This window comes from Vidua chalybeata, chromosome 3 (genome assembly GCF_026979565.1).
Source record: "Vidua chalybeata isolate OUT-0048 chromosome 3, bVidCha1 merged haplotype, whole genome shotgun sequence".
Lineage (NCBI taxonomy): Eukaryota > Metazoa > Chordata > Aves > Passeriformes > Viduidae > Vidua > Vidua chalybeata.
In genome coordinates this window covers 86,464,939-87,618,371 of record NC_071532.1, presented here as the reverse complement: position 1 = coordinate 87,618,371, position 1,153,433 = coordinate 86,464,939, and the positions used below count along the sequence as shown (strand labels likewise).

Genomic DNA, 1,153,433 nt, shown 5'->3' with positions numbered 1-1,153,433 from the left:
TTCCTGTAACTAGAATGTAAGAAAAACCTGAAGCCTCCAAATAGTAGAAATCTACTTATGGCATTTCTAGACTGATTAACATCTGTTTGTTTTTCTGCTTATTCCAGAAGATTCATAAAACATAATTTCATTACTTTTCTTAGAGTTTTCTATTTGCTTATGTGAGAACCTGGCCAAATGTTCAATTGAGCTACTTTTTTATGAGTTCTATTTCACAAGAAACTCAATATCTTCTTTCCAATAGCAAACAAAAATTGGGTTTGGTATTATATTTACCACCAAAATAGCTGCAGCTAATTTAGTTATAGTTAATGGAGCTCATTAATCCTATATAAATTCTTTAGCCTCCTAAAGCTGAAGTACTACACTAAATAGTGTGCACTTTAAAATATTTAGTTGACAAATTTCAGTAAAATTGAGCATTTAAACTTCAGCCTAGTTTATATAAACTGTAGTTTATGGTTCAAGCCTAAGTTCTGAGTATATAGAGTATATATATATCAAGAATAAATAATTTTAAAAATAGAAAACAGTGACAGTGTTTGTATGTTTCATAATATAAGCCATGCACTTATTGGTCTCTATTTCTGTTAGTCTGAAATTTTCTCTTACATCACTTTTCCCATTCTTTCATAAATTCCTCTCAAATATGGAGATACATAATATACTTTTAAATAAACCTAACCTGATAAACCATTTACTGAGAAAGAGAGGTAGATAAGGAGGGATTTAAAGATGAGGAGAGATTTAAATATTTCATGTAATGCACAAAGTTCAGCATTTAAAACCACACCCATGTAAACACCTTGCATTAATACCTCCTTGTTACAGAACTTCTCATGGAAGAAAGAGCAAAACACAGACTTTATTTTTTGGAAGGATTCATCTCACATTAAATTTGGTCTATACAATCCATATATCTTTACAGTCTATACAGCAGTGCCTTTTTACTGAAGAATTATCTGTCATACTCCATAATGAGCTGCACTTTCACAAGCATATTGTATAGATTTTTGTAACAGCACCTCATTTTTTAAGGTTTTGTAATCCTTTTTCCTTAAGAGCAGTCATCCTTTTATGAAACGTTCAATACTTTGGAAAACAGAAAGGTTATATTGCATTCAAGTTTCTTTTGTGGTCCTTCAAGCTGAACAGCCTGAAAAGTTTCTACAGCTTACAGCTTATGGTTTACTCTCTACAGATGTTTTCCTATTGTACACTGACAGGTACAATAAAAACACCTCTGCTATGGGTCTTAGACTTAAATATAAAGCAGTCATCTAATAACATTTTTATAGAATGGGTATTTGTGGGTTTTTTGCCAGATTGAATATCCTTAGTTTCATCTTCCACACTGGAAGAAGTAAGCCACTCAGATCATCTTGATCAACAGTAAAAAACACTTGGTTTAGGTTTGATGGAGTTTGGGAGAGTTCTGCTATACCAGCTCTAGAGACAGGAGAAAGGATTTTTTAATATTAAGAATAAGCCCTGATATCAGACTAACTCCTACTTTTGATGCTATGTCCACAGAATATCTTTAAAGTTATTTTTTCAGCTGCTGCTTAATTTGGCAGGTTCTTCGTCCACATAAGCACTGATGTTTTGACATTGCTGAAGATCTGCTTCCATTTACATTAGAAATTCCTTCTATTTTGATGTCTGATTTTGACATCACTTGCAGAGCTAGATATATTGCAGATTAAGCACTTTTTGTCCATGCTCATCATTGAACAATCAGGATCTTGGAACGTTATCTTGATCCTGTCCTATCCATGAATTGAGACTCCAGGGCTCACAGCTTCCTCTCAAGCTTGACCAAATTCCAGCAGTTTAAACTTCACTTCCACATAAATTTCATCTTAAATTGACTCAAATTCACATGCAAACTGACTCCTGCAGGACTTTGACAAGCTAAATATACAAATGCAATCAGGAAAGTAAATCTAGCAAGATATATTGAATACATGTTATTACAGTTATTTGTTATATGAATGAAAGTGATATGTGAATTTAAATGACTGTTTGCATGTCTAAAAATACTGTTTCCTGTTAATCTCAGCACCTCCCTCCCTTGCAGAACTGCAGTAACCCCTTAGGGATAAGCAGAAAGTCATACATTCATCATGTCATTTTGGAAGACAAGAAAAGTTATAAAAGTTAATAAAAATTATTACAATTCCACCAAACCAGAAGACAGAGTGGATATTTTCTTGGTTGTGACACTCTGGTCCTGGGCAATATAATGCCCTGAAGAGATGTCCTGCTCATTGCCTAACTCTGCTATTGCTTCCAGCTTCCCTCTATTTCCATGCTCCACAGAGAAGACACATAAGGTATTGTGAACTACCATATGTTAAAAACTTGGTGATTTCACACACACACACTTGCTTCCAGGGCCTTAATCACAAATTGAGGCAATCTTGCAGAACTCACTGAGACCAAAGCCAATTGAGAATATATGTATCTATACCATTTTCTTATTAAAATTTTGCAGAAGATATTAAGACCATGGACATGAGTAAAGCCATAACAGAAAATTAACACCATCTGAACAAAATCTGACATTTTGGATAATTTTTCTTCTTTCTAGGTTTAGATTGCTATAGTACATCCATGCAAACTCAATCTTCTTCAAAGTTGTCCTAGTTTAGCAACTGTGTAATCTGGCAAAAAAGCTGTGTAATGATGATTCTATCTTTTTAAGGTAAGATGAGGAATAGCAGCATTTTTTTTTTTTTCTCAAAAGGCTTTGAGATCCTTCAGAAATTTCTCAGGAGGAAGGTCTGGGAAGGGAATTTAACATCTTCATCTGAGATGAGAAGCTGGAATTAAAAACTTTTTATTAGCCTTGTTCTTACAGTTCCTCCTCAGGTCTAGCAATAAGTACCATCATAGGCTGGATTTTTTTTTTTTTTTTTTTAATTTAAAAGCTCATTTGTTGAGCCTTTTCTGTAATCTGTCAAATATAATTTGCATTTTGTTATACATGGTCCAAGGCTATGTGTTTTAAACTCTGGGATATTCTGTTTGTCATAAAGAAAGAATTGGAAGCTTCCTCATTCTGTTCAATGGAATAATCTTTACAAGAGAAACCAAAGCCTATGTCTCCTCCACTCTATCAAAACAGCTTAAATGTCAAATTACAGCAATAGTACACTTACTTGGTCTAGTTTTGAGACTTCTGCAAAATGTTCTAGATGTTATTTTCTTACAAAAGTGAGGTGAGTGTTCCCCAACTGAAATTTGAGTATTAATTTCTTTTGTGTGTTAAGGCATGTGTTTGTCCCACAGGAACAAATGAGCCAAGTCTGATTCATCTGGCCAGGAGAATTATTCATGCAGGTTCAAGACTGATGGGAAATAATTTACACTTCTGATCCTTATGTTGCTAAAAAAAAAAAAAAAATCATCTATAATATATAAAATAAGCATAGCATGATTCAGCTTTTTCACTACAGCCTAGCTAAAGCCTTGAAAGAAATTATTCCTTTGTTCATCTTAATGGGAAAAAAATTGAAATCATAATTAAAATGTGTGCGCCCTCATTACCAGCTATTAAAAAAATTATTAAAGAGCATAAAAATAAAAGCAGAGATCACATTATGGTAATGTGATTTTATCATGAGTGCATTTTGGGATTGTATGTAGCTGGCCTTGGGTTATGAGTGGTTTGAGAAAGCACAGTCACTTATTTTTCAAGCTTCCTAAGGCATAAATTTTACTTCCAGAACTGTCTGATTTCTACTCCTAGTTGTCTGAGTTTAAATGAAAAGGAAGAAAAAACATCATTGGAAGTAGCACTCTTATAGAGTGCTTTAATTTAGAAGCAATTTGTGTAATAATTTTCATTGTCTATAAGAACTCATGCTATATTTAGACTGAGAGCAATTTGCATTTCACATACAGCTAATGTACTCTCCTTCCAAGGTATAACTTGTTTGTTATGTTAAGTGTATAAACATTTTCATATGCAGAAAAGCTTCTGAAATATTTATCTGTCCTAGATATTTTTATAACAGTTTCATCTGTAGATAATGTATATACACATATGTTTCAACTATGTATTTTCACTATACATATTCTATTTCTGAAGCAGTAAAGTGAGTATTTTATAGAAATGTGTATTACAAGCAACAGAATGCAGTCATCTACCCATAGTCTATCTACAGTGATGGAAGATCAAATATATTTAGCATAGCCCTTACACATCTGTTCATATCTTCCTATTACCCAACAGGTTTAAGCAAATTGAAAGTGGATTCCATTTTTCAAAGACTACTAAGTAGATTTAAACACACTCATAAGAAACAGAATCAATTTTTACAATCATCTGGCATTTTATGACTATTTTTAGTTTTTATATAGATAAATTTAAAAAAAAAAAGCAAATGTTTTTACAAAATATTTACAAAATAATTTGATAATTTCCTATGAAATTGCAATGATTTTTCTAAGTGACTGTCCTGGTTTAGGGCAAATTTGGGAGGAAAAACCTCCAAAGGCGTTCCTCTAGAAAGCAGATTCAAGCAGCTCCTCCCCCCAACTGGCTTCAGAAAATATTTCCTTGGAGAAAAGTGGAAAAAACTGTTTATTTAATAGGCAAAGCATTTACTAGCACAAAAAAAAATTGAACAATATTAAGCAATAAAACCTCTTGCTGCTCTGAAGAGATGACAAACTCAAAAGTCCCCTTGGTGGGCTGCAGCTTGGTTCACCCAGTCTCTTATCAGTCCCTCCAGCTTTGGAAATGCTGCAGCCCAGGCCCAGCCCGGTGGCCACAGGTGTGAGCTGCTGGTGCTCTTCTGGGTGTTCAGTCCAGAGCAGGTTTAAACAGTTCCATAAAAAAGAAAAAAAAAAACAGTCCAGGGAACTTCTCTGGCTCTGCTAGCTAAAACTAACTAAAAGCAAAGTCCCACCATCTGTCCATCTGCAGACGGCACAGTCCAGAAGAAGGATGTGGGGCAGCAAGTGCAGTTTCTGATAACAAACTCCATGCTTCTTCTCTCCCCCTCTTCACTCTTGGAACCACTTAGAGGTGCAAAACTTATTTCTGGGCTGAACAGATGAATGGGGATACGAGCATCATAAAGTCACCCTAGGACAGTGACAAAGCATTGTAAAGCAAGTTGAATTATCACTAGTACTTCTGGCAATGTTTAATAATTTCAAATATGTTTTCATCACAAATGTTTTGAACACTCTGATGCAATGGCCTGGAAATATAAAGACCAGTTCTATGTGACAGTTTTCAGGAAATTGCCTGATGAAAAATACTACTTATATTAATCTTTAATAGCTTATAGACTGTGAACATCTAGGAAAGCTCTTTACACTCTTCAGCATAAATTGAAGCCATGCATAATGTCTGGATGGCGAGAAAACAGATGATCTGTGATAACAGTTCAATCAAAATTGCATAAAGTCTAATGGTGCTCTTAAAATACAATATGGTTCTCCTAATGGCAGTTCCACCTGTGGTGTGAATATTGGATAGATTAGCTTTCTGACTGGAAACAACTGAATTCTTGAAACTAAATCTCAGAATTTAAATTTTTCCTTAGTAAACAATCCACAGTCAGCTACAAGGCTATGGAACACTTGTGTTCACAGTCCATCAGTTAGCTATCTCTCTAGCTATCACTTACTGTGTCAGAAATGTAGGTGACAAAGTGCTTACTCTCATTTCAATTGAGACTCACAGAGACTTTGAGGTTGCTTAATCCTTAGAGAGCTCCTTCTGCCTATATGAGATAATGATCCCTCAGGACTATCAACTTTGCCTCTTTGTCCATCTCTGTAAGAAGATGGGTAGTACATTTTCCTCTTATGAAAAATTCTTGGCACTATTTCTATAAGGTCCATTTAAACTGTCTTAGCCATAGAACAAAGATTTCTGTTCAGGCAACAAATATTATTTCAGAGAATGAAATTAACAGCAAAATTAATCTTTTTTAGCTAACACATGGAACAGGAATATAAAGTTGTCCCTCCACCTTTGGTGACACGACAGTAAGGTTTGTCAGTGACAATAGGATTTTTACTTTAGGACCAGCTGATTATACAATTTAATTCTGAAGTTTAGACAATTTCATGGCAGAATAAAGTCAGGACTGGAGCAAGTTTGAATGTTTTCAATTCATTTCCCCCATTAACACAAGCTTGTGTCATCTCACCATCACTGCTTAGTATACATTTTGTCACACTGCTCTAAGTTGATTCCTACGTCCTTCAGGTGTCCAGATGAGATTCAGAGCTTCATGGAGAGCTATTAAATGCCACTGTCATGAGCAGCAAGATTGTCTGATCTGACTGCTGGTGACTGTACTCTGAGTGCTCATTCTCACAACCTGTGCAAATAACAGTGAATTGAATTTCCTCTGCATGCTTACATTTTGGAATAATTAATGATCTTAGAAACAACACTTTTCCTGGTAAGCCATCAGCCATTAGTTATGACTAAAGAAAGCACATGTTTCCAGCTGTAGAGAAATTTTGTCCCTAGAATACCTCAGTAGTGGGAACAGACAAAATTTTCAGGAATCCACAGATGCCCAGGGAAGCCTTCAGAAAATAAAAGAGATGTCTTATTGACAAAGAGAGTGGAATTTTGCAGACAAATTAAAATCTGAAAGGTGTCTGCCGGGGAGCAACAAGAGCAGAAATTATGAGTATGTAGTTCTGTTATGATCACAAGTTAATAACTCAAGCTTTTCAGTGTGTAACATTACCTAAAACATTACCTAAAATATGTGGGCAAGACCTCCACGTAAGTAAATGATAATAAGTATAGTGAGGATGACAAAGTAGTTAAGAAAACAGATAGCAGACTTAAAAATGCCAGTGTTTTAAGATGTACATCATGGCAATCACTGACCACCAAGGTTAGCAGTCCCACTCACATAGTTCAGCCATAAATGAAACAGCCATGTATTTTCCTAAGTGAAAGGTAAAGAAAAAAGCCTAAAAACACACAGGGGTGTTATTCTTATAAGACAGTAATTAAGAGGCACACAATTATGTTTCTAAAATCAATAAAATGAAATTTGTATAACAGAAATATAGGTTATGTCTTAGAAGAAAATATTTTCACTGTCAGATCTACCAGACTGTGGATCCATGTATTAACTCTGGTCCTGCTTCAAGTGAGAAGTCCCATCTCTTTGGCTGCTTCTTGTGGTTGATAAAATCAGATGGAAAAGCCTTTAGAGAAAATGCACTGGAGTTTTTCAGCTCATTGTCATTCTTATAATCTCTTTCTACACCCTTTGTCTACTGTTAAGAGTGACTGTTGAAGGAAAAAAAATAGTTTTACTGTTGCAAAAATGCTTCCTAGGAAAAAAAGGGAAAGGCAGATAAATGCAACTAGAAAGACATTTGGCAAATGCATTTCTGTTTCTAATATTAGCCTGACTTTAATAAGGATAATGGAATATGTCCAAAGTGTCTCTTCTCTCTTTTTGTTAATATAACTCTGGACAAGTTGGCAGATAATGAAGACTTAGGACCTTCCAAAGTAACTTCTTATGTGAATGCCTCTGAACACCTTTTACATATTCCTAAAAATGCAAGGGAGAACTAGCTGGTTCAAAGATAGACATCTATGCCTATCAAATCTTGCAGACATTCAGCCAGACATATTTAGGAATTAAAGTTTTCTAACTGCTAAGTAAAAAAAAAAAATAGAATAGAAAAATAATAATAAAATGTTTTATTAAAGATTATTTTGTTGCATAAAAAAAGAAAGCCTTGAAAATGGTCTTAAGGAGTCATACATTTGATTGGAAACATAAATACGAACTTTCCTTTTCTAAAATAGCCAGTAGTTGAGGATTTTGTTTATTTGATCTTTCTCTAAGACTATTTGCATTTCATTATTTCTCCCAACTGTTAGTGGCAATAGGGGTTTAATCTGATGTTAAAATTAAAATATTTCTTACTAAATGCTACATATGGTATTGTAATTAGCAGAGCTAAATGGAATATTGCATGTAAGGCAAATTAAATCCTATGCTGTGAAAATCAGTAACAATTTAACCATTATTTTCAATATTGCTAACATTTTTCCTATTAAACATACATTCATATGCAATCAGAAAGCCAAGAATTTGTAATCATGTCTAAATAAGTGCATACTAAAAGTTATGTGGAATATAATTGGGCAATAAATAGCACATTGTAAAAGGCTTTTTATATTAAGTTAAATCATTAGTATAAATGTGAAACACAACTTGGATTAATCTGCTGAGAAGAATCAATATGTATAATTTCAAAAAACATTTAATAGTATCCATTAAATAGAAGCAAAAATTGTTCTTAGTAATTTCCAATGTAGTTAATAGACATTGATAAAAATATTAATATTGTCAATAAATTTTTATGATGAAAATATAGTGTTTCTAAAATAGTTTGGCAATTCTTTGTTTTAAACAGCCCATCTCCCAGTCATTCTCATTGATACCAGTGATAATAGTTCAAAATAGTAGCCTCAAAAGTTTTAGAAGCTCACTGGAGCTTTTATACTGACTGAGTTCACAGCTCTAAAAAGTAAATGAGAAATCTCTTCAGACCATTTCTCTGTAAAGTTCTGAGAAAAGAATTTTCTGTTCCATTTTCCAGAGTGTGATGTTTTCTCTACTGATGTTCAAAGTAATCTCTGGATTAGATATAAATAAAAGGCACAAAACATTTAGCTGTGCAAAGAGATCAAAAGATTAGATCAGACAAGATGACTATGAAGAAACTGAGATGAAAAGAACTGAAAATAAGTGGTCAGTCACTGATCTCTGAGTTCTATAAAGCAATCAGTTACTATCAATAAAGTTAGACCTCTACATGGACCTGTCATCACAGTGCTCTTACCTAATGCTCCACTTTTTTGGGGGAATGTTGTGCATCATTAATGTGTGACAGAAAATAATGGGGCTGTGATTCCCTCACCTCTTTGGCCTTCAGAGTCATCGAAACTCTGTCTCCTTGCATCAAGGATATCTAAGTATCTCATTTGAAATTCAGGCTGAGAAAAATTCAGAACAGCCTAAGACAAGTCAAGTAATTTTTTCAGTGTAAGTTCAGGGTTCATTGAAGCCTTCACAGGCTGAATGCCACACTCTAGAGTTCCTCACAAAAAGACATCTCCTTTAAACCTCGACAGGCCCAGTTTACAAGAGGAGCATGCTAGCATATTTTATCTAGTCCAGGATCAAAGCACCATTGCAGACACTTTGTGGACACAGAAAAGAAACACAATTAAACCATAAATATACCCACACACCAGGGTATAACCATGTTCTAACACACAATGATAGGCCCACTGATGGCATATTACAGGTAAACCAGCAGATAGTAGTGTTTCTATCACGTCACTAGCTGAACACTCTGTTTCTCAGTGCACAACTAATCTTCTAATCTTTCCAAAATGCAGATGCAAAGAAAGAAAATGTACTTACCCATTGTCTTCTGATCTGTAGAGAAGCCAGGTTTGCCTAGATCTTCACATGCCTATGGGAATAAAAGCTGAGTACTTGATTTGCTTTGAGGACTCATACATATTCCTGTTGCATCCAGCTGTTTTCTTTTCTATCTCTTAAGACTCACTCCTATTAGTCTTATCTTGTTTTAAGTACCTCTTATGGTCTAAAGTCACCGCAGCCTTTATTTTCACAATGCCTTTTACAATAGTCTACCATCTCCACAAATGCAATTGTGTTCCACATTACCTTTACTTGGAAGATAGAGACCTGTAGAGATCTCTGCAGCTGCATCTCTTTCTTCGAATTTACAAACAAGGCACCAGAAGATACTGCCTTGTTTCTTAGGAAAGCTAGAAATGAAAGGAAGAATGCTCAAGTCTGCAAGTCACTATCCACTCACTTAACTAGAGCAAACAAGTTTAATATTCTTATGTTGTGTAACCTTGCCACCATAGGTTGATTATGTAGACAAAGCTACAAAGACTCTTAGCCTGTTCAAAACTAAACCAATGAAAATGTTTCTGTAAAATTGTCACTGAAACTCAGACTCACCATTTGATACAAAACTCTATTTATTATGGAATATCTGTGTACTATTGATATTCTTGTCTCTAAATATTATGATTACCCAATACTTAACATTTATTTGCCAGAATTGTAATGGAAAACTGGCTTTTCTCCTTCTCTTAGAAGACTCTTATGTGAGTGTGAGCTGGCACACAGAGGGTTGATATTTTGTAATTTATAGTAGATAAATTCTCTGGGATGTCATAAAGAAAATGTAATTGAAGATATCCCCTAGCTATATTGCTTTACCTTGTGTTATTGACATGCTTGCAGCCTATTCAATGTTCTTTCATCTAACAGTGTTAATTTTAAAAGTAAATTGAATCTTTTTAAAATTCCATTTCAGTAGCCAATTAGACGCAGAAATTTTGCTTACGGCTCCTGCAAGAATCTCTATAAGGTGTCCCTATGTTAATACCTTCCCACACTGATTGCATAATGCAATATGACATTTTGTGTTAATAGGCTTTTATTAAGGTGGATTCAGAAGTTGCATCTCTTGGAGATTAAAAAATTTGTATAATGAAGTTTTCCCAGTTTGTTGATGTTAGAAAGAATATGGTGATCTAGTTGTGAAAAAGGATGGCTTTTACCCATTTCTCAGCAGGCAGTTATTTTTCATCATTTTTAACTGTTGTCAGACCCAAAGCAAACAGATGTGTTTCAACAAAATCAGAAGCCTATCTTTAGTTGCCATTTTAGTAGTCAATGAAAGTTTTCATTCCACTGATGACAAATCTATGCTTTCCTCTATTCATTAAAAGCCAGCTATAAAATTAACTCACATACTAACTGCAATATTTAACATAAGATACATTTAGAAATTCATTAAACACTGTTCAAATCAACCTTATAATTCACATTTCCAATGTATAACTGTTCTAAACTATATCCAGTGGATTACTTTTGGCTTCAGCATAAGAGTCTTAGCTATGGTACACAGATAAAAAACTTCCCATGGCAGCAAGTGGAACTTTGCACTGGACATTTAAGGACAAAGTGTTCCATGCAGAGTAGAAAGAAAAGACTAAAAAAAACAGTCAGACAAGTACAACTGAAGGGCAATTCATTGGCCCAGTTCAATGCTCAGTTTATTTTTGGAGGTATCCAACTCAGGAAAGAGTTGAGTACCTCCAAAAAATAAGCTCCCTGATACTCTGAATTAACATCATATAAGAAGCTTTGCATAGCTGGCCAAGAAAGTAACAGATTCTTCAAACTTATTCTTCAAGGTTTGGAACTACACAGACATGGTTTTAGTTATAATGGATACACAGCCTACAAGCTCTTCCTGAGGAGCTGTTATTTGATGGATGTCAAACAATGATTTATCAGCTAGCACATATTAATTGGCATGCTTCACACCTCGTCAAATCACACATTCAACGACCAAGTGTATCTGACACAAAGAAATTTTACCTCCAAAATCCTAATTATAAGAAACCTTAAGAAAATGGAAGGAAATAGGAAAATATTACATGTCCCTTTCCTACTCTTCTTCTGATTTTTCTCTGGGATGATAAGATACAACTGATGATTTATTAGAAAATTTGTTTTCTTCTCTCACTAAAATTTACTTCTAAAGGAATGAATTTTTTGTACAGGATGTCGTTAGTGGAACAACCTAAAGATTTGGGTAAATGTATTCTGTTGGATACAAAGGGGGTTTTTCAAAACCAGACTACTTTAGTTTTTCGATAATCATGGGCATGTGTCAGTAGAAAAAAATTTAATTTTGAAACTTCTATTGCTAGAAGTCGGGTGCTGATCCCTCTGCCTTCCTGTCCCATCTGATATATTTAAAACTTTTTAAGCCAATGAGAATTAAAATGTCGTTTATAGCTGTGTCTGTTTTCACAACAACTAGCACCATAGAATTACGTGTTCATTTATGATTCCTGAAGAAATGTAGTAATTACAAGACAATAATGAAGTTCGTGAAATTTAACAATTCATCAAAGTTAACCATCAATATCGACCATTACTACCACTTGTGTCCACAAAAGGCACTTCTGCCATTTTCTTTGAAGTAAGGCAAGATCTATGTGGAGTAATAATACATAGTCAGGCAATAGTCAGGCAAAAACTGTCTGAATGTTGATGAGGAAAAAGCAAAAAAGTTAGCTGAAGCACAAACCCTTATTCAGGAGTGAGAAAAATGAACGTCTTTCCAAACTAAATACAGGCTGAAAATGCTGAGTCCCACACTGCCTGGAAGAAAAGTTGGCTGTTATTTGATAGAATATTAGTTGAGGGATAGTTGATAAGGTGGTCATTTGTGAGAAAGAAGACAAAAGGATGGTAACTTATTTCTTGTGGAACTAGAAGGGGCTAACCTGGAAGGCAGAGAAAATTACAGCATGTCATAAAGCCATTGTTTTTTGCATCCAGTACTGTGCAGCTAATCTTAGGTATTCAGCACAATTTTCTCTCCCTGAATCACTTTACTTCTTTGCCTAAGGAACTTCAGTCTTTCATTTCCCTAAGAAACTTATTTCCTAAGACTTGCATGTCCCCTACTGCCTCGTTTACGTAGGATGCAGTCATTTTTTATTCTGTTTTGCTAGTTAAAGCTATGCTCCTGCAAAGACAGATGTCATGGTGTGGCTGTCCTAAACTAGCAGTTTTTAAAAGTATCTTTTTTCATACTCTAGATATACTGAACGTACTACCTAATTTTATTTAATGTAAAATATAAATGCAAGTCGTATCTGTGTATCTGTGGTAGTTTACAGTGATGATTTCTGTCTTTCAAGTAGTGATTACCATGCTGTGTTCTGTATCAGCAGTGATATTGTCAGGGACTTTCCAATTTACATGTTTAGGTATTAGTCTGGGAAGGAGGAAGATATCCTTTCCTGTCAAGAACACCTCAGAAGAGCTTGGGAATGAAAATGTTATGCCCACATGCTGAGATAAGTAGGGGCAGATTTTGACTGAATAAACACAGTCACATTCATACTAAACCCAGCTACATGAATCCTCTAAGCATAGGTCCAAATTTCTCCTTCAACATATTCCTCAGCATGCTCACAACCAGGCCACAGGCCATAGCTTTTTATTTAGGCTGAGCTCAACTACATCCACACTAATACTCAATGCAGTACAGTAGAATAGGTGGTGTAAAGCAAAATGGTGTGACCACACATCCCTAATGTGTGTATTTTAGGGAGACTTTTTCTGAAAATATTTTGGCCTTATGGATTGAAGGCCTGTTGGCTGGAATTCATTAGGTGTGCTGTAGACATGGCTCAGTTTCATTTCAAAGTCAAATTTGCATGCTCTGATATTGGTATAAAGCCAAGCATGATCTATAAGAATGATTGGAGATTTATATCTGAAGTGTAATTATGACCTTATCTGGAACAGTAAGAGAGGTAAAAATGTTATGTAAATATTCCACTCTAGCTAACTGGACTTAGAACAGTAAACAGGTGATAATGAAGAGAAAATTGAATTTATGGTGATACTAAAGGTGACACTCTGCCATTTGACAGTAATTTTAGTGATTTGGGAGTCATTAATTTCCTGGCTAATGAAGAACTAGAAAAATCATTATATGCTCACCCTGTTTGCTTCCAAGAAGTGGCCTAATAATGAAATTTCATTTTTTTATATAGCAAACTTATCCTTTATTTTGAAATTAAATTAACCAATTTCATCCATTTCCAAATAATTTTGAAAGTATTGTATCTTAAACCCAGTGGAAATAAACAGTATAAAAATTAGAATTTATTTATTTTTGATAGGACTTTAAAGCTTTGATTGCTAGATCTAACAAAATTCTCTTGTGCTGCTTGTCACCCTGCCATAACTAAGGTAAGTAGAGACCCAAATGCTGGATGTCCCTAGATGAGAGAATATGCTGTGAGAAGATCCCTGTAAAGGGGGGAAGGGGTAAAAAGGGGGAAGAAGTTCCTAAAGAAAAGGGAAGTGTTTCTTAACCCACTGCAAGAGGGGGTTGACATATATGGACATTGAGGTGTGTAGAAGGAAAAGGTATGGACAATATGGAAAGCCAGGGACACTAAGGGTAGAAACAGCTGAGAGATAGCTAAGGACTGCAAGCAAATTTCTTGCTATAATCGTGGCACTGAAAGAGTAGTGGGCATTCATCTCAGCTTGTCTCTGCTAGTGGATTAAGGAATGGTTATGGTCAGGAAATACAGTTGGTCTGAACACCAGCTTTTCATACAGCTGGGATAATGTGGTTAAAGACCACTTCTGTACTTGTTTCTGCCTAGTAACCGAGTATGGATGCTTGGGCTATCTGAATTTGCTTTAATGTGTTTAGCAGCTATACCCATGATGGGTACATTAGCTCGTTCAGCCTTCAAGCAAAAACTCAGGCTCCTGTGACAACATGAAATGTCTCTGCCAAAAGGCAGTTGCCACCAGCTCACAACAATCTCTGTCCAGTGCCAACAAGTCTACCTCTTACTCCTGCTGCAACCATATATGTGACATACTGCCAAGATGTAGCCTGGATGTGTTTCTCTCTGGTGGTGCCAGACTCACCCATTTTGTATGTAATGTAAAATCTTGGAACCTGAGTTCAATACAGAAGAGGTTTCAATGTAGAGAATAAAAATTCTTTTAGATGTAGTACCCAATGTATATCCCTCAGTTTCATTAACTTAGAGGTTTTCTTATTAATACCATCACATTTTTATTAGAGAAAAAAAAAAAAGGAACAAAGAAACAAACAAAAAAAAAACCCAAAAAAAATCTCCCCAGTATGATCTCCACATATTATAATGGCTATTTTAACCTTTCATGTGCTTTTTGTGTGCATCTATTAGAAGGGAGAACAGCTAACAACAGTACATGGTGACAGAATTGGAAAAAAAAATATTCTTGTTCAGACAAATCAATACTGAATAATTATTATTATTATTAATAATATTTTGAAAGCTAAAATAACATAAAAAATATATATAAGAACTACAAACCCAAGCCAAAGCAAAACAGCTCTTCAAACATGCTTGAGAAGTTTTTACAAAAAGTACAAGTTGCTTGTTTTAATGATTCAAGGGGAAGATTTCATTAACAAAATGCACATTTAACTATCAATATTTCAAATGATATGATGCTCAAGATACAAAACTATTAAAACTCATTAGTTGGGTAAAGCTATTTTATGTACTTTTAGACTGTAGCCTAAATTGATTGTGCCTTTTTGTATATAAACCAGATGTCCATTTCTTATTAAGGCATCTGTCAGTTCTTCATAGAAAAAGATAATAAAAATGAGTATAGAAAGGCTTTTAACTCAGAACCTTGCAAAAATATTATTTTAAAGGAATATAAAAGAAGAAAAAAATGTAAATTAGATAACTATAAAAATGGGAAACACACACAATCTGCATTAAATTTAATCTAGTTTATGGCAACTAATTTTATGAGCTTTCAGATGACTCATTAATCTCAGTATATATTGTTTTATTAATAAAAATATTTTCTTCTACCTGTGTTTCATAACAATAAGGATGATACTGTGAAAATACTAACCCCTCAATCTCCCGTGGGAATTTAAAATTTAATTATAATGTGTTATTTCAATCTTGATATTAGCCCTGAAAACAAGGCCTCGAACCTCTCAACCTTCATTAAAAACTATTGGTTGTATATTATTAGAACACTGTTTTCCCCAGATTCCAAGTTAAGAACATGAATCTGGTTTTGGTTCTCCCAGTAATCAAATCTGGGATCTGCAATCAAAATTGCAGATGTGCAAGCATAGTTCAATTAATTCATGCTTCTGGTTCATGGAACTGCAAGCAGGAGACAAGACTTTAGTTTTTATGCAAGATCATAATTGCAATCTCATCAAAATCTCTCTGTTCTTCCCTTACTGACAAGGAGAAAATTATTGTGGTGTGACCCAATTTAGATTTGAAAACTAAGTGAAAGATTCCAAACATCTGTTTGCTGAACTATCATTTTGTGCTAATCCTTTTCCCTTTAAGTGATGGATACCTGCTGAATAATTTAACACTTCAATAAGAAATCTTTTTGTGAGCCTCAGGTCCATTCTGCTCTGGAACAATGCCTTGACAGGAGGCAAGGTACTATCCATGGGATCAGGGACCACACAGCCCAGTCATGCTTTGACTCTTAAAAGTTCACTGCTGCTTTCTCCAGTAACCCAAAGCCTCCTTGTCTGTTGAGGAATACCCAAGATGAAACTGGGTGAAGGAATGGCCACATGAGCAATTGCTAGAAGACTTGAGCTCCTCTGTTGTGGAAGGCACATGCTGGGGCCATGGGCCCTGTGCCAGGCCTGATCCTGACCCACATTCATGAATGTGCTGACACATCCCAGATGGGTCTTGGTGCTGCTCTGATCCAAAACTAAATGAATATACACACACCCATCCCTCCCTCTGGATTAGGGAAAATGAAGATCTCCAATGAGAATGTGGGGTTGTAGTCACAACAATTACAGTGGTACTTCAGAGACCTGATTTGCATGGAGTGCACACACCTCAGTTCCTCCTCATTTAGTCTCTTGAAAAAAAAAGGTGTAAATTCTTTTGTTCAATCCACTTCAGAACTGTGCATAAAAAGTCCAAACTAATGCATTGTACACAAGAGAATGAGCCCAATGAAAACATACTACACTTTGTGAGTAACATTGAAAGAATAAGGAGCTATAAAAAGCATAATAGGTTTTTCTCATTTATCATTTCTGCAATTATATTTACCAAAATGCCTTTAATTAAAAAAAGAATAAAAACAAGCATTCTGAAGGTGAAATGAAAAATGTTCATACTCTACTGATAATACACACTGAGAAAATTACCAGCAAAGGCTGATAACTACTGTCTGTGGAAGTTAAAGAGAAATGAATTGTTATACCCTTAAGATCTAAGAAAGAAGAAGAAAGAAAAAGACTATTTCTGTTTTGCTTATGTTGACAGTTTCATTAATTTTTTGAACTGAATGCTCACATTTTGATTTGAAGTTTGTATTGAGCAGGAATTTTAATTTGCCTATATTGGCTTTTCTGATTAATAAAAAGTCCTTAAGAAAGAACTCATTGTGTTCTTTCATTTCACATCTTTGGTTAGGTTTGCTAAGTTCTGGTATCTACATTATAAGCAAATGCATAGAAAAGTTTAAAGCAAATCAATACCACCACATTAATCTTTCCTCTTTCCATTTCCTTAGAATTGAAACTGCTATTTTTACTTGAAAACATGTTGCAATTCCATTCCCAGTTAATCCTCTGAAACAACTATACCTTAAATTAAAATCATACTCTCCCAATGAATTGAATATGTATTTTCATTGCCACTTGTTCATGTATAATTAACCAGAAAAGAATACAATTTTCATACGATGGATTTACAAAGCTGAATAAAACGGGAAGCATAAAACCACCCAGGTTCAAGTTTTATAGTCTTCACTAACTTTGGTTCATGTTTTCAGATATGCCAGATTGCAAACTTAAAGTTATATCTCTTAAGAAGAAGAGAAGCTGGGAGAAGAACAGCCATCTGAATTATTTATCTTACAGCATTATCTTGCAAGATTCATCATTGAGGGACCCCAGGGATTTCTTTAGCAGGGAGAGGGGGCTAATTTAAAATATTAATGAGTAAATGTCATTTCTTTATTTCAAGATTGAAAGAAAGCATTGAATGCTTTTAGTATCTATAGGTTTTAGGTTAAATTGGTTTTGAGGTTTTCTGAGTCTTACTGTTTTCTAATGGGACTTGAAAATTCAATGAGACTTAAATTTTGTCAGTCCTACTCTGTCTGCAGCTGGGAAACACAACTCAATATCAATGAGATGACAGCTCCACTGGGAAAGGGGTAAGAGTCTCATTTCTTGCACTAAAATACTGTTCCAGGGCCAACAATGCTTTAAAATGCATTTTAAAAATACATTTTGATTTAGTATCTAAGATTGTAATCCAACAACTTTTACTCTGTGCATAATTGATTGAATACCTGCTCAAATCAATGATTAATTTAAGCTTGAAGCAAGCCAAGCTTCTTTAAGTTTGGCTAGACCTGGCTCTTCACCATATGGATCTGATATTCCTCTTCCTTACCCTTTGGTAAATCAAGACTTATTCCTGCATATTGCTTACTCTGAGCAAGTAGTGGATCAAATGGGGCAAATAAGTAAACCAATTGTATTGTAAGATATATATACTTCAACTTGAAGCTTGAAAAAAAATTAAATCTGAATGCCAATCTATTATATACTAACAATTTAAAAGACTGTTTCCCTGTTGGGGTGGCTCAAATACATTGTCCTAATACAGTACAATGCAAAACTTTTGTAAACTTCACATTGAAAAGAAGCATGATTTTATATGCTATTCTATCAAGTGAGATTAAGAGATCCAAAGAGGTTAAAGGGCACTGAAGTTCACTTAAGATGCTCTTGGACAGTTAATGCCATCATCCCAAGAATTTTTTATTACAAGAGCTATCATATACAATGTGTGATGACCTAAGATCTGCAGATATTCTCTTTCCAAATCTAAGCCTGAATTCAAAGGCTGAACAGAATTTTTCTGTACACATCTTCCATTCTTTTTCACTGTACTGGGTCCTGACTAGAGAAAGGCTGCAGAGGTACAGTATCCCTTAAATTCATTTGTATTTATTATGTAGTGTTTGTATTATGATAGTGGCAGCTCAATATTTGGCTTTTCATTGGTGACCTCCCTCTTCTCTGAGCCATGCCATGCAGGAGTGAGGTGACTTTCCTCCCAGCAAGTGCCTTGTGCTTAGTGTGGTACAGTGCTGGGCCACTCGCTGTGTGCATGCTGTCTGCCCATGGCATGGAGCACAGGCAAGACTGAAAAAAGGTTGGAAATTTGTAAAATGCTGATGGCAACAAACCCCACTATCTGTGGTGCAGGACAGTGTCCCTGCACTGCACCAGTCCTCGCGCATGTCACACAGAGCTGTGTCCTCATTGTGCTTGGATCAATGCCAGTAAGTCTAGGGTAATTCAGGTGCAGTCTGCTCTTGGGCAAAACAAAAACAAGGCCCAGAGACTTTCAATTGTGTAACATCCCACAGAGCAGAAACTGCAACCCTACTAGTAGGATATGATGCTTTTACTACCTCCAGTCTGAGGAGAGGAAAAAAAATATTTCTACTGTGTAGCATGTCAGGAATTGAAGTAGGTGAACAGATAACTCAGGTCCCAGGTCTCTCTGTTCCTCCAATGCCTAACACAGGCCATAAAGGTTAAAAATTCTTTGGGACAAACTGCCACTAATCTCCTGAGATCCTAGGGAAAGAAGCAGAGATAAAGTCCAGTGAAGGACAGATTATCTGGAATGCCGAGGGTCAGTGTATTTTTAATATTACGACGGTACTGTCTTTTATAATAAGAATCTTGTATTTTTATGACTCCTTCTCTGGAAGGAGAAAAATAGCAAGCAAATTATCTAATTGTTTAATAACAGAAATTTGCCCTGTTTTATGGTTATATCCATCTACTAGGACTGCTTTGACTGATGAAATATATTTTAGGCTGTAACACAAAAGTATTCATTTATAGGGTGTCTTTTTTTTTGTATATCATCAGATCATCTTTCTTTACTTGCCAGAACAATGAAACTTTGCCATATTTTCTAAGTGAAATCCTTCTTAGGGAAGACAATTCAAAATTCATTTCAGTAACTTCTCTGTTGGCTGATGATGTAAGTTTTAGAACTGAACAGATAATGTACATTTTCATTGTTTTTCTTAATATCTAGTTTATTTCTTATAATTGAGGCACAATGCATTTTACCCTGAAGAAAAACCTAATGAGGAATTAGTCACCCATCCTTGTTTGGTGTTGAATACTCTGTGTCTCTTTTAACTGAATGAAACAACTCTTGTGTTTTAACACTCAAACTCACAATATTTTGTTGCTGGTATTATAAAACCATGTTTCAGTTACTTTTTTTAATCTGCTAACAAATAAATCTGGACTTTTACTGCAACAGAATCTTCCAATTTTTATTTGAAATCATACCACACTATGCATTGGTAACAAAACAATTTTAAACAATGTCAAAAGATTTAATAATTGAAAAATAATCATATGGATACCCAAGAAAGACCCAAAGCTCTAAATTCCTCATAGGAAGAAATTCAAAATGTTTCTAATTTAGCCAGATTAATTTTAATTCCATTTGACCTTGTAAGTTATTTCTCAGTTACATTCCTGTAAGTAGTTTTGCTAATGTGGGAGACCATGTCAGTTAAGTAGAGGACTGTGCAAAAAAAAAAAAAAAGGGTTAATGCCATGCAAAGGTCTGGAAACTCCACAAAATCATGCAAATCATCACTTTCTACATGGTTTAGTTATTCTAAAACATGTGGTGAATGCAAATAAGAAACAAATTATCTGTTGCCTGAAAAATATTTTCCAAGCTATTTTTAACTTGTTCCTCTCAAATGAGATATAACGGACAAGAATTTGTTTATGTAATGTCCTTTAAAATTTTTTTTTTAGTGTGTCTATTTCTTCAGTTTAAAGTGACTGAGACAATTTTTACCTGAATGTGAATTATGAAGTTAAATATTTTTCATTTACTAAATTTTAGCTACAAAGGAGTCACACAAAACAGGCAAGTGCCTTGGAAAAAAGCTCTTAAAAAGATAATGTACTCTCAATGCAAACTCATCATAATAAAATATCAGCCACAATTCTTCTGTTGTGCTCTGGGTTTTTGATACTAGAATCAACTACTGCAAACAGAGAATTAGAATGGAAATAGGACAGTGAAGTATTTGGTCGTGTGTAGATCTTGTCCCTATTAAATAGCATAATTTTTTTCTCCTTTAATAGGAGACCACCAATGTTTATAAGAATCTCCCTGCATTTCCCAGAGATCATTGTATAGGCTAATATTAGTGTGTCCCTTTTCAAATGCACAATGCACAGCTGATTATTCTAATACATGTTTTGCCTGCTTTTTTCCAGCCATTTGTTGTAGTCTTGATATTTGGGGAAAACATATTTTACTTGTTTTCTCTTATAAAGTATTCCTCTCATTAGTTTCTTTTATCTTTCCAAGTGTTTTTATGAGGAACATTGTCGATCACACCTGTTTAAAGCCATGTTTATGCCTCTCAGAATATTGACTGGGAATTTACATTGCCAGAAAATCTTCTGATATAGTGGCTTTTTCACAGAATATGTCAGTCCATCAACACCAAAGTGTTCTGTGAGAAAGAGACAGTGCCAGCAATGGTCTGAGGAGCTTTCTCCTCTGCCAGGAAGGGTTTTGGCTGGTTCACTGTCCAGCTGCTGCTTAATGTGATGCTGAGAAGCCCTGCTCTGCTGGAAATTAGTTCCTCAGTGTCCTGACTGATCTGCTTGCCAGGATCCTGGGATCCCAAGGACCTCATTGTCAGATTCTGTTTATATTTGAAAGGTGGATCTTTCTGGAGCTGGGACTTTAAAACCAGGAAATTAAAAACTTTCTTCCTTAGGTAAGAGGGACAAAAGGAACTGGGAAAGCAATTCTCTTCATTCTCAGTAATTCATTTTCAGTAATGAGAAACTTAGCAGGTACTCTGCTTTGTGATACTGTTCATGGAGAAACCTCCAGATCTCTAGGGTTTCCCATTGCAATATAATTTTGATAATATTTCCTTTTTTTTTTTCCATTTTGTAAGTGTTGGATAGTTAAAAATTTCTATAGCATATCAAATAAGTTAAAAATACAGTCGTACTATTTTTTATATTTTTGGGAAGTCTGATATTTGGATCATTTTTTCATCCTTTCAAATTACTTATTAATTTCTTCTCTTGCCTTGTTCTCAAAATATATTAAGTAGCACTGTAACATTTCCCTTCTTTCATATTCTCCTTTTTTAAAAAATTGTTATGTCTTTTGTCTATTTATATACTTATTTTACAGTCCTGAGAAGTCAATTTGTCCTTTCTGAGCTCTTTGCATGTTTCAAAACAGTCTCCAAATTCTGGGAGTGGTTGACAAATTAGCTATGCTGTTTTCATATGAGAAGAATTTCTCTTTATTGGTGACTGAAGGGTGATCTTCAGCTTGCTCATCACTTTTTTCCCTCTTGCAGAACTGTTTGCCCTTTTTTTTTTTTCCCCTGGGCAGCTCTGTGCTTGTGTTCCATAATTTTTTTATCTCAAGCATTTCACTGCTCTGTGATCAAACACAAATATCCAATTTTCAGGCTTATCAGTAATGCATTATGTAAAATGGAGATTAGACTATTGCCTCCGAGTATCTGAGCTTTGTAGTAGAAGGTGGAAGTGTAAAAGATGAAACTGACCTTAGGGATAGCTGTGTGTATATAAAACAAGTCTGACCCTCTGACTCTTTGAAGTTTGAATCTTTTGATGCCAAAAATCAGACCAGCTCCAGAAGAGAAGTTAACAAGGAATTGGAGAAAGCAAAGTTAAGATTTAGAGATGAATTAAAGACATGCCTTTGAACTGCAAACAAAGTATTTGTGTCTGTTTCATAATATTTAAAATAGATTCTGTTAGAGAATACTTACAAGATTTATAGAATTGATAGGTTGTTTTTACTGCTCTTTTATAGCCAACCCAAAAAGTACCAATGTACATGTTTACAAATACAGGAGAGCAGGGTTAGTGCAGACTTATTTTCAGTATTTTAGAAAGTGGGAAAAACTCATATAGCATGAACAAATGAAACGCTGAAAAGTCTTTTGTTCATTTTCTTTTATGAAAATATTCTTCTTTTTTACCTTTTTATAAGGAACAGGCTATAAAACATACTTTTTATAGGAACCTTCTCTCATTAAAAAAGATGTTGTCTGCTGCTGCTTCTTGTAATTTTCCAGCAAGGGAGGGAAGGTGTTAGGAGGAATGGGTTAAGAGCAGAACATTGACAATGTGGAATATAAAACACTGGAGTGAACTTGCAGCTGGGAATAATTCTTGCTAAGCCTGTGTGAGCAGTAGGCCAGTGATCTTCTAGCTTGGACTGAGTTACCTTGGTTAGAAAGCTAATGGCAACAAGTTTACTCTTTGAGTTCTAGCCATGAGTGTTTGAATGTTCCCACTGCCTCACACATTTGGAGGAGTTAACAGAATATGGGAGCAACCATGCCGTGGCTGGTGAAGAAGCTGGGGGCTGAGGAAGCTCTGTCAGAGAACACTTTTTTCTCTGGGGGTTTGCCCTCACCCACATTCTTTACCTGTGAGACAGCATAAGAATCAACAAGCAGTTGTCAGATATATAGCTTTGCTCTGGCAATGGACAAATCAGTTCCTTTGGTTTCTTCCTGCTGTTGCTGGCACTGCTTTCCTTTATAAAAAGGACAGCCACAGTAAATGAGTATTACTCTTGTAAAATTTTGAACTTATATTTACAGCAACTAAACATCTGGCCTGCATGTTCTACTCAAGTCTGAGGTAAGTACAGTCTCATGTTTTGCAAGAACATGTCCTGCCTTTAAAACTATGTCCTTTCTTCATGTCAGGACAAGAACTCTTCTCTTTCTCTTTTTCATCCTCAAGGTCTGACCACCTACAAGTCCTGGACAGCATATAAACCATCAAACGCATATCCTTACAGCATGAACTACACAGCCTCTAAGTGGTCTGTTACCTTCAGCCCATGCTGAAGTACCATGACCTTTTGGTTACCCATTTGGAATTACATATTTGCATGCATTGCAAGCTTGTCTTCTAGAAGTTATATTGTTATATATAGGAATATTCTCTCTATATATCTTTTCAGAATAATTCCTTCTGGTTTCCTTATCCCTTACCTCACTTTGTCCCTTCTATCTTGCTAGATTGTAGGGTTTTTGTCACCTTACAAATTTGCTGGCAACTGTAGTTAGTATAATAAATTAATAATTATTTTTTTAGGGTAAAAACATAAGGATGCTAACACATACATTTCCTTCCAGATTGATCCTTTCAATCACTATTACCACCAAGAATTACAAGACTTTTTTCCTATTTGAAGCAATCAAATACAGATAATGGTGTCCTCTGCTTTGTCTTTGCTCCTATATACTGGGTTCAAGAGCTGCAGGGCTAAAAAGAGCTGTATAAGCCAGGGAAGTGGCTGGGGGTAGTGTTCTGGTGTGGTGAACGAGACCCCCTACATAAGTAAATGACAGAGATGAGATAATAATACTGGATCAAGTCACACCCTTTAACACGCAGCTTCATGTAAGGTCCAAGGCATCCTAGAAGCTGCTGTAGGTTCAACAGACACTCTGGCTTTTTCACTACAGAGCATGATGAAATACACCTGGACTAAAGGGGTGCAAAGACATTTCCCAGACAGGCTCGTGTTGCGCTTCTCAAACATGTAGCAGAGAGTACCAGAACAGCAGCTAAATTCCGTGTCCGGTAATGCAATTATAACTGATTGAAGAATTTACACAGGATTTAAGACCCTTGAGACCTTACAGGGGAGTATCTATCAGCTTATAAATCTACCTGTGGCAGAAAGACTGTAAGTCCCAAATAGCATGTCTACAGTGTGCTTGTGTTGCCTCCCAAATTATTCTGCAGGGATGAGAAAGAAAAGATTCCCTGACTGCAGCTTCCCTGCAATGGCAGAGGCCTTGAATGACACAGGAGAAGCAGCGCTGCAAAAGAGGCGATTTGTATTTATTACAAGGTTTGCACAGACTCTTGTCTCCTTGGAACAAGAGAAAGACTGAGAAAGTCTTTACTTTCTTTTCTAGCTTGTCTTTAATGGAGAATATCTATCATTCTTTACTCATGCTGAAATTCAAGTCAGGTCTTTGCTGCACTGGTGGGTACTGAAGATAATGATAAGTAATGATCATCAGTGAATTCACTTTATTCTTGAAAATGGAGGGGCAACTTATATGCCTGTCATTGTCCATTGTAGCCTTTAAAGTTGCAGGAAAAACAAAATAAATATATTATCACCAATAACAATGACGCTAAATCAAACAGAAAGTTTTATAATTTTTTCAAGTTCACATTAACTAAGGGATGATTAAAATTGTACAGTATCTAGAATTTAGAACAACTAAATTACCTGTAATAACAGGTCTTTATAAGCCTTTGAATTTTAAAGGTAAGTATATAAAAATTTAATAGTTCCTGCTTTACCAAGCTAGGCAGTCCACAATAATCCTTATATGCTTTAGGAAAAAAATGTTTTTTAAAGCCACATCTTACAGGCTCCAGATCAGAGTTATATTCAGTTATTCCAGGGTTTGACCCTCAGCTGCATTTCCCTTATGCAGTGTCCCAAACAGTATCTCAGTATGAGGTGGAGAGACCATTACGAAAATCATTTGTCCATGACAAGCAGGAAGTGGAACAACCAATGTTGTAACATATATCAAGTCATTGAGTCTTGCTCCTGACACTACATCCAAGGTGATTCTACAGTGTGTCAAGTGAAAAGGAATAAAGGGAAATATTGTCTATCCCTGGGGTTCAAGAGAAATGTTAGCTTGTATTAGATTTTACGTTGTGTTTCTCTTTGTTAATTATTAGTCTTCTTTGCAAAGATTCTTGCTTTATAAAACCAAGAATTAAACTAGAGTTCTGTAAAATATTGTGCTGCAAGAAAGGTAAACAAGCAATTCTTTCAGCTACAAATCCTTTCAATAGAGGTATAAAACTAGAGCAAGAACTCAGAATGGGAAAACCAGCACTGCACAGAATTCCTCCTTGCTTACTACCAGCTAGCCTCCAGTGTTAAGAATTAAAGGGAATAACATTTAAAAGAGAGTAGTCATTCTGGTAACTATGACATCGAAGAGTAAAGCAGTATGTTGAAAAACATGCAAACACCTTCAGTGATTCTGACAGAATTGCAGACTTTTCAACAAATTTACACTTAGCACATTGATCTCAACATTTACATTACTCTGCTATGTCATTACATGGAGCTCTCCAAATGGAAATTCAGCAATAGCCTTCTGCAGAGTCTGAAGCCCCCTTGCTCTCAGACCTCCTCATTCCATTTTCTAGCTCATGCTCTGAGTGTCAGGAGGTAATATCAGCATTTACTAGCCCTATTTGATGTCTGGTTATGGTTTCCCTTTCTAAACCTAGGCATTTGCTTCTGCACTACAAAATGCCAGGAGGTGAGATTCTGCTTGGCAAAGTCCAGAACAGTGTGCTGAGACTGACAGGGTATTAAATCCAAGCCTGTATGTTTTGCTCTATCACTAGGCAGAGCTAGCAGTACCTCAACTTGAAGGAGTGTTTTGTTGTTGGATTTAATGAAGACAGGGTTTCAATCCCAACCCACTGTGTTCCCCCAGTTTATTATGATCTAAGAGAGAAAGGGCTCAAAATTATCCCTGTCCATTCAATCACTATTCAGCAGAATAATGTAGTGCCAAATGTACCACTGGATTGGGATAGTGAGGACCGACTTCCAGTTACTTGTCCTAGACCTGTCTGACCATCTATACCAAAATTTCTTCAAAATTTCTTAGGTCATTCCTAAGTAGAGATAAATGACTAAAGTCAAGAATAAACATGCATCTTAAATATGTAATTCTACTAGACACCATCTAGCTTTACCACCTTGGTATAATCAAAACTGATAGATCCTGCTCATAACTCTTCTTTCTCCCTTATAGGAAGAGTGGGAGAGATGTGATGTAAGGAGGAAAGAAGGATGAGACCTTCATCCTTCAGCAGAGCAAACAATCTGATTAGGTCAGCTGCTCAGGCAACTGCAGACCTAGAAATCATTGAAGGTCCTATTCTAGGGAAAGCTTTAAGGAAATTGTTTAAATATGTTCTTCTGTAATGCAAGCTATTTTACCCACCTCTTTATTTAAGACTATCAATATATGTATGCATACATATATGTATATATACACCTCTCAATAAGTAATTTCATTTACCTCACTGCCCAAGAAATCTTTATTGGTGTTGTCATGACCTTAGAAATACTTTATAGAAATCTTTGATATCAAAACAGCTCAGCCTCATAGATTTGGTAAATATTAAAATATGCTGACTGTCTCTGACCAACTAAGAGTTCTTCAGCTATTCTAAACACCTTCTAGTCCAGTAACTTGCTTGGACTAGAAGGCAGTAATGCCTTGGCCCATTATTGTCTTAAAAAACAAATGCATTGCTCTCTACGGAAGACAAGAGATTTCTGGGTTTATCTCTGTTAAGCCAAAGATTCAAAGACTAATGAGGGCGTGGAGTTTTGGTTTTGGTTGATTTTTTTTTTTTTTTAGAAAAGCTGAAATGCAGAAATAACATTATTAAAGGTATTGATTATTGGAAAAGTTGTGAAAAGTGGATTCTAGTTTTTGCGGTGTTCTGTAAATACTCTGCTTCATCATAGACCAATTTGTCAAATACTGCAAATTTATACAGATCCATTTAAACCATTTTATATTCCCCAATGATCTGTTCCAAAAAATGTATCTGAGAACTAGTGCAATTCTAATACATGGCCTGTCATCAGCAGAAAGATTTATGGAAAGTATTTTGTCAAGACACTTTTTAAAGTTTTCCTTTTATCACAAGACAACCTACACTTAAAATCTTCAAATTAAACAGCTGCTCTTATTTAAGTTAATCTAGCAAACAAAAATAAAGTGCTATTTGCAAGTACAAGTGAATGAATAAAATTGAAGAAATATCTGTTAATTGGTTTTGTGAATTAAAATACTGTGCTCTTTGTATTTGAAGGAGAAGTAGAAAATTGTAAACCCTGATTTCAAAATAGAAGCTATTCTCCTTATTGTCTGGAGAGTGCCCATCAGAGAACAATAAATTTCACTCACAACAATCTCTTGGTATTCATGCCAAAAGCAGCCCAACCTCCCCCTCCCCCCAAAAAACCTAATCAGAAAATAGACTTCTTTTCTGTGCCTGTATTTTCTCCAGTTTTGAGGCTTCCTGTATGTTTGCTGAATTCTGACAACAAAAATTATTATTGTTATTATCGGTAAATAAGTTCAAAACACCCACAATTAAATATATACACTGTTGAAAGTCTAGAAACTATAAAAGTTGGTCTGTAAAACTGTCAAAATATTCTGGGGAATGTAATCAATCCGGACATTGATTAATTTTCCCTTTGCAATCATTATCTTCAGGTAAAGAAATTTGAAACTTAATGAGCACTTTAAACAAGAACTTTGTACACAGTTAATTTCTGTTAATTTCAATAGTGGTGCCTGATCATGGGGATCAGGCTGTGTTCTTTGATTATCTATTTAAAGCTGCATGATGTTGGCAAAAGTCAAGATTATCTATCATAATGGAATAATCTAGAACAGAAATAGTGCTTCTGTATCTGAGTTGCTCTCATTTAGAATGGCAGTCTTCTCCATGTAGGGCTGTGACCACTCAGCAAGTTTTCCCAGACCAGAAAATATTGAAAGTGCACATTAAACACCTATTACCTCATCATTCACACCCAGAATCTCATGGAACTCTAGAATACTTTAGATTGGAAAGAGCTTCTGACACTGAACCCAGTGCTCAAAATAAACTTCAAAGGTACATCAGGTTGCCAAGGGCTCTCATTCAAATGCTAAATAAATTCCAGGGTAAAAGTTTCACAGACTCTCTGAGCAACCTCAGAGAAAAGTGTTCTTCTGAAATTAAATCAGAATTTCCCTTGCCACAGCAATATATTCTCTGCCCCTTTCCAGGAAGAGTCTGCCATCTCTAAAATTGTTATGTACTTGCAGACAGCAATTAGATTCCCCCTCAGCCTTTTGTTAAGTTGCACAAACCCAACTCTTTCAGTCTCTTCTCTCATTCTGCACACCAGTCCTATAGCCCCCGTGGTTTTCTCTCTTCAGGTTTTCTAAGCTTTTCTTGCACCAGGAAGACATGTTTGCATGCAGCAAACATTGTAAGATAAAATGCTTCACCTATAAAATTATGAGAAATGAAACATTCCACCCATCGCACTCACACAAATAATTGCCTGTGGAAGCAAGTACCCTTAAAACAGCATTCAACCAGGTCATTTCCAGAGCTCATCATAGAGTCATCATAGAGCTCAGTTTGGAAAGGACCTCAAAGATCATCTGGCCCACCATTTCATGGGAAAGGGAGTCTGGATCCAGCATCCAGCATCCTTCCCACTCACTTCTTGAGTTCAGAGTCTCACCTCTGCTAACCCTTGCAAATTAAACTAGACCAGGAGAAAACTGGCCTTTCACACTCAGGAGCAGTTGCAAGTTTTAATGAGAATTCACTAACAAGGATGAGAACTGTCACAGGCTGTGACCTGGAGTCACTGATGTATTTAGCAGCTATGCAGCACAGATGTGCTAAAACTTCTTACATTCACAGTGTTCTTACATTTCCAGTGTTGAAACTCCATGTGCAGTAAAGTAAGAGATCATAATCTTTTAAATAAATCCTTGAGGATTCACAGAAAAAAGTGGAACACTTCATCTGTCAGCTTTACCAGACAAAGGGTAATATGATTTCTTAGCAGCCTCCCAGTATTGCCTCACTTGAGCTTTCTGTTGGGGGTGTTCTGAAGTATGTGTGAAATGCAGAAAACTGAAGTGAAAATTAATTTACATACATGGTTAGCAGGTAGCTGTAAGTTATTGTAATTTTAAAGGAGCAATATTAATTGAAAAATCATCAGCTTTCTGCTTTCAGCTTCCATAAGGAGTTCCATAATCATCCCATTTCCATTCCACGTCCACAGATGATAAGTATAATGTTTTAATTTTAACCTATGAAGACAACTTGCAGAAATGTGATTTGATTGAACTCTGCTGTGACTGAAGATTTCTTTTGAAGATCCAGCACCTTACTGAGAATATTGAACTCAAGTGAATAAATAAAACACGACATCAATAAAAATGAAGAAACTCAAAGTTAAATAAGATGTTATAAAACGACCACAGGGTATTTAAATGTGTAGCACAGACTTTATAGTGAAAGAAAAAAGGGAATATAATTAATTTGTAACCACAGAAACTGTAGATTATTGCAGGAGGCAAAAGAAAAATTAGTTGCCTGTTTTAAAAAAGTTCTGTGGCCATGACAACAGATAGGATAAAATGGTGCTGTGCTACAACTGTCATCCTGATTTGCGTGACAGGAGGATCTGCTGCAATCTTTTGTAATGCTCACAATGTATATCCTAAAGAATTGCATTTGACTGTACATCAAGAGGCAAACTGAAAGGCAACATTATTTATTAGATCGCTCAATGTAGCTGGAAAAAAAATGGCCTTGCTTTCAATTCCATGAAATCATCTTCAGGCTTTTTAAGGAAGTCATGTCCCACCATGCTTGCATATGGAATTAGAAGGGATTCAGCCAATTTGACTATGCTTCTGGGTTAGAATAAGGACATATTTTGGGTAGGACTGCTGCCTCTGCCCATGTGAAGCACAGGGTTTGCTTTCCTCCTTATCTCATTTATTTTGTCATATGCAACATGAGTTTCTGTTGTTCTTTCCAGGATAAATCTGTGCAAATGACGCAAATTTTTGCAGCTGGATCTATGCTTCTGTTGCCTTACAAGCACTTCAGAAATCACATATGTTTCATTTTCCAGTGTACAAATTTTTATTTGCAGTATATTGATAACAACCATAAAATATGAACCAGAAATATTAAGATACTTCCACTCATCAATAAATTATGGCCCCAATCCCTCTGGATGAATGACATAAGCTGTTTTTTGTGCCTCACAGGGAATACATGGAGAAAGAAGTAGATTATTAACCACAGCTGACTAACATTTTTTTCTTTTGGTAATTCAATTTATTCTGAAATACGGAGCAATGACCATTACTGATATTTTGTCATTGTCATTATGTCTGAGGATTTTTTTTGTGAAAATACATCTAGTCAGTCCAATGCAAAAATATTTACAAATGCAATGCAAACGCAAAAATATTTACGGTTGTCTTCCCCATTCTTGTAATGAGCAATGTCTGATGACACTGACATTTTGAGGTAAGATTTTTGGTATCTTCCTTTGTAGTTAATTATGATGACACCTCCAGTGAAAGTCCCCAAAACAGTTGGTAGATAGAAAGGCTGCAATCAAGACAATGAAACAATGACTTCCAAAGGATACCTAACACCCTACTTACATCAAAAGCACCTTTAATAGCAGAGAGTATATTTAGGACCATAACACAGATGCTAGACAGGAGTTTTGATTCTAGAGGTTAAATGCACCTCTAATCATCCATATAAAATATTTTAACAGTTTATCATAATACAGCCACACATATAGTCTGAAATGTCAGGTTTTATCTGCCTACGAGACATACTCGTCCATGAGCTACAGAGACCTTTTGGCTGCATTTCACACAGCACTTGTTTCAATGTACATGAAGTTTCTGAAAATTGCCTTGAGATAGTTGACCTAAGTTAGGGAATTGTTTTGACACAAAAGTGTTGCTAAAACACAATGACAAGCCAGGGATATGGCAGAAACTGGAAGCATGTCTGAATTGCATAGCACAGCACTTGGCTAAGGATCAGCTTAGGGGCAAACCTGTGTAGTCTGACTGAAGTGCTGTCAATCCTCAAAGTGCTCTGAACTTAAACCAAGGACCAGGCAAGCCTGAAGTGCAAAAAGAAGATGAAGGAGGACTTTTACTGTGATAACTTTAACACCAAGGTAAATTTTTCAAGATGGGATTCTCCTCTCCTCTAATACTTAAATGTGAACAGTATTAGTCTCCAGAGGGAATTTAGAAATCCTAAGCAACATAGTCACTTGAACCTCCTCAGATTTAACAATACAGTAAGTCTAAGTATCCAAATTACATCTCAATTCAGATAGGGGGAATGCTTACGGAAGTTCCTTTTCATTTCTGCTCAGAGTAAGAAAGAACAAGTAATGCTCTAATATTACTTGTTGGAGTTGGGGAGGAGGTCTATAAAGCAAACCGAATTTCTTTCCAGCTTTCTCACCACTTATATTCCCCCTCCCCTCTCTTAATTCCCAAGATTTTTAAGCATACTCATGCTTTATGGAAAAAAAAAATTGCACTGATTCTCCTTTTTGCCTTTGTAGGTAAAATTGGGTCTGTATTTTTACACTAGGGTAAAACCCCAAGGCAAACAAAAGTGAACCCGATAAGGTTAGCCTCAGGTACTACTAATAGACAAATGTCTTTACAAAAGACATTGCAGAAGCTTTTTGCTTTCACAGTTTTTTGCAAACAAGCCCTAACAACTGTCTTGAGAGCAAAACCAGGCTAATACTGATATTTTTGTCAGTTCATCCTGTAACAACAAATGAACCTTATCTTGACATTCTGTGCATTGTTCTAGTTATTCTCTAGTTATTATAATAGTTGTTGCTATTACCACCTGTTTTACAGTATTATGCTGAACACAGATTCAATTTCTAAAGCACCTGAAGGTACTGTCAGTATTGAAGAATGCTAAACTTGTTATCAAGTAGACCACAGAAGAAGATGATACAGACATCAAATTTGCAAATCAGAAATTAAGTATCTTGAAAAATGTTTGATAGGTTGTAATGCAGCTGTAGGGTCTTACCCAGAGTAAAACCTACTGTAGAAATCACAGTGAACATAGAGGACAAGAAAGTACATTCTGATTGTGTTCAGAGACTAATTTTTTTAAACAAAAAGTTGATTCATTCCTGGAAAATATTTACTTTTTCATTTCTTGAAGACTGCCACAGGAAACAGTCAAGTGGTCAGTCTGGGGCCCACTTGAAGGATCTCTATGCCTTAAGAAGGTTAATTTAAATACATACATCCCCTACCCTGGGAATTTCAGTGTTTCCCTCCATAATGTTTGTTATTTAATGGAAAAGTGTGATGTTTAATCAAATTTGTACTGAAAATATTAAACTCTTACTAATCAAATTTTCATGAATTAACAAAATCCTAAGCAAACATCACTGAAGCATTTCAATTCAATTTAATCCTAGTGTGGATATCCAATATAACTTTAGCTTCTTGGGCTTCCATGGATTTAGTATTAAAAAAAAAATTAAGATGTATACATATGCCTTTATTATTTTGTAAAGGCTTATATGATGAGGGCTTGACAAGAAAAAATTACAGAAATTTGTTACCCTCATGTTCATCATTGTTTCTATTAAGGAATCTGAGAGGCAGCAGGCAGACAAAAGGGTCTTCATTAATATTTGAACGGTATACATATACTTGTATATTCTTTAGTTAAAAAGGTTATCTGGCATTAGAAAAGGGCTGTTTTATGGTGTTGATTGCTGAGTACATTTGTAATCTCTAGAAAAAAATTATTGTATCAGCCAAAGCCGTTGTAATTCTTTTTTCTTAATGCAACTCCAATAACCTTATAATTGCTATTTGACTCATGGGAGACTATTACCTATTAGTTAAGCTACCCAGTTTCTAATAGTAAACAATCATTAATAAAGAAAGAAAGAAAGAAAAAAAACCTACTGTATAAACAAGTAATAAAAATTGCTGCTTCATAGATAGCATTTGCAGGTTTGTCACTGTAGTCCTTTTTACAGACACCACCATTTTCAGATTAAGTTTATCTTACTCTGGGCACAGTCTTTTAAATAACTCCAAAATAAATTAACCTTTTATATTTTTTTCCTTGTTTTTTTTCTGATGTTGTTCTGAATCTGTGCTATGAAGTGAGGAAAGGAAATGTAAGGCATGCTGAAGTAAGGCAGCAGTGAGGTGGAACAATTACAACCAAGCTATGCTTGGGAATATTCTTTCCGTATGTCCAGATGAAGCACTGCTGTAGAGTGTCAACAAACAGCTCACAGGTTCAGTCTGAGCTACTGCATTAAACAGAGTTTAAAAGAAATATGAGACATTGTTTTCTGATTTAGTATCACCAATGGACTGACTTTTTCTTGTTTTGGAGTCACTCATAGTTCTCTTAGAAACAGGGGAATGTTGGTGCTGGGAATACCTGATAGACCAAAACCCAGGCTGCGTCTCAACTTGCATCTGTTTATAGCAAGCTGAAATATTCTGGAAAGTCAAAATCAGAGCAGATGGACTTGGAAATTGCCTTTTTGCAGAATAAAATTTACCTAAGCAGAAAAATAGGTCTAACTCTTGATACTCTTTATGATTTTATAGAAGCAATAATTTTTCTACTTAGTTGTTGTTTTATTTATTTAACAGACTTGTAATAGATCTTATTTCAACCAAAAAAAAAAAAAATCCATACACTGCAACATCTTGTTCAAATCTGTATACATAGAAAACACCCACATTTCTGTGGCAGATCATTGTTTCATATGTTTCATATAGATTCACTTCATGTCTGTTGGAAAATTTCCAACTTTCCATCTTTGTTCCAACTTTCTATTGCTGTTGGAAAATACATTGATTTTACAAACCATGAAAGAGTAGAAACAATAATTCAGTATTCTTTTTGGTGAGAACAGGATATCTTGACACTTCAACAAATCTATTCTGCCTTCTGCTGATCCCTGTATTTTGCTCTGACTTGCTAAATGAAAGCCTTTTCCTCAGTGACCAACATGACCACTTTGTATAGTACATGAGTGATGTTTTTTAATTTCTCTCTGTTACTTTGGACATGTATTAGAAAAAAAATGGTTATCATTTTACACTTATGGAAGCATAAGTGAGTGTGCCACTTACACCAGGAACATCCACAGTGCATAGCATTTACTAATTTCAGCAGAGGTTTCTGATCTTGGAAGCAAGTACTGCACTTTGTAAGATAACACACAGGAAACAATTTCAAAAGAAAACATATTTCCAGCTCTTCAAGAGCAAAAAGTCAATCTATTTAAAAGCCATTTTTGTTTTGTTTCACTTTGTCTTGCTCTTCTGCACAAATAAAAAACACACATATATCAAAAATATGTGTGCAATGAAGAAAGGTGTAAGACTTATAGCTTTGTTTTCCTACCTTGACTGCAACAAAGACTGACATGCTGTCTTTGTTAAAGACTATTATTAAACGTATCCAATTGCAAATATAAAACATTGTTATTATTTTTAATAAGGTTATAAAATTTTATAGGTTAAATAGAAGATAAAAGTGTCTCAGTGATCCAACACATTTTATTGGGAAGAGTACCAGTTATGCACCAGAAAGTAAGAGCCAACATACTTCTTCAGTTGTACATGCAACTCCAGAATTGAATATACTGCTTGTGCTGCTTATGTCTTTCTAACTGTCTTGGCATAAGTGGAAAGAATGTGGTATGAAAAATGAAGCTGTATTTTAATATATTTGGCTAAATTCTATGTCAAATACTATCATCAGAGAGTTATATCTCACTGTTGGGTTTGATGAAGACAGATTTTGGATCATTATACTGAAAATTGCTGCTTTTGGTATCTCACTTGCAGCCCTCACGGGTAAGTAAAAAACATTAAGGCCCAATATTTCAAATTTATTTGGGTTCTGTAGCCTACTGAAATGGGTAGAAAATTGTTAACTAAAGTCTGGAGGAATAAACAAATGAGTATGATAGGCATTACTATACTGTTCAACCACAGTATACTAAAAATGATGAGTAGATAATTCCATTTTTCTAGTATATAATTTTCAAATCACTTTTCCCCCTTTTTTTAAGAAAAAAGTATCAGTTACCACCATGTTCCAGTGCATTCAGGTACACATGTAATTAAGTGGAGTTGTCAACATGCATTACCAGGAAATTGCACCAAGTTTTTGTTCGTTTTCTAGTCATGTACCAAAGGTGGAAAGACAAATGTTGGTACATAGAAACAGAGGAAACCAGCAGAACTGTTTTATAAATTTTATCACCAGAAGGGATAGCAGCTGTTTCTACGTAATAGCTCTGCCTTTAAGTGCTTTATCACTCTTTTCTTTATGTGGTAGGATATTTACTGTACCCAGACTGGATATCACCATGAAATGAATGTTTTGAGCACATCAAATGTCACTGCAATATAAAAATGTGCAACAAAATACAAAAAAGATTTTCACAGATGCTGTAAAGATAAACACTTACATTGTAATCATTCTATTTTTTTATTTTGCAGTTTTATCTTCTGCTCTCTAATTCCATATTTCTTTGTTTCTGTAACTAATGTATAAAAGAGATCAGACTCAATGTACAAAATAATGCATAATAATCCTTTTTCCTCACACTTGTGTATTCTACTTTTTCCCTTTTGTCCTTGTATAACCTCAATACATCTTTAATACATATCCTATTCATATATCTATATATATCTAATTTGAAAGACTTCGGTGAAAATTTTGGTTTTTATGTTGGTTAACTTGGATTGAATTCTGTTTCTCTAAACCAGTTAGAGAAACAGTCTAGAGGTAGACTGTGTAAGTGTAACTGTAACACATTAAAAAAAAATCCAACTACAATTGTATAACATATTCAGTGATTTATATTGGACTTAATGTATACCTATTCATGAACTGGGAACTACAATATATGAAGTTCACCAATATCTTCAATGAAAAAGGAGATTGTCTATCAATTCCTCATTCCATTTTTGTTGTAAGCCATGCTCTGTTCCACTCCAGTTGTTAAAATTTCAAATTGTTATTGCAAACAGAAGGAAAAACTATGGAAAAGTGCCACAGAGTTAAGGATTTTGAACAGAAAATATTCAATTATTTGACATACTTTCAAGCAGTGCTATAGAAAAATGAGGAAGGTTAATTGTAAATTTTAATTGTGACAATCATTTTATGGAAATGCATCTAGTCTAATTCAATTTGATTTAATATTGTTATTCAGTGTGATTGAAGAAAAAAACCCAACAGTGCAAATGTTTACAGTCTGATTTGTGTTAAGCAATGTGACTTGCTAAGAGATCACATTTCATTTTTAAAAATGAATACTACAACATATCATTAGAGCATGGAAACCAGACTGACTAACCAGATCTCAAAAATCATTACTTCATGTAAAATTATCAAAGAATCTCCCAGAAGGAAAAAAAATAAAGTCTTCCAAAATAATCCTCCTTGCTTCAGCATTTTTCAACATTTTCTATTTGAGAGAGCAGTATCTCTTCCTCAAAGGCTGACTGCCTTTCAAATCTGATCCAGCTGACATAAGGGAGAACCTCAAGACAATTGTCTTTTTCCAGGAGCATGCAGCGCCATGGAAGAGTAGCTAGTACCAATCCTCAGCTCCTCCTGCTACTCTTTGCATCCACAGCATGAAATGAAAGTGGCATAAATGTCTCATATTTTCTTCCTCTTTTCCCTCCACCATCCCTTCTTCCTTGAATTGTGTCTGTCTTTGGATCTCCATACTAGGAAGAAGTGATATAAAGCAAAAGTAATTCCAAATTTTGGAAGAAACTGTATGAGAAGTCTCCTGTCATTATTACTTAATATTTTAAAGAATATTTCTCTGAGTTAATTCTGAAGTCTCTGATCACAGAAAGAAAGATGTTCCTCAGTCTCTCAGCCAATTTTTCTGCAAAAATAATCTTCCTCAAGAGAGATATTTTAACTTGGTAAATAGTATTATATTGTCTTAGTTTTTCTCTCTCTGGAAAATAATCTTTCCAGGAGTTCTTTGGTATATGTTAGGCTTCTGAAACTTAGGATGACACTGAGGAGAGATTTAGCTACTTAACAGTCTTCTGAGGCTCTGGGACTACAGCCTGGTAGTGCAATACAACCACTTTTCTGCATTTTAATGCATTGTACAGTGACTACTCTCTCTTTTCAGTATTGCTGCCAATAAAGTGCATCTCCCAATTTCCAAGGAAGAACAGCAAAGGTGTAAAATGGATTTCAGCACTTTTGTACCCTGTCCAGTATGCATTGCCAGTTTGTCCATAAAGTGAGGATTTATTTGACCACAATCCAGCACACATTAATATCATCTTTCTCTTAACAACTAGATGTAGAAGATTTGAAGATTTTTACTTAAGTACTTTCAAACTAAAAAGTAGGTATAATATATGCATTATTGACTGAAACACATAATATTTCCTATACAGAAAAAATGTGATGGCAAATCCACCCACCCAAATATCAAAATTTACATCAACAAAAGACAAATAATTTAAATAATGCATATGAAAAAAATTAATCAGTTTTATACTGTACCATTTATCATAGAATTCTAAAAATAGTGTCTTTATAAATATCCTGTGATTGGAAAATAAATTAATACCTTTGTGTTCAAGAATACTGATTTTTATAAGAGTATGATCCAGAATAAAGGTTAGTTTCTTACATTTACTTCCTGCATACAACACTGAAGAGACATCTACTCCTTCAAATGAACCCTTAGATATTATTTATTACTGATGAAGGAAAGCACAAAAACATACATCTAATAGCTACAATAAAGAGAAAAAAAGACAGCCACAGAAACCATAATCTGCATGCTCACACTACCGATGAGATTTTAGTTTAAACCATACATATCTGCAATTAAGGTACACAAAATGTATGTATGATCAAATATGCATAGACTGGCTCTCTGCACATAGGCACAGCTTCATTCACATCAATTAATTGCTCCATGAATACAAGTATCCAATCAAATAGAATACTGTCCTTAGTTCTTGAGTGAATTCCTACCTAGACAGAGAAGAAGGTTGAAACAGAGACTACAGTCAGAATAGCAGTGCATACCCTTCACAGCCATGTATACAGTGGGCACAACCAACGCCTCTCAATGATAAAGGAAGAGGTTCTGGAAAGCAAAATGGGGAAAACACCTAACAGCCAGAAATGTCAGTCACTCCACATGGCACAATGATGATGGTAAACCTTTCTGATGTTATTAAAGGATGTGATATTATAACATTTAAAAGATTTTTTAAAATTAATAATCTTTACTCTTACTTTCTTTGTAAAAATTTTTAAAATTATATTCATCCCTGCAGATGCCTTCTAGATCTATTTCCTCTGTTTAGCATTTTTTCTCTATATCTTCTGTAAATAACATTTATTTTCAATTCAAGCCATTCTATGATTTATGATTTTATGATTCTATACACCTTTGTAAGAGATACTTTCTGAAATACGATTAATTGTATTTTAATTCACAAAAATGATAATGACACCTGTTAAAAGCAGGTATAAAAATGCTGTGTAGCTCATGACCAACCACAACCCTGTGATTTCCTCATATAGACTAAAACTTTGCTGTGATTCTGATCTGTGCTTTTCTTACTGCTGTTATTGCTGCCAGTAAAATATTACTAACCATTCACCAATAGATTCTGTAGCAGATGGCAAGAAAAAAAATAAATGTAAAATTTACTTTTTTTCATTAGCAATACTCTTACACAATTATTTCCCACAACAGTAAGAAAAAATCAAAGAAACAGTATTTTGCTGGTTATTTGAGGAATGACTTAGCACCTTAATAGAATTTCACTGATTTTATTACTTCATCTAGTCAATGGAAAAATACACAAAATTATTGGATTCTGTTACAGGCTGTGATCATCTAGTCTTGTTCTCCAGAAAACACGGGCTAGAGAAACCCTTGAATTAACTCTTGTTTTAGTTTAAGCATATTGTTTAATAAAACATCCAGTATAGATTTATGAATATTCTTTAGAGATGGAGAATCCATTAGCTGGATGCTTAGTACAGACAATTACTTTCCCTCTTTGCTAGTTCTCTGCTAATAGATTTCTATTCACAGGAAATTATTTATCAATTATGCTTGGGTCACTCCCACAGACTTGTCTTTTGTTAGTCAAACTGTTTGAGCTATATATTTCAGTGGTAGCCATGTGTTTCCATCCCTTCATCATTCTCATGGTTCTTTCCTGAACTTGCTCCAATTTCAACATCCTTCCTGCACTGTAGATACCACAGATTATCTACATAATTACAGCAGAAATCACTCCAATTTCAATATGAAATACACTCACTTGACATTCCCTCAAAATGTTCCTTCCTTTGTATCCAAAAGGGGTTTTGACTCAAGCTTGTTAAATGTCTCAAATCCATTCTTCCAGTCCACTGACAAAAAAAAAAAAAAAAAAAGGGCAAGCTAGTCTTGAACCCATTCTTCCAAGCCCATTCTCTGTATGAAGTACATGTCAAGGTAGATATTTCTACCTGCCTTGCAGAAGAGTAAGACACATTCAGAAACCCTATTATTTGCTTTCAAACAATTTGTAAATAATTGAAGGGGTTTTTTTCAGTATAATACTTATATTTCCTTATTCTCCTGTTAAATCAGTTTAATTATCCCACTTTGAATGTTAATTAATCAAACCCCAGCTCAGCTCAGACTCAATGTCATGTCAACACAGTTTACAATTAACATGGTAATATTTTCCTTCCCTTTTGAATGCTGTGATAATTTTGCTTTTCTTTTATTCTTGTAGAACTTTCCCAAAACTTTTGGAAGTCAATTACAAAGTTCCAAGGGGTTTGTTTGGTGGTATCTTTCAAATTTTTATTTCTCCCATTAATTCAAATTTGGAGATTATTCTCCAAATCACATTTTAAGAGGCCTGAACCAACAGCACCTGCTGGGTGGATGGGTGTAGACCATTTAAACAGATGAACCAGATGTGTTAGGTTTCAGATGGAAGATATAGGAGATTTGCAATGTGGGTAGTGGCTTAAACTAGACTGAGCTCCTTCTTCAAGTTTTCCTGCTCTTACTCAGGCTGCTGAAAAATTATACAAGTGAGTAGAAAATTAGTGAGTTTACAGCCTTTTTATGCATGTTCTACGTTTTGCTGATAGCAATGGATTCCCACAATTTGAAGCATCAGTTAAAAAAGACAGTCATCTGTGGTACTGATTGCCAGTATTTCCTATGTCAGTCATTTAAAAACCCTTTTTTTTAATCGAGATACCTTACACATGCTTCATTTTAGCCATCTTAATATCCACTCTCAAGTCTTGTGAGTCCATTGCAAGAGGTCGGAATTCAACCTGGGTACAAATTCTGCTACCAGAACCTGAGAGATCTCACCTTAATTCACAGCAACCATATGTACAAACAAAGCTCTGAAACATTAAGGTTCGCATCAAAATTCCAGCCTCTGTCACTGTCATAGTGACATAGTCCATCCCATTCAGTATTTCACATCAAAGCCAGAAGAATGTTTTGGCCAGAAAGAGACCAAGAGAGGTAAATGAGGCAGTCTGTTTGCTTTCTTGAAAAGGCCAATCTTCGGTCTGTCTCAAATATCTGCCTAATAGCATTTTATCTAATCACATAGGCTATAATATTAGACAGAAATATTGACTGAGTTAGGCATGGAGCTCATCCTGTCTTCCATGTGCATTCCTTGGCCAGTGGTGAATCGCTGCATCAGGAATACGTGTGGCTCTTTTACCCCAGAGGTGTGTTTGCAACATGTGCCTCAAGTCAAGGGTCTGGTGCTTTATTTCTCTTCCTTTATCTACCAGTGACTGCTTTGTCCATTGAACTACTGTGTAGAAGAGAGGGAATGACTGCTTGACCTGCTATAAAAATGAATCGCTGGGCCTGCATTATATCACTTGCACATAACAAAACCTTACTAGATCTCTTTACAGACCACTGTAAATTTGAGACTCCCATGCCACTGTTGATTGAAGTGCCCTGCAAAATTTGATACTTGCTAAAAAGCTCCTAATTTATTTGTTAAAGTTTCTTTTGTGAAAACAGTTTTGTGACTTCCCTTGGAAGAACTTTTTTACAAAAAGGATTTCATATTAGCAGTAAAAGAGAATTTTTAATTAAACATTCTACCTGCTCAGATATCAATATAATCTTTCTGTGTTTAGACATTTCTGGACGTAGCAAAAACATAACCTTTTCTGAATCTAATTACATCTACAAAACTGGTAACTGAACCTAAGTCTTGGGTGTATTTTTCATCATTATGGATATTAAAAATCATCCTGTACTTTCAAAGTTTTTTTTTAAGACCACTACAAGCAGTCCAGACCTTTTTATATCTGCTCTTAATAATCTTAAGGATTTTTATAGCTATACTATTTCCTGTATAATTTCTCCAGACTCACTTAACTCTATTTGGCAGTTGTTGAAGATTTTTTTTTCTGCTAGGGATAATTTCTAGCTGTACCATGTATCCATCAAATTATCTTATATATATTTATATATATGTATATTGCAGGTCAAAGTTGAACTGAATAGCTGGCATGATTAACATCCACCATCTTTCTGAAGACCCAGATGCAGGATAGGTGCCAGTGCTTTTCATTAAACAGCTGAGGTTTTAAATATTTCAATTTACTTCCAAAATTAGGAGGTATAGTACTGCTGCGCGTTGCTTTTCCCGCCCCGACCAACTCCCGAGAGCGTGCCTTGGCTCCTCGTCAGGGTCGATGCCGCCGCTACTTCAGGGCGCTTCTGCGGCTGCGCCCCAGGATGGGCTGGCCGCGCTTTGTCATCGGCATGAGGGAAGGAAACGAAGAGGCAGGGAATTGTCCAAACCCGTCGGCATCGCACCTGGGCACCTTATTGGTCGCAGGAGCCGCGATGGAGGAGCCGCAGCCGCTCCCAGCCTCGCTTGGACAAATCTGGCCCCGAGGCTGGGGTGCCGCGGAGGGATATAGGGGTGGGACAGGGAAGGATGGGAGCTCTCTGCCCAATGAACACAGACGCCGTGGCTGTGATATTGCCACAACAGCCAATGGGGACACGATGGGGGCGGACACCGGGGTTCAGGGCCAGTGGGACCATGGGAATGAGGTGACGAGCACGGAACTGCCAGGGACCGAACGGGGAAGTGGTCACAGCAGTGGTAGGGGAGAAAACCCAATGGCTGGCAGCCTGGGGCTAACGTCCGTGGCAGGGGAAAACACGGGGGATGCACGAGGATACATGGAACCGGTAAGCTAACAAAGACCAGAACCCCAAATCTGAACCCAAAACCCAGGATGCAACAGTACAGGATGCATAATGAAGGAAGTGACAGACAAAACAAGCTTAGTCAGATAAGTCTCAGAAGCCTGACTCGACCTCAAAAGGTGCTGTTTACAGATGTTGCTGTTCTCTCTCTGCTACCAAGTTTTGTGAATCTAGTGGAGAAAGCACATTTCCTCACTGTCCAGTGAGATCTCCATGTAACACAGAGATCCAGCACAGTCTGCACTCACGCCATGGTCTCATCTGGCAGAAGTTCTTGCCATTGGGCCAAATCTGTAACTTGCAGTGGAAATGTGCAGAGGTTTGTATTGTTCACATGGAGATATATCCAAGCCTCTCCAATGGGCTCTGCCACAGGGCACAGCTGAGCTCCCTGGGTAAGGTAAGGCTACCTCAAACCTATAGAAAAGCATTTATAAGAGATGGCAAAACACTTCCTGGCAGAGAGGAGTGAGGTTAAAAAGTGTGAGAGTAGAGGGAAGGGAGAAGATTCTTCTGCAGCCTGTGAAGAGAACTCAGGCCACAGCATTTCATGGCCTACAGCCAGTGTGATGGACCTAGGGCAGAGCAAGGGCAAAGTGTGAGGAGGAAGGAGCAGCACAGAGGAGCTGTTGTGGTCTCTCCACAACCCCTGTTCCCCATTCCCTGTGCTGCTTGCCATGGGGACATGGAGGAGTCAGAAGTGAGGGCGTAAACTTCCTCTTGGACAAGGGGGTGGGGGGATCAGAAAGGATTTCCTTTAATTTTTGTCTTTGTTTGTCTCTGTCTATATATTTTTTACTTGCAAGTAGATTAAGCTTGTTTTCCCCAAGTCAAGCTTGTTTTGCCCATAATGCTCACTGGTAAGTGATCTCCCTGTCTTTCTCAGCCCATAAGTTTTTCCTCTTATTATCTGCCCTCGGTACATCTGAGGAGGGAATTGACCGAGTAGTGGGTAATCATCTGGCCTTATTACTAAATGAAGCTGAAGGATGTGCATCATTTGGAAAGATGAAGAAAATTATTAATTGTTACCTACTGAGTGAGCTAAGATTCAGTGGTGAGAAATTACTATGCAAACAAATAGATTAAGATTGTGATTTGGGGCAAATACAGAAAGACAGTATTAAAATTGTGAAAACAGTCATCATTCTTGCTTGTAACATTTTTAAAATAAAGGTGGTTTTAGCATACTTTTTAGGATATATTATAATCATCTTGCTCTCTTACTTTATGTATACTATGTACATATGTGTGTGTATATATATATATGTTTACTAAGATATCTGTTCATAATCCTGTCATTCTTAAATATTTATGTGCTATTCTCACCTTTAATTTACAACTATGTCTGAAAAAATGTATTAGAGGATTTCTGCAGTAAATTCTCCACTTCTGTAATGGAACAAATGCTTCTTTGACAGCATAATTATTAAAAGAGAGCTCTAACTGTTTACATTTCAGATATTTGGAATGTAAATGCATGTCCTGCAGACAGCTAATGAGACTGTCAAATGTAATTTAACATGTCTTTGATTCTCAGAGATAGCTTCACCATGTTACTGCTCTGTCTGTATATTGGAGCAGAATTTAGCTGTTTGAAAGTGATCAGCTAAGTATGACTCTGAGCCATCAAGATATCCTTGCAGTAAGAATGCTTTGGTGATTCAGGCCTAGCACTTCAGAGGTTACCCTTCTAATCTTATTCTTTGACAAAAGGAGTCTTTCTGCAGTAATTAATTTTACACTTTGACGAATCAGTTCTGAAGTGACTGTCACTCCAGGCACTTCTCCTCCCAGGTACACTGGGTACCTTGCAGCTAATCATCATTACCTCTTTTACCAGACTGTCATTTTGCTCCAAGTTCCTTTTTTCCTCACACTCTGGATCTGGGTGTTTTGTTTTTTTTTTGGTATTTTGTTTGTTTGTTTGTTTGTTTTGTTGTTGTTGTTGTTCTGGTTTTTTTTAACTAGACTAGAATAAATCTTCTTAAGAGCACAGGGGCTGATTTACCTCATTTTCATTGGTACATCTGCAGTACAACAGAATAGGCAATGCTTTTCTTTAGCTGTAAAAGACCAGAAGAATCAAAGTTGCAGTCAGTAGAAGTTACCATTTCTCAAAATCAAGATGTAATTAGCATTATATTTTTATAGCAGATTCAGAGTCAGCTTTTTGCAGCAGCATACTGTGTAGTGTCAGAGTTTAAATGAAGGCACTGCATGAGTATGCATGCAGTCACATGGTAATCAGGTGTAAAACCATTATTGAAATTACAAAAATGCCTTTTCCAGGCATGTCAAGAGAAGCCTTTAGGCAATCTTGGGGTTCACACACAAAGCTCTCAATTCTTTACTAATCTATGCAAAAGCATTCGAGTATTAATTTCAGTGATTCTATTTTAAAACCTATGTCTGTCTGATATTGCACATTTTCATTCCCTGGCTCTCAGTCTGTGAAAGGTTAGCCACCTCTGCCATAAGAAGCATTTTCTCACAAGTATGACAGAAGAAAAACAGTAGAACCAAATTAGAAAAATGGTCATTTATGAGACTTCTTTGTTTCTGCTAAATGAAAGTTTGAGAATTATAATTTAGTCTCCACTTACCTGAATAATAGTAATATCTTGAATAATTGTTTTATGGTATGTCCTAAATCTGTAGAATGGTGCAACAGATTTTTATTAGCAAATATATATATAAATTAAAGGAGTGATAAGAACTGACTACTATAATTGTGAAGTGAAAAAGCACTTGAAGCCAAAATGCAGTTCACGAACAATAACTTCTTCCAACCTATCATTCAGTATTTGTCAGATATGATTCATTCCCCTAATAGAAAGCTTAATTTTCCCAATGAGACCTGACAGTTTTCTTGAACTAGTTTCACAGATGATATATCTGCCATGAGTATAGATTGATGTGTCTCAGGTGGCATTACAATACCATTTTCTGTTGATCTGATAAGGGAAGATAGAAACAAGATCACAACTTTATGAAATGTTCATAGATTTTTCTTGGCAGAAAATGAAAGAAATTTCAAACTGACCTTTGACGTGAAAGGAGACAACAATTCAGAGCATCTAGCCCAGTAAACAAACTGACACTTTTGCAATAATACATACACTGTGTAGATTGAAAGATTGCTTGATGTTTAAATTGATCATCTGACAATAATATGTCAGGATGTTGTTCATAAGAATGAAATTCAATCTGTCCAAGAAATTTATGAAGAATATTTCAGAATTTTAAGAAAAAATTTTATTCATAAAATTCATAATATGTAGATGCCTGAATATCAATACACCATTGGGCTGTTGCACATGCAAGTAACTGATCTCCATTTAGAGGTCAGATGTGAGTTGCTAAAGTAAATAAAAATTAAAAAAAAGAAAAAGCATAATCATGTCATCATTAAAGTGAATATTAAGAAATTTTTTTTTCATTTCTCTTGTGTTTAATATGCTTGCCACATATGTTAATAGGGCTTTTTCGCCGTACGAAATATAAAGCAAGCACATATTACAAAGTAAAAAATGTCAAATATAGATGAAGGAAGAAAAAGAAAATATTGACGTGTAATCATTTAATGTTTTAACAGGTCTAGTTCTTTGCTAAGTTTTGTTTACACTCAGAATCTACCATTTGCAATGTTGGGCATCTAACTAACTAAGCCTTGTGCTAAAACACTTATCTGAAAAATTGCTTTGAATGAGAACTCTCAAAATTTATTTCTGTACAAACACGGAAAAATGTTACCAATACGTAAGATGAAAGATAATACAGATATTATGCAGACATAAATCATTGTTGCATCCCGGACTTTGGGTTTAGATCGGGGTTCTGATCTATCTTAGCAAATCCTGTGTATCCCCATGTATCCCTGGTTTTCCCCCCACCCTGCGGTGGCCGATTCCCGAGCTGCCTCACCATGTGGCCTGGCTCCCATCCCCCCTGTCTCTTCCTGTGGGTCCTTTCCTGCTGTTACCCCTCCCCCGTGGCCAGGGCTGCCCCAGACCCCCGGCGCCGCCCCTGCCGTGCCCCATTGGCTCCTGCCTTCCACACCACACCCCGCAGCCCCGGGACCACCCCGGGCCCCAGCGGCATCCCCTACTGCGTCCCTATTGGCTCCCCCAGACCACGTGACAACCCCCGCTCCACCCCCTATAAAACCCCCATGCAGCCGAGGCCAGGTGGCCATATTGTCCAACACAGGAATTGGGAGCTCACCAATAAAATGCTCTCAGCTCCTGCCGCGGGGAATTTGGTCCTTCCTTCACCCCCTTTATCGAGGTCCCTCGCTCATGGCGGAAGAAGTGGCCCACCCACCTTCCTGGAGCCACGGAGCACGGGAGCAGTGGCAGGACCGGGACCGGAGGAGCCGCGGTGCGCTGGGCACGGCGGCTGCTCCAGACCCAGGAGAGACAGCAGAACGCCACAAATCATGAGATTTTCATATGCAAAATTTAAGTTAGAAACTCCAGTTCTATCCAACTATATTCCTTCAGCTGAATAAGTTCCATTGTAATGCTGAGGTTGAAGGTATTAAAAATATTTTAATTACAGATGATTCATGGGTTACAAATATAAAAAAGTATCCTCATTCTTAAAAAAAAAAAAAAAAAAGCTTGGCTTCCCCTGTAAAGCAAGCTGTTCTGTACATTAGCACCTTTCAGAAACAGGATAAATTCACAACAACAAAATATTATATAATGATCACCTTGGCTGTGCATGGCCTGTAAGCTGAAATCGTAGCTTACCTCAATGAATATTTTAGCTGTATAGAGTCTCGTGTAAAAATGTGCTTTGGCAATCTGCCATATTTCTTTTCTGCATTGAGCATGAAAGCCACATTTAAAATTAGACATTGTCAAACAACAGAAGAGTTAGATGAGAGCAATAACAATTACTAAAACCTCACAAACTACAACCTACAGAGCAGGACTGTTTGGTCTGTTAAAAAAATTAATGAAGTGAGACAGAACTGTCTACAGTTGCATAAGGTGATATAATGAAGCGAGCTAGGATCAATTATCTCTCTAGTCAATGTGGAAAGATAAAAACAAGAATGGACTTAATTTATAGAAGGGGTAACTGGGGTAAATAAAGGGGCAACTGGGGTAAATAAAACTTTTGATCAAGTATGGCAACTGAAAATAATTTTCAGGAAAAGGTGCAGTTTCACCATTCTCACAGAATTAAGGTCTAGGTAAGTTGTTATTCTTTTCAGGTTTGTTTAACAATACCTAAATTAATCCTACCATGTTCATTCCCTACCAGGGAGTTAAAGGTGGTTCTGCAACCCAAACCAATTTGTGATAGCTGAATTGCAAACGACATTATTGCTGAAACAATTCCTGTATGCTAATATCATCTCTGTTTTATGACATCTGATAACTTTGTGACTGAATGCATGAAGGTACTCATTAATTTTACTGATATAAGTACAAATTGCAACCTTTTCTTTTCTGGAATAGATGCACCTTATTTGACTTTTATAGCTTAAAAAATACTTATATGCATCTCTAATATGCCAGGTTTTTATAGCTGCCAGCAGGACATTAAAACTTGGCTAGCTTTTCAAACAGATTTGACCTCTTTACCTTGGTATTCATGCATTTCCAAAGTGTGCTCAGGATACATTAATTATCTTATCCACCTGAGATTTATGTACTTTAGATAAAGCCTTTAATTTCCTGTGAGAAAACAGAAGCAAAATCAATAACTATTTCTAGTTCCTGCGCTTACCTGGAAAGAACCATTACTTAATAAGCAGAAAAGATAGCCTAGCATTTTGTTCTGTGATAAAATGATAAGTCTGTGTCGTATATCTTTCTGAAATTACCACATCTTTGAAGGAAACTAATGTAAATTCACTGCTAGGACAGCAAAGGTAAAGTTTGAGACCAAACAAACTGAGCATTGTGAGAGTTATACATGCATACAAGATTTTGCTATTCTCTTTTCATTTAGTTATACAACATTTTAAGCTAATTTCTATTAATTGAAGTTTGTATCCTTAAGTATGATCTCATTGTTTTCTGGATGTCATTAAGAGTATTCTGATTTTCTATGCTTTGTCTAAGCACAAGCTTAATAGCAAATGAGAATTTAAAAAATATAATAAATATTACACTGTTTTTATCTTTCTGAGTGTATTTCACAAAAACTTATAGGTCATATTTCTTTTATGTTGGATTTTTTTCTGTTTATGACTTTTCTATTAATGTCAAATTTAAGAAGATTAATTTTAAATGTGATTGTCTATAGTTATCCTTTTAAATAATTTCTAATAGACAATAAAGAGCATTAACCATTCTGAATATAGTCTCCATTTTCCTATCCAAAAAAGTTACTAGAATTTGGTGGAGACTCAAGATTACTAAAATTTTTTTTTTTTTTTTTTTTTTTTTTTTTTTTTTTTTTTTTTTTTGTTATTGCCAAATATCACAGTAGAAGCTAATGCTGGATTCTTTAAAGCTGTTGGAATCAGAGATGCACAATTTTCATGGTGCAGACAACAGAAATGTCCATTTGAACTTATGATGAATACAAACCTAAAGTTGTGAAAGGTTCAGCCACTATGTCAGGATTTCCCATGGAAACTAATTTTGATGTCTGGAATTCTCTTTAGTTTTGTGTGGAGCAATTTGAATTATAAATGTTACACCACCACTGATACTTACTGGTACTGTATATTCTGGCTTGTTCAATCCATGTTCCAGATACACGTTTGTTACATTTCTTTCTGTCCCTTTATTGTAGAGTGAACTCCAGGGCTATGGCTTAATCAGAATGAAAAAGCCATTAATGTTTTTGTGTGTCAGTGACATGTGTATTACAATTTTTGTGGCTTAGTAAAATGAGTGACAAGGGTGTGTGAGGGTACACCAGTCATAAAAGGGAAAGAAAAAATACAAACAGAGATTAAAGGAAACCCTAAGAAGCCTTTGGAAAGATTATTTGTACTAGTGACACTTGAAAGAGATGATTTAATGTATGAAACTAAAAGAATGATCAATGACTGGAACCCATTTCCTATAAGAATGCATACTACCTGACATGGCACTAGCTTGGTTTTGATTAAACAGAAATACTGTTTGAAGTCAACACCTGTCTTAATGAGAACTCCAAAAACCAAATAGTAAAATACTAAACTAATAGCTCAAAAACACTTGTGTCATAAATAAAGAAAAAATAAAAAAAAAAGACAGTAAATGAAAGCAATGTGTTAGCCTGTCTAGAATCTCTGATGTAGTAAAAACTTGACATTTTTAACTATTCTCATCAGGTACTACACATCTAAGAACTCTGTTTTGAAAAATGTATTAAAAGGGGTTTTTAATATTTATTGAATTCACTGTACACAGCTCTGTAAAGATTCAGCTAATGAAACACTAATTTGCTTAATACTTTAAGCTTCATTATAATAATGACAGTTTTTATTGGAAGGTAACAAAGTACCCCACACAGTCATTTGTACTTCCAGAGTTTGTCAAGCTTGGTTTTATGTTTTATTAATAGCACTTCTGACAGTTTCAGCTCAGAAGTGCTATTAATCCAGAATATGTTTAACTCACTGAAACCTCTAATTTTGGGTTTAATCAGACTTTGCAGCAAAAGCTGACTGGACACATGATTCTCAGTTTTCTCTTGGAAAATATTTATCTAGTATGTTACAGTAGGAAAATACAGTAGTACAGGATTGGTGAGATAAACTGTACATTAATGAAATAACAAAGATTTTTTCTATTCACTCTAAGCAGCTGTTTAGTGGAAGCTTAGAGATAAACCCATCCAGTGGCAGCCCTGTGCAAGATACAAACATAACTATGGAGACTAGTTTACTTGAGCATGCAGGTAGATGAGTGCTTGCTACTTCACCTGTGCAAGATGATGAACAAACTACAGAAGCTCAGCAAAATATGTACATGGTGTCATGGACATACCTGTATTGAATAACCAAATAAAGCATGTTCTTCATTCAAAATGAAAATTCACCAAGAAATGTAAATTCAGTCCCTTCTTAACTGGCTATTTATGTGTGAATTCACTTGATAAACTCTCCATTTAAAAGTAATCCTTTCCCATTTAATTTAGTCCCATCAACCTGTATGTTTTGTGCATTTTTTCTAATAAGATCACATATTTGTCCAGGGATGGGTATTGAAATTTTGAAAAGTATGTGAGGTCTGTGTACTATATTTGTAGAATGCTTTGTTAACGTTCATTCTGAAAGATGTGGAAAACTGACATCACAGAACATAAATTTTGGTCTAATATTAATTAGCTAATATTTTGCTAATAAAATAATATTAGCTAAAAATTATTTTGGTCTAATATTTATTTATTAGGTAAAATACCCATTGTCCCTGCAAGCAGAAAAAAAAAAAAAAAAAAAAAAAAGAGAAAGGTGATAAACTGACATGGAACTCAAATGTAATCTTTCAATCACTTAGTTTCTAAAATAGAAGGAATTACTGGACAGCTGGGTAGGAAACAAAAAGTGAATATTTTTAGTTGAAAATGTTTAACACTTTTTGTAAAAAAAAAAAAAAAAAAACAATACCCAGAAAACACCTTAGGCAAGGCTAGTGAACCATACAGACAAATATTTCCTCAGACTAGAGCTTTCACTGGTGCCTGGTGTCAATTTTAAATATGTATTTTATAAAATCCTCTACCTGTTGAACAGTGCAGTGTATTTATTTACTTTTTTGTATGTATTTACTGATACTTTTGTGTATCAGTTCTCTGAATATGAGATAATATTGCATTTTTTGTGGCACTACACAGAATTCATTAGAAGTAAAAATAGGCTCAAGCTTAATGACAATATTGTTTAATTGTTCAATAAAATAAAGGTTTTTACTGGTAGAATAGAGACATGTTTAAGTCCTCTGTGTAGAAATAAACTAACAAAGAAATAGAGCTGGGAAATTACTTTGTGTGCTTAAGCTTCTGTTAAAAACAAACATCATTTATTTTAGGAACTAGCATGGTGTTGATGTGTCCAGGCTCAGCCTCTGTATGTTGCCATTCATGACAGACACTAGTGAGGGTAACAGAACTGGGCTGGCACCACAGCTGTGTGGTGCTTGCAAAGAAATGAGCCATTCTTTTTGGCTGTCATATGAAAATTCAGCCTTCATCCTTAGGGATCTGTAGCTTGTTACCCGTGATCACTTTTCTTGCCTTTAATGAGAAATGGACTTATTCCCTTTGCTTCATGAAAGAAGCTGATTCACATTCACAGAGTGCAAACAGTTTGCATGGTATGGCACTATGTTAGATTAAGGGATAAAAATATCAAGAACTCTATGAATTTTTCTTCAAACCTGCAATTCCCACTGTGTTTCACACAACAGAAACTTTCCCTGAAAACTAAGAAGTTTTATGAGTTCCAAGGATAAAATTTTACCATTAGATTTACACTGAATCTAATTAACATCAGTTAAATCTGCTGCAGCTGTATAGAGATTGCCTCCTAATGTGCTGAGTAACTCAGAAATGTCACATAGCTTTACACATGATCTATGCCAAAGTAGTCAATATCTAGCAAGAGATACTCCTAATCTTGGGGGTGTGGGGGAAGGCAAGCACTTTTAAAAAATGCTATGGCCAAACCATGAAAAGTGCAAACTGGTAAAACTTCTCCCTTTCAGGTGCAATGCATTCCAAGCAATGTTTGCTGCTGCTGTTACAGTTCAGGAGCTTTTTGTAGGTAGAATACTGTAAATAAAAGTATATGAGTAAACAAGATGGTTATTTGAGGTGTTTACAGTTCAACAGTATGTATGCTGCCCAGAGTAACCACCTGGCAACACCTCATTTCAGAGGAAATTTGTTACTCACCTTCTTCTTCCTAATCTGTCTTGCTTGCTGTCTTGAGTATCCCACCGGTATTTATAAAAAGGGAAATAGTCACACACATCCCACTAAAATTAAAGGAACAGTGAAGGGAAATTCATGTACCTCCAAAGGCCATAGCACTGGCCTGGAGCCTGTGGTTCTGTGGTCACCTTATTCTTCAGCACAGAGCAGGAGGTTAGGGGCTGCAAGGGGGAAATAGCAATGCCTCCTTCTCCTTGGAGTCTGTGAGATCCTGTTGAGGACAGGCTACATGGTCAGGCAGGACTGTTGGTGAAAAGGGAAAGGGGGATGTTTAAAGGTTCCATTCAACCCAAAACATTCTGTGATTTTCTGTTTGTATTTGATTGTGTACGAAGGCCTATGAGGACACAGCCCTTTGCCTGATGTTGGGGAAGAATTGAGATAATTTCTCATGCTTTCTCTTCTGTAATGTTGCCCTGGAATTGCAGGACACATAAAATAACTGCCTAAAGATCCTTTCATAGCTACTTACAGATCCTTTTAAGAAACTGCTGAAAAAATTCTGTTTAATAGAACATATTAAGTTTTTGTACGCTTAGGAGAAAAGAAACAGCATGAACCTTTCACTCATAGACTTCGTAGTGGGAAGCCATCAATGTTTGAAACACAAGATCTTCTATCCTAAGTCCCCTCTGGACACTTAAGATCCATCACTGTAAAGTTTCTTGCCAGAATGACAGATTTATAATGCAGGGAGTGATAGCCTTCCCTTAAGGCAAAGGTGGCAAAACCTAACAAGACTAGATGTCAATGCACTCATTCAAGTGTACATGAATCACCCAGTTTCTGTAAAGAAAAAAATATCTGCTTGTCTACTTCTCAGTGTGAAAAAAGGAGCTCTGAATGTTTAATCCCGTTGAAAAGATTTACAGTTAAAACTTAGTTGATTTCTGTCTGGGTAACACAAATTATTGCTAGGAAATGTGTATCATGTTAATGAGTAAAATTAATATCTCACTAGGGTTATCCAACTCAAAAGGAAAATAATAATTATACCAATTTTTTGAATTTCCTTTGGTAGCTATAATAATAAATGGTAGGTAGAGGAAAAGAAAAAAAGAAAAATGCGAGACAGTACTACATGACAGACTAATATGTATAAAGGAAAAATAATATAGCTACACTGAAGTAACTAGTGTGATAGACAAGTGATCAGCCTAATTTTTGTCATTTTAAATTTTACTTTAAATAGTAATAGTTTTTACAAATGCTTAAAGACTGAAAACTTGTCAGTAGGTCATGTATAACACCATCACTGATGTCAAAGAAGTCTCTATATATGTGTCAGAGCATGCATGCTTTCCAAAAATGCAGCTTGTTAAATTTATCAAATTAGAAATCTTTAATATCAACGAGGAGAAAAGAACTCTGAGTTTAAAGGGGAGATTAAGAGAAAAAAAAAAACCACAACATCCTGTGTACTTAAAAGGAAAATGAAAGATTCTGAGAAGACTTGTCTCTTGTCTCTATGACTGCAGGATTTTCATGTTAATCAACACACAGCCTGGAGCATTTTATTTTTGAGACCAAATTTCTTGCTTTGTCAGATCACTGAAGGACCAGTGACTAAACCGAGTTGAATCTTTGCTTGCCTCATTACAGTCTAGTCTCAACAGCTCATACAAATGCAACAAAAACATCACTGCAAATTTATGTGCTAGAGCAGCACATTAAAAAAATTAAGAATATTTCTATTAAGAGAGTAAAACTGAAGAGAGGGGGCTTGTTAGTTGATCCATGCTTAGGTCTGTTAGGCCAATATCCCACCTGACTGCTACAAAAAATAAGGCACCTTCTTGCTAAACCCAGAGCCAGAGTCCAAAGAATAAATGCAGGAGTTGCAGATGCAGAGTAAGGGTAACAACAAAAACCAGAAAACTCTGTAGTCATTGTGCTACACATTTTATTTTCTGCTGTAGATTAGCATGGGTTCTTCATTTATCTGGAAAACACAATTTGGTTTATCTCGTTTTTTGGACTTCTAATTGTGAAGAGATAACTATTTTCTTCAGTCTGAATACAGCCAAAGTTATGCTCTTCTATGTATATATTAGACTCTATTTGCCTTAATATACTGGATACTCATTCTTTCTTTCTCACATGTGACAAAAAAAGCTGCAAACTTGAGTCACATCCTTGCTTTTTGTGGGTAGAATACTGTAAATAAAAGTATGTGAGAAAATAAAGATTAGAGAAATATTTTAATTATCAGGGTCATTGCGGGGGCATTGTTCCTCAGGAAAGTGGTTAAAGTACAGAGAAATCTGTTTTGATATCTTAATGGCAAAGACACTTAAATATAGTTGGTATGATGTGAATAACATTTTCCTTTAGAAACAAACAAGAAAAAAAAAAGCCCCCAAAAAGCAATGTTTAGCACAAAAAGGTTGGGGAATAAACTCTCAGGGAGTATCAATCATGTTATAAGAATCATTCCTATCTTGCAACCAGAAACTTGGTCAACAGAGCTGTGAAGAAGTTACTCATACAAAACAAATGACATTTGTATTTATTTAATAAAATGTTAAATCAAAACATTGCATGCAATTGGAATGGTCTGTGATCTCATTCTCAGTGTAACTAGTGACACTAATGTAATTGAACTAGACGTACAAACAATAAAAAGAAAGTCTTTTCCTCAAAGAAGTTAAATCTACATTTTAAAAGATAGAAAACAAGCTGATGGAGCATGAAAATACAGATTTAATGAGGCAAAGAAGAGACTGCTTCATGACCTAACATGCGAAAAATAGAACCCAGTCGCCAGGTGTGACATTCACATTCTCTGGACAGAGAGATGTAATTCTGTCTCTCAGGATTTCTTGGAGAAGCACAGAGAAAACAATCTTTATCTCTGCTCCTTTGTTTTTCCCACCTGGAATGTGGTATGGAGATTGTTCACCTGCAGTGATTGTTGGGTTGGATTCTGGTGAAGGTTATTTGGGTTCAATGATCCAATCGGATCCAGCTGTGTCTCGGACTCAGCAGAGAGTCACAAGTTTGTTAGTTAGTTGTGGATAGGTAAGCAAGAACTATGTAGAACAGGATAGTATCTCTTTAAATAGTATATTTATGTAATATAGTATAGTTTTAATAAAGCTATCCTTCAGCCTTCTGATCTGGAGCCAGACATCATAATTTCTTCCCAGATCCGGGGTTCACTGCATTTTACTGTAAGCAGGGATGAGGAGTAACTTCTCGATACTGATTGCATGTATAATTGCTGTCCATCTGCTTCCAGCACAGCAGACCACACAACAAGCTGTCCACAACTGCCCATTATTTTCCATAACTGGGCAATAAGACTCTCCACTGTCTTAGCAAAAAAGCATCTAAGCAGAACTGAGAAAGGTGAAACCAAGAGAAAGATGTTATGTGGGTTAGAGTAAAAGAAGGAATATTTCTAATGAGCAGTCTCTTTCACTGCTTGCAGTAAATGCAAATACTCTTAATGATATCATTTAGAGGTTCAGGAAGGGAAGCTAAGGGTAAGCACAAATGAGTACTGGGGTTTATATGAACTGCAGTAAACCTGAAATTTAGTGAGAGGTTTGCTGGGGCCAGGTTATTTCCCATTGTCCCACAGGGGGAGCTGCTTGCAAACATCAGTTTACTGAGCAAAAAGCTATAGGACAACCTAGTCCGTGGTGTTGCCTCTATATCTGAGATCCCAGATATTCCTTTTTAAAAGATACAGAAATTGAACTATTTCAATAGAGTGTCTCAGGATTTGCTGTTGAGGAAATGAGCTTTGAAATCATGGAAGTCATGAGAGTCCCAGTTAGAATCCAGGAAAACACTTTCTAGGCTTCTTACCACAAATGTGGCAGTCACATGGGCTACATCATACTGAGTCAGTTGATAATGCTTAGGGAAGCAAGGAAGTGACATCTTAAATCCCACTCATAAAAGCTTAAAGTCTGTTTTGAGACTATTTTTTAAGTCTTGACTTGTAGTCATTTCTTCATTACACACTTTTGTACAAGTTATTTTGCTGTGATTTAATTCACAATTACTAATACATCAAGTAAATTTTCTTTTAAAAATATTTTCTTTCAGTGAGCTGCCCTAGAAATAAGGGTCCTCTGATGTCCAATCATGTATGCACAGTGTTCATTTCTATCACAAAATACATGAGATCTCTAATTTCAGCTTTGATGCATGACTGTAAAAGTGCTAAGATTTAACAGCCTTGAGGTGATGTTGAGTTCATTATAGGAAGCTAGCAGCACTTCTTCCATCAGATAAAAGAAATTTAATTACTGTCATCTACAGGAGACAGTTGTGTTGACTTTGAATGCGCTGATTTCTTTTATAATCTAGCTATTTCTAATTTCTATGCTGAGCATTTTCCCTGAATGACTCTGGTACTTCAGACAAGGTTTTCAGCAAGAAATCCGCATAATAAGAATATCTTTCCTTTATTTTCTTATCAGAAGAACAAACATTAATCTGGTGGTTGAAAGGTTTCTGAAGCCTAATGTCAGAATTTCAAAGGTCTTATTTATTTGAGATTTTTTTGGCCAAATTCTTGATGCATGCCCTCTTTCCTAACTTTTGGCTGATGTAGAGGAAAATCACCAGCTATATAAAATGTCATTTATTCTATATATAAAACATGTAACATTTTTCATCACAGTGAGGTTGCATTATAAATGGGTTGTAAAATTTTGGGGTAACATATTCAATAAATTTTAAGCAGACTTTCCTTGGTTATGTCTAAGAAGAATACTGTGGTTTATCTACTTCTCTCAAGGAAAGAGGAAAAAATATATACAGAAGGTCTGGCTGGCCTTGCATGTTGCATATATATTTAACTACTGAGTCTCAGGAATAAACCCAGCTATTGAAAGCTCAGCTGAAGAACATCTCCAAGTGCTGGTATTGAGAAAAAATAACTGTATCATAATTTTCTCGCAAGCCAGAGGGTAGGGAAAAAGAACTTAAGCCTTCATTTGGGGATATCTATATATATATTTGCTTAATGTAGCATTTTTGGGGATCTAAAAGCAATTTTTGGCCTCAGTTCAGCACAGGCTGCACATATTTTGAAATGGATGTCAGTAGTTCCTTGGTTTTAAATATTCTGCTTTTCTGAAATGGGCCTTTCTGAACATAATGTAAATATTGATCAAACTAAAGTTATCTCTAATTCCTAGATTAAATTTCTATCTCTAACAATATAGGTGAAATTTTAACAAAATCATTGCTCTACAATGGGAATGGCATGCATACCACCATCTTCCAAGCCTATTGGTAGCTCGGTGCCTCGTCTGAGTTGAAAGTTTGAAGGAAGTGAACTTGGAGGATGGTACACAGGAATTTTTGAAAGACTGCTCTTTTGGGATATGCCTTGAAGTTTGGAAAAGTATTTGATATGATATCATTTCCTGAAATGTATTAACATTTGATCCATGCTAGAGCATTTGGAGATAGAATGAAACTACACATTAATATGAAATGGAGAAGCAGATGTTGGAAGAGTAAGATGATGGAAGAGTAAGAGCAGATATCACAAAAGAACAAATATCTTGGAATAAGTGATGAAAGAAGTGAATGCAGAATGTGAACCAAGAGAGTTGCCAGATGTAATAAACTTATGGATGGAGAAGCAAATCCACTTTATAATGAAGTCCAGTAAAAAAGTAAGAGATAGTGTAACAGCTTGGATAAGGTCAGGAAGAATAGAATAGAATAGAATAGAATAGAATAGAATAGAATAGAATAGAATAGAATAGAATAGAATAGAATAGAATAGAATATTAAAGTTGGAAGGGACCTGCAATCATCGAGTCCAACTGCCTGACCACTCCATGGATGACCAGAAGTTAAAATACATCATTACAAGCATTGTCCACATGTCTTTTAAACAGTAACAGGCTTGAGGCATTGATTACCTCTTGTAAGACAATCCTGTTGATATAGAAACAATTCCTAAGATATAGTCTAAACTCCCCCAGTGCAACTTTGAACCATTCCCATGAATCCTGACACCAGATACCAAGGAGAAGAGATGAGCACCTCCATCTCGACATCCCCTCCCTGGAAAGCCATAGAGAACAAAGAGGTCAGACCTCAGCCTACTTTTCTCCAAACAGCTACACAAAATGGTCTAGGGCCATTCAGCTTGGAAACAGACAAACAGAAGGCAATATTGTAAAGGAATATAATATCATTAAGTTCATGGATAAATTACTAGGGATAAATCACTAACCATAACTCAAGATTTAAAGGAGAGAGAGTAGATTTACAATACAAAAAAAATATTTTTTATATTGAGTGCCTTTATTATGAAATTCAATTCTACAAGATGTAACTGATGAAAGGATAAAATTAATTTGAAAATTGCTATTAAACATAAATGTGTAGATGTAACCTCTGATTCCAGAATCCCTAGACTTGGAGACCAGCAAACAGAAATCAGAGGCTGGCCCTGTGCTTTAATTTTCCCCCATCAAAATGTCAAGTGTCTGTTGTAGAAGACCAGGTATTAGGATAACTCAATTATAATCAATGCAAATCTCCAAGATCCTGAAAAAAAAAATCTTTGAATCCTGAAAAAAAAATCCCTGAGAACTGAGGAAGTATTTGATGTTAGTGTGAATTGGAAGAGTCTTGAAGTAAAACTATAATCATTATTCGGAAAGCCAGACAGGAAATACAGGTAGAGCATTCCAAACCTTATCTCAAAAAAGAAAAATTAATTATGTACACCATTCAAATGAAAGGAATACAAAGTAGAGGATTTCCATCATTCTGTATGTCCCATTACATTTCTATTCAGTTCCAAGTACATTACATTCTGTCCTTTTGTCACTTGTTACATCTTTATCTGTAATTGTTTTTCTGTTTCGGGGGATTTGTAGAGTTTTTTCTATGTCTGTAGGTTCCTTTACTTCACACTCTGTCTCTTCCCCATTGTTTTATCCTTTAGTCTCTGGTTCTTTTATCTTCTCATTTAAATAATCCATCAAACAATTATATTATATGTGACTGCATTTTTAAGTTGGATCTGAAATATTTTTATCTGATTTTAACTCATGTAAATGCAGTCACCTTTGCACTGTTATTTGACTAACTTGCTTCCTGACAAATATTATAAGAGATCTATTCTTCTTATCTTGCTGTGTTTGGGCTTTTTTCTCAAATCCACCATTTACTTTTTGAAATAATTAGGAACAAAAATGTTCTAAGTATATGGATTATTATGCATAAAAAATACTTATATTTTGACTTAGAATAGATTTTTTTTAAAACATAATTTTGTACCCACAGATTCTTATTACAGTGGATTAATTTTATTGGATAACTACCCTATAATTTTATTCAAGAGAATTAAATCTAGACTGCTATTTTTTTCTGTAGAAACGGGTTTTGAGAGTTCATTTTGGAGAGGAGTAGGAAAGAAAATGAAGTAGTGCAAGGTGTGAATAGTTTTGCTCAAACTATTCCCCAAGGTAAAATAGAAACAAGTGAGCTTGCATTAAAAAGCTCAAAGTAAGCCTCTGAAACTCAAAATGATTGATAAATTTTAGATGCATTTGTCTTAGGAAAGGAAGAAGAATACATTTGTGAATTACTGCAATGAGGTTCATTTTCTCCGTGTTTGTTCCTAAGACTCTAGAATATGCACTGTGCACTGCTGAAATCTCATACCTAGTTAATGAGTAAGATTAGACTTCTTTTATTCCTCAAGTAGATGGACACACAAGTTTCATCCATCAATTTCATCATAAATAGTAATAACAAAGAAAGAGCCTTAGGGCCTCTAAGCTGTGAGATAATAATCAAAGAGGCTGTGACTGCACAAAACTAAAAATCACAGTGTAATTCAGCATAAGGATTAGCCCCAAAATCAGTAGGGTGATTCCAGATTTTCAAAGTGTACAAACTTTCCATGGAATGAATTTAGCCTGGTCTAGTGATTGCACATTCCTTAACTGGGGAACAGAATGGTCACTGCTTGTGATTAAAACTTAGTATCTACTTTAATTCAAAATGTCTTTTGGATCTGTGTAACACAATGCTTGCATTTACAGTTGTAAAAGCTGGATGCCCTAAGGAGGTCATATTGTGCTTGAGTTTTTTATATGCTACAGCTGAAACAGAGAATTAACCATTTAAGTATTTTTTATTTGAAAGAAAATGATTGAGTAGTAAAGTGACAAATTCCTACCAAGTACTTTTTATGTGCTACCCCAATATTTAAGCGGCAAAACCCATTATCAGCCACTCACATAAAAGTGTTCCTGGGTCTTGGTATCTCAGCAGAGAGCAGAAGATGTAATGATAAAATTACAAAGGCGGGCTTAGATTATGCGAACCTTTAGAAAGAGGAATATTCAGGAAATCTGGATCTGTAACATCTGTTGAGCTACTCAGGACTGCTACAGAACTAAGAGTTCCCAAATTCAGAAGAATTCAAAGTAAATTATTTGCATATTGAGTTGTTGAGAAGCATGTGGGAAATCAAAGGCATCACTTCCAAATACTTTCCATATGTTGATTTTAAAACAATATTATCTTACCCAGTCCCATAAGGCTGTCTCAGAATACAGTAAGCAAATACTACTAGTTAACTTGAAATTGACCTACTCTCATGTTTTTGGCTTTTTTCTGTACTGAATAAGCAAACCTCAGTCCTTTGCAGACCGAAATCATTTCAGGTCTGTTTGCTTATTTTGGAAGATCTTATGACCAAAGAGTGCTATATCAGAGAAGTCAATAGGAAATGACACAAATAATAAAGAAAGAGGATTGACACTGATGTTTAAATACCTTAGTGATCGATGAGGAAGAACTCCTAACAAGGGAATACTCCAGGATACAGCTGATAAAGATTATCTCTGAGGCTCAATAGTAAAGTTGATAAGGATAGAGAGGCTGAAGGTTCATCATGAATCTTTGGAAGTCCTTGGAAAGGAGCAGCATTGTCCAAGAACTCCGTCTTTTCCAGAGACAGAATTAGATTATTTAATCTGTCAAAATTTATCAATTAAGAGAAAATATGTATATATATCTATATGTTCATATTTGTTAAATTTTGAGCTGAATAAAAATGTTTTCTTCTGAAGATGACAGTTTTTATTGCTTTAACCAGACATTGACAATACCCAGAAAAAAAAAGATGCGGGTGCAAAATTATGTTAATCATGTTAACTTGTCTGAAAGTATCATTACACTTTTGAGAAAGGAGCAACTTGGCCTTGGGCTGTTGAGTTTGAACTGAATCTGAGAGGTGCAAAAAATTCAGGAGAATATTACAGCTCATGCTTACTCCATAATTATGGTATTGCTTCCTGCTCCTTCCCAGACCAGGACAGTCCTTTTGATTTTTTTGTTACATAAATATTGGATTAATTTTGGGAGTCTTGAACTATTTGTCTTTGTTCTGCATGCAGAAGAGAGCATCTCTAGTTCTAGTCATTTTGAGGGGTTTGCAGTAGAAGCTTAGAGAGTAAATGTGGTGTGAAATAGAAATACTGGGCAAAACTCTGGAATATATGAACAAACTTTATTTGGAATGGTCAGAAAAGTTCAAAAAGTAATGCCTTAGAGTAACAACTGTGAAATCTTTTCTATCACTATAAAACTGGTCCAGCTCTCTGAAAATCCCTTGAGTTTAAAGATAATTTTTTGTACAGAATTGGTTTGCCTATTACTAGTTCTAAAACTAGAAACCATATTATCAACCGTGAAACTATATAATTAGTTTCTTTATGGACCTGCAGTTTTTGTTAGATAAAATAAAAACTGTCACCAAATGTAGATGCCATTATGAATATGACAGGTCATTTATGGAAAGAAGGTTGTGTAGAATAACATTTGATAATTTGTTGGAAACATTAGCATATAGATGGCTATGGAATGTGTGAAATATTATCAGAAGAATTCTAATCTAAATTGCTGCAATGTCCAAATAGGATTTAATGTTTTGTTACTCTAATGCCCATAGCAATTCAGAGTTAAACAATTTATAGACATAGCATTCAGCTGTGAATAGAACCATGCATTCTTTCTCTGTGTTAAAATATTGAAAGCTGTTGAGTTGAGAGCATAGATTATTGTTAGTATACAAAGATATGTGATCAAATGTTCAGAAGTGACTAATAACCCTGAGGAGAAATTATTATTTTTTGCTCCAATACGTTTGTATAGCTGAGGAAACTTTTTTTCTAATCATATTTTCTAATCATGTTTGACTAAAACTATTAGGAGAGATTTTACAGTTCCTGCATGCAGAAGATTAAGTCAGTATTTCCTGAAAAGGAAGAATTTTTCTGTAACTATGCACCATTAGGGATTATATTAGGAAAAAAACCCAAGCCCTACTTATTCACAGAGCACCTGTCTGTGAGTGGGACAGCAAAAACAACAGATGATACAATTACATGTGTAAATTGAATGGTTTTAGGCAGACTACCGTGGCCTATGGATAAAAGTGATTCATTGAAATGGAGACCAAAAATTTCCCAAGCCTGAAATCTAAGATTACTCACAACTCAATAAAGTAAAGGAATGGTAAAAAAGTTGGAATTCTCTTCCTGTCTTCTCAGGGAACACACAACTGACCATCCTTTCTGTCCTCCATTGCTTGCATGGGCTGTGCAGTTCTTCTCAACTGTGAAATGAGTGCTAGGAGTCTTTTGTCAGATCAGAGATAGCACCTAATTTTTCACAAAGACACTTGACATTCTTTCTAAGAACTTCCACAAGAGCATTTGTAACAAAATCAATTCTCTTAACAACTGTATATGAATATAGTAATTTAATATCTTTATTCGAACACACAACATGGGAATGTAAATTTCTTTCCCCAAATGCAAGTGTTTTTCACCAAATAGTAAACTTGAAAAATCCCACAGTACATGGGAGATATAAAATTTATCAATTTCACTTCTGCCAATTAAATAGGTTGCTCTATCTCCTCCAAGTTTATGATTTCTAATTGGAATTTCTCTCAATGTGTTTGTTTGGGTTCTGTATATTACTATTCAATACTAATATACTTGTATTTCTTGAGTTTTAAAGACTTTTTTAATTCTTTCCAATGTCTGCAAAGACATAGGGAGTATAATTTTCTGCAGTTAAGCACATCTTAAAAGAGCTGTAGACTACATAAGAAGATAGCATATTCCTTCCAGTTCATTTAAAAGAAACCCCTCTTTAATCATGCCTCTCGGTAATGGGAAATGAGGATTAATTCCTCAGTAAATCAAGTAATTTTACATATTTTTGTATGTAAGTGGGTCAGAAAACACATGTAACTTCTATGATGGGCAGGATGTAGTTCTGAGCTGATTTAGGGGGAAAATTAAGCTTTTAATTATGAATGTAATTTACTGTGACAAAATGTAATATCAACTTCTGATTTTTTTCTAGATAGAAAGTCAATAAAACAGTGCAAGTTTTTTTTATTACTTTCCTTATTTATGATAGGAAAATCATTTTATGGAAGAGAGAGTGATGAAGGATACACACTTGTTAGGTTTCTTTGTTTAGATTTTTGTTTCTAAGAAGGTGGCTAATTATTGAACTAAATCTTGCGAAAATACAAAACATCATAATCAAACTTTGAGGCATGCATCTCACTTGCAATTGGTATTTGTGTTCCTGGAAAAACACCTACGTAGATTACAGCTGGAAAAGTTTTCAGTTCATTAAAAATCCAAAATTATTTAAGGACATTTCTATAATTAATTAGGACCCCAAAACTGCTCATTCTGAAAATACTAGGCCAAACTTTCTGTTCTAAATGCATGGATCTATCTTTTTGTCTGCAGTTTAATATCTCAAACAGAGCAATACCATGTGGTTTTCGGAAAGCAAGAATCTACTCTAGAACTTCTGCTGTCTTTCCTGTAGCAGCTGTAATGTCTTAAACTGTGTGTCCTTCCCTCTGAGGTAACCTAAAGGAACACAAGATGATAAAGCTGCTATTAATTTGGATGGTATTGCATGCTCTCCAAATTCCAGACATCTTATGGTGAATCTGTATTATATTGGGAATAGGGAAAAAAGATAGCTAAATATAAGGAATTGTGAAGATGAATCAAGACACTCTTGCATGTTCTATCCTCAAAGCAAGCATAAAAATATAAAATGAAACTACTTCATTCCTCTCTGATTAGGTCAAATAATTGCACTAGTTAACTATTAAAATGAGTGTTAAGTGACTTCTTTTTCAAATTTTCCATTGCAAGTGTAACACAGTCATTTGATTTGATTATCTGCTGTATTAATTGATGTTTTGAGTATTTGAATGTGTTGAGTTATTGATTCAATTTAAATTGTACCTTTGAATATCACAGATACGGGCATCACCCTCTGCCACTTTTAATTAATGCATTAAAACTGGAGGGTATCAATTGAGAATGTGTTTGTTTAGTTTTAGTAGGAGGATGAACAAGCAAATATAATAACCATAAAAACCATGAGTTTGTATTTCCTCCTTCAAACTGACACATGAGTAATGTACTTAAGGGCAAAGGTAACATTAATGTACATGAAAACTGATTCATTCACTTTCTAAATTCATATTAAATCACTCATATTTTGATTTGGTTAATAGAAATGTGAGTGGAATATGTTTCTTTAAAGATTAGATTATGTATATGAAATATTAGATGTTCAGATATTTTATGATATGTTCTTTTACTATTTTAAAGGAGTCTGGTTTTGGATAAAAGTATTTTTTAAATAAAATTAGCACTTGAATAAATTTTCTTTTTTCTGACCAACAGAAGCTAAAATGACGTTATCTTTGGGTAAAAACTCTGAAATTGCTCTAAAAGTTGCAGATATATTGGCACCAGATTTGAAAATCACCATTCTGATAACTTGATTTTCTCTCAGAAAATCACTGTACTCGGTGATGCAAGGAGTCTCAGGAAACAGAAGCTGGACCTTCAGACCCGCTCAAAACATTTTAATCCATTAATATTGCTCTTCTACTTTGGGCTCATTGTTGTTAACAAGGATGTTACGTCCCTATTGCATCTTCACAGAGCATGGCTCTGATCTTCAGGGAAGGGTCTAAGTTCACTCAAATTATTGCCAGTAATAAAAGAATCTTTCTAACTAGGATATCACAACTGTGAGTTATCTCCCGGCTTTAGGTGCCAGAGGTGAGCTGGGGGGAATCTACTCTTCATCCTTCCCCTGTTGTTTTTCTTAGACATAAGAGTCGTGTGAGGATCAAGAAACCAAGACCTCAGAGTGCCTGTCAGGTTTGCATCCTGATCTCATGCAAGAGCATACTAAGCACAACTTAGCAGACTTTTTATCTTTTTCATTTACTCAAATATTCATTTAAAATTCAGCTGCAACAGATAAAATAGTACATCCTATTTTGAAATATCTCAGTGCTCTTCAACATCACCATTAATTACCTGGATGCAGGATTTGAAGAGATACTAAGTGAGGTCACAGACAATACAAAACTGGGAGAAGCTGTTGACTCCCTTAAGGACAGGGAGGCTCTGAAAAGAGATCTAGACAGGTTGGAGGACTGGGAAAACATCAACCATATGAAATTCACCAAGGCAAAATACCAGCTTCTGCATCTGTGATGGAGCAAGCCTGGATGTACTGACAGACAGGGGAATAAGATGGTGGAAAGCAATGCCCTAGAAAGGGACCTGGGGGTCCTGGTCAGTGGCAAGTTGAACATGAGTCCACAGTGCCCTGACAACCAGGGGGGCCAACCCTGTCCTAGGGGGCATCAGGCACAGCATGGCCAGAAAGGCAAGGGAGGGGATTGTCCCTCTCTGCTCTGCGCTGGGACAGACTCATCTTGAGCAGTTTTGAGTGAGCTTATCTCTGTAGTTTTGGTTGCCACAATGTAAGACAGATATTAAGCTATTAGAGAGTGTTCGAAGGAGACCACAAGGACAGTGAAGGGTCTGGAGGGGAAGCCGTATGAAGAGCAGCTGGGGTCACTCAGTCTGCTCAGCCTGGAGGAGAAGAGACAGAGGGGAACCCTCATTGCAGTTATAACTTCCTTGTGAGGGGAAGAGGAGCAGCAGATGCTGATCTCTTCTCTGTGGTGGCAAGTAACAGCACCTGAGGGAATATCCTGAAGCTGTGGAGGTTTAGGTTGGATATCAGGAAAAGGTTTTTCACCCAAAGGGCGGCTGGGCACTGGAAGAGGCTCCCCAGGGAAGTGGTCACAGCACCAAGTGTGACAGACTTCAAGAAGTGTTTGGACAATACTCCCAGCACATGGTGTGGTTCTTGAGGATGGTGCTGTGCAGAGATGAGAGTTGGACTCGCTGACTCTTGTGGATCCCTTTCAACTCAGCATATTCTGTGATTCTGTTATTCTCCTTTCTTTCTATTCATTTATATTATTGTATTATGCAGTGCTAAAGCACCAATTAACTCACAGAAAACTTCCAGGTTCTCATGATTATTAATCTCTGCTTTTCAAAGAGCTGAATTACTGTTGTGTAAACCCAGAACATTATTCATGAGGCTCTGGCTGAAATGGCATTTCTTTCACTTTTTAACAAGATCAACTATATCTTTAATGAACAGGAGCAAATGGGAAATAAATCCAGCAGAGGATTTTGATACTGAATCTGAAAATACTACAGTCTATCAGTCTTGGCAAGAAAATTGCATAAAGAGAGAGAAATAGCATTTGAATTATGCATGTTGAAAAGAAAGAAGGAAATGTGTCCTGGTTGCATGAGAACATTAGGAATATTGTAGTGCTCAACTTTGCTGTACAAACCTCACAAATATCACTAGGTACATCACTCCTACTTTATAGCATATCACATCAGATAAGTGTAACTGATTATTATGACTGCAAAAAACTTTAAATTTCCGTGAAGCCTTGCTTTGTATCCTCAAATAAAATCTCATTGATTTTTTCATTTTCCCTTGGATCCTTTATATGCAACAAATCTGAGAAAAAAATGAAAATAAAATAATTTCCTTCATTTTTAAGTGTATATTTTTCCATTACATTCTTTCTATTAAGCAAGTCTTTTCTGGGAGGTGGTGAAACTCATGATGTAGTAGGAAAATCTGCCTTTTTCTCAAATTCCTTTTCCCAGTAAAAGTGAACCTGCCTCCATGATGACCATTTTTCCAGCAGATGCACCATACCTTAACACTGAATTTATTCACTGCTGTTAGTACATACCAGTAAAAATACATCAGGTTTTTGCATCAAGTAGCAGCCAGGCTGGGAGGGTCATTGGTGTTCAGTGCTACCCTCAGAGTCAAATCCTTGCCACCGAGGTAAGATGTTCATAGGAAAGTTGGGTGCCCCTGCAGGGCTGCAGCAGGGGTTCCTGACCCCTTCACTCTGGCAGACAGGGGCTCCTTCTCTGGACACCTGAAGCTTCTGTAGTCTCTGCACTGGCTGAATTGTATTTTTCTGAGCCTCCATGAGAAATTTACCATTAAGCATCTGATCTTACTACAGAATTAGAGAAAACTTGACCTGATCCTTCAGCTCCTTGAATGCTTTATTTACCGTACTAGTAGTCAGCAGCAGCTAGCTATTCTACACTCCAAAATACATTAACACCTCAATCACTTCTTTCTGTTAATCATCTTTTCTCTGTACTACAGCAATCACAGTCCCTTTCTGTTACCCACTGTGTATTTTTTTCAAGGCCTATTTACTTGAAACATCTCACCACCCATAAAGTCAGAAATGGATACAAAAAAGATGGGAAAGTCCTGAGGAAACAATGAAATTATATGAAATTATTATAATATAAGGAAGGAAAGACACTTATGTCAAAACCAGCCATTAACCTGACCAGCTAATTTGAAGATTGCAATCATAAAATTTGCACATGAGGCAGGATTATATCTGCAAGATTCTTCATGCTGGTTTGTCTGAGAGTGTGAGATATTCCCATCCCTCTGTTGATGTACATTTATTTTAAAACTAATTAGATTTTCATAATTTTGAAGAGATGAAAGAGGCTGAATAAGCTAAAACACTTAGAAAGCACTTCAGTCAGTTGTTGCTGTTTCTGCACCTTTCATAAAAAAATAAATTCAGGGCCAAAAATTTCATTCTATTGGCTGAGTTACTCTGGCCATGGACATGACTACACAAGTCATTCTTGCATGTCACATGGATTTGTCATCTAGAGCACAATAATCACTGATATCTGATCTGCCAAACCACCAATGAAGGTTTATTCTCTGAGATGTGCAGTGAATTTATTTAAAACAAAAAATTAAATAGATGTGAACTTAAACCAGGAGACAACAAAGTTGCAGAACTGTCACCTACTAGATTCACACTGTGTTGTTCACAGCTTCCTAAGAGGTTTGTTTTTTAATGGTCTTTGTCTCTATGCTTAGGTAGAGTATGTTACTAAGACACTCTCTTAAGAAGAGAAAGAAAAAGAAAATTTCTGTGTTGGGGGATTTTAGTTCCAGCTAATTTGTGTAATATTGCTACATCATTTGTACCCAATTCAGTGACAAGCTCATAAAGGGACTTTATTACACTCTGTGCCTGCAACCAATTAAGGGGAAAAAGAGCCTTTGTTCAGCTAATCATCTGAGTGTTATCAAAATAATCCTTCTGGGCCCCATTTAAAAGTCTAAATACCTCTGGCAGTTGAAGTGTAGTGCATGCAAATAATTGAAATTATAAATATCTCTAAACAAAAGAAATCGCTAGTGATCTGGTAGCTTGCCAATAAAGTCTTGCTTGGTGAATTCACTGAGTTGAGAACAAAAGAGATGTTGTAATCAGACAGCATATGGCAAAGTTATTTTTAAAGTTTCCAAGTAGTGTTTTGTTTACTGACTTCTTTTAAAATGGTGTGCTATGGAAACAGAGGGTATATAATTCTGCTTATAGTAGAAGACAGATGTTCCAGGCAGCAAGAAAATAAAGGAATATTCTTCAGGTGTCCGACTTTATGTTTTTCTTTGCATTTTTATGTCCCAAAAATAATATCTCAGGTGTTGAATCTAAGACTTTCAGTAATTTATTGCAAGAAGTAATTTTATATTCTTTAAGAGATCACAGCTCCTCTTTAAAATAATCCAAGGAACCTAATGAATTAAACATTTTGCAGCTGTAGACTCTCAATTTTTGTTTTCTTGTACTATAAGTAGTAATAATATCTTTATATGCAGTAATATTTGGTGTACAAATATATCTGTTTATTTATTAATCAGAAATAGCCAGAGCTGAATTAAAATCAAACAGTCAAAGAAAGTACTTTGCACAATATTTATGAGATTGTGATTTGGTCTGAGTGATAGTTTACAGGTCCAAATATTTTTTTTCTGTGCACCATTTGGAAACATCTGTGGATTTTGGTATTCAGAGATGTGAAAATTCACTTCCACTTAAAATGCATTACATTTCAGGTGCTTGAGCAAGACCTTAAATAATTAATTTCTTTTAAAATTTAAATGGAATTTCTTCAAAATTTTTTTCTGTGAAATTTAAATAAGCATGCTATTAGTCTCAGAGAATAAAGAAAACCTGACCACATTCACCTATCACTTTCATTTTATGTGTCTCTGATCAGAAATAGCGCTTGCATATAAGCAGTAAGATTTACAACATTACATCAAATCCTGGACACCTACAAATGACTGTACTGGAGGAGAAAAATGACCTACCATTGTCCTATCCCCAGCTGTAGCACTGAACACGAGCCTAGGGAAAGGAGAAACAGAGCACACATTTTTGGTATCTCCCACTCAGTCTTTGCCTGTTTTATCCTGAAAGGTGTTCACTAGACTTATGTTGGATTGTCATTTAGTTCTCCTTATCTGATCTCACTTCCAAGAACTTTTAAAGTATCCTGTGAATCCACTTCCTCAAAATGCTCTGGAAAGAATTCCCATGGGAGCAATACTCTCTGCAATGCTCTGGCTCTTCTACTGACAGAGATAATGAACAGCTTCTAACCCTGCTCTCTGTGTCTCCCATAATTCTACTGATCTCTCTCATATCCCCTCTACATCAGCTCGGTGAGTGAGTCCTGCTTCACACAGAAACTGCTTCCTACTTGTGGTCTTTCCTATCAGCTTTCTCTGAATCTCTTAATGTGTCTTTTATCAGGATGAGGGGACCAAAATAGCACTCTATGGGCAGGATGGGGTGGGGGGAATAAATGAATTTATTCCCACCGTATGAATGATCTGTTTTTTTTCCAGAAACTACAGGACAGAACCTCAAATGTCCATCCAAAGTGCTAACAGCATGTTTCTACTAATGCATTATATTGTATAAAACTGATTTCCACCTCTTATTTGTCTACCTAATCTAATATTTCATAAAGTCATCTGTAATTCTTCACAATCTGCCCTGATCTCATTACCCTGAATAATTACAAATTACCAGTATACTTTCTTCCCTCACTTCACACCCTGTTTTATAGATCATTACAATGCAGCATTTCTCTAGACTTCCTCTTCCCAATGTGATATGAACAGGACAGAACAAGTTCCCAGACCAGGACTTTTCCAAATCACTTCCTAGCAATATCCTTTGCCATCACCATTTGCTTCCTGTTCTCCTAGTTATTGTTGTTTGTTTTTGGATGAAACCAGCACATGACAAGGAAATATATTTAGCAGACTGATTGAGAGAAACCTTCATCCTGGGTTATAGTGATGAATGACTTTCCAATTGTAAATTCTTGCAAATTTTGATACATAACGTATTTGATACATTATAGTGACATTTACAAATCTGAGAATCTTGAAAAAAAAATAATGAAATCAAATAAAAGTCTACCTTTAAAATTTCAGTAAGACAATTGTGATTTCTGTCATTGTGAATATGGTAATTAGTTACATTACATCTTTTAATCCTTGGACCAATTTTGGTGCCATCGGTTGAGACAAAGTGATATTTCTTGAAAACCTATAAAAGAGTATTTCTGGTGCTGGAAGAGCTGTTGTTCACCACGTCCTAAATTAATCTGGCCAACATTCATATTTATTTCTTTTCTTCACAAGATCCTTCAGATAGCTGATTAGATTATTTTTCTTGTCTCTTTTAGTGTCAGTATGACCAGATATTATTCTGTTTATTTCTTGCTACTTTTATTAAGTGAATTGTTTTCTGTCTTGTCTGTTGGTTTTGACAAACATTGCCATCAGTAAAAGGAAAAATTCATTATTTTTTTTTTAATGGAGACTATCATAATTTTTAGATCTTTGTGTATGATAGAGTTAGGTGAAAAGTTTCATCAAACTACAATTAAAACAGAAACATTGGGAAAAAAATCTGAGGTAAAGAGGTCTAAAAATGTAACCTGTCAAAGGGACTTTGCAGGGCTTCTGACTTTGGTTCTGCTGCTGTTCTTAGTGTTGTTGCAATGTTATGATACATTTTAGCTAATGACTTTTTTGAATCTGTAAATATATAATATTCAAATTATCAGGAATATGATAAGGAAACAGCCCCCTATTAAAAAAAAAATGGGGAAATAATTCCTCCTTGACATTTCAACACAGGAGGAGGACACTAGTTTTATGTGATATGGAATAATAACTCCAGAGGTCACATCAGATGTGACAGAATATAAAAGAATTCAGTGTGACTTATTCATCTCATTCCTTCAGAAGCTGAACAAATCCAGAGGTCAAGATTTTCAAAGTAGGGTTACAGAGGTCTAGTTCTGATACAAATATATATGTGTATGCTGAATAAAGGTCTTGGACCTTGTGTCCTAACTCCAAAATCCCACAAAGAGTTACTGAACTCAGGCAGAGGTTCCAAGCAGACCACACACAGAAGTGAAGTCTCACTGACCTGCTTTTCAGAAGATTATTGGTTCAGAAGTTCCCACTGAAACTAACAGGGCCTTCTGAAAGCTTGGCACTTCTGACAGTACCACTTTCTGTGAGTCCAGCAACAAGTCAGGACTTGCATGAAAGATCTGATAACACATTCCCATTCCCTGTATGCAAAGAGAGGATGTGGGAATTGCTGCTTGCATTTAAAACATCTTTACAGATGTTTCAGAATTACTCATCCATACTGCATACAATTTTCATTTAGTGTGTTAACTCTTAAAACTAGATTCCTCTCTTCATTTCTACCAAACAGTATATTTTCATTCTCCTCATCTAAATTGAACTGTGTGATGCTGCAAAGTACATCTCCTCAATGATAACTCCAGACTTACATAATTTTCCCACACCCCAAAGTCTAATGTGAAGGATACAGCATGAAGCACATAGATGGGAAAGCAAAATTAAGATTAAAACGTCATTACTTTACTTCTAGGGAAAATGTAATTGCGAGGCTTGAAGCTAAATTGAATATTATTTAAGAAACTGGATGACTGTGTGCAGAGCTCTGCAGGACATGACAAATATACTTGCAACCCTCTTCCCTTTGAAAAGGTAAAAGGAGTTGGCCTTAAAGTGAAAGGCATCTGGAGTTCATTTACATTATACTTATATGGCTCTCCACCAGACCATGTCGACAATAACTGTTTTTTTCCCTGGAAAAAATACCTACTTTAATTTAACTTTTATAGGAAAAGGAAGTTTTAAAATGATGTTCAAGTCAAAATTAACAGGAATTTAAGTAGGCAAGGGACAGAAATTGTCAAGAAACAAGGTTCTGTACCGGGTTCAGAGCCAGTACTGACCTACTTGTTTAGACAATAAATCCTTATTAAGCTGCCATAACTACAGTCTCAAAATGAATCAAAATTGATCTTGTATGTACACCTCAGTGAAAAATTGAAGTAGTTTCTCCATATTAAACAAGTAAGGAACTTACTTGTTTAAATGGCCTTCCCAAGGTCACACAGGGAAGCTGAATAAGGACTTTCTCATGGCTCTTCTTCTTTTTACTGTTTAGGCTAAAATCTATTTGGATTAGGATCTGGAGGATTTTTGTAAATCATACATGTGGCCTAACCTAATGTGACCTTAGTGTATGTCTGCACTATGTACACTTCTGTTCAGTGTGAAAAAAGTGAAATTCTAAATAATGTAATTCATCAGAAAATGAGAGCTAAAGAAGTACTGTAGAGGAAAACTAGATATCTTGATTTGATTTTAAATGTTTCTCCTTTTAATTACTCAAGACAAAAATCAATTTAGACCATTCCACACTTCATTTGCGTTGAAGTATGTAATTTTAAATGCTTGGTTTTGTACTTTGTCTCACTTTTTTTATTACTTCTAAGTAATAGAAGTATAGGACATAAATTAAAAAATATTAAAATTATCTAAACTTACTTTGCATTGTTTGAATTTTTTTCATGGAAATAAAAAGAACAAATGGGAAGTCTATTTTTCTCTTTAGTTACAGGCTTCCCAGGCTTTGTAGTAGGAAAAATGAAGAAAAGGGAAATTTGAAAATACTAGGAATAAAAGTATCCATTTATTGTTAGTAATATACATTTTCAGAATTCCTCCATCAGATATGAAATGCTTACAGCCCGTTGTAGGATCTCCACTCACAGCCTGCTGCTTCAGAGGGCAGATCAATGAACTTGTTTGAGGACATGCAACAACAACATTTTGGAGCCAAGTTAGAAAGAGTGACAACCCTCCTAGGTGTCCCCACTTCTGCTGAGTATGTTACTCACTCCTGTATCTGCTAGAACCTTCAAAGGACTCAGGCTAATCACTTTAAAGAATAATACATGTCACTGATAATAGAAAACTGACAGGGTAAGGTTCAATTGTTGCCGTTGATAGAGACTGACTGCAAAAGCAAATTTAACACAAAATACAGATAAGCACTAATCACCAATGAGTTAGCTCAGGTAATTATTTATGGTGCATAGAGTTAGGTTCTTATTCAATAGGTGTCCCTATTAGGCTGTGAGAGATGGCTGAGGCAAGGTAGAAATCAGGTTCAAGCTGTCAACTAAACCCAGAAGGTTTGATAGGGTTTCCCTTAACTTGTCCTCATTCCTAGATTACTTTTTTATTGTTTCTTTACACATAGGTGGAAGCTGAGTGACTCTGGTCTTACATACCTTTGTTACTGTTTGTTGTAAAACTCTCTCACTTCGATCATAAGATACAGTCAAGAAAATATGGAATGCATGCTCAGGGAAGGGTGGTTGTACTTTGCAAGTGGGTAACTTTGGAATGGAGCTGTGTTTTAGTATTTAAAATTAGATTAAAATGAACCAAGTTCACCTGAGAGGAGCAATTTCACCACTGTTGCTGGTTCAGCAGCAGGACATCTCCTATCTCCCTTGGCTGATGGGTACTTTGTGGTTTATTGGTTACATGGAAACACCAAGTTGTTCCCTGCAAGGATTACAAGAGAGCCCTGGCCGTGGTGTTTCCGCTCTGTTCCACCCTCTGTCCAATCCCTCTCAGCAGCTGCTTAATGTTGCAAGCTGTGTTGGGTGGGGAATCATGGAGGAATAGACTTTGTCCATGCCAACTGCATTCCATCCAGGAAGCAGCAACTGCATTTCACCATATAACATCTGTGCTGGTATAACTTCTGCTAGAAAGTGAGTATAACTGCCCAGTTTTCTATAATTTCACCCTCAGTCATCTTCCCACAACATAAGACCACCATAATATTGGTACAGATACATGGAAACAGAATTCTTCCTCTTAGAGCACAATTCTAACAGTCTCCTTCATCTTAGCCTAGCAAACATGCTGAATACTTGTTTCCCAACATATATTTGTATACAGAAAATAAAACAAATAGATTATTCTGCCAAATTGATCTATGAAAAGAAAGCCAGGGGAAAAAAAAATCAAAACAAGAAGTGGTCCCAGATTTCAAACACCTTTGAATTCCAAAATAGTCCAATGAACATAATGTAAAAGCACACGCCAAATTTCATATTTCCTATAGACTGATTTTTGTAGAGAGTGGATAGTTGGTTCCAGACCATGTGTGAATGGGTAGCAGATTTTATTCTCTACAATATATTTAACAAAACGCACACTGACATTTTATAGCATTATCATGTCAGCACATGACATTAAGAATAAAGATTAAAAAACATTTAAGGCATTTAACTGACTTAATTCCAGCAAATGACCTTTGCTGACATTACTTAAATGCTGTTTTGTGGTGAAACAAAAAATTAGGTTCAATTGTTCACAGCTTGTCAACATTTTAAATTACTTGAGGAACAAATCTGATTTTTCAGAAAACTGGCACCTTTCCAAAAGGCCTGGATAGTGAGCTCTTGAACAACCTCAGGCAGTGAAGGAGATAAAGGAGATGGTGATAATTTTTTGAGAACACCTTTACCAGAAAGGTTTTTCTCCACAGGCTGACTGATCTGCTGTGGTCTAGCTAAGCTGAAACTTCAAAATGATGCTACATTTTTTTGACAGAGACCTAACTATATCTCCAGTTTTTCTTTCAATTATTTTTGGTCTAATACCACCACTTGGCATTTCCAGATGTTTGTCTTTAACTATGTAAAAACAGCAGAGTAAAACTTCTGAGCTCCTTCTTCTGCAGTATCCTACCAGGAAAGAACAGATATTTCCATGTTCTTACATGGAATATCCCACTTAGCAAAACTACTTTTGTTTCCTTATATTTGCACGTTTTGAACAAGAAACCATCATGAATATATACTAATCCAATTTCTCCTGGCATCCTTCTGCTCCTTTCACTTCTGGCCAATCAAACTTGAAAGAACCCTTTAAACTGTTCATACATCTTCATTTTATTCTCACAAACATTTAAAATGTGTTGTTAAGCTTTAAGTCCTATATGTTTACCTTTCAGACTTACGTTAGATTTTCTGTGCCTTAAGTCTCATTGACAATATTTTTATAAACTTAAATATTTTTGTCTGCAAGAATCAACCAGCTTGACTCACACAGTATCAACTTACATTTCTAATACCTGCACAGGTCATTACACATCCTATTTAATCCCTAATGGCAACGATTTATGTGCATGGTCTTTTTTTCATTATCCTTGTCCATCTCCATAAACAGTTCTGTCTTGCTAGAGAACTACCCGCTTCAGTAAAATTTTCTCATATAAAACTAAAGAGAATTTAATTTATCATAATATTAAAAAAAAAAAAAAAAGATTTGGGCATGCAGAAAGATGTAACTTTTCCAATGAAAATTAAACACAATCAAAGGCATTATGATGTGCCATCTCCTTGTTAGTCTTTTGCTAGGTACAAAACCAGTTTTCAGCTAAAGCAACAGTAGATTGTTTTTCAGCTAAAGCAACACTAGAAGCATGGAAGGTCTAACACATCATCGTAACTTTAGAGGGGTTTATTTAGGCTTGTTACTCCACTTCCTTTAAAATTTAAGTTAGAAATTAGAGTCTGCTAATTTAAAAAAAGATAATTTCAATAAGAGCCCTCATTTTTAGTTTAAATGAGAGCCCTGCTCTATGGATGAGTATCAGCAAAACAGAAGTCCCTTTGTAGTGACAACAACTAGATGAGAATGCAGAGGACTGGTTACTGATGTTTGTATGTTTTAGGTCTGTTAAATGCTGCACAGCAGCTCAACATTAATAGCTGTGCTGCCCGGTAGCTTTTTCTTTGTTAGCTCAAGTTAATGTTAAACAGAGTGATTTTTCAACTCCCAGGCAATTTGAAGTGAGTTAGTACCAGGACATGGTTCCTCTTTTGAAATCTGTATGGGATCTACCTGCTGTGCCTAATTTCAAAGCCCAGTGCTATCAATAGGAAAAGAAAGTTATTTTTTCTTTTGTCTGTGTGCTCTACTTCACATCAATAACATCAATTTTTCACATCAAAAACCTCTCATGACTCTTGCAATAAATTGATCCTGTCTGACTGATCCCTGACTGACCTTCAGACCCCACAAAGTTGTATTTTTTCAAAGTTTAAAACCTTTCTTTGTGACAGATCAGATAGCCTGGGACACATTTGGGCCTATTATAATTCCATTGAAAATATTTCATTTCCATAGAGAATGATTTTTTAATCAAGCAGTGCACTTTTCAGCAGTTAGTACAGCCCTGCTCACTCCAGTATTGTACAGGGTGCAATCTGCTTTTATCCACTGGCTAAAAAGAAGGAAGGAAAAAGAGGAAAGTAATTCCAGGCCTCACCTGGTAGTTCCTGCATAGGCAAAAGTACTTTATTTGAGAGTTCTTCAGGTGGCTGACTTGGAAGATTGGCTGGATTTTCATGGGCATCATAGCTGTATACAGCCTGCACTAAGTTATATTCTGGAATCCATCTTGCTCTTCAGTTTATCTTCTTCTGCAATTTATACTTTCATATTTTAGTGCAAACATCTGTTTATAATACCTGCTCCTATAGGAAACATTTTTATATCCTTTTCCTAATGCATCCTTTCTTTAGACTTCTAATTGTAAAGGCTGTTACTTGGTACAGATGTTCATCAGTTTTTATTAATAGAGACAAAATTAAAGGGCTTTTTGGTCACTCTGTACCTGTGTTTGATAATCAGTATACTTAGGTACATTTCTGTATTTCAACTCAACACCAAATTGGGATATTTCCAATCCTAAAAACTGGGTTTAGGCTTTACCTGTTACTAGGAGAAAGTATTTATTTTAATAAATATTTATTTTTAAGATAAAATAAATATTATCAAGTAGTGGTTTTGCACAACATTTTTTAGAATATATTGTTATCAGATACTAAATATGCTGGTAGGCAAAAGCAGAGTAATAAAGGGTCTGAACAGAAAAGAGAGGGTTCTTGAATCCCAGCACAGGCACACTAGCTTCTGCAACTCCACTTCATGGGACACCAGCTGCTTTTGTAATGGTAGAAAGCAGTGATTTTTATCAGTGATACCTCCTGTGAGCACGGCATTCCTGGGAGAAAAGAGAAAATGCTGCCTGCAAGGCACTCTAAAAAAACCTTACCCTGTCTGCATAAAAAGGAGGAATATTTTTTGTCTGATTCCAGAATGCTTCTGAGTAGCTCTAAGTTTTTGTTATTGCTGCTTTTATGGTTATTATCAATAATTGTTTAGGATTTATTAATTGTTTATTATTTTCATCCCACACAAAAATTATGTCTGCAATGTAGGGACTGCATCTGTTATAAAGACACTGTTAAAATAAAACCCTGGAGTTTCTTCAAATGGCTATGGAGTGAATTTTAAGGGTTACAATCAGACAAATACCATTAACTTCGTTGGTCTGTTTCTTTCACCTCACTCTGCAGGTCTGATTAGACAGGATTTCAGTGGGTATTTCTCTGGAACTGGAATGCTGGAGTCATGTTGACTTTCTGTGCAAAGTCAAAATGGCACCACAGATTACTAGACACGTGCATTTGCATACCAATGGATCTGTGCCAAATTTGCTCTTCTGTTTGCTTTGAGAGTGTCACAGTAACACAGACAGTGCAGTTAGGTGCTTTGCTTTGGTAAGTTGCACCTGCTTTTATGTCCTTAGAGCATAATGGCCTTTTTATTTCTTGTAATACATTTTCAGCTGGTGGGAAAGTACTTGCTGTTTGCATTGGGGTCCTTCTATGGCAGCAGATTATGTCTCCAGAGGAATATAGGGCCACTTTTTATTTACTAGTGCTAATGGGACCATATGACTTTTACTGACAGTTGGAAAATGAGGCCACTGCCAGATGTGTGAAACAAAATTGCATTTTGTACTCAAATGCTTTTTCTCAGTGAACTCAAAGGAAGCCTGCAAAGACAAATGTTCTGGCTAGTAATGACAATCTACATTTTTAAATTAAAACAGAACATGTGTTTTATAAAGGAGTTAAGGAAAATAAATGATAAAATGTGCTAAGTGCTGCAGCTAAATTAAAGCTCTTTTTTTCCAGGTGAAGCACTTTGATTTATTTCTCTAGACTACAAGGACTTTTTCACTGCCTTCTGCTATCAGCTGAGAAAAAGGAGCTTTTTGCTTTCACAGTGGCACTCCAAGCTTTCTCAGATCTCTGGAATGAATGATCCAGATGTTAATGGACACAGCAGGACTCAATGGGGATTTGGAAAAGACTGGTAAGTAGATAAGGCTGTAGCTTAAAGAGCAAGGATGAGTCTGTCTACATTTGAGAAGACTTGCAAGTTCCTACAACTAGAAGAAACTTTTTCAGCCCCTGGTTCACTTGTGAATGAGCCCTTTATCCAGGGGAAACACTCAGATATGGTGCAACTGCTACTAAATGTCATGGAAATTCTGCTAAAATTTCTTTTCCATAAGGTAACTAATAAATAATCAGTTTTCCTTAGTGTATTTTCTTTTTCCAACTCAGACAATTTTACTGTGTCAATCAAAAGAATTTTCTAATCACATCTCAGCCCTCCACAAAATTCTGAGAAGTATTAATTATGGTCTATTAAAATGTAAAATGTAAATTAGGGTTAAAATACCAATCAGAAAGATCATATGCATGAATTTTAACACACCTTGAACAAAACACTTTTAAATTTAGCAATTTAGCAATTAGTTAAATTTAGCTGATATTTTAGACTGAATTAATAACAAAGATCCCTCCTCCAATATGATTCATCAATATATTTAAAAATGAGGAGACTCTTAATGAAATCATATAGCCTTTTGTCTATCCATTTTTTCCGTCCAATTCTTCAAATGTATATATTCTTTCAAAAGTTTTTATATTGCTTGAAAATTGTACAGGAAAAAAACATACATACTGATTTCAATTTTGCACAAGCATATGCAGCATGTGTTCCAATTTGTACACAAGTGTTTCACCTCTCCAACACATTCAAATGTGGGGGCTATAACAATGGAAAATGTAATTTAAAATGCAGAGAAAAGAAAGTGTCTCATGTCCAGCTGGTAGCAAAGTTAGACATGCAGTACATAAAAACCTCTGTTCTTCCTTTTTCTTTTATACCTGCCTCCAAAACACACAAACAGATCATCAGTTTATCTCCTTGCTGTTTCTCAGACTAGCTGAGTGTTCCTTCAAGACAACTCTATGCTTTTTGTAGTTTACCTTACATCCTAATATTTTTTCATAGGAGTATCATGTCTATTAATTGTTTCTTGGAATCAGCATTCATAAAACACACTGCACAAGGAAGTCCAAATCTACAGAAAATTAAATATACATCAAGTTACAGGTTCAAGTGTAAAGGCACAAGGGAAGAATTTCCAGGCCTCACCTCTTAAATGAAAAATTTTGTAAACCACCTATATAAAAATACATTGTGTGTGTCTGCATGATAATAATGCATGATACCTTTATACTGTGTCATATAACTTGTCAAGTGTTTATGAATGATGAGCCAATTAGCCTGCCCAGGGAAGTGAACATCAGTATTTTTCCCCACAATGTGAACTGCAGATGTATTTGTTTTTTCAAAACAGAAAAGTGTTCTTTAAAAATAGCTAAAAGCATAGAAGTTATAAATGGCCATGCATGTCATAAATAAATGCACCTAATATATCATCAGATATACATGTGAATAAAACACTCCTCCTCCTTGACAGGACAGGGTGAGAAAGTGAGCTGAAAAAGCTCCTTGGGGAGGTAAGGTCAGGGAGGCCATTAACCAGCCTCCTACTACCAACACCTTGTCAGCTGCACCAAGTACAGGCTGGGAGTGGGGAAAAGTGTGAGTGAAGGGACAGCCAAACCCCTCTGAGAGATCCTTTCCCTCAAACTGATAATGCTATGGATGAACTCCAGGACAACCACTCATCACATTGAACAGCAACTGCATAATCAGAGACAGATTATTGAAACTGTCTGATAAGCAGTGTGACAGAAATGGAAACTTCTATAAGGTGTTGGTAGAGGAAAGGTGTTGGAGCAGAAAATCCCTGATGGCGCTGCCATCCCCTCAAGACATCCCCATCCCTGGACTGGGCTCAGCAGGTCCCTGTGGGGTGCAGGAGCACTTGCACCTGGCAGTGACCCCCAGTGAGGGGGAGTAGGGACACCCCTGCTCAGCAGGCACACAAGGACATCTGGGTCACCTGTCCCTGGCACCACAGAGGGGACCTGCAGCCACCCAGAGGGGAGGGAGGCTGCCTGTGTGGCGAGAGTGCATGGATGTATGGGGGGGCATTACCTACAGAAGGAAGTTTGGGAATGCTTTTCAAGCATCTGGAACTGTGGTTTATCTGTTGTGTCACCAGTATCGATCCTGAATGTATAGTTCATTGATTGCCAGTTCACTGACTGCCAGTTAACTCTGTCATTAATAAATCAGGAAACCTTTAATCCTTATTTGATTTAAACCACATGAGGTGAGTAGTTTTTCCCCATGACACGTATGATCTATCTCTACACTGATTGAGAGGCCTGAAACCCATAGAGGAAGATACAGAAGCATGCTTGTGTCCATAAATAAACAAAAGTTCTTAGCTGAAATGGTCCAGTAGTGGCAAGGTTAAATATAGTGGAATATGGAGGATATTATGCTCTAGAAAACAGAACTTAAAACTCCAGTGCTAGGGAAAACAATTTGAGAAAATTCTACAGTATGTTTTTCAAACAGCACGACCCCATATGTTTAGTAGTTTTTATTTATTCAGTTTATTGAAATATCACAATTTCCACCTTCTATTCACTAAAAGGAGCTAAAAGTTTTGTGACTATTCTGGCTTCTGCGAGCACAGAATGAGTTTCTCCTATTAGTTTTGAATGTCAGTATTTTGTTGCTGAGTGTGATTTCACACTGGCAAGTTTGGTTATCCAATGCTACATGGAGATGCAATGATAAACCATCATGCAGAGCAGACAGGTTCAGCTGTAGAGAGGGTATCTACAGCAAAATTTTCAGCTTTCCCTAGGAAAAATAGATTCCTGCAACAGGACACAGAGTCAGCCCAACAGAGACTTTAGTGAGAAGAAAAATCTAAACCATATTTCTCACTTAGAAATCAAATGTTTATGAAGAATTCTCAGAATATTTATCAGACCGAGAATCAAAAAGCTGAGAAAGATAACTAAATTTTAGAAAAAAATTAAAAAGGATCAAAATTCATATGGAAAATTTCTGCCCTGAATAATCTCTAATGCAACAAACTTTCATGTGAACAAAGTTTCCCAGTGCTTCCAGAACACAGAAACAAAGAGATCCCTTTTGACATCCTAGATACTAAATAAAGGTTGTGGGGATATTCAATAGTTATTGAATAATTAGACCTTGTCTCTTAAAACATCTTTCATAAACTTAGAGTATTTAATAAATGCAAAATAAACATTCAAACTTGAGGGGCTTTTTAAGCAGTAACATCCAACATTTCTACTAAGTAATCAATAAGAATATTTGCTTTTATTTTGGACACAGTCTGGTTTTGACAGTTATTCATAGGGAAAAACGTATCTGTAATTATTTTTTTTTTCTTACCAGTTTAGTTCTGTGGCACTTCAGCCCTAGATAAAAGATCTATTCATTGCCTGATGTGCTGAAAAATCTCAGTTATAAATACCATCCTTCCTTACAGTTGGAAATACTATAATTAATTAGTTAATGTTAGAGCAAGATAAAAAGGTTTGGTATTCTGCTTACATTCAGATGTGGAAAGAGTTGGGTGTTTCATTATACTATGATTTGTAAAACCAAACAATTGGAAAATGCAGAACTGGACAAAATTCTCTTGTAAAGGGGCTTCTGGAAGCAATTGTACTTCTGGCTAATGGCTAAGGTAAATGATAAGTTTTATTGGATTTTGACATCTGGATTCTGCGTAGTATCTCCTACAGAGTGAGAATTGTAGAATTGCTGATGTATTCATACACATGAGAGATATTCATCATTTCACCCCTCCATCTGAGATTTGTATTCTGATTAAAATAGAAAAAAAAAAAGGCAGAAGGATAAAATTAAATTACAAGGCCAATTTTATTGTTATTCTTTATATGCATGACAACTGCTGATGAATCTGGATATAGCTGCCACTGACAGAAAGCTGGACAAAATGCCACTGGAACTATCGGCAGTATTATCTGTGGCATGTCTACAGGCTCTCTGGTAAATTCAGTACCAAAATGGTGCAAGCTAATTCAGCACCTTTGTAGCAACAAAAAGGTGAAAATAAAGTGTCAGAATAAAAATGAAGTACTATGCCTAAAAAATTGGTCCCTTTAAGATCAGTTGGCTGTTCTGCAGAAAGCTTAAACTAATTTAAGGCAAATTAATCTCACCTTACTGTTGTCCACAAGTTCCCAGTCTTTTCCTTGTGTCTGTACAAGGCTTTATACAATCAGGCATGTGGCTACATCCTACTGTCCCTACTGAAAGAACTATTTTTCTGCATTAATTTTTAGCAGAATGAACTGTCTGAGTTGGCTGACTGGAAAACCAATGTGAGTCATGTTGGCAGAAGTGCACAGCAGAAACACACCATGGAGAGCAGGCTGAGAAAAGTCCACTCTGAAATCCCAGCCAAGCAGATCAACTGGAACCAAATCTGCTTTTCAAACTGGCACTGCTCTGAACTATGCAGACTATTTTATCTTCCATGTCACGCAGCTCCTGTAATATTGTGATAAATAATATGAACAAGTAGAATAAATGTATTATCCTCTGTCATGATCTGCATAAGAACTGAATAGTATGTACAGTATAAAAATAGGTCTGGGAAGACAGAAGGGGTTATTTATGTTGTAAAAACAGTTGCCTTTGAAAAGAGTTGTTGATGAGTATGCTGAAACAGCTGAAATTAGGATAGACCTTGTTAATAAAAGAAGTTTGTAACAGGCTGAAATGTTGTATTTTTATTTTTTTTTTAGTGTCACTTACACGCGCATCTGCTTCTTAAGGAGCACGGGGTGGAAAGACCACTCCTTAACTGTCACATTCAGTTCCTTGCCATTGCAGACACCTATGTTACGTAGTTGCTTTGAGTGTTTATCAAGATCAAAGTTTTCAAGAAATTTGTTACATTTCTTATCCCCAGTACTTCAATGAGGAGAGTTTGAGCCGAGGTTTCAGTGATAACTAACAGTAGACAAAACAACTGAATATCTTCATGGAATTCTCAAGTATAATTTTTAAACACCAGAAAAAGAAACCTCATTTCCTCTTCCAAATCACAGTAAAATCTCTCATGCTGACATCTTATTCTTCCCTAAAGGTTCTGTAGTTAAAAATGTCTCTTCTATATTTCTGTTTCTTGAGCAAGCTACATTTCTTTCATTTATTCTTTTAGCTCTTCTAGAATCTCAACTTCAGTGATGCTTTTTTCAAAAATCAAACTGGAATTTATGAAATATGTATTGTTCATAACACATACTGATGGTCCCATCAAATTAGAACGTGGCATCAGGATATCGCCAGGATATTCAATAAAGGTTTTTCAAATGCGAGTTTTAGAAGCTGATTCAGAAGATTTTCAAAGAAATATTTTCTTAATTTTCTCAGATACAAATGCGTACATCAATATCATAAAAATAAAGAATTGTGCAAATGCCTTTTCTTGAAGCCAGCAGGAGGTATGGCTTAATCAAAATTCATTATCATTTTGATTAACCTTTCACTGATTGTATTTCCGTATCAACAGAAATAGTAGTATATAATACTAAATAATTGGATCTATTTTGCAATTTAATAAATCATAGAATCAATTATTTAAATCAAACATATCAATTTCTTCTCCAAAACATTTAAACTGCTTGAAAGGTCTGCAGAGAAATGGTTACAAAAAAAATTAAAAAGGAAACTAAGGAAATTAATATATGCTATATATAACCATATGCATGCAAAATGCTTCAAGTTGTTTGTATAGCTCATGTTGAGCTGCAAAAAAAGTCAACAAAATCCACTCCTCCCTAGAATTACCAATGCAGCAAATAAAAGAAAAATACATAATGAAAAAAACCCTACCAAAAATATAGCTATTAACCTGATTTTAATACAACAGAAATTATTTTAAAATCAAATTTTACTTTAATAAGTTATAAGTGGCATTAATACTGCTACCTTGTTATGCAACGCTTCTTGCTATTCAGTAAAGTGTATATCTGGAAACTGGTGTTCCAGAATTACTCAGGAATAAAAAGTATAAAATATACACATGGAAAGAGAAATAGTCTTGGTCAGAAGAAAAAGTGGAAATGAATCTTGCTGAATCCCACCTCTCTCTCTTCTATTTGCACTCCAGCCAGTCACTAAAGTGAGTTCTTTTAAGGCTTTTGGTTCATAATTTATAGCAACAGCTATTGTTGGTTCATAGGGAATGTGAAAAGAAAAAAATACTTTCATGGCATTTTAAAAGAAAAAGTTGTGTACACTTTCTTCTTATGCACAGGCCACAGGAGGATTTTCAGCAAGTTCCGCAGTCCTGAGCTACTTTGTACTCCCATTTTTGGGAGCAGAGCATTGCACCTTTGGAAGATGTCATTTCCAAAACACTTTGTCTTAATAAATATGGACAGTTAATTTACTGTCCATTTTATGGCAATGATATCCCAACACTTGAAAAACATAATTCATAGCACAGATTGCCCTCAGCCTGCCCTCTGCTTCATTTACCTTCCTCATCTTTGCTTCACTCAGGCACAACAGAATGCCAAGCTGCGAAAGTTCCCTTGTTTGAATTAAAAAATTGAAATTAATCTTGACAGAACAAATAAAACACTTTATCTCTATGATATGTACCTTTCAGCCACCTCAAAAAAAACAAGACCTTCAAAAGTTGTAATGAATATTTCATATGTGTGAGAGGAACATTGCACTCAAACCTCATGGGTGAAACACTGCATATTTATAGTGATTCCTTAAGATATACTCAGGCATTCTGGAATGACAGAGTTAACTGGGCTACTTTTTCCCCCAGGCACAAAAGAAAAAACAGAGCTGAAACACACTGAGAGCAAACTCTGATAATTTTAACTGGGAGTTCAAAACCTGTACTACAGTGGTGTTATGAGCACCATGACTTTAACTAGGGAAGTGCTAACGGTGGCTCTCATATAGAGGGGCTACTTGGATCTCTCTCCTGGGTTTTGCTTTAAATGAAAAAATGTTGAGTTCCAGATTACATTTTGTCAGTATGCTTCATGTTCTAGACATTTAAAATTAAATGTAGGTCTTTGAATTTGTGTTTATCAGTGTGTGAATTAAGAAAAATCAAAAGTAGATGTGGTGGAAGGCAAAAACTTCTTTTGCATTTTCTCTACACAATAAATTTTTCATTTCCCGAAAAAGCTGAGATATATTTATTTTTCATGAACTACCATAGAAAAGACACTCATAAGCAAACAAAGTGCATGTTAATGAAGATTAATCAGTTTTATTATGCTGAAAATTGTTATAAATATTAAGAATAAGTTTCTGGACAAAGGCTAATGAAGAAAAGTGCCCTAGAGTGCCATTTTCTAGCTGAAAATTTGAGTATTTGGAAAACAGGGTGATTTTGAGACTTATTGTCTTGTTAATGTCTTGTCTGACATTTTTCCAGCAACAGTCGGTAGAAGATAATTTAATAGGACATGTATAATCTAAAAAGAAACACACTTTTTTATTTGAATTGCCATTATTGATCCAAATATCAGCTCTCCAGTTTGAATACATTTGGCTTCATAAGGAAAGCTATGGTATCTTACATGTGTACTGGATATTTCAGTAATGAACAAGTGCTAAATAGAGTTTGCTGGAGCTGAAATAGTACTGACAGAGTTTTTATATATTAGTTTCAGCAACTGAGTGTAACAGCATTATTCTTGTCACATAGATAAGACATAAAATATACAGGTAGATTAGACTAGCAGGATTAATTTGTACAAATTTGTACAGTATGAATGTCTGAATTTGAGTTGGACCTTGTGAGATCTCTTTATTGTGAATGTAGAGAAAATAAGTACAATAGAGCACTATTGACTTAATGCTGAACCTAAAGTCAGCATGTTCAGGTCAGATGTATGAAAATCAAGAAGGACTAGGAAGCAGGACAACTATGTTAAAGGTAGACACATACTTTGTACATTTAATATAAGATGAGATTATTGATACAGGAAGGATCTTCACACCAGGAGGACCAAGACTGCCAGAGTCCAGCCACATGCCTCAATTTCAGTGAAGTTAATGTCCAGCAGAATTAGTTCAATGGGGAGAAGAAATTACGCAAAACAGTTTAGTCTGAATTCTGGGAGTTACTGATTCCCATACAGTTGGGTTTTTAAGAGAATTCAAAATTAATTTAAACTTAAAGGAAAGTAGTACCGAACAGGAGAATAAACATATAGGTGAAAAAATATTACTCAGCTTGAGAAAACACCTTGGCAAAATAAAATATATTATATGTCAAATTAACAATCTTTCCATTGCTGCTTTCTTCCACAGGTACATTATTATGTCCTCTGAGTCATACAATTTAATAAACTGTGATTATACTGATGCCCAAATCAGAAAATTGGGAAAATATGGAAAAATGTCTGAAGGCATATTGGAATGTTTATGGAAGAAAATGGAAGAAATTCAAATTTCCAGTGTGTCTATATAATAGTAAGCCTGACAGGACATAGGACCCACTTTTCTTATTTAGAACTGAGCAAACTCTTTTATGTCTGGCTAAATGTGGAGAAATTGACACCAGAAGAAAGAGTTTGTATGTCTATTAGTCTCACTGAGGATAGATAGCATCAGGTTCTGGGCTAAGCCTGTGAAAAAGATGGATGAAAATGATACAAATAAATACCAAATGCATTCACTCAAAAGAGCATTGCCATCTCAGCCACCGAGGAGGGCAATGACTGTCTTTGATCTTGGCAGTAGCAGTTCAGTGTGCAGTCAGTATGTTCATGAAATACTGAGAAGCAAAACACAGATAAGTGTTGGCTCCTAGAAGGGTTTATTATGTCAGTAAATTTACATGGGAAACGATTGCTCCTCTCACATGAGAAATGTATGTGTTAGCAGAAGATGTGATGTAAATTTTCTTAGGCAGAGCCCCAGCACCAGTGCTCTACCTGCCAACCTAAAGGTTAAGCACTTAGCCCTGTAGTGTGCTTTTTGGTTCAAACAATTTCTGTGATGTGTCAGAAGTTAATGTGTGTGTGTATGTTTGTACACATGGTTTTTTCAAGAGAAGGATTTTGCTAAAATAGCTGTAAAGGGAATTTATGCTGGCAAACCTTTAGGAGTAATAGGGGGAAAATATTTACATAATACTAACATTAGTTTCATTCCTGTGCTGGAGTTTGTGGTGAGCTTTAGTGAATAAAGACACTGATAAAGTGGTACATAAATTCCCTGTATTGAAGGCAAAATGTGATATCACGAGGAACAGAAACATGTTTGAGATTCAACTTTTCTGACATATTCATTAGTGTGATTCTTGCAAAAATTTCAGTATGAGACACACTGACCTGAGAATAAAAACTTTGGTGGCTATTTGTCATTATCTTGCTCTATTGCCAAATTAACCACATGCAAGGAGTGAGACTGTACTTGAAAACACCTGGAAAACATCTGTGTTTTTAAAGAACAACACAGCTCTCTCCTTTTATTGGCAAGAGACCACAATTCTACTGCATAGCAGTTGAATATAGTTTTTCTTTTATGATCACCAAAAATAGTGTACAATGTACAGAACCTGCCATGGGATATACGAATTGTTCATTCCTCTTTTTCACCGAAGAGATTGGAAAGAGATGGAAATCCATCCTAATTTAGAATCTGCTTTTGTCATCCTCAACATTTTGCACTCTATGTGCTGTAATTCTTGCTTTAAAGCCTGTCAAGTTTGTTTTCAGAAGCATCATCCCTGGAGCAAGCAAGATGACCAAAGTAACCCGGTCAAAAGACAAGGAAGAAAAAACTTCAAATACAGGATGATGGGATCCTGCAGAGGAAACTTGGATTCTGTAATCACTCAGTATTGTTTCTCTGGGGAAAGTTTCTCATCTATCCCTTTTCCTCTCCCTCCATTTTTTACCCACAGATAAAGGGTGTAGCTCCCTTGCCTTTGCATGCCTACTCTTTCCATCCTTCCCCACTCAGGCATTTGAATGCAGCTTTTCTGTAAAACACAAGCAATAAACTCAAAGAAGGGGGGGGGACCCCGATAAATATAGCTACACAGGAACATTCAGTTTTCCCAAACATTCTACTGATTTTTTTTCCCTCAAACATCCATTTTTTTGCTCTGTCCCTAGTTGCTCTCATGGTCTTGTTGAAAGCTTTCTAATTTGGAGTCAAAGAGGAGGCCAGCTTACTGCAGGCAGGGCCTCACCTCAATCTGCCTCCTGCAGCCTCAGCCCTCTCTGAGAGAGATGGATTGCTTAATTGCAATTTTATTGTGCCAGCGTTTGCCTTTGCAAGTATAGCAACTTTTGGGAAAGCACTTTTCGAACATAAGAGACAAGTACAATTTCAAAATAGAGCAGTTTGAACCATTCTATTTAATTCAGTTAAATGTAATGGCAAATGGTATTTTGAAAAAAAACTCCAATTTCTTAAGATGGTATAAAAAAATCAATGAAAATCTATTTCTGTAGCTCTGGTTGCATCATTAGAGAAGCTACACATTTTGGATTCCATATCTATGAGGCTTTACTCATTTGATCCCAATTCAATCTTATGCTATTCTTCCCTAAGGAAGAGAAGAAAACTGACATGGGAAAACAAAACAAAAGCAAACAAAAAACCAACAAAAAAACCCCAAACAAACCTGAAACACCAAACCCCACAAAATCTCAGAATATAATGTGTTGTTTCACATTTTTGAAAAATATTTACTTACTGACAAGGCAATAAGGTCTTAAAATGAGAGACATTAAATTTCAAAATGTGTGGTTTTCAGTGGTTAAATTACTTCTTTTTCTAGTTATTTTTTCAGGTAATGCAAAAAAAGTGTATTTGATGTAAGATTTGATGCTGTAATACCTCTATTAATATGAAGAAAGGTAACATACATAAACTGTATCCTCCAAACAAAGAAATTTAAAAGGATAAAAGAAGGAAACCACCATTTTTATTTCACTGCCCCCAACATGTCATTCAACACATGATATAAAATGAGTTTTCAAACAGAGAAACCTACCCAGGTTTGTAAATGTGTTTGTTTACTTTTTCAGAGCAGTGCAGGGGAGCACCAGGCCTCCTGGCAGAAGCCCCAGGTGTGCCATGCCAAGCCTTGCACCGACACTCAAAGTCCCCTAGCTCTATCTAGTGGATGGAAAGGAGATTCTGCTTGCCGTGCAAAAAAGCTCTTAGTGCTTTTGCTCTACATTTGAATGCGACACAAACACCTTCTCTTTTCACTTTTAGTGTAGCTGTGCTGTTTATAAATTGATTCATGCAACAGCAAAAGTGGTTGTATTATTTTATACTTCTGTTTTACTCCTCTTGCACAAAAACTTGGAGGTGGGGTTATAGAGAGAAATAATATTTTATTAGGCAACTGATATTATTGGACAAAAGCAAAAGTCACACAAGTTCTTCTCTGGAGTTAAACATGAAATTTTATGCTTTGGACCAAACTAGATCTTCACCAAAAAGTATTATTTTCCTCTTTTTTCCACTCTTTTTTCTTGCATTATGAGTTTATGGTTATGAATACTTTGTTTACAAAGATACTGCTTATCTCCTCTATACACAGTCTTGCATAAAAATCATAAAGACTGTAGCACCAATATAATAATATTTTTTTAACTTCTCTTAAGGCAATTAATTATGATTTTTTGTCTTAATTTTTATATATTATACCTATTAAGACAAAATGCAAGACAATACAAGATGACACATCTTTTAGCTAATAACAGTGCTCTCTCTTGAAACTTAGCTGTAAATCCAGCCCAGGCTTCCACCTTCTCCTTCCTGAAAATCTTTGTGCAAAGAGGAAGACCTGCATGGGGGTTGCCAAGATGGGAATACAGCCCAGCCCTTGCTGTGGACTCAGGGGATGCTCAAAGGCCTGGCATGAAATGGGGGAGAAAAACTTCTAAGTGAATCCCCTAAAGCTACCAGGTAAAATCACCTTTTTCATTAAATTTGAGGGTGGGGTTGAAACTAATTGTCAGGTCCCCTCACAAAATCAAGAGTTCAATGAGATTCCATGGGAGGTCCCCTCTATATGTCACTGAGCAAGTATGCCCACTCATTTCTTAACAAGGTACTTGCCAGACTGAAGGGTGTGAAAGCTCAATTGCATTTTTCATTATCATCACATATTGTACAAATTTATGCATATTTAGGGTTTCCCAAATGAACTGATGAGATGTCTGCCATATGAGCTGTTTTTTAAGGCATACAGGAAATTTATGATTGTGCTGAATGTAGTTGCCAACTTGCTTACTGGACTGAGAAATGCTTCTTTCTCTTCCAAGGACTCTTTAACTCTGAACAATTTTTGGCTTTTCCTTTCTATCAGTAAATCCCTCTATAGTTGAAACTTTCTTCACTGCCAGAGCATTGATCTGTTGAAACATTTTAACTAACTTCCTTTAACTTTTGCACAGAAACTCTTTCAATCTAGATATATCTTGATATGTTGCAATTTCAGCAAAGGACCAGTGTTGTACAAGTCTCATCAGCATAACTGCAATAAAAATTACACAAATCTAAATAAATCAGCACAATGTCAAGAAAGTAAAAGACAAGTGAAAGGAAATGAAAGATCATTGACTTAGCTAGATTAGGAAAATATATTTTATAAGAAGAGACAATCCTAAGTTAAACACACCTTAAGGCAATGTAACATGTATACCTTCACTCCAACCAACTAAAATGAACAGGCAAAAATCTTTCTTTCCCCAACATAATTGTGTCTACATTAAGATTTACAACAAGAAATATAGAAAACTGTACTGCTAAGTGTTGTGACTTTTTTAGTTGATGCGGTTATTTTTTTTTAGATGAACTGACACAGTTTTATAAAAATAGACAAGTTTTATTTATTGAGAATATATGTCATTATTTTTAACGCAGAAGTATTTCTAACAAAGATACTCCTTCTCCTCTCCTGACAACCTGCAGCTAGCATCATCATAACATGAAAAGATTCTATCATGGACCTGCCCATAAATCAATACTTTCTAAAATATTTTTTCCTAACATTTTTCCAAGTATAGACACTGTGAAAGGTCTTCTAGTAGAGATAATGATTCCTGTAAAGTGAATTTCACCTTAATTAGTTTTAGCAGACCTTTGTTTAGACCAAAGATCTTGAGAGTCCCATGGAAGTGCAGATTTTAATTGAGTTAATCTATTTTTAAACAGTAGATGTACATATAACAATTTTCATAACATGTAATTTTACCTGCAATCAGTCTGAATAATTGCTGAAGATCAGAGAGCAAGCAACTGGTAGAGATGAGATGAGAAGAGGCAGTTTTGTTTAGTGCTTAGCTGTAAAACACTCAAGTTTTCTCATTAATTACTGTTTTTGCCTGAAGCTGGGGAAAATGCTAAAGGAAGTCTGGTGAGAGCACAGTGCTTTCTTGGGAGGAGGGGATGCTCAGAAAAGAATGTACTACAATTAAGATATTATTATGCTGGGGCTGGGAAAATTTCTAGGGGTTTTTTTGGTGCAAGATGGTGATCCACTGAAATCATATCAATTTTAAGATAATGTGATATTTTTAATAAATACTAATATTTATTTGTCCTGTTAATATTGTACACATATTCAGATCTTGTTGATTTAGCTTGTTTCCTAAATCAAAAAGTATATACCCATTTACACAGTTGATATTACATAAGCAATTACCTAAATTAAAATCTGGAATGAAAATAGGCATATTATCATTTTGCAATTCAATGGTTTCACAGTCAAAATTCTACAACATGAGGAAGGATTGTACAACTGGACACCTTAGTGTACTTGGATGAAAATTTTCAAAATTCCTAAAACTTTTTTGTCTCTTGGTGAGGTCTTACAGAAAAACTGAAATGTCTAAATATAAGTATATAACAATAATTTATTCTACATTGACTGCCACTTAATTGAATTGTAACTACACCATGAGAACCCTTTGAAAATGAGGAATGACCCCCTCAGATTTTTTCTTCCTGATTAGGAAGAAAAAGAAGTGCAAAAGCCTCTACAAATCCTGAGTCCTTTTGTTGACACAGCATGCACAATGCATCGATACTGATGAGGCATTTATCTGCTATACTGAAACATGTATCACATATGTAACAATGTGCAATGTATCAGCCTCCCAAACAGAGGATCAAGCTACGATGTGTCCATAGAGCCTCATTTTATTTGCACATTTTGAAAATACTCGCTAGAAAGCTCCCAGGGTAAAATGCTTCTGGTCTTCGGATGAAGCATTTCAACATTTATTTCTTGGACCTTTATATGACTATTCATTATATTGCTGAAGGGTTATTATTTCACCCACACCTTTTTAAATTGTATAAATAGCTACATAGATTGTAACCCACATATTCCTGCCTCCAAGTGCTATCTCTATTGCACCTTGCCTATTAGGCTTCAGTCATTACTAGAGACCACGGGCTTCATTCCCAAATTGTTTGTTACTGCAACTTCTCTTCTTGCTTGCCTCCAGACACACAACTGCAAATACAGTAAAAAATAATTGCATTTCTTACAACACTCCCTTATATCTCTCACTATCGCTCTGCTTCCAGTTGTAATTCCTGATTTGTAGACTACTGCTGCAGGCAGTCCCACAACACAAGTAATGAGTCATGCAGAGCAGTACAAAGTGCCCAGGCAAACAGGGGAAATCACTTACACACTCAGGAGTGCTGCAGCCAGTGAGGCAATATGTAGAATTTAGACAGTGGCAATATATCTAGGGCATAGCTGAAGATATAAGCCCTTCCTCTTTCACCTAGTCAGAGCACAGCTGGGGAAGATAGAATTCATATTTGGAGCTGGGCCATCCCAAGAGGGCAGTAACAACAAATCAGCAAGACCAGTCTGCCAAAGGGAGACAAGGCAAGCGGTCCCTGTGTAAAATATGCTAAATGAAGGGGATGAGCACATGGTAGGGACTGAATCCCTTAAATTGAACAGAGAACAACTCAGCAGTGAGAAAGGGGAAAAAAGGAAAGAAACTCTATTTTTAAGGCTCAGTATACTTGTGGAAGTTGATATGTTGTATTGGCACACTTCTGAGTTGCAATATATATGGAAAAACTAGCAAACCTGATTCCACCCTCTCTCTAAGACAGATGGTTATGGTAGTGAAGGAACAGCTGTCAGTGTGCCTCAGGCACAGATGTGATCTTCAGGATATGTCTAAATTGCTAATTGCAAGGGATCTTTGGGCCACTGGGACCTAGGCCACACCCTGTGTTGTCCTTTACTGGGATGAATGCTGATCACAGACTGGTTTGGGTGGTAAAGGACCTTTAAAAGTCATCTAGTCCAATCCCCCTCAATGAACAGTGACATCTTCGACTAGATCGGCTTACTCAGAGCCCTGTCCAACATGACTGAATTTTTCTAGGGATGGGACACCTACAGTTCCTTGTGTCAACCTGTTCCAAAGTTGCACTACCCTCATTCTAAAAAAACTTCTTCCTTATGTCTAATCCAAATTGACCCATCTTCAGTTCTAAACCTATGCCATTACAATGATGCATGATTGTAATGGTAATGGTTTAGAACTGAAGATGGGTCCATTTGGATTAGATGTCATCCCGCTTCACCTCAGTTTGTGGGAAGGGGTGGAAGCCTGGGCACCCACTGCCAGTAAGGATCCAAAGCATGTTGTACTCTTTTCCCATTCTGGATGACTGGGGACCAAAGTCTCTTGTCCTGTTAATTCCTGTAAACACAAACATGAAAATGAGTCATGGCTTATATTCGTATTACCTCTTAATGGGAAAAATGTCATCTACTCTGCTTAGCAAGCACAAAAATCACACCTCTGATAACATTGCTATGTCAGTAACATTTTCTTAGACTACAGATGGTATTTGTTCAGTGCTGGTTTTGAAGACCTCGGGCTTCCCCTCAAGGGTGCAAGAGCATAAAAGATGAGTGCATATGCCAGAGTCTGTTCTTCCTGAGAGCCATCATTTGCAGTAGACTGCTCTGATTGTATATCTTCAGGTTGTTGTGGAGAAGAAAACAACTAAGTAGACCACACATGAGGATCAAATTAAGGGATGAACTGTTGAGTTAAACTGTCATCACCATGGTGTAAGTACAGAGAAGCTGTACTCATATTGGTGGATTTAAACTGATATAAAATGAGGGTAAGTAAAACAAGGGACAAGACTCCACATACTAAGGAGACTTCCCAGTCCTTGGGGTAGTATTATCCAAAATTAAGGCATTCAAGAGAGGATTTTGAAAGAAAAGGATCTGAAGAAATATTGCCCTTGCATTATCACAGTATAAGGTCTGATATGCAAAGAGCTGAGACTGTAGCCTACTATGTCAGGAATTGTTTAAAATGTCAGATGAGCTGGAATAAATCTTAAAGCTAATAATTCATTTCATTGCTATTATTTACTCATCAAAATGATGTGTTGACTTTGAAGAGGCAGAGTGAGTGGGATTTTTCCACTTCTATCTTTAAAAATGTAAAATCTTACAAGGCAACAAACAAGAGTTCAATCAGGTTAAAAGATATCAAGGACCAGAATGTTGTGATTATTTGGGGTCTTTGCATTAATATAAGCAAGGTTCCATGTATCTCACTGGAAGTGAGATTTGTTTTCTGTAAGAATATTACTTTTTTTTCTTAATCACAGTGTCAATTCAAACTGGTTTTAGAATTAAATACACATAGGTGGTGTGTGACACACTATGACAGGTTAAAGAAATGTGGTTTTCTTAAAACAAAACATTTGTGTCAGTCAGAACTGAAAGATATCTCTGTCTGCATGCTGTAAGAGGAATGGCTATGCAGTAACAGGAAAAATCCTGAACAAAGATAAAAATGTCAGTTATTAGGCACTCAGTTGGCAGAACAGCTCTTAACAGCAGAAATGACACACAAGAGTGATGAAAAGAGGATATTTAAAAACCTTTTATTTTACATAATCTGTAACAGAATAATTAGTTATAATTGTGATAATTAATAGCACTGATTTTGATTGCTATTAGAGAATATATAAATACTAAAAGGTTCTATTCTTGCATGGGAGAAAAAGGCATGTTTAAGACACAGTAGACTAAGAAAATACCTTTAATTTTTCTTCTTTTCAAGACCAGAGTCCAGCAAAACAGAAGGAAATTAATGAGAATAAAAATATTCTTGAAGTTCTTTCCTATTTTAGTAGGTGGAGATTACATTTTATTATTTTTTTAGACTTAGTACTATGCTGCTTAATCACCCATTTCTTCATGTTCCTACCTCCACTTGTAACACAGTTGTAGGAAAAATATTTTTATGATTCTGTTCCAAACAGTCTCACTTGAATTATTTGGTCTTACTAAATAAAAGGTGTCAGCAGTACTTTAAGTTTTGCACTTTTAAGGTTCAACACTGCAGAGTTAAACCTAAGCCTAATTTTTTTTTTTTGCTATTACTCAAGAATCTTTAAAATAAAAGCCTCTTCCATGTTCATGACTCTTGGAAGGATACTTGAAGCCACCAGAAAACTAAGCTGGATGCAAGTGTGAATTCCATCAAATATGTGAGTCTGCTCCCTCAGACACTGAAATCTGATCAGTAAAACCAGCAAATTACCCAACTGTATTTCCATTAGATCTCTCACCTAAGAAACAAATTTCATTGGATCTTTTGGGAAATGTTTTGTTGCTTCAGGAAGCATGTGCTATATTCTGAAATTTGCTGGATTGACATGGTGGCAGTTTGCACAGAACTGCTGGGATAGTCACCTACTGGATGAGCCAAAATTAAGGTGGTGCCAATATTTGACTGTCTACTTGGATATGTGCTGTTTGGAGTTTCCTAGTCAAATTTAAATTTGATTATCTACATATTTCTTACCCTTTAAAAAAGATGTGATGTGACAGAAACAAGCTATATGGACTTTCTTTCCATTTATTTTGCTCTTGGTTTATGGGCATTTATCCTGTCTATGGCTTTGTGGGAAAAATCTGCCTAACCCCACTTTTAAAACAAATTATGTGTATGATGTGTGGGGAAACTGTACTGTGCTGGATGCAGTGGCCCAAGAGAGGCTGAGCAGACACACCCAGTAGACACACAGACAGAGAACACACATGTACACCTCATGCAGACTCCTGGAACAGTCCTGAGACGGGCCCAGGCAGAAAGTCCCTTCCTCTGAGCCCTTCACTTGTGTTCCCACATGCCATGGGGCTCTCTGCTCCTCTGGGGTGGTGAAGATTGGCTCGTGATGAGCTGATGAATCCTGGATAGTCCTTGGAGGACCCAGAGCTAGGTATTATTTGGATTCCCCTCCATGTACCATTACTTCTCTGCGTTTCTGTGTATACAGAAGAGCTTTTGTGACATAACACACAGATGCTGGTGCTCACACAAACAAATTTTGTGTCTTTGACCAGTAGGAAGTGCCACACTGAGGATGTGTGGAAAGACAGAAAATGTTAGAAGAATTTGCCTTTGGGGTCATCTTTGGCAGAGCCAATATTTTAATACCTCTTTCGCTGTAATTTCCATAAGGTCATGATTTTATGAAGCAACAGATTTCCAGCTCACACAGTGCACCCAGAGGGGCACATCCTCTGCTATCAGAGAACAATGATTGATGCCTGTCTTTTTCCAAGACAAATAGCAGGTGAAATGCAAGGAAGACACTGTGTGATTGATCAACTGGTTTCAACAAGACAAAACAGATTTTGTTTTGAAAGCAAAAACTGCATAATGCAGTACATAAATGGAGAGTGCATCTCACACAAGCAGTATAAGCTGCATGGTTGGTTCTGACAGGATCCATGGAAATATCTGCCCTGGGCTATCAGGACAACAGGTGGCAGTAACACCCATTTCTGTTCATCAAAGCAGTAAGGTGGGTAGTGCAGACTTTTCAACCACGTCTTTTCCTCTGAGTAAGTAACCAGACCCACAAAAGTGACCCACTGATACTCTGTGGCATCTCAAGAATTAATGAAAATTATACCAGATGACATTGGCATTTCCCTTGTCATTCATTCCACACAGCTCCTTCTGAAATCAGAACTGAGCATTTGGTTTTAATGGTACAAGCAAAATGACAGCACAGAGATGTTTCTGGCATCCAAAATTCTTGCCATGACAAAGGATACCCAGGGGCTCTTAGAAATGGCCTGTACAGTTTCTAGATTTTAGAAATATATTAATCCCTTTTATTCCTTCAAAAGAAAGCAATGAACAATGTATAGATCAGTGGACACTAAAAGTGACTTTGTCTGAGCCCTGATCCAAATGATAGGTTACATTTTGATATCTGGAGTCAAGCACAGGGGCAAGGGGATGACAGCAGCACTTCAATTGTAACACTCATGGGACAGAGCAAGGATCCTCTCAGATCCAGCAGTACTCAGCTGAAGCAGCAGCTGAGCAGATGAAAAGCTGCTATCTGCTATCTGCTGAATGCTATTGTAGTACCAGTCCTTTTTGGCTCTTTGATGAGTTAGGAGAAATCACACATCAGTCCTGTAGCATGCAGTGACTGTTCCAGAGCTTAGAGTGCTTGGAACCAGATCCTCTTTAAAATGTCAGATTAACTCATCGCTTAAATGTACAGCAACTCCAGAGAAGTCAACAGCTAACTGAGTAACCACTGGTGTCTATGTGGCTTCTTTACCTAATATTTGATGTCTCAGTGCAATGACATTATTTGACACTGTTGGTCATGTGTACTTTGAGGTCGAAAACCTGCTCTGAGTGGGGAAGCTCCATCACATCAACAGACAAACCGTGATATGTTAGTAGTTTACAAAGCAGCTTTGTTAGCTATCTCCAAAATAACTTTCACTTGGGAACTGCCTCTAGAGGCATCCTTCATAACCACTTCTTTGTTGATGGGTCATGTGCCAAGTATATATTGGATGAAGGATGAAGCCTTTTGCCTGAAGCAGACATACGATCTCTGTTTTCTTTTGCTTTTCTACAATCAGCATCAGCTTTTTTTCTCATTCTTCTGGTTTTATTGATGCCTGTACATCTGCATGAATGTTTCATGTTCTGCATGAAAATGTGAATTTTCAGCACATCAAAATTAGACTGTAAACAATTCTGTATGCATATATTCTTAAAAGCACTGCCCTAAGCTTTCAGGGAAAATATTAGAAAATATTAGTCACAAAAAAGTGAATGATCTGAAGCTATTCATCAAAACAAAATGGAAGTAAGTTTTAAAGTGATGTTTTGCAGAGATTCCTGTGAATGTGGTTTTCCCAGTATCTAGTGAAGTATCCCCAAAGGAGAACTGAAAGTTACTTTCAACAATTTATTTAATAAATTCATATGCTGTTAAGGCAACCTACAGAACTCTGGTATTAGTTCATCCTCACTGTCAAGCAAGGTCAGCAGGTCAGCAGTGGTGGAGCAATGTGCAGAATAGGCCTGTGCTAAAGAGGCCACCTCACTGCCCTTTGATGTTTAAAATTCTTTTCCTAGTATGTCCCTGTGTGTTGCAAAGCTACCACATTTCTAAGCAGAATTGTGAGCATCCCAAAGGAAGCACAAATTTGATGCAATAGTAGGTGGCCACGTTCCATGTGCATCCTCAAAGTCAAACTGATTTACCATTTTCCTTAACTCAACCTGTCAATGACAGATACCCCCTTATCACTACAGCAGTAATAATAATAGCCCAAATAAAGCAAGGTGCTTGCTGGGCCTTGCTGTAACTTAGTGATTTATTGTATATTACATGGGAGCTTAAAGGTGAACTTTATAGTGAATCTCCATGATTTAGCACATATTACAGAGATGCTTAGCATGTAATTCTGTTGTAAATTTATATTGATTTGCTGTACAATATACAGAACCTTATGGTGTAGCTTCATTGGGAGGTTTTTCTTCCTCACTTCAGTATCATGCACTGTGACTGTAGCTCCAGTGTGAAATGCTCTGATTTACAGGTTGCACAGATGATTTCACTGTGCAGCTCTGCTGTGACCCTCTAATGATATCCTCACTGAGTCCTGCTGGAGATAGGCTGAACTTTAGCAACCCACAGATGCTACCATGTGGCAAAGTATCTGCAGCCAATTAAATATGCAAATATCAAAAAAAGCTTTCAGAACACAGAACCTGGATTAAAAAACATTTACTTCTAGTCCAGACACTAATAAGGCGTCGCAAAACATGACTTGTTCACCTTTTCCACAAAAGCCCTAGTGTCACTAACACTACACATCAATTACTCCTGTTTCCAAAAACTCCAAAATTTTTAGCTTATAGAGTGTTTTCACCTAGGTTTGTCTTAGGCCAAGGGCACAAATTTTCAAGCAACAGTTTGTGGCAGGTTGGCTGCAGTCAGCAACTAAGCATCCCCACAGCTGCTCACTCGCACACCCTCCCATCAGGATGGTGGAGAGAAGTGGAAGAGCAAACACAAGAACTTGTGAGTAATGACAATTTAACGTGTGAAGGCACAAGGAGAAAAAAAACCCAAGTGACATAAAGACAATCACTCACCACCTCCTACAAACAGATCAGTGTGCAGCCAGTCTCCAAGCCACAGCTGCTTTGAAAAAACTTCTCCCGGATTTATTGCTTATGCATGTTATATTCTATATGAATGATATCGCCCTTGTCAGTTTGGTTCAGCTGTTGCAGCTCTGTCCCCTCCCAATTTCTTGGCAACCCCAGCCTATTTGCTGACGATGCAGGATGAAAAACAGAGAAAACCTTGCTGCTGTGTAAACCCTGCTCAGCAGTAGCTAAAACACTGATGTGCTATCAACACTATTTTACTCACAAATCCAAACCACAGCACCTTTGTTGTGGGCTCCTTTGATGGAAATCTACCCCATCCCAACCAGACCCAGTACACTGTTGTACAATAACTAAGAAAGCAGATTTCAGTAATGTTGTCCTCAGCCCTAATTTTGAGAATTAAACAATACAGTATAGAAAATAATGTCATTGTTTTCTGCCCTGTGGCAATTTCTACCTGTTTCAATAAGCAGCCACAGGTGTATGTGAGCTAAGCTCCCAACTGAGATGTGCCAATAAAGTGCCTAAAATTGTCTGGGGTTAGTTTGAGCCCAATAGCTTTGAATTCAATTTAGTATTCTACAGAAAGTCCATATGGACTCTGTATGGAAGAGGCACAAAACAGTGTCAGTATTAGCTGCAATTCTGTAAATGGTGACAGCAAAACAAGAAACCCAAAATGAAACAACAAAAAGAGCAAAAAACCAATGACATAACATTACCAGGATGGAACATCATAGTCAGTGTGAGATGGTAGAAGGCACTATTTGTGGATGTTGTTATGATGAGAGCTTAGTGTCAGCAAAGAAATCAAAAAGCACTCTGAAATTACAGATTAAATTGAACAATTGTTATTGTATACCTTCAATAAAAAAAATTGCTCTGTATTTGCAAACTCATCCAAGTGATTTCTCATCTTCAACCAGTCATTCTTCATCCAGGAGATGGTCTTTTTTTCTGAGGTGATGAATTAGAGCTTTCACAAAGCACTCTCATCTGCTCAGTCCTCTTCACATCTTTCTCCTGTTGCTCAAGACTTACACACGTTTAGTGGAGTTGCTTGCAAATAGTTCCTCTCCTCTTTACTTCCTTTACTGCCATACCCTGGGAATGCATTGGTGTGTTTTCCACAGACGGTCTATTCAAATGTGTTAAAACAGCAGAGTTTCAGAGCAGCTAAATTAATGCTCTGCAACAACCTTGCGGGATCAATTTTATTTCGAGCATTTGAAGAATCTTGAACATAATTGTGCTCTTTAGTTAAAAGGAACTAAACACACTAAACCAAAAAATCATGAAGGTGTTATAAAGGAAGTGTTGGAGGGAAAGGATTGCTAAGACTTAAATACTGCAACTTTGTGAAGAAATTCAATATTGAAAAATGTCAGTTGTGGTAGCAGACTTGCAGAGCAAAGCCATATAGATACATGTTGTCAGAATCACTGAAAAAATGGCTATCGCACATGCTGAAAGGTATCTAGAATGTGTATCTAAATTTCAATAATTCAGATTCTGGGTAAATTTATGTCTTTGCTCAGAAATAGAAAGGTGATTGGAATAGGTATATCTAGGGTGTATTAATTCACTATGCATTTATGATTTTCTTCCAGCAGATTGGAAAAAATGCCACAACACTATATGTAAAATGGAAGTCCCTATAAGCAAGCAGACCTCTCAAAGTATTTAAGTAAGATGGAAACATGAAATAAATTCCACTAATGGCCTATATTAAATTACAGAAGTGGAATACTGCCATTAAATGATCTGTACTTTTGTTGCAATGTTATTAAAGATGATACAACTAAAGATAGCATACACACATGAATATAGATATAAGCCTTTTACTAGACTAAGATTTAAATGCTGTTATCAAGAATGAAAACAGTATTTTGGATGTATGGTCCTTTACTGAAAAGGCCATGCAAATACAACAGCTTAGCTAAACCAATGAAAAAGATATGCATTAGCTTTTAGCTGCCACACTGCCTTTTAAAAAAATATTTTAAGTATATATATAAAACACATGAGTGTATTTTAATGAGTGTTTTTCAGCACGGTGTGACAGCTTAAGATCCCAGAGGAACACTGCACAGTGCACTGCTGCCCTCTGGCTGGAGCCTGAAAGAATAAAATTTGAATATTCACTTAGGTACATGACATCATCACCTTGACATGCTGGAGACACGTTAGCTAACAAATTCAATTCTTTTTTCATATCTCATGAAACCTGAAGCCTGGTAAGAAGTGTGGCATTTCCAAATTGAAAATAAGCTACTGTATGAAGGGGTGTGTAGCTTTTGTATTATTTTTCGGATCTTACATCACAAAAGAGATCAAGTCATGATGTGTACCAGGGATATGAGGTACCTTCATTTCTCATTGCATACATTCAGGATAAAATTTACCTGAGCAATGATATTATGCTGTTTCACTACATTTTCACTGTGTCCCCAGTGTTCATTGTAAGTCTAACTGTAGCTGTACACCAGTTTTTCTGACTGCTTTGCTACTCTGTATCTTGTGGTATGCTTTCTTCTGCATAGACTCATCATGGATAGATTTCTCCCATTAAAAATAATGTGAAAAAATTAATTATAAAAAATAAAAATATTATTTAAAATATTATTAAAATATATCATTATTTAAAATAATGATTAAAAATAATTTTTTATCTCCTAAAATAGATAGTCTAGTGGTCTGTTCAATGATCACACAGCAACATGGGACTCAGCAAACAATGAAAATGAGCCATCCTCTTATACCTGCAAACATTATGAAGGTGCCATACATCAGGGTATACTAACCTTAGTGAGTCATAAATTACACCGTGGGGTCCCTTATCCAAACACTGCCACTTTCCATGGACATCTACCTGGTTCCAGTTTCATTCTCTTTAATGCTCTGATGTATTCCAGATAGTCTAATCTAAATCTCCCTTGATGAAAATCCTTATGTTTTAACTGCAACAGATAGGAAGAAAAGATAATATTCTGCTTTTAGTTACATCTTCTACATGCCTGAAAACCATTAGTAAAACCTACACTCTGTCTCCAATTTCTGAGCTACACACAACAATTCAGTTATTCCTAGTAAATAGGACCTACCTAGATGTGTTCACTTTGGTCCCTGGATTTTCTTCAATAAATCTGCATGTGTTTGAAGTTTGTCTCCTTATTATCAAATCCTGAGAAGAATTTAATTGAGGAAAATTATCAGGTTTTTGTTCTTGCAATCAGTTAATATTAACTGATCTGCCTCTTCTATGCAATTGTTGAGCTGGTGAAATGAGCAGAACCCAGACTCCTCTCTGAACAAGCACAAACTGAGGTTCTTCACATCCTTGTCTCAGTGTAGTATCCTGAATTTACTCTTATTCAAGTACATGTTTCTTCCTGGAGGCCCCACCCTGGAAGTGCTCAAGTCCAGGTTGAGTGGGGCGCTAAGAAAACCTGTTCTAGTGGAAAGTGTCCCTGTCCACAGCAAGGGGTTTGGAACTAGATGACTATTAAAATCCATTTTAACTCAAACCATTCTACAGTTCTATGATTTTATGACCTTGGAAAATCATCAAGAGCATATACAAAATTACAGATGCCTTTTTTTTATTTTATTTTATAAGCCTGCACATATTTATATTATCTAACAATGCTTTAGACATTTACCTCAGACCTGTAGAAAAGTGAAGAAGATTTTCAGGCAACACTTCAAGATGAAATGTTAATGATACAACAGTTAATAATAATTAATTTCAGCTGAGCAGAATGAAGTAATTATCTTTTTCTTGTTGTCTTTCTAAGGAATATGCATGAAAACTTAGTTGGGGATACATGCAAATTTCAAATTCATAACTGCTTATGTTGAAATAAATATTTTTATGCTTTCCCTCAGAGTTGGAGCTACTTTATTTTTATTTTATAGAATATATTTAGAAAAAAGGTGTTGAACAATATTGACCAAAATTTGAGATCCACTAGCTTCAGGCTCCATCTGTGAACTTTCTAGTTTAAAAAAAAAAAAAAACATTCATTTGCCAGAAACATGAAATGTTTCCATTTAATCATATAGTCAATGTCTTTTCAGAGTATGAGTCATTGAGGACTACTTAGAAAATACCTGTAGGTTTATTTTACTGGTTTACCTTATCTCGTTATAACTGCTTATAACTTGTAGAACACGAGTTCTAGGCACCTGAGGTTTTTTGGTTTATAAATAATGGCTTTCTGTCAATCTAGTCAGGTAGTTGGTCATACACAGCAACAGGTTTAGTTATGATGGTATTTTGTCAATGTTGTGATAAGAAAATATATGGATGATATATGTACTATATATAATAAACTTCATGTTCATTAAATTCAGTTATAGAAGTCCATTATATATATATTTTTAAGTGAATGTAGACGATGGCAGATAATTATAAATCCAAGACAAATGAAAAAATGTCTTGTAAACCCACACCAACAAATAGATATTAACCTGTGTGATTGCTAGGACTAAATATTAAGTATGGTAAGTAAGCTCTCTAACAAGGGAATAATTTTTATGTGTGTCTTTTGCCAAGAGCTTGTGAAAATGGTAAGTAACCAGAAAGAGAAGAGAGAAGACAGATTTCCTGAGCTCCTGAAGAAGAGCTTGGGCAGCAAAAGAGAAGATTTTTTTCAGAATGGGAAGTTCTGCTTAAATGCAAGGCTATGTAAATGTATGCCCAATGCAAATTAGCCTCTAGCAAAGAAAAATAGTCCCCTATATGCCCGAAAATTGGGCATTCAAATATGCATCATGAGAGTAAGAGAGAGAATCAAATCCACCCACCAATCACAGATTGAGACAGGGGAATTCATCATGTTTCTTTAGATTATTTATTTCTTCTTGCTACCTGAGTATAAAATGAGTTCTTTGGAATCACACAAAAAGCTTTAGCATACCAGGTGCTACATTTCAAGTACAATACTTTGTAGGGGAAGAATGGAAGATCCATCAGTAGGCAAGTAGCACATTCCTGTTCACACCCTCCTAATACTGCAAGTTGACAGAGGCATTGACTGAATCTTGTTTTTACTCCACTAATGACCAAACTTTCACTCACAAATTCCTACACATAGATCAAACTATTGTGACAAGATAAAGAACACCAGAAATCATTGTTAATGCAGAAGTGGTATAAGAAACAAATGTTATCTTTAATAATAAAGGATGATAGCAGCAACAAGACAAAGAGCAAATCTAAACCCCACCTTCTGCTATTCCTAAAAATTATTTTTCTTTACACCAGCTGCCATTTCTAATTTTAATATTGGGTCTTTTGTCCTTCTATTTTAACCATGAATTTTCAGTCTCTGAATTTGCATCTTAACTCTTTCTTCCTGGTTTCAGCTTACTCTTTCTGCTCCTCTCCTCAGTCATTTTCTGCACACTTGATAAAATCAAGTTTCCCAATAAAGTACAATTTAAGCTCTAAATTCTCTGGTTTTTTTACCTTTTTTTTTTTTCTTCATTTGCCATTTAAATCTGAATTAACCCATTAACTATCAAAACAGATATAAAACCAGCTAATTTTTTATTGCACAATGGCCTGACACTGCTGTTTTTCTGTGAATTATTACCTCTTCAAGTCACCATTTGATTTCTTTTAGTATCTTTATTAACTATAATTCTAGAAAACTCCATTCAGCCGCAGAATTCATGATATATAGATTATTATATAATCCATTCTGTCTTTTTTATTTATGCCTATTAAGATTCCTGCCTCTCAGGTTCTACAGCCTCAGTCTTTTGCCCCTCCCTCTACAGTGTTCATTGTTCTAGCTTATGTTTTAAATCAAAGTCATACTCTTCTGCTTTAGCAACCCATCAGTTACTGAATAGGCTGGAACAAATCCCATAACCATGCTGAACACAAAATTCCCTGCCTTCCCCAGTTCTAAACCCCACCCCTCATCACTATCCCCATCACTCATTTTCCTGCATGTTATACAGTCCTGTTACAGTTGTGCAGTTGCTCTTCTCCATTTTACCTTCTCTTTTCTTCTTTTCACCAGCAGGCCTGCCCAGAAAAACTCCACCTCTTTTTTAAGTGCTTGTTAATGTTATTTCATTAATATATCAGCTTTGTGCTGCCCTGAATATATATGGACAATTAAGTGTAATTACTATGTATTATACAAAGGAGGGGGGAAAATCCCAAAGCATTAAAATGTTTTCAAATATATTTAAAACTAATTTCAAGAATCTGAGCCATTCACTATGCATTTACACAGCATCACTACAGAAGAGTGCTCCTTCTAAATAAAATATCCCAGGCATTTATTCCTTTCACTATCCAGTTCTTCGGTTTCTAACTCATAATGTTTCATGGCAACAAAGTATCGGATAAAAGTTTCGCCTAATGCTTCCTTAATGCACGAATCCTTCTCAAGTGCAACCAGAGCATCTTCTAGTTTCAGTGGGATAGACGAATGCTTCAGATCACCAGTGTGATTTTCCTCTTCAAGCATATCATCATACCTGAGTCCTCTCTTTACTCCATCTAGACCTGCAGCTATAGTAGCAGCAAGGACCAGGTATGGGTTTGCTGCAGCAGAACTTAATTTATTCTCTATGTAAGTGCCTTTTCCACCGTGACATTTGACATTGAAGGCACAGCTGTTATCATTATATGCCCATTTTGCATTTACAGTCTCTTTTGATTCTTTACTGTATTTAGAATAACACTTGCGGCAGCTGGTGGTAGGAGCCATCAAGCAGCTGATAGCTGCCGTGTGTGCCAAGAGACCTGACAACCAGTTTTTTCCAAGCTCTGAGAGCTCCTCGACCCCATAACCAGCAGAAAACAAATTCTTCTGGCCATTCAGATCCCAGAGGCTGTGTGATAGAGCTCCTGAATTGTAGAATCCTGATTCTGAGAAAAAGCTAGCCACATAGTTATACTTCTTAGCCACCTCTTTAAGGCCCGTTCTAAATGTGAAGGCACTGTCAGCTGCATCTAGGCCAAACGCTGGATGAAAAGTGATCTCCATTTGCCCAGGCCCACTGGAAGAAGAAAAGCTTTCAATGTTGGCACCAGCATAATACATTCCTTCAATGAGCTCCTGAATGAAAGTCTGGTCATGGTTATTTAGTATCGTGGCTGCAGGAAAGGATATTGTCTTTGAATTTACAACCTCAGTAATGCCATAAATACAAAATTCATAAGTGAATGCAGAGTGCAAAGAAAAGCCATTGTCCTGAAGCTGGCTCAGCTGTTTCTTGGCAATGTGCCTTGGGGAGGTCATTAGTGGGGTGCCCAGCACGGTGAAGGAATCACATATCACTCTTGCAGTCTGCTCAGTCCAGGGTAGTATTTGAAACGTTGATAAATCAGGGTTCAGAATTATGTCACAATTGAAATTGGTTGCATTTATGTAATCTAATTCACTATCTTTAGGATTCAGCGTCAGTTCAAGGTAACTTCTGGGCATGGCAATACCATGAATTGCTTTCTCCTAAACACAGAGCAGAATGACATATTACAAAACCAGAAAATAGTTCAATGGTATTTTTATGTGTATAATGACGCAAAATTCAGATTCTCAGGTAGAGCAATGATATTTTTGTAAAAGAAAACTAAAATTCAGTGATCACTGATGTGAAAGGTAAGAGCCAGTTGCTGTGTCTTTATAAAGCAGAACAACTTTCTGCAAGATTGGTATGAAAACTGTGACATCAATGATGATTTTTTAAATTTCCATAAAGGACAAAAACTTGTTTAACTCTTTTCTTGCATGGTGTTTATATAATTATGGGTATCACCAGTTAGGTGTACACTTTGCAAGTCAGACTTTTATCTATAGTTAGTCTATTTGCTAAATACCATACCTTCTGGCCATTTTTTTATGTAGACCCAAGTGACCACATAAGACTCATATCAATTCAATTCAGGCTGTAACTTCTCTTTAAATAATGTTTTTCAGATGCAACTTTTAAAAGAAAAATCTCACTTTCTAGACTTAAAAAGTTTGGGTGCAAAATGCAGTGAACCACTTACAGGTGAGAAAAACTCATAGTTTCTTCTCCATTTGAACAGAAATTTTCAACTGATGACAATGAAATGCAGGTAAGACACCAAGGAAGGATCATCTACCTTCCATCAAGCATTTTTACAACTTCCCTTACGATCAAACATTTTTCTGATGAAAGCTGCAATTAGGCCAAGTTCTATCAAGTGAAATTTGGCTCATATTTACATCTTACCTTTATTTTTCCAAGGGAAAAAAATTGCCATTTGTGTGAGCAGAGGAGACAGAACAAATCCAGAAAGGGGCAAGCTCAGAGCTGAAAATAGCCAGTTTTGCATTTTCAGATGGAAACTGCATATGGTGGCTTCTCTTAATATGAATGAATGAATGAATGAATGAATGAATGAATGAATGAATGAATGAATGAAATAAATCTGTCTTCTTTTAAGCAGGTGGCAATCAACAGTATCAGTGTGTGACACCCATAACCAAAACTGCACACTCTGGTGAACCCTGCTCCACGATGTCTAAGCTGTCCATTTGGCACTGAAAAAGGTGTTGGGGTGGCTACCCCATAGTAGTACCTCTCCCTCCTTGAACACTGCTACCTAATTTGTCCTGCTCTCTAATTAGATTTTTATTTCCTGAACCATTACTATGGCAAATATTGCTGTTAAATCATTGTGCAACTCAGTGATATTTTCCTATCTTTTTGATAATTATGACATTTCTCATAACTAACATGATTTTATTTTCATTTTATTTCTTTCAGTGTTTACTCCTTTCTTTTTTGCAATTTAGAGATGTTCAGCAAACTAAAATTTTTATAATGTGTTGAATTGTAAAAGACATTTCTGAGGGAAAAGATTATTAGAACTTCAAAGAACTGAAATTATTAGCCTTATCTAATTAGGTCACTATTTGAAGGAAAAGAGGAATGAATGATTGCAGTGATGAAAGAAGTCTAGATCCTTTGGGAACATGAGCAAGGGGAGGGAACAGTTAATTTGTTCTTAGTTGGAGTTGCTGCTTGCTGTATGAAAAAAAATATTACTTAAGGATAGGGGCATGAAAACACATAAAAGTAAAACTAGAAACCAAAAAACTTACTTGAAAAAATCGAGATGGAACATTCTTTGATCTTGACACACCATGGAGGTCTATTGATTCAAATCTGACAAACTGCACGCTGTCCCTGGCCATCTGCTGCTTAATAAATTCAATATGAGAGAACAGGTAAAGGAGAGTTGGGTTTCCAAGGCCGTTTACATCAGGGTCTCTGTTGAATGCTAGAAGTGAAGAGGAGTGTTCATGTCAAACAAAATAATGAATGCTGGAATAAGTCTCTCCTAAATAGTGATATAGTAGGAAATTGCAGCATGGGTTATAAAAACAGAAATGACAAAAAGGTATGGATCATGAAAGAGTTTTGCAAATAAACACACGTATTTTTCCCAGACATCCTGCATAAAATTCCTTATTTTTTGGAACAGTCCGTAATTTAAACTCTTTTTCAAGTTAAGAAGAGAAAACATGGTAAAACCAGGAATTTATGAGGTTTGTTGAGGGTTTTTAGGAGCAGAAGCAGTAACTGGATACCTATTTCCCATTGAAGACTGACAGAATACAGGTGCTGTTTCTTCAATGAATTTTTAAAGTGTGTTTACACAGAAACATAATAAAAAAGGCACTTGTCTTCTACTAAACCTTTCTTGACGCCTCTTGAGGAGAATTGCTGTCTTCTCCAGCACAGGCAGTGACTTTTAAGGGAAGTTTATCTATTTATACCTTTGCTGTTATGGAGCAATCTTATCAACTGTATTGCAGAAGCTGTAAGGCTCTATAAACTTCTTGACATAAAGGCAATAACACCTGAGTGTAACTTCTATAATGGAGCAGAGAGATGGGCACAGTGACTTCCTTTCACCAACCTCAATCTCTCAGCCTGCTTTTCTTTGGAGTATGTATTGTTTTTATTCAAGTTAAACTACATACATAAGGCATTAACTTCCGCTTGGTACAATAAACTAAAACAACCAAGAGTAAAATTTTATATTAACAGGCAAAAAATTGGGAAAAAATACATTTCTTCTCACATTTCTGGGAGAAATGTCCTTCGTTCTTCCTGAGGATGTGCACAGATGAATTTTTGCAGATGTTTCAAATCCATACTCGAGGATCACCAAAAGCAACCATTCACCACCAGCCTTCAAGTGGAAGTTTAAAGCTTCATGCTGAGGCACTCTGAAGGTTGGTGGGAGCAATCCTAATCTCTCCAGTAGCAAAGTACCCAAACTAGAGCGGATCTCCTCTAGCAGTAGCCAGCAGGCACAAACACAGCTTTTTGATCTCTTCTTTGGGGCAGGTAGGACTGCCAGTAGCAAGGTTGTAAGAAAGCTCACCAGCTGGCCCAGCACAAGGCTGTCAGATTATTCCCTGAGAATGTCACAATTTCATTTGTAGTCATAGACTTCTCAGAATCTCTGAGTATTACTAGAGCATCCTCCAGCTTAGATGGCACGGAGGATACTTTAGGTCAGTGAAGTAAGAAAAAGTTAAGTAATAACAGTGCTTTGTGAAGAATGGCAGCTAAGAGCACAGAACAAAATTTAAGTAAATAGAAGAACAGAGTAAAAATTGAATAGAATGAAAATAATTTTGTCACATTCACTTCTCCTCATGACATCTTTCTCTTTGGTCTGTTTCAGCTCTAAGGTCCTTATGGAAATAGCTTTTTTTCCCCCAATATCTTCTATAAACACTGGGGCAATATGCCCTTTAAAAGATGAGTATTAAATAAGGAAGTCCTCTTTAAATGTTTTGTGTAACACTCACTTTGTTGCAGGTGCTGCCAAAACACAAGCACAAACAGGGAGGATTGGCCTTGCCTTGACTACACCACCAAGTTATTTGAATTACACTTCAGTCATCCTGTCACGTTGTTTCACAACATATGGGTTTACTGGCATTTACCAGATTTGACTTTTTTTCTGAACATGACCAATATTTAGAAGTTTATTAAGACATATAAAGTGTAGCTGTTTAATAGTTTAACAGTACTTTAAAATATTCTGAAAATCTTCCTAAAGTTTATATCAAGAGAAGTTTTTTTTAAGTCCAGGGATGGAAAATTGAGGCTTTTACCTTTAAAGCAGTGCTCAATGCCTTATTTTCTACATGTTTAATTCCTTGGCAAAGATGGTAAACATTTCCTGTCAACCACCTGTCACACTGAGATTTTTATGTCTTTGCATTGTTCAAAGTAAGGATTGGCTGACAATCCTTGACATCAGTCAACTTTTAATGTAAATTTTGCAAGTATTTCTTAAAATGTCCTGAAATGTTGTCTGTTAAATTTTCATCTACTAACCAAATACTTTTCAGGTAAAAATATAGAAATCATGAAAAAACCCAATTTTGATTCTGATCCAATTCATTCTTTAAAACAGTATTCCTGAGATATATAGATTATATAAATCAGTATCTAAGAAAACCACAAGCGTTATGTCATATTATTGATGCATAAATTCATTTTAAAAGTACAGCTACAAATATACTTAATTTAAACATCTGCCAATGGCAGATGATTTTCCAAATTTTATATATGTGTGTTGTCTTCGAGCTAAAGTTATTTGAATAAATACATAATTCCATATATGAACAAACATTTACAGAAAATTCATAAACATAGAATTTTTCTAAAGAACACTAAGAAAGAAAAAAATTAATAACTAAAGGAAAAAGAATGTCTTCTCCGGTTAGACTTTTACAATCAAATATATATTTTTTTAAATTATGAGAATAAATTGTATATATTGGTCTAGCATTAGTCTATAATTAATCTATATACCCATGTAGACACCCTGCTAGCCAAAAGACACTTATTCATCTACAAGAGCCTTTTTCCAAAATCTTTTAGAAACAACAGAAGCAATCATGCAGTCTTCACACACTTTTTAGAGTTCACCTTTTATATCATTTTCAGATTAGCTTTCTTATTGAAATAATGTTTCTGTAAATTGTAAGATAAATAAAAATGTCACCTCTGATTGATTTTGGAAATATGTGAGGGGATTTGTTTCTTAAGTAATAATTAATGAATAACTATGAGCTGCTCATTTTTCTACTGCATAGAACCCAAAATATATTTTCTTGGTAGCTATTGTAAAATGTAGGTGAACACAGTGGGAAGAAATGATGATGTTCAACACCAGCTCAGAGGCTGAATTATTTCTTTATTATAACTATGTTATAATTTATTAATATACTATATAAAGGAAAATACTAAAACTACATACCTACTTTTCTAACTACCATATCTAACTCACTCACAACTTGTGACCTTCTTGCAAGAGTCCAGACACGGGTGGATCTGATTGGCCATCAGGCTCAAACAATCCTCACCAGAATCTAATTAAGCAAATACTCTAGGTAAATAATTCTCTAAACAGATTCCACATAGGAAAAACAAGGAGCAGAAATAGAAATTGTTTTTCTTTCTCTCTGTGCACCTTTATGAAAAATCCTGAGAAAGAAAGAAAGAAAGAAATGTGCTTGCCACAGGTAGCCACTAAATAAATCACTGTCAAACTACATCCATGATGCCAACAATTATTAAAGTTTGGAAAGGTATAGTAGGAAAACGAGTACTCTGTCTTTACTCAGTTCATATAATCATTACCCAGAGCATTAGTTACTAGAGGTAAAGTTTTTTTGACAGGCCTAGCTGATTTAGGATAACAGTCTAAAAGTTTTACATTCTTCTAAGGGAGGATTATGTTCACAAGTATAACTTCTTCTCTAGGTTTCTGAGTGTCTAGAAATAAGGGCACCTTCCTTTTTGTTTCAGAAAATCTCCTTAAAGAAACATGTACGTTCAATGAGATGCTCAGATTTTTGTTCAGATTTTCATTTTAAAAATCAAATTAAAAAATCCAGACTGGTCATCTTTCTTTAAGCAAATCATTAAATATCTACATCAGCTTGGCAGGACACAGAAAAGAACCTAATATTTGTTAGTCTATGGTACTGTCTGCATTTCCCATTGAAGTTACACTGAGAAACAATTGGTAATATTCCTGTTTCTACTGTAATTAGTACAAAATATCTACAAATGTGAACTATCTTCATATATTTAAAACATATTAATTGCACAAAATTTTTAAATTTTAATAATAATATTAATATTATTAATAACAATAATAACAATAATAACAATAATAGTAGCAGAAGAGTGATGCCATTCTTAGATTATTAATAATGAAATCATCCAGATTGCTAAGAGCAGGTAGGGCAAATAGTTGACATCAGCTTTCCCTTCTCAGCAACAGAAAAGTGCCAAAACAGAAGGAAGTGCATGTCACAAATCAATCTCTCATTTTCAACTTGTTCAAGGGCACCCTTTCCCATGGTCCCTTATGAAACCACACCACAACTCAAGTAAACAGCTTCTCAGTTCTACAAGAGGCTACTATGTTTGAAGTCTAACACAGAGTGCTCTGAAGATCTATATTTGACCCCCTTTACAAAAACAGATACCTTGTGTTGATGGTACTCACTAGAAATGATAATGAGTCCTACAGGGTAATCACACAACTACACTCTTCTAAATTCTATGGAAATTACTGTCAGAACCAGTTTAAACATGTCTGTTCTTCCTTACAATACTCTGGTTCGTCGAGTTAAGAACAGCCAGTTGTTTTTCACAGCATGTTATTTACTGTTCTCACTTTTGCCGTCAAACATTATTGGCCTTCAGCTTTCTTTAAAAAGCCAAGTTAACAAAGGAACTTAATGTTTGGGGTCAGCATCTGATTCTTGAAGCATTCAGACTTTCTTGTGCACTTGAAATTTCAACAATCTCTAGGTAGCCACTGGTGCTTGCAGCCATAGCTGAAACATATTTTCTTTCTTCAGAGCTTCCTCTCAAGCAGTTCTTGGTCTCATGTTGGTCATATTTACATGGCCATATACTTGATATATACTCAAGAATATGAGTCCTGTTGAGAGGACCTGCTTCGGGAGCTGTCCTGGATGCCCAGCTGTGCAGTCTGCACTGAATAGATTTTAAAACATTTTTTATCCTGGCTACCGACCAAGACACACAAAGCAAATTTGACGCCTCAGGTGAGAGACTTATTGCAATGCTTTGCTCACCTACAGCTACCTGGCGGTGATGTAGTTTCCTAAGGTCCAGAAAAGCAATTTCTCCTCAGCCTGTGTGATGTCACCAGGTTCAGCTGGTCTTTCTGCCCACACACAGTGCATGTGGCTGCTGAGGCCACCTGCAGTCCCTGGCTCTGGGACCCCATATCCCCCTGTGTCAGAGGGGATGATACACCAAGAGTCTGGGGTATCATGATCCTTGGGTGCTTCATATTGCTTGAATAAAGTTATTTTCTCTGGTCTCCTCTCTGGCCACTATAGTATTAATATTCTAATTTAGTAGCATAGAGCAGCACGTGGTAAGATTTCAGTTCAGAGAGGTCAATACACACCTGTCTTATGTGCTATACACACTATACATATAGCATGTGCAGGAATTCATCCTGTGTGCATGTGCATACTATGAATGGCTATTTAATACTACATACATCTTTTACTGTTATTCTTATTCTTCACTGTTTGGAATCATCCCTCTTTGTCTCCCAAGAATACAGGCACTGAACAGCCTAAGAAGCACCTGGTAATTGATGACTACGTACGAACTTGCAGAAATTCACATTATCAGATATAGACACTTCAGCAAATAAAATTCCTGAATTCAGGTTAGTGCTGACAGTATTTTCACCTAATTAGCTGCATGTATTAGTTTCTATCTTTCTATGGAAAAGCACTTTAGATTGAGTTTTAGCTTTATCTTCAGCTCCAGTTTCTCTGACATGGTTCAAGTAACATTTTTCTTACTAACCCAAATATCTGACGTCTGCTTCTTTCCTATTATTTTTTCCTGTGCTCAAGTACTTCTTTTACAAAAGACCTGACAAGAAATGGACAAAATGCACATGCAGTAATATTTCCGCATTGTCCAATAAAAAATTTGGAAAAAATATATGAATTTATAATTTTAGAGAGAAGTTAGCCATGTAACTAACATGACTGTATATAAATCCTCTGATGTATTCTGAATCACTGATGCTCAGCTACATGTTTTAACCTTTCTACTGCTGATCTCTAGAGACTGTCCCTTAAATCTGTACTTTTATAACAACAAAGTATATTCTTGTTTTGACCATATCTCAACACTAAGTGGATCTGAAATATAACCTCTTGTAATTTTTCAAAACATTTGAGATTAAGTTATCTGATTTGAGCAAGTTCAAATATTTGAAAACTTGCAAATGATTGGAGATTGTATTTCAGATCTACTATGTGTCAAGGTATCTTTAGATCCTCAACTTCAGGCACTTTCGTAACTGAAATACTCAACCTAAAGTTTTAGTCCAAAAAATGAAAACATTTGGGACTTGATCTTATCAAGCAATAAATTACCACAGGCAGCAATTAAATACTGTTTATGAAAAGGCTCATTAAACAGTGCAGAAATGTATCTAAAACTTTATTTTCTTAAGTTACTGAATGTATTAAATTAAAATTAAGTTTTGAGCACATACAGTTCTTATTAAGTAGAAACTATTTCTGTGCATTCCATTTACTTGTTGAAATGCACAGTGAGGCCTACAACTTGTTTGGTCAAAGCCAAATGGAATCCAAACCTCATGAGATTCCAAAATGTTTGATATTGAATACTTTTCTGATGAGACAAAACAGTTTTTTCCCAGCTCCCCTCATAGTTAGTTCTCACCTGTAGGTCTCTTGCAGCCATCACTACCACCAGTCATACAGGGCAGAATTAATCCTGGGTAGCTTTAGGCATCTCAGAGTTAGACAAATGACCTAAACTAATCATCATGGGGCTTCCTCCCCACTGAGTGGAAATATACACCCACTTCAGAGATCAGTTTTTCATCTGCCTTTAATACCTCTCTGAAGACAAAAGGCCTCTCTTTATTGACCAGGTAATAAGCTTGGATTAGCTACTTCATGTTGAGTGGTTACAACTGGGTTGAAATCTCCCTGTGGAATCTACAATTAATCTCATAAGTTCCCTCTACCTTGTAAGTGGTGACAAAGAATAATTAGTCCTATGTTTTAAAACATACTTACTGGTTTTGCAGACAATGAGAGCACAGTAGTGTTAAAATTTTAATAATGAATTTTGCTAGCCTTTAACAGTGTGAAAAACAACTGGGAAAGGGAACAGCATCAAGCATAGGTTGAGAAATAATCCTCTAAACTTTTTATTCTAATATACATGAATGGAGGGTGGTTCAAGTGTGAAGTATTTTTCAAAGCTTTGTATTTTTCATGCAGTGCCTTTAGTAAGCACTGATACTGTTCATGGATTTCTTTTTCAGACTTGTTCAAACTGGGCAGTACAAAACATCTACCAAGAAATCCTGCTGCAGCTAATAACAATTGACATGTTCAAACTGTCTGTTTTCAGAATATCTATAGAAGAGTTTCTACCCATCTGTCAGGTGACTTGAAAAAAGCAGGATAAATTAATATTATTGTAAATATTTTTACAATATTTTATTTTTTACAATATTTTATTTTATTTTTAATTGCTATTATTATATTTTCTTACATAGTTAATGATGGATAAAGTATTTTATCAATTAAGATATTCATATTTCTTGTATCAGTAAGATAAGTCAAAAGGCAAGATATCTGTCCTGGAAAGCTGTTAATGTGATCTTGGACTGATGCTCATGGAAATATATTAATCTCATATTCTGAGATTAACAACTGACAAACTGGTGGTTTTTTGCTTCCTGGAAACAGAACAACAAACTGTTCAAGCCCATTACATTATCACAGCTAATAATAGTTTTCAGTTTGTTGATCCAGCTAGCCAAGAAGCTTTTACAAAGAAATCACATCCTATTAGTAGCAATTAATTGTCTCTACACTTCCAAACACATCCAAAATGGACTTACTGAACAGCATGAAAATAAGTGGAAGTTCTCTCTGCCTCATTTGCTTTTCTTCCCCTATAATTTATAAGAGATGTTTTTGCATTCCAGTCCTCTCACAAGACAAATAATTGAAAACACCATTCTGACATGGGAACAATTTCTACTGCTGGAAATGTTAAAAAAAAAAAAAAAAAGAAACTTTAAGAAGTGCAGGTGCCATCAGAGCTTTGCAGTGTGTAGCAGAATTTTGGGAAATGCTGCCTTCACTCAGTTTAAATGAGGAAATATTTCAGTTTTAGTGAAAAAGACATGACTACTTGTGCATGAAAGTTTTTGGCAAGCAGTTGGGCGTTATAAATGCCTTGCTTAAAAAAAAAACCAAAAAAAAAACCAGCATAGATGTAGAGCACAATATCCGATCCTGATCACACAGAAACCACAGGTGTCAGTTCTCTCATGCACTAGCTCTGACTTAAATTTGCAGCTTAGCAAAACATCACAAAACAACAGGAGTGTTTTCTTTAAGAGGAGAGCAGGTGATGTTTAAGTATCCTTACCGTCGGGGCCTGTGGAGGAGTCAAACTGCACCTCAGGAGCTGTGCTTTCTGCAGGTGTAGGAGCTGCTGGAAGTCCTAGAATAAGGTGATCCACATCACTTCCCACTGGCTGGTGCTGATCAGAGCCGGCAGAGCTGAGGACCAGGACGGTTTTGCTCTGCTGCCCCATTCCCTCCTTATGGAAGCTGAGATACTTTTGCTTTTCCTCTCCAAAATGGGGACTAAAAGTCTCAAAGGGCCAGCCTTGCTTGTCAGCTGCTTTCTCCTGAGGTTTCAGATTTTTCTGAGCAAAAGTGCTGCCTGCCTTGCCACAGAAATTGGGCCCATGAGAAGGCAGATGACCTTCACTCAGCAGGTTTTTCAACTCTTGCAGACTTCGCTTAGAAATACCAGGTGCTGCCTTGAAGGACTCGCCAGTTCGACTCCCTGGCATGGATGTGGCACTTCCCAAGGAGCCCATCTTTGTCACGTGAAACTTGACAACTTTTTCTTCCATCCCACCCCATTCTTCTGGCTTACCCCCTGCCTGCTCACTGTCCTTCTCCCTCTGCACTCCCTCCGTGCAGCCACCTTTCTCTGCACCGCTCACAGGCTGCACACTTGTGGGCAGCTTCATCTGAGCTGCTGTATCTGTTTCCTCATGCATTTTTCCTAATATTCTTTTCCCAGTATCAACATTTTCGTGTTTTTCTTGTGTTTCTCCACACCTGTCTTCTTTACCATCGCTCCCAGAATTGGAATTGTAGTGACCTCCTCTGTCCTTTTGTACTGCAGGAAGGGTAGTGGGGTTTTGGAGAGACTGCTCTGATGGCAGTTCTGAGCAACCAGTGGTTCCTTTAGGAGGACAAGGATCTGGGATTTTTGAAGTGTGAGACAGCTCCATCTTCTCATTTTCTAAAGGAGGAACATACTTTGTAGGACCTTTGATTCCCTTTTTCTTTCTGAAACCACATATATTGTTGCCATCAACTTCATCATTGTCACTTTCAGATGTGTTCTGTAACCAGCAATAAAATATACAACCAAACATGCATGAATGACACAAACATGGCAATGGAGCACTACCACCTGCTGCATTCCCCTTGTGGTACTTCCACTACTTCTTGATGATGGAAGTCTCTGTGAACACTTTTTTTGATCTTTAAAATATATCACAGAATTCTTTTTTTTTATGTTTTAGAACAAAATTGGAGAGAACACCTTCATAATAGGCAGATTTAGTAGATTATAATACAAGACATAGTACATTGTGTGACATCATTTACCAAACGTGTCCTTCAAAGTTGAAAAAATGTATTTTAGTACTTACAATTAAGTATATTCCTGGTCATATTAAAAGTATTTGTATTTATAAAGGAAATTTATTGCCCTGAAACATAGAACACTGGCAATTCTTATGAGTATGAAGATTGAAACCTGAAAATAAGCAGCTTTTAAATTGATTTCAGGACATAATTTGGACAAACAACTGAACTTTCAAAACAGTGTTCAAAAGGAAAACCTCATATTTGTATGTTTAAACAGGAAAGAACCCAATATTTACCTTTGTATATGACACTGATATAGCTTATATTGTAGTGATGGGAGCAGATTTTAAAATGGATGTAAGCCTGTGGAAAAAGGATCTACAAAAATTAATGTGCTTGTATTATCCCCAAATATATCAAGTGTCTGGACCACCATCTCTCCTAAGTATCCTGATCCTACCTCAAGTGTGATTAATTTGAAGGTGACAGGGAAAGGGACAGGAAATCAAAACCAGACATTTTCAAATTAAAAAAAAATAGCACAGATTTCAATATTGTGAATGATTAATTGTCAGGATAGTGATTGAATTCTTCATCTTACAATGTCTTAAAAAAGACTCCCTAACTTAGCTTAGCCAAAATCACTGCATAGCCAATCTCAAACTGTTATATTACTAATGAATATCTACTCAAGTATATGTTTAAGAGATATGAACACTCCTTGGCTTGCTTGGATTGGGCTGGAATTAGCACCTGTAAAAACACTGGGAAATCAAGGGATATCCTCTTAATGAGACCATTCTTTACCTTTTCCATAAAGGAATAATCTGCAATCTCTCCAATTTCTGGATTTCCAGAAGAAAGGATCTGCACAAAAGCAAAGTGAAAAGTGCAAAGGCAAAAGTGATTTCTGTTGCAGACAAAAGCATGTAGAAGGAAAGGCAGAAGCATCCAATGTGCATATGGAATGAAGCAGCTACATGGCCTACATTAAGTTCATTAACAACTTTCCTTTTTTACTATTTTCTCACTCTACTATTTTCCATAATTTTTAGTCAAAAGAGGTTCATGGCTTCTCTCCTAAAGAAAAACTCACAGGAATGTTTCCTCTCTCTCCTGTCTGCCCCAAATTTCCACAAAAGGCTGTATGTACAGCTACTTTGGAGTGTGTTGGGACACTGCTGTTGGTGTGGCAGGCAGCTGTCCAGCAGCTCTGTGGGAAGCACAAACCCCTGACTCCCACACACATATCCTGCAATCAAACACAGTCACTGGTGCACTCACAACAGAAGTCCTTTCCTACCCCAGTTTTAGCACTCTGTGTTCAATGAACCCATTTCTTCATCCAAGGGCTTTGGTTTATTCCCATAACACACCCTATAACACCCCATAAAATAATTCTGGGTGTTTGCTGATACCCCTTCACATTCACCCATGCAGAATAGACCTAATTCTTACAGGGCTGTATCACTATGGAATAGAAACGCAATAAAAAAAACCATTTTTGGAAAGCAAAGTGGTCAAAACCAGATTGTAATTCAGAATTATAATTTTAATACTTTCCTTAGTAATATAAAAAGGGAATTAAGTTGGGGGAGAAACAGTAGGGGTGGAGGAACCAGGGTCTGCCAAATGGAAAAACACAGGTCTTAAAATAAAAGATTCACCATATTAAATTTCTAAACATGTAACATTATTTTTTGAGAGAAAGTAGAGAAGAGTTCCAACTATGAAAGCTATAGTCATAAAAAAATTATATTATCATTAATTTATGACAAATATTTGCTTTAATATCTTTTGTGGCAGAGGCTGCCATCATCAAAATATTTTGATGTACAATTTATGGGGTTTTCAGAATTCTTTTGTTTCCTTTGAGTAACTCAAAACCAGTAACATAATCATAACACCATATGAATTTGTGCTTTATAATGTATGCTGATAGCTATTGAAAATTTTAAAATTAGACTAAATTTTTCCTGTTATCCATATTGTAGATCTCTGAAAAATATTCAGCAAAATGACTGAAGGAAAGTTGAGCTCATCCTTTTTTATAACACCAATACTGAAGTCAGAAGGGTTGTTCATATGTCAAAAGCAAAATGACAGAAAACTACTTATTCATATAACTAGCCATTCTAATGGATTTCACAAACACAAGATTCCCAGACTATTCCCACACTATAATCTTTACCAAAACAAATTCCTTCTGAATAGACATGAGCAGGATAAGGACTGATCACTTGCAAGTCCATAAATGGAAATATTCTTTTGCAACAGACGTCTAACAATTGATGTGTCTATAGTAGTTTGCAAAGGGTTTATTTTCCATGAAGAACTAGGACATGGTACTGCAGTTTGATTCTAAACCCAAAAGAAATACTATGCCCATTACTTTTAAACAAAAACAGTGATCATTTTTACTTTCGAATAAAAAAACCTATTATAATTATACAGAGAACAACTTAGGCATTACTTTAGGTCCTCAGAAAAAGGCACATTATGAATTTTTGCAGGGAAATGACTCTTAATTTCTAAATATACTTGGACATTAGGGACTTCCATTTAGAAAATTTTATTTTTAATTTTCATTTCATTTCATTTCATTTCATTTCATTTCATTTCATTTCATTCACAGTATTTTCAGTGAAATAAACATTTCTATATTTGTTGCAAGGTACCACTACAGCATCTCTTCATCTTAAAGACAGTCATATGCATGAGATACAACACAGACTTAGACTTATTTGTCTAGCAGTTTATGTGGTGTCTACCATCAGAAAAGGCTTAGTACATGGGTACAGAGGGGAGACCACTCAGGAATAGGACTTATGAATTATCTGTTTTGCTTTTTATTTCTTGGAAGGATTTTTTTTCTACAGAAGGCAGGGATAATTAAGTGAAATAGTGCCTTGAAAGAGATACAGTTCAAGTGAGCTAGCTACAAATCATTACTTAATTTAATTAAACCATGTGTCATGCTGTGCTGAGAGGAAAGCAAAACAGTCATGGCATTCATATAGCAAAAATTTGGACTACTTTTAATTTCCTTCCAAAGTGTACCTACATTTTTTGTTGCTCTGCATCAACAGTACTAGGAAATAAGCTACTTTAAAGTTCTTTTACCCAACATTTGTTTCAGCATGAATTAATTTTTTTTTGCTGATTTTCAAAAATTTGTTTGCACCTTAAGTCAGAGGTCTTGGCAGTTCTGAAATCTGCTTCTCTGTCTCAGCAAGTGAATGCTTGGGCAGTGATTCAAATATTTCTGCCAGAAGAATCAGCTCCAAAATACAACTAGCGTGGGCCACATTATGTGACAGATCTGAGATTTAGGTTCTTCTTTCTGAAGTTTTATCTGATGTTATTTTTCATTGATATTTATTGGTGCTTTCCCAAGCCCTGATTTCTGTTAGGTCTACTTGTGCCAGTGCTGCAATTTGTGCTGATACATTGATCCCCTCTGCACTAGAGTTTGCACCAGGTAAGGCCCTAGATAGAGGTGCAAGTCTTACAAGAGGCAGGAAGAGTAGGCTGGATCACACTTCATTTCCCTTTATGGATAATCTCAACTCATAAATAACAGCTTTACTCATCTTCACTTTGTGCCGGCTGTGTCACTCTGAGTACACAAGAGTTTGGATGTCTCTGACTATCAACAGATAAGGGCTACACTTAAGTTTACAGCAGTATGTTAAGGCATCATGCAGGTAGGAAGAGAAGACAACAGAGGACAGTAACAGCAGGCAACTATTTCAGCATTGTGCAGATGAAATTGCTTGTTCTACTTAACCAGATTAAGTGCTATTTCTGGCATGCGACCAGGATTCTACATCTGAGGGACATTTTATATCTTGTGGTAACACAGAAAATATAAATCTAAAGCAATTTTTCTTAACCAGTTTTGTGTTCATTTTTGGGCTTTGTACAGCTCTGAAGTGCAGCATTAACTATATCATGAAATACAGCACTGCCAAAAGGCAGTTCAACTGTAAACCTGCTGAGCTGAGAGCATTGGAAATGTAAAGTGTTGCCTTTGGGAGGAATAACAAATACTGAGTTTTGTGGTGCATGAAACAGGTGAAAATCCAGGGCAATTCTTGAACTTTTGCCTTAAAATGTTATTATAGGTGACTGTTCTTTGTGGCAAATTCAGATGCTGCAGAGGGAACCTTCCATTTTTTGCCTACTTTTTGTTTGTGTAGGCATCAGTGTCATGACTTCAGGCAAGACTGCAAACACTATTGTATTTTATAAACCTCTCTCAAAAACAAAAAGAGACATGGAAATGAGAAAAATAAACTCTCGGTAAAGCATTTGAAAGGGGAAAAAAAAGAGAGAAACAGAGTTAGTGTAAAAGGATCTCTGAGTAACTATGGATGAATAGCTGCAGAAGGATTTCTATCAAAGGAAAAGATGAAAGAGGCAAGATGCAACTCTAGCAGGAGCTTTAGTATACCTAATCAACAAAATAACTCAATGTTTCTGCTACTGACTACCTAAAAAAGTGATGCAAGCATTCAACAATATACAATGGGGGCTAAGTCACATTCTTATTTTTTATTTTATATCATTGACTGATTGATAAGAGATCAAATTGTGATGATCTTTTTGAGTTGGTGCTATAGGTTTTTCAAGAATGAAAGATTATTCTTGCAAAGAACATCTGAATGTCAAAATCTGGTAAACCTAAGAAGTAGAAAAACATGGGAAACTAAAACAAAAGTCAAAAATATATAGGATTTGGTTGGATGAATTTTTTATATATGAAAAGTTAATTGCTTCACTTAGGTTTGATTTTTCTTTTATCATATAATGCACTGTTGAAAAAGTGAAATTAAATGCTTCCAGTCTAAAAAAGAGTATATATTTTGTTCAGGTCATGCTGACATGGGACATTATTCACATTTTTTGAAGTTTTTTCCAGTTCTAATTCAAAAGCCAGTTTTTCAGAGTTTTCAAATACTGTCATATGCTAAATGCTGAGGAACTTTTTCTGCCCCAATCTGGCTGTTATGAGGTTACCCTTTACAGTTCTCTCAGGTTGGTACATCAAGTTTATTTAATCTTTTTGTGTAGTAATGAATTTCAAATACTTGAAGCCAAGACAGCAGGAGGTGCTGCTTAAGACTTTGCACAACAGTACCCATAAAGCAAGTAGTTCTGTGTCCAAGTGATTTCCCTGCCCCTTTCCTTGGCAGGAGGAAAGCACTGCCCTGCTGCTTCCCCAGCAACCAGGCGGTGAAGGAGCAGAGGATACAAGAACAAATTATCTACTGCTGGGAATTAATGAAGCTTCACTGGAGTTACTGGAGCTACAAAGATTTGAACCAGGACAGAATCTGGGCATGGAGTTGTACTGAGGACAACACAGATATTTCCAGGGAGTATCTCCAAGCACAGAGAGGGGTTTGGGTGCTTGGGTGCAGTGCTAAAACAAGGCGTGCGTGCAACAGTAAACAGGCACTGATTGTTTGTAAGCAAGAAACATGAGGATCACATACTTTGTCAAGATATTGCTGTGACTAATTTCTACCTCAGTGACCTTGTTTGATAAAGTGGCTCTTTGAGAGTGATTTACTGCCACAAAAACCTCGTTGTGAAGGATGTGAAGGTGGCATAAATGTTAGGTACATCTCATTATTTTTCAGTTGGAGAAGTTGAAGCACAAACTTGCCATAGGTCAAGGGAGATGTGTGGCAACGTGAGGAGCAGAAGAAATCTCCTTCCCTCTTTGAAAATTTTAAATATTCTCAAGATAATTAATATCCTTCATGTGAAAATGAATGGAGTGAGGTTAGCTCACAATACTGTGCTACTTATTTTCACATCTAACATCTGCCATTGCCTGTTACACCCATTCAAAGCCTTCATACTACATACACAATTACCAGACAAGCTTCTCAAGGTCGTTGATTATCTTGCTGCTTCAAAGCAACAGAGTTGTCCTTGTAACAAGATTATTTGCAATTACTTTCCCTTGAATGTAAGTTACCTGCACTGTGTTAAAAATAATCCCTAAATAATGTAGAGTCTCAAAATTAATAAGCTCAAAATGCATAATGATCTTTCCTTCACAGTGGTTTGGGACCACAGAAGTATGAATGTCAATGAATCAGGACCAGAATCTGTTTTAAAATACACTTATATAGAAACTAAGCATTTCCTTTTGGGTCAGTAGCCTGACTCAAGAGTGTCACTTTCTAATCCAGGTCAGATCCCAATACACAGATTGTAGTGCTTTCATTTAGGTTAATGAAGTCAAAGCCAATATGTTTCTCCAATAATATTAATCGGATCAGATTTAAGACATCTATTTCTGTTACTTTTGATAAAACTATAAATGAAATGAAAAGGAAGTCAAAATCTCTTAGACTTGCTTCCTAAAGCAAACGGAGTGTTTTCAGCTTAAACAAGAAGCCTGTTCTTGACCTCCATTTCCTTCAGAATCAGACCATGCTCAACATATATGCATGAACAGCCTTACACTCACTTGTAACCTTAAGGTAGATGCAAGAAGTATTTTATATCAGTATATCTGCTTGAAAATCATTTATGATCAATCTCTTACCTGCTGATTAAGATCTTTTTTGTTCATGTCCACTTCATTCTAGTTCAGGTCACCATTAGAAATGGCGTAGTGAAAGTCTAGTAGAAAGACATCCCACATTTATAGGCACAGACACAATGAAGGTTAGTTCAAACAGAATTGCTGTAAAGTTCTTTTCCCAGAAGGCCATGCAGATGATGAACCATGGAGAGCAACCCCAACGAGTCATGCCCAAGAGCACTGCTCTCTGGAACAGCACAGAAGTAGACTGACAAACACACATTATTAAGCTGCCTGCCTGGAAACAAAGACAACTGAGCATAAAACTGGTTTGCTCAACTTTTCTTCTCACAAAAGGCTTTTGTCCTGTAACAAGCCATTTCTGTTCTGGAATAGAAGCTATTGTTAGGCTCCTTAGAGGTAAAACCTATACTGGGCATTACAACAGCAGTATGTTTTTGAGGCACATGAACAGGGATTTGAAAGGCATAGAACACTGCAAGAAAACATGCAGCACCAGCCACTTGTTCTTGCTTGCATGTTGTAAATTAATAGTGATGTATCTGGTTGTATTAGAATTGGAGAGGGGTCTTTTTTTGCATTAGATATCTAAAAATACTTCAAAGGTTAAATAGTTACATTTGTCTTTCTTATTTTTTTATTTTTTAGGTTTAATATATATTCAAAGGACTGTTTTTAATTGACATTTCATTCATTCAGGTTCCTTTGGATGGCATAAAATTAAAGGATGTTGTTGTGCTTACAGCAACCCTACCTGACAACCCATCATTCAATAAAGTAAACTAAACATGATGTTCATATTGGCATTTAATTATGTGAAAACTCAGGTTTGCAATTCTTTTAATATTTAAAACAACAACAACAACAACACTTTGTTATAACTACCCCAAAAAACAATTCTTCTGGCTTCCCATTTTTACCATTTTGAATGCAAGCAGGAACAACCTCAGTTCTTAATTTTAAAAAGACACACTTCAGGTTAAAAATCTCATTTTTCAGAGCAAGAAAAATATTCTTCACAACAACAGTCATCAAACCCTGGCACAGGTTGCCCAGACAGGCTGTGGGATATCCATCCTTGGAGGTATTCAGAATTTGAGTGTAAAATGCCCTGAGTAAACTGAGACAAGCTCAGAATTGGCTCTGATTTAAGTGGTAGATCAAGCCTGATAACTACCACAGATGCCATCAAGAATAAATTATTATATGATTGCACATCTGATTAATTTATACATTTTTTAAATTAACTTCATTACATTCTTGCAAGTACAAAACATCTCTGGCACACTTCAATTCTGTTCTACTCTGTTCTGCTAAACAGATCATAAAGACAAGAAAAAGAAACCTCCTGTGGCATCACCGGAAAGGGAGTCTGAGAGAAACAGATAAAAAAAAAATGTTTTCTGGAGGAGAAACAAAGATTTACACAAAATAATCCCTTTATTTTAGAATTTAGAACTGATACAATGAGCTTGCATAACTTTAATTTAAATGTACAGGGCTTTAACCATAGTTTATCGAATACCTATATAAAAATCCAGACACTTCAGAAATATAATACAGAACAAACGTCACAAAAATGGTTACTTAATACTTTAACTACAGATACTTTGTATGCACTGTCTATGATGAATAAGTGCTAATGAGAAAGTGCAAACTGCTCATTATCCCATTAGTAGCTCTTCAGCTAAAAAAAGAGAACCAGCTTCTCTGGTGAGAGCTACTGTGGCAAACAAGTGCCAACTCAGGGGAAGGATCTGCTGGTGAGTTGATGGGAACCTTCAGACAGATTTCACTGTCATGGTGGCTTCAAACTACTTCTGATTATAGCTACTTACAAGAGGGTGGTTTTTTTTTCATGTATTTTCAAAAAAAAATAGTTAAAATTATCACTGATTGTACTTTCCTCCCATTTAATTTGGTTCTCCAAGAGGGAAAATTTCTATATATGACTTAACATAATTTTAAACAGCAAAGAATCAGGCTTTGGAGCATCCACCAGGAAAATATTTTTTCTCCTAACTAGTGCAGGTTACATTCAGTTGCTAAAAATGTTTTCTCATGTTTCAGAAACCTTTGGAATAAAAAGCCTTTTAAAGCTGTTTAGCATTCTTATAGTGTGGAGATTTCCAGACTGGTGCCAACTACCATCCACGCTACACAGTATTGGATGGATATACAGGTTGCAATATGTTTTGGCAGACCTATTGCAGGAGTTTTTTATAAAAAAGACTCTTGAACTTCCCAGTTCCAAGGCTGGCAAAAGGAGGTGTTCACTAAGTCTCTCCCACATCATCATAAACTTATAAAATTCTGTACTAATACCTATAGTCTAGTATTACAAAGCCAAATGTAGAATTCAAACACTGAAATCCCTTCAAGTAAATCTAACCTAATGTGTTGCTTCACCAACAGGATACATTTCTTCTTTAACATCTAACGCTGTGTCTTGCCATCATTACTAAACAACACTGTAGCTTCTATGCACAGTGCCTTCTTCTTTGCATTTTTTTACAGCTGATACATTATTCAGCTTCATTATTTACAAAATATTTCAGTTAATTAAATTCTATATTGCCATCTAGTAAAACAGATTATTTAGGGCTTAGATTTGCATTGATCCATCTCAATTACTGTAGCTTTGTTTCTCCTAGGCCCTCTTCTAAATTTTCCTCATGGTTTTCTCTTCCATTCTCAAAAGGTAGGCACAAATGGTGCTCGCATTGAATTGGAACCAAAACAAGACCATGACTAGAAGAACAATTTCTGTGCCCTGACTTCCACCTCTACACCTTCCTTCTCCTCCCACACCTCTCTGGTGGCAGTATACACTCACTTCCCTGGCAGTCATGCTTTGCCACAGCGCAGCTGCTGGACTGGGTAAGCAGCCATAGAGCCATGCAGCAGTTAGAGAATTGTGTCCTATTTCCTCTGTATCCCTCTTCCAGCACAGTACCACATGGGAAGGCTGCCTTCAGAGCTCATCACCCCACGGAGAAGCATGACCTGTGACAAGGTCTGGAGAGGTACTCCAGCAAGCAGGGCACAAGACACTCCTTCCAGTGAGCCTCGTGGCTGCACCTGGCCCTGCAGACTGTACTTAGCAATTAATATGGATTACAGTAAATCCAGGTAGTGCTTGACATTCTAATCCTGCAAAACACATCATGTGAGCATTAGTACCAATATTGTAGCTTTACAGCTACCCCTGTAATTCTGTCTCACTATGACATGCTCCCTGAGATGAACAGCAAGAAGCTGCACAGCAGAAACTGCATAACAGAAGCCCTGACACCATCTGTGGCAGCTGGGATTTTCCACCTTAATATGCCATGCAAATTCCTGGCAGATGTAACAGACCTTACTTGACACAGCAACACAGCAGTGTCACTGGCTGAGGTTCTGTAACTACAGATCTTTGCACTCTGTGTAAAGTCTTAACCATTTAACCTGGAACCACACTAGGGAAGCCATGGGCCCATGCTGGAAGAAAGTGAGATGGTTACTGTTAATTGTCAGCATGGACTGTGACCAGTGCATCATCATTTGATTCTTGTTGTCTCTTGTTACTTGCCACCATCCTCCACAGATTTTTTTTTTTTTCTATATGCAGTCAGTCTTCAAGAGCCTTTTAACATTTTGCCTACCAATCCCATTTTAGCAGAAGGTTGGAGAAAATTCATGGCATCTTACGGCCTTTGTTCACGTCTTGCATGCCCTCCAGGTAAACACAGCACAATCACGCCTCAATCACTTCAATTTTTCCAGGATTACCCGTACTTGCTGGAAAAAGAGGAAAAAATTGTCACTTAATAGACTTGGTCTTTTACTTTGATTTAAGGTGAGAGTTCAGATGTGCCTCTACACAGCCTCCAAATTGTCCCACTTTAAAGCAGATGGCCAGCTGCCATTAAAGTGCATTAACACTACAGTGAGAGGTGTTCCATGGCAAGGCATGGACTTAGGCATGGATATCCAGTGTCTTTAGGTGGTATCCCAAAACAAATGGAAATAAGTAAGAATGTTTTCTGTCTCTTAAGGGAAATAAAAATGAAAACCAAACCCTTCATGTATTCTTAAACAGATTTCTGGTAAATGTTTTCTCTTTGATGTATTTCAACCCTTTGCAACAGTGGTCCAGCTGGCTGTAAGTCCTATTTCCATGCTGTTAACTTGCCATCACAGTTGAGAATCTCATTAGAGAGAAAAAGTAAAGGGAGAAACATCCCTCAAGTACAACAGGATCTGACCCAATCTCTCTGCAGTGTGCAAACACAGCCTGCATGGTAGATGATTTGTCAAGTATTTTTTCTGAGGAACAATCAGTGGTTTCTTAGTACACAATTAGGCAAATAACTGAAAGTACTATGGGAAAATGATAATATTTAGCATGTACTCTGAGTATACTAACAATATTCAATGCCATTCATTCTACAATTCCAGATCTTCTAATTATACATCCAAAAAGTACATATTTATATGCATGAGATAAATAATGATAAATTAATAGCGTCTGCTACTTTAATTTGCAAAATTGGCAAAATCAAAGAAATCAAACAAAAAAAAGCATATTTGCCCATATAATATACCTGCTTGTAAAAAACTCTTTATATCCAGTAACTTTAGGGTCTTTCTCAGGTAACATCTGGAACTTTAAGTCTAGAGGAAATTGTCTTTAAGGTTTTCTTTGCAATAATTTTTAGCATTGTATAGCTGAAGAGATTGAGCATTATGTTTACTTTAAACTTTAGCACTTCTGATTATTAAAACTTGACACAAGATTTGTTAGCCTAATTACCTAGACATTTTAATGTATTTGTGCTATGCCACTGTAGTTCCAGTATTTTTTATTTTGATTTCCTCAGTAAATCTGTCCACTCTGAAAGTAAATTCTCCTTATTATGCCATCTGCATCCACAGAACATTCTGGCTTACTTGTATTCATTTTCCTTAGTAGATTATTTGTGTGCACACATAGAGCATATACTCTTTTTTCCTTCAATAAAGTGGAGTTATCTAGGGTACAATAGATATGGTTTGAAATCAACTTTTAGATTTAGGTATGTAATTCTGCCCCCTTTGCTGACATCATTAATAACCATGTTCAAATGCTTAGTTATTAAAATCTGTATTTGATCTATATTTAAATATGCGAGGTTCAAGCTCAAAAGTAGGAAGCATTTCTTTGCCAAGATGCAATCAAGCACTGAACAGGCTTCCTAGAGAGGTAGCCCATGTCCCTAGACTGTCAATGTTTAAGGGGCATTTGGGCAATGGCCTTGATAATATGCTGCAACTTTTGGTCAGTCCTGAAGTAGTCAGACAGTTGGACTAGTTGGATTGTACATCACTTCCAGCTAGAACCATTCTATTCTATTCTATTCTATTCTATTCTATTCTATTCTATTCTATTCTATTCTATTCTATTCTATTCTATTCCTAAATGCTGTTGCTAGACAAATAGATGACAAAGGTGCTTAGTCCTCCTTGTTAAAATTGTTTTGCTTGATGTAAGCTGATTAAAAAATCATTGAGTCAGATAAAGAGAAGAAGTATAAGCTTAAATCTCTATAACTAGTGAAAGATTGTTCTGGACAGAGGGAGAAACAGCTTTAATCTCTGTCCTAGTAAAAAGCATATACTTTACCTTGAGGCTGTTTTCTATCCACCTTTTCTGTCAGTCAGGTTTAAAATTCTGTTAGCATACAATAGATGCAGTGGGGTAAAATTAAGAATCTCTGCTTTCATTTAAAATATACATTTCTATCATGTTTTCAAGGAAGCCTTGAAAGCAAGTTAGTGTGAGAGGAAACGGAAAGGAAAAGGAATACTAAATTCCTAATCTTTCAATCCCAGCTGGTAATATAACACCATCGAACAAAAAGTAGCTGCTGTGTTCTCTACTTACATTAGGTGGCACCATCCTCACAGACTTATTGTTTATGTAAAAAAGCTAAAAAACATTAATTCTGAAATTATGTTAATTCGAGTATGAAATACCTTGATAAAGTTGATGTTTGAATTGCAACTGATAGGAACATCTGACATTATTTAGACAAGAAAGAATACCCAGTTTTTGTGTAAAAGAAATCTCTTTTGCTGAAGAAAAGGTGCAAGGAATAGCTAGCAGGAAAGCAGGAATGCTGTTGGATTTACCCATAAACCTTGCTCTGTAATAGGCTTACTAAGAAGCCCACAATTCACTCTTCATCTCTAAACAGGTTTTTTCCCCAGAAAAATAATAGTGAAAACCTCTTTATGATTCAAATTATTTAGCTGGGTTATGAGAGTTTGCCAGGACCTTTTCATTCTTCACTTACCAACTGAGGAACTTCTAAAAAAAGTTGAGAATTGCCAATTCCACTTTGCAACATTCATCACTATTTCATAGTGTGGTTCTCCTTGCATTAAAATGAAGTTAGAACTTTTAGAATCTGAATGAAGGACAGGGTAAGTGGTGAGTGCAACCAAGATCAAATTCGATTAAGATCAGCCTTGACTCAAATCATCACTATGTCAGGCAAGGCATGGACTTAGGCATGGATATCCAGTGTCTTTAGGTGGTGTCCCAAAACAAATGGAAACAAGTAAGAATATTTATTGTCTCTTAAGGGAAATAGGTAAAAAACAAACACTTTATATATTCTTAAACAGATTTCTGCTAAATGTTTTCTCTTTGATGTATTTCAACCCTTTGTATCAGTGGACCAGCTGGCTTAGTCCTATTTCCATGCTGTTAACTTGCCATCACAGTTGAAAATCTCATTAGAAAGAAATTCTTACAAGACTCATGACACTAGGGCTCCTGGTCTTGAGGAGAATTATTTTAAGAGCTTAACTTTAAAACTCAATGTTTAGTTTTACCAAATTTGGAAAATTACATACAGTTCATCAGATAGAAACAGGTGAGTGTGAACTGCCTAAATATTTTAGGATCTCAAAAGAGAAGTGATTTTCTCTTTCCTTGTTCCATCTCTAGGTTAACATACTAAGAACTCATTGAATCAGTTTAAGTAACTTTGTCATGGCCTGAGTACCTAGAATCAAATTTATAAAGGCAAATAGATTCTATCTGAAATTTTCATCCACATACCTCACTGCTCGTATTGCTGATGATCCTCTGATACCAAATTTCACCCCAGTGTGAACTCATGCCATTCACTGAGGTTCACAGAGACAGGTGACCCAAACAGCCTGTGATGAATATCCCTCCACTTTGTTTATGTCAACTGCAAAAAGCAATGACAATTCAAAGTTATGACTTTGGGTAGATGATTTAGGTAAAAAGAATGCTAAAGTATGGAAGGCTCTAGATACCTAGCCATGAAATTATTATTAAATCTATCACATATATTACCGTATACGTATAATTACCGTATTTAGTTATTATTAAATCTATGTATAGTACAGTATGTATGTAAGACTGGACTGATTAGAGGATGCATGCACTCTGTTTTATTGCACATATTGCTGCTTCAGAGCTGAATTAAGGATGACTGATCTATTTATTTAAAACAAAACCAAGAACTTGTCTCAAATGACAGTGATAAAAGTTAGAAAATATTGCAAAGTAATTGAGTATGCATTTTCTATTGCTCTAAAAAATACATTGGTGTCGCTGTTAAAAGTGTTTTCAAAGATGTGCAGCAAAATCTTGCTGAAAACTACTTTTAGACAGCAAGGGTTACCAGGTCACTCTAAAGTGACTTGGTAAAGTTCCTGTCTAAAAGTTCCTTTCTAAGTTCCTACTGTTCCTTTCTAAGTTCCTACTGTTTGTTCCTAAGATTGTTTACAGAGCAGATATAATGGGTCAGTTGGAGAACGGTAATGCATAGATGACTAATGCACTGCATTTGTACAAGTTATAAGTAATCTGTATATGTTTTCAATAGAGCATGGTAGTCCTAGAAAATAGATTTGCTCCCACAAACTAGTGTATTTTTACGCACTTATTGGGGTAATAATATAGCCCATACCTAGAAGGCAGAGGAAGGAATCAGAGGCATGTTCCATAGGTTATGTTACTGGGACTATATTATTACCCTAATAAGCATAAAAACCAATCATGTCAGTTAAAAGCAGTCAATACATTCAGTAGCACATACTGCAGTACGGAATATTGTGAGTGTTCCTTCTTGCTGCAATTTTGCACATTTACTTGAGCCAGGTAATAGAAGTGGATTTCACAAATGTAATATATCATTTGTCCTAGTGCTTCAAGCAAACATCCTTAGGGCTGAGCCACTGAATGAAATACTCATTACCTACTGGAGGTAGGAATTGGACAAAGTAAAGCTGAGTGTGCTGCCTCTGACACCTTCTAATACACACATTTAGTGGTTTTACCCTAACCACTGAAAGACCACTAGGTCAAGGCTATACAAATAGATTTATATATTGTCATTACTGTTCTTTTAATCTTTTAAATAAGGATGATTTAAACTGTAACAGGTGTTCCAACAATGGTATGGAAACTTCCATGTGCACAACAGATTAATGGATTGAAGGCACACCCAAATCAGTTTGGGAGGCCCTGTGGTAGTGCACTAATGGCCCATCATCCTTCCTTGCCCATAATGGACTGTGTTTTGTACATGCTCATGTGCCAGGTGGCACTCAGGGCTCAGAACAGGCCAGGGTTCATTTCTAATAAGTGGTCTAAATATGTCAAACCCATTTTGGAAGCAGAAGCTATTAGACATAAGAGCATGAGTGAAGCAGTTCCAATCAGCCTGAGGATTCAAAAGCTGTTCTTGGTCATATTTATGTACTGATTTACAATTAGTTCAACAGTCCAGTGTGGGTGGAGGAGGAGATGTTGTAGCATATAGGAGGCTATCAAATGTGTGGCTCCTATGAGCTCTGCCATGGCCCTTTGACACAATTTGGTTGCCAGATCATTTCCTGATACTCTGATAAGAGCACTGAAGGACTTGTCCCTCTGTGTCATAGTCCAGAGGTCATCACTTAGCACACTTTGAATCTCAGTAAGTTTTTTGTAATAAGCTAAACAAAATTGGTATAGATTTTTAAATAAGACATAGTGTAGATGTAATTTCTGACTGATTTTCCTCGCTGCCTTATCAGGCCACACCTAACATGTCTTCTCCAAGCAGATTACTTGCAGTACCATAGGCAAGTTTTCTTTCCTATATCCAGTCCAACAGTTCAAATTTTTACTCATAAATAACTCCCTTTACCCTGTAGATATTTCTAATGATGAATGAAAACTTTTCATAGATACTTTAATCTTCAACAAGTTCCTGACTTTACAAATATAATCCAGGGAAATAATGAGGAAAGACTCCCTATCTGCTTAGGTGAGGAGGTGCCAAATCCCCACTTCTTTGCTACTGATTCAGTGTAATTTAGAAGACAATTTTTTTTCTAGTGATCCATATAGCAGGTTGAGCATAAGAACTCTAGGTGTAGGAGCCTGAGGCAAAAGTCATTACATAAACAAAGAGGAGCCTGACCTGCATTGCAGTGAAGATTCCAAGGCAAAATGCATGGACAGAAGTGCTCTGCAATTCTTTCTTTTTTAGATAAGCACCACTCTATGTTGGTTCCCCTTCTAGGCACAGAAAGCCAGGATAGGGTTAAAAGTGTTCCAAGACATGGAAAGATTTTCTGAGTTCCCTCAAAGTCAGTGATAGAAGCATATTTATTCTGTGAGAAAAGTACATGTGATACACCTGATCAGCCAAGGTTAAAGTAACGGCTTAAAGTAACAATGAAGTTTGCAAAGTTTTTGCAGAAGATATCTAAAAAGCTTAAAGCTACAGCTTGCTCACAACTTTCCTGAACCTGTATGAATTGCAACTGACATAATCATTACAACTTAAAAAAAATTGGGAGTATTTTCACAGGCAGGAAAGAAGGAAGGAAGGTGTTGCAGTAATGAGCGACGTAGAGACCCCACGCAGGTACAAAGGAGTGCTCTTTACTGCCAAAAAACTGGCCTTTTTAAGCAGCTAGCTGGTTGTCAGTTTGCATAGTTTTAAATCACAACAAGCCCAAGTCAACCAACTGTCATACATCATGGTGTAGACATGTGGCAGTCACACAGCACATCTCTCATGTCTGTCTACCCCTATTCCAGCTTAATCACTTCCACTCTTCCATAGTTCCCTTCTACTTAGCTTTACTAACAGGCCAGAGTCATGTTAGAAGTCATGTTCCTTTTATAAAGCCTTACCTATTGGTAACAATTCCCCCTTTGTTTTTGTGTTGCCCAGCTAAAACTGCCTGTGCCGGTAAAGCCATTATCTTATTAAGGCTACTATTGATCATTCATAGCACGCGAGATATAATACATGGGATACATATCACAGTCATTAAGAACATACCAAAGATAACTATGCAATACATTACTAAGTGTTTAAGCCATGCGTCCAAGCTGAGATTGTTGAGACAACCTCACTGTGTTGTGAAGACACCCCCCACCAATCATCTTCATTGTGTTGCAGTAGCAGTTTAGTGACCTGCTTAAGATTACTGATACTCTTGTGAATGGACTTTGAATGGTCACTTAAGTTCATGCAGCACATGCCATCAAAATCTTTGTGCCCGCAGCCTTGAGCCAGCAGTAAGAAATCAATGGCTGCCTTGTTTTGCAGAGTTGCATGTTGCACCGATTTAACGCCAATTAGCATTGCTGAAAGAGCGGCACTAGTGGCGTTAGCTTCCTTTGCAAGCCAGCAGCCGAGCTTGTTTAAAGAAGACAAAGCATGAGCAGTACGAGTTGCTGGTAGCAAGCTGCCAGAGATGTACTCTGTAGTGTTGCAGAAAGTTACCGTCGGATTGCACCTCTCTCTGAGAACCCATGTGTGCTGTGCCTGGCCTGATGCTGTGCTGCAACTGTTAGAGCTGTCCGATTTGGATGAAACAAGGTTAGTTGGCCAATAGTGCAACAGCTTTACCTGGTATACCTTTCCAGGCGCGCTCCCTACATAGTAAGAACAAGTCTGAAGGGAGAGCAATCGCATTGATGCTGGATGTCAGTTGACTTTCTGAGGTTTGATTACACCACAAGGAAGTATTGCTGAAAATACCTTTAGGAGACACATCAGAGTTAACACTGTTCATATGAATGTCAAATATATCATCAATGTAAAAGCACAGCAAGGCCTGCGAAGTCCCTAGCGTATCTAGTTCTTGTGGCTGTGAGAGCAAACCTGCAAAGTCATGCATTCTTCTCAGATCATTGTACTATGTCTCATCCCATCCTGTGGTCTTTCGCCAAGTATCCTGGCACCACCACCTGGGCTGCAATATACTTGGGGCCATGCAGTTTTGCTGCACACTTTCATTGTACGGCTTACCAAAACGCTTCTTGCCAATGGGTACCCCTGCCAAGCTCGTGCGAAAGGGATTCCCAGGGGTTGCCGTAGAGATGCACATAGTATCAGTGTGCGCAGCATTTGCAAGGGTGATCCATACATTTGTGATGTCCAGCGTAGGGGGTAAGACACTCACAGTGCCTTCCCCACTCAGGATGATGCAAGAAATGGTCGCACTGCAAAGGAACCCATTTCAAGTGGTGACCTGTGGAGACACAAGCATAACCTCTTCCCCATATTATCAAGTCTAAAGGTCCTGCCCACTGCCCTGTTACTAGGTCCTTTACCATCACCGGAGGCCTGGGACAAGCCTTTGTATCAAAAGAATATTACATTTCGCATGCTGTTTAACCAGCTTGATCCTGATTCAGAAAATTGAGAACATACAGGGCTTTTGCTAACCTGTCATGTAGGCACTCCATGAAAGCTTATTTTTGACATGAGAGCTATCTCTCTGCCAAACTTAAAATACCTGCAGTGTGGTGCTGGAGAATTTTACAGAACAGACCTCAAAGTATTAACATGAGCAAAGTGGCACTTTTTTCCTAGGCTCATTTATTGAAGGAGCTGAATTATTTGAATGATATATTCTGGAATTCAGCCAGAGGCACAGGAAAGATATGAAACATTTTGGCTTAAACTTGGTGCTTCAGAAAGGTATAAACAATTTAAATCGGTATTATATAATGGGAATGGAGGCTGTTTTCAGTGGTGTCTTCAGCGGTGCATAGTGAGTGGTGCTGCTCACACCATATGCAACAGACAGACAGAGCTCTCACCCTGCTGCATCTCTTTCTGCTATTGCAGCAGGGAAAATGATCTTTCAGTAGAAATACCAGACTAGTGTAAAAGGTCATTAATGACCCATTCTATATAATATTCATTTATGCTCCACTTAGCATTCCATTTTAATTAGTAGCTCAAGCAGCATCCAGGAAATAAGCATCATCTGATGGGCATTCCTAACATTATTCTCTAGGACATGTCCTAAGTAGACCACAATCCTCCCAACAGCCTGAGAGACAAGAAAAGATTTGAGAAGTAAGTGGTGTATATCAGTCTTTCCTGTATGCCAGCTGAAGCTAGCAAGATGTACATGCCACTATGACTCAGCAGCAACAAACCTGTGATTTCCTCAGGCTTCGGGCATTTGATATTAGAATGACTCACTGTCCATATGGAGAGTTGAGGAGTCATTTGTATGACTGCACCAGAGCATCTTTAAAAGAACTTAGGGAAATAACTGTAGTTCCAAGGTGTTCTTTTTCTGATAAATTTTATTAGTTATTTCAGTTATGTCTCTATGATTGTTTCAACACTGAGATACGGCTGTTGGTTGTGGCTCCACAACTTTTACAAAACAGTATTACGCCTCTTCTTAGAAGTTCATATGGCAGCATCTTTCCACCAAATCTTTGATATTTGGCAATACTAAAACAACTAGCACACAAATATGTTAATGTAGGTCATCACTGAATTGTGGAGAAAGGGAGCTGAGCCATAAACTACAGGCCTGGGCATTTTACATGCCTAGGAATGAGAAGCAGATCCCACTGCACCCAAAGAACAGCCTGCTTTCAGCACCAGAGCAGTGCCACGCTTCCTGGCACAACCACACAACAGGCTCGAGGACCTCCCAGATCCAGTGAGGAGTTGAAATTAAAAACATGTGCTTAAGTCAGCAAATCTCTCCTCCCATGCTTTGAAAAGCAGCCACAGCTATCCATCCTCAATCAAGAAGTGCCATACAGAGCAAAAATTTATTCCATAGAGGAACCACTCTTTGTTACTCTTTCTCCTTAATCAGAGCATTTAAGCATTAGCACCTGGACTAATATTCCCACAAAAAATAACAGACCCTTATTGTCCAAAGGTCACCTACATCAGGCTTCGATATCAGTGATCTGATAAACAAGAGGGTTCTAATCTGACCGAGGTTCTTAAACTGTCACGTAACAAAAGATTTCAGTCACATTTTCAAATCAATACAGTAACTAACTACAAAACTAAAATGTGAATATAATATCACTTAGGTTGGAAGCTCTTTTGCTGTCATTTACTATTTCAGCCATACAACTATGGCACTGCAGCTGGTACATGACCAGCCATTTGGGTATGCAGACTGAAGAACTGATGTCTGACGCTTGAAGATAGGAAACATCAGATAAATTATTTCCTGGCAAGCTTTATTCTGTTCCTTGTGCAATTGTATTTCAATACAGTCTTTAATTAAGTAATCATATCCTATTCTTCCCCTTTTTTTTGCCTCTAAGACTTAATGCAAAAAATTAATTCCCAAGGTAGTTAGATGAAGCTTTCAGGGGAAACTCTTGGTTGTGGTGATCCCTAGCTTCTGTGCAGCTCGATCTTTCATCCTCAACTATATTTTTCGCAGATTTGGTTTTTACTACATGTGAGTTTTTATGAACAGGTAACATCAAAATTAGGTGAATTTTGAGTGCCTTTTACCATAGCTTTGCAGGTGGCTAGCAGAGGCACTTTTTGCTTTTTGTGCATCCCAGACTTGAATAACAATACACAATGACATGAGAAAAGTTTCAATATGTTGGTTGGTCTGTTTCCAGACAAAGCTGTTTCTACTAAACAAGTAAATATGATAATTTTTCATGTGGGATGTTGCATTTGCACTGAAAATTGCAAAAAAAAAAAAAAAAAGTGATATTAACAGCTGAGCTGCAGTTCTCACAAGGCATAATAGTAACATTCAAAATAAAATCCCCACAGTTTTAAACATAAAAGTTTAGGGTTGAAAATTGATGAGGTTGATCTCATACCTGAAGCATTCAGTATTTCACTGTAAAGCAAATATATTCTTCAAGGGAGAAAAATCAATCCTCCTACTAATTCTGCTTCCAAGTGTCAGCCTGCATTATGTGAAAATGTTACCAGGCAATGGCAAGACAGCAGAGAACAAATGAAACAAAATTCTCTTCTCAGTGTACTTTAACTTCCATATGAATTTTAAGATAAGAAAATGTAGTTTTGCTTACTTAGCCTGTTTTAGCTCTTTTCTTTACAGCTAAAATGAAAATTTAGAGGTGGGATGACCTCCCTGAAGAATACTATATTTCTGTCCCTGCCAGTCCATGTCTCCAAGTATTGGAAATACAACCTTTTTTCTTTTTTTTTCTTGGCAAAGTAAGAAAATCTGATATTTGCTGTTTATATTTAATGCCTGCTTAAAAGCATCTTTTCCAACACATCACTGATCAAAAAAACTGTAATCTTTTTTGCATTGTCCTGAGGAAGTGAATTCATTCTGCTCTAGTCTAAGGATAATACAATCCAGACTCCAGGTTTGCACTTCATAGAACTGTGTGATTCAGCTGTCATGGCTGCTTCTATTTTTGTGTGTCCATACCTTCAGCCTTCTGGGTTTGCTGCAGTATGTGTTTGGTTGCATTCAGAGAGACCTTCTTCATTTTAGCCTCTCTTTTCAGTCTCATGACTAAGTCTAAAGTGAGAACATAAAAGAAACCAAATACTCCAGGACTGTGATGAAAAACAAAGCCTTCTTAGATGTCATTAACCTGTGAAGCTATTTAATCAATCAAGGAGATTCAATGCTACCATACGGAACATGGGAAATATTTGAGACTTACAAATATTTATTATGATACAAACTTTTGGCTGATGGGTTTTTGTATGAAATTCTTTTACAAATATTTAGGAAATCCGATTTTTCAATGTACAGCCCTGAGACTTTGTTATGGCTCGCACCAGATATCCTGTGCCTGAAGCTAATAAATAGCTGCAATAGCAAAATCTGAAAGGCAATACTGTAGATTCTTATGGCAGTCTTCCTTTCCAAAAGCTACTGAAATACCTTTTTCTCCACTAAAATCAAACATTTTATCTTAAGTGGCTTGATATAGATAATATTTCATTGCTGTATTAGTTTATGGGACAGGGAACCTACTGCACACAAGAGGCACTTTTAACTAATCTGTTCAAGAAATGGCAATTAATAATTGCTTTTGCTCATCTTTATCAAATCCACTACTATGCACTGACTATGACTCTTTCAGACAATCTTTGTTGCTTCATGGAAACATTTCTTGAGAAAAACATTCTCTCTTTATGGTGTAGTTACAGAGCTATTTTGTTTTTATTATGGCTCTCATTTTTATTATTATGAAAATAAACATATGCATGAAAGCAGGTTTTTTATTATTTGAGAATTAATCAAAATGCCACCAGTTTTTTTGCATTAATGTAATTATTTTTATGTTTGAAGAGCAATAAAACATCTGTTAACTATTTATCACAATACTATCCCACAAATTAATTATTTTTCCATGAACATCATAAAGGTATATGTGATATTGCAGTACACTGTCATGAAAAATACTGTTGTAACACACATGCTTATGGTAATTTTATATGAGAAATAACTGTGTGCCAGGAGGTGAACTTCAACTCTTTCTAATAAACTAAGGAAAAACCAGCAGAGTACAAAAACTTACTGATCTTTACTGCTTTCAGAAAATTGCTGTTTCCTGCAGTCCTGCTTTGGACTTTTAATGTCATGTGTAAGTGAGTCTAGGGTTCAGGAATGGGATCCTGTTTGCAGAAGATACCAAAGGACAAAAAAAAATTAATAACATACTTGTCCTCATTTTGTTGCACAAGTTGTTGCAGCCATTGCAAAATTGCCATAAAGAAAGAAGGTTTTTTTGAGATTAATTATCTATCAGAAGAAATCATATTGTTGTGAACAAAACAACTAAACAAAAATGCTTCCATCATTTTTGTGCCTAATGAAGTTTCAGACAGTTATTAATTTACAGAGGCCTAGCACTATGATCAAAGCTCCTATCCCTTTAATCTTAATTTTCTCATAATCAAGTTTTTTAATTTTCTAGTACAGTCTAGAATTTTTAATTTTCTAGTACAGTCTACTTTTTATAAATACAGACCAACTGCTGTCAATGATGTAAGGGAAAGTACAGACCACATCATGTATCCTCATTATGATGTTTCCTATTCCTCAGTATGGGCATAACTTAATCACCTCAAAAAAGCCCCAATTATTTCTGCTTGAAATCTCCATGAAAAATGGACCATACGCCACAAAATAATGTTTTCTTTACCTTGATCAGTACATCCTCTTACCTATAAAGCAAACATTTCATCATTCATGCTCTTTCCCTTTTCTGTACTAAAGCAGGATTTCCATGTAAAGAAATTCCATTTGATTTAAAGTATATTTTAGAGTTTTCAAACAATTCCTCAAAACCTTGCCTAACTCCATGCCCCTAAGCCAAGTTTCATGGGTATCAAAGAGGATTTTCTAGTTAGTTCTTTCTTCCCCACAGGAGTTCAAACTGAAATAACTAAAATAATTTTTGAAAAAAATCTACAACTTCTTCTTATTTGGCCCTCTGAAATTCACCTGCCTAACAATTTTGCCTGTCAATTTTGAAGATAGAAGATAAAATTAGTGCAGGAAAATAGTTCCTATTTATGGAAACACCCCTCCCCTCCCCCACTCCCAACTATATTTAATTCTATGAGAAGGTAAAAATTTTGGAGCACTGAAATGTCTGTTTTTATTGTCATGTAAATTAGTCTTCTTGGCCTATTTCTGGTCAATGTATCTTCTTTAGAAAATTTGCTGCTGCTGGTGGTTTGCAAAGGTAATTTGGCTACCAAGTTTGCAGGTCATGGCCAAGTCACCAAGTGGTGCTTTCCAGCTGATTAAGCTGTGGACATGTTCCAGTGAGCAGATCTGAAAGCACATGCTGACCCTATCTAAATCTTTAGCCAGATGAAACCTGGGAACACCTCAGCTCCCCCCCACCTGAAGGCAACCTGGGTACCTGGTCCAGAAATTGGTCCCTCTCCACAATAGCAGCACCCCAGCCTGTGCTGTGGGTCCCCACAGGAAATGCTTCTTCCCTCTTAATCAGACATAGTTGAAGCCTACACACATAGATGAAGGAAGAATTTTGTTTAAACAGCTTTTCATTACAAATACAAGTTCTGCGAAATCTGGAAGGTCAATTGAAAAATTATTTTTGATGAAAAACATTGAAACATGACAATTCCCTTTATCATGAACATAAAGGTTTGCTACATAATGAATTCTAACTATATCTTCAGGAGCCTTGTGATCTAGAAGCTGTTATTCTTCTTTGTCTCCTAGGAAGCTTCCTGGACAAATAATATTTTCCATTACTTACTGGAAACATCCTTTCCTATAGTGAAGAATGGCGTTTTTTTATAAGAACACAGATTTCATCTGATGAGGTTTTAATTCTATTCCTCTCTTCCCCCTTATTAGACCGTATTTCTGAGGTGGAGGACTGGGACATTCAGGTCTGAAATTCATTCACACTTCACAAAGTCTTTAGGCACAGCTGGGACTTTAAGAGACATGAGTTGCAAATCAATGTACCTTACCTATGGTAAATTCACAGCATCAGTTGATGCACTCTGTCATCTTTAGAGCATCCAAAGTTGTGCCTTACCCTAAAGACTGGCTATAAAGTAGAAAGCATACAACACATTTTCTATGACTTTGGATTTCAGCACACCACCCATCGGAAAGTCCCGGATCCATCAGCCCAGGCACCCACTAGGAAGTCCTGGATTACTTACAGATAATGACCACACAATTCCTGCTCCCCACCTTCAAAGAATCCAGGAGCCAAAGAAAGCCAGCAGAATATTTTGATGTGAAGTTGAGGTCCAGAGATTAAGAACAGTGATGATGGGCACAGACCAGCAAGTTAAAACTTGCTGGTTTTACTGCTTTGGAGGATTAACACAGAGAACATTAAAATCTAAGATGTATTAAAATCTGGGCAAGCTGGATAGATGAGTTGAGGCCAATGGTATGAGGTTCAATAAGACCAAGTGCCAGGTCCTACACTTTGGCTAGAACCCCAGGCAGCACTACAGACTGGGGTCAGAGTGGCTGGATTGATGTCCAGTGGGAAAGGACCTGGTGGTGCTGGTCAACAGCAGCTGAACGTGAGCCAGTGTGTGCCCAGGTGGCCAAGAAGGCCAATGACACCCTGGCCTGTACCAGCAAGAGTATGGCCAGCAGGACAAGGGCAGTTTGTCCCTCTGAACTCAGCACTGGTGAGGCCACACCTCAAAATCCTGTGTGCAGTTCTGGGCTACTCACTGTAAGAAAGAAATTGAGGGGCTGGAACAAGTCCAGAGGAGGGCAACAGGACTGGTGAAGCATCTAAAGAGTGAGTCCCATGAGGGGCAGCTGAAGGAGCTGGGACTGTTTAACCTGGAGAAGAGGAGGCTCAGGGGTGACCATATAGCTCTCTACCACTCCCTGAAAGGAGGTTGTAGCCAGGTGGGGGGTTGGCCTCTTCTCTCAGGCAGCAACTAACAGGATAAAAGGAAATGGCTTCAAGTTCCACCAGGGGAGATTCAGACTGGACATCAGAAGGAATTGTTTCACAGAAGGGGTTGTTAAACAATGGAATGGGCTGCCCAGGGAGGTGGCAGAGTCACGATCCCTGGAGTTGTTCACAAAATGACTGGACGTGGTACTTAGTGCCACAGCCTAGCTGACAACGTGGTGTTCGGTCAAAGATTGGACACCATGATCTTGGAGGTCTTTTCCAGCTTAATTCTGTGAAATCATAGAATCACAGAATCACTAGGTTGGAAGAGACCTTCAAGATCCTTGAGTCCAATCCATGCCCTAACACCTCAACTAAACCATGGCACGAATCTTTTTTTAAACACATACAGGGATGGTGGCTCCACCACCTCCCTGGACAGACAATTCCAGCACTTTGTCTCTCTTTTGGTAAAAAACTTTTTCCTAATATCCAGCCTATATTTCCCTTGGCACAGGTTAAGACTGTGTCCTCTCATTCTGTCAGTTGCTGCCTGGAGAAAGAGACCCACTCTCACCTGACTACGGCCATCTTTCTGGAGGTTGTAGAGAGCTCCTGTCTCTCTTTAGTCAAACTACTGTTAGTGCAGTAATATCCACTAATCTTCTTAATGAATGACTTGCATCCACGCCTGAATTTCCACATATTTCAGTCTGACTCATCACTGTTTAAGTTGGAATTGTTCTGTCTCACAGTTTTTGCAAATACACTGTCAGTCTTTGCTTACTCATATTAATAGCTTTGCCATGGCCTCATGTCTCCCCCCTCAGTACCTTTCCAGCATCTGTGGGCAAAACCCAATGTTTTCTGTCTCAGACAGACTGGAAGACTTATTGCCTCCTCCATGAAAGAGGAATTTTTTCTCCTCAGAAAAGCCAGTCACAGCTTTATCACTACTTGCTGCTGAGTGTACACTATAGCTGATCTAAAAAAGCCTTGGAAGTTACTTGAGAATTAGAGCTGCTGGCAAGGCAAAGAAGTGGCAGTCACTCCCTGCCACCTCCAAGAATTCACATTCTGCAAAGGGGATTTTCCTCTCATTTAAGCCTGAAAACATTCCTGAGAGGAACAGTTTGTCCTCAAGTTGGCATAATGTTGCATTAAACATTTGCCACTTACTGTTCTGCAAGCTGTTAAGCTTCCTGTGAAAGCAGTAAGATACCACAGAAGCAGTCTTTTGTAAACAGAGTCCTACCTAATTTTATTAAAGAATTGTGGCAATACTTATCTGGGAACAAAACAAGGGGAAGTTTCATCACTATGTGGGCTGCAAATGAGGCAAGGGGAGTTATTAGCCTAAATTAACACAGAAGAACAAATTATATTCCAGCTGGGAAGTGTTTTACAAGGAAGAAGATGTAGTAAGGAAAGATACAACTTTAATGATAAGCATAAGAGATAGGATATACAGATAAAAAGGAAGGAAGGGTGTAATTTGAGCTTAGTCCTGAGTTGTAATTACAATGGGAAATAAAAAGAATACCAATGAAAATTTCAATGCACTCTAAAAAAGGCATAGAAATAAAGGAGAAATGCACTTATTGCAAAGATTCTGGAGAGCATTCCAAGTGAGCAAAAAGTCCCTTCTTTTCTAACTGTACAAGGACACCAGCATCATACTTGGCAACATCAGTCCCTTGCTTTGCTAAGGCCATTGTTATCCTTACTCAATAAACCATAGATTTTATTAGGAGTCTTGAATTATAACCCTAATTGCTCTGTGCTTCACAAGCCCCCTACTGCTAACAATCCAATTACAACACAATTATTGACAGATAAACATAGATGAACATCATTCCATGTGGTACTTTCTAGCCTAGCATCTCCATAAAAATGGGAAAACATGCTGAAACTTTCTTATTCCCCATGACAGACACTGGTTAAGAAACACCCCTATCCTAACCACTACCATCTGCATTCTAAATGCATTTCTTGCAGGTTTCTGTTTTTATGAGTGGATCTTAGTAGATGCAGCACAATGAGAATCCTGTACTTGTCTGTATCTCTGCAAATGTGATCAGGCTGAATCTGCTATGGAGGTAGCAAGTAACCAGTGTAATAAACCAGTTAAAGCACTGTGCTACTTTACAGAAGATTAAACATGCCCAGAACATTTTTATACTGAAACTGGCTAGACCAAAATAGCCAGAATATCAGCACTAGTGACCACTCTTAGTCTCCAAAGCACCCTAGATTGTTTTCAAACTGCCTGGAGGGAATAGTGTCTGTTCTGTACTAACTCTCAAGTAGTGCCCAAGAACTGCTGGGAGGAGTCTGAGCTGATCCAGACCAAACCAGGGACAAGGTTAATGATCTAGCACTACAGATGACTGAGTTTATTACTCTGGAAGATTTAGAATAAGAGACACCTCCCATGGCACTAACCTCAAGGAAGTAATGAGCAAGAATTAATCAGAAAACAATGGTGCTTTCAAGGATTTAGTGCAAAAGCACATTCATTAGACTGTACTCCTGAATGTACCAGAAGCAAAAACAGATCAATAGTCCAGAAAGCAACCTCCTAAAGGAGCTCTTGTTCAGCAGAACACTGCTTGGAAGGGCAAACTCAGGACTGTAAGCTCAGAAAAGATCTCCTTTTGTCAGTTTCTACAGCAAGGCAGTTGAGTGCTGCAGCAGGGGAGGCTGAGGAGGAAGACAAGGACATCCCTATTTACAGACAAGACTGCACCAGAAGTGCCTGACTTACATAAGCAATTTGTTCTCTTGTTTGTGTAAGCAATCCAGCTAGACCACAAATACCATCCGGAGTGCTCAGGTGAAAAGTACTTGCAAGTCATTGTTCTGAGAAAATGTTCTGAAAAGCAGAGTCCAAGGCTGTGACATCTACTGCAGACCTCTTATACCATGACTGGATGCTGGTGAGTCATGGCATACATAAACCAGCAGCATTTGAGAAGACCTTCATAACCAGGTCCAGTAAAATTTATTATTCTAAATTTACAATTAACTCAATTTAAATTGACATAATTGGGAGAATCTGACTCATAGACTTTTTATAAGTGTATTTTAAAATCTCATTTATAAGATGAATGCATCTTCTGTTTCTAAAATTACATAAATATTACTCTTTTTTAAAATGAAGCTAGGCTTCATTTCACCCAGTAAAGGAGCCAAACCCTAGTTTATTAGTCCTTGGTCTATGTCTGGCTGAGACATGAATCAATACCCTTAAATCCTGCCCTAAATGAACCTTTGTGCAAAGTTGTGTCTTACAGCACAACTGAGGATTTACATCAACACACTGACTCAGATCCTGCCTGGAGCCACAACTGGATTTTTATTGCTGTTAGAGAGACCAGAGTCTTTTTTTGGTCCCCTCCTTCTTTCTTTTTTTCATATAAAACCACCAAGTCTAATTCTAACCTGGACTGCAGAGCAACTTCTCCTATGTCAAGGGAGCTGGCCTGGGGTGGCAGCTGGATGGGGCTGCACGGAGCAGTAGCGCAAGAGCAGGCGCTCGCTCAGCAGCGTAAGGAGGTGTCGCTAGGCAACGAAGGTAACCATGGATACCTGCATCCCCAGCGGCCCATGGGCTTCTGAGATTAGTCATTCATCTGGAAAAACACTTTAAAAAATAAATAATAATTAATGTGTTACAATGCAACACTGTCTCTGCATAAATGTTGTTGTAATGACGAGGTTCAATTTAATAGAACTTTACTGGGACCTGGTATTTGCTCCACCTGAAGACTCTGAGAACTCTAGGTCATAGAATCATGGAATCACAGAATAGTTTGGGTAAGAAGAGACCCTAAGGGTCATGTAGTTCCATGTCCCCTGCCATGGGCCTGAACAAATTCCACTGGACCAGGTTACTCAAAGCTCCATCCACCCTGGCTCTGAACACTTCCAGTGATGGGGCATGGTCACTCACTTTTGTGAGCTGCAGCATTAGTGATGGAACCAGATCTCTGCCCAAGGGTTACATGCTTTAAAATCCTTCATTAGAGAAATACCCTGAAGCTTAAAATGCTACAAGAAAAGTAACAGAGTTCCTTTACATAGAAATTGCCCAATGAGATTGACCCTTCCCCAGCAGTCTGGCATTGGTGTTTGGTTGGAAGGTATGATTGCTGGCTGATTAATATCAAAGTTGCCAGTAATCTTGTGCCCACAACTAATGCTCTCCCACCTTTCACATGTTGGAGGTTTCCAATTAGCAAAGGCAGCTCAGAAAGACCAGCATCCTGGAGGCCACAGCAGCAGGACAAAGAGCAGCCAAGGTCACCAAGCACCTTCCTTTCAGCTCTTGCAGGAATGTGATTGTGTAAATACATGCGCACGATTTTAGTAAAGCCAGAAAACCTCCCAAATCCTTTGCAGTCTGTGGCCACTGCACCCTGAGCAAAATTCCCTCCCAGCTCCGAGCCTGGGAACCCATTCAACTCTGTGCTTATGTGCCTCATTGCACACATCACCTGCGATACTGGTATTACCAGTCTCTTTCCTACCACTTCTTTTCCCTAATAATGAATACTTGAGTCAGTAAAATCCATCTGTAGTTAGCATAGGCATTTACAGGAGCATGGATTTATCCTTGCAAAAGTGGTGTACTTAAAGTGAGCAGCTCAGTCATTCCTGATAGGGTCTTGTAAATAAATTATTGATTCCTGGGTGTTTAGGGGATGTTGATTAGAATTAGAGTTTACAGCAACAGCTCATCTTACTTCATCAGAAGAAATTGTAAAAAAAAATATCAAGGAAATCAGCTGCTTAATAAAAAGTAATCTTTCTTATCTGTGATATGCTGGCTATTTTTAATATGGATGTAAAGGAATAAGCAAACCAAACAAGGTTAACACACATGCTATATATATTACCTATCTTGCCTTATTAAAGTAGTTTACTTTGTTTACTATTGGAATGAGACAGGCCCTGTGACTTACTTTAATCTGCTTATTCAACTTCTTTATTAAAATCATGCTTTTCAGCTGTGATCATTAAGCCAAATAATACACACTGTGAGCAAAAAGCTTATGAAAATCTGTATAAACTATTTTGATCAGTCTTAACCAAAAGTTGAATTTGGCTTTAAACAATGAATCTTTTTTTCTATGAAGCCTTTTAGGAAATCCCACTGCAAAAATTCTCAGGCTTAAATGGTAGCTACTGAAGATACCATTTGCCTGCTGGAAACATTTAGAAAATTTGATTTACTGTGCATCGTAGAAAAACAGAGAAAGGAGAATTTTTTTTTATTCAGTTGTACACTTGCAATACTGACACAGTCATAAACTACACTTTGATCAATCTTGTGGTTCAGCTTCAGTGACGTTGATGACCTTGGACAAAAGCATTTGTAAGTAGCTCCATAGTTTAATAGATTTTGCTTCATGAAGCCTAATTTTATATACACATCTATGCAGTGTCCTTGCACTCTCACACATACTTGCACAGTTAGCAGAGATTCTGATTTAGCAATCAGGAAAAGGCTTTTCCTCAATCAGAGTTGTTAAGAGGTTGAAGCCTGAGCAATGGGGCCTTTCATTGTAAATTATGCATCACGAAGTGCTAAAAGTTTTAGACTATAGACAATTAGGACTAATATATTTTATATTAAGGTAACAGCCATCTAAAAAAACCCAAAGAAAAACTGGAACAAGACACATTATAACAGATGTATATTATCAAAACCTATTTGATATAGTTGCTGGACTACAAATCGCATCACAAATTTATTTTCACATGACTGCCCAGACTTTCTGCTTTAGACTGGCTCAGAAATGCCTCAGCCTTTCTCATAGTGTTATGGAATTTCTTCTCCCCAACCCAGTCAAAAGCAGAGTCACATCAGGAATAAATTATTTACTAAGTAAAAAAAATTATATTCCTGAACATTGAAGCTGATAAAGCCTGTTTTCCTTATAGATCTGCGCCTTGAACTTGTTTGACTTTGGCCAGAGAAGGCACAGGAAACACTGCTTTTCACAAATTGTGCTGCCCAAATGAAGTTTTTCATTCCAGGCTTCAGGCTCCCTTTTAATGCACATTCTAATAGAGTATACATTCCTATTGCAGACTTTAATTAACAGACTTCCTCTTCTCTAACTGTTAATTTATTTGCATAATTCTTAGGGCTTAATTATTTTTGAAATGTTTACCACTTTGTCAGAGTAGTAGAAATCAGGCAGAACTTTCCGGTTATTAGGGAGGATTAAAAAAATCACCATATATGCAGAATTACCTCAGCACATGCAGTTGTACAAAGTTCATTTATTTTTGACAAACAAAAAACCCAAACCTAAAAAAAAAAATATATATATAATTCTGGATTCCAAGATTGTTTTATTTTTGTTATAATCTGGCTTTGACTTCTTTGTGCTATTATCACCTGGGAAGGTTTTGAAGACTGATTCTTGGTTCACATTCCCCAGTGACAGCTATTAATCTCTTTATATCTAAACTACCTCTTAAAGGATGGAAAGCTTCTTCCTCACATCTTCTCTTCATTATTACCTATTCACAGAAGAGTTGGAGTTGGTTCTGAATGCTAAGGAGGTTCATCTCTCAACTTGCTAATGAGGACAAACACAACATCAGTACAATTGTGACTAAATTTAGAAGAGTTTTCTGAGGTGATAGAACTGGTTTTTTTATACAAAAAGGTGCTGAATATTCCCACAAGGGAAAAGCTTGTTTGTGTGTTTCTTCTACATCTCTGCAATATATATTTTTGAACACAGTGTTGGAACATACAGTTCATACAATGTGATTGAGTGCTTTTACATTTTAAACTGTGTTAAATGGATCCTATTTCACCCCTACTGAGTTTGTGGCTGAGAACAAATTAGACTTCTCCGCAAGAAAATGCCTGGAATAGGCTGCTTTTCTTATCAATTTATTTCACTACTTAATGTCCTTCAATGTAGTAGGCCAGTATCTGCAATAAAGTGCATTATTAACATCTGTTTTCATAACATTTTCCCTATGGGGTTCAGTGAAGCCCAGCACTATGGGACATTGTTTGTGAAATACAACAGTTCATGGACAAATTCAAGCACACTAGGGTCAGGGTGGCCAAAATCGATCCCACCCACCTATAATCTGGATTTTGGGGCTGAATATGCCTGGACCAGAAATGACTTCTCATGCTACTTAAACTCCCACACCTGCAAGCAATATTACAGCTGCTGGACAGAAACAGGACCCTCAGGCCTTGTGTATATCATGTTTGTCCACATTTGGTGCCTTACAGTGTGCAGTAGCCTGGGAGGGCAAACACAACGGCCCACATGTCTGCAGCAGTGCTTTCCCCATTCCTGATCTGAGTTCTGCAATACCCATTTAAGGGACATGGGGTAAAAGCACAAACAGTTTTGGGAAAACACATTTCCTCATTTTACATGAGGTTTTGTCTTCCTGGGTCCATTATTTTTTTGCAGTCTTTTTGGCATAGTGATCCAACTTTATCTGCACTGTTGATTATCTGCCAGCCTGGTGCTTCCCCAAACTCTGAGACAAGGAAGATGTGGGTTCACCATCGCCCAGAAAAAAGGTGATGGCCAAGGTCTTGAATTTCTTGGGCAAGTGCTCTAATTCCCTAGCTGCTGAACAACAGCAAGTATTTCCTCAAATGCAGCTCAGGGCTGGGAAACGCCAAGGCGATGTAACCGCCTGCAATGAGTCCCTCCATGGCAAAGTTTCAGCCTCTAAACAAATGTAGTGTAAATGACCAAGCTGTGCCTAGTGTCCAACCTGCTGAAAATAGTTTTTAGATCTTAGGAAAAACTCTAACTTTTCTTCAGAGGTAAAAAGCAACTCTGGCTCACATAACAAGCATAATGTAAAATTGCCAGATCTTGACCCCTCAGTGATGGATCCACTGTAGTGGTGATGTAACAACCTCCCGTGCAAGAGATTTAGCAAAAGTACGATATGGCAAAAAAATCAAAAGTGGTCTTTTCTGTCCACTGTAAAATAGTCTAAAACATCAGTTAATTCTCAATTAGACTACAAGGAAAAAAACCTAGAAAAAAATTAGTCTCCTCTGTTGATTGATTAGAATTTTGTAGCTTGTTTTTTGAGGCTTTATTTGTGTAGGTTGCTGACCTTGGCAGGAAAGTGACTTGTATCTTGTAGGAGCATCTTGTAGGAGTTCCATCTGACTTAAAGGAAGAATTTTTAAGAAATCATAGAATCTTAAACTATAGAACCATTAAAGTTGGAAGAGACCACCAAGATTATCAAGTCCAACCTCTGAGCAAACACCACCTTTTCAACTCAACCACAGCACTAAGTGCCTTGCCCAGGTATTTCTTGAACACCCCATGGGATGGTGTCCACCTCCCTGGGCAGCCTGTTCCAACATTTGTGGTCACCCTTGTACTAATTTGAAAGCAAACGAGTGGGAGATCCCAAGTCAGAAATACAATTTAATAGGAAAATTAAAATAAATGCAATAATACAGAAACACTGACAGAGTCAGAATACGACCTGACACCCTGTTGGTCAGAGTGTTAGTAGCAGTCTGATTAAATGGTGGCTGCAGTATTCCTAGAGTGACAGATGTGGTTCTGTTGAAGCAGTGATCCTGTAGAAGGGTTTGATATTCCTCTAAAGGTCCAGTGGTGGTTATGAAGCTCTTGTACTCTGGGAATTCAGTGGATAAGGCTGCTGTGGTGTTCTAAATCTCTGATCATATCCAGGTAGGAATGTTTGGCTCCTCCCCCTGGGCAGAACATTTCACGATGGGATGATGTAATTTTATCAGAAATTCAGTGAGACTCAATGGCCCATTAACAGATTTTCCCACTGGGGGGAGAATGGGACATGGAAGAGTCACCTGGTTTTAGCTGGCCCATTAATCCCATTAATAGAAGATATCCCCCAGAGTTATAAGGGATGAGTCAAGAAGGAGATAAGGAACAATGCCCCACCTAGTTTTAACAGTTTACGAAGATGGTGATAGAATACTTACCTTTGGGTACATCTTACATTGTAACCTAAGATAACTCTCAATGAAGAAATTCTTCCGGATGGCCAAGCTGAATTTCCCTGGCAGAGCTTGGGTTCATTTTCTCTTGTCCTATTGCTGGCTGCCTGGGAGAAGAGGCTGACCCCTACCTGGCTACAACCTCCTTTCAGGCAGTTGTAGAGAAAGGTCTCCCCTGAGCCTCCTCTCCTCCAGGCTAAACAACCCCAGCTGCCTCGGCTACTTCTCACAGGACTTGTGCTCCTTTGCTTTTCTCTGGACTCGCTCCAATCCCTCAATGTCTTTCTTCCAGGGACAGGCCCAAAACTGGACACAGCACTTGATGTATGACCTCATCAGTGCTGGTGCCAAGAACAGAGGGACAGTCCTGCTGGCCACTCTATTACTGATACAGGCCAAGATGCCATCGGCCTTTTTGGACACCTGGGCACACACTGGATCATGTTCAGCTGCTGTTGACCAGCACTCCAGGGCTTTTCTGCTGCACAGCTTTCCAGCCGCTTTGTCCCCAGCCTATAGTGATGCCTGGGGTTGTTTTGACACAACTGCAGGACCCAGTACTTGGTCTTATTGTACCTCATACTGTTCATCTTGGTACATTGACCCAGTCTAACCAAATCCTTCTGCAGATTAAATTTTCATTGGTGTAACGTATGGAAGATTTTATATCTGTCCTGATGTTTTATTCTTTATAAATACAAATGGAACACAATAAAGACAAGCAAATATTCTAATTTTGTATGTAAAAGCATCTGATATGTGTTTATACATATCAAGTATTTATATACACCTAAGGAAAAAGGAGGTAAAAATAATTGTTCCCCATCTAGCCATCTTAAATTAGGAGTCAGGTTCATACATTTCACCAGAAATGTGATACTGAGAAATCTGGAGGATGAGCAATTGGCAGTTAAAATATACTTAAATCAAATTGCAAGATAACTGTTGTTTAATATTCTACTTTGATGTAACTTATTTTCTGCTTGACACATCTGTTAAGCTGCAAATTCAGAACTGCTCTTTGTTGAGACTCTGAATACTCATCGCCACCTAATTTGCTAGGGATCACAGGAAAGTACATTTGTATTCCACTATATTACACCACATCTCAAAAGTACATATTGTAGTTTAGGTCACAAAGTACATGACAGTGAAAAGGTTGCATTACAAATTTAGTAGTGATCTTTTGTTTGATGGTTGAAAACATTGTCAGTCCCAGGCTGGTCATCTGTCTGTCTGTCAGTCAGTCTGTAGGAGGCTGTTGGTGAAACCTGTGAGCAATCCCTATCTGACTTCAGGCAAAGGTGTTTGGGCTGGTATTACCTCTCTCATGGACTGGATTGTCTCAAAGTAGATTAGAAATTGAATGCACAAGTGTTTTGGCAGCCAAATCATAGAGAACTAAATAGCACCTTTGGGGGCATTAATGGCTTCAACTGAGACAGGTTCAGAAGAGACATTTTCCCACAGCCTGATTTATGCTTTTCATGTAATTTAAGTTGCTCATCCAAAGAGTCTGAGCTTTCAGACTCTTTTTTTTTTTTTTTTTTTTTGCTAAACAATCATCTCCCATACCTGAAAGTTTTCTAAATTTTTTTCTTGGTTTATTAAAGTGAATTGGACCACCTGTGGTCATATTCATAGGCTGTGACAGTATATGGTACAAGGAACTTTCCTTCCAGGAATCAAATGGTGATGCAAAGTTGGGGTATCACTTTCTAAATCACCTGCACACATGACCCCACTAGGCACAGTGCACTCCAGGGTTTATGGCAGAACAAAGCAGCCAGTTACTGACACAGATTAGAGAAAAGCAAAACAGTGCTGAAGAAACACCACTGTTTCTGGTGGTCAAAGAAATTACTTTAGAGCAGCTTTCCTCATCATCCAGACCTGACTACTGAACTGCTTATAAATGCTTCTGTCATACCCACATGCCTGGACAGCATACACTGAGCTCTGCAGAACACTGCTTGACTCATTTTCTCATTTTATTACACTTTTTTATTACTTTTTTTCCTTTCAGGTGGAAATATCTTTTTTTTTTTAATCTAATGTTTCAACATGACAGTATTAGATTATGCAAAGCAAAGAATTAGTCTATAAAAAGTGGCATTTAAGCATTCTGTGAATAAAACATGCCCACTCTTGTTTTTTTTCTTTTTAACTATGAAAAGACTATAATCTCTGGGGTTTTTTTTTGTTTGTTTGGTTGGTTTTTTTTTCCAAAATTCTGGCAAAAATTTTCCCTTGAAATTAACAATTCCAGCTACAAACAGACCTGAAACTTGTGGTCAGATGCATTGAGACACAGTCAACACAGTAGGGCACAGCCCCTTGGGAGCAGGGACCCTCAACAGCCACAGCCACAGCATGAGATGTACCAGGCCCAGGGGCCACCCAGGGTGCTCAGCCAGGAGCATCAGGGTCCATCCAGGACACCAGCCACCTACAGCAGAGGTCTAAGGTCTAAGGTCCATCCAGGAGACAGGAACACCTGCTCCACAGCTCAGGCTCAGGAGAAATAAAGGGCAGGTATCCCTGGGGGAAAGGGTGAGGGTCGCAGAGAAAGCTCATCAGAGCTATTACAGTCAATTCGTGCTCTCAGGACCCTGACATGTCTCACCATGAAGCAGCAGCAACACTTATTACAAGTCTTTTTCATTGCAGTTTTCCTACAAGTAAAAAAAAAAAAAATCAGTCCCAGGGCTATACCAGTACCAGTGTTATCAAAAACATCTTACAAGTTTGACAGTAGAAAGTTTTATCTGATATTACATTTGATCTACCTTGAAAACCTTCTAAATGACTATTCTATATCTTAGTACTAGATATATCAACACTGGACATAATTTCTTATCTTGCCATATCCCTTATAGATATTTCAGTTAAGGTCTATGCTGCTGGTGCAGTGCAAGTATAAAATAGAAAGCCATTTTTAACCTCAACAGAAGTTCTTTAAACATAGCACAAGGCACTGTAATAAATACAGTATATTAAATACAGTAAGTTGTGGGGAAAAATGGAAAAGAAAAGACAAAGGAAGTCAAATTGTATGTTAACAAAAGGCAGCAAAATGAACTTGCATCATTTTGGTTTAATTCTTCAGTTGAGAATCATACCTAGTTGTCAGAAACCTCCTTTGGATGTTTATTTTCAGTGATATTTCTGGAACACTGTTTCAGCCCAGCATAAAATTCAACTCACACAATTATTGTTTTATTTCTTTTCCATCAAAATTTTTCTAGTAATAAGAATTCCTGGCATTGCATTTAAAATAAAAATATTTTCTTGATTGCCCTAGGATCTGACCTGGCATGACTCAATGTCCCCACTGCTGACTGGCTAAGGTAGTGCCTTGCAATAATGGAAAATGTATACAGGTCTGCTCCTTCTGAAGAGAAGCAGCTGAGGAATGTGTTTTACAGGAGATACTCTGCTCTTCTGAGATGAACTGGGAACACAGATATCTCTGAGAGACTCTCAAATTCTACAGATCTGCAAATTTGGGGGAGGAAATATATTAGCCACAAACCTTTAACATTTACAGAAGATAAACATAAGTGTCCTGCTTAAGTATCTGATCACCACAGGAAATATCTGGCCTGCTAGATGCTTTATTTGTAAATAGCCTATAGAAAAAGGTAGAAGTAGAGAAAATGTAATCACCCCCAAACCCAATGTATGCTAAAAGGAAGTTTTCTAAAGTCAGCCAAAAGGGACTTTTTTTTTTTTTTTTTTAAGGCAGTCTGGTCTCTTTTTTGGAGATTTGATTCATTTCTTAAACCAGTAGTTAAGTTCATCTATCCCCAGAGATCAAAAGCTAAGATTTACCCATGGATGGCTTGTTTTTTAAGCCACATTTTTAAAAACTAGGTAGTGAGGCTTATATTCAAAACAAATGAAAACTGAGGACACAAATCTATCCTTTACATTTTATGCATGAACATCAATTTGATGCCATATTTCTTTTAGCAAGGTGGAGGTGCAACTTTAGCACCCTCCACTCCTTGAAGAAATTTAAGCCCAAGTAATTTTGGATTGTACCTTGAGCACCAAACAACAGGCCAACTGGATAAAAAGGGTACTTGCCATCATTCTTGCTCTAGTTGTCATTGTACACAGAAGAACATAGTGATTTGGCCACAAAACACAAATGCATAAGGGAATATGACAAAGTAGGCATAAACACTCTTTTGGGCAAACAAGAGAGCAACCAGAGTTCTAAGCACTGATACTTTTCCAGAGGTGTTTTACATATATTATCTATGATGCTCTAATACCAACATTCATCACAGAAGCACTTCAAAATTCAGGTCACTCTTCTCCCAGTGCACAACCTAGTTTTTACTCTATGGGGTCAAGATGTCTATTGTCTTCAGTCTTCACAGCTCAGTGAAATGGTCTGCATTCATTCTCCAAATGCTTTATTTCCAGAAAAGGAATGCGCAGAATAATTTGTTGCTCATACCACTGTCCACAGTGGGCTGAAAGCAGACTGCAGCAGAGCAGATAGAAATTATCTTTTCCTGGGATTTGCACATATTTTAGACATAGTGTAGCATCAGCCCTACAATAACTGCAAAGATAAAAATTATTATAAAGAAATAATTAATAATGATAATTCCCTGAAATCTGAAATGGAAAAATTATTACTATTTTTGTTGGGACCTTTACTTACTTTCTGCTCTTGTGCTCCTATATGTGTTGGCCCTACAAGTCATCCACAGGCTACGTGGGTCTATCCATAGCATCTGTACCTGACTGAAGGGCAGGGAGCTTACAGCACTGCTTCTCACAGAAAGAGGAAAATTCCAGGCAAATTAGGGCTTTTGCATTCTTTAATACCGTAGGCTCCATTATAGTTACTTTTGGCAGGAGGAGGATAAAGTGTAGTTTAAATCTTGGGATTTACTGGTCCCAGAAATAAATATAAGGAAGTTAAATGCATAGCTCTACAGAGTCCAGGCCAGCACAGACATGGATGTCAGATGATATTTAAGAAACCAGGTATCCTTACAGTCAGCTTGTATACTCCAAAAATATCAGTAACAAGTACAAGGGCAAAAGTTACTCAGTTTTAGATTCAAACTATTGCAGACTGACTGCTGAGATGCTTGTGCATGTAATTGGGTTAGAAAATATTCCACTGTAAAAACTTCTGGAATTCTGGATGCTTTTCTGAGAGAACAATATATGTGAATACTTACAGGTCTTCAAAATTTTTTCCTGGTGTGAATCAAGCATGCTGTTTTTGCACAGTGAAGCCAAGACACACTTGGTACCTATTTCCTGCAGTTAATGTGCAGGAAATATACATTCACATTTTGTGTCATCCCTGCTTGTCTGTTATCCCATGATCCCAGATGGACTACTTTTCTCAATGTGCACTGGTATGTCTACCCCAGAAGGTAAAGAGCAATAAAAGAGATCAAGAGAGGCCTACAGGAGAAAAAAGTCTCTGTCTTGGGTAAACACAGTATCTTGTGCAGCCAAGACTATAAAATACAGACACTAGTTCTGGTGCCCAAGAAAATGGGAAGAGATTAATCAGAATATCAATTAATCAGAATATCAATCAGCCTAGCTTTCCACAAGTTTGAAGAGCCCTTTTTTATGGGTAGCTTTCTATGAAGCTGATCAATCCTGGGAACGTTCTGTTAATAATCAAGACATATTAGTTGCAGTGATGCACATACTGACATTTATCTCTGATTACAGTGGTATCCAAGTCCTCTAAATTGGTAGTTAGTGTAAATCTCTAGACACTTCCTATCTAAATCATGATTTTAAAAAATACATTTCCCATCTTTCATTCTCCCACCTACAAGGTTGCTTAGCCTACTGAACCACATACAGGCAATCAGCAGAATACATTGCTCAGAGATACTCAAAGCCACCTTTCTGTTACTTCCTTGACCTTTTCTCCATGATAGATTAAAGTCTGGCTGGTGTCAAGTAAGGACTTTTCAGAAGTGTAAGCATAGCTGAATTCTACCCCCAATCTAGAACTGTACATTATTTCTACCATCATGAACAATAATTGTCTCAACAAATCAGTATTTAATCTCCTCAATGAATTTAGATTTTTCAAGAAGCTTTTCAAAAGATTCTGTCACAAAGGCTCTTTTAAAAAAGTTCAGTGTCAAGAGAGGAAGAAGGAAATTCTTCTCATGGTAACTGGTCAAAAAACAATCAACTAATACTACAAAGAAATGGCAGATTTTTCATAGAGAAGGAAGGTGCCAGAAGAGTCCCTCAGGTACCTGTGTTTAGACCTATGATATTAAACGTATTTTAAATGATCTGGTTAAGAAATAAAAAGTGAGGGAAAAAATCTCCAAATGGAACAAAATTAATTACAAGAATCAGCACTGGAAAAGACTAGGACAAGGTTCAGAGTGGTTTTATATGCTCCTGTATATGCATGATAGAGGGCCAAGTAAAATTCATCATTCATGAAAGCAAATCCATACCTATCATTGTGAAGGGGAACAAACCATAAGGTTACAAACTTAAACTTATAAATACTAGACTTCAAATGACCATGAGGAAGGTGATCCTGGAAGTAGATCTTATGTAAAGTTCTCTGAAAACATATTTTCAGTGTTAAGAAATGATCAAAGCTGAAAAGAGAATATCCAGAACTGATATGAAACCTGTAAAGAATCAAATAGAAACAAGGTTCTGTGATCATATCCCAAAGAGACACAGTAAAATCAGAAAATAAGTATAATTGAAGATTTGTAATTAAATAAACTAAGATTTATGGTAAAAAATTGAGAAATTGGAGATAATTATGAAAGAAAAAAATTATGAAATTAGAGAGAAGCATACCCAAACTGTTAAAGGCATAGAGAGGATGAATAATGAACAACTATTTATTGTTTCCCATAATATAAAGACAAGGTGGAACACAATGAAGTTACCAGGCAACTGGTTCAGAACAAAAGAAAGTATCTTTCCATGTGACACATAATAAAACTGCAATATTCATTGCTACAGGATATTGTGGATGCCAGAAATACATAGGCTTAAAAAGAAATTAAACAAAATTAATGGATGAATTAATGCAAGATCTCCATTCTGAAAGTCCCAAAGCTTCAGACAAGTGAAACTTATAGCCATGTGAAAAATTAATTATGCCCTTGTCTTTCTCAAAATATCTACTAGTAGCCTCTGTCAGAGACAGATCAGTAAACTAGATAGATCTAACAAAGTTGTTCTTATACTTCAACACAAGAATTCAACTCTTTTTTTGTTGGAAGTATGAACTTCATTCATGTTCTAAAATGAGAATAATTTTTTTGAAGTCATGGTTAATCTTTCTATTCATGGCTAGATAGAGATTAGATAGTGGTTACAAGCTAGTGGTGAAATTACTCAGTTTGATGTTGTCTCAGCTCTGGAACTGAGTAGAAGCTTTTGTCATTTGATGGCTGATTTGTATGATAGGGTCAGCCTGATTCCCAGAAATGAGATGATTCCATCCAAAACCCATACTCATAAATAAAAATCTGAGTGAAAAGCCCATAAGTTTTGTATACTTCAGCCTTCTTCATTAGCAGGAGACATGGATTGGGGTACATCACAAGGCCTGCACTGTCAACCTTGTGCATAAGGTTGGCAATCTTGTATGCAAGATCTTAGGATGAGCTTATGTAAACCCTCAGTAATGTAACAGAAGAGTAATTTTCCAAAAAATATTGATTCTATTCAGGATTATTCCCTGGACCTAAGCAGTTTTCAGGACTGTGGCCCTTGTCTAATTTTAAGAAGTGTAGGGAATGAAAATTTCAGACCATTTCTCCTTTCCATGGAAGAGCTCCAATCTAGAGCATAGCAAGTGACATGATAGGAAATGGGAGGGAGTATGAACATAGCCCATGTTAGTAGATTTCATTACTTTCAGTGATGAAGATGACTGGAGTTTTGCCTATTCTTTTAGTATGCGTTTTCCTAACAGATAAGAAGGCAATGTGCTGTTGAATAGCCAAGGGAAGGTGATAGGGTAGGCAGGAAAAGGAAAAAGCAGAGATTCTTTCACATCTTTATTACTAATGCTTAGTTTATAGGATGCCTCCTAAACATAGTGAAGGATTTAGAAACTATTGAAAACCAATCATAGAACCACAGAATCACAGAATATAAGATAGAAGAGACCCACAAGGACCATTGAGTCCAACTCCTGGCCCTGCAGAACACCATCCCCAAGACTCACACCATGTGCCCAAGAGCATGGTCCAAATATTTTTCAAACTCTATAAGGCTGGTGCTCCCTGGGGAGCCTGTTCCAGTGTCCAACCACCTTCTGGGTGAAAAACCTTTTTCTAGTATCTGACTTAAATCTTTCCTGACACAACTTCAGGCCATTCCCTTCGGTCCTGTCAGTGCTCACCACCTTTGGCTGCTCTCTAATAGTTTAACTTTCTTATATTGCAGCAACCAAAACTGCACACAGTACTCAAGGTGAGGCCACATAACTAGTTCAGAAAAGACAGTACTACTGAGACTTCTTGCTAATAATAAACAATTTGTTTTTTCCAAGCTGTGTAACTCATTTTTATTTTTCTGCATTGTTTTCATTTGAGTGTGCTTCCTCCATGACTATTGTGAGAAATTTAAGAATGGTAATAATTATTTTGTGGAATATAATTGTTTTTCATCAATGTTGTTAAATACTCTTGTTTGGAAGACAAGCAGATTGCAGGACATGTGGATTCTGAAGTATATTTTGGTCTGCAAAAACCATCACTAGCTGTTCAGATATCACAGATGATAAACTAGGTACAGAGACAGAAGATAGAACAAGTTCAGATGGTTTCAACACTGACAAATCCATACCTAAAAAGTTCCATGAGAATAGAACAAACAAGCCTATTTAATAATAATTTAGCAAGTTTTTGTTACTAAATATATTGGGAAGAGACAATCCCTTGATACCTGTTAAATTCCAGATAGTCTGAGATGTGACTGAGATTTTTTCTGCCAGTTTGTGCTTACTGCAGAGCATCGTTGTCATTCAGGCACCAGATCACTGTATGTTTGGCATCAATGTCAAATTTTTACTTACTGCTAAAATGGGGCTATGAAATCTGAGGTCTAGAAGGATAGGCAGCAGTGGGAGGATGGCAGGAACTGCTTGCACAGACATGGCATGGGGGTTAGATTTCATGATGATCAGCATTTGAAAGACAGCAGCGAGCAGCTAATTGTCTATAAATGACTATTCACCAGTTCAGCAGGGCAAATTCTAATGGTACTTAAATTCAATAGCCTGCTATACAATCAGACAGATTACAAATTAAATCTTTTGAAATTACAGCTTTCTTACAAAAAAAGCAAACAAATAAATGAGAGAAAAGAATGTTTTCATTTGTAGTGTTTGCACATTGATAGATTTTTGAGGTTTAGATTGACTTAAATGCCACTTAACCCTTCTGCACTCAAAGAAATGGATTGATTTAGCTGAAATATTGCAAGAGGTTTTCACTCCAGCTATCCATTTCTGTCCTCTCAGGAGATAACTGCTTACTTTGCACAAAGTTGCAAGACCACCATACCACTAAATGTTTTAAACATATTTTCTTAATTAATTTGTGTTTCTGGTTTTGCTTTTACTTGTTACTTAAAACTGAAGTGCATCTGCAAAAGAAGCTAATTTTGTTATGCAAATTTTTGGTAGGCTGATGCATCTATAAAATAGGAAATAACATATTTCAATCCTATTTCTTATTCTCTCTAGGTATATGAACACATCACTCTCCATGATACTTCTGTCTTGAACCTTCTTAATTGGTCTGAAATAAGCTTGTTCATCAGTTTTGTATTTCTATCCCACTGTGTCTTCTATGCCTTGAGAGGCGCACAAATAAACCATTTAATCTTGGAAGTACCATGAAGATGTTTCTGCTTGTACTTTGTCTACACTTTATTGTTTTTGCCATGTAATAATTGCTTATTCAAAGTCTTTGAAACCATTTTTCCCAGTCCCTAAGCAAAGGAATAAAGCAACCATCCTGCCTCCCATTTTTTTCCTGTTAGGTTTTTAACACTGAGTTTTTTGCAATCACAACCTGTTGGAAATGTTATTAGACATTAAACACTTCACTGGCAAAAGTGTATGCAAGATCTTAGGATGAGTGTCTGTAAGCCCTCAGTAATGTAATAGAAGAGTAATTTTCCAAAAATTATTGATACTATTTAGGATTATTCCCTGGATCTAACCAATTTTCAGGTTAGATGTAGGAGTTTTAAACACCAAACATTTTGATAAACTGCTAATAAATACATTCTGATAAATGTAACCTTACACCCCGAGTAGATAGTAAATATAGCAAGATACAACTGCACATTGGTGTCTTTCAGATGCTGATACCACTTCATCTAAACAAGCTCTTTGCCTAGGGACTCCTGGATCAGGCAAACCACAACAGTTGCCTGAGAGCTGAACAGCATAAGCTCTGAGATACAGGGCCAGTCTAATAGAATTACACACTTCTTCTGATGCCTTTTATCTGCATCCCCTGTGAGATATTAAAGCTGTATTCAGGCCAGTAACTCAGTGCTCTTAAGTCTGACGCCCTGAGTGCAGAGGAAGATTAAATGAATGTTCGAAGCTGTTACTGAATTTAGCTGTTTGCCTCACACTTTCTTTGAAGGACCACCATGGACACCTCATGAAGTCAGGAAAGAAAGGGCATTTTAAAGCTTTGCAGCAAATCCAATCAAATCTTCCAGATTATGTGAAAATGCCTTCATCCTTTCTGTGGATGGTGATCTTGTTTCTGGATTTTTAATGGCTTTTCTAAAGAGAACACAACCATCCTCTTATGTGTAAGGGTATTTGCTACAGCTGAAACCAAGGAAAATTAACTTCAGTGTCCATAAGGAGTTCTACAGCTAGCCCAGGTTGGCAGTAGTTTGTTGTAGTTGTTTCTCCTCCGTGAGTATGCAAGGGTATCAGAGTGTATCTGCTTTAGCTTCTAACTTTTTTCCATTTTATGGGCACACAACTGGGCTTTGGGTATTCTGCAAACCAGGATATCTTATGTGTTGGATTTAAAATCCATTCTGCCTCAAGAGATATAATTATGAAGTTATCACTATGAAGTCCTGCCCAGAATCCTACCCCAAGTCCCATTTTGTCTCTGGAACTGTGGCCTGTCTGTACAAAGACCACATATATTGCATATATCCATGTCCCTGTCACATTACAGACACTCAATTACACATTACAGACTGATGTCACAGATTGAACACAGTCTTTCCTTCATGTGCAGGCACCAAGCTTGTTCAAACAAATCAACACTCTCTTCCACTTGACCTATCCTATCATCTCTGCAAATTTTTCTCCCCAAGAAGAATCAGTTACTCTCCAGGGAATAATAACCCTCTCCTTGCAGAAGGACATCTAGCTGAAACAAACCTATTACCAATCATTGTAATACACTTTGCAAAACTTTGCTTTTCCAGTGACATCATATTCCAGATGATACTATTTCTTGCCTGGGTGCTTGCCTGTCCTTGCAGTATCATGTTTTGAAACACTATTAGACAAATGAATCTAGTCTTCTCTTGGATTAAGCAAATGGGTGTTTTCATATTCTTACCAGGCCACTTGCCTCCCTTGCTGGGCTAGGGTTCACCATGGCCTTAGGTACTCCAGGATACCAAGGAGAAAGACACTCTTGAGCTCACAGAACAGCATGGCAAGAAATTAAACTAATTTTCCAATACCTAACAGAGACTCAGTTAAAAAATTTCTACCAGTCAGTCTTTCTTCCTTAGCATGTGATACATGGGAATGTCCCTGTCCTCATTTAAAACTTCTGCATCAACTCACAGTCATTACAGCATAACTAATACCCATTTTTCTCTTTAAAAACTCAGAAATCAAGTGGAATGAGGATGGGATCAACACAGGTGGTGATGAAGTTAGCATGCCCCAGCCAGCCAGTAGGTCTGGACTGCAAAATTTCTGTGCTCTAAGTGTCCCACTGAGCTCAGAAGTGATTCAGAGGCTGGGCACACATCAGTACTTACTTGCAAAAGTCCTTCCAGTGCAGTGTTTATGCTCTCACTCCAGCCCAGGTGGGAAGTCAGACAGAAGCAGTCACTACATCTGGCAGACTCAGCTTCCAGGGCAGCTGCCTCTTGGGGCAGCAGCTGAGCTCTGAAGAAAAAAGCTTATAAGAGAAGTGCTGGGTATCACAGATCTGTGGAAAGTGAATAGAAGATTAGTGTGTTGGTTTTGACTGGGACAGAGTTAGACACAAGACAAGAATGATCACATGAAATACACAAGATAAACTAGCACAAAATCATAATACATGTTTTTTCCAATGCAAGCAGTGAGCATTCATGACCTGACCTTGCAAGCACATATTGAATGGGTCCTAATCTGCTCTACCAGATAATCTCGCACTGCACAATAAAGTATAACTGCTCCTATCATTAAACTTCATATCTATGTCTAAAAACAAGTAAACCCTATGTTCTCAAACCTGTTTTATAAATTCATATTCAAACTCCACTTGATAGAGAACACAGATTGCCTTGTGTTAATAGAACACAAGATTAATTTTTATTACCACTTCCTGAAAAGTATAATCTGAGAAGGTGCTTTTGCTTTTATATCTATTTTAATACACCAACTTGAGAGTTTTTCCCTGACTAACAAACTGTGTTGACTAACAACTGTGCTGCCCAGAGAGGTGGGAAAGAGTGTTCAGAGCCCCATCCAGTCTGCTCTTGAATACTTCCCCATCCCTGGGAGTGTTCAAGGGCAGATTGGACAAGGCTCTGAGCAACCTGACCTAGTTGAAAATGTCTCTTCAGGGGGGGTTGGACTAGATGGCCTTGAAAGACCCCTTCAAACTCAAACTATTCTATGGTTCCATAAGAAACAATAAAGAAGAGCTAAAAGAATGTCTTGTGTTGATGGCAAAGGACAAAACTGACAGCAACCAACTGAGAACAACTGAGGAATGTGATTTTGCCAAGATCAGAAGGTCTGTGGTCTGATAACAAAAGAATGGCAATAAAGATAACATCTTGTTGTGTATATATCATTCCTGTTATTCTAAAAGCAAGGCAAACTGTAAGCCTAAAGATACCTCAAAGGAGGAAACATAACAACGAGTAACCCATTGTCTAAGAATTATGAAAAGAGAAATGAAATTCTGAAACAGAAATATCACCCTGAAATAATGTTTGATTTCGAAATGGTATTGAGCAGCAGTCCAAAAATCCATTTGATATCACCAGTAAGAAAGCCAGAGAGGTAGTGAGGCATCAACAACCATAGCCTTTCCCATTGCTGTAAAACACAGATGATCCTTGCCAGACCGCTTAGAAAAACATATTTGTGCTTTTATGTGGGTATGAGTGAGTGAAAATCTAAGGTTGACTGAAATTGGGGGGGGGGGGGGGGGTTAAATAATTTTCTCTAAGTTCTCACAAGTAGTTTTCTCCATAAATTTCCCACATAGCTGAGGAGAAAAAGGATGTAACCACACCATGACATCAAACACCTGAATTTAACTATTACAAGTATCTAAGCTGTGGAACTGTTTTATTTGCTAGTAAGGTCATAGCCTTAATGTCTGCTCTGAGGTGAACTAAATTGCTCTTTTGACTTCAACTGTGTTGATTAGATTTCCATTTATGATAATGGGACCATGGGCATGTCTATATGCATCTAAATATGAAAAAATTAAGTTGAAGAATCTTAATATCTAGCCCAATATCACTGTCTTGCATATGTCATATTCTTGATGTCATCTTTCTTTGCATATGTCTCTAAATCACAATTTAGCAATGTTTTTTTAATTAATGTCCCTCTATTTTACAGTGTAGACAACATTTTTAATGTGACCAATTGGTATTTTTTATTACTTTGTTCAAGTAACAGCATTAAACATTCTTAATTTATGCTTAAATTATGTATTTCTTGAATTCATGTTTTATTTTGTGCAGTAGAATTTTTTCACACATTTAAAAATGGACATATTCATAACTGCTCTAGTTCTTTGGTGTTATTTATGCTTAGCTCAAGAGGGTTAATGTAGCCTGGGTTAATACTTCCTGAAAGATTAACAATGTACAGATTATGTAAGGTGAAATTCAGTATATCTGGAGCAATTATTTGCTGTTTAGCTTACATAAATTTTCCATTTTTCAGAGAGAACATACCATGGAAAAAAGTTCCGGTATTTCCATTGAAATAGATCAGTTGCATTTTACTTTTTATAGTGAGAGTAAACTTCTGTTCTTGAAAGTCCTGACAACAATGATATCTGAAGTCTTTTGTTTAGTCACATAGCAACATTCATATTTAATGACAGAGTAAATTCATCTGCATTTGGCTGGCGACAGTTTCAGTGCTGAATGAAATACTCCCATTTTCAAAAGAATGTGATTAAACCTTTTTCTTTCATGCTATTCTTGCTTGTAAGCTCACTGTGACTATACAGTTGTGAGAGTACACATAGAAATCAACTGGAGTTTTATTAGCCAGTTTTTGCTGTACCTGTGCTGTACCTTAACTTACATTCCTATGTTTCTTTGTGCATGGTGTTTATTATACAGTCCCAAATCTCATATAATTCAGTATGTAGACAAATTTTAATAAGTCTTGTAGTTTGCAAAATGTTGCTTTTTAAATCTTGTTTACCCATCTTAAACAACAGTTGATTTTAGAATGATGCCAAAATCACAGAATGGGTCAGGTCAGAAGGGACCACATCTGGTCCAGCCTCCCTGCTCTAGAAGGGTCGTCCTAGAGCACATGGCACAGAATTGCATCCAACTAGACCCTGTGCCACAGATTACAACCCTCAGTGACCTGCCATTCAGCCAGTTCTCAAGTTCTGATTATTCTTCTTGCTGTTACACACAAGGACCCATCAAAACTTCAGTTTGATTGTATTTATGTTTGCCTTGATCTGGGTCACTGCAGAGTTTCAGGAAGAACTATCTGCTTTGCTCCCTCACAGTGGCTGTGGAAAGCCAAGGAAAGAATGCTGCACTGGCAGTGCAGGAGGAATGGGAGTGCTTCCTCCTGAAGAGGCACCCCCTTTCATCCCTTTAACTGGAGCTGGAACCTGTGGGGTTTTCCAAAAAGCTTGGTATCCTTCCATCCACACATCTTTGACAAAGCTGAACATGGATACAGCTCTGAGCAACCTAATCTGGTTAAAGATGTCCCTGCTCACTGAAGAAGGGTTGGAACTAGATGACTTTTCAAGGTCCCCTCTAACCCCAACCATTCTATGATTCTATACCTTCTTTGCTGATTATAGTGCTATAGTACTGAGTGTTTCTGCAAAATTTTAGTGAAGATTTATTTCTTTTCATTTACAGACATGAAGCAGATGTCTAAGTACAAGGGAAATGTGCTCTAGAGGTGATATAGAAAGAGTTCCCCTAGTCCATATATATCCTGACCATGGTGTAATGCACACACAAATTTTGATAATAGTTTTTTCATGTTTGTCAGGAGATGTATGATGTAAAATACATCTATGGAAAATGAAATATGAGTGGCAGAACATGAAACTCTTTTCTTTCTTGATTGCAGTAACAGATTTGGCTTACTCCGTTGCCATTTAATTTTGCCAAAAATGCCAAAAGTCACTGTAAATTATGTAAATTATGTAAATTATCCTCAAGAAGAATTGTCCTAAGCCTAAAGTTTGAAGTGGTTCTTTCTCTGTTTTGATACATCAGTTATCTGTTTATGTTTAGTATCTGCCTACTGTGGTTTTTGAAATAGATGATTTTTTAATTGTAGCTTTTATCCTCCATAAACTGGTTTTATTGGTTTCTTCCATTTTGTCAAGCTCAAAGTCTTACTTTTCAAATTGAAAACTATAAAATATACTAAAACTGAAATCTAAGCCTAACTCCCTTATAACCCAGTTTAAAACTGCTCTATCTTTTCTTTTTCAACAAATAAATAATTATTTGATAACCTGAAACTGTTCCAATGTGTCTTTTTCTCTCCTAACCCTAACCCATATTCTGTTGATTAAGGTGGTCTTACAGAAAAGGGGAAAACTGATCCAGATCCTGATGTATTAGAATGAATTTTTTTTTGCCTCCCACATAAGTGGGAAAAATCCCCAACATTGATTTTGTGAGGGAATTAAAATATCCACTATCACATACTGTAAAAGTCTTTGTATCATTCATTGGAAATGGTATAAAAGCATCCTCTACATTGGTCCCCTAAGAAAAGATAGCTGAAAAGATGCCTGGCTTGGCAGTCCTGCAGGAGATAGTTTTCAGTGTAGGTGAAAGCCATGCAGTGTTACCCAGTTATACAGTCCCTGCAAGGTGGCAGAAGCAGGTCAGTAGCAGAAGTTCATGAACTGCAGGATTATGTCTCTGCAAAGTTGAAGAAGTTGATTCTACCTGAGTGAAAGATTTTGGTATTAGATGTTACTGCCTCAGATGATGGAGAGAACCATTATCTGCCCACCTTGCAGGGACTGTGGGGAAAATCCATGCCTTAAAAATTGCGAGGCTCTGAGTCCAACACATAAATAGTTGTTTGCCTCAGTTTCTAGGATAACACACTGTGTTCAGGATCTATGAGAAGATGTTTAGTCTAAACAGATGGACAATGCAAAATAAGGGGTGGAAAATTTACAGATGGCACAGAAATATTCTGAGGAATGAAGCCAACATTTTCAAGTGTAAATTCTCAGAAACCATGAACGCAGTAAAAGAAGCACCTTCTTTGAAAGAAGCTGCTCAGAAGTGTTAACTCCACCAATGCAGACTGCCCCTGGTTATTTATTTCATATTTAATTTTAGTTTTAGGACTTAAGTGAGCATTCAAGCTTGAAAATGTTTGTCTGTTGCTCACTTCAATGCTCCCAACTCGGAGTAAGGTAGGTCAAGCAAGTCATGCCATGACTATGAGTCAGTCAACCTGACTCCCAGGTATTAAGATCCTTTTCATTATCTAAAGAAGAATTAGAGCATCCAGCACTTGTTACTCATGGGCATCAACTCATCATTTTGGACAAAAATTTGTTCCAGGAAAACAGCAACCATGACAGTCTGTATTGATATAGAAAACTCTTTACTGCAAGATTCTCTTTCCCTTCTTTTAGTTCTCTTATTTTACTCTATGTAGTTTATCTTTTCCATTTTTCTCATTCTATTTTTTATCTCATTTAACCTCCTCCTGAAATGGTATTCCCAAATAAGTCTCCTATTTCTCTAATCTTCACTCAGTAACTCCTACAATGGTGTAAATAAAGCTTTGGAATCAGTGTACTGAAATTCTTCTGTGATTGACAAGTGAATGGATAAAGTGCATTCAGATTTCTGAAGGTGGTATTTCCTACCTCTGACTGACAGAATGAGTTCAGGACAGATGATTTTAACTTCCTCTCATTTTTTTTTCTTCTTTTAACATAGCCTAGATCTTTATTTTTACTCAATGTCTTACAGGACTAAAATTTCTTATTTCTCTTCTTTTCCTCCTCATGTTCTCTTTCCCAGTGATGTCTTCACAACATTATCTTTTAGCTTTCCTTTTTTTTCCTCTTTAAGAAAATTATCAATTTAACCTAAACCATTTCTTTATGGTTTTTATTAATATTTAAGAAACAAAGTACTCCAATGGTGCAAGGAAGGACTTTTGAAAGTTGAATACAGTCATACAATTTTAAAAATTTATGACAAAGTCTTATACAGTATAAATACAGTATTCCACTTAGTTTATGTAGTTCACAAAACAATGTTACGCATTTCAGAATATGTATCAAAACATCTGCATATATGTACACAATGAATCAACATATACCTACCCATATGGAAGGATGGGCAGGTATGCATATCTGTGGATATATATTATAATTTCAAAAACAAGACTATGAATATAAAATGGAAATCTGTCAGAAAAACACATAAAGGCCACAAATGACTGAACTTTTACTTTCCAAAAAGCAGCTGGTTTATGATTAATTTTTGCATTTATTCCAATAAAATAGAGTGGTTATTAATTTCTACCTCTAAATTAATGCCTTTGAGTCTTCTTTTTCTGCAGAGGTCATATGGCAGTGCATTATTTTTTTTGAAAAGACGATAAAGGTATGAATATCAAGAAGGTGTCAATATTTCACCAAATTTGGAACAGTTTTGCTATTGCTGAGAGTAAATTCCATGTACTTTCAGCAGAACTTGTCCTGCAGAGTTATGTATTCAGTCCCAGTATTTCTAGTGTCTCACCATGACAGACAGAGGATAGTGCAGTTGTAAATAAGGCCATCTAATTACCCCAAGACATTTCTTAAATCATAGCATATTTGAAGGGCACTTAATTTTCTATGCCAAAGCATTATGAACATATGATCCTTGAAGTGAATTCCAAAAGTAAATTTGGAGACAGACAATCGTCTTTTTGTGGAAAGAACAATTTTTTTCTAAATGCTGTATCTTCTATTTTAACACCTTTAACAGCACCTTTAGAATAACTACATGTCAGACAGTTATTTAAAGGAGAAAGAGAAATCAGCAGTGTGTAATTCAGAAAGGAACCAGAATACCACTGAGTTTGGAAATCCAGAGAAGAAAGCCCCTCTTCCCAACCAAGCTTTGCCTCATTCATGATTGGTACACAGCAGCAGTGCTCCTTCTCCTGGGCAGTAAAACAGATTCTTATGGAACAGTTGGTTGAACTGGCACTTTCACCTTACCCTAACTTGTGATGGAGAAAGAACAGTTTATTTGGAACTACTCGTGTCTTTCTCAATCCTCCATGGGTCTTGGGCAAGCAAATTGGAGGATGGCTTTAGAAAATGCCAGTATAGCACAGACAGAATATGCATTCTCTTGATGGAAGAATCCCAAGAGGAACAGCAGAGCTGACATTTGAAACACATTGGTTATTAAACAACACTTCAGGGAGTGTAACAGAAGTGGATTTGCCAGCTGTGCCTCAGTTAATAAAGATGAACTGCAGCAGCTACTGTACTGAGTAACTCTCCTGGAAAGTTAATTATTGAGATGATATGGAAAACAAGCCCATTCGCTGATAGCTTTTGAGATCACTTTCATTTTCATGCAGAGTGTAAAGGAAAAAAAAGTAGATTTTTTTCTGTATGAAATTCTGTTGAAATAACCCTTGTGTGATCACTAGTAATAATTAGAGAGCTCTGCCAGAGATTCATCATGCTATTAAATTCTGCTGAAGATTTCTGAAAATCTACACATCTGAGAAGTATTTCAGCCATAGTAAACTGGATATTTCAACATCTTTCCATTTTTTGAAAGCAGTTCTTGTTATAATGTCAAAAATAGTGTGAATGCTACCGCTCCTCTCTTGCAACAGTACAACCACTTATGAATCCTATTTTGCAACTTCTCTAAGAAATAATTTAAAAGGAATAGGAAACAAATGCAATGGAGAACAGAGATATTTTGTGATCCTCATTCTTCATGGGTTAATTCAGATCTCTTATTTTCAGAATTTATAAAAAAATTTTTATTTGACATTTTTATTATTTGCTATCATTTTTGCACTGATTTTCTTTTGCAGAAATGAAAATATTTTTGACTTGTACTGATGTAATTTGAGGCAGAATGAAGCCCTAGAATTACAGGTAGGGCAGGTGGCTAAGATATCCATAGCCAATACTTTTCAGTAGAAGTTGGATCAGATAATTTTAACTTGCCAGTTAAAATGGGTTTAAACAACACCAGTTGTTTAGGATGAGATTTTCCATACTAAAAATCTGGCTGAGTCTCAAAGCTTTTAGAAAAAATTAGCAATAATACTTTCGTTATTTGCAAGAAGGAAATAAAGAAATCCAGATTGTTTCCTACAAAATAAAAAAAAAAAATAATCTGAGGTCTTTTCTTGCCAATATTTTAGCCCCATCTCACTCTTCCTGTCTTCCTTTCTTCCTTACTTTATGACACAGTTTTGAACTTGATCAAGATACGGACATTTAAAGGTTGAACCTGTCACTGTCCCTGTGAAATACCATCTTAAATGGCCCCATTACAAACTTTAAAGTACCACTGACACATACCCAGAAAGACCTGCAAAAGAGAAGTCAAAATCCTTAGAAATTCCGTACTCACAGAACACATTTAAGCTATACAAGACTTGTAGTGATGAGTAACATGTTCCTATATCATATTCACAAAGTGAATGATTTAACACACACACATTTAGGGTTTTTTTTCATTTTACTGGCTGTTTCAGCTGTTCTGCCTGGGACAAGAAGTGAAAACTGCAACCATATAACCTGTTTTTTTAAGTATTAAGCACTCACACTGTAACAGTTGTTAGAGGAACCTCTCCTCTAGACATATGGCTTACTAAAAATACTACCTTATTTGAAAAATGAGGCCTCAGTCTTCTTGGTTAGATACATGAAATTAATGGATCCCTTTGACCTTAACATCTCCATACTTCAGCTTCCTTCAAATCAGATAAGGATGAAATATTCCATCGTTTCACAAGGCATAAAGTAATAAATCAATGCATTTTGTGGTGCTTTCAGATGCACGTGATACATCTCATAGAAAAATCTGTGAGAAAGGCAATGATTCAGAGAAGAATTTCAATAGTATGCACTATCAGCTGCAATGAATTAGGTAATATTTTAAATATGTGCTTCTGTGTCATAATACATAAGCATTGGGATGCCAAATAAAGACTGTAGATACATTTTTCATTTTGGCACTTACAAAATTTTAGTGCTTGGTTTCTCAACCTTACTCACATTTTTATGTTTGTGCATATGCCTGTAGTCTTTAAAACAGTGGATTTTGCTTCTCCAGCACTATAAGTCTGTATTTAGCATCAAGTTCTACAGACTCGGGAGAGAAAAGGACTTATTTCTGAGTGCCAAAATTGTTTTTCCTTGCAATTGTTATTAATCACTACCGAGAGTATTTTTCATTTACAGTTTTTCTCACTGTATGACCTGCCTTGCATGTTTGCAACTCCTGTGTGAGCTAAAGAGACACTGAAGAGATAATGTCCCTTACTGTTCTGCAACCTAATCTTTCAGTTGCTGACCATCAGGAAAAATAAATTATCAATACACTAATGGAGAAAGGATTCACTCTCACTACAGGCTATGAAATCACATAAATGAACAGCAGAACACCTAACCATTTATCATTTCTTGCCATTTCACCTCTAAAGGACATTTTTACTGCCCAATTTGTTTTAGCACCTTGAAGGTTAGAAATTTTTGTCTGTGCTACATGGCCTCAGACTTCATAGCATTTTTAACTGTTGCCAGCTAAAATCAGCCATATAAGTATGTCCTTGATGTTAAATCCAGAGATATGAATGGAGTCAGCAGGAATGTGAATGGAAGTAGCAGGAATGTATTTTCAACTTTGTTTTGTCAATGGCTTACTTGTACAAGGGCTCTCAATTAATAAAGGAATAGATTAACCTCATAAGAAGGTGCCACATTTACGAAAACAGTGCCCAAGGAAAGTCACAGCTTGATGCTTCAACTAGAATTGGAACACACTAGAAACTGCAATATTCAATATCTTAGAGTTGATAGAAAACTTTATATTCACTTCAATACCAGAGCTAAAGCCAACACAGAAAAACACCAAAAGTAACAGATGCTCTGGCACATTTTGCACATTATCAGAAGAAGAACTGCTGTTTTATTTGTATGCTGTTCAAGCAGGCAGATTTCTAGAAACAGCCTTTTAAAAAGTGCATAGCCAAAAAGACTGAGTCTCAACATAATGACAGCAAGTAGGTCACCAAGAAAACAGCAACACAACAAAATAAAACAGAAATAATCCTGAAGAGGAAACCTACACACAAAAAAAAAAACCTAACAAACAAGCAAACAAAATAAAAAAACCCACTCACAGATCTAGCTGAAACAATAATTTAAATCCGAATGAAAAAGAAAAAAACAGGTTAGACAAAATAATTTCTCTAAGAGAGGTCAGTATAAATCCAGATCAACAAAGATTAAAATAGAAACAGGAGAAGTTCACCATAGCAAATAACTTTTACAAAGCAAAAGTCCTTTATCTCAGTGTTAAATTAGAGACAAACTAAAAGCATGCAGAGAAAATCATATAAATGAATAACTGCAACCTTTGGTGTAATATATGAAAATTAAGCCTGGAATATTATCCTTATTTTAGCAAATATAAAGATCAAAAACATGAAGAGAACATAAAAATTTTGATGGATTCTGTATGATAGAAATATCCCAAAATCACAGACAGAAACAGAATCCTGTGTACAAAGAAACTATTCTAAGCAATGCAGTGTAAGCAAGATACAGACCGAACTTGTTTTATTCACTGAAACTTTTCCACAACAAAAATGACGGGGTTTTTCAATAGATTTACTTTCCTGCTACAAATTTATCCATAATGAAGGTCACACAAATTATGGGTGTTATGATAGCATACAAATACATGTGTTGTAGGCATTAATTAGACACAGTAAGCTTCTAGGGAACAAATAAAACACCACAACAAAAGAACAGCTTTTAATCATTACATCCTAAACTTGCAAGAAGTTAAAATTCATTCGACTGTGAATTGCATTGTGGTTCCCATGTTATATCAATAATGGCAATGTTTTAAACTTTCCTACAAAATACATACAGTTAGAATGGAGTTTGCATCACACATTCCAATATGAAAACAAAAATGTTCTATTTTGTCTCCTTCTACATGATTCATCAGAATTCCCAAAAGACAAAAGGAGCTTTTAAAAATACATTGAAAGATAACAGGACCATGCCATCAGCATCGTTCTCCATAAATTCCCTGTAAATACCAACCAGCCAAATGTGCTGCTGCAGACCTGACTTGATCACATTTCTAATCTGCCTGTATTTTTGCCAAACCTTCCTCCAGAAATACAAACGGTTTCATTTTGTCAGAATATTATCCAAAAACTGTTCCTCCTTTAAATTTTTTCTATTTGATATCTAAATAAGATAATGATCATGATTCCATCAATTAAGCATAAATATTTTTGCAGCAAATAGCTGCCATCTTATGACTTCAGTTAATGAGAAGGTCCCTTAATATGTTACAAAATTAACAGAAGGCATGTAAGTGATAAGAAATGTAAACAGCTCTGACCAACTCAGTTCATGGCGTAACAAATACTTGTAGCATGTACCTCTAACATAAACTTCAGAAACAGACTCCCTAAGAGGTTTCTGCCTCATTCTTCTCTTTTTTTTAAATAATAATTTTCTATTTACATCCTACTGACTGAAATTCCAAAGCCCTGTCTCGGTAAGCTCGGACCTCAGGAGAAAACCTTCACTGCACAAAGTTTCCCTTCAGTCTTCAAAATTAACTCAGGGATATAGCATGGATAGTCTACTCTTTCAGTTACTCAATGATTTATTAAAATTATGCTGGTCTTAAAATATGTCAGTATTTTCTTCTCCCTTAGCATACAAATGATTCAGCCTTATCTAGGGCCATGGAGACCTTTCTTAGGAGTAAGGAAGAGGAGTACAACACATATACAAGCACCGGTGTGTGAAAGATAATTTTAAGCGAACTTGGGCAAGTTCACAAGCTGTCAGTACTTCAGTGTCCCAAAGACCAGTACTAAGGCTTTCATTTGATTATGGCATTGGGTTGAAAGAGCAGATATAGTTGGATTCAAGGCTTTTCCAGCCACTAACAAAGTCTTTGCTGCAGATTGCTCACCTACATTAGCATTTAAGCAGGTAAAGGATATAAATACATGCAAAAAATTGCTGAGCTTTTAGAATACTGTCTACATTTGTATCTTTAGAATGTTAAATAAGTGACTTGATTTCCTTTTACCAAAGAAGAAAGGTTAGCTTCAGCATGGCCTTTTTACACACATAAACAGTTTCTTCTCATAAAATCTCATGGATTAAAAAAATTATCAATAAGAAAGTTTGTTAACTTTCTAATTAATTTAGCCTATTCCTCAATTAATGAAATGTTAGCAATATTAAAAAATATAATATTTCTTTAAATATGTATTGGAACAAAACCAGCTCTCTGTGAATATCAGTATTTGTTAATTTGTATAATTTACTTGCAATTAGCAGATAGCAAAATCATTGGGTTGTTTTGTAATTATATGAGAGTACAAGTTTACTTAACCCTCATGGATATCAAAAAGGACGTTTACCCACTTTTTTTTAACTTCATGTTTTTATGCTACTTTTCCACTATTTCTCTTGTCAATCTGCACAACTGAATTGAGTATCTCTCTTTGCCTTTTTCCTCTCAGATCTCCAAATCACTAGACAGTGACAAAAGGTGATTGTCAATTATTAACAGTCTGTACATGTTTTACATTTTACAAGTGCTGCATAAGTTGCATTAATCTTAAGTGGCATTTTGCAGAAATTGATAAGCTGTAATTTTCTTAACTACATTTTCCTAGTCATAATCATGGAAGAGTTAAAAACAGTAATTAGTCTGGTGCTGACTCGCTCCTCATTGCCTCTGAAGACACTTGTATTAAATCATCAACATAGGTTTAAAAGGTATTTTAATAATGAACTAAGCAGTAATGCATTTCTTTTAATTCCAGTTCAAAAAGTTTGCAAATCAAAACTGCAAACACCTTTTTCCATAATTTTAAGAAGGGAATAAAACACGTTGTAATATTATTTTGTTGCTATATTCAAATGAGAGAAAGTATCTTGCCAAATGTGAAGAGTTTTCACTGAATCAAAAAGCTTTTTCTGTGGAAAACATAAAATGATATCCTTTAAATACTGTACTGCAACATCTCTTTAGCAAAAGTGGATTGCAGTGGTCTGTTCTAGTAATACAATCTAATAGTTTGGTAGGAGCTCAAACTGGTGCTAAGTCAATCTGCTTCAACTTCAATCTGTCAACTATTTCTATAGCATTTTATCCCAGTTCATCCAAAATACATGAAAAAAGCTTTTTTTTTTTTCTTCTTCCTCTTCTTTCAAGTCAGTATTTGCCAGGAAATAATTGCAGGCCAAATTGCTCTAAGCCAAATACCATAGCTCTTAGTGGCAAATGGGCTAGAGAAGATTTTTCTAAGAATTTTCTTCTATTAAGTTTTGGAATGGTATCTCCCTTGGCAAAGAGCAAATAAGACTGGAAAATTTAGGTTCTCCTCTCCTTTGTGTAGTGTCTTTTTTAACCTACAACAGAAAGGAGAAACAGAAAGATAATATCTGAGATGGTCATTTGCAAGCACATGCAGACCTGCTAGAGCTACACTGAATTTTCTACCAGTGCAAGTTTTTGGAAGACCTGTTTTTTTCCCTTAATAAATCTAACCATCTCACCCATGTTTCTACCCTCTTCCTAAAATAATTCAGTATTCTAACAACTACCTTCTGGCTCTCTCTGGTAAATGGCCTATCAACTAATTTCACAGACTTAAAATTAGAGGCCAAAAAGCTTTACTCATCTTGGCCAAAAAAAAAAAACAAAAAAAACCAAAAAAAAACCAAACCACCAAAAAAAAAAAAACCAAACCAACCACGACTTCACAGCTCACAGCTTTTCAACATAACTTTGTTTATTTTTATATACAAGAAGACATAAATTACATGAAGCCGAGCCTGTGTCTGTGAGGTTTCAGTCCCCAAAATACCAGTAGCATTACAATCATAGAAACAGGAGTCTGTAGAGGCCATCCCAATTTAGCTGAAGTATTGCTCTCCTGACACTGTCATCCCATAAACACAAAGCTCTTCCTATTCTCAGCTCCCACTTGCAGTTTATAAATAGCTGTGGTGCATTGTGCAAAAACAGGTTGCAAACAACATGAAAGGAGCCAGCAGTTGGAAACAACCTACTTTTTTCCTGGGGTCTAATTGCTGTTTGTACTGCTGCAATGACCAGAGTCAAAGCACTTCAGTGTCCTGTGTGCTTTATGAATGAATTATGTCCTTTTCCTCTTCTTCAGGATTTTGCGTCATTAAATTGGTGGCCATTAATATAAGTTGACCATAGAGCAGTTGAAATTAAAAATAATTTTCCTTATTTTTTCTCCATACTACCACTCCTTCATGATTCTTCAGGCAACATTTCTGACTGGCACAGAGACAGGAAGTGAATGTTTGGTGGGATGAAGGCAAAGGAGCACATATTGTCACTACAGCAATTAGGAGGTACCCAATGACCCCAGAGGCAGCAGGAGCACAAAGAGGACCTACCAGTCACAGGCACTGGCACACAGCCCATGTCGTCTGGGCTGCCTGAGAAGGGTGTTATCAAACTGGACTTTGTCTGGCCAAGACTTGTGGGACAAAGAGCAATTTGTATAGGAAGCAATGATGTTAAAAATCCCAATAGAGAAATGCTGGACTTCTGCCAGTCAGTGTATTGGGAACATTTAAAGAAAAAATTAAAAACATTCAGAGCATTGGGAACTTTTAAAGTGGTAAGTTTCCCCTTGCAAGGGAACTGCCCTACACATGTACTCCTTTGCTTTTATTTTTCCACAGGATGCTATTAACCTTGCAAAAATCCAGTAAGCCTCTAGTCAGACAGTTCTTCCCCCAGAAGTTCAACCAGGTCTGCTCTTAAGACTGAACTGCACCTGTTTTTCCAATAGTTTGCTCCAGTGCCCTCCCTGTCCCTGGTATTTTCAAGTGGACACCCTTAGCCTAAAACCTCATTGCATCCTCTATTTAAAGAAGATCTGAAAAGAGACCAAATAAAAATATTCAAACAGCTGGTCCCAGAAGCATCTTTCAAAACTGAGGGTTTGGCAACCACATGACATATATAGCACATAGCAGTATGTAAGCGACTAAGAATGACAACACAATGTGATACTCTGCTGCCCAGACCATAAAAAATCCTAGGATAATGACATGTCTGAAATCCATCCTATCCAGAAATGCTGTGTGTCATGCCAGACAACATGCCAGACAGGCACTCCTGCCCCTTCACGATCCACAGCCATCAATCCTTGCTTGAGAGTAGGCTGGAGCTGTATTTATTCCTTTCCTTCTACACTGCAGTGACATGGCTCCTGCATAACTGCTTTAATGTTAACATTCTGCTAAAGGAGGGAATGTCTTAGGTTTAATATCTGCCTTCAGACTCATATATATATTTCCTATTTTCTAGATAATTCCCTAATTGACGTGCTAACTATAGGTGGTAAAAAAGGTTCCAGAAAGAATTCTAAGAATTCTAAAAAGGTTCCAGAAATAATATCTAAATATCAAAAAGAAGGAATAGAGGTAATTAGGAATTTACAAACCAGTCAGCCAACTGCAATTCTCAGAAAAATATTGCAATAAACTAGCAAACAATATGAATGCATTTAAGAGACAGCCTAAAAGTTTTTTTAGAGAGTCTCTGACTTTAATCCTCCTTCTAAACCAGGCAAAGGTCATATATATTAACTTACAAAAAGTTTTTTGATAATTCCATATGACTTTATTAAAAGCAATCACATAAAAATATCTTGATGAAACTAAAGGAAAATGGGCACAAAAACATTTGGGAAACCATTTTAACTCTTTCTTTTTTAATTAAAATTAATAGTTCATTGTCCAAAGGGAGAGATGATTGAGTAAAGAATCACAGAAATTTTCTTTATACCAGATTCTACTCAGTAATGTGAATAAGTAAATTATCAAATAAAAGAGTAATTTATTAAAGTTATACTTTATATTAGGCTTTGGAGAGTATACAAGCAGATTGAAAGGCAGAATCAGAATTTGGATGCTTGAATAAATTGGTCAAGAGAAAAAAAAAAAAAGAAGCAGACAAGTGCAAAGTATTATTCTGTTTAGAGTTTAATAAAAGTGCAACTGCCAGATGACTTGGCAAAATTTCCTCAAAAAAAGAACCTGCAATTCACTGTGGTTCATCAACCAAAGTGAATCAACACTGTCTTACCATTGTGAAAAAATAAGGCATACTGACATGCATAAACAACAGTACTGCAGATACTATATTAGTAATATTTAACTAAATTAGTAAATACATATTAAAAGATCCGCTTTAGCCTTTATAAGTTAGGGAAGTATTTATGAAAACCAAGGCATTTATGCTGCATGCCTCTATTTTTTAACCAGGTGACTAACTGCTACCAACAGGAAGCTGGACATTAGCAAAGTCTTCCTTTACACTCTTTAGTTCAGAAGGAAAACTTTGACAAAAAGTAAATAAAAACAATTATTTAACTATTAATAGTCAATTTACACTTTTAAAAAATTATACTTCTAATTTACAAAGGCCTTAATACAAAGATCCGAAATTATCACATACTTTGTCCAGTGAGCAGAAAAACTGTTTACTTACATAAAGTAAATTTAATTTTGGATTATAGGACTTCCCTCCCAAATTACAGGGAAATGTCAGACTTTGATAATCAACAAACATAGTTTATTACAGGCATCAAAATGTGTGGAAAATAGTGCTTCCTAAGATCTGTATTTCACATTAAAAGGCCTGACAAACATAAACTCTTTGTCCAAAATCATACCTGAATTCTTTCATTTCAACACTGTGTATGGTTGAAATCATATTTTTAAGAGCATGTTTAAGGACTGAGTTATTGAACCTTTTAGATAAGCAGAGGAAAAGAAAAGATTCAATCTGGCTGAACGCCCCCAACAGAAGGCAGAAAACAGAATCCAAATTCCTTTTTATTTCACACTAACCAACATTTTGTCTATAGTTCAAGTCAAGTAAATTCACAGCACAGAACTTCATTAACCCTATAGCTGAGGGTTTTGTCCCTTCTAAATTGATATTCATTTGATTGTTAGCCTTTTAGTGTTCAGTCTTATATTATGCCAGATTGTTTAAAATATGTTTGAAACATATTAGATCTCCTTGCCTTCTTAAATCTGGATATTAGAAATAAATTACTAGTTAATAATGCACTTTTCCTGGAATGTTTGAGACTTCTGTTTAAATCATTATCCATAAACAAACTGATGTAACTTCCTACTCAGGATAAGATTGGCTACTAGAATTCAGAACAGAATTTGTGATGGGGCAGTTGGTGTACTGGACCACTGATGATACTGCTCCATTACGATTATAAAACACAAATAATCAGTGAGCCAAAGACCAAAAGCGTAGAAAGGTAGACAATTCACTAACAGGGTGGCATCTGTATTTCAGCAAAGGTTTTTACATCTTGTTGGAAAAGCTCTAGTCACTCATTATGTACTGAAGACATGGTACAGTCTGAGAATTAAGGGAGCCTTCTGAGAGATGCAGACTCAAACCCCAGAAGAAGAATGAGAGGATTAAATTTAAGGTCTTGCACTCCTGACCCTGTAGTTTTAGGCCAATACAGGGACATAGTTGTATTTGGAAACCATGTGAGGCCCTCTGTTTTGTTTTGTTTTGTTTTTCTTTCCTTAGAAGTGCATAAATAATTTTAGGTCAAAAAAACCTTTTAATGATGCAAAAAAATGAAATGAACTTATGGTGGATTCTGTTCTTTGTGGTTTCTAAACCTTCTCAAGGAAAGGATAACAAAAAAATTAACCTATTACATAGGGCAACTGAAAACATCTATCAGAGTGTGGGAACACTGGTTTTAGACACTGATGGGGTACTTTCTCTTGTTAGATGATATATTAGAGCCATTGGTAAGGAGAATTCATGCCACTTTAGACTGGTAAGATTCAGGTTACCTCATGTGACCAGTTTGAAATATAGACGCTTACTCTAATTGCTCATTCTTTTTCTACAGTCATGATAAATACTGCTGAAAAGCAATTTAACCCATCTTTAAGACTTATGCCAGAATAGGATTCATCAGCCTCTAGAAAGACTTATCTTGCTCTCTGAATTACAGAAAAAGCCTAGACCACTCTCTCACATTTGACACCTAAGTCAGGGTAGCAAAAGGAAGCTGGATGTCTCCTACTATGGTAGGTTTCTAAATGAGGTGCAGCCCAACATTAGTTAGTCTGTTTTTCCACTTGAAGGGAAATTATTTTTATGTAGTTAATGTCTGAATCTGTGTAAATACCAATTAATAAATTTACTTCTGATTAGGATATTTCATCATTTGGTTTCCTGTTTTGCGTTGTAACTTATATTATGGAGATTAATGAGTTTCCCTGTAAGTCAGTCTCTTAAGGCAATGACAGTTACTTTGAAGACAACACTTTATATCATTTTTTCCTAATAATAATATGACAGAAAAGAGACCATAAGGATACAAATACCTAAACTGGAAAGACAGGTCAGGTTAGGGGAATTCTGTAAAAACAGTACAGGAGAAATATAGAGCATAAGGGAGAAGATCAACTGATCTCTAAGACTAAATGTAAAGCTGTAGTCCTGATAATTCAGCAGGGGGAAATAGAGTAATACATTTTCTGAGGCTGAAGTCTGTAATCCTTGAAGAATGTTCCAAAAAAGACTGAGGTATCTGGGTGCACAAGACACAGGCTTGAGATGACAGGAATAAATATAAAATAAATATGCAGTCTTGGGGCAAAGAAGATAAATAATATTGCTGGTACCTATAATGCCAGTAGACAAAAAGCAGAAGGAAGGGTTACCAAACACAAAGAAAGTGAAAATCCTTAAAAATACAGAATTTGTACTGCAAGTAGAGAAAGCAGTACACAAAAGAAGATAATTCATAATTGTATCAGTGAAGAATGCATGCTGCCTTAGTTTCTAGAGAATGAATGGATTTGAGTGAAGCAGCATGTGAACAAGAAAATTGCAAACAGGAACCTTTAGGACCCTTTTTTCCATGACTATGATGGATAAGTAGATAATTTTTAAAATTAATTTTGTTAAAGCACTCTTATCCTCATAATGTTAGGCTGAAAAGTGTTTATGAACTGACAGGAGCAGTCATTTACTTTGCTGATAATTTTTTTTACCTGCAGGCTGTATTGATACCTCTTCCCTTTTTGTGTAATTATTCAGTATTTTAAAAAATATTTTTGTAGAAATCATAGTAGCTTTTAAAAATGTCCTTTTCTTTAAAAAATATTAATTTTGTGATTATATTCAAGAATTTGATCCCCATGTTTGCCATTTATTTCCCTTCTTTTGACTGGAGCCTGGCTAAAGAAAGTCAGCTTCAACCTCTAAGAGTTGGCCAAGCTAATTCAAGTTTTATTTCTCTCCACTATGGCTTTTGTCTGCTGTATTTTTCAGTGAGCCATGCTGACTCCTACTGATTCCACTTTTAGTCTCCTAGTCCTTCTCATGTTTTGAAAAGGAATCTGTAACATGTAATTAAGGGTGTGAATTCCCTTATGTTAGAGCTGCCTAAAGTTGAGCATCCCCGAGCAACTATTCCCTCAGAAAACGTGACTTATGCTCTAAAATAATATAGATAATTTTGAAAAGTAATCTTTTTAAATGGGCAACTTCCAAAGGCAAAATATACTTTTTGTTTGATTAGAGATGAAGTCAGTTATTTATTTCCAAAATTAGTATCATATGTTAGGTTGTGCCTGAATAAAGCAGAGTAAAATCTGACTAAATACTTCAGGCTATTTACTGAAAGAAGACTAAAAAGGATATTGTTCTTTCTTAAATAAGGATAGTGAAATTACATAGAAATTGGGAAATAGTATAGCAAAAAAGCCCCAAAATATGAGCAGTGGAAAAGTATGATTAGTTTTATTCATAATGGTACCTTAAGAAAAAAAAAAAGTCAAGGTTCCTGCATTACTGTGCAATGTATTTTATTCAATTTGGAGAGAAATTAGTAGCTCTTATCTTGTACAAGCAGTGCTTGGTTCTGAAAGCTTCTGTTCAAGTCAAGGCTTACTGGATCCCTAACAGGATGAGAGGCTTCAGAGAACATATGAATGAGAGCTGCCTTCTGAGCCTTACAACAAAGGCAGCAGAGCATCCACAGAGCAGCATAATGAGCTTCTTTCCAGAGGTTGTCTCCAAAGTTTGTAGTGTTAATCCTTAGGAATAGTGTCTGTAAAGCTCATTGCTTAGACATTTGAAAATGTCTCCAGACTGCTTTTTGCTTGCTTGAAAATGATTAAGTACAATTAGATCTTGAATTGTACATTGAAATTTTACTATGTTTTCAGCAATGGAGTTTATTTAAATACTGGCAATTCTAATAAAATTACAAGCTACAATAAAGATGTCAGTAAATATTGGGATCTTTTAAAATATATTTTATATAATGAAAATGTGAGAGTTTGCTTCCAAGCATCCTTAGTTATCCTAAAGTACTGCAGAAAAAATTATCAGTTTTACATTAATATTGTTTGCATCCTAAGAATTTTCTTCTAATAACTAGGAGGCCTCTGCATCAAGTTTCTTTTGATATTTGAAATGGCTCCATATGTGACAAAGAATGTGCAGAAAATAGCTGTTCTACTGGCAGCTTGAAGCTTCTTCTCTTTTTTCTATCATTGCAAATACTGTTAATCTGAAATACTTGTTAAGGCCTGTCTAGTGAGACTAAGCACTTAGCTCCATATCTGTCTACTCCTTTTTCCTCCCTTCCAAAGGCCAGCTTCAAGGACACAAGTTTCACTACTTACAATTATCCACAGTGGGGTGTGTCACACAACACAGTATTTTCACATCAACTCAGGCAACCCTAAACCAAACTATCACCGATTATCTACACTTCCAGAAACCAAGAATATCCTGAATACACAAAGGTACACTTGCTTACTCCAATGGTTACCATGATATTTTTCCAGTTTACACAGCGCCCTCCTGAGTGGTGTGTCTCTAGGAACAAAGCAATCAGATTATTTTTCCTTTATGGCTCTAAGGACAGTGATTTTAGCTTGCCACCACATACACCTGAGGTACTTCTGGCCCCTATAGCTCTCACTATTCCCTACTTGCATCACAGACACATTAAACATGCTGCCCCAATTCTAACTGTTTATGTTATGAAGCAGATGTTGTTTGGATGATGTCCATGTTTTTTAGACAGAACTGAAATGTGAAATTACCACCACAATATTTTCATGACAAAACGGGCAGTCATGGAAACTGCTGGAATTGTTACTCTATCCCCAAGTATACACTGGTGTTTCAAGCAGGAATTGTGCAATTCTACAATGGGAACATTTAAACACAGATAGGGAATAGTTGCAGAGGCTCCAGAATTTTGTATCTAAGCAGATGTAGAAACAAATGTGATCCACTTTTCTTGGTGTGGAGATGCTAACTCTCATTATTAAAAAAAAAAATTATCCATGTGGCATCAGAAACATGTTGAAGTAATAGCTTCAGAGAACAGGATTACTGCTGAAATGCAGATGCCTACAGCTGGTAGTTCTGAGAGCACATATGAGTATGTGAACTGCAGGAATATTAGACAGGAATGTACAGTTTTGGGCTTGATGGCAGGTTCAAGAATACTAGTTTGAAAAAATTAAAAAGGTGAGTGGCACTAGGGGTACAAAAGAGGCAGTTATGCATAAAACACATAGCAAAGGCTGGTGCAGAGGTCATCTGGCAGATTGGAAGCAAAATAGCCTAAGACCAGGAGTACCATTGGAATGTCATCTATGTCACAAAAAGTACATGTTTACTGATAGCCTGACACAGTGTACCTGCTCTAAGACAAAATAAAAGTCTTTTTTATGACAAAAACTTAGCATATTTTTGATCTGCTGAACCAGTTTACTCAAGCAAATGGCAAAAGGAATTAGGGATCCAAAAGAAATTCCAACACTAGATCATGGAGGCTGACAGTTCTCAGATGCTTTCTTGTTTAAATCCAAATACAAAAGCCACTATATTTTTAGGACATTTGGAGAATTATTTATCTTTTCCTTACAGATTACAGCTTCCATCTTGATTTTTAAACACATGTAATTTTCTTCTTTTAGATTAATACTAGTTAATCTCCCTTGTTTGTGATCTTTAGATTGTAAGATTACTCATATTTTGGTTTCCAAGTGATTTGCTTTTCCTGTTAAATTGAACACAGGTATATCTCTCTTCTAATACACTGACAATTATAATACTGCACAAAAGAGAAATGTTCATTAATCAAAGAAACAACAAAACCACATGTATAGATACCAAGAAAACATAATTTACATATTCCTATTATATGTTCTAAATTTCCTTCTTGTATAATAATGTTGTCATTTAACGGTATAAGGTCATATTTGAGCATGGAATAGAATTGCAATAGGGCTTCCATTACCAACTTTAGCTCCTATTTTTCAATTTTTAATTCAATTCTCATAAATAAAATTAAACGCAATGATTTTTAACCATAATGGGACTCCAACAATAAATGATAAGATAAATTTTAGTCTAGTGACAGTACAGCATATCAGCAGACAAAAGAATATTGTGAGTTATACAAGTGGATCTGCAAAATTTTCCTGTCTCAATAAATTGTTATTTTGCTGCACAAAACAACAACAACAAAACCCACAGGAAAATCAATGAGCATTCCTCCCTAGCAACAGAGGGGAAAAAATCAGGAGCAGTGTGAAGAGGATGCTGAACAGGCAGTAAGTGACTGATAGCTGTAGTAATCTGAACAGACTGAGCAAAAAGATTGCAGTTTATTTCTAGTTGCAGCACTAATAATGCAAGGCAATAAAATATGTGGCTTACATTTTAGAAACAAAAACATAAATGAATTTTCACACTTATCCAAAGAAACTTTTCAAAAAGGAAAAATTACCAGTCCTTATAATTGCTGTATGCTCTTGTAATTGCTATTAACATATTTGATATTTCTATTAAGAGTACCAGTTTAACAGTTTTTATGGGTAGCACTGTTGAAAAACTGTAACACAAAAAAATGAAGTATTTTAACAGCAGCTGTATAGGATCCTTACACCAAAATCTCCTAAAAATTAATAGTAAACATGGAAAGCACTATTAGCACCAAAGGCTCTGTTTGTCATCCCTGTGGCAGGGCTACGATTTGCCACTATGATACTTGAGAAAATATTCCCAGGCTGTCAGCTCAAACAGCTTCCTGAGATAAATGCTGTGTTATATCCAGAATGTCAAACCATTGGACTCTTCCGAAAAGAAGAAAACCTAATTAAACCAAAATGCCCAGTTTTCCTAGTGTAGAGGCTTTTACTTCAATAGGAATAAAGTAGCAGATATGTTGTAAAAGAGCCTAACAACAGAAAACTTACCTGTAAGCAATATTGTGCAAATATTTTCTGAAATTATTCATCTTTATAATTACTCCTGTAATACTTAAGTGCCATCTACTCAGATTACATGTTGCCTAAGGCCAATAATGAATGTTAAACTTGCCAATTGACTATTACAACACATGACTATAAAAGATCATAATTTCTTCAGTCATGAAGAATCCTTTTTTACCACATCTTCACTGTTTTAATACAAACTGGGTATTATGAAGACAATTCTTTTATTGAACAGACAGAAGCAATATGAGAAATTCAACAAATATTTCCAAAAAACAACTGAAAAAGGGCTTCACATTGGTTGCATTTGTGAAGTCTCAGTAGTAGTGCTCTAATCCCTCTGACCACTCCAGGGCCAATGCATATAACCAGGGTTCCAGAAAGAAACTAAAATGACCTTCTCTTCAAAATACAGAAACTGTATTTCCAGAAACCAGAAACTGGTTTTGGACCTGAAAATGGAAAATAATTGTCATTATCACAAAAGCATATAGACAAGATCTAGCCCAAGATCACGAAACTAGAAACCTTTAGCATACCCCACTTTGTATATGAAGTGCTCATTTCCATGACTGGTGAAAAGGTCTGTGTTAAATCCTCATAATGAATTCAGAGTATTTTTATAAAGATAAAAAGCCAAGGATGCTGAACAAATATGAAGAATCCACTGCAAAGTCTTTCAGTTTTGACAGTGTGCTAGCGTCACAAATAGATTTCCTAGTAAAAATCCTGTAACCCTCTTTTAGCACTTCAGCACAGAAATGTCCACAGCAGAAAGGTTCCCCCAGCACAGGTCAGTGCCCGCAGTCTCGCAGCAGAACAGAACAGAAGAGTTCCTCAGGTGCTATTTGCCAGCAGCAGAGGGCTCCATGTGTGCTGAGACCATGGAAACAGAACCGCGTCCTGACGGTGCTATTGACTGAAACTTGGGACACAGGAGAGAAATTAACTAATGTTTAACAGTCATGAGACTTTTTAAAGAACTGAAGAAAAGAAAGAAGCTTGAAAAAAGATTTTGACTGAAGATATCCATCAAAAAATAAAGAGGAAAACATGCTAGAGGGGACAATAAATAAGACCAAGCTGCAGAAATGAAGCTGACATAGTAAGAACTGACAATAGCAAGAAACTCAGTATTTTAGGGGGTTTTTATACACACAACAAAATTATAATCAGTGGAAAATTAAAAAGAAGCACTGAGTTAAATTATTAATGTTATTAAACTTTACAAATACTAAAAGCAGGATTTCCAGTTAAAACACAATATAAGAAATTCTAAAGCTCCACTAAGATAAAAATACCATAAAGAGTTTGAACTTACTAAAAAAACCTGAAGTAAAGCATTTTTACTAAAAGTCTTCTTTTCCGGCTAAATTCACACTTCAAGATGTAAAAACCTGTATTTTACAGTTTATGATCTCCTGTACATCACAGCACATGAAATTTCACCCAGTAATTCCTGTACTGAAGCCAATAACTTGCATCTTCAGTAACTTCAGACCAAGTGAATTTGTCATATATTTACAAACCAATCTACCTTACTCTTCAATTTAAGAAACCTTTAGAGGCCTATATTTTCACCTCGTGAGACATCACTGCATCTACTTTTTGAGTTAAACAGGAAGAGTCCTCTATATGCCTCACTGTTTCCAGCCTTTGAACATTTTCTGCAGAATTTCATTCTCAAAAACATATCACTTTTAGTTCCATGAACCTACCACTCAAACACACATCGACACTGCCGCAGTCCCTTACACTCCATTATCCTGTTCACCAGAAGATCACAGAATGCAAGAGACCCCACAGCACTGAACCTAATCAGAAGAGGGAGGCAAAAAAGGGCTAAGAGGTGGAGCAGTAAGTATAAACAAAGGAGTAGGTAACAGGGCACATGAAAAATGCCACACACAGGCTCCAGATGAATTGGTTGGGATTTTATGCATATCAGAAAATCAAATAAGGTCTGTGGTCAACAGATTTGCACATGGTAATTCATTAGTATTGATGCTATTAAAAAAAAAAATCCCTCTGTTCCTCACTATTTCACATTAGATATCTAAGGATCACAGAATGATCATTCTTATTGTTACCAAAGCACTGTCCTGGGAGTTCATATTGACTTGTCCATTATAATCCCTATACTCCTTTAAGAGTAACAAAAGTATTCTTGAAAACTTATAAATCTTGCTTGTGTTCCTTGTTCTAGGTGTATGACTTTGCAAATGTCAGTACTAAATTACATTTTTGAGTGAATAAAAGTTACTAAACAGCCTAGATTACTCTGAAGAACTATGCTGGCATCATTGCTACTTGCTATTCATCAGTCTTTGCATCAGTCACACTTGTTTTTTAGACTGATCTTTTGATTACACTCCTTTGATAAAACTGTTTGAAAACATGAACATTTAGTGTTACAGCCATGAAGTTACTTTTATGCCAATCTTGTCATCTTATCAAAGCATTAAGTCAGCTTTCTTGGCACTAGCTGTTTTCCCTAGAACTACATTGATTTGCATTACTTATGTTCTTTTCCTTTAATCATTTTTTGTTTAAATCTGCTTAGTCATGTATGAGTTTTCTATTAGATGACAGTCTAACCCAGTGACAGTCAACCCACTTCACATTTTTACACATTGGCATTAGCACAGCCTTCAGAAACCTCTACACAAAAGGCTTCAGTAAATATCAGCAGATCAAAGATCTAACCAGTAGAACCTTAAGTGTATACATTAATTCTATACATATTGACAAGTAATAGACATGACATCAAGACCTATATAAAATCCCCAATTCCACTAAAATTTAGAATAGGATTAGTCCATATAGGCACAACGAAACTACATCCAACTGAACAAATTCAGATTCTCACATTTCTTTACAGTATAAAATTGTTTGTGGGTTTTTGCCTTAATGTTATGTTACAGAAGACCCAGACAAACATTAGGAACAACTGACTGATTTTTAAAGGGACTAAAGAAGCTAAGAGTCTGCAAAAGACAAGTATATTAACAACCAGTACTTTTATTTAGTCTTTGAGTAATATTTTTATGAGTTGTTATATAAAGATATATATTCAAAATATAAGAGTAACATTTTAAAGTTTAACTTCCATGAATCCCATAGAAGTAGCATTCTCAAAAAAGAACATCTATAGTAGCAATTAATTAAAACCACTTCAAAGTGATACATTGTCTTGGTGTGACTGTATGTTGAAAACTACTTCCTGTTCTGGTCCCTCTGACTAAAAAATAATATAATAGGACTTTTATAAGTACAGAAAGGTTGACAAAGATGACCAGAAGTAAAAAAACTATTCCCTAATTATATTAAGATTCCCCTTCTTTACAAAAATGGCTAGCAAAGCATATAAAATATTTTACATAGAGTGTGAATAAAGATTTTTTTTACTATTTATTTTCACTATTCTTATGAGAAAATAAAGCAATCATAAGGTATATTTGGATTTCTGAAACTTTGATATTCTTTAAATTGACTGTTTTACTGCACAACTGCCTATTAAAACTTTTAAAAACTCTCGAGAATAGCCAACTAGGTAAGGACATTCAGTCCATACCCACATTTTGTTTTTCATTCCCACTGCTTCAAAATTGTATTCAAGCTTTTTCCTATTATAGCCTCTTATTATAAAACTTGTATTAATCTTCCTAATACCACAAGACGGTCATGATCACATCTTTGCTTCTCTTACTGGTAGTATCAGTCTCTTCTGATTATACCCCATAGATTTCTCTTTTCAAGGATTTAGTTCTTTCTTATATTTAAAGTCTTTCTTATATTTCCTTAGGAGTGTCATCTCTGTTTCCTCAACCTGCTTTGCTTCATCAGTTCATTAACTGGCACCTTGTGACTATCCACTCGTCTCTCTCTCTCCTACACACACCTCTGATTGTGCCCTATATTATATGAAATAGGAGACTATTGCAGTCTCCAAGTATCTCTTGCCATTCCAGATCACAAAATACAGGAACTGCATAGTAAGTGACAATTAGTATGACATAATTAATCACAACCAGGGGGACTAGATAGGGTCAACCTAAGAAAAATTATTAATATAGCGTTAAAATGATGCAGGCATTTTTTACTCAAGAAGAAAAAAATCCTTTTAGACCAGAAGTTTTCAGAGCTAAATCCTTTCTTCTTTGGGTATATAATTTCAGAGAAACTGCCAGACTTATTTTCAGTGTAAACTACTGTGCTAGAACACTCAAAAGATGCTGCAGCAGAAAATAATTTGATTTTAAAATCCTGATCAGTTTATTGTGCAATGAAGCAGTAAACAAAACTTTACATTGTTGGAGGAAAAAATCCCAAATACAAAAACCAAACAGCATGGATTAAAGCAGGTAAAGAGCTGTTTAATCACATTGCTCTATGATTCAGAGCAAATTTCCTGAAACTTTAGTAAAGGTAGAAGTCATGTTGACTTTATTTCTTTATTCCCAAAACCTTCCTATCATTGCAATCACCAAAAAGAAAACAATATTCCAGGCACCCATAAACTTGGGGACCTTATTTTATAGCATTATGAGCACGTTTTCAAGAAGTTTTATATGGAGAAGTGGAAACAGCTGCGAGTTCACCAGACACGTGCTCTAAGTCAGTAAATACTAACACAATGTAAATAAATGCAGCCCAGATCTATTTATAGCCCAGAGAAGCTAAGTACATTATCCTAGCAGAGACATGGATCCTGGTTAGAAATTAGCTTATGGCCTCCTGAAGGCAGGTGGAGTGAAAGATAGTAGAGACATGTTCTGAATAGCACATCTCAGCAGATACCATGAAAACCTTCTCTGGATAAGCCACGGCTTATGCAGGTTCTACCAGCCCAGGACATTTGGGCAGAATCACAAACCAGCCGTGCCTCTGTACAGGGCAATAGTAATTTGAGGAAACTCAGATTGAGGCTGTTTATTTTTAATATAAAATCCAACTTCTGCAAGCTCTTGTAATCTGTAAAGCAGCAATAAAATATCATGCAGAAGAAATGCTTAACTAGTTAAATACAACTAGAACAGTTTCAGAAGAACACCAGCTAAAAATAGGCTGTTATTTCACCAAGCTGGCAGTGACCCACATTGAGGTGTTTCCCCGGTTGCCGGTGTCCAGCCAGGGAGCGCCGGCCATGCCGCTATCCCTGAGGCGCGGCAGCGATACCAGCGGCGCTTCCCACCGCCGGCCGCACCCCCTGATGCCGGCCTTTCGGGACCCCGTGTCCCGGGAGACGCCTTCCCAGGAGCGAGAGGGAGCGGCTGAGCGAGCCCTGTTGTTTCTCACACCGCTTCTGGCCTACTGGGCTGAGCTCCCATCTGCAACACCAGAATCACCGTTTTCATCTCGACTTAAAAGACACGGGGTAATCCGCGAGCAGAACGCTCTAAGAGCTTCCTGTCGGTATTAAACTCGCCAGAGCGGTTTTGCAGCCCGCGGGCGAAGGGGCCGACGGATTAACTCCACGCGGGGCCGGCGCTGCGCCACCCCGCGTCCTACGACCCGCGCGGGAGCGGCTCTCCCGCCTCACCCCGCCACGGCGAGCACAGGACTGCGGAGCGCCAGGCGGCCGCCCCGCACCGGCGGCGCGGAGAAGAGTCTGGAACTGTCCCGTCCCGGGGGAGCCGGGCTCGCGCCGTGCGCTCCCCGGCGACGCCACCGGCGCGAGCGGGCGGGGCGCGCGCGGGGTGTCCCGGCGCGGCCCCGAGGAGCGCTCCCCGCGCCGGCCCCATTCACCAACCGGTTCCCGCCGGCCGCCTCCGCCTCTCGCGCCCGCCCGCCCCGCCTCCGCCCCGCCCCCCGCGGCCTCGCGCCCGCCCCAGACGCGCCGATGGCGCCGTTGATTGGGTGGGCGCGACGCTCGTCAGTGACGCGCCGAGGGGCGGGGCCCGGGGCGCTCGTGCGGGAGGCGGCGCCGAGTGTCGCTCCTGGTGCAGCCGCGTCCGCCCGGCGCCGCCCGCAGAGCCGCCCGCCCGCCGCAGCCGCTGTATGGTCCTTCCCCGCGCCGCCGCCGAACCCCCGCCGGCAGCTCCGCGGCCTCCAGCGCCTCCTCCTCTTCCTCCTCCTGGTTCTGCTCCTCCTGCCCCCGGCGGTGGCGCCCGCACCCCGGCTGTATGATCAGGCTACAGTCTTCAATGAGTAACCATATTCCTGTGAGTGCCGCTCGCCCGCGCCCCCCGCCCTGGCCCCTCGCCCCGCTGGCCTCTCGGCTACCGCTCCTTTCCCCCGTCTCCTCCATGTTGCTTCTTTGTTCTGTCGCCCGGGCCGCGCCGGCTGCGGGCGGCTTCTCGAAGCGCCGGGCTGCGGCTCCCGTCGGGCGGGCCGCTGGGGAGCCGAGCCCGCCCGGCTGCGGCACGGCTCGGCCTCCCTCCCCGCCGGCGCCTGTCTCCTGCTCCCCGCCTGCTGGCGCCCCTCTTCCCTCCTCCACCGAGATATGAGGAGGTGGCGACCTCTCCGCGGCTCCTGGGCGGCCCGGCCCGGGCACAAAGCCGCTTTGTGAGCTCGGCTGCCGCTTGCCCCGCCCGCCAGCCCGGCCTTCTCCCCGCCGGGCTCTGTGCGGCGGAGTCCGCCGGGCCAGGCCGGGCCGCGCGCCGGGAAGGGCAGCGCCTCCGCGCCCTGGGCCGCGCCGGGAGCCCCCTGCCGGGGGGAAGCCGAGCCGGGCGGCGGCTCCGGGGGACAAGATGGCTCCGCGTCGGGAGCCTGATCGAGGCGTGATGCGAACCCGTGACCGCCGCAGTCGGGGCGACGGCCCGGCCTGGCCCGTGGGGCGCTGTCACGGCCGGGACAGTGTCTCCGCACCGAGGACAGATTGGGACAGACAGGCCGGGAGCCCGGCACCCCGCGGCTGCGGGGCGGCCGTAGCCCGGAGCTGTCCGGGCAAGCCGGGGCTTGCCCGAGGACGGCTGGCTGCCAGGCTGGTTGCCAGGCTTGGCTGCCGCGGCTGGCGCTCATCCCCTGCCGCGGCCCCACGTGCGCGGCTGCGGCCGGGGCGAAGGTGGCTGGGCGGCTGCTTTGTCTCAGCCGTGCTCGGGCGGGGAGTCGGTGCCGGCTGCGAGCGAGGACGTGAGTCCTTTCCAAAATGAGCTCTATGCAGTAGAGGTGGGGTATGCCCGAACTCGGGTGTGCTGCCGGCATTATTCGGCAGGAAAGGTCCGCAGACGAGTCGTTAAGTACACGTTGAAGCGGATGTTTCTGTAACAATCTGCCTGAAGCCTCAAAAGCTCGCGAATGTGGTCAAATACCTTAATTTCGACCGAAACGTTTTTCAAGACTTTGCCATCTATCTGTCCAAGGAAGGCATTTCCTTCTGGAGGTGGATCACAGTTCAGCTTTGGAAGATTTCGCTTCCCGCTTTTTGGTTTGTTTTCCTTTTTTTAACTCACCTAGTAGTCTCGATACCTGTGCTGTGTAACATCTGTGACTACAGGGTAGAAAAAAATCAAACAAGGCACGGCTTGCTGGTGGTAGTATGCCCTCCAAAGGCAGGGAAGCAAGAAAGACAAAGAATTAACAAAATCAAGTTGTCTATGACAATAGAAGCAGGATTGTTTGCTCACTGTTAGCCAGCTAAGCACATTGCAAGTATTATGAGCTGGCAGTTGTACAGTTTGGGTGGCATGAAGGTACTGTAATCTGGTGTTTCTTATTTTTGCTGGAGACAACTTTCCAATATGTCTACCTGCATCTGCTGAGTCTTTCGAAAGCAGTGACTCAGAAGTATGAACCCTGTCTCTTTGTAATCTCATAAAACTGCCAAATCAGGAAACCTGAAGATTACACCTAAATGTCAGCTCATATTATTCCATTGATGGAATAGCAAATGGTTTTGAAATTGTCTTAACAGAACAGAGTTGTTTCGGGTGGAAAATGTGGAGGAGGTAATACAGAAATTGCACAGCTGTGAGAGGAAATATGAGAATGAGAAATAAAAATGTGTGATAGATATAACAAGAGCCAAGGCAACAGGATGTCATTGGACATGTCTTACTGGAACTAAATGTGTCAGTAAGACAGTAAATAAATAGAAGTTAGTCTTATCTAATAACTTCTATTAAGTGAAACTTTCCTGTTCTGACAAAATACATGCCACATAAGAATGCCGGGTCTGTCCCAGCGTGTCGGCTGACTGTAAGCAATCACTTGTTTTAAACATTAACCAGAAGACCCAGATAAGAGTATTACTGAACCGAAAACAACAGATTGTCACCTTCTTCAAAAAATTAAAACTCACTATATTGGGTCAATACAAGAAATAATTCTGTGTTAAATGGAAGTCCTTACTACTTTCTTCTCAGTTGCAACTTTTTGCTAGGCATTCATTACTTAATTAACCTTGATGAAATACATGCAGACATTTATTGCTGGATGTGCTATATTTCTCATGTTATTGCTTAAAACATAATGGAATCGTTTTTTGACAGGATTTATGTAGTTTGCTGTTGAAGTGACAGTGTTAAGTCATTTGGAGAGTCCTTGTTTTTAGAGACTCAGGAGGAAGTGCTAGACAAGGGGATGGATTAGTTTCTGTGATGTCTAATTTTTTCCAATATCTGTTAAGGCTTCTTTGCATATTGTTTTTCTGGTCCAAGCAGAAGAACTTTGAACCAGATCACATGGCCTTGGTTTCATCACCTCTAAAAGTTGCATTGACTTGTTATACAGGAAGTTTTGAGATAATTTTTTCTTCCCCCTTCTTGAACCACAAGAATATCCTTCTGGCATAGAGCATGTCACAACAAATTTATGATAAACCTTTGGATTCTCTCTTCCCATTGGTGATATATGAATGTATTTCTATAGGCATTGGGTTACTTTCCATGGTCTAAAATGGACAGGCATTTATGTGCCCAGTAGATAGGAGGTGCATCTTGTCAAGAGTGCCTTATGAAGGTGTGCTTCTACCTTGTGTTATGGCTTTGCAGTTTGTACCCCTTACCCTCTCACTCTTCCTTGTATGCTTTGGCAGTTGCTACTGAGGCTGTGAATAGTAAGAAGTTGGAGGTATTTGTCATTCAGTATCTTTTTGTTGGGTAGTAAGTTAGAACAATGAACTTCCTTGCAGGTGTTCTCAAACTGTTGTGAAACTTAGTTTATTTTAGTTTTCTAGTGTTAGTCCTGTGGTTTCAGTAGGTGAGTGTGTGTAAGGTCTTGACTTAAGAGATTATGAGACCACATAGTTGGTTCTGGGTATAAATGTTTTCAGTCTGTGAGCAGGTGGATTGAGCAACCATGAAAAATCTTGCATATCTTCTGAAGGTAAAGTGTCATATAACTGTGTTAAGAAGTGCTTTTGTTTGCATGCTTTTCAAGATGCTACTGAGTTGTGAACCAGAGTGTCAACAGCGCGGGATAACCTTGTATCTCTCTGCTTTCCCCATAGCAATAATGAACTAATAGATTACTTTTATAAACCATTTTTGTCCGATATGAGTGATTGTTTCAAACTCCAAATAAACAGCCATGTGAATCTGCTTGTCAGTGATGACAGATCTGTCCCAGAGGATGGCATGAATTAAAGCCTTCCTTTTCAAGATACCTTCCTCCTGCTTGAACAGACTTTTCTCTAACTTCTGTCTTGAGTTGTAATGGATCATACAATCATAATGCAGCTATAATGGACAGGTTACCTTCTCTCAACAGGGTGTCCTGGCATATTAACCCTAGTTTTGTTTTCCAAGTTTATTTTGGTGGGTCTAAGTGTCTAAATGTTGGGCTTTCTGTTGGGATGGAAACTGCTACTTTTTCCAAAATCCTTCAGTGTTAAATTTATATGTAAAATGAGGAAAATTTATATGTAAATTGAAAAGAATATGCTGGTTCAACATACCCAACTTGATGGTACAAACTATGAGTTGGTGTTACTCTGTTAAAGAGCCTTCTGCCTTCAACACTACATGTTTGAATTTCACTTACACAATTTTTTGCTTTCATGCATTGTCTTGACTGTTTTGATAGGTTACTACCAAAACTGTATGAGACAATATAATAATTTTAAAGCTGTATTTCCAGGCCTTTTGAAAGCACATGACATCATTTGAGTTCCCTCAAAGCCCGAGATCATCATAATTACTGCAACACTATTTTCGTACCTGATTTCTCATCTTCCAGGTCTTTTTGCTGAAGTTGGGTGAAACCTTGTACTCTGGCTTAACTGCATAACAGATTCAGCATGCCCATGTACTACTCATCTTTAATTTTCATTTGACTCCCAGAACAGAATGAAACTAGGTTGGCAGAGCTGTCTTGGGATAGTACAATGTGTTTCTGCCTAAAGGTTGGTCTGCCTGTGAAACTTTCCTGCTAGTATTGGTGAGAAGTGATGGCATTCACATCAAAGGAAACTCTGAGCTTTGGTCCTCTGTAGTGTGGCAGCAGTAGTTGCCAAGGCAAACAGTGAGGCTTAAGTACATGCTTGATTAGGTCCTTAGATGTGTGATTTACTAAGGTTCTGATGTGTCTAATACTGACTGTTAAGTCAGTAATTAACAGTATGAATTCCTTTGTAAGGGTTAATAACACATGAAACTCAAATGTAACATTGCATAATCTACTTGCTTCTGCTTTGTATAAGAATTTGAACTGTGCACCTAGTTTCTAAAATGTCATTAGCAATCTGCATTAAAAAGAAGGATTTTTTACTTAACTAATTGTTTACTGCTTGTCCTTTTCTGTGTTTACTGGTTTGTCTGGTATCTTGAGTACTCCTAGTTGCAGACTAAGGGCAGCCTGCCTAGAAGACTGGATGAAACCTGATTACTTCTTTCTTCCTACCTACCCTGGTATGGCAACATGTGAAATGTTCTTTTCTCTCCAAAAGCTCCATTTTGCCAATTGAATGGTTTTCACCCTAATGACTCCATTCTTTGTCCTCAAGCTCACTTGCATGCATCTGTGTTTTTGACAGCCTTCACTCCCTCATCCTTTAGCAGAGCAAGGGTCTGTCTATGCTTCTTCTTAGCAGTCTTATGAAGAGATCTACAGGAGATCTGCCAGTGCAGTGCAAAAAGCAGCACAAGACCTTGTGCAGCTATATCTGCTTAAAGCTGTCCTGTCCCTTTCTGCTCTTCTGCTTCTTAAACTAATTGAAAATGACTTTAAATAAGTTACCTTCAGTTCTTTTTTTCAGTTGCTATTTTAGCTGTTCCCTAGATCTGGTCCTAGGAGGCTTTTAAATGCACTCCTGCCACCTTGATAGGGCATGGCTGGTGAGTCAGATGATGATTCTTGGAGTCCTTCAGAGTCTGAATTCTTCTGGTTCCTGTTACTCTGTTGACCTTTGACTCAAGAGGATCCTTCTTACTCCTTTTCCAGGCCTATTATATTTAGAGTTATTGCTCTCTCTTAAGTCGTTAAAGGTAAATACTGAAGTACAAGTAAATACTGAAATACAAGTAGCTGGCAAACTTAATCCTGGAGTCTGCATCACTACCAGGTGATGGTAGTATCTCTGGAGTGACAGCAAAGTGGATGTGAAATTGTCATCTTAGATTCTTTCTGTTAACGTCATTCTTGTGTTTGTTAGCGGGTTGGAGTTTTATTGTGCGTTTCTTTGTTTTGTTTGTTTGTTTTTTACAAGTCCCACCTGTGACTTAACACACACATTAAAACTTACCAGGAAGCTGTCTGAAAACATGAAAATAGGTTGACTGATCAATGTAAATAACTTTTTCTGCTCAATATTTGTCGGATTGATTGTGTTTCTCTCAAATACCTAAGTGTATTTAGTGGACATGTGGTTCAACTTGTACCTCTCTTTTGGAAAACAGAAGTCCCCTCTTCTTCCCTCCTGTGCCCTAGACAGGTATAAGCAGTAATACCGGTAGAGTAGCTGGGCACAAAACTTAATGCATCTATCTGCTGTAAGGTTTTACAGGTGTAAAAAAGCACCTATGGGTGGTTCATTTGCAACATCTGCAAATAAATACACAACTTGGAGCAGTTCATTGGCTATTTTAATTCCTGGTTGCTTCTTCCAGTAATTATATATATAAATTCAACCATAGCTAAGCAGCATACCAGTGGACAGGAATGACCTGTTCAAGAAACTTGCCTATGTTTTTAGCTAGAGCATTACTGCTTTCTCTGTATATTAATGAAGTCATGGTGTAAAAAGACTGTTAAAGCATATGAAGGTTGCCAGTGGTCTTCAGTCCTTAGTATGTGAAATGTTTCTTAGTAATGTGTATGCCTCAAAAGCTTCTGTTCAAAAGCCCACATTATAGTGTTAGGCCACAAAGACTGCATTTGCTTTCAAGGCCTACTGTTTGTATCAGGTGTATTTATATGCATTTTTTTCTGTAACTTTAGTAGATGTTGTGATGTCTCTCAATTCAAAGTGGGGAAGGCAGTTGTATGGGTATCCTGGAAGAACTATTCTTTTTATAAATACTGGGTTTCTTAAAACTTGTTGCTGTGTTTTGCACATCTGAAATTGGTATTTTAATACATTACAGGATTTGGTGTTGCAAAAACCCTACGTGGAAACTTTGTAATAAGTAAATGTATTTATTTTCTAGTAATCCGTGCTAAAAAAAAGTAATAGGATTCTTGCACAAACCTAATTCTTGGAATAAAAACTAAACCTTGTGAAACTGCTTAGTTGCTGTGTTTTTATTTTTTCATTTTATAAAGCTTGATGTCTTAAAACCTTGTTTCACCTGTACTCATTATGCTTCTCCCCCTGCCCCCCTCTCTTTACAGCAGTTCTGTGGTGTTCTTGGTCACACATTTATGGAGTTTCTGAAGGGCAGTGGAGACTACTGCCAGGCACAGCACGACCTCTATGCAGACAAGTGAACTGTAGAAATCCATTACTACTCCACCAAGAAGCCCCCCTAAGAGTGGTTGACCAGGATAAGAAGTGTTGAATTGAAATCGGCAGAGCATTTACCAACGGAATTCAGACCTGGATGGGGTAAACCTCAGTGCACTGCCTTTCTTTTGCCTCAGTATTACTGGATTGAAGAATTGCTGCTTCTTGTTAGGAGGTTCATTTCATTTCCCATTGCTCCCAACGTCATACTTCCAAGCACTGAGAATTTCACGTGGAGTACAGTGAAGTAGACTTCAGTTTCTCTACATCAGTTCTGTATTAGAATTTTTTTTTAATCCTTTCATAATCTTGTTGCATGTTTAACTAAATCAATATGGCCCGAATGAACCGCCCAGCTCCTGTGGAAATCACCTACAAGAACATGAGATTTCTGATCACACATAATCCAACCAATGCAACCTTAAACAAATTTATAGAGGTAAGGCTGGTACAGAATTCCTACTGATGTATTTTTTTAATCCCTGAACAGCATGTTATATTTATGTATAAATAAATATAGATTTACTAGCTGATAACTGCTCTAAAAGCCATATGAGGAGATACTGAGACTGTATATTGATTTTTATTTTCAAATACTGGTACTGTGTTTTGAAGATCTGTAGACAAATCTGCAGATATCTGCAAATCTGTAGACAAATCATACATACTTTGGCCATCACAAATGTCATTCTGAGAGTGAAGTAATAATTATACTGTCTGGTACATGGTAGATTAAGTACATTGTTTAGGTCTGAAAACAGGAATTATCTACCAGTGTTGCGTGTAGAGCAATACAAACATCTCTTAGTGGTAGATTCAGATTGGGCTGAAGTGGTGTAACATTTCACTGCACTACCTGCATAGTGATACATAGCGTGGGTTAGAACCTTAGGAGCTAGTAACAGGACTGCAATGTGCTTTCACTACCTAGCTTCCTTCACTATTGGCAGATCGTGGCTTTAGTGTAGCTTAAGAGGATCCTCTGTGTCATAGCATCTATGTGAGTGAAATTTGTGGCACTCAGAGCTACTGAAGCTACTTCAAGTGATTTGGTAAATGCTACTGACTAAAGCCAGTGGCTTGCAATATATTGCTAGTACTGAATTTATCATCTAAACCATGTATTTAGCATGTTGGAACTGTAAAGTCCATGGTTGTATGAAGTGTGTGTGTATGCTAATAAGTTCCTTGCAGAGCTACTTCATGGGAAGGTCCAAGTTTGCTAATTCCCTCCTTAGCAAGATTTTAGGTATACTACACCTCATTTCTGTATTTAGTGCAGGATTATTTACAGGAAACAGAGTGAGAGAACATTTGCTTGCCTTTATATTCTCACAAGTAGATCAGGTCTGCTTAGGCTATGCTTCAGTCATTACCCTGACCATTGCAGTGTGAATAATATCTATATTTGTTGCAGGGAGAATGAAGAGGGATTGGTGTTTTTTTTTTTTTTTTAATGTAGGGTAATAGCAAAATGGAAAGCTAAATTTTGTCTTGACAGCTCAGGAACTGGAATAATTTATTGTCCTGTGCTTATAACTCTTAGGAGTAAGTGGTCTAACAAACCTGTTGTTTTAAGCAGAGAGAGATAGGGGAAAGATTTTGCTCAGAATGCTTTTAGTGAAGTATGTAGCTTTGCAAAGCTTCATATTCCTTTAAGATAAATGATCATTTAGAGATGGACTACTTGATTAATCAATATTTATCAGGATCTGATTTTAAAAGAAAAAAGTCTGATCCAACATAACAAAACTTAGTCTGCATGTAAGACTGTGTTTGCAGAAAAGCCTAAAGTATCTGCATTAGCACCCAAGTTTTTAGTCATTTCAGCTTTCTGTGTCTTTGCAGGATGGCAAGCATTGGCATGAGTTTTGCTACTGAGAATTTTGGAATGAGTTCCTAAGTTAACTTAGCAAGAAAATTAAATGGTTAAGTTAAGCTAGTTTACTCTTACAGCATTTTTTTTCCACTCCTTAGGAACTTAAGAAATACGGTGTTACCACAGTGGTGAGAGTGTGTGAAGCTACTTATGACACTGCTCCGGTGGAAAAAGAAGGCATTCAGGTTTTGGTAAGTAGTGTAGAAGCAGACTTTGAAACCAATGCATTTTGCTGTTCACTCTACCCCTTTCCCCCAAAAAAAGATTATTTGACACCACTTTATTAACCTTATGAGTGTATTCCAGCAACTGATGGAGAAGAAAGATGTGAAGACATCTTTTCTTGTCAGGAAAAAAAAATCAGTTTTGAGCTAAATCATGTGATCAATGAAAACTGATTGAGAGAAATCTATTTGTAATATTGCTATAGTTAGACTATTAGAAAATGGTAGGTTTGAGTGGTTTTCTTAGCTGTCAGCTCTTTGTCCATTGTGTCCCCTCCTTTGTTTTGCCTGTGCATACAACTTACAAGAATTTTGTCTTTATGTGTTTGTCACCCTGTGTTCTAGGACTGGCCCTTTGATGACGGTGCTCCACCATCCAACCAGATTGTTGATGATTGGCTAAACCTCCTTAAAGTTAAATTTCGTGAAGAACCTGGTTGTTGTATTGCTGTACACTGTGTTGCTGGTCTTGGAAGGTGGGTGAAGGTTTAAAGATTTGTTGAATTGTCATCCCTGGCCAGACTTGTTAAGATCTAGTGCAAAAGTTTACTTGAAGCAAATGTAAAATAGTCACGTATCCAGTGTTGGAATGACCTCACACTTAAAAGTAGTTAAGATGGCAGGAAACTGTTGTATGTATTTATTAAAGATCTTTAGGTCAAGAGATGATGCTTCAGTCAAAGCTCTCACAAGTCTACAGAACTAAGTTAACAAGTATATTCTTGTACTGAGTATATTGATGAGTGCCCCATCAAGATTTTTTGTCTGGTTTTTCCTAATGCATTTGGGTTTTTGTGGCTTGTCTGCTTTCTCTCCATCTCCATTTCAGCACTACTGCCAGTCTCCTTGAACCAAGGGCATTGTAACCGTTAACCACAAACAAGTGGGTGGTTCTGGCACATCAAGACTAGCTTTCATCCACAACCTATCTGGGGGATGAAAAGTGTTCTCTAAAGTCCCAAAGCTGTTTGTCTCATTTCTAAGGGACATAAAATTTTTTAGGGATATTGCTAAATAGTCTCCTCTTAGTCCTGTTCCTTCTGTCTGCTGCCATTATCTTGAATAGAGTTCCAACAATTGTGAGAAAATAATGGTTTTTCTGCTGTTCTAAACTACTTGGGAGCTAGATCTGTTCAAAAAGGAGTTGCTTTATTCTAGCCATGGATTTCAGCATGTCCAGTATAAAATGGAGGTTTCTGGTCTTGTTATCCATAAGCCTGGCTTATCCACTGCATTATGGCTTCACAAATAACAAAGTTCACTACAGTGAATGTTGATGAATGTTAGTAGTAGATGAATGTTGCCAAAACAAGTCCTCTTCTGCTGCTTAGAATGATGCCGATTGGTTTTCCCTCAAAACGAGGCAGTTAATCAGTTGAAGACAGTCCTAGCTTTCTATCATGTAAGTTTCCTTTTAAATCCCTGAACATATGAAACCACTTAAAGTTACTACTATGTGCACAAGTCTGTTGCTAGTGTGTGGTGTGAGGTTTGTCTTGTGGTTTTTTGTTTTTTTTTTTTTTTTTTTTTGAGTCATAAATTTCTAATGTATTTGAGTTTGATTTAAGTCAAGCTTTTGTAACTGAAAATAGATTCTGTCAGAGGAGGAACACCATTGGCAAACAAGGAAATCCTCAGGGGAGTGTAGCAGCCTGTGGATTGCATCTGTTCCCAAAACTTGTGACACTAGCTGTAGGATTTGTCAGTTCTTATTGAACTCTGCCTCTCTTCTGACACTTGTTTTGGCATCCTGACTGCTTCTAATGATGATTAATTTTGGAGAATAAAAACCCATATGCAACTCTTTCTCAGAATCAATTGATTTGAAACAAATGATTAAAGATTACTTGCATTTTTTGTGTTGTTCTCTTGTGTACCTAAAGTCAGATGAATGAAGCTAAGGTTGACTAGACTTAATTTAAACCCCTTTTTAATGAGAATGGCTAATTCAGAATGAGGCGATATTATGTCTCGGTGAATGTAGGAATGCCTTCTGCCTTTCTGCTTTCCCAGTGAACAAACATCATATATGCAAAAAACAAAGTAAATTGTTTTTCTGAGTATGCTTTGACAAAAACTAAACTGAATTTTTTTTTTAACCAGAGCTCCAGTCTTAGTTGCTCTTGCACTGATAGAATGTGGAATGAAGTATGAAGATGCAGTGCAGTTCATAAGACAGTAAGTGTGATGCTAGCATGTAGCTGTTCCCAAGATTCAGTGTGTTGATACATCCTTGGACACTGAAGGAAATTCTAAATTGTCTTTGATGCCTTTTTTTTTTTTTTTTTTTTTTTTGGTAAGGTATTTAATTTAGTACATCTGAAATTGTAGTGCATACAGTCAGTGTTGTAGGATTTGGATCTGTGGAACGGGTATTTTTTTGTTGAAACCAGAATCCATACATAATTACTTGAGAAGGTTTAAAAAAACCCAGAACAACCATTAACAAACCCCTTGACTTTCAGTTAGATTTGCAGAGTTATTTTTATTTATTTTACATATGGAAGGCAGAATACCTTTGCTTTTCTGGTGGTCTACTGAAGGCAAATATTTCCTTGGATTTTTAAATGTATGTAAGTTGGAGGAGAGCAGTTTTAGTCTCAGTGTTTTAATTTGTCAGGTTTCAGCTATATTTAAAAGAAGCTGCATCCATAATAAACAATAACAAAACACTTCTTGCATAATTGCCAGGCCTTTGAAGAATTAAATTCAGCTTGTACTGGCTGTATATGAAATGAGGAATAGGTAGCCAGGTACATACCCCAGTCAGCCAATATGCACCTTTTTTTTCACATACATACAGTTTGAGAAAACAAAGGAAGCTCAGTTTCTGCTCAGCACCTTTATTATGGGGACTTCAAATGTTTATGTACTTTCTTACTATTGTCATATTCTTCATAATTGTTTTAAGAGAATGAATAACTTCAGCTCTCAAGAAGACCATCTTGCATCTGCTCTATAGTTTTCTTTTGAAGTTTCTTCTAAATTAAAAATGCTTTCCTCTTCTTGATGTAAAATCTCTGGCTTTTGCTTTTCATAGGCTAGAACACAGTCTAAAATGCTATGTATTCCTTTGAGCATGTGGTCCAGTGAGGTATTTGTGAAAGGAAACTACCACCCTCTTTCCTGGCACTTAACTTCCAATTATCCCTACTTTGGTTACAGCCTTGACTTGAAGGTGGCTTTTTTAAGTGACCTAAAAATATTTTTCTCTGGTTGGTGATATTATTTCACTGGGCAGTAGATTAATGTTCCGTTTCAAATCTGTTTTTTTCCATCTAGGAAGCGGCGTGGAGCTTTCAACAGCAAGCAACTTCTGTACTTGGAGAAATACCGCCCCAAGATGCGTCTGCGCTTTAAAGACTCCAATGGTCACCGAAATAATTGTTGTATTCAGTAAAGCTCAACAGCCTATAGTACTTCTTTGGAAATAAAGGATGGAAGCTAGAATTAAGCAGACTGCATGCCAAAGACATCAGTCTGGTATTTTTTAGTAGTAAAGGAAGCTTCCTACTACTACTACTCCTACTTCCTTAGGAGTATTTATTAGGCTAAAGGCTGAGTAGAAATGCAACTTCTATGTTTAGATAAATATCTGTCTATTTGGAGACCCAGTAAATGTTTTTGCTGTACCCTGTTTCTGAGCTGTCTCCTTGTTCATTAATTATTAGATCAAATATCCTTTAATCATGCCATTGAGTCTTACTGACCTAGTTTCAACTACTAAAAATTGGGGTACTAAAATAAATGAATCTGTAGAGAGATTAGGTGCCAAAATACCCAGCATATCAGCTACATGTTTTTCCTTAAAATGGGCATAGTTCTGATGATGTGAGAACTACCAGCTTATCTGGACCTTACTATCTTTTTTCTACAGTCATTTCAATATTGAACAATATGGCCTCTAAAGTAGTCTTGCCTGCTCACGGTATGTTTTGTCTCCCACAATCGCACTAGAATTATCAAGATTTGCACAGTCTGTCTTTTTAATACTATGAATTACAGCAACTTTTTACCCCTGCATCTGTACTTTCTGTTACCTGAACCTCTCCATATTACAAGTCATTACTCTGGTTATTCATGTAGAAGATCTTTTAAATTGTACAGAAGCACACAAGTCTTTAATGTCTCCAGACAAAAAGCCTTACAGTAAAATTAATGTTGGCACTTCATGTGCAACTTAACAGAGGGCCTGAAAAGGTTGGGAGGGGCTATTTAATATTTCTAGTAAAATGTTGCCTTTGTCTTGTGCAGGAAGTATAGAATATGCCCTTTACTTTAGTAAATATTTTTTTAAAATGTAGAAATGCTTTGTTATTGTAGCTAAAAATTCTTAATCAGAAAATTTCAGAAAAATCTTGTAGTTTTCTTTTACTGTACCTATTGAGAGTTGTTTACCAACTATTGCTTTGTTGAAAGTGTGATCTTTTATTTTCATTTTTCCTCCTTGAGTTTCTGCTATGACTTGGGCAGACCTCTGTAATATTTTGTATGCCTTTCAAGCTGCGTAACTTAATATTTGGATACTTGATAATTTGTTTTATTATGTAATTGATAAAATGGTGATGTGTATTAATGTTAGTTCAACCATATATTTATACTGTCTTGGGAATGTGTGGTTATAGTTCTGTGGGAGAAATACTTTTGCCAGTGTTCACCAGCTTGTAAAATCTAGTGCGAGAGCTTAAAACATCTAAATAAAGACTGAAATGCACTTAGAAGTTTGCTGAAATGCTCATCACTTTCACTTACTTTTGTGTACTATGTCAGCAATCTTGAGGTGCCTAAATTCAGAATCTAGTCAGGCATTTGTTTTCTTTTTTTTTTAAAAATCTGGGCCTGAATGTCCCCTTTGCTGTAATGTTTGCTGTTTGCTTTACTCATAAATAAATGTGGACAAAAATCAATGGTAGAAAGTATTTTTTCATGTAGCTTACTTGTGACTTGCTACTTGGGGACTTAGTACTTGTCCCCAGTACTAAAACAGCTTACTTATTTAGTAAGTAAGCTGTTTTTGCAGTAAAACAAGAGGATATGCATCACTAAAGTTTAGGGAACACTTGAATCAGTACCATTAGAATTCAGGTAAAAATAGTGTGATAGAGTGCTTCATTGTCAAGACTGAAGCTATGTACAAACAAGATGTTCCAAAAAATGCATGAGCAAAGACCTGTTACGTGAGTTTCCATAGCGGTGACTAAACTTCCTGACGAGAACTAGAAGGTGTTCTTAGTAGCCAGCTGAGGTGATCGATGCTCACATCTGCTTAGAGTTAAACTTTGGTTAATACATTTCTTCCTTTGTAAACAGTGAGGTGAGATCATAGTCAATGAGATTTCTGAAGGATTGCTTTTGGAGAAGTTACAGCCTCATTATAAAGAGCACTGTATGATTTAAAAATGCCTAAAATAATATATTATAGCACAATCTTTAAAGCAGTAAAATAAACTTTGGATCATCTTTCCTGTGGAAGCTGAACGTGGTTTAAAAGGTACTTTGTTTAATGGAATAGATCTTCATTCATGTTATGGAATGACATCCAAAGTCATCAATGTTTCTGTTGTCAAGATGGACTAGATTATAGGAACAATGGCAAAGACAAAATTTTCATATATTCTGTAACTCATTATTACACTGGGCTGATTGATGTAAATACTGGTTTAACACTGATTAGTATCCAAGTTAGGAATTCTGATTTGGTTTGCCCATGAAAATAGGAGAAGTCTGTAAAACAACTACAAGTAAAATGCCTGGAATTTTTTTACTTAAAATTATTAATGCAATTTCTGTACATAGATCAGATTTTGCTCTGTCTTTATGGAATTCATCATGGGTAAGCAGGGTTTCAGTTATGAGCTCTAACATGTTAGTGATGGAAGCTTGGTTCTCTAAATCTGAGACTGGGCTTGACTTCAGTTGATTTCAGTAAACAAGAGGAAAAATTTGCATGAGCACATGTCTGTTGAAAGTCAACTTCTGAACTCTTTCCCTGACTCTAAGGAATAGAAAATCTTTTCCTCTTTCATAACAATTCTGGTAGTTTTCCACATTGCTTATGTTGTGGAGATAGGATAGCAGATGGAACTGCATAAAACAAGTTGAATGAAATTCCATCTAAAGGGTGTATGTATATATATATATATATATATATATATATATATTTACAAATTCAAGTGAAGAAATGCTTAAGCAGAATTACTGTATCTTAAGGCTAAAGCCTGGCATGGAAAACAGGCTTTAATGTAACATTTAATTTTGGATGCTTTGAATGTGTAACTGCTTTGCCCCCTCAAGAGGTATGTTGTAGTACATTCCTGTCATCTGCTAGACTGGTTTGTGCTGTGGACTTAATGACTTATGTAATGTGGCATGTAAATGGTGGTAGTATTTACAGCATTCCTTAGCATGTAGCAGAAATGTTCATGGGAAATGGGGTGAGAGTTTGCAATTAGTGCAGCAGAAAATGGATGAATTCCCTATATTGTTCTGTCATACGGTCCCTTAACAATTCGCAGGAAAGGTAGTCAAAAAGGTACTTTGTTACTGATTATCCAAAGTTAGGTATAAAACTGAGTGTGATTTTCTTGAATCTGATTCTTAAAAGCGCTGAGCAGTCAGTTTCAACTTAAGTCTGTAAGTAATGTACTTAAATATATATGAAATTATGTAGAACTCTGTTTCTGAACAGTCGTGAGCCACTTCAGACTGTACTCAAAACTAATTAATACTTCTAATCTCCTTGTCTTCAGTTCTTGGTGTATAAAAATCCATTCCAGTCCTTAAATTAGTGGAGCAGTTCTGGAGATAAGCAGTAATTTCTGAAGTAATCAGACCCATCTGCTTTATTGCAGGAGAAACAATGAGAAAATGTGTAGTTTGGTATTGAGACTGAATCCAAGGTTAGACTTAAAGTCTTTGGCAGTAAGAAAAGTAGTAAAGCTCTGCTCTTTTATGTGAGCATTGTTTATCCTTACAAACGAGATGGGGGAAGAAATCTTCTGTAATTAAATAAATGTGTTGAGAGGGCCAGACTAAGGGTTCATAGATGACCTTACCTTAAATGTTTTTAAGCTTCTGAGTGCTTGACTGCAGCATTGATAAATACTATTTTTCCTTTTTTTTTTTTAAATATGTGCAACATGATTTAAATAATTACTGAGAGATAGTACTCAAAACAGTATCTTAGATTTGCTGGGATTTTCCTGTGTATAATAAGCAAGTATTTTCTGTCAGTACTGGGGAAGTTATCAAACCAGAGACAGTGTTCCAAGAAGATTACTATTATATTTTTGTATGTATTTGTGTAATCCCACTGTAAAAAAATAATCAGTTCTATTTCACAACTTGAATTCAGCTCTTAAAATCAGGCTGAAATTTGGTGGGGTTTATTAAATAGCTGGGAGGAACTTAACTGAAGAAATAGAGATTTCTTAGTGAAAGGAATTTTGCGCTTTAGCCATATGTCTCAGATCTCCTGTGCTAAGAGATACCTAAAATACGTTAGATGAAGAGCTCTCTAAAGATAAGAGCATAGTCTGTAAAGGGAACATTGGATGGCAAATTCAATTTGCAGTATTGGTATCTAGAGGTAGATAAAATAAATTTCACCTAACTTCTTTAAGTGCAATAGTTCAAAGTGTCAGGTAAAGTATTTCTCTCCACATATTCTGCTCTTAGTGTGTAATAACCATTGACAATTATAACCCGACTTTTTATTATTGATATGGGTTTATGCTACGTGTAACCACAGCAAGTGGCATTATTTTTGTCTTGATGGTCACCTGCATGACTGCTGTTAATTTTGATACATACTCCTAATGCATAGTCCTAATGCATTGATAATTATCTCAATAACAACACAAGTTCCCTATCAGTTGAAAGTCTCTTTGTGAGGTAATAGTGTTTAAATAGTGATCTGACAAGAAACGATAGGGACAGTGCCAGAAGATCAAGTTGCCTGCTTCAGTTTCTGGTTCAAATGAGAACTCTTAGAAGTGTAGCTGAAGAAAATCAGATACCAGTGTATAGATACATAGGAATGCTCAAGACAGAAATACTCACATAGTAGAAGACATTCAGTCTCAATACTACCTGTAACCTGTGTCTGTAAAAAAACCTAGATGTATAGAATGGGTATTTTCTAGTGGGCTGGAGTCTTAATCTCACTTTATTGGTGGAGTAACAGCAGTAGCTGATTCTTCTCCTTTTTATAAATTTGCACATGCTTTATCATCAAGTTCCACTGATGCTTGTTCTGAAGAAGACAGAACTTGAATTACATTTGGACTTCAGAGAAGCGAGAGTTGCAGGTGATGAACTCTTCTTCCCCATTCACAGGAGCATAGTTACGATCTGAACAGGACAGTGCTGCTCAGCATTGTTATGCACGTCCACAGTGCTAGTAGGAAGCTACACACATCTTAGTTTGCCTTGTTCAATTCCCCAGTAAATCTGTGTGTCTTTAGGTAGTGCATGCAAACCCTGAACTTGCCTTTAAAATTTCAATTCAATTCTATGACAACTTTCAGTTCATCACAGTGAAAGCACATACAAACAAGAGGGCCGTAGCAGATGTGTGAGACCATGGAGTTCCCTCATACTGCAAGTATACTCATCCCTTTATGCTTGATATACAAGGCTTCCCACAGTATCACATCCCCTGTCTGTCCCAGGGGTGGGCTACTCTACTCTGTCCTTGGTTTTGTACAGCAGGATTCTTAATTCTCCCTGCCTTCTAACTGGGAGTTCCTTGTAGGATACTATGGAGGATGGGTACCTGGCAGGAGCTATATACCCTGATGCTGAGATGCTCCTCAGGCCACCCTACATGGAGTGCTTCTGTCTTTATTCAGACAGAATTTTGCTAATGGGCAGACTTTTTTCTAGGCAGACGCTGGCTGTTTCCCATATTAATCTAATCAGTGAGACAATTTTATAATATCCAATCACTTTGTGTTGTTAAGGTTATCCTTCTGATGGAGAGCATGCAAACTTTCCCATATTTGTGTTAAATCACAACCATTTTTACTTCTCCTATTCTCATACTTCATTCAGTTGCCTCATCTTGAGTAAGCCCTTTGCTTCATAAGGTTTATTTCATACATTGAGAGACTTTACCTCCCAAGTTCTTGACCTTATTTTGTTCCTGTTTTCCCTGTATAGAAATTCTTGGGCATTTCTATTTCACTTGTCTACTTATCGAAACTCCCTTCTGGACTTTCTTAGTTGCTACCTGGTTTTCTTCACTGGAAAAAAATTCAGTACTGTTCAAGCACTTGATGTTTACATCCATGTCTCAATTGTCTTTCAGCACTACCAGAGTATTTATGCTATTTTGAAGTTGGGTCTCAGTAAGTTCTATTCCAAGCCCTTTGCCTTGGAAGAGGTTCTGAGCTAAGTCCAGGAAGGGAATTTGAGAGAATTATCATATATTATTGGGTTGAAGCATTAGGATATTTTTGAAGGAAACCTTCTAATTGTGCCATTAAGAATGTAGAGTAATTTAGATTGGACAAAACATTAGAAGGTGATCTAGTCCAACCCCATGCTCAAAGCAGGGATAACTTCACAATTAAATCAGGTTATTTAGGAGCCTATCAAATCAAGTTTTTAATATGTTCAAGGATAGAGATAACCGCTCCTTCCCAATATCTGTCCCCCAGCTGAAAACTCTTCCTTTGGGAACTATTTGGAATCTTCCCAGATGCAATTTCCCTGTTTCTCACATTTTTTAACTGTGACCTCCAAGACACTCTGTCTCTTCCTCTCTACATTCATCTGCCAGGTAACTGAGACAGAGGAAATTTGCTTCCTCAGTCTCATCATGAGGGTGAAGAAGCACAATACACTCCTCTCATAATCTCAGTGACCCTCTACCAGGGTTCCTTCCAGTTTGTCAATATTTTCACATACTGGGGAACTGGACACAGGCTACCATATGACTACCTTCATAGAAGATAAAAATTAAGGTAAATAGTACTGGAGTGAAATCTCAGGCATTCAGAGAATTCATAACCAGCAGCAGTTCCATAGACAATCGCCCAAATTACTTCGGGACGTAAGTCTCAAAGGCATATTTTGTGCTGGCTATCAAAGTTTGTTTTCCTCTGGCATTAAAAAACTGCATTCAAACAATTTTTTCCTGGTTTACACCAATCTCTGCATATAACTGCAATTCTGTCTGATTTTCTGAGATAAAATGTCTTTTTTTCAGTCTTGAATCTGTGTATTGCATTAGGTAATTCTTAATAGCTTGCAGCTTCTACACCTTTTACCTCTCCAAAAAAAAAATCTACCCTTAGTCCTAAAAAAAAAAATGGCTAAACATCCTTTGTCTTCAGAACCTTGCCTTTGTCCACCCAGGTGTATGGGTACTTTTAAAAGCCTCCATCCTTTTCACCTGTGGAACTGAATGTTTTTCTGCTGCTTTCTAGAACAGGACACGTAACTTCTGTTTGACCCAACAACTGGCAGCCGCTAATGAGTCTTTTTGTGGGGAAAGAGAATGATCATATCATAAATTTGGTGAAAAGTGGGTAAGGGGGCACATGTTACTGTTCCTATACTAACTAAAGCAAGGAGGGGGTAGGAAATTAAAGGGAAAATAGTGTTAAATCAGATAGTCTTTACCAAAATATGTGGGTTTCCATTATGGGATTAGAAAATTTTAGATTATTGGTTGTTATTTGTTCTGCATTAGATAAAGTCAATTCTTATTACACAAGAAATGGAAAAGATCTGAGGAATTAACAGTTTTAAATTTTGCTAAAGATATAATTCACAATAACTTAAAATTGACTTCAAACGAGCTAACTGTGTAGCCTCCTGAACTAGTGATATTGGCAAATCCTAGGTATTGTGAGCAGAGTGTCCGCTGTTCATCCTGGGAAAAATCATGGCAGTGTGCTATGAAAAGCAGTTATTTAATTATTAAGGGGTGCCAATGTAGTATTTCTGACTCTTTCAGAAAACGGTAATCAGAAAAAAAAATTAGTTTGTTCAATATTGTAAACTCAGCAGATAAATGTAATTGGTACTGTAGTACATATAAATTTATTTCAGAAGTCTAACTCTGCTCTGTATAACATTTTAAGTTATGCAATTTACAAAATAAATGTAGCACTTGGGTTTTAAAATCACTTAAATCAAATATCTTGCAGACAAAAGAAAGGTCCTCCTCTGAGACATTGTTTGAATAGTTAATGGCCTACTGCTGTAACATATCTCAGCTTTTTGACAGTAGCAAATACTGCCCAAAGCAGGGCACCACCATATCCAACATATTCTTTATCCAGATAAGCATATGAAGCAATCTAACTCCTTTCCACATTTTGACAACCAAAGCATAATTAATAGTCAAAAGCAAGCCATGTTTAAGACCAGTGTGATGATCTGACTGCATAGAGCATATTTTCAAAAATTCCATTTAGACCAAAAAACATGGGAAGACTATAAGGAACATAATTCACAAACCTCTTGGGAAGAGTTGTGGCTAAATAGAGACTTAGAACTATAAACAAATAAACTGCTTTCTGCTGCTTTTTCTTGTGTTCAGGGCACCAGGAGACTTAAATAGGTTGCTTTTCAATGGAAACAACTTGCAAGATCTGGACTACTACCAAGTAGCTCATGTATAAAGGGATTACATGATAAAAATATTGCTGGGAAGATAGCAGATGGGCAGTTGTAATTGTGTACACCTGGGTGTGCCACTGTATACAAAGACCTACGAAATTTGCTATTGGGGTGCCCTTTTTTCTTGTGCTGAAGTGCAATACAGGTGCTTCAGATGGTCAAGTTGATTACATAAATGGAGTGGCACAGTATGGCCATGGCAAAAGTAAAGTGCACACGCTCTTTTAAACTGAGATGGGTCACTGGAGTTATGTGACTTTTGACAGTGTAAAGAAAAAACTGAATAGAGCAATGAACAATAATCAGATTACCAGCAATGCTTTGCCTGCTGCTTGTGTCAAAAGAAATGAAATCAAAAGGGCTGAATGCTGGAAAATTTGTGCAATGCAAATTCTGTTTAACTGAATTTTGCTTCAGAAAGTAATTTCATTTCTTTGTATAATATCAACAATATTTCAGAGTGGGTTAGCACCTTGTTGAAAGTTCTGTGCCTAAAAAGCCTTTGAAGAAATTAGAGCAGCCAGCCCAGTAGCTCAATTCTGCACCATCATAAGAATTCAGGGTTTTTTTTAAACACGCTTGCTTTGGAAAGAAGAGAGACCTTCTGAAAGTTAGAAAGTACAGGAAGAAAACTGGAGAAAACCAACTTGTGGTAATGTACAAAACTACCTTTGGAAGGGCAGGAGAAAAAAAATGTTGCATAGGTTAAAAACTGCTCCACTTCAAAACTGTTCTGTTGCAAATACCTTGTGTATTGCCTGCAAATATTACTGTGTTACCGGTTTAATGCTTCCTTTCTTAGTGTGATGGCAGCAAGAGAAGCATTGAATGTATTTCAGCCTTCATGACACCACAGAAAGCCCTAGAGAATACAATCTCAAAGACTCAAAACAGAACTGAAAAAAAGGAAACTAAAAGAAACACAATGATTTTTTTTTTTGTCCTTACGTCTCGTTTGTATTTCATTACAAAATACTAGGAATATGTCAAGGCAGCGTTAATATAGTAATACATAAGGTAATTCCAAATTCGATTCTTAGAAATATTAAAAATCAGTTTCTCTTTTGGAGGTGTTGAAACTTGGTATATGCTAGAACCAGCCTGCACTGCACTTTATGCCAGCCATCACAACTCAAAGCAATGTAACGAATGCTGTATTCAGCTAATGCTGTAACACAAATTAGGAAAGACAGTCCTGCTCTTTGGTAACATTATGTGGAGACCAAATTACTCCAGGTTCTCATGTCCCGACAAACGCACACCGCGACAGCCCCCTTAGGTGACGATTCGCGCGAATGTGCGCCACAGGCCCTGCAGTGCACACACAGAAACTGTTACCAGGAAAAGAGAAGGCGAAAACGCGCCTGCACCAACAGGCAGCATGAGACATGTCTGCCCAGGACCGACCGACTGCGGAGACTTTTCTGTCCAACATGTAGGAACCGCAGAGCCTTGGCTCATCGGGAGCTGCAGGAATCTGCCCGGGGCCGACGGCGCACAGGACAGATTAACGAGCAGGTTGTGTAATGCGGGCTGCACCGAGGAGGGGGGGGGCAGCTGCTCTCCGAAGACAAAAGGCCACATCATTACGCACGCACCAGTCACAACATGTGTGTCCTCGGCCAGGGTCTTACGGGAAAACCCCCGGCGCCTGCCGGCCGCCCTCCATCCGCCCCGCCGTGGGCCCAGGGAGGCCCGCCAGGCGCACGGCCGGGCCCGCGGCTACCACCGGGCGCCTCTGGGTACTGCGGCCCCCGACTCCAGCGAGGGTACCCAGGACACCCCCGGCTCAGCCACGAGGGCTGGTTCCGCTGAGGGGACCTCTCCGGAGCCTGTCCGGGCCGGGGTCACGGGCGCAGCTCAGCCTCAGCCCGCCCCGCTGTCCCGCGGCTCCGCCCCGCCCCCGACCCCTCCCGCCCGGCGCCTGCGCAGCGCGCGCGCCGCCGCCCGCCCCCATCCCTTCCCTCCAACAGCGACGTCACGTGAGCGGCCGGGCCCGGCGCGCCGGACGCCGCGGGGGCGCGCACCGGCGGGGCAGCGGGCACGCGGCCACCACCGGGCCGGGCCGGGCCGAGCCGGGCGCGACCACCTGGGCGGGGGCGGCCCGCGCGCGCGCGCCCCCGCGGAGCTGCGCGCGCCGCCCTCCCTCCCTTTGGCGCGGCCGCCGCGTCCCTTCCCCTGCGGCCGCGGGGCAGCGCTGGGCGGCGGAGCGGGTGAGTTATTGCGGGCTGCGGCAGCGACCGGGGCAGGCAGGGAGGGCGGGAGCGGGGGTGGAGGACCTCGCTGCGCTGCGCGGCCTCCCCCAGCCTTCTCCGGGCCGGGCAGGGCCGGGCCGGGCCTGCGGCGGCAGAGCCGCGGCCTGTGCTGGCCGGGCCCGGCCGGGTGGCGAGGGACGGCCCGGCGGGACGCGGCTGCTTCCACCGCGGGGCCGCGGCACGGGCTGTGCGCGGAGGCGGCGCCGCCGCTGGCTCTTGTGCTCAGGCGACCTGCGGTCCGGCCGCGGGCCCCGGGGTGCTCCCCGGCCGCCTCGCTCTGCCCGGGTGCGGCCCCGCGGCCCCGGTGCGGTTGTTGCGGACGCTGCCGCCCGCGGGCCCTAGGCCGGCCGGGCCCGGCCACTTGACATGGCGCTCTGGCCCCGGCCTCGCTGCCTGCGCCGGCCGCTCCCGGCCCGTGTCCGTGCGGGACCCTGCCGCAGGCTCCTTGCCCGGAGTCGCGTTGCTGCTGAGAGCTCTCCCACATCGCCTTCCCTGCCCTGCAGTTGCTACGTTTCGATCCTTCTATGTTTGTCTCTTCTCACCCTTTGAGCCGCCGATGCCTTGTTGTCCCATACCGACGAGAGAAACAATTACCAATTTAGACCCTGCTGTTCTTGCTCTTGGTCTGACCTGTTCCGGGCGCCTCCTCCCGTCTTTTAAACTTATCATCACCAACAATTTCTGTGTTCAACTCCTGTGTATAGTACCCACTGTAGGAAGTGCGGGAGAAAATGTGGTCATCAGCAGTGCTGTGGTGGGCTGGTGGTATTTCTAGATCCTAATCTGGGATGAGGTGCTCATTCTGAGACAGTGCGTTTATTGCTTGCTGCTGGGATGCACGTAATAACTCTCAGGCTTTAGAAGAGGCATCGTTCATGTGACTGCGAGTGTTTATTCTGTATGGTGTGCACAAGGGAGACCTGTTAGAGTCGTGTGGGGAGTGTTTGGATGAAGAGAGCTCTGTGGCATAGTTTAAATTAGTAAAAATAGTCTATGGAGTGAACCATAGTAAGGAAAGACAGGAATGGGGGGGTGACAGGAGCTATACCATGCAAATTGTAGTTGTGGTGTCTTTTATGTAGTTGTTAATTCATTATGTAATTTTTATAAATTTGCTTTTATCAAAATGAATGTTAGCGTTGCTAAATAGTGGAAATACTTTAGGATTAAATGTAAGAATGCTAAACATATGGCATCTCTTTAGCACCACTAATTCATGGTTTGTTTTTCTTAATAAATGAATCTGTTATGGTTTGGGACACAATGTAAGGGAGCCTTGAAAACATGTTTTTTTTTATTTCTTGGAGTAATTCCACTGGTGTTTACACTTAGTACATGGCCTGCAATAAAACTCTTCTTTTTTCTGTAACAAGCAGCTTCTGCTTTTAATTTCTATAGTTGGCTTTAAAGATTATGCATATAAATATGGAGTTTTGAACATCTATATTTTTTTTCAGCTGTTGTTGCCTGTTAATCATTCAATTTTTATGTGCCTTTTACATTTGCAAACTGAAAGGGCACTTAACTGCAAACCATGCTGGCTAGGTTTAATTCAACACAGCTAGCTGAGGTAATTAAACACAGTGGTAAGGAAAGCTTTAAGGAAAACAGAAACTCTAAAAATTCTAACTGACTGTATTTCTGCAATCTCTCTCTTAAAAAGAGGCTTACCTCTACCACTTGTGTTGTGCTATGAGTTGAGCTGATTAATTTCTTTAGGTTTTTTTTTTAATTTTTTTCCATTAATTTTTCGTAGTCATCCTAAATATTGTCAAATCTAAGCTTTAAGGGGAGAGAAATATTATATTAGAAGCTTTTTCTTATGGTAAGGGCATATTTTTGAAAGGTAATACTATGAAGTAGCAATGATAAAGTTCACTGAATTGGGGCATGAGAGTTCATTTTATAGATGCAGAAAGTGAAAAATACAGACAGCTTGTCACATTCTCCTGAGTGGTGTCAGTATAGCTATGTGAGGGATGGTATATTTCTATGAAAAACTTCACAAGGCTTAGCCATTAAGCTTTTAACTATTGCTAATAAAAATCCCAACAAGCAAACCCTAATTCTAATATGTGTTGCCAAATGAATCTGTATGAGAAAGACACTGACAAATTCAAAAGGTATTAGAAATGAAAATATTCTCTCTGGTGACTGACAAATAATCAGTGTAACCTGTTACACAGTTCAGCATTTTTTACTGTGTTCCTGCTGAAAATGCTTGAAACTAGTGTTGAGAAACCTGAGGGTGAAAGAGTAAAGAGAATAGCAGTAGTGGTGGAAATACAATATCTCCTCATCTTTTTCTTTTCAATGACATGTCTCCTCGTAGTGAGTTTACAGATTCCCAAGGTATATACAGCAATGGAGAGACTCATAAAATTATGTAGCGTCTTTGGTTATGCCTAATTTTTGCGGTATTCAGGAGTATTCATTGGTGGCACAGTCTAGGAAAGGAAAACAAAGTACTTAATATTTCACATTGTAAAAACTTTGCATTTTAGATTTACATACTCCACATTTCACACTGTGAAGGTGTTGTTTGATATAACACAAGTTTTAGTGCAACACTGTGTGCCTCTTTGAGCTATAAAGTGAGTGGGAGAGAGTTTTTTTTTTCCTGAGGAGAGGTTATACTGTTCAGAACATAACTGTTAAGATGATTTTCAATTATGCAGTTTGATTTTTTATGATTAAGAGAAGGTTTCTCTATTCTTTCTGCATTTCTTTGGCTTCTAATTAAATCCTTCTTTGGAAATTCACTTTCTATTCACTTTCTATTCACTGAGGTACACACTGATATAGAGTTATGGCTGGTGAATGAGTTTTGAATAGGGAAGGTTTAACAAAGCAAGTATCTTGAGCTGTCTGCTCTCTTAAATACCATGATAGCAAGTAGTAAGATATCTGCTCTGTCATTGAGGGGAGCAGCACATAACTTTAGATTCTAGATGGGTTTTGGGAGGTGATTATTATTTATGTCTGTTGAGATTTTAGTAGCAGGGGGGTTGTGTCAGTTGGTGTCTGAAGACTTCAGGCTGAGGTAAACACAAAGAAGAGTATAGAAGAGCTTCTTAACAATTAACAAAACGCTCAGATTTACATTTCTTGCTGTTTAGTCTTTAGCAGGACTTTGTTTTGATGCCACTAAAAGCTAGATCTTAAATTTTAAATGAGGGATTTACAGAATGATAAATAAAATGATAGATAGAATGATAAAGAAGTAGGGGATTTACATAAGAACAGGTGGCATATGGATACCTAATGGGTTTATGTTTTAGTGTATAAGTTTGTCAGCCAAGGGTACCTGGCCCTCCTTTACAACAATATTGATGATTCAAATAAGCCTGTTTGCATACATGTTCCTGTTAGGCAGGTTTTTGCCAGCGTCCTGGTTTTTGGGAGATAAGTGAATGAGGAGGGTCAAATTTGATGATGCTTAAAGATTAAAGCTCAGTAAACCATATTCTATACAAGTATTGTATCTGCCTTTTTTTTTTTTTTTTTGACAAAGGATGCTGAAGTCTTCTTCTAACAGTTCCAAACATGTTTTTGTGGCTAGATGGTCATTCATATGCTCATAGATCACGTTGCTTGTGTCAAAAATATTTTGTGAGTTAATTTAATTCTTGAAGACTGCTCCAGATGATGGGATTTGAGCAGAAAGCACATTGGTGTGAGAGTTGTAAACTCACCAAAAAGTTGTCAAGTTGATAATCTTTTTACTGACACTGCCTCTGATGCACTGTCTGATATTGATTTTCTCTTTAATCCCATGATGTGTTTGGCCTGTGAACGCTATTGGGTAAAATCTCTTGCTACAGAAGATGTGGGTGTCTGTTTTGGCTTTTGATGCTGTAATATCCATGACCATAATACATGCAGCTTCTAGTGCTTAAAGCATGGCAACATGGATACACGGCAACTTAGCATTGATTTTCAATTAGGTACTTGTGAGCTTAAACTTTAAAGTTTGTGTAGGAGGAAGGAGGAGGATGGTAGTAAAACGTACATCAGGGCTTTGAAGTAACATTGTTTGGTAGGTGGGTTTTAAGTGTCAAGGTATCAGTGAGCTCATGGGGTGGTCTGACAGCACAGCTCCAGTGAACAAAGCTAGACATTTCATACCTTGAGTGTTCCTTTTGGGTACAGTAGTTGCCACACAGTGTGAACAAGGGTTTTTTACTTTAAGCTGCTTGTGTTATTACCTAATTGTATGCTAATTAAGAGGCAGTTTCCCTCTTTTGATGAAAAGTTTTTGTCAGTTATTGTTACTTACTGATTCTTCTGTAACAATGCTGAGTCAACTTTTCCCATTTATCTTGACATCTAAAGTGATAATCGTCCAAGTAACTTGTTCCTTTTGTTTACTCTCCTACCAGAGTTTACTACTTGAAGAAATAAATTTAATGTGAATATTTTTAATGGAATCTGTTAGAGTTGTTGTGACTAGTGTTTGCTGTTGGTCATTTGGTGTGCATAAGCACAAGGTCCAGAGACCAAGTCTTGTGTTTTGAACGTTGCAATGTCTCCCACATAGTCCGGTCAACAACTAGATGTACAAAAGCTTTTAAAAGCACTAGACAGATTCAGCGAATTGGAAGTGACAGACGCTATTCAGAAAAGTACTTCGGTGAAATGGAAGGAATTGTAGTATTGCTATGCTATCTTCAGCAGTTTCAGACTCACTTATTCAGGCAGGTCAATAAAGTAGATAGGCTATTCAACATCTAGGATTTTGAATATCCTAAATAAGGAGTGTGAGATTTTTTTTTTTCCCTTTATTAGGTTCCCTCAGGCTTTTGCCTCTCCTTGTTTCCAACTCAGGCAATTATTTTTTTGGTAAAATTTCTTTGTAGAAATATTTAATTTTTTTGAATTTCAACTGCTGAGGACTTTCATAAACCAGATTTATTTTTAAATTGACAATTATTAAACATACAGAAGCTTCTATTTTATATTACTAACTTTAAAGTATAAGCTATATAGCTATAAGCTATATAAAAGTCAAGTCTAAAAGGTAAACTGATATATTAAATTCATCCCCTGGCCAGAGAGGGAAGGAAAGAGAGTAATTGCAGTCAAACCTAACATTTGCTTAGTAAAATAAGTGATGTGGGAGTACTGTAAAAAATGAACAAAATGGATGTAAAGGAAAATAAAGAAAAAAATAAAATATCAAGTGTATCTAACATATATCTAAATATGTAATTGAAAAATTAAACACTTTCACATGCTCATGTTTAAGGGAGACTTTGTTTAAAATGCAATCAAGAATATGTTTGGCCTGTCCATCAGCTGAAAAACACAAGGAATGCTTAGTGGTAAATACAAATTGTGATTGCCCCTGCCTGAGGTGGATTTTAGATAAGATTGTTAAAAAACTGCGGATGCAGTTGGAGATCTCCACTAAATTATTCTTCTCTGTTGTGATTAAGAAAATAATATAACTGAACTGAAGTAATTCTTTACCTCTTTCATAGACAAACTAAGCAGTGAAAAAGCTTAAAGATTTACAACATCTCTTATCTAGTTTCTAGTCTTCCTTCCCTTCTGAGATTAGTTTGGGAGGATATGCTTGTTTGAGATCTCAATTTCTCTTCTTAGCAAGTGATCGTTCTAGCTATTTACCTTATAATTTTAAAAGTCATGTGGAATTGTTAAAGATGTAATGAAAATATGATAAATGGGGAGAAGATAAAAATCTGCTGTGGCAGATCCTACTGCATGTTTATTTCATACCAGATTTGTTGGGATTTGAGGCAATATTATGGCATACTTGGCTTAATAAACTAATTCAACAGTGGAAGAAATTATTTCTTTTAAACTGAAAGACTCAGACTGTAAAAGGAAACTATATTGAGAGCATGAAGAAATTTTATGGTAAACATAATATGGGGCAAATCCTTGAAGTCGTATTTGACCGTAATGCTTTCTAACAGGGTTGTTTATAGTGTTGGATCACATAATGACAGATTTTGGTTGGTGGGTTACTTTGTAATCGTTGCAGTGTTACTTCTGTAATTGTTGCTTCTGTTTTTACAGTGGAGAGGCTGATAGAAAAAAATTTTTTTTGAAGGTCTAAAAGAAATGTATTTAGTGAACTGAGGAGAATGCTCTCTATACTTCAAGCTTTTCTTGATGGTGAACTCCTCTTTTACCCAGACTCCTCCTGTATGTTACTGTGCTATAACAGTCTCAGTACATGCTCTGATGCTCCAGGAGCCAGTGGGTGGGAGAAGTTCAACTGAACCTGGCTGGGACTTGCTCCTTTTCCTCATTTATGACTGCTCCTCACTGGTTCTGTGTGCATAATACTTTTTGGATTATGTGTGCATCTGCTGGGAGCCTGGCTGAGGCGCTGGCCACTAGGGTTCAAGTGGAGGACACAGCTGTGTTCCAGTGGAGTAATGCATTCTTCCTGTGAGGGGTTAGGATTATCTTTGGAAATAAGTGAGCAGGAAAATTTTGACTGTGATTTTACCTGTACCTCTGGCTATTTTTCCTGTGTTCAAAGTGTTTCAAATGCAAAACAAACCATTCAAAATTCATACACTGAAGGCATTGTGCAGGGGAAGATTTTTTTTTTCTTGCAGCAGTTGTTTTTAACAGCTGTCTAGCTAAAGAAGTTTTTCTTCCATCCTCAGTCTCACAGATTCTACACTTCTTATGATAGTTAATTTAGTAATGTTAGAAATATTTTTTTTAAATAGCTTGGTAGTGTACAAATTATGAAAATAATCACAGTGTTTTTTTGAACTAGGTAAAACAAAAGTGTTATATGTTTTGCTGGCATAAACTTTGTATTTTAAAAATGGTAGAACAAATTCTTTAAGATTACATTTTGTGGTAGTAGTACTTTTATGCAAGCCCCCTGATTTTTTGATGCAAAATTTGGGTAGAACTTATACTTGATCATAGGCTCATGCTCCAGGAATAAAGCTTTCAGTAAAATTCCTATTGAATTTTCTCTGCTAGCTACTTGGGTCTCATTGAAGGTGTCTGTGACCACTGCATGTATAGTTGTTTTGACAGTTATTTCTGTCAAAAGTGCTTTTAGTGTTCTGAATGGCTGCATGGTAGTCTTACAAAACTGTAGGTAATCTTTCTCTTCATCGCATTACTGAAGACAGAGGTTAATTTCTGTCAGGAGGGATTTTTGTAGCAAGAGCTAATATTCTTCTCAAGCTTTGCTTCTTAACATCGCTTTTTATGAAATGGTCGTAACTACTTTGGGAGCAACAATATTGGAGTAACAAATACATAAATGTTCTCCTATCCAGAAAAAAAGATCTTAGTATATGTTAAGTGTGTTCAAAACTTCTGCCACTTTTTAATGTTGGATGCAAAAGGTTTCTTGCATTCTCACAATATGTAGGTGTTCTATTGCAGTGTCATTGGCACTTGTTAATGTCAGGGTTCACTATAATTTTGTCCTGTGGCTGTTACTCTTGTGCTCATGTAATGCTAATATGAAAAAACCTGTCATTACAGGTGCTTTAAAGTACTGTATTTGGGCATTTGTAAACATTTTCTTAACTTTGAGCTAGTGCATCTCTTGTAGTTTATCGTGTGTAGTATCAGATTGTTGTAACTACTCGGTATAATAATAAAAACAGATTATACAATGAAGCATAGTACTTTGTTAGTTTGCTTCTTCATTTGTTGCCAGATTTGGAACTTCAGAAACCATGTTGGCTGTTATAGGTGCTAGTTGGTGTGGTGCATATGTAGATGCACTGCATTGCTTGATAAAAGTAGTCAGTTTTTTTGGTGAGGGTGCTTTCAAATTATGACTTGTTGCTGAAGTCTATTATCTCTTTATTAAATGCATGTGATTTGGCCAAACTTTCCTTCTTTCTGGCTGCTTGGTCAGTAGGACCTTGTGCATTAGACAGCTTTGTTGTGGTTAGTGTGTAGAAATCAGAAAGATATCATGCTCTGCAGAGACACAGTTGTATACGACCATTGCTTTCTTCTGAGCTGACCTATGGGAGAAGGAAGAAAGTCTGTTATGTTTGAAAATAAAACTCCAACAGCCCCACAAAACCCCACAATAAAAAACCAACAACAACAAAAAAAAAAAATCCCAAAAAAACAACAACAACAACAAAAAAACCTAAGAAACACCACCCAAACAAAATAAAACACCGTTCGGGTTAAAACCTGTAGTTTTCTGTAAATTTCTGAAATAAAATGCACCAATAAGATTGAAATTGTAGCAGAACCCTTACATGTATCTGGCTAGGATATTCCCAGTTGATTGCCAAAACAGAAATGCCCCATTCATGTGTCTGAGGAAGCATACTTAATATTCTATTAAGCATGAGTAAGTACTGAATTTATTTGGTGGCAGGTTGCTGGAATAACTGTTTAAAAAGTAATTCAAGCACTGCAAACTCCAATTCTCACTTGTCATTTTCCTTTAATTAGTGTGTTCATTCTAAAAAAAATAATTGTCTCATATGGGAGGAGGATGATGAAAGAAGGAGCAGGAAAGTATTTGTGTCCTTTTGCTGTTTCCAAAAGCTTTAACAGCCTTGTGTCCCAAAAACTGGCCTTTCAGACTAACCTGTATGCCAAATTAAGCCAGGCAGTACTGCACTGCTCCATTTCTCTTACCTGTCCTATCATATTTATTATAATTACCTTTCTCCACTTTGACTATATGCAAAAGCAAAACTTTCGAAGAAGTGTTTTGCTGACTTTTTTTCCATTCTGTTGTTTAGTTATACATACTTACTAGATAAGTCTTTGCTTCAGTATTTGCACTTTTGCAGCATTGCCAAGATCTAGAAAATAAAGAATTCTTTGTAAAATGCAGTTGCCATCTTTGTATACAATTCCTTAGGTAGACTTCTAGAAGTTCACCTAACCTTCTTCAAAACTGAAGTTTCAAAAGGCTCCTCCTTTTGATGCCAACTCAGAATTCTCATGTACTTGATTAAGATTTTTGTATAAAATTTATGTAATTTTATTGACTGTATTGATTGATGAAAAATAATAGCAATAAAACCTTGCTGTTTAAAAATACTAACTTGCTATGAAGTACATGGTAGTTGCTCTTTGAACAGAAATACAGTTCTTCTCAGTAGTATGCCATATTAGTAGTATGGCAGGCTCTGGAACCTTCTGAGCTCCACTGATGTTAGTGGAAGCTGACCTCACATTTTTACATTTAAAAAAAGGACAGTCATGCTCACAGTGCTGCTATCTCCAGGTTCACTTGTTCTTGATACTCTCCTCCTCTGGTGTCCTACCCGCTTGGGCTGGTTAAGATTTAAACAAATTTTAGAAAGGAGTTGTTTAGTTACCTTTTAAACAAATTTTAGAAAGGAGTTGTTTAGTTACCTTTTAAACAAATTTTAGAAAGGAGTTATTTAGTTACCTTTGTTATTCACACTCCATAAAAGCATCAGCACTTGGATGCTGATAGAGAAGATTAGCATGGAATTTCTTTTAAAAATAATTAGGGAATTGATTTTTAGTTATGCAGTGAGCCATACTAAGCCATAAGCAGTTTTTCATTTGTTTTTATAATTCTGAAATACCTTAAGCATTCTTTATAAAACACAAGAGCCAAAAAAATTGCTGGTGTTTTACAATTTGTAGCTTATTTTCTTATGGTATTTTTCTTGTCTTTCTATAGGGCTGAAAGACACACAGGAGTCTTCATGGATATAGTTGATACATTTAACCATTTAATTCCTACTGAACAATTAGATGATGCCCTATTTCTAGAATCCCACCTGGAGAATGAAGTCTGTGAGGATTTTAGTACAAGTCAAAATGTCTTAGAGGATTCGCTGAAGAACATGCTCAGCGATAAGGATCCTATGCTAGGATCTGCAAGTGCCCAGTTCTGTTTGCCTGTTTTGGATAGCAATGATCCCAATTTCCAGATGCCTTGTTCTACAGGTAAATCTTACAATTTTTTAAGATTACAATTTAAAATACAGTTTCACTCTAGTACCAACCCTTTTTCATAATGTAGAAATAATAAGTTGGGATTTCTGTCGCCTTGCTGCCCTTTTTCGATGCACTTCATACATACCTGGCATGTAAACTATGTGCAGGTCTTGTTAATTTTGTAGTGTGACAATAGAGGAAAGCTCCTTATGTGGATTGGAAATATCTGAGGCTTTGTCTGTCAGTTACTCCCAATGAAAGTCAAGATTTGTTTAGTGTAGGTACTGTGCCTGATCACTGAAGTCACTGGTTGGTTTAAAAAATACCGTATTTCTGGATTAGCAGTAGGAGCAGGAGAGTTGTACAAATTACTGCTCTGACCTCAAGGTTACTCTGTTAGTGCTAGGCCTTCTGGTATTGAGCTGTTTCTGGATTTCTGGGTGTTTTGCTTTGGTTGGCTTCAAGACTCTGGAATGATAATAAAAGTCTTCTTTTACTGTTTGGAATACCTACCTGATTTGGAACAATTTAGAACAAAGTTTTAATTAAAAAAAAAAGTCTTAGAATTTATTGAGTAATTTTAGAAGATTTAAAAAAAAAGGGTGCCCCAATCCCTAAAATTATTAATATTTATGAAGAGTTGAAATAATTACATTGAATTTGATGCTAGAGACAAAAATATACTCTATTCTTAGTAGTGTTCTTTATTTGATTGGAAGTTTAAAAAGCATAATTTTTTAGCTTCATTACTAGAAGTGTAGAAGATTAATGCAGTTACATGATTATATCAATATTTAATTTTTTGAGTAAGTTTTATGGACTGTTTCTGAAAATCTTTATAATTTCTGTATATAATATATATTTTACTGTTACTAACAGACTAAATTTTCACCTTCACTAAATTAGGTGGTATTACATAATGGAAAACTGTAAATCAAAGATTGTTTTGATTGAAGCCAAAATCAGTGGTTTTTGCCAAACAAGTGGTTTGGCATTTTTTTCCTACTTCAGAAGAACATTTTTGAGGCCATCCTTAATGCTTTTGTGTACTCTTGCAACAGTCTGTATTCCTACGCATTTTTGTCTGTAACCTGCCAAACAAAAATCATATCCCTCTTAATATGCATAAGACTATATAATGTACACAGCTAAACCAAATTCCACCTCACTTGCAAATTCTTTTGTTATATTGCATCCTGTGCATCCTCCGGTAAACCTGTACTGCATTTAAAATTCTTGAATTAACTCATAGGGGACATCTGGATACTTTGGAAGGTATGGAGAAACTTTCAGATGCTTCCTGGTGTGTATTTCTCCTGAAAGTGATCAGCAGTGCAATAATTAATACTATTAATACTTAAATAATCACAATTAATTTTAAAGTCCTTAAAAATAATTGAGCTAATGCATTTACTTAGGCGCTACTATTTCAGGCTGTCAGAAGACTAAGGGATTCAAAGCTGATTTTATTTATGCAGAGTTTATTAATTTAATGTTTTGTTTTTAAATCTGAAAGCACAAGAAAGCCACATTTCAGTAAAGAAATTAAAGTGTGTAATTTGGAATTAATGTAGGTATCTGATTGTTCTATTGTTGTTACTTGTTCTTTGTAGGTCTTGATAAGAACTGTCCTTTTTCTGATAGGACTGGTAGGACTACAGTATGTGCTTAAATTTTTTTAGTTAAAAATAATGAGTATCAGTTTGAAATATGGTTTCTTTGCTTGTCTTTTTTTCCTTGAAAGTTCTTATAGTTGTGATTTACTTGATTTGTCTGACATTGTTGGTGGTCTAACACTGCTGATGTAGTCTGCTGGTAAGAGTATGATTATTCAAGATGGTAGTACCCTTCATATGAATTAAGCCTTGCAAAAGCTATTTTTCCCAGTTTAGGTGGAAGCTCATCTGCACACCAACTTGAGTTTGTCTAAAAAGTAAAAAAGCATAACTCTCCTGACAAAACTTGTTTAATATATTCTATATTTTGCATAACCCATGCCTAGGCTATTAAACAGTTTAAGAAAAGGAGCCAAAGTGCTCATGGAAATCAATTCACAGGACCAGCAAAGGACAGATTTATCATATTTGATGCTTCTTGAATAACTGGAATGTATTCGGTTTTGTAGAACTTTTAAAGTGGTGATTTCATGCTACAGCTTATTTGATTGCTGTGAGCAAGCTGAAGAGATAAAGGTAGTAATAGCTAAACTGAGGACAGGTGTTGTAGCTAAAATGATAATCAGGTCTTCTAGATAAAATGGAGGAGCAGAAGGCATGGCTTGCTAATACTTGTTTGAAAGCAGATTTGAGCTGAGTTCAGGAGTAGAAAACCTATGCACAAACAAAATACTGTTTTATATGCCTTTAACCCGACTGTGTAAGTGTGAAATTTCTTATGTAGTGTATGAGAAGGACTTGACTCAGGCTTACTTCTTACCCACATGCCTAGTTTCTCAAGATTGTGACATTTTCTCTGCTTTATTTTGGAGATCATGTATTTTTGTTTTCAAAAGCTTGCTCTTAAGTTGGTTTTGAGTGTGGGTTTGCTTCCTGCTCTTTTTCTTACTGCTACATGGACATCAGTTTTTGTTGTGAGTTTTAACTTGCCTGATCCAAAGTTGTTACTCATCAATATGTTTTGCTCAGTTTTAGGGTTTATATTGCACATCATTCATCAAGAACTAAGCTTTTTGTTAATACTAAGCTCTTTTTATGGTGAGTTACCTCTTACCTGACTGTATGTGATGGATACTGGTAGCAACTGATGCTATGTCCTTTAGACAGTTCAAGTACATGCCTATAAGAAATACAATATAAGAGACATCTATGAAGAAAACACAGGTTTTGTAAGTTGAATTATAACTGCATCTCTTGGGGAGAATAGTAGCATAGAATCATAGAATGATGTGGTTTGCAGGGGACCTCTAAAGGTCATCTAGTCCAGCCCCTCTACAATAGACATGTTCAACTAGATCAGGTTGCTCAGAGCCCTGTTCAACCTGACCTTGAAAGTTCCCAGGCATGGGGCATCTATCACCTCTCCGGGCAACCACTTCCAGTGTTTCACCACCCTCATAATAAAAACGTTCTTCCTTACATCTAATCTGAAGCTACCCTCTTGTAGTTTAAAACCATTACCCTTGTCCTGTCACTACAGGCCATACTAAAAAGTCTGTTCACATTTTTCTTATAAGCCACTTTTAAGTATTAAAAGGCTGCAATGAGGTGTCCACCTATTCTTCAGGCCTAACAACCCCAACTCTCCCAGCCTTTCTTCAAAGGACAGGTGCTCCAGCCCTCCAGTCATTTCTGTGGCCTCCTCTGGACTCACTTTACCAGGTCCATGCCTTTTTTGTATTAAACGTCTCAATCAGCAGTACTGGTATATGACAAATAGAAGGACTATGAGAACCGATGTTTGTTGCCTATCTATTGATAGGCAGAACTGTATCAGTACCAATAAAGCAGTCTCATGTTTATCTCTTGGCCTGAATCCAGATTGTGCTGGATTAAGATAGTTTCTGTAGTTAGATGACACTGTTGGTCAGACAAAGACCAGCAGAAACCAAAGACAGAACAGACTAAACTTGCTGAGCTTGCTCTATAATTGCCACTGAGTAACAGAACAGGGTTAGAGTAATAGAATGAGTTTATCTTTTTAGCTTTGATTGAATAATTACATATTTAGAGAAGGGAACAAGATTCTTTGTGGGTGACCCTGGTTATGGCTTTGAGCAGAGGTAGACATAACTCTTTATGACTCACAACTCTCACAAGCTGAATAGAGGCCAAATTATGCTAAAATCCTTTTAGAATGTGTTTGTGAAGGGTGACTGCTAAACTATAAAGATGTAGTTAAGTTGCTGGTTTATGGAGTTAGACTAAGGAGAATGCTGGTCTTACAGCACAGTTAAGAAGTTCTGTTATCTCTGTGAATCAAGGTTCAAACTATCTTATCTTATTCACTGCAACTCAAAGGAGCTTAGCAGTTATGGAGGGCTCTTCGTGTCCTGAAGTAGGTATCAGCAGAAAGACATTGTGTCGATAGTAGAAATTGATATAACTGCTGTCCTTGCCAGTTAAAGGACAGAATTGGACAAAATGAAACTTCCGAGAAACAAATGAAATCCAAATTCTTGAAGCAATCAGAAGTGTCCCAAATCATATTTTAGGTGCCTCTCTGCTTCTTTTTGTTGGTTTGATTGGGTGGTTGTTCTTACAAGTTGTGCATGACCAATGTAGAAAATTATGTTTTGTAGAACAGCTCTTGGCCATCTTAAATGTTTGATTGGTGTGAGTGGGTGTGGAAGCATGCTTTTGGGGTTGTGTTGATTTTTTTACCTTATTGAGCAATTGATTGATAAGAAGTGGAACTCTGAAGTTTAGAATATGACAGAACTCTTAAGAGCAACACACTTATTTCAGCTTTGAATGGTACCCTAGTGATAGGTTTTCTGTTTTGTTCTGTTCTTGCTGGAAGACATGCTGGAAGCTTATCTACCTGTGAGCATAGCAGGTCATACTGGTTGCATGCCAGTGAGCTAAATAACTTAGCATTCATACCAAATTGGTAATTCTTGGTAAATTAAATTGGTAATCATGAACTGTATAGCTTTTCAGAATGTCATTTAGTGGGGTAGTTTGATTTGTTATCATACAGGAAATGGAATTTTAATTGCATATCATCTGGAGACATTTCTAGATTTCATATTAAAATCAGGCTTTTAACTAATTTAGTTTCTGGGTATGTTTATCAAATCAGGTACTTACCATAAATGATAAGGGAGTCTGATGCTGTAAGAATCACAAAATGTACAGAATGTGTCAGGACATCTTTTTAATTGCCCTTTTTTTCCTGTCCCTCTGAATAGCTGCTGAGAAAGTGTTTCCCTAAAGTGCAGTCTGCTTTTTCTCATTTTAGCCTGTGTTTTCATGACTATTGTTAAAAGCAGCATTACCTCTGCTAAAATCGTGATTACCTACTGAATCTTTGAAGCCAAACCAATTTTTCTGATTACAAATATTCTTTTCTTTAACTGGCGTGATGTCTGGCTGTGTCAGGCAGTTCAGCCTTTTTTCACTAAAGCCAAATGTACATGTATTTTTCCTCCTTCATTTGAAGTAATTTTGAACGTAACTTTGATATTCCAAAATTTGGTCTACAGTTTTCTCTCAGTTTTCTTACCTCTTTATGCCTTCCTTCTTCCAACCTGTCCATATGAACAGGTACACAGTGTTTTATGACCCAGGTAGTAACTTTCCTGGATAAAATTTAAATTTACTGAGAACCTGGAGAATATTTCTTTTGTGCCGTTTTCTGTTTGTGGGTGGCAAACTACCTATGTTCCCCAGCTTAGGTCCTTCTGAAGTATTTAGTTATGCCTTTGGATCAGTTTCATGGGTGGAGAGAGGTTGGATCTGCACTAAGATTTGCAAAGCAATTTAGATTAGCTCTCTGATTTGTAAAGACTCCCTTTACATTACATGAAGACTCCCTTCTTAATAAAATTAATTAATTTACATTAAAGTGCTTGGTTTGATGTGGGTTTTTTTTCTTTGTTGTTGAAATTTGTGTTTTTCTGCTCCTTATTTCCAATGTAACAGACTTGTCACTAAAGAACCACTATTCAGTAGGGTTGTGGTGTAGCTCCATCTTTTTAATAAAATGGCCATGCAGTCCTCTGACAAGATACATGCTGTATTAAGTTTATTTATCCTAGTTGATTTTCATATATCTTTATTCTAAAGACTGTAAAATTACCTCTTTACAACACAGGCATTAATGGAGAATGGGAGCAAGTGTTTAGTTAATATTTCATGTTACTTACTGTGATTCTTTTCTTGCACTGGACAGTCAGCTCAAGGTACTTGCAGGCAAATTCTCAGTTCAATGGGTTACAGGCAAACTTTTGTAAAACTGTTGGAGTGGAATTTGAGGTTTTCTCATATAAGTTATGTCATCAGTCACATAATTTCTCTTGAAAATATATCTTCTTTTAACAGAAAGTATTTTTAATCTTGTTTCTTGGACATATGCATCACAAATGTCAATAGGAAAAAGGTTTCTCAGAGAAAGCAGACCATCCTCATTTGCGATCTTGAGATTTACTGACAAAATATCACTATCTTTATATGTTTTATTGTTTCACTGGAGTTTATTAGCTCTTCTGAAGGCTTACCTAGATGTGTTAGTTACTGCTTTAGACTGTAACTGTTCTTGTCATTGAAGCATTATGTTACATCTCTGTGTTGTTATTCCCATGCTACGCAGAAATTTTAAAATGTTCAACCATTTCCATATAATCTGTGATGCTTATATGGAATCTACTGTGGATTTGCATATTCCTGCCATTAGTGTGATTCAGCCTGACATAGCGTTTTACAGCAGTGCAAAGCAGGAGCAACAGTGATGTTCTGTTTGGTGTGGTTACCTTACCAAAAGAAATCCAGGGCTAACATCTACAGAGAAGAAATTTATTTCTACACTTGATATTTACCTTGGTCAGTATGTCAAAAAACTGAGTATTTCTGTCTTGGTTGTGGCTGAAGATAATCGAGGAAAGTCTTACGTTAATAAAACTAAAACTTCATAAACATCATAGTTTTTGATGATGTATTTAGGGGTGTTTTCTTCTCCTTATCTCCTCTTTCACCAAAAAGTAAGACTTGTTTTCTTAGGTTTTACATTGCTAAAGAATTAAAAGATGGTCATGCTTTTGTTTTAGCATAGGAAAAACTTTGCTTTAAATTTGTGAGTAGATTGTTTTTACTGTATGTTGTTCTATTATGGTATAACATATATAAAAGTGAGTCAGTAGTACAGCCCAGCAGTTTGGAAGTTTAGATACTTTGTGAGTAATGGAGAAACTCAAAATGGAGAAACTCAGTGGTGCCTTTTCCAGTATAAAAATGTTGAATGTGACTCGTACTTTTCTTTTTTCCAATCTGTTCAGTTGTACGCTGGTGTGCAGTACTTCCTATTCAGATAAGTTTTTTCTTCATTCCTTTTTTATTTTTCCTATTTTATTTTTTAATTTTTATCCTTATTGCTGAGATAATCTTTAGATATTTGTTACTAAGATCATCTCTGATTTTTTTGTTCTTTCTGATTTTGCTTTTGGTGGTTTACCTTTCCTAGGGTTGCTTCTTTACCTCCACTTCTCCTTCATAATTTACTTTCCTAGTCTTCTTTGTATCTGTTGCTGTTCTCTGTCATTTTTCTCTTCCCAGCAGGGTCTGTGTGGAATGCTCCTCATCAGGGGCCTCATGACTGTCTTTATTAGCTGAGTTGTAGCTCAGGTGGTTTGAAATTAGCAAGATTCTGTGCTTCAATTCCTCTGTAAAATTAAAGCTACAGCACAGAGTCTTGTAAGTATGAAAATACTTTAATTCTAATATTTCACACTGTGTTTAATATTTCACACTGTGTCTGTCAGTAATGGACTGAATGTGTCTCTTGTTGTTAATAAAAGAGGGTGTAGAAATTCCGTAACTTGAGCAAGAACGTTGTAAAGCCCAAGCTCTAATGTCACCCCTTTAATATGCTCCAGAGTTGTTTCAGAAGCTATCCTAGTAGCTTTTATTTTTCATGATGTCTTCAATAGTTTAGTAGTTTAGTTCTACACAAAAAGAACAGAAGTGGATGTGAAAGGAGTCTCTTTTGTCACAGTCTGTTCCCAAAAGCCAGTTTCATGTTTTGCAGGAACACTATGAAAACACAAATACCAAAGTGCAGAGCTGCTGGGAGGATACAATCTTTGAGAACACGAGAATGGGTAGCTGGAGTTAGAGTGAGGATCCTTCTTATTCAGGTTTCCATCTTAGACAATGGCCAGTATTAGGTATTTACTGGGCAAAAAATGTCTCATAGGGCAGTTAGAATGTAATTTTTTTGCCAGTGTGTCCAGTAAGTAGCTTATAGCAAATAAGAGATTAAGGAACACTCTTGAGTGGAGTAAGACCAAATTTATCAGTCTCATGCACCTTGCATGTGATATCTGTATGTTTGTAAACACATACAGATATAAAGGTGGCTCTGTGGATTGGAGAGTGGAAGTGGACAATAATTTCCACAAACACTTTTCCTTGTAGCTGATGTGTACAATGCAGTAACTAAAAATAATGGTTAAAATAAAATAAATGACCATAAATTGTTAGCTTAAGAAACTCCTAGCTTTCAGCTCCTGGCACCCATCTGATTACAGAGGTTCAGAATGCTGATTGCCTGGTGCCATGATCAGCCTTCCTTAAGAGGCCAATAAAAAACTTTCTAATATTTGAAATTCTAATATATTGCTTGGTTACTTTATTTTTTCATTGATTTTTTTTAAATTGCAGTTATATCAGACTTGAGAAGATTTTCTGAGCTGGTCTAAACATTGTAACAATTTTTAATTTAGCTTCTTGCCTTTTTACTTTTCTGATCTATGTGTTCATTTATTTAATTTTTAAGTAAGCAATTTTTAGAAATTTTTAGATATCTTATATGTGTCATGTGAGTTTATCTTAAAAATCCTTCTAGGTTTGTGTCTTAGTAGTGAAAAGCAGGCATACTTGATTGTTTGGAATCTCTGTTATATTTGTTAGACCTTCCTACATGTTTCATAAAGTCACTTGGGTGTTTGGCTTGATCTCACAAATTTTGCATCTTATGGGGACCAGGATTCATTAATCACACATAGGATCTTTAAATAGGAGAGGCTACCATTGCAAGAACCAAATTTAGAGCAAGTGAGGGGATAATGGCTGGTTGTGTGACCTGACTGCCTCTTAGGAAACCTGTTTTCAGGAGCAACCTCTGGGACCTTTCTCAAGTTAGTGGAGGATAGGAGTTCACCAATGACAATGTTCCCCGTCTCTCCTGGGAGGTTAAGTGCTTGCTGCACTGTTCTTCCAAAAAGACATTACAGGCACATATATGTGATATGGGTGGGGCTGAGAGTTTTAAAATGGTATCCTGTCAGAAGACTGTGATTTTTACACTCTGTACTTCTGGAGCAGCTCTTTCTGCTGTTTACCTTTCTTCACTTTTTCTTAGGTAGGAAGGGACAGTGAGGGGCAGCTGATCCTCTAAGACTGGGGACCTTCCTGTGGCAAAAAACCCCAATAAAAATGTGAGTCCACAAAAAGGCTATGAGGACTATCTACAGAAGTTTTAAGCTGTGGGTGATAGCTTCTTCTACACTGAAACTGCCTTACATGGGAATTTTCTGTCCTTTATTTCTTCTTTTTTTTCCTCTTTTGTTTGATTTTAGATGGCAAATTTATGTGTTTTTTAAATGTCTTTTCCCCTGTCTTGCTCAGCATTACAGCTGCAACACTTTTTGACCATTTTAAGTTTTAGGCTCTTTCTTGTTTGTTTATTTTTTCCAGTTATTGGTCTTGATGATACTATGGATGAAGAAGGAGTTAAAGAGAGTGGTAATGACACCATTGATGACGATGAGCTTGCTTTACCTAATAGGACTTTGAGAAGCCGTGCTGAAGAAGCATCAGTCACATCACCAAGGAAATCACCACGTTTAATGGCACAAGGTGATTGTAGATTGTGTTTGCATACTTGAAGTAAATAAAATCTTTAAACTCCCACCCCCAACATTTATAAATTTAACTTGGTTGTTTGAATTCCAATATAGAAACTTCCTTTTTCATACACTGCAGCTAGAAGCTAGCATCTACAGGGTATGAGTCAATTAGAATTCCTCTTTAATAAATATTTAGTGTCTTGCTTATGGTCATTAAAGTAATTTTTGAGATTTTGATCCTTTTACCTACATAAGATTAATAATGCGGTTCTTCACCAACAAAAGCACGATGGAGTTGCAAAACAGCATTGGAATATTAGGTTAGCATGTCTCTATTTCCAGTTAAAGTTTTGATTCTATTTTTATTTGCATACTCTCTTTTTACTTTAAATTAGGTTGTAGTAATTGCAGTCAGAAAGTCTTTAATCAAAATATCTCAAGATACTTAATATTTTAATAAAATATTTTAATTCTTCATGTTAGCTAATTTTTATAGTTATGGGTTTTCTAACTTGTTGAACTGGAGTTATTTACTACTCTGCTTTTTCCCCTAATAGAGCAGGTGGAGTTAAAAAGATAAAATTATTTAATATGGCAATCAGAATTTAAATAAGAGCCTGTGGTACAAAGCTGGTGATTATGCTGTTTAGAAAGGCACTGGAATGGTTACTTGTTTATAAAATATAAAAGTTGTCATCAGGTGAGAATGTGACTGGATCTCAAATTTGCAGACTGTTCTGTCAAAGATTTTTAAACTTCAGTTATATTTTTAATCACAATCTAGCTTGTGCAATTTTTGTTTGAGGTAGAAAAGGCTGAGAGGTAGAAAAGTAGAGTTAGTTTTGATTGTCTTTCTATCGTCACTTGTATTTTGTATGTACTACTTAGAAATTCCATAGCTTTTAGAATAATGGGATTTTACATCCAAACTATGTCAGTGTAAAATTTAAATGCAAGTAATTTAGTTTTGGGGAGGTTTTTAAGTTTAGTAAATAACTTAAGTTTTAAGTCCTCTTTGTATCCAGTAAGCTAAATTGGGGTAAGTCACTTTTGTTCTAGGCAAATCTTGTATTTGCAAAAAGAAGGAAGCAGAATAGCTGAGATTTTCTTTTTCCCTTCCTAGAACCAGTACGGAGTCTGCGGCAGAGCACGCTAGCCAAGCGTTCAAATGTTGCTCCTCCTCCTAATACCAAGAAATCATCTGTAAAAAGTGGGTCTGCTCCAAAAAATGGACAGAAACAAGAGAGAAGTCCAGTTCAAGAGACAGATGTTGCTGCACGCTTGAAAACTGAGCAGCCTAGGGAGGTTAGGCGGAGTACAAGACGATCAGGACAGGTGGAAGGAGCAGCAGCAGCAGTAACAGCATCCCAAAGTAATACAAAATGTCTGCCTGGTCCTGAAGATGTGAAAGAAATAAAGTCTGAAACCCCTGAGCAGGCAAAAGTTGAAGAAACATCCCAAGAGTTAAGTTGTGCTAATTTAACAGAACCCTGTTCTCCTTCTCCTGGAGAAACAAAGGAAATAGTAGAGGTTGCAATGAACACTGACTCTGGGAGTGCTGAGTCAGTTTGTTCAGTATCTGCAGATACTGAAATGATTCCAGTTAAAAATGAAACAAGTGATGTGATAGATTCAATGGACTTGGAAAATTCTTCAGAAGAAAAGACTGATAATAAAGCAGAGGAATCAGAGAAGAAAGCAGAGGAACATAATCAAATTGAAGTAACTGGAAAAGATAATGATTCATCTAGTGCTTGCATGAATGCAGATGGAATTTGTGAGACCTTTTCAAATTTGTCCAGCTCTGTGAAAGAGGAGGGTGATTGCAGTTCAGGTTCCCACAGTGTGGAAGTTCTTGATGAAAATACATTGTCAGTAAAGGAATGTGTAACAGAAGCTGGAGGTGATGACAAGGGAATGGAGAAAACTGAATCTCCATCTGAGAAACTATTGGACAATACAGACTGTGATAATAAAGACTTGAAAAGCAAAGAGTTTACTTCTGCTGACCCAGGAAACAGCATTTTAGAAAGCACTGTTGTTGACCAGTCAAGCCAAAATGTACAGCAGCAGATTGGCAGTACTAAAGTAGAAGGCCCTGAGGCATCAAAATTTCAGGATGATGAGAAACAAATTGGTATTTCAACAAAATGTGAAAAGAACATTAGACCCCGGCCTAGTAAATCTGTAGTACAGAATAAACAAAATCTGACTGCAGGTACTCGGCAGAAATCAGGTTCGGTGCAACAAGAAGTGACACGGTCACGAACGAGAGCTGGTGTTGCTGTTTCGGGCCTTCACAGTCCTTCTTCAGCAAGTCTGAAGCGAAATGCGGATGAGCAAGAGAGTCATCAGCATCCAAATAACCCCGTTAAAATTAGAAAGAAACAATCTGATCTGGGTTTGAAATCAAAGAGCAGCGTTTCAGGGGTGACTGTAAAAAAACAGACCAACACAAAGCTAAAGAAAATACCCCGAGTCCAGGCTTCTGGGCAAGCCCAGAAATTATCAGTTCAAAAAGCAAGTGAGAAATCTCCTACTCATCAAAGCTGTTCTAAAGATAACCACCACTCTGTGCATTCATTGTCAGGTCACGTTTCACATCCTGGCCAGAAGCAAGCCAGCAAACACCAACTTGCAACTGGGCTAAAAGCAAATAACTCTACAAAGGAAGAGGCAGAGACTAAAGATCCCTCTGTTGTAGAACATCTGAAGGAGGATGATAAGGAAAAAAACAAGTCAAAAAGAAATGATAGGAATCTCCAACCTCGCCAGAGAAGAAGTAGCAAAAGTCTTTCACTTGATGAACCGCCCTTGTTCATTCCAGATAACATTTCAACTGTTAAGAGGGAAGGCTTGGAACATACCTCTGCTAGTGAAAGCAAACATATTTGGGTGCCCAGCAAGCAGTGTGGCTTTTGCAAAAAGCCACATGGCAACAGGTGTGTGTGGCAGTGTGTTTGAGGAATTTCTTGCTGTTCTTGGAAGGTCATTTTTTTTCCTTCCACCAAACGTTTGACGCTGCTCATGCCAAAACAAGGTTCTAGTCTTGCAATACAAATCTGTATGTCATACAGTCAGTTAATTTCCTTTGCACTCATACACTTTTTTTTTTTGATCATTTAAACAGAGCATTAGAAACTAGTTTGGCCCAAAAGTTTGAATACAAATGTTTTATGAGTACCTATTTTGATGACTGTATAATTCTTCTATGCTGTTTAATTATGCACTTTAAACTTGGCTTTTTTTCATAGAAAAGAAATTAGATGTCTGTGTTCCAGGTTGTCATTTCCTTCTTTCCAGAAACTTCTTAAGTGGAAGGATCACCATCAACCAAAAAAATCAAATAGTTGTTTGCATGTGACTTTTATCTGGTACAGGTCCAATTCTAACAGTAGAGATACAGAGATTTTTTTCACTTTGTATAATCAGTGCCCTGAGGTTTCATGTAACTGTAATTAAGTAATTGCCAGGGAGGGGAGAAAGAAGAACATGAAAAAACCCCACAAAACTTCCATGTGGGCATATCTGAAATTGCCTTTAAGCTTAGTAGTGAGGTTTTATCTGAAGTTGATAATATCCCTCTGTGGCAAAACTTGTTCTACACAGTAATTGAGCTGAAAAAGGCCATTGCGTTACACTAGTGATCTTTCAGTCCAAGAGTAAGAATTCCTTTATTACACTTACTGTGTTTTAATATGGAAGTGTTTTTTGTTGCTGTTCTACCTGCTAGCCTACTTTTTGGTTTTTTAATGTCAAATTGAAGATATTTGTGATTAGCCTATGTGAGAGAAAGTTCTAATAATAATTTTTAGTGACTGTGCTTTAGAACTCCATATATCAGAGTGAAATATGGAACAATTACTTTTGGCATATGAGGGTTTTTTTTTGCCATTTGTTTGTTTCTAAGAAGCCCTTCTGAGCTTTATTGACTCATTGTATCATATTTGAAAAACAAATACATGAAAATTTATTTACTGTACAGCTATAGTAACTGCATCATTGTGGCCTCCTGAAAGAATTAATAAGAAATTTGCTCTGCCTGGTTGATGAGGATTACCTGATTGAAGGGGTGCTCAAATTCAGTTCCATGTGGTTTAATTTTTAAAAAAAGTTACTTTTATTTTTAAGACCTATATCATTTGTGTCTTTGTAAGAGTGTTTAATTTTAAGCAGGTTGCTTTTCCTTAGTTTTTGTCATCTTAGGCATTACCATGGCAGTGAAACTGTGAGTAGCCTGTATTTCAATGAATTATTTACATCCCAAGAGGCTGCTTTCTGGATTAAAAAAATGTTTCTGTAGATATTTTTAAAGCAAAATATGATATTTGGAATTTAAACTATTTGATAGCTGTTAAAAATGCAGCTTTGATTTGAACTTGTGCTATATTCTTTCTACTTTTGCTAAAATATTAAGCATTCTATGGTTTGGTTTTTTTTCACTGTCTTGTTAGAGTTCAGAAAGTCTTGATTTTTATTACTAAATGGATCTAATCAGTATGGGAAGATGTGGAAGTGACTCAGTTAAATCTACTTATTTTAGTTTATAAAGTCAAAGTAACTTTACAGAAGATACAGGGATACACAGCAATATAGGATTTAAGTTCAACAAACCCAATTTTGCTTTGCCAGTTCTTAATGCTGCCAAAAGAATAATATAGTGTATGAATCACCAGCTGAGGTTGGATTGAGACAGCCCATGAGTTGCCACAGATGGTAATTACAAGTATCATCAGTTTTGTAATGACAGTCTTCAGTGTTTTAGGGTTTTTGTGTTGGAATTGTGTTATTTTTTATGTCTGTGTTGCAGAACTGTTGATACAACCAGCACTTTCAACAGACGATAATCAGATTTGCTAAACGTAGAAAGATTTTTAGCACATAAATGCAGATTTTTTGTATATAAAATGTGACTGAGACACAGTAGTGCAATAAGGAAACTTGCACTATTGAGCTTCATGCCTAATAACAGAAGATTTAAGATTGTCAGTGCATGACTTTTTATCATTACTAGACTAAGTAATAAAGTTTTAATTTTTTCAGATTACTTAGTAGTTTTGTGCTACAAGTAACTGAAATTTTGCAGATTCACTTGCTGTCATTAAGATACAAGAGGAAGCAAAACTTGTATCTCCCGTGCCTTGGCATTTTGTCTTAATTTAATTATTAGTACAAGAAAAAGAAAATACTTCTAGTACAGTGCAAGAGAGAAGTGTAAGATGAAAAATTTGAATTCTGTCTCTTGGAAACCCATCAAAACTGTCAAAATTTACTGTAATAAAATGGGGATTTTAATTCAGTGTTTGGACTGCTTTTCAAGGAATTTTTGTTTCCCTTTTGAAACAGCCTAGCCGGTCACTCTTACCCTTTTTTCTCTGTTCGTTGTATGAGAGAAAATGAGAAAGTGTAAGACACAAATGCTGTCAAAAGGCTCTATGTTCAGGAAATGTCAAAGGCAGAGCTAAGATCTGAAATAACATTTGTGTTTATAGCTCTATGTTATTTCAATTTTGGAAATTTTATTCAATGCTCTGGTACAAATTGCTTATAGGAAAAGAAGTTAAACTGAATTTACAGCCCCAAACTAGGAAATAATTTGCCAAGAGCTTTGCAGGATGTCATGTTAAAGTAACATATTTAAAATCCAGGATGCAGAGTAGTAGTCACTTGAACCTTTGTGTATTCCCTCTAATAAATGTAAAGCCACTAACTTGTTCTTATTGTAATACCAAGCTTGGAGAATCGATTCAGGTTTAAGGTAATGTGTGGAACTTGTGGCATCAGCTTTCTTTGTGTACAGAATTCCCAAAGGGCAATGCTTTCATCGGCCTTACACATACCCAGAGTAATTTTACTCTGCCTGTTAGAACAAGATAGAAGGATGGTACTTCAATGTTGTTTTATTTCAGATCAGCACATGGCAAATGGAGTAAATTTATATCTTTAGGAATACGTGTTGTAATTTGCCAGCCACATGCAAAGTCAAAGTATGCTTCCCTTGTACTGCAGATACAATGGGTTTGGGAAAGGAGGAATTCTGTTTTATGAATATGAGATTTGCATCATCAAAAAAGTTTACAAGTTATCTTGCTTTGTAAGAAGCAGGGTTTGCTTACTTTCTGTTAATAGATCATCATTGTTTGGCACCTGAGCTTTGAACAATGACTTCATGCTCTCTTTTCCATTTGTCTTGAAGTTTATAAGCTGTAAGCATCATAGCTGCTTTATATATGTACTTTCATTCTCAGAGAATGTGTTGTCAGTGTTTGGCTTTAGGACTCTCTCAGCCTATTTTCTTGATGTATTGTGGTGTATCTTTGCTACATAACTAAAAAGAATTTCCCTTTCATATGAAGACTAAACCTTGTGTTTCTGCACAAGTCATTCGAGTTTTTGTAATTTTCAGCACATCTGAAAGGGTATTTTTTCAGTGCAAGGTTTGAGTTGTTGTTACTCATAATAGTATTTTCAACATGTTTGACGTTGCCAGCGTGTTCCCGTATTGCTGTCAGATGTTTTCTAATCAGCCAAGAACATAAATCATATGCAATTTTTTTCCATTTATCCATCTATAGATGAAAATTGTGTATGGATATGCATATCACATTGAAAAATTTTAGATTGAAGTTACTACTCAAATTTCTAATGAATCCAAGTGATGCTGAAAATACTAAGCTTTGTCATAAACAATAGTTACATTTCCAGAAGACAGATTAAAGGTTGTTAAAGATAGTTGAATTTTAAAAATAATATGTAATTTCTTGGCATAGTGCAAAATGAAGGTGGTAGCTCTGCAGATATTGAGAAATCTGCTAATGTAAGATTTCTCTGGTTTTCACTATAGATGTTCAAATTCTCTGCAGCTGGAGGGCTGAACTGGTGCCTTGCTTGTACAAATAGACAAAATCTAACAGACAGTTTTCAGATTGTCTCCCTGGTCTGTGGTCTGTCTTCTTTAACAAGAAGTTTGATCAATTTTGGATGAATAATTCATAGTATACAACTTGAGATACTCTGATTCTAAGCAAATCTTCTAGAAAACATTACTACAGAGCAAGTTTGTAACTTTAATTTGGAGACTTTCTCTTAATTTCAACAGTTCCAAGTAAGATTTTTTTTTAATAGCCTGTGGAAGTTTGAGGATGCTCTTCGGGTGTTGTTTTGTGGTTTTTTTTTTTGGTTTTTTTTTTTCTGGTTTTGTTTTGTTGTTGCTTGGGCTTTGATAATCCAGTTTGAGTGGTCAGACACAAACTGACCTCAGACCTCACAGAAAAATTAAGTGATACAGGAATATATTTTACTTCGGGAATTTCTTCCCCCCACATTTCAACTATGCTTTAATAAAGAGGAAGCATTAGTATGTTGTAAAAGGTAATTAATTGGAAAGTGCTAAAGTTGATTTAGCAAAGGTGCAGTATTCCTGATTTCTTGCTTACACATAATTCCTAAAAAGTTCCTTTGGAACTGTAGTACAGAAAAGTACTTTGGCTGATGGATGCAAACTGCAAACCATTTTCACCCATACTAAGGATTATTAGGAGATTTGTATTTTTAAAATAGTGCTAAATGTGAATAAATTATAGTGGATCCAGGTTATCATACAATTGGCACAGGCAATGCAAAAGAGAGTGGTTGGGAAAGGAGCTTCAGGCTCTAAATTTACAGCCATTCTTAAATTGCATAGGCATATTTTTTTTAAGATGGTGATGCCTGGCATCAGTGGATAGTATACAACAAACAATTTGTTGTGAGAACATTCTTCACGAGAAACAGTAATTAGAATAATAATGGTGCCTGAGTTCTAGTAAATGTCCATTAGATAGTATGAGAGTGTTAAGCAGCAGATTATGGAAGATGCCATCAGTTTACAGTAATGGATGATGCTTTTAAATTTTCTGCCTCTGCTACTGCTTTCTTCCTCTGTGAAAAGCTTTGCAACATTAAAAGCTATCATGTTTTTCCACTCACAGCTGTAGAAAAACTGAATGACAGTATAAACAAAACACCATTGTAATGTATAATTAACAAAGGGAAGGACTCCACTGTGATTTTTATTTACGGTTACATAATTGTATTTACAGAATTTATATGGATTATATTACTATGCTGCAGTATTGGCAGGATTATTATTAATACCAGTGGCATTAAGGAAGTAAGCAAATGTATATCATAAATTGTCTTAAAATAGTTTTATAAAAGATGGGCATAAATACAAAGTGCTTATAAATTCAGTTTATAGAGCATATGATGCTTATCCTGCAACATACAGCATGTGTAGAATCCACTGGTAATAGAGCTTCCCTTAATGATTATATATGATATGTATATATGTGTGTGTGTATATATATATACACACACAGACATAATTTTTAGTGCAGATTTGTAATTAATATTAGAAAACGTACTCCTTTTTTTCAGGGTTTTGGGGAACTTTAGTGGTTTTGGCTTTGCTGTCTGACATGTTTCATGAATTCATCTTTAATTCAAAAAGCATAGTGTTTGTCTTCTTGTCACTTTCTTCTTGGAGGGGGTTCCTGTAATATAAATAGCAAAGAAAATTATGCCTTTAAGAAAGAGAAGAAACATCTGTCATAAAATATGGGTTATTGAAATTTAGTACTTAGGTAGTAAGTTTGCAGTATCTTTTTCGTATGCTGCAAATTCCATGTAAAGACCTCTGCTGCTAGTGATTGAGATAGGTTTGTGGGTTTTTTCTAGAAGATCAGAACTTGAAAAATCATGTCACTTGTCTTAGACTTTGTCAAAAAGGAAACAAGTGGAACTGCACATGTCTCTGTGCACTTACAAGGTAGTAAAGGTTTTTTTTTGACAGACCATATTTCATTTGAGCTTTATATCAAGCCATGCTACTTCACTGATGTGGGACGTACGCTCTGCTAAAGCTGCCATGCCATGAATATCTTGTCCCTGCTTTAACAGTTGGCTGGACATCAGTGCAGCAGAGAAACAGTTGAAATGTTAATGCAAGTTTACCACATATCTGTAGAAGATTGCTGAACAGTGTCATTAAGGGACAAAGTGCAGATGAGGGACTTGCTTTAAATACTGAAGTCTTTAAAAAGTGAACAGTGGGTTTGCTCCTCTTAGGTGAGTTTGGGGCTAGAGTGTTATTTTGAATAGTTTGGTTTGGGTTTTTTGGATTTTTTGAGTTTTTTTTGGTTAAGATTTGAGTCCTATTATGGTATTTTTCCCAATTGCTATGTACCACAAACATGAAGGATTAAAGAGAAGTAGTTGTTTTGAAACGAAATGATTTTCTGTGGCAATGCATTATTAATTAATCTTAAAATGCTGATTACTGTCCCACACTGATTAATTACTCTTGACAGCTCCTGATGTTTACTTTGCTTTAATCAAGTATAGCTTTACAATGAAAAGCTGTTTTATGAGTAAGGTGGTTTCTGTCCATTTTACAATAATGATTTTCTCTGGAAACTTGCTGCTGTTACATAACTTGAATATGTGAAGGTAATTTTAAAACATGGTCCATATATGTAGAAAATAAATTTTCCAAGCCTGAATTTTTCATCTAACAAATGAATTTAATTTTTTACAAATAACACACCAAAGGAAGTATTCCAATCATAAGAGAGATTGTGGCAGGTTTGCATTAATTATTCTGTATATTTTTATGTTTCATCTATTACTTTCTGATTTTAAGCTGTCTCTTTTCATGCTGATATGTGGGCTACCAAGGGGATTCTTTAAAGTAATGAAACTGTAGCAAACTCTATGCAAAACTCCCAGTGAGCTATAGTACTGTCTGCTGTCACCTGTCAGTTTTTTAAAATTTTTTTCTTCCAAAAAAAGATTTTTATATTAAAGTCCAATGAAAGCAAGTCTTTCATTGAATGTGGCATGATTTAGTGTTCTAAAGTATACTTTTCTTTCTCTTTCAGCTTTACATCTTCCAGTCCAGCCTTACAACATGGGTAAAAGTCCTGCACTTCAGATTTGAAGCAATCTGCAGTGAGAAACTTTGATGTTTTACTAGTCCAAGATACCAGAACCGCTTCAGTCAAAAATAACAACTGTGCAAAAGGACATCCTTGAGCCTTCAAACCAGGCTTCAGTTTTTCTTGACTCCCCTATTTAATTTGAACATTGCCCATTATCTAATTATAATTGCTACAAATCAGTTGTTTTGTGTGCAGATGAGAGAAACAGGCAGAGATGTAAAAGTGGCCTTGTGGTAAAAAGGATTATCTACATTACTGGTATCAAAATCAGTATGTATGTCCCAGCCTCAAAAGTTGTAGTCTTGCATTTGAGTAGTGTGGGAAAAAAGCCCCAGTTAGTAGAAATAGTGAATTTTTTTTTAGGCAGGCAGCATCAGTATTTTTATTACCGTTTTGTATAAATAGGTTTAAACAAAACAATTGTAAACAATACATTGTGTTGTATAGAACAGGCATCACGGACATTTCCTGATTCTTTTTGTAGTCTTGGTTTCTTAATCCTGAATTTTGAAGTTTTGTTGTGTGTGTTAAAATAACAGTGTAACTGAAACCTTGTTGTGAAGACTGGAATGAAGGCAAATGAATCTTCCATCTTCAGTAGTTTGCTTGTATGACCTTCCTCTCGGTGTGTAGTCTTAGTGAAGAATGATTTTTCCTGAGCTGAATTCATTGTAGGGTTTTTTGACTTCTAAAATTTTTATTATTTATTTGATAGAGGTGAAAATAAAGATTTAAGACTGGATACCTATCCTGGTGCCTTACTTACACACCATCTCTATTACCCCCCTTAATATGTGTGAGCTAAGCTGAAAAATTCCATGTGCTGTCCATTTAAAGTTGAAGGTGTGCAGCATCTTGTGTATTTTAGTTTAATCTCTTCAGCAAATATCCATTTTCTAAATATGAATCAAAAGTTTGTTTTGGTTACTAAATGCTGCAATCCATCTTCCTCATATAACAAATTAGTCTCTGATGCATGAATTTATAAACTGAGGAAAAAAATACATACTTTTTAATAAAAATTCAATTAATAGCAGTTGTGGCTTCATGATGGTGTATTTTTGGTTTCCTTTTGTTTTTGAACCACAGGTATTAATTCCATAGAACACTAAAACACCCCTTAAGCATGATGCTTTGGCTGTGTGGTTTGACTTTATTTCAGCTTTTGCAGATAATCTTACATGGGGAATTTTTGTAACCAGTTTCATTGTTCCCAGAGCTTTACTAGTATTTTATTGCAGTGGTACAAGATGTGTTCTGTGTAAAGCACCCACTGTGGACCCTTGCAGTTATGAAATAGGCACTCACCTTATATTTCCTGCCTGTGCGTGTTTGGCTCCAGGCTCTCAGAAAGGAGCAGTGAGTTTGTGTAGCAGTCCTGTCATTTCTTTCTTGTTTTACTGTTGTGTTTGTAAATGCTGTGGTATTACTCTGCTGAGACCATCAGAAGTAATTGTGCCCTAACATTACCTTTCTTGTTTTTGCAATTTGCTGGAACATGAATCTGAAAAGATTGAGATACTGACAGAAAATGAACCTCTGCCTTTCTAATTAAAATTATGAAGTAGATGGGCAGATACTGTTTGCTAGTGACAAGTAATACTTTTAATGTACTTGCAGCTCAGAAGAAGAAAATTCAAAATGAGAAAATATTTTTTCCCAAACTAGTTTAAAAACCAGTTTCTTCAAATCTAGCAAACATCATCATCATCATAGGCTTTTTCTCAATCTGATGGACCTCTAAAACTTCTCGGACTCATTTTGCATCAAAATAATATTTTCTTCAGCTGAATATAATCCTGACATAGTTTGAGTAGGGAGGGACAGAACATAGAGACACATTTTTTCTTCTTTTGTTTCAAATGTCTGCTGTTAATAAGAGCTTTCATCTCTGAGGTAACAGTAGTTTTTTTAATACAATACCTGCATCAAGCTGACTGGAACATTAATTTACAGTTCTGGAGAATGAGAGTTGCTCTAAGCACATTCTGTAATGTTTATATGGTTCTGCCAAGTAGGTAAGTCAGCAGATTGCAGATCCTAGCCTGAGTGGGGATATACCAAAGTTAGGTATTTTTTTGCTTAGAATCATCTCATGGAAGAGATCTATAAGGTATTAGGTTAAAGAAATAGGGTTTCCAGGTCAGTGTATTTAGTTCTTAAATATATTGCTGAAACAACCAGGTTTTCATGAATTACTTTTTAAGTCAGGTCTGTCTTCTATGAAATTCAAAACCTAGGAATTCAGTAAACAATTTTTTAGTGTTACCAAAGAACTTCTACTTTCTTTAATACACTTGCAGTCGTTCTGGATTTTCTTCATTGGGACTATATCTTAAAGTACATATCTTGAATATAGTTCATGTAAGTATAAAACAAAATGAAAAGAAATAAAAATTGAACAAAAAAACTCCAACAAACAAAAACACACACAGAAAACTAAACAATCCTTCCCCTGCCCTGTCAAACATATGAAAGGGGAAAGAGAATGTACGTGGATATTTTAAGCGATCTTCCTATATAATTTGAAAGCTGTTCCTTGGTGCTAGGTTCATTATTTGTAAAAAATAATTCCTACCACGTAAGTCTCCTGAAGTAGTTGGTTTTTAGCCTGTGAAACTTTGAAATTCCACATAATTCCCAAATACTTGAACTGGAAATTGTACTGTCAGTACAATTAGGTGTTCATGATACCTGATGAAGTTTTCAAAATGCTTCCACAAAATAGTCAGAAATTATGCTTTTATTTTAGACTACGTGATCCTTACCATGCTTTGAAAGTACTAACTGTATCAAAAGTTAAGTCTGCTTTTAAAATAATGCAGTTAAGTGAGTTGAAGGGTGTCCTTTAAAATATAGTAATTTTGGTGTTTGCAGCATTCTTTAACTTTGTTCTGAATAAAATGGTTGAGTAGTGCAAAAGTGTGTACTGTGTTTAAAAGAAAACAGTCACTGCAAGCTGGACAGGTGGTTTTGGAAGCCAAACTCCTAGCCCCATATTCACCAGTAAAGAGAATGAAAAGCAACTTTCTAGGAATAATTCAATAGTAATGGTGTAAGGAATGAGATGTAAAATACCAACTAATTTAGAATAGGTTGATATGCCCATTGTGTTTGTCAAAACATTTAAAGACTTCATACTGCTGCAGAAGATTGCAGCTGCTGATGTGTTTATGATGAATGACGGCCATCATATTTATAGGAAAGCAAGGATCATATCTTGCAAGAAAATTTTCAAGTCTTTTCAAACATATTTACTGTTCCTGAGAATTGCTGTTTTTTTGGTTTTGTTTTTTAACATTCATAAGAACATTGATAGTAGTCTGAAAAGAAACTTGGTAGGATTTGGGAGCAAGTTACACAAACACAATGAGGTTTTGATAGTCTCTTGGACTACTCTAAAAAGCAAAAAGGCAAAAAAAACCCCAAAACCGTCTTGGGAACATCATACCATGTTGTAAGGCTGGAGATGGATGTAAAGCACCAAAGAAAATCACTAGGTAAGAACAAATAATTGAGATACACAAATCAAAACAATTATATGTCCTGCTGAAGGTGCTGTATCTTCTTTCATAGTCTTCTTTCACAGTTTTCACTGACTTATATCTTACTTTGTTTTCAGGTTTATGGTAGGTTGTGGTAGATGTGATGATTGGTTTCATGGTGATTGTGTTGGACTGAGCCTTTCTCAAGCACAGCAGATGGGTGAAGAAGATAAAGAGTATGTGTGTGTGAAATGCTGTGCTGAAGAAGACAAAAAAATGGAGTGTTTTGATCAAAATGTACCAGATACTCAAGTGAAACTTGAGCATAAAGAAGAAAAAGCAAGTGAGTGTGAAAAACTGGGGGTGTCAAAGCAAACACCTACTTGTAATCTAAATACAACAACTGAGAAAACAAAGCAAATGGAGGACACTGGGAAGCACAAAGTCAAAATCTTCAGACGGGTAAGTCTTATTTAATGTTTTAAGTTCTCTTAATTACTGAGGGTAGAAGGTTTCTGCCTGTGCCATTGCCAGTTAATAGACCATGTTTCAGACATCTTTGTGAATCTAATTTGCAAAGTTGCTTCATTTTCTAAGTGGCTTGACTCTTTCAAGAGGTTATTGCTAAACTCTTATATTGAGCAGGGATATGTTCATGTCGTATGCATATAGAACATCCCAAGTTGGAAGGGACACATAAAGATCAGTGAAGTCCTACTCCTGTATGTGTATATAAACCTATACATGCAGGTGTACAAAGAAATGATGAAGAACCTTGTGCATTTTTCTTTCAGATTTCTAAACATATTATAGGACATCTGTCAGTTTACTATGTGTTATAAGCTGCAGATAAACAATAGGAAACAATACAGTAACAGTATTTTAGTTTTGATTGTTATTATTTCAGATTGTATGTAGAAAGAAATGCCTAGTGCTTTGATTGGGGTTTTTCTACATTTCATGTCCAATTTTACTAACCAAAAGATAATTTACAAAGATTATTGAGACAATTCTTCAATTTGTTAGTATATAATGTCATATTCATGATAATGAATAATGATAATCATCAGTAAGCCTGTCTTATTTCAGGGTAGTAGTATTGAAATTCTGGAATATAAACTATTCTTTTTAATTTTAATTTACATATGCTCTCTAAACGTCAGTGACCTTTGTGGCTAAAACTGGTTAAGGGATGTTCATCAGTATCCCTGACTTTTTAAAATAACTGCAAACTTAGTGGTTGTCAACACAGAACTTAAATGTAAACTGTCTGTGCTGTATCTTGAGCCAATATTTTAAAGAGATTTTTAAGCAATGCTTGTCAGTAATTTGGGATATTGTTCAGTAATTCTTTAGAAAATTATATGGTGACACATACATCCAGAGGATACACTATACAGTGTAAAGAGGAAAAAAATGGGGAAAATATGTGGTAATTACATAGAAGTTGATTGTAGCATTCAGTAGCATGCTAACATGTGTAAATGTTTCTTTCAGGAATCTGGGGATGGGAAGAATTTACCAGAATCCAGAGACTCAGATACTAAAAAAGGGCAGCATGTTCCTGCTCGGAAGGGATCACAAACTGCTGCAATTTCTCGGCGGTCTCCTGAAGATAAAAATGAAAAAATAAGTAAAGAATCTCTTAGTACAGTGGAAAGGTCCACAAAATCAGGTACCAAGGTTTGGGGTTGTCCTCCATGCTGCAGTTCACATCTGTGTATAGAGGAGGATTATACCTTTATTTATAGCATCTGTTTTTCAAATCATGTTCCATATTGGATATGATGATGATCTGAAGAGCTGTGTGTTTCATAACATTTATGATTTTTATTTCTCATTTCGTTTTCAGTTTTATTTAGTTGGTAAATGTGTCCTAGGCAGATTATGTTTCCTGTTTCAATAGTAGAGGATGCTCACGTAATCAAAAGTGGGAGAAAAAGTACACAGACATCACTGTTAAACTTTATTTTACATTGCATGAGACTTTGAAATATTCTTTCATAAAATACTATGAAATGCTTTGTATACATAAAACTGGTTTAATTGCTGTATGAATTATATTTTGACTTACTGTTGTCTTTTGATAATAATTAACAAATTGACAATTTTGTCAACTCATTTCAGAGGGGAACATTATATTACTTGGTGAGTCATCAGATTTTCATCTAAACTTCATTTGAAAGGTTGAAGGGACATATTTACCCTTCCAGCAACCTTTCCTCTCCCCAGCTCCCTTCCAGGAAGCATTTTTCTTCTAAGGTCATTACAATGTGAAGTTATTGTTATTCAGGACTGAAATCTCAGCAGCAAAGCTAGTGAGATTTTGTGTGAGAACTGTGTCTTTTACTCTGAAACTCAAGCTTTGAATTTTTGTCTAAAAATACATAACTTAGCTCTTTTGGTCTTTTGCCAGTGCTGATGCATTCTAGAAATCTTTATCAGTCTTCAATTTGTTCTTTTTTTCTGACTATAAAATGAAAAAAATTATATTACTTACTTCCCATTTCTTCCCTAAATTGAAGGGTGCTGCTTAAAATTAGTGACATGTTCACATGCTGACACAAATGAGCTTTCTGTTGACTCTCTGAAAATTAGTAATTTTTCTTTAATGATTTTAGTTTGATTAGGCTTATCCATTATTTGAATTATTTATGACACAAACCTTATAATGACCTTGAGTGTTACTTGAATCAGAAGATGAGATTATTATAGTTGAAATAATTTTGATGGCTAACAGATGCAGAAATGCTAAGTTTAATGTAAAATGGTATTTTAAAGTAAAGCTTATGCTTATATGTGCTTCATAATATATTATTTCTCAGTTTATTCATTGAAAAATGAATCTATGCTGTTATAAAAATTTAGAGTCAAAAATCATACTTAAGATCAAGCTAATGAGCACTGGTCATCTTAATTTGGTGTAGAAGAAAATACTGCAAATCAAAGGGCAAGCCCACTGTTTCTGCTAAGGAAGTTTTTGTTCTGAATTAATATAAATAACATAAAATCCAAACCAAAGTAAAAAAAAAACCCAACCAAACACAAACCATCCATCCTAGGGGTCCAGTCTTTCTTCTTGAGGATCAATTCTTAGCAGTTTAAAAATAAAATTTCATTAAAATAATTCCATCGGCAGCAAAAGTTTATTAATAAACCTACTTGAGTATTTTACAGTTTTTAACTGTGTTTTGATAGGTATGCATGAGAAACAAGAAATTAAGAAAAAGAAAAATGAGAAAGGATCCATTAGTGCAACACACCTGCCAACTGTGCCAGCTTCCAAGCCTTCTGCTGATCAGATAAGACAAAGCGTTAAGCAATCTCTTAAGGAAATTCTTATGAAAAGGTAAAGATACATTAAGAAATGAAATTATTCATTTGTATTTATAAATATTTTCCTTTGGAAGGCAGAGGAAAAACTGTTCATTATTTGGATGCATTTTGTAATTTTTGCCACTGTGTTCTCTTATAGATTGACAGACTCCAGTTTAAAGATTCCTGAGGAGAGAGCAGCAAAAGTTGCCACGAGGATTGAAAGAGAGCTATTTTCTTTTTTTCGAGACACTGATGCGAAGTATAAGAACAAATACAGAAGTTTAATGTTCAATCTCAAAGATCCTAAAAATAATGTATGTGTGATTTGTCTGTTGTTCTTTGCAGAAATCCTTGATTTGCTGTAGATTAAAGGAACAGTCTTCAATCTTGGAACATTATCAATTCTCCTGCAGTTTAACCAGTTTGGGTTTTTTTTTTTAGGTTTCCTTGTTTTTTTGATGTTGGTTGTTCTTTGGGCACTGAGTATCCTGTGTGTTCTTCCCCATCATTAATTCTCCAGTGACTTGCTCCCAGTGTACAGTTTTTTTGTTTGGTTTCAAACTGTAGTAGATATAGCCTGCCTAGTTTGTGTTTCCCTTTACCATTATTTAGATATTCCTGTCCCCGCCATCATTCTTTGCTGTTTACTACACCTACTGTTTTTCTGTCCAGGATCTCCTCACTGTGCTTTTTAACACCCAGATTTCTCAAGCTTGGTCTTCACTCTCTATTCTGCTTTCTATGAGCCCATTATTTAACATCATACCTCCTCAGTTTTTGTCTTTGGTCCTTTATCAGTTATTCTGATCAAGTCACTTTGTTTATAGATTTTGCCATTACAGTTAGCCAATTATAAGAACTTCTATCTGAATTTTTATCTTAAAGTTAACTTCTGTTTGCTCTGCTCATACTGCTAAAGTAGTTGGTGGTCTTTTTTTTACCCTAGGACTTCATTTAGTCAAGAAGCATAGATACACTCTTTGATAGCTTCTTCTCTTTGTTGTGTAATGCAGAGGATTTGCACCTTTAAAAACAAAAACAGTGAATTTTCCAAGTTACTGCTGCAGTGGGCATAAACTCTTTCTTCTTTGAAACAGCAGTTAATTATATCTTTAGTCATTAAGGGTATGTGTAGATACATTGTTACGTAGAATAAATGGAGCTCTGGAATTAAGCTTTTTATGTTACAAAATCTAGTACTGCTTCCTGGAGTGGAAATAATTACAAACCTGCACACTCCATTTAGCTGTACAGAGGGTGTTGTATGTTACTTCTCTGATTTATTTCCTGCTGTGAGCTATTTTTGTCTTGATAGCAACAGTTACTTTTCTTCTTTCTTCTAGATACTATTTAAGAAAGTACTGAAAGGAGAGGTTACTCCAGATCATCTAATAAAAATGAGCCCAGAAGAACTGGCTTCCAAAGAACTGGCTGCTTGGAGACAGAGAGAAAACAGACATGTGAGATTTGTCAACTTACATTGTTTATTTGACAGCCTGAGCATGTATAACTTCTGTTTGCAGATTATGTATATGCAGAAAGAGCAGAATGGGTGTTGCAACTAAGAAGGAGGAACTCTGTAATTAATTTAGTACTCAAAACCCAAAGATGTTAGGACAGAAGTGAAAGGAGTGTTGTCATTTTCTGAGGAGAGGCAACCATGCACTTTCCTTTGCCTTGAAACTGGCTCTTTCTTCTTTCTGTCTCAAGGAAGGCTTCTTTGTCCTTATTTTCCACAAGATTTTAAAGCTGTTACTGGAGCTTTATAAACACCAGTTTCTTAAAGAGGGAGAAAGAGATATTGAACAAACCAAACCAGAACAAACTGGTGGTGTTTCTAATTTACTGCTGAAGCATTACAAATCAGTCCCCAAGAAGTAAATTCAGAGCTGAAAACCTGATTTACCAGTTGGAAAAGCAGCCTAAAGGGACAATGAACAAAAAAAAAACAGGCAGCAAAAGAAACCCAAGAAAGCGTAGGAAGTTTACTAGGTTAGCTTAAGCATGACTTCTTGAAACAGAAAGTCACTCTATGTACTGTGCTGAGAATTTAGAAGGAGAAACAGGAATAAGAGGATCTGTATTTTTATAGAAAATTCCTTTTTGTTAGACATTGCTCCATTTGTTGGGCATTTAGTATGACGATAACTGCAGCTGCTTAGAAATGGCCATTAAAAAATTTCTAGTTTACAAAATCTGGATTTATGTTGAGAGGATCTTTGGGATTTATATTCCACATTATAAAACTTAAAAGCACAATGTTTGGGTAGTGTAAATTCATCTGTGTACTCAGAATGAATGTTTGATAATAACTAATTTAGTAGAGTGGGATGCTGTTTTAGAGACTGCAGTGTGCTTTGCAATAGTCGTTATTCCTGTGTTTTTTCCTTGTCATTGCTTATTGTGGCTAGACCTGTTTATGAATCATGATAACTTTTTGCTACTTTCTGTGGAAAAACACTTTTTGATTATCTTGTTTCAAGGGCCTAGAAAGAATGAAAAGTTTGTTTCTTCTGTATCTATCCAAAGCCTGTATTTTGTAGTGGAACTTTTTTGCATTTATTTTTATAAACATCAGTGAAATTCTGAAAACAGACCATGCAAAATAAAATTCCACTGCTACAAGAAATATCTTTCCAAAAAAGTGTATGCTGCTCAAAAAATTGCTGAAGGGTCCCAATTATTTCAGAGAAATGCTACAAAATTTCTAGAAACATGTAAAATAAATAGTGATGTATCACTTGACTGGATTTTTCATGTTACTATTTAAGCAAGGCATCAAGACTGTTACTTAATAATTTTTTTTTTTATTTTATTTCCCCAGGATGTTTGTAAGTATGTTGGTATTTTTCAGACAGATAAAGCAATCATAGAATTCTTGTTTCCTTAGTAAGTTAGGCTTGAGATATTTGGCATAGCAAACACAACCCTTCCTAGTGTAAGAAATGGAAATGTGCTTTAAGAGGCAATATTAGAAATAATGGTTTATATTTTATTTTATTGCAAGACAGCAATAAAATGCAAGCAAGACAGCAATATAATGGTTTATATTTTATTTTAAGCAAAGCAGCAGTGCTATTGGAATTAGCATCTCCATTACTTTTAAAAATATCAAGTTTTTTCTTGAGGTGAAGCATTAGTTTTATGTACTAAAAAACAAAATGTTGAAAAATGATAACAAATTTGCATATATTTATATCCTTCATGGTTCCTATTATTATGGGAAAATAATGGATGTATTTTTTTCTTTAGTTCTCAGGAAATCAGAATTACCGGTATTTTAATTCAGTGTTGAAGGTTTGCTTTATAGTTTATTTAAATGCATGCCTGGTAAGTACTTGCTGCTATGCTGTAGGAGAAGTTAGGCTACTTCCATGTTTGCTTTATGAAACTACTTGACACTTGCAAAATAAGAATGTATTAGTTTTCTTCCTAGAGGGTTTCCTAATTGCAATACTGTTACCTCTTATATTTCTAGATTTCCAAGTTTTACTGTATGGGAATAATTACACATAACTACTTGTTTTCACAGACAATTGAAATGATTGAGAAAGAGCAGAGAGAGGTTGAAAGAAGACCTATCACAAAAATTACTCACAAAGGAGAAATAGAAATTGAAAGTGAGACACCAATGAAAGAACAAGAGGAAGTAATGGAAATTCAGGTAGAAAAGAAAGCATGGCACTACAGTGTGTTTAGTTCATAAGCAATATGGTTGTGAAGTGTTTTGTTTATGATTCTGTTGTTCAAGTCTATAAGTCTATAATTCTATGTTAGTTTTTCTTTGATCTTTTCTGACTTCTTGGCCTGGTGATTTTGTTGGTTTCTTTCCTTCTATGTTGTGTCTGTGACTGTTTGATGAATTCTGGCAGTAGTAGAAATTAGAAAATATTCTTAATGGTACCTGAATATATTTGAGTATACCAATTAGTTATTGTAATGAATTTGAAGATTTTTTGATAGAATTTTAGGCTATTCAGCTGAAGGAAGAACTTTATGTCTGAAGGGAGGAAAATGCCATAAAACTTTTAAACAATATTAGGAATATTAACAGAGGGATTAAAAAAGCCTAACTGAAATGTGTTTGACTTTTCTTAGGAGCCTAATATGAAGTTGTTTGAGAAGTCAGAAGAAGCTGAAAAGGATAAAGAGATAAATGAATCTGCATCTCCAGATACTACAAGTCAACACAAAAATCATCTATTTGATCTAAACTGCAAAATCTGCATAGGTAATTTGGGAAAGCACATGAAAATAAATAGATTGCACTTCTTTAATTTTCAGTCATAAATCTCAATATACCTCAAGAATTAAAATAAATGTGGGTTTTTACGTAGTTTGCTGATGAAGTTGCGGACGGAATGTTTTACTTCATAATTTTCAAAAGAGACTATTAAAAGCATAGTCTATTGGCACAAACTTAACTTCTTTTAAAAAAACAGTTTCAGAAAGTGCAATCCCTATGGTGGATGTACATACTACTGTTGATTGCTCATTTATTTATCCTTTGCCATTGCAGTGGCAAAATAATGTTTAGTGTGGAATAAACATATACAATATATTAATTTATACAGCGTATAAATATATGTAAAATATGTATCCTATCCCACTTTAGTGACAATATATAGTACTTTTGGTGTGTCTCCCTTGTGTTCAGAGGAAGTCCTCTTTTTGTTTCTTTAATAAAAAATGAAACCCCTTGCACTTCCTTTTCTGCAGGCCGAATGGCACCACCTACTGATGATCTGTCAGGGAAGAAGGTGAAGGTATCTGTTGGGGTTGCACGGAAGCAGTCCGACAATGAAGCAGAGAGCATTGCAGACGCACTCTCCTCCACATCAAGTATTTTAGCTTCAGAATTGCTAGAAGATGATAAGCAAGACTCATCAAAATCATTCACACCTCTCCCAAAGTAATATAAGCTGTAGAAATAGTATTTTTAAATGAAAGACATTATTAATCTTGTTAAGCTATTATGTCTAAAGCTACTTTTTTAATGGCATTTCATTTGTCCATTTGAGTACTTGAAGCCATACACATTTTTAGTGTGGAGTTCTCTGCTGGAGTAAATGCTGTTCATTTATATACATAATACTACATATATTGTTGTGATTGCAAACTTCTAATTACCATATAGTTTACTTTTCCTGAAAAGCCAATGTTTTCTGGTGCAGCAAGGTTTGAAAAGAGTTCATATTACAAAAAATCAGTATATAAATTTCATATTGTCTTTTGCTGTTAAGGCATGTAGTGTAAATATAGTGCTGCATTTAAATAAGTGTGTCTTTGTATATGTGTGTATATAAATTCAGAGAACTTGATACTGCTCTAAAAGGAGCATTTACACTGATAAATCAGGCTAGTTTCAAATTCCAAAGTAGTACTTTTCTAGAAATGGCAGGTAACAGCAGCTTGTTTGATGTTTTGCTGTATTTGCTGTCAGCTCTCTCTTTGTTTTCTTCCACACTCTGCTACTCACTAAAAAGAAAATTGCAGTTTATGAGGCTATTTCTTTCTGGTATGAGGGAGGCCTTTCAAGAAAAACATCAACTCCCAATTATTTAGAATTGACCAGAGTTCATGCTCAAATTTTGCCTTTATCAGGACAGTGTGATCTTTTACCAAGAATAGTGAACTTTGGTTTTTGAATAGCTTACAGCAAGTTCAAGGTAATTTCCAGTGCAGACAGAAATAAACATAGGTTACAGTGTTAGTGTAACAGCACAACATCTGGTATTACTGGGCAGCTTAAAACTGCTAATAGCATGCTTAGAATATTTTGATAGCAACACGTTGGGAAATGTTGAAATGTGTAATCTTTTTCATAAGGAAACTCTCGGGATGAGAAACACTCTCCTGTGAAATTAAGTCATCCCATTAATTTTTTCAGCTGCTTTGTTGACAAAACTGATGCTTTTTTTCAAAGGCAAGAAAAGCAGTTTTTTACAGGCAGAATTAGGAGGAGACACAGAAGGTGTGGAAGTGATGCATAGCTGAGAAGGCACGAGGAGCCAGCTTGTGGTACAAGGAGAGAGTAGGGTGACACACGCATTCAGGTGGTGGACAGACAGTGGTGGCACAAAAGTATAGGCCAGCAGGTAGTGTGTTGTCATGTTTTACCTGTGGCAGGGGAACATCTTTCTAGCTCTGCAGCACCTGTATGCATTTGTGTCCTCTTCACTATAGCATCTGATAATTCTCAGACTAAACAACTTCTCTGTTTTGAAAAAATATTGAGTAGTGAACTAATGTGCTGCTCATCTCACTATTCCTGTACGATGGAGCTACACTACTGGAAGATAAGAAACATGGTTGTCTGCCATAGACATATTTTTGTTGACTCTTCAGTATATTTAACTGGAAAAGAAAATTCTTAATAATACTACGTTTCTGTGATAAAGAAAAATTAGGATTTACACTGTCTTGCATGATATATCATGTTGTAAACTGAGTGAGTTTTTTGTTTGTCCTTTTTTTAGGTCAGAAACGCCTGGTACTGTGGAATGTGAAAGTCTGTTTCTGGCACGCCTGAATTTCATCTGGAAGGGCTTTATCAATATGCCTTCAGTAGCAAAATTTGTTATTAAGGCTTATCCAGTTTCTGGCTCCTTTGAGTATTTAACAGAGGTATTTATATTTATTGAAAAGAATGAACAATTTATTTATTAATTTTACCAACTTATTTACCTTGTAGGCTAATATTAGTATAATGATGGAAGACAGTGAGGCATGATCATTGTACTGAGTGACGTATTTGTGGGAGGACATAGGTTAAGGTCTGTATTTGTAAGTCAAGCATTCTTCATTACATGAACCTCTGGTTCATCTTCCCATCTATAACAGAAACCCGCATAACAGAGTTTTTTGGGATTTTTTGCCCATCTGGTGGCAATTCTGGTTCTAACCTTGCATTGTGCCTCAATTGTCCCTGAAAAAAAAGTTGATGTAACATTCTCTTCTGTGTCTGAGAGACTCGAAAAGCATGTAGCTGCTTGTAATAGTTGTCTTCATGTCACAAAATAAAGATCAGAGAGCTTATAAGGCACAGTTTTCCTTCTTGATAGCTACATAGGATGCATCAGCTTTCTAATTAAAAGAACTTAGGTCTTCTGTTAATAAGATTGTCTTCACTTTGCTGTAGATCTTCAGGGAAGTGCAGGCCATGCAGTAATCCTTAATACTAAAGGATTGTTATATGAGTATGATAACACTTTTCAAAACTCTTCTACTTTATTTTTAAAAAAATATTTTTCTGAAAGTCTGTTTATTTTGCTTGGGAACAGTGAACTCAGTAGTATCCAAGAATTTACATCTTTATATACATGCACATGTAGGTTATGTTTTCCCCTCATGATGAAGATTTTGAAAATTCATAGGTGAAGATTTTGAAATTTCATAGGTAAACATAGGTGTGGAACTCTAATTGTGGTGTGATGTGATGGATTGCTTGAGTGTTCCCAGAGCACAGTACCGTTATGTTTGCAGTTAATGTTAGCAGAAAGGATAGTTTTGGCAAGGTATAGATGAACAATATTGAATGATAACTAATTTATTACGTATCATTAACTTTGCACTGAAATGCCCAAAATGCCTAAAATGTCCAAAATTTAATTTTTTTCCTCTGTTGTAGCTTCTACTGATATTTTTAAATTACAGTTTAAGAAATAAAATAACTAAGTATGTTTTGAATTTTATGAAACAGATACTGGATGAAGGACATACCACAAGATGTATTTGAATTCACATTTCTGTTGTCCTTTCTCATAGGATTTACCTGATAGTATTCAAGTAGGTGGCAGGATATCTCCCCACACTGTCTGGGATTATGTAGAAAAAATCAAAGCTTCAGGGACCAAGGTAAGAATTTTACCTAATAAAGACTTGCTGTTTAATATGCATCTTAGTTATTTTAAAGATACTTGTTTTTTTTTCTCTCTGAAACATTTGCAAAATATGTGTACTTTAGGAATATCTCATGGTTATGTTGAATGGGATGGGTGGCACCTGCTGGCATTTATTTTTTCTTCCTACCTAACCTTAAACTGTCACCTGCTGTTTGAGAATACCTGTCTTCATTTGACACAGTAACTCATCAGGAATGTTTGGATACCACTTCACCTCTCAAATGTTACTCTTTCATTTTCAGTAGTGTTACATTGTGCAAAACCATCTCGGTGTCTCTTTGCCAGACTTGTCTCACTGTGTGCCAGTTGTCCTTGTGCTGGGGAGCCCAAAACTTTAAAGTCCTTTGCAGGTGGTGTCTCACAAGTGCTGGATAGAAAGAAATGCCATTTCCCTTGGTGTGCTGACTGTTTTGATTCTGACACCCAGATAGCAGTAGGGCTTTTTGGCAGGGATGCATCACCAGTTCATACTGGGCTTGTCCGCCAGGATCCCCACATCATTTTATGCCGAGCTGTTTTCCAGCCAGTCAGTCCTCCATCCAGTCCTGGTGCATAGGGTTACTCCAGCTCAAAGTGCAACATTTTGCATTTTGACTTTGCTGACATTGACAAAGTTCAGCCTGTTATTTCAGCCTGCTTAGGTGCCATCTCAGTTTTGCAGGGGCTCTTCTGTTCAATCTTCCAGGCTGTTCAAACAGCATCAGTTCCTGAGCTGGGCTTTGGGCATAATTCTGGGATATGAATACTGGTCTTCCACTATTGTTAATGGATGTATTGGACACTACAAAACACAGCTTTCTAGGAATGTTAAGGGTGGAGAGTGGAATAATTCATTGGAAGCTGGCAAGCTTCCCTAAAACTTGTTATTTAGCTGGCTGTTAAAATATTGTCTCTTTTGTCATGTACTTCAATTAATTTTTTCACATTGAATGCTTTCTACTTGTTTTATCTAGTTCCGAATTATTTTTGGCCATGTTTCTGCTCCTTCTTTCTCTTCTGTTCTCTGCCATTTTGGCATAGCTTTTTCTCCTCAGCACCGTTCTTTATTTAAAGAGCAGTCAGTAAAAAAAAAAAAACAACATTTCACAGAAAAATATTCCATTTTTTCCCCTCTCATTCTGTAAATAGGAGATCTGTGTGGTTCGCTTTACCCCAGTAACTGAAGAAGATCAGATCTCCTATGCATTGTTGTTCGCCTATTTCAGCAGCAGAAAACGTTATGGTGTAGCGGCCAATAATATGAAGCAAGTGAAAGATTTGTACCTCATCCCTTTAGGTTCCTCAGATAAAGTCCCTCATCACCTTGTGCCTTTTGATGGGCCTGGTAAGTACAGCTTGGAATTTGGAATTTTATTATCATAATGCTAGTTAAAGAAGTCAGCAACAGAAATATAAGAGGAAATAAAATTTTAAAATGCTATTTTATTCAAATATGTAATTAGTTTTCCATAGTATTATTATATTAGTTTCTGTGAAAAGAGGAAACTTAATTAATTTCAAGGAAAATTCATTTCAAGGAAATTAATTTCCCCTTGCTAGATTATTGTGATACTTCAAAGATTAAAAGGTTAGTGTTTACCACCATGTTTTATGTCTACTACCTTCTTTCTCTAACAGAGGAGGCTTTGTAGGTTTCAGTGTCAGTAAACTGAGTCACACAAGTGGACTATGGTAGAAGGCATAGGTTCCAAATTTATACTATCAATTTAAAATAGTATTTTTCATAATTTGGAACGTACTAATCTTTTTTCTCAAGTATTCCAAAGTTTCTTACATAAAATACATTCAAAGTTTAAAACATAGATTGACAAGGAAGAAAAGGTCCTGAAATGGCTCTCAGTTGTTCTGTGTTACATCTGAGTTACTTTGCATCAATATATCTTGGTTATAAAATTTGTAGATAATCTTTCTTTTTGAGATAGTCAGGGCCAAAATTAAGAGAGAATGAGCTACAAGTCATTTTTTTTTTTTTCATTATAGGGAATAAAATAGATAGTGAAGAGATGGGTAATAGTATGCCTTGAAACACAGTGCCTTTCCTGGAATGAGGGAAACATTTTTGAAATTTGCTCCTGGTAAATCTTTGAAGAAGAATGTCTAATACAAAATGATGAAGAGACTTTAAAAAAAAGTTTAAAGTAAACAGGGTTCTGTTTACTTTTTTTTTTCCTATCATACTTTGCTACCACTGTTACCATGTTGTAGCTGGGTTAGACTAACTTGATGTTTAACTTTGTGCTGTTTTTGATGAGATTAGATGTCCTATCTGTCTCATATTCTCTATTTGGAAGTTACAGTGCACTTGAACCAATTTTAAATTGCAGTGCTTGAAGTCATACTTTTAATACTGGAAATACATATTTTTATTATTTTAAGTGTTGTTAATGTTTAACATGACAAGCAGAACAATTTCAAATACCATAAGATTAATACTTCTGATAGTACATTGTAAGTATATGGGGGTTATTTTTGTTAAAATTATTACCTTAACCAAAATATAAAGAGATGACAAATTGCTATTGCAATTTTGTACAGGGATTGAAATACATCGACCAAATTTATTACTGGGATTGATAATTCGCCAGAAAATGAAGAGGCAGATTACTGCTGTTTCAAGTGTTACCAGTAGTTTTGCAGATGAAGCTGCTGAAAGTACCTTGAGTAGCTTGCCACCAGAGAAGAAAAGCAAGCCAAGCAAACCTGAAGTCTCACATCATGATTTGGCACTAGAAGAAGAAGAGGAAAATAATTTTTTTAATTCCTTCACAACTGTCCTACACAAGCAGAGAAATAAGCCACAGCAGTCTAATGCAGATGATGCTCCAGCAGTTATTGAACCGTTGGTGGAAAGTACCAAACATGAACCACCAAAGCCTCTCCGGTTTCTTCCTGGAGTCCTGGTTGGATGGGAAAATCAGCCTTCTACGCTGGAGCTAGCGAATAAACCATTGCCAGTGGATGATATTCTTCAAAGCCTTTTGGGTACGACAGGGCAGGTGTATGAGCACAGCAAGTCAGAAGCAGGTCCTAGTGAAGACATACCATTATTAAATGAACAGGCAACCTTGAAAGAAGAAAGCATGGATGTTGCTGATGTAACTGCTGAAGTTGGTGAAGCAAAGACTGGTTTGGATGATCCTCAAGAATCCACTAATGCTGCTGTAGCTGTGGATGCAGCAGCTGTAGGGACCTCAAGCTCTGCAAGAAGTGCTGGTTCTTTGATAGGGCTGAGTCTTAAGGGAAAACCTCCAGATGTCTCCACAGAAGCATTTTTAGCAAATTTGTCTGCTCAGGCACAGAATAAGGAAACTGAAGAAAGTAAAGAAAATGACTCAAAGCGACAGTTACCGGACAAGGATAGTGTTGCACAGGAAGTTAGAAGGAGCACAAATTCCAGCTTTTCTTCCTCATCAAATTCAGGAAAAAAACCCAGTGAGAACAATGTTAATGTAGGCTCTGCTGAAGGTACTACTGCTAATACCTCTAAATCACCACCATTTATAAATCTTAAAAGAGACCCACGACAGGCAGCTGGACGAAGCCAGCAGACTAATATTTCAGAAAACAAGGATGGAGATGTTAGCAGAAATGAAGACCGACAAAATGCTTCAGGAAATGATCAAGGAGAACCAGAGAATAAACAACTTTGTGGAGAAGGGGGCTTAAACCCGTATCAAAGTGAGGCACAAACCAATGAGACACAGTTCAGTTCAGCTGCAGCTAAGGCAGATAACACAGTTGCATCACAAGCAGAAGATACCAAACAGTCACAGGAAGATGGATTGATGCAAAATATTGAAACAGTGAACTCATTTAGAAGAGGGCCAGCCGCAACTTCATCTCATTTTGAAACTGAGAACTCTTCTCGTTCTGAATTTATTTCCAAAGTCCCAAGCCCTGTTGCAAGTGGCAGCTTCTCATCCGTTGGACCTCCACAGCAGAATTTTCAGCATTCTAAATCTAATCCACCTGGATTTCAGTTCCAGGCTCCTGCACCTCATAACTTTCCTCCACAAAACAACCCTATGTTTGGATTTCCCCCTCATTTACCACCTCCTCTTCTTCCTCCTCCTGGCTTTGGTTTTCCTCAAAATCCAATGATGCCATGGCCACCAGTAGCTCATTTATCAGGTCAGCCACCACAGTATGCCGGACCCATTGCACAAGGGCTACCAGTGGCTCACAAACAATCAAGATTTATGGGACCAGAAAATTTTTTTCAGAGTAAAGACAGTAGGAGACCAGAAAGACGCCACAGCGATCCTTGGGGCAGAGAAGAACAGCATTTGGAGAGAGGATTCAGTAGAGGAAAAAATGATCGACAAAGACTTTACAGTGAAACCCATCACCAAAAAAAAGACAGACATGAAAAAGAGTGGAGCAATGAAAAATACTGGGAGCAGGATTCTGAAAGAAATAGGCGCAGAGACAGAAACCAGGAAAAAGAGAGAGAGCGGAAGAGTAGAGAGGAAGGACAGAGAGACAAAGAACGAGTGCGATCCCCACACAGTGATAGAGCTGCTGATGGAAAAAGCCCCAAAGAGACTAGATATCCAGAAAAAAAGACAGAGAAGCCCAAAAGTGATGAACAGGCTCATGAAAAAGATAAGGAGAGGGAGAAAAGCAAAGACAAGCATAGAGAACGAGAAAGTGAAAAGAACAGAGAGAGACATAGGGACCACAGTGACAGAACTAAAAGCAAAAGGTAAAAAGATGCAGGCAGTCTTTTAAAATCCTATTTAAATAAACTGTTAGAGTAATGTCGTAAAACTTTGTATGACAAAAAAAAAAAAAAAAAGAGAGCCTGCTAGGATTGTGCCATCGTTTTTTATTCTGTGTTGGTGTTTTGCAGAAACAAGTCTGTGTTTTGGTACCACTCAGTGTACCAATACTCATCCTTCTTTTCATTATACCAACTATCACTAGAAGTAGGAGTTTAATATTTTAAAAATTTTACATTGCTGTATATTCAAAATTTTAAAGATTTCTTTTTATTAATATGCAATAAAGGCTTAGGAATTTTCTTAGCTGAGGAAGTTGGCTTTAGTCAAGTCTGCAATATAGTTGCTGCCTTTGGTAATTTGTGCTCTCTTCTGTTTTAAGATGCCCTGATAATTTTAAAGGTCGTTTTCATACAATAACCTTGTTTTTAAATTGCACTGTTTTTAAAGACTGCAGCAAAGCCTCAGAATCCACATGTTACAACAAAATGTAATATGCTTGGTGGTGTGAAAAGTTTGGGTTTTTTTTTAATTATTCAGTAGTACAATAAAACCTCAACTATATTTCGTTTTATTATATTTCAAGTTTTTCCTAAGCATCTGAAGCAGTTTGTGACCAGAAATTGGAAGGCTGAGCTGCTCGAATGTTACTGCTTTAAACTGCACTTGTTTTAATAAGAAAGCATTTCTAACCTAAATTCTTGAAAATTATTTGTAGTAGTAAATTCATTTCTCCCACCATTTTCCATGCTTCAAAAACTTGAATACCTAAGCTTGTACATTACTTTGTGTTTTGCTATCCTTTTTACTGTAAAATGTAAATATTTTAAGGGATATTTTGATTCTAAAATGATAAAACTTTCTCACATACTGTGTGTGTTTGATTTCATAGCTGTGAAACTGTAGGCTGAATGAATATAGAAGGCTGAGTCACAGAATGCCACATTTGTTGTACACTTCATAGCTCAGTTTGTTTTGAGTTTTGGAGAACAAAGAGGGGGCAGAAAGGCAGAAGTGTTTGTACCCTTGGGACTTGTGGTAACTTGGTATTTTGTGGACTACCATCCACCAATGGCAAAGAACATGCAAATGTGAAAACAAAATCACCTACTCTAATACTTTTTAAAATTACACTGGGCATCTTATTGAGTCTGTCAGAAACAACAAAAATATTCCACCATATAAAGAAAAACTGAGGTTTATTGTTCTGGTTTTCAGTGTTTTGTTTTTCCACTTTGAGTACACAACCTTACTATGCTGCTTGACAGTATTTTGCACTTTGCTGTTGAAAAGCCTCTTCTTTCCAGAAAAGTCTTCCCAGTTTAACAATATTCTAATTGTTAGTTTTATTATTAATATATTTTAAGGTAAATTTTTACTTGGATACCTTGCAAGTAACTTCATGGTCAAATTGGCTAAAATTAAAAATCTTGCACTGAATAAAGGAGGTGGTAGGCTTATTAAGTGATGTTTCTTCAGCTCATCATTGAGAAGACTAATTAAAATCCTCAGTAGCTAAAAGAGATAGTCAAACATCTTTAAAATAAAATTAGTCCTTTCCAAATTAATTCCATGGTCTGTAAAGCAGTAGTGCTATTGAATATATCTGGTAGTAATATACATGTGTTTTGGTGTTTAAATATCTGCACCAAGTTCTGTAGGCACAGAAATGCACCAAAGCATTGTTCTCATTTTTGGAGTAAGTTTTAAATGGACAGCTCTGCATATGAAGATTTTCTTTTGATCCATTCAAAAGTAGTCTACTCCAAGGTCACTGATGATCTGCCTCTCACATGTGCATCCATCTCTGCTTTGAAAATAAACTGGAAGCAGTGGAAATTGCAACTGCCTGTATGGAAGGGATGGGAATGCTTTCTGCCAGAATTACCAGAAATAATTTGTTTAAAAGAATATGTAAACATTTTTCAAGTTTGCTGAGTGCTTTGCCACCTGCCTTGTGTATTGTAAAACCTGAAGAGAGCCACAGTAAAACAGCTCTTGAGGGAGAGTTTTGTTAAGTGTTTAAATTAAAAAACAGCGAAAGTCTCCAAGATTTTTTGCTAGGATGTGAGTTAGTGTAATGGGAATAAATCCTGCTATTACAGGAATAAAGGATTTTACTTCTCCATTGCCTTCAGTCACTCTCCTTCCAACATTTGTGTTAGCTGAAAGTGCTCCGATTATTTGTTCCTTGTTTTACACTGAATCACTGCTCAGATCACAAAAGGCAGTGTGGACTGCTGAGGAACTGGCAGTACACCAGAAGCCTGAGAGAGAACAGGATAAACTTTAATATGCTCCCTTCTCCAGCATCATGTGGCCATAAAAGACCTGACTTAGAGAAGCTGGAAGAGAAGATCTGGGGCAGCTCGAATACCAGGTGGGCTTCATGAGCTGCCTTTTGGGAAGAGTTGCAGAAGCTCTCTTGCATCGGGCTGATCACTTGGGGACTCAGAGCAGCTGAAGAAGATAGAATGAACCTCACAAAGATGTTTGCAGATGCTTAATAAAACACCTTGGGGTAGCTCCTGTGTACTTTACTTATCTTTAAGTGACCTGTAACTGACTTGACAGTGCTTTCATTGTTACACGTTAAGTATGGTGATGTGGAAGCAAGTGTGTGTCACCTAGTTTTAGGTGCTTGTGGCCTTTGCTCTATAACACACACCCCATCCTCACTTCCCTCTCCACCCCAAAATAGTTACTTGTTTCTGACAGGTATATGCTGAAGACCTGCATTCAGGGAATATCCATGCAAGGAGGTTATGGTTTGTTATTACTGTGCTTTTGAGCAGTAGTAAAGTGAAAAAGGAAAAGATACTAATCAATCACTATTATTTTTATTTAATAATTTTACTTATTTAGTAAGCCAGCCATCAAATGAGAAATGTAGATGCCATCATACATTATTGGTGTAAGCACATTAAAATAGAATTATAATTTTTTTATTGCTTTCTAAAGCAGAATATAATACAGCTTTATGAGAAGGAATTGATTTTTTGTATTTATGAATGAACAGCTCTACTTACTTTTGAGATTATCAATTAATGAAAAATATATTTGCAGAAATTTGGTTTACTATGACCAAAACCTCTGTACAAAAATTTGAAATATCATTTAGGGGCATATAAGCCAGAAAGATATAGGTAAAGTAGAACAATTCTTGGACTTTTTAAGGTCTTAAGAATAAATGTTACTTGTAGGCAGATGCCACATTCCAGTTATAAATCATTAAAGCCAAAAGTTTTCATGTAGTCAAATAGGGGGGACCTCTGCTGGAGAAGACCAGGAGGCCTGTTTTCTTTCTCTAAAATTATATATGTTTTTTGCTCTTAAAAGCATTCTTTAAGTGTAATATTTTAGCAGACTTAAGAGAGACTGGAATTCTACCCTCTTACATTATACATACAGGATGGACACACTCAGAAGAGAGGGAGAACAACTTCATTACCTAATTAGAGTTTGTGGACTTCACAAGTAATTATAGCTGTTGCATTTTTTAAAATTCTCATTACAATAATCATGCTTTTTGCCTCAAGCACACCTTTTCTTCCCCACCAATTTCAGTTTTTAAACTGGATCATAATATTATTAAAGAAACAGTCTAATAATATTCAGCAGTTGGAGAAACAGGTAACAGTTGTCTTTTCTCGTAAAGCAACAAACAACACTTGAATGATGGTTGGCTTTATAAGCTAATCACTACCTCTTTGTTTACAAAACTATTTCCAGCACAATAAAGAAAAAAACTCCAAACCTTCAGACTTTCCCATTATTTTAAAATAAATGCTAAAGAGTATATATAAATAATTCTATGAAGAAAACAATTGATCATATTTTATATGTATATGCTACTAATGCTCCACATAGATTTGTCTCTTACTACTTTTTAAGTGCTTTCCTATGTTTGTTGCTCAATCATACACTGCCAGCTAACACAATAAACAGGAGGAGAAGGAATTTTATCCTTTTTAAAAGTGTCTTGGACAGTTTTTTCAATTAATTTTCAGAATTTCCATCATGAATGTTGTATCCTTCTGCTTTCATTAGCTGAATCTTTTTAGAATCTTGGAAGAGCACAACATCTTTAATTTTACCAATTAATTCCTTCTGAAAAAGCCCTATCGTGACTATATTGACTTTCCTGCCAATTTCAAACCCACCAAAGTAACAAATGCCACCATAGTTTAAAGCAGTGTATTTCCTTTGTGGGTCAATATCTTCAAAAAAGATTAGTTCCTCATCAAGATAAACCTTAATACAAGTTTGGTTTTGAACTACAGTAGTGAAATGCCATCTTCCATCAGAACAGGTGAAATACTTGCTATGCATTAGAGGAACAGAGATTCTTTCTCCAAGGTTAATCACAACTTTTAAAGTTCCATTGGCAAGACCAATGGCAAGGAAGTCATTATCTTCATCTTCACTTTTTCCCATCCATGCTATTAAGCCTTCAGTTTGATTGGTAGTAAAATTTAAGGAAAGGCGGCTGTACTGGAGGTCTCTTTTTCCATAAAAAGGATCTGTGTATTTAATGTAGGAGTTACCAACAAACTTTGCTATATAAAATTTGATTTTGGTATCACAGTACTTACCTGTCCAGCCTAGTGCACAGGCACAGGTATATGAAAATGAAGAAGGTTGAGGAATACAAAGCGCGTGAGACCCACACATGTTTTGTGAACAGTGAATAGATTGTTCACACGTGGTCCCTGTCCACTCTCTCGGACAAGAACAAGAAAAGCCTGAGTTTTCGACTTGACATGTTCCATTATTTTTGCACACAGTGTAACCACAAGCTGTTCCATCACAGTCACCAATGTTGGCTCCACCTTTGGGGTCAGTCACGGTAAGATTCAGTTCCCTATTGTTTATAACAATTTCTCGAATGCAACCAGTGAAACCTGTGGGCTCATTTTCTATTGCCATTGGATTAACAAGGTTTAAGGAGGATACCCCTCCAACAAAAAAATCTGAGTGTGTGTCTAGTGCATTCATTCCAGGACTAGCTTTTTGAGTAATGTTGATACCATCCAGGTCCAGGTAGCCTTCATTACCAACTCTTCCTGCATTGAGTAAGTGCCATGTATTCCCATTTGTGTGGACCTTCTGAAGGGTCTGTAGGATGACTGTTCTGTCTCCAAGGTTGTAGCGTAACTGTGTAAATCCATTTACTAATGATATACATAGAAAGTCACCTGTAAAAAAACAGTATAAAATATTTTTAATTTTTAGAGGGGGTGCACTGAAAAGCAACATATTAATGATTCTGATGCTTTCATGCCTGCGTTTCCTTGTACCATCATTATATTTAAGTCACACAAAGGGAAATGTTCCCTGATGAGCTGCTCTCAGCCTTTTTTTTTTTTTTTTTCATTATTGAAAACTGAGCTTATGTTTGCCTCAAAGTAAAAATCCCAAGGTTCTGAAATGCTCTGCTTTTGTGCAGAGACTAGATAACTGAGGTAGGAGAAAACAGGATCACTTTGGCATCCAGGAAGTGTGTGAATCAGTGTTCCCATGGAAAAGAAAGAAGTTTTGGCCAAGTTACAAAGGCAGAAATACTCTCAACTTCAGTACGTTGAATAAAGGCTTGATGGATTTGTCAGTTTAATGAACAGTTTTGTCTGTACCAGATATAGTCTGGTTTCCCTGAAGGCTCCTTTTCACAACAGGGATGTTTTGGGTTTAATAATCTGACAGCTGTAGGAACAGATGCTTTCTATTGCATTGTTTTTCTAGAGGCCTTCATGACAGGAAGTATTAGAAGGGAGTTCTCTCTTCTTGTGCTATCAGTGTTTCTGGCCTTATGAGCAGTGTAAAAGGAGAGTGAGTACCACTTCAAACTGTACTTTCAAGCATGAAGGAAAACTGGGAAAGGTTAGGAAATGGGAACTAGAGCAGTTTGTAAGCACAGCACTAGAGCCTAATAGTGGGAGTTGACAGGGAAGCAGAAGAGGACAGCAGAAAAGTCTGCAAATTAAAGATATGTTCTCAAATTTTTTGAGGTTTGCCTGTGCAATTTAACTTCTATATCTTACTTTTGGAAATAACAGGCATCAGGTTGTTATCAATTAAACTGGTAAATATGTTTGCTAAATTTGAATGCAAGCTTTCCTAATAGTTAGCAGTCCAGTTTCCTTAAAGATTCAACATTCCTAAGGGTGGACCTATCAGTAGAATGATGAAGTTTGCTTTCACGTGTGTTTAATTTTTGAGTATTTCTAATCCTTGGATTACATTGCCTGTAATGAAATAGAATGGCTTAATTTAGTAGAGACTTGTGAAAGTTGCCAAAATTATACCTCCCTATCCAAGAGATGTTCAGGTTGCCATTTAGGCAGGCTGGAGATGTTTCAGTTGTATTAGTGGCTGTAGAGCACATCATGCCTCACCTTCTCTGCTCCAGATACCCATGGGAAGAACAAGAAAAAAGCTCTTCGTCTTTCAACTCTGATGATACCAGAGCACTACCTTTTAGCTTGCTAGTTCCAGTTGTGGTGATCTGGTTTACTTCCCTGTATTTAGTGTTCTTTTTGAGGACCTTCCTTGTTCCTTTTTTTTCCCAGAAAATTAATATAATTTCCTTCACTTGTGATTTCTCCTACTTAGTGATGTGGCTTTAAGTGTGCTTGATTTTTCAGCACATAGTTTCAATGCACTGATCTTGCTTTATTTCAGCAGTGTACATAACCTGCTTGTCTATGACTTTATCAGGCCTTCAATCCTAGGATAAGAAAGGAGCATGAGGAAAAGTGTCTGAACTACCTCTTTGGCAGCCGTCGATCCCCTCTCCTACCTGGACATGCAGACTTGAGTAAGGACACAAGTACTCATATTTTGTTCTCTCAGAAGGAGGAAAACATCTGACCAGGGTTGCTGTTGCATCTGTCCTGTAATCAAGACTCTGAGAAACTGGCAGTTCTCCAAGACTTCCTGGCCTGCAGGGGAGGATTTTGGTGGCTTTGAACATTTGACAATGATCTGTTTTGGAATCTTACTTAGTTTTATTGCAAGAACAAATCTGTGTTACTGAATCTGCTGTCTACAGTGTAAAGAGTTTATCACTGAATACTCTGTTCTGGCACAAATTTGAAGCCTCACTTCAAACTGGAGTAACTTCTTCTACTATTTTTGAACAAAAAAATTACACTTCCAATTTCACCTCTCCCTGAAGCCTTTCTTACTCCTCTGGTTAGACCCTCTCTTTTCACAGATGACTTGCCATTTTAGTAGTTGACAAGAACAACAGAGTGTTAAGATAAATTTTAGGACCTGAAAGTTGATCCTAGGGTGCAGAAAGTATTTCTCCATGAAGTTTATCATATCATAGTTACTACTAGGGACAACTAGCTGAAAACATCTTTGGACTGTCATGTAAAGTGCTGTGTGTTCACTATCCAAGAAACTTCCTCTTAAAGTGAAGGGAAACTAAGGACTTGTCTTTGATGCTTTTCGAATTTAGCAACCGGTAATATTTTCAACAAGGGATCTCCATCTGCCCTGTCTCTGAGGGCCAGATTGCACAGCTGGAGCCTGTGCAGGCCAATGTCATCATAGGAATTGTATCACCAGTTTAAACAAATGGCATTCTTGCCACTGATTTTCTCTTCTCAGCAGTCTGTATAGAAGACCATGAAGCAGGGTGGTTTTTACTATTTCAATTTGATTGTTGCTCAGACCTGTCTCATTTAACCTGTGGCCAGAGACCTTTCTGAGGGAAGTTACTTTTGTTAAGCATGAAGGAGATGGCAGCCTTATTTTTTCCAGCACTAGACTGTATAGCTGGTCCCTACTTTCTTGAAAAGACGACACACAACTTCTGTTTTTTTTAGATTAGCATCTCATTTAATATGGGCTATTCATCTCCATCAGTGGTGTCATAAAAAAAGCAGAGAGACTCCTGAGAGAGGCACTCACAGTTGTTCTTTTGTTCTGCACACAAGTCTTTGCCCAACCTGTTGGATGCAAGGAACTGTAAGGCAACCTGTGGCAGTAAGGTTGAATCTTCTTTTGAAGTAGGCTAGTGTAGCTTAGCTGGGCCTTTAAAATGCAACATGTCAGGACCCTGGGCATTGAACAAGATTATTAACAACATTCAGTTCTGTTCTGATGCACCTTCCTGCCCCTGTAATATTCCCTGTTTAAGTAAAACAGTGATTTTTTTTATAGCCCAAATGGTAGAAGATTGTTTTCTTCTTAAGGGAACGGAATTTTGTAGCAGGCATTCCTTAAGGAAGAACCTGTTCTGGAGATAAAACAGCATTTCTACCTGCAAGTCCTAGTTGGGGGTTTTCACCAAGTGACTGAAGGTCAAAGTTGCTCTGGCCTCAGAGTGGATTGTCTCTATTTTATATTAGAAGCCAGAAGTCCAAAGCGGGGGTGAATTTTTCTTTGTAATTTTATTTTCACATTTTTTTTATGTGTACAAGTCTTACCTGCTCCCATACTGGATCTCAGAATTCCCAGAAGGCTAGTCAGCCCTGTGTCTTGAGCAGTCAGTTCCTAAAACTGGGAGATAATGAAAAGTCTCCTAAAAGTACATCCAACTGCTACTGTGAGATCTGGATTATTTGTTATAGTATCTTCTTATATGACTTCTTATGATGAATTCTGATTGCATCACAAAATTTTTCAGCTTGTTACTACTATGAATATGTATGCAGATGTGTCTGTAAACCCCCATTCTAAGAGGGGATCATGCTCAAGCAGTGAGCATGTTACCATAGGAAACTTTTGTACATCATAATTTATCAAAACTTGATACAGTTGGAAATGCATTCTAGGAAAATTACACTCTCTTTGCAGATGTCCTGTTCAGGCCAGAAGCATCACCAGAGTAAAAAATGTGATAATATTCAATTTACACAACTGTGTAGGGCAAAGATCTCAGCATTTACTGCCTACACTACCAAATATGCCTAATACAAATGTATTTCCTAGGAGGACTGGACGCAGTGTGAGAGTGTCTCAGGCTGACACACTATGAGCTGGGACAGCATCCTGGATGGTATTTTAACATTTCTGTTTCAAGGTCTCTTCCCCACAGTGACTTAAGTCTATCCTTGTGCTCTGGTGTGTGTGTGTAAGGCAAGGCCTTTTTTAACCTGTTAAAAGAGTACCTGAGGTTTTTCCTACTCTCCACTGAAAATTAAGAAGGATTTCCCACTACTTTGCATGGCCAAAGGAACTTCCAGAACATATTTTTAAGTGACTTTTGTAGTAGTGGATGGAATCTTGTAGTCTGTGATGTTCACTTTTTTGCTGCTGTTACCATAGTCTCAGTGATACACAGATGCAAGTGTCTCTGAAGGCTCCCCGTGTGCTCAAAACTCACTGATTAGTCCTGGAACTACTGAAGATCTAGATTCCTTTAAGCCATGTGTTGCTTGTCTTTTGTCTCATCCTGTGTTACTGAGCAGAAGCCTCTAAGCTAAGCTGATGACAGAGGCTTTGATGAGCTCAGTGCTTCAGCAGCTTCTTGCAGCTTTAAGTGTCCCAGGAGCCCTACACTGCTTTCCTGGTTACTGAACATCTACAGCCTTGGTTCCTTTAGTTGTTTTGGAGCCCTGAGACAGTGCCTCTGGATATATACTCTGGATATATATTTGCAGTCTGTGCCTTCTGTTGGTTTTACCTCACCCTTCTGTCCTCTAACTCAAGCCCAGAGTGCCAGTTTCTATCACTGTAGTATTGAGTAGCATTTCCTCCACTCTCTTTCCACCATTTTTTTTCAAAGTTGTTACTGATCATCTTGGTGGCAGAGTGAACATTTGAACCTTTTGTCCTCATAAACAGTAACATTCATGGGAATCACTCCCAGTTAATGAAACCTTTTACTCTAGGTTCTGCTATGTGCTCATCTTCATTCCAAACTGACCTTGTTAAGCCACCATAATGAAGTGCCTGTGTCTCAAGCAGTATTCCTGCCTCGTATTGGCATGATGCATCCTGTAACCATCACAGCTCCAAGAGGTATCTGCTCACTGCTCCTTCCTGCCTTGCTGAGCTGAGTTCACATTGCTTTCATTCTATTTTTTTTTTTTTTTTTCATCATTCTGTTCTTTGCAGTTTTCCTCTCATCCTGTTCTCCTGTATGATTTTCCATGGACCTAAACCACAATCTCTTACACTGTCATCCTTTACATATTCTTCCAGGAGCAGAACTTTTCTTGTCTAGAAGGGGTTGAAACAGCCCTATCAGCCTCCAGCTGAATGGTTACAATCTGTGGCCAAGGAAAGTGATGCACTCTGGTGTCCACCTGAGAGGAAACCTAACTGACCAGCAATTGTCCTTCACATGTCTCCTGAGCATTTCCAGTAGCCAGAGTAAGGCCCAAGGCCAAGGAGAGAAAACAGGGAAGAAAAGAAAGGGCTATAATGGGGTAAAATTAGGGAACGAGGAGCAGAGAAGACATGAGCCTTTTTCCCACCCTCTGCAGCTTCTGCTGTTAATTGCTAGCTGGCAATATGTCAACATGGTTTGTTTATGTTTATGTTTGTTAACTTTGTCTTTGCCCTTGTCTGAGTGTGTGCATGCAGTTAGGTACCAGCTGGCTGGCAAGGCAAAGGAGCTTGTTGCAGCTGTTGTAAATTGATCTTTTACCTAGGGGTGACCATAGCCAGTGCCCCTAACGTGCACTTAAAGGAGCTACCCATGGATATGCTTCCATGGATTATTACAATTTATTCTGCTCCATGTGTGGAGTTCCATGTCACAGCTCATGCAAGACTGAAAACTGATGTCAAATCAAGCCTGTATATTTCTGAAACTGTGTAAAGAATCAGTGTGTCAATAGGTGGAGTCCAGCTTCAGTTTGGAGCACCATCCCATAGAAGGAAGGGCATGGCTGGGATTCAGAGCAACCTTGCAGACAGTGATGCCCATGCATCTACAAGGGATGGGCACTTATCTATTTGTAAATTAGACTATTCAGCTACACCTTTCCAAAATGCCTTTCTTTGTGAAGAAATTTACTGTGCTTCCTTTAGTCATCACTGTCACTCTGCCACATTTTGGCAGCTGGAAGGAGCTGCCTCAATTTGCTAAACGTTTTTGGTTTGCTTGCCAGTGTCAAATGGGTAACTATAACAAACACTTCATACGCAACAGATTTCAAACAGTGGGGAGGTCTGTTCTGTCACACAGCTGACTGCCAGTTCTGCTTCCTACACTGCTGATTTAGTCCAAAACTAGTAACAAAGCAAAAATTATGTGCCTGTCAGCTAAGGAAATATGGCTGCAAAGAGAAAAATACTTAATCACTCAAATTCTTGTTTTAAAAGTGAGTGGATGATCAGTTTCTTTCTGATTAGGAAAATAATACTCCTGCCTTTTAGGTATTTAAAAGTTCTGAGTATTTCCAAAAATTTTTAGTTCCATCGTTCAGTTTTCATCATAAGCAATGTTTTAGAAAATCAAACAGACATCACACACTTGTAATGGCATTTTCTTATTTTCATGTTATAGATTTATAAATTGAAATGCTTTAAATACCAGGAGTTAAAGTGTTTTGGTTTTTCAGACTGGGTAGGTGACATAATCTGGCTAAAGAGAGACAGAGAACTGCTGTTGCAAATGTTGAGTGTTAAATTTAGCATGAGTCATCCCATTCTGTTTATTGACCTGACTTCATTCTTAGTCATGTAGCATGACTGTTCGTTCTCATCTCTTTGGGGAGCAAACCTTTCCATCACCCTGGCCTGAACTCTGGAATAATGCAGGCAGTCTACAGCATATTCCACTTTTGCTAACAAAGGTAAAGCTTCAGTAATGCTGTGACTCAACAAAAAGCAAGGCTCCTTTTAAACTGCCTTTTACCCAAGAGCCAAGGCCTCCAGGTATATAGAGTGGTTGCTCTGTAAACAGACTGTCCTACATAGCTTGTTCAAGCACTTGGTGGGCATCCAGCAAGTCCTGTCTGAATTAAAGGCTGTTTAATCATTAGGAGTCTCCTGCTTTCATTGGTAAAAATAGAATACACTGCCCTTAAGAAAATGTGAAGTGAGCTGGCCTTCTACAAACATGTGCTGGACTCCACATGAGTTCTGTGTGCTCCACATGCAGAGACCTTGCCCAGATGCAGTGCATAGAGCAAGTAGTCAAAGAGGGGAAGAAAGTTCCCTTGTCATTCTATCTTCAAGTTTCTGAAGTCAACTCATTTGTTGGGTTGGGTTTTACCCCCAACTTATTATTAATATTGCCAGCCACATAAATTTTGTCAGACATTGGAAATTATTTTCTTAGGGCCTGCAGAAATCTGTAGTACCATACTTAGAGTCATGATGCACATTCAAAAATAGTTGACAAAGCAACAAAATGGATGACTGGCAATTATAGGAAATTAGGCTAACAGATTCACAGGATGTTTTCCATTTTATGCCAGTTTTTGAGGTGTTTAATGTGTGTACTGGAGTAGTGATATTTTTAGAGGAATAGAAGCTCAAACCAGCAGATCAACTTCAAAGTAAGGAGACTTGCACTTTCTATAAAGTTCTTCCATGTTCTTTGGGAAGAACAAAGCTGGAAGAAAATGTTTCAACAGAGGTATCATGTTTTTTTCTTCACCGACTAAAGATGTGATTTTATTTTAATGATGGAAGGATTATTTAGTGGTATATGTCCCTGAAGGAAAAGTCACAGTGTAGTGTTTATGTGGGTGACAAACCAAGCTGATGCATAACTGTGCTACTCAGTATCATTGCTAAATTAGCTGCATAGTCAGCTCATTTATTTAAAAAAAAAAACAGCATTGCCTAGTGAGGGAAAAAAATTCTAATTATTTCCTATTAAAAAGGAATTTTAGAAATAAAATCCTGTGATTTCAGCAATTAATTTATTACCTCTTACATAACTGTCTAGAAGACAAAGCTTTATTTTAACTGCTTTCTAAACTAATCTTCAACAGAAATCTCTATCTCATCTGCTGGCAGCTAAGAATACTTCTAGGTCTTTCATCATTCTAATTCTGGCCTGGATTTGACAGGATTATATGAAGGCAAAAATAAAAAGCCAAGTGATTAGCTTTTCCTTTTTGAATCTTTCAAAACTTGAGTGAAAGTAGAAATAAGAAATTTGTAAATAAATCCCTCTGTATGAGAATAATTTTAGGAATTTTATTTTGAAATTGAATTGCTATGATTCTAGAAAGTGATTGAAAGAAAATATTCTTTCCTGTGCAAACTAAGCACTCAGAAATGGCAAGAGAATGAGGGCATGCTTGGACTACCCACTCCTGGCCCAAGTTAATCATACTTAATACACTCTCTTTGATGCTTCCAAAGAGGTATTTAATTTCATTATATGCTAGCTGCTTCCATGACCTCTGACTATTCTTTTTGAGAGAGATCCTTTTTTTCTCCTATTTTTCATGGCCCATGTAATGCTTTAGTTTATACAGGAGAGAACAATTCATGAAGAATCTCAGAATTTGGCCTATAAGTGATAGAACTATAAAAGATTCATTGTAGAAGACAGAGCTCTTTGTTAATACATGTTTTTTTTTTTTATTATAGGTGCTCCATATATTTTTCTTTGAAGCCTCTTCTCTGTATGTGTTTGCAATTAGAATGAGGCAAACAGGAGGTGTCAGCAGTGTATGATGCATTATCAACCTGTTGAAACATCTGTATACACAGTAAGGTGCTGGTACATTGGGCATATATGTGTTTATATGAATTTGTGGCCGAGTAGGTTTATTGAAATATCTTAGAGCTTTAGACTTTGAACAAAGGAATGTAAAAACACATGATCAATAATTAACTTGTTTTGTCATATAAAGCATAATTTTTGCATAACCTACTGCTCAATACAAGAGAAAAATTTGCTCTAAGATGATGTTATGGATGGCACATAATGCTTCTGTTTAAAAACCTGCAATCGACATTTAAATGCAATTGAGTAGGTTAATAAAGTAATTACAAAAATGTACACTTTAAAGACTAAATTTTAGAATGTACTTACACTATCAAAGTATGTTTTCTTGACATGAAGTTTTAGGAATGTTAACTTAGTAAAATTTAGAATACTTCTATAAATATTTTATTTAGATTTATTTGTCAATCTGCATATCTGGGAAATGCAGAACTTGCATGTTTTACATGCTGCACCAGCACACTTTTCAACATTATATAATAAAAAGCTACACTTCTGAGAAGCCTCATTAATTTCACTCTGTTCACTTTCACTTGTATGATCAGTTTTTATATGGCTTTGGTTTTTGTCATTTAAAACACTGGGCCAGCTCCCCAAAGTGAGAATCTTAGTGCAGCTTCTAAAAAGCTGGCTGTGGTCACTTTGAAGGGGAAGTGTTTTTCTGAACCATTAAATAAGTTAATTAAGTACCTGCAGGCTTTTTCACTATCTAAAACTTTGTTTTTGCAGGTTATTTTTCTTTTGAACTTGATTATTCACAGTTCAAATCAACTGTACAATACAGTTCTGGTGTTCCCAGCGTAAGAAGAGCTAGTCCAGAGGAAGTCCATAATATTGATAAGAGGACTGGAGAAACTCCCCTATAAAGACAGGCTGAGAAAGTTGGGACTGTTCAGCCTGGAGAAGAGAAGGCTTTGTGGGGACCTCACAGCAACATTCCCATATCTGGAGGGAATCAAGGAAGCCAGAGAGGGACTTAGTCAGGAACTACAGCACAATGAGTAATGAAAAATTGAAAGAGAGGAAATTTTGGTTATTGGTATTAGGAAGGCATATTTTACTGTGAGGGTGGTTAGACACTGGAACAGTTGCCCAGGGGACTTGTGAATGCCCCATGCCTGGCAGGGTTCAAGGCCAGGTTGGACAAGGCCTTGAGCAACCTGGTCTAGTGGAAAGTGTCCTTGCCCATGGCAGGGGACTTGGGACTAGACGATGTTTAGGGTCCCTTCCAATCCCCTAACATTCTTTGATTCTGTTACAAAATCCAGCCACCATGGGCAAGGAGTTGCAGAGACTGAGTGCCTCAATCACCCCAATGTAGTCCCTTTCTTTTTCACAAAAGTAGCTGGCTGTATGATAGCAGCAAGCTGGAATTCCCTTACCTGACTGAGAACCCAAATGCTGTGCAGTGTAGAACAGGATACCATCTGGAGAGAGAGGCTGGAACTGCAGTTTAATATGGGTCTTATGCCGGATATAAAAGGGTGCAAATGACATCCATGATGATTCATTATTTCTGAAGGATGCATCACTAATGGAAATATCTGAAAAATACAAGAGGAAATGTCATCTGAAAGGTATTTTGAAAGATATTTTAATACTGCATTATTATGGAACCAGTTATTTTGTATAGTACTTAAATGCTGTACATAATACTTCCCATTCTTCCCTTTTCACAGAATAAAAATAACCTAGATAAAAAATACAACTTAGATAATAGCAAATCAATGCCATTGTCTTCTGGGTGCCTTATTTTCCTCAACAATCAAGGCTGCAGTTCTAATGCAAAATAAATGTGATCCTGTTAGCATTCATTTTCAAATAAGTATAAGTGTAAATTTAACATTATTTAAAAATTGAAATGCAAAATACTGTTGCAGGAGTCAAAATAAACATTTATTTTCTCACCCTACTGATTAAAATCCTAGTGGAGGATTTGTAATGAGCTGCTTTGTGTGTCATAAGAATGTACCTTTTAAGTGGGAAGTGTTCGTTAATTGTTGCTGAAATTTGTTTTTAGGATAATTATACTGAGATGTTTGATAATTCAAATCATCCTATCTTATAGTAAAAGAGAACACTCACACAATTACAGTTAGGATGCATGTACACTTTTGAGCTATACACAACTTACTCATTCTGTCTTACCTCTTCCCTCAATGCTGATTGTTCATACAGCACTACAAAATCAGGCTGGTTCAACTGCCTTCAGCCAACTGATAAATTATTATACTTTTCTGTAATGTTTACGTGACTTGAAACAATGTCAAGTTTTTCCCACTGTAACAACATTACATATTTGAGATATAATTATCATAGAATCAAAGAATCACAGAATGGGTTGGCTTGGAAGGGACCTTAAAGATCTTCTAGGTCCAACTCCCCTGCTATGGCCAGGGACATCTTCTACTAGCTCAGCTTGCTCAGGGCTCCATCCAACTTGGTCTTGGGCACTTTCAGGGATGGGGCATCCACAACTTCTCAGGGCAGCCTGTTCCAGTGCCTCACCAGTCTCAAAAGATTTTTTTTTCCTGATATCTAATTTCAACCTGCTCTCTTTCAGCTTGAAGCCATTCCCCCTTGTCCTGTAACTACATGCTCTTGCAAATAATATCTGTAATCATGTTAGTTATTAGCTAATTCATGATCATGTAGTTGTTAGTTTACTGTATTTGTGGATTTGCTGGAATAAATCAAGCTACATAGATGTGCAGGATGTATTTAGACCTGTGTGTGATAAACTGTTTTTACTATTTAGTTAAACACCAGTATTAAATGCCTGAGTTGTAAGTGTTCCCTTCTCACTTCTGCATTTCCCAGCTGAAGCTCTGCTGTTTCCCTTCTAAGAGACTAACATCTTTCCTCATTTTGGTGCTCCCAATTTCATTGCTTTATATTAACTTGCTCTCAGTCAAATATACCTTCAGGATGTCCTTGAAGTGCATTCTGAGATACCTTTTGCTACCTTTCCACACTCAAGTTTTCTGTAGAGCATCTGCTGGTGAACCCACTCACCACCCAGCTGCACCTTGTACTGCCTTATCACAGATGGGCCTCAGATATCAGACTGGAATACAGCCAGCATGCTGCAAGCTCGTGTGATTTGTCTATTTGTCACATCACCTCCCTCAGAATAGGGTTCAAGGTGTCCCTGCTGGACAGTGTCCAGCAGGCAGATGCATGACTAGACAGGATCCAGATCTCTCACTTGTTACCAGCATAACCTGACCTGAGGATGCCTCTTGAATGGGCAGTAACTGCACAGCTGACCTTTTTATTAATTCTTCCTGATAGATTATAGATGATATTTCTGAGGAAGGTACAACGATTTGATGGCACAAAATCTCAGTAAGTCTAAAAGTAAATTTTAATCACTGGAATATCAATTATAACAGATTTATTAAATGCTTGAATGATCAGAATCAGGCTTTTGATGGGCTGTTGTTCAATCTATGTATATATTATCAAATCATTCCCATCCTAGGTATCACAATAGTTGTTATGCCAGCTATCAAGGCTAGGCAGTGTCTGTAGTAATATATTATATAATGTCTAAAGCATGAAGTTCCTGGCATCTATACTTAAGAGTTCACAGAAACAGAAGTATTTAGCATAACAACTACCCTGGATGATAAATAGTAATAAAGCTTGCTAAACAGATTTGGTGCTGTACTATACATCACTAAAACTTATAAACACTGTCAGGTACAAAAGACAGAGTAATACTTAGTATTCCATATGGATTTTTTTTTTCAGTAGTTAAGACAAGGCTCTCCATTAGTAGTTAAAATCTCTATATTGATGTCTTCATATTTAAAAACAATCAGTAATAGTAATTCATTTTGTACATGGACATTTTTTCTTCATGCATCATTTGTTAAGTCAGTCTCCTCTTAGGAGATTTTTGTACAGTGAGACTTACATGTGCAGGACCTGTGCCACAGTGGTCAATCTTACGTGAAAATGTGCTGCTGCTTAAAAGGTCACTTTAGGCAAAGTGTGTAATGAGGTATCTGAAAGTCTCTATGGCAGACTCAGTTTCACTTTATCAATGTAGTTAATTCTTTGCTGCTTATGGAGGAAGCATGGACAATGAGTAGTGTGAGAGCAAAATCAGCAGGATTGAAAATCAGCAGCTTGTCATTGGGAGGGATATGAAAGGAAGATTGCTATGATAAAAAGCCTTGAAGCAGAGAAAGAGAACAAGAATAAAAGGTGATTTTATAGTATCACTCAGAGAAAGAATTAAGTTTATAGTTTCATATTTCAGATAGAGTATTAAAAAATAAGACCCACAGCTTCAGCAGCAGATGTCAGAATTCTTTAATAAGAAGGCATTATCCTGATTTATAGATATCAAATACAATACTTTATTTAATATACTTCATTCCGGAACTTCTAAGATGTAAATATTTTATTTTCATTATCTTTAAAAAGTATGCTTATTCACAATAAATATATTTTACAAGTGTCAGAAAGTAACATATTTTGTCACAATGCAGCAGGAGCAACTATAGGAAGTACTAGAATGACTTATAATTTTCTTGTGAATGGCCTGTAGATCCTGCAAGTACTGATTATATGCATGGAAAAAATCTGGTTTGACAGGTGCGTGGAACCCATACGTGCACCCTTATCCCAAAACAGAATGAATTCACTCTGCCACAGTGCACAGAGGTGAGCAGTATGAAATTTCATTTTTGTAAAATTACTTCTATAGACAGACAAACATTTAAGGTGAAAAATATGACAATTTAAGCTTTTCAATTTTCTTTTATGGCAGGCATATACAAAACTAACACATTAGAGGCTGAGGTATTCTAATGCTGTTTTCTTGGCTGCAAACTTTGTTTTTCACCTAAGATAAGAAAATAAGAAATTCAGCTAAACTTGCACAAGACAACATCTGTGTTACATATGCTTACTCCTGAGAAACTCTTTGCTAAAACAAATAAGGTAAATGGGTGTCTTTGTTGATCCTATAAACTAAATTGGTAGGAACTTTGCTGTGTAACTACTGCATTACTCACTAGAACCCTTAGCACTGTGGGATGCATTGTAACTACCACAGGCATTTACACAAATACTTCTGTATCTGATTAATGGCTCTGTTTTCTAAGCTGAATACAAGTATCTGATGATACAGCATGGCTGGAAGGGACCACAGTGGATCACCTGGTCCAACCTCCCTGCTCAAGCAGGGTCATCCCAGAGCCCATGGCCCAGGATTGTGTCCAGACAGTTCTTGAATATCTCCAGTGACAGAGACCCTGCAGCCCCTCTGGGCAATCTGTTCCAGCTTTCAACAAGAAGGGGAAAGGAAATGTGAGTCACTGCTCAAAGGAGTGAGGGCCTAATAACAAAAGACATAAAAAAAGCCATGTCTGACTTAATTTTTTCACTTGGTAAAGCCTGATCAAGCCTCCCCACGCCTGATAGCTGAGCTAGGGCAAATGAAACATCAGTTCCATAGTGATGAGGCAGGTGTAAAGGTCCAGCCTTCAAATCAGTCTGTGAGTCAGGGTCCAGATGAAGTGGATCTTGTTGCTGCTACAGTGTAATTCAGCACAGGATCATGGGCTATTTAAAGCTGCTCCTGAAGCAATGCAGGAGGAAACTCCTGCTGGGGCTCCTCAGCAAAGCTGTCTTTGAGACCCGACACCAGTCCTATCCCTATGGGATGAGAAACACTCTCAAAGCTTTAAACTCATAATAGGAACTTATATATTGAACTCACATTTAGGCACTTAAATCTAGAAGCTTTGCTTTAAAACCAGTTCCCACCATTAACTACTTACCTACCTACCTACCTCTGAACACCTTCACAAAGTAAGGCGGCAAGCACATTTCCTGCATATTATTCATGCTCATAGAGGAAGTCTAAATAATTTCAGAGTCATCCTGCTAAGTGCTAGTTAGCTGGCTGGGTCTTGTTCTTACTCCTTTGGGTGACTGGAGGGAATGGTAAGTAGATGATTGAATTTTTATTGGGACATCACATCCCATGATGACATGGCTGATTTGGTGTGGAGGGTATTATCATCTCCTTCATTTTATCATACATGACTTCCACTTGGGTTTATATATGATGTATTTGAGTAGGTAACTCATTTTAAATTATTCAGATAAATATTACAAATGCATGTTCCCTTGTACCTGCCATGAATATTAGGTTTACTGGACTGTTAATGATAAACCTGAAAGCTTAGATTGCTTTTCAGGTAAAATTTAGACAACACATTTTATCCTTATGTGACATAAATGCTGTGGCTACTACTTAAACATTTTCTCATGTTGACACAAGTTTTCAAAAAATGTCTCTGGAAACAAAGCTGGATGGGATTGGTATTGCTTAAATGACTAAAAGACAATAGTGACAATAGTCACTGTGACTCAATAACAAATTGTCCTTGTGGTTAAACATAGAAATAAAAGTGTCCAAATGGTAACTATGAAACAGACTGTGCCAGTCCAACTGCATTGTCAGGTAAACCCAACATGACTTATATACATGACTGTGTATATAAGGTGTCTTGTCATGTACAAGTTGAGCTAAATCTTACTGTGAATTAATTTCTCTTACAATAGTAGTCAAAATATGTCAAGTAACATTCTATACTGTGTAGAAAGTAAAAAATACTTATAGTAAAAGTTATTTCAAAAGTGAAGGGTTTTTTTCTGTCAGTTTGTCAGGTATTTCAAAAATGTGCTGTACTTTTATATCAGAATAATGGAATTTGACATCAAAATAATAGGTAGGAAATTGATTTGAGCTGAATAAACATGGCCCAAGGAAGTTGCTTGCCCTTTGTTCATCAAGGAAATGGCTTTATTGCTTGACAAGTATCTCATTAAACCAAGGATGGAACAATGAAAACTCTACATTTTCTTTCAATTCTTCAACAATTGTACATTGACAGGCAATATTAGTAGCTACGGAATTCAGAGACTAATATACAGTTGAAGAAGTCTATTTATTAACTTGTTTCTTTGTGAAAAAGGCAGTAGCATTCTGTTATCATGCCTTGAAGTCAAGAAAAATTATCATAATAGATTTTATGAACGTATGTGGCACAAACTATTCCTGCTAAAGAAAACTGCTGAATAATTTAAAATTCATAGAAATATTGTGATGAAAACCTTGCTTATTTTCACCACTGGCAAGTGTTCTCCAATAGTGCCATCTATAGAATCTTTCAAATATTACATTGCTGTCCCCTTAAATATGAACATTATCAGTCTCTGCTATCTCACAATTAACTAATCTGAAACTGTAGGTCTTCTTCACTCCTCTACAAAATTATCTGGGAAATAAATATACTCAGTACCTATAGAAACTCTATCTTATGTGTAAATATACCTCAATGTGTAATGGAATGTCAGGGGAACTTTATTGACTTAAAATTTATTTTTGCTCAAGTTTTTCTTAGCCTTTGGCGATGGTGCTTATGACAAGATTAAAGACTTGATGTAATCCATTAAGATAAATGGCAAGAAAAGAAAAAAAAGGTGAGCACTAAATGTTTAGATGCTAAAAGAGTGCTTCAGGGAGATAATTTATATAGTTGCTGTGTCAATTTTTTCTCTAAATCTCCATTGTTGGCCACTGCTGGAGACAGGATTACCGGCCTCCCACAGGCACACAGTTCTTATAAGAGGAATAAGCTGCTAAAATAGAATTTAGTAGAGATTAGAATATAAATGCAGACTGTAATTATGGATAATGTCTGTAATTTTAATGTTCACATATCTTAATAATTACTATTTGTGAAAAAAGATATTGTGTTCACATATGTAACAATGTGCTGTATAATCAAACTGCCTGCTGTAAAAGGGTTTTACACTGTTTCTTCTTTCTCAGGAATAATCATCCTTGACATTTGATCTTGGTCACTGTTTTTCACAGTAATCATCACAATGAAACCAACAGGTCTGCTATATACTTGCAGGGAAATTGAAAAAACCGGTCCGTAGAGACTTTTCCCTCTTCAGAAGCCCTTTGAGAGATCTAATTACAAAGGTATTCATTGGCACAAATGAAATAAGCCGGAATTTGGCATGCAAAGCCATGCAGGAGTCTCCCCAGACAAATTACTGGAAACTCATGTTACTTTTGAATATTGTGTGTTCTTGAAATAACTAAATTATTACGCTGCTGTGGGCTGAATCTTCCCTTCTTAATCAGAAGAAAATTTAGAATTGTCTGGTGCTTCAGTTGCAAACTTTAAGTCAAATGACCCAAAGATTTTATTAACATCATGTTTTGGTGTCATGGAAAATATAACTACTTTTAAAAACCCCTAGATAAACTACTTCCCCATATTCCCAATCCTTGTGGTTATGGGAGTGCTAACTAAGAATTAATGCTGGGCCAGATCATGGCAATGTTTGGTTGCCATTTATGCACCTCAGGAGCTGGTCTGGCTTTGCTGTGTTGCTCTTATATCTGTGACCTTTCCAAACCAGTGGAACAACATGATTTGCTGCTTCATGTGTCACAAACAGTCTTGGAAGTGGTTTGAGGTCCAAATGGCAATGTTAACCAAGTAAAATAGACTCCTCCATAAATCTTCCATTTCCTTCCCATTTCATTACAATCACTTAGTTTCTGGAAGTATGAATTAATAACATTTTTGTTTGTTTACATCAGTGTTACCTTTCTAAACCTAACACTCTTGTTTTATGAGTGTTAACGGGTTTGGACAACACAGTGCACCCAAGAAGTGGAGTTTTAAGTCCTTGAACAAATGTATTACTCTGCCTTGCGTGACAAGGCTTTATTTCTTGGGCCCATTCTGGTCTAATTTACAACCCTGTCCTTCTTTCCTAGTGCTCATTATGGACACTTGCCTTCCCAAAACTGGTCTTAAATTTCACAGGCATCTTCCTATTTGTCAGTCACCAGGGTGCTGTCTACCTGCTGAACCTCTCGATCTTTCTCTGAGAAAAGCAAGTCCTACTTGCTTTGTCAGGTTGAAATATACAGTCAAATATTTGCTCTCTGCATTTCAGACTACAAAATATCACTGCACTACTTCCTGAATATTATGGTTGTGCACAGCCAATAGGAAATGCAGAGTAATTGAAACTGCTACCCTCTCTTTGTCAAGTGGGTTCATTTCTTCTATTTCCTCTAAAACACATTAAATAACACACATCTTTCTGCAACCTCCTGAGAGTATTGCTCAATTTACATATTGTCAATGGTCACTGTGAGATATTCAAGTAAGTCCTGTGAATCTTGAGCCATAAGTGCCATGAAAACTGTGTTCTTTAACTGATCTTGCTCTCCCTGTGCTTAGTCTTGTTCTAACTTAGTTTTCCAACCACTGAACACTTGCTAGTGGAGCTCTGACATCTAAAGCTTAACAATAATATACCCTATCCCTGTGCTGACAGTCATTGCATCCTTGGTGGCTTGAGTTGAGGCTCTAAGCAGGACCATCACAGTGAAGAACAGCATCATCCTCATCTGCTCATATTCTTTCATCTCTCCTCTCTCATGTACATAGTTAATACAGAACCTCAAATATTTTTAGTGTTTGCCAAACAAGTTAATGCTTGTTTATTGATGATTTATGCCTGAGTACCCTTAATAGTTGTGTTCAGAGTGCTCTTGTTTATTATTGTGGTTCTACCCCTATTGCCCCATTTTCTTGCTTCACCTTGCCTGTTCCTGTGCAATCCATACTGTTGTACTGTCTTTACCAGTTGCTGGTAAACCCCTGTTTGTTCTTAGCCTTTGTTATTCTACTCTACACTTTTTTTTTTGCCTCATAAATCTCTTCTGTCTTCTCACACTTTTTTCCTTCCTTCTGGTACATTCATTAGTCTTCATCCTTTAATTACCCTTTGTTTCTCCCAGTTCCTTGGGCTGTTCATTGCTCTCTGTCTCTTTTTCTTTTGGCTCCAATAACCACCATTAATCCAGAGATGAGATATTCAATCTTGATAAGCAGCTGTTTTTTAGCAATTTGCCATCCACTAAAAGTGCAAATTGCTCTTTGAAAAATCGCATGGTAATTCATTATTCTGCCACAGAGTAAGGTGAAATACAGGGCACAGAGTTTGGTCAGGATCCACAGTACCTATTCATAAAAGGAAAGCTTTTAAATAAAACAGAGAGGAACCCTCTAATGTGTTTATCAGGTGAAGAATTACTACAAGAAAGACAATCTGTAAGAAATACAATTTTCTCTTGCTCCACTATAAGTTTTGTACTGATAATGTGGCCATTCATAAGGAGACTCAAATGTATTCTGGAACCAGAACACAGGAGTGTTTACCTGATTAATTACCTGCTTTGTGCATAGCACATATCTTGATGATCAGTGTCCTGAATCCAGATGGCATAACTTTTGAAAACCTCACTTGCAATGAGAATTCAAAATTGAAAAGTTCATGTAAAGAGCCTTGAACAGCTGTTGCAACAGAGGCAATAAAGCAAGCACATTCTTATACAGAATAAGGAATTCAACAGTAACTTTCCAGAAGCTGTATTCTTTTTCATTTGAGCCTACCAAATCCATGTGTAATGGGATTTAAGAGCTATCCATCTATAGGGTGAGGAGGACTGCAAATCAGGTCAAATGCAGTTCAGCTTCTCAGTTTTGTGCTTCAAACTCACACAACAAGAGAGCTGGACCTTGGGAGGCAACTTCAATATAGCAAAAGTTGTCAATCACATGCTGTTTCCCTCCCCAGTTGAGGCTGTCTGTCAAAGCTTAACACACTCCCCAGTTCTAGAAAGTTCTTCTCTTCTGTTAATCCCATTGGACCCTGTTAGAATGCCACTCCTCTCCTGTATCCCGATTGGTTCATTACATGTCACCCCATCCCGTCTCCTCCCCTCTACCCTTTACCCATTGGTTGGTTTGTGCCCTAGCCACTCCTATCCCTCTGCCCTTATATTCTCGGTCCCGCCCGAGTGCTGTGCTCCCGAAGTCAGCTCTTCCTTCGGGAGGTTGCTGCTCCTGGCAATAAACTTCTCGGATCCTGCTGCTCGGGAGACGTCTCGTCTTTATTTGGTGGAGCTTTCCGGGTTACATCTACCCCTCCCTTCGGTCCGGTCAGCCGAGGATCACTCCCCGGACTGGCTGGGAACCCAGGGAACCCCCGGAGGACCTAATTCTATACAATTGGCGCCGCGAACACGGTGATCGCTGCCCCGGTTTCCGACGAGCGTCTCCTGCCGCGTGAGGATCTGTGACCCTGCGCTGCGGGACTACAAGCGCCGTTCGCCGCCAATCCCAGGAGTAGCTGTTCTTCTGTTTTAAGAAGACTCCTATCTCCTGGATCTGCTGACAAGTCGTGGACATCCGATCCTGCAGCTTCAAGGGAAGCCCCGGATTCCACGACACCAGCAGAGCTCCACTACCCCGCCTCAGCCTTTTCTTTTCGCCGCGTCGTAGTTGGGTGAGTGCAGCTGCTCGAGGAGAGCAGCCGACGCAGGCTCTTATCTTTTCCTTTCCTTTTCCTTTGCTCGGGTGGGGATTCTCTTCTGCAGTGAGGAGATGGGTAACCGCCTCTCCCCTGCAAGACGAGACTTTTATTGCCAAGTTAAAGCTACCCTTCAGTTGGGGAATGTTTCTTTTAATAAGCGGGTCCTTAAATCTTTTGTTATTTTCATTTTTGATCATTTTCCAGATGCCTCTACTGAGGATGTTCTTTCTATTTCATTCTGGGGAAAAATTGGGCGTTATATTTATGATTTACAAGTTTCTGGGAATTTTAGGGTCGGGAGATTTTTTCCTATTTATGATATTATTTTTAATTTAGTTAAACTAAAAGGGGAAAGTTCGGGTCCCAGTTTTCCTACCCCTTATTCCGCCCCCCTCGCTCCTAGCCCCAATTCCCCTAAGGGTGGATCGGGAGATAGATCCTGCCAAAATAAGGCACAGGGCTGCTACCGTCTCCCTGCTGCCTCCCGTTCCACTCTGTCCTTCTCTTGTGCTGGGACTGGCCACCCCAACACGAGCCCTATCCATTCCCTCGATCCTCATGCCCCCAACCCCAGTTTTACTCCCAGTTCCAGTTCTGTTTTAATAATACCTCAAAATGGCGGCGGCCTCGTGGCCGATTGCCCTGAGACACAAAATGGCGCCTCCTCCTCCTCAACCCCTCTGGTTCCCGCCACTTTACCATCTCCGCCCCCTTCGTCGGTTGCCGCCCCCGCGTCGGGTCCCGCCCCCCATCATGCGTCGATCTCGGTGACGTCGGGACCCTCCCACTCTGCTTCCCTAGCCACACCCCTGGGCGGGCCCCTGGTGGGTGGGACAGGCCTACCAGAAGGCCACGCCCCAGTGGGTGGGTCAGGCCATGCCCCAGTGGGTGGGTCAGGCCACGCCCCCTCTCCTGCCACTTCCGGTTCCCACGCTACCGGAACCGGAAGTAGGCCTTGCCGGAAGCAGGCCATCTTGGCCTGCAGGGTCTCTCATAACCAGGACCCACCGGCAAGGGAGAGGCTTCGAGCCCTAGCCTGTCCTGCCTCATCTTCAGAAGAGGATGAGGACAGTGACGACCCCCGGCCAACAACCAAGCCAGGGGAGGGCTGGGCCCGGATAAGGGCCAAGGCAATTAGGGATGGGGACCTAGATCTCGCCAGGGATCTAGGCCCAATCGTGGCACCGGTTAGGCTCAAGAGGGGGAAGGAACCGCGGTGGGAACAGCTGCCATATACGGAGGTGAAGGAATTGAGGAAGGCAGCCAAGGACTATGGGAGAAATTCCCCGTTTTTTAAAAACATATTGGAGCTTACTTTTACTGGACATACTTTGGTGCAGCATGACATTCGATATATAGCAAAGGCTCTGCTGTCCCCCACAGAATTTCTTCTGTGGGAAATACATTGGAAAAAGCTATTAAAACCTATTCTAACCAAATACAACCTTAAGGAGGTGCTGGGAGATGGCGCCGAGGGCCTGGAGGCGCTGGCAGGGGAAGGGGAATTTAGTAAACCAGAAGATCAGATCCTCCTTCCCGACAACCTGCTAAATGACATCCGAGAAGCTGGGAAGGAGGCCCTACTAAAAATGCCTGATGGAACCACCCCTCTCCAGAACTTCACATCCATCCTCCAGGGCCCTGATGAGACTTTTATTAAGTATATTGACAGGTTAAAGGAGGCTATAGACCGGCAGATTGAGAACGTCGAGGCTCGAGAAGAACTGCTGCGTAAGATGGCCTTGACCAACGCTAACCCGGAGACAAAGAAGATCCTGCGAGCTCTCCCCCAGGATCCGGAGCCGACCATCGCCAAGATGGTCGAGGCGTGCACAAAAGCGGCATCGATGGAGCAGACTGTGGCGTTTGCGGTGAGCAGGGGTGTGGGGGAGGCAATGGTGGACCTCATGAACACGCGCTGCTTCGGCTGCGGCCAGCTGGGCCATATACAAGCCAATTGCCCACACTGGCCACCAGAGAGGTCCTACCCTCAGTATAACCCCTCCCCGAGACCACCTTACAGGAATCCTCGTTATCATCGGCCGGGAAACGGGAGGCGGAGCGCGCTGAGGGGCCGCGCTACGACAACAAATGGCCCGTCCCAATGCCCTGTGCTGCCATCACTCCCGGAAAACCACTGCCCCAACGGCACGTTTCTCCGGACATCCGCAGCCAGGAGGACGGGCTCCGACTCCTCAGACGGACTCAACAACTGAACAGTGCCCGCCGCCAAGTCCTCCGGAGTTCCATCCACATTATGTTTCCGGATGAGGACTTGGTCCGTGTCCCGGTAGGATTCCTGCCGCCACCATACTGTGACCACCCCGTCACAGTGCTGTTCATCGGGGACTCCATCAGCACGCCGGACGACCTCACCATCATCCCGGAGGTCGTCTACTTCGAGCCAGGGGCAGAGCTCAACGTCTCCGTGGTGTGCCATCATCCTCCGTTCTCTCTGCCGAGAGGGTCTCCTTTAGCTCTGTGCTACATCTTACATATGCACTACAAGGACACTGGCTACATCTCACATATGCACTTCAATGACAGCGGCTGCAACATTATATCAGACTTTCCTACAGATCAAGACCCTTCTGCTTTCTTCATTCAGAACGTTAGCAGACAAAGACCAATTATTAAAACTACTTTTATCTTTCAGGGGAAAAACATTTCGTTGGACCTGATGGCAGACACCGGTGCGGACGTTACCATCGTCCCTCAGGCAGAGTGGCCGCGCGACTGGGAGTTAGTGTCCCCTTGTGGCACAATCTCCGGCGTGGGAGGAGCCGTCAATTCCCGACGCAGTAAGCACCTCGTGTGTGTAGAGGGGCCGGAGGGCCAGATTGCCACAATTCGGCCTTTTGTAGTTGCAGCCAATATCAAATTATTAGGCAGGGACGTGTTGTCCCAATGGGGTGCCCGTCTCGACATCCCTAGCCCTGCGTGGGATTTTTAGTCTGGGCCACTGCGGAGCGCACCTCCCCACCGCTTAATTGGAAAACTGATACACCGGTGTGGGTGGACCAGTGGCCCTTGCCAATCGAAAAACTTAATGCGCTCAACGAACTAGTAGAGGAGCAGGTGCGCCTAGGGCATTTAATACCCTCCACCAGCCCTTGGAACACACCTGTCTTTGTTATTAAAAAACCCGGCAAAGACAGGTGGCGCCTGCTCCAAGACCTACGCAGGGTTAATGATGTTATTGAAGATATGGGACCTTTGCAACCGGGCCTTCCCTCTCCCTCTATGCTGCCCCGGGATTGGCAGCTCGCAATCCTTGATATCAAGGATTGTTTCTTCAACATCCCGTTATACCCCGGAGATGCTCCCAGGTTCGCGTTTTCGGTTCCGTCTATCAACCGAGGTGAGCCGTACAAACGGTATCAATGGACCACTCTGCCCCAGGGAATGAAGAATTCTCCGGTGCTCTGCCAAACCTTTGTGGCACAGGTCCTTTCCCCAGTTCGTCGCCTTTTCCAGAGGCCATCATCCTTCACTATATGGATGATATTTTGATTTGTGCTGCTAACTCAACATATCTACAAGCAGCCTTAGACAGGACAGTTAAAGCCATCAAAGCTGCGGGCTTTCAAATTGCGGAAGACAAGATCCAGCTGTCGTCCCCCTGGAAATACCTGGGCTTCCTGATTACGGGAAGGACCGTCGCGCCCCAGTCTCTTGTCATCAAGGACGACCCACGGACCCTGCGGGATTTGCAGCAGCTTTGCGGTACCATCACCTGGATCCGACCTCTCCTGGGACTCACCACAGAGGAGCTGTCGCCACTTTTCCACCTGCTGAAAGGCGACGGTGACTTGGCATCCCCACGACATCTCACACCGGATGCCCGTGAGGCCTTGGAGAGAGTCGCAGCTGCTATCAAGTCCCGCCAGGCGCATCGGGTCGCGCGGTCCCTCCCAATCCAGTGTGCCATCCTGGGTAAGTCTCCCAACTTACATGCCCTGCTATTCCAGTGGGACGACAGCCAGAGAGACCCACTCCTTATCATTGAGTGGCTGTTCCTCCCCCACCAACCTGCCAAAACAGTAACCACATATCCTGAAATCATGGCTAAACTAATCATTAAGGCCCGCCAGCGCCTCCGGACCCTCGCAGGGTGTGACCCAGCATGCATCTATTTACCATTAAATTTGGACCAATTGGATTTCCTCTTACAAACAAATGAAAATTTGCAGATTTCAGTAGACAGCTATCCTGGTCAAATTCGGATACACTATCCCAAGCACAAATTATTTAAAGACACTTTATATCTGGCCCCAAAAATTTTTAAAAGCAAAATACCATTAAAAAATGCTCTCACAGTGTTCACTGATGGGTCAGGAAGATCCCACAAATCAGTGATCACTTGGAAGGACCCGGACAGTCAGAAGTGGGAATCTGACGTCCAAATAGTTCAGGGATCCCCCAAATCGCTGAACTTGCAGCGGTTGTGAGAGCCTTCAGAAAATTCCAACAACCTTTCAATTTGGTCACTGATTCGGCATATGTAGCCGGGATAGCAGAGCGGGCCGAACATGCCCTGCTCAAAGAAATTCAAAACAAAACGCTCTATAGCTTGCTCTCAGAACTAATTTGGCTGATCTCCCACAGAGAGCAACCTTATCATATTTTGCATGTTAGGTCACACACAGACCTGCCAGGAGACATCACCGAGGGCAACCGGAGAGCGGATACTCTGGCTATGTTAGTGAACACTGCAAACTCAGCAGCTTTGGCACCCACCCTGCCAGATGTTCATATGCAGGCTAAGATGAGCCACGCCTTTTACCATCAGAATGCTCCAGCTCTATGCCGCCAATTTAAGATCTCTAAGGAGCAGGCGCGAGCCATCTTAGCCACCTGCCCCAACTGCCAGTCCCACGCATTACCATCAGTAGCGACGGGGGTTAACCCCCGGGGACTGGGAGCATTGGACATCTGGCAGACAGACATTACTCATTTTCCTTCCTTTGGGCGGCTCAAATATCTCCACGTGTCGGTGGACACATTCTCGGGGGCAGTGTTCGCCTCCACACATACGGGGGAAAAAACCAAAGACATTATAAAACATCTATATATGGCTTTCTCCACTCTGGGTGTCCCAAAAACTATAAAGACTGATAACGGACCAGGGTTTGTGTCCAAACAGTTCATGGAATTTGTGCAACTATGGGGCATTGACCATGTTACTGGAATTCCACACAACCCTACAGGGCAGTCAATCGTGGAACGGAAACACCAGGAAATTAAAAAATTATTAGAACAACAAAACGATTCGGCCATCACCACGAGCCCTGTAGAGAGGTTGTGCAAGGCCCTGTACGTTCTCAATTTCATGAACTGTTCAGACCGTGAGCCAAATCCCCCGATCCTGCGCCATTTCCATAATAACACCAGGGCGCAGTTGAAGGAGAGGCCTCCTGTGCTCATAAAAGACCCTGAGTCTAAAGTTATCAAAGGTCCATACCCTCTAATAACGTGGGGGAGAGGGTATGGATGTGTTTCAACAGAACAGGGCCCCAGGTGGATCCCCGGAAAATTCATCAAACCATACCGGGAAGACATCTCTACAGAAAGCCAACCCCCGGAACACTCCCCCGAGACGCCAGCTCCATCAGAAACCGCTGTCGCGTGGAGTCGAAGGAAAAGGAAGACGACTAGACCAGCCAATACCGCCGTCAGGACCTTAATAACGAACCTGCATTTCCCGCCCGCTTGGACTGTTTATCCTCTGACCCCATCCCCTACCATCCCTCACCCTTTTCCGTCCTACCACTTTCCTCACCGCTTCTTCCCTCATACCTGACCTGATTTTGTTTTCCTGTTTTGTTACTATTTCGATTTACACGGGGGAGGATGGGGATTCAAAGGGGTCACTATTCTTATTTCCATTATGTGTCTATTTATTAGACTTTGGTCCACCCAGAATGGCAGTTGCAGCAGCCAGAACACCCTGCAGTGACCAGCTTCCTGCAGCAGCACTTTTCATCATCGTGTGGTTTCACCTGGCAGGAAGCTGGATCGTACCACAGCCCAAAGAGAACGTCTGGGTCACGCTGGCAAAGTCCATCGGGCAGGAACAACTCTGCATGGCCATGGGAGGTGTAGGCAACCCGTTGTCTACATGCCTGGTGGGAGTCCCCCTGTCGGAAAATGATTTTCCATTCACAGTGATGAAACCCAACCCGGCGGACTCCTTGGGGAGTTGGATAAGGACACTACTGCAGGCACCACAGGAACCCCAGGAATTGGACCTACTGGGGTCCACGAGGGCTCATTTATGCATTAGATTCTACACTAAGGCCCCTCAAGGAAAAATAGAGTATAACATCAAAGAGGTTACACCAACTGATAAAAGATATATTAATGAGTGGTGCAACTATACTAGCCTGATTCTGATCAAGTCCTACCCATACCCTAAGGAGCTCCCTCGGGGTGTGTTTTTGATCTGTGGGGACAGGGTGTGGGCTGGGATCCCCTCTAAGATCAAAGGGGGTCCCTGTAGCCTTGGCAGGCTTACTACCCTAACCCCCAACAAAACACAAATTATGGATTGGAAAAGGGGAAGTCAATCGGCACGCCAAAAAAGATCTTATGGAGAATTCGGCCCAAATTGCGACTCGGAAATTTATGATTGGGGCAAAGGAAAGAGGGTCGCTGCATCCATCTTTTTACTGTGGTATGCGGCAGCAAAGGCCCTCGGTGAGATTTCTCACCTGGGGTGTTGGATGAGTAAGCAGGCCAACGCTACTTCTGCCGCCTTATCAGATCTCTTGGCGGAAGAAGAGACCACCAGGCATGCCACCTTACAAAATAGAGCGGCCATCGACTTTCTGCTGCTCGCCCATGGCCACAGTTGCGAGGACTTTGAGGGGATGTGCTGCTTCAATTTGTCATCGAAGAGCACATCCATCCAAGCCAGCATCCAGCGGATCCAGGCGTTAGTGAAGGACTTAAAGACTGAAACTGGGGCTGTGGACGCTGTGAACAAGATCTTTTCTCAATGGGGTGTTCCTGGGTGGGCCATTCCAATTGTTAAAGGTTTAGTTTGGGTTTTAATCATAATTTTCTTAATTTCTGTTGCGTTAACCATCTTTAAGAAATTGTTAACTAGGACAATGGGAAATGTTTTTTTAATAAACCAAAAAGGGGGAGTTGTGGGAGGGGTCCCCGCCCTCCCTTGGGAGGCAACTTCAATATAGCAAAAGTTGTCAATCACATGCTGTTTCCCTCCCCAGTTGAGGCTGTCTGTCAAAGCTTAACACACTCCCCAGTTCTAGAAAGTTCTTCTCTTCTGTTAATCCCATTGGACCCTGTTAGAATGCCACTCCTCTCCTGTATCCCGATTGGTTCATTACATGTCACCCCATCCCGTCTCCTCCCCTCTACCCTTTACCCATTGGTTGGTTTGTGCCCTAGCCACTCCTATCCCTCTGCCCTTATATTCTCGGTCCCGCCCGAGTGCTGTGCTCCCGAAGTCAGCTCTTCCTTCGGGAGGTTGCTGCTCCTGGCAATAAACTTCTCGGATCCTGCTGCTCGGGAGACGTCTCGTCTTTATTTGGTGGAGCTTTCCGGGTTACATCTACCCCTCCCTGCGGACCGGTCAGCCGAGGATCACTCCCCGGACTGGCTGGGAACCCAGGGAACCCCCGGAGGACCTAATTCTATACAAGTGTCCTGAATCCAGATGGCATAACTTTTGAAAACCTCACTTGCAATGAGAATTCAAAATTGAAAAGTTCATGTAAAGAGCCTTGAACAGCTGTTGCAACAGAGGCAATAAAGCAAGCACATTCTTATACAGAATAAGGAATTCAACAGTAACTTTCCAGAAGCTGTATTCTTTTTCATTTGAGCCTACCAAATCCATGTGTAATGGGATTTAAGAGCTATCCATCTATAGGGTGAGGAGGACTGCAAATCAGGTCAAATGCAGTTCAGCTTCTCAGTTTTGTGCTTCAAACTCACACAACAAGAGAGCTGGACCTTGACAGGCAGTTTGGAAAGGCAGCTATTTAGCAGTAACTGGAGTTCTCCAAAAGTTTTACAAAAAGCTTCTCAACAGGAAAACATAAGCTGTACCAAATGAACATTAATCTAAAGGCTATAGAATAGAGAGTGTGAACTGTACCTCCTTATACACAGAGGCACTTTGGGTACTTTCGGGAAAAGTTCCTGAGCTTGTAGCACCTGTGTATCTGCACTGTTGAATATTCATTTGCACAATCTCTCAGAGAAGAAAACAGATAAAGGATTCCTTTACATGAGGGTAAGAAATGCAAAATCTGCAAACTGAGGACATATTTTGAGGGTGACCTGTTGAAAGAAAGCCAGGGAGAATAATCACTTCTGGATTTTTGCAGTGATGTTTGCATCTCTTGTCATCGTTATCAGTGCATCCCTACCCAACAGGCTGTGAAGTCAACAGGAACCTCTCCATTAGGATCAGTAGAAATTGGATAAAGCCCCAGGTGCTTCCCTCTTTTGTACCACTACTGTGATCTCAAGTGTATTTCCAATCATACTTCATTACAATGAGCTTGGGAATTGAACTAAGCAGTATAACATTGCTCTGTAATGCTTCCTGTTTGGTGTCTGACAAATCATGCTTGTGAATTTGGTTGATTGATTTGAAAAAATTGAAGGAAAAAAATGGCATTAAAAATAAGCAAAGTAAGGAAACAATATCTAATAATTCATTGCTTTAAATTACTTTTTCCAACAGAAAGGAGCATCACTTTCTTAAATCTATTTTGTCCTTTGTGTCTCTATGTCACATTTAATTGATATATTGCAAAGTGCTGTGGTTTTACATCATATAACTGTGTGTAAAATGTACTGTGCATTTGACATACCTTGTTCACAGTAGGTACCAGTTGTTCCAAGAGGACAGTGACACATGTAGCCACTAGGCAGTGGCACACAGGTACTGCCTTGCTGACATAGATGTGGAGGATCATGCTCAGGTTCACATACTGACACAGTTTCTGTGCAAAATGCGCCTTTCCATCCAGTGAGGCAGTCACAGCTATGGAGGGTAAGTGAAGGGAAAGAATGCAACAGTATTATCAAAAGAAATCAACATGTCAGTAGCAATCTAATAAAGAGATTTTCAAGTTTGGATTCCTAAATTCAATAACCTGATCTAAAATGGTTAACAAGAAAAGGATTGTAACCAAGTTCCTCATTTAACTATTTGGCATGTTAATTTTATTATAAAAGAAAAATGTTAATAATAAGAAATATTGTATTTTGAATATTAACATTACAATATTAGCATCTGTTAAAAAAAAAAAGGCTTGTAGAGTTCGTATGTTTGTTTTGCTCTACAAATAATTACAAAAAGCCCTGGCTTCATAAACTAGGAGGAGTTAAAGCGGGCATTAAAAGGGAAGGGTAAGCAGCAAAAAACAGTCATAAAAATAAAACCAGCATAAGAGAATTGCTAACTATTACAAATTTTAGCTACTAAAATTTGAGTCTGTCAGCAACTTCCTTTCACTTAGTCATTGGTAATTTTCAAATTCTAAAAACTGGCATGTCAAGTGTTGAAGCACTTGACAGAAAAGAGGATAGTGGATATGGCCATGAAAGAGGTGCCAACGTGGGTGTCATATATCTATGATGGTAAATCTATACCAAAAGTAAATATTCTAAAGTGACTGAATCATTGAACTTGTTACTGTCTCCTACACTTTATGCCTTTCTTTCATCCAGGCTAGGGAACAAACCCAAAAAAATCACACTAACCTATACATTTAAAATTAGTATGAATTCTGTGGAAATTGTTAAATACAGAATACACTTGGCATTGAAGTTTAAAATTCCCTCCTTACTAAAGAGTTAAAATTACATGTATTATAGCTATTTTTATTCTAGCATTTTGTATCGTTTTATGATTAAGAAATTATTCCCCTGAATAAAAACACTTACGTATTTTTTCACTGGAAGTTTTCTCTCTCAAGGCTAAGAATGAAAACTCATATTTTGATTGGGTTTTGATTGGTCCATGTTTGTTTGGTTTTTTGTTTAGTGCACCTCTTGAATTTTTCTTTGCACTGACTGAGTTGCACATCCTCCATTAATCAGCCCATTGTTTACACATAAAACATAATGAGGAGCTTGTGAAACTGCTGTTTCACCAAACCTTCAGATCAGACAACATGTAAACAAAGCACAGCCAACAAACACTCCAGAGTGATAAACAGACATTTGGCATGAAGGGGAAAAGAGGACAGGACCTTGCAAAAGCAAAAGCACCTCAATTCATCAAAGTCAGCATCAGAATGCTTTCTGTCTCAGCTATAAATGTTATGCTTTGATGCATGAAAGCTACTGAGAAGGGGAAATGATTTAATTCCCTGAGTGCAAACAGCAGTGCCCCTTCCTTGTGCTGTGAGGGAGGCTGCTGGAGCTGATGTTGCTGCTCTTGGGCATTGTATATGAGGCTTCTTCCCCTTTCCCTGGCTTGTGTCTGCATATGTCTGTTTAAATTTCTTTTAATTCTTATCTCTTATGACCTAATAGAAGTCAGGCTTTTAAATTAATTTAAAATTATTTGCACAGAGCTGAACCTGTTTGCTGGCCTACAGTAGCAATAATCTATCAACAAATGAAGCCTATTTAACACACCTAAGCAAGTTGGACTGCTGTTGAGAAGTTAGATCCAAAATTTCCTAATCTTTACAGAGATGAAGGAAGAGGAAGTGTTTTTAATATTTTCCATCATGTGGCCTGCCATGCTGATCTAGTTTTCTCTATGTATTCCTGATTTTGGTTGCTTTTTTTTCCAGACCAGGAGAGCTCAATAGCTTGCACTAGTGACTTGACTCTCAGGGATTTAAAGACCCATTTAGAATCACAAAATAACTCAAGTTGGAAGGGACTTATTGGGATCTTTGAGTCCAACTCCCTGCTCCTTGCAGAACTACCTAAAAGCAAATTGTATGACTAAGAGCATCATCTAGATACTTCTTGTATTTCTTTAGGTATAAGAGGTGAGATTCATTCTGAGATCAAGACAGTTAATTTTATGCTGCATCAGGTGCCCAGCTGGCTTCCAGTTGCCCTAGAAGTATATGAGAGAGGCAGATGTTGGCCAGGGAGACAGGTTTCTGACATAGATCTGACAGAATGTTCAAGTTTAGGCAATGGGATCCTCGAGTAACTGTCTGAGCTCATCTACTAATCAATCAGTGGTGATTGAGCAGAAACTAAACCCAAAAATTTTTTATCAAAATTCTGGCAACGATAAAAAAAGTAATGAAAAGTAATCTTACACATAAAATATGTAAGAAGTGTGTCTGTGTACACAAAATCCTGATCAAACTTTCTTGAAGTTTATAGTGAAATAACTAAAGATCCTAAAGGATTTGTGAAGAATTGGAAAGGTTACTTAGATCCAAAATTAAGCAAAAAACATTCTTCAATTAAATATAGAAAATATGTAATTCGAAATGTCATTCTCAATGCTAACACAAATATGGAATTTCCCATAGCTATGCAAATGTGGTGTCAAATCAAACAAGTAATCTTATAGCAGAAAAGGAGCTGTTCAGATCTGCACATTCTGACACCTGAATTTAGGATTCTATATCAACGATGGACATATACTTAATGGAGATCAGAAGCTTAATTAATTTATCAAATTAGTTAGACCAACTGAGATTAGGCAGATGTTTAGTGACATCTGAAACTCCCTAGGGTATCTTGTCTGACCTCCAAACACTTCTCCAGGAGGAACTGAAACGTTTCTCAACATCATATAAGTATCTCAGATAGTGCAGGACATCTCCAATCCATATTGGCATGTATTAGCCCCATCAGCCTGCCCAATCCACTGGAGATTTCTGGATACAGTTCTTGGATTTGTTTTGTAGTGGAAAGATGCTGAGCAAGGAAGGAAATTTGTGAATAAGAGTGGTTTCAAATTCACACAGTGGGAAACCAGAGCATTAACAAAAAACAATCTCTCTTCAGGCTAGAAGCTAAGGATGGAGCCTGAAGAAAACAAGATAGGAAGAGAATCAGCTGTATTTAAACAAGGAGACTAATAGAATGTTGCAAAAGTGTCCTATTAAATAAGGCAAATTGGATGAAAAAATTTAGATAGCAAATTCACCCTCCAAAACAGAAACTTGTATTGTTTTAAACCAAGATGATTAACAGTCTTTTCCCTTACAGAGTATGAAGGTTATGTCCTTGTGTTCCATATTGATTCTGTCCTTGCACTGCAAATTTATTTTAATTGAATCTGGCCTAATAATGAGGCTACAGAAGCTCCTTTTATGGGCCACCCCACACATGTGGGGTATGATTTAATTTCTGAACCCTGAGTGGCTGTTTCTCTTTGAAAGCTATAGAGTACAGAGAAATCCACATGAGGCTTGGAGATATGACAGAAAACTTATTCAAGTCCCAAACTCTTCTGAAGCAGCAGCTGATGGCCAAAAGTCTACCCAGGGGTGTCTAAAGTGACATTACATGCTCACATTTAGCAGACTGAATCCTCTCCATTTTGTTTGATGTTCTGTTCAAACAGTATACAAGATCCACTTTTTTCTTACTTCACCAACAAGAAGTAGCCATAATACCTAGCAGATAATCTTGTTATATGTAATTTTCTATTTTCTATGATTTTGCATCATAAATAAAATAACAGGGGATATTACTGTCCCTTGAAAATTATTATTCTGCACTTTATTATTCAAGTACTTCCCCTTTGTTTTGTTTAAACACAGCAGCTGTGCTCTGTTGCTGGCCAGAATGTAAAGATTAATGCTGCATATTTCTTTTTCTATTTAAATCAAAGCGTTATCCCTATAGCAACTGAATCTACAGCTTAACAGCACTGCACACTTTCTGGCAGGGTGGTGAAAGCAAGACATAAAAATAGCTCAAAACAGCAACCAAAACCTCTGGAGAGATCTTGTTTCAGCAGAGAAAATATTTGAACACAAATCCAGTTCCCTCAAGGACTCTGCTCTTCAAAGGAACACAGATGATTTGAAAATAGAAAGACGTTCCCTCTGAGAAAATATATTGAGACAATATTGACAGCTACTGCACTTTGACAGAAATTATATGTAAGCTACATCCATGCCTCTTTGGCAATGCTTCACTTTTTCTGTGAGAGGAAAAGGTAACCATTACTGGTACAAGCATGCACATATACCTGGTGTGTGAAGACCTAGCTGTCCTGTAATATGGGGACAGGAATAGAATTCAGTAGTAGGTCACTATAAATTAAATGCAAACAGACAAATAAACAAACTGCAGAAAAAACAAATTACGCCCTCCTTCCCCCTCCACACCTTCCCCGCTTTGCCCCCACCCCCTTCCCCCAGTGCCCCAGAAATTTTAGAATAATCCCTAAACTAATCTGAAATATAAACTGTAATGAAGAAAAAGGACTTTGCCTATAATACCAAGCTTGCTATGTTTTCTTGTTACCAGCTGCCATTCTAGCCTGCCACCTGCTTTCCAAATGTGCTCTGTATGCTGCTGGTGGTAGTTCACCTTATAGACATGAAGGTGACTTAGCGCAGCTGAGTAAATTGCTGAAGCAAGGCTTTAGGTGGGTGGATGGGAGTGGAACATTTCAGCCCACATTTATGCCCTTTTTGTCTTGCAATTTTGGTTTTGTATTGCCTCTAATATGCTCATAATCCTTTCATGTTCCTCAGAAAGATCAAATGTCAAGGGTTTAACAGCTTTGGGAGGATCCTGCAAAGTGCAACAGTTGTGACATGCAGCAGTACAACAATCAGAAAGCAATTCCAAATTATGCTTTTTTAAAGTGTTTCCTTCATTACTGTATTTAGGAGAATATAAATACACTCATAAAGTGAATAGGGAGCAATCTGTGCTAATATTTGGGTCAATTTTCCAAATATCAGTACAGTTTACTAGCTTTAGAAGCAGGTTTTTTGTACCAGTTTTCTTGTAGGTGAAGATTTGTGTCACAGGCAGCAAAACCAATTACCATATAATTCTCTCTCCAATACAGACTTAGTAAATTGTTTTTAGTTTGACAGACATGCAAATGTTTTTCTTCATAGCACACAGAAGGGCAAGTTTTTGTTGTTTTAAGAGGCTCCAAAGTGCAAAGCCTTTTTTCTCATTCAATTCTGTCTTGCTGTCTGCAATGTTTTCAGTCAAGTAACAAGTTTTAAATCAGCACTTTTCTCTTTTTAAAAAGATTATGCAAATATGTGGAAATAAATGAACACGTGAAGGTACATAAGGGAAAGCAAGCATAATTAATCTTGGCAGATACTTTTAAAATAAAAAATGCTCATCAGCAAAGGTTTTACAGCTGCATTACAAAGTGAAAACAAAATTTATTACAATGGAAGTGTTGACACTCAACAGCAATTTAGAACTGCAAATGTGTATCCTCCTTCTGTACGTACAGCCTGGGCACTCAGCTCCATCTACTCTGAGAGACAAGGCATGAAAGACCAGAGACTCATCTTTTGGGCAATCTCTCATGGCTACCCCCTCTTATCCCATAGATCAGCCAGATGAGCAGCTTAGAGATGAACTGACATGTTTGGAATATTTGGAGTTCAGATAAACTGACATGTTCAAACAATATTTGGAGCTCCTACAGATTTAAACTGGCTCAGAACTTTCTAATGTTGGACAGTCAGTGGTTTATTCCACAAGGGTTTTTTAAATGGAAAATAAGAATTCCCAGGAAACCAAAATCACCTATTTTTGCCCTATTAGTCACATCTGGACATTAACACAGTCAAGCTCTCCTCTGTATTACTTTTTCTCTGCTATCCCAGCTGCTCACTTAGTTTTAAAAAATGGTCACACATCTATTTCTTCCCATGCATTTCCAGGAAATGCCAGGAAATGTCTGGATGCCAGTGACTTTAGGGGAACAGAACCAACCCATGGAATTTCTTAAAAATATTCTCCAGAAATAGTCCCAATGTTATTTTAATATTAATGTGTTTGTCTAACTGAATGAATTTTCATTTCCTTCCTTCCTTCCTTCCTTCCTTCTTCCTTCCTTCCTTCCTTCCTTCCTTCCTTCCCTTCCTTCCTTCCTTCCTTCCTTCCTTCCTTCTTCCTTCCTTCCTTCCTTCCTTCCTTCCTTCCTTCCTTCTTCCTTCCTTCCTTCCTTCCTTCCTTCCTTCCCTTCCTTCCTTCCTTCCTTCCTTCCTTCCTTCCTTCCTTCCTTCCTTCCTTCCTTCCTTCCTTCCTTCCTTCCTTCCTTCCTTCCTCCTTCCTTCCTTCCTTCCTTCCTTCCTTCCTTCCTTCCTTCCTTCCTTCCTTCCTTCCTTCCTTCCTTCCTTCCTTCCTTCCTTCCTTCCTTCCTTCCTTCCTTCCTTCCTTCCTTCCTTCCTTCCTTCCTTCCTTCCTTCCTTCCTTCCTTCCTTCCTTCCTTCCTTCCTTCCTTCCTTCCTTCCTTCCTTCCTTCCTTCCTTCCTTCCTTCCTTCCTTCCTTCCTTCCTTCCTTCCTTCCTTCCTTCCTTCCTTCCTTCCTTCCTTCCTTCCTTCCTTCCTTCCTTCCTTCCTTCCTTCCCTTCCTTCCTTCCTTCCTTCCTTCCTTCCTTCCTTCCTTCCTTCCCTTCCTTCCTTCCTTCCTTCCTTCCTTCCTTCCTTCCTTCCTCCCTCCCTCCCTCCCTCCCTCCCTCCCTCCCTTCCTCCCTCCCTTCCTTCCTCCCTCCCTCCCTCCCTTCCTCCCTTCCTTCCTCCCTCCCTCCCTCCCTTCCTTCCTTCCTCCTTCCTTCCTTCCTTCCTTCCTTCCTTCCTTCCTTCCTTCCTTCCTACACAATAAATTGCCATAGTTATTAGTCTAAGGACAATCTCTGCTGTGTCTAAACTCATATATATAAAAAAATATATATATATTTATATATACTTACTAAACAGTAGAGCCACTTTCTATGCACTTGCCTCCATTTCTGCATTTTATTAAACTGCATGGTGAATCTTTACATTGTCCAACACTGCGACCAGAATTGGGGTGTCCTTCTGGAGTTCCTGGTGATTTAAACCCTTGATCAAGGCTGGTGCGAACTTGAACATCAAAAATGCATCCTCAAAAGTAGAAAGAAAGAAAGAAAAGAAAGAAAGAAAGAAATTAAGTTTAAAAGAGATAGGAAAAGGCAAAACAAACCGAACAACACGACAGTGTCAACCCTCAGTGAATTGGTTCCTCTAGAATATCTTCAGTGAATGGGCAACCATACCATCTACAGGAGATAAAGGTAGGCCAGATACTTTCTGTTCAGACAAATGAGTGGATAATCAGAAGTCCTTCATTTAATGATGGGTAAAACAAAAGAAATAATTTCTGAAGGAATAGACAGAATATAAAGTCAGTGACAAGGTGCAATTTTGGGTTTACACACTCATGCTCTTACAGGAATGTGTCTATATCAGATAAAAACAGTCACAAATCCCAAAAAAGTATAAAACACTAAAAAAACAACCCACCAACCAACCAAAGCCCCAAAACCCAAGAAAAAAGAGAAGAATAGACAACAAGAAATCTGCTTAATATGAAATATAATAGAATCCAGATGGCATCAAATAATATAATGCAAGCAAGGAATATGGACTTGAATTTCCATAGGCTGAAAAGGACCCCTTCAGGTAATGACTCAAATTCTTTCCTTCTCAAGTGAATGCTTCAGTCCTTGGTACATGCAGGTCATGTCACACGTGACATTTTAAGGTCAATGTAGACTGCTTCTTCAGGCCCTTAATCTCAGAAAATAATTTTAAAAATTAACATATACTAGTAAGGTAAACATTTCCGGGCCTGTTACTTGGTCCTCTGGCCAAGTGACCTGGCATGGTCAGAATTTTATTTTCAAATTTTATTACTTTCAAGAGCAGTACATCTACATGCAGACTACCACTGGGAAATAATCCAAGGATTATTCTAAGTCCCTGAACACATTAAGAAATTGTTTAGGAAAACAATAATTGTCACAGACCAAATATTTGTCAGAGAATATTTTAATAATTTATTTGTAAAGATGATTGGGTGTCAGTGCCTGGATCTATGCTCTGATCTTTTTAATTTCATAATCCATTGGTATCCCAAGTGAAAGGAGGAGCTAAAGCTTCAGAGTGAAGCAGAGGTGTCCCCTACTTGCTACTTCCCAGCAGCTCCTGCTTAGTCTGTGAGCCTTCCAGGGACTGCCCCTTTGGAGAGTCTTTGCTCTTCCTGATGGTGTCACGGGATAGTCAGCCTTATGGGCCAGGCTGAAGTCACCAGTACTTCTGGATCATGTTTATGGCTCCATGTGCTTATGTCTGTACTGCAAAACTGAAAATGATGCCATATAATATATTTTTTGGATCAAATCCTAAGTGACCTTTCAAATTATACCTCAGTATCCAAGTGATGTATAGTCACATTTAAAGGTAGCCTTAAACATTTTTGAAATGCCATCCAGATCTACACATTAATATATATACAATTTCAAACTAAAAATCAGGTTTTAAACCACATTAGTTAAACCAGTACATAAATGTATCTGAAAATGCTCAGACCTTTCTAAACCTGATTTATAAAATTTAGCTGAGACACAGTGAATTCCTACAGTGCCTGAAATCACAAGAAGAGTTGGTATTCAGGAGTGCATACCAGAGGGTCTCTGCTTAATATTAGAAGCAGGGAAAGGATATGATATGGAGATTGCATGTAATCATTACACTGATTTTAAAAGCATCACTTAACATGAGTTTTTGCATGATTCACTGAAGTCACAAAAGAAGCAGACTTACATCTGAAAGACCCAATGAATGTACAATGTGATTTTTTTATAGTTACATAATTTTTTGAACAAAATATAAGTAAATCTTCAAGCAAGATAACTATTTTAACCAGTTTCATGATGTTATTGAAAGTAACTTTCATAGGCTATTTCCATATTTCATACATTCTGTAGCTCTGTCTATATTGAAAAACTGTTAATTCAGAAACTCTTAATAAATAATTTAAAAATAACCTAGTTTGATGATTATTTGCAATCTTTGTAATATTGCTTCTTTGCTTTTTACCAGGTTGTTTTTTTAGGTCGCCTTATGCTCGGTAAATCCTAACTAATGTTTCATCTCTTTATCAGTAGCAGATAAAGCATGTTCTGTTCTCCTGGGTCTTGCTGGAGTGCTAAGAAAAAGCAGCCCAGAGCTCTGTGTAAACAATGGAAAGCACAGTGAGTCCCCAAGGACTTGAAGGTCATCATGGAAAATAAACTGGCTTTTGTGTTGATGACTAGTTTGAGTGTACCAACCACAATTTAACTGTGCCATCTAGGTTAGGAACAGTTCTTAAGCACTAGAAAACAAAGCATGTAAAAGGTACAGGAGTGTTTTGGCCCGGCTAAGTTCAACTGAATCTTTTATTTAATGAGTCAGAGCAGCAATTTGAGCCTGTTGTTGCAAGCGCTATACAACCTTCTGCAGAGGGATCAGCTGATGAATGTGCCTTGTTTCTGACCTGAATTTCCTAGCTTTAACAGTTCTGGGCCCCTTTTAATGAGAGACTGCCAACTATTCTGAATAATGGAGAGGTTTCCTGACAAAGCCAAGTTTGCAAGAGGAACTCGAAGTTCCTGACTTTGTGAGTTAAACTTGGCATGATTCTGAACATCAGAGTTTCATGCACATAAACAGAAATCAGACACCAAGACTGTACACTCACAGATGGTATACTACATTTTTGTCTGCACTCTTCTGAATTGTGACTTCTTATAACACACCTAGACCTTTCTATTATTGACCTTTTCTACATCAATTTATTTTATTGCTTTCACCCCAGTCAAGCAGAGCTCATAAACCACTAAAGAGCCACTAACAATGGATTAAGTAAACTTGAGGGATTATCATAAAATATATTACTTCACTGCTCAGCTTCACTTTTTATTTATTTTTTCTGATATATCCTTATCACACAAAGAATTTTTCCTATAATTTCTTGCTAGGATCCCTTGCCCACTTGTAAGCACCTGGTGCTAATTTGAATAAAAAGTAGACAAAACAGGCATTTTCAAGATGTACTGAAAGTGCAGCAAGAGAACTGATAGAAATAAGAGAACTGATAAATATTTTGTATCTGAATGCAGTACTGAATTTACTGATTTCTTAAATCCTACCTATCCTTAAATGCTTTGCTCTTCCCCTGTCTTTCTTTGCTGTTTGTGAGTAATGGGGTGTTGGTCTAAGAGATGGCCCTGACAGTGACTACTCAAGTCTTCTCAGAGCTGTGACCCAAACACCTAGAGGTGCCTGTATGAATCATACAGCACTGACTAAAAGTCAGTTCAGAACTCACTTTCCTTCTGTGATATCGGTGGTGCAGGAACATAAAGATAAGTAGTCTTAACCCTGGCAGTAATGTAATGTATTCTAGCTTATTATGAGCTTAAACTTTGACTGAAAGGCTATATTTGTATCTATTTGAAACTCAACTGTGTTCTGGGTTTACTCTATTTTTAAAAAGTGACTGCAGTACCTGCAATTTTATTTACTTTGCAAAATCATTTATGTGAAGAGGTGGCTCTTTCAGCATGAAAGAGATTCTTCAACAGTTCAGCTTTGTGGTAAGAGTTTCTTTAACCTATTTACTCCTCCTTTTAATAGTATTTGCTGTCAAACAACAGATTACTTCTATAGCCACGCTTCATCCTGCTTAGGAACAGGACCACAGGAACAATCAGTTGCTCCTCTTTCTCTGCTCCTCACTTATTTCTAGATTCAAGCCCTGGCTCTCCATCAATTGGATCAATGGCTAGAGGCTGCATCCTGCAGTCATGGTAGCACAGAGCATGACACATCAGAACTCTTCTTCTTTTGTCGCCGACACCAGATTTCTCTCTGCCTCTTTCAGAGATGGAAGGGCTGGAAATTCAGCTGTAACTTCCGGCTTTTCCCAAATAATTCTCTGTCTCATTCTGTGTAGATGAGCCATAGTGCTAAGTTGTGCAGACCTTTGAACATGAGTCAGTTGGTTTTATGCTCCCTTTTCAGATTGTCCATTAATGACCAGGCTGAGTCTCTTTGGCCACAAGACTTTCAGCTGCCTAAACCTCACATTTGACTTTTTAGAGCATCAGCACTGTGCTCAGAAAACTCTCAAGGTCCCTTAATTACACTGTTATAGGAAATGAAAAGAAGATGAACACTTAAGTAAGCTATCCCATTTACAAAAAGCTCCTGTAAGACTCCAAGGAACCTCAAAGTCATATAAAGTGCAAAGAGCCTCAAAGTCCACAAGAACTTGGCTGCTTCATCTGAGCTCCACCTTTACCAGTTTCTTCAGCTTCTCATGGGGACTGAATGAAACTTTGCAAATTGCTTACAGTACCATCAAACATCCTTCAGCCTTTCAACAGAATCTCTAGGTGCTGATTTCCTAAATGAAAAATTCCACAACTTTTGATTATTAAATGACAATTTATTAAAAACATTTGTGTTCAGTTTCTTCCTCCTCTGTGGAAATTACTTGAACAAGTGCTAAAGGCATGCAGGTCAGGGAGGAAATGGTCTGAAACTGTAATTGTACAGAGTAAAAATCCTAAATTATTGCACACTGACACTGGGGACATTTAGTCTGCAGCAGTAAGGCTGGTCTCAATGTTTCTTCATCCAATAGTGATTTCTTACAAAAGGAGAGATACACTCTGGTATTAGAAGCAAAATGGTATTAATAAATCATGTCTTTAAAAGGAGCCAAGAGCAGGGTTCCAAAAGTCTCAGTGATTTAATCAACTATGTCCTAGATAAATTTATCTTGGCTGTCACTTCCAGAGTTTCTGTGAGATCCCTACAGCTGCAGTTTGGCTGAAGTAAAATAGTTCAAAATTTTGTTCTCTGTTAGTGGTATTGCAGTTCTCACTCTGGAAAAAAAAAATCTATGGAGATTTATTTCTTATCTTGAGAACTGGAACTGGGGAGATTTCTGAGCTAGAAGAAGAAATGAGATGCTGACTACGTAAGAAAACATTGGAAGAAATTGATCATAGGAAAGTGCAGATTCCTTGAAAGTCTATGCTCTGGAGAACAGAGACAAGCTGCTACTGGGAACAGGAGCATGGAATGAATTAGCAAATATAATAGTCTTAATACTGTAAATGCCAGGGACAAAACTGTTTATGGTACATGTTTCCCAAAATTTTGCAGTAATGCTTCTTTGTAATGAGCATGAAAAAATCAATAAATAGCATGGTAACTAATAGTACATGAACTTCATGGTTTTAAAAAATTATTCATACTGAATTTGTAGAAATTTGATCATTACAATACATTTGGAACATGAGGAACCTGGAAAACTCAAAATATTTGTGGTTAAAGTAAAGCACTAGAGATTCCTGTTAGTCACCTCTAACATTAGCATGTCTACAGAAATGCCAAAAGTACTTCAGAGATATTGACCCTATTAAAATAGTTGCACAGACATTATGTTTTATGATATGCCAATTTGCAAGGTGCTAAGAGGCTATGAAAGGTGTAACTATACAATCCATGCTTCCTGAAAAGACAGAGACAGATGAGATGTTCATTCATATGGCATTCTGAGTGAGAAGTTGACCATATGATATGAAATTGAATTTGAGGAAATCTCAGTGTAAGAACTAAAAGTGAAGTAATGGCTGGAAATAAAGCAGTTACATGCTTTTAATGGAAATGCAGTGTTTTAGTGTATGAAAGTGAGAATTGCTATGCTTGCATTTCATAACATACCCTCAGTTTCATAATTGAGACCTCAAACTCTGTTTTACTATTGCAAAATGTTTTCTTTTTATTTGAAAGGTTTTCCAGTGCTTAAAATGAATTGAAATTTTACCTTGCAAATATCAAGAACATTGTTTCTTTGGAAGTAAAGAACAAAAATAAAATGTTATGAACAAGTCCTTTGCTTCATTGCTGATCTGGTAGGAGTTGAAAACAGATTAATAAAGCTTCAAAATAATTTTTGAGGTAAAAATTATTATCTGCTTGATAAATACTTGCAAAAGGATTTAGCCAAGTCCTGTCTTGAGACCTAGATCATAATGCCAGGAAAAAAAAAAAGTCAGATTTCTTTCAGAAAGAAGTTTTCAGCATGAAAGCTATCACCCAAACTAGCACTGCCAGTCACAGTGGGAGAAGAACCTAAGGTACTTCAGAGAAAGGAATTCTTTCAAAGTGATACTGTAGAACAGGGATATATACAAAGAGATTACATGGCAAACATTACAGTGGAAAACTTCCATTTTAGCAGAAACAGAAAATATTAAAATTATTTAGCAAAGCCTCTTTTTTGCATTGTCTCAGTTATCTTAGCTTCTTAGTTATCATAGTGAAATAATGAAAAAGCCACAGGAATTCAGCCAAATTGATTCTAGTTTGTTTCCTGATGAGACAGAGATTGTTTCAGTTGCCTATGAAAGAAAGATATACAATCTGATGCATATATTAAAAGGAATTGAAAATGGTGCAATCTTTACCTTGAAAGCCATTCTTAAATCTGTGTCCCTTTGGTAGGAGTTCTGGAATATATTCACGATAGCCTCCTAAATAAAACTGACTGAAGACATTGAGTCCAACCAGCCTCCCAGGAGAAGTGACAGTTTTATTCTTCTGATCATCCACCTTTCAATGAAACATTAATACTTGTTAAAACAAAGGGATTTGCCTTTATTTAGGAATTCCTAGTGAAAAAAATCCTCCCAGCTTTATAGGGAAGCACAAAAAAATAAATTAAATTTTCCATGTAAAACGTGAAAAAGCACAGAGAACACTTTTATCTACGAGCTATCCTTTTTAAGGATGTCCTTCTTTTTTACCTTCAGCCAGCCTTTCTGGAGATTTCTGCCAAGATGGATGACATGAACATTGAGTGTCAGATCAAGTGGTTTGCTAATGATTGTTGCTGTGCCAGAACCTAGGTTGTAGCTATATACCACTCTCCCATTTCGGAGGCCTAACTCCAAGAAATCATCTCCATTCAGACCTGAAAAAACAAAAAAAAGATTAACTACTTGTTCCAGGATTTAGTGAACACCAGTGTGTAAAATGTACTCCAAATCCACAGAGAAATTAGCAGATTAGCAAAACTTTAGCCAGGAAGTTTATGAGTTTACTATATATTTCTAATAGTCTCTGTTTAACTTGTAATACTATTTTCAGTATTCTTGTGTATTTAAAATAGAAACTGTAGAGATTTTAAACATTTATAGGATTTTTGAGGGAAGATTTTTTCATACTACAGTTAAGTGAGTGATATCTACAAAACCTGTCAACAGTTCAACCCTGGGGGATTTAGCAGTAATTGCTGTTCCTTCCCCTCTGGAATATAAATAATTTTTCAAGTTCCTCCAAATTTAAAAAAACAAAAAAAAAAAAAAAAAAGAAAAAGTAGAAATTTCAAGTTGCCGATGAGAATAGGCCCTGCCTTAATCCTATTCCAGGATGCTTTCAGCTTTTCAGCTTTCATTATAGGTACTTCAAGAGCCTCAAAACCAGAGGACACCTGCTGCTCTGAGGCAAGGGGAGTAACAGGGACATGAATAGCTCTGAAGAAGCTCTAGCAGCTTCTATCAAGCTCCTTCAGCTGCCCTTGACTCAAGAGCACCTGGAGACTTTGATGCGCCTGCCCCTGATTAAGGCAGCTCTAGGATGTTCATTGATGGAATTTCCTTGGTCTGCCAAGTGCTTTAATTCTTTAAGCCTTCTTAACTTTCAGGTTAGAACTGACTGATTTTCCAGTTTACAGTAAATAATTTAATTTCTTTACATTTAGGCCTGCATACTATAAGTGTTGTGTGATTTTAGTAACTACAGTATGAAATCTCATTTGAAGGATTTTAAGTCTGCCACAAAGCCTGTGAGTAAGAGTTCAATTCCTGGAGCTATTGCTGGTCATTCAAATAAACACATTTTTACACTCTCATCTTTAAAGAGCATTCAGTCTCTCTTCTCATGCAAGCAAGGGAGGAACCACCATTGTTTAGAGAAAACCTGATCAACTTGTTTCTTTTTATCAAACCTAACCTTTCTTTGTTTATGGTAAAAGAACTAGGATACAAACAATGGTGAAAGTGAAGAATGTTCTCACTTGTGCCTTAGGATGTCCTGAACTGAAATTCAAAGTCATCCATTTCTTTTTACAACTCTCCTGTGAATTCAAGCAATTCAGTGCTCAATCTCATGCCTGTGCACTGTATCTTTTTTGATATTTTCTTCTGGTTTCATAAGGCTGTCTTGTTTTGTATATGTTTCAGGGAAGGTCTCTTCCTATTTGTTCCTTCAGAGTCACACAGTGGCCCTCATTTCAAATGTGTGTTTTGATGCCCCTGTTTCAAATGCATGTGAAATTTTCTTCATTTGCAAAAGATGAAGTAGGCTTTTCCCCAGGAAAAAATATGCTACTTATATTGTCCTCCCATTGAATCTCTGCACACAGCTGCTTCACGGCCAAAACTGACATATTCCCCTTATCTCCTATTCTGGAAATGAATCTGGGGTATACTGTGCTTTTTCTATACAGAAGTTTGTTTTTTTTTTCTATAGAGCTACTATTCTGATGAAATAGGAATCTATAGAAAAAGAAAAGTAAATTCTTATTCCAAAGAATATAAATCCACTGCCTCTGTAGAAAGTGTGCAGCTACATTCAGTTGTATAGAACACAAACACTATTCATTTTTTATTACAATGATTTGTTCATGATTTATCCATTACTGCATCAAATCCCATTGCTTTCAGTTACAATGGCATATTACAGTGAAGGACTTCCAAACTGAAAATAACAATTCTTTTCTAAAAACCTTTACTAAAGTTTCTATTTTCAGCTGTATCTACAATATACTTATGTCATTTGACTTGCAAAACTAGGGGAAGCACATTAAAGGCAAACTGTTATTTAAAAGGTTTTTTGATTTTTTAAAAATGCTCTTTCAGAATTAAAGTGTATTAAAGACATGCAACAGTGTCAGCACTCTACAAAATTGACTTGATAGTGAAGATAATCATAGACTCATAGACAGTTAAGAGGTTGTAGGGGCCCTAAAGATTATCCACTCCCAACACCCACTGCCATGGGCAGGGATACCATCAACTAGATTGAGTTGCTCAAGGTCTTAACCCTGGCCTTGAACTCTGTCAGGGTTGGGGCAGAATAAAATAATGTTAATAGTCTGCATAAATGAGACAGCTTTTAACTTTAGCTATGTATTGGGACAGAATTTTATAGTAACTCACAAGAGGTTAGCTATGAAATTGATGCCTGTGGTTTGGGCAGAGACAACAATAGAGGGGAATCAGGTAGGGTGCAGCAAGAGAATGTTAACTACAAGGAATGGGATGAAATAGAGAAAGGGGAAAATGCAAATTCAGTATTAGAAAGTACTTCCTTATTGGAAGATCACTGGCTGTGAAAACCCTCATGCTTCTCCTGTTGAGAGTGCTATTGTTCAATGCTCAGTAAATTGTTAAAACAAAAGCATCATCTTTGTGAAATAAGCAATATTCACTTCGTAAGAAACTGCTTTTTTTTGTTAAAATGTGGGGTGCTCAGTCTTCCCAACCATTTAAACTAAGGAGAAAAATCACAAATTATCAACAGCATTTTACCATTACCTCATTGTTCTGTGTTTGTTGAGTCTTGCCCTTGGCAGGTGCCCACCCATTGTTCGACATGGGGATGCAGAAACACCTGACTGCTGTACCACAGTGTTCACACACACACACAAATGATATGCAAAGTAATAACAAGCCAGGTTTCTGCCTGGCAACTGCATAATAAGCCCAGAATGCTAGTATTCTCATTAATAAAAATGACACCAGTAAGACTTTTTTAAAAACTCAGATCAGCCAAATATGACTCCAAGACCTACATACAGTGTACACCCTGCAGGCAGGCCTTTTTGAGACAAATTTTAGTGCAATTTATCTTTTATATTTGAGCAAATTTTTTTGGCGTGCTCCTTTGATTATTGTAACTGAAAAAGAATCAGATTATTTCATACCATTGGTGTTCTACTTTTCATATTTGTATTTTCTCCATCCTGAATAAAGACAGTTAATTAATTGGTATAATTTTTGTTTGGTTACATTTCCTACAATTGGAAATGTTTCAAACAGGTGTTTGAAATTCAGTTCCCAAGGCTGCAGAAACATGTCTGAATGTGGTGGTTCATTCTTGTCATTGAAAAGAACGTTCTAATGATTTCTTTGTGTTCATATTACAACAGAATTTCTTATAAAAATTTAATGATGCAGACATTTTCTTTTGAATGTTGCTTTCTGAATGATTAGATGGATAGGTTTTAGGTAATTTAAATTCCGTGCACCATTTCTGCTCAGCTACCCAAAAAAGAAAGACAATATTTCATCCATCCACAAAAATTAATAATAACAAGTGAAAGGAAAAGCTGCCTGAAAGTGAATGGTGACTGTCACAGGAATAAAATGTGGTATGATGAGAGTTCTACCTGGATGTAATTAAAATAATATGAATAGAGATCAGTTAGCAGGATCAACCAGGTTTGACCATGTCTTTTGCTGAAGTCTGGGAAAAAAAATAGCAATTTCTGATTTCCACACAGATAGAAGCAGAGCTAAGTTTTGGGTTTAAATCCATTCAGAGTGGTTAATACCAATTTGTGTTGGGCTAATTTGGGTAATCAACCTGATAAACTGAGTACCAGGGTCTTATGGCACACTAAAGTGGAGTTGATCAGCTGAGCTGCACTGGCTAAATTTGACAGGATGTTTGCAAATGAAAAGTAGCAGACTTAATTATATCATAGATAAACTGCAGAGCTGTTCTTCACTAACAAGTTTTAGTTGCCATTGCAATACATTAACAGTCTGACTCCTGCAAGTCTGACACAGGGAGAAAGGGGAAGAAGCCTCAGAGGGTATAGGAATTTAAGTAAAGAAATTTAATAGAAAGGAAGACCTAAGAAAATATCCAATGTATTAATATAGCAAATGAGGTATCCCCTGTATCCTACTGATGTGATATACTGCAATTGTTTTGTTAGATATATATGTAACTTCATAATGCCTCCCCAAAATTGATTTTTAATAATGCATTTTGGGAGCTCAGTATCTTAAACCAGCAAATAATAATTTCTTCCCTCCTGCATTCTTCTGAAGCATTAATTTTCCAATACTGTTCAGCATAAGTGTAGGGTAACTGTAGGTCAAGGGCCATATCTACAAAACTTATGTGATGTTCCAGATATGGTAAAAGATCTACTAAAGTAGTAGAGACTTCTACTATCACACCTAAATCACTTTCCTACTGTGATGGCTTTAGACCTAAGACACATCATCCAACCTCCCTCCTAGGCTTCAACAATCCCATAGGACAGCTCCAAACCCAAAAGTTAGGTCATGCTCCAATTGCAGAAATGATTAAAATAAAAATACGTTACTTATGAAGTATCTATGACCTATGACTGCTTTAAGTCTGCATCAAATTGCATAAAATTTTCTCAACTTTCATTAGTATTATGCTTAGAGTAATGCTGAGATGGACAGAACACAAGTAGTGTTACCTGTGCCATGCTGATGCCATGCAGCCTGCCACAGAGGGGTGCTGTGGAGAGATACCTTAAGTATTGTTAAAATCTTAGTACAAATATTCTAAGTAGATCTACATAACCTGCTTCTCAGCTGTGTTAATCAGACCAAGTTGAATGCCTTGCTACACAGACTTTAGCTCAATTTACTCATAATTAGCTTGGGCTAATTTGTATTGCGATATCTCAGGGTTGAGGGTCTCCTATTTTGTGCAAATAATACAGTGTTCAGTGATCAATAATGAAATTTATGTTAACAATTAAAAAAAGGGAACCTTGACCTTCTGGTTTCCATTTATTTTGTTCAGAAATACACTACCTCAGATTAACTGTTGACTTCACTTTCTGGAAGTAATTATATTCTTCCTTAATAAAAAGAAACATTTCTATAACCTGATAGATTACTCTGTCTTTACAAAACAATACAATTTTGAAGACACTCTTTTTCCCACTAATGACATTATATCTTAAATAGAATCAAGAAAAACTTGTGCATATTTATATCTTACTTGTTCAATAAGAATTTGAAAGCTTGTAAAAATAAGTGATACAAATGAAGCCTACCTTGGCCCTTCTGTCCAGTGAAAAAAATCAGATTATCTTGTAAAGCTGAATGGTGGTTTGCCAACCAAAATTTCAAGCGAAATTCATAGTAGAAGGTGATATTTGGGATTGTAGAATAAGCTAGGAATGAAGTATAGCCAAAGATATCTGTGCCACTGAAGCTTGGTTGAGTAATATTAATAGCTGGATTAAAAAAGAATAAATTCAGTGTTAGGGCAAAATGGTCAACACAGGCTTATTTTAAAAAATGAATTATTGGCAACTACTGCCATCTCCTGGACTCTAGGTAACATTGCTACAAGTAACAGTACACTAGTATTTAATCAAGACTCAGACAGACATAAGAAAATGCAAAACAAAATTTTCCTGTTAAAAGAAATGCCATCTCTGACAGGCATTTGAGTGAAAGTCAGTACAAGAATGTGCTGATGAGGTTATGGAATGATGATTCTTCAGAGGTAGAAGAAGTAAGAAAAAGAAGCATCATAAAAGTATGAATTTGCAGCACAGTGAATAGTACCTACATGAATTACAAATAAAATCAAATATATACATGTCTGTACAGAAAACAGAGTGCTGGTGCTGAGTACCCACATGGCTCCTAGGGGCTGGCACCCAGTAGCCAGACTGCTGTAGTCATTTCCTGGAGCTGATACTCAGAGATCACATAATGCTTGTAGTGGTTCACTAAAAACAGGAGAAAGAGGAATGACAGCTTAATCCTGAAAGACTGGGTCTGGGAGTAGATTTAAAAGATTCAAGCAGTTACCTCCAACCAATCTGCACACCAAACATGACTGGACACAGCTTTATTAATGAAGGTAGTGTGAGGGACTGGGGGAGGAAGGAATACAAATCTGCACCATGCACAAATGGGAAACTCTACTAAAGGATTATAATACTCTCCAAGTAAATCTATATTAGCCTAAGTACATCCAGGCGCCTAAATGCTTACAGCATGGGAGAAACAATAGCATGTAATTGTGAAAATGTCATCATCACCTCTAGAGTGTGGAATCTGTTTCTAAATTTGCAGCCTGAGAAAGCTGCCATATTGGCACTGACGTGGCAGGCATTGCCTTGGTACCTGCATCTGAGAAAAGGTACAGACACAGGCATGGCAAACTTTTTCTATCACAGACTTGGAATTTGCAGCAGTACAGAGTGTACTGTCCCATTAATTGAGCACTACTCCACCCATGTGGCACATTAGACCTTGCTCTTGATCTTAGATGGGAGCCAGGAAATTTCCATATGAAACAGTGGTTTCATCCTAATTAGGAAGACACCAGAAATTAGTCTGACTGAGCACAACCTGAAGCCTCAGACCTCTGTGAGTCATGGACTGAATTGGAGGCACAACACAACTTCCCCATATTTAAATCTGATGTTAGTTTCAATCAACCCATATTTCCTTAGATTACTTGAACATGACTGAAGAACTCTCAAATTCTGTATTTTTGCTACTTCAGGAAAATATGACACACAGACATCCCCATTGATGCAAAGTATTCTTCCTTTTTTTTTTTTTTCTTTTCTCCTCCTTCTTGTTTGTGTCTTTATGTTTATTTAATTAACCATAAAATATTTAAGAGATGAGAAGATTTTAAAATAAAGGAGTCATTTTTGTTTATTGTTTTCCTGCTTCAGTTTATAATGGGAAAAGCAAATTCTCTTATGTACCTTCACAGAGTCAGATAATTTGGTTTGCTGGCAAGAGTCTCTTCCTGACAAGTTATTCCCAACAGAGGATAACTCTTTATCCCCAGGATGAGATATGCCATTGTCTCAGCTGTTTCCTTGGAGCATTCTAAGTGGGGAGTTATTTTCTTGTCTTTGTACTTGCTCCTTCCAGTATTCCATATAAAGCTGGATTAAAGATTGACAAAAAGCCTCCAAAGCAAGAAAGCCACAGACCTGTTGGAACAAGTCCAGAGGAGGCCACTAAGTCCATCACAGGGCTGAGACACCTTTCCTATGAAGACATGGGAGTGTGAGAGAGCTGGGGTTGTTCAGCCTGGAGAAGAGATGGCTCTCCAGAGAAGAGATGGCTGCCTTGTAGCAGCCTTCCAGTACCCAAAGAGGACTTCCAAGAAAGTTGGAGAAGGACTGCATGAGCACCATATGGAGCTATACCTCCATCAGGCATGTAGTCCTGAAGGGGAATAATACTTTTTAAGGCAATAGGAGTCCCATGGGCACTTTTAATGGAAACCATGACACACTATTTTGGTTTCTTCACTGTACTGAAGAAGTTTCTCACACCTATTAGATTTCAGATGCAGTATCTAATTGACCACCCTATCCTTAGCAGGTCGGCACATGCAGGTAGGCACATGTTTGCAAATAGTCCTCCCTGTGCTGGTCTCTGGAGAGTAAAATGTATTTAGAAATATTAATTAGTAATGAGTCAAAAGCTTATATTTCTGGTTAACTCAATCTGTCTAGCTTGACAGCTATTCCTTATTTTATCTGAACAGCCACTTATAGATTTTATACCACGTTTTTAATCATGTTTCTTCTCTACACCAAATATTGTTTGTCAAGAGATCTTTATCCAATCACATAAAAAAGTGAAAGGTCATCAGTAAATGTGCATCAGTGTTTGAGATTTGTTTCATGCAATGACCTTCATTAATTTGATTTTAATGCAGATTAGTTTACCATACTCGTACATATTTGAAACTTAAAAATTGAAAGAAAAAGTAATAACCCTGTATGAAAAATACAGTGATTGGCAAAATCATGTGAAACAAAACAGCTCCACCTTTCTTTTTATTCTCTACCTTTTCATTATATAGCTATGGAGCCAAGACTGCAGAAAATTGCATAATCTTTTCCTTGGAACACAGTCCTTCTAAACAGTATTTGTAAAATGTTTGAGGCTGGCTGAATTAGTAGAGAGCACAGCTATCTTCATTGAGTTAGTTTTCTTTTCCAGTCTGGACATCATCCACACTGATTTCTACTCTTGCTCTTGCAGTACACAGTCTGAAGTGGTAAAGAACAGAGATGTGTCCCAACGACTTTGATTATGAGCCTTGCTTGAACACTCCAAATTAACACTGACTAAAATACACATTGCTCTGACATAGTACTGAAGTCTTTTATCAACTTTTTGTCCTTGATCTTGTCCTGTGTCTCTCTGTCAGTTCTATGTCATTTATCATTCTGCTTTTCTGCATTCCCGTTATTGAACAAGTAATAATGCATGATATGTCCCATTGACTCACAAACAAATGACAAATTATCCCATTATATAAATGTACCAATATGGTTGACTACTTACTTCCCTAATATTGTATATCTCATCAGAACTAAGCACAAAAAATGGGAGTTAGAAAAAAATCAACTATACTTTGAAAAAAAATCTTAACAAAGTGAAGAAATAGTGACAAAGAAAAAAGAAAATAAAGGTTTGGTTATCTTTGAATTTTCTGTTACAAGTTAAAATTAATGTTCCTTCAGCATTGACTAGCAATACATCTCAGACCACAGCTTTAGAGTACATTGCAAAAACCAAGACACATTAAAGGGGTAGAAAGAGATAAAGACTTCAGGCTACAGAACTGCCATCAGATTATACACTTTTTTTTATATTACCACTGACTAACTGAGAACAGTTACCAGCTTGGTATCTGGCTCCAAGATCAGCAGCCATATACAGTGTGGGATGAATAGTATAGAGTTCTCCTAAAGGTCTGTTCATATTTCATTGATTCACAGAATTGCAGAATCATCAAGGTTTGAAGAGGCCTTCACAATCATCCAGTCGAGCCAAAAACCTGGCACCACAATAATCACCATATCCCCAAGTATCACATCCAGATGCCTCTGAAATGCTCCCAGAGATGGTGACTCCACCACCTTCCTGGACAGCATATTTCAATGCCTAACCGCTCTTTCAATGATATTGTTTTGGTAATACCTAATCTGAATCTCCCAGAGTGCAATTTTTGGCCATTTCCTCTTGTCCTGCTGTTGAGGTGCGTCTTTAGGTTCATAAAAGTTAGATTTAGGTAGCTAATTTATGTTAGTTTAGAATGGTTTGTTCCTTGTAACCCCCCATTTCTTTCCCTCACAATTGGTTCAGTCCAAGTTGTTTACCCCAAAAGTTCCCGCCACTTGGCTCCCCGGTTAACTGTCAATCTCCTCACTCCTCCCTGCTCTTTCCTTGTTTGGTTCTGTCACTCAAAGTTGTCACCACCCTTCTAGTTGTCAATCCTGTAACCACTCCCAGTTTCTTCCAGAGGTTTCTGGGTCAGTCACCCCAGTTTTGCTCGTCCATTTGTTCTCTGGTTTTGTACCAACCCCTGTCACACTGTCATTGGTTATTATGATTTATGTAATCCCCTTGTACTTTACCCCTATAGGTTGAGACAGGTTTACACCCCTGTCTGCCCACCCCCTATTTAAGTTGCTGCAACATTGATTTTATTGTTATTCGTCCTTGCTCCCACCCCAAGAGAACCTTTGTTTCTGCCCCATCCAGGGAAATAAAGACTCTTTGGGCACGCAAACGATTGTCCATTCCTTCATCTCTTCTTTTCCTCCCAGCGTGTTTCAATTACCAAAGCTGTGTCACCCACATGGCAGCACTCAGCACTACCAGGGTGGCCGGAGCCATTCCCCTGGAGTGCCCACTCTTGTGGTGGCCCCTGGCCTTATACAAGCGGTGCAAGCTGGTGCACTTCATCCGCTCATGGCCGTGGCAGGTAGCTGCTGCATCCTGCCCCTTGAGACACGGCAGAAGAGACTGACCCCCACCTCACTACAGACTCCTTTCAGGTAGCTACAGAGCAATGAGGTTACCCCTGAGTCTTCTCCAGACTAAACATACACAGTTCCCTCAGCTGCCCCTCATAGGAACCGTTTTACAGAGCCTTCAGTAGCTTCACTGTTCTTTGGACATGCCCCTGACTCTCAGTGTCTTCTTTGGTGAGAGGCCCAGAACTGAATACAGCATTTGAGGTCTCACCAGTGCCAAATACAGGAGAGGAATCACAGCCCTGGGCCTGCTGGCCACATTACTGCTGATACAGGCCAGGATGGCATTGGCCTTCTTGGCCACCGGGGTGCATGCTGGCACATGTTCAGCTGCAACCTCAAATTCCTTTCATTTGAGCAGCTCTCAAGGCAGTCTTTCCTAAGTGATACACAGGGCTGTTGCAAAGACGAATTATTTGCAAAGACAATATTGAAAAAAGAGTTGAAATTACTACTAAGTGTTATATTAACAGTGTTCAAGCTGTAGTGGATTTACCCTGGCTGGACACCATATGCCCACCAAAGCAGCTAAGTCACTCCCCTCCTCAGATGGATGGAGAAAATAGAATGAGATTACCTGGCTTGCAATAAGGACAGGGAAAGATCACTCACCAGTGTAGCAGGGCGTCCTGCCCCTCGCCCCCAGCCCCCTCCAAACTTATCTGTTGTTACTTAACCCGCCAGGTAACTCAAGCAGGACAAGCTGTCTTGCAGTGAGTTATTTTGGCACCATGGAGTTAAGGCTAGTCTGGCATCTCCCAGCTGCCAATAAACATCTTACTGTTGAAGTGAGATTTGGGAAGAGAAGCCAGGTTTCTGACTGACAGACATCTCAATTTACAGCTATATAAGTCACATCAAGCTTTCATAAAGCAGAAACCTGTACGTTTTCTTGGAACTGTGTGGAGTTTCTCCCATGAGTAGGGATGCTTCATCGTTACTCCTCAGGAATTAAGGGAAGGAATCTGTGCACATTAATGTCATTTCAGTGGTAAATTACATTCGACTCCTAATTAATACTATGTATTTTGCTAGCTTTTATATAGTTATATCCCTTGATATAGTGCTCTGTTTTATGTTATGCTGCAATCCACTAGTAGTTCTTTAGGTTTATACTGTGTAGTAAGTAATTCTGATTAAGATCTTTCATCTCTTATCTCCTGTGTATTTAATAAACAATTCATTTTTATAAATAGATCTGTTTTGCCATCATTAGAACTTGTGGGCCAGAATAATTCCTTAAATTTAAGCTTCTGCTGAATTCTGAGGCTAAGGTAGGGCTTGTCTGTTCTCATCCCATGACAACCAGTTACTGTCATGTCATGGACAAAACAAGCTTGACTTGAGGAAAAAAATGTCAATTAAATGAGAGTAGGGTAATGAGAAATAAAACCAGTTCTTAAAAGATTTGCCCCCTCCCTCCCTTTCTTCTTGAGCTCAACTTCACTTCTGAATTCTCTACCTCCTCCTCCACAACTGACACAGGGTGATGGGGCATGGCAGTTGTGGATGAAGCCTCTGCCACTCCCTCCTCCTCAGTGAAAGAACTATTCATACTCTTCCCCTATTCCAGTATGGGGTTCCTCCCATGGGACACAGTCCTCCATGGACTTTTCCAGGATGAGTCCTTTCCATGGACTGCAGTTCTTCATAGCATGGGTTTCCCACAGGGTCACAAGTCGTACCATCAAACTGCTCCAGTGTGGGCTCTTCTCTTCATGGGTCCACAGGTCTTGCCAGACCCTGCTACAGCGCAGGCTTCCCATGGGGTCACAGCCTGGGATCCTCCATGGCCTGCAGGTGGATATCTTCTCCACTGTGAGCCTACACGGGCTGGACGGGGACAGCTGCCTCCACCACGGTCTTAACCATGGGCTGCAGGGTAACCTTGGCACGCAAACCCACTTTGTTCACTGGAAACTTGGGGAAGTCCAAGGAGGAAAAGATATGGGGTGCTAGAGCTGCAGGGTGGTGCAGTGCCAGCTGAGGGTTCAAGGTGGTAGTAAAATACTCCTGATGTGTGGAAGACTGTTGTATCACGAGTTAGTGATCTGCTTCATGGGTCATTCTGGTGTATGACTTTCCCTCCCACCTCCAGGACTTACGGATTCCTTTTATCTGTCTTGTGACATCAGTAACCATGGAGTCATCAGTTTTACTTTGGGAACTGAAATTTGAAATAATAAAAGTGACTTCACTGCTCAGAGATGAAACTATGATTCTGAAAAACTGCTAGTAGAGCAGGGACATTAATAGTGTATGAGTGTGCCTATATGTGTTTTTTACAACTTTTATGACATTCGTCATATTGGAGGCATGGGGGAAATTAAGGCCCAGTGAAAATAAAATAACCCAGAAAATAAATTCTCTTAAACAGTAAGAAGAGCAACCCTGCATATTTTTTAGCTCAGGAAATTCCCTTTGGGCATCTGCTGCCACCGAACTGCACAACTCAGTCTTCAGACCCAAACAACTCTGAAGGTGACATTGAGTGCCAAATATAGCTGCACAGACACAATTCGTTTTCAGGCTGATTTTCACTCTACAGAACTTGAAGCGAGTGACTATTCCCACTTTAACACTTTGAAATTAATTTTATACATGGGGGAATACATCCCACAAAAAACCTGCTGGAATTCTTGGGGCTGTGAAACATTACCATAAGTGTTGCTCAGAAATGTTTCAAAGAAGAACCTTACAGATTGCTGTGAATGACCCTTTCCCAGGGTATGTTTGCTAAATACAGTGTCACAGTTAGGACTCTGCTTCATGTTGTCTCATATGTGAACATATGTGAGACTAAACCACTGAAGTTTGGTCTAAAACACTGCAAATGACACAATTACTCATTTTAGCAATGCACAAGCCTTTGAAATCCTTCTCCCTTTAAATCTGCATTTGTATTTACAAAGTGCTTGCTCTTGATTCTTGGCTCAACAAAAGGCCTCATTTATGACCAAAATCTTCCCAGAAGAGCCCAATTTATTACCAACACCAGGTGTACATTTCTAGTCCTGGTGAGTGAACCATTCCTACTTCACTTGCATTTAGGAGGCCATTACCATCCTGCAGTACAATGATAGACTGATATTTACTATTTAAGAATTCTGCATCTTATATATCAAAATTTCTTGTACTCAGATATTTCAAGCATACTGGTCTTATATTTTACAGTCTGTATCAGTCTCCTGTACAAACCAGGAAATGCCTCCATTCTGTGCTTAGATAGAAGTGTAAACAAAAATAGGAAAAAAGAAAAATAAAGGCTGATTACAGGGATGGTAGCAATTTAACAACTCTACTCAACTCTGTGATAATAAACACTGGAGGAGGTTTATAGTCTGCAAAAAAAAAAAAAAAATGCAAGCAATATTTTGCTAATTTAAATGTGAAAGGAAATTTATCAGACTAAGGGTTTAAATGCTGGCTGCTTTCACACAAGCCTACTGAAAAGCCAGAGCTCAATAACTGCACTCAACTTAAATGATATAGATCCCTTTATCTGCAGCTTAAAGAAGCAAAGTCACTTGGGGGAATTAGTCAATCTGCCCATGTAGACATAGGCTCTATAGTCTCATAGTCTCTTTTCCAAAGTGTTGGGTATCGATGGTGTTCTCCTCTCCTTCCCGCCACCCTAACCCCCCAGCCCAGTTGGAAGTCACAGAAGCATTTAACTCTGCAAATCAGCAGTCAAGTCCCACCCCATCCCAGGGGCTACCAGCCCATCACAGCTCCATCTCCATAATCCCAGAGAAGCACAGAGCACAACAGCAGACAGGACCCAAAATAAGGATTCAGAGGAAGGAACACCTTGTCCAGATCCCTCCCAGGGCTGTCAGGATACCTTCAGCCCTAGTGTCAAGGTGTGACACACCCCATGATGAGTCAACAGTGGATCACCTTTTGGACAGAGGGGTGTAACTATCATGGGGTATGGGACGCATTTTGAGATGTAGGTGAAGAGCATAGCACAGGATTTACCGGGGTCTAAAAGAGAAAATTAGGTGATTTGGGGAGAAACAAGAGTACAGAGATAAAAAGGGCCAGGCACATGTAAATAGCTCAGAATGCTTGTTTGGCCATGTCCTCCACCTGATCAACGTGGCCTGTACTCTCTTCTGTTTTCTATTATCGTCCCCCCTCCCCTTGGCCCATTATGCCATAGCTGTGTAGGTTCTTGAGAGACATTTCAATGTATAATGGTCAACTTGCAGTCAAAATAACATAGTCATCTAATGATAAAAGCAAGAAAAATGTGTACTGAAAGATAATGCATCTAGTTATATATATTTGGAAAAATGGGCATGCTTTTGGAAGCTTTTATGGATGTCTGAAACAAGCATAGCATAACAAATAAACTCAGAACCACTGTTACCAGCCTGCTTAGACTGCAGTATGCTCCATCTGATTCAGAAATGTAGGAAAAGCTCTTGTTAGTCCTAGACCTTGTCTATTTTTCTATATTTATATAGGTTTGTCTAATGGAAGTTACAAGCTATCCTTACATTTTTGCCTCATTTGTCATCTTTACAATAGTCCAATGATTTTCTTCACTTTTTGAACATTATGCATTTCACATTAAATGATACATTTTTAACTTGTCACATCAAGCAATTTGGTTTTTCTTAATTTTTTTTTCTATTTCTTTTTTTTTTTTCATTTAATATTGACAATAGTTTTATAATAACTTTTCCTTACATATACTGCTGTTGCTCTTAGCATGACTTCCAACCGTTAACAGATGGCAATTGGAGCTCTGTATCTGTGGGCTCATTTATGGCTCTGCCCACATGTTTATTTATCCTTACTTTGTCTTTTGAAAATAATCTCTATTGGTAGGAGCAGCCAAGCTGGCATGAAATTGCAATTCTATTTGGTACATTAGTTATATTCATTTTATCAAATAATCACTGTGACATCTCACTTGTTCTGTGTTGATGAAGACCAACTATTATTTGATAAACATTTTGATAAACAGCTTTTCTTCAATGTTTCAGACACAAAGTAGCAAGAATTAGGTTGTTAATCTGAATAGTAGAGACAATATTATTGTGTATCTTAAACAAAAGATGATTCAATTAAAATCTGTGCTTCTTGCCTTTATTTTTTATGGACCATTTCTTTCTATTAAATTTATTATCTGGGACACACATTTTGTCAGAGTAAACAATTAAGCTTTCCTTCTGCTTCTAAAGTAATTTAAATTGTTCTATCATTTTAATTAGACAATCTATCATTATCTTCAAATATCTCCCAAAAGTATGGCTTTGATGCTGCTGGGGCTATCCATAATGATATATCCAGCCTCCACTGCATTGTGACTCTCTTTCTCCCTTCTTAGTTTCAGAAAAAGTGATAAAGGGGCCTCTTGCAACTCATTTTAAGACTTCTGTCTGTGCTCAGTTTATTTCTATTCCTTCTAAATTGTTAAAATACAGTTCAATAAAATATTTTTTCATATTTCAATAATAGTTTCTTATGTTGTCAGCTGATTATCTTAGATTTATGTCCTGCAAAGCTGAATGTTCTTTCTTGTCTTGCTTGATTATAGTGATGATCCAGTCAGTTTTCCCTTTCCACTCATTAAAATTAATTTTTTCTGTGCTTCCAAAGACTCCAGTTTTTTAGCCCAATCAAACGAATTAATTTCTGTACTTTCTCTCAATTTAGACTCTCAATTTTATGTAGTCTCTCAATTTAGAGACAATTAAATACAAAGATTTGCAGAAAAGCCTCATTGAACAGCTACAGGTAAAAAACATTAGATGATACTCAGTGTTGACAGATGTAAATTGGGGTGGATTACAGAAACAGTCCTAGCCTTAAATACAGGACAGTGGGCTGTGACCTCACCATCAGCTTTCAAAGGAAGAGGTGTTGGAAATTTTAATAAGCACTTTCATGAATATGCAGTGTACTCATAAAAAAAAAAACAGAATGGGAAACAGAAAGAAAACAGAAATAGATTAAGTAAGGGCAGAGAGTAAGACAGAAAAATGTCAGACACCACTGTATAAAGCAGAGGCACTATCACACCTTGAATATAGCACCTTGAATCAGCTCTGGAGCCTCCTTTTAAAGAGGATGCAGTGGAATTGAGAAGGAAAAAAGAAATGCAGCTTGGATGACTAGAGATGCAGCAAATGAAGTCCCAGTGTATTGCTAGTGTAAATTAGGAAAGGTTACCAAAAAATTATCATACATGTTTCATATACTCACTTCTATTTGCTATCAAGTATCATGGTTAGGTGAAAACAGATAAAACATAAGTGTTAATCTACTGAAATTTTTTGAAATAAAAATTTTAAATAAGACTGAAATATGTATATGATATGACAAAACTCAACCTGATCATTGTTTAATATTTATTTGAAAAAGCACTTCATGTGCACCACTAAATGAGCTTGGAACCAGTGATTATTTTCTATATGTAGGTTTTTCAATCATTACTTCTTGCTGCATTCACTGTTAGGGGAAAGAATACCTTGGATATTCACACACAGGAATTCCTGACCTAGAACAATCATTATAATCAATGCTCAAGGAATAAAAGTCTTCCTTTGACAAGGTTAGTCAAAGTGACCTATTTCTTCTGCTTTATTATTTTCCCTTCATCCTGTCTCCTGTTTCACAGAAAAGCACTTAGTAAATTTTAAATTATCCTTCTTTTTGACCTGAAAAATTAATCAAATTATGGTATATGGTGGTATTTTTACAATCCAGAAAGTATTTTTACACTGCTTTAAATATGCAAAATGTACAAAGTAATGTTCTGTAAGCAGACAAAATATCAAACTACAGGAGAAATCAATTTCTCCAAAGGAGCTCTCATTTGAATCTCTCAGTTTTTCTCCAGGTGATTTACTACAACATCAAGTGCTACCTGGTATTTCCCAGCTTCTCTGAGTAAACTCTCAGCTTCTTTGATCCCTCTGTCTACCTTTCTCTGGCTGAAACTTTAATGAAACAACACATGGGAAGGGTGATCAGCTTAGCCATTCTTTGTGTGTGATTGGATTCTGGGCTGTGTTTTTAGGTGGGGAGGTGGTGACTTTCAGTGTTTTACCTTCAAAACCTTTGACATGTTTCTTACCACAGCTTCTATGACCAATGCATGAAGAAAATGTTTCTTACCATCACTGCAAAGGATGCCAGCCCTTCCATATGGACACAAGCAAACAGCATCTCTCCTGGACTTTGGAAAACATGTAGCACCGTTTCCACACGGATTTTCATCACAAGTTGCAAACTGGCAGAGTTTTCCAGTGTAGAGTTTAGGGCATTCACAATACCAATTTTCTTCATCACTGACAAATTTAAAATAAAACAAACAAACAAACAAGTGTAAGTACCAAAATGCATTTAAAACAAGCAGAATAGGATTTACACCTAGAGAAAATCTGTGACATCTGACTTATGGTTGTCACAGATCTCTTCTTTTACTAGTGTTCCTGGCATTAGACATGACATAATGCCTTATTAAAACTTGAGATGACAGTTTATTTTGGGTTTAATTTTAAATTGTAACTTTTCTTTCTTTTGCTGATGAGATATGTGACTTTTCTAATGTCTCACAAGTTGTTTTGTGCTGCTTCTTTCATAGCATAGTCAAAATAACTGCTACAGAACAACCGGTTTTCTATTATGTCTAAAAAATTGAAAGTATGTGAGAACAAAAAATGAAAGTTACTAGTTTATTTTGTAAATGGAAACATCATTTGTATATTCAAGTACTACATACAGTTTGTATGTATACAGTAGGATGCAGAAAATCCTGAAATATGAACACTTTCATATTTCATATTAACACTAGTGTTCATATTTCATGTGAACATATGAACACTAGTGATTATGCTGAACTTGAAACAGAAGAAACAGGTATATCTCTGCTATCATATGACTTATGTTCTCAGTAATAGAAAGAATATTAGAATAGGCAAGGATAAAAATAAGTTGTAACCAATCTTGAGGGTTGACAAAACTGACGTTTAGAAATGTACATATTCTGGTTGTACCAATTTTTTTTTATAGTACTCAAAAATAGCACAATGACAGATATGGTAGGAAAACCAAAGTAGATAGGAAAACAAAAGAGTGCAAGACATTCCCATCTATGACTTATTATAAATATAGTTTCACAAAAGGTCTTATTTGATTTTTCCCTTATATTATGGCTAAAAATAGATGACAGCTAAATAGGTCAATTCATGTGGTTGCTCAGTATCCATGTACATCCTCAGTATTGAACAGAAACATATCTGCCTTTTACTTGAAAAGGTCACATGTACCTGTGGGTATAAATGCAGAAGATGTGGTGCATGTTGTATCAAATCACACTCATTGTGGTTTTCCAATAATAGCATAATCATTAGGATGAGTATTGATAAAATTTCAAATACATGTGATTTCTAAAAATTCATTATCTGCTTATAATATCCATGAAATCAGGTTAAAGAAGATAATCCAGAGCTGAAAGACCTCCTGTATTTTTTAAAAGAGGGAAATAAGTAAGTCTTGTGACAGTCCTTGCTCATAGCAGTTGATTAGTGTGTTCCTAAACTGCCCACCTGCAGAGCTGGGGAGTGAGGATCTCAGCTTGAGAGTCTACCAGAATGAATCTCATGAATAATGCCTCCAGACACCTTTACAAAAGAAAATTGCTATCGGCTGCAATAATAAATTTCTGTGTGTAGCCTATTCTATTTATAGATCTGCTGCAGACAGCATGAGAGGAATCTAAATGAGCTACTGGATTGCTTTCTTTTGTGCAGTATTGAGAATCCTGCTTTCAGAGGTTTTAATATCAACATTACACAGTTCAGCTAATTAAAAAAGCATTGATAAACGGAATTATTCCTTGAAATCTACAATTGTGAGTGATGATTTTTAGTTATCAAGTGCATTCAGTTTTTTCATAGAAGAAAAGGTGGATCATCGCTGCTGACTGCCATACGACACAGACTTCAGTCTTCACCTTTCAAGAAAAAAATTTCATACATTCTTTTAATGACCGTATATGCGAACATTAGCTATTACTTTTTATAGTCTTACTTTTGCTATTGTGGAGAAGATTAAAAATAGCAGGTTTCATAGCAAATTATGAGTAGTTTATGGTTTACAAAATGAGCAATGTTATTTCATTATTGGTGCTGTAAGATTTTAATAACAAAGAAGAATGATTCCTGATAAGGCAAAGAAAACAGTTTTTGAAAAGTTCTACAAAATAATATAAAACTTGAAAGTATAGCAGCTAACCACAGAGAAAGAAAATTATCACATCCTTTTCACAAGAATTAGTATACATGAGCTGAAAAAAGTGAAAAACAAGGAAAATACTAGAATTTTGAAGCTTCAGAACAAAATACAAATTTGGAGTGTTTTGTGGAAATGTGTTATATGACCATATTAGTGTTTGAGTTCAGATCCAGAGCATGGTTTTGCAGAAAATCTCCTGGCTGTCCCCTGTTGAAATGCTTTTTTCCACATTGTGTCTCTAGAGTACATGAACTGAATTTCTTTCTGATGAATGTGCATCAGAAGATTGTCTCACACCTCAGGTTGTATGGACTCAGGATTCAGAACCAGACCAGGTCTAATATGAGTCAAAGCTTCTTGAAACATGAATAATGGGAATGTTGGGTCCTCACCACTAATTGATTTGACCTGAAAATCTATGCCTATTGAAATACATTACCTACTAATGTGGATGCAGATTTTTATAAGCCATTAAAAGAAAATCATGCAGCCATAGTATATGTTACACACAAAAAACCCCTCAGATTTTACACTAGAGAACTAACAAACTTCAGGAGTAAATAGAGGGAAAAAACCCCAAACAACCCCTAACTATTCAGAATCATATAAAGGAAGAAAGACACAAACAGTGACAGCAAAAGGGAGAAAAGACAGAAATAGTGTAGAAAAGGAGTGAAAGAGACGAGTATTTCTAGAGCACCATCACATAATATCTCCAGGATTATGATACAGGGGAAAAAAAGTATAGGGGGGAAAAAATGTAGGGAAAATGAACTATTCCCTGACATTCTTATAATCCTCTGAAATGCTAAGGGACATACTTTGTATTACCATTGCCCATGTTAAAATATTCCTTTGGTCTTTGGTTTAGATATTAGATTGGAAAGAAAGTCACCAAGAAATATTTGCATGATATGACATGGTATTGGTAATTCAGTAATACAATTTCTCTCCTTGAATCAATGTTACATCAGTGACCTGATTTAATGAAATCGAAGTTTTCTATAAGACTGACAGCTTTGGGATGCCAACCCAGATTATGGTAACTTATTTATTTTAAATATTGCACAATACAGAGGAGACTGTATTGTAATGCATTAGTGATTCAGTCACAGCTATATTTAACCAGCTGTTAAAACTCTGCTTTTGACTTAAAGAAATTCTGTTTTTGAAAGAAAAGATTATAATCTCTCTTCACAATGTGTCACAGACATCATCTGTACTCTGTTGACAGTGGTTTTTTTGCCCAAAGCAGAGTATAATTTTCTATATTCCTGTCCCTTTTCCATCTCTAAAGTGGGAGTACAATGAAAGCACATGCCTTTTGTGTAGTTTTATGGAAGAGGGCTTCCCTGAAAGGAAGCACACTCAACACCCAATTAATCATGATTTTAAGGAACCTTCCAACACAAAGCATTCTATGATTCTATAATTCCCTGGTTGTACTACATGTCACAATGGATTCAATATTTAATGACATAGGTTCTTTTAGTGTCCTCATTATATTATCTGTAAAGAAGCTCTGGAAGTTGGAGGGAACAGTTTCTTCAGTCAATAAGTAGTAGATGTACTTCAGTTTATTTTCAAGTTGTTGCTACTATGTTTTCCTTGCACTCTTTTGTTTTAAATTACTGGAAAATGAAAGGACCATCATACATTTTCAGTTTAAGCTTTAAGTTGAATTGTGTTTCATGCAAAGATTCATTAAATTGCTTTCCAGAAATCACCAGCATAATGTAAAGCAATTGCAATCTCCCTTTGAAAGCTTTGTGTGATAGACAAATCCACAAAAACTCACTGCAGCCAGAAGGATAACCTTATGTCATCAATAATCTTAAAAATATCAAAGGACAATATATAAAGGAGGTGTTTCTTCCTTGTGCACAGCAGGTGTTTTTTAGTATATAATATATCTGCCAATCTTTCCTTCTATTATACAGCTCCCAAAATCAATTCAGCTTTCATGCTGCTTTAGTACTTTTCACTGAGGTTTCCTCAATTACAGTATCTTGTCTAGCTCTGAATGCTTTTGTTATCTTTACTGTTTTGAATTATTTTTTCCTCTGTCTGGAAGCATTATTCTGCAAGTTCTGTCAGTTCACTTTAATTTGCTTTGCCTTTCACCAAAAGAATTTTTGTATTGGGTTTTTGTGATCAGGTTTTGGTAGTGGCAGGGACTTACAGGGGTGGCTTCTGTGGGAAGCTGCCAGAAGCTTCCCCCATGTCCAATAGAGCCAATGCCAGGTGGCTGTGAGATGGACCTGCCACTGGCCAAGGCCAAGTCCATCAGCAACAATTGCAATGCTTCTGGGATAATGTTGTTAAGAAGTAGAAAAAAAAGCCCTGGCAGCAGATCATGCTAGAGCAGGATCTTGGCATGGCCATGGCCCCGTGGAGAGAGGAGCCATGCTGAAACACGTTTGTTGGCAGGACTTGTGTCCCTGTGCCTTGGGACACACTCTGGAGCAGTTCTGAAGTACTGCAGCCACAGGCCTTCTCACACTGAAGAAGTTCATGAAGGACTGTTTCCTGTAGGAGAAATCCAACACTGGAGCAGGAGAAGAGTGAGGAGCCCTCCCATTGAGGAGGGAGGAGCAGCAGAGGCTTGTGTTGAAGTGACTGCAACCCACAATCCCTACACCCCTGTGTGACTGTGGGGGTGGAGGTAGAGAATTTGGGAATGAAATTGAGGCCAGAAAGAAGGAAGGGGTAAAGGGAAGGTGATTTAAGATTTGGTTTTATTTCTCTTTGCCCTACTCTGATTAGATGGGTAATAAATTATTTTTTTCTCCACGTTAAGCCTGTTTTGCCCATGGCAGCCTGACCCATGAGCCTTTCATTATATCTTCTCTCCCTTGCTCAGCTAACGAGGAAGAGCAGCTTGGGTAGGTACCTGATGCCCAGCCAGGCTCAACCCACCAAAATTTTTTAAACTGCTTTTCTTTTTATGAAGGCTCTCTTTGGTCCCAAGACCAAATCACTTGTGAATTAAGTAGGTTTATAAAATTCATAGGGAAAATTTTTTGAGATTGGTTGGGTGCACTCATGGAGGAACTATTTAGCTTAAAATTTTCTTTGGGGCAGACTAAATAGGCCCTCACTTTTAAATGATGCTTCTGAATTATTTGATTTAGATTAAAATATTGGAGTGGAAAGGTTATAATCCCACTCCAAAAGGAGAGCATGAGGGACAAAAAGGTTCAAACACCTCGCTTGCCTCATGTCAACATAGGAGAAAAAGATCATTGTGTACAAACTGATTTAACTCTAGCAGAAAATTAATTAATAGGACCCAAATAAAGCTTTATCCATCCCAGTCAGACAGCAATGAGCATCTGCTCTATCTTATCATTAAGCATATGAGTTTCCTTGAGCAAGAACACACTCTTTAAACAATACTTAAATTAGAAAATTTCCTGCAGTTTGATTTAGCTGTGATTTAGGAAGGACAGAATTTGATTTATGGAAATAATGAAGAAAGAGAAACTCTTGCTTATTGACAGATTATCTATTTCAGACTTTCAAAAATGCCATTATTTTCAGGAGTTTAGGATGGTTTTAATTTATTTTGCAATGTACTAATTGAACTTACTAACACAGTACTAACTTTTCAGGACCATGAAGCTTATTCTGGGGTCTTTTATAAGCACACTTTAGACTCAATTTCCCACTCACTTGGTCAATATGCAGGATTCCATAACCATCCCATGAAGGATACATACCCATTAAAATGTATGATGCATAAAAAGTTCTGCCTGGTAACATGTCAGTTATGACCATTCCTGACACAAGAAGATGCACAATTGTGGTATCAAACACTTTTAGAGGCACAACACCTAATGACAGATGGCTAAGGATCCCTCAGAAAAAGTACAGCAAGTAATGGCTGGTAAAAACAATCTATCTGGGCAGAAATCCATTCCCTAACCACATCTAGGAAGAGAAATAATGATCTGTCAGGCTGGATCCAGTGAATGGGCTATAATTAGCTATGATATTACTCCTTTCTTCAGTTAAATCTACATTGTGTCCTTCCTTGTGTTTATACGAGAAATAGCCAATAGATTTTGACATATGCTAAATGTATTTATAAAAATGATTTTTTTTAAAGTTGAACAGCTATGATTTTGATAATAAAAAACTTCAGACTATGTGAAACACATCAAGGGAAGCATATAAATATTTTCAGCAGCATAAGGTTGAAGGCAGATCTCCACATCTTATTGAAATCATATGCAGCCTAAATTCTGTTTGTCCTTCAAAAATCTGTCATAATTCCATATGACAGAAGATTTCCAATTGCCCTTAGCAGTCCTTAGGGCTCTAAACAGCCTTTGCTTCAATATCTCTACTATTTGCTGTAGGACTTGGGAATACCATACCCAAAGCAGTGATATTGAACATTAACTTGCACCATACTGCTTGTTGCACTGCTTTCATTAAACTTGCATTGTATACTATTACTAATTTCTATTAGAAATTTAAAACAATCTTTAAGCACAAAACCATTAATTACTTCAATTTTAGATGAATTTATAGGTTGCAGAACTACATGACAGTATTTTCCAAGATTTCAGCCTCATTGCAGAGCAGCTGCAGTTTGCTAGAGTAATTATGAGGAGACAGATAACAAAATTGCAGGGAAAAATCTTTAATAGCTTGTAAAATAGCAGCATTTACTCTAAATACACAACATAATAACTTTGAACTATAACGGCTATATTCTAAATCCAGAACTGTCTACCTTGGACAGAGGAAAAAATATAGTGCAAATCTAGGTGGTCATTATACTTTTCTCTCTTTATCAGTTTCTTACTAATTTATTTTCCTGTTTCTAAAAGAGGTTTTTTATTTATGTATTTATTATTTGGAACTTCAATAGATGCAAATTATTGTAGCAGTCTGTGGCTACAGTGACGATTGTGATCCAGGGAGGCCACCACCAGCAGCAGGGAAAACAGATGGGACAAGTCTCTGTTGTTTAGCAGGGGAGTTCATTTTATTCCCCCCCATCCTGCCCCGTGCCAGGGGGAGCAGGGGGCAGAAGCCTGGGAGCCTGAGCAAAGCTCAGAGAGCCCAGAGCCGAGATCCAAGAGAGAGCAGACCCAGGGCTGTGGGGTTTTACCAGGTGTCCCATGGGAGGAGTCTCAAAATCAGATTACAGCCTCTTCAGAATGGGAAGGCTCCACAAACTATTCCATTCTGAATTCAACTTACAGAAAGAAGCGTCCATAACCAATTCTTGATGATGTTGTCACTAGTTCAACCAATTTCTCTAATAATCAGTGACTCAGCACCTCTTTCATGTCTGTTTAGCACCTGTTACCATTTCTGTTTTAAAAACATTCTGAATCACAAGGGCTAGATCATCAGTTCTTTTAAGCCTGGTCTATGTACAAAGCTGGAAGACACAAATCTCTTAAGAGCTCACATAAAAGGGTAAGTTAAGCTTTGAATTTGCAGGGCATCATCAACCTTCCTATGGTGATTTTCCCTGTTCAACTAATTTCTTATACCTCCTGGCAATTCAAATGTAGAGCCTTCTTTTCAATCCTAGGTACCTAGATTTCTGTTTCTAGCTCAGCAAAATGGAAATAAATTTTCCATATGCACATAACATAGTGTATTATTTTCAGATAAGAATTTATGTTTATAAATATATAAAATGTATTCTAAGCTATGAATGAAAATAGCAATTACTATATGCTCTATGAAAAGTTGACAACATTGCAAGTGACCAGGTAAACCACAGCTGCTTTGAACTGACAAAACCCTTACCATTCACTTTGGATATTCCTTTTTCTAGCTCTCCTAAAAACATCGTAAATGAGAAATTCTGAAGGAATGAACGTCATGGAGGAAAACCTGAATAGAATTGTTCTTTGATGGTTCATCTTTCCACATTAAATCTTCAACTTTCTTTTTCTCAGTGGTTGCCAAAAGAACATTTGTATGTGGCTTGTTCATTTCTTATTGAAAACACAAAACTGAGTGCACAGGCATGTGCTCTGCTTTTTCTCTGAACAGCTGACAGAGCCACGAGGTGGATCAAGAGCCACAACTTAGAAAGAGCAAGTCCCCATGGATAGTGCTTTTCCATGGAAGGGAATGACTATGAGTCATACTCTTACAACAATATTTTAGCCTTAATGAGAAAGTTGCATCACTCCACTTTGCCTGTAAATCTTGTACATGGTTTCTAATATTTAAATTCTATCAGTTGTCTATTCATAAGCTTTGGGAGCTTTTTTTTCTGTCCTGATTCTTTAAGTTAAGGAAGAAGATAATATTCCTTCACAAAAATCATGCTTCAAACCAGTAGGCATTTGCAGACTAGCATCTGTGTTTGCCCAGTGGCCAGTGAAATGTAAACCCTTGTTTCTTCTGACTATGCATCACCGAACATTTGATTCTATAATGACGTATACTAACGTATATTAAAAATTGTGCTTGTACCATGTCATGGTAGTTAACATATTAGAAATGCATCACTGATCTAATTAGTAAAAACAGAACTGCAGAACCCTGCCTGGACTTTTACACATTTTTTAAAAGAGTATTTGAGCTATAACTAAAAATCGTTTGTCAACAGAAAATATTTTTTCAACCTTCAATGAAATTGATTACTATCTATAGAGCATACCATACCACAGCCTCTAAGACATGAAATCCTAGGAATGCTGTAGGCTGAGTTAATTAATTTCTATTTCTATTATCTAGACCATATTATATTATATTATATTATATTATATTATATTAATTATATTAATTATATTATATTATATTATATTATATTATATTATATTAATTATAATATAATGAAGCTTGAGGTGATATATGAATGACACAAGCAATTGCATTTGCTATATATTCTACAGATTTATTGCTTACAAAAGGTGGTAGATTAGCCAAAATTCCTTGGATGGTGCAAACTAGATAATGTAAACTTCCTTACCAATGACCAAGGTGATTTTTTTCCCTCAGAAGGTAATTCACATCTCTGTGCCTTTTCAATCTGTAGTTTCTTTGGCTGTCCAGGGCTTTAACTCTAACACAGATAAGTCCTAGAGTTTTAAATTAGACTCTGGAAATTTCCAAAATAGCTTTTTACAGCCTTCAGACTAGCACATCATGAGTCACATGATGTGGCTGAAATTGGTAGGTCATATTTGAAGAACACTGGTTTTCAGGATTCACCTCACATATACTGGTACATAAAGTCTAAAGGTAAATCTTATCTCAGCCCAATAGTGGTGTTTCATCACTGCAGATGTATCTAATTACATGGAATGTGTGATGATGAAATCCAGAGAAGAAAAAAAAAAAAATCTAAGCACCCTAGACCTTTGTTTCTTAGAACAAGACTAGTAAAAATTGGCCTGCAACCAGTGCATCGGGCACTGCAACCTGTGCTGAAGGCAGTATAAAGACTTCCCACAAAAACAAAATAGCATTTTTCTTTAGTTCCAAAAAAAACCCATCTCTTAAAGCTTCTGAGTGTCTATACCCTGTCTGTCTCGCTTATCTCATTGAGATTCACTTTCTTCCCTGTATAGTTCAGATATTTTCTTCTGCTGTCAGGAATAAAAGAGGAAAAGAAAACCTCAACACTGTTTTCTTGTTCATGCTTTCTCTGGAGTACCACCAGCTCTCAAAAGGAGCAAGAATTTCCTGCACCGTAGGATTTTTGTTTATACTTTAACTGAAGCAAGTATAAGAGGTTAAGGACAACTTCATAAATTCCATTTGTCCATGGCTCTAACCAGATTTCTACAATTAATTCAATCTAAGCTATTTCTTAAAATAACACCAAAGGTAGGTCACAAAATCTGAAAATAAAAAGCAACTAGCAAAGTAAGTGTTTAGGAAGGACCAAACCTTGACCCCTCTGTCACAGTTTTCTCCTACTAAAATGAAAGGTAATGTACAGGAGAGTGCACAAAGCTTTTACAAATAGTAATTGCTGAAGCTTACACAACTAATTGAAGATGAGAAGCACAAAAGAAGTACTAGAACTACAAAATATTGTCTGAAGTGAAAAGTTATCAATTACCATCTGCTTTCAATTTTGTTACAATATGCTCTTTATCAATAGCTTGGGTTGTTCCATCTTGTAGGTTGACCTTTTACTTTGATTGCTGCCTCAGCTCTGAATTTCACACATTCCTGGATGATGGCTATGACTTATGAAGGATATAAAATGCCCTAAAAACTGTAAAATCAAATACTATTAAGCTGAGTGTTGGCATTTTTCAAATGTGCAAGAACTGTAACTGTTATAGTTGTCCCATTGCTGAGAATTAGCACAGTTGGTGACACACCCAAAGAAACTGATCCAAAGTGCAACAAAAAAGGTCTGATTTGCAGCTGATCTTTATAAATGGTACAAAAGGTCATTTGTGTACCATTTTCTGAAACAGACCTATCTTTAAGTGCTATGAGACTAGTCTCTCTCTAGCTTGTACTCAAGAGGTCAGATGAGTCAGGTCATCTGACTTATTTGCAGAAAAAGATTTTATGATAATTTTCAAGATAATGATAAAAATCATTATCTTGAAAAAGTAAATTACAGGAGAATATACAATAGAGGGAAACAGTTGCATCATGACATCATTAGCAGTACTGTTATTCACTTCCAGATTCCCTTCAGAGAAACAATTCAATTTCTCTTGATATCATGATACTGACCCATTTCTTTACATGTATGTAGAAGAATAACAGAAAGTTCTGTCAGTCTGAATCTATTGCCTATCTAACCTTGCAAATTTTTGGGGAATGGAAATAAGCAGTTCTTTTAAATAATACACTTGAACTTGTGAAATGAATAACTAAAATAACCTAAATTAAGATTAGAAAAGCATATGTAATGATCTGCATTTAATAATAGAGAATTTTAGAGTACTTTTGTCAATAAAGCAGACAAAACATTTCATGTTATTTCCTGGATATAGAGTGTCAATAACTAAGATTTAGCAAGGCAGTGCCTGTGACAATATTAACTTTTAAAGGTAAATGAGTTTCTGTTACACCTTCTGAACACTTCTTATTTTCCAGTGTGCATCAGTATGATGTCTGTCCATGTAAAATGAAAGTACTGGAGCAATTGCTAGTAACAATATGATATTACACTGTCTCATTCTAATGTGTGTATATTTTACGGATACTGCTCTCCACTGCTGGGTGGAGTGAGTGGTGCTTCAGCTTCTAATATATGCTGTACTCTTCTGACAAAAACACTTCTGATTCAGTAGCAAGGATGGTGATTTGAAAAGTGTATCCATAGCCATAAAATTTCAATGTGTCTGTGTGTACATGGCGAAATGAAGAGGTCATAGAAGTGGAATTAAGCATATTTGACTATTCTCATTAGCACTGCTATCACCTGCAATGAACACATGATGGGATGTTTCATTCTGGCTGCTAAGTCTTCACAGAAAATAGTGCTTTTTTCAGTTTATTAGCATGTATAGTTATTACTACTCATTCTATCTTCATGAAAACGACCATAGCTGTGCCTTTTCTGCAACCATTATCTCTTTATTTTGCTTTATAGGGATGTCCTCTATGTATCCATAGAAACAAGTGCAGAATGAACTGTGATGTCTTGTGGTCACGCTTGTTTTGAAGTTACCACATAAAGGAAGTAAGAATGCCCTATTAAAAAAAAAAATAAAAGAAAAGAAAGGATAAAAAAAAAGAAGACAGAGCTCTAATGCAGCAAGAGGAAAGAATACATTTTAACCCTTCCTGCTTACTTCCTTTAGTCAATTTCTAAAAAAATATGTTACAAAGCCATATTGGCTGCAATATTAATGAAGGAATTTCTTCCTTCCATTCCTTCCTATTCATTGATATCAATGCTCCTATAAGTGAAATGCACATTAGAGCTAGTAAAGACAACTAACACCTCAGTTAGGCTGTGAAAGAAACAATCTGCTTGTGGTTGCAGAATGATTTAGTAATTAGAGTAGGTGCTTAGAGTTTTCCCAGGCTTTCAGGTTCACTTGACCAAATTATGAGAGTACTACTGAAAACAGGTGATCTTGAAAATCACAGCTTTTCACACACTGTAACACAAGTAAACCTAATTAAAATCAGAAATTTAATTTAAATTCTCAGTTGAGAGAATGTGAACTGGAATTCCATTCTCTACTTCTGGACTGCTTTACTTTAGTATTAAGGATTTATTGGCAAAAAGTAAACCTGGAGTACCAGCTAAACCTCAGATCTCCCAGTTTCTACTATATGCCTCTTCAAAGGTAGGGGCAGATTATACCAATTATTCTGGTTATACTGATTATTCCTGGTTCAGAACAACAGACTCTTTCATGCTTCCACTGCTGGCTTCAACATACTTAATTTCTAAAGACAAGGTGAAAAATGCTCCCAGAAAGCTTCCAAGACATTTGGGTACTTAAAGGCTAACCTAAACCAGGGTCTGGAGTCCAAAAGTTAATTCAGACTTGTACCATAAATTTCCCTAGAATCCTGAAAACTTGATAGAATTTCAGGTTATGTAGCATTCTTATTTTACAAGTGTAAAATTTAAAAATACAAGTGTCATCTGTGCTATCCAAATGAATTACACAACTCAAAAATGAAAATATTTTCTTTGTTAACTGATTCCATTTTCTGATGTGCAGGGGTTTTCTACAGCCTTTTTAAGACATTCAGAACTGGAAGGTAGTTCCCTGGAGTCAAGGTCCTACCACATCTGAATAACTTTCACATCAAAGAATGTTTGTCTTGAAACTCCCACATGTAACTGAGCTTCCAACATAACATTGCTTAACGTTGAAGGGTCAGACCATGGTGTGAATGCTCAGCTTGTCTGAACCAGTTGACTGGTTTAATGAAGATCATTATCTTAGCACATGCTTTAATGCAGACAATGATATGATCTCTATGAAACCACTTAGGAACTACAGAAGCTGGTAAAAGAGCTGAATTTTTTGATGCATGTGCTTCTTCTCTTTGCAAAAAAAAAAAAAAAAGTTCTTGCTTTACTCAAGGTCATCTAATGCTGAAAAGTTAATATTAAAAAATATATTGTTGAGTGATGAATCAGGATGTGATATAAATCAAATTACTCCAAAATCAAAATAAGAAATATTAGATTTGTCTACAGAGTTGATAATTACATTTTTTTTGTGTATTGGATATTGAAGAAAAGGGTGCTAGAAGATGGGAAATTCTACTGATGCACAGCTACCATTGAACTGTATACTGTGACATATATAGCTTCTGTACTAAACTGATGGGCATTCAGTGGTAGAAAAACAGTAAATGAAATAATGTCATCAAAACCAAATATAGTTTTTAATTTGCTTTCTTTTAAAATGTTTAAAATTAAATGTGTAAAATCCTAACTTTGTTAACATTCACTTAGAACATTTTATATGTGATCAATGTAGTAGTGGAATATCATAACCACTGATATAAATAGGCCAATTTGACATTGTATCATCTGTGAGATAAGGTCTTTAAGAGATCTTTGACTAGAACTGACATAAACCATAGTTGATTATAAACATTAAAAAGTGTTTATTATTTTCTGCTGAACTATTTCAAACATAAGATCAACACTGGAGTTAACTAGTATTTTCTATGATATGATGAGCAAATTCCTTTAAAATCTCTCTTTCCTATTGTACCTTCACTATGATTCCTTTTTAAAGGTGTTAAAGAGATGAGTAACTGAACCATTTTAAATATGTTAATATTCATCACATTTTCATTTTTTAAGCTGAAGTAAAAATTATCTCACTGTGATGTTTTTGGGATGGGGATCTCTAGCAGAGGTTTCTGCTAATGCAGCTGAACAGAGAATATTTCCACTGGGATTGAATCTAAATGATAATTGTGGAGAAAGCAGAGTAAGAACAGTTTGTGTTGCAGTTGTTGGCTTGAGTCCTCCAAGATTTTACAGTGCACAAAATAATTTCTGGCAGAAATTCCTGTAACTCATATGGCTACCCTTAAGAAGTGTATTTGCTGTGGTAATATAATTCTATGTCTTCTAGTATTATCTAAAGCAGTGTTTGTGCCAAGGTATCATTTGTGTGCCTCCTGTGTTCCAGCACTTTCTGTTAGACTGGAAATTGCAATACTGGAGGAATGGAGTGATTCATTGCTGTGTGTTTCTATGGTAAGATTTTCTGCTGCTGTAATTGTTCAGCTCCACAGGTGGTAGCTATGGCAGCATCACTTGTGCAGAGAGAAAACCATGCAGCTTCAGATGTTTTAAGGAAGGTTAAGGTTTTAATTTTTAAAAGCAGTACTATATTAGCAGTACCATAGGTAGCACACTACCTATATATGGCATTAATTACACTGTTATTGTTAAAGACTAGCTCATGCATAGTGGAATTACCTGTAATAAATGCTAAAACCAGAAAAAATAGATATGGAGTGATTTTAGTAAACAAAGAATACTTGAAGCTGTACAAATAGAAGTTATAAGTGAAAAATACATAAAAATGGTTGACATGGATTTAAAAAGTATATAATGCATGCAACAGCAAAAAAGATATTGGTATATTTGTCCACTTTATCTAAGGGTCATCTTTATCTCCAAAGTAGTGCAGTTATGCCCCAAACAGACAAGCTAATCCATTTAACACAGGACTCCATAAATCTCAAATTTTAGGGAAGACAAGATAACCAGATTTTTTGAAGCTCTTTTAGCACTCTATTTGTTATTTATCAAATATTTTTTTGTATACATAGCTATGCCAGTGTGGTTCAGTAAGATGCAAAGAGCACTAGAACCATGAATTCATCTATGAATCATGAGCATAAGTCACACAGGATCATGGCAGGTACATTAATCACTCCTTCCTCCTACGTCACCACCCGCCAGGTGATGGCCACTAATGTGCACTCTCATTCTTAAGCAGTTGCAGGCAGTGCCTGAAATAGTATTATGTCCTATTTTATGAAGGTTAAGTATCCTGGAGGAAAGGCATCATCCTCTTACTACCCAAGCTATTAACAACCTTCATCCCTCATTCATCATAATTTCAACGAAAACTTTGCTCTGCAGTCACCGTGCACTCCTGCCTGCCAGGAAATGCAGCCTTGTCTGAAGACAAGAGTGTAACCTCAGCACATTCCTACCACCTGTCATAGTGCAACAGCAGAGCTTTGTGAATGCATGCCAGAGACCCTGTGAGAAATCCCCTAAACACAATTTATTGCAGCCAATCTGACGACAAGAAAAAAAATTCCCTTCCCATTGTCCCAGAAGAAATTAACTCAATGTTCACAAAGGCTCTCAGGATGCACAGCTGTGCTCTGACCTGTCAATGAAAACCAGAGATCTCCCAGCATGAGTTGTGGCTGATGAGACAGTACCACACATGCTTTGCTTTATGAGATATGAAAAAGAACTGGTGATCTATCTGAGTCATTTTTGACATGTCTTACCAGAGAAACTCACCAGAGAAACTCAGAACCCTTCCTTCAGGCAGGCAAAGCTATATTCCCTTTTAGCTTACATGACATGAATTCCTGAAATGGAATATTTTTGCTTCAAAGAAACTGACCTGTGGCCAAGCGCAGTGACACCAGGCTATGTCTTCTCCCCTGAAACAGTACAGGGTAACAGAAGTGCATACCATTTTTCTCTTTTACTACACTGGTAATGTTTCTGATTTTGCACTATTATGAGCAGCTAAGATAAAAGAGGTGGAAAGAGGTGTAACAGATCAGAGCATCAAGCTCTCAACATTTATTCCAGCAAGCTGTATTGGAAAGAGTTGATTTTCTGCAAAGCAGAAGGTGTGGTGCTGTATTGTGGACTTGAAACTAAAACACTGTTAAGGTGTCAATGTTCATCTACTGCAAGCAGTGCTTGCACAGCATAAGGTTTTATGTTTTCTCCCTCTGAGCAGGCTGGGAGTGGGCAAGAAGTTGGGAAGGGACTCAGTCAGGACAACTAACCTGAACTGGTTCCATAGTCTAAGGGACTGTGCTCATCATGAAACCTGGGAGCTCATCTTTCCAAAGTAGCTGATGGTTGGAGACTGGCTGGGCATTGGTCTACTGGGGGTAAATGATTGCTTCTGCATAATTTGTTTTTTTCCTTTGTTTCTCTTCATTTATCAAACTGTCTCTATTTCAACACTCCAGTTTTTTTGATTTTTTCTTTCTTTGATTTTGTCTTTCCATTTACCTCCCATCCTTCCGGAGGTGAATAATTCAGCTGGGGGTTACCTGCTGGCCAGGGTGGACCCACCCCACTGAGTAAGTGACAAATTCCAAATGTGTCTGTGAGCTGCTGTGTCAGGAACTGCAATACAGGCACTCTACAGAAGTTTGCATTTGGCTAGCTACTCAAGGACAAATGATCTGGTCCAAAGACTGGAAAATCTGGACTTTGCAAGGGACATTAAGTTCTGGCAATTTTTTGTGTTTTGATAACAAAAGACATTTGTCAGAGTGAGTTCACTAGCAGGTCAAGATTTGTGTGACAACCAGGATGCAACACATTTAATCAAGAAATAGAGGGTAGAAATTCTACATATCTCTAAAGGCTTTCATACTCTGAATGTGTTCCTGCTGATCCACGCAGACTCCTTGCCCAGGTTCTGTGATGGCCAATGCAGAAAACACACTTCCCTGGAATCTGTACAAATCCCTGCAGCATTCCCACAGAGCTGTGTATATGTCTTGTGAATAAGGGAGTGCAACTGAGGGGGTCTGAGCAGTCCCCCTGAGCTGGAAATCTGTTTTTCCTGGTGTAGTCTTGAAATTGAGGAACAAAAAGGACCACAAAGGAGGCAGGCTGCATGCTATCAAGGGATACCATCCTGTCTCTGACATCTCATAAGAAAGGATAGTTTTAATGCAGCATTAAGTGACATTCATCATGCCATGACCTGCAGCAAACGACATCTTGAGACAGATGTGTTTCACAGTCCTTAACAGATACTTTTTCCTATGTAAACATGTCTGATCACTTTATAAACCTATGTCAACATCTACATTGTGCTGCATTATTCCACTACCTGTGTATGAAATATTTTTTATCATCTACCTCTGGTCTCTTAGAATTTTTATCTCCTTTTTTTTACATGATGTACGCAAGTCTTTCCATTAGAAGGCAAATAATTAATGTCTGTTTGTTTTCTTATGGCTCTCCTAGATATGTCACTCTTCAAACATCCCTTTTCCACACCAGGAAACTTCAAAGTAATCTGGAAAAATTCCATTTCTTCCATCATCCTTTTCTCTTCCTTCAACCTCATCACTAGTCTTTTTGAGAATAAAATGAAAAAATTAATGAGAAGTAATGGAGCCTTATCAATTAATATTTATGCATCATGACATTTTCCCCCTTATCTTCTAAGGATTTACCCTTTACTTTCATAATTGTCACTGAGCACAGAGCTGGTGCATTTCTTTGATTACTCAGAAATTATTTCAGAGAATATTAGAACCTATAAAGTTTCAGAACCTTTCCTGAAGGGTAGCTGGTGGTTGAAAGCCCACCCTTCCATCTGGAGAATTAAGATCTTCCCCTCTTTTAATGTGTTTTACTTCTCAGTATGATTTACTTTTTAATAATTTTCAATGTGCATTTATTTATCATATTTATTATCCCCAACCTGGAACCTAGACTAGATCAACCTCTTGGTGCTGCGGGATTCTGCAAGAATCTTTGAATTGGTGAAACTTTTTGGCAATGGTACCTACAGGCAGCAGTTTTTATTCCAGTCAGAGAAGAGGAGGAAATGAGGACATGTGAGGGAAAACAACATGGCGGCACCAAGGTCAGTGGAAAAAGAAGAGAAGGAGATGCTCCAAGAGTGAGCTGAGATTCCTCTGCGAGCCATGGTGAGGACCATGGTGAAACAAACTGTCGCCCTGTAATCCACAAATTCCATGGGGCATGCAGAGATCCACTCACAGTCTATGGGAAAAGTGCTCATGCCAAAGTGGGTGGATGCCAAGGAAAGCTGTGATCCAGTGAGAAACCAGAACAGACAGAGAAGGCCCCTACTTCCAAAGACAGAGAAAAGGAGCCCTTACTTCCAAACTAGAGCAGCCTGTCCTTAAAACACTGGACCCTTTGGAAAAGTGACCCACACCACAGCAATTTTGAGAAGATTCTTTGACCATGGGAGGGACCCCATAGCACAGCAGAGGAAAACTTCTGTCCCTGAGGGAAGAGACGAAGATCTCGAGTAACAGACTGACTAAAAACCCCACACCCTGTCTCCCTGTGCTGTTGGTGGGAAGGAGGGAGGGGCTAGGGGGAAAAAAAGTGTTTTACAGGCTTATTTTACTTCTCATTATTTTTCTCAGACTATGTTAATAATAAATTTAATTTATACCTGTACATTTGAACCTATTTTGGCCTTAGAATGTTTTTCTCCCTATTTTTATCTCAACTCATGAGCCCTTCATTAATTTTTCCCCTCTTCTCTGTCCAACTATAGCAGAAGAGGTTGAGCAAACAACTTTCACGAGTGACTGGCGTTTGGCCAGTGTCAAACTACAGCCATGGGTCAGCCTTTAGAGGCAAAGGATTGGATAATATCAGAAAAATGTTACAGTGGACCTTGAGCAGGGCCAAGAACCAATGTGCAGCAGAAAATATTGTATGGATGGCCTACTTACCATGAACTTAAAGAAAGATAGCAAACCTCTGTATCTAGTGAACCATTTCCTAATTCTTTGGCATAAGTGGAATAAGGGTGGGTTTGTTTTTTTTTTTAATACTTCAAATTCTCGAATGTGAAGGAGAACAAGTAAGCAATATTAATGCACCAGACACATGATTATGCTGGGTTAAATGATGTCTCTGTTATAGTGTAGTTGCAATGTTGTAAAGTCTTAAGGAGTACAGTTGCCTGTCTCAAACACTGTTAAGACCCCAGAAGTACTTTGCCATGAGATAAATGCAGAATGGAGCAACAGCATAGTGCTAACTTCAGGTGTGGCAGAAGCAAGGTCTGGTTAGCACATCCAGACAAAAAATCCCACTATGGCCAACTGTGCAACTTCTTGTAGGCCTATCACCAGTCAAAGAAAGATGACCCCAAGATGACAGATGGCACCTGTGACCATCAGTGACCACCAAACCCCCCTTGAATAGGCCTCTCTGGATACCTGGAACTTGAACTGTAAGTTAAAACACCACAATGGGATCTTGAGATAAGATAACGGTACTATTGTCTGGGTACTATATCAGACCTATGGAGACGTTAACAAGGTTGGGGGAGAAGAATTTATCACTGATAATGGACACAAAGAATGCAGACTATAGAGGGTACAAGGAAAGTCAGCTCAGGAACTGTGCTGAATCATCTCTGATTGGTTACAAGGTAATTCCAGGGAGGGGAGATCATGACCACCAACTCATGGGCCAGTGATCCAGTAATGAATTAAGTTAAGGAAAGGCCACTTTCTGTATAGTAAAAGCAGTGAAAATTAAGTCTTGCTTATTATGTCATACCCTTCCTGTTTTACAAAGCTGCAAAGTATAATGTAAGATGCTTTGAAGTAAATAGCGAATAAAATAATATTAGGTCTGTTTCTGATTGTGTTATCATTCTAGGCAGATTAAAGCAATTTATCTCTAAGAGCTGTTGTGCAGAGATGATGAAGTTACAAACATAGTCTAATTGTAAAGGGCCATTGGCCATTTCTGGAATATTAAGGAAGACATTATTATCAGTTAATCTTGAAAATCATGATAAGAAAACATGACATTCACCTGGAATTTTGTATATGTACATTTCCATCTATCATGCCATTTTTTTTCTAGAAATCAGCTAATAGAGCTGCCAAGGCAGACAAAATTGCTAACATCTTACACAGAATTTTTGCTGTCTACTCTCAACGTGTCAGTAGCAATACATTCAGTGTTAAAAATTTTCTACAGGCAGAAGAGTCTCTTTTTCTGATGACTGTGATATGTGTCATTTCTTATGGTGGGAAGTTGCCAATGAAAATTGCTTTTTAAAACCGGTAAGAAAGCAAAGAATGAAGCTATCAAAAACTGGATGACTGCTGGTCATCTGCCTTTTGAATAAATGCTTCTGAGGCTCATTAATGTTCACTTTCTGATAAGTCCTGCTGTATTGATGCTGAAGATGAAATAGGATTAGAATGTGCTACAAGCTGTATGGAAAAAAATACTTGCTCTTGCCCAGATTTTCAGACCTTGGGCAAATCTCTTAGATGTTTTCACAAAAGAGAATACTTAAGACAGCAATAGCTTCACTACAACATGCCACCTGCAGAGCAACCTGATGAGATCCCTCTGCTATCGCTGCCAACTTGAGTTAAGAAAACACCATATGATTTTTTTTTGTAGTAAAGGAATTCAAGTTAAAGGCTAAAGACAACTTTGAATCTGAATAAACTTTCACCTAAGGGAAGACAGGGTTTTTCTCAATGTTAAGGCTCTTAAGCTGTGAAAACAGTATAATTTTGTTTTTCTGGGTGCATTAAGAAGATCAGCATGAAGCACTGTGGAACTATGATCCAGATAAGTCTTTACTGAATATTTAAAACAAATTCTATTTTAACAACTTTTGTTGTTTGCTCACAGACCACCCAACACTAGTGATTCAGTGGAATGAACAAATATTTCTTCTTTAATTTAGCAACATTTACTTCTTAGCCTTAGTTTCAGAATCTTAGTGCAGTGGCTGGAGAGAAACACTATTTTATTGTCTTTCAACAGGGAAAGATTTCTGTTTGAGATGAAAAGCTGAAAATTGCTGAATGAAAAATTACCCTTTTTATTCTGAATTAAGAAAATTACTATGATTACTTTTGCATTATGTTTGAAGCCGGGCTCATAAATGCAACCTTGCAGAAGCAAAACCAGTAATATTGTAGTACGCCTAAAGTTTTGTAAAGGAAACTTATTAAAAGTATTTTCATGCAAATAGATGTGTGACTTCCTTTCATTAGCTTGCTGAAAATCACCTTAATGCCAGCCAAACTAGCCAGTGGTGTGATAATGGCTTCAGAATATTCTCTACAAGGTTGTCTGAGTTCTAAGTATGTTCCCACATTTCCACAAAACTTTTCCTTAAAAAAGAATTCCTATATTTGAAGTTCATGTACAAGCTTTTCTAGCTTTGATGTGTCTACTTGTTTTGCCACATTAAACTATTGTTTCAGAAGAAACATATTTTTTTCCCTAAAGGAATAGGAACTAGAGTTATTATGAGAAATCTTTTCTAAAATTTGTCTTACATAGAAAAAGATAGTCCTCCTTACAAAAAATCAAATGCAACTCCCCAATACTCTGAGACTTTTAACTTCAAGCCACTGCTGATATCTAGGTCAGATCAGAAAGGACAAAAAGGACAATAAGTATTCGACAGGTATCACTATTACAATCAGACATGCAAGCTTATTAAAAACCCAAGCAGATGAACATAAGGCTATACATGATGATATACTGGAAGTAACATCTTAGGAAAAAATTCTCATCCACTGCTTTTTGAATAGCTGTCAGTCATTAAAAAAAAAAAAAAAAAAAAGGGTAGTTGTTTGAAAAATGCCATAAATCCTGAATGCAGATGATAGCAAAACCTCTATAAAAATAACTTGCAAATAAAGATTGACACCCAGCCAGTGGAATAAAAATGGCCACCCCCTGAAAGGATACCAGAGTTCATCTTTCAAAAGTCTTAGTTGGGGAAATTCAAAGTAAAAATGCTGCTGTAATGAAACTAGTTTCACAAATCTATTTTCAGATGAAACTGGCAAAAAAATTAGATGTGGAAGACTGTAAACCCAACTAAAATCATTGCAGTTTTTATGGAAAAGTCAAAATTCTATCTACTTCACTCCAGGTTTTCTGTTGAGTTCGCATGAAGACTATTGGTACCATACCCATTTAATTCCTTCAGAGAAAACTGTGAGATAGTATGTGACATAATAGCAAATCTGCTTTGTAAGAGCCTCTTACAATTGTTAAATGTTATCTTTATGCCTTCATTTTCTTTCTCCTTTTCCAGATTAAAAAAAAAAAAAAAAACACACCATGGCCTTTTCCCACTGAATCTGAAGTGATGTGTCCATGAAAGTGGATTAACATTACAGGTTAATAATCACTCAGGCAGTGCTTTGTGAAACCACTGAGGATTGGATCCTGTTATAGCAGGTATTTAACACACAGAAATATTCATATTGGGCAATATAATGTCTGAACACCACAGTAATGTCTCTTTTTGAGCAGTTGCTGAATTATGTGGATCTCGGTGACGTAAACAGGAAGCCTGAATACGTCAATAGCTTGTTAGCTTTTACAATTCATGTGATTCTTTCTCTGTAGTCTGGAAAGATGCAGGGATTCATATCTCACTGCTGGCCCACTCCTCAAATCTGTGTGTAAGCAGGAGTGACATACCTCACTCACAGATTCCTTAATAGCGTTCATACTGCTGAGCATTTTTTTTTGCATCTCTTCCACATCCCAAAAGGATTTGTACCTCTAGACCATGACCTGCAACATTACTTCCTGATGCTCAAGTGCTTGAAAAGTTAAACAAGTCTGGTAATTTCATTGTAGATCAAATGCAGAATGAACAAATTTAGCAACGGAAAGTCTGCCCAGCATGTTACAAATGCTTTGTGCTTTTGCAATTTGTTATTAGAGTGTAACTGACTGCTTCTGACTTTGGTATTCACAGCAGTAGGCCAAAGTACAAGGCAGCACAATTGAGGGCCTTCATCAGTCAGGTTTCAGGATTGTGTTATGACAATTTACAACGTTTATGATTCTGGCAACTGTCTGTAATGTAAACTCTGTGGTCATCTAAATAAAATAATGCTCTTATGCTAATATGGTAAGGCAAAACTACTATATAGAATTTATTACATATATTATGATGCCCTTGGTTTGGCATTATCTTAATGTACTTCACTCCAATAAGGCTCTGTACATTTGCAGTAATATACTGCAATTTTATACAGTTACATAAAAGCTTTATTGAAATAATACTGCACAGCTTCTTATGCAATTCCTAAAATAGCAGAGGCATAATGTTACACCAAAATCATAGGCTGTTTAATAATGCATGAGATGTTAAAATTATACCACTTTTGTATTTTAAACTGTCCATTTTTTCTTCATCTTAGTGTCTCAGATGTTCTCTTCTACACTGTGCTACTTCACCCTTCTTCTCCGATCTTAATGCAAAGAAGTATAATTTTGCAGCATACTAGTGTTATATTTTTCCTACCAATCTGTAACACATTATAAGAAGCTGCTAAAGAATAAAGGACTTCCTGTTGCCCCACTTTTCAAATTTCTTTGCTTCATTTGCAAACATCCAGAAAAAGCTGCAGTAACCACCATATATACCTTACAGAATGCTATTTCAGACCTTGTAAAATCAAGGGAAATATTTAGGGATGGTGCTAATCTCATACATAGTTTTATTGTCCTTTGGACACCCTTAGATGTCAAAAGCTGTGTTGGTAGAAATTAGAGACTCTTTGCAAGTCTAGGAGTCTGTTTTTCAGTCAGCATAAAGATATTGCTGACATCAATGTTCACACAGTTTACCAGGAAGGAATATCCTTTCCTCTTTCACACAGTTTACCAGGAAGGATACACTTTCCTCTTAACTGCTGGAGTAGTCAGGCATTGTCTTAATGGTAAAACGCAGTTCTGTCACAAGGGGACGCTAAAGCAGTGCAATCCTTTTGCTTAGCAATATCAAGCAAACAAATTAAAATCAATTCTCTTCATCCTATTTTCCTTTGCCCCACACTTGTTACTTTTTTGAAATATCCACAGACACAGCCTGTGACCAAGCCATACTAAGCTTATCTCCATATTTTTTTTCTAAGTATGAAAAAGTCACCTTTATGAAATCCTTTAATAGAAGTACCAGCCATTATCAAATGTTTAACATTATTAGACTGCTACTAAAACAGAATAATACACTCACTTAACAAAAGCAGCTTTCAGATTCCTTAAAAAGTAGAGGAACAAATGTTGTACCAGAAGCAGATTTTGTTGTTCAAAGATGAGAGAATCTGAGAATGGTTGAGGTTGGAAGGAACCTCCAGAGGTCAGCCAGTCCAACCCCTCTGCTCAGGGTCGCCTACAGCCATTTCCCCAGGACTGTGTCCAGAAGGCTTTTGTGTAATCTCCAGGGATGGAGACTCTAAACCTCCCTGAGCAATGTGTACCAGAAGTATCTTAGCTAATAATAAGATACAAAGCAAATTATTATTTCAGGATATATTTTATTGCTCATTTCTCTCCTTATTAAGATAGCTATAAGGAAAAATCAAGAACGCTGGCAACCTGACAGACAATCACTTTAATTTCAAGAGAGATTTTAGCTATTAATAATTACAGCAGTCAGTCAAGTGGAAGTTGCTTACACAGGTGAAATAACATTAGATCAGGCCAAATGGACAGTGAAGGATATTCGCTGCATTTTGAGCATTTTCAGTGCTGAAAATGCTTACTTGTCAGTTGGCTAACTGGCATTCATAATCAAATTTTCAGACTTGCTTTGCCTTGCAAACAAATGCCAAGCAAGATATGTTTTTCAGAATCTCAAACATTCAGCTATTGAAGTGAATGCTTGTAATGTCAGAATGTTCCATTTCCCCAGCATTTTATGTTTACCAAATAGTTCAAGTTATATTATTTTATATTCTACAGGAAGATTAAAAGAATATTCATAAATGTATACCTAACACCTGAAAGATTGAATAGACTAATCTAAGCTGCAAAGTATTGAAAGAGATTCTTTAGATGAGGCAAATGATGCAGGGTCAAAAGAACTGAAAAATGCCCAGGAGATTATTCAGCACATAGAAAGAGCTATGTTAAGCAGGGAAAAAGTCTTTACAGTAAGAAAAAAATATACGATATATTTTCACCATTTTTAATGATAAATCTCTACACTTTGAATGGTGTGTCCCCTTTTACAAGCTTTTCCAGTTTAGCTCAGCTATAGGCTATAAAATGCACTAGATGGCAGCAAAAAGTAAGAGAACAAATCCATAGTGTAAAGATACACAGAGATGTGGTACAGACAGCCTGAATGATTCCAATGCGGAATGAAGGTGAAAGAAATTCCTTCATTCTTCACAAGCTTGTGCTTTCCATAAAGCAGTGCAATGCCTAAGCCAGCTGTCCATTGCGCTATTTATTAATCCATGTCAAAACTGAGATGTTCACAATTGCCTTTCAAAGGGGATGCAATGCAGAGTCAATACATGGCTCAGTGCAAAGAAGGTGGGTAACAAGCTCAGTGGTGTTCATAGGTGCACAAATGACTGTGTCATCTCAGCACTTCACATCGAATATTTCAGTTAAAATGATACTCCATATTTAGATATAAGAAAATGGCGAGTACATGTTCCAGTATAAGATTGTTCTTTTTCAAATTGTACTGTTGCCTCCTCCTCAATGTATTTGAGTTTCTATAATTAGGATTTCAAAGTGCAGTCATGCACAAGGTTCTCAGAAGACTTATGGGTTGAACAGTACAATCTGATTAAAAGTGAATCTCTTCCCTAAAAAATCCCAAACAACAAAAGCCTACATAAAGCTGTACCACCTAAACCTTGTCTAAAACGGTTGCCAGCATATTGGGTACAGTTCAGAGGACATTAAAGAGTGTAATGACATTACACTCTGAAAAACACTTTGAAACTGTCATATTGTACTTGCCATGGTTCCCTTTAAGGCTAATTGCATACACTACACTGCACTGCTTGCATCTCCTATACAAGAGATGCAAAAAGTTACAAGTATTTTAAAAAAGAATAATATAATTCTTGCTTTTTCACAAGAGAGAATCCCTTAAAAGTCCTTCTCTACTAAAGGAAGCAGGAAACCTGCAAACAGAATAAAGGTTAAGAAGGAAGCAACACTAATGCAAATGTGTAAAGCAGATAACTTGCTATTTATACAGATTTTTATATTTTTATCTTTTCGTATCTTCCCTTCTATCGTGGTACTACAGACAATGAACCATTTTCAGTAGCTCACAGTTTACATCCCAGCTTGTTCTCCTGAATACTCTTCTCCCACAGGGATTGCTTTGTTTAGGAGTGGAGGAATAAGGAAAAGGAGAACAGAACAGAAGGCTCTGTTTAAAGATCATACAGTGACTTACTGAATTTCATTTTCTTCAGTATACACTGTAACAGGCATTAAATAATCTATTGAATAATTCAGGATCAGAGATGATAAATCTTTTTTGCAAATTTATATTATTTAGCAAATTCATCATGTGGAAAAAACACAACAACTATGTTGAAATGTTCTCTTTTGGTCACCACATAAAATCTGAATTAACCCGTAGACTGTGAATTTAAACTACAGAGCCTGATGATCATTCAGTCAAAAAGAAACAAGACTATAAGAAAATATTTCCGTCCAAGTGTGTGTATAAATTAATAACTGATCTTACACATAATCTTAAATGCTAAAGAACATAAGTTTGAAACTCCCATCAGGCTAATGAAGATAGATTTTCATATCCAAAGAGGAATTTATATAATTCATATCCAAGAGGAAATCTGTATTTATTTATTGTAGCATTTTTCATCAACATATTCCGACACTTAATACTGTGATTATCCATTTTTGTTTTCAGAAAGGTTGATAAAACTTTCCTACAATATAGACAAAACTGTTCTAATTTTAACAGAATCAGATGGCTTCTGCAATCTCTGTTTCCATGCATGGGGATATAGACCTATGTTCTCTGTCCTTTCTGTGAAGGTTCTATAACTTGTGCCCCGAACAGAGCTTGCTCTTCTCTATTTCCGCTTTCCTCTATTTTCTCAGAAGGAGTTTCTTGTTAATGCAATTTTTACTGAATTCAACAAGTTGAAAGGATATTTCTGTTGAAATAAGTACACACACAAACCCACATCCATGTTTTTTCTAAATGGCTTCTAATTAAGATTAATTTTCATTAATTTTGTACAGTGCAAACTGGAATTATTTAATTCTTCTTTCTGAAAATCTAGTTTTTCAGTGAGGGCTGAAATCTATAAGTTTTTACAGAGAATTCCATGTGAAAGTTTCCTCTTTTGAAATGGTTGCTATATCTATCTGGATGAAGTTACACTCTCCTCTGGAGAGATGAAAATTACCTTTTCTGCAAAAGGCTGCCAGGAATTCAGAATCACTAAACACAGCTGATGATGGTAAATAAATTATTTGTGGATTTTGAAAAAAAAAAAAAAAAAGCTTTTACTACTACCTCTAAAGAGAAGTAACACTTCAAACATGGCCAAGAGGGAAGATTTCAGCAACTTTTTTCTATCTAAGAGGTTTTGCTGTATTTGGAAAAAATGTTCCAATAGAACAAATGGCACTTCTCAAAAGTTCCATTTTAACTCCTTTATTTAATATGTTTAACTTAGAAAAAAAAAACAAAAACAAAAAAACAACAAAAACCCCAACTGAATAAACAAACAAAAAATTCACTTTTAAGAACTTGAGATGGGGATACAAATTTGGTCATAAATTGTATTCTAACTGTATTCAGTATAATAAAATGATTGAGTGCCTTACTAATGTGTGAAGCTCATCATGACTTAAGTTATTGAACACTAAAGCAGAATTCCTGAAGATAATAAATCAGATTGAAAAATATCCTTAAAGGATCCATTTCTGTACCACTGAAGGGTGGATTTTTTTAGGAAGGAAAACAATAGTGGCTGAATGAGTACTGAACATTTGGACAGGAAATGATAATTTATTTGGATATGCAAGCAGAACTGCAACAATCTTTCTTGGTTTTCAGACAGTAGATTACTCGTGTAAATCTGCCATATGTATTTTTGAATCTAGCAAATTTCTAAAAGTTTAGCAACTAAGGCAACTAAGACTCATACCCAAGGTCTCATTTGAAAGAAAATTGCCATGTCCCTTAGCATCAGACAAAGATATTTAACCAGAAGTGATTTAAGGAGATGAGTGTTCCTTGCTGGAGCAACAATGATGATTCTTTGCCACTTGGGTCTTCTGAAGAGGTTTCATATTTGAGCACTAAGCCAGCATCACATAGCTTAAGAGTTTTGACAGTTTCCCTGCAAAACACAATATGCCCACAGAATACCTGCACCTCTCATACTATCCTACAACCTTTAATTCTAAAAGAAAATTGTTTTTCTGTTCTGCTTCTCCTTTTTAGGTAATTTGGAACTTGTTAAGGTCCTTTACTGGTTTAGTATTGCAAGCCACAATGTCTGTTTAGGTAAACACATTTATAAAAGCAGCTTTAAAAATGCAGTGTAAATTTTTTCCACATATTTCAGAAGCTTCCTTGGAAATAAAGTATATTGACCTGAATTGAAGAAAATTTATTTTTCTAATATAAAAAATAAATTGTAAGGAAGCTGTTAGGAATGATTTTATAATCTTCCTTGAGGCAGAAACCATTTAGAGCAAAACTGGTAGAATGCAGGCTACATAAAAACTGAAGAAGGCATTAAGAACATTTATGATTGTTGCAGCAGAAGTCCAATTTACATTGAGTTAAAGCATGATGGAATTACCAAGTGTGCACATAAGTTGAGCAGGTCAGAACAGGATCAGTGTCACACCTTCAGATATGCCAGATGTAATGTGCACTAATGAATTATTTAAAGTATTTTAATGAAAATTTAATCAGATTAAGTGAACTGTTTCTAATCTGATTTTCACTGTATCAGACTCAGCCCTATTCTGAGATAATAAAGCAAATGAAAAATAAAGAAAAATAAATAAGCAATGATCAGCAGACTGTAAAAAACTTCAATCTGCATGACTGAGAGTCAAACAATAACTTTCTGCTATTAGTTGATTCCCAGCTTGCCAAAACACTTACACTTTCAAGACAAATTAGCAATTGATAAAAAACAGCCCCTTTTCTCTACCAAGAACTGTCAAGAATTACAACACCTAGTTATGATTTCTCAAGTGGAATACACATTATTACTTTCTTCTCACCATCAAATACTCCCTCAAAACTGGCACTTCTCATCTGTAATTAACAAGCAGAACACAAGGTAAAATGCTACAACTATCAGTGGTGCAAGTAATGATGTGAAATTGTTTCCACAGGCTCCAGATCCTTTGAGAGGAATAAAAAGGCTCTACTATATAACCCTCTCCAGACCATTTCAGACTCTAATCCTGCTTCTCTCCTACAACACAATCGTCTGGGGCACTGGGAGATTGTGAATTAATAACATTGATTCCTTTTTGCAGTAGCCAGTTGATTCAGAAAACTGCATCAATCAAAATTCGTTTTTTTCCATAGTCAGTAGTTCCACAGACATTTCAAGCAAGTTGCTGTGAAGAAAAAATAGCCTCAAGAATGCAACTACATTATGCAGGGACTAATAAACTGTTATCTGCAAAATAAAAATGTGTTTGCAACCTGGGGTTAACATTTGGCTACTTTCAGCTGAGATAAAGGAATATTTTGACTTTACTTGGCCTAGTGACTTCACAGACTGAACAGTCTAGAAAGATTTTGCTAGAAATGATCACTGACCTTGGCTGGTGAAAAACATATATTGATGGCATCATTCCTTGCAACATTTCATTTACCAGCTCTAAATTTTGAAACCTTCTTTGCTGTAGTTGGAAAAGTCAAGGTAAGAATGAATAGTATAGGTACCTCCAACTCTTAATGTCTTGTCTAGTCTTAGGAAGTATATTCAGAATGTTTCTAAATTATGAAGGAAACAAAATATCTCCTTTTCCCAAGGGCTTCAGTTTATATTTTACACTAATTAATCATAATTTGTCTTAGACCATTCCTTCTTATCTGTCATGCTGGTTTGTCATATTTCAGCATCTTCTCCCATCAGCCCCAGAGAAGCTGATCCAACATTCAAGTTTTAGCACTACATTCTTTTAAATGTTGCAGCTGGTAACATGACTTCCAATTATTTTTATGCAAATGCACATGACAACAACCCACATCTATCTTACCTCTCACTAATTAGATTCTAAGTTTTTAAAAACATTTTCAGCTTTTAAAATTTTGCAATATGCTTGAAAAAGTATCATTTCTGTAATATTGCTCTTCTTCAAACACTGCAGCTTGGTCTTTTTAATAGTTTCCAGATAATTCCTCCTTGACATATTTCTGCTATATGATATGTCTTTCCCTCTGGGCTTTTATAGGAAAAATATTCTCCACAAGAAGCTCAGGAAGACATTTACTGCATAGCTGCAACTGCCAAAAAATTGCTATTCTTATCATATTGCTGCTTCTACAGAAGGGTATGGCACTTCTTTCTATAAACTCAGACAAGCCAGTTAAAACTTGAATGTCCAACTTCATTTTTACTTTAATATTTATTTTCTGGTTTATTGTCCTTGGGTCCGAAGCTAAAGTTTGACCTTGTTCTACATATTTATAGATGTATACTATATGCAGTGCCATGAATCCTTGATGACTATGGAAAACAAAAATCTCATTAATGTTTCAAAACAATGGCGGAAATTATTTAGCATTATATCTGTCTTAATCATAGTTTCCAAGAATATTTAGAATATTCTTGGCACAGAAAAGACAAGGATGTGACCCAAGGCAGCCAGGATGTCTTTAAGGGCAAATAGTGCCTGAACAATTGGGTGTCCTTCCATGGCAGAGTGAGAGCAATAGTTGACAAGGGAAAACTGACAGATGACATCTGTTTAGAGTTCTGTAAGGTCTTGGAGATCATCCTTACCTCCAAATTAGAGAGAAATAGATTTGATGTGTGATCTGTTTAGTAGGGAGGGACTAGCTGGATAGACGCAACCAGAGTCTACAGATGATGTGTATAACCACACTGGAGTTGTGGTCAATGGCTCTGTGTCAAGGTGGAGGCTGGTGAGGAGCGATGTCCCTCAGGGCTCTGTCTTGGGACTGGTGCTCTTCAGTGTTGTTATCAGTGACACAGTGAGACCTGGGAACCTCATGAAGTTCAACAAGGCCAAGTGCAAGGTGCTGCACCTGGGTGGGGATAATTCCAGACATGAGTACAGCCTGGGAGAAGAGCTGCATGTGAACAGACCAGTGGAGAAAGACTTGGGAGTTCTCATGGATGAAAAGCTGGACATGAGCCAACAGTGTGCAGGCCAATGACATCCTGGGCTGCATCAAAAGAGGAGTGGCCAGCAGGTCATGGGAGGGGATTCTGCCCCTCTCCTCTGCCCTCAGGATTGCTGTGTTCAGTTCTGGGGTCCTCAACAAAAGAAAGACAAGACCTGCTAGAGTGGATCCAGAGGAGACCACAAAGATGACCAGAGGAGAATACTTCCCCTACAAAGACAGGTTGAGACAGTTGATGTTGTTCAGCCTGGAGAAGAAAAGGCTTTGGGGAGACCTCACTGTGGCCTTCCTGTACATTAAGGAGACCTATGAAAAGGAGAGAAAGGGTCTTTTCACATGGGCAAATAGTGACAAGGACAAGGGGCAGTGGCTCAAAACTGAAAGAGGGCAGGTTTAGATTAGATGTTAGAAAGAAATTCCTCACTCAGAGGATGGTGAAGCACTAAAATAGGTTGTCCAGTGAGGCTGTGGATATCCCATCCCCAGAAATGTTTAAGGCCAGGTTGGATGGGGCTCTGAGCAACCTGGTCTAGTGAATAACATTCCTGGTAGGTGTAGAAGAATGTGCATGATAACTCAGTTGCACGGAATGTGAGAACTGTAGCCTCAGAGTAGGGAAAACTTATCTATAAAAAGCCCTGGTGGCACCCCCTGGACTGTAGACACCTTGTTGGCCAGATTGATGCTGGACCCAGGACCAGTGATATCCTTTACTCTGCCTCTGTCTTTCCCCTTTAAAAAAAATTTCTTTTATTTCTATTACTACTAGAAGATAAGGGACAAACTTATTCCAATTTCCATGATATGTATAATTTACTAATAAAACTTAGTAAGGTTTTTTTGTTTTTGACCCTCTGGCATTTGTTCCTTTTCAATCACAGGCATTCATAAATCTTGAGTGCTCCCTTCTTCTCAGACACGTAGATTAGAACAGTATTTAATTTCGTATCTGCTACCCTCCATTTTTCACATTATATGAAAGAATACCAGTCATATGCATATGACACCCTTCTTCACATTTTACATGAAAATAATTAAAAGTTATTGTCAGAAAGGAGGAAAACCAGGAAGGCAGATGCAATATTTCATAGCAGACACAAAATCTCATCTTTTAAATGTGATGCTGAATTGTAGTAACTTGAGAAGAATGAAAAGTGATGCATCATCAGAAGGTTAAACGCTTGGCTATACCAACTGCCTCGAGAGAAGAGGGACACTGCTCCATCTCAGGAAAGACAGAGGTACTTTACTGAGTTTCACTGACTGCAAATATTACCAGTAAATACTTCTTGCTGCAAATGTGTCAGAAAGCACAAATTATGTTGGAACAGTTAAAAGGACTGAAGTAATTTTATGGATATGCTATAGCTCAAACAAAAATAATAATTAAAAAAAGCCTTAACAAAAATCTCCACTAAATCTAGCAAAAACCCCAAAAACTACAAGGGAAGGTAAATTACTCTTCTGCTTTGATCTCTGGCTTTCATGTACTTCATTATCAGTCAAATTGGCCAGTCTCAACCTCTCGGTGTCAGTACCATCCCCTATTGGAGGCAACACCACCTAAGGACAATCTGTAGGACAGAATGGGTAACCATGGTTCGATTGCTTCTCTTCACAGCTCAGTACCTTAATACAAATCCACCTGGCTTGCACTAAAATGCCAAACTGGGTGATGAGATGCAGGCATATAGTCCTTCATCCAATACAGAAGTGGAACAGACAGATTGAACAGGCACTGCCAACATTATTTGTCAGAGCTTTGAATGAGTTCATCTAGAACTGGAAATTTATACTACACAAGGGCAAGTTTATGGGATGCCTTTCTTTTTGAACTCTATGTGTGTATCTAATTGAGAAAACAAATATGACAGATACCTTAAATAATAATGCTTATGCAAGTGTATTTGGCTACAGTTTGTCTTAGAAACTTAAATTATCATTTTCTGCATGCTTTCTGAAGCTATATATACATAATTTGATATGTCAGACTACATTTCTCTGGTCCTTCTTGTGGTAGTTTATTGCACCGTTACACTGTATGCGATGCTACAGAATTACTTTTAAAAATCTCCTTCAAAATTATTTTTAAACAATGTGCTCTAATGATCAGATTTCTTTATAAAATTTGATCCTATACATACTCATTTTAATGTCCATAAGCAATTTTTGCAGCTCCTCTATTGATTGTTAAGTGCAATTCTTTTTGTGTTGGGTTTTCTTTTTTTTTTAATAGTTGTCCAATCAGCAAGACAGTACTTTAAAACTGATAGTACTTCAAATATTACCAAGATGTCTTGCTTCTGATGTTTTGTATGATGCAAATGACCTGCTAAAACATTGATTCCCTCACTACACCATCAAAACGGCTGGGAATTCCCTTTTTTTACTTGAGTGGTCTGAAAATTACAGAGCTAGACAAAGCAAATAATTCATCTATGTTCAGCAGTCAAATTGGCAGAAAAGTACTACCAGAAAAAGATTTAGAATCATAGAATGACCTGGGTTGGACCTTAAAGCAACCTTTCGCTAGCCCAGGTTGCTCAGAGCTCCATCCAGCCTAGCCTTGAAGACTTACAGGGGTGGGACATCCACAGCTTTTCTGTTTCAGGACCTCACCACTCTAACAGTAACGAATTTTTTCTTAATTTGTAATCCAAACATACTCTACTGAAGATTAAGGCCATTTTTTTTATTCCCACTTGTCCGGACATGCTCAGTATCCACATTTTCACAGGAGGGTCTGCATGTGGAAGACCCACCCTTCTTAGCGTTTGCAAAATCCACACTGCCTCTGAGGGACTGGGTGTGCGCACCCTGTGTGTGGGTGTCTATAAATAACTATAGAAAGTTTCATGGAAATTTTTAGGTGTTTATTAACATTCTGCAGTGTCTGATATTGTGGTTTATCAGTGGCATTGCTGATATTGAATTCCTGAATTCTTAGTTCATTTATTGTCACTCTTCATTAATAAATCAATAATTATACACCATTAATAAATCAATAAATACTTTTATTCCATTTTAAACTACATCAATTAAGGAGCTTTCCTCTGTGAAGAATACCTGTGAAAATTTGAAGATAGAAAAAGAACTGCCAGTATAGCCTGCATCTAGCTTCTTATACTACATAATTCTGAACATGCATAGATTGTTGTGCTTATGCATTTAGGAAAATCCATAAGTCAAAATAAAAGTACCAGCTAATATTACACACCACTTGGAGCTAGGAAATTGTTGAAAGCAAGCAATCTGAATTACTGTCTGAGACAACTTAAAGTTTGTCTAAATTGAGAAAATAGATGGAGACAGAAAAAATTGCAAATGTTGACATCCAAATAATTATTAATATTGTATTGTGGCAAATTTGTTTCCAGCTGAGTCAAACATAGATGAAAGCACTTAATGGGAGAAAATCTTTGAAGCATTCAGGTGTCTAAAACCAGATGTAAATGCTCACAGTGATATTCTCTGTAGAATAAAGGAGAGCCCTCCCTTCTTCAGAGACTATGACTTTTCAGACAGAACTAATTGGTTATTACGTAAGATTTCTGTTCTCTGAAAACAAGCAAGCCACATTATTTTTTTTCCTTGAAAAAAGAACTGTAGTCAAACCAGGGAGAATCAGGCAAACATAATGCTCTTTGCCAGTAGCTATGGTGACTGCTAGTAGGAAAAGGTAAAATGTTCACAGATGAAAGAAAAAAACCCTCACTGTCGCTTCTGTAGCTTAGATTGAGCCAAACAAAACTATTTAATTTGTTAATATATATTTCTTTACACAAGTAAGCAGAGTGGGAAGGAAATTATCTTCCTATATTTAAATGCTTTAATTGGAAAATTGCTCTAGGAAGAGTGTTGTAACACTTCAGGAATGCTATCATTGTATCAACTCTCTGTGCTAAAGATCACTGTAATAGCTGCAAGCTTTGTAATAATTAACTTATTCCAGAAAGCAGGAAGATAGTGAGGAAGGAAAATGTTAATAATTCATGAAAAAATCAGGATTATCGACACACTATCATTATAAATAATTAAGTCAAGTAAGTCTTCTCTCAGTAACATATCCTTGAGGTGCTGGATTCTTGTACATATTGATGTGGCTTTGGGACTTAATATTGATTAAATTATCATTATTAAATTATTAAGTCAGATTGGAAAAACAGGACAATTTTATACTCCTCTATGTGTTCATTCCTAACGAGGGAGAGCTGAGAATGTTTATTTGCAATTGCCCTCTTTGCACTGCACTTATTCAGAAGCCATTTCAAGCTGGAGCACAAAAATGCTGGATTTCTTAATCACGAGCTAGAATGTATTCAGCTAACAGTGGGCTCTAAGGAGCACATCAAAGCATTGTACTTCAGCTACGTTAAATACATGTTAATGACTAAAATATTGAAAGACAAATGTGACAGAAGTGGCTTGATATTAGTTTACAGCTTACAGCCTATACCTGCTGTTATCCCTCAGGCCTGCATAGATCCCTTAGCCACTCTACAGTAAGGGTGTCATCTCATGGTGAAAAGATTTTTTTTTCCAAAGGATGAACTCTCAGACTTCTCAGCAGCACATACATTTAACTATGACTGCCATCGCTAGAGGTAGAACAGGTTTTACCCTTTTCTTTGTTCCAGAAGTGGGAGGCAAGTTGATTTCTCTTTTTCCTGGTTTCACTATGTTGACATCCACTGGTATCACACACATACCTGTAGCAGCAAGCTAGTGAAACCACAGCAATTTCTGTCCTATAGAGAATTAATATAGCAGTCAAATTGTACTTTATTGCTCTGTTTTCTTTCTTTTGTTGTACCACCCTGTCTCTCATCTTCTAGCTGGCTATACTTCTCTGAAAGGAATAATTAAAGTTGAACACATTTTCAATCAACAGGACTGCAGTGGTTTTGGTGGTATCCCCCTCTACCCCACTCTTTACCTTCAATCCACAGAAACCACTTTAAAAGTTCAAGACATTTTTGTGCATGATTCTGATTGCAGGTTCGTCATTGATTTCTGAGGATGATCAAGCCGAGTGTGGCAATGCAAAAAACACCTTAAGAACTTTTACTAGGTTCTAATTGAGACACTGTTTTTCAGATCTCCCTCCTGTTGTTTTCTGTTCAGTTCTATAATGCAGTTCAATACAATTCAAAGTTATTCTGGGTGAACAAAAATTGTTGAATGTATTCAGGTGTGGGGCTTGATTAGATTTTAATTTCAGTAGTATAAATCAGAGTAACTCCACATAAGGCAAAGAAATCTCAGTACCTTGAAATGGTGTAATCTGAGATGTAAAACCAGAATAAAATTTCATTTTTCTACTTTTTCCGCTAGCAGTGTTACATCCCAATTCTGCATCAGAAGATTAAACTGCTTTATATGTAAACACAGAATTGTACAATTACTAATTATTAACTAATAGAATATTTAGATGGAGAGGAATATGCTTTTAACATCCATGTCAAGAAAGATAATTGGAGATGCTGCCTGGAAGAATATCAACCTTTGTGACTCAGATATCAATGCATAATTCCTGTTAAAAGAAAGGTAAGCTTTCTCAAGAAATGCTGATTGCAGGCATAAATTAGCTCAAACAAAAAGCAGGCTGGAGGATGAAGCATGGCTGGACTATGTTGATTTTATTTTTTTAATAACATAATGTGTTCCTGCAGTTTATTAGTATGCCCATTCTGCTTTCAGAAATGAAAACCAGGTCTCAAGCCTAATTCCAATATTATAAACGCAAGATTAAAAAGTCTATTTTCTGCACTGCAAATGAAAATAAAGTAGCAGTGCAGTGCAGGCTCTTGCCTATGTGCTTACACACCTCACTATGAAAGAATACTGCCATGAACACAGCATTTCTCCTAAAGTACATAATTTGCTGCATCTCACTGGGACTATCTGCATAAGAAATCCTTTATGGGAGTGAAATAGCCTGATCAGTCCACATAGAGCACTCTTCTTCATTGTTGTATAAAAAGTGAAATGAAATCAGGAGAGCACAGGGAAAAACCCTCAGATACCACAGAAGCAGTAAAAAAAGTGGATATACTTGAATGGAAACAAGCAACAATTTCCCATCCTTCCCATGCACACAGAGTTTGTCTTGCCAATATTTACTAGGTTAAGCAGGACAGAATAATGTTGAGATGGAAGAAACCCTATATTTTCCTTATTTAAAAAAAGACTGCAATAAAACTCAGAACAATAAGTGCCGGAGCAGTCACAGAAAATGGCACACCACTGGGCAATATTGAATAATTCTCTCCTGAGGTCTTAATCTAGAGTGTGATTTTTTTTTTTTGTTAGTTTTGTCTTTTTTTTTTTTTTTTTTTTTTTGTTTGTTTGTTTGTTTGTTTTTTTTTGTTTTAACAGCTGGAGATATATAGATGCAAGGGGAGGAGGGACTGAAGTTATAGGGGACAACATTCTAAGACTAAATAGACCTCAAGAGAGTATAATCTTTCTTTCTTTTTTTTTTTTTTTTTTTTTTTTCTTTCTGATAAATCTCAGAGCATTTCAAATGTTAACTGACACAAGGTTTGTCAGAAGCTGAGTTTTTTTCTCTTCTCTATGAAATTTATTTCTGCAAGATACTGCCAGTAGGAAGATGCTTTTATGAGAAGCAAATTGCTTGAATACGCTACTGGGGGATTTACTTTCTCTGTACCCCTAGTTTTATTTAAAGTCATAAAGAGCTGGCAAAACCGAATTACTACCAGCTCTGCAGAGTCTTCCTTCAGCTCACGTCTGTGATCTACTGCTTTTTGTCCAGAGGGGCTGGGTCCATTTCCCCGGCAGGGAGCCAGTGGCGCTCCAGCTGTAGGTGGCAGCAGCCCACAGCTCTTCTCTCTCACAGCCTGGTGAAAGCCTAAACCAGCCCAGAGCCACGGAGCAGTGTTTCACTCAAGAGGCGGCAGAACAAAATATGGTAATAAGGATTTTTCACAGCAAAGGATTGCAGGATTTTCCTGGCAAGAAAAGCAGTTTATGAAGCACCCGTTTACTTAAGATTTTGTTTGTTGGTTTGTTTTTTGGGTTTTGTTCAGTTTTGCTTTGCTTTTATTTTTTTTTCTGGAGAAAAGTGTAATTTTGCATACACAGGCCCTTGGACATAATTTTGTGCATAATTGTATAATCAAATATCTCCCGAGCATAAAGATGATATTTGACACAAAAAAAATGTTTCTCACTTTGTATTAAATGTTATTTTTGTAAGTTGGAACATTCTGTGTTGAGTGGCCTTGTGATGCTCTGTTTTTTTGGGTTTGTTGCTCAGGTTGCAATGTTCTGGTCTAAGTAAAGCTAATTGCACATGCACCTGGCTTTACAGTGTAACTTGATAGAAATAAATATGCAATCAGCACCAAGGATATGAGAAATACATGTATGTTGCTCAAGTTACTAAAAACACATATCATCAAGTCTAGCTTACTGAAAATACTTGTCAATTTAAATATCTAGGAATTAGGAACTGCCCAATTCATACTAAGAAAAGCCCACCCAAAAATATGGGCAAAAACATACTGATATGCATGTATACCAATTTGCCCATGAATACACCTTACAAACATATTTTCTTCTATATACATATTATAAAGATATAATAATACCCTACTGGTTTTGCTACTACTCAAATATTTACCCATAAAAAATTGATGGTTTAGCTATATTAGTAGGCAGATGAAAAAAAAAGTATGTCCATTTCAATTACCATTTTTTACATATTCTGCACCTAGCAAGATTAGTTCCTAACCACAAATACTATCTTGCTCATATTAAATCACATCATTTTACTATCAAAGTACAAAACAAACATCCTCTCATTCTAAAACTGAGTGTTATAACTCTACATCTGCTCTTAAATCACCACCCTAGCTTTAAAAATTTGATTGAACACAAACAAGCAACTGTACATAAATAAAAAGTGTCCAGATATTGAATCCTGCTCCATCTCAGTATTGACTGTTGCCTTGAAGTAGCTTCTATGCAAAACATGCTCTCCTACGGATGGAATTAACTTGTCCTTGCTATTAAGTGAAACATAGCAGGACCCAGACAGCATTTGCTGAAGCTGAAAACCGACGTTAGAATTCAGCCTTGAATTTTGAGCTGGCATAACTACCACCTTATAAATCTGGATGCTGAGTCTCAACACTTGTAAAGCTAATAAAATAAACTCCTGATTGCTTTGTCTTTTTCATTGCAGTTTAGGCATACATACTAAAGTTACATTTCAATGTTGAAAATGTTTGTCCACTCAAAGACTTTTAATGCCTAACAATTAAATAGGTATCTGTGAAACAGTTTGTCTACCTCATTGCCCTTTAAAGCAGGGAAATAATAATGATACTTAAAGACTGCAGTAGGATTTTAAATATGAGTGGCTACTTTAACTTACTGCATATTTATATATTGCATTCTTGCTCTATCATCCCTGAAACAGTGACAAAGCAACGAGCTGTTTACTGTGTCCTGTGTCCCACTTCAACTGTGCTTCACGGTTTAAGTGAATTTTAAGTAGGCAAATTTCACCCCAGGGAAGATGAGAGTATAAGAATTATACTGACTGAGTCAGAAACCTAGAGAAAGCATCAGGAAAAGAAAATGGTTTGTAACTCTTTTTCTGTGTATTTTCCAAGCTGGGGAGTGGGAGCATTTAGACCTTCTGCCTAATTTACAGGTTTGGTATTAATCACCAGGGAGGATTTGTTGTTGTTGTTGGTTTTTTTAAATACCATTTTTTGGATAATAGGAGAATACGTTTCTATCAGGCATAACCTGAGAAGAAAGAAGAATTGATTAAATTAACAGCTCTAAATGTATCATAAAATTTGGAGTAAAACCACCTTATGGACTGTGTGCCTGAAGGAGATTCCAACCATTTGGCAAATTTTCCCTTTAATTTCTCCATGAAATCTACTTGAGGAAAAGCTAAAAAGAGTTTAAAAAAAGTAATCCCCTTTACAATACACAATTTATTTGTTAATGGTTCTTAACTGCAAATTATTTTCAGTTCAATTTACCCTAGGTTTTTCTAAACAGTTTGTTCTCTTCACTACATTAGTATTTTTTTCCAGGTAGTGATGCTGATCCATGTAACAATATCCTGAATACTAATGAATGCAAAGAAGAAAAAATATGGCTTGCACAAGAGGATAACATGATGAAAATGAGTTTAGTGTGAATTTTGGGATTTAAATCAATTCTGAGTATTTTGGTAAGATGTGATGTCCATAATTAATCCCTGAAGGTATCCAGAAAAGTGCTTAAGTCTGGGTTAATGAACTACCATGCTTAGGTTCCAACCTAGAAATATAATGCACTATTTCTGGAAATGGTTTACAGAATGGAAAAATGGATGAATTATTGGGCAAATCTGACAACTGAAATACAATCATGCTATACTAACACATTATGTTCTACTGCAAAAAAGAATAACTAATGGATATTATCCAGGCTACAGATAGTAGTCTTCATGTTTTATTTTAAGACTTGTGCTCAAAATGCTAACCATTTGTAACTCAAACCCCCTTGCTGTGAAGGATTTGTTTAGATTGAACACCTCTGTTATTGATGATATACCATTCTCTAGCTTATTTCTGTGTATTTTCCTTTGTCTTTTCCAGACCTCAAGATATGAATAATCCAGAAGGAAAAAAAATTAAATTAAAGCTGTGAATAGGAGCCAGCAGTGTGCCCAGGCGGCCAAAAAGGCCAATAGCATCCTGATCTGGATCAGCAACAATGTGGCCAGCAGGACCAGGACAGTGATTTTTCCCCCTGTACTTGGCACTGGTGAGGCTGCACCTTGAGTGCTCTGCTCAGTTCTGGGACCCTCCCTCTATACAACAAGGACATTGAGGTGCTGGAGTGTGTCCAGAGAAGGACAACCAAGCTGGTGAAGAATTGGTCTAGAGAGTAAATCACAGGAAGAGCAGCTGTGGTAGCTGGGGTTGCTGATCCTGGAGAAATGGAGGCTCAGGGAAACCTTATTCCTCCTTACAACTCCCTAAAGGAGGTTGTGGTCAGGTCGGGGTCAGGCTCTTCTTACAGGTAGCAAGTGACAAGACAAGAGGAGATGGCCTTAAGCTATGTCAGAAGAGTTTCAAGTTGGACATCAGGAAGAATTTCTTCACTGAATAAAAAGGTGGTTAAGCACTGGAATAGACAGCCGAGGGAAGTGGTAGAGTCACCACCTCTATCAGTGTTCAGGAAACAATCAGATGGCACTTAGTTCTATGATCTAGTTGGCAAGGTGGATGTTGGTCAAAGGTTGGATGAGATGATATTGGAGGTATTTTCCAACCTTAATTATTCTATGATTCTAATTGCTAAGATTGTCACTGAGAAATATAGGAAAAAATATTTTATTACAGGACATCACTCATGCATCTTGAACAAATGCTGTTAATTTATATTTAATTGATAGCATTCACTCCCAATGTACTCCAGTTCATGTGTATTTTTGGGATTTTACCTATTTTTTCAGTGTCCTTGTCTTTGCAATTGGGGTGAGATACGAAATTTTAAAAAATCACCCTTAGCACCCTCATCAAAAATATATTGTAAAACCCAAAAGTATAATGAAGACAGGATGATTTTGGAGAATGGAACAATACATACAGCACAGCTATAGTCAGCATATAATTTGTTTGCGTGCATGCATATCCACATGTGTTTGTATCTGTGTTTTCATACAGATATATATCATACACTTCACAAATTCCTCATGATTACATCAAGCTCATGACATGGTGACTCAATAATAAAACTTCACATTCTATTAGTAGCTTCAAAGGCTGTTTGGAAACAGAAAAGTGATGTCATGACCAGCGCTTCTGAAACTGAAAGCTTATACATCCCTCTGCAATCCTGAGAAAATTTGCTGGGGAATGTAGAAAGAGAAGTCAAATGTAAATAGCCATCATTGAAGTGATGAGTGGTAATTGTGGTCTAAGTCGATGATGAGTGCTGAACCAGAACAGAGGTGACTCATCTGCACTTAGTGCACATGAGGGTTCCTGAATGTTCCTGCCAGCAAAGCGAGCCTTGCTGCTGAACTCCTCCTCAGTTCCCAGCAGCTGGTTGTACTTGGCCAGATGCTCGGAAGGTCATGGGGCACCAGTTTTGATCTGACCAGTGCAGAGACCCACAACTAGATCAGTAAAGAAGGTGTCTGCTGTCTCTCCAGAGCGATGATTCACCATCACACCCCAGCCTGCCAGTGGAGACCTTATGACTGGCAGTTTCAATAACTATTTAAAACAAAACTTCTGCCTTTGAGTAACTGGCTTCCATCTGGGATTTTCGCCTTGCGGGATTCCTGAGGTGCTTACTCCTACTGGAATTTTTTAGAACCTGATTTCATGTCTATTACAACGTATTCATGAATGTGAAAACCTGCTAGCACATACATGTCGTTTTCAGTACACAGCAAAGCAAAGTATCCGTTAAAGTACTCTACGTGTTAACATATACTGAAGTGTTCTAGGTACAGACATGAGTAGGATGTCCAAAAACTCATTTGACAATCACATCATATATATGAAATATATATCCCATATTATCATAATGGTAATGAAATCAGCTTTCAAGGTGCAGTGGTGTAGTGATTTTTATTTTCCACAACTACTCCAAAACAATGTAATATGTCTCCACTAATTATGGAGGAAACTAATGACCCAGGCCTTGTTCTGACCTCTTCTACTGTGAAGTAACCTGAGAGAGGTCCTGGTAAAGGACAAAAGGATTTTTGTGATTCTAGGGTCCTTTTACCTTCATATTTCCAAAGATACAAATTTCAGAAAACGAGTCTTCAAAAACGGTTGTTTCATACATATTTTTTATCAAGACAGTCTTTCCTGAAGAGGGATGTACTAATTTTCTAGCACGACACCTGGTAGTTCTTAAATCTCTGGATGTTTTGATGTTTTGAGAATAAAATAACATATTGATCTTCTATGTTCCCCTTCACTTCAGAGTAATACAAAACTTCAATAAGTCTTCCCCCCCCCCGCAAAAAAAAAAAGTCCCTTCTTCACAACATGCAAGAAAACTAATATATAACCTGATATAACTGGAGCCCATTGTGAGGAAGGAGGAAGACAGGATATCCACCTCGGGTTTTGGCCCATTCCAATGGGCTCTGAGAGAAAAGTGATTTACAAGTGGGGTTACCTTTGCCTTTGAATAGTCAGCTGGACACTTATGGATCTTTTGGCAGAATATCTCCTCTAATTCTGTCTTTCTGCTTCCCAAAAGCTGTCCTTTGCCTAGGTTTGGCTACTTAAAACACACCTAATCTAAATTCGTTAGATGTATGGGGCATGAAATTCTCGTGACTATCATGGTACCAATATTTATATTTGTCTTTTCAGATGATCACAAAGTTGGTTTGTTTTATTAAATAAAAAACCCCATGATTTCCCATTAAAAAAACCCCAAACAAACAATTTTTTATATTTCTAAAAGGCAAACTTAAATAAGTGCTTCCTGAGAAAGAAATAAAGTACGAAACCAAATCTGGTATCATGATAACCTTCTATATCAAGATGATCCTTCATATCCAGACTTCTCAAATTCTGTTTGAATACTAAGCATATTCCTCGAAGCTTACAAGATACCAAAGGCAAAGAAAGCTTCTCTAAAGCATTATCAAAACCTGTTCTGTTATGTGACCTCTGATAAGCCTCATTGTTTTCTTTCAATGATAAGCTCCCAAACAAGGTTTAGAACAATGAAGTTCTAACCCATTCAACCTCCATCAACTACACTAGTGATTCCCTGTCTGTAATTTTCAGTACTTGAAGTGTAGAAACCTATAACTAGTAAGTAGGTGTGCATGGTAGGTCAGCAGCAAAGGAAGAAATGTTCTGACATATATTACAGATTATCTGGTGGTTTGAGCACTTTCCTGGACAGTGTGTTTCAATATATAAACTTTTTGCTTAATTTTTTCCCCTTAATATCCAACCTAAATCTCCCCTGCTGCAACCTGAGGCCATTTCCTCTAGTTCTGTCACTTATTAATTGGGAGAAGAGGGAAACACTCACCTTGTTGCAACCTACTTTCTGGTTGCTGTACACAGCAATAAGGTCCCCACTGAGACTAATTTTCTCCAGGCTGGACAACTCCACCTCCACTGCCCTTCTCTGGACACACTCCAGCACCTCAGAGACTTTCTTATAAGGAGGGCTCAAAAATGCACACAGGATTCGAGATGTGGCTTCACCAATACTGAGTACAGGGGGACAATCCCTGCCCTGGTCCTGCTGGCCACACTATTGCTGATACAGGCCAGGATGCCATTGGTCTTCTTGGCCAACTGGGCACACACTGGTCATGTTCAGCTGCTGTCAACCAGCATTCCTAGGCATCCCTCTTCTAGGCAGCTTTCCATGCATTCTGCTCCAAGCCTGGAGCTCTGCATGGGGTTGTTGTGACCCAGGTGTTGGACCTGACTTTTGGTCTTACGAAATTTGCCTTGGCCCATGGATCCAGCCTGTCCAGGTGCCTTCGCACAGCCTTCCTGACTTCAGCAGATCAACACTCCCACCCAGCTTGAAGCTGACTGTGAATTTACTGAGGATGCACACCATCACCTCATCCAGATCATCCATACAGATATTAAACAGGACTGGGCCCAACACTGAGTCTTGGGGAACCTCACTAGTGACTGGCTGACAACTGGGTGTAACTCAGTCTCTCACCACCACTCTCTGAGATTGGGTTCTCAGAAAAACTTATACTGAAAGGATTATCTATGTGGAATTTTGGAAAACCATTAGTACAGTGAATATGATACTCTAGCTAGTTTTCATACATATACTACATGATACACCTTATAGCCAGCAGTCTGAGCTCTACTATTTGTCAGGATTCATAGTGAAATGAAATTCTTCCTAAGAATCTGCGCACTAGTTCTCCAATTGGAGAAATTTGTATGAATAGTGTTTTGAATATTTCTACTTATGCTTAAACATCTCACTTACCTTGGAAAAGTATTCCATCAATTTTGCTTCTATGTTTTATTTTAAAGCTTCAAACTAGACATCCCTTTTGGAATTAAAGCTATCAGAAATGCTGATTTGGTTGTGCTGCAATTCACAGAAATATTGCTACATAGAATTTCTAGGCATTCATCCAAAACATTCCAAGATGACTGGTATAATAATGGCATTTACTGGTATTTCAATATCCCCACTAAAATTTTAGCAATGGTAGCTTCTCTGATTTAAGTAAAATTCAATAGAGATGATATATAACATGATGTGTAAAATTTTTTGTGCACAGCCTGCACATTATCTAAAGAGTCAGGAATTTGAAGCCCTATATATTTTTGATTCTTGATTTTCTTATGTGCACTATTTTCAGTGTGCCACTTTTCACACTAATCGGATACTAAATCTGTGGATCTGAGAACATAAAAAATTTATTTTCCCATAAACATTTTTAACAAAATCACTAAAATACCACTTAAATTAGAAGCAGAATGCTTTATGGTTTGAATATCACTTTTTCTAACTTGCTTGTTTTTATTATTTTTCAATTGCCAGAATTTGTTATTACAACAATATTTCTAAGATAAAATTATATTCTGAAACAAACAAATTCTGAAGAGAGTACCTCATTTTAATAACTAGTAAAGAAGTTCCATATTTTAAAAATGCTTATTTGAAAAGAATAACAGTTCAATACTAGTATATCCAGCAAAATTTATGATTTTATATTTTGCTATGTTCCTATAAATTATCATCATAAAATTCCCTGAGGTCTTACAGATGTTTAATTCAAAATCTAAAACATCACTTAATGTGGTCAGCTTAATGGAACATGGATTTGATTTCTTTGTCAAATCTTTCCTCCATACTACTATAATCTGAGGAATACAATGCCCAAGAAATTAAATATGATAAAATGGGACTCTATTTCTGATGCCAAGAGTGAGACACATCTTGTTAAATTAATTCAGTCTTGAAACAGATATCCTAACAAAATTGTAGATTAGAACAATTTACTGTCTAATCTTCAAGGGCTGGAAGGCATTACATTTTAGTTTTCTGTTCTTATTTAAGAAAAACTAATGTAGGAGAAATGCATATTTTATCCAGAAAAAATTTATGCAGAGTTTTTATATGGGACTTAAGCCAAATTAATTCCTTCTACCAGAAAGATCAGCCAAGGTAAATGAATTTTCTACCTGTTAACACTTAGTGTTAGGAAAATTAGAAATGATTTTTTTTTTTTTTTTTTGCTTATTTGACTTTCTTGTGAGACTATGATGCAACAAACACACATCCAACAGGATTTTTGGTCATTATGGAATTATCTTTCAGCCTTCTCAAAATTATTTTTTTTCTTAATAAGAATGGCATTAATTTTTCCAAAGATTATGAGAAATCTAAAAGGATGAACAATTTTTCTTCCAGAAAAAGGAAACAGCTTGGAAATAAATTTAAATTAATTATTTTCTTCTCCAAAATCAAATTTGAAGTAATAGAAAAAGGCAATAGATTACCAAATGTGAATCTCTTTCATAAGTACCAAACTCCCCCTATAATATCTAATCTCATAAAAAGAGCAGGACCCCAAAAAAATCAAGTCTCCCAGCTAGTCTTCCTAAATAATGGTATGTGCAAGTATGAATTATCATCATCACCATCATCATCATCACAACATCCATTTCTGGAGTTGTAAAATGTGAGCATCTTTGGTATTGAGAGATCTGCCTAAAAAGCACCCCTTTAAAAGGAAGTAGGTTATCTTCTTCATACAAATCAACATGCATAAGTGCATTTGTTGCAATTGCTGAAAAGTTGTGAGGATAAACAACCCCCATCTGGAAATTTACCTCATTTGAAGACCAACTAAGACAAATTTTAATCCCTTTGGTTTCTCTTTTTGCAAAACCTGAATACAGTGGAACTTAAAATATTAATTCTGAACTTAATATGGATGTTAACTAGGACTTAGATTGGTAAAAACCCCAAAAAACTGATGTTCTAGATAATATGTTGGCCTGAGTCTCTTAGTCTACAAAATACATCTATAAAATGTTTCTTGATATATGATAAATTTTGTTATTTATGACTAGCTGGTACCTTTCTTACCCCAAATCACCTGTATCTAAAGCAGTGAGAGAAAATCCATGAGCAATTCTAAAAATTTGACCTGCCATACTCTTGCTAGTTTTGGAGAAATGCTTCAGTGTTTCTTAGTTTGCAGGAACCTGCGTATTCTAGGGTAACAATTCTATCTTTAGGTCAAAAAAATACAAAAAACAGATTTTGCAAGCTGGAAGCAGACTGCAGCTCTGTGATAAAAATATGAGAAAATAATTAATAAAGACACACAAACTTATCTTTAGATTAATACTTTCAGCTGAAACCTACCATAACATATAATTTTGGCTTATGGACACAAGGAAGCATAATGCATTTTTGGCACATGGCTGGGAAAGGATCACCAAGACTAGCTTTTGAAATGAAAAAGGAGATTTAAAAATTTTTGAAAATAACATTTTAGTGTCTCCAAGGTCTACAGCTAAAGGTCTTTCTTTTTTTCTCCTAAAAATTCATATTCATCATTACTCTTTCTACTGTTTAATTAATATTCAGGATATATACTAAAAGGACATCACAAAATTTGTTAATATACTTCATCTGGTCTCCTCAGCATCTACATCATAAAATAATCTGTCACTTAACCAAGTTCAGCCATAAAAGTATCTTGTACTTGCCTAAGCTTGAGCTCATTCTAACCTAACCTTGAACTCATTCTCTATTTTTTTCCTAAAAGATATTCAAAATGTTATCAGATGAACTTTAGAAGAGAGTTTGGATGAACATTTTCATTTAGTGATCTGTTTTTAAAGGCTAAAGAGGAATTGCATGATTTCCCAGAATGCAGAAAACAGACAATATCTGAAGTATGTTTTAATATATGTATTTTTCTATTTAAAGCTAAAAAGGTACTATTCAAATGAGACCTATATGTCTAGGAAGGTATCTCTTGTATTGTCAGGAGATGAAAATTTAAAATTTAAATTCCTTGTATATTTTTGCTGATTACAGCATACATGGCAGTCAAAATCTGAAGATAAGTGTCTCTCTGTTGAAATTTATTGCTAATTGAGTTTGATTTTTCAGTCTTGGTTAATTGATTAACATTAATGGACCCATCTGCTGCATCAATACATGGGGAATAACAACAGTATGAATAATCACTGTGAGCATAGTTTGAGACATTGCAAACATGATTGTGGGAGCAATTAACTTTGAAATTGTATTCTACACTATAAAGCTAAGTTTGTGTATGTTCACAATTTTTGAGTCTTTATAAAATTTAAAACAAATGCATTAATCAACTGCTACTAGTGTAGTGGCTGACATAATTGTCAAATCATTGGTGAGGTAATTTTGTGAGTCTATTTCCCACACACAGATGTGTCTTCTTAATTAACACTAAGCTTGGTTTGCAACATCTGGCTCATATGATCGGGGGCCACACAGAATATTAAGAGCTTCCTAGGTTAATCTTTCCATGCCCATTTCAAACACATCCAAATCCAATGAGCTTTGAATTCCATGGAACTATGTGGCATCAAACCCTTAAATTTACGGAATAGTTGCGATTTTTCCTCCTCTGAAATTAATCTGGAATTCTACCTTAGCATAAAGTTAAAGTGCTGCAGAAGAGCTAGGGAACTTGAAAAACTGTTTTTTAAAGGAGTAGAGCATTTGCACAGTTAGACTATTTTGGTTTTTAATCTCATACATAATGATTATGTAAAGAATTAAAAATTTAGATTTCTACTGAAATATTAATCTGATGCACCATATGTTTAAATACTTTTGAAACCAATGGTTTTTGTTCTATTGTGCAGGCTTTGGCTGGGATAGAGTTAATAATCTACACATTAGCTGGCTGGTGTGCGGCTATATTTTACATTTGTGCTGAACATTGTGTTGATAACAGTCAATGCCTTTCTGCTCCTCACCCCACCACACCAGTGCAGAGGCTGGGGCAGCACAAGGAGTTGGAAGGAGACACAGCCAGGACAGCTGACCTTAAGTGACCCAGGTGATATCCCAGACCAAATGGCATCATGCTCAGGGTATCAAACAGGGGGTAAGAAAGAGGAAGTGGGGCACATTTGGAGTTACATCATCTGCCTTCCCAAGTCACCATTACACACGCTGAAGTTCTGTTTTTCTGTCACCATTGCCCTGCCTAGACAAGTTAGAGCTGTGTCTGGGCCTTGTTCCCCTTTCTGAGCTTGATCCTGATCCCCTACCAGTGGAGTGATGTCCCAGTCCTGCCTCGGCATGTCACTATACCCAGGGATATCCCCAGTGCCCAAAGGCTGGGTCTGTCCTGATGCCCCACCTGATGTGAAGTCCTGTCCTGACAAACATCAGGGAAGGACCTGACATAACCAATGAGCAGAACAGAGAGTCAGCTGCACCCTGAAATTTTGCGTCTGAAAACTAGGTAAATTCGAATCCCTGTCCTCTTCTACTAAAATTACAAAGAATTTTTTTCCTTTCAAATAAATTTCTTTTGCATAATCATTGTAATTAATAGGCTGAACACTACAGTAGTATTTTTTTACTCTCATGATGAGAAAAGGCAAGTAAATTTCTTTTAAGAACAATTGCAAAAAATGTTTCTTAAAAAACACATCTGTCTCTACGAAGCAATATGAGTTGATAAACTCCAGTCTTCCTTAAAAAACATGGCAGAGATATTTGCTATGTAATACTTCATGGCTTTTCATGAGCAAACCCGCTAACGAGTTGCCAAGCACCTGAAGAATTAAATGCAATGAAAAATATACTTTTTTCTTATTATTCTTGCCATTAAGCAGTATAATTGAAACACCTGGAAAAAATCTTGCTATGACATCAGATAGTTCCCTCATCACTCATGTGTGAATCCCATCAGGTCCCACGGATATATGTCCAGTTGATTTAAAAACTCTAATCTGATTCTTGTCCACCAAGTGTAAATCTTCCTTTCTTCTGACTTTCTCCTACAGGAGAGGAATAGGATTCCTGGACCCCAGTTATCCATAAAGACTGAGGCAAAGAAGGTATTTCAGTCTTTCCTGAATCCTTTGTCACCAGAATTTTTCCCCATTCGGCAGCAACCTTACATTTTCCTAGGTCTTCATTTTGCTGCTGAAAGCCTTGTAGAAGCTTTTGGTTTTGCCCTGCATGTCCCTGCCAGATTAATCTCCAGATGGACTTTGGCTTGTTCCATATCTCTGGAGCTGGATTTTTTCCTCTGTACTCTGCTCAGATCACCTGGCCATGCTTCTATCTGTTTTATATTTCCTTTTAATGTTTGAGTTTTGTCAGAAGCATCTTATTAATCTATTCAGGCTTGCTGAATGTTGATTTCCTGCTTGTTAGAATTAATCATTCTTGGGTTTGGAGCCCTGAAAATCAGTTGGCTGTTGTAGAAAATCATGAAAACCGTGCTACTGCACAGCCACTTATCCCTGGTTTGCACATGCCCAGTCTTCCATGACACCTCTGGGCAGAAGAGAAGTGACCTATTTCAAAACAAAAGCATTTCTGAAAAGGGCCCAGGCCAGCAGCTGGAAAGCAGAAAGTCAGGAAACAAATCCAATCCTCATGAATTATTCAGGACACAAATTCAAATGAAACAGTATTCCATAATGGCAGCTGAACAGGCCAAGCAGTAGAATGGCAGAGATACAGTAAAGACCAACAGAGAAAAAACAAATTCATTACTCCAAAGTACACACTCAGTTTCAGCAGACTGGTAGGCAAATTGTGTTTTCATAAAACTGCCTTGCTTTCATTTGTGCTCTAGTCAAACAAGACTTAGAGATCAAAGACCTGTTTCATGTTCTTCGTGTGCTCATATCAATCAAGAGAGGCAGAGAAGTGCCTCAAAAATTTATTCAAGATCTCCTCAATCTAAGAAACACACAGTGGCCCAGAACATCAAAAGAACTTTAAACTGTTCTGTTCAGCATTTGCCTTGAAGTATATATTTTTTTAAATTTGGCAGCTAGTTTACAAATTCTATAATTTCTAAACAGAAAGGTGTTTCTAAATGCTGAGTTCCTTAGATAATGATCAAATTGCTGTGGCTTGTTACTGTGCTCCTATTGAACCATCATTCAACTGAACCAACATCCTCTGTTCTTTTATCTCATGTCTCTTTCAGACTCCATTTCCTCTTTCAGCAAGATGCACCTTAGCTTTCAAAGGTTCTTTGACAATATCTTTTCACATATGCTGAAGGTGAACAAGAAAGTCACTTGTTAGTGTTTCCATAGCATGACGATGAACATTTGGAGCCAGGAGCACACTATGAAGATGTGTGAGGGTACATGACTAAGATACTGAGTTGTTAGGAAAAAGAGGCACACCTCTTATGTGCCTTCTGTCCAAACTGTCTGTAGAAAGGTTCAGATTTAGTCTTGTAGCAGTACTGAGCTGGTTGGTTGTTTGCAATAGAATTCTGGCTTCAACAAAATACATATCCCGTGTGGACAATGTCATTATATTTTTATCATTTTTCATGCAAGCAAATAAAGTGTAACATCTCTCTGGCTGGCATGAAGATGTCACATTTTCTATTTGAAATTATCAGGACAAAAGATTGGTGATTATTTCATTACAGAGAAAATTATAGTAATTTTTCCTCAAGAATTAATGATAAAATGGGTAAAGAAATACCTCTTACCTAGTGCAGGTCCCACCATTGTGACATGGATGATAATCACATATAGGAACATTGCAGTTCTCAACATTCCTTCCTTCAAGAGCCTCATCTATGATGAACAACTCTTTGTGGTTAACTTGAAAATCCCTAATGCATCCTTTATAGCCATATATCTGCCCAGCACATCGATGAACCTCCTCATGAACAGGAACCTTTCCAAGGAAGATTGATCCAAAGTTGATCTGCAGAAACAAAGAGAGACTCATCAGAAAAAAAGTGATTTGTGATGTTATTGTTAACAATGACAGAATAATAGATACTGATAAAGGAAATAATCATTACTTGAAGATGGCCAAAAACTTTGATACTTTCTGAAGCAATTCTTTTAAAAAATGTTATCTTTTTTTTTTTTTTTAATAATCCTTACAAAGAGGGTGGTTTAATGTGTTTTCATATTTTCAAATAAATAAGACAACATCCATCCCTTGAAATACAAATTGGAACTCCCAGCCCTAACCACAGTGAACATGGTAAATTTTTTACATAGATTCCCTCATCCTATATGATGAGTTGGACATTCACAGCTGAAGTTTGGTGCAGGAACACAGCAGAAGCTGTAGACTTGAAGACATTTCCTTTAGGACCTGGGACCTATGGGATCCCACGATAAGGGGAATACAGAAAAAATATTTTAGTTTTTTTAATGAGTGACAGAAAACAGCCTGCTATACTGAAGCCCACGGGAGAAAAAGAAAAAGAAATTTTCAAATTTCCAAAAGCCTAGAACATCCTTATAAAGGTGCAAAGAAACAATCACAACTTTTTCACACAGGGTTTGACCAAATCATATTAGTGTTTGCTATGGTAATTCCTCTGTTGCCTGACCTAGGATTCAAGCCCTTAATCATCACATATGAATGATCTGTGACTCATTTAACACTCTGAATTCCACTCCTCAAGCTAATTCCTGAGTTTCTGGAATTCTGACATGGGACTTCATAATTCCTAAGTTCATTTGCTAAATGCCTGCCAATTCTTAGGAATTGAAAAAAAATTATACTTGTATCACACAGTGATGCATTTATTTGTACAATACCATTAGTCCAGAAAGAGGGTGACACCTAGCCCATCCAAGTCAAGAAGGAATAAACCAGTGTAAATTATCACAGCATATGTAAAATATGTGAGGTGGTAACTTATAATGAAGAGGCCCTTCACTATCATATTCAGACACCTGTAAAGAAGTAGAAACAGGAGGAAAACATCCCATTGATTTATCTGGAATTCACACATCCATATGATTTTTGCTTTGCTGTTTCCAGTATTACTTTTGTCAGTCCTGAAGCTAAGTTGCTGACAATTTCAAGTGAAATTTTGTGATACAATGAATGTGAATACTGCCAGATATTCTTCTCTTTAGCCTTTCATTCTGAAAGGAAAAAGGAAAACACCTACTTCTTTTAGAGCACGGATAAAATTAAATCAGATTTTTTCATACCAAAGGAATTCAAAGACATTGGCTCTGCACTTGTTGAATTCATTTCAGATACTTGACTTTATCCCCTTTCAAACAAAGCTATGAAACACCGCAGTGATACAAAAGATTTCTAAGTAGTGTTTGCAAACATCTTCTCTCTGCTTGTGAATCTCTTTCAAGAATTAAGCAAAGCATTGGACTGCATTATAAAGTATCTGTGATTAATAACGGTGTGTTTAACACTCTGCTGGCAGCACAATCTCCTTTATTATTTGGCTTATTTTACAAAAGCACTAACCTTGGGGGCAGATCCAGTGTATCGCAGAACAACTTCAGTAGGCTTTGCTCAGTTTGCATCACTGGATTTTATCATAATGTATTTGATGTTCAAGCTCATGTTACTACACCATAATGCACATTCTTTCTATAAAGGTCCTGTTCTGAATTTAACTGACTTAACCAGAATATATTTTAAGGAGGCACAAAGAAAGATTTCCTGTAAATCTTGTTAATAACATAAAAGGCTTAATATAGCGTTACATCAATAACTTATGTAATACTCATGTTTAACTTTTCAAATACTAATTTGAAAATATCCTTCTTCACTTTGAGCCTGAGTGGTAAAAGGAATTATCTTGGGCAATAACGGGAAGATATTCATTAGTCCTCTTAGAGGTAAGAAATGTCTTTTTTTTCTTTCTTTGACTGTGTACTTTGTAAATAGAGGTTCTGGGAGACCTGTAAAGTGTAATAGTTATGAGGATTTGACATTCATACTACATACCACACAAGGGAAGAAATTCTGTCACAAACCAGCAGTGCCTACTGTGAGATGCACATCAAGATTAGCATCTCTACAGATAACTGGCCTGTCTTCTAGTGAACACACTTATAAAGCAAGCTGTCAATCACAGTTCAAATTCTTGTCTAAAAACATTTAAAAATGTTTCATGCAGAAATAATCTTGCAATGAGAGAATGCATAGCAAAGACAATAAAATGAAGACAAAGAATAACTGAAAAATTCAAGATTTGGGAAAGCTGGCCTCTTGTCCATTCAGAATGAGTCTTCTGATACCAGTTTCAAAATGGAGACAGATATTTTTACAATACTATTCAGAAGCCAAGTCCTAGCAAAAATACTGACACCAAATTAAATCACTGGTGATTCATAACTGTCCTCCACTAGACAGTGTGGCTTGCAACTAAAAAGTAACTAGAATTACTGCTTAATAATATCTGAATTGTTTCTAATAACCCCTTGGACTTAGGTAAATGACATGGCTAATATATGTTTTTTTTAACTCTCATAGCATCCATGTCATTTATATGTGCAGCAGGAATAGAGGCTTCAGAGTCAAGTAAACTAAGAAATTTATGGATATGTTGTGCTTGCTGGATGCAAAAAGAACTGTTAGAAATAAAGGAAGTACATATAATGGTATCTGAAGGGGAATTATATTTCCTCCTTTAGAAGAACTTAGAATGTACCTATTCTCCTTTGAAAATAACTGTAGTGCATATGTTGATGAAATGTTCAAAGCAAATAGCTGCTTTTTGATGATTTGCAGGCTCACCTGAGATGCTCGATGTGAGAAGGAAAGTCTGTGCTGTACAGGAGGGTTTCCGTCTGCAGCCACTTCAATCATGCAGTGACCTTCAGGAGTGCCCACAGGCAACATGTAGCTGTAAGGAAACAGAAGATCCCATTGCTGCTTATACTGTTGGCCACGGAGTATTCAAACCTCACATGGCAAAGGTAAGGTGAAAGAGATGTTCATACTTCCATTAAGTATTAAAATCTTTGGACACTACTAATTCCAGTTTCATGGCTCTACCCAAGAGGCAAAAGATGTTTCATCTACTAATGTCCCTCTTCTGTTTGCTTTCTTGCTATTCGTGACTAGTGTTTGAAATATATACAGAGAAAAGAAGAAAAAATCTTTAAATATTTAAGTGGGTATTGATAAATTTTAAGTGCTAACTGTGGTTGACATACAGTCTCCCTAGTACAGAGGATTGTCGGACAAGTGACATCAACGTTGAATGATGCTGAACAGCCTGGCTTGAAATTTCTTTTCCCTGACCTACAGAGGGAACAGAAATGGAATAAGAAATGAAAGGCTCAGAGGCATACCTCTGAGCAGAAAAATTACACTGCGATGTAACTTTTCGCAGTAGTAGTTATCACTACTTGGAAAGTGTGTTAGTGCAAACTCTGGTATTGAGCCTCAGAGATAAAGAAGCATGTAAAGTTAAGGGAATTTATGAAGTAAATACTAGTGAACATTCAATAAAAGACTGAGAATTTCAGCCAAGTCACCATAATTAGGTTTCTGGGATATGGTTTCTAACAACAACATTACATTTTTATGTAATATTTCACAAATACTACACAACCAACTTTTAAAAAGCTTCTGAAAAAAAAATTAATATATTTATATGGAATACCAAATTTTCCATTTATTTTAGCTGAATAAATGGTAAAGGACAATAATAGGAATCTCATAAATTGTTTTTTTGTTGGGATAGATGAATTTTTATGTTATGCCATACACATATGAAAGAGTTAAAATATTTTAAAGCCCATTATGATCTGTACATTAGAAGCATTACTAATCATCGAAATTACTTCAGCATTGATAAGGACAAATTTACTCCTGGAGAAAACACATCAAGATGTACCATAGTCTCAAATGGTACCTTTTTATATATCACCACCTGGTTGGTTGTATGCAGCTGCCATGGCATGATTTATTCCAGGTTATGCCTTGAGTTTTGTGTCTCTGCTTCTGTTTCTAAAGTCTTAATATTTCATCCTTCTCTCTGTAGATACATTATGAAATTTAGAGTCTCAGTTTTCACCTCTGAAGTTGCTGGGAACATTGCATTGACATAAATGGATATAGTATTGTATAGTATAGGCCCCTAATGAATATTTAGAAATTCACTGCAGTGATTTCTGAGTGAGTAGCACAAAACCAGTGTGTTTACTAACTCACCTTATTGCCAGAACACGCACATCAGCAGCTGATGCTCGCATATTAATAAATCCCACCTTTCCAATGGTTATATCACTGCTGGTTCACAGCTAAATCAGTCAATACTAATTCATTGACTTTTCACTGTACTCCAATGCATAGATTTGAAATGTGCTAAATTATTTCTACCTTGTAAGTATGCAACACTTTTCTTATTTTGAATCTTTCTTTGAAAGTCTGAGATATTTGAATGGCATTTTCTATTATCACCTTCTGAAATGTGATCTAGACCCCTGGACTACTCAAATGAGTCTGAAAAATATTCATTTTTATTACTAATTTTAGGTTAAAAAGAGTCATGTTGTTAAATGTATTTTGGATTGCATTCCTTCTTGAAAAGTCTAAAGTTAGCATCATATTTTGATTTTAAATATAGGGAGCCAGAAACAGTGCCTGCTGTTTTGAAGACCATCTGATTTGCACAATTTCATTATAAATAATTAATTCAGTAAACAGAAGTTTCTCCTTAATAAACAATGGATATATTGACAGATAGTTGGTAATTTCCTTTTTAGGTACTTGAAATAAGGACAATTTTGGAGAAAATGCTTCCACTCTTGTATTTTCCAACCAATTCCTGAAATATAAAATATTCTTTGAATTTGATTTATTATTTCTCCTCATATTTCAGTTGCTGGGAATTATCTCAGTAAGTCAGAGTGTATAAAGATAACTTTCTCAGATAAGAGAAAATCAGGTCATTTAAGATTCTCTCTTGGGGGAAACAAACTCATAGCCTTTCCTTGATGCTTTCTACTCTGAGTGGATACTATAGTAGAGACCTAACATACTCATAACAAAGCCTACTCTCTGCACCTGCCTTATTCCTGCTTTTCAGAAAGACTTCTGAAGTTTGCATGGTTTTTTTCTAAATAACCTCTTATACCATATGTTACAATGGTCCAGCCCACAAAGATCGAAAGTTTAATTGAAGTGGCAAAATTAATTTAAGAGGTCTGTGTCAGTGTGACTATCTTCAAACAATTAGCCACCCATTCAGCATTGCAAACCTCCATTGCAAATACCTGGTGTACACACATTCTCACTGTTTTGTACACATAATTTATATTGTTTTGGTCCTTTACTAAAGGAAAAAAAGTGGAAGATTAAACATAGGTGCAATTAAAATAAGCCTTAAAGACTGCTTGGTACTGACAAGTTCTTTACTTTAGGAATCTTTATTTAGACAAGCCCAAATATCATCAATTCATTTAGATAATGACACAGTCATTCCTACTCAGGCATACCTGGTAATCCATTCTATCTTTAAATAAATATGTGAGAATAAAAGAAAATCCAAATAAAACCCCTCAGTATCCAGAAACAGAAGCTTATTATATAGCGATTTTGATCATTAGATCTTAACTTCACAAAGGACATAGAGGTGTTGTGCTTTTTTTCTAACATGCAGCAATGAAATCTCAAAGAGCAGAACAGATTTGTTTGATGTCAGCCAATAGATTTGTGACTGAGTTGCGAGAATAAAACCACAGGCTACAAGCAGAAACCTACTGCCCTGTATTCTGGAGTGCATACTAGGAATGCACTTCATGCCACCACTGTTTTCTTCAGCATTTGCTTCTTTCTCTGTAAAGATTTACAATTAATTAATTCTTGAAATTTCTATCTGTCTTGTCATTGGATGGAAAACCTGTCATTTGAAATGTGAACAAAATGGATATTTTTCAAGCTTATGTTACCACAAAATTAGGACTGTCTGAATTTGCTAGATTACTTAAATATGCCTAAAATGGCTTTTAGAAAGAGACAGACCATGGAAAATCATAGTCCAAAAGACAGATTTCTTAGAATATTATAAACATTTGAAAAAAAATGGCAATTAAACCATAAATGCTGTCTCAGGCTTTATTATAGCATTTAAACCTAGAAAGTGCTACAACATGGACACATGCAGAATATAACCATATTAGTTTTTTAAAACAATGATGGAAAAAAGAAGGGACTTGAAATATTCTGTCACAGAAATTACTTGAACTAAAATACCATTAGTGTTGCTCTATAACCTGGTTATAGTTTTCTTATAATCTATGTTTAAAGCTGTCTTAATCTTGCAATTGAATAAATGCAGTTGTGTTATTTCATACACCTCACAGAAAATTGAAATTCATTAGAAAAGAGAAAATGAAACTGATGATTTATTCTCTTGACATTTTTTCTTTATTTTTCTAATTAACCTCATATTATGAGATACTGACCTCACATTAAGAACACCTGAAATGAAAGTGGCTAATCACTGACATCTTTAAATTTTGAAGTATTTTTAGTTTAGTGGTGCTTTTTCACTCGTTTAGATGCTGAAGGCATTTCAGTCCATCTGCCTTGCATCTCAGTGGCATATTCTGGCTGCATTTAAAGCCAGTATATTTTTCCCTCCAGAGAGTGACAGGAGAGAATGCAATATGATTCCTGTTGCAGGATAATTTTGTCAGGCAGCAGAATTGTGATTCATTCACATCACACTCATAATGATATAAAAAGGATGTACAAGGAAGTAAAGAATTGGGTGTGTGAGAAGTAGTTATAGGAAATGTGTATATGTGGAGGACATATGGGCAAGGTTATGCACAGTAATCTTAACAGGTCTGGAGCCATGTGAAGCCCATCCTGTTCCTAAGATATAGGCCTGATGAATTTAAATATTTATTTCCACAAATTTGAAATGAGATGTTCAGCCTTCTTATTTGCTCTAGGCTTAGAAAATATTGATTATTTTTCATAGTTGCTGTGGATTTTATACAAAGTTAAGAACAAGAATTACAAAGGATTTACTGTTTTTTTACAAAAGACTCATGAACCTCAACAGGTGCAAAACAATAGTTTTAGACTGTGTCATTAATACCTGCATGTTGACTAATTATGTGCATGAGCACTGGATTTCTAACAAAGTGCAATATGTACCTCACACACTCATGACACAAATGTGGATATTAGGTATTGGATTACTTTAGGTCTGGAACTGGTAGTCAAAGAAATCCTCTTAAGCTACCTAAGGTTGGGGTACCTCTAAATCAAATGTTATCTGGTATGATCTTGCTCAAGTAAATGTTTTGCCTTAAATTATCATGGACTACTTTTCCAGCTGGAAATAAAATCATACTTTTTTTCCTTTCTAGCTAGTCACCAGGTGGCACTAAAGGAGCACAGGAGAAAGCATGAATGCAAAATCCCTACTAATGTCTCTTCTAATAATGGGAAAGACTGACTTAAGCTCTAATTGATAGCATGATTGCTTCAGCTTCCACTTATATCAAGGGAAACATAGTAAAATATCTTAAACTGATTATATATTTGACAATATGGATGAGAATAGGTCCAGAGACTGGAACTTCTGGAGGACTTTTAACTGCTTTCATGCATTATAACTACACAATGTAATCATGTAAAAATGGTGCATTCATGGCTATGTAAACATACTTAAGAAAGTTTAGTTTATAGCAATTATATTTTCTATATAATGCTCAAGGTGCAGCCATATTTCTAACAGATTAAGGAGAAGCATAGCAAAATTAAAGTGCCATATCAGCAGGTATAAATAACCCCAGGCATTACAAAGAGAACCTTTGTTTTTATCCAAGCTAAATAATCATGCTAAGATTGTTTCTGAACAAAGACCTCACATTGCTAGCAGAGCAGGGTTTCTGTTCTTCTGAAACATTATTAGAAACTAGCTACACCACTGTCCATTTTATAATGCCACGATTGGAGGACTACATTTAGAACTACTTGCTATTTTTCTCCCTACAATCTGAAAAATGCTAGTCCAGCTTAACAGTTCAACAAAACCACAAAAATCCCTTTACTAAAAATGTATTGCTATTAAAGACATAAAATAAAAGGGTCCTGCAAAACACTGAAATAGTGGCTTCATTTACACCCTTGATTTACCAGAGCAGTTGTCAAGGGAACACCTAACCAACTGTCAAGTATTACAGGTGATTTTTCAAGAATTGTAATTTTACTTTTGACTGAGCATATTCAATTCACAAGCATGAAAATATGTATTGTGCCTTGCAGTTTTAATAATCTCTTCGTACTTTTCCAAAATTCTTTCACTTACTACATTTTTTCCTCTTTTAAATATATTTCTAAAAATTCCATTGCTTTAAAAGGCATACCATCACTTCCCAAAAATTAACCTCAGCATACTTCTTCCATGGAAATGTTGTCATATTTCTTTATCATCTTCTATTTGAGTAAGGTCAAATTTTGGTATTTCTTACCAACTTCAATTGCAACCCTCAGAACTGACAATTATAAAAATGAATGCTGCATTTTATGTCTGACATTTTATTTGAAATCAATGAAACATATTTCATAACCTCCAGCAATTCAACATCAATTCTCAGGTTTTCTAGTTGCTGCAAACTGACCAAATAGTAAAAGTGTACAGAGAGGGAAAGAGAAAAGGAGACGAAGGAGAAGAGGAGATGAAAACAAGGAAGATGGAAAACCCCAAATTACTTTGACTCCTGAAGTGTCTTGCAGGAGTCCCTTGATGGCCCTTTCTTTAGGAAAAATAAAACAAACCACACACAAAAAGAGGTGTGTGAACTTTGGGAATGCATTAGGGAATGATAAACACCCAGCTGACCCTGGACTTGTTTGAAATTTGCTGCACCAGCTGTATGTACATAAATCTCTGGGCCCTGATGGGACTCGTCCCAGAGTATTGAAAGATGTGGCCAGTGTCATGACAGGACCTCTCTTCATTATTTGCCAATGATCTTGGGAGTCTGGAGAAGCCCCAGTTGTCTGGAAGCTGGCAAATATTGCTCCAGTTTTCAAGGGCAAGAAAGAAGACCCTGTAAATTATAGGCCTGTCAGTCTCACTTTAGTGCCTGATAGAATTATTCTGGGAATTGTAAAACGTCTGAAAGACAACACCCTCACTGGCCACAGATAGCATGGGCTCATGAGGAGAAAGTTTTGCTTAACCAGCTTGATCTCCTCTTTTAGCACTACGTCAGCCATCTAGTTCACCAAGAAAAGAGAGCAGATGTGGTGCATTTGGATTATAGCAAGGTTTTCAGTACTATTTCCCAGAGTATCCTTCTGGATAAAATGTACAGAGCACAGAGAAATCCATAACACATTGGCTGAGCAGTTGGCTCAGAGAGGTTGCATCAGGCTGGCAGCCAGTTGCCAGTGGGCTCCTTAGGGCTCAGTTTTAGGGCCAGTGCTCTTCAATGTTTTTATAAAAGATCTGGACACAGAAATTAAACACACATTAAAGTGAATTTGCTGACGACACTAAACTAGGAAGGGCTGTGGACTCCTTCAGGAGCAGAGAGGCTTTACAGAGAGATCTGGATAGACCAGAGAGCTGTGCAAGCACCAACCAAATGAAATTTAACAAGAGCAAGTGCCAGTGTCTTCACCTGGAATTGTGGTTATATATGCAAACTGGGGGATGAGAGGCTGGAGAACCACTCTGTACAAGAGAAATCAGGGTTTGGGTTCATGGCAAGTCGAATACGAGCCACCAGTGTACTCTGGCAGCCAAAGGGGACAACGTGGGGTGCCTTAGGCACAGCGTCATGAGCCAGCTGAGGGAAGTGATTGTCTCACTCTACACTGTAGTGGAGCAGACGCATCTCAAGTACTGCATGCAGTTTTGAGGGGTCTCGGTAAAAGAAGGATGTAAAGTTATTACAGTGTGCCCAAAGGAGACTAAGATGGTGAAAGGCCTTGATGGCAAGACTTAAAAGGAGTACCTGAGGTCACTTGGTTTGTTCATCTCGGAGAAAAGAAAGCTGAGGAGTGACCTCATTCTCAAGGGGAGTGGTATAAGAGGAGATCCTGCTCTCTCTCTGGTGACCAGCAAAAGGACACGAGAAAATGGAACAAGCTGAGCTGCATCAAGGGAAGTTCCGATTGAACATTAGGAAAAGTTACTTCACTGAGAGGGTGGTCAGTCAGTGGAATAGGTTCCCCAGGAAAGTGGTCATGGCATCAAAGTGTCAGAGTTCAAGGAACATCTGGATGTTGCTCTTAAGTGTGTAGTTTAATTTTAAGTAGTTTTGTAAGGAGCAGGGATCTGGAATCAATAATCCTTAGGGGGCCCTTCAAATTTGAGAAAGTGAAACAATATATTTTTATCATAGAGTCATAGATTCATAGATTGAATTGGGTTGGAAATGACCTTAAAGATCATCTAAGTCCAACCTCACTGCCAGGCCCTTCCAGTAGACCAGGTTTCTCAAAACCCCATTCAACATGGCCTTGAACACTTCTACAGAGGGGACTTCCATTAATTGTCTGGGCATCCTCTTCCAGTGCACCACTACTGTCATAGTGAAGAATTTTTACCTTGTATCTAATTTACACCTGCCCTCTTTCAGTTTGAAGCCATTCCCCCTTGTCCTGTCATTCACTACATGTGCTTATAAAAAAGAACTTCTTCTATTTCTGCTATGGGGGTACCAGAAGAACTGAAGAAAATAAGGAAAACAAATACACTTTACCTTCCCAAATATTACCTACTTTGCACAGAAAATGGAATTTCTTTGCTTAATGTTGTTATACAGTTTTTTCATACATTATACAGAATCTAAAAAAAAAACCCAAACCCAATGTTTTTGCAAAAGCATATTAGTAGCTGAAAATGGTAATACCTACATTAGGTGAAACAGATACTGTTTATGTTACGTTCTACTTAGCTTGGTTTATGCTTCATTTACTCCAGCTCTGCTAGTCCAAAAGTCAAGTTTATGATCCTTTAGGAGACTGGCTAATGGCACTCTTTCTAATGCATATATTGCCAAGCATACTACAGGCAGCATACACCCAAGGATCATTTATTTCAATGGAATGCTTTTCTTCAATATATATATTTTATGAATCATGACTTTAAAGACATGTGTTCCCAGAAAGGATCTTTAAAGGAAAGTATAAATTCTGCTTTTAATAATATCTTTGAAATTCTATTGACTTCATGGGGACTTCACTGGTGTAAACACAATACATCACTGTGCTGTGACAACCAACGATAGACTGCGACACCTCCATTTCACACATGCAAGAATGGGAATAAGATAAAGATACTGGAATAATTAGTGCTAACATTTAGGCAGAGTTTTGAAGTTACAACAAAATTGAACTTTTATTATAATCATTACCATAATCATTATTGCGGTTCATGATCATGACAGTATTGGAAGAACAGATTGTTACAAAATTGTTCCTGGCAGAACACACCAAGTCCTACAAAACCCTTGTGTTCTAATCTGAGTTTCAGGACAACAAGTTTGTACATAGAAGAATACAGAATATATATTGTACATGTATTTATATCTGTTGGATCGTAAGGCTTCCTAGTGCCTTATATGGGCTTTTTTGTCTGTTAGATTAATTCGTTGAGATTTCACTGCTGATAAATACCCTGTGTTTCTAAACCCAGTAATCCACCTTCAAGACTGAATACAGTTGCTTTCTCCTGCTTCTGACTGCATTGCCTCGGGTTCATGTACCAACTGGGTATTTGCTGCACCTGAACAAGGCTGTTTAATTTTCATTGTGGCTACCTTTACCTTCTCTTTGAGCCTACATTATATCAAAGAGAAAGACTTCTACTCTTCTATTCTTTGGCGCTACAGAGATGAACACTCCTTAGGAAAGGTGCTTGTGGTCTTTTGCACAGCTCATTCTTACCCTGTAATCTGGCTTCTCTAATTCACTGATTTTTAATATAGATGTAATTGCATTCAAGCAATTTTATTAAAAATTATGTAGTGTCAGAAAAGAAGGTTTGCCTTCCTCTTTCCAAAAAAAGCCTCCAGCTAGAGCTTATGCAACAACTAGTACAAAATATGTAAGACATGAAAATTCAACTGTAATATTCACTGAAAGAATATGCTGGTGTGAAAATAGTAAAACTCTTTTTTATGAAGAGTCACTAGATAATAAGTTTTGGACAGCTCTTCCCTTAAATGGAGATGAAATAATTTCAGCAAACAAAATGCCAATGTGGGCCTATTATCTCAAAAGTCATATGCCTTTCTCTCTAAGAAATGAGAAAAATAGGTGATACTAGGGAATTAATTTAGAAAAAAACAAAATAGTCATCAAGTGCAATGATGCAATATGACACTGATGAAGACTGGAAGAAGTTGGAAGACTTCTGCTAAAAAATAAATAAAATTTCATTGCATGGGACATATGAACGCTAACTTTAAAAGAGTACCCTAAAAAAGTACCAACTCAGAGGTCTTTTAGTCTCAAGCAAAATGTGACCACTATCAAACCACTCTGACCACTATCAAGCATTTCCTTCTCTTTAAGTACAAGATCACTTGTAGGTAGAGTGATTTTGAACACACTGAAAAAGATCATGTGCTTGGATCGTATTTCTGTTTAAGAAAACATTAATATCAGTAGGAGCAGAGTAAAACTTAACATAAGAAATATTCAGTATTGCATCCTGGTGAGCAAATTAACTCTGTTGTAAGCCTGGCAAAATGTGAAAAGAGCTCTTGATAAAACTTTAAATTTCAAAGCCTGTCTGCATTGTTGCTTTGGTATCCCATCATAAAACTATTTTTATGCCATTTATCTACCTACCAGGTAACTGAATCTCATTGATATGAATAGATTGTGAAAATAAAGAGAAACAAGAGAACAGCTTATGTACATTTAGAACATAAATGTACATTTATGTACATTTAGGTCTCATGTGAAGTGGCTATGAGATACACAGTTTGAAGAAAGTATACATATACACATATTTCTGACAACAAGCAATGTTTAAAATTTTTTCTTATGTGTATACAACTTATGTATGCTTAATTTGTGCTTTTTAGAATGGTTAAACCAGAACAAAGAGAAGAATAAAGGAAAATAACATATCCAAACAACCATATTTTGGGGGGGGGGGGGGGGAGGGGAAAGTTCCTCTGAAGACATTAAGAAAAAAAGGTAAAATCATACAAATCCTGAGGGTTCAATTATCCTAACACATCACCAAGAAAATGCCACAAAAAAACATTGAAAAAGTGCTCGAAGAGGGACATAGTAGGCAATCTTCAAGTTATGTCTCCCCTTCCTGAAGGACTGCTATCACTCCCAGCAGCAGAGAGACTCTTCTGGAGCTAGCAACAGCTTGGTATTGCACTGGAGCATAGGAATTAATTATTATGTTTAACCATCTTCAGATACAGTCTTCCATCTATTGTCTTACATAAGTCTGATCCTATGAATGAAAATTAGGGAGCCACTTGACATGTGAATAAAGCTCTATCAATGCAGTGCTGTACACATAATTGCAATACCACAATGATCTCCTGTTGAAGATCTTTTCTTGCCTATTACAGACAGAAGAAATACAATGATCAGTAATATATGTTACTTCTACCAGGCAGCATTAATTAATTTTCTTTTGCATACTCTGATGGTCTAAAATGAACTGTTACCTCCCTTCTACATGGGAAAACTAAGAGAAAAATAGGTTAAGCAATGTGGTTAATGAGAAAGTGACTCTTCAATTTGAACACCAGGAAAAGGAACAATTTATATACTAGTACAGGAAATCCTGGGTAGACTGGAGAATAAAGTTGCCAACTAGTGCAACTCCTGAGGTAGTGGCTGGCATATTTATTAATACTCAGGACCAAGAGACTTCCTGCTGTATTTCAGTTTTACACATATAAGTATCAACTGAAAAAAAAAAAGTATTTTGCTTTCAGACTCTTTAAGGCTCATGTTTTTTAATCCTTTGTACCCTTAAGCCTTTGGAGCTACCGTCATATTTCTCTAATTATGACATAGGCAACTTTATGTGCTAGCTTCTCATAGTGACATTCAAACAGCCTGTTCTTGTCACCTTCTGGTGACATTCTCAGAAGCACCCCAGTAGGAAAAAAGAAATAGGCAGACACTTAATCTCTCTTATAATTCAGCAACAACTGCTGAAACAACTATATCCACTGCTCAACTCATCTATAATTGTCTATGAATGCCTAATTCAACTGAACTACATTAAGACCAACTGTAAATATGGCAAGAGAATGTGAGTCAGGGCATACATAGCTAAAGGTAGCATCTTAAAACATATTTAAGAATATCTAAGAATATTTAGTTCTCCTACTGTATTGCTTAAGAATTGAAGGTACAAGCATAATCTTGCCAAATAAAAGTTTTCTATTTATGACAAAAAATATCACTAACATATTATTTATGGTAAGCATTACTTATGCTGTCACAAGCAAAGGGCCATGGAGAACTACAGAGAAGGGTAATGCCCCATTTGAAACCCAGATAAAACTGGAAATTAATAACTGATATTTCTTATTAAGTTGTTACACCAGTTAAGAGTTATCCCTGCACCTCCTCACCAACCTTGTGTCTCTCCTTTTGACACCATCAGTAGGAAAGAAGGTAAGGCCTTGTCATCATAATCCCTTCAGGCCCTCTTCAGTACACGTAAGAATAACTGATTTTTGGCGAAATGAGAAACATCATCGCCAAAACTGCTGGTCATGTTACAAATCTACTTTCTCAAAGAATGAACAACTCACCTGAAGTCAATAATACAAGGCGGAAATATCCCACTTACCAGACTTAAGATTTATTGATTTGTGAAGCCTAATGGCCACAATGTAACAAGTTCATTGCATTAAAAAAAAAAAAATTGGATTTGGACAGATACTTATTGCTTTGAACGCACAAAGGAACAGAACAGGGCAGACTTCTTATTTCAGAATACATTCATAAATAGAGAATTGCACAGAACTTGAAGCTTACTGTTGTCATCTAAACTGATTAAATTTCTGTACTCATCTTTATCTGGACCAAACTCATTTGTTGCAGTCTGCTTTTGATAACACATGTGCTGTGTTTTCCCCCATCAGGACCAAAGTATGAGCTTTAGAACTGCTCTGTCAAAGAAATTAAGATTCTCATCATAATTTCATGTGTATTTTGTACTTGAACCTGTCTAAATCAAAGCATCCAACATGAACAGCTAAGAACATTTTGCTGAGCTATAACCAGCTATTTTTAATGAAAAAAGAGACTGCTTTATGGTGGTATGTTTATACACATTTTAACTGCAACCTTAAACATACATGAATGCACAGGATGCTTATTGCCTATTTGAATATCAAAAGGCATAATATAGGTTATAATGTCATTTGGATGTGCTTCAGCAGAACCTACCTAAATAGCCAATGTATATTTCCTAGTGTATTAGAAATGTCTCTCCTACTTTCTTTGTTCAGTGATATATTTGAACTGAAATGTATTATTTAAAAAAGAAATACTGCACAAGATTTGTGAATATAAACTGCAAAAAAGAAAAGCAAGGTAAACATAATACATGGAGTTTGTAGATGTAAATGCGTATTCACAGACCATCCTTTAGGAACTTTTTTGGTTTTTTTTAAACAAGATAGATTACTTTCATCAGATTGTAGAAACAAAAAGTATGAGGTGTTCATGGAAAAAAAAGCAATCTTCTATGATGTGAAATGGGCCACATTTCTTCATGGATAGTCAAAATCTTACATAGGTCTTTCAACAAGATTAAATTTAATGAATGCAAGTGATTAAGGAAATTGTGGAAGTGTAAACAAGCACCACAATGCCTGTTGCTGTGCATGTAAAATCTGGTTTTGCTTATAGATGAGGTTCTTTATTTCTTGATTTTGACATCCAATTTTCCACTTATCTATTATAAATGCAACTACACACATATTGAATTTGGAAATATTAGAAATTATTTCACTAAAAAATTACCCTGTAATTAATATTTCATTTCACAGAGATGCCTGGTTGTACTAACCATGTAGATACTTTAGGTCAAGATTCAAGCACTGAAAAATGTATCAATTTATCAGAATTAACATTTGTTACTGACAAAAGTTAACTTTAGATTAAGCTGCCGCTAATTAGCAACAAATTAAATCATGCACAACAGGGGTTTACTAGTTACCAGTTATATTCTCTTTATAGTGTTAGCCCTAATGAAAAGCATTTAAAATCAGTATTTGCAGAGTGGGAATCCCTGCAGACTGAGAGAGTTAGTGTTCATTATCCTGAAAGGCAGGGAACTCCATAGTGTGTGATCCAGGTCTCTCTCATACAATGTCCTGCTCCTTACCAGCTTATACTTAATGTTGCACTCACCACCTGAGTGTTTGGCAGCCTCTGCAGTCAACAGCAAAAATAAACAAATTGCTGAAGTATCCTGAATAAGCCTGGACAGACAATTTTTAGGTACTCTAACACCTAAGTGTCCTAATAGGGTGTTAAAAGCAGACATTCTTCTATTATGCGCCGCTATAAAGCCGAAGTTATTCACTGATTTTTACACTTCACACGGAATTACTGAATGGGCCGGGTTAGAAGGGGCCACTGGAGGTCATCTGTTCCAGCCTCCCTGCTGGAGCACGGTCCCCTTGAGCACGTTTCTTGTGTTTGCATCTGGATAGCTTTTGAGTAGCTCCATAGAAAGAGACAATGCCCACAGTCTCCCTGGGCACTCTGTTCCAATGCTCAGCAATCCAATCCTCGCAGCAATGAAGCTCTTCCCCATGTCAGGTGGAACTTCCCATGTTCCAGGTTCTGGCCTCTTGGCTGTCTTCTGCATGTTTGTATTTATGATTACAGCTGGTCCCTTTGCAGCATTCCCTTACCAAAGGTTATTTTATGGGGTTTGTTTGTTTTTTATTGCAATCGGTAAAAGAGTATTGGACTCTAGAAAAATGGATGGCAACAGCATCATATCATAGATGTCTTTTGGTTCAGAGCATTCAATACTGACCAGTAGTTGAGATCCATCAAATAAGTTGTAAAACAAGAAGTCTTGCATTAGAATGAAATGAAAAGTTGTCTTTCATTTCAAACCACTCTTTAAAGCTTCAAATACCAAAATACCAAGAACAAGCCAAGCTTTTTAAAAAAAGATCAGACTAAATATATCAACATATCTCAGCCTATATACCAGATACTTGCAAGGTTTGGAGAAGAAAGTTGTCAAATTTAAATAGAAATGGAAAAATGGAAAAAATTAAGATAATTGTGCATAGCAAAAACATTTCTAATGTGGTCAGAAGAGCATTCATGGGTGTATACTTCAGACATGCCACTGAGGCAAACCCTAGGAGGATGTGCTGGAAGATCCTTTTCCTCTGAAGGACCCAGTGAAAAATTTCATTATTTCCCTGGCTCACACTGAGCACTAAGGGATGCCAGGGGTAACTGATTGCCAGATAGACAATGCAATGCTCACCAAAAAATTTTCTACCCACTTAGCTGATCTTGATATGAGGGTGTTAGGAGAGCCTTGAAAGGAATGTTCTATCTCAGTGGCAGTGCATTTTAGGAAACAGCTTTACCTATCCAACATAAGTTATTTTTAGAAATTATTTTAGTCTTCATCTATGTGCCTCAGAACCCTGTGATCAATAATGAATTTTATAATAAAAAGATCCCTGTAAATTTTGTATCACAGGGAAAGAGCTGAAGGAGATGAACAGACTTGCCCAAGATGTTGTCTGAAGAATGCCAAATATGTAAGATAATGAGTGCAAGTTCTGTGATTGTCATGCTTTTATTGATCTTATGTGGAATTGCTAGAAATTAGGATGAATTAAGCTAAACAGAAATTGATTTTAAAGAACATACCCATTGCACTTATTAAATTGCAACAGTCGAATATTTGCCTGTTTTCAGTCAATATTAAGTGCTTTGCTTAATGATGAACCTGGAAAACTTCGCCTGCTATGCATCTGCCTCTCATTTGTGTGCCAGAGGAAGACAGCTGGCAGGAAGATAGGGTGAGCAGGATTAGGTCAGCTAATTCTACCACTGTTTTCATTAAACAACTATTGCACTGTTTTTTTTCAAATTAGAAACCAAAACCAAAACCAAAACCAAAAACCAAAACCAAGCAAAAGCAAACAAACAAAAACCCCAACCAAAATAGGCTATTGTTTGGTCAGGAAGAAAAATAAAACCCATAAGCCTGTGCCTAACATATAAAAGGCAGGATACTTGATGATGATTCAACTATAATATGTGCTGCACATAATCACACAAACAGAATAAATTGTGTGGGGAATCAGTTATAGAGAATCTACTTCACAAGTACTTATTTTTTTTTATTTTTCCTGTCTTCCTTTTATCATCCTTTCTTATTCAAGAAGGGTTGAAGGAGCAAAAGAAGTTCTGTGTTTCTCCTCTATTGTCACTGCTAAATATTGATGCAACAGTTGGGGAGATAGGGAAGAAACAGACCTTATGGCTTGGATCAGATACAAACTCTACACTAATATAAAAAGAGAGCATTATTATTTCTAGAAGGAAAACTGAAAGGAAAGAGGAAAAATCTTATTAAGCAAAGTTTAATAAGGCAATATAATTTATTTCATCATCTGAAGATACAGCAGTACTATACTGTGAAAGTTGCAGATCACAAAATGTTAGTTCATGTTTAGTTCAAGAACTTGTGTAAGGTGAGGTGAGAGATATACTAGGTTCTTGAATTTAAACTGAACAATTCAGTGCTGCTTCATTTCTCACTCAATGTAGCTTTAAATGTTTTGGCCCTTTGGTTGTCTGTACTCAGTACTCAACCATTGGTGTACTTAACTGTCTTCCTGCTTGTAACTGAGAAAAATGGCTGCAGATTTTGGGTAGTTTAAAAAGAAAATGTACAAAAGGAAAAAACACAAAATATCATAGCAAGATTTCTAAGTGAGAGCAAAAATACATGTTCAGCTTTCACTATGATAATACTACATGACCCAGGAGATAAAAGCTACCAAAAAATCCCACAACCTTGCTGCCAACCTATCAGAAAACATGATCAGCTATAATAAAAATAGTATGGACAAATTGCTTAATTACTTTAAATCACAAAGCAATGATATGAACTAATTCTGACAGTGTTGGATACATTTAATAATGTTTCTCTTCTATGCATTAACTCCTCAGAGTAAGAATGAAAGGAATTTCCAAGACCTAGGCCTCTTTTTGGATCCAACTGCCTTAGTTGCTTGAGTGGTAAAATATTTCATATTTAATCTACTGTTAATAAGGGGCACTTTTAATCAATATGAAACTGTGCTGCTACCAAAGAAGATGGTGCCCAATTGAAGAAACTGTTCAGGAAGTGAATTAGTGATGTGACCTGACTAAAAAAAAATTACCAAATCCCTCAAGAGATATTTTTTTTTCATCAGATAAGCAGAATTTCTATGGCAGTTCACAACTAATCAAACCAAGTTAATCAGTCTTCTGTTTAATTGCCTGCTTAGTAAGAATGACGTTATCTTCCTGAGCAAAGAGGGCTTTAATAAGAGATATTAATTCCAAAAGCTGTAAGATGCTGACCAGCATAAAACTCACAAGAAAATAAAACATCACAGATGTATATTGTCTGAAAACACCTTATGTGAAATGTAATATATGCAATAATAGAGGGCCATTTACTATTCAATATTAATGAATGTTCTTGTATTGGAAGGTGTGAATACCTTAGTACTATAGGATTACTTTTTAACATTCTGAGACTCTTTGCAATTTTTATTTGAGACAAAGGAAATGGCCATACTGACAGTGTTTCTTTATTATAATATAGAGAATTTCACAATTATTAAAAATGAGGTTTTTGTTCTGGAAAAACAGAAGAGAAAGAACGGAACAAAACCCTAAAAAATAAACCCGAAAACTTTCTGGCTCAAATTTGAAGGTTAAAGTGTTTAAAAGGAAACAGTTATAATTATATGGGCTTTAGAAAGCATTCATAGCCCCTGCAGTGGAGACTGAGTGCTTAGCAAGACCAACAATACCACATCAACATCAGTGCATCACCACACTGAGTTCTAAAATTGAAAAACACGGATATACATTTGGCATAGGTTGCTGCTGAGATTATTGTCTGCATCAAGCAATCAGCAAACTCCACTCACATGGTAACTTGAGCCTTTTTTTCCTCACATATCCCCCCCTTAAAATTACAGTAAAACTGCTTGTGTGCCTGCTTCTCCACATAAGAATTGAAGAAATGTCATTTAAAAAGTAATAAGATAAAAGTGCCAGATTCACTACCTCCATGAAATACATTAAGAAAACTTTAAAGATTACAGGTTTAAGTATTTGATTGAAATAAATCCACTAAAACAAAGCAATGTGTTCTTCTCTTCTGTTAAAAGTGATGGAAAAACTCAGTCTTAATAATCAATTCCTTCCTCTTTGGCTGGTTGAGGACGAGTACTCTTCAGCCAAGGAAAAAATTGGTCAGAATATACCTTGGCTTTTGTCAGGCACAGACTGGTGTTTAGTTTTGTGCTTTTCACAACATTTGCTGTTGAGCAAAACTTATACCTGCCCCAGAAGGCAGGCAAGCATAATCCTGTTATTTTCCAGATGGATGAACAAAAGAGGTTGTACAAGATTGTTTCTGACAGTGTTGGGAACAAAACCCAGGGGCCAAACCACATGTCAGATTTACATAAAATGTATTCAAATCAAGAGAAAATGTATTTTCTGAAGGTGTTTTGAACTGCTGCTGAGTAATTTGGTAGCAACACAGCATGCTACACTGTAGCTCTCACATTCACATCTTTCATCACTATTGGTCTGCTAGGTGCTGGCACCTCTGACAAGACAATATGAACCGTAGGGGGGATAAAACAATTTCTGTGACAATGTATAGATCCCTAGCTCCTGGTGTTCTCACTAAAACCCCTCAGTGCAGTAGGAAGTCATAGCCACCGTTGCTACAAACAGCGGAGCAGAACTGCAAATTGCATGAAGCTGCAGAAGAAAAACCACAGAGACATGTATCCCAAGGCAGAGATGTGACTTGGTGCCATATAAACATCATTTCCCCAAACAGGGAAATGTACAGCAAACATGTGATACTGCACTTGAGCAAAGCCTCCAGAAAAGGCAAAATAATAATTTTTTATTCACAAAAAAGAATAAAAATTATCCACAATCAGAATAATATTTTTTTTAATGTACTCCAAACCTCCAACAGTTACATATCTGTTTAATACCATTAATTTCAAGTGTGAGCTCAAAAGCAGGTTTGGCATTACATAATGTTTTACTATTTTATATCAAAGCACAGAAAACTTGTTTACAAACTGTTAATACAGTTACTTTATCTGGAAATACTCTCTAATGCAGCAGATATTTTTCACACCTCTGGAAAGGCCATAGCACCAGGAGTGTGAGACAATAGTTACTTTTCTATGTTCACTATATGCTAACACTTACCATGTAACTACAAGAATTCTCCAATATACTCATATTTATGTTGTGTTGAACAACAGAATACAGCCTTATCTAACACAAGACAGCACTACTTATAATTCAAATAAACAGAAGAGGTCACATATCTGTTACAAAATTTTGCCTGAACAACTACCCATGGAAGGAATGCAGGAAAATTATGCTCAGTATCACTTCCCTGTTCCTTCTGTGGTGAGTTGACCTCAATCAGCTGCCAGCTGCTCACACAGCTGCTCTGCCTCCCCTCCCTCTCAACATGACAGTGAGTGTGGGGAAGCACAATGACGAAACTCCTGGGCCAAGATAAAGACAGGGAGATCACTTACCAATTATCATCACAGGATTCACATGGGGAAAAAATATTTAATTTATTGGCAATTAAATAGATTTGGATGGTAAGAAACAAAGAGAAAAATTAACTGCCTGCTCCACAACCCCCTTTTTTCCAGCCTCAACTTTGCTCCATTCCCAACTTCTGTATCTCCCCTACACAAACAGTGCAGAAGGAGGATCAGGAATATGGCTCAGTCTATAAGAGCTCCTCTCTGCTGCTCCTTGCCTGTCACACCTTCCCCCTCGTCCAGCGTGGGATCTCTGTGGGTGCCAGCTCTTTCAGGAAATACCCACCTGCTGCAGCCCCCACGGCCAGTGCCTGGGCACCTACACTCTGTACATCTCCTTTCTATAACCTTTGTAGCACTTTGCTAAAATATTAAGTAATCAAGTAATGGTCACAAAATGACAAAGCATCTTTGGATGAAGCTGATCACAGATGTAATAGCAGCATCAGTAACTCCATAGAAAAGATCAACAAAGCTAAAGAGCATGGGACAGAGGGTAAGTGGTACACAATGGTGAGTAAGCAGAGAAAAAGTTTCCCAGGCATTTTACAGTCTAAGAAAAACCTGGTTAATGTGTACTTCAAAGAACAAGCTAATGATAGTGACAATCAAAGTGGTAGAGAGATAAATAAAACAACTGCTCCCACCTGAATTAATAATACCAAAATATAAATTCTTCACAGAATCCATGTACTTCAGTTAAGGAAGAGAAATACCTTCCTATGATGGGTTCCACAAATGAGTTCCTTGCAGATCTTCAGAAAGATGTGGTGGATGTTTCTCTCTCTCTCTCAGGAAGATGAGTTGACATATCTCTCTTTTTTCCTCTCTCTCTTTCACTACTATCAAGGAGGACTATTTAATAAATGTATGTATGAATTTTACTGAATATTCTCTTTAATGAAGTGACTCAATTTGCAGCACCAAATTTTCTTACTACTGGTATGCAGAACTAGACCTAAACTGGCTAGTCTTTAAACAGCTGTCTGATGTCCTGTTTTGTTCTTTCTTCTCTGCATATGTGAAAACTATGTATTAAACATCTACCTGAAATTTATTTAGAAAGCAAGAATTTAGAAAAAAATAAGATTATAGCTATTAAATAATAACCATCTCTCTTTCTCTCAGCCCCCATGAAAAAGGTTATCCAATGAACTATATGAAACAAAGACCTCCAGTACACCTGAGGTCCTGTGAAAATTTCTGGTCACAGAGATGGACTCAGTATAGCACAAAATACAGATCATGCACCAGAGGCTCAATGTCACATTTTTAAAATTCTTTGCCTCAGAAAAATTAGTCTTTTGAATATGTTTTGGAGATAGGTAAATAGTTCTCCCACTTTAGAGTTGTGTGAACTAAGCAACAAGCTAAGATTAACCAAACTTTTTGAAAGCACATTGAAAAATTGCTGCTAAGCTAGGAGCTGGTCACCTAGACCAAGAAGAACTGCTCTACTCTCAGCAAACAGGAGAAAATTCAGTGTAATCCCACAGCAGTCTGGACTGCAGGACTTTGCTGCCTGTTTTGTTGTTTGTGGAGCTCTGCCTTCTGACTCCTCTATGGTTATTGATGCTCATGAGATGAATCAAAGAGAGCCAAACTGGCTTGCTGAGGGATAGATACATTTTCTTGCCCTTCCCTTCCCTCTACCACTGTGTTTTTGGACATTTGTACAAAGACTGGCTGACTACTGGTTTTTATTTTCTACTGATATTCAATACCTACAGAGCAAATAGCACTTCCTGTTGCTCTCAGCTAAGGCAAACCTGAAGAGAATTGCCAATTGTTACAAGCACATGGAAGCAATTTTATTTCTGTATTGATCTTCCACATACAGAACAACAGGTTTGAGGAAGAGAATTAAAAAACTGCTTGCTCTTCACAGTTTTCTTTTGTTGTTTAGGTCTTCAGAACTCTCAAATACAACAGTGTAAACTACCATCTCACAGGAAGAAGGCAACACAGCACCTTCATAAGATATTTGGCTCTATAGTCTAATGCTATAATTCCATGTACTGTGCCGAACCAACAGAAAGTAAACTGCTGTCTGAAAAGTCCTCTGTGTAAATTACTGGGTGACCAGATACAGATGATGAATTTTAGAGAATTTATATACATTAGAAATAAAAAAAATATTTAAATTATAAAAATATTTAATAATATATAATATTATTTTTAATTTTATTATTTTATTATCCCTTCTGTAATCCAGTGTCTCTTTTTTTTCCTTCATGTCAATGATATCTGCACGGTTTCATGTATATTGCTCAGTGTCCCTTCAGCAGTACTGAAATCCCTTTGTACTGGCAATCTATGTGAAATTACTGTTATTCCTCCCAAGCAGATCAGAAGGGCCACACATCCCACTTCCTCCCTGGAACAGTGGGAGTAGCCAAATATTTTGAAACCTTTGCTTTTTCACCCAGCCTGACTCAGACACAAGAAGATGGAAAAGTGAATCATATGAGTTCACTGTCTATGTAGAGAAACCACAGTGAGTGAGCAATCACATCAGCAGTACCTGGAATACAGTGCTTATTCAGCACACAGAAAAAACAAGACTGTGTACAAGTCTGCACCATTAAAGCAGTATCTCCTTTAATACAGAAAGTGAGAATTCTGAAGAACTTAGCAAATTTTGGAAATTTAGGTTTAGAATTTCCATGATATAATAAAAACATCTCTTACAAATGCTTTATCTTGAACACTGCTGAAAGGCAAATAACATAATTTTCAAAGCAGATGTATCCAGAAAATGGAAATTGGGTTATACAGACTATTAGAATTTTATTCTTCCTATTTTTCTCGCAGAAACCCAGAGATTCTTTGAATACTGGAATTTTAAAATTATAACACATAGCCAAATCTAAAAGTAGAAGATAAAGAAATGTATTTTCATTATGTTTTATAATGTATACTTTAATTCTGGTGAATTCACAGCTCACTGTCTTTAGAAGAACTGATAAATTATGGCATAGAGATTCAGTAAAATCTCATTGAGAAATAACTTCTGTTAACAGCATCACTCACTAAGAAAGTAATAAATAATTACTGCAGTTGTCAACAGCACATTGAAACTGTTTCCTTAATGTGATTATTAATCTTACAACTTCATTTGGAAAATGAAATTTTCTGGTTATTCTGAAAATTACACTAGCTATTATTTTGTCATGTTTGATAAGAGCGTCTGATAAACAGGAAGGTTTTAGAATTTTCTGAATTATACAACACTTTAGTCATGCTTTTCAAGGTTATAGCATGAAAACCTAACAATCTATTCACATATCTAATTTCCAACATATCTGTAATATGCTTAACAATGAAATACTAAACATACACTGGAGATTACCATGGTCATTAAATATCTGCTTCTGTTTAAAAATGTTAAAATTGATACGACAAAGTTTTCATTCCTCATTAGTCCTTTTCATTTTACCACTTCTGTAGGAAAAAATACAAAGTAAATATACTGTCTTGAACCACTTGGTTCAAGTGGACTTTTTTAAAATCAATAACTGGAATCAATGAAATTCAGAGTATGAGTATGAAGGGTATTACTGAAGTGTTTGACTTATCCCAGGAAAAAATGGACATAATAAAAGCATTGCTCCAACACGATAATATCAACTTTCATTATTATTTTCAAGTCTGGTCCTCTACATTAGAAAGGGAGAATGGTGGGAGAACAACATAATAGTTGGGCAGGAATGCACTTAAACATGGAAAGATTGAAAACTCTCCATTCTACCACTAGGCTATACAGGTACTCTCACTGGGACAATCAGTATATAAAATATAAAGTTGGACTCATGTTAAAATAACCACTGACAAGACAGAATTTTCTTCAGAACTATTAATTTTTTTTTGCTCTCCATCATAAAACGTTTTTTGTATTTCTTGTAAATTAATGGAAAGTTAAATATTCAAGTCTTTGTGGTGAATGATTGATATTCTGCATAGCTGTGAGCCAGTTATGCCTATCAGCATCTTTTAGGATGAGTTAATTCATCCTACAATGGTAAACACAATCCAAATTACTGTGAAGGTTAGTACATTTTTTCTGTGTTGCTTGATTTTGCTTTATTATGCTAAGTTGAACTCACTAATAAATACAAATACCCTTCAGCAACATTGGTAATTCAAATGGAATATGTTACATTCTTAAAACATACTATGGCTAAAAATAACAGCTATCCTTTTTCCTATAGGAAATGCAGTCATTTGTAGCATCTCTTTTTCTATCAATTAAAAAGTGGTGGATACCTTCAGGAATAGAGATTAAATGATGCTCTCTTATTTTTTTCAGGACATGGAAGTGTAAACAGGAATTTACTGAGTAAATTTCAAATTCATGATTGGAGCATCTTTTTGAGTCACCAGTTCCCCCCAGACAGAATTTGATTTAACAGAATGCCTGATTTGGCCTAAAAATTAAATACATAAGATTACCAAAATAATTTAATTTTTCAAATTTCGTGTTTGACAGTAGATTGGAAGGTGTGCCCTGCTAACAAGACTTTCCAAATAATACTTTCCTGTATTATTTTCTGTGATACCAGAGACATTTACAAAATATATTTCTTTTATCATTACAACTTACAACAATAAAACCTTGAATTTTAAGTAGGTTTGAAGCTGAAATAATTGCAACAGAAAAAAGGGGCTATCAGTGGGATAAAAGATTGTGAGAAACAAATAAAGAGTATTTTGCAAACAATTTTTCTACTTTTTCAGCATATTTACCATTTAACACTGACCACTCAGGGAGGTAAGCTAAAGACAAACTGTCAGTTTTCAGCTGAGTGTCAAAAATTGCTAGTGAGCAAAAAATATCTGAGTACTACATTAATTTTTAAACTTTGCCATAAATCCATGTACTTATACAGACAAACTCCTTTAGACTAATACCTTATTTGAAAGTAGGTGAGGTTAGATGGAGCAAATATGACGCATCAGAGTTTTTCTTAAATAATGTAAGTAATCAACGGACTCAAATTTTTTCAAAGCTTTATCTTTGAAATATGGTAAACATACATTGCTTTTCCTTGTTTCTTCTATGGTTCCAGGTAGGCCATAGCACTCCAGCTGTGATTCAGAACCCAGTTCAATATGGAGCTCTGGATGCCGGATGCTACTCTGTATTACTGAACTGCTAATAAAGTTCACACTCTAACATTTATATAGATATGAACAGCTTTGAAAAAGACTGAAAAAAACCCACACCTAGCAAGAGAACCTCAAACCTTCTTTAAAGCATTGATTTTGGTTAGTAGTTTTAGGTTTTGGAATATACATCCTTCTAGGAACTCAAATGACATTTAATGCAACTCTGTAATTTGTCTATAAGAAAACACAGCAGATATCACTTATTTTGTGACATAGCCTTTTCATCTGAGATAAATGTATAATGACACACATTGGAAGATGAAAATATTATGACATCATATACCGAGAACTGGTCTGTGGTGAACCACTTTGCAATAAAACATCCAAAACCAGTTAATGATTTTTTTGTGTACCTCCTTACAGACAGCGTATGAGACACAAAAACAAGCCCTCGACTAATTATAAACATGATTTAACAACAACCATAGCATTAATGTGTTATCAACCTAACTGAATACAAAGCACTATACCAGGTACTGAGAAGAAAACTCTACCCCTGCTGAAATCAGGACAGCCAGCTTGAGTAGGAATGTTGGAAGGACCTCCAGAGGTCCTTTCCAGCCTAAAGAATCACTTGACTCTGTCCTTCTGCTTTCTTGGGTCATTTCTGTAAGGTCAGTTAATGTAAGAAAATCAGGGTAAACTAGGAGCATGAAGGGTACAGGAATTCAAACATCTGTTCTTCAAGTCAGTAGCTAATGAGCTTGAACAGCCATAGCAGTTGGTTTGTTGGCTTTGACAGATCACTGATGAAATATTGCATACTGCTGATGAATGAAGGGAAAAAAAAAGTTCCAGAAAATGGCTTATGTTTCTAAACACACTGAATGTTCTGATCATACATAAAAGCTGAAATTGAAACAAACACAAAAGGTAACCATTTCTATATACTTTATGAGAATCCACTTTCTTATTTGAGTTATTCCAGATAACATGTCACATGGATTGATTTAACCAGCTCATTCCAATGTTCCAAATTTTTATTCTAAATTTTAATTCCATATACAAGAATTTGTATTCATTAGCTTGATTTAATGCATCTCTTATGGGACTATTTTTAAGACTGAATAGATGTAGTGATTACTTGTGTAAAACTGTAACAGCTTGATTAATGGGCTTAAGGCTTTCAGAGAACAAACAATACATAGGTGTACAGAGCAAAAGCATTCCTACCTTATAGTAGCAAATATGATGATTTTATGAAATTTTCAATTCCTATAGAAAATGCAGTAAACATAAGTTCATGTAGTTGTATATATGTCCTTCTAGAAGTAATCACAAATTTTCTTCAAAATTGATGAAGTACAATTAATATCCTACAACATTTCCAGTTCTATGCAACACAACATGGGTACAATTCATCTACATGCTGACTTAAAATTTGAAATTATATCAAAGAGTATGTAAAATATTCCTTTTTAAAACCACATCTAAATGTTTTTTCCTTAACAATTTAATAAATTCATATAATAAAATATAAATTCTTAAATCTATCCCAGACTGCTTTCAGTGTTTATCTTCAAACAATTTTGAAAATATGAGGTGTGGTAAGATGACAGTGATATTGCATGTAGTTGTCATTTACCGAATCACCTTTCCATTTCTCATTCATCACATAATTGATTATGTTGGAAATCAGTATGGCACATATGAAACCTAGGCTACACCATGTACTTGCTGAGATACAAAAACCTTTACTGATTTAATGTAATTTTAATTACATTAATTACATTTAATTACATAATTTCACACTATGCAGGATACCAAACACCTGTAAATAATAATAAAAAATATGCACTAATATGAAAACCTATATATCTCTGAAATAATGAAATGAAATAGGTAAACACCATGACTGAAAATGAGACAACATATTGTATGGATTGTGATTTACATATTTTTTTAGAAACACATTTTCTGAATGCACATGCATGAAAAAGCTTTGTAGAATAGTTCATGCAACGATTTTCTTCTTCTGTGTAAGGAGAGGATGTAGAAGTGTAGGTAAAATCATGGACACTGACAATATAAGCATTTAACTAGTACTTAGTACATTACACCTTGCCAAAGTTTCCATGTGGAGGTACAAAAACATGCTGAGGACTTTCACAGTTCAGAATGTGCCATCTGCTTTTGAAGCTGGAAGACCAAATAATAAACTTCAGCAGCTTCTGTACCACTGCATGGTCTAGGTGAGAGTTGGCCAAATTAACTGGATAATGTATTTAACAAATAAACTCTTTTAAGGACAGCTAAAGGTGCCTTTCTCAGCCATGAGTAAATGCTCACATCCATACTACTGATTAAAGTGTGACAGAAAACTGGAAACAACTGCTTTCAATCTGTTCACTTGGAAGATACATGAAACGTAAATGTACATAATACCATGATATAGCTTTGTGGTGATGGGCACTATGTTCATTAAATTCCAGAGAAAAATTCTGAAAGTTCTGCAGGTAAATAAGATTGAAGAATGATGTCACATACAGGGAAGCTTTTAATTAATACTGGCTTGGAATCTCCTAAACGGAAAAGGACCTGCTGTATCACATCACTGTGCAGAATAGAACAAAATATCATCTAGAGACAAAAATCTAAGATGTCTAAAAAATATCAGTACTCATATTCTAAATGCGAAAATCCACTTTACTATCTAGATGAATCAAAATCCTGATAACCTGAGTATTTCAATCTTTTTGTTAAATTTACCTTCCTTCAACCACTGAAGAAACATCATTTGCTCCCATGACAGTAATACCACTTTAACCACAAAGTAGAGCAAATTTTACATCAGGCAAATGCATTTCAGAACCTACTCATGGAATGAAATGTGTTTGGATTAATGTTCTTTGAATAACTTTAAAGAACAAATCCATAAAACCAATCCAAACTACATTTCAAGTATGTGCTCAAAGCTTTAACTGAAAAAACCAATACATCCTCAATTATGAAATCACAAAAAATTACACACAAATGAATGCACATTTTCAAACCAGTAATCAAATCATCCTAAAATAAACAGAAATAGAAACACAAATAAAACTGCATTGAAGCAGGTTTCTATTTTCTCTAGGCAAGGCAAAAAAAGTAAGCAATCAGAGCTTTATTGACTTTCTTCTATAAAGCTGCTATTTCACAAGCATCATAAAGACAACGACTGAACATTTAAAAGTCATTTAATCTTCATCAGGTTTGAGAAAATGGCCATATCTAAGGAAACTAATCATACAGTTAAAAGAAAGCAATAGCTCTAAACTATGGGAATGTATTCATTTCTTGCACATGTGGATTAAAAAGATTAAGTTCAAAAAGGAGAAAGTCTGTTTGTTTCCATAGATATTATTGGATGTGTTAATTGTGGTGTTTAACCACTGCAGTCGTAGTTGCATCCAAAACCGGAATAACTGTCAAATATGATCTTCCAAACTAATTCAAAGTCAAATGTAGCAAATGTATTGTTCCCCTGTTGGAGAGCTTTGGAACAGTAATAAAAAATGGTCATTTATTCTACTCTTTGACACTTTTCCTGCATTATAGGGAAAAAAAAATCCCACAGTTTTGCAGGTAAAGCATCCAGATAGAATATCTATCTCCAACAACCTCTGAGAACACAAATCAACAGTTTGTCATGGATTCATATTTTATATCTTATGATACAAGAGCTTGGGAGGCTACAACTGCCTTGTCAAGTTTGCTTTTTCCTTTGACAGAGGTTAAGGATGACTGCTGAAGGATTACAATTTTATTGCTGCTTGGTGAAGGATATACTGCTCTCTCTACATTTTAGAAGGACTTACAAGAATAATCACAAGTCATTTTGAAGGCCAATCCCATAAACTCAAATTCATGTAAATCCCTGCTAGTCACAGTCTACAATCACACCTTGCAAGTTATTTAGTATGACACTGTTTCAAAGATAGCAGTATAAAATTCTAGGAAACAAAAGAAATGTGTAAATTGAACTAACAGTATTTTTTAGTGTAATAACAAGAAGAGGAATGAGGCCATAAATACAAAGGTGTTAATATTAAGGTAGGAAAAGAAGGAAATAATTTTTTTGGTGTAAACTTGAACTCTATACCTAGAATCAATTTTTTAATTGCCATTTAGCTGCATTTGTTGCTAAGATATTATTAGGCTTTGAAATCTGTACAGTATTTTAATGACTTAAATGTATGAAGCAAAGAAAATGCTATCACAACTGATATAGTGCAGTCAATTATCTGACCAATGTCTCACACAAGAGAAGTCTCTGGGATTAAAAAACAAACATAGAATATTTTATTAGTATTGAGCTGTATAACTCTATCAAGTATTTTCTGAGAGAAAAAAAACCCTTCATCTGCTAGATCAAAAAGAAGGGGAAGTGATATAATTTTCTTTGTAAGTTTTATATGCTTTTACAATCTGTACAAAAATCCAAAAATAAATACACTGCCAGCTAATAAGATTTGAATGTATGCTATGTGACTTTGCTCCATTAATACTAGATGTTAATACTAAGCATAAAAGGAAAAAAAAGTCCCTGTTTTAAATGTAGAAAAAAGTAATGTAGAGACCTGTAGCTGAAAAGAAATAGAAGATAGAAACAAAACAGTTTCTTAAATGGCAGCTCCTATTAGCTTCCTGTATATTGAAAAGAGATTTATATTCTAACAAGTTTGTTTCTAAAAGAAGTGGTAAAGCTTGTGGGTTAAGCCTACAATCTAACAAAATACATTGAACATTCTCTTCTCCTCATATAAATCTATTCTATATAATGAGATCAACAAACCTCTCTCATTTCAGAATTTATCAACATTCACATCACAGAGAAACAGCTCAGAAGAAAAACACAAAAATATTCAGATTTTGCTTTGATTTTCCTCTTTTGATAGTAAAAGGCAATTTTGAGAAGTCTAACATGCATGTTTCATGGTAACTTTTGCAGCAGTCTCTATCACATACCATCCTCTAATACCAAAAACAGTTCTAGCTAAGGCTTCCTTTAATTTAATAATTTGTGCATTACATTGCCTCACATCACAAATGTTTACAGTTCAGATGCAGCAATTAATACTTAATAATACTTAAATTATGTAAAAAAATACAATATATTAATAACATTAATTTGATATTTTATATGGGTCAGAATTATTTCTAAACATTTCAGAAATAAAGATTGAATACTTTACCATTATTTAACCTTTTGTTCTGAAATAAAGATTGAATAAATACTTTACCATTATTTAACCTTTTGTTATAAATATAACAAAAACCCCTATATTATTTCTGTTTTACTTCTTACCTAGCTTGCACATATGAAATTCCATGACTGGAAAAAAGTTAATTCATTACCAAAGCATGATACCAATACCCATCTCAAAATGATAAATGAGCCATTTTGAGAACTATCATTTGTACAAGATACAGTGGTAAATGTAGATGTGGCAAATGTAGATATGACAACTTTTAGAGTCATAGTTGTTTGGATAAAGCTTTTAAAATCACTAAGTCCACCCTGTAATGCAAGATGTTAGCATGCCCATTTTTAATTTACCTTAAACAATAGATTAGTCTTTAGCACTAAAATGTAATGAAAAATCTAATTTATTCTGAGTGTTAATTAATAAGCATAAAATATGAGACCCCCATTTTTAACTTCAAAAATTATGCTTAAACTGTTTCAGTTCTCAAACTGACTTAATCTGTATCTGTAAATGTATCTGGACTTTGAAGACTTTGAATGATTCATAAGTTCTCCAAAGGACTGAACTAATCTGTGTGAACTAAAATGTATTTTCAATCAAGGAGACTACCTCACGAAAAAGGTTTTCAAATTTGCTTGCCTTTTAATTGTCAAAAAAAAAAAAAAAAAAAAAAAAAAGTGAAATCACATTTTATTGCTCAATATAGATGACTAAAACTCTTTTAGTGTAACCCGGTGGTAAGTTCTTACCTTATTGTGATAGGGACGAGCATACCCTTGCTGATAGATTGGTTCAGGGATACAGTCAGAATGTTCTGAGAGTTTCCACAGCCCAGTCGAACTGTTGGTCTTCCCTCCACAAGATACAAGTGAAGAAACTGCTCTCCAAAATTTCTTTCACCAGCTTTGAAAACAAAAATGGAGATAGTCACACTTTTGAAAGTGTAGGACCTCACAGAACTATATCACACTACTGGAACACCATCATCAGACACAAGGCTTATGTGACCTTGGGGACTCATCTGTCTGTATACAGGACTCTTGAGTGACTGTGAGAAAAAAAAAACAGACTGTAAATCTCTGTATTTAGCTGATAACAGTTAAAAGTAAAAGAAAATAACTAAAAGACAAAATTTACTTAATACCACTGCAACGGCATCAATCTTACAGAGATCTTACATTAATTGAACTTCTCTCTATATCAGTATCATCAAGACAACAAAGGTGACAATAAAAAAAACAAAATACCAGTAATTTAGCTTTTCAAAGAAGTTATAGAAAACAAAAATTATACAAGTACAGCTGTTATAATAGATTTAAAGATTAAGAAAAATTCACTTTTCCCAATTAATGATGTATTTCATACTTGAAGAGAAGAAAAATTATTTATAAAACGTCAAACATACTGTTACTTGCACTCTTAAAAATATGAATAAAAATATGTTTAAGTTCACTTCCATTAAATAGTATATTATACATTGCAAAAATGACAGCAAAATATTTACATTTAAGTGATGGATGATACATAGCTCTTCTACAAAAAAGGACTGACACCTACAGTTTCAAATGCCATTGGGTGAATTTGCTCTTTGGATTTGACTGTATTTACTTTTCATAAAAGGTAAGACAGTTCCTGTTTGTAATTTTTATTCACCTTTAAGGCAAACAGTTAAAATGTTAATCTGTTTTTTCACTGTATTTTCCTATGTTTAACTGAAGTAAAAAAGACTCACTAACTGGGTCACGAAACTGAAAATACTGCATGTATTGTTTGATGTACTACTGCCTCTGGAGGCCCTGCTGGCATGGGTATTAGACAGGTAGAAATCTCATGCTAGCGTTTGGGGGACCCTCAGTTGTGGAGTGTCTGGGTTTGGGTGTGTGAGTCTTGAGTGAGTCTGCCCATGCACCATGAGCAGGAGTGGGTCCGAAGGGCTGGGATCTGGGCTGGGTTTCATCTGCTGGGTAGGAGCTCCCAGGCCTGGAGCTGCTGCAGGGGGCCACAGGTCAGAACATCCTTTATTATTTTTATTCAGAAAAGTAAAAAGAATGAAGGCATTCTTGAGACTTAGAAAACATACTAATTTTTAAAAACAAAATAATCAACTTTATTTTGGAGGACAAAACAAAAACCAAAAAATGATCTTTTAGATTAGAGAGAGACAACAGTGCTTGCAACTGCCTGATCATTTCCTTTTGTACACTTCCTAGCAGAAACAGTTTACAATGTAAACTCCCTCCTTGAGAGCAGCTTTCTAGTCCACAATGCATTTCTTCAGTCTGTTACAAATCCTGATGACCTACTGAAGTCTTTTATGCTTAGACATATTTTGTATTCTGAATACCTAATTAACTCCAAAGCTATTTTAATTTGACTGGATTTCATGCCTTTGGCTTTTACAATTTCCTTCTACAATAGCCTCATAATTCTGTTTCAAAATATATTGCACTATTGCACTGCTTTTTAACCATCATATAACTGATATATGCATATATTGTATTATTTGCTTCCTAGTCTTCTCCCCTCCCTGAACATGCCATTCCTGGCATTTCCAGTTTCTACCAGTAAGTAGATCTGTAAGTCACATTGATTCAGAAAGAATGAAATGGATGTATATGTGCATGTATATAAGATGTCTTGAAAAAGTGAAGAAGAACAGCTTGTTTCCCTTCTCTCAGTCACTCTGTCTGTCTATTCACATTGCCCACTAGTAAAAACTTGGAAGAAGGTCCTCATTATTACCAGTAACGTAAAAAATCTGGGACAGCTCTCTCAAAGGCAGCATTACTTCTTGAAACTTCAGTGAGTGTTGCTGCTTGAACTTCAGTCTAGGGAGCACTTTTAAGTCACACTTACAGGTGACTAACAGCATTCTTCACATTATTTGTTAGGTGGTATGAAATCCTTTGAAAGGACAGCCCTTTAAATCTTTCTACAGTGAACATGAGGAGTTGGAGAATTTTGTTCTGGCAATGTGAAACAGCATATACTACCTAGTGCATACGATGGAAGTTACCTTCATAGGAAAAGCTCAAGTCATAAGCAAAACAGACAGGTTCTGGGAAGAGATAGAGATCAGGAAATATCTGAGTTAAAAACCTTGTTGGATACTGGGGGTAAATCATCTTGACCTTACTAGAGATTTTGCGAGGGGTTCCGGCTAAAGAATCTCAGCAATCATCCTTTCACAGAAAACTGTTAGCTGGAAGGTTATTTTTGTACATCAGTATGACAACAAGCAAATGGCCATTGAGCTCAAGTGATTACCTATCTAAAATTTGAAGTCCCATTAAAATATGGGATAAGCTTCATTAAGAAAGAAAATATATTTTGACACAGAGGAAGGATACTGTGCAATGCTCTACTTGAAAATGCCAGCTGAAATAAGAGACAAGGAGACTACAACTGAAATATCTGAATGGCCTTTATTTAGTTTCAGAAGGGTAAGGGGAAAATGGGGAACAGAGCTTCTGAGAGCAAAAGAAATAATTTATGAGCCCAACTTATGAAGAGAGCTGTTGTCCTTAAGGAGTGCTATAAACATGGGCTGTGATATCTGAAAGCCAATTGTCAGAAGTTACAGGCTACCATATATAGCAGAAGCTAAACAATCTACCCTTGAAGGGATTGTGAGCAGCATTATGCTGACTCTCTTAAAAGTGAAAATGATGAAGTAAAACTTTACAACTGTATCAGGTTTTTATGATCACTAGCAATTTGTTTTGCTTTGTGGATAAATATCACAATTTGCTTTGACATGTTGATAAAATTTAATCATGCAAACAAATAAAATAATTAAGGAATAGAATAGAAATTTTATGAATGCATTCTGTAGTCAACAAATAAATCTTCTTAAATGATGGCTAATCTTTATTGGCACGAATGTAATTGTCACATTCTATAAACAATTTAAACATAAGGGAAGTGCAAAAAATCCAGACAGTTTTAGTCTATTTACTGTTAGCATTCAGACTTTTCTTTAATACATACTGAAATAATTATGGAAAATGTCATTATTAAGAATGGAAATACATTTTTTCTTTGTATTAAGACAGATGTATGTACAGTAATTTTCTATAAATCACACATAGACTTCTATGTCATCCTATCTCTTTCCCCATTTTTTTTAACATAAAACCTATTTTTGGAAGCCTGTACAAGTCCTTAGTACTTGTTAGTTTCAAGCAACCATTGATAAAATTCTTGCTGATAAAGGCATAAAATAGGAATTGTTTTTTAACAACGGTATGGTATGATTTACTAAAGTGATATGTCTAGCACATGTAATGATTCCCATATTCTGTTTATTGGTTAGACTATAAGCAAGCTTATTTGCTGTATTCTCTATATTTATTTTATTTATCTTATATATATTTGCATATATATAATTGCACTAACTGCTAAAAGGTATTAAAATAATGCATTGACATTTTCAGTGTTCTGTTCCCATTATTTTAAGGCACGTTGACACGAAAAGGTGAAGAAGGCACAGATCTTTTTTGTTCTTCACTGACTAATGTACTAAGTAAAGACATGCAAGTTTCAATCCTTTTATATTATCCTTATGATTTTGACTTAAATAATCTTCTTATGCATACTTTCTGATTCAAATTCATTTGTGTATCAGTAGTATCTTGTCTGAGATTTCTCCCTGTAATTAAATGTTTCCTAATTATCTGCCAGAAAAACAGATGTACCCTCACCACCACCTGGTAAAAACAGGTGTTTTTGTAAAATGTGTAATCTGAAGGTGGATTAATTAAAAAAAAAAATTAAAAATATGTAACAATTTTCGAGTAAAGTACATCTGAAAGAAGCAGATCACTGTAATAATCTTTCTATTTTAAAAAAGTTATTTTGACAAATAGAAAGGTTTTTGCTTTATGAGTGTGTGGAATTATGTAAAATGGTTTCTAATTATGAAACCATTGCTACTATGCATAAATTAACAGACTCTGAAAATGATGGGAACATCAGCCCTTAGAAGTGTGTGGTTCTCGTACTTAGTGAGTGCAACAGCCTCAAGTTGGCTTTCTGCTGGTGGTTTGTTCCTCAGATGTTTGATGGTAAGACAGCTTCGAAAAAGCAGCAGTAAAGGCAGGACTTGTATTACTATTAAAAACAGAAAAGCTGACAGCAGCAGCTTCTCTTTTGTAGTAGTTAGAAGTGAAAATGAAAGAGCAGGGAGAAAAAAATGGGGATGAAGGAAATACAGAGAAAGCATATGAGGGAACTCACAAAGGATATTTATCTGACAGAAAAGCTTTGTATCTGTGTACAGAAATAATTTAAAATTTCTCAATTAGCTGCACAGGCACATGGAGTTCATTCATAAAACACTGGAGAGATTTTTATTTACAAATTTTTATAATATTTTATTTCACATTCATGTAAAACTAAATAAGAATATTGATCTGAACCATCATAACAAACATTTGTAATATTTGGAAAGGAATCTAATTACCAGGGAGACAGAATAAAAAAAAGAAAGACTAAAAACAAGGAAAAGGAATTGGTGCTATAGAAAGAGGGACAGAGATAGCTAAAGTGGAAATGTAAAGCAAAGATCTAGCTAATGTTAAACACAGTATCAAAGTTCTATAAGAATTTTGATTATAAGATACAGAAAGTAATGGATGACTTATCAAAATTCTTGTAGAATTTTGAGAAGACTTCCATTACTTTCTGTGTCTGTGTTCCACAGCCAGGCAGAGATCCAAGTTTTACTTATTTACTTATTCATTTATTTAGCTTAACAGAAATCTCACCTTAATAGAAACCCTACTGGTCACTAAAAGAGAGGAATATTGCAAATCAGTTAAAATTCCATTTTAAGAGTAACAAGGGAATGAGAATGCAAGTATGACATGCTACTGAGAACCTGTGAAGACAAGGTGAGTTTTTCACTGTGTGAAAATATACAAAAATTAAGTTCCTGGAGCTACCCCAGCTCAATTTTAGGGTGAGAACTGAACTTGTACCACTAATCCTGACCCACACTGCCTTCTTTTTGGAGGAACAAGAAGTAAGCTGTGACACAGTCCATGGAAGTTTCAGATATGGGTAGCTGGAAAGCAAAAAACTTCATTGTTCTCCACTAATGCCATTCTCTCTTTCCAGAAATCAGAAATACATATTCTAAAGAATGTAAAGTCCTCGAATACTGCTAAAACAAAATCTCTGCAAACACCTGAAAAATACCATATTAACAGTTTTTAATAGACAGTATGAACTAATAGCTGAACAGGTTATATTAGGTTTTAATATCTAATTAGGTTAGATGCAGAATGAGTACATTATCTAGAAAAGAAAATGCATAGAATCATATGAATTGGTCATCTAGTTCACCCGTTGCAATGAGCAGGAACATCTTTGACCCAATCAGGCTGCTCAGAGTCTTCTCAAACCTGACTTGGATGATTCCAGGGATGAGGAATCTGCCACCTCTCGGGCCATCTATTCCAGTACCTTGCTCCCCTCACTGTAAAATAATCTTTATATCTAGATTTCAACAGGCCCTGCTAAGAAATTTAGCTCCATATTCCTTATAAGAACCCATTTAATACTTAAAGGCTGGAATGTGGTGTCTCCAGAGACTTCTCTTCTCCAGGCTGAACAAACTCAACTCCTTTAGCTTCAAAAAACACCACTTCCTCCTGAGTAGGGCAGAGAATTTTCCTTTTTTTTTTTTTGGTTTAGAGTTCTCTGAGATTTTTGGTTCACAGAGATGCTTACTCAGGGCTTATATGTAGATAGCAAAATTAACTTTGGCTGGAGCCAAATTACTTTGCAGTGATGAAGCAAACAAAATCACTAAATGCCAAATATATTCAAAGTACTTCCAGTAACCTTCCTTGAATTCTTCTTCAAGGGCAAATAACTCCTCTTGAAATTGAAATAACTAACAAGTATAAAACATTTTGATGTAAAGAACTGTCACATCACCACTTATCCATGATTCTTAGCAAATTTTGCAGTACTGTAGCTTAGGCAGCTGCAGCAACAGCCCAGATATAACATACAAGGATTTAAAATACTATTTTGAAAAGAAGCAAACATTAATTTTCAATTTGGGACTAGAGTGTTTCACATCTAAAAAAAAATCTAGCACAGATAATAATAAAAGGCATAATTAAATAATGCCACAAAGCTTATATTACTTTTAACCCTGGCTTATAAATATATACATAGTTAGGTGAATTCACATATACTACTACCAGATTAATATAAATGCAACAAAATTTAACCAGAATTATTTATGCTATATCAACAAGATTTCTTGTGTAGAGAAACCCTAGGAAGCTAAAAATTCTCCTAATGATTTTGTCTTTGTGAAGTAAATCTATCAAATAACCATATTTTTCTATCTCCTCTTGGGAAGAAATCACCTCACTTTCCATGTTTTCCATTTGCAAGAAATTGCAAGATAAAATATATAATGAAATACTCAACTGGCAGAGAAGTCTATTTTTTCTTGCTGACTAGTGAAAAGTGTACTTCTGTCTCAGAAGTTTATGCCATATATTGAGGAATGAAATATGCAGGCAAGAAGCAACTTTTTTATGTAGTATTAACAGGCATACATCCAAGTCTGCAAGTATACTCTTTGGGGATCACAAAAGAATTCTCTGAAGTGTGAAATCACAGTAAGTACTTCAAAATATGGCAAAACTGCAGAACTTAAGATAGTTCTATAAATCAAGAATTTGGAACCAAGATCACAATTATAAAAAGCGAGACTCATTCCAACTATGAAGTTGTTTCTCTGTAAGTTGTTCAAAACTTCTTCAACATTTGTATTTTAGGGCTGTAAAACTTACAACTAAAGTCATATGCTTACTATGTTCTTTCTTGTCAGGAAGCAGCATTTTCTCTTGTAACTTATGTTTTGCTCAATGAGTCATAAATTAAAGAACTTTCCAGAGGAACACAAGGAACAATGGTTCAAATTTTATAATGCAGCATGCATTAGAATACCAAAAGGCTGCTACTGCATTTTAATGACTCATTTTGCTGTTGAAGAGGAAATGCCAGCTGATGTACACTGAAGTTAATAAGGACCTGAAGGAGCTAAAACTGATACTTAACTTCAAGTATCTTTGGTACTCACTGTAAAGAATTGTGCCATTCAGAGCAGTTGTTTTCACTGTCAAGTACAGAGTCGTCAGATTGCTTGTTTCCTGCTCAGATGCAGTCCTGGTATCAGATACAGATGTCAGAGAAGGTAGCTCCAAATAAGAATTTCCAGTGAAGGATGGAAAAAACAGTGCTATGTCTGAAATGAACAACAAAAATCTAATTTTATTAATTTATTACAAAACAAAGTAATAAAATGCAAGCACTTAAAAAAGATGCATTTTTATTACATGTGAATAGCATCATCAACTATATTATTTGCTGAGCATGCATATAAATTAATTTCAAACATTCAAATACACAGAAAATTAAAAAGTTCTAGCATCTGCCTATTACCAGAAGTGAAAAGACCATTATAGGAGGAACTACTGCTAGAAGATGCAAGTTAAAAAGGCTCTCTTAAATTTTCTTCTTTGTAGATGTGTCAGTACAGAACTTTTCTCCTATGACATCTCTGTGAAGTAGTTTTCATTTTTATTTCTAGACTGGGAAAACCCAGTTTTTCTTCATTTTCAGGATCCTCAAATTTGTGGGGTTTGAAATTACAAAGAGAATGCCATTGGGCAGAATATGCATTTTTCCACTACATTAGTCTGGAAATGAATAATTGTTAAGAGAAAATTTTTAAGTGTGAAGGCTTAACATTTTCAATGTTTATTGCATTCATTACTTTAGTCATTACGGTTTTCCTTTTTTTACCCTTTAGACATAATAATAGTATCATGAATGCAAGAAAAAATAAACTAAAACTAATTGAGGTTAGGCAGAATGTCTTCCCAATGCCTTAAGAAACCTATATATGCAAAATACCTTAAAGATTTCCCAGACTGATCATCAGGGATATGAATAAGCATCAAGAAAAATATTTGAGTTTGGGTAATATTTTTGCAAAGAAATTTTTAGTTTAATGAACTAAAATTATACAATGGATCTGTGAGTGATGATTACACACAGGCATGACTATTACTTTTTTAAAAATTTGTATTCACTTTATTAATTTTTGTTTGTTTAAGACTCTGACCACTGTTTGTCCTCTTGTTTTTACTGTACTTAAGAAAAAAGGACAAAAGAAAAGGCCTAGCTAAACAAGAACATGTGGAAGGATAGTCATTAAAAAACCTCATACCCTGATAGCAAGAGAAAAGCAGGATGGAAAGCAATGACTAGTTATGTTTCTAAATTATAGGTCTGGAAAAGTCAGGATTGTTGGAGAAAGTGGAAAAAGATATGGGATGAAAAAAAGGTCAGTGGCATTGCAAATCAGAAGCAGACCTACATGATTATGAGATTTTTTTGCCTAATTAAATTCAGACTTTCAAGAGAAACAGTACTAGAAGATCTAGCAGTGTAGTGCAGAGCCACAAACAGGATTAAGGGCTGGATTCTCTTTCACATGAGGAAAGGCTGAGAGAGCCAGGATTCCTAAGGCTGCAGAAGAAAAAGCTCAGGTGGATCTTAACACCTGTGTGTAAATACATGGGGATGGAGAAGAGGGAGACAAACTTCTCTCAGCAGTGCACTTGATAGCAATGGGTACAAATCAAAACCCAAGAAATTACACCTGAACACATGGAAACTCTGTTTCACTGTGAGGATGGTCAAACATTGCCATAGGTTACCCAGAGAGGTTTGTCAGGTCTCAGTTCTTGGAGATTTTCTAAACCAGACTGGGCATGGCTGTAAGAAACATGTTCTAGGTGATCCCGCTCTGTTTGAGCAGGGGGTTGGACTTAATGGTCTCAAGATGATGGTCCCTTCCAACCTCAACAAATTGGTGATTCTGTTATCCTTCACAGGGAGGTTCTGTGCACTCAACCTTAATTATTATTCATGAAGTGCACTTGAAGAGTACAAAGGTACTTCTGAGTACCTTTAGAAATCTCAGTGTAGCTCAGTACTCACAATATAGTGGTACACTGAGCAAAAAAGCTATTAAAATGTCTTTTATTAGGTAGTTAAAGAAAAAACCTAGTCAACTTGGAGAGTAACTGTCTGCAATTTATATTCTAAGTTAAAATTAATCTGTGAAATTTCTTTCAGCTAGGTGAAGGGAGAGAAGAATGAGGAGGGGAAGGGATCATGGTATATCTGGGCAATCTTGAAAGGAAGAACAATCTCATTAGTCTTTTAGGAAAGATAGCTCCCTTCGAAGGAGGGATCTCCCCTAAAGATTTAAAACTTTCCAGGGTGTCCAGCACCTTGCATCCAAAGAAGTCATTGCATTGATGTATAGCAAAAGTACTGAGAAAAGATGCTATTACAACACTCCTGTCTACATGTGCAGTGTTGTGCCCAAAGCAGCCTAGACTTCCATCACCAGTGCTGTGAAGTTCTCTCTGAAATCAGTACAAGAGACACAGCAAATACAGCAACTGCATCAGAAACAAATACATACCTGGCAAAAAAAGCCATCCAGAAATGCCAAGATGCAGAGCACATCCTCTTCCCTATGGTGTGCAGGCTATTAGCCTGCTGATCCTTAACAGTAATTTTCTGCCCTAAAGCTGTACAACAGCTGCAATCTGTTGCCAGTCTATAGCATCAGTAAAGAGGTCACTGAGAGCACAGGGATTAGTCTTCTGCTTAGATGAAGGGTCTAAGTGGGAGAAAACAGATTGAATCTGTGTGGTAAGAATCTAAAATCTATGTCTGTGATAAAGCACACAGATAGAACACTATGGGCAAAGCTGCCAGTCTGGACAAATTTTTTCCACCTCCCTCATTCTAGTAAACTCTTAATTAGCAGAAATTAAAGTCCCATGAAGCACTGACCACTCTGGTAGGATCCATGAATCCGATCCAAAGAAGGGCATCTGCTGAACTACAATGAGCTAATTCTCTACCACATTATGAGAGTATTTTAGTACTGCTTCCTAGCAATATTTACAGATCTTCATATTTTAAGACGGTTGCTGGCAATAAATAATTTAGTATTTAATATTTTTCACAGGACAGTCTAACAAGAAGAAGAAGTAGTTACTTATCCCACCCTGGGTCCACTATCTGACACTTTCACCTCTGTCCATGATCACAAGGGACTCTTTTCCACTGGGACGATGGTCTCCAAGTGAGTACATGCAACCTAAGGGGTACTCAAAACAATTAACTAGGACACAGGAAGAAATAGAAACTTTCTCACATTTTAAGGGTAAAAAAGATTACAAATAATTCAAGAGAAAAAATTTGTAAGAGAGACCACAGAGTTGGGTCTGAATTACCTGACAAACACATATTGCTAAGAATTATACTTTAACAATTTAACTGAAGACTCAAATTTTACTGAAATAAATAGATTAGCTGGAATATTATTTATTACAATTTTTACAGTAACACAGTACAACAAGAAAAAGTTGAGAAACAGCAACAAGTTTCTATTATGTCTCTACCTGATTTTGTCTTAGTCAGAAAATAGAGAGGATATGGGAAAGAATATAGTTTTCTACTGCTACTAAAATGGAATCAATCTGTTTCCAATCCTACCTCTAATTTTCCCTTTGCATTCTTTCCTTTTTTATGCCAAGTCTGGCTTAGCACTGAATTTGATTAAATTCTGTTGAATTCTTTTTAAAATATATTTTTCAGTCCTGAAGATGTTAAGAGTCATATACTGCACCAGCAATCACTAAATAATTCAAGTGAGAACCAAGAAAGACTTTTAACATTACAAAATCCTAGAAAGAGAAGAAATGCATTCATCTTCTGGTAGGAAAATCAGACCAAACATCTGACTAAGCTTGTCCACAATCCACAGGGCAGATAACTTCATTAAATGTCCCTGGTCCTCTTTAATAAGGAAAGTAAATAGGTAATCCTAGGATGTGATTATCCTCACCCAATCGTGACTTAAATCTGCCTATTTCTCTCTATTTGCTATAAAAGGACTTGAGTAGTTTAGGTGTAAACATGTATGCCAGCCAAATCTGAAGGCAGATGAACAATTCTCGTTCTTGTTGCATATGCATCAGAGATAGGTGACCTGCAGAAGGATTTTCTTTAGGCAAAACCAAATTAGTACAGTAGTTCTGAGTTGAAATGTTAAAGATGTCAACTGAACAGGATATCAGAATATTTAGTCAGGGGATCAAACTCTGAATTTGCTGTTTGTATCTCTCAATTACAATGGTAAACATCCTCTGAAACCTATGGACAGATTCTGTGCTTGTTCTTCTTTTCCATCACTCAGAGAATGTCATAGAAGCACAGGTGATAAAAACTTTTATGAGCAATGCAGCAAACCTTTTCCATATTATCAAGAATGGAGGTGTTCCCAGCAGGCAGAAAGTCAGTTAAGAAGCAATATCAAGGGCCTGATGAATACACGATCTGTTCTATCCATGTCATGCTCACAGAATATCCCAGGCAACCAAATTTAACCGCCTTAGAGTAATGCATTCTTTTATCTTATGTTCAAGGTGTGAAGAAAATCAAAGTGAAATAAATATGATTCAGAAAATTCCTAGGGATTATGTCTGGTACATATGAAATCGGACTTGGGTGTTTCATAAAGCATCACACGCACCTACAACAGTACAGAAATACAGTAACCATTTCCTATGAAATAATTGATTAGCTGAGTTCAGCTGTTTCAAGACAATAAAATATGAAACAAAATAAATCTTACTCTTGCTGCTTTCATTCATTTGTCTCAATGCACAAAAGCCTCCTGCCTGCTGTAACTGAACTCCAACATAACAAAGAACAAAATCCTTACAAAATAAAATCCACAAGTCTTCCTCTATCAGGCCAGACATGGTGCCTTTTTGATAATGCTCTCTGCTGCCAACTGGGAGGTCTGAAATCAGATCACTGACTTAATCTCTTACTTTGCAGACTGCTAGGGCCTTTGAATGGCAGAAAGACAGTACGTTTAATTGTGAAGACTCAAGAGAAAAGCACTAGGGGCAATGTGTCACATAAGCAATCCTTAGAGCAGGACCTCAATTCATTTTCATTGAAGGAAACTGCCATACAATGGAACAGTAATAGAAGAAAAGACATTAAAAAAAATTAGGAAAATAAAGCAGAAGATATTTAGCAGGCATGCATCAGCAAAGGTACAATGAAACACAGAACAGAAATAGGGATGATCAAAGGGATGGCATTGCTTCCAGATGGAGAAACAGAACAGGCCTATTCAACATGCAGAGGAAAATGTGAGTAAGAAATGGCAGCTCCATGTCTTGGAACACAGCAGGTAAGGGCATTCAATTACTCAATTACTGTTACTATCAGGTCACAGGCTTGCAGAACAAAAAGAAATTCTTAGTAACTTTTTGCAGAATGTTTGGGGTAATTTATTGCCAAGAGATATTATGTAGGTCAAAAATATATAAAAAATAATGAAAAATTAAGAACAATACTAGAACAAGGGAAACTAATCCACCAGACTAGGAAATATAATGGAACCACAGGTCAAGAAATCTTAGTCTCATTGATTGGTGGAAGGTGAAGTAATGCACTTGGGGAAAATTCTCTGTTGTCCTGTTTTGTATATTCTTTTTAAAGAGTGACTGTTTTTTCTCTGAAACAGGATATTGAGTTAGATGCCCTCCTGGCTTGATCTGATTTGTGATTTTTGTGTGACTTGTTCTGCTCTGTGTATCACTACTAAGATTGCATGACAGAAACAAAGAGAGATGCAGACCATTTAACATAAAGGATATTAATGATTCCATAGATATCTGAAGCATATAGCAATTGTCATTACCTAGTGCCTAGAGTTACTCATATCTTTTGACAGCTGTATTTCAATAAGTGGATCAACCCAATGTAAATATATTATTAGATTTATTACAAGAAAAAAAATTGTTGATAGTTTTAGCATTCCTTAAGTACAAAGAATTTGAAGAGTTAGCTGCATGTCTGAAAAAACAAGATCTTAGTAAATCAGTTTGATGTGAACATGCTTTGTGAAAAAGAGAGACGCAAAACAAAGAAATAAATATTTTCATATTCCTATTTTGTAGATCACAATATTCCACTTCCAATCTCACATTTTAAGAAGGAGGAATAATTTTAAAATTTTTTTACCTGTACCCTCAGTTGTTTTACATCAGCAAAGTTATAACTGCATTCACTTATAGAAGGTGAGTATTTAGTCAACTACTGTGTCTGTGTGAAAGGATGAAAATTACCTGTCTCAGAATAAGAAGAATTTTATTCAGTTAATGGGCAAGAAACATTATAAAAATGAAATGTCCAGGTGAGATGTGTGGTGTAATTATTAAATTCTGTAAATTTTTCTGGATGTTGCATAGACATGTAAAGTCCAGATGTGTCAGCAAGTACAACAGACTGATATGAAAAAGAAAAAATTATTAATTCATATTCACCTCAAGATTTTGTGAAAATAGAAATGACACCTCCACAGAAAGATAAAAAGCAGTGACAATGTTTAGTGCTGAAAAAATCCAAAACAATCTAGTTATTGTTAGACGAAATCCACAAACAGAATTAGCCTCTTACTGCCTGTTTTTTCATAGTTTTGAAAACAACACAGTGATTTGTCTTTTTCTGTTTGATTACTTTCATCTCCAAAATGTATTACTTTTCTCCTAAGTGCATTGGATTTTGAAGCGGAAAGAATGTTCTTAATTGATACTTGTACCTAATCAGATGTATTTTACCACCTGCATTCAAAATGATGCATAAGTGCTTCTCTTTTCCTGAATTTGACATGGAGGAAATTGGGAAGCTATTATCTAATATTTTTTCAAGCTGAATATATTTGACAGGAAATATGATCTTCCTGCAAAAAAACACCAGAGTTTTATCTATTTTTAAAAAGCACCCCATCTAGGAGGGAAAAAAATCTCCTTTATATCTTAATTTATATATTTCTATCTTTCCCAATTATGGGAAAAAAATCTAAAACAGACTCTTAATATGAAACCGTAATTTAAACTGGAGCTGTCATATTGCACTGCTATATTTGGTGCTGAAATGCTGGTTGCTTTGAAGGTCACTGTGACATATATTATGGCAAAATTTAATGAAGCAAGACTTGTAAAAATCTTTTGAAGCTCCCTCAATAATATATTTGTTCTGTAAAATATCACAGAGGATCTACTTGAACATGAGCTTTCACAGTTTTGATTCACATCTAATGAACTGGTAAAAGAAGAAAATGAAAATAAAGTATTGGTTTTCAGTGGGAAAAGAGGCAGCTGTCATAATATTTTTGAAAACTCACAGTTTTCATGACAAGCTGATGTACTAGAGATCATCACTGTAATGAGCACTTTTTGGTTCCACAAATGAATGGGTCAAATAGCTTAATTTTCTATTGGTTTGCAGCGAGTCTCAGCTAAATGTGTACATATTTTATTTGTATGTTATAATTCTTATGGTTACCAAAATTCCAAGGCCTTTTTTGTTTTGCTTTATGGGGTATCAATGTGTTTTCAGCCACTTTAATTTTATCTCTGCCATCTAAGTTTAATTTTATTTTCTGCAATGGTGCTTGAACACATAAACAAACATTCCTATCCCAAAGGATCTTAGAAATACTTGAAGAGTAATTGGCTATAAAGGTTTAATTTGGAAAAATATTCAGATTTTTTTCAGTGTGTGTCATATTTAGTCAGTTGAAGAGGAATCTTCCATCTGGATAACATTGCAGACTAATTTGTCATATGGTTGGCACCAGATATTAAATGATTAATATTAAAAGTGAAATGCAAGCTGTAGTTTCAAGAACACTAAATTTAATGTGCTCATGTAAATAGCACAGTTTATGTATTGCTACATTGCGTATGCAACAGGTTTTTACTACTTTCCTGCGGGATTTTGGTGAGATTTTGACTAGACTTTCCTATTATTATTTTGCTATATAGGTACATAATTTACAGAATTGTGTAAATCTAATCTGAGTTCTCATCTGAGCAGGTTTTCACAGGTTCAGTGTGCAAAAAAAAAAAAAAAAAAAGGAATGTGAAAGCAATTTCTTCTCCATCTCTTAATTATATTAACATCTTGCTATGTCTTCCTTTGGGAATCATGTAGCTAACTCAAGGGCTTGGTGGAAAAAAATCAACAAATAACAGGCAAAGAAGGATATTTAAGGGTTAAAGTCATTAACAAATTAAGTTAGTATCAGAGCATGGATTAGAAAACCAGATATTTCACTCTGTTTGCCCTTTCCTTTGAGGATTCAAAAACCAGTAGTTTTCTGCCCCCAGTTTTGCTAATGCAATTTATTTATTTTTAGCCTAAAATACAAAAAATATAAAATGGAGATCTATATAGACAACTTACCTATTCTTTTCCTTTATTTCCTAACATTTATCACTGTTACATTAGTTAGGAATTACAAAACTAGAAGTATTTCTTACATATAACTTTGATTGTTTTCTTGGCAATTACAAAACAGCAGTATTTGGGGGAAGCATGCTCATTTACAAATATTTATGTTTGCTTATTCCCAACGGCATTAATTTCAAAGTATTTTAGTTGGGCTCAGCATTGTGGGCACACAAACCAGTTCAGTCTCATGAAATTGCTAAAGAATATTACAATCATGTAAGCAAACTCATCTGGATTAAAATAATGAGGTTTGAAAAGGAATTAACTTGCATAATTCCCAATTTTTTAGCAGCCTTATTCAGCCAAATTGTTATACTCTGACATCTCAGGTTTTATCTTGGCTATAGTCTTTAACTGTAGAATCCTCATTCTCCCACTCCCAAAACACAACTGGTAGAAGTTCCAGATGAGATGGATGTTCAGTATTAAAGCTTTCAGTCATCTGCTTGCTTTTCTTCCATTGATTTGATGTGACAGTGTTAGCAAACCTTTACTGTGGGTGTAGGTGAAACAAAGAGAGCACCTCTTCAATATATCTGTACATTGCTTTGTTTGTGCCAACTCTGGCATGGATTTTTAGACAGGACTTTGAGCAACCTGTTCTACTTAAAAATATTCCTGCTTTTTTAGGGAGAGTTCAACCAGGTGGCTTATAAAGGACTCTTCAACCCAAATACTTGCTGATTCTATGATTTTATTAAAGCAGAAGTGACTGAGCAGTAGACAAGACACTAACTGCCTTCCCATGGCTGCTGGTCAGTGTAATCCTTCCTGAGGAGGAAGGCAGAAGGAAGGGGCAGACTGCTTTCCTGAGGAACAGAGCAAGCTCCATTTGGAGACAACAGAAGCCTACAGCATGTCTGTAAACACAGCATTCCCAACCCCATTTATTTTCCCCTTTCCATTCTTCTTGACCAAAAATGCCTGTCTAAATTGATTCCCAATAGTAATAAAAGGCCTGTGAAGGAAGCCACCAGTTTTGAACTGATCTTTTTTGCAGATTTTTTTTTTTTCCTTAGGAGAGCAGATCTGACTTTTGTCTATACAGGGAGTTACTTAGTGTTTTATGTTCCATGAAGGATAATTTTAGACAAAGATTTCTTTCATATTTTGGGGATCTGTCTTAAAGAGAAGCAAAACAGCCCTTCAACCCTAGCTTTCCTTGGCAATCTGAAAAGTGGTTGCTGCAGACCAAAACATCTTGTTTCAAAATCACTTCTGGTACCTTTTCCCACTTAGTGCAGAATATCACACGCCTATTGATTTCACCACATGCCAAAATCTTCCTTTTGTTTAACTGTACAGAATTAGATTTTAGCACTACTATTACCCTCTTTTCATTGGTATAAGTAGATCTACTCCAGCAGGTTGATGAAATTAAATTAATAGCAAGGTGGTCATTGAAAGGACAGAGATAATTTTATCCTACAGAAAAGTATGTGCACACAAAATATTTCCTTTTCTCCGTGGCTTACTGAAGATTTTAAATACATAAGTTTCAAGATAAGCAAAACTTCTGCTTGATAGCAATTCAAGTCCAGGTGTCTAAGCTACAACACCTGATTATAGTTTGGAAAATGCACTAATTGAAATGACACAAATGATGGAAAGCAAATGACAAGTTATTTCCCAGCATTTGCCAATAGTTAAGAAACAATTTCTTGTGTACATGGATATTCCAACAAAGGATTCCAGGAGGTGAATAATCATCTCTTACAGGCAACATTACAAATACAGAAACATTTTTCATGGACTAAAGTAATCCTTGTTCCTCAACACCATATAAAAGAGAACTTCTTAAGCAAGGTATGAAGCAGCAGTAGATCAAAAGCATATCTAGCTTCATTATCATAAACACACAGGTCCTATTAAAAAATTGCTTGATTTTTTTTCTGTTATTTTAGTAATTGTTGAGCTCAGGAACTCCTCTTGTGGTATCTTGTTTTCAATTAAATATTTTTAAATAGTGTGTCGTCTTCTCTCATAGGTCTTCAAATTGTCTATTTCTTTCAATGATGTCAATGATTTTCTTATGTAGTGGGATAACTTTCACTTCATATTTAGGGAGGAAACGTGATAATTCTAGCAGTTTTCCATTATGAGACCTGTTTAACGATTGAGTAGCAATTACAAAAAAAACCTCAGCACTCCAAAGCTGATACTGAACTCTTTGTGGAACAGACAGTGAACTTAAAATTTAAGATTTTAATGTAATATAAAATCAGGACAGTCTTCCCTGCAACTTGATAATTAAAAGGATGGGAGATTAGTAATCATTCTTTTATAAAATTTAGGAAATTCTACATATTTTGGAAGTGAGGCCAAATTAAACTAAGTATACACTTGAAAAATGGATGACCCTTTCTGTTGCTTTGCCAAAATACTCTTCCTCACATTAGTACAAATTTCTGTAGATGGTCTGAGAAAAAAGTCTATCATAATGTGCACACTCTGCTGCTGGTAAATATAACAGCTAAACTCACAGGACAGAAGCAGGTTTTAGATAAGAGATGCTCAAGTACTGATTTACACCATGTGAAGTAATCATGCTCCCAGCTAGAAGGACACTGACTACCAAAAGAAAAGGAGAAATGACAAATACATTTAAAACATGATTTTTTTAAAGTCCTCAGATAGGTTTTCATCCCTCACACCTGTCCTAAAAAGTGACCTACGCTGGGCTGTCCACCTGTTTCCCCAATAACCCAACACAGAACAGGAAGAATTTGGAGTCTGTGCTGTCCACTAGGTCAAACTCCTTACTTAGGATCCAGAAATCTGTACATGCCCTGGTCTCCAGGTCTGAGGAAACCCTACACTTCTGGACACCCATCAGATCATCCAGGAGTTTACAGATTATGGTCTACTTGTTTAAGAGACTAAAAAATTTCTGCAAGACTGAAGAACCACCTGTCTCAAGTTTGGAAAAGCCTTAGTGAGTTTTTGATAGTGAGTACTCAAAGTACTAGGTATTGGCAACCATCTAATTTTGGTGTTATTGTTCCAAATTGAAATTAGAAGAAAAAAACAAACTCCTCATTTTTTTCCTCACAATTGAAGAATGTGTTTCTCCAGCAAAGCTTGAAAACTGTCTATGGAACACATTATGAAAGTAATTTTTTTACTTTTAAATTTTTTTTTTTAATTCTGCTTTATTTATTACTTTGTCACACTGGACATTTTTATATATGCTGCTTCCAACAACCAGGAGCAGATAAAATAGTCTACATTTTTTTTCATTCTTGTCCTAAAAATGGAAATTTTCAGGCCAAAAGTCTAGATAGGAAATACAGACATAAATGCATCCAGTATATTCCAGAATCAATGAGAGAATGGAATCAACCACAAGAATTTATATGAAATATATTAGTTTACTTTCCATATATAGACAGAAATGCTTAAGAAGCTCATAGTTATAAGTTATTTCATTAATATATCTTTCCACATAGCAGCTTCTCAAGGATATCCTTGATGTATTAGAAGAAGGAAACAAATGAAAGGAATGCCTTCCTTTTCAAAGTAAACACTTCTGATTGTCTTCTCCTCCTTCCATCCATGATGATTCTAGAACATATATTCTCACCCATTCAAAGACTGAGAGATTAATACTTCACCTCAGGTTTGATATCCATTTTAGATTTAGCTCTAACAGTCTTTCTGTCAGCTGCCTACTAAGGCAGACAGAAATACATGAGGCAGGATGTTCGTCAGGATTATGTGATACCAGAAATCCCAGAGTACTGGAGCTAGAAAGTCTTCTGCCCTCAGTAATGGAAAGCTAAAACCCCTTCCAGGTTCTCAGCTGGTATATTTCTGTTTCTGACCTTAAAGCTGCTGACAAAGGACATTATATGCGAGAAGGCTGGTCAGCATTTTTTTTTTACTCGAAAGCACTGATGTCTACACTGCAGCAGGAGTTTATTAGTAGTAAAGGTTTGAAACTCAAATACTTCTACTATGTAATATAGTATAGCTGGCATCTAGCAAAATAAACCTACAGTCTGATGTACTGATAGCAAAATAACCAGTCTTTTATAGATAGCTATTTTCTACTTTGTTCCCTTCATCACTGGCCTATGGCTGATACCTATTAAATAGCAGTTTATCTACCATTTTACACTAACTTATTTCCATTACCTAAGATATTGGAGCATACTATCAAAATATAAAAAGAGTAAATTTGCTTTGATATAGCTAAAATTAACTGATAATCTAGAATAGAATTAATTGCTCAATGGACCAACCTTTTGCCACTTTAACTAGAATGTCAAGAGCTATTTCATGAAGTTCAGTACTTTTCTTGTTGTTGCTACTTATTATTTTTTCAGTTTTGAATCTCAGAGGTTCCACAGTAAATTTCAATAGCATGACTGCACTGGTTTTAGCTGTGATAGAAGCATAGCTGTGTGGTGCTATATTTTGGGTTTGTGATGAAAACAGTGCTCCTCACTTCTGCCTTCCGTTTCTCTTCCCCATCCTGCTTGGAGGGAGGGAGGGAACAGTTGTGCTGGATTGAGCTGCCGCCTGGGCTCCTTAAAGCACAACAGTGTTCTAGGAAAAATACTTTCAGGCTCTCTAGAAAGCATTGCAATGCAGGTTGTTGTCACTTTATAGAAACCAGTTATCAATAATTCTGAAAAGGAGGTAAAGATCCTTGCTTAGCCTTGGATACTGAAAATAATAGATGGGAAGTATACATCTGCCTAGAGTAATAAGGCTGAACAGCAAACTCTCAAAATCTTCATTGACTGGTAAACTCAAGAATTTCTAAAAATGTCTGAAATATCTGAGGTAACAGAAATCAAACCAAGAATTTCTAGATTAGAATTAGTTGAGGTATCACTCCCTTGACAGTCCTCTTTGTACACCAACTGTTTTTTTTTTCCTCCAGCAAAACCTAAAAAGTCATTGAGAATGACAGGCCTGTCAAAATGCAATGTGAGGTATTGAAAAGGAGAAATAAAGGAGGCAGATAATATTTCTGAGAGCCATTATTAAAAAAAAAAATAAACCACACCATTTTAACTGCATCACTGGTGCTACTAAGGAATAGCTAGATGTTGCACCAAGAATTTACTATAGTCTGTTTTTGGTTCACAAGCATAGTTCAAATAACACTTTTAATTCTTTACCTCCAAAAACTATGGACCTGAACTGTGCAGAGAGGAGTCTCTCCCAGGCTCTGCTCTTATAAAACAAAGCACAATTACTAAGAATTCCTTTCTGATAGGACATAGTACCTTAGGATGGGAAATCTTATTTAAAGTCCTTGGCAGGACTAGAATTAAGTTTCATTTTGTGAACTACCTGCACTACTGTAATATAAAATTTCTATAATTTTTTCCCCAATCTAATAAGCAATTATAACATAACCTTACAATGTCACAGCTCTGTCACTAATGTCACACAATATCATGGTTCTCTGGTACCAACATGAAAAAATCAACATGAAAGCAGAGAATAAAACAATACTGCAATCATATTTACTGCTATTTTAAATACATATTCCCCATCTGCCTTACTAATATCTGCTAGGCTATAAATAGTAATGTAGGAAATGACTTCTTTTTCTAATCATAGATGAAAAATTGGTATGAGAGGAAGAAACAAGGTTTAAATGAACCATCATTCAGCATAGCTCAGATGCACCTTAGAACAGTAGTAGTGCTGACTATTCTTTTGAAATAAATACAATCCCAAGACATACTGAAAGGGTGATAAAACCAAAATATGCTCAGAAGAACATGTCCCAGCATAAGGAACACCTGCCCTTTTAACTTGTGGTATCTAATTCTTTTAAAAAGTACATTCTGCATTTTAGCTGTTTGAGTTTTCATCTTCAAACTATATCTTACATGTAGTCACACCTCAGATATTTTCTCCCTAACAGTCTCAGTGCTGATGGATTTCACATTGTAAAATGTAATTGCTTTTCTGGATTTTACATTCATTTGGTAACAAACCTACTAAAAAGTACCACAATGGGTGAACTGCAGGTAAATGATCCAACACAGCTTTAATCTAATTTATCTGCTAAATCACTTTAATTAGTTTTGGACTGTCAGCTATTGCTTCCAGCTTTTTAAAACAGAAAGATGAATGAAAACACTTATTTGAAAAAAAAAAAAATATTCCTACACACTTTTCTCAAGCCAAATAGGCTCCCACAAAGTAAAAAAACAAGTGGGGAAAAAACCTCATGTCATTAGTATAGCACTTCCATTTTATAACTTGGATGTAAGGCACAAAATAACTAACATCTGTCATTTTGCAAAATGCTCTTCACCTTTATTATCTAATGTCTAGTAGACTCAGACTGTGAGCAGTCTTGTTTAGACTGATTTAAATTCACATTTATTTTAATACATGTATATAAAATTTGAAATTTGCTATTTGGCTTGTTTTTCTACTGTGCTTACTTATGTCAGACACAGTAGTATAAATCCAAAATAAAGAGTCTGTAAACCAATGTATGATAGTGACTACTACCACTAAATGTGGGCAACCATTTTAACAATATAAAATTTGACATGAAAACTCGTTGTTTTTTTTTTTTTCTTTTATGCACAGCATGTAAACAAACAATAAATATTTAAAACCTCATTTCATAGTGCATGTTGCTTTATTTCTGAGCAGCAAATGTTTTGAAAGTAGTTTCATGATGATTATAAAGAACAAATTGTGTGAAATAAGTAGAGCACTTTCAAAATTATATCCAAAGAGAAAATCAATTTTAAAATCATGCTGGCATTGCTAAGAGCACATAGTAGTGGTCTTGATTAGAGACCATGTTGGCTTTATTACACTTTAAAACTGTAGAAGAGGAACAAGAGAGAAAATAATATGAACATAGACTAGTACCTTACCCAACCATCTAAGTCCTACAAGCTGACATAATTGCTTTTTAATCTATGGGAAGTTTCCATATGTATTAAGAACTGTGTGGCCCCCTTTGGCAATACATGAATTTATCTGCTACTATAACATACAACTCTGCCATGAAACAGAAAGTGTGGTGATTAAACTGAAACTACTGCTGTAAAAGTGTACTGCCTGGTCTTCAATTAAATTCTCATATTTACGTAACGAGTTATCTGGACGAAAACCTGTTGATCCTTCTTTGCTTATGCTTATGTACCAAGGAGACAAAACCTCAAAGTCCTGATCAACAAACTAAGTTAATAATTTTTACTCTTCAGTTAGAGAAGAAATCCTTCTGTTTTCCTAGGAGGCGTGGGTACCAGCCAGCCACTGCAGATCACAGATTAAAGCTCTGCTAAGAGAAACATCAGAAATGCAATTTCCAAAAGGAAAATTATGAAGTAGGGATCTGAATTTTTGTGGCTAGAAATACCCAAGGTGCAACACAGGTGAAGCCTGCATACAAACTGAGCAGAAATCTTGGTGTCAAAAGATGTTGTGCAGCCACAGCCTAACTCATGATTCTTTTTATGACAGAGTCTGAGTGAATGTCACAGAGGAAGACAGAAACATGGCAAAGTACACAGTGATCACTCTGAAAAGTATTCTGCCAGCCTTCAATGATTTGCAACTCGTGGACTTTATGAGACAAAGGTTTTGTCTTTGCATTTAATGTCTTCTTAGAAACCTTTATCTCATGAATTTATACATGTTGCTCTTTGAAGCCATGGGTAAGGAGTCGACCCTGACTGGATGCCAGGCACCCACCAAAGCCTCTGTAACACTCCCCTCTGCAGCTGGACATGGGAGAGAAAATGTAACAGAGGGTTCGTGAGTGACATAATGACAGAGAGAGATCACTCACCAAATACTGGCATGGGCAAAACAGGCTCTAATTTGAGATACTAATAGAATATTAAAACAAACAAACAAACAAACAAACAAACAAAAAAAACCCCACCAAAACAAAACAGACCAGGATAATGAGAAGTAAAATAAGACCTTAAAAATAACTTCCCAGCTCTAACTCCTCCTCCCACAGTGGCACAGAGAGACAGGGAATGGGGATTATGGTCCGTTCATCACAAGGTGCTCCTGCCACTGCTCAGGGAGAGGAATCCTTCCGCTGCTCCAATATAGGGTCCCTCCCACAGGCCACAGTCTTCTACAGATTTTTGCCCCATGGATTGCTCTTCCATGAGGTGTAGTCCTTCAAGGACAGGCTGCTCCAGTCTGGGTACCCCATGGGGTCACAAGTCCCACAAGGAAACCATGAGTCCACAGGTCCCTGCCAGGAGCCTGCTCCAGCACAGGCCTCCCATGGAGCCACAGCCTCCTCTCAGGCATTCACCTGCTCCAGTGTGGGGCTCCTCCATGGGCTGCAGGTGTGTCTCTGCATCCCTGAGGCCCTCCATGGCTGCAGGGGCACAGCTGCCTCACCATGGGCTGCACCAGGGGCTGCAGGGGAATCTCAGCTCTGGCACCTGGAACACCTCCTGCCCCACCTGTGCTGACCTTGCAGTCTGCAGAGCTGTTCCTCTCACATGTTCTCACCACACTGTCCTCTGGCCACACTTACATCTGAGCAATAACCCTTCTTTTTCTTCTTAAATATGTTATGACAAAGGCACTACCATAATTTCTAATTGGCCATGCCTTTGCATGTCTGTCTTGGCTAGCTGTCATTGGCTCTGCTGGACATGGAGGAAGCTTCTGGCAGCTTCTCACAGAAGACTCCCCTGTAGCCCCACTTCTGGCCATGCAAACCAAATACATTCCACCCATCACCTCTGTGATGGCCACATATATAAGAATTATTAGCAAAAAGCCACAGAACCTACACTCGCATCAAAAAAACTAATCAAACAAAGCAAGACAAAAATTCCACGTACAAAAGCAAAATAACATAATCACAGCTCTTAATGAAAATTGACAATTTACACAAAATCCACCCCTTGTCCCTTTGGTGCTGTTACTTGGATGTCATGTCACCCACACCATGATATAACTTCTAGTATTTACTATTTCCTACAAATAAAAAGTACCACTGCTTAATTGCACTACATGAAGAATCAAGCAGAAGGATCTCAAACGGTTTCAGTTAGGCTGAGGGTTTCTTTCCTCTCTGAACACAGTGTCTTTGAAACAGCAAAACAACTCAAACCTGTGGGAAAATATGAATTTCATGTAAAAGTTCTTTGGACACTCTTCTAGCAGACAAGACATTAGTTCCAAAACTGATTATTTTTTTTTCCTGAAAACTTCATATTTATCTTCAGAATCTGAAAACTCAAAAAACCTATTATAACTTCCAGCAAATTTGCGGAGGATAATGAGAGAAAGCAACAAATTCTACTGTTGCCAATTGCAAATTAAAAAAAGTCTTGATGACTAAAAAGTATATAGGCATAGCAAAAGTTAACAAACTACCATTTCTAATGTCAAAAGAAATAAAAGACAATATAATCTGCTATGAAACTGGTTTCTACCAGCATAATTTACAGTCAGAGCTCAAGAAGCCCTGAAGCCTCAATTATTTCTTCACAGAGTATGCATTCTGGTGTCATGGGAGAAATTCCCGGTCAAAACCCTCATGTTCATCCAGACACGTCTAGTCTTCATCTCTCTATCTGTAAATGAAATTTAATTCATGCCCCAATTCATTGCATTCTTTTTCTTCTCAATAATATTACCATCTAATGAAAGAATTGAAGTTTAACTAACTCGTCTGAAAAAGAATGTCAGAGGACATACAGAGAGAGAATAAGAACTTGTTAATTTTAAAATGACAGAAGGAAATTTTTTTCTAAATGAGCTACAATTTTAGAAGTAGTGGAAATGCTGATACTGTATTCATGTTCATTTATGAATTAGATGTAGTAGCTTAAAATGTTACTGTTCTTCAACTCCTCATTACTGTGCCCTCAAATAAGATCTAATCATATGAATGGTGATTCCTTTTAGTACATTTCAGTGCACAGTAAAACACGTTAATTTAAATCATACAAATGAGAGCATTGCAGAATCAACTTTTATCACCATGGATTACAATAATATCCTAAATTAGGATAAATCAGTAGAAAAAATAGACAGTAGACTTACGGTTTATCAAGTCTTTGAAAAATATCTAAAAATATATTGTTTGCTTCATACATTCAATTTCGTGCTTCCAAAAGCTAAATAAGCATTCAGGCTTTTAGAAAACAGAAAATTTTGGAGATTTAAATTTTTATACAAACCATTAAATAACTATTGCCTTGGGCAGGCATGTGGAAACCATGGACTTCTAAAGAACCAGAACACCCTTGTTAGCTGCATTAGCCCCAAGTAAGAATAATGATAATAACCCCTAACACACACTCAGCAGAAGCTTCTATGGTCTTTGTGTCCTGTTCTCACTTAATGAATGCTTTCTGCATTAGATTATATTTTATATTATTATAATCCAATGGCTATCATTGTTAAACTCAGGTTTTTAAGAGTTCTTAGTTTCTCATGCATAAGGTATTTTGGAATGATCCTGATCAGAATTTTTCATCCAAAAAAACCCCACCAAATTCTCAAATATGATGAGGTTTGCACTGGTCATATTTCAGATAATGAAAATGATATTATATTTATGTGAGTGTACTGTCACATAAAGTAACAGGAATAAATTGCAACACTTTTTTTCCAGGATTCTGTGTTTTAGAAAGAAATTTTAGTAGCATCACTTTGTGTGAGAAAGTTTCTGTCCTCGTTATGGGACAGATGATGTTGCAGTTCAACCTCTACAGGTATGACATTGAATATTGATGCAAATTGACCACTAACATTTGGTCTAATAAATTTTGTACCAGTCTGATTCTATTTTCTTACTTCTACCTTACACATAAAGTGCAATAGATATTGTATCATTATATCAGTGGGGCACAATTTCACATTTACTAAAAATACAGTTTCAGTTGTTCAGCACTTTGTTAAATGAAAAAAACATGAAAATTTTGACCATGGAAAATCTGACTCATGTCCAAAAGATGTTTCTAGAATGCTAGCATTTAACTAGAGATTTATAAGAAAACAAGAAAATTAACATTCACAGATTAAGTCTGGCTAGACTCAATTGGCTTTTATTCCTCAGAAGTAATAACCATCATCCCCACTTAGAATCATAAAATGGCTGGGGTTGGAAGGGATGTTTAAGGATCCATCTAGTTCAACATTTATCACTTGTGTGAGAATTGTTGAGGAATGCCCAGACGACTGACATTTCCATGTTGTACATGAGGCAGCTGGGAAGTAGATTGGGTGACACCATACATTCATGCTTCAGGGAGGTAGGGCTCTGGTTGCCACACACCACAGCACCAGGAGCTGCCCAATCTCAAGCTACTTATGCCCACCAACTAACCATGTAAAACATGGCACTGGGGACATTACTGAGCTTTCAATGGTCTACATAAAAATAAAAAAAAAATGGTGGTGCTATCTAATTTATGATTCAGTGTCAGTATCACACCATAACAAGTTGTACTATTAATAATTTTAAATCCATCAGTTAGCTTGGAGGCAGATTTGCCATGTGCTAGAGAGAAATGCTTTAAATGTTACTGTCAGTAATTGACTAGTATGCTAGTATTGATGGTGCACTTTTTAAAAGTGTTCTGCTCATTCACAGAGAAGAAGCAGGGAACTTATAGTTTTGCTATATGAAACTTCAATCCTGAAAAACAGCCTGCCATTGCAAAGGATAAATAAATTTTAAGAATTATCCGTTTCTTAAATATCATTACAATTTCTTTTCTCTCCATTTTTTAAAGAAATCCACTAAGTACACCAATTTTACTATTAACAGTTAAGCCCAGATTTCTGTCATGTAAGTATATGGCTGTGCCAGAGAAGTGGTAGCTAGGACTGGAATTAGCTGTTTGGCTTGCAGACAGACACTGCCAAAAGCTAGTGAAGTTACACTTAAAACTCCTAATAGATTTTATTTTTAATTTTTCATCTTTTTTTGATCTAGATGTTTGGTCAACGTGTGTGACAGTTATATTAGGTTGCATTGTGTCAGCAAAATTAACTGGTTAGAAATAATACATTCCCACGAACAGAACAAAACCTGCATTTGTTCCTGAAGAAGAGTATATATTTTTGCATCAGTGCTCTCTTAAAATTATTGACAGATCCCCTGAAATTGAACCTAACACCTAAGTACACAAGCAGTTGGTAAATTCAAAGCGTTCATCACTGTAATAAATAAAATACACTTTACCCCACCAAATGAATAAAAATTGCATTATAAGGCAGAACTGATGGTATAGAAGACTGAAAATGAGCAGAAATAGAATAGAACTGTATGGAAAAGCAAAAGACAGCAACTGGTACTGTTTTGTCATTCTTTTTAAAGGACCTATTTAATGGATATTTCAAACATATCACTTTATCACTTTGTAAGAGTTAATGGGTAAATCACAGGCCAGATACATAAATAATGAAAATAACATGGCAATTTATATATGAAATATATGCAAGTGATGACAAACACTGAGGTGCCTTATAACAGCCAGTAGCTTTTGAGATGTACTCTGCATGGTGGTATTTTTCTCTTGTTCAAGTGAGAGACTTTTCTACATATTAACAGCAGTTGAGGAAGTTTATTTTCTGCAAAGTTTTTATGATTAAGTAATGGTAACAGAAGGCATATCACAAAATCAGTTACAGCATATTTCATGGTATATCATTTACTGGGAGATAAGAGCCAGTTTCCTCCTTGAGTGGAAATCTTCTATGGCTAGTGTTCTACTGCAATAAGTTCTTTTAATAGAAACTCTGTCAAAAACATTTTCCACAAAGTCACCAAAGCAAAAGTGCACCAAATTTTGCATCATAAAAATGAGGCATTTAGTGAGAAAAAATTTAATAATATTACTGTATCATATTCCCCAAAGAGTTCAAGTGAAAAAATTGGTTGCCAAGGTTCATTTGATAGCCCTGAGTCCTAAGAGTCAGCTACAATTTTGTCAGAATCAGCAAATCTTTCATCTGCATGATGGTAAAACCTGATATATCCACATCTTACACTAGAGATCCCATCATTAGTGATGGACCTGTATTTTATCCTTTAACTATCTATTTCCAACTGTTCAGAACATACTCTAAAATGTACCTGTCTAGACAGAGTGAAAATTTTCTTCAAACATTCAATATTATAGTCTGTGCTCTTCTTACCTGAAAGCAATTTGGAAATGCTGGTGAGACGATGGATTCCTTTATGAAATCATGCACAGCTAGATAACTTTGGTATATTTGTAAGGTGAGAGGTCACAGAAACGTTATGAAAAATGACCTATGCCCATGAGTGAAAAATGGCACAACCACTGGAAAGAAACAGTGATTCAAAGTGGTTAAAAGACTTCAGCTTTGCTTGGGCTTCACTATTAAGTGAAGATTGGCACTAAGTCAAAATTTCCCAGCAGCAGCTGTATCACCATGGGACAATCTATGCCTGCTGTATTTGGCAGCCTGGGCTACAGTGACAAAAAAAAGCAAAGGGCAGTGCAATTGGGGAAAGTGATTTTAAAAGTAAGGTAACACTTATGAATCTTGTTATATAAAGTGGTGATAAAGCAGTTGTAGATTTTCCCTTTTTGCTTTCTGATGTAAATTAAAAACTTCAGTTTTTATCAGAAATGTAAGAGTTGTCCCTTGCATGACCCTCAAGTATGTTCACAACTTTCATTATCTTTTAATCCTTCTGTACATCTCAAGTCTTCAAAGTGTATCTGATGACAAAAAATTCTTATTTTTCTGCATCTTTGCTTCTATTGAGTGTTACATTGAAGTAATAATGAAAAAATTCTGTTATTTTGCCTTAGGCTGATGTTGCAGCCTCAATGAAATGAGGGCTCATTATAAAATTTCCTGGTTTATTATTTTTAGTGTTAAAGGAATCCAAATAATGGTAATGTGAAATATATGCAGACCTGGGCTAAACAAAATCCAGTGAAAATAACAATTAAGATTCACATGTGAGTTTACCATTTCAGCATCATGAAGCGATAGACAATTTCCAAATAATCCTCCTAAATAAGGATAACCTTCCTTATATAGTGGAAAAGCAGTGTTCCTGCTCAAGTGTTTACACTCATGAAGAGCAGTCAGTCCTGCACATCAGGACAGTCAGGAATCCTACGCCTTCAGCAATGGCCCAACAGGCTCAAACATAACACACTACTATCTGGATAACAATTACAACTCTCTTCTTGTTTTTAGCTTTGAGTTTAACCCTCCATAGGACAGGTTAAACCCTGTTGACTCTCAAAAAACCCATCCTGTACCTCAGTCTAAAGGTAGCTTCATTCTTGTGGAGAATCTTCCAGAGTGAGAGGTGGAGAGCAGCTGCCTGCCACCATCTGCCTCGGGCAGAGCCAGGTATTCCTTCTCTGTTTCTGTGACTGAGAGGAGCTCTGATCACTGAGGGACAAAGAGCTTTGGGACTGTCTGACTGGGAATGCTGCCCTAACCTCTCCCACCTCCTTTCCAAACTTTATTGCCCGCACACCAGCACTACTACCACTAGTGCTACCAAGGGGCCAGGGATTTCTGTGAGGAGCATTTATCCTGATCTGCCTGGCTCCTCTTTCAGGCTGTCCCATCTTCCCCACCATGGGCAGGGAGGCTGATCCCCCATTAGTGGTAAGGAGAGATCTACACTTGCAGTGCCCCTGTGTCTGCATCCATTTGGTCTCCACATGTCAGTTCAGTCTCAGACACTTTTATATCCCAATTTACTGGTTGTTTATAGTGCTCCCAAGGAAAGGCTCCTAGAAAAGAACTTACTGACAATTATAAAGTAATTGCTTATACTGCACTGATTGTATCAAATTCTAACATAATTAAGTTCCTTGCAAAGTATGCTTTCAGCAAAGTCCATGATGAGTGTGGCATCACTACAGATGCTCTGCTTTGATGCAAAACCAGATTCACACTCAGCTGTCTCCATGGTATAAGCTTGACTGTAGCTTTAATGGACTGCATAGACAAATGCTGTTTGTAATATTGTCAAGTGAATTATTTTTACTTAAGGAATAATAATTTAGAATCATATCAATATTTTCAGTGTTTGAGCCTGGTTTTTAAGTCTTGATTTGAACCTGTCTCCCATTCTGTTTCTATAGTTTTCTGTGCAGTTGTCTCACAACTGCCTTCCCTCAGGCTATTCAGCAGAAGAGTGGTTTCAATCACTGAAGACGCTGGTCTAAATCTTAACAATCAAAGTCTAACATCTTCCAGAGAAGTGTTCAGTGTCCTGCACTGTTACAGCTAAAGTACATGTACAGTTTCTGTGTTTTCAGATTTGAAAAGAGTATGTATAGACAGACGGGTAAATAAATAACTTTACTCACACTTTTTTGATTTGCAATGTCCCTGTGGTGATTTAAAAAATAACCCTGTGGCGATTTAAGACTAAGCACCTTCATATTTCCTAAATTCCTTTAGCATCTTAATAGTCTTATAAAAAATACTTCCATTTCTTTTGTACACCTCTAGGGTACAAACACAGCTGGTGAATCCTTTCTGCCAATGGCAAGCAAGGACAAAGGTATCCCAGCAGGCAGGCAAGCAAACATGCAAGAGGATATTAGGACAGTTACTTCAGAAAACTCTTCAGTTTTAAGAATTTTTAAATTGTATTACTTCTCAGATTTGCAATGCTTGCACAACAAAGAGCGAGGAAGAGAAGGAAAGAACTGTACTGTCTGCTGTCTCTTTTGGATGGGCACTGATCCATTCAGAAAAGTGGCTTTGCACAGTGCTGTGTGAAGTCAGAACCACTAAGTTTACAGAGGCTCCAGAACAACTGAGACTGCAGTTTTGGTGATGCAGTGAAATAGGAAGGGCATAATCCAGGAGATCAATTACTGGATATTTCTACTAGCAGGTAGGACAGTGGCCTGATAGGCATATAACTGACTACAGCTGGCTCGGAGTGCAGTATGGTGAATAAAGTACCTATGTAGATATGCAGAGGTATGATAGATAAACAAGAACACAATGTACATTCTTAATTAATTGAAACCTGTCTTTTGGCACTGCATGAGCAGTAGGAGTAAAATATATGCAAGCTATCACTCAGTAAGGAGCATATTTTTCATACATAGGAGGAGCAGAAAACTCATGCCATTGTTATAAAAATACAAGCCACTGAATTTTTAATGGTTCAAGCCATTTGAATTTTTAATAAAACTCAAGCCATTTTCTTGAAATCTGGTAAAAATAGCTAACATAAAATACATCACTAATTCTAATTATCATGAGACTATAAGAAAAAATAATGCAGCTGCAACCCCTGCCCTAAACTATCAAAATGAAGCTATTTAATAATGAATCAAATTGAAGGCCCCTCCAGTTTCGGTTAATTTTTTTTTTTAATTAAGGTAGCAGGCTTACAGGTTTCTGTTTGCATTAGTGAAGACTTAGCTTAATATCACAAATACAGTCCTAAATATCAGAAAAGCAGAAGATATTCAAGCCTGAGAAACTAAATCTGTGGGACTTCACTGCTTCTTTGAAACTACACTGAGAAATTTGACAACACTAGTTAAAGCTGCTGGTAGGTTTGAGCTAAGAAAAGAAAATCACCCAGCCTCTAGAGCTCACTTTCCCAATTACACCTTTGCATAGAGGGGCTAGATCAAGTAACTGCATATAGTCAATATTTATTTATATATTTATATATAGTCATTCCTAAAAGTGAGTTACCATGGCTTGTATTGTGTGGTATTGTGCTACCACAGGTTTCTACCTATCATAAGGAAGCACAGGTATTATAGATGAACTAATTAGAACTGAAGTGTTTTAAAATATTATTGTTGTTATTTTCTAGACTCCTCTGTTGAGAAAGCTCAGTACAACATTTTACAAGAGCCTACTTCAAATGCAGATGTTTCTGAGGAAAACAAAAGAACATCCTTAAGAGTGATGCAATTATTTTAAGGTACTTTTTGTCGTATTGGAAAGTCCATGGATCTAAGCAAAGTAAGAAAATATTGTCTGCATCTTTACACTAGTGTTTGACTAAATATTATCCATCCAGCAGTTCAGGCTAAGTACTTTTATGACAAATTACATGTTCGATCCAAAAGAAGGAAGCACTACATTTTTGCACTGTTTGAACTAAGAAGTATGTAAAGCTGTCAGTGATTTGAGGACAGGATGTTCATGGGGAGACTGTATAGGAATGCATGCCTAAAGGTTCACCAATAATTTGTCACATACTTAAAAATTTCATCACATGGTTTCTGTAACTGTTTGCTACATCAGTACAGATATTGACATCTTGTGTCAAAGAAAGATGCAAGTAAAATAATTGTTATGTTAAAAAGATGAAAGTTCATGCATACTGGGGAAAATTATCCAATATTTTTTTAAATATGCTTTTTTAACCCTCGTTAATTATTAATTTCCTGAATCCTTCACGCCTTGAAATACAAAGACTTGAAATATTCTTCTTGCTAAATGAATCTTATTAGGAAAATTATTAATGTAGGAACGAAGTTGCAGTACATTGCAAGGTTAGTTTGATCAATTGGTAGAGCAAGCACAGTCTTCTAGCCAATTTTATAGGCTGAAGATAAAGAGAGAGACATTTTTCTTTTAAACTTACAGACTATAGTCTCACTGGATATCAACCACAAGAGATAAGTCATGTGGGTTCTCACAAAACACCTAATCTTAATTAGTAGAAGAGACACCAACACACATCACATGTCTTCACTCTATTTCCCCTTGGCTCTAACTTTAAAGCTGTGCAACTCCAAAGCCTGTAAAGATCTCTTCTTTCATATGTAAACAATCTGAAAGACAAATACTTACTTCTAAAAACCTAGGAAAATGTGCTGTCTGGTTAAAAGCTAGTCTTCTCCAACTTTCCTTTTTTTGTTAGAAGATAAAGTTTCCTTCCTGTCAGGCTACATAGCGGTGCACATCAAATAAAAGTATAATTAAAAGGACAGTGGCAGTAGTGAAAACTTAGCTACTTACCCTGCTGTCAAGTTTTACTTTATCTTCAAACTGCTGTACTTACAAAAGTGCTGGAAAAACTGCATTACTTTACCTGCTAGTGAGTAATGTTTGCAGTGTTTTAGTTATCCCATCCTCATGCATCTTTTTTTGCCTGGCACTCTGGTTAAAATAAAGCTCTCCTATATGGTTTTCCAATGCAACTTTCCATTTTTACTAGTCTTTCTAAAGGGCATACTCTCTGAGGTAATGGATTTAAGTGATTTACTTAGTGTTAGACCAGGGGGAAGAAATCCCTGTGTCCCCTAGAACAGCCACACTTTTAATCAAATGTAACTCATAAATCACATTTACAACTTTCAGAACTCAATCAATAAGATACTTTATAGTCTGTAAAAAAATTATCTGGAAAGTAGTAGAAGTACAAGAGGGATGTTACTGAGGGACCACACACATCTAGGCTCTGCACACTGTCTGTCTTTAGGGACTAAACTGCCAATTTTAACAGTGACTGATTTGTCCCAAAACTCTAATGCATTTATAAGCAATGCATAGTTGGCTGATAATGAAGCATTCCAGGAGGCCATAATCAATATTTCCAAAGCAGAGTAAGTTTACTGTTCCACTTTACCCTAGTTTGGGGACTATTGTTAATACTTTTCTCATCAAACTTTAGCTAAGGACTTTTGTTCTCTCGGGCAGAAGTTTTCATGGCTTTTCTCTGAAGCAATCTCCAAGTAAGTTACAGAATACCAAGGACTTCTCAGTGCTAATTCAGTTACATGTCTTCCTGAAGTTTAATTTGCATATTTAATATAGCAAATTCTTCATCAAGTGTTTAATTTGTATACATAATACTGAACAGTCTCCTGTAGCAAAAATTACCCTATTACACAGTACTTCATCTAGGACTGATACATAAGTCAAATGCAAGTTCTGTAAATTACTGCTTAAGTATCTGCATAACTTCAATTACATAGTAGATAACTTTCTCATAATTTCTGGACCACACATTAGAAAAAAAGAAATTAATCACCTCATATTAGATACTTCAAAATGTGTTGCCTGTTTGTATATTCGCCTAATGCCTCAAACATAGTGCATATATTTTGTATGAAAATTTATTTGAACTTTTTTTCATGCAAGAGGCACCACAAAATTGTTGTACTCTATGCTAAGAGAAAAAAAAAAACCCAGAGAAATATTATCTCAACCTTTTGAAGATCTAATGACAGCAGCTTTCATGAAATATAAACAGATGCCTGCAGCTGTTGTATCAATATTCAAATTGAACACACACTCCAGTGATACCAGGGAGTGCTGGCTAAGAGGCTTCAAAGTGACAGACTACTCAATAGCAAGTTTTTATTCAGATGGAAATGATCTTATCAGACTGAGTTCAGACAGCTTTGCCTTTCATTCTTTTTTGAGACATCTGCAGAAAGTACTGGCAAATATCTGGATGATTTCAGTTTTTGAAGCCAGAAGACTAGAACAAAACAGAATATGTGAGAGCTGTTACTAGCTCTTACAAAACAGAAAGAAAAAAATCAGGAAATAGTACTGATTTATTAAGACTTTGCATTAGAATTTCCATTATTACTTTCAACAACTTAGATGGCAATTTTGTGTAAAGATAAATGACAAGAAAAATGAAATCACAGCTCAGAAATCTATTTTCTAGCCAAACTACAAGTGATTTTTAGTGTTAGGTCTATGAGGAATCATATTGTGACTCATTTAAGACAGTTCCATAGGCTGAAAATGTTAAATTAAGTTCCTAGTAGTGACTGGGTCTTTAATAGGTTAAATACTTAGCCTTTTATGTCAAAACTACCAATAATTTTACTTTAAGAGAGGATGGGAGTAATTTGTTTGACAAAAACAAATTCACAAATAGTGAAGTTTGTAACAGCCAAACAATCTTCAATCAAATTTAATGCCTAATTGCTCTATTTCAGTTTTAACAAGCTCTCTAGAATGGAAGGTACTAAAATCTCACTGGAATAAGAGACCTACTCAGACATCTCTGTAAATAACAAGAGAAGTATCCCTCACATTACACGTCCTATGGCTTTCTGATGGACACAAGTGAACCTGTTTGTGATGTTTGTAACAGATTGTCTATAGAGCTGCTTTGTTTTGTGATCAGAGATTCAAGTGGAATAGCAGAATGCTGAGGAGGGGAGCTGAATTGATTTGAACTCTAGAAAACACCTATTTGAGTCCTGCATGGAATCCATGTTTTAAGAACTAATCAGAGCCTAAATATACACACACTTAAAGATATGTCCAAGTCTTTAAAAGGTATGTTGTCATACGGAGCCTTTGATTTCCCACTTATGGCATGAGGAGAGTATGTCTGCTAAAGTTTTCTACATGGTTTTCTGTAGACCTGATGCATGAATCAAAGGAAACATGATCTATTTTGGGGTGGTCAACTTCCAGGCAAACCCTCTCCTCATCCACATGGAGAATATGGCATATAATAAAATTACTGTATTTATTTTTATACGATCATAAGCAGAGTCTTCTGGCATGTAGTCATATATGGAAATGTTCACAATAACATATTTCTGGTATCCAGCAATTGGTACCAGCAATTGGATGGACATACAGAGGCCTGTCTGCATGATCTTATGCAGAAAAATACTGAGTAATTCAATTTCTATTCAAACTTGGCAGGGCATGAATCAGGTGTGATCTACAAGGCATGATGCTGCACTAATGCACACAGATGGCAGTAATTCTCCCAAATGTGTAAATTCCTATGCTAATAAAATCACATTATTTATGATTTCTTCACACACTGTTTCAAGACAAGTGATTTTTCAGATAAACTCAGAGCATGACCATCTGTCACTGATCATAAGGACATGCATAGAATGGAGCAATCATGCAGCATCTGGTCAAAGTATGATTCGAAAGGCTTATAAGGAAACATAATCTGGAATATGCTATGAAAAAGTTATCATATAATAAACAAGACATATATTATAGCAAGTTAAATAGCATTTATAGTATGAGACCTGGATTTTCTTTCATTGTAAGAGTCTGAAATCTGTACCAAACCAGATAAACTCTGAATTTAGATTTCTTTCCAGAGAAATTACATATCAAAGCTTTGATAGGTTTCTTATTTGTGCAACCAATTCCATTGAAATTGGAAGACAGTGCATTTATGTAATTACTAGACAGGCATATTTTCTATTAATAACAAAAAGGATTTGTTGCCAAGATTGAATTGTGGATAATTAATATATATGGAGAGTGCTAATGTAGGAAAATTTATATTTAAAGACTGTTCAGTACAAATGAATCCTAAAGTTACTTTTTCCCATTAATGTATTAAATTTTAAAATCCTTGAGGAAAGAAATTTTCTTCTGGGAAAATAAAGAAGGGGAAAAAAGTCACTGATGATATACATGTGACTGTTCCAGAGAAAAAAGCTAAAAGCTTGTGTTCTGTGAAAATCCATAATGAATCAGATCATCTGTGGCTGGTCTTAGATACTGGGCAGTGGATTTAAAACTGTTGATCAGAAGTATCTGTATCCACAATCTAATGTTTCTCTTGACAAGCACTGTCAGAATGAGTGTGTCAGTTAAGCACAGTTGGTTAGGACTACAAGAACACTGACTCCCTCTGGGTGATCTGCTAATCCTTTGCAGAAAAAATGGATTTAGAATTAACTTTTGTGGAATATGATTGGCTAGGAGAGGCTGTAAATAAGGACCTCCTTGAGAAAAACCTAGAAATTTGAAAAGCCATCTAGATAAAGAATGGACAAGTGAATTATTAATTAACAAGCAGAATCACATCATCATGATCCCACAAAAACAAAACAAAACAAAACAAAAAAAAAAAAAACCCCAAAAAAACCCAAACAAAAACCCAAACAAACAAAATTATAGAAGAAAACGCAGGAAGAATTGCAGTGAGGGAACAGAATTCCAAAGTCATAGAATGAGTCTGAGGCTAATTCAGGAATACAGGTGAACCTGACTTTTAGTCTCCTGTGCTATTTAAAAGTACAGTTTCTGTATCATGCACTGTATTTTTCACACTACAATAGAAAATAAAATACATCCATAACTGGAAAATGAGTTATTAGAGAGCATGCATTAAGCTGCTTCTAATGTCGTGACATAGTCTGCCTAAACTGCGCCTATGGATAGGTTTTTGACCTATGAAATGACTTTAGGTTTACTTGGAGATAGAGGCAAGGATGCTCTTTTCACTTCTTTATCTGGTTTTTCTTTCTTTCCTCAAATGCACTGTGTTGACTGAGAAACAGTTGCATTCTTTGATTTGTGACAGTTCATTTTACCTTTCTTACAGAATATTTGGCTTTGTTATTTCTTCTCTTACACTGAACATTGTCAGAGCAAGTACCCCTTCTACTGTTAATATCAAACAATTGAACAGTTTGCTTCAGGAAGCTAATTCTGCAATGCTACAGAACATCATCTATCTCCAAAATGTATCTCTTTCAAGTCAAACTCTTTCTCGTATAATCCAATTTCGTGAGGGTATTTTTGTTTGCCACCTTTGATTCAGCTTTATAATCCACTATGTATAGCCAAAGAAAACTATTTTTGTGGTCTCTGAGCGATTCAGTTCATCTCAGAATATATGTACTTTTCCTCCTTAAATCCTTTCTCCCTTTCCTTTGTCCTTATTGTAGCTCCAATATGACATGTGCAGAGCATCAAGTTAAGTTGGGTGGTGGATTCTATTCTCTGCTGTATCAGGTGTGTGATGGTTGAGTGGTCACAAAACTAAGGAAAACAACAAGCCCCTGCAGATTTCCAGAGAATGGCTTATGGAACCATCAGAACAACAAAAAGTACAGGCCATAGGTTTTATGGTCAAAGAGAGAATGAATAAAGCACAGTGATTGCTAGTGTCAAATGGTAACACAGGTATTTGGATATACCTTCTGAAATAATCTGTCTGATAGCAGTGACCGTATTCAGCTTTTTACTCAAATTCTCCAGTTATTTCCTAGCATTGGCCCTTTAGGTGGTGTATATGTTAACAAAATTTCAACCTCAAATTTTCATGGAATTTTCTGCTTCCCCTCCACCGTTTTTCCATTAAAAAAATAATTTTGAAGATCACAATGGCTGCTAATTAAATTGAGCCCCTTGCTTGCTATGATAGCATATTGGCTTTTATAAACCAATGCTTTGCATGGTTAGAAAAGGAAGTAAATAGGACCTCACAATACTACATAGTGAAGTGTTAACCAGAAAATTCACTTTTTCAAAAAAAAAAACAAAACCAAAAAACTGTTTTATTTCTACACATGTTGAACAAACCCATTCATTATTTCCACAAATAAAGAAAGAAACTCCATAGTTCAGTCTTCATTCAGTGATGATGTTAGGGTGTTAGGGAAACATTCAAGGACTTTTAAGAAAAACAGTCCAAGTAGGACTTGGAATAATATTACTAGTTCTGAAATTGCACTCAGATTTCTACCAAGAAATACTACCAAGGGATAACTGAATTGAGATTTTGTTTACTAAGTATTATCTCATTTTCAAAGGTACTTTCATTATCAATTGTAGATAACCACAGAAAAAACAAATTATGTGTCAATAGCACACAAAACCAAGAAGAATATTGAAGGAGTATTTAAAGTAAAAGCATTTTATCCTCTAAGCATTCAGTAACACATCAGTAGCAAAGAATCTCACTTTCACTTCTAGTCTCACCTACATTCCCTATTAAATGGGATACACAACAATTCTACTGAGCTGCTCTCCCCACCACAGGGACCACTACAAACACCTGTAGCCACAAACACAGTGAACACCTTTATCACAGAATGCATCTCCTGCTGACTCATGCAAAATGAGCAGGTTAGTTCAGAGAAATGCTAATCTAGGTGGGTGCTGCATGGCCCAGACTGCTTATGAAAGCAGTGTGGCAGATGGTACATGACATGCTCACATATGCTTTGCTGCATCTGTGAAATTAACTTCACTTTTAACTAGTTAATTAAACTGGTCTGGACTGGAAATCAGAAATGTTTTCCATGTAGTTGGATCAGAAAAAGGGTGACACAAGTTTGTAACAGTGGCCACACACCAGGAAGGAGACTTCCACCTGAGCGGAAGAATGTACAAAAGAAAGAGTGACTCAGCCCTGGTACCTGGACTACCGTGTACCTGGACTTCTGGGCATCTCAGTACAAGAAAGACCAGGAGCTACTGGAAAGGGTCCAGCTGATGTCACAGAGATGATTTGGGCTTTGAAGCATCTCTCTTATGAAGAGAGACTTCAAGAGCTGAAGAGGAGAAAAGACTGAGGGGGGAATCCCATAAATGCATATAAATATCTCAAATGCAGGTGTCAGGAGGATGGTGCCAGGCTCTTTATGGTGGTGCCCAGTGACGGGATGAGAAGCAATGACCATAAACTAGAACACAGGAAGTTTCATCTCAACATGAGGAAGAACTTCACACTGAGTGCCAGAGCATTGGAACAGGCTGCCAAGGGAGATCATGTAATCTCCCTCTCTGGGGACATTCAAAACCCATCTGAGTATGTTCCTGGGTCACCTGCTCTAGGTGACCCTGCTTTGGCAGGGAGGTGGGACTGGATGATTTCCAGAGGTTCCTTCAAACCCTAAAGATTCTGTAATTCTGTGAAAAAGAAATTGTCAAATAGAAGAGAAGAAAAATGTCCTTTTCTTTATACTGGGGCTCAAAAAAAAGGAGATGCTGAGTCAGCTTCTTTTATTTCTGCTCACACTGCCCTGGGAGGGTTGGCAAGCCAAAAAGGACAGTAAAAGCTACAATAAAAATGAGAGAGAATAAACAAACAACAAATGGTGGCAGGAAAAGACACAAAACAATTATTGAAATATAGAGATTCTTGTGTTTTCTAAAAATATATGCAATAGCATATAAATAGTTTATTGCTATTTGGGAGAACAAAGAGAGAAAATAAAATATAGTATTATGTGGTCTGTAACATAACAGTAAGGAAGCAAAGAAGAAACAGCATTGATCAGGGTCACTAAGAAACATTTCTGATTTCAACATTGAAACATTTCTGGTTTCAAAAAAGAATCTACTTTTAATGACATTTCCCGGTATTGTCATAGATGCTTTCGGCATTTTTCTCCTTCACTTTTTGTTTTTTAGTAGACAGATATTGATTGTAACTTTCTAAAAGACTCATGAATCAAATATTTAGGGGAAAGACACTTTTTTGTTAGCGGAGCACCTTTTAGAGCACAAAATGAAAATAACCATGCTATGAGCAAAAAATTGTGGCATAGATAAATGAAGATATTGCCAGAACTTGTAAAAACCTTAATGTCATGAAGAATGACTAAGCCTTATTGATTATTACAAGTAAGGTTCATCACTACTCACAGAGTCCTGTATGTTTCAGCAAGTTGTTAATGTAAAAAATAAGCTTCAGCAATATAATAGCGAAGTATTAACCTACTGCTCTGAAAGCATAACAATGCAGCAGGATTTCAAAGTTCTGTTACTGGAGCCAGAAGAAAGAATAAAGAATGTTGTGGTTCTGGAAATGCAGCAAAACTGTGATGTATTTTTCACAGGTAACAGAAAATGCAAACAGGTGTAGGGGTTGGTAAAGCTCCATTTGAAATCTCCTTTTAGCAACTACAAAGTGGCAGGCATTCCCTGCTCTGAGATAGGATGATTAACACTGCAAGCTGAAAGAGTTTGTGCAAATGGTAAATATAAAACAGTAATTTCCTTCCTCAGAGAGTTCTGAGTTTTTACTAGCATTCTTGCGACAAAGAAATTTTTCTTTATCCTTTTAAGAGAGCTTCAGCTAGATTAAGTACAATGCCAAAGACTATTTTTCTTTATAACTGCTCATTTTATTTTCCTTTTCTACATTTGTATTTTAAAAATATTTTCATTGTTCAGCTGCCCTATCAAACAACCTCACAAATCTGTCCTGCCTGCTGTTAAGTGCACAGAAGTAATTCCTTTATCCTATTCCCCCTTCTTTTCTTAAATGTTATCAACATTTTAGCATATCTAACTGGGACCAAAGGCTTAATAACCTTTTTAATGGACCTAAAATCCTAAACAAAGCAAAACAAACAAACAAAACCCCAGGATGACCCTTGAAACAGACACACTTTGAGCCAATATTTTGGATCAAAATGTTCTGTTCTGACAAAATGTATTGTTACTGTTCCTTTTAAATCTTTTGCCTCCCCAGCATCCCTGGATAAATTTTAGACCCAAAAGCATCAGTGGCTGGATTATTCATGGGAATAATCAGGCTTTAAATCTGGACTGACATTCTTTCTCTTATTCTCAATTGCACTCACATTGGTCTCCAGCAATGTTGAAAAATGGGAGACTGGTTGTGATCATCCAGAAATGAATTCCATATTCTCAAGTCCTCTCTTGAGTCTCTCTGAATTCAACTTTAAAGGAAGAAAATTATGTAGTCTGCTGGATCTCAAAGAACAAAGAATGAAAGGTCCCTCCATACCCAATTTTGTAATGCATGGAAATTCTTGGTTTTCTGCACCTTTTCTCTACATTAATATTTTTTATGAGTGGTTTAAAATGCTTTTATATCAAGGGAATAATTAATTTAAAAGGAGTTTCTGTAAAACACCTGTATACCAATCTCTAAACAGAGAAGGCTCTGTAGTGATTCTACAATGCTTTTAGCTAGACATTTGATTAAGTACATATGTATTTAGTAAGAACATTCCCACCTTATGTGTTTTTTTTCCTATTATAACAATAACTCCATAATTTATACCTCAGACAAACCTACAGCGACTTTAAAATTTTGCAACTGTGCTGCATAAAACCCAAAACTCAGTCGCATACTCCCTTTAATACAAGAAAATGCATGTGAAGACACAGGTGTACAACAGGGTCTGGGCTTCTGCTGTCAAACTTTAAAAGGAACTTAAAAAGCTTGTGGCTGTACACATTGTACTCATATAAATCTTTGATTGATTTTTGCTCTTTATTTTGCTGACATTCACCAGTTGCTGAAGCCAACTGTACATATGAATGAAAAGAAACAGCCATTAATTTACAATTTCCAAAAGATAATATTAAGAATAATGCCACATGTTGGAAAACAGTTTTGGCAGTCAGATGAATCTATAGTTTTCCATTTTAGTTGGTAGAAGTTAATAGGGCCCTTGTCTTTTTTTTCCCCCGAGTTTATTTTTTCATATTTGCATATTTTCTACAGTATTCGATATAGAAGTGTTTTTTACTATTTACTTATAATACAGTAATACTTATAATACAGTAGTTTTATTTTTGTCTTGTATAGGGCTAAAAAATCCATTAAAGAAAATTCTTGATACAGGGTCACATAGGAAATTCTTTTCATTTAAGGAAGTCATTGTTTGAAGTACGAATAGAACAGAATATGTGTTTGGGCAATGTCTCAATCCTTTGCTCCGATGATGTATTCAGTATTTTCAGTAATTCCACTAAAACACAGGGAGACTCTACATGCTGACAAGTTTTGAAACTCTCCATGTTCTGCACAGAACTGATTTACATCCATGTAGAATTTAAGTATATAAGTGTATCATGCTACTAGGAAATTCACCTTCTGAATCCTAGATTTCCTGAGTAACTGAAATGTTTTTGCTGTATAATTACTTGCCTATTTTATCACCACAAACTGTTATTACAAAAATATAAATAAAGTACAATGGTGGAAAGAAAACCAAGATTTTATTTTACATAAAAGAAGTGGCTTCCTCAGAAGGAGGTTGGAAGCTTGAGGAGCCTCACAATGGTAACTTCCTAACACCTATATTATAAATTTTCCTCCTCTTTAAACACCAGCAGCTTAAGATTTTATGTAAATGCAGGCACCAGTGTTCCATGAAGATGCATGAAAAAGAACAGGCACACTTTAAGAATGTCAGGCACTCTTAATTAGAAATAATGTAGGGTTTCATGCTTGAGTCAGAAATTTATGCTTAGGTCAGGAAACAGCAAAGCCATTTCTCTTTAGCCACATTATGTAAGTAGCCAGCATCCTTCCAAACTGGCCACTGGCCTTGGGAGGTGATATGAAAGGATTGGCCAGGTGACATAGTCCTGAGCAGAACACTTTACTGAGGTCCCTAGAAAATCCTGATGTTCACTCCACTCAGCTAACTGAAAGTTCCTGAGAGTGCTCTGGGAGCAGACCCACAGCTTCACACCCCGTGTGAAGGAATGAAAAACTTTCTGTTTGCAATCACAGCATTCTTAAAATCAAAATGTCAAGGTAGTAAAGCATACTATTATCCCAACTCAATACCACAGATAATTTCTAACTATTAAATTAACTGTGCTGTAAAAGCACACACAGTCTTCCATATCTCTTTCTTACATGTTACATAATACAGCACAAAACCATTTTTTAATACCTCATTTGCTTTATTACACAGTATCTCCTGGGGAAGAAATCAAATGAGTCAAGCTCAGAAAATAAGCATTGCCATACTGCCAGGGGAGACACAGCATTTTTGCAGATGACTTGAATATCAGCAAGTTAGTGCAACAGAACAAATGGCTGCAATTCAGGAGTTACTGAAAGAAGGTTTTCCCAGAAAATGCCATAAATGGAGAAGTAAAGCAAGAAAAAAGCAAGTATTTGTCACTTATAGAACAATGATTACCTTCAAATGAAAAACTACTCAAAGGACTGGGACATTGCAGCCTAATATGTTACAAGAGTTAGAAAGAATCAACTTTATATCGACATTTTCAAGTGGAAAATGAAGGGGAGAAAGTTTGTTCCCTGCAAATTGTAAACTCACCACTATTTCATTTTCTGCTATCTTCTCTTGCCCAGAAAAGAGTTTGTTATCAAATTGTTAAAATTCTTATAAAAATTATTATGACAAGAAAACATTCATCCATGTGAAAGAAATAGTGATTCAAAAGCCAAATGCTAGAAATGGCAAAATTTCACGGGTCTGGTCCATGTGATGAGGAGACATAGATTTTTCCACTGCTTTTATCAATTGTTTTTTCCAGAAATGCTCATTCATGCAAATCCTTATAGCAAAATGCTACAGCTAGCTAATTTTTAATAAAATCAAAATAAAAATAAGCAACTATAAACAACACTTAAAACCATCACTTCTTATTTTAAATGGCTCATGACTGGATGTGAATGGATATTAATAAAAACCAGAAGATGTACTAGCAAAATGACAACTCTTTTAAAATTTTCTATAATTATTAACTTTTTTCACCATAATTTCTCAAAGCAACTTAGGCTCAAGAGGCTCCATAATCTATTTCACAGAACAGACTAGTGAAACATATATTACATTTCTCTTAAATAAGAGAACCCTATAGTTCTACAGTATAGTATACAGTCCTATATTATATGCTACAGCTGAAGACTTCACAGCTGTTCTGGAGCTCATTGGTTGTGGGTAGATGGCGGCTGCAATCATAAATAACTTTACAGACACTGGGACACCAGTTTTTAAGAGTTTGTTGGTGCTTTGAAGAGATCTTTTCACATCTCAACAAACTCTCTCATTATCCTTCCCCTAGGTATAATTAAAGTGTATCTTAAACTTTCATTTAATCTCATATTTAGTCTTAACAATCATAGAAAACTGTCACATCCCTTTACAATTTAATTAAGTCTTCTGGAGGGATTTGAGATATAGGTTGATTTTAAGTAATAAGCTTATATGAATGACCAAACAAGTAACAGAATGGAGGGATCCTAAATCAGAGTCTGATTAGTAGAATACCTGCATCCTGAACATAAATCCCTTGAATCACAGAGGTTCCTTGCACTCTTAAAATTAAACACATGTAAAGCTTACATGCTTTACTGAATCTGGGACACAACATCTAAATTAAATGAAAATGAAATATTATGTTGCATGAAAACTCATACTGACGCTTGTTTCTGAAGTGGCAAAATTCCACAAAAATGTTCAGGAGAGCATAAGAAGGATTAATCTAAAATTGCTTCACCTCTTCCTTGTGAACTCAGTTTCTTTTCCCTCAAAATACTGTTTTCTTTGATTTCAAAAACACTTCAGCAAATTAACCCACATTAAAATAAAACGGATAGAGCAAGATGCATTGGATTGGAAATATTTCAGACATCTTGAAAAAGTCTCCATAATTTTGTGAACTAGGAAGGAAAAAAGCAAGGACTAAGTCCAGGTGACTGTGAAGATACTATGATTTCTCACAGACACAGGGTATTACAAAGTGTTAAAAAGTTACATTTCACAAGGTTTGCATTGTCTGATATCAAAGTGCAAAATTATACCCTCAAGTGAAAGTCCAGAGAAGAAAATTAATTTATACAATTCCATTTTGCATTGCTCACACAAATAATATTTCTGTTGAATTATATTGAATGGAATAAACTGTGGGAATGGATAGCTATTTCCTATGAAAATTGATATAATCTCAACTAGTGTATCAAATCCAGCATACAAAGTTAACTACTGGCTAAATCGTTAGTTGTTCTTAACTAGCCTACTGTGTTCTTAATTTTCAACCCTACTTCCTAAAAAATAAAAAGAATGAAGAAAAAACTTCATTTTTTTCAAATCTAGGCCAAAAACTAGAGAGTTCATGTGAGAGTTTTACATACACAAATACAAATTGTGGGACATCAATAGGTATCTCACGACTCTAGACATAAGCTGAGGTTAATGACATCAAATTAATGACTCTGGGAATTTATAGATACCTCTAAACACATTATTTTTTTCCTGCTCACAGAGTCTTACAAGGTATGAATCATTTTGAAGGAGGACAAAATGAGTGAAAGAACCCTTGAACCCTGGAAAAACAGATGTTTTGGGGTAACCCTATTCCATTTTTTCTTTCTGGGTATCTCAAACTGAAACCTATATGTGGAGATGAAAGTGCAATTGTCTTTCCTCAACCTCTTTATATAATTTTCACTGGATCACTTTTCTTTTTGATAGAAAATGTCAGAGACTTGTTTTAAATCATAAATAGAGAGTATAAAGGTTATTAAGGAGATAAATAGTTCTACTGGAGACATGAGATTGTTCTAAATATGGCTGAAATAAAAGAAATTGGACCAACAACATTTCTTTTTGAAGACAAAGACATAAAGACAAAACTCTCCATACTTACCTGAGATGAATTATGGTAGTCAATGACACAAGCTAGAAATGTTAAATTAGGAACGACATCTAGAAAACCATCTGTAAAAGAAACTTCTAATGTTCAGGGTGATATTATCAAGTATTTCTCAACAAATCAGGAATTCAACAAGTGTATCCTGGGAAACAAATGTAGCAAAGTCTTCAGTGTGACTGTTCCAACCTAAGTGCCTGCAACAGCCTTCCATTTTACTGTTATTTTTGCAGCTCTGTCAGAGGAGTTGACCTTTAAGTAATGTACAGACTATACACAGGCAACATATCAAATTCAACAGATTTCCTGGTTTTAACACATGACATTTAAATACTCTTTTTATTGAACAATTTATAAAACTTTTACGGAATACTTAAAATTTAGGAGACTTAAAAAATGTTAATCGTATAATTAACAGTCAAGGATATACTATCTTCACACATGCAAGACACTGATATTCCAAAATATTGCTATGAACTTTCCAGTAATACACCACCATCTGCTTTCATGATAAAGAAGAACCATAGCAGTTTTTTTCCACTCGTGAGGGAATTTCACAATGAAGCAGATAACACAGCTTAGCTGATAAAGAAAGAATGATACATTTATTGTTAAAGTAAAAAAGGTTATTTATAATGAAAGAAAAAAGAAAAATGGGTAGTGCAGAATGCACTATTTACCCTTCATACCCTATCTATAAAATCCTCCCTTTCTATTGGATGAAAGCAGTCATGTAGCACTTACCACTGAATAATGAAGATTAATTATACGTGACAAACATATTTTTATGCTGCATTTTAATACAGGCTTATTGTAAAATGCAGGCGAACCCGGTGGGAAGAAATTATGTCCAACTTCAGTTCAGAAGTCTGAATGATTTCTTTATTATAACTATGCTATGATACATTAATATACTATATAAAGGAAGATACTAAAATTACATACCTACTTTTCTAACGACCATATCTAACTCACTCACAACTTGTGACCCTCGCGAGAGTCCAGCCACAGGTGGATCTGATTGGCCATCAGGCTCAAACAATCCTCACCAGAATGCAGTCAAGCAATCACCCCAGGTAAACAATTCTCGAAACACATTCCACATGAGAAAAACAAGGAGCAGAAATAGAAATTGTTTTCTCTTTCTTTCTCTCTGTGCACCTCTATGAAAAATCCTGAGAGAAAGAGAAATGTGCTTGCCACACAGGTTTAAAATACATCTTGTACTAAATTCTAATTTCCTATTAACTTTGGTAATTTGTAGTTAAGAAAAAATAGAAAAATGGAAATACTGAAAGCAGAATTAAAGGGAGCAGAGGTCTCAAATGGTTGCCCTTCCATGCTTTATACTAAATCCTCACTTTGGCCTTTGGTATATAACCAGTGTTGATAACTTGAGTTTGAATTTGGCAAATACACTGATTTGTATTTTCTATTTCCTTAGAAAAATGGAGATAGACTTCCATTTTCCAAAATTGTCATTTAGAGATATTTCAGAAGTGTCTGTTTGGAGTAAGTACACAGTGTATTTAGGTAAACTGCTTTGGTCTAATATATCCATAAGGACAATTATCACTTGAATGTATTTCTTGTAAGAGCAGAGCAATCTGCTAGAGCTTACTAGTTGAAGAACAAATGAATAAAAACAAGAAATTGCATTTAATAACACTCATTAAGTTAAAACAGATAATTGCTAATGGCATTCACTTGCTCTCACTCTAGAAGGTGTTCTTATGCACTGTAATAAAAATAGTTAGTAACAAAATGTATTTTACCATAGCTATTAAATCAACAAATTCACCCATTCTAGTGAAGCCAAGATATCCACAGAGGGTTTGTATCTAAAACCCTGTGCACTGTTGATATGTCAGGTAAGTACGATGAGTTTCTTGCTGAAATTTAGTTAATCGTAGGTAAAAGGCAGATGACAAAGATGATTAATGAAAATATATTACTGAAATGTATGGGTAGACATAATAGCATGTTTAAAAGAGATCACAGGTATCTTTAAGGAGTCAAGAGAAAATTTCCTTGACTGTCATAAAGTTTCTGTATTGCATACATGACAATTTACTTTCTCCATTGGGAGGTCCATGGTAAATAATTATAAAATTATTGCAGATGCTCTTATCTCCTGTAATTATGAACTCTCTCTAGATTTCTTGAAGAATTGGTCTCTGAATATTAAAGGTTTATAATCGTAGTTCAGTTGGGCAAATTCTGGTTTCATTAGACTATATTATAAGTCTCACTGAAAATTTAGGATTAAATAAGATTACTCTATGCCGTAGTTACTTTTCAGCTACTAAATACAGGATCCATCAAGTCGTATTCTGGTCTATATAAAGATGCAATGTGACAGCATGAGCTCTGGGATGCAGCTGCCCCACTGAGCTCCCAGCCAATGAACATGTCAGATACAGCAGCCCTGGCTCACCCAGGAGCACTAGCAAAAAGGAGGAAGCTGTTCCCTGTATTGAACAGGGGGTTTTAGAGGGCAAAAGCAGAGCTCCGTGAAAAGAGAACTTAATTAATCTTCTCAACACAAAAAAAAGAAAAAGAAAATAAATGTTATTCTTCCAGTGCTAGAACTATTAGACAACCTATGTGGAAATATTAATCTCTGTTAATATCTCAACATTATGTAAGCTGCAGGAAAGCAAAAGGCATCTCTTCCACTTTTAGGAAAACATAATAGATATATCATGGAAACTGGGTGTTTGAGCATTAAAAGGATGATATGGTTGTTCAGCTGAGGTTATGCTCTCCAAAGAAGCTACATGTTTCAGGGTTTCTTTAAAGCTTCTATTCTGTTTCATTGAACAGGATGGTTACTGGTGTACCTTATGTAGAGTCAGTCCTAACCATCAGAAAATTGGTTACAACCGCAACTTAGTGCAAGAGTCCCCTGCATTTAATTTGCTATTGGGGTAGTTATAATTCAGTCATATTTTCACACACGATTTTTGAAACAAAATCACATAAAGAAAGAGATACGAAGTCCCCTTCATTTACACAACTAAGATAAACTTCCTTGGAAGACAAATTTCCTTGGAAGTGTAGTTGGCAGTGAACTCTTTCTAATGTATGAACTCTCTGGCCTGCACTGGCTAAGCTTCAAAGGAGAAAATGGCTTAGAACGTTGTATTTTTGACTGAGCAACCAAAAAAATACCTTTTTCAATCAATGAAGAAGAAGGTACTTTCCCTAAAGTCGGTGGCACATGGAAGTACTCAGCCCAGATAATATCATTCAAACACAGATCATCTCAGTTATCATTAAAACCACCAAACCATAGTGATGCCTTAAGTTTTAGCTTTCATATTTTTCCGATTCTGTGCTGCCTTGGTGTGTAACTCTGAACTTCATATAAAGTGTTTGCAAGTTCTCTTCACAGGGTAGTTAGATAAAACAATCCTTTTCCAGCTTGAGAAGCAAGGACAGCTGTTACAACCTCAGGCCCAAAAAGCATTAACAATGGCAAATTGAAGAGAGCAAACTCAGAGGATGGGACTTCATAACCTGAGGCTGTAATTGGACAATTAACCCCAATATGTAAATGGACTGAAACTTACAAAAGTGTGAAACCTCGTGACCGGTTGTCTATTTTGTCACCGTTTTGGCTCCATCTTGAGTGGAGCCCTGGCCAGGCGCTTGTGCTGCCAAAGGTGTATCCTTTAAGGGCTTTTAATAAATACATACTTTATTCTTTAACTCTGTCTAGTCTCTGTTCTAGGTCACTTTATTCTTTAACTCTGTCTAGTCTCTGTTCTAGGTCAGCTTCTCTAGGCATCAATAGAAGACCCTTGGGTACCGACAGATCAGTTGGAAGGTCAGAAGAAAGCAGCAATCAGACACTGGTGGAAGGAACCAGTGGAGTCCCACAGAGTGGTTATGCACACATACTGATATGGCCTATTATCACAGGATGTCTGTCAAACTCCTGCTTAAATTGAACATTGCTTATTCCTGGCATAATCCTTGCAAAAAGCCAGAACCTGCCCTCATCCAAAATATCACAGATGATGCTGATAAAAAGGATGACAACTGCATTCTTTGGAATGCAGAAGGAAATTCTGGCACATGAAATGTATGTAAATAAATAAAAAACTTTATTGAAATGTTGAAAATACTTCATTGAAGCACTAACTAAATATTTCATGTTTTATGGAAACACACTGTTTTAGTTTTGTTATTTCATGTTGCAGTTTCCACAGCTGCAGTGTATTGTAAGCAAGTGCAAAGAGTATGCCCAGAGACTGAAGATGTAGAAAATACTCATGGGATTCAATTTTAACACTGAAAATTTGCAAATATATGATTTATTATAAACTTGAAAAGGCTACATGGTAAAATAGTCTCTGATATCTAAGCAACGTGACAATTTTTTTATTTTTGAGCTGACAGTCAGTGACTGCTTTCACATATAGGAAGTGCAATGACCTATTTTTAGACAGTAATACAATGTGATGCTAACTCACATACACTAGCAGTCTGGCAAGGGCATTCTTAATTCTAGTTGCTTTTACTTCATACTGTGGGAAGTTCATTAGGAGGATGATACAGTTATATAACCATATTCTAGACATTTTATTGGTTCTTTTCCTGTACACCAGTAATGCCCTTTAGCGCTATGAGAATTATCTACTGCAATTCATAAACCACAGTACCTTAAAAGCTAAAACAGTTTTTGAAGCCAGCTATGAAATTTACTCTAAAAAAGAACCTTCTGAAAAGCAATAATGAAAAGCAATTACAATTACAAAACAGAAATATTGATCAGTTTGCCTTATAGCCTTGATTCATTTTACAAAGAAATCAAAATTAGCAAAAGAATTATTTTTTATTCAGACTCCAATTATGTTCATTTGATTGATCTGTGCTTTATGAGCAACATTAGTAGAAGTATAAATGAGTTACAGAGAAAAAGAAAAGCCTTTTTCAACATAGGATGTGATACAGTGATGGAAAAAACCCAGTCTGTAGAAATGGAAAACATTATCTTTTGAGGAAGTCAGCTTACTTTTGTCACAGAAATAATACACTGAAAAACATACATTAAAACTGTGCACTACAGTTTTGCACAAAAAATGCAATGTTTTTTTCATTAACTCAAATTGCAATCCTTAGGAGTGCGCCTGACTGATATCATCTAATTTACTACAAATAAGTATTATTCAGATTACCTCAATGAATTTGCTCCTCAGTTAACTAAAAGTAATTGGGATGAAAAGAAGAGAAATATGACAATCAATACTTCTCCCTTTTCATCTACAAAGCAGTATAAGACTTTTATTTCATAACTAATAGAGAAAAATTAATCACAATTACCTTTTTCACAGAATCGACCAGTGAAGTGTAGTGGGCAGTCACACCGGAACGAGGGGGTCCCAGTAGGCAGAGAGAGAGGGTGACAAGTCCCTCCATTATGGCACAGCCCTTCCTGGCACACAGATGGAAATGCAGGGGAAATCTGAGAGGGCACACCAGGGTCAGGCAAGTGAGGCACATCAGAAGAAACCACAGGGAATGCTGTTGATAGACGCGTGGGTACAGAGATTCTGAAAGGAGAAAGACAACATATCAAAACAAAATAATCCTGTGAGAGCTAATTTTTCTTACTGCACTTAAGCTTCAATTGATATTATTTTGTTGTTTTTAAATAGAAATTCAGACTATATTTAAGAAAATATGAAGACATAAGGAATTCCCAAATCTAGTCCCCATCCAGAAAACTAGCTAAAACACAGTGAAGGTATTTTTTTCTCTGAGGGAGCAAGGAATAGCCTTCATGCAAGAAGCACAGTTTTTATGTGCTCTCAAAAATCATTTTTGGTGGATGTCAACAACAGTTAAAAAATAAACACAGGCTTCACTTACTGAATAACTCATTTCTTGAAGTTACCAAAACTTGTAAGGCAGTTCTATAAGAGACTTCCATACATGTAGGTCAAGCATGCATAGCAGAAGGGAAAAAGCTGTAGTACAAAAATACAGTACCTTCTAATTCACAGAAATATTGGGGAGAAAGGGGAAAGGTGACAAAAAAGAGAGACTTTTTGGTTTAAATCACCTGTTTTTCAACTGTGTTTATTACAGTTTTTTGTTTCTACCAGAGAGCCAAACTTGTGACTCACTAAAACTGTGCAAATGTAAGGCTTCCAATTTACCAAGCACAACTTACACGCATCACACAAGTTTACTATGGTGAGGAAAAAGCAAAAAGAATCAAGAGTCCCAAGAAGAGCTTTATGAATTAAAAAATAAGTTCTAACTGAATTTTATGTAGGAGACAGACATTCTTCTTTTATTTTCTGAAGTTCAAGAGATACAATTTTTTTCTCAGAAAGAAATTTCTGATTCTGAATTCTAATTTGGAAACTACAATCTAATTAAATATCTTACTGTTTATACCTCTGTGGTAATTTAAAACTTTGTGAGTATTTCTGTTATGTTTTAATGTTGTGCCAAAAAAACCCAAATAATCAGAGGTCTAGAGCACCTCTCCTACAAATACAAGTTGAGAAGGTTGGGACTGTTTGACCTGGAGAAGAAAAGGCTTTGGGGAGACCAAATTACAGCTTTCCAGTACCTGAAGGGACCTGCAGATAAGCTGGAGACGGATTTTCCGTGGGAGCATGTAGTGACAGAACAAGGAGGATTTGCTTTAAGCTGAAGGAGGGTAGGTTTACATTAGATATTAGGGAAAAATTCCTTACTGTGAGGGTCGTGAGGCATTGAATTAGGTTGCCTAGAGACGTTGTGTGTGCTCCAACCCTGGAAATGTTCAAGGTCAGGCTGGCTGGGGCTCTGAGCAACCTTGTCAGGTGAATGGCATCCCAACCCATGGCAGTGGGGTTGGAATTAGAGAATCTTTAAGATCCCTTCCAACCCAAACCCATGATTTTATAAAAGGGAGATGTGGTTGAACTATCACTAAAATTTTAGGCAAAACAGAGCACAGAAATTAAGTCCTTATTGCAATGGTTTATAGGCACCGCAGTTAGCAAAAGACAGTATTTTTTATCAATGTGTTAAACATCAACAGATTAACATAAAAATTCATATTTATTTTGGTGAAAATGATGGCAAAAAAAAAGAAAAAGAAAAAGAAAAAGAAAAAGAAAAAGAAAAAGAAAAAGAAAAAGAAAAAGAAAAAGAAAAAAGCTCATATATTGGGTCCTGCTGTGCCCTTTCCTTTCTCTCTGGCACCTGCTCTTGTATCAGCTAAAACTTCTGCTTCACCATGTTTTAGAGTTGTGAGTATATGTCTTAAAAAGAAGCATTGGAAAGTGATGATGCACCAGTAGATAGCAACTGCAGAAACAACATAGGTGGGGACGCATTCAATGTGACATTGCATCATTGCATTCACCACTCCATGCATCTGTCTAGCTTCTTCTTAAGTCTAGCTTCCAAATTTTTTACATATTCCATTTACATGAAAACTGATTTTAATAATTTACTTTTTTTTAAATCCATATTTTAGAAAGTACCAACAAACTTCATAAAATTCTGAAAAAAATTCCACCCAACATAACCCATCCCAGGTAAGTAAGTTGTCTGTTAATGTCACTATTAAAAATCTGCTTCTCTAAATTAACAATACAGCAAAAAAACAGATACATGCCCAGAGGCAGTTAGGAAAGAAAAGGAGGTGGACAGAGGAAGGAGATAAATAATTTAGGGCAAAGTAAATATCTAAGGGGACAGTAATTGAGAAAGGCACAGTAACTGAGAAAGGACTGGAGCCTGGGAAAGAACAAAAAGGACACAGGGCTTATGTGACAGTAAAGAGAAGATGTGCAGAGCCATAATAGTAAGGAAAACATTAGAATGGGATACTTAAGCAGGGATGCAGTGTGCATCCAAAACACAAAATAGCCAAGACACACACACTGTGGTGCTTAGCAATGAGGATTTCAAGACAACTATCTACTTTATATGAGAGAAAAGCATCCAAAAAAATCACAGTCATCAAGGTAGCTGAATATAAATCCTTAAAATATGTTTGAGGCAGAGGACTTGCTAATAAAAGGCTTGAAGCTTTAAGGAAATAAGTGACTGTTTATTTCCATTTAGATGAATTGAACAACATTTCCATTTATATAAATACAATAAAAACAATGTAATTGCTGGATTTATAACAATACTTTTCTCCTAAGGGAAATAGCTCTGTTGAACTTCATGTAGGCTATTCCATTCAGAGCAGTATTAAGGATGCATTAACATGTGTTATCTTCTACCAGCAAGCACAGCATATCTTCTATCTGCTAGCACAGCAAATTAAAAATGCTTAGTCACCTGCTGGGATTACAAACTCTGATTAAAAGTAAATAAACCACAAATCTTGATTTTGTCCCCAAGCATAACCTAAATGTTGTAGAAACTCTGAACTAATAGCAGGTTCACATAAAGATTTAGACATATGCAGGAGAAATTTATTGGGAGCAATTACTGGTATTTTTTGATTTCTCTGTTATTCCTGGAAAAAAAAAGAGTCAACAAAAACTACATAAAACCTGGGGAATTAACACAGTATAAACTAAGCTCTTACTACTAGCTATTAGAGAGACCATTTTTCTAATGACAGATAATCCTATCTGACCACTGCAAAATTTACTCCTCTGAACCTGGTTACAGCTACTGTCAGGGGTAAAATGCTGAACAAGAGGGAGAGCTGTCTGACTGGCAGGTGCATTCTTGTCTCTGCTGAAAGCACTGATTTCCAGCTGTGGAAGTTTCACATCCCCTTTCTGATGGGAAGCTACTGTTTTTCTCTAAAATAGAATCACAGCAGTGTGCTTTAAATGAAATTTTATGAGCGCAAGTAATACAGCCTTGCTTCATTTTTTGGTTGACATTCTAATCTGCAGAGAAGAAAGAAAGGAAAGCAACTTGGTAGGCTGATTTCTCCCCGGCTCATTTGCTAATTTTTCACAGGATGTCAGCCTTTGCAGTGTTGCTCTGGATGTTTTGCTTCTAGATGGTGCCTGACTATGTTTGTGCCAGCACTGCTTCCAGGCACCCCGCAGCTCCCTGCCTTACCACAAAAGCAGGGAAGGGTTTGCTGGGGCTGGTTAGTGGGGCAAACATCTGCAGCTGCGCTCACAAGCCGTTCAGGCTGCTGTTGTGAATAAGCAATGACCTCGGCACAATGAATTTTAACTAAAGCATTATTTGAATAAAGAGCTGGGAAGCATTTAAAGCAAAATAGTAATTGAGGTGTTGAAAGTTTTGACAAAGTGTAACAAAAATATATCAAGCAAAACTTGATTCACTCTGCAACAAGTCCACAATTTTATATTTGTTTTTATTCTTTTCATTTTCCCAGCCTGTCACTGCCTCTCAGGTCAATAATGCGCACAAAGATCTTCAAACTTGCTGCAAGCATCAACACATTGTTTTTAATCTTAAAATGAGCCCCAAAAGCTGAGTTTTAAAGGCCTGCAAGATTGTGCTTCATAGCTGAGTGCATGTAAACTTGAAATGCTTGTCTAAACATAGACATTAGTGCAATTTGAAGTCTTGTTTATTTTATATTACATTGTTTGCCACTCATGGAGATGTATGATGAACTGAATGGCAGAAATATAGTACTTAGAGCTCATGTTTGATGCTATGTTATTAAACCAAAAGCACACATACCCAGAGCAGTGTGTTTCCCTCTCCCATATACTCTCCTCTATCCAGTAAGAGCCTGAAACTATGGGTGTGTGAAGTTAGAGGCACTGCAGCTTAAAAAGTTAACAAAACCTCTGGGATGCCCTGCTCTGCACTGACCTGGTAGGGAGGGGCTCAGCCTCGACAGGGGCTTACCTGTGTGCTGCCAGTATGGCCCATGCACCAGGGCAAGCGGAGTTGCTCAGCCTGAAGAAAGGAAGGATCTGGAAATTATGGTCAATTTGTATAAATACCTGAGGAAGAAGGGAAGGGGAAAGGATGGAAGCAGATGCTTCTTGCTGGTGGCCAGGATATGCAGCAATGGACACAAACTGAAATGCAAGAAATTCCACCTAAATTTAAGAGAGCCTTTTTTTTTTTTTTTTTTTTTTTTTCAGGGTCATCTATCTATATAATGGACTTCAAACTGAGACCTGCAAAGAGAGCAGACTTTTCCCCCAAGCAATTCATTATCAGGCTGATGGCAGATGTGTCTACAGAAGCACTCTGACATTTCCCATGAAGCAGGTTGATGAGACAAGCAATGGCACGGGAGTCCCCGTGATATGATAACATCTCCACTGCCTATATCTTCTGGTACTTATGCACTTAAGATTTTATTACTGGAGTAATGGATTTAGCCTTATCTGATATGAGTGGGATAAGGCAGTTTGTATTTTTATCTTGTCAATAAAGTAGTTTGTGCTGGGAAGCAACTGCTTTTATTTGCAGTTTTCTTCAGTGGAAAACTGTGCATCTGCCATTTTTCTTATGTTGTGACAGAATATTATTTTAAGTGGATGTTTTAGAATTTGGATCCAAAAGAAAGATTTTTCAAGAGCATTAGCATGCATAGTATAATATAATTTCAAAGTTTATGAAACTGGAAACAACGGCACTTCGTGGAAATGTTGGTTTAAACAGGAATAAATACCTAGTACCTTGAATGTAATTTGGCAGGAATGAATAAAGCCTTTTACAGGCTGTTTATTTCACTGTTCACAACCATGTCAAGCAGAGTACTTTAAATGGCATCTCACTGATTTCAATGAATCCACAGAGTAGTGTATCTGTGCACTTACCCTCCTGGAGACACCATTTACATCACTCAACACAGTAATTGGGAAAACAATTCAAGAGCTTACCAGATATAGATGGTTTATATTCTGCAGTTTATATGTGAACCTGATTTCCTCACTCATGACAATTTTTCTTTTAGTTGGAAGGGCCAGGGGTCAGTTTTCTGAATAGCGATGATATATGGTCAGGCATATCTCTTAAAAAATTAAATTTTCAGTGTAAATGTTCCAGACTGTGAGTCCGGCTTCCCCCTCCTACAAGCTACAACGTTTGGTAGCAGAGCTCAGTGATACTGTAGTTGCAGCTTTCCATTAAAAAAATCACAACTGGAATAACATCATTATTTGCAACTGCTTTTGCACACACGGAATCTCATTTAATGGTGCAAACTCTTAGCAATGCAAATAATATATTCAATATACAATGCAATCAAGGATGTGACAATGAAATTAACAGATATAATCAAATTGATGAAAGCCCTATTTACAAATATGAAGGAAAAATTTAAACTCCAGGATGCATGCTGGGGCTAGATATGGGAAGAAATGTCAGTTACAGACAGATGAAAGTGGAAAGAGGAAAAGGAAACACACGTACTGAGACATATTCCTGTTGTTTCTTCTAAGGTATATAGATTCCATTAACTTTGCAATGGATAAATAAGTTATTGCAGCAACAATAGTTGAAAGTTTAATAGAAAAGACATTTCTAAACTAGATATTGAAGTAAGTGGTCCTTAGATGATACTTGAAAAATACCCTTAGTCCCTAAGTTTAGGACAATTGTTAAAACCAAGGTTTTGCTAAAACTGAAGAACTGAATTTTTGTACCAAATCCAGTCATGTTTTTACTTGGCTTGCTTGAAGAAATAAGGGAGCATTAAATCTTTCAGTTGTTCACACTGATCTTCACTTAAGTATAAAAGATTACATATGCCAATGATCCAAACATTAATTAAAAAAAAAAAGGAAAGAAGTCAAACTACTAAGCACGGAGTGGACCAGTGTGCAAATCTTACACTTTCTGAAGTTTAAACAAATCTCAAATCTATGTGAACTTCAGCTTTCTCTTTTACATTTAGTCAATAATCACAGTTGGAAAACCTCTTACCACTTTCATCTTAGCTGCTATTTAGAAAAAGAGCACTTGAAAGGCCTAAGCACTGCATCTTTTTGTTGATTTCTGCAACCCTTTTGTTTCTTGGAACTGGTGGTTTTGAAAGGAAATAAATACTTTCATTCTCTCTTTGAAGATTCTTTCAGCAGATGAAAAATGTTATTTTGTTTTTTTAATATGACACTGTACTTCTCCTTCTGAAAAGGCTCTGCAAAATTAGAATATAAGCATTCTGTTCCAGTCCTAAATGGCTGAGTAAATTCTACTGTTTAAATTGGGTTCCTGTAACAGAGATGCTATGACAACTATCTCAAAAATCACAATTCCAGAATGCAGTCACTACTGTTTGCCAAAGATTCTATCTAAGTTCAAGCAGTTCATTACCTCATTGATGCCATCTATAATTTAGGCTCCAAAATGCATGATCTACCTATGCAATATTATTGCACAATGTGTCCGTGAGGGAGAAAGGAGGAGTACTTCTAGATCCTGAATATGTAATTGATTTCCTAAGCAATAATTCATTCAGGCAAGACTTCTGCATTTTAATTTTTGGGGCTATAGTAGCCATACTTTGGTCTTTGCCCACAGTGAATATTCTCCAGATAGGTAGTACCCTGCATTGACAAGAAAAAAACCCTGAAATGCTTCAAAAGATATACTTAAAAACAATTAACAGAGTGGAAAAATACAAATCTGTACTCAGGTAAATATTCTAGCCCAAGGGATGGGGAACCATATGTGAACACTTTTCCTTTATGCATTCAACCCAGTCAATGCTTATTCCATGCAGGACGGAAAAGACAAACAGATTGCTTTGGGGAGTTCTTACAGCACTTCTGGAAGGTGTTTATAATTTCACCAAGCTAAGAGCTGAACTAAAGTCAAGAATCTGATAAACCAGTAGAGTGCTCTTATCACTGATCTGAGGAATAAAAACAGAAAGAAGGGATGTACCAATACTGGACCTGTCTTTTACAGTCTCATCTCAACTTCTTCTGGGAATATTTAGGAGATATTGTTCTCTCTGAGACACACCCGTAAAATAGAGGCATTCTCAGATCCTAACAAGTGTGAGGAGGACTCTTAAGACAATCAAGATGCTTTCAGAAATGAATGGTAGGCTAGAAATTCAATGTGCCCTGATTACATTAGAGATAAAGTGCAGTTTTAAGAGTACATACTTTGCTTTTAGATGTCTCACATAAGAATAGTTCAGGCCTTTAAATGATTTTTACAGATGAACTGCCTTATTTCTTTTAGGATTAGTTTCCCCATGTGCTAAAAATAGGTCTTACCCGCGTAATAAAAGTAGGGAAGACCTACATTTGTGGTTTTCACTGGGATAGAGATGCAGTAGCAACTGCGGGTCTGTGTTTTGGATTCCTACTGAGAACAGTCTTAGTAATATAGAGATGTGTTAGTTGCTGCCACAGTGTTTGCACACAGTCAAGGCCTTTTCTGCTCCTCACCCCACTGCACCAGTGAGCAGGCTGGGAGTGTACAAGGAGTTGAAAGGGCACACAGCCTGATCCCAACTGCCCAAAGGGACACCCCATCACAATTAGCTGATTGTGCTGTGTCAGAGTCAGCATATAAAGCTGGGTGAAGAAGAAGGAACATTTGGAGTGATGGCATTTGTCTTCCCAAGTCAATGTTGCAAGTGATGGGGCAGTGCTTTCTTGGAGATAGCTGAACCTCCACCTGCCTGTGGGAAGTGGTGATTGAATTCCTGGTTTTGCTTTGCTTGTCCATGGCTTTAGCTTTACCTATTGAACTGTCTTTATGTCCACTCACAAGTTTTCTTACTTATACCTTTTGATTCTCTCCCGCAGCCCACCAGGGAAGACTGAGCAAGTGGCTGAGTGGGGGTTAGTTGCTGGCTGGGGGTTAAACCATGACATTTTATAAATATTAATTAAGATTCCTGGATAGAAAGCATTTTTCTATTCAGGGACTCTGTTACTGGAGAGAAATAGGAATTAAAAAAAGCATTCTGTATCACACACTCTGGAAATTAACATAAAAGCTGTCCTGAAAGCAAGATGAGAATGATATGTAGAAATTATTGGTACAGAAAGAGTTAAAAATGCAGATAACTGTTATGTATCATCTAGTCTTTCTTCCAGACTTAATTTCTAATTATATCTTAATGCTGGAGAATGGCTGACATGCATAAACACAAACATCATTTATTCATAAGTAATTTAGCATTTAATTAAAATATGACTGCATTCTCATTGAGTGCATAAGAAAGAGTGTTGTAAATATGACAGGTCAAAAATCTCTGTAATATTAAATAAGAGATTGAAAAAATACAATACTTGAAACACCCTAAATAGAATTTTACAAGGTATTTTACAAAATAAGGAACTAAAATAATAGACTTCATGTAATTTTTTTCTGGGAGGAACAAATTATTTTATAATCAATAAAGTGGATGACAGATGAGAGAGTAAACAACAGCCTACAGTTAAACTGGGTATAGGGGTTTACCTAAGAACTGATGAGAATAGTTCTGTTACCCTAGTTGTTTATCTCATGCTCAGTTCCCCCAGTGCCCTGCTATGTTCACTGTGTTTCCACTTCTAGCAGGGACGTTGCTGGTGGTCTGGGAAGCTTGAGTGGAAAGTTATGTTGATTCACACTGAGCTGCTGTCGGTAGTAATTGGTCTTGACTGTTGCCAGCCACGGTCCCGATGCCTGGTATTCATCTCCAGGCACCTTTCTTATCTTCAGTACTCTCCCCCACTTCCAGGATCTTTCTTCCAGCCAGGAGATTTACCTTCTTTCCTGACCAACCTTCAGTCATCTGGGACCTCAACTTTTAGCCAAAACTGATGATAAATGATGGAGAGTGGCTGGTGAGCTCTTCTGTCACCTGTCTCAGTGCCCTCCAGTGACTTCACTTTGGTCCATCAGACTTCAGAGTGTCTAAGTGGCTCAGCAGGTCACTAATTACTGTCTCCTGGATTACAGGGGGTCTATTCTGCTCCTACAAGCTCAGGCAGCTGGTTGCCCTGAGGATAACTGGTCTTTCTGTTAAAGGCTGAGGTAAAGAAGGAGTTAAGTACCTCAGCCTTTTCCTCTTTCTCAGTGACAATGCTCCCCTCCAAGGAAATGGAGATTTTCCTTGGACCTCCTTTTGCTGCTAATGTATTTATGAAAACCCTTTTTTATTACCTTTCACAGCAGTGGCCAGATTGAATTCTAGCAGAGCTTTTGCCTCTCTAATTTTCTCTCTACACGACCTAATGATATCCTTGTACTCTTTGTGAGTTGCCTGCCCCTTCTTCCAAAGGTCTTAAACTGCCTTTTTGTCCTGAGGTCCTGTGGAAGCTCGCTGTTCAGCCAGGCCACCCTTCTTCCCCACTGGCTCACCTCTTAGCACATAAGGTTAACCTACTCTTTGTTATTAAGGAGGACCACTTTGTTGTTGGAATCCTGGATGCTGAGAACTTTAAACTTTCTGTGCTGAAAGGCACAGACTCACAAGAGAGCACTGTATTTGACTTGAGGCTGTGGAGAAGACTTCCAAAACTGATTAATAGCACTGGGATTATGGGTATGTAGTTGGTTAGAAGTGTGTAATATCACAGGGTGGAAAACTTAAAGTTTGGAGTTTTAGAATATAGAAATAAATATGAAGCAAGATGGTGGTTTTAGGGTGGAGGCAGGTTGTTCTTCTTCACCTTCTTCACCTTCTTCGTTCTTCTTCATGGGTTTGGGTGATGTTTTGTGATTGGACAGAAAGGTCCACACTGTGGGTTTCAGGGGATCAGTTATTGGGTTAAAAGGGAAAATAATCTAGGTCATTTCTTAACTGGATATTTTAGTTTTAAGAGGCCTTGTAACAAGCGATATTTGGCCATTTTATGCCTTGCTAATGAAAGACTGCAGAACTCACAGCTGTGAGGCTGTCTCACTGATAAGCAATAATAAGCACCTGAGTCTGAACATGAAACACCATCTCAAAGTGCCTTCAATCCCGACCTCAACAGAGGTAGAAGAAACAAGCAGAGAACCCACACTTTGTTATTAAAGACAGTTTTCTAAGGGAGTTTCTGAAATAGAGCACTGAAGAGGTACCCGAAGTCCACCTTCTGTAACTTCAAGGTAGAGGTTTAGTTGATCTTCTCCCTTACTTCACTGGAAATTCAAAACTCTAAAATTTCATGATTGCTGTACCCTAGATGGCCTCTGACCATCAATAGGCTCTCTGTGCAGAAATACAGTGTGAGATCAATCTCCCAAATGATGCTTTAATTTCATGTCACTTTATTAACTGCAGGCTTCAGGGTCTGCTGCTATTGTTTGGTCCAGATATTGTCAAAGTACACAACCATTCATATTGATTGAAGTAGGAGTTTTCTGTTTAAGAATTAAAAAGTTTGATTTTGGATATTCATATGTATGTCCTTTTATCTGCTGGCTGCTATTGTTTACAATTTTATATTTTTTTTCCCCTACAGCAATATCATAATTTAGCATATCCCAATGTAAGATGCAATGCTGGTAGATGACTTTCCCTTCTTGGAATGAGTGTAAGGGTGCATTAAACAATGTTATGCTCTTACTAGTGGGATCTTTCTAAAGGAAGACTGTTAAATGCTGGTATAAGTAATATTTATCTTTCATGAAATTGGAAAACTATTTGAATTTTGCCCCAAATGTGTTTTTGTAACACTCTGACTTTACCTGAGAGCGAACAAACACTGTAAATTCCATACTGAGAGCACCAAGGAGAACCATCAATAACAAAGTAATTAAGTTTGACACTTATGACCTCATGTTCAATCTCTTTTTGATTCCTAATTCTCCAAGGTATCAAAATGCCACCCAATATAGTCTTTTTCCTCCTAAATATTTGAAAAAAAATTCATCTACAAATAAAATTCTAGGACAGAATTCACTTTGTGAAACATTATCTGCCTAAGAGCTTTGAAACTTGCTTGAGATGACCACCATGGTTCTCCCCGTAGACAATCTATATGCAGAGAGGCAGCTCATCACATTCTAAGAAAAGTAACCAACTTTCTCTATCAACTAGAGATAGTACTAAATAAAACAACTGTGATGAGTGAGGAAAAAAATCCTACTTCTGCTCACTATGTCACACTTAAAATCATCTGTGTTTTGATTATCTAGCTGAAAAATATTCCAAACCACTTTTATGTATTGAAAACACTTCCTAAAAGCATTTACCATAAATCATATAACTTTACAGCAGAGAATGCAGCTTAGCTTATCTTTTTACAACCTAAAGTAATATTTCTAACACTTCAAGCATTTTAAGTTTGCAACAAAGGGACTGCTGTTACCTTACATGTGTAACAGAATGTGACTCTAACTTAGGAAAATCTTAAAACATGGAGAGATAGGAACAGGCAACATTATCAAGACTGAGAAGTTTTATTTTTAGTGTAAAGAACTGGAAGAAAAAAATAACAGTCCACAAACAAAATATAAGGAAACTCCAGATGCCTTGTCAGCAGATTTCTGTCTTTCCAACATGTGAGCAATATTCAAGATTGCACAGGAAATAAGATCAAGTGCAGCAAAAGAACATGCCACCGCTCTGCATTAAACTATTCACTTTTGATTAAGATTATGAATAATTAAGGAATAGTTAAGGAGTTGACTTGCACTGATATGGATTATTTGACAGAAAAATGTTATAAATAGATTGTTCATACCCTCCCATCTTCTTATCAACCCAAAGGTTGTGAGAGGGCAAGATCATAGAGAGGTAGAAAACACAATAAGCTAAAACTATGTTTTAGTGAAATTATCAGGTGGTCATACTTTTCCAGAGTAACATTGGAAGTTTTAGATATTTTGCATCCATTGAGCCTAACAGCTTTTGTTTATCTTAAACACTACCTGAACACAAATACTATGTCATTGATGGGTACCCAGCTATGACTTGGCAATAGGCAACACCACTTGCAATACTAATTGCTCTTTCCAGCTACAAAACAAGTCTCAAAACAAGAGTAAAAAAGACACCGGCAAATCTGGGAAATTATTTTCAATGGCAGAGAATACTTCTCATTTTTACCTTCAAACTGAGCTATATTTTTCAGTCATTCTTTCTTGAGTAACTTTCAATCATTCAGTTATATTTAAACTATTGATTTTAGTAATTTAAGAGGGTCATTGAATCAAAGCAGGTCAGATTTAATAATATCAGCCAAATGCTCATCAACCAAACAATCTTATGAATGCAGTCAGGCAATTAAAAGATGTATGATGTATGTGTAAGATATAGGTATGTTTTGCTTACTTTATTATTTAAAAAAAAACTTTTTCTGTGTGAAAAATTTTGACAACTCATTTAGTAATCAAGACTTAAAATATCTAAGCTATAGATTTAATTTATGAAACTAAAACCTACCAAGGCAAGTAGATTTGCCATTTGCAAAGTGCTTAGGAGGGCTTAGGAGGTATAAATATACCTTTTAATGTAAAAAAATAGTAATTTGATTCAATTAATCCAAGTTGATAAAAATCTGTTAAAGGTTGCAGGGCCATATTCCCAAATTAGAGAATTTACCTTACTCTGTTTATATTAGAAAGTTATTCTGAGAGGAAAAAGTTATTTATTGTAAATAAAATTAACCTCACTTTCAACCAGAACTATCTCACCGCTTAAGAGTTCCGAATGCTGCCAAATTTCTTTAATATTCTTTAATTCAGTCAAGAATACTTTATATCTTCTGGTTTATGAAATGGATTTTATAATTGATAAATGCTGGAAGCAAGTTACTGATGTCACACTTGTGTTTATAGTGCTCAGAAGAGATTTAATAATTTCCTATCATTTCCACACCATACTTACTCAATTTTGTAACATCAGTGAACCATGATAGACAGTTAGTTCTAGGAAATTAATGCATTTTCAATTGACTAATGTAATTTGGCCTCCAGTCTTCATCCTTACAAATGTAAAAATTTCACATTATATCTTGTTATTTAAATACAGAAATTTTTGGCAGTTAAAGAATGCCAAGTCACTTCTATTGTCAAGTAGGACCTTGTATGAGTTTTAGCAGTGCAGCATCATCTCTTATCTAGCTCTTAATTTTAGCATAGGTATAGAGGGAAAAAAGGGGAATGTGGCTTCAGAAAACTGGTCAGAAGTACATATATCTCAAAAAACTAATGCACTGTATAGAGACAAGGTGTTTTCTTAAAATTAATTTTATTTATGTTCATGTTTTCTTTTTGGCACTGTTGGCAATTTTAACAGCTCATGATTTTATGAGCTGAAAACCTTCCTTCTCCCCATACATAGATAAATTACCCTAAATTTCTGCTATTGCCAACCATTGCTCCATTGAAACTTCAGAGTTTCAAAAGAAATCTGTATAAGCATCACTAATACCGTGTCTACAAATTTACCAATGTCTTTGGAAGTATTTGTGTAGGAGCTGAATGAGAGGGAAAAATCCCAAACTTATCTTTATATTATATATGTAATTTTGAGCAAATTTTCAAAAATATACATGAAAACACACAAATGCCTACAGTTTAGCAGAGATGAAGCAGCATTTCTCTATTCTCTGAACATTCTACACATTACAGAAATTGGTCTTTGAGAGTCAGAATTTCTGTCTTTTTTATAACTATCCTTTTTGAAGTTTACATATATATTCTGAATTTTCTATGCTTCTGATTTCTGCTTTTCATATGCCAGTGTATTTGAATGTAAAAAAAAAGGGACTTTTTATTCTCACAAATATATTAAGGTCTGTCCTGAGTTTTAGACTACATTTCTTAACAGTTTTTTCTTTACCCAAGAGCTGCCATTTCACTTTTAAAGAAGGAAGGAGAAAAAAGGAAAGGATACAACAGGATTTAAAGCTGTTCTTTTTCTGAATAGTTATTTCAACAACAATCAATAACATTGGAGGTTTTTTACTATTATACTAGTGTTTTAGGGCTGCAGGGGGCACTGATGCACTGTTTAATCTACAGTACTGCAGAGCAAGAGTCAGACAGGATATGATTAAATGGTCCTGCAGGTTACAGATTCAGAAAAAACATATAAACTATATATAATCAATTTAGATATTGAGAAATTAGGCAAGTGTAAAATATTTATATGAATTTTGGAGGGAAATTCATGTTTCTTTTACTGCTAATATATTTGTTTTTCTGCTGCAATCCAGTGGTTGTGGAGATAAGATGCTTTTCTTAACTTTACAACAAAGGTCCTTTGAAGGATGATATATCTTTCTAGTCTTGCATTACTTAATATTACAACCTTAAACAAACAATCCCTGTTCTGCACAGAAAATAAAATTTTGCTTAGCAGCTCCCCAGAGAAGCCCATTTATTCACTGTAGATAATAACTTCCTCATACATTAATCAGCTAACATATATACTACCTGATTCACCAAGTCATTTAAGTAAGAATTTATTGCAATAAGAAATAATTATATTTTTAAGAAATAATTACATATTACTTCAGTTTATTTAATATTTTATGTTATAAAACCTAGGAGTGAGGGCATCTAAGATACAGAGATTTCTTGATAATAAGAATGTAAGACAATTTATGACTCAGCAACACACATCAGATATGCAGCCATGTCTCATCATGTGTTTTGCATTTATTCTTTACTGCTTATTTATTCTTTAATTCCTTTCTGCACATAATCACTCTTTTTTTTTTAATGCAGGTTACATTAGAATTCAATCTCTTCTGTTCATCTCAGGTCTTAGACTGTATTAAGGTATGGCTGCTTAGAGAACTCTTTCTAGAAAGACATGAAGTATAATCTTAACAAAGCAACAGGAAGAAGCCACCTCTTCCATTGCTAGTTAGTACTGATTATCATCATTTGTACTACAGCTGTTTTGGGGGGTTATTACCAATTCACACCTTCAGTTACAAATTTCAGCCATTGGTTCTAACATGCTGGTCTCTACAGAGCTAAAGAAACCTCCTCTGCATCCTGTGCTTCTCTTCATTAAAGAAGGGTGCTACCTTTGTATACACCATAATCCCCACAGTAATACTTCAGAAAAAAAACCTGAGACAATGAATTACTAAAGTATCTTTCTGTATCCCTTTTTATAAAAAATATCACCAATTTCTTTGAGGATTTTTGAATTATATCTTTCATATTTTATGGTTTCTAGGTTCTGCTGCATTGCACATCAGGACACAATGAAATACAGTACAACCAATATCACAATCAATAGTGTACACAGAAAGGAAATTATTTTCCTCCTTTCTTGCTCATACACACAGAAATCACATTTATCATTTTGGTCCAGAAGCATACATTGAATTGCTTGTCTAATTAACTAAAAGTAACTCTTTGGGAGATCACTCTCCCTTTGCTGTTAGGCCTGTTTAAAATAATTCAGATATGAAGCTTCGTACAAAATAAATTTTTAAAAAAGTTATTAATATTGCTTTTTTCAGGCTTTTCAACTAAATCTGAAATGTTTGAGCAATTTTAGATGAGCTTTATTTTAAATACCTTTTATTAGGTTAATTGCATATTAATATATCAAATTTTGATTTACAGATTCACAATACATAATATTGTAAAGAATATATTTTTGATTTCAAGATATCTTTTAAAAAAAACTGTTTTTAAAATTTTGATTCCTGATGATTTTTAGGTTTGAAACAAATCATTGTTATAAAGAGTGCTCTGCCAAAGAGAAGTTCAAACAGTCTTTTTAATTATGTAAAATATACAAAATAGAAAAATATTATTTGTGATGGATTTTATTTTCTATGAAATCACACAAGGTTTTATGATGATGATTGTTTCACTTTTAACTTTTTTAAATGAGATTTTTCCAAACCCATAAATATTTTATAAGTCATAGAGTTCATGGTCTATTCACCAACACAGTGAAGGACATAGAATGGATACCACCAGAAGGCTGCCAGATATAATAAAACTGACATTCCAAACTTTTCTCTTGTCATTCTGGCTGTTAACAGTTGAAGTCAACTCTGAAGATTTCTTATTATTTCTGTATAAAAGTCAAAGAGAAAGTATTATCCCAATTCAAGTTTGCAGTAGGCAAATTATTTCTTTCAGTGTGACTTTCATTCTCACTGATTCTCTCTAATATGCCTCTCTTCACAATGCAGCCTGGTATAATACCAGGAGCAACTGCAGTTCCATTATGAGGCACTTTCTGCACATAACTCAGAAGTCATGGAAACCTGTTCCAAAAGTTTAATTATTTCTGAATATATAACAAAACACTTCTCCATTTCCAGGTTTCTGTAATTGGAATGACAGCAAATGCTAGCACTAAAGTTGACTGTAATTCAATAGAGAAACATGCAAGATAGTTTCTTTTTCCATTTGATTGTTTTTAGACAATTCATCACCTTATATACTTAACCTTTCTTAGGCACTGCTTATAATAGATGCAAGACTAGATATATAGGGAAATATTCTTAAAGCAAAATTTTGTCAAACTATACATGCACCCATCTTTAAAACCAAGTTTTAAATGGACAGAACAAAACTGAGATAATTTTTTCTATTCTAAGAAAATAGAAGAAAAGGATTTTATTATCACATAACTAACTAATAGTTACCCAAGTAACTATTTCAGGAAGCTCCTGAACCCTACCACCTGATGTCTTGTGTCACTAAAATATCTCTTCTTAAGAATTAGGTAAAGTTTTCAAAGAGTATTTAAATGGCTATATTGCATGATATTATTAATACTGCGAAAAACATGAAGTAAAATTTTAAGAACTTTGAAAAATGGCTTTATATTTAGCTTCTGTGAATCTGTGCAAGTTTTACAGGAAAGCTGGTATGTTCTCAACTTTTTTGTTTTAATTCTTGGAAATACCTTCTATTTTCACATTCATGATATTATTTTGTTTTAGGGGGAAGCTGTGCTGAAATCTAAAATGAAAACGTTTCATAAATTAATGAAAAACATATAAAAGTATATTTAAAGATCATAAATCTTTAAAATATATATTTTTTGTGCTTTTCTATGCTTTTATATTTCAAAAGCTAATAATGGTTCAAGATCAGTGCTTTTTTGGATGATAGAATTTCCAGGGAAGTATAGATATTCAAAGCAGTTTGGCAAAAGAAAATGATCACTGTTGGTAATCTAGAACAACCCAAATGTTTTAGCAACTTTAGTGTTTCTGGAACTATGATCCTTGATGTAAAAACATTCTCCTTTTCTGCAGCCAAAAATATACAGCTGAAATCCTACACCTTTCCAACCACTAAACACATAATCCACAGGTAAGAAAGGCTGAAAGATTGCCATAAGGCTTTTAAACTATGTCAGCAGCCTTTTAATTCTGATCAGTCTTGACAGTGAGGAAGCTCCAGGTATGGAGGATTCATTCATTGTGCTGTCCTTTGGACTGTAATGCCTCCCAGAATTTCCCCATGCTGGTCCACTGAGCTCTGTCACATCCTTAACTCTCTTACCTCCTACATAAGAACTTGTGATGACCCAGTGAATAGGCATCTGACAGGCAATCTTTCTCACTCCCATGATTTGTGAATGTGCTTTGGCTTGATACAGCAACTTTATACCCCAGCACAGTTTGTGGGGCTTTGAATCTACCACTTAATGTAAAGAGGCCATAGCAGACAGATTCTTGCTGCAACAGAAGTCTTTAACACATATTTTTCCTTCCTAAAATTGTTAGAATCTGAGTCATAGAAGGATTTCAGTTGGAGGGGATCTTAAAAACCAGTTAGTTCCACCTTTCCACTGTCATTGGCCAGGCCCTCTCACTAGACCAGGCAGCAAAAGTCAGATTAAACCTAGCCTTGAAAAGTTCTGGGGCTGAGACATCCACAGCTTCTCTGGGCAACCTATTCTAGTGCCTCACCACCCTCACAGACAAGAATTTTTTCGTAATCTAAATTTTTAGAAGTCAGATAGCTTAGAAGATCTCCAGTCCCTCTTATCAATACATGCCCTAAAAAAAGTCCCTCCCTAGCCTTCTTATAAGCACCCTTCATGTACTGGAGGGTCCAATAAGGTCTTCCCAGACCCCTCCCTTCTCCAGGCTGAACAGTCTCAACTCTCTCAACCTGTCCTCCCAGGAGAGATGCTCCAGCCCTCTGATCAACTTAGTGGCTTCCTCTGGATTTGTTCAAGTGGGTCCATGTCATTCTTGTACTGAGCACCCCAGAGCTGGATGTAGTACTGTGACCAAGTTTGGTTCTATAGTATGAGTGTACATCTAAAAGTGACCCACTGTGGTCACCCCCAGCCTCACTCATCCTGTGTTTCTGTCAATGTGTGACTCTGTGACGCATGAAAAAAATAGTTTATATGCAATGGTTTAGCATTTGAGGTGAAAGAGGCTTTATAAATTTCATTAATAAATTTAGTAGTCTAGAGTGAGAATCGCCAGTAACTGGAGACATTAAATATTATATAAATGAACAAAAATAGATCCAAAGGTGTGACTGGAGTGCAAAAGCACTCCATCAATGGAGCCTTTTTTCTGGTACATTAAATCAATACCTTATAAAATAATGAAGTACACATGATAAGCAGTAGTAGAAAGACAATTTCATTAAAAAAAACAACTGTGAGTTGTATTAAAAAAAAATTTCCTTTTTCACAGCTGTGTCAGAGTGTTTTCCAAAATATTTAACTGAGATATTATTTATTTTCAGTAACACGCTCTCTTAGGCATTGTATGCATACATTGGCATATATACTTGCAAATGCCTCCTTTATAAAAGTGAAAGGAAAAAATGCATGGTATCCTTTAATACTTGTCTTATTAGTTTCCATGCAAGTACCTGGCAATTTCAGCAGAAATCACAATCTCATTACAATTGTTCATTACAGACACACACAGTGTGTTACTGTTCACAGTGTGGACAGTAACGGCCACTGAATTCTGTTGACAGAATTAAGAAACAATTTTCTCTTGGTATAATGCATATGCATAAAGTTACAGAGGGACAATTAAGGTCAAGATGAACATCACCAAGTACTATTATTAATCTAGAAATAGCAAGTTTTCCTAAAGAAGATTAAGAGTAGTTTTGTGGTATGCTGATGACAATCTTTTGCAGAAACAAGCAGAGAAATGCAATGTTTACAAACACACATTATCTCACCTGCATATATTTGACACATGGATTTATCTAATATCCATCAGAAACAATTTTCGCAGAATTCTTCAAAAGATTGAGATGAGGGCTTGTATAGCCCTATTTTACAGTGATTTTGAGCATTTATAACAGTAGGAAAGATTACATATTCTTTTTTATTTTCTTTCTTCTTTATTTTCTTTCTTTTTTTTTTAAACACGGAAGTCTATCACTGAAAAGTCATTATCTAAACAGGAATGCCAGAAGAAGAAGAAAAGAAAACAGAAGAATAGAATTAATGTATGCACAGAGAGCAGAAAGGAAATTTTACAGGACAGTGAAAATCACAAAGGAAAAGCAAATATTGCAAACAAATGAAAAAGATTAGGAAAATCAAGAAGGGTAAATCAAGCAAAGGGATGAAAGCATATGGAAGCAACCCAGGCCCTGGAAAAAGAGTAAGAGGCAAACACACAGAAAAGTTATCAGTCAGCAGAAGCAATAGATGAGAGAGGGGAAAAGTAACAAAATAAATGCATAATGAAGACAATTTCTTGTTATCATTCTCTATGTTAGAATTGTACAGAAATGTTATTAACATGTCAAGCATCATGCATGTGGTGAATACAAATGAATGATATTTTTGAAGCTTTATCTTCAGTTCTGTATTTCAGAAACATTTAATCCAATCTCCATTTTAACCAGAGAAAACTCATAAAACCTGTTGAATAAATAAAACTAAGTAGTGTCAATATTCTTCATTTAATAATTTTCTTCTATAATGTTGATGGGCCCTGCATATTCTTCTTTGTCTTTTTTTTTTTTTTTGTGTTTCAGAATTAAGCACATGGCTTTAAACTGTTGAGGAGAAGATACAAATGTAGGTAATGTAAGATTCGAGATGTTGGGCTGTAAGAATTTAACTAGTAGTCTCTCACATATAACAGAAGCTCAATGCTTTTTATAGGATCTTGCATTTATTAATAATCTGAGATGTAAGTGGACAGAAAAGCTTAAGCTTGAAACTCTATGATTTCTCTTTTGATTTTGAACCAGCTTGTATGTTTGATTGATGTTAAATTTTTCAGTTCAGGTGGATTAATATGAAGAAACTCTACAAGCTGACCTGAGTCTTCTCCGGACTCCTAGGATGAGCTCTAACATACCGCATGCACCAGCATAACCACTTTCCTTGGAAAGTGGAATGGTACCAGCATGACTTTCACAACTGACTGAAAAATAACTTTCAGCAGATGAAGTTTCCCCTTTTTAAAGTATGCAGTTCATTCCAAAGACAGAAGTCAAATACCTTCAGATGCCTGGTGTCAGATGCTCTGAGTTGTGATGTTTTATGATCTACTGGAAAACAGGAAGTTCCACAGTGGAAAAAATGCTGAGAAATTGCACAGGAGACTGACTTCACAAAGGTGTTGTGGTCTGTGGAGATTTCTGTAAAAATATCACAGAAAACTACAGAATGGAAAAGGGAGTATTCACACATGAGGAAGAGATTTGGAGCTTGCTGCAAAGTGCCTGAGTGCATGAGTGAGGGGAAAGTGGAACTGAGGGCTTACTGAAAACCTGTAGAGCTCTTCAAACTGTATTGCATAGCTCCTGAGAAAATTGTGATATATTAGGAAACCCATCAGTCCTCTTGATGGAATGGACCTTGGGTAATGCACTTTCAAGAGCCTCTTTCCAAAATGCAAATAGCAATCAGAGTTTTTGCTGAAATAAAGCTCAGCTTCAGCCTGGAAACACATATTAAGTTAAATTAAAAAGAAATAAGAATATTTTTTAAAAATCTACCACAATTCTGTCCAATGGGCAATAATGAAGAACTTAGCTTATTAGCACCTCTCTGAGAGTCCAATTCACTACTGTACATTTGCATCCATCAGTAAGACTTCTCTTAGGAAAACAGTAAGCAGTATTTTTCTGTTTCATAGGTAAGATTATTTTTTTTTAATGAAAAAACAGGGCTTGGATAGGTACAGGCATATATGCATATGTATAGGTGTATATTTTCTGTGTGTGCGTGTGTGTTTGGAACCTTTGAATTTAGTACATGCAGTAAACTGTTACAGTAAACACTTACAGCAATATATAGCAGTCATAGCTCCCAGACACTAAAACAGAAATGAACTGCAGTAAACACCAGCTTTTAATACTAGGAATCAAAGCTTCATTTATATCTGTCATCTGAACTCTGTCTGGAAGTGATAGTCATTTATCCTGCAAATCTATTCCAGTAAAATTTTCTGAAACACTTGAAAAAGCTTTATATTGCAATAACACATCACAAGTATCTTCCTTCCTTCAGAAGAAAAAAAGTAGAGATTTGATTTCTTAAAAATTGTTATCAGAGATCCATTATTTTCAGTTGTCTTACGATTACTACAATTGGTCATTATATAATCTCTTTCAAAATTGCCTATATATTCATAACTCTGACACAGGTATAATTTAAAGAGAATAATAACATAAACTTTGACAAGATTTACATAACTGTATAGTCTAGCATAATTCTAGAAAACTACCTGTTGGAGGATTACCTTTACTAATTGATCAATTCCAATATAGCCTCTCTTGAAAACCAAAGCTGCATAGCTCAGAGTACTTTATGGCTGCCCGTCTGCTCTCAAGAGTCAAACTCCTCCAGCCTATACCATTATTTTGCCATTTCCTATTTCACCTTGGTTACATGGAATGGCAGGAAGTTCTGATGAGCCCTCAGTGCAGTACATCCCTCCTACCTGCTCTCTGTCCTTGTGGTATCATGTAATAGTGTACTCATAAACACAATGCTTAAACAATGATGCATGTGAATAGCAGAAGGATCTGGGTCAGATTAACCGAGTTAAAGACACATATCTGAAATCTCAGTGCTTCTGAGCATGCACAGAAATCTTGCATTTTTCAGAATGACAAGGATTATTGCAAGTATTTGGCCTTTAATCATATCCAATTGCCTGTATCAATAATCTTCTTGAATTTAAGCAAAAATCAACAACTGTTTCCAAAATGACATGAAAGGTAATTTCCATGATGCCCCCATTTCCAATTTAATTCTACCAAGTTAAAATAATTTTCTCTCCCTTGTGGTGTATGACATTCGCATTAAAAGATATTAATTTTAAAAGAACAAATAACATTCTTGCCAGAAATACAGCATTTTAGACTGTAGATAGTCAGATATGTATGCCAATAAAACTAATGTTATGGTGCAATTTTTTGCATTTCTTAATTCGGAACTTTTTTTAAACAGCAATGTAAATCTCTGAGATAAGGAACATGCAGTATATAATATCCTATGAAAGGTACTGTCTTGTCCTGATGTGGTGATTTCAATAGTTTTGAGAAGGTAAATGAACTATCTCTAAAATATGTTTTTGAAAGCTCTCTATATTCCTTGCACATATAAGATCATCCTTTTGATATTTTAAAATACAAATAGATCTAGTTAGAAAGATGGCAGAACACATTTGAGTAAATTTCAATCCTATGAAAAAATCATAAGCTCAAAATTTACTCACAAACCCATACATTTTAAGAAGTGTCAGCATGTCCACAATAATCAAGTAATGCATGCATCTGGGGGACCAACAAGGACAAAACCCAGCAGGATAATTGAATGCCACTAGAGCAGGCTAAATATGTAAAAGCAGGGCATTCAAAAGTATTATAAATCGACAAATAGGTGATGATAAATAGAAGGTCAATTAAAGAAAAACTACCACAGAAAGAACAGAAACAGTGCCACTGAGCGACAAGTACAGAGGTGTTCTTGCTGAAGAAATTGGATAGCTTTGTCTGCCACACTGTAGAGTTCTCTGCTACTATTAGGCAGCTCTAACTGCAGCAATGCTGCATCTGCAGAACCATGCAAATTCTGAAAATAAAATACAAATTACACCATACTTTGTAGTAGTCAATTGCTGCTTGAATTTGCAAAGTATAAAATCCATGTTTGCCCTATTTAAATAACTTTCTTCAATTACTTTCTCCTTCCTTCTCAACACAAATCCATCTTCCCCAGAAGCCTGTTTTGCAAACGGGGAAAGACAGCGGAGCTTCGTAGGTGCTTTTAGGGAAGCAGACTACATTTAAGGGCTGATGTCAAGATGAATGTGGGTTATACCTAAAGTGGAAAGCAAACGATGATGTTAGCTGCCAGGTGTGAGCAGCTATGAAACTTGTGTGTCACAGGGTAAAAATGAGTAAGGAGAATGTCTGCCTAGCTTCCAAACAGTCAATTTCTATGGATTTCCCTCCTCACCAAGGAAAATTCAGAATAATTTCAATTATCTTTTGAAATTATTCTGAATTTCAACAGACTAAGTACAACAATTTCAATTGTTGAAATTCAGCTTTTCCCAGACAGGAATAACTGTGATTTGGACTAGGATGGGGCCAGGTCTGTGTGGACTGCATGGAGCTGAACACAGTTAGGTTCATCTGCAGCATTCTGAAGAAACTGGGAGGTTGCTTAGCATAGAGAATTGAGAAGGCCCAGCATTCTTTCAACATCCTTTTATGTACAAGATTATATCCACAGTTCATCTCTACAAAGAGTCATGTCATTTTACTCACCTAACCAGTAACATATGCACAATAAGTATTTACAAGAAACAGTCCTAGACTGTAATCACTGAGTTCTGATTCAAATAAAGCAATCTTTAACGTCTGTAATATACAATATAAGCCATATTTGTATGCTAATTAACTATGAAGGAGAGTATCAGAATCAATACAAAATTCAATAAATCTTGGTACACAGTTCTATAGATTATAATATAACAGATAACACAGCATTCTATAATAATAAAAATTTAAAAGGAACAAGGCTATTTTTTTACAAGCCACCTCTTTCAGGTCTATATCCCTCTCTATGTTATATACACAGACTGGACAAAGATGTTCTCATTGCTTTTTTTTGCTTGAAGGCTATTGGTACTTAATGGAATGGTTATATAAAATGTTCAATAGGCAAAACTGTAAAAAACAATAGTGTCAAAAAGCTCAAGGATGTAAGCACTTGTATCAATGGAAGTATTATTAAGGAGAATGAAAGAAAGTAGAAAAGATGGTAATCACATAAAGTCCTGATTTTTAAATTATCCTGTTTTTACCTAGTAGTTTAAAAACCAGAACTGCCTCTTGCCTATGATTTAGGACATCAAAGCTCTAATGCATATGCAAAATAGGGAAAAATTTCCTAATCTAGTAACCAGAGGAGACAGCAGAGATTGTTTATGTTTTTTTCACCATGATTCTTCAAAGTTAATATCTGAATGAAAGACATGAAATAGCTTCCTCACTTGTTTTGAACCTTATGAATTTCTCTTTTGCACAGAGGCATAGTTTCATACACGAAAGTACATGCTCTCATTTGGAGGACACCATAGTTCTTACTAGGAAAATTTCTGATGAAACACTGTACAGAAAGACAAGAGAGGAGACATTGTTTCTTTGTTATTTGGGGTTTATCACAATAGATGCCAGGATTTTCTTTTTTTGTGCAGGATTTAGACCCACAACCATTTGTTAAATGCACTTAGAGAACATATTCCAAACAAAATGCTTTGGGGAACTTGAAGGGTGCAAAGATTTATTTCTTCATCAAGCTTGGACAAGGAGATGACACTGAGCTGCTGTGCTGAAGAAAAATGGTGGCAGGTTTCTGCAGGGATAACAAATTGAATTTTGTGTTCAGAGTAAGTTTTACTGGCAAAAGCTTAGAGACAGTAGATTTACACTCCTTTTGTAACTTTGAGTGGTATGTGTGCTCATTAAGGGGTTAGTGGTGGAGGTAAGTGCAGAGTTCAGATCTCACAGATCTTTAACTAAGGATCTAGGGGGTTACCATCAGCTTTTGAGGATAGTGTTTAAGCAAGCACATGAACATTAATGGACCTATTCTATACATTCTAGGGAAAAAAGTCATATGCTAAAAGCCATACATAATGTCCTCCAGGAATCCAGGACATGTACCTCCTATGACTGAAATGATATTCTCTCCCAAAAGACTTCATTATCTACAAATGCAGTTCACCTCTGTTTTCCTTTGCTTTCCACTTTTCCATGTTCAAACCTATCATATTCTAGAATAGAATCCTAATGTACCACTGCCCCTGTATGGCTTTTATTTCAATCAATGAATGACCAACAGCAATGTAAACATGTAAAACTGAAATCAGTTGGAATTTTTAAATGTATTCAGGAACAATACTTTCCAGCATTTTTCACAATCTCTTGTAGAGTAAATGTGGCACCAGCTCATCCATATTTGTAACAAGATTAATGGAAGTCCCAAAGTCAAGAGTAAAACACAACCAGCACGTCTCCCCACTTCCCAGTCCTGTATTTTCCTGTAGATCATCTTTATTAGTACACTGTTTCAGCATCCAGGGTGTGAAAATTCTCTCCAAATAAGCTATCAAGCTTAATTGAACTACTCTGAAAAAAATAAGATCTTCTATTAAGAAAATTCTTTAAAGGCATAAAAGAAAGAAAGATATCTGTCTGTCTTTCTAAAGATTTTTGTCTTTTTTTTTTTTTTTCTGTCACCATTATTGAAATTATCTAAAACGGTCACCCTGTGTAAGGAAAAAGGGAAAATCAGCACAAACAATTCCTTAGGATTTGGAATGGTGTAGAGGGCAGTTTACCTGCAATTGTCAACATTACTTCTTCCCACAGCATTAGAGAAGCTGAAAGGTCCGACGTTATTGATTTCTACGACTTTTATACAGCCAGTGAAATTGTAGACAGGTCCAGAAACCTACAAAGGAAAAAATTCACACAGTTCTTTTGCTTGTTGAGATTGTGATCAAGGTATTTATTTTTCTATGAATACAGGTCATGGGGAATGGTAAACAGGGAAGATTTGAATTTTGTAAGTGTATTACTTCCCTGCTTAAAAGATTTCTAGTACTCTTAATCATGTTTCAAAGATGCCTAAGGACCTACTAAAAATGGGAATCACTGCAGGGGCACTGAAAACACAGAGAACAGTAAGTTGTTATGCACTGCCAAGGACCCATTTTTAACAATGAAGTCAGGTTTAGATAGCTGCAGAAAGAAAAATAAAAATATCTTGAGGAACAATTTGCTGAAAGCATAATGGAAAGCATTAAATGCTTTTTAAAGCCCAACAGGAGCATTAAGCCTGCCAGAAAGGCTTTAGGGCTAATAGACCAGCTAAGTGTAAAGAGAATGTTCAAAGAGACAAGGCTCTAGGAGGAAATGTAAATGACTCACCAAATCAAAATTTAATGAAGAGTAGATCTGGAAGGTTCCTGTGATGGAACACCTTTTTAGTTGCAGTACATCAGAGATCTGTCTCAAACTGAATTATTACTAGAAAATGTTTTCTTAAAAACCCAAAAAGTTAACTGTAGCAAAAAAGAAAAAAGATCAAGCAGTGTTTGCCTTGGATTCTTATGGGAAATTACTGTGGTCGTCACTTAAAAAGGCATCCAAACCATGGGAATGGTAGACATGGGTTTTTGGGGGCAGGGGAGGGGGGCTTGAGTTTTTGCTTTTATGATTTTGAAAATGGGGACATGACTAAGGCATGCAAGGACATACCTCAAACTAGAGATCAGTAAGTCCCAATTCCATTCAAGACAGTGATTATGAATTACACTGAAGAACAGTATTAACATATATGTAAATGAATGTAATGTACGGGGGAATAGTTGAGAGGGTTTCCGAAAAGAGAAATTGTAACTCACAGGAGGAACACCGACTATGTGAAAAAGGATGCCTTGGCACATAGTCTTTGATTTCCAAAGGATTTTAACAAGTTTCTGTGTTAAAAGACTCTGAAGTAACTCAGTCCCCCTGGGATAACAAGGAAGGCCTTCAATAAATTAGAAGAATGGTTAAAACAGAAGCAGAAAAATTGTAAATGGTGAGGTTTGTTGCTATGGAGTCCCTAGAAATTCTCTCTGCAAGTCTGTATTAGGGTCTGTGGTCTTCAGTGTATTTGAGTGGCTCAATGTTTTCTGTACCAGTCAGGATAGCAAAACCAAAATCCTGAGAACAAGATTTCACTGTGCAAAAGTGTCAAAATATGCAAAATTATAAGGTATGTAAGGATGATTATACATATAAGAGTTTCTGAACAGAGTAACTGTATAGACCAGGAATCTTCAGGCAGGAAAACTCACTGTCAATGAGAGACAGAACAAAGCAGTGTGCACATGAATAAAGAGTTTTCAATTTCTTAAAATGCAGAATCAAAAGGACATGAAACGACATAAATTAGTGTGAAGATGAAAGCAAGGTAATGAGTTTGCTTTTCATACAACTCAAAATGAAATTGTGGAACTGTGGCATAGCATATTTTGGATGGCACAAGTGTAAATGGGGTTAAAAATCAATCATATTAAAGGGAAAGAAGAGCTATCTCCTTCCCTGCAGACAGATAGGCTGCACAAGTACAATACAGTTCAAGCAAGGAGAATTGTTTTTCTCTGCTCAACCACTCTGGAACATAACACAGCATGCCATGCCATACATTATAAACAGAATGAACTGGCCTTCCAACCCATGGGAGAGCTCAAAGAGTTCACTAATAATTTATTTCCTTAGCAGCAAAGGCTTACAGGAAGTTAAGACGTTAAAAAAGATATATTATTACACTGCAAAAAGGTGGAAAGTTATGTAACCATCTATAAGGTGGAATTTAAAGTCAATACAGTTCAAATGTGGCAAAGGGAAGATGGTTTCTCTGTGGAATAAACACAGATGATTACAATGAAGCCTCCTGGAACTTAAAAAGAAACAAAAACCTCATTCAAGAACTGGATGTGAACACTCTCCTCCAAGTTAACTTTATGCATTAAGAAAACAATACTATTTGATATTCCACAAGGACTGGCAGAGGTTATTAATATGGATTACAGACAATGGAAAACTCTTTCTCTTCCTCCTTTGCCAGACACTCTGGCATGGAAATAAGAGTGATGGACTGCCAAGATGGACATACACTCAGCAGCCTCTTTTGCTGCCATCATTATAATAAAATATACCAGGTAATCTTCGAAGATGCCTTGCCCTACTAAGCTTCACATTTTAATTTTTATAACAGATGCTTGTTATTTTTTCCCCAGCCTTTTATAAATAGTAAATAAAATAATTTTCAATTTAAGAGGATGAAGGATCTGTTATAAATTCAATATGAACACAGACAGAAATGGTTACAGGATTCTGAGCTGGAAACTACATGGGACCTGTAACATTTCCCCCCAAAATGAACAGTGTTTTAATATTGGCTGCATAAATCAACTTGTTAAAACTGTGCTCCTTTTTTTCTCCCTGAGCCTCATATGATTGTCTCAGTCATACCATGCATGTGTTTCAACAAAAGTCCTCTTTCTTGGGATCGTAAAAATGGACAAACATAAAAGAAAACAAAAGAAATCAATAAATGCAAAGGGCAGATACAGTACAATTTTATGATAGCTATTGCGCCAAGTTAAGTTCATCCAAGACTCTGGTATAGGGAAAATTCACTATGTCAACCATTTTGCTCATTGTAGAGCAAATTAGTTTAGAAATTAACATTTAGCTGCATATTTCCCCAAACTCTCTATTCTGTGAATATTTTAACAACCTGGTTTCCTTCCCCTCACTACTGGCTGGCCACCTAATAATTTCTCTTACATTGATATAGGTGCATATTTTGAAGGTAATGCATTCCTGTAAATCAACCTTAAAATTATTACTTCTTTGTTTTTTAACTATAACTACATTATAAACATTTTGGTCAAACAATTACTTGCATTTGTTCTGCTATGCTCTCTCTACAAAAAAATCAACATCTTACAGATATATAGGAATAAGAACTCTTGATATATATAATCAAAAATTAGTGGCTTTTATTCTTCTACTTTTGAGAAGAGATACCTTTTGTGTTTAGCACAATATTAAAATGTAGACTTCACATGTAGTTGAGTTCCCTTCCATTCACAAAAATACATTAATATGCTGACAAACTGTAACACTTAAATTGCCTGAAAATGTCAGGGCCAGAGCAACACCAGAAATTTAGTTTAATAAAATTCGCTATTCAAAATCTATTCAGATATGTTTGACATATAGTAACCATGCTCTTTAAATGCCCTTTATACTTGACAAAAATGAGTACTGATACTTACCTTGTAGGAAAAGTTCACACATATATGCCACATGATTTATTAACATCCCTTACTGACTAGCCCAAATTAAGCTGCTGCTAGATAGAATTAACCTAGAATGAGTTCCTAATGAAATGAACCTACATGCTGTCAATTCACTACAGATTCATAAATAATATAATGATTTTTTGGCTTATGATCTGAGCATTTATTTGAAAAGTATGATTAACTGGAAAGAAAACAAAGCATAGCACAATTTTTCCTCATTTGTCTCTAGTCAAGATAAATGTTATGTATCTTAAATATTCTCACTATAGACATTACAGTGTACCAGAATACACTATTTAGTAGTCTTTCACATCTTTGTGATTCCTGAAATATGTCTGATTTTGGAGTCTGATTAGTAGAACTTTCTTCAATAGACTACAAAACTTTTTAAATGCAATATTTCAAACTTAAATAAAATACCTCAGGTGCACAGTTTGGAATACTCAAATAAAATTTTAACTTGTATTTAGTAAAATCACGGTGAACCTTTTGGAAATTAATAACACAAAAAGCACCTCAACTTAGATAACAGCTTCTTTACTCCAGTTTTGTTTTCTGCTAGTGATTGGAATCATATGAAACAGTCATAATGAACTCTGAAATTAAGCAAGCCATAATCTCACCTTTGTATTCTCTTTAAATTGGCCATAAAAATTTGGCTAACCATCTCAGTTGTAACTTGCTTGGAGCCTACTGCAACTGAACTTCAATATCAAGCCCACTAAAGCAAAATATGAAAATTAAAAAAAAAATTAAAAAACCAAACCAAACTAAACCAAACAAAAAACCCCATGTCTAAGTTCCATGGGTTGTGGTGGTAATGTTTCTCTCTAAAGAAGAATTTGGAATTTGTTCTTTAAAGATGTCATTTAAAAACATATTTTCCTCTCTTAGATACTGAATTACATACAGCACAAAATAGAAATATACAGACTATCAAATTAGCAGTAAGACAATCAGAATGGGCTTAATCCAATAGGACATTATTCTGCTTTTATATTTCACTTACTGAACACTGAAACTTGCCTGCATTCAAGGCAGCATGCTTGTACATGGGATGTGTATTTTCTTCCAGCCTAAAAGTATTCAAGACTTTGTTAAAAATCAACACCACTGACTCAGACATCACCTTGCCGAAATACGTTTCTTGCTGATTTAAATTTCTGAAAAATCTATTAATAAAATTTAAATCTTATTCATTTTTACTCTGGTAGTTCAAGAAAAATGGACAAGGCTTGTCTGGTTAATTTGCATAGCTCCTAATGAGAGAAAAATCTACCTCCCTTTGAGAAGTCCTGTTGAAGTAGACAATGGCAGGAGAGCGTGTGTCTTTGATGTATCTATACTGTTCATTACTTCACTTCCTAATATTTACTTTTAATAACACTTTCCATACTCAGTTCAAATTTTAAACCACAAGCATTTTTATTGTTAGATAACGGAGTATAAGCCAAAGAGTTTAATGACATTTCAAAATGTGTAGGAAAATTAAAAGTAGTATTAGCTCTCAAACAAAAGTAATAAAACACTTAAAATATGGGGAAGGAATATTGCTTCAGCTTCTGTCCTCGTGCTAGTGTAGAAATGGGAAAACAAAATGGAAATATCTACTGGTAAAATTGCCTACATGCTATTGTATCAATAAATTGGGTGAAACATAAAGGAATTGAAATCTTCTCCATCCTGACTCTTGCTGACTATGCAATTAAATACTATATAAACCTATACATAACACTGAAGTTTCATTCAATTCATATTTCAATATAATAGATGATTTTACACTAATTTTTGATTCTGAGCCAAACATCCCAAAATAATGTTAATTAAGTTATACTAAAAAGTACAATTAAAAAGGAGTTCAAGTGGTAAGTGAAATCCAGAATTTTTTTTCATCCAACTACCTCTACTAAATTTTTAAAAGAATTTACTGTTATTACCCTGAATCTGCTATTATTGTATCTGCCATGGATACTGAATCCTATCACTAGAATTCCATAAAACAAGAAAGGAAAAATACAGAAGAATATAGGCAGAAGAAGGGGAGAAAATAAATCCCCAAACTGCTTAGTATGGTAGAGGTTTACATTTCTGCTCTTCATGTCTCATTTGTTCTAGCCACTAAAATCAGGGGTCACAAAAGTAGCAACCCTGACAGTTCTGCTATGGGAAACCAGCAAGTCAATAGTTCTTCCAGTCTCCTGTGCTGTAGAGCAGGCAACTGAGGCGATCCTCCCTCATTGGGTCTGAATTGGCAAACCATCTCCTGTGCTGCTGTTCTTCACAGTGGAAACCAGACTGGTCATCTGCTGGTCCCTGACTCAGGGGCAACCAGCTCACTATACAACTGACATTCACATTCCTCTTGCATCATTTCTTCATCTAAATTGACTGGCAGTCTAAATCTTGAGCATAAGCGCTTCACTGTCAATTTTCCATGATCCTGACAGTTCTAGTTCAGAATGGTTCATTAAACCACAAAGGATTAATTAAAATCAGTAAGTCTGAAAGATTCAAAAGTACTGAGAAATACCCTTACAATTTTTATGAAAGTTCATCCTTGGCCAGGATCCTTATCTTTTAAACTTGGTCTTGACTTGCACTGTAACAAGTGCAATGTTGCGTTTCAGAAGGGATATGAAAATTCTGATATGAGGAAAGATATTCCTAAGCTTCGTGGCTAATAATGTCTGCCTCTTTTGTAAATAATTTCAGTGTTTATGCTTAAAACCATAACGCATGATTCACTTACTGCATTTGTTATTGCAATTCTTAATAAGTTCAACTACTGTAATTTATCTTTTTTCAATTATCTCTGTTGAATCTGGTAAAATACCTTGTCCCTGAGAAAGATGGAAAATACATTGGCCTGTGAGGACTAGAAAATGTAGAGTGAAATTTGGAAAACAGACTTACCTTTCTTGAATAGTGCAGACTATCAAACTGTGGAAATCAGTTAATCTCCCCGCACATCACCTTTGCAGAGTGACACTGAAGTCACACATATTGAACACCATGCTAACACATTACAGTGTTACAGCACTTAGGGAAAGGTGTTCTGAGTCCATCACCATGGACTAGTTTACAGTCCAAGTCAGTCAGCTTCTCTGGTTCTGGTTCTTGTCCAATCAATAGCCAATCACTCAAATCTACTAACATTTAACCCAATAGATGTTTATATCAAGCATATGTGTTTATATGCTGATGGATTTAGTGATTCTCATGGGTCATTTTCAAGTCAGGATATTCTATTTCTAAAGTAAGATTCAATGTGAAACACTTCTTAGTGAATTATGGATGTTGAGTTACGAAAAAGGGAAGAGTTCTAACAAGAAGTTGTACATCTGTCTGACTACAAGAGGTAACACCTTGTCTGACTAGACAAAGGTTGTCTTCAAAATGAAAATATGCCCATAAAAATGAAAATGTTCTCATAAAATAGGCTTTTCTTTAATGAATAAATATGGTATATGATATTCAGCAGAGCCTAATTCTGTCAGACTCCTAAGAAAACTGAAGATTCTCTGTTGAAGGAGGGAGAGTGGAGAAAAATTTCTTCATAGATTTTCATCATTTGTGCTTTTCTTATATCATGCCAGTACACCTAGAAACATATGCAGCTGGTTTGCCTGGTTTTGTACACCTTAAATACATTTCTTTTTCTAGCACAATTTCTTAAGACAAGAGGTGTTCAAGGTAACACAGTATTCCTCACACACCTAGGTAAGGAATATATCAGCTGGCACACTGTACCTTTCAATAAATGCCTTCACTTCCCCAAAATACTCCAGAGACTCCAATGAGGCATATATCAGGACCAGGTGAGAAGTAATGGTTTACAGCGTTAGGAACATGGTAACAAGGAGAGCTGCCTGACACGTAACAAAGATTTTAGGAGCATGTGGGCATTCCAAGGTTACCAAGGTGTTAGACACATGTATTTATGTGATCAGAGGTGTATCTGCAGTAGACAGATCACATAAAAATGTTAACCACGATGTGCCAAGAAGGTGATGAATCCACAGACTTCCAAAACGCATTTAATTATCTTACTATAGTAAACCAATATGAATTGTTGTGTTCTAAACCAAATAAACTCTACCAATAACATAAAATTTAAAATTTTGTTAATTTTTAATGAAACAACTGGCAGGTGACGACTCTTTTTTGTCTGCTCTGTTGTTCAGTTAGCTGTTACTGCCCTTGTGACAAATGTAGTAGAACATGAAAGTGTATCTATAATTCATAATATTAACATAGATTTAGATTAATGGCAGTTTAACTTGGCACAGTTGAGAAGCGAACATATAATCTGGTATTTTATATCTTCTGAGGAAGCAAAAACTTTCAGCAAGCAGTTGGATTTGGTTACTTAATTCTTTGGTTTAGCTTCAATTTCCATTTTGAGAGATGCAGTCCTGAGAGACCCATGACAATATGTGTTTACCTGGAGCTTTGAACTGTACTACCTATTCACTGCCAAAGGCTGGTGTTGATTTTTGTGGAGCATTTCCTTTTGATTTAGCTCTGAATTTTATTTTTCCCCACCTTGACTTTTATACTATTCATATACTTGGCAAAAGATACACCTAATTCTAAAATTCTCATACTTGCCCTGAGTTTCATGCTCTTAGACTCCTCGCCTAAAGCATTTACAAATTTTATTTGGAATTGATAGTCCCCAGGAAAACCATAGTAAACAAAAAGATCAGGTTCACATGAAATTGGTTGAAAAACATCAGGTTCACATATATTATGCACTATATGATCTAGAGGAGAAATCAAACTATGTTCTAAAACATAGTTTAAACTAACTGGAAGTTTAAACTAACTTCTTCACTTATAAAAAAGAAGACACATATTAAAATAATTAAAACATGCATGGCCCATTCTAAACTGCTCCTTTACTTGCTTCCATCACTCAGATTCTGGAAGTGACTTCTCTCCCTCCCTAACATTGCTCTAAGCCTCAGTGCTCACCTTTTCTATTCTTCTCAAGATGAAATCTTACCTCTTTCATTTTTACTATCAACATACCTCAGGCTGTTATGCAGGACAAACACCACAAGGTCAGCTGCTTTCCCTTTCCAGAAATTCAGTGCATTTGCATTCCTTTTCAAGTATATTCTTATTGAAAAAAAAAAAAAACAACCAAACCTTTCCAAAAGTCAAAAAAAGTCAATGCTGAGCCCTTTGAATGAGGTTAAAAAATGCCCATGTTCATGCAATATACATCCAACTAAGATAAAATAATTTAATTTTCTATTCAGTCTTCAGAGAGATTACAAGTGTCATTAATAACAGTATGAAGATCTGTTACTCAGAGTACTCAGAGCCCTCCCTTCCACTATTCTGCAGCCAATGAGGCTTCTACTGCCACATCGAAGTGCATCTGACCATGTGAAATAATTCATGTTTCTTCTCCTATCATTCCCTTAGATAAATATTAGGTGAGGGTAAAGAACCATCTTCAGCAGACACTGAACCTGTATTCTATATCTCCACAGTAGCAACCAACACAGGATGCTAGGAAAAAGAACAGTAACAGATAACACCATGGCTGTGGTTTGGAGGGATCTCTGGAGGTCACCTTATCCCTACTTTATCCCCACTTTATCCCCAACCTCCCTACTGAAGTAGTGTCACCTACAGCCAATTGCTCGGGATCAAGTCCAGACAGGTTTTAAATATCTCCATGAATGGAAACTCCTATACCAATCAGAGAAACTTGTGCCAGTGCTCAGACACCCTCACAGTGGAAAAGTTCTGATATTCAAATGACACCTCCTGTCTTTCATCTTGTGCCCATTGCCTCTGGTTCTGTCACTTGGCACTGCAGAAAAGAACATGGCTTTGCTCTTTTTGCAGCCTTTCTTCAGATGTTTGTAGAGCATTTGTGAGTTTTCCTCCAGAGCTTTCTCCAGGCTGAACAGTCCTGAGGTTTTCCTAACAGGAGAGATGTTCCAGCTCCCTAACCAACTTTGTGGCCATGTGCTGGTGTCTCTCCATGTCTCTCTTGTATTGAGGAGCCCAGAACTGGACACAGCACTCCAGATGTGGTCTCACCAGGGTGGAGAAGAGGATAGAGATCCCCTCCCTCAACATGCCAGCAGTGCTTCTCCTAATGCAGCTCAGGATGCCATTAGCCTCCTTTGCTGCAAGGGCACACTGTTGGCTCATGGCCATTTTGCTGTCCACCAGGACCTCCCAGTTCTTTACGGTAAGAAATCTACAAACTCTTTCCTGTAAAACTGTACGAATCCAAGGATGCCTGATGAGCTCAGATATTTCATCATTCATGTTCGTAGAAGGCTTTCCACGTGATGATTTGGTTATTAGAATTTCAGTGGCCATAAGGAATAAACTTTCATATACGAATACACGCACACATGCGCATGTGCATGCTCACACACACAGTGACACAGAGGCTTGCCTTCATGCACTCATTTATGCTGTAAACCAGGAATCTCTTTTAGCTAAACATCTGGCTAATCAAAATCCATCTCCTCCAACCCCACTGAAGGATTCAAAAGTGTGAATACTCAGAGTATGTCCATACTCTGCTGTATGGAAATACAAGATGGACAGTAGGATTGTAGAATGGACAAACAATTTTCATTTTCACAAACTGATTGTAAGAAAAAATCAGTAGCATTATTTGCCAGATCTTGCTTACCTTTGAGCTCACAAATGCCAAACATTATTAGCCTATGTGAATAGTCAGGATATTCCTATTATTTCAGGTTTACATTGGCATTTCATCTTATAATTAACTTGCGTTAACTTTTTAAATACCTTTTATATATGTACTTTGTTTTAATTTGTCCTCTCTTATTTTCTTCTCATACTAGTCAGCCCATGCTGTAAACAATTGTCTCTAAAGCAGAATTCTGTAACCTGGTATAAGAATCTGTATAATGAGACATGACAAAATCACATATTGCTTTTTTCATTTACTATTATACACAGAGAAAACAGCTTGCTGTATTTCTCTATATGGTTCTCAGAAATTTGCAAACACAAACAGTAAAGTAAGTAAAATCCAGGTAAACAGAGATTTTTAAACCACAGAAGAGAGGGATGGGCACCAATAGAGTGACTTACCCTTACTCATTTTTGCTTTCAAAAATACCATTAATACTAATAAAATTGGAAATTAAAGATTTTTTGCTAATGTTCCCCACAATTCCATTTCATTAAAATGATTCTTCCTCCTAGTCTGTTCTTTCATTTCTGAATCTCATTTCATTTAGGTGAAAAAGCACAAAATAATAGTTGCATTTCCAATGTAGAACAGCTGCCAGTTCCTTTGTTCTGCTCTTTTTTTTTTATGTTGCATGCCAAATAGCACAAATTTACAAACAATGTGATCACCATGTTCTTCTCTTAATAATGACTCTATATTACAGCAGCTTAGTCAGCTTCTACCTTCAGAGCAGAGCACATTTCCTGCTGGCTTGGCAAATGTGTTGTTTGTCCACTGTTCAGGCTGAGATGTTCCCTGCATGCCCAATAGGTACATTCACATACTTAGTTTAGAGTGAAGCCATTAAGCAAACAGCACTGAAGGGCTTATTTGCCAGGGATCAGGAATGGTCCCCATTTACTGCAGTTTTCTATAAAATCTGCCTCTGCTACACTGTGTGCTATGGGGAAAAGAAATGAAACAACACAGCAAAATGTCAAAGCTGTCAAGAAACACAAAGTCAATTTATTGTTACTGAAATAATGGAAACTTCTACATAGAAGATCAATGACAATGGGAGATCCTGTACTGAGAATGAATGCAGAGAGAGATTGCTGATATTATTAGAGTAGATTCTGAGCAAAATCACAGAACTGTGAGACTAACTTAGCATGCATAAGAGGAAACCAAATGCTTTTGAATTTGGTAGTCTCTATTCCTCAACAAAAAAAATTTATGTCTTTTTATTCATCAACTACACACTCAATCTAAAAAAAAAAAAAACAAACCCACAAACCTTACACTGTAGATTGATAAATGTCAAGGACTCTACAGAAACACTAATCACCCACATTAACTCTGGAAGGAGTAAACAGGAATCAGTATAATTTAAACAGAGTCTAGACAAACAAAACTACATCTTCAGTGATGGTTTTCTTTTTTGGAAGGAAAGTCCACAAAATTAAAGAGATCAGTAAAGAACTGAAAACATCAAAGATGGAAGGTGTGAAATTTCCTTAATTAAAATTGCATGAGTGTCTGGCAATCACCTGCTGGAAGAGAGTACTGGGAATAATGAATACACAGAAACCAACACACAAGGAAACAGTAGAGAATATAATAAATGTTGGAAGTAGAAAATGTAAAGATTAAATAAAACTTGTAAAAAACCCTAGCTGAGCTGGACCTTACACAAGTTTCAAACACATGGAGAAAAGAAGAGTGACAGACTACAAAGGAGAAACAGTACCAAGTTACAAATACTGCAGCTGTCACCAAAACCCTTTGGAAAAACAGTGCTAAAACTTCTAGGGTCAGGGTTTTCCTAGACAGTTGTGTATCAGTGTGATTTTGTAATAGGCTGCATATTTCATTTGCTGCTATTTAAAATTATCATTATTGTCCCTTAAGCATAAAATTTACACTGTTAGAAAGATAAAATACGATCCATTTCCATAATGAGCCAAAGAGTGGGTTTTGATTAAAAACAATAAAAAGTTTCTAGGTCACAACCCAGATGGAAGACAATAGGCATCACAGGAAACTAGCAGACTGCAGCTTCGCAGAGAAACTGAAACTACTCTTAGGAGAAAAAAGCACAGAATCTGGTCTCAGAGATAATGAAGAAGAAAATAGGATCAAAGACGATACAAATTCACTGAATTTCACAAAGGAAGTGAGACACTAAACCCACCTGCAAGATCATGGTGGGTGGGTGACGATTGTCTAGCCATTTTTCTTCTACTTTATCTGACTTAATACTAAGCTTTTATTATGAAGAGGTTAAATGTTCTAGTTTCTAGATTATTCTCCCAAAACTTGGGATATTACTTACTTTGGAGACTTTTGTCTTTGGTTAAAGAAAACCATGCGGAATATCATACCCACATAACTTCCTGCAGTTTAGGTCAGATCAAGAGGCTACCAACTGTGATGGTATTTATGCATCCTTGTGTTAAGGATACCACAAGAAAACCCCATATTTCAACATTCATTTCAGTCAAAGATTAGGAAAGTTATATAACTTCATATGAGTATTTTCATACAAAATATGTAAAGAGGACTTTCTGCTGGCTGTCCTAGTATTTCTTTATAAAGAGGTTGTTAGCTCCTTACAGAAGGAATGGTTCTTACCTGCTAGTCAGGCAGGGCTCTCACTTCTGGAAATACCTTTAGCACACTGAAAAGTCAGACCTACAAATTATCAATGACACCTAACAGAAGTATAAGAGAAAACATTGTGTGTGATTCTTAGTAAGCATGACACAAATTAGCCACAGATGTCCTTCTGAGGTGACAGTGCACTTGAGGGAATATAGTGGGTAGAGCCCAGCTGGAAGATGAGATCCCTCCACTCTGTTGCTCCCACCCCCCATCAGGATGGTAGAGAGAAGGGAAAAAGTGAGCAAACTCATGGGTTGCCATTAAGGCAATATAGCAAAGGAAGAAAAATGATGCAAAAGCAATCACCACCAGCAGGCAGGTGCCCAGCCAGTTCTTGAGCAACAGCTACTTTGGAAAAATTTCTTCCCATTCTATCACTGAGCATGATGTTATGTGGTACGGGATATCCATTTGGTTACCCAGGATCAGCTGTCTCAGCTGTCTCCTCCCAGGCTCTTGAGCACACCCTGTCTATTCACTGAAGGGTAAGAGCAAGGAACAGAAGGAATTGATGCTGTGTAAACAGTGTTCAGCAATAGCCAAATCATCCATATGTTAGCAACACTGCTTGGGTCACCAGTCTAAAACACAGCACCATACAAGCTACTGTGAAGAAAATTAGCTGCATCTCAGCCAGATCCAGTAGGGAGAATTAGTACATATTGACACATTGCATTTATCATACAAAATTTCACAGATACATTATAATGTAGTTGATGCAATGCTTACTGTGAGTCATTGCATGAAAATACAATTGCCACTAAAGAGGCAAGAGAGATGCAAAGTCATACAAACAGTAGTAAGAGGTAAGAAATAAAAATTCAAGATACTGTACCAGAATACTGTAAAAAAACTGCTGTGAGAGCAAATTTTTTTTTTTTTTTAGTGTTAACAATTCAGGAGGCACTACATGGTTATGGAAAATTCAATAAACTACCTTAGTGTACCTCATAGCAACATGGATGTTTTTGGTTACTGAGTTTGTATTTATCAGAAATGGCAACAATTTGCTTCACTTCCCATCCAAAGCACAGAAATTTAATTGGTAAAAGTAATTTTCAATGGGATTTAGCAGCAAGTTGTCTTATTTTTTCTGAAGAGAAACTCATGGATTTGCATTTTAATAGGATGAAGTTATAGACCCAAACCTTCATGTTTGTGGCATAAACCTCTATGCTGCTGAAAAAAGTTTGAGAAAAATCACACATACATAAAATAGGAACCAATGAATATTCAGATCAGTTTTTATCTATTAAAATGTGATAAGAATTTTGCATAACATGCTTTTTTTCTCATGTAGTTTGAATTTTGTGGTTAGATTGCTCCAATTGATGCCTCAAAATTTACCTTTATCAAAAAAACCTTTTGAGTAAATTGAGAGTTAAGGAAGATCAGCTCTTGATTTTAGCTGTCTATTGTGGAGAATGTATAAAGAAACTCAGGCAATATTTGTGCAGTCTCATTAATTGCATAAAGAACCAGTCTGCAAGAAATGAACCTGCAGTTACCAAATACAGAACGAAAGAATGGGTGACAAATCTAGGGAACTGTTGGTTCAAAGTGTTATTTGGGTAATCACTGCATTAGTTGCCTGACTAGTACATACATGCTGTCAAATATATCTCTGCCTTGTCAAATATCTGGTTTCTCCTGAATCTGAAGGAGTCCAGCCTAAATTTCATGAAAGTAATTGCTCTTGCATAATCTCCTTTAGGTTTATACCAGCAGGTTGTATCACCTCAAGAGCTACAAAAGAAGATTAGAGGCCTTGACCTGGTATCTGCTGGTACACGGTCAACACAATTACCTTTTCCAAGGGGTAAATCCCAGCTCTTCTTTGTTCTTCTTCATTGCCTATAAGCAGTGTAGCGGCCACTATTAATGACTCTTACATATAATTCTACCTTGAAAAAGAGACTAAAAGGAAGGGGTAAACAAGACCGATAAGCCACAGAAAACTTATGTGTGAAACTATTTTTAGGAAGAAAGTGTGCCTGTATACATTTTCAGTACCAGCAGATAGTCTGCCATCAAGCTTGTTACAGAAGATCCCAGAGTACACTTATTCAATGGATGATTACAGCCTTCTGCCCAGGTGCTGGGACTCTGCTTGGAAACAGTGCAATGCTGAAGTCAGTGTCTGGAAGGAGCTCAAAGTATTCAGATGACAGATGTCTGGGATGCAAGCACTGAAGAGCATTGCTGCATTAAGTCACTTCACCGTAGTTTAAGCTTTAAGCTTTTCTGGAATGGACTGATACCAAAAACATCCTCTAAGGGCTCATGAAAGTTGTCTGCTACCTGCTCAAGCCTTACTTCTTACTTATCATCAACCAGACCTGCTGAAACTTTCAAAAAGACTCTCAAAGAGTCACACAGGGAAATTAATGAAATGCCAACCTCACAGAGGATGCCACCTGTTGAGATCTGTTTCTTCCAAAAAAACAGCAATTATTTATTTTTGTTGTTTACGTAACATGAGGTCATAAACCTATACCTACAACTCTCAAAGGTGTACTCATTTTGAATTGCAACTGTTAAGATATCAATGTGAAGGCATAGCTCCATCAAACACTACAGAGCCTGTGTAGCAGCCTGCTTGAATGTGCTGTCCACCCCATACTACAGCCTGCTGCCAATTTCAAGGTAATAATCATTTTTTAAAAAGAACTTCCAGACTGGATATTAATAATAGGCAAGCAAAGGTAAAGTACCTGACATACTACCTGAGAAGGTCTTATACACATGCACACTACCACATTACCAGGAAAATCAGGATATTTGGGAGCATGAGAAGCTATTGGATAAAAAAGGCTGAACATGCTCAGCAGAAGGAGTCATCCCAAATGTCTATAACTGCCCTGGATTTTGCACACTGAATAGGAAGAAGAGACAAATGGTTAATGTAACTAAGGGAACCACAGCTGTCAAAGAGTGAAAGCATCAAAAAGACACTGAGAGTTTTATCCCATGACAACTTCCATATCAACACACACATCAAGATAAGGCATCAAAGAAATGTCTTGCCAACAAAAGTGGGTTGTAGTTATTGCCAGGATCCTGTGGTAATGTGCAGGAACTGTGGAATTAAGTGGCAAAATCAACCAAAACCTGAAGATCTTAACATCTGATCAACCTGGCAGCTATGGGAAAATAAAAGTCCTCACAGATGAAAGACAAAAACTGATCTTGCAGGCCTGCCAATATCATTCAAAGACAAATGATCACATGGACTTGAACATTCAAATTCACAAAAGCAACTTGCATGCAAGTTCAAAACAATGTTATCCCTTTTGAAAATGTTCTTCAAAACAAGGAAATAATCTCCACAGAAACAGAATCATATCTTTGTATATCATCAAATCAAATCTTTGCATATCACTGAAACAGCATCTTTTTTCTGATAAAATTAGGGTACTTTTGCATAGGATCTCTGTGAGAATTGATGAGCAAAAGACCTGAGGTGATATGTCAGGAAGACATCAAAAACCCAAAAGAATTGTCACAGTTATTTCATTCTTTTCTTATACGAGAGATGTTCCAACCCCTTGATAATTGTGGCCCTCTACTGGAGATGCTGCAGTAAGTCCAGAAGTTTCTTTTAGTGGACAGGTACAGAACTGGTCCCATTAATTCAGATATAAACTCACCAGTATGGAATAGAGAGGATGAATCCCCACCCATGCATTGTGAGGATGCCTAACTGGATCACAGACAGCTTGCTGCCCACCAGAAATCCGAGGTTCTCCTTTGCCAAGCTGTGCTCCAGTCAGCTGACACCACAATGTGCCTACACATGGGATTATCATTCCTCAGTTGCCGGACTTTGCAATACCCCCTTTTGAAGTTCATGAGATTTGTCAGCCCATTTCTCCAGTCTGTTGAGGTGCCTCTGGATGGTAGCACAGCTCTCTGGAGAATTAACCACTTTCCAATTTTGAACCAATCTTAGATCTTGTTAGGGGTGCATTCTGTTCCATCATCCAGATCACTAATGAAGAAGCTGAACAGTACTGGACCCACCAGTAAATTCAGGGGCACCTCACTAGTTACTGACCTCCACCCAGATTTTGCATCACTGCAGGCCTGGTCATTCAGACTTTTTTTAATCCACCTCACTGTGAACTTCTATATATACCCGTATTTTGTCCGTTTTTACTACGATGATGTCATAGGAGACAGTGTAAAAAAATTTACTGAAGCTGTAGACAGCATCTACTGCTCTCCCTTGTCCACCGAGCTAGTTACCTAACTGCAGATACTGTGGGGCTGGTCAAGTATGATTTCCTCTTTTAAATCCACGTTGATGACTTCTAGTTACTTTCTTGACATCCATGTGTTTGGAAATTGTTCCCAGGAGGATTTGCTCCATCACCTTCCCCGTGACTGAAGTGAGTTGTCTAACCTATAGTTTTGCAGATCTTCCTTCTTGCCCTTCTGAAAGATGATATTTGTTCTCTTCCAGTCTTTAATTGCCATGACCATTCAAAGATAATTAGCAGTGACCTCACAATGGCACCAGACAGTTTTCTCAGCACTCCAGGGTGCAACCCATTAAACCTCAGAGACTTACATATGACCAGTGTGTTTAAAGGATCCTTAACCAATCCTTCTCACAGCTAGGTGGGAAAAGACTTTTTAGATCAAGTCCAACCTATGACCTAATGCCACCTTTTGAATTAAACCATGGCATTAAGTGCCACATTCAGTCTTTTTTTAAAACACCTCCAGGGATGATGACTCCAGCAGTGTTAAGTATTCCTTGCTCCAGAGTTTCCCTCTGGTCTTAGGGACTTAGGGACCTTCCATTCCTGAAGGCTGGTTTTATGGTGTTCTGGTTTCGGCCAGGAGAGGGCTGATTTTTGCAATAGCTGGGGCCGGGGCATGGCCAGAACTCTAATGTTGTTCCATACCCACTCACATCATTACCAGGGGAGAGGGAAAGGAGAAGGGTGTTCCTTCAAGCTGAAAAAGCTTGTGGGGCAGAATGCTCCGGTATTTGTTTATTGTCAAGCATTTCATCTCAGTGCAGTACAAAGTGGTTGCAGACATTCCTGTCTTTTGCATGTTGACTGATAGAAAGAGCTTGAACAGATTCCCTAAAGGTACTGGAATAGAAAAAAACTTCTGGTATCGCACAGGAATATATGATATGCACTTTTTATCAAACAGATTTTTTTACAGTGTATTTATTCATCTGGAAATGGCCAGCAGTTGCCTTTAGAAATGGAATTATATCATACTATTTTCCTTTAATTTACCTTTTGTTTCATAAACTTTTATTTCCCTCTGTAGGAAATACTAGTCAAAAAGAAAAGGAAATGTTTCTTCCATACTAAACAGAAATCTGAATTCCAATCTCTTATTGAATTCTCCAAATACAGAGTTTGTTTACATCCCTCTACCCCATATGTTTTCTAGAAATGATCTCAAGAGAACAAGGCAGAAATTTTCAGTGATGCCTTGGTATCAGTCTTTTAATTTGCTGAGGCTGCTACGTAGTTAGGTTCAAGCATTTAGTACACACAAGTCTTGAGTTCAGGCACTGAAATTATGAAATAATTAAAATGCTTTTGAGAAAAATACTTCCATAAAGCCAAATCTTGAGGGGATTTCAGTGAGAAAGTGGCACAACCATCATAATTTAAGATCAGCAAAAGATTTACAATGTTTTTTTCCCTTTCTTTCAGATTCAGAATCTTAAGGAGTTTGATTTTCCCATGCACACAGAGCTCTGGTTATTTCTAGCTGCATAAAAGAGCTTCTAGAAGACACAGTTAAAGCCATGCATATCAAAATCTGATATAAACAAGAAACAGAAATCATCTATTTGGCTCAGCATAGTGATTCTGCTGAGAGTTTTGGAGCACAAACTCATTGCTCTTAATGTTCTGATTCAGTGTGGCTGCTCTTAGCCAAGGCCTGTTGCACAGATGGCCTTGGGCCATGAACTTCTTAAAGTTCACTGGCTTCTTTTCTGCAAGAATAGTGTAGCTATAATATCATCAGTTCGAGTGATTTGTAGCTTTGTAATAAGTATAATGATCTTGGCATTTTAGCATTATCTAATGAGAGTGAATTACATTTTTAATCTTGGTTATAGTAGTCAATTTATATTGTGGACTGCTGATATATTATACATGTGGAATGCAAATGCTTTTTTTTAATGTAGAGATGTTGATATTAATAAAATTTTTGCACTTTTTTTTAAGCACACTCTTGTTAAAGTGATTCAATATTTATAAGTGTCCCCTTTAATTTGATGCAGAAAATAATCAGTGAGAAAAAACCCTTGATTTCTCACCAGCAATACTTTCTGGTCTGTGGACTTAACACAGCGAAGGATATTTCTTACTTGCTTATTTGAATTTATTTTGTTATGGTGTTAGGAGACTTTATTGAAAAGTTTAAAACACATTTTATTAATATAATATCAGTATTTGCATTATATAAGATAGTATTAAATACATGCATATGTACATACATGCATATTGCATAAGTGAAATTCTAACTTTGCTAAACCAATTCTGGTGAAATTTAAAATAGAAGCAGTAATAATATCACAGAATACAGCTGGAGAAATATATATTTTCACAATCAATTAGTCTGATATTATAAACTTCAAAAATACTTCTCTTAATAGCTTCCTAATAAAATACAAAGTGCAACTTATAACTAATAAAATCACCTAAATTAATATAAATTTTCAAAATAGACTTATCAAGAAGCATTCAGGAAATGATACTGAAAATCTTTACACTTACTTTTATGTCTCCCATTCTATATTTTTAATATTATAAATTTGGAATTAATTAGACATACTAGAAACATTTATTGTACATTTTGATTAATAGTCTAGGTTTAGATTTTACAGTAACTAGAAAATTGAAGATTTCTGTGATCTGTATAAGCTGTTCTTGTTTAAGAATTACACAGATCACACAGTACTAATAATGATCTTCAGCAAGAATTCAAACGTGTTTCAAGTTGATAAATCAGTACTGAATTATCCAAAACACTTACATGAACATACTCAGATATAAGAAAAAGAATTAACAAATCCATAAAATGACTATAAGCATGCTGAACAACCTAATTAGAAAAAAACAAATAAAAGGTGTCACTCTTCACTACAATGCTCCCTGTGCATACCTCTTTCCTATAAGTCAATATCTGAAATACTGCAGTGGCCAAGATCATCATCTGCAGCCTTTTCAACAAAGATTGACTTGAAAAGAATAACACAAGCCAGCAATACACTATTACAGGAATGTTTTAGCTTTTTCTTGATGGTATCACTTCTCTATATTGTTTAGCCTTGAAGACATAACAAGAACACATTCCTAGATGGTAAAGGCTACTGGCACACTAGTAACAAGGAATCCTGCAGGGCAGCACTGGATACTTTCAGCAAAGTATCTAACGTCTCCTACCTATTTATTTTTTGATCAATGCATTAGGCAAGACTGTCTATTACCATTATATTGAAATTAGAATAAAATTGATTTACTGATGCAATTCCATGACATTTTGCTCTTTACCTGCAAAAACCCTTTAAAAAAAAAAATTCACCTTCAAAATATGCATGACAGAACAAAATATGTTACAAAAATTGTAATATAAATATTTGTGTAAAAACATCTCTCTCTGCCAAACCACTAAACCATTATTCATTTTCAAAAGAAAAGTAACTGCCCATGGAAAAATACCTGAGTTCTAAAAAAGGAAAAATAGCAGTAAAACCGTAGGAATATGATAAAAATCTTGATGGTAGAAATATAAACACTGGGATGTTGTGATGCAAGAGTAAATATCAAGAAAGGTGTAGGCTGCACCAGAAAAAGGCAATATAATAAAAGTAGTCAAACAAATATATACAAACTGGCACAAATCATTTTGCACTAAAATTTCATGCAAAATGAAAAAAAATATATTAGAGCTATATTATGTATCACCAAGATGATGATAGTATTTGTTAAATAGTATAGCAGGATAGAAGGGGTAAGGCAGAAGAGACAGTAATAACAGAGTTTAATTACTCCAAGCAGTCTGGTAAGAAATTATGACAAAATATGCTGATGGGACTACATTTTTAGATGCTGTAAACAGTGGTTTCTTGGAGCCATTAGAGAAACTATGAGAGATATAACTCTAGGCAAATAATATATTTCAATATTTCAAAATATAATAACTGAACACCGCCCCCCCCAAAACATTAAAAAAACCCTGACTATAATATACTCAACCTCTGTGTTCTCCTGGGAGGAAATCACACTAAAAAAGCCATCAGAAGTTTTAACTGCATCAAGACAAGGTTATTAAGGATTAAAAAAATTAGAAAACTCAATGCTTGGTAAAATGTTTGCAGGTTACAGAAGAACACTTCTATAGAGTTCAGTAACTGCATATGATCAAATTTTAAAAAATCAAGCATGACTTAAAAAAAAAAATAAAGCAAAAAAGAGAGATTGATTATCAAAGTAGCAGAATAAAGAAGACTATTAGTCAACACTTTTCCAGCCAAAATAGGGGTGAAGGTTTAAAAAGGTAATATCTGGTAAATTAAATCTACTATAATGCATACTTTAAAACGTTCTGGGATATATTTTAATTTTGGCTGAAAAAAGTACTTAAGCCATAAAATCATAAAAAATCTCAGGCTGGAAGGAATCTCACAAGATCATCTGGTCCATCCTTTCATGTAAAAGGGAGTTTAGATGAGATTATCTAGCACCCTGTCCAATCACATAATGAAAACCTCCAGTAGTAGGGACTCTACTATCTTCCTGGGGAGGTTGTTCTATGTTCATCAAAACTTTCTAATATGTGAAAGCTAGGAAGCCTGGAATTGTGCAAAAATATTATATAACTTTTTAATTAAATATGTTTGGTAACAATGTAGAGAAGAGTGGCAAATGAAAGGCCAAAATGATTGAAGCAAACTAAAACCCAGCAAATATATATTCAGGAGAAAATTCCTGAATGTTCTATTGAAAAATGTAAGTAGCAGAAACATGGGACAATATCACATAAAGAATCTAAAATTTTGTTTAAGGAAGTTATGCTTCCTTATTAATGTCCCTTGAACACGTCAATGGTCCTGTATAAGAGGGTTGTGGATACTCTCAGCTCAGTCAGAGAGAAAGAGAAAGGTTTTCTAACCAGGCGAGAGCCTGGGAAGCAGTTGGGAAAGAATGCAAATAATTCTCTATCTTGTTGTTCACATTGTTTATAGATATGTTCTGCTACCGTGCGTCATTCACTGCACACCAACGGTGTGGGATGTTTTTACTCTAAGACCAATGAAATTAATCCGCACGATGTTCTCTATGTATAGAGCGGTGCATTTGAAATAAATCGGAGTTCATTCTCTTTGCCTTCTAACTTGAAGTCTTTTGTTCCCGTCCTGCTCAACAGTGACAAGGGTGACCCAAAAACTGAGCCAACCTAATTTCCAAAGATGTTTTGATATTGTTCCTAAGCAAAAGTTCTTCAAGAAAATTAGTAATTGTGGGAAATACAGGAAGGTGGTTTTTTAGGTGAGTGGTGAACAAACCAAATAAAAGACAAAAATTAACAATACCAATTGAGTTTTCACACTGGTTAGATGCAAAAATATTGCCCACTGAGTCTTATGCTGTTAAAAACATTCACAAATTATCTGACAATGTAAGAAGTACTGATGAAAAAAAAAAAAACAAAACACGCAGATCAAAACAATCTACTCAAAATAGGCAAAACATCTCTCCAGTCAAGAGAGAGCACCTCTGACTTCAGAGTAATACTTAATTATATAAGAACAGAGCATTACCATGACTTACCAATCTAAAGAAGACCAAATAACAGAATATGTGATAGTAGCCAATGAAATATTGATATATAGAAGTATTTTTGATGATGTGACAAATATTTATTTAGTATATAAAAATGCATAAATATTTAAAATATCTTGAGTAACAGTAAGTGGTGCTCTTAATTAAAATAGGTGATGCAAAGACAGAGTCAAAGCATATCCTAAGTAGGACATTAGAAAGTAAATACATGTCAGGATCTAAGGCTGTCATGCCAAGATTCAAAAAGAAGTCAGATTCTCCTCAGGATGCAAAATGCATTTTAAATCAACAAACACCCTGAAAAAGCCTTTCTGAATGTTGTAAATCACAAACCTGACAACAGAGCAGACTTAGAAGATGTATAATGTGTGTAGGCAAAGTCAAATTAAAAGGGAGCAGCATAAGTATAAGGACAAAAAATCTCATCCCATTTTTTGAAAAATACAGACTGGAATTGATGCAAACAGGAACAACTCAGCTTCAGAAATGTAGCACTAAAACCACAATGAGATTTTGGATGTGAGTCAACACTGTTCATTTTCATTTTCTGTACCACAGCAGAACCTTAAATTCTACTGCATAGCTACTACAAACTAAACAGCTGTATTTCACTATATCTAGAGGGAAGACTAACGCTTGGCAACTAACTTTCACTTAGTCTATCATGAACTAGATTTTAAACTGATGGAGCAGATAATTCTTTAAATTATATAAAATATGAAATATTCTTCATATAATTCCTAGGCAGATTTATGATCTAATAAAAAAAAAACCCAAAAAAACCAAAAAAAAAACAAACAAACAAACAAAAAAAACCCAGAAACCTATAACCACTCTGCCTAAAAATTATTTTAAAAAAACATATGATTTTTAATAGTTAAATATGGACATTTCAGATATGCTGTGGAACAACAGAAAATGTATGGACATTCAAGAACTGCCCCTCTAATGTTTCAAACTACCCATTCTTGCTTATACCACTATAGCTAACAGTTGCAGCCATGTAATAGTCTAGTATGCCTTGCAATCCTGTGACAGATTGAATGTTCTTTCCTTTGTTGGCTTCCCCAGAATACTCTCAGGCTGAACACTGCAGCCCAGGGAGCATTAATTGGGTCAGGACCACTGTAATTTGCCCACATCCAACGATTTCTGTAGCAGAATGCTAAAGAAACATGTACATATTATATTATTATAAATTATAGTGTGAAGGCTGCTGTCAGAGCCTAAGATTAATCAGATAAGGTGAATGCCAGATAATCAAATCTAAAGCACTGTGCACAGATTGTACTAAATTCTCCCACTGCTTTGCAATGCTCTGGCAAGGGAAATGGATCATAAACTGTTTCTAACTAGACAGTTACAGAGGGGTTACTGTTGTGTTAGTCTATAGAAGCACAGCAGCTGTAACATAGAGCAAATTGCTTTTGGATCATTCTAAACTAAGGATCTGATTCTGTATTTTGTAGCACCTGTTTCACATTGTCCATTTCTTCACTCAATGCCACTGAATTCTGTGGATGAGTTATTAAAAGAGAAAGAACATAATTTAGAATGTTTTAGCAGTTGGTTATTAAAATGTTTAAAACATTTTTATCTACAAATGTATATACCTGAGAATAACTTAAAACTAGTCAGTACCTATGATTGTGATATCACATTGTCTCTTTTTCATAGAAAACCTGTATGTATTGTTACATATGCATAGTGTATTTTACACATTTGTATTTGAAGTACAAGCCTGATAGACTACTGTGTCTGAGTCTTTAGATATATGATCTCATACAGATATATGATTTCATATAGATATATATATCCACCTCACCTTCAATGTTAACAAACTATGATCCTGAGCATATCACTCAATTATCTGTTGCCATTTCCCCACTGATAACATATTGATGCCCACATATGTATTTGTACACCTTCCCCTTAATCTTTAATCTTTATTTAGAAGATTGCTCTCCTGGTACAGAAGAGAGAAATCTCTCCTTTCCTTCTGAAACTTCCCTGTTTTAAAACTTGCAAGGTTTAATTATAGAAAAAGGCTTGAGTTGAAAAGGAATATGAAGATATAATGACATTTCACATTCTCAATAGTAAAATACTATTAAGTCTAGAAATATAAATTACTGGAACAGTTATAGCAGCAGAAATAACAGTAACTGCAATCAACTGCTCCTGCTATAGATATTTGAAAACAATATTTAATTTCCCTTTGAATGTATCAATCTTCTCTGCAGAGAAAAAGCTTTTGTAAACAATTAACAATACTAAAACTAGCATGAAATTAGTTATTCTGAAACATGTCTTGAGATTTCAGAAACAATAATTTTTTCTCTATTTCTGATCAGAAAGAGGTTTTTTCTGTATAATTTGGTTTCTCTTCCTTTTCTGTTGATTTTTATGTCTTAAAAAACAGTGATCATAAACAACTTTAAACCCCCAATGTTTTAAAAAGATGATGTTATTTAACTGTTCAAATTATTTTCCCATTTACCTGCGGCAAGTCTGAACTATTTCCATCATATTCTTTATCAAAGAAATATCAAAAATAATTAATAAACTAAGCTGGCACAGAACCAAAGAGGATTTTATTCACTGTGGCAAGACAGCAGGACAAGATGTCTGCCAGCCAGCTACTTAGAGTTTAGCTTTCATACTTACTTTCAGCAATGACTTCCTAGACTGTCAGATGACTCCACTAAACTTTGCCAAGGATAGCTTACAGAGTCATAAAAACAATTTCTTGCTGTGCATGAAACAGATTGCAGTACTTGAACTTAGATGAATTCATTTGTGTTTCAGTGCACGTATCTGCTGATACGAAATCTGTTGCACCGAAATCTGTTGATTTCAACCTACATGTTCAGATCCTCCAGATTTCATACCAAGCCAAATACTTTTTCCATCTTTGGCCTGTGGATTGCTAAGGGAACTGCAGATGTGTAGGAGGAAGAAGTGGGAGAGACAAACTGTTATGGTCTGAGCATAACCCCCATTTCCCATCCTCCTGTGCCACTCAGAGGTAGGAGACAGAGTTGGGAGTGAAGCTGTCTGGGACATGAAGTAAGGATTATCCACTGCCCTTCCCTTGCCCACAGAGCCAGTCTTCTCAACAGAGAATGTAAGCATACTGGTCAGGCAGAGTTTCCCTTCTGTAAATCCATGCTGGTTGTTCCTAAGGATGTGCTTGTCCTTCATTTGTTTCTATATTAGTATCAGTGCCATTGACCTGACTGCCTCATGGTTACCCATCTTCCTTTTTTAAGATGAACATAACATCACATTTGTCTTTTTCCACTGTCATCAGGGGCTTCCTCTGATTGCTCTAGGATTTCAGAGGTAATGGAGAGTGGCCTAGTGATAACATCAGCCACACAGGTGCATGCTTATAAATGTCTCTCTGAATCCATGGTACATTATATGTCTGGTTTACTTAAGCAGTCCATAACTATATCTTGTCTAGTGTTTGTCGCCACCAATCACAGGCACTAGGACTGAGATCTGGGAGGTCTGAGATCTTCTGAATAGTGAAAATATCTATTGGGTATTATGGCATTGCTTCCCCAGATGTCACAGATATTCTTTTAAATGCATCACTGCTTGAGGGTAAGGCTCCGATCTCCTGAAGAGACTGTGGCAGAAATGAAAGAAATCAGTAGAATTGTTGCACCTTGCTTTACATACTAAGTGCACTCTGACTCTAAGGAATTCCAAATAATAAGCATACAGAAAACAAGAAGAAATATGTCGAAAGAATGCATGGACATTTCAGAGCTGATTAGGAAAATGCATAGGAAATCATCAGAGGAGACAATATTTTACCCTGAGGGCTTTGTAGGTCATCTCAAATGTCAATAAAAATGAAAGGTAGAGGAATCTATCCTAGAAATGAATCATTTAACATGAGCCAATTCCAGTAATACACGACTTCCATGTCAACAGTTTCTGATACTGACAGTTAGAAGTTCCTGTTAGTCAGAAACTGAAGGAGTCTAGGGCCTGAAGTCACTGCTCTCTGCAACTTCCACAATATTGGAAGGTAGGAGAGCCAGAGTGAACAGCAGAGTGAACTAGTCCTATGAGAGAAGGAGCTAAAACAAGACAACGTATTATTAGGTGAATACTGCAGATATCACAAGGGTCATTATCAAACTTGACTCCAAGAGTGATCAGAGCACTTGTCAGAAAAAGCTGAGTCTCAGCTGGAGCAGAAATCTCCCTTGAAGCAAACTGCAGGATGAAGGTCAGAAACAGACCTGTTCTGTTTCAGGGATGAGGAAGCTTTTACAATAGAAGCCTGACTGCCTGGGTCTAAACTGATGGAAAAGAAACTTTCTGGAGTGGTTTCCTACTGCTGGGGTTGAAAAGCCCACATAAAGAGTACTTGGACAGGCAGCTCTCCACTCCCTGACAAAAGGGAAAAAACCCAGCCTTTATAGACTATATTTGTCTTGGACCCTACAGATTTTGACAGGGAAGCCAAAGAAAATTGAACTTCCCTGAAGCTAGAAAAGCATAAAAATAAGAAAAATGAGATACTAAGATCAAACTGAATACAAAAATCACAAATAAGCAAAGAAAATTAAGTGAAATAAAGGCTGAGGTGATCTCAAACAGAAAGAAAGCTGCAAGAAAGCTCAGTGGAAAACTAGAGAGGCAACTGAGAGTTGAGGATATATTTTTGCCTTTTTGGGGAAGCTATAGGAACATATGCTTTCCAAGTACTAATAGAAGTTAAGTAACACCAGCTTGAGCACTTGTACATGCCCCACATCTATTACCTAAATAGATAACAATCATGAACCACAACATCTCACCTATTAATCCTGCATTAAGAATAGAATTGAACTGCAACATTGTCAAAGAAGGAAAGCCCATGTTGATATGACAATCCAACACATACAGGCAAAATTTTTAGCAATACATTACCTTTAAACCATTGTGTTTAATTTCTATTTGAACTTCCCTAATGTAAATTTATTTTTATAGATTTATTTGGCCTTTAGCTAGTAAAGAGCTATTTTTCATCTCAAAATTCATTCTCATATATACATTATTACTATATCCCTCAAGCAAATTGCTTGTTTACCTGCTCCAAAATACACTATGTGAATTGAGCTTCTCTAAGCCTTCATTATAAATTCTTTGGGGTATCCTCCAAAAATATTTCTTAGTTTCTAGAAGAAAGGTCATTTAAACATTGAAAATAAATTTTTTCTATATCTCAATGGTATGGATACATTTTTGTAACAAATAAAATTCTATATACAATTGAGAAGAAAATATTCTAGACAAAGATATAGTTTGTGTATGAACATTTGAATTAAGGGAGAAGTTGTATAAATATGAATACTATTTGATGTGTTCTTTTAATGTAAGTATGAGCTACTTAGAACACTTTTTGTGAAATACTTTACAACCTAAAAAGCACTTACTCACAAGAACTTTTAAGTTGGATTTCCACACTCTTGTCACATCATTGATTACTGTGCAATTTATTATAAGGTGAAAGCAATCTAGAAATGCTACATTACAGTAGCAGTATCAAAACATGCTGGTGCTTGAAATGACTCTATTTGCCTCATGATAAGATGACCTTTGCTTACTGAAGAATGGAACAGAAATAATAACATTAAATCAATTGCACATGGTGATGCCTACCCTAAAGTATGGCTTAAAAAATGAAAACTGGACTACATATGCCCAGTTTTTACAGTGTACTGGAGAAACAAAACCCCTGCAGTCTAACTTGCTCCAGTTGTGGGGTGACACCAATCCAAAGATTCCTGTTCGGATAAATGAGACTCACACTACAATATCTCAGTGTTAGCAGTTTAATTTATTTCACAACATGGAAAGCACAAACACTCAAAGATACTCTTTATTATGTAAAGGTGAACAGTTTTACATTTTGGAAGCACATTTGAGAATGAGACAAGAGAATTAAATAGTCCAGGTAACAGCACAGGTTGGCTTTGGATAAGTGAAGTCAGATATCAACTTGGAGCTATGTAACTAGCAAGGTCACTGGCACTAATGTCAAAAATATAATTAAAAAAATTTGTACATAGCTCTAACAATAGCCCCTGAGACGCTGAGGTCCATACTTAGACACCTGACAAGATGTAAAAGGCTGAACCAGCTGCCCTGGGAGCCATGTTGCACAGGGGCCATGCTGCTGGAAGCTGGCCTAAGTGTGCCCTGGGTGTATGGTGTCAGTCTCAAATGAATTATGGGGCCTGGGGCTTTGATCTGTGTTAGCATTAAGAGTTTGAGTGTCATAAACTGGAATAGAAATTGCTAACTATACTCATCCTGCTTTGGAAAAAAAAAAATTGGAAATCACTTAAGTGATGTATATCTGTTATTGTGACTACGCTACCCCAAAATCCTCCATAAGATAATGAGTAATGATCTGCTTGTCTCCAACTCTCTGCATGACCCTGTGGATATTCTTCTTCCCTAACTCTGTACAAGGTCCACTGCATATAGTAATATCCCTGCATACGTGGTCGCCCGAGCTGCATACAGACCCCCACAAATTCAAGCTCCTGTGCTGTCTCTCATTCATTAATGCAGTTCCACAGGTTAGCTTCCTCTTGCCTCGTCTGTTTTTACATACATCTGTCTGAGACAGCACAGGATGCAAACAGAGCCTCCTTTCTTTTGGAAACCATTGCAGTTACACTTTTCATAGAACTAGCACCTGATGTACAGGTACCTCCTCTAAATTTGATCATATTTGCTCCTTCACTCTGCCTACTCAAGACAAACAGGATTTCAGATAATAACTTTAGACCATAATGCCCTTTTTGTTCACTTACCAAAGTCCCACACATGAGAAATACTCTGCAAGGGACCATATTCATCCCTTAGATGCAACTCTCAAAAAGCTGTAATTTTTACTTTTTTTGCATGATTTAAATCTCTTCAGTTATATCATATTCAACATGCCATTCCTAAAATAATACAAATATTTAATAGTAATAATAATAATAATGATAATAATAATAATAACCAATACCTCTTTTGCTGCATGAGGATGAGGCAAACCTCCAACAAATATGGATCCTGTTTCAAGCCAATAAGAAGTGGACCAGAAATTTCTAGTTATACTTGTATTTGAAGATAACTTCAGGATTGACATTTCTGCTTCACATGGTACCATGCTTTGCCTGCACAAATTCAGAAAGAGACACATTTTATCACCATATATTGTTTACATTCCTGTCTATCTGACAAATTAATTAGGCTGTTACTAAAACAACAAGGAAAGAAAATCAAGTAAATAGCTGTTTTGTATTATAAAATTATAAATGTAAAAGAAGCTGTTTAAAAAGCTGTAAGTTGACTTGTCTTTGGGGTTAGAAATTCTATTGAAATGAAGCCATATTGTAAATCTGGGCAGTTTAATTGCTAAAAAAAGCCAAAGGACATAAATGACTGAATAAAAAGAGTTAGAAAATTTTTAATAATAAGAAGACTTCTTAATTTGCAAAAAATGCATCAATTGAACTGAAATATTTTAAATACCCTTCTTTCTCATCTCGCAAATTCTCATCACACACACAAATCACAAAAGCAATTTAAAACAAGCTGCATTTTAGAAAGTGCAGAGTTACTATAATAATCTGTATTAGTTATTTTTGAAAGCATCATTCCTAAAGCTGAAGCCAGTAATATATATTAATATATACATTCCCATTTCCCTCCCCCACTTACATACCCTCTTAAAAATGTTGCCATTAACAACATGCATAAATTGGCAAAAACAAACAGAAGGTACCAAGCAAACATTTTGGTTTCTTTCAAATTTTTTAAATGATGTAAAGGTCATTTGCATTCCATTAATCAGCTGGCAGCAATAATTTTATCTTCATATAAGAAAGCACAATAAGGAAATATCAGACCTAAACCAGTTTCTTATGGGGGAATTTCTTTCAGCCTATCCTTCTGTCTGTACATGAAACAAATCAGAATTCTATCAGCTGTATATTTAAAGATATCCAAGTGTCTTTGTAATATGGGTGTCACCAAAAATCTATGTGAAAATAGCACATACAAAAACCCCCTAAAGAACCCCCCCCAAAAAAAACCAAAAACCAACAAGAAAAAAAAAATACAAAAAACCCAAAAAAACCCCCAAAAAAACCCCCAAACCCCCCCCCCAAAAAAACAAAACAAACAAAACAAAAACAAACCAAAAAACCAAACCAAACCAAACCAAACAAAAACACCAAAAAAATCCCACACCAAAATCACAAACCAACAACCCACAGCTCTGTAAAAGCAGTTTGGGTAGGATGCAGTAGGTATTCTATGAATTCAGTTTATTTCTGACAATGCGAAACAAGCTTCTGAAAATTCTTACAAAAAAGAGCATTAAAAGCTTTCTTAACTATATTCTGTCATATGGTAATATATGGATTCTCACATATTATTTCATAAAGTCCTTTATGTGTTTTTAACAGACATAGTGGAGAGCTAACATTAGTAACATTTGCAAACAGTTCTCTATGTTTTCCATGCAATTCTGTTCTGAGATACTTTCAGAATATGCAAACATGGTGATATGTATTTACAGAAAGGCCTATAAATATTTGTGTATGTAAAATGGCCTGTTCATCCTATGGCAAATAACTTCAGGTGAAGAATAAAAATTTTTTGTTTGTTGCTAAAAGCAAGAATGAAGAAGAGAAATAAATTGGGGTTTTGATTCTGTGGACTGAAAACTAGTGTCTTAATGGATTGATTCAGGGGATTTTTTTGTTCTGTCTTCAATTTTTTTGAACTTGATAATAGCTAACATGAATGTGAAAAAGGAGCTAAATGTATCTAGAATCAAGGAAAGAAATGTTTTTCATACCATGTTTCTTGGCTATTATACTATGACTGTATGTCTAAGAACACACACAAGGTTCTGTAACACACCATTTTCGTTAATGACTTACAAAGGAAGCTTGCTGATAATGTGTGTAACTGGCACAATCATTCTCTGTAGCTCTATTTTCAATGGTCAAGAAATTTTTACTACTGTTTGAACCCAGTATGACATCTTGGATATATCATGCTACAGAAAAGAGCGTCAGTGAGACTTCAAATGAAAAAAAATTATGATTTTGTAAATATCTAAAGTTACTTCTCTTCCTGATAAAATGATATTGTAATCATTAATAAAAACACAATAATAAGATAGCAATATTTCAGAAATATTTTAAATCAGACTTGTTATAATGCAGTGTAATTCTTAAGATGGAGTGGAAGAGGGTCAGGGTGGAACTGCCATGCTTTTCTTTTAATTATTTGACAGATGTGCTAAGTGAAGTACAGCTGCTCAAACAACTTCTCTTCTGTTTTTCTCTTACTTACTATCTCTCCTACATGTTTTGAGATGTTAACACTGTAACTAGTTACATGACCATGTATGTACTTCTATCACACAAACACCATATTAATGGTCTTTCCACATTAGCTTTAGACATATTTTTTAGTTTGTCCTTAGTAGCTTATATGATTGATATGTAAAAGTATTTTTGTGTGCATATATTAAAATAATATTTTGAAAATAATTCCCAGTAGTTGGTTTCAGAAAACAAGTTAATGCAATTCAAAGCATGAGCGGCCTTTGCCCTAAGCTTGTTAGAATGTCAGCCATGCACCTCTGATTGTGTTTGATTGAATCTAGCAGGGTCTTGCCAAATTAGAATAATGACTTTAAACCATTGTTTAGCATTTGCTGATGATACAATCACTGGGTCATATATACACTCTATGAAATTTCCATCAGGCTTTTAAAATACTTTTTCTACAATCAGCACATTGGGTGCTTTAAAGGTCAAGTAAGACGACAGGGCTTTTTGCATAATTATAAATGTGGAAATGCATACAGCAACTCTCAAGCACTTTTGCTGGGTAAGCTACCAGTAATTGTGCCTCAGTCCAAGCCAGCAGTAATAGTTCACACTTTCCTCATTTGTAATTACACAAATGCAGTGATTAAATAATGGCCTATTAATTATAACCCGAAGATGAATTCTGTCTAAACACTACTAAATCCATTGCTCAATGCCTCGCAGGTTAGAACAATGGAAAGGTCAGACAATAATTTGATAACTATTGATATAACAGTCCCTAAACATGGCAATGTCTGTATGAAATCCAAGTCCTTTTACATAATATCTTTACCTTCTGACATTTTTCAGTGATGTTTAAATGACATTTTTAGAATTATCATAAAATGGTAAAAAAACTAACAAAATAAATGATAGAAGAGGAGGAGGGAAAGGTATTGTGTCAGTCATGCTGTGCAGCCTTGCTGGGAATAAAAATTATTTTACCTGTTTTTTTCTCATAGAAAAGGGAACTTTTTTGTTCTAGAAACAAGATTGAAAGATTCACCTGTCACTAGAAATTTCATTTGAATGTGGCTATGCTAAACAACAATAAATAATTCACTAATACCACTGAACTGTTTAGGTTGTAATATTAGCATTCAGTCTATTATACAAAAGCAACAAGATATTTAAAACATCTATACGAAATATGAGTTGTGAACCATCAAAAGTAAAAAAGTTTTATCATATATCATAAAACAAAAAAATCACTAAATTCCCCAATTGCATTGAAGACAATTGTTTAATTAAAGCTGAGAACATATTTCACTTTAATTATATTTAGTTATTATTTATAGATTTATTAGATTAAAAAAAGACAACTTATTTTTCACTCAGTAGCTGGAGGTTTACATTTTCTGGTTTCATACTCAAACTGTTTCTTGCAGTAGAATGTTTATTTTTGTAAAATTAAGACAAAATAATAAACCTACTGTACTACAATCAAGAGAAACTTTTTCTTAACACACATTTAAAAGGTTGGATCAATTTTTACCTAGCATTGGTTTGGAAATCTTGATGGCTTTTCAAGGGTGTTTGAGGCAACTTTAGGAATTGATCATCTGGACCTCTCTACTCAGAAAGTTTTCAGTGGTTTCAGCACGTTTCAGTGTTGGAGGTTTACAAAATCTGACTGAATAAAGCACTGAGCAACCTGTTCTGACCTTGGCTGGCCCTGCTTTTGAGCAGGAGGTGGGCTAAAGACCTCCTGAAGCCCCTTTTAGCCCAATTCTACAATCCTAGACAGAAGGTAAAGACACCTTCCTTCAGCAAAGAAAATCCCAGGAATTCCATACTAAGTTACAGAATAGGGCAGAATCTCTTATTACCTGCAGTAGATTTATCTAGATAGAATATATACCAGTTCACTCATGGTCATTACATTTTCACTCTGCAGTAAAATGCATAATTTTAGACTCTCATCTGCTGACTTTTCCCTACTGAGACATCAGGTAACACACATTTTCTTGTTGTAGTCAACAAACTTATTAGTCAAAAACATATTTATTCTCATTTCTCTGATAGCATATTTCCTGGGCCTGAAGCTGATTTCTTTGTCTGGTCTTACATTTAACTGTGATTTACCTAAACAAATAAGAACATTGAAGCTAATGATACAAGAAAGGGAAGAAATGAACTTTGTTTCATATTCTAATAAATAAATAAATAAATATAGTACCCCCTTTTCTTTTCACAGAAATTACACTTACACTACTACACTAAAGTCCACAATTTGAGTTCAAATCCTAACCTGGAATCATTCATATTTTTACAAAGTCATCACTATTTCTGTTACACTTACTATGGAAATTTACATATTATCTTCAATTCTGAACTTACAAAATTCACTGGTTAGTACAATTCAGGAATCATTTCAAACTCATCTTACTAAACTATTCCACCATAAACGTTTTTATAGACATGACCTCAGACTTGCCAGTTGGCCTCAGTCCAGGGACTAGCCTTCACATTTTAGTTTAATTTACTATTATAGCAACAGCTAAAGAAAAAACAATTACCTATGCCTCTGGCCCTTTTGGTCTTTGCAGTTTCCTGCTTCTAGTTTCTTCCTGCTTCTAGTATGATGCTCACATCATAACAACCATAGATACTACTTTACAGAAATTAAAGTTAGAAAACTATATGCACTTATTTAAAGTTCATGTAAATATGTGTCACTTAGGGAAAAGTTTGGTTCAAATGAGAATACTGTATTCAAGTATTCAAACAGCAGGAAGCTTAGCGTTGGATTTTGACTTGAAACACTGTAATTTTAAGGGAATCTTAAAGACTGCTTTTAATAAAAAAATAGTTACATAGTGGGAATTCATATTTACATCAACTCTGCTGGCCAATGTTATTTCTGATCTCTATATCCTATCTGTGTTCTCCTTAATGTAAGTTCTATGCTTATGACATGTGGCCAAAGCAGCCATAGAATGCTGAACCCACTTTTAGTATCCATAACTACCCTTTGATGTCCCATAGAAAATAATACAGAACAAAGCCTGATGTATTGTTATTGGCCTGTTATTAGTGTTCTATTTTACTGTTTTTATGTTTCTGTCCCTGCAGTAAGCTGAAGATAGAAGATAAAGTAGAAAATTTTAATTCTTATAAGTGACACTAATGATCTCTTTTGAGATCCAAAGCAAAATAAAGTAGCTATGACAGAACCATTTTTAGAATTTTTTTTTAGTTAAACAGTCTGAGGAAGAAAACTTCACAACACACCAAGATTTGTCACTTGCATGATTCTAAATTTTAATGAGTGTCTGCTTTAAGGTAGAGTTCTGAGAATGTGTAGAATGTGATTTGTACCCAAGATGTAGCATAAGATAAGCTTTTATCTTAAAGAGGCTGTAAAACAACAGTTTGTATCAAACTAATTGGTGGTATTAAATCACTATTAACTGTTATTAGGGTCAATTTAGTATAATTAAATCCATTGTGCTCAAAGATATTACAAGGAAGTCTGTTGCTTATTCTCTGTTGATTCATAAGAAGTTTGAGAAAAATAGCCGGTTTGGAAAATTAAAGAATATGTGCAACATCTTAAGCTTCGATTTCATAATGGGTTTTGATTTCAATTAGGATTTTTTTAAACTTTGCCTTGATGCAAAATAAAATAACATTACTTAGCTGAAAAAAGTGCCATAAGTTTTAAACACTCGTTTTAGTAGAAGACTTAATCAGTGCAAGGTAGGGTTTTTTCCTGTACTCAGACAGCTATGTAAGCAGAAAGTCTACTTTGATTATTCTCAGTTTTTGGAATCTAAATGCAAGATACAAAAAATATTAACATAAAGTTTCTCTGACATAATTTCTAGGTTTTATCCATTTCCATTATTCCTTTCTCTGTGGAATCTTAATTCTTGCTGAATGAATAAAGTAATTGCTGTAGTAATTTGAGAACAGCAAAAGGTATCCTGCCATGTATGGCAATGCAGGACCAAGATCTTTCCTACACGGTTCAAAAGGACTATTATCCTGTAGCATCAACAGTATTACCCCATGATTGTTTACTGACAGAAATTTTGTTTCTGAAAGAAAGTTAAATTGATAATTTTAAGAAGGCAAACTTTAAGCTAATGTTTTAAAGAAATTCTGAAGTTAGTGGAGGGTTGTGAATATATATAGTAGATATCATGGAGCCTGGATAATCTCTCTGGCATATTATATAGTTACAGGTGTGGTTTGAATGGCAGCTTAAGCAAAAAGCCCTACATGAGCCCCGGCAACATGTGTCAGTAGACAAAGAAAGAAAGAAGAAGAATAAAGCAGTGTAAACATGGAAAAAACAACCAAGACTTTTGAGGTAAAAAGTACATCTTTGATGGCATTCTGAATAGTCTCCCTTTTGTTACAGTAACTTATCCAAAAAGTCATGAGCCCCCTCTTTAAGGATAGACTTTATTTAGCACAGAAGATAACTAGATTCTTAAAAGATTATTTTTTTAATAATGAAAATGCAGCAATAAGCGTGATTAAACAAAAGCCTTGAAAGCAAATTTATTCTCCATCTTGAAATAAATTTTCTACTAGATACAGTTGGTCCTAAACAAAATTGCCTTCTTTTGTCTCTCCTCCGTCTTCTTTTTTGCAGGATTTTTTGTCTGCACTATTGCTGCAGACTCTCTGCAAGCTCCATCCTGCCCTTCAGGGAAAAAAAAGCTTATTTGCTTTCAGAAGAGGTGCAGTCTCCCTGCCTCCAGATAACTCTGACTGAAAGGGATTCATGTGGGATAAAGCAAAAAGCCAGCTTCCTTCTTGCTAAGTAGGAGTTGCAGTGTACAGAATTCACACAGCACTGTCTGAGTAAACAAGCCTGCTATACTGCCTGTCTTGTTCTTTGCATATTCCGCTTTATTCAGAGGAGAAAACGACTGCTTGCATCATCATTCAAATACTCATGCTGCCTCATATCTGCTGCAGTACAATGACTTAAAAAAAAAAAAATATGTCTTCAGGTTTCTGGATGCAATGTGCAGTGCCTATCAGCATTTTTTTCCCACTACAGAACTGTCTATTTTAATTTTTCTATTTTCTGGACATGTCTCAAATAATAGAGTGGTGAAAGGGTATCTAGCAGACAAAAAGATCTTTGAGGTGAGAATGAATTACACCTCTTATATGTCTGCACTACTGGCTCACCCTTCAGCATTACCTCAATACCTGAGACATAGGGTTAGCAGGGTCAGAAGGGAATCTTTACCCACTTTTTATTTTCAGCTTTTTCCTGAAGCACTGGCTGGGGTTTGTCAGACAGAATGATCAGTATACATAAACTGCCCACCAATGCTGTGGGTTTAGGAAGCGGTGACCACAGTAAAGTGTATTGTAGGAAAATATTTAATAGAAGGGCTTGATTTAAATGAAGTCTATGTTTTTCCTAGACTTCAAACAAAATATTTATCATTTAAGATATAGAAGAGGTCAAACTAATGGTCCCTTGGTGGTCAAATAATGTAACCTTCTGGCCTGAAATCTGAAACCCAAGAAATTTTAGAAATTTTAACTTAGATAAAAATGGTAGCTTATGTTACCATATGCTGATGTGTTCAAATCATGTCAAATGTTTATCCACAGAGAGAAAAAGAAGTTCTATAAAACATTTTTAAAACCTATACTGTTTTTTTCTCCACTTAGCTTCCTTTATGATAGCTTGTATATTTACTCCTTATTAATATGCATATATGGTATAAAATACATTGATATCATATGTGAAAACCTGATTTCGATTACAATCAATTGTAATAATTTTGATTACAAAATAATTTTGAATACAAAATCAAAGACCTCAGTGCATTTAAGTGTATAAAAGGAAATACTAGATTGTGTGTGTTATATATGTTATGTCTGCTTTCCTAAAATTAAAATTAATTCAGAAAGAGGATACTGTTACATTCTGTTACTTTTTATAAGGAAAAAATATTTAAAATGCATTAAAAACATCAGCTGATAATGTTACTACTTTATTTTTAAAAATAACAATTTGAGTTATTCTGGTAAGAAAATTTTGAATATTCTGTGAAATTACTAATGTGAACAATAGAGTTATGAACTATTTTATAGATTACATGGGATAGAACAGGATTTAAATATTTTTAAACAGAGAACCAGCTAAAGACATGTCCTCCCATGCTGGAGGAAAAGCCTCCAGCAAATACATTAATTGTTTAGAAAATATCTCTAACAGATGTGGTATTTGGTGATATGCAGCAGTCAGTAAGAGAGGCAAGTTGTTTCTTTGCTTTTTGTAATAAAGACAGACAAAGAAATGCAATTTCTAGTAGGAGAAAAAAAGAAATAATTTCTGAATCTAGAATTAAAATATACTTTTGTTTTTCACAATAAAGACACTTCAAAGAACAGTAGAACCATTAGTTGTGGTTCTCCTAAAAAATAATTCAGTCTAACTGGTATTTTAAAAATATCTAGGATTAATAGAATATGACTGCAGTGATACACTGTACTTGAAACTTATTTCTGGTATTTGTGCACAAAAATGATCTTCAGCTGTAGAAATCTATGCTTATTCACAAAGGAAATTGGGTAAATACAAATTCATGGATGACTTATCTCTTTCCTTAATAATTGTTCAGCAGCAGATATAGTAAATGCGTTCTCCTATTCAACCTATGTACGGATCAACCTATGTATGGATCAATTTTCTTATCTGTGTTTTTTAGTGAGATGCTCTTATTGCTCTCTAGCATCTACAGAGTCATTATTTCCACAATGCTTTAAGTCATTAAAAAGGGAGAACTATCACAGAATAACACAATAATTAAGGTTGGAAAAGACCTCTAAGATCACCCAGTCAAACCATTAACGTAATATTGCAAAGTTCATCACAAAACTATGTCCCTAAGTGCAACCACTAAATTTTTAAAAAATACTTCCAATGATGGTGACACAACCACTGATTTGGGCAGCCTTATCCAATGCTTAACAACCAATACTGTGAAGAATTTTTTCCTAATATCCAACCTAAACTTACCCTGGTGCAACTTGAAGCCATTTACTGTCGTCTTGTTACTTGGGAGAAGGTGCTGACCTCCGCCTGGCTACAACCTCTTTTCGGGTACTTATAGAGAGCAACATGGTCTCTCCTGAATCTCCTTTACTGCCAGCTAAACAACTACAGCTCCCAAACAGAAAAACACATTAAAGTATATTTAAATCATAAAGTATTTATGAGATAAAGTGAAAAATAAAATTAGTCACAGGAGGGAATATTATTGGCTTGATTCCTCCTCTACTGATCTGTGAAAGGATTAAAATCAAAGTAACTCTCTCAAAATGTGCTGTGCACATTAGCAGAATGAACTGGAAAACACATATGTTCTGAGTAGAAAGATTTCAAAACTTTTCCTCTATTTAGTGTTTTTTTATTCCTATTTAGTGTTTTTTGATTCTTATTTGGCTTCAGTTTCACAGTTCATAAATCAGAATGTCTTTTGATTATGTCGTTTCAATCCAGCATTACCATTTCTGTGGTACTGTTATGCTCTGCTAGTGGGCAGTAAGAGTGTCACTTCACCGTGACAGAAAGCTTCAGCCCCCAGAAATTAGTTGTCCACCTTTTTAGCTACTTGTGCCAATACTCAACCTATGCTGTTACAAAGTTAGTATCTTTTTCCTTTCACAAGTATTTCATAATACCCTTTTTGGGGATATAGTTCATTTTTCCTGCTCATCTGTGTGATAGTTACCGTATGTATTTCTTTATCTTTGTCCAAAATCCCCAAACCAAAATGAAAAAAAAATCCTTCCAATTTTCTTCATAATTCATGACCAGCTCATTCCTATTTTCCACTTTACAAATCCAGGTCTTGACATCAGTATCAATATTTCCAATGTTTTAATTATTTTCATTCCATATTAAATGAAATTGCCTGTATTTCTAAACCATAGTCTCAAACCAGTTTGTTTTCAGTGACTTAGCATCTCTGAAATGTATATTGGACATTAAGTTGCAGATATAACCTACTTAAGACTTAACATACAGTGAATTTAAGAAAGTGCAAATGTAATATTATTACCAGTGTTAATACATCATAAATAAATTGAACTAAGTATTAAAAACATGTACTTTTCCCAAGTAAGCTCCACTGATCTGAGAAAAGTTTCAGACCATATAAAAATTAGAAATTATTAGATAAGTCAGCACATGTATTTCATTCACTCTTAGTTTTACACTAGGCACTTCAGGAGGGACTGAAAAAAGACCAACAGAGCAACAAAACTGTGGCTAAGAAGTATGTTTGTGAGGACCCTGTCAATGGACAGTTTAGAGGTCCAGCAACTTCCTAAATCTTTTGTATTGGTAACAAATACAAAACAGGCTAAACCCTGCTGAATCCAAGTAATTAAACTTCTTGTAGCTGATGCAAGTCTATTGACAGCTTTCTTGAGAGACATGAAGAAAATTAAAAGACCTTGAAGCTATTTTATATCAAGAATATATTTCTCATTGCATTTTCTAAATATTGAATACAATTCTCTAACTAAACATCAGCAATTGCTAATAATATCTTTTGACTTACACTGGGTTTTGAGGATATGGACCATTAAGCACGTTTGCATTAAGTAGTGTATATGACATTTACATGGTACATGAAACAACAGATGAGTGACTTTTTCACACATATGCTGTCATGTTAAAAATGAAGGTCAAAGTTCTGCACCTTTGTGATAAAATAAATATAGGAATTTACAATAAAAGTGAAATAAGAAGAACCAAAGAAAAACAAAACAGAGAAGCATTTGCAGGATTTGCTACCCACTTTATCTATCATATACTTATCTTACCTGCCTAAAAGCCCTAGGGAAAATACGAAGTTTGCAGCATGTTGTGAAGGATAATAAATAGAGGATACTTTGCACCATATGGATTATCTCAGACCCTCATAAAAAACTGTCAAAACCAAGTAATATATAAGCTCCTCAATGAGCATATGTTGCATTTTGGCATGGTTACAAAGATCTTTTTCTGACTAGAGGAATTAGAAAACTTTTACATTTCAAAAGCAAGACAATCAATCATCAAAAGTCCTATAGGTAACTAGTGCAAAGCTCAAATTAAAAACAATAGGAGTTAAAGGAGAGGAATAAAACACTCTTTGAAAAGCAATTGCTAGATTTTGCAGTCAGTTTCTGATGGAGCAGCAACACCAGATTTTAATCCTAATGATCTCAGACAATTAAAAAATTTTCAAAAAGGATAGAATCATATTAAAGAATGAAGTTGTATTCATGACCTCTACTGAATAATCAATTTATAAGTGGACAAATTTGCTAAAGCAATTGACAATTATGATCTGAGACCTCAATTATATCAAAAGTATTTTTATATACTATTTTTATCTGTACTGAAATGGAGAATATTGGGCCAAGAAAAGGCAAATTTCTAATATCGCTGCTGCTGTTTGGTTTGTTTCTGCAATATATATTATTTTATCATCTTGCTTTGACGACAAAGATTGAAGAAGTAAAATCTTAAAGCAGGGAACGAAGGCAGTTTTATAAAGGCTGGAATGAGAAGATCGTGGTCGAACGTCCCCTGCATTACCAGTAAGAAATCTTCACTACAAAACCAAACATGTAAACCTTCCAGTGCTTGAGTCTAACATTTCATTCCCTTCATAATATCCTGCAGTAATCCAATCCCTGTGGGATATTGCCCATATCCATTTTTCACTGTAGCTCACTCACTTCCCTGGTAACATTCATAAGAAAACCAAAACAATAGTCAGAAATGTGAGTGAAACAGCTGCAATGAAGTTTCATTAACAGGCTTACTACACAACCACAGTAGTTTACACATTAAATGGATCTCTCAGGCACTGCTCTGAGGCAAACTTTGGCAACGTGTTGGTTTTAGCAGCCAATGCCACAAATTAGACTAATCAGATGTAAAAAGTTATATCCTAACCCAAATTATCCAAAATATCCCAGATTTTGAACCAAATACAGTCCTTATATTGTACCAAAATTTATTAAATAATTACAGTTTTTGTAGTCACAATATTCCATCATCTGGAAAAATGTACTTCAGAAAGGCTGCTACTTTTTCTTTAGCATGAATATCATGGTGAACCATGAGAACTGGAAAAGGACATTGTTTGACAGCAATATGCACATTTATTTGCAAACATTAGATGGTGTGTCATTTATTTTATTCACGTGAGGAATTATTTCTGTGGGATAAAGGAAGCAGTAAATTGTTCTCCTGTAAGGAGAAAAGAAAGATACTATTACTATCTAATTTTCACTGTACTTAAACTTGTATTAAACAGCACTCACTACTTCTAAGTCTACTTTCATTTAATATGATATTGTAGAGGCAGCATGCTCTTTGATGATGGCTTATCTTCAGTAGTTGAAATGCATTGCTCCTCCTCAATTGAAAAGACAAAATCCTTTCCATCATAGGACTACACCAAAAGAGCTCCAAACAATTAATATAACATTAAAAAAATAAAATTAGCATTTTCTTTCAAAAAATATTATTTTTTATTGTTATTATCCACAATTTCTGTTCATAATGCTTAAGATATGCACAACAAAGAAAATCCTCTGTGCATAGCCACAATATGCAGTATCTCCTACATTCGCATTTAACTTCACTGGTTTCTCAGATACCTTTGTTCAAAACTTAACTTATTTATCTCACTGAAAATCAGTTGTGAGAAGATTAAACATTTGCAAGCTTCTAGAAAGCTGCTGAATAAATTACAGCAATTTTTCACCAAAGTTATTTTAAGCTTTATTATGCTGTATTACACTGCAGTTGATTAAATGAAATGGTAACTTTATAAAACAATTAACTCAAATTTCAAGACTGATTCTATCCAACTTAACTGTCAACAATATATATTTAATTGTCAATAAAGGAAAAAAATGTAAAGCATATATATACAGGGTATATACTTTATAATTAATTCAAGTACATGTGAAATGCATTAGATGACAGTGAGAGACAACTCCAAATCTTTCTGACATCTGCATCACTATGATTTTGAATCTTAGAATCATTGAATCACAAAATTGTTTAGGTTGGAAAAGATCTTTAAAGCCATCAAGTTCAACTGTTAAACCAGCACTTCCAAGTCCATCCAACACTAAATCATAGTTCTAACTGCCATGTCTACACAATTTTTAAATATCTCCAGCAATGGTGACTCAGCCACTTCACTGTACATCCTCTTTCAGTGTTTTACAACCCTTTCTGTGAAGACTTTTTTCCCAAATATCCAACCTAAACCTCCCCTCATGCAACTTGAGGCCATTTCCTCTTGTCTGATTTCTTGTTAGTTGTAGGAAGAGACTGACCCCCACCTCACTATAGCCTCCTTTCAGGGAGTTGTAGGGGGCTATAAGGTCTCCTTTCAGCCTCTTTTTCTTGAATCCAAATGAACCCCAGCTCCCTCAGCCACTTCTCATAAGACTCAAACAATTGGCCTTGACCCATTGATTCAGTCTGCCCAGATCCTTCTGCAGAGCTTTCTTACCCTCCAGTGAACCAACCCTCCCACACCACCTTGGTGTCATCTGCAGCATGTCATCTTAAACAATGTCCAGAACTATTTCCACTCTTCTCAAGTGAGTAGAATGGTTAATTATTAATTGCTCTGTAACTGAATCTCATAAATGGTATGCATGCATTCTTTTTCAGCAGAAAAATAAGTATGGTCCATTTCCTGAGCTGTCCTGAAATAATTTCCTGCAAATGAAAGAAAGTTCCTTTCTTTTTTATGCGTAAAAGGAAAAGCAAAATATAGAGATTAGGTTGGTTTTCTTTTGTCATGGGCTATTGTTATGGGTTGATTTAGAGACTCAAGCTATTTTCTGCTTGATGGAGTAGGAGGAAAATGCATAGAATAAGTGTATTCCCATCATGGTAATTAGTGGATCTCTGAGGGATGACAGTGACATCGCAGTTTGAATGCTTCAGTGCCAGGGGAAAGGCTGTTTTTGTAGAGACTTCCACATTACTGAAGGTTCATACTTTTGCTATTTTCAGGATCTTAAATCTTTCTTAAAATCCACAACAAAGGAATAACAATTGAATTCTAATGGATTTCAACTATCTAAGTAACTAGAAATTTTATGTCTCCACTTAGCCCCTTTTCTGTGTCACTTGGGATTTGTCTTCTTTGGGATCCTCTCTTACTTGTCTATTTTTCGAACACATATATAGAATATATGTCCCTTTTCTGGGTTAAGTAAAGGTGGCCCGTCCACCTTGGACAAGTCCGGTTAAGTGGTCCAATTTGGTTGTAAATTGACGCGTTATGATATAATAAGTTCTGTCCCTACTCACTATCAGCTACCTAACTGGCTTGTGGCTGCCCTACGCCCCTAGCTGTTGTCTGATTTATTAAAATACCTATAAGACATCACAAAATAATAGAAAAACCAAACCCCACTATATAATCATACAAAATAAACCTAAATAAAATAATAAAAAATCTACAACATCCAGCAAAAAGGGAAGCAACACTGCATCTATCCTGATTTGTGTAGTTTCCTGGCCCTACTGGTGAACATATGTACAATGTCCACAGATGACAGGAGTGCTCTTGTGGAAAGAGTCTCTGCAAGAGTCACTTGCCTCAATTTAGAGAGGCCAAGAGTGTTCAAAAGTTCAAAGTTCCCTTGGTGCCATTTCCCCCGCGCTCCTAGGGGAAAGCCTATAAAGATAACGTCCTTTGCATTGGTGAGGTTTCTCACCTCAGTTTCTAGATGTTTGTACTTGTTCACTTTCTCTGCAGCGGCTTCTTCCAGCGATGATTTGGCTGCTTCATACCACACTGTTACATCCACAACAAGTGCCCGGGCGTCCTTCACAAATATCAGATCTGGTTTGTACAGTTCCTTGTTGGAGTCCCTTATGTGCGGCTCTTTAAACACTACCCAGTCCTTCTTCTTCACCTCCTCGAGAAGCAGTTCGCAGATGTTATTGTGCCTCTTGATTCGAGCGTCTTGCGTCACTGGGCAGCTGGGCAATGGGCTTTCAGAGAACTTGAGTATTTAGTCTCTAATCATATAGAAGCTGCTTAATGATTTTATCATCTATATATCTCTTCTCTAAAAACTATTTTCCAATTTAATTTCTCTATTTTGATATGGAAAGGGAGTCATAACCAGGAAATAAACAGAACTCTGTATGTTATTAGATTTTAGAGAATCTCACTTTTATCAGTGTCATCGAGCTACTGTGTTCTATTTCTTCCTGGTCACAGAGGAGCTTACATTTGCTTTAGCTTCCATTAGCATGGCTTGGTTTATGGTGCTCCTTTTTGGGTGATAAGCACAACCACAGTGGATTACTGGCTTATGCTCCTTGCATTAATTTGTGTATGTTACTGAGCAGTCCTAGCCATGAGTGTGGTTTAATATGCTGGAAAAAAATGATGATAGTGATGGTAACTGAAATGCAGAAACAAACTTTGATTCTTCTCACTGAGTACTCACTGCCACATCTGAGGCAGAAAGGCACAGTATAATGGATAAACACTCCACTATATTTGCCATGGAAGGAAGAGGGGACAGTGTTGCCCTGCAAAAGTTCTTCATTTAACAATGTTTGGATAGATAGAGCTATAAAAGGCCTATTCCAGTAAAAGGTTTTTTGTTCCTTCCGCACTCCTCCACAAACTTTTTAAGGACTAACTTACTCCTGAGAGACAAGCAGACAGCTAGCTTGCTTTCTTGCTGGACAAGATGACTGGACCTATTTTAAGCTACCTAATAGGAACCAGGCATGCACCTAATAGGAACCAGAGAGTACACTAGGTGCCTAACTTTCCTATAAAGTGAACCCAAAACTTCCAAGGCTGTGGATTCCATGAGCATGGATATTTTGTCATTAGATATATTTATGTACAAAAACCATGGAAACCTACTACCCACCTCATTTTCCTACCTAATTTTCTTTTCATTTTATTCTCCTTCAGTTTCACATTTTGTTACTTTTACAGGAATAATATATCCTATTACAAGTTGCAAGTCAGTGACAGCAATGAAAGTCATGGTGCTGCTTCTGCCTATCTATTTATTTTCCAAGATTTTTCTATAAGTCACACTCTCATTGTTGGAAATTCAACTATTTCCTGAACTGAGTAGCTTGGAGTTACTGTGCATCATCTTCCCAGACTGAATGCTTATGTTTGCTACAGTAAATTATTTCAATAAGAATAAATTTATTTCCACTAAGCACATCAGGGATGTGATGAGCACTGTCCAACTATAGTTTTAAACATTCTTTCCAAGGATGTTGTGGCCCAGACTACCATGACATGATTTTACAGTACATGTTCAGGTATCATAGTTAATCAGATATAATATCTGTGGGATTTACTAATGGTCTAATCTATGTGATCTTTGAAACAATGATAAAAACAGAAAACAGTAAACTTACCTTATTTGCACATTATACCAGTGTCCATTGTCCACTCTAGCAGTGGTAGAGATGTTTTTGACTTCTGCTGCGTCATCACATAAATACTGGTACTACAGAGTGGGAAAAAGTTTTAATTACATTATTTCTAATAATTAACAGTTTCAGGTATTGAAACCTGAATTTTAAAATGTTAAATGGCTTCAAAAAAACCTGAAGGGTGTCATGTGTATTGAGGAAAATTAATGTTTCATTAAAAGTTCTGGATAAGGAAGCCTATTGTACTAGAAATATGCAAGTACACATATATGCTTCCTAACCTGCATGAAAATGCTTTAATCTTTGTGTATTGTACAATCACATATTATGGGTCTGATTTCCAAAGAAGTCAACCATCTGCAACCCATCTGAAATTAACACTGGACATGGGTGAATTTTACTTAACATTTTATAGCTTCCTTACACTTCCAAACACGTAATGTAGCGTGCAGGCTTGAGCATTTTGGAGCACCATTTAATTTCCTATACTAATGTGAACAAGCACTTGATTTCATGGTTTGTCTACTTGTAATTGTAGCTTGATTGTGAGCTTAGAACCATTTGTTCATTGGGCTTTAAATCCACATTTAATTGACCAGCTTTGTGAATGATTAAGTGAATTCAATTAGTTTTAGCATGGCACACTGGGATCTCTGAATAGATTTGTGTCAATTAAAGTACTTTCATATTTTATGGTGCTTATGATATGTTAGAAAAATATTTTTCTGCATCATTACTTTACCATGAATACAAGTAAGATTAACTTAAAGCCATCACCATTTTCTAAACATTGGATAATTTTCTGCCCGTGACTAATCTCATCTTTTTTTTCTGGACAAAGATAGTCACAATATAATAAAAGACAAATAATCACAATATAACAAAATAAACTAAAAGGTAATTTTCTTCTTTTCTATTTATCTTCAGTTTATATATCTGTTTCGTATGGTCATGGTCTTTAAGCATAAAGGCAAATATAATACAAAAATGCTGTCTCCAACAGACATTTCACAGGTCTTACAAAAGAATATAATTACAGGTACTTTGGGAAACTTTTAGCAGGAAAATGAGAAATAAGTTATAAGAAAAGTAACTTTTATTTAATATCTTTTTACAGCCTCTTTAACATCTGCCTATCTCTTCATAAAGCTCTAGCTTTACCTCTTCCTCAGAAAAGATGGAATAATTTGTGGAAGGTAAAGATATACCATGATAAACACTTTACTCTTTAAAGTTTATAAATAAATATATTCCTAGTTCATCTGTCCACAAAAGCCAAAAAAATAGGGTTTTTTTCCTGATCCTGTGGAACTGATTTAAGTAATAGATGACATGAAAGATTTCTAGTTAGAGATACGTGGTAAAAAAGATACACTCTATTCCTTAATGTGGTAATTTTTCCTATGACAATTCACTCAATTTCTATGCCTATACCTATGTCATAAGCCTTTTCTATGACAATTTTAATGAAATTCCACATGAGGAAATTCAGTTAGTTTAGGTATAAAATACAGTAAGTTAATTTGTACCACATGTAAAGACAAAACATATATTTTTTGGTTTTGTGTTTTAATGTGTACTCTTGTGAATCATATTGATCATATTAGCCAAGAACTGGACATAACAGACAGCAAGTTTGACAACTATTTTCCTTAAAATACTGAAGATATCAAGAAACTTTGTAGTTTTATTTACTATCTTCTACAGTAAGAAAATGAAAAAAGATTAAAATTTTTACAGATTAAACTTTTATTTACACTTCCTTCAGTGGGGGATTTTGATGCCTTACCTGCAAAGTACCATTATGGATGACAAGTCGAATTAAAAAATGTCGTATTGTTTCTGGGCTCTGTTCAATATTTAGGAGAAGTCCATGAGGATCATTGGTCTTAAATTCTATGTGGATGAAATTTTGCATGTTCAAATGTAAGCCTTGAAATTCCAGGTAAGAATCACCATAGTAGTGTGCATAACTAAAATCTGTGAATAGAATTTTGATACATGTAAGGATATAAAGACATTTTTCTTCTTCACACACTGCTTTCTTATTCTGGTAGTGGTAGCAAAGATATACGATAATTTTTTACATCTTTCAAGGATTTATATATGAATCTGAAAAATGATATTAGTTTTCTTCTGTCAAAGGTTAACACTGAGAGGTTATATAACTAGACATAAAGGTTTTTGTCAAATTATACTAAGCAAGCATATAGATCAATCCCTGAAAGACTAGGCTGCAAAGATGAAACACTTGGTACCTATCTAGCAGCTTTGGCTCAACATTTTCTCCAAAGTTAGTTGTTTTCATCAAACCTAGATGCAAGAATGAATGGGTTTGAAGCATTTACAGAAACTACACAGTATGGAAAGGAAGGAAGACATTCTACAACCTAATTATGAAGTTGGCATCTTAATAATATATCAACTATTTTGTGGTGCTAGAGTGAAAGCTGAAAATTTCCCATGGGTCTACATCAAGCTTGTCTGATTTATCTATAAACCTCATAGCATTCAGCACCCTGTGCAATACCTGGTAAGGGCAGATGCAACTCTTATTTAAATAGAAAAGGTATGTGAATACATGGTTTCAAGCCTACCAGATGACATATGACTACACTTAAAAGGGGCTTCTTTGTATTTTTTATTTCTTCCTGTCCCTTCTTCCTTCTTATCTTCCCTTCCCTTCCCTTCCCTTCCCTTCCCTTCCCTTCCCTTCCCTTCCCTTCCCTTCCCTTCCCTTCCCTTCCCTTCCTTCCCTTCCCTTCCCTTCCCTTCCCTTCCCTTCCCTTCCCTTCCCTTCCCTTCCCTTCCCCCTTCCCTTCCCTTCCCTTCCCTTCCCTTCCCTTCCCTTCCCTTCCCTTCCCTTCCTTCCCTTCCCTTCCCTTCCCTTCCCTTCCCTTCCCTTCCCTTCCCTTCCCTTCCCTTTCTTTGTTTCTTGTTCCCTCCCTTTTCTCTCCTCTCCATTTATTGCTCACTTTCCCTCATTTTTTCCCCTTCTTTTTCTTTCCCTTATGGTGTGTTTACAAGAGAAGAGACATGCACATAGGTGCTTATTCATACACAGCTGCAGTCTTGCACTTTGGATTTTTCACTTGCCAGTATTTAAACTGAGATCATTACATTTGTCTTCTTGTAAAGACTTAAAAATATAGGTCCTCTTCCATACTTGTAATGTGAGCAATTAAGTATTTTGATTTTTGTAAAAACAGGACTACGCTTTAGTCTCACAGCATACATCTGTTTGTTTGATCAGCTTCATGAGACTGATAAAAATGTAAAGAAATATTAACAATTCAGCCATCTTGTGAAAAATGTTGGTACAACATTATCAGCCTATATACAATACACAACACATAAGTGAATTATTCCATTTCACTTTGATCAAATTTCACTCAATCATTTCTAGAGGGGTTTAGAGTATCTTTGAAGGTCACAGATCTCTTTTTATTTTTCAAAACAGGTAAAGTTTTAATCTGTTGTGACAACAACTCCAATAGCAAATACCTCACTATATATAATTAAATTCTGAACAAAAATGATACTGCGACAAAACAAAAACTGTTGATGATGAACTTTTGTGTATCACTGTAAGGGTATGCCAAATTTTATCCTTTCACGACTTTGTATAAACTTATTTACAAAGTTAGAGTTAATGTGGTCAAACCTCAAACAAAGCTCTTAAGAAATTCTCAGTACTATATAAGAATTATTAACATATGCATACATTCAACATGCAGTAAAATAGACCAAAAATTTCAAGCAATACCAATCAATAACCAGTGCTGCAATAAAAGAGATTTTACAATTTTAAGTGTATTTAATCCTTAAAAATGCTTTTTTGAACTATAAGCCTGTAGGTGTAAATTTCAGAAAATTAAATTAAAAAGAAATGCACAGAAAGCTTTTTACACTTTATAGACAGGACAATTTCTCAAATAAAAGGCTTTTGAGAATTATTGCCAATCCGTAACCCTTGTTTGTTTTCCTTCCTGAGCAAGTCACTGAGCTCTAAATCTTTCTCTCATTCTGCTTGCCCTGAATTGCCCCTGAATAGATTTTGCTTATCCCAAGGAACCACTCAGTTATCCCCACACTCCTGGAAGTCTGATATCTAACCGTCTCTTTTTCTTGATCCATTTAGGAAATCAGCTTGGCTAAAAGACAGCAAAGTTGCACACAACATCGCCTTCCTGAAGCCCTAAATCCTTCTGCTACCTTCCCAATATTTTGGAGGTGGGTTGTTTTCATTGTTGGGTTGTTTTTCTCTCCCATATTGTTCAGTGTATAATAAAGTTGACATGTGAGAACAGGTCAAAACTATGTCAGCTCTTCAGAGATTTGCTAACACAAGGCATTTGAGACCCTAGATCTCACAGAAGAGTAAAATCTGTAATCATAAGTAGAGGAAAAAAAAGGTGATTGCTGGAACAGTTTATTCACGATTCCTGAAGCTAATTTAACTCTGATAACTGAGGTCAAACTGAATTATCTACTAAATCAAGGAAGATCAAACAAGCACAAGCTAGTTGCATCTACCTTTAACTTTCTATATGTAATTGTAGCAAGAGCATAGAGCAGATAAAATTTGCTGCTTTATTCTGACCAACATCCATTTATTTTATAGTCATATGGGAACAAGTGATGATGGCAAGACAATACACTCCACAAGTCCATGGATTTGAGGCCAATTTGGCTTCTGGGAAATACATTCATACTGCTAAACAGAAAATTTCTTAAGCAGATCATCTGCAGTAAAATTGCTGCAATTACTCTTGTCCACAAATATGGAAAGAGTTAATGAGAGAAAGCACTGAAGAATATTTAGCAGGCTCGAGGTTTCTGTAAAATCCATAAAAATACTACTTCAATAACAAACAGGCTACATACCTTCCCACAACAGCTATTAACATAAATCACTGGTGTAGTTTTGTAGTTTTACTTATTAAGATTCTCACATTGTTTTTAACAGTACACAATTTCTTTTTATAGAACATAAGCTTTGCTTATAATCCTTCTACTGTATTTAGATGCAGTTTTTTCATCTGACCTCTGGAATTGGCATCCTAGATTGCTTTTTGTCCTAATGGAGAGGACTCATCCCCCAAGCCTTTAGAACAAAAAAAAAAAAAAAAAAAAAAAAAAAAAAAAAGAAAAATTGAAACCATATCTTATCTTTCCCAAAGAATGCCTAACACTTGCTTTCTTAAGAAACAGACAAGCCCCTTGGTCTATAAAATCCTCTCAGCTTAAGCTTTCTCCCCTGCGCACCTCCAGCTCTCTATTTACTAGATTCATATTAATGTCTGAATGTTAAAAAATTTGAGATTCAGCTGTAATAGTAAGCAGATACACAGGCAGGTCTGAAACCCAGCTGACAGGCAAGCTTCATTAGCTCTTGCCACTCCCTACTGGTTTTCGATATTCCAATGGGTACCAGCTGCATCAGCTTCAGAATAGAGGCCTGCAAATGTAAAAATTTTTGAGAGCTACCCAATTGTATGTCTTGGTTTTTAAAGGCAGATAGGGAGAAATAATAAAAACTTTTAATATGTTCACAAGCATGCGCTCCTGGTGACTGAGCTTTTGTCTCCAGGTATTTCTATGTATAATGTACCCCCTGCAGTTTGCATGGACTCAGGCACAAAGAGGATTATAATAATGCTCTTCTTCTTTCTTCTGCTATTCTTTTTGTTATGTTACACCTGGGAACAAAATCCTCCTGTTCAAGCTATTGGTCTTCTATTTTTCACGGACAAATATTTCACATCTTTTGTTATTCTTTTAATTAGAACTATCTTACAACATTCAAATAGAGGACATTATTGCCTATGGAAAGGACCTATCATGAAAAATCAGAACAATTAATTTTCTATTTGGAATTTTATTTATTTTTATTTAGAAGGAACACATTTCTAACTAGCATAAAACTGTGGTCATAAAAACCACTTATGTTTGTTTAAAACTGGATAATGCCAAAAGAAAAAAAAATTAGAAAAGCAAAACAAGAAAGTCAGAGCAAGGACTGTTTCACAGGGCTGTTTGCAGACCCCTTGAGCCTAACAGATGACTTCCAATGGATGTCCATATCCCAGGTTTACACAAACAGCACACAAGGAGCAGTGCCTTCCCTGGGACAGCTTGTCAGCTTCCTCCATACAAGCTGCCATGGCTTCCTCAGCCAGGGTGTGCTCCTGGCCCATCACACTGGGCACCCAGCCCTGCCAGCACCTCCTGTGAGCCTGGCTGGCAGGATCCAGTGCCCTGCATGTCCAACGGCCACACTGATGGCCGTGCCATTGACTGGAGAGAAGAAGCAGAGAAAAGCACAGAAGAAGTGCAGAGAAGAAGCTGAGCCAGACATAGAAAGGGTGTAGGCATGGCCAGAGGCCACGACCCTGCAGGTAGGGATGGGTGGGCTGTTGAGACAGGAGAGGCTGGAAACTTGTGATGGACCAGCAGACATGAAGCTGCTCAGGACATTGCTGAGGGCAAACAAGGTTCTTCAGGATACCCTCAGAGCCAGCTCAGCCCCGAGCTGCTATCTGCAGAAGGGGGCAAAGACAAGGGAGACCATTACTGAGGACTCCCTTCGGCAAGGTATGGAGGCACCAATACATTAGTTGTGTGAGACTGGAGGAGATTGCTGGCTTGAAACATTTCAGGAACATGTGTGGGGAAAGGGCAGGCCAGGTCTTGCCCTGGCAAGGCGATGCCCTGCTCCACACACCCTGCATCACCAGAGGCTGTACTCCAGCAGTGGGGCCAAACCCTGGCATGTGAGATGCCATGCTCCACACTCCAATGCTCACCTGCTAACCCAGCTCCTAAGTGGCAAAGTGACCTGAAGTCCCACCTAGAGGGAAGGGTCCAGGAAAGCTAATGGGTATGTAAGCCAGAGCAAAAAGCACACACAGGTCTTGACCCTACATCCTCTTGGAATTTCTCTAGCTATATTTGTTCTTTTCTATATCTCTATTCTAATTCGTTCTTCTCAAAATTTGAGTAACTTAATGTCAGATGGGTTGGAGTTTGCCAAATGGAATGGGTTTGGAGTTTACTAAATTAATGCTTTGTGAAATGTTTTACGTTGAGTTAATGTTCCTCTAACATTAAAATTTTCCCAGATTTTCTGAAGTTTGACAGTAAAGTTTTTATTTGTTTGCCCTCTTGAGAATAACTTGTCAATGTTTCTCCCTTGCATCTAACTCAAGCTGCAAAAAATAATGTTAAATCCTTTTAAAATACTCATTGAGTGAGCTCTGGGGCCTTACACCAATCCAACCTGATGTCCTCAGAGGCTTGTCTGTCAGCTTGACTGTCTGTCAGAGCAAGGATTTGGGATTCTACACAGGGACCAGCAGGCTTGCCCAGCTCACAGATGTTTAACCCTTGTTACTCTTCCCTATGGGCCCCAATAACACTGCAAGGGTAGCCCAATGCACCAAGAGTGACTGCAGAGCTCTCGGTGTGGGAGGAAGGCATGGGGGGCCTTCAGTACTGCTGTTGAGCAGGAGTCTTACTGAGCCTTCAGTCAGGCTCTTTGTAGACATTAATGACAGAAGGATAAGAGAAAATATTCTTAAATTGAAACAGGTATCTTACCACAGTAGAAACATACTTGCTGTCCTAACTACAAAGAATGCATCTCCCTATTATTTTTTTTTAATTTCACAGAACATAAAAGCAGGGCTAATATTAGTCATATGATGCTTTTTTTTTTTTTTTGTTACCACTTTTAGAAATTTCTGTTTCAGGTAGCCTATGCATGTAGGAGTGGGGTTTGGTTTTTTTCACTCTCAATGTGCTGAAAGTACCTCAGCTTTCATTTTCTTTACATTTGTTTTCTCTCAAAAAGTCTAAGTTCTTTGAAGTTTCATGTTTAATGAGTCACTTTAATAACTTTCTTTTGCATCTAAAATAAGGTCAGTCTTTCCAGGAAGTCCTGAAAAACAGCCACAGAAAAATAATCCATGAGTTTTACTCTTTTCTCCTTTAAATACAATAATCTACTTCATATTTGTAACCACCATTTAAAAGGCTTTTGTTTATTTTCAAATGAGTCTCATTTACTTCCATACATTTAATTTAGTCTTTTTAGCTGAAACGCCTTAAAGGCAGAGGAGAACAATGTTCTCCAACCATTATTTCTATTTACAGTTGCAAAGCTATTTCACTGCAATGTGCTTCACCTTTGGTTCCACATAACAAACCCACAATTACAGTGAATCCATGTTTTATGCTGTCACAGAAGTCTGTGCTGCATGACTAGCAGGGAATTATAGTTATGTTTTTCTCTCAAAGTTGAAATGTTCTCTAATGTGGCGTGTTAGACAACAATAAAATGTGGTTAACATCCAGAACGGTTGCCAGTGCAGCCCACAAGTAGCTTTCAAGCAAAGAAAAACAAGTTATGAATAAATGCCCTTTACTGTTGCTTTTTCATGCTTACACAGAGCCAGGGATTTGAGTAGCCTTTGAAATTCTTCTGAAAGAAAAACATGACTGTTTTAGAGCTCCTATTACTTCACAAGATCTTCACTACTAGCCTAAATATACACATAAACACATATATGGAATTCAGGTGCCTTAAAGGTTTGGAACATCAGACCCTACATCCCAGGAAGCTCCTTCTATTTTCATGAAGTTATTACACATCTCTCCTTTCCTCACACATATGTCAGTTATGTCTGTTCCAAGTTTTGATTCTTAACTCCTACATGTCCAACGGCCAGTCTGTAATGCTTTTGAGTGAAAGTGTCCTCACTTTCACTACTCACTCCATGTAGGGGACAGTAGGCTGCATTTTCTATTAATTTTCAGTTTTTCCCTCATTCTGTTCAAGAGGTACAAGAAAACTATACATATAATATTTTCTTACACAATGAATTTTTCAGATTTTTTTTAAATAAAAATGCTGACTGCAAAGAACTGAAAATATTTTCTCTGAACTCAGGGAAAAGGGGGGCAGAGTCTTCTAGCAGTAATCCATTTGAATTATAGTAGGCATCTGGAATGCAATTAGTACAGGAAATTGTTTTATTATGGTCAGAAAATTATTAATAGTTTCTAAAGCAGGATTCTGTTTCCTGATGAAGGGTAGATTTTAAATTCAAATCTACTGCCTATATCTATTAATTGCAGTAGTAGCTTAGTGAGATTAACTGATACTTGCTTGACTGCTGCAGGGATTTTTTGCCATGTGGGCTAGCTCATCAACATACAGATAATTGGAAAGAGGTGTTATGTTCATGGCAGTCAGAAGTGAATAGAAGAGATTCTCTCACTGAAGGCATAAAACATACATACATACATACATACATATATATATATATATATGTAAAAATCAGGAAAAATATCAGCAGTGTGTGGTTCTGCTTCAGCTACAGACTGTGATATATTTTTTCTTTTTTTAAATGTACTAGAAGAGACACAGAGAAGATCAAGTAATATTACAGCAGAAATCAGGAGCAGCTCTTACCTTGGGGATAATTTGGCTAGCTCTCAGTAGAACTTCACAAGCCTTGCTAAAATCTTGCCCCCTTGCTGCTCTTTCTTACAAAGCGCTGGCAGCTGGCATGCAGCCAGCACCAAGCCCAGTGCTGTTGCCTATATGTTGATAACCTCCATGGCTAGAAAGCATTAGAGCCACCACTGGAAGAAAAGCAGTTCTATCCAAAGGAAACCAAGTTTTTTGCCCTTTACTCATAAACCAACATGCTGTTTTTCAGTTTCTTACAACTGGACTTTGAACAAAGAGAACTGAACTATTTTTAGTATATAATAACTCTTTTAAAGATTACAACAATATTAATGGTCAAAGCAAGAGGAGTTCATAATGTGAATTTAAGATATCCTTTATAGTACTATAAGCGATTCCAAAGGGAGTTATCTTCCCATTAATCAGAACAAAAACAATTTATGTCAATAGCAAGAGAATCAAGATCCTGCAATGTATTGTGAGAGCTGCACACTTAAAGCAGAACTTTTTAAGCCTAAAATAAATAAATGTCAGTAATCATCCCTTACCCCCAGTACCAAGTCTATAATATAAGCAAGATTACTTTCTGACTGGAAAATAAAGAAAAATCCCATTGTGAAATCCAGAAAAAGACAATATTTTTATCTGGCCAAATCCACTGGTAGAAGAAATGTATTTAAAAAAAATTCTTTCATGGTATTGTGTTTTTCTATTGCAGTCAAAAAATCACCATTGGGAAGGTGCACGGACTCTGCAACCATGGGTATTGCTTTAAAGTGACACACACAATAATATTGTCTATTCTGTGCATTTAGTTGAGGATGAATGCATGGTATCTAGCAGGAGTATAATGGAACTCTCTGTGAATAATTTGCTCTTTTTCCAGATCTAAATATTCAGATATCAAACATTTTGATTTAGCAATTCAGATTGAATTTTCTTAAGATTATGCCGCTTTGGGAGAAGTGAAATTCAGGTGATTTGCTGACAAGTATTTTCAGGAGTGTTCTTCTTCCTATTTGTTGTATTGTGTTTTATTATGTTCATTTGTATTATTGTGGCTACCCAAGTTTTGAAAATGGTTTACCCCTGTTGCTCCCCCATGTCCCTTTGGTTCCTCCCTTGTCACTCTTCCCTTAGACTGCCCCTTGACTCAGCAGAACTGCTGAGTGATTCCCGTGTCCCCTCCCTGGTGCCCTGTCCATCACTCGGCAGCCCATTACCACCACCTGGAAACTTCCATCAGGGGCGTCGAGTGATTGGATCAGGACCAGGGACCCCTCCCCTACCTTCCCCTAATAGGGAAGTTTCCTATCTGTTTCCCTGAAAGTCACTCCCCAATTTGACCCTACTGGCTGTTCTCCCCTTCCACTCCCCCCTTTATAAGTCACTGCAGAGGCCCTCTCGGGGCTCTCGTCGGTCGGCTTGTGTTAGGTGCTGTTGGAGCTCTCGGAGTTATCAATAAAACCTGACTTTTGCCCCCGAGGAGAGTCAGCCTCATTCCTCAGTGGTCTCGCCGTCCCGTCGCTCCTCTGGAGGCACTCCTTGCAAGCCCTTCGGGGAACCCAAAGGGAGTGCCTTCTGCCGTCGTCATGTCGCCCGGCCGGGCCACTCAGGCGGTATACGAGTGGACACAACGGCACCTACTGAAGGTTATTATATAAATTCTTGTGAAGGCATTAGATTCAAGTCATGTTTATCATGAAAGCCACCTCTGTCAGTCACTGATGAAATACTGCAGCAAGATGGCAATCTAAGGCTTGTGAACTAGCTGTGCTTGCTCCTTGTAATTTATAGTAATTACTTTTACCTATTAATTGTGCACATGCCCCACTAAATTGACAACTAAGTTTTATCTGTTCTGCATTTGTAAGTAAGTATTGTATTTACCACAGTTGTGATTTTGCATTAGCTCCTAACTGCCTAGTGAGTTGCAGTTAAATTGGTCAAGTGTGTATTTCTGTCCTCAGAAAGCATTGTTTTGGTCACATGTATGTATGACATCTCTCAGGCTGGTGACAAATGGGAAGGCTAATATCAGCTGCACAATCTGTCTTCATCTTGGACACATGAAGCCTGAAAACATTCCCAACCGAAGTTGTACTTTCAGATATGAACAGTGTTCACAGTATTGCCATATCAAGCTGTCGTTTACAAATTGGGATGACACTTACGACCCCGACAGCAAAGCTATGGTGCTCTGAAGCAATACTTCATTCACTCCTTCTGGTGAAGCTGCGACTAATATCTTACATATAGTACTGTATTCAGTATTTCTGTATCCCCCTGCTTTCCTTTCCCCCAGTTAGACAGTGCAAATATGCAGCTATTCTATGAAAGAAATACTAAAGCCTCAGTTAAGAGTCTGGTGAGCATTATTTCTGCTTCCTTCATCTTAAATAATGTATTAGGAGCCTGCAGGTTTCTAATGCATTCTTTTCTTAAGTATTTTCTAATACATTCTAATTCTAATGCACTGTTTTCTTATTTAACTTGTTCTAATGAAGACCTGCATGCACATAAAGCATCAACAATAAAACACTCAGTGAATGTTAAAAACGTGACTCATTCATGGTATTAACTTCTTCATTTCTGTCCAATAGAGAAGTCAAAAGATAGATGCATACAAGTCACTTTCTATTTCACTTTTTGAATCCCAGTGGTCTAGGATCTGCTAACATGTATGACAACTATAGAAGCATATGTTGCCATGAACATTAAAGACTACAAGTAAGAAGTGAATCATTAATAACACACCACACCAACATTCCAACACATAAAAATCAGTGAATGTTTTGAAGATCATACAAAAAAACTTTGATTAAAAACAGGATCAAAAATTTAGTAGATATAATTTATGACACATAACCTTGGTTTATAAATTATATATATACATAACATACAATACTGGCTGATCCCCATTTCTGATTTTTATGTGATTTAGTTCCTTGCAACATACACATGCAAAATTCTTTTTTGGTATCCTTTTAATATGGGAACTGACAGGTCAAAAGGTGGGAAAGGTTTAGAATAATAGTGCTGCTGAGGTAATTTATTTCAAGATATGCATTTGAAGTAATTTATATGCTGAAAAATTCAATCTTACATTTGGTGTCCTAATGTAAGCACTGTAGAATAATATCCCTTGTGTAGAAGAACATACTGTGTAAAAGAAGGCCTTCACACAAATTTTCCATAGCACAGGTTCTGTATGAATCATGACGACAAAATTAAGTGTGCAGACACTGGACATCTTCCAAAATAACTGTATGTATGGAATTTGTTAGTGATAATGAAAAATTAGTAGCTTCTTGCTGCTTCAGAGCAAATATATGGATTTGTATAGTCCTTGACTAGTATCTGGTTAAATGCAGATTGGACTCTGAAGTAACTGCACCAGGCTTGAGATAGAGGCTTTCTAAATGAGAATTTGTGGAAAGATCCCCATTTTTTATCATATGATCAAGTTAAACACAAAACTGACTGCAAACCTAAATGAGGGGACATGGCTGAAAGATAGACAACTTAAAAATGCTGCCTAGATAACATTCAGGGCTGCAAAACAAGTAAGTTACCCATACACCTTTATCGGTGATGCAAAAAAAAGGAAATAGGTAAAAACGTCTATTATCACGATGACAGAGACAATTAAGGTGGCAAAACCAAGACTTTTGCTTCTGAAGAAGCCATGCAAAATACATAATATTCAACTGTGTTAAGAAGGCATATACTATACATGAAGTTTTCCTGTGTGCTCACAAATTAGGATGACAATATCAAAAGCTGGAAACACTGATCAAATTTAGAATACATTCGAAGGCACATATGGATCAAAGAAAATGGTGGTAGAAGATAAAAGGCTCCCCTCCCTCTGGGGTGTACACTAGTTGGCACACTAGGAATATATTGTGTAGCAAAATTTTGGTTAAACTTTGCAGAAAGACAATTAAGTGTAGTAGTTTTGGTTCACCAATCTGTGTTTCCCAGCCAACGCACCAATTAATGTAGTGGGTCCACTGTTGGCCAAATGCCAGTGCACCCACTAAAATTATTTACTCATTTTCTGCTGTGAGATAAGGATTAGGGGGAGAGCAAAGCAGGCTCAAACCTTTAAAGGGTAAAAGAAAACTTTATTACCAGAACTAAAAGAAAATTAATAAGAAATCAGAATAAACCTTCAGAAGACTTCTCCTCCCCCAGACTTTTCTTTCTTTTTCCCACTGACAAAGTAAAGAGACAAATTTGATGTTTTCAGTCAGTTTACCACTTTTAAAATAATCTCTCTTCAGTCCACTTAGGGAGAGGAGTCTCTCCCGCCATGTCATGGAGACTTTTACACAAGAAACAGTTCTCTTGTGGTTTTAATTTTCATGAATAGCAGCCACCCAGAAATCTGCAATTGTGAAGTCCCTCCCATGATTTTGTAGTTTTCCTATAACTAACACAATGGGTCATTTCAGCTTATTGGGGTACAATTTTAAGGATGAGCTGTTCTATTATAGAAACAAAAGCTTCTTTTATCTCTGGGAACAGAGGTTTTCTTCTTCTATCCCTGGGGAAAGGTTTCTCATTTCTCATATCTCTCTGTTCTAGCTTCTCATTGGATCACAGCAACTTCAACATCTGCTTGCTTCAACACAGGTGCCTCTGCTCATTGCTGTGGTTAGATTGCTACGACTTCCCAATGCATTCCATGACTTACAGGGAAAAAAAAAAAACAAAGTCTGATGTATCAACTATATCTTCACCATAGCCTTACAAGAGAATTTCAGCCCGAGACTAAGATATCTCCTCATTCTTCTCCCATCTGGGATTTGACCCCTTCTGCACTGACCTTGGTGTCTCTGTTTTTTTCTTTATGTGTCTTCATTCTTTCCTTTTTCTCTCACTTGACAGAGTATTGATGTCTGCAAGTTTCATCCGTGGACAGAAAGAGTTAATATCTTGCTTGGGCCTGCAGATGGCTATGAGATCTCTGCTGGGCAATGGCAGTGGCCACTCTGGCTGCATGGCTGTTTTCCAGTGCCTGCCATGTGCATTTCCAGCTGTGGGGCTGCAGGGCTGCCTCTGTTCTTTGCCACATGATTTTTCCATGGCAACAGCAGGATGGTTTGGCAGCTCATGGCTGGAGTGGAGCCTGACTCAGCTCCACTCGAAGCCAAATGGGGCTGGCCTGGCCTGCTGGCCGTGGTTGGAACCCAGCGGTGGCAGAATCTCAGCGGAGCCGCGCTGCGGGCTGAGCCGAGCTGGCTGTGCAGAGCAGCGAGCCTGGCCCGGCCAGCGCTGCAGCAGAGCAGGGCCCAGCCCTGCCAGACCGCCCAGCGGAGTGGGGCCTGGCCCGGCTGGCATCCAGTTATCTGTTCAAAGGCTGGAAGCAAGAGAGTTTTTCCCGGGGTTTGTTCCTTTTTAAATGTGATTTCACAGAGGCCTGTTCAGCTTTCTTAAGTGGTTTAACAGGGTGTTAATATTCAAAACTAGCCAGCTGATTGGCTCTGCCAAGCCTGAAGGAAGCTGCCAAGGTCCCACAGGAAACCACATCCGCAGCTCGTGGACTCCCTCCCCAACTAAAAACCAAACTACATTAAACCACGACACATTGTGATTCAGAAAAGCAAGTAACAGTGAAGAAAACACAGCAGAGGATCCTAGATAGTAAGTGAAAGAGAGCAGAGATGAGAAATCAGGAATGAATAGTAATGGAATCAGTCACTAAGGTGAGTGAAATGTAAGTGTTAAGAGCTTCAGAATAAAGAGGAATATGGATGGCATTTCTGAAACTAGTGAAAACAAAAAGTCAGGATTGTGTGTGATCAGAACTCAGGTGGAAGCTCATTCAAAGTGTTTGTACTGTCTATCTGCAACAACAGAAGAACTAATTCAGTATGCAGAAGTCCTTGTCAGCTTTGTGCTTATGTTTGCACTGAAGTAAGATGAGGCAAGTAGGGGCAGATTTAAATTTCACGTCACACATACAAAACAGCTGTAGCTTTTCTTTTACTGATGGTGTGATGTTGGCTCTTCCACAATGAAGAGGAAACCAAAGGGATCTCTAGAAATTCTAAGAGATAAATGAGAGGCCAAGTATTTAAAGAGATCTTTGTCTGCAAAGGAACCTAAAGTAAAGTTTTCCAAATAATCTGCCTAGTACTATTGTTCAGATGGATGTATTCAGATTTCTTATTCAGATTTAATTCAGAAAGGTCATAAAGTAATAGCCGGAGTAGGAATTGTCATACTAAAATTTATAGTTAATTCTGCTTGGTCTGGAATTACTTTAAGTGCAACTGGTGCATCTTAGAATTAAGATGGAATTAAGAAGCTGATTAAAGACAGTATCTACACTTGATACTGTTTATCTCTAAGGTAAAAACTAAAATAAATCTCAATTCCTATTTTGCAGTGAATATGATTAGTTTTAGGTCCATAATAGAAAAAACCCAAAACTTTCACAGAATCATATGATGGGCTGGGTTGGAAGACACCACAGTGTCCAACCTCCTTGCCCAAGCAGTATTATCCTAGAGCACATAGCATCAGGTGGTGTCTAGATGGTTCTTGAATATCTCCAGTGATGGAGAAAGAAGTTATTCCTCATATTCAGGTGGAACTTCCTGTACATACAGTTTCTGCCCATTGCCTCTTCTTCTATTGCTTGGCACCACTGAGAAGAGCCTGGAAACATCCTCTTGACATCCTCCATTCAATTCTCTTATACTCCAATGAAGTCCACTCTCAGTTGTCTCTCCTCTAGGTGGAACAGGCCCAATTTCCTCAGCGTTTACTCATAAGAGATATGCCCCAGCCCCCTAATCATCCTCGTAGCCTCTGCTTTGTTTCATATTTCAGCTCTTACCATAAGCAAAATGCCTTCTTTATATAAACAGTCTATCTTAACATATTAGAAGTCTACAGACATAGATACTGCTGTGATATCCATCATTCATTTCTGCTGAGTATTCTACCCAGGAGGTGCAATTTCAACTTCTCCACTAAGTTTCCCCAAACATATTTCATTATATATATTGTATTATATATTATTATTATAATTATATTATAATAATTATAATAATATATATTGTATATATATTGCATTATATTTCATAAAACACAAATCAATTTAAAATATGAAAAAGCACCTGTTTCTCTGCTTAGATTTAGCCCTGACTTTTACCAGAGGTATGGCAGAATTCTGCTGATGTCCTTATCAGCATCAGTGTCATTCTCTCCCTCTGTTCTAGTATGTGAATTTAGACCACATTGTCATCCTGGTCAGTCAATGGAGAGGAATTCCCATTTCACTCAAACCCAAGAAAACTTTCTGAAAGAACAGAAAGAAAACTGCAAAGCTGCCACTACTAAAATAGATCACCATCTTATCTTGGTCACTTGGGAAATGACTTATATATGTATCGAAAGTGTCTTGCCCTAGCAGAAAGCAGGAATTTTTGTTTAGTTCCATAAATCTCTGTGCCTGCAATAGCAACACCATCAAAACTGTGGTCTGCTTTAGGAAGGTCCCTTTACTGTTGTGAGTTTGAAAGGACCAGATCTCTATAACTTTGGGTCATGTATTTCCTAATATGCCTTCATCCTTTAAAGATAAAAATTAGATAACAAGAAGCTGGATACAGAAGAACTGCTGTTTAAAATTTATGTTTTATAACTTCTATATAATTTTCTGATGATGACTATTTATATTGTTGAAATTATATAAAGTAGGAGTAAATCTAGTATATTTTTGCATCTTGTGCATAGCACTAAAGCCAATGTGCATATTTATATTCTAAAAGATAAAAAACTTTGTAAACAAGATGAATGTAAAACACCAACTAGTTTACTTTAGACATCTCCAATATGCATGGAATGTAAACAATCAAGATAGAAATATTTGAGGAAGGACTGAGGTACAAAATTACAATTTGTATAGGAGCTGGAAATAATCTAATTTCACAGTCAAGCCTTTGCAAAATTCTTAGCTGTTGTTTTTATGCTATTTGGTCTTCTGCATAATCTGGCAATATGCCAAGTACTTCCATCTAAATGTATTTGTTAACTTTCTCAGAAATTTAAAATTCACCTCTGGTAAGCCCATGGTTTACAGGGTCTATATAAAAATACAATTTAAGAAAAACAATGTTGTCCCCCATGCCTCCAAGTAAAGATTACTCAGGAAAATCAAACTACAAATACTGACTTAAATACCACATAGCAACAATCACTGAGAATTTCTTGGCAAACACTGAATTCTGTTTTGATAAAAAAGCCAAAGACCTTCAAAAATAGATTACTTGGGAGCTAGAGCTCCCAAATTTAATTTCTTTTGAAAGTTAGACGGGAATTGACAGCAGATATTGATAACAATAGAAAACCGCCTTATTTACACCAAATAAAATTTGGAAAAAAATATTTATTGTAATTTTGGATATAATGACATTTCATTCATCCAGTTGCATTTAAAATTTTCTTCCAAATCTTAGGGAGATTAATTAGGAGCATTAGGCACATTAAATGCAGACAACTGAAACAAGTAATTTCAGACACAGAAAATGTAAAAACTAAGAATAGGTGCATCTGATAGCTATTTGTATGATAGATATGATTTTTACCAAAAATATTCATGCAAAAATCACTGGATTAAAGAGAAGCACTGTAGTGTTTAAGATTCATTTTCAATTTCTAATATGCCAAAAGTAACAAAATAGTTCCAATACATTTTATAATAACAGGAGCAGGTGCTGTGCACAGTTTGGAGAGGAACAGATATTAATGAAAACCAGACAGACCCTGGAATACAAAAACTTTGTCCTGAAAATTTATATTAGCTCAGCACAAAGAAATTTTGAGTGTAATCTATTGTTTGGTGGTATACAATGTGTGTATTACTTAGGATGGTCTTTACAGCGTTAGAGAAATATTGATTCTGACTGGTGATGCCATTCATTCTATCTTCATTAACTAATTTGTAAAGGTCCTTTGTTTCTTTCTCTTTATAGGATGGGAAATTTATAGTCAATTTGGTTACCTTGAAATTTCAAGCTAGCTAATAATGACTATGAATATGACTATTTCTTTATATCTAATACTATAAATAAATATTGGAGAAATATTAAAAAAAGATCTGGAAAACATATCAAAATACTGTCTCACAGTTATAAACAAAAATTAAACATCTAGCTTGTGTTTTTTATAGCCCATTCCTAAATTATTAGTTTTCAATTTAACACTTTTAAATTTTTTGATGCTTTGTGAACCAAAACATCAAAAATTCATCCCAATTGCTAGTATTAAAATCTTCATTCTTGTGAAGAAAACTCCATAGCTTAAGTTTCCATGAGGTTCATAATGAAATTTTTCCTTCAGCATAGTTTCAAATTTTATCAACTTTCTAAGGACAGTACCAAAAATGACCTGATATTTATAACTTGAGTGTTTTCAGTTAAGTCTAATGAAGATCAGCTTCTCACTGTACTGTAAATGTTTTAACAGAGCTCTAAAACAGCACACTGAGCTTTGTCTGAGGAGTTAGAATTGTCTCCTTTATTTAAAGTACAAAGCAGGCTTCTTATCCCTTAGGAGCACAGTGCTAAGCCCTCTGAAGGAATTAAAAGCATTTCTCTTATATGTAGCAGGCATATTGAATACATGACAATTCACAAACATTTATAAGCAAGGTAGACACATACATATTACAAAACCCCACTGCCTGGAGAAGTTTAACCTGCAGCTCCCATCTTCCTTAGGCATGTCACGGATCATATACATGTCTCAATAATGCCATTCAGCAGAAGTGAATGTAAAATCCGCTGGGACAGAGAAAAGGAGGGAGATGTGCAAGACATCTCACTATGGCCTAGTGAATAAGGCTGTTGCCTGGCTAGAAACCGCAGAATTGTACCAGGATATTGACTACAACCGTACCATCTATAGAGAGAAGAATGGAATTTAGGTCATCTTTAACACTAAGAAAATCTATGTTATAAAAAGAATGCATCAGTTTTGGATGTGGGCTAAGAAAACATTTGTAAGAATCAAGAAGAGGAAATATATTTGCAAATGAAATGTGTGAAAGGCAATGGTCATTTATATCATTTGCATTATGCCTAGGAAAGCAAAAAGAAAAAAATAACATGGCTTTAGTGGCATAGACCTCTTATTTAGTCTGACAAAAAGAGTAAAATCAGAAATACAATGCTTCAAATAATCAAAACTACTGTAAAAATATCTATCTAAAAATTCAGTTTGCTAAATAAAGAATATCCTTTTGTTTCCTTATATAATTCAGGGAATTACTGATTAAACAGCATGTCCTCTAGAGTGATCATGACCAAATCCCTACACTGTGTCTTTCTGCCCCTCAAAAAGGGATCAAGAAATATGCAGTAATTGTGAAATTAAGCATTTTCAAGCAATAAACCAAAACAAAAAGCTCTTTCTGAAAATGAAGCAGAAACGTATCCAACACTAGATAATAGTAACCAGGGAAGGCCATAGCTGGGATGCTAAGCCCTCCTCAGCTGCCAGGTATCGGATTAAGGATTGCATGCAGATCTGTCCACCTGGATGCTGAAGGCCAGAATTTTATGCTGTGTGTTGACATGCACAATTGCACTTTCAAAGAACTAAACAGGGATCATTATTCTCTTTTACAGCACTTCCACAAAGGTGGTGGTAGTGGCACTGTTCATCTTTTATGATACAAAGCAATTATTATACTTCAGCCAGCGGGAGACCCAGGTTAATTCTTTTTCTAGGTCTGGGACTCAATATCTCTGTCCTCTATGTATTAACAGATGTCCCAGCTACTAGATAGAAAGCTAGCCCAGAGGGTATTTTGTCCCTCAGAGTTGCAAAATTCATGAAAAACTTAAGTAAGGAGGAAAGTATAGATTTTGTAGCCTTAGATGAGGGCACTTATCCAAGAGAAGGGAGAGACAGGATGGCTCAGTTTGCTTTATGGTGGATGAGGAGAGAGGTACTTCCTAACATGATTTACCTGAATAATTTTAGATGCATTTCTTGAGATGAATCACATCCTAAAAACATAAATTTCTCTGCATAGAGAAAGTCTAGTGTCAAACTCTATATCCTGCCATAGGCAAAAGAGAAAATAGCACTTATATGGGGTCTAGGCATCAGTGCTTAAAAACATCATAGCATATGCTGTGTAATTAATATGGAAATGCTGTATTAACATTGAAATTTTTACGTAATAAACTTAGCTGTTATGCTCATCCTTCCTGTGTCCTGCTGGGTCCTATGGATGACACTTTAGTCTTGCTCAGGAGTGACGGGGGTGAGAGGTTGCAGGGGGTCACAGTCAGCTGTCAACATCCTCAGATCTTCACCAGAAAAACTGTCACATTTCTTTGTCCTCAAGCTTGGTTACTGCTTTGGGTTCTTTTTAAATGTTTCCCTGTGACAGCCCTTTTCCTTCTCCCAGACTGCCAGCTCCAGCTTACAGTGGCCTCCAGCTCCACACCAACCCCATGCACACAGAGGGATGTGCATTGTCAGGCAGCGATGAAGGTGGGGGGTCACCCCTTCCCCAGTGGGGCCACCACAGGGCTGGAGCTGGAGCAGGGGAGGCAGCAGCCACTGGCCCCAGCACAGGGGTTAAACCAGCCACATCCAGATCAGGCCAAAGTAAATCTAAGCCCCTGAATTGCCAGGTCAGGGCAGACAGCGTATTTATTGGGCTGCACTGATTACCTAGATCCCATATGGATAACATCATTAATCTCCAAGGCAAATCATGATATGTCTAAAGTCTTGCTAAGGACTATGGGCTCTTAATGATCTCTTAAATGATTGAGCGTAAAATGAACAGTATCTCTTCCAAATTTAGTCAGAAAAGCTGACTTGTCTGATTTGATTAATACTTACCTTAAATGTCCTTGAAAACCAGGGAGAGTAAGAAAAGGAGCTGCCTGGGGCAATGTTGGCCCTAAAACTGGTAAAAAACATATAACTGCAAGGTTCTGAAAAGTATCTATTCACTCATGCAGAACAAGAGAAGCTCAATTGAATGAATTATTGACCATTTTCCCTCACAGTTCCTCCAAATCACCTAATGTCTCAGAGAAGGAAGCTTCAAATTCAAGAAATGTGAGATGACCTCAAATGCAAGGAACTTAAGAATCAAGTACTACAGTTTTCTAGATAAATAAAGTAAGTTGTACTACTGCTTTTCTGGACACTGAAATACGAATGCAATACTCAGTTTGTCTAATATATTCATTCAGTACATTCCTCCAGATTTTGTATCACTGATTCACTTTGCTGTTTATTTAAAACTCACTTGAAGCACTAAATGTGTAGTTGAATTTTGATTAGAGAAAATTCTATTTTTTCTGCTCAGCTGAAGGACAGAAGGGATACCACATCAGGATTTTACTCATCACTGAATTGTTTCTAGTCTTAGTTTCCATGTTAACCTAGAAAGTAATAATATATGGTAAAATTTTATCCACTGGTGATTCCAAACAGAACTCTCTGACATTACTGAACCAGTAATATTCTAATTTCATATTCTATGAAAAATAATCCTTTACAACCAAGTTCCTTGCACCCTTTCTTCTGCTGAACAAGTCCTTAAAATTTTAGGAAATTAAGTGAACCATTTTTTCAAAACCTTAAGAGACTTTTTACTTTTCAGTCATCAGAATCAAATGGAGTGTGTCAAGAAATTTCACTCTAATAAATATATACATTTTAAAATTGCTAGTAATGCCAAGGTAACAAAAAAGCTCACTTCACTCATGGAAAATATTTTAGTACATGTTCAGTTTCATCTACAGATTATTAAGGAAAAAAGGCTATTTTAAGGTTGATTCAAAGCTAGCAGAAAACTCAAGAAACCACATATTTCATATTTTGACCTAACTGGGTTCAGGGTTGCAAACTGTCTTTCAGATTTGTCTTTCAGATTTATCAAATTTGTCACAAGAACTGCTCAGAAGTTTGAGTATGACAAGTCCCAAACCTTAGATTTGTTTTGATCTCAGATATTTCTAGCAGAAACCTAATGTAAATAAAAACTGTCTGATTTACCAGTGTCTCATTAGTTTGTGTGAGTTAACGTATCTACTTTTCTACTATCAAAATAGCAGCCTTCAATAACTGTTTAGTGCTGACTTTATGTATTTTACATCCTGTAAAGGGGAAGGATACATACCAAACTAACTTTATTGAATTTTTCTCTATCCTTGTCTATTGCTTAGTTCCTGAAAGATAGTGTCTCAAAAATTTCATACACATAATACTTTAACAACACTAAATTTTGTCATAGAAGCCTTTCATTTATGCCTTCTGTTGCTCTTAGGACTTCTTTCACACTAATTGTTCAATATGGTTTACCTGTAACACTGAGGAGAACCATAATAAAGAACTATATTGAAGCTGATGAATTTTCTCACAATTAATTTTAAGACAAGAAAAAAAAATGCAGTAGAAGTTCATATTGAATACATGTAACAAAATGGTTGTGGTTGCTTGGCAACCAAGATCAGACTTATGGGAGAACAATAAATACCTACAGCAAGCTGTAGAGACTTTCCTGTAACACAAAGATGTAGTTGATATTTCTTGACAGGTTCATTTACACACTATGCAATTTTTGTCTGTGTGTCATTTAGTGATGAAAAGTCTGAATTTATCTGTTTAGATTACTGATAGTGTTATATTCACTTTATTTCTTCTTCTCAATCTCTATTGGCAAACAAGCAACCTTCAGGTGATTTTATGTCCAGCTTCCTATATGACTTTGAATGCTCTTTGGAGCACTTTCATTTGCTCATTCAAGAAGTAACTAACTTTGGGCCATGGCTGGTGGGGAGAATTTTTCAGAATTGTGTCTCTTAACCATGGTAAATGCTTCTGTTCGCTTTTGCAGCACATTTCAGACATTGGTGTGTAAAATATACCCAAGACCAAAACTCTGTTTTCTGCACTGTGAGGACCAAAGGCCATTGCAAGATCCAGACTTGGAGAGCTGCAGGGAACTATAGCCAAGAATACCTGCATCATTATTAAACTTAAACCAAGATGTGAACTCACCTTCAGTATGAACGGCTGGGGTACTTTGTACCTGGCCTATGTGGCACACCTTTTGTAGCTTCTGCTCTCCTCAGTATGAAAGAGTCCTGAGCTTGTCTGCTGCAAGATTTAATGGGAGTGGTAGACAGTACTTAAGCACTATCTATAGCTGTTCTCCCAGAAGTGCAGCATGCCCTTAAAGAGTTGAATCAAGAAGACTGTGAACTAAAACTTTTTCCTGACCTAGCACTTCATCATTAGCATAGATACAACTTTTCTTGTAAAGTGAACTACTTCAGAATTTTGGAAAAAGAAAACTAAAAACTTGTTCTCAGCAAAAAATACAATAAATTCACTTGGAATAGCTTCTTTTCACTTTGAATAACTGCAAGGATGCTCCACTGCCTCCTGTGTTCCAGATGATGCAGTTAATGTGCTGGTAAAGTATGCTCTTGTCTGAAGTAGCAGTAGATCATTTCGTGACAGATTAACCTTGTAGCTGCTGTTGGCTTTGTCAGGTGTGATGCAATTGTGCTTACATTTAGAGGTATGAACTTCACTGAACATGTGGAGGGATTTTCTTTAAAGAAAGCTAAACTTCCTCTAGACCAAGTTCTCATCATCAGTGCAATGGAAGCTCAACATATAAAGGTTAAAATAAAACCAATCACAGTGCAAAATTAACTTTTTTTTTTTGAGGTTCATTTCTGTAATAAGTGTAGCCAACTCAGAGCCAGTATCTATCATAAAGTCTTCTGCGGCATCGCACTCTTTCTCCCAGGTCCAGGGCAGCTCTGGACCCGGACTCCCAGGTCCGCTGCTTCTCTCCCACATGCCGCTGCTGCTGACACGCTGGTCGGGTCTGCCGGGTTCTTTCACCCATGCGAGGGTCCGAGGTAAAGAGGGAAGGAATGTCCAAATCACCCACAAGGAAGGCAGGAAGGCTTTATTGTCACTGAGAGCTGTGGTGGGGGGTAGCGACCCGCGCCTCCCACTCCACCTGGGGGAAATTGTGGCGGGACCCAGGAGGGAGCGGGATGATATAGGGGATGTGATAGGGAGGGCAGACGCCGCCCCCCAATGATGACAGAGGACAGCAACCAACCAGAGAGCCCCGCAGGGGTGGGCACTGAGCCTCGGGCTGAGTGGGATCGTGGGGATGGGGCGGCAGACATGGGGGTTCCCGGGGCCAGACGGGGGAGTGGCCACAGGAGCAGCAGTGGGGGGAAAGCCCAACGGCAGGCAGCCCGGGGCTAGACACCGCGGGGGAGAGGTGGGGGGGAATGACACGGGGGAAGCACGGGGGTACACAGGACTCAGCTAGCTAACACAAATAAGAGCACCTAAAACCCAATCCCAGGATACAACAGTCTTCCATCTGTTTTATCATTGAAAAGAGCTAGTTATTCAGAGCCATCAAGGATGATAAACCTACCATGGTACTCTGGTACCTGTAAGTAAATCCTAACTTTGTTTTCCTTTGTTTACAGAAGACTGCTGTTTCTAGAAATGCATTGTTCTCTCACAATTTTCAATGTTCCCTTTCAACTTTTACCTTTAAGCTATTGTCTAAGGTTCAGATTGCAGTGTTTTCAAGAAAGATCTTTAAAAAGGAATGAGAATATGGCACCACAATCATGAGAAGAGGAGAATTAATTTAAAACCTACAACTATAACTTCCTTTAAGAGAATTTCCTCAGCAAGTTAATGCTCCCATCCTGTAGACAGGTTATCTAATGATAAAGGACAAGAGTTTAAATAACACACTTCTTTCTCTTAGACACTTAGGCAAAACTCAGTAACTTACAAGACTAAAGATTCTTCAAAGGGATTAAAACCAGACACAAAAGTGTAATAAACTGCAGAATAAGCAAGAGAGTGTTTTATTATCTTTTTCTTCCACCTGACTACAGTGGATGAGTAAATCTAAGGTAATGTCATTTGACTTAACTGTCTGTGGAGAACAGTATGAAAGTAAAGGAAGCCATAAAAGAGTAAGCAAAAGTTTAAGTTTTCTAGTTATTCTGACACATACCCATATACCCCACATTTCATTACTGCATGAATAAGATTCTGGTAGATATGCTGCAGCATAGACCTTTCTTTTCTGTTTAATACTCTTACAGCAAAACTGTTTTCCATTAATGGGCACATACAGACTGTGAGAAATTCCTTATAGCTGTTTACAAGAATAGAAATATTGATGGGACTGCAAAGGGAAATTCAGAATTAGTTTCTATGTGCTAATTCCAAATAATGCACTTAGTTTTTATTATCTCCCTGGAGTTCAGTCTACCTTTGGTTCCTCATTTAACACAATATCACTGAGCTGTAATATTGTTCCACATATGAGAGGTTCAGCAGTTTAACTGTTTTAGTGGTCTTAAAGTGATTATACCTATAATGCAGAACTAGAAAAAGCCTTTTGATGCTTAACACCTATAAACCTGTCGTTGTAGATCACAGAAAATCTCTTATAGCAGTGAATACTTTCTGCTTCAAATTGAGATGAGCAGGCAAGCCTTTTATGGCAATTTGAGAGGCATTTAATGGTGTGAATCGCTATTCAGAAGCTTTTTATGCATGTATTAAGTCCAATATAATACCTGAGCTTAAGAAGGTGACAAACATTAGCTAATAATTCTGTCACTTCTTAGGTTGTACCAAGTGTTAAGGAAAATTGCATTGGAAGACTTAGAAGAAAATAGAACAAAATGTACAATAGCTACCATATGTCATTTTAAAACATCCCACTTAAATGACATATTAGAACATTACAGACCATGTCAAAAAATGCTGTCAAAACTGTTATAAAGGACACTGGTTAACTTTGGATTCATGGAGGTGGCACCACCTGCCCAGCACAGCAAGAACAGATTGACTGTATCTGCTAGATCAGCTGGAGAAGGAAGGCTTACAAGGCCATGATGCCTTTTTACTCATTGCCAGTAGTCTAAGGGGTGCAAGTTCTATTTCACGGAATAAATGAGATTGATCCATAGCAAGATCTAATACAATTATACATGTAAATTGCATGTCAGTAACTAAAAGTACACCTGTCAGTTTATCTCTACCCACTACCTTCAAAATTCACTCCAAAATACACCAAATGTATTTTTTTTTAAAAGGTGATAGTTCCCTGCATAGTTTTTAAATGAGTAGCTAGCATAAAACTAACAGTTCTTAGTTAACAGGTCAGCATATCAGGTATCTATTAATAGTTCTGAAAGAGCTGTTAGTTGTCCTGTAAGTTTTTTCAATGTCCTGCCATGTTTTTTCAAGACATTGCACTTGGTGGAGGTTCCACTTTTGGGTATTACATTTTTTGGAAATGTGGTGAAAAACTCTTTAAAATGGCAGTATGCGCTGAGTCTCGAGGTCACCTCACTTGACAGATTTGACAAGCTCTGAGAGCATGTTCAAAAGATAAGTAATATATTAGGGATAGGCTCCAGTTCAAGATGTAAATGCCTAAATGAAAATACAGACATTCTAAATTCTCGCTATAATCAGTATCATTGTTGCTGCTAATAATGAAGGGATGGGACTATGGCTGGGCTAAGAACGATTTATTGCTCAGATAAACATCAGTCTCAGAGGCTGTGAAATTTTAGAAGAGCCACCATAGCTCAAGAGTAGTCACAAATTTCTTTGTTACAAGGCAATATATAACTTTCAAACTCAATAGACAGTTGCTACAAGGTTTATTTTGCTTTTTTGACCTATCACCTTTACTTAATTTTGCTGTACTACTGAGGATACTTTCATCTAATGGGCTTCTGTCTCAGGTCTACACATATGCTTCTATTATAACTTCTAAACTCCTAACTTACTTTATACAACCACACCCTTACATTATAAACCCTTCACCATCTTATCAATACAATTTCCCACTTACTTAAGGCATATTTTTACTTACAACTATAGAAACATATGATTTTTCTATTTAATGCATGTGTATTGTATTTTTACATCAATCTAAGCTTCTTCCAAAGCTACAAATCAAACTCTTCAGTGTCTGTCAAAGTTTCTATTTTTCTAATTCCCACAAATCAGTACTAACCACATTTCAGTCACCTGAAACTGTTAGCAATACCTTAATTTACTTTTCAAAATTGAACTGAATCTCAGTCCATGAATGCCTACGAATTCTTTCCTTTTATTCCTAGACATCCTATGAAAAAATAGCAGAGGGCACTTAGTTTAGACCTTAAGTATAATTAAATACAAAACTGAAAAATCCTTTAAGCAGAATCCTATTTTCTATTTGGAATGTCTTGATTAAATGTTGATCGTGCAATATGTGATTTCTGTTGATATACACAAGGCTACCCTATAAATAGATTTTTAGAATAGAGAAATGAAAACCACAAGCATCTCAGTGAAGAGATAACTATGGGAATTGAGAGCTGTCAACTTTTCTACATATTCTCTAGTAATTCTCAGAGTTGAAATGGAAAACAGATTAAATCTCAGTATAGGAGGTCTACAACTTTCATGCAAATGGATTGGCTCTGCAGTGCATCATGACTATAGTATCAAATATGTCACTGATGTTTCAGAGCTACACAGGGCACTGAATCATTGTCTCTGCTTATGACTTTCAGCTAAAATTGCAAATCATACCAGGGTCTTATAAGAATACTTAGGTCTGAGAAACAGAAAATGAAGAGAAGATATTTAATTTCTGGGACATTCAAATCTGACCTGATATTTATGGTAGAAATGTTTCCAGTTTCCATTTTCAACCCCCTATTTCTGAACCTTTCTAATCAGAAATGTTCTTGAGATAGACACAAAAGACAGAAAGGCTGAATTCTACTTGGGAGTCTTTTGTTTCTATACTTAGTTCATCTCAGTGATGATGTACCATTAAAATTCAGCATTTGTAATAATTGACATCAGTGTTCCCCCCCGGGTGTTTTCCTCAGTAACACACTCAAGCCAGGTCTATCATATTGTCATACAATCTAACTCAGAATGTGTTCAGAATTTTCCATTTACATTGAAGAATGTCAGCAGTGTTCTATGATATCATAGGATTATTATCTTGTCTTACTAGATCTCTGACATTCAGGAATAAATTCAGGAATAAATCTGTTCAATCAATCTACTTTAGTTGTTAGACTACTGTAGTAGTTAAGTATTAGTTGACTACTATTTCTATAAATACATAGAACTAAATCAAACATATAGAACAAAAACACTAGGCACCATTAAATCTAAAAAAATTCTTCAGCTAAAAGAAAAGCTTAATGAACCTGAGCTACTCACAACTAGACAGAAATGGTATACAGAACTAGTATTCAGTCAACTGTCCTAGTTTCTGCATGGGTCATGTGGATCAGCAATTTCATTTCATTCAGACACAAACTTGTTCTGTCTTGGTGAACAACTATCAGCCTTAGTAAATAAGTGATCCATATTCAGGGGTAAATAAATGTAACTTCATGGAAGACTGTGTGCAAAACAGCATCAGAGAGATGAAACTACAACCCAAGATGAACATAGCCAGAGAAAAAAAATTAAACTCGTAAAGGTGGCATTAGTTGAGGAATTTTCTGTTCTCAGTGTTAAGTAAGCTGAAGCAGGACTCTGCTATAGAGACAGACACGACAATTTGTCCATGTGTAAAAAGGGATGCTCAAAGAATGCATGGCAGGAAAAACCCCACAACTGATAATTACAATGCAATCCACATCCCATAGGCTTGCACTCCCCTTCTCACTTTGGCTAACACTATATTCTGGGCCTTTTTTTTTTTTTTTTTTTTTCAGTTTTATAAGGCAAATTGTCCTTTACAACATTGAATGAGTTTGTAGAAAGCATGCAGGGACAAGACCCCTGATATAACTAATTAATGTCAGTGTTATAGAATATATAGCTTCAGGAGGTGAACTGGAAGGTTGATTGAAAAAGTGTAACAGATGGAGCTCTTAGAACTCCATCAGGATACAGTGTTGAAAACAACAATAAAGCACTGCTACCAGTAGGCTGTTTACACACCTCAGGTGCCATAAGAAACATGTAAGTGGAGAGGTCTCATAGTTGCAAACTGTAATATTTCCCTATCCAAGCCCTACTGGTGGGGATAAAATTAAATCTAAATTCTCCTTGATTGCTTAAACCATGATGTCTCAATAATCATATTAGTCAGTAAATGGAAATACTTAGAAGCAACAGGTTGAATTGATTATAGCTGTAATAGCAGCAGCTTTCCTTTATTCATCACAGTTTGCATTTTGAATACCAATCTTTTGATAGACACTCGTCTACATGTATCAGAAAAACTAGAAAAATAAATCATAATTTTGCAGTTGAGCAAAGGAATAAAAAATCAGCTGGGCTATCTCCCACAATATTAATGACCTGATAAGAGAAAGTGTTGCAAAACTATGCTCACACATACACAACCTTTATTTGTATTAGAAAAGATGATTTTCTTGTGGAAATTAAGTAAAGCTTTAAACATGGTCATTATGATCACCATAAGCTGTGAGGAAAAGCATAGTTTTTGCAGTGAAGAGGAGGAAATCAAATTCTGTCATTGATATGCCCATCATTTTTTCATTGAACCTGAAGGATTTTTGCAAAGAATGATGTGCACATCCACAGGAGTGAAAAAAACCAAAAATTTACTTTAGTGTGATTGTCCAGCTGAGTAATACCTTTTTCCTGATAACAGCATGCTTTAAAGCCATGTTTCCAAATGTCAGGTTATTTTCATGACCAAGATACAGAGTGAGGAACTGAAAAACCATACTGTTCTGTGAGAGACTGAAATGCTGATGCTTAATGACTTCAAACTCCATTTGTGGAGGCAGCAGGGTGCTTTTGTGAGGCCAGGTTTGCACTCCCCAAGATGAAGAGGTGAGTTTTTGGGTATGTACCAGCAAGCCTATGACAGAGGGGTGAGCACCCACCACCACAGGCAACAAGCCAGGCTTTGAGGCAGATAAGGAGCAGATCCTGTGAGGTGGGTGGGTTTTTATCATGCCACCTGTTCTCCCTCCCACCCCATTCCTCTCCTTGGGGAAGGTCACATTCACACAACATTCACATTTGCATGTAGGCCTGACATTGCTCATCCCTTCTAATGGGACATAACTGGCTCACCTGAGCTGACCTGAGAGGCTTTTATGGGTTATGACACCTTCTAAGCTGTCATGTCTTAAAAGGTGTCATAACCCATAAAACACCCCTAAAGCACCCCCAGACTAATTTCTGAAGCCTCCCACCAGAGGACTTGAAGCTCCTTCCCTCAAGGGTGCTACCTGGGTGTTCCCACCAAGCCTGAATGTATATTAACCCATTGAATTCTATGTTTCATAGGATTCCCTACCCTCCACAGATGAAGACGACAACCTTCACATCAATAAAACTGTTACCATCACTTTTCAACAATCAAGTCTTATCACAGATCCATGGGTGGTGCTAATTTTCTACTCTTATCCTTTCTTTTTTCCCTCATACATTTTCTTAAATGATATTTTTATGACTTTATGTTGCTATCTTACTACAGATAATAACCAAAATGGCTACATACCTGGTTTCTATTGCAACCAAATTGTTCTAAAATAAACTCTTCAAACATACACATATATATATATATAGTTACAAACACAGTCATTCAGTGTCCTTTCACCCTAATTTGTCCCAAGGGATCTATTAAAAACAGCCTGCATTACCCTCACCTTCTAGGGTTGGTCATAACACCATTCTTCTTGGAAATCTCACTTTCCCTTTCTTGTCATAAGTTTGCTGATCTCTTGTATGTGCTGACATATTTTTGCCAGCTCTATGGGGAAATGGACCATGTTTCCACGTGTCTGCAAAACGCCAATCTGACTTTCTAAGTTTCTCACTTAAGAAACTGCACAGATTACAGGGGAAAAAAAAAAAAGTAACTGTGTCATGTCAGTTAATTGAGTTGTATCCTTGAAGTTTCACTTTTGATACTGTAAGACAGTTGCAGCTGGAACTTAAGCAAGCCGCTAAAGAAGCCAAAATATATAGGAGAGGGATTTACTAAAAGGAGAAAATGTGTCCTCTCCTACAATGTATCCTGTTTCAAATTTTTTTGAGGTTGTTTTCACTTTTTATATAAACATCCCTATAACCAATCAAACAAACCCCAAATATCTACACAAACAACAAAACAAATTTCTATGGAGATCGGAGTCATAATTTATCTTTTATTAAACACTTCATTATGGTATCTCTACTTCTAGTCTGACTCTTTTCTCTTAGCAATTTTTGTCTTTTATTTAAACATTCAACTCCTCAAAATATAGAAATCCATTCCCTCAGCTAAATGCTGGCATTATTACCCATCTTTCCATGGTTTACAGAAGCTCAAAAATCATGGCTTTGTTTAGTGTAGCGCTACTCCCCTCCACCCCAAAATTATGCAACTGTGTCATGGTTACAACATAGATGTAAAAATCCCAAAGACCTGCTTAGGAGTCCACAATGAGTCTTTTATCCAGCCCCTGTACTCACCTAGCTTATAGATTTACCCACCATCTGTAAGTCTTGCAAAATGACTGCTTTTTCCAAATTTTCCCACAGAAATTTCTATTCCTGTTTTTCCCTGCTAAATGGTTTCTCTCTTTCCTAAGCTTGACCAGTTCAGGAATTTTTTGCTTGACTGTAGCTGTATCACAGTCACAGGAGACAATAAGGCAGGAGATATTACAAACACTCATAAATCCTATGATTGTATCCTTGAAGGAAGAAATGATAGCAATCACATGAAAGGCACTACATTTTACATCTTTCTTAAATTCAGCAAACCCTGAGGAGGAATTAAACACAGGTAGTTTCAGCATTCTTCATCTAACTTTCAACTGGAATAACTCTGAAAAGAGTGTGTCATACAGAGGGAATGCTGTATGCTTACAGAAACCCCTGCAATCACTGTAACATCAACAAAGGTTTGTATCCCCACAAGCATACCCTTTACACACCCACACTGAGTTAGGCATGCCTACCTTGGAAAACTCAGGCCATTCTTAACAACAAAGATGAACTGAACTGATGTTAACCTCAGCATCACACTTTTTACATTTTATTTATGGCACAAGGTCAGACCACTTGCTTCCCTTCCTTTTGCAAGGTGACAAAAGCTGACTGCTGGGAGAATCTATTCTGCCTGACCAGTCACTGTAACTCACTAATGGATAATAGAAAGCACTGCAAAAAACTAAGAGTATATCAGAGAAATCTGAGTAGGGTATGAAAATCTGAAATAAGAACACCATTTCCTTTTTAATTGTGGTGGGAAAACTTAACAAATCACCATAGGTGATGCTTTTTTCTAAACAAATACAGAAATAATTTGTAAGAGTTCTTGGGAAAAGTTCTGGATTTTTTTGGGGTTTTGTTTTTATTCTCTAGTTTTAAAAGGAAGATCTTATGGGCAAGGTAAGACATAGCTAAATGCATCTTAAAGTCTATTTACATTTAAAATCTATCTACATTTTTAAAAGTTGAGTTTCTGTGAATAAATAAATAAGATCAAATCCTTTGTAATGCAAAATGATCGTTTAACAGCTAACTTAATCTGGAGATGAAATAAGCATCAGCAGAGAAACAAATCATGGCATAAAGGTTCAGAATTCATATAGTAATCAGGTTATGAAAGACAACTGATGCAATCAAATGTAATCAATGGACATAAATAAAAAGAGTGAAGAATGAAGAGTAAGCATGGTTTAGCATTAAGAAAATAGTAAAATACAACACAATAATATAAAGCTATTGGAACTCAGACTATAAGCAAAACATGCTATTCTGGTATCAATTTTTCTGATACTAAGAGGACACCTGAAGAGGACATGGAGGTACATTTACTTGTTAATTGCATATAAAAAGAGTGTACTGTCTAATATATTTTTAAGTGTCTAACCTAAAAGCTTAAGAATTTAATATAAATTAGGTTTAAACGTTTGCTATTTTATCTAGACTAAAATAAAGTAATAGAATTGTGAATGCAAAATATGCAAATGCATGCTACACATATACTTTCAGATTACTGAAACAATATACATGTTAAATTTCATTAATCTGAAAAAAGATTTATTAATTGTACAGTCATTTGTAAGCGTCTTTGCAATAGTGCCGTGTTTTTTAATTCTGTCCATACTAATTCTTTCTAAAGAATATATATATACACACACACACACATATATCTACACTATTTCATATCACAGGGTTTATCCAGAGCTGACACATGCATGTAAATTCCTCTAGTATAAAAACAAGCTGATTTAACCTAAAAAGTCAGAATTTTGGAATATGTTTTATTGGTTGTTTTGAATACAAAGGCATGAGTCTTCATTTTGCTATTATAAAACCTATTGGATACATAACGAATACTCTCTTTACAGCAGTACAGCTCTGAATGTTTTGGGATTAACATGCCAAATACGTATTATTCCCAAAGAACACCTGACTGGGAGAATCACAATGTAAACCACCCTGATACACATTACTTCTCTTGTAGCCTGAAAATCTTCTAATGCTTTTATAACAGACCAGGAATAATTTCATTCAGAATGAATTTCATTAATTGTGAAAGTTTATTAAATGCTCTGAATAGTTACTAATTTGCCATCTGAAAAATAATAACAAAAAAGTGGATATAACATTATCAGCCTTATTTCCAAGCAAAAGGCTTGGGTTTCTTTAAGATATTATGTGCAGTATTATCAGGTTTGGAATGCACGTGTTGCTCAATTTAGTACTTATATGCATAGAAATCTTAATTTCTTTTTCTCTTAATGCATATTACTTTGTTTCAAATTTGGCTCAAATATACTCATTATAAAATACTTAATTCAATTCTCCTCACAGATGTACAGAAGGCAACAAAGCATACTCATAGCCTTGCCCTGACCAGGAGTACAATGCAAACAGAGGTCAAATTTTGGAACCCTTTTCAAAAGAACACTAGGAAAATGATCAGAGTACAATGAGCCTCAACATGTGCCATGGACAACTGTCAGGAAAACAGTAGCAGAAACTGCTGGAAAGATGCATCACAACAGTATTCTACAGTGATTTCATTGATGGGCTGTACTAAAATATGTCTATGAAAACACCACATACACCCCTTGCCATGATTAGAGAGGTAAGCTACAATAAATTCAAAGATGAGAGGGAAACATTTTTACGTGGATGCAGAGGACCTGAGGTGCAACAGTTTTGTGTTTGTTCCAAGCTACTGGCTAGAGCCCAGTGCTGACAGTGGCCAGAACCGTGGACTCCTGACCTCAGTAATGCTTGCTCATCACAGCAGGAGGGATATGTCTCAGTTAATAGTGCATCTGTGTATGAGCACAATGTTTTCTTTTTTCTGTCTCCTTACTAAATCCAACATCTAAGTGGCATGCTGTGGTGTTCCCTTATTCTCTCCTTGTGGCAAAGGGGTTCCATGTTTTCTGTCTCTCAAAGGTGGGAGAAAATAACTATTTACCTATGAAAACCCAAAGGAATTAAAAACAGGAACTGATTTTCTTCAGTCCTCTTGTGCTGTATCCGATATAAGATCCCACAAAGCAAGAATCATTAAGAATATGGTGTTCTGACAACTTCTGGACATCCTGAAAGTTAGAGACAAAAAATTGTCTCTGTTCTTTGTCTGGAGAAAACAAAGCTCTGGGGAGATTTTGTTGAGGCTTTTCAATGCTTAAAGGGGGCTTCTAAGAAAAACAGAGACAAGCTTTTTGTAGCAATTGGTCAAGGGATAATTGTTTAAAACTAAAAGAGGGCAGACTCAGGCTAGATACAATGAAGAAATTCTTTTACAACTGTGATGAAACACTGTACCATGTTTCCCGGAGAAGTAGTAGATGCCCCATCACTGGAAACACTCAAATTCAGGTTGAATGGAGCTCTAATTATCCTATTCTAGTGGAAGATGTCCCTGCTCATTGCAAGGAGGTTGGACCTTTAAAGAATCCTTCCAAACCAGACTGATTCTATGACTCTATTCTGTTCTGAACCCAGCACTGTGATTTCAATAATGGAAACAGGTATCACATGTATCACAGCCATTAGTACAAGAAATACTTATTTCCTCTATATCTCCTTTGGAACAGTATTTACAAGAATATCAGAAGAAGATATAAAAGATATAAAAGAAGATCAGAAAGGTTTTTATAGGTAGTGCTTGCCTTCCAAGCACTTTCCTTTGATAAAGAGATATGCAATAACAAGTTACTGCATTGTATGTTTCTATAACCAGACCTCAAAGCCCTTTGCTGGCAAGATCTAATATATTAGGCACACATTCCACAGATGGAGAAATGCATGTTTTACATGCTAAAATTACTTTTATGAAGTCAACACTTCAGAAGCAGGGACTGAAAACAGAAACAAGACAAAAACTATTGATGTTTTCACTGAAAAATGATTGATATTGTCTTTTCTGAGAACCTTAGTAAGGCAGCTGAATTATTGGCTTGTACACTGTAGGATTTCACTTGACAGTCCTCAGATATCATCATTAGTATGAGGATCCATTCATCTACTCCTCTTTTCCCTATGAAGCATGACACATCTAAGTGTATTCAATCACACCCCTACCCCAGCCACCAATACAACCCATGAGACCAAGACCAGAATTTTTTTAAATGAATCAAATAAAAAAAAAGTCTGCACTGCCAGACATCATGAATTTATACTTATTACCTGCACAATTCTTGTGGAATTGCATAGAGCCTGTACTGCATAGTTTTTGTCTTTTTCTAATACATCTTTATGTAAATCTAATTTCCCCATGGGTTGTTAAAAATGTCTAGGGAAAAAATTATCAATAATTGAAGCATGCAATTATATTTTTTATTAAAAAACAAACAAAAAAAAACCTCCAAACTTTTTTTTTTTTTTGTAAATGATATAAAAATATTATGAGTGTAATTTTCTCAATTTAGATATTGAATATGAATAAAAATATAGGAAAAGTAGGACTATTAATGTTTGTTAGTAGGAAGGGGTTTCTGGATAAAATAAATTAATGCAAACATGAAAAATATGCAGTTAATCCATAAACAGTGCTTAAAGACAAGCCTAGCAGTAAAATAATGCACATTAATCAGGGGTTAGTGAAAAGAATTAGGAATTGAGTGAATCCTACATGGTCTTATTAATGAATCTGTTGATTACCATTCAGGATCATGAGAGATCTTCTGAATTAGTAATGATTTAAAATGTTTACCCATAATAAATAGCTAAAATACAGAACTGACCATCAAATGAACTTTAATGTCTGTCTTTTAAGTTTCTTCTCCATATAAACTGCAGCTGAAGAGAGAGTGAAGTTATAACACTGAACTATAAAATAATCAAGAACTAATTAACAATCCTCTGGTACGTCTGCTGTGCTACAGGTATCACAAAATTAAAAATAAAGAAAATGTGTTCACAGGTAGGATTTTCCCCTGGCAAATATAATGTGTAATTTATATTCTTGTGGGAAAGGTAAATTTGTAAATCTTTGAAGGAAAGAAATAATATTAAATGATATTAAATTATTTAACACAGCAACAAATCAGCTTTCTATAGCTTATAATCAAATATTAATATCTAAAATGAAAGAGAATTGGGGAGAATGGAAGCAGCTAAAACAACAAACACTTTTCTCAAATTACTCAAGTATCTGCCACATTAATTTTTGCATTACTTTAATTCTCAGCTGCTCGATCCCGCAGTTGAGGTGGACTCTACGGCTGTATTTGCACTCCCCAGGTGGCATATCATGTCCAGTAAACAAAATATAGGAAGATTCTGTGGTTGTCCAATAATGTCAGGCTCAGAAACAGTTATTTTGAAATGGAGATTCTGTCATTATAAGGAAAAGCTCCTGTGCATTTCATATTCTCCTTATCAGTTATTTCTACCCATACCTTTTAATATTATGTTCTTTGAATTGTAAATGTCATGAAAATCAGAGGCATTTATAGTCTCAAGAAGAAAAAAGTAAAAGAATGAGAACATAGACAAAGCTTTTTAATATCAAATGTCTTAACTGCCTGGCCCCCTTTTTCCTGAAGGCAAGAAGGAGGGAGAAATGTTAGCATGGACTAACATCTATATATAGCTTTGGAGTTTATTGATGGTTAACAGCAAGCATGAGAAAGGAAGCTTTAAATAGGTTGCCAGGAGTCCACAGGCATCGTAATGTACCAGAAATTTGTCATCTGTCATCAAATTGATCAGCTGGCTACTGTAACATCTTTAGACAAGCTATAAAGGGTGCCATTAGCCCCTACTGCTGACATTATTCTCATGGATCCTGGTGTATCATGGAAGAAAGGTTTGTAGTAACTCTTCATATGTATGAAAACATGCTCAGCATTATTAATTGGTCTGACACAAGGAGTATTTTTGCTGTATACAATTGAGCAAAAAGCCTTACTCAGTGCAAAACTTTCATCAAATTATCTACCAGTAAAAGTTGACAAGCTGATTGAAAGGGGGAGGTGATATATAACAACACAATTTTCATTGCACAAAGCGATATTTTTAGCTTTTGTAATTTGTACTGAAACTCATTATTCTTCTCCATTATGGGTGAAGGGGAAGCTCTGTAAGTGCCCAAGTCTGTGACTTCTCTAATTTTAAATCTAGCTCAAATGACTGTTTTCCACAGGGACATGACTAAATGATATACAGCCACTCACCAGGCATTTGTCTCTTGTTCGCATTTAGGGAAAGCTATCAAGAATTAAACTCTGTGCAGCCATTACACTGGTAGGGATATTAAAGCGAGGACTGTGCTACATTAGATGCAACATAATGAAGGATGTTGCATTGCAGTCAGTCTAGAATTGATGTCACAGGACAAATGTCTGTGTCTCAAACACAGAGAGTTACAGACCATAATTAGGTACCTGCTCTCCTTTGAATATTTCTTGGCACAACATAATCACTTGCCATTCCTTTCGCCTCCTTTTGGGAATCCAAACATGATCTAACAGTACTCATAATATGCACACAGATGAGAAAACTATACTAGCAGCTGCTGGGAACATGTGAAACCATTTAAAAAGCATAAGAATTTTTTTTTTTTTTTAAAGTTAAATTAAAGTAATCAAGTGGAAAATTCAAACCAGTAAAATCAAATCATTCACAGAATCACAGAACATCCTGAGCTGAAAGGAACCCAGAAGGATAATTGATGTCCAAATCCTGTCCCTGCACAGGACAGCTCCAAGAGTCCCACCATGTACCTGAGTGTGTTGTTCAAATACTTCTTGAACTCTGTCAGGCTTGGTGCTGTGACCAGTTCCCTGAGGAGCCTGTTCCATTGCCCAACCACCCTCTTTTTCTAATATCCAACCCAAACCTCTCCTGACATGACTTCAGGCCACTCCCTTGGATCCTGTCACTGGTCACCAGAGAAAAGATATTAGTGCCTGCCTCATACGGCTTCCCGTCTAGGCCCTTCCCTATTTTCATATCCCTCATTTGGACATTGACCATTCACTGACCTTTGGCTAGTTTAAGAGTTGTTTTTACTGATTATTATTGTTATTATTATTATTGTATTGTATTATTGTTATTATATTGCTATTATTATTATTTTATATCTGTGTGCTAGAAATAAATTCAAATCAAGGAACTTCAGACAAGTGTTTTCTTGAAAATGTATTTCCCATTGTAGAGGTAATGAAGCACATCTCTGAATTCTCTATTTAAAAAGAAACATCTAGGTATAACAGATGCCTTCAATGTAAAATAAAAAACAATTAAAATTAAAAAATTATTTCAAAGTAATTTTAATTAATTCCTTCTTTATTTCAGAGTCAGTTATTTGAAGTATTTACATTAAAGCTACATGTAAGACCGTAGTGAAACAAAGAAAGTAACAGTTTTGACTCTGGAGCGCTTTTCAGGGAATAATCCCCTGAAGCCACGTGGCCACAGAGGATAAAGAAATATCTAATCCAAGTTTACACAGAAACAAAGCCCTGTACCTGATTTTTAGTTCAGTGAACTCTTTGCTACACTGTGCATGAAAAAAAATTGCAGGCCTCACTTAGAAACAAGAAATATTAGAGGTCTTCCCCCATGTATACATGTTCCTTCAGCAGAGCCTGTATTTCTGTCTCAAGTTTCTCATTCCAATGTAAAATGAACTGAGATATATCTGTTATTCAACTGCAAAAGCAAAAATGTTTTTGTGTGGGGTAAGGAAAAAAATAAGCTTGGTACTTTTTCTCCTCTAGCTTTTTCTGTATTTCAGGGTTGAGACAATTCAGAACAAGCATATACAGACCAAGATTAGTAGCACACACAAAACACATTCAGTAATTATCAGAAAGAAAATAAATCAACAAAGGCATAAGTCACACTAGAAGAAAACTGCAGCAAATTCTTTAGAAACCAATAAATTCCCATTAGAAACTAGAAATTGTTTTAGGAAGGAACAGAACCACCTGTCTTCTTTCTCCAGGGTAAGAGCATTAAGATCCAAAATTGTCATTGAAAACTTGCACTTGGTGTGGTAGATAGGGACAGGCGAACGGAAGATCTCGGGATGTGACGGAAAGCTAGACCCTTCCCCCCTTCTTCCTGCTATAGTTAATCAATTACCCCTAAAGCATGCAGCCCCTCCTAAACTCAGTAGTTTTCCACTCCTTACTAACCCTAGCCAGACCCACCATCCCCTTCTGACGTAGTGAAGCCCCCTTGACTATTTAACCCCATGAGATAAGATAATAAACGCCATTTGACCATCCACCACATTGGTGTCTGTGCATGTCTGTGGCCCGAGTGACCCGGGCGAGGCCGGGTTGCCGTGCTGTGTCTTGAAACCAGGTCGCCCGCCTTCTCATCAGAAGGCGACAACTTGGGATGCTTGGTTTGTAAGTGTGAATTTAAAACGTGTTTTCCACTGATGATCACAAAGTCTAGATGAGGTCTTTACAGACCCTTTTTGTGACATATGTTCAATGCTAAAAGCATTATTTGATAGGAATATTGGAACTCAAATATTTGTCTCCTGGTTCTATACATAAGTAGACCATATATACATAAAAACCTCCCCAAAACACTGAATAGCAGGACAAAATCTAAGACTGTGTAACTTATCTTGCAGAGATAGAACTGAAATTCCCTGCATAGGTAGACAGTGGTCACCGAGTGACTGAAGTCCACATGACGGAGACCAACAGCTCTATCTCTGGAATTGCAAGACATAGTTTATAGTTTTGCAAGCCAGATATTCACCATGCTTTACTTCTATTAAAAAAAAAAAAATCCAAAACACTGAGTCATGAAATGGAAATTTTTGTTAGGTTATTGTACAGTTCCACGAAGCAGTTAGTGGGAAAACCCAAATCCCTTTTGGCTTTCTCCTCCTTTTCTCAGTCCATTGGCAACGTTAAACTCAAAAAGAGCTTTGCAACACCTGTCACCCCAGCAGGCACTTGTGGCCCTTAGAACAGCTCTGGCCTCAGTCACACTGAGGGGAGTGACTGGAGTAATGGCTTATTGGTTGCTTCTATCCCACTTCTGTGCTCATCCTCAAAACACAGTCAGCTAAATGCAGATATGAAATATTTAAAGCTTTTTAGAACTTCATGGAAATTTTATACCACATATGCAAGTTCTCTAGCAGTAGTTTGTGGTCATCTGAAAACTGTAAGTGGACTTGAATACTATGGCATTACATTAAATATTTGGTTACAGATCATCTTAAGCTATTATAACAGAGTGACTTAAATGTAATAGAAGAAATAAAGACTCCAGAACAGTATAAGTTCAAGATTTTAACAAAATCTACAATATATTACTATTATTATTATTATTATTATTATCATTATTATTATTTAGATAAATCATATGCTCAAAGCATTGCCATTTAGAAGAATGTATTATTTTATGATGCATTTACAAAATTGTGGCTTAAAAATTCTGAGTTGAGCAAGTATGCTTGATAAGATACTAGTATGAGGAGATGGAGAAGCAGCACACCAGATCCACCCATATCAACTTCATTTAGTATTTCCAAGTGTTTTTATCACCAAAAAGAAAAAAGCCTTTGCGGAATGCTGAAAAACAGTGGTAGTACTTAGGTTTTTTCTTATTTCATAGTGTATATTATTATTCTAGTCCTGCCTAAAGCATCATACAAGTTTTTGCCATTTTATTAAGGTTGATTAAAAAAGAAAAAAAAAAACCAAACTGAGACAAAGTAGGTGTATTTCAAAAACAGATGGCTAAATTATCTTGTAAATTCTGTGCCTGGTGGTACATGATTGTTCAAAAGTCCATAAGAAAATTATTTCCTTGGTGGAAAAAGGTCAGGATCTGAAAGTCAACTTGATACCTAGTCCAGAAAAAGAGTAAAATCACCAGTAGAAAAGTTTTTGCAGGTCATGCATTTCCTTGGGCAACTTCTATGGAAGCTGACTATTCCCAAAATAGACTTTAAATTATATATTTACAATTCTATTATCTTTAGTATTGTAGAATTTGAGGATGCAATTTGATGAGAAATCTGTTTGATAAAAGACCTTACAAATAAAACGGAGTTCTGATGACGATAAACAAAATGTTGATTATAAAACATCAGAGAGACTAATTCATTAGAAGTGTCCCAGTAATGTATGTGGGAGCATATAAACAAGTTCAATGACTTTTTTAAATTACAGTCATTTCAGTACTGAACTATGTATTCAAGGAAAAGAAGGGCTTTGTATTTTCTTTCTCTTGTTTGTCCTTTGCCCCAAGTACTGAACATAGATTGCTCAAAAATATTGCTACTTATCAGTGGTAGACAGTCTTCTGATTGAGAGCTATAAGGTACAGACACAGAGGGTTACATGTGATGTTTTTTAGCCATTAGCATGTTTTAATGATAACAGAAGGATCCTAGTCTCAAAAAAGAGGATTGAACAAACAAAAGCAGGGAATTCTTAGTATCATTTTCTGATTTCATGTACCTGTAGATATAGGTGAACATGAAGGAAGACAACCAAAAAAACTAAGCCACAGCTAATTAAGATAAAAGAATGAGGTGTGCAAAAATGAAAGACTGCTGCCATAGAACTGTAGATAAAATGTTTCCCCATTAATATAAAAAGAAAATTAGACCAGCAACAGGGAAAAAAAAAGTAAGAAGATAAGAAAACAAGTAAGAAAACTAATGGATGTCTGGAACAAGAAGGAAGTCGGCTGAAAAGATTAATAACACAATGGTAAGAGAGTGTCAAAGACAAACTTTCTAGGGCAAGTGACAGTTCAGAAGCATTTATTTTTTACCTTGGAATCCTCTGGCAGAAATTGCTATGCATCCTTAAAGAGATCTTCCTTCTATCACTGGGTTCATTGAAAAAGCAGTCAGTATATTGGTTTTGCTATCTCTGTCTCAGGACAGCTTTCTGTTAAGGCATTCTCAGCGAACTCTCAATGAAAATGAAAACTTTAAAAATTGGAAAAGATTAATTAATGTTAACTTGTGAATTATCTTTTCCAATTTTTATTTACCATGGATGCTTTTAGGGACTTGATAGACAGTACTATTCTAAAATTCAGACATTGCATATTAACTCCTAATACTATTTTGATCATCTTAGTAATTTATTGTTTTGCTTATAGAATTAAAACTACACAATCAAGTGTATTTCTCAGTACAAATTTGCTTATTCTGTCCAAAACTAAGAAACTGTTTATATATCTATATCTATCTATCTGTCTATCTCAAATCAAACTAACACATGGATAAAGTTAATGGATACATTCAAATTTCTAGGTTGAACAAAATAACCACAAAACAGATCTTCAGCATACAAGATGAAGGTACAAGAGTATAAGTATTGCCAAAAGACACTTCTTACAGAGAAAACTATTTACCTACTCCCTACTTAATTTTTTTTTTTTTAATTTTAGAATTAAATATTAGAGAAGTGTAAGTCCCTGTGAGAGCACAGAAGCACCTAGCTGTATATGGCTGTACTGATGGGGCTTTTACTAGGACTACTTCTTTGAAGAAATCCCAGTTTCCAGCCATCTCCCTTAAAATGAGCACTCTCTTGTTCCAAACTATATTTATAACTTTTTTATTCATAGCATCAGAGCATGCTTTCTTTGCTCTTCCTGCAAATTCAAATTGCAAACACCAGTTTCTGTGGCAATTTTACATCTCTCTTGTGTAGATGCAGTTTTGTTCCATACCTATCCCCCACCCCAAGAATATGACTGATAAACAATTTAACAGGAATTGTTCTTGAAAAGTCTGATACAGCTTTTAGGTTGCTGATTGCAGTTGCCTGAAAAGGTTTTGCAGCTGTGGTAGAACGGAGAAGCTACTGACATTCAGAGACCAGGAAACTGCAGGAACCAGCAATGACAGATTGTGAGCATGGTGCCATTTCTCTTGTAACCAGCTATTGGGATCATATAATTTAAAAAGAAACCCTTCAGTTGATAGGTCACTGTATTTGTAGAATTTCCAAATAACAAAAGCCATTACAGAGATCTTAAGAATGGTGTATGTGTTGGTTTTTTGTTTTTTTTTTTACTACAGTGTGCATTAGGAAGACTAAAAAGTAATGGCCAACACATTTATTAATCACCACCACATTCTGAGAGTGCTTTCCTCTCCTAAAACAAAGAGGGAAACACATTTTATTGTCACAGGAGGGTATAAAGCTGTCTATAAGCCACACATCACCAAAACTATAATTTATGTACATTGCTTATAGCTCTATCTTTACCTTTTACCGTGATTGACTGCTCCTCTCTTTTACCAACACATCTTTTAAAAACATTTCTAGTGATGAAACTTTTCCTTCCCTTTCCCTCTTCTAATGAAATATCAGACTTCTTTTCTTTCAGTTTCTCTCTGATCACCATTGCCTCCTGCTATATCACACTTATGAAAATTTCCCCCATGTGCTTCTTGCCTATTAAATAAATTGATATTCTATTTGTGATAGCACCATCTATTACAGTGATGGTGCTGTTTTACTGATATTAAATACTTTACTGGATCTAGTCCTTGAACAAAGGTCCACATTTGCACTAAAGTTCTTTCCACAAAGTCCATGAGGTGTCAGGCATCAAAAAACATTCTGAAAATTGATGAACTGTAATGGGTAGGATAACCAGAATGCACAGGTACTTTTGATTTACTGCTGCTGAAGGTCAACTCTATCTGTCAGATCCCCTCCTGAAGAAAGGGGTCAGTGTCTTCCTCAATGTACTTGGTAGTTATTTTGTTCTTTTTAAGAAGAGCAGTGCTAGAGGTACTGTAGCTGCTACCCACTTTTCATATATTGCTCAGAGTTTATGAAAGCAGATTTCAATCTTTGTGAACTGAGAATAACTTCAGAAGCTTGAAGTTATCACCCAGAGCTAGAAAGAGAGTAGCCAACTTTGGTGAAGACTCAAATCTTACTGATGTGTGCTAAGCTGTGAATGCAAAAGTGACTGTACCCAAGAGAGTAGATGAAGAGGAATCTGGAATCATTACTTTTCTGCAGTGAGATGAGGACTAGCCACACACTGTAAAAGTGTGCAGTGCCAGCTCTCTGGTACAAAAAGAAACCTAATATAAGTTTCTCATCAATTTGAAGAAGAGCAGTACTGAAAAGTGGACCATTTTGAAAGAGACAACACTGAAACACTTCTAGGGATGATCCAACATTTGATTCATGACTGGAGGAGATACTTATATAAAACACAACAGGGCTGTGATTTAGTATGTTCCTAATTTAGTATCTCCCAGTGGCTAGACCTTATTCAACACTAGCTGTATTTCTCTCTTTTTCAAAGAAGCAAGAAATGCTATCACTGCTTTGCACAGCTTCACCTGTGTTCTGGTTTGAACCTTTTCTCTTGCAATTTTGATCTGTGTGGATGTGGAAGAGGGGAAGGAGGCACAAACATTCTCTCTAGTTTTGTTTTTCAGAGCAAGAAGTCAGTTGCCCTAATTGAAACCTCTCATCCCATTTAAAGGCTGCTTTTAATAAAACAGTATGTGCAAATACCTGCATCAATACTGATTATGAGTATTTGTACTCTTTGTATTCTGAGAGCTTAGATTTAAATCTCACTCTTCCTAGGACATTGTTTTGCTCAAAATAAAGAATCTCATGTCTCTCCTGCCTCTCATGAAGACCTGGAAATGGTGAAGAGAGACTGAAAATAATGGTCTGATAAAGAGAGCAAATGATCAGGAATCTTGACTGAGAAGAACCTGATCCGGACAAAGAGAGGTTGACAAATTGCATAATGCCTACCTCTGTATCCTTCTGGAGGCAAGAAAAAAAAAAAATCATTTGCTACACATATGCACACATACAATGTACCTAGATTTATAATAGGAACTATGATTAAGGAGAAATTTGATCATAAACAATGAGATACCTGGCATAAAACAGTTACTAAACATATTCCTAGAGTGAATTGTAATTTATAAAGTGCAGTAAAAGTAAAAACCATGGAAATTCACTTTATTCTATTTTTAAGATCAGATGCCCACTATGACTCTTCAGCCTTCATGGTAAAAGCTAAAATAATTCCCTCAAACCACAGAGTGATCCTTACCCCTTCAGTTTTAGCAATGGCTTAAGTTTCTGAGCTGATGCCTATTACATCAAATGAACTGAAAATAATGTAGAAGGCTTTTGCAATATTGACTTACAGAACAACAAGACAAGGAAACAGAAAGGTCTCATTAGGCTCATGTACTGGTGATGTCCCACTACTATGAATACTCAGTGGTCTGGTCTAGCATCTCATAGATTGTCAGTATAGAACTGGGAAAACAACATAGAAGGATGAATACCTTCTTACTAAATAGAGTAGGAAGAATGGAAGAATAGTAGGAGAATGGTATAGAAAGCTATCGGTAACATGAAAAATGTTAATAAGGCCTTGACCATTTTCCAACAGAAAAAACAGGGGCATTATTTTAAGTCTATATTTGCTAATCAAGAAAAACTAGAATGAAATGCACTGGTTTGTTTTAATTTCTACATTTTAAAATTTTTCCAGTCCATATCTACTGTTCTACTCTCCCAGGACAGGACTTGCTATGGTAGAAATTAAAAATTGTCTTTGGGAAGATGAGAAGCAAACTTTAGGTTCAGTGCTGAATGTTAAGTGATTGAGCAGTGTTTATTAATTGTCCTGAGCCCATAAAGAAGTATACTAATTTTCTCATTTTCTTTTTTTTTTTTAAATGCACTTGAAAGGTAAAGATTATAAAGTGCATTGAAAAGTGGTCCAGAGAAAAAATTAACAAATAAATCAGCTTTTCTCATTTGTGCAATTGAGAATCTGCAGCTACTTTCTTTGAAACAATATTGCACTTTTATTCCAGCAATTTTCTTGAAATGGAACCTTTGCACTCTTTTAAGATGAAGAAATGCTGTCATATAACCACCACTGCACAGAAAAGCCACAATTCCAAAGGATGAGAGGAAAAAATAAACACTGAAGCAATACTTAGAATCTGCACAGTGATGGACAAAGACCAGTATATTAGGTACATATCTGAAAATTTTACCTCCAAGTGTGTAGACTTAGCACATGGTCAGATGAGCATCACTCCTTGGGCATCCTTTCTGGTGCATAAGCTTTACCACAATAGCCATGCATGTTTCATTAGGAACTGCACACACTCCTTACTGATTGTTCATGCTGATGATGCTGTTAGCATTGACTGGAACATGCTTTTGTCATGAACAAGTGCTGCCCACTAACTGTGGGCACTAGCTGTGTATGCACATATTATTGTGGTCTCTAATGCAAAACAAAAGTACAACTGATGGGTTGAAGAAGGTGGGGGGTGGGGGGGGAAGACAGGAAATGAGGTGATAAGAATGTAATTGGAATTTTCTCCCCAAGAAAACCCACCATAATGACACCATGAAAATTTGCAGGAAGATGGACATGAGAATGACAGCACAAGAACATGGGAAACATACCACCACCACCAGCACACTGCTGGCTCACAGTCAGCTTGCAGACATCCAGGTTCTTCTCAGCAGAGGTGGAGCCCAGTCTGCCAGCCTGCTTGCCTGTTACAAGCTCTAACAATAATTTAATTTCACTGTTTCTACTTTACATACACCAGCTAAGTGGATTGGCAGCACTACTTCTTCCCAAGTTTGTGCTTCTTTTGACTTCTGCACAATCTTGTATTCTAACTCCCTCCTGACTAGCTACCTCTGTGTGAAACACAGCCAGCTTAATTTCCATAGCCCTGCCTTTCTCTGTAATTTCAGTGTTTATTAAAAAAAAACCTCCTCAAGTTTAAGTCTTAGCATTATTCATATGGTTATGAGTTTGCTTTTCACAATTGTATCCCTTTTTCAAAGAGGAAGGTCACTTGGTTTGTTCAGCCTAGAGAAGAGACTGAGCGGAAACCTCATTGTGGTCTTCAACATCTTCATGAACAGAAGCAGAGGGGCAGGTACCATCTCTTTACTCTTGTGACCAGTGACAAGACTCAAGGAAACAGCATGACACTGAGTCAGGGGAGGTTTGGGTTGGATATGAGGAAAAATTTTTTCCCCTTTGGTGAAAAAAAGTGGTTGGGCACTGGAACAGGCTCCCCACAGAAGTGGTCACAGTACCAAGCCTGACAGAGTTAAAGTATTTGGACAGCACTCTCAAACACATGATGTGATTCTTGGGGTGTCCTGCACAGGGTCAGGAGCTGGACTTGATGAACTTGATGGGTTCCTTCCATCTCAGCATATTCTCTGATACCATAATTTCTGTAATTCTCACTTCTGAAACCTTCCTGGACATGTAAAACCACCCAGAACTCAAATATTAAGCAGACTGACCACACTATTTACAACACAAAAATATTCTTTTAAGCTGTAAGAACAGTTGTTAAAACCATGTTTTTCACTCTGACTACATGTAATACTATCATCTCACAAAATCAGCAGAGTTTAGCAAGCTCTTTTAATATAGCTTTTGACAGTCTTCTGCATAATATCCCACAGATGCTTAGAGAGCTTATCCTCTGAGAAGGGCACCTCTTTAGTTAACTAGTCAAATCCTGAATAAATATTCTCTGCTTGCAGTCAGAGTAATGATCTCCTCTGCCACAGGAAAGGGGCATAAGAAATTTTAACAATTTGTGTACATTGATTCCATTTGTACTGTGTATATTTGCAACCAGAAAATTGTTGATTGGGCCACTGCAATTGTAGTTTTTCAGATGTTGTTCAGTATCACTGTGACACACCTTTCTGTAAGAATGTTCTTTGTTGTAGAAAATAGAAGGTAGCTGATTGCTACAAAACATTCAAGACAGTATGTAACATTATGTCCTCTGCCTGCATGGAACCATATCTAACTTTCCAGAGGTAATCAAAGCCACAGATTCCTCAAACTTCCTTCACCTCTTCCAGGGTCTAAGCAGTAGCATGGCTATTCTCCATAATGTTAAGCTTTAAAAAAATATTTTTAAAAATATGGTAGCATGTACTCTGAGAAAAATAATCATGAACTGCAATCTATCACTCAGATTTACAGAGTTGTTACATGCATTATATGAAGATGATTTTAAGAAGTTTGAAAAGTTCTCCTAAATACATTTCGACTTGTATTCCTTTGCTAATACTGTTGGAAATAAACATCTCCCCAAAGCCCTCCTTTTTTAAAGGCAATAACTAAAGTAAAGAACAGATTAAGTTTCAGAATTTGGGATCTATAGAGCATTCTTACATAGGCATACTAGCAAATTTATGTAGGTTTGAAAATCCTTTTCATATCAGATGTCATAAATTATGACATATTAGTTGAGGCCTGTTTAGATTGTAAAGATACTGAGATGTACTAGGGTGATGAATATCATCTCATATAGATTGAAAGAATAGTGAGAACTAGAGTTTCTTGAATATTCCTTTTCTAATTCATTCTTCTATTGTGAAATTGGAAAAAAGAATGGCATTGCTTGCAATCACAATTTCTGTTTTAAGCAACAAAAAATGACAGCATTCACAGAATGTGATATTTGAGCTATTGGAAGGGACGTTTGTTTCCCTCTACCCTCATGAAAAAATAAGCAAAAAATGAAACCGGTATCTATTAAAGGGTTTTCTGTGTTTTTTTGTTTTCTATTAAAAGGTAGATGCTACCTGGAAATTAGGTCAAGGTAAAAAATCACAAATAATAAAATGCCCCTGCAACTTCATGTTCTTTTTATAGAATTTTAATGTGTTTGCCAAAAAATATAATTTACTGTCACTGACATCCTAATTCTTTCTCATTTCAGTGAGTGAGTCTGATATATGAATAACTAAACCTCTCTAGAAATATGTAAGCAATTGAAATGTAAAAAAAACCCTAAACCTAAAGTCACTGGGCCATGTAAAGTAGGTATTGGCAACCGACTGGCTGAACATTTTCATGCAATCCTGTTTTTTCTGTTAAATTGAAAATTACACAAGTAGCACTCTCAAAATATTATTTAAACATTAACTGAATTGTTAATGGCCCTATTCAAGTGCAATTACTGTGTTTTTTTTCAAACACTACGCATATGAGTGGATTTTTTTAATTGTTTAGATATTTGGACAAATGGCAGTTTATCCTTTATATACAAATATAAGAACAGAATCTGAATATTTATACAAATATTCTTTGGCCATATAATATCTACTGAATTTCCCTAAAGCCAATGGATAATGAAGAATAAAATATGAAGGTGCTTTCTGCTTGATCTCAAGGTTGCAGGATAGATATCAATGTTTCATAGCTCTGAAATTAACTGCTGTGTAGGGTTTTCAGGGTTTTGTTGACTTTTTTTAAAGTTGTTGACAATAAAATTTCAATCTCAGTTTTATATGGCACTTTACAAAGAGTTATACTTTGAAGCATTATTGCACAAAGAAAAGAATGACATTCACATCCTGATGCTAAAATGTACTTCAAAATAAAAGCCAATTCAGCTGACTCTTGAAGGAGGACCACTTGTTTATTTGCAACAGGGGTATAGGTTCATCAGTATCAGAAATTACATTATTTTAAGATACGCTATACTGTGAATAAATTGATTAACTTTTGATCAGAAAATTGTAGCAGAAGACAGATTCAGAGAGAGAGACAGAGACAAGAGACAGAAACACTGAATAAATAAGTCTAAAAAAGCCCAGAGTACCTTTCCTTTCGCTGCCATTTTACCTCCACCATATCTGCCTCCAAAATCCACTCATTCATTCAATCTAATTAATAAGTCTGTGAGCAGATAAAGCACTCAATATTTCTCCTTGAGTTCAAAAATACTGAGAACATCCACTTGAGAAAAATTTATTGGCTCAACTCATAGCTTGTTATAAGTCAAAACACTATCTAATTTCTCATATTTTTCACTCTGCAAGATCCCAAGAGTACTTACATTTCTAGATTTTGGAATATTTTCCCCAGTGATTGCTTACATGAATAGCTTTTTTCATTTAAGTAGGTGAACATTTATCCTATTTCCCTGACATTAACTTTGTCTCCTTTCCCTCTCCACCTTCAAAACAGTTTAACCAAAGTTTACTGTGCTCAAAGACAGGTTCTTTAATGTAGAGATGAACTTAGTGATGACAGAGGCTTTATCTTCTTTGTTCATAGTTTATCCTTAGAGCGATGACTCCCAGCAGCAAAGAGGAAATACCCATAAGCTTTTGCCCTTCTACTGCACTACTAGTGAGCAGAAACTCTGCAAGGAAGGAAGAGAATGGTCCTTCCTTCAAAGGAAACCTGCCCCATTGGGCTAAACATACCAAGATTTACTACCAGAAAAGAGTTTGTGACAACAGCAAGGAGTGAGAAATATCTGAGAAGATACCTGTTTTATGTTAAGACACTGTGAGTTTTCCCACATGGTTCTAGTTTATCCATGAATATTATTTTTCACAAATAAAGACAAACAAAAGTCAACCCTGTGAAAAAAATTACTAAAAATTTGGGCATTCATGAAATATTAAAAATATGACAAATACAGAGTAAAGCAGTATTGCAAGCACAGAGCTTCATAAGAAACTTTCAACAACTCCCAGCAAAAAAATAATTTCTTCTTAAAATGTAGGTTTATACAGAGGGTATTCACTGCCATATAAAGGTGCTGTATTTTCAAAGCCTAAACCAGTATTTCTATCTTAAGCAAAATGACCCATGATCTTAGAGGTCTTTTACAAACAATATGATTCTACATTTCTGTGATTTCACTTAAATTATAATTCCAATGTAGCATTATATTTGAGACAAATTCAGATTATGTTTTACCTTTCTGGTAAGCAACAAACTTTATTGGAACGTCAAGAAATATAGCATAGTGATGATTAGGGTTTACTACACTTTTCCCCAGCATACACGAAACCAATATCATGAACTACTATCTTCTCCCTATGAGAGATTTAGTAATCATTCTCTGTTACTGTGTGGACCTAGAACTTTTACATTCTGTGCATTTTCACATTCACACTTATTTAAGGGGTGAAATTAATAATTTTTAAGATGTCTCAGTTTCAATTGCTCACACACACAGCTAATTAGCCCAATTATAACCTTAAATTTTCAAAATCTACTTCTGCTGCCTGTTGATGATTAGATTATAAGGATACTTCCCACCTATCCTATGAAAGTTGTGAAACTCGTAACACAAAATACACAGTCGACTCCCTTGTCAAGTTAGACGACACTAAATATTTCAAAGAGTAATGCTCTTTAGAAATTTACAAAGAAAGATTAGAGTTGGGACTATAGTCTGGTGACTAAGTCTACGGAAGAGAAGACTGACAGAGGATCTCACTAAAGCATATAAATATGTCAGAGGTATGTGCGAAGAGGATGGTGCCAGACTCTTTTTGTGGTGCCCGTTGACAGAATGAGGAGCAACAGCCATAAATTAAAACACAAGGAGTTCCATCTCAACATGAGTAGGGACTTCTTCACATTGAGTGTGTCACAGCATTGGAACAGGCTTGCCTACAGAGGTAATGGAATTTTCCTATGTGGAGACACTCAAAATTCACCTGGATGTGTTCCTTTGTCACCTGCTCCAGGTGACCCTGCCTTGGCAGTGGGATTGGAATATATGATCTCCAGAGATCCCTCCCAATCCTAATGATTCTGTGAATCTATGATTCTGTGACAAGCAGAGACACGTTATGAAATAAACATAAAAGACAAACAGGAAATCAGTAACTTTTCAAATACAAAATAGACCAAAAAATCCTGGAAGAGTGGGAACACTAGAGTCTTTTTTGTTAGGTGTGGATAGTTTATTGGTTGTTCTTAAGAACTACATTTGCTTTTCATTTTCCAAAGTGATTTTTGTAGAAATCTTCAAACTTTGAAGAACAGGTTTGTGTTTGACTGAATAAGCCCTTTTCATCTACAGTTCTGTAACCACCCTGAGGGAGTTCAAAATGCTCATAATGATTTATATAACAAGGTTTACTCACCTCAGCTGTCAAGGACAATTTCAGAACAAATACTGAAACCAGCATAGCTACTGTAACTTTCAAACCTGACAGTGATGATTTTATCTTGTTGCTTATTTTATTAAAAAAAGCCTAATTGGCATATTAAATTTGTGACTTTAACTGACCAAATATATTAAAAATTTCCATGTGGTGCAATTGTTTCATTAGCCCTGCCTTAGTTAACTCTCTGTATTCCCTTTACACTAGACAAACCTACTCTGCAGGATTTTCTTCAGAGAAAGAGAATATAAGCTTTCTTTGACATTAACTGTATCTCAACAGCTGTCAAGACTTGGGACAAGTACTACATTCTTGCTGTCACAAGCTCTGTTTCTCTAACAAGATCAAATTTTTAGAAAAGGAAGATAAAATAAGTCCCAGGTTTCATGACACACTTTTCAGTTTCTTAATGATTGTGTTGGTTAAGAGCAAGACTCCTGGAACACTTGTTCCATGTTCTTGCAAAAAAATACCTCTTGCCTGGAAACTTCTGCTCTAGGGGCTGTGAGAGGGAAGAAATCAACTTGTGAAACAATGAGGCCATATGGCCTGCCATGTGAAAGTTTTCCCATTTCAGAAGTTTTATCTCTAGGAATAGACTTCAACTGATTTTATACCTTCTTTGAACTACTCATGGAAAAAAATAAAGGTAGGGGAGAGGATAATATCATCAGTTGTTCACAGCAATGTTGCAATGATCTTAAAGGAAGTAACAGGCTTTCAAAGAAGTCTTCTTTAAAGTAGAAGCAAAACTATTAAACTATTAATGTTACTGTAAAAGAGACAGACTATGTTGGCATATCAAGGTAAAATACATCAACTATTGAATTGCACTTGGATAAGCCTGAAATGGTTTGTTCTTATTTTTTTGTTTAACACTGATTTATTACAACCAACCAAGATTTTGTGTCCTAATGAGGATGAAACTCCAAATTTTATCACAAGAAGTGTGACAACTGATTTCAGGAGTTTTCATTCTCCAGAAGTCCTTTAAATGAATGTTTATAGAAAGGCAAGAACAGACCAAACACAAATCTCTCTGCTAGTCTCCTACTATTCTTCAGCTCTGACACAGCTTTGATGCCTTTCACACTAATAAATTTGATCTTCTCTGATCAGTCAGTATTCTATTACATCTCTTTAAACAGAGATGAGAAGACAGAAACTTCAAGCATTCAAGATACAAACATCTACACTGTATCTTTGATGCAATAGAATATTCAATTTATTTTCTTAATAGTTTCTAAAATGTGATTTGTGATTTTTTTAATGATTACTCTGTGCTGAATTGACACTTTATGCAAATATCAGGCATGAAGCACAAAAACATCTCCTTAGTCTGTCACTGTAAAACGAGTCAGGAGTTTTTAATCCTCCTTCTGTGCCTCTGCACCATTTCAAACATATGTTCAACCTCATTATGTCATTTCATAGTACAATCCCACAGTATTGTAAGACTCTTTCTACCAATCTAGTTAATCAGTTCTTCAACTGATCAATTTGATTTTCTCAGTGAACTGTTTTTCAGTCTACTGGTTATTCCATTTTCAAGGCATTAAAGAACTTACTGGCTTATAGAGTTTCACTACTGAACTTCAGCTACGATAAACATTTACTGTTTTACTGTTTCCTACCCTCTAGCTTTTCCCTTTCCTTAAAAATCTGTTTTATGGGACTCAGCAGCAGACTTCTGAAAATGTAGAAAGCTTCCATCAATCCATTATTCACACAACAGCTAACTCTTCCAAATCTGCCACGAAGTTTTAGGGTAGAATTTCTCTTAAAATAAAAAACTCCAAACCAGACATTTTGATTGTTCCTAACTAGGTAATATTTAGCTGTGCGTTCACTATTCTTAAGTATTATTTCTATTACCTTACTTGATACAGCAGGACATCAGTCTTATGCCTTGTAGCTTCCTGGAGGTATCCTAAAACCTTTTCTGTCATCACAGTTAATGTCTTGCCTGAAACTGACTTGTCATTGAAGACATCAAAAAATTTCTAATGCTCATTTTCTCTGTTTATTCAACTATTATTCATGTAGTTTATTTTCCAAAAAAGGATTTTTTGAACATTCACATGCAAAGAAGGAACCCAACCTAAATGTTTCCTCAGAGTCTTGCAAGTGAAGACAGAATAAAATGCAAAAATATGTAAAGTTTTTTGTGTAATGTCCCTGGCTTCTATATTTTTTTAATCTTCATTCATCAACCTTGCTCACTGATACCCTTCTCTTGAAATACAGCAGAAAAATGTGTTCATAGATAAGACACATTGTGCTAGTTGTTCTTCGAAGCCTTTTTGATCTGCCTTATATTTTTGTTTAGACTAACAGTTTCAGAATTTATCATCTTTAATTTTCTTCATTTAGGTAATACTAGTTTCCCATAGAAATGGACTCCAAAAAGTGCTAAGTACTCCACAATAACAGATATCTCTATCATGGCTGCTTTAGATCTGTAAAAAAGAGCACTAAATATTCAGAGAGGGGGGCACCCAATTTTCTAGTTCTGTGAATAGAACAGCCAGAACAGACAACTGGTTTGCATTTCTGCTTCCAGAGCTGTTTCCACAAATCATAAACACATTTTAAATGCAAATGTGAATGAGATAAAAAGCATGGCCAGAAAAGTCTTAGCTGATGAGGCTCTATTCTCCTTCCTTCCCTGGCATATTCAAGCATGTTGCACTGCATGGGAGTTCCTAAATCCTTGTTTTCTTTTTAAGTGCAAATTTAGACCTTGACTGTCTGTGATACTTGATATCTGCTAAGTAAAGTGACAGGAGATTAAATCAACACCATGAGGCATCACAGTCAGTGTGCCTTATAAACAATAAAACATCAAGCAGACTTTAGCTAATTTGGAGACTGCACTTTGATCATACTGAGCAGAAGAAAGTTATAAGGAATGCAACAAATAAGTTATGAATCCTGGCATAAAAAACCCTCTCTCATTAAATCCCTTGCTTTTCAAATACTTGAAAGTTGTGTGTGTTTTACTTTAATTTCATAGTTAAGTGCCTTTCTTATATTATTCAATAAATATGCCTTATATTACATTTAAGGCTTCTTAAACCATATTTTTTTTTTCTGCATTAGAAAACAGAAATTATACAAAATAGGAAGTTATCTTGATGACAACTTTGACTCTCAACAAATGCATACCACCACTGCAGAACCCCTGGCTAACTTTGCACTTTTCAGCTCAGATACTATACACACTTGTTTGCAAACATTTTCAGACTCAGTAAGAATTCAGGAAAAAAGGCAAGGTTTTGTTAATTGGAACTCTCTAATAAAATTCTGAAATAGTATTTTTAAACTATGCATTTGTCAGCAATTAAGAAAATTATGCATTGCTACTATTTGATCTTTTATTTTCTGTTAAATTTAAGTGTTGAAGCATGAAGGATTAGAAATAAATTCAGTAATGAGGGCTGGTATCCTGCCTAGGAAAACCAAAAGTTACTGATGCTTCTTGTTAAGGAAACTGCCCGTCTCTCCAGGAGCCACTCTGTCAGTCACACTCACACACCTGAGCGGGGACCGAGGCCCCTTCACAGCTACACCCCCACACTCGCACAGTCACACCAGGCTTCAGCTGGCTCAAACCCAGGTTTCCCACAGCAGTCTCAGATGAAACAATCCTTAAAATAATTTGATCTTGGTGCAATAACTAAATAACAGAAAACCAGCTTGACCTGGTGCCTCTGAGGAGGAACCCTGACTAAAGGACCCCCTGGGCTTTTATCCTCCCACAGTCTAAGCACAGGAAAGCCTGGAGCCCTCGCCTCCTGCTGTGTCTCTGTGTCTCTGGTCCCCTGGCCAGGCCACAGGTCCCCAAGGCCTTTGCTGGGCAAAGGGTCAGCAACTCCTGTCCTCTCACCTTGGGCTTGTGGTCCCAGAGCTCAACCTGTGGCTCCTGCTGCAGCTGCTCACTGAGATACTGGCACTTAATGGATTCCTCAGCATTTCTCATCAGGACATTCTTCCTTTTCTTAAACAAACTCAAAAGTGAAAACAGTTCAGAATGAACTATAGTTTAGCTATGTAGTGTTTTTATAATTAGCTTCATAAACTACAATCATATTTTCAGGGGCAATTTGTCTTCTTCTGCTTCATACATTGTAAGAAAAGAGTAACTTTTTAGCATTGCAGTTGGTGTACTCAGAGAGTCAATATAAAGTCAGGGACATGAAAGGCAAAAGGACCAAATGAAAAAACTAAGAACTCACAGAAGAACTAGAACATTCTAATACAAGAAGTAAGGACCTAAAAAAACCAATCACCAATATGTGCAATTATCTTGTATAGATTTAAGTGGAAAAAGCAGAACTTCTAGTTTGATACCACGACATAATGACATTGTCAATAGGTTTTGCTAACTGACACATACATTCTTATTCAGCAAAAAGCAAAGAAAACTCTAGGACCATCCAGGCAAGAGATGTATATGTGTTTGATAACAGTTAATCTAGAGAATTTTTTTTTCAAAGAATAATGCTAAAATCTCATCCAAATTTCACAAAGAACTCCAGGTCTACAATATTATTTTTTAACTACTGTAACATATGAAATCTATTGTCTAGCCAAAAACAGAGTTTAAGATTCTAATAAGTATTTTCTTGATGGGCCCATAATTTTTTTTTTTTTGGTCTTTATAATGCAAATATTAGGAGACTAAATGTTAACATGCAAGAAAAGTAATTACTGATCAGTCCTGTCTCTAGACACAGCAATTTTAGAATATGTGGTAGGTGTCACATGCAGTGATCTGTAAGATCAGATATTTCATTCAATTGTAGACTCAGGTTGTATATTTGGAGTTTAATTGAATGGAGTTTAATATTCTAATTAAAAATAATTTTGCTCATGAATAAAATAAAAGCCAATGTGATTCATTAATTTAAATACTACTGTAACGTTCTGAGAAAGGGCAGGGAAGTTTCTATTTGATTACTACATTGTGGGAGGTTTGTTCACTTGATTTTAATTTTCCATTTAGAAGCATGCAGTATCTGCCTAAGTAAAGCCTGTTAATCTAATATCAAGTAAAATGTCAAGACACTAAAAGCAAAATGAATAGGGAAAGTCCCACAGTATTCAAAGTCAGTTTATTCTGAAATGACATTCAATATAACTCCTTGTTTTTCTCTAATTTCAAATGTTTTATTTCACAGTCTCCAAAATTCTGACTAGGATCTGAAGATGGAAAAAAAAGTTGAGTTCTGATGAAGCATTTAAGAATCCGCTAGTTTTAAGACCGTTAAAGGCACTACTGCAACCTAAGGCAGTGGGAATGGCTGTACTCACACAGCAACTTTCTGTGTTGATGAATAGAACTTTACGTTCTATTTCTGCTACACCAGCAGAAATCAATGTCCTTTACAGATAGAACAGAAGCATAATTTCTTGCAAAATCTGACTTTAAAAATAACATTTATGAAACACACATATTGTTGCATCCTGGGTTTGGGTTCAGATTAGGGGTTCTGATCTATATTAGCTAGCCGAATCCTGTGAACCCCTGTGCATCCCCTGTGTTTCCCACTCCCTGCGCTAGTTAGCTCCAGGCTGCCTGCCATTGGAGCTTCCCCCCGTCACTCCTGTAACCACTCCCCATCCCGTCCGGAGAATTCAGTGTCTGTCACCCCAGTCCCGCGACCCTGTTCGCCCTGGAGTGCCGTGTCCGCCCCTGCCGCGCCCCCGTTGGGCGCCGTGGTCCACGTCATTGCCACAGTGCCTGTCCCCATGGGGTGGGGGAGAGCTCCTGCTCCCCTTGCCCTACCCTCGATAAAACCCCGCGCCTTCCCGGTCCAGCAGCCATTTCCCGCACGCGGGCGTTGGAAGAGGGGGTCATGGCTTCTCTGCCGCAGCTCTCTGCAGCCATTAAAGCCTTTCAGATTCCCTCGTGGGTGATTTGGACAATTCCTTCCCTCTTTGCCTCATACCCTCATGTGGGTGACAGAACCCAGCAAGCCCTGACCGGCACGCTGCGGAAGCGGTGCCTGGGAGCAAGAGGCAAACCCGAGCTCCGGAGGGAGGCGGTGCTGCTCCAGGTGCCGGAGCTGCCCAGAGCCGGGAGAAACAACGGAGAGCCACCTGTTCCCAAATGGAAAATGCTATTTAAAATTTAGTTAGTATTTATTTATTTTTAAGTTTGAACCTTACGGTTATGCATCTAAATTTAAATGAATCAAAAACTGACAAATATTAAAGTACATTAGAATATTTTTTCCCTTGAAACGCAGTGCTGTTTTTCTTTTGAGCCTGCTGGGACTTTCAATTATGAAATCAAATCTCACCTCATCATCTGTCATCTCCTGGGAAACAAAAACATGTTGACCTTACCTCCCACTGCTTAGAAGGATGAGTAATTTCTTTGCTTCATTTCCACAGATGAAATGCACCTGCATAAGCAGTTGATTACATTTTATGGGCCAATGCTGTATTATGCCCCACAAATTACATTCCCAGGGATTACCCTACGCATTAGGCAAACACTTCAGTACTTGATGAATTGCTATTGCTTTTCTTGTCACTCTTACTGTGTTTTTTCCGAACAAAAATCTGAATGAAACAGTTACCAGTAATAGCCAAATCAAGCTTGTATCACACTTGCATCATAAAGGCATTTTAACTGATTGATAAGTGAAAGCTGCATGGAATAGCAGCCTGTAGTACTACAAAACCAAAGTAGTTTTTAGCGTAAAGCATTATCTAAAAGCAAAGGTTTAGAAAAAAAGTGTTCAGAAGTTTTATAATGAACTTGTTGATTGTGAGTGGATACTTTGCAATCTCATCAAGGTAATGCTTTATTAGTACAACTACAGTTATTTTACTGCAGTAAATGTTGGTATTGAAATGTTTTAATTTGAAATTAGTAAAGAGCACTGATTAACCATTCATTACAAATGTAGTGGATTAAGCTTTAATAGCTCTAAAACATACAGAGCAATGTTTATAGTGCTGGAGTAAAGTGAAGTGGCTATTTAAACAGCTTTTACAAATTAAATCTGAGAACATCTGTTTCATTTGTATGACCCACACTTGCTTACCCTGCAAAGGGGCATGATACTTTCACCAGTTGCTATAGCAATAACAGGAATGATTTTTAAGTAGCAAAGAAGGTGCTTCAGTAAAAATCACTTGAAATAACCTTATCTAATGATAACTCACTGAAACTTTATTTGCTCCTTTTTCCTAACTAAAAAAAATACATTTTATAAAGGCAATATTTAGTTAACCATACTAAGGTCCGGAAAAAAATGTATATAAGAGTGATATATAATAGACATAAAGAAAATATCTATATTTTTTAGAAAGAGAAACTCACAGAGCATACAAATATTTTAAAATTGGTGTAACAAAACATACAGCTAGCTGAGGCTTAGTTTCTGCAAATTGCACACAGTAAAATCAAGTTAATGATAGGAGGCGTTACACCCATTAGCAAATGCTTGTAGGACTGTACACAGAACTTGCTGTCCTATGAAATGTATACCTACATAAACATGAATATTTATTTATATGTAGTCTTATCATAACACCGAGGAGTAAAAAAAAAAAATGCCCTGCCTTTCTGATGAGAATTCTGCTAATGGCATTGAAGCAGTATCTTATTGTTATCACTGGTGCTCAAGTGAACCTTGCTTTTATCTGGTGTTATGGATATGTTCCAGAACAAAACAGACACAGACAACCAAAACAAAAAACCTAAATATAAAATTAAAAATACCCCAAATTAATGAGTGCAACATCAACCTTAGGTGGATACACCAATAAACTTTTTATGCTTACTATGCGGGAGACTCCCAGGAAAAAAAATGTCACTCTTGGAATATTATTTATTCCCATCTAGTAGATGGGAATTGGCAAGTTTAAAAGTATATTGTAAATAATCAGAACAATTAAAATAAATACTCTTTACTTGTATCTTTGATAAATGTTTTATTCATCTATTGAATGGAAGTCTCACTTATGCACACAGTTGTACCACTTATGTTCAAATCCAAGTAAATATTTTAGTGAAGTCAACTGTTTACAAAGAATAGAATAATTAGAATAATTCTAAAATGTATGAGACTTAACTACAACATTATTTACAGTTGAAAAAGAGCAGATTATAATATGTACATATTTTTCTCATTTCTGAGCTTCTACTGACTCTCGTATTAGTAATGATGAAATAGGTTCAAGCTAGCAGTTACTGACACAAGTTTAGAAATGTATATTGTAACCATTACTTTTTAGATGTCTGAAATATTTCATAATATGATAAAGAAAGGAGGTTCTAGCTATCTTAAGAAAACATACAAAGAACCAGAGCTGTTACTGCACTAAAGGCATGGCCCTCTTTATGTTTATTTGCTGTATGTTTCCAACATTCATTTTACACACTTACACAGCACAAATTAGTGACGTGATGATTTGAGAACCAAAAAAAGAAAGATCTCCAAAATACAGAAGAAATATAGATGATACTGTAACTATAATAATAAAAACTGAAAAGATAAAAAGAACTCTTTTCAGAAGTTGGGATGCTGGCATTTGTAATGTTTTCAAATACTTCAAACTTCATAAATGCGTTAAGATGCCCCAAAGCACAAATTCCATCTCAAAAGATGGAAAGCAACAGCATTTCATTTTATGAAAACTCAGGAATTCTATGAGTCCCAAGATGTCCAAACAATGTGCTTATTCAAGTGCTTCACTGTGCTGCTGTGTCAGACATGTTAGTATGCTTTCAAAGAGAATAGAAACAGAAAGGGCATGACTTTAAACTAGGAAGGTGTCTACAGCCATTTCTTTCCCATGGTCTCAAAAACCTCTCCTGTGAGGTTTGTGCTGTGACAAACCTCACTTTCCTGTGCTGTGACCCCAGCAGTAATTTGGGGTTGTAGGCTGGAGTAGGCAGACAAACATAAACCCAAAGGTGACAAAGCAGACATAAAGGATATTGTGTTTTATTCTAAACCAAAATTCAATGCACAGTTTCTACACCAGTAGTACCAATTCCTGATCAGGCCATACTAGCTCATGGAAGAATAACTGAAACAGATTAGCTAACTGATTATCTAATATACACTTTGCCTGTAGAAGCAGCTCAAGTAAAATACAGTGAATTAATACTGAAGTGCTCCATACTCAATGTAGGTATATCTTCCACTGCATACTGTGGTTGGAGGATTGAGGTGGTTTTATTCCTTAACCAGGAGTTGGCAATTCTTATACTTATAATGCTGTTAATATGAACAATCTAAATCTTAAACAAAAGTTTGAAGGCTGAATTTCTAACCAAGCAATTATTCTATTTTTATTTATGTGAGCTCCTGAGGTTTATCGCTTGGAGTATTGACCATATAGGAATGTAAATTCTGAAATTTTGCCAAGTCCTTGTCCTCACATACTGTTTTATATGATTCCTGAAGCTACTATCTTTAAGTGAATGGAAGATAAATAACAGAGTTTAACAGTTATTTACTTGATCTTGAGAAAGTCTCTTCAATGTGGAAAAAAAAATCCAGTGAGGTTACAGTGAAACCAATCTCCCATAACTAGGGAATTTTGGTTGAGTCAGTATTATAGAACTTGGCTCTATTTTTCAGTCTTGAGCAGGAACCTATCTTTCAACATGATGGCTGTCCAGTAGTCTTAAATAAAAGCTGTAAGATTTAATGGTTCACAATTTTAGAAGTAGTCAGGATTATAACTTAGCACCAGAGCATCACTGATAGATACTCTATCTCCTTTTTACATTTGAGGTTAAAGAAAAAGGCAGAATATAAAAGGCAAACAATTACTAGAAGAAAATTAAGTAGAAGAATTAACTTAATTAAGTAGAAGAATTAACTTAAGAAATAAGTAGAATAATAGACCTATCTGCTTCAATGCACGATATGGAAAAAAATTAAATCCCTTCACTTCTTTCCCCCTACTGCCTTTTGATACAGACCAATGAAAAAATAAGTATAGTAAATGAAGTCCATTTCTAATCCTGATAATGAAATTCTTGTTTATATTTTAATTTTGAAATTCAAGATTTTGAATTTCAAAGTACTTAAATAAATTCAATACAAAATAAAAGGCCTAAAATGACCTGAGTTGTAACCAAATTCACATAAATCTAGTCAGCATGTGAAGCTTGTTTACCAGATGTCATACAGTCACAGCTAAAAGCTGTAGTTGAGTGTCTAAACAGTTACTGATTCTCCCTCTTCCAATTATTATGAGGACTCATAATAATGAGAGAGGATGTGGGCTAATCAGATGCAATGCATCTTGGAAAAGTTCTATATTTTTGGAGGCTGATGGTTTTTCAGATTTGGAAGTTATGATATTTCTAAAGGCCTGAAACATACTCTACTTATATGAAAAGGGTTTGCAGAAGCCACAGAAGCCACAAACACCTGGTGCCAAGATTAAATTTCAGGGGAAATACTAGAACATTACATAATATAAAGTTTGAAACCTGCCCTTCAAAATAAGAAACGTGTAGCAGATTGTCCAGTATCAGACACTTTTCATCTCTCTTCAACAGAGAAAAAAATGTATACTGGACAGGTCTTACCCCTCAAATCAAACACAGATACTAACAGTCATGATGAGGTTACTTCTAAAAAGAATGTTTAAGATATCTTATTTTTTTTCAAAATAATCCATTAAAATGGATGATTTTCAAGTGGTCTTTGGAATCCAGAGTGGTCCCAGTTAATTGGAAGCTAGAAAATATTGTCCTGGTTTTTAAAGAGGACCCTGGAAACTAGAGGTTTGTCATTCTCACTTCAATCCCCCAAAAATAATGGAAAATACAATTCTGGGGAGTATTGAGAAACACATGGAGGACAACACAGTCATTAGTCACAGCCAGCAGGGCCTCATGAACAGGGAGTCCTGCTTATCAAACCTGATTTCCTTCTACGACAGGGTAACTCACCTAATTATCTAGGGAAGCCATTAGGTGCAATCTTTTTGGACTTTTCATAATGTCCCTCACTGTATCCTTCTGGACGCAATGCCCAGCATTCAGCTGGATAGCCGTGTTGTACGATGGGTGAGAAATTGGCTCCAGGATTTAAAGACACAGTGTTACCTATGATAGAAACACAACACTAGAACGGAATTGCTGCTCTGTGTAAGGAAAAATATTCTTTCAGTCCTACTTATATCCTGAAAGACTGGATAGGAACTCATATTTCTAAAGTGACTACCTTCAGTATATTCTATCCCCTCCAAATTTTCCTGACTTACTTATTGTGATACTAAATAAATTCTGAACAGCGAATAATTCTAAAAGGTCATTCTCAAATTATTCTTTTAGAATTAATAGTGTAAAACCTGCTTGTGGTACACAAAATGACTGAACTGCCATATGATTTAGTGTTTGTGACACTTTAAACTGCAGCATTTCTTTGGTATTTGAATATATGACAGTTTGCTAAAAGGCAAATCATGATTTAAGTAAGGATTAACAATCTTGCACCTGCCCATCTTGCAAGAAAAAAAATATTTACAATAAATCATACCAAGATAGGCTAAATATTTTTTTTCTTTAGCCCACAGAACAGAAAATAGGGACTGAAAAGCTGTAAGATACAAACTTTAGATGCAGAGCAGTCTTTTCGAGACAATAAGAACAATGAAACATTTTTCATTTGGTATATTCTTGATCTATTTAGATATGCAGAATAGTCGTAGTCTTTCTCTTCTGCAAACAAACACCTAGCAACTGCTTAGTTATATAAATGGACAGTAATTTAAAGCTATTTAAGGCATTTCTAATTTCTGAAGCAGAGCTAAGACAAAAAAGACTTGAGAGAAATTGCTCCTGCTCCACATTGTGTACTTACTAATAGTGAAAAATGTGTTGTGCCTTTCTTTTCAAGAAGAAGAAAAAAAGAAAAGCTATATATGAAAAATTGCTGGGAGGCCAAGCCAAGTCACAGGGCAGCTTACTGTTAATCAGGCACAATTATCTCAAGAGTATTGAGTAATCAGTTTAATCTTTGTGACATGTTGACCCATGTGACATCAAAAGAAAAAGTAGGATTGGCTTATGAAGTCATTTTATGTTTTCCATAACTGCACATAAAGATTTACTGGCTACCTGAAATATCACAAACCCTCTGGTCAAAGGTTTGAGGTGCAGAAGCCACTGTTGCTCACAACTCTACAAGGCTGTTAAAATTTGAGATAATAAGAGGGTAAAATGGTGAGGCAACATGACAAACTGTAGTAGGGATACTGCTTTACTCGTGAGAAGGTATTACCTCTTGCTTCCACCAACATAAATATGGAAATTTTTAAAACTGATACATTGACAGAAGCTGAGGGGTACCCAGTACCAGGAAGAGTACAGGCACTTTACTTTTCTTCAGGCCAATAATATGTACTATTTCAAGTCTTGTTCCTAAACATGTCACTCTGAATATCCTATCCCGTGTTACCTAACTGTGTATATGTTTGTTTTGTCTTGTTTTGCCCCTACAATGTTCCCCATCCATCTATGTCATATCATTTTTCCTTTTTACCCTCCCCATCCTACAACTCGCTTCATTGCAAACACATATCACAGCATTTTGGAAGATTTGTTTCTTTCCTTCTTTTATTTTCCAAAGCACACTAACCTCTCTACATCTGTACACATACGACTGATCTGAGAACAAAACCAAGACTTATAGATAACGGTTAGCCAACAATTCCTCTATTTTACTGTAATATCCATGTAAGCAGAGATCCCAACCAAAGGTAAAGAATTATTTTCCTTTTTTTTTCCTGAGAAGGAATTCACATTATTTAAACTTCACTACAGGTCAAGTTTCCTAAGATTTTGAACAATGCTTTTCAATTACAGGACTAGAGACCTTGCACTAGAATCCAATAGTGCAACCCTCCTGTCGTACTCCTCTCTTTGCTTCAGATCCCAGATACTATCAGAAATTACCACTGCTGGTGAGTAGTTACTTGCTCAAGGGAGTCATACAGGAATCTCTCTACTTCCTCAACTAAGATAAAGAAAAAGCTGAACTGATAGTCTTTACACTTCCTGAATGCTGCTAAATCATCCCTAAGGATTACTTAACTCCAGGGAATGTAACAGTGCCTCTGAGGAGCAATCTGTGCATTTGGGATACTTTCCATATTATACCAGATAACTGGTTTGTTGAAGAAATAACAAGAGAAAGACTTACTCAGAGGTTCTCATGACTCTAAAATCCCTTCTTATTTTAAACTGTAGAAGTTGATAATTATGATTTATTTTCAATATAATCAAAATAAGGTATAAGAGCAAAGCACAATTAATTCAATAACTGCTCTGAAATGTAAATGCAAAGTGTTAGCTACATGGAACACCTCATATCTTTTATTTGCTATTCTTCAAAGAAAAAGTAATCCTAATTGTTTTAGGCTCCTCAGAACCCACTACACAAATGACATTTTAAGATTTTCAAAACAGTACACTTGCTATGCTGATGAATGTTAGCCTACATTATAGAGTTTGCTTGGTTCAAAAATCTACAAAATAAATTAATCTTAACATAGAATGCTGATAGTATTTAAAAAAATCAAGGAAAATCTTTTGAGCTACAGGAAAAAAAATAACTTCCCCAACCCAGAATTACTTGTACTAGTCAATGTATTTTTGTTGTTTTGTATTTGCTTTTGTTTTTTGTTTGTTTGTTTTTTTTCCCAATCATATGGAAGTTAACATATGTCTGTAGGAAGTTTCTTAGAGTAATATTTTTCAAACACAGAAGATGCTATTGAATATTTCCCTGTTCCAGGAGTAGATGATGCTCTTAGATTTCACTGGCTTTGAAACTCTAAATGACAGGAGATACTGAGTGGCATAAATACCGTTCTCAAATTATCTCATTCCTGAAACTCAACATCTTTCATTGGCAGGTATGCCAAGAGTTTTATTCCCAATATCATTATTCTTTCTGCTTTAATGTAGCTGGGAATATTGAGTACAATGAACCTCTGAGTAGATGGACAATGTATAGCCTAGAAGACATTTAGATATTGCTAGAACACACTTTTGATGATTAGAAAACAGAAGATATTTTTCAGCTCAAAAGGGAATTTAAATTAACTTTGATACAGAAACCTAGAAAATATCAAATTATTTATAGTTTTTAAATGAAAGTTTAATTTCTTAAATTTTTTTTCTTGTTGTGACAGCCATTTACATAGAATTCCCACAGATTTTCCTATACACCTGGCTTGCTTAGAAGTCTGAGCACAAAGCAATCAGAGTAAAAAATACACTTAAAAGTTGAAGACTATCAAAATGCTTTTGCCTGCAGGGCAGCAGGTTGCACTTAAGTAAAACCAGAAGTAGGCCAGGCTTGTGATTACTCTTCCATGTCTTTATCAGAATTCTAGGGAAAATAACTGCTTGTGAAAGAGGTCTGGAAAGTTACCAAGTTCAACTTTCTATCAATTAGAAATAAAGTGCAAATAATGGATCAGTGTTCAAAGCACTCATTTTGCATGAAATTCCATGCCAACCTACATAGCTAGTAACTTCACTATGTCAAAAGTAATTATGTGGCAGATATAATAACAAGTGATGAGGCAGATATAATAAAAATTGTTTAAAAACAGCATATGATTACAGATACTGAGAACAGGGAAATTACAACAGAATGAATAGTAATATGTCTGGCTGAACTGATAAAAGATAAAGCTTAAAGGAATAATGACAGTGATGACATATCCAGTGAATACTACATAAACAATTCAATATGATAAAGACAGATTAGGTGGTAAATGCATCATGTAGTTTCAACATTTTTCAGAAACCAAGTGTACCCTGCTGTAATTGAATAGAACTTGATGAAGGAGAATGCTGAAAAAGCATTACATTAAAAAGAAAAGTAGTGTGTAAAATCCAAAACTCTGAAATTTGCTTTATGCTAGGGGTGTTTAACCAAAATGTAATCAAAATCGTAATTTTTGCAGAGCAAGATTTTAAACAAAATAATACTGAACAGGAAGACCTTTGTAGTAATGTACCAATTTGACTATTAGTGATACATTCAGAACATATTTCATACTTTAGGCAGTCTTAAAGAAAATAATAAAATATTGAACACAGGCAGTGAAAGTAGGTGACTCAATAGAGGGATGAAAATCCACTTCATGCGGCGTGGGTTTTTGCTCTCCCCGGCTGCACGCGGCTCTTGGGAGCCTGGCTGTGGCGTATCTTCCACGTGCTGCCGGGGTTTGCTGCCGCGGGTTCCCGGACACGGCTCCGTGTCTCGGGCGCGTGGGCTGACCAGTCTCTGTTGCCGTGCGCTAGGGACCCGGCAAAGAGGAAGGAATTTGTCCATTTACTCCGTGCTTGGCAGGAACGGTTTATTGGTCACGTGGCGCGGATCGATGGAAAGACGCGACCGCTCCCAACACTCGCATGGGAGAAAATGGCGTCTGGGTGCTGGCGGGATAGGGCTTTATAGAGGGGCGGGGCAAGAGGATCCACGGCCTGCCGGCCAATAGGGGCGGCTGCCGTGGCGGTGACGTCAGCAACAGCGACCAACCAGAGAACCCCGCAGGGGCGGGCACTGAGCCTTGGGCTGAGCGGGACCGTGTGGCTCGGGGCGGCCAGCACGGGGTTTCCCGGGGCCGGACGGCAGGGTGGTTACAGGAGCGGCACAGGGGTAAGGATCCGGCAGCGGGCAACATGGAGGCAGAAACTGCGGGGGGGGAACAACACGGGGGAAACGCGGGATTACAGAACTTGGCTTATTTTAACATAAATTAAAAACCCTAATCTAAACCCAAACTCCGGGATGCAACAACTTCAGGAAAGTATTTGTTTAATGTATGTTTTTTCTCCATAATTAATGGAAGTCAATCCAGTTAGCTGCTGTGTAGTAGCAGATGTGTTGTTAGCATTCATATCTGGTTCTGCCGGGTTTTGTCTTTCATATGTCTTTGTGAGGCTACAATCCACATACATTACAAAAGCAGAACATACAAAGCAATATTCAATTCCTTTGCTAAAACCAAGACTAAAAAGAAGCAGGATAGCTTCTAAATAGCAGGATATTAAGGAAAGGAGAAAAGTTTGCATCCTATCCCAGAACAGGCATCTAAAGCAGATGGTGTGATTTTTCTTCATTTATTACAGTGATATAGTTTACACAGATTAATGAATGGATAGCTACAGGTAAGATGAATCCCACTTTTGGTGACTAGATGCTTGCATAGAAGTAAATTCGAAGAGTCTTTATAAACAATGTCTAAAAGGCAATTCTGTCCTAACCATTACAGCGTACGACAGAATCCCAAAATAACAGGTTTGAAGGGACCTCTGAAGTTTATCTAACTTAACCTCACAGTAGGGTCAGCTACAACAGGTTTGTCAGGACATTGTCCAGTTTGATTCTAAATATCTCCAAGGATGGAAACTGCAATCTCTCTGGACAACTTGCTTCAATGCTTGGCTACCCAACAGGAAGGAAAGAATGAAAGGAAGTTGCGGAAGAAAGGGAAGGGAAGGGAAGGAAGAAAGGAAGTTCCCTGCATTCAATTGTGTCAATTGTTGCTTATTGGGCAATTACTTGCTGGCAGAGCATGGGAAACTGAAAAAGTCATACAGAACTTCAGAGTGCTAACAGACATATGATTAAGAATTTAGGTCATCCCCTCTGGTCACATGAAGGAATTTCTATAACAATAAATACTTTTTTTCTAAAACTAAATGTATTTACAAAACATTATTTGCCACAAGCAATGTTATGGCAGTGGAAAAGCACACCTGGAGATCAGATTAAAAAAAAAAATTCTGACAGATATATCTCATCTCTCACAGCCCTTTTCTAGAGATCCTTGCTACTCTAAGGTATCTTAGAACTTGCTGTAATATATCTACTGATTGTCAGATGAGAATAGCTATTTAAAAATATATGAAAAGTACATAGTACCCATTTTTTTTTTCAGAGACTGCGAGTTATCTGGGTGGGTCATCAGTATTTTTTCTCAAGTTTTAATAATAAAGGTTATTAACAAACACACTAAATTTGTAAGTCTAGGAGAGTACATCAACTTTAAAAGCTTGACATGTTTCTTCTACTATGCACTGTGTATTAAAGATCTTACTCATCCAAGAACTTTTCTCACTTAGCTTTTTAATAGTCTTATTTCTTCCAATAAAAAAGACATAGATTTGGTTATGCATCAGATAAGGGCAGCTATTACTATTGGGGATGCATTGTTGTTACTTATCTATTTTTTACATTATAAAACCCAATCAAACTAACAAAACTCCCCAAAAACACAACAACAACAAATGCAAATGCAAATAAAATTCCTTTTAGGTCATATCTTGATCAGCTGGAAATCCATAGTGGCATGCTCAGACAACTTGACCTCTTTAGTATAGGCACAGTATCAGGAGGCAGTTCTGGCAGTACGAATTTGATCTGTCTATTTATGGATGCATACTGAGAATGAAATCCATGTAGACAAGCATTAACAGGAAAACAATTGTATTCTATACCCCACAAAAATGGTTTACTTGTCTTTTGGCACCTTTATACATATCTTTCCTGGTCTAGATTACTTTCTTGTAGTGCTTTAAATCAATGCTATAAAATCATTCTTTCCAACACAAGCCCTCAAACAAAGAGTGAAAAACAAAAAAAAAAAAAAAAAAAAAAAAAAAAACAAAAAAACACCTCTCCTTGGCTTTATGGGTATTCCTTCTGCTTTATCAAACTATAGTACAAAATTGTAGACCAAACCAATAAATATTCCCTAATACTTAATTCCAGAATTCGTAGGTTTTCCTGTGTCCTTTTAATCTCCTGAATTTATTTCTGAAATGTTGCAATTTTCTAAAAGTAGTACTGCTTTTAAAAAATGCAGCCATCATTTGTCTCATTGTGAAACAAGAAGCAGCAAGTTAATTGTACTACATACAAAAAAAATTTACCTCAAGAGATATACACTTTTCTCTGTACCTGTTTTGCATTAAAAATGTTGATTATACTTATATACTATAACTGTAGAAATACCTCCTGAGTTTATATGTAAGAATGATGAAAGGAACACCTGAAATCCTGAAAAGATTATTGTAGTGAGGTGAAACTTCAGTTGCTGATCTTCTGTCAGCATTGTAGCAGCCTCCAGCCTGCTTCTATACTGACCAAGTAGCCTGTGTGGCAGAAGGTGAAGAATAGCCCTCTGTGCCAGGTATGGCAGCAGGTGCCATATCAGCTGCTGCTGGGTGACAATGAATCTTTTCCAAGCACCTGGAAACTTTGACAGAGGCTTTTATCTTTGTATGAAAACACCCCACCACCTCAAAAAGTTCTTTGAACAGAAATGAGGAACTCAACAGAGCACCAGCTGATAAAGGCCAGAACCTACTCCACTGCAGATGTACTGTGCAGTCTAGGTAACAGACTAATACTCATGAGTTCTTTATCAGACACAGCAGTCAGTACAGTATAGCTGTGTATATATATATATATATATATTTGTTTCAGTAGAGTATAGCTAATACATTTGTATAAGGCAGAACTTGAAGCAGGATAACAGGTATGTAAAAATAAATGGTTTGTCATTAAAATTTTACAAATTTCTGTTTGCACAGATGTGACTTGTGCCAATAAAACCAAGTAGGAAATTTCATCATTAGGGGATTCAAACAATGACAACTTTTCAGTAACCATCAGTAACTTTATACCTGAAGGTTTTGTATGAAGAAGATATACATAAGAGCACTTGATCAGATTGTTTTAAAAATATTTTAAGAGTCTCACTTACTTTTACAAATAGATGTGTTTTGAACTCAGAACTACTGTTAACTATGTCAGTGAAAAGTAGTTCTTGAAATACACTACTCAGCTCAAAGTTTCAGAAAGTACTCTGATTTCATGAATGACAGATCTCCATGTCTGGATCATGCAGTTTTGTCTCCAGTATTAGTTGGATTTCCTCTGTTATCATCTGTTTAACATTAGCTAATCATTTTGTCAAGTTTATATTTGTCTCTTTAAAGAACATAAGTGATGAAAATGATGATTATTAACAGAGAGTCTTTGAAGGAAAATAGTCAGACAATATCAATCAAAAAATGGAAGATGAGTATATGATTCTTGTGAAGAAAAAGGCAGAACAAGCAGTTCAGTCAATCAATCACTCAATCAGTCAATGTCAAGAGAATTCTGTATACCAAAACCCAACATTCTCTAAAACTCATTTACCCTAATAAAAAAACCAAACAAATAAAAAAAATCAAAAACCCAAATAAAAACAAAATTAAAAAAAGAACAAAACCAAACCAAAACAAACAAACAAACAAAAAAACAACCAAAAAACCCCACTAAAACAACAAAACAGGACTCAGCTTATTTTTTATACAAGTAATCCCTTTGAAGAGGTATAGAAGCAAAAAATTCTGAAACTATCTGTAAAGAGAATGCCTCATACATGCTACCTGTGTAATACTATTTTTAGTAAAATGAAGAGTCCACAATGAAGGTACAATCTTCATAATGAAATGTTGCACTTGTGTTACTTTTGACTTTTTTGCAAAAATTTTTTAAATAGGATAGGCTAATTTTGGCTTCTCAAAAACATCACTACAAACAACTAGAATGGCAGAGACTTTGAGAGGTTTGTCCAATATATTTTTAGTCTAAAAACATCTAGATGCACAGAAAAAGAAGCACTCAGAAAACATGTGAACTAGGAAAAAATTATCAAAGTCCCCATGGAGTAAGGCAAATCATCTTTCTCTCCTGCTGAGTAGCCAAGGAAGAAGGGAAGATTGGCATTAGAATAAGAGATTACTGAACACAATATGAGGCATATGAAATTGTACACTCTGGAAAACTGAAAACCCAGCTAAAAGAAAGTGGTGTTTTCCTTACTGGACATGAAAGAAGATACTGGGAAAAATTATTTTGAGAGAAAAGAGTAATTTTGCAGTTACATATAAATGCAATTAAGAAAGGATGTTGGTGTAAATACAAAAAAAAAGTTAGAAGGGAATACATGAAATAAAAAGTCTTAATGATTCAAATTAATATATTTCCAATATTCTTACCATTTTAGAAGCATTAACAAGCAAAAAGTTTGATATATGCATTGTTCAGAATCTCTTTCCACTCACCTTTGGACACTTCTCCTGTATGTAAATCAGGAGAAACATGTTTAGACAAAAGTTCCATAGATACAGCCTGCACTGATGGAAGGTCATTGTCTAAAATTTTAGCAGGAAACACTTCAGCCACTTCAGTGAGAGTTTTCTTGCTTTGGGGCATAGTAGGTAAACAGGTGATATTGTTTATCCCATCAACACAAAGAAACCCAGTGGAGCAGGAGTGTATAAGACAATCATTGTAATTAAGCTCACAGCTTCGTCCCTGAAAGAGAGTTTTCATAAAAAAGGACACTTTTTGAAGGCAATTTACATTTCATAGTGATGTTAGTTACAATTATTGCTTTCTTTTGATTCTAAAATATTGTTTGCTTATATTAAGCTGTTTACACTTTCAAAAGGAAATATCATGTAGAAAATATTCCTTAACTAATTTAATAATATAGTTGGTATTTTAAATTTTAACTGAGTGACATTTTGACTCTGATAATCAAGAAAAATAATTTCCCTACAGACTTGTAATTGCAAAGTATCAAAGATAATACTGTTACCAGTAATAAAAACTGGTTAAAATAATAATCTTCAGTTAGAATGTAGGTTTAAAAGAGACTTTTTACAGAGGACTTAGCTGCCTAAAAATCTATGGCTTGCTCTCACTTGCAAGCTACTGTTCTTTCCTTTTGTACACTGCAGCCCATTGTTTATTGTCTGTTGTTACCAAATCTGCACAAATCAGCTCCCTGTTAATACCTTTTATTCACAGATAATGCTTAGAAAAGAAAAAATATAGTGGCAGTCTCCAATTGGACCAGGCATTCATTTCCTATTTTTTTATCAAGAGTAACAATTCATGGGAAGTCTGAAATGTCCTCCCTAGTAATAAAGTAAAAATGTTCATATTCAGTGGTCTGTAAAAAAGGCAAGGAATAATTATGTGAATTAAAGGCATTTTTGAAGTGTGAAATAAATATATGCTGAAGTCAGGCCTGAGTTCATTTTATTTTCACTTCTGTTGCAATGGACTAATAGGCTACATGAAGAAAGACAGCTTACAGCTATCCTAGAAGGATACTGCATAGTTGGATAATTATTTAAAATACACGCACTGTCATCCCTGAAGACATCATGTCTCACAACATATCATCATTATATAATTTCTGACTGAATCTTCTCCTGCAACTGGAACACATGTAAAAAAATCCAAGCCTTCTCTAGAGCTCAAGAAGCATGTGTTCATTACACACTTTCCTTCAGACAAATGCTTAAATAGTCTTTCATGTCTACCTGGCTAACTATTCACACAGAACTTGGGACAGCTTATATTTTATGAGATCTCTGTCACCTCTATTATATTAATTTATGATATTAAGAAACAATATAAAGGACAAGAGAGAGAGAGAGAAATGTAGACATGAAAACTGAAATGACTTTTTTTACAAGTAGTTTAAATTATTTGAGGTTTAAAACAGAAATTGATGGGTTTTGAGTAATTTTGATACATTCATGTTTGTTTCAATCAACTTCCTAATTTGTTTTGGCAAGCAGACAAGATATCTGGTAAATTCATGGCATCTTATAAAATCACTCACTGTATTAGTATTCCAAAGCAGAAAGGAAAAACGGGCCAATTAATGTGTCAGTTTCCATGCATTTCCTTCTTGCTTTTTTCTAATTCCACATATAGAACAAATGATCAGTTTGAGCAAGCTCATAATCGTTCTTAATCCTATAAAACTTATGTTTCATTCTGACTTTCCTGTGACAGATTAGTACATTTTTATGACTACTACATTTAATGGCAAAGAGCATTTGATTACGATTTTATGACTCATAGAAACAAAGCAGATGTGGATAACCTCCAGTGTGCATGAAGGGTACATTAAGTAGACATGGATAAATTTGATAGCACTGAAAGTGCCTATAAATGCCTTAACAGTTTCCATGCAGGGGGATGAAATCTTTCAGCTTGTGCAGATTTGTATTTAAAAGTAGGTATACGTCTATCGATGGTTCCACTTAAAAAGTAAACACTTATTTCATATACCACTGACTGTGCTTTTCTTCTGAAAATTTATGAGAGATTTCACAATCCATGCTTTATGATCCATACTTTGGGTAGCAGTACAGACATAGAGTACAGAAGATTTACATACACACTGTAGCTGGAGTTCTTTGAATACTTATTTCTCTGTGAGTTTCACTATTTCCACTCCACATCTACTCATGGTTAGGAACCAGAACCCATTGAGACCTAACAAATATGCCTCTTGAGGTGTTTAGATCATAATTTCTTATCCTTGACCCTGAAGATAGGTATGTTAAAAATGTTTCTATGATGGTTCCCCCATGGTGCTTCTTTACTTTTATATTCCTTCCCAAAGCATAGTGGAATTGGAGGGACTAAAGATGGAAAAATGAATAATGGAATAAAAAGCAAAGATGATACATCTTAAATTTCAGCTGCTTCAAAGGTTTGCTACTTTTCCTTTTGCAAGGGCTTGCTTGTTCTGCAACATACTGTACAATTAATACTCAAGCTATGTACTAATAGAAAAACTGCCCCCATGGGCCAAATATCTATCTAGCTCCATCATCAGTGAGCTATTAATGAATACTTTGGGAAGAAAACAGGAAGAAAACAAGCAGAGCTAGCATCTGGTAACTCACCAAATATACCATTCCAACTTTTGGCAATAAGTAAATCAAAGACTCTCTGGGCCAGGGTAACATTCAGGAGAGTAATTTGAATAACAATGAATCTATCCTCCTTCTAACCCATTTTTTGGTTTATTTGTACTTCTAGTCTCTATAGTGTCACACAACACTGACTTGTACCAATAAATTTTGCACTACTTGAAAAAATAATTTCTCTAAACAGATTTTAATCTTTCTCTCTGGTGGTCTTATTTGGTATTCAGAAGTTTTTTGGGGTTTTTTTGGTCATAAATGGTAAAAAATTTGTGAACCTGATCATCTCCATTACAATTGTTCATGTAAGATAAGCATGATTATTTAAGGAAAAAATGAGATTATTGTAACATAAGGATCTGACTGTTTTCCATATAAAAAGACCTTCAAGTGATGTACCCTTCATGACTACTTGACATTGTTTTGAAAACCAATCTGCTTTAGAAGACAAAAAGGCAGCAGTTACCGTGGTCTGTGGAAAGTATCAATGTTACCCATTCTATTCTGTAAAATCCACCTTTGAAAAATTATACTAATTTTTATGAGATAGTTTTTTTTTTTTCCTTCTCAGGATAGTTTGTCAGTAAATTTAGTCAGATTATTTGCATTGTTAAGATCCATTTTTACCTACCAAGCTCTTATGGTACAATACAGACTTTTATAAAATTGTAGACAAAGAGTCACTGGAACAGGGAGAAATTCCTGGTGAATTCCTTGAACAAAGCATATGTCACTTCTGTGATTCCATTTCATTCAAGAAGTATATCAACAATTCTGAGCAAGCTTAAAAATAACTTTTTCTTATTTTCTGTGCAATGTTGAACAGCCAGGTAAAAGGAAAGATAAGAAAGAATTTCAGCATCTCACCACAAATCCTGGCTTGCAAAAACAGGAGTAACCAAAGCTGGGCTCCTTCTGAACACAGATACCATGTATGCAGGGGTTGGATATGCACTCATCAACATCCAACTCACAATGGAGGCCTTCCCATCCTGTCAGAAGAAAAAAGCAAAGTAAACCCCAAAGCAAGACTCATTAAAATCTACGTCCATTTACTGAGTGTCAATGGAACAAAGGTATGGGTAACTATCATCCATTCTCACATATATAGAGATATATACTATAGCATGAATATGAACTTTTTTGGGCTGTGGTTTCTCAGAGTAGAAAAAAATAAAGGAAAGAAGCTAAAAAGAGAAACTCTGAGATTACTGTCCCAGATCAATGAGGAGGACATTTTCTGAGTAAATACTTTGTGTTTAAATGCTATAAGATTCCGTCTTCTTACAGTTCATTAGTCAGATTACTGGAAATTTTATTGATAAGCATTTCTTACTAAAACCTCCTTTACAAGTATGTACACCATAAATTAGAGGCTAAATTCTCATCTTGAAGCTGTGTTTTAGATCATGTAATTTAAGCCTGTCTCGAACTTGCTCTTTGTAGGCTAAGCTGAAATGGAATCAGTCCATTTGCTTGATAAATACAAACCCAGAACTCTGTAAAATATGGCTAATTAATGAAGAGCACCAGACTTTCTGCCATGATATTCTCACCACCCATTACAGATTTGTTTTTTCTCCATTTTACTATTTCTAAACAAACTAACAAAACCCCAACAGCCTCACAAGCCCCCTAGCAGCCCTTGGCTTCTACAAATCTAGTTGTCACTGTTCAGACTTTGCCTCAGAGTGTGCATCAAATGGATTCACCTGTTACATTCCAGTCTTGCTTTAGCTGCCCTGGTGAAGACCAGCCTGCCCAGTTAAAGACTTAATCCATGAGCCTGCTATTAATTCCAAAAGCTGCTGTTGTTGCTTTTGAGCTGCCTGAGGTGCTGTTAGAACACAGTTTACATCTCTCCACATTGCTTCTGCACCTGAACAGCCTGAAGCAGCAGCCACAGAACCTGAACGTGCATCTATTATTCTAAAGGTATGGGGCCTGCTACTGGGACAATAGCTGACAAAATTCATGATCCATTACAAAATGCATTTGTCAGAGCTAAATCCATTCCCTTTCCTGGTATCACATGCTGTCACCACATGCTTCACTTTGTTCTCTGGAGTTTTTTGGAAAGCTGCAATCATCTGCCTTGTTCCTATTTCAGTCTTGGTACTATCCCTTTCCCATTTCATTAAATTGCAACAGGGAATCTGTTAAGGGGTATATCAGACTATCTGCCCAGTTGTTTCCCATTGTTGCCTTTATAGACCAAAGAACCCCAATCCCAGCTCCATATTTCTATAGGTGAAGCTAAGAAGAGAAATATAACATCTATTATATGTGAACAGTCAAAGCCTGCAAAAATGCCAGTTTTTTTCCTAGGTTTTCTACTTTCTCTCTCTGGATGATATTTTTTTCCTCTCGACATCCTCTAATGCCTTTCTTCAGATACGCAACTTTGAAAAAGTTACTTCTTTCAAAGGTTCCCTTGCCTCACCAAATTCACCCCTTTTCAGGGCTGTAACCTTATCATCTCTTCAGACATTTTAAATACTCCAATAACATCAGAAAATACCATATTAATTAAGAAAACCCCTCAAGATATGTGAAAATTATGCATATACTTAATGCATGTGGTTTTTATTCTGTGTTTTTACCTAATGTAAAAGTGATTTATAGATCTTTCACCCCTACTAACACATGGTATTATTAAAAGGAATATAAAAGAAAGTCAGCCATGCTTATGTTGGGACATATTTAAAACATGTTAGCTGTAGGAGTGAGTTCCAAAGCCCCAGAGAACTTTCTCCTACTTATACCAAGAGTTTCCATGTTGCACAGAGACAGCAATCACAGTTCTTGGCTAGTGAGGAATTTTTAAATGCCTATATTAAAATATCTTTGATGTATTATTTTAATGAGCTTTTAAAATAAGGAAAAAATAAAAATGGATTTGGCAATGTGTTCTGGGTGAAGCTCTTTAATGACTACAAAATACATTTTTAAGCTTTTAAGTCATTAATATTGGTGGAGGGGGATATGGCCATATGCAGTAGCAGGTGGATATGTAGTACTGAAGATAGGTCATGACTCAGAATTTTTAGGATTAGAAAGATCTTTATTATCATGAATTCTGCATGAAAAAGTCCAAAAAATTTTCACTCATTGGTTCATACATCAGAACTATGACGTTTTTCTGAATTATCAAGTATCTCTTTGACATTAAGAAAAGTTGCTAAAAAATATTAAGCTGTAATCAACATAGTCCTACACATAATTAGACATTAGTAAGCCAAACATACTTAGATTTAAGTCTTACATGTTAGAAAATCATTCCTTATTATCAATTAAACAAATTAATAAACTGCCAAATAGACTCTCATTATACACATGCATGTATTTGCTTCAGTATCTTCCATACTTTTTTGAATAAGATCTCTTAACATATAATTTTGTAAGCTGCATTAAGACTAATTCAGAATGAAAAAAATGCAAAATATATTAATATTCAATTTGCTGTGTTCTTTCTTTTAAATGTAGAACGAGTAGAAAGACTCTAGAGAAGTGTAATGTATATATGGTCACTTAACTTCAGGAGAGTTTGCTAACATGTTTTTGCTTGTAAATTGAAACCAGCAATATGAACATATTTTTGCACAAAGTAACTAGATTAGATATATGGACATAGCATGGGTTAACAGAATATTTATCATCTAGAATATATCTAAATTATCTCTAAAATAACCAGTAAGAAACCTTGTATCAGTACTATCACAGAAATCATTCAGTAGCAGAAGTGAGTAAAATAGTAAATAGATTTAAACTGAAAAAATAAAGTTTCAGGAGGCAGGTACTCATATATTTCTTATTTTAAGACTGACCTATGGACCAGAATTCTACTTATGTATATGGATTAGAAATCCTAATTATGTTGAGAAAAGGCTTTTTATTAGTAGACATGACAGAAGATTGTAAGTAGTCCTGAACAGATTAAATTTGTGATTGCATGACAGTGCAGGCTGATTGTGACCTTTGCTTTTGTATAAATACTAAATCTATTATATTTTCATAAGCCACTAGACTTATTTTAGTTGATATCTGTCAGAAAACAGTTCCCACTTTTTAAGCAAGTGCTTCATTCGATTGATAATTTTTTTAAAAAAATATTTTAATCCCAGGCCGCAGAATAAGCATAGGTATGCCTTATGACACCAACACTAAGGACAATAATAAAAATGTTAGTTAAAGTCTTCAGAATTTCTTCTCAGTCAATCTCATTCTATAGGTAGTGAAATTATTTTGCTGTTAAACAGTGACTATTTGATGGCTTGGTCAGTAAGTTACATTAGTAAAGATCATAAACAATAAACCTGGTTCTAGATAATACTTCAGACTCCCTCAGTGAGCTGGCTTTACTTTGAAGCCTTTCTCTTAAGCTTACTGGAGTAGCTAATTCTCTTTAGATTTCATTCAAAAAGCTTGCCAAAGAAATAGCATTTTTGTACCTTATACCTCATATATAACAAAAGAGCTTGATATGTTTACCAATTTTCTCACTAGTAACAGTGATAATTCAAAATGATCATTGTTTAAGATTGCTCTGTCATATAGCAGTTACCTTGTTGACATTTACAAGTGTATCCATTGATATGATCAGCACAGGTTGAGCCATGTAGACAGGGTGATGAATTACACTCATTAACTTCTATCTCACAAAATTGTCCAGAAAATCCAGCAAGACACCTGAAGAAAACAACATTTCAAAGTGTTATACTATGCAGAAACATCATATAAAATAGACCTTGTATGGAAACAATGGGTCTAAAATGTGTGCATTAACAAGACATCAAATATTACTTTCTGTTTCAAAGTATTTTACTGGAACACTTCCAAGCTTCATGTTGTGATACATGCTGATCTTTTAAGGGATTTATGATGGCAAAACCCATCCAAAAATTTCACATCTGGACCACAATCAAGCATAACAGTCTCAATTAGAGTGTACTGGTTCTATCAAGGTGAATACAAACCTTTCTTTATGCACTCTTGGGAGATTGTCTACTAAAATAATTTAGCTAAGTAACTGCAGCCTATGTTTGAAAAACTGCTTGCTGACAAATGTGTACTATCAAATATAAATTACAGCATAAAAGCTAATCTTCAGGGCCCAAGCTTTAATCATTATTGTAGGTATAAAATATTAGTTTTCTTAAAAAAACTCTTCTGTATTTTTGTGGTTGTAAATTCTATATGATAATTGATATCAAAGTAGTTCCATATGATTTCAACACATAGCTTACAAGATTTACAAGACCTTTAATGAAGTTCAAAAATCCTACTAATCTCATTATTGAAACATGTGTTTGTGTATATACACACAACTTTATGGATATATGCAAATATGTTCTAAAAAGCAGGGTCCCAAAATGGTATTAATAAAATTTACGCTTTTGAGATGTGTTGTACATGGATATATTTTACAAGAGATAATGTTTTCAAAAACTCCTTTTACTAGCTGGGTGGTGCACACCTTTTATGTTGTTTTGGGTCTAGTGAAAAGCATAAAGGTTTCTGCCTCACTTAAGAGGGAGATGAGTACATTACCAAAGTATCTTTGAGTAAATCCAAGTACTCCCCAAGGTGCTACAGTGAGTGAATTCAACATACATAATTAGAATGAGGCATCTGCAGTGCCTACCTTAACTTTCCACATTGTGAAGAGAGGATGGACCATGAAACATGTGTGTGACACCTCCTTAGGGATTATTACACTATGTATCAGGAATTATACTTTGGTTTATTTTTGGTGTGACTATTAGATTATGTTTGTTTCATTTCGTATGGAATACACTCTGAGTAATGGCAATTTGGAATCTACCAAGAAAATAATAACAGAACAGATTTGTCGAAGTCTACATCAACTACAGATGACAGCTACGGCACACTGCTTAGAAAATAAACAGACTGAAGCACACACTACTGTTTTTCAAATATCGAGTCACAATACATGAGAGAAAAACCATGGAAAATACACCTTAATGAGGACACCAGAAGCCCACCTGTTTTTTGGCTGAAAAACATTAAAAAGAATTCACTGAGAAGATACAATTTGGTCCTTTGATCCTATTTGTAAATGTCAAAATCCAGTAGTTAGAACACAACTTCATATACCCAGCATTAATCACCCTAACAATTCTCCTATGCTCAGTGGAATAAGGAATGCAGAGGATGATTCTGCTTGCTGAAATCTTAAATAGTTTTCTTCATATACCTTTGTCTTCACACTGTCTACAGAGCATATTAAGAAAAAAAAATTAAAAGACCAGAAAAAAACAAATTGAAGGGAGCAAATTTTCCCAGATACGAAAAGGATGCAAAGAATATTCTACTAGGAGAAAAAGGCAACTAGACACAGGGAATACTATGCCAATTTAAATTCAATTTAACTTTATGCTTTGGTGCAATTATACGTATTTTATCTTAACAATAAAAAAGCATTTATAGAATAAACTGGAAAAAATATACAATTATGTAAAATATCTGGACAGCACAACTACACCTATGTGTATCTAACATGTGTGAGCTTGATATTTTTATTCTGTAAAAGTCAAATACTGAAAAAATGTCTTTTTAAGAACTCTCCTGTTGGTTGCTTCAATTGGTCACATTTTGATATGTGGTGTGCATACTTGCTGAGGAGAAGACACCAGTAAAGACTAGAACAGTTTACTGAGCTCCTGTGGTCATAACTATTTGGAGAAAGAATGATTAGTGGAGCAGGTTGTTATAACTCCCATGGAGAATCAATAGTATGGAATCTGCTAGATATTGCAGGCTACAACCTGGATGAACTCTGTGTAATTTCCTACTCAGAAAAGCTTGAGACTTCAGAGACTCAAGGCTCTACAAAGACTTGAGACTTCAGAGATATAAACTATATAATCATAGGCCTAACTCTATAGACACTGAGGTAGAAAAATATATGTATTTACATATGTGTATGTGCACATATAAATGTTTGGCAAAATAACCTATTTTGTACTGCAAGCTTACCAAATATTTATTAAATTTATAATATCATATAAAGTGATTGTGGCACCACCAGAAATAGAAAAGTTTTAGAAATAGGACTGTCCTTTCAAATTGAAATTTAGATGGAAGACTTAAACCCATGAAAGCACCTAGATATCCAGTATATCAAGTCTTACATATATCAACATGTACAAGGTGCCCTTTTGCCCATGTCAGACAATCATTCAACTTATAGAATACTTTAGAATATTGGAAGCATTTAACATACTGATGTGTTATATTTTTTTTGGTAAAAACTGGAATACCACAGTATTCAGTTTACTTCTATCTAAAAAGCATGATGCAATATAAAAAATGTTTAATCACTGCAAAGACAGCCATGCTGTTGACTAAATTCTTCTGAGCAAGTATGAAGCAACTAGAAGTAAGCTAAAACAACAGCTTAATATCAGCAGCTTTCACAAATTTCCCAAAACTGCAATCAGCTTTATGCTTTATTAAGAGTTTTAATGAAATTAACACCTAGGATGTAACAAACACTTCAATAATTTCTTAATATTTTGTTCACTCCCACCTTCCTTCATACATACTCCTTTAAAAAAAATGCATTTTTGTTCTGCCTCACCACATTCTTACTTCCCTTCTGTCATTTCTTCTAGAACATTAGGAAGGACAGAAACAGTAGAATTTAAATACAACTGATATTAGAAAGTTAAGTAGGCATGGAATACAGTTCTTGTTGCTATAAATAGAAGTAAACATAACTGAAACACTCTGGAACATGTTTCTAGGTGCTGTTTCAGAGATGAACATTCTGCAAACAAAAAACAGAGGCTTTTAGATAGCTTTCGTATGAAGGTCTGATCACTGCAAATCTTGTATGTTGATTACCATCTAACAGAAAACAATGTATGTCTTTATAAGTAAATGCACATCTAGGTTTATCAGCAAATAACTCTTACAGCTTATCTAACAAAGTAAGCTAGTGCACTGTGGAGTGTGAGCTTTTAAACTTACAGAAGGATCAACATAAGATCAATAGTTTTGTACTGAAAGGCAGCAAAAAATAGTACTCATTTGCTGTAAGAAAAATGCATTCACAATTTATTTATGACTGGTTTTAAGGATGTTGACAAAGATCTTTCTCTTTTCTGTCATTCCCTGCAGATTTTTTTATCTCATATAAGATGCTGACATACTGTGGTGCAAATATAATCCTTTTTGTCCTGTGCCTTTATATCAATCATTATCAGGAGTAATTATCTTAATTGGAGCATATGCCAAAGCAATAGCTGAACAAAAGACTGACAAGAGAGAATTAAATGAAGGATTTTGATCTATGACAATTCTTGGTACAGTCACGGTATTTTTTTTTCTTTGTTAGTAAACATTCAGCCTCAGAGAAAATCTACAAGAATCCAAACATCAGCCACATTTTTCTCTGAAACACTGATTTATATCTTGCAATTCACTCTCTTTGTAACTCACTACTCTTTGAGTCTGTTTTGTATTTCACCATTTGAGTCCATTTATTTACCTGTACCCTTTTCCTTCTCTCTCCCTCTCTTTCTTCATCTGCCTTGTGACCTTTTGCAGCTTATGAATAATTTATATATCAGTGAGATATGAGGTTCAGAAAAAACATGGTTTCTACAACACAGAAGTTTATTAGGCTTATCTGGAGCAACAGTTAACAGCAATTGTACTTAGAAGAGAATGTTTATGCTGTAACCTTTACCTGTATATGTGACTCAGTCAACGTGGTAAAATCAATGAATTTTGTGGACCAGTCCACACTATCAATTTTTTTGGGACATCAGTTTTTCTTTGTGAATGTTAACCTTGATGACTTTGTTAATGTTTTGCTAATACCTCTAGGTTAGATAATTAGGATGTTGGGCAGAATAATAGATGAATGTGAAAAGAACATCTCCTGAGTAAATGCCTTAGCTAAAATTGTCTTGTAAATGTGCAATCTCTTTCGACATTAGTCATGATTTTTTTTTTCCAAAGCTGAATTTTCTGTCCAAAATAAATCTAGTTAACTGCTCTACTGTAACAGGCCAGATCTGTCACTGCAAATTTACACTGGGATTGCTATACATTATTAACAAGCTATGAAAAGTCACTGGCTAAATGTCATGGATGCTGAGATATAGCAGCACCTTGGGATTCATATAGCAAACAGTTTAGTTTTAATCATCTTGGATCACAAGGTGCCTTGACATTTGCAAGGCAACTTTTTCTTTTTTAACTTCCAGTGGAATCACACCTCTATTATCTCAATCATAATTCTTAACTTCAAATGTGATAGAAAGTTTTACTGTCTAAATTAAAGAAGTGAAAAATTGATCAAACATGGACCTTATAATTAATTTAATCGATGCTCATATGCCAGCTTGAAAAGGAAAAAAGGAAGAGCAAGGAAAACCAGATAATTTAACCATCTTCAGAATTATTAGAGACATTTCCGGTGAAATACATGACCCTTAGTACTAATGAGGCATGACCTTCATGAGAAGTATTAGCACTACAAACTTCTGCAGAACCTTTTTAAAGAAAAAATGAGTAACAGCACTGATTGATTTTAAATAAATCTAACATTATAACATGATTTCTTAAAGCTTTAAATTTTTGGCAGGGGGGAATTTTTCTAGAGTGATAAATAAAAAAATTCAGTCTTTATCATACTTTACTCTCTAACAGCTAACCTTTTGGATAGTAAATTTCAATTTACTGGAATCCAATGCATCATTTTTGCCCTTTTAAGGAGGGTTATTCACAGACAAAATATAAAAAACCAAACATCATTGTATTTAACTGATGTATTTTTTCTCTCAAGATATACAAGAACAAACCAAAATCCTTGCCCTATGAACATTAGTTTGAAAAATGAAATGTCTCATTTGAAATTTACAATGTTCATAAAGTTTTGAATGTTCAGATCTTTTTATTTCTTTCAAATTTAGCTACTCTAATTTATGTGTGTTATTTTTTCTTATCTTACACAATTGCCTGTCTATATTAGCTCAATACACACATATAAAAATGTTGTCTCATAAATGAATATATATTCATATATATGTGAAGTACTGTCATCAGGTTACACAATGAATGACCACAACAACCCATCCTTAAACCATCTGGGGAAAGGAGAAAGTGGTACAGGAGTTGGGGAAAAGGAGTGAACTTAAGCCTGTGAAAAAGAGATTGATGGAATTGTGGAGCAGAGATGTTTTTTTTTTTTTTTTTTTTTTTTTTTTTTTTTTTTTTTTTTTCTCCTGACCATCCTATTCTATTTGAAATTGGCAATAAATTAAATTTTCCCCAAGTTAAGACTTTTAGCCAGTAATTCCCTGTGTTTATTTAGACCTCTGAGTTTCTCCATCTTATTTTCTCTCCCCATCCTACTGAGAAGATGGAGTGAAAGGGCAGCTGGGTGGCATCTGGTAACTAGCCAAGGTTAAGCCACTACAAGGTTCTGTGCTTTTCCAATGATTTCTACATAAGTAGTGAAATTCTCAATTTATTTTTCTACCTCAAGAATTAATTCTGTTTATGGCAATTAAGACAAGGCCTCTTCAGGGCTTGCCAGAACCTTGGTAAGGAACACTCAGAAAACACTAATATAACATGAATTTCCTCATAAACTGATCTGTATTTAAGGCATATTCTGTAAAAACTGAAAAACCAAACAAAAATCTTAAGGCAGAATTATAAAATATAATTCTCAGGAATTGTTTTGGTTTGTTTTTTTCCTTCTATTTCTCACAATACTACAGTTGATTACTATAACATTGAACTTGTTAATATAAAAATCTATTGGCAGTAGAATCTGTTATAACAGTCTTGCTTCATCTGTCAGGTTACTGAAACTTTTGCTGTATTTGTTTCATTAAATGTGAGATTAACAGCTATGGGCATGTTACTGTGAAGCTGATAGAATAATCAGAGGAGTTTTTATAATTATCTAATAATGGCCAAGCTTTAGAATTAACTTTTTTAGGCAAATCACTTCAACTGAGAAATCTTTTTTTTCAAATATTCCACTATTCCAAGCTTTGCATGATGCATTTTAAACAACTTTCATAGTGAGCTTTACCATGGCCTTCAATGAACATAAAAAATGTGGGCGCTGGACAGATCACATAATGAGCATAGGTTGGTAATCAATGCCCTGTGCTGGTTTTACTGGCTACAGATTTTGGGCTTTTATCATATTATGTTCAGATGCAGGAATGTCCTAAGGAACACTGAAAAAAGGAAGGTATCACATGAAAGTAGATTATTTGCTGTGTGGTCATCTATCTAGTCTGAAGATTGTGGATGCATCAGACAACCTAACCAACGTGTATGTTAAATAAATACATAAATAAATAAATATGTGTTCTACTGCTCTTGGAGTGTGAAAAACTGAGAGGAGAAAAAAAGAACATTGACTTCTGTGTGCACATGCACTTCTTATCACTAATACTACTGAAAATTTCTTCTCCTGATGTACTTTGAAGCATGTTTCTTTGGAGAGAACTTGAGAAAGCAGCCACTAAGGAATTTACACAAATCTCCTGAGAGCTTTTCTCAGATTATTATCTCTAAAACCCTTCCCAAAGGTGATGCTGTGATTGTTAATTTTAGAACACTGACAATGCAGCTTTCCCCAAGCTACAAGTATAGCATATCATGTTGCTTTTTTTTATTTCCTTTTCCTCCTCTGTATTCTCCTTGGATGTACTGTCTAGAATGAAGTAAATTTATTTACTCTGAAGAAAAATTTCCCATAGAATGAAGTAAAAATACGTTACAGCTTTCCATGGTGGTCAGGAAATGTTAGTTCTATTTTAAAGAATATTCAATATTAATTAAAAAGAAAATAATAGTATATATATTTAGTATATATATATATAATTGAGTATATATTTTGTTTTAAAGGGTATTCCATTTATTCATCTAAAGTTCTGTTCTTATCATATCAGAATCAGAGTCCCTATTACAGATCTATAATCTGAAATAACAAGTGATATCTTTTTTCTTTCTGCTGTCTTTCTTAGATTATGGGAGAAATCATTCAATTATTAAGGTAATATTAATTCTATAATAAATTGTTAATTTATTATAGAAAAATTAATTTGAAAAGAGCAGTACATTATATAGTCCAAGAGTCCCAAGTTCAGATCTTGTAAATTTTCTGGTTCTGATAGTCAGTACCTTCTCCATACTCATCATTAGTTTATATTGAATATCTTTGCAAAGGTAAAATTAATTTTAAAAGTGTAATTAATAGTGCCATTCTTTTGGAGAACTACTTTTAGAACAGGAGCTACAAACCACAAAGTTGGAACCATATCCATATGTTAACTTTTAACAGCCCCATATTTTCACTAACAATGAGAACTTATCATAGGCTTACAAGAGTGTCTGACTGGTTTAAAGATATCAGGCATTTGATATATAATTATAAATGTATAATTACCTATTATTTATACTCACAGGGGTAAATGTAAGGAAGAATGAACTGATATATCAACACTTTGTAAAGAATGAAGGAAATAGAAGAAGTTTATTCCTTATCCCCTTGGAAAGGTGATCCTATCAGCATATTGAACTGGATATACCCTAGTGCAAGGCATCCTTCTTCACAAAGGAGGAATGTTGCCTGTAAAACCCCAAAACAGATTCAGATTGTTTAGACAGGATTGGAGTTGGAAGCTTTGCAATTTTTCAGCTTTCTTTTTTTCAACTTTCTTCATCTTTCTTCATCTTTCTTCTTAACTTGTAAAAGAGTTAATATAACAGAGAACTAATTATGTCTATAGAAAAAAAAAAAAGGAGAAATATCATGGAATGATAAGACAGTAAGGACTTTATTAAAAGCTTTATTCCTGACTATAATAATATAAGTGCAATGTGGACTATATAAAAGTACTTTTTAACTACTCCAGACACACAGTGTTACCCTGGAAATTGTTGACACTTTAATTAATGTATGTAAAGTTAGTGTTTTCATTCTCAAAGAATGTTTTGGGACAATCACAACACATACTAAACATTTGCTAATAAAAAGTTCCCTTCTTTCTAAGGTCATTCTCATTACAAGAGACATTAAACTTTCTCAGTCCACTTGTATTCAGTCTTTATTTTCCATATGAGAAAAGCAGCTTTTACTGCCAGTAAAAGCTCCCACTGTGCTTAACATGGACGTTCTTATTAAGTAATAAATTATGTACTTGCTAAATCACAGTTGGTGGGGTGTGACAGCATTAAAGGAAAGGTTAGTCTGTGGAATATCAGGCTACAATGAATACAGTAAAATAACCAGAATGGCTAAGCCCTGATGAAAATATATTAGAGCTAAGACACTCCTTTCTTTATTTTATTAACCTATCCAGTTGGAAACTGTATTCATTTCTTCACACACCAGTAGCGTGGGCAGAATTAAAGGAGGAGCAGGAATGTGTGTGGGTGTGTGCTCGTGTCCTTGTAGAACTGATGAAAAGCCACCATTCAGCTGTTTGCTAAAATAATCCATATTTGCAGTGAGATTTCATATAGAGGAAAGCTAATATCTGGTTAATCCTTTCCCAAACAGAATCTCTCTAAGCTTTTTACTAATAGTTCTTATGCATAAAGGAATAAGTTAAGACAGGTCCTTAGCTGATGTAAACTCCTGTAATATCAGTCTTGACATACCTTTCTGCTATCCAGGCACTCATTCAAAATCCAGGATACAAAAATCCAGATTAATATCAGACACTATTTTCCTATTCTTCATTTACTTGTCCAATGTTCTTGGTTTAAATTACCTCCTGTGTGTGTGACTGTGTGTACATGACTGTACTGAGAACCATGCACATGAAAATGAAAGATTTTAGTTAATAGAGTTTACAAAATAAGAGCTCACAAAATGCCACAGGAGAACAGGAGAAGAGAGCTGTTAAACACAGTTAACCCTTCTGTTATAAAATGTTCTGTACTACTTTAGTTTAATTTTTTAAGTACCATTTAAGACCTCTGCACTTCCCAATTCTGATAATACAGATAAAACACTCATAGTGCAGAAATGTGAGGACATCATTAGGAGCCTGCTATTTCTTGTGAAGACCAACCTCCCTACTCCCCATAGTTTATTGCTAGAATCCCCAGGGATCATTTCACAGGGGCTGTCTCAGCTGATTCTTTGTGTTAATCATTTTGGCTATGAATTGTTAAAAAACAAGTGAGGTGTAACAAATTCCATTTCAGCATATATTCTCAGTTTTTACAAATAATATCAACACAGTTTGTCCTGTATCTCACTTTTATAGTCCTTTAGTTCAGTAAATATGGTATTGCTGAACAAGAAACCACAAGGTTTGTTGTAACACTGCAAGGCCGTAGATTGGGACTTATCAAGCCTGATTTGTCTGGACTTGTCTTAGGCTTGCCTGGAGCTTTGTTTTAGCTTTTTTAGGTCTAGTAGACTTATAATTAATTTGTTTGAGTTTTGATTTTCGTTGTACAATGGTATGCTGATATGTCTCTTTTTATAATAATTCCAATATAGCTCAGATAGTGATAACAAGTACTATTCAAGTGACACTTTTTTTTGTGCATAGAATAAATTATGTGGTATTGTGGAACACAATACTGGATAACAGTTGATGCCTTGAAAAATATAAACACAGAATGAGAGATCAAGGCTATCAGGAAATGATCACTGAATAACTACTGGTCATTGAAGAGATGATACATTTGAAGCTGGGTGAAAATGTCTTTAGGAGTAACAAAAGACAAGTTTCCAACATAAATAAAACACCACTTACATAAAAAAAAATACAGATGCAACACAGAAAAGCAAAAGAAGCAAGGTATAGGACATGTTAGAAAATGTTTAAAAGTGTCCCCTAGCATAAGCCCCTCAAGTACAAGAAAGAAGAAGCCCCCACTGCATTCCCTTGGCAAAGGATTCAGGATGACAATGCGCCATAACCCTTTCTCCCTGAATGAAACAAATGGAAGTATAAAGTTTGTCTGTAAGTTTCAAGCATTAAACTATTATTACCATGATTGAAGTTCAGTATTTGGATAACTTGCATGGTAAGTTTTAGTACTTCTGTAACTGGACTAATAATACATTTTTGGCAAGATTTATGATTCCATAAATCTTGACTTTACATACAAAGCATGTAAAGTCTTGACTTTACATACAAAGCATGTCTCTTGTCCAGTAGAGACACTGGAGTTTTAATGTGACATACTAGTAGAGGCAAAAGGACTTAAAATTTAATTGAACTTTTTTTCCTCAGCTTTTTCTCATATCTGTAGTACATTCTACACCTACAGGCTCTGCTGGGTGCTTCTAGTATTAAGCATTATGAAATTTGGAAACACTGACAAAAACTAATCCTTCCAAACACAGACTGACTTACAAAAGTGAAGCAATAGTGTCACCTGGAAAAAATGCTACTTCACAGAATACTGGTTTGGAAGCAACCTCAAGGATCATCTGGTCGAACATTTCTTGGCAAAACACTGTTTAGACAAGATGCCTCAGCACCCTATCCAGTTGAATCTTAAAAGTATCCAGTGTTGTCCAATCCATCACTTCCCTGTCAAGACTATTTTGATGGCTGATTGTTTTCATTGCAAAAAATTTTCCTCGTGTGTCCAACCAGAATCTCCTCAGGAGCATGACCTGTCATCTTTTCCACATGATTCCTTGAAAAAAGAGTCTCCACGTTCTTTGTAGCCACCCTTTGGATACTGGAACACAGTAATAAGGCCCTGTAAGACTCTACCCTAAGCCTTCTTTTCTCAAAACTGACCATACTCAGTTCTCTTAGCCTTTCTTCATAAGGCAGGCTTACCAGTCCATGATCACGACTAATAAATAACTGCTACTGTTTCTTTGGCTGATGTGAGAAATACTAAACTAAAAGTTTTCCCACAGTGGTGGTCAGGGGAGAAGGCTGGGGAGCTACCACAGCAAGAACAAACTGTATATATATAAAAAAAAGCCTTTAATCACTAGGAAAAACTCATTTAAAATCAACCTGTTCCTTTAGATTTCCCAAAAGCATGATGAGACAACATTGCAATCTGTCTGGATTACTAGCATCCACAGCGATTTCTGTGGTGCAGACATTTTAGGAGAGCATATAGCTTCATTTAATAGTAGTAGAGAACACTGTCAAGTCAGTTTATTTATCAGGGGACACATTTTACTGCCTTCAATGTAGTTAAAACACTTAAAAACAACATTTCCACAGAAAAAGTCAGAGCATCCTGGTGAAAGAATGGTCAAAGCTATAATAGTTATTGGAGAGCTAAAAACACAATAGAAGAAATTAGTGGGAAAAGAAGAGCCATCTTAGTGGGAAAAAACATCTTAGTGCAAGCATTCTACTGACTGTGTTATTTGTAAAGTCTTATTCTTTATTCCAGATGACTGTTGAAGAATCATGTGGAACAATACTACATGTTGCTTCTTGGAAAGATTGTATAGGTGTCAATGGGGATGAAGTAAGAGTTGATTTTTAACTAAGAGCTCCATACAATAACTAGAATCTTAGTTGATTTTCGTTTTATACTGTATAATTTCAAGATCCTGCATAGAAACAAAAAAATCTCTAGACTTTGTTACTAGTACATATCTTCCATAACACATGCACAGCCAGTAAAGCTCTTAAAAGCAGATAGCTAAATAGATCTTAAGGATAAGCAAGAACATGTGTTGAAACATACTCACAATTTCTAGTGTAGATTAAACAAAAAATGTTACTTTTCCCCCCATATTTTCACATCTTTCTTTTTTCTTAGGACAGAATATTCCCCTTCAGGGCAAGCATACCTATTACATATAAGAAGGGAAAATTTACATCTTATATTGTCTAGTATCTTACAAATATTAATGACTATCTGTGGTAAGTTACCATTGCTGCTGAAAACAGATCATACCTAGCTCCTGATTAAAGCTAAGAATTAGATTCTTCCCATTCCTACTCCTATACCTTGAAATGGATAGAATGAGCATAACCATAAAGATGGTTGTTACGTATTGTTCAGTTATAAACTGTATTTGTAAAGTTTTTTGTGAAAATAATGTGATATCTATTTTAATCCATCTCTTTTCACTACCATTGACATTTATATTCTCCTATCTACTTGAAACACTTCTATTACAATGCAACTATTTTCCTATCTTCTTGGACTAAGTTGGAGATTCTTTTCAAATCCTTATCTGCCTAAAAATCTCCAACCTTGAATATCTGCCTTATCTACTCAACTTTGTGTTTTCTACTTGTTAAACTCTGTTTAGAACATTTATACTCACTAAAGGTTTAATTCTTGCCATCTGCAGTGTGTACTGCCTTGTGGGTTATTTTTGTTTTCTAGTGTTTGGTTGCTAGCTATAGTGTTATGGGTGGGATCGAGTCACCTGCATAGATACCAAGGAGCCATTTCAGCAGTGTAATGTATTCCATCAGGCTTCCTGCTATATTTCCAGAAGTGCTTAGCTTCCCCAGAGGTGCCATACCATAGTTACTGTCCTTTGTGTGTCTCAGATTCAGAAGGAAATCTACTGTCCTCCGATGAATGTGGTTTGTGCCTTCAACAGTTGAATATAGGCCCTATATCTGGCACTGCAACGTCTCAAGATTTGTCTCAGCTTGCTCGGGTCTGAACTGGATTTGCTTTGTTGGACCACCTATGCTGTTCTCAGTGACTGCTGCTTTCCCCATTCCAGCTCCAGCTCTGGGGATGCCTCTCTGGGGACAGTGTCATAGTCACCCCTCAAGTGACTGCCAGACAAATCACAGACTTTTATGTGTGAGTGGCTGCATTAAAGAAACCCAAGTGGACCCAAACAACAAGAAGAAAGAAGCCCCTGACAGCAGCATCATGCTCTTCCTCACAGAGAAGTCATCAGCATCCTTCTGGCTTGTCACAGCCTACACCACATTTTGCATAAGAAAGACTTTAAATGCCAGCCTTTATTGTATGGAGAAACATCGGAAGTGTGAGTATAACACCAAGTAAAAGGCCAGCTATTAAAAAAAAAAAAAAAAAAAAAAAAAAAGTTATATAACAACTCTAATTGCATTTGCTAATGTGTTTTTTAACAAGTCAATTCAGAGCACCAGAATGATAAAGCTAGTTCATGGCTCCACTATATATTTTGTGTTCTTTTTCTAACCCAACACTGATTGCAAACCTTTCTAGACAATGAAATGCCACGCACAGGACAGTTCCCATGCCTTCAGTCACTTCTATTGCACTTCACAGCTCAACCCACAGTCCGAAATGCAGTGCTGTGCCTTTTTCTGATGAGGTAAAAAGCTTGAAGCTACTGTAACACCTTCTCTGCAGAAAGTGATATTGGAAGTTAAGATCTCATAATGAAGGACTCAGGAACAACAATCAGTGTTTGCATCCAAATATTTGATTTCACTGATTTCCTGTACTTTTATTCATTCTTTCCTGGCACTAACAGAGCTATCATAAATATCTGTTAAGAAAGTTACCCAATACTGATTTTATTTATTCTATAACTTCTTCAGGCCTTAGTCTCTTGAGTCAGCCATGTCCTTGGTCTGCAGTGCTTCATGAAGTTGAGCCACTTCCCAGGTGCACTGTGAGTTCATAGAAGGGAGAAAAACATAGGGGTGTCTTAGAATTCCCCGATAACATTCAGGAAAATGCTCTTTAAACAGATCATGGCATTGTAATAAAATTTATTTTATGAGTAGCTAGTTTGATGTGTGTCTGTGCACTATAAAAATTGGCTGACAGGGAGTGAGTGGGGAAAGTGGAGACTTGGAAAAGAGGAGAACCTTCCCCTTCCCCACCAGCTGACCTACCAGGGAAGAGCTAACAAGCACGATCCCACCTATCAGGTAGAGGTTTGGAGAAGCCATTAGCCATGGAAGGCCCTGGAAGCTGCCAGAAGGGATGGATGGCCACAGCTTGGATCCATTACATGGCTAACCCAGAGCAAGGGATAACCTGCCTCAGCAGCTACAGGGGTCAAGAAAGGCTGCTGGATGAAACAGAAAAAAAACCAAACGAGTCAACCTGGCTGCCAGCCTCAGCTCTGTAAAGAAAAGCACAAAAAGAAAACAAAAATATAATAAGTATAAATAACTCCCACAAACAATCTGGGAGGAACACAAGAAAAAAAAATAAAAAGAGAAAAGTTAGGCAAAATGTTCTCTCGGATAAATGCTATCTAAATAAAAAAAATATCCACAAACTGCCTGTCCACCCTAAAAGTTGTTCTTGTAAAAGAGGAAAATCCCTACACAAACCTTCCAAAAAATTCCCTCTCTGCCCTTTTCCTGCACCTGGAAACACTTCCTGGGTTTACCACCTGGAGAGTTAATGCCATGTGCTTGCACAAGTAGGGGTTGATGAAGGAGAAAACACCTTCCCAAAGCAGCACTGGAGATGGAGCACAAATGTGTTGAGTCCATGCTCTGGTGCATCCCCAGAGGAGTTTTCAGACCAGATGGCAAACAGAAATGTCCTGCTTTTTCCTCACTCTGTACTGAGGCTGAGCTAGGTCAGTAGAGACTGAGAAAAGTTCAGATTCTGTAAAGTTTCCTCTGAGATTACCATAAACATAACCATTTTGGGGAGATGTTTTACTAGAAGAGAACATTAATCTGCTTCTTCCTCCTCATGTCAGTGAATCAAATTACTGATAAGCATATGTCCAGCTCTGAACTCAAACCCTTTTTCACCATATAAACTTCACACCAAACTTCAGTCTCCCCAAACCTTCTACAATACATTTTTCAGTTGTGTAAAAGAGGCCACAGACATGTATTTTATTGTTTTCACTGACTCTGACACTATGCTGAGACATAGAGAAAGGCCCAAATAACTCCAACCTTTACAATATTTATGCCAGCCTTACACTACTGTTCTCTTACTCCAGACAATTAGGAATGCTGGGACCTTGCACAACTAAACTGATCTTTTGAAGTCAGTAACTGCTCACTAGATAGAAGCCATAAGTAATATGTTTCTCTTTGTGCCTCTTGCTGACAACAAGAAAAACATTAACTTAACTTCTTTGGCTGAATGTGAGCTAAAGCCTTAAAAAGAAAATGACTTTGCTGCTGTTACCCTACAACTCTCAAAGAGAAATGAAATACCGCAGGGATTCTAGAAGAGTGACTTTCATAGAAGAGAATCATTTCAGATACAATGTGCCAAGCCATAAAAAAATACTAGTTCAGCTTTTATGCATATTATGTCTCCTTGACCCTGTTCAATTCTTAAAAGGATACATATATTTACAGGACTTAACAAACACTTTGCTTCCAGCTGATTTCTCTCTGGCAAAGAAACCAGTATTGAAGTGTTACCTTTTTTCCTTTAGACTCAGAATCACACTCCTGGTACATTTGTTGCTGTCACTGTTATTACCATTTGTATGAATGTAACATCAAAATAGCCAGTTCACAATTTGTGAGTCTGTATACATGATAAGAGAAAATGCTAGCAATATAAATAGATGAAGACAGAGGAATGGGAGCACCGTCAACGAGAAGTGAGATACTCAAGGTCATGCAAAGTACAAGTGGGAAATAACTGAGGTTTTATCCCCATAAAAATTTCTGAAGCATTCCATATGGTAGCCTTTTTGAAAGTAACATAAACAAGTTGCCAAATTAGAACAATCTAAATTTAGGATGTTATTCTACATAATGTAATGTAGCTCTAGCTTAATTTTTTCAGTGAATCTGTAGTGACTTGCTAATCTGATCTGACATAAACACAGAACAATCAGAAGTAATAATCAGTAATTGATTACTTCTGATGTTGGTGTACGATGAGTTATACTATATTTCATAACAGTGCTTTATAGAACATTCAGCAGCAATGCAAATGATTAAGCAACATTAGAAGAGGGGACATTGTTTTATAAATGAACTCCTGCCTTTTTTTCAATTTTTTTTTACATATGTATATAATAGCGCAATAAACACTGAACTAATTCATAACTGAGTATATTTATTAAGATATGTAATCATTTCAGATTTTTACAACTGCTTTTCTCATACTAATTATCAGGAAAAAATTAAGCCATTCCTTGTGTTTTCAGGCTGCCTTTCTTAAAAACAGATGGCCTTTTTGACTAGTGCTCTGCAGTAATGATTTATAAAAGTTGCATAGAGGCTTATGAACCCCTGTTAATATTTGAAGAATGCTTTCAGTGGCAGCAGGAAATGATCCATCTATATCAATAGTAGAAAATAGCAGCAACAAAAGTTTGCTTGGGAGGTCTGCCCTTTTGAACACAGGGCAGTTCATATGTCTTGTAGAGAACTGTTCAATGGGTACCCTGGGTGCACACAGTGCCTCGTCTTTTGTTTTGGCTCTACCCATCACACCTCAAATTTTCCATATATCTTCATTAAATCTGTATGATAGTTTGCACTCTCCTAACCTAAAGAAGAAATATCTCTAACTGCCCTAAGTCCTGATTGTTTTTGTGCACCTGTTAATCAAGAATAGTTTTGATAATAGCTTAGGTCTTTTACAAGTCTAGACAGAGAGTACACATACACATTAAGATTTTTTGATTGAGGAAAAAATAGAAACAGGGAGTTTGGCTTGACAAATGTCTCTGCAATCACTGTATTACATTTTTGGCTCTTCTAAGTCCAATATATCTGTTGAAAAAGACTCAACATTCATTTTTATAAATACAGGTGTCATTCTATATTGCTATATCTAAAAAACAATCAACAAAAATTAAAGTATATCTAATATGGGATAAAATAAATTTCTTGCTACAGTAGAATTCTACTGTCATTAATAAATGTTGATCTGTTAAAGACAGAAACTGAAAATAAATTTTAAAAAGTGGAAGTTTCATATTTTTCAGTGTTCCTTCTCTCTTTGAGGAAATAAAGTCTTATTCTTAAGTGTGCACACACATAGATTTTTAAGGTAGAATAAGTCCCTGCAGGTACATAGGCTTTTTCAGGTAAACATTATAAAACAGGAAAGTGATGAAATCTTTCAAGAGCAATCACTTTCTTTTTTTTTTTAAAACATAAGCAGAAACTATATCTCTTTGTATACATTATTAATTCTCTTTCATTTTTAAATACATATGTGCACTTACATCCATATAAACACCTGTGTGCATATTTAAACTGACTCTATACAAGAAAACTGATTTGCCATTACAAATGCTAACGTTTGCAGATGTCTGTTACAATTTTAGCACTATGTGTCAGAAGAAGTGCATTTGAAAGAGTTTATTTTCTGTTCTGAGTGCTGACTCCTGAATGAATTACAAGTTATCATTCTATGCAGATTCTCCAGAAATTATTAAGAAAGCACCTGAAAAATTTTAATACTTGGACATATCCAGGCATTAAATCTTCTAAATGCATGAATCCTCTTTCTAGGGCAGGCACTTGATTTATGTATGCAAATGTCTGCAACTTGAAAAGTGCATGTGCATGTTTAAGCACATGTATTATTGCTGTGACCAGATGCTTTGATTTAAATTGAATGCTGGATTTCCATTTGCTTTTGAATGAAGAAGTTGCAGAAAACCAAGCAGCAGTTGTCTAAAAAGGCCATGTAAAATGCAGCTGAGATGTGAATCAGCAGAGATATCAGTCTCAAGCACCTTTGCATACACAAAGAGGAGACATTGCTGTGGTTTTATGAAAAAAAAAAAAATCCATAGACAGTTGTGTTAAATCTAGCACTCATCAATTATAAAGTTGCACATGTTTCAAAATCTGGCTAGGACTGACAGTCCTTTTGGTTTTAGACCATTTATTTCAAGTGTTTTTAGAAATTTGTTAGAAAGCACAGTGTGCAAATCTATATAAATAAAAGTGCTGGGAAATTGCTCCAGGTATTAACTATAATCTCATAATTCAACAATTTTTTTCTGGGAAAACAAAATACTTGATGTGGCACTCAAGTTTTCTACAAAAAGCACTTTTTTGCAGGGCTTAGCAAAAAATAAATATTCTGTAGTCTTCTGTTTTAGATGAAAGATTGAAACAGTGTATTTTGCATTTATCAGAAATTATTATTTCAGGGTCATAATATGCAAAAGTCTTGATTTAATAGCCACAGAGAAAATAGTAATGTGACTGGTATTCTAATGTAAATAGATTTATAAGAGTTCAAAAAAGAAAAAGAAGGTATGGAAAAAGAAGGAATTTAGTAATTCACCAACACTTTTGTATTTTTACAAACTTAGTATTACATTAAATCTTGGTCATAGATAACATTTGCAAAATAGTAAGTGATACAAGCAGTTCTTTGTCAGGGAAGCTCTTTTCAGGTTTCTTTTCTTAAAAAGAAAAAATGAGTGAGGAAACAAAGTATTATTTGGACCCAAAGAAATAGTGAACATTTTTATAAGGAAAGACAAAAAGCCAGAATGGTAATCCAAGTATGAGATATGGATGACCAAGGAAAAAATAATTTCAGCACTCCTTATTAATATTTTGACCTATTAAAGATATTAAATAAATTATTGACATACAAGGAATTGAGTATATCTACTTCTATGTTGCAATAGATTGAAAAAATAATTTCAACATGATTCATAATCCCTAATTGCATTAACATTGAACTGTTGTCCTTTCTATGCAGCCTTCGCTGTAAGCCCTGCAGACTAATATATTCTAAACTTAGAGGGATTGAATCCATTAGTTGTTTAGATTTGTGGAAAAAAAACCAAACCCAAAGCAGATCACAAAACTGCCTCCAACAATTTATATATTAAACCTATCAATTTCTGCTTAAACCAGTTGTGTACATAAAGCCTCATTTTTTTAAAACATCCTGTGTTGAGTCCACTATTCTGCATTCAGCAGCCAGAAGGATCACTACTTCCAAGAACCTCTTCAAGCTCTGCATTTATAGACAGCTACATCTCTTAGAAATTTCCTTTTTCTTTCAGCTGGTTTTCTTTATCACTTGTAGAATAATGTATACTTAAACATTTTTCTTCCATCTCAAAGAAGAAAAATATACTATACATTATATTTTAGAAATTATATAAATCATTATGCATTTTGTTTTAACTTGGGTACTCATAGACTCTGTTAGAATCAGCTAATAATGTATTTTCATCTGCTCAGGTTTTATTCTGCTAGTAATGAAGAATCCCAAAGGAAGACAATCATCATTCAAGACTATATCCTCTCCTGAGCAAGGGTTAAGCCTAATTTACTTATATTGCAGTGCTAATAGAAGTAACAGGTAAATAGATTAGTGTTTAAGCATTCAAAGAGGCCATATAGTGTTATTTTCAATATTAAACTGTTTGCCGCCTAACCTGGGTATAGAAAATACTTCCATTTATTTCCTCTAACCTCGTGGATACTTTTGTGGGTGTTCAGCGAAGGTGCATTTAGATCACTTGTGACTGTGACTAGCAATAGAGGTGGTGATGATGATAAACTACTGAGGGGCTATTGAAATATGCTAAAACCTAGTTTTGCTTCTATTTTCATTGGATGTTCAATTCTGCTATACAGCAAGTACTTCACATCAATATTCAGAGGGAATGAATGACTAGAAAATGTTACTACAAAATTCATATGTGGCTATACATGTAAACATAGGGGTATAATCCTCTCTATACACACACACACACACACATATATATATATATACATGCATGCATATACTCTGTATATATTTACACACAGAAACTGGGAAAGGTTCGCATAACAAATATTCCACATATAATTAACTTGGAAGAAATATATAAAAATTTAAGAATTATATATTAATAGATAAAATCTATTTCACAATTTGAAAAAAGTTTGGTAAGTATTATTTTCCAAGCATTTTATTTTAGTTTTGCATTTAAAATACAGATATGAAATAATTGCATTCATTATATGAAATAATGAATCACTCTTCACAACTGCTTGTGGGTGTTAGTTTCTTCTCCAGGAAGAATCAGTGAGACAAGAAGAAAAGGCATCAAGTTGTATAGGGGAGGTTTAAATTGAGTATTAGGGAAAATTTCCCCACTGAAAGGGTACTCAAGCATTACAACAAGCTGCCCAGGGAAGTGGTTGAGTCTCTGTCCCTGGACATATTTAATGACAAGTAGATATGGTACTTAGGGAGGTGGTTTAATGGGGGACTGGGTTTGTGGCTGGACTCAATGACTAGGAAATGATGGCTTATTGGCTTAGGAGGGGAGAAACTTGTGAAGATTTATCCAGGATGACTTGGCCAGCAAGGCCATTGTCATAACCATTGAAATTAAAAAGCAATGAGTAGTGAAAACAGTGGTCCCTTGGGGAAACATGTTTGCAAGCACACAATGCTGCAGTGATGGTTGAGCCTGAAATAGAGAGCTGCAGGTAAAGGCCAGACTGCCAGCCAGGACTGGGACCAGCCAGGAGTGACTGTCCTACAACTCCAGGTCCATGGTGCTGGACACAGCCACATCAGAGGATCTGGGACCTTGGTGAGTATGAATCTGTGTGTGTGTTCTGTAGAATAGGAACTGCTCTACAGTTGCTATACTCATCCCACAAAGTAAATTAATCTTATATCTTGTGTCACTGAGGAGTGTGGTTCTGTTCTTGCAGCCACACTAGCCTTAATTCCCCTGTTGCAATCTGTTTGGGTCAACACTACACCAACAATCAATACTAATCAAGAATGCAGTTTGCCTCTCTGATACAGCTTTAAATCAGTGTTAAACAAGGGTGCCTAGGAACAGAAGGTATATAGATACCGGTAATTAACATTTTCTTAAAAGCACAGCCTTATTACTAAACTGAGGAAGAAGCAACAAGTTTTTATAAGATTCAGAATAGGTCAGAGTATCAATTATAGCATACAGAGTCTATAGCTCTTAAAGCTGTTAACTTTTTTTCACAAAATAGATCCTATAAAATTGTTGTCTCTAATATGTCTTCACTGCCTTCACAAATTGAGGTATGCTTAAACCAGTAGGTAGTGTATACTTGGTATTAATATATAAAGGTAGGATCTAAATTTAGCAAACAAACAAATATGCTTGGCTACCTAGGGCTCAAACTGTCAGCAAGACATGTGATTTGATAGAAGAATTAAAGATCAAATCATTTGATTCTGAAGATTTCACATTCTGACTGTATATATTTCATTATTTTCTTCATTTTTTTAAACTTTAAATTAGTCATGATCTAGTCCTGTGGTTTTGCAACACATCTTCTTGTTTAGTTTCATCAAAATTAATCTCATTTGTGTACTTTGAGGCAGCTTAACTTTATGAATCCAAGCATAGTAAATCAGTCAATGAAAAGATGTTTCAAAAGTACAATCTACCTAAAGCAAAAGATAATGAATGCCCTTTCTTATATCCCATAATATCTGATAAACATCTAACCAGTACAATTAGTGAAACAGCTCAGAGAGACATACAGTTGACATAAATAAGGACTTATGTCCTTAGGGATTTGAGTCAATGCTTTAGAGGCTGAAGACCCAGACTGCTACCAGATCTGCCAGAGATCTGTTAGGATGTTGTGAAAGTTTTGGGTACTCCAGGGCATTTGCAATGGCATTTCTATGAATGCTGAGGCAACAGAGCCTGAAACAGACACTTGAGCTCCAGGTCTCCAGGGAGGGTTGATTTGCTTTTCTGGCTGCAGTGACTGCACTGTATTTCAGCATGGACAGCTGGTTGGCTGTATGTTGTTTACACCTAAACACAGGGCATGGAAATTTAAATGTATATGTTTTATTTTGGATATAATCACAACAATTGTCTCCATTGCACACAAAAAGACGCATCATCTGTAAGAGTGTCTTGCCACTTTCAGTACCACACCCAACATCATTAATACAGCAAGCTAATTTGTTTGGTACTCAAATGGTTGGTCTTTGCCAAGAGGTAGAATGTTATTGCTAGGGTGCTATGCCAGATTTCACAGACTGGTTTGGAATGAAAGGGACCCTCAAGATCATCTTGTCCCAGCACCTCCACTGTGTTACCCACTAGACTGAGTAACTCAGGGCACCATCCAATCTGGCCTTGAACTCTTCCAGAGATGAGACATCCACACATGTACAACTTCTCTTGGAAATCCTTTTCCAGTGTCTCATTGTCCTCACAGTGAATAATTTTTTTCTAATATCTAATCTAAACCTACACTCTTTCAGTTTAGAAAGAGTCACTACATGTCTGTCCTGTCACTACATGCCCTTGTAAAAAGACCCTTTCCAGCTTTCTTGTAGGTTCTGGAAGAGTTTCTGTTTCTACTGCATAGTCTATCAAAGCACAAAAAGGCTTGTTCTCCAGAGAAATCTGCCTGACTAGGAAACACCAAATGAATGACAATAGGTTTTACAAAGTGAAGTTTGTGGCAGCCTCACTCTTAAGTTAATGCAGGAGTCTTACCAAAGCACAGGGCTTCAGATCAGTTGTGTGTGGGGGGGAGGGGGTTGTTGAAAGGCTGTGCTCAGCACCTTATGAGAAACACTTCAGATGGAAAGATGACATAATCGGTTCATAGCACCCGTGTTTAATCTCTAGGGGTCTGGGTTCAAACATAGAACATTAGTAATGGAATGAGATGTGATTCTGAACTAATTTGTAATTGAAATTCACTCACATTTGAAGCACTCACATTATAGAAGCACTTATTATACCTCGGTAGAAGTAGGACTTTACTTAAAAGCACTGCGCCCATTAAATAAGTTGGAAATAGAAAGTTATGGAATACTACTAAGCATCACAAGAAGTCACATAATATTAATCACTGGGAATATTGATGTAGACCAGGTGTGGAAAATGTGTATATGATATAAAAAAACTTTTCTTCTGGATGCTTATTTCTAATGGTGCTATATAAGATCATATGGCAAGAATAGTAAAAACAACACAATTTAAACAGAAGTAGAAAATGTCTTGCATTGGGAGAGCATAGATAAACTGCCCCTCTTATCTCAGTATTGAGTCTTTTATGAGGTTCTGTTAAAAAAGTAACAGAGATGGAAGTAGATTGAAATACATGTCAGTGATTGAAATAGATTTCAATAAGCATTAAGTAGTTTTCCAACATCCTTATTTTTATAGTGAATATTAATATTTCCCATGTTCAGAAACTTTTATATGTCTGTGATCTTAATTCTTGTGGTTTAATAAAACCAAGGAGTGATCTGTTATTGTCTTCAGGGAGAAGAATTTTTTTCATTTTTCAGTTAATTCACAAAACAAAAGTGACATCTTTTATAAAGCACTGTTATATACCTAAGTTATTCTGAAGTATTGTTCTCCTGTCACTTGTTGATCCACTCTTTGTAACAAAGCTCACAGTGTTTAGCTCTTGTCCACCTTCCCCATCACTCATTGTAGTCAATCACCCAGCTCCTAATCAAGGCAAGGTCCTAATGTCCCCTGACAGTTATTTTGTTTTGCTTAAATTCTTACTACCTCAATAAGTTCTAAATTATTTGTTTCTCTGATAACACTTTCTGCCTAATTTTACATTAAACTGTAATTATTTCTTTCATTAAACTGTATTCTTTCTGTGAATTATGCTTCTTTTATTCATTATGCTTTTTTTTCTTGTTCCCAACAGGAAGATAACTCTTCCATGGAAGAACGAATAGTGTCCCAGACAAACAGGAAACTTCTACTGTCTGATTTTTAATTATTCATTCTGCTATAACTGTGTTTCAGTGTGCAGATGTTTTAATTAATGCTGTAATCCTCTTTCTTAATGTCCTTTGCAATTTAAGGACCGAAATGTGAGGAAGGAACTGGGTTTGGAATTGACTGAATAAAACATTGAAGAATGTTTAATTTCTGAGTAGAAAGTAGAATAGATGAATTTCATCCTAGACTCATACCTTGAGTCTAGGATTTGGCAACCGCCTTGTTATTTCATTGTCAGGATTGTCATGCCATATGCTTAGCAAAAGACAATAGGATATTCCATTTAGTTGTCTTGCATCTTCAACCAGGCATTATTTTCCTGAAACTGAATGGGCTATTGAAGAAATGTGCCTAAATATTTAAATAATTTCCCAGAAGACTCACTCTTAAGTATAGATGTGTGTTGTCCAAGGAAAATCAATATGGATTTTATGTTCTTAAATTAAAAAAAAAAAAAACAACCAACCAACCAATCTCTGGAAAAAAAAAATAATACACATTTTTTCTGTCATAATCAAGGAACAGTTCTCTGAGTGCATGTAAGCGAACAAGATTGTGATAACAGCAGTGACCTAAAACTGCTGAATCATAACTTTCATTTAATGTCTGGGTAAAATAATGGAAGCCTTAGTTTCTGTTCCGGTGTGACAGGGATGTCAAGGGAGAACAAGTAGGAAAAGAAAACCTGTCAATGTGGCCCTTATGCTTAACTGCTTTCCAGATATCATGTTACACTGTATTATTGTTTGTCTTTCAGTGTGTGATCTGAGAAACTGTCTGACTGCAAAATGACGTGTACATCTTCATAGATTAACTTGCTTTTGAACCACCAAGTAATGCTCTAAAGACTCTTCTAAGGCTGCCCAGATCTATTTTGTGATGCTCTACTTTTGCAAAGCAGGTCTATACTCAAAGAATCATTGCTGGAGTTTTCCTCAAACAAGTAGGTCACTGACTAGAGTAACAGGAGCTCTAATGTGCCACCTCTCTGATTTTGACAAAAAGTATACTTTTAATCCAGTAAATCCCAGTTTTAAGTCTGTACTGATGACTAACCTACTCTCACAGAATTAACATCAAAATCTTGGAAGCCCCAAAATATCCATTAGAGGCCAATATAGATTTTTTTTCATATCCTTAAAGTGGAATTTTCTCAATTTTCCCTTTTAAGTCACAATCATTATGTTTTTGTATACTTTTAAGCCACACTTTTGGTTAGTGTATTTTTGTCCACAGCCTCTGTATTTTTTTTATTTTCCTTTCTTCTTCTTTTTTTTTTTTTTGTTTAAGATTTAATCCTCTAGACCTTTTTCTTGAAAGAACATGTGCCAAATAGGGGGGTTACATTCCCTTTTTAGTAAGTATCAAGGGGGCAATGCAGTGTTACCAAATCAGCTGGTCTGAACCACCTCCAGGAAGCACATACTTCACGTTGTTATCAACAGTACTGTGTAGTGTGAACAGCTCACCATCTCACTCTCCTTAAACAGACATCACTTTTATATGCCTGAAAACTTCTACATGGTAACCACATTTAGTTTTGTTGCGTCATCATCAAAAAAGCCTTCGTAGATAAGATACAACAGATTGTTTCGTCTTTGTAAGTCCCATAACAAAGTATATTAAAAATCAGTGGCAATATTTAAAAACTTTTCACATAACAGTTTGACTTGACCAAAAACAATATTTTAAAATTAAATCTATTGATTTTTCTCTATTTGGCTGTGCAATGTAAATATCATTCTTTGTACCTCACTCGACCAGTTCAGAAGGATACATGAAATACAGCTAGGATGGACCAAATTAGAACTACTATTACTCATCAACTCTAATATTATACATCCTTTATCCATTAGTTTCAATTATATTGGCCTTAAATAGAGTTTAAAAAACAGGTTTGGTTTTCTTCCTTGGCAGCCTATATGAGTAATAGAATATAGCAGTAATAAAACACTGTAGAAAATTCTGATAGGAAGAGACAGATAGCAGACCTCATTTGCCAGGTAGCCCATAATCCATGACTGAGCCTTTTTCATGGAAAGACAAATAAAAGTAAAACAATAAATGAGTTAATATAATGGGAAAATAAATCTGTGTTGCTCTACAAAATATATTTTCTAACACAATATATTGTGTCCTGTCAGACAGACTTTTATCAGCCCCTGACTCACCAAACACTAAGAAGTAAGTGTTTTTACATTTATTCACTGGTTTTAAATGACGTGGCTTTTCTTTCGTAGAAAAATAATAGGAAAACAGGAAAATAATAAAATGTAAATATATAATCTGTCATTCCCTTCATACAGTTACATTTTTTTTTACATATAACACAAAATAAGTTACTTTGTCTTTTCTGAAGTATTTCAAGTTAGCAGCTAAATAATTCATAGATTTGTGATAACTAGTTTCCTTTTTTTTTTCTTTTTAAAACTTCATCCTATCTCAAAATTCATCTATTGTCCAATTTTTTTCTTCCCTTCTAAATTCCAACAGGTTTCAACTACTAGGAATGATGAATCACAGACCTGCAAAAAAACTTCATGACGGGCGAGAAGAACACAAAGACAACTCTCAGCTATCTCAGGATTTTAGAGTATGAGTAGAAACTGAGCTTTCTCTATGCATTTTTGTAAAATGCTAGCCAGAGCTTAGACTTTAGTAACATGAGATTAGTCAGATGTAAACTAAATTTTGCAGAAACATGTGCAGGTATTGGAAATGCAGTTGAGGCTATATGTATCATTCTATATGTTCTTGGTGTTTGACCAGGTAGACGCCTCAATATGGGCTTTGTGAAAGGTCACTCTCTTGGATGTTCTCCAGGATACACTGGCATCCATTGTCAGCTGGCTGAGAAGCTAAATTTCACAGTCCATTAGTATGCTACATCTACATGGTCTTTATGTACATTCTACATAGTTGTATTCTTTGCAGTCTACAGATGGGGCTAGAATAAAATAAAAGAGGGAAGATCCTTGTTTTTCAGAATGAAAAAATAAAGACTAACAACTCACAGCCATGTTTATTTGGGACATAGGTACTGGTAAATATTTTAACATCATAGAGACAAGGAAGAAATAGTGATTTTTAATTTAAAAATCCCCAAACACACAAAAAGGTTTAAACCCCCTTAATATAGTCAGCAACTTAAAATGGTATCAAGAACTTGAATAATATAGAAAATTGAAAGAACTCTGCTTTTGATTCACTGCTCTGCAGTGAGGTCATTATGTACGTGCATAGTCTATTTGAATTCCCATGGAAAACATAAAGCTACCTCCATGTCAGTGCTCAAGTATATTGTTCCCACTGCCTTGAGTGTGTATACTAACTATTTGAGACTAGTATTTTCCATCCACTAGTGGCAAGTGCCACTGAGCCCAAAGATTGAAAAACAACTCCAGTGTAGAGAACCAAATCCTTTTGAACTTATAGAATACATAGATGACAAATCTAGCTCACTTTCGAAAGACACAGTTATTTACCTAAACCTTTTAATAAAAAAGTCTTGTTTGAGAAAAAAAAAACCCTCCTACTTTTATTCATACATGGAAAATTTTCTAAAATCTACCTGTGGGAAATGGATTTGTAGAGAATTTTTAGGGTTTGATAGAAGGTTTATATAGTATGCATTTGTATGTAAACTTTGAGATAAGAAATATTGATTTAGAAATGTTATGGAATAGGATGGATATTGTTGAGAGAGAAATTGAGCTGGAAAAAAGTTTCAAAAGGTGGCCTTGGAAGTAAGACTAGATACTTTGGAGAAAAAGAACTATGAAAGATGCATTGCAGTGGGACCCACGAAGGGTAGTTTTAGATTATTGGCTTTACACATACACCATCTACAGCATGGCGTGGTAAAAAGCTGATAGGCCAAGAAACGCTTATAGTGTATTGTAATTAAGAAATAGCCAGCTTCTGATTATGATGGTGTGAATTATAACATCTGTATTGTCTCCCCCTTCTCATGAGACTGAAGATAGAATAAAAGTTTTTAAAACGCCTCTTAGTTGCCTCATCTCAGGCAAAGGGTATTGTATGACAAATACCCTAATTTTGTTTTTAAAAACATAATTGTGAAAACATAAGCCAGAGAATGGTGCCCTTTTGGATATATTTTTTTTTAAATATTAATATTAATGATATCCCGGGCTGCATTAAGAGAAGCTTTGCCAGCAGATCCAGGGAGATGATCCTTACCCTCTGCTCAGCACTGGTGAGGCCCCATTCTGAGTGCTGTTCTGGGCTCCCCAGTATAAGAGAGAAATGGACCTACTGGAGAGAATGCAGTAAAGGATCACGAAGATAGAGGGACCAGAGCATCTCTCCTATGAGAAAAATCTAAGAGACCTGTACAGCCAGGAGAAGAGAAGACTCAGAAGGGGATCTCACCAATGTCTACAAATACCTTTATGGAGGGCATGTCGAGGACAGACCCAGTCTCTTTTCACCACTGCCCAGTGACAGTACCAGACGCAATGGGCACAAGCTGTACACAGGTGGTTCTGCTTGAACATTGGAAAACACTTTTTCACTGTGAGAGTGACTGAACACTGGCACAGTTTACTCAGAGAAGTTATGGAGTTTCCATCCATGGAGATATTCCAAACACATGGTTGTTCTGGTTCTGGCAATCATTTCTATGTGACACTGCTTGGAAAAGGGCCATTGGACAAGATAACCTCCAGAAGTCCCTTTCACACTAAGCCATCCTGTGATTCTGTGAAACCACTATAAAGAAAAAGCTGTGTTCTGTATAGTAAAAATTACAACCCCAGTCTACAAGAAATAATACAACTATTTTAGCTATTATAATAATAATTTAAAAAATCCCAAAAAGTCTCACAAACAAACTCAAACAAAAAACCCCAACAAACCCAATAATTCAGTGCCACTATGTCAATCAAGTTATGTTAACAAGTGTTAACATTTCAAATTTAACCCAGGGAAGTAAATGTACGGTATGAAGATGAATTTTATTCTTTGAAAGCTCTGTGTTTGGAAAGGCTATCATTCAGAGTCTTAATTAGCGTGAATCCATGCAATCCCCATTTTAAGGCATTTTTTCTTAGATAATATACAAGAAAAAGATATTCAAACCAATACAGCACTGATGTCGTTCATGTTTGTTATGCAGATATGATAGGCTGAATACCAGCTTAAAGTCTGAAACTGAAACTGACTCAACCAGGATTAACACTGAGTACACAGCTTCACGTTGTGGTTTGGTTTTATTTAGTCAGTTGTTTTATTAATGTTAGTTAGGTTTGTTCCTTGTACTCCCCATTTTTCCCCTCACAGTGGTTTGTTCCAAGTTGTTTACCCCGAGAGTTCCCACCACTTGGATCACCAGTTACCTGTCAATCTTCTTACCTCTCCCTGTTTTCTCCTTGTTTGGTTCCATCAGTCAGGGTTTGTTCACTCCCTGTCGGTTGTCAATCCTGTAACCACCCCCAGCTTCTTCATGAAAGTTCTGTATCAATCACCCCACCTTTGCCTTTCTATTTGTCCCTGGACTCTGTACCCACCTCTGTTATGTTACCATTGGTTGTTATAATCAATGTCATCTCTCTCTCATTTGTCCCCATTGGGCGAAGCAGGTTTCCACCCCTGTCCGCCCACTCCCTATTTAATCTGCTGCCATCTTTTTTTCTTCAGCATTTGTCACTGCACCCACCCCAAGAGCACTTTGTTCTGGCCACACCTGGGGGAATAAAGACTCTTTGGGCTCGCAAACAAAGTGTCCTTCTCTTGTCTCTTAGTCTCCTTTCAGCGTGTGAAGCCACCAAAGCTGCGTTACCCACGCTGCAGCGCTCAGCACTACCAGGGTGGCAGACGGTGTTTCCCTGGAGTGCCCGCACACGTGGCGGCCACCCGGCTTCACATGGGCAGTGCCAGCCGGCGCTTCTCGACTGCTTGAGGTCGTGGCAGGCAGCCGCCGCAGCTTCACTTGAAACTTGTGCCAAACCAAAAAGTTGTTGAAATTGGTTTTCTTAATGAAAATAGATACATTCAATAGTAGATTAGAAGCAGACAAATAAAGACTAAAAACCAGAAGGTATTTCAGTTGGTTCAGTGAGCTTTTCTATAAACTAATCATAAAAAGAACAAAAACTACAGGAATATCATTTGAATGCTTCGCTTTACCAAGGAACACACTACTGAGGGCAATAACCAAATGATCATGGGAATTTTTCAGTAATTTAATGCATGAAAAATAATGCACACAATACTTACTTTATATGCACACTAGAAATTCTTGAAAAAAATATTGTAAAGCTTGTTTAAAGCAAAAAACTCAAAAAGCCCAGGATTTTGTAAAAGACAGCATGTACTCAAAGTACCTTACAGGTACAGCACTGAAAGCATATTACAAACATGATCAGGAATAAAAAATGTTAATGGAATAGACTATCAGAAATCTCATTCTTATACTGTCTTTTATGAAGCTGAAAGATTTATAGCAAAAACTGTCTATCTCTTTGTAGGTATTATGGCCTCAGTGCCTTGCATAATATTTTCTTTCTTTTCTTTTGTCTTCTCATTTGTTTCCTTGTGTTTCAGTTGCAGTAAGAAGGAAAATAGAGACTGTCTGTAGTAACATTATTGGTGTTAAATAGCTTTGAATTGATATCCATATTGACTGGTAGCTGTCTGATTATTTTATGGAAAATAAAAACAGACAAAATTAATACAATTATCATGAGGTTTAATGCAAGATCTGCTCCCCAAGTAGTAATCTGAGAGAATGATTTTTACATCTGCTGCTAGATTTAAGTCTGGTCTTAATCTCATCAGAGAATAATTTAAGACACTATCTGAACAAATAAAGAGTTGAAAATAGCTATTACATACCTAGGGAGAGACTCAACCACTGAGACACTATGAAGAGAATGAAAAACATTTTAAAATAATTAAGCTTCAAAAATGCAGCCTGTTCAAAATATGTAGCGGTTATTAGCTGTCCGGTTCATACAAGTAAAATATTAACCTTAAAAATATAATAAATCCGAGTTCTGTTGTTTGGAAAGGAAAAGAAAAACCAGGCAAGAACCATAGCAACCAAAAGGGCAGGGTAGCAGTAAACCATTGATTTATTTCTGTATGTAAAATAATCCTGATAGAAAATATTATCTTACTATAAAGGTCTTATACGTAAGTAAATTTATCTCTGAAGATAAGAGCATCAAATAGGAAACTTTTTATAGTTACATTTACAATGTAAGGCTTGTTGACTATGCCCTGCTAAGTGAATGGAAAAGTAAGCACTGACTTGTACAGAAGCAGGATTAAGCTGTAGTACTTGAGGCAATATGTACCATTTCTGTGGGGATAATTCAAGTGGCACATTATTATAGCAGGGGGAAAACAAATTCTTCACTGAGCTTTGCTGTAGGCCTGTGTGGTTCATTTAAATGTAGCTCAACTCCAGCTTTTATAATATATGTTCCAAAAGTAAAGTAGGGCATCAGTTCAGAGTGAAGCTAAAATGTTTGTCATGTGAATTGTAAACAACAAGCAACAAGAAGAAAAATATAATGGAAGCAAAATCACACATCTCCACACTCCAGTCTTGCTACAAAAATTTAGTTTAAGCAGAAAAATCACTCACTTTAAACAACAGAGACTATCTAATAGAAACAGCACTTATTAATACTGTCACTGTGACAGATGGTTCTGCAGTATATAATAAAGTAAAAGACATTCTGATGAGAAAGAAGATGTATCTGATAATTTGCAAATCAGAATCCTGGCAGCACAGCAAGGGGAAGACAACTGAGTGCACTTTATGTTGGTGCATCTTTAATGCTTCACATTTCAAGACAATAAAGGAATGGAGGTGAATACAAGTACTCGTAGAACTGAATGGGGAAACAAAAAATATGTTTATCTGCTGCTAACAATATACACTGTAGCAGATTTTGGCTTGAAAAAATAATTCTACATTTCTAAATAGCTCCATATTATCTGTATGTGGGTATAGGTACACACTGAAAATATTCTAATGGGTAACTTTATTTAAAAAAAAAAAATCTTTAAAGTTGATCCATTTAAAACGTCAAAGGTTCCAAGTTAGGAAAAAGTTAATTTAAAACATGCTTAATTACAAGAGTGTCTGTGTCTAACACTGTTGTTTTAACTTACAATGTATACAGAGATGCTCAAGATTTTTAATCCGTGTTTTCACCAAAGGAAATCTCTTCTCCTAAAATACCAGATAGACTTGAATTATATTTTCAGATATCTAGAAAGGGTTACAGTTAGTATATATTTTTACTGCATAGTATATATCCAGTATATATCTTCCTTCTCCAATGACAATTTTCAGGGTTTATTTTTTCAAAATATACATTAGCCAGTGAGCTTTTTAAAGAAAAAAAATGCTTGTACAAAAAAATTTGTCTGTGACATATTTCCTGAAGTTATCAATTTGTACTAATGTTTAGTAAATTTAATGGAGCTGTATTTAACACAGTTCTTTACAGACTAATCACTGAGACTCAAGAGAAACAGACAATAATGACTAATATTTTCTTATCATTTCTGATAATTTCTATATTGTTTTGTCTGTAGACCTATACAGGAATTTTGTTATGAACATCTGCTATGGACATGGATGATGAAAAATGGTCAGATCAATGAATTTGGCTTTTATCCTGAAAAAAAGAGGACAAAAAGGATCAGAGAAGTTCAGTGAAGTTTCTAAAATTTCTTTTTTAAATTGTGTGTGCATATACATGTATTAAAAATAATAAATCACTGCTGGCAGTTGTACAACAATACAGAGGTAAAAAATGCATAACCTCAGAAGAAGACAGAAACAGCTGCTACTGAGTTTCTGAATGGTGTGTACAGCTCTCAGAAAGATTTATGTTGATGTCTGAGACTGCGAATTTCCATTAAAGTCAGACATAGGGACACAACTCTCATTTACTCTCCATAAAAATGTATGAGTCCTGCTAAAGGCATTTCATGTATCATAAGGATATGGGATAAAGGTGCTCTGAGAATTACTGCTCACTTGACCATTTTATGATTACAAACTAATGGCAATTGTTAGGCTGTAAACTTGTAGTTATATTAAGTAATTTATAAGCTGAACATTATGAAGTGCTGCTCTATCAAGCCTGACAAAAAGGTAGAGATGGTGTATCTCTACCCTTTGCAAAATATTCAAGTGCAGATTTCAAAGAACCTGCACATGACGTTATTAATTTAAGCCTCTAGGATCCAGGTCTCTGTGCACATATAGACACCAGAGGTGGCCCATGGATCTTTTGCGAAGAAAAATACTTTTGTTGCAAGTACCTTCAGAAACACAGAGAAAAATGGATGGCGCTACAGTGTGTAATGTAATATTATATAGAAATGTATTGGGTTTGTATGGGCAGCTTTTGCTAACCATGGAGCAAACCAACTCAGGGTTGGCTTCTGGGATTAGCTGCCAGAATCTTCCTCCATGACTAGAAGAGCCAATCCCAGGCAGCTCCAAGACTGCTGTTGGTCAAGGCTGGCCAATTAGAAATTAGAGTAATCCCTCTGTGAGAACATATTTAATAAGGAAAAAAGTTATTGCTCAGATGTAATTGTGGCCAGAGAAGAGTGGGATGACAACATATGAGGAACAGCTCTGCAGACACCAAGATCAGTGCCACCAAGGAGCCGAAGGAGATGCTCCAGACATTCAGAACTGAGATTCCCCTGCAGCCCATGGTGCAGCCCATGGTGAGGCAGCTGTGCCCCTGCAGCCCATGGAAGAACCCCGTGCCAGTGCAAGTGGATGCCTGAGAGGAGGCTGTAACACTGTGAGAAGCCCATGCTGGAACAGGGTCTTGGAAGGGACCTGCAGACCTGTGAAGAGAGGAGCCCACGTTGGAGTTGCCTGTCCCTGAAGAACTGCACCCCATAGAAGAGGGACCCACATTGCATCAGTTTGTGGAGAACTGTTGCCCATGAGATTTACTCATATTGGAGAAGTTCACGGAGAGCTATGTCCCATGGGAAGGACCCAGTACTGGAGCAGGGGAAAAACTCCTCTCCTTGATCAGCAGCAGAAACAACTTGTGATGAACTGACCATAACCCCCATTCCCTGTCTCCTGGCACCACCAAGGAAGGTGTTGGAGCTGAGAAGGAGGAAGAGGTGAAGGGAAAGTGTTTTAAGGTTTTATTTTACTTCTCATTATCCTGCTCTGATTTTGTTGGCAATAAATTCAATTAATATCTCTAATTTGAGGCTGGTTTGCTCATGACGGTATTTGGTGAGTGATCTCTCCTGGTCCTTGTCTCAACCTGTGAACCCTTGGTTATGTTTTCTCTCCCCTGTCCATTTTTGGAGGGGAGTGATAAAGAGGCATTGGTGGATATCTGGCATCCTGCCAGAGTCAACCTACTACAAGAAAGTACACACTAACTAGATTTAAGTGACTACGCTTTGAAGATAGTCTAGTGAGACAAGAGACATAAAGATACAATGAAAAGACAATTTAAAGCAAGAGCCTGCCAATTCCATTTGACAGTATGTAGAAGCTTGGTGGAACTATCTAAAATTAATTAATTTCTTCAAGTAATCTATTTTCAGACATGAAACTTTTCAGAGCTAGGAATTAATACTCTAGGAAGTAAAAAATGCAGTAAAAATGGCTATATACAGTCAGATTTAAAACTTTGCTGGAGTTTGTATAGACAGCTGCTGGTTTGCCTTTGTTAATTTACTTCCTAGTAGGTGTTATAGTGCTACATTTTGGATTATTGCTGAGCAGCTTGCACAGCCTCAGGGCCTTTTCTGTTCCTCCAACCACCCTGCCAGGGCACAGGCTGAGGATGCACAAGCAGTGGGGACAGGACACAGATGGGACTGCTACCCCAAACTGACCAAAGGGACATCCCATAACATATGGTGTCATGCTTAGCAATTACAGCTATGGGAAGAAGAGAAGGATATTTGGAGTGATGGTGTTTGTCTTTCCATGTCATTGTTATATGTCACTGATTCCTGCTTTCCTGGATATGGCTGAATACATGCCTGCCCATGGGAAGTGGAGAATTAATTTCTTGGTATGCTTTGTTTGTGTGTGCAGCTTTGTTTTCCCCATTAAACAGTCTTTGTCTCAACCCACAAGTTTTCACAATTCTACCTTTCTGTTTCTCTCACCATCCCAACCCAGGGTAGTGAGAGCCACTGCATGAGGCTCAGTTGCCTGCTGGAACTAGCACGCAGAAGTTACAACAAAGTATTCTTCTCCAGAAAGCATTAATTAATTTTCAATGGACTGCTTTTTCATTTAAATTTACTATGATGCATAGAGACATTTAAGATATACAGCAGAAAAGCTATCCTAGAAAGTGTCCACCAGGCTTAAGTAATTTGCACCCAGTACATGATACTATTTTTTTTTTTTTTTTTTGCTAATGAGGGAGATAAAGCCAGTCAGAATCAGTCAGAGATAAATCTAACTGGTCAGCTCACTGATTTTTTCAGTCCTCAGATTTTACACTGTACAGTACTAGCTAGTTCCATGACTAAATGTCTGCCTATTGCTGATTACTATTTATAAAGAAACAGTCTTTATCATTATTTCTTCCCATCTGTGGAATAGAACTGTCACTTGATTATCTGTTTTTATGGTATCTCAAATATAAAATTATCTGAATACATTGGGTTTTTTTCAGGATTTATTAAAGCTGATGCTGGCATTCTGTACTAAGAATACAAAGATCCAGTAATAATCTTGCAATATATGAAATAATCTTTCAAGACACTGAGGCACATCAGTCAGTGGGTAGCACACCAAAACTCACACAAAGGGGTGAACATTTTTGCCAGAAAAACCAAACATGAAAAATAGGATTTAAGCTGAGAAAAGGTAACATTAGAACCATTAAAATGACACATTTCTAAAGAACCGGTTGGTCTGTGTAGCAAAGTATTTTCTCTCCTAGTTGGAAATGTTAGTTTTGCAGTCCTGTGTGACAAGTTTTAAGCTTAAACAGCAAACATTAATGTATGTATTTTAACTCTTTGCATCCCGTACTTCAATAAAGAAACCAAATTAGAGTCTGTTAGAGTCTAGAGTGCTAATATATGTACTTGACATCTTGATCAACTATACCATATTTGTGCTAAAGAAAAACTTTTAAGAATCTAGCTACATGAAGAAAGCATGAGTAAGTAATATCCAGAACTGCAATTCATAAGATTTAAACTCCAAATTGTGTAGGGAAGGTGTTCCAAATATTAAACATAGATTTTTATACTTCTAGATAATTTAATCTCTACAGAAACAGATATGAAATTTTGATTGTAGTTCTAAATATACTTTTAAGCTTTCTGTTGTCATCAATCAAACATCACAAGTAAGCACTTGCAAGTCAGTCCCCACTTTCTACCAGAAACACACACATGATTCTGAGGTAGATTTAATGATGATAGTTCAAACATACTTCAACTAAGGGTCAGGAAAGGTATTTAAATGGGAAGTTAGGAGTTAATGAACTGAAAAATCCCACAGATAATGAGCAATTCTGAGAGAAAGATACTCCAAAGTTATCTAATGAGATGACTTTAATAATGAAAATAATGGTCTACATATGTGAGACTAAAAAAGATTTCAACTTAGAAATTGTGGAGAGAAAATAGAGAAAATATAAAGAAAAATATAAAGAAATCAGATTAAACTACTATGGTGGTACTTCCAAGGTATCCTTACATACAGGAAATAAAGAAAGCTTTTAACATTGGAGATGTTTGTATCATTTATATTGTTTGTGACAAAGCTTGAGCTTAGGATACACAGCTGTGCTGAAAATCTAGAGCAAAGACTATGGAATAATTATTCACTTGATCTGCATTAGAGGAGAAAAGACTGGTAATATATATACAAATTTGTGGAAGACCAAACAAATATAAGTTCTACAGTAATGCAGGAGAAAAACTATAAGGAGATATCTCTCCAATATTTCCCCAGTATTCACATGCTCAAGTTAACTGAAAAGATGGGTTGTCACTCTGTTCTAGGCCATGACATGCATGTGTGTTTTGACCTAGAAATATGGTTTGAATGCAGGCATATCACCCTACATTAACAATAAGTGGATAGTCAACATTAATTTCAAACAAGGTATTATGCTATTTCAAAGATTTATGAATGAAAATATTATTTATTCTGTAATTAATAAAACGTGAATTTGGAAGAAGTACAACTGTAACCCAGATACAGATTAAACAGAGTTATTTTGTCTTCAAATATGTGAAGATAGTAAAAGCAATCACTAGATTTGTGAAACAAATGAAATAAATATGAAATATAAAGTAAAATTAAAATATATTGATTTTGTGCTTTATTTAGCTTTGAATATGAATTTAACATTTTAAACTTAAATTTAACATTTTAATCTCAGTCTTCAAAGGAATATCTGCTTTTAATATATTAGGGCCAGCATTTCTGCACTTTTAATATTAGACATTAAACTATTCTTTCAAAAACTTTTACCTGACACAGGAAGGTAGTCAGCAAGGAAATGCAAAAGGACAAACTGAATCATTTAGTCAATGAGAAAGAAAGAATTATTCAAAGACAAAACCTGAAATTAAATACATCTGTCCCCTTCCCCATGATGCCTGTTTTTCAGAAATGGAAACTAAAAGAATGAAAGTAAGCTGTAGTTTTCCTCATTGCTGCTTGTACAATTTGTTCAGTGGTGCCCTGTAGTATCACATGTGCCTCAACACAATATTTGTAAATATAAAAACACTGGAAAAATACTCAAGTACTTCAGCAGCTTTGCTGGCCTTACACCTTAATCCAGTGCTTCAAAGGTTTCTTTGTACCCATAAATGTTATCCTCAATAAAAAATGGCTTCTTTGGCTTTTATATTCCTGCATAGGCCAATGATTTTTATAAGAGCTTAAGTTGGAGAGGAACTGGGGCTGACCTAGCTGATCTTTTTTAGTCAGCAAAACATAAGAACAAGAGTTCTCTTAGTTGACACTAAAAAATCTGTCACTTTTGGTTTAGGGCAATGCTGTATCTTAGGGAAATTTATAATGAAAGGAAATTTTTAAAATTTAATTTTAAAGAGATATTAACACATAAAAATATGTCTTTAGAAATGGAAAACATTTTTTTTCTGTTTCTCTCTCCTACAAATATATTGTGTTTTCTAGTGTTTGTCTAATACTCCATGGAGTTGGGAAGAAACTAGAATACAAACGTATTCATTGGAGAGGCCATGAATAGAACAGCTGACACCAAGTCCTTCTGTTGAAAACCACTCTGTGTTACTATGAAATTAATTACCAGAAGACAAAGAAGAAAAATCTCCTTCAGCAACCAGTTAAAGGTAAGTAATGATAATGTACCTACTTATTGCACCATTTTCAAACTGATCAAGAACATGCACAGTTAATGACACCGTGATTCATTTTCTGCTCCCAACAAAAATGCTCCCAATAACAATAAGCATATTGTTATTTATGAATAAAGTTTCTGGAAATGCAGTGATCTTAATTCCACAAATATATATCAAATGTATATTTTTCTCTTATTTTTTGAAATATGTCACATATCTACTAATTTGCAGATAAAATGAATGTTTTTATCAATCAAAGGTAAATCTTCGGTCAAGTGCAGATCCATTTAAATGATTCACAAACAACCTTAGTTCAGGATATGGGTTAACATCAACACAGGATATAAGAACAAATATATTTACTGTGACAGATCTATGCTTAAAACCTATGTGGTTCACTTCTAAGAGATTTATTAAATATTTGAACAAAGAACTGTGATGATTATTTGACCTGAGAAATTCATAATTGAATGATCCTCCAAAGCGTTCTTAATTAATAGATTACCTTTTTAAAAATGAAACAGCAAAAATATTTTCTTGAGCATTTGGTACTGCTATTCTGTCTACTACTGTGACTGCTGGGTACTGAAGCAGTACTTGGTTTTGTGGTTGCAGGTTTACCTGATCACTATGTAAATTAAAAAGGAGAACAGCTAAAGTGTTACTGTGAGTCCTGAAAGCAATGCTGCACAGTGGTGTCAAAAAGATGGGGATAACAATGAACATAATTTGAATTGCACAATCTTTAAAAGTGGAAATAACTTGTGACAAGATAAAATGCAGCTGGGCAAAACTCCATATGAACCCACATAGTACAAATGATTGCACATGAATTTTTAATAAAATTGACTGTACACTTTGGAGAAAACGTGAAAATCAGCAGTGTTAAAAGATCAGAAATACTTCCATATTTGTATGTTTCTTTTGCTGCTTCCATTTTCTTGAAAAATCGTTTCATAGCTTTGCCAGTGATGATCCATGTCACAGAAAATGCCATAGTGGCAATAATGAGGCATATTCTAGCAGGAACATTCTTACTGTACTGATGGCTACTTTGCACAGAAGGGAACTACTTAAATGTGAATGAATAAACATCAAAGACTAATAACACAGCAGGACTTGTTCTTTACACCACCTTGTGTAGTTAAAAACCGCTATTTCATTATGCTAATCATTTAATTCCATCTGTTGAAATCCTGCCAGCCACATGTCTAACATAATGACAGAATTTGTACTTCAGAGTGTCATTCACATGTCTACCATGCCTTTGAATTTCTTCCCATGGATAACACTATAATTGTATAAAATAAACTGTAATACATTTCAAAATGGTAGGTGAAACATATCAATGGAGCAGCTATATCTTTTTTTAGGAGAAGTGACACAATATCTTAAAAAATAAATAAAATAGGCCTGTGCCAGCTCTGCAGACTGCAGACAGTTAGAGCCAGGTGTCTCCTCCCCTCAGCAAGTAAAACTGCTTAGGCAACTCCCAAGTACTCCCAGTGTAACATATGCTGCTGCTGCAGGTGTTGCTTTGGCAGCACTGTGAGCTTAGCTCTTATAAATGTTCTTGCTCAGTTATCATTTTGTCAGATGGCCAACTTTCTTCCTGAGGAGAAAGACAAAATGGTTGAGGCTGAACTCCAAATGTTTTGCTAGCATAGGTTGAATGAAAGTGGGGGAAATAATCACATTTCCAATCAACAAAACTAGGGGGACAAAGAAATCTGTGTCATTCAAGAAGGCACGAAGTCTGGTGAAGAAAAAGTTTATTTTGCAAGCACGTATCTCTCCAGCAGAGAGATTTATTGGTATGATTATCCTAAAACTTCTCTCAGTCTCTTCAGCCATAATACATAGGGATTTTGTAAGACAAGAAAAGGCAACAGTTTTGTTCTTGCTTAACACTGAATGCTACTTCAGATAAATGTTATTAAAGTCAGAATAACTTCTAATAACAAAATTGGTCAGTTTAAATGAAGATGTTGCTTTCCCTGATAATATTATCATGTATGTATTTGACCATGTTTACAGAGTACACTCTTCCAGATTATCTGTACAGAATGGTACAGATAGCTGATGGTTGCATCCTGGGTTGGTTCAGTTAGGGGTTTTAATAATGTTAGTTGGCCGGTTCTATGTACCCCCATTTTCCACTCACAATGGTCTGCTCCAGGTTGTCTACCATTGGAGCATTCCCATGTCAGTCTTGTGGCGACCCCCCTGTTCATTCCTGAAATTTCCATGTCAGTTACCCCATCCCGCTATTCCTATTCATCCCAGAACCCTGTACACACCCCTGTTGTTCCCGTTGGCTGCTGTGGACCATGTCACCCCCCGTTGCCTGTCCCCATTTGGGCGAGGGGGGCTTTTGCCCCTGTCTGCCCACCCCCTATAAAACCCCATGGTTCCTTTGTCTCATCGCCATCTTGACCATGTGCGTCCTAGGAGCGGACGCCGCCCTCCACCGTGGCGGCCACACGGGAATAAAAGTTCTCCAGCCACGCAGGACAGGGTGTGCCTTCCTTCACCCCTTCATCTCCTCTCAGCATTGGCTACAGAACGCGGCCGGCCAACGCGGAGGCTCAACCCCAGAGCTCCGCATACACACGGCAGCCCCGGTATCCCAGACAAAACGCAGAGCTGGGCCGGGCTCCCGAGCCATCCGGACCGGGGCGAGAAGAACGCAATGCCGCAGCTGATATTCTAAAGAGCAAAATGCCAGCTGCTCTGTATCCAAACCAAAGATTTAAGGAGGTGATTTAAACATCAGTAAACTTTTTAACATTTTCTTTCTTTATAAAAAAAAGTGACAGGGATTTTTTTGCCTGGGTAGATAGTGATAAGGCAGAGGTTTAGTTTATGTGCTAGGAAGAAATGCTTTACTCAGAGGATAGTGAGATCTGGAACAGGTTACCTAGAAGAATTGTGGGTGCCTCATTCCTGGGGGAGTTCAAGGCTAGATTAGCTAGTGCCCTGAGAAATCTGGTCTTGTGGGAGACATTACTGCCCATGGTGGAGTTAGGGGAGTTGGAATAAGATGATCTTTAAGATTTCTTTCAACACTTTTTTTTTTTTTTATGATTTTATGTTGTATTGCAAAGGGAGCTAAACTGAGAAAATTTCTTTATGAAGCTTATGTTTGCTTCTTGTAAACTTTGCTTAAAATTTTAAAATGAAAGTATGTTTTCTTGCAGATGTGTATGAGGTTGGATGGAACTCTCTTCCTCTCCGCCCTAAATACCCATATACTCAGGCTCTATTAGAAGGAACAATTTGTCCCCCAAAGTTCAATTCTGGGTCCAGTATTGTTTAGTTTATTTGTCAATGACTTGATGAATGAGCAGAGGCCTCCTCAGCAAGTTCACTAATAACACAAAGCTGGGGGGAGTGGTTGACATCCCAGAGGGTTGTGCAGAGCCCTTCCTTCAGAAGGACCTTGACAAGCTGGAGACATGGGCAAAGAACTGTCCGAAATTCAACAGAGGCAAATGCAGGGTCCTGCACCTGGGCAGCTCCACAGGAAAATTAAGATGAACTCTTTTATTGTGTGGTGACTGCACACTGGAATAAATTGCCCAGAGAAGTTATGAAGTCTCTCTCACTGGAGATAGTCAAGAAGCATCTGGGCACAATGCTGTGCCATGTGCTCTAGGATGACACTGCTTGAGCAGTAAGTTTGGACCAGATGGTCCTGTGTGACCCCTTCCAACCTGATCCATTCTGTGATTCACACCCTGACTTCCATTCTAACCCCCATGATAATAAGCAAGGAGGAGATAGGCAGGAAGGGATGGAAGCTTTGACAATATATCAACTACTATTCCTGTGTCAGGGAGGTGAAAGGATGCAGGCCACACCTAAAAAAGGATTTGCTCACTACAGGACTCAGGATGCTTCCCTGTATGAGCAGAAAAAAAAATGGATCTGAATGGTAATGATTTATGTGGGCATACTAGCATGATCCCAATATATTTTTACTCATTTGTGCTAGCTTCCAAACTCAGAGCATGGCTGTGAGATGTATTTCCTGTAGCATTTTCTTACTATTTTTACAAGTTTGGATTAAGTGTAAGCTTTTGTTTTGCAAGTCTGTGTGTATCACCTAAATCTCAATAGACTGATTCTGCTACATTTTAAACTGAGTGCTATATTGTACTTCTCATAGTTTTATTAATTGTTATGCTTTCACTTTCAGTTCATGTTGTTTCTGAACAAGTGCAAGGTTCAGAGTGTGGTCTATGCTTAATAACTTCAAAGATCTGCCTCTAGAAAATTCAGTGTGTAAAGAATCTACGTTAACAACATGTATAAATAGTAAATGATAACCCTATGCATGAGAAAACTGTTGAGTGCAGAATAGATCTAATCATGGAGATACTAAATGCTTTCAGAGAAGTACCCAATATTCAATAATGCTTATCTTGGCTGAAATTCAGTCTTTGATACCTTTTACAATAATATGATCGATCAATGCTTGTAAGCCCTCAAGAAGTCTATTGAAGAGGCTTTGTCCTCTTGATTGGTGCTTTCTTTCTTTGACTATTCAGTATATTGTGTGAAGGATACAAAGTCAAACTAACAGGAACTTCTGAAAGAAACAGAAGGATCTACTTTGCTTGGGGGAAAACATCAATTCAAACCAGAAAAAAAAGATGAATGAAAATTATAACAGAAATTTACAAACTTTAATATTATTTTAAAAATGAAATATTGAATGTCTGTCATGTACATTGTGGTAATGTTAAATGCTAATGGTAATGGTGTCAAATACTTAACATTTAACATCCTCTTTCATGCCGCATATATCATAGAATCATAGAATCAGAGAATGGCCTGGGTTGGAAGGGACCTCAAAGATTTGCAATCCCCTGCCAGGGACAGGGGCACCTTTCATTAGACCAGATTGCTGAGAGCTCCATCCAACCTGGCCTTAAACATTTCTGAGGATGAGGCATCCACAATGTTTCCAGGCAACCTGTTTCAGTGTCTCATGACTCACAGTAAAGATTTTTTCCCTAATATCTAATTTAAATCTACCCTCTTTTCAGTTTAAATCCATTTCCCCTTGCTCTGTCACTACACGTTCTCATAAAAAGTCCCTCTCCAGCTTTCTTGTAGGCTCCCTTCAGGTACTGGAAGGCCACAATTAGGTCACCCCAAAGCCTTCTCTTTTCCAGGATGAACAATCCCAGCTCTCTAAGCCCTTCCTGATAGGAGGGGTTCTTCATCCCTCTGATCTAATTGGTGGGCTCCTCTGGACTCAGTCCAACAGGTTGATGTCCCTCCTGTCCTGGGGACCCCAGAGCTGGATGCAGCACTCCATCTGGAGTCTCACAAGAGTGGAATAGAGGGGAAGAATCACCATGTCACACTATTTCAAAGTTATTATACATAAAATAAATAGTGACAGTAAATAGTGTCATTGAAGAACCATTAACATCTGCACTACCTTCAGTTTATGCTGTTATATTTTAATGCAACATTTTCAATGCCTACATTTTCAAAAATAAAATTTAGTAGCTCTGAATTGAAGACCATATATATTTTCTGAACAGCATGAAGATTCCTTGTGTATCAACTCTTCTGCCCACACATTTATAGCAACGTACAGAAGTCATTACTCATCATTTGCTTCAGAAACAAAATTTACTTTTTCCATGCAAAGGCACATTATTTTTTTACTTCCAGTGATAAGGTTTAATATAATAATTTAAACATATATCTTAAACTCTGCTTATACAGTATTTAGTCCTGGAAATGTGGACTATTCATTTATTTCTCCAGATAAACACTATTTTTGTAACAAAGTAGTGTATATAAATATGCATGTATGTGTGTATAAATATATATGTAGTCTTGCTGATGTCAGTTTTCATAATGGGATTTTACTGTAGGAATCATGAGAAAAGGAGATGCCTGAAATAATATAGCAAAAGCCAATGCAGAATTCCTCCACTCCCTGCCAGCTATTGTTGGTCTCCTATTTGAAGGTTGGATATAGCTTAGAGAGGATTTTCTTTATTGTTTTGAAGCAGCTGGTTCTGAATCTAAAGAAAACATCATGCTGAGCTACCAGGAGCTGCATTCATTCTGATTTGAAAGCAGGTCATGCATTCATCTTTGCTCTCAATTTCTGAATAATCTCAGCAATATGTGCCACACATGATGCTTCAGCTCTCTGAAAAGACTCATACTGAAAAGACTCATCCATCGCACACTTATTAGTGGTCTGGGCTTGTCTTCCTTTTACTTCAGATTCTAAGTTTGCACACTTGCCACAATGAAGCAATTGCAGTCTGCCTATGTCATTAACTGATTTTTTTTTTTTTTTTCAGGTAGAAATGTTCAGCATTTCCCTCAAAACAAAGGGAAAAATTGTATAATTAGTGCAAATTCTGTTATTGTTTTTCAAGAGGTATCCACAGATTTGAAACAAAACCAAATGAACTGTCAGCATAATACTCAACAACAGATTTAACAGTGCATTTTCATCTTCAACAGGAGCTTCATCACTGAGAACTCAGTCTGGGAAGCTATTTAGATCCTATCCCCAAAGGTGTCGATTGTTCTGTATCAGTCAGTGACATACTCAAATTAGTACACAAGAAGCTCTCAAAATTAGGAAGCATTGATTTTTACTTTTAGGTCTTTTGTTTCTGTACTGTACATCGACCAAAGAGGAAAAAGAGAGTTAGCAGCAGCAAATGGTAATTTAGCTACATATGTTTGGTAAATTCTACTCTATTCACACAGCTCTACAGCTCTAAAGAATAAAGTCAGGGAAGACAATGCAAATTAGAGGCCGCTAAAATGTTACACAGACTACTCCATTTGTCCCAGTTTGATTGTATAACAATTACAACAGTAATAATCAACTAAGGTGGTATGATGCTATTATTTGATCTCTTCTGCTGATAGCAGTTCACTGTAGGTATATCTATGCTTGTGACTGAACTATAAGACAAAGCTCATGTTACTGATTTTACCACTCTATCCAAGTAAAGCATCTATTCTAATATTTAGAGATGTTCCAGCTGGGTTTATAGTGTGGAAAATTAACCATTTCTAGGTTCTACAACCTCTGCAATGTTAAGCATACTAGCTGTTGGAGGCAACCTAGAGAAAACTGAGAAGATGGAAAAGAAGGAGACAGTAAGACTAAACAAATGCTTGTGGAAGACAGACCTTGGAACAGTTTCTTCCAGACACATCTATTTAATATTTCATGAAATAAGTGTCAGAGAAAAATCAAACAAACAAGCAAACACAATCAACAAAAACAAACAGCAAAAACAAAATCACAAACAAAAACAAAACCACTCAAAAACAAGCAAAATAAGCAGTGGCTGCCAGACTTCAGAATAACACAATGGATTCTTTTATGGGATCTTATAGGCAGTATTATCCATGAATCCAAAGAAAATAGTAACTGATGAAATACACTTTTCCATTAAGAGGCATGCTATCATGATCATCTGGATTGCCGTCATTTGCTGTTCACTAACCAATAGGACAAAGGTTAATGAATTTTGCAGCTATTATAAGAGAACAATTTATATGCTAGTGTGTAAGGGTTATTGTTATCATGTTTTATAAAGAGTGTCAATTTTTAAAAAGTGTGTACCTGAAGTTTCCTAAATGCTTCAGTGTACATGAAGGAATCAGCAATGAAAATAGGTACGTCTCTATTTTGCTTATATCAGTGGTCAGCCACCCACAGTAAGTTAAGAAAAACAAAGATAATTTGTGAGGAAAATATAATGGCTGTTTTAGTACTTACAACAACATAGAAATTAAAGGTGTCAGTGGCCTTGGGTGATTTATTAGCTGGAAGAAGATTAATACTATGTTTACCTTCAAGAAGAAAAAGTGGAATGGGAGACTGCACACTATAGGCCAATTATCTTTATCTCTGTCCCCGGAAAGGTCATGGGCAAGACTTCTTGGAACCCATTTCCAAACATTTAAAGGACAGAAAGTTAATCAGGGGCATTTAACAATTATGAACTCCTCAGCTGCTCCTCATTGGACTTGCTGTCTAGACCCTTTTTCAGCTTCTTTGGATATGCTCCAGCACTTCACTGTCTTTTTTTATCATCAGAGGTCTAAAACTGAACACAGAATTCAAGGTGCAACCTCACCAGAGGCAATGGCCCCTTCCCTAATCCTGCTGGCCATGCTGCTTCTGATACAAGTCAGGATGCCATTGGCCTTCTGAGCCACTCGGGCACACTGCTGGCTCATGTTCAGCCGGCCATCAACCAGCACCTCCAGGTCCTTTTTCTCCAGGCAATTGATTCTCGTAACAACTGCAGGTACTGTTAAAGACTGAGGCAAAGAAGGCATCAAGTACCTCAGCTTTGCATGCCTCGGTTTCCACTGTTTCCCCCCTTGCATCCAATAATGTACAAAGATTCTCCTTATCCCTCCTTTTGTTGCTAATGCAACAAAATAATATATAAATGCTATTTATAGAAATATTTTTTATGCCACTAGTAAGATTAAGTTTTACTTGAGCTTTGGTGCTTCCAGTTTTCTACCTGCATAACTTCATGGCATAGAAAATCATGGAATGGTTTGGGTTGGAAGGGGACCTTGAAGATCATTTAGTTCCAACCGCTCTGCTATGGACAGGGACACTTTCAACTAGACCAAGTCCTTGTAAGTCTTCCTGAGTTGCCTGCCCCTACTTCTAAAGGTCACAGAAGGTCACAAATTCTCCTTTTTCTGAGTTCCAACCACAGGTCTCTGTTGATCCAATGTGGTCTTTATCCCTGGCACGTCTTTCAGCACATGCACAGTATGAGATGGTTTATCCATTTAATTAAGATTTTAAATAAAAAAGGAAAGTTTGCATTTCTTCAAAACAAGTGAAAACAATATTAGTTACCAATATTGGCATTCATAGAATTTCTTCCACTGTCTGATTTTCCCCACTATCTATTTTGTCATTCAACCATATTGTACCAGAAAAATTCTCAACAGTGCCTAATGTACCATGTCTGGTAGCCTTCCCATTGAGGAGAATTTCAGGAAACAAGCCTATAGATTGTTGGGATTATTCACCATTAAGCTATAAATTTAATTTCTCAGTTCAAACTGTTTTTGTTTGCCAAACATGTCAAGACTTAGAGTGAAAAACAGATACTTCTCATTTTTCCCCAGTGCCTGCAACCTCTCTAGAGAATGTATTACAATGATACAACTAAGATATTGCACAAGGTTTATAGCATACAGGTTTTTTAAAAGTTTACCATTCTAAGCTAACCTCACTGCTCGCATTGCCAATGTAGTGCCTAGAGTGCCATCTTAATTTCTTAATCTAACTAGCTGGAGATATTTAAAACTGTTAAGATATTTACAAAACATAATACAGAACAAATGTTTTTACCAACATGCAAGTAAGAGTGGGATAGAAAATTGGCTTGCACCTTTCAATTGCACCTTTAACCTTTTCTAAAACTTGGATCAAACATTACTAAATAGATGGAAGAAATGAAAATAGGAGACAACTGTTTTCTGATGAAGAAAATAATCAAACATAGTCAAAGAATTGCTGATGACTGTAGTCTCTTCACTCTTTTTTGGCCCTCTGTACATGTTATTATTTTTAGTTTTTATTACCCTTTACAAATCAGTTTAATATTTAGAATAAAAAATAAATATTTTCATTCCAACAGACCACTGGCAGTAAAGAATTATGTTTTATGCTCCTTATTTTATAGCTTTGCAATTACTTACTGTTGGTCCTCTATATTTACTTGGAAAGCAAAGATGGCTGAGTTTGTTTCCTGAAGTCTTTCTGTTCTCTTTATTTATTATTTGAGAGAAAACAGCAAATACATTTCTTACTGTGAGGCCATCACAAGTAGATTGTTGATGAGAAAATGAGAAAAATAATAGGAATACTTAGTAGGAACCAAAGTACCTAGTATCTGAAGAACATATTCAGCAACACTCACAGAGAAAAAGAGCACCTGCAATCATGCAGTAGTGTTTCAGGGACACCTATCCAGAATGACTTATACTCACTTTGTAAAACTGAGTTCTGGAAGAAATCAAAACAAGGAGACATATAAAGCAATATTCATGACCTACACAACACTGTTAGAGATGAACAGATGAACAATTTTTAATGGTAGACTTGTGAGGGAAATCTTAGAAAGGATTTGAAATTTAGTGGATACAGAAATGTTCATATTTAATGCAAAAATGTTTTGAAATAACCTTTATGAAGGATTTTGAACTTATGCTTCAGGGAAATCACTGCTTCCAACCAGTTAAAGTGAGATTTATCTGTGGTGGTAGATGAAGAGTTGTGGAGAAAAATATTTTTCTACTGAATTCCTCAGGCATTCCTCTGAAATCAGTATAAGATCAGATAGAGAACAAAATGAGGCTGAGGTGTGACACTAAATGGCAGTTCCTATGTTCCATTTTCTCTCCCGTAATTCTCTAACACATTAATGAGTACAGAGAACTTCAATAGTAGACAGAAAGTTATTGTAAATTATATCAACAATGAAAATAAACTTTTACTTCAATATTCAAACCGTGAGGATGATTATTTTACAATAGTTATTAATCTTGTTGCTATCATTAGTGCTTCCTAAGTTATGGTTACTTCAGCATGAAGTAATTCAGGTGTACACAGTTGGAGAATAAAAAAAATCTGTAGCTGGTATTACCTAGTACTATGTACTACATTATCTTCTGAAGGGAAATGATTATTCCCCTGGGTTGAGCTCCCTGGAAAAGCACTGAATTCACCAGGGCAGATTAATAGAAACTGGGTGAACACTGATCTTTAGCTGTGTCCTACAGAACTGAAATTGAGATTTTCCAGCATGAAATCTTCAGGATATAGCAAAGCATTTCAGGTAAACCCATGAAAAGAAAGAATATTTAATTCCAGTTACATTAATATACATAGTTTATGACACTTAAAAGAATTTATAATAGAATTACATTGTGTGTCGCATTCAGGCATAGAACACAATGCCTATATATTTAAATTTGAGTAAATATAAATAGTATTTGTAATTACTAAAGGGTTTTATGGTAAAAAGTATCCTTCCAGTATTGCTACTCAGTCAGATGGACTTATTTATAGAGTAAAATTCTAAGGTAGTAACTAATCATATGCATGCATACTGGCATATACATGTGCTTATAAAATGTTGTATGGCTCCCCTGGAGACTAATTCTGAAATTTCCATTTTAAATGCTGAACTTAGATAGAAAAAAACATTTTTATTATTATTATGGGCTTTAAAATTAACGATTTACCTTGATAATTCCCTCTTTTTTTCCTTTCTTTTTCCCTTGTCTATGTCCTTCCCCATCTCTACAAAGCATCAGTCTATACATCTGAAAGACAATGGGAGCCTGCTCTTTAAAAAAAAAATAATACATGCTCTAATTTTTTTTCAAACCTACTTCATTTTCCTACCTTTTTAAATGCAGGCTACAGTAAAATTAAATAGGCATAAGCTACCCTTCAACTTTTTCAATAAATGTACTTTAAAAAGCAAAATCAATCAATCAATCAGTCATTCAATCCATCAAATAAAACCTGCAGAAATTATATTGTTTTAAGCAATGACCAGAAATAGACAGGCTTTAATTTTTTTTTTGTGCTACCAAGGTCAATGGACAAGTTTAGAAGAAGCCTTTTTTATACAGACAAGTTGGAATGGTAATACTTCTATCTTGGCCTTAAAATAAGGAGTAATATTTTTCATTGCTTTTTGATAGTTCTTGTAACAATTTTTATTGTAAAAAGTGAGCATATCCATCTACTAATTAAAAAATACCCTCAAGGATTCTACAGTAAACTGTTGTCTTGTAGTCTGAGTTAGCAGACCTCATATGAAGTACAGTCTTCATTATTTTTCAAATTGAGGGCTGTCACTCAAGATACAAGGTAGTAAATTTCTTATGTTTGCAAAATGCCAGTAGGTTTGAACTCTGCAAAACAGTAAATAAGGGATTTTAAACAATAACATATTAAACATTGTCAACTGTCACATTATATGACTTGTTAATATAATGTAACTAAGTACAGTAATCTTATTTTTAAGTGATGTAAATTAAGTGATAGGTTTGTTGCTGCTTTTGTAAACAGTCACTATAAAATACTCTTAGCAGTATATTTGTCATTTTTGTATATGTGCTTAGAATATATATTTTAGAAAGAAAAAAAAGAATGCCACAAATATCACAAACATTTGAAGATTAACAGCAAAAATATCAATAGTGACATGTCTTTGAACCACTTGTAACATGCCTTAGTATTTCATATGGTATGCTGAATAAATAAGCAGCATATTATATCGTAAAGCACTGTGAAATATTAAGTATTTTTCTAGGTCTTGGATTTTACTTAGGCATTCATGTTTTGGGTAAGTTTGAATTAAATATTCTCTGTGTTTAACTAGAAAAAAATGTTCTGTAACAGGTACATTCCCACCTGCTCAGTCCCTTGTATAATGAGGATGTGAATGTGATTCCCACTAGCTATTTTTATTTGATTTCTGTATCATAAAATCACAAAACAACTTAGCTATAAAAACAAAGCCAAAACGCTAAACCAATACATACATAGGGCAGAGGCATCCTGTGTCTTTTAGGGCAATGAATTTTTTAAAGGTTTGCTTAAAAAATAGAATATAACAATTGGCAATAGCTATTCAGATGTAAGATTTAAAATGGTTTTTTTCTGGGACTGGGCAGATGGGTGATTTGTATTAGATTTGTGTTTTGCTTTTGGGTCTGTTTTTATTCCTACTAGATTTTAGTGCCTCATTTCCAGACACTGCTGTCTGCATTTTTGTAGACAATGCTAATTCTCTAGCAGACTGCATTTTACTGTTGAATTTTAGAACAATAAAATGATAAGGAGAGTGAGTAATTTTAACTAGATGAAGTGCTGCCATTGTAAATATCACTAGTAAAGGCTGAAAAATGATAGAGCATGCATTTATTTAAAAAAAATATATATAGTCATGTTTGGGATATGTGTCTTAATGCTTTGCTTTTCTTCATGCTCCACTTTTACAGCTTCTAGTAATTTTCAATTTTCTATATTTCCCTTTTCTTATTTAATTAGCTAAATATCACAGTGGGTAATGAAAATTGTTTGATATGTTTGAATATCAAAACATATAATCCACTTGAGTGACAGAATGATAATTTTCCCCTACCTTTGCCCAGAAGCTCTAGGAGACAGGTATTCTGTCAGGCATATTGTACACATTAAACACCTTCAGATACATTATTTGTTAGGTTTACATACTTATTCCAAATCCAGTGATCTTGACCTTCTGGTTAATTTGCTAATACAGGCACAACCCCTCTAAAACAGATCTGTTGCCTCATTGTGACTATGGAAGATTCCTTTACCCTTCATTCAACAGCATACAAAAAGAGCAACATATAAATTAAATATTCTTCTCAAAAATATTTCTAAAATAATTCTGAAAAATAATTCACTTAGAGAACTACTTTTTTTTTTAACTACATGCTAAGCTTCTTTTGATTACAGTTACAGAACTATAATCAAAGTTTATAGTTCAAAGTGTAGAGGCATGTTAATAGTTATTAAATGCAGTTTACTAAAGTAATTTTTTATATTAGCAGGTATAAAATAAGGACTATGATGGATTTGGTTTTTTTCCCTTATATTCTTGTCATGTAAGTAAGAAAAATACAGGACATGATGTGCATTTTTATTATACTATTTCATTTGATAGTGTTACAGTTAGTATTTTTCACATGAAGACACCAGCATTTGTCATTATAAAATGGATAAATAACTAGAAATTATGATTAACATAATTTCCTATTCTTATTTATCTGATGGTAAGAATGAGATTTTGATTAAATAAAAAAATGTGATGTAATGAAAAATCATGTAGACACATATTTATATTCATTTTATATTTATATACATAGATATAAAATAATGATACATACAGTAGTATAGACACGCGTAGCATGCTAACTTTTTCTAACTATTCTCCATGGAAACAACATCTTAGTGATCAGCCAGCTAATAATACTGAAACACCTGTGCTCCCTTTTCTCACAGCATTAGTGAAAAGTTAGTTGCTTTTGTTATGGGAGGAATAGAGAAGTGGAAAAAAACAGATGCCATTGTATAAATCACAGAGTGGCCCACAGCCTGGATACTGTTTGTACTTCCTGTCCTGTTGTGTTAGTAAAGGAAAAATAGTAATTAAAAAGTCTTGGAAAAGGGCAACAAGGATGACTAAAAGTTTGTGATGGCTTCTGAAGGGGGAAGGACTGGGAAAACAAGAAACCTTTACCCTAGAAAGGAAGAGGTATAAAGCAATGTGGCAGTGGCCCACAAAAGCAAGGAAAGCTTGGCTTGGAATCTTCTTTTCATTTTCCTTTTCCACACTAGATATGGGATAAAGCTGGCAGCAGCAGTAGTTAAAATTTTTTAAAAGGGAGATATTTTTCCATGCAACAGATGAGACCTGTGGGTCAGTTTGCTGTACCATATTGGCACAGAACAGCTGATATGGGCAGGGATCTGTGGAGATTGCCTAGTCAAAGCCCCCTCCTCAGAGGAAAAGTTTATATATGTTCAAGGGAAGATGGTGCAAGTAGACACTCACTGACTTTCACTGAACAAATAAAAACAGGCTCAGGAAAACTCCCATTTGAGAGAACATAAGAAAGTACTGGAGGACAAATAATGTGCACATTTCATTTTTTTTTCCTGGCAATCCCCTTACGGCCACTGCTGGAAATAGCATACAGGGTTATATGGCTCTTAGATTGAATCCATACACACTTCCTTTTGTTTTCATGTAACCTAATATACATACACACAATGCAAACACTAAACATTCATGCTTCACTAAGTGTAAAAAACTAGGCAGTCAATTATGAAATCAGCTAAATCCATCTTGTTATCTACATATAAATGGAGTGGCATCCGTTCTCATAGACAAAACAGAGTGTATGGCATATATATTCATAGCTCATATAAATGTGAGAACCTATTGTTTTATTACTTGCCAGTTTTAAGAGATTCTAATGGTCTAGTGAAGTTGCTTCTTCCATATTAAAAATTTACTTGCTTCTTACATTTATTTCAGTGTGCTGAGGAACTTAGATGCATAGCTCTATGTAATGTGCATTCTGCAACTTTGGTCAGACCTTGAAAGCTGTCTTTCTCTTTTTAAATAAAATGAAGCTTTTCAATTAGCAATCTTCCAGCAGAAGCATGCTTTTTCTGGTACCCAGCATACAGGACCTGAGTAAGCCTCAAAACAAATACTTTACTATTAAATAACTTTTTGAGTTGATGGGGGCACACAGCTCTGTAAATGTTCCCCATGTAAAGTCTTTTGAAATACAGGAGAACTTTTTGTATATTGCCTGGAGGTAGAGAAGACATGAACAACTCCAAAGAATAGCTCTATTTCCTTTGGGGTAAAAGACTGACTGTGCAGTACTGATAAATCACATTTCTGCTAAAAGATACTTAAGAAATCCTAAACAAGTTTGATTCTGAAAAATAATTTTTTTGATACAGTTGCCTAGGTTGCCTTACAAGACTGCACTTCTAAGGTGTGAGAGGATGGATTTTGATAGAATAGAGATAGTGCTGAAGGCAATCTCACCCCTGAGGAGGTGCAGCTGTACTAATTACCAAAGAATAGGAACAGCCTTGCCTTTAATAGGTCACAGCTGTGTCCAAAAAGGATGGGTGTTATAAAAGAGTGGGTTAAGTTGTTGAGAGGAGAGTTGGTGTCAGTTGGCTGTGCTGCTGTGAGGAGTAAGGGTGAGGTGGTTGTGCAAGGGACAGTAAGGGTTAGGCAGTAGTGTGGAAGGAAGAGAAAAAGAGTCAGTGTTGTGAGGAGCTGCCCATGGGCACTCACAGAGAGAAGGTATGAAAGTTTTACAGTAGGATGATAAACTAACGGTGACAGTCAGTTCCCATCCACCGTTGACTGCTGCCAAGCACCTGACACTAAGGTCCCCCCCACAACTGTTCATACTAGTAGTATATTGTTTATCTTACACAAACTCTATGACAGTTCTACATTACCATTTCTTATCTTACATGCTGTCTGCGTACCACAGACACAGAGTAATACATCTTCCAGACTCCATTTTTTTGCTCATAGAGCCTCTCCATGTTTGAATTGTTTTAATCCCTTTCCTAGATCCCTGTAGAGGTCCTAGCTAATTATGAGGACTGCTGCTTTCTCAAACAGATCAAGAAAATAAGAGCACATAGGTACTAGAAACAAGATGCTCTAAAATCTAAACTCAGCTTCATTATCAGTAGAATAAAAGAATAGATAGGTAGATATAATAATGAATGTTTAAAAATAATTACATTTTAGTTGGAGGAAATGTAGAATAACATATTCCCATTTTAGATTTTTTTTCTAAGATCTCATGAACTGAAGGAAGAAAAAAATTGGCATTTTTTTGATCAGTAATTCTGTTGATCAAATATTCACACTTACCTCTCTTGTGTATAAAATAATCTTGTAAAGATACTGCCAAAAAAGCTTCAGTTCTGAAAAAAATTATGTAGTTAAATATAATCCAAAAAATGGATTTAAAAAGCACCAGTCCTCCTTTGTGAATCAAAAGATAGAGTCAAACTTACTTGTGGCACTACACATCTCTCAGACCCACAAACAATAAGTACATTAAATTTATATTCAAGAATATAATCTAAGGCAAGACCTGTCATAGGACTGTTGATATTATTTTCACCTGATCAGGCTGAAAGCACTACACAGTTAATCCTTCCAAGCCACTATGACTTCTGAACCTAATCAACAGGGAGTACTTGAAATGAACACTTGAAAAAGGCCAATGCAAGAATTAGAGGGGAAGGAAGAATTTTTTTTCTCATTATTATGACTACATTTTGAAATACCAAGCTAAACAAACTGAATGGTCTGGGACTAAAAGATGCAAAAGTGGAGATGAGCCAACTGTGGATTAAATAAAATGAGAAATTTCAGAATATTTTATGTAAACAGTTTCTCTTCCCCAGAATACTTGGAACATTCCATGAAAAGGCTTTGGAATTCCTATTACATATTCATTATATCAATCATATGATTGTTGGATTGAATTGTCTTCTGAAAGGCCCCCTGGGCCCAATGTTATCTTTATTATTAATTTGCTGATTCATGTAGTGTTTACTGTTGTGGCAGCCAGCACCTTTAATTGAGAAGACTGAAATACAAAGGAAGGTAGGTGGGCATCTTTTCAGATGGTAATCTGTTTCCTGAAGCACTGATTCAGTGGCAATCTGCCCAGGATAGAACTGAATTACAACTCCCAGCATCCCTCTCATTTCCAATGAGTTGTTTTATTTTTAAACCAAGGTTTGAAGACAGAAAGATATTTCAGATAACACACAATTCAAGGACTATCTCAAAGGGTATTTTTTATATTCATTTCACAAGAAGCCTGTAGGGCTGTTCATGTAATTGATTCACGCATAATTCAAGGAAAGTTGAAGTGTTCATTGTACCACTGAGTAAAATATCACATACATCATAGATGAAGCTGGCAGTGTTGCTCACAGTTAAGGTAGCATGGCACTTGCCCATTACTGGACCATTTTCATTGCTTCCTATTTTTTGATCTACCAGCCACAAAATCAAAACATTCGAAGACATATCCCCAAAACAAGAAGACTCTAAGCAATACTGGATTAAAGAAGTCCTTTTGCTGCCCATTCCATAGTGTAACAGGCATTAAGACTCATTATTTATTTGAATGTTTGTGTTGTTTTGCTAGAGTAGGAGATATTTCTCCCTTCCTTTTTTTTTTTTTTTTTCTCAATTCTATTTTCCTGTCCTCTATATAACTCCTATCAACCAGTTTGTACATGACCAATGTTCAGACTGCTTAAAACACATGAATGGAAGGGTACAAAAGGAGTAAGGGTTCACATTGTAACATTCACAGCACAGTAGCAAACCTGACTTTATGATCTTTTTATGTTTCTTACTTCTATTTGTAGACATTACTTGGAATTGTAGCACCTGATGAATGATAAGAAAGGAAATTATATCCGTTTTCTAAAGCATATCAATATAGGAGAAGAAATCAGCTGAAAAAAAGTCCTTTCCCTGGACCCCATCAGAAGAGACTTGTATCAAATATGTCACTTCTTTTTGCAGGATCACAACTGTATCTTACATCGATCTACCTTACTGTAGTATTAGAACACTCATGAAAACCTTTGTAATCTTGGCAACACTAAAAATTCAGATCATAATTCCTTTCAAGTTCCCTGAATCTGGTTTCATGAAGTCTTCATGATGGACAATGCTGGGCTCAGAAGCAAGTGCAAGGTAAATATCCTTACAATGTTTGGTGTAAAATTTCAAGCAGAAGAGGGAAAAAATATAGGCAATTTAATTTAATTCAGAAGATTCATCTGTGAAAGGTGAAAGGGTGGTGCAGTGCTTAAGTTTGAAAAAGGAGTCTAGAGTGAACATGAGCTGGGAAAGAAGAAACAGAAGAATGCACAGGATTGAATTTTCAAACTGGCCATCAAACAATGAGCAAAACAGGTTATGAGACATCTGAGTCACAACAGAAGTCTTTGTGCAGGTAGTAGCCCTCTGCAGAATCAAGAGAGGGTGAATTACTTAAGCATATATTGAAAGGTCTAAGCTAAACCATAATATTTTTTGAGTTGTCATGAGATAAACACTATTTAATATTTTCATCAATGATATAGATAGTGGGATTAAGGGCATGTTCAGCCAGTTTGCATATGACACTGAGCTGCAGTTGATTCACAGGAGTAAGGTACCCAGAGGAACCTTGAACATATGATTTTATAGGAGAAGATATTTATATTTCTCTCTTAAGAATGTTTATGAAATAAGTTCTTAGTATTTAATATTTCTACAAATGTAGCAATTGAAAAGGGACTTAAATATTAAGATTTGACATAATAATGTAAACAGTCTATAAAGTAGCCTGATTTTAAACCCATATTACAAGTATATAAGATATAAAATTACATGCATTTAGGCAGAAGTCTAACAGCTGGAGAATGATGATGATGGATCTTAGAACGTTGTTTTGGATATGTGTCTGTGCACAGATAGCATGTAAATTACCTGTCATCTAAATCTGATTGCAAGGTCATTTTCCCTTTGAGTATGAAGCACATGAGTACATACATAACAGTAACAAAATAATTTTAAATATTTTAGGGTCACTTTATGTTAGACATTTCCACATATGATTCTGAAAACCACTAGAAAATAATTTTTCAAATAGAAGGGTCTGATGTTAAGCAATGAATGGCTTAAGATAACAATATTTTTGACCACGAGATTGAGCACAAATCCATTTGATTTCATATAGTGCACATGGTATCAGTACTGTCCTGAAATATTAGCAAATCAATGTGTATATGACAGTGTTCATACTAACCTGCAATGAAACGTTCTTCCAGGTCCATCAACACATACACCTTCGTTGTAACAAAGCACTGAGTTCAGTGTGGACTCACTGCAAACATCAACATCAACTTCACAAAACCTGCCAGTGTAGCCACTCATGCAAACACAAACAAATGCATTGATGGCATCTTGACAAGAACCTCCATTAATGCAGGGAGCAGATTCACATTCCTGAGAAGAGAAAAAATAATACATTGATTACACATTTTAAAACATCTTTAAAACACATTAATTACTCATTCAGCTCAACAACAAGTGCAAAAGACTGAATCTGGAGATTTGAAAGAGTATTGGACTTTTTTATTGTCTGATAAAGAGAAATCTCCACTTTGACACATTTTTTTTTTTTATATAGGGATCTTTTAATTACAACTCACACTCACTATACTTGTTGCAACTTATTAATCTTGCAGATATGCAAATATAGCTTTATATAGGCAGTCTTACAATCAAAAATATGCAATCCCAATTATGAATAAATTTTTAAAGCATGTTTGAGCCAGTCTTACAATTACTTCTTCTAATTTTTTACATTAGGGCCTACTGCTGTAAAAGAAACGCAGTAGTAAGGTAATTATGGACAAAATAAAGAATTACTTATGTAAATGAACACAAGCCTTTATCAGTATTTCCTGATAAATGTTTTCTCATTATCAATTAATGCCTAATATTGCAAATAGAAACATGTTTATGTGTTCACATAATAACAATTTCCTCTGATAAGGCTAATGTAAAAATCATCAAATTCAAACCACACAAACTAAGAGCAAGTTAATATTTCTCCAGAATTACAGGAGAGTTTAGTTACTGCAATAGACAGTGCAAGAAATGTGTGCTTGTCCTTGATCACAGAAACCTAGTTTTTACCTGTATCCCAAAGGAGTGGTATTTTGCAGCTGCAACCCAAATAGTCTAGCTAAATCCAGTATTTTAAATTTATTTTCACACTCCTATAACTTTAGAAGGTTTAATTCTTTAAGGATATCCAAGGGCACTCACATTTCCTGCAGGTACTACAGTAGCTTTGACAGAATGTAAATGCAGATATCCATGGGGAATTGTGAGAAAACAACTTATTTTCCTATAAGCTCTCCAGCTGGGTTTATATAGGATGATTTATTAGTGAGCATTACATAAGCTAATTGAATTATATATCCCACAGGAAGATGGAGACAGCCCTACAGACTGCCAAAATTTCTGTGTCTAGGTTTTAGAAGTAGTCTTTTGCTATATTAATTACTTTTTTTTTTTTTTTTTTTGGAAGACAGTAGTGTTCTTTTTTTGTTAAAAAAATCTCAATTCTCAGTTCCAACTCTCTGATTTTTTTCTATTCCATTAATTTGTCCCCTTTTCTTAATTTTGTATTCACTTCTACTCCACACTACAAACTGAAAACGTATTTATTCTCATTAGCAGAATAAATTAAATCTACATTAATTAATGGATCAAATTTTTACTTAATTATGATTCAAAAGTTAAATTCCAAAAAATACTGAAATCATCAAAGTAACTAAGGATAAATTCAAAGCTCAGTCTAAAGTTCATAGTTCACTGTCACAGTTGTACCAAGTTTTGAACAACACAAAACCTTTTTATTTTCTTTTGTGAAATGTATTATTTTAAGAATTTACAGTAAGATAAATGTCAGACATTTTGTAGGAAAGAAATCACACCTATCACTTACATTCACATCAGTACCTCCCGATGTACTGCAGTTAAAAGTTTGTCATTAGACTTGCAAAAAACCAGAGTACACTATTACCAGACATGTTAGTCTACACTGCTCTTAAGTCATGCAAGAAAATTTTGTCAGCATAAAGAGAGAACTATGTCAAAAATGCCACAAATAACTTTATCCCAAAGTTTATGAGCTACCACACTACCACCAAATGCTGTAGTTGGTAGTCTAAAGAACAAGAACATGAGATGACAAACTGAAGTTGCAAGACAACTGTTACCAAGTTTTACCTATCTTAGATCCCACCAGAGACTGATTTTACAGCATGACGTTAGGAAATAGCTGGCTCTGCAGAAAAGTCCCAGCTACCCTGATTATCTGAAGACAAGTTCATTGAAACATCAATGCTATTTTCATTTTGTCTTCCTTTATATACTAGGCGATTGAATCTTAACTATGACCCCTAATCAGACAGCTGCCAAATTGGAGCAACAATAGGGACTCACAGTCCTAGAAATGTTGCCTCTCTTCTTCAGTACAGTAGGAGAAAAATGCTTTCTTGGTAACTTCAGTTGCCCAATTTCCCAACCAAATATTATATAATTCTAACCTTTTCTTGCTTAGAAGTAATTAGATAAGGAAAATTGCCTTTGAATAACTAAGAAAAATGAAAACTACAAGAATAATATTCACAAAGATGAGTCATTTTAGCTTTTCCAAAATGCAATTTTGTTGATATATAGAAGTGTCACAATAACCAACTTATTTATATTTAAATTTGTAGTTTCTTATTTTCATGGGATCTTTTCAATCTTTACTAAATCTGGAACTTTAACAGGAATTTAAAAATACATAATTTTTAAGCTTCAGAGACAAAATCTTAATCTGACAGCAAACCTCTTAAGAATTTGTGCAACTTCTACCAATAATTTACTAGAAATAAATGTTTAGAAACAATCAAACAAAAAAGAGAACCAAAACCACACACACACAAAAACCACCCAAAAACAAACAAAAAAAAAAACCCAACCAACCAAAAATAAACCACAACAAAGAAAATAATACCAAAATGAAACTCCTCCCAAAAGGCACAATATTACTTTCAGCTCTGAGTTGAACTTTTCAGCAGAATTATTCCATTTAGAAAGCAGAGAACATGCTGAGAGCTGCAGGGTCCACTGAGCAGTCATAACAATGAGAGGTCACGAAGTGACAGCTTTGGCTCCCAACTTGTTTTCTTCTTCAGGATGTTCTACAAACGACCAGTACTCCTTTTAATTACTATTCTCTAAGATTTCTTCATTTTTTTTCAAGCCCTACTTTCATTTTTAGTTTCCTCTGAGAACACTGAAAGTCTCTTCGGCTAGCCCAGCTGGGAGCAGAGGGCCCAAGGCAGTGGCAGTGTTGGGTCTAGCTAAGCCCACAGCTGGGGCAGCAGCAACGTGTTTAGGAAGTGTATAAAAATGTGCAGAAAAGCATCGGAGACAGGAGTGAGGAAAAAGCATGAAAAAAACCTTGCAGGTTGAAAAGATCAGAGAGATTAGAAAGATCCTCAAGAAGACCATTGTGAAGCAGGTTGGCTCCTTCTAGCCCACAAAGGACCACACAGGAGCATGTGTCCACACTGCCACATGTCTGACCATCACACACACACAGCAGGTAGATGTGCCCTGAAGGAGGTTGCAGCCCGTGGGAGAGCCCATACTTGACCATGCTCCTTGCAGGAGCTGCAGCCCCTTGAGAGGAGACTCTGCATAAACATGTTTTCTGGCAGGTTGGAAGGAAAGTCTTTTAGTTTTTCACTAACAGTAGTTTAAATTATTATTTCCTGGGCTGAATCTATTTTTCTTGTGACAATAATCAGTGATCATGACCAATCTTCCTGGCCTTATCTTGACCCACAAGCTTCTCTTCATATTTCCTCACTCTTTCCTGATAAGGAGGGGGAGTGCAGGAGTGGCTGTGTGGATGTGTGGCAGCCAGACAAAGGGAACTCACTACATTTGGGTGTTCGTAGGCTGTAGAACTTTCTTTTCTGTCCAATTAGAGCAGGTAACCTGTCCAAATGCCTAGCTTTCCTGTGCCCATCATTGCCCTTTTTCTTTTTCCCTTTCTGTTTTGTTTGTTCCATTCAAGGGCAGCTTCAGTCAAATCAGGGCTACAGCCATACACAGACAAGGAAACCAGGACAGAAAAGCTGTTCCTATGGCCTTATCTTCTCATCTCCTTGTTCTGAAGGGGTTTGTTGCTTGCGCTGTCACCAAAATACCCCAAAATGCCCCACCCTTATTGACTTTAGCTGAGGTGCTCTGCTGATTCCCAAAACTTATTCACATGTGTAAGGGATGCCCAGCACTCACACTTTACAGCATACCAGTGCTCCCCTTCCCAGCTTGTCTTTCAAAACATGGATGGCTTTCATAAGCTCCAATGCAAAGAAATTATTTAATAAAAATTATGGAATTGTAATAATTTGTATAGAGTTTTTATCAACTCTTCACTGGTCTGACACACTTTATTCTCATCCAAATATCTTTTGAATTTTCTCACATGTGACCTCCTAGGAGGTCAGAGGGCTTCCTTTCAGTAGGCATTTCTTATTCTGAGTTTGTTGGTTTTTTTCTGTGAAACATAGACTTTCTACATTTTGACCTAACATGGAATCCTTTGAGTTTATATGTTGTTAACAGGCAATGAACTTGAAAAATATTTTAAAATTATAATGGGCAAGCTATCAACATGAACTCCCATTGGAATGCTATGGAAAAAATGGCTAATTCTATCCTTAAGTCTTCAGAGAGGGGAACTATGACTTGGTTTGACTTACCAAGACAGGTGATTATTTCTCTTTTTATGGTTAGTGGCAACTGAGACATTGTGCCAAGTTCTAGAATCTGTTTACTACAAAGCATGTCAAAAAATGTAAACTATAACACAATTTAAGTACTAGAAAAAATACTTCACAATAAGTTAAATCTAAGAAAAATAACAACAGACTTTTTAGGATAGAATGTTTTTTTCAAAACCATTATTTCATCATATATATAATTTTCACATGATACTGATGATAATATTGTAGATAAGGGTTAAAAATTATTAGACAAATTTATGGAGTATAGATCTGTTTCTAGCTATTTAAAGTAATAATCCATGTGAGTTCTTTGCTATAAGAAGTACCAGAATTCTTGATGGCTCTATGAGTGTTCTCAGGTTTACATAATCAACAAAAAAATTGAGAGAGAGAGAGATAATGGCAGTGTACAGTAATTTTCACAAGAACTATTATAAATTAAGTATTTAACTCCCAGAGAAAGTCAGTATAAAAATAACCACCGAGATTCCTCAAATCCAGATATATCCAGCAAGAGATAAGGTTCAACTTGACTACTGAGGATCAGTCACTGTAAAACTGCTAAATGTTGATCTTCCACCTCATTATGTTTTAAAAGAAAGGCTTGAGGCATCTCTAAAACACATGCTGCAGGCAAATAAAAGTTAAATACAAGTCTTAATTTCCATAGAGATGTAAGTGAATGGAAAATACATACTTCTAACAGGAGAACAGAATGGAGATTTTCTGGATTTATTTTTACTAAACTGTGTTTACAGTAAATATAAGTCCTTATTGATTTTTCTAGCATAGCAAGGCAATTTAAAAATCAAGGCAAAAAAGTGAAAGAATACGGAGATTTCTAGTTATGCAGCTCTTTTAAGGGTAGATATTATTAAGAATTCTTAGTTCAAACAATGTCATACAAGATCTACTACATTTATTAGAGTACAATAATTTATTATTTCTTCTCTCTATTTCCTCTTCTCTGAATGTCATGGTGTAGCAAATCTTGTTTGTACTAGGAAGAAAATTACTGTCCCCTAAGAGAGTCCACCTTAGCATGGCACAGTTCACTGGTTCTTCTGGCAGGGAATTGTTCTGAAACCAGGACTCTTAACAAGTGACCTAGAAAGGCACTTTGCTCAAGGCATACTACTTCCATATCCAAATCTGTGGGTCTATACTGACATCTGTCTTTGGAAGTGAAGTTCTTCTGTCTAAGAAACCCCAACTTTCCACATATTTCATTATATTATCTCCAGATTCACAATCCATAGCTTGAAACAGTTCTAAGGGAACACATTTTGGCAAAGTAATAAAAATAGTGAAAATCCACTATTTTTCAAAATAATGTGCCTGCTAAACACTGCTTAAAAAAAAAAAAAAAAAAAAAAAAGAGGTGCATTTTGGAAGTTACGATTTTTTTTTTATTATTTTCCAGCAGAAAGGACTATTTTCCATCATTAGTCTGCCTTGGAAATACTGATTAGAAACACAAAATTATTTCTAACTAATCTTTAAAATATATTTCTATAAAAGAGATTCAATGCAAAAAAATGTAAATATAGACTCATTTTTATTTAAGGGAAATTTTGCTTTGTATCAAAAAGGTAATTATAAAGTGGAATAATTCTTAAGAGAGCTCATTCAAATCCACTATGGTGATTTCAGGGGGAGGTAAGCGGAGAAAAGAAAGGGATAAGAAAGGAATTTAAATATACATATTACACCACAAAAGAAAGATGCTTTCAAGAGGCATGCTTCCATTCACTTAATGATAGGACAACACTATTCTCAGGTCAAAATTGAAAGTTTTTTTAATAAGCAAGAGCCATGTAGCTAAGGGTTTGGAATGAAATAAAAAAATAAAGCATGCAGAAAGTAAAAGAAGACTGTAAATAAATGCTTTAGAAGCCAATTCATGTTTTCAAACAAGGTTTTTTACATACAGAATATAATATGCATATGGTTTTAATGCATGCTGAATCTAGATTTTAAAAAAATCATCTAATTTTACAGTGTATATACTTTGGGTTAAATCTAAATAGTATTGATGCCATATAAAAGTATGAGATTTATATTGAGACCTTTAGATGACGAGTCCAGATATATTTCTATTTGATGTTTAACAAAACTATAAATAAAGTGTATTTTTCTAATGAGTAAAAAATTACACTTTTTTTTGCAGTTAATATAATCATGTATCCATTTTCTTTAATTATTTACTTCCAAAAACTTTTCTTTTGGTAGATTGAATATATATACAACATCTTGAGGACTGATCAGGGAAAACCTGGGTTCATCTTTCAGAATGTTGGTTTTATCCTAAATAATTCAAAAGGAGTTCAAAATGATAAGAACATTTTGCCTTGAAATTTTGTGTTATGAGCACAAGGAGAAGAGAAAAAATAATGAAAATAAATCTAATTTTGAGACAATAATACAAAGCAGGGTCATACTGGGTCAGGCCAGTGCTCCATCTGGCCCAGTGTTCTGTCTATAGTAGTAATGGAGGGAAAGCCACTTTAGCAAAATTTATGTCCCATGCATCCTCCCTTCAGCAAGGAGAACCATCTAATCAGACAGGATAAACTGTATTTCCCTGACTGATTCATTTATCATCACTTATGAACCTGGTATCTGTGACATGCCTAATTTTTCTTAACCTACTAAGAGATGACCTGACTCCCCAGCCTTTGGGGCAGCAAGTTCTAGGTGTTCTCTGCTTCCTCTGAAAGAAAGTAGTTTGGTTTGTTCCAGATATTTCTTTGTTTATTTTCATCATGTTCCCCAAGTGTCTGTTCCTCATTACAGAATTTGGAGCAGTGATTTTCCATTTATCTTCCTCTGCAGTAGTTTTCTAAATCTTAATTACATTTCTTTCTGCTTTCCCCTCTTTAAAGGGAACAATTTCAAGCCTTTAAATAACTCCTTATATGTTAGCTAGGTAGTTCACATAATATTTGTTACTCTCTGTAGCTTCTTCTTGTGCTTCTTAAGGTGCAAGTTCCAAAACTGCACAATCTATGAGCCCACCTCCGTTTTATGCAGCAAGGAAATTATGTCCTCTGTCTTGTTCCTCATACTTTTCCTGATCATGCCCAGCAAGTTTTTGTGCTATGCTTTGCTGTGACTGTAGACTGAGACAATGACTTCACTGTCAATGATTGTTCCAAATCTTCTTTTCTGAATTGTAACTGACAGCTGAATTCAGTTGAGGCTGAATTCAATGAGGATATTTCTCCCTAGAATATTACTTTACACTGAAGATAATCTGCCACCTTTTCCTTCTTTCCATTCTGTGAGGTCCTTCTGGCATTTGTCAAATGCAAAGAATTCACTAAGCTTCTCTCAAACCCTGTTTGAGTGTACATTTTGCAATTTCACTATCAAGCAATCCCACCTATTCCCTGCTTCTGGACTTTGATAGATGTGAATAAATTTTTATAAGTTAGAGTGCTCTTTAAAAGACACTTTCAAAATTTTGGTTTAGGTTTTTGAAATTCCCACCAACATTTGAATTAATATGTTTTGAAAACTTTTCTATTCTTTCCATATAGGCAAGCACTCAATTTTTTAAAATGTCATTTTTTTCCTTGTGACAGTCTTAAGTTTCCTTCTTAAGCCAGGCAGGGGCTTTGAACCACTTTGCTTTCTTCAGCTATAGCACACATTTTACCTGGGCTTTTAATATTATTTGTTTAATAGATGTTAATATGCTTGTGGGCCTCACTTTTACAAAGTTTATTTTCCTGAAACTGAATATAATAATTTAATATTCCTGGGTTTTAGGATATGCTCTCTTGCTAGAGTATCTGTGATGCAAGATCATACTATGATATCAGTTGATAGGATTTTCTCATGTCATGTCATAGATTATAAATATGCCTGCCAGTTGAATGTCCTCAGAGGGCTTAGCACTTTGGGGGTTAAACTCCTCTACAACATTCTTATAAGTCTCACCCATTTATTTTCTTCACCAGTCTATATTATCTATTTTTACTATTACTTTCTATTTAAAAGACTCTCTAATTCAGTCACTCTGACTTAAAATAAACTTCCTATGTCATGCCAGATGTCTCTGAAGTATTACACACACTGAAATTGTCCCGTGGGTCTGTAATTACAGATATTGTGTTTTGCAGAATAAAGTGTGTATCTCCCTTTCTTCCTACTCTTAGATTTATCTATCTGCATCTTATGCATAAACCACTTTTTTTTTTTTTTGTGAAGTTAATCTTACTTTAGCTTCTTTCAAGAAATTATTTACTTTACCAAATGCTTTTTAAACTAGTAAGCAACAGGTAAAAATACTCAGGAGTGTGAAAAAGTCTCAGAGAGACATGAAAAGCATCCTCCTTATCTGAGGGTCTTTGTACACCTATCAATGTTGGCAATACCCCTGTCTTTTGTCCAATCTGGCTGGTCCTGATGAATAAATATTTATTCGCTTGAAGTAGCCTCCACATGTGCATAAGCTGTGGTGCCTTTGCTTAGAAAATCAGCTGATTTTCCTGATTTACCACTTGTTTCTATCTTTTATGAAAATAGAGAGGAAAGATCGGTAAAACCAGATAAAATAAAACAAATCTAGGATGCAGTCTGATCACAGCTTTCTATCAGATACAAGCCAAAACAAGAACAAGATGAATATTCTCCTGTGAAAAGACTCAGAATGCTTTTTGCTTCGTTTTTGACAGGATGAGCCATCTTAACTGAGCATGGAAGAAGCTCATTTGTCAATCATGTCTCATCCATCATAGCAAAGAAACAAAAAGCCAAAAAAAGTAAGAAGCAATGTCTAACCGTAATTGCTATTACTGCATATATTATTATTCTATGTTTATCAGAGAGGAAATAGCATTTTTCCATTATGTACATTAATTTTATCATTTTAAAAATGTTGTATTGTGTTTTTGTATCTCTGTGGCAGTTCTGTGGTGGTTTGCCCCTTCACACACCATTTTCTCCCAGTGGTTCCACCCCGAGCTTTGCCGCCTTTCCCTCAATGCCAATCTCCCTGAAAATGCTCAGTCATTCCCTTGTCCCCTCCCTGGTACCCTGTCCATCACTTGGCTCCCCATTCCACTCTCCCAGAATCTTCCACCTTGGGTGTCAAGTGAGTGGACGAGGGCCAGGGGTCCCTCCCTTGAACTTCCCCCATTGGTTTGTGTGTCTGTCTGTCCTTCTGCCTTCCACTCCCCCGAATCCCCCCACTGGTTAATGGGCGTCCCTTCCCCCTTGTCACCGCCACGGTATTTGAGCTGTTACAAAAGCCTCAAAGCCACTTTTGGCTGTCAGATACTCTGGCCTTCAGAGCTCCTCAGTGCACGGATTAAACCTGAGACTGTTTCCCCAGCCTTGAGTCGGCTCCCTTATTGCCTCCTTGGACGCTGCCTCTCCTCCATACCAGGCAGACAGCGCAGCGCTCTGTCTTAGCCGCTCCTGAATCTTCTCGAGACACAGGGGAGTGTCCCCCGCTGCTGACCATGGCTCTACCGAGCAGGTGAAACCAGGGGGCTTCAGGGTGGGCACGGCGACACAAAAATATGCAAATGTCAAAGGGAATCGTGTATATTCATATAATGCATATATTGTTATTGTTACTTGGTTTTGGGTGAATTACATAAATGAAAAAGCAATGAAAACTGTAGTAGATAAGAAAGTTCCAATATACACATTCCATAACTGATATGCAAAAGTTATAGGCTATAACTACTAAGATATATAGTGCTTATTTTGTACCTAAAAATATTAGACTACTAGATAAAGTTTTGAAGTGTATTTTCTTGAAAACTCTAGGAAAACCCACATAGGTGAGGATGAAAAAATCCAGGGTAAAAACCAAAAAATTCAGAGTAAAAAAGTAAATAAAAAAGATCCAAGTATGCCTAGGGAAATACATATACACACATAAATATCATTTTTAAACTGATTATTTGAATCATCTTAGTTGCTGACCTTGTAATGACCACACAGCCATTCTCTCACTCTCCCTCCTCCTACATGACAAGGAAAGAAAAGAAGATGACAAAGCTTCTAGACTGATAAGGACAGAGAGATGACTTACCATTTACTGTAACAGGCAAATCAGACTTGACATAGGTAAAATAATAATTTACATTCAACTAGAAATAGACCAGTGAGAAAACATAAATCCACACTCCACTTCTTCCCAGGCTCATCTTCACTCTATTTTAAAATGTTCTACTTCCTCTTTTCACCCTGAAAAGTTTAGATGGGGTAGGAGAGAGGGATCTTAGTTCACACCAGCTCCTCTCTGCTGCTCCTTCTTTCTCCCTGCTTCAGTGTGGGTCCTCTTTATATGCTGCAGGATGAAACTGCTCCTGCATGGGCTTCTCTCCATGCATCACAGTTCTTGCCTACAACCTGCTCCTCTTGGGGCAGGGGCTGCAGGGACTCCACGGGCTGCAACACTCAGGCCATATTCACATGTCGCAGCATGGGGTCTTGTGTGGGCTGCAGTGCAGTCTGCTCTGGTATGGCTCTCTCCATGAACTACTATCAAGTACCTGCTCCAACATGATTCTCTTCAGCAGCTACAGCTACAACTATCTCTGCTGCAGCATGTCAAGCTTCTCTTCCCTCTCCTTCTTCAATGACGTTGGATACTGCCTGGTTGTTTCTCGCAATTCTTTCCCCCCTCACTCCTTTCTCTGCTGAACAGTGATTTCTGCTTTTTCCTAAATATGTTTCTACAAAGGTGCCATCATCTTAAGTGAGAAGCTCAACTCTTCCCTGCAGTTGGGAGAAGCTGACTCAAATGGGTTGTTTCCACCATGGAGCAGCCCCTGGCCTTTTGTCACAAAAGCCACTCCTGCAGACCCCCTTCTAAAGAGAATCTTGGCTCCTTCACCAAATGAAATTGCATAGCCCTTAATGCAAAGAAATGTACTTTCAAGAAAGAAAGAAAGAAAGAAAGATCAGATTAAATCATGATTATTTTTTAAAATTAAAGAAGTGGATGAAGATACTCTAGAAAAAAAAACAATTACATAGTATAAGCAACTACGATTATTTTGATATGCATACCCCTACATAGTCAGAAAGCCTAGCTGATCACTGTAAGCTGCATAGGTCTGTCAGTGCCCACAGCCTCACTGGCACTTGAAAAAGTATATTTTATGTGTATCTTCTATGCTGATTATAGATTCCCATAGATATGATATATGTCTGAGCAGGATGAATGCAATGATAGAACCTTTAAAATATGACATTTGCAGCATAGTGTAATCTGGGAATCATACTGCATGCAAATTGAAAGACTATAAAAAAATGAAGTTGTTACTCTGACAGACTTATCTGTCAAAGGTATATGTATATTGTTTCTTCCTATGAGTTTCTAATCTATGCATTTTCAAACATCTCACTATGAAATATGATTATGTTTTGAATATAATTTTATGATGTTGTCTACAGGTCATTTAATCTCTTGTTCTCTTCAAATGGAAAAAGTGTAAATCATGGATGCTTCAGGAGAAAATATTACCCAAGGGTATTCTATATTAGCATTTGCAACAGCTGATAAACATACAGATTTGCAACATCATATCTTATCATATCATGATGGGCATTCTGTAGAGCTGGATTACTTATTTTCTAGCTTTTTCTTTCTGTAAAATAGTTTGGAAGCTAATATACCAGCTAGAATTACACCTTATGTGAGACTTCCATGGATTTTCAACAGAAGAATTATGGACCATACTTCCTTTATGTAATAGGACACATTTTTAGTTATACAGTACTTTAAGCTGTAAATAAAAATTATGAAAAGTCCCTGCATTCATACATAAGTTAAAAGGAAGTTCCTGTAACATTTTGGAATGTTTTTTGACAATTCAGTAGCACAATATTAGAAGCCAGATAGCCTGAAGGAAGGTTCATGCCAAAATTTCTCATGCCAGTTTTTCTCACGAGACCAAATACATTTGAAAGGATCATATCCCAAGATCATATTAAACTCCATTTGGAAGAAAACCTAAATCAATTCAATACTTTCTGCAAAGTGTAGTCAATATTGTACATTCTGTTCATTGTTCTGCCAGATGCAGTCACCTTCTACAAATTGGTTTGCTGACCCTGGGAATCTACACAGCACAGACTTATATATATGGATCTGTTCTTGACTACAACCATTCCCCATGAGAACATAAAACTATTAATGAACTTCAGAGGACTAAGTGGGCAGTGTATTTAGTACCCCATGGTTTTATACCATAGAATTCTATTATTGCATGTTTTTTGAAATTTAAAGACAAATCATGACAACTTTCAGTGTAGAACATTGTACCTTGAGGTTTACTATTCAAATATGCAGCTAAACTACAGCAAATGAAACTCAAACAAACAAATTAGGTAATTATACTATTCATCCCAAACTGAAGGACAAATGATATTCAGGTAATGTCAGCTTAGCTTGCTGTAGCTTTCTAGATTTATCATTCACACTTCACCTTTAAACTTCTTTTGACATTTTGTTAATGGTCTTTTCTAAAGCACTGTCATGTAAGCAAAAAGTAATGCACTTTTCACAATGGATTTTAAACAACTGAATTTCTGTCATACATTTTCGATATACTGAGTTCAGAGGTTAACTAAATAAAGATGAGTTTCAATGACATATTACCCTTTGCTCTATAATTAAAAAAAAAATTGAAAACATACATTAATATTTATCTCACATCTTGAGCTGGTCCATCCAGGTTCACAAGAGCATTGATACCCATCAATGAGATCTATGCATCTGAAATACAAAAGAGTGCTATTTAGCTCTTTATATATTTAGTTCCAGATTCAGCACTAGTAGTAACATTCCATACATTTCAAAATAGTGGTCTAATGTAACCTACTGTAATCCATGGTACTTTTCAATAGTTTTATAATGGATTTCAAATGTGCATACTGTGGGTGTTGAGGCATTTTGTAAGGATTTTGATTGTCACATTAGAAGAAATCTCATTTCAACTGTTGGCATGTAACAGCTAAAGATTTTCTCTTAAGTATATTAAACACTAATTAATCCCCACTTACTGAATACTAGTTATGGTAATGAACAAAAATGCAGGAGAAATTGAGATAATGTCACTATATTACATTAGATTAAGCAGGCAACATCTGTCATCTTTAAGTGCGCTTGTACTCTTATTTTATGGAAGAACATAATTAAAAGTATATTTATCAAACTTCTGATATCATTAAGTCTTGAATATTGTTAGTTAGGTACATTATCATGGAGATAATAATAGTTAAATAAAAATAGGCACCTTCCATGAAGACAAGGATTTGGCAAGCATTCATTAACATTTATCTCGCAGTTTGTTCCGATGAAACCTTGCTTGCAGTGACACTTGTAGGAACTGATGCCATCAATGCAACTTCCATTGTTGAGGCAAGGAGAAGACATACATTCATCTATATTTACTTCACACCTATCACCTGTTTAAAAATCCAGAAAATGCAACTAAGTATTAAATTCTAAACTCAAACTAGCATGATATTTATTAATATCAATATTTCTACATAATTTATTTTAGTTACATAGATTGTTCATATTCATCAATAAAAATATCCATCTGGAATTACCTATAGCATAAATACCAAAAAAATGGTTATATTGACATACGTAATGAAAAATGACAAATATAAAGTGATGACATCTGTTTGATATTTGATATTTGAGTTCTGCTTGAGAAGATTAAAAATTCAAGATACCAATTTACGAGAATTGAATAGTTTGAAAAACAAAGGGGAAGAACACAGAATTTTGTGGAGCAATAAAGTTAATTATTTTCTACCTGGAAAATAAAAACAAATGCATGATAAACAAGCAATTGATTGCTGAGAACTTACTCAAAAATGGAAAATAATAATAAATTAGCATGCTATACTAATTTACACATGATATAGAAAAAAAGAAAAAGAAAGTTGGTCTTTCTCCAGTAACTGAAAATTTTGTATCCTTTTGAAAATAGAAAGAACTGAGAGAAAAGGAGATATTTCCTTTCAGTATTGCTCAGCAGCACCTAGTTCCCATGTTCAAGTCAATTTTGATATTGAATATTAGAAGACTACTGACAACTACTTGTGACCATTCCATGATATTCATAATAGACAGATGTGAATTAAAATATCAATTAATAGGTTTATCATATGAATAACCAATAATTAAGCCAATTATGTATATTAACAAAAAATCTATAGCATAAATATAAGGAATGAAAATTAACAAGTTAAACATGAACAGAAATACTAAAAACTACATTGCAGAGCATATTCCAGTTACAGAAAGAAAATAAATTATTTATTAAATAATTTCATACAAATCTAAAAACATACTTAGAAATAGTAACTGACTGCAAAGAACAAGTACTCATTTTGTCACATTGACATTAATCTTGTGAAAGGCATAACGTTCTTTCAACATAATTTTAGCATTGTCTCATTCAGTCTGCTATTAGTAAATAATATGTTAAGAAAAGTTGTCTATGAGTTGTGCATGGAAAACAGGCTGAAAAGGTCACTGACCTTGTTTTTGTTGATTTCATCTTAAGTAAGATTTATTATAACTTAGTGACTAATACCAGAGATTTAGATTTTCTATTTCTATTGTACTTTGTGTCAGTAATAGACTTATTTCAGGCAATTATTTCACCTATATCAAGTAAAATTCAATTGGTGCTGATTGGACTGCAGTACATTTGAAAGGTTGCCACCTATTTTGAAGTATCTTTTTCTTGGTTTAGACAAGGTTTGATTTCCACTACAGAGAACTTTACAAGATAAGATTAGACCACAGGAAACAAAGTAATTAAAACAATTAAAAATTTAATTTCCTCGGTTTGAAACTTTGACAACCTTTATTTTCATTAAATATCAATTAGGGACCTTGGATACGTATGCATGGCTCTTGAGAACTATATTTTCCCATTTAATTTAAAAGTGAATACAAGAACCAGAGGGATAAAATATAAAAACATCACCTGTAGCTTGTACTGTTATTTAGATATTTGAACTTTAGACTCGAGCACGATTTCTTTCTTCTCTTTGTTTGAAGGAACATGATACTGATACTTTCTTATTCCCCTAGTCTTAGGCTCTGCTTGGGTTTCCCTTTATACCTTTCCTGCTCCTAGGCTGCCAGCAGTAGCCTGAGAGTGGTGCCCAAACACCCCAGACTCTCAAAATCCCCCATGCACACAGAGGGTCATGGTTTGTCAGGCAGTGACAGGTGGGGAGTGTCACCTCCTCTCCAGTGGTCCCACCCCAGAGCTGAAGCTGGAACAGAATGGGCAGCAGCCACTGGCCCCAGCACAGGGGTTAAACCAGTGACTAGATCAGGCTACGGCAAGGCTGAGCCTTTGCACTGCTGGATCAGTGCACAGCTGGGGCATTCCCCTGCTGAAGGCAGAAATATTTACTGAAATACAAAATGAAGAAATCAAGCCACACCTAAAGATATAGCAGTTAAGAATTAAGATTTAGTTGACAGTTGAATGAAGTTACAAAAAGGGATATAGAACAAGATAAACCTGAAACCGTGCAAGTAAGTCTATTAATTCATGTCTGAATATAGGAATCATAAGAAAATTAACATAGTTGTCAATATTTCCAAAGGAGGCAACGTCACATTGTCACACTATAGCCAGGCAAGCTGCAAATATCAATTCAATAATTTAATATGAAAGAGATAAAGTACACTTACAACTTATGCAAAGCTCAAAGAAATATCGTGGAGTCACAGAAGAATAGATTGGCATTATATGTAATGTTCCTTTGTGGTGTTCTCACATTAGAGCTGCTTAAATGTTCCTTTGTCTCAGTATTTCTAGCAGAGCAATTTCTTTGGAAATTGAGATTTCAATCCCCTGGGCCCTGGTAACTCTTACAAAATAGAGACTCCTTTAAAGCATGCACAATGACATACTGAAATATATTCAAAAATCCCTCCAAAGTTACACTGGATGAAAAGTACAAAGACTCTCCTAGTTAGCAGTAATAGTTAGGGAACAACTCTAACAGCTCTGGAGCTCTTAGGAGTGTATGTCACTTATCATTATTTTAGCATGGCTTTGACACTGTCTCCTGTATTCCTGTACACAAGTTAGGACCTTATAGTCTGGAAAGGTGGACAAGTAGATTAGTAAAAGATTGGTTGTGGTGAATTTATCATATTCTATCAGAAGACCTGTTAAAAAAGGAGTATCCTCAACTCTGCCACAATACTTAGAACACTGGAAGGCTTAAGTTTGATCTTTAGTCATAAAACCTGAAGAAAACTTTGCATGCTGCAGATTCTTCCATGTCTTTTGTCACAAGATCCCCACACCCCACTAAGAAATATGTCCACTTTTTTATTTGCCTTCATTTTGCTCCCAATATATATATAAAAGGCTTCCTTATGGCTTTGCACATTTTCTCTATTCTCAACTCTAGCTTTTCCTTTCCTAATTTCAATTCTACACACTTGGGCAATGACTTAATATTTCTCCTAAGTAGCCCATCCCTGCTCCTTTCTCTGAATGTGTGCTTCCTCTCTGCATCTGAGCTCAGTCAGGTGTTTCCTATTCATCCTGTTGGCCATACCTTCTTGAACACTCTCTTCCATGAACAAGGAGAACGAATGAAGCAAACCTGCCACCAGACAAAGACTTAACTGTTTAAATTATGTCTTAAGACTCTACTTAGTAGGCCATAAGTCACTTTGAGAGGAAAAAGAATGTTTGTGTCCTGACCTTGGCTACCAGGAAAGACAGCTAGCAGTCCTGACTTGTCACTTCAGGCCAAATACTCAATGAGGTTACACCTTACTGTTCTAGGTTCTTTCTGGCCTAGGAGATCTTTGCTGAATAGTGTTCAAGCTCAACAAGTCCAGTAAAAGTGCCCCCTCCTTTCCTCACAATTCAAATACAGCACAGACAAATATAGCACTTCTCAGGAAAATGCATAAAGCAAATTTGTGCCATTCTTATGGTGTGTTCACCAAAACTAAAGTTTCTACAGTTCCCCAAACTTATGTAAATATTCTAATAGTAAAACTAAAAGACAGACATCATAAACTCTACATTTAGTACAGAAATGCAGATCTGTCAGTCTGCATGTTGAATTTGTTCTCAGTGTGCCAGTCAGTTTTGACCTCTTTATATGTAAGATGCCTCTTGCTTTAATATCTCAAGGAGCATGCCATTAGATTCCTCCTGTCTGACTAAATAAGTGGTCACTTCAGTTAGTAGTGTAGTTATTCTTCTTCCACTGGATATCGATAGCAAGAAATGCAATGAGGCTTGAGGAGTGCAGATGCAATCACTGCCAGAGCTGACTGGCAGTACAAAGCTGTAAAAGCAGCTGGGAAGGTCAAAAAGATGAAGTAAACTTCTCTCCCTTTTAACTGATTAGATTTTGTGGGACTTTTTGTTAGGTGAACCTATTGTATGAAAAGTGGAGCAGTCACATAGATAAGATGAACAGCAGGGCCTGAGGCTGATGATAAGGAAGAAGACCTCAAAACTGACGTAAACGATAAATACAAGCTGAGTTATTTAAGCCAAGATTTTGACTTCATTTAACTTAAGTACACACTTAGTCACTTCCAAATGTCAGTTTGTACTCATAGGGAAGATAAGAAATAGAGATCTTTGCTTAACAGAATAACTATTTAAAGCTAAGGAATAATTACTGCTCTGCAGAAATGACTGAATTCAGTGACTGCATGGTACTTAGTGATTTTTTGGCATCTTTTGGATGATAGCCAGTAATTGGCCATTTGAATGAGAATTTTGAATTTGTATAGCTCACTTTAACACACATTCTATTTTAACCTCTGAAATCTTATTTTTGATATTGACTGGAGGTGAGAAAGTGTTGATGGAGGAGCTGCAAGGCACCTTCTGTGAGAAGAGACCAGGAATTGCCTCATAACAGACACAGTTCCCTCCTTTAGTTTATAAACATTTCCCCTTGTTCTATCATTATGTGACATTTAAAAAGTCCTCTGTAGCTTTCTCGCAGCCACCCTGTACACACTTCAAGACTGCCATAAGGTCTCTCTGGTGCCCTCTCTTCTCCAGGCTTAACAGCCCCAATCTTTTTGGCCTGTCTCCATGGGAGAGGTGTTCCAATCGTCTCACCATTTTTTGTGACCCTCCCCTGGACTTATTCCAAAGGGTCTGTTTTGTTCTTGTGCTGAGACACCTGAGCTAGACACAGGAGCAGGAGCAAAGAAGAGAGGGAAAATCACCTCCCTCAACCTGCTGGCCAGATTGCTTTTGCTGTGATCCACAATATGGGTGGCTTTCTGGGCTGCAAGTGCACACTGCCATGCCATGCCTGACTCCTTGTCAAACAATAGTTCCAGTTTAGGATTGTCCAGACCCACATGCAAGACCTTGCACTTAGCCTTGTTGAGCTTCATGAGGTTCCCACAGGTCCATCTCTCCAGTGTGGCAAGGGCCCTCTGGGTGGCATCCCTTCCCTCCAGTAAATCAGCTGAACCACACAGTTTGGTGTCATGGGCAAACTTACTGAGGGTGCACTCAATGTTACTTTCTATGTCGCTGACCCATGAGTTTTTTCATCGTTACTTTTTTTTCTTATTCTGTTGATGAAAGGGACTGAAAGAACAGCTGGGTGATCAGCTAGCAGCAGGACAAGGTTAACCCAACGCATTTAAAAAAAACCCAAACACTTTAGTGTCTCAAAGAGATCTTAAAATTGTTTTCTTAACCTCAAATAAAGAAAACCAGAAAGTAAAGTCCAAGGAATGATCAAGTCTTTCAATGAAGACAGTCACAATTTGGTAATCCTAGAATCCTTTCAAAGTAAACAATTAAAAGTTAACAAAGGTCTAGAGTCAAAAAACTTGTATTCTTATTAAATCCATTTTACAGCTGAGTTGATGACCCAGACGCTTATTGTTGTAGGTTGGGTTGATTTAGTCAGGGATTTTATTAATGTTAGTTTGGATTGTTCCTTGTATTGCCCTATTTTCCCCTCGCAGTGGTTTGCTCCAGGTTGTTTACCTGGGAATGCTCCAGCCACTCAGACCTGTCAATCTTCTCACCTCTCCCAGTTTTCTCCTTACATGGTACTGTCAGTCAGGGGTTGTCACTTCTTGTCAGGGTGTCAATCTTGTAACCACTCCCTGCTTCTTCATGAAAGTTCTGCATCAATCACCACACCTTAGCACTTCTATTCGTCCCAGAATGCTGTATCCACCTCTGTTATGTTACCATTGGTTGTTATAATCCATGTCACTCCCCTATCGTTTGTCTCCATTGGGCAAGCCAGGTTTCCACCCCTGTCCGCCCACCCCCTACTTAATCTGCTGCAACCCTTTGTCTGGTGGCATTTGCTTTGCATTGCACTGAGAGCATTTTGCTCTGACCACACATGGGGGAATAAAAGTTCTTAGGGCTTGCAAGTGTCCTTCTCTTGTCTCTTTGCCTCCTCTCAGTGTGTGAAGCCACCAAAGCTGCGTTACCCACACTGCAGCTCTCAGCATTACCAGGCAGGCAGACAACATAACCCTGGAGTGCCCTCTCACGTGGAGGCCACTCGGCCTCTCATAGGCAGTGCTAGCTGGCGCTTCTCGACTGCTTGGGATCATAGCAGGCAGCCGCCGCAGCTTATGGTTTATACTTGAATATAAAATAAATTTTTCATTACCATGAAAATTATTTCACTTGAAGCATGTCTGAATCATCCGGGTTATATTTTGACATCAGATTATTTAGATGGCAAGATTTAGAAAAAGTGATTAACGCCTCAGCCATGAAAGTGACCTTCAGGGCAAGATATCGCAACACATTGTGTTTAAAAAGACATGCCTTTTAAAATGTTATATTGAGCATTTGAAGTGAAACTAATATCAGTGTTTTTGTTATTTTTTTAATATCAAACTCAGTGAAATATTGAGATATATATTTTTTTCTAATTTTATTCTTTACATAATTTTATAGGAGTGCAGATTCAGAATACGTCAGACAGCTTTGCATCAATGAAGATATATCTGTACACCTAGAATATATTTTGCTTCTAGTTTTAATCTGCTGGTTAAATTCCATTAAATTCCACATACAATCATGAAAGTTCTACTTGTTTACAGTGTATATTCAGATTCCCTCACAAAGAACCTTGGTAACTTATCAAGCCAAAATAATTTTTACATACCCTTTGATGTCTTTAGATTATCAACAAATTTCCTGTATTTATAGTAACATTTACAAAATCAAAGGATTCTGGAATCTTGTAGAGAAAAGCAGTCCCTGAGTAAGACATATTTCAAAGACTATCTTAGTGTAAAGAAGACTATGGAAGCACAGTGTTTTCTTATTCAAAATATCTATCCTCTATGCACATCAAATCTCATTGTTGGTACATTACAAAGCAAAAAGTTTAGTTGCTAGTTTCTTTAGATTTGAAGCAATAGTTATTGTTATAAGCAATAATATTCATTACTCCAGCCAATAAATGGCTGTTTAGACAAAACAGGTTTTAGATTCAGTGTCTTACAAGGCATCTTCCATTTTATGCTTTTATATCTAACACTGGTACCACCAACGTACAAGCAACAAGCAGTAACAGCTATGATCTTGAGTAAAGAGCTGTTTTACTTAGGATTTTCAGAACTGCTTTATGACATCACTTTACTTCTTATTTTGCTCTAGGAAAAGAACAGTTTCTTACATTCCCAGATCACCAAAGTTTTATTCTCCAAAGTATCTGGTGTAAGGATTTTAACCAGGATGCATTAGTGATATTTAGAGCTTAGAAAAATCATTTCTACTGCCAGTGGAATCATAATAGAATACACCTGTGTGTTTTTACTCTGAATGTTGATCATCTTTTTTAAGAGTCTATGTGATGTGTAAAGCATTAGCTTTTATATTAGCAGTGTGGATGACATATAATATTTTAATAGTTAACAAATTCTTTCTAAAGTATTTTTGTTAAAAAGTTATTGAAAATGAAATAAAATTATAAACAATGTAAAATAAATACAAAATAACATAAATTCATGGAGAAATTAAAATTCTATTTTAAACTTAAATAACTTAGGAATTTAAAATAAGAGATACGTTATATGCCAAAATTTTAGCAGCAACAGAGCAGAGATCAGTGTCTAAAGGCTGCCTTCTCTAAGACAGTAAATTACATGATGACCAGAAAAAACATTCAGAATATCTAATAAAAGTTAGTAATTTTAAAATAAGATTTAATAAACCAAATGAAATATATTAACATAATTTGGCCTAAGCAATTCAATGTATTTTAAGTTGTTTCCAGTTTTCATTAATTTATAAGTGTATAATATTTTAATAGCTGATGATTAAAGTTCTCAGTATATTAAAACTTTTTTTTTTTAATTCAACTGATCATTGGGAACAATTCATGCTGTTATCTGTCTTTAAAGGGGCCTGATCTTTGAAAGAAATGTTCTTCCTAAATTGCAGTTAATTGGAAAAAAAGAATCACAACAAAACCCAGAACAAAACCCAACATCTTATCCTTGTTGGTTAAATATGTTAGCTAAAAGCACTAAAGTCAAATTGCTTTGTCAATAATGAAAAATCAAGACAAAAGCACACATGCAGATTGCTTGTTCCTTTTCAAATTAGAATCTACTAAGTGCTCATGTGCAGTTGTCTTGTCTTTTATAAATATAACGGAATTCTTACAGAAACATGTACATAACGTTTAATACAACTGTTTTAACATTTACTAGTTAGAAATTGCAGCACCACTGTCTAATGAAGAGAAGTTTCTGTGACATTCAAAAAGTACTACTTAGAACACAGGTCATCTGAAGAAAACATTGCATGGGGCGGCTTTAAAAGATTTAGACAGGAAAATTACATTGATTTTTTCATTTTTGCTGAAATATCTAGGATAATTTTGAAGAACAGTGCACAAGTGATATGTGGACTAAGATTTGTCATGAATGGAAGAAGGATATACAGCTACATAGAAATTTCCAAAACTGTACATGTTTTTTGTTCTGTGGAGAATTACATTCCTCTCAGTTCAGTGGATGCAAATTGCATCCTTTTTAATCTTGTACTTTATGTGGTGTTCATCACAGGCTGGAATAGATAGGAAAAAACATTTTATACAGAAAAAATTCAGAAATGATTCAACTTGAGGAAACAACTGTAAATATTTCTGCAGTCATATGATCCCGTGTGTTTCTGCAGTTGTATGATCCCATGTTGATTAAGATGGATCTATCAAAACATTGCGTATGAACTAGCTTAGCAGCACATTGAGCATTTAAATAAAAGTCAACATCATTTTAGGGAAATTTTACTGCATACACCCACTGAATATTTTGTCATGACTCTGTAAAAATGTAAAGATTAGCACTAAAGGGAATGGTGTAGATCAAAAGGGTCAAAAAGTCAAGGTATTTCTGTGGTTCGGTGCAAATTCAAATGACAAGGTAGCATTTTATTGTTTGCAAAATTTACTCTATATCTATGGTAATCGTTTTTATCCTGGCTGAATTAAAAAGAATACACATTAATTTTCTTTGTACTATACGATAACTCATTTCAACTGAATGTATGGGTGATTAAAGAAATTATAATTCAAGTCTTAATATAAATAATCTTGAGCTACTTCAAAAGAATTAGATAAAATTATTTTTAAGTTAGTACTTATTTATCCTCCAATAAGGAGATTAATTTGTGTTCTTTCTATAATATTAAAACCATGTAAAACCAGTGAAATAAGCTTATTGGCTGTAGTAAAGTGTAGATCATACCTGTGAATCCAGGTAGACAGAGACACCGATAGCCTCCAAGCCTGTTGATGCAGCTTCCTCCATGTAAACAAGGCAAAGTTTCGCACTCATTTACATCCATCTCACACAGAGACCCATAGTATCCAGGTGCACAGTTACAAATGAATCTTTCGAAAAGGAAAAATCAGGTATGTCAATGAAAGTAACAATGGGATCTCTTGCAATAATTTAAAGCCATATGAATCTCCTGATGCCAAGCTGGTGTACCTAATCCTCATCCATATTAAAATAATGACCAGAGTTTTCTCATTTCCATATTTCTGAAGCAAAGAGGGTGATAATACTTTTTGTTAAATTAATAGAACAATTTGGCACAGTAATTTTAACTGAAGATATAAGAAATGACTTAAGGGCTAATGATCTTCTGGCACAAGTCTCTGAATAACTTGTGAAGTGATGTTGAACAAACACAGGGTTTGTAGCAATCTAACAAGATCAATTCTCTTCTATTTCAGTCTTTTTCCAAATTAAAAAAAATAAAAAAGTGAGGAAAAGAACAAGTTGTGCAGAAGACATTTTCCCTTCTTTCTTTAAGGTCACATAAGAAACAAAAAACTGAGTCAGTAGCATTTGCTTACTCCATTTTAACTTGTATGGTGAAGGTCCCATCCAAACCCAGAATTAACATAAGGAAATCAGGGAAACTTGTCATTTAGTAGTAATGACCTGTTTACGAGATCCAGGCAAGTTCCATTGTTCTTGCAGGGTCTTGATAAGCATTCATTAATCTCCACTTCACATAGTGTCCCAGTAAAGCCATGTTGGCAGGAACACCTAGCAAAAAGAATGTCACTACATTATTTTTAGATCATTACAAAGATTCTGGAAAAATATGGCAGCTGTTAAGAGGTATTAATTAAATAGTACCAAAATCATGTTTGCTTTTTACTGGTAATTGCAAAGGGCAGTACTTTAACAAGCACCAATAAGTAGAGTGTCTGAAGCCCAGCCTTTTGTTATCATTAGCTGAAGGCCACGGGCTTTGTGCTGACCCCACTGTGCAAGGGCTTACTTAGAACTTGCCTTGGCCTGAGCTGCTTTTCACTTGTTTTGACACGTGCCCTGCAGCCAACTGACTGATGCCTCTCATGCTATAGCTTCAGCTCTGGAATAGCATCTTTGGTGAGGGTGTGAGACACCCAGATGACCATGGTGTTACAAATAACAGCCTTTTGTGTTCCACTCCTGAAGGATGGGATGACATCCAGAGGGACCTAGACAACCTTGAGAAGTGAGCCCTTGGGAATTACATGAGATTTAACAAGACCAAGTGCGAGGTGCTGCACCTGGGTCAAAACAGCGCTGATATCAACACAGGCTAGGGGATGAACAGATTGAGAGTAGCCAGGCTGAGAAGGACTTGGGGGTGCTGGTGAGTGACAGGCTCCAAGAAGGCCTGAGACTGAAGATGAGAAAAACCCACTGTGAATATCATAGTTCTCCTGATGATGCATCTCCAGATGCCAGTGACCTGCAGTAAGACTGCCAGTTAGTTCTTGAAGAAGAACAAAATCACAGGATGAACACAAACATTGTGAGGGTAATCATAATCAAAGAGACATAATTGCAAGATTTCTTATTATATAGCTATAACTATATTATTCCTAAAGTATTTCTATTGTTTTCAACTCAGATTGTTTGTACTATTGTAACTGGACTGACAACAACTCTGCTTTTTTAAATTAGATCCTTATGATTTTAATTAGCCCTACAATAAATTTTCGGGGTCATACTTATGGTGTATATGTATTAATTTTTGCACATAAGAAGATTTAGACTATAATGCAACTTTCCTACACATTACAACACACCCCCCCCCTTCCCCTCCGCAAAGGTCAGCAAACATTAGACAGTCAAAGTACAAAAGGAAAAGCTAGATGATAAAAAACAATGTATCATATCTGTCATTCAAGTAATTTTCCTGACCTGTAGTGGTTGACTCCATCCACACAGAGACCTCCATTCTGGCATGGCTGGGAGATGCAGTCATCACTGTTAACTTCGCAGTAAGTACCCTCAAATCCTGAAACACAGATTTCATTAACGGCGAATGAATGAACTCTAGTACTTCATATGAATAAAGGGGTCACAGATTCTCATGGATGTTTGGTATCTGAGCCCAAGACTAACTCAGACAATGAAAGTGGCTGGCCTGGGAAACGTCAGCTGCACTCAAAGCTGTTTAAGAAAAGCCTGAGAGAAGCAGAAGCCATTCCCCATCAGCAATGGCTACCTCTTCTCTTTGGAGCATTTAAGCTTCAGCTCTTTGTCCTTGGAATCTGACTGAGCTGTGTTGCAGCCATGGCCAATGCCTAGCTGTGTAGTATGCTGACTTTGGCCTACAGACAGTCTCCCTGACTTGACTTTGTATCTGCCCCATTCTCTGTAGCCTTGACTGGCCCCCTCTGCTGTTCCTGGACACAGCCACCAGTGCTGCCCTGCCTGCCTCATTCACATACTGTCAGACTTGTGGCTGACTTTTCCTTCTGAAGGAGCCAGCTCACTGCTCACTGACCCTAAGATCAGGACTAAAAGTAGAAGCAACTCTGAAAGAATTGTCTCCAACTATTTTTGTTCCTTAGCTTCAGCAAGTTAATTTCCAGACAGTATATGAAGTCTCAACATGCTTTAATGAACCAGAGAGAACAGATTTGGATAGAGCATCTAGATAAATATACTGAGGAAATGCAATCCATTTTAAAGGACTGAAAAGCTTTCTTGGAGAGTGTGGGACAAAATCAGAAACTAAAAGCTAATTCATTAATTAATGTATTAGAGAGTAGTGGAAGTTAGAAGACCACATTTATTCAAAGCAGTCAGTAGCTGAGGAAAAAAAAAACAACTGGTTTTATATTTAAATGAAGAAAAAATGTAAAATGTGATTAAGGTCTTATCTGCACAGCACATCACTTGCATAATACATTACATTTGCCTGTATAAGTCTTCCAGAATATGTACTAAAATGAAACAAGACACTTTTCACTGATACATGAACCCTATTTTTGCTCTTAGACAGCATACTACATCTTATAACATTTGCATAAACAGGCGTTCTCCTAAATGCATACTTGTAGTGAAATTCTGTACATACCATGGAGAAACTATAGCTACTCCATTGAATTTTGCACAAATTCAATATATTTGTTTTCAATTGATGGAGAAATTAAACCACTGCAATGAGCAAACTATTTGCATTGTATGACTAATATGCAAGTGCCGACTGCAGGTTACCTAAAGACCATTAATAGAGTTCACAAAAGTGATTTTGAACATCACTGAGATAAAAAAATTAAATTGAAACAACTTTAAATTTAGCTTTTGAAATTCAGTATATATTGCTATAAATATAGCAAAGGTTCTACTGGATTCTTTATTAAAACAATAAGCAAAAATTGTTAACTTCACTTTTTTAGATACCCGAATAAGAATAATTTTTTTTGTTATGTTTTGTATTTGTGGTTTTCAAAGTACTTAATGAAGGTGAGGAAATCATTAAAGATCACTGCTAGAATAGTATGGCTTATTTTTATCTAGAGAAAATCTTGACTGGAAGAAATAAGTGTCTTGGTCAGAGCTGCAGAGAAAGCTGTAGAAAGAAATCTCTGCTGTATCTCTGCTCTCCAATATATGATCTAAACATGAGTCCACATCAAAGCAGTTGGTATTTTCTTCTTATCAGGATTATTTCTGTAAATTAACTTTTGTGCCTGACTGAAATGAGCTCTTAATATTTGCTGAAGGTTTCACAGCAATGTTACTATAAAGCTGGGAAAATAAAGCTTGGAACATTTCTCAAACTAGCCTTTCAATTATAGTCATATATGCTGTTATGATGTTATTTTTTTTCAGAAATTTATTGAGCAGGAAAGGATACCCTCATTTATTTTCTATTTGTATGTTCCACAAAATTAAAACCCAACAACAAAACCAAAACCAAATCAAAGCAAAAAAGTCCAAAACAAACCAGCAAAAAAAAAAAAAACCCACGAATCCTCCTAAAGAACTGTAAAAGAATTGTCATAATAGCAAGAAAAATTCTATCTCAGTGTATTGTTTTGAAATATATCCCTCAGCACAGAAAAAAATGTATTCTGAATGGTTTAGCTTATTATGTGCAAATGAGCCTGAACCAGAGTGAACCATTCAAATACTTTTCTTATCTGTGGCATGTGTAATCTGCATCTTAATGCTGCTGAACCTTCATCTATTACTGCCTGTACTTTGATTAAGGGAAAAAGAATGATAAAAGAGCTGTAAAGTAGTACACCACAGACCAAGTTAAGTACAAGGCCTGGTTGTATGAGTAGGCAGAAGTCACTGACACAAAATATTCAGTTTGATACATGCCATTCAGTACCACTCAGTAAAAGCAGAAAAGATGACAGACAACACGTTTCTCTAACTCTGGTTTAATTAGGAATGGAGGGCATACTGGATGTAAGACACTAGGACTCACAGGACTATTTGTAGTCAACTTCCTTATCTGTAATTTCCCTTTTATTTGTAATGTTTGAAATTTCTAAAACTAAAATTGGTTACTGAGTGGAAGGCTGTCAATGGGCAGGGAAAATGGAACTTTACTGAAAAAGACACACTGAAGGTAAACAAATGTAACATTATAAATAACTCACAAATATATATATTTTAGCTTTATAATGCTATCGCAATTAGTTTAAAACATTTATTTGTGAATGTATTGCATATGTATAGATATATTTGAGGGAGAATCTCAGTTAATTTTTGTAGTAACATAACATATTCGAGGCTTTCAGAAATTAACAGATGAAAAACAATTGAAAGTTATTACAGTTCTTTGTGTTAGAAAATAGTCTTATTTTTCTCTATTTTTAATTGTTCAGGTGGCATGAAAGTAACTTTAATGATATGAAGTCTAGAAACATCTGAAAAGCTGTTACTTAAGATGAGACAGATGCTGTTTTTACTTCTGTTTCTCTGAAACATAGGAAATCCTGCATTTCTCAACTCTGTCTATGGGCCTTCTGGGAGCTTCAAAGTGATGGAATATGCAGAATATAGAAGCTAAATATCTGCTGTCACAATTATGGTCATTTTCATCTCCTTATTCCATTGCAGAGAAATATTATGGAATTGACCTCTGCAGGTAACAGGATTCTAACGGGATTCTTTTGCCATAAGCTAATCACATTAGTATCATATATGTTTGTCTCCTTACCATGAACTATTTATGAACCAATGTTTGCAAACAGCAGAGTTATCATAGCAGTCCCATACTTAATTAGGTTGTTCAGCATAACATAAGTAGGTACATGAATCAAAATCAAAGGTGTGTAAAATATTAGGCACTGTAAAAAGGTTATTTCCCTCTGTAAATTATGTATGTGTGTATCTGAAAAAGAAACTGGCACTGAAGGGCTCAGAAATCTGACAGTGGCAAACTCCAACTTAAACAATTTGTTTTTCACCATCCGTTTATTATTTCTGCTTGGTATTATAAATTTTGTACATTATGATAATTGTCACTTAGCCTTGTTTCAGGCATCAGCTGAAAAATATTTTGCCTCGGTTCAAATTTCTAGCTATAAGATGCTATAGACCAAATAAAAATGATCACTAGTATTGTAGGTTGGGTTGATTTAGTCAGGTGTTTTATTAATGTTAGTTAGGTTTGTTCCTTGTATTTCCCTATTTTTCCCTCGCAGTGGTTTGCTCCAAGTTGTTTACCTGAGAGTTCCCGCCACTTGGATCCCCAGTTACCTGTCAATCTTCTCACCTCTCCCTGTTTTCTCTTTGTTTGGTTCTGTCAGTCAGGGGTTGTCACTCCCTGTTGAGTGTCAATCCTGTAACCACTCCCTGCTTCTTCATGAAAGTTCTGCATCAATCACCCCACCTTAGCCTTTCTATTCGTCCCAGGACTCTGTACCCACCTCTGTTATGTTACCATTGGTTGTTATAATCAATGTCCTCTCTCTATTGTTTCTCCCCATTGGGTGAAGCAGGTTTCCACCCCTGTCCGCCCACCCCCTACTTAATCTGCTGCCATCCTTTGTTCTCCGGCATTTTGCATTGCGTCGCTCTGAGAGCATTTTGTTCTGACCACGCATGGGGGAATAAAAGTTCTTAGAGCTCGCAAACAAAGTGTCCTTCTCTTGTCTCTTAGTCTCCTCTCAGTGTGTGAAGCCACCAAAGCTGCGTTATCCACGCCACAGCGCTCAGCACTACCAGGGTGGCAGACACTATTACCCCTGGAGTGCCCGCACACGTGGCGGCCACCCGGCCTCACACAGGCAGTGCTAGCCGGCACTTCTCGACTGCTTGAGGTCGTGGCAGGTAGCCACCGCACACTAGCATCTAGAACAAAGAGTAGGCGTCATATTGAGAGGAGACTGATAAAAGAGGTGAAAAAGTCCAGGGAAAATCTGTTTAAAACAAGAACTTGAGAAATTACCTTGAAGCATCAAGAATGTATTGATTTTAGAAAGGACAAAGTAAAAACAGAATGCTTAATTCCAGTAAAAACTGTTGCTATTGTTATTCTTTAGAGATGAGTAATTTTTATAGATTTCCATGGAACAATAGACATAATTTCACTACACCCTAAAACTGATGGCTTTAACCTTAAGCCCCATGCATAAACCAGTTTTTCAACTTTCTCAGTTTCTAGCTTTGTATCTTTCAAGCTGCAATGAGGACAAATAAGATGACAAAGTTTTTGTGTACTTGTGTGCCATAATGACATATGTTGCTGCTCCTTCTTCTTTTTACTCCTCTCTAAAACTGTGTGCTTCCCAAAGCAATAAAATAATAATAATAAAAAAATTTAAAAATCTTTAAAGCAATAATGAAGCCTCAAGAGGCAACTGGTCAAGAATTCAGCCTACCTACCACCTGAAAGATTTTTCCTAAGCTGCTTAAATTGTCAGACGCAGAGTGACATAAATATTTCTATAACATTAGCCATTTGACCTTGTGTGTCTGCTTTTGCATGAAATGAAGTACATCAGAAAATAATACCTCCTTAATGTAATACTGTGGACATCCACATCCACAATCCAGACATTTCCAGTTTATTTCTTTCAACAATATATACATTATTATTTTGATCAAATTTCCTTTCTACCATAACTTATTAAGATGTTACTGAGTTAACACAAATGCTGGCCAAATTATCCATATTTCTGAAAAGAGTAGTAAAGCTTTGATATGAACTATCTATATGTATGCAATACTTAATGTATAATATGTAGCATTTCCTAATAATTCTTCCATCAAAACCTAACATGTATATGGAAAATTGTTTTCATGGTAATAAGGAGGCTGCATGAACAGGTTATCTCATGTGTATTACTTGGACTAATGAAGGAAGTTCTACATCTAATTTTAAAGAGAGATTAATTTCTACCTTCTATGAAGCAGGAGTTCTAGGAACCATTTTAATTCAGCATTCTTGCCCTTTCCTTTCCTCTCTTTATGTCAGCAACAACTCTATCTGCCTTTCCTACTAGCTTGCCTTGCTACTATACCAATATCTACTAACAGTTCTAATAAAAGAATAAATCACAGTTAAAAAAGATCTAATTAGAAAACACTAGATACTTTCTGGCCCGTAGTTTATGGTTGAAAATTATTTTTTATCTTGTTATTTTCTGCAATACTTATGCACTTATAATTATGCAGGTTTCACATCTTTTGAAAATTGTTACATATTATCTCCCTTTTCATCATTAATTAAACTTGTTGTTCATCAGTCCCAGCCAGACAGCTGATCTTGCACTTAGTAGTTGTATGTCCTCTCATAGTTTTCCTTGATTTTGAATGCATTTTTTCTGCCATTTTTTTTGTCTTGGAACACAATCGTTCTCAGGAAGTGTCACTATTTTTACCAAACTGTCCTATCTTTCTTTCAGGTTGCCTCTAAAAAACTAAGTTTTGTGCTTGCCATTATGTAGAAGAGCATGGTCTAATGCCTATACTGTTGTATATTTATCCTCTATTTTACTTATATATGCAGTTGAATTGCTTTTTGGATCTTTCTCATGTAGACCTTTGGGGAATTTACAAATAGTAGCCAAGGCTCAGCTACGAATATTTCAACATTATTTAAATTCTGTAGTTTTGCTTACATGTCCTGCCTTGTTTTTCTGTTATACTAAATTTTCAGATCTATTATTAAGATTAATTCTAAGAATGGAATTCTCTAATGCTGGAAAGGCATACTGATAAATTAGGCAATAAAAATTCTGCTATTTGCCCTACGTTTTCCATTCCTCCTGTTTTCTTTGCATTTAGTATGTATTATTTAAGGAGATTCATTGCTGGCTATATGATTAACAGCTTAAACCCGTATGTCCTCCCAACTGTCTTGATCAAACCCTTGCTTACCAATTACTGGCAAAGTATTTGAGAGGGTTTTTCTGCACATCTCTAGGGAAACTTGTTCTACAACAGTGATTCCTAAGCTTTGCAATAATGGCCGTCCTTACAACATTTTTGCAGCCTTGAATATACCATTGTGCAATTGTGGAGATCATAATTTTTTAAACTGCTTAACCTGCTTGTGTGGACAATTTAACTTCAAGTCATGGTCTAACACTGTTCCATGATCTATGATATGAGCTGAATTTTGTTACACAAATACTATAATCTATCTCCTTGAAGGAAGAGAACCTCTGTATCTAGGGAAAACAACTCAAGAGGAAGTTTTACATTAACTGTATTTATAGGAATTTTAGAACTCCTTACAGCAAAATCAGACAACTACAGTTCCCCAATGTACATATGGGAACAAAGATGCAGCTTTGTTTTATACTAAAGCTAATCATGACTTCATCACCTTCCTACCAATTTGCTGTGGTAATTCTGTCCTAAACTAACATCTTAAATCAACTTTGATTCTGTCCAATTAATATTCTATCAGCTTTTATCTTCTCTGACCTAGCCAATGTCTATTCTGTTTTTCTTCTAAATATGTATCACTGATAGTGGTATAATTTATGATGCTGTTGTTCCCATCTCAGATATGGTGTTCTACTGATAGTTGTTAAAATTTGGTAAGCACTGCCACATTTTGTGATTCCTGTTATACCAGACTCAAACTTTTTAATGACCGGACTGTTAGCTACTGGCAAATTTAATCCACATGCCATTTACTACTAAGTCAGTGTCTTGGAGTAATCTACCTATGTTTTTGAAAAACAGGTTTCCTTAAAGATGCTTCACTAAGCAACTTGCATACCTCCCCAGTGACATTTAGGGATTTTATCTCAGCAGCTTGTGGTAACCTTTACCTTAATAGTAAAAAACCCAAGATACTATATGCTCCTTATTCCCAGATATTATATCCATATTTTTGCAGCTTAGTAAATGACAAATAATAGTATTGCCACGTAACACTGCAGTTATCTGCTATCCTTTGTCCCTAAGACGCCCCTACCTTTATAGGCATAGCAGTGAAGATTTCAAAATCCTGCTCCAATTCCAGTTTCAGTAATTGTACTACCCCACTACTTAAATTTTCTAACTTTTCAGTACAGTTGTTAATTAGTTAATGTATTCTTCAATTCCTACATAGAAGTGTATAGCAATTTTCTGCACAGTTATACTGTTGCTCCGTTCCACCTTAGCAGTTCTTGTACATTGAGGGTGAGATTGTGTCTTTTAAGCCATGGCCCAGGGAAGCTGTCAGCACCTGCTGTGATTTGGTTTGTTGTGCATACAGGGAGAAACCCACTATATCCATTAAGCAAGGAAAGATTACTTCCCTGGTGTGCCAGGCCTTCCTGACAGCTCAGCAGGAAAAGAAACCATTTCCAACTTACTCCAATTTTTCTACTTTCACCAATTTGCTTACATTTTTTCTAAATCTTCCTGTCTGTTTTGTCAATTTAGTTTGTCTTTGCTGGCCAGATGCATGTCTGTCTCTATGTCATTATAACAATTGACTGAGAAATACTGATTCAGAGTGCTGAATCTAAGCCACCATAGATTTAATAAGTTTTGTAAAATAAGAAATTTGTAATAAGTAAACTGACAGTTATCTTTCCAGTCTTTTAACACAACTGATAGACCTGCTGCAATTCATTATGGTTTTATGTTCTTTGAAACGTATTCTTTTCTACTTACATTAAAGATAGCAACAAATATAACATATATTTGCAATTTTCCGGAGCACTACAGAAAATTGAAGAAATTAAGTATTTCAGTTCTCACCTGTTTTGCAAATGCACATTGGATTTCCATCTACTTGTGCCAAGCAGGTTGAATTGTTTATACATGGATTGTAAGGCAGCTCACAGGGACTGAAGCGCTGGTGGCAGAAGTCACCAGTATAAAATGGAGGACAAATGCATACAAACTGCCCTGGCTTCACAGATTCAAAACAGGTGGCTCCATTCAAGCATGGTTCAGATTCACATTCATTTATATCTTCACTGCAGTCTGGACCTCTCCACCCTGCTGTACAGGTGCATCTGCAGGGATGAAAAAAAAAAGAAAAAGAGCACTGATTTGGCAGAATAAAAATTAACAGCTTGGCCCAATTACTTCCAACCCTTTATATTATAAAAGCAACAAAAAAGCAAAATTAAAAGCAAAATCAATAATACATTTCTGTGTCTAGCTTTTCTTTTCCTGACAATTGTATCAGAATGTGTCATGAATAAAAGTTATATTCAGGTTATTGTCCCAGAATTTATCTGAGCAAAAGCAAAAGGACTTAGAACTTCTAAGTCACAGCATCACTTGGAGAACCATCTGGTTTAGGAAATGCAGACAAAATCATGTTTAGACGATTTTTAAGATGAAACAAGAACACAAATTATCAAACATGAAAAGTACATTATTTAAGTGTTAAGGATTAGAAGGACTTCTTTTCATATGTGTGAAACTAGTAAGTACACCAATGTTTGGGGTGAAATGTATCAGGTAGCATACCCAGTACGTTTAAGAAAGTAGGAATCATGAAGGATCCTAATTTCATTGTGTTCTTTCTCTTTTTTGAATGCTTTTGTGAAGATCTGTTAGTGATAACACAGAAGAGAAAACTTTGACTAAAATCTAAATTACATCTGATTGTAAGGAACCTTTCTTCATGAACTAGATAAATATCTTTTTTTATTCACAATATAGATATGATATGGTTCTGTAAATTCAAAGGAAACAATTTTCTAATGTTTTCAAAGCTTGCAGAGCCAAATTTCTTCACTAGCTGCAATAAAAGAGGCCTCTATGTACTTTAAAAGTCATACATTCCTGTTACTTTCACTGTAAATAAAATTGAATTTAATTTTATTTTTGCAGCTATTTGGCAGGACAAGAGACAATATGAAAGATGAACTATTCCATCCAGTTCTTGTCTACTTTGATCAATATTGATTTCAGGTATTAAACCATTCAAATATATCTTTATAGTTATAATTTGATAAAAGAAATTGTTCTTAAATAACAAACATTTAATGGAGAATCTATTATGTAGTTCTGTTCTGTAAGACGCAGGTATTGCTTGCCACATGAAAGGCAAATTTGCCCCCTTAAAAAAACCCAGTCTTTTCTTTCAGATTTTTTGTGTTCTATGTTATTTAGTTGTTGGATACAATTACCATGTCACATGAAATTAAATGGATATTACAAAGTATTTTTATTTATAATTTTAAAAGCTTGAGTATTTTAGCATTAAGGATTCAAAAATTAGGTATTTGTCTCATGTTAAAAACTGATAGTCATTACTATCAAAAAGCATTCAGACATTCTTAAAATAACTGACAAAATCACATTTCAGGACTCACCATTTATGATACTTAAAACATACTTTTGGAAATATGGTTAAAAATAAATATTTTTGTTATTCTCTGCTTATGCACAACAAACATACCTGCTTTTGCTATACATGGGAGAATGCATTTATTATCTAGAAGCAACATCCACTGAATAACACTGCATGCCCAATCAGTGCTTTACTGACTTTTCTCTTAAGTAGTCAATATATAAAAGCATCAGACTCTTACAAATTAACCATCTCAAATGTCTCATACTGAACAGAGAACACTCTGACCCAACAGATGTTAATTGTTTTACAGCTGCTCTTTTTTCTTGACTTCTTTTATGAAGTTGTGAATAAATTACTACTGATGCACTACTACAAATTGGTGTGTAGCACTTGGCTATGCTCCATTTTTAGCTTAAAAAGCTCATTAAGTGGAGAGCCTTTCACTTTGTATTAGGAGAACATGGTTCAGTTCTGACCTGGTGCGACTTAATGGACATAACTGAGGTGCAGTGGAGCAAATATTAAACACGTTTCATTCCCCTTTTTTTTTCCCTAATGAGTTTCATAACTGCCTTTGAGTTATCAAAACTATTCTGTATGACTACAGGGAACACCAGGTCACTGAAACACAGCAGTTATCTACACTGCACAACTAGCCAGTCCTACCCAGGCTTCATGCCAGCTATCAGCTGAGATGCAACAGTCAATATTAATGCAAAGGAGACAATTAATAACAGAGCTTTTTGCACTCCTTTCTGTGTAGTGACTTATTAAAAAAAGTCACTAGAATCCTCATTAAATGTGAAAAAAAAAAATTACATCGAAGCATCTGAGGCATCCTGAGGCCCAGTTTTAAGAATCAAGACAAAATTTTGTGTTAATGAGAACTGTTATTTAAAAAAAGGTAAGGAGGTGTTAGGACTATTAAAAGCAAATTATAGATTAAGCTATTATAGCTGTTATTCTTGGAAATTAACTGATCAAAAGGCAAAAATCCAAACACTTTTTCAAAATGACTAATTTTTTTCACTTAATTAGAAAAATCAAGGTAATTTCTGGAATTCTCGGTGGGGGGGGGAAAGGCTGATATATGCTTTTAAGAGTCCATATAAAGATAGTCAAAGCTGAATTTCTTTCTATTGTTTTACCATCTTGCCAACATCAATATTTTTCTTTCCAATAACCAAATCCAAACACACCCATTGATATTAGAAAACCAAATCATGACTCTTTTATGTAAACTATTCATTTTAATAATATAAGCCCCATTAACTGCTTAGATTGTGACATGTGTAGAATTCCTCCAACACATATAAACCAGCTTTCATAAGTATTATCTCTTTACTTTCCATACATCTCTCCATAAATTGAAAAGCTTTCCATAGAAAAACAACCAAAAGGAGATGGCAATGAAAAAACAGATTGTATTAATGGTTTTATATTTTGCCACCTGTATTAACATTAAAGTCAGAATTAAAAATTGCAAGCTATAGTCATGAATTGTATCCAGAGAAGTAGTGTTAATGTAATAAGTTCCTCTGTCTCCATATGATGAATTAAGTATTAAATTTGGTTCTTACTTTCTTAAAGACTCCCTTTCTACTTCTCACATTCCAGTGGAATATATAGGTGTCACCTGCCTTATATCCTACATTAAAGGTTTTAAGGAATTAAACAACAAGGGAAGAGTCTTAAGAATACCTGAATTGTTGACTTTGGAAAAAAGTTTCCGAGGTTCATCTAGACTCCCCTGCTCAAAATAGGTACAGGTAGAGTTTTCTCAGGTCTGTGTCCTGCCTGGTTTTGAGTATCTCAAAGATGGAGACCTCTCTGGGAAATCTATTCCAGCACCTGACCACCCTCACATTAAAAAAAAAGGACTATTTTTTTTATCTTCATGTGGAATTTCATGTAGTTTATATTCTGCCCACTACATATTTTCCTGTCACTGGATACCCCTGAGAAGAGTCTGCCTCCTTTTTTCTTGCTCTCTTTTATCAATTATTTGTACATTTGGCAGGAGCTTCTCTGGGCCAAAACCATTTTTTTCAGCATGCCAGCTGCAGAGGCAGTCTCTCCTGAATCTTAAGAGTTCTAAAGTGGCTGTATATCAATTAGAAAATCATATTGGTGGGTTTATTCCAACCTAGCTCAGCTAGAAGCTCTGGAAAAATGCCAAAGCTTAACAACAGGACATGGTGTGACTCTTGGAGATGGTCCTGTGCAGGGGCAGGAGTTGGACATGATGATCCTCGTTGGTCCCTTCCAACTCAGCATATTCTGTGATAAGCAGTAATGTAGATTAATATTCCAGAGTAGAACAAATTTCAGAAGAAGCCATTTTTTTTTCTTTTAGACCTCTTTATTTACACCAGAAAAATACAAGAAACTGGTCTTTTTAGTCCTCTGTATACAAAAACATTTCAGAAAATATCAATCAGAGCACTTACCTTTGCCACAGATAAAGGTGGTTTTGCAGAAAAGATTGCAATATTTAAGAAGCACCAGAACTGCTTTTTCCTCAGTGGTACAGTCAAAGCAACAGGAATCCTAAACTGAACCCTCAGCTACAGTGTGCCCATCATTCAACTGCCTCTTTGACAGAGTCTTGATGAGAAATGGCAAGACATTCAGTGAAGTTTAGGTCAGCATGTTAGCCATACAGTACATGCAACAATGGGCAATTCTACAGTAAGGATTTATGTTGTTTAGTGCATTCAATCAAATCAACTAACAGCCTGAGAAACCACAGTGCTCAGTGACAAATTTATTCCTTGTAAGCTAGAGGCTGTTGGATCATCTGAAGAAGTGAAATAAGAGCTTACTTTCAATACATGCACAGCTTGAAATTTAGGGCACCATCACACACCACAAAGCTCCAAGGACATCCACTTCCAGTCACTACAAAGGCTTCAAACACTCATGTTTCTGTCTCTTCTTTCTTCTACAAACATGTTTTTTTCTTTCATACTCTGAAAGTTTAATATGTTCTTTGTTCCATAGACAGCTACCAGACCTCTTTCACCAGCTTCAACCTGAAAAAGCTGTCACAAGTTTATCTCTGAAGTTCTTCTTGTGCTCCTAGTTCTCGACTCTCATATGCCATCCCGAGATGATCTCCTCAATTTTTACCTATGTCTCTCCTCCTCTCCCCTAAATTCATTTGAGCCTGCCTTTAAAATCATCACCATAATTAATTCCCTACTGTATTCCTAGAGCTCTCCATTTGTAGCCAATCAAATGTGACACCAATTTACTAATTAGAGAAGGCGTTAACCTGGGCTGTAGTGCTTATGCTCTGACGGAATTAACAATCTTGAGGGGTATAGGACAAAAATGGACTAGGCAGGACCCTGAATTTTAGGAGAGGAAACTTTCAGTTGATTAGAAGTTTAGATTAGATTTCAGTATTTGGGTCCATGGGATCCCCTAGGAAACTGCCATCAGGGAAAGGCGATCTGAACAGAGTTCTTTAAGGACTTTTTTTTTTTTTAGAGCACAGTTCTTGATTTCCCCAGGTAAGAAATCAGGTAAAGAAGGCAGAAGACCAGCATGCCCTTGATAAGAATCTCCTGGGTAAACTGAAGTGTTAGAAGGAAATGCACAGGCAAGGAATAAGGGACATATCTCCTGGGGAGAATATGGGATGTCATCTGGGTATGTAGTAGTGACATTAGGAAAACTAAAGCCCATTTGGAGCTTAATTTGGCAAGAGCTGCAAAGAATAAAAAGGGATTTACAGGTATGTTTGCCACAAAAGTAAGGTTAAAGAAAACATACTGCTGCAATAAATAAGACAGGAGAACTGGCAACAATCAACAGAGAGAAGATACTCAACATTTTTATTTGCCTCAGTTTTTATTGTTAATCTCACTTCACACCTCTCTGAAGCTCATGCCAGGTACTGGGGGACTGAAGTCCTTCCCATTTTAGAAGGTCAGGTTTGAGGAACCTGAATATACCTAAGTGCATGGAATTCCATGAGATGCACCCCAGGGTCCTGAGGGAATTGATTGATGTAGCTCTCTCCAAAGGATTAATCAGTAATTAACCAAAGACCAGTTTTTCCATTACAGGTTGATAGGTAAACATAAATTGCAAAAATTATACTTCAAAGAAAGTCCACCTGCCTTTATCCACTGTTAGAATAATGAAGCTAAAATTAGGGAAAAAACATTGTTATCTTTGTCATACACACACATGCCATTTTTTAATTTAACTGAGATGTAGATATTGGCTTATAGGAAGTATATACACTACCTACACAAGTTGAATTTGAAGTGGTGGCTAAGAAAACATAGACTAAGTACTTGGGGAATGGTACCAGGTAATAACAGACACGCATGGATATTGGCTCCAAACTGGAGAAAAATTATTTGGGAGGTATATTGTTGGGAAGAGAGATAAAAAGATTAAGTTTCTGCTACTCTATTAATATTGTCTAAGTGTGTCTTTTGCATGTTTGATGCATACAGAAAGCCTTCAAAGGGCTTATGTAGTTTTCATTCCCTTCCAGTTCAATTGCTTCAGACTTTTAATCATTGTTCTTTTTTTTTTTATTTTAAAGATATACCTTCTTTGTTCTGTATACTTTCCTCCCATAATTCTCTGCTCATATTCTTCCCTTTTTTAACAGTAACTAAAATTTATTCCTGATATTCTGTGTATTCAGGAACATTACACTACAAAAAAACCCCAAACAAACATATTTTAGAGGAACAGATAGAGAAAGTTGTATTTGTTTGTTTTCCATATATTTCTTCCTTAATTCTCCATTTGAAGCTATGAGTTCACACAATCACAAGGCAACATTCAGCTCAATGAGACAGCAAACTATATTTCAGCTTCTGCTTTAAGCTCTATTTCAGCTGAAATGCACACATTTCTGTTTCAGGAAACAGAATTTTACATGCTACACAGGATATTTATACTTTCAGCTCCCTTTTTTTCCTTCATGCTGCTGTTTTCTTTTTTCTGTTTTCCTGAACCAGAATATAAGATACATCTTATATCAGGCTGGATGCAACTTTCAGGCTACTGGACCCCAGAGATGAGGTACACATTCATTTTCTTTTTGGATCAAACTCTTTCCTTATTTATCTCAATAACAGCAATTCGTCCTATCTACAAGGCCAGATGAATTTACATTGTTATCTGTTTCAGCTGGTAAACATTAAAATAATTAAAAAATCACTAGTTCAGCTGTCTCATTTGAATGAGTGTTTGTGCTTTAAAAGCACAAGTGCTGAATACTTTGAATACTTTTAATTAAGAAAGACAACAAAACAAGTAAAAACATTAATAAGCAAAACTGAAGATTATTGCTGTCATATGGGAGGATCACTTGAGTCATATGGCCCTGAACCAGAAAATAAAACATGGTGTGGTATCAACAGTCTAGTTCATAGACCATTATGGGGAAAAACATTGTTGTGGTTCCTTCCCATTAGTCTTGCCTACTTAAATTCCTATTTTACAAGCAGTAGAAATTAATTTAAAAATACAAAAAAATTACTCCAATGTTTGGGTGCATTTTTTACTCTTGCTTTACAGTTTTGGTTATTATCTAAGGTGTTAGAAAAACTGTTTATCATGTACAACTTTTTTAAAATAAATTAAAATAGTATTTAAGAATACTGAATCATCCCTTAAAATTTAGGAATTTCCATCTCCGAAACTTACCATGATGTACAAAAAGGATGTCATAGTAATATGAAAATTTTGGAATGCAGTTTAGTAAGTTATCACACAGCACAGGGTGAAGAGAAAGAAAAGACTGTTTAAATTTGTGTTGTGTGTCAAACAATTTTCTGAGTAGCAGCATTAATTTCTTGAATTACGGCAGACCCCCACAGAGAATGTTTATGCATTTTGGCATGTGAAGCTGCTCTTTGAGTAACATCCTCTGTTAACTTAATCCACAATAGACTTCCTTCTGCTCCTGATGAAATGCAAAGGGAAAAGGACGTAAATGCCTTTTTATCTTACCATCTCTGGTCACTAACATCAAGAGTTGCATTCTTTGCCTGTGTACCTTTCATTCCTCACTGGAACAACAACCAGTACAGCAGCAACAAGGTAATTCAAGATTTCACCATACAATCTGAGAGAAAATATGTAATTTGCAGACTTTTTTACAGGCAGCACCTCTCCAAAGATGTGTCAAGGAGAAAACCCTTCATTTGAAAAACCGAGAATCAATAAATCAATGCTGCCATGAAAAGTAAGTAGTAAATGATATGCCTCCAATATCTTGGGTGCTACTGATTCACTTTGGTAGAATAAAAAAGAGAAGTATTATTTCATTCTTTCAAGAATCGGAGGGAATCAGTTGTAATGTGGCTTCCAAGAGTTACAGCAAATTAATGTGTTAGACTCAGATGTTGAATAAATCAGCTATCAGGATGACTCTACATCTTTCAAGGATTTTGAATAAAAGGTTTCCATCTCCCCAGTTGCCTGTTTGCTTGTGCTCTGCTCTCTTAATTTAATGCCGGTCTTTGATGGCAACTGGGTTTATTGCTGCACCTGTGGAAACTGGTATCTTCAGCACTATTTCCCCTTAGAAATCTCTTCCTCTACTCAAGATTGCTGTGTAAAGAGCCTAGTTGTTATGGAAAGCAGCTCAATGCCTTTCCTCGGTTTTTATTGCTCTGATATTTTCTGAGAGTTACAGGTAACTCTTACAGCATTTTAGTATTGATTTTGAGACAAGTCCTTTTTGACCTGAGAAATCTGAAAGGAAGAAAAATGCTGCACTGAAAAAGTAGAAGCTATCACCTGAATGCAGGTAACAGACCCTCCAGGAGAAACATTTGTTAAATTTGGGAAGTTAAGCAATACAGCTGTAGTTCTGTCAATTGACCTCAAAGCTCTTCACCCTATATACAGTGATTACACTGATTACAGAAAGAAAAAAATGAACTTTTTGGGTAGAGTGGTCACAGCAGAAAGGACTTTTGCTCAGGGGAGTAAAGGAGATATTTTCTGGTCTGTCCTTCCACCACAGGCAATCAGAAAAGGCCAAACAAAGGTGATTACAGTTGCAATCTTTATTAGCAATAATTAGCATGGCAACATGAAGGGCTAGATATCATGCTCCAACTCTGAACTTTTATGAAGCATGAACAACACAAATCTAACTGTGAAGATAGATTACCTTGACATTTGGAGAATTTGACATGAGAAAAAATTGAACAAAATGCACACCAATTCAGAAGTCTGTGCAAATGACCTCTGCATAATGATTTGAGTGGATGAGCAAAGAAATGTTTGTCTCCTTCATATTGCAGTTTTTGACCTCTGCAAGTCATTTAAGCAAGATGTCTCTATCAGTTTTACAGGACTGTTTCCAATAGACTATGGAAAATATTTCAGAATTGTTGATTGATGTTTACCTGGGGCCTACTCAATTCCAAGGAAGAAGATCATAGAAGAAACAATATTTCTATGGCTCAGTCTGTCATCAAAGCACTATCTGATCCAAGGAAGAAAATGTTTATTTGAACAATTGATTCATGTATTCTTTCTCTTTTTTTTTTTCCATTTTTCTTTTTATTTATTCAAAACATAGAAGACATGGAATACTTTATGCCTAGAACCAATTAGATGCCTATAAAAAACTGATAACCAAGGATAGATATAGTATTTATTATGGCAGAATATATTAGATCATCATGACATCACTTAACCATATAGTATCTATATTTATATATTTCAAGAGAGCTATTGAAACATTTTCAAAACTCAGCAGCAGTCATGCTAACTTCAACATTATAACTCAGATTTTCAAAAGAGCCTATAGAAAATAAAACTTTTGGAAAGGCTAGAGAGTGTCATAATTAATACTGGCAGTCTAGAAAATACTTTGTAAATAGATTAAGAAGCAGAGATGTCTCTGTTTTCACATTTGTTATTAGAGAAAGAAAAGAAAAAAGGATTTGCACAAACTGACCTTCATTAATATGCCAAATTATAAGATTTTACCATTTACCTAATAGTGCAAGAGAATTGTAACCTCAAAAAAATAACAGAGGCAATAACAATTCACCTTTCAAGACTAAATTGACCAAAAATCACCTAACATAGATGTTGATTAGTTTAGCCAAAGAATATTTATATGAGTAAACCCTTGAAAAAATTCTTCAAGGAGTGTTACCATTTCCAAGCATATAAAGAGTTAAAAAAAAAAAAACCAGCTTCAAGCAAGATAGTACTTCTCAAAGTTATAAAAAAATAGACAAGCAAAACAAATATGCACTGCACTGCTCGAATACTGCAGACACACATGACGTAGCTATTTTTCTACTGCAAATCCTGTTAAAAAAACAAATTTGACTTGTCATATCCTGGCAAACAACATTTTAAAAAATACCTTTGTCCTTATAAAGATTATTGTTCTGATATAAGCTATAAAAGCAAACAACAAAAATTATTTTCAGTTCATCTCCAAGAGTCAGTTATGTCTTTACCTTTGATATCTACTGCAATATAAACAACCCAACTTTCTTCTATGGGTGTCTCACTGAGTTATTTCAATAGGGCAAACCTATGAAAATTTTATGACTGTCCCTTCCAGACAGGGAATGAACAAGTCCAAGAGACCTACATGTAACAATGCTTATGGATGCTCACAGAGAGCTGTGATTTTTTGTATTTGTAGTCCCTTTTCTCCACCTGTGACCTTCAAAGATAAAGGCTCACTTCTATAACTGATAGATTTTTTTCCTATATTTTTTCCTACAAACTGGCATTTAGTAGAAGAAAATATGACAGTTACTGTTCCTGAATTAGTCTGCTTGCTATTGCTGAAGAGTGAGCACTGGTTTATAGAGGACCTCTAACAGTGTACAATCTGTAATTGCAGTCTAAATAAACTCCTATAATGCTTCTATTGATCTAGCAGAGCGCACACAGTGTAAGTCCCAGACAAATCCAAAAAGATAATTAACTAAAATTTTATTACCTATAGAAACTAGTGGTGGGGAAACCAATGTTGATTTTCTAATTGCATTGTGTATAGTTTAGAACCATTTAATGTATCATTTTTACATGTGTACATATGTTTCATATTATACTGTCATATATAACCAGTTATTTCTAAGATGCAAGTGTTTTATCTGAGTAACTAATACATTTTAAAAATTGTTTTTTCTAAATAAACAATAATGCTCTTCTCCAAACCCAGTTTTTTAGTTCCCATCCCATTCTAACTTTTTTTAAGATACTGTGACTTTTATGCTCTGAAAAGAATTCTCTACTTCAAAAGAAAATGCCTCATAATTGAAGATGAAACCTTGGTATTCTTTTGGCTGTGAAGTAATTTCAAGACAAAATAAACACATGTAACATTTGACAATAAAACTGACACATTTAATTTACAAAAATGTTGACCTTTGACCAATTTAGAAGTGCTTTAAGAACATAGGAAAAAGGATTAATGCCTATGAAACCAACGAAATCTCTTCCAAGAAGTGAAGCGTAGATTTTACTAATGACCTCTCAAGTCAAAGGAAAAAGTACAGTTTTTATAGTAATGAGAATGGGATTTACACCCTGTCTTTTTATGTGGAACTGTTTATTACTGATTCTCCATGGCTCTAAAGGATATAATGTCAGCAGCAATGCCCATAATCCTTGAAAATTTTGTTCCTTTGTGCATGTATTAGACATTGCTGATGCATGAAATATCTAATCTGTAGCTAACAAAGACAGATGGTTTTCACATTCATTTCTAATGAGCCATTTTTAAAGTGTCAGCAGCATTTTTTGTTTATTTGCTTGTTTAAACTTCCTATTTTATTAAGATTTTCCAAATTAAAAATGTGCATGTTCTTTAACGGAGCAGTTAAATGAAGGGCAAAAGAACACGCAGGCATGAGTCTATTATGAATCATGTGCAACAGAAGCATTATAATATTAGGATTAGAAATAATGAGGTAGTGAAATCTGTCTTGAAAATGTTTTTCAGACATTCTTTTTGTGCATTCTATTTATTCTATTTTTAATTCTCACCATCTCACACATCATCACATCCTACGACATCTCACCCAAGATTACTATGTAGTGGCAGCATTTTTGTTATTGACCAGAACTGTAGCTACAAAAGACAAGCCATTGAATTTCTGTTTTAGTGTCATTGCTACATAATGTGATGAGAGGATGAATTATATTGAATATGGTCTTTGTGTCCAGCAATTTAGCATGTTTTGTCTATGAGGATGTTATGGTAGCGTGTGAAGTCTTGCTAAGGTCAAGAGAAACAGCATCCGCAGTCCTCTCATTATCTGTCAAGCCAGTCATCTCATTGAATGCTATCATCAGGAATACTTTCCCCTTTGTGAAAACATTCACCTGAGCACCTTATTTTCCATCATGTGTGTGGAAACAGTTTCAAGAGTTATTTGCTCCATCATCTTTCCAGGGACCAGAGTAAGGCTAAGTTATCCACAGTTGCCCAGATCCTCCTTCTTGCCTTTCTTGAAAGTAGCAGTCACATTCTCCATTCCTAGCCTTCTTTTTTTCTTCCTTTGTCCATCCATTCTCTGACACATTTCCATAACCTTTCTTCCGCTTCTTAGGAACCTCTCCTTGTCACCAAGATTTTTTAGAGATAATCAAGACTGGCCTCACAAGGACTTGAGCCATTTCCCTCAGGACTCAGGCTATCTCCTATCAGGAGCCTGCAGCAGAGATTGTCCCAGTGTTTGCCATCACTCATCCTTCCTTCTCGTGCTGCCTCATGACTCAGGTTTAGCTGATTTTGATGCTTCACTGGACAGAGCTTCTAGTTCGTGCTCTGGTACCGGGTCACTGAGCCTACTCTGTAGTGGCAGAGCTCAGTTAGGACAGGAACCCTCATCCTGTTGTCAAGCTTACAGGCTTCTAGCCTTCATTGCAACTGGAGTCTCCATTTCCAAAATCTTATGCAAAGGCTCTTCCTGGTTCTCCTTCACTGTGTCTGGGAGTTCAGGTTCTTGTATTTGTAGGGTCTTGGAGAGTATGATATTGTCCCCATCTCAGCTTCACAGACTGCTGACTGCCTCCTGAAGCTCCTTTATTTGGCAACACAGATCCTCTTCCAGCATACAAGTGCTTCTTCCAGGCAAGGACATCATCTGATCCCAGCCTCAACAAGTGGTTCCAGACATTTCTGCAGCTCCAGGCCTACAGAACTGCATCCTCCCTGAGGAGCTCAGTCTGGTTTGAAGTCGCTAATGGGCTGATCTAGTTACTCCTGTGGATGGTTGTATGCCGGGTTGGTTCAGTTAGGGATTTTAACAAATGTTAGTTAGTCGGTTCTATGTACCCCCATTTTCCCTCACAATGGTTCGCTCCAAGTTGTCTACCATAGGAGCTCTTACATGTCCGTCTTGTAGCCACCCGCTGTTTATTCCTGAAAGTTCTGTGTCAGTCACCCCATCCTTGCAATCCCATTTGTCCCAGAACACTGTACCCACCTTTGTTATGTTCCCGTTGGCTGCCATGATCCATGTCACTCCCCTGTTGCCTGTCCCCATTGGGCGAGGGGGGCTTCCGCCCCTGTCTGCCCGCCCCTTATTTAACCCCATGCTTTCTTTGTCCCAGTGCCATTTTATCCGCGCGTGCGCCTAGGGACAGCCGCTCCAGCCATCGCAACAGCCACAAGGGAAATAAAAGTTCTTCAGCCACACAGTCAAAGTGTGCTTTTTCTCGTCCCTTTGCTTTGTCTCAGCGTACGGCTACGAAAGCGGTTAACCCATGCCTAGGGTTCATCATAACCCATCTAGGGCTCATCCCTAGAGCCTCCGCACACGCGGCAGCCCCGGTCTCACAAAAAGGAAGAGCCTAGCAGGGCACCCCAGCTGCCCGAGGCCGGGGTGGAGAACAAAAGCTGCAGATGGTCAGTGACAGTGCCCTGCAGCACCTCACTACCTAAGTACACAGTGTCCTCAGTGGAATTTCTGGCCCCTTCTACTCTGTTGGCTGTGCTCTGGGCTTGGCAGTTATATACACTCTGTCTAGCATTTGCTGAAAGCATGCTTGGCTGTCCTTAATGTGGAGTCAGCTGGAAACAAAAAGCTTCAAGTCCCCATAAATCAAGGAAAGTTGGCAACAAAGCTTGTGGGACACTGCTACAGCTTGTTAGCAGTCACAGCCTTCTGTAGCTATCCCTTCTGGGGAGCACCAGGCACCCTGAAGCTCTTCAAAGTTTCACAGTAGTCCTCTGTTGACCCCAGGAGTTCCCAGGAAGCTTAGCATATCATAAGCCAGAGCCCATAAACTGCTGTGAAAATGGCTTTGTTTGTTAGCTCTGCTCATGTATTAGTACATTATTTGCAATGAAAGTGTTTAATTGCCCTACAGCAATGATAAATTTGGGTAACTTATATTACATTTCATACATTCTCAAAGCTATGCTTGAGGTACTTTATTTTTTAGAAACTGGTTTAAACTCCCTCCATTTAACCTGTGAGTTCATTGAATTATAATTTTGTGTTTCTTTGGGTGTTTGTAAACAAAATGCATTATAAACATTTATTTAAATATATCACCTAATGATTAAATATACCAGCTGGAACAATGCTACTGTTCAGGAAGAAAAAGTTGATGAGCTAATTTTGGAGGAGGGGAGGTATTTTCCAGGCACTTATTGTGGTTTTTTTAAATTGTAATGTTTTATTGGGATTTTGAACAAAAATGTTCTTGTTCTTTGAGAAGATTGTTGAATTATGACTAAAATATGCCCTAAGGAGTGCAGAATATCAGTGACTGTTAGATGCTGCTGAGGTAGCACAGCAATATTTTCTTCTTTGCTAAAGGCAATAGAACCCCTAAAGCTCATTGCACTGCAGTATAACAACAAGCCCACTACACATTTCGAGTTGTTAGCAGTATTACCAGAGAAGAACTATAAAACACTATCTGCGGAGGAAACACTTGTTTGTGCTTTCATGCATTTCATTAGCTAACTCATTAGTAAACTCCTGATTGCCCATATGAATCTTTTAAAGGTGGTTTTGAGTAAGAAACAGGTACATAGCTTGGTACTAAGATGAAGAAAAACTCTACAATTCTGAGTGAAAGATAAGTCAGAAATGCAACAGACAAATGTTTTGGGAAATGTCTCTATAGCAAGAGAGGAAGAATTGGCCAAAGAGCCCTGAAGAAATGACACATAAGAGTTGCTGCTTGCAATAAAAATACTTAAACATTTGGCATCTGGGATCATTGAATACCAAGGTGATACTCATCTATGGGAAAAGATGCTTCTTGCTTTTGGGGGAAAACAATTAAGGAAGAGTATAGCAGTAGTTAAAAGGAATGTGACTAAAAACAGAAGGCACACTGAAAAGAACATTAAAATTATAATCATATCACGACTTCCTTTAGAATTCCATTATAGTTTAAAACTCATTCATTTAGAAATGAACATATCTTTAAAATACACTGTGTAAATAGGCATGCTTTTACTTATAGATCTTTCAGATATTTACACATCCCAAACTTAGGAATCACCTGCTTCTACAACTCTCCACGGAGCAATTCTTGCATATTTCTGAGAAAATGCAGCGGCTGATTTTGACTTTGTTTTTCCAAATAAATCCTTTCCAGAAGGGGAAAAAAGAAGCAAAACAGTATGCTGATTTTCTCTAACAGTACTGCAATTTAAGTATGCATGACACTGAATATATCCTAATGACTTAAGACTGGTCTTTTTTTTAAGAGCTTAGCACAAGTTACACTAATGAAAAGCTATTTTATTATTCTGAAAAGATGTGGCTTCAAACGTTAAGAAGCAAAGAGGGAAGCAACAGGGCAAGGTGTTGTACTTGGAAATGTACTAGGAAGTAACAACAAGGAGGCAGGACAAGCTGACTCTGATTGACAGTATGTTTATCCAAATTGTCAGCTGGCATAAATCATTACCAAAGTAAAGACAAAGAAAGATGATCATGGCATGGTTCCTAATTGAAGAAGCATTGCTAAAGAAGACTAGCACAGTTTGACATGAGTTCTGAAATCAGGCAAAATACCCTCTTCTATGAGCATAAAGTATTCTTTCAGCTGGAATCTAAAGGGAGCTAAGAAAACCATGGCCTCCTACAGGACAAGATAAAGTACAGAAGAGTTTAAATGGAGATAATTTAAATACAGACAACTTTTTTGTACACATTAGCAGTAATTTCTCAGAAATGCTTAAGGAACTTGAGCCTCAAATTTTAAGGTGATGTTGGCAGTTACCAACTTTTGTCCTTGCAAAACTTAGTGGGAAGGAGAGCTTTCAGCATTTTATAACACAGCCAGGTTTATGACGTCCATAACTGTGAAGGGATAAATAGAGGCCTGTGATATAGTTGCACAAACAGGATGTAAGAAAACATGCAATAAGGAAAATATCAAGGCTAAGAATGAGAAGACAGGAAAAATGTCTGTATCCAAATCAAAACAAACAAAAAACGCAAACAAATTAGCAAGAGGCCTTGATTACAAAAATAAAATATCAAGAGTGGATAAGATAGCATTAAGAATTGGACTTTAGTTTACCCTGAGATAATAAAAAGGTGTCTTAGTAGGTGGATTCAAGTTCTGACAAAGGATAACATTTCTGTACTCAACTGAAGCAAACACTGAACCTGTCATAAAACATAAAAGATAGATAAATGACATAAGAAAATATACTTAGGTAGGTCTAAATTCCTGTTTAGTATGGAGAAGTCTATTTGTATGTCATAAACAGAAAAGCAGCAGCAAGGCACCATTTTTATTCTTTATAAAAAACTTAACAACAAGAATTGACAAAATGAATCTGTGGATTCCAATGTGAATATACAGAAAGAACTGAGTTCTTTGGAAAGACACTTGATTAATTCTCCAAGTTCTAATATCATAATGATTATAGACAAGTTCCAAACTATTCTACATCATTAGAAACTCCAGTTCATCCATAGAATTATGTTGCCTGTTATTTGGCAAGAAGAGTTGTATAGATTTCCACTCAAAAGTTGGTAACCACAAAGGAGACACAGGGGGTTTAATTAGAGTTTGATGTTACTGAGGCTAAACCTCAGAATTATCAATACAATAGAGAAGAAATAAGGAATTCAGCTGATACTAGATTAATCTGTCCATACATGTTCAGAGCCATAGTTTGAGATTTCATGTTATCATGAGAATTAAAATCACATGGCACTGGAAATAGATGTATGAAATATATGCATGAAATTTTTCTAAATTAATATATTTACCACATGCCATGAGACAAACTGAAAACTCAGAAGGAAGAAAAATATATTTCTCATTTTATCACCTGAACATAAATCAAGTCAAATGAAAGGGGACATATTAAAAACTATTCACATCCAACAATTCAAGCTTGACTATTGGTTCAGAATCTTTCTTACCTGATTTTTTAAAATAAAAATATGCATCTGAGAAGGCTTTATTTTTCTTTATTTCCTCTTGGGATGTGATTTACTTTTCTATGATGGAATCCATAAAGAAAGATACTCAGTGTGACAGATTTGTTGATACTTCAGTTTTGCCAGATAGTTTTCATTTCAAGATTCAACAATGAATAGCCTCAGATAAAGAAAATTAACTCAAAAGTGAAGTTTTAAAATAGTAATTATGTTTTGCATAATTATTGTTTTATCACAGATTTGATTTTGGTAAGAAAATGTTTGTTTTTGCATTATATTCACTTTCTTTCTATACAAAAATATATTTTTTAAGCTGTTGCACAATAAATTACTTAGTTTTTAAGTAACTGATGTTCTCAGTTGGACTTGAAAATATTTACGAGAAAGTAAACTAATGAAGATTATCAAAGCATAAAAGAAAGCTAAATTTATCTATCCCTTACATTAATTTAAGTTGTAAGCGGTATCAAGTACCAGTTGTGGTGGGGAAAATTTCAAAGAAATTCAGAATATTCTGAGTATTGCTTCCAGCAGCTCAACTTCCAGCAGGAAAATAAACAGCACCAAAACATGGCCACAGGCAAGAAAACTTTATTCCTATCACTGATGATTTCTCAGATCACTTCCTGGCCTGACTTTGGTCCAGACTAATGCCTGTCCAAAACAATGCCTGGGCACAACCCAAGAACTGCAATGATCTTTTCTGTTAGGCAACTATAATCCAGTTATCCTGTTTTAAAAACTACATTTAAGTTTAAAGACATGGCTGGATTTCCTCAGGTTCAGGTACCAGTTGCTGCCACTGCTTAGCTACCATAACACAAACACTTTGTTTTGTTGTCTTAGAGCTTTTAAGAGAAAAGTATTAGCAAAGGTAATAAAAAACCCACATTTTTTAAATTAAGTGTAATTATGGTCTTTTAGCATTCTGAGTACAAAGAAGGACAGCTCTAATGATTGAAATGAAATTGCTTTATAATATAAAAATAGAACATTTAGCTATACTAATTTTCCTTGGTATTGCCAAGTCTCAGAGTCACTTTCAACTCCAGGTGTCTTTGAAAATGTTGTTTTGTTTGGTGTAACCTGCCCCTTGTATATGATGATTCAATGGTATATCTAATTTTCCTGTTCCATTATGTCAACTAGGACAAATAGCTCTGAGAAAAAATATGCCTGATGCATACACTTCCAATCAATTTCCTGTAACAGTTCTAAACATTTTCTGTAACAGTTCAGTATTTGAAAAATCCCAAAAAAGTACTTCTTGAGCATTTTTATTCTCAATAAAAAAAGGAAGTCCTTGGATTTGTGCATAAGTAGTTGAACCAGCTATGAGTAAAATCAGAAGAAGTGCTGTTACCTTCTGCAATACATATAATACTTCTAGAGGCTGGAAAAATTGAGAAAATGTAAGGATAGGTAAAGATTCATGGCTGCAAAAGATCCATTAACCTAGAACTGTCCTTGAGGGTGGTAGACTACAAAGAACTACAAGCATCAGAAAAAATAAGAACCACAAAAACTAAATTATTTAACAAATTTTTTTTACATTCCAACAGGCTTTAAAAAGTGGGAAAAAAGCAATTAAAAAAATTTTAAGGTTTTCTCAACATTGCTATAATTTTTGTAATTAGAATAAAAAAATTTACCAAACTAAGACATTTAATACCACATAAAAATACAGCTCTAGGACATCACAAATAATTTTGGTTAAGTTCTGAATATAATTTTTTTTTTTAATGTTATATATATTATGTTATTTAACTTACTTATGTTTAGTTATTTGGGAATAATTTCTCCATTGTCAGCTGTGGTTAGTTTCCTTTCTGATTATTGTCTGTAGCACCAGGAATATGATCACTGTACAACAACTAGCAATGTACCATGTACAGTTATTACACTGAGCTGTATATGCAGCCTCATCAGTGTGTATTAAGAATTTACAAGACTTTTCAAGTATTGACGTCATAATATAGACAAACCCTGGCTTCATGGAGGAGAAACTGATTCCCAGATTGTTTATGGAATCTTAATCCTCATACTACTGAAATAAAATAATTTTTAAACTATAAATGCATGTGTGCATGAAATAAAGATTGGGGTTTAAGTTAAAAAAATATGATTAGTGTCAAATCCTCTTGCTTTGTCTGAGGGGATATAAATTTTAGTTAAATTACTCTTTTGTTGGTATTTTAAGCCACAAGGTGGCAGCAATGATATAATCTCCTCATCCAAATGCCCACTACCACTACTTTTACTCTTTAAATCTCTTGTGCTTATAGAGCAAATATGACAGAAAGAGAAACTAGATTTTCTCTGACAAAGTACTGTTCCAAACTAGGTTACTTGCTAAATGTTTTTTAAATCATACTTTTTTCTTTTCCTTTCTTTTATTTTTAATTTTACATATACCAGTTATTGTATCTGCTGGCTTCACATGAAAGTACAGGGAAGCACTGTGTCCATGACACAAGTCCTTTGCCCATTTGTGTAATAGCGTTTACTTCCCAAGCTGGGAAACAAAATAATGGCTGGATGGCCATTAATTCATGTTCCAGGAAGCCTGGCCTTCCTGGAACATGATCATATAGTGAAAAGGTGCAACTCTTACCGATAACTGTTGAAAAGGTCCATGCAGGTGCCATTGTTTCTACAAGGCTCTGAATTACATTCATTTGATTCCTTTTCACAAAATTTTCCTTCCCATCCAGGCAAGCAATCACACTGGTATCTCTGTAATACATTAAGTAAAATAAACAGTCTGTTACTCTTTGTATTTTAATGCAATTACAGAAGTATTATTACTAATTGTTGGAAGACATTAACAGACAGCAAAACAACATTAGGAATGTTTTAAAACCTGAGTGCATAAATAAATTGCCACAGCATGATGGTGAAATGTGTAATGTACCAGCATTGTGGCATCTACATGTGTTTAGAGACTGCAAATAACTGTTGCATTTTAGGATTTTTGTTATTGAAATTTGGAAACAGGCAGAGACAATTAAGTTTCAAAGATATATGGGCTATGATCTATATAAAAAGCAAAGGGAAATTATTTAATTTCCTAATACACTTTAGAAATATAATAAATTAAGAGTCAGAACTCTGAAGTGAGTCCAGATTGAGCAGTTGACCCCGACCTTTCTGTAATGATAGTCTTACACTCTTCTGACAAATTAAAAGCTTGAAATATTTTATTGGAGCAAAAATAACAAAAAAAGTTAACAACTTAAAGTCACACTTAGTATGATTGCCCTGGAGTGTGGAACAGCTCCACTGATACCAGTACTTCAAATGAAATTATTTATGTGTATATTCTACCATATCTGGTCAAATCAACTTTTGCACAAACCGACTTGTACATAGTATATTTGTGATTTATATTTTCCCAACTGCATTCTGCTTGTTTTGTGCTCACATTGATGAACATCGTTGCTATGCTTGCTTGGAACACACCCATGATTTCTGTGACATGGATGTTCTAAATCCACTGATATAAACTTTAAAAGTCAAGAAATAAAACTGAAGGGTATCTTTCTGAGTTAAAATAGGGCATGGGCCATGGGCAGATGAAACCAAGTTTTGTGGGAATGTTGGTCTGCTGAAGGGTAGGAAGGCTTTTCAGAGGGATCTGGACAGGTTGGATCAGTGGGCCAAGACCAGTTGTGTGAGGTTCAACAAGGCCAAGTGTTGGTTCCTGCCCTTGGGCCCAACACCCCCAGGCAGTGCCACAGGCTGGGGTAAGAGTGGCTGGAAACCTGCCCTGTGGAAAAGGACTTGGAGGGGTTGGTTGACAGCAGCTGAACATGACCAGTGTGTGCCCAGGTGGCCAAGAAGGCCAGTGGCATCCTGGCCTGTATCAGCAATAGTGTGGCCAGCAGGCCCAGGGCAGGCATTGTCCTCCTGTATTCAGCACTGGTGAGGCCACACCTGGAATGCTGTGTCCAGTTCTGGGCCTCTGACTACATGAAAGTTATTGAAGTGCTAGATGAATCCAGAGAGGGGCAATAAAGCTGGTGAAGGGTCTGGAAAACAAGTCCTAGAGGTAGTGGATGAAGGAGCAGGGGTTGTTTGGTCTGCAGGAAAGGAGCCTCCGCGGAGACTTTATGCATCTCTACTAGTACCGGAAAGGAGGTTGTACAAAGATGGGGGTCAGTCTCTTCTCCCAGGTAAGAAGTGACAAAACAAGAAGAAATGGCCTGAAGTTGCACTAGGGGAGGTTTAGTTTGGATACAAAAAAAATTTATTCACTGAAAGAATAGTCGAGCTTTGGAACAGGGTGCTTTGGGAAGTGGTTGAGTTACCATCTTGTAATTGTTCAAAAAACATGTGGATGTGGCACTTTGGGACATGGTTTGGAGGTGAACATGGCGGTGCTACATTGACAGTTGGACTTGATGATCTTAGAGTTTTTTCCAATGTTAATAACTTTATGGTAGGAGACAGATTTTGTTAAAATATTTTGTTCTTTTAAAACGTAATACAAAGAGATGAACTTGGAAAGAAAATAAAATCATCACTTTGATGTGCCAAAGATTTCAGAATTGTGCCAAAGAAAGAAAGAATCATCATTTTGCTGTGCCAAAGATTTCAGAATTGTGCCAAAGAAAGAAAGAAAAAAATATTTGAGACAAATTACATTACTAGACCACATGTTGGTGTTTCCTATTATATTTTGACCCTGTGATTAGCTCAGTTGTTTACAGCATGGTGCTAATAACACCGAAGTTCTATTCCCATATGGGCTATCCGCTTTGGAGTTGGATTTGATGATCCTTTTATGCCCCTTTCAACTCCGAATATTCTGTGATCTGTGATAATAGGCACACCGAAATATCTCAGTTCTCTGCACCTTTATCTGTGTCAAATGGGAAAAAATGGGCACTACTAAACCATACCCACAAGTAACAATCAGACACCTCTTAAAAACTGTTCTATTGTCAGGTTAGATTTTCATATATACTAGGAATGTGAGACAACAACTTGTTTCCAAAAAACTCTTCATGAAATGGATTACAAAATGAGAAGTGAAAGGAGGCTTGCTGTTGCATCCCGGGTTGCGTTCAGATTAGAGTTTTATGATGTTAGTCAGCCAGTTCTGTGTACACCCCTGTTCCCCCCGCAATGGTTTGCTCCAGGCTGCCTGCCATTGGAGCTTCCCCACGTCACTCCTGTGACCACCCCCTGTTCATTCCTGAAACTTCCCTGTCAGTTACCCCATCCCCACGTCCCCGTTCGTCCCAGAGCCCTGTATCCACCCCTGTCGTGTTCCCGTTGGTCGCTGTGGTCCACGCCACTGCCACAGTGCCTGTCCCCATTGGGCAGGAGGGCTTCTGCCCTCGTCTGCCCGCCCCCTATAAATCCCATGTGCCCCCAGTCCCAGCGCCATTTGGTCCACGCGGCACTAGGAGCGGCTGCAGTTCTCCATCGCAGTTCCCCTTCAAATAAAAGGACAATAAAAGCCCTTCAGCCAACTGCGCGGACAGACTGGACATTCCTTCGCCTCTTTGTCTCACCCCAGTTCTGGCCACAGAGCACAGCCAGCCCTACCCCGGTGCACTGAACGCGACAGCACCCGGGACACGCATCAGCCCCTAGCTGGGCTTTCCAGAGCTGCCTGGGATGGGGGAAAACAAAGCAACACCACAGCTTGCCAATAGTTTTGTTTAGAAAGCATCAGTATTTTTCTAGTCCCACTAAAATTATCTGTCAATCAAATGTTGAAATTCTCTTCTTTGCAGATTTTTCATTACATGAGGATTGTCACATCAAGCACAAAATCTCACTCACGTTTATGTATATCATGCATATGTGCAGAAAAAAACTAAAAATTCTTACACATTATTTCATCTCTGTGTAGTTTTACAGTAGTTGAAAGTGCAATGCTGCAATAAACAATATGTAAGCAGATAAAAAGAGTTTTTATCGATACAAATCTTTACAGAGAATGACCTGGGAGGCTTGGTGGACACCAAGTTGGACAAGAGTCAGCAATATGCCCTTCTTGTCAAGAAGAACAAGAGCATTCTGGGCTGCATTAGGAGGAATGCTGTCAGCAGGTTGAGGGACGTGATCCTTCCTTCTACTCAGCCCTGGAGAGGCCACACCTTAAGTGCTGTGTCAGTTGTGGGCTGCCAGGAGAGATATGGAGCTATTGGAAAGAGTCCAGCCAGTAACATTAGTAAGAGATTGACACATCCAGATGAGAAAAAGCTGAGAGAGCTGGGATTGTCAGTCAGGGCATAGCATACAGCAACAACATAAAATGACAAGAAGCTGCACAGTAGAAAGCATGTGGTGGATCAAGCAAGAGACTGAAGGAATAGAATTTGATACCTATTTATATGTTGGTCCCCTTTATTTACTGTTACTATGTATTACTATCCATTGGAGACAAGTTAAAATAAATGGTACCTTTAAGTTCCTGCAAATTGTCTTTTGTTTGTCTTTTAAGAACACAATAAATGCATTAATAACACTATAGTTTTCCCTTGTACGTAGCTCTCCCTTGTACAATATGTAGCACAGTATGCTTAAGAAGAGTGGATTTTACCAGCTAGGGTAAAAAGTTTCTGATCCCTTGCACACACACCCAGAACCACGTGAGCATGTCTTTATCTAAATAACTTTGCGTGTTGTAAGAAACTGTCATTTAAGAGCAATTGCATATTTCCCTTCTTCAAAATTGTAAATAAGAATTAATAATTTCCTTAAGCCTTAGTCATTGTTACTTCACTAGGAAATGACAGCTGAACATCTGGTAAACAGAAACTGCATGTTCATCACACACAACAAAGATCTGAATTATGAACAAGGCAAATCTTCAAGCCTGTTCTGTGTATATCTAGGTTGGTAGATGTTTTTATCATACAGATATGTACTTCAGATATGTTTTCCATGTCTAGAGAAAAAAAACTGAATCAATTTAATTTTTAAAGATACCAATAGAGTTGGAGAATTTTGGGGGGGATTTTAAAGTTTTTAATTCACAGAAAGAACAGAAAATACCTCACCTGGAAACAGAAACCCACAAAAGGAAACATAGAAACATCCCTTTATTCAGTGTGTTCCAAGTTGTTCTGCCAGACCATTTCTTGGGGTGCAACCCTTTATCCATTAAGGCCAAACAAGATGAACCTATTATAAGACTACTTATCATTGGCACATAATAGGAGATGTACTCCAGCCTCTATAGAAAACTTATCACAAAACCCTTGTCTGTAGGAGTCAGGGCTTTTTTTCCTACAGAAAATCTTTATGCAACTTCATTTTGTTAGTGCTAACAGCAGTTCATTTAACCTTGTGAAATAAATGTGAACATAAAAATGTAAGCATCTGTGAAATCATATTTGCAGTTGCTCTAAACCATATTGAGATCCTAACATTATTTATGCAGCCTTTTTTAATTTAAGGGTCTTTTCTCAGTTGTTACTTTACGGCTTTACTTTTAAGTTATTATTGATTTAACCATTTGCATAATCATACATATTAACTGACAAAATTAGATTGCCATTTGTCATTATGTCATTGTTTTCATTGTGCAAGTCTGTTTGCATTTATATCCTAAATAAGCAAGCTTGTTTAAAAACAAAATAGAACAAAACGAAACCAGGATATCTGTTCATCTTCATTTGGTGTAACACTTACTTTCGTTTTTACTATAGAAGTCTGAGCTAAAACAAGACCTATGCTAAGTGAAGTCCCAGCAAATACACTACTTTTCTGTCTTCTGATAATGAATTATTTACCTTTTCTTCACAGGTTGTAGGAAGAGTGAATGTATTAATCGTGCTGCATCACAAATTAAGGAAATTTGACTTCTGACACAAAGAAAATCTGCAATTAGCTCAGTTGTTGCTACTCTAGAAGACATACATGGCTTGCTCTAATATTAGTTAATAACTCTGTAGTAATCAGATTGCTTAACTCACAGCAAAGAAACACCTCTGGGGGTGAGTGTCATGAGGTTTGCTATATGGTTACTAATACTGATATTAATAGGAAGAATGATTATAATAAGTGACATAAAAGAATAAGGTGAAAAAAAGTGTGAAACAGATTCAGAAGTGATAAAAAATTACAATTAAGAATCTAATTTCTAAACAGTACTACAAGTGATTGGTTCTGATAAGACTACTATTTAAAAATCACCAAAATTTGTTACTGAATCTTATTATTAGAATCACTAACTGTTGTATTTTAATGTATTACTTTATTAAAAAATAAGACTTTATATTACTCTAGCTACTTAAGTTACAAAGATTAGTGGTGTTTTGTATTAAGCACTTAAAATTGTGAAATAGTAGGGTAAATAATATTAAGTCTAGCTATCTACAGAAGTTGAGGTAGCATTAGGTAATTATTATTAATGTATTATTATTTATTTATATTATATATAATATATATTATTATAATTTAAGTAAAAAATTAGACTACTAAATTCTCTATTTTTATTTATATATCTTTTCCTATACAATTATATCTTAAAGATGCTGACCAATATATTTATTTGTTCTTCCAAGCCACTCATATCTTTTGTACCCTAAGTTATTGTAAATTATATATCATCTGATATAAAGGATAAACCATATTTTCTTTAATTGAAATTTTAAACAAGGCTTACAGGAGAAACAAAGAACATTTTTAATTTGCTTATCTCTCTAAGACTTTAAATAATGAATAAGTTAAATTAACAAGAAAGCATATTTAAAACAGCTGGTACAAGTAAAATTAGGTAAATTGCAATGAGTTTTTGCTTCACATTATAACAATTCTTTTTATATTAAAACATTTAATAAGTATATGCAAAAAAGTAAGATTTTCATCATATTTGAGTAGCACACCATTAGTAAAGAAAAACTGGCATTTTCATTCAGTGCAAATTCCAGCTTAAAATATGGCTGGTGTCTAGACATGCTGCATATTTATGACTCTAAATGGACTCTACTGTAATTTGTAACTACAAAGAAAGTTATCTTAAATGGGAACACTTGTTATTTGCACTGCAGGTCTCTATACACAACCATTGTATAGAATGATGCTTTGTTAAAAAATCATAATTATTGCTGCATGTGATATTGATAATTTTAAAGTTACACTTTTTGTAAATGTGTATTTTGGTGAAAGTTTCATTCTCTCATAATTGAATACAGCTAATGCTACTAACAGGCTTCTCTTAAAATTATTTTAGATTTCATATTACATTTAACATGGAAATAAATTCTAGCCTATGCCTTCACAATTTAATCAATTATTTCCATTACTGCTCAGACATGATGGCTCTCACAGTCCAATGTAAATCTTGTTGGGGTTAGTTTTCTGTGTGGAGATTCATCCATAACATGCTGAGACATGCAAACATGCAACATGATTTTTACTAGTATTGATACAGAGATTCCATTTGAGTATGGGCAATGTTAAATATTATGTATGTGTTATGTTTGCAAAAAAAAAATAAAAGGAAAAATACTCAATAACAAATCCAAATCTCTGTGAATTTATGCTTTTTGGTAAATTCAAAATGTTATTTTATGAGATGCAACAATAAATATGGACATTAGAAGACCGTAAGAGGTATTTAAGAGCAATGATTAATATAAACAAATGTTAGAGTCAAAGTGTTTTAAAAGTTGTTGATATGAATGAGGAAAGATTTTTCCAAGGAAAGATGAAAGATTTAAGGGAAAAAATAAGATTTGATACTGGTCCAATCCAGAAATAATTTTATCACAACAAACCAAAGTCAGTTGGCAACCTAATTAATAATAGGTGATAAGTCTTTTTTTGTCTCTACTTCCTGACCTCTGCCATTTATTCTGTTTATACCTTTCTTTTGTTCCTCTCATAGAGAGCTTACTAGGAAATGTGCCAATCAAATCATCTTCAACATGACAGGTGCTGAACAGTACAGGAAAACTAATGGAAAACAACGGCCTTAGGTTGTTTGTGCAAAATAAACAAAATAACTAATCCAGCTAGTGACAGACATTTGAGTATCAGCCTTTGGTACGTGTATCTGGCTTGACGTTTAGCTCAGGTGTTCAATGACTAGTGAAAGGTCATGAACACATTCCTGTTAAACCAAAGTACTGACAGGAACTTGACCCCCCTGAAAGCTTGTCCAAAGCTTTCAGTTTGCTATTAGATCTCAGGTAACAGGCGAGCTGTGAGAATTAACTGTGACATTCCAGAGTAGTCTAGGTACTGACAAACAAAAATAACATCTTGCTTTTGAATTACAAACCTGGTGTTGCAGCTGGTAACTTTTAAAATAAAGTAAAAAAATGCAGAAGATCAACTACTGGTTTCCATAAAACAAAGCTATCTCCTCCCTTAACATAACAGCTCATTCAAATTCAGATCTTAAGCATGCAACCATTTATCAATCACATCAGTACACTTCTATCACCACAAAGTGCCATTTTTGCCAACCTCTGGTTCAAAAGTAGGGGAAAGTTGAAGAAACAGAAACAGAAATACTTCAAACTAAATATCCTTAGAAGCACCCAGAGATTCAAAATATTACTTGATGTCAAGTCTCCTCTTTTGAACTTTCACTCATTCCTACTTTAAATTTATAGAACATTTCATTACAATAAAGCACATTACAGGAAAGTAATTTGGAAGAATGAAAACATGTATCCCCACTCACCTGAATTTGCAACTCGTGTGGCTTGGCTGCGCTTGTTTTCAGAGATATGCCATCATTCTTTACTTTTTAAATTAGACCAATATTCACAGAAGTTTAAAATATAATGAAAACTTTCCAAAGTATTTACCTCATACATCAAAGCAGTTGCTAATGCCCAGGTAATGTGCATGTTTTTGTGAGAAAGTTCAGCATCTTTTCTATCAAAAGTTTTGTCATTCTGACCCATTGCCACAGATCCTGGAAGGACATTTGGTGCCTGGAACCAGACAGGTTGGGGTTCCCAAAACAGAAATTCCAGTGTCCCCAGATCCTGAGGCACTAGACGCAGCCCAAAATTTTCTAGAATTTACTCCAAGACCAATGGAAAAAATGCAGTGTTTCAGATGTTTGATACATGTTCTCTGTATTGGAAACTAAATCTCAGCACTCTTTTCACCTTTTCCTCACTCACAGCTTTCCGTTACCAAAAGTAAGACTATGCAACTGCTTAATAACACACAACTGAAATTGGTTCATACACTAAAACTTGTTTATCAGGGTCACCTAGTGATAGCTGCATCCACAAATGAAAATTCATAGCAGCTTCTGATTGCAAGAGAATTTCTGTAATACTTATGGTCTCAGAATGGCTTGTTATAAGAATCAATACTTTCTGGGAAAAGCACAAATTGTGTCCAACAGTCTAATTTAGTTGTTGCATAACACAATTTAGAAACAAGTCACCAAAAGTCAAGTAGAAGCACTCTTTTGAAATCTAAATTATTTAACTGGAAAATCAATGAGAGTTTACTTTTGAAGTTTTTTCTTAAAACTCTATGTTACTTAAAAAATAAATAAAGAGGTTGTCAGACAAGAACTAAAAGAGATGCATTGTATTTTGTCAAGGGTTGCCATAATTTTAAAGATGCAGTTTCCTAGAAGGAAGAGACAGAGAGAGAGAAAAGGAAACTGTAAAAATAGAGACAAACTAGATAAACTGAGGGATAAGAGCATTCCCAGCCCTCCCCATTTTTATAAAATTATACCAGCCTCAGGTTTTCTCTCTCTGCTTTAGAATGTCTTTTTCATACTTTGTCTTGAGAATCAGAACATGATGTTAAGAGCACCAGCTCAAGATTTTAGTAATGTGTTTCTCCTTTTCCTGAAAAATACAGGTTAATTATAGATTTTTCAGCATACTAAAACACTGTTAACAAGAGATTTCCATTATGAAACATTTGTACAGATAAGAGAAAAGGGAATAGTATTCTTACAATAAAATCCTAACTTAATACTTCATATTCAAATGTTAAGAGCTGTTTCCCCCTCTTTCTCTATCTTCTTAATACATAGTTAAAAATAATTTTAGTATTATTTAGGATGAAGCAATAAAATATCAATAATTTGTGCTGTAAGTTGACTATACCGTGAGCTTAGGGAAGTAATACTTTAAGAAATTACGATTTTGGATTTTATGGTTCAATCTGTATTTGGTATGGTAGAGGTTAACCACTCTTTAATTGTTAGCTCATATTTCATATGAGAGAAAAAAAGGCTTTTCTCTCTGATAGCAGGAAATTTAAAGACTTTCATTCTAATCTTGTGAGGCTGTAAAAATGTTTAATCTTAGCTATAACTTTTTCTGTCTCATTTCCACTCCCTGGGAGAGCTTGATCTTATTAAGGGCAATCTTTTGCAATTTGCATTTTTCTGGCCTTCCTGGAGTTTTCCTTTTATTACTTTAATGAAGTTCTATTTCTGGATATTAAAGGTGCTTGCCTACAAGACTTCAGGAGGCTCACACCTTTTAATGGTGTTGCAAACACTGTACCCACTAGCCCTATTTATTAAATCTATTACAATTTATGATGCTGGTGCAAAGTTAGAGCTTTTCTTCACGCTTTGGATTTCATCAGCATATTGATGGGATCAGCAACTCATCAATAAGCCACACAAAAAGATCATTTGTGACTGAAATTTTTATACAAATTTGATATATTATTTTTCTTTTCCTATTGGTGTGATTGCAATTGTGTCATTATTAGACCACCGACCCTCTCTTTCTTTTTCTCTCCTCTCTGTCTTCTCCCCTCTCCCCTCTCCCCTCTCCCCTCTCTCTTCTCTCTTCTCTCTTCTCTCTTCTCTCTTCTCTCTTCTCTCTTCTCTCTTCTCTCTCCTCTTCTCCCTCCTTCTCTGCACCACTAAAGATGTAGCCTGTTCTTCTACTCATGGAATTCTACCCAGGTCCTGGCAGGAGTTGGATGAAGGGTAGGATTTGTGCAGCCATTGCAGCTAAGGGGATGATTCTGAAGGATATTATAAGCCAACAGGATAAAAAAAATAAACAAAACAAAAAACAAACCCCAGATCTGAAGTGCAAACCTAATAGAAATGTGAGGAGACAGTGGTGGATCCTGGAGGGATAAACTGAATCAGAGAGATTTAAATAGGGGAAAGCATTAGAAAAACAGGATAGGCAAGACAGATAGGAAATTGAAGATTCAGAGCAACAAGAGCACGAAGAGACATAAACTCTGACTAAACAATCTTTATTAGCATTTTTAGATCTTCATCAAATCTGATTTTGATAATCTTTTCTTAATGAGTTAAATTAAGAATTCAGGAATGCTGTGGAGAAATGTGTTTCTTGCAGGCTGAAAGAAAAAGACAGCAAGAGCACTGTGAGAACTGGATGTAGATCACCACAGGGTATTTTCTTCTGGCCATCTCAGGCAGATAAATATATGACCATGGTTTGTCAAGACTTATATGCAAGATCCCTACTCTTCTTTTTTCACCTAGAGTGTCATCTCTTTTATTTTGTCCTGGGGTACAAAAAATTCTATGTGAAATAATTTTAAAATGATAATATCTGGAAAATCAAAATACATACACATATTAAACTATTAGAGAGCATCCAAAGGAGGGCAAGGAAGGTGGTGAAGGACCTTGAGGGGAAGCCTCATGAGATGTGTCTGAGGTCACTTGATCTGTTCAGCCTGGAGGAGTCTGAAGGGAGACCTCAATACAGTTACAACTTCCTCATGAGTGGAAGAGGAGGGGCAGGCACTGATCTCTTCTCTGTGGTGACCAGTGACAGGACCTGAGGGAATGGCCTGAAGTTGTGTCAGGGAAGGTTTGGGATGCACATTAGAAAAAGATTCTTCTCCCAGACAGTGGAGAGGCTGGAACTGGCTCCCCAGGGAAGTAGAGACAGCACTAAGTCTGACAGAGTTCAAGAAGTGTTTGGACAATGCTCTTGAGCACAGGGTGTGACTCTTTGGGATGCTGTTCTGCAATGCCAAGAGTTGGATGTGGTGTTGCATTGTTTTCTCCAGCCTGGCTAAGGTGCTGCTTCTTGGCTGGACCAGGGTGCCGCACGGCCCGGGCACTGTGGCATTCAGTGCAGCGGGGTGGGGCTGGTCGCGCTCTGTAACCAGTGCTGGGATGAAGCAAAGAGGCGAAGGAGGCACACCTTGTCCTTGTGGTTGGCTGGAGAGGGTTTATTGTCGCATGGACAAAATGGCTATGGGACTGAGGGCACATGGGATTTTATAGGGGGCGGGCAGACGAAGGCGGAAGCCCCCCTCGCCCAATGGGGACAGGCACTGTGGCGGTGACGTGGACCACAGTGACCAATGGGAACATGACAGGGGTGTGTACAGGGTTCCGGAACTAACAGGGACGCAGGGATGGTGTAACTGACAAGGAAGTTTCAGGAATGAACAGGGGTGGTTACAGGAGTGACATGCGGAAACTCCAATGGCAGGCAGCCTGGAGCAAACCATCGCGGGGGGAACAGGGGTGTACACAGAACCGGCTGGCTAACATTATAAAGCCCCTAATCTGAATGCAACCCAGGATGCAACAGTTGGACTCAATGGTCCTTGTGAATCCCTTTCAACTCAGCATATTCTGTGATTCTGTGATTTACAGCTCCATGTGGTTTAATAAACAAGGAAAATATTCTCTCAGTGCAGTCTCAAATAAAAGTTATCCAATGAATACATGGCCATTAAATGTTATTCTAACAAATAACTTATTTTTCAGGAATTCCCCAACATTTTTCACCATTTGCAAGCATAATAACCAATGCCAGGGTCCTCTTTTTACAAAACTTTGGTATAAAGTGCTTGCTCAAACTCATTCCACTTGTTTGTAACTATATGGTTTCAAAATAATGTTTTGAAATGATGCCTTACATTTTAGCTTCTATATTTTTCAGATTCTGTGCTGCTTTAGTGTGTAGTTCCTTATTAAGGGATGATAAGCTCTCTTCACAGAGAGACAATTCCTTCTCTAGCTGGAGACCAAGGACAATCAATCCAAATTTCAGGCCCAAGAGCGTAAACAATGGTGGACTGAAGAGAGGAAAACAAAAAGGATGGGACTTCATGACCTAAAGCTATAATTGGCCAAGTAACTCCAGTATGCTAATAGACCAAAACTTATAAAAAGTGAGAGACCTTCTGACTGGTTGTCCAGTTTGTGACCATTTTGGGTTCATCTTGGGTATAGCCCTGGCTGGGCTCTTGTGCTGCCTATGGTGTAACCTTTTAATAAACACCTACTTTATTCTTTAACTCTCTCTAGCCTCTAGGTTCTAGGTAAGCCTTCATAAGGCATCAGTTTCTGGTGGGAAATCAGGCATCAGAACCAGAGAAAGAATGAGACAGAGGGGACCTTTTTGCATATACAGCATAACTTCTCCTAAAATATTTTATTCAAGATATTGAGATACAAAAAAGCAAAGATTTACCTGTCTTCTAAATAAACAACATTTAAAATTCCTTTTACTTTTTATATATCCCATTAAATTACAGGTTCAACTTTCTCAATTTGACCATATGCCCAGAAGAATGTAAAACTCTAAGCTGATGCAACAGCAAAAAATTTAATTTTTGATATTAAATCAATACTATTCTGAGTGTAGTTTTTTTTTCTTGTTCTTAACTTTAACCGAAAACTTTAATATATATATATTTTTAAAGTGTAATATCAAGGTTAACTTAGTGGGAAAAAATTGGAGCAGTTTCTTAGAACCAGTTGATTTAAAAAGGAAGTGTACAGTAATATAATCATTAAAATACAAATGTAAATAAGTTATTTATCTCTGATTAAATGGTTGTTTCTGAAAAGTGTATGAAAATGTAGAAAATATCACTGCTTTAAAACACTGAATATTAGAAGTTACTTTAAAAATAAAAATTATTTCAAGGATTGTTCCTGTTCTTTTTTCATTCACATAATATGTGCATGTTGGAAGAAAACACAGCAGAGCTCTGTAAAATTCTGTACATCTAGAAATCATGAGGTAATTGATAAGAAGTGCACCAGAACATATTGCTATTTTGGTATTTCATTAAGCATGCATACTCTGAACAAGAATAAAGAATATTTGTTTACTGATATATATGGAAAAATCCAGTATAAGCACTCTTCTGGATTAGCTGCCATAATTTTACTCAATAATAGATGAAGAAGGAGGTTTCAATTTTCTAAGACAAACAGGATGGTGCTTATTTAGAATACAAACCCTTAATTCATAATGAATAGTCCATCTAAAACATGAAGATGAGAAGCCAACTGGGATTTTTATGGAAAAAGAAAAAGGTAAGAAAATGTTTGGAATGACCTTTCCATTAGAATGAAATTGCAGCATAATAAAAAGTTACTTAATTACTTAAGTAATGAAACCGGTGAAGGATCTGGAGCACAATTCTCATGAGTATTGGTTGTTTATCTTGGAGACATAAAGGCTCAGGGGGACCATATCACCCCCTGGAACTACCTGAAAGCATAGTTAACAATGTGGGAATGGGTGTCTTCTCCTAGGTTACCTGTGACAGGAAATGAGGAAATGGCCTCAAGTTGCACTAGGGAAGCTTTTGATGAGATTTCAGGGGAAAAAATCATGGAAAGGTTATCAAGCACTGGAACAGGTTGTCCAGGGAAGTAGCCGAGTCACCATCCCTGAAGGAACTTAAAAGTTGTGTAGATGTGGCACTGAGGGACATGGTTTAGTAGAGGACTTGGCATTGCTGGATAAACAGTTGGACTTGAACTTGGAGGTGTTTTGTATCATAGCTGATTCTATGACTCTAAGCATGGCCGGGAGACATTCCCAATATACAGTTTCTCAGCTATAAACATGTAAGCATTGCTGTGACTTTTACATTTCTGGAGAATGATGTTTCCTAAGTGTCGTAGTTTGGATGGGATAGAGTTAATTTTCTTCTAGTAATGGTACAGTGCTGTGTTTTGCATTTAGGATGAGAATAATGTGGATGACAGTTGTTGCTGAGCAGGGCTGACATTAAGTCAAGAACTTTTCAACTTCTCATGCTTTGCTGCTACTAAGTAGGCTGGGGGGCACAAGGCTGTAAGAGGACACAGCTGACCCTGATTGACCAAAGGGCAGTTGTGATGCCATGCACAACATATAAAATTGGTGAAAAACTGGCCAAGGGTCTACTGCTTGGGTAGTAGTGCAGGCCACTGGGCATTGGTTGGTTGGTGCTGAGCAATTGGTTTCATTTGCATCACTTCTCTTCCTTGGATTTAATCTCTCTCTCTAATGATTTAATTTCAATAATTAAACTTTTCTCAGCCCCCAAGTTTTCTTTCTTTTAGCCCTCCAATTCTCTCCCCCTCCCCACCAGGATGTGGAGTGAGCAAGCAGCTCTCTGCTACTTAATTGATGTCTGGGGTTAAACCTTGACATAGAAATTAAATCTGCAGTGCATTTTTCTCTCAGGTACAGGTTAGAGACAAAAAGAAATAATAATGATATTCTGATATACCTTTACTAAATAAAGGCTGTGTTTGATGTGTGTTCTGCTTATCTGACAGTTTAGAAACTGAAGGAAATTTTGGAGTTGAGAATCAACAGCATCATAAGAAAAAAAAATATACATCTGACAGTAGCAGTGAAATAACTGGGGCAATTAAAAAAAATAAAATATTAAGGCAACTATTGTAAGGAGGAGACATATTCAGTAAAGACAGGGAACAAAAGCCCAAGACTGTAAAATTCTCCGTTTCCTTGGCATTCATGACATTTAATACACTTCAACTGGGTCAAAACTGGTATTATATCAAACAACTATTGTGTATTAATTACTCAGTTTTAAAATAAATTTCTGAATATTTTTTTCTGATATGCATTCATTTGAGCTTTCTTTGTCTAAACCAAATTTAGTCAAAATTTCCATCATGCAAAGCAGTTGAGAATGGAAACTCCAGAAACTCTGCCTAAACTGGTGGGGTTTTGGTGCACTTCTTGATTCATTGTTCATAAAGACGAAAGCCATGATTAGTATTAAAATTGCTCCCTGGTCTTTTTTTTTTTATTATTATTATTATTTTTTTATTTTTTTATTTTTATTTCCTTTTTCTTTCTTTTTTTAGCAAAGGAATGTTTTTATTGCTAAAAAATCACACTAAAAACTTGTTTCTTTTCCACAGGTCCTTTTTTTCCTTTGGTCAGTTACAATTCAGCAGTACATAGAACAAACCTAAGATTTATTTCATTTCTCTTACTGAAAGACACTCAGGTACTGATAGAAATAGTACAGATTTTTTAATTGGCAAAGGTTTAGTGGAGAAAAACTGAGAGCCTGGAAGGTAGGAAAACAAACTGGGAATACAGCCAAAACCAACAGAAGTAATATAAAGCTGGGAGATGTACATAACGAAGGCTGAGGAGAAAGATCTGAGTTTCTACATGGTAGCAGGTACTGTGAGAAGGTGTACTTGGCCTAATGTTCATAACTACAGTTATTAATAAAAAGTTGACATATTTAAAGCATGTAAAAAACCCTGTCTCAATTATTGTTCATTCCTCAAGCATGAAACAAGTATCATAAACTGACTAAAAAGCATATGTCCACAGCCAGAGGAGACTGGGAATGCTGCCTAGGTAATAAAATGAAATGCCAGACTCTTTGATATGCCTTTTGTGTCTTTCCCCTGTGGATACACATGCAGAATGTGCATTTTTGTTCTCTATAGCACTGGGATTTTGCTTGCAGATGCTTTTCAGTTTTGGACTTATTCAGAAATCATTTAGTGACAGTCATCCCAGATGTATAACTAACCAGCAAGTGGCAACAGAGTAAATCAAAAAGTGTATTGTGTTTTTCTCTGCTGTACAAAACAATACATTGTTTTTCCTAAAAAAAGACAACTTCCCCCAAAATAAAACAAAATGAAAACTAAACTAAAAAAACAAACAAACAAAAACCCAAACACCTTCCCCCTCTCCCCCACCCGCAAATCAGCTCAATATATGAAACTCAGTCTCTTACACTATATTTGTATTTTACGACTAAGGTAATTTTAAGAGGAAGTTTGATATTTCTGAGCTTATTTTTAAAAATACTGCATATATTTTATTAGAGTTTGCAAACATTAAAATCAAAAATCATAATATTAATCTTACATGAGAAATTGCTAACAGTTTTGCAGATGCAAAAATTCTTCTACAAAATCTCTGAAGTGCCGATACTTGTTTCAAAGGATATTTCAGATATAGCCTATGCACTCATAAACTGAAAGAAGCCAGACCAGTTGAAAACGTTTGCAATCCTCCACCAGAGGTCTTTTTCTTTCTTTCTTTTTTCTTCATTGTTTCTATATCTCTGATAGCTTTTGAGCAAGGTTATTGAACACTACTTAGGACCTCAAGGAACATGTATCAAGAAACAAAATATCTTTGTAGTACTCAGAATTAAGGAACTGAAAATAACTCCTTTCTAGGCTTGTATTTTCTATCACTAACTAAACTACATCAAGACAGATGTTACACTGAGATATAAGTCAAGCTTGTCATGTAGTGAAGCTACCTAGAGCATCTTGGCACTCACCTCTCAAAGAAAATGGTATGGTACTTTCTGTGGTATCTGTCAGGACAGTGCTAACAACTAGCTGGTTCCTTCATGGCTCAGTTCAGTTCAATAGTATACCCCTGCCAACAGGCAGATTGTCAGTAAGAACAGTCTAAATTTAGTTTCTGACATCTTTTAGGGCTTGGGACAACATACAGAGTTTTTTCAAAGCACAAATACTAGGTTTCATTGAAGTGGTATGACATGCACTGTTATGCACCAGTAAGGGTTAACTTTCAATCACTTGGCATATTTTGTTTGGCTATGTTAAATGGATCACTGATTTTCCAGTGGGCACAAAACCAGACAAACATATGGACAACATTTATAGGCAATCAGTACATTTACACTTAATTTGAGTATCTCAGCTGACTAATGAGGGAGAGACTTAAAGCCAGAGATTTCCAAGCTGTTGTCCATACTGAGATCACAAACTGCTGTTTCAGAAGACTTGTCCTTTATGAATATATTGGCCAATGAAATTTAAAACCAACCACGTGTTTATATGCTTCTTGTTGTCACGGTCTTATGGTTGCGACTCATTAGTGTTTTAGTTTACCCAAGGACTAGGCTTTGGACATGAATTTCTCATTCGTCCTCAATTAAATGTGCTTTGTCATACACTGGTCTCAGTGCACACAAATCCAATTGCTTTTGAAAGAAACTGAAACAGAAAATGTGCCCACCTAATGCTCTCCATAAGTCCAGAAAATAGCAAGATTCTCCCTCCAAATGAGTATATTGTTTGCAGCCAGGTCTCAATACCCATTTTTTCACTCTGGGGTTATCTGTGTTGTTTACTAACATAGTATTACCCTTAATTCAGGTATACTATAAATATGAGTGAAAAAGACAGATTTTTTTCCTTTTTAAATTTTGGAATCTGAAATGGGTTTAGATTTCTGATGCCTTGTGCTCTGATTAACACATATTATGTTTACACAGAATGTCCCCACTGTGACTACTTCACGCTTTCAGTGAAGTACCTACATAACTAAATTTACAGATCCATTTACAGAACATTTTTTGTTTAAATAAGAAACGCATAGAAATGTGACCTTAAGTCACATATAATCTGGTAACCAGTAACTAAAAGTCTGATTCTATCCTCACACAAGTCAATCTTAAATGTTTTTATTCTAAGATTGTATCAAAAGCATATCCTTGTATACTCATTTGCACTCAAGTCAATCAGTTGTTAAATAAACTGCTGTTGCATTTTCTAATGGAGATATTTTGGTGCCACTTTCTGCTGACATAATTTTCTCCACCTAGGTGATTTCAACAAGTGTGAACCATCTTTTTATCAATTCTCAATAATTTATAGCTGTATAATATTTCTGCAATGCAATTCTAGGACTATTTTTTTCTTTATATCTGTAAACCATTCCCATAAAGATTTATATCACTGTTTTGAAAGGTATACATTAAACTGTAGGTGTTTTGATGAGATACAGGTATCAAGTTTTTGTATTGGAAAATCATACATAGGTAGACACTGGAAGGGACCTCTGGAGATTGTCCAGTTCACCTGTTCCTTTGCCCTGTTTACAGCAGGGTCAACTATAACAGCTTGCTCAGAACCTCATCCAGTTGAGTTTTGATAAATCCAAGGATGGATACCTCACTTCCAGGCAACCTATTTCAGAGTTACATTTATTGTAAAAAATACTTTCTTTACATTTAAATGTAAAGAATTATTTCAGTTTGTGGCCTTTGTCTCTTTTTTTGGGGACCACTGTGGACTGAGAAGTCTGGCTCTGTCTTTTTTACTTGCTGGGGTGCTGCAGGGGTTAATGCACTGGCACCTCAGATGGGCACACAGTCGGACTAAATTCTCAGAAAAAGTGTGATAGTTTTCTTTATGACTCTGTCCTCTTGGTACCTCCTTATTTTTGTGTATAGAGAGAAGTGGGCCCTCTGCAGTCCTAATGTGTTTATCAGCAGGTCTCTCTAAATCACTTGCACCTTTTGCTTGACAACTGAGTCTATCGCTTCTTCACTTGATTTTGGTTGGCCAATCTGTTATCAAAGATACTTCTGCCCCTTTTGACCAACTCTATCCCACGTCTTCCTAGCCTCAATCCTGTGGGAAGGTCCCATGGTCCTCAAAGATGAAACTGTTATCAATACCAGTTATGTAAGCAGTTGTTAAATTGGATAAAAGCAGTTGATAAACACTCTCTCAAGCACTTCGTCTCATTGTCAGGATTGTAGAGAAAAATATTGGAGCACCCATGTCCTTCATCATGCTTCTGGAGACATGGAGTCACCTGTGGTGTGTTCCAGGTCTGCTCTGGCCATATCATTAGTACGTATATGGAAGAGCAGCAAGAGATGATAGTCCCAGGGCTGGACAAGTCTTGTTAGTCTCACCATGGCATCCCAAATCCAAGCCCTTGGAAAGCAGCAATCCTATTTAAAAGACAGGTAGTATTGGCAGATGGGGGCCTTCATCCCCAGCATGGAGTGCCCCTGTACTGCTACTTGTTGTTCTTTGTTGTGCTGCTGAGTGCTTCAGGCTCAGCTGGTTTGGACACTTTTTTGGCATAACTCCCAGTCCTTCATCTGCTAACAAGGACAGCGAACCTGTTCTGCATATTCATTAAATAAAAATATATAATGATATTCATAAATTCTTTTTATGTTTTGTTGCTTCTTGGTTTCACCTCAGGGGGAGTTCTGATGAAATTCTCTTATACTTTTTTCTTGGTTTGTTTTTGGGTTTGGTTGTTTGTTTGCATTTTTATTATTCCCACCAGAGAAGGTCTAGCAATTCCTGAATAAAAATTGTGGCATTAATTGGCATTTCCTCAGTTAGAAAAAAAATAAGGAAAAAAAAAGGAGACAAAACATAGGTGGAATGCAAAGAATTACTTCATGTCACCTCTGTATCTCAGTCATTGCTGTTCTCCAGACACTCAATGATTCCACTGAGCATGTGTGAATGAACGAAAACCAAATATGAAATTCAGAATTTTTCTCAGGGAAATTGCAGTGGTATTTATACTTCAGACTCTATTATAGATATTTATTAAGAAAGTGAGCCTACATTAATGTTGTGCAGCTTTTGCTTCAAATAATCAGCTTTGTCTACAAACAGAAACATATTTCTGTACAAATTAAGCTCAAAAAAAGAACTAGATTGAAATATGAGAGATACAGTATCTGACTAGAACAGAATTAATCTGGATGGAAATACATTTTATTGAGACATTCAGGGGGTGCTGGCTAGTGTTAAAGCTGTACTGAAACAAACATAGTAAAGCATTTATGCAATATATCAAGTCTTTGCCTTAGCATAAAAAATTCATGAATTATTAAAAATGTTAGTAGAGAACTCTAAATAAGCTTTCTTTTTTTATAACAGATCTTAAAGGTGATGAAGATGCCTAACTATTTTAAAATCTTGGCATCATGTCTCAAGGAAGAAAATGCATATGTAATTACTATTTCAGAAAGCTTCTAGTTTAACCACTATTTCTGACAGGTGTATGTACAGGTGTGTCCCTGCTTAGGGCTTCAATAGCCCTTACAAAACGTGTTTCAAGGCAGGACTTGAAGTAATGTAGGAGAGTAATGAGGAAATATTCAAAGTCTATCATGATTATTTCTAAAGGAAACTTTGGTCAAGGGTTTTGATTTCAGTCCAACCACATCTGGCATAATCTTGCGTTTTCACAATTCCATAATAGACCTGCAGAAATCAATTAATATGATTACTCACTAAATGAATGAAATGTTTTCCCAGTGTTTTCAGAGTCAATTCTCCTGTAAAAGGATAAACTATTAGAATAATCTTGGAAATTACTTTTTCTGGGAAATATCTCAACATATTTCAGAATTTTATGTTATGCAAATAAAACAGATTCTATACAAATACAATATATCTTTAATATAATTTGGCTTTTTTTTTTTTTTTTCACTGAAAGAGGATAGCTAAGCAAGAGAAACAAGAACAACTGACTCTTACAGCAAGTAACTCAGTGCCTAGTAGTACAAGACCTGGTAATTGTCAGGTGTTCTTCATCTCTCTCTTTTCCATTGTTATAAGCGAAAAAGAATAGGGGTCAAATGATAACAAACAAATAAATAATACTGCAAGATATGGACCCTGGGCAGGGTCACGTTCCATTAGATCAGATTGTTTCCAGGGATGGGGCATCCATAGCTTCTCTGAGCAAGCTGTTCCTGTGATTCATCATACTCACAGTAAAAAAATTTTAGTCAGAATCCTTGGAACAGAATATTAAAATCTAAAGGAGGACAGATTGGAGAACTCTAAAATAACTAAAAGAAATGGGATAACAAGTCTTTCTCTGGGCTATTTTCCTTTCCAAGTGCTACATAATTTTCCCAAGCCTGAAGAGGTTAGCAGCTAAAGAGACCTAATGAAACCAGAAAATGACCTCCTAGTCTTTGGATGACAAATGTTAGTACATAACCTGTCAATTGTATATGTTTTATGTGAATTGTTTAACTTTTTTTTTTTTTTTTATACAGACAGAAATAAGAGACTGTTCTTTATTCCTGCACAACTTATTTTGCTGTTAGACACACCATACTGTAATTCATAATTGATGGAGTGGGAGTAACATTCACATTTTCTCTAGAAAAGCAAACAGGTGCAAAACTATTTAATATACTTTAAGCAAAAGAAAACAACCTTCCTGCTATATGGAGAATTTATTTCATATTTATTAATTCTTCCAGTTAATTATTGTGTGTTGTGTAGCAAGGACATATATGTGGGAAGCTTTCAGACAGTGACTGAGCACCTGTGGATTTCACTATTTAACTTGTTTCAGAATAATTTTCTTGTGGACCCATACCTTTCCATGACCTTCTTCTCTTTTAGTCTGCTAAGTACATGCCATTACATAATTCTCTGCAGCTAAATGTCCTTTTTTAGAATTTCCTTCCTTATGAATCAATAACATTTTTGTAGTTCCAAGTCTCTGTAATACCACTGCCAGTCTTTTAATGCCTTCAAAGGTAAAAACTCTTCATTTCCCACCTCAAGCATAATGTTAGTCTCTATAGAGTGCACAAATCAAATTTAGGGTTATGCTTTCCACAAGTAGGCCACAATTCTCCAGCTTCTTCCTTATGTTATGAAGTTCTTCACTTCTTTCCCTGCTGTCACTGATTTTGTCTGTCTAGCCTCTTCACTGTGGGCAAAACTTAAGCGCGCCATCTGGGACTACCTTCCCATATCTTTACCACATTCATTTGCCTTCTGTTCACAAGTCTCATTGGAAAGCCAATCTTTAGCTTCCTCTTAATCTCCATTTCCTCCACTCTGTGACAGTTTTATTCATTCTGTAGAGTATTTAAAATTCAGTTTATGAAAAAGATAATAGAAGGCTTTCCCTCCTATGGTATTTAGTGGTATCGTTGGTTGAAGTTACAAATGTTTATGTATATCTGCATCTTTCAAAAAGAAGATCAAATTAAAACATGTTAAAATAATGTGATAAATAAAACAAATAAATGGAAATATGATACTTGTTTGCCAAAATCATCTTTCAATTAATGAGTAAAGCAGAAATATCATTGTCATTCTATCCAAGTAATGTATAATACCACAGATTAATACCAAGGACATTATCCTAAGTCAGTAAATCAATAGTTAATTTTGTGTATTCCAATGTCTCTGACTCAACTGCACTTATTAGAGCATAAAGGAGTACACCCAATAATGACTACATTTTCAGTCTTTTTACTGTTATATTCACTACAGTACAAGGCAGAGGAGGGAGGCATTTCAATAGATCTTGAAAAAAACCTTTTATAGAAGGACTATGAAGACACTGTTCCTTTTTTTTTTTTTTTTAAGCTAAATATAAATGGAAGATGAAATATTTCAGGGATGGTAAGTCAAATCTTCAGGGCAGCACAATGAGTTGTATCAGCAGCAAAACTTTGCAGAAGTACTGCTGCAGTTGCTAGTTTTTTGGGTGAACTACAGGTGCCATATAGCTCTTCTCTAGGATGTGTAATTGGCAATTTGAAACTTATTTGTCCCGTATTCACAGTTTCACCACATGGGTACTCTCAATGAGGTCAATGCATAAGTTTAAGTCACATAGAAGTCAACTTGAATTTATTTGACCTGGGAACCATTAAGAGCTTGTCATTTGTTATGTACACTGGGCACCGTTCATTGTATGTAGTCTGAATTTTAGTTAAGTTGAGGTTTCAGACTAACCTCATTGACAGTGCTTGTTTGCTTAATTTAAAGCTTGGAGAATTTCTGCTCCTGCAGAAGTCTAGAAACTTCATTGATGCAGACCTATCTAGCCGTTTATTTTGTTTCAAATGTCAGATCACCTGCTCTCATCACCTAGGAAGATGATCCTTCTGAAGCACTTCTCAATGTTTCAAAACAAGTTATAGGTTTTAGAGAGAATTCTTATTTTTTTTCTCTATTTAGCATAAAATACAAAAAATTCTGTTTTACAAGGAACTTAAGTTCAGTATACCAATTTAGGAAATTGTTTTAGGTTAGTCCAAAGACCTGACTAATTTCTTTTCGGGTAACTTAAGCTGTTAACAGTTAGCTACTGTGTACTTTAGTCCTCAGTGCCAGAGTTCTTTTCAAACCTTTTTCAAAATTTATGCAATGAGCTAACCTACTTGTTCTTGAAATTTAAACTATCTGTCAAATCTATTTTTTTTTGTTCTAAAAAAAAATTAGTAACAATCTCTCTCCATTCTTGACATAAGCCTTCCATACAACCTAGATTATAAATTCCTGAAAGACCTGAATTACATGTCAGTTTGTAATATGTACTTTTTTTTCCCTCTTACCAATTTAAAAACAGAAATCAAACAAGAAAATATTTCTTCTAGTTTGAATTAGCTTTCTTGTCCATTGTTTTATTGGAAATCTCATTTCCATCACATTAAATGTTATTGAAAGAGAAATAATTGCCTTTAAAATCAAAAGGATAGAGAGTTAACCACAAGAAGGACATGGGACTACAATACAAGCATTATCACATAACTATAACTTTACCTACAGTTTATTTTTTTTACTTTACTATGTGGTAAGTACAGAAAAATAATAGCTTCCAGAAATAAAGCTCTGAAAGAAACATCGATTATAATTTTCTGCATGGATCTCCACATACACTAAAGTGACAGGATTTGCATTATAATTTGACATACAGAACAACACAAGCAAAATCTGAATTCAGAGTGATTGTGAAGATACTATTTTCTTTTCTTTTTTTTAAATGCAAATACTCCAAAATAATGTTTTATGTTATATAGAGTATATACATGATCTGATCTTATATAAATCATTAGGGACAACATATTTTTGTGTATTGTCCCCCAACAATAATTTGAATTTAATATTTTAACTTTTTAAAGAAGAATTTGCAAGTTACTCTGGTGAAACTCTACCATAAGGTAGCCATCATTCAAATGCTGGCTGGGCATCAGTGTTCACGTGGAAGGTGTGAGCGTTTGCCTTTGAATCATGTGATTTGTTTTATTCTTTCTTCCTCCCCATTCCTTTGCTTTTTAAACTATCTCAACCTACTAGTTTTCTTCTGTTTGCTCTTTTTCTATTGTCTTCACCATCCCATAGAAGGGACAGAGAGAGTAAGTGTCTGTGTGGTCCTTTGCTGACAGCTGGATCAACGCCTCATGAGTCTTATTTCTTGTGCCTGTTCTTTCTGATGCATTGCTAAGATAACATTGTTATCTAATTTCAAGGCTTTATGTTATATCACATTACCAACACCAAAAATGAAGGATACATATTGCAAGTGTCATTCTGACAATGGTAATTCATCCTTACCCTGAAAAAATGCATCAAAGGTATTTGAGCTGCTGGACTGCAGAATGAAGCTTTTGTGGGCATAAAGGTAGCTGATTAATTATTCCTAAGCCACCAGAGGGTCTAATATGACTGACAGTGGCTTGTGCTGTCATATAATGTCTTGCTGGTATATAACTCCTGGAGAACAGGAATTTACAGATGCAGTAGAAAATCAGAATCTCTGCTGATGTAGTTGTGTGATTAAACTTTGTATTTCACTTAGCCTGATCTCCCACCAGAGAAAGTTTAGACTGGATATTAGGAAAAATGTCTTCATTAAAATGGTGTCGTGTCAAGCATTAGAGCAGGCTGTCTAGGGAAGAGATTTAGTCACCATGCCTCAAGGTATTTACTAGGTGTGTACGCGTGGCATTCAGGGACATGGCTGAGTGATGAACTTGGCAGGGTTAGGCTTGCAGTTAGAGTCCATGATCTTGAAGATCTTTTTCAAAGTAAATTATTCTGTGACTCATCCCAAAGTTGTTTAATTCCACCCCCCACCAGGAAAGCCGAGGTAAAGTCTGTGAAATATATGTTGCAATTAAAGCATATATTGGAATTCTTTCTCACATTCAGATCTTTGGTCTTTGACTTGTATAATAAGGCTGCTGTAGTATAACTTTGAAAGAAAATGGTATTTGATGCAGAAATTATGAAACTCCCGAGATCGCCGTCTGTTTTTAAATCTTCCTTTATTATGCTTCACTTACTTCCTATCCTCCAGTTTTTTACCTTTTAGAGGAGGATGAAGAGAGCCTGTTTTGTTAAAATTAATTTTCTAGGGGATTGTTAATTCACTATCTGCTCTTTTACAGTTGCTGAAGAAGAAGGGATGAGACTTCTTCCATTTTTATGAATATATATTAATTCATTAATCTTCTTTGTGTTGATCACTGAGGAATCTTGATGTATAAACAGATAATGTGATTTGGAAAAATTTTGGTACACTTTGATAATGAATACAATAAGAAGGACATAGTATGTGAAATAATATAGTCACATATAAACTGAATAATGCAATCACTTAGTGAACAAGTCTTTTAGGTCCCTTTTTAGATTTGACTTAAAAGATGATCCACATGAAAGTTATTTCAGAAATGTATATAATAAATGTTAGTTTAAGTAAACATACTCTGGAGAAGAGTAGAGAAGGAGAATTGAATAGAAATGAATTATTAGTACTATAGCAAAATAATACCAGAAATTCCCAATTTCTTTTCAAAATAACCTTTCTACTTAGCAAAACACATTCTGGTTGGGGAGTGGGGGGGGGTGGGGGAGGGTTGAGAGTGAAATTTTGTTGCTCTTAAAAATACCAAAGAACAATCCTATAATGAAAAAAGAAATTTTGAATGTGTATTAGCCAACATCAAAATGAATCCTTTCACATAAATGATTGCTGTAATATTGACAATATAAGTGAAAACTTTTGAAAAAGCCTGAAAAGGATCGAACACAGAGTTTAATATGACACTTTGCCATTAAGTTTCTACAGCATTTTCTGTAGATACTAACTGTATCCACATTGGTGTTTTGAATGTCACGCTTTCTCAGAAACAGTAGTTTGAATAGATCTCACTAGTTTGCTGTGCTGTGCTCTGTTTGAAACAAAATTGTATAGGTCTGAGACAAACAAGGTGAGAAATATATAGGAACTACAGAACAAAAATAAATGCAAATAAATCAAGGAAAAAAATGGATGAAAGACATGTGAAGAAAAAATTAAAACAGCGTTTGAAATTACTATTCTTTGTCATGCTAAAATTTTGCCCAAATTATTAAATTTCCCTGGATCAATATTTCAACTCATTTGGTGAAGCATAGCCAAAATTCTCAAGGGGTAAAATAGATTAATTTTATTAAAAATCTGTATTTTTCTCCATTTCTGGCACCTTGTTTTTTTTGAAGAATGTTGTTTAAACTGCATATAAAACTCCATTTTGTCAGTCTCAATTAAAGGATCAGCTGCAGATAGGAATAGTACCTGTAATGTCAACATATGCAACACACTGTCCTAGAGAATAAGACAGCACGTGAACTAGAGGCATAAAATTTATTTTGTAGAATGCTCTCTAGCATGACTTTAATATGTGTTCAGTATGAGATCTTGAAATATTAATTGCAGTCTAGTGATAGAAAAATATGCATTTACAATAGCATCCAAAGACAATAACAAAAGTGTCACAAACTGTGGTCTCCATATCAAGCACTTGATTTTGTCCAAGGTGTTGACTAGTTCTGGAAACATGTTAAAAAACCCTCCAAAATACTGTATGATACATAAAGTGTTTTAACTGTGAAAAGAAGAAACAGCTATGGAAATTACAGAATTTGAGAAAATTCTTTTGAAGCAGAGCTAAGTTTGGTTTAAGTTTAGGAAATAGTGACAATTGCAGGTTACCCTCAGGATTTGTCAGAAAAAAAATGCAGTTTATTTATGCATGTACTAAGAAAAGCAAGCAAGCAAAAAGAAACAACCAGCCACAAAAAAAGCAAATCAGCCAAAGAAACCAAGCAAGGAAAAACCCCAAAACCCACACCTCTCATACGCTTCAGGGTTCCTGAAATTGCAAACACTTTCAGCTATAATGCAGCAGTCAGTAGTACCTACAGGGTTTTTCAGTTCTCCCAAAGTGAAGATTCAAATGGTGGGCAGCTGAACTGTGGATTGTGCTGCCTACATTTTCAGTGATCTTTGGTTGGTGCTTAGATGTTTAGTTCATTCCATATAGAGTCACCTAATATAATATAATTTGAATTCTACATTTATCAGTTTAGTATTCTCACAAATGTGCCGGTAGAAGCTAGAATAAGAAAGAAAAAGCTGTCCTTTCTTCCATTTTTTTTTTTTAACTGGTAATTTCTCTGACAGCCTGAATGTTTCTTAAAGAAAATATTCTTACTGCATGATCTTAGTGTCTCTATTGAGTACAATGAAAACAAATTACTTCTTGACAGATTCCTGGAAGGAGTGACAGAGAATATGGGCCACCTCTGGTGTTGAAGTTTACACCATGTGAATCTCTGCCTTCTTTCCTCTCATGGAGGAATCAGGTGATAGAATGATTTTATTTCTAAGACATGTTATTTTTAACACACTTTATATCTCTGAAACTAATATATCTGAGGAATTTTGAAAATAAATGCTGAAGTACTTGAAGTAAATCAATTTTCTTGCGTAAGATATTTTTTAAGTCCCTTTGAAACCACTGCAATTGGTGTAAATGAGTATTCCTGTCACTTATAATGAAGTCATAAACACAGCTAGTAGAAAATTTTCTGCACCTTTTGCATTCCCTGTATGACCACACTGACCTAGTAACTGCTTTTAAATGATAAAAACATTCCTATTTCCCACTGCCTATAAAATTACAAATAAACAAAAATACCAGTGTCTGGAAAGTATGATTATAAAGCCCTTGATATGTGGATGTATTGATCAAGAGGAGGTTTAGAACTCAGAAAAATATTGCTTTAGATTTTAGAATGATAACAACAATCATTTTAATTAAGAAAAAAATGCTACTAACCAGATGTAGATCAACACATGTAGAATTGTGTTCACAAGCGTTGACTATGCAGTCATCAATGTCTTGGTCACATTTCAGTCCTGCATATCCTGGGTTGCACAAACAATAGAAGCCATCGACAACTGCAACAGAGATCGTACTTTAGTACTAAGAGTCATAACAACTGAATGTAATAAATTTACTAATTCCAGGTGTGAATACTAACTGGAAAAGATTAAGACCAGCTTTACTTAAATGGTGTGGACATGTTAAAAAAATTAGAATAAATTAAATACGGTCTCAAAACACCTTTTAAATATGAAAGCAGATTCATGTACTGAAATATTTAGACTCAAGAGTTATAAATCAATGAGTTAAAAAGTGATGTTATAAGTAATGAGTAATTTTCTATCACAAAATAATCACAAAATACATAAGATTTTGCCTTTAAAATGATATCAAAATAAGATATGGCAGTTAAACAATGTTTGGTTTATTGGTTGCTTTTAATATTGTTATTTCTGTTGTAAGGAATGCCTCATATTATACCATTATATTAAGAGAAAACATACTTGAGTTGAATTTTTCTATTATGTATTTCTTAACAAGATAAGGACAGCTAATCATAAGAATCTTGTCTCTTTTTCATAATTAGTAATCCAAATGGCAAGGAATCTTTAGAGTGCTCCATCCATATATGGAGTACATGACAGAAGGAATCACACCTCTTGCAGGTCTGAATTTATTTTAACCTCAAAGGAGTCCCTGGGTTCTTCATTATCCCTGAGATTTACTATAGAATCTATTCTACCATCATGTCTGTACACACAGCTGCTACTGTATTCATTAAATGCTTTAAGTCCTTCAGCACAGGAGCATTATTCATATGCTAAAAGCTTCCCAGCTTCCTTAGGATTCCAGCTTTCTGCAGCCAGTGCACGTAGGGTAGAGGAGCTCAAGTGTCCGCATGATAAAACTCAAGCCAGAGGCACCACAAGGACAAGCTGTTCCCCCAAAAATCAGCACTTTGTCAGCAGGAAGAGCTTTAATACAGCTCATCTGAATTTCAGTTCAAAAATATTTGTAAACCAATGTAGACCACATATAAAACATCTGTAAATGTAATAGGAAATAGTCTTTGCTAGATAGAAGATGAAGTCACTCACCTTATTCCCAGATAAGGAAAGACAGACTTTTTAAGATATTTTATTGAAACCGATTTTTATTTTAACCAGGATAGTTTTAGACAATGCTGTATTTGGAAATTTGGGCTCAGTTCTTTAAGATCTCATCTGAAACCAGTAGGTTGATTAGGTCTTCTGCAAATTTTTCTAAAAAAAATTAATTTTATGGAAGTTCTTAAATCATCATTCTTTTTTTTGAAAAAGGATGTGAAGAAACCAGAGAGAGATGTAGAAGAAGAAAAACACAGGTTACTCAGTGCTTAAAGTGTGGACCCTATGAGAAGAAGTTTAGCAGGCTTTCTTTGTATTAGACCTTTAGGGAAGTGTTCATAGTGAGAGGGCTATTTAACAATAACTTCAAGGATACTTGCACAAATGACAGAACCCTTAGTAGTCCTAGGAGGTACTATGAGGCAATGGCCAAAAGTTACAGCTCACGAAATTCGGATGGGACTGGAAGAGTGTGAGAATTGCCAGAGTAGTTAATTGGTGGAATACACTGTCCCAAAGAGTTTGTGAAATTTCTGTCCCTCTTTGAAGGCTTTCAAAACTCAGCTAGAAAAATCCCTGACTGACCTGTTCTAGCACTGTTAGTAGTCTAGCTTCGTGCAGGGTTGACTACATGACCTTCAGATGTTTTTCAGCTTTCCAGTCAGCATTTTAAGATCCTCTGAAAATTACTACTGCTACTGCTACTTTTTTTTTTTTTTTTTTTTTTTTTTAACAAGTATAGAAAGTCTCAGATGGATGGTAAGAGCCCTATAAAACTTTCAAATAAGTACTCCATAACTTGGCCTGCCAATCCAGACAGAATATAGTAGGGTAATCAAGTTGCTTCTAAAACCTTTCAGTAAATCTTGCAATGAAAGAGTAAGTTACACAGTTACACGTAGAAGGTAAACAGGCACACCCTTTTACATTAGTTTGAAATTAAACAGAACTTTTTGACTTATTAGAATTATGACATATAATGCCTAAGTGCTCCATGAGCTCTTTTTCAGCACCTGAATATTCTCTCATGAAATGCACAATATAAGGTGTTTTTGGTTAATTTAGGTATCAAAGGAGACAGCACAAATCTCATTAAAAATTCTCATTAGCTACAATTCTGACCCCCTGAACACAAAAACCTCAGTGCCAGGAGCTGAGGCATTTTGGCAAAAATAATCCTTCTGGTACAGGCTGTGAAGCTTCAGACAAGCTAAATTTCAGTAAATTATCCACTGTTCTCCCCAGAGCAGCTCAGCAGCTACAGACACTTCAAGAGAAAGACTACCCTACATTAAAGGGAGTAACCAGACTGAACTCACTGTCATAGCAGTATCCATGGAGGCAAGGGTTAGAGCTGCACTCATTGACATTGATCTCACAGCGTGGACCTGCAAAGCCCTTCACACACTGGCAGTGGAATCCAAGGGGAAAAACGTCCAAATTCATTTCTTCTATGCACACAGCTCCATTCTCACAGGGAGTACTGGCCTCACAAGGCCTAAACTCACAGTTCAAACCTGAAAAAGAAAACAGCAAAGCTGTCAGTGTTAAACTAATGAATATATCCCTGCAGCTGCTGTCTATTATGAGCTTTATTTTCTTTATAACCCTGGTTAAAATCGAGTAGGAGGGTCTCAGAGGTACATATATGTATATTACCATGCAGAAACATCTATTTGCTTAATATCATTAAAAAAAAAAAAGACAATTTATATTTTGTTTATATTACTTTATATGATACAATACATTTTAAAATCTAATAGCTATCTCACAGGTTTCGATAGATAGGTATATATCTTCCATCTTTTCTCTTAACCCTTGTGCTTTGTGAACAGCTCAAAAATGAAATTTTTTAGAATGTATTTTAAAACAAAAAATTAATTTTGATTGAACCTTCCTGCTATTTTGTCTTGATAAGCTGTTGTCACAACTACTACATGAATTGTTCACACATTAACCTATAATAGTGAACATGAATTAGATATATGTAACATTGTATAATTGTTGCGCTTACCATCCATGACTGAATACAAATTACTTTATTGAAAATATGTATTTATTTAATGATGAGTGAATGCCTCCATTATTTATAAAAATTCCATACAATAGAAAATCTTGCACAGTCCCATTGTACTTTTTCCTTACTAACACTCTTGTATAGCAGATTATGTACATTTATCTGAACTACCCAAGGAACTTTGTGATTGTGGATCTTGGGTCACAGATGCCCTCATCTAAATCTTTAATTTACAATAATTAGATAAAAAGAGATTTAAATGGCCTATAAATTGAGCCTTAATTTGTTAGAACATAAGAAAACTGTTTCATGTTTTCCAGTACTGATAATGGAAATGAGGGTGGCAGAGACAACTGAGATCAAATGGGTTTAGGTCTGTATATCTGCCTGCATTTTCAGTCAGTGCTGCTGGAGGTAAGTCTGCTCTTTCAGGCTTACTTTCAGACAGTGCTTAGTGACTGTCAGGCTGTAACAAACTGTACACAAGCACCTCCTAATCCCTTTGAAGCCTTTCCATAACTACTGAAGCTGTGTCTATGCCACGCGTTCTGGTGGAGTTTCCCAGCGTTTGCTGTGCTCTGAGCCTTCTGCAGACTTCACCAGTGTCCTTGCCTCCACTATGATTGTCCAGTCATTCCTTTCTGCAGCAGTTTCTCCCTGTCCCAGAAAGCTCTCTGTTCCTCAGGCAGGCTGTAACCTTAATCCAGTGTTGGGCAGTGTGACACTACAAGACAAAAAGCCTGGGTGGTTGTGTGGAAGATATAATCCACACAGTGGATTACACTAGACTGGGTTGATAGCTGACAGATGCCCATCCAGCCACTCTGTCACTCCCCCTCAACAGGCAGGAGAAAATAATAAGAGAGAAAACCTTGAGGACCATGATAAAAATAGGGGCATCATTTACAAATTACTGTCATTGACAAAATAGAAACAACTTGAGGAAAACTGATTGAATTAACTGCCAATTAAAAATAGCACAGGATTGTAAAAAAAAAAACAAACACAAAGATAAAACCACCTTTCTCCACGCGTCTTTTCTTCCCAGACTCAACCTCACTCCTTCAATTCAGACTCTGCTACCTCCTCCTTACCCATGAATAGCACAGGGGGATGGGGAATTGGAGCTGTGGTTAGTCCATGACAGCTCTTTGACCCTGACACTTCTGCCCTATGTCAATGCAGACCTCCCACAGGCCACAGCTCCTGCCAGGAGCCTTCATAATAATGAAACAAACACTGTCCAAAATGTTAGCAGGATTGTAGGTGAGCTGACTGCTTACTGTAAGATGGTCATTTCAGGGCTGAATTCTAAATGCTTTTAGTAACAACTACAACAGGTAGGAACAGAACTGAGGCTAAAAAATCCAACAACCCTTTGACTCCAGTAATGATGCTGACAAAAGAGGAAAAAACAATACAAGTTGTTCCCTGTCTTTATGCTTATGATGTCTCTGATGCAGGATGATCCTGCTAAAGACAGCCATCATTTTCAGATCTAGAATTCATGAAATTGCACAGCAAAAGAAGCCATATGGCTCATTGAGATTTTGCCCTGAAGTTTCCATATTTATATTACAACAGCTTGACATGAGTGAAAACCCTGCTGATTCCTAAAGTGGTATAACACAAATAAGCTTAACACATGGCTCACAATTCTAAATGGAACTATCAGATGATCTAGTAATGCAATACTTAATTTTCTTTACCTGGAGAGGCAGCTTTACCTTTGCATCTACCTTCTGTGCACTTCCTTTTCTCTTTATGCTCATTCAAAAGCCCATTTATCTGTTTTTGAGCCACACCTGCTTGCGTTCCTGCACATTGGAAAGAACTGTGCTTTGAGGAAATGGTCTTTTAAGATAAATCAGTGGGCTCAAGACAAATCCTTTTTCCCTTCAGTGCAATCAGTGCAATCTCTAACGGGAACTTGCCAAACAGATTTCTGAGCTAATGAAAGCCAGCGCACTGGAGTTTGGAATCATTACTGTGCTACTTGATTTTGTGTTTCTCTTAAGATCATGAACTCTATCATCTCCCTGACATTATTGCCAGAGTTGTTTCCTACCTCTATATCCCAAACTTCCTCTTGCTTATTCACAAATCTAGAATACAGATAAATATCTTCCCCAGTTTTCTCACCCTGCAATTGCTTTAAAAAAATTGTCAATATGATCAATTATTTGTGTCTTTCCATATTGTCTTTTCAGGAGAAGTCAGTGTCATAATATCCCAAGGAGAACTAATATTCCAAAGTATTTTTTCTAATTTCCTAAAGATTACTTCATAAACTTTTCTTGATCAAGCTATCTGTAGAAGACATCCACCACAATATTTATTTAAATGGTTGCCATTCAACTCTACCTGATCTACTTGAGTGATGTATCAATGAAGTTCTGCCTGTGGCATTAATCAGATGTTAACCCCCAGGATGCTTATCTTCTTATCAGCAGTGATGGGAAAACTCTATCTGGGCCCCCACAGTTTTTACCCCTGCTGCTGGAGTCCCCTAGTCACTTTTGATATGCTCTGGGTATCTGCTGGCATTGTTATTGATCCTGTCATGGACAAGCAGTAAAAGCAAGCAAGCTCTGGTAATCAGCCAGACTCTGGTAATCTCTTCCCTACTCTGAGATCTCTGACATGCAAATAAACCTCCTCAGAGATGAGGTCTGGTCACCTGGTACCACTCTCCCTCAGAGAAGTGTCTTATCTGTCAGCCTTTGCTTTGTTTTAGTGGTAGTGATGAGGATGCACATGTCAGACTTAGAGAGCTTACTTGGTTTTCCAGATAAAACTTCTCATCCAAGTAATCAGAAGGAATATTCCTTCCTTCCTACAGCCTTCACAGCTGCAGAGTCTCTTTCTCTCCATGCCTGACTGTATCCTCTACCTACCCTGATCTTCTCCTCCTATCCTCCTGCTGTGGATATCAGGCTTTCTCCCTTCAGGGAGCCTAAGAAAAACTTATTCACCTTTCATTTTGTAATCACTGCTCCTGTGAAGCTTATTCTTATTCACCAGATCCTTCCCCTGGCAGCATGGAAATTAAACCAGGATGCATGGAGAGGAGCTCACGCTCCTCCTTCTCCCCATGGTGTTCTGCAAATAGGAGCATGAATCGAGGTAGCTCCCCAGAAGGGTACGAACTACAGTGAAGTTTGTGTAGATTTGAAATTACACCAAAACTATTTCCTTACAAAAAATAGATGTTTCCCCTTTTAAGGATTAGGGAAAACAAATTGCTTCTTAATTCTAACTATAGTAAAGTGAAAAAAATTAAATTGATCTGACATTTATAAAGAATGGTAAATGAAAATATGGCCATAAAGAAGTTTATCAAATGAGGCTAAGCCACATAGAATGATATCAGTTGCTATTATTATAATCTTTTTAGTGCCTTGTTTCAAAAAATGCTCACTACTCTTTAATTAGATAGTCAATATCCTTTTTCTCCCACCCAGCTTTCATGCATATCATTTAATGAAAAAACTTTTTGTCTGCTACTGTCAGAAATGGCAAAGGTTTTATTCCTATTCTAACTGGAAGATTGGTAAAACAAAAAGATAATAAAATAATAAGACTGCCAATCTCACTCAGTTCTTTCCCCTGAATCAATTAATTTTTAACTATCAGTGTTGAGAGTAATAAGTAAAAAGACTATTCCCTTACTCAGAGAATCACAACTGTTGGTATTATCTTAATACATTTTTGTTAAGTAATTAATTATTAATGCTAATCAATACAAGAAATAAGAAAACAAGAAAATAAAATTGGATGAGTTAATGTAGAATTTTTTTTTTAAAATGCATATTTATACAAAAATTAAGAGTGAATAGGAGTAGGTTGGATAGGAGTAGACAGTGGTGATTGCATACTTGTAAAACAAGTTCACTTGCTGCTGCTGCTCTCATACCAGCATTTTTTTACAAAGCTGCAAAAGTATGATTAAGGATAAATCAAACAGCAAGCAGGTTAAAAGGTAATTTCTTTTAATAAAAATAGCTTGATCATAAAGTAGTTTTTATGTTTTCAGCATTTCCTCTCTCTTCTAAATATGTGTTAAAGAATTTCTGTACAAATATTTTTGTACTAATGTGTTACTGTAGCTGATTGATTTCAATACATCTATTTTGTGCTAAACATGAAACTTCTCACTTGAACTGAAAAGTTTCTGTAACAGCAGGTCTGTGATTGTTGACAGAAAGGAATGCTGTGCCAGGAAGACTGTTTAAAACTGTTTTCTCTCCCTCACATATCATAATTTTTAAATTCAGAGTGAAGAGGTAATGTTCACGAAACAGTTAAATGACAAAAAAGAAAATGTGAAAATGAAATGTGAAAGAATCCATCACAGGAGTTAATTAATTAATTAATAAGTTCAGGTCATCTTCAGAACTATGCTTATTTCCTTTAGACAGATTTAACCTTTTTGCTTGTTTAATTCTTGGCTTCATTTTATTGATTGCAATAATAAATTGTCTTTAATGGGCAACTAAAGGCCTCTCTATTAGAATAAACCTGAACAAACCTCAAAAGTATATGCACCAATAATTAAATTAAACAGTCACCTGAAGGATAATTTCCTTTACAATTGTACAATATATTGCAGTAAGTATTATACATCTTTATCTACAGTTAAGCATATACTAATAGTATATAGTATGCTTCTCTATTAGCATACTATATATCAAACAATGAATAGTTTCTTTGGAAAATATTCTCTTTTTTTTTTTTTTTTTTGGTTTAGGAATGAGAAGTATATTGCATATTTAGAAATTTCATCCTGCCAATATTAATGAGTTTCCTTTTCTACTGTATTTGCTTATAATACTTCTAGGGTAGAATTTCTAAATACCATAAATGAAAATAGATTTTATTTTGCTGAAATAGGCAGCCCTTTTTAAGGCTATTACTAAAAGTCAAAAGCCTAATTTATAAAAATGACATAGAAAATAAATTGCCTGATATAAATTTCTATTTCTTTATGTGAAACTATTGATATATTTGTTTGTTTTATTTGCTCAGCATAAATGTGTACATGAAATGTTTTGATGTGTAGTACTGAAGTCTCCTATAATCAGAAGTGACATGTCTTCAGTGTTGTTATTCTTTAGGAAAATAATCTAATAAATAAAACATTTGCTACTAACATTTTTTGGAATGAAATCTGACAACAGTTTTCAAATTCAGCATTTTGCTGTAAAAGTATGGCCTGCAAAATGCATCTCATTTCAGACTGATGGTACAATTGTGACAATATAGTGAAAATAAAATATCTACCAGAAAAACTAGTGTGTCATTTGGATGGCAATTTCCTAAATTATAACAAAAAATCTGGTAATGGTGTTAAATACACCTTCATGAGGACAAAAAAATTTCAAGAACTAGCAAACAGGTACCAGCACCAGCACTGTGATTTTGTGATCATAACATCACTGCACTGGCATTGTTTCAGTCTTTTTTAACTCACCTATTAACAACAGAGTTGAAAGACACTTCTAACATTGAAATGAATAACTATTTTTTTTCCAAGATAAATTAGACAAACTGAATTCTTTACAATAAAAATAAAAATATACTTAGTTATGGGAGATAACCTAGTGTTCAAAGGCACTATAAAGTTATAAAAAGACATGCCTGCCCCAACCCCCAAACCCTGCTCCCAGTCTACATGAAACTTACTGGTTTTCCCAAGATTATCCTTTTGAAATGAGTGGTTACAATTTTAATTCAAAAGCTATATGATCACTTCAGAGAAATATGTGGTTTTGTTTTCATCACCTTTACACAGCTCAGTAGGTCTTGCTCCCAAAGGCTTTCATAGACTTACCATAAAATCCCAGGAACACTCATGAGCAAGAAGTTAGATACCTAAAATCTGAGTTCTTTTCAACTCTAAATATGAAATACTTTAAGGCTAAAGATAAAATTGTCTCTATTAATAGTTCAAAACTTTGAGAAGCTTAGATGTACCTCTAAGCTTGCCATTATTTTAAAAACTGACTGCTTATCTTGATCTGCTATGAGACATAAGAAAATATTTCCACAACTGAGATGATTAAAGACTAGTAAAAGTAAATAAAAAACCAGAAATACCCTGGAAAAGGGAAGGAAATAGAAAAAATAAGTGAAACATGCATATTTTTATATTACTTGAAATTAAGCTGAGTATTATAATATTTTAAAAACTTAACATGCATTTTCTTATACTTCAAGTTTATAGCAAATCCAATCCTTTCTCTGGAATCCAAATACTACTTTCCATTAAAGGAATTGCTTTGACATTCTGTGTATAAACAGTGGAAAGACATTTTCTCTGAAATCCAGACTAATTGAAAACCATATACTTTTTTTTTTAATGGAAGAATATTTGAAAAAAGAATACATAGCACTTTTCAAGTAAAAATACATTTCCTTAATTATATATGATAATGCAGAGCATGCAACAGTGCTAAAATAGAGTATGAGAAAGACCCATATCACAAATTTTAGAATGAAGATCACACAGAGATGTATATATTGTTGCTCCATACCTGTATACATTTCTGTAAAAATAGAACAAATCAGAAGTTGAATATATTATTTAAGTGCAGGGGTTTTTTTCAAAATATACAAGTTTATAATGAATAAACAATGAAGATATATCTGTATCCACATTTGTGAATTTCCCATTTCACATAAAACATGCTTCACTCTTTCTCAGAAACCAGAAGAAGAATTCCACTATGGAAAACAATTAATAAAAATTTATTTCAGACTGAGATATATGGGAATGCTTTTCTTTTCATTCTTTATTTTATCTGCAACAGCATTCAACTGAAATTAATATTAGGTGTGGAAAACGTACAGAAAACTTGTATCAAACTTATGTTTTTGTTATGGCTTAGGACTTGTAGATGTCAATAACGAATTGCAATAATGGCTGCCTTTAGTTGTCGTGGTCAAACTCTTCTTTGTTCCAAGATCACACTTTCATTTTCTTAATATTTGAGTCATTAGACAGATATTATTTATAGCATTTGATACCAAGATTATAATTTTATTACTTTTAGTTTATATATTGGCAGATGACCCTCTGCCATAAATAGGCCCACTATGTAGAAAAATAAAGCTAAAAACATTTGATCAGTAGTCAAAAAAACCCTTCTGAAATTCGGTAAACGTTTCTTTGAGCAGCAGCAATGCCTTCACAATTTGCAGGGCAGCCCTAGAAAAGGTAATCATGTTTTAAGTCTTTAAAAATGGTGGTTTGCACCTACTTTCTGGAAAAATAAGGGCCAGATTTCCATTTGCAATGAATAGAACTTGTATCATCTCCATAACTTAAATCTGTTTCCTGAATAGAGGATCTTGAACACCATTCTCACAGAATGACTGATGAAATTCAAACCCTTATCAGCTGTAGGTGACTGGATTTACACATGAAGTATTCCCAGATTACTCATGGCTGTAAAGGCTTAGAGAATTTTACTTGTGGATCAAGATGTCAAGATGTGTCTCAAGGTGCAAACTAAAAGCAGAGTTGAAACTGCAGCACTTACCTCACTGAATCTGTATGCACTAAGTTAAGCAAACACGGTTTTTCGAGATGCCTTTGTGTTCTCAGCGCTGTTCTGAAAGGCCACAGCTCTCCTACAGAACTTGGCATATCTACCAGACCTTTGTGGCTATCTAACATACCCAAAAGCAGCTAAACAGATACTAGACATGGCTAGGAAAAAGATCTTATCTCTGAATTGTTTCATTTTGGAGACAGCAGAAGAAGATGAGAGTATTCATTTAGATGGCAGCTTTTAGGAACAATACAAAACTGAATAGAAATATCAGAAAAAAATTCCAAAATCCTGCATGTTGGCTTCATAAATGAGCCAACAGCAAGTCCCAGCTCATACTGATTTCCATTTAGGCATTACATATCCTTTATTGTTCAAAGGCAGTTTTCTTGGTAATATAACCCATATATGGCCACTCTGCTTCTCTTCCCTCAAAAAGCTCCTATGTGATGCAGACTGCCCTTCATATATCTATGCATCAGTTTCATTTTTTCCCCTTAATAAAATTTTATTTGGCTGTTCAGTGTCAAGAGAGTGGCAAAACAAGATAAAACCTGATGTTGAACAGAGTATAGTGGTTTATGGTCTAACACACAGTTATGCTAGAAAGAGCCAGAGGTCTTGCAAACCTGCCTGTTTGCATGGGGCTTGGCACAGGAAAGACTGAGGTTTGGCCTATGAGCACTAGAAAAGTAATTGCTCCATTATCCCTGCTCCAGCTTTTTGCCTTCATGAGCACTTACATTTCTTACTTATTATCTGTTTTGTAATTAGCTGTTCCCATAATAGAGTGTCTTGTGATGAAATCTCCATTATTACTTTTGTTTTTTGATAGACTCAAGCTTTTTTTTTTCTGCTGACTTGCCTTTCTTACAAGTTTACTTTCTTTTGCAACATGTTTGATGGTCAATTACCATTTTTGCTTTGATCTTAATTGGAACACATTTGGAGACGTGTCATTAAGGCTGCAAGAAATAAGTAGACATTTCCTCAGAACTGAATTTCAATTTTCCTCTACAATTGCATATATTTGATTTAAAAGGTCATACCTATTAGCAACATCTAGACAAAATACATACAGTGCATTTTTTGAAATGAGTCATGTAAATAATTTGGATCGAACTATAAAAATCTTTGTTCCATTTATTAAAAACAAGTTACTAAACAACTGGTGATTATTCTCCTTTTTTTTCCAAGGAAAAAAGTCATGCCAACTCTTATAGGACTATCACATATCCAATATACAGTTTCTAATTGAAACTAGAATTTTAATGCTTTCTTCCTTCCTGAGCTTTCTTTGGGAAGAGCAGATTACTGGCTCAGTCCATGTGTCAGAGAAATGTTATTAGTTAGTTTCACCTTTGCCTTAAATACAAGTGTAGAAAATGGGGAACATTTGCAATTCTGGTGTGGGACTGCAAGATCTGTTCTTAGTTATCAATAGCAGCCTTTTAAGCCTTACTTTATCTTCTGTAAAAATGAGCTGGTCTAGAAACTGTAGTGAGATCATTCACCTTTTACATGATAAGAATGCTGAAAAGCAGCTTGCCTGATACAGGGACAAACTTGCTCTGCTACATTCTCAGCAAGGACTCCTGCCTAATAATTGTGAGTAACTTGATTGATATGGCTTAAAAAATGTTGGCATTTCAAAGCTCTGAACAGTAAAGTTCCATAAATTACTAGGAACTTGACAGTTAAAAGAATATTTGAATTACCTCTGCATTCTTACAAAACACTAAAACCACCAATAAAAACAGCATGGATATAAATATAGATAAAGCTATAACCTTTACTAATTGCAGTGGTTTTGAACATGTTTGAATTTTTAATGGGACAACTCAGTATTTTCTGATAGAGCCATGGGAGCTTTCATTCTACCTTCCGTGAAGTTGTCGGACCGCTAAATGAGATACAGCCTCATCATGTTTCTCACTCCTTCTGTTCTCTGCCCAAGGAGTTAACATCAATTCTGTAATAACTTCAATTTTAGAATCAATATAATAATAGAAAAGTTAGTATAATAACTTCCCAGCTAGGACATTCTAATGGAATAAAACTTTTAATAATATTAAGAATATTAAAATATTTTATTTGTCTAGCATCCAAATCAAGTTGATCTTCCTTCCTTCTCCCAATTATTCCAATTGCTTGTCAGCAGAGAATTCAAGAGCTTCTCTCTCCTCTATTTCTGAAGAACTTCAGAATGTCCACTGATACGAAATGTCCGATATACACGACTATCACTGTTGTACCTCAGTTATGATACAAAACAGGTGGAAGTGGAGACATTTCTAAAATGAATATTTTCAGGTACTGATATATTAAAACCAAGCAGAAGCAACTGTACCAGACAAATTAAGGTTAAGTCCTATATGTAAAGAACATCACACTGCAGAATATGTAAGTGGCAGCATGGCCACTTTTAAGCCTTTCAGCTTTAAAGCATGAGGTGTGATAATGACTTGTACTATACAGGTCAGTGCCAGAACTACTGAAAGCCAACAGAAACAGAGAACTGGACTTTTATAAGTGGATTGTTATGTTTGATTAATTAGAACATGTTCACAAACACATACAGTACTTTTGGCATAAATAACTATTATAAATGGCAAAAGCATATTATACATACCTAGATGCTATATTTTTTTCTCTGTTTAACCTTAGTCACAGCACAGGCTCAGAGGGGCTCAGTAACTTCTAGGATTTCTGTGGGTTTACACAGAAATCTCTTCCTCTAACCAGATTAATAACATAATATGGTATAGATTTTCTTCTGTTAATGAAATCTTGAGCTTCTCCAAATCAAGGTCAAAATAATTATGATATAAAAGTACAGGGAATTTGAAGTTCATTATTTTCTACCATATCGGTACTACAGGTAAAACTCAATAATTTTGGAAAACAGAAAATAAATTTTCAACTTCATAAGGACGAGGAACTTTGCTGAAATAGGATGAAAATACTTCAGCTGTCATTTTCAGTAATTAGAACCTTATTAGATGTTGACAAGGATGTTATTACATATCTGAAAGTCTTACAGATTCATTCAGTTTTCTCTTGGATTACCAACAGGTGGACTGCTAACTCTCAAGCTGTTAGTCTGAACATTTGGGAAGTCAAAGGTTTGACTTCAGTGGCAAAAATTACAATGAAATGCCAGAATTTATAAAAAGACCATGATCTATACTACATGGGAGGAAATCTACTCTCAGGGGAATTTTACCTCTTACTGGTGGAGAGGAATGCATTAGTTTTGTTAGGGTTAGACCAGCAGCATCAGAAGATATAATTCTCCAGTGCTCTCTATCCACATTATGAAAATTGGATTTTTTAAGAAAGAGTTGGTGCCCAGAGGAGAAGTAAGTTTTCATTCACATATCAGACTTGTAGAGTTAAGTTTCAAAACTTGGACTAGAGACATTTGAAGGAAAATCTAGATATATATCACTGCCCAAGCATCATTTTTCTTAAAAGCCTTTGATGTCTTCCATTATTCTATGCAAGCCAATGGAATGAGTTTAAACATATTTTCTAAGTAGATAAATATGTGCTTTAAAAAATCCAAAGAAACCCACTGCTCTTCCAAAGAAAAATACAAGAAACTATGAGTACACAGTAATACCTTAATTAAATTTCTGATGACTTTTCATATATTATAAAAGTTTTTAAAATATTAAACTACCCATTCAGGATATTTTAAAGTTTGGCACACATAAAAATAAATAACAGCTATCCTGCTCTCAGAAGACTTGAAATGTGAAGAAAGCAAAAACTTGCTTCTCCTTTTTAAAAATCATGAGGAAATTAAGGGGAAGAAAAAAGAAAAAATCAATACTTTCTGGTCATAATCTTCCTTAGTCTCCCTGTCAAAATAAACAAATTAAAATAGTCAAGGAAATAAAACCAAAAGCAAGATAGATGTATGCAAGCCAGTTTCTATATATAGAATCAATTTCTAGCTTAATCTGACAGGCTATCTTTTGTATGAATGCACCTGAATGCCCAAATCATGCTCTGAATTCCTTATTTCCACATTCTATATAGTAGAGGTCTGCTGTACATCTCCTGATCAACTGGTACATGTTCTTGATATATGTTCCTAATAATAGTGCATGCCCTTCAAGTCAGATTTTGTGATGGAACAATCAAATCATTGCAATATACTATGGAAATACTTCTTCAGATTGCTTTCCAGGTAAATGACAGCATTCATAATACAGCATTTATTGTTTGCCACTGAGAATATCAGAAGCAAGAAAATCTGTGGAAATACTCAAAAACAAAACAGGTGTTGCTATATAATTTTTGCCATTAACTTTGTGCATGTACTTTCTTAACTAAGTAATTCTGTAATCTGTAATTAGTGCACACAAAGCTGTTCATTAAAATGCCCTGAATGTATCCACACAATTAGAAAACATAGTTTAGCTAACCATTATGTTGGCTTACTGTGAATCTGTTGAAGGCTACATTTACAGCAGTTTAGCACTAAATAAACAGATGGTGTGAGACAGAGGTAGTGTTTTCATATAAAACTAAATCTACTTTTATTTATACCCATATAAATCTAGACAAAATCAGTATAAGAATTTGATATTGGATGGTGTTGAACAAAGCCTTAAAGAAGTAAACAGCCTCAGAGCTCCTGTACCAAAAATATTATCATAGAATGGAATCATAGAATCCATTTAGGTTGAACCTAAATGACCTCCATGGTCATTGAGTCCAACCTCTGATCAATCACCACCTTGTCAATTAGACCACAGCACCAAGTGCCATGTCCAGTCTTTTCCTCAACACCTCCTGGGATGGCAATGCTGGTACTTCCCTGAACAGTCCGTCCAATGCTTAATCACCCTTTCAGTGAAGAAATTCTTCTGGTATTAAACCTGAACCTTCCCTGGTTCACCTTGAGGCCACACCCTCTTGTCCTGTTGCTGCCTGCTTGGGAGAAGAGGCCAACCCCACCTTGGTACAATCTCCTTTCAGAAAGTTGTAGAGAGCGATAAGGTCACGCCTGAGCCTCCTCCTCTACAAGCTAAGCAACTCCAGCTCCTTTAGCCACTCCTAGTATGACTTACACTCCAGAAACTTCACCTGCTCTGTTGCCCTCATCTGCACATGCTCCAGCCCCTCAATGTATTTCTTGCAGTGAGGGTCACAGAACTGGACACAGGATTTGAAGTGTGGCCTCACCACTGCCAGTGACAGTCCCTGTCCTGGTCCTGCTGGCCACATCATTGCTGATACAAGCCAGGATGTCATTGCCACCTGGGCACACACTGGGTCATGTACAAACTCTGTCAGCTCCAGGTTCTTTTCTGCTGGGCAGCTTTCCAGCCACTCTGCCCACAGACTGTAGGGATGCATAGGGTTTTTGTGACCGAAGTGTAGGACCCTTCACTTTGTCTTATTGAACCTCATACCACCGACCTTGGCCCACTGAACTAGCCGGTCCTCATCCCTCTGCAGAGCCTTCCTAACTTCCAACAGATCAACAATTCCACCCAATTTTGTGTCATCTGCAAACTGATTGAGGGTGCCCTTTGGGCCTTCACGCAGATCATTGACAATAATATCAAACAGGACTGGGCTCAATATTGAGTCCCAGGGAACCCCTCTAGTGACTGACCATCACATGGATGTGACTCCATATACCACCCCTCTCTGAGCCTGGCCATCCAGCTAGTTCTTAACCCAGTGAAGAGTGAACCTGTCTTAGCCATGGATTACCAGCTTCTCCAGGAGTATGCTCTTGGAGACAGTATCAAAGGCTTTGATGAAGTACAGGTAGACAGCATCCATAGCCCTCCCATCACCTGCCCACCAGGTGGGTGAGCTGGTTATAAAAGAAGATCCGGAGCTGTCAAGCAGGACCTGTCTATCCTAAACCCACATGTCTGGGCCCAATCCCCTCGTTGTCCTGTATGTGTCATGTGATCACATTAATCTGTTCCATAACCTTGCCAGGTATCGAGGCCAGGCTGACAAGCCTGTAGCTCCCTGAGCCTTCCTTCCAACCTATCCTGAGAATGGGCATCACACTGGTCAACCTGCAATCATCTGAGACCTTCCTAGTTAGCCAGAACTGATGACAAATGATGATGAGTGTCTTGGTGAGCTTTTCTGGCAGTTCCTCAGTACCCTCAGGTGGATCTCATCTCGCCTCATAGACTTGTGAGTGTCTCAGTGGCACAGCAGGTCATTAACTACTTCCTCCTATAATGTTCTCAGAGGATCTCAGTTACATTTTATGAGTCTTGCCAGCAGGGCTTACCTTTTCCATTGAGTATATGAGACACTGCTAGTCTCTTGAAGGATGACTACAGAAAGGTTGACTTTCTGAATTTTTAATTACTTACTTAAATATCTAAATGAATACCAAAATCTACTGGAAATCTGGTTCCTTTTGTGAGACATACTCAAAAGACTAGTATTTCTAACCATGTACTGAAAATTATTTTACATCTTCCTGCACAGAGGCAATTCTGATACTGCAGTAGTAATTTACTTGTTATTCTACTGGATTTTATTCAGTAGAACATAAATTAAAACTAACAAAAATTACGAACTAAATTTTGACCATTAATTAAAATAATAGGAACAAACATGAGTGTTTGTTCATGAGTTCATGAATAATGAATTTTATACAACCATCTTCCCTAAAGGGGAAAAGTCCTGCTGTCTCAACATACCAGGAAAATTGCCTTTTAATGATTGTTCTGGAATCCTAAGTAAGTGTCATTATATTGAACTGTTGGAGGAAAAATGTGTTTATATTTAATTTACAAATCAATAGGTGCTTTTAATTGAGACTATCACTTGAACTATATTTGCTCAAGATAATCACACAATTTGTTTCTTTAAATTATTTTAGCAGTAAGTGTTTAAAATTTAACCCCAAAATTTATATGAAAAATGTCACAATAGCCTTTGCAATTTAAGTGTATTTATTTTAAAAGCATCAAGAGAAATAATCACACAGTTTCTGGGTTCTAAGATAGCTATAAATTGTTTTCTAAAAATGACAAAATAATGTAGAGAATGCTAATAGAATTAGAGAGAAAACTGTGTAGAAAATCAATCAATCAATCTTTCTGATGGCAGCTTAATGGGTATATACCTCCTATTACCTATGTAAGCAATTTTATTCTGTTAACAAACTGATTTTAAAGTATCAATTTTGTTTAATAAAGAAACACACCTAGTAGATGTACAAACAATGTTCCCTTCACCTTAGTTGCAGCTGAAGGCATATATATGGCTGGTTAGTTTGAAAGCTTTGTTTGGGGAAGCGAAGGACTATTGATGCTGTAGGAAGACTGAAATGCATTTAGACAAGTGATAGAAATGCCTTCTAAAGTTAATTATGTTTGCTTTCCCCTCTCCCTTGGTGTTCATTACCTTTAAACGGAGCCACACATTGGCAGAAATAATTACCAGGTCGGTCAATGCAGGTGGCTCCATTCTTGCAGGGAAATGAAGCACACTCATCTATATCTGTTTCACATCTTGCACCTTGGAAAAAATGAAAGTTTTGAACACTTACTAAAAAATCAAGTGCCAATTTCTAATTAATTTGCACCACAAAAATCTCAAGCAACTTGTGAAGATAAGCTAACATACATCAGCCAAACAGCCACACTACTAATCTCAGCATATTTTGTTCTTATAACCACACATAATACCAACTCATTTCTCAGTTGCTAAATGATAACTAAGTCTTCCTTATGTGTGCAAGTTTTGAAGGCCTTTTTAAATGCAGACTAATCTATCTTGTGCTATGTAGTTTACAGATGCAGTCAGTGTTTCAGTTTGTTGGAATGCAAATTAAACATTAGACCAGGGCAGGTAAAGAGAAGTGACAATAAAACACAAGCAAATTAGTCAGTAATGTAGTAATGGATGCTTTGTGGACTACCAGGCTGTGAAAAACAAGGTTTGCTACAAAAACAACTCACCAGTAAAACCAGGCAGACAGACACATTTATAGCCACCAATAAGGTCTGCACAGGATGCATTTTGAAGACATGGAGAAGACTGACATTCATTTATATTTGCTTCACAAGTTGTACCTATGAATATAGAGTCAAGGAAAGGGGAAAGAAGTTATTCCATGGCACCTTTAGGTAAAGACTGGCATTTATTTTAAGTGAATACAACTCACATATCAGGATCTATTGGACACCCTTTTTATATTCAAAGCAGGGTGTTTATGACAGATGTTCACCTTCTGAATGTTTAAGCAGTTAACTAATTTTTCAAAAATATTAAAAGTACAGTCATCAAATAGTTTACTAAGGCTTAAAACAGACAATTTTATTATTATATAAATAAAGAACAGCAACTAAATTACATTAAGTATAATAGACTGCATTGCAATGGTGTGAGAGGAAATACTTCTTATGGTCATGATAAGGTAAAAGATGTACTCCCAAAAACCTAGGAAAAAAAATCTGTTATGGACAAGAAGCAAATTTATTCCAATCTAGACTACAAAAACCCCATATAAGTACTCCAAGTATAAAAATACTTCATTGCTAATATTTTTCAGTGAACCAAATTCTTTATAATTTGAAGAATAATTGAAAAATTGCATCAATTGCATGATTTGGGAAGTTAAAAGCATTTAAAGAAATAAAAATGCAAGAGACAATTTTTCTGAATAGATGAGTGGTAGAAATGTACTATTTTGTACTGGAACATTTGAATTATGGATTGATTTGTATTTTAATGATTAAATATCCATGATGTTTTAAAAATGGTGCTTTAAAAAGAAAATGAATATACTTTAAATTCCTAATCTAAGCTGAAAGCATAGCTTCAGCTATTAATGCATCCATTTATCAAAGCAATTAAATTTTTCATAGAAATTGTTCAAATATGACAAAACCAGTGAGTTTACCACACAGTTGGATTTTTTTCTCAATTTGAGGATATTAAAGCTTCTAAATATTTTAGAAGATTGCAGAAAAAGTATCGCCTATTTGCAGAATTCACTGAACCCCACAGATCAATTTTCAACGGCCAAGACACCAGTTAGCAAAAAACAGCTAGTTTCCTGCTATCATGAAAATAAAATGGGCAATTTAGTCAAGACTTACTTCTTCTAACTTACATGTTTATTACTTCAGATGACACCAATATATTAATACATGCATCTCATCTGATATATTTAAAAAAATGGTGTAAATCTCTGAGTAGATTTATAACGTTATTGTTCTGTGGATTTTTTTATACCTTCAAATCCATCCTGACAGATGCAACTGAAGGCATTCAGGTGATCAACACAAGTAGCTCCATTGTGACAAGGATCACTAAGACACTCATCCACTTCAATATCACAGTTATGACCTGGAAACAAGTGGAGGATTCATTTCATTAGGAACACACCACTGGTGAATCATCAGTGCAGGCAGCAACAACAAAATGAAATAACTGAGCTTAGGTACAGGGAGTTTTTACCAATGAGCCATAAATTGTCTTTGGGAAATTCATTTCTAGTTGATGAAAGGAAAAAAGAAGAATAAAAAGAAGAATGAAAGAAGAAGAAAAAATAATATAATGTTCAATGAAGATTTATACAGCCCTTTACTGATGTACTCAAAAACTTGCATATTTTCATATATTGATGGCCTTGAGTTCAGCCTTGAGTTTTCCTAAAGCATCAAAAGTGTTAATATGGTTTCCAAGAAAAAAAAAATTAAAATAATAAAATCTTTCTCTATTACATTATTTTTTCCATCAATTTATTAATTTATGGGTTTGTTTCAAAGATCAGAACAGCAAGTTAAGCAGTATGCAGTCTTCTCAAGATCTCAATTCCTCTGGTTGTCTATGTTCTCCTTGACTATTGAGGGAGATTTTAGTGTCATCTTATTCCTGCTTTTGGAGCCCTCTCAACGTCCCTGGAGTTAGACAGGATGGATCTGGGTAGCACAGCTGATCTACCACTCAGGGAATTCCTACTGCCCTTGATTATTTCACCATATACTTGAGCAAAATGACCTGTATATGTACCTAGAAAGATTTTTTTGTCTTTTACACTGTCATCTTAAAATACCATGTCAGTATGCTGACACAGCCAAACTAATTTTAATCTAATCTAGTCAGTGTAATGACAATGGCCTGCAGGGTAGATGCAAACATGAGTAATTAAACCTGCTCAGGATCTTGGATGTATATTTGGCAGTTGAGACCCTTGTTACTGCAGCCTTATTATTACAGAGAGCACAAAGGAGATAAATTAAGGCCAAGTTGCATATGGCTGGGAGCTCAAATCACACCAGTGTAAGACAGACACCATGTCTAAAATAGTATAAAGAATAATTGGAGTGGAAATAGTCCCTTGTAGTCAGTATCTTTTACAGCTGAATACTTTTACTCAGCCAAGTACTTCTGTGTGCCAGGAAGCAGAAGTTGTTTCTGCCTGAATCAGAGGCACACTGCTAAATTATCTATTGCTGCTTTTGAACAAATTTCTATTCTCTGATTTAGGACTGATGGAAACATGTTAAACAGCACTTCTATGAACTTACCTATAAAGCCAGGTGCACAGAAACAGAGATAGCCACCCACAGTGTCTTTACAGATGCTGGAGGCCCCACATGGTTGTGATAGGCAGGCAGCAACATTTGCTTCACATAACTCACCAGTAAAACCTGTCAAAAATAGAGTAATAGAAGATTTAGGAAAGTTATTACATTTAGTCTGAGAAAACAGACAAGTGATAGGCCAATTAAATGTGTACTTTCCTTATGTTTTAAAATCTTATTTAGGAAAGGGAAAATATTCCAATTTCCTTGAAAGTTTCAGTTTCATATACAAAACAACTTTAAATAGAACTAAGTCATAATGATAAAGTCAATGATAAAGCTATGCTTCAAATTATAATAAAAACCCTTCAAAATACAATGGGCATCAATGAAATAAAAATTTTCATTGATGACCGAACTTTTTTTTTTGAACATATACAATAAATAGTTGCAAGGAAATATTCTTTGACTGATTTTTTTTCAAACCACATAAATATATTTAACTAAGTGATGTAAAGCAGTTGAAAAATCAATTCATGTGTGTGGACCTAGTATCCAAATGCTGAATATAAATGCAAAGTTTCAAACTTCAGACACTTTCGTTTGGTCATAAAAACTTAGTGAGCTAAAGCATAAGAAGTACAGTTTTCTGGTCTCCTATTAGCTGAGCACTTAAAATTTTCTAAGTATTTCTAGTGCAACAAAGATCAAAATAGACTGGACCAATTTATTATAATTTAACAAGTGCAGCATGAAAAGCCACTAATGACTTAAACTAGATATTTGGTTCAGTGAGTTAAATATAATGAATTCCAGTGTCTTACAAACTTAGATACCAAGTCTGGCTGAAGACCTGAATTTCGCATTTAATTTAAAAATATATTTGTAAAGCAATGCCATGCTTCAGTAGCATAGGTATTGCCACAACACATTCCAGTGTGCCATTGAGATTCCTCATATCTGACATTGAGTTAGTCAAAGTTTTAGACAAAGAGGAAGACTCTTTGGTCAAAGATGTTCAAATAAGTCTGTATTCCTTTAGTACGCCATGATAGCTTTCAAAACTAAACATAACCTAGTTTTAATAGTGTTTATTAAGTGCAGTTGACTATAATAAATAATTACAAAATTTCAAAAGTTCAGTACTGCTTGGACATAGTCTATAAACTAGAGGAAATGGAAACCATGTTCTTAAGGCATGAGTAAAGACCTCCTGATCTGGAAGATTTTTTAACTTTTGAACATCTTGTTACAAGAGGGAAGACAGCAGCTTCTGACCATCAGGGTAAATTGCTGGAACATGCTGCACTTTACAAATTCTGGCTTGTTGAACAACCCTTTGAGGCATAAATACAAGGCAATGCATATTAAAACTGCTCTACAGATACAGTCGTTTTCATTTCTGAAACAGTAGATGCAGAAAGGTGACTTTAAGCTATGTTTCAATTCCATCCTAAACACCAGCTGTGCAATGTTCTTGCACAGCTGAAGTTTTCCTCCTTGTTGATTGCCATTAAAAATTTAAGTCTCTCATTTTTGCCTTTGTAAATAGCTCTTAACATCTGCATAATGAAGTACTACAAAAACCTAATGTAAAAAATTATGATAAAGAAATAAAATGGAAATGTTGATCAATTATGGTAACAGCTATGCACAGATATATCTATAGCTGTTGCATGTGTGTCTTTCATCAAAGTAGAGATAATGAATATAGAAAAGCCAACAGTTTTTTTCCTTGATGAAATAAAAATTATTATTCATAATAACCTTATAGATTTGAAATAAAGCTCTTAACCTATGTATCCTTTTATTTCTGTGTTTTGAATTAATTATTGAAGTATTACAGCATGGATTATTGGGCTTTGAACAATCTGATCTAATTAAAGAAGTCACTATACTAAGTTGAAGAACAAAGGGTAATATTCAGGGCTCAATTTTAATATTAAACATCTGGTTATCTATAAGGTTTCTCATAAAAACAGATTCAGTTGCAGTACTTAACTGTATAATACTATTTCCTACAAAAAGAAATGAACACATTTATTTTTCTGTTACAGATATCCAAAAGATACTTCTTAGTTTAGATAAAGAAAATTTAGCAGCAAAATATTTAATTTTTTTAAAAAATGCCACATTTACATTCTTGAGACATTTCTTTTGGTTAAACTCAAATGCATCATGACAAAAGTGATTTTTACTAGTCAGGCTGTGACACTTAAATTCTCCAGGGAGATCACTGAATTGTGATCCGTTCTGACATAGTCCAGCCACACAGTGATTTATGGCAATTTCACTACATGGCTCCTTATTTTCTGGATGCCAGGGACATCTGAAACTATTAACTGAAACCTCACATTAAGGGTTATTGTCAGAGCCAGCAGGATTTGATGTGCATTCATTCACTCTTATTGAACAAATACTACTTCTGGGCGGAAAAGTCTTATGGTTCCTGTTAAAATTACATCTGAGAAAAGCTTAAACAAAAAGAATAAAAAAAAAAGAAAGGAAAAGAAAGATAGAAAGAGAGAAAGAAAGGGAGAGAAAGAAGAGAGAAAGAGACAAAAAGAAAGAAAAAAAAGGGAAGGGAAGGGAAGGGAAGGGAAGGGAAGGGAAGGGAAGGGAAGGGAAGGGAAGGGAAGGGAAGGGAAGGGAAGGGAAGGGAAGGGAAGGGAAGGGAAGGGAAGGGAAGGGAAGGGAAGGGAAGGGAAGGGAAGGGAAGGGAAGGGAAGGGAAGGGAAGGAAAGGGAAGGGAAGGGAAGGGAAGGGAAGGGAAGGGAAGGGAAGGGAAGGGAAGGGAAGGGAAGGGAAGGGAAGGGAAGGGAAGGGAAGGGAAGGGAAGGGAAGGGAAGGAAGGGAAGGGAAGGGAGGGAAGGGAAGGGAAGGGAAGGGAAGGGAAGGGAAGGGAAGGGAAGGGAAGGAAGGGAAGGGAAGGGAAGGGAAGGGAAGGGAAGGAAAGGAAAGGAAAGGAAAGGAAGGAAAGGAAAGGAAAGGAAAGGAAAGGAAAGGAAAGGAAAGGAAAGGAAAGGAAAGGAAAGGAAAGGAAAGGAAAGGAAAGGAAAGGAAAGGAAAGGAAAGGAAAGGAAAGGAAAGGAAAGGAAAGGAAAGGAAAGGAAAGGAAAGGAAAGGAAAGGAAAGGAAAGGAAAGGAAAGGAAAGGAAAGGAAAGGAAAGGAAAGGAAAGGAAAGGAAAGGAAAGGAAAGGAAAGGAAAGGAAAGGAAAGGAAAGGAAAGGAAAGGAAAGGAAAGGAAAGGAAAGGAAAGGAAAGGAAAGGAAAGGAAAGGAAAGGAAAGGAAAGGAAAGGAAAGGAAAGGAAAGGAATAAATTCATGTAAAACCTGCAACAGACAATATTTTCATTATCATTAGGATTCTTACATAATGGGTTGCCAATTTCTCCTTATTTGTACTGAATGCAATAATAATTATATAAAAAACATTTCATTCATTTGATTTTTGGGATAGAGTGGTTGCAATTGTTTTTGTCATTCAACACCTATCATAGTAAAATTCTGCTTGTGCTTGGGTCCTCTGGGATTTCAAATATAAAAATTGTACTTATTGAAAAAAATATACAAAATGTAAAAATTGTAAGAAATATGCAATTAATAACAGCAGTGTTGAGCAAAATAAAGGGTAATAAAGAGGAAAAATCATGACTTTGGCACGTGTATTGGGTTTGCTTGGCCAGGTTTTGGTAGCAGCGTGGAGGCTTACAGAGTTGGCTTCTCTGAGAAGTTGCCAGAAGCTTCCCCCATTGGCTCTGACAAAGCCAGTGCCAGCTGCCTCCATGACAGACCCCCTGCTGGCCAAGGCCAAGGCCATCAGCAAATGGCAGTAATCCTGTGATAATATTTAAGGAGTAAGAAAGTGATTTCACAGAGGTAACTGTGGCCAAGGAAAAACAGGGTAAGAACAAGAGGAACAGCTCTGCAGACTCCAAGGTCAGTGCAGAGGGAGGGGCAGGAGATGCTCCAGGTGCCAGAGCTGAGATTCCCCTGCAGCCCCTGGTGCAGCCCATGGTGAGGAGCTGTGCCCCTGCAGCCCATGGAGGGCCATAGAGGATCATGTTACCTAGGGACTGTCATATTTTTATTGGCTTTGGATGCTTATAAATAGTTCAACTTCACATGTTCTCCACTCTTTTTTCAAGAATTCAAGTTAGACTTGACAGTTCTATACTTTGCTTCTGCTTTTTTCTACCTTTCTGTAACTTGGCCTAACTACAAGCCTACAGCTCTGAAATCGCTCTGAATCCTTTCCAATACCACCATTGAAACTGTAGCTGAACAAACAGATTTTACAGTATGCATTTTCATTTGAGCACTCTAGGTTGTTCTGTGACTGAAAAAATCATGAAGATTATTCCAGGAGTTATAGAAAAACACCTGAAAAACAACACAGTATTGGTCATGGTTTCATGAGGGGAAAGTCCTGCTTATCAAACACAATTTTCTTTTAGGACAAGGTAACCCCTTGTTGATCAAGGGAAGCCAAATGTAATATTTCTGGATTTCTGCAAAGCTTTTGATACTGTTTATCACAGAATCCTTCTGGACAAAATGCTCAGCACACAGCTGGATAAACATATCATGTGGTGAGTGAGCAACTGGTGCAGGGGTTGGCTGCAAAAGTGAATGGTGAATGGGAGGACACCAGACTGGTGACCTGTCACTGGTGGGGTCTCACAGGGCTCCATCCTCGGCCCTGTGCTCTTCAACATCTTCATAAATTACTTAGACATAGGACTTAAAGGAATACTAAGTAAGTTTGCCAATAATACTAAACTGGGAGGAGCTGTTGACTCCCTCAAAGGCAGAGAGTCCCTGCAGAGAGACAGACAAATTAAGAGTACTGGGCAATCACCGACCACATGAAGTTAAACCAGGGAAAGTGGTGGATTCTGCACCTGGGTCAGAGCAACCCTGGATGAATGTACAGACTGGGGAATGAGATACTGGAAAGCAGCAATATGGAAAGGGTCTTGGCTTACAGAAAGTTGAACATGAGCCAGCAGTGCCCTGGCAGTCAGGAGGGTCAAGCCTGTCCTGGGGGACATCAGGCACAGCATGGCCAGCCAGGCAAGGGAGGGGATTGTCCCACTTTGCTCTGCACTGGAGCGGCTTCACCTCATGTTCCATGTGCAGTTTTGGGTGACACAATATAAGATAGATATTAAAGAGTGTCCAAAGGACAGCAACAAATATGGTGAAGGGTCTTGAAGGGAAGCTGTATGAGGAGTGGCTGAGGTCACATGGTCTGTTCAGACTATTGCTTTTTAAAGGTTCTTCGTCTATTCTTGAATATAGTGCAAGAGAGCAGAACAGTTCTGATCAAAGTTCTTTCAAAAAGAGTAAATCTGACTTTCTGTAACTTTTTTTCTGTTCATTCTCCCCATCTACAGTTTCTTTCTTCCAGTGAGGGCTAGTGAGTGCACCACGTTTCTTAGCTACTTCAATGACCATTGCTACTGCTTTTGGACAAGCTGGACCTTAAGCCGTACAATTTAATGAGAAGATGTAGAAGAGCTATTGCTCTACAGTGTTCTTTTTAAAAAAAGCCCTTTAGCCTATGCAAAGGGCCAAAATGGCTAGATACATCTTCCAATACTGTAAGAATTTTATTGTCAGTTACACTAAAAGATGGATTAGAACTAGAGAAAAAGGATTAAGGAAAAACAGAAAGCAGAGATGTTCTCTATACATCTTACAGTAATACACCAGAAGAGTTACAGCTATTACAACAGAAGTTTGATAACTGTACCACAGAAGACAGCTTCAGAATCTCTCTTATTTACACTAAAAAAACACAGAATAAGTTTTTATTCTGACTCTGCTTTCTGGCATGAAATGTGTCAGGCTATCTTATAATTTTGTGCTATGATACATCAAAACAGAACCTAATATGTTTTACAACTGCAGAATAAAACAAGTGCAATAGTAGAAAAAATAATTAAAACTTTATGAAATAATGTCTATTATCAATTTCAATTTTCCCATGAGGACTGTGAAGATGTCAGTGTTTGCTGCTTCTTGCGTGGTGATGTCAAGATCTGCTGAGAAGGTGATATGTATTGTATAGCATAATTTGATTGCTATTAGGAATAGGTAATTTATTACCCTTTCCTATATAACATCTTCCTGTAATTGATATGCAAATCCTGTGGCATTTACAATTCCCATATGAATAATGAAAAATGAGAGTAAGAAATTCTTAATTGAAATAGTTTACGCCAGTTAGAATTGGGGTAAAAGCATTGCTGCTAGCAGATCAAAAGAAAAAAAAAACAAAAGCAATGACAAAAATATAAACAACAATATAAATCATTAATATAAATTACCTAACTTCTGAATTACACAGGTTCTCAGCTTAACATCTCTGAAAAAAAGATCAGTGAAATACAAAGCTCCCAGTAAAATCAGCACAAGCAGTGGGCAATGTTGCTATTCTTCCTCAGTTGCATCTCAGAGGTATTGCGTGCTTTCAGATTTCATGTGTCGAGTGTAAGGAGATAAAAGGATCAGCTGCCCCCCATTGTGTAATACCATAGTGGATTAAATAAAGAGCTCTTCAGTTCAATATTCTTGTTTTAGAGATGAATTAATTTGTTACAGAAAATAAGCTTAATGACTTTATTAAAAAAAGAATGGTTTCAAGTGCCATATAAAGACAGGTATGCATTTCCTCGGGACTGTAAAAGACTTTTAAGTAGAATTCAGGAAGACAAATTTGAAAATAAAAACAAACAGACATTGGCTTGCTGTTCATGCCATTCATAGAATTAAGATTGGCAGGCAGTAGCAAGCAAAATTTTGGGGTTGAACTACTTAGAATTTGCTGATAAGCAATCTGTTGGACAGAGACAAAGCACATAGATGTTCCCTGTCATCTATCATATATTTTCTAGTCTGTTTTTTGTAAATTTTAAAGAAACTATGAAATCCAAATATGATCATTCATTTCTCATCTGATTAGAACACCATATGGTACTAGAAAACTGGGGGAAAAAAGGGATTGATTTCAGTAATAGGTAAGTAAAGGGAAAAAATGGTGATTAAACCACATAAAGCAACAGCAGCAAACTTTGCTGAAGGTCTGGTAAGGCAATTCTCTTACTTGTTGAGAATTTTATACAATATTTTTACTCCTTATTAATGCAAGTAGAGACATAGATTAAGAAAACTGAACAAATACTAATTATTTTTCAGTACATTGTAGGACCAGAAGATTACTTGGAAAATGGGTTGTCAAATAAGGAAGTTATTTTAGAGAAGGGTAGAAAAGCATAAAGACAGACCAAAAACATAGATGAAGAATTAAATGAGTGGAAAGTTCAAAGAAAAATAATAAATCATTTCCAAAATAGACTGTTAATATTTCTTTAGAAATGGCAGTAGAATAAAGAGTGTTTCAGTTTTGGCTATAAAAATGCACTTCTGAATTATTACTTTCTTTTAAAATCAGAGATGGCCAAACAACATAGCAGATCATAATTTGAAAGCCTTTAGATCCTGTATTAGAAATTTGAATGCATTTAGATATGTGTGGACAAGTAACCTATTAATTATCTACTTTTCAGAATTAGAAGTTTTGGAATAAACAATTTTTAAACATATAAATCAAACATAGAAAAATTATGTTTAGTAGGCATAGCATACTAATATAAAGACAATAATTTGATTATCACTTTAAATTCTCCACAAAATGTATGATTTTAAGCCTATTGATCAAACTTTTAGCAGTTTTCCAGAATATGATGTCTGAAAACAAATATTATTTACATTTCTAATGTCAGAAATGTAAAAAGATAGAGAGGAGCCAGAGATTACATCATTGTAAATCTTATTAATTTCTTATTAAATGTGAAGTGAATGGGCTCATTCTATAACCAGGAACACTTAACCATGGGAGCATATTCCAATAATGTATCAGGAAAAAATAAAAATATAGAGATACCAAACATAAGGGGTAGCACATTAAAAATTAGTCACAATTGGCAAATTAAATCCTTTATAAAAGAATATAACTTTGGTGAATTGTGAAATACAGCTATGATGGTTTTAACAGGTCTTTAAAATAGCTGGTTAGTATCATAATCATTCCTTTCCATCCTGTTACTGCCATTACAGTACTTTTAGAAATGAACAGACTCAAGCTAAAGGCTGTCATAGAGATATTTCCTTACCTGGGGGATTTGTAATGGGTTATTACAGTGTTCCTCAAGACATCACTCTTTTGTGTCTGCTTTTGGTAGCAGTAACTCAATGTCTTATTAGACACTTTGAAATAAATAGTGTTGTTTTTATTAGAAAAATGTCAAATTTTTAAGTCACCTGCTAAGGTTGGTGGATTGAATTGACATTACAAATGAGCTATAAATCAATTTTCATCCCTGTATTTTTAGCCTCATAAATGACAGCACATTAAAAAAAAAAATGAGAGAAAGTTGACAATTTTTTCTTGTTCTATTGCAGGAAAATTTATTTTACCACTGTCATGAAGCACTATACTGAAAAATAGGAAAACAGGTAGAAAATTTGAATTATAAAAAAAAAGAAACTTTCTTTATGAAGCTGTTACACCTAATAAGGTATCTTTTTACAATATCAAGAAATTTTCCATGTGGTCCCTTCAACATATTTGCTTTCTCTTTCTTCATCACAGGCTGCCTTAAAAGGAAAGTCTTAAAAGAGACTTTAATGAGCTTTTCAAAGTATGTTGCTCTTCTAATTTTTCCTTTCCTCCTTCCTATTTTCATATGATACTTTTGGATTCCACCTTTTCCTTCTCCTACACTTGGGTGCAAGTATATATACATAGTATGTGTTGATGTATAATGAATGGTTTTCAGTGTCATTGTGTAAATTTTCTTCTTCATTCTTCATTTAATTATTTTCATTTTAAAACTGTAATTAAAGGTATATCTATTTCAAGATTTTTTTTTAAATAATTGTATCTTGTTTTACATCTTCTTAAGTTACCAGACTTTTATATATTTTGGTCTTTCAGTGTAAAAACTCACTAAATGCTTATTTCTATTAGAACAATATAATGAAATCTCACTGAAGTAGAAATTGCAGAGCTTTATTTTCTCTTAATACCTTTACATCCCATTTCTAACAGATAATAAAGATTAGGTTTAAAATTTTAAATCTTACTGTGCTTCTGGGAACATTTTGAACAGATAGAAGGTACAGATGCCAGTGTATTACAGAATGCACAGTTCAGTATTACATCATAGTGCATACTTTGAATGCACAATGTCTGAGCAATTACACATTCACTAGAGGAATGAGCTATTGTGCACTTCTCCAGCAGCATTTTTGTTTACACAAACCTCAATGACTTTTGTCTGCATGAAACATGTATATTAAGGTTAGCATTACAACTTCAAACATGCATGGCAACTTAATCCAAAAGTATGATAATTTCAAGTGAGGAAACTTAAGACTTCTCTGCAATGTTCTCTTGCTTTTCTAGTGAAAATCATGGAAGTAGAAACAAGTATGTATATCTCAAAATTTGATTTACATAGAGAGCTGGAAAGGAAAAGTGAGAAAAATGGTGAGTCATGATAAGGACCAATTAGTGGGTTACAAAAAAAATAAACAAAAAACCCCCAAAAAAACCCAAACAAACAAACAAACAAAAAACCACCACCAAGTAATGCAAAGGCACTCTTCACCTCCCCCCAATGGCCATATGGTCTCTAGCAACAGCTACTTTAGATTTTACTCTGGGATACTGTGGCTGATTATATCATTGCATATGGAATAGAATATCTCTTGGGTCATCCAGCCTACTCACTGTCAGGGCAAAATGAGAAACAGAGATGGTATGATGCTGGGTAAGTACTGCTCAGCAACAGCCAAAACATTCTCGAGTTAGCAACACTGCTTTAGTCACAAATCTAAAACACAATGTAACAACTTCTATGAAGTGGTTTACCTCTATCTCAACCAGACCTTGTACATAGATCCAATCCATTCTTAGTTTGGGGGGAATACCCATTAAATATTCATCTTCTTGTGTATTATCCAGTCTTCTGATAATGAGATCAGGGGCTTTTTTTTTCCAGAGTGGAAAAATAAAGAATGGCCTTCAATGATTATTTTTTCTGCTTCCTAATGTTGAAAATACTGTAGAACACTTCTGAATTCTTTTTCTTTATAAAAGGGAACTCCCAACTTGTGCCAATTTTAGAATTGCTGCTTTTTTCAGCTAGGTAATTTATTAATAAATTGTTACACATAATGTAAAAAACAGTTGAAGTTTATCTAATATTGTAATTGAAAATTTGTATTGAAAAAATGAAGTAAACAATCAGACCTTTAGTGGTAACAAATGACTGGACATGCTCAGGAATATCTCTATTAGAAAAAGTATCTTAATACACTAAGATTCTCAAAGCCATAGAAGAATTACTGGAGTGACTAAAAATATATTTAACATTTCACAGCTATCAGAGAAAAAAATACTAGTGTATGGATGAGCTATAAATGTAAGGAAAATCTCTTGGGAAGGACCCCTAATAATGTTCCCTGTGACACACTGTTTCCAGGTACTGCTTTTGCAAGGTCCTGGAGACCCATTCACATAACCTCTGCTCATCCAACATCTCTTTATCTCTCATCAACTTTAGGTGGCCTCAGCCTTCATCCTGGATTAAGAGCCAACACAAATGTCATGGATGTGACTGCCTACAGAAGTCTAAGTATTAGGACTTTGAAAAAGAGATATCATGCAAATGTATTGGCCTCTGTTTTCCTACAATATTGAGTCCACTAACTACTTCTACAAGCAATTCTGTACTATTTGCTATATGAATGCTCAAAGTATCTTCTGTGTCAGTCTGCTGAACAACCTTTCTACAGCTGATTAAATGGACTTGTTCAGAAAGAATTTTATCCCAGTACAAGTTAGGACGTTAGGTAGAAGAAAAACATTATTTACAAATTGCATAAGTGAATTGTGACTTGGAGCAAGAAATAGAGAATTGGAATTTTAAGCTACGCATCAGGTAGTCTTTTGGCAAGCAGAGCGATAGCTTCATGTGAAAAAATGCTGCACTTTCTGATCAAGCAACTTTGAAATCAAAGCAAAAAACATCATTACAAATTCTATGTTAGGGATCATTTTGCAGCAGCAGTGTGAAGAATTGAATGATTTTTTAAACTTTTTTCATCTGTAATCTTGATGATTCACTTTATTTTTTGAGTCACAGCATGCAACGGTTTTTCTAAGGTCTCTTCCTGGAGTAAAAACTTTAATGTATAAGCATCTACTTCATAACAAGGGTTGCCAGAAAGGTTTGAAAGAAAGTACAGTCTTATTTCATGGTACACTGAACTTTAATAACAGCAACACCTTCCAAAAAGGAAGAATTTGATTTACAATTTCTCTGTGTGCATGTTTACTCTTAATCAGAAGTACTGCTCCTTTGATTCAGTGTATTAAGTTGAAGAAAAATTGATTTTAGGTTGAATCCATCAGCTGATGGGATTTTCTGCTTCAAAATCAGTCTCCTTTAGCAATCATGCTAATCATCCAGTAATCCCATTGAAAAAAAAAAATGTATTCAGTTAAGTATAGCAGGGATAATACATCACTGAGGCACAAACAGGGATGGGAACGAAATTGTGTACTAGATGTAATGTTTTCTAAAAGAGAAAAATTGTGCATCCAGCCTAAAACTGTCTGAGAGCAGGAAAAGAGAGACTGTTCAGGGAGAAATTATTAGTTTAGCAACTTCTAGCTGTCTGTTCCCTTTGAAACCTCCAAACATGCTGGTGTTTTAAAAGTCAAAGGATTCTTTAGTATTGACTTACAGATACTTTGGTTGTGAGCTTGTCTAATCCTTTACCAAAATTTCCAAATAAATTCTCTAGTTATATCCCATTCTGTGGTAACAAATAGAGAAATGCAATGTCAACTGTTAAAAGTTTTATGTTCCTAGGATTCCCTCATGCTTGTCTTCTACAAACTTAAAAGGTCTTCATTTTTCCGTAAGGAACTTGCTATAATCCATTGAGAAAATTTGATACCTTTCTGAATATATTGTAAAAGTCCAGCATCTTGTAAATTAAAATTTCCTTAAATATCATATAAATATTGCCCATAGACACATTATAAATTTTAGAAAGAGGTTCCTCACTTCTTTCTCAAACTGTGCTTCTCTATTTGACCATTTCAAGGCATGGTTTCCAGATGACAGACTACTGTTGCCATAAAATATAGCCCTTGTTTTTAACTTTGTTTCCCCCCTTTTTTAAATTCAATATACATAGGATTTTCTAGTGGAATAAAAAATTAATATTCATGAAAAAAGTGATAGTTGATAAATTCTTGAATACTCATAAAAAATCCAGGTTTGGAAAAACATTGCATGTAAACAAATACTTATATTCTTTTCAGCCACAAACTTGATAAAATGTAACACTATAATTAAGAATATGCAGAATTTTTTTAGATCTGGTCAAAATGTTTACAGCCTTAAAGACTTTGTGCAGGTACAGTTAGTTAAATTCAAAGTCACTTTAAAGTATTACATTTATAAAGTAAAACTGGGCAAGGATTCCTTATTTAGTAATAAAATCACAGGAAAACTCGAGTTGGAAATGATGTCTTGAGGCCAGTTAGTCTAATGCCCACTCATAGAAATCCCAGCTAGACCAGGTAGCTAAGGGAACTGTCCTGTCAGTAAGCAACTGTGATTCCACAAGTTTTTGAGAAAATATGTTCCAGTAGTTAACCACTTTCATAGTGCTGTTGGTTTTGGGGTTTTTTTTTTTTTTTTCACCTTAATGTTGAATTTTCCTACATCCTGACTCGTGTCCATTACCTCTTGCCCTGAGAGAATTTTGACCTGAAAGAAAAACCTTGTTCTGTCTTCTCTGTATCCTTCCAGGAGGTAGCAGTAAACTCCAATAAATTCTCTCAGCTTTTTCTTCAGGGTGAACAGGGTGAACATTACTTCAGTGTCTCTTTGTATATCATGTTCCCGATTTTCATGGCCCTTTGCTAGGCTTACCTCTGCAAGGCAATGTCCTTCTTTTAGCAGGGAATGCAAAACTTAAGATACTGTAATTCAGATGTGTATTAAAATACAAGTCCTCCGGGCTTCACCCGGGTGCCCAGCCTGTCCGGGGGAAAACCCTCAGAGGACTGGTCCGCGGGGAGGATGTGGCAGGACCCGGATAGCTCCACCGTAAGGACGAGAGGGTTCCGAAGTGGTTTTATTCCTAGAGGCTTTATTTCAGGAGCATCGCAGGAACAGGAGGGTGAAACGAGGGACACGAACTCTCCAGAAGGGAGCGAACTCCAGAAGCCCCGAGGAAAGGCGGGTCTGGGTATTAAGGGCAAAGAAGTGGGTGTGGTTAGGGTACAAAACAGCCAATAGGCAACGGGTAAAAGGGGGGAGACAGAGTGGGGTGACATACAGAGAACTAATCAGGGTACAGAGGAGGAGTGGCATTCCAACAGGAGCCAATGGGAACAACAGAATAACTGAACTTTCTGGAACTGGGGAGTATGCTAAACATTGATGGACAGCTCTTCTGGGGTGGAGAGCAGCAGTTGATTTCTAAACTGTTGCTGCCTCCCAAGGGAGAGCAGGAACCCCTCTCACACAGATGCAGTTCCACAAGTTTGTAGCAAGGCATCTCACCCCCTACAAGGATTTATCTGTTATTTGTTAACCAGTCAGGTAACTCAAGTAGGACAAACTGTCTTGTAGTGAGTTATTTTGGTGCCATAGGCTTAACACTGGTCTAGCATCTCCTAGCTGCCAATGAATACCTTCATGTTTAAGTGAAGAGCTGGGATAATAAGTCAGATTTTTGACTGACCTTTTGATACCTCCTTTTATGACTATAAAAGCAACACCAAACTTTCACAAAGCAGAAACCTGTACATTTTCCTGGAACTGTGTGGAGTTTCTCCCATGAGTAGGGATGCTTCATCATTACTCCCCAGGGATTAAGTGAAGGAATCCGTGCACATTATTTTCATTTCAGTGGTAAGTTACATTCGACTCCTAATCGATACTTTCTCTAGCTTTATTGTGGGTCCCTTGATATAGTGCACTGTTTTATGTTATTCTGTAATCTACTAGTAGTTCTTTAGTTTTATACTGAGTAGTAAGTAATCCTGATTAAGGTCTTTCATCTGATGTCTCTGTAGCCCCTCAGATCCTAAAATCTGGCTACACAAACCCAGAATGGTTGAAGTCCTCTATGAGGACTAGGGTTTGTGAATGTGAGGCTCCTCCCTTCTCTCTACAGAGGGCCTCAACCACTTGGACTCCCTGGTGGAAGAACTCTCACTGAAGCGTCACCTGTCCCTGCCCTTTCTTTAATCCTGACTCATAAGCTCTTAGTTGACTCCTCATCCATCACCAGGTAAAGCTCTATGCGTTCCAGCTGGACATTGACATAGAGTGCAAACACTGCCTCCTCATCTGCCTTGTCTGCCCTTCCTAAAAAGCATTTATCCTTCCATTACAACACTTCAATAATAGGAGTCATTCTGCTGTGTCCCTGTGGTGCCAATAATATCATAGCCATGCAGGCATGCACCTGTCTCCCAACTCCTCCTGTAAATTCCCCATACTGCATGCATTTGCAGAGAGCCATTTAAATTGAGTTCCCAATAAAGCACATTTATTAGCTGAAATTCATTTGTGCTGTCCTTCAGGTGCTATATTGCCTTTCTGCAGTCTTAAATACTGTCTAAACCATTGCTTTTCATCCTGCATTTTGCAGATGGGTAAATTCTTCACAAAGACTGTAGCTAACAAGTGTTCAAAATGGTAAGAGAAAATGTTTATAGTCTGAGATTTCATATGTGTATTCTTACAGCAGTTCAGTATTCATTTAATGCATATGATCTCACTTTTTAAGTATAACAGGAAGATGTTTTCATACTTATTGTTGTGTTTGTGATTTCACAAAGCAAACTACACTGACAAAATGAGATGTGACATTTGGTTTATCCACAATGGAAGGAATGATGAAATATAGTCACAGTCTTTGCAACTGAAAAAGTAAAACTAACTTATTACAGCACCATATAAGAATTCAGCCTTAAAAAATAAGCCAAAATAAATAATAATAATAATAATAGCAGTAATAATAAACCTTCAATTTTCTGCATCTTGAAAGTCTATTGTAAGAGTCATGTCTTAAAAGATAGTATGGGTATGTATATGTATGCACATGTATTATACACATATACACATACTTGTATATATAGTAATGTACACAAATATTTACGCATATATTCAAATTATATTCATGCCCTTGTACTATTACTTAGTGGCACTGCTGGCTGTGAGTTCCTGTATTCCACACATCAATAACTTTCAAAGTATTTGCACATTAGGCTTGAAATAGCTTGCATACATTTAAAAAACCCATATAGCTCTTATAGGGACATAAGAATTTTAAACCACTTATTTTGCCTATCCACTTTAAGTAAATATTTCGGTGTAAATACAAGCTTGATCATTTTATCCTTACATTATTACCTTGACATTGCAGAGCGAGGTTTAATGCAATGTAACTGACTTAAGAATATTAAAAAACTGCAAGTGAAAGAGTACTATTGCTTCATGTTTTGCTCACTACTTTCCAATTGGCTGAAAACCAGTCAGCCCACAAAAAAGAAAGCAGGGGATAAAAAAAATCAGTTATGTTATGCAAGTGTCACATATTAAATTAGCTGGTTACATTAAAAGAGACTACAGTTCAATATGTAAATTCTTGCCTGTTGCACCAATCCACACTGAAAAGCCACACTGAAGCATATAGGCTCATATCTCAGTAAGATACTGTTTATTTGTTGGACTCAACAAATAAGAGGGGTTTTCCAATCTAACTGATTCTGTGATTCTGTGAGCAAAATTACGTATTTAACATAAAGATAGAAAAATTGATCTACTCCTTTTGACAAATTCAGATATTGCTGGCATCTCTCATCACTGTAAGCAACTGAACTGGGTTTGCATGGCAATGTTTCAGTGGGGGGCAGGTACAGGGGTGGCTTCTCTGAGGAGCTGCAAGAAACTTCCCCCTGGTCTGATGGAGTCAATGCCAGCCAGCTCCAGGATGATCCACTGCTGGCCAAGGCTGAGCCCATCAGTGACAGTGTTAGCACATCTGAGATAACAGTTAAGATGAGGGGAAAAAAAACAAACTGGGCAACTCCAGCCAGAAAAAAGTGTGAGGATAGCAAGAGAAACAGCTCTGTAGACACCAAAATCAGTACAGAAGGAGAGGGTGGAGGTGCTGCAGGCACCAGAGCAAGATTCCCCTGCAGCCTGTGGTGAGGCATCTGTGCCCCTGCAGCTCAAGGAGGTCAATGGTGGATCAGAGATCCGCCTGCAGCCCACGGATGACCTTGTGACAAAACAGGATATCCAAAGGAAGCTGTGACCTTTCCTGTGGGAAGCCTGAACTCGAACAAGCTTCTGGCAGCACCTGTGGCCCCATGGAGAGAGAAGCCCATATTGGAGCAGGTTTCCTGGCAGGAGCTGTGACCCTGTGGGGGATCCACACTGGAGCAGGCAGTTCCTGAAGGACTGCACTCAGTGGAAGGGAACCATGCTGGAGCAGTTTGTAAAGAACTGCAGGCCATGGAAAGGAACTCATATTAGAGAAATTCTTGGAGGACTCTCTCCCTTGGGAGGCAGCCACACTGGAGCAAGGGAAGAGCATGAGGAGTCCTCCCCCTGAAGAAGAAGCAACAGAAATGATGTGTGATTAACTGACTGCACCCAGCTCCCAGCCAGGGTCAACCCATCGCAGCAACCCTTATGACAACTACTGTATAGCTCGTCCACATTTTCTTTCAGAAATTTTAAAAAAAACTTTTGCTAGTAGAAAAGATGGAAACAAAATCATGCGACTGGCAGAGTTGGTTGATTGTTAAGGCTCTCTATTCATAAGTTTGGAAGGCAGGACTTCCAGAATACAAGTTATATTCTGTAAACAAATTCTGCTGACACCACCTGCATAATAATTGCATAACAATTGCATAACCATATACTTAAGGAATACCCATTCATCCTTCTCTCTTTTCAAGCAAAATAAATTACTACTTAGATGTGTGCTTATTAAAAAACTGTTTCTTTTTTGAATACCACAGACCATTTCTCAACTAAATAACATGTGACTTCTTACCTGGCAAACAGCTACAGTAAAATTCACCAATCAAATCATGGCAATGGCCTCCATTTTTACAGGGCTTGGAGGAACATTCATCAATATCCGTGGAACAGTTTTTGTCTGACAGAAAAGAAATTAAACATTAAAACTATAAATCATGCTGGGAAAGTAGAAAAGCTGCTTCACAGTGCAAGTGACAACTGCATAGTTTAACTTTTCCAGGTTGGAAACACTATTTTATTTCTGCTTGAAGTTTTAAAACTAGAGATATTCATAGTTACAGCTGAATGTCAAGAAATTAAATATTTTAAAGGAATAAATATGAAAAGCATTTGCAAAAATGTCCTTTGTATATTCTAGCATCACAACTCGATACCATAATTCCTAAAGCTATATGCTACTTTGAAAAAAACTGTTTTAGAGATTTAATAACGTTAGTAACAATAGCAAGAAAAAATATTTCTCAAGGTTGCATTCATATTTCCAGATGAATGAAGCCATTTCTGAGATCCAAACAGAAACTCACAAGTTCACTCAGCTCTTTCCTCATTTTTCTGCTTTTAAAAAGATTTAATTGAGCTGTAATTCAAATTTATTCAAATCTGTAACAATAAAAATATAGGCTAATATACAGAAGATACATAGAGGGGAAAATTTAGAAGACGATAGAATAGGTGACTCATGAAAACAGTTAACTCATTGGATATACAAAATAAAATCCAGTCTCCTGTTTCTCTGTTGTGCACTACATTAATTTAGGGCAATCTCTACCTAGGTTGTTACAAATAATACTGGGGGTCTTTTTGAACAAAAATTGATCAAAAATAGATGGGACAAATGTTTGCACCAGGAGCTCACATGACTACCAGAAGTTAAGCCAATGATAGAGAAGGAAAGCTGTAATTATCCCTGATGTGAACAAGCAGAACTTTTGTTGGTGTTCTGTGTAGAAATTATGGAAGGTTCCTTGTATCACTCAAATCAGATATACCAGATAGGTAAGGAATCCCAGAAACCTCAGTCAAAGGAGCTGAATTAAAGGATCATGTGAGGTTTCTGGGGTTCCTCTTGGACAAACAAAGCTTGGACAATTATAGATTCATTACAACAATAAATGCATGGATGGCAGAAGGTGTCACCTTGCAGTTTTGTCTTCCTTAACCGTATGATATAATTTCAGCTGACATGTAAAAATAGAATGTATGCAAAAATCAAATTGAGTGGGAAGGAGAGAAAGTGAGGAGAAGACAGAGGAAGGGAAAAAAAAAACATTAAGTAAAAAGTTTAAGGGGATGTGGTAGGCACATTTTTTTCTCTCAGGATTTTTTCATAGAGGAGCACAGGGAAAAGAAAGAGAAAACAATTTCTATTTCTGTTCTTGTTTTCCTATTTGGAATGTGTTTGGAGAATTGTTTACTTAGGGTGATTGATTAGATTCTAGTGAAAATTGTTTGAGCTTGATAGCTAATCAGATAGCTAATCTACTTGTGTCTGAACTCTCGGGTGAGGGTCACGAGTTGTAAGGGTTAGATATGGTAGTTAGAAAGTAGGTATGTAGTTTTAGTATTTCTTTTAAATAGTATATTAATGTATTATAGTATAATTATATTAAAAAAATCATTCAGCCTTCTGAACTGGAGTCAGACATCATCATTTTTTCCCACCGGGTTCACTGCATTTGCAATAAGGGGATGATAACAGAAGCTCATAGACAAGGATAATTACAGAAACCAGGTAAGACTTTGACATTTTGTGGAAAATACTGCACAGTCACATATGATATGCTGTACTTAATGATTAAATACAGATCACAAATCCAGTAGAAACTGCTTAAAGGAACCTTAAATTTTTTATAGCTTGTGGATTTTTCTGTTGCTGTTTTGTTTTGTTGTTGCTTTTAAATAGCTAAAAGAACTAGCAGAGTTCTTAACAACACAGGACTTGGACCCATAGGGTATTTAATTACAAACCCATAATTTTTGAAAGGAATAATCATTCAAAAATTCGAAGATATTTGGATGTACTATTGGTAATTTTTCATGCCATAGTAGAAAAGGAAACTGCAAGTCACTTGATTCAAAGTTAAAGGGAAAAGTACTCTCTGACCATAAAGAAAGAAATGTGAAAAACTTGGCTGAGACCAGTTAAAATCCATGGAAAGGCAGAGAAAGGTGAATAACATAGTAGCAAAGGAATTCAGAAGAACTGCAAAGAATGTAGAGATGTTCTAATTTGAAACCTGATAAAGAGTGAACATTTTACCTTAAAAAGGTAATTAAGAAAGCTGCTGCTTGCTATAAGTACCCAAGGACAAACTTTCTTTTTGTGGGAGAGACACTGGATATTAGGAGACCAACATGGCACTGCCTGGTTTTCAAAGCATGAAAAAAGCCCGACTTATAAAAAGCAGGTCAAGTTGCTATGGATAAACTAAAAAGTACAACATAAATATGCAGGCATGAAATGGGACCAGAAAAAGCATGCACCTATTACAGGATGGTCAGGGTAACAAGAAATTTTTTAGTATGTACTTCATATCGAAGAAAGAGAGATGCAGTTTGCCATCCAGTGAAGAAGGATGGCTACTGATAATGGTAATCATACAAAATTGTTCAATGCTTCTTCTGCCTCAATCATCAGTAAAAAGACCATCTGTAAAGCAGGTCATTATCATAATTAGTACTTATGACTAAAGGGCAAAACTTCAGTGTTGAATACAGAAGAAAAGCTGTAGAATTGTCAGATGAGTTAGTCAGATATGCTGTTCTGATGAACTATTCCCTTGGATACTAGTGGACAAAAACTCAATAGTTTTCTCTGTGAACATGTGAAAAATAGGAGCAAATTATCAAATGAGTAAAATGTTATGGAAAGCCATATTCATGCATTAGTTATCAGTGGTTTTGCTACCAGACTGGATGAATGAATTGCACATGTTTTGAAAGAAATCTACTGCCCATTCAATTCCATTAAATTTTTTTTAACAACCTAGATGGTTGGCAGCAAAGTAAGCTTAATGATGTCAACATAAAAAGGTACATTGAAGAACAGGATTAGAAGTCTTCATGTATTTCAACCAATTGAAGATAGAGTTTGATATAAAAAATGTAATCCGATCAGAAGAGAAGATACGATACGGGAAATCACAAGTAGGAACAAATGCCAGAATTTTGTTTTAAAACAAATAATTTGCTGAGATATATCAAAACCAAAAAATCCAGTTAGAAGCTTTACTGGAGTAATGCTGCTTTTGGAGTAGTTTGCATCATGCAGTGACGTGCATTCAAGAAAATTTTGGGCAAAATGAGAGTCCATATGAGCATGTTACGAATGACAAACAGCTCAAAAGCTTGACCTTTTAGGATGAACAAAATGAAACAGCCTGTAAAGCCTAAATAAGTAAAATTTGAATAGAAATGTGATGGCAATCATAAAATAAGAAAAAAAAAATATTCTCACAAAATTCATCAGTTTGCTGTGTTCATAGTATTCAGGGTGAGAAGTAATACATTTAAACTGCAGTGAAATATTAGACAATAAGGAAATCCTTACAATGGTTAGTATAGCATCACACTGGGAAGATTTCCCCCAAGAAAATAAGGAATTGTTGGATTTCTTTAAGAAGATGAAGATACGTAAGTGAGAAAGCAACATAGTATATTCTGCTTGGATAAGAATGAAACAGATTATAGCTAGTATTGTGTTCTAGTGTTGTGGTTATATAATTTGCAGGGTATCAATTCTGTTTATTACACTGAAGGAGGTCCAAAGACTTATGTTTGTGTAATGAGTTTGATTGTCTGGTAACTTGCTTTGCCTTATGGTAAAGGTCTTAAGTTACTTGGTGTGTGATACCTGCGCTATGATTTTGGAACCTAGTGCTTCTATCCAAATCTATGGCTCTATTTCTCCATCAAAACATGTTTCAACATTAGTGGTATAAAAGAGAGGTGAGACTAGGCTTGCAGCAGACAAGAGAAGCAGGGTAAAAGTGTTAACACTAGCAGGAAGAGACAAACACATTCTTCCTGCTCACCATAAATGCCCGTGGTTGAAATTACAGAGGGACAGGCACTAAGGCCTACCTGTCCAAAGAAAGCAATACAGCTTTTGGCACATTCAATCTGAGTTCACCTGTCAAATCTTTCTCATGAGAAAACAGATACCTCATTTCCACTCTCACTTCCTTTCCTACATCTCCTTTCCACAGGGGACCAAGCCTATGCACCAAGTGAAATCTTGTGATAACTTTTGTTTAGCTAAACAGTACATATTTCAATGTACTCCAGGTCAGTTTTTGTCACTTGTAGTTTTCAGATACAAGCACAGAAAAACCATGCAGATTATAGCTACTGAACTGTAGCTGAGCTATATGTGGGGAAACAACAAAAACAATTTGAAAAGGACTGCATATGAGCACTAGTGCAATGCTGTGAGAAAAAAAATCTCAGACGTATTTAAATAAAACAAAAAGCCAACATTGATGTGTAAAATACCTCAGCATAAAACATTGATTAGAATGTTCCATATTTAAAAATAAGTAGGAAGGATGCAAGAAAAGCTACACAATTTATTCAACAACTGAAGAAAGCATGCTGTTGGCAAAGGCTTAAAGAGCTCCATCTGTTTCATTTAGAAGAAACAAAACCAAAAAGTGACTTGATTACAGTGTGAAAGTATCTTTACAAAGAGAAAATACTTGAGTAGCAAGAGCTTTTTCATTTTGTGTAGAAAAGGTAATAAGATGCAATAGATCAAAGTTGAAGACAAAAATTTAAACAAAATATTTAATATAAACTTCTAAACCTGATGGTGATTACTTGTAGGAAAAAATGCCAGTGAAATTCTGTCTTCTTTTCATGCATTCAAATCAGGATTGAATGGTTTTGGATTCATTGTGTGTTTTAATCAAAACTAGAGTAATTAGGTTCAGTACAAGGTGGTTAATGGCCTACATTTACTTCCTTCTGGTACACAGACCTAATATAGAGCATACAACCAGCAATCTATGGATTGTTAGAAAACTTGTAGAATAAATACACTCATCCTCTATCCCTCTCTTTGTCTTTCCTGGGAAAACATCACAACAATTTAGTGAGACAGGTATATTTCTGTGATAGTAATAGCCCACCCTGAGGCACCCAGGCTCTGTAACATCACTGTCATCATGTGAAATGTGTATGTCCTGTAATTGGAGGTTTTGGAGGTTACTAGGATACCTAGGTGCAAGGTGTTTCTTTCTTGTTACTAGAGCAAATAGCCAATACTATTAAATTTCTTGCCTGGCTACCAATGTGCCAAGGGAAAAAAAAATCTTTTTATGAAAGTTGTGTAAACAGCTTTAAAAAACATCTTTCTTCATTTAACACATTTCCTTTCCTGCCTCAAGGCTCCTCAGTAGTTTGTGGTCAACTCACTAGCTAAGTGAAGAGAGTCAAGCTGTGGTGTAATCTTCCCACTATCACCACTGCAGCCCTGAGGCCCAGTACACATGGCACTGCCATTTCTAGCCACTGGTCAGGTATCAAGATAAGAGCAAGGGTCTCAGGACTTGCCTAGTGACCAGGCTGATGTTAGATCCATTGAATCATGGGATGTTTTGGTTTGGATATGACCTTACAGATTATCTAGTGCCAACCCTCTGTCATGGGCAGGGATACTTTCCATGAGACCAAGTGGCATAATGCCCCATCCAAACTGATACTGAACACTGCTAAGGATGGGGCATCCACAGGAAAAAAAGAAAAAAAAAATCATGACAAAGAAGAAAGCCAAAGAGTAAAGAACAAAAAGAAGTCGTCAAATTACTAAAGATGGCACCAAATAAGACTCCTATTTAGTGTGGTGATATTAAAACTGATAGCGTCATACCTTTTTATAGTATGGCTCTATTAAAGCAAAGGATGTCAAAAAACAATTGTTTCATTGTCTAAAACGACAACACAGTATATACTGGTAAACAGAATTTAGTATCAAAACCTCCAGTATTAGGCTAGTCAGTAATGCAGAGGCAGTGTTGGACAACAGACTTTTTCCAACACCAAACATCAGTGGATTTTGTTCAGAAGACAAACCATATACTAAAAAAAAAACTAAGCACATTCTAAATATAATCATTCTTATCTAGGATGCCACTTCGGTTTCTCAAATTCATTAACGAAATATCTGTAAGGGATGAAAAATGTGCACTAGGGAGGTTGTTTGGAGGTTGATTTTTTTTAATTTCAGGGTTTATTCACTGATTGCTCAGGTCACTACAGAAAATTAAGTCCTAATAGGATTCTTGAGGCAGTTATAACAAAAATTTTGATTGTAATTTTATCTTGATATCCATATGTTATTTTTCAGGTGCACTCAGATGTAAAAAGTAAAAGCAGTCCTCACTCTGCTGGCATATTGTATGGTGTCCTCAATGGCATTAACATAGAAAAAATATGGAGTTAAGGAAAAATTAGGTTGATTTTCCACAGTAACTCAGGAAGACTAAAAATTTCAGCCACATGTTCCAGTGTCTTCTCTATGTGTTTTAATCACTGTATGAGCTTTTCTAGACATGATTGTTTTTCCTTTTTTTATTTGATAAGAGACTCCTAGCAACTGACAACGTTTTTAAAATTGAAAATCAAGCCTATTCATATAAAATTATTATTTTCCAATTTATCTAAAAGTACTTAAGTACATAGTAATGCCCAGAAAGATATTAATAGGTGTTCTACATACATTATGCTATGCATAACAGCTGGAATCACTACTAAAAAACATACCACTGTACCTGAAATAATAGGGATAAACTGGAATACAAAAATAATCTCATAACTACTTCAGAAGAGCAAAGATAAATTCCATACAAGCTAATTAAAGTTTTGATTGAAGAATTAACTTATCTTTTGTCAGGTGGTTCCAACTATTATTATTCACCCTCTAATTTAAACCAGTCGTGCTTAGTATTTGCAGATGGAATACTATTGGAGAAATATGCCATTTGATTTCTCACATAGAAAATTGAGCCACATTGCTTATATTTTAAATTACTGGGAAAAACCAATTGATTTGCTTTTCTTTCATGCAATTCATTAACTTTTATGTATTATTTTATCAACATTTTTATGTAATGGAATTTGCAGCATGATGAAACTTAAACAGATTTTTCTGCACTCTACTGAGTGCATTTTTCCCAAATGTTCTAACCTGAATGCCCTCCAAGGAAGGCAGGTACACTTTCACATGACATGACGATAAATATTCTCTAATAACTCAGAAGTACATAGTGAATACATTTCCATGTATACATAAATGCTGTTTATTTTCCAGCATGTTAAATTTGCACACCCCACTGTGGGAAGCCTGCCCTAGCAGCCTGCCATTTACAGTGCTTGTGGCAACCAGCAGCCCACCTGCGTTGCTGAGCAGGGGAAAGGAAGTCAGCTCTTCACTCCTCCATGGCCTGCTATGAATCAGACCTCTGCTGGCCAGGAGCTTGGGGAACCCTCTCTCTAGCTGTCTGCTTCCAGGTTTTGTTTTGGTTTGAAAAACCTTAGTGCTTTGACTAGAGCTCAGACAGAGGCATATTGTTTAAATGAACTCAGTCATTAGGGGACAACACAGAAAAGACCTGGCTTTTGAGCTGCTTCCGTAGTGGCCAAAAGGGCTGATTGATGTGGAACAATTGTCTGATGCATGAGATGCAAGCAAAACTGAGTTTCTGTGGCTGACTCTAAGGATGGGTGAGCATCCATAGGTCACAGAATCAATTAGGTTGGAATAGACCTCCAAGATCATAAATTCCAGGCTTCGACCAATCACCATCATGTCAACTTAAACCATAGCACCTAAGAGCCATGCCCAGTCATTTCTTGGACAACTCCATTGTTCTTGACTCCACCACTTCCTTGTCAGCCCATTCCAATGCTTGACAACCCTTTCCATTAAGAAATTCTTCCAAGATCCAACCTGAACCTCTCCTGGTACAGCTGTGTCCTCTTCTCTGTCCTCACCAGCTGTCTGGGAGAACAGGCCAACCCTCACCCTGCTAGAACCTCCTTTTGGGTAGAGGTAGATCTCTCAGGCCAGTTTTTTCCTTTGAATTGTTTGGGAAAGTACTTTTCGTGATTAACAAGAAAAAGAGGACATAGTGGCAATAATTTTGTACTGTGCAGGTGTCCTGATAGTAACTACAAGCATCTATGTCAAGCAAAATATGTCAAAAATAGACCAGCTTTTCAAAATTTAGAATAACACAGGAAAAGAATACACAGGAAAGATTTTTGAAAGCCCAGAGAAAGATATTATCTTATGTCGTGTGATAGCTTGAGCTGAGCTGCAAGACCTTGCTCATCTTGGTATAATTTTGGTTTTTAAATGTTCAGTGTTGCAATGCCCACTTGCTTAGCCACAATATCTACTACAGGATTCCTAAAGCCCAATAGTATGAGACATGACAGAGGAAACTATGTAGACTTAATCTTCAGAAAGTATATTAAAAGGTTTGCATATTTATTTAGTCACTTGTGTAAATTTAAGTCAATATGTGACTGATGGTAGATTCTGACTGTTGATTCATACTGTCTCGTTATAATGGTAAATATTAATGGGACATGGCCAAAACATAGAGGAAGGATCATTTTACACATAGAGGATTCATATGGACCTTGATATGAGTGAGGAAGTCAGATTAAGAATCTCATGCATATAAACTACAACTACAAAATTCAGTGCTATGTGATGAAGTAAAAATCACTTTAAAATCCATTTTTTTTTTCTACCCAGTATTCACTGGAGTCACTTACTAGCATAGGGCTCATTCATATACATGAATAGTTTTGAAATCCTTTCAATAAGTAAATAAATAAATAATTAGATTAATCTATTCCAACACTTAAAAAGCAAAAAGGTTTACTATGGAACAATATAATCCCATCATTTATTAAGATTAAAACCCCATGCTTTTTTATCCAAAACCACTGAATTACAGAGTTCTTTAGTTCAAATTACTTATATTACCAGAGAAAATCCACTCAAATAATTAAAATGGTCAGTAATCGCACCTCATAGAACTGCCTCCTCCTTCTCTATCATTGATGAATTCAACACCCTCCTATTGATGTTTTAATTTGAGGTGTCTTACTGCCTAATGGACTAAAGGTGTCCCACTGTTCAATAATAAAATTCCCTACTTCACCTATCTTCAGGTTTGGATGTGTTGAGCAAGATGTTTTCTAATTTTTGAGGCTGGCCAGTTTAACAGACTTGGACTGCCTTTACCTATCTCAACTTCCAGATGTTCTCAAAACCCCTCTAACTAGCAAAACCAAATAAAATACTGTGAAGGAAGAAGGTAGCAGTTTTGCTAGGTAGCAGACCTAATGAGATCCACAATGACTGTGAATTAATTGTACAAAAAGCATGAGCACAGATGAAAATACTCAGCGTAATCAGGAGGATCCTCGTCCCTACTCCTAATACCATTCAGTAGGCTGGCTTACTTTTTTTCTTGTGGGAGATGTCCTGTCTCACAAAAAAAGCCAATAGGACGTGAGATCAATAGCACATTCTTGATGGAAAGTATCTCACACAGGAAATGCAGGAGAAAATTGAGCTTTTTTCATATTAGTCTATTATGCAGTCATGTGAACTTCTATGACTTCAATACAGGCCTCAAGGTATCCATTAAAATCTACTTATAACTCACTTGTAACTTTTTTATTGCTGACAGATCGTGAATCCTTCTTGTCTTGGAATGTACAAGGATGTTACTGGCAAACTCTTTGCATCAGTATGACGCACATATATATCCAGAATATAGGACAAAGAGTTCCTCCTAAGGAGCACATACTCTGTCCCAGGCTTCCTTAGTGACACACACATGTTAATTTGTAGTTCTGGTTCTATAATGTGGACTCCATCACATCTTAAAATAGTGTTGCTGTATTTTACCCAGTTCAAACTGACTGTTATTGACCTACTGGATAAAAGTTAGACATTTTCCATTTTGATTCTAGCAGAACAAGAGAAAGTTTTAAATCTTCTTATTTTAAAATTTTTGAATTAAACGTCTTCTATCTATAGTAACAAATACTTTGTAATCACCTCTGCTATTTTCAAAATCGATGCAAAATAGACAATGTCCTGTCTTCCTACTTTTAACCATTGACAAAATATGAATGAAGAATTTCTAAAGTGAACGTCACTGGTGTTACTACCAACCTGATATGCTCTATTTACAACTAACTTAATTTTGCCTCCTCATCCTTCACTATTCTACTTGCTTCTTTAACTTTTAATTTCCCGTAATAGATCTCTTCCATTTTTTTATTCCTTTCTTCTCCACTGGTCCCCACACATTTTGAGCTCTCTGGATAAACCTGTTTGACTTTTTATTACAAGGTCCACTAATTGTGTATGATTTCTTAGACTGCCACTGCTTGTTTTCCCATTACTGCTTATGACTAATGCTGCTCCATTTGCATCTCTGAAATCATCAGCTGAAAGTCAGTGTTCAGTGCCTGACATAGTTATTTAGATGGCATATTTTTGGAGGCAGTTTTATTGATCTTCCCATGATCCTGTTAGCTGCTTCTGGCAGAAAATAGAGCCTTGAAGAATCTCCACGATGCAAGAGCTATTTTCTTAAACCTGTTAGACATGCAAATAATTGTGCAACTTACAAGAATTTATCATAAGGATCTGATGGCACCTTTGTGAAAGAGAACAAAGCGTAATCTTTCTAAAATTGTGTTGTTACCATCTCAATCAAGTATGGCTGTGATAAAATCTGAGAAAAATAGCACCAGCTACCTGCTCCCCTATGTTTCATAGACTAGGTGTTTTTGAACAATTTTTTTCTTCTATGCAAAATAGTTTTGCTTTCCATACACACACTGCTTTCATTTTTATCGTATTAGGAGGGAAATTAAAACAGATTATCAATAGCATAGAACCCTGAGTTGATTTTGTTTTTATTAATGCTAAAACACTGAACAAAGTGCAATTAATTTCAGAAAATAAAATTAATAGTTTAGCTATTTAACTTCTTTTCCAAGTTAAATGAAATCTTACCAGTGAATCCAGGAGGACAAGCACAGCTGTAGTCTGCCACCAGGTCTAAACAAGTTGAATTGCTTTTACAGAAGCCATAAGTGCACTCATCAAAGTTAATTTCACAGTTCAGGCCTTCAAATCCTTCAAAAAAAAACCAAAGAGCAATGCATTATTCAGCTATATCTGTGCTTTATTTTTCTAAAGCAATGTCTTTAGGTCCCTTGTTTTCAATTTACTCTTGTAAAAAATGATCTTGAATCCTTATGGAAAGATCATTCCAAATTTTTTTCTCCTTTATAATTATAGGAAAATTAATTTTTTTGGTCAAATATACTTTTAAAGGAGTCAATAAATGAAAGCACAAATTTAGTATTCAGTACATTCATTAAGACTTAAGAACCTATGAATTGTGTATCTGCTGCCATTTTGACAACATTACAGATAAAGTGAAGCTGGGTTCTGGACATCTGCTGTCAAAATAAAAATCAACTATTAAAATCTCACTTAAAATCAGTTCTCAAATTGTTGCTTTACTACTTTTTTCTTGATTTGTTTTACAGAACCCCAAAATCATCAAGGGTGCAAGAGGCTTTCCAGATCATCTGGAAAGTCCAACTGATAAGCCAGCATCACCACAACCACCCCTGAACCATCTCCCCAAGTGACCCATCCAGACACCTCTCTAACTCTTCCAGAGATGGTGAGTTACCTCCCTGGGAAATTATTCCAGTGTCTAACCACTCTTTCAGTGATTTTTTCTTAGCTATTAATATCTATTCTGAACCTCCCCTGACACAATTTAGGGCCATTGTCTCTCATCCTTTCACTAGAGACATGGTAGGTGACAGAGGCCCCCACCTAATAAAACCTTTCAGGCAGTTGCAGAGAGCAGTGAGGTTCCCCCGAGCCTCCTCTTCTCCAGACTAAACAGCCCCAGTTTCTTGTGTTGTAATGACTTTTAGCAAGCTCAGAGGTCCAGCAATGTTTTTTTGTAGTTTAAATTGCTAGAAAATCTCCTCTCCAATATCTGATATTTCATGCTCTTGTAAAGGTATTCTAATTCATGGTCATGCTACAAAATGAGTGTCATTAGTGCTGTCACAGGCCATGGCTGCAGGAAGACCATGACTAATAGTAAGCTATCGGTACCCTCAGTGCAAGCTATATTCCTATAATTTCTCAAACTGACCATGGAACCAATTTCCACTGATCCTTAAGTCATAAAACTTGAGAATTACACTTAATTCATTAATAATGTATTAAATAACAATTCTTATTTGCATTTAAAGTTTAATCAGACCTATGTCTCACAGGTAACATGTAAGCCACAAAATTAGCAATGTGGATGCCAAGATTTATTTTTGTATAAGCTGGTCAGGCAGGCTTAAGCAGCAAAATGATCTTTTCCAAGGTTAATTTCCCGCTACCTTCCAATATCTGTTTTGACTTCTAATTTAAGCTAACTAATGACAGAGACTGTACTTATGAGAATTATTTGTGACAATTTCATCTCTTGTGATGAGTTTCTGAAGTTATCACCACTGGAATGCCTGCATTAATACATACACATCTGAAATATTGTCAGCTATGAAATCAGCTAACATGAGTCCATGTTTAGATAATAGTAGAATTTGAAGATTAAAATTAAAAAAATTAAAACATAGAACACACCAGGTTATAAATGACAACCTTTGCTTTATTTTTAACTAAAATCCATTTAAAAATACTCATAAGGAACACATTTGTGACAGCATTTCAGGAAAAAAAACTGTAATTTTAAGTGCTTTAAAACATTTCAGCTTTTCTTTGACTAATTTTTTACTGAAATCGCTATTTTTTTCATACAGTACTGATAACAAAAGCAGTGTGCATTTTTAAATTAATAGACCACAGATGCTGAAAATCATATTATTTTTGGCTGTGAAAGTTCTAATAGATTTTTTTTAGTGATTGCTTATTAAAGTCATTATGACCATTGTAGCTTGCCATGATCAGTGAGAAATATGCATATTATTAATGAAGATAAAAATAATTTTTGTAAGCTTATTGATAATGTTTTCCATGGAATTCATGTATTGCTCATTTGTGTTTTCTCCACTGCTTCAGACTTTGCTAAAATCATTATGTTCTGTCTGAAAAAAAGTATCATTTAGGAGTATATCTGTCTCCATTCTTAATTTGTCTCCAATCTTAATGATCATGGGTGTTTTGGTAGACACGTTGACTTGATGGACAAAGATGCCAACAAGACTTTGGAAAGGAATGAATGACTTTGATAGAAAGGAAGTTTTAATGACAACTTGAAGCCTGTCAAGAAGGTGTTTTGCAAACTGCAAACAGTTCTGAAAATTGTCAAAGATAATAAAAATAAATTATTTTGAACAACTTACCTTCAGGGCAAAAGCAATCATAGCTGTTGACATCATTCTGACAAACAGCACCATTCAAGCAGGGAGCTGAATCACACTCATTCATTTCTGTTTCACAGTACTGGCCTGAAAAACCTGCAAATGAAGTAAGATAAGATTTGATTTTCTTTGTCATTATGTATACTATTAGCATTAAACATGTATTTCAAATGGTGTTCTTTAACTAAAACCCAGAGATCTTATGATCCATAATCCCCTGGAAAAGGAAACTTTAAGTCAGAGTTTCTGTATTTTATTTACAAAGAGTTAAATTTTATTAATTTCTTATTCAATATTACAAATACATCTTTATTGGTGGAATAAAACAATAAAAAATTGCTTCCAGAATGCAAGAAGACATTCATAGCTGTAAGAAAACAAGGTTGAGATTTTCAAGTGTTTTTCTTGCACTAGAGTAATTTTAGTATTTTTATGATAGAATCCCAGAATGCTTTGGGTTGGACTGACCTTAAAGATAAACTAGTCCCAAGCCCTCTGCCAGGGGCACTTTCCACTAAACCACGTTGCTCAATACCTTTTTTTAAATTTTGCCACATCAATATGAGAAATAGTGCATCAATTATATTCTATCCACTGTGTTGTCCTTATTGCTGTGGAGAGTAACAAAATACAGAGTACCAATATACTGAGGCATAGCAAACATGTGCTGTGCAAGTCAGGCCTCAGGATGTGCAAAATGCACAGCTCAGTTATGGTACATAAGGCTGTTGGGTTTGTTTGTAAAAGACAGAAGGTGTATATCATTAAAACAAAAATCTGAAGACTGATTAAACTTGCATAAGGAAAGAGTAGCTCAGCTTTTTCATTTCTTACAGGTACTTTGAGACACTGTACAGGGCACAAGTGCTGCAGCACCAGCAGTGGGGGTTGCAAGGGGGCCCTGTCAGGAGAGGAACACAGGGATAGAAATTGTTTAGTTGATCTACAAAGCAAAAAAATATTAAATTAGCTTTCATTGTAGGGAAGCAGGGCAGAGTTACCCACTTGCCCTTAAGTTATATGTGCTAGATGAAGACAAGATGAATTGGTATTTTCATAAATAGCAACTAAAAGTGCAAGATTTAATCTGAAGCATAATGAAGAATTATTCTAAGGGACATATAATGTGAATCAAGACCTATATATTTTAATTTGTTTTGATGATACTTAATGTCAAAGAAGCTTTGTGGGGACAGGGGGAGTTAGAAAATTACTGACATCAATGAAATGACCTCATATTTTATATGCTTAAAATGTAAAATTCAGATAAGAAGAAAATAAGTATAAAAAGCTGTTTTGCATGTGAGTGTATTAAAAAAAATGCAGGAAACATTCCTTTTGCGAGTGGTTCAGAGCATTATGACCTATATAAAAACAAATTGGTTAGGCATAGTTTACAACCTACTTTAATTTAGCTGTTACAGATTATTTTTTTTAAGTTGTAACAAGTTAGAATTGTTTTCTAGAAGTTACACTCTTTTGAAAATGTTAGCTTCTAACACCTATAAATGAGAACTAGCTACCTAGCTGGAAATTAATTGAGATTGGAAACTAAACTATCTGAAATCTGGCCTAAATAAAGTTTGTTGGGGTTTTGTTTTTTTTTTTTTTTTTTCATTATAAGGACAGAAAATTAACAAGTACAGAAAGACAGAGAACAGCACCTCATTCTTAAAAATGGGAAGAAAAAAAAAAACAAAACTTTTTTAAGCTGTTTTTTTTTTTAATCTTCATGCCTATTCATAAATTATTTTTTGAAAATAATACCTTGTAGAGAGCTTCTTAAAGGAGCTACTGGGAAGCATATTAGGTCATTTTTTAAATAAATACTTAGCATTTTTACAGGTCTTGCTGATAGTGTTAAAATGTTTTAGGAGCTACTGCTGCCACTTCAGGATCAGAAAAATGCCCACATTTTGATCCTACCATGTGAAACAGTATGAAATCTGAGCAGTGACTCAAGAGCTCCCAGCTCTCAGCATGTCTGGCAGTGATGCTGCAACAACTCCCTGTGACGAGTTGTGACCAGGTCACCCTTTCTCAGGAGCAATGGAAATATCCAGCAGTTGCACCTGACATTCTGAGGATTTGTGTTACAGCAGGACTAGCAGTCAAGGGGAAATATCATAGGGACAAATACAGAGCTGCAGGTATCAGAAGCTGATTTATAAAGCTTTTCATTACATAGTTTACTTCATTGATGTTTTATAAATTTATGGATTGGATGGGAAGAAATTAAAGGCATAAATAGAATCTGCTTTTAATAAAATTTGGTGCATACAGTGTGAATTATCCACTCTGAAAGAGCTGAAAGGAAAATATATTGATAGAATTTTATTCCTTCTTGTCACATTTTTAGCAGAAAATGTCCTGCAGACAGAAAATAATTTAAATGTAGTTTATATTTTTCTTAAATTGTTTTGCTGAGGTAGAATTATTCATATATCAATCATATCATATATTATATTATATTATATTATATTATATATATATTATATTATATTATATTATAATATTATAATATTATAATATTATAATATTATTATATTATATTATATTATATTATATTATATTATATTATATTATATACTTTGATTATGTTTATTTCTTGCTGATCAATTTACCAACAAATGTCACTTTTTTCACAAACAATAACTCACTTGATAGGCTGAAAGAACATGAGGAAAAAAAGCTTCATTTGTATTATTTTAAAAACAAGAATGAGTTGAGGAATGCTTTTAGCTACATTGTAATCCAAGTATTCATACTTAATTACTTGTGATATAATAATATTAAGTTAGACAATAAAATAGAAAAAATTAGTCAATGAAAATATAAATATTTCTGCATTTTTAATATGATACAAGTTAATCAGTTTCATACATTTGAAAATATGAAAATAAATTTCTCTGTATGAGTACTCCAAACTTTTGTGCTCTACCCTCTTATCTTATCAGATGACTTTGGCAGAGCCAACACAGTACTCTATGAACCAGGAAAAAATCCCATTCCTTCATCCATCCAGCTCCTCTCTCCATTAGCCAATGATAAATATATAAGAGAGTTGCCAACTCCTGAATAAATATTTCCATACAGTCAAATGAAAAGGCGTGTGTCCCATATATAAATCCTTTCAAACAGTTGAGAAAACATTTATGGGAATATTTTATGTAAAAATTTATTGATATTATTTGTGGTTTAATCTTAAAAATAATATAAAATTCTATTATATACAAATAATATACATGTATAGAACAGTACTATACTATTCTATAGATTACTCTACTTTATCATGTCATATCACATCATAAGTAATTTGAAGTTTATCATAAGTAATAGTGGGTTTATATTCATATAAAAAGTAGGTAAACAAATTATGATCTCCAAAAATATTTTGTTATTGCCTGCACTGAGTGGCAAATAGTTATCATCGGAGCATATAATAGATGATGCAGCTGTTACACCACTTTCCCTACACTGAAAATGACAGGGTAAAATACATCTGAAAGATGAATTAGAAGTGTTAAATTATCTTGCTTCAATTATTGCAAGGAAGGCATTCATAACTCAGAGTTTCTGGGGTCAGAACTGGAAAAACATATAATTATTTACTAAGGATATAATTTCATTATTTTTTGTCAAAACTCACACTGCAGCAAATATTTTCAGCTCTCAAGCTTTATAGCTCTTTATTTGGACTTCCTCCTCAGATGAGGATGAGATCTATATTTCCACTGGCACTAGTCATAGTTTCCCTATCTAATATAAATGTGAGATAAAACATAAACACTCAAGAAAAGTAATAAGATTTACTGTGAAGTTGCTTTTGTGAAAGCAACATTGTTTGAAAGACTCTTTTACATATATGAAGTTGCTTCAAAAATAGAGAATTTTCATAGTGTTTTAGGTATTCTCTTAAAATAGATATGCAGTTATCTGACTCATAAACATATTTCATATGTAAAAGCCTCAATGTTATTTTCTTTCCTGTAGCCTAATATTAAGGAATAAATCACATACAAAGAAAAATATTTTTTGTGTGTCATAAATAATTCTAGAATCTCTAGGTCAAATATAAAAAAATAATTTGTTTCAATAGAAATCTGAAATAAATTTAAGTTTCTAATATTTGATACCTGAGAATGATTCCACATTCTCATTCTTAGCAGAAAGTCCTCAGTGAAAGAAAAGGGAATCTGCATTATGAATATGTCAGAAAAGAGGGACACATCCTCCCTGGATGCCTAAATCTACTAGATCTAATCCATATTCATTAATGGCAAGAAATCTTTGCAATTAAATTTTATTTTTAATAATACATGTGTTTGTAAAACTGAAATAACATATGTCTAGCTTTTGTATGGATCTATTCGCTTCTGCTAAATTTTACCAATACAAATGTGGCCTAGGATCATCTAGGGGTTTGAATGCAGACACTCTACCTCAAAGTAATAATTTTACATAGCAGTAAGACTCCTAGACATTTTTCAAGGATGAAAGCATAAAACTGAAAAATATTTTATGTTGCAATCTTTAAAGTCTCAACTCTTAAAAAGTCAAGTTAAGCCAGTTACTAAAGTAGATTATATGTGAAACCCTTGCATACAGGTTATGCATTGAAAAATAAGGCACGTTGGGAAACTGAACTGTCTACACCTCAAGTAATGATGTGTGAACTCTGCTTGTTGAGATCACATTTTTTTTATGTCTTTGTTCCAAAGGAAGATCATTACTTTATTAAAAACCTTTGCAGAGGTTAACCAGCAGCTCAGTCCCTAGAGATGGCTGGATTTTAGGCAGACAAATGCCACAGAATTTTCTATTTCAAATGCATATTGGGAAAAAAATAGGAAGGGTCTCATTAGAGAAAAGCACTGATTTTTCAAAAAGATGTAAGGAATATGTGTCTTACAGTGAGAACCTTTTGGACCAGCTTCTCAAGGGACATGGTAGGTTCACCATCACTGGAGGTTTCCAATAGGCAATTGGATGGGGTGCTAGATACTCTCACCTAGGCTCCCTTTCTAATCAAAGGTTGGACAAAGTGATCTTCTGAGGTCCCTTTCCAACTGGGTTGTTCTATGGTTCTATAACAAAATCCAAAGCCTGTAAAACAGACTGGTAGAACGACCAGGGAAATAGAAAGCCTGTCACAGAACAGAGGACACAGAAATTCTAGTTTGTCTGGTGTAGCAAAATGTAGGCTGAAAGGCGATACAAGGGTTTCTGTTAACTTTGTCAATGAGAAAAATCGCCAAAAAATGTGACCAGCTATTTAAGTTAAAGAGTAAGTATCATAGGTAAAAAGTGACATTATCACAAATAAATTTAAATTACAGAGTAGAAAACCTTATCAACAGAGATTCTACCAGTACACACATTCATTAGAGGTTATTCTAGAAGTACTCATCATTCTTATGAGCTTCTTAAATTTGCATATATGAATTGTGATAGCATTTAAAATTAAAAAGAGGATAAAAAATTCCTTGCACAACAATTTTCATAAGACAACATGCTAGCTTTATATTAAGAACACATATTAGTAGCCTGAATGTGATTTTAAAAAATTCTCAAAAAAATAAGATTACATTTACAATTGAACTATCACTGCACCCAATATTATTATTAATAAAGAAGTCTCCTCAATTGCTATAATCCAGCAAAAAAACAGAGAAAGGAGTCATTACCACTCAATCTAAAATCTTAAATAATCCTCTAAACAGAAGACACACCCAGTGTTCTGGAATTTAACTGACGTATAGGAGTATTGGAGTACATATCTAAAAACAACATAATGTAAGCAAAAAGAAATTGTTCAACTTCAGATTATAATGCATTTACACAAAGAGGAACAGAGATGATACAGAAAATCACACTGGCAACATTAATTCTGGCCTTTTCACATATTGAAATCTTAATCACTCTTTTAATATGGTTTGTGGGTATATGCATAATAGGTGCATTCAAGTATTAAGAAGGAAAAAATAAAGTCATGCAAGAGATAAAATATAGCAAACTGTTATGCTTTTATGAAATTCCACTGACCTAGATTAATCTAGAAAAGTTAAAGAACAAATCTCATCTACCAGATGGTTCAGTGTTCTAAATCTGCATATAGATGATTTGTTTTACATCTGGCCATTCAAGGTTAAGCCATTACTATCTCCATGGGGTGAAGCAGAGAAGGGGGATATCCACAATTTAGTTACCTTGTCTTCTGTAAACCACCCTGCATCTATAATAGGATTTAATATAATATTTTATTTTTTGAGCCTTCAGTTGTCTGAACCTAATATTAAAAAAAAAAAGCAGAAAATTTCAGAACAAAGAGAGTACAGCCACATTAAAATTATCTTGTACAAGTGTCAGAATTATTTGTACAGGAAATAAAACTTTGTTGATAGCCAGTTGAAGACTGCTGAACAAATTTCAATAGGAATTAAGAACAAACATATAGCAGAGAGTACAGGTATTCCATTATTTAAAAACAAAACAAAACAAAACAAAACAACACCTGTATGATTTGTCCTTGCAGAGAAAAATTAAGACAGACTTTCAGGTGGGAGATGCTGGTCACACAAAACATACAGTGGGCCTGAATAGAAAACCTCTGTCCTTTGACAGGATGATTATATAAAAAACTGTACAAGCTGAGGCTTGCTGATTTTACTTACACTACAGCAGGAGATCTCCCAAGCTTTTCTTTCAACCTAATTTTCCAATGCCCCATGAAATTTTTTGTTTAAAGATGAAAAGCATCAGAGTGGTTTCTTCCATTCCTATAAAAAAAAAAACTTTCCTAATTTTGCCCCCCCCTTTTTTTTTTTCTCTTTTACCATTAGTATCTGTCTTTGTGAGACGATGTCATTACAGCAGACAAATTTGTAAAGCCACATCAAAACCAAAGGCAAAGGAACAGCATCTGGATACCTCCCACAGATAAAAAGCTGCCATGACAGGACAAAGATCTCTATTCCAAGAAAGATGCTAAACATACCTGTTACCACAGGTAGCACAGGGACAGCTATTGTTTCATTTATATCTCTAGGCCTGAGGAATCTGCTTACATTTGTGATTTTCAGGACTAACAGCTCGAGTGAAAAGAATATCAAGATTTATAGCTTAAATATAAGGAAAAAGTTCTGAATTTGTGGAAGCAGTTGTAAGAAAGTGCAACACGTTTTTATATAGTAAAAATTTGCCTTGGTGAAAATGCATTAGAGGCAATATAAAAGGATTTAAGATGTTTTTACTTGTCATTCTTTCATTTGGGTTTCTGCTTTTCCTTCTTGTAGGGGTTGTTCTTGTGGTTTTTGTGTAGACATGTCTTACTCTATTTTTCTAACAGATTTTAAACTGACATCAATGCAAAATATTCTTGATCAATTCACTGTAAAAGAAATAGAATGGACAAATGGTATTAGAAATAATAATAGTACATCTTGACTCTAATAACCAGATAGGCATTTTTCTATCAAAGAGACTAAAATTCTCATGCAAGAAACTGTGACATTCTCATTGCCCAGCAGATGCACAACATGGATGTCATTTTTTCCCAGATAAGTATCTCAGGGGACATGGAGCATTGTTAATTTCTTTTAAATAATTCAACAGTCCATGAACGAATTCACATACCCTTAGATTCTTAAGTCTATTTAAATTTGCTGTCCTTATAAGCAAACTATCCAGGTCAAAATTTTACACTAGTAAAAACCCAAACAGAAGTTTAGAAATAATCTGAAGATTAACCTTAAATCTAAATGACAAATAGATCATAGCATTTAGGATTGACCTAAGTTGAATGTTAATTTTTGCTTCTTGCTGGCAAATTCTCCATGAATTCTACCATGTAAAGAAATAATGGAATCTTCCTAATTTTTCATAATTTATAGAGGCAAAGTTGCTGAATATGAATCCCAGTGAAACTGGTTGGGTTGACACCCCTGAAATTTAATAACTATTCATCAAAATAGAAATCCTTAGTGTGACTATCAGAGAGGAAAAAGAAAGCTTAAATCATAAATGCTATCAGACAGCAGATAATTGGGGATTTGGGCGTGGGTAAACATCTCAAGCAGATGTCTGCAAATTTTATCTTCACTCATTGTGTGGCCTTATTGTAAACTTTGATAATACCATGACCAAATAAAGGTTGCATGTGTTGAATCCAGTTAAAATGCCATGAGAGCATCATCCATTTAATCATATGTTGAGACTGAGAGAACTGGGGAGGGGCGGGCAGTCCAAGCTTTCAGAGGGAGTTGGTGCTGAGCAACAGCAGCTTCTGCAAACATGAAGTGGTGTTGAAGAGAAGAAGGATGGTGAGAAGGAAGTTGAATATCTTGACTGGAAGAAAGATGCTGGAAATGTGGCAGGAGCCTGGAGATCAGAGAAGTGTGTGTGGGAAAAAAAAAATCCAGGGTATTCAGAGGGACTGTGGTTGGTAATGCTCAAGACTGATAGCTTTGAGCAACAGCTCAGCATGAAGCAGCATGTCTTTCTGCCTGAGCTTCCAACAAAATCAAACCAATGCAGATGTAGTACTGAAAGGGCAGGTATTAAGTGGGATAACCAACTACAGTAAGAGCTCTTATCTGGATTGTTCTTAAATAAACCCCATTATCCAGATTGATTGTGGACAGTCATTTGCATTGTTTCCCATGACCATGACAGGATTGGCACCAAATATGTAATTTTGAATAGGTTCAAAATTTGGCTTTCTTTGACAGAGAATGTTGCTTTACTTACAATGGAAAAGGAGCATACTAGATAATACACTTATCTTTAGCACTCTTAGATGTGTCATTAATATACCAAATATATTTAGTTTGCTAAGTGCTCAAGGATAATCCAGCTTATTATCATACGTTTCTGGTACAGAAAGATGCTGCTTTCTAGTTGCATGAATAAAATGGGAGCTTTATTAAATAAAAATAGATTTGACCTTAGAGCCAAATAATTTGAGTCAGTGTGATTTTTTTCTCTTAGAGAAGCAGGATAATAAATTTCTCTTCCATCTAGGATTTCAGTGAACTGGTCTGCAACTATGGTCAGGATAAAAAGAAAAAAAAAATTGAAAATATCCAAAAATTTTAAAAAATTAAGTACGTGTCCTCTGAGGGGAGTAGCAGAGCTATATTTAATATGAGAAATTAAATAATCATAAGTAAAAAATTCCTGTTTAGAGTATATTTAAAATGGCTTGAAAATCAGGGCAAGCTAAAGTAAAATAAAAAAACCATATTGTTTCAGAATTCACTACTGGGGTTGTAAAATATTGGTATGATCAATTTGAGACTGCTAAACAAGCAAATAAAATGGTTAATTGCTATGATCACTTACTATTGAAAAATGTTTTCCCCTCCCATATAAATAAATGAGTAATCTGGTTTTACAGAGCCACTGAGTATGGGCAATGAAGTCGTTATTTTTCACAGCACTCAAGACGTACTGTCACCATTTCCTGAAACAGAGGATTTTAACAGTGATGTGACAGTTTAATGCAAGACCATGGAGACCAACTGCTTTCGATGCTGTTACAAGGTGAGATAACCATGACAAAATGATTTCTGTATGTGTCTATAGGGAGCCCATTATGAGTCTATCATTCTGGCACTACAGTGTGAAATTATGATGAGGAAAAAAAGAAGCCATTCAAATTTGTACTGCATGACAATGATGCTCCAGCATGAGTTAATGATATATAGCAACTGAATTTCAAGCCTTTTTCTTCACTGTAGACAGAATGAAACTACTTAACCCCAAAGTTTTTATTTACATGTAGTGCAAGAGAACTGGTTATAAAATAAATTATTATAATTACTTTCAGTTAATCTCTACTAAGTGTAAAAGTTCTGGTTTTAGGCTGAACCTAGATGTTTCTTTGCAAATTTATTCACAACTGAAATTCACCTTGTACAGATAAAATACACAAACAGACCCACATAACAAGAAATCAATTATTTCTGTCCCCCAATCAAAAAAAAAATAGAGTACATTTTCCTCATTTACTCAAATTTCCATTTGCTTTCTCCAATCCAATTATTCTTACATATCTCCAACTTGGAGTTCTTTAAATAAAATAATTTTAAGCTTGCTCTTTCAGGTATACTAATATATCTATTTATTACATATTTTCTAATATATCATTATGTGCCCTTTGTCATCAGTGATTTTCTTTAAGAAATTATTAATTCCTTACTCAAAGACTATTTTCTTTTTTTTTCATAAATGCATGAATTAGTCTAAGTATGCTTAGTTAACATTATAGGTAGTTAATTTATTAATAGACATATTTTTCTAGGACTTTTAATTAAGAAATGTGCTTCATGCTACTTCTAAATTGTGAATTTTCTTTATCACTTCTCTGTCCTTTTCCATTTTTCTAGAGTTCATTCTAAATTTCACCTCTTTGCATAATTCATATTTGGTCAATTTTTTTTTTTTTTTTCTGCTGTCTTCTCTTTAGTGAAATACTAGCCTGAATGTCCTTATTTACTGAACAAAATGAAGAAAATGGTGAGAAGTCTGTCTGTTCAAGATCAATTTACACAGCATGAAAACCTCATTTACCTTTGTTTCATATCTCTTATGCCAGGTAACAAAGTAACTTTCTGATATTGTCCTCAAGGATTCTTGTTTCTGCAATAAGTATGGGAATATGGCAGAAAGCAATAGAGTTTGAAAAGCCAATACTTCTGAGTTTTCTTAGCTATGTGGTTAGAAATTTTTCGTTTAAAAAATGAGCCTAATGCTGGTAAAACCATCAACCAAATGTTGTCTAAAATACAAGCACTTAAGTACAATGATATCCTGCAGGTATCCTAAACAATATGACTCATTCAGCCTTTGGAGGGACCTGCTTTGAAAGTTAAATTTAATTTCATTTTCCAATATATGTTATATTTTATTACTGAAACTACCTAGTTGGAAAGCATGACATAGTAAATTCAGAAGGAAAGCAAAATAAATAGCTCTCTGGTAGAGTACCAGGAGAAAAAGCTTGGCTTGAATGTTAATGTAGATTTGAGATGTGATGGATGAAACTTAGCATATTGTTGTCCACACACATCCTACAACTAACTTTAAGTTTAGCATTCTAAGTGAATTTGTAAAAAAATCACATAGAGTCCATAATGCAAACAAAAACATCTTCGAATTGTAACCGGTTTTGGCCTATCCAAACTGAACATGGATTTCTATAAGTTGCTTAAAGATTTCTGAACATATCCTATACAAGTTTTGAATATGACCTCACTAATAATATGCTTCAATTTAAAAATGAAAAGTAGGTTGAAGCTCATAATAGATCTTAGAAAGACAGTATGTATTTCTTCTCAGAAACGTTGTGGGAATCACCTAATTTCAGAAGCACCATAAGTCACCGAAACACATAGCTGTCAGGAACTGCTGAAGTCATTGAATCCGTCATCACCTCTTTTCTCACTCCTGAAAGCTTCTGACTGTGAAAGAAATGCTTCCTTTGAAAGAGTTAACATTTTCATCATATTTCCTTCAGAAATATTTTCAATACACTGTCATGAAATTAGCACTTGTAACAAAATAATCAGTTGCAGGGAGAAGGGAGGACAGCAGAATTTAAAGGTCAATAGGCTGGCTAAAATCTTAGATATAGCAACAGCAGAGAATTTATTTGATAAAATGGTCTCTGTTACAGATAACAACTAGAAGCATTTAATGTTTATAAAAGAACCTGGCACAGAAGAAATCTTAAATGCAATTAAGAAATCAAAGTACTTTAATATGTGATCTCTGGTGTTACTTTCAGTAAAATCTGGTGATTCTCCCCAGCCTACTTTGTGAGGGGGAAATCAGCTGTTTAACTGCAATTAGTAGTCAGTGGAAATCAGGCACTTATGACCTTAAGGTGGTTTGGGAACTATCACCTTGAAGACTGAAAAATGAGAAGAGAAGGTTTAATTGAAGTATTTTTGATAAAGTAAATTCACGTGGTTAGATGCAGCATTAAGACCATCAAAAAAAAAAGCAAGGATTAGCTACTAAGGAGCTAGTGTCTATTATCCACATGCTTTTAAAAAATTATTTTGAGAATTATCACTATGGTGTATTTTAAAGACAAATGAAACATTCATAAAGCAAATAAAATCTGAGGTCATGTCAGATCTCAACTAATCCCATCCAAAAGGAAGCACAAGAGATCTGCCAGCAGATGATTTATTTATTGAATCTTTTCCACAGGGTTTGTTCCGTATTCAAGTTCACTTCCTATCACTGATCTTCTTACCACCTATGTGAGAAGAGTCAGTGTGTTATACAAATAAAGTAGAAAAGCACTGTATGAGATCCTGAGATCTGCTTCAGTTCCTTTGTACTTCCATAGTCTAACATGATGTAAGAATTTATCTTTTTTTAACAAGGACTTAAACCAAATCCCTTACATCCCTTTTGCTGAATTCCATGAGCACTGGTTTAGGCATAAAGTTTATATTTCTGATTCCTATTTTTTTATTCAAAGAGGGTGTACTTCAACCTACTTTTCAGGTATACATTTCAATAACTGTTGCATGCTGGGCTGGTTCAGTTAGGGGTTTTAACAAATGTTAGTTAGTCGGTTCTATGTACCCCCCATTTTCCCCTCACAATGGTCTGCTCCAGGTTGTCTGCCATTGGAGCATTCCCATGTCAGTCTTGTAGCCACCCCCTGTTCATTCCTGAAGGTTCTGTGTCAGTCACCCCATCCCTGTATTTCTATTTGTCCCGGAACCCCATACCCACCCCTGTTGTGTTCCCGTTGGCTGCCATGGTCCACATCACTCCCCTGTTGCCTGTCCCCATTGGGTGAGGGGGCTTCCACCCCTACCTGCCCACCCCCTATATAACCCCATGCCTCTTTTGTCCCGGTGCCATCTTGACCACGCACGCACTAGGGGATGCTGCTCCAGCCACCGCAGCAGCCACACAGGAATAAACATTCTCCAGCCACGCAGGACAAGGTGTGCCTCCCTCGTCCCTTTGTCTCTTCTCAGCACTCTGCTACTAAACCGGCAAACCTGCATGGAGGCTCAGCCTTAGAGCTCCGCACACGCAGCAGCCCTGGTCTCACCCAAAGGGCAGCGCTAGCCGGGCTTCCGAGCCTCCTGAGACCGGGGCGAGAAAAACCAAAGCCGCAAATAACCTTTTCTTGTGGGTGACAAAGTGCTGCTCCTCTACCTGACCTTTTTTTCCCATAACTCTGCTCAAGTGAGAACCACCAGTAGCAGTTGTGATGGGTGCACCACACGCACAGTGTATGTGAGGGAGACGGATAACAGCACAACAGCCAAGAGCCAATCTGAGGCCCCTCTTGTTACCCAAAAATAACACTGGTCAAGATCTGGTTCAAGCCAAGTGTGACAGAAATTAACTTCTGTGGGTAGCATGAAGGTATGGCTATAATTCAATTATCTTCCTCTATAAACATTTGACCTCTCTTGCATGACAGACAACTGCACAGCAGGATGTTCCCCTTAATAGGGGCACCTCTCAAGGTTACTTCACAAGTTTGAGACACTCCTTGCTGCAACAGACCCTTGGTAAGTAGTTTATTGAATACTAAAATTTGAAATTTTAACTGATATAATTGATTGATTGTGCACCTATAAACCTTTAGACACAAACATTGAAAAGTTTCAGACTAGCAGAGGATCAGTTGCACCCAAACTCCTCTTTGAGAAGAATCGTAGAATTAAAGGGTGTCGTTCCAGAATCAAAGGGTATATTTCCCTGATAATTTTGTCTGACTTTATTGTCTATATAATAAATAATCCAGCATACCTTTGCCATTGAATCTTGTTAAACCACTGTCATTTTTACTATCAAATTTTGTTAAATTGCTGGTTTGCATCAATAAACATATTTTTACTTCTCTCTTATGAGTGAAGCCACTCCATCTGTGACACTGTCATCTCAGTTTTTTATAAAGGGATTTTTGTGCCTACTGAAACAAAACAGGAGACCCTACTATTTTTAGTGAACTTTTTTTTTTTTTTTCAAAAGCTGTATTTTTTTATTCAAAGACAAAATTTATTTCTAGGGAATCCAATCTAGATGCCCATTTCTAAGTATTCCTACCACAAACTTGAGAGAAGTTGTGACTAGGAATTGCTGCTTTGTCCTTCTCAGTAATCCATTCCATCAACAAGTACTTACACAGTAACTGACGAAGAATATACTATTAGCTTAAATTGCTCTTGAACAGGTGTTCAAAATCGTGTTTGAATAGGTGATATTAATTTACGTAGAAATCATCAACACAGATGCGCTCACCCACCATGCACATTCTTTGTTTTCTGCAATGATTTAATGGTTTCTTGTACAGAAGTAGTCCAAGACAATTAAAAAGCTAATAAATAGTCACAGTGGAGGGTAAATTGGCTTTCCTGCTCTCAAGAAGCATGTGTGCAGCTATAAGATAAGAAGTTGTCAGTCTGTTAAAATCTCAGCATAATCTTTCCTCATCATATGTTTATAGCAGAGCACACCTCAACTTACTAGAAGTATTGAAGGTCATTCTTCCACATAGTGTCATGTCTTGAGAGCATAAGCAAAACGGTATTACTTGTGACACTACCAATACAAGTAATAACCTTAAAAATTTATTACTTTAGAATTGACTAACAGATCACTTTTAATTCATCTAAGTTAAATTACAAAGACCTACAACTAAGATTAATATTAAATTAGTAATAAGATAATAACTTAGTGAAAATAATAAAATATTGAAAAGGAAAATATTTTAGATATTGAGATGCTCCAAAATGATCTTAAATGCATGCAAACTTATTTTTCCCTATAATTTTTAAAACATTTGTTAAAAATAATATGAAAATCAAGAGGAAAGACAAATTTTTACTTTTACCTTAGGAATTAATCCTGTCTATACATTAATCATGAAATATTGACTATTTCCTTAGCGTTACAGATAACATTAAATGACAAGTATTCAATTTACTGGTTTTTATAGTCCAGGAAGACATGGAATCCTCATTAAAGGTTATGAAAATAATTACCTGAGTCATTCCTGATAATTAATACTAGAATAACACAAAATCTTTAGAAGTTTGAAGGAAAGAAATATACATTTTACTGCTTCATTGAAAGTCCCAATAAGAGGGCTCTAGAGAAATTGATATTTGTTACCTTGGCAGTATTTCCAGAAAACAATTAGAGCAAGATTTGGAGAGAACTTAGAGACAAATTGAAGGACAACAATATAATTGAAAGAAATTATCATTATATTAAGGAAAATAAGCAATATCAAATAAAATTGGCATTTATGGCATCATCACAAATACAGTTAAGAGAAAGCATGGTGACACAAAACCATCTCAGAATTATAAATGATCAGTATTGCAAGGGACCTTAGTTCCAACACCCCTGTAATGGACATTTTCCAGCAGAAATATGTTTGGATTTTTTGGTTGGTTTTTTTTTTTTAACCTTGGGATCATAAAATATTCTGGAAAACACTTCAATGCTATCCAGAGTAGAGGGTCCCAAGATTTACTGAAATTAAAATTAGCTTACTGAGACACAAGTGATTTTGACTGCAGAACTTCTGCACAGCAGAAATTTTTTAGTCAGATATAGAAGAAGTTTTTTCGTGGTCTGAAGATATTATGTATTTTAATAATAATAAAAAAAATAATTATTAGCTAAATTTGCACTTGGAAGTAGGCTGGAAGAGAATAGTCATTGATGAAGACGTAGACGTACAGGTCATAAAATTCCATGGATTTGTAAGATGAGTGTCTGAACAAACAGTTCCAAAATCAAATGCTTAAACTAAGAAAGTAGGCCACTTTCAGGTAAGGTTTAAAGCATAGTTCAGAGATAGCTAAAAAGAGCTTATGTATAAAAAAATGCCATGTTATATGTAGGATGTCAATGTATGAAGAGAGAGGTTAAATGTGAAAAGGAAGGTACTAGTGAGACAATTATAGCAATCCTCTAACTCAGTGCTCCAGTTGATATTTTTAAAATTATTTGGGAAGGTTTTGAGTCTTCTGAATTTTTTCCTGCAAAGACAATCTTAAGATCCACAGCCAGTCTAATCGGAACAATTTAAAATATTTAATTCAAAGCAAAGATGAAAAAGACAGCCTCAAGCAGCAAACCTCTTATCATGTATACTTTTTGCCCATTCCAGTAGTTGGAATAGCTTTTGATTGTTACTGATTCTGTTTACTTTTAGCTGTTTATTTCTAAAAGATGTAAATTTGTAGTTCTGCCTTCCAGCCAAGCAGCAGTTCTTGCTAGGACTCACAAAAGAGGCAGTAACAGTAAGCTGTATAATTTTCTTCAAGTTTAAATGAAATCTGCATAAAATTCCATTATAATTAATTTTAATTCATGGGAGTATGGAGGACAAAAATATTAATTAAATATGTCCACATTTGTAATGAAAACAGGCTTCTCAAATTATTTAAAGGGAATCAATAGACATATTGAATTATATTTTGTTTGTTTATAATTTTTATTAATGTGGTCCATTGATTCAACCTGACCTTATAAAATGAGCATGCATCTGAGATGTGAATGTTTTACAGAAATACACCTTTATTGTTACATTTCTTTGAAATAGAAAGAGACACATTTTCTAATGACAGTATTTTGGGCCTGTATCCAAGAAAGCACTTAAGTTGGGGTACAATTTAGGAGTGTGAGGAATGGTATTGATTTTAAAGAAGGCACTTATATAATTAGAGTTACTTGGATGATTAAAAATTCTACTGGACTTGAAGCCAAATAACATGGCATAAAATTCACCTTTATGCAGAAATTCATAGTCAACACAACAGGAATACAAGTCATGGTGCAAAACTGAAAAATAAAAGAAGAACAAAGGAAGAGTAAATGGATTGTTTTTAGCATACACTATTAATGGCGTTAATTTAGAATACTATAGCATTTTAGCATATGCCTTCTTATAGTACTTCAGTATACACCTGTAGAATTTACTCAACAAGCTTCTCTATGAGATCACCAGAAAACCTAGATTATTGGGTTTTTACCCAATCTGATTCAACCTCAAATGCCTCCAGATTTTTTTTTCTGTTTATATAAATACTTGAAGAATGCTTTATGAAGTCAAGCAATTGCTGAAGCAGTTTGCTATAGCAGACTCATTTAAAGCTAAAGCATGTTTTGCAATTCAGTAATTAAATTGTTCTGATATTTTTTATTATTGTCATTATAACTAATTACATAATTGCATAATTCATTATATGAGAAAATTGATCAGCATTACATCTTTGAACTATTATTTAACACATCTATAGCTCTAGATTGCCGAAATAACTACACTGGCACTAGACTGTATTTACTCTCATCTAGTCTATATGCATTTTTCTTATGAGTCTAGAACTGGTCTAGAGCTGAACATAAATATCTATACTTACTTTTGGAATTTAGCCATTTCATGCCTTAATTTTTGGAGCTTTTTGTTTAATATTTTGGTGTTAGAAGAATTATTTGAAATACTTTTCATGAAGTTCTACTCGAAACACATTATCACTCAAGGATTGACTACAATCCATTCACTCTTCCTTTATTCTTCTTTTATTTTTCAGTTTTGCACCATGACTTTTATTTCCGTTGTTTGTTTTTTTTTTTTTTTTAATAACTGCCAAAACTGAGGAAGTATTTGGAAAATTCTTCCAGGCAGTTTTCATAACCAAAGCAACAATCTTGTTCATGAGAGATTTTTAGGTTTTGTGCATATTTAACCTTTCTTTCTCTTACAATATTGTTTTTATATTATGCCAATTCCAGTTTGTTCAGATGTTTAAATTAATTTTCCAAAGTGAAAGTGATATATTAGGAAGAAATTCTTTACTGCGAGGGTGGTGGGGTACTGGAAGAGGTTGCCCAGAGAAGTTGTATATGCCCCATACCTGGCAGTGTTCAAGGCCAGGTTGGATGGGGCATTGAGCAACCTGATCTAGTGGAAGGTGTCCGTGCCCATGGCAGGTGGTTGGAATTAAATGGTCTTTAAGATTCCTTCTAACCCAAGCCATTCTCTGATTCTATGGTTCTGTATGTACAGGTGGCCTCCACAAATATGGCAGTACTAGTATCTTAGAACTCACACAAACAAGACAGACAAAGGACAGAAATGGAAACAGGTACACAAAGAAACAAACCTAATTTCTCATATCTTGAGAAGATTTGAAAAGTCAATCCAAGCTTCACCTACATTATTCATAGCTTTGACAGTGTTAGTTCTTGTTTTTAGAAATGAGAAAAGAAATGAGAAATGCAGTACAATGGCTACAGAGAGAAAAGAGGAATCTGAAAGCCAGTAGGTTGCCCTGCAGCTCATTAACCACTGATGAAAATGTTGCAGCTGAATGTCTCTGTAAGATGCATAAACATAAGAGAGGAAGAAAAAACAGTTTGCAATTTCTGTAACCTGAAAATGAATGAGAAATAGTTCAAATATTGTTCTCCATGTCAGAGTCTTCAGAAAGGCAGTATTTAATACCTAGCCATTTGCAGCTAGACTCTGGACTAGAGGTCTCTCATAGCTTTATGCAAGTGCCAATATAAACAGTGCCCAGCAAAAATCAGTATTTATCAATAGTGTATATATCATAATATATATGTATACATCATATATATATGTATATATATATATGTATATATATATATATCATAATGTTTAACAACTGGGTTTTATTTGAAGAAAAAAAGAAGTGTAGGACATATGTTGCTGTGGCTATATGCTATTAAACAAGGAACTAATTCTCTACAGGGTCAGATTTTTAAAAGATTTTACAGCAGGTAAGCATTACAGAGTCTGTAGCATAGTTGAACCATGTGATGGATTGTAATGTTTGATTTAGGGAACAGAGTCCTCAGTTGTATCAGAACAGCTATAAAATTAGGATTGTTGCTATTTGGTAACTGCTGCCAGCTCGGTAACATGTCTTATAAAGACAGATATATTAATCTTGGTGAATATCCACAAATAAACAGTCTCTTACCACATGTGACTAGCATACATCTTTCCAGTTATGCTGATAAGTCATTTTAGTCTATTATTATGTGTAAGCAATAAGCAGTTTGAGATGACCAGAACAAGTCTATCAAACAAAGGCAAAAAGGAGTAAGGTCCAACCACCTCAAGAGTTTAGGTAACTGAAAAGAGTTTCTCTTGGAGTCCAGGATATCCCTTTGGCTGCCCTGGCTGTCTCAAGATCCTGGCAGGGGTCTTGGACACCCTGGCATGAAGTCAGAAACATCTGTGGCTTCTATTTTAGCCTGTGGAAAAAGCTGTCAATTTTGTATGAGGAATTACAAGTCACAGGGTTTTAGTAGTGTGATATTTGAACTAACACAGGGTGGAAAAGTAGAATTCCAGGGGGTTCAAGGAGGTACAAGATGGAGGAATTTGAGCGTGTCCTAGCCTTCTTTTCCTTCTTCTTGTCCTCCATGTCTTGCTGATGGTGACACTTTTCTATTGGTTTAAGGTAGAGATTCACAGTCTAACATAGATGATGGGAATTGGTAATAAATTGCAAACATAGTATAGGTAACTTTAGATATAAAAGGTAAACACCACCCAACAGGGCAGAGCAGAGTGCCATGGCCTCCTTGCTAACCAGAGCTCAGCGGGTCAGAGAAAGAATGTTTATAGATAAGAATAAATGAACAACCTTGAAAACGCAATCAGACGCGTTCCAGGCTCCTTCTTTGGCTGCTTCAGGATAGGGAGAGAAGACTCTTTACAATTTCGGGGTCACCCTGACCTTCTGAGCCCTGAGAAATCGACAAGTTTCTAACCTGAAGCATATAAAACAAGGAAGCAATTAATCAGGTTTTTGACATATTTGTTTTTATTGTCTGTGCAAGAAAACTGACAAAATTACCCTGTCTGACAATTCCAGTGCCAACTGGCTTATGAGTGCCAGCTAGATGGTTCTCCAGGAAAACAACAGCTCCAGCCTGGACAGAAGTGGATGCTGTGGGTAAGCTGGCTGGCATTGGGGTCCTTTAGGCTGCTCTCCAAGGACTTGAGCCCACTGAAGTCAATAGGATTTTCTCTTTTGTTTTAAATTTGGCTCACATCTTAACTTCCCCAAGCCAGGGTCTCCATAGAGAAGACTTGCTAGTGTAACAGATAGCCAAAGCTCAGCATGATGACACAGTATTTCATTGGGAGGTATTTGTTAAACTTTGCATAATAAGGACAGTTTTCAACTCAAATTTCTCCACATTATAATTAAAATAGCTATAACCGTGCATAAAATCATCTGTCACATTATCAGATATTTCCATAATTAAATGTTAGAAGATGACTTGTCCAACCACAACTGCTAGGCTTTTAACATTTTCCACACATTTTCATATTCATGACACTTTCTGTGATAACTTGTCCTAAGTCATTAGGCAGAATCTAGTGAAAACCAAATAAGATACAGGGAAATTAGCAATTAAATTAATAATGACATCAGAATAAAAGGATTATAGAAATAACTGGTCTATTCTTTATTCATAAAACTTGCTGGAAGGAGCATTATTTGTGGTTGCATGTAAATGCTCAAGAATACTTACAGATTTTAATTTGCTAGTGTTTGCTAGAATATTAATTATGTGGAGAAAATGACACTTTGACACCCTTTTAATGACTATTTTTGCAAGATACATGCCTTAAAAAATCAAAATCGAAACAACATAAGGTTTTGTACAATGACATCTCTTATCTGATATACCTTATAGATTTTTATGTTTAAGCAAATACTTTCTTCAGTTTTAGTAGTTAAAGTATTTTAGCGTCTTCTCTATGAGTGTCAACAGAAATTCATCTTAATTCTTCCTGACAGCTCAGTAGCAGATAAGTATCTAGAATAATCACAGCTTTTGTGTTTTAAGGTATTGTTCTGTATCCCCTGTTCACATTCCAGGCTATTTAGGTCCCCATTGTGTGATGACAGTAAAAACAGTTAATTAAATACTTTGTCAGGAATTCTTTTTTCCTCATTTAATTTTATTTCTATACTGAATGTGCTTAATCAAGAGTGAAAAGCATTTTGTGAAGAGTTTTGTATTAGAAAATCAAAAATATCCAGCAAATTAACTGCAAAGCGGGCTGTTCCAGTTGCATGTAGGAGTAAAAGTATGCACATTTAAAGTTAAAACGGAAAGAAAACAATGAAAAGAAAAATCTATGACTATTTACCCTCAATGGGTACTAGGAGGATCTGTCTTTATTTAATTGTTTGTATGAGGAAAGATAATAGACGATTGCAGTATGGATATGCAGGCTGTCAGATTTGCTTCAAGCCAAATACATATAATAAATGCACTGAAACTTTTTTTATGAATTTCATTGATCTGACAGTAAATCAGGTGTTATAATGCACTAAAAGTTTCTAGTATGCTGCATTTAAAAATTCGTGTGACTAATTATGTAAACCATATGACTAGTGACTTCTCTACTGTAATTATTTGGCACAAAAGATACAAGGCTTTCAAACTTTTAATGTTTAGGACTAGTAATATTTATTTAATAGGAAATAGAACCAAACATTATTATCAATTAATAAAAGATAAGTATTCTAGAAAACCCTTCACTGCTAAAGTCAATGGATCTCCTTTTTTCATAATGTTCTTCTGCCTATTTCAAACAGATGTCTTTCAATTTGTTTTACTTCTAATTGCATTTAAGTTCTTACATTGTATTAATCAAATTCTTAGCATTGTGCTAATTATCAACATGTATTTTATCTTGATGCTGTTATTATAACTACAAACTGTAAAATCAGTGTATATGTCTTTCACCAACGCAAATGGGAAAATCTACACTTGAGTAACAGACCTGATCTGAATTTAAAGTCAACTGGGGGCTCTTGTATAATGCCACATGTCTTTGTACATCTGAGTAGGCTGTGCAACAGAACAGAATTTAACAACAGAGATCAGCTATGAACAAATCCCAAGAGCATGTGTGAGAAGCATCACTAATTTAGAAGGGCTCTTCTGGGGCAAAGGGCTGTCAAAGGTCATCATGGTGTAAACAGGAACTAATCTGCTGCTATCAGGAGGCAATAAAATTGCACCTTTGTCAAAATTATGACAGGTATTTTGCTGTGGCATAAATTATTTGACAAATTACAAACTATACAAGTTAGATTTATTAGCCATGCTCAGCAATTTAGAGTAGTGTGGTGACCCTTTATCCCTGCCCTGCTGACATCAATTTGTGCCTAGGTCTCAGGATGGGAACCTGTCTTTGCTCCTGATGGGTACACTTTCCCACACAGTGCATCTAGATGAGTTACAATGGCCATTAACTTGTCAGCATCTAACTGGAAGAGATGGCTTCAAACATGATGGGCTGAAAAAACCTGTCCGTGCTCACTTATGCTGGGATAAATTATCTGGAATTTCACTAATGTAAACTTGCAATTCTGAATGAGAAATATAAGTCTCACTCTTTACAGGTTATGTCTCTACAGATTGTCCAGATCTGTTTGTTGCTACATAGAGAAAATATGCATAAGGTAGAAATCAGTTCTACCTCATTGATCATAACAAAGGGCTAGTAGAAAACATACTGCATTGTCACCAACACCTGTTAAGTTATGGGAAGAAAAAACAGGACTCCTATATTCCTTGCCCATCCTTTTGCTCTAATACAGGAAAAAAATAATGAAAATAAAAGAGGAACTATGCAAAAATGCCACTCAGCCCTCCTCTCAACTCTTCTGTTTTGCTTAGTTCCATTCCAGCCTTTGGGGTCAGATCATACCAAAAATGATGGCTTGCGCTTTCCATCTCTGTGTTCAGCAGCCCAAGCTGACTAAACAAGGCTATCTGAACTTTCTCCCTTTCTGCTTTCCTACTTCATACTATGTAGCAGCATGTGAGAAGGTAGACTGAACAGAGTGAGGAAAAACTTCCACAAAGACAATATAATGGGCAGTCTCTGGACCACCTTAATGCAATACTGATTGAGACAGCAAGGATCCTTCCTCATGGATATAGAAAATGTTTTTTTTTTTTAAGGATTGTTGGTATAATGGGCAAGGTTTTATATTGGGAAGGATGATACTAAGAAAACTCTGAAAAGGTTCAAATGAGTCACACAAGATACTTCATAGGCACTGAGGATTGTAGAGAATCTGTGCTGGAAGTATGGGAGGAAGAAGGGAGGTTTGGGCTGGACGCCAATAATGTCAGACCCAAAACAGTTGTGGAATTGGAATATAAAAAGGAAAGTAAAATGGATTGTTTGCATGCGTTTTGTTTGACCTTGCCCAAATTATTTTAAGAAGTAAGGAAATCTAAAAACCTTTATGATACTATTACATGCAGTAGGAGATGTACCGAATCTCTAATGTATATTTATTCAATTAAGACTGAATTTTCATTTTTAACTGAATTGAAAACTGAACTCTGTTTACTATGAAACTAATAGAGCACATTTCTATAATTTCTAAATTAAACCCTTTTTCACAGGAGTTGTTCATGCTTCAGCACTGCACAAACTGATATTGTCTACAGAACTGAGCAGAAAGTCCTCCATGTCATCACAAAGAGACCCACAACACTATTGGACACAGTTGGTGTCAGGAGTCTTGAATATAAACCCAAGGGAGAGCAGCTGGTGCCTTGAAGCCAGCATCTGGTTGGTTTTTTTTTGAAGGCTTCAAAGCAGGGGCATACTGAACATAATATACCTTCTGTTTTATACCTTCTGGCATAAAATTCTGTATAACATTTCTTCTTCATCACTTTCTCATGCAATTAAAATAAAATAAAATATCAGGAATATTTGACAGAAACAAATCCTTATATCATCACTCCCACTTGACTTATGTTTATCATCTGTTCTGATATGCTTATTCTAATTTAAATAGCTCTCATGTAAGTGGTTTTGTGCACAACTTGAAGTTACTCCTACTTGAAGCTAAAGTTAACCTTTTGAGTTGCTCTGGACATATCTTTGACTATTCCTGTAACATTTGTTTTCTTTTTCTTCTTCTTTTCTTGGTGTTTTGTTTTTGGGTTTTGTTTTGTTTTGGTCTGTTTTGGTCTGTTTCTTTTTAAATGTATCTGATACACATATTTTGTGCCTCGACTGTCTGCTGCCAATGATTTGGAGAAGAAAATAATTTTTGTTTTACAACGGTAAAGGTCATCTAAAGTAGAGATGCCAAAATTTAAGATTGATAATCTGCCTATAGAATCATAGGATTGGTAAGGCTGGAAAGGACCTCAAAGATCAAGTCCAACCATTAACCTGACACTTCCCTCTTCACCATTAAAACATGTCCCCAACATGTCCCACATCTAGACATTGCTTGAACATTTCTAGAGATGGTTATTCTACCACTTCGCTGGGCAGCCTGTCTCCATGCTTGACCACCCTTTCAGTTAAGAAATTTTTCCCAATATCCAGTCTATCCAAGACTGATACCCTTCATGAGCCATTTGATGTCACAATCTGCTTCGTAACCTTTCCCAGCAGCAAGATCAGACTGACAGGCCTGTAATTGCCTCCTCCTGGTCATTCTTGTAGATTGGCCTCACATTTTCTCATCTCCAGTCACCTGGGGTCTTCCTGGTTAGCCAGGACTGCTAGTAAATGATTGAAAGGGGCTTGGTGAGCTCTCCCAGCGGCTCTGTCAGTACCCTTGGACGGATGCAATCCAGATCCATGGAATTTTGTGTATCTAAGCAGTGTAGCAGGTCACTGACTGTTTCCACTTGGATTATGGGGTCTGTATTCTGCTCCCTGTCCCTGTGATAATTTATCTTGAAAAGACAAATAGAGTTACCTTCATTCATATTCTGCTATTTTTGCAGATATGTTATTTACATAAATACTTTTTAGAAACACTTAAATTTGTCTTCATCAGATTTTTTTTCATTTCAATAAGGGTTAATCTTTATTTCTCACTTCTTTGTCCTGAATTCAGAGTCTTGCAAACATGTTTGCTGCCAAAGATACCAGGATATGTAGCAATTACTGTTATGAACAACCTTGCTTTTTCCTCTAACAAAGCTTGAGTGCCCCTTGGCAAGGTCTCTGCATTCAAAATGTTATTCAACACAAAGTGAACTTGATTATCTATTACTTAAAAGCTTGTAGAGTCATTTCTACTTCTGCATAGTGTGTATTGATGTCCTGAATTATTTTACATAGTTTTACAGGGAATATATACACACAGGGAAGAGATTTTACCACAGATAAAATATGTTTAGTACAGACAGTAGAAAATTTGTGTTTAAACTCTAAACATTAAAAGCTGAAATGTAATCAGAATAAGAAAAAAAAAAAGGTTGAATGGAAGAAAAAATCTAATAATTGATAGCAATAAATTATTAACACACTACTTAGGTACTGCTAGTATCATAGAATCATACAATTATTTGGCTTGAAAGGGACCGTAAAAGATCATCTAGTCCAAGCTCTCTGCTGTGAACAGTGTTACCTTTCACTAGACTGAGTTGCTCAAAGCCCCATCCAACTTGGTCTTGAGCACTTCCAGGGATGGGGCATCCTCAGTTTCTCTGGACAGTCTTTTCTAGTGTCTTACCACCTTTGTAATAAAAGATTTCTTCCTTTTATCTCATCTAAATTAACAGTTTTCAGTTTAAAATTATCACTTGTCATATTGCTGCAAGCCCATGACAAAAGTATCTCTGTACTTTTTTTATAAACCCTTTTTAAGTTGAAGGGTCCTAGTAAGGTTTCCCTGGAGTCGTTTTTCCCCCAGTCTCAATAATGCTATCTTTCTCGGCCTGTCTTCACAGGAGAGGTATTTCAGCCCTCCCTGATGATGCTTCTGGCCAGCTCCCAACCTGTTTTACCAGGTCCATGTCTGCCTTGTGCTGGGGTTCCCAGAACTGGGAGTACTCCTTATGGGTCCTTTCCAACCTGGCTTGTTCTATGATGCTGATTCTATGATTCTATGATGTTCCAGGAGAGTACTCCAGGTGGGGCCTCACAAGAGCAGAGTAGAGTGACAGAATGACCGGTCACTCTTTGGCCTGGGGACCACTCTTGTTATGCAGTCTAGGATCATAGAATTATAGAATAGTTTCAGTTGTAAAAGACCTTTAAAGTCCAACATCACTGCAATGAACAGGGCTATCTTCAACTAGGTCAGATTGCTCAGAGCTCTGTCCAACCCAACCTTGAATGCCTTCAGGGATGGGGCATCTACCAGCTCTCTGGACAACCTTTTCCAATGTTTCATTACCAAAAAGCATACAGTTTTCTTTCTGAGATGCAAGTTTCTACAATATTCCCATTTATTCATCTGTGATTAACCTCAATTCCTTCTCTGCAAGGCTACTCTCAATCTATTTGTCATCCACACTATACTGATACAGATTGAAGACAGTAAATTTTATCTCTAAGGAAATCAACATATTTGAAAAATATTTTTACTGGTAGATACTTGACCTTGAACAAGCTATATTTTGGTGTTCACTAGTTTGTTTTAAATTTAAGTTAGAACTAATTAATTCATGCAAAATAATTTTGAATTTCAACACAGTTTAAGCACTAGCACATTTGAAAACTCATTCACATGCTCACAGCATGAACAAGTCATGATAAGGAAGGCAGTTAATGATCGTTTCCTTTTTCTCAGAATTTATAGCTTAAATACATTTTTAAAACAAACTTTTGAGCTGTTCTCTTGAATTGTCTGTCATGATTTTATCTAGTCTAATGATTTTACTAAAATTATTTGGTCTAGCTAAAAAAAGAATATAGGGCAAAACATCCATAGGGAAGTATTTTTCTATCAGGCAGGAAGATGAAAGAGAAAGCAAGAAAGGAAATCAGAATGGATAAAAATACTGATATTCCTTAACATCATCTTATAATGTAGCTTTATTGAAAATTATATCTAAGGTAATTGTAAATTTTAATGGTATTGATACTTTTACAACTGTTTTCACAATGAAAATTTTGTGTTCTTTAAAAGTAAACACAATACCCTTATTACATTTTGATATATATGAAACTATTTATGCTTGGCGTTATTTATATCAGTAAAAGAACCTGAAGAATTTTAAACAAAATAAAACACAGAACAAATGCTATGAGGAGATAACATACTTTTTGCTTTAAAATTAATCCATCTCATTAAACTAGAATATTAACTGTATCACTGCTGTTGCAAGTTTGACGGTTTTTGTTTTTTTTTTTTTTAATCAATATGCATTAACTCGTTTTGATTTTTCTAGTGACAACTGAGTAATCTCAATTTGCTTGAGGCATCCAAAAGGACAAAAAGATCAAGAGAACAACTTGCCAACAACATACAAGAAGAAGGCTGTTTCTCATTCATGCTGAGAACAAATGTCAGCTGTCAACTTCAATAGTTAAAGCCACAGGGCTTGTCAAGTTAGGGTTAGCTGTGAAAATCAGGAAGCATTGAAAAGTCCAATATGGATTCAATATTCTGGTGCATTCCCTGACATATGTATATTAGCTAATTTTGCCTCAAATTTCTGGTTCAGAATTACAAATTCTGAGTTGCAAATCTGGAGTTTCACATGAGAAGGTCAAATACTGAAAGCATAGTCACACGAGCCTAGGATGGGCCATAGAGCAAGGCTAATTCCTTGACAGGTGCTGTTTCTGAGTTGTTGTGTGACTTTGAAAAACCCTTGTCAATCTTTTTCTCTGTCCCTTTTTATTTGTTTTCCTTCACATGTAAATCAGTGGGTTCCCAAATACACTTGAGACTTCTAGCCAGAAGGAAAACCTGTTTAAGGGCATAACAAAAGGCACAGATATTATTTATATGCTAAAAAGAAAAAAAAAAAATAGGAGCAATTTGCCTGTGCAAAACTTCTGTGCTCTGGAAAAGAAGCTCAAATTTCAGGCAACATCTGGTAGGCCAGGACAGGAGGCTTAAGCAGGGAGCAGGTTGACAGCTGTTGAGTCAGGTCACAGTAGATCATAGATGGTCTTGGAAGATAAATTGATTTTAGAACCTATGGAATAGAAACCTGAAAAATAATAATTTGGGGAAAAACTGCTCATGATGTTGACAGGATAATATACACTTCTCTTCTGTGAATGTTTTCAAATGAAATTTATAATTTTTTTAATGGCAAACTGTTACAATTATTAGATGATATAGCTTTCCACTCAACTGCAAGGGCAAAGGAACCTCTGTGAAATGGGTTGAGAGGTGGGATTTTCCCTGGTCATTGGGCCTTTCTGACTTTGGGATCTTTTTGAGGGTTTCTGGAACCCCTGCACATTCAATTCAAGCCACAGACATTGAAAGATTCCTATTCCAGACAAGTAGAACTCAAAAAAAAAAAAAATTTCACAATTAGACAGAAGTTTTTTTTAATTCAAGGTATTTCTATGAAATGTTTGTCTTCTACAAGCCATATTAGAATACATAAACAGACCTTTGCCAGGTAATTTCCAGCTAATTCTTATGGTGATTAGACTCATAAGTTGAGAGCACTTCAGTATCTAATTCCAATGTCTTTCACTTAAATTGAAAGAAATTATAAAAGTTCATCATTCCTTAGATATGGTTCAATATAAAGTCTATCTAGTAGAAATAAACATTAATTCTTATAATCACAATTCCATGTTTTTGTGTTAAATGCTTTTATCTTTCAAATTACCCTTGGGTTTGCTGTAGAAGTGTTGTAAAATAAAATTGATCAGCTTTTCAAGATGCATCATTCTGAACACTCACACAGTGAGAAGTACTCCTTGTCATCATATGCTGCAAATTTCCCTTGCAATTAGCCTTTTTGTTTTAATGCTTTAATAAACTTCATGGAGAAGACCCAACTGCCAGTATTTTTCACCTCAAAATTCAGATAAAGATTCTAGAAAAATAAAATTAACTCTCATTTTGACCATTTGCCAACTGAGGTGTAAAAAACATGTAAGTCTCTGAAATTTATTATAATGCCTTCATCAGATTATTAGTTACATTTTCTTCACTGGAATCTGTTTTAAGTCAGAATTTATCTCCAAGTTTATTCTGTGGGAGACAGCGCAGACTAAAAAGATCTGATTTGGTAAGACTGTCTTCAAACATTAAAACTACAGCAAAGTAGAAATTGAATTACAAGCAGAAAAATATTCTAAGTCAATACGAAAATTTTAGAATATGTATCACTGACATGAAGAGTCATTTAAATACCTCCTGCCCAAACAAACAAAAAAATAAAATCAAAACCAAATTATTTTCTCTTGTACAATGGCACAAGCACATAAATATACACCAGCTTAACTCAGAATGATACTAAATCACTCAAGACAGCGTTCTTCTAATAAGGTTTCATTTTTTTGCCAAAGACCAATGTGAAAGTCATTCCTTCATAAGAGAAAAACAGGTACATTTTCAAAGCTCTCACTGCTTACCAAAGATTGTTGAATCACAGCCACTTTTCAGAATCAGAGGACAGTAGTTATTTACCACAGAAAATTAAGTATCAGATAATACCTTTACGAATCTATGGCTTTACTTTGAAAGGCATTGGTGTTTGTTCATCCAGTGAAATATTTGAAACATTAGCATGTGAGATGTGTAGTCTGGAAAAGAGTTCACAAAGTAGCCTTACAAGCTTTTGAAAACATTTATTTAAGAAAAGAGAAATAGTGATTACATTTTTACTCACATCTTATGAGCTTCATTATGCATAAAATAAATATTTCAAATGTCACACGAAACTCAAGGGGTGCTGCAGAAAATAAGAGTCAAGAGCAGCAGAATCTAGCTCACTATGTCTGCAATTTCAGGCAAAATAGAAGTTGCCTCTGATTCTTATCAGGCCAGTTAGTTCTATATTTCTGTGCAATGCATTACACTGAAATGCCTTTCATTACATGCTTCTGCAGTAGCTTAGAGTAGGTAATTCGATAGATATGGAAAGCCAAGAGAGCTGCAAACACTCCAGAAAGTCCAGAGATCATCTTAACAGAGTTTCATCTCTGCAGAAAAGGATGAAGCTCCGATAACTGAGACATGATTTACTAATATATACCAAAGAAAATAAGAGAAAGGCTACTTGGAAACTATGAACAATTTCATCATATTCTTAGCTCTACCAATCACACTCTACTGTAAATATGACCAGAAACTTCGAGAAGCAGCAGCTATCTTTTTTTTTTTTTTTTTTTTTCAAAGTAAGTTTCACTGTGTGTCTTCCAGCTGCTATTTGGACTTTATATCCACTTCTGGAAAGCTCCAGGGCAACAGGCACTTTAATAGCCCAAAGAACACTTAGTCTACCTGTGGGGTGCAGTTACAAAGTCAATTCAGTTGAGATTCATTGAATCTGAATGTAAAAATCACAATAGGAAACATTATTGGTAACTAAAAGCAGCTGCACAAGATTTAAGTGTAAAGCCAAGAAGTCCATTTGCTCATACTGACTTACAGTTGTTTTTGTCATAAAAATAAAGGAAAATAACTCCCCTAGTTTTCTATGTGATTAGGATATGACAAAGATAGAGAACAGTCCTCTCTCTTCTCATGCAAAATCCATTTATTTCTTACAGTGCTAATTTGTCAGCCTTTTAGTTTAGCTGTAGGTAGGACCAAGGTATAAATTAAAGACCTTCATCTATGAGAGTGATGTTTATTTCTCATCATGAGAGTCCAGTTTGACTGGCTCAGTTGGCTACAAAAAGTACTGGTAAAATGCTCATCCATCCCTGTCATCCCTGTACCTAAAAATAAAGGCAGCATCTCACTGAAAGAGTGCATAATTCTGGGTTGCGTGGCAAATGGGAAATTATTCAGCCTGTTCTGAAGTGCTTGGAGGGACAAACAGGACAAGGTTGAGAGCTCTGACTTTTTGTTTTGTTGTTTGTTTGGGGTTTTGGGTTTCTTTTTGCTTTGTGGATTTTTGGGGTTTTGTTTTGTTTTGGGGTGGGTTTTTTTTTTTTGTTTTTGTTTTTGTTTTTGTTTTTGTTTTTGTTTTTGTTTGTTTGTTTGTTTGTCTATTTGGTTTGGTTTGTTTGGGTTTTTTTTGGTGGTGGGCAGGTTGTGGTGTTTTCATTGGTTTTGGTGGGGCTTTTTGGATATACAAAGACTTAGGAAACCCAGATAGAGAGAAAACAAAAATTCTTGTGTAGAGTTTGACAAAAACAGACCTCCAAGGGCTCAGAAATTCAGCATTTTAGTACAAAATATATGCAACAATATGTGTAAAAATATATTTGTTTTTGTGACACATATACTTGATAATAGTTGGTGAGGTTTTTTATTTTAATTGTAATGTCGACAGGCAAGTCAGAAGAACAGCTCAAAAGTTTGTTTTAAAAATGTATTTAAGCTATAAATTCTGAGAAAAAGGAAAGGATCATTAACTGCCTTCCTTATCATGACTTGTTCATGCTGTGAACATGTGAATGAGTCTTCAAATGTGCTAGTGCTTAAACTGTGTAATTTCCTTTTTGGTCTGTATAATATTCTGTAATTTTCTTTGCTTCAGAAGGTCCATTTTCCAAATGTCTCTTGTTTTGCTTTGACGATATGAAAGATAATGAAAATGATGGAAATACTTTTCACTGTTTAATTACAAAAAAAAAATCCTTTAAACAACTCCAAGGAAAAAAAAAAGAAGCATGAACATAAATCCCATGACAATAGTGCTGTCTTCTACAAGATCTGATCATAAATATTATGCATTGCTGCACACTGGTATGTATTTCTTAACAGTCAGAATTAGTTTGCATATATTAAATGCATTGAGTATGATTGAATTTAAAAATATTTTGTAAGTAACTTTTCCAGAAATGTAATACTGGGGCTTGATAATAGGGAAATTTCTTAATGGAACAAATAGTATTTTTAAAAGATGGAATTGCTTTAAGTACCAATTCTTCAGTTCTATTTGACAACAGCACCCTGTATGTCATACAGGATAATTAACAAATTGTTTGACAAAGGCTGGAGAGACAAGGGTTGGAGACACAGCGAAAGCAATCTACACAAGAGCTGTGTTCTTAATAGCTATAATGTGTAACAATTATAAGGACATTTTGACAGCAAAATGTTTCTTTTTAATGGCTTTATATTTAGTTCCAGGTACTTAATTCATTCAGTAATAGATAGTAGACCATTTAGTACTGTTTTCAAAATAAAATTCAAGACAAATTTCAAAAACAACACAATGAGGAGAAGAGATAAAGACAAGATAAAAAGAAATTTAGGGGAAAAAATCCCCAAATCAAACCAATATCATTTACTGTTCCCATTTTTACAATTGATGTCCTACAAGCTGAGTCTCAACAAGGTGAATAAAAATGCCTTTCCTGCTGTCCTGACTGTGGCATGCCTTGGGATGCGGATCTGACTCTGAACACTTTAACATAAAACCACTGCTATTTTCTGCACTCCTTGCCCTCCAGAATATTCCTGAATCCCTTCTGTCTTCTTCCAGCAGTAAATTGCATGAAGCTTTTGGCAGAATAGAAACTAAAAAGCCACAGACACAACAGCTTTTAGCAGCTTTCAAAGTCAACACACCTTTGAATGTTATTCTGATGAACTTCATTATTTTTACTGATATGGTTTTTTAATTACTATGCTTTTTGCTTCTTTTCTTTTCACCTAATAACCATTTAAAGAGAAACAGTGACACAAGACCCAAAGTATCTAATAAATGTTCTAATCTTCATGATAACAGTCATGTGCTTATCTACCTCATTTTACTCTCTTTATATAAATCTTTTTTTTTCAGTGTCAGCTGAGGCAGTCAATGTTCCCATTGCAGTTCCTCCAGAGCCTAGGACATGCCCTTGGGAAAACAGGAGAAGGTTACAGGATGTCTAGAATTCAGTACCTGCAGGTTTTTGGTTTGTTGCCTGGCTGTCTCCAGCAGGGTCTCTCTAATCAAGACTCAGGTTTAATTGTTGGAGCAATTTATTCCAGGAACTGCTCCCAAAAAGCAAAACTAATAGAACTAAACCTGTTTGAGCTCTTTCAGCACTGTAGTCCTCTGTAAAAACACCAGAATACTCTGCTCTCAAATGTGGCTTCATGCATTCATATTGTATTCTAAGTCAGGTAATACGTATTTCCAGTTTGAAGTGATTGTGCTGTATTTAGGCCACAACATTCTGTCCAGTTAAAATGCAGCTTTTAGACACTTTGAACAGAAAAATATGTCCTGTACATGTAGCTTGAGAAAATATGATCAAGTTCTGTGGAAGAAGCCTGTCTATTTTTACATGGATCTAGCCCCACCTAGGGTGGATACAAGTCCATCCATGGTGTGCACAACAGCCCCAAGGCTGAAGCTGGATCAGGTGAGGCAGCAGTCGCTGCTTGGGGTTAAATCAAAGACATTCAGCTCAGACCATGGCAAGGCTGAGCCTCTGCACTGCATCACCCTGATGGGGGCAATAATCCTATTGGCAGGGCTACAACCTCTTTTGTTATGGTAGCAAAACATCAAATTAATAAAGACACATTTGTTGTCATAGACCCTTTCTTTGAATAAATCCCTATGCACTTAATGATTTTTAAAATTTTATTGAATGGAAACAATCCTACCTCCTAAACAAGTTATTCTGCTTACATGTGCTAAATTTATAATGAGAATTTTTGCCTTTTATTTTTTCTGACTTATTTTAAGTCATGGATTTGGGAAGTATGAACTCTAGAAAACTAGATAAATCTCGGTGAGATACGTGAGGCCCATAGTACACTACTAGGTAAAATTAATAGAAAACCAGTATTGGTAAAAAAAGAATCTAAACATCCTCATGTGGATGGTTTTTGCATTTAAAATATGCTCTCAGGGACAGAAATAATAATAATTAATGTTTTTCACCTACACATAACCTGTCATCTGAAGATTTTGAGTTCTGCACATTATTAGCTCATTAAACCTTACAACACCCTTGTGAAGGAAGAAAAAGTGCTTTTTTATAGATACTTTACAGAGGTATTAATTTAGGGAAAAACATGGAACTACTGTAGCAATATTAACCCATATTGCCACATGAGTTAGAAAGAAAATGCTACAATTTTGCCCCTTAGGAAAGAACAGAAGCAAATAAAGAAATTATTAAAACTATTCTCCTAAAAAGTAGACAGGCCTTCATTTAAATTGGTATAACGGCTTAAAAAGTACTTCGGAAGGACTGTTTAAGAAGGCAAAGACAGAGAAAAGGCTGCCCAGAGAAGTTTGAGATGTTTTATTCTTAGAGATTTTCAGAAATTTACTGCACAAGATTCTGAACAACTTGTATGTAGCTCTCTTTCAATCAGAAATTGGAAAAATTATCTCCTAAAGGTTTCTTCAAACGAAATTGTTTCGTGATTTGTTTATAATCAAAAGTACCCTTCAGATATTGAGCGCTCAACTACATAAAATGTTTTGATAAAAATTCATCTATGCTAGCCATTTACTAACTACACGAGAGTAAAGAAATATCCTATCACAATTTTCACTCCAAGGAGAGAATAAATCATAGATTTCCAACGGGGGTTTCAGCCTCCTTGGGGCACATCCACCTGCTCCAACATGGGCTCTGCTCTCCTTCCACAGGCTGCAGTGGATGTCTGCTCCCTTGGGCTCCAGGGGCACAGCTGTCTCACCATGGTCTGCACCACGGGCTGCAGGGGTTTCTCTGATCCAGCACCTGGAGCACCTCCTGCCCTTCCCTCTGCAGTGATCTTGGAGTCTGCAGAGCTCTTCCTCTCACTTATTCTCACTCCTCTCTTTTGCTGCAATTGGTCCTGCACAATAACTTTTTCCTCTTGTTAAATCTGTTCTCCCGGAGGCACTACCACTCTCACTGATGGATTCAGCCTTGGCCAGTGGCAGATCTGACTTGGAGCCAGCTGGTTTTGGCTCTGATGGACAGAGAGGAAGCTTCTGCAGCTTCTCAGAGATGCCACCCTTGTAGCTTCCCCTGCTACAAAAACCTTGCCACACAAATCCCAGGCAATTCTTACAATTTAAATTATTTTATTTAGGCTTAGAATTTTTTTTCTTATCTTTTTAATTTTTTTAGTGTTATAACAGACAAACTTTCATTACACCTTCCATTCACCCACTTACTACCTATATAAAACTACATATATGCACTGAACAGTTTGATTATTGTTTTTTTTTTTTTAGTGAATTTATAAGGATAATGATAAATAAATATATCATATATAGAGTTTATTGACAGAAGGGACTTCAACCTATCTGTCTCTTTGTAGACAAGAGCACTAAAGTTCACTTGGTCCTTCTAGAAAGACATATAGCCCTATTTACAGATACAAAGATAGAGAATACAGAGGACTTTCTTGTATCCTCATCACTAAAGAAACCACTGCTGCTTGTTTTCTACACCATAGAAATTTACTTACAAGCTAAGACACAAGGCTCCATTATTTCTTCTTGATAAACTGAACCCTTACATCTTTCTCTATAAACTGTTTAATCAATTTTAGACATTCAGCACTGTGCAGTCCAATTTTTCATCAGACTTTTGAAAATGAGCAGACAGTGTGCTGTCCTGACAATGTCTCAAGTGTAGGGGAAACTGAATGTCCATACTAACAGGGTTTAGTTTGTCCATCTTGTCTAGACTAATAATCATACTTCTAGTAGGCTGGAGAACTTCATTACCACATGGCTATGAATTGGAGGCACAATGCAAATAACTTTCTTTAGCCAGGCTTACTCCATCTTCAGCATTGGCTACTGGCATTATTTAAGTTTTGATATGATGCATATTTTAGCCTGTCCTCTTTCATTGTAGAGAATAAGGGAAAAGAAGTTGCCACTGCTTTAAACTTCATTTTGAAGCCGATGAACTAAAACTTTTAACAATAGAGTTATTGCTTCTTTTAAAAAATGGTACAAAATAGAGCATTAGATCACACATTTAAAAATTCTATCCTAAAGTTAGATTTCTAAAATATATTTTCCTGGTTAAAACTCGAGCTTCCAAATTACATAAGTGCTTTTGACAATTGCCTTTTTAAACACCTTGAGATTAATCTGCTTATGAATTATTCATGGTGAAAGAGAAGTTTGCCTGTGATAGACTGCTCTCTTAAAACTGCTGTTTGCCCAAGTGTTTAGGCCATAACTACACAAATATTAGTCTCCCCACCCTAGAAAAGAATTCATATAGGAATATAGGAAATGAGAAATATCATTAGTTTTGAAGAACTTTGAAGCACCTAAAAAAGCAAATGGATATACCAGGTTTATATTGTGAGGCTTTTTTTCCAGTATTTCTTTTAACAGTGTCAAAGTTTAATGCTAATGTTTCTCCCAAAGTACTAAGAATAAGTGAAAATAGGTAACAAAGGGAAATACAGAGTAGTGAAATGAATCCAAAATTAAAATTCAGAGACTTCATGAATAAGCCAAAAGCTCTCCTAAAAGTATAAAAAAAATATTTTCAGGCACAAAATTTTAAAATGGCCAGTCAATTGAAATTATTTTCTTCTCTTTTCTTTCTTTGATGTGGGTTTATTTTTTCAAATTTCCTCAGGGATAGGTCAAAATTGGTTGTGCAGGTAAGGAGTAGGAACATTTAGCAGATGGAAAACCTTTTATTTCAGTCATTTAATATATAAAGTTTTTTATCTATTAAAAATTATTTTTTAAAGTGTCACTGATAGGGAATCATACTCAAAGGACTAAATTATTGTGTAGTCCCATATGAAATTCTAGACACCCTTTGCTGACTCAAACTAGACTATACATATTTTTAATATGATGAAGTGATTTTTTTTTTACATCTTTTCCATTAAGCTCAGTCTTGAAGCCTTTAAAACAGAGGAACTTACTAAAAATTCATGTAACAAGAAACACAAACAGAACAAAAAATGTCCTTCATGAGGCCCCAAAATTTTCAGTAAAAAAGACATTTTACATCTCTACTACTTAGTATCTGACAGAATAAGTGAATGATATATCTTAAGAAAACTAAAATTCTTAAAATAAAACTAGATTAATTAAGCTGTAAAGGTACAGCTTTCTATACTTAAGATTTTCTTGCTTACTAATTATCATAAATACTTTAAATTGTATATAAATTTTTTTTTGCTGATTATGTGTTCTTACAGATAAGCCCAGACTTCCAACTCTAACCACCACCTATACAAGTTCTGAGATCACCAGTGGATGAGATCAAGATTTCTTAATAATTCTCTTTGTTTCCCATGCTTCATATTTTTCTTTCCATGACAACATTGTTAAACTGCATAAGAAGGAAGCTACATTGCTTCTACAATAAAACAAACAAACAAACAACAAACCGTATCCAGTCAACTTTCTTTTAAATGAGTTTTGACACTGTAGGAAAGAATAGAAGAAAAGGCTGCTGTGACAGGAAGGTCAGCCTCATATGTCAGTACATATAACTTTATTCTCTGTTTAAAATTACAAATTTTTTATATTGAAACTATTGAATATTTGCATTACTTTTAAAATAGAATGTTATTGAGATCTAGGGGTTCAACCTAGCTTGCTGCTGACCTTGAACTATCTGTTTTTTTGGCTAATGGTCCTATGAATAGAATAAGAAGTAAAAGGTAATATAATTTACCATTTTTCTTTTTCATTGTTTTCTATACAGTGGAACATTCTTTTCTTCTTATTTTATAATGAGTTATGGCTTGATCTAAACCCTTCTGAAAACAGCCCTTGCTTTAGAACAAAAAGAAGGCAAGCTAAATTCCATTTCATTTAGTAACAATCAAAATAATAGAGGTCATTGTACTCAATTTCAGCTCCCTGTCATGATTGAACAGCGGCTTAGAGGCTTAAGGTACTTTCCAGGAAATTATATAGCAAGATGAAATCTAGTATATAGATTTGGCACTACAGGAGATGAAAAAGTTTAGAGATAGATAATGCAGTCAGTTATAAATCTTGGAAGAATCCCCCTCATTTCTATATAAGGTTGATATAGCCCCTTGGGTATTAACTGATATTTGGCATAACTGCAGTAATTTTATCACTTTTAGTATGAGACATTTGCCCCTGTTCTAAACATCCATATCTTAATATATAACAAAGCAGTAAGATAATGTGAGCAAACAAAATGAAAGTTATTAAAAATTACTGAAAATTACGTTTATAGGCAAAAATCTCAAGGGGTGTTATTAACGACTCTTTACTCACACTCAAAAATTCTTGACTATATAAAATATTCTGCTAAAACTGAAAAAGCTAATTATAGAGGAAGCTCATAACCAAGATTAATAATGACAACCAGATAATGGCTTTGTATTAAAAAGAGAAAAAAGTCTACTGATCAGCGAGAGCAAAAGGGACAAAGCAGTACTGCAAACAGAGATTACGCTGAAAAGAGCATTTGACATTTATAAAAACTTCATAGGTTTTAATCCCAAGCAGACTTTGTCCTTTTTCACATAGCACTATGACATTTTGTCTGACCACAGCCTTCTCTTGCCAGGCATCTTTTCTTGATTGCATAGGCATGAAACAGAACTAAATCCAAAATGTATTTAATAAATTTGTGTTGGTATAGCATTTGAAAAAAAAATCTAAATTTCAAAGTCTGAGGCAATAGCAATTAAAAAACTTTTTATGATCTATCGTTTTAGCTCATGACTCAATTCCTCCACAATCTATATGCAGTCAGATGAGCTTACTAATTAAAAAGAAAATAAGTCTGAATTCTGGCACAAAGACAGCTTCTTAACTCTTGTAAGTTAATGCATGTAAAATATAAGTTATGCATTTAAAAATATGTTTTATATGCTTAACTTTACAAAAAATGTCCAGTATTTACAATTCAAAGTAATTGCAAAGTACACAGAATTAAGTGAGAAGTTTGTTATTGCCAATAGTATTTCATGCTAAGTCAATTAAAGTGACACTGTATTGTTTAAGTGAATGGAAACCTTAGTCTTACTTCTTTTTTTTTTTTTTTTCTTTTTACCATTTAAAACTAGAAAAACGCCTTACAATTATTTTAGAATGGAGTAAATGTTTGGGGACGACAATGGTCACAATTCTAAATTTTGCAAGACATCATATTCCTCTTGAACTGATAAGTACTCAATGTAAAAAGGCTCTATTAATATATAGAGCATGGCTTACTAGAAGTTAAAAAGTCAAACCAAATCAAAAGACTGATATTTTTCACCTCAATTTAAATTAAAATATTTAATTATTGAGTTCATAGCTTTTAAAAGTCATGTTCTCTACTGTAATGAAAGATAACTGAAAAATAGGTACTTCAACTGCCTTTATTCTGTTCTTGATGAAGTGTGACAATTTGTGTGTATCTTCAAAATGCTCATGCTTTCCTCCTTAAACTGTCTTCAGAAAGTCATCTGTTACACAGTCTAATACATGACCTCAATGTTAAACTCCCAGAGTGAAACATGAGAGTTCTCGTACCAGGATTTGGGGTGACACTAATACTGTGAATAGGCAGTAATCGTATGCCAAATGGGAAACCACCTGGAACTAGATGATAGGAAGTATCTTCAGAAGGCCATGCCCTGAACCCCTTTCATCCCTAATATCTGCCTCTGCCCTCTCCAAAAGTAAAGCCTCTAAAGAATCAATACCTCTACTCATCTTTCACTATTTAAGTGGTAAGACACAAGAGATTCACTGTCAGAGCATTGTGGGCACTAAAATATTTTTGTGACCTTTATCAGCCTCTTTGCTGCTTCTTGTGGTGCTTTGACATGGCTCCATGAACCCCATTTAATCCCAATAGCTTGTTGTGGTCATGCCATAGGAGACACCATGCCAGTGGTGTCTCTGGGCTGTCTCCTGGATGGACTTCAGCCCTACAGTGTAGGTAGGTTCACTCTTCAGCCCTATTCTGCGGTCTTGTCTGCAGTCTTTCCACTGGCCCTGTTTGCTCCTGGCTGAACCTTGTCAATGATTTCCAGACCTGGTTCATTGCTCACTCTGGATTGCCCTCTGCTACCAATCCCTTGCACTGACCACAGTTTTCAGCACCTAATTGTGTAGCACTGTCTGTGCTGCTCTCTGACAGTGTTCTGCTTTCTTTATAGCTTTATAATTTGAATGACCACCAATTACATGAAAGAACTTGATTTACAGAGTTTCAGATGCTGAAGTTATTTGCACTGACATAATCTATTACCAGGAGAGTGTCCTAGTCTCAAGGTCATCAGGTATCTTGTGAAAGATGCAACCTTCACTTTTTTTCTTCCTCAGTAAAGAAAAAGTACACAAAATAAGGTAAGGAAATGTGGAGATAGAGACAAAAAGGAATGGATTTTTATCCTAATGATTAAAAAACTGTTAAGAGAGAGAGCTGAAATGGTTTTGACAAAACTCATGTCTTTTCAGGAAATCTATGAAAACCACCTTGCTGGTGTGAGTCATCCAACCAAAAGGCTAAAAAAGCAGTCCATTTTGGTTCTCAGGTTATACAATCTTTGAAATTCCATGCTGTGGCTGATGTGCCCCTATTTTGTTTGAGTCTTGCTTTAAGTTTGGTGCAGAATTTAAACTTAGAACCAGTTCCTTGTATCACAGAATCACAGAAAGGTTTGGGTTGGAAGGGTCATCAAATCTCATCCAGTTCCAATTCCCCTGCCATAATTGGCATCTATATCCCAGTGATACCATGAAATTTAAGCAATCTAAGAATGGAATTGTAATAAAAGAAGAAGTTGTTTTACACAGTTACTGAATACTCAAGGTGGAGTAATTTGAAGACCAAGCCTAAAGGTTCTCACTTCCCTAAAGGCATCTGAAGTCTTCCAGGTTAGCCTCTTACTAGTTTGTATTTACAATGAGCATCCCAGATACTACATATCATAGCATACTTCAGTGTAAGAGGTTAATAAAAACTTATTAACATGCAGTGTAAATTACCACCTCTTCTATCAGGTCAGCCATTATATATGATATAACAAGTTCAAAACAGCTTAGAGTATCAAGTAATTTTTATATCAAAAATTGAAGTTCTTAATACTGTATAAAATTGTTTTCTGTGCACTTATATGAGAACTATAGTGGTCTGAAAACTCCATGTAAATAAACTCGTAGAAAGTTGAAGAGATATACATTACAGACAGAAAGAATGAAAGGGAGAAAGAGAGCATCAATTTTATAATGCATTTGCTTCAGAGTAGCAAATGTGTTGGTGTTTACTGATGTGCTGATAAGCATGAGGTACTCTGGTTTAGGAACAGAGCAAAACACATCTGTATCTGTTATTCATGCATATACATCCCTATAGGTGCAATCTTTTTCTAATGCATGGGAAATGTTAAAGGCTTATGGAGAAAATGCTCCTTTTATCAAAAAAATCCCTGTGAAATTATAAATCATGCAATATTAATATCTGCAGATAGAGAAGTGTGGAATAAAAATTACCTAACACAGACACTAGCTCTAAGCAACATCAGCTAGCAAATCATCCACCTAAGATGCAGTGGTAAGGACATAATTTCAAGCTACATTGAATATTGCATGGTATAATACAAGCCATTTTGAAAAGAAATTAGATGCATAATTTTCTATACAGACTGCATGAGAAGTCCAATCAAACTAAATTTGTTGTTCTACTGACACATTTTTGCTATCTGTACTGTCAGTTTCCTGCAATTTTTTCCTTCCACTGTGTTATTATTTTTGGTGAGGAAGAGTGCCACAGAGTCATGAGGTACATCTTGCAAAAATCAATATATCAGAACAGCTATGAAACTCATTTACAAAACAGACTACATAAAGTTTGAAGAAGAAACAGTAGTGGGCAGACCCATAAATTCAAATTTGTAGGACTGGCTCTCACTTTTCTCATTTGCCTCACATATATTTTAATTTATAGCAAAGGCAGAAATTTTATGAGATACAGATGATTGAGACATTTATAATCCCATATTAGTGATGCCAGAACTGAAAAGGTCATATAAACTCTACAATCCTTATGAAATATAACAACAAAAAGATATTTCCATCAGGCTTTCAATTCCTATGTCTTAAATATTTTTTTTCTGATAAATTTTATTATAAATTCTGGGATCAAACTGTAAAAATTATGCCATTCCAATAAACAACATTATTTTAAACCCAATCAGTAGGTCTTCTCTCTCTCTCACATGTGCACATGCACTTACATAATTTGAGAAGACATCATTGAAGGTTACTCAAATTATGTTCTTATTTTTTGTGGTGACAAATATGTGTACTTTATACTAAGCATACTTAATTAATTTCAGTATTCATTATCTTCCTAGCTTTCAATAACCACAGTTATAAATTTCATGTAAGTAAGCCTGCACATGTGGACTGAATGCCATTTATCTCTAGCTCTGTTTTCTTCAAATGATGTTCATTCATTATATTCTCAAAGTGGTTCTTTTTTTTGGTTGTGGCTTGTTTGTTTGTTTGCTTTTGTTTTGAGTTGAGTTTTTGTTTGCTTTTGTTTTGCTTGAGTTTTTCTAGTTTGGGTCTTTGGATATCTGAACTTCCTCAGTCACAAAATGGAACCCACTACTCAAAGCTGTTTGTTACCCTGTAAGCAGGAATCAGACAATCTGTAGCTCTAAGAGTTCCAGGCAGCAAGGAACAACGTATGACAATGTGCCAATAGGAAATAGGAAAGTGTTTCACTTCAGATATGAAAGTTCCTGTGTTGAACTGAGATATGGGTACCAGAATGAGCACAACAAGGGCTGAAGTTAAAGGAACAAGGACTCTTTTGTCCCAAAGGACAAGGGCTTTTTTAAAAGGAAGCATATACTATGTATATGCATTATACAGTTTTGTAAGAGAGCACTCATGGGGAGAAAGCATCATGTCTCTTGTCAATTAAACATGTTTAAGCTTGACTATTGTAGTAGCAAGCCCTGTACAGCAGGGTTACTCCAAGATTCCTCTGCTCAGCTTCATTCTGGAATGAGCAGCAACAAATGTAATATTTGGGAAATTAAAACTGAAAATATAAGCTTGTGTCTGGTGGTTCACACAGGGTTTTTACTATACCTACTCTAGGTCAGACCTGTTTGAATTGGAGTACAGAAATATTCTTCTGAACAAGAGCTGAAAACAGCTGAACACATAGTCTCAGTGGGAACATATCAGCACTAGGCTGCTGAGAATTAGCACAAACTCTCTTGCATGTTTTTCTCACACCTTTGAACCCTGAATCCCTCACTGTGCAGTGGTATGGTTGATACAGAAGGGGTTTATACATCTTGCCCAACTCATACGCTAGTCCAATAAGTAAGGCTTAGTATTGTTCTCAGTAGTGGGAGATGTAGCCTGAGAAGGGAACCAAAATCTTGCATCCTTTTTTTCTGGATGAATGGAAGATTGTTTTAGTAAGTAGTGCTGTTACAGAAAAACAAAAACGAAACCACCAAACCAAAAAAAAAAACAACAAAAAAAAAAAACAACAACAACAACAACAACAACAAAAAAAAACAACAACCAACCCCCCCCCAAAAAAACCAAACAAAAAAAACCACATAGTTTTTGCTCTATTTATTATTAAAGAACAATGAAAGAGATGTCATTTTTCTTTGATTGATGAATGTTTTCAGTCCTCATCCATCAAACCTATGTCCTATCTGTGCACTTTCCCAGTGTTACTGTCCAATTAATAAATGGACATTAAAGCAGCTGAAATGTTAAGCAGGGACTTGGCTTTGAAATCTTGCTTAGTCTTTCTGATAGGAACAAGAGTATTTGTTGGTACATATATCTGTGCAATATGACAAAAATTGTATAAGAATATTTTTGTCAATATGTTTTTTTTATTAATTTATTTCTTGCCATTAATTTCTGCATCAACTGGCAACCAATATCAAATACACCAAATACACACATAAAAATCATGAAGGGAATGAATTTACACCAAAAACAGCTTTGGTTTTATGCAGTAAATACTGAGAAATACAGTGCAGTGATTCACTCAACTAATCACTAGATGTACCGTATTCCAAATTTGGCAGCAGTTGAAGTTTCTTCATTCTTTTTGCCTTTGTTTATAGACTTTGAGTCTATGTGTCACATTCCTTTCAGAGATGCTTTGAAGCAGAGGGAAACTACTTCTACTTCATTTGAGGTACTATATGTTAGTTTTCTACTACAGAATGTGTTAAATTGCAATAATTCATCCAGTAGTGCATTTTCAGTTTGTTTCCTAACTATGTCTTAATTATATCCAGCAAATGATGAGCTATACAGTTTGGTTCCTTATCACCAGACACACAGAAGCAAAATATCTTTATATGTACATTGTTCTCTTCTGACACCCCTCACAAATCTGATTTGAAACAGTTCTCTACAGGGAGCCTAGAGAGATGATAATATAATTGTTTGCAATTGGAATGTAAAGAAAATTACTGATAGGTTCATGGATGCTGCTCATAAAATTACTGCACTTCTCATTACAGGATTCAGCATTTATGAATGTGTTCTGACCTAGTTTGATATACTGAATTTTCAAAGCAAGGACTGTTACATAATGGCACCTTCATTTAGGACCTACGGGTAGAGATACTTGAGACTGTATAAAACAATGTATAGAACTCACTACTAGGAAAAAGCCTGGAATACTATGGTTACCTTTATGTGAGTTTTAAGATATCAGCTGGGTATCATATGGCTGAACCAAGCATCAACTGGAGAGACTATGCGATGGCAGAGCCACTTGCCCCATTCTGTGCCTGGGAATTAATCCCTTTTGAAGAGGCAAGACAGGGGAGATACATTCCCCAAATATCCACCCTAAGAAATAATCTGTATGCAGAATAGAAACTATGAGAATGAACATTCCTTGATCTTACTGCTCTTCTGCTGAATGGCAATTGAAATAAGGGTTCTATTAACTATTTTCTACTGGAAGGGGCATTCTGTGAGGTAGCATCTGCATATGGCCTTAATATATTTATCTTGTATAAATTTACATGGGTACATAAGTGGATTCATAGGTCTGCTATAGCATAGACAAGCCCCTCCTGCTGAAATCTAAAGCCCAACACCAATATCCAGTCTTGTATGCATCAAGACTAAAGCATAGACAATGTTTGCTTTCTTCAGCACATCCAAATAAAAATCAAAACAATTCTGAATAAAGAATGTAGGAACATGTTAAAAATGCAATAACATATCTGCAATTTATGTTGCAGCACAGTGAAGCATTTGAACAGGAGTACTACTACATTTCATTCTAGCACTCCAGGGAGCAGGCAGGCTGTGCCTAGCTCAAGCCAGCCCCACACAGTCACATTCATTAGCTGAATCAGCCATCTCTGATCTGGGTCTAGGGAGAGTATCCATGAGATGAATCCAAGCCTACCTGGCTCTGTGTGTCTGTGAAACAGTACTGTGCTACTGTGCCAAATGAAGAAAAAGTGGTAGATCACCACACAGCACTTCTTTCTTTTACCTAATTTCATACATATCCCTATTTCATTTTCTATTTCCCCCTTCTGAGTTTATTTTTTACAGACATGCTTTCTGGGTTCAGTCATGCATGGACAAAATGAAAATGTATTAAGACCACTGGGAGTTCTATACTGATTGAAACAACAGCCATGTAGAACTCTGGCTGCTACTAAAAAAGCTGTTGATTTGATTGCCTAATGCTGGCTGAGCAACTCATTATCTTGTAATGACAAGTCCGTGCACCCCCTTCACCAGACTTTTGGATTTCTAATATTAAAAAAATGTGTAAATGACAATGGAGAGATATTTCTTCAGTGCTTGGATGCCAATAAAGGAAAAGTGGCACCTATTGTGTCTACACTTTTAATAAAAATTATGCTGATAATATTACAACACCTGCAAAGGAAAGAAGAGCCTACCATTTTATTTTGTGTACATGTGATAGGCACCTTGTAAGAATAAATAAAAGCCACTTTCTTCTTGAGAAACAAAATGAGAACTCTGTGAGTCCATACCAGGCTTTGTTCAAATGTTTATTTCACAAGCCTGATATTCCTGTGGCTTTGGTAAGAAACAAGGTTTGGGAAATTTTTAAGTGGGATATCCATTTGCTTCAGAGCATAGATATTAGAGTTTTATGCCTATTTTACTAAGCCTTCTAGCTGCATATTTATTAGAATAACTTTAGTGAAATAAAATAGAATTCTAGCAAACTAATCCATCTCTATATTATAATAGCAATCTCCCATGGACAGGCATTACAGACATGCACAGCATTCCCTAAGGAACATTTTCCACCAAGCCTTGTTCCTCTGTATAGAATTTTTTTTAGCATGCACAATCTTTTCTACCCTTGCCCTCCTTTCCCCTTCCTCTCCCTTCTTCCTTTTCCCTCCCCTTTCCTTCCCCAGCTGTTTCTCCCACTCAGTTACTCTTCTTAAATTTCTAACCTCAAGCTTTATTATAAATGAGCATATACACCATGTTGAAAATTAAGCAAGTAATACTAACACTATCAGAATTCTTAACCATGCAGAACTGAACACATGGATCCTTTAATGCACTTATTCTGAACACACTAAAAAGATTAATCAAAGAGGGATATATTTGTGACTCCCTCCTGTGTGGATTCTTTTCTCCTATATAGTTCTACACTTATTATGACTGATGGCAATAGTTTATTATCACTCTCTAAATTCTGTGAATGGAAAAAGCATGTGTTTCCTGGATTTAATTTACCACTGTCAGATTGAAAAGGTATGTGAGATTATAATAGATGCATCAGAGAGTCCCTATTATGTGAATAAAATCCCAGTAAATTAATATTGGTATGATGAATTCATGAATATTTACATTGTCCTTTAAACTGATTACAAGAATAAATAATCATTTGTGCAAAATTTATCAAAGCAGACAGGTGCAGAAAGATGATAAAATGCATTTTCATAAATATAGGAATATATTTCAACGCAACATATATTACAAGATACCACTTTCTTCTTTTGACTAGAAAGTGAAATTTTCATTTCAGAATATGTTGATAAACCTGGCAACAGTAAATGCCATACCAAAATGCAAAGCCAATGGAAACTGTAGAAGAGATGTTGAAGCATCCAATATGCAGTTATTCTAACATATAGCAAAATAAATGTGTGCTGAGTGTTTTAAAGTACAACTCAGTGATGTTTATCAGATACAAAATAAAATATTTATAAAGCATATAAATGGCAGCACTCTATGTAAAATACGGCTGTAAAGTGCATTTCAGAAATTTTTCTAAAAGTCTATTTTTCTTGGAATAGCCAGAAGTTGAGTATTTAGTGACAAATAAAAAGGGAGCTTTATGAATTAAAACACTTATTTACATCTAAGAATTTGGTAAGGTATTGAATTATACAATGCATAAGCAGGTAATTAACATATTAACATCTGAAAAACATGTCTAGTTGGTGCTTAGACAAGAATTCAGAGGAACTCCAATTACAGTGGTTAGATTTTAGAATAAATGAAAGTTGCCTAGTGAAATCAGGAATTTATTAATCTGGTACTGGCAGGTGCAACTGATCATCTACAGACGGGGTTTTCTCAAGAAGCCCAAAACACTTCTTATCACTTTATCGTCTATGAATTATTATATCTCCAGTCACATTCATTTCACAAACATTTCTCCTCTTCATATGATGCCTTGTGAGTCACACAAATTACATATATATGTACTTCTTTTTGTACTGAAAGGCATAATTTTTTCATATACATGAATCACATATATTACTCTTTTCATATATATATTAAAAGTTATGTTGCTTACTAAAACAGGACATATATGGTTTTGAATTTTTTTAAACAAGAGGTAGAAACATTTAATTATGCATTTGCATCACAAAACATATTTTCATTAAAAGAATAGTATTGGTAGACAAAGTGGTACAAACTAGTTGTGATTGAAAAGAAATAAGGTTGCAAGCCATAAAAGTGATTGAATTTTCATACTTTTAAATGTAATTTCATTGATGTATTGGGGTATGGCCAGGTTTTGGTAGCAAGGGGGCTACAGGGGTGGCTTCTATGAGAAGCTGCCAGAAACTTCCCCTATGTCCAACAGAGCCAATGACATTTAGCTCCAAGAAAGATCAGCCACTGGCCAAGGCTGAGCCCATCATTAGCAGTAGTAGTGCCTCTGGGATAAGGCAGTTAAGAAGGGTGGACAAAACCTGCTTCACAATGGCAACAGAAGAGAGGAGTGAGAGTATGTGAGAGCGACGATTCTGTTGGGTTGATACCAGGGTCAGTGAAGGGAAGAAGATGCTCCAGGTGTTGGTCTGCACCACCAGCCTGTGGTGCAGACCATGGTGCAGCAGCTGTGCCCCTGCAGCCCATGGAGGGTCCCACATCAGAGTTGCTGAATGCTCAAAATAGTCTGGGAACCCCTGCTGGAGCAAGTTTGCTGGCAGGAGTTGTGTGACCCCCTGTCCTCCTGTGGAGGATCTACACTGGAGCAGCCTGTTCCTGACAAACTATATCCCCTGAAATGGACATATGCTGGAGCAGCTCACGAAGAACTGTAGCCCATGGAGAGGACTCACACTGGAGAAGTCATAAGAGAGACCCCATGCTGGAAAAATTAACTCATGTTAACTCAAATTTGTTCAAATTTGACCTTAACATCATCATTTCAGCACATGATCTTTCAAAAACAGTATCTTTTCAGGTTTCTAGTACTGTCTGACTCTAAGCCAATAATGCCAATATATTTCAACTAAGTATATTCAAATTTTTTAACCAAAATTCGCATGCGTGCTTTTTGACACATAAGGTGCATTTGTAATATAAAATGGCTGAGTTATAAAGTTCTTGGAAATTAAGGTAAATAATTAAATCATGGAAAGACACGAGCATAGCAATAGTAGATAATGACTTCTTGATATATAAAAGAAAATACATATTCTCTTTTAAAATTCCTAATAATTTTTCATTACACTTTCTCAGTATCCGTGAAGTACAGCTTCATACCCTATGAAGTACCATCTAATAGAGGCTTCATCCTATCACTATTTGTCATCATTTAGAAGGTGTCTCAGGAAAGAACATATTAAAACATCTTCACTTCCTCTCACTAGTTCAAACCTTTACAGAAACTCAATTTTACAGAAATTGTATTTCAAAAAAATTGTATCTGCAGTGTTACAGCAAACAAGTTCTTTACCTCAGCAGGTAGCAAATCCGAATGACTCATATTTACTTACACAAAGGTTTCATTTCAAAGATAAAAGGACAAGGAGTGTTCTTTTATTCTCTTAGCTCCCTTTCAGGGACCTTAAAAAAAACTTTCTTTTTTCCCATTTTAAAAAACAGTATCTTTAAATACTGTGACAGAAAAGTATTAACATAAACATGTTCTCTGAAGAGATATCAGGTAAATTAATTGTATATTAAATACATACAAAGGAACTGCTTGTTAACTCTACCTAGGAAACTGCAAGAAACTGCTGGGTTTTGTGCTAATTGTAAGAACCAGATCTATTATGGAAATAGCATCAGAAACAGTTCAGAAAGCTTCACAAGAGACTCTGAGCTCACATGTTTACATTCATATTCTGAATAATCCAGGTAAGAAGCTCTTTAAGAAGACAAAAGGATTGCAGACAGAAATAAATAATGTATTTTCTTCCAAATTGGTTTAGTGGGTAATAGGGAGAAGAAATAGCCATTCAGTTGAATTGTGAATTAATTTAGGTTAGGAGGAGAGGGGTCATCTAATTTAAGCCTTCTGCTTAAAGCAGGTTTACCTTCAAAGGCACTTAAAGGTGCTTAAGACTGTGTCAAGTTGTATTTGAGAAACTCAAAGGATGTCAATTCTGCAGTCTCTCAGGAGCTTTGCTACAATTTTGGTTAACAGCCCCTGCCCTTCTGTTGTACATGTCAGTGAAAAGTCTGCTCCACCTTCTCCATTGGACTGGAATTAAATCCTCGCCTGCTTGACTTCTCTTCCCTGAGCTAAACAAACAAAGCCTCTTCTTGTCTTCTCTCAGGTTATGTATTTAATCTAACTGCCTTACTGATCTTCAGATGAATTTGCTTTCCTTTATGAACATGTTTCTTTCCCTGGGACCCAGAAGGTGACATATTACTTCAGCTGTGACCCCCTCTGTGCAGTAACAGCTCCCCTCAGCCAGCTGGCAATGATCTCACTAATACAGCTGTGCTGGCTCTGCCTGCCATGGATGTGATTCCATTCATAACATCTCCTATGGTGCTGTTTTGATTTTCTCCCCAAGACAGTGTTAACACACTGGCATTGCTCAGCAGTGCTTTCAGTGTCAAGACCTTTTCTTCTTCCCAGTCTGCCTCCTCAGAGAGGAGGCTGGAGGTACACAAAAAGCTGGGAGAGGACACAGCCAGCACAGCTGACCCTAGTAGAGCAAAGAGATATTTCATGCCACATGATATTGTGCTCAGAAGTAAAAAAACAGAAAAAGAAGGTAGAAGTGGGTCCAGGTCATTTGTGGTGTTTTTCATGGTGTTTGTTTTCCTGACTTATGAGTGCTGAGGCCCTGCTTTCCTGGAAGTGGATAAACATCTGCCTGTGATGGGATGTGGTGAACTCATTTCTTGTTTTGCCTTGCTTGCACAAAGCAAGCGTTTCTCACTTTTCCCTTCTGATTCTCTCCCCCATCCCCTTGCACAGCAGCCAATGTGCACATGTTGAGGAACTTACCAGCTGAGGTCAAACTACCACAGCAGCCTTGTGTGCGTTTAGCTTTTATCACCACAAGAGTGCAGTCCTGGCTCATGCTAATTGGTTCAAGACACACACTGAGGACCTTTTCTGCAGCCCTCTTCCCAGCACATCAGCCTCAGCACTGATGTAAGAGGTGCCTTCTCAGTGGCTGAACTTCCCATTTGTCTTTGCTGAACTTCCAGAGGCTCTATTGGCTCATTTGTACATCTTTATTAGGCACCCTGAATGGCAACACCTCCTTTCAAAATACCAGCTCTTTACCCCAATTTGTGGTCATCCATGAACCTGCTGAGGAGGTCAGACGTGGGTCCCTGAATGACTGGAACTGGTCTCTCAGAGAGGCTGTGACATCTCTACCAAAACTGGAGGTTTTCAGTTCTTTACTGGACAAACCCCTCAGCAAATTCATTTAACTTTCACCTTAAATGTTATTCTGACATAGATTATCTCTTGAGGGCCTCCCACAACCTTAATTGTTGGTACAAACAGAAAATAGAGGATAAAGCCTACTTTTTCTCAATTTTATAAAGTTGTATCAGATCTCTATTTACAGTATGAATAATTAACTATTTCCAAAAAGAATAATCCTATTTTGACAATGTTTTTATTATATCTCTGGTAACTTTTGTTCACATAAAATTGATTTCAAAGAGATAAAACTTGGCAAATCCCTGTTAGCTGAGAGGAAAAAGTGTGTTTTCTAGCAGGAAGATAGAAGAAGTAAGACTCCATAATCATTTGAGAAAGGTCAGATATTTCAAATGTTACATGAACTCCATCATATGGCAGTGATGAACACCACACTGTAAAACAAATTATGTTATTTATATGATGCTTCATTCTTCAATTTCTTCTTAAGATGATCCTAAAGATTAAAATGTACTGGGAATAACTGCCACTGGCATATCAGAAGGTTTTAAGTCTCTCTGTGTGTTCTCATAATGAAAAAACATTTTCAATTCCAAATTTCCTTTACTGTTAAAAAATCATACCCGAAGGCATGTGTATAACTTCTTGTTCCTCTTTCACAATTCAGAGATGTTAGAGTTATGGTTTTATTCATGAAGGAAGGGTCCTTATAGCTCAAAGGATAGTCTTTGAAATTCTTTGAGCGGCTCAGAGATTGAGCCATTCTTGATATCTGAATTAATTGGCTAAATTGCACACTCTCTTATCTTTGCAGTCCTGTTCCAGCGCAATGGAAACCCAGGGCAGTGCAAGTTGAATTATAATTTCATATCTAGCACACCCACACAAACACACAGGAAGCCTTAGGAGAAAGTTCAGATAGATAGAAGCAGATAAAATTATTTGCTTCTGGACATCTATATTTTCTGAGAAGAAGCTGTTCATGAAGTTTTCAAGTAGGATTGATTAATACAAAATAGGCGTAAAAATTATTAAATGAATAATTCTCTAAAAATATTTCTTTTCCCCTGCCTACTATGCAGCTATGTAATTTATCCATGACTATTTCAGAGGAAGGTAGCTCAAGATTAATTAAATAATGCCATTTCTAGCTAAGGAACTCATATTGTATGGACAAGATTGTTATTAGAGACTCTCCACATGCTCCTGATGCTATCTATAAGGTCTGATGTTCTTTGGGATATTCCACCAGGGTGAAAGCCTTATCTTACTGAAGACGTCTGTACTATTATCATTTCCATTTCAAGGAATGTCAGCAGCAGCTAAAACACCTGTTTCTTCTTTAGAGAATCTGGAACACAAACATTTTTGTTTCTAGTACACTGTAAGATAAAAAGGATGCCATGGAGCTTGATACTTGCAGTTTTCACTCTGGTTTAAACACATGCTTGCACAGAATCGGATTAATGAAAACTGAAAACTTTTAACTCCTAATGTTACAAAATCCTGCCCTATTTTATATAATGTAAAAAGACTGAAGTTCTTCATAGCTCACACCTTTACTAGACTCATGTTAACATGACACAGTCAAGTACTTGATAACCTCTTTTTTTCACCATAGTACTTGAAAGATCAAAGTATTTTATTCCAGCCCAAAACAAAAATTATTTTACAGTCATGTTGCCTGAGAATGAAATTTTCAGGAAGGAGTTCACGTATTGTGATTTACCTCTGAATAGCCTTGACATAGTTACCAGTGAAATTAGGAGCAAGAGCTCAATCATTCAAGATTAAAAACAAGAAAATGTGCAATTCAGGCATTTCTTTCCATATAGGATTTATTTCCCAGCCAATGTAATGGAAAATATTGTTACTATAGTAGCCTATTTATTGGATATATTTCTTCATTCCTATTTCCATGAAATTTGTGTACTTATGTGCATTATCTATAATGAACTAACTGCCAGATTATCGGATCCTCTCCAGGAAATGCTTGATGTAGAATGCACCAAATGTTTAATTCACATTGATGATCCTTTATGCCCAGTACTCCTCCTCCATCTTTTATCTGTATTATTGAATTATTGTATAACATTTGTACAGTCTTTAACATGCTCACTTATTAAAAAATCAATGAACTTTAATAAAATTGATTTTTTAAATACAGCCTACAGGGTATTCTGTAAGAAATTATACCTTGTCTTCAGATTTTTTTTTTCCACACTGCTTGGCTAGGTATAATATTTGGACTTTTGTTTTAAATAAATAAATAAATGTTTTAGTTAATAAGGAGAGCTGAGAAATCACCTCCCTAGATCTGCTCACCATCTGGTAGATGTTGCAGTCCAGGACATGGTTTCTGGCTCAGGATGTCCATTTCTGAAGTATGAAAGCAAATGAAGCATATGCTGAAGTATGTCCCACAGGTTCAAGTTCAGCTTGTGACACACTCCGGTCCCAGAGCCTTCCCAGCAGAGAAAAATTCCCACTTGCTCATAGGGGTAAAGACCCCCGCTCATGTTGCTCTTTGGCATTATTCCAGTTACTGGACTTTGTATTCAACCGTGCTGAACTTTTGTGATTCTTGCTGACCCAGCTTTTCACGCCTGTCAAAATCTCTCTGTGTGGGTGCTCTTCCTTCTGACTAAATCACTTCACCCAGTTTAATGTCATGCACAAACTTGGTGATGATGCATTCAGTCCTGTCATCCATATAGTCTAGAAAGATATTGAAAAAATATTGAACCCTGAACACAGTCATGAGTGGGTGCCAGTTCAACTTTATCCACCCTTTCTGTGGATAAAGAAATGTGATGCAAAAAGAGATGTGAACAGTATAGGCATTTTTGCTCCAACACTGGTCTATCTCTACAGTCCATTTCTTCACCAAATTGTCAGAAAGGATATTGTGGGAGGCTGTGCCAAAGTGATTTACTAAAATCAAAGAAGTAAACTCACAACTCCTTTATAATCCAGTGAACAAACTGTTTCATCATTGAAAGCAATCAGGTTGGTTAAACCAAATTTAGCTTTGTTAAATCTGTGTTGGCTTTTGCCAACAAATCTGCCACATAAGAATGTAAGCCCACACCACTCAGTAGTCAGCCTGTCTACAAACAGCAGTGATGCTTCCAGCAGGGTGAAAGGCTGTGGTTCTCAGTCTGTGTGGACAACAAATTATAATTAAAGTGCTGGTGGTGGTCTCAAGGATTCTTTCAAAACACCATATAATCATATATATCATATGACTTTTTTTAAAATCTAAATTACAATTCTTCACTTTCACTGAAGTAGGTGGGGAAATAATTTAGCTTTATTCTGTACCTCAATTTCTTTCATACTTCTGAGAATTTTATTTGGGTTCTTGAAAAGTTTCTTGTCTTGTAATATTAACCCTCAATTTTGAGGCAGAAATTAATGCTTTAGCATTACTTTCCAAATATTGCTATTGAACACTATGATCACAATTTGGTATTAATTAAGTGGTAAAAGTTACTATAAACTTAAAAACACCCCAAACAAAAACAGTAAAGAGGATTCATTTAGTTAAAAAGTAGTTAATAAAGCAACATCATGACATGTTTTGCAGAGCACTTTAGGACATAACTATATTTTAGACCATTGCTATATCACTCCATATCCAGGCCAGCATGTTCTTTGGGAATTAATCTCTTTGTTCTGATGCATATGTCCTTAGATCTTTAATTGTGTTCTGATATAATTCATTATGTTCAAATAGATGTAACTTAATATATAAGGGTCAGACCCTTGATCCTACAGTCCCCGTGTGCCAGGCAACCAACTCTAAGTTACAGTCCATATTTTCAAATAGCAGTTGAATTCTGTGAATATTAATATAATTCATGAGTGATGGACTACTAAACATGGTGGCAATTATACACTGTGATTAAGTAATCATTGCAATTCAGCTAAAAGAACAAAATTCCCTAATAGCATCAAAAATAATTTTGATTAATATCCTCAGCATCATGAATACATAAACTGTCCTTTCAAAAATGTGTGTACCACGCACAAGTATGTTATTTTAGCTTTTTCATCATGGCTAGTTAACAGCTTGATCCACCTGTTAACGTGCAGGACACCATAAAGCAGATGCAAAATAAACTGATTTTCAAGTCATCTTAATAAGAATAGGTACCAAAATATACAACTAAAACCAGAAATATTTGGAGGAATTTAATGGTTTTCTTCATTGCATTTATATTTATTTCTACTTTGCACAGAGCATGCACCTCTATTATAATTTATTGTAATATGTTTGTTTAGTTTATCAGCTATATTTATTAAAAACATTATGTGCAATTGATATATATTTAGATATATATATGAGGAACAATCACTTGAATGACAATAAAGCTTTTTTTTTTGTCAGATTCTTCTGTCTGCCATTTAGACAAAAAGAACACCTATCAGTAAAACTGAGTGAAGAGAAAGATCATTTAGAGGGAATCAGAACAGGTATTCTGAGGCAACAAGACTACAGAAATAGAAACAGTTCTATCTGCAAGATGCAAACTATGTAAGATTTAACTGATTTCAGCTGATAAGGTCAGTTATCTTTCCTGTTACTACATAGAAATTTTGACCTGCATCTAGTCCGTGTAGTCACCCACCAAGCATGCTGCCTTTCCCTTACTGCAGAGAAATCCTAACACAACATGGTCTGGCTCATAGTCTTACATTTTTAATAAAAATATTTTGCAGTTTATTTTTACTATTACTTTCCTCTTATGTTCTTTTCTCCTCTTGAGGAAAGTTATTGTTTTGGCTGCCTAGTCTAGTACCTTTCCCAGCTGAATGTGTTTTCAGTGTTAGCATGCTTTATCCGCATCACCTCTATCCGCTGATGGCTGTACAGTTCTATTGATTCTCCAACCCAGCTCTCTGAGGTTTCTTGAGGCAACACCACTTCAGTCAGATCCATACCCCAGGCTTTAAATGTATTATTCACATTCTTGTTGCTTTCCTCAGACCTCTCCCTGGTTCTGCACTGTTTGTCCAGCCGATTGCTCACTCGCATTTTGACAATACACAGTTGCCATTTGCTTCTGTCATTTTGTTGAGGCTAGCATTTGAATTTTAACACTCAATCGTTTCAGCAAAACAGCCTAACTTGTCGAGAAAGTTTGACTTCAGATGACTTTTAGATGTAGCTGTGAGACTCAGAAGATGCAACACCTATCTCACAAAACACAAAGATTATAATTTAGCATTGAAATACAATCAGAGATAGTAAGTTATGAAATAAATAAAATGAAGCACCATGGCAACACCACTTTTTTGTTGTTGTTTTTTGTTTGTTTGTTTTAGTTTTGGTTATAAGACATTTTTCTTCCAAAATATTTTTTTCTATTAGAACATTATTCTTCTTTTACTTCTCAGAAAAATACAGATGAACTGAACCCAGTTTGACAGCCAAGACAACATTTAAACACTGATATTTTTCCAGTGATTCTAAAGCTAGCACTTCATAAAGTATTCTCTTTTTCAAAGCTACATTCATCTTGGAAAATGCATGGCTCACTGTAAATAACCAGTAAAATCCATAATGTTTCACCAGAGTCAAGATTTCAACTTGTCTCTCTGAGGCCTTTCTAGTAAAATGCCACTTGGTGGCTACACCTAATTGTTGAACAGTTGCTGTATTTTTCCAGAATAAATATTTCAATAAAAGCAGTTAGCTACAATACAAAAAAATCCCAGGACTTGGGAGCATGACTGTGTTACTTGGTCTTCTGTCAGAAATTCCCTTCTAATATTACTAGGGATTGTTGAGGGGTTTTTTGGTGGGGGGAGTGGGACAGGAAGTAGGAAGCAAGCACATTTTGCAGAGTAGTTATAATCTGCGTTACTTCCTATGGACTATTCTTTTTGTTTAGAAAAGCAGACTTTTAAATAGGTTTTGAGTGTCTTAGAGTATAGAAGTGAAAAGCTGGTAGGACCTTTCTGACATTTGTAATACTAATTTGAAAATCTCCTAAACCTCATAGTATTGTACATATAAAGAATAAAGACTCTAAACATCAGTTTCAACTTGATGGTTGAAATCTAATTAGATCACTGATATTCTTTCCACTACTTTTATTTGATTCCTACCTTAAAAGTAGGAATCTCATGTGCATTTCACTGAGTAATCAAGTTTTGTTGCCAATGACTGTTCTATTGGTGACCTGAAATACATTAATTTTTTTGTAGAAAATGAATAATTAGAAGACATTTAGTGTCATTATTTCTCAGGATTTCATTAAGTAGAATAAATAATTATTTAATTCATCATATGCACAGCTAGCAAGTGCAATTATCTGATCAATACACTTTCATAAATGATAGTGACATTGTAGACATTGGCACTTTTTGCTGATATTCCTTGAGATGTTCTCAAAACCATCTGCCTTTATAAAAGGCAACAAGATAACTCGTGTATTCAACTTAATACAAGTAATGATAGACTATTTTTTATAACAGGTATAAATCTTCCTGAAATGTATGATTTTTCTATTTTTTTCTCTAAATTATAATAAAACTTTTAATAAAATATTGCCTCATTATTTCTTGAAAGTCTTGACTATTAATTTCTCATTCTAAAGCCAGATAATATTTCATATGCTAGAATATATGCAAAAATCTATTCTTTTTAACTTGTTAAAAAGTTCTGTCCTTGTTATAAATTTGTCATAGAATTAAAATTAGAAAATGGAGACTAAGAAATTATATTTTAAGCATTTAAACAGTTTATTATATTAAAATAAACTTTGTGAGTTTAAGTTTATGTAATAAAGCTTTTTGCATGCAACCTCTCATTAAATTCAGTGAATAATTTCAAATTCAAAAAAGTCACAGGTCTAAAAGTTCTATTTCTATCTACTCCACAGATGTTAAAGTTGTGTTCTGATGCTTCTAATGACTGAAAAGCTCTGTCATTAGCTCTCCTTTTGTATCACAGTGGAGAATTCACAATAGATTTTTGTCTTATGGTGGCTAAAAATGAACAAGTTACTTTAAATGTAGAAAAATTGATTCTATGGTAAGGAAATCACAATACCTAAATATGCAATTACCACTGTCAGTCTTTCAGCTCTCAGTGATAACTTATGTTATCTGTCCCAAGCAAAAAAGGGGAAAGAGAAGACTATTCCTAAAATACACCTTTTCAACATATGTTCTTAAAAAAAACCCCAAAAACCCAAAAACTACTAACTCAGAGATAAGAGGGAGAAATAGAAAATTTGCATTAAAAACAGCTAAGAATGTGATTTGTGTTACCAACCATTACTATTTACAGCACACATGTACATCATATAGTTCATCTAGTCCTCCTTTGGATCCTTGTGGATGAAAATCTGTACAAAAGCCACAGTGTGCATTCACAGCCAGAAGGCCAACCATAAAAAAGCCCGAAAGACCTGTAACAAACCCCAAAAGCTGATTCAAAATAGGAATGGACAGTAGGCCAAGGAAGGGTATTCTCCCCCTCTACTCTTTCCTCTTGAGGCTCCCACCCAAGCCTGGGCTGCTCAAGACAAGAAAAACTTTTTAGAATGGGTCCAGAGAAGAGCCACGAAAATGACCAGAGCACCTCTCCTATGAAGCCAGGCTGAAACCGTCAGGGCTGTTCAGATTGGAGAAGAGAAGGCTCTGGGGACACATCATTGTGACCTTCCAGTACCTTAAAGGGGCTTATTAAAAGGAGGGAGAGGGATTTTTTATACAGAGATAGTGACACAACAAGGGGCAATGGTTCTAAACTGAAAGGGGCAGGTTTAGATTAGATGTTGGGAAGAAATTCTCCACTGCAAGAGTGCTGAAGAACTGGAACAGTGTATTCAGAGAGACTGAGGTATGTCCCATCCCTGGGAGTTGATCCCAGTTGATCAAGTCCCTATCCAGACTTGATAGGGAGTTGAGCAAGTTGGTCTAATGAGAGGTGTCCCTGCCTGTGACAGTGGGGTTTTGAACTAGATGATCTTTAAGATCCCTTCCAACGCAAACCGTGCTGCATTAAAACAGTGTTAAAACCATAAGTTTATGATGCTGTGTTCAGTTTACTCAGTTACATTAGAATAAGTGGAGAAAAAAGGTTCAAGAAAAAGCTAAGTGTAACTAGTGATGCTAAACTCTGAGTGTTCAGTTATATAGCTATGGCTATATACATTTACCACAGCAGTGGATAAAGGTAATCTTCTTTGCACTTTAAAGAATACTTAGAATTCTTTTATTACAGCAAAAGTCCACAGGAATGAAATGAGTATACAATCTCATAACATGAAGAAACTTTAAAAGAGAGATGCACTCTCTCTTGTGGTGGAGTATGTGGGTGGCCATGGGTGGCAAATTAGGTATGAGTTTGCAGTGTAATACGCCAGAAAAGTCCAGTTCAACGAAGGTAACAAGTCGTGGAGGATGAAGGCAGTTGTCATTCTATACAGCTCATGTGGTATAGAATCACCCAAACATGCCATTCTACTGCATGTACCTTGACATCAGAGAAGTTGTTGATATACAGCTTGAGAAGATAATTTGTGTTGAAGGACTGTATATTTGAAGTAAAAAAAAAAAAAAGATTATTAGAAAGATGTAGGTGGGTAGTCAAGAGGATTACTCACTGATAATTTCCTATATATACCTGAAGAAAGAAAATGACTGGTGGGATTAAGTATTTCTTGTGCTACTGGAATGCTACAGCAGCTCTACAACAGCAGAGCTGAATTTATCTCAAAGCATACCAGAATATGCAACAAATCTGTTTCACAAAAATGTTGATCTAATAATGCCTTTATTAATCTTTAGAATATAATTGCATCTTATTATATGGAATGAAAACAAGGAGGAAAAAATATGGTAATGTGATTAGTTAATGCCGGTGGGCATCTGAATCCAACACAGCTGCTCACTCAGTACCCCACAGTGGGATGAGAGAGAGAATTGGAAAAACAAAAGTAAGAAAAACTCAAGGGTTTGGAAAAAGACAGTTTAATGGGGAAAGAAAAGCTGTGCATGCAAGCAAAGAAAAACAAGGAATTTATCCACTGCTTCACATTAGCAGTCACTTGCTCAGTCATCTCTAGGAAAACAAAGCTCCATCATGCCCAGTGACTTGGGAAGACAAATGTCCCTCATATCCTTCTTCCCTCATTTTTATATGCTGAGAATGATGTCATATGGTATGGGATATCCCTGTGGTTAGTTGGGCTTAGCAGTCCAGCTATGGCCTCTCCCAACTCCTTGTGCATCCCCAGCCTACTTGCCAGCAGGGCAGTGTGAGAAACAGAAAAGTCCTTGCTGTGCAAACATTGCTTAGCAAGAAACATTGGTATAATATCAACATTTATTTTGTCACAAATCCAAAACACTGCATTATATGAGCTGCTATGAGGAACATTGTCTCCATATCAGACAAAACCAATAAAAATTTCAAGAAGAGTAAAGGTTTGTTTTGGATGACAAGGAAGTTAATTTAATGAAGAGGAAGCTAAATGAACTTGCTTGAAAAAAATAAACTTGAATTTGACCAAGAGGTTCAACTAAAGTTTAGCTAAATCCCAGTTAGCAAAGCTGAATAATTCTCTTGGAATTATGTGCAATCTGTACTATGCTCTATTTCTCTCTTGGTTGATGTACAGACTCCCCATCCAGCTGTCAAAGCATGCTTTTTATTCTCTGAAAGTCCAGCTGACACAGTTGGCACAGTCTGAGTTACAAGCTTAAGGAAGAAAGCTGCTGAATCCTCTCAGGGAGGACTTGCAGATTGGTTTTGGGCTGGATTCCTGCCTAGTAAGTAGAAAGAGTAACCAGATATTCAGTTTCCTGTCTAACCAGAGTTTATGCAAAATAGACTGGAGAGAATAACCATGCCTAATTATGAAGGCAGACTAGAACTTCATACAGGTCTTCTGCACTGCTTACCACAATGGATTATTATTTCATTGTGTGATAGTGCTCATCCGTGATAAATTTGTCATTCAAAGCTGGTCTGCAAGGGTATCTCTTTTCCATAAGGATAAGTGTCTTTTCCCAGCCCTTTTATCAATATCAATTTATAAACAGTAAAGAAGTAATACACATCTGGCAAAGCTGCACTAACATATAGGAGTATAATAAATGGTACTAAAAAAAGGCATAGAAATAATACAGAGTGATGATGTATTCCCATGAAGTACAGCATGGTTTAACAACCACATTCAGGTAAATAAGAATATATTTCTCATTCAATTAAAAAAATAAGGAAGACAAAAGAAAATTATGCATAGGTTAAATACGTAAATCTGCATGGAATTTAGTTAAAGAAACATTTCATAAAGTTTCTGGATGAGAAAAATTCATCACATATAGAAAGGATAAAAGTCAGTGAACTTTCTATTGAAATATTTCCCTGAGAAAGTACATACAGATCTTTTCCATCAATCTATAATTTTGTTTTTTAAATCAAATAAATTTCCATAAGCAATTTTGATTACTTACATGAACAGTCATAAATATATATTAATAATAGGCATCTAGAGAGATATTATATGTATATTTTAAGTGGTATCATTATGAGTTTTTGTTTATCCTAATGTGGTTTTATCATTGATATGTAAATTTAATTTCTAGGTATCATAAGAAATCTGCAAAGATGAAACTGAAACTACACATGCAACCAAGAAACTTTATATTGAACTTATTTAATAAAAATATCAGTAAGATGCAGTCAATGGCTCAATGTCCAAGTTGAGATCAATGACAAATGGCATTTCTCAGGGGACACTATTTGAACCAGCATTGTTTAACATCTTTGTTGGCACTAGGACAATGGAATTTAGTGCACCCTCGGGCAACTTTGCTGACTACAGCAGTCTGTGTAGTGCAGTTGAGATGCTGCAGGGTAGGGATGACATCCAGGGGGACCTTGGCAGGTTTGAAAAATAGTAGTTGAAAAATATAAAATGCAAGATTCCATACCTGGGACAGGGCAATCCCAAACACAAATACAAGCTGGGCAGAGGTTTGGCAGAGGTTTGGCAAGGCTTGCAAGAACAGGACAGAAAGGACAGAAAAGGACTTTGGGGTATGAGGGTATGCAGTGAGAGGACAAGATGGGGATGGATTCTAGTACCTAAAGGGGGGGGTTTATGAAAGCAAGGGAGGTGGACTTTTTCTATGGGTAGATAGTGACAAAGACAAGGGTCAACGGTTTCAAACTGAAAGAGGGCAGATTTAGTTTAAATATTACAGAGAAAGTCTTTATTGTAAGGGTGGTGAGGCAGTGGAGGAGGTTTTCTGGAGAAGTTGTGAATACCTCATCCCTGGAAGTGTTCAAGGCCAGGTTGGGTTAAAAATTTTAGTCCAGTGGAAGGTGTGCTGGAATTAGAGGATGTTTAAAGTCTCTTCCAATATAAACCATTCTGTGATTCTGTGCAGATACTAGGTTTATAAAAATATCTGCACCAAAGAGAAAACATACCCAGTCACAGGGTGCATGGATGAACAGGTTGTCTCAAGTGTAAGAAAAGACATACAGAAGAGTAATTGACATAATATTCTAGAATTATAGAAAATGAAAATATATTGTTGAAGAATCAGTTAACCTTGGAAAGGGATTCCAACTGATCCTGACTTAACCACGTAGATCACCATTAAATTTTATCATAACTAGGATCATGGGTAAAGCTACATTTGATACATAATGCTGTAGTAAGCTCCACTGAGTTGTGCAGGTGATCCTTTCTTAAGAAAGAGTTATGCAAAATTGATCACTGGTGACCTTTATGTTATTGATAATTGCATCAGCATAGCTTTGTTTCCAAAGTGAACTGTGAATCTGGTCTCAGAACTTTCTGGTTCTGTTTGGACTGAGTACTTGATTTGAGGACTGCCTATGGAGGTTGGATGTAATAACAGATTAATAGTGTGGACAGCCTAGACTACAAGTGTCTGGAGTATTACTGCCATTAATTAATTTATTTTTTAATTTTTAATTGCTAAAGTCATATCATATGCAGATAGGGCACCATTTGTCTCAATCAGTGTGCTTCAATTTGGTCAGCAGCTTCACTATTTCAGTCCTGAGTTATCCTCTAAAAAGGATGCCAATTATGTTGAACATAGTAAAATTGTATGGTAGGTTTTGTGAGGTTTCATTTTATTGAACTTTTTAATTGTGCCTTATTACAGCTAGTTTTCACTGTTTGTACAGACTGCAATTCTGCCCTTATCATCCTGCTACACATATCATCCTTTGTGTTATTTTCTTGATGATTCACATTTAGTTATAATACATATTCATTTTCCACTTGTTAGTTTTAGGTCCAGACAGTGAATTAAAGCATAACATTGCATTTTATTAAAATAGAGGAACTGTTTTAAGAATCTTAAAGGTATAATGAGAAGAATATGGAAGAAAATTATGCCAATTAAAAAAAAAAAACCCTTCAAAATTAATTTGTAAAGATGAAAAAATGACATCAGGATAATGCTAAGGAGATCTCTGTCCACTTTTACTGCAGTGTCTTTAGTCCCAGAGTAAATCAGATCAGCTGGTATTCATCTCATCATCTCATCTCATCTCATCTCATCTCATCTCATCTCATCTCATCTCATCTCATATCTTCTGCTGGCTAAAACTTTGTTTTCTGAATGCAAGGTCTCCCAGTTTAAACTCTGATACAAAAGACTGGTACCTCTAGCAAAATGTTAATCTCATCTGTCTTAATGTTTTCTATACAACCACAAAATAGGAAAATTAAACAGTCATATATCCAACTATTTCCTATTTTGTTTGCAACAACAAGGATTGCCCTTCAAACAAACAAACAAAACAAAACCCACTGAACTCCCTGGATCATATTAACACTGAAAATGAAAACAACATGAAGAAAGCATGTTATATAAGTGCTTCTAATATAAATCAGGCATCATGACACTATTGTAATACAAATAGAACAATACTTTCTGTCACGTGTTTCATCCAATATTCTATATGAATAAAATGCAAACATTTATCAATCTAAATAACATACAACAGAAATGATGAGTAGCACAGGAGTAATGCAGAAATATTTTTTGAAACCTAAGAAGGGAGGTTGTCATGGAAACAGCTGGGTTAGAAATCTTTTTGTTGCTACAATTTTATTCAGCTGCTGATACTTATTCTTTATGTTATTTTAATAAATTAATCTTCCTGAAGTCATCAATGATTTTACTTTTTCAGAATAAGGTATTAGGTTAAGAACTTTTCAGATGTAAAGAAAAGACTAATGGCATATTCATGTACACTGAAACACACAAAAATGAAAATTTTCAGTTTACTCCTACTCTCATCTAGCTGAAAGACTAAATGGAAAGGCGAGTAAAAGAGTGAGTCATTCCCTCCATAAAAGGCTATCATGACTCTACACAGTATTTTGCTTCAAGTGAACTAAAGGAAGAAGTAAACCTGTAAAAACAGTCTCACCAATTTTGAAACACTTAAAATATTTATCCTACATGAATAAAACAGATGAACTGAAAATTTCAACTAACAAAACCCATCTGTAAAAGTAATTTAAAAATGAAAGAAGTTTAAAATTAAATAAGTAAAATAAACAAGTAGCAGGTAAATCAGAAAAGGAATATAAGTACTTAGTGACAAAAAACAAAAATTCTTGCTAACTATCCTGTCTGCAAGAAACAGAAATTTAATTAATCTTTAAACATACCTGCAACAAATACAAGTATTTGTTTTCATAGAGAAAAAAAGGTGAAATACCAAAGGAAGCAGAATAGAAAGGGTAACAAGTCGTAAAACCACCTGAAGGAAGCAATATAAAACAAATTTGAAAGCAAACCCAAAGAATTAATAGTGTTTCAATGAGCAATAAAATAGCCAAAATGAAAAAAAAAAAAAAAAAACATCAGGGACTAATAAAAACAATCTGAAGACTGAGCAGCAAAGAAGCAGAACGTACAAAGAAACTTCAAGGCAATAAAACATACAGGGAATGAATCCATGGGTTTGAAATTGTACATTATTTCTTGGAACAGGATCTGATCTAAGAGTCTCTATGGATACTTTTTTTCCCTGCTAAACATGCTGGTTCACTGATAGGTAAAACATTTTCTGGAGACATAAATCTTAACAAAGGTTGGAGCACAACACAGGTCCTTTAGGACTTTCTCATCAGTTATCTGCCAACACCATATCTATCAATTTTTCGATAGATTTTGTGGAGAATTACATTCACTCTATATTGAGCCAACACCATATTAGTTCCAACATCACATATTAAATCAAGTATCAAATAGTAGCGGCATATATATCATCACTTAAATTTCCTTGGCCATTGCCTCCATCACTGAAGATGGTATTAAGTTGCACTTTTATTACACTGAATTCAGAATACATATTAATCAATACTGATCAGTCCTTATGTTTCTAATGATAAAGATCACCTGGGGACAGCAAGTAATGGCAAGAGACAGTGCCTACCATTTTCCTCAGTATTTTTGGTACTGACTGGAGGTTTACTCTACTCCAAGGAAAAAGGCTGGAGTTTCTTCCAGTAAAATTGATGAAAAAAACAGATAATATTATTTAACAACACAAGATGCCTTGCTGTGTTAGAGCACAGGTTTCAGACTCCTTGGAATACCTTGCTTTTCCAGTGTCATCTTCCAGACAAAGCTGCTATAGGTGCAGCACTTGGCTCTACCACAGTACTGAGCAGAAGGTTTATTTAGGGCCCTTCCATCCTGCTTATAGGACTTATTGTCACAGTGCTTTCCCCATATTGTAAGAATTTTATAAAAATTGTCTTATGTTACTTGTATCAATGAATAACCTGAATTTAAATATTTTAGAACTTTCTTCCTACAAACTTCATCCTTTGTTGCAAGAGAGACTAGAGGATGCTAAAATAATGAAGGTTCCTATTTTTACTTTTCTTTTTCTTAAATCTGCTGATTCACAGCATTGGTGCTTGCGTGTCTGTGGTGGATTCACCCTGGATGGCTTCCAGACCTCTACCCAGCTAGATGCTTTCTTACTCCCTCTTGTTAGCAGGATGGGGAGAGAAAATTAGATTAAATATCTCATTGGTTGAGATAAAGACAGTGATATCACTTACTAGAGAGAATTATGGGAAAAATAAACTCAACTTGGAGAAAATGCATCTAATTTATTGCCAATTAAACCTAGAGTGGGATAGTGAGGAATAAAGTAAAGGATAAAATATATTACACTTGACCTGACCTGCCTAAAGTTCAGAAATAATGCTTGTAAAATCTTCTGTACAAGGTCATCAGTATATAGCAGTAACAGGTCACCCAAGCTATATTATTATACAATTACTTTCCTGAAAAATAGTTTCAGAAGATGTTCACCTGAAAGCCGTGCATGTCTTTTACTAAGAGAGAAAAGGACTTAGGTAATAATTTCATGTAATATCTAAAGATATTGCCTGATTCTATTTGATCTATCTGTATATTACTCCCTCTTATCTTGAGGTGCAAAAATAAAGATCATGCTCTGTCACAAAAATCCACAAAAGTACAGCCTGAAGAGTCTATTACTGAAAGTAACCCATAACTTTTGATGCACGGGCTTCCTATGTTGTTTTAATAAAATTAGAATATAGTACGGGGAAATGAGAAAAACAAAACCAAAAGGAAAAAAAAATAGCAAACCAACCAACCAACCAACAAGAACAACAAAAAACCCTCCCCCCAAAAACAACTCCAAAAATCAAAAATTAAAAACCACAACATCAACACAAATTGTTTAAAAGGAAATTATTTTGTCTAGTTACCTACTTTTAAAATTTGACTCTAGTTATTTCAGGTTTCCAGCAAAGCTGAGATACATTTATGTGAATTAATGATCTGTATGATTAAATGACCTCATTTCATCCTATTTAGTGACAATATCTTATCAACAGCAGGATGGACTACTGGAATAATTTCTAAGAAATGTCTCAGCTGTATTACAGAGATTTTTAATGGATTATTTTTAAAGCTGCTGAAAGGGGATTTGTTATATAAAAATAACAGTTTTAGAATTCAAATTGTCCACATATTAAGAAATTGAACTACTTGAAAGTAAGTAATAAAGCATAAGATATATTTTCATAAAATGAGCTCATACAATTAAATGTATATATTTTAGATTTGTTAAATATATGAAGTTCTGATTTATGGACAAGGAAAAACATTTAGATTAAAATTCTCCTCTTTTTAGCTCATTGTTAGGTATTCATATCAGTATACAATTTTCTCTTCTCTAATTCAGTTTGTTATCATATTAATAATGTAGCTGCAAACGACAGCAAGTCTTAACTCTTTTCAGAAACAACTGATCATTTCTACAGATGACCCCTAGTTCACTACGAGATTTTTGAACATTTGACTGATGATGATGAAGAACCACTGCTATATACAGCATTTTTTTAGAGTCACTAGAATGAAACTCATAGTTTTAGTGCATATGTCCATTACATAAACTTCATTGTTCCACATGACACACACACACTGGGAATTATTACAAAAATTAATTGGGTAAGGAAACCTTTATGAAGTTTTTCCTTAAAGAAAGAGGCACAGATGATTACTAATACAATGCCACAACAATTTTGTTTTCCTATCACTGACATGCATTCTGCTGTATGAAAGAGATCTCCTTTTAGATCTGTGGAAAGAAAGAGGTGCACATGCTTCTGTGTAAAACCCACTGTAGATAAAAGTTTTGGTGAACACCAACAAGAGTCAAACACATGATAGCAAAGTGGTGCATTGAATGTGATAATCCCCATCTCAGAAGAACAAAGGAAATAATGTTTGTGTTAATGTTTTGCTGTGGCCTTTATTCAGTGAAACACTTGTCAGGCTTACATTTGTCTCAGTGAAGCAATAGACTTCATCAAGCATCACCTTATCTTTGAAGATACAACTCAGTAATGTCTTCAGTTCCCAACTCAGCAGATACCAACCATAAGGCATTTAAGGACCTTATGTTTTTAAATACATTAAAATTCCCTTAAAATAAGTTCAGTTTGAGAGGGTTCATTGGAGGCCTGTGTTTCAGTACTCTGACGTTTCCAGGCTGTACTGATCACCATCAGTTTATCTTAAAAACACCACAGTACTATACATACTTTTTAGTCCATAACATTATAAAATTTGTTTTCTTGACCTTATTTTCCGTAGTAACAATGACCTTATAAATGCACACATAAAAACAAAAACCATTTTAGAATTTATCAGTAATTTATCATCCATATTTATGAATGAATTTACAAGTGGCAAAATCAGTACTCCAGGCTCCTTTGGTTAAAGCAATTTCTAAGGTTAGGAATTTCTAACCCACCCTTTTCTATGTTATCTTAGTAAACACAACATAACATGTTAAATCTCAAATTAAACAATATATATATATATAATTAGCAAAGCAAAAGCTTCAGTTTCATATATCTTTCTCCCTAATTTTGATTGGTCTTTTTGTGTTATTCTTAGTTCTTTTGCCACCTGGCCTGATGCATCTTGGATGTCCCTTGTATCCTCTAGCATATTTTCTTGCCTTACACAATACCTTGGATAATTCAGGATATTTCAGATACGACAGAGATCAGGCAACCAGACTGAGGTCAAACAAACTTTAGAGCAATGTTCAGTTTCTTTGGGAATTAGTAATTTGGCCAGTGGAATAGGATTTGAAAGATTGGGGTTTTTATGTTTGCTAAATTTCAACATTTTGCTGCCTAAACCCTATATTGTTTGAAAGAATGTGTTGCTGTAAGGTGTCTAGACATATATACACTAAATCATTTAAAATAATTTAAAAGTTCTGTCATATTTCTTTCCCAATATGTTCCAGTACTGTGAGTATTTTTAACTAAGTAATCTATAATTTATAAGATATTCTTACAACAAATTAGAGAAAAAACATTATTTTTATTAGTCTAAATAACTAGCTCTGTACATTTCAAAATACAAGCAGAATGCTTGCATTATACAAGACTTTATAGCACTTGAGTAGCAAGTACTGTGTCATATTGTGCCAATGTAAGAATTATATAAAAAGTATAAATGCTTACCAAAGGGGCAATTGCATTTGAAGCCACTTATGTCCTTTTCACAGGTTCCTCCATTCCAACAGGGTCTGTCTTGACACTCATTGATGTGAACAGAACATGTTTCTCCTGAAAATTTGAATTAAAAATAAAAAAGGACAAATATGCTGACATGTTCAAATCATAGAGATACATTTGCAATGAAAAAAGTCTATGGGATTGTCACAGTCTATGTGGTGACCCCACTGGCCATGGTACACCACGTGCACAGGACTGCTGATAGACTCCCTGTATGTCATGACTTTTTCTGCTCCTTGGTTACAGGGCAGTCCATTTTGACAGACGAAGTTGGAAGCGTTAAAATCAGGAAAATAGAAAGCTTTCCTACTGAGGTTATACATGATCCTGACGCTCCCCCCCCCAACCCAGTATACAAATCTACAGCATTCAAGCAATTTTTGTCCTGTTTTGTCAATAATTTTCTTTCATTTTGCTTTCTGACACCTTTGAAACAGAATTGTGAAGTATCATTGACTATGCAAATCAGGCCAACACTAATTTACAGACATTTATGTGCAATAGAACAGTTCAGCCTATGTTCTACAGCAAGTTGTCAGTTCTGTAATATTGGACAAAGGAGGATTAAAATCAGATCACTAAAGAACATTTGATGAGGCAAAATTCAGATAAAAGGGGATGAAATAATTAAGAGCAAATCTAGAAAGTATAGTGAAATGTAGATTTGTCATCTACAAAATCTACAAAAGCAATTGGTTTGATATGTAACAGGAAAAGCTATTTCCAGTGTATTGGGTTTATGTGGCCAGATTTTGGTAGAAGGAGGAGCACAGGAGTGGCTTCTGTGGGAAAGTGCCAGAATCTTACTCCATGTCCAAGAAAGCCAGTATCAGCCAAGTCCAAAATGGACATGCTGCTGGCTAAGGCTGGCTGAACCAATCAGAGATGGTGGTAACACCTCTATGATAAGACATTTAAGAAGGAAAAAAAGTTCATTTGTAGGTGAAACTGCAGCCAGAGAACAGCTGAGTGAGAATATGTGAATGGAACAGCTCTGCAGACACCAAGGTCAGCACAGGAGGGGCAGGAGGTGCTCTGGGCACCAGAGCTGAGATTCCCCTGAAGCCTGTGATGCAGCCCATGGTGAGGCAGCTGTGCCCCTGCAGCCCTTGGAAGAGATCCATGCCAGAGCAGTTAGTGCCTGAAAGGAAGCTATGAACCTGTGGGAGGTCCATGCTGGAACAGGCTCCTGGCAGGGACCTGCAGACCCAGAGACAGAGGAGGAGCAGGGTTCCTGGTATGACTTGTCATCATGTGCTGTACAACGCTGGAGCAACCTGTCCTTCAAGGACTGCATGCCATGGAAGAATGACCCATGCTGAAAGTAGTTTGCAAAAAACTATTTCCCGTGCGATGGACTCATGTTGGAAAAATTTTTCATGGAGAACTATTTCCTCTTGGAAGGATCCCATGATGGAGCATGGAAAAGACTCCTCTTCCTGAGCAGTGAGAGAAGCCACAGATGATGAACTGACCATAACCCCCACTCCCTGTCTCCCTCTGCTGTTGGCAGGGAGCAGGTAGAGCTGGGAAGGAGGGATGGGTGGGGGAAGGTGTTTTTAAGGGTCTTATTTTACTTCTCATTATCCTGCTCTGATTTTATTAGCAATAAATTCAATTAATATCTCTAATTCTAGTCTGTTTTGTCTGTAATGGTATTTAGTGAAAGATCTTTCCTTGTCTCAACTCATGAACTCTTTGTTATATCCTCCTTCCCCTGTCCAGTTGTAGAGAGGAGTGACAGAGAGGATTTGGTGAGTGCCTGGTGTCCAGCCAGGGTCAACCCACTATGTCCAGCCATAGGAGTATGGACGTAAATCTCATTCAGCAGTATGGAAAGCATGCTGGGCTTTCTGTGTATCTTACAGCAGAAGATAAAAAGAAACCAAATGCCGATATTCCTCTGAATTCTTTCCATGGTGAAAACAATTTGGTCTCTTCTCTGCAGCACACCTACGGGCCCTCTCATAGAATCATATGAACCAGGACTCTTGGCTCTCAAAACCTGTATCTACTAGATACAAAAGGTCTTCTTTGGAAAAATGAAGCACCAAGATTCTCTTCCACACATAAACTTGTGATAGAAGGGCTCCTATTGTGTTTTTTTTTTTTCTGCCTCTAAACATGCCCTTCATCTTCCATAAGATTTGAAGATATATGGATGAAAAGGGGGAGAAAAAGCATAGTCCAGGGAGAGTTCATGTAACTCAGTAAACTAAAAAGCTTTCTGCTAAGAGCAGCTGCTGAGTGCTGTCTAACATATGCCATGGCACCAGTGAGCATTACAGCAAGGGCTGGCCAACATATAAATTAATTTTTAAGTTAATTTTTTAAAGAATTTTCTTTGAGGTACTGATAAGGTAATGGCACTATAGGCAACCTTGCTGATCTACTTCTGGTATTTTCCATTCCTTTTTCTTTCCAGTTCAGATCCCTGATTGTGGTGGGATTATTATTTATCTCTTTTGAGGGAGATAAATAAAAATGCATTGGCATCTGTTCTCTTTCTCTGAATAGGCAGGTGGAGAGTAGTGCAAATAACACAGAGTTTCCTGCAGAAGTAAATTACCTGGCCACAAGCCATGGGCAAGCTGAAGCATGAACTAGAAAAAACTCCTTGAAACAGATTCTTCCACCTCCCTCAAACTGTTACAGGTTAAAGCAAATGCAGTTTCAAGGGAAATAATAGAATGAGATCATCGTCATATACTGATGATATCTAAGATAACATGCAAGGGGGAATTTAGGAATTCATGTTCTCAGAGCACAAAGGTAATATGTGGGCAGTATTTAAAAATATTTCAGAGAGAATCAAAGAATCTATGAAACTACTGTGAGACTGTATTTTCTGAGCATTTGAGACATGAAAAAACTGGACAGATACAGAGAAGCCTTTTTTGTTTTCAGTATGCAGCTCCTCTCAACGACATATTTGAAATGTATGATGAGAACCTTCTTTGAAAGTCAGATAAAAATTGCTAATTGGCTACAAATTACTTCCAGCATCAAAGTATGTTAATATAATTTTTTTTTTGTTTATGCTTTTAAGTTTAAAATTAATACAACACATTCCAAACATAATTACTAGTAAAACATAATATTTAATTAGCTATTTAATAAATCATAGCTTTAGGTCTGAGTTCCTATACATTTGAAAGGCATCATATCACTGATTCTGAAGTACAAAGAGAATGTTAAAAATTACCCTGAGCCAACTATACTTCTATTACCTCTGTAGAATATTTTATGCTGTATAAAATTGCAGTGTTCTCAAATATATAACAGATAATTACAGGAAAGTCTGTCACTTGCAAATTGTATTACCTGATCTTTAACAGCAACATTTTTTACTGGCACATTGATGATACACAAGACATTATTCTGCAGGAGCACAAAGGTGTTGATAAGAACATAAGGACCTGAGAAGGTGAATACTAAAAAAATTAGCAAAGATATTTCATCACCCTCCAGTGTTACTTACTCTCTTTAAAATAGACATGCTATTTTAGCAAATGGAGGAACTCTGAACTTCTCAGGTAAATATAACTGCAGATGAAAGACGACAAAAACAATTAAGTTTCATTAGTCTAATGGATGAAGTCTCATTGAATAGTCTGTACCTTCAGAAGTGCAACTCTGTAAGATTACTAGATTGAAAGTTTGAACCTTTCAAAATTTGGATGTCTTTTTTTCTGCTTAACCTAAAGACATTTACTTTGCACTTTATCTGAACTTATCAAACTATTGTTAGATTTGTAAAATATCCACAAAATTGAGTTTTTTTTTGATCTTGAAATAATTTCAAATTGTTCTCAAATGTGGAGCCTCACTGTTCCGAGGAGGCTGTATTCTGATCTTAAAACTCCTCCCATGGGACACCTGATAAAACCCCACAGCCCTGGGTCTGCTCCCTCTCTCTCTGCTCTTGGCTCTGGGCTCTCTGGGTTTTGCTCAGGCTCCCGGGCCTCTGCCCCTGCTGCTCCCCCCAGCACGGGGCGGGGAAACGACAGCGGGGAATAAAATAGACTCCCCTGCTAAACAACAGAGACTTGTCTTGTCTGTTTTCCCTGTCACTGTTGTGGCCTCCCTGGATCACGATCAGCACTGCTGCCACACGCTGCTGCACTCAAAATATAACATTCAGAGTTTAGAATAAATATCTGAAATTCATTCAGAAATTAGAATAAAACTGAAATAATTTGAGAGGTTATTTTCTTAAGGTAATACACATTATATTTAAAGTATTTCTTACTGAGTGCCACCACCACTATAACATTTCTGTCTGAATCACAAAACACATGCAAAAAGATCAAAATACAAACTTTCTTTAAAATACTGTTTATAGCAACTTTTGTTTTATAGGCAAAATGAAACATCAAGTTTGACAATGTAAAGGTACACAAATAACCACAATGAAGAAAAGGATGTGTAAGAATATTTTTTGAAGTAAAACTCCTTACTTGAGGTATTCAATTAATCTTTCTATTCCGAGATCAGATGAAAAGCAAATGATTTAAAATTCTCCTTAATGTAATCTTAATGAAGTACTATTAAAAAAAAAAAAAAAAAAAAGAAAAAGCAAACCACAAGGGTTTTATAAAGTCTAAGATGTAGCCAAAATATTAAGAGTGTATTTGAGGGTTGTCTTGACAACATCTGTCTTACTGTCCACCATTTTATAAAATGTGTATAATTGCAAAGCATTCCAGTCATGTACCTGGTAATGAATTGTGAAATTTTGTTGCTTGCTAAGCAACATAAGCTATTCTGTTAGATAAGAGATGCATTAAGCTGAGTAATGCTTCTGCTGACTTTGCAGAAAATGCAGTTATGAAAGACAGACGGTCCAGGTGAGGCTTTAGTGAACTTGACAGACATTTCTTTTTCTCAACTTTGTTGCTCTACACACTTGCTCATTTTTAAATTTACTTTGAGGTCTTTTCTGTGTAAGATATTGTAGTAGTTAAAAATCCAAAACAAATGTAATTTTTATTTACCTCATACAGAGTAATCTTTTCTGTGAACGCCTATTACAGATTGAAAATTTATATGATGTGTCCAACCACTCCATCCTTTTAGCTTCCATGAAAGAGTTTTAACTCAGAGAAAGTCTGTGACTCTTCAAATGTAAACTACCCTGAGCCCAGCTCATCTATGTCCATGGGATTACATTGTACATTTGACAGTCCACACCTATTACAGAATGGGGAAACTATTTAAAAACATCCAGTGAAGGTAAAACAAATTAATAATGTACTAAAAATACAAACAATAAATATTTCCTCAGACTGCAGATATCAATGGACTTCTCAAGTGTATTTGTGGAATAAAAAAGTAAAAACAAAGCCCAGAATTTTAAAGTAATGGAATAATTTCAAAAAGCCCATGTGCCATTTTTCTCTTCTTGGGCAAAAAGAAAAATGATGAAAAGCATGACATGTAGAATATATGAATGTCAAACTCAAAAAGACACTGTGAGGCCTACAATAGTGATGAGCTTTAATACTGTTATTTATTAATTACAACAGGTGAAGCAATGACAGACAGTGTTTTGCTGTGTGGTGTACAGTATATATTCATAATGAAGAGATTTCCCAAATCTTAACTCTACAATCAATATTATATAGATACCAGCCCTCAAGAGAAACCAATGAGGCAACATTGCCTATGTGCTTAGAGTTCTCAGTAACTGCCTTCACATTTTTTTGTGGGCATCTAAACAGAAAAGAGTATTAATGAAGGACATGTTTAGATAAATATAGGATCTTTTCCAAATAATTCCAAGAAAGCCTTTCTTTAAACCAGAAGTAAATAGAGTGCAATTTATTTAGACATACCAGTCATCATGAAAGCTGGAGTTATTTGATGCTGAATATTGATATATTGGGATATAATTAATAAAAATATATGGGAGAAAGGACAGACTAGGAATTAATCTGAATGTGAACTGGGAATTACTCTGAAGTATTATGCTACATTAGAAGGACTGAACCAGAAGATGGCAATATAGAGGGTCACCACATGACCAAAAGTTAGAAAATATTGAAAAGTTATTTATTTATTTTTTAAAATCATACTGCAAACTTCCAAGTTTGACATATGTGAAGTTCTCTTATAGGCAGTGGAGGGTACTTTGATATTTCATCTGAAAGTGAATTTACTATTTATGAAGAAAAACAGAGTACATCTGGAATTGTTAAAAAGCTAAATTACAGAGAAACAACATAGCAAACACACAAAAATGAGATAAGAATAAATGTGGGGTTTTTAGTTGTACACAGAGATACAAATCACTGATTCATAACATGCAGTTATGACTGAACTTAAAATCTGTTTTGTACAGTAAAATATCCCAGGATCATAAACCCTCAGAGATTATGAAAATGTAATTGCCAGGGTAGTGATAACATTTTTATAAGTTTAAACAGCCTTTTATTAATTGTTTGTGGTTTATACTCTGAAAAATCAGAAAATATATTCAGTACATGTGGTAATGAGTTACACCTAATGGGTAATATTATGACATTTCTTTTTTCTTTAAATTTGCTTCTATGGAAATGCCATTATATAATATCTCATTGTATAAGAAAAGATTATTTTAAAGTGTTTTTCAGCAATATATTATATCATTTATATAAGCAAGTCCTCACAGTAACAGTCACAGAATGGTTGAGATTGGAAGTGACCTCTGAAGGTCATTTTGTCCAATCCCCCTGTTCAAGCCAGAACATCCTGAGCTAGTTTCATGGAAACATGTACAAATGGCTTTTGAATATCTCCAAGGATGGAGACTCCATAGCCCCTCTGTTCAATCTGTGGCAGTGCTCAGTTACCCTCACAGTAACAAAGTTTTTCCTGATGCTCAGATAGCAGCATCTGTGTTTCCCTTTGTGCCCGTTGCCTCTGGATCTGTCAGTGAGCACTACTGAAGAGCCTGGCTCCATCTTCTGTACACATTCCCTTCAGGTATTTATATACATTGATAAGATCCCTCTCTAAGCCTTTCTTCATGGTGAAGAGTTTCAGCTTCCTCAGCCTTTCCTTGTAGAAGTTAAAAAGGACTGGATTCTCTATTGACTTCTGGAATACACCCCTGGTTACTCCTGGTTACTTCATGACAAATGTCTTCCTCCAGGCTTGGCCATTCCTCCAGTTTTCAGTTCACCTCACTCTCTACTCATCCAGCCTATTTTTCATCAGCTTTTTCATGAGGATCTTGTGGAAGATCACACAGAAGGCTTGGTTAATGTCAAGGCAGACAATACACACTGCTCACCCCTCATATACAAGCCAGTCATTTAATTTTGGAAGTTTATCAGGTTGATCAAGTATGATTAACCCTTGCTGAAACCATGCTGGTTACTTCAGATAATTTTCTTGTTATTCATGATTTCCAGGATTAACCACTCCATTACCTTAATAAGGATCAAGGCAACAGTGAGCTGCTTCAAGTTTTCCAAAACTTCATTTTTGCCCTTCTTGAAAAATGACAATTGTTTTCCTCCATTCTTTGGGTGCTTCTACTAATCAATATGATCTACTAATGTTAAATGACAGTGATGTTGTAATGACATCTGCCAGCTCTCACAGAATTACATACCCAAAGAAAGGCAACAAAATTGGTGAGGGATCCGGAGCACAAGTCCTGTGAGGGGCAGCTGAGGGAGCTGGGGTTGTTGAGCTGGAGAAAAGAAGAACGAGAGTGAACCGTATTACCCTCTCCAGTTACTTGAAAGGAGGTTGTAGCAAGGTGGGCATCAGTCTCTTTTACCAAATTACAAGTGACAGGATGAGAGGAAATTACTTCAAGTTGTGCCAGGGGAGGTTTAGAAGAGATATTAGGAAAAAAGTCTTCACTAAAAGGGTAGTCATGCATTGGAAGAAGTTGCCCAAGGAAGTGGTGAAATTGCCACCCCTGGAACTGTTCATAAGGTATGTGAATAGGGCACATGGGGATATGGTTGAGCAGTGAACATGGTGGTGCTATCTTAACATTTGGACAGAGTGATCTTAGAGGGTTTTTTCAGCTTTAATGACTATAAAATTCTATTATGCTATGATTTGTGGGTGCATCCCAACAGGGCCAATGGGCATACATATATCCAGCTGATTTCCTGACATGTGGCATGTATTTCCTGACATGTGTTTCATCCATCAATGCTGTGTCTTACTTGCTTCAGACTCTTTCTCTGGTTTCCAGGATGGTGGGTTTTTGAAGGACAATCTTTCCAGTACAGACTGGGATAAAGGCAGTATTTATGACCTCAATCTTTTCCATGTCCAGTCTCATTAAGAATGGGATTACTTTTTCCTTTCTCTTCTCTTTGTCACCTACATACTCATAGAAACCCTTTTTCATGTCTTTCACATTTCTTGTCATCTTCAACTTGACCTTTGACTTTCTAAACTTATTGCTGCATGCTCAGATAGTGTCTCTCTATTTCCTGCCAGGTTACCTGTCCTTGTTTCCACTCTCTGTCACTAAACTTTTTTTTTTGGTTGAATTTGGCCAGGAGTTCCTTGATCATCCATACAGGCCTCCTGGTATTTTTTGTCCACTCTTTGAGACAAATAGCTCTTGAGCTTAGAAGCTGTGATAGATTTTCTCAGGCCCGTCCCTCGAGGGTTTTATCTTCCAAGTAGATCTTATTGTAGTATTGTCCATGTAGAAGATATTTGAGTGGTTGAAGTTCCCCATGAAGTCCAGCAAAGTACAAAATAAGGCTTGAAGTTTAAGCAGCAAGATGGAAATACATTGTGTTAGATTTTGCACAGGTAAGCCAAGTACTGTCTTCTTCACTTCTATTCAGACATACAGTTCCGCTATCATAATGGACTTAAAGCCACTTCAAGGACAATTCTCTGGTTTATTACACATTTATTATAAATAAGCATGAACAGGAAGTAATATATTTTATTAAATGTGCAAGCAAATGATCAAGGGATTATATAATCAACTAAAATTGAGGACAACAAATCTGCAAGTGTCTATCACATACATAAATGTGTAAATGAATATATGTCAATGAAATATGTAAATTAATATAAACATATTTGAAATTAAAAATGTTATTGCTTAAAAGTTAAAAGTATATGTAGCTAGCCAGAAAATAATACAATGAAAATATAATGAATATTATGAATATAATTAATTTTTCATATAATGAAAAAATAGTATTTAAATTATTATTACTTAATATTTCAGTGGTTTAACTGGGACTTAAAAATCTAGTACTACACACACTTTCTGGTCTGGAGCAAAAACCCTCAGCAGCTTGGAAGAAGAAGCTGTAAGTTAATGGCTAGTTAGTCCAAATGGCACCATGCATACTATGCTATTTATTTTTGCCTTTGTTAGTGATACCACAGATTGTCAATAGAGAAGTATTTGGAGCATTAATTGCCTGTTCTTGATGATATAGACTAAAGGCTGGAAATGCAACACTTTGGTGTTCAAAATTTTTTTCTGTCTCCCACATGTATTCTGAATATTACTATTATTCATGCAAAATGGAAATTAATACAAAAAGAAATAATAGCATCAGGTTGTGTAGGATTTATCTAATGAAATGCAGAAATCTACAGCCCATCTCTTTCTAGAAGAGATGTCTAAGACAGACAGATGCCCTATCTCCCTCCAGTGTATAGAACGGGAGTCTGAACAATTCACTCAAACACAGCTGATTATATTCTATACATGCAAAGAGATCTCATTCCTCCTCAAGCTTACATTTTCCTGTTCTGTACCAAAACATTTGTTCTTATCAGCCTGTGTATGACTGAAGCCATAACATGTAAGACTGCATAACTGTGAAATTAAAATAATGCAATTAAAATTGTATTTTGGAACTTCATTGATTTTTTTCCCAACAGAATCAAAGCTAATACTCCGAATTGTGCATTTAGTGGAGGGAAGGTCAGCTGGGGAACTGTTAGGAGGGACACCATAAGAATTTCAATGCTAATTAAGTTAAAATACCAGTGAAACATACAAATGAATGCATATTTATATATAATTGTAATTAAACGGTCACATATACATTGCTTACATAGAGTGGGACAAACACATCTATAATACAAGACATTTCAAAAGAATAAAACTTACCCGTGAACCCAGCAGTACAATGACAAGAAAAGTGGCCACTTAAATCCATACAAGTAGCTCCATTCTTGCAAGGTGAACTTGAGCATTCATTAACTTCAACTTCACAGAAGGGTCCTTCATATCCAGGCACACAGTAACAGCTGTAATTATGCAAGTGGTCCTGGCAGAATCCATATTGAGAGCACTGGTTTCCAATGCAGTTGTCTATATCAAGTTCACAAAATGTGCCAGTGTAACCGAGGGGACATATGCACCTGGTATTGAAATGAGAGGAGAGGAGGTGGGAAAGAATCCAATTAAATCACTAGCCTGGAATATATAGGTCAATTATCACTAATAATGTTAACAATACTCTGCCTTTAAATTACCCACAAATGAATCACAATTTTTTTTAATCTTCTTTCTTTACATTTAATTAGTCTCTAAGTAACTTCATTTCACATGCACTGGTAGCAATAATTAAATTAAAATCTTAGCTATTTACATAGGCCAAACTAGGAGCTATATTAATATTAAGCTTCAAATGAAAACATTGAAAGAGAAAACACTTATAAATATGAGTATTATGCATTTTAATTTTTTTTCTGAAAAAATGGTTAGCTGCTACAGTATCTCTAGGAGGAAACAATATTACAACCTGTTGGTATATAAAATCAGTATAAAAGTGCTTTATCATTAGCCACAAAAGTTACAATTTCTGTCTAACCAAATAAAAAGTATCTACAGTATACTTACTATAGATGTTGTTCAGTATATTTTATAGAAATTGTTCAGAGTATTTTTTTCCAAAATTCAGACAGACATCTAAATCATGTAAGGCTGGAGATGACTTTTACATGGTTACCCTTTCTACCTGTTTGTTTTCTTTTGCTGTGTGAATGAAAACAAATCTGGATTATCTCATAGCTGACCCACGTCTCATAAAGTTAGAAAATCCCTGGTACTTGGCAATATATTCTTATCATGTCCAGAGGTCTCCTCACACATGAGGTAATTTTACAATAATACATATTCTTGACCCACAGACATGCTATCCAGAAGATGGAAAGAGCTAACAAGTTAAAGAAGCCTTGATTATAGTAATTTTCTCTACTGTTCCATTTGGCAGAAAGAGTATTTTCCCCTTTATTTTTAACACGAGTGAATGCTCATGTGGCTCTTTGCTTCTGTCCTTGTTTACAGTGCCTGCATTTTTTATGGTAGACATATGGAAACTAAATTGGGAGCTGTGTGCCTTGGAGTACAGCTATTGGACACCAACTGCTAATGGGCTTTTAGTCCATGGACCAAAATAGAGCTTGCTTGAAGTAAGCCCTCCATATCTCATCTAGTGTGGTTGTGAGACCTTCATTGCTACCATTTTTGCTCTACAGATCCATTGCTACTGCAGTAATGACTCAAGTATATATAGCTGTTGTACTCTCTCTTCCAGCCTCAGTCACTTCATAAATGAGAAATCTCTACCTTCTCTTGACAGCTTCAACTGATTCTGTTTCTCATTTTAAAGGGAATAGAGTACACAAAAATATCATACATACTTTACTGTGCTGGTTTTGAATGGAGTAGAGTGAATCTTCACAGTGGCTAGTACTCACATCCTCTTGGTTTTAATACACTGTTTTGGACTTATGCTGGAAATGGAGTTGCTAACATAGAGATGTTTTTGTTATTGCTGAGCAGGGCTTACACAGAGCCAAGGCCTTTTCTGCTTTTCACACTGCCACACTGATGAGGAAGTTGGGGTTGTGTGGGAGTCTGGAAGGAGACACATCCTGGACAGGTGACCCAAACTGACCTAAGGGATATTCCATATCACATGACATCACGCTCAGTATATCAAGTGCGGGGAAGGAGGAAAAAGCGAGGGATATTTTGACTCATGGCATTTGTCTTCTGAAGTAGCTGTTACTTGTAATGGGGCCCTGCTCTCCTGGAGATGGCTGAACACCTGCCTGCCCATGGGAAGCAGTGAATTCATTCCTTGTTTTGCTTTGCTTGTGTGCAAGGCTTTTGCATTTCCAATTAAACAGTTTTTATCTCAACCCATGAGTTTTCTAACTTTTACCCTTCCAATTCTCTTCTCCATCCTGCTGGTGCAGGAGTGAGTGAGTGACTGCATTGGGCTTGGCTGCAGGTGGTGTTAGACAATTACATTTATAGCTAAATATAAATTTTGACTTGCATAAAATTTCATTATTCATAAACATTAAAAGCAGGTGTGCTTTTAGTTACCTTTAGTTGCATATTTTCTGAATCTTACCATATTACCTACAATAATATGGTAAACAACCGGTCATATTAATCTTTCTGGTACAGTTAATAATTTTATTTCCTTTTTTTTTTTTACAGTAACAATTAGTGTGTGCACTGTAAAAATGTAACTATTAAATCATTCTTTGAAAATGTGGCTATTATCATTAGCATTGAATGGAAAATTTAACTTAGAGCTCTCCTTAACAAAAATATGAGGATGAAGAATTTTCTGTTCTTCCCTGACTATTACTAGTTGTGTAGCTTATTTTCAGAGACTACAGAAGAGCTACACAGAAACAGACATGATGTAGAATCTTCTAGTTTAGGTTTCATACTTTTGATTCCATACTACAAGCAATTATGTAATATGTATGTTATTTTTCAGTGCTTTGGTGTCTGAAGAAATCGAAAACAGATAATAATGAAATGCATTTTGTTTTTCCTAGTGAAATTATACCTGGATGTCTTTTAATTTAGTATAGGTCATCTCCTACAACAGTGTACTTAAGTGCTGTACTATTATTATTATTATTAACATTATTATTATTATTACTATATTTTTCTTTCTTAAGGAGGACTAAAATGTCAGCCTTACAAAACGGGGGAACAGTGAAAGCAGAAACATGGCACCAGAGACCAGCATATGAAAAGGTTTTATGTTAGCATTAATGGGAATAATAATACTTTCTTAGCTTCACGTATGTCCTCTTTCGCCCACAACAAGATTTTGAGGGTAAGAGATACTAAGAGAAAAAGCAAGTACCTCAATGCTTTTGCTACAAACATGGATTTTAGAAATAAGTAGCAAACACAAGTCGTTTGAGGATCACTGTGCTCCCACATGTATCATGCAGATGATTGTATGTTACTACTCCAGAGCCTAAACATAGTTAATGTCACACGATAATTGTTAAGTAGAGATGCAAAGACAGGCATGGAATTTAGTCTAAGAAGGAATGTGTTGCTAAAATGAGAATGGTTATGGCGGAGATGCAATGTCATTCTACCAACTTTTTATCACTAAAGATCTCAAACAGCAGATGTGTGGTTGGTGCTGGTTTGTCCAGGCAGTGTAGTTGTCAAGCTGTCACCACAGGCTGCCTGCACTGAAGATGTAGTGTGACTTGTGTTATTGAGTAAATAATCGTGTACATCAAATGAATCTTTAAAATGACTGCAAAAAGCCAAAGACAAGACTGAAGATGTGTCTATGCTAACCTGTGCTAGGAGATGACCTTGCTATTTTCTATATTGATACAAGAGGCATATAAGAACACTGAAGCCTGGAATTAGCAAAGATTTCCCAGAATCCCTCTTTTCCCTCTTTTTTTTTTTCTTAATATTTGTCATACTTTTATATATATATATTAGTATTTGTCCAAGCATATTAGCTACAATTATTCAGTATTAATTATCCCTTTTTGCCATTGAAATGTGACCTGTACACAGGTTACAGGTTATTTAGTTTTACTTTGACTATTTAAATGCATATCTATTCTCTGCAGAAAAGCTGTTGTATAACTTATTGCAGAGGTAGTCTGTGGCAAGCACATTCTTCTCTCTCTCAGGACTTTTCATAAAGGTGCACAGAGAGAAGAAAGAGAAAACAATTTGTATTTCTGCTCCTTGTTTTTCACATGTGGAATGTGCTTGGAGAATTGTTTACCTGGGGTGATTGCTTGACTGGATTCTGGTGAGGATTGTTTGAGCCTGATGGCCAATCAGATCCACTTGTGTCTGGACTCTCGCGAGAGGGTCACAAGTTGTGAGTGAGTTAGATATGGTAGTTAGAACAAGTAGGTATGTAGTTTTAGTATCTTCCTTTATATAGTATGTTAATGTATTATAGCATAGTTATAATAAAGAAATCATTCAGCCTTCTGAATGGGAGTTGGACATCATCATTTCTTCCCACTGGGTTCGCCTGCATTTTACAATAGTATTCCATAAGAAATTGTGGCATATATTCACCAATCTTCTGGAGTTGTAGAAGTGAGGAAAAGTATTTCTCCTCTTTCTCTAGTGGAAGTTTTCTATTGCTGCAGAAAACTGTGTAATCACAGTATTAACTTTATATGGTACTGTCAACTAGGTCCTGCAGTCAAATTGCATATATAGTATAGGATGAATAAACTTGAAAAAAGAAAATAAGATACAAAAAAAATATTCTAATCCAACAGCTCAATTTACCCAGCTGGAAGAAAATGGAAAAAGTCAAGGATGAATAAAATAATAGAAGCTTTAAATTTTGTGATACCCATAAATTATCTAAATTATGTTTACTTTTCACAATCTTGCTGGCATCAAGGAAAGAAGTGTTTCATATTCTAAAGCATTTTACTCTACAATGTGTCACTTCACTCTTTTGTACTGAGATTAATTAATTATTTAATTATGTGCACTGAAATTTGTATACTGAATACTGAAGAATGTGTTGGCAATTCAAGTTTTATTATAAACCAAACTTAACTTCTTAATGAGACATTTTTCTGCATAAGCATTAATGAAATGCTGACATCAGAGCTATAGCTATTGACTAAAATACATTTTTAAAACATACTAGTTCATCATGACCATTTAAACAGTGGTAAATCCTTCCTTTCCACTGAATAGACAATAGTAAAGTATCTACTGTTATTGTCTTATTTCAGTTATGATCTTTGTTGTCCAAAATGTGATATTGACGAGAAAAAAAAAAATTACAAGGGTGAAGAAATCAGAGTAATAAATTTCCCCTTGGATTTTAAAACAGGAGGTTATAGTCCTCAAAGATCTCTTTCACTTTAATTATTCATTAAATGCTTCTCATTGAGGCATTCTCTCTCTTCTCCTACACAGAACATAATCAAACAATATAGGTTCTTTAGAAGGGAAAAAATATTGTTGTTTTCTTTTTAATGTAGAAACATTTTCTATTTACTGAGGTAATGAATCTTATCTGTTGTTTATTCTCTCAAGTATATATAACCAAAGGTCAAGAGATTCTTTCGGCATGTGGATGCAATTACTCTGTTGCATGGTATCTGCCAGATTCATATTGACAGCTACACCATCAACCCAGTGGCAAGAGCAGCAATTCTATGAAGTTATCATTTTAAATACATGCTGATTGACTTACTTCATGACATCACAACAGCACAGACTCAGCTGGCAGTGCAACAATTAATTTGAATTAATTACAGGTTTTGTGTCACTGTGATTGGGGCCACTTTAGTTGTAAGAGGAGGCTCACTAAACCAAAGGAATAAAACTCTTAAGACTTCTTACTGTAATTATGAGGATCTTAGCATGCAGCCTTGCTGAGAATTACACTGTATAAAAGTTTAAAACTCCTCCTCCTTCACTGAGAGCAATTCCCCAGTCTGAACTCAAAGGAAATTCTTTGCATATATATAAATATACCTCTAGGTGACACTACAGTCTGGAACAGTATTTTCAAAATGGGAGGAGAAAAAGAACATGCCATGGTAAAGAGACAAAAAGTTAGAAACATTTCATTCAGTTGACAGCTTATTTCCCATCTGGAAAAAAAAAAATGATGGCTTGAAAAATAAGATCTTACAAAAGGGGGATGTTCTTGAATCAAAGTTGGATATTTTCTATTATTTCCTTGTGTTAGCATTACTATATCAAGCTACCACAAGAAAAATACATTATGACCTAAATTTAATAATTTAAAATGCAAGATTTCTTAACTAGGAGAAAGGTCTAGAGTTTTACAGTAATTTTATGTAAAACAAAATCTAATACATATAAAATTTTGGCATATCTTTATCTTCTGCACTCATTAAGAGAGATTTTGAATGGCTGTAATAGTTTAAAAAATGGATCTCTGTAAGGTTCTTAATGGCACTTATACATTTGGTTCTCCATATATTCTGCTGACAGTTCTCTTAGGTATTCCTGAAACTACTTTGCATCAAATACAGCTGTTGATAAATATGTTAATAAAAATTATACCCATTTTAGGGCAGAAATGCAGTTACAAGTATTTGAAAAAGGTGGATGCACTTACATTCAGCATTTCCTCTTGTACTCTTTTGTTTTTTATCATATATTGGCAAAGGGAAATTATTTTTGTTTCACTTGCTAACAATAACTTGGAAAATATCATTATTTTTAAGGCAGGCATAGTTTAGGCATTTTAAAAAATGCTTTACTGCCATTGAGAAACAACCACTGTCTCTCAACAGAGCAGATATTATACAGTAAACATGATAAACCTTGTCTTGACAAAACCAGTTTTGTTATTTTGGGGTCAAGTTCTCTGCTAACAAAACTGACCATCTGAGATTCAGATCTTAACGGTGTGTTTTCCTGTTCCTTAGAGAAACAGACTGATATGTCAATATAATTTGTCTTTCAATGACTGAAAAAGTAAGAATTAAGTGTTTTCTGTCAGTAAACTGAGTCTGGATTAGCAAGTTAGAATCAAAAGTTCTTTATTACCAGATATCTTCAGAACTACTAATTTCTCAGTAAATGCTAGTGGATTTTGTAATGTAAAAATAGCTTTGTACTTCTGTCAGACTTATTTTCCTGATAAAGAAAGGAAAGCCACAGATTTAACAGTTAAATAAAGTGCCAAAATATGGTCCAGTAATTTGATACAAGAGTTTCTGCAAAGTGGAAAAAAGGAAGGATGTTTACTTTGTAAGGATTCTTTGAAAAAAACTCCTTTAACTCTGATATACTGAGAATCAATCACTTTTCTCCATTTGTGTGCCTATTTGGTGATTTCAGTTATTTTTACAGAAGATACTTTAAAAACAGAAGTGAAATTGAAGACATCTTTAATTGCTTCTATTTTTATTTTGTGCACAATTGCAATCTTTTCTAAGTAGAAACATTAAAGCATACTAATTACAGTGCTTCTAAGTAGGGCATAGCACAGCATAGAATAATGTCTTTCAAAATACATTTACAGATATTATGGAGAAGTTTTATTTATTCTGGATTTTATAGAGGAAAAATAAATAATTCAAGTCTGATAAGAACAGCTGAATTCTGGTTATTGAAGAAAACTTTTCCCATTTATTTTTTCACCATATGTTATAAAATCTCATTTTTAAATATCTACAGCATATTACAGCTTACTAAGGAGAACACATAGTTTTATGTTTCTTTCAATAACTGAAATTATAATAAATTATCATTCAAATTTTTATAAGACACTCTATGACAGAGTCCAGGCTCAAAAATGTTTGCCATTTAATAAAATAGATTGTTTATGTGAGATTCGGCATAGTTGGTTTAACTTCTGTGACCAGCAAAGAGGAATATTTGTTCCTGCAATACTTCAGACTATACAGTTTTACTGAATCCGCATCCTTACTGAAAATTAGTATTCCGTGGCATTTTTGACATGCAAATTATATTACTAGACTAACAACACCCTTTGTAATTCTTTCTGAAAGTCAAAATATCTTCATATGGCATAAAACACTTTATGAAGACTTGCATAAATAGCAATATGTTAGTACCTGTATTTATTAATTCCATCTTCACATGTGGCTCCATGTTGGCACTGGTTTATCTCACAGTCATTAATATTCTCAAGGCATGTGTTTCCAGTCCATCCAAGAGCACAGACACAGTGAGATCTCTGATTTTCTTCATCATAGAAGCAGCTACCTCCATTTGCACATACCTGAAGATGAGAATTACAAATACACTGTGTTGGATTTGCATGGTCAGGTTCTGGTAGTGGAGGGAATGCTATAGGGCTTGTTTCTCTGAGAAGCTGCCATAAGCTGCTCCCATACCTGAGAGATTCCACCCAGCTCCAGGATGGACACACTGCTGGCCAAAGTCAAGCCCATCCGTGCTGGTGGTAGAGCCTTGGGGTAACAGAGTTAAGAAGAAGGAAAACACATATTTCACAGAAGTAAGCACAGCCAGAAAAGAGCAGAGAGAGAACATGTGAGAGGAACAGTTCTGCAGACACCAAGGTCAGCACAGGTGGGGCAGGAGGTGCTCCAGGTGCCAGAGCTGAGATTCCCCTGCAGTCCCTGGTGCAGCCCATGGTGAGGAGCTGTGCCCCTGCAGCCCATGGAGGGCCATGGGGGATGCAGAGACACACCTGCAACCCTTGCAGGAGATCCACACCAGAGCAGGTGGATGCCCAAAGGAAGGTTTTGATCCTATGGCAGACCCATGATGGAGCAGCCTGCTCTTAAAGGACTGCATCCTGTGGAAGAGACCCACACTGTCACAGATCAGAAAGAACTGTAGCCCTTGTGAAGGGTTCACACTGGAAAAGTTTGTAGAGTACTGTCTCCCATGGGAAGGAATCTACTATGGAAGGGGAAGGGCTCCTCTCCCTGAGGAGGAAGCAGTGGCAAAACCAACATGTGATGAACTGGCCATAACTCCCATTCCTCATACCCCTGCACTGCTGTAGGGAAGAGGAGGTAGAAAATTGGGAATAAATTTAAACCATGGAAAGAGAATGGAAGGGGGAAAGGTGCTTTTAAGATTTGTTTTACTTCTAATTATCCTGCTCTGATTTTGTTAGTAATGAATCTAACTAATTTCCGTAAGTGAAATCTCTTTGAGTATGATAGTAATCATTAAGTGATCTCTGCCTGCCCTTATCTCAACTTATAATCAATTTTCTCTCCCCTGTCCAGTTGCAGAGGGCACTGATGGAGTGGCTTCAATGGGGACCTGGCGTCTAGCCTGGGTCAACCCACCACATACATAAAGAGCTTTTTCTTTACATACTGGATTTTTTCCCAAAGAGTTTAATGGAATAAGCCATTGGTAATAAATATGGTTATTTAATCTTTTTATGTTGTAATATTAAAAAGATACATCTCCAAGAACCTAAAATACTGAAGGCTATTAAATCAATATATCAATTTCTTGTTTTGTTGGTAAAATTCATTTATGTTTTAATTTAACACTACAATTTTTACAACTGCCCTTAAAATGTGCTTGTTTTAGGAGGGACAGTAGTGAACTAGACTGTTATTTTTCCATTGAAAGAGTAGAGCAATTGTTCCTATGTTGTATAATTTAGCTTAATATGTATCTATCAGGAAAAGACTGATTTTTTTCTTTAATTTTAATTATAATGTGGATTCAATCTATCCTTGAATCTTTATATGTTTATAAATTACATCTATGCTGTGGTAAAATCAGAAGCTGCTTTATTTTCTATTTTCAGATACTGAAAGATTGATAAATTTAGACCAGAACAGCTTTTTTCCTTTTTGTTTTTAATTGCTAATATTACTTACTAAACCAGTAATTCCTGTATTCTTTAAAATTATAAGTCTGAATTAATGCTCCTTTTCTCATTTTACTTTTTAGGTTCCATTTTCATTTCCGTGAAAATTTTGCCAGTGTGAAGACGGATAACTACATATTCATTTCAAAGCAATTAAGACCCCTCCTTCTAATCAATTGGTTTTTAAAGAAAATGGTGTCTAGAAGATGACTTAATGCACTAGTACGTCAGTTTGATTGAGTCTGAATCTCTTTATAATGTCATTAAGATTTGTAATAATAACAGTCCTTGGCAGAAATATTTTAATATTAATTTGTCTTTGATTAAGTTTTAAATTGCCCTTAAAATGATGAGATTTTTGTTATGCTCCCTGTACTAAATTTTAGACTTACCTTGGGATACTTATTCATTATAACAACATATTGAAGGAAAATGCAGTTCAACATAAATGCAAAAAAAAACCCCTTCTATATGTATGGTATGGGAATTGTTATTTTTTTATTATTTTTATGTGTTTTCTTACTTTTGTATTTATATGTTTTTGCTGGATTTTATCCTGATGTTTACTATTTTCTCAAAGCTCAAATAGGTCAAATAAGCTCATACTCAAGAAAACCATCCATAAAACCTTAGGCAATTAAGGCAAATATTTCAATATTGCCACATTACGTTTAATTTATTCTTATGTCATTTTGATACTTTACACTGTGAAGAAATGGGCTACCCTTTAAGGTGCTAGTGTAATCTAAAGATTTAAATTGAAATGAAAGCTATGGAATGTATTTAAATACAAATCCTATGTTTCGACAGACCATAAACAGGTCTATTCTTGTCAGCCTGACCACCATACTTCTGTCTACAGCAAGTACTTTAACACAAATCTGCCTTTTTATGTAGTCGTGATAAAATGTAAGAATCACTTTCTTCCAAAATCAACCAGTAGACTTTATATCAGCTAGGAATTAGTCCTTAGAGGATTTTATTCTTCTCCTGTCTTTCCTTTGCAGGAATTGAGGGATATAAGTATACGTCTGTCTCTTTAGGTATCACGTGCTGTCAAATGCTCGGGATAAGACGGCAGTCATTATTTCTAACTCCTCTTTCATCTTACATTTCATGGAATTCTCTTCAGTTTGAATGAAACTTCATTCTACATATATAAAAAAACCCACACACATATATGTATTTTCCCCCAAGCATACAATTTTACTATAGTCTTCAGGTTTTATTACTGCAAAGTCAATTGTACCTGAGTATTCCAATTTTTCCAGATGTGCAATTTTATTTAATCTGACCTATATTGTTTCCTAGACTGGTGGTACACTAAGCAAGTAGAAAAAATGTTTGTCTTAAAAATATTGAAAACAGAAACTGCCTTACTTTTACAGATAAGGAAATTTGCATATACAGACTAGGACAAACACCGTAGTGGCAGCTCCTCTAAACACTAAATATATAGTGAGCATATAGATATTTCCATTGAAAAAGTTGGAACTATGGTCTTAACTGCAAGTGCAATATGGGATCATGGCTCATAAAAAGAGAAAATTTTCAAGTAAAATATGCAAGTGGATTTCAATAAATTTCAATATTATAAAGCTGTAGATAAACATTGAGAGGAACTTTCAGATGTGGTTTAGTTCCTAACTCATATGGGAGTTATTTTTGACAAACCAAGTTGATGTCTGCTAAGCAAGTCTGTTTACATCTTAAAACTGAAAAGAGAATGAAAAATAATTGTAACATACTTTTTAATTCCTATTCCTAATTTCCTTTTAAAAAACAATAACCATTGGTCAATATCTTGCAGTTCCCATAGTTTATGGTTACACTTTAGAATTTTTCATAGTAAGGGCTAAAAAAAACAATGGTTTTTTTAAGACTGCAGACAGAATTTTGAAAAATAAGTGTTTTAAGGGAAACAATAAAATTCTTAAGATGTAGCTGTAGCCACTAAAAATAATCACACATAAAATCATAGAATTAAAGCTGAAAAAGACATTCAAGATCACTGAATCCAACCCTTGATCAAACACCACCATGTCAGCTAAACTGTAACATTAAGTCTCACATCCAGTTGTTTCTTGAGCATCTATAGCCCTTTCTGTGGAGAAATTTTTCCTGATATCAAACCTTAACCTCCCTTGCACAGCTTGAGGCTATGTCCTCTTGTCCTGTCACTGGTTGCCTGGGAGAAGAGGCTGACCCCCACCTGGCTAAAACCTCCTTTCATTTAGTTGTAGAGAGTGAGAAGGTCTCCCCTGAGACTCTTTTTCTCCAACCTAAATAACCCCATCTCCCTCAGCTGCCCCTCATAAGACTTACTTTACAGACCCTTCAACATCTCCGTTGCCTTTTTCTGGACACACTCTGGCACCTCAATATCTTTCTTGAAGTGAGGGGCCCAGAATGTCTTAGAACACCTCTTAATTTGTGATTGTTTGGGTCACAGGTGGACTTTCAAGGTATGTAAACTACTCAGGGATGCAGTACCTCCATCACTGGAGGTTTTCAAAATGTGCTTTATTATCTAACCAAGGCTTTCTTTTCCATGAAAAGTTGGACTAAATGGTCTTACGAGACCTCTTCCAACCTGGGCTGTTTTATGGTTCTGTGATTCTGTTACTTAGGCCTATCATGTTGCACTACAATTATTTGTTATTATAAGTGATCTTATAAATTCTCTATGAGCTCCTGTTAATAAAAATATTAAAATTGTGGCATACATTGAATATTCAAATAAAAATATTCTTTATTCCTTTTCATGTCTATCTGACTGCAATATAGGAGGAAAAGCATTATAACACAAAGTGGCTAAATTTGGAAGTCACTAATTTAAAGATGACAAAATTTTGATTTATTTAGAGTTCTGTCATAATTCTTGGTCCAGAGCAAGCAGGCGTTATCCTAATTACAAAGTTAAGATAAGATTTTGAACTTTAAAGGAAGATATCCTCTGTCTTAATCTGTTCACCTCAATTTTTTAAAATATTTTTTTGGAAAAAAAGAAATTAAACACAGCTGTCATGTATTAATTGTTGGGCTGTGGGCTGGAAAAGAAAGAAACAAACCCTAATGCATTAATATCATTATATATTTATACAGAGATAGAAGAACCCCAATTAATTACACCTATTTTTTTGTTCATTAAGAAAATATTACAAATAGTAGCAATCTTTTCAATCTCTTTTGCTGAATACACAGAGGTAAAGCAGTTCAGTATAATAGAGATACCATTGGAAATGTAAATAAATGAAAGGATGTAAAAATGTATACTTATTTTCTATCCACAACAAATAAATTGAGAATTAAATGCTGAATAATTAAATTTATTGATTAATACTAATCTCTAATTTCAAATTATTGCTTGCATTATTTCAGAAATGTACTAAAGTATTTGATTGAATACAGCCTTTTGTTTTTTTCCAAAAAGGAAATTATATAATTTTAATGATCTGTAAGCTAAGAAAACAAGTAAAACTTAACTATATAGATACATAATTTTATTTTCTATTCTTTTTCCCATTAAAAAATCTACTAATTGTTCACATTACGCCCAATTCAAGCATCTCATACAATGAGTGTTTATTGATATATGTGTATATATATGAAATAACTTGTTTTCCCATAAGACATTTATTATAGTCTTTGAAATGTTTGTATAAGTGAATTAAATATGTCTGAGGGATTCTAAGTGAATATTACAGTAAAATGTTTTGCTAGCTCCCATCAGCATGCTTGGCACACCATCACTTCCCATACTAACTAGCCATAATGATAATGGCACCATTATGATGCTATGCCATGTACTTACCAATATATTTGCACTCAGTATGACACTTTAAATCATAAAAATGTTAAAATTTACCAGATGCTGAACAATTTAAGTATAAACCTTTGAGCCAGTGAGTTTTTCAGTGCTATATTTCATATTCACTTACAAGTGTCTATTCATGGACTTCAAGGTGACATAAATATTGATTGCTCTTTGTAAATATGTTGCCTGCTATGCATAGTATATTTTTATGGTGAATATATTTCAATAAAAGAATTGATAAAGCCTGTAAAACACTCATTAACATGTTTGTGTACTTGTTTGGAAGGCTATATAGCATTATGTACAGAGCTTATAAAATAACTATAATAAAAAAGTGCAACAGTATTTTGGTTTAACCCATACCAAAATCTCAAAGTCCACCTCAATATGAATGAATCCTGCCCAAATGTAATTTAAAAGGTCATAAAGGATTGTGAGAAGGATACAACAAATACATTTCTTCTATAAAACTTTGAAAGTGCAAAAGTAGTATTCATTTCCATATGCTGTGAGCATTGAAGAGTAACTTGCAAGGCAAATCTAGATTTCTTTCTAACTGCATTTTCATCTCCCATTGAAGTGTAATTAGTCTTGCCTTTTTGTTGTTGAATACAGTTTGTTATTTTTCTTTGTAATGGAAATGAAATTTCTTATCATTTTTTCTGTGCATTGCTGTACTATCAGCCTTCTATCTGGTATCTTTTAAACATATCAAAGATTGCAAAGAGATTTTGCCTAAAGTTCTTCAAGTTTCAGAATACAGCAGCAGCAAGTAGGGGACAGAAGGAGACATCAGTGACAAAAACTATAAAGAACAAGAAAGGCAGAGCTCAGACATTACATGGTTTATTGGATAGTAACCAGACCAGTCAGATCATGCACTTTTATATGCATATGTTACACAGGAAAAAGGAAATTAGCATGAGAATATATCAAGAATGAGTACTACGTTTAGGAAACCTGTGCAAAATGAGGCTTCATCAGCTCACTGCTATTAGAATAAGTTTGATTTCCCAAAAAAACACTGGGGAGAATATATCGCTTTATCCTACCTCTGTGTTTCCAATACATGGTGATAAACATGTGTAATTAAATCCATGAGATTTATCCATACACAGTGCTCCTGGGGCACAGCTTATATTGTTGAATAAGCAGGCATCAATATCGAGTTCACATCTTTCACCTTCAAAACCTGCACCACAAAGAGAATGTTTAATCACAGTTCATTCAGAATATTGACATTATGTCTGTTCAGGGTGTTAGCAGTTAACACCACTCTAGTAGAGTTATTTGGCAGTTTTATTTTGTGAACAAAGAGAAAAAGTGCTTTTTTCATAAAAATGTTCACTACATTTGTTGACATACATTTCTATTTTTATGTTGCTATTTCTTAACATAAATATTTGGATAATATTTTATTTATTTTGTTAGAAAAAAATTACCAATGGCTCACCTGTAGGGCAAGTGCACTTAAAATGATCTTCATAGCCAATACATGTTCCTCCGTTTTCACATGAATTGGAACCACAGTTGTCAATTTGCACCTCGCAGAATTCTCCTGAAATAGGGAAAAAAAAGTCCTAAAATGATTAGGAATTAATATCATGTTCTTAAGGAAACACCATAAGTCATATTAGTACTATTGATCTTTAAATAAGATCTTTGGAATATTGGTTAAAGATCTTGTGTATGTTTTCAGACTCTTCCACTCCACTTACACATATAAAAATAGATTTCAGTGTTTTAAAAAAAAGGTCAAACCAAAAATACTTTTTCAGCATTTGAAACAATTTAGGATGTATCCAGAAGGGGATACAGAGCTGAAGGGGGTGGATTTTCTCTGGAAAAAAATACCTGAAAATTGAGGTAATGCCCTATTATATATGTATTTCATTATGTATTTTCTGAGCTCTATTTTGCTAGGAAATGCTAGTCCACATTTATCTGAGGTAACCTTTAGTGTGATTCACTGAACAACTTGCTCATTTAGCTGAAAACTGCTTTTAGCCCACCAGGAACAAATAATTAAACTTGTAACCGGACAGTTCTAAAAAAATGTACTGAAGAGAAATAGATCTCATGCAATGTGATATGAATCAATAAGGAAGATCATCCATTAGTCTTGGAAAAGCATTAGTCTTGGAAAACAACTAGCACTTTCACTTTTAATTTTTATTCTTTTTTAAAAAAGAATAAGATTTAAGAAATCTTTCTTTAAAAAATATAGTGAATCTGTGTATGCATTCTTGATTTTTTTTCTCTTGTTATTGATGTGCTTTGTTTTGTTTTCCTTGATTTTTTTTTTCAGATATACTATTTTTACAGCAGGAATTTGGAGCGGGGCGGGGGGGGCTGGTGGGCAGACAAGGATGGGGGGCATTTTCCACATTTAGAAAAGATAAAGAATAGAGAAAAGATAAAAAATCTTTACTGCTGAGAAAAGTAGAAGAAGGTTCAGGAGTTCTGAGATATTTTGACAAGAATACAGAAAATACAGTAAATGTAAATTACTGATGCTTTTACCACCAACTTGTTTGTAATCAGTTTTACTTTATGGCTTAAGCAGAAAACATAGAAGAGCTGTACAGGAGAAAAATGTTTGGAAGGAATATACAAGAAATGCAGATAATTTCTTAAATCAGATAATATGTCCTGTAAAATTTTGAGTCAGAAGTTAATATTTTATTTGAAAATCTTCATATGTCAAAAAAAAGGGAAATAAAGTTACTTCAAATAACAAAATTGTTTTAAAATTTTTGATCATCTATCCTTTTTATCTAAAGCTAGAGACATCAGGAAAACACAAATTAATAGGATAAAATTTGGTCAGAAATGACTATGTCTCTCCTTCAGTATTTTCTGCCAATTTCATTCACTTTTAATATGCTGGAATGGAGTCCCAAATTAAGACCTAAAGACTGCTTCTCATGGACTTCTGTAAATTCAAACAGGAATATGTTGTGATTTGTTGGCCAAAAATCTCTATTTTGGACCAAGAGGTGCTAAACCACAAGTGCCGTCTCATGTTTTTACAGAGAGGTTGACCAGCATGCTTTTAAGGACATTTACTCTATCCTTTCAGTTCTCAGTTAAAAATCATCCAGTGATAACATCAATCAAATTTTTAACAGCCAAGATTATATTTTATTATAATTTATAAAATTTACTGTGTTAAAAATGTTTTTAATATTATGTAATAATAGAGAACATAGGAAAATAGGTAATTGGATACTTCTTACTATTTGTTATTATTATATATGTAACATTATATAGGAAACTATGGGCAACCTGAGCTTCCATTTGCAAGACTCTCATTTGCTCTGTTCATATTGACTCTAATGGTAACCCAAAGTATCTGCATTTCTGGGGAGATTTCATCATGATGAATACTTTTAGAAAGCCGCTTTTCCTGTAATGGTGGCCAGCAAAAAGGCATGCTAATACATAAATAAATATTTTCATTCCAAAAGCAACTGAATGTGCTAAGGAAGTTACAATCTCCTAGGATTTGTGGGGTTTGGTTTGTTTTCCTTAATGACGTTTGGAAGGCAAAATCAGGAGCAAAATACAGAAGCTGGGAAAAAAACTTCAACTCAATATGTATTTTGGATCAACTTTTTCATGTTTATTCATGAAGATAGAATTGTCTTGTCCAAGAAACCCTTATGAATAAATATTAGTGCAACCCAACAGCTTCAAGAATTATTTTGCTATAAATCTGAAATTCTTACAGTGGCTGTATCCTTTAAGCAAACTTTATGACTTTTCTCTGCCACAATGAGGTCAAGAAAACCTAGTAACTCCAAATTGTTATAGAATTTATTGGAGTCTGAATACTGCTGAGAAATGCATAATTTATGGTATTAAAGTCTGATTAAGTGATAAATGGATATCAGGAGAGATCTCCACAGTAATCCACTTAGCTTTTAATGCCTAATTATCACTTCATAGTGAGTAAGGGCTGAGTAATTGAGAAATGCAGTACTTAGAGAACTCAAACAAGATTTTTGTGCACAATTAAGCATGTTATTCTTCTATCAGGAATAAGTTCAGCAGGCCCAAGGAACAAAAGGGAAAATAAAGAGATTTTACAACATTAGAAGGAGGGAAAAATTTTGATTAAAGACTACTTATTAACTACTGTTGCACTGTTTATTTTTGTAAATGACCTTATACATTATTTACCTAAAGATATGTTCTTAAAAGTGAAATGGTTTAATTATTTTCCTTAATTTTCTTTTACTTCCAATATATTTAGAGGAAACTTTCTTTTCCTCCTTGATTCTTGCTCTTTTAATTTCCAGCTTATCTTTAGCTTTTCTAACTCCATATGCACACATGTAATCTCTCTATGTTCCTTTTATGCAGCTTCCAACTTCCATTGTCTGTGTACCATGGGATGGGACATTTAATTGCATTAACACACTAAACCTGAAAGAATATACCTTGCTTGTCATTCGTGTATTTGTTACCTTAGAATCCATGATTAGCTAAAACAACTACATAGCTCTGTGGTTCATACCAGCCAGCTAAGAAACAGATGAATTAATGTACTTATGTCTATACCTGATAATAAGCTTATTAGTATATTTAAATACATTACCACAAATAACCTAATTCTGGTAAAATTCACCAAAGAATTCTAAAAAGACTAAAATGTAACATTGTTGAAAAAACATCAGTAGAGTGAGGAATCCTTTAAATGGACTTTGGGACCAGAAGAAAGAAAAGTGTCAAATTCAATATAAATTCTAAAAGTAAGCTGAGGGCTTTTTTCCCCATAGCCGTTCAGAGCAACACTGCCTTTTCTAGCAATAGAACATAACCTTTGCACTGAATTTGCAAGAACTGAGGGTCATCAGACCTTCCTGCAGTGATGTTTTACTTGGTCTAATTGTGACAATAGCTTTTTCTTCTGATTTGCTTTAGTTTTTTTATCTTTACATGGAATAACTATAAGTTTAAATAAATAAGAACAAGTAGATGCTATAAGTACGATTGCATTTACTAGCTTACTGCAGTGCTGTATACAAATAGAAGGCTAGTACCATAATAAGAGACCTTGACAAGTAGGGACAGAGGATGTGATGTGAGGAGCACTGCAGTGATCAGAGATGGGAGACCCCATAATAATAGGCAAGTCACCAGTGCCCAGTTAAAGAATGAAGACCTCTAGCTGGACAAAACTGATCTGAATGATAATAAAAACCACAAATTTTATTTAATATACGTTAGACCTACCATAAAATGTAAATTAAGATCTAAGATAGAACTACAGTCCAATGGAAAAAATGTGCAAGTGGACAAATAGAAATGACCCCAAGATCCTGAAATGGATCCTGGAGATGAAGAAGAAACCACCAGTATGAATATCACATTCCTTCCAGTGAAAGACTATACACTCTGCCACATTGCTTCCAATAGCAGCACTATGAAACCATTGACCTTACGATCTGGAGGAGGAGGGTAAAGGGTGAGAATAATATCATAAAAAGGGACAGAAAATAAAAATTGTGTTGAAACTGCATTTCCACTCATTTTCTGCAGCAGTTAATTTTGCCCTGATAATGATTTTAATTTTAATATTTCAGTTATGTCATCAATACATTTTTGGCTTTAGGTGCATATATGATGTGCCTCTACCCTGCACATAACAAAGATTTTCAACATAACAGAATCATTGAAAGCCTTACGTACCATTAAGTCTGACTTTATCACATATGTCCCTGAGGGTTCTTAAAAAGACTATAACTCACAGTTGCATTCTATTTTGCACAGTGTAGTAAAGCCAGCATTTCTAGTGTGTTTCATTTTTAATTGACCCAAAAATTTTAACCTATGAAACAGAATCTGCATTCCCTCAGACTTTGGCTGCACTTACAGCTGCTAGAGATATTTTTAGTTTTATGTGATCTTCTATTTTTGTAGTCTGCTCTAGTGTATTTTTGTACTTCCACTCTCAATTTAATATTCTTCTCTTTTATTTCAGAAATTGTGTAACAACCAATGTGCTAATATAGAGTGTATAAAGATGATCTGCCATAAAAATGTAAACTTTTTAAATTTGCTATGTCGTGTGGTAACAAGTTTATCAAAGAAAAAGAATACATGACCTAACACTTCTCTTCAGTGCACAAGTACTGGATTGTATCATAATTATTTTTAAATGTTTATTTTCCAAAGTAATTTAATGAAGCTACAACTCAAGACTTTTTTTTTGTATGTTTTTTTGTTCCCTGACTTTGAAGGCAGCTGTAACACCCAATTAGATTTATTGCATATGTACACACATGTGCACATGCTGAAATAATCACTGAACCATTACTTTTAAACCATTCAAACAAAGAAGCTAGTAGGAAGTGAAAAAATTTTGCTCATGGGCAGTTACGGTTCACTCTCTGACATGTTGGCTTTTACATCCATGCCATTGCATTACAGGTCATGAAAAATTCCACTTTTATTGTATGATTTGTCTCATCCTGAACTCAATCCAAAAAGGGTCATATGAGTGGAGCCCTCTCAAATTCTCAGCTCTTTCCATGTAACCTAAAGAGATCAAAGAGTGACAAGCCTGGTACAGACATTATAAGCACTTAAAAATTACACGTTTTACTCCATTTCCTGGAACTTTACATTTATTTATTTATTTCCAAATACACTAAATCCATTTACAGTAATATTTATTGGAACCACTAGATAGATTTCCATGGATTCTGAATATTTCCTTATTTTCCCTTGGAACTGTGTAGAACTGTGCAGTAAATCTATTCCTAGATAAAACCAGGTATAGGGATAAATCTTTGTGGTTTTCTAAGTAAAGTAATTTCAGTGAATGAGAAAATAATTTAAAAATAGCAGAAATAAAAAACTGATCTGGCATTCACACATGTAGGCTTTCAAAGTTCTGCCTGACAGTTGAACAATCAAGCTTAAATGACTTGGTTTTGACATTAGCAAGAACTCTTTTATAAACTAGTAAGCATAAATATTCAAATGAAGATTTATTTAAGATTAATATATGTGGTTTTTCAGTCTTCTTAGAACAGAATATAATTGTATATTGATAAAAAAAATATTTTATCTACAGCTAAACATTGAAGAAAGGATCATGTTATTGCTCTCATTGGTGGAAGCATTTTTGCTATAGGTGGATTGAGGAAACTTGAAACTGGAAAATCTTCCCCAGCTGTAGATGAAATCTAGACAACTAAATTATAGTTGTCTAGACTAAATTATTAAATTTTAGATTTCTAAAGTACATCATACTGAAATTTCTCATTCATTGATTATCACTACCATATTCCTGTATTTAATGAAAAAAAAATTAAAAATGATACAGCCATCTGAAATGGCAGCTGGCATCAGAAGGAACATATTTATCTACAATGGCATTTGAAAAATAATCTAAAAATATTTATTTTGTTGAAATTCGCAGGCTTAATTCTATTTTTTCTGTTATTTTACTTCCAAAATTCCTTTGTATCTCCATTTTAGGATGGTGTTTCACAAATCCCTGTGAAGAAGAGTTATTCTTCTGAGAGAAAGAAATTAAATAAAGTAAACCCAAGAACAATGCAGTCATAATTTTATAATGACACAAATTTTCTAATTAACATATAAAGGGGATAGTTTCCATTAGCTCATGAAAAACAAGAATTTACTAGGATTGGAGATAGCAATTCCAAGAGTAGAACTTATCATGCACTAAGTCTGATTAGATTTTGATTAGGTGTAAATGATTAGGCATATTTATACCATATCATGGGCCAATGTTCTAGAAAACTATTTCCTTTTTTGGTAAAGCAACATAACCTTTTCAACATAAAGACATACATGACATACATATGGTAAAGCAGCCAAAGTAAAACACCTAGGTTCATTAGGTACTGTCCCAGCTTCAGAGACTAAGGGGATACAAAGTATAATAGGAACATTTTCCAGTTCAAGTAAACATTATTATGCTTATTCTCAAAATTTACCAGCTGTCATAATTTATTTATATGGACCTGAATTTAAAGCTTTTTGAAAAGATCAAAAAGACTTCCACTGACCACAGTCAGCTTATGACTTAGTGCATTTGTCAACTACTGCATGAATTATACATGGTCAAATGTTAAATATGCATTTAAAATTTTACCTTCTCCTGGTTTAGAATGCATTTAAGGACACTTAGGAATATATATATATATGTATATATATGTATGTGTAAAATCATTTAAGGGCACTTAGGAATAGTCCTTTCTGAAAGTTCTTCTGCAACTGTTGGTTAAGCACAGTCTTTAGCTGAGTTACTTTTTACAGAATGTCTTTAAATATGTTTGAGAGGTATTTTAATAACCTTGGCTCTTAAATGAATTAATTATTCTGGAACATGCAATTAGACTTTTGACCACTTAATAGATTATCTGTCCTTTCTGCATTCAGGATTTAGCTGAAAATCTGGTCATAAAGATTCATCTCGTGGCAAAGTCTTTTGCAGACCTCTCCTTCAAAGAATCTCTTGTGAAGGTTTTGTTTGTTTATTTGTTTTGTTGTTGGTCAAAGTGCCCTTTATATGTTTCATTTAAAAATCTGGTTCATATAAAAATCCACAACAGGTTATTAGGAGAATATGCAAAGCAATTTTCATGCCTGGAACACAGCAATTTCATCTAGCTTGATCCTTTTTCACTCATCCTAAGTGAAATGTAAAATAATACAGAACAGTCATTCACAGAGACACCCACTGAGAGAGGGCAGATTACAGAAAGAGCATCCTACCTAGCCTGGATAAAAAAGCACCATATTTGCAGGTCCCGCTGCTCTCTGGAAGATGTTTGAACATCACTTTTGGGTTCCAGAGAGGAGGTGGAGCTTTTTTAAGTTTTAGAAAATATTCCTTGGCAAATTGAGTCTAATTATTTAGATACAAGGATTCTGGATTGAGAATAAGATAATAGTTTATGGGCCTGGAGTAAAGATAAATGTCAGTGCACCGAGGCAACAGTCCAAATTTGGGTGGGTGACATAAAGATTGATCGTGGGATAATAGAATAGATTGGGTTGCAAGAGACCTTTAAAGATCATTTAGTCAAAACCTCCTGCAATGAGCAGGGACATCTTTAACTCAGGTTGCTCCAACTTGTCCTTGAATGCTTCCAGAGACGGGACATCTATCATATCTCTGGGTAACCTGGACCAGTGCTACACAACTCTCATTCTGACAAATTCCTTCCTTATGTGTAGTGTAAATTTATTAAATTGAAATTTTCTTTCAATTTAAAGCCATTACCCCTTCTCATTGCTACAGACCCTTGTTAAAAGCTCCTCCTCAGTTAATTTTTTTGTAAGCTGGAGTATTGAAATGCCTCAATAAGGTGTTTGGAGGTTCTTTTCTCCAAGCTGAATAACCCTAACCCTCTTAGCCTGTCCTCATAGCAGAATTGTTCCAGTCCTCTGTACTGGCTCTGTGTCCTTCCTGTGCTGAGGGCTATAGGATTGCATACAGCACTCTGATGGAAATTCAATATTATTTAATGTTCTTACCTTAAATTTTCTGATCTAAAATATAAATTAAATCTCCTATACAGAGTTTATACTAAATTGGTGGCAAATGCTGAGGAGAAAGGTGTCATAAAAAAAAATCTAAAGTCAAATATTTTGAAGGAATACATTTCTAAAGTGAGACATACATAGAAATAGAAGCAAATATATTGCCTCTATTCAGTAAATAGAAATGGAGGCAAATATATTGCAGAAAAAGTAAACCTCAGCAATTCAGAGAGTCCCAGAGTGAGGACCAAAGTATAGAAGTTGTTGCTGAATGTAAGTTTCTGATGTGATTCGGGTTAAAAAACTCAAATAAACAAAACCAAAAAAAAGATAGTTCTTGAAGTGCCTAAGAAGTCTGCTCATTTGATAAGAAAAATATACAATATAAGAGACATCATTAACAAAGCTGAAGTCATGCTTTAAGTCTTTAACAAAATGGTATTGTATATCATATTTCAACAGAACGCGTTTGGGTTTTTTTTTCTTTTTTTTTAATAGAAGGAACAACTACTGAGCACAAAGGTAGAAATACAGCATAAGAAAGTCTAGATTATTTAGTTCATAGATTAACATCATTCCAGCTTCAGTGGAGACACAGTAGGCTATGCCAGCTAATGATGTTGTACATTGTATCTGAGAAAAAGGAAGCAATATAGGTTTTGCCTGGATAGCCATACTTTAAAGAGGAAATTTGATATTCAAAGCTAAAAGATGTAAGTCTGAGGTCTTTTAAAGAACTAAAACAGAGCTACAGAGATGAGCTTTGTAATGAAAACAGTCACAAGATCAACACTATAGCATTATTCATCTTTCCAATGCATTATATACGTTTAAACATGCTATAATTTTATCTACACTGCCCACCTTATCATGTTTTAAACCCATTAGTGTGATAGGTGATTTATAATGCTGTTGACAGTTTTTGTACCTTGGCAAGGTCTGAAACTGTGTACTTGGCCGAGTAAGCACAGGTTCAGCTGAGAAGGCAGAAAATAATGTCTCCATGGTTATTATAGTAAATCTTAATTTAAGCACTTCAGGTTCAGAAGACTTTTTGACTGATTTTGCATAAAAGACCTACAATCCTCATGTTTTCTGTTGATGATGTGATGCTTTTTTCAGGGTGATATATAGCTATTTGAATGCTCACTATCTATCCAGCTACTTCTCAGAATGTTTAGAGAAAGCTACAGTTTCCCTTGTCACTAACAGCAGATTTATATATTTGGGAATAAGAATGAATAATACAGTGATGTTCTCAATAAGAGACTTACAAACTATTCACAGAGGAAAAGAAAAAAACCTTTTAATTTTTACTATGAATGAGTAAAAAAGGAAAAGATGAGTTAAAAAGGAAAAGATAGACATCAATAGCTGTAAACCCAGAAGAGCCAGACAAACTAAAGCAAATCAGCACAGTTCTAACTCCTTGACAGGTAAATCTTTGAGTTATATGCCTTAAGAAAATGAGGCATGGTAGGTTGGTAGGAAGTGGGAAGCAGGAGAATAAAATGGTAAACTATGTAACATGCACCTGGACTTGAGGTCAGACTTTCACAGGAATACATTGTGAATAGGAAACACTCCTGCTATGTCCCTGAAACTTTTCTACATTTAAAATATTCAGTCAATTATGTAAAATTCCTCTTTAGTTTGAGTTCTGGATTAATAGTCCAAGAAAGTCAAGTATCATGTACTTCTCTTAAAAAATACAAGCTTGATAGAGGTGAGTGAAAGACATTTTTGGAGTTCATGAGCAGATGTAGCTCTCTGAAGGATTCCATATGCCAAGTTTAAGGGCGTATTTTAAAGCATGTCTTCTAGTTGAGAACTTTACTAATTATATGCTTAGAAATCCAGACCTTGATACAGTCATGATTCTTAGAAAAACAACAGCATCTTTAAGGTAAACATAACTATTCTTAATGAACAAAAATTCCATCAAAATTCCTACTTACCCAAATGGGCAAAATACACTGTGCACAGCAAATTAAACCAGAAACTGAACTGTTAGGAAACATGAACACACTATAAATATCTGCCTGCACTGGGAGGATTTTGTTCCATTTTAAAAGCAGGCAGAACTTAAATACTGATATTACATTTCTCCTTGAATTTTCACGTAGAATGTGTTTTATAGTCTTTTGGCTTTTCATGCGATTGCTGCATACCAAAATAATAGAAGTATTTCCAGCACAAAATTTCAATAGCTTTAGTATTTTGTGTGGAAATCAAGACCTGAGAAAAAATTCTTGACTTGAACTACTGTAGATCATAGTTGGCTTGGAGTAACTGCAAGTATGCTACAACATCAGACATTAGCCCTAGCTCTCACTTATTGTCCGGGAGTTTATCTGCTTCGAATTAAATATTATGCCAGTTTGGGTAATGTGTCCTTTTTATTTTTACATTGTTTATTTTTCTATCCTTTCATGACAATTAGTACTGTTGAATGCCCTAGATGGACTGAAACTGTTGTGTTTTCATGTTAATTAATCATGCTATCATCTTAAATGAGGGGTCTTAGTAAGGATCAGTGTCCTTGCAACACACTTTCTGGTGAGGCATCACCTTCAGTCCTGGGTGCAGTTTTGGGCACCACAATATGAGATGGATATAAAGCTGTTGGAGAGCATCCAAAGACGGGCCATAAGATGAAAGGGCCTAGAAGGAAAACTATATGAAGAGCAGCTGAGATCACTTTGTCTGTTCAGAAGAGACTGAGGGGAGACCTAAATGTGATTTTCAACATCCTCAGGAGGGGAAGAGAAGGGGCAGGTACCAATTTCTTCTCTGTGGTGACCAGTGACAGAATTCAAGTAAAAGACATGAAGCTGAGTAGAAGAAGGTTTAGGTTGAATATCAGGAGAAGGTTCTTCCACCAAAGGGTGGCTGGGCACTTCAACAGGCTCCCCAGGGAAGTGGTCACAGCACCAAGCCTGACAGCACTCAAGAAGTATTTGTAAAATGTTCTCAGGCAGGTGGTGTGATTTTTTGTGTGGTCCTGTGCAGAGCCAGGACTTGAGCATGGTGATCTTTGTGGGGCCCTTCCAATTTAGTACATGCTATCCTTCTGACTTATAGAGTCAGTGTAACTCATATTTTTTCTTAGATTTTTACTGGCATTGGGAGAGAGCTGCATTGCGAGAAAAGTTAAAGGAACAGACTATCTAAAACCATTTTCCTTTCACCCGAACTAATGCTATATGGACACACCTCCTAAAAGGCATTTTAAAAAGCAGGTAAGGTTTCTGGGTGTCTGCTGAAGAGGATTAGAATGAGAAGTGCTTTGGTTGTTATTATTGCTTTCTGTCAGTTATCTCTGAAAGTTCTTCTTTAATAAAAAACTGAGTCTTCTGAAAAGTAACAGGCTGTTCCCTTTTTATTCACCTATGAATGTAAGTATTCTGAGTGAATTCCTGTAGCACTACTTAACAAGTGACTTCTTTTATTCCATTATTTCACTTCATGGTCATTGACATTTGGGATCTATGTGCCCTAACCATTTCTCTTTCAGAGGTGACAATCACAATAACATATAGAGTGCAATGAACAAAGCTTAAAATGGCAGCATCTGTTGCTGAGACAGATACTGATGTGTAATTCCAGTATGCTCCTGTAATATAGGGACCTCCCATGATGCTTCAAAAATTCCTTTACTTGCTCACCTTTACGATAGGGATTAGAGCTGTGGGGAAAAAAGTACTATTCTTTTTATCTGTTTGAGTTTTGAGACTTAGGAGATTATCACTCATGTCTATTTCTTTGACATGAAATAGAGACCTTCCCCAAATATTCTAGAAATGGCTGAACTCTTGCCTGCTAACAGCAAGTATTGAATTAATTCCTTATTTTGCTTCACCTATGTGAATAGCTTTTGCTTGACCTAATGATTTATCTTTATCTCAACTTTTCTTACTTTTGTGCTTCTGATTCTTTCCAACACCTCACTGGGGAAGAGTGAACAACCAGATGTTCGATACTTAACTGCCCACCAAGGTTAAAATATGTCGCCACTGTATCCTTGAGAACAAAAGAATCAAAAAATGTGCATTTGACCAGAGAGAAGGATTAAAATTAGGCCATGTGATTTTTTTGTTCACTAGTATAAGCATTGCCTTAACTAGACTTTGAAAGATACAGGAACTTTTATATCCCATATCTTGTTCTCTAGGACATTAGTTATTCTGGCACCAGAGATACCTTCTACAGAATACTGTTTCAAGTGTCCTGCACAGTTCAATAGGGCAATCTCCATCAAAGCATGTTTATATAAATTTCCCATATACCTGTAGAAATTAGAAGATCTGTCTCAATAAAACAATGAAAGAGAAAAAATAAATTGTGGATAAATCTATGAACAATCTTAATGAGTGTTATAAAAAGTTTTAAGATAAGGAAAAAATATGCAATTGAAGTAGTACTTTAAACTCCAGTTAGTGAGTTTTCTTGGGATTCAGTTTATTTTAGCAGTAGTAAGATTATTTTAATTAAAGGACTTTTCTGTGAAATAAGAATGAAGTGTCTATCATGCCAAATCAATTCTTGCCAATATAATTGCTCTACACACAAGGAAAGATAGCAATAAATTAGAGAAAGTTTATTCAAGGACAATTGGTCTACTGTGCAGGACCTGAGAAATTGCCGATATGGATGGTTTCAATGTTTTCAAGATACTACTTACAAGCACTGTTGTAGATTTGAAGGTTTTTATCAACTTTCAGAGAAGAGAAAAATTAAAATGAAAATAAGAAACTAACAGTAGAAAGAAATTGAAAGCACAAAAATAATGACACCTATTAAACAAAAATAACTATATATTATAACCCTTTATTCTATGACCATTTAAACTTAACATTTACTTTCTGAGTAAATGACTCAATTTTTTTTTACATATAAACAGAAATAAAAACTATAGTTTAAAATTTCATGTGTATATATTAAATTTCTACAAGGTTTTATTAAAGAGTATGGAACCAAATTGAAGTGGGTTTATTAGTTTTTTAAATCAAAGTTCTGTTTTTCACAGCTGAGAATGTTACCTCATGTCATATTTTGTGTTCCCTAAGATGTTCCAAACATGATTTGAACATTAATGCAAAAGCTTCAGCTGTAGTGATTATAATTTAAAAACACAATTAAGAACCAGTAGATGTGAAACTAAATAGCCTTTCTGGTTGCAGAAACTATTTAATTCAGAGTCACGTAGATGTACCAAAACTGCTACTACATTTTCCTTCAGTCTTACCCTTTCCAAATACATAAATTAAACAGTAAACAGGTATAAACATTTTTTTTTTTTAATGGATAAAGACTGAAGAAGTAACTGGTTATTACAAAGCAGAAAAATTTAAAAAATAAAAATTCTATTGCAATATGTAGAACCCCTCACAACAAGAATTCGCAAAAAAAGAATCTTGGCCTCATAGCAAGATGTCCCTGAACAACAAAGTTGTTTCCACTTGAATTCAGTCATGACTCAGTATTTGGCAATGTTTAATTCTATTAATTGCATATATTTATTGCCATTTATTGTAACCTGTTAAACTTGTTTCATGGTAATATTGTACACTAGAAACCTTAAATTATCTCAAAAGCTTTGAAGTATTATACTGAAACATTACTGTTATTCACAAATACATAATTATAGGTGTTGCACCAATTTTTAAAAACTGAAAAAATAGACTGAAAAAATAAAATCCTAAAGGGAATAATGGAGAAGTGAAAAAAAAAGGTTGATAGATAAACTCTGGGTTATTAAACTATTATTTCTTTTTCAATGGTAGTAGATTTAAAGTCTGTTTTCTCTGTGTATTGCCATCAGTTCTTTAGATTAAATTAATTTTCATTCTTTGGGTAAAAAATATTGTTCCTATATTTCAAATTATTTTTAAATTTCTCTTAATATTTCTGGCACTTATCTTTAAATCAATGTACATATGGTTAATATCTCTTTCCATAATATTACCTAAACCTGCAGTGAATCACATTTGTATCTTCTCTTTCAGTTCCCTCTGTAGACAAAGATTAGTGAAGGATTTTAGAATCCAGCTTCAATGAGCTTCTATTTAAAGGATAAGGCTGAAGGAAAAATCAGAAATTATTTTCTTTGCCACTTAAAAAACATGTGTGTTTAATATAAGCTACTTTCTTAGGCTTCTTTTGTATCTAATTAAAAGAGAAATATTGCTGAAGAAATTGTGTCAATCACTAACAAATATCTGACACAGTGGTTATAATCCCTCTTTAAAAAACTGACTTACTGATAATACAGAGAACCTCAAAGACTAGGCTTCAGTTATGTAAAATGAATCAGTTAATCCCACACCAAATTAAATTTTAGAAATCACTGGTGGTCCACTAAGGTATTTAAATAGAAGGTGGAATTCCGCTCTCAAAAGCTAAGTAAAGTTACCTGAGTAAATACAGGCTGATAAAAACTAACAAATTTCCTGAACCCCATTTCTCTCATTAATTAGATATCCCGGAACTATAATTAGATGTCAGACATATAGCTCACATGCAAAACTTTTATATGTAGACATACACTTAGTCTCTTAAACTGAAGCTAAAGCTAATTCTAGAACTATTCTTACTGTAACCTTTATTGGAAGATTCAAAAGTAATCTGTTAATTCCATTCAGATTTTATAGGCATCACAGCAGAGAAATGCAGAAAATGCAGAGAGGTGTGATTACTCTCCAAATACTTTTTCATCCCTTTTTTTTTAATACAGCATACTTATATTTGTATATTTAAAAGGAAATTAAACTAGATGATTTGCATCTACATGATTTCTATATGTCTTACCTGTAAAATCACGAGGACACAAACACTGAAACAAAGGTTGTTCTCTCAGTTGACTCATATCAATGCAAGTTGCTCCATCAGAACAATTATTTCGGTAAATTAAACATGCATTTTCAGCAAATTGGCAAAATTCTCCTGTCCATCCAGGTGCACAGAGGCACTAGATATAACAAACACACAAACAAACAAACACAGAAAACTCAAAATAAAAATGCAATGTGAAAGTTTGTAGAATTTTCTTTGGGTTTTGTATTTTACTACTGAGTAAAGGTGTGGTAGAATGCAGAGTGTTGCACTCAGTTGAGACTATTCCTCATGCCTATATTTGCAGACGATAAAACAGTTGAGAGGCAAAACTCATCTACCATGTCTGTTGAAAAATTGTGGGGAAAAAAGGATATGAGTTGGGGGAAATGGTGAGATAATTACTGAATTACTGGCTGTAAGGGATAAAAATGCGAACAGGAGAACTGAGTGTGCAAAAAGATTTTAAAGGGGTAGACATGAGGGAGAAATTGGGCAGTGATGATAACAAAGCCTGAAAGACAAACACTGTCACCAACTAGTAATCACAAAACAGTTCAGGGTTTCTGTTACACATGCAGACTCTGTCAAATAAAATAAATCAAAATTATTTGTTCAGAGGAAATGGGAAGATCTGAAGCTTATATTAGCTTCTCAAAAGAGTCCTGTGAAACTCATACAAGTGCTCTGATTAAATATAATTAATAGAAACTTGCCTTGGATCCCATTAGAAGGGCAATAAAACAGTATAGCCAACAGTAGCATGCAAGTATTTCAGAACACTGGAATGGTATACCAGATTCACAATGCACAAACATTTTACGTGAGTATGTGTGCACATGACCACCAAAGACAGAAAGATGCATTGTAGTGACTCATACAAGTAAAAAGATAGTAGCCAAAGAACAAGATTAGCATAAAGCACAGAAAATAGGCAGAATATATTGCTGACTACAAAAAAAAAAAAAATACTGTAAAAGCCCCAAGGCAAGTAGTACCAGGAGGAGACCATCATTTTTGAAGGGCGGGGGAGTGCTTGGGGGGAGATAAAATATTGCAAACCATCAAATCTACAGAGGAAGGATGGAGACAGAAGACAAGCTCAATTCAGTAATGACTTCTCTCATCAAAGAGCTCATGAGACAGATTACCTTGACCTTTGTTGTTAAGTACACCAGGGACCACAGCCGTCAGCACTAACCCTTCGGTACCAGCTCCACAGCATTGAGTGATCACAGAGAATTTAGAATGCAAATGTTACAGAGTAACAGTAGGTAGGTGTACTGACAATGCCTAACAATCTTCAAAACTAGTAGCATTAAGTATGCTGTTTGTGAATTAATTCATTCAGGTTTGTTTTAAAGTTTAAAGCTGGCCCTACCTCTCAGTCTTTTAAGCATTCCCTTTACAGCAATCTCTGATTCCCTATCTGACATATATATTTTGTAAAAATGAACAGTACTTAGGTGGTCAAGTGAAAGCTTCAAGGGAACTGCACTGATGCAAATCCCTTACTGTGAGTCTCTGCATTCAATGATTGAAACAGCAGATAACTAAAGCAGATTGCCATCTCCAAAGTGACCTAGCTGTAAAAGGAGCATGATAGCCTATGGAATAAGTGTGACTTATCTTCCAAGGCCTGGAAGAACACAATGTTCTCCAGTAGCTGTATATTCCTTTTTATTTTCTGCATTTTTATTCCTGCATCACTCTGTTGTGACAATGCCCACACACATCCCTGACATTTCCTGATTTCCTTCCCCTCGATCTCCAGAACACCTTTCACTGCTATGTACTGTCCTTGTCCTTGATGTTATGTTTGGTTAAATATGACACTACTAAGTGAAAGGTAATAAGAGGTAAAAACAAGAGGGCATGTTTTAGGTAACTGTATATATGGATTTGTCTATCTTAGTCAGTTCACAAAGCTTATCTCAGGCAAACCTATAGAAACATGATTTATCCTATATGCCAATATATTTTACATTCATAGGACTCCAGAATTATTTAGGTTGAGAGAGGACTTTGAAGGTCATAGAGTCCCACTCCTTGCTCAGAGAAGGTCAAATTTTCAATGCAAGCTGGTTGCCCAGGATCTTGTCTACTTGAGGTCTGAACATCTCCAAGGATGACAATTCCACAGTCTTTATGGGCAACTTGTTGCAGCACTTAAGTACACTCACACTATATTATGAACAATTTCTTCTTACTACCTAGCCCAAAATTTCCTTTGTTGCAACTTCTGCCAGTTGCCTCTCACTCCAGTGTCATGCACTTCTGAGAAAAATGTGGCTCAAGCCTGATTGTGATCACCCAGTGAGAAGATGAAGAAAATAATTATGTCCCCATTCAGCTCTCTGTTTTCAATGCTTAACAAAGACAGATCCTTCACCCTTTCCTCATATGCTGCAAAGTTTTCACAATGTTGATAGCTCTCTGCTAGACTTGTTACAATTTTGTCAGTCTTATTTTTTGTACATTGAAGTTCAACACAGGAAGCTTATCAAGTGCTGAGCAGAAGGGACTGATGACTTAACTTGACCTGATCTCTGTGCTTTTACTAATGCAAGCCAGTATTAGATGAAGCTACCTACACTTTATCATGATTTGGTTACATTGGCCCACTCTCTCATCTTCTATGGATGTATCCTGTCAAGCCCTTTGAACATTTATAAATACCTTCATTGCCTAATGGTCCTGGTTGGCATTTCTCTTTAACTAATAGTATTTCATTCCTCTAAATTTTTCCACCTGGCACAGGACTTGGGAAATTTAAAAGCACATAATATAAGTGAAAACCAGAGCACAGACACTGGATGTCATCCACCTCATTCAGCAGTGGGCATACATTTTCCTCGATCTCATGTTTTCTGCCACTGTACCTATACAAATTTATAAGAGTTTCTCCTTTATGAGTATTTTTCATGAAGACCCATTTGGAAATTCTCCCTGACTAGACTCAACCTTTTACCTACCCAGTCACTAAACATTACTATTTATTGGTAAAAACTGTTTAGCCAGTATCTTATTTCTTTCCATGTCTTAAGTCGATTCTGAAAGAAAGAACTTCAAATAAGTTCACTGAAGTCTAGTCCCTATTTCTAGTGGATACATGTTAACTTAAAAAAATTTGTTCTCAGAGATGGAATTATGACTGTAGTTGTGAAAACTACATTTTCCTTTTCCTCTAGGAAAGTGACTTTTCTGCACCTGCAGTGAAAGGTATTGCTGTCAAGACAGCATTCAGGACCTGAATGACTATTTCCAGACTATGCCTGAATCATTTTGAGGATAATTGAAGAACAAGTCTTAGGGATGTTTAAGCCAGCACTTTCCACAAACAAGCTTAATTGTAATCACCTCCATGGCATACTGGTATGATAACCTTTCTTTTTTTCCTCCACAGTTTTCACTTGCCTGGTAAGATGGTTTGCAAAATGAAGATGTTCATGTGTAGATTTCTTTACCCCTTTTAAAGTACATGGAGAAAATTCCAACTCAACCCAAAATTCAGGCATTAAACTGGGTATGAGTGCTTTCAATTTTTGATTTAACTTACATTATTCTGTTATGCTGTTAATTCCTATGCTCATATTTCCTTCTTTGCCCACTTCTCCCTGCTACCCCCCATTCCACAAATATAATCTGAGTTATGTGTACCTCCTTAGAAATGTTTCTATTTTCAAATTTTTCTATAGGTATTTTTAACATTAGGAACTAGAGTGACTGGTTTGTGACAAAAAGGCTTCAAGAACTCTGAACATGCTGCTAGGCTAAATGCTTAAAAATAAAGAGTATTTTTATTTTTCTGCACTGATGGAGCTCTGAAAATTATTTAAATAAAGAAAATAAAATCCTTAACTTAATTTAAAAAAAAATTCTGCTTACATATTTTTGTATATAAAGTTCATTCCTAACTGAATTTCTAGAAGTCACTCACAATGAGAAAAATAACTGCAAGAAATATATAAAAATTTAGCTCGTAACCAACAAGTGTAGCTTCTTAGTGGATTGAGGGATTTATTTGGGGAGAATGTTTCACTCACTTTCTTATTTGAACTGATAGCTCTTAAAACTTTATAATATTGATAATTAACCTACAATACACCAGGGCACATAAGTGACTTTAAACCTTAAAAGAGAAAATTAATTGGTCCTAACTTATTATATTTGTCAAATTTGCAGACAACACCAAGCTGAGCAGTGCAGGTGACACACCTGAAGTACGGGACATCATACAGGGTGCTGAACAAGCTTGAGATGTGGGTCCATGAGAACTCACAACAAGGTTCAACAAGGCCAAATGTAAGGTCCTGCACATTGGTTGGGGACACCCCTGGTACTAACATGGGCTAAGGGGAAAGGGATTGACAACAGCTTGGTAGAGAGGGTTGGAGGTTAGACGAAAAGCCACACATGAGCTAGCAATGTGTGCTTGCAGCCCAGAAAGCCAAATGTACCCTGGGCTGCATAAAAAGCAGAGTGACTAGCATGTCAAGGGAGGTAATTCTGTTCTTCTACTATGCTCTGGTGAGATCCCGCCTAGAGTGCTGCATCCAACTCTGGGATCCTCATTACAAGAAAGCCATTGAAGTTACAGGAGTGGGTCACCATGGGGGGCTACAGAGGGCTGGAGCAGCTTTCCTAAGAAGACTGGGTGAGAGAGTTTGGGTTGTTCAGTTTGGAGCAAAAAAGGTTCTGGGAAGATCTTCCTGTGACCTTTCATTAAAAAGGACTGTGGAAAGATGACTGGCTGTAAAATTAGAGGAAGCTGAGAAGTTATACCCACATCCTGAAAGAAGTTAGGTATGGCAATTATAGGGTAAATTACAATCATTTCTCCCTGGGTGGAATGCAGTTGGCATGCTCAAAACCTATTCCATGATAATTCCCGATACACATGAACTGGAACTATAGGCACCTGCTAAGGGGGGTGGAATGGAGGGTGGAGCAGAGTGGAGACACTGCAGCCAGGCGCTGTTGAAATCCTTGCAGGGAGGGGAACTTGGTGGTGCTTTGCAGCTGAGAAACTGTACAGTACCTGTCAGCCAGGGGAGATAGGGAAAGATATCCTGCTGCTGAGCTAGCAACTCTGGAAAAATCTCATTCCTCTGATGAACTTGGTTTATTATAGCCTGATTGTAAGATCATTGTGCACCTTCACAACAAAGTTATCCCCCTCCAGCATATGACCCCGCCCCACCAAGGTGTGTGCTATTTTTTTTACTGTATCTTTAAAAGTGAAGTGACAGAATTTTACACAAATCAGTAACAAAGGTATGTATGACTAGAGTTACTCAAGCTCCACCTAAACATAGAGAGATAGTATAAAAACAAGTAGACAATGGAGGAAAAGTTAGGTAAGACTCTATCATAACTCCTAGGATCAGTCAATAGGTTGAACCTGTCTTCTCCCCCATAGGGACACCTATTGGATAAGAATTGTACTCTGTCCTTGTTGAATGTTTTTATTGCAGATCTTACCTTTTCTGTGTATTGCTTTGAAGATGTTTTTGCAGTCAGATACTATCATTGAAAATCCTTGAAACTTAACCTTTCACAATTTTATATTAATAAGGAATGTTGGTCTGTGAGCTGTTGGTGTGAGTCCTTCACAGGCACTGGCAGTCACTGGCAAAAGGCAACATACTCAATGCAGTGGAAGACCCAGTGAGGGATCACAAGGTGGGAAGGCCTGCTGAAGGGCCTCCCTCATGCTGTTGGTGTGTGCCCCTGAATGAGTGTCCAAGACTGAGCACCAAGATGTTTCCTATTACCATCCGAGTAGCAGTTGCATCTGGACAGTTTTCCTTATCTCCTGTTAAAGGGCCCATCAATGTCTTGCCACATGACTCAGAGATAGCACTCTCCAGGAGCCAGTTCTGTTTAACAGGTGATTAAGAACACACCTTGTGACTCAAAATAACATCAGCCCATTGTGAGATGCTCCACCCAGGGAGAGAAGCTAGGCATTCCCACCTGGATAAATCCAGGGATTTCTAGACAGAAAAGCAGCCTTTCCATAGGTTTCCGAGAAGACACAGCAACCACATCTGCCACTCCAATTTGGACTGCTACCAGCACGCTGGCCAGGTTGTATTCTGACTTTGTCAGTGGTCTTCCTTTTGTATCATTGCATGTATTTTTGTCGGTTTTTTTTTCTTTTCCCAATAAATTGTATTTCTGACTTAGAGTCTCTCACTGGTTTTGCTTTCAAACCAGAACAATGAGTCAATCAAGCCATTTTCCAATCTAGCTGGACTGCTCAGTGAAGGGTCCCCATAATGGGATGCTGATGGACAGGATGGACACAAGGGTCTTGGCTTTTCCGGGGTGCTAACAGACAAATTAAATACTGAGGGCTGAGTAAACTCCCCACACCAAGGGTCGAGAAAATCTCCCCTTTCAACATGACAAAGGCTTATAAGAAGGATGGGGACAAACTTTTTAGCAGGTTATATAGCAATAGAAGGGATAATGTTTGTAAAGTAAAAGAGGGTAGATTCAGTTTAGATAAGAGGAAGAAATTTTTCACAATGAGAATTGTGAAATGCTGGAATAAGTTGGCCCGAGATGTGGTAGATGCCTCGTCTCTGGAAACATTGAAGGTCAGGTTGAATGGGACTCTGAATAATCTGACATAGTAGAAGATGTCCCTGCTCATTGATAGGGATTTGTACTAAATGACCTTTGAAGGTCACTTCAAACCCAAACCATTCTGTGATACTATGATCTTTGATATGATGTGCTCCTTCATATGAAACCCTGATTTTAGGTAAAAACAATTAGGGGTCTCAGCAGAAATATGTCACAACTTGAATTAATTAATTATTTAAATAAAAATTATATGCTTTCATTTCTCAAATATGGGTAAAACAAAATTATGGGTAAACCAAAGTAGAATTCTATCCATGTACATCTCATATAAAAGGTAGGAAGATGAAGTTATCTTTTGTGTCGTTTGAGCAGGTGCCATCTCTCTTTACATATAACTTCATAAAATAATGAAATTTTATTAATATGTAATTATAACATAAAAAGACAAGAATGTGCATTTTTTGAGTTTTTGGTAGCAGATGACAAAAGGGCAAATATTGAACAGTGAAAAATAATCATCAAGAAGCTCAAGCTAGAAACTTACTGTACAGTGTTGGAAACAGCTCCCAAAGACACCACAAATTTATACAGCACATGGATAATGTGTGTCTGATCTTATTGGTATTACTAAAGAGGTAAAAAATTATTATAAGTTATGTGCTTCAGAAATACCTACTGCTGAATTGGCTGAGTGAAATTTTATGGACTCTTTCTACAGACATTTTCCTTATCTCAAGGGGCCAGCTCCTTATTAGATAGGGAAGTCAGTGAAGAAGAAATTTGGCGAATTTCCGTGTCTTTGAAAAGTGGTTTAAACTTGAGCACAGGCTTGATTCTAACTTCACAGAGGTTGCATTTAAAAATAAACCAGAATATTTCTGTTGGTTACATCTGGTGTGCTTCGATGTCCATTTATATTTAATTATATGCTCTTTTACCATATAAACTCAGATCCATTGTACAAAGATATCTGAAATGATAAGATGATAACAGTTTTAACTAAATATTTTTCATTTAAATTTTCTCTTCAAAAGAAGGGCATTTAGTTTATTACATGAAGATTTCTACTGTTTATTAACTTCTGTACAGCTCAGAGATAATTAGCAGCACATATGAAATGTACCTGGGGTGCTTTGATGGTGTTTATTTCAATAGAATAAAAAAAGTAGGAAAATTAATTTTGATAAAGTCCAAATTAAACACTGAAGAAGGAAAAAACTGTTTAGGATATTTTAAAATTTATGTGAACTCTTCTGTAGAATTACTGCTACTGTGTGAAAGAAAATTGACTAATTAACTTTTGTAAAACTAGCCCCTAATGGAAGTATCTGACTTTGAACTACTGCTGTTTTGAACACTCAGCTGGAAGGACAAACACAGGAGAGACATCAATAGAATTAATGATAGTGGCAAAGTGGCTTCACAAAGATGAAACTATAATGTTCTCATATGGTCCATGGGGAGAAACAGTAGGAGAGACTGTAGATTTTTTTTTTTAAACAGGAAAATGACAATAATCTATTTGATATGTTGTACATAAGTATAAAAATCCCATCTGAGAGCAGTAGACTTCACAGTGCCAATGTTCATTGGTTCTAGCACTGGTTGTAGAGCTCTTATAAATATTCATAATAATTTTATCACTCTAACTGCTTTAATATATAATATACCAATTATATTAAATATTTGTTTCTTTATGGCTTTTTATACTCAGAAAACAAACAGTGAGAGATGCAGTGCAGAGGACTTTAAAAAAACCCCAGTGCATTTTTCTTAAAGAACTGAATTTGTTAAAAAAGGTAACATTTCCTCTCAGCTATATTGCCTTTTAGTGCTGGATATGTGATCTAGAAGTTATTTCTCCTCTCATGCAATAAACAGAAATGGCTTCTCTAAGAATAAGTTGGAGGCCTGTTGCCACATATGCCCCAGCACATGCCGCAGTTGAGATGGCCATGGTACACAGAATATCGCCACGCAACTTCAGGAGGTTTTAAGCATTTGCCCATACAGAGCAACACCATACCACATCAGAAGACCTCAGGCACCCACCCATACAGAGTAGCACCATATCATATCAGAAGGCTGCGAGCATTTGCTCCTTTTGTTCTTTAGCCCAACCTTTTATATCCCTCATGTTCATGCATTGCATCTGTGCGCACTCTGTTCCCTTTGGTGATTGTCTCATTGCTTTCAATGCTGCTCACCTGCTGTTCACAGCTTGGGGTGAGGCTCGGCCACAGCCCCACTCCCAGTTACCACAAACTGTATCTACAGAGGCCTTCTTAGGGCTGTGAGATCTAAGCAGTATGACATAGCTCCATTTTGGAGATTATTGCCAATTCTGCATAGAGGTGCTTTGCTTCTCGGTTGTAAGTTCCGCCAGACTTCTGGGATAAAGCATTATCAAAAAGCATTAGGACTGAGAGTGGCCTCTCAGGGAAAAGTTTACTAAGAGGACCAGAGCAGTGGACTTTCCACAAAGGTTTTCCAGGCAAGTCTGTGGAGTTTGGCACTGCTCACTGCTCTTTTACAAAGAAGCAATTTGATTCCCAGCCTGACAGCTGGCTGATGGGCCTGGTTCTGCACCCACAAAGGCAAACTTCATCTGGAAGGGGTCAAGCCTGGACCTCTGTCTGCCTGATTGCAATTTCTGTACATGTTCTGCTGAATGAAGGCCACAAATCAGCTTGACATGGGGAAAAATCACAGGAGAAAGAGATGTTCCCTCCTCTATCCTCCTTCCCACATTGCCTCAGAAGGAACATATTATCTTTGGTGAAGACTGTTTTCTTCACCAAAGAAACTGTTTTCTGTTAGTATACAGTCTCCTGCTTTGCTAGAGAGCACAGTAGTCTTTGGGTAGAACATATTTGCTGGGGTTTTTATCTTCAACCACAACAGTGTGGCCCATGGCGTTACTGATTATTAATGTATATTTATAATTTTACTTTCTCAACCATATATCCTCTTGGTGCACAGTTTATTGTTGAAATAGCTCAGATGCACCATGAAGCTCCAAATATAAAATCTATGGCTCCATTATATGGATGTGAGATCAAAAGAGTAGAACATGAATAACCACAGAGCCATCTGCAGGGTAAGTTTTTAGATACCACTCTTTTCTATTATATTAATTTTTGTATCTTCTTACAGTGAATCATACTATTAGATAAACATTATTAAATGTATGTCCATATAAGAAAGCAAAAATTCTGGTGACTGGAGAACAATTTTCTGAAGGGAATTGATAGGAATGGATCTGTTATCATTAATCAGCGTTCTCCAGGCAAATTACTTGTAGAAGTTAAAACCATTACTTCTTTTTCCTTAGCTTCACTCTCCCTTAAAAGCAGGATCTACTTCCACTGCACTGTAGGAACATTAGTTAGAAATCAGCAGCATTTGCTGTTGTTCTTTCTGAGGGTACCAGGCAATTTTTCCAACACAAAATTCCACATGCAAGTGTCAGTACAGCTTCTCAGAGATATTTCAAACATTTTCTTTGAATAGCCAACAGTAGGTGTAGTGGTAAAACCCAGAATGATAACAGAGATTGTTTTCTCTTTCTTTAATGCTGCCCTAGTGTGCATTTGCTTGCCAACACAGTTCTGCTGTTCATGCAATATGTATAATTTGTTTAGACCTTGTCTCAAGTGTAGTGCTGGCAAATGGAAATAGACCTTACAATGACATTGCTTCCTCTTCATCTTTCAGCTTCAGTTTTTGTGTCTACATAACTCAATTTCTTTGCTAGCTGTAAGCACACAGCCTTACACGAATCAGTGGTCTGTCAGGATGATGGGAGAAAGGCATATTGACAAAATAGACTTGGATATACTATGCAGACCATATAAGTTGAAAGATAGTTGCTTGTAGCATAGTTAGGCAAAAAAAAAAAAAAAAAAAAAAAAAAAAAAAAAAAGTATTTTTGCACCCTACCAGAAGTGGAAAGCATTTTTAATTTCCATGCCCTTCCTATAGGAAGTGTGTGGCAGATCACAAATGGGAGAGTGCATAGCAACCACTTTAGACCTGAACTTTCTTGTCCCTCAAATGTACTTCTGTAGGTAATCATAAGTGACCTGTAAATTCTGTCATTTTTATGCAATTCAGTGGTTTCTCCCTAGAAAGTAAAGACAGCTAGTATGCCAAAGACTTGACAATTTTCATACCTCAACTTTCCCATTATCATGTTTTCAAAACTGTGCTCCTTTCTAGGCTTGTAAACTCCAGTAAACTAGAGATAAATAGATAGTAAGGTACCTGATCCACCCTTGGGACCTAGAAGAAAGCTTTACATCCACAAGTGATTTCTTGTTTGTGTACTCTCTTTATCGGCTTTCACAGCCCAGTCTGTGCCAGAGGCTTTACTGGAGCCATTCTAAATCACTGGGTGAACCCTACTCAAGCCACTCCATACCCTGAGGTGGTTAGCATCTGGCAGCAGTATGATTAGCATGAAAAAAACAACAGCTCTTTTTTCTCTATCACTTGCCTTTTGGGCATTGCTCATATTTTCCCTGTCTTCAGGTAAAGATAAGGAAAGCAGTTATCTACAGCCATAAATTGTTTAAGACAATCAGATTAAAAGCAATGAGAAAATACTATCAGCTGCAAAACAAGAACACGACTTTTCACTTATAAAATCCATTTAAGAAAAAGAAAAGTTGCCAGGAGAACAAAAAAATCTATAGAAAGTGTATCTGTGGGCAGATGTTTAAAAATATTTTTAAGAAGCAGGTTATTGTATTGTCAAAATAATGTAGTTAAATAGTTTTATTGAATAAAAATCTGCTGTAATCTGCAATTGGTTCACACATCAGTAATTGTATAAGTATGATTTCTGCTCAAACTGTTTTGATTTATTTCTTTTCTTAAAACAGTGCCCCCTGTCTTCTCAGTAGGTGGAGTTATTTATAATAAAATATGACAAACCAGTGCATTAGTTAAAAACTTTTCTATGGTATGGTTATAAAAAAAAAGAAAGTGCTATGTTATATTTTCTTTAGAACTTTTATAATTTCTATATTCATTCTTAGAAGTAGTTCCAACATTGCAGCTGCAAATCAGGAGGAATTCAATAGCAGACTTCTTGCAATAATCGATAAATTAATGGTAAGTAATAGCATTTTTAATATCAGTACTTTTTGAGAGAGGGAGATCTGCTCATGTTCAAGAATTGTGTTTTTCACCTGTTAAAATTATATGTCCAAATGATAACCATATTTCTGTAACTGAGTCAAAGCTGCAGTGTTGTCTTTTTGTGCTTTAGAAACCAACAAGGTGAACATCATATCTTATCTTCTTCAGAGCCCAAATAAAATGAAGGGATTTATGTTTTCACTATTCATGACAACTTTGGAAAATTTAATCCTTTTCCTAACCTTTTAATACCAGTGAAATGTGTGTGCTGCATTGACTACTAGAAGCAATCCACAGTAAGGCCTTCAGCCTTCTGTGGGAGTTATGGGGTTTGGATCCCACAGCAGTAGATCTTCATGAAATTTAATGTCTGGTGAAGTTATTCACAAGGACAGGACAGATGTGACCTGGCACTGATCTGATGGGAAACTGCTGAAACACAGCATTAGACCATATTACCTAAAAAGCTTTTGAAAATGCTCCTGCTGTAATCAATAGTACATAGAAGGAGCAGCTGCTCAGAACCATGCATAATACTTTTATCACTTTGTTGCTAATGTAGCTTCAAAATTTTTGGTACCAACAGTTGAATATTTTAAATACAATTGTTCCTTTTCTTTTTCTTCTGAGAAAAACTGGAAGACCACAGACTGTTTTAAGATTGCAAATCTATATGTACTTTTGAGAATATTATTTTAAATTATTTATTTATTTTATTTCATAAACCTATTTTTAATAGAGTTTTCCTCATTTGCAAACTTTTTTAAAAACAGTTTAGGTGATATAGCTGTCTATGATGAGCCTTCATGGACAGTCAAAGAAGTATGACTACTGAAAAATGCTTCTATATATACAAGTGCTTGTTTTTGACTGTAGGGATTGTCTTTCTGTCTTCATCAATGGTGCAGTGTCACATTTTAACATTCACTTTGAGCTAAAAGTTGATTTCTTTGTCACTGACTATCAGGAACACTCATTACTGTACAATTCATATTTTTTTTTCTATGCATACAGCGTTGAATTTGCCTCTCATAGAATGCATGTTTTTCTAAAGTAGTGCAGTCCACCTGGAAATACTTATCATATTTGTGTATTATTAACTGCTCTACCATTTTCTGTGGCATCTGCATACAGAGGAGAAGGAGACCCCAGAAACTACAGGCCTTCAGTTTATAAGGGAACTATTGCTCAGGATTACAGGAAGAGATTATTTTTCCTCAATTTGGAGTGAATTAGGTTTGGGAGCTGATCAGCCTGTGTACAATGACCATAAAAAAATCAGAGGGACAGGCAATCATCAACCATATGAAGTTTAACAAGGACAAGAGCCAAATTCTGCACCTTGCTTAACATTTTCAGAAGCAATTTAGAGAGTTAAAGCAAGCAGGTCTAATATTTTTTTTCCCAAACTGTCTGTTGGAATGAATGTCACTACACTACAGTTTCATCATCAAAGTTTTAAATTTGTATTAATTTTAAACATGTTTATGTGTAGATAAGTCATTTGATTCTGGTTAAAATAATGGCAACAGATGATCTTAATTCAAGCAAAGTATTTTTAAAGGCTGCAACACAGCTGTGATTATCATCTTTGTGGGAAATGACACTGGACCACAATTAGTTATATATTCTTTTTACTATAAAAGTACCCTTCAGTTATCTAATTTGATATAGTACTAAACATGATCTCAGTAGAAAAGTAATAAAAAAATCCATACTACCCAAGTGAACTGCCCTTGTGGTATCGATTAAAGTAAATAAAACCTGTAATATTGTGCCCCTCTTGTCTCTTAGATTAATGAACGCATTTCAAGTTTGCTTGTCTGAAGCTTTTATACTTTGGAACACTGAATTAGTTTAACATGTATTAAATTACTTACAGTGAATCCTCCAATTATATTAAGACACAATCCTTCATTCAGACAGTTGATGCTGAGCAGCCTGCAGTAGTCAATTATTTCCTCACAGTTCTTTCCAGTGAATCCTGGCATGCAGCTGCAAATACACCAGTGTATTTTAAAGAACTTGCATTTTAAAAGTTAATTGTATTTAATTATGTTCCATAATTCTATTAAATTATGTTCTTGCAGTAACAAAACAAGTCTCTTATGTTATTTAAAATAAACAGAATATGCTTTCAAGAAATTAAAAATCCCTTGCATGATTCTGAATAATTTTGCTTTTTCATAAATAATTTCCTTCATTGATTAAAGTATTTTCACACCAATATTTCATATAATCTTCCAGGAAAAAAAATCTAGAATGAGGTAATATTTAATAAACAGTTATAGACAAGGTAACAAGATTTTGGAAAACTATTAGAAAGGATAGGTAAATTGAAGCCTCAGAGAGTTGTTTTAATATAAAAATAAAAATGTGATAAGTGAGGCATAAACATCAATCATTGCTAATGAATAAAGAGTAGTATAAATAGTAAATAATGACATGCTTAATTATGTAAGTAACAATCTAGAGACAACAATGCATAGTTGTTTACGTGCTTGCTTAATTGTAGTCCAGTATTTTCTTTAAAGAAAAAAACTAGCATTCAATTTTTGTGACTGTTTGTTAGTTCCATGTGATGCCAATGGAGTGATGGATAACTCATTTCTGTAAAAGGAACTGTACAAATTTCTTCTGCTTCCTGTCAGCACTTACTATTAGTAGGAGAAAATCCTTTCCTAATGTAGCCTCCCATGTTAAAAAAAATTCTCATACACAAATAAAAGATATGCGATTCAAATGGATAGTAAAGAAGTCTTATTTAAAATCAATAATGGAACAATGTAGAAAAATATTCGAATACTTATGTCTTTATAGATAGATAATCCTTGAAAAACACTCTCACTATGTTCTTACAGACACAGTGTCTAAAGGCCATTTCTGGTATCATGGAAAGAAAAGATTTAAGAAGAGAAAGAAAATGGCCAGTTAGCTGAAAATTTGTGTCTGTAAAAGAATCCAAAAGTAACAGATGGGAATTTCTTTAGCTGTTTCTAAGAGGTAGTTTTTTTCAAATTATTCAGTCCAGAAGCTGGAAATTATTAAGATTATACAGAATTGTTTCTGGTTTTCCTATGTTCTTGCTCCTAATAGATATGAGATCCAGATGTATTGCTTATGTTTTCTCATTTAGTAAAAAACAATCCAATTCCTGGTTTCAAAATTCATGAACTCAGTTACGCAGCATACTAGAGTAAGGGGTATATTAACCACAGCAACTTCTTGGGCAACAACATTCCATAGAAAGCAACTGAGTTAACTATGCTTTTTAAATCAGTTAAAGATGTTTGTCTGTGGGTATGGCTCTGAGTCCAAGGAATGCACAGACACATTTAGCATGTCCAGAAGCTTAAGACATTTATTGGTCTTAGTTAAGTGTTAAACTGGATGGATAATCAGAAATCCCTGGAAACCAACCACAATTCATGCATAGGACCATTTGGGCAGAGGTAAATGGATATAGAAAAACCTTCTGTAAATGGTTATATGCTTTGAGGCTGGTATAGACACAACCATATAAGAACACTTTAAGCAAGTTGCAATGCACCACATAATCCTCACCTTCCTCTTGAAAAAGATGCTACATGCATTCATATTTCTGCCATTTCAAGTACTTCACTTCAAAATTCTCGTGAAGTCTATTCTTAACAAAGTTCTAGTTCATGTATTGTAGTTAAAAGGAGCTTTTCATAATAAAATCTACATATGACAGGAACGTAAAGTAATAATAAAAAAGGTTTTGTATATTTTCTTATAATTTATAAATAACATCTAAAACCAAGTTCAGAGCAACTCAATTACAATATTTGTTTTTACTGATGATTTGACGTGAAAGAGTTCCTAGATTTTTTGCTTCAATCTATGATTATTTCATTAAATAGATAATTTAGAAAGACAATTTTAGAAGTGGCTTCTTCTAATTTTTATATTTGCTAATTTTATGGGGGTTTTTTTTGTTTGTTTGTTTGTTTGTTTTTATTCCTGTTTTGCAATAAACATACTAATGTCAGGAAAGGGAAATGAAGTTAACAGGAAAAAAGAGTTGACAGTAAAGTTCCAAAGATGGCACCAACAGAATGTATTTTCTCAGAACAACCTTTCACATTTTTTGTGACCTTTTATTATCATAAAGTACATGGATAATAGAAGAAGATAGAAAGCAAACAATCATAGTTTATTTTGATGGATATGCTTGTTCAGTGCCTATTTGAATTCACTTTAAATTTTGACATTTAAGAAAAAATGCAACTATTAGATTCTTAGCACAAAGTTGTGTGTGATATCAAGACTGAAAGGATGGAATTAGAATAGAACATAGTCATATATCATAATTGAAGTGGGGAAAATTAAATTGGTTCTATTTTGTTATATGTTTAGAATGGAAAACAACTGCTTTTCCAAAGAAGGAAGGATATGTTGAGAAGAAGCTGGGATTGTGTAGGATATAAGAATGTAGTTTGGGCATAAGGAGAACAACATAACATAGGGGAAGCAAAATAGAAAGTAATGAACAAAACAGTTCAATTCAGCTATTATTTTAACTTGTACATGCATCTGACCTAAACACCATTACATTTATTTATGATGTTAAAATGCTATAGAAGTGAATCATGTTGCAGTATGACATGTAGTATTACACCAAATGTAGTATGAAACACATGCAGTTTATTGTGGAGTGACTAGACAGAGATATAACATACAGTATTTGACAATGATTACCAAAAATTAATGAAATATTCACTTAAAATGTTGATGAGCAGCTACAAATCTCCCAAATTAAAGCAACATAATTAATGGTAGATTTCCTTTGGGTAAAGTGAATTAAAACATGAATCACAAGCAGAAAGTGTCCAAGCCTGTGATTTTAGAAAACTGAAACTGTCTAACCACTGTTCCTATATGTCTTCTGAAATCCTCTGTTATTCAAGTAGTTAATGCAGAATATGAATTCAAAAAGAAAATTTTGAATTCTTAAAACAGTGAAGACTGCTGACTGTTGAACTTCTCTATCTGTCAACACCTCCTTTGCATTTCAGTACTCTGGCAAGATTGCAGCTCTCACAAACAAAACTACTGAATGTGATCTCCTTGTGAAAAATATGTAATTCATACTACTTCAAAATGCTTTCTCTCACCTAAGTGCCTTCTTTCAAGTAGAGAGGCATAAATACTTATATTAACTATTTCAGGTTAAGTGGTGGAAAACTAATTTTAATTTCACAAAAAAATGAGAAGAATATTTTTTATTTATTAAAAAAAATCAAAATTATTGCAATCAATAATTGAAGCCTTTGAGGACTGAATGGCATAACTAAGGCAGAACACTGGAGATTTTCAACAAGCAATTGGACAGGGTACTCAATAATTTCATCTAAAGTCCCTTTCCCATGAAAGGTTGGACCAGAAGACACTTCAAGGTCTCTTTCAACTTGGGCTGCTCTATGAGTCTCTGATAGTATTGTATATTTATTGTGTTCTAATATTCTGTGATTGTATTGTAACCCTCTGCCTTTGGACAAAGAAAACTGTGAACTTGTGTAGGATGTGTCAAGTCACCTGTTCTGGATATTTCTCTGTGGAAGATATGAGCCACTTTCTGGAATTTTCCTCCTTCATCAAGAATGTCTGGTGGACAAATTGGTTGCCAGGGTTGACTGTGTGGATTGAACACTATTCACAGCATTCTTTCTAGGTTGTCAGTTCCCTTTTAGAGTATTCTTAATGTTAATGAGCTTATAACCCACCCCAATGTAAAATGGTTTCTTAATTGGCCATTTTTATGTTCTGTTATACTGATCTAAATGATGATTTCCATGCTTATTCTTCCATGATATTTTCAAAGGAAAGATAGCTTAGCCACAATGTTTTCCCATAGACATTTTTATTAAACAATTCCTATGGTACAATGAGGTTCCTCGTACAGACCATTTCTACAAATACTTTGTGGAATTATAAATTATTCAATATGTATAACAGGGCCAGGATAATTTTTATGACTTCTTTTTTGGTTTGGTTTCTGTTAATAAAGGCAATATACATCTGGATATTAATTGTTCATATTATGCATATTTTTAAATGCAAACTTCAACACATTTCATACTAATATACACATATTGTGGGAAAGACTAGCTATATAATAATAAATAATTAGCTTATATTTCGGTTTAAAGAATTGGAAAATGAATGATCACTGATGTTCTGTGCTTTACATATCTGTATGTGAAGATCTAACTGTATATGAGCTTGCATATGTCTGTTTGTATGTACATCTGTATTTAGGAGTGAATAAGAATGAAATTGTTAGGATTTTTTTCTTTGGGAAAGTGTAAACATTTCTACTTATATTCTTATTCAAGTCTTCTCAATTGAATCTCTGCTGATGCACTGTAACTCTATGTTCTATACTTTTATATTTTTTTAACTTTCTAAGTTCATTAATAATATGTTGTCAGGCTTTTTTTGTATCACAGCTTTCAATTTTCTGCTTTTATGAATATCCTAAAATTTAAAAAATGTTTACTTCAGTAATGCTTATCTGAATTTACTCAGGCAGCAAGATAAAAGCCAAACAAAGGGGAACAGAATAAATTGTATTCCTTACTGACATAGAAAAAAAAAATCTAAAAATCTATTTAAACATGAAATTAAATTATACATTGGGTCACTTCTGGTATTTCCCAATGGATAATTTTTAGTGTGATCTTTCTGAATTAAACAGTTTTCATATGCTGCTTGACGGATCAATTTAAAGTCTACTAATGCATGTCTGTGAACTATAAATTAAATAAGTTCCCTTATCTTTTCAGTAACAACAAAAATTTCATGCACCCTGAAAGGGAGTGGCACATTTAATATAACTGTCTCAATTGTCATCAGTGTTTTAAAATTTATATATATTTTTAATAGTATTAATAATGAAAACATTTATAGCCCTTAAATGCTTTAAATCCCTTTGTATCGCTCCCGGAGTTTACAAGAAGCCTAACAGAATAAAGTACAAAAGATAAATATGTATTTTTAAAATCAGAAGTTTATAGTTTTCTGTGTTCTCTGTGAATGATGATGTCTTTTCTTTCTGTAGACTGTGTGATATCATCAAGTGAACCAACAAAGTACTGAAATAAACTAATTTCCAATCTTACCGGCAGTGATAGTTTTGCTGGTGAGCTACACAAGTTGCATTATTTAGGCAAGGCAATAATTCACATGGATTCAGTATTCTCTCACAGAACTTGCCAGTAAATATTGGCATACAGATACATGCCACATCCTATAGAAGAGAGGGAAATTAGAAATAATTATTTGTTGTACCCAAAGCAGTACAAAATTTCATGCTTATGATGTTTACATCCATTACTAGAGAGATCCTAACTAGGACAACTTTTCATTATACAAAGCAGTCTAGTCTCAGATAGGTTGCAAACTTAATTTAGGACAAGTAGAACAGGCCTTGCAGCAGAGATTATGCCATACTTGAGTTTGCTAGATGGAAATATACCAGCTTTAAAATTGCTGTTTCTCATAACTGAATCAAGAAGGAGTTTTATAATTAATTTGGGGTTTTTTTTCTCATTTCTGATTTTGTTTCAATGTAATGTTTGCATCTTTTAAACACTAACAGTACAAAAGGTACATCAATAACCAAACTGTCGCTAACTAGAGGAGGAAAGAAAATTATGGATAACTATTTTATCCTTTAAGATAAAGCACAGAGTCTATGCTTCACTTTAAGAGTGAAAGACATCTGTCAGTTACTGCAATCTCTAATTTGAACAGTAAGAAAAGTAAGTTATTGTACAAAACAAAATGTTTCTGAGGGCTGACAGTCCCACCCATATTTTTCTATACTTTTCATAGGCCTTTTGAAGTCAGAAAGTAAAGGAAAAAGTAAAGGGATTTGTTCCTCTAATGAAATTGGAAGTGGTTAGGTGTTTCTTTAGAACTGGTCTTAAAGGTATAATCAGGAAACTTCAGCTCCCACTGAGACATTTCTATACATGTGAAACAAACTACTACAACTGTTTGTTTACTGCATAAAATAGTTTGTGCTAGTATATCTAGTAGACCAAATATTTAGATAGGTTGCATAGCTTAGAAATCTATCAATTTATTCAGCAATTTAGATGTCTCTTTTTCTCTCTGTGTATGAATATGTATCACTGCTATATGATACATAAGTGCTAAGCTTTTGAACTAAGCTTTTGAACTCTTTCACTGTTTTGATTCTGTACAATCACTGCTATTTGCAATAAACATGCTAATGAAAGGACATCAACAATTTATTTTGACATACTACCAGGTATGACTTTATTCTTAAAACTTCATGACTTCTGCATGAATTTATTCTATTTTACAAAAATAAAAAAGAAAGAAAAAAAAAGGAATTAAAATTTCATGCCACATGAAAAGCAAGAACAAGACAATAACTAGTTAATAAAGATTACATGGTGCCTCATGTTTGTGTCAGATTATTTTATTAGGGAGAGGAAAAAAGAAATAAAATAACATGGGTAGTTTCTTAAGTGATCATCATGCAATTGACTTGAAATGGGGAGTTTGGGGGTTTTTATCATAAAAACATTATAAACAGAACACATTGAGAAAATGCTGTTTTTTCATGAAGCATGCAAAACTAGTTAAAAATTTACATTGGAATTAAATGTTTTGACACTTTCATGGAATAGATCCTCCTGTAAGGTATGTCAAAGCATATGGATGACAGGAAGGTGATTAGAAACAGACAATATGTCTCCACAAAGGGTAAATTATGTCTGACTAATGGTGTCTTTCAATGATCTAGTAACTCCATTGATGGGTAAGGGAAGAGTAAGTGATAACATTTGCCTTGACTTCTGTGAGACCTCTGACATCACCCCACACATTATCATTTTTGCTAAATTAGTGAGATAGGAGGAAAGTTGTAAATGCTTCATCCCTTGAAGTGTTCAAGGTCAGGTTGGATGCAACTTCCGGCAACCTGATCTAGAGTAAGAGGTCTCTGCCCACTGCAGAGATGTTGGAAATAGATAATATTTAAATGTTCCTTCCAGCCCAAATCATTCTATGATGCAATGCTGTAATTCTATGATTCTGTTCAAATAGGGATCTCTAACATTTATACTTACATTTGGCAAATCGATACATGTACCTCTGTTCTGACATGGCCTTGAAGAACATTCATTGATGTCAATTTCACAGTTGTGACCAAGAAAACCAGAAGGGCAATTACAAACATATCCAGACTGGTTATAATGGCATATACCTCCATTCAGGCATGGCTGAGAGGCACAAGGATGACCAGGTTCCTCACAAAATGGACCTAAAATAAATAAACATAAAAAAAATACAGTGTTGGAGTGATGCTTGGCATGCTCTTTGACATTACTTTTTTACTATGTCATGTTTCCGTATTATTTCTCGTTGTTGTTGTTGTTGTTGTTGAGGGATTGAGAGTCTTTTATTAATTGTGTGTCTCTAATTTTTTTTACACTGTGAAGCTCCAATTACAGCCTGGGACATCTGTAAACTATCACCATCTAAAAGCAAAGAATTTTACATATTCCCAAATGCTTTATTTGTTTTGGTCAATTAACATAGTAGGAATCTCTGGGAGCGAGTAATCCCATCTGTAGCAAAGGAAGGATGTGATTGAAGCCATGGTCCTGTAAGATGCTGAACAGTCACTGAACATTTCACTGCAGTTATTATTAATGGAAGCTGAATCCAGTGGATTCCCAGACCAGGAGGGTTCTTCTCATTCCTGTTTACAGATCCAGCCAGTACTGAACTTGAATGTGCTTTCAGTGAGCAAACACACAATCACATACATAAACACACTACAAATCTGCTGGCCATGTGAATCACCATGAAGAACACCAGTCACCATCAAGAACAGAGTCTTTTCCCTTAGATAAACACAAACAGCAGTCAAATGAACATAAGCAGCAATGATGGCTCAGACTTTTTCCTTATCTCTGGCTAGTTAGTATTGAAGGTCAACAATGACCTTCAACACACTCCTTCATTTTGTAAATATAAAGATAAAACCTCATTAGTGGATGCCTCAAGAACCAGCATAGATTATAAGTCTGTCTGATTTCCATATCCAGATCCTGAATCTCTTGCTGACTTGCTGGCTCAGAGCTTGAGTCATTCTAGATCTGGATGTCATTCTAGTTTCTGGCTGGCCTAGTTCAAATATCTATCACTCCCCACTATGAGAGATGTTAACACAGAAGTAGTAAAGAGACTGTTACTAAGTCTCTGTTGGCCTTGCAAGAAAACAATCTGCAAAATTTCCCCAAGTTACCCTCTTTAATTATTTGAAACTTCCATGTCTCTTACAAAATTCTCCCTTCACTGTGAAATTCAGTCCTTGCTCATGATGGTCTGTGTAACATTTGTCAGCCACTTATCCTCTTACTTGTTGAACTCAGCAGTTTATCATGTTATGTCCAGTAGCTTCTCATGTTCTCCTAAATTCTTGTAACCCTAGGAAGGATTTACCTGATCTGTCTTCATACCTTAACACTTATGAACTGCCTAAGTATTTTTGACAATTAACTCTTTTTAATCCTGTGACATCAAAGATGAAGCAGAATTATACCATCTAAGAATTTATTTCCATTTACTTCTGGAAAATTATGTATCAAATATGCTTTTCACAAACATTTTACTTTGGTGCACTGATTCAAACCACCTCCCTAATACATACTAACAAATTATATCAGAAGATTTTTTTAGCAATTTGCTGTAGCAATAATACAGCTTTGTAATAAATTCCTTCTGAAGTAGTAATATATATTGATTCAACATTTTCTTAGTAATTTGAACCCACTGACTTAAAAATAGATATTCATAAAAGAATAAATTATACTTTGCAAAGAGATGTATAATTTCAAAATGGTAAACAAAATATTTTTACTCAAATAGTAAACTGCAGGATAAACATAAATAATTAATTTAAAACCACTTAATAAATAAATATGTGAACCTCCAATAATTTAATTATGAATAGAATAGCTATCTAAAACAACTGAAAGTATGTGGAGCAACATTTACCAGAAGATTGAAATATCACACTCTGTCTCCATTATATACCAGAACAGCTGATGTGACAGGGTCAAAACATTTTCCTTTTTTTTCATTCAGTTCATTAGAAATAGTTATTCCAATAAGGCAAAATGAATTGGATCTATCTTTTATGACAGATTATTCACTTGCCTTTAGCATCAGAGGGCACTCAAAGAATCTTTCAAAATTTTTTTGCTATCCCTCATCACCATAGTAACCAAATTACAGTACATTGCAAATTCCAGAAGTTAGGGCTTGCTAATAGGGATAGCTAAGGAGGCTATTCCTCGGAAAAAGGCTATTAATCGGCATTAGTGCATATGTAAGAGAACATTTGCAACATGAAGTGAAGGAGATTGGTCAATTCTCTCTTATTACCCAATTTACTATCTAGCTGTCCTGTCCTACTTCAGTACAACATTGTGCCCCAGTAGTACTCATAGAAGGGGTTATTAATCAAGGCTCACCCAATTTTTTCTCCATTATTCGTCACATTTGACGTTAATGGGTGCTCCTGTCCCATCCACAATAATAATCAGAAATAGGAAAATGAGCAAAACAGTGACCCCATTTGCTCTACCCAAAGGAAAGCCAGAAAGTGAAGTCTCACTAGGTGACTGGAATAATGAGTTTTTCCTGCCATTGTTTCTACTCCTGAATCCATTCACTCCTCCATGCTTTTTTTGTGCTGCCATTAGTAAGCATTTCTTAGCCTCTTCTTAAAAAATGGCTCTCAATGGGATTATTAGAACAAGGGAGGACTAAATGAACAAAATAGGACAGAACAATGAAGACCAGTGGGGGAAACCAGATGAAAGAGATGCCTTTGGTAATGTGATGCTCATTTCTAGCAAAACTAGGAGAATGGTATTGTTCTGCCAAAAAAAAAAAAAAAAAAGTGATAGTGCAACATTCTTTTAAGAGAAGACTAAAGTAGCTACAAAACGATTAAAGAAAAGCATGAGAGTGGATAGGGAAACACTGTCAATCACACCATGAAAAATACATAAAGGAAAACTGCAGGTTTCAAGGATGGCAAAAAAAGGAAAAGATATTTAGCTTATTGCTCTTTTCTCCTTGGCATTTCCTTGCAAAGGGAGCATTTTTTTTCTTTTTTTTTTTTTTAATTTGGGCAAGAACAGTGCATTCTGTATAAATTGATAGCCAATTATCTAACTAGGTGACGGGGTATTAATTTAAATGAAGATATTGACTCATGGTCTAAAACACAAGTCACATCTACCAATGTCTTTTATGAAGAATTCAGTCTTGAGCTGGATTTTTTCCTTACTCATTGACAATAATTATGTCTTTGATATTCTTCTACTTTATAATTCCCTGTATTCAGCATCTTATGTGAAAAGCAAGAGCAACATTCTTTCACCTTAACATCCATGCCTGATGAGTTTGACAAATCAACTCAATAAATGGAATTCTGGAGAATTAGTGGTTTGAGGTTTTTATTCTATCATTCCCAAACCCGCTGTCACACTCAATCTATTTGCTAAATAAGATTCAAAGGTGACTTGATTACAGTTCTTGGATGGGGAAAATATTAAGCAGTAAAGGGATCATTAATTCAGAGAGGAGAGTGTAAGAAAAGCAAATGACTGAAGAGAGAAGCAGAATGATATAACGTAAGAAAAACCTCACATATTTTTACCAGAGATCTCTTTATCTGACTACCATGAAAGAATTGAATTCTCGATTTGCTGTTTTCACATCAATGCATTTCAAAAAATACTTCTTTAACTGCTTACAGGAAGACAACTATATAAAAGAGGACATATGTAATATAACAAGCTTTAGTCAGAAGAGATGAATGACTGATCCTCTAAACTTTCAAATCTATTTATCTACTTTGACTCAAGATGTATACAAAACCTTCAAAAAGTTGTGCAAATCAGAAATTATTTCTCAATTCTTTTACTAAAATGCATACGTTTGGTCATTATAAGTGGCTCTTGTTGCAATATGTTTAAATAAATACTTAAATTCATATCCATGTTAGCACTTACTGATCTCTTGAATGTTGTGGTTAGAAGCAAGGTAAAGAAGGAATAGGATAAAAGTAGATCTTTATAATCTGATGTCAAATGCAAGCCCCAGAAAAAGGACAATATTTAAACAATGAACTGCGTAGCTAGGATCAGCACATCAGTACAACTAGTACACGCATATTTGAAATGTTTTATGTCTTCTGCAGACTTGAGACTAAAATTGAAAAAAAAAAAAGGCAAGGCAAATTTTCTTAACTACCAGATTTGATACATAACCTTCAATTTTACTTTGATATCAATAAAAACATAGTATAGGAATAGTATGTGCCCTAGATGCTGTGCATTTCTGTTACCAACAATTTCAACAGAAGTAATTTTTTCCTCAGTGAGACCCAAAAAGAGACATTTGCTGAAAATACCGAAGTTCCATTAGTACTCACTGATGAATGATCAGCTACTCAAAGATTATTCAAACTCTCAGGAAGATAAATGCAGAAAGCATGTTCTAATGGGAGATCATGGAATCACAGAATAATGAGGTTGGAAGAGACCACTTAGATCATCAAGTCCAACCTATGCCCTAACACCTCAACTAGACTATAGCACCAAGTGCCATGTCCAGTCTTTTTTTAAACACATCCAGAGATGGTGATTCTACCACCTCCCTGAGAAGACAATTCCAGTACTTTAGTATTCTTTCGGTAATTTTTTTTTCCTAATATCCAACCTATACCTTCCCTGACGTAGCTTGAGACTGTGTCCCCTTGTTCTGTCAGTTGCTGACCGGTGGAAGAGACTGACCCCCACCTGTCTACACCTCCCTTCAGGAAGTTGTAGAGAGCAATAAGGTCACCTCTAAGTCTCCTCTTCTCCAGGCTAAACAACTCCAGCTCCTTCAAACATTGCTCATAGGGCTTGTGTTCCAAGCCCTCACCAGCCTTGTTGCCCTCCTCTGGACACGCTCAAGCATCTCAACCTCCTTCCTAAACTGAGGGGCCCAGAACTGGACACAGCACTCAAGATGTGGTCTCACCAGCACCGAGTACAGGGGAAGAATGACCTCCCTGCTCCTGCTGGTCACACCATTCCTAATGCAGGCCAGGATGCCATTGGCCTTCTTAGCCACCAAGGCACACTGCTGGCTCATATCCAACCGGCTGTCGACCAGCACCCCCAGGTCCCTTTCCGCCTGAACACTGTCCAGCCACACTGTCCCCAGCCTGTAACGCTGTAGGGGATTTTTGTGGCCAAAACGTAGAACTCGGCACTTAGACTTATTTAACTTCATGCTGTTGGACTCTGCCCATCCACCCAACCAAATAAGTCTCTCTGCTGAGCCCTCCTTCCTTCCAACAGATCAACATAAGCTCCCAGCTTAGTGTTGTCTGCAAATTTACTAATGAAGGACTCGATGCCCTCATCCATGTCATCTATAAAAATATTAAATAGAACTGGTCCCAGTACAGACCCCTGAGGGACACCACTTGGTGACTGGCTGCCAGCTGGATGCAGCACCATTCACCATCACTCTCTGGGCCCGGCCATCTAGCCAGTTCCTAACCCAAGAAGAGTGCTCCTGTCCAAGCCGTGGGCTGCCAGTTTCTCCAGGAGTATGCTGTGGGAGACAGTGTCAAAGGCCTTGCTGAAGTCTAAATAGACAACATCCACAGCCTTTCCTGCATCTACCAGATGAGTTACCTGGTCACAGAAGGAGACCAGGTTAGTCAGACATGACCTACCCTTCGTAAACCCATGTTGACTGGGTCTGATACCCTGGCCATCTTGTAAGTGCTGTGTGATAGCACTCAGTATGAACTGCTCCATTATCTTACCTGGTACTGAGGTCAGGCTAACTGGCCTGTAATTACCAGGATCCCCCTTACTAGCTTTTTTGTAAACAGGTGTCACATTGGCCAGCTTCCAATCATCTGGAACCTCGCCAGTGAGCCACGACTCTTGATAAATGATGGAGAGCGGCTTTGCAAGCTCATCTACCAGCTCCCTCATCACCCTAGGGTGGATCCCATCTGGTCCCATTGATTTATAAATATCCAAGTGTCCCAGCAGTTCTCTGACTGCCTCTTCTTGGATAACAAGAGGACCATTCTGCTCCCTGGCACCACCTACCAACCCCTGAGGACAGTTGTCTTGAGGACAACCTGTCTTACCACTAAAGATTGATTGATTCCAGAAACTTTAGTGTGGAAAAAAAATAGTTATCAGCCTGATTGAATACCCTGATTAAAGAGGAATTTCCAAAATATTAAAACTATCATGAGTAAGACCAGTTCACCTTTGTCTTTCAATATAATGAATTCTTGTTTGCTTTACTTCAATAAAATAAAAATTGTGGAAGATTAAAAAGCAGGAACAAATGAGTAAAGATTATCTGATAGACCAAAATGAAAGGTAATGAATTTTATTTTAAGGAACTGAACCTTATTTCCAGCATCCTCTGTTGTTTTTACACATGAAAAGAATAAAATCTTTCACAAAACCAAAACTAATGGCAGAAGAGCCCCAGCTTGTCCTTGTTCAATTTGACTGTATCCCACCTAGTCTTCCTTTCTATGGTTTCATTGCCATGTTATAGTGATAACCCATTTAAAGATAAAGGACATTCCTGATGCCATTGATAAATGTCACTCAATTTGTTAACATATAACATAGTGACACTTACACAAATATCTGAGTTTACTGATTAAAATAATAGTTTCTATTTCAATTGCAGTGTTTCTGGACTTCACATTTATGGAAACATTTCTCTTCCCAAGCAGCAAAATATGTTAAGAATCGTATTAGCATACTACACTTTAATATGATATAAGTATTCTCAATTTGTTGTTCCCCTAATGAAAAGTCAGTATTTTCTAGGGCAGTTATGCATAAGGCAGAGTAGACTGGTTCAGGAAACAGCATATGTTATTGTCAATTATTTGTACTTGTTCAGAATAGAGCAATAATATTTCAGGGTAAGGATAAAAAATTAAGTTACGTAGTGGGAGAGAGATTTATTTGGAAGAGAGATTTATTTTCAGCAAAATTGAAGCAAGTGACTGCCACTTGATGCAATCAATGACCAAGATATACAATAGGCAGTAGACTGAATATAGGCTGAGTATGAAGACAAGTATGAAAATTTCATTGTTTAAACTACTGTTAATATTTTAATATGTTCAGCTTCTATCTAGAATTATAGAAACCTGCACAATGTCCTTACACATGTCATTAATATGTATTATGCAAACGAACAACTAATTAGTAAAACAATTCTTTTAATCTGATGGTCATCAGATTTCAGTTTATTCAGTTGTGAAAAATTTTCTATGATTAAATAATTCCTATCTATTTAGTTCCTATAAAAATTTATTAAAATTAGTTTAGTCCAGTCCACTTCTTGTTTCCACCTTCATGAGCTTTGTCAGATGTCCTTCCATTTAAATGTAAAACTGAAAAGTATTTTTAAAATTTTTCTCTGTAGAATGATCTTATTTTTTTCTGTTTAAAAAGATCACTGAATCACAAGTTCTTGTCTTACATAACTGGACCCTGAAATATATCAATATATCTATTACTGTACTAAAAACATTAAACTTTTAAATTCTTTTAAATACAGTATTTGCATCTTCATATGCATTTCTAGTCAAAACTGATGAATGATACCTTGTTTTTCATGTAGATGAAGTTTCGGTAAAGTATGAATCAAAATGAAATCTACTTTAGGCACTGTAAATCTAGGTCTTTCATGGAGTAAAAATCTCTGAAAGATTATAAGGGCTATAATCCTAATTTTATATCAAAAAGGAAGCATCAAAGTTCACTGATGTGCTTTATAGAAAAGCTCCAATCAGCATTCTTGAAAATGGAAATTTTAGAAGTAAATGAATGAGAACAACATTAGCTTCCATTAGAGGGAAGCCTATTAGAGAAAAAATTACCGTAGTGCTGGAAAAAACTCATCAAGAGTCCTTATAAACTTTTAGTTTTACCTCTTATCTTGGCTAACCATAGTGTTCAAAAAATAGTGTAAGCTAACAGAACTGGTTTGATCCTGAGCAGATGCCACACTGGCTGCTGCTAAGGCAGTGTGCATAGGCTGTTCTTGCTTCTGGAGGACTGTTATTCCCTGGGCAAGAGCAGGGCATCACTCTAGGTGTAAGAGATCATATAGCATTCCTCACCTAAAATCACTTCCTAGTGCCTCAGTCTGTTGCAGAAAGGGTTGTTCAAAATGCTGCTAGGGGCATAAGGATAAGAGCTATAATGTTCAGATTGACAGGTATGACTTTTGTCAAGAACACCAATGCTACATCACTAAATGCCCAGATTTAAAATGATCTTTCTCTTTAGAATCAGCTGAGGGTGTTCATCTCTTAGAGATGAGATCTCACCTGGGATTCATGGATTTGTGCATGAGGTTTCTCAACATGGTTTTTAAAGGTATGAATGGGAAACACACTTCTGATTAAAATCCTAAATGAAAACAGACCAAGCAAATATGCTAAGCAGGACAGACATTTTCTTCATTAAAATGAAAAAGTATATGTGATTCCAAACTAAAATAGGTTGATAAATAAAAAATTTAGAAAGTAGGATACATATGTATACATTTGCAAAAAAAAAAGTGGTAAATACATATATATTTTTTAAAAAAAATATTGGTAAATCTGTGCTAACAGGTTTACTTTGCATAGTAATTTATTCTGAGGGCCTTCTTAACACACTTTTCTTCGGCAAAGTGATATAGGTTATATTTGTTGCATTATTCTTAATTCAATTATGCAAGATGACACACCTTTTTTGGGGGCAGTCATAATTGTGTTTATTTATGATTTATCTCAATGGAACCTCACATAATCTAGTGTAAATCAGAAAAATCCTATAAAACACATTGGGTGGAACTAGACATAAGGCATCAATATATACACTAGGTAGATTTACCAAATTCCTTGTCTTTCTTTCTTTAGGAATGGAAGTCAGCAGATGAAGAGTAAAATTTAGATATTTGGACACCAAAAGATTAAGGCTAATACCTGTTGAGAGACAAATAAAGAAACTGACCTGCAATTGAAAGTTCCATAAAAAGCTTTTAATAATTGGCTGTAACATGCCTGTGCTATACACCTCAGTATTCTGCAATCATGACAATGTCATAATAAATGTAAACCTTTAAGAATTCTAAAACTATTCAGAGGCTTTTTGCTGTTGATGATGATAATTGCTATTATCCATCTTATTGGCAGTAATATTTTCAAGAATTCTTCTGACACTAGGATAAATTAAATGCAATAACTTATATATTGACAGTGGGCAGTTCAGTTAGTTATGTGAATCCAGAAAGAAGAGTCTTAAATAAATTAGCCACCAGAAAGTTGGTATTCTTTTATTTCTCTGCTAATATACTTTTTAGAACAGATGACAGGTGATTAACTTTCTCCTCTCTCCTCAGTGTTACCACACTGAGTGATGGCAAAAGATGTATGGGCTGAAAAATCATGTCACTTCATGAGAACACCTAAACACGTTCCTCCATAACAAATTACATGATGTGTGGCTTGGTCTCTTCTCTTGTTTACAGCCAAAACTGTTTGAGAAGACAAAAAAAAAAGCTTGTATAAACATGTGCCAAGCCACTTACAGCTCTGTACATCACTTCTAAGTAAACAATATACAGCTATGGGCAAATGCAGCTCACAGCAATAGCATATTATACACAGCTGCAAATACTGGATTTAAAAATATTGAAAAACTTTCACTACTTTGAAATTTTCAGATGGGAATACATGGTTGTTTAAACCCTTTAATTTCCTCAAACAGCTACAACCTTTGGAATTCACTAATTTGTATTAATTCTTATTCCTTTAACAAATTATTTTCAAAATCAGTTTGATGGATGTGAATAACTGAAGCCTGTGATTCATTTGTCTCCATAGTTTCACAGCTAATTATTGTTAAAGATTATATATCTTCTTTTTCTAATCTTTAGTAGTGTGGAAGCAGGTATACAATTACTCAAGAAGAAAGAAATTGACATAGGGAATAGTCTTATCAAAAGATAATTGATTTGTCAAATCTTTGACAAAGGAGTCTATTCAAGATATATATATTTACTTTTGTTTCATCCTCAAAAATCACAAGTCTAAATGACAAGATACTTCTTTTACAGTGAAAGAGGATTTTGGCTGAGATGAATTCCTACTAAATTGCTTAACAATATTCAGAAACATGACTGTAGGCTTGAGACAGCTACTAAAGACCTGGGAAATGGATCTTCAGGAGATATAGCCACTTGAAATTCTATAACTGAGGTAAGGGTTGAAAAGAAATGCAAATTATAGGAATATATTCTGGGAAGGTGTGCCCTTGGGCAACTGCAGAGTCCAGGGACGTGTGCTAAATAAGGGGAAGTCTGAGACAGCACACAGAGTCTGAGACAGGGACAATATTTTGAAGAGAAGCAGGACACACCATGTGATATTGAAAGTGAGAGTAAAAGAAAGCATGAATTTTAGGATTAGAGAAGCACATCACAGTAACACAGAACCAGTAGGATAGGCTGAGTAGTTACCAATAGACCTGTTTTACACCTTCTGTGTGGTAGGAGAGAGAGAAAAAAATGTCAAAGATAGATATTTAAATAAAAATAGTTTGTAATCTGAATGTTGTTGGTGAGGAAAATAGGCTGTTGGTGTTTTATCTTGAATATTTTGATACTACTGATTTTTTTATCCTAGCTACAAAATTTTAAGCAAATTGATTGTAAAAAGGTCTCAAGAGGATTCAGTTGGGTTAATGTCTAAAATGCAGGTTGGTTAAACGGATAAAATGTGGGGTATGTTGTCAAGTGACCACATCACATCATCTCATAATCCAGATGTATATTCTATAGTATGCATTAATTTATTGTAAATCATTATTCCTGAGAAGAAAAAAAAATCTCTACAAGTACATATGGAAGAAAATCAGAAAAAACAAGATAAGTATTATTGAGATTTAACTAAGTTTGTACATCTGTACATTATATTAGAATTGTGATGAAAAGTAAAAGATCTACTTACTGTTCAGCTTGTAACATTATTAGATACTGAGAAGCATCACAGTATTATACTGTTTGCAAGTAAACCAACCTTCGAACATTCAAAATTTCTCAGAACTGTAACTTTTAGTCTCCAGTAACCTTGGGTATATTTCCATTTGGGTATATTTCCATTTCTTGACATCCATCAGCATTATTTAATGGGACAAATGGGTGTGTTCAAATCCCAGCATATTGGGCTGAGTAGTGCAAGCACCTGCCAGTTCTGGAAGCACTGTAGAGGTACAATGTGCTCAGAGCAGGAATAAATGCCAAGGCACTAATGTTGAAAGAATAATAGAGTCTGAGAGTCTCTCATAAAAAGATTAGTCATTTTCAAAAGCTGGTAATATCAACATGGCTCAAACATTGTGATGTAATTTAAAGGAATGGAGGCCTGGTATTGTAAAAGAGGCCTTGAAAATTGCAGACACAGCATGCAGTATATGGTAGTACAGGTATGGAATATTTGGAGGCAAGGCACACTCTAGGCCCTGGAGACCCCACAGTTGTAAACAACTCACCAGTCAACAGTCAAAGAAATGCAGAGCTGGAGATGGACAAAACTGGTCTTAGAAGCAACAAAAAGAACAGTATCTAACATCCATAAACCCCACCACAGATTGTAAATACAGATGTAATTTGGAACTACAGCCCAATGAAGAAAAAGAAAGGTACATAAGGATGTTAGCAACATATGCACATTATCCTGAGTGGATCCTAGAGCAAAGGTAAAACCATCAGCACAAATGTCATATTCCTCCTGGTGAAGTACTACAGATGTTCACAGAAACGCCCATCGTAAAACATCCCTGGTGCCAATGACAGTAAAAGGAGCAAGGTAAGGGAGAGCATCTAGAATAGGGTTGGAAATTAAGAAGCGTGTATATATAAGAAGTTTACAAGTACTATTATTGAAATATTTTCTTCACAGATGAATCTTAAGATTTCAATTATACCGTAATTGTTTGGCTTTATATTTACAGCATTTTCTCCAGAATCTTGCCTTTATATGTCAGTACATAATGACACATAATGATGTGCAGCAAGGTAATGGCAGCAATATAACAAACCCAAATCTGATGAAATACATGGAAAGTGAAAAAAAAATTAATTTAATAGAGATGACACTTTCTGGGTCAATGAGAAGACCCCTTCAGTGTTAAGTGAAAATTCTACAGAAGACTGTGTTTTCTCTCCCCATTTTGGAGATTTGTGCTCAGTAATGTATATAAAGCAAATATGACCTAATTCAGCAATTTTAAAAATAGATATTCACTCTAACCCCTGTTAGAACCAACAGTTTAAACTGGACACCTTTAGAAGATGGTTCATTCAATCCAAAAAACATATCTAGGACTCTTTGTTCATGGGATGTTTGCTTTTCTTCTAACTAAAAATGGCAAACTAAGCAAGTATTTCATGTTAGATACCGAACTCTAGACATCTTATGTTTCATAACATGCAGTCAGTCAATGAAGGATACCTCAAAGTTTGCTAAACAAATTGATTCAAGCTAATCAGATAATAGACTTTTACAACAGATTCATCTTCAAAAGCATTACCATTCTAGCAATCTCCAAAGGCTAATTGGTAAAAATGGGGTTTTTAAGTCTGTTGCTTTTACTGCCAAAGGGGTAAAACATATTTTGAAGTGGTTGACTACTGTTTGGAAAAAAGTCCCGTATCTTGCAAGAAAACCAGCTTCAAATATGAGGTATTCCTACCTATCTATTTAGAGATTTCATTCACACATATACTAATACATTAAAATGGGCAATGATTATGCAACCTTCCATTTTCATATATGGTGTTTTTATCTGTGTGTGCAATTTTGATTCATTTTGAAGAATGCCCTAGATTTAAATTATCTTAGTTTGCTTTTATTGATATTTGAACAGTGTAGCAAATAAGTTCTATTTTTATTTATAATAAAGGGTTTTAAATCTATCAGCAAGAAAAATCAAAGGAAATCGTTGGTTTGAAAACCTTTTGAAATAGTGACTGTCGTTCACTTATCAAGGTCATTATCTCCTTGCAAGATAAATTTGGCTTTTGTCTATTTAGTAGTCTATAAGTCATGGATACACAGTATGGAATTCCCTTTAAATGAAGACAGATGTTATTTTACTTTCATGTTTGGAGCAATATTGATTCTATACACTGGGCTTTATCCCTCCTGGAGATAGTGATATCGTTTGTAAAACTGTTTTTTTGCTAATTCCATAAAATAAGTAAATGAGTCTTACTAAATTTGAAAGGTATACAGCCATCAGCTTTTCAAAGTGAAAAAATGAACTGCATGCAATTTTTGATGTTTTCTAGTGTTTGAATTTCATTCATTAATTAAGTAGATTAGGTATTGTGTTCTGTTGATACATGGTAGGATGTCAATAAACATTCAGCTACTTTGAAGACACATTGTGTCAAACCATCAATTTACAGACCTTGAAATAAATCATATGATGCTATTACAGACTGTAAGTCCTATGGTCCTTTGTATTTTAATTAATTATGAAAAATATTATAATGACCACTGTACCCACACAATTTTGAATTGATTGCCTGCCATGGAGATTTTCTTACTTCAAAAATTTTTATGAAATATTTTTAGAAAGCTCTTTGCTTACCTTCTTGCATGTGGATGTTAGAGCTACTTGCTTTTTTTTGTGCTCAGAACAGAAGACTGGAACTACAATAACAGTCAGGAAAGGGTACATTGTTACTGGAGTACAGCCTTGTACCTCAACTCAAACATTAGTCATGCAAGTCAGCAACTTCCTTGGATGTTGACTCTGGGTCGTTATGGATCTGAGGGCATTCTGAAGTATGGAAGAGGAATTTGAAGAAGAGATACTATTTAGAGTGGCAAGACAAGCCAAGTGAGGTCTGGTCTTGGGAAAGTGATCTTTGATATGATGACTTGCTTTGAGTACACTGTGGTGGCATCACAGATCCTGCAGCACAGCAGCCCCAAGGTTTCAGGACCACTGCTCACTTTGTTAAACAGGCTGTATTTTCTCAATAAAGCCCTCACTGTGAAAGGCCATCATTCATAAATGTAAAAGGCACACTATGTATTCAGCATCTCTTATTATTAACTAAGGCTGCAAGTGTTTGCTGTGCTTGCTTTTACAAATGTATTCCAAAAAGTGTAAGTTAATTATTTACATATTTACTGAGCAAGAGAGTGGATAAGACATGAGTGAATACGACTTAGTTGTGTAGTGTTTAGAGAACTTATATTGCAGCTCTGAAATGCATAATGTTAAGATTCTTGTTCCTTTCACAGAATCATAAAAATGAGGATCTTGTGCTTTTGTCCAGAATCAAACATATCTCTTTTCCTCTGTACTAATAGTTTCCATGGAAGATGGAGACATTGCAAAGCATCATTGTACAAATCTCACATTATGTAACTGTAGATTGCTCTTAATGACACAGATTTGCCATGTGTCTTACTTTTGGGTTAATTTCTATCTAGAAACTAAAAGTGGTTTATAATATTGTTATTCACACTTAGTTTAAGATAATTTCACCACAGACATCATAGAGTGTAATGACAGGGGCACTAGGAAGTCTTTAGTCCAACCTCCTGCTTGAAGCAAAATGAACTATGAAGTCAGGCCAGGTTAGTCAGGGCTTTATCTGTCCTAGTCTTCTAAACCACGTAAGATGAAGAATGTAATCTCCCTGGGAAACCTGTTCTACTACTGGATATCCCATTGTTTCCTTCCCAACTCCCTTGGGCACTTCCAGCCTCCTTGCTGGTAGGGTGATATAAAAAGTAGAAAAGACCTTGATGCTGTGCAAGCCCTGCTCAGCAGAAACAAAAACCTTCTGTGTTATCAGCACTGTTTCCAGCACAAATCCAAAACAAATCCACATGCCAGCTACTATGAAGAAAATGAACTCCACCCCAGCCAAAATTAGTATGTCTACCTTTTGTGCACAGATAGGTGCTAATGGGCCGTGCCATAGGATAAGATTTTGAGCCAGGACTCTAAAGTGTTACATTTCAAATATAAAACTGTAAGAAATACTGAAGGCTTGAAAGGAGTCATTTGTAAATGGTAATGTAATGTGGTAATGGATGTGATGTGGAACTGCAAGCATAACATTAAATAAGTTAATTTGGGTTTTATTTATATTACTTAATATCTTTTACTAAACCCTTTATTTTGAGATTTTAAACATGTTCATGTTTCTATGCCAATCCTGAAGAGTAAAGAAATCTGTGCAATGAATTCTAATTTGTGTCTGGAAATATTTCCCAAAGCACAAACTTCTAGTGACATGTCATTATGCAAGGAACTTCACTTTAATTCTTAAAGGAAGCATCTATGACAGGTGAAGAGAGTTCCACGTAAAAAGGTTAAGTACCTTTTAGATCATTTTGTTGCTAGATATAAAATGTCAATACAAGTTAGTATATGTTAAATTATTTTTGAAAGTATATGAGTGAGCAGCATAAAAGAATGCCAACTGTCTTAATTTTTTTTTTTTTTTTTTTTTTTTTGGTCACAAAAGCCTTTAAAAAACAGCAGAATTACATATTTGACAATATAGAAAACAAAACCAAAATTCTGGTAGCACTAGGGAATGGACATTTTTTTCTGAATAATTTTGCTTATAGCTGCCTATCTGAGTTTAAAACTACTCATATTTCGGAGAAGTGGTTGAGATTAGATATTAGGATGAAATTCCTTACTGTAAGGATGGTGAGGTACTGGTATGGGTTGCCCAGAGTAGTCATGATGCTCTGTCCCTGGAATTTTCTTAAGCCAGGTTGGATGGGGCTTTGAACAACCTGATCTATGGACTGTGTCCCTGCCCATGGCAGGGGGCTTGGAAATAGATGATCTTTAAAGTCCCCTCCAACACAAGCCATTCTATGATTCAGACTGAAAAAAAACCCAAATGCACTCTGAATTAGTGAATTCAGCCTTACTCAACATGCAGTATTATCAGTCAGGCCAGCTCTGTCGAAACTGCTATGTTATTTTTCATTGCATGAATTTTTAGAAATTAACTCAAAACTATAAAAATTAGCTAAATGGATGATACATGATAGTATCACTGTATCTCATGCCACACAACTAGAGCTACATCTCCAAAGACACTGCTCCTGAAAATGTAACAAAAAAAGCAAGAAAGTTTCTAAATGCTGCTTATTGTCTCACTTGTTTAACAACTAATGTTATCTTTTTGCTGGTGTTTAGGCTGAGGATGAACTGAGATATCAAATGATAAAAGTAGTATGGATATAAAACCAAGAACTAAAGAAAGCAACAAAATGGCATAGGGAACTCAAAGATCCATATGGTGGAGACTTCTGGATTACAACTGTGATGTTTATAGAAGGTATTTCTTCCTCCTGTGTCTCAAGTCTAGAGTTTATTTGTGTGTGTGTTTTGTTGCTGTTGTTGCTGGGTTTTAGGTTTGGTTTATTTTTATTTTCCATTATTATTTATTATTTTTATTTTAAATATATTTTTCTAATCACAGACAGTTCCATTACCCAGACTGCTAGCTGAAACCTTATCCCTCAGGCATGAAGAGCTATTGTTTGCCTGGCAAAGACTGAAGGATGGAAGTGTGCCCTCCTCCTCAGGGGCCAGAGATGAAGCTGGAGCAGGGGAGGCAGCAGTCATGAAACCCAGCTCAGACCAAGGTGACTCGGCACTGCTGGGTCAGTGCATAGCCTGAAGCCTTCTACAGTTAATGGCAAAAATCACATATTGACTGCAGTACATAAGATTTACAGTCTCTCAGGTGGAAGAAACTGTCAGCCAGCTAATCAGTAGTGTATTTACCCTCTTAACTAGAAAGACAAAAAAGCAATCTGGTGTACATACATTGAAGAATTTATGGTATCCTCTTTAGAAAGCACTTCAGATTATCCATCAACCTATTGTCTTTGCTATCCAAAACTGTATCTTCTTGATTTTATTCATTCTGCTATGGAAAAATGTTCAGTTGTCATTTTATGCAGAACACTGATTTACAAGATAAAGACTCTTGTAAAGTTTCATCCATCCTCAAAGCCCACATCATCAAATAAGCCAAAAAGCTGGGGGGTTTAATCCTTTTCCTTTATCCTGACATATTTTCAAATTTTGTCTTCTGTCTTCATGTCCTTGCTTTTTACTTGATTATAAATATATTCTGTTTACTTTTTATTCTTATTTTTTCTGGGATAGAGTTCTTTTTCTTCATAATTGCATGTATGAGGCTGTTTTAAGGACTTGTGCTGAAAAAAAGGTTGATAACACACGAGGGTGATAGTTATTGCTAAGCAGTGCTCACAGTGTCAATGACTTTTCAGGCTGTGCAGAGAAATTGTGGCTACCCCATTCCTGAAAGTGTTCAAGGCCAGGTTGGATGGGGCTCTGAGTAACCTGGTCTAGTGGGAATTGTCCCTGCCCATAACAGGAGGATTGGAACTAGATTATATTTAAAGTCTCTTCCAACCCAAACCATTCTATAATTCTATGATTCTGTAATTTACACAGTGCTCCACCAGTGGAGAGGCTGGATGTGCATGAGAAGTTGGGAGGGGACACAGAGGGGACAGCTGACCCCAACTCACCCAAGGGGTATCCCAGACCATATGACACTGTACTCAGCAAGAAGAGCTATGGGGAAGAAGTTACAAGTGGAGGGACATTTTGAGTTACTTCATTTGTTGTCCCAAGTAACTGTAACATATGATGGAGCCCTACTTTCCTCAAAACAGCAGAACATCTGTCCCTTAATGGCCACTAGGAATGAATTACTTGTTTTGCTTTTCCTGCAAAGGGAAAAGCATGGAGGGGTTTTTTCTTTTCCTACTGAACTGTCTTTATCTTATTCCATGAGATTTTTCACTTTTACCCTTCCAATTCTTTCCTTCCTTTCCACTTGGATGCCCTGTTTCTGGGCTTGTTTTCTTGGCTAACTGTTCAGTCATCCTAGTTCCTAGAAAGTTCTTTCCAACACCACTGACTCATGTCTATATGATGCTTACTTCTCTCCAGTAGTCTTTTTCATAAGCTGTCGTACACTGCCTTTTTCTCCTCTTTGCTACACTGCCATGTTAAGGCTTCTATGCAATGTCTGCTCAGGTTTTGACTCTGGAATAAACAGTCTTTTGATGTCTTTTTTAAAAAAAAAAGGGGATGTTAATTGAGATTGAAAACCAAGAGTAGTTATTTCAGTTGCTCATATTTTTTAAGTGCCCTAGTGGATGGGTGCCACTATTACATAGTACTCATTTTGTTATTTTAAAATGATGCTGCTGGTGTCAATAACTCTTACTCATTTATAGTCCACTCTCTCTTCAGCCTGGCCTGTGACTGCCCTGTTGCATAGTATCATTAAAAAATCTGAATATTTGAATACTTTGAGTGCTACAAAAATTAAGAAGCCACTGCTGATCAAACACATGGAAGATGTTTTTAAAAGAATATTCTCTTTATCTCTATAAATCTCTTATTCCCAGAAGAGAAGTGTGTGTGCATTTGTGTAGAAAGGCTGATTTTAGGAGATTGTCTTAAGCAAAGATATAAAAGTGCTGTAGTTATTGATGCAGTGCCACAATCAAATATATAAATACTGAAATTTATTTATGTGTTTACATATATATAATTGTGATTATGGGCTTATACTTATGAACATTGAATAAATTGTGGTTTTTTGACTGGTAGATAACATACAGAAACATTTTGAATGTTAATACACGTGGCAGGTTTTGGGTTTTGGGCTCTAGGTTCAAAGTTACAGTTGCTTTTTTGTGATCGTGATCAGTGTGCTGGAAGGCTTTCAAGGGATTTACATGCTCAGAACACTGTCCTATTATGTTTATAAATCATTGTGAAGCAAAATTAAAACAAGAACTGAACTCTTGGAAATGTATCAAAATTGCCAGGGTCTTTTTCTTCCTGAAGAGTGATAAAAGATCTGTATTAATGGCTTGTTCAGAACTAGTGGAATTATTTTGAAACATAAACTAAATAATCAATCAATAATCATCATCTGCCCTGCATTGAACTTTGTCTGTTTTGCAGGCAAGACCATCCGTGTCCAGGATGGATTCCAGATGAACCATGGGTTAAAAGCCATTTGCAAACTATTTAAAATTCTTTATTTGGAGCTCCTGACGTAAACTACTGTACAGAAATAAAATGTATAATCATGAATATATAGACCAATAATTTGTCTGCATATTAATGGACAAAGCATTAAATTCTAAATTGAAATGACATGGTAAAACACCCAAATGTATTACAGTCTTTAATTACATAATGCTTCTTAACACCATGTATTTTAGAAAAAATAAATGTAGTTCCTTTCATTTGCAGGAATGCTGGTCTTTCTAGTTGTATATGCAATTAGCTTTTTGAACACATAAATTTCAACCAGTCTCCTGTTCTTTTGAAAGGATGTAAAAAGATATTTTTTTAATGACAGATTGCCTGATATAAAAAGATAAGTGACTTTACTTTAAAAAGGCACAATTGTATATTTTCATGACCTTGATTCATTATGATATGGACAAAGTTAAAGAAAATATAGTGCTGAAAGGTGCACTCCCTGTTAACTTCAGAGTGATTAATGACAAGACAAGTTATCAGGTATCTCAGAGTTGAGAACCCATTAGCTTTGGAGAAAGCTGAAAAGCCAGGGGGAAGAAATAAGTCATAGTAATAAAATGGCATGAAGAAGAAATGCAGTTCTCTTGACTATAGATTGATATGCTCTTGTAGCCATACTTAGTGCCAAAAGGAAATTCAAATTACTGCTCATGTTCACTCTGGCTTTATATTCAAACAACCACAAGTTGATCAGTAAGCACAAAGTGCTTAAGTAATAGAAAAATAACAGATGCCAGCAGCAAACCAAAGAAATTATTCTCTAGAGTAAGTTCATAAAACTAACAAGAACTGTTCAAATATAGGAAAAATTTTCATTTAGTAATTTTTCCCCACTAACATAATTACAAAAAGAAACCTTGACTTTATCAAGTAGAATTGCAAGTGTAAATTATAATTTAAATCAATAAACAATGTACATAATTTCTTTCTGAAGAACTCTAGAGTTCCTCAGTCTACTCAATGTACTGTCTTACAGCTATTACAAATTTGCCTTTTGCAAGGATATCCATTAAAGAAAAGGAAAACATTACAAATGAATCAATCTCAAGAGGAATTGTATGACATTTGCTTTACATTTCTAACTTCTCTGTGTTTGAAATGATCTCCAAAATTAAAAGAAAAAAATATTCTTCATACAGCACATAATTTCTCTACAGGAATGAACTGTAGTGTGAACTCCATGTATGATTTCTTGTGCTAATAGGCACCCTCTGAAATACAGCACATAATTTCTCTACAGGAATGAACTGTAGTGTGAACTCCATGTATGATTTCTTGTGCTAATAGGCACCCTCTGAAGGTTCTGTATTGTTTAATACAGTGTATAAAGGCTTTCTGTGTTTTGAATAAAAATGGTTTTAGGAGCAGTTCTGGTTATGTTTTCTTTTTATAAAACTATAGCAACAAAAAACCCACTGATATAAGCAAAATATGCTTTAATTGTCAAGTGTTGATAAAATGGTGCCTACTATGTGATATTCTACAAAATTAATTGAGTAAAGACTACCTGCTAGCTTTAAAGGGTAATAATAACAGTAAGAAACTGTGAAACTCCAGCTTTTTTTACTGAACACTTATTAAGCTCTTTATTCCTACAGTGAAATAGATTTCTTTTGGACAAATCAAGTGAAGAGTGCATGCCTGTGTTCTACATCAACATACAGTCATGGAACACCTAAGGGTGCAGTGATCAGGTCTTTCACATGCAGGTCACAAATCTATGACACATGCAGTGACAAATCTCAGCAGGGAAGACTGTGAGTATGAAGAGGAAGCAGGCACTGCACCCCAGAGCTCATGAAAGCCTCTAGATTGGTGGCAGGACTTTGGAAAATAAGTGATCTCTATCAAAACTGTGATAAAATACCCTCTGAACAAATACCACCTAATCATCAAGACACCAACACTCTATAATAATTTTGATATTCTATAATTGTCTGACATACAAGTGACATATTAAGCTCAAGCCTACACAGTTTGATGTGTTTGCTGCCCATCTCCAGTGATGTAACTGAGATAATGGAATTAAATTATATTTATTCACTTCTAATTAAAATAACATACTCCAAGGACATCAGCTTATTTATTTTTTGACACGCTACATACACACATGCTACATACCCAAGTTCAGTGAAGATACGAGAAATAGGAGCCTCTCTAAACTACCCCAAAATTTGACAGGCTATAAATAATGAGGGAAAGTCATGCATATCATCATCCAGAAAGAATTCACTCCATGAAAAGCAACAGTTTTGGGAAATCACAATTAATCTTATCAAATCAGAGCTATGCCCACTTATTGTGGAGAAGATCATATTAATTTCACAAAAACTTACTGCACAATGCAAGTATCTCAGGTCATGACATTTTGCCTTGTTGTTAAAACGTATATATTCAGACAACACAATTGTTTTAAAAGAACAATGATTAATAAATGTGTATAATTATATCCAAATAATGAATCACAAAGAAATAAAAACTACATTGAAAACATGAGTACACAGTGAGTAGAAGTGGTTTGACTATTTTTGTTTTTATTCATAAAACTACATAAATACATAAGCCTTTTGTTCCTCTTGTTCAATAAATCCATGGTTATCTTGGAGGTGCAATTCAGTGCATTAAAACATATTTCTTGCATTTCAAAATGTGTATTCATTTACAGAATGCAGTTTGACTTGAGTTTTTCAATTTTTTGTAAATGATCACTGAATTAAATCCATAAAATTATGTTGGTCACACTGGAAAATGAGTCTGACACAAATGAGAATCTGTAATTAAAATTACTGAAATTTGTTGGGGACAGCTTTTGTTGTGGATAGGTTTCAAAATACTACAGAAAAATAGGATGCAATCCAGTGAAATGTGCAGAGTCTACAATTAGATAAGAATACTCACCTGTGCAATAACTGATTAAACAGTATTTAGAAATTATTTCCATATATTTAGAGCTTAACAATAAAAAATGTGAATCAGCAATCTTTTGTCATTCAAAAAAAAATATTTGTTTAAATGGAAATACTTTCCTTATAAATAAAAAATACATATTTTCTGTAACTCGTGAAATGCATTCTCCTCTACTTTTTCTCCTTTAGGCATATATACTAATCTGAGGCCATCGAATTTAAGCTCAAGACTTGTTTGGGTTGGAAGGGACTTTTAAAGGTCCTCTTGTCAAATCACCCCTGCAAAGAGCTGGGACACTTTCAACAAGATCAGGTTGTTCAGAGCCCTGTCCAACCTGGCCTTGTATGTTTGTCCCATCTAGCATCTATCACCTGAATAGATAAGCAGAAGCCACAGATAGGAAAACTGAAATGGGAATATGCAAAATGTTCTTACTATGATCACATAATTTCCATGTGTTTTCTACACTCTTCCTTTTATTCTTGACTATATTAAGTTAAACAGTGCAGAAAAGTAGAAAAAGTGTCATACCAATGCTATAGGTAGAGTTTAGAAGTGCTTTGGGTTGTCAAATTGGAGGAAGAAAACAAACAGCATGTGATTACTGCCAAATAATCAAATAATCCATTTTGTACCGAAGGAACTGGTAGGGCAGCTACTGGTTACAGAGAGGCAGCTGGTTATTTTACTGCTATTAAAGGTAATACACTCACTATGAGGAAAGAACAAAGGAGGTCAGAAAACCGTATCTTCATAGTGTCACAAGGTCAGTGGCATGAAATGGCAAACCTTGAGTTCTTATTTAAAGAAAGGACCTAGATAACCATAGCTCTAGAACTGAAAATAAAAATAGTATACTACTGAGTTTCAGAACACTTATCATGATTACTGTAGTACCATAATCAGCTGAGAAAGAAAAAAAATATCTTCTTACATAGTCTAGGTAGAGCAGTTTTCTAGTTAGATCATTGAGAGGTAGTTTAGAAGTTGCAGATGTCAGAATTACCTACATAACACGAAGTTTGAGGTATCAACCTATGGGTTGCTACATGTCACAGGATGCCTGACAATTATGATTTACATACCAATCATAACACATTAAAGGGTTCAGATTCAGTTAATCAGAAGAGCAAAGAAGAAGAAATTAATGGAAGTCATTGCTAATGCTTAGCTTTTTAAAAGATCAAATTGAAAATGTCAAGTAATCAAGCTATTTGCAAATACCTGGAAGACAATAAAGATACCATAAAATAGCAAAAATAGACAACAAAAGTTATAAACTACAATCTTGTCAAACCAGTCCATGTTTATGGAAAACAACAAGTATGTTAATGACATTTTTATCACATTTATTGTAATATAGCATTTGACATTGCTTTTCATAAATAGTTGAAAAACACATATTCTAGTTCTAGCTCAGATTACTTGTTCAGTTGAAAAAACAATGTAAAATAGAAAGGGAATCATTATAGAAACTCCTGCTTAAAAGAAGAAGAAGCATCAAAATTTAAATGAACAGGTTTCACAAAGACAATTTGAATTCAATTTAATGAAAAAAAATAGTCTTGGAATAATGTGATGGCAGCTTCCAAATACGAGAAAGATTTCAAGATTTTCCCTCCAAGAAAATCCTGTTATAGTGTAGCATGAATGACCAAAATAGAGTAACCCAATCCATAGACTGAGTTAGCATGGAGTTCTGCAGGGTGTGTTGAGGACTGTTCAATCCTACACACTTTGGGGTTACCAGAATCTATACAGATAAGATTATGTATATTATTTTATTTTTTTACTATTATTATTATTTTGCTAGTCATTATAGATATAATTTTAAATTATCATTTAGCATAAGGCTTTACAGAGCCAGAGTGCCTCTCTTCTTGGGGTCCTAACAGATTAGCACCTACTAGTAAATACTAGTAAATACTTTCATGCTAGGAAGTGCTACAAAAAAAAAAAGTGAGGAACAATGACTAGAAATCATGTACTGGTTATCTTGTTGCAGCCTAATAAAAGAAAATATTTTTTTCTTATAGGGATTGTTATAGGTATCCAGCAGTGGAGAAGAGGGATGAAGTAGATAATACTGGTATTAATTTAATATTACATTTCCTTATTTTTTTTTCAGTCAGCATGGAAGTCAGGAAGCATACACTACCTCAGAGGATATTCTTTGCTTTGTCAAAGGCAAATGTGAGGTATGTTTAGGTTCTTTAAAAAATAATTTCATTTGAACACTCTTTAAGTATAAATGTAAAACAGAGCTAGAGTAAAATGTAAAAACTGACAAATAAACAAGCTGCTTACCATAAAAGCTAAAATGTTTTAAAATGCTAATGAAGGAAAGCATACATGTCAACAAAATGCAAAATGGCATCACATCAAACATCTTTGCAGTGGCTTCAAATTTTATAAATCCCTGTGATGGTGCTATTGCACAACAATTCAATGGAGATGATCAAATTCTGTCAACTGATGGAAAAGAAATCCTAAATCCTGCTGCAAGGCGAACAATTCAGTACCGTTAAATCATTCATCTATCATTTCTGACAAAACGCTAAATGAAACTTAAGCTACCCATCAAGAAGCAGATAGCAGCAGTACCACCTTTGTGATACACTTAAAACTACTTAACAGCTGCAATAGAGTCATTCAACAGAAATTTGCAGCATTCCCACCAAAATACAGAAATATAGGAGACATTACTAACTCAGAAAGACTGTGCTTTTGACAAAGTTCATATAAGGATCATTTTTTCACTTGAAAGATAATGTTCATCTCTTCAAATAGAAAAATGACTCCTCAGGCATGATAATGACCATACTAATTCTCCCAGTGATAAAAATATTATTATGAGAATTATGCTTGACAGTGCTGATCCTAATAAATTTCTAGCTACTCTGTTCAGTTTCTGATTTTACTAGTTTTGCCTGGGATCAAGTAAATTTTAGTCATAGTAGTTAGTTGTTGCATCCTGGGTTTGGGTTCAGATCAGGTGTTCTGATAAATGTTAGTTAGCCCCCATGTTCCCCACACGGTGGTTTGCTCCGGGTCACTCACCACTGGAGCATCACCATGCCAGTCTCGTGGTCACCCCCCTGTTCACTCCTGAGACTTCTGTGTCAGTTACCCCGTCCCTGCATTCCCGTTCGTCCTGGAACCCTGTACACATGCCTGTCGTGTCCCCATTGGTTGCCGCAGTCTATGTCACTGCCTGCCCCCTATAAAACCCCACGCGCCCCTTTGTTCGTTGCCATTTCTGTCACGCGGATGCTGGGGGCAGACGCTGTTCTCCATCGCAGCACCACACAACAATAAACCTCCAGCCAACCCACAGGACAGAGTGGACATTCCTTCGCCCCTTTGCCTCATCCCAGCGCTGGTTACAGAGCGCGGCCAGTCCTACTCCAGTGCGCCGAATGCCACAGTGCCCGGGCCACGTGGCAGCCCCGGTCCTGCCGAGAAACAGCGCCCTAGCTGGGCTCTCCAGAAGTGCCCAGGACTGGGGAAAGGAACACCAAAGCCGCAGTTAGTATGGTACTGTGTTTTAGATTTGTGATGAAAACTGTTCTGAAAAATCAGGCATGTTTTAGTTATTTCTGACCAGTGCTTACATGCAGCATCAGGGGCCTTTTCTGTTCCTTGACCCACTCTAACAATGTGCAAGCTGGGGGTGCAAAAGGAGATGGGAAGGAATGTGGCCAGGATAGCTGGCCACAACAGACCAAAGTGATATTCCACACCATATGGTGCCATGCTCAGCAACAAAAAGCTGGGAAAAGAAGGATATATAGACTGATGGTGTTTGCCTCCCCAAGTAATAATTACATGAGATGGAGCCCTGCTTTTCTGGTGATGGCTGAACAGCTACCTGCCCACAGGAAGTGGTGAATGAATTTCTTAACTTGCTGTTCATGTGTGGACAGGTTTATCTTTACCTATTAAACTGTTTTTTATGTCAACCCATGAGTTTTCTCACCTTTACCCTTTTGATACTCTTCCCCCTTCTCACCGTTGAGGAGTGAGCGAGGCTGGGTAGGGCTTTCCTGCCTACTGGTGTTAAACCATAACCCTGATCAAAGCTGTTATGGTTTTTACAACAAAGGACATTTTAAAATAATATGCATCACTACAAACCACTCAGTACTATCAGCTATCAGATTCCCTGGAGGCTTCAGGAAAATCCCATTACACAGGCAAGTTTAAGAATATATTTTTTAAATTCATAGTGGCTGAGACACATCCTTGTTTAACATAGATTTTAGGTCTTTCAGGGATAAAAAGTTACAATTAAATAACTTGTTTGATAGTAAAACCTGTACATTGTACTCAGGAATCTGTATGTGTCAACAGAAAGGAATCTGTATTTGTCAGCATATGTAAGAGAGAGACTTTGTGCTAAATCAAAATTTATATAATTGCTGGGCTAGAGACCATTCTTTGCCAATCATTATGTACATATTAGGATATATGCCATATATCATCAACTCTTTTGATCAACAAGTGATTAAGCCTTCACATCAACACCTAGGAAATTAAGGTCCTCATCCATCTTCACAATACTGAAGAGCTAGAAGATGCTGAAAAGTCACTTAGATCTGTGCATTGCTACTGAATAACTTAGAAATCTGTGTGAGAATTCAGTGAGGCTGACAATATTACTGATAAAATATACATGGATAACAAAGACATGAATGTGAGCTCTTTTTCAGGACATTAAAAACTCATCATTCATTTTTTTGAATTCAAGTATGTTCTACTCATTTTTTCAAAAACGGTTTTATGTAATGTGCAGAAGTTAAGAAACTTGCAGTCATCAGAATAAGCATCTCAGTGTTTTCCGTATGAGTCTGTATGAATTATTTTGCTGATATAAAGTGACAGAATAGAATTTTGACTACTGAGAAAAATAATATAGATGGATGCTTTTTTAAGAACAAATACTTATCCAGGTGTCTCTGTGTCAGGTAATAGACTGCTGCAACCTATTTTCACTGATCAGATAATATATAAATACATGGCTGAAAAGAAGGCTGATGAAGCATTGCATGGACATGCTGAAGATGAATCTGAAGTGGAATGGCAACTGCACCACCACAATGTATAAACCTAAAGGCTAAGAGTAATATGCTGTGTCAGAGAACCTATGTTGATATTTCTAAGGCCTTCAAGCAAAAATTGATTGAGAAAAAACACTGCAGTGAAAAGTTCAAAATATTTTTATGGCATTTCTTTTACTAATTGGCTACAAAATAGCATGATAATTTACAGTGGCTACAAATTATGATGCCTTCAAAAATGAGATTAATTTTTTATAAAGAAGCCATAAAACTGAATTTTTCCATATTGAATTAGTAATGGCTCTTTAAAAACATGTCTGGAAACACAGGAAACAGTTTGAGATTTAGACTGTTTTGAAGGAAATCTGGCATTACAGAGCTTTGGAGTGCAAGGGAGCTAAGAAAGAATGAGTAAGACTTACAGATTTATAGGAGTTGTGATGGTTGTGATGTGTAGACAAAACTGTCCAATTTTTGTGGAACAAAGTATTTGTGGACCTATTTTTATTTTAGAGATATAGTTTTTAAAATATTCTTCTGGAAAAGCCCAGTAACATATAGGCTACAATTAATTTAGCTAAGCAAATATAACTACTACCATTTCCACCTGAATATTGATGATGTGATTTAAAGTTGTTTTTTTTTTTTAAGTCTGACCTATTATGTGAAGACAGCCAGCACAATATTAATTTGTGGGGATGAAGCCAAGTGAAATAACATATGTTTACATTAAGAAAATATTTACCTTGTCATCATCTGCTACTCAGCTGTTTTATCTCACATAGATGATAGGTAATTTGGTGTAAAGGCCTTTAACAGTATAACTTACTTCATCGCAACTTATGAATATGATACAGAGTCTCTCCTGCCAGGAAATACTAATTTATTGATTTTACTGCTGTGGAAAAGTCAGCAGTGACACCATTGTCTTTTACTTCTTATGGTTACCTTAGCAAGTATATTACCATGTTAATCTTCTGTTATTATTAATTTCTTTATTTTATATTTTATCTAGGGATATTAATTCATTTTGTGCTTCTTTAATAAAGATTATTAACTTCTTAAATAATGCTTAATTTATTCTAAAGCATCAACAAGTTCTTAGAAAATTCTTGTTTTCCTCTACAGTACATTACAGTATTCTTTAGTTGTAATTTAGTCTTCTTTTTCAGTATTTCTTTCTCTCCAATCATTTTAGCTGCCATTAAAACTGCTGCTTCATATCTCCTTTTTCCAATTAATCTACCTTGAGCCTGCTATTGAGTGAGCTGAATTACAAATATTATATGGTATTAGCAGGAGCACATTATACTATATGAAGTATATAGTTCAACCTGGAGAAGAGGAGACTGAGGGTAGACCTCATTGCGATCTTCACCATCCTCATGTGGGGAAGTGGAGGGGCAGGCACTGATCTCTTCATTTTTGTGACCAGTGATAGGACTTGAGGGAATGACATGAAGTTGTGTCAGGGGAGGTGTAGTTTGAACATCAAGAAAAGGTTTTTCACCCAGAGGGTGGTTGGGCACTGGAACAGGTTCCCCAGGACAGTGGTCACAGCACCCACCTGACAGAGTTCAAGCAGCGTTTGGACAATGCTCTCAGACACATGGTGTGATTCTTGGGGTGTCCTCTGCACGGTCAAGAGTTGGACCTGATGATCCTGATGGGTAACTTTCAACTCAGAATATTCTATGATTCTATGATCCTGAAAATATAATGCTGCTTGGTGGAAAAAATTTGCATTGGCAATTCTAAAATAAATAAATCAAGCCAGAATGAGTAGTTCTCTTCTGGCTGTTTAGTTGCTATTTATGCAGGAATGTAACAGCCTTCTATTGATACAAACAGATTAAATTTACTTCACGGCAATACATGAACTAAAAAGCAATACATGAACTAAAAGACTTCTTGGACTGCAGAGTCCCATAACCTCTTGAAAATACTATCTTGTATATTCACTTTTATAACAATAAACAAGCTGCATTTTGGAAGACATGGGTTCCTTTTGAACAGGAAGGGCAAAGGTATCATTTCCAGAATGATGATTGACTTGGACTTTAAACTAGAAACCAACAGAGGAGAGAGAGTTAGCAGCAGCCTGTAAGGGAGTGACAGACAGGGTTGACTAGAGTCTGAAGTGATGTGAAAAAAAAGGAAAAAACCAATAAATATAGCTTAAGCAAAACCTCCTCCAGCATTTGCAGGAAAGCAAGGAAGTGCTTATAAAACACTCTTATGGAAAAAAAGACTGGTTTTGGAAATCAGCACACTGAAGTGTTTTATTTCAGGTACCTCTGCACATGAAGAATAACATGAGAAACTGGAGGTCTTTGTGCTGTTGCAGGACTATAATCTTGTTGGTATCACAGAGACTTTGTTAGATGGCTTGTTTCATGAATGCTTCAATGGAGGAATACAGGCTCTTCGTGATCGGCACGGCAGACAAGGATGAGAAATTGCTCTCTATGTGAGTAAAAGGCAGAAATGTGGAGCTCCACCTGGATATCGATGATAAGGTGACTGAGAGCTTATGTGTGAGGATGAAAAAGCAGAGTGGTAGAGGTGACAAGCGTGTGGCTGCTATAGACTGGCAGACCAGGAAGAACAAGTGGGTGGTGCCTTCTCAGGATGGATAGAAGCAGTTTTATGTTCACAGGACTTTGACCTCATAAGGAACTTCAACTACACTGATATCTGCTCAAGAGACAGCATAGCAGGGCATAAGCAATCCAAGAGGTCCTTAAGGAGCATTAATGACCCAAATCGTAAATGGGCAATGAGATGTTCTGGTTTACTTCATATTCACAAACAAGGATTGGCTAACTGGGGATTTGAAGGCTGAAGGCAGGCAGTCCTCCAAACAGTTTATGGTTTTAAGATATTATCTTTTTTTTAACTCATTACAAGTATAACATTTAACACATTTATTTCTTTAGTCTTCCAGGTCACCCAAGTCTTCCTGTAAAATTTATCTAATTCTCCTTTTTCTTGAAGGAACCTTCTAACTGGTATATTTAGAAAATTTCATTACTACAGCTTTAACTTCTTTATTCAAGTTGTAACCATTGTTGTTGGCAATGTAATCACCTTTCTATGTGGGTGTCTAACAGATCTATAAATCACAATATTTTGAACATTTATAGATGAATATGTCATTTGATTGCTACAGGGTTTTTGCTGCCGTTCCTACTCTGAAGCTCCCTGGCTTTGCCTGCCCAGCAGAGGCACGGTCAGATGCAGGGGACACTCTTGTTTCTCAAGAAGATTCGGGGAGTGGCTAAGACAGAGCACTTCGCTGTCTGCCTGGTATGGAGGAGAGGCAGCGTCCAAGGAGGTAATGAGGGAGTCGACTCAAGGACGGGGAAAAAGTCTCAGGTTTAATGCAAGCTCCGAGGAGCTCTGAATGCCATTGTCCCGGCGGCCAAAAGTGCCTTCGAGGCTTTCGCAATCATCTTAAGTACCGGGGCGGTAACAAGGGGGAAGGGACCATCCAATGGGAGGATTCGGGGGAGTGGAAGGCAGAGGGACAGACAGACACACAAAACAATGGGGGAAGTTCAAGGGAGGGACCCCTGGCCCTCGTCCACTCACTCAATGTCCAAGGTGGAAGATTCTGGGAGAGTGGGATGAGGAGCCGAGTGATGGACAGGGTACCAGGGAGGGGACAGGGGAATAACTGAGCATTTTTCAGGGAGATTGGCATTGAGGGAAAGGCAGGAAAGCTCGGGGTGAAACCATTGGGAGAAAATGGGGGGTGAAGGGGCAAACCATTACAGAACTGTTACAGAGATATAAAAACACAATACAACAGGTTTTCACTGGAAGATTTTAATATTATGTGAGGTGAAGCTTATACATTTTCCTGTGAAAAGATGCAGTAAAATCTGTGGATATATGTTGCATCCTGGGTTTGGGTTCAGATTAGGGGTTCTGATCTTTGTTACTTTGCCGATTCTGTGTACCCTCATGCATCCTCTGTGTTTCCCCCCCGACACCATGGCTAGCTCCAGGCTGCCTGCCATTGGAGTTTCCCCCTGTCACTCTTGTAACCACTCCCTGCCAACTCCTGAGGCTTCCGTGTCTGTCACCCCATTCCCGTGGTCCCATTGGCCCCGAAGTGCCGTGTCCACCCCTGCCATGTTCCCATTGGTTGCTGTGACCATGTCATCACTGCGGCACCGCGGCCTCCCCTATCCCTCCCCCTATATCCTTCCGCACCTTCCCAGCCTTGCTGCCAGATTCATCCACACGAGGTTGGGAGCGGGCTGCAGCTTCTCCATCTCAGCTCTCACGGCCAATAAAGCATCCAGCCACCACACGGACAGATTTGGATGAATTCCTGCCTCTTCGTTTCTTCCCTTGCGCTGATGGCAACGTGCAGCCAGCCCACCCCGGAGTGCAGCAGCAGAAGTGCCCGGAAGTAGCGGCAAGCGCCAACCCCGATGAGAAGCCGATGCGACCAAGCCAGGCGCTCGGGAGCCGACCAGGGCCAGGAAAAGTAACGCATTGCCACTGATATAGAATAGTTTAACATTGTAAAATGCATTTTTATAAAAACATAAGCAGTCAGGTACTATGATTTCTATTGTTGTGCATAACTTTTTTACTCTTGTAGGTCCAATCAATAAACTTTCCTTTTCATGAAATCTGAGTTTGATTATTTTCTGTTGCTATGTCCTACATATTATAATATGATATATCAATTTGATGTCTATCACACAACTCATTATGCACACAAAATTCCAGTGAGGCTACAGTTTTCCAGTGAATAAGCAGGAATTTGTGTCAAAATACCTGAGCTGTATTCTTGTCTCCTATGATGTCCTGATGAGTGACTGAGGAGGTTCAGATATGGTTTCCTGGAATTCAACTGACATTATTTCAGTCATAAAATCTTTGAAGAATATATATTTTTGCTTGTACAGTGCTTAGTACAACAATGACTGAAGTTGCAGCTAGAATTAATATAAGGGTGATATCTTCTATTTTTTCAATTTCACTGTATTCTATCTTATTCTGTTTTTTCCCTTCTCTGTATGAATTTCATAAGCTATTACTGTCAACCCACTGTGAAATAGTAACAGTAAACTTTTATTTTTACTCATAAACTAGGGATTTGATTTCAAACTTTTTTCTTTTAGAAATTTGTCACTTGCTTAATGCTGAGAATTTTAAACAGTCTTCTGTTCAAAGTGGCAGTAACTTTATTGCCTATGTCAATTTCATTATTTCCTGCAGAATTTGTCTTCTTTCTAGAATGACTATTATTTTTAATATTTGTTTTGTCAGAGTTTGTGAGATTTCAATATGCTCTCTAAGCTTTCATATCACCTTGTGGGTTTTATTTTTTTCCTCTTAGCAAGTGTAATTTATAACTCTGTAAGTGAAATGGCAGCACAGGAGAACCAAAAAGAAATATTACATCTCTATTTTTTCATCAGTATTAACCCAATATATTGCAATGTATGCTTTGTCTTCACCAATACAATTGTGATTGCTAAATATGAATAATGACCGTTAAACCATGAGCAATCTCTGTTGTATTATCTACCTACCTGTCTATTCATCCATCACCCCACTATCCAATCACTTCCATAAAAATGAATAGTGATATATTTTATGGACTTAATGGAGCCTTTGGCATGTCTTCCATTTCAGGCCGAGCATTGTGCTGAGGTAGAACTCTTTTGTGCTTGGTATTTGCTGTGGTTTATGGTCAACAAAGAATGCCATATTTCAGAAGCTTTTATTCATCAGCCTTATTGACTACCCTAGAATCCCAACCATAAGCAGTATTAAAAACACTCACTTTTGCCTGTTTGCAAATAGTGTTTCTGGCTTTTTATAACCACTTAAATTCTTATTTTTCATTATTTCATCTCTTCTTTTATTTTCAGTTTTTTTTTTTTTTATCTTTGAATAGTAATCATGAAACTTAAAAAGCCTTTCTCTAAATCCTAATTTCTATTCAGTTTATTAGCTGATACCACCTTCTGAGCCTATCTTCTGTGAAGTATCACAAACACTCAACTCAGTTTTATAGAAACAAATCCCTTTTTTCTCTTTTTTCTTTTTTTGCCACTCCTCCACTATGTCATCTCTTGTGGTCTCATCCTGTCTTCTTAAATTACACAAAAAAAGTTATTATTACATCTTGACTTTAAATGCTTTGAGTTCTACACTGATTAGAGTTACATGAAAGTCCAGATAATGTATCTGTAAAGGTCTATTAAGAAAAAAAAAAACCACATGTGCGCTTCTGGCCATATGGAAATGCTCTAGCTGCTTCCTACTGCTTGTCATATTTCATATATATATAATTAAATAAAGATTTTTACACTGGTGTGTTTTAAAGTTTTAAGAGAAGCAGCATTCTTTCCCAAAAGAATCTTTTACAGAACTGTCTACTTCATTAATAAATACTATTGGTGATATTCCCTTTCATGAAGCACCTAGCAGATGTTGAAACAATAAACTAAAATTAACAATTAGCTATACTCTATGTCTTAACCTTTTCTCATTCCCTATTTCCCCATTTATTTACACCATTTGATTAATTCCCTTTTATATGGTAATGAAATGAAACTCGCAGAATTTCTCCATCATATTTTAGGCATTTAGCTGAAACATGCAAATTGCTGTCTTGCTTACTGTGATATCTTTGTTGTCAGTGGAGAGACACATAATTGTAGAGCAGACCAAGCAAGATCAAAATTAATGTCTCCACTGACTTCATATTATGATTTTGCTAAAATCTGAAAAAATACTACTGTTGAAAACATACAAAAATTTCAGTTGTGACTCAGATACTAATTATAATCAGTTGAGAAAGTGATACATATGCAGTGATAAGCTTTTCAACATCAGTGCTTTGCATTGTAAGCTATTTGCAGACTATTGCAGTTATGCAAAAGTGAATAAGCAGAAGACTTTAGGAGGGGCTCTGGACAGCTCAAAGCAGAGCCTTTGAAAATAAAGAAACATATCTGACTGCAGTGTGATGCTCACATTTGGCCAATTAATGATATAAAATTGTGTAACATGAAGCTGTCCATAAGTTACAGCATGTCTGGAAGTGTCTTTACAGTCTGCATGAAAAAGAATTGATTCATGCTTCAGAACTGCATATGCAGGCTGGTCACTCTGGTACCAACTACTATATACCTAAGTATTGTTCTATTGTCCTTCAGGAAAATTTCATTTAGTATTTGGTCTGAAGCTTTTTTGACTCATTGGTCTCATTACCCATTTTTGGGTAATGCCTGTTTAAATCTTATATGATATTTTATATAAGTAGACTCAAAATCATATAGCTAATTTTACTTCAAAAAAAAATATAAGCATCTAGGGGGTTTTTCATCTGTCATTGTCTTTTCTTGGTATACCAAAAATATTAATACACCTGTACTCAGTGCCATTCTGAGTACACCTTTCCTCCTCCCTGTCTTAGGCCTCACTTCACTCCGTTCCAGACTGCTACATACCCTGCAGGGAAATACCCGCTCCACGACAGCTTTCACTATCAGCTGCAAGGGAATATCTGCTCTGGTGCCTGCAGCATCTCCTCTCCCTTCCTTTCCTGGTCTTGGCATTCACTGAGCTGTTTCTCACACTTTTTTACTTTATTCCTCTATATGTGTGCAGCATTTTGCCCTTTCTCAAGTGCATTTCACCCAAGGTGGCCCTACTTCTGCTGTGGGCTTAGCCATGACCTGTAGTGGTGGGTTGGAGCTGGCTGGAACTGCAGCTTGAACTAGGCACTCTATATGATGATAAATATGGCTAAGCCTCCTGAAAAAAAGGGGATGGATTACTTTTGGATATCCTATCCTCTTCTCTTTTTTTTTTTTTTTTTTTTTTTTTTCGTAATTTTGCATGCTCTTAAATAATAATAGCATCAAGTACCAGCCCCTTATTTTGCACACATGACAACTCTTTGTAAAGATGGTGTTTCCTTTTCTTCTAGTTAAATGAGATTCTTAAAATCATATAATCATAGAATATGCTGAGTTGGACCCATCTGAATCACTGAGTTCAATTCCTGGCCCTGCAAAGGATAGCCCATGAATCACACCATGTACCTGAGAGCAAGGTACAAACATTTCTTGAGCTCTGTCAGGCTTGGTGCTGTGCCCATACCTCTAGGAAGCCTGTTCCAGTTTCCAGCCTCTGAGTGAAGGACCTTTTCCTGATATCCAGCCTAAACCTCCCTTGACTCAGGTTCAGGCCACTTCCTCAAGACCTGTCACTGGGCACGAAAGAGAAGAGATACCTCCCCCTCCTCTTCTACTCATGAGGAAATTGCAGACTGCAATGAGGTCTCCCCTCAGTCTCCTCCAGGCTGAACAGACTAAGTGACCTCAACCCCTCCTCATATGGCTTCCCCTCAAGGCTCTTTACCATCCTCATGGCCCTCCTTTGGACAGATTTTTGTATTCATCTCTATTAAAAGCTGTAGTTGTATCACCTGCAGCACTGTTATTCCTACTCTTCTTGCTTTAAAAGGTTTAATAATGTTGATTTCCTATTTTCTATCATACATGGAATCTGATTCTAATCAGATTAAGAACAATAATAAAAAAACTAATTAATTATGCCTACATCTGAAATATCCATCAGTTTTGTGCTCTTTTTACATATTGCTATGTATTTTAGCACTTCACACATCCTGCTATTTTCCAAAGTCTAAATTTAGTATAAACATAATGTAAGGTTTTTTCAGGAAGGTCTGTTTTCCAGAAGACTATTTGTAAAACTGCTCATTGTATAGTCATAAAGAGTATTAAGATATTAACCATGTTCTTCCATTTCATGCTTTTGAGGACTCACAGTAATATTTTATATGGAAAGGCCTTTATCAACAAGCATGTCTTTTAATTCATATGAATAAAACTATTTAAAATCATTTATGCAAAAATATAATTTAAATATGTACTTTAGTCCAAAGCAAATCATCAATGTCAAGTGAAATAATTCATTCAGTATAGCTGAATTATTTTCTAAGTTGGAAAAGAAAAAGATGCCTGAATTATCAGAATGTAAAAGAAGACACAAGAAAAACAACATGAGATTTTTAGAGTATTTAAAGCACAAAAAAGTAAATGGGTCTGACATTATTAGTTTTACTCAATCTATTTTATTTCTTTCATAAAGAAATAGACCTTTTGCATACTTTCTATGGAGCAATTTGCAAATTAAATATAAAGATGGGATATTTACTAATCAGATGTATAAGTCTGCAAAGTCATAATTAATGAAACTATGATACTGAAGTCATCACCAGTTGATATTTGTGCTGAGATTCTTCAGCCACTTGTCTGTCTGGAACTATGGGTTTTTTAGGAAAAGAACTTGTTCCAGCAATATCAAGAATTGCAAAAGGTACCTCTTTTTACAAATTTTGTATACAAGTCTTGTTACAGGATGACAAAATCAACAATGTAATGATCGGATGAACAGATGGGTACCATTAGCTTTCAATCAGCTTTGACGCCATAGTGAGACCTCTGAGACAGAGCCTAATCTTCCCAACCTTTCTCTCTTTCCCCCTCCCTACACATCTTCCTTTCTACCCCCTCTCTTCCTTCCTTCCTTCCTTCCTTCCTTCCTTCCTTCCTTCCTTCCTTCCTTCCTTCCTTCCTTCCTTCCTTCCTTCCTTCCTTCCTTCCTTCCTTCCTTCCTTCCTTCCTTCCTTCCTTCCTTCCTTCCTTCCTTCCTTCCTTCCTTCCTTCCTTCCTTCCTTCCTTCCTTCCTTCCTTCCTTCCTTCCTTCCTTCCTTCCTTCCTTCCTTCCTTCCTTCCTTCCTTCCTTCCTTCCTTCCTCCCTTCCTCCTTCCTCCCTTCCTCCCTTCCTCCCTTCCTCCCTTCCTCCCTTCCTCCCTTCCTCCCTTCCTCCCTTCCTCCCTTCCTCCCTTCCTCCCTTCCTCCCTTCTTCCTTGTCTTTACTTCAGAGCCTGGAGTGGTTCAGTATCATGTCCCAAGTGTCTTCTCACAAATGTCATTAGATGTCATTATTTCATAAGAGGATGAATGCCTCTTTCAATCATAAACCATTGGAAATGTGAAAGAAGAACTACAACTCCAGCAACAAGGAGTTGTTTTTTTCTTTCTTACAACTAGTTACACTTACTGTGTTCTGTGTTTCAAATAAGCATAATACTAGCATATAACTAATCAAGAGAAAAAAATATTTGTGTTTTTTAAGAAAGCAGAAGGAGTTTGGAGAAAAACAGGAAGCTCGGGTGATAGAATTATTTGGGTATTTCACTACCATAGACATTAATACCTCAAAGTTTCAGTCACTTTAATATCTTCTACAGATTATTTCTAATTCTGTGTTTAGTGTTATCAGTATTTATTAGCTGATAGTGTCTGTAAATATAATGCAGCTTTTCTCACTGCAAGATCATGTGTAGGCATTACTTTGTTTTTCTTTAAAAAACATAAAAAATAAAATTAATGCAATAGAAATTTAAGAATAACTAGTGAATATCTCTATGGAATATCCAAAACATGAAGAGACTTTCTATCTGTAAGGAGATACGAAAGATTATCAGTCTGATTTGCTGCGGCGTTCTGGTGTCTCTCCTAGGTCTGGACCAGCCACCATGCCCAGCGGGGCACTGCGGCTCCTCCGGTCCCGGTCCTGCCACTGCTTCCAGGCTCCGCGGCTCCAGGAAGGTGGGTCGGCCACTTCTACCGCCACGCGCGAGGGACCTTGATAAAGGGGGTGAAGGAAGGACCAAATTCCCTGTGGCAGGAGCTGAGAGCATTTTATTGATGCGCACTCAATCCCTGTGTTGAGAAATATGGCCCCCAGCCTCAGCTGCATGGGGGTTTTATAGGGGGTGGAGTGGGGGGGGCGGGGGGTGTCACGTGGTCTGGGGAAGCCAATAGGGACACAGTAGGGGACGGCACCAGGACCCAGGGCGGTCCTGGGGCGTGGCCCAGGGGAGCCAATAGGGGCACGGCAGGGGCAGCGCCAGGGCCCGGGGTGGTCCCGGGGCTGTGGGGTGTGGTGTGGAAGGCAGGAGCCAATGGGGCACGGCAGGGGCAGTGCCAGGGCCCGGGGTGGTCCCAGGGCTGCGGGGTGTGGTGTGGAAGGCAGGAGCCAATGGGGCACGGCAGGGGCGGCGCCAGGGGTCTGGGGCAGCCATGGCCACGGGGGAGGGGTAACAGCAGGAAAGGACCCACAGGAAGAGACAGGGGGGATGGGAGCCAGGCCACATGGTCAGGCAGCTCAGGAACTGGGTGCTGCAGTGGGGGGAAAACCGGGGGATACATGGGGGTACACAGGACTTGCTAAGATACATCAGAACCCCGATCTAAACTTAAAGTCCGGGATGCAACAATTTGCAGCCTGATAATACAATGCTATATCCTTATATCTATCATGGTTTAGAGTATAAGAACTGTATACTTAATATAGTGGAGGTGCTGTAACTTCACAAATTAAATCATTTAATGTATATAGTGTGATTACTCTAATGATTTAATGTAGTTAAGATTTGGCAAGAATTACATTGCTTCACCATACTAAAATAGCACAATAACTTATTTTAAAAAATAGGCTTAATTTAATAGAAATAATCCCAAAAAATGTATTCAGTTATAATTTCATTGCAAAGTATGATACTAATAACCTTGCAGTGAAAAAATTCCTTCCCTGAAAAAGAATATTTCAGAAACTTAATCATATGCAGAAAAGTAAACTACAAGAATCATACATACCTGGTGTTTTTCCCAGAGTAATTATACTCATCAGTTTTAAAGTGCTATGAGATATTCACTCATTACACTGTTGAGTTGATATACTCAATAAATATGACAATTACTTATAATTCAATGTAAATCTATTAATAAAGGGGGGAAATAAAATATACTATATCCCCATTCTCACATCCTTGCAGCTATCTTCCCTGTCACTTAGAGCAACACTAAAACCAGAATGTGTAGCAGGTACATCTCTTCAGCCTGATTTTTGTACTGATCTGACAGTGCAAGACCTCACAACATTTCTAGTTTGTATTAAACCCTTTGCTTGGCCCAGAGATGGCTGTCTCCCCTGATTCAGCTTCAGCTTTATGGATGGCCCATCTTGGGAGGGGATCAGCCCATCCCCACCTCAGGTACCATCTGACAAATCACAGCCCTTTGTGGCAGTGACTGGAGACCACTGCCAGGCTCCCACTAGTAGCTGGGTAAAAGAAGTAGACAGTGATATGAAAACATGTACAATTAGACTAAAAGAATCCCCTGACTGATAGGTGAGAAACTTCCAGTGTGAATGAAGCACTCCTTTCCATGAATACTACAAAATGCTGATGACTTGGTGCAATTGTTGTGCCCTCTTATTGAGGGAGATGGATGGATTTGACCAAGAGGTGCACTAGAAAGCTGAGCATAATACCAAAATAAAACATAGATAGTAGAAAAGAGTTTTACATAATGTTTTTAGGGGTACTATTAAGAACCCTTTGGTTATTAATTTGGGCAACGAGTGCTAGTACGAGACAAATTTAAAACAGTAATTGTGCAAACAATAAATTCTTTTGTTTTCTTTTATATATGTGTAAAAGTATCTTTACACTTATGACCTGTTTCAAAAAAGTCTGTGTGTAATTCACCAATTAAGCAAACAGACTATTTTAAACTAAAGCACCTGGATGATGGAAGCTCTAGCATAGTGGCTCCAAGCAAAACCACTTCAGTCTCATAGTATCTATTGTCCCTAAAGTGAGGAGGAAACTCATTATAGTCTGCAAAGAAGTCAACTGGACCACTGAGGAAGGCAGGAAATTCAAGTCTCCCTTACAGGACTGTGTGAAAAAAACTCAAATAATCTCAAGAGCTCTACAAAGGGTTGTTTTTTAATCAATCCCATCTTCCCATCTAAGGAGCAAAACGCCACACAGATTCAACAAAACATATTCAAATGGAAAACAACTTCTCTTAACTAAATGTTATCTAGAGCAAGCATACTGAGCAGTACCATTACAGAGGTAGCTAAGATATTGTTATTTCCTCTAGGAAATAGTTATGAATGAGTCACATTAATTTTCTATACATCTTCAGGACAGAACAATAACATCCATCAAAATTGTTGAGACATCCTCTTTGTATAAAAGACACTTGCTCTGGTGGACTGTGGAGCCTGGAGAACCTCCTTCCCAGCTGCTAAATCCCAGCCCAGTGAACCCAAAGACCTGGGAGTCCCATCCATTCAATTATTGCAGCTGCTGCTTTCCTGTTTGCAGGCTCAGCCAGCAGCCAAGATGAACATGTATGCCAGAGATGCACACATGCAGAGGACACTAATGAAGCCAGCTACATAGACTATCCACAGGTAAAGCATTGCCTTTACCAGCACTCACCCAGAACTCACATAAATCATATGTACAATCAGCCAAATTTTAGTCCTCTTCTCTGACTAATAAGGATGGAAGCTTGCAAGTAAAGACACACAGCTCCTCACCCTTTATTTCAAAAGGAGCGACATATTTGTGAACTCCTTCAATACACAGCCCCTTATCCTCTGTTTCACAAAGACCAACACTTCTGTGAACCCTTTCAGTAGCAGTGGGGGACCTCAGCTCATCTCATATTGATGCCCAGATCCTGTGCCTCCTACTCGACAGACAGTCCTGCTTGAAGGGTGCTAATGAGCTGCACATGCACATACACACGTGCACATGCACACCTGCACACACACTCAGAGACCAGCTTAGAGGAAAATATAAACCTTTTATCTTCCAAGTGGCTCCTGCCAGTGCACACAGGCCCTGGCACCCTTGCTCCTCTCTTCATTTGCTGATGCTGGGACTCTCACCTGCTCCAACTGACACTAGCCATGTGAGCCATCATCATTCAGAGTCTGATGCCCTTTGCTGGCACAAAATTGACTCTCTTCAGACACACACTCCTACAAAATCTGTGGACTCTCTTCAGCTTTCTGATGCTTAAACCCTCATTTACTCCAAATGCTGGCACAAAAATTATTAGGACCACTATCACCAGTGGTGTAACTCAAATTGCAGACACCAAATTCAGGCAGTTTTTTCTCTCTAGTCCTGTCACTGGAACCTAAGAACACAGAGATGGGGAGAGGGTAAGATTGCACAGAAAGAGAGTAAAGAAAAGATTTAATGAAAAGAATAGATAGACTACAGTGATTCAGTGCAGGTCTTAGTCAGACAAGGGTACTGAGCAACAACTGCTTAAACACTACCAGCCTATTTTTCCCTCCTTCCTCTTTGCACCCACCCCATCTTTGTTTTACTCATATTCCCTTCCTCTAAATGCTTCTTCGTAAGTCTAAAGGTGAAAATTCTGATATGAATCAGAGTATTCAATCATAAGAATACTGACAAACCTAATGCTACCTGTTTCCTGTTATGTTAAAAATCTACCTTCAGTAAAGAGTAAAGAGAGTTTTGAGAGCTCAGTCAATGAATGAAACAATTAATATAAAAGAAAAATACATAATTGAAATGAGAATTTGCATTGTTTGTCTAATAGACCCATTCTATCCTTGTGAACATAACAACTTGGACCCAGCAACCTTTACTTATTATGAATAAATACTTTCAGATAATTTTTATTTTATTATAAATTTATTTATATCCCATCAATATAGAGTAACATGTATATTTAATATTATCACTCAGATCATGTGAACTAGTTACTGTCAGTGTCTTGACTCATTTTAGAAAAAAGGTAGGACAAAGTTAACAAAGTCTTAAACATAACGTGCACAATCTTGTTTTTAACATGTTTTGTTTTCTGTGGGCAAATTCAATATCAAGACAGAAGAATGTTTTGAATTTTCTGCCAATTTCACACAATTAAAATAGCATTCAATTTACAAGATTCATAATTACACAACTCACCTTGGCTGAGACTACAATACAGCTGCAATGCAACAGCAATAGAAAAATGTCTGTTTTCTTAGAAAAATGTCTGTTTTCACACAGTAATATTCTTTTAGGTAGCTATTCTTCAAATTGCCTTTGTGTTTGCAACCACCTTTACGTAGGACCATAGGAAGACATGCAGACTTAAACTACCACATTTGGTTAGTAAATAATTGTAAAATTATACTGTATGTTAGTCAATCAGTCCTGTTATACTACAGAACCAGAAAAAAATTGTTAAATTCCTTCTCCTCCTAAGATACTTATTCTTAGAAACAAGAAAGTATTCCCCATTTTCTTTTGGCTAAGTGGAGAATAAAAAGGCAGCTAGTTACACTCATGGTCTCCTTTTTTTCCTTCTCAAATCTTACCAGGTAATGGAGAGTAGATTGCAGTGTATCTTGCCCTCCAGTAGTTCAGAGTATTAAACTATTTTCATGTCATTATGGATATGGATTTACTGCATCTTGGAAGAGTGTTCCTCCTTTCTCATTTCTCCCATCCCTCACTATGTCAAAATTGCAAGGATAAAAAAGATTTTTGTAGGGAAAATTTCAAAAGTAATATGCCTCCACAATTTGTGTGAAAAGACAAAGGTAAGTGTTCTAAAAAGACATGGACCATGAGGGGGTGGAAAACCAGTTCTAGAAAACTTTACTAATATATTTTTTTTGTTTGAAAAAAGAGTGAGGGTTTTTTTTTTTTTTTTTTTTTGTTTCTCAGAATTATGCTGACCATGATGCTTCTATAGTGAAAAAAAGGGAAGAAAGGGAGAATAGCAAACAGATTTACTAGGAATTTAGAATTCGGCAGGTCTATCCCATTTTTAAAAAATATGTTTATATACAGACTTAATTAAAATATCAACAAGGATCTTCAGTCTTTCACTATGAAAATAAAGATTGGCTTTTTGATCCCTCTAACTCCATTATGTTTGCTTTTTTTTCTTTTAACTCTTCATTTCAATGTAATAATTTCTTTATATTCTATAATTGGCAAGATAAGTGATGCTTCTGAGAAAGAGACATTTTGAAATTTTACTGTCTTTGGATATTCAAGAGTTACCTTTATAGTTAATTCCTTCTTAAAGAATGTTCTTCTGAGTGTTACTACTTTTCTCACATCCATACAGTGAACTTCAGTTGGGAAGCACAAAAATAAATAGTTTTTCACTGCTATCCTAATCCCCCAAAAAAGTGTTTACAAGAGGATAGTTTTAGATACATTTTATTATTCTGGCTTTTCTTATGAAAACATCTTGTTTGTCCCATATATAATTAATAAACCAATTATCTTCTTTCTTTTTAATCAAGTTGCACCCATAAATCATGGAAATTATGAATACAAATGTATTCAAAATCATCCATCCAAGAAGAGTTCTGATTCTTGATAACTGTATTTGAGAACCAGTGAGTCAGTGATTAAGAGTCTTCCTCTGATATACTGCCAATAGAAGAAAGGTACTAGTGGATGGCATCTGATTATGAAACGCTTCTATAATTTATATGTTTTCACTTCAGTACATGAGTAATTTGGAAGTCTGATTTCTATATTTTACAAAACCTATTTTTACGAAATCTGTGCAATACTCATCAAAAATAACTGTTTTAATAAAGCAAAAGTTCATACCATTACTATAACAGATAAAATTATTATTGTAAGACAGGAGAAAAAGGTGTTTCCTACCTGTAAAACCCATGTCACACTCACAAAGAAAAGTGTTTGGAGTAACATTAATGCAGTTACCATTGAAACATGTAGATGGCTGGCACTGTCCAACTATTTCTGTGCAATTTTTACCTGTGTCAAAGGAATAATAGGAACATTGGACTTTAGTAAATATTTAGGGAGTTTGGTGAACGTTTTATAAATGTCAAGTTAGAAAGACATTAATCTACTTTTGTGCTCACAATACTGTGCTTAACCTCATCTGACATATAGTTACAAATTCTCATATACCTTAAAATGCAGAAGTGCCACTAGAACTGAAGTATTTATTTCCTTTTAACATTAATCTAGCTTACAGTTTCTTTCATCATTGAGAACAAAAGATGTACTTATGTGGAGTGGAAATGTGAGAACTTTTTTTTAATAAGCAGCTTTCTGGAAATTACAATTCCAGTTATAAGTTGTTTATGCTATTATAGCATACAGGTCTAAATACCATTTAATTATGCTTGCCTCTTGAATTATTACCATGACATTATTCACACTTCAAAAAGTGTTCAAATTTCTAATAGACTTTATGTTATGGGAGGCAGTTTTTCCTCCCTTACTCTTGTGTAGCCATGTCTAGAATATATGGTCCTTTAGTCTCCTAATTCTTCTTGTTTGCATCCATCTTATTTATGAGACCAGTATTGTCAGTTGATGGCATCTTTCTTATACAGGCTAAAAACTTTCCTATATAGGCTAAAACTTTCCTATATAGGCTAAAAAATTGTTTTAAGCATTGCTTGTTGATAGCATTAAGTATGATGATTGCTTTTAACAGAATTGCTCGCAAATTTTTTCATTAATTTGAGCTCAATTAGTACCAGACGCTTTTAGTACTGTTATTTTCAAAGCATTTTACACAGACTCCAGTACTGATAAAGGAAATATAAAACATACTGCATGGCATCAATGTTTTCCACTATCTTATTACACTGTTCATAATTATAAAAAAATCTTCTCACAACATTGACTTATTCATACCTGCATAATCTTCCACTGGCAAATGCATTAGTAACCAAATTATTATGCACGTTAAAAAGCAATTAAAAATAAATTACAGCAATCTTTATGCAACATAAGCTTCATTTCTATGAAGGGTATTCTATGAACCTCACTCATTCCTAAGCCATCAGCTGTGCTTCATAGTATAGCATCACTATTGTGAGAACATAGAAATTCAGTCCAACAGAGGAACATTTCAAGAATTCTGCTCCACAAGAACAAAAAGAACTACAATGATTCTTTTTTGATGAGAATGAATATTTCTGGTACTTTCTAAAATGTACCCAAACGCTATTGGTCTGAATGCAGGAACAACATCCCCATAATTTCCTTAATCCATTTTTTTTCCTCCACGAAATAAAGGTAATCGTTAGATAAGAGTTTACCCAGTTATGTTGTATTCTCTGGTATGGTAATCCAAACCCAAATTCAGTTTCTCCAATGAGTTTTGGGTAAGTGCTGCAATATTTCCTAGGAGGAGTACTTGATTTTTCTTTTTTCATTTGTGACATATTTAATTTGATAATAACAGTATGTTTAACAAATTGCCTTTGAAAACAACTTTAGGGGACAGAACAATCTGTAAGAAAGTATTAAGTATTTTATTTTGCTTGTTCTTCTAAGTTAAGGTTTGACTATTCAGTTAAACTAAATTTTGATTTAAAAAAAATCACTAATGTAATCTGAAAGTTCTTTAAATGAAAATGGAGGGGAGTTCTGGCAGATTGAATCAAATGCTCATTTCAACAAAATCACTCTTTTCCACCAGTTTGGTTAACCAGCTATTTTTGAGGAACCTTACTCCAAATGATTTATGCTATTTGATCTTAGAATCTGAACTGCAGAACAAAAAAAAAGTAAAACAGTTACTTCTGTAAGTCAGGAAGTATTTATTTATGTCTCATGCTTAAGTAGGAAAGAAGCATGATAAGAACTTATTCTGTTTTTCTCTACAATGTATTTATGAATATCCACAAATACAAACTATCTTCAAATGCCTGCAGAGTCTCCCACAAGTGACATCATGTAAAAGAGACTATGCAGGTATGGTAGCAGCCATGGGCAATCAAATTATACAAAATCCTTGCTAGTGTTGTTCTTATTGCTTTATCATCTGTTAAGGAAAGTGTATGATCTATATAATATTTACCCCTAGAGGAGAAAAAAAAATACCTGAAAATTTTGGAGGACATGTGCATTTGTAAGAATCTCCAGAAAGCTCTGATTTCTCAGTGCAGGAGGCATTGTTGTGGCAAGGTTTAGTGGAGCATATATCAAACTTCTGACAGAATGTTCCCGAATACTGTGAGAAACAATGGCAATTATATGTTTTCTCCCAAATGTGGCTTTGACATTTTCCATGCCCAGAGCATAGTGGTGCACCCAGAGACTGTTGGCAAAACTGCTGCTTCACGGTAACATTCAGACGGAGGCCCATGTTGCACAACAGCGGACCTCTCTTGTGAAGTTCTGCAAAGTAGTGAGTTCCAACACCAAGCCAGTTAGGGTTCACTTGGTGTAGTCCTTTTATCTGGCAAACAAAAATCAACTGCTCTTGAAGAAAACCAGCCTTAGGGCAGTTAATAAATTCTTCCTTGGAGACATTTACCAAATTCATTCCATAAGACTGAAAGGATGGCTCGGAGGAAATGAAGAGACTATCACCTAATTGAAGCTGTAAAGGGCATATCTGAGGCATACTGAGGTTACGTTCTTCCGAGATTTCACCAACAATACTTTTATTCATATTCCAGCATTCAGTGTAAAAGTCTGAACAGACATTTTCTCTTGGTGTCCATTTTATTATGGTAGGTTTTGGTTCTGTTCTCCACTCAGTAATCATTTGCCTCTCACATATTATCTGCCCACTGACAATGCAAAGTTGAAGAAAGCAAACTACCATGCAAAATGCTGATTTCGTAGTCATCGTTTCACCTAACCAATGGAAGTTTCCTTTCACATATGCTTCGTTACTGAGGGTAACTTCAGAACATTTGTTCCTTAAGGTTCACATGTATTTTCCACAGCAGCCTAGGAATTCAAACAGAGGAAAATATTTCTGTTTTCACACCAAATACAGTTGAATATTAAAACCACATTACAAAATAGAAAATGTACAACAAATCAAGGGTAACATCTAATTAGTAATGAGAAATTGGAATAAGTAAAATGAACTGATCAGAACTCCAACTGTAAAAAATGTCAGTGTTTTCCTATTTTTATTCCTGCTAAAAATTTGATATCTTTTTAGTGCATTTCATTGTACTTATGTGCACAGGAGAAAGAGATTGAAGGTGTACTTTTCATGTTTCCACCCTCTGATGACAAAATTAATGGTAATAAAGTTAAGATAGGGCATCTGAGGCAAAACGAGGAACTAAACAAGAACATCTAATTCTAGTCATAAGCTTTAACCATAAATATTTTTCTGATAATCATTTAACAGTTTATTATAAAAGTAGATATTCCAAAGATGTAGGCCTGAGAATTTTTGCTTTTTAAAGAAAACATGCAATCACTTCTCAACTCTTTTCTGTTCTTATACATTTAACAAAACCCTTCATTAAATCCTTACTTTTCAAAGAATATATTTGAAAAGCAAATGTCCTTAATCATATGCTTGAGACTTTTATGTATTACAGTCAAAGATGACAGATTACAGAGTCCTCTGGGACTATTTAATTTATAGACTAGCCTTTTCTGTCCCTTGAATATATCTAGCAATTTTTATTGCATTGAGATGAGTGATTACAGAAAGAAAACCAAAATAAGATTATGAAATTTTTGCTTGGAGTCATAATGAAATGATGAAAACCCAGTATTATGCTAAATACCTTAGAAATTTTCAATAGCTTTGCATTAGTAATAGCTTAATTTGTCTTAAATACAAAGCTTTTTCTCTCTTTTAGTCTTTTTCCCTTCAGTATCTTTATCTGGCACTCTCATATATTTATATTTCCCTTTAAGATAGCGGCCACTAAACTGATATTTACAATGAGAAAGTTATTCTAAAGAAAATTTATCTTACAAGGGAAGCCATTCAATGTAAATAAACAATAGCATTTGTAGTTTGAAATTTGTTCACATTGCTTTCATTTTTGCACAGCACATGTAAAACTAATGTGGATGCATATTTTTCTACACCTACACACATGTAGTTTTATTGGGTTTGCATGGCCTGGTTTTGGTACGGGTTAGAGGAGTGGCTTTCTCAATGTCCAGCAGGGCCAATGCTAGCCAGCTCCAAGATGGATGTGATGCTGGCCAATGCTAGGCCAATCAGAAATGGTGGTAAGAGCTACAAGAAAAAAATTTAAGAAGAAGAAATTATTGCACTGCTGCAACTGCAGCCAGAGAAGAGCAGAGTGTGAATATGTGAGAGGAACAGCTTTGCAGAGACCAAGGGCAGTGCAGAAGAAGGGGTAGGAGGTGCTCCAGGTGCCAGAACTGAAATTCCCCTGCAGCCCCTGGTGCAGCCCATGGTGAGACAGCTGTGCCCCTGCAGCCATGGAGGGCCGTGGGGATGCAGAAATCCACCTGGAGCCCTTGGAGGAGATTCACACCAGAGCAGGTGGATGCCTGAGAGGAGGCTGTGAGCTTTTAGGACATCCAGGACATCCATGTTGGAGCAGGATCCTGGCAGCAATCTGCAGACCAGTGGAGGGAGGAGCCCATGCTGGAGCAGGTTTCCTGGTAGAACTTGAGACCCTGTGAGGAACTCATGCTGCAGCAGCCTATTCCTGAAGGACTGTACCCCATGGAAAAGTATCCCTCACTGCAGCAGTTTGTAGAGAACTGTTGCCTGTTGGATGGACTCACATTAGAGAAGTTTGTGGGGAACTGGCTTCCTTGGGAAGCTCCCCATGCTGGAGCAGGGGAAGGACTCCATTTCCGGAGCAGCGGCAGAATCAACATGTGGTGAACTGACCATAATCCTCATTCCCTGTCCCCCTGTGCCACTGGGGTAGGAGGTAGCACTGGGGAAGATGGAGGGGTGGGGGGAAGGTGTTTTTAAGGTCTTATTTTACTTCTAATTATTCTGCTCTGATTTTTTTAGTAATAAATTCAATTTATATCTCTAATTCAAATCTGTTTTGCCTATGACTGTATCTGGTAAGTGATCACTCTCTGTTCTTATTTCAAGTCCTGAACCCCTCATTATATTTGCTCTCCTCTGTCCACTGTGGAAGGAAGTGATGGAACAGTTTTGGTGGGCGCCTAGCATCTACCCAGGGTCAACACACTACACTGGTTTATCACAAAAGTGCATGTGGATTATGATGCAACAGTACATGATTTCCTTAAATGTCCTCATTTTCCCCAAAGTTCTTCAAGTATATTTTAGTCCATACTCTGGATTGGCTGAAAGATCAAAGGACTTTCAAAGGACAAAGAAAAGATATTGTTTGCGGAAACATTTAGTTGAAGAATTTTTAAAAACTTAATGATCTGACGGCAATTATAGGATAATATTAAAGGGTCATATTCAGTCTCTCCCATTTCTATCTAAATTGGGATGAAAACATCTAAAATGTAGCTATGTCCTATTAGTAATACGCTGAACATGTGAACCTGTCCAATGACCTTTGTGCAGCAGAGTGGCCAGCACTGTATAAGGTGCCAGAAAAGCATGAACTATGACTAACTAATAGTAAGAACAGGAGACTTTGAATTAAGAATATTAAACTCAGAAGGGGTACAAACTATATTTTAACCCTTCTCCCAGAATAGTTTCCTGGGAGAAGTTTTCATTTTAATTTAATTAGTAGTTTAATTTAATTAATTAATTAAATTTAATTAATTTAATTAATAATTTTCATTTAAATTTAATTACTGGATCCAAATTTTGCCTTCAAAGCATTTCAGTACTCTAGCCACATAGCTCCAAAGCTAGGCAAGTATGTTAATACTAATTTCCCCTCTCTGCCTTTGTATTTTCACCCCTGGGAATTACCTCCCCATAGAAAGAAAGAAAGGACATGGATTTGTGAGAAAACTACTGCTCTTGCTGCTAAATACTCATAGTCTTTCTATTTTGAGACCATTGCATTATCATCATAATCTCATGATGTTCAAAGACACCATTAGATGATGGGGTATCAAATGTGTAGTTTGGGTCATTTAGCATTTTTTTCTTTTAAGGTAGCAGTCTTGAACTATTATGTTCATTATAACTGCTATTACATCTGTCACTGTTATCAGGTATAGAAGTCTGTGGCCTATATTACCGCATAGATTTAGAAATCCTACATTCAGCAGCCCATCTTTTCATACCTATATCATAATGAGATTTTCTCAGGTCATTTTTTCCTTTTAGACACTTCAAAAAGAAAGCTATTGCATGTCTAAGGCAGAAGAGTTCTTGCCCACTTACATTTTGGCCTTCATTCATGTAATTATGCGTCATTCTGGTGTCAAATACAAATTTAATTTTTACTGGTAATGAAAATGTGCTTCATTACAATATTTATATGGGATAAATCTAAACAATTTGAAAGTAAGTAGTTGGTAGCATTTTAACAGTTTTTATTCTTCACAAAATCATGATTAGTCTTCATGCAGCTAAAAAGTTATTATGGGAGCTCTATAACTAATAAACAAAATTAAATAAACAAAAACATCCTCTAAAAGCAATTAAAAAAAAAAAAAACCTGAGGGAAAGTATAAAAGAAATACCAGGAGCTTGTTTATTTAGTAAGAAAATCATAAAGGGAAAATAATATAGAGTGAAGAGTATAAAAAGTAAAAAGCTCTATATGAAATACAGTCATAATATTAACATATGTTACTTAGAAAATCAGCAAAGAAATAACTGCAAAATGCTGATGCCGTCTCATGAGATAAAATGATGTCATGAGATGAAATTTGAAAGGGATTATGACAACTGTTATACCTTACATCTGCTTTAGGCAAGGATGAAATCTTCCTATTTATAAGCCCAGCTGGCTCCATGTAATTGATGAAGACTAAGAAAATTTCAAGACTGGGATTTGTATGGACACAGAGAAACTTGAAGAAAATCTAACTCTTAAAGTTACATAAGGCTGGGTGAAAAGCAGCACAATGCTCTATTTTGCACTAGAGGAGAATAAAGCAGGTAGATTTATGCAAAACTTCAACAAAAATTAATCCCAAATGATCTGCATTCCTGTCCAGCATTTTAAGGATTATGTGTTCTTTCTGTTAATAACTGGTATTAAATACTAATAACAAAAAATACAATGCATTATAAGTGAGATTGGAGAAACGTCCACAGATGATATTTGACTTTAACAACTTCTCAGGAAAAGAAAATCTGTCAAAGAAGAGAATAAACCAGGAAGCATTTGGTAACATCATGCAACCATGTTTTGGCTAGGAATGAACCTCCTCTTTCCACCTTCTCACATGTCACATGACCCCTTTATTAAATTCCTTCCTGTGCTCAAGGAGCTTTGGTAGGATGGACTGCAACCTTGAATCAAGGTGATGTGAAATAACTGAGAGGGTGCTCTTGGGGGGATGGGGGGTGCTTTGCGGGTGCTCCCTACCTTCTTCAGGAGCTGCATTTAAGCTCAAGTTCTGATCCTTGATACTCATCTGTGCTATGCTGCAAGTGAGTAGGTACTTGCCCTTATACCTTGATTACTTGGGCTTTGACCCTGTCCTAAATATTTGACTTACTCTCTTGAGCACCTGTCTCCTTGCTGTTTATGTGTCTGGGTACCAGTGTACTGTTGGCTGCCTCTGAGCACCAGCCCCAGACACTCTCTTTCCCATATGGGTGCTATGGGATGGTGCCTCTTTTCACTGATGTCACAGTCACTCTCCCCTTACAGCACTCCACTCTTGCATGGCAGCTCATGTTTGCTGCTCCCCGGGACTGTGATATTATGTTCTCTTTATTTCTGAATTCTGTGTATTTAAAAACATCAACTTTAAGCATGATATAATAGGTGTAAATAATAAAGGAAAATAATTATTGAAATTAATATTGTTATTGAAATAAATTGCAGTGCCTGCAAAATTTTACTTCCACTCTCTGTGTTTGCAATATGCACTAATATTCTCAATGACATACCAAGGGGTCCTTTGTACCTTTTTATTTTTCATCACAAAATGAATAACTCTTAGGAAATTCTGCATTATTTATACCAATCCTAATTATTTGCAAATGATTCCTAGTTTACTAGACACCATTTAAAACATATAGCATTTGCTGAAGCAATATTGAACATGCTAGACAGTGAATTTACCTACACCTCAGAAATACACAACCCTTATTTCTACCTTATTGTTGTACTGCGAATATAGACAGAGTGGTGATGCAGACAGTGTCAAACTTGCATACCAAGGTTTCTGGTGGCTAGTCTTTTACTCAGCAATCCCTATAAAATGATGGTGGGCATAAAATATTAAGCCAGGGAATTTTACTTTACTTTAGTTTACTGTTAGCTGCCATGGTTTAACCCTGTTTGACAACTGAGCCCATCACAGCAGCTTGCTTATTTCCCCCTGTTGTGATGGGGGAGAGTGTTGGAAGGGTAAAAATGAGAAAACTCATGAGTTGCAATAAAGACAGTGTAGTAGGTAAAGCAAAAACTGTGCATACAAGCAAAGTAAAACAAGAGATTCGCACCTTCTCATGGGCAAGCAAGTGTCCAGCCATTCCCAGGAGAGCAGAGCTCCATCACATATAGTGGTGACTTAGGAAGACTAGCACTATAACACTAAAAATGCCCCCTGTCGTCTTTCTTCCCCCAGCTTTATCTGCTGAGCACAACACCCTACATTGTGTATGGAATGGTATGGAATGGGTCATATTGGGGGTGAGCTGGTCACTTGGGGTCAACTGGTCACTTGGTCACTTGGGGTCAGTTGTCCTAGCTAAGATCCCTCCCAACTCCTTGTGTACACTCAGACTCTTCATTGTGGGGTGAGGAGCAGAAAAGACCTTGGCTCTGTATAGGCACTGTTTGGCAATATCTAAAACATCACTGTGTTATCAACACTGTTTTCATCACAAATCAAAAGCACAGCCCCATACTGACTCCTATGAAGAAAATAAACTCCAATCCAGTCAAAACCAGCTGGTCAAAACCAGCTCGCCAGCCAGCCTAAAATTCTGTTTAGCAGTTCTGATAATGAGAAAAACAATCAGGGAAACAACACATACATAAGCAATCTTTGTGCCCACACTCAAGTGTCTGAAATCTGTCCCAGTTCCTCCAGGATATATGGAGGAGGTTTTGGTGTCGGATGTAACATAACTTTTTCTGCTGCCCTGTGCTTACTATTTGTGATGCTTGTTTCTACAGTCCTAGGACATTAAGTTGACCTTGGCTAAAGTCTCTGAGGATGTCTGTACCCCTATGTCATCATGTCTCTGCTCCAACCTGTCTCCAGCCCCTATCAGCTACCAGTGCCTTCCATAAGTATGCCTGAAAAGGTCCAGGAGTTCCTCCAGTTTGATGACAGCTTTGCACAGATGGGTTTCCCCACCTAGAAACATCAAGAAACATCTATGAGGAGCAGAAGGTAGTTGGTGGCCTGATTCCACAAGAACCCTACCACGCAAACCTAGTCCTCTATGCCTGTTATATTACACACAGCTCTCCTTTACGTGAGTCACAGTTGCAGGCTCAACAAAACAGTATAAGGACTAAAAATCTGCCAAAAAAGCAGCTGAAGAAGTTATAGAAAAAAACAGATCCTAGAAAAAGTGTTTCAAGTGGCATGCCTTCCCCTAAAAAATCCATAAATACACACTCTTTTAACCTGTTTTCTTTATTACAGTTTTCTTTCTAAGACCGTGATGAAGTCCTTATGTGACCATGACTGTGACCTGCAGAGGTCAAAGAGTGAGTAAAGAAATTTATCTGTAATGGGAGATTGCAGCTATGATGTACATTAGACAAATCGCACAACACAGTTTAAATAAGGATTAAATTTCTATGTAGAAACTATTACTATTTCATGGAGCAGTAGGTTGAAAAACACAAAAGGCAAAGCAACTTTTGATGTGATTCTAGTTAAGCGTGTCTCTTTAGCAGTGGTCATCATGTACTTCAATTCAAAATGCCTGCAGAAAGAATTAAAGTGAAAAAAGGTCAACAGTTGTTCTCATTTTCTAAAAGAGAAATTAATGAGTTAATTTGTTAAAAGAATGCTTAAAACTAGGCAATGCTGTTAAGTGCTCATGGGAAAAACAGAAATTATATAAGGATACTGTATTAAAAATAAATTTAATATTGTGTACCATTGGTCAGGGCTTGAAAATAGATAAAGAGGAGCTGGTACATCTAAATTTAAGAGCGTGGGAAGGAAAGCAAGAAGCAGACCTTACAATCTGAAATTTCCTGTAAATAAATTAAATAAAAGCATCAAGGAACCTTACCAGTTGAATGTGAAAAGAGATTCATATGCAAACACTAGAGGGGAAAAATATTCAAAGAGCAAGTAATAGCATCAAAATCAACAACAAATCTCTAAAAAGACAGCAGTAATAGAAATTCCAATAGAGACCCTCCATAACCAACAGACATTCTAATGATGAACTTATTGTTCAGTTATGATACAGTGTCATACTGGGTCATATTCACACTCAGAAAAAACTGTGGTTGCAATACAAACGAGAGAAGAAAAAACAATATCCCATGCTACTGAAAATTACATTTTCTCTAGTCCCACTGATCACTCTGCTGAATTTCACAGCTTTGTTGTATTTACTCGTGATACTTATGGTATCTGGGGATAAAAAAACAAAGCTAGAAATGTTAACAATGGAAATTGTTAAGGAAAATACTGTGTTTTGTGGTGAAATTCCTTTCTAATGTTTCTTAATCTACATACTAATTTATATAGGTCATATTTAGTTTATTGCACTACAGCTGAATTAAAAGAGAGAAGGTAGAAGTGGTTTTAAATGTGCTTTGTCCTTTAACACTGCTGTACTTGACAACACAAGGTCCACAACCATGGACAAGAAACCTTGAGCCTTTATTAGTTATAGCCCAATCACAGAACAAGGTCTTGGAAGTGACCATGATGATAAAGAGCATTGACATTCATTGAAACATGTATGGGATGTTTATTTCAGTTAAATTCCTTCAGTTTGTCTGACTAGTTGTATAAAGAATGAAATGAAGACAGATAGACTTAGAACAGGATACACATTTCTCATGTCCATCATCACTCTACTTTTCATTTGGTTTTTGAAAGTATTTAGTCATGCCAATAAAGCATGTACAGACTTTTTTAAAGTAAAAAAATTATGTTCAAGGAGAATGAATGAAAACTATGGTAGGCAAAGTAAAACTGCAAAAGGATTCTAAATGCAATAGAACAGTTTACTCTATTTTCTTGTTGTCTATAAAAGCAATATGTATATTTAAACTGGATTATCACTTTGTTTCCATTTCTTTGAGGTTTTTGAGTTCCTGCAGCAGGTATTTCAGAGGTGCATTAACAGTAGACTTTTTGTTACAATCAAAAATATGCTTCTGAAGCTAACTTAAAATTAGACCACATAGCATGCTTTGGTTCACTTAAGGCAGCAATCTCAAAACAAGTGAATCTTCAAATGGAAGAAACCTGAAAGAAAGATTTGAAGAATGTACCTGGTACATTCCCAGTGAGTATGGATGGTTGGTCCATATGTGTAAGTCTAGTCAGCAGGAAAACCCCTAAATTAAAAATAGTATGAATATAATTTAGAGGTATCAGGTAGCTTCACAGCTTCACTGCTTCACTTTTAAAGTTCACTCTTATCTCTCCGTACTGCTTGAAAACATAGGCAAATTTGCGAGCTGTATGTGAACTAAAATAGAACTAGTTTCCTAGAATATTCAAGGAGTTAAATTCTATTGTATTCAAAAAAATTGATCCTTAATTAGAGCAAAGGAATTAAGACCAATATCCCTGAAAAATAGCAGAAATCTTGAAAGGAAAATTAATTTTCATCAACTCTAGATAATATAGGTTAAGTGAATTCCATTCAATACTCTATTAAAGAAAATATTCACATGACTTTTTCATGCTTAAGGAGCCATATTATTCAAGGATGTCTTGACTATTACAGTCCATTGTGTCCAACTTTAGTTGAGTCTAGATAGAAAGGAAGAATAAGATAACTGGGGACTCCTAGATGGCATAGAATCAAAGAATGCTTTTGATTGGAAGGCATCTTAAGGATCATCTAGTTCCAACCTCCCTGCCATGGGCAGAGACACCTTGTACTTGACCAGGTTGCTCAAAGCCCCATCCAGCTTGGCCTTGAACCCTGCCAGGGCTGGGGCACCCACAATTATTGACAATCTGTTCCAGTACCTCATCACCCTCAAAGTACAGACTTTCTTTCTAACATCTAATCTAAACCTTCATCTCTTTAAACCCATTACTCTTTGTCATGTCACTACAGTTCCTGATGAAGACCCCCTCTCCATCTTCCTTATAGTCTCCCTTCAGATACTGGAAGGATATTATGAGGTCTCCATGCAACCGTCTCTTCTTCAGGCTGAACAGCCCCAACCTTATCAGCCTACCATCACAGGAGAGCTACTCTAGGAGCTCTCATGGTAAGGAGCTACTCCTTACCATATCCTGAAGAAGGATGTAGAAGCTCTGAAGACAAGGGGCTAACATGCATGTCTTGAAACCAACAGCAAAATAACTATGGAAGCAAATAGGGATTGATGGCAAGAACATGCTGTGAGAAAGGACCGGATGTGCCTGGAGAAGGAGGAAGGAGCCCATACAGAGGCAGGCCAGCACTTTTCTGCAACAAACTCCTTGTATTGGCTCCTGGAGAAGAGCACAGCACAAGCTGTGGGTTGAGAAGCAGGCATGGAGGGTTGACCAAAGAAAGACCCAGTAGGGGTCTCAAGACCACTAAAAACCCTCCAAACCCATCATGATAATGAATTTGAGTAGAAAGAGAGAAACTTGGCCCCAGGGCAGGGAAGACTTAGGTGTAAAAAGGCATCCCTATGAAGCCCAGGAGATGTATCTACATATGGCCTTGTCTGATACAATGGCCATGTCTATAGTAATAATTAAGCATCAATTTATTTTATCAGTTCTGGAAGTGGGAAAAAAAAAACATCTTCTATACTATTAAACTGTTAGATTGATGCTTGGAACAGTTGTGACCATTACCAAGCTGTAATTTAAAGTCAGTTCTCTAGGAAAATTTTTCAGGTCAAGAATCATTCCCAATAGGCAGTCAGAGTGCAAACACATTTCCTGGAGGCAAAGAAAAAGCCATACATTGGATAGGTCAGCCAATCCCATTAAGTCTCAAGATTAGACAACAGCCTCTGGAAATACTCAGTTTTTAGAAAAATGTCTTCAGTCTTTAATGCAGAATATGATTATACTGGAGAATATGCTTATACTGTTTCAGGGAGTTTGGAAGCACGAGACAAGAAACAATATCTATGTCTATCTGAAAAACTAATTGCCCAGAATATGGAACCCAGAATACATGTTTGGAATATATGAGTGCTATTTTACTAGTGTTTTGAGATCTATGTAATAGCAAAATAATTAGACCTGTGAATAATAACAATAAATTAATTTGTATGACTCAAATATTAAAGGGTTTGAATGATAATTGTCAATTCAGTAGCCATGCATTTTACTTAATCCTAGGCATTATTAATTCAAATTCAATAAAAATATTTTTCTAAATATTCTATAGCTGCCAAACATGCACTATCAGCAAATGAAATATGTTATCACAGAAAGCTATTTAGTGATGAAATCTCATTCTTAACGACATGTGTAAACATAATTGTAGAATCATAGAATCATTTAGGATTGAAAAGATCTTTAAGATCATCAAATCCAGCCATAAACCTAACAGTGTAAAGTCCAACACTAAGTAAGTGCACAAACATACATACACACTATAAATAATACTCACTATAAATACATACTCACTATAAATAATGATGGTTAAAGTCTATGTTCCTAATACGCCTCTTGAAATATACTAATATATTTGACAGAAGCTTCTCTTTAATGATAGAATTAATAAAGCCATTCCATAATTTAATATATTTTAAATTAAATATACAGCAGTATATCTAGGCAACAAGAGAAATTGCATAACTGCTTTATTGTTGCTAGTATTTTTCAAGTTAATACTTTGCAATAATTAAATCATCACTGCTCCTTCAACTACTTTCTCACTTGTACTGACTTGGAGGACTTGTTACTACTCATAGAGAATTTAGTTAAGGCTTTTTATTGAAATTCTTAGCTGTATTCTTTAAAAAATTGCAAAAAAAAAAAAAAAAAAGAAAGAAAAAAGTGGTAATGAATGCTGCTTATTATAGTTATATATAATTTTCTGTGGTTTTAGTTACCTCCACCATAATTTTTGTAGGAATTCACAAAATAAAGAATATGGGACAACTATATTTCAGGGACAGACAATGAAAAATCAGAAAGCTCACAATTTTCACCAATTTTATTTTGAAAAACCTAAGTAAATAGGCAGATGAGTCAATACTTCTAGGTCTTTGGAAATCACTATTAACAATGAATATCAGGCAAGCCCTGAGTTCTAGGCATCTGAGTTAAGCTGCAGCTTAACTTTAAAAAAAAAATATTGAAAATCTTTTTCATATGAGACAGAAAAACAAACTAAAACCTAAAGCCAGGCCTTCCACTAGTCAAGATGAGATGAATAGAATTTTAATCTAAATTCTGAAGAAGGTGTCATGTGGCTTGTATAAGAGAATTTCAGTCTTGATGTCAAAATGAAAAAGGTAACAAGTATAATACAGAAATGAACTTGGGGAGTAACCAAGACTGTACAATAATCCTCAAATGAGGATTTTAGCTGATGGTAGAAAAAAAGCAAACTGCGTATAGGAAAAAAAAGTATCAACATTATTCTCCAGATTCTCATCACAAATAATGAACACAATGTGATATATTTTGCTGCCATAAATGTCTTAGTGTTCCTGAAAGAGTATTCAAACTCACTGCTTGGGAGGAAGCAGGTATCGTCACCGGTTTCAGTTGCAGAAAAACAGAGCACAGAGAGTTTTATAAAACTTATGAGGTTATGCTTGTATTTAATTGCCTGGAAAGATCTGGTTTGGACCTCATGCTGCTTTCATTTGAGTGATGATTTTATTCAACTGCACTTGCATTAGTAGTCAAAGCTGAAATTCTTCTTGGCTCAGAGGTAATAGGATACTGATGCATCAAAATTAATTTTCATTGGTATCTGAAATATGAGGGAAGTTCTCTTAAAGCAACACTGCTCCAACAGTAGATTTTGGATCAGTAAAATGCATTAATTTTACTCAGAATCTCACAATAACCTCATAAAATTAATTTCTCACACAACTGTGAGAGATTCCTTGCTGCTGTCCTGATTATTCATGAAAAAGGTGGAGAGCTTTTAACTCTGAGGGAAGCATGCAGACTGCGATTTTCAGAGCAAAGCAGAAAGTGGTTCAATGCTTCCTGCTGGAAGAACTTAATTTTCCCAGCAGGCTTTGGCAAAACTCAATAGAGCTCAGGGATAAAAATCAAACCAAACCAAACCAAACCAAACCAAAATACAAAACGAAAAAACAACAAAACAAAGACCCCAAGCAAACAAACAAAAAACCACCAAAACACTTAGAACACCTGACAAAGATGGAAAAATCTTTCCATAAATTGTGAAACTAAATGCTGATAGATGGCTGCTGACCCTGGTGCACTTGCAGCTTTGAAATAGGTACGCTGCCTTTTCAGGTTTTGGTTGTTTTTTTTTTTTTTTTTTTTTTCAGGAGTGAAATTGTTTTGAATTTCTAAGATTGCTAGAATAGGATTCTTAGAAGTTTAGAGTTGACCAGACAAGAAGAAAAGTATTTTTAAGCAGCATCACTAGTACCCATGTGTAACTGGGTAACATTCTTTTCTGTGGTCCAGCAATTTTCAGAGGTCTTTTGGATTGAAAAACTACACTATTGTCTCTAGAGAAGTTAAAAAATCAGTCTGTATTTCCTGTAGTCACTGAAACCTCCACTCTTTTCTTTCCAAGACCTTCCTGGCTCTGTTCATGCTTGACAGTCGTTGCTACTGAGTTTCTTGTTTACCACCTGCATTGTAAGAGCATCTTCAAAGCTCAGAAATGCAATTTCTGAGCAGCAAAGCAGAAAAAAAAAAAGTAGCATATTTTCCTCTTTCCATAAAGATATCTGTATACATCCATTGAAGCAGGAAATGCATATAACTCTATTCTCTGCTGCCCAGACACACTTAATTTTACATATTTTGAAAAGAAAAACATAAACACCAAAACACAGGGAAAAAACTAAAATTTGCATCATCTTTCAGAAGCTGAGGGAGACAGAAGTAGAAACTTATAGAATCAATTGGTCAAGCTGAGAACTTCATAAGTCTGAAAAGCAAACCAGATGATATATTGTCCACCTCTTGATAAGAGTGATTAAAAGAAAATATTTAATCTAAACTGTATAATTTAAGTACTAGGAGAAAGGCTTCTGGGTTTTCAACTTTTATTATACTTATTTTGGCATTAAAAATGCTATATAACATTTGTAATGAAAACACTGGAATATTTTTTCCTAAAATGTAGGTTTTTTAGCCTGAGTTAGTAAATAAATTCTAAAATGAATTCAATTTACAGTAAGTAAAATGTTATCCAAAGTTTTTCAGAATATTTCATCAACATTCTAGAAACTATGACATATATGTAATTCACATTAATTGGTTTTCCACAACTATGAAATGAAATAGGTATATTGTGTATTGACTAATTCATCAGGGAATTCACATCACATAATTGGCATTTACAATCTAATTATGTTTTATTCTCACTTCTGTGTCTTGTAAGTTTTCTGGTATTTTGTCAGCTTGTTTTGTGCATAAGTATTCTTATTCAAAAGGCAGGATCTGTTTAAAACATTTTGTCAGTTGAATTCCATAACACATTGCAATTCATGAGCTATACTGGGAGATTTGAATAGCCGTTTGAGGCATTTGCAATTACTTTTAGTTTATGTATGATTTAATTCATGATCTTGCATTTTTCAATAGCATTACTCTACTTTTCCATCTGTGAAATTCAATTGTCCCAAATTGTTTTGGGACAATAGTCTTTTATCAGAATTAAGCATAACTGTCTCTTAAAAACCGCATATCTGAACAATATTTCTTATTTGGTCTCTCAAAAAAGTACTGAGTTTGCAAGTTATTTTATATAAAATAAAGCCAAACTTCTGCATTTTACAAATAATGCCAGCATATATATTCTCAAATCTAGAAAATGTGACATTTCAGTATACCTAGTCTAGGAGTTGCTTATTATTTTATTAATCCTTCTTTGCATAGTCTACTCTCATGTGTAAGTGCAGACAGAAAAATTCTGAAGTAAACTTGGATTTTTAATTAATACATAATTCCTGAGAATATTTAGGCAATTTTATTTTGTGTAATGATAGCTGAATTTTTATTGGCTCTTAGGTAATCTGGAAGACTGATGTGTTAGCATAGATAAGTAATTTAATTGCAAATTAAGATGTTTAGCACCTGGGCTTGGCTCCTATGGAAAAGACCAGCTATAAAAATGACGCCTAAGATAGGGAATCAAAAATCAAAGTTGAAGTGTTACAGTCAAGGAGGTGATACTTATGTCAACCTACAGCTGTAAGTTGTTGTTAATAGAATATCTAGTTTTAATGATAAAACTGTCATTTGAATTTAGAGTTCTATATTTGACTTTCACAGAATCTCAGAATGGTTTAGAGGAGCCTCTGGAGATCATCCTGTCCAAAACTCCTGCTCAATCAGGACAGTCAGGTTTTGAATATGTACACACATGGGAGACTTTCACAGCCTCCCTGGGCAAGTCTCCCAAGTATTTGACCAAACTCACAGTAAGAAAAGCATTTTCTTTTGTTTTTCTAACTTAGTATGTGTCTTCTCTGTGTCATTACATCTATTAATCTCTACTCATTAGTTATGAGGCATATTATTGCTATAGGTGACAACAAGATTCTCGCCCACTGACTTGCACAAAGGTAGAAAAATATCTGTTGCCATGTATCTTAAACTCAGCCTGTAAATTAAAAAGTGTTACAGAAAATATTTATAGCTGAGTCAGAAAATTACTGACTTTCCTAGAAAGTAATTAAAAACGTATCTACCTGCAGACCTTCAGTGTCATCCCCCTTCACTCTCTCTCAACATTACTTCATATTTTTTCATGTGGCACATTTATTCTTGAAAGATTTTTGTATTCTTACCATATAGTGGTTGAAAGACTCCTAATTTATTTACTATGTCTTACTAATTTCCCCCATTTACAACTGTTTTTTGAGTTATTCATTTGCTATTACTGTCTTCTTAGGCCTTGCTTTGGTGATGCACCTTTCAACTTCCTTTGTGGAAACACTTTGCGATTACAAAGGGACACACTTAAAACTCTTGACGGTTTGACTCCTAAAGCCATGAAACCAAGACCTGACAGAATTAAGGCTGAAACTCTGGCCTGACGCTGGCCTCTTAGTATAAATCCCATCAAACAAGTAATCCTCTTAAATAGTTCCTTTTTCCATGATCATACTTATAGTTGAAATAGAAAATAATTTTAACCCTTTAAGCAGTAGAAGTACATTAAATTAAATTCTTTCAAATTTGTAGTGAAATTATGTAGATATAATAAGAGATAAGAGAAGCAAGAGAAATTACCTGATCATTTATTACAGAGCCACTTAATTTTTTTTTTCATAGGTTGACTGCATTATAGAATATTTAGAGCAGTACTGATACTCTCTAGAAAGAAATGGAAATAAGTCGACTTAGGAAAAAAATGTCCAAAAATTTTGGTAAGTCCTGGTTGGCAACATACATTCACCTGATTTATTAGCATGATTGATCCAAAAATATTTAATTTTTTTTTTTGAAATTTGGAGGAGAACTTTCTCCAATAAATTTTGTTAACTTGTTAGGTTTCTTTGCATAAAAAATGAAAATATTTGAAAAAAATGGAAAAAAAAAGATATTAAAATATACCTTTCCATAGTATTTTCCTTTTTCAAACAGTTGTTTCATTTTTGGTTTTTTTTGTATTTCTTTGCTCCTTTGTCTTCTTGTTGGTTTAAAAAAGGAGAAAACAAAAAAGTATATGAAAAAAATAAAATCTTTTTGGTTTTTTATATATTTTATTTTCATCTGTTAATGAAATGACAATAACATCCCAAAATTTATATTTTTTATTAATTACAAATCATTACATGGATTGCATGGATTTGTTTTCTACTAGCTCATTCCCAAAATTACCTTTGGGTTCTTACCATCATCTCACCACCACACAATCAGTTGAAGTTGATTTAATTGAGAAGTGATGTATTTCTACATTTTTCTTTGCAACACTTAATTCATTTATCATTTTTTTTGTATTAGATGTTTAACTATTTTTTTCATTGTATGACAAAATTTCCCATTAGATTTTTGTTTTTTGAATATTTGAGTAGAGAAACAATTCACATGGCTTCTCATTTCATTTTTGCCAGAGCTTACTGTACTTTGCCTTGGCACACTGCACTATCTCTGCACACTAGAAAACAGGTAACTGTTTCAGAAGTAAATGAGCTATCCTTACTTTGAAAGGCACGTAAGGTTATTTAATATTCAAATGACAAGCAAACCAAATCAGCCAACCAAACAGAAGAAAACACAACAAAAGCCCCCAAACTAAAAAAAAAAAAAAAAAAAAAAAACCAGCCAAACAAAAAAAAAAAAAAAAAACAAACAAACCCAAACCAACAAACCAGTCCCCTGTAATCATTCAATTTAGTAACATAATAAACAAATTAATCTTCTAAATATCCTAAAACACAACATCTTGCTGACTTCTGTATTAATTATTACATATTCCCTTGTCTTCTTGTCTTTTTTATCCTTCCTCCATGTCAAAAACCAACAGACTTGTGAGAAGTCTTTTGTGGTTCTATTACAAATTTTTGAAATAGTTATTTTTTACAAGTCATACTATTCTTATATTCAGTTTTATGTTATTTTCTATTTATAGTATCATTCCAATATGAGACATAGAGGCTTGGTATCTATGAAGCACATTAACTAAGCAGGCAGCTTCCCTAAAATACAGCTTTGTAGTACAACTATATGTAGGCATATATTACATTTGGAAATACTCTTAAACTGATGCTCATTATCTTAGACTGAACATTTAATGCACTCAAGTAACCTTGTAACCTTTTAATTTGGGCTTACTGAACAGATGTAATACTGCATTGTCATGCCAGAAAGAAGTTTTAACTTGATTAATAACAGTAATAGCAGTGTAGAAATATTTGTGGCAGTTCATATTTTGATGACACCAACATATACAATATTAATTTTTCCTAGTATTGAAATTCCATGGATTTTTTTACTATTAAGTTTCTAAAGTAATGTAGATAGCATATTCTTCAGTGGTAGTAGGGGGATAAAACCCAGAAATTTCTATTTTTCTGCATAAATAATTTTAGAATCATAGTTGGCAATCAACGGACCATTAAAAATGTCATAGGAAAAAACAAAAGAACATTACACAAAAGTGTGCTACTAGCTAACTGTCAGGATAAAATACTTCAAAATAGTCATATTTCTTCATAAGGTAGTTCAATTAAACACCTAATTATTTAGACTTATCTGTTTGACAATAATTGTTGTTACAGGACAGGCCAGTATATTATATTCTATCTCACCATACATCTTTCTTGAGTGAAATAGTCAAACATAAAGTTACCACCTATTTTAAAATTGTGATTAATTTATTTTTGGCATGGAGCAGACATTGCATAAGAGCAATCACAACAGCTACTTAGAGACATTTGCTATCATATAGAATCCCTATCCTTCCTGCACTAAAGTGAAATTCCAAGAATTAGGATCTTGGTGTAGGGCTAGTAAATTTCTTCAGGAGTATATCAGTGTTAGTTTTTCCTCCATTTGCTATAGAGGGCAGCAAACAAAGCCTATGTGAATAAAACTCTCTCAAAGTAAACATGGAGATCTGCAACATAGGAGATTTTTGTCTGGAGAGGAAAAAGGTGTAAACTTAGATGTAAAATACATATAAAATTAATAGGAAGAAGAAAATGTCCTTTAAGAAAAATCTTGTTCAGGTAAATGCATTTTGTAGTGTGCAGTATTTAGGACTTTGTGTTTACTGGTCAGATCTTCCCATTTACAAATCTAGTAACACTAGTGTCGGTCTGTTATCAGCTCAGCATTTAACTGGAAAAAGAGAGATACAAAGAGAGAAAGATTTATGCTCTGTTTCAAAACTGTCTATTCCAGCCTTTAACTGAGTAAACTTCAGGTGTAGCAGGCATAATCTTTACAGAACTCACTTTCTCATGAATGTCTGAAGGAGTGCTAATGATGCCTCACACATACAGGAGATCACTGTAAAAGATGAGTTTACAGAGGTAAGTTATAGGCTTTGGGAAAATGAGATTTGATCATTCAGGCACTTCAGGTGATGATCATGAGAGTAGTTAATGAACTTGAAAAAAGGTGTTAACTCTCCTGAGACAAGCTCCTAGTGGCTGGGAGGTAATGATACTTATTTGCAGAAGCAATTGTGATAAGGTATAGCAAAAGGAGATTCAATTATACTAATTATCAGAAGGGTTCATATATGTTGCTGTATGACAAATACAAAAATATATTCCAAAATTTTAAAAAGAAAAAAAAGAGGTTTTATAATTTCTTGTACTAAAAATATATGTCTACTTATAATGTCAAGGTCATGTGTTCAATCCCCAGGAGCCATTCATTTAAATATTGGACTCATTGATCCTTATGGGTCCTTTCAAGTCAGATGATTCATGTTACTCTGTAATCTTTTCCCATCCAAGCAAAAAATCATTGCAGGAGTTTAATTATTTCTGGTAATGGAATGCAGGTTTCAATGCACCATGATTTCAGTATAATTCGGAATTCTTGAGTAATCCAGACTCAATGATAAGACTCTTGTGGCTTCAAAAATTTCACAGATTTTAATAACTGTTAAATTATAGTTGTGTTTATGGACATAAACTGAATAAAGAGGATTTTAAACAAACATTTTATTATCTTTCAGTCACAAGGTTTCTGATTCCTATAACCGTGGAACTCATGAAAGTCCAGTGTTAAAAAGAGGGTGTGCTTGAAAGTTTACTTAATGAAGTAACCAGAAGATAAGGATTTTTGGCACACAAAAGAGATTGTCTGCCAAAAGAGAGCTCTTTAAATCCATATGTGGAAAGGAAAATGGCCTGATTAGTCAAAGCAGGATGGCAACTAACAGTTGTATCCCAGGTTTGATTATGTACAAAGAAGCTCAAACTTGAGAGACACAGCACCTTTGTTTGTTTTTTAATTGATTTCCTGTGTTTCTGGACAAATCCACCTTTCTTTTTCCTACTATGTTAAGCTGGAGTGCCTGGCTATCAATGAATGTCATTCAGTTAAGTTATATCTTGTCCGGAGACTACTTCTAAATTTCTCATATTTACAGGGTAAGTGGTCACCTAATATAATCATAGGTTGCTCCAAAATGAAAAGATGCAGCATTCCCCAAATGTTGCATATTGTGTTCATATCCATACTCTATAGCAAAAACATTGCTTATAGTTGTGCTCTCAGTATACAAGACATTTTTGCACTTGTAAGATGGTCCCTACCATGAAGGAATTTACATTCTAATGACACAGATGGAGAAATAATGGGGGAAATTACAGGCTAAAATTCTCAAACAGAATCAAAAAGAAACATAAGTTTACTAGACTGCATGCCTTCAAGCTTACAGAATAAAAGAAATGTCTCCTTAGAAGGCCTGAAACATGATCAGACTAGGAGCCTTGCACAACAAGCCACAGGATCAGATGCAATGCATAAGGAACTGAGCAAGTGAAAGCATGAGAAGATTCTGTGAGGAGCTGACAAACAGGCAGCCAAGGGTGACAATCAAGAAAGGAGCTCTTTACACACGGCTGAGCAAGAATAAACTTTACAATGAAACAAACATAAATAAGCTGACAGCATCTAGAAGTTTTTATACATGTTTTTCATAAATAACATTGTCATGAAAAGTTATCTAATTAAATAAATATTGGGGAAAACTGTGAGTAACATACTTTTTTTTTTTTTTTTTCATTTGAACTACTTGAAGCAGAGTGGAATAGGAATTAGTGTTAATTTATTAGTAGTGATATTATTTGTCTGATTTGCTAATACTTGGCTATGCTAATTTTATTTTTTTTTATTAGCGTCTTCAGAAAAAAACCCACAATTTTAAAGAATGCATGCCAGTGGATAATAATTTGAAGCAATCTAAACACATATTACACATGTGAGAATAAACTTGCAGTCCTTGATTCTGCTTTGAATAATGAGAAGAAAATTTTAGTTATTTGCTTTTGCAAGCTTGTAACAGATTTGGTTTAGTGTTTGGATCTAAGAACCAAGGCTTGAAAATAATTTTTTCATCTTCCTATTATCTTATAATTATCTTATCTTATCTTATCTTATCTGACCGCTAAGCCTCATACATACAGGCCTGGAACTCACTGTCACTTTGGAATTATCTTTTTTTTAATACAAGTAAAAAGGCATTATCTCATAAAAGTATTTGACAGGAATTCCTGTCTGGGTCATTTAGGCTGGGGTAGAATAAATCATCTTCACAGTGGCTGGCATGGGTCTCTGTTTTGGAACTGTGCAGAACACAAGGTTGATAATAGAGAGATATTTTTGTTACTCTTGAGCAGAGCTCACACAGTGGCAAAGCCTTTTTTGCTTTTCATACAGCCATGCCGATGAGGAAGTTGTGGCTGCATGGGACTCTGGGAGGAAACACAGCCCCGACAGGTGACCCAAATGGACCTAAGAGATAGTCCATAACACATGACATCAAACTCAGTATGTAAAGTGGGGGTAGAAGGAAGAAGGGAGTCATTTTGGGTGATGGTGTTTGTCTTCCTGTGTAACTGTTACCTGTGATGGGGCCCTGATCTCCTGGAGATGGCTGAACACCTGCCTGTCCATGGGCAGCACTGAATTAATTCTCTGTTTTGCTCTGCTTGTGTGCAAGGCTTTTGCTTTCCCTATTAAACTGACTTTATCTCAACCCACCAGTTTTCTAGTTTTTACTCTTCTGATTCACCTTCTGATCCCATTGTCTGGGGAGAGTGACTGCATGTGGCTTGGTTGCTGGCTGGGGTGAAACCACAACAAAACCAGAAATCTATATAGAACATTCCCTAAAGCCAGCAGTGAAAATTAAAACTTTTCCACATAAATTATTAAAACAGATGAAATAATTGAAATTTAGATTTTAATAATGCTCACTTTGAAAAAGACTGTAACTGAAAAATGAATTGTTCAAATAGGAATGACACTAGGGACCAGAACTTAGTGTAAACTCGTTAGACACTGACTTTCACTTTAGCACCTACTAAGGAAAACCAGCTGCTTCTGCACCTCAGAATAGATATTTTCTCTGCTCAGTGTGACAGGTAGAGCAGCTGTTCAAGGACAGTAGTTTCCCTAGGAGAAATTTGATTACAGAAAAACATATGATCCTAAACAGTCCATGACATATAACCAAAACTGTCACTGAAGTGTGATCAACAAAGCCTGCAAAAATGAACATGAAATTATGAGCATCTTTATGTAATTTTATAGTGTACCTTAGTCAATTATAACATTTAAAGCAAATTATATCATTTTCACTTGTCCTGATCCAGCTTTTCACTGTCAAAAAAATATATGTCCGTTTACTCTAAGGACTCATTTATGTTCACTGAAGTATTAGGAGAAAAAAAAAATCAAACTTACTATTATCTGTATTTCTGTGAAACTATGTTTGATCAGCAGTCTTGAAATGACAATGTCATCCTGTGGTACCTGTTGAGATTCATCTGAGGGTACTGAGGGAGCTGGCAGATGAAGTTGCTAAGCCATTTTCATAATTTTTGAAAAATCATGATGGTCAGGCTAAGTTTCCAATGATTCAAAAAGGGAAACATGACCTCCATTTTAAAAAGGAAAAAGTGTAAGACACAAGGAATAAAAGACCAGTCAATTTCACCTCTGTGCCAGGCAAGATCATGGAGTAGATTTTTTTTTGAATTTGGTGCACTTCTGTGAAGGGGCTACAGCATTGGTGAATAAGGGCAGAGAAACAGACATTGTCTACCTTGATTTATGCAAAGCATTTGACACTGTCCGGCACAACATCCTTGTTGCTGAATTGGAGAGACATGAAGAGACGGACCACTTTGTCCATAAAGACAAAGAATAAAGAACTCACTGGATGGCTGCATGCAAAGAGTTGTCAACAGCTCATTTTCTGCACGGAGACCAGTGAAGAGTGGTGTCCCGGGGGGTCAGTACTGGGGCTGATACTCTTCAACATCTTTGTTGGCAACACGGACTGTGTGATCAAGGGCACCCTCAATAAGTTCACTGACAACACCAGGCTGTGTGGTGCAGTTGACAAGGTGAAGGGAAGGGATGCCATCCAGAGGGACCTTGACAGGTTTGAGACATGGACTGATGCAAACTTCATGAAGTTCAACAAAATGAAGTGCAAGGTCCTGAACCTGGGTTATGGTAATCCCAGACACACCCACTGGTTGGTGATTGAAAGCAGAGAAAGACTTGGATGTGATGGTTGATGAAAAACTCAACATAAGCCAGCAGTGAGTACCTAGAAAACCAAACATATCCTGGGCTGTGTCAAAAGGAGCATGGCCAGCAGGTCAAAGGAGGTGATTCTGCCCCTCTTCTCTTCCAGGTGAGACCCCACCTGGAATACAGTGTACAGTTCTGGTGTCCCCAACAAAAGAAGGACATGGAATTGTTGGAACAAGTCGAGAGGAGGGCCAAGAAGTTGAGAGGACTACAGCACATTCCCTATGAAGACAGGATGAAAAAATGTGGGCTGTTAAGTCTGGAGAAGAGAAGGTTGTATGAAGACTTCATAGTAACCTTCCCAGAGGGGGATACAGGGAAGATTGAGAGGGACTCTTTGGCAGGAACTGCAGTGATAGGACAATGAATAATGGGCACAAATTGAAAGAGGGGAAATTTCTGCTAGATTTTAGGGAAAAATTCTTTACTGTAAGGCTGGTAAGATATTGGAACAGGTTGCCCAGGGAGGTTATGGATGCCCCAGCTCTGGCAGTGTTTTAGGCTGGGTTGGATAAGGCCTTGAGCAACCTGATCCAGTAGGACACGTCCCTTGCCCATGGCAAGGGCTCCTGGGACAAGGTGATCTTTAAGGACCCTTCCAACCCTTAGCATGCTATGACTCCACAATTCAGTGTGCTTTTGTTAAGACTAATAATCTCTTTACAACTCTGCAAAGTAAAGCTGCACTAGTAAGAGTTTAAATATCCATGTTTTTAATCAGAAAAACAAATCAAATATATTCCATGGCCTGAATATCACAGTTACATGATAGAAGTGAAATGGATTTAACTAGCTCTGCTTAAAGGCATATATTTGAAGTCAAGTTTTATTTGCTTGCCTTCATGAAACACGTCTGTTGATTTGAACTTTTTCCTTGAAAACATTCCAGCTGTTTTCCTATTCTATGCTAATTCATAAAAGTGATCCAGGAAGCAGGTGCCAGGAAATAATCCAGCTCCAGTGTTTGTTGACCATGATCCTTCTGCATTGGATTTCATGGGATTTAGAAGATAATGCCATAGTAATCAGATGTGTTTACTCCATTTTACTGGAGGTGGTGTGTTGTAGTTTGGGTTGATTTAGTCAGGGGTTTTATTAATGTTAGTTAGGTTTGTTCCTTGTACTTCCCTATTTTTCCCCTCACAGTTTTGCTGTGAGGTTTGCTCCAAGTTGTTTACCTCGAAAGTTCCTGCCACTCAGATCCACAGTTACCTGTCAATCTCCTCACCTCTCCCTGTTTTCTCCTTATTTGGTTCTGTCAGTCAGGGGTTGTCACTCCCTGTTGAGTGTCAATCCTGTAACCACCCCCAGCTTCTTCGAGAAAGCTCTGTATCAATCACCCCACCTTAGCCTTTCTATTCGTCCCAGAATGCTGTACCCACCTCTGTTATGTTACCATTGGTTGTTATAATCGATGTCATCTCTCTCTCATTTGTCCCCATTGGGTGAGCCAGGTTTCTACCCCTGTCCGCCCACCCCCTACGTAATCTGTTGTTGTTTTTTGTCTCCAGCATTTTGCATTGCATTGCTCTGAGAGCATTTTGTTCCGACCATGCATGGGGGAATAAAAGTTCTTAGGGCTTGCAAACAAAGTGTCCTTCTCTCGTCCCTTCGCCTCCTCTCAGCGTGTGAAGCCACCAAAGCTGTGTTACCCACGCTGCAGCGCTCAGCACTACCAGGGTGGCAGACGCCGTTTCCCTGGAGTGCCCGCACACGTGGCGGCCACCCGGCCTCACACAGGCAGTGCCAGCCGGCGCTTCTCGACTGCTTGAGGTCATGGCAGGTAGCCGCCATAGTGGTGGATAGGTAGGCCCACTAAATTTGTAAGTTGTTCTCTTTTCCACAGTGTACACAAAGAAATTGATGAACTGGAATATGATCATTATTCTCTGGCATCTGCTATTAGTCTCTGTATTGACAAAATAAAATTTACTCAGTTGATAATTAGGCCAAGATTATAATATTTGTCACATTAACTATAAACACACTCTTGATAAAGATATCATAGACATCAGATATTTGGTTTATATGATTTTAATTATTTGTTATCATCTTGTCAGCAAGGTATTCTGCCTTTTATGTGGGAAGTGGACTTAATATGATAATGAATACTTGTGTGTTCTTAACAAAGAATGTCAACTTGATTTAAATCTTGGGATAAGCAAAGGTGAACAAAGGTGATACCAATCATAAGCCATTTGTGATAATCAAATAAAAACACTGGTGGATTATGAATGATAACTTCATTTTTACCACACCTCATTGGATATATGGTTATTTTATTTAGAGCAGAGCAATACCAACTAGATCTTGGGTAGATCTGTGTAAATTGTTCCTTGACTTTTGTAGAAGCCAATAGTAAATACCTAGGAAATTGCCCATAAACAGGGCTCTTTTTGTTATCCCAAATTTCAGAGACATGCAGCCAAGGACCAGCCTGACACAATAGTGATAAGCTTTGTATCTCACAGCTTTCAAGGAATTTCTTGATTTATGAAAGTAATTGTTTAGCTCTTCAAAGTCTTCCTAAAAAATAGTAACATTTAGATATACATATGAAGCTATAATTTTCCTCCGTGTTTTCTTTACAGTTTCAAATGGAGCTATTTATCCATTAAACCTCTCAGGAAAACATCAGAGAAAAGAATATCAATGTGTCAATCAACTAGTGTTTTTTGGAGATCAGAATATTTGCATCCCAATATAAAGAGCTTTGAAAATAAAGCTCTTTATTTACCAAAGAACAACAACAATCAGGAACTCCACACCTTTTAGATGCCTAGTTACAGTTATGGAATTCATATGCCTGAAATAAAGATAGATCATCTCCTGAAGAAATAACAAGACATAAATATTTCATTTTCTTCTATAAGTTCTACAGGCTTATACACTGCATTTTAAACACCTTTCTAAATAGTAAGCATGCAAGTTTCTGTACTGCATAAGAAATCAATTCTGAATTTAAATCTGAAAATGGGATGCATAACAGATAGATAGTCTTCAGTTAAAGAAAGTGTGACTGCAGACAGGAAAGTAGACTGTCCACTTGTCTGGCCCAGACCTTCACATCCTGCATTAAAACCTTCCAGGTAGTAGATTCGATTGAGATCATTGGAGAGTGCTTAGTTTTGGAAAAGCTTCTATAAATGGGACAATGTGTTCAAGAGGAGAGCCTGCAATAGAAAGGACAAGGATATACAGCTGGTAAGAAATTCAAAGCTAAGTCTCAGAAATGATGAAAAGAAAGAAGCTTTCATGGGGGTAAATAACCACACATTTTAGCATATAGAGCCTCTAAATCTCTAAAAGCTTTTTTGGAGAGCAAGAAGTTCAGATTCCATAAGAGGAAAAATATTTTCAGATTTAAAGTTAGTCCATTTCACCCAAAGAGATGAGTATTTCACTATTTAAAGTGTCACGTTTTCCTCATGTATTGATCTCAGAAATGAGAAGGTTATTGCTATATGGTTAAAGGTTGTAAGAGACATGACACCCAGAACTCGGAGCCACCTGTTAACTTCTCTGATGATCTTACTTAGGTTGTAGGCATGTGTGAACCTGTTGAGGTTGGTCCTATTACAGAATGAGGATTTTGGAGCAGATTTATTTAGGATAACATAGTATTGATGACACAGGATTAATTAAATAGTGTAATCCCCTTTAAAAATCTCACATTTACTCAGGGCGTGCTTGAGGGACAGGTCCCATCCATGACTTGATTTGACTCCATATGATCCTTGAAGAGATTGAAACGGAATGTTTTCAATTTCCACTAAAAAAAAAAAGAAAAAGTCCCTGTGCTGCCACTGCTAAAACATCTCTAAAGGGGATTAGTTATGCTTCTATACTACAGTTCTATATGATAAAAATGTAGTACTTTTAACCTTGAAAGTGAGATCTGTGGTCTGTTCAGGATTGCAAAGGTACAACTAAACAATATTAAAATGTTTACAGAAATATTTTGCCAATTATTGTCCAGGTTATTCTGAAAAAGGATGTTAGGAACTTCGAAAGTTATATCTGAGATTTACTATTAGCAAGAGTAGAACAAACATTTTCTCAAATCTTCAGAAGTCTGATCTTCAAATCTTTAAAACACTTTTTTTCTTAGAACACTTTTCTTTTTTTCTTTAAAACATTTTTCTCCCTTCTTGCTTTGGAGTTGGAATTCATATCATATACTTAATCTTTGCATGGGAGCAACATTCTAGCTAGTGGTTACATATTCTGTTGTCTCCCTTCAAAAAAAAAAAAAATCTGCATCTACTGGGAAAAAAAAAGAAAAAGGATCTCTATGGAATAGAGCATGTAAAAGCTGCTCTCTAAGCTAGTTATGCTACCCCTGCTAAATTATATCACATTGTTAGAAGTCCTACCAAAAGGATACTGGCTGTACATTTATGAATAAACCAGCCTAGATTTCCCTGATAATAGGATTTTGGGGGTTAAAAATGCTTATAATTCTTCAGATTTTCAATATAACTTTAAAAATTTTCCTATTATAAGAGATATAGATAAAATACTATGAGAAAAACAAATTCAAACTAAAAATATAAAATTAAGACAATATAGAACAATTAAATCAGAAACAGCAGAAAAGCACAGAATTTTCTTTTCTTTTTCTTTTTGAAAATTAATTTAACCTACACTTACTGAAGAACTGTCACTCACAGATTGTTCCAGTTAACAGACTGTCACACAGAACACTATATGCAGCTCAGCAAAACTGGCACTGCTCCATAATTGAGACCCTGGTTTTTAAACCTCTTTCAATTATATAATATTCTCAGAGTCAATAATATAAAAGCAGCAGCTTTTCTCATATGGGTGAGAACTTCTAACATGTCCTAAATTAAGTAATACGTAACAAGATCTTGCATTTTAAAATCCTCAATAGACAAGTAACTGGATTAACTGTTCTTATGGTGAGATTAGTGTGGGTCAGGTCATAAAAGTAACAAATGGGTTATAGTGTATTCTTTGTATGAACAATTTCATGAATTATATATCTCAGATGCAAAAAGTGTACCTAGCATAATTCAGTTACTGTGTCTTTGGGAGATAGTCTGTATTGAAGCCTTAAAGATTCTTTGTCTGCACTGATTTCTCAAAAAATCACTTCTAATCAAGAACTACATTTAGCTAATCCTATTTATATGAAATTGAGATTAAGAAATAAAGTACTATATGGAACATGGCAATACATGCTCACAAAAAAAAGTGCCCAGTTCAAGAAATAAACTTGCATATACATATCAGATGGCACTTTTGAAGCTATTTCACATAAATGACTTACCCTATTGTCAAAAATTAAGTGCTCACCCTACTTCTAAATGTAGTGCTTATTTTTCTAATGTTGCTTTTCCCAGAAAAGTTGTAATGCACTGGTTATTTTTTCTTAAACTCTAGAGATATGATGCAAAGCATTTAACACAGAGCCACACAGCTAATTAGTCTGAAGTTGGAGAATGAGGGTTGCAGTTGTAAGGAGATTTGCTTCAGACTGAGAATAATAGTATTCAGAGGGAAGCCACCAGGATGAAAAGTAAATTCTTGTCCCAGGGATCTCACTAATAAGAACAAGAAGGTAGCAAAGTGTTAATAACATTTCCCTAACTCAAAATATGGAAAGCATCATTCATAGAAAGAATCAGAACCGGAAGAACTAACTCTGAGGAAGCAGAAATGGAAATGGAAAATGAACTATCTTAGTATAAAGTGCATGATTGCTCATAATGGAAGTTTTTATGAATGGAGATTCTGAGTTGGAAGGGGCAAAGAAGGACAAAATCCTGTCTGTATTAATTCAGCAGCTAGCAGTATAATGGAGACATGAAAAAGTCATTGAGTTTTGTAGGGTTGATCAGGCCATGTACTTGTAATAGGTAAGGAGTTGGGCCAAAACACAAGGGAAATTTCATCTGAGAAACATTGGGAAGAATTGCTTTAACCTGATATTAGGTTTTCAGTTGGAATATCATTATTATAAGAAAAGTCTGCCCATGCAATTAATAGAAAAAAATAACCTCCAGACTATGTCAACAGCACTCTGAATTCTCATTCTAAATGGCCTGTTTTACAGTTTTATCACATGAGAAAACTATCTTAGATTCCTTAAACAAATAATATGGGCAATATTTGCTGTATACTGTATGGATCATTGTTTTAAACAGATTTAATCGGATGTAAAAAAGGAAATATCATAGAAATAGCTTAACTTAATCAAATACGAAACCAGATTGACTTACTTATCCTACTGAAATGAAGGCTATTCAGGTTTATAATTTCTCATAAATACATTACAGAGCTAAAGTGCAAAGCTGGCACAAGAACAAATTGATATAAATACAGCAGAAATAAATTTAGGAGGAAAAAACTAGATATTTTTAACATTCAATCTGCCAAAGGCTGTGAGTAGTAAGTCAGTAGAGTAAGTGGGACAAAAATATATTGCTAATTTTATTAGAAAGGTGAATCAATTTACAATATGGTTGCTTACATTATCAGGGGACTGGGTTCAGTGACATGGAGAAATGTACAACTCCTTCCAGAATAAGAGAGACTTAACCTAAAAGACGCTGAAGAATTTTCACTTTTATTTTGTTAAGAGTAGTGAAGAATTGTCTTTTTTAAATTCATGACATAGTTTTAGCTAATATGATTCTTATCATTTCCCATTTCTAATATTTTGAGATAGAAGAGTTTGCCAAAGGCTGATTTTTCTTTCCTAGTCATATATAAATTTCCATAATGCCCTTTGTCATTCCAAGGAGGTAAAATTTAAAAAAATCTTTTCAGCTAATAAAGGGTTGACATATGTAAGAGTAGTGTTAGATTATTTTTATTGTTATTTTTAGTTATTACTATTACTTAATTGTCTTATTAAAACAATAATCAGGAAAATCTTCATGAAAAATCATAGTTTTAATTTACCTTTACAGATACTGGGAGTTAATCACTACTACCTTTTGACATAAATAGCCCCATTCTTTCAGTCAAAACACAGATCTATATGAAAAAAAAAAAAAAAAAAAAAAAGGTCCAGCTTAGCATGACATCTCAATGTTCTTACTACATCATAAATAATTTATTTTCTCATTCTGAGATTGCTTTCTTCTATTCTTTCAAGGTCTTATGAGAAATACAGTTTGTACCTGATGATCATGATGCTGCTTGATAGTTTGAACTGCCAGAAAGGCTGCAAACCTCAGCTATACAGAAAAAAAGCACTGAAGGTGCTTTTAAAGAAAATAGATTTCTTTTACATACCCTACTCTAGGAAATGTGTGCTTAGTACAGTCTAGAAGAAATCAAAGTGAAATTAAGGATTGTCAGGTTACAGATCTTATATTATAATGATGCAATTATGCATAATTTTAAAACTGTAAAGTATATAAAATAAACATATGAAATAGCATTATGACTGTGTTTCCCCGTATTAGCAACATTCATCAAAGTCATGTGCTACTATTAAGTAGGCATTAGTTCTATCAGTATTAATATTATTTCAGTCATGAAAGTTAAGGGATGCAACATAAAAAAAATTCTAGAAAAGTAGAACATAGTTTTTGATCCTATTTTACATGTTTAAGCTTTCTCTGTAACCAGGTATAAATCTTTGTATAGCTGGAAAGAATGCATCTTGGACAATTATGAAAAAAGGAGAAGCAAGAATAGTTTTCAGACACCAAATAATCAGCCAGAGTGCATATACTGCTCAGTCCTGCTGCAGCAAAGCTGTATCAGTCTCAGCAGTCCCTGTTAATTTGCTCTTTTCCGTGACTAAGTACTCAGACAGTCTAACAATCCCCTGCCAAAGCAAGCTTCACTTCTGCTTACACATTGCTCCAGCACAGGAGTGTGCTTGAACTGCTTGACAACGTTGTGAAGCTCAGTAGTTCAATATTATTTCACTATTTTACTATTATATGTAGTTTATCAACTATTAAACTTGCTCTGTGTGTGTTCATATGTTTACTGGAGGTGATGACCTTGAGCAGCTGATCTCCTATACAGATAATTCTCAGATAACTGCCGAACTAGAAAATAAAGTAGGAGTTTGATTGAATCTCTATTTCAAGGAGTTCAGTAAATGTTTATATGTTTATATGCAATTATACCCACCAAGCTTTGTTCTCTCATGTAATCCAAAATGGGTGTACAAAGTAGTCTTGGAAAGGAAGGTGATTTAAAATAAAAGTTCTACTTTCTTAGTGAGTACTTAGACATATATAATTCAATGGCAGAGCAACCACTAACAGATTTTCAAATCTAGTCTCAATTTGCCTTTGTTTTTTTTGGGCAAGATAACATTTCTTACCCAATTGAGTCCTCTAAAACAAAACAAAAAATATATATTTTCATTTCTATTAAAAACCAAAAACCAAATGTTGTTTCTGCCTCATCTGTTTTAATCAGAAAGGATCAATTACATGTGCAGCTTTGAACTTTACTCCTTTATTTGTAGCTCTTTCAGGTGAGTAATAGATAGGTCATGTCTAGGACTGTATATGTAAGAAGCACATAAGTCAATATTTTGTAGTTGTTGTTGGGAGCCTTCTGTGTACCCTAGAAGAAGCAGGAGTCATAGATTTATGACTAAATGTACTGTTTTACCCATCATGATTTCTTAAAAGTCATTAATTTAAATTCTGTATTCTGCATTTGTAATAACATTTGGGCCTGTCCCACTACCATTTGTCAAAGTGTTGACTATCAAATTGTATGTACAATTTTTTATGCTAAAAGATTAAGTTAAGAAGAATGAGTACTATTCATTGAATTTATGATACTGTTACTGGTTATATTAATTCATCAGTAACATGCTGTAAATTATCCTATAACAAAGGTTACTAATCTGTATATAAACTGCAGACTGTTGTAACCTACTTTTCTAATGTCTATATTGGACAAAATTTTGTATTTAACACTATTTTAGACTTAATATCTCATGAGTGAATTCAACTGGCCTTTAATTGACTAACGTTTCTTTCCCGAGCTCCAGTTTAACATGTATCTGCATCTATCTTATGGACTGAGATTGTGTTAATTTGTGTCCTCTTCAATCACCTTGGTTTCAATTGAATACAGCTTGTCGACTTCAGTAAAAAGGAATTTAGAAAAACACATGTGGACAGGGAGAGTTCTCTTTAGTCTCCTGCTCTTTTGTAAGTGATGAGAGTGTAAATTTTCTCATCTTCTGCGAAATAACCTCAGGCTTTTAATGGTACCCGTGTGAACAAATCCATTACAGATGGTAAATACCTGCACATTATGATAAGGCACAGGTTAGTTAAAGAACAACAGAGGAACCCACTATTTTATAAATATACTAAATAACCGTAGGTTACTCTTCCTTATTAAATGGTTTCAATTGAAATGTTCTTTTACCTGACAGTTTAGTTTCCCATTTCCTTACATGCTCTCTGTCAGTTGTCTTCTTTTTAACAAATATTTGAATTTTTTTTAATATTTTGTTTTGCTATAATCAAATTTTTACATTAATTGCCTCCATTGCAACTTCATAAACTTCCTATTTTCCTCCACAGTTCATAGAGATATTATTTAATGCCATTTCCTCATTTCTGATATACTTTGTTTTGTTTTGTTTTGAAGATCACAGAATCACAGAATCACAGAATCACAGAATAATGAGGTTGGAAGAGACCTCTAAGATCATCAAGTCCAACCTATGCCCTAACACCTCAACTAGACTATAGCACCAAGTGCCATGTCCAGTCTTTTTTTAAACACATCCAGAGATGGTGACTCCACCACCTCCCTGGGAAGACTATTCCAGTGCTTTATTATTCTTTCAGTGAAAAGTGTTGTCTGCAAATTTACTAATGAAGGACTCGATGCCCTCATCCATGTCATCTATAAAAATATTAAATAGAACTGGTCCCAGTACAGACCCCTGAGGGACACCACTGGTGACTGGCTGCCAGCTGGATGCTGCACCATTCACCATCACTCTCTGGGCCCGGCCATCCAGCCAGTTCCTAACCCAAGAAGAGTGCTCCTGTCCAAGCCGTGGGCTGCCAGCTTATCTAGGAGTGTGCTATGTGAGACAGTGTCAAAGGCCTTGCTGAAGTCTAAATAGACAACATCCACAGCCTTTCCTGCATCCACCAGATGAGTTACTTTTGATCATAGAAGGAGACCAGGTTGGTCAGACATGACCTACCCTTTGTAAACCCATGTTGACTGGGTCTGATACCCTGGCCATCTTGTAAGTGCTGTGTGATAGCACTCAGTATGAACTGCTCCATTATCTTACCTGGTACTGAGGTCAGGCTAACTGGCCTGTAATTACCAGGATCCTCCTTCCTAGCTTTTTTTGTAAACAGGTGTCACATTGGCCAGTTTCCAATCGCCTGGTACCTCACCAGTGAGCCACGACTCCTGATAAATGATGAAGAGCGGCTTCGCAAACTCATCTGCCAGCTCCCTCATCACCCTAGGGTGGATCCCATCTGGTCCCATTGATTTATAAATATCTAAGTGTCCCAGTAGTTCTCTGACTGTCTCTTCTTGGATAACAAGAGGACCATTCTGCTCCCTGGCACCACCTACCAACCCCTGAGGACAGTTGTCTTGAGGATAAGCTGTCCTACCAATAAAGACTGAGGCAAAGAAGGCATTAAGCATTTCCGCTTTTTCCTCATCTTTAGTTACTAAGTTGCCTGCCTCCTCCAATAAAGAACCGAGGTTGGTTATACCCTTCCTTTTATCATTGATATATTTGTAAAAACTTTTTTTATTGTTTTTAACAGAAGTTGCCAAGTTAAGTTCAAATTGAGCTTTGGCCTCCCTGATTTTTTTTCTACATGCCCTAGCAGCTCCCTTAATTTCTTCCTGAGAAACCCGTCCCTCCTTAAAAAGATGATACATCTTTTTTTTATTCCTAAGTTCCTTCAAAACCTCATTGCTTATCCAGACTGGATGTTTGCCTCGTTGACTCATCTTTCGGCACACAGGGACAGTCTGTTCTTGTGCCCTCAAGATCTCTGCTTTAAAGCACACCCATCTCTCCTGGACTCCTTTGTTTTCAAGGACGGTTTCCCAAGGAACTCTCTGAATAAGTCTCTTAAATAGGCCAAAGTCTGCCCTCCGGAAGTCCAGTGTAGAGATCTTATTGATATTTCTCCTTATTTCACCAATTATCGAGAATTCTATAATTTCATGATCACTGTGCCCCAAGCGGCCTCCAACCTCCACATCACCCACCAGTCCATCTCTATTTGTGAACAACAGGTCTAACATAGTCCCTCCCCTGGCTTGCCCACCAGTTGTGACAAAAAGTGATCCTCCACACACTCTAAAAACTTTCTAGATTGCTGTTTTTCTGCTGTATTAAGTTGTTCCTAGCAGATGTCTGGTAGGTTGAAGTCACCTACAAGAACAAGGGCTGATGATCCTGAAACATTGTTCAGTTGCTTATAGAATAAGTTGTCCACCTCTTCATCCTGGTTGGGTGGACGATAGAAGACTCCCAGGAGGATGTCGGCCTTGGTGGCCTTCCCCTTAATTTTTACCCATAAGGACTCTACTTCATCATCATTAGTTTCAATACCTATGACATCCAAAACTCCCCTAATATAAAGGGCCACCCCTCCGCCTCTTCTCCCTTTTCTGTCTCTTCTGAAGAGCTTGTAGCCATCCACTGCAGTGCTCCAACTATGTGAGTCATCCCACCATGTTTCTGTGATGACAACAATATCATAGTTCAGCTGATGCACCATGGCCTCTAGCTCTGCCTGTTTGTTACCCATGTTGCGTGCATTGGTATACATGCACCTCAGCTGGGCTACTGATTTCTCCCCTAACACAGTCTTATCATCCTTGGGCCTGCTTCCAGACAGCCCAGATGCATCCCCTTCCCCCTTCAAACCTAGTTTAAAGCCCTCTCAATAAGGTCTGCCAGTTCATGAGCTAAAAACCTCCTGCCCTTAACAGAGAGATGTATCCCATCTGATTCCAGTAGAGCAGGTGCCATAAAGGTTGCTTCATGATCAAAGAATCCAAAATTTTGCTGATAACACCAACCCTTGAGCCATTTGTTAAAGATGTGGGTTCTCCTATTCCTTTCATCATTTTTCTCTGCCACCAAAGGAACTGAGCAGAACACTACCTGTACACCTGTCCTATCAACCACTTGAGCCAGTGCCCTAAACTCCCTTTTAATCGCCTTGACACTCCTTTTTTCGATCTGATCACTGCCAGCCTGGAGTATCAGCGGTGGGTAATAATCAGAGGACTGAATCAGCCTAGGAAGTCTCTCAGTAATGCTTCGTACCTGGGCTCCAGGGAGGCAGCAGACCTCCCTGTGGGATGGGTCAGGTCGACATACGGGGCCTTCTGTCCCCCTCAGAAGGGAATCACCCACTACGATCACCCTTCTTTTTTTCTTGATGTTAGAGGTGATAATCTGTTTTTTAGACGAGTCATAATTGGAAGTCTCACTGGGCAGATAATTTTCTTCTAAATTATCTGTCTGGCTCTCTAGATCCAGGGCCTCATACCTATTCTGAAGTGGCACCTGGCTAGGGAATGGAGGGCAGGAGGGATTATTGTTATTACCACCCCGAGCAGGGACCCATTCCCATTCCCCTTCATCTACCAGGTGCCCCTCTATTGCCGGAGAGTGAGAGGCATATGAGTCCTCTGACTCCTGGTGGGCCTCCTTTAAGGATGTAAGGGCTGAACTCCACCAGTCTATTTCCCTTTCACTATCCCTGATACTCCTTAATCTTTCAACTTCCTCCCTAAGCTCGGCCACTAGCGAAAGGAGGTCATTCACTTGTTCACACCGTAGGCAGGCCTCTTCCACAACACCCCCTGAAGCCACTGATAAGCTCAAACACTCCGGGCAGGAATGGGTCTGTACAGACACATCCTTTTTGGAGGGCTCTACTTGGTCACATACACCTGTACCAACCACAGATTTTGACCGGGTTAAAACCATTGTTTAGGAGAAAGCCCAAGATTAACCAACCAATATAAACACTACACCAAACCAGCAAGAACCTGCAGCCCTGCCTGCTTGCCCTGCCTGCGCGAACTGCTGCGCAAACTGCTGTGACCCTGTGTTGTGACCCTGTTTGCCTGCTCCTGTTCGCCGTGCTCCGGGTCACCGCTCCCCAGTGGTCTCTTATAATGAGTCACTCAGGAACACAGAAAGCTCCACCTCCCGTTCCTGAATGACTCACAATTGTGAGATTGTCCAAAACCTACTAAATTTATGACAATTACTTTATATCAGAAGACAAGCACCATTCAGTTGATAATATCTGGAATGCATGAAATGTCACTTGTTTCTTTAGTTACTATTGCATTTGGTAGTCAAAGTTCACATGGTTATATATATAAAGGTAAAATTCAGAAATAGATAATGACAAGATATGCTGATTTTCTTTTAATTACATTACGCTAAAGTTAGGAAGATAAACAATAAAAATGAAATTGTATTCAAGAGCACTTTAATTGCAACTCAGCCAGCAGATGGCAAGTGATGTTCAGTAAAGAAAGACAATAAGGCTGAAGATCTTGCTTGTACTATGAAAATATTCTATGAATTGAAGATCCAGACAAACCTTTTTTCTTACCTCCATAATTATAGAGTATACTCTGCTTCTGTTACTAGGGGAAGGAAAAAGACAGTATCTTATGCACCCCAGCATTCTCAAGGGAAAGGCATTGAAGTTGTAAAAGGATTCCTTTGTAGTGAACCTGAAGGGGATTTTTCTTTTTTTACTGGATTCCCCAATTGTTAATTTGTTTATATTTTGGAGTATTTAATCCCTTTTTTTTGCCTGGGGATGCTAAAGGAGATGTAATGTGAGATGAGAAGCATCAGAAATTACTGATAACAAATGCAAAATAAATATATTTATAAAAACATTATAAAACATTAACACTTCAGCAAGGAATTAGCAAAGAAAGTAAGCATAGCTGGAGCATGAAGTAAATGCTACAATAAAAATGACAAGTGACCAGGAGCATGGTCAAAAACAATGTAGAAAAAATAAGGATCAAAGGCCTTTTTACTTTTATGATCCAGCAAAATCTGTTAAATTTAATGTTGGTATTAGAGAACAGCTTTTGAACCTAAAAATATAAATTACTCTAAAAATACAAAATGTTTAATAGTAATGTAGTTTTATCTTTCTTAGTGAATTTTTTTTTATTCCATCTAAAATCACTTTTCAAGAAAGGATAATGTCTTGAAAAGGCAAAAGTCAGTTTTTTTCAAAAAATTACCAGCAGCTTCTACCCTTTGTATGTGACCAAGCACATTGTGACTTATGCTTACATAACACTTAGAGAACTTAAGAGAAAGATTTTCACAAAAAAAAAAAAACCTTTCCAAGCTGTCAGTCAAACAAAGGCTGAATCATCTAGATGAAAGCATGTTGTATTTTCCTTAGGTCAGGGGAAAAATGAAAGTCTTCACCTGACTTCTTCCCACATTTCTCAAAACTACTAATTGATGGCTAAGGTTATAATGTTCTCTTAGCATTCTGTATAGGATACTCAACAGTCCTCTTTTTTTAAAAATGCAGTTAATCCTACCTTTTAAACATTCTTCCTAATAGAATGTATAAATGAATATACATTCATAGAACTAATAGAACTGCATAAATGATTCCCATTAAATTATATGATTAATTACCTGAATGGATACAAGGTAGGAGAACACAGAAAAAAGAAAGTATGCAAATTTTTTCTTGTTAATTATTAAATAATTTTTAATTTTTTCTTTTTGTAACAGTAAAATGCAAATTCTGATGTGAATACAACACTAAACTGCATGGAGTAGAGTCAGAAAACTGAAATTTTGTGAAAACTTGATGCTAATTGATTTAACAAACCTGTCAAAGCAATTAAAGCAGATGTGGGTGGTTTGAGGATGATGCAGATCTTTGATGGCCTGTCAAAATTAACACAATCACACACATATTTTGCCTGAGTAGCTCCTGAACAAGCCACCCACACAGGACAGATATTTCAAAAAATTTCTGTTTAAAGGTTTGCAGTGATAACTGAGTCACAAGAGCATGAAATGTAGAACATGTTTTGGCTTCTAGCGTCGGATATAGGATAAAAACTTCAAAACTTTGAGGAATAAAGAAAAAGTCTTCTTTTTATTATGACCAGTAATTAAAAAAAAAAAAAAGAACCTGTATTTGATGGATTTTATACATGGTGCTTCAAGATAACCAATAAAGTAAAATCAAGATTTTTTCATTTACGTATTTTTGAAGCATGGTTTACATTTTAGTCATATCACTTAAGTTGCCTTTGACTGAAAACACACAGCTTGAACTTTACATTCAAAATTTTAAAACTGTATTCAATTTGTGCAAAGATATCAAAGAAGAGTTATTAACACTCCTGAATCAAACCACTCTGCCAGTAGTTGTAGGAGATGTCAGAATCTATCTCAGCTACTTAAAGAACTTGCCAACATTTACAATTGCTTCAGTTTCTTTATTCCCATTCTGCTTAAATAATTTAAATGAAAATGTCTTTGCAATGACTTTAAACACTGAAGTGCACACATTCCATTTAAATGTTTCAAAACATTTCTAGCCTTGTGCACTGTATTTTTATTCTTTAGTATCCTGATTTAAAATCCAAATTTATGGCCTTTAACATCGTAAGTAGAGAAAAAGGAATTTAGAGTTTGGCTTTTGGGACATATTTTGTCTTTATCTGCTCCATTAGTCATCCTATTTGAGGGCCAGTAAATCGGGAGAGATTTCAAATAAATGGTTTTCTGAGTCCAAGATTTTGAGGAGAGTATTAGCTGTAAGTTAATAGAGCTCTAATTTTTATATTCCTCCTGCATTGTGTATCATAGAATTGTAAAAAATACTTTGAAGTGAGCCTCAAGCTAGCTCTATAGTGAAAATGTTTACATTTTGTTTTATTAAAATTAAAACCTCAGTCTTTTTGTCCAGAAACATCAAATCTAATAATCAAATTAATTATCCACAAAGAACCTGGGAAATTTTTTATCCGTACATATTCCCTATACGAAGTGTAAAACTCAGATAATGCATTTGAAAACCTAATTTTCCTCAAAAAATCAATGTGGCTTGTCTTTCTTGTCTATTTGAACAGAATGAAAGCAGAACTATATGCCTAATCTGTACTGGGATCTTTATCATGCTGAAGCTAATACAAACCCTCTCACATTAGAAATTTCTTTTGTTGCTTTGGTTTTAATTTAATTTTTTCGACAGAATATTTCTGTGGGATTTTTGGTTTGTTTTTGGGGTTTTATTTTGGTTGTTTTTTTTTTTAATGGATTTCACACATGAACTCTATGACATTGCATGCCTACAAACAACTCCTTACTTCTTATCCTTAGACCGTGAATTATGGAAATGCACAAAAAAACCTGATACTCAAGACAATGAGAAAATATTGGTATTGTATACAGTAAAAGTAGATAAAGTTGATATATGCTGCTCAATTATAAGATTATCTACAGAAAAAAATATTGAAAATCCTTTGATCTAGATATTTTCCCAAGCACTTTGTTTCTGAGAAAGGTTACTGTTCTCTCATATCAAGTGCATTTTTTTTGATAGCTGTTTTTAAAGTTGCACATGATTAATTTTTTTCGAAATAAGCTTGCAAGCCAATGTGAAAATTGCAATTAACTTTACTGAAGCACAACAGTTTTAAAAGTACATGGCAATGAACCAGGATTTTTTGAGAAGAACTGAAGTTCAGTTCTGTCTACCATTAGTAAAGTTTTTACTGTAGTAAGAGCCAAAGGTTTTACCCTTTTGCTGTCAAAGCAATTTAGCTGCATCTCTATTTCATGAGGCCAGGGATCCTGAAGCAGTCTCTAACCTGCTGTAACAAATAAATTAAGTCCTATCATTTTACCAGCTTAGCAGTATAAATAATGAAGTTAAATCTCATATTTGTTTATGTCATGACAAATGAGGCGTCTTTAGTTTTTTATTAACTACTGCATACATGTGAAAGCTTAATTTTTTTCTCTTTTAGTTTCTTCTTTACTGACAATGCACTTCTAACATCTGCATCTCTAGACTTTACATCATATTCAAACTCCTTTAATTATGAAATGCATAAGTCACAAAGGTTACATATTTTTAACTAATCAGTTAAAATATAAATTTTAGAAAATTTTAAAAGTATGTATATTGCTAAGATTTTAAAGACTTTCTATCTCTTAGTAGAAAAGATAGGCTCCTTTGCTAATTTGTTTGTTGGTTTTTTTTTTTTTAAATAGATGCAACAAAACCCACCTCATGAGTTACATGAGTTACACAAGTGATCTCTTTTTTTTTTTAATAGATGCATCAAACCCACTTTGATGCAAGTGTCATAGATATTATGACTTTGTACTTGGAATCTGTTTTGGGATGTCACCGATCATCTACTTATCCTAATAGATTTCCTTTCTTTTACAGAAGATGTGTTAGTTAAAGCTAAATAGGGTAGTATTTTCACGTATTTACTGTTAATTTCTGCTACTTAAGCTAAGTACTAAAGACTAGTACTGTAGTGGTTATACAAACTGAGTCTGTCAATCAATAAATTGCTGTCAGCACTCCACATTTTTATAGTTCCTAACTAACCTTTCAACACCAACTGGTTGCTACAATTCAGATTTTATACGTTTTTTATGGGAAAGGCAGGAAATAAAATGGTTGCTTTTTGCTGACCACAGTTTGAGAACTGATAATTAGACTCTTGTGAATCTTTTGAGTCTAACAACAAAGCATTCTTCAGCAAGGTGGATAGGATAAACCTCCTAAATGGCTTCTATGTATACAGTGATCATACCTATAGAAAGAGTATAATTTGGAAGCTCAGCTTTATCTGTGAAGGGGTTTAAAAGAGGCATGAAATTACCTTAAACATACAAAATTTAAGCTTTGCCTTTTAGGAATATTTAATTTCAATAAGATTGTCTGTTTATTTTTTTTTTTTTTTTGCCTGAACATAAAATGTGGATTGTTTGAGACTTTTTCAATGACTTTTTTTTTTTTTTTTTCATTTAAGTGTTTTAAAATAGTATTATGACTGCAACCTTATCAAAATTCAGCTTTTTAGTTTTACATCCTGTACTTTACGTTACCTTACCTTAAGGTACAATAGTACCTTACCTTACCTTAATATGTTTTAGAGCCAGCTAAGCTTACCTATTTTTTAGTTCAAAAACGCAGAATGTCACTGCAAAGAGAATTATTTATGAAACTTCAAAAGCTATTTCCTATGAAATGTGTATTCAAATGCACAATGTAAAAAATAGGTAAGTGGTAGAGGCAGTGCTGTTATTCAGAGACACAAAATGACAAGGGTTAAGTAAAATCTTGGAAACTCAGAACACTTATAGACAAATTTCTTCTTCTGCATTTAGTTGGAGCGCTTAAGTGTCTTGACATTGCCTGCTAAGTGGCATCAATCATTCCACTATCATTGCTGGTAGAACATACTATGTGATTGTTTTCAGGTGGTTTTGTTTGTTTGTTTGTTTGCTTTGTTGTTTGGGGTTTTTTATGCACTCAGATTAGGAGCTTGATGAGTAAAAACCAATCTGTCTTTCTGGGTAATAGTGGAAGGTTGTAGCTTCAAAAATAAGACAATCTATATTAACATAAATATCTTCCCATTTTCACAAGCTATTTCTGACACACTTCCAGATTCTGTCAAAAATTTCTATGAAATGTTTTGCATCTACTTGAAAGGTTCACCCTCTCCCACTCTGCAGACTGCTTTGCACATGTAGATATTGTTAAGATGTAATTTTTTTTTCTTTTAACATGGCATTGCACCATGGCAATCATCCAGAATTATACAGTAGTAGCTTGATAGATGTGATATTTTAAAATACTGCACATTAGTTTTAAGAATCATTGACCAGTTGATTACCTACTTCCCTTATTGTCTTGGAGGTGAATTTAGAAAGTGGAGACAGCTTCCTCAACTTCCTTTTGTTGTAACAGTTTGCTTATTCTTGACAAGATGCAGCTAAAGCATTATATCTTCTGGATGAAAATCAGAGGGAATTATTGGTAGGAGAAAAGGTGAGGCATAAATTACAGAAGACAATCGGAACCTTTAGCTGAGATTTTGAATAGATTCATGTAGAGCCTTTGAACACATTTTTTTTTCCAACTCCTGCTCAAGTATTTTAAGGTGATTGCATACTGTATGATTTTAATGAGGGGAATAAGATTTGTTACTTCAGCACAGGTAGTACTGAATTGTAAGGAGTGCATTGCAATTCAAGTGTCTGATGCCAGCAAAGCCTAAAATTCTTATTTCCCAAAAGAAGTAGACAGTAGGCAGTAGACAACAGTAAAAGTTTCTGAAGCGGAAATACAAAACTTCATCTTTTCATCTCCAAAAACCTCACAACTTAGTCCTCTGAACTTGATAAAGTTTCTGCTTTCCTTGTACATCAGCCAATACAGAATGGAAAAAAACATATCCAAAAAGTTCTGATTCTGTATTTTTTATTTATGCTCAGATAATGAACTTTTTACTAACTTCTACTTAAACTGTGGATAGAAGTGAAAAATAAGAATACATGGCAGCTTGTAGAATAAGTCAAACTGACAGAACAAATGAGTTACACAAGTAATCTCTATCTCTATTCTGATGTTAAGGCAAATATAATGGCAATGAAGTTAAGCAACAATGTCATTCAGCTCAAGGACTTCTGATTAAAAAAGTTAAAATAAAATCCACCAGTAACCAGATTAAGCTTTTTTATGCCAGAATAAATCAAGTCTTAAAATCAAGTCATTTTTGACCATGTTTAGACAGGCTGAACTACAGAATAATTGGTCTCCTATAGCAGTGCTAACTGCATTTCTAGTTTATCTGAAGCACAAAGGATTCTTTGGCCCAATACTGACCATTAATCCTTAATGTAGCCAGGTCAATACATTTCTTATTTTTCCAAGGGTGAAAACCTTGCTTTATCCTACAGATTATATTTAGAAATTGTTACAAATAGTAACAGTAGACACACACAAAAAAAGAACCGATATCTCAGAAAATGCTATTTAAGATATGGGCAAACAGGTTAATCCACTATCTGAAATATTTGTTGAAAAATTCATAATCCTGAAGACTGTTAGTTCCTTCCCATTGTGGAGGTTTTATTAAGGCTTTTGGGATGGTGAACTCTGTGTTGTTCAATTCTACTTAGATTTATGGCTTAGTGACCTCAAATTTTATTTTTATAGTCCATATCGTCACACTTTAAGCCCTGGTTTCTATTTTTAAAGGGATTAAATTTCTGTGAACCATTATTCTGCTCCCACCGTTTTTATTAAGACTAGAAAATGGATTGGAACCAAGACATTCCTGCATTCCCTCCTGTCCATCCCCCTCCTTCTCCCTGAAGCAGTTCCTGCATTCCAACAAATGACACAATTAAAACTTTTTGTGAAATCCTACAATGGTGATTCACCCTTTGTCACTAGGGCTCTCAGTGGTCAATTAACAAGGTAACATATTCTCTTTAATATCAACATATTTCAAAATCTTGGAATAATGAAAAGAGAAAAGTGAAGTATCTATCTATCTATCTGTTTATCTGTTAACAAAAAATCCCACAAAAGATAGAAAAAATATCAGCAATTTTTCCTGTAGATATAGCTTATGTTTGATAAATTCTATTGCACCAAGTAACTTAGGTGTTTACTAAGAATTTATTACTATGAATTTCTATTATAAACTAGGGGTTCTTAAAATGTCAGAAGAGAAAGACAAAATAGCTAGATTAGTGTGTCATAGGATGTTTAAGAGCCGACTAGAAAATATGAAAGAAAAAATAAAACTTCTAATTTTTGGATGTGCAGATTAGCATCTCCAGAAGAAATGAGTAAGTAATAATGTCATTGTGCAAGATCTCAGCTGGCATATTTCCTCAAAAATGAAGAAATAAGTCAAGAAAAGTTAACATAGAATTCACAGCTGTGATCAAGGACATGGAAAATTGAACCATGATTGGAAAATAGAGGTTAGTTTGTTAGTTTTAACTTAGGAAAATGAAAGCTGGAAGGGATATGATGGATGTTTTATAGGCATAAAGGTAAAAATTAGGCAAGATAAAGCTAATGTTGGAAATAGATATGCATGCACTGTAAAATATTAAAACAAAATTAAAAAAAGAAAATTAAGAAGATTAAGAGGCCAGCCTTACCAGCATAATAGAAGAAAAGTCAACAGGTTGTTGAAAAGATGAAAATTCAACATAGAGCTGACATCTTCATTAGATTAGAAGATGCATGCAACAGCATGCAGCTGGATAAGGTTTCTCCTGGCTTTGTATTTCTCAGTATTGTTGTCCCATTTTAAGTTCCATTAGGAAACCATCATTACATTTTATACAACTTCTCAGTAATGTTGGAGCTGTATCAGAGGTATAAGAAGAGCAAACAGGATGTTCTTGTCTTTAGTCCTCAAATTCTGATATGTGCGGAGTGCTCCCAACATGGTCTTTTAGGTCACTTTGTACATAGTTCTTTTTAAAGATAAAAATTCTAGCATATTCAGGTTTTAATAATGCATCATTTTTGTTACGAAGTTTTGAAGGAATCTTAACTAGTCTTGTATTTGACAGTTTGAATTGATATTTCTTGTAAATATAGATTTTGCTAAGCATTCACTTGTAAATATGTCAATCCACCAAACTGGGAAGGATTTATAATAATTTCAACATTAAAGCTTTAGATTAGATTTTAAAAGCAAGAGGAAATGTTGCCAGTTTTCTATGTGCAGTTATTGGCCCTATTGTTTACTTTATAGTTCAGTAGCATTTCTTTCTGTATATTAATCCAAAAACCTATTTTGAAATTATTATCTAGGTGTATCTTTTCTGAGTTTCACATTGACCATGAACTTTGAAACTATGCACAGTACCAAACCCATGACAAAAAACAACAACAACAACAACAACAAAACCCCCCCAAAAAAACAAAAAAAAACCAACCAAACCAAACCAAGAAAACAACCAAGGAACCAAGGAACAAGGGTAGCCTGAAAAATGAAAAGATACAATGCAGGACTGCACTGCAGATACGCTAAAAATACTAAAAAATATCCTAAAAGCAATTGTAATGTGCTAAACTGTCCTCATCCTAAACCAATCAATAATATATCATTTAAAGACTCAGGAAAAAAAAAAAAGTCAAGCTGCCAGGAGGTTTTGAAAGGTGGTGCAACAGCCATGAGCTCCAGTGATGTTTCAGAGAGGTAAAGTAAGTTTTGTCCATCCCTTAAGTAAAAAACCCTGTAACAGGTCGAATACAACATTTTGCTTCAGGCGGACTCATTTTATTTCCATTAAGTTTGGATCTTCTCTCTATAGAAAATTGCATTTTTTAAAAACTAATTATAATTTAGAATTAATAATTATTTTAAAAGGAAAATGTCAGTCATTCAGTGAAAACCTCAATTTCCTGTCTGGTATTCACATTAGCTCTTTTAAGACAAGTGCAAATTTCTGAAAGAACAGAAATGTCATGTGGGGGGTGGGGTGAGAGGGGGAGAAAGAGGAAGAGGAGATATTTGCACTGATGATATTTGTTTTCCAAAGTCACTGTTAGAAGTGATGTAGCCCTGCTTCTGTGGGGACAACTGAACACCTGCCTGGCACCTGGAAGTGGTGATTAATTCCTTCGTTTGCTTCACTTGTGTGCATGGCTTTCACTTTGCTTTCCCTATAAAACTGCCATTATCTTAACCCAGGAATTTTCTCACTTTTACCCTTTCCAGTCTCTTCCCCTTTTCAGCCTCTTCACCATCACCTGGGGCTAGTAGGCAAGCAGCTGTGTGGGTCTGAATGCCTATTGTAATGTTAGACATTACAATCAACCTGAAACTATTCATAACTATTCATCCCTTTGGCAGCATAGAAAGTATGTACTTCTAGTCTAAAAGACATAATTTATATTTAATTTTATATACAATATAAAGGATAAGCAGTAGTATTGCAGGAAACAAATTAAAGATGCCTGTAACTAGTAGGGTTAAGAATGTTTGAATGTCTTCTTAAATTTAATTTAATTTCAAGGGTATCTGAAACATAACTGAGGAGGTTAAAAGATACATAAAAGTATGACTGTTTATACTTTTAGAATATTTACAGAATTATCACAATATCAAAAGGAGGAGTGAATAAAATGTTTTTAAATGACACAATTCAACAATTCATATATCAGAGACTGATATGTTTGCATTGACTTCAAGTCAGTTTGAAGATGCTTCAAAAACAAAAATACAGTGCTAGGAGAATGCATGAATTAGAAGCAGTCAGGAGTCTCATAGCCTCAGTAGTTCTGCTATCCCATTACTTTTATAAAAAGAAGAAGGGTTTTTTAGACAGGTAACCAAACTTGTTACCCAGACAAGAAATATTAAAAGTTCTTTGTATTTGATCACAATGAAACATGACTTCAAAGATGAAAAGCATAAATTTATTATACTGTATCCAGTTTATGTTTGAAAAATATAAACATTGTGTAAAAGAAGTGTACTGTGGAGAATGTTTATTGGTATTTTTTTTTCCCACTAGAATATACTTCCCAGACAAGTTACTTTGAACTGTAGGCTATATAGGAAGGAATTAATATTTCAGTAAATTTTCATTAAAATACCTTTTGATGAGGCTTGTGATGGTAAGACAATATGATACAAGGGAATCCTAACAAGTTGTGTGAATTATTTCTTGCTATTGTCACAATACTTTTAAAGGAAGAACATTAAATCATCTTAAAATAGAAACCTAAGGAATTAAGTAATTAAAATCTATGTACATGGAAAAGGATATGATTAAAAATAAAATAACTGCCCTTTTTTGTGCCAGTGAAAATTATTTTAAAAATCTATGGTTCTCTGCTGTAATTTTCAGGTCTATACTGACATATTATTTTAATGTCTTAGACATGTGTCTTTGGGGGGTTTTGTCATAAGCAACTATATTCTACAGCTACATATATGCATATTTAACTGTAATTATATTCCGTGTAGCCAGCACTATGTATCAATGTATAACCTTTTATAACTTTAATCTTTTACCACACCTTGCTTTATTTTTTCAAATAATAAAGCAGAATCCATAGTATAGATTGATAAAGGAATAAGGATACAAAATTAAATTGCTGTTTTCCTAGTCCCTGCCAATGTGTTAATATTTTCTTTGGACTGTAAAGTTTAGGTTTTGTCTTCCATAAAATTTAAATCATTGGCACCTTTAAAAACAATGTACTATCTGGATTCTTAAAATGTTTAGAGGACATCAGTGATCTTCACATTATATGGGTTTAATATAGAGTAACTAAAGAGTGACCAAAAGTTAATTGCTCATCACATGCAAAAATAAGGACATCAAAATTCTTTATGTTTTATTTTGAAAAAAAAAAAAAAACCAACCAAAACTGACTGAATTCTACATGTGTATTCAATTACCATGAAGCATATAAATGTTTGAACGCTTGCTTAACATTTTTATGATCACTAAAATAGTAAAGTTAGAAGAATTGGATAAAATGATCTTTATTTAGATCAGACAGAGAACTTCTTGAATAAAAAAGTAGAATATTGAAGTTTGAACTATGATGACTACCTAAGATGGAGCCAAAACTTAAATCAATGTGAAAGGAAATAGATTTAAAAATACCAAATTTACAAATAAATAAATGCCACTATTAAGAGTCTTTCAGAGCTTACATGACTAATATGCCAGACTTGAAAAAAAGTTTTATATATTCAGTTAAAATACTTAAATACTAACAACAGAATTTAGTTTGCAGATGTATTGGGTCTGGCTGTGAAAGAGCTCATTTTTGCCCCACCCAGCAGCCCTCACAGTGCAGTGCTCTGCATTGGTGGCTAGAAAGGTGCTGGTAACACACCTTTGGTTGGTGTTTTGGGCACTGCTGAGCAGCCCTGGCACAGCATCAGCGCTGTCTCTTCATCATTCTACCACCATCAGTAGGCTGCAGGTAGGCAAGACCTTGGGAGGGGACAGGACTAGGACAGCTGAATACCCCAAAGGGGTATTCCACACCATATGATGTCTGCTCACATTAAAAATTAAAGAAAAGAAGTAAAGGGGGGCATTCATTATTTATAAGTTTTGCTTTCCAGAGGAACTGCTACTCATGCTGAAGCCGTGCTGAAGCCATACTTTTTGGGAAGTAGCAGAACTCTGCTTGCTGATAGGAAGTAGAGAATTAAGTCTTCAACATTTTTCTTTGCTTTTCTACATTAAAGCTTTCTCTTTTATTTTATTAAACTGCCTTGTTTCAATCCACAAGTTGTTTTCCATTTTATTTTCTCTCTCCTGACCAGCTAAGAAGGGGAAGAGATAAAGTGGCCTTGTCAAGCATGTGGCATCCAGCCAAGGTCGACCCACTACAGAAGATTAATTAAATTTGAAGCTTTTTTAATGATGTTGTGTATATTCACAACGTATGGGAATTAAGTATTGTTTCATTTCATTATGAATCAGAAAAAAAAAAATAAAAAGGTCATTGCCAAAGAAATTTCAGGAAACATTGTTTTTATTAAAACTTCCATTTTACTACAATCAGAAGCATTTTGGAGAACATCAGGCTTTTATCTTGTCATTGGAAGTGACACAGACATATTAATATTTTTTATAATGGCTTGACAAGTTGGAATTACCTCTATATATTTATTTAGATTACTAGTATTTTTTCAGTATCATAACATCCCGTAGTCTATGTGGAACCTTAACTGATACTGTAAACTAATTCCAATATATGTCTATAGAAAAAATAAATCCTAGCACAAACTCCTTGCAATGCAATAAAATAAGACACTATATCTTTAATTGTTCATACCCATATCCTGAATTATTGAACTAATCAAATGTAGATATGTTACAGTTTAGATAATTTTTAATCAATCAATTAAAATTATCTAAAGGTAAATGTCCAAGGAATTATCTGAAGATAATTCTTAGTTTTGTTTCTATTTATTTGCCATTACAAAATGACAGTTCAATGTCTGAAGTGACACAACCTTTAGTCTTGACAAAGAGAACACAGCAGTTAAAAAAAAATACTAATAAACTCACATAAACACAAACTTCAACCACACAGCTCTATACAAGATTAACAACATCAGCCTCTGCTCCCATCAGTGACCTATACATGTCTCCTTAAACATCTGAGAAAATAGATAGAATTTGTACAATGCAAAATCAATAAACTATTAGTTCCTTATCCTGACCCACTGTCACACCATCAGGACTGATAAACCTTGTCCATGAAGAGAAAATCCTAGCCTCTGGACTCTACTTCCACAACAAAATATTTTTTATTTTCAACTTTTCTGAAACCCACTAGAGTTAGATACAACAATAATTTAAACGAAAACACCTATCAGTGCAATCGCATACATTAATTTCTACCCAAATTAAAATCTTTCCACTATGCAATGCGTTACTTGCTTAAGAAAAGGGAAAAGTGTTTTCTGCTTCTGCCTTCCTGCTGAGCTTTGTTGATGAGTGACATTCAATTTTTCTGCTTTCCAGATGAGATCAAGCCTGTTTTATAGAGCACAGTGAGGAAGGTTCCATTTTTGCTGGTATGTGCATATTTCAGAATAAAGTGAGTTTTTAGTCTCTGTGGAGTATATTTAGAATACTCTCTGTACAGTCCATTAACTAAGAAGTTGCATCCAGACAAATATTTTAAATGGTAATGCTTCATAGACTGACTTCAAATGCAATGGAAAATTCTACTAATATATATTAAATGGTGACATGACAATGTGGAAGATGAAGGTTATGTTAAACTAGATAACAGCATGCAGGAATTAAGATACTGACCTCTGGGAAAATTTTAATAGCATATTACTGTGTTTTATGCCATGTATTCTCCACTTCTCAAAGGCACTGGAATAAATACATGCAACAGTAAATTTCTGCCTATGGAGACTGAATGTTTTTCCACTTTTTCTCTTTGTTTTTCTCCAAGATGGATTTCAGTTACATGTGGAGAAAGTGTTATATTTCTTCATAAAATGTAATTCTTACACAATTTAAGATTTTCAGTGAGTAAGCTGGTATAATAGGTATATGATGTTATAAACAATTAGCCTATACTATGCAAATTCAGTGTATTTAATTAACCACCATGGATAAAATGTATACATCATATAAAAGCTATTGGTATTTAAAAGAATTAGGGGGATAGATGAATTTTGAAGTGTCTATAACATGATTAGCTGGTGCCAATTAAAAAGAAAGCTAAAACAAATAAGTATACTTCAGAACAAGAAATTAAGCTGATATTTACAAATATTTCATTCATAAAATGTATCGACTTTGGAAGTCATGCCAGAATACTGAAACAGATCAGAATGATTTTATAGAAAATAGTATGGACAGAGAATGAAATGATTTTCCATTTTTAAGTCTTCCCTAACTCTTTTATTACTACATTTTTCAGGTAAAAAAATCAGGAAAGAGTGCAAATAGAAGAACAAAACATATAAAAACAACAAAGAAAACACATATCAAAAGATTTAAATGAATTCAACTATTTTGGTAAGAAAAAAAGATCCAAATTAATCATAATTTTTAATTAATTTCACCAGAAAAACCAAATAAAAACAAACAAATTATAAAGAGCTTCCTAGGTTTAGAGAAAGACAAAAAGAATCAATGACTTTAACTAAATTCAGATATCATTACTGAAGAAAACATATATCTAATGGCTAACTGAACCTTTATTAAAGAAGAAATTATTCTATACACTTTTTGTATAAAAATTACCCAAAGCATGTTTGTCCCAGTAAAAAAAACCTGAAAGTATTTAGCCTTATACAAGTGTAAAAAAATCCATTTATTACATTAATAATTTTCCAGTAACTAGGAACTTAAACTCTCATCTTTTCACAAATATATACATACATATATATATATACAGACAGATATATATTATGATCAGTACTTCAAATACTACCTGGATCATAATATCACATAGCAATATGTTGATTATGATATACTGATATCCAACATAAAGATTAATAGGGGGTGCCAGAAATACACACTAGTCACAGGAGGCTTAAATTCAAATCCTCATCAGTTCACAAATTAAATTCTATTTCTTGAGCTTGTCTTAGTCCCTGTGTGTCTACATCATTAAAACAATATGTCTCCCTGAATAATTGGGTTTGGAGAAAGGAATCTGAAATAATGAAAGTGACAGTGTACTTGTCAAGCTGCCTATTCTCTATTGAATAGAGTAAAATAGAATAAATGAAAGCAAAACTGAAATGTTTCAGGTAATATTTTCCATAGAAAGAGAGATGGGAACTTTGAACTACGCTTTAATGTACATCCAGACACTCTCTTGTTACATTATTGCTTTGGCATTTATTTTAAAAAGTTGTAATCAAAGTTCCGTGGTTTTTCATTTTATATATGTGTGGTCCTTTTTAATAGTATGACAAGACAAAATCAATTCCCATTTTTACCTAAAGTTATGATGTCAATTCTTGCTGTAGTAAGTATCCAGCTGTCATGGAAAACAAAATTAAGATTAATGTGACAGATGTTTAAAAAGAAGTAGTTTAGTACAGACTGGAAAACAGATATTGGATTGAGCAATAGGAGCTAGAGTCCTAGTGGCAAGAATCTACTTATAATGTATGAATTAATTTAATAGGAAAAGAGAGATTAAAATATTGGCTAAATTGCTGATCATTTATAATATCTATTAAAAGATAGTCACTAAATCAGAGAATCAGTTAGTTTGGAAAAGACCTCTGAGATCATCAAGTCCAATCCATGACTGAACACCACCATGTCAATTAGACCATGGCATTAAGTGCCACATCCAGTCTTTCCATAACACCTCTAGAGACAGTGATTCTACTACCTCCAGGATGGACCTGGGCAGTCCATTCCAATGTCTAATTATTCCTTCTGTGAAGAAATTCTTCTTAATGAATATCCAGCCTAAACCTCCTCTGATGAAGCTTAAGATTGTGTCCACTTGTCCTGTCACTGGTTGCCAGAGAGAAGAGACCGACCCCTGCCTGGCTACAGCCTTCTTTCAGGGAGTTGTAGAGAGGGATAAGGTCTCTGGAGCCTCATTTTCTCCAGGCTGAACACCCCAGCTCCTTCAGCTACTCCTCAGAGGACTTGCTCTCCAGATTCATCATCAGCCTCTTCGCCCTTGTCTGGACTCATTCCAGCATCTCAATGTCCTTGCAGTGAGGGGCCCAGAACTGGTCATAGCACTCAAGATGTGGCCTCACCAGCGAGAAATAAAGAGGAAGAATCACTTCCTTAGTCCTCTGGCCACACTATTTCTGATACCATCAAGATATTTGGGAAGGGAATCTGCTAAGTCAAGAAATTCACATCACTGACTGAAAGGTAAGTAACGTCAGGGAACTTAAACTTGATATTAAAACTGCAAGAGAAACATAAAAAGATTTTATTCTGTGGTCAAATGGTTAATGTCTAAGTCCTGGAGATCCTGAAAGAAAACACTGGGACTGGGGATATCAAGAATTTGAATGGGGCTTAATTTTCAAACTCTTAATAAAGAGAGATGATCCTCCTATTTGTGTTGCAAGGCTGCATCTACTTTCAGTGATCCTGAATATGGAACTACTGTGTCCCTTTTACAGACCAAAGCAAGAAATAAGAAGCCAAGTATCCATGGAAATTTTAAAGGGAAATATGTCTAACATATAACACATTAACATTGTTTCTCTGAAACATGATTGAACAAGTTTTAATTATTAGACTACCAAATGTCAGAATTCTGACTTAAAAATTTTAGGAATGCCTCGAGATATTATCAAAGTCATAAGGATTCCAGTTGTTTCCAGATAATGTGACACTAACCACCAAACTCTACCAGGCTTAAAATAAATACTTAAGCACTAGACTTCAACTCTTCCTTTCAGCATTAAGTGTCAATGAAACTTCATCAGTAAAATTCTTGAATAGTGATATAATTTATTTTAAAATGCTGGCTAGCTATTTAGAGGAAATTATATGTAGTGTGTTCATATTATTCTATAATAGTAGTACATTCTTATGTAGTAAATTCATATTATTCTATAGATTTGTGATAATTTTTTTTTTTATGTTCAATGTACCAATTAACTAAAGTGAAAACTAAGAATTTTACTCATGATTTAGTGATTTGAAGATGTCAATTAGTTTATAAATTTTATTAGTATTCTTAAAATAAATAAATCCTTGAAAGCAGAAATCTCAGGAAAATGTTAATTTTTTTATTTCTCTTCCAAGATGTTCTTGCAAATAAGAACTATTTTCTATATACTTTCTTATATGTATACATATACATTGAGAAACTAGACTTTTTTTTTTATTTGGAAAGTACAAATTTCTTTCCAAAATTTTCATAGTTCTAAATGAACATAATGTCTAGTTAGATATTACTGCCACTGATCTAAAATGTATCTCTATCTGAAACATAAAAGTAACTAATTTAAAAATTATCTATTATGTACATGTTTACATTTAGGAAAATACAAGATCAAGCTTTCTCACTGAATTTCACTTAAGTTATCTAAAAATTAGCTTCCCAGGTAAAGCTAGTCCTGCTGGATCTCCACCATTTTTGTAAATAAATAAATGAACATCCACCTCAAGAAGAGGCTTAACTTTTATTTTGGATATTTACATCAGAATTAACTGCTTACTAGAGGTGTCTCCTAGCTAGACAACTTTTCCATGGGCTTACTGACTATAAGCAGCTGAGGACAAAAGCCTGAGTACACAAACTGATAATGGAATTATAATGAGCTATCAGTGTGGATCAGTGGATGCAAAATAAATTCCAAGGTACTTCAGCTAAAATTTTCTCAATGAAATACCCCAGTGATTCAGCTTCCATTATATTCCAAAATGCTGAATATGACTCTCTTTCCTCATGCTCAAGACTGATAGCATCAAACTACAAAAGCTGCTGACAAAAGCAATGACAATGATAAAGTGAGTACAGAGCTAATCTTAGAAGAGGAAATGGAAAAACATGGCTTGCTCAGTCTAGCATAGTATTTCTAATATACTGCCAGGACTCAGAATTCCAGTGTTAGAAGCAGCTTGCTGTAGATATGAAATGCATGGATTACCATAAATATTTACATTAGCCAAGGAACTACTATTTTGTAGAAGCTAGGCAGTGAAGTTCTTTGTATCAGAAGCAATCTAGCAAAAAAAAGACAGATACCTCTTATAAAACAGATCAAGAAGCATCAGCAAATAAAAAAATACTGTTTAAGCCAGAAATCAATACTGACACAGAGGTAAAAATTATATGTTGGCTGTGGAAACATTTTAATCACAAATTAGAAAAATGTCTACTAGTTATTAAATATGTCTAAGCAGTGCTCTAATACAAAAAGGGTTGGCAACAAGAAGAAAGAAGGGGGAAATCAATATAAAGGAAAACCCAACTATTTTAAAACTGGGAGGTGTGAACACTGCAATCACACAGGCTTTAGTTCTGAAGCCCAAGAGCTCCTTTAGAGAACTATTTCTAAATGCATACTGGAAAAGCTACCTTGCTGTCTCAGGGCTTCTATTTTCTTGAAGAAAAACCCTAAACCAAATAGTTTTTTAATTATGCTGTGTTACTCTTGTACTTTGATTGTATTGTGCAAATGAATTCTCAATCTTCTTATTAGTAATCGTCTACAGTTCAACTATTTATGAAGACAAAAAATGAGAACAATTGTAGACAAGAAAAGAAAGAGTCTTATTAATGAAAGCTATGCAACACATCTCCAGATGCTTTAAGGGACATTCTTAGTGCATAAACTCTTTGCTAAGACAGTGCAGCAAACACCTGGAGTGATGCCTTAAAAAGTGTAATATATTATCATTTCTTAATTATTAGTTGTTGTCATTCATGTCAAGTAACTGTTAAGAACTCATTTTTTACTCTTAGATTAGCTTTATAGTCATAGGTAAGGAAGTGATCATTATGCACAGGCATTGTAAAGAAGAAAGAGAGGTGAGATAGCTGCAAAATAAGCAATAAAACTATTGAATTTTATCTGCTGACCATGGATCAGTCACTTTCTACAGTATTTGAATTTCTCCAAATTCAAAGATTTATAAAAATACAACACTGTTCATTACAACCATCTCTAATTCTGTCTCCATATTACAACTTGTAATTTATTCATCTTATTTGATTAGTTTCTGACTTAGATGTTAAGACAAGGTCTGTTTCAATTTGCTATATATGTTACAAAACTCTCACCAAACCCCAATCCAAGCCCCAAATCCCAAGTCACTAGAAAGCTAAGCCCCAAGTGTTCCTCACGCAGCCTTAACCCATCATATCCACCAGAATACATATTAAGATATTAATTGTTTACCTAATCACCCTTATTTTGTATAGCTGCTATATATATTTGTTAGCAAAACCACCTAGCATAATTAAAAAAGGCTAAACTTTGTGGAAATATATACCCTTTAGCAGATGCTACTTTAGATTTATGTTACTTTCCCATTAAAATACCATTACATGAATAATTCAAGTATTGCTACAATGTAACCTCAAAAATCTCTCCAAAGTAAAAATGTGTGTAAAAGTATTACCGTAAGCCATTTACATTTTTGAGTTTACAAAATCTGCAAGTTTCCTGAAAAGTTGCTTACTATAATAATCAGTAAAGATATAAAATTGTTAATTTAAGTGAAGGCAAAATAGGAACTTAGTTATTTGCAAGTGACTGAATGAGAGAGCTTTAGAATTATATTCTTCTCTGTACATATAACCAATTTGACTATAAAATATATGAAAAACCATAAAGGATACAAATGGGTCTAAAATATCTGTGAAATGAAAATATATATTATGCTGCTATCTAAACAAATAGCTGAAATATTAATTTAAATGAAGAATGAAATATCATTTATTGTAAATGCAGGTGAACCCGGTGGGAAGAAATGATGATGTCTGACTCCAGTTCAGAAGGCTGAATGATTTCTTTATTATAACTATGCTATAATACATTAATGTACTATTTAAAGGAGATACTAAAATTACAAACCTACTTATTCTACCATATCCAACTAATTCACAACAGAGTCCAGACACAGGTGGATCTGATTGGCCATCAGGCTCAAACAATCCTCACCAGAATCCAACCAACCAATCACCCCAGGTAAACAATTCTCCAAACACATTCCACATGAGAAAAACAAGGAGCAGAAATAGAATTTGTTTTCTCTTTCTTTCCTCTGTGATGCTCTATGAAAAATCCTGAAAAAAAAAAGAATGTGCTTGCCACAATCATTCATTTTCATCATTCATTTCAAATTAATTCTGCATAACTCACAATTTAATTGTATTCCACAATTTAATGTATTCCATACATAATCTGAACTACAAGTACTTAACAGGTCTCATTGTCTTGTGTTTTAAACTCTATAATAACTATAGTACAAGTCACACATATTATAAAAGTAAAATGTGTATTTGAACCCAGCTCTGCTTATGCATAGCATTAATCAGAAATTTTCTAAAAAAAATGCTGTTAAAAACTCTAATTGCCTGATTCTGAAAAAAAATAAGTTGGAAATATGTTATATCTAATCACATTTGGTCACTTGAAAATAGAACTTCAAGGAGCAAAACAGAATGTAGCCCAGACAGATCGAATGTTTTACTTGCTGAAGTGCTTTTGAGAGCTGTAGCCCAGAATATCCAGTCCTGTTAGGATTTCAATCTGTCAGTTACCAACTTCGATGATGACCTCCTTTGGGGGAAAAGAGTGAGATAACATTTCTGAAACAACCTTTGCCACAATTTCCAGGGTTTTAAAGTGGGGTTTTTAGTTTTGGGTGTGGTTTTTTGTACTGTAATTTAAATTCAAAATTCTTGAGATGATATTTCAAAATAATCAAAGTCCATTAAAAAAATTTCTTCAGACCAGCACTTTCCAGGTTTTCTCAACACTATATTTCATTTCATAGAACAAAATGACTGATTAGTATTTTATGTGCATGCTGGAAAACACAGGTTTTTAAAAACAAAAATAATTATGACCTTAAAGTTTTAGTCTGTGCCAGCAGAATAGCTACTGACCACTGATATACTTTAGGGATACATTTGAGGAAGTGAAATTCAAACTTTTCTGATGATATACAAGAATTACTTAGGAGATAACACTTTTTGGGAAAAGAAGACAGTAACTAATAGATTTTGAAAAAGAAAAGGAACATAACTTACTAAGCCTGTAAGAAAATGAGAGAATAATGGCTAAGAGTCAGACCCCAAGATATGTGTGCTAGATAGTACAAATTATTTGCTCTTGATAATATTTTCCTCTCTGAATTCTAAAGAACAATCTTTTACAACTAAATTCTGCACAGGCATAGGTGAAAAGGCAAAAAAAAAAAAAAAAACAGGCCTAAAGCAGTTTCATTCTTTCATAATTATTTTCATATTTTCATTTTTTACATTTAAAAATTGGCTGAGATTCTTAGTTGTTTTTCACTATGCTGCAGGTGCATTTTACTGCTAGAGAGAAACAACTTAGTTCAAAGCTGAACTCAGAGGCACTTATATTTCTGTTTGGTAACCTCTGACATGTGGTTAATGCCAAAGAAATACTAAGTGCTGCCTAAGAGTTTGCTATGTGCCTGCCTTATCTAAGTGAGTCTGAATGAGCAGAATAGAGCTGGCTCTAAAATTTATGAAGGAAAAGTATCTTTTCCTGCTGTCAGCATGAAATGTTGAAAGAAAAAAGAGTGAATGATCTTTTAGTATCTTAAAGAATTTGCTTGGTAGTAATTTCACTAGCCTGCTGAAGAATGAGTGGGGCCTATGCTATGCTGGCTTTTCAAGGCTCACCTATGGATTCCTGGAGAACAGATGCACCTAGATGGGTCCTATTGGCATTCATGAGTTCTGATCTCTGCTTGAATCTGAGAGTCCAGGGATTGGAGGAAATCCTTGTAGGGAGGATCACTGGTGCCAGTGTGGTATAGGATAGGACTTGTGCAAGGATCTGCAGATTCAGTGCATCAGCTCAGCTTTTCCTCTTTGCTCTAGAACATATATAGGGTTTGAATGTCTGTTGCTCAGCAAACATTCTGTACCAAAGTCTTACATTACTACAGGCAATTGTAAAAACACATTTTTTTTTAACTAGTTGCTAGATGTTGGTGTTGTTTTTGGGTTTTTTTAGGTTGGTTTGCTGGTTGGTTCTTTGTTTTTCGGGCTTTTTTTCTTCTTTTTCCTAATAATTTTTCATTTCTGTAAGGCTTTGATATGCTATTTTCCTTGGTCTTTGTCTTGTCAAGACTTTAATGTTCTATTACTTGGTAAGTACAATTTGCACATTAGGTCAAATATTCAGTAATTTGCAGAGATGTTCTTCTTACTTCTTAATTAAGTATTTGACAATTTCAGGGAATCATAGATTAATTTAGGTTGAAGGACAATCTCAGGAAGTCATTTAGTACAACAACCACTGGCCAGGGCAAGGCCATCATTATAAAGCAGAAGTATATGACTGAATTTCAGAAAAACCTTTTGTAAAAGGGTAATGGGTAGGAACAGTGTCAGGAAAAGGTGCAAGATCACCTTTCAAGTATCTGGGAAGGAGGACCCTGTGAAATAGACAAGTTTAAGTTTAAAATATACATATGGGTGTCAATCTAGTTGTTTAAAGACTAGACTAAAAAGATCCCTGCCATAAAGTCAATAAGGGTTGCATAATACAAGTAAAGATAGTGATACAAAACCGGCTTAAGACCTCAAGATAAGGTAAATGTAAGGAGATATAGTTGTAAAGGGATGCAAAAAGCATGTAGCAGATTCATAATGAAAATTATCTGGAATTCTTATGATTTATACATAGCTGGAATAATTTGCTAATATTGCTAATAGAAATAATAATAATACTGCTAAAAGAAATAAATACATGAATAAAAATACTATGATATGCAGATGGTTCTAGCTGTAGTCACATTGAAGTAAATAAGTTTTTGATGAGAGAAGGGTTGTGGTCTGTCTGAAATACTGATGCCCCTTTTTTTTTCTACCCATCATCTTATATCTATTTTGCTTTGAAAAAACCCCAAGAAAATAGAATTTGCAGAAACAAAAATACAGATAATTTACTATTATCCTTTTATAATTTCCAATGAACTCCTAACAGCTATATAGGTGAGTAACAACTTTGAAATATACTGTAAAGGCAGAAAATGCAAAGATTTCCTTGTCTAAAATATTTGTGGTGTTAAAGTAAGACTGTTAATATTTCTTGAGTTATGCATAGCATGAGATTCTGCAAATAACCAGAGAAAATGAAAGTACTGAAGAAAGTACATGCTCTATGCATGTTAATTCTTGTGGGATTTAAGTTGTTTGTTTTTCTCGTTATCAATTGTTTCACAGAATAAATAAAAAACTCCAGGAAAAAGTAAAAAATAACATTCAGCTGAACAGAAAAGCTGAAATATATGAAGACACTGAGCAAATTATAGATGCTGAATTAACAAAGGATGCTTAACACTTTCCTCCTTTGAAAATCTAAGCAAAAGCTTTCTCAGAATATCTTATTTAATACACTGCAATTTCTGACTAAAAGAGTGAAAATTTTTTTATGGATGTATACTTTCCCTTAAACTGTATTTGAAGATCCCTCTGCTTCATTCCCCCTCAAGAATAAAAAAAAACATTTAAATGCACATTTTTTTTTGTCTGACTGAAATAATTTAAGTTGCCCTTTTTTTGGATGATAGCAATATTTATAAACATCAATAGAAAGTATGTTTATTTTAGCTTTAAAATACAAAATAAAAAATTATAAGGCACTTTATCTTTGGAAACAACACCAATAAGGCTAGGAAGTTACAGTAATTTCAAAACAATGTATTTTGCAAAGGAAACCATCAGTATTTTTAATGTTTGGATAATAAATAATTGTGTTATTGTATGGGCTTGTAATTCAGGCACAATGAATTCCTCACTAGAAAAAAGTCTCTTGGGAAAAATGTCTACATAATTAAGTAGTGTTATCTCTTGACAAGGAATTAAGGAAGATGTTTCTAGCTCCTGTCATAGCTTTGGTAGATCATATATTCATATATCCTTACTTTGGTGGTTTTATTCTTTTGACACGTTACATATCCAGGTACGCAGTATAATCCACAACATTACATCTATTAACAAATGGAAGTTTCTGAAGAAAAACAGCCTGACTTTTTCCTCAGAAAAGGAACCAAAATTATTAAATATGTTATATTCAACATTGTTATCTTCTTTCTTATTCTGACTAACAGACATTTTTCTGGGTCGTCTAAAAATACTTGACAAGCTACTCTGTTATGAGTGCTGCAAGCTACGCTAATTAAAACTGTCTCATTCTTTGTGTCTTTTTGTGGGCGACAGTGGTCTCTTCCTATATCCTTGGAATCTGAGGCAACCAGAGTTCTGCTGTTTATGAAAGACAGGGTGTACTGAACCACCTAACGTGAACTCTGCACAGTTATTTGAAGTCTTTTATACTCCAGAATGTGGTTTCTTGACACACTGTAAACTACATAAACTGCTCAAATTTTTTTGTTTTAATAATTGTGTTTAAAATAATTCATTTTAGTTCTTTTCTTGCCTGTTAACAGTATCAAAGAAAATAATGTATGACAGTGCTCACCTACTTATTTTCAATCAAAATGAAACCATGATTTGGAATATTTTGAAACAGTATGGAAACAACAAACTATTGCGGAAATAATAAAATATTTTACATGTAGTCATTTGTAAATGGATATTTCCATTTTGAATAAATGATAAATGTTGAGGTAATCTTCCTATTGCTTAGCAAATTGCTTTAAATTTATGGCACATTTCTCAGATAAAAATATAAGATGATTGAAATTACCTCATTTTGTTTACATATCATATAGAATATCAAGGTGTTTATCTTTTGTTTGAAAACATCATGTTCTATGGCACTGATGTTGAACAATTGAACCTCCTGAAATGTGATCTGTGCTCTTAATGTTATGAAGTTTTACTTTTGCTCTCACATCAATTTCCTCCTAAGAGCAGTGCTGCATAGCATAAACTGGTAGATAAAACCATAACACTTGACATTATAGCCATAAAAAGAAAATATTAAATCATGCTGGCATGCAAAACATCTTTTAAATGAAAAAAAGAATCAACACCTCAGTTGTTACCCTTTCTTAATCAAAACCAAAGTGTTTCCTGAAAACTAGTTTTCCACAGGCATAGCTCAGAAGAGGACAATACATATAAAACAGTTGTCCCTCAAGAAGTGTGGTGTGAGATACTAGAGGAGATTGTTAGCTTGTAACATTTCAGCTGCATGTGTGCAGAAAATGGGCAGGTTGGGCCTTGCCCTGGTAAAGAAATACCCTGCTCTACACACCCCACCCCCTGTAAAGCCTGTATCCATCCTCCAGTGTCCACCAGTCACTGGGAGGCAATGCTCCACACCCTGACCTGGATCCCCTAACCCAGCTCTTGAGTGGCCAACTGAATGGAAGCCCCACCTGGGGGTAGGGCCCAGGAAAGCCAAAGGGTACTTAAGCCAGAGCACGAGGCACACACAGGTCTTGATCCTACCTCCTCTTGGATTTTAGGTCAGCTGAGCACCACTGGAATCAGGAGCGGTAGCTGTTGTTCTTTTTGTTTGTTCTATAGTTGTTCTTTTTTATATCTTTTCTCTCTTTCTGTCTTTTCTTCTTCCAAATCCCTCTTCTCAGAGTTTCAAGTAGCTTAAAATCAGATGGTTTTGGGGTATGTTAAGTTGAATGGACTAAGTTAATAATTCCTGAAAAGCTTTATGTTGACTGAATGTTGTTCTAAACTTTTGCCAAAGCTCTCTCATATTCTGAAGTTTGCCAGTAAAGCTTTTGTTGTTTTCACATTATGTATTTAAGAATATCTTGTCAGTATTTCTCCCTTGCATCTAACTCAGGGTACTTTAAAAAAAGAGCACAAGACCTCTTAAGAGACTCATCAAGTGAGTTCTGCGGTGTTCCTTCTAATGTTCCTTTACCCTGGTCTCCTGGATCAGAAATTTCTGAGGGTTGGTCTTGTCAGTAAAGACAAGACCAAGCAAGCAAGATGTTTAGTAGTTCTTTTTCTGCATCTTCTTTTCCAGGATCCTCCTTCTATTTAGTAGTGAGTTTCCTTACACATGTTCCTTAGTTTTCCTTTGGTTCTTGATGTATTTGAAGAAGAATTTCTTGTTGTCCTTGACATCCTCAGCCAGATTTAATTCCAGAAGAAGCTTAGCTTTTCTTGTCTCATTTTTACTTATTGTGACCTCTCTATATGTATTCCAAGTGCCCTAACCTGTTTCCATCTCCTGCATATTTCCTGCTTAGGCTTCAGTAATGACAGGAGTTCTTTATTCATCTACTCTTACCCCCTTTGCCCAATTTCTCTGCTTATTAGGATGTATCATTCTTGAATCTGGTGAAAATTATTCTTGAATATCAACTCTCTTGCACCCCTTGTTCCTGCAGGAGCTGTACCAACAGGTTTCTTCCAAGAAGATCCCTGAAAGGGACAAAGTTAGCTCTTCTGAAGCCCATGGTTGTAATCTCTCTTGCTGCCCTACCTCCTCTTCACCCCACACTGAATTCCACAACCTCACTGTTACTGCAGCTGAGACTGCCCCCAAAATTCACATCTCCAGTGTAGCCTTCCCTGTTTGTTTGTATGAGGTCAAGCAGTATGCCAATCCTTGTGAGATCCTCCACTAACTGTCAGAAAGTTGTCATCAGCCTCTCCAGGAGCCTCCTGGACTGTTTGTGCTTTCCTGTGTGGCTTCTCCAAGGGATGTCAGGGTACTTAAAATCCCCCACATGAACCAGTGCCTATGACTGTGAGGCTGCTTCAATCTGCCTGTAGAAAGCCATATCCTCTTCCTGCTCTTGAATCCTACAGTGCTTAACCTAGCAGTCATATGACACTGTTTTACTTGTATTGTGTGTGCATACTAAGGTATATATCAGAAGTACAGAAAGGTTTATCATATTGCTGCTAAGGCATTAAAAAAAAAAAAAATCTAAAACTCTTAGTTTCTAAAACTATCATCTTCATGGTTAATTAGAAAGAAAAATAAAACGACCAATGATGTTGTCTCTGATTTGAGAGAACTTGCCCTTCTTCTTTCTGTGCTCTGCTACTAAAAGACAAACCTTGCTTGGTGGAAAAAAAAACAAAAAAAACAAAAGTAGTACCCTTTAAAAGTATAGATGGATAGTTATTTCCAGTCCTCTAGTTTCATTAAAAGAGTTAAGTAATGACTTGCCTTAAAGTGTAATCCAATGGAACTATGCCTCTCTTTTAAGCCAGGCACAGATTTAAAGTCATGTGTAACTATGTATATACAAAGTGAAATACTAAATAGGACTTCTTTATAGACAAGATAAATTCAAGTATTAAAATCCAAAATACTATGAGTTTTTTTGTTCATTCTTATACTTCTTTGTCACAGTAACAATATGGAAATATTCGCTGGTTTAGGAAGGAAAAAAATGAATAAGAAACAGTGAACATTTGAAAATGAAATAAGAACAGTGAAATGTAGAGGCTGAGTTTAGGAAGAAAAACCTGAATAAGTATGAATAACATCCTAAGTTATGTGGTATTTCATTATACAGCCTTAAAAACATTGATGATAAGTATTATGTCCTATTTTGCAAAGCAGCTCCCAATTATGGCCTCAGAGGAATTGAAGAAAATTTCAGAAGAAAAGAAGAAAACAATATGAGTCTTCTATCATTTATATTTACTTTATGATATTTTTTTTTATATTCACTGCCTACAACTGTGGGTGTTCAGTCCATAAACAAAAACCTCATTTTACAAATAATGCAATATAATGAGACCTTTCCTATAAACTTCCCAGAATTAACTGTAGTGGCAGGGGTTTTCAGCTAATTAGGCTGTGCTAATAGAATGCATATGCACATTTGCAGTAGCTCAGCTGGTGGGCAATAGCTTGTTAAACCACCAGCACACAGTTGCTTTTGTGCGTATCAGAGCCTTAGGTATAAAACATTCATTTCCAAATTTGAGATAAAGGATTCTGACATCTGACTCTCATAGAATCACAGTGATTAGGGTAAGAAGGAACCTTTAAGATAATCTGTTTCCCACTCCACTGCCATGGGAAGGGACACCTTCCATTTGATGAGGTTGCTTAGGGATCCATCTAATATTTCCTGGAACACTTCCAGAGGTGAGACATCCAGTACTTTTCTAGGTAAATTGTTCCAGTGCCTCAGCATGCTCATAATGAGCAATTTCTTCCTTATACCTAATACAAATCTACATTCTTTCGGTTTGAAGCCACTACCCCTTGTTCTATGACTACATGCCCTTGTAAAATGTCCCTGTCCAGCTTTCTTTTAGGGCCCCATTAGGCACTGGAAGGCCACTATAAAATTTTGCTGGAGCCCTCTCTTCTCCAGGCTGAAGAGCTCTAACTCTCAGTCTGCATGGGAGATGTGCTCTAGCCCTCTAACCATCATTTTGGCCCTCATCTGGACTTTCTCCACATCCTTTTATGTTTGGAACTCCAGAGCTGAGCTCAGTAGTCCAGATGAGGTCTCAGGAGAGTGAAGTAGAGGAGGAGATTTCACCTCCTTTAACCCACTGGCCATACTTCTTTTTAATGCAGCCCAGAATATGATTTGCTTTCTGGACTGCAAGTACTCAGTGCTGAGTCATGTTTATCTTGTCATCCTTCAAGACCTCCAAGTCTTTCTCCTCAGGGCTCCTTTCAGTCCGTTGTCTACCCAGCCTGTACTCATGCTTGGGATTGCCCTGACCCATGTGCAAAACTTTACACTTGACCTTGTTGACCTTCATAAGGTTCACAAAGACTCTTCCCTCCAACATGCTAATTACACCACAGAGCTTTGTGTTGTCTGAAAACTTGATGAGGCTGCACTTGATTCTGCTGATGATGCTAAGGTAAAACTTTGCCATTAAATGAGCTTAAGCTACTTAGCAGTGTTTGATAATATTTTTTGCCTTTTAAAACAGGAATCCAGATTAATTATTTACTGTAAGTCAGTAATAAATCAAGGTACATAGATTTTTGAGGAATCCAGGGACACTGGAAGACAAGGAGGAAGGTCACAAATTTTGATATTGGATGCAGGACAAAATAGACTTAAAGTGGATGTGGAAGTCTATATATTGCAATATGAATAATACAATGAATATTTTTTAAGGTAGGCTAATTAAGTTTTGACATGATGGGGTTAATTCTTTATTTTCTTTATAAATCAAGGGGTTTCTTAACAAAATTATGCAATCCAATGTGCTGGGTTGACTCCGAGTGGGTGCTAGGTGCCTACCAAAGCTGCTCTATCAGTCCTCCTCCTCAGAGGCACAGGGGAAAGAATATAACAAAAGGCTCAAGGTAAGGACAGGGAGAGATCACTCACCAATTACTGCCACAGACAAAATAGACCAAATGTGGGGGAAAATTAATTGAATTTATTACCAATCAAATAAAAGTAGGATAATGAGAAACAAAAAAACTAAATCTGATAAAACACCTTCCACTCACCAGTCCTTTCTTCCTGGGCTTAACATCATCCCTGAATTCTCTACCTCTCCCCATAAGCAACATAGGAGAACAGAAAATATCAATTGGTGTCAGTTCATTGCACATTGTCTCTTGCCTAACCTTTCTCCTTAGGGAAAGGACCCCTCACACCCTTTCCTTGCTCTAGAAGCCACTGCTGCAGACCCACCATTATCAAAACCTGGCCATGCACACCCAATACATCCAATCAAGACAAAAACTAATTCTTTATACTCAAAGTTTTGGGACATTACAATATAATTAATTAATTAGTATTCATTATAGAGTAATAGGTGTTTTTCAGTTGTGGTTTCTATAAATGGTTTGTTTGTTTACACATCATTCTGCAGCATGCTTTGCAAGCACCTAAGATGGACATCTATATTAGAAATGTCCATGGAATATGCTCATATGCTACTGTGTACTTATGATGTTGCAATGTGTCTCTCTGCTTGTCAGTTCCTCTCAGTGCTCTTGGTATTTCAGAGAGACCGCTAAAAGCAGAAAGGAGGTCAGAAAGTGGTTGTGTATTTTGAAAACACATCTTGAAATTCTTCAGTTTAGTAGGAAGAAACTTTGCATTATTAATCAAAGGTTTTTAAACAATTTTTTGTACTTAATGGTTCACATCACGTAGAGCATGGACATGTTAACCAGTGATTTTAAAGTTCAGAGAAAGAAATCTCTAAATAGTAAAACATAATTTCTTAGAAGAAGTTTGAACCCTGGATGTCTGAAATTACATCAGCCCTAGTAAAGCAGAACACACAGCCAGAAGATTCTGAACAATTATGTTACAATACTTGTGGATTTCTGGAAACCAGAAGGGCTCTAAAATTAAGATTATATAAGACTCATAAAAAGATGAAAGAAATTTTGAAGCTGAAGTCTTTATGTTAGAGAACACATAATGTTGTAGAATTTCTAGAAATACAGAAAAGTATGATCTCAGCTATTCCAGGAGGACAAATTTCTTAGGATTCACAGAAACAGGTGGTAGTTCTTTGTTTAGCTTGTTTGTTTGTCCTTGTAAATGTCTGACTTTAAAAGAATATTGACAGTCTCCAATTTGAGATAAATCTTGTCTTGCTGAAGAAAGCAAATAAGCAGTAGGTACCATCATCACTGACTTAGTGAGGCTTAGTGCTCACTGAGGATTGCAGTCAGCTGTTGCAGTGAGGATATCAGCAATACGGAGGCAGTTTTTTCTTTAAGTATGAGTGTTTGGTCTACAGGCATTTTTTCAAAAGCAGATGCCAGGCTCCTTACATAGAAATGCCTTCAGAGTCCCTGGGAATTGGAAAGTGGCTTTCTGCAGGATAATGAAAATGGTAAGGCACATATGATGGAGATAAGAAGCCAGGCTTACTACAAAGATCCTCTGGCATAATTAAGCCAATGCAAATTGGATGTCTCTTAAAATAGGTCTGCTCTTCCCTATTTCAGACACAGAAAAGAAATGAAAACATTATTCATGGAAGAGTGAAGCTATATTTAGAGAAAGGCACTGCCATAGGAAAAAAAAAAGAAGTTTAAAATAAAAAGTTATGAAGAGATCACATAATCAGAACTTATCTAACCTTTTCCTTCCTGCTTCTTAAAATGTGAATGAAAAGGATACAATCCAAAATAAATATAAAATAAAACAAGTCTCTTGCACCAGTAATCTAAGTGAAGATAAACAGGACAGGGGAAAATGTGAGCACATTTTGAAGAGTTGTGATGCATACACCTAGAAGGCAAACATATCGACTTGAAAGAAAAGAGACATTTGCTAAAGGGAAAGCCCCAAAGCTGCATATGTCATAATAGCTTTATGCAGCTAAACAGCTTTTCAAATACTTTATTTATAGATTAAAAGTGTGGGGCATTCAGTCTGTACATTTGCTCTACAGGCTGTCTCCTCATACAATCCAGCAATCCATCATACAACAGTCTGGCCAATACACAATTTCTCAGCAGGAATTGGTAGAACAACAGGCTGAGACAAAGAAGTAGTTACAAGAAATTAGTGATAAAAGTTAGCCAGTCCTGCTCTAGAAGTCACATTTCATTGCCTTGAAAATGTCTAAGATTACTTGAAAGAAATATTTACTGTAATGTAAAGAACATGGGAAATAAATGTTCTTTTACTTATTTCCTTCACGTAGTGCAAAAGCCCGTTGAAAATTAATATTCAGAAATATGCTGCTGCTGATTTTACAGAGCTATACAACACTAATCTGCTTTTATTTAATGCTTCCCTAACATGGTAAATACATTTTCTTTGCTACTACAGATGTAAATCTTTATTCTAAAAAAATTCCCCCCCCATCAGCATTATCTCTTCTTTTAAAACTAAACCAAAGTTCTTAGACTTTTAGTAAATCTCCATAAATTTAGATTTTATTTATGACCAATCTAAACAAAAGATGCATTGGCAACTGATTAATGCATTTTCAGTGCCTCAGAAAATAACTGTTCTTTTCAATAATCCCCTAATTCTTTGCAGTCATGAATTTGCTGAAACAGAGATCATAACATAGCTGTTATGAACAGCCACTTCTATTCTTGAAGTTTAAGTAGCTGGCAAGCAGAAATTTACCTGAAACTTCTGAGCTCTATTCTGTTTTTTGGGGGAAAAAGCGTGTGCTGAACAAATTTTCTTAAACTCAATTCTTTTACCTACTACATCCTAATTTAGTATTTGAGTTTTACTCCTGTAGATATAACCACCTATTAAAGCTGAATGTGTAAAAAGAATAGGTATTTCTAATCTGTTTCAGGTGTTAAAGGTTGTGAACTCTAACTTAACACTTTGGGAGGTAATTGAAGATGGAATTGATCTGAAAGTCCAATTAAATAACAGAGAAAGAAAAAGAAGAAAACTGTATATTCTCCTGAGCTTGGTCACATGTAAAAGTAGAATGTGTGCATGTGTAAATACAAAAGTTAATACACTATGACATTAACTAATTAAAATTTACATGTGTGTGTTTATATATACAGCTAAAAGTCCATTTCTTGTTCTGTATTAGTGTACGTTATGTAATCCCTGGATATTTAGGGGCCACCATAGTAACAATTTCTGAAAAAGAAGACTGCTGACAAATTAAATCTTCACTACTACTGTAGGGAAATCTGCAATTAAAGATTTCCAAAACCAAGGGTATTTAATTGTGAGTGTTAAAAGCCTTTCATGACAGAATTATTGGAAAATAATCCCTTTGGGGTTTTTTTTTGGTTTTTTTTGGTTTTTTTTTTTTTTTTTTTTTTTTTTTTTTTTTTTTTTTTTTTTGCGTAACTGGAGGCATTTTTACTCTGTTTGTCATTCTAATTTTACGTTCAGGTGGTCAAGTCAGGAAAAGTTATGGGCTCCAGACTGGTTTTCCTGGCTTTCTCACCTTTCTTCTCCAGAATTAAGTTGAACTGTGCTACAGAGAATTACTGAGTGAAGAAAAAATAAAATCCCAAATACACACTAATGCAATTCTTCTCTGAAATGGGACACTGTCCCTTAAGCAGTTTTTCATATGCTTGCAAATTCTATTTGGTCCCCAGGTACGGATGAAACATACTAATTTTCTTAATTTTTACAGAAGTCTGGCCCCACTGTTTCTTATATACCAATTAATTTGTGGCAGTACTGTATGTGAGAGCGTATTTTTGATTTTTTAAATTTTTTTTCTCAGAGGAAAGAGCCAAATAGATGTAGATGAAAACCAGAAAGCTCCACCTTTTTTTCTCTCACAAACTTGAGAGACTGAATGCTTTGATGGAGTTGAGAGGAATTTAACTTGAAAGAGTAATTATTAACCTATCGACTTGTGTATGTACACTGATGTGATCATAGTTATATTTTCATGCTGAATATGGGGTTGCAAAAGGTATTTTATAGCATTTTATGATTTTGGAGTATGACCTTAAAAACAGAGATATAGTACAGAGATTTTTACTGTAATTTCTGTTCTTTTTCTGTTTTTTCACATAGTTGCTTGGAAATTGTTTTGGCTGGTAAATCACAAATGTCCTGTGAGGATAACACTTTGTGTACTGCATTAGGTTATATGGACACAAGTCGCACTAGATTACAAATAAGCCTTATAACTTAAAAGCTTTGGTCTTCTAACTACTAAGGAAACTAATACCTCAGTCAATTGGTGTTGTCTCTATTAAACTCCATATTGATTTCTTAGATCAGAGAGCTATTTGAACTACCTTGGGAATTGTTTAAAAAATTCTTGAAGTGAATGGGTAGGCTGTTGTAATTAAGAAAGCAAAGCTCATTAAACCTCTTGCTACAACATTCACACTATCTTAAAATCTTTATTTACAAAATCAATCATTGCATACTAAGAATCTGGTCTAACTTATAGACTTGAGTACATTCACGGCATGAAACCTCGGAGATTCACATATAAAATTTTCTGTCTTAATACCAACAATAACAGCAGTGGAGTTAACATAAAAGTCGTTAGAACAGAAATTGCTTTCTTCTAGCTTGTTTTTCATCATCTGGATTTAGTTTTAACAACTAAAGGAAAGAAAAAGCACCTGAGTACACAGTAGAAAGCTACTTGATACTCACAGTTCTTGTCCTAATTTCCAACAGAATGCCAAGAACTATGTTGCAGAGATGTTAAAGATTTTTTTGTCAAAAAAACCATGTGCTGTTATTTGCAAGAAATAGCTTAATTTTCTATCTATAAATACTGTTACCTGACACATTTCTTGTGAAGATTATTTTCTCTTTCATTTGAATCTCTTTGTGTGGAAGATGACTGGCATCTTCAGAAAATTACTGAAATCTTCTTCTTTCAAATTAAAAGTTTCTTTAAATTTTTCTAATATCCATAATGATTTTAAGGAAAAACTGATATTAGTGACAGAATTTTGGAGAAAAATAGTGATTTTGCATTTTAAAAAGCCTATTTTTTTCTGCTTCTGCTTAGAAGCATGATATAGAAGTGTTTGATACATATATTTAACTGCTGTACCACAAGCAAATATTGCTTAGGTACAAATCAAAGCCTAGGGTATGCAAAAGAACACATTTATATAGTAATTGCTTACATGAATATATCAGTAAGAAAAAAAATCTGAAAGTGTAATTTATTAAAGGTACACAAGTGTAGAAATTAAAACTTTTTAAAAAAGTGTGCGAAAAATATGTTTTATATTCTATATTTTGTATTGAAAAGTGAAAAATAAAAGATCAAAATATATAGATTTCCACTGGTCTTTTCCTCAGTGTTGTGTATATACTAAAGGAATTTAATTTTTGCTATTCAGTAAGAAAACAAACATTTCTTTACAGAACACAGAGGTTTTGATAGGACACTGAACAGGCTGCCAATACAAAAATTAAAAGTCTGTGAATATTAAGATAAAATATTATTAGAAATTATGCTATATCCACTTTACCAGAAAATCAGCATAATTTATTAAATATATAATCCAACATCTACAACATATAACAGAATTCATTTGTCTAGTCACTGTAGAAATAGTTCTCGATTAATAAATAAATAAGGTAAATTATCACACTTTTAAACAAGTAAGTTACTTTTGAAATATGGTAAAAGTAATTTAAGACTTGTCTCTTGTTAAGAATCAGGAAATATACTTTAAAATTATTTTAAAAATGTATTTTGGTTTATTGAAATACAGTTAGACTGAAAAAAAAAGATACATTTCCTCATGGTTCCTCAGGAACAGATTTGTCATTTATGCCACATGGTAACTTTCTCATGCAAATATTTTTAATAACCCTAAAACCTAAAATATGATGTTGCTTATGTATGTCCTATAATAGCACATAAAAATACATGTCAGTCTAGCAACTCGTTTTTGCAAACACATCTTTCAAAAAAATGTACAATACAGTTACATTTGCAATTACATCTAGAAGCTGTGAATTTTTTTCATGTCATCTAAATCACTAATTCCTACAACTGAAAATTGGAATATAAGGAATTGGAATATAACATATTAAGGAATATGTTCCTATGGTATGGGATCAAAAAATAGTTTATTGTCCAAGATCTTTTTTTAAAATCGTTCTTTGGTACCTATTGAACATGCTCAATTTACCTCTCCTTGTAGGGGTAAAGTGGCATGTAAATTACTTTGAACATGAGAAACTCTTACAAAGAGGAAAAAAAAAAAATTACATACAAACCACTCAGTACAAACTCCTCAGTACTTTTAGAAAGTTCAGAGAAAGGGTGACAGGACCTATATGGCCAGTAGTGGGAATCTAGAGCTTAAGGACAATGAAGAGCTGACTGAGTCTAGAAGTATAGAAATAAGAGTTCTTCAGAAGGAAAAAGAACATGACTGAAGCTGACTCAGATGACATAATGCTCTTATAAAACCTGTCTGAGAAACTTAATTAGATTGCTGGAGAGCCCAGCTCCTCTTTTTAATATATATGTTTATTATATTATATATAGTAAGCATAGATATAATTTTTAATTTCCTCAAAGACAGTATATATTATATCTCACAACTTTGATAACTTAGTCTAAAATAGTTAGTTGTGTCTTTAAAACTACGATATATAATTCCTTTGGACAGAAATAAAAAAGCCTATGCTACTTGTGGTGCTTTTCTAATACAATAGTTAACCATGATTTCCCCACATTACATTGTAAAAACCAGACAGTTAAAATCTCCTTTGTTTTTCATAAGTTTATATGTACCTCCCTGCATCATATCAAAAGTCTAAGTACAAAATCCTTAGTGTTCGGCTACTAACAAGTATATGTCTTTTCTATAACAAGTTCTAACAGACAGAAACTTGAAATAAGAATAAATTATTTTTCAGATACTTTTTTTCTAATATTGTTATTTGGAATATATTACAGGGTTTTTTTTTAAGAATTAACATGCCATATAAAAGTAAAATTAATTTTGATTAAATATCTCATTTTTAATGTTTAATACTATTATGAGTTACCTACCTTTTAGAGCTTAGATAGATAATATTTTGGTCACATTAACAGGTTTTTTACAACTTATAAGAATTAGCAAGGATATGAAAACAATGAAGGAAGAAAGAATATTACAGAGCTGTGGCTCAAATATGCATGGAGAAAACATGAAAGACTAAAACTCAAACTTGAAACTGGCCAGTTGTGTCAGACAAGAGATGCTTTTGTATTTGTATTATTTTGAGTAGAACCTTTTTTTTCCACGTTCTTCTTCCACAAACCTTAAATTGGTTTAAATCAAGCTAGGAATTTTACTGAACACCCATAGAGGTCTCACCTTTCAGAAATAAATTATTTGAATAAGATTTTTATCTCATTTATGAGTACAGGTAATCTCAGGTAGGCCATAGACCTCCTTTGAAATTTTATATTTGTGGATGAAACATTAAGAACTGAAAAATGCAAGAAATTCCATTACTTGAAGATACTTAAATATTACAGATTTTATGCTTATATGAGCACTAGTTTCAATAGTATGCAATCTCTTCTGATAATATTATTTCATATTTCACACCAGCACAGAATGATTACAATTTATAAAAGGGATGAAAAGTTTATCTCTTTAGTAGATGCAATGAAAATAAAACACAACCAACTATAATTTCAGAGTACACTTCATTTTGTCAAAAGTTCTTGGCTTATGAGACCTTAATCAGGTATTTATTATGTTGCCATGATTACACTGTATGTTCCGTAATTTTATCAAACTGGTTTGTTGGATTAAATATCTTATGAGTTATACATTTGCAATAAAAATTAGTACAATAATTTGTGCACTTATATAATTACTTTAAATACTGGAAGTAAATTCTGTAATCATGATTAATACTGATTAGGCAAAGTTATTGGTATGGTTTGATTATATGGAAAAGTTGAAACAAATGGATTTGATTTTGCAAAACATAGTCCTCCATGATTCACAGTATTATTATTGTTATTTTTGTTGGTATTATTTTTATTATTTTTTTTTACATAATTATATAATTATTTTTTATTATTTAGTATTATTTCTACTACTACTACTATTACTACTATTTTCTGGTTTATATCTTTTAGAAAAGAAGGTAAATTCTCTTCACACCAAACCAAACCACTAAACCCCAACAAAAACAAGTGGAAAAAAACAGTCCCCTCGAAAAACCCACTACCCCACCCAACATATAACTTTATCTATATCTATTCATGTAAAGACATCATTAAATCACCCAAGTTCTTTAATGTCATCTTGCCATACATTAGCATTAAATTGACAATTAAATGACACATTGATCTTTGCTTATTTATCAGGAATATTGAAAACTTCTGAACACTATATTCACGCTGTATAATACAAATGTATGTGAGTATTAAAAATAGTAGGGAATTGCACATGAAATATGCCCCACATTGGTTAAGAAATATAAGAATTTAGAATTTTTCCTGAAACAGCTAAAGCTTTGGTTGGGAGTAATTTAGATAAATGCAAATGCTATTGACAGTATACAGCAGATCTGTTTACCCATGTAGAAGTAGTAGAAAATGTCATTTTATGTGCTAAACTTTTCTAACAGGTCCCTAGATTATTTGCAATGAGTGACTGTTTATTTCTGTGTCAGTTCTAATAAGCTGGAGGCATTGGATTTATTTTGTGTATTGCCTACTTTCATATTGTTTTGCCTACTTTTAAGTCCTTGAATCATATTATTCCAATGTTATAAAAATGAACAGTTTCCAAGTTTCATCACTATTTGCAGAAAAAAATAGTGATGATGACCTTCTTTGCAAAAGCTCTTTGAAATCTGAGTTCTAGAAATATCAGCAGATGCTTTGCATTAGTAATATAAAAAAACTTGTGTATATTGGATTTTTATCTTAAAATGATCTGTTGGCAATGCAATTGCTTGGACTACTCATATATTTCTCCACAATTAGTAAAACCCTGGCTTTTCAGATGATCAAAAACTATCATAATTTGCATTCTCTCATGTGATATGGCAACACTGTTTCATGGTAAGAGTAACAATGTAAGTGAAAGTCATTAAAGGGGAAAGCCCTGCATCTTGTGTTTATTTTGGAGTTTTTCATCACATAGCATCAAAATGGGCATAATATAGCACTGCCTTGGAATGTGAAGCTATTCCTAATATTTTTTTTTTTTTTTTTTTTTTTTTTAATACAGATACTATTACTACAAAACCATCCCTTATATTATGGTCTGACAACACGTGAATGTCATACTGAATAGTCAGATGTGCAATGCAAACAACCGTGAGTTTAACATTCTACAAAGAAATGGGTCTTTAGTAGTATCAATATGGTATTAATTAGCAAAACATGCCCATGCTTTTAGTCTTCAGTGAATTTAAATTTAGGAAGATGAGAGATTACTGAATAGTCTAACAGCTGATTTTCAAAGTGATTGAATCTTTTTTGGAACAATTATCCTTTACAATAAAATCACTCACTTGTGCATGTAACATCAGAGTCATTCTTATCTGCTTAGAAGTTAAATCTTTGTGAAAATAAAAGCCACTATAGCAAAAAACTTACCAATCAGTCACTATATAAATTAAAATCTGTGAAAAAAATTAATAAAGGAAAAGTTGTCATCAGTTTTCTTTTGTTTTCTAAGTATTCGTGTAGTGAATATAATAACAATTTTATATTAAGAATCCAGGGGTCTGCAAAAAATGAAAAAAATTAAGCAGATGACTATGGACAATGGTACTCCAATATGCAAGAGAAAAGGAAAAAAAAAATTGTATGAGGCTATATTTTACTTTAAATGAGATGTCATGAAGCTTCTTTTCCATTTCTATTTTTATGTGTATGGAATGCTTTTTAATTAACAGACATTATGAATACAATATATTTAACAGATGTAGTTTCTAGAGAACCAATTCATCTCATATTAAAAGTAAATTCTACCATCTGAGATAGAAAAAGAATCATTCTGTTCCATTCATCAATTTATCTTGAAAGCAGCTGCATCTCTCTAGTCCTTGAGAGAAGAACATCCTCAGTGTCATAGAAGCAACCACTGAACCTTCTCTTCAAATCAACAAGATCTTAGACAGGTTAAAACAGAATGAGGCAGCCACTCCTTGCATAAGTGAGCATGAAATGCCTCTGTTCTCCCAGTATAGGGATGTGGCACCAACTATAATTGTCTTCCATGGTAATGCTTCAATTCTTAAGCAGTAGTTACACAATCATCATTTGGCCTCTTTATATTTTCTAAGATCTTACGGTCATCCTGTCTGATGGAACAAGTCCACAATTCTTAGGAAATTTTTTCTTCGTATTTGTATCGTGATAGTGTCTTGAAGCTTCCAGTCATTAACCAGAGTCCCATCAAACCAGCCAAAAGGAAAAAAGTGAACAGACAGGTAGGCATTTCCACAAAAAGCTTGTGACTGAGGGATCATTTGAACGAATCACAAAGATGAACAAAGGCCTAACTTGAACAAAACTCTTTTCACGTACAATGTCTACTCATTTAAAAGGAAGACAAAAAAAAAAAATTGGAAGATGCCTTTCCAGTTGAAACAGAAATGTTTTCTCTTTTCTTTTCATCACCTGACATAGTCTGTTTCCTTTGACTCAGATTACACAGCAAAGAGGAAATTTGAGCAGGCTGTAAGAGAGGATTTTTTTACAGTGGGCTCTGAGGTCAGATTACTTTTGCTGAATGTGCTTCACAAGTTCCAGAAAAGAAGACATTTCTCCCACTTTTATAAATGTGATTTTTGTTGGTTTTTAGTATTTTGGGATATGAAGTCAAGGTGGAAGAGCTAGGCAAGAAGGTAAGAACATCAAGAAGGTTGCAAATACACAAGAGCTTCAATGAAGCAAAAGTTGAAAGATGAATAACATCTACAGACACTGAGTGCTAAAATCTATGGTAGACATTCTGATTCTATTCAATCAATCTGGCTTTAACAAGTGGGTTATGTAATTCACTGGCATCTATCTGAGACACTGATAGCTTCTATTTTATGTGTTTATTTTTAAAATATTATATATTATCATAAAATACATAATACCTTATGTATAAAAACAAATATGTTCACCCTTAAAAAGTCTAAAACAATAGACTATTGATAGGTCTAATCTTAGCATCACCATCTGCTTTAAAAATGTTACCCATTTACAGCCCATTTACACCCAGGTGAAATCTTGCTACTTGATAATTTATCTAATATACAAATAGGTATTCTGTACATAAACCTCCTTCACATATAGCTTTGGTAAATTAAGATTTTGCATTGCATTTTCTATAAGATATTTTATACAAGAAAGCCACACAACTAACTAGAAGAAACAGATAATATTATGTCTATGAAAACATTAAGATAACTCTCAAATATACAGTGAATAAAGTATTTGTAGCTTATTTGCTCTGACAGCATCCTCTCTCCTCAGGGGCTTTGGAAGCTTTTCAGCTCTTTCCTATTTTTTTTTTATGTGACACATCAGATGTCTTAACATTACTGGGTTTTTCACTTAAGTAATAATTCAATTCTAATAAAAAGTCATAAGTAGACTTATTATGTGATGCTATGTTAACTATATTAAATATGATATTAAATATATCTAATTCCACCTAAAAAGTTATTTATTAAAGTACAGATATTTGTTTCTATTTTAAAAAGAAAACTTCTTTCTTTCCAAAAGAAATGCCCTACAGAATGCTTTACCAGAATTATCTCTGTCTGAAATACACTACTATAAATTAAAAGAGTGTCCCATGTATTTCAGAAGAGAAGTTACCTCTTGATTTTATGGACAATGATAATCCTGCATGGATTTAGTACCATTTTTCTGGGGAAAAAAGTATGAACTAGTCTTTTTGTAAAGTTGCTCAGTTAATGGCTTATGGTTAGTCAGTCTTGTGACTTCAGCTGATTTTTATTATTTAGTTTGCAAAATTAGAGACCTAATAAGTCTTTTGCATAATTTTCTATCTATTCAGTAAAATCTAATATAAAAATATCTAATATCTAACATTCAAGGAGAAATTAAGAAGATGGAAAAGTGACTGAGCATTTATAACTTAGTATTTGGGAGAAGTTCTAATCAGTATTGTATGTTTCATCAGCTGATTAGAACTCCTCTAGTTCATCAGCTGATTAGACATGACTTGAGAAAATTACTGATAAAGGGAAAATTCCCTTTTCTGATTATTGTTTGTGCTACCATCTAACTTTTTAATCTTTTTAAATTAATTTAACTTTTGAAACTAATTTACTTTTAATTGTTGGCAAACCAAAAGACATGGTAGTAGGGATAAAGGTACAGGAAAAAGTAAAGCATTCATATGACTTTTAAGGGCATTTTGTTTCTAAAGAAAATAACTACTATATCTCTCAAAATAATTTGGCTACTAAATGTCTATAGAATTCAACAGATTTTTTCCATATTCAGGTTCCGGTAAAAGCATTTCACCTGTGGTAGTTTTACCAACTTGCTATGGATACCCAGTACATCATTCCTTTACACAGACAAAGAGCATTTCATACATTTCCACTGCTCTAGTTAAATTACCATGTTGTTTTCTTTCTTTGTTCAGGATATAATTTGCAAAGTAAAAATACATTCAGGTTGTAAGACATGTAATTTCAATGTAGTTATTTTATACCAAAAATAAAGAAGTTAAAGGAAAGAAGAAAATAAAAAAGAAAATAAAAAAGTTATACCTAAATATGCCATCTATGTATCTAATATGGAATATAACTACATTATAAAGAGAAAAGTAAAAACAAAAAATCAATGTGCTAGTTCAAAATGATAGTTGAATAGTGTAATAATTTATCACATCAATGATTAAGTTTATATACATACAATAATGATTGTATTCTTCTTGAAGTACTGTCTTTGCCAGTTTTTTAAAGTTGCACCCTATATTTCATTACAATGAAAACCTACTGGGTTTTAATTTTGGTTATTTTCAATACATTATTACTTATTTTCAAAATTTCAGTGTTTAACACAATTATCTATGCTATGAATATGGGGGTTTGGCTATATATCCCTATATTTACTTGCATAGGTAAAACTAGATATTACCCTATGTCACTTTTAAACTATTCACTAATGTCCATTGGTATTACTTTTGACACTGTACTTTTGACTGCTCCTGCTACAAAGCAAGGAAAAAAATCTTCATATTTTGTCATCTTTCTTGTGGTTTCTGTGCTTTACTGTTATTGCATTAGTAAGCATTACCTAGGGTTAAACTATCCAAACCACCAAAAACAGCCTGAAGTCTGCAGGGCTGTAAAAGTTTTACATACTTCTGTGAACTCAGGGGGACATGAAAAATTTGATGCCCTGCCTTTTTGACAAAGATTAACAGGAACAGAAGATGGCTTGGCATGAATCCATTTTGTGACAAAAATTGCCATGAGAATACAAAATAGTACAATATTAATTCATTTTCATGAAAATGATGGTAATGAAAATGAGAAATGGCATCAGCTAAATCCATTTTCATTACTCTGTTATGATTGCAATCTTGTAGCTCTCAGCTAGTGGGCTGAGTGAATAGATCTATATTTTAACCACATTTTTAATGTCTTTGATGAAAATCTCCTTGCCATTATGTACCATTTCACTCCATAGTTTGAATTCTTTAAAAATATTTTAGATCAGTTTTAGTTATCTAAACATGACAATATATTTATTAATGATCCTTAAACACAGTTCATAGGAAGCAGTCATGGAGCTCTGAAGAAACTGGCATTTCATGACCCAATTTGTGAAAATGCAGAAATCCCCATATTTATAATACATTTATGTAAAAAAGCCAAAGCAGAGTATAGAACTGGAAATGCTTAGCTCAAACTGGTTTTCCTTTAAAAAAAAAAAAAGTGTACTTTTTGGATTCCATAAAATTTAAAAGAATTGTGTTACAAGTTAAAAGATCATTTCTTACCATCAAATTTCCAAATTAATTCACATGGAATTATTTTTAGTTTCTCTATTTTTTTTCTGAGTAAGCATAGAAAGGTTTTCTCATCACTGTAATATTAAAGTTTACTTGGTCTCAATTAGAAAGAAACAAGTCAATAAATGACATAGCTAACAATAAACCTATTGTTAAGTTTTTGTATATTAGCACAGAGAAATTTATACAATTTATACAAAATATATACAATTTAAAATCCAGAAAGATCACTCAAAATAAAACTCCAAATAAACACATTCTGATTTTAACTATCCTACTTATTAACTCTATTTTTTTCCCACCAGCTTGTTTTGAACAGTAAGATTGCTTTGGCTGCATCAATAGTTTTACTCAAACTTATATCAGCATTTGGTTTAGGAATGTAAAAATAATAATCATGTAGTTATTATTTATATAAGAAAAATATCAATTTATACCTATGCTCCACTCTTTAATATACTCACATCCAACGTATTTTTAGCTTTACACTTTTCATGCTTTTTACAAAGCTTAAATGACTATCTGTGCTTCAAATTTCCAAGCACCACAGAACCTGACAGTGAGAGAATAGGATTGACTATATTCTGTAAATACAGCCCAGTGTTTCAACAGAACAAACTGAATAGTCTAATAGATGCACAGCTAATTTAAGCATTCCAGCTAGAACTTTGACACTACAGTTTTTTGGCATTTTGAATGAGCTTCCTTTGAAGGAAAGATAGTCTCTAAGATTTCCCCTTCTATCACTGCATGACAATCTCTGTAAATGAAAAATCCAGGATTTTCAAACTCTTTCTTTGTCATTTTGTAAACAGAGAAGGCAAAGTGCCTATCAAATTACCTCAGCAAATAAAATCCTTTTTGTGATTATGGCTAAAAAGTGCCTTCCAAATACAGAATAGAGACCTATGATACTCTCTTTTCACAGTTCTCCCCATAACATCAAGAAAATTGGTAACCAGAAGCTCTTGATAAAGTGATAACATGAACTTTCTGCCATGGTAGTGTATCACAAACCTGCCTGAGACCATGTGACACAAAAATGAGGTAGGTCTAGCACAACCTGGCCATCTCCTGCAGCTCCTTTCTGTCTGGCGTGTTGAATGCAAACTGACCAACATGAAATCTGCTTAAAAAGCAGGAAAATAGAGGTCAGCCAAAGACCTGTGTGGAAGGTTTTTCCATCATGCATTAAGCTTGCAAAAACAAACACCTTAAAGTTTTAGAATACTATTTATTTCAGAAAAAAGATATTTACTGCAGTTGCTATCTGGATGCATATGCTCTTCTAACATCTGCTTCTCTTTTTATAAAAATAATTTATGCAAGTTATGTTCTTAAAAGATAAAAACAGTATAAATCATTGCACTATATATCCATGTCTTTTTGTGTATCTGAATTTAACTTTTTTTTCCTTTATGATAGTTTCTGTGAGCTATAGATCATTGTATCAGTCAGATTTTTTATTAGTCAGAGTGTTGTTTGCCTTCTTTGCAGTTGAAAACAGTGGTACATTTGCATCAAAACAATATACAGAAAACCAGGAAAAATGTACAACTTTTAAAGTGATTTCACATAATTTATTGGCTATGCAATTCTTCAGAGTTTTCATGACAAAGCACCTAATGAGAATAAAACCTAGCTAATTAATCTACTCATTTCTCAAATATATAATGAGTAAAAACAACCTAAGAATGATCAACATAGTGCAATTTTGAATTAATCTCATAGTCTTGCCTTGTCCCATACACCTTACCCTACAACATTAAATCTGACTTTTTATCCTGAAATTCTAATAATACTCAGAACTGACCCATTATCTTCAAAGTGTAATCACCGTTACTCTTCTTTTTTCGTCCTTGCAGTTTCTAAGTTTTAAAGTAAAACAAAACAAATAAAATATATTGATTCAGAATGGTATTAAGCAATAGTTCTGATCAGTACTTTATATCATCTGAGAAATTATCTATTTTTCAAAAGAAAGTTGTTCCATCTTCATTTGAAAAGTAGTTTACACATTCAATTTCAGTGATTTACCAAGGAAGACTAAAATTCTAATACATTATATAATGCCCATTTCAAACTTTTATTCAAAAAGACCCTTGAAATATTAGCTATGTTGGCCTTTGTCTCTTTTCTTACCCATGGAGTCTTTGTCTCATGTCTAGGTATCTATCTGCTTAACGATGTCAGGGTGCTGCCTCATAGGAGGCAGTTGATACAGTTCCCTAATGAACAAAATGATCTCTGCAGTCAGTGACATCAGACACTGTCTTCAAGGTGATTCAGGCTCTTATGAAGAGTTAGTGCTATGAAATTGCATATATCGTTTCTTGAAAGTCATATCTAGGGCAGTTTTTGAAGAGAGCTGTGCCAGTGTAGACAGCAGGGAATAACAGCACTCAAATCTCAACATAGCTAAAATAGAACTACTTGAACCAAGCAAAAGCTGACTGGTCTGGACTATCTGAAAATTGGTCCTGAACACCCAGTATCTCTAACTGAACATCTTTGTGTAGGTTCAGTGATTTATCCAAGGACAGATGCTATATTAAGTTGTAGTGTCCTTCACAAGGTTGCTGTGAATAATACTTGACAAAGTACCATTCTTCTATTTCCACTGTGCATTTTAACACTCAGCTGGTAGCCAGGATACATGATAGATCCTGGCTAAAGAATTCACAGGAAACATACAGTCTTACAAGAGTTGTGATGATATGATTGAAAGAGAAACTTAGAAATTATTCTGTTACTAAATCTAAAGCATTTAGTAATAGATGGACTTAGGTCTGATACTAAATAAAAACCTAATCCAAAACAAGAGCCAAATGAACAAAAAAGAAAGAGCAAAAAATGTATTTATAAATATACATATATTTACAAGATTCCAATCAAACTAGAAATGAGATGAACTTTAATTGTGGAACATATACTCCCTTAATCCTCATTAGGGCAATAGTATTCTGTATAGAATATGAAAGGCATTTCACTGAAAAGGAATTACAGGGTATACTAAAAACCTCTTACAGCAATGTTTCTTCTTTAGCAGATATTAAAAACTAATTTCCATATCAAACTTTTTTTTTTTTTTTTTTTTTTTTTACAGTTTGGGGAATTAACATGTGCTTATGTGCATTTGGTTAATTATTTCTGATGTAATGAGTTCTTTTTGTTGTTTTCCTGTTCTCTGGTCATCCATGTTTTCTTAGATCACCTGTTTTTCAATTAGAAAGAGAGGAACTGCTGGTTTTGTATGACTGAATCAGGCTGCATAGGCTTTGCCTCAGTGGACCAGTGAAACAGGTACAACAGACAAAGCCAGTGGTCTGTAGAAAAGAGAAACGAGTAGCTGTGTGTTTACAATAAACACATGTAAGAGTGTCAAAAATACAAGAACTGAAGAAAAAGGTCTTGCTGCTTTTGAGCAAAAGCAACTTTCCATTGTCATTCTTGTTGAAAGTGATGGGAATTGGTCAAAGGTTTAAAAGAAGGCATCGCTCAAAGGGAATCCAAAGAGCCAGGTTTCTGTTCACCTTCAATTCTGTAACAGTGTAAATACCTCTGAATGCAAAGGAAAATGAGGTGATAGTGATATACATATATACTTGACTATTTTGGTAGCTCTGTGAGTTTCTTGAATTGGCTTTGAGTGTACATATATAAATATATATAAATATATACATATAGATACATAGATATATAGATAGATAGCTATGTCAGAAAATCCACTGCAAAACTGTCTACATAATACTGTTGCACTATAGCACGAAAAGCTTAAAGCAACATTCTAGGGTAACAAGAAAAATGGCAATACATGTGTTTTGCTAGAGCACAAGTTCTGTAATTCTTTTAACTTGGGAAAACTGTACATTACTGTTTCAGACTGTGTCTGACACAGGTAAAAACTATGCTTTATGTCTGTTTAACAGCAACTGAAAAGACTATTCTTAAAAGTGGCAGGCAAATTATGTCCTGGTACACTGGTGGCAAGATCTCAGAGACTTTTGTTGCTCTCTGCCCTGGTTTTCATTACTGAATTTCACAATTGTTTTACCTTTAGCTGCAGTAGTGTTAGAAACAAGACAGACCTTCTGATGATGAAAACCAGACTTGTTTTGCAAATTCTATAAAATACAGTGTCTAAATTAGTCTCTGAAAGAATATAGTTTCCACAAGTATACAAAGTAATTCCCATCCCACTGATGTGATGGGTATAAACAGTTTACACCTTGGTCTCAAGTACTACCATTCTTAGAGGTACAGAAGTACACATATCCTCTTTGAAGACTCTCATGAAATATGTACACAACAAAAAAAACAGATTTCATAAAAGCAAGAAAACAAAAAAAAAAAAAACCAAGTGGTTCACTGTGTTCAATTTTCACCTGATACAGAAATAGATTAACACTGACATATTTTATCAATTTTTGTGTCAACATGGGATGCTGCCAGTAACACAGCATATAGATGCCTTAAAACACAGTGTAATGGACTTTCTATATAAAAGAAAATCCAATAAAAGAAAATAATTCAGTGCCCTGCCTTAAGTACAGGATTTCCTTGTGTCTTTATTTTTAATAAAGTACTTTTTGTTTGCAATCCTTGTATCACATAGTTTCTGACTTAATGTGCAAGGCACCTTAGTTTGGCATGGTTGTTTTGTTATTTCAGGCAGCCCTCCAGCTGTGGGCCAGCACTTGGTCAGACTGATTTGTTCTTGGCAGGAGGTTAAGAACACATAACACTTTCAGTTGTATATCATGACTTTGGGGGTTTGTTGTGGGAAATAGCCAAAAGTGTTATCTTAATCATTTCAGCAGTGTACAGTTTGATCTGCTAATCAGTCACAGACTCTGCTTTTAGAAAGGGACAGATTAATGACAGTTTCAGAAAATGCTGGTAAATTGTACAGTGGTTTGGTAGTCTTTGATCAACTCCATACTAAATCTTATGATTAATTCTTATTCTTGACAATTATTATAATCTAATCAATTCCATACTCTTATTTTCATGCAATGATTGTAATGAGAAAAGAAAATTGCACATAATTAATCTTTTCTTGTGATAAAGATTACTACAAGGATTTGAAAGAACAAAAAATTGAACCCACCCACTTAATCTTGAAATTGTCTTCTGCTGTCTGATTCAAATGCCATATCTTTGATATTATCAGTCATAAAAAAAAAACAACCAAAAAACAAAAACAAAAACAAAAAAAAAAAAAAAAACCAAAAAAAAAAAAAAACCCAAAAAAAAAAAAAAACCAACCAGGCCTGTGTTTCCTTCAACATAGAGAATCATCATTCATAGACGATAAGTAAGTGATGAAGGCTGCTATTATGCAAATTAATAAACAGGTAAGAAATTGAGTCTTCTAGGTTAGCTAAACCAGAATGGGAGTAGGGATGACCAATTAAACTTTGGTCAAATTGACATGTTTGGTAAAAATTCCTCTTCTTTCATATTGGGTTGAAAATTGGGTAGTAGACCAAAATGAAAGATGCTTAATTCATCTTGCCAGTCTAAGTTCTAGAAAAGATTTTCTTTTTCCAACATGTCACTGCTTTTCACCCTCTTCTCTCACTTGTAATTAAGGCTGCTACCTGTACTATGTTACAAAGATAGATGGAGAACAGTTTTTTGTTTGTTTGAATGGAATACGTTGGCAATTAGTTTAAGAGACAATATTTCCTCAAGAAAAAAGAATATATAAAATTATTCCAGTTACTAACATTACATGAATAACATACCTTAGTCTTTTGCCAACCTGGAAGATAAAAGTTCTGCAATTAAGAGAAATTTCATGGCACAGAAAGCATCCTCTGTGTCATGGGCTTTTAGGCTCTATAGTATTTGTCAGTGAGCATAATTTAACTCATTTAGTCATATTTCTGTACTGATTGATTAGGATGTATTAATGTCAGTGGGCTAAATGTACAAAGGTTGATAGAGGTGGTTCACAACTGAGTTAGCCTGACTTTAGCTTGAAATGAGGAAGCTGAAATGAAGAATTGAAGAAGAACTTGACTAAATACTCCATTATTTAAATAATCATTCAAGTATTGCTTCAAAAATGGAAACTGAATATCCTTTCTTTCTTTGTTTGTTTATAACAAATGCACATCTCACAGGAATATGGAAAGCTAGACTAAATTTTCTGTACATCACAACCTTTATGTAAGCAGCAGGTAGGTTCTTCATGTTTACATACAGCTAATGGTTTTTAAATGCAATTCATAATACATAATATGAAAATCAGTGTGCTATTTTTTGCTATAGTGAACTTTTGGTTATAAAAGAGGAGAGGACATTTAAAAGCAAAAGAGGAATATAGAGTTTTATGGCTTTTTTTTAAACATATATTTTAAGACTATTGGTGTAAATGAGGCACAATAAGCAACTTAAGAGTTTCAGGGTCCAATTCCAAAAAAATCAGTTGTCTCTTAGGCTAAATAGCAATATTATCACCTATTTTTAAAGCAGGAGAACCATTCAAGACTCTGACAAGGTCGTAAAGTCCTAATACTTTTCTCCTTTAGATTATAAATCACTATTTAATTTTCACAACATAGATTCAGCCTGTACAGATGCAAAATCTGACAATGAATAAGAATAAATTATTTCCTGGGTGACAAGTGGGGAAAATATGGACACATTGTAACAGAAAGTGATTCATCCATGTAGTTGTACAATGATAAGGACATACACTTTTAAAATATTAGTTAGCCTAAAGGTGTCTTCCTTCCATGTACATGAGTATAAATAACTACTGTGCTTCCAGCAATGAATAATTTATTTGTAAAGGAAAAAAAATTGTGCTGTAAAGCAGCAGGGACAGAAAAGAAACTCTGATCAATAAGATTGCTACCTTATATTTTGCAAAATATCAGGAGTGTCTAAGGAGGTTTTCACCTAAAGTGAACATAGGTTAGTACTGGTGACACAGAGAGACGCTGTTCTTCTCATTGTCTCTCATTGGATATCTGTCTATACATGAAGTTTAATCCTCCTTTCATGGACAACAAATAACAAATTGAAGTTAATCTGATCAATATAGAGATCACTATAAAAGGAAAAGCTGATATTCTTATACAATGACAAGCTCTATGCTTTAAAAAAATATTTTTTCTAGGAAAACTTCTGGGAAGTATTGTCCCCAAAATTTGTAAAGATTTTCAAGCCCCTGATTCCTATAGGTTTCATAATCTTTCCCAAGAACTCTGCATTGAATAAACACAACTGAAAAGGATGGAATGACAAAAGAAGGAAATTACAAAGGTAAGTGGTAGGGCTTTTCCACTTCCTAATTTTCATACCTCCTTTTTTTTTTTTTTTTTTTTTACTATTTCCCCAAAACTGTATCCCCATAGACAAAGCTGCAGCAAATACAGGGGGAGAGGGATGTAGTAAAAACAAGGGCAAGTATGTGACTTCTGATGTCCATAGGTGTTAACTAGCCACAAGTTCATGGCAAAGAGGGAGCATGGTAACAACTAATAGGCTCCAGAATATCTCTCTGCAGCTCTGCAAATGAAATGATACAAAAAGAATATAAATCAAAGAGAAGGGTACAATACTCAGCAGAAAGACTGTTCAGTTCTTCATTTTGGTTTTCTGAACACGATTTCAAACACAATAGTGTATAGAGCAGTGGGAAAGTGCAGGGCTAAAGCTATAGCTAAAGGAGGAGCTGTGCTACGTAGTCTTTACTGTTGGATGAGGAATGTGGTTTTTAAGTGAATATCCTGATTGTTCCTCCTTACAGGGCTGCAGATCACATCGTGTAGCACATGAATAGGATACCTTTCCAATGAAATTAAACCAGAACATGCACTCCCAGTGTGTAACTAATAAATCCAAATGCTAGCAGGCATTCAAGTCCCCAGGTAGAAACTAGAGCTAATCCAAAATAAAAAATCCTGAACCGCATAATGTGAATACCAAGTCTTCCACATGAATTGTTTTGTTGTCAAGAACCATTTCAACACTTGCTGTGTTGTATTGAAGCTTGCTAGGCAGTGCTATCAGAGACAAAAAAGGCAGAATGTCTGACATTTGCACACAATTCCCAGCACTATTCCAAATTTCTTTTGAACAACTGTTGTGTTTCATCTGAAAAACAAATATTCCGCTCAACCATTTCTGTTTCCCTTTAAAGAGCTGTGAGTAGGACCAGACAGAATTTGAGTTGAGACATTCAGAACTCCATTTAATTTGTATTTTTATCTGACAAGCTCTATTGGTAACACTTCTCCTATGAATATTCCTTTTTGTCCCTGAGCAGTAATTATAAAATATGAAACAGATTTTCCTCTTTTAACTTGGAATTTTTATCAGTTTACACTGAAAATTGCCTTACATAGTGGGCTAAAGTAAAGCTTTCATATTAAAAAAAAAAAAAGTCAAATATATAAAAATTCTGAAGATATTAAGAAAATATCATTGATTCTTTCCTTTTTCACCCACAGAAACAATTCTTACTCTTTGCGTGAACATGTTTTTTCAGGGAAGCAGATAATCTTATCTGATCTCCTGTTATGTTGCTTTACTTTACATTTCAGTGTGTAGAGTTGCCAAAGTCATGGTTTTTAGAAAAAAAATATTCAGTCCTGTGGTGGGCATCAGATACTGGAAACTCCATTGCTTCCATTTCATTTTTCCCATTTTCCATATTCTAGCTTTATATTCATAGAAATATATCAATTTCTATGCTATGCAATAACAATAATGTTCTATATTATTTGAAAAATATTTTTAAAATGTGAAATATTTCTGTTAAAAATATTTTAGGGCAACTTTACAGTCTTTAACTTGAAAAGTTGCATTCATGAATTCTGTCTGTCACATACAGTTATGTTCAAGATTTTTGCCATTCTCATCAACTCCCTTTCTAATGGTCAGCATAAATGAAATTATATCATTGCTCTCACCAGAGAGAATACTCATCCTTCCAACTTATTTTCTTTATTTGATTGTTAATTAAGGTATTATCTACTTCTGTATAAATTCCACATTGAATAGATTTATTTTGAATAAGAATTTTTTTTACTTTAAAGTATCCCACTTTTTCTATGACATTTATATGATGATCAGATTTATTTAGACATATTATAAAACAATCACAAGCACTTAAAAGATAATACTGTGAAAATATAAAAATGAAATATATGATAATTTGGTAGTACAAGCATTGATGTCAAGTTTACACTTCAGTCCAGATATTTGGCAATAGAATTTTGCAAATCATAGACATCTAAGTATCAAAACTAATTTCACTGACAATCTGCAAAAATAAAATTACTTATAGATTTAAGCATTTCACAAACATTGTATTAATGAAAATTTTAAGTGTCCTGGTAAAATACCTAGATAAATAGGACTGGAAGAGCATTTGTCCAATGTGCTTAACACAGGTCAAAAAGAAGTGGAGAAATCATTTTGTATAAACTAAAAGAAAATAAATCACTGACCTTTTATTTAGTTTTCTTTATTTATGTGAATGGTAACAAATTTTTTCCCCCAAGAGAAACCCATAATTTTGTCCATTTTAAGACTTCATATATAATTTCTACTTCAAAATTTGCAAGGTAGATTTGAAATGAAATGAAATTTGCTATTTCATGAAGGAAGAAATGTAGCCTTTTAACCTTACCTTACCTTAACAGGTAAGGTTAAACAGCTCAGGTGTTTTCTAAATTTTCTGCATCCTTGTAAAATTCTTTAAATACCAGCATTTGAGGTTTTCTGGGTATCTTGTTGAAGCTAACAAAAATTTTATAATATGCTCCATACAGGGAGCAAGAAAAGCATAACTGTATAAATTAATGGCTAAGGCCCTCCTGAAGAAAATTCAAGAAGTAGCTTAGACCTTGCAGGAAGCAGGCCATATTGATTTCTTAACTATAGAAGAGAAACAGCTCCACATTTTCAAAATTACTTCCTATCTTTGAAGAACCTATTATCACTTCTTTAATTTGTCACTTTAAAAACTTCCATGCCCCTTAAATTCTCTCTTCTGATGAAGGCCAATATGCATAACTCTTGTTCCATACCTAATTTCTTTTCTTTTTTTTTTTTTTTTTTTTTTACAGAACCCACTTGATTCCTTTTCCTTGGAGTGATAGTATGTAATGGCAGTGATCTGTCTGTATGCTGTTAGACATACAAGAAGCATCCACTCAGTCTGTGAAGCAACTGGTATTTAATGAATGAAAAAAGAGGCCATATATTACCTACCTTACAACAACTTGTGTGAGGAGCTTTCCACAACAACTGCTTTCAGGCTGCATAATGTAATTACCTTATTCAAGTCCTGTTGTATTGATACATAAAATAACGGTAGCTAGCATCTTCCAAAGGAAGATTTCCAAAAGAGCACACTCCTGGGAGTCATGCAAAAGCAGGAAAACTAGTAAAAGTTTGGGAGATCAGAAGGGTCCTACAAGCAGAGTAGTATCTTGGCAATGTAAAGTATGCCAAGGTATTATACAACCTTCATCAATTAATATTGTTCAAAAAATAAAATAAAAATCTTTGTCTCATTTGATTTAATAAATAGTTATTATCATTTATAATTGTTGCAATGATTGGACCAATCCAGAAAGTTGATGTTTAAGATATATTTATAGCTAATAACAGCTTCTTCATTGTGTACCTTGGAAATCTTTATTAACCTTAAATATGTTTCATGCTTTAGTAAAAAATTTATGCTACATTCATTTTAGGATGAAGGTGACTTTTGCTACAATTCTTTTCTGAGACATGCTTTGCAATATACACATGGTCATCAGCACTTTGAGTGACAGATTATTATCTAATCTGGCATTCCATTTGCACAGGCAGTTTTCCAGTAGATTTGACATTGATCATCTGTCCATTTGATTTGTTAACTTCATAAAAATGTGTTATTTTACAAATTGACTAAAAGCTTGCAACTCTGTATAGAAATGCTGTTATTTTATATTTTATTTCATCATAAATTTGTTTTCCTGAGAAGTGGCTTTGGTTTGTGAAACCAATGGCATTATTTTTCTTTCTCTATCAACTCTCTACAGCTAAATAACCCTCTGAAATTTCGGGTTCAAATGTGATTAATTTGACTGGCACAGGAAAAGGGAGGAAAGACTGACAGGATGGGGAGATAAAAACAAAATGCAGCAGTATGGACATGAAATCCTCATATTACAGCATGTATCAAAGTCAGTATCTGTCAGCATGCTCCCTCTATAATAAATCTTATTTTCTTCTAGATCTTCTCTTTATCCACCAAAGGTTTATAAAAAAAAAATCAGAAACCACAAATCAAGACAACACATAACACTAGAAAGAAAATCAGCTCTCCCAAATGGTTTTGGGAACAAAAAATGTCTGGGTTTATGTTTGTTGAATATCATACTGTGTAATTTTTAACATTCATTACACAACATTTTCACAAAGAGGATGTCTTTTTCAAAAAGGTATATATTACAGCCTGCCTATTTCTTCCCTATTCTTGCAAAATCTCACTGATATTATTTAAGAATGTGCATAAAAGTCGATGGACATGTGTGCAAATAGCCACACATTTTCTGCAACATCAGTGCATACAGGATGGAAGTTATCCCAAATTTGGCAAATGCATTCATAATTTCTTAAAATTTGCTCATAATTCTTTTTTAGTTGTCTATAATCTTAAAAATAAAACCCAAAACTAAATAATCAAGATTAAGATCAATGAGACAGGGAAGATTAAGATCCAGACCAAACAATATACTAATAATAAAAAGAATAAATTATGTTTCCATCTATCCTCAAATATTCAACCATCTTTCTATTGGCAAAATTATTAGTGAATATTTATGTGCTTTTCATGTGATTATGCTTTCTCTCATACCATGATATTCTTTAGTAAAAGCCGGCTACCACTGATATTAATTGGAAAAGGCCCTTGGAAAATTACTGTGATTGTCCTGATTTCTTCAGAAAGGAGGTTTAACCCTGAACTAGATGAATATTGTATGTTAGTGAAACTTCTCAAAGACTTCTTACTAGTCAGCAGATTTATTTAGCAAAACACTTAAAAATTAAACATGAAATTATAGTTATAATTTAAATGACATTCACAGTTTTATAAAGATTACTCTAACACATAATGGTATTATTTTAGTACAAAGCAAATATATAAAGAAGTCATATCTGGAGATGCCTCAAAAAAGGTAAAAATATTGATTCTGTGAAAGTTCTTGATACTTGATACAGTATAGGACTGGAAGAGCATTTGGACATATCTCTTCATCTCAGATATGTCCCTTCTAAATAAAATATAACTAAACATATTCTCATATGTGTATAAACAAAAATGCGTACTATACCTGTGTTGCCTTTTTTCTTCAAGTCTTCAGAAGTATATTTCAGAAGTATAAAGGCACAATGTCTTAGTTTAACTTGAGCAATAAAGGCACAGTAGCAGCTGTTTGATTCAACCTATGCCATAGCTTTCATACTTACCATGATCAAACTTTGTTCACCACAAAATTACAGTAGTTCATGCTTATTTACGACAATGTTTTTAAAAAAGTATCAACTACATTTTGAACTGATATTGCTTTCATAAAATGGATACTGTATCTAAGTAAAATTCATTACAACAATAATGCATATTTTGAAATCATACGTTGCAACAAGATTAAAAAAATATAATGGGAAAGAATAGATAATTAGTAAAATGAAACCCAAAACTCCTCTGATATGGGAACTCTCCATGCTAGTTGTCTGGGCTTCAAATGGCTTTCAGAAAATTTGTCTGCTTTAGAAATGAAAAAAAAATATCTTTGAAAAACACTTTGGTTTTAGTGAACATAGAAAAGCTTTTATTTAGAATATGCTAATAAGTACAACATTCACTTTCTAAATTCCCTTCAGAAACATTTTGCATTTTTTTCTGTAAGAAAGCCATACATTATTTCTGGTCACAGTTTTTAACTACCATTGCATATTTTGAGTCAAAAACAGTTGTCTGTTCTGTGAGCACTAACTCCTAAACCAAGCAAACTCGATATAACCTGTATATGGTTTGCTATCATTGGCCTGGAGAGGAATAACAGTGTGAAAACGGTAACATCAAAACTAACTTTAAATACCTTGGGAATATGTTCATCCTGTCATATCTATAATCAAATCAAAGTAAAGCTTTTCAAGATTTGCTATTTTAAATAAGTACTAAAAGCTATTATGCATTACAAAGTAAACTCTTAAGCTGGTGTGTGGGCCTACATATAGCCCAGACTTTATCTTTCTAATCTGATGATGAATACAGCAGGCCACCATCTGGTGTGCGTGTACATCAACAACTACAATACAGCCCCACAATTTAATAATCACAAACTTTAACTGCTACTTACCATTTATTTCCAGCTACAGAAGGTTTCTGATTTAAGCTGTCAAATAAACGTAGAAAAACAGCATAAGATTAACTGGTTTTGTTCCAGATTGGGTTTCACATGCAGACAGTGAAGCAGAGAGAGCTCTGCTGTTGCTACAGAAACCTGACGCTGAGGATTTAATGACAGCATCAGATGGTATTGTACTAGAGATTGTCTGCTTGAGGGACTAGACAGCATGCTGCTGATAAGAAATAGGAATGGATTCCAAATGTTTTCAATTTGCTTTATCAGAGGAATCCTTTCATTGCCTCAAATATATTAATTTGATAACAAAGAATTTATATTAATGTTAAAAAAAAAAAATGAAACAGAATCTGCCTGGAAGTTCTCAATGCAGGTAACTAACCTTCCTATACCCTTATTCAATATGTAAATATGTAAAGTTTATAAAAATAATACCACATTTTAGTCTGATAAATATTTTACTCATATATATATATATATATATATATATATATATATATATATGATTCCTGAAATAATTTGTCTTCAAACTGACAACTTATAAAAATGAAACCATTTTAAGTTCATGTGTTTTAAGTTCATTAATTACTGTTAAAAAAGGATCCAAAGAGGAAAGATTTCCAACAAATTCCAGATTCACAGGGGCCTGGAACTATTAAATTTCATATTCAGTAATTTAGTTTTGTAAATATTTTTATTTTGTGATAAAAGTTTTAAAATGCTATTACAACTCAGAAATAGTATTTCTGAACACAGGCAGTATGAACTGTAAAGTATCACCTGTCAAAATGCATGTGTTTGTCTGGTCAACATTGTCTTCTATAAAGTCTCTTTCTACTTCAAAAATCTTTCTGAACTTCATTTACCTCTGTGGTTAGTTGATTGTTTGTAGATTAACAAATATAATAAATATATTCTCTGAAAACAAAACCCATGATTCTTCTATCAAATGTGTCTCTTTGTTTGGTAATTCATCTGAGCTCCAGGATATTAGTTCATTGGGGAGTTAATATAAACACACAGAAATAATATTTTATAGACAATTTAGGGTCTTCTGTTCCAAGGAATTTTACAAATATATTTCCCACTAAATAATATTGGAAAGCCTGTTGATAGTACTCACAAAAGCAACTCCTTTCCTTCAAAGATAAGGCCACTGCAACTTTACTCTCCCAATAGAGCAGAAAGGACTGCCATTTCAAAGGTCTAAACCAAACATCACACAAGATCATTTGATCAATATGGCTTTGAAGGTTAAAGATTGGTTCAGTCCTATTGGGATTTTAGACTGTATCTCTTGGAGCCTTAGGTATTTTAAACATGAAGATAACCCCATCAACAGACCTCTCCATTAGCATCAAAGGGAATTTCTGATTATGTCAATAGTAGGGCCAAGCACTCCCTCTACCACTATCCCCAAAAAACCCCAACAAAACTAAACTAAACTAAACTAAACTTAAAAACAAACAAACAAACAAATAAGTCTCTCACTAAACAAACTGGCCAGAGCAAGGAGAAGCCTATGAATTTCCTTATAATGAATTTCCCTATAATATTTTCTCTTTGGATCCAAAATAATACTGGTAAAAAAAGTATTAAGTGTTTACTCATAGTCAAAATAAAACTTCATCACTGATGTTTTCTCTCTATTGGTTTTTGAGCAAGATTTAGAAAGTTCAAGATAAAGAGTAGTTATCGTCAAAAAAAAAAAAAAACACAATAATATTAATTTGGAGTCAATATAGGTAATCTTGGATTAAATGCATTAATGCCTTTTGAATTAAACATTCAAAACCAATCAATATAAACATTTTGGATTATTTTTAAATAGAGTGCTTTGAATGGAGAAGAATTTTTTTTAAATAATCAAAATAAAATGTGTTAACATTTCACCAATTAACTACTTTCTAACTTTTTTGAAAATTCCCCTGTATTCTAGACCAAGCTGCTCGCCAATTTGTATCTGAGTTTTTTTGGTTTAGACTGTTTCCCCAGTTCCTTTGATATGTAATACTTGTCAAAACCAATAAAATATCCCATACAGTATACATTGTGAAATAGCTTTGAAGACCTCCTACCAAAAGCATTCCCACCACAGGATATATTATTTAAAGGTATATATGGTATATGAACATAAACTACTGCATGTACATTCACCTTTTTACATCCTAATATTTGAAAGAAGAGCTTTGAAGAGCCTTCGAGAGAAGGGTTCAGGAAAACATTAAAGAAAATTATTCCAAATATTTTGAACTAGGGGAAATTATTAATGGAAGTTACTAAGCAAAACAAATGAAAAAAATTTGAAATGACAGCATTTATGTCTATGTTAAAATGTAAAGGAAATATTTTTAGAGTACTTTCCCTTAAAAATGCACATCCGGTTTTTGAAATCTCTTTTAGTCCATCATGCTCAAAACAAAAATTGCATTATATTATTATAATATAATAATTTTATATTAGTTTGCACTTTTAATCTTTGTGACCTATGGTGCCTTGGTATCTTTTGTTTTATCCATCTGATTTTCAGAATGCATGTGTCATAAACATTAGAACGGCTTTATCATCTCTGTGAAGACCAAGGAAACTCACTTCTTGAAAGCAACCAGGTATACTTAGACATTCTCCAGAGACTACAGCATTTTGCAAAAAAAGAACATGAAAGAGTTAGAGTGAGAGAGTGGAGGGATGAATTTTTAGCAGAGGCTGAAAAACTGCTGAGAAGACTGTGAAGCACAATGGCCTCCTAGGCCACAAACAGGCCAAGGGAAAATCATGAAGATGTCACTAGAACCCAAAAGGTCACTGAGCAGTTGAAATGATTCTTTGGAAGGAGGAACTCTTAATGATGATATGCACAAGAAGGGGCAGAGCTGCTTAGAAATAACATTTCTGTTCTCTTTGTCTCTCTGAGTTTGTTTCTGATTCAAAAATTCACTGCATCAGAGACCTTTGAATAAAGTCTTGCTGTTTTAGGTGATCGATGTTTGCTGTTGTTTAGTTGTTGTTTGTTGTTATTGTTGTTGTTTATGGAACTTCTAAAGAAAATATAAAGACATCTGTGTTTTCAGCCTTGAACTTCAAAGCCTGAAGAATCCTGAAGTTACTGTTAGGTGAAATTCATATCCTAGTCTGTTGCATCCAGAGTTTGGGTTTAGATTAGGGTTTTTAATTTATGTTAAAATAAGTCCAGTTCTGTAATCCCGCGTTTCCCCCGTGTTGTTCCCCCCGCCGCAGTTTCTGCCTCCATGTTGCCCGCTGCCAGATCCTTACCCCTGTGCCGCTCCTGTAACCACCCTGCCGTCCGGCCCCGGGAAACCCCGTGCTGGCCACCCCGAGCCACACGGTCCCGCTCAGCCCAAGGCTCGGTGCCCGCCCCTGCGGGGTTCTCTGGTTGGTCGCTGTTGCTGGCGTCACCGCCACAGCAGCCGCCCCTATTGGGTGGCAGGCCGTGGATCCTCTCGCCACGCCCCTCCATAAAGCCCTATCCCGCCGGCAGTCAGGCGCCATTTTCTCCCATGCGAGTGCTGGGAGCGGTCGCGTCTTTCCATCGAACCGCGCCATACGTGACCAATAAACCGTTCCTGCCAAGCACAGAGTAAATGGACAAATTCCTTACCTCTTTGCCGAGTCCCTAGCGCACGGCAACAGAGGCTGGCCAGCCCACACGCCCGAGACATGGAGCCGTGTCCGGGAACTCGCGGCAGCAAACCCCGGCAGCATGTGGAAGCTACGCCACAGCCGGGCTCCCAAGAGCCGCGTGCAGCCGGGGAGAGCAAAAACCCACGCCGCACTAGTCTTTAGAATTTTACCAGCAATGAATGCCATAATGCTTTTCTGAATCTAAGTTAATCATTGCATTCTTGCTTCCACTCTAAAGATGCCATACATAATTATAGTGGGACAGTGAGAAATATGACATTGAAAAATAGTTGGAAAGGGCATGACAATAAGGCACACTAAAATATTTTAGCTCTTATTGTGAATATTATGGCTAGGTATCATGGCTGGAATGTAAATTGATCTGCTTTGAAGAAACAACTATTTTATATTTTCGATGAAAGACCATTGTGAGACATATTGAAAAGGATAAATGGACTTGGTTAAAATAGGCACTCACTTATACTATATGACAGATTTGTTCTCTTTTAAAAGTATTGTACTTTGTAAAAATATATAAAAGAAAAACTGAAAAGTTATGTTAAACATCTTTAAATGTGATTTAATCATATCTTGGAAAAACAGAATTCTGTCAAATTATCTGAAGCAAGTCCAGAGAAGAACTACTAAGCTTATTAGAGAGATGGAGAATCTCTCCACTGAGGAAAGGCTGAAACAGTTGGGATTGTTCAGCCTCGAAAAAAGAAGGATTTGGGGTGACCTAATTGCAGCCTTCCAATTCCTTAAAAAAGCCTGTAAGATGGAGAGAGAATATTTACCAAAGTATGTAGTGAAAGGACGAGGGGGAATGGCTTAAAACTGAGATAGTAAAGTTAGATATTGGGAAGAATTTTTTTACTGTGAGGGTGGTGAGACACTGAAACAGGTTGCTCAGAAAAGTTGTAATGCCCCATCCCTGGAAGTGTTCAAGGCCATGTTGGCTGGGTCTCTGAGCAACGTGGTCTAGTGGAAAGCATCTTTGTCCATGGCAAAAGGGTTGAACTAGAGGATTTCTAAGGCTCCTCCCAATCCAAACCATTCTATGGTTCTATGATCCTTATATTTGGCTCAATTTACCAAGATAGTTAGCATTCCAAGCTGTAAATTGTCCTCTTAGGAAATTACTTCACTACTAATTCTTATGTGCATCAGGTTATTAATTACTATAATTTAAAAACTTTTGATTAACTGAATCATTTCTCATTTAGAAACTTTGGGGAATTCAGAACTACTACAGCACAGTTATACCAGCTATAGATTAATGTGAAAAATGAAAGTAATAGAGGTATAATCAAAGTCCCAGGATAAGCAAGATAATTCAGATACTTCAAGTTTTGAATATGTAGCAGCAGATGATCAGTGGTTTGTGAATAAGACAAATGTTCTGATCTAGAAATTTAACTTGATTTTGGTTTATGTGTTTCAGCTCCATGAGCACAATCAAATATATCAAATGCAGTATAGTAGACTGTAGTTTTCTAGTACTGAAACTCCCAGCCAGTGCTCTATTATTAATGTAATTTCTACTGTTATAGACCCTATAGACACTAAAATGGATATTAAATTACATGTGTGCCTGTGTATACATACTACTTACATTTGATCTGAAAACTGGTAAATATATTGCTATTAGTACATAGAATTACAAAAAAAAAAATCTTTGTAGATCTACAGGCATATGTCAAATGAATGGATATATTAAGGGAACATGACATTATGTTGGTTGAGCAGTGTGCTTCATGGGTAAAATGGGGAAATATGTAACGTCTAAATATTCTCACATGTATAACCATTTTTCTGAAGTCTACCTCTTTATTGTAACAAAAGTGATATATACATATATTTGGTGTTTCCCAAATCTCAGTCACACATAGTCCTACCCTTGGATGTCTCTTGCACTGGGTCCTAATGAACTATGATGTGCAAATTGTGCCTTTTTTTTTTCCCATACATGTGTCAAATTGTTTGGGGTTTGAGTCATTCTAGTGCCAATGAGACCTGTTTATACATCAAAGGAAACCATGACTCTCACAAGGATCATTGAATGACCAGTGTGTTTCAGGTCTACCATTGATGACCACACAGAACTGTAAGCAATGAAAAAACATTATTTCAGCTTCCCACTGAAATGCTGCATTTTTGAACAAGACAGAAACATCCAGTCCAACATAGTTTACAAAACATTGGGTAATATACTACAATTATCTCCTATCCTGGTTAAGTCACACTTCTCAATAAATTAACCTGTATTGTCTACTCTGTTAAAAGAAAGAAACCAGAAAAAAAACCAAAAACAGCAAAAAAATCCAACATTCTTTTGTTTTGCGCCTCTGTTGCATCGCTCTGGGGAATGGTTCCCCCCACCCCCGCCCTACACACCCCCTGACCCCCCAGAGACCCCTGTATCTGTAACCATGTTAGTTTAATCCTTCCTTCCTTTCTGGACCCAATTGGCTGGGAGCCAATTGTCCTTTCCTGAGCAGGAGGCTAGAAAAGGCCATGCTCTTCCATTGTTCACTCTCTTTCCTTCTTCCTCCCCTGGCAACCTCCAGGAATAAACATCTTGGACCACATTGGGGGTTAGAGCCTCTTTTGGAATCTTTTGCCTTAACCCTCAAATATTTCCCCCAAAGCTCTCTAAGATCTGGGCTAGCCTTGTAACTCCAGGGGGCTGTGGGGGTAAGTATTTCAGGCCTCAGCTTTAACAAAACATCAATAAGAAGTATATCAATGTAGATATCATATGAAGAAAAATTCTCTGTGCTCATCCATATTGCAGTCCATTTTGTCAGTCCTGTGGTTTGCAACAGACATTACTTCTTCCATGCTCTCCCTTTAAGCTCCCGTACTTCTCAAAAAAAAAACCCACTCCTGGACTATCTATAGGTAATTCTATTCTCACTTTATTATGCACCATTTCTTTCTGTTTCTTTGTAAAAGTTGGTCTCTTTCAGGCATATTTTATATATATATAATATATATATATATATTATCTCACTCCACTGCTACATGCATATATTTGAACATACATAAAAATGTTAAATAATGAACAACAGAAAGCATTTCAGAATACTTTCTTACCAAAACTTAAATCTGGCAAAATTTCAAGAAAATATTATTTGAAGCAGAGTAGGAACAGACATCAGTGAACTATCTATAGATTTATCGTTTGTAGTAACTTAGAGCAGACAGCTCTTTATCTATACAGATATTACTTCACTTCACCCCATCTCATCTTTGTCCTTCAGTATATATAATTATATATGAAGTATAATAAAATAAGCACTTCAAGGAACCTTGGTTCATGTTGTCATATTCTGTATTGTCATGCCTATAACTCAGACATTGTGTAATATATATACATCATAGTGCTATAATATTTTATATATGTGACATAGTGATTAGCATTTTTATACTCTATTTAGTAAGAGTTGAAGATCTGACAACTATCAGTTTAGTTATCTTACAGTAAATAGAGTTGTACCTTTTTATGTAAAGCCTGTAAGAAAATATTGAATATTTTTTTGTTGGGCATGATTTTTCATCACTGGATTGCAGTTTGGTTTGGGTTGGGCTTTTTTAACAAAAAAACCCTATATCATTTAAATTTTACTTTTGTTTCCATTCCCTGCAGAGAGATTTTGACAAATTAGAGAAACGGAAGCATAGGGCATTTTGTTGCAATCTCAGTTTTTAGGACCAGTGTAATTATAAAAGAAGTGAGAATTGTTTTTATCCAGACATTCAGATTGACACAGAACTGGGTTTATTTTTGCTATTGCTTACACCTCTACTTGGCTACACCATCAAGAGCTAGAGAAATTGAGTCAGAAATCTCATCTCAAAAAAGGTGGGGTTTATAGATTTTCCCTAAAGCAGGTTTTCTCCACATTTAGTTCCTTACATAATAGTTATGTTTGCATTTTCCAATATACAGTTTGGATTCTGGTTTAATAGGCCAAGATATTTTAATTTTACAGATGTGGCCATATGTGGATGTGCTACCTCAGGAACAGAAAACAGGATCTGAAATTGCTTAGTTTGTTAATATAGAAGAAACCTTTGGTGTTATGTACTCAAAGATAAGTAGATGATCTCTCTGATGTCATCTTGTGGCTTTCTGGGAAGTGGAGTATTACTGCTATTAATTAATAACATTTTTTAATTGTTATTAAACTATATATACATGTAGTCTTTATTTATTTTTTAGTAAAATATATGAACCATTTGTCCACAGCATGGATAGGTTTATTCATTTTGGCTTATTTCTACTGAATAATAAGCAGTTAAGTTTTTGATAATAAGGGATCAAGACTTTTATGTCAAGGTATGAAAATATATTCTAATGTGTCTTTCCAAAACTCCTTGCATAATGCTGGAAAAATAAAGGAACACTGTATTCCTGTAGTAAATTTATCAGGTTGGAAGTTTTTTTCAGTTACAGATGCTTTTTAACAAATATGTTCTTATCTAAATGGTGGCAGAGATTTATACTTTTTCTTTGGTCTGTTTCAATAAAAGAATTTAAAACTTTTTTGTAATGAAAGGAAGTATATTTAGTCTCTTCTCTTATTCCATCTACAAGAGTTCGGAATAGTTTGTCTTCCCCTGTGGGATGCCAGAGCACATTTTCCAAATAAAATCACAGAAAAGAAGAATATTAAAAATAAAAATAACCTAGGCCTAGATTCCTGGGTGTGTTAAGTGACAGATTTGAAATGCATGATACTGAATCTTAGGCAGTCTCGATCTCCAGAACAGGGGATTGTTTGAAGTACACTATGATTTTTCTCTTCCAAGGAAACAAGATTGTATACTGGGTTGATGCATATATAGCTTTTATCATGACATAGATTCAGAATATTTTTAAGGTGTATCACTGAACATAAAAGGCACGCCTAAAAGTGTTGATACCATCAATTTAACCCTGAAGACTTATGTTTTTGTTCTCGATACTCCTTCAGTTTCCCCTGCTAGAATTCAAAACTACCTATACAAGAAATAGCAGCCACCTGTTTGTGCCCTTATTACACCTGAGGTCCAACATAATTTACCAAATGAGAGTTTTCCTACTAATCCTATCTACAAGATCCTCCCTGATGAGCCAGGAGTTCAGTTCCAAAATATGAAACCACTGTCTCCAAGCTGATTTCAGCTCCCAGAATTTTTACTGAAATTTGAACTACTCTCAGACAAAAACATCTTTCTGACAATTTGCATTATCTGTTCTGTTGATTAGTGATAATTTAACAATTTTATATTATGGCATGACACCAACAAAAAAAATACTGTTTCCTCTTGTACTTTTTCATCATAATCATCTAGCACTGTAGAATGTGCTGTAGCTAGACTATTTATCTGTACAGAGCAGATATTTTGTTCAAATATTTACTTTAAAACATGAGACTTGAAAATGATGTCTTCAAATCTCTTTTAATTTAGGAGAATGCCCTCATCATGTAGGAATTTTAGGAACTGCTCCTCTTTCTTTTTGAGAAAGGGCATTTTTATTCTATACTTTTAGGACAGAGAAAAGACTGAAAGTCTTCCAGAGCTGGGAGCTGGTATCCAGATAAGATGTACCTTATCCAGCGTCATTGGGCAAGTGGTTCACAACAGAATGAATGCAGGCTGAACTTAAAATATACATTCATTTGTCACCACCTTTCATCTAAGCTCAGTTTCACTTGGGATGAATTCAGATAATCACCTGTTCAGCCCCAGAAATTTCAAAACAGAAGAGAAAATATTATTTTCTAAGAGGCTTCATTGTTGTTTTGCACTTCCTCTAGTTCTACAGTGTAAAATACAGCTATGTAATAGAACTTACTCCAGTTAGAGTTATATTTTGACTGTTAAGAAAATAAAAAACCCTGTTTTTTTAGAAAATAAAAGAAAAAATGCAAATGCTCTATTTACTTGATGAAAGATGTAAAATACGATAAATTGTAAAATATGATTATTAACATTCATTGAGTACTATTTTAGCAATCCAATTTCATGTAATATATGCTTGAATAACAACTTGAAAATGTGTGGGTAGAAAGGTAATAGAACTCTTTATATATATATATATAGAGAGAGAGAGAGAGAGAGAGAGAGAGAGAGAGAGAGAGAGAGAGCACTTAAAAAGAGTGACCCTGATATCTAGGAGATTATTCTCTCTTTTCAAATCAAACCTTTGGACACCGTTCCAACTGTGAGTAGACTTGAGTGACTACAATTATTGATTCAGCCTTAAAGAGTACCCCACTGTTTTGGAAGGACAGGTATATTTCTGCTTCATTTTCTCTTTTTTCAGTTTTACCTCTTGGAACCATTATTCTGGCCAATGGTATTATGCTACCTGGAAAGAATGCTGAAATATAATAAAGTGTTAAAAAAATTCAGGCATATTCAAAGCTCAGAAAAGCAAATATGCAGCTCATGCACTGATACAAATAGTTATGGTTTTTAATTTAGTATTTAAGCCAGAGGACAGAGTATTTGGTCTCAAGGATATTTATTTGTAAAGAGATATTATGTCATTATAGACAGCAACATCAGATTCTTTTTTTTTTAATTTCGTCAACTTCAAATTTGCTAGTAAAACATTAAACAAAACAACAAAAAAAGAAATTTTGTATGTGCTTTATCATACAACAGATTATACAAAATATATTATTTGAATTTCTTCTTGACAAGTTATTCCTATCTATACTTTAATTTTTGCTATTAAAAAAAAACCTTATAAAAACTGTTGCATCTGGGACTTTGGGTTTAGATTGGGGTTCTGGTTTGTATTAGCAAATTCTGTGTACCCTGGGTTTCCCCCCCGTGGTAGCCGGTTCCCGGGTTGCATTACCACGCGGGCCCGGCTCCCATCCCTCCCGTCCTTTCTTGCCGTTACCCCTCCCCTACGGCCGGGGTCGCCCCAGCCCCAGTTCCAGCCCGGCTGCATGCCCAGTGGCCCCCCCACGGGCCATGTCACATCCCTGCAGCCCCAGGACTGCCCCGGGCCCCGGCGCCGCCCCTGCCATGCCCCTCTTGGCTCCCCCGGGCCACGCCACGCCCCAGGACCACCCCGGGGCCCAGTGCCTTCCCCTACTGCATCCCTATTGGCTTCCCCAGACCATGTGACCCCCCCCCGCTCCACCCCTGATAAAGGCCCCACGAGGCCGGGGCCGGGCGGCCATATTCCCCAATACAGGAGTTGGGAGCACACCAATAAAATGCTCTCAGCTCCTGCCGCGGGGAATTTGGTCCTTCCTTCACCCCCTTTATCAAGGTCCCTCACATGCGGCAGTAGAAGTGGCCAACCCACCTTCCCGGAGCCGCGGAGCCCGGGAGCAGCGGCGGGACTGGGATCAGAGGAGCCGCGGTGGCCCGCCAGGCATGGCAGCTGCTCCGGAGCCGGGAGAGACATCAGAATGCCGCAAAAAAACATGGTCTGTAGTTTTTAAAGTTCATATTCATAAGATATTCTGTTAAGTTGCTGCTTCAATTGTTCTCTGACTAGTCTTAATATTTTTAAATGCAGTAGGAACTATATGAGGCTCATATGTCATTTAACATGACTTCGATCTTTCTTCCAATAGTTTATAATTCTTCTGCTTTCATATCACACCTTGTAAATAAAGAGTCTTTTTATATATAGACATTGGTCCCATTAATTTTAATAGTAAATGTACCGATGCAACAAGAAGAGAATATAAACTAAATCTTTTATTTCACTCTCTAGAATATATCTCTGTATATTCACAGCATACAAATGTCTGGTTGATGAACTTTTCATTTTAAATTTAAGTGAACTAATACTATATAATGATTTTAGACATCCATATAACTGTCACGAGACTGGCAGTTTTTTCACAAAGTATCTTCTAGCTAGTGAAAGCCACTTCCTGTCTCCTCTGCCTGCATGTTCTTAGATATGCACACACAGATCCTGAAAAAGGGAGTTCAGATTTCAGTTGAATTTAGAAAGTCTAGTAGGAAAAAAACCCCAAACCCTGAAGCATTATATTTGTTGTGGTTATTAATATTCAATCACTCTTGGAAAGTTGTGATTTTAGTGACAGATGAAGCAGAAATGGCTATGACAGAAAAATCTAAATAAGCAAGCTTGGTCAGGCCATGATTCTTGTGCACATTTTCTGGAGCCAATTCTTTATTATTTTCATGTCTGGATTTGATCACTATGAAAAGACTGAATATAAATGTCTAGTTTGCAATGAAGCTTTATTTCTTCTTTTTGTTTTTTGTTTTTGAAGCATCAGCTGAGTAGAGTCTATTTGTTGGCAGCAAATGTTGTTTGCATTTTTTTCTGTGGGTGTATCTGGAATATTGAGGAACAACTCACAGGTGTATTTCTCCAAAAATTCTGATAAACTTCAAACCTCAAAACCTCAAGAAACTCTTCCATGAATTTTACGAAAGGAACAATTTTTTTACAGGAAAAAGAGTTGGACATCTTGAAAATGTTTCCTCAGAAGTGGGAGATGGTATGTGTGTTTATAGAAATTGGAGTTCTTGATTAAATATTTCATAAAAAAAGAAAAAAACCCTTTCATTTCAGGAACAAGAAAAATGAAAGCCAAGAAAGAAGCATTTTTGTCTACAATTCCTAAACTTTCATGTGATATTATTGCTGTCAAACATTGGGAGAATTCTATACTCAGTGCCTCAGACTGTCATTCTCATCCATGGATGAGGTTGTCCGGTCTAGTTGTTAGCCTATTATAAATTTAAGAGAGGGAAGTTTTATTTTTCAGTGAGAAATTTGCTTTATTTTAGTGCAGAAATTTATTGTAGCTTTCCTCCACACAGTTTGCAATTCCTTCCCACTATCAAAAACACATTTGAACCCTATTTGTGTATGCCTTTTGTTGACAGAAGTGTTTCTAGAGCTGCTATTTAAAATTATCTGATTCACTGCCCATGTAAGTCAAAGGAAATCACCTTTCTACAGAGCTAAGAAAGGTGCAACATCTACAGCCAAATAAAAAAAAAAAAGTGTTTTGGGCAAGTTAAAGGCTGCCATGTTGTTTTTCTTGTATGTTTTTTTTTTTTTTTTTTTTGGTTTGGTTTCTTTGGGGGTTAGGGTTTTTTCTTTGTGTGGGGTTTTTTTTGTTCCTTTGCTTTTTGTTTTGGTTTTTGGTTTTTGGTTCGTTTTTGTGGGTTTGTTTTGTTTTGTTTTTTGTTTGTTTGTTTTTTCTTTTCAAGAAGCATTATTATCTGTAAAGAAGGAATGTGAAAACCACTTGGATCATTCAATAATCTACCCTTTTTATATGTCCAGTAACAAACACAGATGAAGATGAAGCTGGAAAACTCCACAGTCAGGTTGGATGGGGCACTGAGCAACATGGACTAGTGTGAGGTGTTCCTGCCCATGGCAGTGGGATTGAAACTAGAAAATCTTCAAGGCCCCTTCCAACCCAGACCATTCTATAATTCTATAAAACTTTGTATTTGCCTTAGAAGGATGGGTTGTCTTCTCCATCCGTCATTCCTTTATTATCACACAGATATTAGTTTAGTGTGACACAAAATATCTACAGCCAATGTAGGGAATAATTTAGAGTTTGTTATTCTTATACAGCTTCTCAGAAATCAGCCCTTACTTGATCCTCTTGCACTTTTGCTGTGAGGTGAAGATAATACATTAATATTACTTTCAAAAGCAACAGTCAAAGCAAAACTGTTCCTAAACCAGAAACCTTTCTGAGCTGCATGTACATGACTTTTGTAAGTTGATTTCCCCTCTCCTTCTTTGCTTCTTTGCCATTTCACTCTTATTTTGACTATGGTAGCTTTAGGAAAATATATTTGAGAGTGGGGGAGGGTTGAAAGGATGAGGGTTTATTATGTAATATATTGAAAACCTCAAGGAACATTTCTTTATGTTTCTGTCTATACAAAATGCAGAGGATAAAGATTCTGGATCAGTTGCTGGGTTACTTACAGTGCCATGTATTAAAAAAAAAAAAAAAAAACAAAACAGCCAAATGACAGCTTCTTTGGAGAGAGTGAAAACAGATTTTGAGCTAAAGCTGTTCAACCAATATAGAAGTACAGAAGCCTGGACTATTTTATAACTGCCTGTAATTCATTTTACCACATTATTTTAGATGGAGATAAATTTGTAACTTATTTTCCCAACAAGCAGCAATTGGGTACTCTGTAGTTTCTCACAGGCTGACTCCGAATGCAATTCAGCCTGTGCAGATGGCCTACACAGGGATGACACATCACGTAAGTCTCAATTAGCTTCTCACTGCAGAATTTAAATGGGATTACGTGATACATAAAACCTCACTGGCACTGTCTGCAGTTAAAGGCTAAAATGTAATGAACCAGCAATTTAAGTACTCTATCATCTTTTTTTTTTTCCCTAAAATGTAATTATGCTGGAATATAGTCTTTTCTTTGAAACTTTTTTGAAAAATATTTTGTTACATTCAGGAAGAGAAAATTCTACTTCTCGAAGTCTGGCAAATGACCAGAAGTATCACATCCTTACTGATATGCTTCTAATCTGTGTTGTTTGAGAGAAAGGAATTTGCTCTGCAGTTGTAGCCTGCATACTAGTTATGCATATATACTAGTAACATTTCTTTTTTGTCTGTTATGGTATTTTTAACCCACAAATAGCAAAACTGAAGCCATCAGATTTTGCTCAACCCAGATTAAAGAGCAGTAATGCTAGCTGAAATTTTTGTCTCATGTTCTAGTAAGGATATACATCTCCAGTCATCAAAGTAGCTGATAGTCTTACGGTCTTTCTAGATTGATGTACTTAGACACATAATAGTTGTAACAAAAGGCAAAGACTAATTAGCAGATAGGATTTTTTGCATGTTACATTTATAACATTTATATTTATGGCAAGAGTTCTACAAAAGCACCAATTAAAAAAGAACGTTTCTATTCATTGGAAGCTGGATAATACATTGATTTTTAAATTATCCTTCTTTCTTACAAGATGCTTTACAGATGTATTTTATTGACTGTCTTTTTCCCCATATAAATAACTTGTTCCTCTGTTGAAGTCTAGTGAAATACTGGGATTTACCCTTAAGCTCAAAAAAGAAAATCTGTTAGCATGTTCTTGTGTGGTAGAAAGATTTTGTAGAAGAATTTAACTACCTTTAGGATATATGCACCTGTTTAACCCTAGCCAACAAAACCTCTGTCTCTGCTTCCTTTGAGCCTGTGATGTTCACTTAGTCTTCTTGTAGGTTTATTTTTGGTGCAAAAATCTCTAGTGGTAAACATGTTTTAAAGAAAGTTTCTAAAAGAGAGAGCTTGTCAAATGCTATGTGTATCCAGTTTGGATGGGGAACAAGGTTTCGAAGGAACTTAGGAATAAAAAGAGAATGTATCATCTTTGGAAGGAGGGTCAGGTCTCTCAGGAAGTATTTAAGGGGTTGCTAGGGCACGTAGGAAAAAAAAATTAGGGAGGCCAAAGTTCAGTTTGAACTTAATTTGGCAACTTTTGTAAAGGACAAAAAAAAATGTTTTTATGAATATATTAACAGCAAAAGGAAGGGTAAGACCAACCTTTGTTCTCTACTGGATGCAAGAGGGAACTTAGTAACTACAGATGAGGAGAAGGCAGAAGTGCTTAACACCTTCTTTGCCTCAGTCTTTAGTGGGAAGACAGCTTGTCCTCAGGACAGCTGTCCTCCTGGGTTGGTAGATGTTGTCGGGGAACAGAATTTCTCCCTGTTATCCAGGTGGAGGCAGTCGGAGAACTGCTGAGCCACTTGGATATTCATAAATCTATAGGCCCAGATGGGATCCACCATGAGATGATGAGAGAGCTGGCAGATGAGCTTGTGAAGCCGCTCTCCATCATTTACCAACTGTCCTGCCTCACTGGTGAGGTTCCAGATGACTAGAAGCTGGCCAGTGTGACACCCATTCACAGAAAGGGTGGGAAGGAGGATCCTAGTAATTATAGACCAGTAATTATAGACCTGAACTCAGTACCCAGTAAGGTAATGGAACAGTTTATATTGAGTGTCATCACACAGCACTTAAAAGGATGGCCAGGGTATCAGACCTAGCCAGAATGGGTTTAGGAGGGGTAGGTTGTGTTTGACCAACCTGGTCTCCTTTTATGACCAAATGACTCTCCCAGTGGATGCAGGAAAGGCTGTGAATGTTGTCTATGTGGACTTCAGCAAGGCCTTTGACATTGTCTCCAACAGCATACTCCTGGAAAAGCCCACAGCTTGGACAGGAGCACTCTTTGCTGGGTTAATAACTGGCTGGTTGGCTGAGCCCAGAGAGTGGTGATGAACGGTGCTGCATCCAGCTGGCAGCCAGTCACCATTGGTGTCCTTCGGGGTCTGTGCTGGGACCAGTTCTGTTCAATATTTTTATTGATGACATGGATGAGGGTATTGAGTCTTTCACTTGCAGTTTTTTATAGACACTAAGATGGGAGTATGTGTCAATCTTTTGGAGGTTAGGAGGGCTCTGTAGAGAGACCTGGAATGGTTGGATGGAGGGGTTGAGTCCAATAAGATGCAGTTTAATAAGTCCAAGTGCTGAGTCCTGTATTTTGGCCACAATAACCCCCTGCAATGTTACAGGCTGGGGATGGTGTGGCTGGACAGTGCCCAGGCAGAAAGGGACCTGAGGGTGCTGGTTGACAGCTGACTGAACATGAGCCAGCAGTGTGCCCTGGTGACCAAGAAGGCCAATGGCATCCTGGCCTGCCTTAGGAATGGTGTGACCAGCAGGAGCAGGGAGGTTATTCTTCCCTTGCACTTGGAACTGGTGAGGCTGTATCTTGAGTGCTGTGTCCAGTTCTGGGCCCCTCAGTTTGGGAAAGACGTTGAGATGCTTGAGTGCATCCAGAGGAGGTCAACAAGGCTGGTGGGGGCTTGGTACACAAGCCCTGTGAGGAATGACTGAGGGAGCTGGGGTTGTTTAGCCTGGAGAAAAAGAGACTCAGAGGTGACCTTATCACTCTCTATAACTCCCTGAAAGGTAGTTGTAGTCAGGTGGGGGTTGGTCTCTTTCTGCAGGCAGCAACTGACAGAACAAGAGTGTTGCATCCCAGGTTGCGTTCAGATTAGGGGCCCTATAATGTTAGTCAGCCAGTTCTGTGTACACCCCTGTTCCCCCCGCAATGGTTTGCTCCAGGCTGCCTGCCATTGGAGCTTCCCCACGTCACTCCTGTAGCCACTCCCTGTTCATTCCTGAAACTTCTCTGTCAGTTACCCCACCCCCGTGTCCCTGTTTGTCCCAGAGCCCTGTATCCACCCCTGTCGTGTTCCCATTGGTCGCCGTGGTCCATGTCACCACCACATTGCCTGTCCCCATTGGGCAGGAGGGCTTCCGCCCATGTCTGCCCACCCCCTGTAAAATCCCATGCACCCTCGGTCCTATCACCATTTCTGTCCACACGGACGGTGGGGGCAGATGCTGTTCTCCACCGCAGCACCACGCGACAATAAACCTTCTCCAGCCAACCCGCAGGACAGGGTGGACATTCCTTTGCCTCTTTGTCTCGTCCCAGTGCCAATCAGAGAGCGCAGCCAGCCCCACCCCGGTGCACTGAATGCCACAGCGCCCGGGCCACGCGGCAGCCTCGGTCCCGCCGAGAAGCAGCGCCATTAGCTGGGTTCTCCAGACCTACCCGGGTCCGGGGAAAACAACGCAATGCCACACAAGAGGACACAGTCTTAACCTGCACCAAGAAAAATATAGGTTGGATATTAGGAAAAATTTTTTTACAGAAAGAGTGATAAAGTACTGGCCTTGTCCACCCGGGGAGGTGGTGGAGTAACCATCGCTGGATGAATTTATTAAAATATTGGATGTGGTACTCGGCGCTATGGTTTAGTTGAGGTGTTAGGGCATCAGTTGGACTTGGTGATCTTGAAGGTCTCTTCCAACCTAGTGATTGTGTGATTCTGTGAATTCCTTATGCAGATTATTCCAGCTGGTAAACTGGTCTTGGAAGCAGAAAGCTCATTAGAATTTAAACACTATGCTAGCTTTAATTCCTAGTGTTTTGGAGATTCTTGCTTTTGGTATGTGAAGAAGAGTGTCACAACACTTCAGGGAAAAAATATCAAGTTGACCTTCTGCAAATGCTTTTCATTTCTATATAGTCAAACAGACAGTGAAAAGACGTTGTTCTGGAAAAAGATTTAGAAGATCATCATGGAAGATCAACACAAGGCAGTATCAAAAATATAAGAATAAAGGGATCCTCCACAGAAGTATGAATTGCTAAGGAGGGGAAAAAAATAAGATGTTACATGTGTACTTAGCATTTATAAGTTCTCTGTTAGAATTTCACATTCAGAAATTAATTTTAAGAACTGATTGAGTTTGAGAGCAATTTGCAAAAGTGATACAAGAACTAAAATACAGTTTCACAAAAGTTTAGATTTAGCTCTTGCAAGTTGGGTTGCATTGGATACAAGCATGTACAGCTGAGGTGTCTGTAATGTAGATTTCTGCAAGTGAACTAAATGATTAAGCTTACTTTATATTCAGTATGTATTTTAGGAATGACTGAATTATCTATGTGTATTGCCTTGTAGGTATTACTCTAGGTCGTTGTGTCTCTCCTGCATGCTCTATGTAACATCTGCCATTCCTGCCATTCCTCAGATGCCTTAGGGTACCTAAAATACCATGAAATACTTCTAATTGGACAACTGGTCTGGGACTTTGATCAATATAATTGATGCATACTGAGAGACTTTTAGCTCATTCTAAAATAGACACACCTACATGAAGACTTCACTAGGAGTGTTTGTGTTGATTAGACCTCTACAGACTGTGATGAAAGCTTAGACATCTATCAAATCTACATATAGATATCTACATTACAGATATCTGGGTACAAATGTCTGAGTCTAGAGCTGGATTTCACTCACAGTTTGCATGGGCATTTAAGAGAAAAGACAAAAGAATCATAACCTACCTAAAAACACATAGAAGAGGATGCATCTGTGAGAAGACTTCTCAATGCAGGATATATGAGCGAGCAATAGCAAGAAAAATATAAAGCAAAGTATCCAAAATTAATTTAGACAAAAATAAAATTTGAAATTAGACATGTTTTAAGAGCCAAAACAATAATTCTTGAGCCAGTTAATAGACTCATAGGGGAGTGATAATGGATCTGATGGTCATCAGTGGAAGGGAGCTAAGAGGGAACATAGAGATTGGAGGCAGCCTGGGCTTCAGTGATCATACATTGGTTGGGTTTGCAGTCCTGAGGAATATGGGTCAGGTAAGGCGTAAAGTTAGTCCCCTCAGCTTTAGGAAAGCAAATTTCCATCTCTTCTAGAAGATCGTCAATAAGTTCCCTGGGGAGACTGCCAGGGACAAGGGAGTGGGATAGAGCTGACAAATCTTTAAGGAAGTCTTCCATAGAGTGAAAGAGCTAGAAATCCCCAGGAGTAAATGCACAGGCAGTAGATACAAGAACAAGTAACCTGGGACGAGTATTCAGTTGTGTAAGGAGGAGGTGAGAAGCTGGAACTAAACCTGGCAAGAGATGCAAATAACAAGCTTCTGCAGGCATGTTAACCAGAAAAGAAAGGTCAAAGAAGGTATATCCCTGCTGATACAATGCTGAAACACTGGTAACATGGATGAGGAGAAGGCTGAGGTACTCAACAAATTTTGGCCTCAGTCTTCAGTGGCCAACTCTCTTACCTCACCTCTCAAGTGGATGGAGATTGAGGGAGCAAAGGGCTTCTCTTGTGATTGAAGATCAGGTTCATCATCACCTGAAGAACTTGAATGTACATAACTCTATGGGACCCGATGAGACACATCCCAGAGTCCTGAGGGAACTGGCAGATGCAGTTGCCAAGCCACTCTTCATGATATTTGAAAAGTTATGGCAACCAGGTGAAGACACAGTTACTGGAAAAAGGGAAACATTGTACCCATCTTTCAAAATTGTAGAAAGACCCTTGGAACTATGGACCTGTCAGCCTCACCTCTGTGTATAGAAAGATCATAGAACAGATCCATGCCGAGGCACATGGAGAACAAGGAGGAGATTCAAGACAACCATCACAACTTAACCAAGGGCAAGTCCTTGTCTGTGAATTGGAGAGATGGATTCGTGGCTGGAGCATTACATGGATAAGAAAATGAATAGTCACATCCAGAGGGTAATGGTCAACAGCTCAGAACCCCTATGAAGATCTGTGACAAGTGGTATCCCTCATGGGTTTTTATTGGGACCCTTGTAATTTAATAGCTTCATTAATGAAATGGACAAAGGGATCAAGGACACTCTCAGCAGATTTGTAGATGACAATGAACTGAGTGGTATGATTGATACACCTGAAGAACTGGGTGTCATCCAGAGGGATCTGTACAAGCTCAAGAAGTGACCCATGGGAATCTAACATGGTTTAACATGCCAAGGACCAAGTGCAAGGTCTTTAAAAGGTCCCTCCAATCCAAGCCTATCTATGATTCCATGATTTCATAATTCTATTATTCTATGATTCTATGAATAAAGAACTCAACAGTTGAGGCTTTAAGGCACTGTCAGTATGGGAAAAAAACCTGTATCAAGACTCACTTGATAATTTTTTGCAGGTTTCAATGCTTTTGTAAGAAATATGTAATAGATTAATAGCAAAAATAATGAATAAAAAAATAATTGCTTGTTGCCTAAAGGCCAGCATTAGGCAAAATGACAGTGTGAATTATCATAACAATAAATTTTATTGCTACATCAATACAAGTTAATAAACAGAGGCATGAGATTGAGTTCTTGGTCATGACTATTCTTTTCTTTGTTAACATAATCTCTGTCATGGCTTTGCTTCAGGCCAAATAACACTTTCCCAGACAATATGGAGACCCAATTGAGGAAATAACATATGTAAACCCTCTGTTTCAAAGACACATTTGCATGTATTAAATATAGACAGTCTAAAAAGTCTAATTTCTTTTTTCCCCGTAGAAGTTAAATAAAAGAGCTATAACTGAAATAAAAATTTCAGTTTATGTATCTTCCTTACCAATTAATATTTTTTAATAACTATTAAACCTTTTTGCTCCAAAATGCAAACTAACTTCCAGCAGAACTGTAGCACATCTTGTACATGAGATGCAGCAGAAGTAACAGTGTGCAATTACTAACAAGTCATGATCAAACAGCTCTCATGGCCATAACAAAACATGAACTGGTGACCTATGACTGAGGTTATGATAGATGCAAGAAGGCTAAGGCTAAGCAATGAATTTTAATGAATTTTCTAACTTCTGGTATTGCCAGGTTTTATATGAAAAATATAGAAAGTGATATATTTCTCTTAATTATTAATATAACATTCTTTGAGTCCAAGACAATATTTTACTTGAAAATTGTCCACATGGTGGATCCGTTATATTATAAAGAGATGCATTATAGCATGCATTTTAAATTATGTGTTGCAGTTTCTCTGTAAAATATAAGCATTTCATGCTTTAACAAATGGTTTTCATTACACAGTGTGTATAACTTCTTTATGTGTATCTCCTACATAATGTGATTTATGATCATAATGGCAACTATTTTCATACTCTTCCTTTCATAAAATCAAATCAAGTACTATCTGTTTATCTGTATCTGTTTTTTCTCATAAGCAATAATAATTGTAAGATGTCATGCAGATCTGGGAAATCTCAGGCTGTGCTGCTCTCACACGTTGCTGCATTCAGGTCCCAGCATTTTCCATCTCTATATTCCTATGCTTCCTGAGTTTTGAATGGACAGGAGCAGTGCTCCTTCCTGTCACATTTTTGCCTGTTAATCCTTCTCAGAAGTGAGACTATGACGTCTCTCTGCTCTTGCCCCTCAGATTAACCCCTTTGTAGGAGGAGAACATGAGCTCTTTGCAGTGGTTGAAAATCTGCTGTGTCCCACAGCTGCAGCTGGTGAGGGGAACACATAGAACCACTTGTCAGATATAAATAAGACAGGTGGAAGCTGTGAGGAGTTGGAGATGTGGACTCATGTGAGGAGATATGAGGACTCATGTGGACTCATATGTGGGAATATATGAAAGGAGAAACAAGCTGGAAGAAATGAGGAGACACAGCAAGGAAAACTGTGAGAGGGAACATGGGTAGAAACAGAAAAGAGAACACCAGAGGAGAACTGTGAAGAGGCAGAGTTTTGGAGAAAATGAAGGAGGAAGCAGAGAGACACTGTGGAAAGGACACTGCTAGGCTTACAGCTGGATGCACAGTCTTGGAAGGAGTTCCATGCCATGAGGACAAAGTCTTCTGAGACTACTGGAGTCGTGGCTGACCCATGCCAGAGCAGGGATACCCCTGAGGGGACTACAGCACATAAAGTAACCCATACCAGTACAGAGAAGCTATAGATAGCAAGGAACTGTAGACATGTAATGGTTTTGAGTGGTAAGGTTTTGGTAGTGAGGGGAGACCACAGGAGTGGCTTCTGGGAGAGGCTGCAAGAAGCTTCCCCCATGTCCAGCAGAGTTAATGGCAGCCAGCTCCAAGGTGGACCTGCCACTGGGCAAGGTCGAGCCCATAGGAGACAGTAGTAGTACCTCTGGGCTAATGTATTTATGATGGGGGGAAAAAGAACTCCGTGGCACAAACAATAGCAGTGAGAAAGAGGAGAGCAAAACTGTGAAATCAAGGGCTCTGCAGACACCAAGACCAGTGAAGAAGAGGGGCGATATGTGCTCCAGACACTGGAGCAGAGATTACCTGGCAGCCTGTGGTGATGCAGACTGCTCCTGTGCAGCCACAGTGGAACAAGATCTACCTGCAGGTCACTGAAGACTCCAAGCCAAAGCATGAAGGGGATGAGTGTGAGGAATATCACACTCATTTGACTTCACTTTGACATTTGACTTCACTTTGCTTCAATTTGATATAATGCAAACAAATGGATAAGGACTTTTGTCCTTTACCCTTTGTCCTTCTTCTGTTCCAGACATAATTTAAGGTTCTGTTGAAAGTGCAGGACAATGAAGAAGGACACAGCAATGAAGTATAATGCTCATGAAACGTAATTCCTAAGTAAAAAGTAGAGACATTTTTAGACTTAAACTGCAATTTCAACCATGACCTTCACACACACTCACTATCTTTTCATAAAAATGTAACAGATCCTTATATTGTATCACTGAAGTGGGTCACAACGTGACCCACAACGTGTGTGTCACAAACTGACCATAACCTCTATCCCCCTGCACTTCTGTAGGGGGAGGGGTAGAGAATTTGGGAGTGAGGGTGAGCCCAGAAAGAAGGAAGGCTGGGAGAAAGGGTTTTAAGATTTTATTTTATTTATCTTACTTTGGTTTGATTTGTAACAAATTAAATTAATTTTTCCCCAGATAAATTTTTCCCTATTTTGCCCATGAGATTAACTTGCAAGTGATCTTTTTGTGTCCTTACCTCAACCCATGACTTCTTTTATAATTTTTCCCTCCCTTTCCAGCTGAGGAGAGGAGTGAGAGAGCAGATTTGGTGGGCATGCACTCCTAGCCAGGATCAGCTCAGCACGGGAGGAAAGTAAATAGGAAGGATTTAAAAGAAGAAGGATACAACTAAGTCCAGAATCCAACTTCCTGTGCTGCCCATCACCTCACTGAAGGTATTGAGGGGCAGAGCCTAACACACTCTGACAAAAGATTTCTATCAATTTGGGACAAACGTAGTAAGAAAACATGTTAGGAAACAGAGAAAAATGCCACCTTTTATCATCCAGACTTGGAGAGGCATGGGAAGAAAAAAAAAAGCCAGTCTTTTTCTACAAAAGAACTTCACCTGGAATAACAAACTATTCAATAACTTTGGTGGGATTTTAATGTAAAGTGGGATATACAGAACTAGAAGTGGAATTTCTGGTTAGACTCTGAAAGAACTTATAAATCCTTAGTATTACACATAACTTGCAAACTGTACATAGAGAGGTTTCGCAGAAGAACATTATTAACTCTTTAAAATTACAGTAACACTTCATATTTTTTTTCTCAGAAAGAAAAATATAAGCCAGAGACCGAATCTTTCTCTGAATTTTCATAAAACTGCAGTAAACAAAGCCTGCAACATTTTTTGACTTATTATCAATTTTTTAATCTTTCTTCCAACATACCCCTGTGAATATAGTGAGATTTTTTCAGAGGTTTTGATAGGAACTAGTTATCTTCCATTCTTTAGAACAAGTTAAAAACAACTCATCTGACTTCTTTTCTAATGAACAATGATGAATCTTTTTCTACAGAATTGTTTTTATTCGATGTGGATTAAAAATCTTGTGCAGAGCTACAGGGATTTAACTCAAAAACTTAATCAGGAAGCTGCAAGTAGTCTTTTATATTCAGAACCACTAGCAATAATAGTTTGAGAGCCATTGTGAAATCATAAGTTATTTGGTCAAAGTAAATTACTTCAATAAAAAGAAATGTTTGTCAGAGATTAACAACAATGGGGTATCATTGGTTCTAATGCCATAAAAGAAAATATGAAGGAAAACAATAGCATGAAATTGCAACAAAGACTTCTGAGTTCTGTATCTTGTCTTCCCCATCAGTAAACAAAGGAGGAAAAGAGCCTCAGGCATTAAAGCTACACATAATATTTAAAACTCAGCCTTCCAATAGCTGAAGTACTAAAGCTATTCTTGTTCATCCTATAGCAAAGAGCACAAGTAAAACTTTGAGAAGACTGGGAGTGAATATAGAGTATATTTGCCATTTTCAAAAGTGTGGTAATGACATATTCTAAGTCTATTTTGAAGGCATTTCCGTACATTTTAGAGTATAAATTAAAAAAAAAAATCTTAGAAGTATAGATATCATTACCATTCAATGAGATTTATGGCAGATTTTAAAGGACACACTTTAATTTCCAGGGTACTTATTTTTTTGCAATGCAGAGATCATGACATCCAAATTTTTGGAACATTTAATCTCGCATAAACTAGCTATCTGTCTTTTTCATTAGTCACTAGAATAGAGAAGGGAGTTCATGCAATTTATCTTTCATGAAAAATAAGGAGTGGGTTTATATTTCTTACTGCAAAAATAGTGAAAATTAGAGCAACACAAATTAGCTGCCTTGAAAAAACACAGAGGCAAGGATGAGCTAGATAAGAGAAATTTGAAATAAAATCTACATGCCAGGTTTTTCTTTCACATTCTGACTTGCATGTGTTTATAACACCATTGATTGTAAAGAAGTGGAGAAAGTGACTTTCTAAAAATACTTTTTAAGAAGATTGAAAGATTTTTATGAAACATTTAATAAGAATTGATTTTAAAAATTAAAATATCTGTTTAAAAATAACAGAAGGTTAAAATGCATTTTGACATTCATAATATATTGAATCCTATAAAAAAGCTGTGCATGTATACATAAAGACATGACAATTTTATAGCTACTTCTGCTCAACACCTGCTAAAGCATACCTGTTTATTTGCATTTGATCTTTTGTACTATCACGTCCTTCATTTAGTGTAATCTGCCTTTTCATAAGATAAATTATATCCCATGAATCAATATTAGCATAGATTCAATTTTCAATACTTACAACAGATTAATTTTTTCCCAAATTAATTTTTCCCAAATTATTTCCCAGATTATGTTAATATGCATTAGTTTCCTGATTATACACACTACTAAAACAGCAACATCAGAGAAAGCAGGTTTTTTTCCTAGGACCTGAGTATTTATGAGTTCTCTCATAGACAGAGGAAAATTTCTCACTACAGATTAATATTTTTCATATATTGCTTGCCAGCTCTTCTTTCCAGTATATAATATGGTTCTTCCCTAATAAGATTTTAGGATTGTATCTTAAGTAGAGAGATCCTATTTACAGAGTTATCATTTCAGATCAGAATTATGCAGGACTGTGACTGTATTTGAAATACAGCCTTGAAGGGTTTGCTTTCTTCCTGCTTTCTCCCTAATGATTTTGCTTCTTATACTGACAGTGGTTCTTTGAGCCATGACCTTTAATACCCTGTATTTTCAATATTATGTATGCCTAATACCAAGAGAAACAGCCTTTAGTGGATCACAAAGCTTTCTGAAGACCTGACATTTCTTTTTTCTTGTTAACACAGAACATTGGTAACTGTATAGAACAGTAAATGCTATGCTACCCTCAAACTAGAGTGAAAGCAGACTCAAACACAAACACCTTTCAGAGATTATCATCACCTACTTCATATCAGACATCAAATCAAGCCCCAGCCTCTGCCATATGAAACCATTAAATAGCTTGTGGGATTTTCCGTAACAGTAGGACCTTTAACTGCAGTGTCCTGGACAATTTCTAGCAAAAGTAATTACACTTTTTGCCAGTAAATCCCCCTGCATTTTATTTGGACACTCCATTTCTTTTTCTTGTAGTAAAACATTATGTGAGGTTTGGTGTATATTGTAAACAGGTGCTGAGTTTTATCTAAACCATCTTCACTTCAAGGATGTGTGAAATGATCTCTATAAGATGCAGTAACGGCTTTGCATATGAATTTTCAATGCAATTTGGTAGCCTCTACATTAAACATTATATGATGTACCTTTAAATTATTTTTTAAATATTTATGCAGATGAGTGCTAAAGAAACAAGTATCTTAACTGTAAGTAGAATGTATTAAACTGTTCTTCAGAAATCATTTTACTGATTTTGAATTGCACTGGGCTGACCATTTTCTTTCTCTGTGTAACTTCTCAGTATCTCAAAAATATTCCTGTTTTACAGTATAATAAAGACACCGCCTGAATAATTTTACTTCTAGAAAGTAAGAATGATTACATTGTACAGTAGCTAGTATCTTACAGAGAAGCTCACTTTCTCATTTCAGAGACTGGTATTCAGCTTTCTGCTTATTTTGAACCAGAGTAAGGGCTTAATCTCCTCTCACTGTATCTCTTAAGCTGCTCAGTTTGCTCAGTTATTTAAGTTCTGGGTATTAGTTGCTCAGTTCTGAGTTTAAATTTTCCCCCATGCAAAAACCCTTGAGGGGGTAAAATTCTAAAGTATGTTATTTTGGGATATTTTAGGGTTTGGGTTTTTTTAATTTTTCAATAACCAGCTTTATTCTCAATACTGGAATTATTTACCTGTGATAAATATTTTCAGATGCTTTATAACTGTTTTGCAGCGTTAACAAAAAAAATTTCAAACTGTTCTCAGCTTGTGTAGATGCAACAAATTAACTGCTCAAAATTTGTTACCAATTAGCTACTGATCACACGGTGCTTTGAATATATAAAATACTTTGGAAATTATAGGCATTTTTGCATAGGACACCGTTCACTGCAGAGATAACAAATGCTTTTACTGTGTGAACTGTGGTCACAATCTTCTGTACCAGCTTTATATTATTGTATAAGAACAAGAAAGTTTGTATGATTTACCGAACTACTTCCTGAATGCATTTCACTGTATCAAAAGTCTTTGAATCATCACATTCCATTCACTTTGAAAAAGGTAAGTCTAGAGGACCAACTGCAAAGAAATTAATCTATAAGTTTTAGTCTCAGACAATTTTGGTAGAAGTCAAATAAAGTGTAGATAGTTTTAAAATATTTTTTTTTGTTATTTTCAGGCAGAAGTGACAATAGGAATTCCAGAAATCGATTGAAAATAAATATTTCAGTGAAATTCTGAAAAAAAGCAATTCTAGTTTGTGAACTGGCTGCTTAGGTAGGCTAAGAAACAAGATCCATCCCTGCTTCCACCTCTTGCTGTGTCGAAGTTCTTTTCTTCTCAGTTGGCTTCATTAAAACCTGGACTCAGTTTCCAGATTCATGACTTTGGCTGTTTAGTGAGCTGAAACATACAGATTCTTACCCACTGTATGCCTACCAAGGACACTGCTGGGTCCTAATTCCAGCTATATTTTTGCCACTATTTCAGCCACTTTTCCTCCTCAAGGAGGATGCTCCTCACACTCTTAGCTTGCTCTAGTGTGGGGTTCATCCCATGGGAGATCAGTGTGAGTACCCCTCAGGGTCCCAATTCCTGACAGAAAACCTGCTTCATCATGGGTTCCTCTCTCCACAGGCACACAGGTCCTGAGAGAAACCTGCTCCAGCTCTTTCTGGGCATCGACCTGCTCCACCATGGACCACCATGTGCTGCAGCGTGTCAACTGCCTCACCATGGTCTTAGCCATGGACTGTAGAAGAATGTCTGTTCCAGTGCAGGGACCACCTCCTTCTGCTTCTTCTCTGGCTTTAGGTCTGCAGTTGTTTCTCACTTCTGAGAGTCTGAGTTGCATTCTCACTCCTCTCTTGACTGCAACTGCTTAATGCTTCTGCATAGTACAATTTTCCCACTTTTTAACTATGTTATTCCAAAAGTGCTGCAAACATCTCTGATGGGCAAGCTGATGGCCAGCAGTTGGTCTGTTCTGGAGTCACTTGGCTCTGTTGAACAAGGGGAAAGCTTCTAGCACTTCTCTCAGAAGCTCCCACTGTAACCTATCCTGGCTTCTCCCTTTCTTCCCCTCATCTACCAACTAAACCTTTGCCACCCAATTTCAATACAAGTTTGAACCTCTTGATATTCTGGAATGGTTGTAGGGGGGTGGATGGGGAGGGGTGGTCTTAGCAGTGAAGTAGTTCTGGGAGCATTTCTATGTCTTACAAATGAAGCACAAGTTTGCACTTTTTGATGTAAAAAGGTTTTGGCATACTTCAAACCTTCTTATTCATCCCCTGTTTGAATAAGTTTTGTGATTTCATTTTGGAGTATTTCACAGAAGAGAAGTATAAGGTTTGAAGCAACCTCTAAGTTCTTTTGAATTTTATATTAATTAAAATTAATTTTTAACCAAGGTCATTAGGAAACATTTTCACAGAAATATGTGGTGATTTGAAATACTTGTTAACTGATACACAGCCTCTGTATTTTTCCTTTTTATACTCTGAAATGTGTAAGAGATACATTTGCTTCTTCTATTTAATAGACCACATTTGTGTAATACTCCTGGATGCATTCTTTGTGTCAACATCCTGCAGGATAAATGCCTGCAGCAAATAACACATGTCCACTGCTTTGTGTACCCTGTTTGATATGACCCTGTAGTTTACTCCACTCCTTTCATTGCATACTCAAGAAAGTGTGATGCTGGAAAATGGATTTTTGTCTTCAGTGTTTGACTTCTGAGGTACATTTATTCACACATTTTAGTCAAACTACTACTAAGACTATGACTGCAGTTGTGATTACTACCAAACAGAGCTGATTTAGTAAAATGCAAAGTTTGACTTAGTAATTTAGTGTCACACTATGTTGCATTCTTGGAGAATGGTATAGAATTCCAGGTCCTCTTCATTTGTTATTTATTTTCATTCTGCAGGATCTTAATTCATCTATACTGTTCAAGAAGACAACACCAGAAAAGCAAACTTTCTATATGTACAAGCAATTATACTTCAAAATATGAATATACAGAATTGTTTTCTGTTGCATCCCGGGTTTGGGTTTAGTTAGGGGTTCTGATATATGTTAGTTAGCCGGTTCAGTGTACCCCTGAATACCCCCATGTTCCCCCCACGGTGGTCTGCTCTGGGTCACTCATCATTGGACCATGACCATGACAGTCTTGTGGTCACCCCCCTGTCCACTCCTGAGAGTTCTGTGTCTGTTACCCCATCCCTGCATTCGCTATTTGTCCCAGAACCCTGTACCCCTGTCGTGTCCCCATTGGTTACCGCAGTCTATGTCACTCCCCCATTGTCTGTCCCCATTGGGCGAGGGGGGCTTCCACCCCCATTGGCCCACCCCCTATAAAACCCCACGCCCCCTCAGTCCCGTCGCCATTTTGCCCACATGGCGCTACGGAGCGGCCGCTGTTCTCCATCGCAGCTCCACGCAACAATAAGAGCTCTCCAGCCAACCACAAGGGCAGGGTGTGCCTCCTTCACCTCTTTGTCTCGTCCCAGCACTGGCCACAGAGCACGGCCAGCCCGACCCCGGTGCACTGAACGCGACAGTGCCTGGGCCACGTGGCAGCCCCGGTCCCGCCAAGAAACAGTACCCTAGCCGGGCTCTCCAGACCTGCCCGGGTCCAGGGAAAACAACGCAAAGCTGCAGTTTTCCATCAGCTGCAGGAGTGAATTAAAATTCACATTTGCCAGAATTCAATAATTATCTTACATGAGAGTTTTAAATCTGGAGAGCTGTCAGTCAAAACAATATAAAAACATAGACTTAATTTGTGAAGTCACAATGCATGAAGAATAAAATAACTTGGGGAATTATTTATCAATCAAGGAAAAATATGTCAAGCATAAATAACGGATGCAGATTTTTTTATTTCTTCCATACAACATAAACCAATTGTTCCCATTAATTAAGTCTATTGTTTGATGTAATCTCCTGTTTTAAAAGGATATTTCTCCATCAAGGTGGAATTAAAGACTTTTCAGCAAGTGAAATGCAATAAAAGGGTTCATGATGCTTCTGACAAACTTTTTCATTGTCAAGAAGAAAATATTTCTATCATTTTGTTGCTGAGTATGCCTAACTTCTTCCACTTAAAGGAACTCCTTTATATAGATATCAAATATATAATTTACTTAAAAGGTTTTCTACATGTAACCCAGACACAAAAATCAAAATGGAACAAGAATGACTCCAGCGTAGATATGGATCCAAAAGCCAGTGTATGAGGTTAGAGAAATGTCGCTCACAAATTTCAATGAGCTTATGCCAAGCTACACCAGTTGCAATTTTGAAAACCTAGGAATTCTCCCAGTGAAATTTGACAGCATTCCAAGTAAATGAAAATAGCAGAGTAGAGCATAAACAGTTATCTAAACATAACCATACATTTTGCTAGCACTTCTTTGAAAGAACAAAGAAGCGCTCAAATATAACTGTAGTACATTGTGTACATTTTATGCTGTGTTTATTACTGTTGATGTGCTCAAAGTGACTATATTTTGAATGTCTTATACTTTGATCTTAACATCTATTTTCATTGCATATTCAAATAATATAATTTCCTTAAGTGAATTTTCTTTCTCTTTTTTCTTTTTTATCCTATTTTAAAATGTGTTTTATGTACCTGATAAAGAGTAATTTTGAAAATATGAGTAGATAATTTCTCTTGATGAGAAATAAAATTTTTCACCATTTAAAATTCACTTTAAAATAATTGTAGATATGAGGTTTCTTTTAGCAGTGGGAAAAAAATATCATTATTTCCATCTGTACTTCAGATTAATTAATAAGAATTAAGTTAATTTAGTTTAAACATTTAGGAAAATGTGAGGTAATAGTTAATATTTTAATCCTCTCTTTTTCTAGGTTATTTGTTTAATTCAGTTAAATTTCATATTTTTATTCTATTATTCACAACATGGATGGTAATATGAGAAGAGATGCATTCTAGGATAAATCTTAAAATAGAGTGGTTAATGTAAATAACTTGCTCAGCATACCTTTAGGTGAACTATGACTATTACATTTATGGCATGCTGTTGAACTGCATACAAACTGAGAAACCAATTAATATATTTCTAAGCAAAAGAACCTGGAAACACTTGGACATGGTGAGAACATTATCAAACATTACCAAAGCTGAGTATTGCTCTGGCTTTTCAAATCATTGAACTCAGATAACTCTCTTTACAGAAAGAAAATGATAGAGTGACAGAAGTTTGGGAAGCTCCTTCAGGGGATTTCTGTATCAGAGGCACCCATACAGTAATGAATCATTATGACAGCATTGTACACAATGACATGCTGAAACTTTGATTCACTGAAGCATTTGTTACAAATTTGAAAATTTCATAACCATGGGATACAAGCATAAGAAAATCTATGCATATGTTGCTGTACAAAGAAAAAGGTCTGCTCAGCGAAGCTATTGAATATTTTTATCATTAGGTATGTGGCAAAACAAAGGGAAAAGTTCCTGTGGAAACAAAAATGTTAATGTTACCTCATAGAGACTCTAGGCCATTCTCCAAGTCTTACCAAGTATAAGAGGAATTTTATCAAAGCAGTGCGACCCCCCGGTGTGGGGAACAACGCGCTCTGACTCCATGTTGCAGAAGGCTGAATAAATTGCTTTTATTAAGCTAAATTATATTACATTAATACTGTTATATACTAGAACTATATCATACTAAAAAGATACTAAAGAAAAACCCATGACTATCTCCAGACAGTCACAACACAGCTTTGACCCAACTGGCCAATCAACCCAAACAACCGTCATTGGTGTCAAATTAACAAATCCCTCATCGGTAAACAATCTCCATAACGCATTCCACATGTGCCAAACAGCAGGAGCAGCAAATAGAGATAAGAATAGCTTTCTTCTTTCGCTGAGCTTTCTCACTGCATCTCACAACTTCCCAGGAGAAATCCTGGAAGAGAGAATCATGTCTCTCTCTGTTCAGAGAATGTGAATACCAGAGAATTTTACAATAAATAGCATTTGTAGTGACAACAAATATTAGAGTATGGTAAATAGTCAGATTTTAAGACATTTCATATGGCATGACTATAAGAAAACTATAATTACATGCTTCCTCAAAGAAATACTTCTTTCCTGAATCCCACGGATATTGTAGACAACTTTCTCAAAAGTACACAATTTTTTTTGTTATTACCATCATGAATATTGGTGACATGGTATTTTCCTTTCAGACTGAGTACATGGATTTTTTTACTAAAGAATTCAAAGTATATGTTAACTGAAAAATATTCTATTGGAAGTGATAGTACCTTACAAACTCAAATTTCATAACTAAAACTGTGTGGAGGAATAGTTCTTAGTTTCACATTACACATATTTTATTCCACTGGAAGTCAGAGACAAGAAATACATATTTTTAGTAGTTATATAATCATGTTCAGTTAAATATTATACCGAATTTAGCAGCATACTTGAATTATTTGGTGAAGGTTTGGATGACTAAAACTAAAAGCTTTGATTGTTAAAAATTATTATAATAATTAATGAAAAAATACGTTTGGAAATACTGTTAGCAGAGCTAAATTATTCTCTTGTATAGGCTACTATAATGCAAACAAAAACCTACAGTGGGGTTTATTTTGCTATATGGGCTAGCTGATTGTCTTCCCCTTGCTTCTGTAATCAGTTCAGCTTCTGAAATGCTCTTTTCAGTTAATTTTGGAGTATTTTGAAACCACATTTACTTCTTCAAATTGGAATCCCCCGATGAAATTTGGCACGTGGTAGAATATGAAGATTTATGGTAGTATAACTCACCAGAAAGTCTTATATAAGCATAAAGAAAGTCTTATATAGACATAAATTATGTCAAATTAGCTGCAATTCTAGCTTAAGTAATGATGCAGTTTCACACTGTCCAAGCTGCATAGCATTTAGGATGCAATATTAGAGACTTTGCACAATTAACCAATGTATCTCTTTGGTCAGAAAAAAAAATCCAAACAAAAACCAAATGACCAACCCAAACCTGTTTTGCTTGTCAGGATAGACTGACTGGCACAATTATCAAGAGAGAGGAAAAAACAAACTAGAACATTCTGATTGTTATTTTTTGCTAAATCTCGCTCAAATTACAGCAAACAGCTAAAAGGCTTTTCTGTTGTCATTACTGATACTCTTTCAGCCCCACAGCCATGTGGCTCTGTCACACAGTAGGATAGTAACAAGATAATGAGGACAAGGCTTTTCAGAAATCCATGCCAGCATGTACTAAAATGGAGACCAGACACTGTAATTGATACTGCTCTGTGTCCTACTGTACATCAATTCCTCCTATTTGTTTTCCTGTACTGTCATAGAAAAGTGGATATGATTACCTCAGTATTTTCAGTGTTACAAAACACATAAAATAGACCTGGAAAGGAACTTGAGGTATTATGTAATTGAATTCTGTGCCCTAGGACAGAATCAGCTGCAGACAAGGTATTCCTAACTTATTTAATTTATCTGTTTTAAGAGGATGTCAATTATATTATTCTAAAAGCTCCTTGGACTGTGTATTACAAAGCCTAATTACCCTTAACAATAGATAAAACCGTATTTTTTTTTTTTTCACATCTAACTTAAATATCCCTGCTTGCAAATTAATCCCATTACTTTTGGGCCAATGGAATAAAGACCAAATACTTGTCTTCCTTTTTCCAATAGCTTTTTATTTATGTGAAAGCTGTTACCTTGTTTCAAGGTCTTTAAATTTTCTTGAACACAGAAGTAATATAAGAAAATAGTGCTTTCGGGCACATTAAAAAAAAAAATTGTTGAACAAGTGGTGAAGATATTTTGGAGTAAGACGGAAATTTCCTATGCATTCACTGTGCTTGACTAAATAGTTTCTTGGTATGAAGGGTTAATAGGTCGAAAATCATATATACACATAGATATGTTGAGGGAGATTCAGTTGTATTTTACTAAGTTACTGAACATATTATAGAGAATTTATCCTCTGTAAAAATCTTCTATCAGATTGAGGTAATTTGTGATGATGAAAGAATACACTGGTTGATTTTATCATAGTTGCATTATTAGCTGAATTTCATATAAAGGAGACTAAGTTTAAGAAAACTAATGGAGAGACAGGTTAAAAGGAAGGATTTCGTTCTATTGATGAGAATAATTCTTAGAACACAATAAAAGGTTTGATGTGGTGTGTTTTGTGTGAAGTTCATGTCTGCCCCCTGTTCTCCTCTTTAATCCCCTCCTCTCCCAAGCTGCCAATCTTCCCCAGGTCCTCCCTAACCCCCTCCATTCCAAGTTGTCAGTCCTCCCTTTCCCCACCCCTCTTCTCCAGAATGTTCCTTGTCAATCCTCCCTATCCTTACCCTTCTTTCCAGAGTGTTCCTTGTCTATTTTGTTATACTCGACACCCTATTTGTTACTTTGTGTTATTCCACTCCCCTAGTTCTCCTGATAGGTTTATAATAGTTTAGTCCCACCTTAGACCACTCCTCAGCTTTACCCTCATTGGTTAATGTTCCTGCACCCCTCCTCCTGAGTTACTGTATAAAATTTCTGTTCACCCCCCAAGTCTTGTCTTGGGGCTCCATCTCGTCCATCCCATAAATACACTGGGTCTCTGGTTTTCCCCAAGACCCGTGTCTTCATTATCTGTCCCTGCGCTGAACCTGCCGATAGCTGGGATTGCAGAACTCGCAGGGGGACGGTCGCACCCTTGCTCTCGCCGCCCAGCACGCCCCGTGACGGCGTGCTGCAACAGTTTGAGTTTTCCAGTATTAAACTATGTTGCCAACAACATTCTATTTTTAAAAGCATTTTATCTGAGAAAAAAAAGTCTTAGTTTACAATGAACATTTTTCAATGCTTAAAACATTTTTTAAAAATAGAAATAATTTTAAAAAAAACAACTATGCAAAAGCTTCACTTATTGACTGGCTCTTCAGAAAGTAATTTTTCAAACTCTTTTTTTTTAATCTCTGCTTTGAAATCATGTGTATATCAAATACATTGTTCACTTTCTTATTCTATGTCTCCCTGAACAGATGCAGAAACAAAATATTCAAGAAAAAGCTTTCAAAAGTCATTTCAGAAAAGCTGAGACAATAACATAGATCTGAACAATTAAGCAAACCAAACAAATCTAAAATAGAAGTCGTAATAACCCTCCCGTTCTTTTTTCTTAACTGTAACGAAAAATAAAGAACACAATATAGTTATAATTAGCATTGATATCACAGGAAAAGTTGTGTTTTAATCACCTGACAGAGGATTTGATTATCTTTTATATTCTTAAAATTACAAAAATCAGGGACTAGGACACTCACCAGGTCATTAATATGAAACAAAAAACTTTTTTTCTTTTATACCCTGAAGCCATGTTTTTACTTAATAAGTGTGAAATCACTATCATATTCACTGTATTTTAATTTTTTTTCCTTTCTTTATTTTTATTAATAATCAGAATGACTGTAAAATCTTTTTTTCTTGCTGGTGCCTTCAAGACTTTTCATACAGAGTTGATAATTCATGTCTTACTAAAATCAATCCAATGAAGAACCCATTCCTTTAGAAATTCTTACTTTTCTTGATTGCTCACAACTGAGTTCAGTAGGTGGCATTTCAAAAAAAAAAGAGAAAAAACATAGATGAGAAAAACTCTTTTATCTGATTGATAGTAGAAAATTTCTCTCAAAGACAATAAAAGATCAGTGTGATATGAACATTCTTGGGCTTACTGTTGTGTGCAGTAGAAGGCATGACTGAACTTCATTACCGATGGTGCTTTTTGACTTGTTCTTTTCCAGTTTATTCATCTTTTTGTCTGTTTGTTTAGTGGAACTTCAATTCTTACTGACATGCATTGACTAGCTATGAATGTAGAAACAGTAAGTGTTTCTGAGATTAAAATGACAGATCTTTTAAGCAGCTGAACTTCCACTAAGGCTGCACAAGTTTCTCTGCTGAAATCACATCTGAGTTTGACCCAAAGACTTTTCATCCATAAAAAAATGCTTTTATTTGATCTGCAGGTTGTTACAACTCCCCATCCTAACAAAGATGAGCTATGTGTGAGGTGCATGTTAACACATGAAACTGCAATTCAAAGGAAATCTGAGTATGAATCCCATGGCACTGTGGCAGCACTTAAAAGCTTTCTGTTCTAGAAAAGGGGAAATGGTAGGATTTGTGACTTTCTTTAAACCAAGATCTAAAGCAAAACATGTTGGCTTCTCTCAAGAGGCTTGATTCTCCTGTAGTTGGAGGAATTGATGGTTATAAATAGTCAGTGAGGACAGGAAGTGTGGCCAGAGCACACTTATAGAGAAATACAATGGTATTTGTATTCCTATTGATAGGAATTGTATTGTATTCCTATTGATACTGAGTATGAAGTGAAAATATAATACCTGGAAGCATTTATTTATTGTGCTGTTTCCAGACTTCATGCATAAATCAGTGAGCATGGCACATCAATAAGGGATAGAAATCATTAAAGGTGTGATTGTAATCAGACAGGGAACTTTGAAAACCCTACGTGGTACTTCATACTGGCTTGCCTTCAAAGGCATCCCTATCAAGTTTCCTTCTATTTGATGAATCTAGCTGTTGAGCCTGTATTTCTTACTTGCAATTTCAGCTTTCTTAGTTTTCATTCATAATTGGTACACGTCTGGCAGCTGAGTGAAAGATGTGTTGCACATGTACTAACTTTCTCGTCCTCATATGTCTTGCTCTGGAGCACAGTCCTTAAAAAATAAAAAAGTGTCTTATCCCCTAAATTGTGATCAATTACGCAAAGTCTTTGTTTTGTCATTTAGTGCAGGAAATAATTTATTTAGTCTAGTCTTCAAACACAATATAATTATTGAACCAGAACAGGTGGAAGGCAAACAAATGCAGGACTAGCAAATATAAAGAAAAAAATATATTTTCACCTTTTCACAGCCATTTTTATAACTTTTAAGTTATTTCAACTTCTGGTCACCCACAGGCTTACTAGAACCAGGACAAAGTATATGGGCTATGAAGTTTGGCAAGGTTAAGAGTCAGGCATACTATGTGTTTTTTGTTTAGTCTAATTCCAGCATAATTCAATATGAGCCCGTGGTAGGGTCCTTCAGAGCAAGGGAGGCAAAAAGAGCAAAAGTTACATACACAGCTGTTTTTCACACATGGCTGTGAAACTTTGTCATGGCACTTGCCTGGATGGGAAATATCCATGATACGTGTTGGACAGCTGTGTGTAAATGTAATGACAGTTCTTCCTTCTGGAGCTGTATGGGATGTGGGTGTCCCAGTGCCGGCAGCGGGGGCTGCAATGGCTTCTGTGAGGGGAGGCTGGGGCTGCCCCAGCCAGACACAGCCGGCTCCAGCAGGATCCAACTGCCCACCGTAGGGCAGGGCTGAGCCCACAGCCCAGGGCAGCCCCAGCCAGACACAGCTGGCTCCAGCAGGATCCAACTGCCAATGCAGGGCACGGCTGAGCCCACAGCTGGGGCGGGGGCACTGTGGGGACCACGTGTGTAAGGACACAGGAAGACAGTGGGGTGTGGGGAGTAAAAAGGTATGAGAAGCAACAGAGGGAACAGCAAGGTGAGGAAAGAAGGAAAAGGAAGAACAAGTCAGTGGCGGAGAGCTCCGGGGCAGCGGAAGAGAGAAAGAAGGACAGACATACAGAGGGAAACTTCTGCCTCCTGAGCACAGCACACCTTGTGCCACTGGTTGCCTGACGGAGGGACTGAGTGTTACTTGAAGTCATATAAAAGGAGAAAAGGTACCTGGGGTGATGAGGAGTGTTATAGATATACATTGGCTTTTTGCAAATATTAAAATGGATTCTATATTTAAAATAAAGCCTAATTTATGGTGGTGTTAAAGTAACTTTGTTATAAAGATATAGTTTTTATTTCTGTTGTTAATTAAGCTTAGACATAGTAGTGAAATAGCTAATATAAGTATGCTTGTGTTAAAATGCCTGCTTGGATGGGTTAACATCCAATGAGTATATGATGATGACACCTGCTACAGCTATACCAACTATCAGCATCACCATCTGAAGACACTATGGGCCAGGGCCCAAAACTGGAGGTGATAATAAGAATGGACTCAAACCACAACCAAAAAATACGCATGTTCTAAAAAGGCGGACTCGAGGAGGAGCCATGCTAAACAGTTCTTGGAATATGTAAACTAGTTTGGGGAAAAGTTTAATATGCATAATTGTTTATGAATATGTAACAGGTTGGATGCAATAGAAATGGTATATAAAGGGTGTTTCTAAAACAGGTGTGCTTTTGGCTGAGTGACAAGACACACACGGCCATATATATCTTTGCTCTATGGTCTTTGTCTCCTATTGTATTTCATTAAACTGTTTCAATTTTTACAGGAGAGTGAACCTTGTTTTTCACATGGAGTGTGGGAAAAGGTGCTTTCCCCAGCTTTGAAATGTTTGTTTCCTTTTTATTTTTCTTTGATTTCAAATACATCAATCAATAATTAAACATTTATATTCATTAACACTAAATGAAGCTAATTCCCCCAAGCTGAATTTGTTCTGTCTATGAGAGTTACTGGGACTTGTATTTTGTCTTTATTCCAGCTCTTTATCTCAATCCAGATGATTGCTCCTTCTTGTTCTCCTGTTTTCTCCCCAGGCCCACAGAACAGAGGAGTTAAAAGAAGCTGAGTGGGAGTTTGGCTATTAGACAAGGCTTACCCACCACAAGCATAAATTTTGTATCTGTGTATAGGGCCAATAAGAAGCAAGAAAATAAAGTAATTTGTGTCTAAATATCAATATATCTCTATATGTATTAATATATACTGTATATAGTTAAGAGAAAATCAGAATGTTAATCTCAGTCTGTGTATCTTAAACCCTTAGGACAGTTTTACAAATACTGCTACAAACAAAAAAAATTATTAATGTTTTATTAGAACCAATAGAGGAAAGCAGTAAGTATCTAAGTAATTTTTTTTTGTATTGTATTGTATCTAAGTAATATTATTGTATTGTATCTAAGAAATATGATAAATTGCAGGTTTTTGGGTTTTTTTTTTGTTGTTTTTTTGGTGGGGTGTTGTTTTTTTGTTTGTTTGTTTGTTTGTTTTTTGTTTGTTTGTTTTTTTTTTTTACAGATAGTGTAGATTAGCTGGTCAAGGCTCATGGTATTAAAGACTTCATGAGAAATACCACGTTGCTTGTGTGATGACATCTTCTCAGCAAATATTGCTTCAGTTTGGAAAATTCAAATGTTTGCTTCTTTCCTGCTAGAAAGATGATATCTTTTATTCCTAGGCCAGTATTTGTAACTATGAACAAACTCAGAAAAGTTTCCTCTTGTTCAATATAAATTGAATTTATGTTGATTGTGGATGTACTTAAGTCCAAAGTTGGTCACAGTACAACCTGTAAGCATACTTGCTAGTAAAGCAAAATATAAACTTTGAAGAAATTGTAAAAGCATAGGAAAGCTAAACATTATCTCATTGTATTTATTGTCATAAGGACATATACATCATGGAATTAAATATTTTGCAGAACACTGAAATCTTTTTGACTACACATTTTTAAAATTCTGGAATATAATTAAGGTATTTCTTAATTCTTTCATTCTTCCTATGTATTGCAGGAAGAATCTTCCAAAATACTATTTTTGGGAATTACTTTTTGAATATAAGTCTTCAATTGCAGAAATATGCCTGGATACATTTTTTTTTTGCTTTAAGATCATAGAAAGCAAGATTAGATTACTCTTCTCATAAATCATTTGACAATTTGAATATGCTGCCTTTGCAAAAGATTATTCAAAGCTTTTGCTTGGATATATAAAATACCACATTATGAATAGTTTTAATCTGACCTGTTTCATGCATGGTTTTGGTAAGTCAATGGAAAATATAGAAGACACATTTGAAAGACTTTGCAGTCTTTGTATTGTAGTTTCCAAAATCTTTCAACATATTTAATCCATAAAATTAGTACTGCAATTCCAAGTTATTGAATGGAATAATCCATCCCCATTTAATTCATACTTAAAAAAAACAAAACCCAGAAATGTCAGGTTTCATGCATCCGCTCAATACAAAATTCAAAATTTCACCTAGGGTGAGCCCTATCTTTTCCTTAAGGGAAAAATATTAGGTTCCACAAAGAAAACAAAATCTTCAGGAAAAGTTTTGTGTCAGTGAAAAATTACCCTGCAGTCAGTCTATGGCTATGAACATCAGTGTTCTTATTTTATAAAAATATTTTTAGCAGTCATGCTGTCTAATATAAAGGTAGCATATAGTCTAATAGTCTAATATAAATGTATCATAGTGATAGTGATTGTATAAAGTCAACTTTACATCAATTATTTCTAAGGAAATATTAATATATTAATTTTTATTTTTGAAAATTTTTCTCATTTGTTCATTGATTCAATTAGGCTTTAATTTTTTTTTTCTTACTTAGCAAGGCTGGACATTTTTTCATATTTTTCTTGCCTAAACAAAAGTGCAGATGGTGAGACCCAGAGAGAGATGTTATGCAAATGTTTTTCCACAGTTTATAACATGGAATAGTAGTTTATTTTCTAGTTGTTAAAAAAAAATGTTATTGCTTAGGTTATTAACTCTAAAAACATGCATTATTTAAGTACTACAACAGCAGTTATGAGTTCTATGTGAGTATTTCTTATTTCATAAGAGCTGAAGCAAATTTAATGGCATAAATAAGTGTGTGAATTACTGAAACAGTAGAGACACAAAAATCATGTGCAAATACAATTGATTTAAAATATGGAAAGTGGATTTGATCAGAAAGACAGCTGAAGAAGCGGACATTTCAGAAAAATGTTAAAGGCCACACATATTAGAGAGATGAATATTACATTTGATCATCCTTTTTTGAGTCACTTCACCAGAGCTCAGGTGATTGTAGATTTTAGAATCGTTAATTAAAAAAACCCATCAAATAGTTGCAAATAGACCAACCTCTGTCAAGCACAGTATCAGACAAGGAGTGGTGATTTATTTCTGAACCTGTTTTGGAGGTTTTGATTCTTACAGCAAGAACATCAGCTGGAGGAAAGGCCTGCTTGGAGAAATGTGCTTAGAGAGACCAAAATTAATATTTTTCTGAAATGAATCTGAGTTTTTGTTTGGCCACATGTTTCCAATCTAGTACAGAAGAAATAAAATCTTGGCATATAATTTTGGAAAAAAACAAAACAACAAAAATAAAAATTTTGCTTTGGCCTACATTTCAGGAGGACTCAGACATGACCCATCAGGGCTGGCCTGATCTCTGCCTGCATGAGTTTACATTTAAACATTAAACATTTCTCACATCAGTTCAGACTCTGCCAGGCAAGAGCTCACACATGTATAATTATTCTAGAGACTAGGGACAGCTTTCATGGGATTACCTGTTACTCTCCAGTAATTTGTTGAATATGAAATCCATTATATTTTTTCTTAATTTCTTATCTGCAGAAACACATTTAACAATATTTATTCATTTACCTTGTGAAAGATTTTTGTAGATAATACACTGAAAACTTGCAAAATGGCCCAGATCAATTATAAACCAGAATCTGTTACAGAACCTAAGATAGCTAAATTTTTCTTGCATGGAAAACATTAAACATGCAATTTTCATAGAAGACAGTTACAGAAGTTGGTAGCTAAAAATTAGGGAATAACCTTCTTCAACAGATGTTAGACTGTGAGATTTACCTAGGGAATGGATGAGCAGCATCAAACCTTGCTGCTTACTACTGTGTTGAAAGTAGTCACCCTCTTAATACAGTCATAGTCTGTTGGCCTTCTATTTGCTTTATAATGAAAATAAATTACACAAGTTCTTAATTTTATTTAAGAAAATAAATAAATGAAAAACCTTGAAAGCTTTTCCAAGGAGAATTTTTTTCTGACTTAGTAGGTTAATGATTGTCTTCTAAAACCATAATTGGATACTGCACATTACCTTGTAAGAGCAAGTATACCTTCACAAAGGAACCTTCTTGGGGTCAGTTAGTCTGTAAACACTCCTGAATTTAGAATGCTGAGTGACCTGAGGCTGAAAAGCAAAGCAAAGCAAAGAAAAAAAGGATGAAAAAAATTGTACTTTAAAAATAGCATTGGTAGCAAAAATACTGGGAAAATACTTCTATGGGAAAAAATATATTCAGAACACTTCAATTTAAATAAGACACTCTATAAAGCTTAATAAAAGTAAAATATAATAGTTCAAATATTTAAATAATGAGATTCTTGTAACTCAGTTTCTGAAGAGGAGGTAGGAATATAGAATATAAATTCCTTTTTATATATACATAAGATACAGAAGCATAGATATTAATATGACTCATGTAGGCAAATGTTTGGAGTACATTATCAAGGACAGTGGAAATGGAACACAATCATTTTTACTTAGATGATAATTTAAGAGAGAATTGATTGAAATCTATAACCATTACATATTTTTTATTAAAAAACACATTGTATATTCAATGAAAAAAAAAAAAACAAAACCAAAAAACCAAACCCAACTTTTAATGTTTAATTAACAAAAAATTTGTGGCATTGTAATTTGTAATGAGAGTTTAGATAGATAATCTTAACTTCCCAGGGCTCTGAAATGATCAGAATCCAAACCCAGCAAGCAGGTTTCAAGTAACTTTTCTCTTAGCAGCTACTTATTTTAAAATATGAAGGTAAAGCCTCAACATCAGTTATTTTGCAAAGTCTCTATGACAATAGCAAATCCCTCTAAAGTCTGAAGTACTTCAAACAGGGCATTTTTTAAACTATTTCCAGCTCTTCAAATAATAAGCCTTTCCTACCTGAAAGGTCTCAGAAAGCTTTCATATAGTAAACTAGCCAGTTTTTCAGGGAGCCTCTGGCAGCAGAATGTGGTTAAAAAGGGTCATCTTCAAAATATGTAAAATACAGAATCAGTTTCAGATGCAAGAAATTATACCAAAAATCCCTTAACTTATTAAATCTGCTAGTAGAACTTCATCTCCTTTTCACAGTAATCTGCTCACCCACTCAGGAATAAGGAATATTTACATGTTAATGAGGTAGAAATTGTTTCTCCAAGGCATTCTCAATGATATTCTTTAAGAAGTGTGAATTTTCAGAAAAAAAAATTCTCAGCCAGTATAAGCATTGTCCCATATTTATACACCTGACAATTTTTTAAAATAAAACAGTATCTGGAAATGAATGTTGGAAATCCACACAGATGGCAAAAGAATAAGCCTAATATAATTGAAAAGCATAAATATAAATATAAGTTCTACTATCAAGTTAAATGTCAGGGACTTGCACAATAAAGTCTTCAAGGGTATCTCAGTAAGAAAAAGTTAAATAAATTAGCCTTATATTCTTATTGCTGAAATTATCTAAATATGCCAGTAAGGGAGTGTGTCTGTGTGTATAGAAACCCCAGTTATGACAGAGATTTTCCTGGTAAAGAAGGATTGAGAAAATGAGTTTAAAAGTACTTAAAATTCCATTTGCTAGTAAGAATTATGTATTCCTTATTATTATGTGCTCTTTTTATTCTTTTGTGAGGCAGTCTCTCAACAACAATATAAACAAAACAAGAAAAGACCAGGAACCTTAAACTCTGTTTGATAACAAGTATACTTAAGATGTTTTGCCTGTGGCAACTCAAGGTGGATAAACAGCATGAATTAGTTGAAGAGAGGAGAGGCTACTGTTTGAGAGGTGTGATCCCTGCTCAGGGCTATACAGCAGGTCAGGAGAGAGCCCTGCAGAGAAAAAAAGATACCAAATTATTAGTTTGCATTGTTTCAAATCAGGCCAATTTAATTTCTTCTAGTATGACTCATAGCAGTGCATATAAGAGAAGGATTAGGACTTCTGTTCCAGGGCAGGAGGGCTGGAACTAGATGAACTGTAAGGTACCTTCCAACTTTGGCCAGGCTGTGATTTAACACACATTCCATCTCAGCTATATGGAATCTCCTTTTAACTTTACCTATACATAACTCTTTTGGCTGATAGGTAAACAGGCTTATATTGGTGTCATATGTGGGAATGAATCTTGCAAAATTTGAGTACATAAATGGTATTATTGAACTTTTTCATAGACACTGATGTAATTAAGATCCTCATATGCTGGCTTTCAAAGGATTTCTTTATACAAACTGATCATATCTGTAGAATATGAAAATATAAATTTCCTTTTAAAGAAAAAAAAAAAGTTTAAAACATGGAAACAACTGTTGGGTTGTGTTCCTTCTGTCACACTAACATGGTATAGTATTCTGTGTACCACTTGCACTGTGCCCTTTTTAAACCTGGGTGGACTTTCTGAATGATCCTAACTTGTTGAGTGGGATATATGGGTATAACCAGAAGAAAGATTGTGGCTATTTCCCCCCAGAGAAATGAGAGAAGAAATTAATTAAAGTGATATTTCTGTTTCCCTTTTGTGCATAGTTTCAGACTTTGGAACAAATCTTCTCTTTCTGTTGACAATAATTAACAACATTAACAAGGATCCCTGGAGAGGGCTTTCCAAATTGAAAAGACCACATTTATGTGAAAAGAAGGTTAGTTTCAGGTTTTTGGTGTTCATTGGTTTGGGGCCTTTTACGAAAGCATACATGCGTGGAATTCACCTGGAGAGTCACTCTCTGTATGTGAAATACAGTACCATATTATTCTTTTATTTTTTTCTCAGTGCCGTATTATTCTTTTAAAATGAATAAAACTATTGTTTGTGTTAATTTTGTGACAAAATCAAATATACTATGTAGCATGGAGTATCTTAAGATAATGATAAATTACGCATGCTGAAAGGTAGAAGGGGGGTAATATGAGGGACAGGTTCTTTGTATAGACCAAATTAATTGATTTCCCAAGCATATTTAAAATACAGATCTATGTGACAGGGTCTCCCTGGAATGATACTGCCTTGGTTCCTAATCAATAGAGACTGTTCCTATCTGATTGATTTACTAATCTCATTTATGCGAAATTGGTTTTAATTTGCTGAGGATTTAATTGCATTTATTGTATGATTAATTGTGGCAGGGTGCTTGGAGCTCTGGACAGGCTTTTGTAATAATTCATATCTGATTTAAAGAAAAAAATTAATAATATTTTAGGAACTCAAAACATTTCTTGCAGCCTGGGGAAAAAATTACATCTCTACTCTAGGAAGGCTCCTCCATACAAGAGACATGATGGTCCTAGAGCAGATCTGTTGGAAGGCAACAAAGACAATTAGGGGACTGGAACAAATGTCTCATGAGAAGGGGTTGAGAGATTTGGGCCTTTTCAATCTTGACAAAAAACAACTGAGAGAGGATCTCATCACTGTCCATAATAAGTATCTGAAGGGAGGGTGTCAAGAGGATGTTTCCAGACTCTTCTTGGTGGTGCCAAGCAAAAGGACAAGAGAAAAAGGGCAGAAACTGATGCACAGAAGTTCCACCTGAATATGAGGAAGAACTTCTTTGCTTTGCACTCACTGAGCACTGGAACAGATTGTCCAGGGAGGTTATGAAGTTTCCCTCACTGGAGCTATTCAGAAACAATCTGGACACAATCCTGTGTCATGTGCTCCAGGATGCCCCTGCTTAAGCAGAGAGGCTGTAACAGATGACCCACTGAGGTCTACTGTGGTCTCTTCCACCCTCACCCATTCTGTAAAACACATTGCTACAGAATAATTTTATTTTTTTTTTTAATGCAAAGGTGGTATCTAAGTTTGTGTTGAAATATTTGCTGTAAAAAAACTATTGCTACTTAGCAATTGTTGAATTAGCATAATGTTTTCAGGAGCCTTATGCTTTCTTAGCTGTCCTTTTACATATTTATTATTCCCCCAGTACTTTAAATTGTCTTTAAGTTCAGTGACTCTACCAAAACAAACATGAATTCACAAATATGCATATGGCATCAGAACTGGCTGGGATGTGGCTAACACTGCTCATAGCAGTCCATATAATGCTGTGCCTTGTATTTGTAGCTGAGATGATAACACGCTGGCATTTTAGCAATTGCTGAATAGTACTTGTGCAGCATTTAGGCTGTCACACACACCTCTACACACATACACACACACACTCACAGGCAAGTAGGTGGTGGGGTAAAAGTCTGGGAGAGAACATAACTGGGATAGTTGAGTCAAACTGACTGAAAGGATATCCCATACCATATGTTAACATTCTCAGTGATAAAAGCTAAGGGAGACAGGTGAGAGGAGGTTACAGAACATTTTGTTACTAAGGTTGAGGTCTTCTGAAGAAACTACTACATGTACTGAGTACCTACTTATCAGAAAATGTCTGGATGTCTCCTTCTGATGGGAAGTAGATAATATTTTTTTTTGCCTTTGTTTCTGTGGCAGCTTATGTTTTCTTACAGTAAACTGTATTTATCTTGACCAATGAGTTTTTCATCTTATTTTCCCACTTTCTTCGGCTGAGGGCAGGGAGTGACCGAGTGGCTTTGTGGGCATGTGGCAGCCAAGGTTAATCCAACATGTTGGTCGAAAAACTCCCAAACTAATATCCACCTTTACTTCCTACATGAAATTCACAGATTTAGGATGACCCATGATATCAAAAACAGAGCCCTTTGAGGATCAGGGGGCACAGACCGTCCACCTACATTGTTCTGTTCACTGAACACATAACCCTTTAAAGCATCAGAAGCAGCCATTTATGGAATTGGAAATCCACAGAAAACTGTTCAAGATATGAAAATTAAAAATGAGACAAAAATCCCTGACATTTCCATTGTCTTGTGTCCTGGTTTAATCCAGCAGGCAGCTAAACACCACAGAACCTTGCCCTCATTCTTCTGCCCTGCTGTGGGATGGGGCGAAAATTGGAAGGAACAAAAAGAAAAACTCACAGTTTAAAATAAAGATGGCTTCACAGGACAGAAAATGAAGGGAAGAAATGAGTATACAAAACAAATTATGTACAATGCAATTGCATACCACTCACCAGTTGATGCCCAGCCCGTTCCCAGGCAGTGGCTCAGCAGGCCCTGGGTCAGCTTTTGCCCTAGTTTATACACTGAGCATGATATATGATTTGGAACATCCTTTTGGCCAGTTTGGGTCTGCTGCCCTGCCTGTCTCTCCTACCAACTTCTTGTGTACCCCCAGCCTCCTCAGTGGTGGTGTGGTGTGAAAAGCTGAACAATCTTTGACTTAGTCCAAGTCCTACTCAGCAACAGCTGAAACATCACTGTGATACCAACATCATTCTCATCCTAAATGTAAAACACAGCAGTTTCCTGTACCAATTACAGGAAGAGAATTAACTCAATCCCAGCTGAAAATACGACATCTGGTCATATCACAGTTGAAATGTCTTCAGTAAAGCCAAATTTGTCAGTATGTTTCTCACCTCCATTCTTTATCTGTGAACCCGTTCTGACAGCCAGATGAGACTGATTGTGTAATCTCTTTCCCACCTGTACCAAATGAACTAACACAACTTTTCAATTATTTAATTATTTCCAGTCCAGTTAAATCACACTTTGATTGAATATCATGTTTGCATCAACACATAGAAAACACAATTTAAATATTTTTTTTATTATCCCTTTACAAAAGTAAATAGTACATACTTAACTTCAGCACAAAAATATACAGAAAACCCTACATGCCGTCATAGAAATTCTGACAAGGAATACAATATTACAATTGTCGTGCCATGTAAAGTCTCTGTACTGTTTGATTTTAGGTCTGAGGCACCTACAGTTTAATCCCTTGAATGCTAGAGACAGAATGCACTCAGTGCAATAAACATATCTCAAAATTTCTTGTTATGCACACTCATTCACTCAATTATTCTTCTTGTTAACTCTCCATAACTTTTGACTAGTTTAATTTTTTTTTTCATTTTTAGTGAAAAATATGCTGTGACACAATGTAAGGCTACAATTTTGTCCAGTCTTCCTTTTGTTGGTAAGAGTTGTTTGATATGTTTTTCCTACAAATCTCTTTGATATGGGTTCCAGATCACAATTGCCACTGAAATAATTTTTCCAGTGTTCTATCCTGGTGTTATAATATGTATGGACATCACATGTAGAGTTAAAATAAGAGGGTAACAAAGACACTTCACTTTGCTGACATTTCTCTCCTAAACCCCTTTAAAACAATCTAGTCTGCAAAAGCTGAAAAAAACAACTGCAACAAAAAGAATCACACAAAAATATCAAAACCACAGGACTAAATGACTGTCTACAGAAATAATGAAGAAATTAACACAACAGTAAGTAAAGAATTCAGATGGTGTTTTTCTTCAAATACACACTATCTTCCATGTATCTAATTTTAAAATCTGGTTTATTACAACTTTCTTTGTTCTGGTAACTTTCTACATTGTGGGTTTTTTCTTTAGCCAGATTTTATCTTAAAATCTTACTGTATTTTAAAATTATCCTGTTGCACAGCATTATCATAAGTCTTTAAAAGATTATTAGTTCATGCTTAGGCTTTTCCCTAGTCTCTAACATCCACATTGTTCAAATTTAGGTGGATTCTTATGCATAGTGGCCCAATGACATCTTTTCTATGGGTTCATCTCATGAGTGACCTTGTGAATAATTTCTCATCTTGATCATCTAAAACATTGTTTCCTCTTACCCTCATGAGATGCAACCATGCCTTTCTGATAGCCAGCCAAAAACCTAATACAAAGCTTTTTTCCTAGTCTGTCACTTTAATTTTATATCCCTTCTTCTACACTGTTCTATATGCAGAGAAATAGGAATCGCCCCAGTCAAGGATCTTACTGATTATATCAGCTCCCAATTACTATCCAATATCAAGAGGATGATTCTTGTCTATGTCTAGCAGTTTAGTCTAGCTTCATGAATTTAGGGGGTAAAAAAAAAGAGGAACAATGATAATTATTATAGAGAGAAGCTACAAGAGTTCCAAAAGGAGGTGGGAAATTACTCTAACCTACTTTGCTGATGTTTTAACAAATGATTCCCATAAGCACCTGCCAACACATCACATAGACTAACTCAGTAATGGGTTTGACTTTCCTTCTGACTAATTCAGTTTTCATGAAATGGGAATTTAGTCATACGAAATATGCAAGCTCTTTGATAAGTAAAAATAGTTTAATCTTCACCTACTTTTAAATCAACTGTGGCAGTACGTGACCTATAAGATACCGTTTGCTGAAAAATGCTTCATTTTTCTAAATATACTCTGTGAAATGGAAACCCTTTCTACTGCCATCTTAGAGAAAAAAAACAATTCCTGGAGGGATTGCTCCAGTTCTTTTTCCTATCCATTATATCTTTTTTTATTAATATTATACATTTAATTACTTATTAAATAAATTATTTTCTTTTTTTTTCCCTTTACAAAGCTAATAGACTGGCATAAAGTACCAATGCCCTTTATCCATACAGGCAAAGTGCTAGTTATTGACCATGATAATGAACTAGAAAATACTCAGGTGCTGAAAGTATTTTCCCCTTGAGATTTAAACTGTCAAAAAACTATATCATCTGTGTACCAAAAGGAAAAAACAAGTGAAAAAACACACCACCCAGACTTACATCCCCCAAACTAGCCTGAAATCTTCAGAAAACCCTGCGCCAAATCTACTAAAAACACAGAATATAGGCTTTTATATATAGATAATTTTTCCTGGTGACTGTACAAATAAGGTAATTTTAACAGAAGCAATTCTTCAACAAAGAGCTACACTTAGTTTAGGGGAAATTGTAACGGTATTTAAATACTGAGAGGCAATGGAGGAAGAAAACATTCTTACTGATTTTGCTTAAACAGAAATGAAAAACTCTCTGCATTTTTTTCTTTATTTTGCAAATCATATAATCCTAGAACCACAGAATATCTCAAACTGTAAGGGATCCATGAGGATCATCAAGTCAACTGCCTGTTCCTTGCAGGACACCTAAAACTAAAGTGTATGGTTAAGACTTTTGTCCAAAGACTCCATGAACTCTGACAGGCTTATTGCCATAGCCACATTCCTGGGGAGCCTGTTCCACTGACTGACCACCATCTGTCTCAGTGAAGAACCTTTTCTTAATGCCTGAATGTGGATAAAGTAGCTGATACCCTACTTGTGCCAATCTGTATAAAATATTCTTAGGTATTTTTCTTTTTTTAACTGGATATTAACTAATGAATATAGGTTTTATAGCACACAGAATGCTTTTCAAACTTCTCTATTTAATTTTTAAAGGTTATCACTCCAGTGGCTATTCCACATCTCATAACTGACAAATAAGCATCTGACCCCTTTGCAGGAGAAAAATGTAATTTTCATAACTTCTGGAAAAATACTATCTTTTTAATTCAGAAATTGTTGTTTTATGAGTTACATGTGAATTATTATAAATAATTATGGATTTTAATGCTTTGCTGTAACTGGAACACATTTTTCTTAAAATTGAAAAATCCTTTGGAAAAAAATACAAATTTCTAGTGATGACGTGTGATAATAAAGGAGGCATAAAGGGGTGTGTGATGGAATTGTCTTTTCCTCAATATTTAAAATCCTCATAACAATTCAATGTACTATATTTATTAATGGAATAATTATAAAATGAAAATTGCATATTTACTTTAAAGTGAATTCAGAAATTTTCACCAACCTCAACTTTCAGATAATACTTTCAGATACTCTTTGAGTATCAAGAGTTAAAAGTTCATAATTTGTTATACTAATTATTTTTAATAATTATATTCCTGCTACAGTACTAGAAAGGTATCCAGAGGGAGCTTTTATAACAAAAAAAGAAAATGAGCATAATCCTGTACTGGAAAGTGCTGTTCCACATTTATAATCGCTCTCTGAAAATAACTGTGAATCACTACATTGTTTCTATGTGTGCAAAGTGGTATTTGAAGGTATCTGAAGTGCCATAATTTTTAATTCAGCTCTTCCATACTACCTCAATAGTTTCCATACTCTTAGCTATTAAAAGGGGACAATCGGTTTTTTTGGTTTTTTTTTTTTTATATAGTAAGCAGTCATTAGCCCATTAGGGCTTTCTTGTGCTGTAAAAAAATATGCTTTGTATTACATCTTGGGTATGTTGTAACACTGAGACTAAACTGTTTTTTAAGGAAGTGTCATAAACTTTGGCATAAGCATTAGGTTCACTGACAGCATATGTACACCATAGAGCTCTAAGGTCCAGGGAGGTAACTGGAATTTTAAACTTCTGCTTTTCATTTGCTAAGTCATCAAAATTTTTTTTAAATATCAGATTCTTCTGACTCCTAATGAGTAAGTCACTATATTTTATCAGAGTGAAGAGTTGTCATGGTTGAATACCAGCCAGCAGCCAAACCTCACAAGGCCTCACTAGACCAGATTGCTCCAAGCCCCATCCAACCTGGCCTTGAACACTTCCAGAAATGGGGCATCCCCAGCCTCCCTGAGCAACCTGTTCCAGCGTGTCATCACCCTTAAAATAAAAAATTTCTTCCTAATATCTAACCCACATCTAACCTAAATCTGCCCTCTTGCAGTTTTAAGTCACTCCCCTTGTCCTGTCACTAAATGACCTTGTGAAAAGTCCCTCTCCATCTTATTTGCAGGCTCCCTTCAGGTAGTGGAAGGCTGTAACTGGGTCATCCCAAAGCCTTCTCTTTTTCAGGCTGTATAGTCCCAATTCTTTTAACTATTTCTCATATGAGAGGTACTCTGTCTCCCAAAGAGGGACCCAGAACAAAGAAATCCCTGGACTTTTATACCCGTCTGGTCTATGCACACATTCTTTACACAACTTGAATGCACCCTGCACACACCTCTTGGTCTGATGGTGACTTTTTATCTGGGATCTTCTAACACGCTGTTGGATTCTTTCTCCATGTCCAGGCAGGCAGTTCATTAGCTGTTCTCTTCTTCTGAACTTATAGCTTCTAATGATGACTGTGACCTCTTTATCTTCTGGCTTATACTTCTTGTCCACTAACATAGTTGGCAGCACATGGAAAACTGGAAAGTCCTTGGTGTTGAATAGACACTATGTAGCAACAGCTGGAACATCAGTGTGCTATCAGCCTTACTCTCACACTAAATCTTAAATGTGGCACTGAACTAGTGGCCAGGAAAGTTACTAAGAAAATGAACTGTATTCTATCCAAAAGCAACTCTAGGTAAAAGTTCACAGCTTCCAGCCTAAGGCCTCAACAAATCTAGTTATTGATGCCAAGCAAGTAAAGTGAAGCTCACAGCATATTAAGCCACAATATTATAACTCTAAGTCACTTATTTGTATTAAAAAAAAATATTAATCCAAATATCTAATATCACTCAACACTTGCCAAACTCTCAGTGTCTCACACTACTACTCCATAAAGATATGCATTATACCATAAACTTCATTATTGTCATCACTGCCATTTCATCTTTTGCTTTACAGGTGTGAAACCTCCTTTGTCTTTTGTTGTTTAATCAATTGCTATATTCAGAATGGTTTATGTATCTTAAAATATGAGTTGTAGCTTAAATATAGGATTGTAATACATATATGAAGATAGTTCAGTATATGTGAATATCTAGAATACACTGTGTGATTATTTCAGGTAATTTCTACAACATTGTGGAGTAAAAAGTGAGTTGCTTTACAGAAGGAGGAAAGCATTACATTTTTCTCAAAAGTGAACTATGTATAACAGAAGGAATCACGAAGGATTAATGTTTTGCAGAAATAAACAAAAGGTGAAAAGAGGAATTAAAGACAGTAATAACAAAAATGACAGAAGGAAAAATACAGAAGCAGTTTGTTGCAAACCTGGCCCATCTTGTCAAATTCAAAATTTAATCAATTAATGTGGGTTAAAAACATTGTGTAAGAGATAAAAAAACCACAAGATTCTACAAGATGAAGGGACATTGCTATAATCACATGAGATGACAAAAGAAATGTCTGGCCAATGTTGTGCACAAATTGCATTATGCAAAATCATTATCAGAACCTGAGACATAAGCAACAGAATTGTATAAACATTAAGCATTATCAATATCTATAACCAAAGAGCTTCCTGATGCTGCAGAAATTATAAAACTTAAATTTTCAATTCTAAAAAAGGCCTGCTTCCCTAGGTGCAGCAGAATCTGTTCACATTGACTACTTTATTGCATTTTCTGCATTTGCTTCTGCTTTCTTTGACTTGATTGATCTCAGCTCTGTTATGCTGAGATTTACATTAGCAGAGGAGTTGGACCTGAACATTTTACAGCTGGCATACAGCCAGGAGAGGTGGATACCATAAGATGTAGAAATATGTTTTTTTTCAGTAAATAGCAAAACTGTCACTGTCTGCAACAGGGATCTGGGGCTTTGGTCACAGATAAGTTTGCCTTATCAACATTATTTCTGTGAATAAAAATCACTAGAATGTAGCATAACAATACCTATTAACAATCAGTGATACATTACAATGAATGATTAAAGAATGGGCCTTTTTTTCTCTTCTTTCTCATACTGCATTCCCCATCAAAAATAAGTGTCTTTGAATTTCATAGTTTGTTGGTAAAATGATCTCATTTTTTAACAATTGCTTTTCTATCTGTTCTGGAAGTTTCCCTTAGAAACCACAAAGTAAATGTCTGCTGCTCAATTAAGAAATCTACACTTGTATTCTGCAGGCATCAGTTTTGTTTTACTCTCAAATTCCTAATGGAGTTTAAAATTAAAATTAATGTTTCTGTTTACTTTCCAGTATATTCAAAATCCTAATCAATGATGTCAACACATCTCAGTAATAGTGTTTCTCTATTAATGTCTGATATAGGCAATAAAGGAAGCATGGGGCACTGTTCAGTAGGCCAATCACTGGAGGATATTCTTTATGCTGTCAGCTGTGAACCAACTGAGCTGTAATAAATAGTACAATTAGTGGAAATAAAATAGCATGCTGACAAGACTGAAATGATATTGAGCAGGACACTTTGCAAATGCATAATCTTTTACCCAAGATGATTAGAATACAAATAGAAAGGGGAAAACAACAGCCTACCCAGAAATTAAAGACATTCCCATTCTCTCAATACCATTTGACTTTACGTCTTCTAAAGCTCTTTATCTCACTAAAAATGCAGGGTTCTACTGCCGCCGTGCCTACCCTGAAGCTCCCTGGCTTTGCCTCCCTGGCCGAGGCATGGTCAGCAGCAGGGGACACTCCCCTGTTTCTCGAGGAGATTTGGGGAGTGGCTAAGACAGAGCGCTTCGCTGTCTGCCTGGTATGGAGGAGAGGCAGCGTCCAAGGAGAGAATGAGGGAGTCGACTCAAGGCTGGGGAAAAAGTCTCAGGTTTAATGCAAGCTCCGGGGAGCTCTGAATGCCATTGTCCCAGCGGCCAAAAGTGCCCTCGAGGCTCCCACAATTGTCTTAATTACCATGGCGGTGACAAGGGGGAGGGGATACCCACCACCCAATGGGGGAATCTGAGGGAGTGGAAGGCAAAAGGACAGACAGACACACAAACCAATGGGGGAAGTTTAAGGGAGGGACTCCTGGCCCTTGTCCACTCACTCGATGTCCAAGGTGGAAGATTTTGGGAGAGTGGGATTAGGAGCTGAGTGATGGACAGGGTACCAGGGAGGAGACAGGGGAGTGACTAAGCATTTTCAGGGAGATTGGCGCTGGGGGAAGGGCAGGAAAGCTCAGGGTGTAACCATTGGGAGACAATGGGGGGGTGAAGGGGCAAACCATTACAGGACTGTTACAAAGAGATAAAAACACAATACAACATTCTACCTTCCTCGTATTTTCCTGAATGCCAGCTTTTGATACATTGCAGCATTCACAAATGTTGATCAGTTATCATTTAAATATTTTCTTTAGATAATCGTTCACATGTACTTCTCCTCCTGAACCTGCCACTCCATCATTTAAACTTGATAGCACTATTTATAGACCATTATGTCACCTCCATTGACATTCTTATGCAGCAGCTGTTTTACAGGAGTCTCTTTTGTTCTCACGGTCCTTTCTGTTACTAGCACAGCTGTCTTAGCTGTGCATTGCCTTTGTTGATTTCACTTTAGTGAATCTGTTTAAATCAGTTGATGATCTGGATCTAAACCTTTGTGATCAACATAAGACAAATATTTTCCAGGGAAAAAGCATAAGCCTTCCTTTTAAAATACAATTTAAAATATAATTTATCAATGAATTTCATTTGGAAAAGAGAAAAAAATCTTCTCCCTCTTTTCTTTCATGCAGCAAATTTAAATTCTGGATTCCTAGAGAATTTGACTAGGTAGTGTTATATGTACATAAGAAACATTGTAAGTTAGATTTTACTTCCTTCTGTGAGTTAAGCATTTACATTCTCACCATCTGTAAGTACTGTGACTGTACCTGGAGCTTTAAATACATTCCTCTATTAGTTTTAGGACTTGTATGTTTTTTTCCTATTAATCTTTAGTTTAGAGACCTTTTCATTTACTGATACAAGTCTCCTAGAAATTCTGCATGAATTTATACTGTACATCAGATTCAGTTTGTGCTATCACTTCCTGAGACGTATGAATATTGTGCAACATTCTGAGGACAGTAACAGAATTTGCAAGGTCAGAATAGTATTCAGCCATCATGATGATTAAGGAAAACAACCCCCATCAATGTACCCTTTGAAAGTAGTTAAGAGCCAAACAGAGAACTGAATTAATGCAGCATGCTCTTGACCAATATGCCTGCTGGCCATAAAGCCTTAAATACTGCCACCAGTACATTCATTTTCAACCCTGTCAGGAAAGTCTTACAAAAATTTTCTTAAACTTTACTTCAGTGGATTGCAAACCAAAATCCAAAACCAATGTAAAACATAGTAGACGACTATTTGTCTTTTAATGCTGAAACATATTGATATTATAATTAAACAATATTGTAAGCTCACTTAAAGTACAGAACAGCATAAAAAATTAATTACTTCTCTACAATAAGTAATTTATAAAAATTTACATTTTATAGTAAGAAATATTTACAAAAGCATATATAATGTTTAAAATATATTCAACCTATATTAAACTAGTATTAAACTGATACCTACTAGGATCAGGTATTTATTCTGAAAGAACATACCGCAGCATAATACAAAATAAATCACTGACCCTTTTATCAAGGTATTCAATATAACTGGGTTCTCAGCATAACTCATATTTGTCGGACCACAGCTGACAGAAGAAAATACCATAGATCTCGAATCTCAGAAAAGAAAGTTATGACATGAATGTTAATAGGAAAATACATGCAACACTACTGATACTTAGTGAAATTTTATAACCCCATCCATTAAATATTTCCATTTTCCATTTTCAAAATAGACCTCTCCTAATTTCAGTCAGAATTGAAACACATTAGAGAAGGAGGAAATCAAGATTAAGTTGATACTGTGAGTTCCTCCTGCAGGTCCAGTCTCCATCTGTAGCAGTGGAGAACAAAGTGACATGGAGCCCCTTATGCATCAAAAGGAAATTCCTTTATTGTAGAAATTGGCCTGTTTTTATACCTTTAATTTTAACCTGACATAACTGAAACCAAACCCAGATGTAACAGAACTTAACAGAAAGAAGGCACCCATTTGCTGGCTCAGCTTCCACACTGCTGTTCCCTTGTCCTACCATCCAATCAGTTTCCTGCTCATATGCTGGCCACGCGTTCCTCCAGCCAAGCACAATCTCCCTTCCAGCTGACTCTCTCCCCACTCGTAACTGCCTCCCTCATCTCTCAACCAACTTCCAACTGTCCAGCCTGCAGCTGTGCCTTTCCCATGGGCCTTCTGGTGAGCATAAGCCTTAACCACTCTAATAACTATTACCCCATATCCTACATCCATCCACATACTTTTATCATCAAGGTCACTTGTTAGATAACAATTCTAAAATTAGTTTGATAACAATTATTAAATCTGGTCTTGTTTCACTTGATTATTGCACACAATAAGTTCAAGTGCTTTCAATAAACAGAACTATTCCCTTGATTAATGTACAGTGCCTGTGATTTGTGACATGCTTTACTTGATAGCCGTGTAAGCAGAATTAAACGTAACAGTTCTGATTATTGCACAAAGAAATCTTTTTTCTTTTTTCTGATTTTTTAAACTATTTTCTATTACCTTTACATTTGGATTAAATATATTTCATGTGGTCCCAAATAAATTGTTCTTATTAGAAGAATGCTGCATCTTATCAAAACAGGAATGTAACAAAAGAAATAATTCCACCTATGTCTTTGTCACCCAGAGATAAACCAATACATTGATTAGCTGGGAGACTAGCAGTCAGCTACCAGCAGTCAGCAGTGATTAGTTGCATAATTATGACTTCAGTGGTCCAGATTACTTTGCTTACTGTACAAAAACCATTTCTTCATGAAGAAGAGTGTATCTTTCAATACCCTTTTTAGATTGTATGTATGAATTCAGTAACCCTGAGCTCTGCTCATTCCTTTCGGCAATAACATGTACCACTCGTCACAGAAGCTGGGAGCTCAGCACCTTTCTTCATTTTATTTAGATCAAACTAAATCAATCTCTGTCTTATGACCAAAAAGAAGAATGCAGCAGAAGGATTTGTATTTTATAAATTATTAAAATCTTGGCCAACTTTGTGGATCAATGATTGACAAGACTTAGTTGGATAACACACTTGCAGTCTTACAGAGACAAGCTGTGGCTTTTGTTCTTCCTCGCTCTGGTCTTGGGCAGCTGGGGCACCCGGCTAGGGGCTGCCTTTTGGAGAGACCAAAGCTGCCGCGTGCACGGAGGCTCTAGGCCGAAGCGGTCCGGCGTGGGTACACAGCTTCCCTAGCCTTACGCTGAGAGGAAACAAAGGGATGAGAGAAGGCACACCTTGCCTGCGTGGCTGAGAACATTTATTTCCCGCGTGGCCACTGCGATGGCTGGAGCGGCTGTTCCCAGGCGTGGTGTGAGGACAAAATGGTGAACGGACAATGAAAGCATTGGGTTAAATAGGGGGCGGGCAGACAGGGGTGGAAATCCCCCTTGCCCAATGGGGACAGACAACAGGGGAGTGATGTGGACCACAGCAACCTGTGGGAACATAACAGAGGTGGATACAGCATTCTGGGACAAATAGGATTGCAAAGGTGGGGTGATTGAAACAGAACTTTCAGGAAGAATTCAGGAGAGGCTACAAGATGGACATGTAAGAGCTCCTATGGTAGACAACTTGGAGCAAAGCATTGTGAGGAGAAAATGGGGGCACAGAGAACCAACTAACATTTATTAAAATCCCTAATTGAACCAACCCGGCATACAACAACAAGCCAGGGCCTCATCTGATAACAGAAGCCAAAAGGGAAACACCAGAGAAATATCCCAAAAGAGTTAAGGGGTGCTCCTCTAGGAAGGTGACACAGCCAAGAGTCCAGCTTAGGTGCCTTTATACCAATTCATGCAGCATTGGCAGAAACAGAAAGAATTGGAAGCTACCACCATGCTACTAGAAACCTATGACCTTGTTGCCATTACTGAAACTTTGATGGAACGAATTCCATGCCTTCAGTTTGACTATTGAAGGCTACAGGCTATTTAGAAGAGGCAGAGGAGAAAGGAGAGGTGGAGGAGTTACCCTCTGCATTAAAAGGTGGATTGAGTGTGAAGAGTTGTCTCTGAAGAGCAGCCATGAGAAGGTCAAAAGCATGTGGGTAAGAATCAGAGACCGAGGCAACTAAAAGAAAACTTTGTGGTCAGTGTCTACTACTGGCCCTTGATCAATGGGATCCTACTGACGAAGCCTTCTTGCTGCAGCTACAGGAGGCATCATGCTCACATGGCTCTTGTCCTCCCAGGGGGCTTCAACCATCCTGATGTCTGCTGGGAAAGTTGCACAACGAGCTGTAGGCAATCCAGGAGACTCCTGGAAAACATGGAAGATAACTTCTTGACCCATTCCCTGTCAGAGGGAATGTGATACAGGATCTTATGGTCACCAGTGTAAGAGAGCCAGCTGGGGACACCAAGATTGGAGGCAGCCTGGGCTGCAGTGATCCTGCCTTGGTGGGGTTTGCAGTTCTGAGCGGGCCTACAAGAAAGAAGAGAGATTATTTACAAGAGCAGTTAGTGATAGAACAAAGGGAAATGGCTTCAGACTTTAAAAGACTATGTTTAGATTAGATATTCTCTATTGTAGAAGTGGTGAGGCAGTGGAATAGGTTGCCCAGAGAAGCTTTGGATGGCCCGCCCATCTCTGGAAATGTTCAAGACAAGCTTTGATGGGGCTCTGAGCAACCTGATCTAGTGAAGAGTGTGCTTGCCCATGGATTAAGGGTCAGAACTAGATGATATTTAAGGTCCCTTCCAATCCAAACTATTCTATGATTCTATGTTAATGCCAGAAGGTCAGATCCATTTAGGCTTACATATTTATTTTTATCTTCCAACTCTTGTTGTTAAGGCAGTAATTCTAAGAAACAGCCTTGAAAAAAACCTCTTGTCTTGTACACACAGTGCTGTTGATTTACAGTTGCAATAAGTTTGGATCTTAAAAAGCCCAGGAAGTTTATGCTATCAGCACTAAGTTTTCAGGAGAGATAATAAACACTTGTTTTTAAATGCTAATGAGTGATTTTAAAATCTCAATATAATAAAATACAAATAGTAAGTTAAGCTATTAATTAAAATCTTTATTGAGGGAAGACTGAAAGCCCACTTCCCATATATGCATGCTTGACAGAGATTTGGGTCTGAGCCAGTGGAAATCTGTTCTAATAGTTATGAAGGAGATAAAGTTGTCTATAAGGACTTTTCTTTTTTGTTTGTATGAAATAACAGGGCAGTAATCTCCACTGAATATCAGAAAGATAAATTGGTCTTATCATTAAAAAAAAAAACAAAAAACAAAAAACTCTGGATGTTTAGGGAAATTAATCATATTAATCATGTGAATTCTAGATGGCTTTAAATTTTGATATAAGCAATTACTGTTTGTATATCAACTTAATTCTGCAACTGTAATTCTACTTTTCACATATCTTTATGCTTGATATTTCAGAATGATGGCTGTTACAAGATTTTTAGAACATCCTCTATTGCAATCTAGAAAATTACTCATTTTGCACTTGAGAATTGTTGCATAAATGCAGGATAAGGACAAGTAGCAGTTTCATAGAAATTAATATGAGGAAATAATTAAGGTATGCTTAAGTCAAACTTTTATTTACCCCCATAGAAAGACAATCAACTTATTGACAGATAATTTTGAAAAAAATAAAAAATGTCTAAAAGGTATGGAAAGGAAAACTTCTTCTCTAATCTACATTGCTGGGGTCTATACTGGGGAACAGCATTCAGATCTGAACACTGTACACCCCAGAAGAGCTCAGTTCATGGATCCAAATGAGACTAATGTAAATTAGCAGTTGTATACAAATGAAACGTATGAGAGCTGGTTTAGAAAGGAACTTATTTAATTTCTAAAATTTAAAATTGAGTACAGGACTGTTGATGCTCTTCCAATTCATTAAAGACTATTGCTATGAGAAAGGGAATAAAATGTTCTTTATGTCCATATGTTGTGGGGACAGGACATTTTCATGCTCATTATCCCAATCGTGGTTTCTGCTCCCTGTTCTCAGTTTGTTTTGTCTTCCTTCCCCCTCCCGGCTGGCTTGCTGCTTAGCTTGCTTGCTGCTTTTGCTTGCTGCTGGCTGCATGCTTTGCTGGCTCTGCTTTCCTCTCTTTTTTCTCTGCTTTTCGCTGGCTTGCTTTTTTGCCATTTTTTTCCTTTTTCCCGGTTTCCGTTGTTCCCTTCCCCCCCCCCACCCCCCCCGAAGACATCGGATCTACTCCGGGCAGGAGCTCCGCCGGGGTCTGCGAAAGAAGCTGCGTACCCTCTGCGGCGAAGAGAGATACAGCTCAACCCCCTTGGACTGGTGAAAACATCTGTGGTCATCTTGGGCTATTTCTCTTGTGCTGGGGAGTGTTTTTTGTTGTGCCTTAATAAACAAGTTTTTTCCACTTCCCCTCTGAAGAAATTCCTCCCGAACCCGGTGGTGGGGGGAAGTTGCGGAGGGTTTGGTTTCCTATAAGGGGCTCCTTTGGAGGTGTTTTCCCCTAATTTGTCCTAAACCAGGACACCATATTTAACTGTGTTTCAAACTGAGCAAAGCATATTCAGGTTACAGTCTAAAAATAGCATTTTGATGGTAACAATAATGAAACAGTGGACTAGTTTGACATAAGTAGACTGTGGAGACCTTTAATCAAAAGTTAAGTAAACACTTATAGGTAGGTTCATAGCTAGAGCTAATATTGCCTTAGATCTTGAAGGTTAACTGGGTGACATACCAATCCTCTGTCATTCTATGCAAGCCATACAGAAACCTACACAGAAGAACAGAGATTTGCCTAAGTGTATTTAAGAAAAATGGGGTGAGGAGAGAGGGGATGAACCAAAACCAACCTAGAAGATGTGTTGACATACTCTATATATCATGGCTCACATTTCATTATCAGATTGTTATACTTCTACCAGTGAAAACTGGTAGCATTGGTGAATTGTTTGAAATATAAGAACGTTTATAATATAATAGACACATTATGATAAAATAGGAAAAATATATACGGGTAGGAGCTACAGCAAAATAAACCAGGTTCCATTGGCAAAAGGATTAATGGTTAGATACTTAATTTTTGCTAGGTGTTCTTGTGTTCACGTAATTTTTAAAGCACTCTATTCCATCTAGATATGAAAGAGTCTTTATTTTTCCATAGAAAAGTGTTAGAGAACTGTATTTTCCTTCTGCTTTATACCTTTGAGGATTTGGCCCAATCTGCAAATAACTATAAATCTTTCCTACACAACAGTTAATACAGCTAAAGCATAAGTCAGGGCCCATGCAACGGTAACTTTCAGATGTTTTTGAAATGCTTCAGCACTGAGCTAGAGTTTATTTCAGATATAAAATAGATAGAACAGGTGCTATCAAACAGTTTTATTTCCTTTATGACATAAAGCCTCAATCCCATGAATGACAGCCTAGGTCTTTCCAAATAGTAAACTTGCTGAGAAATGGATTGAAGAGGTTTGCAGTGATAACCTCAAGGCATAGAGGAGACAGTACTATAGAGAGAAATATGGGAAAATCTTGCCAAACTTAATGTGGAAACAAAATGGGAAAATTCTGTATTTTATATGGTTTTTAGGGAAGAGACATTTCCCTATCATACAATTTTTCCTGATAATGGAAACTTTAAAGAACAATAAAGCAAATTTCACAATGAAAAATATTTACTTAAAAAAAAAAAAAAAAAGCCCAAACACTCTAAATGTTGTAATTCAAAATGTTTAGAGCAAGGTAAATAATTTTTCTTCAGGTAATTCTGCTTTACTATTTACTTTGATACACCTTAACAGAAATGTATAGAATATTAAATTAGTTCTTACTGTTATTTTTGATCCTATCCCTGAGGAAGAAGGAGCAGCAGAGACAATGTATGATGAACAGACTGCAACTCAAATTCCCTGTCCCCTTGCTGGATGGCGGGAGGAAGTAGAGAAAATCAGGAGTAGCATTAGGCCCTGGAAGAGGGGCGGGGTGGGGGAATGGTGATTTGGGTTTTTTTTCTATTTCTAATTATGCTACTCTGATTTTATTGTCAATAAATTAAATTAATTTCCCTAGTCGAGTCTGTTTTGCCTGGGACAGTAAATGCTCAGTGCTCTCTCCCTCTCTTCCTATCTGGACCCACAAGTTTTTCATTATATTTTCTCTGTACTGTCCAGTTGAGAAGGGGAGTGATACAGCAGCTTTGGTGGGCATCTGTCATCCAGCCAAGTTAAACTCACCATACTAAAATAAAGTAGCTTTGCTTTTGGTGAGGTCCTTTTTGGTTACACTCAAGAATTTATTCAACTTAAACAAAATCAGCAAATTTAACAAGGTAAGAGACTACTGTGTCACTTCTTCCAAACTATTGAAGTGCCTATGGTATTTATTAAATAGCTGGATTTTGATTTTAAAAAGACCTAAAACAAACAACCAAACAAAAATGAACAAAATCAACAAATGAACAGAAAAGTAAGGTTTTTTTCAGTTATAAACACTTATTGCAAGAATATAAAGTCTAAAAGATGACAAACCCAGAAAACTGTTGCCTTTAAAAACAAGAGAAGCATTCTCTTTCACACTGAGTAAAGATTTTAATGCTGTATTAGATTAAATAGGAAAAAGAAAATCAAGTATGAATCAAATCTGGAAAAAAAAAAATAACCTGAAGAAATATAATTTATCTTCTTGTTTCCAGACCAACAATTGAAATAGTTAAGTAGTGCAAGACAGGCAAGATAATGACAATGAATACAGGGATCCATATTCATGCTATCTAATTTGAGTGCATAAATAGTATACAAACTCAAGAACTTCTATGTCTAAGGTTCTGTACAAAGTTCATGTAGAAAGATAGACTCCTGTACATGGTGCTTTACTTAATTCCAAATTTTAAGACACTTCATGAAATCATCTCTTGCAAGCTATAATGAACAAATGGGACAACCAGTATTATCTAAGCATAATGAAAAAGAAGGCCTACATTTAAATCAGTGAGAGCTAAAGAGAAAGGCTAGGAATAATATGTTTAGAACATTTTATCAATAGGGATGAACAGAAATGATTCCCAAAGAAGGAAAAAAAAAAAAATTAAGCTTTACTGAGAAAAACAGATGCCTTTATGTGACTTTCACCTGTAAAGGTATACAAGACCTAAGATTGCAGATTTACAGAGATGTGGCCCTATTGATTGAAGATAATTAGCCTTTAAAGTATTAGTTTGAGTATTCAAAGTTTTTTGAGTTTTATGGGATTTCTTTTAACTGCTTAAAATGTCTCACACCTTAATTTATGAAGTTTGAAAATGTGGGAGAAATATGATCCCAAATAATAAGGAAAACATTTGTCAATATATTATACTCTAAATTTATGTTATAATATAAAATTTATTCATTAATTTTTATTCTTTCAAAAAATACAAAACCAGAAATGTGGATATGGAATGCAAATTTTAACCTTCAGTTATTAACATTTATTTCAGGGATTTGTTTGTTTTGTAGGTTTTTTTTTTTATTCCCCACATTTATATTTGATAGTAGTACTGGATCTGCTCTTTGATTCTCTTCAGTTTACAGCAGGTCCAGCAGGGTAATTGGACTGTTCAGTAGATAGCTAGGACTCCATAATTTCTTTCCCCTGTTCCAGTTCTGGCAAAGAGTGAATATTTTAAAGACTATCTGCTGTCATCTACTGACAGAAGTTCACAACAGAGTCTTCATTGCACTTCCTTTTCCTCTAAAATAAATGATAATTCATTTTTGAAAAGTGAAGAATTTCTCAAGGTGGAAGAATCTTCATGTCCACTTCCTTTGTACTACTGGAGGGGTGCTTCTGAAAGAAGTTGCTCAGAGGCAGCCAGCCCCAGACAAGACTCCCAAACTCTCCCTCTCTGGGCCCAACTATTACAGAGATAGGTGAGAGCTCTTGGCTAACCCTTTTGTTCCTCAATCAGCTTGAAAACAAGCCCCTCTTTACTTGTCCATCATGCAACAAATGGGAAGAGATTCATTTGAGAAATCTAGCCCATAACAACACATTAAACATGCTTTTCACAGTTCTTTCTTTTTATTTTACCTAGTTTCATAAAGAAGAGGCTAAGACTATTCCCAAGTATATAAAATTATGATAAATCATATTTTACCAGTGAATTCCAATAAAGAAATTAGTTTTCTGTTTGCAGTGATTTCTCTTTTTTAAAAAAAATATACATTCTGTTCTGATTTAATTTTATAGTGATGTGTCTGAAACATCATCTACCCATACTGACAACTTGACCACTGACTTTTTAGGTGAGTGTGACAACTTATGTGGCTCCCAATACAGTACCACTTTTAAAAGTATGAAGATAAGAATTTTTGAAAAGTATTCTTACTTTTTATGAAGACACAACTCAGTACTTTATTTATAGATGTAATATTTCAAACAATATTTCATATTAGAAATAGTTAATATTTGTGATATTTTTGACAGGTGAAGAAATAAAATGAATTTTAGGGGAGCATGTGGTAAATGCAGCAAGTACAAGCAAAAGAAGAAATGCACTGCTTTGTCTTGATTGTACTGTAAATAAAAAAGAAAAACAACAACAAAACAAGCTAAACTTTCTTTGATGGCACTGGTGAATATAAGAGACAGTGAACTAAAGTTTATTTCTTACATGAATACAACTGTCACTGAAGTCAGTAAGAATCCTGTTCTGCGTGGATATTTGGCCCTTAGCGGCTGTGAGCAAAGTATTATGTGGCAGTGATGCTCAACAAGCGTGGAAATGACAGCTGGAAGATGAATATAAAAATAGATTGGAAGTGACAGTGAATCTGACTATATGTACAACCTTTTTTTTGTAGAAATGAGCCAAAAGTAACATCTCAAGTTCTGTCACTTTTCTTGCTACTAGCAGCCATTTTTATGAATCCAAAATAATCAAAGTGATCTGTAGGTCAAGTGTTTCTATGGAACTATTTCCTGAAGCTGAATATGATACCAAATTTACACTACCAATAAAAAAATCATATGATTTTAATGCAGAATTTTGGGCACTAAGATTTTCAAGGAATAATACTAACACCAGCCATCATTTCTTGATAGCTGTGACCAGACTCCTGATTTCAGTTTGGGAGAATAAGGAAATATTTCATGTGTATATATATATATATATATATATATATATATATATATACAATGTGTGTGTGTGTGTGTGTGTGTGTGCATAAGCAATGGAAGAGAATCAGAATTTATGTAGTTTTAGACTGTGCCATTCACATCATTAGGTCTGGAAGTAGAAATGTTTCTAGCATTTATTATTCCTGAAAATGTCTGAAGGGAAAGCTATTTTGCGTACTTTACGCAAAGATATCTTTGTTACTTTGTAATTCAGGTGTTGTATAAGCTTAAATTAGAGCTTCAAACAATAGTTTTGGTCGTGTTTAGATCCACTGTATTGATAGTTAAATTAATTTTCATTTAAGTTACATGGGGTGGTGGTTTTTTTTTTTTTTTGTTTTTTTTTTTTTTGTTTTTTGGGGTTTTTTTGGGTTTTTTTTTTTGGTGAAAAGATAATGTGATGATTTTGGAAAAAGGATTTCCTCTTTAGAACTCAAGTATACATAGTTTACCCATAAGTAGCCTAAGATGCCTAATATGTTCAGCATCTGTACCCTTCATATCAGTTTTACTGCATTTTGCAACTAAGCAAAACTAATTACTGTGAAGACACTCAGCAATATAAATTTGGATGGAAATAAAAGTCTCAGAGTTTTAGTTTAAAGGTCTCACACCTCTAAGGAGACCTATTAAATAAATATTTACCTGAGGCATTTTGAATGCTGGTCATAAATCTTAAAAAGAAGAGACATTACCTACTTCATGGGTAACAAGGGAAGTCTGCTTTGGGAAGGTTAATAGTTCAGAGAGGACCTTTGAGAATGAGTAATTTCATTTTTTTTTCTAATTCTTGAGGAGTCAATTCCCCCTTGTAAGTATATTGAAAATTTAGGATAGATAAAAAGCAATGATCAGGCAATGTGGAACTTGAGTTTCTTGTGGAGAAGGCAGGAAATAGGACTTCTTCCTTAAAGAGCAGATCCTTAAAGTCCTTTGTAAGACTGACCATAAGGCTAACACTTGATCAATGCTCTTGTTAAACAATTTTTCTCAGCATTTACCATAATTACAAGAAAATAAGAGGATATGTTCAAAAAAGTGTGAAAGCAGTTTTAATAATAAAAACATAAAAATACATTTCAGTCATACTACTTGCAAGAACTGAACAGAATTTAGACTGTTAACATCCATTATTAAAACATCAGAAAGTAGACAGAAAAACAAATTGAAACCCCAAAAACCAACCAAGCAACCAACCAACAAAAACCCAAAACAAATAAACAAACAAAATGCAACAAAACCCCAACAACAAAACAAAACCAGGCACTGAGTTTCCAAAGAGTTTTTAGGAAATAATCTCAGCCACAAAATAATTTCTTACATTAATTTTGAATGCTGAGTCTCTTTGCTTTTTTAATAAACATTGAAGATTTCTTCAGCTCTTTCCTAAAATGCTGCAATGTGTGCTCTTTAATAGAAGAGCTCTGGAATAATATTCCAGTTGGCAAATTTAATAAAGCTCTAGGGTGCATTCTGAAATCCTTCCTCCAGTATGCAAATAAAAGCAAGCTGTTCATAAAATGCTAAAAACCACAAACATGGAATGACACTGGATTTGAATGGCTGCTGCTGAAAATACTATTTTACTTTAAAAATATAATTCAATTTGTACAATAGAGAACACTATAGTTACTTATTAGCTAGTAAATTATAATTTTGCTTTGTAGTACACCACCTCAGAAAATATCTGTTTCATTGGCTCAGGTTCCACAAATTCATAAAAAAAACCCCCATGTTTTTAGATAATAGGTAAAATAATGATATTCCAAATTTAACCCAAAAGTATTTGTTGGATAACTTGCAAGAATAGTAGAATCATTAAGGTTGGAAAAGACTATCAAGATCATTGAGTCCAACATCTGGCTGAACACCATCACATTTACAAGATTATAGAACTAAGTCCCATGGTCTTCCCCAAGCCTCCTTTTCTCCAGGCTGAAGGACCCCAGCTTCCCCAGCCACTCCTGACAGGATTTACTCTCTAGACCCTTCTCCAGCTTCACTGTCCTTCTCTAGACACACTCCAGAACCTCAATGTCATCCTTGGGGCCCAGAACTGGAAAGAGGACTTAGGGTGTGGCCTCACCAGTGCTGAGGAAGTGGGACAGTCACTTCCCTGGTCCTGCTGGCCACACTATTTTTCATACAGTCCAGGATGACACTGGCCTTCTTGGCCATCTAGCACACTGCTGGATCGTGTCTATTGGGATGCTGAAAGACACCCCCAGGTTCTTTTTCACCAGGCAGATTTCCTGCCATTCCTTCCCAGCCCCATGCAGCATGTAACGCTGCATAGGGATGTTGTAACCCAAGTGCAGGACCTGGCACTTTGCCTTCTTGAGCCTCATACAATTAGCCTGGGCCCATCAACCCAACCTGTCCAGATCCCTTTGCATAGTCTTCCTACCCTCAAGCAGATCAACAGTCCCACCCAACTCCTTGTTATCTGCAAACTGAGTGAGGGTGCTCCCGATCCCCTCATGCTGATCATCACTACAGATATTAAACAGGGCTGGACTGACTCCATTCACCACCACCTTCTAGGCCCAGCCATCCAGCAGTTGTAACCCAGCGAAGGTACACCTGTCCAGTCTGTAGACTGTCATCATCAAAGGCTTTACTGAAGTCCAGGTAAACTCACAAGTCCGTGGGGCTAGATGGGATTCACCTGAGTCACTGAGGCTCTGGGGCTGTTTATGGTTGCTTTAGCAATGCCCTCACCATGTCCGCCTCTCTCCCTGCTGGGTCTTTCTGCTCTCTCTCAGCTTGCCCTGACTCCAGAAATCCACTGCTTAACTCCTTCAGGTGTTTTGCCCCAGAATTTACCATAGTCACTGCTGTTGTCACTGCTGTCACCATGTACCTTGTCAACTTTTAATGAATTTATGCATTTAATGGACGCACTACGATGTATTTAATGCATCCTAACTATTAAATTAATGAAGTTGTAACCTTTACAGCATTTTGATCCTCTTCTATTTACAAATGTTTAATAATTTTAAAAATAGGGTTATGTTAAAAGCTTGTAAGTTTTCAATTGAACAACATTTTAATTATAAACTGAAAATACTTTTTTTTTCTTTCTGTAACATTGCATTTTTAGTTCATCTTTGGAAGTTATTGTTTATAAGAGGAAAAAATTAAGATATATTTAAAAAAAAAAACAACTAAAATAATCTAACTCCCAAAGAAAATTAATTTAAATCGGTTCAACAAAATCTATAGGCCATTTTACTCCATCTTATGAGAATTAAAATAGGTGATTTTTAAAATGTATGTATCATAGTGCAGATTTTTACACTGAAGTTAAAAAAATAAATCTCCTTTAGAAACTCATATTGGTCCCTATGAGAGATTTCCAATTGAAAACATAATGTCAGAAAAACAGAAACTTAATATAGATGTCTACAACCATTCTACTCTCTCGAGACTTCCTTTTTTTAGATATCAAGATGCACTTCAAGGATGCAGTTTGTCTAACTTCTTTCAGACATCTGCTTAGGCTGAAATGAATCACATCATAAAATTATTTAATTTGCTCTATGACTATAAAGTCAGTCTGTATGTATGAATTCCAGCCATGGGAACCTGAAACAGAGGTTAGTGTTTTTATTAACATCTACCCTTTAGCAAAGTTAGTTTCCTGATTTTTGTCTCAGAAAAGCATATTTTACGGTGTCTGAATTTAAAGCTAAAATCCTTTTTTTTTTTTTGTCAGTCAGCAAAATGTGTATTTAACACAATCTTAGTAAGACTATGTCTAATAGAGAACAGAATTAAGTGTTTCTAACTTAATGAAGTACAGAGGAACAGGATAGCACTTTAATTACATTCAAAAGGTACCATTTGTGTACTAATAAAATCTGTCTTGATAATACTTTCTGTTGCAGATACAGTCAAAGTTATAAAATTACATTGTGCAATTATCTGTCTTGTGTCAATTAACAATCAGGAAAAACAAGGAGAGCTTTGGAAAGACATTGGAGTCAAAATGCTGCTGCTAGAAATTTGGCGTGATACCTGATAAGACCTGATAAGAAAACTAAAAGAATGAGAACTTAATCACACCATCACTTTGGAGACAACAGTTCAGTACTACTATACTTCAATTACTCAGTGGCAGAAGTTGTAGAATGCATAGAACAGAATGTATTTTAGACAAAGACAGCCAAATTGCCATGAGCTATCTCACGTGTTAGGACCACTCTAACACAAAATGATTTGAGGTTACACTTAAATGGGTTAGGAACGCTCCAAGGGTTTCTCTGTTGGCTTCACTGTGGGAGTGGTAGACTCCAGGTAAGTGACGGTCATCAATAGCTGTCAAGAGTATTGTGTTCAATTACACCTGCACCATTCATAAGAAGATATGTCCCTTTTGCTGTAAAATCCTGACAAGTTACATTTACTTTCTACTTTTGTTAAAAAACTTAGTATAAGTTACTACTTGGTATTTCAGTAAAGAAAGGATATGTCATTCTGTGCTAAAACTTAAAATTATTTGACAGTGTACTTAGCTCTGTGTTAAATAGAAGTACTTTCCAGCAATGCTCTGTGAATAGCAGTTCTGGCAGTAGCACACGACACCATGAAAAAATGTAGCTTTTAGATTAATCTTAACATAATGTATGGAACACTTAATTGTTACTGCAAAATGAAAAAAGAGTAGCAACCTAACAAGCCATAATTGTTAAGTACATTCTTCTTTGATGTTGAGCACCTGAAGAAAAACAAACCCAAACTATTAATAGCTCTAGTAGAGCAATTTAAACAGTAGGAATTAAATCTGATTTTGCAATGAAACTGAAAGAGCTTCAAGTTACAAACAAAGGTAATTCTCATGGGAAAATAAAGGAGAAACTATTAAATAATTCAATTAGTCTTTCTCTTTCCAAGTGTTTTGCTCTTATCATCATTTTTAGTAATGCTTCATTACTTGGAACAATCGCTTTCAAATGTGTAACAATAAAATTTATTATAACTTCCACTGTCTGTCCCTCTTCATCTATTTTTATGAATTTGTTTTGGTGAGT

The 1,153,433-nt window shown here is 36.1% G+C and overlaps 5 protein-coding genes and 5 long non-coding RNA genes across 20 annotated transcripts; 5 read left to right on the top strand and 5 right to left on the bottom strand.

Annotated features, from left to right (window-relative positions):
* Positions 1–101,941: 101,941 nt before the first annotated feature.
* Positions 101,942–163,263, bottom strand: LGSN (lengsin, lens protein with glutamine synthetase domain). 3 transcript variants are annotated; one of them, XM_053938447.1, is made up of 7 exons: positions 133,484–133,571; positions 130,084–130,173; positions 126,391–126,467; positions 120,630–120,689; positions 118,576–119,572; positions 110,148–110,326; positions 107,293–108,524 (listed from the first exon to the last, which is right to left on the bottom strand). In XM_053938447.1, exons 3-7 carry the CDS (start codon positions 126,415–126,417, stop codon positions 107,325–107,327), a joined length of 2,463 nt encoding a protein of 820 aa, XP_053794422.1. In that variant the 5' UTR covers positions 126,418–126,467; positions 130,084–130,173; positions 133,484–133,571; the 3' UTR covers positions 107,293–107,324. The 3 variants fall into 3 exon arrangements, 2 of the variants coding, with proteins under 2 accessions (XP_053794422.1, XP_053794421.1); XR_008429988.1 differs by lacking the exons at positions 107,293–108,524; positions 118,576–119,572; positions 120,630–120,689; ... (1 more) ...; positions 130,084–130,173; positions 133,484–133,571 and adding exons at positions 101,942–102,184; positions 103,851–104,006; positions 104,151–104,230 and having other exon boundaries at positions 110,148–110,234; XM_053938446.1 differs by lacking the exons at positions 120,630–120,689; positions 126,391–126,467; positions 130,084–130,173; positions 133,484–133,571 and adding an exon at positions 163,150–163,263.
* LOC128785685 (uncharacterized) lies at positions 141,007–148,573 on the bottom strand. Its single transcript, XR_008429989.1, has 4 exons — positions 148,508–148,573; positions 143,576–143,678; positions 142,220–142,316; positions 141,007–141,207 (listed from the first exon to the last, which is right to left on the bottom strand). It is a non-coding gene; the product is annotated as an uncharacterized LOC128785685 (long non-coding RNA).
* Positions 148,944–149,880, top strand: LOC128785686 (uncharacterized). The gene is made up of 2 exons (XR_008429991.1): positions 148,944–149,208; positions 149,293–149,880. It is a non-coding gene; the product is annotated as an uncharacterized LOC128785686 (long non-coding RNA).
* Positions 163,264–202,339: 39,076 nt separating the features above from the next.
* PTP4A1 (protein tyrosine phosphatase 4A1) lies at positions 202,340–209,017 on the top strand. Its single transcript, XM_053937992.1, has 5 exons — positions 202,340–202,446; positions 203,985–204,077; positions 204,456–204,586; positions 206,214–206,288; positions 207,393–209,017. Exons 1-5 carry the CDS (start codon positions 202,342–202,344, stop codon positions 207,508–207,510), a joined length of 522 nt encoding a protein of 173 aa, XP_053793967.1. The 5' UTR covers positions 202,340–202,341; the 3' UTR covers positions 207,511–209,017.
* Positions 209,018–217,241: 8,224 nt separating this feature from the next.
* On the top strand, positions 217,242–270,799 carry PHF3 (PHD finger protein 3). Of its 6 annotated transcripts, none has more exons than XM_053938440.1 (16): positions 217,896–217,957; positions 227,649–227,917; positions 237,280–237,441; positions 238,555–240,373; positions 251,034–251,358; positions 252,394–252,571; positions 254,095–254,245; positions 254,372–254,528; positions 255,558–255,674; positions 257,747–257,878; positions 258,313–258,445; positions 258,934–259,126; positions 260,694–260,841; positions 261,982–262,071; positions 263,247–263,442; positions 264,654–270,799. In XM_053938440.1, the coding sequence occupies exons 2-16, from the start codon at positions 227,674–227,676 to the stop codon at positions 266,825–266,827; spliced, it is 6,219 nt and encodes a 2,072-aa protein (XP_053794415.1). In that variant the 5' UTR covers positions 217,896–217,957; positions 227,649–227,673; the 3' UTR covers positions 266,828–270,799. The 6 variants fall into 6 exon arrangements, with proteins under 6 accessions (XP_053794419.1, XP_053794415.1, XP_053794417.1 ...); XM_053938443.1 differs by lacking the exon at positions 217,896–217,957 and adding an exon at positions 236,945–237,020 and having other exon boundaries at positions 227,832–227,917; XM_053938441.1 differs by lacking the exons at positions 217,896–217,957; positions 227,649–227,917 and adding exons at positions 235,145–235,275; positions 236,945–237,020.
* Positions 270,800–270,838: 39 nt separating this feature from the next.
* On the bottom strand, positions 270,839–994,658 carry EYS (eyes shut homolog). 4 transcript variants are annotated; one of them, XM_053938438.1, is made up of 49 exons: positions 994,494–994,658; positions 989,137–989,994; positions 986,932–987,045; positions 943,207–943,400; positions 941,224–941,351; positions 935,959–936,073; positions 922,313–922,472; positions 907,425–907,529; positions 907,024–907,163; positions 900,404–900,570; positions 892,668–892,921; positions 882,509–882,613; positions 813,461–813,574; positions 811,089–811,211; positions 800,049–800,153; positions 782,876–782,998; positions 781,578–781,691; positions 780,299–780,412; positions 779,742–779,855; positions 764,081–764,278; positions 761,608–761,729; positions 733,334–733,455; positions 713,764–714,023; positions 705,502–705,598; positions 704,242–704,349; positions 703,537–703,682; positions 694,043–694,214; positions 693,444–693,522; positions 680,219–680,418; positions 622,331–622,455; positions 618,634–618,758; positions 615,091–615,343; positions 543,778–543,968; positions 541,971–542,062; positions 525,172–525,322; positions 495,438–495,550; positions 469,150–469,379; positions 424,421–424,585; positions 417,060–417,213; positions 386,889–386,997; positions 383,857–384,077; positions 331,945–332,117; positions 320,044–320,226; positions 314,735–314,901; positions 314,396–314,540; positions 307,817–307,991; positions 300,788–300,960; positions 281,876–282,037; positions 270,839–272,037 (listed from the first exon to the last, which is right to left on the bottom strand). In XM_053938438.1, the coding sequence occupies exons 2-49, from the start codon at positions 989,888–989,890 to the stop codon at positions 270,839–270,841; spliced, it is 8,853 nt and encodes a 2,950-aa protein (XP_053794413.1). In that variant the 5' UTR covers positions 989,891–989,994; positions 994,494–994,658. The 4 variants fall into 4 exon arrangements, 1 of the variants encoding a protein (XP_053794413.1); XR_008429984.1 differs by lacking the exons at positions 270,839–272,037; positions 281,876–282,037; positions 300,788–300,960; ... (43 more) ...; positions 989,137–989,994; positions 994,494–994,658 and adding exons at positions 489,682–490,215; positions 499,586–499,683; positions 502,713–502,801; XR_008429983.1 differs by lacking the exons at positions 270,839–272,037; positions 281,876–282,037; positions 300,788–300,960; ... (43 more) ...; positions 989,137–989,994; positions 994,494–994,658 and adding exons at positions 494,366–494,449; positions 499,586–499,683; positions 502,713–502,801.
* LOC128785679 (endogenous retrovirus group K member 6 Pro protein-like) lies at positions 293,762–294,973 on the top strand. The gene is made up of 2 exons (XM_053938439.1): positions 293,762–293,806; positions 294,592–294,973. Exons 1-2 carry the CDS (start codon positions 293,783–293,785, stop codon positions 294,886–294,888), a joined length of 321 nt encoding a protein of 106 aa, XP_053794414.1. The 5' UTR covers positions 293,762–293,782; the 3' UTR covers positions 294,889–294,973.
* LOC128785680 (uncharacterized) lies at positions 838,388–839,390 on the bottom strand. The gene is made up of 3 exons (XR_008429986.1): positions 839,312–839,390; positions 838,942–839,049; positions 838,388–838,444 (listed from the first exon to the last, which is right to left on the bottom strand). It is a non-coding gene; the product is annotated as an uncharacterized LOC128785680 (long non-coding RNA).
* A 98,751-nt stretch (positions 994,659–1,093,409) lies between the features above and the next one.
* On the top strand, positions 1,093,410–1,111,639 carry LOC128786047 (uncharacterized). Its single transcript, XR_008430160.1, has 3 exons — positions 1,093,410–1,093,672; positions 1,110,274–1,110,450; positions 1,111,574–1,111,639. It is a non-coding gene; the product is annotated as an uncharacterized LOC128786047 (long non-coding RNA).
* A 12,437-nt stretch (positions 1,111,640–1,124,076) lies between these two features.
* Positions 1,124,077–1,139,366, bottom strand: LOC128785025 (uncharacterized). The gene is made up of 4 exons (XR_008429734.1): positions 1,139,289–1,139,366; positions 1,125,496–1,125,582; positions 1,124,637–1,124,729; positions 1,124,077–1,124,137 (listed from the first exon to the last, which is right to left on the bottom strand). It is a non-coding gene; the product is annotated as an uncharacterized LOC128785025 (long non-coding RNA).
* Positions 1,139,367–1,153,433: the final 14,067 nt, after the last annotated feature.

Coding starts and splice junctions, on each gene's coding strand:
- EYS (XM_053938438.1), bottom strand. CDS start 989,890: ATGACTACGAAATCAGCATTTTGCATGGTAGTTTGCTTTCTTCAACTT. Junction 936,074..941,223: donor CAGCAAAACTATCACTGCCG/GTAAGATTGGAA, acceptor GTGTATTTGCAG/CTGCATGCCAGGATTCACTG. Junction 714,024..733,333: donor GACCTTTTCAACAGTTATCG/GTAAGAGTTGCA, acceptor TCATCCCTGCAG/ATGCACCTGTACAGCAGGGT.
- LGSN (XM_053938446.1), bottom strand. CDS start 163,263: ATGCTGATCATCATGAAATCTAACCCCCATGCCATGTCTGTGCAAGCA. Junction 110,327..118,575: donor CTCCTCCACAGGCCCCGACG/GTAAGGATACTT, acceptor CTTCACTTCTAG/CATTCAACAGAGACCCTGAT. Junction 108,525..110,147: donor TTCCATCTCGATTTTTTCAA/GTAAGTTTTTTG, acceptor CTCTGTGTTTAG/GAGAAAGCAATTCATGGTAT.
- LOC128785679 (XM_053938439.1), top strand. CDS start 293,783: ATGGAGCAGACTGTGGCGTTTGCG. Junction 293,807..294,591: donor AGCAGACTGTGGCGTTTGCG/GTGAGCAGGGGT, acceptor TTTATCTTTCAG/GGGAAAAACATTTCGTTGGA.
- PTP4A1 (XM_053937992.1), top strand. CDS start 202,342: ATGGCCCGAATGAACCGCCCAGCTCCTGTGGAAATCACCTACAAGAAC. Junction 202,447..203,984: donor CCTTAAACAAATTTATAGAG/GTAAGGCTGGTA, acceptor TCCACTCCTTAG/GAACTTAAGAAATACGGTGT. Junction 204,587..206,213: donor TGTGTTGCTGGTCTTGGAAG/GTGGGTGAAGGT, acceptor TTTTTTAACCAG/AGCTCCAGTCTTAGTTGCTC.
- PHF3 (XM_053938440.1), top strand. CDS start 227,674: ATGGATATAGTTGATACATTTAACCATTTAATTCCTACTGAACAATTA. Junction 237,442..238,554: donor ACCACGTTTAATGGCACAAG/GTGATTGTAGAT, acceptor TTCCCTTCCTAG/AACCAGTACGGAGTCTGCGG. Junction 260,842..261,981: donor CCTTTGAGTATTTAACAGAG/GTATTTATATTT, acceptor CCTTTCTCATAG/GATTTACCTGATAGTATTCA.